Raw genomic sequence first — 1,138,915 nt, forward strand, 5'->3', positions numbered from 1 at the left:
CATTAATGTTCTGTTATGCAATATTTTGAGGTACAATTATTAATAATAGTGATCATTAATATTTGTCTGTGCTCTGACCTACTATTACGGTGATTATCATTCTTAATGCGATTTTTTAAAAAGGATTTATTTTATTTTATTTTATTTAGAGTTACAGCACAATACAGACCTTTCCTGCCCTTTGAGCCGTGCTGACCTAGCCTAATCACGGCACAGTTTACGACGACCTACTTACCAGTACATCTTTGGATTGTGGGAGGAAATTGAAGCACCCAAAGGAAACAATAGTCATGGAGGATTTCAATATGCAGGCAGATTGGGAAAATCAGGTTTGGTGCGAAGAATTTTTAGAATGCCTACAAGTTAGCTTTTTAGAGGAGCTCATGGTTGAGCCCAGTGAGGATCAGCTATTCTGGGTTGGGTGTTGTGCAATGAACCAGAATTGATCAGAGAGCTTAAGGTAAAAAAAAACCCTTAGGGGAAAATGATCATAATGTGATCAAATTCACTCTGAAATTTGAGAAAGAAAAGCTAGTCAGATGTATCTGTACTACAGTGGAGTAAAGGAAATTAGAGGCATGAGAGAGGAGTTGGCCAAATTTGGTTGGAAAAGAACACTGACAGGAATGACAGCAGAGCAGCAATAGCTGGAATTTCTAGAAGCAATTCGGAAGGCAAAGGGTATATACACCCAAAAGAGGAAGAAGTATTCTAAAGGTAAGATGACACAACTATGTCTAATAAGGGAAATCAAAGCCAAAATAAAAGCCAGAGAGCATATAATAGAGCAAACATTAATGGGAAATTAGAGGATTAGGAAGCTTTTAAAATCCAACAGAAAGAAAGTAAGCTAGCCAATAATATTAAAGAGGATACCAAAAGTTTCTTCAGAAAAATAAAATGTAAAAGAGAGGTGAGAATGGTTATCAGAATGCCGGAAAACAATGCTGGAGAGGTAGTAATGGCAAACTGAATTTTTCATCCGTCTTCACTGTGGAAAACACTATCAGTATGGTGGAAGTTCCAGGTGTCAGGGGACATGAAGCGTGTGAAGTTAGCATTATAAGAAAGAAGGTTCTTGGGAAACTGAGAGATCTGAAGGTAGATAAATCGCATGGACCATAGGGTTCTGAAAAAGGTGGCTGAAGAGATGTGGATGCATTAGTAACGATCTTTCAAGAGTCATTAGATTCTGGAGAAGTTCCAGATGACTGGAAAATTGCAAATGTCACTCCACTCTTCTAAGAGTCAGAGAAAAGGAAATTATAGGCCAGTTAGTCTGACCTTAGTGTTTGGGAAGATGTTGGAGTCGATTATTAAGGATGTGGTTTCGGGGTACTTGGAGGCACATGATAAAATAAGCCGTAGTCAGCATGGTTTCCTCAAGGGAAAATCTTGCTTGACAAATCTGTTGGAATTCTTTGAAGAAATAACAAGCAGGAAAGATAAAGGAGATTTGGTTCATGTTGTGTATTTGGATTTTCAAGCTTTTGACAAGGTACCACACATAAGGCTGCTTAACAAGCTATGACCCATGGTACTACAGGAAAGATTCTAGCATGGTTAAAGTGGTGGTTGATTGGAAGGAGACAAAGAGTAGGAATAAAGGGACCTCTTCTGGTTGGCTGCCAGTGACTAGTGGTGTTCCACAGGGGTCTGTGTTGGAACCAATTCTTTTTTATGTTATTATGTCAAAGAAATGGATGATGGAATTGTTGGCTTGGTTGCAAAATTTGCAGGCAATCCAAAGCTAGGTAGATGGCAGGTAGCTTTCAGAAAATAGGGAGGCTACAAAAGGACTTAGATTAGGAGAATGGGCAAAGAAGTGACAGATGGAACACAGTGTCGGGAAGTGTATGGTCATGCACTTTGGTAGAAGAAATGAAAGGGTTGACTATTTTCTAAATGGAGAGAAAATGCAAAAAACTGAGGTGTAGAGGGATTTAGAAGTCCTCATACAGGATCCCATAAAGGTTAATTTATAAGTTGAGTCTGTGGTGAGGAAGGCAAATGCAATGGTTGCATTCTTTTCAAGAGGATTAGAATATAAAAGCAAGGATGTAATGTTGAAACTTTATTAAGCACTGATGAGGCATTACTTGGAGTATTGTAAGTAGTTTTGGGCTTCTCATCTTAGAAAGGATGAGCTGAAACTGGAGAGGGTTGTCATATGAAGAGCGTCGATGGCTCTGGGCTTGTATTCACTGGAATTTAGAAAAATGGGGTGACCTAATTGAAACTTATCGAATGGTGAAAGGCCTTGATAGAGTTGATGTGGAGATGTTTCCTATGGTTGGAAAGTCAAAGACCAGATGACACATCCTCAGAATAGAGGGATGTCCTTTTAAAACAGAAATGAGGAGGCATTTCTTTAGCCAGAGAATGGTGAATCTCTGGAATTTGTTGCCACAGGCAACTGTGGAAGCCAGGTCTCTATATATCAGAAGTTGGTAGATTCTTTATTGGTCAGGGCATGCAGGAAAATATGGGGGGGGGGGAGGCAGGAGATTAGCCAAGAGGAAAAGTGGGGATGAGGACAAATGAATCAGCCATAATGAAATGGCAGAGCAGACCTGATGGGTCAGCTGGCCTAATTCTGCTCCTATATTATGGAAACCCAGGACACATGGAAAGGAACATACAAACTTACTAAGAGGATTGCAGGATTGAAATCCAAACTCCAATGCCTGTATTGTAATAGTGTCAAAATAAATTCTATGCTGCCGTGGCCCCCACCACATTAAACCTGATACATTGCTTATATTTGATGCGATTTTTTTGAAAGGATCATGACATGTTCTGACTGTCAATATAAATTGACAGTCCATGTGTTGCCTCAGGTACTTGTGTGCCTTGTGGGGATAGCATATGGAGGGAGGGATGGGAAGAAGATAAGAATATTGAAAAGAGTGATGCAAAATGGGGGAGCACTAATTATAAAGGTGGGTGGTGGATGAGGCAGGATTGTTGTTCATTAGGGCAAGGCTGAAAGGGGGAGGAATGATAAAATCAGAGTAAAATATACAACGAAAGAGCAGAAATGGGGAAGACGAGCAGCAACATGCAGGTGAGGCAAGAAGGAGGTCAAATGATGGGATTGCAAGGAATATGGCAGGAAATGGCTGACGTAGGTGAGAGGTATCTGAGAGTCATTGAATTATGCAGCACTGAAACAGGCCTGTCAGCCCAGTTTGACCATGCCAACCCAGTTGACTATATTTAAGCTATTTTCATTTGCCTGCATTTGGCCCATGAGCCTCTACTTTTCCTATCCATGTACTTGTTAAGCAACTTTTAAATTTAGTATTGTATCTGTCTCTACCACTTCATCAGACAGCTTGTTCCATATACTGAACATTCCTGAAAAACCTACCCCTCAGATGTTTTCTCCCCTTAAATCTATGATCTCTAGTTTTAGATTACCCTATGCTGGGAAAATGACTATGACCACCCATCTTATCTATGCCCTTTTTTGATTTTATATATCCTTAAAAGGTCACCCGTCAGGCTTTACCAGTCCAGGGAAATCTGATCAGCTTCTCCTTAGGCCCTTCTGTCCCAGTAATATTCTCATGAATCTTTTCTATAAGCTTAAGCAACTAGAACTGCATGTAATACTCCAGGTGGAGTCTCACCGGTCTTGTACTGTTGTAATACAATATCCCAACTTTTGTATTCAGTGTGTACCTACAGATGAAGGCTAGTTCTTCATTGTCCTGTCTACCTGTGTCACCATTTTCAAGGAACAATGTACCTGTATCTTTATATCACTCTGTTCTACAACACTCTACATGTCCCTGCCATGCATCATTATCTATCCTGGCATGGTTTAACTTACCAAAGTGCAACACTTCTCATTTGTCCAAGGTAAATTCCATCTGCCCTTTATCAGTCGAATTTCCCAGTTGGTGTAGCTCATGTTGAAATCTTAGATAACTTTCTTCCCTGTCTTGCTGGTGAGGAAGGATAATGGAGATGGGAAACTAAAGATTTGGCATGGAAGTAGAACTGAAACTAACTATTGAGGTTTGTGAGGTGAGGAACAAGCTGGAGGATCTTGGTGATGAGTGAGGGTAGGGCAGGCGATCTGGAACTGGTAGGAGGCAAGATAGGACAGCAGGTTTAGGGATGGTAGGGGCAGGAATAGTTAAGTAGCAGAGCTTAATGGAGGAGGAAGCATCTGGGGAGACAGGGTATGGTCGGGCCGGAAGGATCTAATAAGGGATACCTAGTGTTTGGAAAATCTGGAAAGAGGAAGATAGCAGGAATACTGAGGGCAAGTGTGAGGGATTGGTGAGCTGTTGAGAAATACAGTGAGAGAGATTAAAGGAAGGGAGAGGGTCCGGTAGTGGGGGAATAGCGTGAGACGAGAGTCAGGTGGGCTCCAGGATGGAAGGACTGTGGCTTAAAAAGGCAAGAGGACAGGCAGGAAGGAGATAGCTGGGGTAGAGCTTCGGCAAAGGGCGGGAGGCATTAAACGGGCGCGGCACGGCGCAGTGCAGCAGCCTCCGGTCTGGGCACGCGCAGCACAGGCGGGGCAGACGGTTTGGCGGGGCCGCTGGAGTGGGCGGGGCCCCGTCGTTCCCGGCGCGTGCTGACCCCCCTGGCTGAGCGAGCTCGAGCACCAAGTAGGGGGACGAGGCGGGCGTTTGTTCAACGATAAAATGGCGGAGGAAGTTCCGCGCTTCAGCGCTCGGCCGGCTAAGTCTAGTATTTCAAAATTTTGGCGGCACTTCTGTTGTAAATCCGCTGAGAACTAATTCATAGTTCTGACTTTTTTGTTAACTTCGGAGATTAAGTGCAAAAGTTTGTGCTTCCAGATCACTGTTTGTAGAGGTTCGAGTATGATTAATTTTTGTTGAACAGTGGGGGGAAGGGGAATGAAAATCGGCGTTCTTTGCTAATGGATGTGGAGCCAGTGGATGAAGACGGTGCAAATGTCGAAAGAGAACATCGACAGAAGAACCAGAAGGAGCAAGGCAAAAAGTGAGTGAAGGACCACTGAAAAGAGAATGACAGCGAATGTATTCAAACGTTAGTTCTCTACAGATATGATCAATGAGTTGAGATGATGGGTTGGATGATGGGACATTTTTAGAGGGGTGCCTATATGGTTGTCTTATTTCACTTTGTAAAAGACCAATAACGGCGAGGGTGAGGTAACTTAAAACAATAGAGGAGTTAGTTACTTAAAGACGTTAATCTTCATGACAAACCTAATCCTAAACTGGTTTCTGAGTGATTCATGCCATCAGGTTGGAGGCTTGCCTGCTCTCCATCTCCCTCTGGAGATGGTTGGGCCATGTGGGATGATTCTACAGTCACGTATTAGTCTGACTCGGGGAATGGGTACGTCCTTTCCCTGTAGGACATCAGTGTTTGAATGAATGGGTAGCTTCCAACCTGATGGTATGAACATTGATTTCTCTAACTTACATTAATGCCACTCCTCCCCTTCTTACCCCATCCCTTATTTATTATTCTCTTTCTCTCCCCCCCCCCTCTCTCTCTGGCCCTCTCACAATCACTCCTTGCCTGCTCTCCATCTCCCTCCGGTGCTCCCCTCCCCCTTTCTTTCTCCCTAGGCCTCCAGTCTGGTGATCCTCTCCCTTCTCCAGCTCTGTATCCCTTTTGCCAATCACCTTTCCAGCTCTTAGTTTTATCCCTCCCCCTCCTATCTGCTATCATTTTGAATTTCCCCCTCACCCTCCCACTTTCAAATCTCTTACTATCCCTTCTTTCAGTTAGTCCTGACGAAGGGTCTCGGCCCAAAATGTTGACTGTACTTGTTCCTATAGATGCTGCCTGGCCTGCTGCGTCCCACCAGCATTTTGTGTGTGTTGCTTGAATTTCCAGCATATGCAGATTTCTTCGTGTTTGACGTGGTATTGGGGGTCAGAATTTGAACTTGACAAAGTAACTTCCGGCCATTAGACCTAGCAAAATCTTCACTAAAATTTTGGGGTCTGGTCACACAGTCTAATGTTGTCATATTTGGAGAATTGGACCTTGTGGACAACATGAAACTAGAACCTGTGAATGTACATCGCATAATATAGAGTATAAGTAAGGAAGCCCATTTATGCTCTTCCTCAGTAAATGTGGAACTAAAACGAGATTCAGATCATGGTCTTAAAGAATAAGTAGAGTCAAGGCCCTTCAGCTTAATTATTCAAGACAACCAGGATTTCCATCTGAACTAATCCCATTTCCCTTCATTCAACCCTTGTCCCTATAAACCTTTTCTACCATGTACCTGCCCCTTTTTAAATAATTGTTAACGTACCTTCCTCAATCACTTCATCTGGCAGCTAATTCCATATGCTGTCCAACCTCTGGGTGAAAAAAGTTGCCCCTCAGGTTCCTATTAAACCTTTCAGCTCTCACTTTAAACCAGGGGTTCCCAACCTGGTGTCTGCAGAACTCTGCTTAGTGGTACTGTATTGTTCCATGGCATAAAAAAGGTTGAGAACCCTGTTTTAAACCTATACTGGCTGGATCTCGATTCCCCAACCCTGGGAAAATGACTGAGTGCACTCACCTTATGTCTCTTATGATATTACGCATCTCTATATAGAATGCATTCATTTAGCTACACTGTAGTGGAAAAGGTCTCAAGCTGCTCAATCTCTGTCCGTAATTCAGTTCTTGGAGTCCTAACAATTTCCTCTTTACTCTTTCCAGCTTAATGGTGTCTTTCCTGTAGCAGAATTGGTGCTTTAACACTGTTTGGATGAAACACTAAATGTAGATGGGCACTGGATAAACTCTGGATGGGGGATTTCAGTGTCCAAAAATGGTTTGATATCCTTTCAACTGATCAAGCTGACATGTCTGTCAATCTGGGTCCATGATGGGTAATAAGGAATTAACATGAGAGTTAAGCTACTTGAGTTTGTCCATCTGTTGCAGATGTATGTCCTTGAGCACATTTGTAGGGGTGACCACCAGAAAATTCTCAAGGAGATAAAGTTCTTTATTCACATCAAGGTATCTACCATTATATTGCTGAATGGAATGGTACAGTTGTAACATGGGGCTAAATGCATAATAAACAGCATATTAAACAAACTGGAAGAAAACTGTGGTTTTATTTCTAGCTCTGAATGATTGTAGTTAATTAAGCAGATCATGAGGGCAGAAGGATTCAAGAGTATCTCAATAATGGCAGGGTTGCAGCATGTGTGTGCTAAAGGTCAAGCTGAAGCACACAACCATGTTCATATAGAACAGGGGTTCCCAACTGTTTTTATGCCATGGACCAATACCATTAAGCAAGAGGTCCATGGACCCCAAGTTGGGAACCCCTGATCTAGAAGTTCCTCCTGAAATATGTCAACATCAAGAAACTATCGTAACCAACTGGGTTTGCTTCACAAGATTCTGAAAAATGACTGATTGCCTTGGGTATAGCAGTGGTTATGGGAGCAGCTTACATCTGTGTTTTATTGAAGACTTCCTTCTTGCTGTGGGCAAACTGTTCCTGTACATGAACCTTGCTGACATCTATCCAAACATGTGAAAAATTGCTTTTAGAAAGCAGGGCAATTCAAAGGCTAATTGCTATTCATCTGCCCACAGGAAAGTAATATAATATGCACACAAGCTATCATAATCCATGTTTTAACCAATAATCTCCTTCCTGATGTTTAATTTGGGTTTCAGTGCCACCCTCTGGCTCTTGACTTCATGGTAGACTTATGTTAAAACCAAGGAGTTGAACTTAAGAGATAAAATGACACAATTTTGGAAGCGAGTACTCTTGACATCAGATAACGTTTGTTATATTTGAAATTAGGGAGACCTAGCAAAATGAGTGTATCTAAGACCATAAGATCACAAGATATAGGAACAGAATTGGCCCATCAAGTTGGTAATTTCTAAAGTAAGTACGTTCAGCACGGCATCATGGGCCAAAAGGCCTGTATTGTGTTGTAGGTTTTCTATGTTTCTAAGATCCCCATTCTGACTCTGTCCACTCACATGATGACTGCTATTATGATGGCTGTTGTGCTTGCCCCTGCCTTCCTTTAATTTGCTCTTGTTAATCAAGCCCAAATCTAAATTGGTTGATGGTCAAAGCTCTATTACCCTTGGAATTACGTGATGGAATAACAGATATCGGCATACTCAGCATACAGAAAACATTATAAACACAAGAGATTCTGAAGATGTTGGAAATCCAGAGTTAACATGCACAATCCTAGAGGAACTCAGCAGCTCAGGCAGCATCTATGGAAAGGAATAAGGAGTCAATAATTTTGGAAATACTCATTAACTTAGACTTCATCTACTGAGGAAGAACCAGAGTTAGCATCAGATTACCCTTTCATCATCTAATTTTTAAAAAAAAAACTTACGTGAAATCAAAAGTGAGGTTGAGTGCACAGTATTGATGTGAGGGAGAATTTTTGAGGTTTTTTGTTACTTGATGCCATTTTGATTTTAGTTACAAAACCTGCTTAAGTAATTTATTGAAATAAATCAAAATTGTATGCAATTTTAAAACAGCAATGGTTTATTTTCTTGCTCCCAACATATTCCATGCTTTGCTCAGCCTTTCTTAGAAACTTTTTTTCTAGCCCCTCTTCTAAAGTTCAAAGGATATTCTATTATCTAAGTACAATGGCATGCAAATTTCTGTTTCTGTGAGTAGTTAAGTGAGTAGAAGATGAACTGATCTCCAAAAGTCATAAAGTTAAAGATGAAACATTCTTTTCAACATTTTAAGCAAGATTAGTGTATTATTTTTGTTTTGTACAATTCTAAAGTGGAAAAAAAGGAAAGGAGCACCATGCAAAAGTTTGGGCACCCCAACAGATTTGAGCTCTCAGATAACTTTTACCAAGGTCTTAGACCTTAATTAGTTTGTTAGGGCTATGGCTTGTTCACAGTCATTGTTAGGAAAGGCCAGGTGATGCAAACTTCAAAGCTTTATAAATACCCTGACTCCTCAAACCTTGTCCCACAATCAGCAGCCATAGGCTCCTCTAAGTGGCTGCCTAGTGCTCTGAAAATTAAAATAACTGATGCCCACAAAGCAGGAGAAGGCTATAAGATAGCAGAGTGTTTTCAGATAGCCATTTCCTCAGCTCATAATGTAATGAAGAAATGGCAGTTAACAGGAATGGTGGAGGTCAAGTTGAGGTCTGGAAGACCAAGAAAACTTTCCGAGAGAACTGCTTGTAGGATTGCTAGAAAGGCAAATCAAACTCCCCATTTGACTGCAAAAGACCATCAGGAAGATTTAGCAGACTCTGGAGTGGTGGTGCATTGTTCTACTGTGCAGCGACACCTGCACAAATATGACCTTCATGGAAAACTCATCCTCACCACAAAATTCAGCGTCAGAAGTTTGCAAAGGAATATCTAAACAAGCCTGATGCATTTTGGAAAGAAGTCCTGTGGATTGATGAAGTTAAAATAGAACTTTTTGGCTGCAATGACCAAAGGTATGTTTGGAGGAAAAAAAGGTGCAGGATTTCATGAAAAGAACACCTCTCCAACTGTTAAGCACGGAGGTGGATCGAATATGCACTGGGCTTGTGTTGCAGCCAGTGGCATGGGATACATTTCACTGGTAGAGGGAAGAATGAATTCAATTAAATATCAGCAAATTCTGGAAGCAAATATCACACCGTCTGTTTAAAAAAAAGCGCTGAAGATAAAAAGAGGATGGTTTCTACAACAGGATAATGATCCTAAACACACCTCAAAATCCGCAATGGACTACCTCAAGAGGCGCAAGCTGAAGGTTTTGCTATGGCCCTCAGTCCCCCGACCTAAATATCATTGAAAATCTGTGGATAGACCTCAAAAGAGCAGTGTATGTAAGATGGCCCAAGAAACTTCCAGAACTAGAAGCCTGTTGCAAGGAAGAATGGGTGAAAATCCTCCAAACAAGAATTGAAAGACTCTTAACTGGCTACAGAAAGCATTTACAAGCTGTGATACTTTCCAAAGGGGGTGTTACTAAGTCCTGACCATGCAGGGTGTCCAAACTTTTGCTTCGGGCCCTTTTCCTTTCTTTTGTTTTGAAACTGCAAAAGATGGAAATAAAAATAACCTTTCTTAAAATATTAAAGAAATGTATCATTAACTTTACGCCTTTTGGAAATCAGGTTCTCTTTTACTTACTTAGCTATTCACAGTAACAGAAATTTTGACCAGTGGTGCACAAACTTTTGCATGCCACTGTACATTTATGTTACCATATACAACCTTGAGATCCATTTTCTTTTGGGCATACTCAGCAAATCTGTAGAATAGCAACTATAACAAAATTAGTGAAAGACTGCCCAACTAGGGTGTTCAACCAGTTCATTATGCTTCCAGTTCATTAACTTCCAGTATTGTTGAAATTTTAAAGTTCCATGTTAATACACTAGCCAGGGAATGAGAGTCAACACCTTTGTTCCTGTTTTCACATGTAAGTTAAATATATTAAGGCTTTTTTCTCTGTGGGTGAGTCTTAGCATCTGTTGGCCACATTTAATAAAGAGCGAATCAAGATGACCTTATAAAATGTGGATATGGAAGTACTGTTATTTTATCAAGGAAATACTGTTAATTTATATTATTCCTTATGTGTCCTCAATAATTGCAAAGCATTTCAAAGCCAATTAATCACTTTTCAATTTTAGTCACTGTTCTGTCCTCTGTAACAGCTAGTTTATGTACAGCAAAACTCAGTTTTGGCCATGAAACCAATCAACAGTTTAACAGTTAAGTAGTTTGGTAGAAGGGAGGTATTGGTAATGACACCAGGGAAATTTACTGTGAATAGCCTCAGGAATTTTGTAAACAATCAGACTTGGTTAAATTGGTTTTCTTTTTTAGAAATTGGGAGAATATGGAGTGCAAACTAGGTAAAAGCCTGGATCTGTTTACACTGTTTATTTGTCTTGTCTATTGTGTAACACCTAACTTGTGCATTATCATCTGGTATCATACAACAATTATATCCACCAACTAGGGATTTAACCTTGAAATTATCTTAGATGTTGTATATACAGTAGTAGCCATGCATTAGCCTGCATCATACTGAACGTGAAACTGTTTTTCTGAGTTATTGTTTGATGGTTTTATAACACATCAGTTTCAATTCAAAATTGTCTTTAGTGAAAAATCTGCTTTAATTCAAGTTTTTTCATAGTGTAAATCACTCCTTTAAAGAAAAATAATCTGTTTCACATTTGAATCTTATTATGGCTTACGCCCAGTTCTGTGCTGTACTTGTGCTATTGGACAATTTGTCTTTTTTTTCAATGAATTCAAACAGAACCTCCAATTCAGAAAAGTGGTGTGTTAGAAATTCCTTTGTAGAACAATGCAACCATTACAAAGATGCAGATTTTTAATGTATTCTATTGTGCTTGGTGGTGAGTGGATGTCTTGGCAGTACTCAATAATGTAGAATTGTTTCTATTAGTTTAAGGTCCAGTTCATTCTAGAAAGTTCAACAGCTAGTGAAGGGGTTCGAAAGAAAGACCTACAACTCAGCTGTATTATTTCTTCATTTTTAATGTGTGGTGGTAAGTTGTACTTTTTTTTATCTGTTAGCATCTAGATAGGTGTAAAATTGTCAATAATGTGAATTTGTAGTGCGGCAGTTGAAAGGAATGCTGTGTTTGAAAATACATTTTAATGGTGATTTAAATAAACTTGAAATACTGTAAATTGCACACTAATTGATCTTTCTGTCTAAATGTAGTGATATTAAATCCTATCTCCTCGCTCACTCTATCCATTTGACACATCTGCTTCCTCAGCACTAGTTCCACAACACAGCTAATTTACTTGGTTCCTTTCTCGACTTAACCATTAGCTGATGCTGTTAAAGGTTCTCGCTGCTTTTTGCACTGTCCATCTCTATCCAATCTGTCACTAGCATTTTCCCTTTCTTCAAAGAAAAATCTTTTGACCTAATTCCATCATTGGAAATTGTTATCCAATCTCAAACGTTTCTGTTCATCTTATCTCCTAAATCATTTAATCTCTGTGTTTTATAGTTGCTATTGTATCAAGTTTTTGCAAAGTTACAAATGATATACTTCATGATCGACAGTCAGTCTCAAACTGTCTGCTGCCATTAACACAATCAACCGTATTATTTTCCAATGCCCCACATGGTTGTCTGTCTTGAGAATGTAAAACATATAACAGTATAGTACAGCATAAGCCTTTCGGACCATGATCTTGTGCTGACCTATATAAACCTACTCCATGATCAATTTAACCTTTCCCTCCTGCTCGGCCCATAATCCTCCATTTTCTTTCACATTTGTGTGCCTATCTAAGAGTCTCTTAAATGTCCCTGTTGTCCCTCGCAGTGTGTTCCAGACAGTCACTACTCTGTAAAAAGCCCAAGTCAAAGAGTCACTAGCAATGACTTCCTGCTCCAGCACTGCCACCCCTGATTCCTCTCAGATAACTATCCCTATTGTTTCTCATCTACACATTTCTCATCAGTAATAGCATCTGAAAATGGTGTTAATTTCGACATGTAAGCAGATGTCACCCAGCTTCCTTCACCTTTCTGTTATCTATAAATTGTCATTCTTCTTGCTTGAGATCCTGTGATGGATGAACAGAAATTGCTAAAATTGCAATTGTTCTCTGTACCTGCCAAAGCTGAGTTACCCATCCAATGACTATCCATTTTACTAGCAATTCTCTGAAGTAATCAGGTCACCTCTTGTCTGTCACTTAGATCTGAGATGAGTTTTGGACTTCATATTTATACTATCTCTTAGGTAATCATTTAGTTACTCTATAACTATCTTAGTAACATGTCAGTTCCTTTTTTTTAAATCTTGTGATTTCCTTATTCCAGTGCACTCTTAGCTGGACAACACAGTGGCATGAGAAATAGAGTTCTTGTTATCTTGGAGGTGTACTGATTAGTAGGTTACTTGTCATTGTAAATTATCCAAAGTGTAGGTTGGTGGTAGAAGAATAAGGATAAAGTTAATGAGCATGTAAGACAGGATAGGTTACAATGAAATAAAGGTGGAAATGGGATTGATGAGTTTGCTCTGTGCGTCAGGATATCCTAATTCCATAGCATTAAAAAATACATATATATTCCTGGCCTTCCCTTTTTGGCCTATAAATTAGTTATTCAAAGTTTTTTGCTTTTGTCCTACGTGCTGCTATCTCCCCACTGTTCCTCAAACTACTTCAACTCCAGTTAAGGGATGCCTTGAATTAAAATAAATTATCCTTACAAATCCTTAAATTATCTTACAAGTCCCTTTATGATCTTAACATTTCTTACATCAATGTTGTCCTCCAGACCTGCAACAAACCAAAGTATCTGCATATGGCCTATCAAGTTTGCATCACCATTCCATCATCATGGCTGATTTTTTTTATCCCTCTCAACCCCATTCTCTTGTCTTCTCCCATAACCTTTGACACCATCAACCTCCACTTTAAATTTACTCAATGATTTGGCCTCCACAGCTGTCCGTGGCAATGAATTTCACAGATTCATTACCCTCTGGCTGAAGAAATTCCTCCTCATCTCTGTTCTTAGGGGATGCCCCTCTATCCAAGGGTGTGCTCTGTTGTCCTAGATTTCCCCACTATAGGAAACATCGTCTCCACATCAACTCTATCTAGGCCTTTCAGTGTTCCTAGGATTTCAATGAGATCCCTCTCTTCTTTTCCCTACCCCTTAATTTTCTTCTAAACTCCGGTGAGTACTAGCCATCCCACTCTAAAAGTTCAAAGTACATTTATTATCAGAGTATGTATACATAATGCAACCTTGATTGTGTCCTTGCAGGCAGCCACAAAACAAAGAAACCCAAAATAACCCATTAAAAAAAAAGATAGTCAAATACCCAGTGTGCAGAAAAAGAAAACAAATAATGAAAACAATAAAAGCAAGCAAATGGCATTCAAAATTGAAGTTCATGAAAGAGTCTGTCTACAAGCCTGGAGCTACAGCCACAGATCAGCACAGACCTGAGTAAATGCTGTGGAGCAGCAAGCTGAGCTGGCCTGTCCCTCACCTCTGGTCCCGACATCTTGATCTTTTCAATTTGACCTGGCACTCAAATCATCCAAATATTGGGTCTGTTACTTCAATGCGTTCTGGAACCTGGACCCTGTCGCTTCAATTCAACCTGTATCCAATCTTTCTAATTTGGGCCAGTGCTCAAATTGCCATCCAAACATCAAGTTCTGTCACTTCAATACACTGTGAGCCCTGGACCCAGAACTGATCTTTCCAATTTGGCCCATTGCTTAAATCAAATGAACCTCAGGACTTCCTTTGCTCCCAGTGACGGGCCTGCCACTTTGCCTCGCCACAATACTGCCACATTTCCTTTTTTTTGTAATTTATTTTTTTATTGAAGTTCATCATCAAACAAACATTTCCATAAGATGTATTTCAGACATTGTACATACATATCATATAATCATATATGTCACAAATCTCCACATAGTATTTATCTGAGTATACACTTATAGAAAAGAGTGGAAAGAAAAAACAAGCAAAAGGAAAAAATTATGTACAAGTAGGGAGTGATTTTTTTTTACAACATATTGATTTGTGAGAATAAAATCAGGGCTATGAGGCATTATGTAGTTAAACCATTTTCCTCAGTATGAATCAAATTGTTCCAGCTTATGATTAACAGATGCTGTTATCTTCTCCATTTTGTAAATGTCCATTGTAATTTCCATCCAATGCAATTAAGGTTGGGCTCTCCTGTGATAACCATTTCCTAGTAAGAGTCTTTTTACCAGCCACCAACAGGATATTCATTAAATATTTATCTCTTTTCAACCATTCTTGGGGTATATACCCAAAATATATGGTCTTATTCTCTAAGGGTATTTCACATTTGAAGATGTCTTGTAGGGCATTGTCCCCCTTCAATAGTCTTTGATAACAGGGCAGTCCCAAAAAATATGATAATGATTTGCATTTTGATTTCCACAATTTCTTCAGCAAACAAGGAGGTTACTATCATAATGGGATTTCTGAGGGGGTGTAATAAAATATCTTATCAAGTTTTTCCATCTGAACTCCCTCCATTTCTGTGAAATGGTACACTTCCATTGATACCTCCATATTATTTTCCTTTCTTCCTCAGATATAATTATCCCTCCTTCCTTCTCCCATTTTGTTTTAATGTATGAAGTTGAATGTGTTTTAAGATTTGACAAACCCTTATACATGCTTGAAATGATTCTACTACCGTTATTTGAATTGTATGCTTTTCTAAATAGCTCTATCAAGCATGTAGTTGCCTTGGTTACATTTTTAAGCGTCCTATTAACATATTGTTGCTTCTGTAAATAACGATTTAAAAATCTTGTTTTTCTGATATGTGTTTCTCTTTATGCATTTCAAAACTGAACAGTGTTCCTTCTTTCATTATGTTGCAAAGAACTGTTATTCCTTTAGCTGTCCAGTCCTTAAATCTAGCATCCAATTTATTTGGCGTAAAATCTGAGTCATATGCACACTATTTAAGAATTGCAATATCTCCCTCTAGATTATATTCTTTTATAGTAGTTTTCCATATTTTAAGAGTCAATTTCACCCATGGGTTATCAGTGGTATTTATGTACCTTTGCAGGTTGTTATCAGCCAAAATTGCTTGTATGGGGATGGGAAGTACCTGCTCCTCAATGTTTTTCCATTGAGTGTCATATGACGGGTTGCACCAACATATCACAGCTCTCAACTGTGCTGCAAAATAATATTCTCTAAGAGAAGGTAGGCCCCATCCCCCCTTTTCCTTTGCTAATTGCAAAGTTTTGAGATGAACTCTAGGCCTTTTACCTTGCCAAATATACCTTGATAACATTTTGTTCCATTCATTGAATTGACTTTGATTAATTTCTATTGGTAGGATCTGAAAGAGATATAGTAGTCTGGGCAGTATATTCATTTTAATAGACTCGGTCCTTGAACTGAGACTAAAAAATGGAATCAGGTTCCATCTTGCCATATCTTCCTTTTTTTTATATAAAGGCTGATAATTGCATTCTGATAATTTTGCCACATCTTTTGGCATTATGATGCCCAAATATTTGAAAGACTCTGTTTGCCATGCCCAGGGATATCTACTTTCAATTTCTCTTGGTGGGCTATAGTTATATGAAAGTAATTGGGTTTTATCTATGTTGATCTTGTATCCTGATAAGTGACCATATTGTTCAAAGGATTGCATAAATTTTAGGTTAAGAGTATGTTGGTTGCCCTAGATAGATCAAAATGTCATCTGCGTAATAAGCCAATTTATGCTCTGTCCCTTTAATAGTAATTCCCCTGATACCCATCATTTTGTCTGATGTATTGAGCTAATAGTTCCAGATATAATGCGAAGAGTAGCGGTGACCATGCACAACCCAGTCTCTTGTCCCTTTCTAGGGTAAGACTATTTGATAAATAACCATTGATTTTAATCCTAGCAGTAGGGTTGGCATATAGTGTCTGAAAAGTTTTAATAATTGTGTCTTGGAAACCAAATCTATGTAAAACTCTGTTTTTAAAAAAAAAAATTCCAGTTAACCAAATCAAATGCCTTTTCAGCATCCACGCTTATCGTATTACTTCAATTTTATTTTTTTGTATATGATCCAAAATGTGAAGTGTTCTTCGTATATTGTCTTGTGTTTGGCGTTGTCGTATAAAACCTGTCTGATCGTTATGTATCAGTATGGGTAGAAACTCTTCTAATCATTAGGTAAATAATCTATAATCTACTGCCGCATTTTCAAGTCCAAAGGAAGGTTACAGGCTATTGATTGCAGTGATTGTTTACCAGGAAGAAGTGTGATTAACAAAGTATTTAGTTGTTTTCTTTGTTTCATTGGCCACCAGTAAGCGGTCACTGAGTTTCACTAGAGCTATCTGAAACACTCCTCGCACATCAATTCTTTGTTAGAAACTAGAAATCTACAGCATATTAGAGGCCTTTCAGAGCATAATGTTGTACTGACCATGTAACCTACTCTAGAAATTGCCGAGAAATTTCTTATTGCATAGATAATTTCTAAGCTCCTTATACCTATCTGGGAGTCTCTTAAAAGACCTATTATATCTGCCTCTACCACCTTCACTGGCAATGCATTCCATACACCCACCACTCTGTGTGGGAAAAACTTAGCTCTGACATCCCCCTTGTACCTACTTCCAAGCACTTAAAATGATGTCCCCTCGTGTTAGCCATTTCAGCCCTGGGAAAAAGCCTCTGGCTATCACACGATCAATGCCTCTCATCATCTCGTACACTTTTCCCAGAATCATCATCTCCTCTGGACACTCTAATGTCGTACATCTTTTCTCAGATAAGGGGCCCAAAACTGCTCACGATACTCCATGTGCAGTCTGACCAGTGCCTTGTAAAGCCTCAGCATTTGGGCCCTAGCTGAGATATTTGTGACATTGTTTTCTATGGGTATGGTACTGGAAGATGAGAAGTGGCTAATGTGCGTTTAATTTAAGAAGGGCAGCAAGCACAATTGGGGAAACTATAGTGGATGAGCAAATATCAGTGGTGGGAAAGTTGCATCATCTGCCTGCATTTGGAAAGTCAAGAACAGATTTGGGATAGTCAACATGATGTGTATTGGAAATTATCTCTCATGAATTTGATTGAGATTTATGAGGAAGTGACTGAGATACTGACATGAGAAAACAGATGTCCACATGAACTTTAGCAAAGCTTTTGACAAGGTACTTCAAGTTAGGCTAGTATGGAAGTTTCTATCACATGGGGTCTAGGGTGAATTAGCCAATTAGGTACAAATTTGGCTTGATGGTAAGAATTTGGGGGTGGTAGTGGAGGATTGTTTTACAGATTGGAGGATTATGACCCCAGGAATTGATACTGGGTCCACTGCTTGTCCATAGTTATTTTAATATTTTACAATAACTATTTCAATATATAATGATATTGAAGGTGGTTATCTTCATTATCACATAGAAGTAATTGTTTGCAATCAGTCAGTCAGCACTAAGTAGGTATTTTGTTCCTCTGCCTATCTCTATACACAAGACAAATTTAACAGTTACCAGATTTATGTTAAGAATTTGCACCATAGAGAAAATTACAGAATTGCAATATGAAGTGGAGCTATAAAATATGGATGAAAGTTGCTTTTGGGGCTAGGATACTTTGATAAAATGTTCTTTTTTATTCACTACTGGACAAGGAAAGCATTAGGAGTTATGGAATTTGAATTTGGTGAGATGTAACTGGCAGACCCTGAAATATAGTAGTTGGTAGGTTTTTATATCATTCTGGCAGCATTCTTAATAATTTTCTGATTCAATGTATGTTGGAATATCTTCTATAAACTGCTGTTGTGTGATTCCAGTGATATTTCTAGGTTACTAGTCCTTCCCATACAACTCAATTCACCTTTCTCTCGACATACAAGCTTCCCTTACCTTGTCATCCTTGTCCTTCCTGCTTACTGAACATCTGTGTGTTTGGTCTTTAAACACTCTCATTTAAAATTTTAACCACTTTTTAAAGGATAGAGTATTTGGGAACTGTTTCTGGCTGTTTTGGAACCTTTTAGAAATCACTTACCTGGATTTGGAAACTGCAGATCTGGATCAAATATTTTAAGATTCAAGACTGTTTATTGTCATTCTTCAATACATGAAAGTAAAGCAGAACAAAATGATTGTTATTCCAGATCTAATGCAGCATTAAAAAAAAACTCCAATAAGCGTAAAGAACATAACAATAAAAACAATTAGAAGCACAATAAATAACATGATTGAAGTCACCTGCAACTATGAAGAGACTGTCCAGATGCTTATTTTGTAAAGAACTGATGATGCAGTAAATTCTCCCATGCCTTCATGGCACTAACAGTGGGCGGGGTGTAGACAGCAGTCATGAATGCAACAGTAAACTTCCTGAGCAGGCACTGCCGTCCAACTGCATGATGTTCAGTTGCCATAGAACATTGACTGCCCAGCAATCAAAGATAGAAATTCTGATGTTTAGAACTTGGAACATAAAACAGTACAGCAAAGGAACAGGTACTTTGGCCTGATGATGTCTATGCTAACCATGATGCTAAATTGTTAACTTGCTGTATCTGCCTCCACATGATCCATATCCCTCATTCCCTGAATGTTCCTGTTCCTGTTTAAATGCCTCTTAAATGTGACTATCGTGTCCATTTCCACTACTCCCCCCCCCCCCCCCCACCACTCATCACAGCACATTTCAGGCACTTAACATTCTCTGTAATAAAAAAAACCCATACATCTATGCTCTATTATTGGACATTTCTACCACGGTATAAACAACTCTTGACTATCTATCTACCTATCTATGCCTCTCGTAACCTTATAAGCCTCTGTCAGGTCTATCTCAGCCTGTGATACTCCAGGGAAAATAATTCCAAGTTAGTCCAACATTTTCTAGTAGATAATACACTCTAATCCAGGCAGCATGCTGGTAAACTGCCTTCTAATGTGGTGGCCAGAACTTCATATAGTGGTTCAAATGTGAACTAACCAATGTTTTGTACAGCTGCACCATAACTTGCTGATTCTTGTACCCAATACCCCAGCTGATGAAAGCAGACATCCCACCTCTATCACCCTATTTACATATGTTGCTACTTTTGAACAGCCATGGATTTGTACCTACCTCACGATCCTTCTGAACTTAAGTTGATGCTGCATTCCTATCCTTTTCCTTTTAAAGCTGAAAACAACACAAGGTAAATTTCCACAGGCGTTAAATACTCTTAACTGAAGTGCCTATTGTTTTTGTTTTAAGTACATACAGTGACATTCCAGTTGTGTCCATGGAAATGTCATAGCTATGTCTAGTTTAATCATCACCTGAAATCTGCAAATGGTGGGAAATTATGTCTTAAAACCAGTAAGATAAAGAAAGATTTGTTTGATAAATGTAACCTCATCTTTTCAAGCACTCAAAAGTAAACTGCGTGGATGAATTACTGTGATGATCTATGCATTATTGTTTCATAAACAACATCACTTAGAGTAGTGGTCACCAACCTTTTTAAGCCCAAGATCCCCTTCCTTGGCCTTAGTGAAAGGCAAGATCGACCTACTAAATTGATTAGTCACACGCATGCGCACCGGGGCAGAAAAGACTGGAAGTAAGACCCTGCAACCCAGAAGTAGAAATAATGTATGTACACCAGGGTCACCGCCCTTTTTTTTGCACCACGGACCGGTTTAATATTGACAATATTCTTGTGGACCAGCCGACCGGGGTGGGGGGGGCGGGGGTGTTAAACAGGACTGGAATACAGCGATACTCAAAGGGGGTTCCTTATGTCCAGTCTATTCCGCAATTTAGTTTTTGTGGCTATCAGCATTTACTTGTCCCGCTTGCTCACGTTTTTTCCACTCAAAAAAACTCAAATAGGTTTGTCTTTAGTTCTGGGTGCTTGGACTCAGGGCATCGAAGCAGTTTTGAGGGCTTCATTGCCTCATTAGACAGTCTCCGGGCCCGAACTCCAGCCTCCCACCCACCCCGAGATGCCTTGGCCAGGTGTGGCTGGTTGTGGGTGTGGTGAGAGGACAAGGTAAGGGCCGGAGGTCCCTGAACCGGGGCTGTGGCGGTCGCAGTTCTGAGAGAGTGACTGACCGAGCAAGTAGTGCGACAGGACGTGCGCCCGCCCCCCTTGTAGGATCTATTGGCCGACAAAAGTTTGACTCAAGGGATGACTTTCAGTAGATCGCAGCAAGGTAGCTGCACTGCTACTTATGAAACCCTGAGCCTGAATTAGGTTTTCTGCAAATATTTTAGCACTGGGTTCCCCCATGTCATTCGGTGTGCTAAGCAGGTTTAGAGGCGGCACCCATCTCTCTGCACTCCAGTCCAATAGCAACAGCACTTCTCACCAGCCGTGCGAGGTCAACTATTGATCCCTGGTGTGAGGGTATCACTGCGTTTAGGCGACTGATGACCTCGTGTGTACTCAACAGTGGGCATGACGGAATGAGGAAAGGTGCAGCTGACCCATATCATTTCATATCACCAAATCACATAGTTTCCTCGCGGCCCAGTGGCTGGGGACCACTGAAATACACTGTGTAGTGCATGGCGGGGGAGCTACGCACATGCGCACTGGGCAGAAAGAATGGAACTAAAACCCAGCAACCCGGAAACAATCTCTCAACAGTATTTGTGTTCTTATTTTTCATTTTTTTGGGATCTACTGGGTAAGTCTCAAAGATCGACCAGTCAATTGCGATCGACGAGTTGGCGACCACTAACTTAGAGGAACAAGTAAAATAGGCCACAAATATGTCCACTGTAAATAGCAGTATAACCATTTATGGTCGGCATACTGCTGGCACAGCTAAGAGCAGCTGGTTAAGTACTGCAATCTTCAATAACCTTTTGAATTCTTTTCTTTACAACAAACATGTTTATCCACTTGTAGTAATCATCATGTAAAAGAGACTATTTATAATGAGCAACTAAAATTTTGATGAAAGAGTTAAATATCTATCTTTATGTCATTGATTCAGTAAGCATATTATCTTTTTTTTAAAATTCAGAATTCTCATTTCTGTTAGCTAACAGGCTGAGAATCCATCAAAATAGCTGAGGGATTTTGCTTCCTATAACTAGTGATTGTAAATGATTATGTAGAATTATTCCAACCATCAGTGAATGAGTTAAATACATCAGTTTTGGAACTTGGAACGCACTTAGAAGCTGTGCATGGCTTTTCCTTAAATAGACATCTTATCTCTCATTAACTTAGTATTTGGTAACTGGTACAAGCTCAATGGTGACATTGCAAAAGAAAATTATTTTCTTTTGGATATTATTCACTTAGCTCAATTGCCTTAATCTGTCTTATGAGCATTTAAACAGAGAGACAAATGATTAAAAAGGTTCCTGTTCTAAAATAATGGTATTCCAAATGCAGTGCACCAATAGTATGAACACTTTTAGCTCTTGTAGGTAATGCATATCATCTCATTTTCTTGGGTAAATTATTTGTAGAACAAATGCCTATTATAGAATAATAACTCGGGTTAGTTCAACTGCAAACATTCTCAGGTATGCTTTACATAAAGTTGGAATACCTACAGCAGTGAAATTTCATTTCCACTGTGTCTCTGTTTCCTTAAATGTATAAAACATGTTTGCACTAAACTTTACGTACATCTCATTTGTTTGACTTTATTAGCAAAAACCACCGATCTTAAAAAGATTATAAAACTTTGAATTGTTCTCTGTATGCTTTGTGTTGTATTAAGGGGCCATATGGATTCTATGATTATGCAGGACAGATGTGAAAGCTGATTTATTTCTGTCCTGTGCTAGCAAGTAGGACACTAAATTTTGTTCCATGCTTTCATCCATCAGATTTGGGGAAAGATCCAATTAGGTTTTAAAAAAAAATCATTTATTGGATGACAAGGCTGTTTGTTGTTCTATTGAAAATGCAAGCCAAGCAATTTTCTAATTTGATTTAATGGTGATTTTAGTGAAATCATTTAAAGGAGGGACTGAGGCACCATGGATGGCGTCTCCCACTCATCACATGTCATGTTGTTTTCCTAGAAAATACAGATGTGAAATTTAGTGATGGGGTGATACAGCATAACAGGCCCTTCAGCCCAACTCATTCATGCCTATCATGTGCCCAAAAAGTTGGTCCTATTTGCCTGTGTTTGGCTCAGATTCCTCAACCTGTCCTGTCCAAATACATATCCAAATGTCTTTTCAAGATTTATTTCCAGCTGGCTGGAATTACAGAGCAATGCTCACAGAATGCTGGAGGAACTCAGCTGGTCAGATGGCATCTATGGAAGGAAATAAACAGTCAAAATTTCAGGCCGAGATATTTTTTCAGGACTGGAAAGGAAGGGGGCAGAAGCTAGAATAAGACGGTTGGGGGAGTGAAAGGCCAGGAAAGCTGATTGTTTATTTCTTCCCATAGATGCTGCTTGACCTGAGTTCCTCCAGCATTTTATTACAGTTACAGAGAAAATACAATGAGGGCAGACAATAAGATGCAAGGTTATAACAAGGTAGATAGTGAGATCAAGGTTCATCTTATTCTACTGGGAAATGTTCTATAGTCTTATGACAGCAAGTTGGAAGCCAGCCTTGGGCCTGTTGACATGTGCTTTCAGGAGTTTTGTATCTTCAGCCCAAAGGGAAGTAGGGAAAGAAGGAATGTCTGGGTTTGGTGGGGACCTATAATTATGTTGGCTGCTCTACTGGGATAGTGAGAAGTGTAGACAAGATGCATTGCAGCAGAAGCTGGTTTCCATGATATACTGAGCTGTGTCCAAAACTCTAATTTCCTGCACTCTTTGGCAGAACAATTGCCTTACAAAGCAGTGGCGCACCAAGATAGAATAGTGCATCTATTTAAAAAATGGTCAAAGGGCACATGCCAAATTTCTTAAGCCTTTGACTTCTCTACTGTTGATGTAAACAAGAGTGTGTGCTCTGCTCCCCTTCCTGAAGTCAGTGACCAGTTTTTTTAATTTTGCGGACATTGAGGGAAATGTGGTTGTCATAACACTATGCCACTAAGCTTTCTAACTCCTTGTGTACTCTGACTCATTGTTATGTGAGATTCAGTCCATATACATCTTTGTCAGACTCTTATGAATTGACTATAGCTGTGCATTCAACATAATTTCAACAGGCTCAACTCCAAAATTCCTCAACCTTGAACATAGCACCTCACTCTCAACTGAATTCTTGACTTCCTGATTAACTGAATGGAATAAGTGAGGAGAGGCAGCAATAATTCTGCCATCATTTTTATCAACATTGGTGTCCCACAATGCTGCTTATTCAGGCCCTTAATCTACTCTTTATTCTTCTAGATTGGCTTGCCATACCTTGTGAGAGGCCTAATTAATGACGTCAATCTGCATATAGACCATTGAAACTAAATTAGCAATATTGATGCAGAAAAAGAACTCCAGGAGTGTGTCAAGGATGGGTCCAGTGATGGAACAGAGTGATAAACTCTGATAGGCTGTCTCTGGATTGTTGCGTTCAGTTCTGGTAGCCCTGTAATGGGAAGGGCGTGGAGCTTTCAAGATACTGCCTCAACTAGAGGGCATGTCTTAGCATAGGTTGAATGAGCTAGGGCGTTTCTCTTTGGAGAGAAGGAGGATGTGAGGTAATGTGATAGATGGAAGGCCCGGTGGGGAAGGACCACAGTCTCGGGTTCTTCTGCTGCGGGAGTTGAGGGTGGGGGGGTGGGGTGTATACCCCTGAACAAGGGGATGTTAATACGGAATAACAGAGTGCCACGTGGGTGGCGAAAAGTGTGAAAATGTAAACACCGTAATGGAAACATTTGTAAAGGATTGAGAGTCATTGAACAGTTTATTGTATATAATTTTATTTTGGAATACTGTGCAAATACAAAAAAAAAGTATTGAACATGAGATGAAGGGCCCTTGAAAGTGAGTCCATAGGTTGTGGGAACAGTTTAGTGATGGGGCAATTGAAGTTGAATGAAGTTATCCCCTCCAATCCATTACTTTTTCTCATATTTTCTGTTCAAGAGCATTGGTGTTTCCATACCAGGCTGTGATGCAGCCAGTCAATATACTCTCCACTACACAACTGGAAGTTTTGTCAATGTTTTAGATGACATTCTGAATCTTTATAACCTTTAAGAAAGTAGAGGCACCACTGTGGTTTCTTCATAATGACACTTAAGTGCAGTTATTTAAAACAGAGTTGAGGAAAAACTTCTTCTCCCAGAGAGTTGTAGAGGTGTGGAATGGACTGCCTTGGAAGACGGTGGAGGCCAATTCTCTGGATGCTTTCAAGAAGGAGCTAGATAGGTATCTGATGGATAGGGGAATCAAGGGATATGGAGACAAGGCAGGGACTGGGTATTGATAGTGAATGATCAGCCATGATCTCAGAATGGCGGTGCAAACTCGAGGGGCCGAATGGTCCACTTCTGCACCTATTGTCTATTGACCCAGGATAGGTGGTCTGAAATGATAACACCGAGGAATTTAAAGCTGCTAACCCTATCCATGTCTGATCCCCCGATGAGGACTGGCTCATTGAACTCTAGTTTCCTTCTTCTGCTGTCAATAGTCATCTCCTTGGTCTTGCTGACATTGAGTGAAAGGTTGTTGCTGTAGCACCACTCAACCAGATTTTCATTCTCCCTCCTATATACTATAGACCATAAGATGTAGGAGCAGAAGTAGACCATTTGACCCATCGAATTTGTTCTGCCATTCAATCATGGGCTGATCCAATTCTTCCAGTCATCCCCACTCCCCTGCTTTCACCCTTTGATGTCCTGGCTAATTAAGAAACTATTTATCTATCTCTGCCTTAAATACACCCAATAACTTTGCCTCTACAGCCGCTTGTGGCAACAAATTCTACAGACTTAACACCCTCTGACTAAAGTAATTTCTCTGTTTCTCAGTTCTAAAAGGACATCCTTCAATCCTGAATTTGTGCCCTCTTATCCAAGAATCCCCTACCATGGGAAATAACTTTGTCATATCTAATTTGCTCAGGCCTTTTAACATTTGGACTGTTACTATGAAATCCCCCCTCATTCTCCTGAACTCCAAGGAATACAGCCCAAAAGCAGCCAGACATTTCTCATACGGTAGCTCTTTCATTCCTGGAATTATTCTTGTGAATGTTCTCTGAACCCTCTCCAATGTCAGTTTATCGTTTCCAAAATAAGGAGCCCAAAACTACAAACAATACTCCGTCTGGTCTCACAAGTACCCTAGTGAGCCTCAACATCACATCCCTGCTCTTGTATTCTATACCTCTAGAAATGAATGCCAACATTGAATTCACCTTCTTCACAACCGACTCAACCTGAAGATTAATCTTGAAAGTATCTTGCATGGGGACTCCCAAGTCCCTTTGCATCTCTGCAATTTGAATTCTCTCCCCATCTAAATAATAGTCTGCCCGTTTTTTTTATTTTTAAATTTTTTTTATTGAATTTTCAAATAGGTTACAGAAAGAAAAAAAATTATCAACACTTCCCCACTTCCCTTAACCCCGACCCCCTAACATATCCCGATAGGGAAAAAAAAGAAGAAAAAAGAAAGAGAGAAAGAATGTCTGGATATCAGAAGATCCCCACATGCTCCATGGAGTTCATAATAGCTTTAGTGTATATATTTCTTTCTTTCCCCAGATAACCAATAATTTTATCTTCTGATTTATTTAATATATTTAATCATATCTTTTGTAAATAAGGGCGCCAAATTTTCAGAAATATTTCATATTTATCTCTTAAATTATATGTAATTTTTTCAAGTGGAATGCAGCTAAAATTTTCATTCTTCCAACGATCTATACTTAAGTATGAATCCAATTTCCAAGTAACTGCAATAGCCCTTTTGGCTACTGCCAATGCAATTTTTATGAATTCTTTCTGATATTTATTCAATTTGGATTTTGATTTTATCCCTTCAATATCGCCTAGTAAAAATAATGTTGGATTATGTGGAAGTTGTATTCCAATAATTTGTTCCAGTAAAACTCTTAAATTTGTCCAAAAAGGTTGAATTTTAAAACAAGACCAAGAAGAGTGTAAAAAAAAGTACCAATTTCTTGATTACATCAAAAACAATGATCAGATAAATTTGAGTTTAATCTATTTATTTTTTGTGGTGTAATATATATTTGATGTAAAAAGTTATATTGTACTAATCTTAGTCAAACATTTATTGTATTTGTCATATTGTCAAGACATAATCTTGACCAATTTGTTTAATCAATTTTAATATTCAAATCAGTTTCCCATTTTTGTCTTGACTTATGAATTCCTTGTTTAATTGCCTGTTTTTGAATCAAATTATACGTAACAGAAATATTTTTTTAAATTTTTCCTTTATGAATTAAAGTTTCTATTTCATTAGGTTTTGGCAATAACATTGTTTGACCCAGTTTATCTCTTAAATAAGCCCTTAATTGGAAATAACAGAAAAGAATGTTATTTGATATTTTATATTTATTCTTTAATTGGTCAAATGACATTAATATACCTCCTTCAAAACAGTCTCCTATATATCTAATTCCTTTGTGAAACCAGTTATATAAAAGTTGATTATCCATTGTAAAAGGGATAAGTTTATTTTGAATTAAAGGTCTCTTTGCTAGTAAAGATTTCTTTATCTCATCATCAACATTTATCTTATTCCATAAATCAATGTTTTAGTATAGGAGATTCTTTCTTTTCCCGTATCCATTTAGATTCCCATTTATATATAAAAAGCTTCTGGTATATTTTCTCCTATTTTATCTAATTCTATTCTAATTCATGTCGGTTTATCATCAAAAAAAGATGCCATAAATTTAAGTTGATCTGCTTTGTAATAATTCTTAAAATTTGGTAATTGTAACCCTCCTAGGTTAAATTTCCATGTCAATTTTTCCAACGATATTCTTGACATCTTACCTTTCCAAAGGAATTTTCTCACATCTATTTAACTCTTGAAAGAACTTCTGCGGTAATTGTATTGGTAGTGTTTGGAATAAATATTGTAATCTAGGGAATATATTCATTTTTACAGCATTGACTCTACCTATTAATGTTATTGGTAACATCATCCATTTATCAAGATCCTCTTGAATTTTTTTCAATAATGGCAAATAATTTAGTTTATATAAATTCTTTATATCATTATCAACTCTTATACCTAAATACTTTGTACCATTTATCGGCCATCTAAATTGAGTTATTAATCGACATTGACTATAATCTCCTTTAGTAAGGGGTAGAATTTCACTTTTATCCCAATTTATTTTGTACCCTGATATTTTCCCATATTCTTCCAATCTAGAAGATAATTTACGCAACGAATGCAATAAATCAGAACATCATCAGCAAATAAGTTAATCTTATATTCCTCCTGATTAACTCTGAAACCCATAATATCTGAGTCGATTCTAATTAATTCAGCTAATGGTTCTATCACCAACACAAATAAAGCAGGTGATAATGGACAACCTTGTCTAGTTGACCTTGTTAACTGAAATGATGTTGAAATTTAGCCATTTGTCACCACTTTAGCTTTGGGGTTAGTATTTAAGGTTTTAATCCATTTTATAAAAGATACTCCTAATCCATATTTTTCCAATACCTTAAATAAAAAATCCCATTCCAATCTATCAAATGCTTTTTCTGCATCCTAAGCAACTGCCACACTCATTTCTCCCCTCTTTTGTGCCAAATGAATTATGCTAAGTAACCGAGTTATATTATCTGCCGATTGTCTATTTTTAATAAATCCTGTTTGGTCCATGTGTATTAATTTTGGTAAGTATTTAGATAATCTATTAGATAAAATCTTTGCTATTATTTTATAGTCTGTGCTCAACAAAGAAATAGGTCTATATGATGTTGGCTTTAAAAGGTCTCTGTCTTTTTTTGGCAATACTATTAAAATAGCTGTCGAAAAAGTTTCTGGAAGTTTATGCGTTCTTTCCGCTTGGTGTATTAGCTCCATAAAAAGAGGAATTAATAAATCTTTAAACTTTTTGTAAAATTCAGGTGGAAAACCATCTTCTCCTGGAGATTTATTGCTCTGAAGTGATCCTAGGGCTTCTTCGACCTCTTTTAATGTAAAAGGCACATCTAATCCCTTCTGTTCTTCCGAATTCAATTTTGGGAGAGTTATTTGTGATAAAAACCTTTATCTCAACAATATCATTTTGTGATTCTGATTGGTACTGTTCAGAGTAAAAATTTTTACAAGTTTCATTGATTTCTAAAGGTTTATAAGTAATTTTATTTACACTTGTTCTAATTGCATTTATCATTTTGGAAGCCTGGTCTGTTTTTAACTGCCAAGCAAGAATCTAGTGTTATCTTTCACCTAGTTCATAATATCTCTGTTTAGTTCTCATAATTGCTTTTTCTGTTTGGTATGTCTGAAGTGTATTATATTGTAGCTTCTTATTAACAAGTTGGCTTTGTTTTTCTTCTGTCATATATCTTTGAGATTCTTTTTCTAATTTTGTAATCTCTTTCTCGAATTGATCTATTTCTACCATATATTCCTTCTTAACTTTAGAAGTATAACTTATTATCTGGCCTCTCAAATATGCCTTAATTGCTTTCCATAATATAAATTTATCATCAACTGAATGTGAGTTTGTATCTAAAAAAAGGAATCTGTTTTTTCATAAAATCACAAAAATCTTGATGTTTTAATAATATTGAATTAAATCTCCATCTGTAAATCGATTCCTCCTTATCCATCATTGTCATTATCAAGGGGGAATGATCTGACAATATTCTTGCTTTATATTCCATATTTTTCACTCTGTCTTGAATATTTGCTGATAGTAGGAAAAAATATATCCTTGAATAAGTTTTATGTCTATTTGAATAAAATAAATAATCTCTTTCTCTTGGATTAATTCTTCTCTATATTTCAATCAAATTTAAATCTTTCATCAATGATCAAGTTAATTTTGCTACTTTTGGTTTTGTAACAACCTTTGTTGATCTATCTAAGACTGGGTCTAGACAAAAGTTAAAGTCTCCACCTATTAATATTTTATTGTGTGCGTCAGCCAAATTCAAAAAAGCCTCTTGTATAAATTTTACATCGTTTTCACTTGGTGCATAAATATTAATAAGAGTCCATAGTTCTGAAAAGATTTGACAATGTATAATTACATATCTTCCTGCAGAATCAATTAATACTTTTTGTATTTTAATTGGTAAAGTTTTGTTGACCAAAATTGCAACTCCACTCGCTTTTGAATTAAATGAAGCTGCTATAACATTTCCAACCCAATCTCTCTTTAATTTCTGATGTTCTATCTCTGTTAAATGTGTTTCTTGTATAAAAGCTATATCTATTTTCATTTTCTTAATGTATGTTAAAATTCTTTTTCTTTTCACCGGTCCATGAAGCCCATTAACATTAAAACTTTAAAAATTCAGTAAATTAGTCATTATTTTTAACAGGGTTAATCCAGTCTATAATAATACATAATATTTCAACTCTCATAGTACCTTGGGGAATTATTTTAAAATTCTCCATGTTGCAATGTGTCTCCCCTCCAATCATCCAGGCAAAGAAAGAAAGATAAAAGAAAAATAGATTATAAAGAAAAAATAACAAAAAAAACCCCCTGCTAATGTTGTGAATGGAAAAAAAAACACATTACCCCCCTCCGTTGTGCGGGTCATGGCAAATGCCATGATTACACACATGATTCCCGTAGCGATTGATCTGAAGTTCCCGCAGCTCCCCGTAACATTAGAAAAAGTATATATAAGAGAAGAAAAAATAATATCACTACTCTCGATTAATATTTCTCAAATTTTTACCTTTCTCCCCTGTATCATATAATTAAAAGTATATTTAAATATTCTTCTGTCCTTAATGTCCATCAACTCACTTCACTGTACCCGTCTTCATCTTTAATCTGTTTCACTTTTAAATCTTTACTGTGTCTAGCGAATATTTGGGAGTTCTTGTGCAAACTCCTCTGCATCCCGATGATAAGTAAAAAATCTTTTTCCGTCATCCAAAAAAATTATCAGTGTTGCCGGGTGGCGCAATATAAATTTATAACCCTTTTCCCATAAAACTTTTTTTTGCTGGATTAAATTCCTTCTTTCTCTTCAAAAGGTTATAACTTGTATCAGGATAGAAAAGAACTGCTTTCCCTTCTATCATCAATGGCTCATTTCTCTTTCTGGCACATTGGGCAGCAGCCTTCAGGATCTTTTCTTTATCTTGATATCTTAAGCATTTTATCAAGACTGGTCGTGGGTTTTGATCAGGTTGAGGTTTTGGTCTTAAGGCTCTATGGACCCTTTCGATTTCAATCAACTGGGTTCCTTCTTCCATTTCCAAATTTTCCGGGATCCATTTTTTGAAAAAACTTTTAATAAATTTCGTCTACTAAAATTCTACTAAATTTTAATGTCTACTAAAACTTCTCTCCCTCTATCCCTTCTTTAAGACCACCAATTTTAATATTATTTCGTCTACTAAAATTTTCAAGCACGTCTGTTTTTTCTAACAGTCGTTTTCTTTCTGATGTCCAGGCAAGAATATTATCTTCCATTTTATTCACTCTATCAATAGTGTCTCCCGTTATTTCTTCCAGCTTTTTAACTTTCTTGTCCATTTTCTCCTGTTTTTTCACCATTTTATCAAACGTGGTCTTCATATTTTTAATACCTTTTATTATTTTTAATGTTTTTAATTCATTTAATTCATGCATTATTTGCGCCAAAGCTTCTCTTATGTCTCCAGAATATCTTCCACCTCCAACCTCTTCCTGTTGTTCTTCTTTTACCTCCTCATCTTCATCTGTATGTTCCAGAGAATCCGAATCCACCTTGGGTTCATTTTCACTTCCACTTCCAATCGTAGCTGGGTTTTGTAGCTCAAATTGCTCATGTTTGCGCATGCCCTTTCCTTTGCGCATGTGCAGTTCCTGTTGTTCCTTCTTGGAGATTGTTGATGTTGCCGCCGATTCCTGTTCTGTGTCGCCGGAGGTAAGATGCACTTGAGTCCGATGCTTCTTCATGGTGGCCGGCCCAGCTTGTACTGTCTTCAAAGTAGTAGTTTTCTTCTGTGTTTGTTTAGGAGGCATATCTAAAGAAAATCCTGAGTAGTTTTTAGAAAATATTTACTAACTTTTCTTCACTTAAACATTAATTTATTATTTTTTTATGGGAGAGCTGGATTTCTACGTCTCGATCCTACGTCATCACGTGACATCCCCTGCCCATTTATTTGTTCTACCAAAGTGCATGACCATACATTTTCTAACTGATTCATTACCACCTTGGTTTCGGCCAATGACAGTGATGTTGTCGGCAAATTTGAATATGGCATTGGAGCTGCGTTCAGCCTCACAGTCATAAGTGTAAAGTGAGTAGAGCAGGGGACTAAGCACAAAGCCTTGCAGTGCACCTGTGCTGATGCAGATTGTGGAAGAGATGTTGCCAATCTGAACTGATGGGTCTACAAGTAAGGAAATTGAGAATCTAATTGCACAAGGAGATATTGAGGACTAGGACTTGAAGCTTATTGATTAGTTTTGAGAAGATGATAGTATTGAATGCAGTGCATCTTGATGTCAGACAGACAGACACCTACTTTATTGATCCTGAGGGAAATTGGGTTTTGTTACAGTTGCACCAACCAAGAAGAGTAGAAATATGGCAAAATAAACCAGAAATAATTAAATAATAATTAGTAAATTATGCCAAATGGAAATGTCCAGGACCAGCCTATTGGCTCAGAGTGTCTGACACTCTGAGGGAGGAGTTGTAAAGTTTGATGGCCATAGGCAGGAATGACTTGCTATGGCGCTCAGTGTTGCATCTCGGTGGAATGAGTCTCTGGCTGAATGTACTCCTGTGCCTAACCAGTACATTATAGAGTGGATGGGAGACATTGTCCAAGATGGCATGCAACTTGGACAGCATCCTCTTTTCAAACACCACCGTCAGAAAGTCCAGTTCCACCCCCGCAATATCACTGGCCTTGCAAATGAGTATGTTGATTCTGTTGGTGTCTGCTACCTTCAGCATCGTCCGGCAGATGTTAAAGGACCTCGGTGTCCTCAAGAAATAGAAATGGCTGTGCCCCTTCTTGTAGACAGCCTTAGAGTCCTTTGACCAGTCCAGTTTGTTGTCAATTCATATCCCCAGCTATTTGTAATCCTCCACCATGTCCACACTGACCCTTTGGATGGAAACAGGGGTTATCAGTGCCTTGGCCCTCCTCAGGTCCACCACCAGCTCCTTAGTCTTTTTCACATTAAGCTGCAGATGATTCTGCTCACACCATGTGACAAAGTTTCCCACCGTAGCCCTGTATTCAGCCTCATCTCCTTTGCTGATGCATCCAACTATGGCAGAGTCATCAGAAAACTTCTAAAGATGGCAAAACTCTGCAGTAGTTGAAGTCCAAGGTGTAGATGGTGAAGAGAAAGGGAGACAGGACAGTTCCCTGTGGAGTCCCAGTGCTGCTGACCACTCTGTTTGACACACAGTGTTGCAAGCACACATACTGTGGTCTGCCAGTCAGGTAATCAATAATCCATGACACCAGGGAAGCATCCACCTGCATCACTGTCAGCTTCTCACCCAGCAGAGCAGGGCAATGTATGCATCTTCGCTGTCCGGCTGATCCAGGGTTGAGTGAAGAGCCAATGAAATGGCATCTGCTGTTGCCTGCTGGGGCAACAGGTCAAATTGGAATGGATTAAAGTCACTTCTGAGGTGACAGTTGATATGTTCCATCAACAACCTTTCAAAGCACTTCACAGTAGATTTAGTGCATCTGGACGATGGTCACTGAGGCAAGTTTTTAAGTTCTTCTTAGACACTGGTATAATTGAAGCCTGCTTGAAGCAGGTGGGTACTTCAGACTGCCAAGTGAGAGGTTAAAGGTATTGGTGGACTCTCTAACCATTTGATTAGCACAGATCTTTAGTATTCTGCAGGTACCCCATCTAGGCTAAATGCTGTCCATGGGTTCACCCTCCTAAAGGATGCTGTCACATTTGCCTCAGAGACTGAAATCACAGGGTTATTGATGGTGTGGGAGTTGTGAGATGCTGCCATGTTTTGATGGTCAAAATTACCATAAAAAGCATTGAGCTCACCTAGAAGTGAAGCCTTATTGTCAGCTATGTCACTTGGTTTCACTTTGTCAGAGCTGATACCATTCAAGCTCTGATCCAGCTGTTGAGCATCCTTCAGTGATTCAAGTGTGATCTAGAATTGGCACTTCACACATGAGATGCCTTTGCAAAGATCATATATGGACCTCTTGTATTTAACGTGGTCGCTAGACCTGCATGCCACTACTCTGACCCTTAACAGATTGTGGATCTCATCCAGGGGTTCTGGTTAGGGAAGACTTTAATCAATTTTGTGGGGACATACTTGTCTATGACTGTATATACAAAGTCTGTGACAACCATAGCTTATTTGTTCAGACCCTCTGAGTTTATTGAACACGGCCCAGTCTACCAGCTTGAATCAGTCTCATACCCGCTCCTCAGCCTCCTATGACAGGCTGGAACATTAGAGACATTTAAGTGTCTCTGAGAGGCACATGGATGATAGAAAATGGAGGATTATGTAGAAGGGAAAGGTTAGATTGATTTTGGAGTAGGTTAAAAGGTCGGCACAACATCACCTGTTCTGTGCTCGATGTTCTATCTCTATCTCTAAATAGAACACAGACAACGTCCACTACCCTACCTTCATCTATTCCCTCAAATAGCTCTTCAAAACACTCCAAAAGATTCATCATATACGCATAAAGCCATGCTGACTATTACTGATCAGGCCTTGACTACCTAAGTGACAGTTGATTTTGCCCTTTGGAGTTCTATCCAGTAACTTCCCTGCAACTGAGGTCAAGCTCACCAGCCTGTAGTTCCCTGGCCTGTCCTTTGCTACCGTTGAACAATGGAACAACATGAGCCACCCTCTAGTCTTCTGGAACTTCACCACAATAAATCTTGGTCCTGATGCAGCAGCTTCTATATTGGTGAGTTCCAATGTAAGACATAGGAGCAGAATTAGGCCATTTGGCCTATCGAGTCTGCTCTACCATTCGATCATGGCTGATGCTTTTGTTTTCTCCTCCTCAACCCCAGTTCCCAGCCTTCTCCCTGTAACCTTTGATGGCATGTCCAATCAAGAACCTAACAATCTCTGCTCTAAATGCACCCAACAACCTGGCCTCCACAGCTGCATGTGGCAACAAATTCCAGAAATTTCTCCGCAACTCTGTTTTGAAAGGGTGCCCCTCTATCCTGAGCCTGTACCCCCTTGTTCTAGACTCTCCCACCATGGGAAGCATTCTTTTCCACATTTACTCTGTCTAGGCTTTTCTACATTTGAAAGGTTTCAATGAGATCCCTCCTCATCCTTCGGAATTCCAGCGAGTACAGTCCTAGAGCCATCAAACGTTTCTCGTGTGATAACTCTTTCATTCCTGGAATTATCCTTGTAAATCTCCTTTGGACCCTCTCCAATGCCAGCACATCTCTTCTAAGATGAGGGGCCCAAAACTGTTCACAATATTCAAGGTGAGGCTTCACCAGTGCCTCATAAATCCTCAGCATCACATCTTTGCTCTTGTATTCTAAACCTTGAAATTAATGCTAACATGGCATTTGCCTTCCTTACCACTGACTCAACCTGCAAGTTAACCTTCAGGGTGTTCTGCATAAGGACTCCCAAGTCTCCCTACATTTTGGATTCCTGGAAATAGTCCACACATTTATTTCTGCTACCAAAGTGCATGACCATGTATTTTCCAACATTGTATTTCATTCGCCAATCTCCTGCCCATTCTCCAAATCTTAAGTCTTTCTGCATCCTACCCGTTTCCTCAGTGCTACTTGCTCCTCCACCAATCTTCGTATCATTTGCAAACTTGGCAACAAAGCCATCTATTCCATCATCTAAATCATTTATATACAGCATAAAAAGAAGTTGTCTGATACCGACCTCTGTGGAACACCACTAGTCACTTGCAGCCAACCAGAAGAGGATCCTTTTATTCCCACTTGCTGCCTCCTACCAATCAGCCAATGCTCTAACCATGTTAGTAACTCTCCTGTAATATCATGGACTCTTAGTTTGGTAAGTAGCCTCGTGTGCACCTTGTCAAAGGCCTTCTGAAAGTCCAAATATACAACATCCACTGCATCCCCTTTATTTATCCTACTTGTAATCTTCTCAAAGAATTCCAACAGGTTCGTCAGGCTGGGTTTTCCCTGAAGGAAACTATGCTGACTTTGTTATAGACAATAGGTGCAGAAGTAGATCATTCGGCCCTTTGAGCCTGCACCGCCATTCTGAGATCATGGCTGATCATCTACTATCAATACCCAGTTCCTGCCTTGTCCCCATATCCCTTGATTCCCCTATCCATAAGATACCTATCTAGCTCCTCCTTGAAAGCATCCAGAGAATTGGCCTCCACTGCCTTCTGAGGCAGTGCATTCCACACCCCCACAACTCTCTGGGAGAAGTTTTTCCTTAATTCTGTCCTAAATGACCTACCCCTTATTCTTAAACCATGCCCTCTGGTGCTGGACTCTCCCAACATCTGGAACATATTTCCTGCCTCTATCTTGTCCAATCCCTTAATAATCTCATATGTTGCAATCAGATCCCCTCTCAATCTCCTTAATTCCAGCGTGTACAAGCCCAGTCTCTCTAACCTCTCTGTGTAAGACAGTCCGGGCATCCCAGGAATTAACCTTGTGAATCTAAGCTGCACTTCCTCTACAGCCAGGATGTCCTTCCTTAACCCTGGAGACCAAAACTGTACACAATACTCCAGGTGTGGTCTCACCAGGGCCCTGTACAAATGCAAAAGGATTTCCTTGCTGTTGTGCTCAATTCCCTTTGTAATAAAGGCCAACATTCCATCACCTTCAGTGACTGATGAACAAGGACTCCTAGATCTCTTTGTATTTCTCCCTTACCTAATTCTGCACCATTCAGATAATAATCTGCCTTCCTGTTCTTACTCCCAAAGTGGATAACCTCACACTTATTCACATTAAACGTCATCTGCCAAGTATCTGCCCACTCCACCAGCCTATCCAAGTCACCCTGAATTCTCCTAACATCCTCATCACATGTCACACTGCCACCCAGCTTATTATCATCAGCAAACTTGCTGCTGTTATTCTCAATGCCTTCATCTAAATCGTTGATATAAATCGTAAACAGCTGTGGTCCTAATACCGAGCTCTGTGGCACCCCACTAGTCACCACCTGCCATTCCAAGAAACACCCATTCACCGCTACCCTTTGCTTTCTATCTGCCAACCAGTTTTCTATCCATGTCAATGTCTTCCCCCCAATGCCATGAGCTTTGATTTTACCCACCAATCTCCTATGTGAGGCCTTATCAAATGCCTTCTGAAAATCGAGGTACACTACATCCACTGGATCTCCCTTGTCTAACTTCCTGGTTACATCCTCGAAAAACTCCAATAGATTAGTCAAGCGTGATTTGCCCTTGGTAAATCCATGCTGGCTCGGCCCAATCCTATCACTGCTATCTAGATATGCCATTATTTCATCCTTAATAATGGACTCTAGCATCTTCCCCACTACTGATGTTAGGCTGACAGGACGATAGTTCTCTGTTTTCTCTCTCCCTCCTTTCTTAAAAAGTGGGGTAACATTAGCCATTCTCCAATCCTCAGGAACTGATCCTGAATCTAAGGAACATTGGAAAATGATTACCAATGCATCTGCAATTTCCAGAGCCACCTCCTTTAGTACCCTAGGATGCCGACCATCTGGACTTGGGGATTTGTTAGCCTTCAGTCCCATCAGTCTTCTCATCACCGTTTCCTTCCTAATGTCAATCTGTTTCATTTCCTCTGTTACCCTATGTCCTTGGCCCATCCATACATCTGGGAGATTGCTTGTGTCTTCCCTAATGAAGACAGATCTAAAGTACTTATTAAATTCTTCTGCCATTTCTCTGTTTCCCATAACAATTTCACCCAATTCATTCTTCAAGGGCCCAACATTGTTCTTAACTATCTTCTTTCTCTTCACATACCTAAAAAGGCTTTTGCTATCCTCCTTTATATTCCTGGCTAGCTTGCGCTCGTACCTCATTTTTTCTCCCCGTATTGCCTTTTTAGTTAAGTTCTGTTTCTTAAAAATTTCCCAATCATCTGTCTTCCCACTCACCTTAGCTCTGTCATACTTTTTTTTTTAAATGCTATGCAATCTCTGACTTCCTTTGTCAACCACTGTGGCCCCTTTCTCCCCTTTGAATCCTTCCTTCTCTGGGGAATGAACTGATTTTGCACCTTGTGCATTATTCCCAATAATACCTGCCATTGCTGTTCCACTGTCTTTTCTGCTAGGATATCCTTCCATTTAACTTTGGCCAGATCCTCCCTCATGGCTCCACAGTCTCCTTTGTTCAACTGCAACACTGACACCTCTGATCTGCCCTTATCCTTCTCAAATTGCAGATAAAAACTTATCATATTATGGTCACTACCTCCTAATGGCTCCTTTACTTCAAGATCGCTTATCAAATCCTGTTCATTACACAACACTAAATCCAGAATATCCTTGTCCCTGGTCGGCTCTCGTACAAGCTGTTCCAAGAATGCATCCCGTAGGCACTCTACAAACTCCCTATCCTGTGGTCCAGCACCAACCTGATTCTCCCAGTTCACCTGCATGTTGAAATCCCCCATAACTACTGCAACATTACCTTTGCCACATGCCAATGTTAACTCACTATTCAACTTGCACCCAATATCCATGCTACTGTTTGGGGGCCTGTAGACAACACCCATTAGGGTCTTTTTGCCCTTACTGTTCCTCAGTTCTATCCACACAGACTCTACTTCTGCTGATCCTATGTCCCCCCTCCCCCCTTGCAAAGGACTCACCAACAGGGCCACCCCACCCCCTCTGCCCACATTTCTGTCCCTACGATAGCACGTATACCCTTGTACATTCATTTCCCAGGTCTGATCTCCCTGCAGTCATGTCTCCGTTATCCCAACAACATCATAGTTACCCATTCGCACCTGAGCTTCAAGCTCATCCGCCTTATTTCTGACACTTCGTGCATTCAGATATAGAATTTTTAGCCCATTTCTCCTCTCTCTGTTTAAATCTGTTCTATCTTGTCCTGTGTCACCAAGTACTCTATTGCCTTGTCCTTAACAATTGACTCTTAACATCTTCCTAACCACTGAGGTTAGACTAACTGGTATATAATTTCTTTTCTGTGGCCTTCCTCCTTAAAGAGTGGAGTGACATTTCCCATTTTTTCAGTCCTCTGGCACCATGCCAGAGTCCAATGTTTTTTGAAAGATCATTCCTATTGCCACCATAGTCTCTAACACTCCCCCTTTCAGAACCCTAGGGTGCAGTTCGTCTGGTCCAGGTGACTTATGTACCTTTAGGTCTTTCAGCTTTTTGAGCATATTCTCTCTTGTAACAGTAACTCCACCCACTTCTCTTCCTTCACACACTACAACACTACATCTTTTAAAAGCAGCATTTTGTGGTAGCCAGCCATTTTAATTCCAGTTCCCATTCATATTCTGATATGTTGGTCCATCCTCTACTGCCACGATGAGACCACCCAGGTTGGCGGAGCAACACTTCATCTTCTGTCTCAGTAGACTTCAACCCGATGGCATGGACATCAATTTCTCCAACTTCTGGTTACCCCCTTCCCTCTTCTTCAGATTCCCATTCTGTTCCCCACTTACTACTTCTCTTCTCCTTCACCTGCCTATCACCTCCCTCTAGTGTCCCTCCTCCTTCCCTTTGTTCCCTGGTCCACTCCACTCCCCTCACTAATTAGATTCCTTCTTCTCCAGCCCTTTACCTTTTCTACCTATCACCACCCAGCTTCTCACTTCATCCTCTTCCCCTACCTAGCTGGCGTCACCTTCTATCTTTTTCTCCTTCCTTTGTCTCCAATTTCTTATTCTAACTTCTTCCTCCATCCTTTCCTGTCCCGATGAAAGGTCTTGGCCTGAAACATTGATTGTTTATTCATTTCCATAGATGTTGCCTGACCGCTGTGTTCCTCCAGCATTTTATGTATGTTGCTCTGGGTTTCCTGCATCTGCAGAATTTCTTTCTTTTTCTTTTTCAATATTTTTGTTAATTACTTGCATAGATGAATGTAAAAACATTATGATATTTTGGAAACAGAAACAAGGTTGAAATGCCCCATATCTATGTATAGTAAGTTAACAATAATATTGAAAAGGCACATTTTTTTCTAATCTAAAGCAAAATCAAAACCCCATTTAAAAAAAAGAAAAAGAAGAAAAAAACAGCTGTTTGGTTAAAAGAAAAAATCTTGAACATATAGTCGTAAATTCAAACATATAGTAGCCATCATCATTGCTGAACAAGTCAAAGATTATGAAAGTAGTTCCAAAAAGGTCCCCATAATGTGAAAAAATCTTGTCTAGGTATAGAAATAGAACACTTAATCTTCTCTAGATTTAAACATGACATAGCATCAATCAACCAATGGACATGAGTAGGCAGAGCGGCATCTTTCCATTTAAGCAACAAAACTCTTCTGGCTAAAAGAGAAATAAAAGCCAAAATATGCAAATCATTCGGCTTAAGAGTAAAATCATTTCCTCCAACAATGCCAAACAAGGTAGTTAGAGGATTGGGTTTAAAGTTTACTTTAAAAAGCTCCAAGAAAGTTTAAAATACTTCTTTCCAAAATTTATCAAGCCGCGGGCAGGATCAAAACATATGAATTAGAAAGGCCTCTTCAACATTACACCTATTGCAGTATGGAAAAAGATATGTTTAACAATGAGAGAGCTTATCTTTAGTCATATAGGCTCTATGAACCACGTTAAATTGTAAAAGAGAGTGACGCGCACATAACAAAGAAGTGTGAACAAGTTTAAAAATTTCATTCCAAGTATCCTCATCAATTGAAATCTGTAGGTCTTGTTCCCAGAGATTTTTAATTTTGTCTAATGGAATGTTTTTCATTGCCAACAACATACTATAAATATTAGAAATATAGACCCCATTTCCAGAAAAGTTGGGATATTTTCCAAAATGCAATAAAAACAAAAATCTGTGATGTGTTAATTCACATGAACCTTTATTTAACTGACAAAAGTACAAAGAAAAGATTTTCAGTTGTTTTACTGACCAACTTAATTGTATTTTGTAAATATACACAAATTTAGAATTTGATGGCTGCAACAGACTCAACAAAAGTTGGGACAGAGTTAAAATAAGATTGAAAAGTGCACAGAATATTCAAGTAACACCAGTTGGAAGACTCCACATTAAGCAGGCTAATTGGTAGCAGGTGAGGTATCATGACTGGGTATAAAAGTAGTGTCCATCAAAGGCTCAGTCTTTGCAAGCAGGCATGGGTCGTGGCTCACCCCTTTGTGCCAAAATTCGGAGAGAATTTTAGTCAGTTCAAAGGGAACATTTCTCAATGCAAGATTGCAGAGAATTTAGGTCTTTCAACATCTATAGTACATAATATTGTGAAAGATTCAGAGAATTCAGAGACATCTCAGTGCGTAAAAGGCAAGGTCGGAAACCACTGTTGAATGCACGTGATCTTTGAGCCCTCAGGCGGCGGCACCTAAGAAACCGTCATGCTACTATGACAATTATAGCCACCTGGGCTCAGGAGTACATCAGAAAACCATTGTTACTTAACACAGTCTGTCACTGCATCCAGAAATGCAACTTGAAACTGTATTATGCAAGGAGGAAGCCATACATCAACTCTATGCAGAAACGCCGGCGAGTTCTCTGGGCCCGAGCTCATCTCAGATGGACCAAAAGACTGTGGAACCATGTGCTGTGGTCAGATGAGTCCTCATTTCAGCTAGTTTTCGGAAAAAATGGGCGTCGAGTTCTCCGTGCCAAAGATGAAAACGACCATCCTGATTGTTATCAGCGAAAGGTGCAAAAGCCAGCATCTGTGATGGTATGGGGGTGCATCAGTGCCATCGGTATGGGGGTGCATCAGTGCCATCGGCATGGGTGAGTTGCATGTATGTGAAGGTACCATTGACTCTGAGGCATATATTAGGATTTTAGAGAGACATATGTTGCCATCAAGGCGACGTCTCTTCCTGGGATATCCATGCTTATTTCAGCTGGACAATGCCAGACCACATTCTGCACTGGCTACAACAGCGTGGCTTTGTAGACACAGAGTGCATGTGCTTGACTGGCCTGCTGCCAGTCCAGATCTATCTCCTATTGAAAACGTGTGACGCATCATGAAGAGGAGAATCAGACAACAGAGACCACGGACTGTTGAGCAGCTGAATTCTTATATCAAGCAATAATGGACAAAATTTCCAATTGCAAATCTACTACAATTAGTATCCTCAGTTCCAAAACGAATTAAAAAGTGTTATTAAAAGGAAAGGTGATGTAACACAATGGTAAACATGCCTCTGTCCCAACTTTTGTTGAGTGTGTTGTAGTCATCAAATTCTAAATTTGTGTATATTTACAACATACAATTAAGTTGGTCAGTAAAACTATTGAAAATCTTTGTACTTTTGTCAGTTAAATAAAGGTTCGTGTGAATTAACATATCACAGATTTTTGTTTTTATTGCATTTTGGAAAATATCCCAACTTTTCTGGAAATGGGGTTTGTAGATCCATTATGAAAAGGTTTCATAGTAAAAATTGTATCAATTAAATTCTTATCTGGACATTTAGGAAATGTATGAAGTTGAGAACACAAGAAGTCTCTAATTTGTAAATATCTAAAAAGTGAGCTTTACGAAGATTATATTTAATAGATAGTTGATTAAATGAGGAAGAATTTCTTGTGTTAGTGTAGGACCTTTGTAAGGAATTGAGAGGTGAAATGAAATTATATAACCTGTGATGTGCTCACAGAAAAGTAGTACAAAAACTTTCAATCTTTGCTTACTTGCAATCAAAATATTCTCTCTAAGTATTGCTTTTAAGGAACATTTGAATTTAATGAACATTTTCCTGAAATTGTTATTTTCACATGGCCCCTGTGGACCACCATTCTGTCTCCATGCAATTTCCATCAGAATTTGTTCCAGGAAACAGTCTGACATCTTTTCCTTTCCTACAAGTTGAGTGGTAATCGAATGAAGATTTTTCACAATTATTCCCCTCAGAATTCAAGTATTTTATAAAATGGCTCACAGGTAGCATTGGCTCACGCACAAATGATAATATTTGTTAGTTCTTTGAAGTTGCTGGCAAGAGGTACCTGGAAGTCTGACAATGATTTCCAGTTTCCTGCAGCCCACCTCAGGAAGCTGCAGAGAAGACAGACGATGGAATGATAAGCCAAGGTTATCCTGAGCATATAGTAAATCACGTCAGTGAGATTTCCTGTCAATTTAAAATAAAAACAGAAAATATTAGAAATACTCAACAGATCATTCCACATCTGTGGAAATAAAACAGTGTTAACATCTCAGGTCATAGACCCTTTGCAAAAATTTTTACTTTTATGTTGTTCCCTTCTGGAAGCTGTGCTAAAACTAATTATTAGGCATGAAATAGTTGCTCACAGTGACCAGTCAGAAAATACAATCTGATGTTAACTCTCCCTCCTTTGCTGTACTTGTTAGCATAATACATGCAGATTCCCTTGAAACTCTTTAATAATAAAATGTGTCACTCAGAGAAAATGATGATATCACTTCATGAATCCCCATTGTTAATCAGAGGAATAGATTCAGAGTCACAAAATATAGTCCAGTGTTGCTAAGTTTTCCTGTGACTATGACAGGACTTCGCAATTCTGTTCCGGGCAGTTTTAGTAACTGAATTTCATTTGATGGTGAAATGGTTAATGATTAGGCTAGTAATTCAGAGATTTAGAATAAAAATTCAAAGACCCACATTCAAATCACATCATTATATTTGTGGAATTTAAATTTATTCAATAATCTGGACTTTAAAAATAAAATAGCTGTTAATGATAATGACTACAAAATTACTAGCTTGTGTAAGCTTGTACTTTAGGCAAGTGAATTTCACATCGCTACCTTGCCTGGTCTTGCACTCAAATGCAGTCACGCAGGTTTGTTAATGTTATGTGCAATTACTATTTTAACCTTCAGTTAAAGTAACAGCAAAAATTAAGAAGTAAGTTTTTTTTTAAGTTTTCAAGAGTTGTCATACTCCTGGCATCATCAATGCAGAAATTTACAAAATCTGTATTTACAGAGTTCTTCCATGGTTGGGTAGTTTGGTAAGACATGGGATTCAAGGGTAGTAGGACATACATAGTAAATGGTAGGTCATTGAGGAATGCAGTAGAACAAAGTGATCTCGGAATAATGGTGCATAGCTCCCTGAAAGTAGAATCTCATGTGGATAGGGTGGTGAAGAAAGCTTATGGTATGCTGGCCTTTATAAATCAGAGCATTGAGTATAGGAGTTGGGATATAATGTTAATGTACAAGGCATTGGTGAGGCCAAATTTGGAGTATTGTGTACAGTCCTGGTCACCGAATTATAAGAAAGAGGTCAACAAAATAGAGAGAGTACAGAGGAGATTTACTAGAATGTTACCTGGGTTTCAGCACCTAAGTTACAGAGAAAGGTTGAACAAGTTAGATCTTTATTCTTTGGAGCATAGAAGGTTGAGGGGGAACTTGATAGAGGTATTTAAAATTATGAGGGGGAATAGATAGAGTGACATGGATAGGCTTTTTCCATTGGGAGTAGGGGAGATTCAAACAAGAGGACATGAGTTGAAAGTTAAGGGGCAAAAGTTTAGGGGTAACACGAGGGGGAACTTCTTTACTCAGAGAGTCATAGCTGTGTGGAACAAGCTTCCAGCAGAAGTGGTAGAGGCAGGTTCGATATTGTAATTTAAAAAAAAAATTGGATAAGTATATGGACAGGAAAGGAATGGAGGGTTATGGGCTGAGTGCAGGTTGGTGGGACTAGGTGAGAGTAAGCGTTTGGCATGGATGAGAAGGGCCAAGATGGCCTGTTTCCATGCTGTAGTTGTTATATGGTTATAGTAAGGAATGGCCCTTAAAAATGTAAATGTAAAGGAAGCAGGAAAGATCTTAACCAAAAAATTAGAAGGGTTGAAAAGGGTAATGCAATGCCTGTGACAATTAGGATTTGGGAGAATTCCAAGGCACTTTAATACCTATATTGGTAGCAAAATGATAGCTAGGAAAAGGGTATGTCCGCTGAAAAAGGAGGGAATTTTTTATGTCTGGAGCCAGAAAAAGAGGGTGAAGTCCTTAATGGTACTTCATGTTACAGAAGAGAATGAATGATGCAGTTAGGGACAGATATGTTGCTCCTCTGGGGCCAGTATTAAAGTTGATATGTAATATCTAGGTTGATATTAAGGAAATCTTCCTCTATAACCATTTTATAGTTCATAGAATTATTAGATTACTGGCCGCAAAGAGTTTTCCACTGACAGTTCAGTCACGTTGATCCATAAGAGATAGGGCATTAGAGAGGCTTTTGAAAGTTTGGTATGCAGAGTTCAGGGGCAGCTTATTTCTGTTAGGGTGAAGGACAAAGCTGCCAACTTAAGGGAACCCTGCTTGATTAACCTTTGTTGGTAAGTAGATCCAAAAATGTAAACACAAGAAAATCTGCAGATGCTGGAAATCCAAGGCAATGCACACAAAATGCTGGGGGAACTCGGAAAGTCAGGCAACGTCTTTGGAAAGGAATATATTTTTCAGTATGTCGATGTTTCAGGCGAGACCCTTCAAAGGACTGGGAAAAATAAGGAGAAATCAGAGTAAAAATGTGGAGGAAGGGGAGGACGAAATACAAGGTATTAGGTGAAACTGGGGAGGGGTTGAAGTAAAGAGCTGCGAAGGTGATTGGTGGAGAAGGGAGAATCTGATGGAAGAAGGTAGAAGAGACCATGGAAGAATGGGAAGGAAGAGGAGCTGCAGAAGGGGGTGATGGGCAGGTAAGGGGGAAAAAGTGAGAGAGGGGAACTGGAATGGGGAATGTGGAAGGATGGGGGGTGGGGGGAAGCATTACTGGATGTTTGAGAAATTGATGTCCATGCCATCAGGTTGGAGGATACCCAGACAGAATATAAGGTGTTGTTCCTCCATCATGAGTGTGGCTACATCACAGTAATAGAGGAGGCCACGGATTGACATGTCGGAATAGGAATGGGAAGTAGAATTGAAATGGGTGGCTACCGGCAGATCCCACTTTTTCTGGCAGACAGAGTGTAGATGCTCAGCAAAGCAGTCTACCAATCTATGTCAGGTCTCTCTGTTATAGAGGAGGCCACACCAGGAGCACCAGATACAGTAAATGACCCAAGATTAGCTTGGTCATAGAAGGCAGAGGATAATGGTAGAGAGATGTTTTGTGACTGGAGATCTGTGACCAATGATGTTCAACAAGGATCAGTGCAGGGCCTTTTGTACTTTAATATATAGAATATATAAATAATTTAGATGAAAACATAGATGTACTGATTAGTAAGTTTACAGTTGACATAAAAATTGGAGCTGTGTATAGTAAGGAATGTTGTGTATCATTATAGTAAGTATAAGTTTGGAAACTTGGGTGGAGAATTGGCGGGGCAATAGTAAAGCTTTGCAATTTAAACAAAGTATACAGTAAGTGACAGAATTCTTAGGAGCACTGATATATAGAGAGATCTTGGGGTCAAAGCTGTGGTACCTGCAAGTGACAACACAAGTACACAGTATGGTAAAGAAGGTGTATGGCTTGCCTTCATTGGTCGGGCTCTGAATATAAAAGTTGGGAAATCATCTTGCTTTTTGATGCAGGATCTCAAACCAAAATTTCAGCTATTCTTTTTCCTCCAGAGCTGGTTGACCAGTAGAGTTCATCAAGCAGAATTTTTATTCCAGATTCCAACATCTGCATTCCCTTGTGACTCCATTGCAGCTGTATGCAAGTTTGGCTTGGCCGCATTATTGAATGCTGTTCTGTTTGCTACACTGTAGACCATAAGGTATATGGATGCTATGGGGAGGATGCAGACGAGGTTCAGCAGGATGTTGTCTGGAATGGACTGATGAATTTTTTTAAGACGACGTTAAACAAGCTTTGATTGTTTTTTTCTGGAGCTTTGGAGACTAGGTGCAACCTGATAAAATTATGAGAGACCCAGATAGTATGTATAGTGTAGAGTGGAAATTCAAATGCTTTTGGGCATACTATAGATTTAAGATAGACAATATGTGCAGAAGTAGACCATTCGGCCCTTTGAGCCTGCACTGCCATTCTGAGATCATGGCTGATCATCTACTATCAATACCCGGTTCCTGCCTTGTCTCCATATCCCTTGATTCCCCTATCCATAAGATACCTATCCAGCTCCTTCTTGAAAGCATCCAGAGAATTGGCCTCCACTGCCTTCCGAGGCAGTGCATTCCAGACCTCCACAACTCTCTGGGAGAAGTTGTTTTTCCTTAGCTCTGTCCTAAATGACCTACCCCTTATTCTTAAACCAGGCCCTCTGATACTGGACTCTCCGAGCATCTGGAACATATTTCCTGCCTCTATCTTGTCCAATCCCTTAATAATCTTATACGTTGCAATTAGATCCCCTCTCAATCTCCTAAATTCCAGCGTGTACAAGCCCAGTCTCTCTAACCTCTCTGTGTAAGACAGTCCGGACATCCCAGGAATTAACCTTGTGAATCTACACTGCACTTCCTCTACAGCCAGGATGTCCTTCCTTAACCCTGGAGACCAAAACTGTACACAATACTCCAGGTGTGGTCTCACCAGGGCCCTGTACAAATGCAAAAGGATTTCCTTGCTGTTGTGCTCAATTCCCTTTGTAATAAAGGCCAACATTCTATTAGCCTTCTTCACTGCCTGCTGCACTTGCTCATTCACCTTCAGTGACTGATGAACAAGGACTCCTAGATCTCTTTGTATTTCTCCCTTACCTAACTCTACACCATTCAGATAATAATCTGCCTTCCTGTTCTTACTCCCAAAGTGGATAACCTCATACTTATTCACATTGAAAGGAGAATGTAATGAAAATTTACAAGGCAAGATCTCTTTTACATGGAGTAGTCGGTACCTGGAATACATTGCCAAGACAGGTGATGAAAGCGTTTATAGTGATGCTAGAAAATTCGTGAACTCTGTAGAATTTTTCTCTATTTTTGCATAAATATGACCTAAAATGTGATCAGATCTTCATGCAAGAACTAAAGCTAGATAAAGAGGGTACAATCAAATAAATAACACAAAAACATAATACCTGTTAATTTATTTATGGAGAAAAATGATCCAATATTACATGTATTTATTGGAAAAAATATTTGAACCTTTGCTTTTAGTAACTGTTGTGACCCCCTTGTACAGCAATAACTTCAAATAAGTAGTTCCTCCTTACAAAACTGCTTCAGCTCTGGGATGTTGGGCTTCCTTGCATGAACTGGTTGCTTCAGGTCCTTCCACAACATTTTTATAGGATGCAGGTCAGGACTTTGACTCGACCGTTCCAAAACATGAAATTTCTTCTGCTTTAACCATTCTTTGGTAGACCGACTTGAGTATTTAGGATCGTCGTCTTGCTGCATGACCCACTTTCTCTGAGCTTCAGTTCATGGACGGATACCCTGACATTTTCCTGTAGAATTTGCTGATACAATTCAGAATTCATAGTTCCATCTATGATGCAAGCCATCATGGTCCCGAGGCAGCAAAGCAGGCCCAAACCATGACACTGCCACCACCGTGTTTCAAAGATGGATGAGGTTCTTGTGCTGGAATGCAGTGTTTGCTTTTCACCAAACATAATGCTTCTCATTTAAGCCAGGAAGTTCTATTTTTGGACTCATCCGTCCACAGAACATTCTTCCAATAGCTTTTTGATTTATCCACATGGTCTTTAGCAAACTTTAGACGGGCAGCAATGTTTCTGGAGAATAGTGGCTTTCTCCTTGGAAATCTGCTATGCAGACCATTGTTCGCATACTTTTTACAATAAGTGTATGCAATATTGGATCAATTTTTTCAATAAAGTATAATCTTTTATTATTTAATTGGGTTCTCTATCTAGTTTGAGGACTTGTGTGAAGATCTGATCACATTTTAGGCCATATTTTTGCAGAAATATAGAACTCTAAAGGGTTCACAAACTTTCTAGCACCACTGTACAATAAACGCAAGCAGATGCTAGACACATGAACATGCAGCAATTAGAGGGATATGGACCAAATGCAGACACATAGGATTAGCTTAAACTGACATCATGGTAGGCCAAAAGGCTTGTTCTTGTGCCCTCAGTGGTCTTTGTTCTAATAAAATTTTGCTTTGCCAGCAATTTGCAGATCATAGTAAATTAATTTGAAAAATTGTAAAAAATAGTATAATTAATTATTGAACATCTTAGCCACTCTCATTATGATTCAATGTAATAAATGAAAATGCAGGGAAATTGAAAAATGTAGATGTTGTGGGTCAGCAGTGTTGGTTTTTAAAAGTAAGAATACTGAAGAAAAAGGAAAAAGCTTCTGAAAAATGAGGATAGCTAAGTCACTGGGGCTGGACAGGTTATTACAGGAAGCAAAGGAAGAGTTTACTAGGGTGTTGATGATAAGGCCATAAGGTATAGAAGCAGAAGTAGGCCATTCGGCCCTTTGAGTCTGCTCAGCCATTCAATCATGAGTTGATCCAATTCCAGTCATCCCCACTCCCCTGCTTTCACCCCATATCCTTTGATGCCCTGGCTAATCAAGAACCTATTTAACTCTGCCTTAAGTGCACCCAATGACTTGGCCTCTACAGCTGTTTGTGGCAACAAATTCTACAGATTTACCACCCTCTGACTAAAGTAATTTCTCTGCATCTCTGTTCTAAATTGATGTCCTTCAATCCTGAAGTCGTGCTCTCTTTTCCTAGACTGCCCTACCATGGGAAATAACTTTGCCATATCTGGAATATTTCAATGAGATCCTCCCCCCTCCCCCCCCCCACCAATTCTCCTGAACTCCAGGGAATATAGCCCAAGAGCTGCCAGACGTTTCTCATATGGTAATCCTTTCATTCCTGGAATCATTCTCATTAATCTCTGAACCCTGTCCAATATCAGATTATCCTTTTTAAAACAAGGAGCTCGAAACTACACACAATACACCAAGTGTGGTCTCACGATTACCTTATAGAGCCTCAACTTCACATCCCTACTCTTATATTCTATGCATCTAGAAATGAAAGCCAGCACTGCATTTGCATGCTCCATCACTGACTCAACCTGGAGGATGACCTTTAGGGTATCCTGCACAAGAACTCCCCATTTAGATAACTCTGCACTACTGTTCCTTTTACCAAAATGCATTGTCCTGCGTTTCCCAACACTGTATTCCATCTGGACTTTTTTGCCTTTGCTTCCAATTTGTTTTGAGTCTGTCAGCAATTGTATTGCTTCCTCAGCATTGCCTTCCCCTCCACGTATCTTTGCATCATCTGCAAACTGTGCCATAAAGCAATCAATTCCATTATCTAAATCACTGACAATGTGAAAAGTAGCGGTCTAAGTACTGATGCCTGGATGTCACTGGCAGCGAACCAGTAAAGGCTCCCTTTATTCCCACTCACTGCCTCCTGCTTCTCAGCCATTCCTCTATCCATGCCAGTATCTTTCCTGTAATGCCATGAGATTTTATCTTGTTCAGCAGCTTTATGATGGCACCTTATCAAATGTCTTCTGAAATCGAAATGACATCTACTGTCTTTCCTTTCTCCACTCTGCTTGTTACTTCCTCGAAGACCTCTAATAGCTTTGTCACCAAGATGTCACTTTACAGAAGTCATGCTGACTTTGACTTATTTTACCATTTGTCTCCTTGAAACCTCATCCTTAATAATGCAGTCCAACACTTTCCCAAGTGTTGGGGTCCATTATTAACTGTACCAGCAGTTATGGTCGAAATGACAATAAAAAGTGACGATTTGAAGCACTGAGGTTAGGCTAAGTAGCCTATAATTTCCTTTCTGCTACCTCCCTCCTTTCTTAAAAAGTGGAAGGACATTTGCAGTTTCTTGTCCTCTGGAACCATGTCAGAATCAAGTGATTCTTGAAAGATCATGACCAGTGCATCTGCTATCTCTTCAGCAAAATCTTTCAGATCTAAGGGATGTAGTCCATCTGGGCTAGGTGGCATATCTACCTAAAGCCCTTTGAATTTGCCTCGCACTTTTTCCTTTGTAATAGCAATGGTACTCACTCCTGCTCCCTGACTTCCACAGTGATGACAGAAGACATTAAATTCATATGCCATTTCTTTGTCCCCCATTGCTATCTCACCAGCATAATTTTCCAGAGTCCAATATCAGTTCTTTATTCTTTATATACAGTGGCATGCAAAAGTTTGGGTACCCCTGGTCAAAATTTCTGTTACTGTGAATAGCTAAGCGAGTAAAAGAGGACCTGATTTCCAAAAGGGATAAAGTTAAAGATGACACATTTCTTTAATATTTTAAGCAAGATTACTTTTTTATTTCCATCTTTTACAGTTTCAAAATAACAAAAAAGGAACGGGGCCCGAAGCAAAAATTTGGACAACCTGCATGGTCCGTACTTAGTAACACCCCCTTTGGCAAGTATCACAGCTTGTAAACGTTTTCTGTAGCCAGCTAAGAGTCTTTTAATTCTTGTTTGAGGGATTTGCACCCATTCTTCCTTGCAAAAGGCTTCTAGTTCTGTGAGATTCTTGGGCCGTCTTGCATGCACTGCTCTTTTGAGGTCTAACCACAGATTTTCGATGATGTTTAGGTTGGGGGACTGTGACGGCCATAGCAAAACCTTCAGCTTGCGCCTCTTGAGGTAGTCCATTGTGGATTTTGAGGTGCATTTAGGATCATTATCCTGTTGTAGAAACCATCCTCTTTTCAACGTCAGCTTTTTTTTTTTACAGACGGTGTGATATTTGCTTCCAGAAACGGTGTGATATTTGCTTCCAGAATTTACTGATATTTAATTGAATTCATTCTTCCCTCTACCAGTGAAATGTATCCCGTGCCACTTGGCTGCAACACAAGCCTAGTGCACAATCGATCAATCTCTGTGCTTAACAGTTGGAGAGGTGTTCTTTTTGTGAAATCCTGCACCTTTTTCTCTCCAAACATACCTTTGGTCATTGCGGCCAAAAAGTTCTATTTTAGCTTCATCAATCCACGGGACTTCTTTCGAAAATGCATCAGATTTGTTTAGATGTTCTTTGCAAACTTTTGATGCTGAATTTTGTGGTGAGGATGCAGGAAAGGTTTTCTTCTGATGAGTTTTCAATGAAGCTCATTTTTGTGCAGGTGTCACTGCACAGTAGAACAATGCACCCACCACTCCAGAGTCTGCTAAATCTTCCTGAAAGTCTTTTGCAGTCAAATGGGGGTTTTGATTTGCCTTTCTAGCAATCCTACAAGCAGTTCTCTCGGAAAGTTTTCTTGGTCTTCCAGATCTCAACTTGACCTCCACTGTCCCTGTTAACTGCCATTTCTTAATTACATTATGAACTGAGGAAACAGCTACCTGAAAACACTTTGCTATCTTCTTATAGCCTTCTCCTGCTTTGTGGGCATCATTTATTTTAATTTTCAGAGTTCTAGGCAGCTGCTTAGAGGAGCCCATGGCTGCTGATTGTTAGGACAAGGTTTGAGGAGTCAGGGTATTTATAAAGCTTTGAAATTTGCTTTACCTGGCCGTTCCTAATGATGACTGTGAACAAGCCATAGCCCTAACAAACTAATTAAGGTTTGAGATCTTGGTAAAAGTTATCTGAGAGCTCAAATCTGTTGGGGTGCCCAAACTTTTGCATGGTGTTCCTTTCCTTTTTTTCCACTCTAAAATTGTACAAAACAAAAATAATACACTAATCTTGCTTAAAATGTTGATAATGTTTCATCTTTAACTTTATGACTTTTGGAGGTCAGTTCATCTTCTACTCACTTAGCTATTCACAGAAACAGAAATTTTGACCGGGGTGCCCAAACCTTTGCATGCAACTGTAACTGAACAGAAACTTTTAGTATCCTGCTTTATATTATTAGCTAGTTTGCCATCATACTTAATCTTTGCACTTGTATTTTTCTAGTTGCTTTTTGTTGGATTTAAAAAATTCCCCAATTACCCAACTTCCCACTCACTTTTGCTACCTTATATGCCCTTTCCTTGGCTTTTATGCAGTCCCTAACTTCCCTTGTCAGCCACAGTTGCCAAGCTCTGCCATTTGAGAACAACTACTTCTATGGGACATATCCATCCTGCACTTTGTGAACTATTCCCAGAAACTTCAGCCATCTCTGTTTTGCTGTATTCCCCACCAGTATCCCCCTGGACAAGCTCCTCTTTCATGCCTCTGTATTTGCCTTTATTCCATTGCAATACTGATACATGTGACTTGTGCCTATCTCTCTCAAATTGCAATATGAACTCAATCATATTATAATCACTGTCTCCTAAGGGTTCCTTTGCATTAAGCACTCTAATAAAATCTGGATTATTACACAACACCCAATCTAAGATGGCCTTTCCCTGAGTAGGCTCAAGCATAAGCTGCTCTAAAAACCCATCCTGTAGGGATTCAACAGATTTCCTCTCTTGTGATCTGATATCAACCTGTTTTTTCCCTCAATCCCTTTGCATATTGGTCCTCTATTTCAGTTGTGACATTACCCTTATTACATGCTCTTTCCAGCTCCCTTTGTAATCTCAACTCCACATCTTGGCTGCTATTTGGAGACCTATATATGACTCCATAATTGTTTTTTTACCCTTGCAGTTTCTTAACTCACCCATATAAATTCCGACAATCTCCAACCCTATGTCACCTCTTTCTGAAGATTTAATTCCATCTCTTACCAACAGAGCCACCAATGTCTATGCCTTCCTGCCTGTCTATTTGATACAAAGTATATCCTTTGATATTAAGCTCCCAACTATGAACTTTTTTCAGCTGTGACTCAGTGATGCCCACGACATCGTATTGACTGATCTCTGATTGTGCCATGAGTTCATCCATCTCATCCCAAATACTACAGGCATTTAAACAGCACCTTCATTCTTGCATTCTTCTCCTTTTTGAATTTTACCTCTGTGGTCCAATCTAGCTCTTTGCACTGTCTGTATTTGTACCCAATGATTGTGTTGTTCTTACTTACATTCATATTACACCCATTATCTACTTGTAAACCTGCTGTCTCGTCTTCAGCTCTATCATACTGGTTTCTATCCCCCGCCATATTAATTTAAACCGTTCTCAACGGCTTTGGCAAACCTGCCCAAAATGATATTGGTCTCCCTTGGATTGGAGGAGGGCATGGAGATGAAAGAGATGGTGGATCGTGAATGAATATTTTACATCAGCTTTTACTTGAGCGACAGACACAGGGTCTATAGAACTGTAGCAGAAGTGCAGTGAAGTCATGGACTATATCTGTATTACAGAAGAGGAGGTGCTTGCTGCTCTGAGGAAAATTGAAGTGGATAAATTCCTAAAGCCTGATGAAGTGTCCCTTTGGACATTTGAGAAGGATGGGGCTAGTGCCGAAATTTCAGGTGCTCTGGCAGGCTTAGCCATGGGTGAGGTGTTGGAGAACTGGAGGATAGCAAATGCTGTTCTGTTATACAGGTATACATAAAGTGCCATATTAACTATATTTATATCTTCCTTTAATTGGTAAGAAACTATACAATGTTTCTGCAATGATCAAACAGCTATCTAAATTCTTTTCCCTAAATTTTGCCTTGCTCTGAGCAAAAAACATAGGAAACATGAAATATCTTTTAACGTTGGAACTTCTGGAATTCCTGAGTTTCGAACTTTGGGAGTTGGACAACTTTGACTTCCTTAAGGATCTGGAGTAGTGATGTTTTTATTGTCTGGCTAGAAGCAGTAGACGGATGATTAAAAGTTTGGCATTTACGATGGAATGCAGATTTTGGAAAAACACTTCACTGGGAACTTTCATTATCAGAACAAACTAAAGAGAAATGGCCTTTGTACAAACAAATACCAGTAAATTTTGGCTGTTGGGAAAAAAAAGCACAAAAATCAACCAGCCTTCCTGTGTCTGATTGCTGCTAGTAGTTCCCAGCTGGAAATGCGTTCTTATATACATTATAAATTATATAGTTTATATGTTATTTGATAATAAATATACTTGAAACTAGATGTGTTGGCTTGATTCTGAAGTTGACCGATTTTGGGAACATTCATAGTCTATGCTCATGTAACTTCCAGTACCATTGGAGACCCACCCAGAAAGAATGGTCTTAGGGTAGGAAGAAGAGACTGGAAAACAATGTTGTCGTTTAAATTTTAGGGAGGAAGGAACTGTTTTAAGCAGTAAAACCAAATTAGATAAAACATTAATTAGTCTGCAAGCCTTTCAGCAATTTAATCTTTGTGCAATTTGTGTATGTTTGTAGCATCACATTTCCAAACAAGTATTCTCTCCTGTATAAATGGATATGATTTTCTGCTTAAGGACATTATAAGGACAATAAAGGCATAATGCAGTGGACTCTGGTTAATTGGGACACATTGGGAACAGTACATTTTGGCCCAATTAGGTGGCTGAAATAGCGTAAAAAAAGCAAACTACATTTAACTGAGTAATAAAAGAGATATTTAAATGAAATACAGAACAAATCGGAACATCATTTATAACTATTAGTTTTTAAAATAGATGAATTCATCCAGTGTATGTTTCTGTATTCTTTTGATTTACTGTAAATTAACAAAATTGCCACTGCCACCTAGTGCAGATAATGAGCTGCCTTTATTGCCTTCATAGAGGTATAGAACACTGCAACATAAAAACAGTCACCTTAGCCCATCTCGTCCAAGCTAAACCATTAATCTGCCTAGTCCAAATGGCCTGCACTTGGACTGTAGTCCTTTGTACCTATGGAAAGGATGTTTCCTGTAGTTGGAGAGTCCAAGACCAGAGAACACAGCTTCAGGATATAGGGATGTCCTTTTAGAATGGAGATGAGGAACTTCTTTAACCGGACAGTGGTGAATCTGGAAATTATTTGCTTAGGCAGTTGTAGAGGCCAAGTGTTTGTGTATATCTAAGTCAGAGGTTGATAGATTCTTGATTGGTCAGGGCAGGAAGGGTCACAGGGAGAAGGCAGGAGATTGGCACTGAGAAAAATTGGATCAGCCATGATGAAATGGTGAAGCAGACCTGATGGACCATGTGGCCTAATTCTGTTCCTATATTTTATTGTCTTATGATCTCATACTCATCCCATCCATGTACCTATTCAAATTTCTCTTGTATGTTGAAATCGACTCTGCAACCACCACTTGCACTTGAAGCTCATTCCACACTCTCACCACCTGCTGAGTGCAGAAATTCCCCCAAAACGTATCACCTTTCACCCTTAACCCATGACCTCTAGTTCTAGTCTCATTAAAAAGTCATCTTGCATTTACCCTATCTCTACCCCTCATAATTTTGTATGCCTCTATCAAATTTCCCCTCGGTCTTCTACGTTCTAGAGAATAAAGTTCTAACCTATTCAACCTTTCTCTATAACTCAGGTCTTCAAGTCCCAGTAACTTTTGCACTTTTTCAATCTTAATTACATCTTTCCTTTAGGTAGCTGACCAAAACTGGACACAATACTCCAAATTGGGCCTCACCAACATCTTACACAATTTCAACATAACTTCCCACCTCCTGTACTTAATATATTGATTTATGAAAGCGAACGTTTCAAAAGCCTTCTTTACAACCCTTCCTGCATGAAATAGTGTCAAAAATTGCTGCTTTTTAATTCATCTGGGCATCGGTCAGCCCAGATGAATAACTTAATACAAGCATATGAAACTAACACCATTTAAAAGTTGTTCACTCTAAGCACAGTGTAGTGTCTAATAGCTACACAACTGTAACTGACACTTGTTAGAAACTGTTGCATCTTCCAAATTTTCATTTCCATTGTAACATTCATTACGAGTATTGATATCTTCAAATTCTTTATAGTTTCTAATTTGCTGAAGTAATGAAATAATTTTATTACCACTCCTGGCTGTTTCTTGCATCTCCAGGACAGAATGCTTGAAGCCACAATGATGAAATCAGCTCTGAATTGTTTTGCTACTTATTTCTCGCCAAATATTGGTGACATAAATCACTGCTTGTTGAGCACAAATGCAACTGAAGCTATTTTAAAACTATTCACTCTAAGTACAGTGTAATGTCTAATGGCCACACAAGTTCCTGCAACTGGCATTAGTTTGAAACTGTTTGGTGACTGTTTCTTGTTCCAATTACACGGCATAGTATCCCAATAAGGAAGGAAATCCTGGCCATTTTCATGATTAGTTCTTTAAAGTTGTCCCAAATAAGTGGCTGCACCGATTAACCGATGGCCCAATTAACGAGAATTCTCTGTATTTTGAACAAATCAATTTAAATATCTGCTGATGTGTCATTTTGTAATTTTTTTTAAAGTTAAGCTGCATGTACTGTTTTAGTTTTGTTTCACAGTTGGAAATACTTTCCAGTGGCTGCATGAGAGTCAGGAGTGTCCTGACATTGCGGATATGAGCAGATGTTAACTATGCCCATCTGTGAGTCAGCTTCCTACCGGTTGAGCTCATTATAGAGCATGTCCTGAGGTTGTGACTGTTTTTTTTAAATCAGTTCAAACTTGGAGCAATTCAGTGCTTGAGCAGGAAGTTTAGAGGATAATGCTGTTGTTTTCAAAATAAGTTGGTTTGAAAAGTGCTCCTTTTTGGAATTAATATTTGTTTGCTTGAGAGTGCAGCCGACGTTAATACAAAGAAGGAAAAAGAGGAAGTTCTGATGGAATCTGTGAGCTGTTTCTTATTTGTGGATGGAAAGATTTCAGCCAGTATAGAATTGGAAGAATGTGGAAAGTATGACTCCATTAAAAACTTAAGTATAGTTAAGATAAAATTATTGTAGCAACTATTTTCAATGGTTGAGTGCACATACTTAAGCTTGAATGTACATATTACTTCAATTTTCTTTTTCAGTTTTAGCAGATGTACCATATTTTTTAAGGCTTTAATTATGGTTTGGGCTATGCATTTAGAATGACCTTGATAAATTTTACGTGCAATTCTTTTAGCCAGCCCAGAAAATGTTGAAGTATATACTGTAATACTGCTTTCATACTTACACCTTTGATTGCATTGCTGACAACATTTGGGCTCTGTGGAAATTTGAAGCAGCACTTGAACTAACTGCTCACATCAATGATGCAGCTGACTGGTTCTGTGCACTCAGTGACAACCACAGACCATTGCTTGGTAGCACTTTTGGTAAGAGAGGGTGGGTGGGGAGACAGTGTTGTATTGGGAGATCAATCCATTCTAAAGCAGGAAAGATATGATAAAATTTTAACTGCAGCAGTTTTTAATATGAGGTGAAATTAATTGAAACAATTTATTGAAGGTGATAGAGACGTCCCTGTGTCAGTGTACACAAGCAAATTTATACATGCTGTTTGCCAGTGATGCGATAATGAACATCATGTCAAAAGTGCAAAATAAGATAGTGAAGTAGTTGAAGGGTGAAACATGAAGTAATTAAGAATCTTAATGTCATTGTTATGTAGATATTAATTGAATTGACTATTACTTACATCCTTACTCATGAGTAAAAATCTTTACGTGATGTCTCCATTTAAATATACAATGTGTAATTTATAGTAATTTATAATAAATATTATGTACAGCAGAGTAGTCTATATAACATAGAAATACAGTTGCATCAGCTTGAATTAAGCAGTCTGATGGCCTAGTGGAAGAAGCTGTCCCGGAGCCTTTGGTTCTGGCTTTTATGCTGCTGTACCATTTCCTGGATGGTAGCAGCTGAAGCAGTTTGTGGTTGGATGACTTGAGTCCCCAATGATCCTTGGGGCCCTTTTTACACACCTGTCTATAAATGTCCTGAATAGTGGGAAGTTAACATCTACAGATGCGCTGGGCTGTCCACACTACTCTCTGCAGAGACCTGCGATTGAGGGAAGTACAATTCCCATACCAAGTAGTGATGTAGCCAGTCAGGATACTCTCATTTGTAGGATTTGGGGGCCCATACCAAACTTGTTCAGCCATCTGAGGTGAATGAGGTGCTGTTATGCCTTTTTCACCACACAGAGTGTATGTACAGACCATGAGATCCTCGATGATGTTTATGCCAAGGAACTTAAAGCTGTTTACCCTCTCAACCCCAGATCTATTTATGTCAATAGGGGCTAGCCTGTCTCCATTCCTCCTGTAGTCCATAAGCAGCTCCTTTGATTTACGACATTGAGGGAGAGATTGTTTTCTTGTCACCATTGTGTCAGGGTGATGACATTCTCTGTAGCTGCCTCATTATTACTTGAGTTTAGGCCAATTAGTGTAGTGTGGTCAGCAAATTTAGTTGGCACATTGGAGCTGTGGGTGGCAACACAGTCATGGGTATGCAGAAAGCAAAGGAGAGAGAGTACACAGCCCTGAGGGGCACCTGTGTTGAGAGTCGGGACAGAGGTGAGGGAGCCCACTCTTACCACCTGCCTGTGGTCTGACAGGAAGTCCAGGATAAAGTTACACAAGGCAGGGTGAAGGCCAGGGTCTCTGAGCTTCTTGTTGCGCCTGGAGGGAATTACAGTGTTGAACGCTGAACTGTAGTCCAAGGACAGCATTCTCACATAAGCACCCTCTTCTCCAGATGTGTAAGGACTGTATATAGAGCTGTGGCTATTGCGTCATCTGTCAATCGGTTGTGTCGGTAGGTGAATTGTAGGGGGTTCAGTGTGGGTGGTAGCATGCTGCAGGTGTAATCCTTGACCACCCTCTCAAAACATTTGCTTGTTATTGAGGTGTGGTGATGCTTGGGGCACAAGATTAAGGAAAAGTGAAATTATATAAAATTTACGTAGACTTTTGCACAACAGTTAATTGGGCCATTGGTTAATTGTGGGCAGTGGCTTATTTGGGGTAGCTTTTTGGGATAACAAAAGCATTGAGAAAATAGCCAGTATTTCTTTAGTTTATTTGGGACACCATGCCACTTAACTAGGATAGGAGATTGTTTTTGCATTGGTTTTAACATTGTGTCTTGAAAATGTGAGAAACAGCTAGGAATAGAAATGAAATGATTTTACTACTTCAGCAAGTTAGGAACGGAAATGAATTTAAAGATATTGACAATCACCTTGAGTATTACAATGAAAGTGAAGATTTGGAAGATGCAATAGTTTCTAAGAAGTGCCAGTTGCATGCACATGTGTGACCATTAGGCACTACGTTATTGCTTATAGTGAGCAGTTTTTAAATAGCATCAATTACTTAATGTTTGTGTTATGTTATTCATTTGGGCAGACTGATGCCAAATTTAAAAGCAGTGATTTTTGATATTACTTCATGCAGGAAGGCATTGAAGGCAGTCCATCATCTGCACTAGTTGTCTGTGCTGATTTTGTTCATTTACAGTCAGTCAAAAGAACATGACAGTGTACACTGAATGAATTCCTCTGTCTATGCTAATACACAGTTTTGCTACAATTTTTGTAGTAATACTCTAATCTTATTTGTCCTATATTTCATTTAAATGCATAGTTTGTTTCTCAGTTAAATAGTAGTTGTCTTTTTAAACTAATTTTAGAAGAGTGAGAAGGGATGCTTCATCAAGCTATTGAGTCACACAGTATGTCAGGATGCTGTTCATTGACTATAGCTCAGCATTTAATACCATCGTTCCCACAATCCTGATTGAGAAGTTGCAGAACCTGGGCCTCTGGACCTCCCTCTGAAATTGGATCCTCGATTTCCTAACTGGAAGACCACAATCTATGTGGATTGGTGATAACATCTCCTCCTGGCTGATGATCAACAGTGGCGCACCTCAGGGGTGTGTGCTTAGCCCACTGCTCTACTCTCTATATTCCCATGACTGTGTGGCTAGGTGTAGCTCAAGTACCATCTATAAATTTGCTGATGATACAACCATTGTTGGTAGAATCTCAAGTGGTGATGAGAGGGTGTACAGGAGCAAGATATGCCAATTAGTGGAGTGGTGTCGCAGCAACAACCTGCATTCATGTCATTAAGATTAAAGAGCTGACTGTGGATATCCAGAAGGGTAGAACGAAGGAACACATACCAATCCTCATAGAGGGATCAGAAATGGAGAGAGTGAGCAGTTTCAAGTTCCTGGATGTAAAGAAGGCAAGACAGTGGCTATATTTCATTTGGAGTTTGAAAAGATTTGATATGCAAACAAATACACTCAAAAACTTCTATAGATATATCATGGTGAGCATTCTGACAGGCTGCATCACTGTCTGGTATGGGGGGAGGGGGGTTGCTACTGCACAGGACCGAAAGAAGCTGCAGAGGGTTATAAATTTAGTCAGCTCTGTCTTGGGTACTAGCCTACAAAGTACCCAGGACATCTTCAGTGAGTGGTGTCTCAGAAAGGCAGTGTCCATTATTAAGGATCTCCAGCACCCAGGGCATGCCCTTTTATCGCTGTTACCATCAGGTAGGAGGTACAGAAGCCTAAAGGCACACACTCAGCGATTCAGGAACAGCTTCTTCCCCTTTGCCATCCAATTCCTAAATGGACGTTGAACACTACCTCACTTTTTAAAATATATATTATTTCTTTTTTTTGCACAATTTTTAATCTATTTGATATATGTATACTATAATTGATTTACTTATTATTTTTATCTTCTATATTCGGTATTGCAATGAACTGCTTTGCCAAGTTAACAAATTTCACGTCACATGCCAGTGATAATAAACCTGATTCTGACATGATTCATCAAACCATTGAGTCCCACAGTATGGAAACATGCCTTTCGGCACAACTCATCCATGCTGACCAAGCTGCCTGTATTTGATCTGTATCCCTCTAAATCTTTCCTATCCATGTAGCTGTCATCATTATACGTACCTCAACCACTTCCTCTGGTAATTTGTCTGAAGAAGTTGATTTCCATGAAACTTTAGCAAATTGGGCAACCACTTAATTTGGCCAAAATGTCCTGATTCCTGGTCCCATTGTGTCCCAATTAACTGGAATCCACTGCACCTGTAATAAAAGAACTATGTAAGGATTAGTCTTTAAAAAGTCGGACAACTCAGATCAGGATTCCTGATAATGGATTTTAATAGTAAATGTGTTATCCTGCTGTTATTTTTTTGTTCAGCTTTTCAGTTTTTCTTTTGTATTTTTTAAAATTAACATAACACTAAAATTAGATTTTGGTTAAAATAAATTCAAAAAACTATGTGCTGAGATATGAATTATTAAAATATTATAATTGCTATAATAACTTGCACACCCTGTTTGGTGTTGCATTTGATCTTAAGACAAAATTCTGTGTTAGTTTCTGTGCCCATCACTAAATTCCTCAATTAAATTGCCTTTTTGCCCTAGCTCCTATTCCCCCCCCAACAAGTCCCTTGGGATTGAAGATGACTTGTTTCCACTTTAGCTTTGTGGGTTGTAAAGTAGTTCATGAGGCCAATATGCAACTGAACACTTCTCCACAAATGGACCAGAAGGTAACTAAGGAGGTGGGTGGTGCTATGGTTTGTTAAGTAATACATTCCTTTTGTGCATTTCCATGATTTCAATGTGCTTGGAATGTATGTTCAGTACTTACAGTTCTTAATACTATCCTTGATGCTTCTCCACCTTAAGTTGTTAATGGTCATACATTTCTAGTAGTCATTAGGGATGTTAAATTCTTTTAAGGAGGCTTTTAGCACAGACTTGAATATTTTCCTTTGTTTCTTTCTGTGAAAGAGCTTGGAATAGAATTGCAAGTCTGGTGTTGGATGTTTAAATGATATGACCCGCCCAAGTGTAACTAACAGAACGTAAGTTGGGCAATACTGGAAATGATTACCTGGATGCTATGGTTTATTTTCTTATTCTCCTGATGAATTTGCAGGATCTTGCAGAGTTAGTGTTAGTGATATTTTTCCAGTGCCTTGAGGTGCCTGCTTTAGCAAAGCTTGTTGGAGAAAGGAATTGCTGCTGATCAGTAGACCATTGAATTTTGTACCAAGTTTGATATCTTGATTTTCAAATACATTGTTCCCAAATTAACTGATTAACTGAATGCAAACTGGTACATTGAAGGCCCAATGATTTTCCTTCATCCATATCATTTTACCTCTAGTTTAAACTATTTCCTCACTCTTTCTAACCTTTGTGCCTTTTTATCATTTTCTGAGTGAATATTTTGCTCCTCAAGTTCTATTGAATGTATCCTCACTCACCTTAAATCTATGCCCTCTAGTTCTTGGTTCCCCAACCCTGAGAAAAATAGTGTGCACATTTACCCTATTTATGTCCCACATAATTTTAAGCACCTCTATAAGATCACCAACATTCTCCCAGGCTCAAAAGATGAAAGTCCCAACCTAACCATATAACAATTACAGCACGGAGAGAGGCCATCTCAGCCCTTCTAGTCCGTGCCGAACGCTTACTCTCACCTAGTCCCTGCTCAGTTTCTGCTCAATTTCTCTCCATGACTCAGCCCCTCAAGCCCTGGCAAATCCTTATAAATCTTTCTTTGCACTCTTTCCAGATTAATAACATCTTTCTCTTGCAGGGTATCCAAAACTGAGCACAGTATTCTAAATGTGGCCTCACCAGTGTCTTGTACAACTGCAACATAACATCCCAATTTTTATACTCAATGCCATAACTGATAAAGTTAGCATGCCAAAAGGCTAACACAAAATACACTGCAGATGCTGTGGTCATATCAACACGTACAAACAAGCTGGATGAACACAGCAGATCGGGCAGCATCCGTTGAAACGAGCAGTCAATGTTTCGGGCCGAGACCCTTTGTCAGGACTGAAGAAGGAGGGGGCGGGGCCCTATAAAGAAGGTGAGGAGAGGGTGGAAGGTCCAGGTGGAAAACTAATCAGAGGAAAGATCACGGGGTGGGGGAGGGGAAGCAGAGAGAGAATATGCGGGAGAGAAGAAGGAATGTAAGGGGAAAGCACTATGGGTAGTAGAAGAAGATTCTTTAAGAATTGTGGTTTCCTTTCTGCTGTCATCAATGATGTCCTCACCCACATCTCCTCCATTTCCCACACTTCGGCCCTCACCCCATCCTCCCGTCACCACAACAGGGACCGCATTCCCCTTGTCCTCACCTGCCACTCCACCAGCATCCGAATCCAGCATATTATCCTCCGCACCTTCCGCCACCTTCAACAGGACCCCACCACTAAGCACATCTTTCCCTCTGTACCCCTCTCTGCTTTTCGCAGGGATCGTTGCCTCTGCGACTGCCTGGTCCATACGTCCCTCCCCACAGATCTCCCACCTGGTACTTACCCCTGCAAGTGTAAGTGCTACACCTGTCCCTACACCTTCTCTCTTACCACCATTCAGGGCCCCAAACTGCCCTTCCAGGTGAGGCAACACTTCACCTGTGAGTCTATTGGGGTCACCTATTGCATCTGGTGCTCTCGGTGCGGCCTCCTCTACATCGGCGAGGCCCAATGCAGATTGGGGGACTGCTTCGTCAAGCACCTCCGCTCCGTCCACCACAACAGACAGGATCTCCTGGTTGCCACCCACTTCAACTCTGCTTCACATTCCCATTCGGATATGTCCTTCTCTACTGCCATGATGAGGCCAAAGTCAGATTGGAGGAGCAATACCTCATATACCGTCTGGGTAGTCTCTAGCCCCTTGGTATGAACATTGAATTCTCCAACTTCCGGTAATTCCCTCCCTCTCCTTTCCCCCATCCCACTTTCACTCTGTCTCCTCTTCTAGCTGTCTATCTCATGATTCTGCCCTCTTCTACTACCCATAGTGCTTTCCCCTTAGATTCCTTCTTCACCTCTCCTGCCTATCCCCTCTCTGCTTCCCCTCCCCCACCCCTTGATCTTTCCTTTGATTGGTTTTCCACCCTGCCCCCTCCTTCTTCAATCCTGACAAAGGGTCTTGGCCTGAAACGTTGACTGCTCATTTCAACGGATGTTGCCCGAACTGCTGAGTTCATCCAGCTTGTTTGTACATGTTGATGCTTGTATACCAACTGCCCCAACCCTATTGCTCAGTTTCCCATCCTGCTGCCAAATTTGTGAGATATTATCTCTGTGCATAAATCTGTGCTATCACTAACCAACCTGTCTTTCCAAATGCTTGTTTATCTTATTCCTCTGAATCCCCTCTTATAAAATACTAGTCAGAATCAACTCCAAATCACTTTTACTATCACCGGCACATGTCATGAAAATTGTTGACTTTGTGGCAGAAGAACAATGCAATACCGAATTAAACTGTGAATTATAGTAAGTATATATATTAAATAAGTAGCGTAAAAATAGAACTAAAAATAAAGTAGTGAGGTAGTGTTCATGGATTTAATGTCCATTCAGAAAACGGCAGAGGGGAAGAAATTGTTCCTGAATCACTCCTTGATGATGTCCTGAATACTACAGTGGCTAGTGCCCATGACTAAGGTTACAACTCTGTGGAGCTTACTTCGACTCTTTCAGTAGCCCCCCCCCCCCCCCCCAATACCAGACTGTAATACAGTCAGTTAAAACGCTGTCCACAGTACATCTTAGAAATTTGCTATCATTTTGGTGATGTACCAAATCTCCTCAAACTCCTAATGAAATGTAGCAACTGTTGTGCCTTCTTTGAGCTGCATCAATAGGTTAGATCCTGAGAGTTGTTGATACCCTGAATTTGCTCACTTTCCACTTCTGATCCCTTTATGAGGACTGGTGTGTGTTCCCTTGTTTTAACTTTTCTGAAGTCCACAATCAGTTTTTTGGTCTTTCTTACTTTCAGTGCAAGGTTGTTGCTGCGACACCATTCAACTAACTAATATGTCTTGCTCGTGCATGCTCTCTCGACACTATCCGAAATACTGTCAACAATGATTGTATTGTCAGCCAATGTATAGATGACATTTGGGCTGTGCCTGGCCACACAGTCATGGATGTAGAGAGAGTAGTGCAGTGAGCTAAAGCATACATTTCTGAGGTGCAGCAGTGTTTTCTGTCAGCGAGGTGGAGATGGTATTTCCAATCCACATAGATTGTGGTCTTCCTGTTAGGTTACAGAGGGAGGCACAGACACCCAGGTTCTGGAGCTTTTCAATCAGAACTGTAGGAATGATTGTGTTAAACGCTGAGATGTAGTCAATCAACAGCATCCTGACATAGGCATTTATGTTTTCCAGGCGATTCAAGGCAACCTGAAGAGCCAGTGAGATTCTGTCCACCGTAGACCTATTGTGGTGATAGGTAAATTGCAGTGAGTCCAGGTCCTTTGCTGAGATGGGAGTTAATTCTAGCCATAACTGATCTCTCAAGGCATTTCATCACTGTAGATGTGAATCCTACTGGGCGATAGTCGTTAAGACAGCTCACTCTGTTCTTCTTGGGCACTGGTATAAGTGCAGCCCTTTTGAAACAGGTGGGAACTTCTAATGAACAATGAGAGATTGAAAATATCTTTGAACACCTCTGCCAGTTGGTTGGCACAGGTTTTCAGAGCCCTACCAGGTACTCCATTATGGTCTGTCACCTTGCAAGGTCTTCATATCCTTTTCTACAGTAAAAACAGAAGAAAAATATTCATTGAGGACATTGCTTATCTCCTAAGGTTCCACACAAAGAGAGACACTTTAGTTTGAGGGGCCCTAATTTACTCTAGTTACTATTTTTCACTAAATATACTTACAAAATCCCTTGGATTCTCCTTAATTTTATCTCCCAAACCTATCTCATGCCTCACTTTTGCCCTTCTGATCTCCTTGTTGAATATACTCCTGCAATTCCTATACTCCTCCAGGGTTTCACTTGATCCCAGCTGCCTGTACCTGCCCATTCCTCTCTAGAGCATTAATATCCCCTGTCATCCAGGGTTCTCTGCACCTCCCAAATTTCCCAGGGCTGAATTCTTGATATCACACTTTTTTAAAAACCTCACATTTGCCAGAAGTTCCTTTCCCTACAAACAACCTACCCTAATAAACTTTTGCAATTTTCTATCTAATATCATCAAAATTTTCCTTGCCTCAACTTAGAACTTTAACTTGTGGACTAGATTTGCTCTTTTCCGTAACTAATTTAAATTAACCATGAGGTAATGTTAAAGCTCTACAAGACCTCAGTTAGTCCCCACTTGGAGTACCGTTTTCAATTCTGATCACCTCATTACAGAAAGGATGTGAATACTACAGAGAGAGTGCAGAGGAGATTTACAAGGATGTTGCCTGGATTGGAGAGCATGCCTTATGAAAATAGGTTGAGTGAATTTGGCCTTTTCTCCTTGGAGTGACAGAGGATGCGAGGTGACCTGATAGAAGTGTATAAGATGATGAGAGGCATTGATCGTGTGGATAGCCAAAAGCTTTTTCCCAGGGTTGAAATGGCTAACATGAGGGGGCATAGTTTTAAAGTGCCTGGGAGTAGGTACAAGGGGGACATCAGAGTTAAGTTTTTCACACAGAGTGGTGGGTGCGTGGAATGCACTGCCAGTGACGATGGTAGAGGCAGATGCAATAGGGTCTTCTAAGAGACTCTTAGATAGGTACATGGAGCTTAGGAAAAAAGAGGGCTATGTGGTAGGGAAATTCTAGGCAGTTTCTGAAGTAGGTTACATAGTTGGCACAACATTGTGGGCCAAAGGGCCTGTAATGTGCTGTAGATTTCTATGTTCTAGTTTAAAACTAACAGAAGTATGATCATTAGTCCAGCAGTTCTTCCCCCACTGACACCTCAGCCACTCATTCTGCCCTATTTCCCAAAAGTAAGTTAAGCTTTGCTCTCTCCCATGTAAGGCCTGAGGAGAGTTCTCTGGACATAGTTAACGAATTGTACCCCTTCTAGGCCCTTAGAAAGGCAATCATACCCTCATTTTTCAGCTCCACTCATAAAGCCTCACTGAGTGATTCCGTAGTAGTTTCATCTTGGGCTATTGTGTTGACATTCTCCTTTATCAGAAATACAACCCCACCTCCTCTCTCTCTTCTACTTCAATACCGCATATAGCACCTGTTCCCTAGAACATTTAGCTATCCCTCAGCCATGTTTCTGTAATGGCTATGATATCTCAATCCACATTGAAAAAATCACTCTTTTCATTTTCATCTACCCCCGGACATGTTCTCCTCTCTCCCCTTTTAGCATTTTACAATGACTTCTCAGTATGAATCCCTGGTCCACTCTTCCATTCCCATCAACCACTTCCCTTATTAAACACAAGAGACTGCAGGTACTGGAAATCAAGAGCAACATGTACCCCTTGTCAATAAGTACTCCTGCTTGAGTACTGTTGAGGGGGGACGGCCTACCTGCCGGAAGCAAAATTGGCCGCACCTCTGGCACAGAGACTGGCCCTCTGGCTCAGAAGGGTAGGGAAAGGAAGAGGATAGCAGCAGTGATGGGAGACTCTATAGTTAGGGGGTCAGACAGGCGATTCTGTGGACGCAGGAAAAAAATGTGTGATAGCTTGCCTCCCAGATGCCAGGGTCAGGGATGTTTCTGATCGTGTCCATCACATCCTGAAGTGGGAAGGAGAATAGCCAGAGGTTGTGGTACATATTGGTACCAACGACATAGGCAGGAAAAGGGAGGTGGTCCTGAAAGCAAACTACAGGAAGTTAGGAAGGAAGTTGAGAAGCAGGACCACAAAGGTAGTCATTTGGGGATTAGTGCCTGTGCCATATGACAGTATAGGAATAGAGTGAAATGGAGGATAAGTGCATGGGCTGAGGGATTGGAGCAGGGGGCAGGTATTCAGATTTCTGGATTATTGGGACCACTTTTGGGGCAGGAGTGACCTGTACAAAAAGGATGGATTGCATTTGAATCCCAGGACCAATATCCTGGTGTGGAGGTTTGCTAAGGCTGCTGGGGAGAGTTTAAACTAGGATTACTGGGGGGTCGGGACCAAATTGAAGAGACGGAGGAAGAGCAGATTGGCTCACAAATAGCGAAAGCTTGGAGACAGTGTGAGAGGGAGGATGAGCAGGTGATAGAGAAGGGACGCGCTCAGACCGATGGTTTGAGATGTGTCTATTTTAATGTAAGGAGTGTTATGAACAAAGCAGATGAGCTTAGAGCGTGAATCAGTACTTGGAGCTATGATGATGTGGCTATTACAGAGACTTGGATGGCTCGGGGGGAAGAATGGTTACTTCAAATGCCAGGCTTTAGATGTTTCAGAAAGGACAGGGAGGGAGGCAAAAGGTGGGGGCTTGGCACTGTTGATCAGAGATCGTGTCAAGGTTGCAGAAAAGGAGGAAGACATGGAAGGATTGTCTACGGAGTCTCTGTGGGTGGTAGTTAGGAACAGGATGGGGTCAATAACTCTACTGGGTGTTTTTTATAGACCGGCTAATAGTTACAGAGACATTGAGGAGCAGATAGGACGACAGATTCTGGAAAGGTGTAACAATAACAGGGTTATCACGGTGGGAGATTTTAATTTCCCAAATATCGATTGGCATGCCCCTAGAGCGAGGAGGTTTAGATGGGTTGGAGTTTATTAGGTATGTTCAAGAAGGTTTCTTGACACAATATGTAGATAAGCCTACAAGAGGAGAGGCTGTACTTGATCTGGTATTGGGAAATGAACCTGGTCAGGTGTCAGATCTCTCAGAGTGAGAGCATTTTGGAGATAGAATTGTGATCACTATCTTCTTTACCATAGCGTTCGAGAGGGCTAGGAACAGACAAGTTAGGAAAGTGTTTAATTGGAGTAAGGGGAAATATGAGGCTATCAGGCAGGAACTTGGAAGCATAAATTGGGAACAGATGTTCTCAGGGAAATGTACGGTAGAAATGTGGCAAATGTTCAGGGGATACTTATGTGGAGCTTTGCATAGTTATGTTCCATTGAGACAGGGAAAGGGTGGTAGAGCACAGAAACCATGGTGGACAAAGGCTGTTGTAAGTCTAGTCAAGAAGAGAAGTGCTTATGAAAGGTTCAAAAAAACGAGACAATGATAGAGATCTAGAAGATTATAAGACTAGTAGGAAGAAACTTAAGAAAGAAAATAGGAGAGCCAGAAGGGGCCATGAGAATGCCTTGGTGGACAGGATTAAGGAAAACCTCCCAAGGCATTCTACAAGTATGTGAAAAGCAAGAAGATAAGACATGAGAGAATAGGACCAATCAAGTGTGACAGTGGAAAAGTGTGTATGAAACTGGAGGAGATAGCAGAGGTACTTAATGAATACTTTGCTTCAGTATTCACTACGGAAAAGGATCTTGGCAATTGTAGGGATAATTTACAGTGCCTAAAAGCTTGAGCATGTAGATATTAAGAATATGGATATGCTGGAGCTTTAGGAAAGCATCAAGTTGGATAAGTCACTGGGACCGGACGTGATGCACCCCAGGCTGCTGTTGGAGGTGAAGGAGGAGATCACTGATGATCTTTGCATCATCAATGGGGATGGGAGAGGTTCTGGAGGATTGGAGGGTTGCGGATGTTGTTTCATTATTCAAGAAAGGGAGTAGAGATAGCCCTGGAAATTACAGACCAGTGAGTCTTATTTCACTGGTCGGTAAGTTGATGGAGAAGCTCCTGAGAGGCAGGATTTATGAACATTTGGAGAGGTATAATATGATTAGAAATAGTCAGCATGGCTTTGTGAAAGGCATGAGCCTGATTGAATTTTTTGAGGATGTGACTAACATTGATGAAGGTAGATCAGTAGATGTAGTGTATGTGGACTTCAGCAAGGCATTTGACAAGGTACCCCATGCAAGGCTTATTGAGAAAATATGGAGGCATGGGATCCAAGGGGGCATTGCTTTGTGGATCCAGAACTGGCTTGCCCACAGAAGGCAAAGAGTGGTTGTAGTCAGGTCATATTCTGTATGGAGGTCATTCACCAGTGGTGTGCCTCAGAGATCTTTTCTGGGACCCCTGCTCTTTGTGATTTTTATAAATAACCTGGATGAGGAAGTGGAGGGATGGGTTAGTAAATTTGCTGATGACAGAAAGGTTGGGCGTGTTGTGGATAGAGTGGACGGCTGTCAAAACTTACAGCAGGACATTGATTGGATGTAAAACTGAGCTGAGAAATGGCAGATGGAGTTCAACTCAGATACGTGTGAGGTGGTTCATTTTGGTATGTTGAATACGATGGCAGAATATAGTATTAATGGCAAGACTCTTGGCATGTGGAGGATCAGAGGGATCTCGGGCTCCGAGTTGACTCTGTCATTGAGAAAGCATACAGTGCATTGTTCTTCTTCAATCGTGGAATTGAGTCCCATCAGGACTGATGAAGGGTCTCAGCCCGAAACATCGACACTGCTTCTCCATATAGATGCTGCCTGGCCTGCTGTGTTCCACCAGCATTTTGTGTGTGTTGCTTGGAGTACTGTGCTGAGTTCTGGTCGCCTCACTATAGGAAGGATGTGGAAAACTATAGAAAGCGTGTGGAGGAGATTTACAAGAATGTTGCCTGGATTGGGGAGCATCCCTTATGAGAATAGGATGAGTGAACTCAGCCTTTTTTCCTTTGAGCGATGGAGGATGAGAGGTGACCTGATAGAGGTGTATAAGATGATGGGAGGCATTGATTGTGTGGATAGTCAGAGGCTTTTTCCCAGGGCTGAAATGGCTAGCACAAGAGGGTACAGTTTTAAGGTGCATGGAAGTAGGTACAGAGGAGATGTCAGGGGTAGGTGTTTTATGCAAAGAGTGGTGAGTGCGTGGAATGGGCTGCTGGTGACGGTGGTGGAAGTGGATATGATAGGGTCTTTTAAGAGACTCCTGGACAGGTGCATGGAGCTCAGAAAAATAGAGGGCTATGGGTAACCTTAGGTAATTTCTAAGTACATACATGTTCAGCTCAGCATTGTGGGCCAAAGGGCCTGTATTTGGCTGTAGTTTTTCTGTGTTTCCATGTTACCATGAGGCACACAGTGATGGTATCATAAGAGGTACTGTACTAGCTGGAAGAATTCTGTTTCTTTATTTAATGGTTGATACTATTAACCATCTTGAGGTCTACTTCTGCTACAAATGTATATGCTTTATTTCCTCTGATAAATAAGCTTCTAAAACTCTTGATACTGACCCTGATGCTTCTCAATTCCTAAGCGTCTACTAGCCATGAACATAAGACATAGGAACAGAATTTGGCCATTCAGCCCATCAAGTCTGTTCTGCCATTTCATCACCTTATTTCCAACTACTATCCCACATTTTATTTAAATGGATTATTTTTGTTTTGAGGCTCCTATGTAGTCCCATTACAAAGACATAAACTATTTCACTAGAGATATATAAGATGATGAGAGGCATTGTTCGTGTGCATAGTCAGAGGCTTTTTCCCAGGGCTGAAATGGCTAGCACAAGAGGACACGGTTTTAAAGGTGCTGGGAAGTAGGTACAGAGGAGAAGTCAGGGGTAAATTTTTTTTACGCAGAGAGTAGTGAGTGCATGGAATTGGCTGCTGGTGACGGTGGTGGAAGCGGATATGATAGGTATTTTAAGAGACTCCTGGATAGGTACATGGAGCTCAGAAAAATAGAGGGCTGTGGGTAACCGTAGGTAATTTCTCAGGTAAGGAGATGTTCGGCACAGCTTTGTGGGCCAAAGGGCCTGTATTGTGCTGTAGGTTTTCTATGTTTCTAAGCATAAAGATAGCAAAATTATGGGTCAGGTAGCATTGGTGGCAGGAAGCAGTCAACATTTTTGATACAGGCCCTGATTAGAGATCCTCTGAGATGATGTGAATACCTAGAAATGTGATGCTGCTCACCCTTTCCATCATTAACCCCTCAATGAGGATAGATATGTGTTCTCATGACCTCCTCTTTCTGAAGTCCACGGTCAGTTACTTGGTCTTGCTGTAGTTGAGTGTGAAGTTGTTGTGACAACACTCAACCAGCCAATCTATCTCACACTTGTAAGTCCCTTCATCACCATCTGTGATTCCATGCATATCAGAGAGTTTTAGCTGTGTTTAGCTACGTGATCATGAATATAGAGAGAGCAGTGGCCTTGGCACACATCCTTGAAGTTCAGCTGTGTTGATAGTGAGAAGATGTTATTACCAATCTGCACTGACTATAATTTTCCAGTATGAAAGCTGAGGATTGAGTTGTAGAGAGGTACAGAGGCCCAGGTCTTGATGCTTCGTCTTTAGTCCTGAGGGAAAAGAATATTGAATGGCAAGCTGTAATCGATGAGCAGTAGCCTGACGTATGTCTTGCAATTGTCTAGATATTGCAAAGCAGAGTGGAGGATCAGTGAGATTGCATCTGATCAGTGAGAGTTAATGCAGACTGTATTAAGGGGGATTGCTTTTGTAATATCACAAGCCATTTTAATTGCATCTCCCATTCCTATACTGTCATTTTTCCATGGCCCCCTCTACAGTTCAGTCAAAGTGACACAGATTAGTGGAACATCTCGTATTCCTTCTTGGTAGCCTCCTACCTGACATCAGCATTGATTTCTCTAACTCCTGGTAACCACCTCCCTCTGTTCTAACACCCCTTTTGTTTCCCTTGTTCCACTGGCTTGTCCTTTCCCTCACCTATTAGATCCCATCTTTGCCTCTTCCACCTGTCAGCTCCCAGTTTCTCACATCATTCCCCTTCCCCCTCCTTTAACTACCTACCTTCGTCCTCTCACCTGGGTTCACCCATCACCCACATCTAGAGCTACTTCTCTCCCATCCTTTTATTCTAGTTTTCACCTTCTTTCATTCCGGTCATGCCAAAGGGTCTCAGCTTGAAATTTCACCTGTTCATTTCCTTCCATGGATGCTGTCTGACCTTCTGAGTTCTGTCAACATTTTGTATATTACTTTGAAAGTTTTAAAAAGTGTTATTTAAAAGCTCCCACGTTTTCTAATGGAACCACTCTGTTGGATAACCAATACTCTACATGGGAAATCTTAGGTGTGAGATTATGTATTGGATTTGGTCTCACATCACTTGCTGTCAATAAGTCTTCAAGCAATTTATTGGCCTATTTCCCAAGTCACCCTTTCAGTTTTTTTTAATTGACGTACAGTGAAATCACTAGTCAACCAGGGAAACAAATTCAAATTGGGGTTTACTTTTGAAATTGAATCCATTGCTGATGTTGTACAAGACCAGCAATTCATCATATGTTTTAAGATTGGATCTGTTATTTGCATCTTGTGAGCTCCAGTCTTTGAAAGTATATTTAAAATTGCATATTCCATTGGCAGTTTGCTGTTGGGAGCTCACAGACTGTTATGGCTACAGCTGTAAATATTCTAAAACGTAAGCAATAAAAATTAAGAATTACAATCTACTGTGTTAAAACATGATGTAAAATTGTGTTGCATAAAATCTGAGCAAACAATCCTGTTAGAACTTTTCAGAACTTAATCCACCTCGACATAATCTGGTCATAAAGTCATATAGTAACACACACAAAATACTGGAGGAACTCAGCAGGCCAGGTAGCATCTATTGGAAAAGAGTACAGTCGATGTTTCGGGCCGAGACCCTTCAGCAGGACCCGTTGAAGGGTCTTAGCCCAAAAACGTCATCAGTGTTCTTTTCTGTAATGGTGCCTGGGTGTAATTGCATGGTGCAGATTCGTTGGACCGGAAATGCCCGTTACTGTGCTGTATGTCTAAATAAATAAATAACATGTTACAAGAGTGTGTGTAACTCCTCTTGCTTATCAGTAACTTTGTCGATATATAAGACAAGGTTTCCATTGATTTAATATTACAGAAGTGACTATGCTTCAAAAGTACTTTGAGATGGTATGAGGTGATTTAAGATGTCCTAAACTTGTGAAATGTACTATAAATGTGTGAAAGGCACAGTAAAACTATTTTTAATAAATGTAGCACCTTGGTCACAAAGTCTTTGTTATTTGAAGAACTTCTCTTTACCCCTTATTTCCAAATTCTATCCCACAATTCACATGTCCACATTTTATTTAAATGGATTATTTTTGTTTTGAGTCTCCTATGTAGTCCAATTACAAAGACGTAATAAACTATTTCACTAGAGGTATATAAGATGATGAGAGGCATTGATATTCAGAGGCTTTTTCACAGGGCTGAAATGGCTAGCACGAGAGGGCACAGTTTTAAAGGTGCTTGGAAGTAGGCACAGAGGAGATGTCAGGTGTAAGTTTTTTACACAGAGAGTGGTGAGTGCGTGGAATGGGCTGCCAGTAATGGTGGTGGAGGCGGATACAATAGGTATTTTAAGAGACTCCTAGACAGGTACATGGAGCTCAGAAAAATAGAGGGCTATGGGTAACCCTAGGTAATTTCTCAGGTAAGGAGATGTTCGACACAGCTTTGTGTGTTGATAGGCCTGTATTGTGCTGTAGAACATTTCTATGTTTCTATCTTTCATTATTTACCCTTTTATCATTATAAAGAATTAAGAAATGGACTGCTGAAGAAAGTGGTTCAGGTGGGTTCAATTAAGACAATTAAAAGACATTTGTAAAGATATGTAATTGGGTTGTTATTAACCCATGTAGCAAGATACTGTGAAAAGATTTTGTGTGTATGTCATTCCGATGGAACTTTCCATGCATAAGTACAGTGAGGTTGTACAAAAAAGAAAAAAATACAATGCAGAAATATAGTGTTATAGTTGCAGAGAAGACTGAGGAAGGAGAAAAAGTTTAAAAGGATACGGGCCACATACAGACAATTTGGACTAGCTGACTGAGAATGTAGTTAATACGGACAAGTTGGACTACAGGACCCATTTACTTGCTTATATAGTTCTATAACTCTGGTTTCTTAGGTTTCACTGTAAAACATAAATATTATAGTGGTTGACTTCTAAACAGTAATATTGCCTGTGCAGAAAATGTGCACGTTCATGCCAGGCTGTAATAAGATGAATAGAGGGAAACTGCTTTGATAGAATCTCAAATTAGCGTTGATACCTCACAGGGACAGGGATCATGGGTGCTGTCCGAGTGGAGTTTGCACAATTTTCTCTGTAACCTATGAGCGCCCTCTATTGTACAGATATGCATATTGCAATGGCATGTATGCAACTGGTGTTTTATAGAGAATTGTTATGGTAAACGTCATGTTCCTGACTCAGGAGGTTGCGCATTGTATTGCAGAAGTTGGAAATGTGGTGAAGGTCAAATGCCGGTGAATTAACCTTTTTTGTTAATGGATTCAGAACTGAATCTAGAGCAGAGCTCAGTGAGGTTGAGCTAAGAGCCAGACATATGTCATGTTTGGCCTCTCAGCTTGTAGTATGAACCAAACTATTTAAACAGGTTTTGAATTCATTTGGAAAGGTAAGTGGTTTCATTATTTAATTGAAATTAATGTTGTTATTTAATTTTTTATCAATTAAATATTGTTTTAAATTTTAGTATCTTTTACCTCTAATATTTTTTTAAATGTCACTGATCATTAGAAGGACATAGAAAAATCTTTTGCAGCAGTGAGCAATTTAAAATAAAAGGACTGTGTCCTTAGAATCCATTATCTAATGTCTGCACGAGCTGTTCCACTGTACAGAATGGCCACAACAATGCGTGGAGCTCAATTTGTCCCTGGGGTGGGGCAGGAGATCATGGAGTAAATTGGAGGCAGTTCCTTGTGGATTTTATGCACCCGTATTAAAAAGCAAACAGGGCTTGTGGGGACTTGTATACTGAGTAGAAAATTGCTTGGATTAAAAGTAACTATGGTTAATTAGCAAAGGCCAATAAAATGAAGCAGGATTTGAGCAGTGCGGCCATTGAGTGAATGGACAGTATTAGAGTAGTCAGGCTTGGGAGAGAGCAGGCGCAGGCTAGGACTTAAGTTTGAGAAGTTAGAGGAATAACAAGTGTAGGCAAGATGGTAGTTCAGGCAGTGGAATGTTCCTCCTGTGACAAGTGGGTTGTGAGGCTCAGCAGGGAAGGGTAAAGTCAGACAGAGCGGTAGTGATAGACCCGATAGTTAAGGGGATGGGAAATTCTGAGGCCATGAAAGAGAAGCCAGGGTACTGTTTCATTTCAAGAGGACTAGAATATATAAGCAAGGATGCAATGCTGAGAATTTATAAGACACTAATGAGTCCTCACTTGGAGTTTTGTGAGCACTTTTGGGCCTGTTATCTAAAAAAAGAGGATGTGCTGAAATTGGAGAGGGTCCAGAAGAGATTCCAAAGAGTAATTCTGGGAATGCAAGGGTTATTTTATGAGGAACATTTGATGGCTCATGCCCTGTACATGCTGGAATTTAGAAGAATGAGAGGAAGATCTCATTGAAACCTATCAAACGTTGAAACGCCTGGTTAGAATGGACATAGAGAGGGTGTATCCTATAGTCTAAGAACAGATGGTACAGCCTCAGAATAAAAGGGCATCCATTTAGAACGAAGATAAGGAGGAATTCCATTATCCAGAGGTTGATTAATTTGGGGAATTTGTTGCCACAGAAGTCTGTGTACGTCAGGTCATTGGGTGTATTTAAGACAGAGTTTAATAGGTTCTTGATTAGCCAGGGTGTGAAAGGTTAAAGGAGAAAGCAGGAGAATGGGAAAATGGATCAGCTCTGACGAAATGGCATAGAAGACTTGATGGGCGGAATGCCCTAAGTTTGCTCCTGTGTCTTACGGTGTGTTGTTTCCCAGGAGCTAGGGTCCAAGATGTCTCAGAGCTGCTGCAGAAGATTCTCAAGAAGGAGAGTGAGTAGCCAGAGATTGTGGTGCACATTGGTACCAGTGGCTTAGGTGGAAAGGGGGAAAAGGTCCTACACAGTGAATATAGGGAGTTAGGGAAAAAGATCTCCAAGGTAGTAATTCACAGTGCCATGTGCTAGGGCAGGAATAGGATTGATGGTACTAATGAACGAGTGGCTGAGGAAGTGATGCAGAGGGCAGGGTTTTAGAGATTTCTGGATCATTGGGATCTCTTCTCGGGAAGGTATGACCTGTACAAAAAGGACGGGTTACACCTGAACCCAAGGGAAACCAATATCCTTGCAGGCAGGTTTGCTTGAGCTGTTCGGGAGGGTATAAACTAAGTTGGCAAGGGGATGGGAACCGGAATAATAAGGCTCAGGATGGGGCAGTTAGTGTATAAATTGATTCAGTGTGTAGTGAGACTTTGAGGAAGGGTAGGCAGATGATAGGGCAAAGTTGCAGTCAGTGAGAAGAGGTAAAGTGTAACATGGGGGCATGGGGTGTAATGCATGCACTATACAGAATAAGGTAGATGATCTTTTAGCACAGTTACAGATTGGCAGGTATGACATTTGCATCACTTAGATATAGCAAAAAGAAGATTGTAGTTGGGAGCTTAACATCCAAGGGTACACCTTGTATCAAAAGGACAGGCAGGTAGGCAGATGGGGATGGGTGGTTCTGATGGTAAAATATGAAATCCTTAACAAGAGGTGACTTTGGATTGGAAGATGTAGAATCCTTGAGTTAAGAAACTGCAAGGGTAAAAAGACCCCGATGGGAGTTATATACAGGCCCTGAACAGTAGCCAAGATGTGGAATATAAATTTCAATGGGAGTTAGTAAAGGCAATGTTATTCAGGTAGATTGGGAAAATCAGGTTGGTGCTGGATTCTAAGAGGGAAATTGTTAAGTGCCTACCAAATGGTGTTTTAGAGTATCTTATGGTTGAGTCCACTGAGGGAATTCTGGATTAGGTGTTGTGTAATGAAACTGATTTGATTAGGAAGCATAAGGTAAAGAACCCTTGGGAGGCAGTGATTATATTATGATAGAATTCACTTTGTAGTTTAAGAGGGAGAAGATAAAGTCGGATGTATGACAGTGTATTACAATTCCCTTTACAATGGAGTAGAGGGAATTACAGACGCATGAGGGAGGAGCTGGCCAAAATTAATAGCAAGGGGACACTAGCAGGGATGACAACAAAACAGTAATGGCTAGAGTTTCTGGGGGAAATTCAAAGGCGCAGGATAGATACATTTCTAAGGGAGGATGAGACAACCTTGGGAAGTCAAATACAGCATAAAAGCAAAAGAGAGGGCATATAATAGAGCAAAAATTAGTGGGAAGTTAGAAAATTAGGAAGCTTTTAAAAACTAATAGAAAGCAACTTTAAAAAAATGCAAGGAGAGAAAAGAGGAAATATGAAGGAAAGCTAGCCAAAAATATCAGAGGACTGCAATGGTTTTTTCAGATATACAGTATAAAGAGTAAAAAAGAGTTGAAAGTAGCTATTGGACCACTGGAAAATGATGCTGGAGAGGTAGTTAAGAGGGACAAAGAAATGGCAGATGAACTTAATAGGTAGTTTGCATCAGTCTTCACTTGGAAGATACTAGCAGTGTGCCAGAAATTTGAGAAGTGAGTGTAGTTGCTATTACAAAGGAGAAGGTGCTTGGGAAGCTGAAAGGTCTGAAGATAGATAAGTCACCTGGACCAGATGGACTGTATCCCAGGGTTCTGAAAGAGTTAGATGAAGAGATTGTGGAGGTATTAGTAATGATTGTTCAAGAATCACTAGAATGTGAATGGTTCTGGAAGACTGGAAAATTGCAAAATTCATTCTACCCTTTAAGAAGGGAGGGAAGCAGGAGAAAGGAAATTATAGACCATTTCCTGACTTCAGTGGTTGGGAAGGTGTTGTTGTCTATTATTAAGGATCAGGTTTCGGGGTATTTGGAGATGCATGAAAAGGTAGACCGAAGACAGCATGGTTTCCTTGAGGGGAAAACTTGCCTGACAAATCTGTTGGAATTTTTTGAGGAAGTAAAAGCCATGATAGACAAAGGAGAGTCAGTGGTACTTGGATTTTCAGATGACCATAAGAGAAAGGACTACAGTTAAGCCATCTGGCTCATCCAGTCTGCTCTGCTATTCACTTATGGCTGATCCTTTTATCCCTTCTTCCACCCCACTTCATGGCCTTCTCCCCGTATCTTTGATGCCATGTCCAATCAAGAGCCTATCAAGCACTGCCTTAAGTACACCCAAGGACCTGGTTTTCACACCTGCCTGCAGCAACAAATTCCATAAATTCAGCACCATCTGGCTAAAGAAATTTCTCTGCACCTTGTTTTAAATGGATGCCCCTCTATCCTGAGGCTGTGCCTTGTCCTGGACTCCCCCATCATGGGAAACATTCTTTCTATATCTACTCTTGCCTAGGTCTTTCAACTTTCAAAAGGTTCCAATGAGATTTCCCCTCAAACTTCTAAATTCTATTGAGTACAGACCTAGAGCATTCCTCATATGATAACCCTTTCATTCCCAGAATCATCCTTGTGGACCTCCTCTGAACCTTCTCCAATGTCAGCACATCTTTTCTTAGATGAGGAGCCCAAAAATCTTCACAGTACTCAAAGTGAGACCTCACTAGTGCCTTATAAAGCCTCAGCATCAAATTCCTGCTCTTACATTCTAGACCTCTTGAAATGATTGCTAACATTGCATTTGCTTTTCGCACTGCCAAATCTACCTGCAAGTTAACCTTTAGGTTGTTCTACATAAAGACTCCTAAGACCCTTTGCCTCTCAGATTTTAGGATTTTCTCCCCTTTTGGAAAATAGTCTGCACATTAATTTCTACTATCAAAGTGCATGACTATGCATTTTCCAGCATGGTATTTTGTTTGCCACTTTCTTGCCCATTCTCTTAATACGTGATGCTGAGGCAGACATAGAAGAAGGTGACTTGCCTGCCCTGATGGAAACAGACGACGATGAGATGACACCCCAGTCTCCCACCACCCCAACCTCAACTCAGCCTAACACACTATCATCAGTGTGCTCGCTGTCTTCCCGATTTAGGTAAGTGAAACTACACTGGACGTACATTCTTTCTACTTTATATAGGCTGTGTATTTTTATGTGTTAGTTGATATGATTTGGCAGCTTCATAGCTTAAAGGTACTGGAAAGAGTGCTTGCGCCATGTGTTTTTGCCGCGAGTACTGCTGAGAGCTCGTGAGATTTTCGCTATGGTGGACAATGCTGCAATAATTGCAGAAAAGTATTCCTACTTTATATAGGCTGTGTATTTATCAGATCATTCCTACTTTTACTATATGTTACTGTTATTTTAGGTTTTATGTGTTATTTGGCATGATTTGGTAGATTTTTTTTAGGTCTGCAAACGCTCACAAATTTTTCCCATATAAATAAAATGGTAATTGCTTCTTCACTTTACAACGTTCTGGCTTAAGAACCATTTCATAGGAACGCTCTACCTTGGAATAGACAATAGACAGTAGGTGCAGGAATAGCGGGGGAATCCTGTACTCCATAATCTTAATCTTAACAATTGACTCCAACATCTTCCCAGCCACTGAGGTCAGGCTAACTGGTCTATAATTTCCTTTCTGCTGCTTTCCTCCTTTCTTGGAGAGTGGAGTGACATTTTCCAGTGCCCTGGCACCATGCCAGAGTCCAATGATTTTTGAAAGATCATTACTCATGCCTTCGCAATTTACTGCTACCTCTTTCAGAACTCTAGGGTGCAGTTAATCTGGTCGAGGTGACTTAATGTACCCTTAGGTCTTTCAACTTTTTGAGCTTCTTTTCTATTGTAACAGTAACTGCACTCACTTCTCTTCCCATACACTCTTCAATATCTGACACTGACACTGCTAGTGTCTTCCACCGTGAAGACTGATGCAAAATACTGATATAGGTCATCTGGCATCTCCTTGTCCCCTGTATTTATTTCTCTGGCCTCATTTTCTAGCAGTTCTATATCCACTCTCATCTCTTTTTTTTACATACTTGAATAAGTTTTTACAATCCACTTTGATATTGTTTGCCAGCTTGCTTTCTTATTTCATCTTTTCCCTCCTAATGATGCTTCTAGTTGCTCTCTATAGGGTTTTAAAAGCTTCTTGATCCTCTGTCTTCCCATTAATTTTTGCTTTGTTATGTGCCCTGTCTTTTGCTTTCATATTAGCTTTGACTTTTCTTGTCAGCCAAGGCGCTACTATTTAGCCATTTATCTATTACTTTGTTTTTGGAATACGTCTATCCTGCGCCTTCCTCATTTTCCCCAGAAACTCAGACCATTGCTGCTCTGCTGTCACCTCTGCCAGCATTACCTTTCAATTTACTTTGGCCAACTCCTCTGTCATACCATTGTAATTTCCTTTACTCCATTAAGATACTGCTACATTAGACTTTATTTTCTCCCTATCAAATTAAAAGTTGAACCTAAGGGTTATTTTACCTTAAGCTCCCTAATCACTTCTGGTTCATTACATAACACCCAGTCCAGTATAGCTGGTCGCCTATTAGGCTCAACGACAAACTGCTCTAAAAAGCCATCCCCCTTGTAGGCATTCAACAAACTCACTTGCTTGAGATCCATTACCAACATGATTTTCCCAATCAACCTGCATGTTGAAATCTCCCACGACTCATAACATTATCCTTTTGACACACCATTTCTACTTGTCATCTAAGATCCACATCCTAGCTACTGTTGGGAGGCTTGTATTTCACTGCCCATCAGGAACCTTTTACCCTTGCTGTTTCTTAACTAAACCCACAAGGATTCAACATCTTCTGATCTTATATCCTGATTTGATGCCATTCTTTACCAGTAGAGCCACACCACCCCCTCTGCCTACCTTCCTGTCCTTCTGATACAATGTGTAACCTTGGACATTCAGCTCCCAGTTACTACCATCCTTCAGCCACGAGTCAGTGAAGCCACAACATCGTGATCTAATATGGAAGTGGGGAGATAGGGTGAGGCAAGGGGTCACAGGCAAGGATCCTATTAAGCATATCTGCAAAAGAACATCAACTCGGGCATCTGTTATATATTGGTGTGAACAGTAGCTGTTGCATTTAGATTGATGAGGGTAGCTGTTACCTTAAGGCACTGTGTCACATCATTCACTTTTGGCTCCCATCAGGGTTATGGTAAGGATATATTCTTGCCAGTGTTCATGTTCAATACATGGAAAAGTTTTATATAAAAACTGATTCACAATTTCATGTTTTGACTGGAGCTTTCATAAATAAGTTGAATGCTCTAGTCATTAAATGCGTAGTGTGTCAGCATGGCAAGGCACATCCACCTTGGACTTCTACGCATATGTGGAGATTGGCTTAGCCATTTCAAAGGATGTACACTTACATTTTTCTACAAGATAATTTTTTTTCTAACTTTAAAACCCTGTTTAGACCATACTTAATTTACTTAAGGAATAATCTCTCTGGATGGAATGTAAATAAAAACTTGTCACTGCACCTCAGTACGAGGGGAAATCACTTACTAATTTAAATCATACCTAGTACAAAGGGAAAAGGTTGTGGTAGTCAGACAAATATCTCAACTACAGGACATCTGCGTAGGGTGATGTCCAAAGCCCAACCATCATCAGCTGCTTCATCAGTGACCTTCTTCAGTCACAGGGATGTTGACTAATGATTGCATAAGGATGTAATGCAGTTTTGTGAGCATTTTTGGGCCCCTTATTAAAGAATGGATGTTCTGGTATTGGAGAGGGTCCAGAGGGTTTATGAGAATTATCCCAGGAATGAAAGGGTTAATGTATGAGGAGTGCTTAATGGTGCTGGGCCCGTACTCACTGCAGATTAAAAGAATGGAGGGGGGAAATTTCATTAAAAACTATTGAATACAGAAAGGCCTAAATGGAGCAGACGTGGAGTGGATATTTCTTATATTGGGGGAGTTTAGGACAGAGGGCACAGCCTCAGAATAGAAGAACATCCCTTTAAAACAGAGGTGGAGGAGGAATTTCTTCAGCCAGAGGTGGTGAATCTGTAAAATTCATTGCCACAAATGACTGTGGAGACCAATTTATTGGAATTATTTAAAGTAGACATTGATGAGTTCTTGATTAGTAAAGGTGACAAAGGTTACAGGGAGAGGGCAGGAAAATGGATGAAGAATAAAAATCAGCCATCGTCAAATATCAGAGCAGTCTCAATGAGATGAATGGCCTAATTCTGATCTTATGTCTTGTGGTCTCATTTGCAGCACCACTCATGATTAAGCAGTCCACAATCAAGTGCAGCAAGTCCTGGACAATATCATGGTCCAGGCTGAGAGGTAACAAGTAATGACTGTGCAAGGTGATGTTGCCAGCCAACAAGAGAAAATCACCAAGAGCCAAAGGCATTATTATCATTGAATCTCCCCTCAGTTTCCTGGGAGTTATTATTGACCAGGACCTGACTGGAGTAGATATAATTGAATAGTGGAGCAGATGGGCTGAATTACCTAATTCTGCTCCTGTGTCTTAAGGTCTTGTACACAATGTGGCTAAAAGAGCAAGTCAGAAGCTATCACTCCTGTGGTGAGTAACACACCTCCTAACTCCTCAAACCTGTCACAATCTAATAGGCTTAAGCCAGGACTGTAATGGACTAACTTTCACTTGTCTTCATTACTGCAGCTTCAACAACACCCAAGAACAAGACATATCTGCCTGCTTAATATTCACACTATCCACAACCATTCACTCACCCACCACCTATAGATTGTAGCAGCAGTTTGTGTTATCTACAGGATTGCTCTGCAGCAACTCACAAGATTCACCTTAGACAGTGAGATTGACAAAGGCAGCAAAAGCATGGAATGCCAGTACCTGGAAATTGCCTCCAAGCCACATTATCCTGACTTGGAAATATATTGATTGTGGGTTTGGAAAATTCTGTATTTACCATCAGCAACACTAGCTCAGAATCATGGAATTCTCCTTAAGGATTGTAATGTATCAAGAAAGCAGCTCACCCCTCTTCTCAAAGCAACTGGATTTAAGCAATTAAGTGCAAGTTCAGCCCACAAAGCCTACATCATTTGAATGACTTTATAAATATAGTCATATGTACTAACGTACATTTGAGGGACTTGCCCAAGTTTCAGTTAAATTGTCTTTTACAATTTCCTTGCATCTTAATGATCCCTAAGAAATCTAAGATTACCTATTATCTATGATCTTCATCTTACAAACAATTTGCAAGCTTTCTCAAATATTCATTGTTGAAAACCAAATGACTCCAAAAAAAGAGGAATTACATATCCTATCAATAACATCCAAAATAAGAAGAAAATTCAAATTTTATTCAAATTTAGGTGCATAAAATGGTAAGAGGCAAAGATAGAGTGGACAACCAGTGACTTTTTCCTAGGGCAGAGATGGCTAACACAATGGGGAACTTTAAGGTGTTTGAAGGAAAGCATGGGGGGAATGTTGGAGGTAGATTTTTTTTTTACACAGAGCGTGGTGGGTGTGTGGAATGCACTGTCAGGGATGGTGGTAGAGAAAGATAGATTAAGGACATTTAAGAGACTCTTACATGACACATGGTTGAAAGAAAATAATAGAGGACTATATGGCAGGGAAGGGTTAGACTCATTTTAAATAAAATTAAAAGGTCAGTAAAATATTGTGGACTGAAAGGCCCACACTATTCTATATTCAAAAGCTTGAAAAAACACAAACATCCACAAAACTAAGTTGGCAAGGCTTAACTTTAATGGAAATAAAATTGACTGTTTTGATCTCTGTAGTTCTGCCTGTGTAATTTGAGTCATTAGTTATAAAGCTCTACAACATTGAAAAAGGCCCCTTAACCTCACTAATCCATGAAAAACCCGTTTCTATGGCTAACTCCATCTATCTGCACCTGGAGCATAGACTTCTATACACCTCCTGTCCATGTACCTATTCAAACATGTCCTAAATGTTGCAATTGAACCCATATCCACCACAGGCAGCTTGTTTCACTCTTGTACCACCCTTTGAATGAAGAAGTTACCCCTCACCCTAAACCTGTGGCCTCTAGTTTTAGTCTGAGTGGGAAAAACCCTGCATGTATTTAACCTATCCATAGCCCTCATAATTTTGTACATCTCTGTAAGGTCTCCCCTCATTCTCCTACTCTCCAATCTTTCAACCTTTCCCGATAATTCAGATACCAAATCCTGACAATGTCTTTGTAAATTTCTCTGCATTCTTTGAAGCTTATTGATATATTTCCCATGGGTAGGTCATCATAACTGCACATGATACTCCAAATTTGGCTACATCAACATACAACTTCAACATAACATCCCACTCCTATACTTAATAACCTTCATTAATGAAGGCCAATGTGCCAAATGCTCCCTTAACGATCCTATCTAGCTGTGACATAATTTTTGTGGAATTATTTGTCTGTATTTGCAGATGTCTTTTCTCTACTGCACACCTTGGTTCCCTATCATTTACTACAAGTCCTGCCCTGGTTTGTCCTGCCAAAGTGCAATGTCTCACACTTACCTGCATTACATTCCATCTCCCATTTCTCCAATTTTTTTTAACTGGTACAGATTTCAGTGCAGGCTTTGGTAGCTTTCCTTCATTGTTGACTACATACCCAATCTTGGTGTCATCTACAAACTTGCTGATCCAGTTTACCACATTATCATCTCAGTTATTCATATACTATAGATGATAAACAACCCAACACCGATCTCTGTAGCATACAACTAGTCACTGGCCACCAGTCAGTGAGGTTACCTCTGTGTTCTCTCGCTAAGCCAATTTTGAATCCAGTTTACCGTTGTGATTGCCAAGTGATTTTGACCAGCCACCTATGCAGGACTTTATCAAAGGCCTTACTGAAGTCCATGTAAACAACATCCACTGCCTTCCCTTCAGCGACCTTCTTTCTATTCAAAGAATTCAAAGGCTTGATGAATTATAAACACAAGAGATTCTGCAGATGCTGGAAATCTTGAGGAACACACACAAAATGTTGGGGGAACTCAGTAAGACTTGTTAAGTTGCCTGGTTTGATGCAATTTGACAACCTGATGCAATATCTCCAAGAGAAACAACCAGTTTTATATTTAAAAAAAAAACTGCAAATTACCAGTAAGACTAATCTGCTACTTGTAACTTCATCAGGTAAAGTTTACATAAACCCATAATCATATCTGGGTGCCAATTTTCTTACCTTTAAACTAAATAAATTATCAAATGCAGTATTGTTAGTATTTATAAAGCTGGTTAAATCATGCTGATGAAGCAGAAAATAATACACATCAACAAATATTTTGCTGCAACAGCTTGGAGCTGTTCTGAGAAGGTTTTTCATTCTGTGAGAACTCGACCCTACCCCAAGATGCATGATTTATCTTGTTCTTTAAACTACATGTTAGAGTTCTAAAACAAAATTGCACCTTTAGCTCTATGTAATTAGTAACTACTTATTAGTTGCACTGAACATGCTTTTTAGAGAAAACATGGTATTAGATTTTGAAAAATGTAATAACAACTCTGGACGAAAATCAAGAATAGGATTATAATTTCTTCCAAGTACTATAATTTAGCATTACTGAATTAAAAATTTAGATAGCTTAAAGGTAAGAAAATTGGCACCTAGTTATGATTACTGTGCAGCAAGGTCAAATAATGTCAGGAGCTTGGAGAAGTGGCTAACAACTTTTTTCTGAACTCCTTCAACAAATATAGAAATGCTACAGGTGTATTCTTGTCAAATAAAATGGTGGAGACAGTCATACAACAATGAAACAGCCCTTTTATCCCACTAGCTATTTGCCAACTAAAATGTATATCTAAACAGATCTGTTTTACAGCACTTGATCCATATGACATTAGAGCTCGGTTAAATACTTTTCAAATGTTGTGAGAGTTCCTGCCTCCACTGTTAGCTGATGCTGTGCATTCCAGATTTCAACCACCCTCTGAGTAAATTTATTTTTCTCTTGCTCTTTAAAGCTTTTGCCCTGTGCCTTAAACATGTGCCCTCTGGCTATAGATACTTCTGTTACTCATAATTTAGTATACCTTATCAGCTTCTTATTCAGGCTTTTCTGCTCCAAGGAAAGTACATCATTCTGTCTCCCCTCCCCCCATCAGTCCCTTTTCATAGCTGGAACATCCTAATGAAACTCTTAGGTACCATTTCTAGTGCAATCACATCCTTCCAATAGAAAGTCAATCAGAACAGAATTCAGTACTCCAGTCATGCAAAATAGAAAGAGGTAGTTTCAGATTGAACACCCTTCATCAGAACTGGGAGATAAAAGATGCTTATTAAGTTGCAAGGAGAGTGGGGAGGTGATATGGTGTGCTATGATCCTATCCTTATATTCTTTGTCCTGGCTATTGAAAACAACCTCCCCATAGGCCAGAAGGGCCTGTTCTGCACTGTATCTCTAAAATAAAATTTATCCCTTTTTATCTATCTGTGCTGCTGCCTTCAGTGATCCTTGAACATGTACATGAACACCTCTTTGCTTTCTATCACTACACCATTTTTGGATCCAATTAGATCTTACTCCCTAGGCACTTACAATTCATTGTACATAATCTAGCCTTATGAGTTCTCCCAATATCAGTTCCTGGGTGTCATTGTCTCTGAGAATCTATCCTGTGCCCAACATATTGATGCAATCATGAGAAGAAACATCAACAGCTATATTTCATTAGGAGTTTGAGGTGATTTGATATGTGGCCAAAAACTCTTTAACACATTGCTACAGATATACCATGGAGAGCACTCTAACTGTTTACATCATGGCCTAGTGTAAAGTTTCCAATGCACATGATCGAAAGAGGCTGCAGACCATTGTAGACTCAGCCAGCTCCATTACAGGCATCAACTTCTCCACCATTGAGCACATCTTCAAAATAAGGTGCTTCAAGAAAGCAGCATTTATCATTAAGGATCCTCGCCATCCGGAACATACTCTCTTCTTGTTGCTATCATTGGGATGAAGGTACAGAAGTCTGAAGAGACACACTCAATGTTTTGGGAACAGCTTCTTCCACTCTGCTATCAGATTTGTGAACAGTCTTTGAACCCATGACCACCACCTCACTATTCTTTATTTGCACTATTTCTTTTATTATTGTAACTTATAGTTTTTTTTTTAATGTGTTGCTGCCACGAAACAACAATTTTCATGACCTATGTTAGTGAGAATAAACCTCATCCTGATTCTGACAAGGTGCTAATGAAGATCTACAGCACACCTACTTTCATTGTTTAAGGCATTGAACATAAAAGTTGGGAAGTACGATAACAACTGTATGAAATTTTGGTTAGGACATATTTGGAGTAGTGTGTACAGTTTCTGGTAATTGGTTTATTATTATTGCAGTACAGAGATACAGCGAAAAGCTTTGATTTTTATGCCCTCCTCACAGGTAGTTCCATACACAAGTACATCAAGGTAGTAGAAAGGGAAAACATTGCCAGTGCAGATAACAGAACGTAGAATATTGTTCTAGTGTTATATAATATATGACATAGTTCTGGTTTCCATACTGTAAGAAGGATGTGAAGGCTTGGGAAAGGGTGCAGAAGAGCAGTGCAGAAACAGGCCCTGTGGTCCACCATATCTATGCTAACCACCATAACCTAGCCAAACTAATATCATTTACTAGCATTTGGTCTGTACACCTGTGCATTGACAGTTCATGTGCTTAACTAGATACTTCCTAAAGGTTGTGAAGCTATGAGCTTCAACCACCCAATTACGCAATATCTTCCATATGCTTATCACCCTCTAGGTAAAAAAGAAAATACTCAAATTCCCTCTAAATCTCATCCTCCTTATCCTAAACCTATGCCCTCGGGCTTTAAACACTGATGCTATGGAGAAAAGTTTCCTACTCTAATGATTCCATGACCTCAATTATATTTAGCAAAATAAGGATAAAACAAAATTTTTGCTTCAGTAAAACAGACTGTAGACTTCAGGTCGACAAGTAACTTCTCATCAGTTCACAGGATTTGTAGATGTCTGGAAAAATATGAAGACTTCCAATTAAAATGGCTGTTGCAGGATTTGTGGAATTATCTGCCTCTATGTTTATGGTTGTGAGATTGTAGCTTGGCAGATAATCGTGTGCATTGTACTGAGAGAATTTGCTGAATAGCTTGAATTTCAGTTCTTTTTTTAATATGGTTCTATGCTGGTGGATTATAATTAAATCAGACCATTTATAAGATTAAATATTTTCCATAAGAATACATTCACTGGAGCGGAATGAGAATGCACATTTTTATTACTAAAGTCTCAGTTCTTTTTCCGTTGTTACCTTTCCCTCTGTTCAAAGTTCAAAGTAAATTTATTATTAAAGTACATATATGTTGCCATATACAGCCCTGAGATTCTTTTTCTTGTGGGCATTCACATTAAATACAAGAAGTACAATAAAAGCAGTGAAAGATTGCACCCAACAGGACAAACAACCAATGTGCAAAAGACAACAAACTGCAATTGCAAAAAGAGAAAAAGGAGAAGATTAGTAAATAAGTAAGCCATAAATATTGAGAGCATAAGATGAAGAGTCCTTGAAAGTGAGTCCCTAGGTTGTGGGAACAGTTCAGTGATAGGTCAAGTGAAGTTATCTCTTTTGATTCAAGAGCCTGATGCTTGAGGGGTAATAACTGTTCCTGAACCTGGTGGTATGGATTCTGAGGCTTCTGTTCTTTCTTCCTCATGGCAGCAGTGAGAGGAAAGCACGGTCTGGATGTTGGTTGTCCTTAATGATCTTTTCAGTGATGCAGAGCATTTTACCTGTGATGGACTGGGCCATATCCACTAATTTTTGTGAGCTTTCCCATATAAGAGCATTGGTGTTTCTATACCAGGCCATCTATCCATTGGGGTTCTTTTTTTTTCCTGCTTTCATCTAACTTTGAAGGAAGTAGTGAGATATGTTAGACCTTAAGATCATATGATATAGGAGCAGAATTAGGCCATTTTACCCATGGAGTCTGAACGGCCATTCCATCATGGCTGATTTATTATCCCCCCTCAACCCTATTCTCCTGCCTTCTCCCCATAGCCTTTGATGTCTTGACTAAACAAGAAGCTATCAAACTCCACTTTAAATATAGCCAATGATTTGGCCTCCACAGCCATCTGTGACAATGGTTCACTACCCTCTAGCTAAAGAAATTCCTCTATTCTGAGGCAGTGCCCTCTGATCCTAGATTCACTCACTATTGGAAACATCCTTTCCTATTAGGCCTTTCAATGTTAATAAAAGTGGAAACTAATTTTTAAAATTTCTGCTTTTATTTCTGAAGTTTTATTTCCATAAAAGCAAATAATTAATAAGGAATCCAAAAATCGTAAAACTTAAGTGCTCAGTACTGGGCTGGATAAGATATACCACAGATTACTATGATTGCTTTGTCTTTAGCAATGACCTTTGCATTCTCAGTGGCCTCAGGAGTAGTATCAGATGATTGGAGAGTAGCAAATGTTATTCCTTATTTCCAGAAAGGGGGTAGGGATAACCCTGGGAATTACAGACCAGAGAGTCTTACTTTAGTGCGTGGGCAAATTATTGAAGAGGATTCTTAGATACAGGATTTACAAGTAGTTAGAGAAGCATAGTATTTTTAGGGATAGTCAGAATGGCTTTGTGAGGTGTAGTTCATGCCTTATGAGTGATTAAATTCTTTGTGAATGTGACAAAGCACACTGATGCAGGTAGAGAGGTGAATGTGGTGAATATGGATTTTGGTAAGGCGTTTGATAGGTGTTCCCCTTGGTAGGCTCATGCAGAAAGTTAGGAGGCATGGGATCCAGAGGAATTTGACTGAGTGGATTTAGAATTGTCTTGTCCATAGAAGGGACAATATGGTTGTTGATGAAGTGTATTTTGCCTAAAGGTCAGTGACTGGTGGTGTTTTGCAGAGATCTGTTCCTGGACCTCTGCTGTTTGTGATTTTTGAAAAAAAACTTGGATGTGGAAGTGAAAGGTTGGTTAGTAAGTTTGCAGATGACACAAGGGTTGGTGGAGTTGTGGATATTGTATAGGGTTATAATAGGTTATAATTGGACATTGACAGGATGCAGAATTGGGCAGAGAAGTTGCAGATGAAGTTCAACCACAAAGAAGTGTGAAATTTCAGCACTTCAGCACTTAAGTTACAGAGAAAGGTTGAACAAGTTAGGTCTCTATTCATTGGAGCGTAGAAGGTTGAGGGGGGATTTGATCAAGGTATTTAAAATTTTGAGAGGGATAGATAGAGTTGACGTGAATAGGCTGTTTCCATTGAGAGTAGGGGAGATTCAAATGAGAGGACATGATTTGAGAGTTAGGGGGCAGAGGTTTAAGGGAAACACGAGGGGGTATTTCTTTACTCAGAGAGTGATAGCTGTGTGGAATGAGCTTCCTGTAGAAGTAGTAGAGGCCAGTTCAGTTGTGTCATTTAAGGTAAAATTGGATAGGTATATGGACAGGAAAGGAGTGGAGGGTTATGGGCTGAGTGCGGATAGGTGGGACTAGGTGAGATTAAGAGTTCGGCACTGACTAGGAGGGCCGAGATGGCCTGTTTCCGTGCTGTGATTGTTATATGTTATAAATGGTTCACTTTGGAGATTCAAATTTGAAGGCAGATACAGGTTTAATGACATGATTCCTTCACAGTATGAAGGAGCAGAGAGATCTAGTGATCCAGGTTAATAGATACTTCAAAATTGCTGTGCAAGTTGATAGGATGGTTAAGAAGGCGTATGGTGTGTTGGCCATCATTAGTCAGGGGGATTGAGTTCACCAGTGATGAGGTAAACGTTGCAGCTCTCGAAAATTGTGTATTGTGTTCAGTTCTGGTTGTCTCTTTATAGGAAGGATATGGAAGTTTTCAACAGGGTGCAAAGGAAATTTACTAGGCTTGACCTAGGTTAGAAAACATGTGCTGTGAGGATAGGTTGAATGAACTAGGGCTTTTATCTTTGGAGTGAATGAGGGTAAGAGGCAATTTGATAGTGGTGTACAAGATGATAAAAGGCATAGATTGAGTGGATAGCTAGAGACTTTTTCCAGGGTAGAAATGGCTAATACAAGGGGCATAAGATGACTAGAAGACATTTTCTTTACACAGAGAGTGATGAATCCATGGAACGTCCTACCAGGCATGGTGGTAGAGGAAGATACATTAGGGGCATTTAAGAAACTCTTAGGCACATGGGTGGTAGAAGAATGGAGGGTTACGTAGGAGGGAATGGTTAGGTTTATTTCATAGTAAATTAAAAGGTTGATACAACATTGTGGACCAAAGGGCCTGTACTGTGCTGAAATGTTCTTTAAATATCAGTACATTTCTGCCACTATGTTTTCTTTATTCAAAAGAAATTTCTGTGGATTCTAAAAAATTGCATTTGTGAAACAGATATGGTACCTTTTGGAATGATGAACTTCCATTAGAAATGTATATATTAGAGGACTCTTATCCTGCTGACAAGTTTGTTGATTTAATAAGGGCCGTTGGAGAAACAATTAACCTGCAAGATGCCATTTTTGAGCTAAGCAAATGAATAATCATACAGCAACAGAAACATGCCTTTCAGTTCACCATGTCCATCCCAAAACATTAAGTACTATCTCTAGTGATGCAGTTTTCTAACGGTTCATATGTTTTTCCGGATTCTTCTTGGGTGTTGTGGGAGTATCCACTTTCATTTGCTCCAATATAGCAACCATTTGTTGGGTTAAAAAAAATTCCTCTGATTCCCTCAGCCCTTGATTCTTCACCTTAAATCCCCTTGACACCTCTGCCATGGAGAAAAGCTCCTTACTATCTACTCTGTGTATGCATTTACAACAGTGTACTGTAATTTATTGGAAATTATCTGCCAAAAAGGGGAAAATCTTCATTCTGCAATAATTATTGTGTCATTTTATTCTGAACTAAAAATGCAAAGCTGTTCGAAAGCGTATATATTCATCGAGCCATATGTCATTTCTCACCGAAATCTAATAAAGTCATATAATTCAGCAGGCCAGGCAGCATCTATGGAAAAGAGCACAGTGGACGTTTTGGGCCTAGATGAAGAGTCTTGGCCCAAAATGTTGATTGTACTCTTTTCCTTAGATGCTGCCTGGACTTCTGAGTTCCTCCAGCATTTTGTGTGTGTTGCTTGGATTTCCAGTATCTGCAGATTTTCTTTTGTTAATGTCATATTAATATGAAAATAATCGTACTAACCTTATGCACTCAGGATTGAGAATTTGAAACCATTCCTAACTTGAGCGTTTTCTTTAAGAAATTTAAAATGATTCTCCTAGCTTCAAAGTCTCCTACAGCTTTTAACTAGATTAAATTTGACATCCAATCACCACTTTTTTTCATTATCTTATTTTTAGCCTTGGGTCATGGCCCCTCATCAAGGTAACTTGATCAGTGTCATTCAACAAAACCACATGAAAGCATTCAATTGTGCACTGCCAGACTGCTCTAAAGTATGATTGATTTCATTCAAAGTTATAATTTCTATTAAGACATTGTTTGTAAGTGGGCAGTGTTTTATTGAAATCCATTTGTATAGAAATTACTAGAGATAACTCTTGAGGAAAGGATTTAGTCACATACAGAAAAGCATGGACATTAGGGAAAGTCAGCAGGCTTTTGGAGAGGGGGACCGTCTTCCAAATTTGATTGAGTTATTTTAAGGAAGAATAGGTGAATAGAGGGACTTAGACAGAAGGTTCAAAAGCAGGACATTTAGTTTGAAATCTCTTTATTATACCTAGTGCCATGTGCCAGAAGTCACATTGGATGCATGTTAAGTTGGTAAGTTGCATCCAAAACTAACAGATGGTAGAGGTGGAGGGTTGTTTTTCGGAATGGATATCTGTGACCTGTAATATTCCACATATTGCACAGAAAGCATGAAGAGTAAATAGTAGAACCCTTTGGAGCAAACTTGGAGAGCATGTCCATAGTTTTGTGGAAGTGCAATTCATATGATATATGGTGGTATAAAGGCATGTAGCTTGCTTACTTTCATTGATTGGGGCATTGAGTGTAAAAGTTAGTAAGTCCTGTTGCAACTGTGCATAATTTTAGTTTGTATTTGAAGTATTGTGTGCAGTTCTGATTGCAAGCTAATGTCCTTAGATTAATAACCAAGGTGATGTGCTTCAAGCAAATCTTTTAGATTCATGCTTATATAGGGTCATAGAGCAGTACAGTGCAGAAATAGGGCCTTTGGCCCATCTAGTCTGTGCCAAACCATTCTGCCTAGTCCCATGGACCTGCTCCTGGACTTTAGTTATCTGTACCTTTCCATTCATGTACTTATCTAAATTTCTCTTAGATATTAAAATCAAGCCTGCATCCATTATTTTTGCTGGTAGCCCATTCCACATTCTCACCACCCTTTGAGTGAAGAAGTTTCCCCTCATGTACCCCTTAAGTATTTCACATTTCACCCTTAACCTATGACTTCTCGTTCTAGTTCTCTAACTGAAAGGACGAGATTAACCACACAGCATTACAAAAGAAAATAAAAACAGGTGCATCTACAAATGTAGTAGATAACCCATACAGGTCTTCTCAGGTTTCAGCAGTGTGACATTCCTGAGAATTGTTTATACCCATTTGGAAATGAACTAAACCATTACGCTGAACAGGAGTATGTGCAATTGTAGAATAAAACAGCCATCAGTGGCCCTCGCTGACTCAGTGCATGAGTCTGATCAGCACTCCTATCTCTGCTCAGCTCATTTGCGGCTTTGGAGTCGGGTATGGGTTAAGAAGGCTTGTGGAAATTTCCAGTTTCTACCCGGCAGATGTTGCTTGCAGTCCTGCAGAAGCTGGCAAATCCACCATACCATCTCCCATGTGCTTGTTCATAGGCACAGGCAATTCATAGGTTGGATATTTGTAACTGGGGAAAAACCTGTACACTAAAAATTTTAAACAAACCTATCACTGGAATTCAGTTAAAGAGTTTGTGTTGTAGCTTTAAGTAGTCAAATGCATAAGAGGTCTCCTTAATATGAAGGTTTAATTAAAGCAATTGTGCAAGTGAATTTTGTTAAAATTGCATAAATTCGAGCTGGAAAAAATTAATATGCATAGAGATGACAGAATAGAGGGAAGGAAGGTGATATTCATGGGGGAAATTAGATACCAGAAATAAGTTGAAACTTCATTTATCAGAGTCCCATGAATGTTTTGTACTGCTGTAAACAACTTTTCTTTGTATCTCCAGCTGTTGCTCTCTGATGCTTCCAGAAAAGCAAAATCCAGCTAATTCTGGCATTCAAAAATGAAAACTGAAGATGCTGGATTTACTCAGTAGTTCAGGCAGCATCTTTGTAGGCAGAAGCAGAGTTAATGTTTTGTATTGATGTCCTTTCAGAAAAGTTAGAAATTAAAATAAGCTGCTTGACAAAGTGATAGAGGCACGTACAATTATCACAGATAAAGCAGTTGCCATACCAAGCCATGGAGAATAAGTTGCTGTCGATGATCCTTCTGTTAAAAAATGGGTGAGGGTCAATGAGTAAGGGTGTCAAATTATTTTTGGCTTCCTGAAGAAGGAGAGATGCTGGTGGCCCTTTATCTCTTCCACCTATCCTTTCTTAGCTTCTTGCTTCATTCGCCTTCCCCTCATCTTTCCCCTCACATGATCTCACCTGTCACCTGCCAGCTTGTACTCTTTCCCTCCCCCTCCACCTTTTTTTGGCTTCTGCACCCTTCCTTTCCTTTCCTGTCCTGATGAAGGGTCTCTGCCGTGACTGCTGATTCTTCTTCATAGATGCTGCCTGACTTGCTGAATTTCTCTAGCGTTTTGTTGCTTTGATGTCAAGAGCATTGACTATCACCTTGCCTCTGTAATTTAGCACCTTGATTTAATTTTGAAGAAGTGCTATTTTATAGCATGCTTGACAACACTTGGCATCACTTTCTGGAGTTAGGCAATAAAGTGACTGAAAGGGTAATCAGCTAGGTTGAAGTTCTCCTGCTTTTATGAACATGACAAAATGCATCAATATTTTAGATAAATATAATGATGTCACCCAGTACACCTTGCTAGTGGCACAGCTCGTTTTAGAACACAGGTTTTCAGTCCTACAGCTGGAATGTTGTCTGGTTCCATAGTCTTGGTGTTATCCACTTCTCATTATTAAACAACATGGCCCCATCTGCTGTCCTGATTGTGGTTGGTGAATGCAATACAATTCTGTGTGGTTTAAAGCAGTAACAAGTAGGTATTAGCTGCTAAGAAAACTGCACTAGCCTTATACAACTTTTATGTTCAAAGTGAAATGTATAAAAGTGATTAAAATATTTTTGAAAATTCACACATACATATAATTTACAAATGTTCAATAATTTGGCTTAACAGATGAATTCCATTCATTCCCGTTGTTGCTCTTTTAAAGCAGTGCTTTAACCCAGTAGATGAACAACCAGACTAATAATAGTGATAGCTGGAATTTAATATGTTAAACCAGTGTGCTTAAAATAGTGCAGTGTGTTTATAATAAATGCATTTGAAACGATTTATATTCATCCCTGTTAAAATAACACAAATGTGCCTTCACCGGAATGGTGGTGCCTCTTTAGTAAAACTGCATTTTTTTTGAAACAGCATTTGCCTGGGTATTCTTTTGTTGAACCACTGACATTGAGATAATACAACAAGAATTTTTATCCAAAGAGGAAGGACAGTCATAAATTTTATAGTTATTCAAGAGGTTGTTGAGACAGAAGAATGTTAGCTGGAGATTTGTCTCTTAGTCAGGCTGAATATTCCACAAGTAGAACTCCTAGTGCATCGATCAGTGTCTGTTTTTGTTTAAGTATCAGTGGTGGTGGGGAATATTGCCCAAGTTCAGTATTATTGGCTAATGAATTGAAAGTTGTACTTGCTTGAACTTGGTCACTCTGACCAATTTTGGATTAAAAAAAGAGAAACAATGCAGTTTCTCGTTTTGAAGAGTAATTGCAGTAGCTACATTTTAAACTAAAGTTAGTTGAAGGAAAATGTTAATGATCATACCATTGCACACACCAATAAGTTAAAATGATCCCTGTCTAGACATGATGAAGCATAAAGGTGGAGCCTATTTGAAGTTGCTTAAAGCCTGTCATTGTGAAGAAGCAGGTTATTTTTTTAGAGCTGTGCACAGTTAAAATTCCTTCAGAATCAACGTTATCAAATAACCTTTGTAGTTCTCGTTAGTTAAAAAGGGAAGAAACATGTTTACGTAAGTACTCAAAAGTATTTATTCTGTATTGCTGGATGTGGCTATTTGTGTAATTTTTCTAAATGAATCCCGTTGAATGGATAATTTTCATTTTATAAGTAGAAGTAGGTTTACATCTGATTGCAGGTTCAAAGTTTTGAATACTATATAAAATTTTGGATTTCATCTCTGCAATGGGTTCAAACAAATAACCTATTAAGTTGCACTACCTAGTGAAGGAGTGATGTCTTTTGGATGATTTGAGATCTATATTCCTGATAAAGTGAATGAGAAAGATCCTGTTGAACAGAACCAGATGCTTTTTATCAGTATCATGCCCAACATTCCCAAGTCAGCTAAAGTCACCAGAAATATTTGGCTGTTCATTGATGTTCATAACATCAGTCTCCAAGGGCTATGTCCTGTCTTCCTACATGATGAAAAACTACATGATTTTTGGTTCTTTTTTTCTTACCTAATTGTTTAGATCAGAGACATTTTGTATCTATAGATGATGGCTTCTCATAAATCGGTCGGTAAGATAAGACACCTAGATTAAATTCAACAGAATAGTTAAAAACCATTTGGCATGGATCTAAAGCAATTTGTGGAAGGGTTCACCCACATTGTGGTAGGGCTCTGGAATTCAGGTGGTTGAGACAGAAACTCTATTTAATTTTAGAAATATTAAATGTACCGTGAAGTACCATGACCTGCAGGGTTATAGACTGTACTGAAAGGTGGGATTGGGCTGGGTAATACGTTTTTAAAATTAATATACAGAAGATGGACATAATGGCTTTTGTGTCATAAATGTTCAATGAATCTCTAAGCTTGTACAAACTCCAAAAATTCATATATGAAACAAATTGTACATCACTATGACAATTGTTTGTGGATTTGGGATTTTTCTCACAAGTTCAAAAAGGTCCAGATTCCGATAGCTGTGATCAGGAAGAGGCTGACACTGAAACTCTCAGAGGACAGGATCATCAGAGACTCATTCACTATGGACAACGAGGATAACCAGGCTACGATCAAGAGTCTGGCGAATCTTGAGGTGCTGAAGGAAGTCATGGGGGAGTAGGAGTTGGACATCTCAGCATACCTAGTGGACAAGCTGCGAGCCTCATTCAGGGTGTACGACAACATGGGGGAGATGATGGAGGAGGAGGAGAGAGGGCTACCTAAGTTCGAGCTAGACTGGAGGATGTCTGAGTTTGACAAGTGGGCCCAGCTAACTCAACAAGGGTCAGGAATCGAGAACTTTGGAACCAGTGAGCCGTCTAACTGGTGGCTGCAGAATCACAGAGGATGGAAGGGATACCAGCTCATGAACGCTTTGCTGCTGAGCTGTGGCCAGTATCCTACATGTTGTACTAGGAACAAGGGAGTTAATGAGAGAGTAAAAACCTGCAGGAGATGTGGAATAGCCAGTGAGACCTTGGCCCACATCTCTGGGAGATGTCTGTCCGTTAAGAGAAGCTGGATCAAGCGACACAACAAGATCGTAGCAAGGCTGGGAATTGTACGTCGAGCCTCATGTTAGAGCCAAGGACAGATCGTTATGGAAGCTGGACCTCATCTTTGTGATGCGAGGAAAAGCTGCTGTAGTAGATGTTACAATCAGATACGAGGACAACCACCAGTCCTTGGAGAAAGCTTGGAAGGAGAAGGAGGAGAAGTACAAGCACCTCACCCACCAAATAAAGGAGCTTACAGGAGCAGAGTAAGTGGACTGTTTTGGATTCGTTGTAAAATGCTTGAAAACAATATCTAGTAACAAGATAATTCCATCATCAGGGTCTGTCCTAGTGGTCAACAGTATAAAGTTAAAAGGACACAAGCTCACATAAACACACTTGTTTAGTTTTAATGAATTCTATACATATATACTGTTGAAGTACCGCAAACATGAGAAAATCTGTAGATGCTGTAAATCCAGAGCAACACGTGCAAAATGCTGGAGGAATTTAGCAGTCCAGGCAGCATCCGTGGAAAAGGGTAAACAGTCAATGTTCTGGGCCGAGACCCTTCAGCATGATGATATGAACACAGGACTCGGTATCTAATGTGATTGTGGAGTGAGAATACAGAAATTACTCAGATTGAATTAATTTTGTGAAGAACTGTTCATGGTGACTATTTGGGCCAGTAATATTTATGCCCAAGGCTAAATCAGACCTGCATTCCCTTAGGAGAAGCAAACTACTGAAGGAACTCAGCTTGACCATTGAATTCCTCCAACAATTAGTTTTTGTTGTTCTAAATTCCTACTTTTGCAGTCTCTTGTGCTTCTTTATTTTCTCAGTGATGTACTTCAAACATTAAATTCAGTCTTAAATATCATGCTGCCCTCAGTGTCCTGAAAACAAGAGGCCAAGTTCAATTGTAGAAATGTCAAGAGGATGATGTTTCCAATGTTATATTTGGTAATTGGCAAATTATAATAGTTGAGTGTATAATATATGATTAAGTCGTATTTAGCATAAATAAGATATTGCAGAAATATGCAGATTATCATAAATTGATGTTTGAGAAGGTGATATATTTTCAATAATTTTTTTACATCTTACTAGTAAGTAAAGCATATAGGCATCCACTTCTATGAGAATGTAAACTTAAACAGAAAATACTAAAATATTTTATGCTGTTGGTTCTGAATTGAACAGTACAGTTGACTACCGCATCAGTATCATACTGATGTCACTGATGTCATTTCCTCAATACCTCTTGAATTTTAAATGCTTAGATGTCAAGTGAGGATATGATTATTTTGGCTTTATTGGCCCCAGCATTCATAGTTTTGCAGTCGTCACGCAAGAACCAATATAACCAAGGTACATCCCAGCAATAAGTGTTATTGCTTATTACTGGGTTGTACCATCTCACAGGTGGTAAGAGTGGGCTCCCTCACCTCCACCCCTCTGACTCTCAATACAGGAGCCCCTCAGGGCTGTGTGCTAAGTCTCCTCCTTTACTCCCTGTATACCCATGACTTTGTTGCCACACACAGCTCTAATCTGCTAATTAAATTTGCCAATGACACTACATTGATTGGCCTTGTCTCAAACAATAACTAGGTGGCCTGCAGGGAAGAAGTCATGTCTCTGAAACAGTGGTGTCAAGAAAACAACCTCTCCCTCAATGTCACAAAAACAAAGGAGCTGGTTTTGGATTACAAGAGGAACAGAGACAGGCTAACCCCTATTGACATCAATGGATCTGGGGTGAGAGGGTAAACAGCTTTTAAGTTCCTTGGTATCCACATCACAGAGGACCTCATGTGATCTGTGCACACCAGCTGTGTGATGGAAAAAGTCACAACAGAGCCTCTTTCACCTCAGTTGAGAAAGTTTGGTATGGGCCCTGTTACATACCCCGTAACTGGGTTTACAGACCAGCAGAGAGAGAAGAATCCGTTGGAGTCTGGTGGTACCAAAAACTAAAGATGTTTATTAGTAACCTACACAATTCAGTATCAAAAATGCAAATATACATATAAAACAGGTTAGCAATAATAAACATAAAAGTGTAGGAATAATAATAAGCAATAATAAACAAGCTCTATCAAAGTCTAGGGGTAAATGAATTGTCATAGAAAAGTATAAAGTTCAGTTCATACGTGCTGAGGTAGTTATAGTTGTTGTGTTGTAATCGTTGGAGAGAGAGAGATGTAACAGCTGCAGCAGGCAACCTTCTGTTGCTTTCTTATTCCGTCGTATTGTTGTGGTCATTCAGCTATAACCCCTCTGTTCTTCAACTAGACTGTTCTTCTGTGGTGGACTCGTCAGTCCGGCATGAGTGGACACACACACAAGTCCCCAATGGCCCTGCTGTCACACTGTGAGCTTTATTTTCCAATCTCCTGATTCGGTCCTTGAAGCCCCCACCTTCCTGTGGGTTCACAACACTCAGTCAGTGTCCACTGGTGTGTCTGAAGGGTGTCTCCCCAGACGTGTCTTTTATCCCTACTAACGGGGTCTCAGCTATCCATCAACTCTGAATGACTGTGTCCATCAAATCAGGCCACTCCTGCCCTCTCCTGAGGAATGTTAACGAGCAAAGTAAAGTCCTTGTAGTGAAAGGTTAATAATCCAGGAAGAGTCAAAATAAAATAAAATAGATCAACAGTCTCTCTCTCCCTCTGATCTGTAGCAGGTGTTCCTGCCTCTGTGCTTCATCTCTCTCTCTCTCTCATTAGCAGCATAGCAACAGCAATAGTTTATAGTTCTCGGGGGGGGGGGGAATGGTTCACTCTGCACCCCATTTCCATCAGGTCTGTTCATCACTCATAACAGCCCTAAATCTTAAAAACCTTTCTACAGGGGCACAATTGAGAGCATTCTGACTGGCTGCATCACTGCCTGCTATGGGAACTGTACCTCCCTTAATTGCAGAACTCTGTCTGCAAATGGTGCAGACAGCCCAGCACATCTGTAGTTGTGAACTCCTCATGATTCAGGACATTTACAAGGACAGGTGTGTAAAAAGGGCCAGTAGGATCATTGGGACCTGCATTTCCCCAAATACAATCTATTTCAGTGGTACCGCAGCGTAAAAGCCAGGACCAACAGGCTCCGGGACAGCGTCTTCCACCAGGTCATCAGACTGATTAACTCGCGTTGATTTGAGTGTACTCTATGTTACATTGACTATTCTATTTATTATAAATTAATTACTATAATTGCACATTGCACATTTAGACGGAGACGTAAAGATTTTTACTTTTCATGTATGTGAAGGATGTAAGAAATAAAGTCAATTCAATTCATACCTGTTGGAGCTGTTGCTCAGCAAAATTTACTGCCTTGTATAAGAGAGAAATGGAAGGAGAAAATCAATTTTTTTTCCTGAAGCTTGAAAACGATGTAGGCAAATATTCATCAATGCAATCATAATTTTATTTGATTACTGCCTTTGTGTTTTGAAAGCCACAGAGAATTTTGTATAAAATTTAACTGATCACACTTATATTGAGTTGTATATTTGTTTATTTATTGAGATATAGTGCTGAATAGGCCCTCCTGGCCAGCCTGATCACAGGACAACTTACAATAGCCAGATCACCTACCAATCAGTATGTCTTTGGACTGTGGAGGAAACCCACGCGGTTACAGGGAGAATGTATAATCTCCTTACAAGCAGCAGCAGGAATTGAACTCAGAGCACCTGTACTGTAAAGTGTTGTGCTAACCACAATGCCACTGTGCCACATTTTATTTAAGCTTGAAAACTGAATGTAGGCAAATATTCATATAAATGGAATCATAATTTTCTTTTGAGTGTTGGCTTTGTGTTTTGAAAGCTACTGGGAATTTTTAAAAGAATTTAACTTATCACATATATATTGTGTTGTATATTACGAAAGTCTTCCATGCTGTGAATAACCATTACTTAGAAACCATTATGTAGATTACAATTCAACTGACAACAAAGATTTTGTTTCCTGAATACTTTTGGGTGTACCTTATGGAGTTGGGCTGCTGATCATGAAAATCACTATGATATTTCCCTGTCATGCACTATTTTAAAAATTTGTCCATATTTGTTATTTCAATTCATAATTCAAGTCAGAATAACAGATTGATTAAGGAAAGCATTTTTGTTGGCCCACAAATCAAATTGGTCATCAAAGACAGGAAGTTCAAAGAACTTCTAGTGGAACTGGAGAAAATTGCACGGAAGGATTTCAAGGATGTTGTTGAGAATTTTCTTGGCAAATACAGAGCACCAAACTATGTGTAACTGATTGACAACATGCTCCAAGCATACAAAACCATGAAATGCAACATGTCACTAAAAATTCATTTGCTGCATTCCCATTTAGACTTCTTCCCTGCCAATCATGTTGCTGTCAGTGATGAACATCATGAAAGGTTTCACCAGGACATTGTGGTTCATGGAGAAATGGTATCAGGGTAACTGGAATTCATCGTGGCTGGCTGATAGTTGTTGGACACTTAGCGAGAAACCTCAGACTCGAAGTATAAATGAATATCATCAACAAACATTTTTAGCTTAGTTGAACTGTTGCAAAGTGTCAGCACCATTATGCAATAAAACACATTATATTCAATAAAAGTTATTTTTTTTATTTCTCCAATTCCTGCGTGATACAAGTAATCTGAAATTATATTTGTGTTCAGTTTCAAGCAGTCTATCATAAACAAAAAGAAATTTCTTGGGAAGCAACACTTCTGAAAAAATTTGTTGTCCAAGTGTTATCAATAAAGTTTCTTTCAAATTGAAAAGCTAAAGCATTTTTTAAAAACCCATGTTTGTAAAACTTTATATTACTGAAATTTTAGCTTAACAAGTGATCTGATTCCCACAAGTAAGACCATGAGACATGGGAGCAGAATTAGGCCATTTGATCTTCTCAGCCCCATATTTCCTATCTTCTTCCCATGTCCCTCCATACTGTGACCAATCAGGAATCTTATATACACACAGACTTGGCTTCCACTGTTGCCTGTGGCAAAGAATCCCACAGATTCAGGTCTATGGCAAAAGCAATCTCAATGGCTCTTCAGATGGCCTTCAATCACCTGGACAATACAAATACCTATATCAGGATGTTGTTCATTGACTACAACTGTGTGTTTTAACATAATCATTCCCACAGTCCAGATCAATAAACTACAGAACCTGGTCCCCTGTAGCTCCCTCTGCAGTTGGATCCCTGACTTCCTAACTGGAAAACCATAAATCTCTGTGAATTGATAGTAATATCTGCTCCTCACTGACAATCAACACTGGCGCACCTCAGAGATGTGTGCCTATCCCATTGCTCTACTCCCTCTATACTGATGATTGTGTGGCTATATATAGCTCAAATGCTATTTATAAATTTTCTGATGGTATTGTGGTAGAATCTCAGACGGAGATGAGAGGGTACACAAAAACAAGATATACCAGCTGCTCTAGTGGTGTCACAGCACAACCTTGCACACAATGTCAGATGAAAGAACTGATTCAGGACTAAAGGAAGGGTAAGATGAAGGAAAACAAACCAAACCTCATTGAGGGATTAGAAGTGGAGCAAGTGAGCAATTTCAAGTTCCTGGGCATCAAGATCACTGTGGATCTAACCTGGTCCCAACATATCGATGCAGCAAAAAGAAAGCAAGACAGTGGCCATACTTCATTAGGAGTTTGAAGAGATTTGGTTTGTTACCTAAAATGCTTGAAAACCTCTATATATGTACCATGGAGAGCATTTGAACAGGCTGTAATACTGTCTGGTATTGGGGGGCTACTGCACAGCATTGAAAGAAGCTACAGAAAGTTATAAAATTAGTCACCTCCTTCTTGGGTACTAGCCTCCGTAGTATCCAAGACATTATTCAATTAGCAGTGTCTCAGGAAGGCAACGTCCATTATTAAGGACCCCCATCACCCAGGACATGCCCTCTTCTCATTGTTACTATCAACAAGGAGGTACAGAAGCCTGAAGGCACACACTCTGATTTAGGAACAGCTTCTTCCCCTCTGCCATCTGACTCATAAATGGACATTAAATCATGAAGACTATCTCACTTTTAAAAAAATTATATTTTCTGTTTGTGTGTTATTTTAAATCTATTGAATATAGATATATATACTTTTAAAAACACAAAATGATGGTAGAATTCAGCAGGCCAGACAGCATCTATGGGATGAGGTAGTGACGATGTTTTGGGACGAAACCCTTCATCAGGATGTAGATATTATCCCATAGATGCTGTCTGACCTGCTGTGTTTTGCCAGCATTTTGTATTTTTATTTATTTCCAGCATCTGCAGATTCACTCGTGTTGCCTATATATACTACTTTTTTATTTTAATTTTTTCTTTCTATATTATCATGTATTGCATTGTACTGCTCTGCTAGATTAACAAATTTCACAACACACGCCATGAACCTGATTCTAATTCTGATTCTCTCTGGTTAAAGAAATTTCTGTTCTAAAAGAATGCCCCTCTATTCTGAGGCTGCATGCTCTCGTCTTAGACTCTCCCACCATAGGAAACATCCTCTCCACATCCACTCTATCAAGGACTTTCTCCATTTGTTAGGCATCAATGATTTCACCCCTCATTCTTCTGAATTCCAGTGAATACAGGCCCAGAGCCATCAAATGCTATTCATATGACATGCCATTCAAACATGGAATAATTTTCATGCACCACCTTTGAACCACCTCCAGTTTCAGCACATCCTTTCTAAGAAGCCCAAAACTGCTCGTAATACTCCCCAAATGAGGCATCACCAGTGCTTTATAAAGTCACAACATTACATTTTTTGTTTTTATATTCTAATCCTCTTGAAATGAATGCTAACATTGCATATGTCTTCCTCATCACAGACTCAACTTGAAAATTAACCTTTACAGAAACTTGCACAAGTACTCCCAAGTCCTTTTGCACCTCAATTTTTTTGTATTTTCTCTCCACTTAGAAAATAGTGAACCCTTTCATTTCTTCTACCAAAGTGCATGACCATACACTTCTCAACACTGCATTCCATCTGCCTTGTCTTTGCCCTCTTTCCTAATTTGTCTAAATACTTCTCTAGCCTCTCTATTTCTTCAAAATTACCTGCGCCCTCTTCTTTGTATCATCTGCAAGCTTTGTGACAAAGCCATCAATTCCTTCATCAAAGTCCTTGACATATAACATAAAAAGAATTTGTTTCAACACAGAACCCTGTCACCAGCAGCCAAACAGAAAAGGTTCCCTTTATTCTCACTCTTTGCCTCCTGCTAATCAGCCACTGCTTTATCCAGGCTAGAATATTTCCTTGGCTAGTAGCTTGTTAAGCAGCCTTGTGTGGTACCTTGTCAAAGATCTTCTGAAAATCCAAATACACAACATCAGCCAATTCTCCTTTGTCTGTCGTGCTTGCTATTTCTTCAAAGAATTCCAATAGATTTTTCAACATGATTTTCCCTTGGGGAAACCATGCTAACTACAGCATATTTTATCATGTGCCTCCAAGTACACCAAAACTACACCCTTAACAATCGATTCCAACATCTTCCCAACCACTGAGGTCAAACTAACTGATCTATAAGTGGAGTGACATTTGCAATTTTCCAGTCTTCCAGAACCATTCAGAATCTAGTGATTCTTAAAAGATCTTTACTAATGCCTCCACAAACTCTTCAGCCACCTCTTTCAGAACTCTTGGGTGTACACCATCTGGTCCAGGTGACATATCTGCCTTCAGACCTTTCAGTTTCTCAAGGACTTTCTCAAGGAGTAATGGCAACTTCACACACTTCATGACCCCTAACACCTAGAGTTTCCACCATACTGTTAGTGTCTTCCACAGTGAAGATTGATGCAAAATGCTTATTCAGCTCATCCGCTGTTTTGTTGTCCCCCATTACTATCTTTCCAGCATCATTTTCTGACGGTGATGTCTGAAAAGGGGATGCTGTCCAAGTTGCGTGCCATCTTGGACAATGACTCCCATCCACTCCATAATGTACTGGTTAGGCACAGGGGTACGTTCAGCCAGAGACTCATTCCACCGAGATGCAACACTGAGCATCATAGGAAGTCATTCCTACCTGTGGCCATCAAACTTTACAGCTCCTCCCTTGGAGTGTCAGACACCCAATAGGCTGTTCCTGGACTTATTTCCACTTGGCATAATTAACTTAATATTATTTAATTATTTCTGGTTTTATATTGCTATATTTCTTCACTATTCTTGGTGCAGCTGTAATGAAACCCAATTTCCCTCGGGATCAGTAAAGTATGTCTGTCTGTCTGTCTGTTCCAATGGTCCAATATCCATTCTCACCTCTGTTTTCACTGTATGTATCTGAAGAAACTTAAGGTATCCTCTTTAATACTTTAGTATTCCATCTTTTCCTTCTTAATTACATTTTTACCTGCCCTCTTGGTTTTTAAAAGCTTCCCAATCCTCTAATGTCCCACTAATTTTTGCTCTATGAAATGCCCTCTCTTTGGCTTTTATGTTGGCTTTGACTTTTCTTGTTAGCCACAGTTGTGTCATCTTTCCTTTACTTCTTCTTCTTTGGAATATATAGATCCTGTGCCTTCTAAGTTACTTCCAGAAATTCTAGACATTACTGCTCTGCCATCATCCCTGCCAGTATCCTTTTCCAATCAGTTCTGGCCATCTCCTCTGTAATTCCCTTTACTTCATTGGAATACTGAAACATCCGATTCTAGCTGCTTCTTCTCAAATTTCCATGCACATTCAAATGTACACCTTCAGTCCTGTATTCACCCTTTTTGATTTTGTCCTCCTTTTACATTGCAACTCATCCTGTTGACTGCAGTTTTGTCCTCTGATCAGCCTCTGCTTGCTTGGAATCTCATTCACATTGCGTCTGTTTGTAAACCAACTATCTGCGCCCCCCCCCCCCGCCCCGCCAAATTAGTTCAAACCCACCTGAACAACTGTAGACAATATCCCACAAGGATATTGGACCACCTTGGGCTCAGATGCAATCTGTCCCTTTTGTACAGGTCATATGTTCCCCAGAAGAGACCCCCAACAATCCATAAATCTGAATCTTTGACTCCTGCAACATACACAAAATGCTGGAGGAACTCAGCAGAACAGGCAACATCTATGGAAAAAAGTACAGTCGATGTTTTGGGGCAAAACCCTTTGGCAGGACTTAAAGTTCACGTTTCAGGCCGACTCCATCTGTCTTCAAAATGACTAAATTCTTTAATACAATTCCATATTCCATTTCCTTTCTGTGATCTAACAACTTATGTACTTTTTAACTCTCCCAAATGTTTTTTTTTTCTTTCTTCAGAATATTTGTTGCTTGATGTTTCTGGTAATTATGCTTTTCTCCTTGTGTGATCCAAGGCAATGGGTGATAACAGTTTTTTAGTGATATGGCATAGTAAAGGGTAGCCAGCCACAATCTTACTTAGAAATCCATATACTTAGTGTACATCTTACAGATAGTGTTAAGATTCCTATCCGATTATACCCTTATCATTGTCCATGTACCAGTGCAAAGGTATTACTGCAAAAATAAGTGCATTATGTCACATCAACACCAATGAAACAAGAAACACTTTAAAAAAAAATCAGGACACGTGATTTATTTTTAATGCTTCTGAACAACACTCTACAAGCAAAAGCACACAAGAATGAAATAGAACAGAGAATATAGGACAGTAATGCACAGTTGCCCTTGAGCCAACAATGTCTGGAACTACCATGATGACAATTTGAATTAATATTGACTATATCTCTTCCCTCCTTATTTCCTGTAATAATACTATTCCCTTTTCTCAGTTTCTTTGCCTTCGCTGTGTCTGTTCCCAGGATACAGCCTTCTTCTCCAGGACATCAGAGAGTCTTCCTTCTTAAAAAACAGGGTTTCTCTTCCTCTGTTATTGATGCTGCCCTCATCTGTATCTTCTCCATTTCCCAAACATCCGAGCTCACCCCATCTTTCTGCTGCCCGAACAGTGATAGAGTTCCTCTTGTTCTTACCGATCACCCCATCAGCCTCTGCATCCAACACATCATCTTCCAAAACTTCCACCAGCTCCAAAGGGATCCTACCACTGAAACTATCTTTACTTTGGTAATACCCTTACCCCATGCTTTCCATAAAGGTTGTTCTTTCCGCAATTCCCTTGTTCATTCGTCCCTCTCCCACTACTCTCCCTCCAGGCAGTTACCCCTGCAAGCAACCAAAGTGATATACCTTCCCACTCACCTCCACTCAGAGCCCCAAACAGTTCTTCCAGGTGAGGGAACACTTCACCTGTGAATCTGCTGTGGTGGTCTATTGTGTCCGGTGCTTCCGATGTGGTCTCCTCTACATTGGTGAGACCTGTCATAAATAGGGGAACTTTGTTGCATCCACCAAAAGTGGAACTTCCCAGTGGCCAAACATTTTAATTCCAATTCTCATTCCCGTTCTGACATGTCAGTTCATGACCACCTCATATGCTACGATGAGGCCACCCTCAGGGTGGAGGAGCGGCACCTTGTATTCCATACAGATAGCCTTTAACCTGATGACATGAATATTGATTTTTCCTTCCAGTATTTTTCTTCCTTCCCCCTTCCGTTCCCCACTCTAGCCTTTTACGTTTTCTACCTGCCTATCACTTCTCCCGGGGTCCTTGAAAAAGAGTCTTGGCTCGAAATATTGATTGTTTTTTTCATTTCCATAGATTCTGTCTGAACTGCTGAGTTCCTCCAGCATTTGAATTAGTCCCATGCATGGTTTATATCAATTCCCAGCCAATTCATGTACCTGCCTAAATGCCTCTTAAATATTGCTTTTGTATTTGCTTCCTCCAATTTCCCTGGCAGTGTGTTCAAAATACTTCCCACTTTCTAGAAAAAAAAATTGCATCTTAAATCTATGCCCTTTAGCTTTTGCACACTGGGGAAGAGACTGTCACCATCTACCTTATCAATATCTCTCATAACTTTATATACTTATTGTACTGTGCAAAAGTGTAATGCACATATATTTGCAACACACAAAATGCTGGAGGAACTCAGTAGGCCAGGCTGCATCTGTGGAAAAGAGTACAGTCGATGTCTTGGTCCGAGACCCTTCATCAGGACTGGAAAAAAGGATGAGGTCACAGTAAGAATGTAGGGGGAGGGGAGGAAGACCCACAAGGTGATGGGTGAAACCTGGAGAGGGGGAGGGGTGAAGTAAAGAACTGAGAAGTCAATTGGTGAATGCGATACAGAGCTGGAGTAGGGTGAATCTGATATAACACAGAAGGCCACGGAAGAAAGGGGGAGGTGATAGGCAGGTAAGGAGAAAAGGTAAGTGGGGGAAATGGAAATTGGGAATGGCGAAGGAGAGGGAGCATTACCGGAAGATCAAGAAATCAATGTTCATGCCAACAGATTGGAGCCACACACTCAAAGTACTGAAGTAATTTTATATATTGTACTATACTGCTACACAAAAAAAAAATTCATGACACATGTGAGTGATGATAAACCTAATTCTGATATGGACTGAGTGTGGGAAGGGAGCAAGGAGAGGAGAATTGGTTATGAAAAGGGGAATGGAGAACAGAGGGAGCAGGAGCATCAGTGAGACATTCTGTAATTATCAATAAACCAATTGTTTGGCATCAAATAACTTTGCATGGTGTCTCACAGTTGGCTGCGTCTGCATATTGTGTATGGTTCTACTCTCCCTGAAGGAGAGATTAAGGGAGTACAACAATTCCTGGAATGACAGGAGGAGATTTAGCAGAACATACTTCCAAGAGGTTCAAAAAAAATGAAAGGTGATCTTACTGAACTGTACACATTTTTAAGGAGCTTGACAGGTTAGATGTGGAACTGATTGAATGTTTCCTCTAGTTGGAGTATCCAGAACCAGTGTCCACTGTTTCAAAATAAAGGAGAACGGTGGGAAGAAAACTCTAGGAGCTAGTAAATCCTTACCAAAGTGGCTGTGGAGACTCAATCACTGAGCATATTCAAGACAGAGATGATTAAATTTTGGATGTCAAGTAAATCAAGGCTGATTCAGGACAGTTAATCTGAAGTAGATCAACTGTGATTTCATTGAATGGTAAAGTACCGAATAGCCCAACCCAGTTTAATTTCCTCTGTTCTTATGATAACACTTAAAGTGAATTGGTGTTAAGTCCCAGCTAATAAATTTTCATCTTCCATCGTCATCCTGAACAACCTAGGTGATTGATAATTTCATTTCTTGTATAATGGGAAATATTACTGGCCATATGTAAAAAGTACAAAGGGGATGGGTTACACCTGAACCTCAAAGGGACCAAGATTCTTGCGGGTGGGTTTGCTACAACTGTTGGGGAGGGTTTAAACTAATTTGGCAGCAGGATGGGAAACTGAGCAATAGGTTGGGGCAGTTGGTATACAAGCATCAACACGTACAAACAAGCTGGATGAACTCAGCAGTTCAGGCAACATCCATTGAAATGAGCAGTCAACGTTTTGGGCCAAAACCCTTTGTCAGGACTGAAGAAGGAGGGGGCAGGGTGGAAAACCAATCAGAGGAAAGATCAAGGGGTGGGGAAAGGGAAGCAGAGAAGGGGATAGGCAGGAGAGGTGAAGAAGGAATCTAAGGGGAAAGCACTATGGGTAATAGAAGAGGGCAGAATCATGAGAGAGGTGGTAGGCAGCTAGAAGAGGAGACAGAGTGAAAATGGGATGGGGGAAGGGAGAGGGAAGGAATTACCGGAAGTTGGAGAAATCAATGTTCATACCAAGGGGCTGGAGACTACCCAGATGGTATATGAGGTGTTGCTCCTCCAACCTGACTTTGGCCTCATCATGGTAGTAGAGGAGGCCATATATGGACATATCAGAATGGGAATGTGAAGCAGTGTTGAAGTGGGTGGCAACCAGGAGATCCTGTCTGTTGTGGCAGATGGAGTGTAGGTGCTCGACGAAGTGGTCCCCCAATCTGCGTTGGGTATCACCGATGTAGAGGAGACCGCACCGGGAGCACTGGGTGCAATAGATTACCCCAACAGACTCACAAGTCAAGTGTTGCCTCACCTGGAAGGACTGTTTGGGCCCTGAATGGTGGTAAGAGAGGAGGTGTAGGGACAGGTGTAGCACTTGCACTTGCAGGGATAAGTACCAGGTGGGAGCTCTGTGGGGAGGGACGTGTGGATCAGGCAGTCGCGGAGGGAGCGATCCCTGCGAAAAGCAGAGAGGTGTAGAGAGGGAAAGATGTGCTTAGTGGTGGGGTCCTGTTGAAGGTGGCGGAAGTTGCGGAGGATAATATACTGGATCTGGAGGCTGGTGGGGTGGTAGGTGAGGACAAAGGGAACACGGTCCCCATTGTGGTGACGGGAGGATGAGGTGAGGGCCGGTGTGGGAAGTGGAGGAGATGCGGGTAAGGGCATCATTGATGATGATGGCAGAAGGGAAACAACGATTCTTAAAGAAAGAGGACATTTGGAGTGTTCTGGAACGGAAACAGATGCAGCAGAGACGGAGGAACTGGGAATAGGGAATAGCATTTTTGCATTTGGCAGGGTGTGAAGAGGTATAATCAAGGTAGTTATGGTAGTCATTGGGTTTATATAAGATGTTAGTGGATAGTCTATCTCCAGAGATGGAGACCGAGAGATTGAGAAAGGGGAGAGAAGTGTCTGAGATGGATCAAGTGAATTTGAGGGCTGGGTGAAAGTTAGAGGCAAAGTCAATGAAATTGACGAGCTCAGCACATGTGCAGGAAACAGCACCAATGTAGTTGTCAATGTAGCGAAGGAAAAGTTGGGGAGCATTTGCAGTATAGATTTGGAGCATAGACTGTTCCACATAACCCATGAAGAGGCAGGCATAGCTGGGGCCCATGTGAGTGCCCATAGCTACATCCTTAGTCTGAAGAAAGTGGGAAGAGCCAAAAGAGAAGTTATTAAGTGTGAGTACCAGTTCCGCCAACCTGAGGAGTGTGGTGGTGTTGGGGAACTGGTGAGGTCTGTTGTCAAGAAAGTAGCGGAGGGCTGTGAGGGCTTCTTGATGGGGAATTGAAGTGTATAAGGATTGGAGTTCCATGATGAAAATGAAGTGGTCGGGACCGGGGAACTGGAAGTTATTGAAGAGGTGGAGGGCATGGGATGTATCCCAGATGTAGGTCGGGAGCGACTGAACTATGGGTGACAAAATGGAGTCCAGGTAGGCAGATACAAGTTCAGTGGGGCAGGAGCAGGCCGAAACTATGGGCCTACCCGGACAGTCAGGCTTATGAATCTTCGGGAGGAGATCCATCAAAAGCATGTAGTGAGACTCAGGAAGATGATAGGGAAAAAATTGCAGTCAGTAGGAGACAAGAAAATGGCAGATGAACTGAATAAGTATTTTGCATCAGTCCTCACTTTGGAAAACACTAACTGTATGCCAGAAGTTCAAGTGCGTCAGAGGGCAGAGATCAGTGTAGTTTCTATTACTAAGGCTAAGGCACTTGGAAGCTGAAAGGTCTGAAGGTAGGTAAGTCACCTGGGTGGACTACACTCCAGGGTTTTGAAAGAGGTAGCTGAAAAGATTATGGAGGTATTAGTAATGATCTTTCAAGAATCATTATATTATGAAAATACTCAATAAAAGATCCCCAGACCTTATGAAACTTTATATCCAAATTAAGAATTGAATAATGGATTTTTTTCAAGGTCTAAACAGGACATGATATCGTTAAGCCATTGAACATGCATGGGCGGGGCAACATCTCTCCATCTAAGGAGGATTAGATGTCTAGCCAGGAGAGAAGCAAAAGATAACATTCGACATTTAGTCGAACTCAAGTGTATATCTGTCTCACCCAAGAAACCAAACAGAGCAATTAAAGGGTTAGGTTCTAAGTGGTGATTCAGAATACAGGATAAAGTTATAAAATCATCTTTCCAAAATTTCTCTAAGCTAGGACAGGTCCAGTACATATGGATAAGAGAAGCCTTGCCACTTTTGCATTTATCACAAAAAGGACTAATATTAGTGTAAAATCGAGATAATTTAGATTTGCACATATGGGCTCTATGAACAATCTTAAACTGTAAAAGGCTGTGATGAGCACAAAGAGAGGTTGAATTAACCGATTTGAGAATCGAGTCCCAAATCTCATCAGATAAAGGAATATTTAAGTCGGGCATGCCGTAAGGGTACTAATTTATCACGGATAAATTATATTAAGCCTTTACCCAGTGGATTAATAAAAAGAAATAAATCCATAGCATTTTTCACGGGCATTTCAGGGAAGTTGGGAATTAAAGTATTTTCATAATTTTCCTCTTAATTAAGTTTTTTTTTCAATCCCTTGCTTTCAGCTCTTTTTTTTTGGTAGTAGGCATTATTATCTTTTGTTTTCAAGTGTATTTACAGTTTTGGGGGTTTGAATGTTCTGATTTATATTTTCTACATTTTGTTTTGGTTGGTCTGGAGTTTTTTTTTGTTGTGGGGCCTGGGGAGGATACTAACTTTACATGACTTCAGTTTGGGTGCTTTCTCAAATATCTTATTTTGTATTATATTACTATTGTATGTTTATCTTGCACTGTACTAATTTTCTACTTTGTTTTGGTTTTTTTTTTATTTGTAGTGTTGTAGAAAATGCATTAAAAATCAATTTAAAGAAAAGAATCATTAGATTCTGGCATTGAGGACTGGAAAATTGCAAATGTCACTCCAGTCTTCAAAAAGAGGAGGCAGAAGAAAGGAAATTATAGACCAGTTAGCCTGACCTCAGTGATCAAATAAAGCCATAAGACATAGGAGTAGAATTGGGTCATTTGGCTTACTGAGTCTGCTCCACCATACAATCATGTCTGATCCTTTTTCTCCTCCTCAGCCCCACTCTGCGCAACCTTTGATGCCATGTCCAATCATGAATCTATCAAGCTCTGCCTTAAATACACCCATTGACCTGGCCTCCACAGCTACCTGTGATAATGAATTTCACAAATTCACCATCCTCTGGCTCAAGAAATTTCTCCATATCTCTGTTTTAAATGGACACCCCTCTAGCTAGACCACACTGTATTCTGTCCAGTTCTGGTCGCCTCACTATAGGAAGGATGTGGAAGCATTGGAAAGGGTACAGAGGAGATTTACCAGCATGCTGCCTGGTTTAGAGAGTATGCATTATGATCAGAGATAAGGAAGCGAGGGCTTCACTCTTTGGAGAGAAGTAGGATGAGAGGAGACATGATAGAGGTACACAAGATATTAAGAGGAATAGATAGAGTGGACAGCCAGCACCTCTTTCCCAGAGCAGCGCTGCTCAATACAAGAGGACATGGCTTTAAAGTAAGGAGTGGGAAGTTCAAGGGGGATATTAGAGGAAGTTTTTTACTCAGAGAGTGGTTGGTGCGTGGAATGCACTGCCTGAGTCAGTGGTGGAGGCAGATACACTAGTGAAATTTAAGACACTACTAGACAGGTATATGGAAGAATTTAAGCTGGGGGTTATATGGGAGGCAAGGTTTAAGGGACGGCACAACTTTGTGAGCTGAAGGGTCTGTACTGTGCCATACTATTCTATGTTCTAGCCTGAGGCTGTACTGCCTTGTCCTAGACTCCCCCACCATGAGAAACGTCCTTTCTACATATACACTGTCTAAGCCTTTCAGTATTTGAAAGGTTTCAATAAGATCTCCCCTCATCCTTCTAAATTCCTGCTAGACAAGACCGAGCTATCAAACATTCCTCATTTGATAAACCTTTCACTCCTGAAATCATCCTTTTTTATCACTAATTTTTATTGCAACACCAACAAATTACATTCAATACAACCAGTTGCCGATTACATTTTGACTGTTTAACCCAGCCACCCCCCAATCCTCATCCCCACCCCCCTCCACCCCTCTCTCTCCCCCCACACCCCTCTTCCCTCCACCAACCAACTGAATAATAGTGCATACACAGAGCATTCCTATTTTATCAGAAGATCTTTTAAGTTAGATATCAAATTTGTCCATATTAAGATTGTGTTTGGTCGTGCATCATTTACTCTTGCTGATGATAATTCCAGGTAAGAAAAGTCCAAAAAGCTCCGAAGCTAGCCAGATTTTGCATGTTTTTTTCCGTAAGGGAAAGGTGGGAGTCATCATTTAGAAGATGTACAGTGGGGTCCATTGGTAATTGTACCCCCGTTAGTTCTGTAGGAGTACTGATAACCTTCCCCCACAAACCAAAAACCCCTGGACATTTCCATACAACATGTATAAAAGAGCCAACAGTTCCGTGGGGGCAAAATGAGCAATATGGGTCAGAAACCAGTCCCATTTGATGTCTGATTCTCGGTGTTAGATATGCTGTATGACAAAATTTCAAGCGTATATACCAGGCATGGGCAAACTACGGCCCGCGGGCCATATGCGGCCCGTTAAGCTTTTTAATCCGGCTCGCAGAACTTGATGAAATTATATTAATAAACCTTGTTAACGTTTTTTCCCCACAATTCTGGCGTTTTCCCAATAGATGACGCACTCTATATACATTTGTGGCGACCCATTTCCTGGCACATCCAAACCGGCTCACAATTAGCCAGCGTTCCGGCGAAGGGAGATAGCCTGCGGGGATTTGTGAGCACAGAGCTTTGGAGCCTCTGCGCAGGGGGGCAGGTTGAGGGAGGCTTAAAAGTGAGGCTGGGGATTTCGAATAAAGTTTTTTTTCTTCGACTGCAGTTACTGACTCCGTGTCGTAATTTTAGCGCTGCATGTAGCACACCGCTACACATTGACCTTTGTTGAGGTGCAGCGTATTACTCCACATTTGCGCTTTACTCTTTGTTCGGCTCGAACTATTTGTGTGAACAGGCGTTCAGCGTCATGAACATCAACAAAGCCAGCCACAGATCCAAGTTAACTGACCAACACCTCAGATCCATCCTGAGAATCGCCACAACAAAACTAAATCCAGACTTTGATGCGCTGGCTAAAAAGGGAGACCAACAACACTGTTCCCACTGAAATTAAAAATAAGTTCCTTCATTATGTTATGTAAAAAATGCATTTGAAAATATTTTTTTCAATAAGCCTTACATGTTACATGTCATTTCTGTTACGTGATGGACATGAGTAGTGCGCAGGTGCACGTACGTTCTCAGAATAAAAAATGCGCTCCAGATCAAATAACGCGCTCCGCATACTGGCGCGCTGTCACTGTTCTGTCATTGTGCGGGTCGTTATTGAGTTTTGGCACGGGACAATTGAATAAGATCGAGCAGGACAAGTAGACCTGCATCTCCTACAGTTTTTGAAATAAAGACAGTCAGGAGGAGAGTGATGATGATAATATCTTGAAGGATAACAGAATTTTCAGTGCTTTAAAATAATAACTGTTACTATTTAAAAAAGCTGTATTTTATTCATTTAATTTTCAGTGTTTTAAAAGTCATTTCAATAAATAGCTAAATACCATGGGACTTCAAAGACAGATATTTTGTTGTAATGCATTTGTTCATTTTCAATTGAAATTAAAGCACATGTTTTCTACATATCCCATGTGTGAGGTGTATTACCAAAACACTCCGTCCATCTGCTCCTGGTCCGGCCCCCCTGTCAAATTTTAGAACCCTTTGTGGCCCTCAAGTCAAAAAGTTTGCCCACCCCTGGTATATACCAATGATTTGGGTTTTTCGAAGCACCAGCAGCATTATCCCAAATCGCATCCCAGTTTAAGTCTTGTCCCAATTCAGATAAGTCCCTATCCCAAGCTTTCATTCCTGATATGGACATATAGTTCTGGGAGTTTTATTTATCATAGATGTATGACACTATCTGTCTTGGAGCACTCTGTATCCAACTTAAAATGGGATGGTCCTTTATATCTGATCCTCAGGGAACCCCGTAGGCTTTACAAGCTGATCTTACTCTAAAGTAGAAGAAAAGAGAGTGTTTATCAATATTATATCGAGATACCAGTTCTTGAAAGCTAAGGATAGTACTTGCCCCATTAATATCTTGAAGAGTAGTAATACCTTTATCCTCCCAAGTTCTGTTAGTGAATGGTTTCCCCCCCAGATAGAAAATTATTGTTCCATAATGGAGATGATTTGCACCATACGCTTTTAAATTTTAGGAATTTTTCTGCTGCTCACTTGTAACATACGGGTTAAAATTGGACCATACTACAAATCACATATTTTGGTAGACGTACATAGAAGGAGAAAGTCCTTCAACCTTATTGGTGCTCTTGTTCTATATTTTTCCATGACAAAACTTTATCCTCCTCCATCCAGTAGCTAAGACTTTTTAATACAAATGCCCGGTGATACAGTTTGGAATTTGGATATGCCAATCCTCCATCTGACTTTTTGAATTGTAGAGCTGACCACTTTATGTTGGGTCGTTTACTGTTCCAAACATAGCATCATAGTAAGGAGTCCAGTTTTTGCCAATATCCTGCTGGAGGCGCAAATGGGATAATTGAGCTGATAAAATTAATGCGGGATAAGATGTTCATTTCAATGACTGATATATGGGCTGGGACTGATGCTGGCAGATGTCTCCATCTATTAATATCTTTTAATTTTTTTCAAAATTAAAGAGTAATTTGTTTAGCTACAGACGATAGGGAAGTATTAACTATTAAGTATTAAGTATTAGAGGACCTCATTTGTAACCTTAATCTGGGGAGGGAGAGACCCCTTATTTTTATTTGTATTAATCAGCATCAGTGCTGTTTTAGACAAATTAACTTTGTATCCTGAAAGAAATCCAAATTGCTCCAGTGTTCTTAAAACATAGGGGAGAGTTTGTTAAACATTTATCCTTGTTGAACAAGGATAGCGAGGGATAAAATTGGTCCCTTAGATAATCAGAGTGGACAGCTATATGTGGAGCTGAAAGAGATGGGGGAGATTTTGAACAATTTCTTTTCTTTGGTATTCACTAAGGAGAAGGATATTGAATTGTGTAAGGTAAGGGAAACAAGTAGGGAAGTTATGGAAACTATGACGATTAAAGAGGAGGAAGTACTGGCACCTTTAAGGAATATAAAAGTGGATAAATCTCCAGATCCTGACAGGATATCCCCTAGGACCTTGAGGGAAGTTAGTGTAGAAATAGCAGGGGCTCTGACAGAAATATTTCAAATGTCATTAGAAATGGGGATGGTGCCGGAGGATTGGCATGTGGCTCCATTGTTTAAAAAGGGTTCTAAGAGTAAACCTAGCAATTATAGGCCTGTCAGTTTGACGTCAGTGGTGGGTAAATTAATGGAAAGTATTCTTAGAGATGGTATATATAATTATCTGGATAGACAGGGTCTGATTAGGAACAGTCAACATTATATTTGTGTGTGGAAGGTCATGTTTGACAAATCACTGAATTTTTTGAAGAGGTTACGAGGAAAGTTGATGAGGGTAAAGCAGTGGATGTTGTCTATATGGACTTCAGTAAGGCCTTTGACAATGTTCCGCACAGAAGGTTAGTTAGGAAGATTCAATCGTTGGGTATTAATATTGAAGTAGTAAAATGGATTCAACAGTGGCTGGATGGGAGATGCCAGAGAGTAGTGGTGGATAACCGTTTGTCAGGTTGGAGGCCAGTGACTAGTGGTGTGCCTCAGGGATCTGTATTGGGTCCAATGTTGTTTGTCATTTACATTAATGATCTGGATGATGGGGTGGTAAATTGGATTAGTAAGTATGTAGATGATACTAAGGGAGGTGGTGTTGTGCATAATGAAGTAGGTTTTCAAAGCTTGCAGAGAGATTTAGGTAGGCCAGTTAGAAGAGTGGGCTGAACGATGGCAGATGGAATTTAATGCTGATAAGTGTGAGGTGCTACATTTTGGTAGGAACAATCCAAATAGAACATACATAATAAATGGTAGGGCATTGAAGAATGCAGTAGAACAGAGTGATCTAGGAATAATGGTGCACAGTTCCCTGAAGGTGGAATCTCATGTGGATAGGGTGGTGAAGAAAGCTTTTGGTATGCTGGCCTTTATAAATCAGAGCATTGACTATAGGAGTTGGGATGAAATGTTAAAATTGTACAAGGCATTGGTGAGGCTGAAGGTGGAGTATTGTGTACAGTTCTGGTCACTGAACTATAGAAAATATATCAACAAAATAGAGAGAATGCAGAGAAGATTTACTAGAATGTTACCTGGATTTCAGCCCCTAAATTGCAGGGAATGTTTGAACAAGTTAGGTCATAGAAGGTTGAGGGGGGGACTTGATAGAGGTATTTAAAATTATGAGGGGGATAGATAGAGTTGACATGGATAGGCTTTTTCCATTGAGAGTAGAAGTTCAAACAAGAGGACATGAGTTGAGAGTTAGGGGGCCATTCCGGAGCTGATTATCTGTTATTTGTGAAATGGGGTGCCATGCGCAATCATAATCGATTGAAAACGGCCGTGGGAGCATGGAGGAACATTGGGAAATCTCCAGGAAAACCTTCTTCATTGCTGCTGCTGCTGTGAGGTCCGGGACTCTGCTGGGAAGAACAGGCCCCCAGTCCTCGGGGTCGCATTGCCAGTGGCCGTTGGTGGGGCCATCTTAATACGCTTGGCAGAGGATGGTGCTCGGAGAAGCTGTGCCGGAGGGGATGGTCGTCAGCCCGGAGGTTCGACGGACTCGGAGTCTGCTGCGGTCAGGTTGCTTTTGGTGTGTGCTGCGTCTGCGAGGCTGAGTCGGGCGGCGCCGTGGAAGTCCATAGCGGGGGTATTCCCTTCTGCCGCCGGCGTGGGATGGTGATTCTGTCGGGACCCTGGGGACTTGTGGAAACTGTGTGGTGATTTCTTTTGAACTTATAGTCCTTTAACATTTTTGGACTGTTTTTACTGTGCCCATGGTCTGTTTTTTTTTATCAATTATGCTATTGTTTGCACTGTTGTAACTATGTGGTTTTGTGTAAGTCTTGTAGCTTTAGTTTTTGGTCTTGTTTGTCTGGTGGATTTGGAGATCCTTTCCAGGGAACACACTAAGATGGTAGCGCGATGTTAATATGTAGCAGCCTCTCCGGCCTCTGGATTGGGGATTGCCAAAGGTTATGTGAATTTTCTGGTGTAGTCTGTTTTGTCATATGCTTTTGTGATATCATTCTGGAGGAACATTGTCTCATTTTTTAACTGCATTGCATTTGTGATTTCTAAATGACAATAAACTGAATCTGAATCTGAAAAGTTTAAGGGTAACACGAGGGAGAATTTCTTTACTCAGTGCTAGCTGTGTGGAACGAGTTTCCAGTAGAAGTGGTAGAGGCAGGTTCAGTATTGTCATTTGAAGTAAAATTGGATAGGTATATGGATAGGAAAGGAATGGAAAGTTATGGGCTGAGTGTGGGCCAGTGGGACTAGGTGAGAATAAGCATTTGGCATGGACTGGAAGGGCCGCGATGGTCTGTTTCCATGCTGTAATTGTTATATGGTTATAACATTTGCCATATAAACTAGTGTGTCGTTCGCGTAAAGTGATACTGAATGTGATGTTGTACCTATTGTAATAGGGGAGATCTGAGGAGAGTTTCTAATTAAATGTGCAACTAGTTCAATGGATTAAGTAAAAATGAAAGGAGACAAAGGGTCCCTTTGTCATGTGCCCCTTCCTATGTCAAATAACTATGAGAAACCTTCTCCACACAAACTCGGGCTGATAGTGTTTGAATCATATTGATAAATTTATCACCAAACTTAAAATCTTTTGGAACTCTCCAAAGATATGGCCATTCAATGCGATCGAATGCTTTTTTAGCATCTACAAATAGCAGGCCACAGGGATTTTATGTGTTGCACTCAGTATGTGTAAGAGCCGGTGAATATTATCAGATGCGAGATGTCTCCTGATAAAGCCTGTTTGATCTGGGCCTTGTGAACCTCCTCTGGACTCTCTCCAATGCCAGCACATCTTTTCTTAGATGAGGAGCCCAAAACTTCACAATACTCATGATGTACCATCAATAAATCTCTGAGATGTGAGGCGAGATATCGGCTTTTATTGACTGGAAGAAAGAACAAGCAGCAATTGACCACCATGCTACATCCTGGAGACTGAGGGCAGGGCTCAGGCCTCAATCGCTTTTATACTGGGGTCTGTGGGAGGAGCCACAGGAGCAGTCAGCAGGGGGGGTGTGTCCAGACAGGTATATGTAGTTCACCACAACTCAAGGTGAGGCCTCACCAGTGCCTTATAAAGCCTCAGTATTCATTCCCTGCTGTTGTATTCAAGACCTCTTGAAATGAATGCTGACATTGCATTTGCCTTCCTCACCACCAACTCTACCTGCAAGTTAACCTTTAGGCTGTTCTGCACAAAGACTTCCAAGTTCCTTTGCATCTCAGATTTTAGGATTTTCTCCCCGTTTAGAAAATAGTATGCACATTTATTTCTATTACCAAAGTGTATGACCATGCATTTTCCAACATTGTATTTCATTTGCTACCCTCTTGCCCATTCCCCTAATCTAAGTCCTTCTGCAGCCTACCTGTTTCCTCAACATGACCTGCCCCTCCCCCAATCTTCGTATCATCTGCAAACTTGGCAACAAAGCTATTTATTCCAACATTTAAATCATTGATATGCAGCATAAAAAAGAACAGTCCCAACACCGACCCCTGTAGAACACCACTAACTCTCTGGCAGCAAAACAGAAAAAGATCCTTTCATTCCCACTCGCTGCTTCTTACCAATCAGCCAATGTTCTAACCATGACAGTAGCTTTCCTGTAATAGCATGGACTCTTAACTTGGTAGGCAGTCTGATGTGTGGCACCTTGTCAAAGGCTTTCTGAAAGTCCAAATATACAACATCCACTGCATCCTCTTTATCTTTTCTACGTGTACTCTCCTCAAAGAATTCCTACAAGTTTGTCGGGCAAGGTTTTCCCTCAAGGACGCCATGCTGACTGTCCTATCTTGTCCTGTGTCACCAATTACTCCATAACTTCATCCTTAACAATTGACTCCAGCATCTTCCCAACCATTGAGGTCAGGCTAACTGGTCTATGATTTCTGAAAAGAGGATGCTGTCCAAGTTGCGTGCCATCTTGGACAATGACTCCCATCCACTCCATAATGTACTGGTTAGGCACAGGAGTACATTCAGCCAGAGACTCATTCCACCGAGATGTAACACTGAGCGTCATAGGAAGTCTGTGGCCATCAAGCTTTACAACTCCTCCAACACACACAAAATGCTGGTGGAACACAGCAGGCCAGGCAGCATCTATAGGAGAAGGACTGTCGACGTTTTGGGCCAAGACCCTTTGTCAGGACTAACGGAAAAGAAAGATACTAAGAGATTTGAAAGTAGGAGGGGGAGGGGGAAATGCAAAATGATAGGAGAAGACCAGAGGGGGTGGGGTGAAGCTGAGAGCTGGAAAGGTGATTGGCTAAAGGGATACAGAGCTGGAGAAGGGAAAGGATCATGGGACGGGAGGCCTAGGGAGAAAGAAGGGGGGGAGGGTAGCACCTGAGGGAGATGGAAAATAGGCAGAGTGATGGGCAGAGAGAGAAAAAAAACTATATGTGTCAGGGATGGGGTAAGAAGGGGAGGAGGGGTATTAATGGACATTAGAGAAGTTAATGTTCATGCCATCAGGTTGGAGGCTACCCAGCAGGTATATGAGGTGTTGTTCCTCCAACCTGAGTGTGGCTTTACCTTGACAGTAGAGGAGGCCATGGATAGACATATCAGAATGGGAATGGGACGTGGAATTAAAATGTGTGGCCACTGGGAGATCCTGCTTTCTTTGGCGGACAGAGGGTAGGTGTTCAGCGAAATGGTCTCCCAGTCTGCGTTGGGTCTCACCAATATATAAAAGGCTGCACCAAATGCAGTACACCACACCGGCTGACTCACAGGTGAAGTGTCGCCTCACCTGGAAGGACTGTCTGGGGCCCTGGATGGTGGTGAGGGAGGAAGTGTAAGGGCAGGTGTAGCACTTGTTCCGCTTACAAGGATAAGTGCCAGGAGGGAGATCGGAGGGAAGGGATGGGGGTGACACGAATGGACAAGGGAGGGGGAAATGTGAAATGATAGGAGAAGACCAGAGGGGGTGGAATGAAGCTATGAGCTGGAAAGGTGATTGGCGAAAGTGATACAGAGCTGGAGAAGGGAAAGGATCATGGGATGGGAGGCCTAGGGAGAAAGAAAGGGGGAGGGAAGCATCAGAGGGAGATGGAGAACAGGAGGGGAGGGGCATTAATGGAAGTTAGAGAAGTCAATGTTCATGCCATCAGGTTGGAGGCTACCCAGCCGGTATTTAAGGTGTTGTTCCTCCAACCTGAGAGTGGATTCATCTTGACAGTAGAAAACAAGATCATCCACCTTATTTCTTATACTCCGTGTATTGCGATATTGTGCAGGATTCCCTAAAGATTAGCTTGCAGGTTGAGTCAGTGGTGAGGAAGGCAAATAGCATTTGTTTCGAGAGGACTAGAATATAAAAATAAGGATGTAATGCCCAGGCTTTATAAGGCACCGTTGAAGCCTCACTTGGAGTATTGTGTTCAGTTTTCAACCTCTTCTTTAAGAAAAAATGTGCTGATATCAGAGAGGGTTCAAAGGAGGTTCATGAAAATGATTCTAGGATTGAAAGGCTTCCTATATAAGGTGCATTTGATGGCTTGGGCCTCTGCTCACTGGAGTTCAGAAGAATGAGGGGTAACCTCATTGAAACCTATCGAAAGTTAAAAGGCCTTGATAAGTGGATGTAGAGAGGATGTATCTCGGACCAGAGGGCACAACCTCAGAAAAGAGGTTGGAGGCTAGAGTGGAAATGAGGAGAAATGTCTCTCCAATGTTAGCATGCCTTTTCTAAGATGGGTCCCAAAGCCTCAATGGTGAGGTTTCACCAGTGCTTTATAAAGCCTCAACATTATATCCTTGGTTTTATATTTCTGTCCTCTTAAACTGAATGCTAACCTCACAATTGCCTTCCTCACAACCAACTCAATCTGCAAATTAACCTTATGGAAATCCTGCACAAAGGCAACCAAGTCCCTTTGCACCTCAGATTATTGGATGTTCTCTCCATTCCGCATTTTTATTTTTCCTAACAATGTGCATGACCATACACTTCCTGATACAGTATCCCATCTGTCACTTCTTTGCTCGTTATCCAGATCTGTCTAAGTCCTTCTGTAGCCTCTCTACTTCCTCAAAACTACTTGCCACTCCACTCTCCTTTGTATTGTCTGCCAACTTGACCACAAAGCCATTGATTCCATCATCTAAGTCATTGACATATAACTTAAAAAGAAACTGTCTCAACACAGGTTACTGTGGAACACCATTAGTCACTGGCAGTCAACCAGAAAAGGCTTCCTTTATTCCTCCTATTTGCCTCCTGCCCTCTTGTGGAGAGATGCAGGAGAATGGGTTGAGAAGGAAATGCATCAGCCATGATCAAATGGCAGAGCAGGCCCATTGGATGGAATGGCCTAAATTTGCTCCTATGTCTAATGATATTGTGTTATATTCCTATTTAACAAAGTTATCTTTGCCTCAAAAGCAACCCATTGGCTTAATAACTTGTGACATTCTAAAGATATGAAAGATATTTATGCTCAATGAATGAAAATGTACTGCTTCTTTGCATTTTGGGGTTTAAGTTTACAAATATCTCTCACTTGCAACTATGCTGTTTGATCAATCCATTTTATGTTTGTTCTCTTACAGCTATTAGATGAGGAGCCCTTATGACAAATATGAGCTGGGCCTTTTTAACACGTCTTCTTGAAGAAATACACAACCATTCTACCTTTGTTGGCAAAGTATGGCTGACAGTGCTGATAATATTCCGCATTGTGCTGACTGCAGTTGGAGGGGAGTCCATTTATTCTGATGAACAGAGTAAATTTGTTTGTAACACCAAACAGCCTGGTTGCGAGAATGTCTGCTATGATGCATTTGCACCTCTTTCCCATGTGAGATTCTGGGTTTTCCAGATCATCATGATATCGACTCCGTCTGTGATGTACCTGGGTTATGCTATCCATAGAATCGCCAGATCCACTGAAGAAGAAAAAAGGAACAAATTCTTCAAAAAGAAGAAAATACCAACCATACGGTGGCAAGTCCACCGAAATTCAGAACATACGGAGGATGAAGATGAGGAAGAGCCCATGATCTACGAAGAAACAGAAAGTGAGAAAAAAGAGGCTCGAAATGATCAAAAACATGATGGGAGACGACGTATCTTGCAAGAAGGTTTGATGAAAATGTATGTTTTCCAGTTAATTTTCAGGGCAATGTTTGAGGTAGGTTTCTTAATGGGACAATACTTATTGTATGGATTTGAAGTTAATCCATCGTATGTCTGCACTAGAAATCCTTGCCCTCATACAGTGGACTGTTTTGTCTCCAGACCTACAGAGAAGACAGTCTTCCTCATTGTAATGTATGTTGTCAGTTGTCTTTGTTTGATTCTTAATATCTGTGAAATGTTTCATCTGGGCTTTGGAACCATTAGAGATGTCATTCGTAGCAAGCGGCGGAGCCAGAACAACAATCGACCTTTTCCTTACCACTATCCTCGGAACATTCCATCATCGCCACCAGGGTACAATCTGGTAGTCAAATCGGACAAGTCCACCAAGGTTCCCAATGGTCTTGTGGCTCAGGAACGTTTAACTAATGTAGTTCGAGATCATCAGTCCACTAGTCCAGATGATAATATCCCACCTGACTTGGCCAGGCTCCACAAACACCTGAAAGTTGCCCAGGAACAGTTGGACATTGCCTTTCAGGGTTATAACATGCAAGAAAATGCACAGAAGTCCAGGACCAGCAGCCCAGCATCAGGAGGTACTGTAGCAGAGCAGAATCGTGTCAATGCTGCCCATGAGAAACAAGGAGCTAAGCCTAAACCTAGTTCAGAAAAAGACAGCTCCAGCAGCAAATCTGGAGATGGAAAAACATCTGTTTGGATTTAACTTGTTTTATATTCAATTACGTTTACAGAAAGTCCATTTATAACAAAATGGTGATAGCTACTTACTGCATATTTTACAACAATCTGCTGTCTATTACATAACCATTATAACTGTATGGTTCTTTGGTTTACAGGGCTATACATTTCAATGTTTTCGGCATAAGATTTTTCACAGCAGGACTAATCACTCATTAATTACTCATGTGCCTGATTTCCTAATTATTAAAATCAACAAAGGACCCAGATATTCGGCACATTTATCTGCATACCAGTTCTCTGAACTGTAAAATAAAATGTGCTATTAGATTCAAAGTGTTTTTCCTTCCAAAATGTTTTGAATCTGCTTCAGCTCAATGTCAAACTATAGTAGCAATTGTGGGTTATTGTACTAATATGTTTCTGTACTGACAGATAACAGTTGTCTTTACTTGCCTTGTGCCTACTTTGCAAAGAAAAATGATTATTCAAGTTAGTTTTATTTTATAGTAAATATTCCACATTATGGTCATGGGAAGTAGACTTGAAAACACAATTTCTCTAAATTACAAGTTTAAAAATGGAAATATGCATATTGATATCTTTTAAAAGCGTGGTTCTTTTTAACCATATTTTATTGTTCCTTCCATGCGACAAAAACTGTCTCCTCAATCTTTTATGCCCTCTTCAAGATCTAAAAGTTGAAATTTTCTTGACATATTTTCTTGACTTAAATTCCTTCTATTTATATATTTATTTGTTGTCTGAATTATTTCAATTTGAATCCAGTTTTGGTGATTTTGTTTAAAAAAAACTAAGGTTACAAAAATTGTAAATTTTTTATGAGAGATGTTGACCAGTGGAAAGGAAAGAAATTTGTCATTTTTTGAGGTATATCACTTTTACAATTAAGAAGCTGGGAGGTGAGTAGTTAATGCCTTTTCAAAGTAAAAGATAGGCAGATTCTGGTTAAAATCTCCAGGGATGTTGCCATTATCTTAAAACGCTATTGTACAATTTTCATAAAATTATTTTGGTTAGTAGAATGTATTGGCCTTCATACCATTGCATCTATTGAAGACTGATTGGTATGACTGCATTCAAAAGTATATTGTGACTTCAGCTAAGAGTCACAATATAATATAAACTGCAATGACAGCTTGTCAATGATTATTCTACCAACTTCCAGCAAAGAGAAATAATCCTGAAACATTTGGTATTTATTCTGGAAGTTCTGATAGCCTGTTTGGCAAAATTTGTTAGATAAAAGAGATAAAACGTTTGAAATATCACACAGTTTAATCATAGAAAATGTTCGCACAGAAGAGTGCACTTGTACAATAAAAGAGCTATTTACTTAAATCCACATCCAATACTGCTCTGTTTACTCATTCTCAGAAATAGGTGATAGGGCCAACACTTAATGCCCATTACCTGATAGTCTTCAAAAGCCCTCTTGAACAGCTACAGATTTTCTAGAGAATGTACTATAGCCAGGGATCACCAGAATTTTGACCCAACAAGAGTTGTGATATACTTTCAAGTCAGTAAGCTGTTTGACTTAGAGGGAATCTTTAGGTGGTGGCATTGCCATTTGCTTGCTGCCATTTTCTATTTTGATTATGGTAATTGTTAGTTTGGTAGGTGAATTGAAGAAGTCTTAGCAGGATAATGCATTTTGTATTTGTTCTATACTGCAGCCACAGTCTACTATCAATAAAGGAAATATTTGGGGACCACAAAGTGATTTACTTTTCATAGGATACTCAACCTCTAATCAGCTCTTGTTCCCACAATATTTACGTGGCTGTTAAAGTTTCTGATACATGTATACTAAGATGTTTATGAGGTATTTGATAATAGTATTGGCATTGAATTTGAAAGGTGGAGCAGGTGATTAGATTATCTTATTATTTGTCAAAATTTATAACATTTGCTTTCTTTTCTTTGATTATATCTTATCATTTGTAACCCAATATTACTATTTATACCCTCATCCTCTGTAGACTGGGGAAATAAGCTGAATTGTAAAAGGAAGTTATACGTACAACAAATAAATGGAAGCAAAAAAGCTGTACATTTAATTTCTGGCAATAGTAATTTGAACCAATTGTAAGATTCATAGCTTTTATTTAATGCTGCTTTATTGGTGATATGGATTGTCAGCTTCTGAAAGTTACTTATGCATTTGTTTCATTTAAATTATACCTGTTTTAATAACAATGTCATCTATGTTTCATAGAATTTTTTTGTTGAAAATTCATTCCAAATGACATTAACTACAAATGTGGGTTATTTATGTTGCCAGTTTTGTGTTAGCTATTTCAGTATAATATCCAAGTTTATGGTAGTCAACAAAAGAAACAATTGTTCAGTGTCATAAAGAACATGTGCAATCATGTAATACACAGATAATGATGTTTTGTTAGCAGTAAGCCACAATGGATGCCACTCTGTGCCTGTAAATAAAATATTAGGTTAATTTTTTTCTTCTCTGGTCTCCTTTAACTTTTCACGAGCCGTAGCAGTGAAGATGTGTAGGTAGGCTTCAATTGATTTGCTGCTAACTCTCCTTGGTCCTTCATAGAGCCAATAAGTAAACAGCTTGGGGATTGCACTGTTTCTTGGAAATCTAGTTCTTTCCATTCTTATTTACTTCCTATTGTGGAAGTAGCTGACCTTTGTTTGTGATATTCCACAAAAACTTAACACTGAGATCAGGAGCTCCGAGACACTGCAGTATTGAGCCAGCAATTGCTAATTTTCAATGGGCAGATGAAGAACAACTTAGTCCATAAAAAAGTTACTCAATCAGTGATATTTTCTGAGTTTTCAATTTATAATTGTTTTAATGGATTATTTCAGTGGTTAAAAAGACCATTTGCTGCTCCAGTCTTGTTTTGTTTACCATACAATGTACACAATTGGTTTTTAATTCCATTTGAAAATAATTTAATATTCTGTTTGTTAATGGTTAATGATTAAATGCATTTTCCCACTTCTTTCTGTGGCTGATTACAAAGTAGCATCATGTTATTGAAGTATTCCCAATCATACAGGCACACACATAACTGGAGTATAGTTAAATTGCCTTTAAATGTGAATTAACTTGCTGTGCTTTTTTATTTTTAAATTTCAAATTTTAAGCATTTTTTTAAAAATCTGCATCAACAGTTTTCAAAGTGCAGTCAGCTCAGGATAATGAAAATGATTGGTTTATGCATGAAATACTTGCTCAGGAAGACTGGTTTATGATTAACACATTATAAATGAACATTGGCAATAAATCAGCCCTTTGATATGATCTGCTACTGTGAACTTTATTTTCCTATACATTGAAAATCAGGATCAATATGTTTGCATTGAGTTTTTCAGCTAGTGTGACTTTTAAAGAAGGATTTGTTTCTTCTAAGTGCCTTAACTGATGAAAATTATTCTACATTCCTTAGATATAAACTTACATGGTGAGAATTAAGTGAAGGTAATATTAACTGCATTATTAGATCCAATGTAATTGCAATGATACCATGAAAAGAAAGTTAGTGAAGAAAATTTTAAAAGGAATCAGTGCCTAGGTATTCACTATCTTTCATTCATTTTGTGAGTTATTACTTTCTAAAATGCTGGATAAACACAAGAAGTTGATCTTAAAAAGATCAGGGTTGATCTTGTAAAGAAAGTTTAATATCTCATTAAGACCTTCAGAGCATTTCTATCATTTCATGCTTTGGGTTTTCAGCACTTGTGCTCTCTCTTTAAATGTAACTATTATCTATGAGATATGTATCTGTTATTTTGAAATATATAATACAGCAGAGTAGATATGAAAAATCCATGCTGGTTTAAACCAAGCTGGACGACTCTTGTGTAAGATGAGAAAAATCCTGGTACTATTTCACATATAGGTTTTTCAACTCCCTAGCCACCATTTGTTGCTACTTCTCTTTATAGAGCAGATAGGCAATTTCATGCCAACAGTACACTGACATCAGAAGAATAATTTTTAAGCTACAAAAGATAGATAATTATAATTAGGCCCCTAACTCATGGACAAAATTAGATAAATTAAGAACAGCATGATCTATAAATTGTAAAGGATAGCTGCTTTTTCTGCACATGCATTTTCATAGTAACTAAAACTTGCAGCAATCATGAGACAGTTTAATAATCGAACAAAAATATTGTAAACTGATTATTAATGAATGATTCTATGAAATACTTGTTGAAAACCAACAGGATTGAGTTGAACATTCACAACCTAGGTTTATACTGTATATCAGTAATGGGCTGTATGAAACAGTGGAGGTCATCCAGCATTCATGATACATGAAGATCCATCAATTTTCATTCTCATATTTCTCTCAGATGTAGACTTCTAATTGTAGTCCTGTAATGTTGCTGCAGCTGTCAGATGGGGAAGCATTGAAGTTGGATTTTGGTGCAGCTCATGGAGTAAATTGGTTTATTATTGTTGCATACCAAGATACAGAGAAAAAATACCCTGTATACAGATCAAATCATCACAACAATGCATTAAGGTACTACAAGGTAAAACAATAAACATAATGCAGGATAAAGTCTTAGTTACAGAGGAAGTACAGTGCAGGTAGACAATAGGGTGCAAGGTCATAACGATGTAGATTGTGAGGTCAAGAATCCATCGTATATTAAAAGAACAGTTCAATAGTTTTAAATTAATGGATTAGAAGCTAACCTTCAGCCTGTTGGTACATTTTTTTCAGGCTTTGGTATCTTCTACTGATAGGAGAGAGGAGAAGAGAGAATGAGTGGGATCTTTGATTCTGCCAGTTGCTTTACTGAGGCAATGTGAATGGTAGACCAAGTCCATGGAAGAGAAGCTGGTTTCCAAAATGTATTGAGCTGTGTCCACAACTCTTGTGTCATGGGCAGAGCAGTTGCTATACGAAGCAGTGATGCCTCTGTAGGATGCATTGATAAAATTTGGTGAGGATCAAAGGGAATACACCAAAGTTTTTTAGCCTCTTGAGGAAGTCGAGGCACTAATGAGCTTTCTTGTCCATGTTGTCTATGTGGTTGGGCAGGACACACCCTCTTCTCATTGCTAGCATCAAAAAAGGGAACAGAAGACAAACATTCAATGAGTCTGGAACAGCTTCTTTCCCTATCATTAGATTTCTTAACAGTCCACAGATGTTGTTAATTTCTGTTGCACTATTTATAATAATTCTATGTCTTTATCCTGTATCGACTGTAAAACAACAAATTTTCTGTCATGTAAGATAGTTGTAATAAACCTGTTTCTGAAGCTATTGTGATGTTCAAGGAACTTAAAGCTCTCCACCCTATCAACCTCAGCACTGTTGATATAAGCTGGAACATGTCCGCCTACCCCTTACAGCAGTTAATGACCAGCTCATGTTTTGCTGACGTGAAAGAAATGTTGTTATGACACCATGTCAATATTCTCTCTTTCTCCTTCCTGTACTCTGACTCATCATTATTTGAGATATGGTCCACTACAGTGTTAACACTTGCAAACTTGCAGATGGAGTTATGAGCAGAATCTGACACAATGTGTTTAGGGAGTACAGTAGAGGGTGAGGATGCAACCTTATGGGGCAAGAGTATTGAGAATAATCATGGTGGAGGTGTGGCAGCCTATCCTTACTGATTGTGTCGATCTGTTGGTCATGATGTTAAGGATCCAGTTGCAAAGGGAGGTGTAGAGTCTCAGATCTAGGTGGTTGGAGATGAGTTTGCTTAGAATTATAGTTATGAAGGTGGAGCTGTAGTCTGTAAACAATAGTCTTAGTCTACAGTAGGTGTCTTTACTATCCAGATGCTACATGGATGACTGTGGAGCCAGGGAGATAGTGCCTACCTTAGACCTGTTTCAAGGAGGCAAATTGTAGAGTCATGAATAATACACCATGAAAACAGGCACTTTTGCCCCTCTCGTCCGTACTGACCATAGCATCCTGACTGCGAATGCTAGTTGCCCACATGTGCCCTATAAAGCCCCAAGCTCCATGTACCTAGCCAAATTCTTCTTAAATATTTTAATTGCACCCACCTTGACTATTTCCTCTGGCAAATCATTCTAGGTACTTATTACTTGCTTTTGTAAAGAAATTTACCTCTTAGGTCTCGTTTTAGGTCTCCCCTTTTGCATCTGTGCCCTCTAACCTCAGGGAAAAGGCTATGACCATTCACCCTATCATGCCCTGCAGGATTTTATAAACTTCTATGAGATCTTTGTTCATTCTCTTATGTTCCAGGGAATAAAGATCCAGCATGGTCAACCTATTCCAATAACTTAGGCTTCTAGTCCAGGCAGCATACTTTGTAAATTTCTTTAGCACCATCTCTTTTATTAGCTTAGCATAAAGGAATGCTTAGGAGGCAGTGATCATAATATGATTGAATTCATATTGCAATTTAAGAGGAAGAAGCACAAGTCACAATGTATCAGTATTGCAATAGAATAAAAGGAATTACAAAGCACGAAAGACCAGCTTACCCAGGTGGATTGGAGGGGATACTGGCGGGTACGATGGCTGAAGTTTTTGGGAATAATTCACAAGGCACAATATAGAGATGTCCCAGAGAAGTTCTCAAATGGCAGGGCTGGACAACTATGGCTGACGGGGGAAGTTAAGGACTGCATAAAAGCCAAGGAAAGGGCATATAAGGTAGCAAAAGCAAGTGGAAAGTTGCATGATTGGGAAGCTTTTAAAAGCCACAAAAGGAAACTAAAAATAACTAACAAATGAAAAGATGAAATATGAGAACAAACTAGCCAATGATATAAAGCAGGATACTAAAAGTTTTTAAAGTTATATAAAGGATGAGAGAGGCTGCTGAAAAGATAATGGATGCATTGGTCATGATCCTTCAAGAATCACTTGATTCTGGCATGGTCCCAAAGGACAGGAAAATTGCAAATGTCACTCCACTCTCTTAAAGAAGGGAGGAAGAGAAAAGAGAGGAAATTATAGGCTAGTTAATCTAACCCCACTGTTGGAGTTTATTATTAAGGACAAGGTTTCAGGGTACTTGGAGATGAATGATAAAATAAGTCAAAGTCAGCATGGTTTCTGTAAAAGAGAAATCTTGCCTGATAAATCCGCTGGAATTCTTTGAGGAAGTAACAACCAGGGTGGACAGACGAGAGGCAGTGGATGTCATTTACTTGGATTTTCAGAAGGTGTTTGATAAGGTGATGTTTGAGGCTGTTTAACAAGATAAAATCCCAGGGCATTACAGGAAATATTCTCGCATGAAAAGAGGAATAGCTGACGGACTGGAGGCAGTGAGTGGGAATAAAGGGGGCCTTTTCTGGTTGGCTGCCAGTGACCAGTGGTGTTCCTCAGGGGTTAGTATTGGGACCCCTATTTTTCACATTGTTTGTCAGAAATTTGGCTAATGGAATTGATGGCTTTGTGGCAAAGTTTTCAGATAATATAAAGATCAGTGGAGGTGTAGGTAGTGCTGAGGAAGCAATGCGATTGAAGCAGGACATAGACACATTGAAAGAGTGGGTAAGATTGTGGCAGATAGAATACAGTGTTGGAAAATGTATGATAATGCATTTTGGTAAAAGGAATAATAATGCAAACTTACCTAAATGGGGAGAAAATTCAAACATCATAGGTGCAAAAGGACACACACAAAATGGTGGTGGAACACAGCAGGCCAGGCAGCATCTATAAGGAGAAGCACTGTCAACGTTTCGGGCCGAGACCCTTCACCAGGACTAACCGAAAGGAAAGATAGTAAGAGATTTGAAAGTAGTGTGGGAGGGGGAAATGCGAAATGATAGGAGAAGACTGGTGGGGATGGGATGAAGCTAAGAGCTGGAGAAGGGAAAGGATCATGGGACGGGAGGCCTCGGGAGAAAGAAAGGGAGGGGGAAGCACCAGAGGGAGATGGAGAACCGGCAAACAACTGAATATGTCAGGGATGGGGTAAGAAGGGGAGGAGGGGCATTAATGGAAGTTAGAGAAGTCAATGTTCATGCCATCAGGTTGGAGGCTACCCAGCTGGTATATAAGGTGGTGTTCCTCCAATCTGAGTTTGGATTCATTTTGACAGTAGAGGAGGCCATGGATAGACATATCAGAATGGGAATGGGACATGGAATTAAAATGTGTGGCCACTGGGAGATCCTGCTTTTTCTGGCAGATGGAGCATAGGTGTTCAGCAAAACGGTCTCCCAGTCTGCGTTGGGTCTCACCAATATATTAAAGACCACACCGGGAGCACCGGACGCAGTATACCACACCAGCGGACTAACAGGTGAAGTGTCTCCTCACCTGGAAGGACTGTCTGGGGCCCTGAATGGTGGTGAGGGAGGAGGTGTAAGGGCAGGTGTAGCACTTGTTCAGCTTACAAGGATAAGTGTCAGGAGGGAGATTGGTGGGAAGGGATGGGGGGGAACGAGTGGACAAGGGAGTCGCATAGGGAGCGATCCCTGCGGAAAGCAGAAAGGGAGGGAGGGAAAGATGTGCTTGGTAGTGAGATCCCGTTGGAGGTGGCGGAAGTTACGGAGGATTATATGTTGGACCTGGAGGCTGGCGGGGTGGTAGGTGAGGACAAGGGGAACCGTATTCCGAGCGGAGTGGCGGGCGGATGGGGTGAGGGCAGATGTGCGGGAAATGGGAGAGATGCCCTGACATATTTAGTTGTTTGCCTATTCTCCATCTCCCTCTGGTGCTTCCCCCCAACTCCTTTCTTTCTCCCGAGGCCTCCTGTCCCATGATCCTTTCCCTTCTCCAGCTTGGTATCACTTTCACCAATCACCTTTCCACCCCCTCCGGTCTTCTATCATTTCGCATTTCCCCCTCTCCCCCCCCCACTACTTTCAAATCTCTTACTATCTTTCCTTTCGGTTAGTCCTGACGAAGGGTCTCAGCCCGAAACGTCAACAGTGCTTCTCCTTATAGATGCTGTCTAGCCTGCTGTGTTCCACCAGCATTTTGTGTGAATTTCCAGCATCTGCAGATTTCCTCGAGGTGCAAGGGGACTTAGGAGTCCTTGTGCAAGACTCCCGGAAGCTTAATGCACAGGTTGTGTCTGTGGTAAAGAAGGCAAATGCAGTGTTGCCATTTATTTCAAGGGGACTATAGAAACAAGATAATGCTGAAACTTTATAAGACACTAGTCAGGCTGTAGGGACCTCATTGACAATGTTGAAAAGAATCAGTAAGGTGGATGTGGAGAGGATATTTCCTCTGGTGGGGGTATCCAGAACTAGAGGCCACAGCCACAAAATTAAGGGACAACCTTTTAGAACAGAAGTAAGGAGGAATTTTGTTTTAGCCAAAGAATGGTGAATCTCTGCCACACTGTGGTGGAGGCCAAGTTTTTGGGTATAATCAAAGCAGAAATTGATCGATTCCTGATTGCTCGGTCATCAAAGGATATAGTAAGAAGGAAGGTGTATGGGGTCGGATGGGATCTGGCGGAGTGGACTCTATGGGCTGAATGGCCTAATTTTGTTCCTTTGTTGTCCATTTACAGGTAGTATTATTGAGACAAAAAAATCATCGTAACTTTGGGCTTTTCATGGTTAATTAGCAGGGTATTTACATCAGTGATCATGTTAATCAAACTACCAATAATTAAGTGGCTGACAAGAGTTTACAATTTGTCTTTTATGTTTTACAGTTATATAAAGCAGTTGAAATCTAAAAGTTCAGAACTTGAGCTAATATAACAAATAATATTAACAGGCTATTTATATTATTGCTTTTTTGACAAACTCTGAGGATAAACTCTTTTTTGACAAACTCTGTCAGGCCATATTGAAACCAGATAGCCAGGCATTAATCTTAGATCGTACAATTTTATATGTGCAATGACACAGGGGTCACCATTGCTTGGTAATTTGTGCCAATATACTTGGCAAGCTCTGTGGTGAGAAACAAAATGCCATTCAAAGTCTAGACTATGAAGTCTGTAACTAAGCTTGGAGCTGTCTCGTGAAGAGTTGACTGATGTCAGCCATAAACAGGTAGTGAAATGCATTAAATTCCCATTACTCTTAATTCCACAATGCTGGCAGCATTTCCATTTTAATTATCTTTGACAAGCCTTGACAGAGAAAACACATTGAAAATGCGGATTCAATTAAAGAAAGAAAAATAATATGTGTTAGTATTTTGATCAGATCAACATTGGCATTATACAGCTGACAGAGGAATTTGATTCAGTTACAGCAAGTGCATTTACAGTTACTTGGAGAGTACTTTGTCTTCACTGTTTGGGAGATAAAATTGTGAGTGAAATTGGTCTTGGTGATGAACAGCACAGATGAAAGTGAAAAGGCAACCTGCTTAACACCCTACCCAACCCAGCTTTGCTACCCACTGCTCTGGCATCCAAACCCAGAATACTGCAATGCTGAAAATCTGAACTAAAACAGAAAATGCTGAAAATACTCATCAGGTCAGGCATATCAGTGAGCAGAGGAACAGAGTTGATATTTTGAGTTGAATGACTTAATCAGAACTGATGGGAAATGAAACAAATGTAAAAAAAGAGAAATAGACAAAAGGGAAGGTCATTGATAAAGTGGGAACCATGTGATATTGGAGGGCAACACACACAAAATTCTGGTGGAACGCAGTAGGTCAGGCAGCATTTATAGGAAGAAGTACAGTCGACGTTTCGGGCCGAGACCCTTTGTCAGGACTAACTGAAAGAAAAGATAGTAAAATCTCTTACTATCTTTCAGTTAGTCCTGACAAAGGGTCTCGGCCTGAAACGTCAACTGTACTTCTTCCTATTGATGCTGCCCGGCTTGTTGCATTCCACAAGCATTTTGTGTGTGTTGCTTGAATTTCCAGCATCTGCAGATTTCCTCATGTTTGCAATATTGGAGGACACCTGGTATTATACTCCTTGGCATTTTCTTTCTGAATCACTTAAAACAAACACTGGGCAAGATTTAAAATGGACAAATGTTATCAAAATTGAAGTGCAGCGCTCATCCATTATCGAAATCAATTAATGTTATTTATTGAAATCAATGGGATTATCAGCAGGTAATCTTCCTCAAAAGTCTTAATGTTGGTCAAAACTACCTCCATGACTCTTTTTGCGCTATCGAGAATTGCCCCTTAAATAATCTGATTTCATTACAGTATCTTACTTTTTTTTGTGTGCTAAAGTTTTGCTAACATGTCTCATAATGTATTTGAATTGAAATATATGTAGATTTGAAATGGAGTTCTTCTGCTTTGCACACCTTCGGCAAAAGCTGGTTAGAAAACCTGAGTTGTTGTAGTTGTTCGAGAATGTATACCATTTCTCCAAGTATGCCCATCTTTGAGTTATTACAGTAGATTTGCTTTGGAATTTCCAGCTATAATTATTGTGTATTGTTCAATAACTGAGAGGAAAACAACCATGAAATTCCTCATCTACTGACATCATGCCCAACTGTATCATCTCCATAGAGGGTGAAAGATCAGAAGATCTATTATCTAAATACCTCTGTTTAATACTTGCTAATTCTACTGTCTATGCCCCATAGCCATTTTATCCAGAAAGTTGAATGCTTGCTTCTGAAGGAGAGTTGTGTGTTTAACAGGTTATTCTGCAATTAAATTTTAACTTCTTCCAAGCCTCTTTGCAAGGAGAACATGAATAACAAGTAAAAATGACAAAATATAACCTTTTAGACATTTAACCTTGAATTCTCAGGCGCCACCCAGACTGATCTCTAATTCCACCAGTCTTGAGACCAACTGTATTCTTTTGCCTCATCATATTCGCTTTCTAGTTGTTACCAACTACTGCTGCAAGATTATCTCCATGTTGAACAGCCCTTCCCAGCACCTTCAAATTACTACACTCATTTGGAAAATTGAGATGGTCCACTCCAAAGCAAGAGATTCAGCATATTCCTATGCAACTGAATTCAAAATTGGTCAGTTTAAAGTCAACCTCTTATAGCAATAATGGTCACCTTTTATCTAATAGTAGGTGCAGATATATAAAAATTTACTTAATGAAAGCTCAAATACCAAGCACTGCCAAATAATAAATAAAAAACATTGTTTATGTTTATCGTGATCTTAGTACTAGATTCAGTTATAGCAATGTTGCTAACAACAGGTATCCTCAAAATAAACTGTTATGTAGGTGAAAAAAGGTCAAGATGAGAGTACTCAATCTTTTCTGAAACGTCTGATGCAACTTATCTTTATATATTTCATTTATCCATGGGTAGCATCTGTAGTCTGTTCTCATGAATATACATAAGGGTAGAATTATCATAATTGATTGATGACCCTCTTGGCTTCAGAAGCTAGAAAAACTCCATATCTAATACTTCCCAGAAGCTACATACTTTCACACCATAGTCTATCACGACACAACCGTTATGTTATGGTTCATTTCATTTGATTTGGGTTTTGGTTAATTAGTTCCTAGACTATAACAAACTTGTAGTGATGGGTTACAATAGTGAAAAATGGGTTTGATGCCCATTGGCTAGGTTTACAGAGATGTAGATATGAGTTAGCAAATGGAAACTCTGTATAATTTCCTTAATTCCATATAGGATAAGTAATCAAATATTAATTCCACGTTCCACAATAACTAACATATTTTGAATAAAATTAGTGCCTTTCTATGCCAACTGAGTTTGGTTTTTGAAACTGCCTACATTCCTCCAAACCTGGAAGATACTTGAATTCACAAAAACAAAATAACTTGCATCTTTTAGTCTCTGATAATCTTTGGAAAGCTATTAATAATGTAAACCTATGTATGAGCATGTTTTAATATATAAAAAGCAATAATAAGCAAAATATTTGGGTGTAAATTTTGAATTTGTTTTTTTGTTGAACTTTCACATGGTCACTGAAAGCAATGAATCCTAAAGATTTATTGAAACGTTTCTTAAAAGTAGTGTCAATCATCATCAAACCAAAAAGTTTATTACAACAATTTACTTTCTGACTAATTAAGAATGACTTTTATAAACTCATAATTAAATGGCATTTGTATTATTGACTTTCTTTTTGTGCTAGTTGGAAGGAGACTATTTTTATGTCTTACTTTTATGACATAACTCTCAAAGCCCCTGCTAACTTGAGTGTGCAAAATAAATAATATATATACCAATATCTTAATAAATAACATTTAATAGATAGGGTGGCATAGTGGTGCAGTAGTTAATGTAATGCTATTACAGCATCAGTGACTCAAGTTTAATGTTCCACCAGTGCGGTGATGGTTTCTGGCATCTTTAGCCTAATGTGGACACTCTAAAATGTTTATTGGTCAAGACTATGCAAAGGAAGAATAATAAAAAGTTTACTGTTTCCATTGAGAGGAATTTTATTAAGACCATAAGACATAGGAGCATAATTAGGCCATTTGGCCTATCGAGTGCTGTGCCAGTCAATCATGACAGATTTTTTCCCCCTTCTCAGCTCCACTCCACAGTCTTCCCCCATAACCTTTGATGCCATGTCCAGTCAAAAACCTATCAAGCTCTGCCTTAAATGCATCCAATGACCTGGGCTTCACAGCTGCCTGTGGCAATAAATTCCACAAGTTCAACACCCTTTGGCTAAAGAAATTCCTCCCCATTTCTCTTTTAAATGGACACCCCTCTATATTGAAGCTCTGCCCACTTGTCCTAGACAACCCCACCATGGGAAATATTCTTTCCACATCTACTTTGTCTAGGCCTTTCAACATTCAGAAGGTTTCAATGAGACACCCCCTTCATCCTTCTAAATTTCAGTGAATACAGACCCAGAGTTATCAAATGTTCCTCATATGATAACTCTTTAATTCCCGGAATCATCCTTGTGAATTTCCTCTGAACCCAAATTTACAACATCCACTGCATCCCCTTTATCTATCCTACCTGTAATCTCAAAGAATTCCAACAGGTTGATCAGGCAAGATTTTTACTCATGAAAACCATGCCGATTTTGTCCTGTGTCGGCAAGTATTCCATAACCTCATGCTTAACAATGGACAGCAACATCTTCCAAACCACTGAAGTCAGTCTCACTGGTCTGTAATTTCTTTTCTGCTGCTTTCCTCCTTTCTTAAAAAGTGGAGTGACATTTGCAATTTTCTAGTCCTCTGGCACCATGCCAAAATTCAATGATTTTTGAAAGATAATTATTAATGCCTCCACAATCTCTCCACAGGACCCTGGACTTCCTGTCCGATTGCTGGCAGGTGCTAAGACTGGGCTTCCTCACCTCTGCCTCTCTGACCCTCAACACAGCTGCCCCTTAGGTCTGTGTCCTAAGCCCCTCCTTTACTCTCTGTATACCCATGACTGTATCACCACCCACAGCTCCAATCTGGTAACTAAATTTGCTGACAATACTACATTGATTGGCCTTATCTCAAGTAATAGTGACACAGTCTACAGAGAAGAAGTCATCACCCTGACACAGTGATGTCAAGAAAACAACATGGAGATGTTTCTCAATGTTGCAAAAACAAAGGAGCTGGTGGACTACAGGAGGAATGGAGACAAGCTAACCCCTGTTGACATCAATGGATCTGGGGTTGAGAGGGTAAACAGCTTTGTGTTTCTTGGCATACACATCACTGAAGATCTCACGTGGTCTGTACATACCAGCCATGTGGTGAAAAAGGGACAACAGTTCCTCTTTCACCTCAGATGGTTGAAGAGGTTCAGCATGAGTCCCCAAATCCTAAGGACTTTCTACAGGGGTACAATTGAGAGCATCCTGAATGGCTGCATCTCTGCCTGGTGTGGGAACTGTGCTTCCCTCGATTGCAGGACTCTGCAGAGAGTGGTGTGGATGGCCCATGTAGATGTGATCTTCCCACTATTCAGGACATTTACAGAGACAGATGTGTTAAGAACGATCATTGGTGAACAGAGTCATCCCAACTACAAACTATTCCAGCTGCCACCATCCGAGAAACAGTACTGCAGCATTAAAGCCAGGACCAACAGGCGGGACAGCTTCTTCTACCAGGCCATCAGACTGATTAATTCATGATAACAATTGTATTTCTATGCAATGTTGACTGTCATGTTATCTGTACTATTTATTACAAATTACTACAAATTGCACATTCAGACAGAGACATAATGTAAAGATTTTTACTCCTCATGTATGTGAAGGATGTAAGAAATAAATTCAATTCACTACCTCTTTCAGAACCCAAGGGTACATTTCATCTGGCATGGGTGACTTATGTACCCTTAGGTCTTCCAGCTTTTTGAGCATCTTCTCCCTTGTAACTGCATTCACTTTTCTTCCCTCACACCCTTCAACATCTGGCACACTGCTAGTGTCTTCCACAGTGAAGACTGAAGCAAAATATTCATTTAGTCATCTGCCATTTCCTTGTCCCCAATTATTATTTCTCCAGACTCATCTTCTAGTGGTCTTATATCCACTCTCATCTCTCTTTTATTTTTTACATACGAGAAAAAACTTTTACAATCCACTTTGGTATTTGCTAGCTTGCTTCCATATTTCATCATTTTCCCTCCGAATGATTCTTTCAGTTGCTCTCTGCAGGGTTTAAAAAAAAATTCCAAATCCTCTACCCATTAATTTTTGCTTTGTTAAATGCCCTCTCTTTTGCTTTTACATCAGCTTTGACTTCCCTTGTTATCTACGGTTGTACTATTTTGCCATTTGAGTATTCCTTTGTTTTGGAATACATCTATCCTGCACCTTCCAATTTATGTTGGCCAACTCCTCTCTCATATCACTGTAATTTCATTTACTCCACTGAAATACTGCTACGTCAAACTTTACTTTCTCCCTATCAAATTTCAAGTTGAACTCAATCATATTGAGTTCAACTGGCTCCAAAGGGTTCTTTTACCTTAAGTTCCCTAATCACCTCTGGTTCACTAAATAACACCCAATCCAATATAGCTGATCCGCTAGTAGGCTGAATGACAAATTGATCAAAAAGGCCATCTCGCAGGCATTCAACAAACTCACTTTCTTGTGATCCATTTCCAACCTGATTTTCCAATTGATCTGCATGTTAAAATCATCCATGGCTATAATAACATTTTCCGTTTGACACGCTTTTTCTATTTCCTGTTGTAATCTATGTTACACATCCCAACTGCTGTCAGGGTCCTTTTACCCTTGCAGTTTCCTAACTCAAGCCACAAGGATTCAACATCTTCTGATCCTGTGCCACACCTTTTTACTGATTTGATGCCATTCTCTACCAACAGTGCCACACCATCCCCTCTGCCTACCTTCCTATACAATGTGTAACCTTGGACATTCAGCTCCCAACTACAATCATCCTTCAACCATGATTCAGTGATGGCCACAATATCAGACTTGACTATCTGTAATAGCATAACAAGATCATGCACCTTATTTCTTATACTCCATGCATTAAGATATAACACTTTGAATGTTGCGTTTGCTACCCTTTTTAATTCTGCATTCCTAATGCTCACCCTGCTGGCTTCATTTGTGTCCGATCATCTGCTTGCTCTTCCTGACTGTCCGACTGCATGCTATCTTCACTTTTTTACCCTCCGTCCTATTCTGAGTCCCTTCACTCTGGTTCCCACCCCCCCCCCCTTTGCCAAATTTAAACCCTCCCTAACAGCTCTAATGAACCCGCCCATGAGAATATTGGTTCCCATTGGGTTTAGGTGCAACCTGTCACTTTTGAACAGGTCATATCTCCCCCAGAAGAGATCCTGATAATCCAAGAGTCTGAAACTCTGCCCCCTGCACCAGCTTCTCAGCCATGCACTTATCTGTCAAATCATACTGTTTCTACCTTCACTGGCATAGTAATCCAGAAATTACTACCCTGGAGGTCCTGCTTCTCAGCTTTCTGCCTAGCTCTCTAAATTCTATCTTTAGGATCTCTTTGCTTTTCCTTCCTATGTCATTGGTACCAATATGCACCAAGACATCTGTCTGCTCACCCTCCCTCCAAACTGTTGTGGATGCATTCACGTCCACAGAATCTCCTGTCTGTTTGCCTGACTATTGAGTCCCCTATCACTACTGCTTCCCTCTTCTCCCTCTTTATCTTCTGCACCATGGACCCATGCTCAGTACCAGTAACCCAGTCTCCATGGTGTTCCCCTGGGAGATTATCCCCCACAACAGTATCCAAAATGGTATACTTATTATTGAGGGGAATGGCCACAAAGGTGCTCTGCGCTAACTGCCTATTCACAATTCCAATTCTGCTGACAGTCAGCCAGCTACTTGCCTGCTACAACTTAGGGGTGACTACTTCCTGTAACTCTGATCGATTATCTCCTCACTCTCCCATACAAGCCAAAGGTCATCCAGTTGTTGCTCCAGATCCTTAACACGGTCTTCAAGGACTTGCAGCCAGATATACTTTACACAGATGTAGTTCCCTGGGAGATTCTGGGTCCCCTAGGACTCCAACATCTGACATGAACACACAACAGCCATTTACTACAATAGGTACAGTAAGAGAGGGGAAAAAAAAAGAACCATTTCAGAAGCTTATCCAGAGCCAACACCTCCTTTCAGCCAAAACCTGACACATCTACTCTCACCACTGACCTACTCACGACAATGGCTGTTCCGCTTGTCCCTTCCGTACTTTTAAACAAGCGTTGCTGACCTGTAAGAAACCTCATCACTGTGGCCTGCACCTGCTGCTGATCATGTTGCTGCATTAAATTGTGTAAAGTTCAAATTTACTATCAATGTATGTATATCATATACAAAAAGAGGTTCATCATCTTGTAGGCACCCACAAAACACATACACAATAGAGATCACGAAAAAGACACAACAAAGACCAATTTACTTCCAATGCACAAAAGAGGAGAAATTGTGTAAATAGTAACAAAAAGGGCACATAAGGTAGCAAAAGTAAGTAGAAAGTTGGATGATTGGCAAGCTTTTAAATCAACAAAAGACAACTAAAAAAGCTATAAGAAGGGAAAAGCTGAAATACGAGGGCAAACTGACCAATAGTATAAAGCTGGATACCAAAAGTTTTTCAGTTATATAAAGAATAAAAGGGAGGTTAGAGTCAATATTGGACTACTGGAAAATGATGCTGGTGAGGTAGTAATGAGGGACAAAGTAACAGCAGATGCACTTAATGGATACTTTGCATTTGTCTTCACTGTGAAAGACACTACCAATGTGTCAGAGGTCAGTGAGTATCAGGGAGCAGAGGCAAATGCCATTGCTATTACAATGGAGAAAGTGCTAGGTAAACTCAAAGGTCTTAAGTCACCTGGACTAGATCTACTACATGACAGAGTCCTGAGAGAGGCTGCTGAAGAGGTAACGGTTGGATTAGTCATGATCTTTCAAGAATCATTTGATTCTGGTATGGTCCCTGAGGACTGGAAGATTGCAAATGTCACTGCATACTTTAAGAAGGAAGGAAGACAAAAGAGAGGAAATTATAGGTCAATTAACCTAACCTCAGTGGTTGGGAAAGTATTGGCGTCCATTATTGAGGTCGAGGTTTTGAGGTACTTGGAAACTAATGATAAAATAAGTCGATGTCAGCTGGTTTCTGTAAAGAGAAATCTTGCCTGACAAATCTGTTAGAATTCTTTGAGGAAGTAACAAGCAGGGTGGGCAAAGGAGAGGCAGTTGATGTCATTTACTTAGATTTTCAGAAGGCATTTGATAAGGTGCCTCACATGAGGCTGCTTAACAAGATAAATCCTATGGTGTTGCAGGAAAGATACTGGCATGGATAGAGGAATGGTTGACAGGCAGGAGAGAGTGAGTGAGAATAAAGGGGGCTTTCTCTAGCTGGGTGCCAGTGACTACTGTTGTTTCTCAGGGTTCTCAGGGGGTCAGTATTGGTAGCACTGCTTTTCCATAGTTTGTTAACGATTTAGACAGTGGAATTGATGGATAGGTGGTGGTGTAGGTAGTGCTGAGGAATCAATGTGATTGTAGCAGGACTTAGACAAATTGAAAGAATGAGCAAAAAAGTGGTAGATGGAATACAGTGTTGGGTTAATGTATGATCAGATGGTAGTTTGCCTCCCTAGTGCCAGGGTCCAGGATGTTTCTGATCATGGTCAAGATATCATGAAGTGGGAGGTTGAGGAGCCAGAGGTCGTTGTAAATATAGGTACCAATGACATAGGTAGGAAAAGGGAAGAGGTCCTGAAAGGAGAATATAGGGAGTTAGGACGGGAGTTGAGAAGAAGGACCACAAAGGTAGTAATCTCGGGATTACTGCCTGTGCCACATGACAGTGAGAGTAGGAATGGAATGAGGTGTAGGATAAATGCGTGGCTGGGGGATTGGAGCAGGGGGCAGGGAATCAAGTTTCTGGATCATTGGGACCTCTTTTGGGGCAGGTGTAACCTGTACAAAAAGGACGGGTTGCACTTGAATCCTAGGGGGACCAATATCCTGGCGGGGAGATTTGCTAAGGCTACTGGGGAGACTTTAAACTAGATTGGTTGAGGGGTGGGAATCAAATTGAAGAGACTAGGAGAGAGGAGGTTAGTTCACAAATAGAGAAAGCTAGTAGACAGTGTGTGAGGGAGGATAGGCAGGTGATAGAGAAGGGGAGCGCTCAGACCGAAGATGTAGGGGAGAAGGAAGAAAAAGATAATAAAATTGTTTGCACTGTTAGGGATAAACAGAGAGTAAGAGGAGGAGAATTTCTTAAATGCATTTATTTTAATGCTAGGAGCACTGTAAGGTGGATGAACTTAGAGCATGGATTGATACCTAGAAATTATGATGTTGTAACTGTTAGTGAAACATGGTTGTAGGAGGGGTGTGATTGGCAACTAAATATTCCTGGATTTCGTTGCTTCAGGTGTGATAGAATCGGAGGGGCAAGGGGGGAGGTGTTGCATTGCTTGTCAGAGAAAATATTATAACCATATAACCATATAACAATCACAGCACGGAAGCAGGCCATCTCGGCCCTCCTAGTCCGTGCCGAACTCTTAATCTCACCTAGTTCCACGTACCCGCACTCAGCCCATAACCCTCCACTCCTTTCCTGTCCATATACCTATCCAATTTTACCTTAAATGACACAACTGAACTGGCCTCTACTACTTCTACAGGAAGCTCATTCCACACAGCTATCACTCTCTGAGTAGTAGTACTCTCTGAGTAATAGTGTTTTCCTTAAACTTCTGCCCCCTAACTCTCAAATCATGTTCTCTCGTTTGAATCTCCCCTACCCTCAATGGAAACAGCCTATTCACGTCAACTCTATCTATCCCTCTCAAAATTTTAAATACCTCGATCAAATCCCCCCTCAATCTTCTATGCTCCAATGAATAGAGACCTAACTTGTTCAACCTTTCCCTGTAACTTAAGTGCTGAAACCCAGGTAACATCCTAGTAAATCGTCTCTGCACTCTCTCTAATTTATTGATATCTTACCTATAATTCGGTGACCAGAACTGCACACAATATTCTAAATTTGGCCTTAACAATGCCTTGTACAATTTTAACATTACATTCCAACTTCTGTACTCAATGCTCTGATTTATAAAGGCCAGCGTTCCAAAAGCCTTCTTCACCACCCTATCTACATGAGACTTCGCCTTCAGGGAACTATGCACTGTTATTCCTAGATTACTGCGGTGCTTTGGCTGGATAGGTTAGAGGGCTCATCTAGGGAGACTATTTGGGTGGAACTGAGGAATGGGAGAGGTGTAGTAACACTTATAGGGGTGTATTATAGACCACCTATGGGGAGTGAGAATTGCAGGAGCAAATGTGTAAAGAGATAGCAGATATTTGTAGTAAGCACAAGGTTGTGATTGCAGGAGATCTTAATTTTCCACACATAGACTGGGAAGCCCATTCTGTAAAAGGGCTGGATGGTTTGGAGTTTGTAAAATGTGTGCAGGATAGTTTTTTGCAGCAATACATAGAGGTACCAACTAGAGAAGGGGCAGCATTGGATCTCCTGTTAGGGAATGAGATAGGTCAGGTGACGGAGGTATATGTTGGGGAGCACTTCAGGTCCAGTGATCACAATGCCATTAGTTTCAATATAATTATGGAGAAGGATAGCCTGGACCCAGGGATGAGATTTTTGATTGAAGGCTAACTTTGAGGAGATGCAAAAGGATTTAGAAGGAGTGGATTGGGACAATTATTTTATGGGAAGGATGTAATAGAGAAATGCAGGTCATTTAAAGGTGAAGTTTTGAGGGTACAGAATCTTTATGTTCCTGTTAGGTTGAAAGGAAAGATTAAAAGTTCGAAGAGAGCCATGGTTTTCAAGGGATATTGGAAACGGTTCAGAAAAAGAGAGTGATCTACAATAAATATAGGCAGCATGGAGTAAATGAGGTGCTTGAGGAATATAAAGAATGTAAAAAGAATTTTAAGAAAGAAGTTAGAAAAGCTAAAAGAAGAAACGAGGTTCCTCTGGCAAGTAAGGTGAAAATAAGTCCAAGGGGTTTCTACAGTTATATTAATAGCAAAAGGATAGTGAAGGATAAAATTGGTCCCTTAGAGAATCAGAGTGGACAGCTATGTGTGGAGCCGAAAGAGATGGGGGAGATTTTGAACAAATTTTTTCCTTCGGTATTCACTCAGGAGAGGGATATTGAATTGTGTAAGGTAAGGGAAACAAGTAGGGTAGTTATGGAAATTATGATGATTAAAGATGAGGAAGTACTGGCGCTTTTAAAGAATATAAAAGTGGATAAATCTCCGGGTCCTGACAGAATATTCCCTAGGACCTTGAGGGAAGTTGGTGTAGAAACAGCAGGGGCTCTGACAGAAATATTTCAAATGTCATTAGAAACAGGGATGGTGCCGGAGGATTGACATATTGCTCATGTGGTTCCATTGTTTAAAAAGGATTCTAAGAGTAAACCTACTAATTATCAGCCTATAAGTTTGACGTCAGGGTCCAATGTTGTTTGTCATTTACATTAATGATCTGGATGATGGGGTGGTAAATTGGATTAGTAAGTATGCAGATGATACTAAGGTAGGTGGCGCTGTGGATAATGAAGTAGGTTTTCAAAGCTTGCGGAGAGATTTAGGCTAGTTAGAAGAGTGGGCTGAACAATGGCAGATGAAATTTAATGCTGATAAGTGTGAGATGCTACATTTTGGTAGGAATAATCCAAATAGAACATACACAATAAAAAGAATGCAGTAGAACTGAGTGATCTAGGAATAATGGTGCATATTTCCCTGAAGGTGGAATCTCATGTGGATAGGGTGGTGAAGAAAGCTTTTGGTATGCTGGCCTTTATAAATCAGAGCATTGAGTATAGGAGTTGGGATGTAATGTTAAAATTGTACAAGGCATTGGTGAGACCAAATTTGGAGTATTGTGTACAGTACTGGTCACTGAATTATAGGAAAGATGTCAACCAAAAAGAGAGAGTACATAGGAGATTTACTAGAACGTTACCTGGGTTTCAGCACCTAAGTTACAGAGAAAGGTTGAACAAGTTAGGTCTTTATTCTTTGGAGCATAGAAGGTTGAGGGGGAACTTGATAGAGGTATTTAAAATTATGAGGGGGATAGATAGAGTTGATGTGGATAGGCTTTTTCCATTGGGAGTAGGGGAGATTCAAACAAGAGGACATAAGTTGAGAGTTAAGGGGCAAAAGTTTAAGGGTAACATGAGGGGTAACTTCGTTACTCAGAGAGTGGTAGTTGTGTGACTGAGCTTCCAGTAGAAGTGGTACAGGCAGGTTCGATATTGTCATTTAAAAAAAATTGGATAGGTATATGGATAGGAAAGGAATGGAGGGTTATGGGCTGAGTGCAGGTCGGTGGGACTAGGTGAGAGTAAACGTTCAGCACAGACAAGAAGGGCCGAGATGGCCTGCTTCTGTGCTGTAATTGTTATTTGGTTATATGATCATGCAATTTGATAACAGGAACAATAGTACAGGCTATTATCTAAATGGAAAGAAATTTCAAACATTAGAGCTGCAGTGGACTAAGGAGTCCTTGTGCAAGAGTCCCAGAAGGTTAATTCATAGACTGAGTGTGTGGTAAAGAAGAAAAATGCAATGTTGGCATTTATTTCAAGAGGAATAGAATATAAAAATAAGGAAATAATGCTGAAACTTTATAAGATACTAGTCACACCGCACTTAGATTATTGCAAATAGTTTTGGTCCCCTTATTTCAGAAAGAATGCATTGTCATTGGAAAGTCTGGGGGAGGAGTACACAGAAACATAGAGAACCTACAGCACAGTACAGGCCCTTTGGCCCACAAAGCTGTGCCGAACATATCCTTACATGTTCACAGTGATGATTCCAGGAATGAAGGGGTTAACATATGAGGAGCCTTTGGCAGTTTTGGGCCTGTACTCACTGGAATTTAGGAGAATGTGGGGGGATCTCATTGAAACCTACCAAATGTTGAAAGGTCTTGATAAGGTGGATCTGGAGAGTATGTTTCCTCTGGTTGAGTATCCAGAACTAGAGGGCACAGCCTCAAAATTGAGGGGTGACCTTTTAGAACAGAAGTAAGGAAGAATATTTTTAGCCAAAGAGTGGTGAATCTGTGGAAAGCTCTGCACAAACTGCAGTGTAGGCCGTCTGTGGGTATATTTAAAGTAGAAGTTGATAGATTCCTGATTGGTCAGGGCATCAAAGGATATGATGAGAGGGCAAAAGTATGGTGTTGAATAGGATCTGGGGTCAGCCTTCATGAAATGGCAGAGTGGACTCAGTGGGTTGAATAGCCTAATTCTACTCCTATTTCTTACGGTCTAACTCTCCAGTTCAGCACAACCTTTCTAAGATAAGGGGCTCAAAAATGCTCACAATACTCCAGGTGAGACCTCACCAGTGCTTTATAAAGCCTCAACATTACATGAAGTTGTTGTTTCATTAATGGATGAAAAATTATTTCCTTAAGACATTTTATGTTCATGTAATTCATTTCTCTAACCTCTGGTGATTTCTCCACCCTCCTCCTCTTCTATTCTCCATTCTGGCTCCCCTCTTTACCCTTCTCTTCACCATCAACTCCAACATCTCTTTCTGGTGCCCCTCCTCCTTCCCCTTCTCCCTTTGTCCACTGTCCTCTTTTATCAGATTTCTTCTTTTTCAGACTTCTATACCTTCCACCTATCACTTCTCATTTTCACAGTGAAGCTTCTCATTTCATTCTCCCTCTCCCACCTGCCCACCTTTCCCTTTACCAGGTCTCACCTATCATATCACAACTTGCACTCATTCCCCTTCCATCTCCTTATTCTGGCTGCTTTACCTTTCCTTTCCAGTTCTAATGAAGGGCCTCAGCCCAAAATATTAACTGTGTATTCCTCTCCATAGATTCTGCCTGCCCTGTTGAGTTCCTTCAGTGTTTTGTGTTTATTGCTCTCGATTTCCAGCATCTGCAGAATCTCTTGTGTTTAGAATAGACTGTAGGAATCTTCTCTTCATATCAGAGATGATTAAAATTAAAGGACAAAGTTTAAGGGTAAGAAATTTAGAGGGGATCTGAGGAAGACCCTTTTCACCCAGAGTGCGGTGAGTACCTGGAATGTACTGTTGGAGAACGTGGTGGAAGTAGAGTGCTGATAGCATTTAAGTGTCTAGTTGAGCACTTGAAATGTCTATGCATAGATAATAGTAGTATTGCAGGGGAAATGTTATGCAGATATGAATGAAGTTGGTTTATTTCATATCACTAGCTCTCTTACTGTGTCCAGAGCTGGCTGAACTTTGTACAACGTGACTCCTCCAACTGGCTCTGCGTCAGAGATCCGCTCCACTACAGAGGAAATAAATGGCTGTTGGGGAAGTGGTAGAGCAGCTGTTAGTTGCGATTCAGTAGGAAATACTTATGGAGGTGAGTTAGAGAGTTGTGGGTTTCATTCATATATCTGAGGTCACACAGAAATCAAGACTACTTATCTCTGTGGAACATTGATAGAGTACTGCAATTTTGGAGGTATTTATCTTTCAGATGAGCCTTTGAACCTACCTCAAGGCAGCATCAGAATCTGAATTTGAATCGTAAACCTCAGAGATTCAGCAGATGGGGAAAACCGGAGTAACACACACAAAATGCTGGAGGAACTCAGCAGGTCAGGTAGCATCTATGCCGAGGAAGGATCTCGCCCCAAACTGTTGATTGTTTATTCTTCTCCATAGGTACTACCTGAACTGCTGAGTTCCTCCAGCATTTTGTGTGTGTTACTCAAAATGAGAATCATATTTATTATCACTATCTTATATGATGTGAAGTTTGTTGTTTTATGGCAGCAGTACAAAGACATAGAAATTACTATAAATTACAAAAATAAATGAATAATGCAAGTAAAGAATAACAATACACTGTTCATGAATTTGTGGACCATTAAGGAATCTGATGGTAGAAGTGATTCTGTTTGCCCTATTTTTGAGAGAAGATTCAGTTCATATTCCTTACAAAATAGGAGGTCATTCTTAGAGTTATAGAGAGATGCTGGGCAGAACCAACCTCTTATTCCTACGTTGACACGAGAGATTCTGCAGGTGCTGGAATTCTTAAGCAACACACACACAATGCTGGAGGGACTCAGCAAGTCCGGCAGCATCTATGGAGAGGAATAACTTGTTAACATTTTGGGCTGAGACCCTTCAGCAGGACTGGAGTACAGCTGAATCTTACACTAATCCTTTTTTTATTCTTCACACATACTCACTGGAATTTAGAAGACTGAGGGGGGATCTTATTGAAACGTATAAAATTCTAAAGGGATTGGACAGGCTAGATGCAGGAAGATTGTTTCTGATGTTGGGGAAGTCCGGAACGAGGGGTCACAGTTTAAGGATAAAGGGGAAGCCTTTTAGGACCGAGATGAGGAAAAACTTCTTCAAACAGAGTGGTGAATCTGTGGAATTCTCTGCCACAGGAAACAGTTGAGGCCGGTTCATTGGCTATATTTAAGAGGAAGTTAGATATGGCCCTTGTGGCTAAAGGGATCGGGGGTATGGAGAGAAAACAGGTACAGGGTTCTGAGTTGGATGATCAGCCATGATCATACTGAATGGTGGTGCAGGCTTGAAGGGCCGAATGGCCTACTCCTGAACCTATTTTCTATGTTTCTATTATCCACCATCTGCACTGACACTCCCCACCCCCCAAGATTCTACCACTCACCCACACGCTAGTGTCAATTTATAGTGGAGAATCAACTTGTCAACTTGGGTGAGAGAAATCTGGAGGACTTGGAGGAAACCCAGATGATAACAGGAAGAATAAGCAAGCTCCACACGGACCAGCTGGCCCATGGTTTGAATTGAGATTCAGGCTGTGAGGCAGAGATTCTGTTACATTCAATCATCAATGGCTTCCAGGGAAATACAATCACTTATTTCCCTCGAACCTACAGTGTCTCTCACATGCCCACCAGAATCACTTCTCTGATTCTCGCACCACCCACCTCCACCTTTTTTTTTGTTCAAAATAAATGGATGGATCCTGCACTTTCACATATATACTTCAATGAAATGCAGTCTGCGATTTATTGGATAGATCCTGCATTCTGTGTCATACACCCAGTGGTCACTTTACTGGATGCCTCCTGTACCTAATAAAGTGGCCACTGAGTGTATGTTCGTGGTCTTCTGCTGCTGTAACCCATCCACTTCAAGGTTCGACGTGTTGTGCATTCAGAGATGCTCTTCTGCACACCACCGTTGTGAGGCAAAGTTATTTGAGTTACTTTCGCCTTCCCTCAGCTTGAACCAGTCGAAACAAGAACTGAACCTCTTGACCATATTTTTTATGCACCAAGTTGTTGAGTGGCCAATTATATATTTGCATTAACAAGTGGGTGTGCAGGTGTCTTGGAGTTTCCACAGACTGTTTCCAGGCTGTCTCTGTTGCACTTTTGCTCCTTCAGACCTTTCCGATCTGCTTTCTTTATCTGCCCTCTTGTGGCAGCTCAAAACATAACATGAGACTTATTTATGTACATAAAACAGTGCAGCACAGGAACAGACCCTTTGGCTCACAATGTTATGCCAAGCCAATTAAGTTAGTATTCCAAAGGCCAACTAAACTAATCCCCTCAGCGATATCCTTCCATTTCCCTCACATCCATGTGCCCATCTATATGTCTGTTAAAAGTTGCCTCAAATGTATTTGCCTCTTTCACGACCCCAGACAGCGCATTCCAGGCACCCACCATTCTCTGTGTAAAAAAATGTGCCCCTCACATCTCCTTTGAAATTGCCCCCTCTCATCTTAAATGCCGAAGGGTCTCGGCCTGAAACGTCAACTGTACTTCTTCCTATAGATGCTGCCTAGCCTGCTGCGTTCCACCAGCATTTTGTGTGTGTTGCTTGAATTTCCAGCATCTGCAGATTTCCTCCTGTCAACTGTATCTATGCCTCTCATAATCTTATAAACCTCTATTAGAATTCCCCCCTCAGCCTCTGCCATTCAAGAGAAAATAATCCAAGTTTTTCCAACCTTTTTTTCTAGTACATTCCCTTTAATCCAGGCAGCATCCTGGTAAACCTCTTTTAAACCCTCTCCAAAGCCACAACATCCTTCCTACAATGTCAAAAATAAAAACCAGGTTTAGTATCACTAGCATATGTCATGAAATTTCCTGTTTTGTGGCTGTAGTACATTGCAGTTCATAATACTAAAAAGTGTAAATTACAATAAGTAAATTTAAAAAAATTATATTAAATAAATAGTGCAAAAAAAAGGAGAAAATACTGAGGTAGTGTCCACAGGTTCATTGTCCATTAGAAATCTGTTGGCAGAGGGGAGGGAAAGAAGATGTTCCTGAAACATTGAATTTGTGTCTTCTGGCTCCTGCACCTCCTGCTTGATGGTAGCAATGACAAGAGGGCATAACCTGGGTGATGGGGTTCTTGATGTATGTATAGAATACTCCATATGCTGCCTAACTAGAGTTTTATAAAGCTGCAGCATAACTTCCTGACCTTTGTACTCAATGTCTCAACTAATAAAGGCAAGCATGCCAAATGCCTTCTTAACCACCCTAGTGTAGATCTAGTATAAATTTTGCAGTTAGAAGCCATTTATAAGGTATATTATTTAAAATGTACTGTTCTCAGGTACATTTTAAATACAATCTAATTTGGCTATGGAATAAATTAAAATCATGTGGTCTACATTTTATGATATCTAATATGTGCCCAATCCATCACAGGAAAAGCCCCACACAGAAAATGCTGGTGGAACTCAGCAGGTCAGGCGGCGTCTTGGAAAAGAGTAAACAATCAACATTTCGGGCTGAGACCCTTCTTCAAACTACAAAGAGCACTGTCACAAGAAAGCAGCATCCATCATCAAGGACACCCACCATTCAAGCCATGCTCTCTTCTCGCTGCTGCTATTGGGTAGGAAGTACAGGAGCTTTAGGCCCCACACCACGAAATTCAGGAACAGTTATTACCTTCAACTATCATGCTCCTGAACCAGTAAGGATAACTTCACTCCATAAGACCATAAGACTTAGGAGCAGAATTAAGCTGTTCAGCCCATCGAGTCTGCTCTGCCATTCCATCATGGCTGATCCTGGATCCCACTTAACTCCATACACCTGCCTTCTCACCATATCCTTTAATGCCCCGACCGATCAGGAAATGATCAATTCCACCTTAAATGCACCCAGGGGCTTGGCCTCCACTGCAATCTGTTGCAGAGCATTCCAGATTCAGTATTTGCTGGATAAAAAAATTCCTCCTTACCTCCATTCTAAAAGGTCACACGTCAATTTTGAGGCTGTGTCCTCTAGTTCTGGATACTCCGCCACAGAAAACATCTTCTCAGCATCCATCCTCTCTAGTCCTTTGAACATTTGGTAGGTTTCAATGAGATCCCCCTGCATTCTTCTAAATTCTAATGAGTACAGGCCCAAAGCTGCCAAACACTCCTCATATGTTAACCCCTTCATTCACCTTGAGATAAATGCCAGCATCGCATTTGCCTTCTTTTCCACAGACTCAACCTATAAATTAACCTTTTGGGAGTCTTGCACAAAGACTCCCAAGTCCCTCTGCATCTCTGATGTTTGAACCTTCTCCCCATTTAGATAATAAATAGTCCATACTATTGTTCTTTTTACCAAAATGCATTGTCATACATTTCCCAACACTGTGTTCCAGCTGCCATGTTTTTGCCCATTCTTCCAATTTGTCTGAGTCCTGCTGCAATTGCGTTGCTTCCTCAGCACTACCTACCCCTCCACCTATCTTTGTATCATCCACAAATTTTGCCACAAATCCATCAATTTCATTATCCAAATCATTGGCAAACAATGTGAAAAGTAGCGCTCCGAATACCGACCCCTGAAGAATACCGCTAGTCACCAGCAACCAGCCAAAAAAGGCCCCTTTTATTCCCAGGCGCTGCCTCCTGCCTGTCAGCCATTCCTCTGCCATAGGATTTTATCTTGTAAAGCAGCCTCATGTGTGGCACTTTATCATATGCCTTCTGAAAATCCAAGTAAGTGACATCCATTATCTCTCCTTGGTCCACCCTGCTTGTTCCTTAAAGAACTATAACTGACTTGTAAGGCAAGATTTCCCTTTACAGAAATGATGCTGAATTTGATTTAATTTATCATTAGTCTCTAAGTACCCCGAAACCTCATCCTTAATAATGGACTCCAACACTCTCCCAAGCACTGAGGTTATAATTTCCTTTCTTTTGCCTTTCTCCCTTCTTAAAGAATGGAGTGACATTTGCAATCTTCTAGTCCTCCAGGACCATGCCAGAACCAAGTAATTCTTGAAAGATCATGACCATTGCACCCGCTATCTCTTCAACAACCCCTCTCAGGATTCTGGGATGCAGTTCTTCTGGTCCAGGTAACTTATCCACTTTAAGACCTTTGAGTTTGCTTAGCACTTTTTCCTTTGTAATAGCAATGGTACTCATTCCCACTCCCTGACACTCACGGACCTCTGGCATGTTACTAGTGTCTTCCACGGTGAAGACTGATGCATTAAGTTCATCAACCATTTCTTTGCCTCCCATTACTACCTCACCATCATTATTTTCCAGTGGTCCAATATCAACTTTCATCTCCCTTTTACTCTTTATATAACTTTTGGTATCCTGCTTTATAATATTAGCTGGTTTCCCCTCATATTTCATCTTTTCCCTTCTTATAGCTCTATTAGCTGCCTTTTGTTGGATTTTAAAAGCTTCCCGATTATCCAACTTCCCACTCATTTTTGCTACCATATATGCCCTTTCCTTGGCTTTTATGCAGTCCTCAACTTCCTTTTTCAGCCACGATTGCCTAATCCTGCCATTTGAGAACTTCTTCCTCTGCTGACATATTTATCCTGTGCCTTGTGAACTATCCACAGAAACTTCAGTCAGCTCTGCTCTGCCGTCAACCCTGCCAGTATCCTTATCCAATCCACCTGACCAAGCTCCTCTCTCATACCTCTGTAATTCCCCTTATTCCATTGTGATATATGTGACTTATGCTTCTCCGTCTCCAATTGCAGTATTAATTCAATCATGTTATGATCACTGTCTCCTAAAGATTCCTTTATATTAAACTCCCTATTACACAACACCCAATCTAAGATAGCATTTCCCTGAGTAGGCTCAAGCACAAGCTGCTCTAAAAAGCCATCTCATAGGCATTCAATAAATTCCCTCTCTTGTGATCCGTCACCAACTTGATTTTCCCAGTCCCGTTGCATACTGAAGCCTCCATCACAATTGTGTCATTACCTTTGATACATGCTTTTTCTGGTTCCCTTTGCAATGCCAACCCCACATCTTGGCTACAATTTGGAGAATTATATATGATTCCCATTATGGTTTTCTCGACCCTTGCATTTTGTCAACTTCACGCACAAAGATTCAACATTCTCTGATCCTATGTCACCTCTTTCTAAAGATGTGATTCTATCTCTTACCAATAGAACTACACCACTTCCTATGCCTTCCTGTCTGTCTTTTCGATACGAAGTATATCCTTTGATGTTAAGCTCCCAACTATGGCCTTCTTTCAGCCATGACTCAGTGATGCCCACAACTTCATACCAACCAACCTCTAATTGCACCATGAGTTCATCCACCTTATTCTGAATGCTACACACATTTAAATATAGCACCTTCGGTTCTCTATACTTTGTGCTTTTGTATTTTGCCTCTGTGATACAATTTAATTCCTTGCTTTGGCTGTATTTGTACCCAATCATTGACTTATCCTTTCTTACATTCATGTTACATCCATCATCTACTTGTAAACCTGCTGGCTGATCCTCAGCTCTATCTTCCTGGTTTCCATCCCCCTGCCATATTAGTTTAAACCACTCCCAACAGCTCTTATAATCTTGCCCACAAGAATATCGGTCCCCCTCGGATTCAAGTGAACTCGAACTGATTCCACAACCTATGGACTCACTTTCAAGGTCTCTACAATTCATGTTATCAGTATTTATTGCTTTTTTTTTGTATTTGCACAGTCTATCCTCTATTGCACCTTAGTTGATTGTCAGACTTTGATTGTGTGCTGATTTTCATTTATTCTATTGCATTTTTTGTTCTATTGAAATATTCCCTGATACAAAAAGATTTACTCTTGATCTGATAGGCTGCATGGCTGTGACCTTGCACCTTACTGTCTACTTGCGCTGCATTTTCTTTGTACCTTAACACTTCATTCTGCACTCTGTTATTGTTTTACCTTGTACTACCTCAACATACTGTTGTAATGAATTTATCTGTATGAACGCTATGCAAGACAAGTGTTTCTCTGTATCTTGGTACATGTGACAATAATAAACAAATTTGTTGTAACTGTGACTAAGTCACTGGAAAAATTGGAGAAATTGTTGATATGAAATCCTTTATTCATCTCGACAAACAGACACTCTTTTGGAGATGCTCTTGGCAGAGTCTCCCAAGCTCAAAGGTACATCACATTTTCATCCCCTTGAGCAATGTAGGTGATTCAATACAATTTCAATAGTTACAATGCCATTGTTTACTTTGATACTGTAATTGATAAGACACATCTGAAGGTTCAAACATCTTTGAGAAACTGATTAACATTAAGAAATATTGAGAAACTCATTAACACAGATATTCTAAAATCTTCTGACGAGAGCGAGCCAGGTGCCCAACTATTGATAGAGCTATTGATTGGCAGATGGAATTTATTGCAGACAAGTGTGATGGGTTGCATCTCAGTCGGACCAAGAGTATAGGTCTTATACTGTGAATGGCACAGCGCTGAGTGCGGTAGTACAAAGGGATCTGGGAATACAGGTTCATTATTCGTTGAAAGTGGTGTCGCAGGTAATAGACAATAGGTGCAGAAGTAGACCATTCGGCCCCTCGAGTCTGCACCGCCATTCTGAGATCATGGCTGATCATTCTCTATCAATACCCAGTCCCTGCCTTGTCCCCATATCCCTTGATTCCCCTATCCATCAGATATCTATCCAGCTCCTTCTTGAAAGCATCCAGAGAATTGGCCTCCACCGTCTTCCGAGGCAGTGCATTCCACACCTCCACAACTCTCTGGGAGAAGGAGCTCTTCCTCAACTCTGTTTTAAATAACTGACCTCTTATTCTCAATCCATGCCCTCTGGTACTGGACTCTCCCAACATCTGGAACATATTTTCTGCCTCAATCCTATCAAATCCTTTAATTATCTTAAACGTTTCAATCAGATCCCCTCTCAATCTCCTCAATTCCAGCATGTACAAGCCCAATCTCTCCAATCTCTCTGCGTAAGACAGCCCTGCCATCCCAGGAATCAACCTAGTGAATCTACGCTGCACTTCCTCAATTGCCAGAATGTCCTTCCTTAAACCTGGAGACCAAAACTGTACACAATATTCCAGGTGTGGTCTCACCAGGGCCCTGTACAAATGCAAAAGAACATCCTTGCTCTTGTATTCAATTCCCCTTGTAACAAAGGCCAACATTCCATTTGCCCTCTTCACTGCCTGTTGCACTTGCTCATTCACCTTCATTGACTGGTGAACTAGGACTCCTAGGTCTCTTTGCATTTCTCCCTTACCTAACTCAACACTGTTCAGACAATACTCTGCCCTCTTGTTCCAGCTTCCAAAGTGGATAACTTCACATTTATTCACATTGAATGACATCTGCCAAGTATCTGCCCACTCACTCAGCCTATCCAAGTCTCCCTGTATTCTCCTAAAGTCCTCTTCGCATGTCACACTGCCACCCAGTTTAGTATCATCAGCAAACTTGCTGATATAGTTTTCAATGCCCTCATCTAAATCATTGACATAAATCGTAAAGAGCTGTGGTCCCAATACAGAGCCCTGTGGTACCCCACTAGTCACCTCCAGCCAGTCTGAGAAACACCCATTCACTGCTACCCTTTGCTTTCTATCTGCCAACCAGTTTTCTATCCATGTTGAAACCCTGCCCCCAATGCCATGAGCTCTGATTTTACTCACCAATCTCCTATGTGGCACCTTATCGAATGCCTTCTGAAAATCTAGGTACACAACATTTACTGGCTTACCCTCGTCTAACATCCTTGTTACACCCTCAAAAAACTCCAACAGATTAGTCAAGCATGATTTGCCCTTGGTAAATCCATGCTGGCTCGGCCTAATCCTATTTCTGCCATCTAGATGTGCCACTATTTCGTCCTTAATAATGGACTCAAGCATCTTCCCCACGACTGACGTTAGGCTAACAGGGCGATAGTTCTCCGTTTTCTCCTTCCCTCCCTTCTTGAAAAGTGGGACAACATTAGCCACTCTCCAATCTTCAGGAACTGATCCTGAATCTAAGGAACATTGGAAAATGATTACCAATGCATCCGCAATTTCCTGAGCCACCTCTTTTAGAACCCTCGGATGCAGACCATCTGGACCCGGGGATTTATTAGCCTTCAGTCCTACCAGTCTACTCATCACAGTTTCTTTCCTAATGTCAATCTGTCTCAATTCCTCTGATATCTTAAGACCCTGGCCCATCCATACATCTGGGAGATTGCTTGTGTCCTCCCTGGTGAAGACAGATCTAAGGTATGCATTAAATTCTGTTGCCATTTCCCTGTTTCCCATAACAATTTCTCCCAATTCATTCTTCAAGGGGCCAACATTGTTCTTAACTATCTTCTTTCTCTTCACATAACTAAAAAAGCTTTTGCTATCCCCTTTTATATTCCTGGCTAGACTGAGCTCATACCTGATTTTTTCTCTCAATATTGCTTTTTTAGTTAAGATCTGCTGTTCCTTAAAACTTTCCCAATCATCTGTATTCCCACTCATCTTAGCCCTGTCGTACTTCTTTTTCTTTAATGCTATACAATCTCTGACTTCCTTTGTCAACCACTGTGGCCCCTTCCCCCTCTTTGAATCCTTCCTTCTCATTGGAATGAACTGCATTTGCATCTTTTGTATTATGCCCAAGAATATCTGCCACTGCTGATGCACTGTCTTTCCTGCCAGGGCATCCGCCCATTTAACTTTGGCCAGCTCTTCCCTCATGGCTCCGTAGTCTCCTTTATTTAATTGCAACACTGACACCTCTGATCTGCCCCTATCCCTCTCAAATTGTAGATAAAAACTTACCATGTTATGATCACTATTTCCTAATGGCTCCTTTACTTCAAGATCACTTATCAATTCCTGTTCATTACACATCACCAAGTCCAAAATAGCCTCGTTCCTGGTTGGCTCAAGCACAAGCTGTTCCAAAAATACATCCCTTAGACACTCCACAAACTCCCTATCCTGGGGTCCAGCACCTACCTGATTCTCCCAGTCCACCTGCATGTTGAAATCTCCCATAATGACTGCATTACCTTTAGCACATGCCAATGTTAACTCCCTAATCAACTTGTACCCAATATCCACGCTACTGTTTGGGGGCCTGTACACAACACCCATTAGGGTCTTTTTACCCTTACTGTTCCTCAGCTCAATCCACACAGACTCTACTTCCCCTGTTCCCAAGTCACCTCTTGCTAAGGACTGAAGCTCATTCCTCACCAACAGGGCCACCCCACTTCCCATATTTCTGTCTCTACGATAGCACGTATACCCTGGTACACTCAATTCCCAGGCTTGATCCCCTTGCAGCCATGTCTCCGTTATCCCAACAATATCGTAGTTCCCCATTTTCATCTGAGCTTCAAGCTCATCTGTCTTATTTCTGACACTACGCGCATTCAAGTATAGAATTCTTAGCCCATTCCTCCTCTCTTTGCTTAAAACACTGTCTACTGTACCTAACCCAGCTCCTTGAACTTCCATCGGGCAAATTGCACCCTGAATTTTGATGACCTTCTCAAGATCACCCAAACCTTGTACACATTTAACCCCATGCACCTTCTGACCAACCCTCTGGATCTGGATCCCTGCCCCCTGCACATCTAGTTTAAACCCCCCCGAGCAGCACTGGCAAATACTCCTGCAAGAATGTTAGTACCCCTCCGGTTCAGATGTAGACCATCCCTTCGAAACAGATCCCAATGTCCCTGGAACAAAGACCAATTATCCAAAAACCTGAACCCTTCCTTCCTGCACCATGCTCTCAGCCTCGTATTAATGTGCAGAATCATTCTATTCTTTGCCTCACTTGCACGTGGCACAGGTAGCAATCCTGAGATTGTCACCCTGGAGGTCCTGCCTTTCAGCTTCACTCCTAACTCCCTGAACTCTCTAAGCAGGACCCCGTCACTCACCTTACCTACATCATTGGTCCCTACATGAACCACTACATCTGGGTTCATGCCCTCATTCTCAAGAATAGCCTGCACCCGATCAGAGATGTCCCGGACCCTGGCACCAGGGAGGCAACATACCATCCGAGACTCCCGATCTGCCCCACAAAATCTCCTATCTGCCCCCCTAACTATAGAGTCCCCTAAAACTATCGCTCTCTTCTCTTCCCTCCTCCCCTTTCTAGTTGAGGGTTCAACCTCTGTGCCAGAGGCAGGACCACTACAACTCATTCCTGGTAGGTCATCCCCATCAACAGTATCCAGTACGGTATACTTATTGTTAATGGGAATGGCTGCAGGGGTGCTCTGCTCTCTCTGCCTGCTCCCCCTGCCTCTCTGGACCGTCACCCATCTGCCTACTTCTTGGTTTTTTGGTGTGACTACCTCCTGATAACTCCTATCTATCTCTGCCTCCACCTCCCGAATGATCCGTAGTTCATCCAGCTCCTGCTCCAACTCCCTAACTCGGTCTGATAGGAGCTGCAGCTGGATGCACCTTTTGCAGGTGTGGTCATCAGGGACAACTGTGTTGACCCTGACCTCCCACATACTGCATACGGAGCACACCACTGCTCCGACTGTCTCCCCCATACCTGAATTGGATTAATAGAATAAGTCTAAAAAGCACCTAGCGACCTTACCTTCTTCCCCTCAGCGAGCAATCACACAGGCTTGCCGAAGCCCACTTAGCCAAAGCCCAGGACTCTGCTTCCACGGACTCCACTGCCCGCTCTGAAAAGAAGTCCTGCCTTTTAAAGTGCGCGCTCGATGCAGACGTAACTCGCGCCTGCGCAGTTCGCCCTCCTCCACAGGTATTGACCAGGTAGGCTTAAATCCTACCTACACGGTCGAATTCTCTGAGCTCCCAGCTGAATCACAAGCTGTAACTTGCTCCCGATTCAAATGTAGAAAGGATTATAAAGAAAGCTTTAGGCACATTGGCCTTCATAAATCAAGGTATTGAGTATAGGAGATGGGGTGCTATGTTGAAGTTGTATAAAACACTTTGGAGTATTGTGTGCAGTTTTGGTCACCTACCTCCAGGAAAGATGTGAATAAGGTTGAAAGAGTACAGAGAAAAATTACAAGGATGTTGCTGGGTGTGGATGATCAAAGTTATAAGGACAAATTAAATAGGTTACGACTTTATACCTTGGAACATAGAACATTAGGAGGAGATTTGCTATAAGTGTACAAAATGATGAAGTGTATAGATAGGGTAAATGCAAGCAGGCTTTTTCAACTGGAATTGGGTGGGACGAAAACTAGAGGTCATGGGTTAAGGTTGGAAGGTAAAAAGTTTTAGGGGAACATGAGAGGATATCTCTTCGCTCAGGGTCATGAGTGTGGAATGAGCTGCCAGAACAAGTGGTGCATTTGAGGTTGATTTCAACATTTAAGAGAAGTTTGGGTAAGTACATGCATGGCAGGGGTATGGAGGGCTATGGTGTAGGTCGATGGGAGTAAGTAGTTTAAATGGTTTGGAACAGACTAGACGGGCCAATTGGCCTGTTTCTGTGCAGCACTTGCAGATTTTCCCTTGTGTTCCTGTGCAGTACTCTAAGTGATGGTATATGCCTGGTTTGCGAGCTTCTTTGAACTTGTTCACAATGGTACAGATTACTTAAACCCTTATTTGCCTGTCTGCGTTGATGTATCGCAACTTCACTGCCTTAACGTTGGGCTGATGCATATGCAAAGGTCTCATGGTCACTACCTTGCAAACCACGACTGTGTTTTACCAGTAGTATTGTTTATTTGCAAAGGCATGCTTCAATTTACTGCTTGCAATTTACAATAAGAACTGAAAACTTGTTCTTGCTTGAATTAATACTTGCTATATTCGCATAACTCCAGAATACTCCCTACCATCTTTATGACACTAATATATATAGCTATTGGAAGGTCCCTGTCCCTAACCACGTAAATTGTACCTTTTATGACATAGAAACTGCGTGTTGTGACACAGATAATGCCACTATTGGACAGGTCCTACGTTTTGTCACACACTTCAGATTCCGAGCACACTATTTCCAAGAACCTCTTGCCTCTATCTAACCTTTATTGCATCACACCCTATTTTTATCATACGGTCGCTGGGTGCCATCATATCACTGCCCCTATTTTTATCAGACTCGGGTTACTTTCAGATCTTGTCTCTGTGAGATCAAGCCTCGCCGCTCTCCAGAGCTGTTCACGTCCTCCTCGATTCTGCGCTTGTTGGCCTGCAGGCGGTGATGTCGCGGGAGCTGCCGCGCCTGTTCAAATGGGGATGAGCGGAGCCCGAGGAGCCGGTCGTAGCTGACCGGAGGGGGGATCTGCGGCATGTTGCTGCCCTGCTTTCGTGCCGGCTGTAGTCGGACGTCGGGCGTTTTACTGCGACTGCAAGCGGCTGCTCGACAGCTCCCTAGCTCCCGGGCAGGCAGCGAGGCAGGCGGCTGCCACCGCTGTTACCGCCTGACCCACCGGCAGCTGCTGCGGTTGCGGGGCCCGGACACCGGCGCCTTCCTCCAGGGCCTGGTCACCAACGATGTGGAAGATGTGGTGAGCAGGTCCCGGGAGTCCCTTTACTGTCACCTGCTTAATCTGCAGGGGAGGACCATGTTCGACGTGATTCTCTACAGGTGGGTGCCTAGGGAGGGAGGAGGGTGAAGGGTTTCAGGGAAAGATGGCAGGTTTATCGTCCCGGGGAGGTACAACAACAAAGGGAAACATGCTTTGTAGCAACATCACAGGCATGGAGGGTGAGACAACGTAAACAAAACATAAATTGTGCATGATATTGAAGTAAAAAGCTGTGCATTATGGTCTTATTACAGAATAGAACAAAATTTTCATGGGGTGGGGTTGTACAGTATGGAAAAGGCCCAACTCGTGGTTTGCCACGATCTAATGTAAAGGGAAAATTAATACTGCATGATAGTGTAAATGTGCAGTGGGATTTTGGTCTCAGAAAATGGCCACACAAGTTGATAGGGTGGTAAGGAAGAGGTATGGTAATATTTCCTTTATTATAAGAGGCATTGAGTTTGAGTCGAATTGTTTTCTGGACTCCCCATTATATGAAAGAAGTGGGAGCTTTAGAGAGGCTGTAGAAAAGGGTTATCATGCTGCTGCCCAAATTGGAAGGCATGTGCTAAAAAGAGTTTTTTTCTAGAATGGTGGAGGATTAGGAGAGGCCTGGTAGAAATTTATAAAAATTGTGAGAGGTATAGATAGAGTAGACGGTCAGTATCTTTTCCCCAGTGTTGAAATCCCTAATACTAGAAGGGATGCATTTAAGGTGAGAAAGGGAAAGTTTGATGGAGGTGTAACAGGCTGTTTTATTTTTACTGTTGCGTACCCTGTAGCAGGTCAAAAGGAAATGGAACATACCTGGAGTCTGGTTTTGCTACAAACAAAACACTATTTATTAGTATCTACTGCTAATAGTAAATTTAAAACCAGATAAACCAAGGATTGACAGTGTTTGGCAAACATAAGCATATATAGGTATGAGTATATGTTTCCCAAACTCATTCAAGCTTAGGTGGTAAATGATACAGTCTTATGATGGTATGTGAGAAAGTTCAGTTCAATGCATGAGGTTACTGTTGGTAAGAGAGAGAATAAAAACAAAGGCGTATGTTGTGAGAAGGCAATTACATCAATATTCCACAGATTCCACAACGACGATACAAAATAACAAAAGCAGCAGGTTTTACCTCTGAAGTTGTTCCACTCCACACACGAAGTATCACCGACAGTGATCTTCAACGAATATCCTTTCAACACAAGTGGTACCACATCGGAATTCAGCTACGGGACGTCACAAAGTGGTGGCCACAGGATACTCAAACAGAATCCACATATGGATTATCACCAACAGTAGTTTATCCCAAAGGGGACCCTCTTCAAGGGAACCACCATGCAGGCAAGGGTTGACACACCGGTAGATTCCACAAGGTTACCCCAAATGCACAATGTGATAGCCACTTATCCAGTTCCATGACATACAAAATAACTCCCAACAGTGATTTGCCACAGGAGTGCCTTTCTTCAGTGAACTACCACACCCAGACAAAGGGTAAACACACACGTGGCATTCACAAAGGTTCCCCTCACCAGAGAATCCACTCTTGTGGATTAACTAAGTGACAATCACACTTTCGTAGCCGAATGGAAACAAACTCACCCTTACGGGCTACTTAGAGAGTCCAAACAGTGATCTCTTTGTCACTAGGTTTTTTCTGTTCCAAACCTTCCTCTCCTTTCTTCTCTTCCTGCCAACTTGTTCTAGTTGCAGAAACTTGTGAGAGTCATTTATCAATTCTCTGGATTGATCTTAACTCACCCCTTTTGGGCTACTGAAAGTTTAAACCAGCGACCGACTTACTGGTGTCTTCCATTGACCAAATCCATCTTGACTCTAACTGTGTCTTTCTGTGTGTCCTTGTATATTCAAAACAAGCAACAGAAAAAATGTAAACAAGCTGCAGAGAAACCAGAACATTGATTGTCCATCAAATAAATCCACCTCTCTTCGCCATAGCAACTCAGAAGCAGGCAGTGTCCTTGCATAAGTCCAAACACATTGTAGTCAGTAGAAATCCAATAGAGCCAAAGTCAGTCTCATTCTCCTGGAGTACACTGACAAGGGTAGTCAGGGGTTGTTTACAGTTATTTAAAAGACTCTTAGCTAAGTCGTAAGACACAGGAGCAGAATTAGGCCATTCAGCCCATTGATTCTGTTCCGTAATTCCATCATGCCTGATCCCAGATCCCACTCAACCCCATGCACCTGCCTTCTTGCCATATCTTCGATGTCCTGACTAATCAGGAAACTTATCAACTTCTGCTTTAAGTTTACCCAGAGACTTGGCTTCCACTGCAGTCTGTGGCAGAACATTACACAGTTTCACCACTCTGGCTACAAAAAATTCTTTCTTGCCTCTTCTAAAAGGTCAGCCCTCAATTTTGAGGCTGTACTCTCTAGTTCTGGACTTCCAGCATAGGAAACGTCCTCTCCACATCCACCCTCTCTAGTCCTTTCAACATTTGGTAGGTTTCAATGAGATCCCCCTGCATTCTTCTAAATTTCAGTGAGTGCAAGCTCAAAGCTGCCAGACGTTCTTCATATGTTAATCCCTTCATTATCAGAATCATCCTCATCAACCTCCTCTGAACTCTCTCTAATGACAATGTATCCTTTCTGAGATATGGGGCCTGAAACTGCTGGCGGTACTCCGTGCAGCCTGACTAGTGTCTTATAAAGGCTCAGCATTATCTCTTTGCTTTTGTATTCGATTCCCCTTGAAATAAATGCCAACATTGCATTTGCCGCCTTTATCACAGACTTAACCTGTAAATTAATCTTCTGGGAATCTTGCATGAGAACTCTTAAGTCCTTTTGCACCTCTGATGTTTGAACCATCTCCCCATTTAGATAATAGTCCACATTATTATTCCTTCTACCAAAATGCATCATCGTACATTTCCCAGCAATTTTCCATCTGACACAGTTTTGCCCATTCTTCCAATTTGTCTAAGTCCAGCTGCAATTGCATTGCTTCCTCAGCACTACCTACCTCTCCACCTATCTTTATATCATCTGCAGACTTTTCCAATTCCATTATCCAAATCACTGACAAACAATGTGAAAAGTAGTGGTCCCAATGTAAGCCTCCGTTACTCTCGATAGACCATGGATTTGCGCCTTGGAAAATTTCCAGGACGCAAGCCTGGGCAAGGTTTTTTTTATGTAAGACCGGCAGTTGTCCATGCTGCAAGTCTCCCCTGTTGTCCAAGGGAAGGGCATTAGGACCCATACAGTTTGGCACCGGTGTCGTCACAGAGCAATGTGTGGTTAAGTGCCTTGCTCAAGGATACAGACGCAGTCTCAGCCAAGGCTTGAACTAGTGACCTTCAGATCACTAGACGAATGCTTTAACCACTTGGCCATGCGCCAACACTAGTGGTCCCAATAAACCCCTAAGGAACACCACTAGTCACTGATAGTCAACCAGAAAAGGCCCCCTTTATTCCCACTTGCTGCCTCCTGTCTGTCAGCCATTCCTTTATCCATGTCGTATCTCTTCTGGTAATCCCATGGGATTTTATCTTATCAAATGTCCTCTGGAAATCCAAGTAAGTGACATCCACTGCCTCCCCTTTGTTTATCCTGCTTGTCACTTCCTCGAAGAACTCTAACAGATTAGTCAGGCAAGATTTCCCTTTACAGAAACCATACTGACTTTGATTTATTTTATCATTAGTCACCAAGTACCTGGAAACCTTATCCTTAAAAATAGACTCCAGTACTTTCCCAAGCACTGTTAGGTTAACTAGCCTATAATTTCTTTTCTTTTGCCTTCCTCCCTTCTAAAAGAGTGGAGTGACAATTGCAATCTTCCAGTCCTCTGAAACCGTGGCAGAATCGAGCAATTCTGGAAGGATCATGACCAATGCATCTGCTATCTCTTCAGCAACCTTTCACAGGACTCTGGGATGTAGTCCATCTAGTCCAGGTGACTTAACCATCTTAAGACATTTGTGTTTGCCTAGCACTTTTTCCTTCTGCTCCCTGACACTCGTGGACCTCTGACACACTGCTAGTGGTCTTCCACAGTGAAGACAGATGCCAAAGTACTTAAGTTCATTTGCCATTTATTTGTCCCCCATTACTACCTCACCTGCATAATTTTCCAGTGGTCGAATATCAACTCTCACCTCCCTTTTACTCTTTATATATGGTTCGATGGTTGAGCTCCAACTATGTGCACTAAACTGACTGAACTTTGATAAGTTGGCACCTTTTACTTTATTTTCTTTTCCTTCATATATATTGTATTGCATAGTACTCTTTTAGTTTTAGTAAAATCTTTAAAGTGTATTCCATAACGGTATCTGGTGTGAGTTTGATATGGTGTGTGTGCACGCAGCATAAACTTGATTCTCACAGCATCTGCGTGTAAGGGAGGTGGGGTTGGTGTGTGGCTGGATCTCCTTTTCCCCTAGACATATACCAGCCTGTTGGGTAAGTGTTACATATAACTGAAAAAAACTTTTGGTATCCTGCTTTATATTATTGGCTAGTTTATCCTCATATTTCATATTTTCCCTTCTTAAAGCTTTTTTAGTTGCCTTTTGTTGGATTTTAAAAGCTTTCCTATCATCCAACTTCCCACTCACTTTTGCTACCTTAAATTTCATTTCCTTGGCTTTTATGCAGTCCTTAACTTCCTTTGTCAGTCACAGTTGCCTACCTCTGCCATTTGATAACTTCTGTGGGACGTATCTATCTTGTACCTTGTGAACTATTCTCAGAAAACAGCAGCCATTTCTGCTCTGCTGTCATCCTTGCCAGTATCCTCCTCCAATCCATTTGGCAAGCTCCCCTCTCGTGCCTCTATAATTCCCTTTAATCCATTGAGATACTGATACACATGACTTATGTTTCTCCTTCTTAAATTTCGGGGTGAATTCAATCATATTATGATCACTGCCTCCTAAAGGTTCCTTTATATTAGCTCCCTAATAAGATCTGGGTTATTACACAACACCCAATCTAAGATAGCCTTTCCCAGAGTAGGCTCAAGCATAAGCTGCTCTAAAAATTCATCTCGTCGGCATTTAACAGATTCCCTCTCTTGCGATCCAACATCAGCCTAATTTTCCCAATCTCCTTGCATATTGAAGTCCCCCGTTACAATTGTGTCATTATCCTTATTACATGCCTTTTCCAGCTTCTTTTACAATCTTAACCCCACGTCTTGGTTACTATTTGGAAGCTTATATATGATTCCCATAATGTTTTTTTTTTACTTTTGCAGTTTCTTAATTCCACCCACAATGATTCAACATTCTCTGACACTTCTGACACTCTATGTCACTTCTTTCTAAAGACGTAATTCCATCTCTTACCAACAGAGCCACACCACCGCCTATGCCTTCTTGCCTGTCTTTTTGATACAAAGTACATCATTTGATGTTAAGCTCCAAACTATGGCCTTGTTTCCAGCCATGACTCATTGATGCCTACAACGTCATACTGACCAATCTATTTCGGCCACAAGTTCGTCCACCTTATTCCAAATGCTACGCGCATTTAAATACAGCACCTTCGGTCCTGCTTTCTTTGCCCTTTTGAATTTTACCTCTGTGGTACAATTTAATTCCTTGCTTTGGTGGCATTTGTACCCAGTCATTGACTTATCCTTTCTTACCTTCATGTTACACCCATCATCTACTTGTAAACCTGCTGGCTCATCCTCAGCTCTATCTTCCTGGTTCCCATCCCCCACCATATTAGCTTAAAGCACTAATTGGAACATGGACCTACAGAGAATAGAAAGATATGAACCATGTGCAGGCAGAAGGTATCAGGTGGAACACACACAAATTGCTGGAGGAACTCTGAAATTTAGGAAGGATTAATGGAAATGATTAGGCAGTCAACATTTTGGGCTGAGACCCTTCTTCAGGACTGGAAAGGAAGGGGAAAGATGCCAGAACAGGGTGGGGAAGAGAAGGAGGACAAGCTATAAGGTAATAGATGAAGCTGTGGGTGGGAGAGGGGAAAGAAGAAAGAAGCTGAGAGGTGATGGGTAAAAAAAGTAAAGGGCTGGAGAAGAAGGAACCTTATAGGAGAGGAGATTGGATCATGGAAGAAAAGGAAGGAGGAGGGGCACCAGGGGAGGTGATTGGTTGGTCAGGATAAGAAGTAAAAGGCCAGAGTGGAGAAATGAAGGAGAGGAAAGGGGTGGGGGATATTACTAGAAGTTGATGGTCATATCATTAGGATGGAGGCTACCTAGACAGGACATGAGGTGATACTCCTCCAACTTGAGAGTTGCCTCATGGCAGAAGAGGATATGTCTGAACGGGAAGCGGGATAGGAACTGAATTAGTTGGCCACCAGGAAATTCCACCTATTGAGTTCGTCAAAGTGATCCCCAATCTACCTCAGCAATGTAGAGGCCGCCACATCGGGAGCACTGGAAATGGACCAAGTGAATTTAAGGGTAGCTTGGAAGTTGATAAAGTGAGTGAGCTCAGTGTAGGTTATTGAAACAGCACCAATGCAGCCATCAATATAGCATAGAAGGAGGTTGGGGAGCATTCCAGGGAAGGCTTGAAACATAGCCAACAAACAGGCAGGCATAACTGGGGCCTATTCACATGCCCATGGATGCACCTTTAGTTTGGAGAAAGTGGGAGGTGCCGAAAGGAGTAAATGAGGTGCTCGAGGAATATAAAGAATGTAAGAAGAATCTTAAGAAAGAAATTAGAAAAGCTAGAAGAAGATACGAGTTTGCTTTGGCAAGTAAGGTGAAAATAAATCCAAAGGGCTTCTACAGTTATATTAATAGCAAAAGGATAGTGAGGGATAAAATTGGTCCCTTAGAGAATCAGAGTGGACAGCTATGTGTGGAGCCGAAAGAGATGGCGGAGATTTTGAACAATTTATTTTCTTCGGTATTCACTAAGGAGAAGGATGTTGAATTGTGTAAGGTAAGGGAAGCAAGTAGGGAAGTTATGGAAACTATGACGATTAAAGAGGAGGAAGTACGGGCGCTTTTAAGGAATATAAAAGTGGATAAATCTCCAGATCCTGACAGGATATTCCCTTGGACCTTGAGGGAGGTTAGTGTAGAAATAGCAGGGGCTCTGATAGAAATATTTCAAATGTCATTAGAAACAGGGATAGTGCTAGAGGGTTGGCGTATTGCTCATGTGGCTCCATTGTTTAAAAAGGGTTCTAAAAGTAAACCTAGCAATTATAGGCCTGTCAGTTTGACGTCAGTGGTGGGTAAATTAATGGAAAGTATTCTTAGAGATGGTATATATAATTATCTGGATAGACAGGGTCTGATTAGGAACAGTCAACATTATATTTGTGTGTGGAAGGTCATGTTTGACAAATCTTACTGAATTTTTTTGAAGAGGTTACGAGGAAAGTTGATGAGGGTAAAGCAGTAGATGTTGTCTATATGGACTTCAGTAAGGCCTTTGACAAGGTTCCGCACGGAAGGTTAGTTAGGAAGGTTCAATCGTTAGGTATTAATATTGAAGAAGTAAAATGGATTCAACAGTGGCTGGATGGGAGATGCCAGAGAGCAGTGGTGGATAACTGTTTGTCAGGTTGGAGGCCGGTGACTAGTGGTGTGCCTCAGGGATCTGTACTGGGTCCAATGCTGTTTGTATTATACAGTAATGATCTGGATGATGGGGTGGTAAATTGGATTAGTAAGTATGCAGATGATACTAAGGTAGGTGGCATTGTGGATAAGGAAGTAGGTTTTCAAAGCTTGCAGAGAGATTTAGGCCAGTTAGAAGAGTGGGCTGAGCGATGGCAGATGGAGTTTAATGCTAATAAGTGTGAGGTGCTACATTTTGGTAGGAATAATCCTAATAGGACATACATGGTAAATGGTAGGTCATTGAAGAATGCAGTAGAAAAGAGTGATCTAGGAATAATGGTGCATAGTTAGAGGACGGTTCCAACAGTGGCGGGATCTCCCTGTGGCCACACACTTCAATTCCACAGACCGCTCCTACTCCAACATGTCTGTCCATGGCCTCCTCTACCGTCAAGATGAGGCCACACGCAGGTCGATGGAGCAATACCTTATCTCCCGCCTAGGTAGCCTCCTTCCTGCCAGCATGAACATCCAACTCACAGACCTCCGTTGATACCCCTGCCCCCGCCCTTACCCCCATCCCTATCTATTATTTTAGTCTGGTTCTCTTTCTCTCTCTTTTTTCCCCCCTCACTATAATCTCCCCCCAGCCCTATCTTTCTTTCTTTTTTATTTCCCATAATTCTTCACCTTCCCCTTAGCCCATTTCCCTCCAGCCTATCACTTCCCAGCTCTCTACTTCATCCCTCCCCCCACTTCTTATCCCCCCTCGACCAACCCATGTTACTTCACTCCTGATGAAGGGTTTCGGCCTGAAACAATGTCACTACCTCCTCCCATAGATGCGGAGTTCTGCCAGCATTTTGTGTTTTTATTGACACAGGGTTGATGTTTTCCCAAGCTCTGCTAGCTAGGATGGGGAGCTTCAAAGTTAGATCAGCAAAAGAATGTTCCTTTTTTTTGAGTTAACAGCATCTGCAGGTTTGTATTTTAATTTTTCACTGACGTGAGAAGATTTGCTTTGCCCTTTATCCAAGGGGGGCTATAACATTTCAGTTGCTCAGTAAATTCAAGACAGTAATTGATAGCTTTTTGGATATTGGGAAACTGAGGGCGATTTAGTACATGGAAATGATGCTGGAATAAATGATCAGCCATGATACTGAATGTGAAAGATCAAATGGTTTACTACTGTTGATTTGACACATTCTGGAGTCCTATTCCTACCTGGTTTGCCTCTTTTTAATCAAACTGATGTATTTTACACTCATTAGAATTTAAATCAATTTAAATTAATTTGAAAATGTTCTTCATCCCTTGTGGAATAAAGAATACAAAATCTGTTGCAAATGAGTAGTGTTCATTGTGACAAAATGAATTATTCTTTGCTTTTTGTATTCTAGGTTGCATGCAAGCCAAGAAGAGCCAACACTCCTTGCAGAATGTGATGCAATGTTGCTTGATAATGTTCAGAAACACTTGAAAATATACAAGATTAGAAGGAAAGTGGACATTTCCCTTTGTCCAGATCTTTCTGTGTGGGCAGTGCTCCCATCTAGACACTCAGTAGATACTAGCAGTAACTTAGAAGTAAATGGAAAGAAGGTACTGGTGTGTACACAGGATCCCAGAACTGATGCCATGGGATGGCGGTTGGTATTAAGCAATACTGACAATCCATTGGACATTGTCCCTGAAAGTCATCTAGGTGATATCCAGGACTATCATAGACATCGGTACAAAATAGGTAAGGAGTAATCTTGTGTCCCAAACTGAAATTGGTCTCAATTCTGCAAAGAAATTTTGTATATTTTTATATTTGGCATTGGTGCCTTACACATATACAGGTATAACAATCATATTCTCTCAGAATGAGCGGATTATTTATTAAGGAGGTTGCAGTAATATGGATGGGAGGATTCCCTATTGTAGGTGAGTAAACTACAAGCTATTTGGAGGGGGAAGGGGGAAGACTTCTTATTCATGGCTAAGATGAGTGTTGAGTTGAAGATCAAAATTCATTTAATTGGATTTCATAAATAACTAAGAAAGCATTGAACTGTTCCAACAAGAGTGAAATGAAGGAAGATGCTGTATCGAAGCATACATAGAATGATGGACCATTTCTGCTGAATGGCTTGTACAAAGTGTAATATTCTGATGTTCTGTTTAATTAGCAGAAGTTTTTGAAGTCTCGAATGTACTGATTTTCTTATGAAAATTCCAATAAAATCATGAAATAAAAACACAGCAGATCAGGCAGCATATGTGGAAAGAGAGAAAGTACAAAAAAGGCCTGAAAATACTCAGCATTTTTTGTTTTTATTTTAGGTTTTCAGCAGTTGGAATTTGACTTTCTGTAGAAAAGAAATGAGAGTTGATGCTCAGAAACTGAGATGTTAACATTATTTCTCTTTCCACAGATGCTACCTTTCCTGCTGAATAGCATTTCCTTTATTTTCTCCCATTTTAAACTTTAGTTTTGTCTATGGTGTAGTTATTTCAATAGTAGGTGAACAATCCATCAATTAGTTTGCCTTTGAATTGGGCTCAGTAAACTAAGTGAACACTATTTGTTTGGGAATGTAAACATACAGTTGTGAAAGGAGGCAAAAGGCTTGAAAGGAATTGCACTCCTGAGGATGCTGTCATTCTTGCTGAATGACTTGGAAGAGTGTGTTGAAGAAACATTTCTATTAATCATCAGGCTTGACTCAACATGGTACTAAAAATGCCATTGGGTATTTGCAAAATGTGATGGTCACAAGATCACAAGACAAAGCAGAAGTAGGCCATTCGGCCTACCGAGTCTGCTCCGCCACTCCACCATGAGCTAAACTATTCTCCCATCTAGTTCCAATTTCTGGCTTTTTCCCATATCCCTTGATACCCTGACTAATTAGATACCTATCAGTCTCCTTAAACACCCTCAATAATTGGGCCTCCACAGCTGTATGTGGCAACGAATTCCATAAATCCACGACCCTCTGGCTAAAAAAATTCTCCTGATCTCTGTTTTAAATGGGTACCCTCTAATTCTAAGACTGTGACCTCTTGTCCTGAACTCACCCACCAAGGGAAACAGCCTTTCCACATCTACTCTGTCCAACCCTTTCAACATTCAAAATGTTTTTATGAGATCCCTTCTCATTCTTCTATACTGTAATGAATACAATCCAAGAGCTGACAAATATGTTAGTCCCTGCATTCCTGGAATCATCCTAGTGAATCTTCTCTGAACTCTCTCCAACATCAGCACACCCTTTCTAAGATAGGGGGCCCAAAACTGCACATAGTATTCCAAATGATGCAGATCCTTCTGCTTTACTTAGCATAACGTTAAGATGGATGACAGGGATGTGCTGTACTTTGTTTATTTTGATGCTCATTATGCCATGTGCAAGGACATTCTGACGAGCAAAATGAATTCTGTGCACTTTAAGGAAATGATCAATTTAAAAAGTTGCACCATTTGTTTACCTCTAGCTGAAGGGATCCATAAATCAGTGTTCCTCAGGTGAGAACATTTGGCAGATAATGCTAATCTATTGAAGATGTATAGGAATAAGTTGATACAATTTGAATACAACCTTGAACTGTACATATTAGGATAGGCAGTAATATATGCTTTCTTTTCTTTATTTAAGGAATTGCTGAAGGTGTGAAAGACCTTCCATCTGGAGAAGCAATACCTCTGGAATCCAACCTAGTGTACATGAATGGGATTAGCTTCACCAAGGGCTGTTATATCGGGCAAGAGTTGACAGCTCGGACTCACCATACAGGAGTAATAAGGAAAAGATTGATGCCAATCCAAATGGACAACCCTTTGCCTCCTGGCAATATTCCTGAAAAGGCGCAGATTGTTACTGAATCTGGAAAATTGGCTGGAAAGTTCAGGAATTATGAGGGTGATGTTGGTTTAGCCTTGATCAGACTCACTTATGCAAATGAACCTCTTCATGTGTTCACAGCAGGTGATGTTCGTGTACAGTTGACAGCGTCAATGCCAAATTGGTGGCCAAACAACGAAAAGAATAAATGAAATATATATTTGTATTGAACATCTACATTTTTGTGCAAGACTTTTCTTAAACAGAGTTATGACCAAGTGTTTTGGGTAATTTTTCATTTCCTTTATTTTTCATAATCAAGTTTAATATCATTGGCATACTATGTCATGAAATTGTTTTGCAGCAGCAGTACATTGCAATACATAATAAAAGCTCTAAATTACAAAAATATATATTAAAAAAGAATTAAAGTAAGTAGTGCAAAAAGAAAGGAAAAGCAATATTGAGGTAGTGTTCATGGGTTCATTGTCCATTCAGAAATCTGATGGTGAGGGGAAGAAGCTGTTCCTGAGTTCCTCAGGCTCCTGTACCTCCTCTTTGATGGTAGCAATGAGAAGATGGTATATTCTGGGTGATTTTGGTCTGTAATGATGGATCCTGCCACCTTTGAAGCATTGCCTTTTGAAGGTGTTTTGGATGCTGGGGAGACTAATGTCCATGATGGAGCAGGCTGAGTTTACAACTTTCGGGGGCTTTTTCTGATCCTGCACAGTGGACCCTGCATATAAAATGGTGACGCAACTAGTTAGAATGCTTTCCACAGTACATAGGTACAAATTTGCAAGTGTCTTGAGTAACATACCAACTTTCCTCAGACTCCTAATGAAATATAGCTGCTGCCGTGCCTTTTTTGTAATTGGAAGTGTTGGGTCCAGGATAGATCCTTGGAGATGTTGACAGCCAGGAACTTGAAACTACTCACCCTTTCCACTTCTGATCCCTAGATGTGTACTGGTGTGTTCCCTCAACTTCCCTTTCTGAAGTCCAAGATCAATTCCTTAGTCTTACTGACATTGAATGTCTCTTTTAAAAAAAATCCCTGTTAATAGCTTTCATATACTCTGTAGTGGATGTACATGTACAGGAATCTTACTCATTTTCACCAGAACCTGATTTAAGCCTAGATGAAGCATTTGCTTCCAGTTCTTGTTGAAGTGTATTTCTTTTAATATTAAGTATGTACATTCTTTTTCTTCCAGACAGACTTGCCTTTATTTAGTATTTTCAATAATGGCCCACTATAGACTTTGCACAATGCTCTTGTGTAGGGAATTCTGGAATTTGGGCCAAATGATAATCAATTTCCAAGTCAATACTCTTTGCAACTTGGGGAACCTGCAGCCCTTGTTAAGTTGTATAAGACCGTATTCTTGCATAGTTATGCATTATCCACTCTTTTAAGTCTTTCCTGATAATGCAGTGTCTAGTGCTAGACAACATTTTGGGGTAGATTTAATTTGGAGCATCCCTAACTGCATGCTCCTTAATTTGAATACTAATCACCCATATAATATTTGTCAAATACATTCATAAGGTATAGGATGAGATCTTTTCCAGTGAGAATAAACCCAGTCTATCCAACCTCATATTACATCTGCAGCCCTCCATGCTTGATCATTTCTGTGCACTGTCTGTTGCTACCACATTCTATAGTATGGTGACCAGAACTGTACACATACTCAGTGTGGTGTAAACCAATGTTTTGTACAGCTGCAACATGACATCAGCCTATGAACACAAAAATACTAAATGCCTTTTTCACCACTCTGTTCATCTGTGTTGCCGCTTTCAGGGAGCTGTGGACTTGCATCCCAAGATCCCTCTGTATGCCAACACTTCTATAATCCTTGCGTTTTACTCTACATGACCTGCCAGAATTTGACCTCCCAAAATGCATTATCTCACTCTTGTGTGGGTGAAATTCCATTAGCCACTGCTCTACCTATTTGTTCCACCTTTGTATCTATTACTTTAACTTGCATGCAATTTGCATACCTACCACTTTTACCACCAACATTTGCACCCAAGTCTCATGTATATTAGAAACATCAAAACTCAGACAATAGTACAACACAGCATAGGCCCCTAAGCCCATGACATTGTGCAGACCTTTTAATGTGCTCAAACTAACCCATGAGATCAATCTAAACCTTCACTCTCGCATAACCCTCCATTTTTCTTCCATCCATGGCCTATGCAAGATTCTCTTAAATGTTCCTAATGTATCTGCATCTACCACCACCTCTGGCAGATCATTCCATGCACCCACCAATCTCTATTTAAAAATCTTGCTTCTGACATTTCTCCAACCCCCCCCCCCACCAAATTGCTCCAATCATCTTAAAATTATGCATCTCATATTAGTCATTTCTAACCTGAGGAAAAGTTTCTGGCTGTTTGCTCTATCTATGGCTCTTGTACACCTCTTGCCCTCTTATACACTTCTAGCAATCACCTTTCATCTTTCTCCATTTCAAACAGCAAATCCCTAGTTTACTCAACCTACCCTCATAAGACATGCTCTCTCATCTAGGCAACATCCTGGTAATGAGGTAACCAGAACTAAACACAAAACTCCAAGTGTGTGTTTAACCTGAGTTTTATAGAGCTGCAACATTACGTCATGGCTGGTGAACTCAGTCCCCTGAGTAATGAAGGCCAACACTCCATATGCCTTCTTAAGCACCCTATCAACTTGTGAGGCAACTGAGGGATCTATTTACACCCTTCCACTACTACGTGCCTTCTATCACCAAGGTTTGCAGTGAGGCTTTGTCAGAATCAGGTTTTGTATCACCGATGTATCTTGTGTAATTTGTTGTTTTGTGGCAGCAGTACATTACAATGCATAATAAATTTCAATAAGTATATACAAAAGTACTGTGCAGAAGTCTCAGGTACTTATGTAACGAGTGCCTAAGACGTTTGCACAGCATTGTTAGTAATTTTATGCATTGCACTGTACTGCCACAAAAAATAACAAATTTCAGGATATATGTGGGAGATGATGAACCTGATTCTGACGTGTCTAAGAGTGGGAAAGGGCAGGGTGAGGGGAATCATGTTTGGGAAAAGGGGAGCGGGAAGCACCAGAGAGGCATTCTGTAATGATCAATAAACAAATTGCTTGGCATCAAATGACCTTACCTGGTGTCAGGGTTGGGTGTGTCTGTACCCATGCCATCCATTTGCTCTGGCACTCCTTTGCCATCTGTCCCACTTCTCTTCTGCAGTACTTCACCGTCGCAATTCCCAACAGCCTTTGCTCCTGCCAGACTTATAAACTTTCTTCACTCCACAATGACAAATACAGAGCTGTGCAAAAGTCCTAGGTACCCTAACTATATATATGCACCTAAGACTTTTGCACAGTACTGTATATAGGTGAAAAATAAATTAAGTAATGCAAATAAGAGGGAAAAAATACTGAGGAAGAGTTCATAGGTTCATTATCCATTCAGACATCTTAAGCTGGAGGAGGAGAAGCCATTCCTAAAACATTGAGTGTGTCTTCAGGCCCCTGTGCCACCACCACTGAGAAGAGGGCATGTCCTGAGTGATGGTGGACCTTTTATTGTTGGTTGCTGCCTTTTTGAGGCAACACCTTTCAAAGGTGTCCTGAATTTTGGGGAGGCTAGTGCCCATGATGGAGCCAGCAGAGTTTACATCTTTATGCAGCTTTTTTCCATTACCACCTCCTTATCAGAATGTGATGCCTAATGGTTGATGTGAAGAATGCAAAAGGAAATTCAAAAGTGATGCATAAACATTACCATGAATTAAATTTTATCCAATTGCTTGTTTTTCTGTAGAAAATAATTCATGACTAACTGTGACCACTTCAGTTTTTAGTCAAGGTCACTGATTTTATTCTTAACCTACAGTAAATAAAACTTGAATACAAAATCAAGCAGATTCTAACATGTGAAGATTCCTGACTTAAATGTAATTTCCAAGATTAAAAGTCTGATGCAAAATACTGTTCGTCTCTTGAAACCAACTAATAATACGGCTTTATACATTGAGTTTTCTCATGGCCATTTGATAGTATTGAGTGTTTTATCAGTCTTTGTGAAAGTATCTTCTACATTACAAAAGTGAAATTTTCTGGTGCTTGGTACTCAATAAAATAATGCTGGAAATGCTTACAAGCTCGGAAGTCTAACTGCTCTAATCAAGAGGGGTTCAACAAAATGGTTAAAAATTTGCATGCACACCATTGTTTACAGAGTTGCCTGGTTTAATAGATTAATGACACAGCTTTAAAGGGAAGGACTTTTTCCTTGATCTTGTGCACAATTCATCCTTTAACCAATGTCTAAAAATAAATATTTTGGTCACCATTGTACACAGCAAGCTTCATTGGCCAATGTTTACTTACCCTGACTCCATGCACAGCTTGATGCAACATGCCAAGAGGAAAGCTACTTTGAGTGTATTTATCCATCCATCTCTGGAGACCTGTACCTCATGCCACGACAAACACAATCCATTTTGGACCACTAGATGAAATGAAAAACAAAAATTCCTTGTATCATATCCTGCTCCAGCCCTTCAGCAATCACCCAATTCTATCTAACATCGCTCTGCTCAATTTACCAGCTGATCAACACTGTTCTTGTCATTAGACACTGGGTCTTGTGTAATAGCCTCTCAAATGCTTCTTTGAAGATGAAATATGTGATTTTCACACATGAAGATATTGAATTGCTTCCTTCAGTAGATGAATATAATGTCCGGATTGTTACTGTATAGTTTATGAGTAAATTCTAGGTGTGTATTTTCCTCTTCTGGTAATATTGCTGTTGTTAGTTTTACACATCTGGGTCTTGCTCAGTTACTCTGTTGGGGGGGGGGGGTCTTTATGGGATCATATGAACAGTAGCTGTTCTAGTACCCATATTTTTTAAATAAATTAAAAACGGATTTGGGTGATTGCCAAGGTGGAAGAGCAGGGGGAGAAAAACGTGGCATTAAGTAGGCAGTGCTGCCCTTGCCTTTCCAGTCAGCGGTGTAAAAGGTTACGGGTTTCATTATTGTTAATAGAGGTGTGGTTAGTTCTGACTTGATTAGTTATCTCACGAAGAATGGATCCCAAACTTGGACAAACTAACCGAGGTTCCATCATTTAATCTCACCCTCACACCTGCCATTTGGTCCGGGGTGGGGGAGGAGCGCGAGGACGGAGAGGCGGCGGGTGGCGGAGCAGCGCGGGCCGAGGGCGGGAAGGCGCGCGCGGCTGTCGTCCGTTGGCAGTTGGGTGCACGAGGAGAGTCACTGACGACCGACCGACCGGCCGGGGCAGGATGGTGGCGAGTACAGCGTTGTAACCGGAATTACAATTCGATGTCGGTGAGTGTTTGGTGGGATGGTTTGGAATATTTTTCTGTAAAACATGCATTCAGTGTTCCGGGGGCACTGGTTTACCTCAAATTTTTCTCTCTCTGTCTCCCGCTAATCTCATTTTGAAGTGATTTTGAAAGGGAAAGCTCAACAGACCGGGCACATTCTCCTCTAATACTTATCCACGCCATCTCCGCGTCGGTGGTGGTTCGGAAGAAGGGGTGAAAACAATGTTAAAAATTGGTCTGTTTTAAAGTTGTCGTCGTGATCCACATCTGAGAAGAGGGCTGAGACTGATCAACTGGGTACGAGGTTCTTGCAACCTGTGTGGGCTAGAGCTAAAACGGCAGGGTGGGTGAGCTAGCAAGTTCTTTGGTACAACGGACGATTCAAGTTGGGATGATGTTTTTGTAGGGAAATGTACTATGGACATGTGGTCGATGTTTAGGGATCTCTTGCGGGATGTTAGGGATAAATTTGTCCCGGTGAGGAAGATAAAGAATGGTGGGGTGAAGGAACCATGGGTGACAAGTGAGGTGGAGAATCTAGTCAGGTGGAAGAAGGCAGCTTACGTGAAGTTTAGGAAGCAAGGATCAGATGGGTCTATTGAGGAATATAGGGTAGCAAGAAAGGAGCTTAAGAAGGGGCTGAGAAGAGCAAGAAGGGGGCATGAGAAGGCCTTGGCGAGTAGGGTAAAGGAAAACCCCAAGGCTATCTTAAATTATGTGAAGAACAAGAGGATGACAGGAGAGAAGGCAGGACTGATTAGAGATAAAGGTGGGAAGATGTGCCTGGAGGCTGTGGAAGTGAGCGAGGTCCTCAATGAATACTTCTCTTCGGTATTCACCACTGAGAGGGAACTTGACGACAGTGAGGATGAGTGAGGTTGATGTTCTGGAGCATGTTGATATTAAGGGAGAGGAGGTGTTGGAGTTGTTAAAATACATTAGGATGGATAAGCCCCCAGGACCTGATGGAATATTTCTCAGGCTGCTCCACGAGGTGAGGGAAGAGATTGCTGAGCCTCGGGCTGGGATCTTTATGTCCTCGTTGTCCACGGGAATGGTACCAGAGGATTGGAGGGAGACGAACGTTGTTCCCTTGTTCAAAAAAGTTAGTAGGGATAGTCTGGGTAATTATAGACCACTGAGCCTTACATTTGTGGTGGAAAAGATTCTTAGAGATAGGATCTGTGGGCATTTAGAGAATCATGGTCTGATCAGAGACAGTCAGCATGGCTTTGTGAAGGGCAGATCGTGCCTAACAAGCCTGATAGAGTTCTTTGAGGAGGTGACCAGGCATAAAGATAAGGGTAGTGCAGTGGATGTGATCTACATGGAGTTCAGTAAGGCATTTGACAAGGTTCCACACAGTAGGCTTATTCAGAAAGTCAGAAGGCACGGGATCCAGGGAAGTCTGGCCAGGTGGATTCAGAATTGGCTTGCCTGCAGAAAGCAGAGGGTCGTGATGGAGGGAGTACATTCATACTGGAGGGTTGTGACTAGTGGTGTCCAACAAGGATCTGTTCTTGGACCTCTACTTCTTGTGATTTTTATTAAAACCCTGGATGTGGGGGTAGAAGGGTGGGTTGGCAAGTTTGCAGACGACACAAAGGTTGGTGGTGGTGTAGATAGTGTAGAGGATTGTCGAAGGTTGCAGAGAGACATTGATAGGATGCAGAAGTGGGCTGAGAAGTGGCAGATGGAGTTCAACCCAGAGAAGTGTGAGGTGGTTCACTTTGGAAGGACAAACTCCAAGGCAGAGTACAAAGTAAATGGCAGGATACTTGGTAGTGTGGAGGAGCAGAGGGATCTGGAGGTACATGTCCACAGATCCCTGAAAGTTGCCTCACAGGTAGATAGGGTAGTTAAGAAAGCTTATGTCAAACCTGCCAGCATCTCCTTCCAATTAACTTTGGCCAACTCCTCTCTCATACCACTGTAATTTCCTTTACTCCATTGAAATACTACTATGTCAGACTTTACTTTTTCCCGATCAAATTTCAAGTTGAACTAAATCATATTGTGATCGCTTTCTCCGAAGGGTTCCTTTTCCTTAATCTCCCTAATTGCCTCCTGTTCATTACATAAAACCCAATCCAGTATAACTGATTCCCTTTCAGCCCAAAACGTCAACTGTACTTTCTTCCATACATGCTGCCTGACCTGCTGAGTTCCTCCAGCATTTTGTGTGTGTTGCTCGGATTTCCAGTATCTGCAGATTTTCTCTTGTTTGTAAATGATCCCCTGGTAGGGTCAACAGGTAGATAGGGTAGTTAAGAAAGCTTATGGGGTGTTAGCTTTCATAAGTCCAGGGATAGAGTTTAAGAGTCACAAGGTAATGATGCAGCTCAATACATCTCTGGTTAGGCCCCACTTGGAGTACTGTGTCCAGTTCTGGTCGCCTCACTATAGGAAGGATGTGGAAGCATTGGAAAGGGTACAGAGGAGATTTACCAGGATGCTGCCTGGTTTAGAGTGTATGGATCATAATCAGAGATTAAGGGAGCTAGGGCTTTACTCTCTGGAGAGAAGGAGGATGAGAGAAGACATGATAGAGGTGTACAAGATATTAAGAGGAATAGACAAAATGAACAGCCAGCGCCTCTTTCTCAGGGCACCACTGCTCAGTACAAGAGGACATGGCTTTAAGGTAAAGGGAGGGAAGTTCACGGGGGATATTAGAGGGAGGTTTTTCACTCAGTGGTTGTTGCATGAAATGCACTGCCTGAGTCAGTGGTGGAGGCAAATACACTAGTGAAGTTTAAGGGACTACTAGACAGGTATATGGAGGAATTTAAGGGGGGGGGGGGTTATATGAGAGGCAGGGTTTGAGGGTCGGCACAACATTGTGGGTCAAAGGGGCCTGTAATGTGCTGTATTGTTCTATGTTCTTAAGTTGAGGCAGTGAAAAGGAACATAGCGAGAGGAAAACAAGTACTGTTATCTGCCGCTGAAGTTTTCAAACCCGAAGGCTTGTTCAGTGCCTGAGTTAAAAAATATCTCCTTTCGGTAGGAGAGGAGCTAGGCATGGGATAGGGACAACGCAGTTGTTGTGGTCTGTGATGGGAGCAGGTAATATAAGACAAGGCGGTTCTGCTGAAGGGATGTAAGCAAATTAATGAGCAGAATCACAAGTGAAAGTGAAACTTATTAACACAGTAGGTACATGTTATCATCTATTATCCTGAGATAAATCTTTTTGCATGCATTTACATAAAAATAAATAAATACAATGGAATTTATGAAAAACTAAGTGGAAACAAAAAATGACAAACCAATGTTCAAAAGAAGACACATTGAGTAAATAAAAAATACTGAGGGTATGATTTGTGGAGTCCTTGAAAGTGAGTCTGTAGGTTGTGGAATTTTTGGTGATAAGGCAATAATCTCTGGGTCATGTGTTAATTGGCATTAGAACAAGGAGAAATGGGTTTCATGTCATGAGGAACTGGAGGAGAGCTACTTTGATGACATTACTTGAATTGACTGGAACCAGTATGTTTGCAAATTGAGTGACTTGGCTTGCATTAAATTCATTAAACAGTTGAGGGGTGAATTTTAGTTTACAGTGCGAAAATAGGTAATGATAACCAACCACAGACTTTCACCAAGGGACAATGTACAGTCGTACCTCACGTATGCTCACTACAAGAGCATTAATGGAATCAGCCCTATTGTAAAAAGGCATCTCCTTATATAGACATGTCACTTGAATGCTGTGCTCTCTCTCATACTCTACTGTTGAATGTGATGGAATTTGTTGTCCTCCCCTTGTGTGTGTTTGGCTGACAATCTATGGTAATAGGCTGAGTGGCCAACAAACACTTGAAATAATGGACCATGCATCACATCAAAATTCAAAGTAAATGTATTATCAAAGTACATATATGTCACCGTCCAACCTGGAGATTCATTTTCTTGCAGGCATTCACAGAAATCATTGTCTCCTAAAGGCGATTTGACGGTATGGTAATAAAGTAATTTTTTTTCATTACTTAGAAATTACAAGAAACACGGTATGTATAATCACTGAAAGACTGCACCCAACAGGACAGACAAACAACCAATCCTAGGGAAATAAATCTATTTAGTGGGACTATGAAATTAGATTAGAAAAAGGTAAATGAGTAGAAAAATAAACTCATGGAGTATAAAAGAGATGGGCGAGGAATAATGAAAGAACAGGCTATTTAAAGTAATATTATGTAATGAAAAAAAATTACTTGATTACCATACCGTCAAGTTGCCTTTAGGATACAATGATCACAATATGATACGAGTTTTATATAAAAGTTAGAGGTCATTTTCGTTGAATCTGAAACTAGATTATTAAATCTGAATATAACAAGCCATGAAGGCGTGAGGTGCAAGTTGATGACAGTAGATTAGGAAATTATGGTATGTTAAAACTTCCAACAGTTAAGTGTCTACAGTTCTCACTGCCTGAAAAATGTCGGCACAATCAAAGACTTCTCCAAACCTGTACATTCTCTCTTCTCCCCTATTCCATTGTGCAAAAGATACAAAAGCTTGAAAAAATGTATCACCAGACTCAAGGACAAGTTCTATTTCACTGATGTAAAGTTCTTGTATGTTAAGATATACAAGATCTATCTCTTGCACTTTACTGTTTCTCTGTAACTGCAAAACTATATTATACATTCTATTATTACTTTTCCTTTGTTTTGTCTCAATGCACTTGTCTTTTGAAATTATCTCACACAATGTCTTAAATTTGTTATGTAATTTTATGCAATGAGTTGAAAGTTGGAATATAAAAATGTATGTAGTATATAAAAAATGTGCTGAAGAAAGGTTTTGGCTCAAAATGTCAACTGTTTACTCTTCCATGGATGCTGCCTGACCTGGTGAGTTCTTCCACCATTCTGTGTGTGTTGTTTTATATATGATATTAATTAAAGTAGTTTGATCTAAGTATTATATTCATTTAAAATTTTGACAACACCAGAAGCAGTTTGTGGGCAGCAGAGTGCCATAGCAGTTAGCACAATCACTTTACAACGGCAGCAATTGGAAGATTGGAGTTCGGTTCCTGCTGCTGTTTGTAAGGAGTTTGTATGTTCTTCCCATGACCATGTTGGCATGAAGCATGGTGACACTTGTGGGCTACCCCAGTATAATCCTTGGACTGTGTTGGTTGTTGGCGCAAAAAGACGCATTTCACAGTATGTTTAGATGTTTCATTGTACATGTGACAAATAAACCTAATCACTTTATTTTGCAGCTCTGAAAGTGTAAAAGGTATTATGTGTAATGGAACTAGATTTAAACCAATTGAGACAGGAGGTAGGTGCCATTTCCTCAAAGTCAGAAAAGCATTTGACCTGATACAGATCATAGAGTAAAACAGACCTTTCAGCTCAACTCATCTATGACGATCAAGATGCTCATCTAAGCATCCCATTTGCTCACAAATGGCTCATATCTCCCTATTCCTATCCATATACCTGTCCAAATTTCTTCTAAATGTTGTTATGGCACATGCCTCAACCACTTCCTCTGGCAGCTTGTTACTTGTGCATATGACACTATGAACAATTTGTCCTTTAGGTCCTTTTTAAACCTTACCCCTTTGCCCTTAACCTATGCCCTCTAGATTTTGATTCCTGCCTGATGATTTTATACACCTCCAGGCAAATTCCTATGCTGCAAGAAATAAAGTGCTAGTCCTAACCTTTTCCTGTATATCTCAGGCTTTTGAATCCTGGCAATGTTCTTATAGACAATAGGTGCAGCAGTAGGCCATTTGGCCCTTTGAGCCAGCACCGCCATTCAATGTGGTCATGGCTGATCATTCACAATCAGTACCCCATTCCTGCCTTCTCCCCATATCCCTTGACTTTGCTATCTTTAAGTGCTCTATCTAACTCTTTCTTGAAAGCATCCAGAGAATTGGCCTCCACTGCCTTCTGAGGCAGAGCATTCCATAGATTCACAACTCTCTGGGTGAAAAAGTTTTTCCTCAACTCCGTTCTAAATAGCCTACCCCTTATTCTTAAACTGTGGCCTCTGGTTCTGGACTCCCCCAACATCGGGAACATGTTCCCTGCCTCTAGCATGTCCAATCCCTTAATAATATTGTATGTTTCAATCAGATCCCCTCTCATCCTTCTAAATTCCAGTGTATACAAGCCCAGTCGCTCTAATCTTTCAACATATGACAGTCTTGCCATCCAGGGAATTAACCTCGTGAACCTAAGCTGCACTTCTTCAATAGCAAGAATGTCCTTCCTCAAATTTGGAGATCAAAACAACTGCAGAAGGACCTCTTTGCTCCTATACTCAGCTCCCCTTGTTATGAAGGCCAACATGCCATTAGCTTTCTTTTGAATCTCTTTTGCACTGTTTCCAGCTGAATGATGTATTCCTTTAACAGGACAACCAAAACTCTGCGTAATACTCCAGGTGTGACCTCAGCAATGGCTTTAGAGCTGCAATGTAACATCCCAGCTCCTATGTTCAGTACCTTAATGATGAAGATCAACATACCTCGTATCTTCTTCACCATCCTGTCTATCTGTAATACTATTTTCATGGAACTATGTGCTTATACTCCTAGGCCCCTACAACATTCTTCAGGGTCCTGCTGTTCACTGTGAAAGTTGTACCCTGGTATGACTTCCCAAAAATGCACCATCTCGATCTGACCTGAGCTTTTCTGGCATTTTCTGTTTATATTTCAGAATTCCAGCAAAAGCAATTTTCTCAAATTTTCATTAAAAGTTAGATAATTTTTACTTGGCTATTTCGTCTAAGTTATATTTGTAACACCCAATAAGTAACAGTCAGGCAACCTTGAATAACTTATTTACTCCAACACTCATGATCTTTTTAACAAATTACAACAGAAAAAGAAAAATATTTTAATAATTTAAAAATTGTTATATTATTATATGATGTGGTAATGACAAACTAGAAATGTCAAGTCAGTCTTTTGGAGTTAAAAGAGTTGTTGAGTAATTTGGGCTTATTATTGCTATTCTCAATTTCACTTCAAAGATTTGTACAATTAAGTTCGCAAGAACTTACGATTATTCACAATTCAGGAGTGACAACAGAGTAACTTGGATTCCTACATTAATCAGAATCAGGTTTAATATCACTGGCATATGTTGTGAAATTTGTCGTTTTTGCAGCACAGAACAATGCAATATATAACAATAGAAAAAAAATCGATTACTCTGTGTGTGTGTGTGCATTTATGTTTATATATGTATGTATATGTACATAAGTAGTGCAGAATAGAAATAAAAAAGTGAGGTAGTGTTCATGGGTACTATATCCATGCAGATATCAGACAGCAGAGGGGAAGTAGCTGTTCCTGAATCATTGAGTGTGTGCCTTCAGGCTTTTTTACCTCCTTCTGATGGGAGCAATGAGAATAAAGCATGACCTGGGTTTTGTATGTCCTTAATGATGAAGGCTGCCTTTTTGAGGCATTGCCCCTTGAAGGTGTCCTGGATACAATGGAGGCTGGAGCCCTTGATGGAGCTGATTAAGTTTACAATTCTCTGCAGCTTATTTTGATCCTGTGCAGTAGCCCCCTCCCATAGCAGTGCAGCTAGTTATAATGCTCTCCATGGTACATCTGTAGAAATCTGCATGTGTCTGGTGACATACCAAATCACCTCAAACTCCTAATGAAATATAACCGCAGTCATGTATTCTCTGTAGCTGCATCAATATGTTGGGTCCAAGATAGATCCTCTGAGATACTGACACCTACAAACTTGAAAATACTCACTCTTTTCGTCTGACCCCTCTATGATGACTGTGTGTACTTTCTCCCAATGTGATTCTGAGATCTGCCCTGTCAGCCAGCCTTGTTTTTGTTGCCTGGTACCAGATACCTGAAGTTGACACTATTCCAACCTCTCAAAGGAAGAGAATGGATGGATAGAAAAAAAATCAAGGCTATGCTAAAAACTTCTTGGAAAAATTGCAAAATACTGTTGTCTCTCTGAATCTTTGGCCAATGACTACTTGAAGTGTTGAAAGAATACTTGAGATGGTATTGAAGACCTCGAGACCATTCATTGGGAGCACAGAGATGCCATATGTAAATAGCAGGAGCAGCTCACCTCACAAATAATCTTGTCTGCTTGTCGCCACTTCCTCATGAGTGGAAGAACTGGCAATCCCAACGGTGGATGTGGGTTAAATTTCAACATTTAAGAGAAATTTGGATAAATATGTGGATAAAAGAGGTATGGGGGAGGGCTATGGTCTTGGTGCAGGTTAATGGGTTTAGGCAGCATAATGGTTTGTCATGGACTAGATGGGCCAAAAGGCTTGTTTCTTTGTTAGAGTGTTCTGTGGCACTATTAATGTAATTACTTGACTTGGAACCCACAAAGTCAGAGTATCCTTAATCTTGATGACTGCCTAAGAAATGTACTCCATTTGCTCCGTTGTACCAATGAGTACAGGTAGCTTCATTTGTTTCTCATCTCTATTTCACAACATTTTTCCATACAAAACTCAACTGCAGTAGCCATGTATGGAAGGTACCTACGAGGCAGAGGCAGGTTGAGTAACTTGCCTATTCCTCAAAGCCAATCTGCCATCTGCAAGGCTCAAGTCAGGAGTATGGAGGAACATTCTCCCTTTACCTGGATGCGTACAGGTTTGAAAACACTCAGCAGCATCACACCATACATGACATAGCAGCCTGCTTGATAAGGCACACTATCCACAACCATTCACTTACTCCACAAGTAATGCACGATAGCAGCAGTTTGAACTATGTGTGGGCTGCAGTCAAACAACTCAGCAGTCTTCTTAGACCACACCTTCCAAACGCATGACCTCTAATGGCTAGAGTGACAAGAGCAATAAAAATTTAGGAACACTCCCACATGGAAGTAGCCCTCCAAGCCACATACCATAATAGTAGTGTTCCTTTCAGCACTTCAGGGTGCATTGGGCAGCAACCTTGTCATTTCTTTAGAATCTTCTGTATGTTTTATGAGGCCAAGTTGCTAGTTCAACCCAGCACAATGGAAAGTGTGCAAGGAGCTGGCCAGATTTGAACCCAGGACCACTCGCCTTGAACACAGGTGTGGATGCCTCTACACCGCTGGACGGCAAGTCACACCATCCTGATTTGAAAATACATCGTCCCATTAGGGGACTAATGACCCTGTGATTTTAATCTCGGAGGCTGATGTGACAGCATCCTTCAGGAGGGTGAATCTACAGAAGGTATCCAGCATAGATGGGGTACATGGCCTAATACTAAAGACCTGTGCTAATCAACTGGCTGGAGTGTTCTCCAATATCTTCAACCTCTTAGTTCAGCAGTCTGAAGCACCCACCTGTTGGCTCACAGACCTCCATTGATACCCCTGCCCCCCCTTACCCCATCCCTATCTATAATTTTAGTCTGGTTCTCTTTCTCTCTCTGTTTCCCCCCTCACTATAATCTCCCCTCAGTGCTACCTTTCTTTCTCTTATTTCCCATAATTCTCCACCTTCCTCCAGCCTGTCACTACCCAGCTCTCTACTTCATCCCTCCTCCCACCATCCCATGTTACTTCACTCCTGATGAAGGGTTTCGGCCGAAACGTCGTCCCTACCTCCTCCCATAGATGCTGTCTGGCCTGCTGAGTTCTGCCAGCATTTTGTGTTTTTATTTGAATTTCACTTAACTTATTTTTTTTAATCATTTTCGTTCTTAGGTCCCTAATTCTATGAATTGTATTTTCTGCTATCTTGTTTTTTCATTTTCTTTTGTTGTTTATCCATTGCTTTAGTGCATAAACAACTTTACAAAAGGGAGTAACATACTCAAAATGTTTGTGGAATTCAGCAAATCATTAATGGTGACGATTCAGGCAGGATTTGTTATAGGGAGATCAAGATTTCTAAATAGCTTTCAAAGATTTTAAGTCAGTTACAGCAGTTTGGTTATGTTGCATGAATTTTCATGCTAATAATAGGGACTGCAGCACACACCGGAATTAACCTCTGGCTCTTAAAAATTAAAATTCGTGCACATTAAGTAGACACACCAAATAAAGTTCACTTCATTCGATTAACAATCAATACTAAAAGATTGAGTACAGAGGCGGTTCGAGTTCTGCAATATTTACTACTGCATTTTTTCCCCAAAGGAGACGTAAAGTAATATAGCGGCTCATTTGCATTCTACTTCTCAAAGCGTTATATGCCTTAATATCGAACGATGAAAATAGTAAATCTATGAATTAGTAAGGCCGGCCAAACTAAAACATTTCTGAAATTATATCATGCCTTGAAATACTCAACACGTTAGTTTGATTCCGTGGTGTCGTCGGCCCGAAATGGCAATCCTTTATCTTTCCACATGTACTGCCCAATAATTAAGCCGTTTGGTTCTATGATTTCAAATGTTCGCATCCAGGGTATTTCAGTTGTAGTAGTTTTGGATATTAATCCACACTTAAACTATATTTGTGTTTATTTTAACGCAATACCATGACTGATCCTCATTCCCAGCTATGCTTCTGGGAAATCCCGATTGCCCTGGCTTGTCAACTAAGACGTCGGTGCACAGGAAGGAAAATGTTAAGATTTGATAATCCATTTCCTGCTTGTAAGGTTGAAAGTGCGTTTCCTGTTAGCAACTCAGAAGGTGCAGAACTAATGGCGACTCTTTTCCTTGGCACTATTCGTAAATGGACGTCGTGACTGTGACAGAAATGAGACGACTTAAATATTATTAAACGCAACTCAAGTGAGTACAACATAATTTAGAAGACGATATTTCGGTTTGCTCTTGATCCTCAGCCAGAAAATGATTAATCTGCATATTGATTACGTAAACGTCGATCAAGAAACCATCATCACAACCGCAAATGTCAATTTTTTTCCTAGTGCGCTTGAGCTCCGGTAATCTTTTGAATATCGGACTTATTTTGAACAGTATCTGCACAGCATTTGTGCAATCGGTTTGCAGGGTATTTGCCAATTGAGCAAATAACATAGAAAAATAATCATTTATATTTAAGTCCCTCTATCTGATTAAATGCGCTTAGGAACTTGTTTTTCCTTTAAGAAAAACTGCCTTTTAAACTCCAGATTCTGAGGTAACGAATATGTTAATTAAAATTTATTGTCATCCACAAATGAATATAATTTCATTGAATAAATGTTGCAATTAGTTGGGGGAGGGGTGGCTGTGCACCTGCTAATGTTCAACTTTGAGAGAAGGAAGGAGTTTGGTGGAATACAGTTTACACACAAGCCTTTTCAGGATAGATGGAGCGTTGGGGTGATCAGAACAAATGGAAGTACATCCTTAAATAAGCAACGAATGCCTGCTTTTAATTGAAAGCGTGCAGGTGATAAAATAATTACATAATTTAGGTAGATAATGTCTCATTTTTGTGGAATGCCTCAAGTAAACGAGGTTTAAATGTAATTGTGCTCCACAATCATTGAGATACATGTATGGAGGGATTTCATTTTAGCAGGTCAAAATTAAGTGTATGTGATTGCATTCTAAGTTGTTATTTAGTCTAATTGTATTTGAGTTTTAGTATCTTTATAAACTACATTTTCCATAAACCAATATCAGGAAAACTTTTAGACCTTTCATACAGATCTGAATTCTCTTTACTTTTAACCAAAATCTCAGACTTTATTGGGTAGAAAAATAGACTTCAGTTAAAGACCACAGAACTTAAATACACCTCATCTCTTACTATTAAGAAGGCAATTTGTCTTTCACAGAACTGCAATGAGTGGCTAACCCAAGGGCACTCCATATTGAAACTTGATACATAGGTATGCTGGTTGCCTTTTAGTAAATTCTATCAACATATCCTACTGTTTGACTCAACTTTACAATTTGCAAATACTCACAATATTTTGTAATTCCCTATGACACTGAAGGTGGCTACCCAGCCCATCAAGTATGTTACCTCAGAACAATCCTGTTCTTCCACTTATCTTTCCCCATAACAACTTTTCCCAGATTCCCATTAATGTCCCACTGATTCTAGCACTTAGCTATATTCTGAGGCTAATTTAGAGTAGCCTACTTCCTTGCCAATTTGTATGTCTTTGGGATGTGTAAGGAAACTGTGTACAGTGGGAACCTAAACGAGAAAATTTGCAGATGCTGGAAATCTAAGCAACACACTCTTGAAGGGTCTGCTGAATTCTTCCAGCGTTTTTGTTTGTGTTACAGAGGAAACCTATGTAGTCTACTAGAAGCACCACTGTGCTTTCATCCAAGTCATTAAATTGTTAAATTGTTTACATGGGTAGGAAAAGAAAAGGACTTCAAAGCATACATGTGAAAAAAAGACCTTTTTATTGCCGGCCCTCATCAGTGCTAGAGATTTCTCTCTATTTATATTTAAGGTGATGAGTTATGTCCAGATATTTTTAACTATTTCACCAATGATCTATCCTTTTGCAATAAGACCTGGATGACTCTTAGCTATATCCTGAGATGAGGTAATGAGATATATTTTAACTTTTATGTGAACCCTCAGGCCATTGGACCAGGAAGCAGATTTAAAAGAAATGGTTAAATGCTTTTTGGTTAAATTTCCTTAATTTTATTTTAGTTGGAATTGTATGGCCTTTCCATTTTGTCTAATTGCATTCATTTTCAAACTTAGACTGATTTCTGTCTATGGCTGTCATTGCGAGAAAAATTATCTGGCATTCAGGATTTCCAATTCTTAATGGTTTGCTTTATGACAACAATAGCTTGAGCTTCAGTTACCTAATTAGCTGCAAATGAACCTAATTGTTTGTTGCTCTTAATTACTTGTAAAGTGCAAAGTCCTTTGAATGTCCTGAAATCATACATTCACTTTCTTCTGCCAGCCTGGTACCCTCTGACCACCCCTTCCCTGGCACATTTGCTCGTTTGTTATGTATATAAACAACTTAGAAATTTGATGTTTTGTGATTTTTCATCTCCTGGGTCGTATCATCCCTGGAGTCTTTTGATTTGATAAAGTTTGGTTTATTAGAATTTATTTATTTAGAATGAGAAACCTACATATACATCATGTGGATTAACTCTAACTGAAAAAGATCAGTTGCTTTATACAATTGCAGTTACCTGCTATTCTTGGGATATTTCTGGGATACCTTGCATGAACAACCCATTTCAGGTCATGTCACAGCATCTCAATTGGGTTAAAGTCACGATTCTGACTTGCATTCCAAAATACAACTTTTCTTTTTAAACCATTCTGTTGTTGATTTACTCTTGTGTTTCAGATCATTATCTTTTGCATTATCTATCTTCTATTAACATTCTCCTGTAGAATGTATTGACACAATTCAGAATACATTGTTCCCTCAATGATCGCAAGCTGACCAGCAAAGCAAAGCAGTTCCAAACCATGATGCTCCTTCCACCATGCTTCATAGTTGGGATGAGGTTTTGGTGTTGGTGTGTAGTGCCCTTTTTTGTCCAAGCATGGCAGTGTACATTTCTGCCAGAAAGTTCAACTTTTGTCTTATCTGTCCATAGAACATTGACCCAGAAGTGTTGTGGAACATCTAGGTGGTCTTTTGCAAACTTGAGACGTACAAGCAGAGCAGTGGTTTCCTCCATGCTGTCCTTCCATGAACACCATTCTTGTTCAATGTTTTCCTTATAGTGGGCACATGAACAGAGTCTTTAACAAGTTCTAGAGGTTACTTCAGGTCTTTTGGTATTATCCTTGGGTTCTTTTTCACTTCCTTCAGCATTGGTGTGATCTTTGCAGGATGCCCACTCCTCGGAAGAGTAGCGACAGTACTGAATTTCCTTCATTTGTAGGCAGTTTCTATTAATGTGGACTGATGAACACTCAGGTCTTTAGAAATGCATTTGTAGCCTTTTCCAGCTCTATGCGTCTCTATAATTCTTTTTGTAAGGTCCTCAAAAAAGTTGTCTTGATTGAAACATCAAAAATTGATGTTTCTTGAGAAGAGCAGGCTCTGTCAGTAACCTGACTTAGCGTGTCTTTTTTTTATATAGGGCAGGGCACCTGGACAACCCACACCTCCAATTTCATGTAATTGAATGGAACACCTGACTTCAAATAGCTTTTGTAGAAGGCATTATCCCAAGAGGTTCACATACTTTTGAACCTAGATGGTGATTTTAAATGGTGTACTCAGTATCAATGAGAAGAAGTTCAATTGTCTATGTGTTGTTAGTTCAGGCAGATTGTGTTTATCTATTATTGTAACTTAGATGAGGATCAGACCACATTTTATGAGTAATTAATGCAGAAAACTAGGGAGTTCACAAACTTTTTCTTGCAACTGTTTATGGAGTAAACTATTAATATTTTCTCATATATGTAGCTTTAAAAAGATCACCTGACTGATAACAACTGCTTTAAAGTTCATATTTCAGTTGTTTTAATTTCTTGAAGTAAAGGTTTTTCGAAATGTTTGTTGTAAAGTAGGTTTAAAAATCTACCTTTCTCTGATATCACTTTCTATCTGAAGTGAAAAATAATAACATGAACGTTTGTGTGAAATTTTCTTATAAGAAAAAAATCCTTTATTCTGGTTTATTTTCAAATTACTTTGGGAAATAACTTGTACTCCTATTGTCACATCTGAAACATGTTTAGACAGATGTAATTTCTCACCTTTATGCAATTATTGAATAATACAGCAAAAAGACATTTAGAGACATGAGACTGCAGATGTTGGAATCTGGATCAACAAACAAACTGCTGAAGAAAATTAGTGGGGCATGCAGCATTCATGGGGGGAGTAACAGATTCCAGCTCCTGCAGTCTCTTGTTTCTCCATCTACAAAGGGAAATTGGTCATTCAGAATTGATCTGGACCAGATGTAGCATCTTGAATCAAAATGTCAAATATTAATTTCCCTCCTTAGATGCTGCCTGAGTCGCTGAATTCCTCCTGGATCCAGTGTGTCACCGTAAAAACCATTTAACTTGTATTTTTCTCCATGCTTGTTCTATTTTTGTCATATTTTTCTTTCCATGCAGAGTACGAAGGGTTTTTTTTAAAAAAAAACACTTCATTTATTTCAAGAATATTTTTAAGAATAAGGGCTAGGCCATTTAGAACGGAGTTGAGGAAAAACTTTTTCACCCAGAGAGTTGTGGAAGTTGTGGAGAGTTGAGAGCTCTGCCTCAGAAGGCAGTGGAGGCCAATTCTCTGGATGCTTTCAAGAAAGAGTTAGATAGAGCTCTTAAAGATAGCAGAGTCAAGGGATATGGGGAGAAGGCAGGAACGGGGTACTGATCGTGGATGATTAGCCATGATCCCATTGAATGGTGGTGCTGGCTCAAAGGGCCAAATGGCCTACTCCTGCACCTATTGTCTATTTTCTGAAAAGTTATTTTCTAACTTAAATGGGATGACAACAAAAAATTAAGGTCTTCTAATTGGCGACTGATGAAGTTAATATAGTACAGTCGGCCCTCCTTATCGCAAAATCGCAAAAACCCGGAAGTGCTCTTCCAGCACTTGTTGTTTGAGCATGTACAGACTTTTTTTCTTGTCATTATTCCCTAACCAATGCAGTATAACAACTATTTTACATAGCATTTACATTGTATTAGGTATTAAAAGTAATCTAGAGATGGTTTAAAGTATACTGGAGGATGTGTGTGGGTTATTTTGGATCGGGATCGAAAAAATCGGAAGTTCTCTTACTAAGTAAGTCGGAATAGGTACATCTGATATTATTTAGTGTCAGTCAAACGTTTCCATTTGTATATAGTATATATTTTACCTTTCTATGCATATAAAAGACTTAAGAGCACATGTTTCAGCGCAGGGCTTGGGAAGTTCCCGAGTTCGATCTAGTGACAGATTGCTATGGAGTGCGCTCTGCACCGTGCCGGGTTGATGTGGAGGATCAAAAACCCAAAACCCCAAAACCCAAGAATTAAACCACTGTGTTGCTTAGTAATAATTGTAGCTTTCATTGGGGCACAGCCTTTATCCTTTAAAATTATTCCGATTGTTGACCGAAGTAGCCTGACGCTTTTCCAATGACCGATGGCGTTTCACCTCTTTTCAATCGCTTTATTATTTCCATTTTATTTTCAATTGTTATTGTGATTATTTTCGTGAACAGAAACACTGTGCATTCAGATCTCTACCCCTGGGTCCTAATATCCACTGCCCTGAGACAGGTTAAATAAGGTCTTGGGTTCCGCTGGGTCCTAAGATCCACTGCATTGTTACAGGTTGAATAAGGGATTTGAGCATCTGCGAATTTTGGTATCCGCGAGAGGTCCCAGACCCAATCCCTCGCGGATAAGGAGGGCCGACTGTACTGATTGTTGTATAATCTTAATCTCTCTCTCTCTCATTTTATTATAGCTCAACTTTAATGAATAATTCTCTACCTTACTAATTTGCCTTAAAGATAGTTAAAGACTTAGCTTACATGAACCTTCGGGGTAAGTTCCAGATACTTAAGCCTCTGAGAGAAAAAGATATATTTCAAATCTAACTTGTATTGTTCCTGCTTATTTTTAATATATTACCATACTAAAGGAAACATCTTCCACCCTGTCAAGATCCCTCAGATTTTGTATGTTTATTATATTTATAACAATAGAGGAGATCAGTTGGCTCATCAGTTATGTGCCAGTCCCAATACAGCACTACCCTTAATCCTGTTGCCTCTTGTCTGTCTTTATTTTTCGATACACTTGTAATATGCTGTCTCTTTCACATGTCCATCAATTTTTCTTTGGTTTATTTACTGTTATTAATTATGACCATGTAGGTTACTGTTGCTGGTCATGCATCAGCATTTCTCTACACCATTCCAATGTCAGAACCATCCTTTCCTATACCTTTTTATTCTGTACTGAATAATTTTTTATTCATACGACATTTGCTATGAATATAATTAACAAAAATATATATGAACCATACCTATTGCAATTCATCAACTACCTTGAATAATGTTGATCCTTAACTATCAGCTTCAGGGGCATCATGTGAAGCCTCAGTCCTATTTTCAGAGTATTGTTGTATGTAGCAGGAAGTCTGGACCTTGAGATGAATCATACTAGCACTGGCTTAATAAACTTACTGCATTGCCTAGTAATTTTCTTTTAGATAACTTGTGCTCTTCATTAGTTATTTGCTGAGTAAATTCCAGGGTTGTTTAGATTTCGTTTCATCTTTTCAAATGGGTGGAGTAGATAATAGATAATAGTTGGTTCGCACAAGCATTGCAACATTCTGTGTTGACAGTGGGTAACTAAGGCCATTGGGTTGCAATCTGTAGTGAAATAAGTCACAAGCTTTTCATTTTCTGTTCAAACTGAAAAACGGTGTTGGAGCAAGTAAGATTTGAACACAGCTTTTGCTTCAGAGATTTAGTTTGTGTAATTCTACATGCGTAACACTTTGATATATATTAACACTTAGATTTATTTTGACTTCTGTGTTTTTTTTATCTTACTTGAGACTTGAACAACATGTTAAAATTTAAAAGCTCTTTAAGTTAGGTAAAATTAAAGTTGTAATTATTCACTTTATAAACATGTGAAAAAATAAACATTATTATGCCCAAATTACAGCTTTTAAGGGAATGTTATACTATAAAACATGGTGTTCTTTTGGATTTTATATTAAATGTATGTATTCTAAGTAAACATAATACAACCCATAGTATAATATGAAAAAGAGTGAAGAATTCCCACTGCTCTGACTAATATTTACCCCATAATAAATTCCATTAAAACAATTAAAAGGGATATTAAAACCAAAAGAAATAGAGGGAATACTAATCGATCAAAAGTAAAACAGTTAATAAACCAGTTTTTACAGAACCCTAACAGAGTGCAAAATTAACAGAGATGACGACAGACATTCAGTTAGTGTGCAAATTTGGTGCAAGAGGAAAAAAAAGAGGGATTGTTTTGTGCCTCAAACTCTAGGTTATGCATACTGTGTTTAAATTTTGAGCAAAGTATATGAACCCCTTCTCTTCCTGGGTGTCTCAGGAAGTGGCTTTTTAACCCTCACTAGCAGTCTCCTGTTGGGAAGCGGCCTGGTCAAGGGACGTGCCTGGTGTGAAAAGTGCCAGTCTTTGGCTCGAGAGTCTTCAGTGAGGAGGCTGAGTGAAGAGACTACGCCAGTCACAATTGGAGAGGGTGAAGACATGACCGCTAAGCTGATTCAGTGTGCTATGTGCATGATGTGGGAGGTCAGGGACAGTGATGGTACCCCCGGCTGCTACAGCTGTGGAAAGTGTGTCCAGATTCAGCTTCTGAAGGAGCATGTTGCAGCACTGAGGAAAGAACTGGATGACCTCAGGTTTATCCATGAAAATGAGAGTTTTCTGGACAGGACCTACAGTGAGGTCATTACACCGAGGATACCGGAAGAGAGAAAGGGGGCGATGATGAGGAAGGAAAGGATGCTTGAAGTACAGGAGACCCCAGGGGTTGTACCTCTCGTAAACAGGTTCACCCTCTTGGAAGCTGTCAGAACAGAAGATACTGCCAGTCTGTGAGGCGGACAGGTCTGCGAGCCGAAAATTGGTGCAGAAGTAGAGCCGAGGAGTCAGACATCAGGAAGAGTAGGTAGTAGGGGACTCCATAGTAAGAGGTACAGAAAGGGGTTTCTGCGGCAACAGGCGAGATTTAAGGATGGTGTGTTGCCTCCCTGGTGCTAGGATCCAGGACATCAAGGACCGATTGCAGGGAATCCTCAATGGGGAAGGTGAACAGCTGGAAGTGGTAGTGCATGTTGGCACAAATGACTTCGGGAAGAAGAGGAAGGACATTCTGCAGCGGGACTTCAGAGAAGTCAGAAGAAGGCTGAAAAGCAGGACTTTCAGGGTGGTTATCTCTGGTTTGCTTCCAGTTCTGGTGAGGGCAGGAACAGGGAGATAATGGATCTGAATGTGTGGCTGAGGAACTGGTGCAGGAAGCAAGGATTTACATTCTTGGACCACTGGAATCTGTTTTGGGATAGGGACAAAAGGGACAGGTTGCACCTTAATAGGCGGGGGACCAGCATTCTGGCAGACAGGTTTGCCATTGCAACACGGATGTGTTTAAACTAAGTGGTGGGGGGGAGGGGATGAACTGGAAATATAAGGATGGAGTTAAAGGGAAAGTGAAAATAAGAAAAGTTAAAAAGGACAACAGAATCAAAGGAGTAGAAAGCTCAAGAAGAGATCATACAGTATGGCCAAGTGGAATAGGAATTGATATGAAAGGAGAGGGGAGTAACGAATTAAAAGTATTATATATAAATGCACAAAGTATAAGGAATAAAGTAGATGAGCTTGAGGCTCAGTTGGAAATTGGCAAGTACGATGTTGTGGGAATAACAAAGACATGGCTTCAAGCGGACAGGGCCTGGGAAATGAATATTCAAGGATATACATCTTATCGAAAGGACAGACTGACTGGCAGAGGGGGTGGGGTGGATCTGTTGGTGAGGAATGATATTCAGTCCCTTGCGGGGGGGGGGGGAACACATAGAATCTGGGGATGTAGAGTCAGTATGGATAGAACTGAGAAATTTTAAGGGTAGAAAGACCCTAATGGGAGTTATCTACAGGCCCCCAAACAGCAGTCTGGATGTAGGGTGTAAGTTGAATGAAGAGTTAAAATTGGCATGTCGCAAAGGTAATGATACAGTTGTCATGGGGGATTTCAACATGCAGGTAGACTGGGAGCATCAGAATGGTACTGGACCCCAAGTTTGTGGAGTGCCTCCGAGATGGATTCTAGAACAGCTTGTAATGGAGCCTACCAGGGAGAAGGCAATTCTAGATTTAGTGTTGTGTAATGAACCAGATTTGATCAGGGACCTCGAGGTAAAGGAACCATTAGGAGGTTGTGACCATAATATGATATGTTTTAACCTACAATTTGAGAAGGAGAAAGGAAAATCAGATGTGTCAGTATTACAGTTGAACAAAGGGAACTATGGAGCTATGAGGGAGGAGCTGGCCAAAGTTCAATGGAACAATACCCTAGCAGGGAAGACAGTGGAACAACAATGGCAAGTATTTCTGGGAATAATGCTGAAGATGCAGGATCGGTTCATTCCAAAGAGAAAGAAAGATCCTAAGGGGAGTAAGGGGCGGCCGTAGCTGACGAGGGAAGTAAAGGGCAGTATAAAAATAAAAGAGAAGAAGTATAACATAGCAAAGATGATTGGGAAACCGGAGGACTGGGAAGCTTTTAAAGAGCAACAGAAGGTAACAAAAAAGGCAAAACGCCAAGAAAAAATGAGGTACGAAGGTAAACTAGCCAAGAATATAAAGGAGGATAGTAAAAGCTTCTTTAGGTATGTGAATAGCAAAAAATAGTTGAGACAAAATTGGGCCATTGAAGACAGAAACAGGTGAATTTATTATGGGGAACAAGGAAATGGCAGACGAGTTGAACAGGTACTTTGGATCTGTCTTCACTAGGGAAGACACAAACAATCTCCCAGATGTAATAGTGGCCAAAGGAACTAGGATAAAGGATGAACTGAAGGAAATTTATATTAGGCAAGAAACGGTGTTGGATAGAGTGTTGAGTCTGAAGGCTGATAAGTCCCCGGGACCTGATGGTCTGCATTCCAGGGTACATAAAGAGGTGGCTCTAGAAATGGTGGACGCATTGGTAATAATTTTCCAATGTTCTATAGATTCAGGAACAGTTCCTGCTGATTGGAGGGTGGCTAATGTTGTCCCACTTTTCAGGAAGGGAGCGAGAGAGAAAACTTGGAATTGTAGACCGGTTAGCCTGATGTCAGTGGTGGGAAAGATGCTGGAGTCAATTATAAAAGAGGAAATTACGACACATTTGGATAGCAGTAGAAGGATCGGTCTGAGTCAGCATGGATTTATGAAGGGAAAATCATGCTTGACTAATCTTCTGGAGTTTTTTGAGGATGTAACTATGAAAATGGACAGGGAAGAGCCAGTAGATGTAGTGTACCTGGACTTCCAGAAAGCTTTTGATAAAGTCCCACATAGGAGATTAGTGGGCAAAATTAGGGCACATGGTATTGGGGGCAGAGTACTGACATGGATTGAAAATTGGCTGGCTGACAGGAAACAAAGAGTAGCGATTAACGGGTCCTTTTCAGAATGGCAGGCTGTGACCAGTGGGGTACTGCGAGATTCGATGCTGGGACTGCAGCTGTTTACAATATACATTAATGATTTAGATGAAGGGATTAAAAGTAACATTGGCAAATTTGCTGATGACACAAAGCTGGGTGGCAGTGTGAAATGTCAGGAGAATGTTATGAGAATGCAGGGTGACTTGGACAGGTTGGGTGAGTGGGCAAATGTATGGCAGATGCAGTTTAATGTGGATAAATGTGAGGTTATCCACTTTGGTGGCAAGAACAGGAAGGCAGATTACTATTTCTTGGCTACTTCCTTAAGCACTCTGAGATGCAGACCATCTGGCCCTGGGGATTTATCTGCCTTTAATCCCTTCAATTTACCTAACGCCACTTCCTTACTAACATGCATTTCCTTCAGTTCCTCCATCTCACTAGACCCTTGGTCCCTTACTATTTCCAGTAGATTATTTATGTCCTCCTTAGTGAAGACAGAACCAAAGTAGTTATTCATTTGGTCTGCCATGTCTTTGTTCCCTATGATCAATTCACCTGTTTCTGACTGTAAAGGACCTACATTTGTCTTGACCAATTTTTTTCTTTTCACATATCTATAAAAACTTTTACAATCAGTTTTTATGTTCCCTGCCAGCTTTTTCTCATAATCTTTTTTCCCTTTCCTAATTAAGCCCTTTGTACTCCTCTGCTGGTCTCTGAATTTCTCCCAGTCCTCAGGTGTGCCGCTTTTTTTTGCTAATTTATATATTTCTTCTTTGGACTTGATATTATCCCTAATTTCCCTTGTCAGCCACGGGTGTACTACCTTCCCTGGTTTATTCTTTTGCCAAACTGGAATGAACAATTGTTGTAGTTCATCCATGGCATCTTTAAATGCTCGCCATTGCATATCTACTGTCAACTCTTTAAGTATCATTTGCCAGTCTGTCTTAGCTAATTCACGTTTCATACCTTCAAAGTTACCCTTCTTTAAGTTCAGAACCTTTGTTTCTGAATTAACTATGTCACTCTCCATCTTATGGTCACTCTTATCCAAGGGGCTAACTAACCCTTCCTCATTGCTCAATACCCAATCTAGAATGGCCTGCTCTCTAGTTGGTTCCTTGACATGTTGGTGCAGAAAACCATCCCGCATACATTGTACTTTTACAGATTGTCAGGTATGATGTTGTGGCCATTACTGAATTGTGGTTGTAGTTGGGAGTTGAATGTCCAAGGTTGCACGTTGTATTGAAGGGATAGGAAGATAGGCAGAAGGGGGTGGTATGTTGATAAAGAATGGCATCAAATCAGAAGAATTATGTGACATAGAATTGGAAGATGCTAAATCCTTGTGGGTTGAGTTAAGAAACTGCAAGGGTAAGAGGACTCTGGCAGTCATATACAGGCCTGTAAACAGTAGCTGGTATGTGGACTACAGATTATAGCGAGAGATAGAAAAGGTGTGTCAAAAAGGCAGTGTTATAGTCGTGGGAGAGTCTAACATGCAGGTAGATTGGGAAAATCATTTTTGCAATGGATCTCAAGAGAGTGAGTTTGTTGAATGCCTACAAGATGGCTTTTTAGAGCAATTTGTTGTTGAACGTAGAACATAGAATAAAGTACAGCACATTACAGGCCCTTTGGCCCACAATGTTGTGCCGACCCTCAAACCCTCCCTCCCATATAACCCCCCCACCTTAAATTCCTCCATATACCTGTCTAGTAGTCCCTTAAATTTCACTAGTGTATCTGCCTCCACCACTGACTCAGGCAGTGCATTCCACGCACCAACCACTCTCTGAGTAAAAAACCTTCCTCTAATATCCCCCTTGAACTTCCCTCCTCTTACCTTCAAGCCATGTCCTCTTGTACTGAGCAGTGGTGCCTTGGGGAAGAGGCGCTGGCTGTCCACTCTGTCTATTCCTCTTAATATCTTGTACACCTCTATCATGTCTTCTCTCATCCTCCTTCTCTCCAAAGAGTAAAACCCTAGCTCCCTTAATCTCTGATCATAATCCATACTCTCTAAACCAGGCAGCATCCTGGTAAATCTCCTCTGTACCCTTTCCAATGCTTCCACATCCTTCCTATAGTGAGGCGACCAGAACTGGACACAGTACTCCAAGTGTGGCCTAACCAGAGTTGTATAGAGCTACATTATTACATCATGACTCTTAAACTCTATCCCTTGACTTATGAAAGCTAACACCCCATAAGCTTTCTTAACTACCCTATCTACCTGTTGACCCTACCAGGGGATCATTTACAAACAAGAGAAAATCTGCAGATACTGGAAATCCGAGCAACACACACAAAATGCTGGAGGAACTCAGCAGGTCAGGCAGCATGTATGGAAGAAAGTACAGTTGACGTTTTGGGCTGAAAGGGAATCAGTTATACTGGATTGGGTTTTATGTAATGAACAGGAGGCAATTAGGGAGATTAAGGAAAAGGAACCCTTCGGAGAAAGCGATCACAATATGATTTAGTTCAACTTGAAATTTGATAGGGAAAAAGTAAAGTCTGACATAGTAGTATTTCAATGGAGTAAAGGAAATTACAGTGGTATGAGAGAGGAGATGGCCAAAGTTAATTGGAAGGAGATGCTGGCAGGTTTGACAGCAGAACTGCAATGGCTTGAGTTTCTGGGAAAACTAAGGAAGGTGAGGGATATATGTATTCCAAAAACAAAGAAATACTCAAATGGCAAAATAGGGAAGTTTAAGCGAATGTAAAAGCAAAAGAGAGACCATACAACAAAGCAAAAATTAGTGGGAAGATAGAGGATTGGGAAGCTTCTTTAAAAGAAAACAACAAAAAGAATCATTAGGAGGGAAAAGATGAAATATGAAAGCAGGCTGGCTAACAATATCAAGGTGGATAGAAAAGCTTTAGCATGTAAAAAAAAGATGAAAATGGATATAGGACCGCTAGAAAAATGAGGCTGGAGAAATAATAATGGGGGACAAGGAGATGGCAGATGAACTGAATGAGTATTTTGCTTCAGTCTTCACTGGAAGACGCTAGCAGTGTGCTAGGTGTTGAAGGGTGTGAGGGAAGAGAATTAAGTGCAGTTTTTAACCAGGCCAGTCTGAAAAAAATCACTAAGCAAATACCATCAACAGATCACTTGCAATACTAGAGGAAACAATACACTGGATCATTGCTGCACCACTATCAAGAATGCTTACTGCGCTATTCTATGCCCTCACTTCGGGAAGTTGATCACCTGGCTGTATTTCTACTTCCTAAGTATAGGCAGAGACTGAAGACTGCAGCACCACTAGTGAGCTTCAACGGTTCTTCTAAATCACAGCAAGCAGGCAGAGGAGTAAGTCGCTGGTTTTTCCGGAAAAACTTCAGATTTTTTTTCAAATTACTTGGGATAAAAGAGGCACGACTGCGCAGGTGCGTGACCTCAGAGCACAGAAGATTTTAAAAGGGAAGCAAGCTTCAACGATTCTTCTGAATCACAACAAGTAGGCAGAGGAGTAAGTTGCCGGTTTTTCGGGACAAAGTTCAGATCTTTTTTCAAACCACTTGGGATAAAAGAGGCACGGCTGTGCAGGCGCGTGACCTCAGAGCGCGGAAGATTTAAAAAGAACACCATATCCAGCGGGCAGCGTCAGAGCGGACAGCAGGGTGAGAGGGTGCAGAGTGTTAGGGCGGTGTTCAACGGGCTTAGGCGGAAACGGGAAGAGGCTTCCTGTGACAGTTGAGTCTTACACTTAAGTGGTAGGTTACAGGTGTATTTATTTAGAGCTAACAGTAGCATTAGAGGTATGCATTTAGGATTAGTGTTGTGCCTGGAATGCCAGATGTGAGGACCTTGGGAGACTCCCAGCCTCCCCCAGGAATACATCTGCTCCAGATGCACTGAGATGAAGCTCCTTAGGGATTGTGTGAGGGATCTGAAGCAACAACTTGATGACCTTCAGCTGATTAGAGAAAGTGAGAATGTGATCGATAGTACCTATAGAGAAATAGTTGACAGCACCTCCGTGAATTGATATATAGTTTTAGATACTGTTGGAGAGGTTGACCAGACAGAGGAAGACCACAAGGAACAGGACTCTGGCACTCTGCCCAGTGCCGTGATCAAGAGAGCAAGGAGAAATGCTGTTGTTATAGGGGATTCCATCATGAGGGGAACAGACAAGAAATTCTGCAACCCGGACAAGGATACCCAAATGGTGTGTTGCCTCCCTGGTGCGAGGGTATGAGATATCTCAGATCGAGTCCAGAGTATTCTCAGGAGAGAGGGCGAGCAATCAGAAGTCTTGGTACATGTTGGTACCAATGACAAAGACCGAAAAAGAGAGGAGGTCCTGGGATTACTGGGAGCTAGGAAGAAAATTATAAAGCCGGACTTCCAGAGTAATAATCTCAGGATTACTGCCTGAGCCATGCGCTAATGATTGTAAGAATAGCAGAATTAAGCAGATGAATGTGTGGCTAAGTAACTGGTGCAGGAGGCAGGACTTCAAATTCTTAGATCTCTGGGATCTGTTTTGGGGAGGCATGACTTATACAGAAACTATGGGTTACACCTGAATTCAAAGGGTACTATAATCCTGGCGGGATTGTTTAATATAGCTTTTAGGGAGGGTTTGAGCTGAGTTGGCAAGGGGAAGGAAACCAGGGTGTTATGGTCAAGGAAGAGGAAAATAGAAATAAGTCAAGGAAGTCCTGCTGTTCAGGAGGATTTAAACTAATGTGGCAGGGAGATGTGAACAAGTGCAAAGAGACAGAGGGGTGTAAAATGAGGGTAGAAGCAAAAAGTAGTAAGGTGAAAAGTAAAAGTGGCAGGCAGGCAAATCCAGGGCAAAAAGCAAAAAGAGCCACTTTTCAATATAATTGTATAAGGGCTAAGGGTGTTGTAAAAGGCCTGAAGGCTTTGTGTGTCAATGTGAGGAGCATTCATAACAAGGTGGATGAATTGAATGTGAAGATAGTTATTAATGAATATGATATAGTTGGGATCCAGGGTGACCAAGGATGGGAGCTCAACATCCAGGGATATTCAATATTCAGGAGGATAGACAGGAAAGAAAAGGAGGTGGGGTAGCATTGCTGGTTAGAGAGGAGATTAATGCAATAGAAAGGAAGGACATTAGCCTGGAGGATGTGGAATCGATATGGGTAGAGCTGCATAACACTAAGGGACAGAAAACACTGGTGGGAGTTGTGTTCAGGCCACCTAACAGTAGTAGTGAGGTTGGGAATGGCATTAAACAGGAAATTAGAAATGCATGCAATAAAGGAACAGCAGTTATAATGGGTGACTTCAAGCTACATATAGATTGGGTGAACCAAATTGGTAAGGGTGCTGAGGAAGAAGATTTCTTGGAATGTTTGCGGGATGGTTTTCTGAACCAATATGTTGAGGAACCAACTAGAGAGCAGGCCATTCTAGACTGGGTATTGAGCAATGAGGAAGGGTTAGTTAGCAATCTTGTTATGTGAGGCCCCTTGGGTAAGAGTGACCATAATATGGTGAAATTCTTCATTAAGATGGAGAGTGACATAGTTAATTCAGAAACAAAGGTTCTGAACTTAAAGAAGGGTAACTTTGAAGGTATGAGACGTGAATTAGCTAAGATAGACTGGCAAGTGATACTTAAAGGGTTGACAGTGGATATGCAATGGCGAGCATTTAAAGATGCCATGGATGAACTACAACAATTGTTCATCCCAGTTTGGAGCAGGGAGGTTCTACTGCAATTGTACAAGGCCTTGGTGAGACCACACCTGGAGTATTGTGTGCAGTTTTGGTCCCCTAATCTGAGGAAAGACATTTTTGCCATAGAGGAAGTACAAAGAAGGTTCACCAGATTGATTCTTGGGATGGCAGGACTTTCATATGAAAAAAGACTGGATCGACTGGGCTTATACTCGCTGGAATTTAGAAGATTGAGGAGGGAATCTTATTGAAACGTTTAAAATTCTGAAGGGATTGGAAAGGCTAGATGCAGGAAGCATCCGATGTTGGGGAAGTCCAGAACAAGGGGTCACAGTTTAAGGATAAAGGGGAAGCCTTTTAGGACCGAGATGAGGAGAAACTTCTTCACACAGAGAGTGGTGAATCTGTGGAATTCTCTGCCACAGGAAGCAGTTGAGGCCAGTTCATTGGCTATACTTAAGGAGTTAGATGTGGCCCTTGTGGCTAAAGGGATCAGGGGGTATGGAGAGAAAGCAGGTACAGGGTTCTGAGTTGGATGATCAGCCATGATCATACTGAATGGTAGTGCAGGCTCAAAGGGCCGAATGGCCTACTCCTGCACCTATTTTCTATGTTTCTGTGAAAGGGTTATTGTATGAGCCATATTGTATATGGCTCTGGATCTGTACTTGGGGGATCTCATTGAAACCTTTTGAATGTTGAAAGGCCTAGACAAAATAGATGTAGAAAGGATGTTTCCCATGGTGGGGGTGCCCAGAACAAGAGGACACAGCCTCAGGATAGAGGGGTGTCCATTTAAAACAGAGATGCAGACAAATTTCTTTAGCTGAGTGTGGTGAATTTGTGGAATTTGTTACCACAGACAGCTGTGGAGACCAGGTTGCTGAGTGTATTTAATGCAGAAATTGATAGGTTTTTGATTGACCACAGCATCAAAGGTTATGGGAGAAGACCAGGCAATGGGGCTGAAGAGGGGAAAGAAAAAAGGACCAGGCATAATTGAATGGTGGAACAGACTTGATGTGCCAACTGACCTAATTCTGCTCCCATGCCTTATGATGTTAACATTCGGAATAATGTCAACTGGAAGTTACTGAAATAGATGATCTGGTCATTGTTGCATTGCTGTTTAGGTTGCCTGTGTGCACTTAGCTGCTATGTTTCTTTAGTTACAAAATTAACTGCATTTACAAACCACATTTCCAGAAAAGTTGGGATATTTTCCAAAATGCAATAAAAACAACAATCTGTGATATGTTAATTTACGTGAACCTTTATTTAACTGACAAAAGTACAAAGAAAAGATTTTCAATAGTTTTACTGACCAACTTAATTGTATTTTGTGAATATACACACATTTAGAATTTGATGGCTGCAACACACTCAACAAAAGTTGGGACAGAGGCATGTTTACCATTGTGTTACATCACCTTTCCTTTTAATAACACTTTTTAATTCGTTTTGGAACTGAGGATACTAATTGTAGTAGATTTGCAATTGAAAATTTTGTCCATTCTTGCTTGATATAAGACTTCAGCTGCTCAACAGTCCGTGGTCTCCGTTGTCTGATTCTCCTCTTCATGATGCACCATACATTTTCAATAGGAGATAGATCTGGACTGGTAGCAGGCCAGTCAAGCACACGCACTCTTGTGTCTACAAAGCCACGTTGCTGTAGCCTGTAGAAAATGTGGTCTGGCATTGTCCTGCTGAAATAAACATGGATGTCCCGGGAAGAGTTGTCGCCTTGATGGCAACATATGTCTCTCTAAAATCCTAATATATGCCTCAGAGTCAATGCTACCTTCACATACATGCAACTCACCCATGCCGTGGGCAATGATGCACCCCCATACCATCACAGATACTGGCTTTTGCACCTTTCACTGATAACGATGGTCGTTTTCATCTTTGGCACGGAGAACTCAACGCCCGTTTTTTCCGAACAGTAGCTGAAATGTGGACTCATCTGACCACAGCACATGGTTCCACAGTCTTTTGGTCCATCTGAGATGAGCTCGGGCCCAGAGAACTTGCTGGCGTTTCCGCATAGAGTTGATGTATGGCTTCTTCCTTGCGTAATACAGTTTCAAGTTGCATTTCTGGATGCAGCGACAGACTGTGTTAAGTAACAATGGTTTTCTGAAGTACTCCCGAGCCCAGGTGGCTATAATTGTCTCAGTAGCATGATGGTTTCTTAGGCAGTGCCGCCTGAGGGCTCGAAGATCACGCGCATTCAATAGTGGTTTCTGACCTTGCCCTTTACGCACTGAGATGTCTCTCAATTCTCTGAACCTTTTCACAATATTATGTACTGTAGATGTTGAAAGACCTAAATTCCCTGCAATCTTGCATTTGGAAATGTTCCTTTTGAACTGACTAACAATTCTCTCACAAATTTTGGCAGAAAGGGGTGAGCTACAACCCATCCTTGCGTACAAAGACTGAGCCTTTGATGGACGCTACTTTTATACCCAGTCATGATACCTCACCTGCTACCAATTAGCCTGCTTAATGTGGAGTCTTCCAACTGGTGTTACTTGAATATTCTGTGCACTTTTCAATCTTATTTTAACTCTGTCCCAACGTTTGTTGAGTGTGTTGCAGCCATCAAATTCTAAATTTGTGTATATTTACAAAATACAATTAAGTTGGTCAGTAAAACTATTGAAAATCTTTTCTTTGTGCTTTTGTCAGTTAAATAAAGGTTCACGTGAATTAACATATCACAGATTTTTGTTTTTATAGCATTTTGGAAAATATCCCGACTTTTCTGGAAATGGGGTTTGTATAAGGTATTCTATTAACTTAAGTGTGTTAGGATATTTAACAGGTTGGGCCTAGGATCATGGGTTGCATGTTGTCAAATGCTGCCTTAATGCCAAGTACAACCACTCTCAGGTTACCAAGAGAGTTAGACCATGGCTTTGATGAGTTTTGGAGTTGAATAGGTGATTGATAAGTGAATTTTAATTGACAGCACTTTATTTCATATTGCTGATGATTGTGATTCAGCTGATTGGCTGGTAAATATTTTTGAGTCTGAGCAAGAAGGCTGCGAGTGAATGGCTGATTACTGGAGCAAAGGGATTTTTTTTACCTACTCTGGGTAAAAGAGAGGCAAGTAAAGCGCGAAAGGTTATCAAAAGAAGACTGCCATATCCAGCACCCAGCATTCGGAGCGGGCAGTGGATGTGAGAAGCAGCAGAGTGATAGGGCTTTGGCTCAACAGGCTTAGGCATTAACGGGATGAGGTGAGGTAGGTTTAACTGTAGTATTTGTGGAACGGAAGAAGTATGTGTGTGAGGCCAGTTTTCTGTGCTTGGTGTCAGATGTGGGAGGTCCTGGAGTCTCCCAGCCTCCCAGACGGCCATATCTGCACCAGGTGTATCGAGCTGCAGCTCCTAAGGGACCGAGTTAGGGATCTGGCGATGCAGCTCGATGACCTTCGCCTGGTCAGCGAAAATGAGGAGGCGATAGTAAGGAGATATAGGCAGGTGATCACACTGGAGCCATGGGAGACAGACAAGTGGGTCACGGACAGGAGGGGGAAGGAGAAGAGTCAGGTACTAGAGAGTATCTCTGTGGCTGTACCCCTTGACAATAAATACTCCTGTTTGAGTACTGTTGGGAGGGGGAGGACAGCCTACCTGGGGAAAGTGACAGTGGCCATGCCTCTGGCACAGAGTCTGGTCCCATGGCTCAGAAGGGTAGGGAAGGGAAGAGGAAGGCAGTAGTGATAGGGGACTCTATAGTTAGGGGGTCAGACAGGCGATTCTGTGGACTCAGGAATGAAACTCAGATGGTAGTTTGCCTCCCAAGTGCCAGGGTCTGGGATGTTTCAAATCGTGTCCAAGATATCCTGCAGTGGGAGGAAGAACAGCCAGAGGTCATGGTACATATTGGTACCAATGACATAGGTAGGAAAAGGGAAGAGGTCCTGAAAACAGAGTGCAGGGAGTTGGGAAGGAAGTTGAGAAGCAGGACTGCAAAGGTAGTAATCTCGGGATTACTGCCTGTGCCATGCGACAGTGAGAATAGGAATAAAATGAGGTGGAGGGTAAAGCGTGGCTGAGGGATTGGAGCAGGGGGCAGGGATTCAGATTTCTGGAACACTGGGACCTCTTTTGGGGCAGTTGTGACCTGTGCAAAAAGAATGAGTTGCACTTGAAACCCAGGGGGAACAATTTCCTGGCAGGGAGGTTTGCTAGGGCTACTGGGGAGAGTTTATACTCAAAATTTTGGAGGGTGGGAACCGAACTGAAGAGACTGGGGAAGAGAAGGTTGACTCACAAATAGAGAAAGCTTGTAGACAGTGCAAGAGGGAAGATGGGCAGGTGATAGAGAAGCGACACGCTCAGACCGAAGGTTTGAGATGCGTGTATTTTAATGTAAAGAGTGTTGTGAACAAAGGGAGAGCATGGATCAGTACTTGGAGATATGATGTGGTGGTGATTACAGAGACTTGGATGGCTCAGGGACAGGAACGGTTACTTCAAGTGCCGGGTTTTAGATGTTTCAGAAAGGACAGGGAGGGAGGCAAAAGAGGTGGGGGCATGGCACTGTTGATCAGAGATAGTGTCACGGCTGCAGAAAAGGTGGACACCATGGAGGGCTTATCTACAGACTCTCGGTGGATGGAGGTTAGGAACGGGAAGGGATCAATAACTTTACTGGGTGTTTTTTATAGGCCGCCCAATAGTAACAGGGATATCAAGGATCAGATAAGGAAACAGATTCTCCAGAATTATGGGAAATAAAAGAGAAAGAAAGGTAGGGCTGGGGGGAGATTATAGAGAGGGGGGAAAAGAGAGAGAAAGAGAACCAGACTAAAATAATAGTCTGGTTATTTTAGACTATTATTGGATTGGAGCGTAGAAGGTTGAGGGGGGATTTGATCGAGGTATTTAAAATTTTGAGAGGGATAGATAGAGTTGACGTGAATAGGCTGTTTCCATTGAGAGTAGGGGAGATTCAAATGAGAGGACATGATTTGAGAGTTAGGGGGCAGAAGTTTAAGGGAAACATGAGGGGGTATTTCTTTACTCAGTGAGTGATAGCTGTGTGGAATGAGCTTCCTGTAGAAGTAGTAGAGGCCAGTTCAGTTGTGTCATTTAAGGTAAAATTGGATAGGTATATGGACAGGAAAGGAGTGGAGGGTTATGGGCTGAGTGCGGGTAGGTGGGACTAGGTGAGATTAAGAGTTCGGCACGGACTAGGAGGGCCGAGATGGCCTGTTTCCGTGCTGTGATTGTTATATGGTTATACATAACTGTGGACAGCAAGTCACTAGGTATACTTAGAGAGGGGGTTGATAGGTTCTTGATTAGTAAGGGCTTGAAAGTTATGGGGATAAGGCAGGAAAATGGGGTTGAGGAAGGACATAAATCAAACATGGTCAAATGTTAGAGCAGATTCGATGACCAAATAGCCTAATTCTTCTCCTATGTCTTATGGTCTTCTTCCAATTGTTGGTCAAAATGGAAGAGCAATTATTTGTCATCTGAGGGAGTATGATATGGAGCCATTGGGAGAAGGATTTCTTGTTCATGTTTGACTTAATGTCATGACACTTCATGGGATTTGGCATTAGTGTTGAGGACGTGCATTGCTGCTTGCTCCCACTTGTGCAGCTTTCTCTTGCCATTGAGACTAGATGTGCACAGGAATTTTGAGACGGATCTGGAATGTTGTCTGCAAGTCATGATTCAGTGAGGATAATTATGAAAAGCTAATGCTTGTCTGGTGTTGGAGTGAAATGTCTTCACTTTGATAGCAGTCCCTAGATGCTCAAGAAAATATCATAATAACAAAAGAAATAGAAGAAGGAATTCACTTGATCCATCAAGCCTGTTCTTCTATTTGTTAAGTTCAAGGTTGGTGTTACCTTGGTGTAATTTTTCAGCACTCTTCTTATTTCACTTGAGTTACTCCATGTGAAGAAATGTAATGAACTCTGTTATACCTCACTAAGCCCCCATAACTCTGTGGTATCCAAATTCTCAAAGGTTTATCTCCCTCTCTGAAAAAAAGGCATCCGGGGAAGCATCCTTTTTGAATTAAGCCTGCTATGCGACTTATTCATATTTTGATAAAAATTCTTCTAAGAAATTGTCCCTCTCTCTGCAATCTTTCCTAATGTGGCCAACCGACATTCCCGGGACCAGTCTCAACTGCACAGCCTCAAAAGCATTTATATCATTTATAATTAAGAAGTCTACTGCTCCAGAATGCAGTCTCACCAATGTCTTTTACAGTTCCGGTAAGATTTTCTTCTTTATTCAGATCCTTCTGTAATAAAGATTAATGCACCACTTTGCATCCTAAATGCGTGTTGCACCTGCATGTTTCCTGAAATGACTTGTGCACAAAAACACATTGGACATCAATTGTATCTAATCTTTCACAACTGGAGAAAATTTGTTGCTTTTTTGTTTTATGAATAACTTCACATTTTATTCCACATTGTATTTGTTATGCATAATATCTACTGTGCATTTACTCTGTTTATTCATCTCTTCTTTAATTCTCCTACTTGCTCACGATCCCATCTAGTTTTATTATATCACTAAACTAGGAAATAGTCCACTCTGTTAAATTGTCAGTAAAGTTGGCAAAAAACTGGGGCCCCAATCATCTGACACAATCTGCCAGTGGGAAAGTTACCTGTTGATTTGCATTCTTTCCTTTGTGTCCGTAATCAATTCTCATTCTATGTCAATATATACCCTCAATTTGTTGACTAGCTTCCTATGTGGGTTCTTATTGAATTGCAGATGATGTGTCCGGAGATGCAAATGGGGAGAGAGAGGAATGAAAAGAGAAAAAAGAATTTTTGGAATTGTGAGGTACTAAACACTGTAGTTGCTGTAAGTCTAAAATAGCAGAATTTGTGAAAGGAGACAAATGGAGGGCTCTAATAGGTTAAAAACACAAAATGCTGGCAGAACTCAGCAGGCCAGACAGCATCTATGGGAGGAGGTAGTGATGACGTTTCAGGCCGAAACCCTTCATCAGGAGTGAAGTAACATGGGATGGTGGAGAGGGGATAAGAAGTGGGGGGAGGGATGAAGTAGAGAGCTGGGAAGTGATAGGCTGGGGGAAGGTGGAGAATTATGGGAAATAAAAGAGAAAGAAAGGTAGGGCTGGGGGGGGGAGATTATTGAGAGGGGGGAGAAAAGAGAGAAAGAGAACCAGACTAAAATAATAGATAGGGATGGGGGCAGGGGTATCAATGGAGGTCTGTGAGTTGGATGTTCATGCCAGCAGGTGGGAGGCTACCTAGGCGGGAGATAAGGTATTGCTCCTTTGACCTGTGTGTGGCCTCATCTTGCTACACCTGCCCCAACACTTCTTCCCTCACCACCATCCCCAGACAGTCCTTTCAGGTGAGGCACCACTTCACCTGCAAGTCAACTGGGGTGATATACTGTATCCGGTACTCCCGATGTGGCCACTTATACATAGGAGAGACCCGCCTCAGACTGGGAGACCGTTTCGCCGAACACCGGCGCTCAGCCTTCCAGCAGTGGCAGGATCTCCCTGTGGCCACACACTTCAATTCCACAGACCACTCCCACTCCAACATGTCTGTCCATGGCCTCCTCTACCGTCAAGATGAGGCCACACACAGGTGGATGGCGCAATACTTTATCTCCCACTTAGGTAGCCTCCCACCTGCTGGCATGAACATCCAACTCACAGACCTCCGTTGATACCCCTGCCCCCCCCCTTACCCCTATCCCTATCTATTATTTTAGTCTGGTTCTCTTTCTCTCTCTTTTCCCCCCCTCTATAATCTCCCCCCAGCCCTACCTTTCTTTCTCTTTTATTTCCCATAATTCTCCACCTTCCCCCAGCCTTTCCCGCCAGTCTATCACTTCCCAGCTCTCTACTTCATCCCTCCCCCCACTTCTTATCCCCTCTCCATCATCCCATGTTACTTCACTCCTGATGAAGGGTTTCAGCCCGAAAAGTCGTCACTACTTCCTCCCATAGATGCTGTCTGGCCTGCTGAGTTCTGCCAGCATTTTGTGTTTTTATTTATTTCCAGCATCTGCAGATTCACTCGTGTGGCTCTAATAGATTGATGTCTTTCCTTAAAACAGGTCAATTTTAGTACAAATTATAAAGGCTTATTTTCTTATATTGAGAAATAATTGTTGAGTGCTATAGCATGCCAAGTCAGAAAATGAAATAGTGCTTCTTAAATTTACATTGAGTTTTATTGGATTACCGCAAGCAGCCAAAGATGGAGGTTAGAGTAGAAGTTGAGAAATGATGTGGCAGGCAGCAGGAAACTCAGCTCTTGGAATCTGAATTTAGTTAATTATATGGAATATGAAAAAGACTAGGGGATGACATTGAAACATATTTTGATGAAACTCAGTTTGGTGTTAAGGGAAATGTAATATTCTTGTAGCTTACACAGACACGGGTTAAATTAAATTTCTAGTCAAGCTCTTAAATTATTAACATTTTAGAGTATGTCACAGTTAATAAATTACAAGTTTCAATTTATTTTATTTTTATTTTTTTTTTACCTCCAGCCTAAGTCCAACTAACTATCTATAACTTCTTGGGTCTATTGCAATGGTACTGATGCGGAAAAGGATTCTGCATTTCTCAGTAAGAACTTGGTCAACTCAACCTTCCCCTTCAGTTATTATCAACTGCAGGTCAGTAAATCATTATTTTGTATCATCATTTTTAAAACTGGTTTTAAATTGAAGAGAATCATGAGCCAGCAAAAGTTTTCCTTTGTCTCTGATATCTGCAATCTCTTGTCTCCAGACAGGTTTTCTTGTAGTTTTGTTATGTAATTGTCAAATGTGAAATTATTTTTACCAATCAAATATTGCTAAGAGATAACACACACAAAATGCAGGGGGACCTCAGTGGGTCAAGCAGTATCTATGGAAATAAGTAAACAGTCAAGACCCTTCTTCAGGACTGGAAGGCAGAATAAATAGGGGAGAGGGGAAAGAGGATAACAAAAAGGAGATAGTTGAAACCAGATGAGTAGGAAAGGCAAAGAGCTGGAGAAGAAGGAATCTGATAGGAGAGGTTGAGTGGACTATGGGAGAAAGGGAAGAAAGAAGGCACCTGGGGGAGGTGATAGGTAGATGAGAAGAGGTAACAAGCCATAATGGGGAATAGAAGAAGAGGGGAGGGGAAGGGATTTTTTTTCTGGAGAAGAAATTGATACTCATGTCATCAGGTTGGAGGCTATCCAGACAGAATATAAGGTGTTGCTCCTGTACTGTGAGGATGGCCTCATCGTGGTAAGACTATATGGTATAGGAGCAGATGTAGGCCATTCAGCCCATTGAGTCTGCTCTGCCATTCAGTCATGGGCTGATACAATTCTTCCAGTCATCCCTACTCCCCTGCTTTCACCTCATACCCTTTAATGCCCTGGCTAATCAAGAACCTATCTATCTCTGCCTTAAGTACACCCAATGACTAGGTCTCCACAGCTGTTTGTGGCAACAAATTCCACAGATTTACCACCCTCTGACTAAAGTAACTTCTCCACATCTCAGTTCTAAATGGACGTTCTTCAATCCTGAAGTCGTGCCCTCTTATCCTAGACTCACCTACCATGGGAAATAACTTTGCCATATCTAATCTGTTAAGGCTTTTTAACATTCGGAATGTTTCTATGAGAACCCCCCTCATTCTTCTGAACTCCAGGGAATACAGCCCAAGAGCTGCCAGACGTTTCTCATACGGTAATCCTTTCATTCCTGGAATCATTCTTGTGAATCTTCTCTGAACCCTCTCCAATGTCAGTATATCCTTTCTAAAATAAGGAGCCCAAAACTGCACACAGTACTCCAAGTGTGGTCTCACAAGTGCCTTATAGAGCCTCAACATCACATCCCTGCTCATATATTCTGTACCTCTAGAAATGAATGCCAACATTGCATTTGCCTTTTTCACAATTGACTCAACCTGGAGGTTAACTTTTAGGGTATCTTGCACAAGGACTCCCAAGTCACTTTCCATCTCTGCATTTTGAATTCTCTCCCCATCTAAATAATAGTCTGCCCATTTATTTCTTCCACCAAAGTGCATGACCATACGTTTTCCCACATTGATTTGTATTTGTCACTTCTTTGCTCATTCCTCTAAACTATCTTAAGTCTCTCTGCAGGTTCTCTTGTTTCCTCTCCTCCACCTATCTTTGTATCATCAGCAAATTTAGCCACAAATCCATTAGTACTATAGTCCAAGTCATTGACATACATCGTAAAAAGCAGCAGTCCCAACACCAACCCCTTTGGAGCTTCACTGGTAACCGACAGCTGGCAGAATAGGATCCCTTTATTCCCACTCTCTGTTTTCTGCTGACCAGCCAATGCTCCACCCACGCTAGTAACTTTCCCATAATTCTATGTCTCATCTTGCAAAGCAGCCTCGTGCGGCACCTTGTCAAAGGCCTTCTGAAAATCCAAGTACACCGCTTACTTGACACTCTTGAACGTCCGGTATACTGCAGACGTCTTCCATTGTGAAAACTGATGCAAAATATGCATTCAGTTCCTCTGCCATCTCTGCATCTCTCATTACAATATCTCTAGCATCATTTTTTATTGGTCCTATATCTACCCTCGACTCTCTTTTACCATTTATATACACGAGGAGGCCATGGGCCAATGTGTCAGAATGGGCATGAAAACGTTTGCCCCTTCTCCTGTAATCTTCTGTGGATGTTTTTTAATGCATGTAAAAACTACAATTTTGTATTGCCAATCCCTCCCCTGGACACCAAGTGCAGTGGAAGGGCTTAGGGTTGCGTCTCCCTCTTTCTGACAGAAGTTTACTGTAAATTCAACTTTAATTTCTTAAGTTGGAAAATGAAAAAATCAAAAGGGCATCTTGCCGACTCTGGAAAAAAAAAAGAAAATGTTTGCCATCAGGAAGTTCTGCTTTTGGTGGATGGAACAAAGGTACTTGATGAAGCGGTCAGCCAATTTACAACATGCCTCACCAGTTTAGAGGAAGCCACGTTGGGGGCATCGGACAGAGTAGATCACTTCAGCAGATCCGCAGGTGAAGTGTTACCTCACTTGGAAGGACTGTTTGTGGCCTTGAATGGAGTTGAGGGAGGTGGTGAATGGGCAGGTGTATCACTTTGGCCGCTAGCAGCGATATGTGCTGGGAAGGAGATTAGTGGGAATGGTTGTATACTGATGGTACAACCATTGTTGGTAGAATCTCATATGGAGATGAGAGGGTGTACAGGAGTGAGATATGCCAACTAGTGAAGTAGTGTCGCAGCAACTACCTGGCATTCAACATCATTAAGACGAAAAAGCTGATTGTGGACTTCAGGAAGAGTGAGACGAAGGAACACATGCCAATTCTCATAGAGGAATCAGAAGTGGAGAGAGTGAGCAGTTTCAAATTCCTGGGTGTCAAGATCTCTGAGGAACTAACCTGGTCCCAAAATATTGATGCAGCTATAAAGAAGGCAAAACAGCGACTATATTTCATTAGGAGTTTGAAGAGATTTGGTATGTCAACAAAAACACACAAAAACTTCTGTAGATGTACTGTGGAGAGCATTCTGACAGGCTGCATTACTGTCTGGTATGGGGGGTTCTACTGCACAGGACTGAACGAAACTGCAGAGGGTCGTAAATTTAGTTAGTTCCATCTTGGGCGCTAGCTTACAAAGTCCCCAGGACATCTTCAAGGAGCTGTCTCAGAAAGGCAGCAAACATTATTAAGGGCACCCAACTCCTAGGTCATGCCCTTTTCTCACTGTTACCATCAAGTAGCAGGTACAGAAGCCAGAAGGCATACACTCAGTGTTTCAGGAACAGCTTCTTCCCCTCTGCCATCTGATTCTCAAAATGGACATTAAACCCGTGAACGCTACCTCAGTTTTTATATACATATATTATTTCTGTTTTTGAACAAACTTTATTCAATGTACATATACTGTAATTTATTTATTGTATTTTTTCTTCTATATTATGTATTGCATTGAACTGCTGCTGCTAACAAATTTCATGACACATGCAGGTGATAATAAACCTGATTCTGATTCTGAATGGACAAGAGAATCATGGCGGGCGTAATCCCTGTGTACAGTAGAGAGAAGGGAGGTAAAAATATGTTTAGTAGTAGGAGCCTACATGGGGATGAACATGGTGGAAGTTGTGGATGGTCATAAGGTGGGTAGGTAAGGACAAGAGGAACTCTGTCACTTTTAAGGCAGTGGGAAGATGGAGGTGATTATGTTTGTTTGGGAAATGGAGGAGACAGTCCAGAAGTTAAAGAGGTTATCTATGCTTTTTGTCATTTAAAAATGTACATATGGGCATACAAATTACACAAGATATATTTAATGATAGTTGTTTACCTTGAACAAATGTGCATTGGCTTGTTGCTATATTGCCACAATTGGAGATTAAATAAACAGGTACTGTAATATGATTGTTCAACAGGTAAATTGTAGGAGATTAACATGGAACATCAGGTGTTCTCAACATCTCTGAGTGGCATCAGCAATTCTACATCTTCTATTGATCCACCTATCTTGTACACCCATTGGTCTGTGTTTGCTGATGATGGAATACCTCCAGCTGTTTTTCATGATGGTCCGAAACAGAGGTAAGACATGGGCATTAAACAAAGCCATGTATGTGAAGTCTTCAGGAACCCAGGAACCGCTTTGTATTGAAAGCAAATGATATCACTCAAAAGCAAAAAAGATATTGCAATACTGCAGTTACATACTCTTGTACTAACAAGTGAATTTTAGCAGGAATTGGAGTAGTTTAGTGTCCAATATTCTAATTTCTCATCTCTTTTTACGTGCAATGTACCATTGTACATTTCAACATTATAAGGACTATTGTTGATTAGTAAGTGTGTCAAAGGTTACAGGAAGAACAGGAGAATATGGTTGAAAGGGATGATAAATCAGCTATGATGGAATGGTAGAGCAGACTTGATGGACCAAATGGCCTAATTGTACTCCAAAGTCTTATGGTCTATGGACTAGTGTTTTATTGTGTTACACTACTGTGCAAGGAATGAGTTGGAATCTGAGGCATACTTTTATTTGAGAAGTAGGAAATCTGCCATAGGACAAGTGTTATAAATTGGACTTTGGAATGCCAATTATTGAGGATATTCTTAATACCTATCAGTGCAAATATTTAACAGCAAAAAGTAGGTTAACATATAATCCACCTTAAAATATATAAAATTTGGAGTAGCGCCAGGGCATCCAGGCTGTTAAGCCAGTTGTCAATTTCAAGAAAGATTGTGGCTTATCTGATCTTTTGCCTCAGCACTAATTTCCTTCTTGATCCCCATAACCTTTCCATTTCCCTGTAGTCCAAAAATGTATCTGCTTGGGCCTGAAGTATACTTAATGGCTTAGCAACCAGCTCTTTGTGGTGGGGAATTTATAATACAGAAAATAAATTCCTTCTTGTATATCTTGTATGCCTGATGTTACCTCAATAAGCCACATCAGAAACATTAATGTTTCAATTAAGTCACTTCAAACTCTTCTAGGTCTGCTTTCTTACGTAATTACGTAATGGTCTCAAAAAAGCCTTTTAGGTGTGCTGTTTCATTCTGTTGGCTCTGCAAGAATGGACAAAGCTTTACTTGCCACTTGAATATTTGATCCTTCTAAATGCTAGCTTTGTTTGATCCTCATATGAGGATATTTGCATTTTTCTGAAAGTCAACATACAGTCGTGTCACACCCTTTCTATCAGGTTATGCTTTTCTAAATGCTTTCTTGATGGCTGCTTTCTGACAAATAGTTGTAGAAAATTACAGCATGGTCTGTGCCGATCCATATAAACTGCTTACTCCTGTCAACTTGTACTGGGACCATAGCCCTCCGTACCCGTACTATCCATATACCTGTCCTTTAACCTTTCACACTTAACCAACGACATCTAGTTGTAGTCCCTCACAGCCTCAGTAAAAGACTGTTGAGGAATAAAGTCCTAACCTATTCAATCTTTCCTTTTTTTTTTGTAATTTGTTTTTTATTGAAGTGCATCATCAAACATTTCCATAAGATGTATTTCAGATTTTGTACAAATATATAGTCATATATGCCTCAAATCTCCACATAATATTTATCTGAGGTATACACTTATAGAAATGAGAGGAAAGAAAGAACAAGCGAAAGGAGAAAACTATATACAAGTAGAGAGTGATTTTTTTTAACAACATATTCATTGATTTGTGAGGATAAAATCAGATCTATGAAGTGTTATGTAGTTAAACCATTTTTCCCAGTATGAATCAAATTGTTCAACTTATGATTAACAGATGCTGTTATCTTCTCCAGTTTATAAATGTCCGTTGTAATTTCCATCCATGCATTTAAGGTTGGGCTCTCCTGTGATAACCATTTCCTAGTAAGAGTCTTTTTACTAGCCACCAACAGTATATTCATTAAATATTTATCTCTTATCAACCATTCTTGAGGTATATACCCAAAATATATGGTCTTATTTTCTAAGGGTATTTCACATTTAAAGATGTCTTGTAGGGCATTGTGTATCCCACTCCAGTAGTCTTTGATAACAGGGCATTCTCAGAAAATATGATAATGGTTTGCATTTTCATATCCACAATTTCTCCAGCAAACAGGAAGGTTACTATCATAATGGGATTTCTGAGAGGGTGTAATAAAATATCTTATCAAATTTTTCTATCCAAACTCCCTCCATTTCTGTGAACTGGTACACTTCCATTGATACCTCCATATTATTGTCCATTCTTCCTCAGATATAATTATCCCTCCTTTCTTCTCCCATTTTATTTTAATGTATGAAGTTGAATGTGTTTTAAGATTTGACAAACCCTTATATGTGCCTGAAATGATTCTAATACTGTTATCTGAATTATGTGCTTTTCTAAATAGCTCTGTCAAACATGTTCTTGTCTTGGTTACATTTTTAACCGTCCTGTTAACATATTGTCGCATCTGTAAATAACAATAAAAGTTTTGTTTTTCTAATAAGTGTCAATCTTGTCTTATAACTCAGGTCCCACAGACCTGCCAACATCCTTGAAAATTGTTTCTGTACTCTTTCGACGAAGTTTACATCTTTCCTGTGGGTAGGTGACCGAATGTGTACACAATACTCCAAATTAGGCCTCACCAATGTCTTATACAACTTCAACGTAACATCTTATTTCCTCTACTCAGTACTTTGATTTATGAAGGCCAATGTGCCAAAAACTTTCTCTACGGCGCTTTCAACCCGTGATGTCACTTTCAATGAATTATGGATGTGTATTCCCAGATCCCTTTGTTCTACTGCACTTCTCAATGCCCTATCATTCACTGTGTAAGACTTACCCTGGTTGGTCCTACTGAAGTGCAACATGTCACACCTGTCTGCGTTAAATTCTATCTGCCATTTTTCACTCTATTTTATCAGCTGGTCCAGATCACGCTGCAAGTCGTGATAGACTTCCTCACTGTCCACTACACCCCCAGTCTTGGTGTCATCCATAAATTTGTTGATCCAGTTAACCATATTATTATCCAGATCACTGGCGTAGATGACAAACAACAACAGACCCAGCACCGACCCGTGCAGCACTCCACTAGTCACAGGCCTCTAGTCAGAAAGGCAAACATCCACTCCCTGGCTTCTCCCACAAAGCCAATATCTAATCCAATTTAATACCTCATCTTAAATGAAGAGCAACTGGACCTTGTCAAATGCCTTGCCAAAATTCATGTAGGCAACATCCACTGCCTTGCATTCAACTTTCATGGTAACTTCCACACAAAACTCTATAAAATTGGTTAGACACGACCTATTGTGCATGAAGACATAATGACTATCCTTAATCAGTCCATGTCTTTCCACACACTCATGTATCTGGTCCCTAGAATACTTTTGAGTAACTTTCCCACTATTGATGTCAGACTCACTGGCTTATAGTTTCCTGGTTTATTCTTAGAGCCTTTCTTAAAGAGTAGAACAATATTGGCTCTTCTCCAATCCTCTGATATCTCACCTGTAGTTAAGGATTTAATTATCTACTAGGATCCCAGCAGTTTGTGCACTTGCCTTCCGCTGGGTTCAAGGAACACCTTGTTAGACCCTGGGGATTTATTCACCCTGATTTGCCTCAAGACAGCAAAGACTTCCTCCTCTGTTGGACTGCAACCTATCACTAAGTGGGAGTACAAGAAGGGACCTACGTTTTGAATCAGGTTCGCACAAGATTATAAAGGCAAAACTTTGCAGCAGTTTTTCGGAGTTGGATTGCAACCAATCACAGTGCGTGTACAAGAAGAGAGCGACCTTTTCATTTGTGTTGGCACTCAAGATTAAAAAGGCAAAACTTAGCTGCAGTTTTTTGGAGTTGGACTGTGGCCAGTCACTGAACAGGAATCATTAAGAAGGGCAAATAAAAATAATGCAGTCACAAGCAAAGTGGGCATTCTTGGAGCGGCCATTGTTGTAAGTGGGCCCATGTTTGGAGTAGCTTGGGTGTGGTAAGTATCTGGTAGGTTTCTGTTTTTCTTCTTAATTCTTCATTCCTTGTCTGTTAGGGCATAATAGTACAGTGAGAATGGCTCCAGGGTAGTGATCTGTTCTGTGTGTGAAATGTGGGAATTCCTGGAGACCTCCACTTTCCTGGGCAAATACATCAGGTGCACTGTGTTGCAGCTCTTGAGAACATTTTAGCTTCAATTTGATGACCTTTGGCTCATATGGGAGAATGAGGAGCTGATAGATAGAAGCTACAGAGAGGTAGTCACCCCAAGGTTGTAGGTGACTGGTAACTGGATGATTGTCCAGAGGAGGAAGTGAAATGGACAGCCTGTGCAGAGTATCCCTGTGGCTATTCCCCACTATAATAAGTATTCCACTTTAGATATTGTTAGGGAGGATGACCTAATGGGCAAGTTGCAATGACCAGGTCTCTGGTACTGAGGATGGTGCTGTGGCTCAGGAGAGAAGAAAGTTGAAGAGGACGGCAGTGGTGATAGGAGATTCTATAGTCAAAGGAACCCAGATGAGATTTTATGGGCATGATAGAGGCACCCAGATGGTATATTCACTCCCAAGTGCCAAGGTCAGGGATGTCTTGGATCAGGTCCATGACATTCTAAAGGGGGAGGGAGAGCAGCTAGAATTCTTTGTACATATTGGCATCAATGATGTAGGTAGGAAAGCTGAGGAGATCCTTAAGAGAGATTTTAGGGAGCTAGGTAGAAAGCTGAAAAACAGGACCTCCAGGGTAGTAATCTCTGGATAGCTGCTTGTGCTACGTGCCAGTGAGGTTAAGAATAGGATGATTTGGCAGATGAATGTGTGGCTGAGGAACTGGAGCATGGGGCAGGGGTTCAGATTTATGGATCATTGGGATTTCCTCTGGGAAAGGTATGACCTGTACAAAAGGGGCGGATTACACCTAAACCCAAGGAGGACCAATTTTCCTGCAGGCAGGTTTGCTAGAGCTGTTCAAGAGGGTTTAAGCTAACTTGGCAGGGGGATGGGAATCAGAGTGATAATGCTGAGAATGAGGTAGTGTATAGTGAGAGTGTTAACAAGGAGAGACTGATGATATGGGAAGACTGCAGTCAACAGGATGAGTTGCAGTGTAAATGGCGGACAAAATTGAAAGAGATGGGTACAAGACTGGAGGTGGTATATTTGAATGCACTCAGTATACGGAGTAAGGTAGAAGAACTTGTAGCACAGTTGCAGATTGGCGTGTGTGACGTTTTGCAACACTGAATCGTGGCTGAAAGAAGGTTATAGCTGGAAGTTATAATCTATGTTCCTCGTAGCCGATGCATAATGTAAATCATTATTTAAATGGAGAAAATAAGGATGTGTTCCAGAGGGCTTCATAAGTATGTTTTATCTATAATTTATTCACATTTTCATACCAATATGACACAAAAGCAATACTACAAGGCAACGTTTGTATTATATTTCATCTATTTAAGGTAATATTCAACATAATAAATCAGAAAGTTAACATAAAAGGGTGTACAGTACTCACCAACAGTGGCAGGTGTGTTTGCTCCGGGAGATAAGTGGTTATTGTGGTGTCAGGAAACTTTATGTGAATGAGGTAGAGGGTTGTGGGTCGTCAGGATCATCAAGGACAGCAGGGGGTGAAGAACGCTCAGTACTGCCAGCAGCAGATGACATCAGTTTGAAGAAAGTGGTGAGGGTTGTTTACTTGGCAGCATTTTGCTTTTCAGCATAAATTTGCTTGTAGGGAAGAAGGATCGACTGCAGGGAACGACTGAAATGCTGACTCCATTCTAAACTTGGGTGGATGTCCATCACCATTTGTGCCAAGTGTTCCGCCATCTTAAAAAATTCTGCCAGTTGCTTTACCGTAAAATCCTTCACTTACAGCTCGACACTTTCCTCTTCATCGTTACCTCCTGTAGTCTGAGTTAAATGCAGAAGGCCATTAACACTTAATTCTTCAGCATGAGAATCCAGGAGTTCTACCGCATCAGTCTTGAGATCTGAGAATCCTTCCCCACCAATTTTATGGCTCAGGGCCACACAATCCTGGACAGCTGCAGTGAAGGCAGGAAACCACTTGAGGGTGTGCACACACTCTGCTCAAATTGATTTCCGCGCTCCATTGAGAGTGGAAGACCTGACTTCTTTCCAGGATTCATCAATGTTGTTGATGGCATGTCTAATGTTGAAGGACTTCCACCATTCCCTCACCATGGTAAACTCCCGGGATTTTCAAGATCGTCTGTTGCTTGCAGCATCTGGGAGATAGTTTGCCGTAAAAATAAGCCTTAAATGTGGATATCACACCTTGGTCGAGTGGTTGAATCAGCAATGTTGTGTTAGGTGGCAGGAAACACACTGTTATGTTAGGATGAATGCTGTCCAAGTGTTTAGGATAGGCCAGCACATTGTCAAGCAACAATAGAACTTTAAAGGCAAGATTCTGCTCCCGGCAGTAGCATTCAGCCTCAACAGCAAAATGATTAGCAAACCAATCTTCAAAGATTTGACCATTGACCCACACTTTCTTGTTAGCTGCCCACTGGACAGGAAGCATATTCTTACTCAGACCCTTAAGAGCACGGGAGGGGTGGTTTAGTGAATGGTAAACTAAGAGAGACTTCATCTTACTGTCTCCTTTGGCATTGGAACACATAAGCAAAGTTCTCTGCTGCTTGGCTGATGGCCCAGGACTTGACATTGGACACTTAGGAGGCATAGTTAAATATTTCAAGAACAAAATCACTGCACCATAGGTAAAACCAACAGAAGTTTAAGAGCGCAAGATCGCACATCCACACCTTGCCAAAACCAATGCGAGACTGGCAGAAGTGAGACTGTGAGGCATGTGCATGTGACTTGTATTGGTGGGAAAGCAGTGCTCCTTGCATAACTGTGAGTTTTGGATGCATATAAGGAGACATTGGTAGAAATAGGTTACTCGCATAACTGTGAATCCGCATAGTCTGAAGATGCACATAACGAGGATAGGGTGTATATTGTATTGAAAGGATAAGCATGTAGGCAGAGGTGGCAGGATAGTACTGTTGTTAAATTAAATCATATCATTAGAAAGAGGTGACGTAGGGTCAGAAGATGTATTGTGGGTAGAGCTAAGGAACTGTAAGGGTAAAAAGCAGGATGGGAGTTATATACAGACCTTCAAGTAGTAGCAAAGGCATGTTCTGCAAATTACAATGTGAGATAGGAAATCTATGCCAAAAGGGCGATGTTAACATAGTTATGGAGATTTTAATATATAGTGCCTATAAAAAGTATTCATCCCCTGTTTGGAAGTCTTCATGTTTTATTGTTTTACAACATTGAATCACAGTGGAGTTAATTTGGCTTTTTTGACACTGATCAGTAGAAAAGGACTCCTTCGTATCAAAGTGAAAACATAACTCTACAAAGTGATCTAAATTAATTGCAAATATAAAATGCAAAATAATTGATTGCATAAGTATTCACCCCCACTTTAATATGACACACACCAACTCATCACTGGTGCAGCCATTTGGTTTTAGAAGTCACATAATTAGTAAAATAGAGATCTGTTTTTGGAGACCTATGTGCAGTCGAGGTGTTTAAATTGATTGCAAAAATACACCTGTATCTGGAAGATTTAACTGTTGGTGAGTCTGTATCTTGGCAAAAACTACACCATAAAGACAAAAGAAGACTCCAAGCAACTCCACCAAAAGGTTATTGAAAAACTCACCTCAGGAGATGGATACAAGAAAGTTTCCAGTTACTGACTATCCCTTGGAGTATAGTTAAGTCAAATTATCAAGAAATGTAAAAAATGTATCACAGCTGTAAATCTGCCTAGAGCAGGCCATCCTCAAAAACTGAGTGACTGTGAAAGAAAGGGACTAGAGAGGGAGACCTTTGACAACTCTGGAGGAGATACAAGCTTTAGTGGCTGAGATGGGACTGTGCCCAGCAGCCGTTGCCCAGGTGCTTCACCAGTTGCAGCTTTATGGGAGAGTGGCAAAGAAAAAGCCACTGCTGGGGGAAAAAAAAAACACTTGAAATCTCTGCTAGAATTTGCCAGAAGTTAGCTGGAAGAAGGTTCTGTGGTCTGATGAAACCAAAATTGAGCTTTTAGCCATTAGACTAAAAGCTATGTTTGGCATAAGCCAAACACTGTACATCATCAAAAATACACCACCCCTACCACAAAGCATGGTGGTGATTGCACTGTGGGATGCTTCACTGCAACAGGCCCTGGATGGCTTGTGAAGGCAGTGGGTAAAGTGAATGCACAGAAATACAGGGAAATCCTGGAGGAAAACTTGATTACAGTCTGCAAGAGAACTGCAACTTGGGAGAAGATTTGTTTTCCGGCAAGACAATGACCTCAAACATAAAGACAAAACTACACAGGAATGGCTTAAAAACAACGAAGTTAATGTCCTGGAGTGGCCAAGTCAGAGTCCAGACTTCAATCTAATTGTGAATTTGTGGTTGGACTTGAATATCCACTCACATTCCCCATGCAATCTGACAGAGCTTGAGCAGTTTTGTAAAGAAAAATAGGGAAAATTTGCAGTGACCAGATATGCAAAGTTGACAGAGACCTGTCCACACAGATTCAAGGTTGTAATTGTTGCCAAAGGTGCATCTACTAAATACTGACTTTAAAGGGGTGAATACTTGAGCAGTTAATTATTTTGTGTCTTATATTTGTTACTAATTTAGATCACTTTGTGGACATCTGTTTTCACTTTGATATGAAAGAGTCGTCTTCGGCTGATCAGTGTCCAAAATGCCAAATTAGATCCACTGTGATTAAATATTGTAAAACAATAAAACATGAAAACTTCCAAGGGGGTTGAATAGGCACTGCATGCAGGTAGATTGGAAAAATCAGGTTGTTGCTGGATCTTAAGAGGGGTAATTTGTAGAATGCCTACAAGCTGGCTTTTTAGAGCAACTCGTCGTTGAGCCCACTAGGGGATCAGCTATTCTGGATTGCGTGTTGTGCATGAACCACAATTGGTTAGAGAGCTTAAGGTAAAGGAATCCTTAGGGACAAGTGATCATAATATGACACAATTCACCCCACAATTTGAGAAGGAGAAGCTAAAGTCATAAGTTGTGTAAAAAGAATTACAGAGGCATGAGAGAAGAGCTGGCCAGAATTGATTGGAAGAGAACACTGGCAGGTATGTTGGCAGAGAAATGGTTGGAATTTCTGGAAGCAATTTGGAAGGCACAGGATATATACATCCCAAAGAGGGGGAAGTATTTTAAAGGCAGGATGATACAAGAACAAAGCACAACAATGCCTCTTTCACCTCAGATGGTTGAAAAAGTTTGGCATGAGTCCCCAAATCCTAAGGACTTTCTACAGGGGCATAATTGAGAGCATCCTGACTGGCTGCATCACTGCCTGGTATGGGAATTGTACTTCACTCAATTGTAGGACTTTGCAGAGAGTTGTGCGGACAGTCCAGCACATCTGTGGATGTGACCTTCCCGGTATTCAGGATATTTACAGAGACAGTTGTGTAAAAAGGGTCATTAGGGACTTGAGTAACCCCAACCACAAACTGTTCCAGCTGCTACCATCTGGGAAACGGTACTGCAGCATTAAAGCCGGGACCAACAGGCTCCAGGACAACTTCTTCCACCAGGCTATCAGACTGATTAATTCATGCTGATACAATTGTATTTCTATGCTGTATTATTGTACATATTATTTATTACAAGTTACTGTAAATTGCACATTCAGATGGAGACATAAAGATTTTTTACTCCTTGCGTATGTGAAGGACGTAAGAAATAAAGTCTATTCAATTCAATTCAAAGCCAATATAAAAGCCAGAGAGCATATAATAGGGCAAAAATTAGTGGGAAGTTAGAAGAATGGTAAGCTTTTAAAAATCAACAGAAGGCTACTACAAAAGTCTTGAAGATGGCATACAAAGGTAAGCTAGCCAATAATATTGAAGAGGCTGCCAAAAGTTTCAGCAGATACATAAAGTGTAAAAGAGAGGTGAGAGTAGATTTTGGTCTGCTGGAAAATGATGCTGGAGAAGTAGTAATGGCGGAACAAGGAAAAGAGGAATGAACTGAATAAATATTTTGCATCATTCTTCACTGTGGAAGGCAGTAGCAGTATGCTGGATGTTCAAGAGTATTAGGGGCAGAAATGTGTTGCCATTACTAGGGAGAAGGTTCTTGGGAAACTGAAAGGTCTGAAGGTATATAAGTCACGTGGACCACATGATATACACCACAGGGTTCTAAAAGCAGTGGTTGAAGAGATTGCAGAGGCATTAGTACTAATCCTTCCAGAATCAATTCATTCTGGCATGGTTCTGGAGGAATGGAAAATTGCAAATGTCACTCCACTCTTCAAAAAGGGTCAGAGGCAGAAGAAAGGAAATTATAGACTAGTTAGCTTGACCTCAGTGGTTGGGAAGGTGTTGGAGTTGTTTTTGGGAGCACATGATGAAATCCGCTGCAGTCAGTATGGTTTCCTTGTGAAAATCTTTCCTGACAAGTCTGTTGGGATTCATTGAATAAATAACAAGCAAAAGAGAATTGGTTTATGTTGCGTAATTGGATTTTCAGAAGGCCTTTGACAATGTGCCACACATGAGGGTGCTTAACAAGTTAAGAGCCCATGGTATTACAGGAAAGATACTAGCATAAATAAAGCATTGACTGATTGGCAGGCTGCAAAGAGTGGGAATAAAGGGAGGCTTTTCTGTTTGGCTGCCATTGACAACTGTTGTTCCACAGGGGTCAGTGTGAGACTGTCTCGTTTCATGTTATATGTCAATGACTTGGATGATAGAATTGATAGCTTTGTGAACATTTCATTGAAACCTATTGAGTGTTGAAAGGCCCCAATAGAGTGGATGTGATGTTTCCAATAGTGGGGGGTCTCCAAGACCAGAGGACATGGGTTTAGAATAGAGGGATATCCATTTAGAAAGGAGATGAGGAAGAATTTCTTTAGTCGAGGAGTGGTGAATCTGTGGAATTTGTTGCCACAGGCGGCTGTGTAGGCCAAGTCATTGGTAGAGGTTGATTAGTTAAGGCATGGAAGAAGGCGGCAAACAATTTGGGCTTAGAAAATGGGGCGGTCATGATGTAATGATGAAATAGTGATGCAGACTCGATGGGCCAAAATGACTAATCCTGCTCCTGTGTATTATGGTCTCTGTCATCTGTATAGAATCCATGAAGTTGATGCTGTTTTGCCTTACTTCTGTAGATTCTGTGTCCGTCTCCTGAATAAGTATAGTTACAGAAAGTACACTTAAGATTTCCCCCCATCTCTTTTGGCTTCACATATGGATTACCATTCTGATCTTTTAGAGGACCAGTTCTATCCCTTGTAATCCTTTCGCTCTTAACACATCTGTAGAATCCCTTAGGATTCTCCTTCACCTTGTCTGCTAGGGCTTAGCCTTCATGATTTCTTTCTTAAGTGTTCACTTGCATTTTTGCTAATCCATAAGCACTTCATTTGTGCCTATCTGCCTATACCTGCCAAGCACCTCCTTTCTTTTCCTAACCAGAGTCTCAACATCTTTTGAAAACCAAGGTTCTGTACACCTGTTATCTTTACCTTTTATTCTGACAGGCACGTACAAGCTTCGTACTTTCAAATTTTTGAAGGCCTCCCACTTAACAAGTACTCCTTTGCCAGTGAACATCCTGTCACAATTCACACATGCCATATCCTTCCCTGATGTAATCAAAATTCGCCTTTCTGCAATTTAGAATCTCAGTCCGCAGACTAGACCTATCTGTGATCACTGGATGCAAAATGTTTTCCTACACATCCTTCTGTCTCTTGTTTTGGGACATATTAAAAGTCCCAGTCAATATGTGGAGAGTTAAAATCACCAATTAGAACAACCTTGTTTCTTACAACAGTCTGCAATCTCTCTTTAAATTTGTTCCTGTAAATCTCTCAGACTGTTGGTTGTTCTGTAATATAGCTCCATTAATGAGATCATACCTTTCTTATTACTCAGTTCCACCCATAACGCCTCACTAGACAGGTTCTCCAATCTGTCCTGGCTGAGCACTGCTGTGATATTTTACTTGACTAGTAACACCACCCTTCCCATTTTAATCCTTCCTGCTCTGTTGTGTATAAAACAATGTAACCCTGGAATTCTGAGCTGCAGTCCTGCCCCTCGGACAATCAAGTCTCATTAGTGGCTACAATATCATAATCCCAGGTGTTGATCTATCTCCTGAGCTCATCTGCCTTTCCTACAATACTCTTTGCACTGAAATATACACAGCTCAGGACATTAGCTTGAACTAACATCTGTGGACTAGGTGTCCATATTGCTGAGTACCTGCACGCTATCTATTGTGCCATCTTGAGCTCCTGGTTCCTGCTTTCAACTCCCATTCCTACACCCACCACATCTGTCCACTGCCAAGGTGAGGCCAAGCCAGACTAGAAGAGCAATATCTCATATTCTTCCTGGGGAGTCTGCACCACAATGGTGTGAGGATAAGATTTTTTAAAATTTTAGTTGACCTGCACTTGTGATCCTTTTCACCCTCTCTTGACTCATCAGGTTCTCTTACCTAAAACCCCCTTCCCAAACTTCTTTACAAACCCCTTCCAGTTAGCCAGTTTCTTTCTGCTTCCTTATCTGGTTCCACTTTCTTACTCAGGTTCCATAATCTGTAGCCCTTTGTTATCTCTATTTATTACCACCTTGCTTCTGTTTTTACCTTTCTCTCCATCTGTCCATCATCCAGCTTCTATCATTACTCCTTTTCTTCTCCTTATACTGGCTGTTTCTTCTATACACTCTCAGTCCTGATTCAGGGCCTCAACCTAAGGTTACCATCTAAGAAGACCTTTGTCATTCTTGCGTCAAAGAAAATAAAGTAATATGCCTTAATGATTATCACCTGGTATTTCTGACATCCATCATCATGAAGTACTTTGAGGCTTGTCTTGGCACACAAATGCTCTTGAGCCTGGTGTAATGTTTTCTCAAGCTTTTGTACACTCCTATTTATGTGATTCACCAAGACTGTGGTCCTATCATAATTCAGGTGGACGTCATCCCATCGAAACAGCTCCCTCCTTCCCAATACTGCTGCCAATGTCCTGTAAGTTAAGGTGGAACTCAGCAGGCCAAACAACACCTATGGAAAAGGGTGAACATCGACATTTTGGATTGAGACCCTTCATCCTGTTTACTCTTTCTATAGATGCTGTCTAGCCTGTCTAGTCTGTGTGTTGCTTGGATTTTCATCATCTGCAGATTTTGTTATCCTATAAATTAAACACATAACGGCTGGTAGCACAGTGACATCAGCGCCGGACTCCGGAGCGAAGAGTCTCAAGTTTGAATCCAGTCGGACCACTCCCGGACATGCTTCCCATCCGTGCTGGGTTGAGTGTCGAGCTCGTAACTCAGCCTCGTAAAAAAAAAAGTCACTGCACTGTGAGAAGGACGTGGGGGACCACTCACAGAATCTTTCCTCCAAGACAACCACTTCAAAAAATAAGTGGTCGCTGAGGCTCTAGCAGACAGACAGACAGACGTACTTTATTGATCCCGAGGGAAATTGGGTTTCATTACAGCTGTGCCAACCAAGAATAGTGAAGAAATATAGCAATATAAAAGCATAAATAATTAAATAATAATAATAAGATAATCATGCCGTGGAAATAAGTCCAGGACCAGCCTATTGGCTCAGGGTGTCTGACACTCCGAGGGAGGAGTTGTAAAGTTTGATGGCCACAGGCAGGAATGACTTCCTATGACACTCAGTGTTACATCTCGATGGAATGAGTCTCTGGCTGCATGTACTCCTGTGCCTGACCAGTACATTATGGAGTGGATGGGAGTCATTGTCCAAGATGGCATGCAACTTGGACAGCATCCTCTTTTCAGACACCACCGTCAGAGAATCCAGTTCCACCCCCACAACATCAATGGCCTTACAAATGAGTTTGTTGATTCTGTTGGTGTCTGCTACCCTCAGCCTGCTGCCCCAGCACACAACAGCAAACATGATAGCACTGGTCACCACAGCCTTGTAGAACATCCTCAGCATCGTCCGGCAGATGTTAAAGGACCTCATTCTCTTCAGGAAATAGAGACGGCTCAGATCCTTTTTGTAGACAGCCTCAGTGTTCTTTGACCAGTCCAGTTTATTGTCAATTCGTATCCCCAGGTATTTGTAATCCTCCACCACGTCCACACTGACCCCTTGGATGGAAACAGGGGCCACCTGTGCCTTAGCCCTCCTCAGGTCCACCACCAGCTCCTTAGACTTTTTCACATTAAGCTGCAGATGATTCTGCTTGCAACGTGACAAAGTTTCCCACCGTAGCCCTGTACTCAGCCTCATCTCCCTTGCTGATGCATCCAACTATCTGAAGATGGCAAGATTCTGTGCAGTAGTTGAAGTCTGAGGTGTAGATGGTGAAAAGAAAGGGAGACAAGACAACCTCCCGTGAAGCCCCAGTGCTGCTGACCACTGTTGCAAGCGCACGTACTGTGGTCTGCCAGTCAGGTAATCAATAATCCATGACATCAGGGAAGCATCCACCTGCATCACTGTCAGTTTCTCACCCAGCAGAACAGGGTGGATGATGTTGAACACACTGGAGAAGTCAATAAACATGACCCTCACAGAATATGGCACACAAAAAAAAATTAAGCACACTTCCCCACACCAACCTTTAAGCCAAACATTTACCTCAAATCTTTTTGACTCTCTGCCAATTAATAAGTGGGTCAGGGAGTAATCCAAAGATTATTACCTGTTTGGTTCTGCTTTATAATTTTGTCCTTAGCTGTTCATATTCCTTCAGTAGAACCTCTTACCCTGTTCTACCCATGTTATTACTACCCACATGCTTCAGAAGAACAGAATCATTCCCCTCCCATTCCAAATTCCTCTGCAGACCAGATGAGATATCCTGAGACATTAGCAGGTAACACAGCCATTGGGATTCTTGATCCTGTTGACAGAGAACAGTGTCTATTCCCCTGACTGTACTGTCTCCAATTACAACTACATTTCTCTTTTGGAGTTATGTTTTCAAAACAGCTGACATGGACCACCAACATCTCGCTGCTTGTAAAAACGGCACAACAAAGACTCTTCACCCTCGGGAAGCTGAAACAGGCCAAACTCCCACTAAACCTGTTGCTTAACTTCTACAGAAGCACAATTGAAACCATCCTGACCAACTGTGCCACAGTGTGGTATGCCAGCTGCACAGCTGCTGAGCGACAAGATCTGCATCGCGTGGTGAAGGCGGCCCAGCGAGTTGTCAGGATGGAGCTCCCAGGACTGGACACCATCTATTCCAGCAGACTCAGAACAATGACTGAAACTGTGAGCACACACATGCACACACAAGGACTCAAATACTTGCACTAACGGCACTTTGTGCATTACTGTGACATTCTGGTGCTGCTGCAGCTTATTTTCTGCTACTTATCTATTTAATGCTGTTTTTCTATTACTTGTCTTGTTTTTATCTACCGCTTTATTTAATTGCCTGAGAGGAAGTCAAACAGAGTTTCATTGTACCTATGTATAATGATAATAAAGATCATTCAATTCAATTTTCTCTCCAGCAGCCCATACCCTCCTCCCACTTCAATGGCACCCCTAACCCACAGTGCTATGGTGAGGTTGCTCTTTCTTCCTGTAGCCACCATCTTGCCCACACATGGACCAAAAACTTCAATCCTTTTAGACAACCTCAAGGACTGAGACTCCATCACTACCTCCTGGCTGTCTTGACCTGCTTCACTCAGTCATACCCTTCTGTCCTGAGGACTAGTCAAATTTGATGAAGTTAATCTAAGGTGTTACTGCCTACTAAAACACAGCACCCAGGTAATTTCCATTTCTCCTTCTCCCCCCCCCCCCACCCCCACCCCCACTTCCTGATAGTTCACTGTGTTTTCAGCCTAGCTTCTAGTTCATCAACCTGGTGAGTTAGAGTCTCTCAAGCAATCAACACCTGTTACCAGTGTGGTCACCAGTATCTGCAATGGGGGCCCCACCTGTTTTCACATCAATTAGCCACAACACCTGACCCTGCATCTCTACTTTTCTGATTAGTTATAATGTATTTAATATGTATCAGAACACCTTTTTATTATCTAATTAGTGTTGTTTAAATTAGAATTATAGAACTACTAAGCAATTTAGGAAGGGAAGTTAAAAGATCTTGTCACTCTTACCTGGGCCACAATCTCAGCTTCTTTATTCAGAAGACTCCCCAGTCACATATTTGTTGACACCAACAATGGTTGTTCTGCTGTAACCTGCCTTTCCTATTGGCTTCTTGTTTTCTCAGTTAGCCAGTCCAGCTGCTGCAATGCTCTGCTGCACCTCCTTCCTTGGAAATCTCACAAGTCAGTTCAATATTCACAATTCCCAGTCCTGGTTACCCTTGGCTTTCATCCTGACAGGAACTTGAACTTTTGCAATTTCTCACTTGAATGTACTCTGCAGATGTAGACCTTCTTGTAAGTGGGTGCTCTTAGTGTACCTTTGCCAGACTGTATTATTTCCTTAACTACTTGATACCTGATACATCCCTATCTTTTCTCCATTGCCACTTTAAAATATACTCCAAACTTCCTCTATCTCCAAAATGCTCTCTCACTGACACTCTCTCCGCCTGAGGAGCTCTTTTCCCCAAGACAAATGCCAGTTTAAAAAAAAGGAAGGGGACTTCCAATGGTTGTCTTTTGGATCGGGAAAGAAGGGTGGCGTGAGAGCTAAATTCTGAAGAAAGACAGTTTTTTTTTGAAAACTTCTTTGAGTACAAGAAGGGCAAGACTGCACAGGCACATGAAGTAGACAGGACAGCGCGGAGAGTTTAAAAAGAAGACCACCCTATACAGCAGGCAGTGGTCAGAGTGGGCAGCGGAGTGAGTGGCAGCAGAGTGTAGGGCTTTGGCTCAACGGGCTTAAGCAGTAACAGGAAGAGGCGAGAGCGAGGCTCCAACTCTTTTTATCCCCCTTGGCGAATCAGCCCGGACAGACGGAGGAACAGCAGGGCTCACGCAGCTAATGGTATGAGCTAACAGTTTAAAAAGTTTGTGTGTTTTGCAAGGTAAGTGGGTGAGTTGACTTATTTTTCCTTGATTCATTCCTGAAGAATTAGGTAGCATGTCTGTAGGGTTAGTGCTTTGCTCGGGATGTCAGATGTGGGAATCCTTGGAGACCTCCAGCCCTGATGGCCACATCTGCACCAGGTGCACCAAGTTGTAGCTCCTCGGAGACCGTGTTGGGGATCTGGATCTGCAGCTTGATCTACTGCTTATTAGGGAAAGTAAAGAGGTGATGGACAGGAGCTACAGGGAGGTAGTCATCCCTAGGCTACAGGGGTCAAAAAACTGGGTGACTGTCAGGAGAGGGAAGGGAAATGCCTGGATAGTGGAGAGCACCCCTTTGGCTGCCCCCCTCAGCAACAGGTATATCGTTTTGGATGCTGTTGAGGGGGGTGACCTGACGGGATGGCCATGGTGACCGGGTCTCTGGCACTGAGCCTGGCGCTGTTGTGCCGGAGGGAAGGGGGGAGAAGAGGAATGCAGTAGTCATAGGGGATTCCAGGAGATTCTTTGAGCCTGATTGAGATACCTGATAGAGTGTGTTGCCTCTCAGGTGCCAGGGTACAGGATGTCTTGATTCGGGTCCAGAATATTGTGAAGGGAGAGGGTGACCAGCCAGCTGTCTTGGTACATGTTGGTGCCAATGACATAGATAGGAAAAGGGAGGAGGTCCTGAAGAGAGATTTCCGGGAGTTCGGAAGGAAGCTGAGAAGCAGGACCTCCAGGGTAGTAATCTCAGGATTGCTACCTGTGCCATGTGCTAGTGAGGGCAAGAATAGTAGGATCAGGCAGATGAATGCGTGGCTGAGAGACTGGTGCAGGGGGCAGGGCTTCAGATTCTTGGATCATTGGGATCTCTTCTGCAGGAAGTATGACCTGTTCAAAAAGGATGGGTTGCACCTGAACCCGAAGGGGACCAATATCCTGGCGGGAAGGTTTAATAGAGCTGTTAGGGAGGGTTTAAACTAATTTGATAGGGGGATGGGAACCAGAATGATAGAGCGGAGAAGGGAAGAACAGAAATAATTCTAAGATAGTGAGTAGTAAAGATATCAGGAAGGACAGGCAGGTGATGGGGCAAATTTGCAGTCATTGGGATGAGTTGCAGTGCAATCAAAGCAAAAAGTACCAAATACTGGAATAAGGTGTTATACTTAAATGCACGCAACATAAGGAATAAGGTGGATGATCTTGTACAACTACAGATTGGCAGGTATGATGATGTGGCCATCACTGAGACGTGGCTAAAGGATGCATGTCTCTGGGAGCTGAATGTCCAAGGGTTCATGGAGTATCAGAAGGATAGGCAGGTAGGCAGAGGGGGTGGCATGGCTTTAATGGTAAGAAATGATATTAAATCATTAGAAAGAGTTGACATAGGATCGGAAGGTACAGGATCTTTATGAGTTGAGCTAAGAAATCACAGGGGTAAAAGGACCCTGATGGCAGTTATCAACAGGCCTCCAAACAGCTACACAGATGTGGACTGCAAATTACAACAGGAAATAGAAAAGGCTTGCCTGAAGGGCGGTGTTATGATAATTGTGGGGGATTTTAACATGTGAGTGGATTGGGAAAATCAGGTCAGCACTGGATCTCAAGATGGAGAATTTGTAGAATGTCTACGAGATGGCTTTTTAGAACAGCTTGTTGTTGAGCCCACTAGGGGATTGGCTATACTGGATTGGGTATTTTGTAATGAACCAGAGATGATTAGAGAGGTTGAGGTGACGGAACCCTTAGGAGGCAGTGATCATAACATGATTGAGTTCACTGTGTGTGAAATTTGACAGAGAGAAGCCGAAATCTGATGTGTTGGTATTTCAGTGGAGTAAAGGAAATTACAGTGGCATGAGAGAGGAACTGGCCAAAGTTGACTGGAAAGGGACACTAGCGGGAAGGATGTCAGAGTAGTAGTGGCTGGAGTTTATGCAAGAAGTGAGGAAGGTGCAAGAAGATATACTGGCAGTCCCCGGGTTATGAACGAGTTCCATTCCTGAGTCCGTCTTTAAGTCAGATTTGTACGTAAGTCGGAACAAGTACATTCAGTATTATTTAGTGTCAGTTACTCAAATGTTAGTATATAGTATATATTTTACCTTTCTATTCATATAAGACACAAGAAACTTACATATTCCAATAATTAAACACTGCATTGCTTAGTAATAATTGTAGCTTTTGTCGGGGCAGGGCCTTTCAAATGCTCCATTATTCTCACTTTATCCCTTATCCTTTAAAATTGTTCCGATCATTGACCTACTGTAGCCTAACGCTTTTCCAATGACCGATGACATTTCACCTCTTTCCAAACGCTTTATTACTTCTACTTTATTTTCAGTCATGACAGTTTCCTGTCAATGGAACAGAAACACTGTGGGCAGCGGGTCCCGAGCTCCGGCAAGTCCTAAGGACCATCTCACTGAATTCCCTGGGTCCTAAAGTCCACCGCACTGAGACAGGTTAAATGGGACAAGTGGGGGCTGTGCTGGGTTTGGGTATTTGATCCTCCACAATATTCTGTGTGGGAATTTAAACTGGAGGTGGCAGTGTTTTTTTTTAACAAGGTCGAGTTGCGAGCTCGACATCAACCCGTCACGCTCAGGAGCGGTCTGTCACTGGATCGAACTTGGAAACCTCCGTTCTCAAGCCCGGCACTGATCTCACTGTGCCAGCAGCTGACTGGAAAAGGTGGGGTGGGGTCAGGGTGACTCTTGCTAAGAAAAATTTAAGCCAAATACAAAGTTACACACTCAACACAGTGTTAACAGCAACGACTTAAAATGGCAGAAGGCGTTGCGATCTGACTTAAAATGGCGGACGGCATTCTCCTTCCTTGGTTTGTAAGTATGAGTTGTTCATAAGTCGGACATTCGTAACTCAGGAATCACCTGTATTCCAAAAAAGAAGAAATTTTTGAATGGAAAAAGGATGCAACCGTGGCTGACAAGAGAAGTCAAAGCCAAAGTAAAAGCAAAGGAGAGGGCATACCAGGAAGCAAATATTAGTGGGAAGGCAGAGGATTTGGAAGTTGTTAAAAGATTACAAAAGGAAACTAAGAAGGTCATTAAGAGGGAAAAGATGAACTATGAAAAGAAGCAAGCAAAAAATATCGAAGAGGATACTAAAAGTTTTTTCAAGTATATAAAGAGTAAAAGGTGAGAGTAGATATAGGACTGATAGAAAATGATGCTGGAGAAATTGTAATGGGAGATGAGGAGATGGCAGAGGAACTGAATGAGTATTTTGAATCAGTCTTCACTGAGGAAGACATCAGCAGTATACCGGACCCTCAAGGGTGTCAGGGAAGAGAAGTGTGTGCAGTCACAATTATGACAAGAGAAAATACTGAGGAAGCTGAATAGTCTAAGGGTACATAAAACTCCCGGACCAGATGGAATGCACCCTCGTGTTCTGAAGGAAGTAGTTGTGGAGATTTTGGAGGCATTAGCAATGATCTTTCAAAAGTCAATAGATTTTGGCATGGTTCTGGAGGACTAGAAGATTGCAAAGGTCACTCTGCTATTTAAGAAGGGGACAAGGAAGCAAAAAGGAAATTATAGACCTATTAGCTTGACATCGGTGGTTGGGAAGTTGTTGGAGTCGATTGTCAAGGATGAGGTTATGGCGTACCTGGAGGCATTTGACAAGATAGGGTGAACTCAGCACGGTTTCCTTAAAGGAAAATCCTGCCTGACAAACCTATTAAAATTTTTTGAGGAAATTACAAGTAGGCTAGACAAAGGAGATGTAGTGGATGTTGTGCATTTGGATTTTCAGAAGGCCTTTGACAAGGTGCCGTACATGTGGCAGCTAAACAAGATAAGAGCCCATGGAATTACGGGAAAGTTACATATGTGGATAGAGCGTTGGCTGATTGGCAAGAAACAGAGTGGGAATAAAGGGACCCCATTCTGGTTGGCTGCCAGTTACCAGTGGTGTTCCACAGGGGTCCGTGTTGGGGCCGCTTCTTTTTATGTTGTATATCAACGGTTTGGATTATGGAATAGATGGCTTTGTGGCTAAGTTTGCTGATGATACAAAGATAGGTGGAGGGGCTGGTAGTGCTGAGGAAACAGAGTCTGCAGAGAGACTTGGATAGATTGGGAGAATGTGGCAAATGAAATACAATATTGGAAAGTGTATGGTCATGCACTTTGGTAGAAGAAATAAAGGGCAAACTTTGAATCTTCTGCATCTCAGAACTTTGAATTCTTTCCCCATTTAAATAATAGAGATGCAACAGGACTTGGGAGTCCTTGTGCAGGATACCCTTAAGGTTAACCTCCAGGTTGAGTTGGTGGTGAAGAAGGAACGATTCCAGGAATGAGAAGGTTAATATATGAGGACTGTTTGACTGCTCTTGGACTGTACCTCTTGGAGTTTAGAAGACTGAGGGTGGACCTCATAGAAACATTTCGAATGTTGAAAGGCACGGACAGAGTGGATGTGGCAAAGTTGTTTCCCACGGTGGGGGAGTCTAGTACGAGAGGACATGACTTGAGGATTGCAGGGCACCCATTCAGAACAGAGATGCGAAAAAATTTTTTTAGCCAGATGGTGGTGAATCTGTGGAATTTGTTGCCATGGGCGGCAGTGGAGGCCAAGTCATTGGGTGTATTTAAGGCAGAGATTGGTAGGTCTCTGACTAGCCAGGGCATCAAAGGTTATGGTGAGAAGGTGGGGGAGTGGGACTAAATGGGAGAAAGGATCAGCTCATGATAAAATGGCGGAGCAGACTCAATTGGCCGAATGGCTGACTTCTGCTCCTTTGTCTTATCGTCTAATGCTACTTCCTTGTTGGTCTATTTACATCCTGTACCAAGATGATCTCCTGGATGCACCTCAAGCTAGGGATCCTGTGTCCCTTTTATGCTGAGCAACCCCAGCTAGTATTTCGGAAATTGAAATTGCCTAGTACTATAGCCCTGTTTTAATCCCATTACTATGCTATTCTATTTATCTACCTGCCTATTCTGGTCTCATATTGACGGTCTTTTATATACCCCAGCAAAGTCACAAAACTTTTTTTGTTCTTAATGATCTATATGACCTCAGTTGGGGAGTTTTCTGGAATCTTCTCCTCAGTTCTAAATTCCCTGCATTCCTTGGGGAATATTGTGTTGTCACCTTTTTAATCTCTATATCAACTTTTACATATATTGTCACATTAGGCTATTACCTTGAAATCTCACCTAAGTGTCAAAATCTCTGTAAAAATGTAACCATCCCTCTTTACTATGCAGTTTAAAAGCTAATGTAATAGAGATTGAATTTCAAAGTAGCTGTTTCCTTGAGATTAGCCAATTGGATGCAAAGTTGGCTTGATGATTAGGGTGATCTGTGTTCTGTGGTGTGCCACAGAGACCTGCACTGGGTGTCTTGTTGTATGTTATCTATATTAATGATTTGGATGCAAATGCAGGTGGATAACACCAAAATTACTGTATAGTGGACAGTGAAGAAGGTTAGCTAAGAATCAAACCAAATCTAAATCAACTGGGGAAGGGATAGCAAATTAAATTTAACTTGGAAGTGTTATATCTTGGCAAGCTGAACCCAGGGCAGGACTTGTACAGTAGGGAAAAAAAAACAGGGTGCTCGAGAGTGTAGTAGAACAGAGAGACCTGGGATTACAAATGCATGGTTCCCTGAAATGACAGCACAGGTGAAGAAGGCTTATTGCATGCATATCTTCAGCAGTCTGGGCAATGAGCACAAGAGCTGTGTCATCATCTTACAACTGTACAAGTTACTGGTGAGATATTGTGTGCAGTGTAACTATAGGGAGTATGACATTAAGTTGGAAAAGGTGCAGCAAAGATTTATGAGGATGTTGCCTGGACGAGGTGGCTGGAGTTGTAAGAAGAGATTAGATAAGCTGGGGCTCTTTTCCCTGGAGTATGGAGCGCTGAGCAGTGACCTTATAGATGTATATAAAATCACAAAGACTAGGGATAAAGTGAATGGCATTGTCTTTTTCCAATGGTTGGATGTCTGAAACTAGTTGGCACAGGTTTGAGGTGAGAGGGGAAATGTTTAAAGGTGAACAGAGGAGCAAGTTTTTGCAAGAGTGTGTTGGGAATATAGAACAAACTGCCAGAGGAGTCAATAGAAGATGGTACAGTTACACTGTTTGAAAGCTATTTTTAACAGGTACTTACTTGGATGGGAAAAGTTTAGAGGGATGTGGGCCAAGTGTAGGCAAGTGGGTTTAGCTCTGGTAGGCACCTTGGTTGGTTGGGCCAAAGGGCCTGTTTCTGCATTGTTTGTATCTATGACTCATGATTACTTTGGTTAATTTTTGAAATGTGCCTTTAAAATTTTAAATGAAAGATTTAGTAGTTACTTTACAATAAAGAAAAAAACATAACTGTACTCTCATAATTAATGCACTTAAAATGAATACCAATAATGAAGATTCATAAAATTATTTATCTATTTTTTTCTTTGGTTTCCATTTGTAAATGTGTTATTCCTGATGTTTGTTGTTGCACATCTTGGATAATGTTTGCGTTTATCTTAGGTCATTAAAGCGTTTTAATTAAAAAAAAACACAATAAAGCATGGGAAATTGTACAATTAAAATTTACCATTACATTACTACAGTTGGGAATAATGGGATTGATGTTTGCATTAGAGGAGGCCAACTGGATTAATATTTCAATGGACTGGTACTGAATTACAAGCTGAGAAACATAATTTGGACATTTTCATTTAAATTTCCCATGACATAGTTAAACTTAATTGAAATTGTCAACAGGTAATGCTTACAAATGATCTTGACAAAAACAACTCAGTAAGATAAGAAATTGATCTTTTAGTTTATTTTGTGTGACATACAATGTTTTCTGACCCTCCAAAGTAAAACAAAATTGTCTGGATTTTTTTTGAAAAACTTAGTTCTAATTTTCTAGATTGTTTGCAGTCATTTAAACTTAATTAATATGCCAAGGTCTGGAAATGGATTTTTAAAAAAATGTTCAGATAATTGTATAGTGATGTATGTGTTTTTATTTCAGAGCCCACATTAATTTATCAGATTCTGGGAATACTCCTGATTTACTTGGACTGGTCTCCAGTATACTGGATGAGCCCGATAAGCCCGAATCATTTTCTGATTGGTAAGCTAGATCTTATTACATTAGATTAAGGCTACTCCTGTGTTTAAGTTTTGATGTTTTATGTTTATTGTTCTTCTAACTTCCCCTTCCTGAAGTCCACGACTATTTCCTTGGTCTTACTGACAATGAGTGGAAGGTTATTGTTGCAATACCACTCAATCAGCCAATCTATCTCACTCCTGTATGCCTTTCATTGCTGTTTGAGATTCCTCCAAAAACTGGCTAATTCATAGATGAAAGATGGCATTGTACTGTGCCTAGCAACACAGTCGTGAGTGTAGAGTGAGTAGAGCATTGGGCTTAACAGCTGTGCTGATTATTAGTGAAGAGGAGATGTTAGCACCAATTCACACTAACTATGGTCTCTCAATGAGGAACTCAAGCATCCAGTTCTTGTTGATTTGAACTAATGGCATGATGTACAGAGCTGTAATCGACAATAAAGAGCAGCCTGAAGAATGTATTGCTGTTTAGAAACATAGTAAAACCTATAGCACAATACAGACACTTCAGCCCACAATGCTGTGCCGAACATATATTTACTTTAGAAATTACCTAGGGTTACCCATAGCCGTCTATTTTTCTAAGTTCAGTGAAACCTATCCAGGGTTCTCTTAAAAACCATATTGTATCTGCCTCCACCATTGTTGCCAGCAGCCCATTCCACGCACTTACAACTCTGCATAAAAAAAAATTACCCCTGACATCTCCTCTGTACTACTTCCAAGCACCTTAAAACTGTGCCTTCTCGTGTTAGCCACTTCAGCCCTGGGAAGAGCCTCTGATTATCCACACGATCAATGCCTCTCATCATCTTATGCACCTCTAACAAGTCACATCTCATCCTCCGCCGCTTCAAGGAGAAAGGCTGAGTTCATTCAACCTATTCTCATATTGCATGCTCCCCAATCCAGGCAACATCCTTGTAACTCTTTTCTGCACCCTTTCTATGGTTTCCACATCCTTTCTGTAGTGTGTTATGTACCTGTGACACGTGACAGTGGTGTACTTGTCGCGTGACAGGTGTTGAAGCTATACTGGACTTGAGGTAATGGTCTTGTGATGGTGGAGTGACGTCATTTTCCTGCCAGTAGAGGTCATGTGACAGGTTTTTTTTTTACAGGGTATAAAAGGAGGACCCCTCCCTGTGAGGAGGGGCAGTTCATGGCTGGATTTGCCTTGTTGACTTCATGCCACTGCGTGATTTAATATTATGACGCAGTGTGGTTGAAAGATGGAGTTTTATTTAATGCTTAAAGTTTAAAAGGTCATTGCCAGTAGTTTATTTATAATACTGCTAGTTGAGAATTAGTGGAGAGTGAAGATCGGAGTTTGGGAGTTAAAAGATCGAGGAAAGTCGATTTTGACAGTGAAACAGGTTCGACCTTGTTTAATCCTCATTTGGAAGGAATTCGTTGACTGTGCTCGTGTTAATTCCTGTGAATAGCAGAAAGGATTGAGTACAGTGTTGTAAAGGAATGGTCAGTGCCTTTAAGCCGTTACATTTCATCTTCGTAAATTCTTTGTGGGAAAAGTGTGGTTTGACTGGGAATCACAAGATGACGTGAAAGAGAATTTAAATCGTCTTAAAAAGTCTCTCCCTTAAATGGACTGTAAGCATTTTGAACTTTTGCAATACTATTTTGAAGAACTGCTTTTGCAACATCGCTTTAAGAACTGTTTAAGCTGCCGCACAGCAGCTGATTTCCGGTTACGTGAGTGGTTTGTTTACTTTTGGGGATTTGTTTTTCAGTGTTTAATAAACATTTTGTTTGTTATAAAAGCCCCTGCCTCACTCATATATTTATTGTTGCTGAATCCGTAACGAGTGAGGTGACCAGAACTGAGTACAGTACTCCAAGTGGGGTCTGACCAGGGTCCAATATAGCTGTATCATTACCTCTTGGCTCTTGTACTCAATTTCACGGTTGATGAAGGCCGATTCACCTTATGCCTTCTTAACCACTGAGTCAACCTGCACAGCGGCTTTGATTGTCCAGTGGACTCGGACCCCGAGATCCCTCTGATCCTCCAGACTGCCAAGAGTTTTACCATTAATTCTATATTCTGCCATCATATTCAACCTACCCAAATGAACCACCTTATACTTATCTGGGTTGAAATCCATCTGTCACTTCTCAGCCCAGTTTTGCATCCTATCGATGTCCCACTGTAAACTCTGACAATCCTCCACACTATCCATAACACCCCAACTTTTGTGTCATCAGCAAATTTACTAACCCATCTCTCCACTTCCTCATTCAGGTCATTTATAAAAATCACGAAGAGAAGGGGTCCCAGAAAAGATCCCTGAGGCACAGCACTGGTCACCAACCTCCATACAGAATATGACCCGTCTACAACCCCTCTTTGCCTTCTGTGGACAAGCCAATTCTGGATTCACAAAGCAATGTCCCCTTGGATCCCATGCCTCCTCACTTTCTCAATAAGCCTTGCATGGGGTGCCTTGTCAATTGCTTGCTGAAATCCATGTACCTTACATCTACTGCTCTACCTTCAACACTGCGTTTAGTGACATCCTCAAAAAATGAAATCTGGCTCGTAAGGCACGACCTGCCTTTGTCAAAGCCATGCTGACTATTCCTAATCATATTATGCCTCTCCAAATGTTCATCAATCCTGCTTCTCAGGATCTTTTCCGTCAACTTACCAACCACTGAAGTAAGACTCACTGGTTTATAATTTCTTGGGCTATCTCTACTCCCTTTCTTGAATAAGGGAACAACATCTGCAATCCTCCAATCCGCTAGAACTTCTCCCCTCCCCATTAATGATGCAAAGGTCATTGCCAGAGGCTCAGCAATCTCCTCCCTTGCCTCCCACGGTAGCCTGGGGTACATCTTGTTTGGTCCTGGAGACTTATCCAACTTGATGCTTTCCAAAAGCTCCAGCACATCCTCGTTCTTAATGTCCATATGCTCAAGCTTTTCAATCCACTGTACGTCATCCCTACAATCGCTAAGATCCTTTTCCATAGTGAATACTGAAGCAAAGTATTCATTAAGTACCTCTGCTATCTCCTCCAGTTTCATACACATTTTTCCACTGTCACACTTGATTGGTCCTATTCTCTCATATCATATCCTCTTGCTCTTTACATACATATAGAATGCCTTGGGGTATTCTTTAATCCTGCTTGCCAAGGCCTTCTCATGGCCCCTTCTGGCTCTGTGAATTTCACTCTTAAGCTCCTCCCTGCTAGCCTTATAATCTTCTAGATTTCTGTCATTACCTAGTTTTTTTGAACTTTTTGTAAGCTTTTCTTTTCTTCTTGACTAGATTTTCAACACTACGGTTCCTGTACCCTGCCATCCTTCCCTGTCTCATTGTAATGTATGTATGCAGAACACCACACAAATGTACCCTGAACATTTGACACATTTCTTCTGTACATTTCCCTGAGAACATCTGTTCCCAATCTATGCTTCCAAGTTCCTGCCTGATAGCTTCATATTTCCCCTTACTCCATTTAAACACTCCTCCTAACTTGTCTGTTCCTATCCCTCTCCAATGCTACGGTGAAGGTGATAGAATTGTGATCACTATTTTCAAAATGCTCTCCCACTGAGAGACCTGACACCTGACCAGGTTCATTTCCCAATACCATATCAAGTACAGCCTCTCCTCTTGTAGGCTTAACTACAAACCCTCCTGAACACACTTAACAAACTCCACTCCATCTAAATCCCTTGCTCTAGGGAGATGCCAATTAACATTTGGGAAATTAAAATCTTCCACCGTGACAACTTTGTTATTATTACTCCTTTTCAGAATCTATCTGTCTATCTGCTCCTCAATGTCCCTGTTACAATTGGGTGGGTTATTAAAAACACTCAGTAGAGTTATTGACCCCTTCCTATTTCTAACTTACACCCGCAGAGACTCAGTAGACAATCCGTCCATGACTTCCTCCTTTTCTGCAGCTGTGACACTACCTCTGATCAGCAGTGCCATGCTCCCCCCTCTTTTGCCTCCCTCCCTATCCTTTCTGAAACATGTAAAGCCTGGCACTCTTAAGTAACCATTCCTGCCCCTGAGTCATCCAAGTTTCTGTAATGGCCACAACATCATTGCTCCAAGTACTGATCTAGGCTCTAAGTTCATCTGCTTTGTTCATGATGCTTCTTGCATTAAAATAAACACATCTCAAACCATCAGTCTGAGTGTATCCCTTCTCTATCACCTGCCAATCCTCCCTCTCACACTGTCTCCAAGCTTGCTCTATTTGTGAGCCAACCACCCCTTCCTCCGTCTCTTCAGTTCAGTTCCCATCCCCTAGCAATTCTAGTTTAAACTCTCCCCGGGCTAAGGCTACTCTCCCCAGTAGCCTTAGCAAACCTCTCTGCCAGGATATTGGTCCCCCTGGGATTCAAGTGCAACCTGTCCTTTTTGGACTGGTCATGCTTGTCCCAAATGACTCCCAGTGATCTTGAAATCTGAATCTCTGCCCTCTGCTCCAATCCCTCAGCCACGCATTTATCCTCTCCTCACTCTTCCTATATTCAATTTCGCTTGGCACAGGCAGTAATAACAAGATTTCGACCTTGGAGGTCCTGCTTCTCAGTCTGTTTTCAGGACCTGCTTCCTTTTCCTACCTATGTTGTTGATACCAATATGTATCATGACCTCTGGCTGTTCACCTTCCCACTTCAGGATATCGTGGATGTGATCAGAAACACCCCGGACCCTGGGAGGCATACTACCATTCATGTTTCTTTCCTGCGCCAACAGAATCACCATTCTGACCTCCTAACTGCTGCCTTCTTCCTTTCCCTACCCTTGTGAGTCACAGGGCCAGACTCTGTGACAGAGGCACAGCCACTGTTGCTTCCCCTAGGTAGGCTGTTCCTCCCCCCCCCCCCCCCCAACAGTACTCAAACAGGAGTACTTAATGTTAAGGGGGACAGCCACGGAGGTACTCTCTATTATTTGACTCTTACCCTTCCTTCTCCTGAATGTTACCCACTTATATGTCTCCCCAAGTCCCTGGTGTGACTTCTCACCTATAGCTCCTCTCCGTCAGTCCTCACTTTCCCAGACCAGCCGAAGGTCATCGAGTGCATCTTCAGTTCCCTAATGCGATCCCTAAAGAGCTGCAGCTCGACACACCTGGCACAGATATGGCTGTCCAGGAGGCTAGGTGTCTCCCGGACTTCTCACATCTGACACCCAGTACAGAACACCTGCCTCACAGACATACTTCCTGTTTCTATTCCTCACAGGTAACTTATCTCGCCTCAACCCTTTATCGCCAAAGCCCTACCACTGTGCCTCAGATCACACTGTTGATGACCGCTCCACTAGGCAGTGTCTCCCTTTTATGCCTGAACCTTCCCTGCTATCTATCTCACGATTGGTGCTCTGGTTATAGCCATGTACAATGACAAACATTCGTGAAGCTCCGTTTTTAAATAACCACCGCCAACCTGTGAGAAATCCCTCTTGGTAAAGCTCTGTTGACACTGCTGATAGGCCATGTAGAGCAAAACTAATTCAAAATCAAAAGAAAACAATTGCCACTTGCCTGTGACTACTGTATGTTATTCTTGTGTGACATGCCCACAGCTCCAATGATTGCTCCAAATGTCAAATCCTTTATTTGATCCTTTATTAGCAATTAGCAAAAATATAATTAAGCATTATTGAGTGTCATCTCAGCAAAAGGTAGGACCTCTGCTGGTACCAAGCTACAAACTGCCACAAAATAAGTAATAATTTATTCCCTTTGCTTTTGCCATGTCCCCACTCATGAGAGTAGTTACTGTTATGTTTTGTAACCTCAAAACTAATTCAAATGAAGATGGAGTTGGGAATCTGAAAATACGGTTGTAACATCTAGTTTACTTTTAGCGAGGTGTGCAAATATCACATTATAGCGTGGTGAAGTATGCAATTAATGTATTTTGCATATAACCCATAATGAATTATTTAATGAACAGGAAAGCTTAATCAAGCAATATATATATATACAGGATTACTAAATAATATTGAAATACTAAATACACAACAGTTAACATAATAAACATCGTAAATATGCAACACAGAATACAGAAAAATACAGAAAGCTATGTTCCTACTGGGAGGAAGGATGGGGATGGAAAGATAAGAGAACCTTAGATGTTCAGAGAAGTGAAGAATTTAGTTAAATTGAAAAGGGGAAAGGAATGTTAAGCTTTGAAAGTTAGGATCAAACGAAGCACATGAAGAGTTTAAAGAAGCCATAAAAAAAGTAAAAGAGGGAATTAGGAAAGACAGAAGGAGCCATGAAAAGTACTTGGCAAGGAGGGTTAAGGTGAATCCCAAGGCAACAAGAGCAAGAGGATAACTAGGGAGAGGGTGGGACCACTCAAGGATAAAGGGGGGTACATTTGCTTGGATGCGAAGAATGTGAGTGAGGTACCTAATGAGTACTTTGCTTCGGTATTGACCAAGGAAAAGGATATGGAGGACCAGAAGATCAGTGTTGAGTATATAAATATATTAGGATGTTTCGAAGTTGAGGAGTAAGTGTTAGGCCTCTTAATGAGTATTAAGGTGGATAAGTCCCCAGGCCCTGATGGAATTTACCCCAGGTAATTGAAAGAGGCAAGAGACGACATTGCTTGGACTTTGACTAGTATCCTCGTGTCCTCTAGAGCCACAGGTGAAGTCCCAGAGGACAGGAGAGTGGCTCATGTTATATGTCTACATAACCCTTAGGTTCCGTTGGCTGCATAAATCTAGGGAACTTGCATGGGTGGGTTAATAAGTTTGCAATGATACCAAGATTGGTGGAATTGTGGATTCCACCAAGACTGGCAAAGAATACAGCACAGTGTAGATCAGTTGCAGGGCATGAAATGGCAGATGGAGTTTGACCCAGATAAATGTGAGGTGTTGCATCTTGGTAGACCAAATGCAAAGAGACAGTACACTGTTAAAGGCAAGATTCTTAACAATGTTGCTGAGCAGAAAGATTTTAGGATTCAAGTTCATATCTCCTTGAAGCTGGCTACACTGATCAATAAGAAGGTTAAAGCTTATGGAATGCTTCCATTGTTGAGACATCAAGTTCAAAAGTCACAAGGTTATGTTGCAACTTTATAAAACTCTGGTTTGGCTACATCTGGAGTATTGCATACAGTTCTGGCTGTCCCACTATAGGAAGGAAGTTGAGGCTTGAGAGTGGGTGCGGAAGAGGATGCTGCCTGGTTTAGAGGGCATGTGCTATCATGAGAGGCTGGATAAATTACTTGGAGTGTTTCCTCCAGAGTGCCAGAGGCTGAGGGGAGATCTGATGGAGGTTAATAAGATTATGAGAGGCATAGATAGAGTGGACAGAGAGTATCTGTTTCCCAGGGTTGAAATGTCTAATACCAGAGGGTGTGCATTGAAGGTGAGAGGAATTAGGTTCAAAGTAGATGTGAGGGTTAAGTTTTTTAAGTGGATGCCTCAAATGTGCTGCCTGGTATGGTGGTAGAGGCAAATAAATACATTGAAGGTTTTCAAGAGATGTTTGGATAGGCACGTGGATGTAAGGAAGGTGGAGGAATGTGGACATGGTGAAGGTAGGAGGGATTAGTGTTTGAGTGTCTTTGATTTGCTTTTAGCTAGTTCGGCACAACATCGTGGTCCTGTGTTGTACTGTTCTGTTCTTGTACAAAGCAGATAGAGAACAGATGAATGGCTCCTACACTGTTGTTCAAGCAGCCCACAATAGAGTGCAATTGCATCCATCTGTTGTGATGGTAGGCAAATTGCAGAAGGTCCAGATCCTTACATAGGAATTAATTCTCAAGACATGATCAACCTCTTTATCACTTCCACTTTATCAAGCAGAGGTCCCCCACAATCATCAGGAGGGAATCTGGATATGCTGTCTCATAACTATTGATTATGGTGCTCAGCTTCTCCAGTGCCATCTTGATGTTTGTCAGTTGTGAAGTGTACAGTGGAGCTGGATGATGGCAGAGAACTCCCTCGGCAGACAGATTATAAACAGCACTTGACCACCAGATGATTCTGCTCAGGGGAGCAAGACTGAGACAGAACTAGAGGGCATGTATTTATTAGACCATATAAGAGCAGAATTAGGCCATTTGGCCCATGAAGTCTGCTCTACCATTTCATCATGAATGATCCAATTTTCCTCTTAGCCCCAGTTTCCTTCTCCCTATATCCCTTCATGCCCGGACCAATGAAGAATCTTATCAACCTTTGCCTTAAGCAAAGGTTTCAAAGGTACATTTAATGTCAGAGAAATGCATACAACATACATCCTGAAATTCTTTTCCTTTGCAACCATCCACGAAAACAGAGGAGTGCCCCAAAGAATGAATGACAGTTAAATGTTAGAACCCCAAAGCCTCCCCAGTTCCCCCACCCACACATCAGCATCAAAACAATGAACCCCCCACCCCTTCCAGCAAAACAAAGCATCAGTGCCCCCCCACTGAGCACTCAAGCATGCAACAAACCATCAGTAAAGACACAGACTTGCAGTACCCCAAAGACTACTCATTCACCCGGTAATTTGACAGACCACAGGCTCTTTCTCTCTGCCTAATAAGGGGAAAAGAGGTATCCCCATTTCACACCGAGAGGGGAGACATAACAAACAATTCAGTTATTTACTATGTTAAAAGTCTGCTGTGTTACTTTTTCTGAGCTCAGTGCCCAAAGAATTCAGGTCTCTGGGCACACAGCCGGCAGCCAACTTGTTGCTTTCAATCTTTGTGTACTCTCACAACACACCAGTTTCCTGCAGAGGCACCAACCTCGTCCGCCCACCCCCAGAGCCACAAAATCCTGGAATCCCGGAGGCACACTAGTCTTTTAGGCTGCATCCTTTAAATAGCGACCAGTCGTGAGACCCTAAGATTGGGTCCCATTCCCGCAAAGAACCGGAGTCGGCGTGTAGCTCATCAGGGTCTTCAAAAGAACCCTGAAAGGGAAGAATAAGGATATTAAAGATGGAAATAGAGCTGTTTCTGAAGATGCAAGCAAAGAAGTCGCCATTAGGCATCATCATCTTCCTAAGCTCCTAACATACATAAAGACTTGGCCTCTAGCTGCCTGTGGCAAAGAGTTCCACAGATCCACCACTTTCCGGCTAAAGAAATTCCTCCTCATTTCTGTTCTAAAAGGATGCTCCTCTATTTTGAGACTCTCCCATCACTGGAAACATCCTCTCAGAATTAGAATCAGAATCAGGTTTGTTATTGCGATCATGTGTCAGGAAATTTGTTACTTAGCGACAGTTCAATGCAATACATAATGTAGAAGAAAGAAGATAAAAATAAATAAGTAAATCAATTACAGTATATGTATATTGAATAGATTGAAAATCATGCAAAAAAGAAATAATATATATTTAAAAAAGTGAGATAGTGTTCATGGGTTCAATGTCCAAATGGGAATTGGATGGCAGAGGGGAAGAAGCTGTTCCTGAATTGCTGTAGGAGGCTTCTGTACCTCCTACCTGATGGTAACAATGAGAAAAGGGCATGCCCTGGGTGTTGGGGGTCCTTAATAATGGACGCTGCCTTTCTGAGACACCACTCCTTGAAGATGTCGTGGGTACTTGTAGGCTATTACCCAAGATGGAGCCAACTAAACACGACCTTCTGCAGCTTCTTTCAGTCCTGTGCAGTAGCCCACTCCCCTGTCCCCCTATACCAGACAGTGATGCAGCCTGTCAGAATGCTTTCCACAGTACATCTGTATAAGTTTTTGAGTGTTTTTGTTGACATACCAAATCTCTTCAAACTCCTAATGAAGTATAGTTGCAGTCTTACCTTCTTTATAACTACATCAATATGTTGGAACCAAGTTAGGTCCTCAGAGATCTTGACACCTGTGAACTTGAAACTGCTCACTCTCTCCACTTCTGATCCCTCTATGAGGATTGGTATGTGTTCCTTCGTCTTGCCCTTCCTGAAGTCCACAGTCAGCTCTTTTGTCCTACTGACGTTGAATGCCAGGTTGTTGCTGCAACACCATTCCACCAGTTGGTATATCTCACTCCTGTATGCCCTCTCATCTCCATCTGAGATTCTACCAACAATGGTTGTATCATCAACAAATTTATAGATAGTATTTGAGCTATGCCTAGCCACACAGTCATGAGTATAAAGAGAGTAGAGCAGTGGGCTAAGCACATGCTGGAGGTGCACTAGTGTTGATTGTCAGTGAGAAGGAGATAGTATCACCAATTCGCACAGATTGTGGTCTTCTGGTTAGGAAGTAGAGGTTCCAATTGCAGAGGGGAAGTACAAAGACCCAGGTTCTGTAACTTACCAATCAGCATTGTGGGAATGATGGTGTTGAATGCTGAGCAATTGCTGATGAATAGCATCCTGACATAGGTGTATGTATTGTCCAGGTGGACAATGTGTGATTCTGCTTACATTTGGCCCCTTGGGTACATCTATCTCTCCATATGTCCTATATCATCCCCTCAGCCTCCTGAATGATCCGGAGTTCATCTAGTTCCAGCATCAACTCCTTAACACAGATTGTTAGAAGCTTCAGCTGGATGCATTTCCTGCAGCTATAGTCTTCAGTGACACTGGAGGTCTCCCTGCCTTCCCACATCTCACAAGAAGAGCATTCAATTATCCTGACTGAAATCTCTACTATCCTAGTTGAGTGGATATAAAGATGGGAGGGAGAAAAAAAGCTTAACCTTGAGTTTTTCTTTTTTTTTGTTTTCTGACTAAAGTCTCTCCCCGCTGAGTCGTCAATGAGCTAAAGCCTCAAGATCACAACTCTGACTCTGTCCATTCAGATGACAGCTGCTGTGCCTGTCCATGCCTTCCTTTAATTTGCTCTTATTAATCAATCCCAAGTGCCGATTGGTCGCTGGTCAAAGCTCTTTCTTGCTCTAATGGCCTAGACTTTTGTACTTGGGCAGTGGACCTGATTGAACCTCTCAAAGCTTATAATGGTGAGAGTGGAGAGATCTAATACGAATCTGAGGGACAACTTTTACACCCAGAGGGTGGTCCATATCTGGAATGAACTGCTAGAGGAAGTAGTTGACACAGGCACATTAACAACATTTAAAAGATGCTTGGACATGTGCATGGGTAGGAAGGGTTTAGAGGGCTATAGGCCAAATGTAAGCAAATGGGCTTTAGAAGAGTGGCTTGATCAGTATGGGTAAGTTGGGCCTAAGGGTCTGAAGCTTTGCTGTATGACTCTGACTCTGTGCAGTTAATCACTGAATGGTGATACAAGTGAACTTTGGAGTCTTTGCTGATGTGCTTAAGGCTGTATCCTAGTCTGCGATTTGCATAGTGCCTATTGGTTCCATAATGTATATGTGTGCACTTGTGAGGCAAGTTATGCAGACAGCCTTATTGGGAAATGTATTAACTAGTCAGAAGTATGCAGAGCAGGTGGTAGTTGACATTAATTCTTTACTTTTATTATCTTTTGCTGCCATCAGAGAAGATGCAACCTACAGACTTGTCTTTGTAGGCAAGTTCTTTTCACATCATTTAAGCACTATACCTTAAAGCAGACTGGAAGACCCAGGCTTTGTGGAGCTTTTTCATAGTAGTCTGAGTCATTTAAAAAAAATTGCTCTTTAACACAGATGCTGTTGAAATACTTAAACATACATTAGTATCTACTGTATATATTTAGCAGCAGCTGTCGTAAGACATGAATTTTACTCTTTCATACCTTCACCTTATTTCTGACTTCCAGAAAAGTAACAACAGACATGTGTTATCAAAATGTTCTCCCACTAAATGTTACAAATAAATCAAGTCAAGTTTATTGTCATTTAGCTTTTTACATGTATAATAATATATATAACCATTTAGAAACTAGACATTTCTTTGAACCAGGGTGTTAAGCACAGTAGTATACATAACATGATAACTTATGAAGCTGAGGATGAAATCTGCAGATGAATCACTCATAAATAGCAAACTAAATGCATTAATATTAAATATTGTAAGGTATGGGACAGTGACCAGTGACACTTTGACTATGATGTGGCAAGGAGCTCAGAGGTCTAATGACCTGGGGGAAGAAACTGTTTCTCATTCTAACCTTATTGTTAATCCCATTTTGGTTGCTGTTGAGGGTGGGAGGGTTGTCTTGACAGAGGACCACCATGACAGTCGGGTCTCTGGCACTGAGCCAGGTTCGGTGGTGCAAAAGGGAAAGAGGAAGATGAGGAATGTGGTAGTCATAGGGGATTCCATAGTGTGGGGAACAGACAGGAGGTTCTGTCAGCCTGATATAGATACCCACATGGTGTGTTGCGTCCCAGGTGCCAGGGTGTGGGATGTCTTGGATCGGGTGCAGAGTATTCTGAAGGGAGAGCTTGAACAGCCAGAAATCTTGGTACACGTTGATATTAATGACATGGGTAGAAAAAGGGAGGAGGTCCTGAAGAGAGAATTTGGGAAGTTGGGTAGGAAGCTGAAAAGCAGGACCTCCAGGGTAGTAATCTCAGGATTGCTGCCTGTGCCAAGTGCTAACGAGTGCAAGAATAGCATGATCAGGCATATTAATACATGGCTGAGAGACTGGCATTACTTCCGGGCACCTAGGGGCGACTCTAGCAGCAGTACTGTCAATGGATATTCTCGTTTCGGACAAATACAGCTAAAAAGCACAACTGCTTCCAAAGTCAATACAGTCAACAAAGATGTCTTAATGCGTTTAAACAAACTATGACTGTTTAAAATTGATGAATACAACTCTGATTGTGGACGGAAGCGCCCACGGAGGAAGCATTGCTGCAGATCGAGGTTACAAGTGCATTTAAGGAAACAGGGTTGTAACCTCCCAATGCTGACTATCTTGCTGGCAAATGTGTAGTCTCTGGTGAATAAAATCAATGATCTCAGAAATAGGGTGCTAAATCAGATGGACATTAGGACCGCATGCGTCTTTTGTTTCATGGAATCCTGGTTAACACCTTCCGTACCAGATGCAGCGATTCAGATCAACGGGTTTACTATACACCGTCAGGATAGATCTATATAGTCTCTCAAAAGCAGAGGTGGAGGAGTATGCCTCATGATCAACTCTTTTTGGTGCACAAATATATCAGTGCTGTCCCAATTCTGCTCACCAGATCTGGAGTATCTGGCAGTTAAGTGCCATTCTTTTTAGCTACCATGGGAGTTCTCTGGGGTCATTTTGGTAGCAGTATACGTTTCACCTCAGGCTACTGTCAGTTAATGATCTGAGCAATGGGATCAACATGCACGAAACAGTGCATCCTAACGCCTTCACCATTGTTTTGGGAGATTTTAACCAGGCCAGTCTGAAAAAAAATCATGACTTGCAATACCAGAGGAAAGGGAGGTTGGCCCACAAATAGAGAGAGAGCTTGGAGACAGTGCGAAAAGAAGGATAGGCAGGTGATAGAGAAGGGATGCACTCAGACCAGTGGTTTGAGATGCGGCTGTTTTAATGTAAGGAATATTATGAACAAAGTGGATGAGCTTAGAGTGTGGATCAGCACTTGGAGCTATGATGTTGTGGCCATTACAGAGGCTTGGATGGTGCAGGGACAAGATTGGCTACTTTAAGTGCCAGGCTTTAGTTGTTTCAGAAAGGACAGGGAGGGAGGCAAAAGAGGTGAGTGTGTGGCACTGCTGATCAGGGATTATGTCACAGCTGCAGAAAAGGAGGAAGTCATGGAGGGGTCGTCGACGGTGTCTCTGTGAGTGGAAGTTAGGAATAGGAAAGGGTCAATAATTCTACTGGGTGTTTTTTATAGACCACCCAATAGTAACAGGGACATCAAAAAGCAGATAGGAAGACAAATTCTGGAAAGGTGTAATAATAACAGGGTTGTGGTGGGAGATTTTAATTTCCCAAATACTAATTGGCATCTCCCTAGAGCAAGGAGTTTAGATGGGGTGCAGATTTTTAGGTGTGTTCAGGAAGTTTTCTTGACCCAATATGTAGATAAGCCTACAAGAGGAGAGGCTGTACTTGATCTGGTATTGGGAATTGAACCTGGTCAGGTGTCAGGTCTCTCAGTGGGAGAGCATTTTGGAGAAAGTGATCACAATTCTATCTCCTTTACCATAGCAATGGAGAGGGATAGGAACAGACAAGTTAGGAAAGCGTTTAATTGGAGTAAGGGGAAATATGAAGCTATCAGGCAGGAACTTGGAAGCATAAATTGGGAACAGATGTTCTCAGGGAAATGTATGGAAGAAATGTGGCAAATGTTCAGGGGATACTTGTGTGGTATTCTGCATAGGTACGTTCCAATGAGACAGGAAAAGGATGGTAGGGTTCAGGAGCTGTGGTGTACAAATCTAGTCAAGAAGAAAAGAAGAGCTTATGAAAGTTTCCAAAAAATTAGGTAATGATAGAGTTCTAGAAGATTGTAAGGCTAGCAGGAAGGAGCTTAAGAATGAAATTCGGAGAGCGATAAGGGGCCATGAGAAGAAGACCTTGGTGGACAGGATTAAGGAAAACCCTAAGGCATTCTACAAGTATGTGAAGGGCGAGAGGATAAGATGTGAGAGAACAATCAAGTGTGATAGTGGTAAAGTGAAAAGGAGATAGCGGAGGTACTTAATGAATTAAAGGATCTTGGTGATTGTAGGGCTAACTTGCAGCAGACTGAAAAGCTTAAGGATGTAGATATTAAGGAAGAGGATGTGCTGGAGCTTTTGGAAAGCATCAAGTTGGATAAGTCACCAGAACCGGATGGGGTGTACCCCAGGCTACTGTAGGAGCGAGGGAAGAGATTGCTGTACCTCTGACAATGATCTTTGCATTATAAATGAGGACAGGAGAGGTTCCGGAGGATTGGAGGGTTGCGGATATTGTTCTCTTATTCAAGAAAGGGAGTAGAGATAACCCAGAAAATTATAGGCCAATGAGTCTTACTTCAGTGGTTGGCAAGTTGATGGATAAGATCCTGAGAGGCAGGATTTATGAACATCTGGAGAGGCATAACATGATTAGGAATAGTCAGCATGGCTTTGTCAAAGGCTGGTTGTGCCTTACGAGCCTGATTGAGTTTTTTGAGGATGTGACTAAACACTCTTGATGAAGGTAGAGCCATAGATGTAGTGTATATTGATTTCAGCAAGGCATTTGATAAGGTACCCCATACAAGGCTTATTGAGAAAGTAAGGAGGAATGTGATTGAAGGGGACTTTGCTTTGTGGATCCAGAACTGGTTTGCCCACAGAAGTCAAAGAGTGGTTGTAGATGGGTCATATTCTGCATGGAGGTCGGTGACCAGTGGTGTCAGTTTTGGGACCCCTATTCTTTGTGATTTTTATAAATGACCTGGATGAGGAAGTGAAGGGATGGGTAAGTAAATTTGCAAATCACACAGAAGTTAGGGGTGTTGTGGATAGTGTGGAGTGCTGTCAGAGGTTACAGTGGGACATCCATAGGATGCAAAACTGGGCTGAGAAGATGGCAGATGGAGTTCAACCCAGGTAAGTGTGAGGTGGTTCATTTTGGTAGGTCAAATATGATGGCAGAATATAGCATTAATGGTAAGACTCTTGGCTGTGTGGAGGAGAGGGTGCAGAAGAGATTTACAAGGATGTGGCCTGGGATTGGGGAGCATGCTTTATGAGAATAGGTTGAGTGAACTCGGCCCTTTCTCCTTGGGGCACTTACTCAATGTCAGCAAGACCAAGGAGTTGATTATTGACTGTAGGAGAAGGAAACCAGAGGTCTATGAGCCAGTTCTTGTCAGGATCAGAGGTGGAGAGAGTCAGCAACTTTAAATTCCTTGGTGTTATTATTTTGGATGACCTGTTCTGGGCCCAACATGTAAGTTCAATAACGAAGAAAGTACAGCACCATCTCTACTTCTTTAGGAGTTTGTAGAGATTCAGCAGAATATTAATGGCAAGACACTTGGCAATGTGGAGGATCAGTGAGATCTAAGGGTCCATGTCCATAGGCCACTCAAAGCTGCTGCGCAGGTTGACAGTGTTGTTAAGAAGGCCTTCATCAACCATGGGATTGCATTCAAGAGCCGTGAGGTAATGTTAAAGCTATATAAGACCTTAGTTAGACCCCACTTGGAGAACTGTGTTCAGTTCTGGTCACCTCACTACAGGAAGGATGTGGATACTATAGAGAGAGTGCAGAGGAGATTTATAAGGAATTTACCTGGATTGGGGAGCATGCTTTATGAGAATAGGTTGAGTGAACTTAGCCTTTTTTCCTTGGAGCGACAGAGTATGAGAGGTGACTTGATAGAGGTGTACAAGATAATGAGAGGTATTGATCATGTGGATAGTCAGAGGCTTCTGAAATGGCTATCACGACTAGGCATAGTTTTAAAGTGCTTGGAAGTAGGTACAGAGGAGATATCAGTTTTTTACGCAGAGAGTGGTGAGTGCATGGAATGGGCTGCTGGTGGCGGTGGTGGAGGCAGAAATGATAGGGTGTTTTAAAAGACTCCTGGATAGGTACATGGAGTTCAGAAAAATAGAGGGCCATGGGTAAGCCTAGGTAGTTTTAAGGTAAGGACATGTTTAGCACAGCTTTGTGGGCCGAAGGGCCTACATTGTGCTGTAGGTTTTCTGTGTTTCTATCAAACAACACACTGGACCACCATCAAGAATGCCTAACGTGCTATTCCCCACCCTCACTTCGGGAAATCTGATCACCTGGCTGTACTTCTACTCCCTGAGTAAAGGCAGAGACTGAAGACTGCAGCACCAGTAGCGAGGACCAAGAAGGTATGGACAAGGGAAGCACAGGAGCGCCTACAGGACTGCTTTGAATTGGTGGAGTGGACTGGATCTTCTAACCTGGATGAGTATGCTGCAGTTGTTACTGACTTCATTAAAACCTACCAGAAAACTAGGTCTGATTTGCCAAGGGTATTTCAAGAGCAAAGAGACAATTTTGAACAAGGTTGGAGGCAACTTTGGATGCACAACAACTGTGGCATTGTTTGCAAGACATTACTTCCTACAAAGCAAAACTTAATAGCATGAGAGGCTGATGTTAGGCTGTCTTTAAAGAGAGTGAACCCTCGTAAAGTGGAAAGTCCTGATGGAGTACCTGGAAGGCTCTGAAAACCTGTGCCAACCAACTGGTGGGAGTATTTAAGGACACTTTCAACCTTTCACTGCTATGGGCAGAAGTTCCGACTTGCTTCAAAATGGCACCAATTATACCAGTACCTAAGAAGAAGAAGAACGTGAGCTCCCATAATGACTAACGCCCGGTAGCACTCACATCGACAGGGATGAAATGCTTTGAGAGATTGGTCGTGACTAGACTGAATTCCTGCCTCAGCAGTGTCCTGGACCTGTTGCAATTTCCCTATCGCCACAATAGGTCAATGGCAGATACAATCTCAGTGGCTCTCCACACAGCTTAGACCACCTGGGCAACACAAACATCTATGGCAGGATGCCGTTCATTGATTATAGCTCAGCATTTAATACCATTATTCCCACAATCCTGATTGAGAAGTTGCAGAACCTGGGCCTCTGTACCTCTCTCTGAAATTGGAACCCCAACTTCCTAACCGGAAGAGCACAATCTCTGCAGATAGTTGATAACATCTCCTTGCTGACAATCAACACTCAGGGGTGTGTGCTTAGCCCACTGCATTACTCACAATATACCCATGACTGTGTGGCTAAGCATAGCTCAAATACCATCTATAAATTTGCAGATGATATAACCGTTGTTGGTAGAAGTTCAGCTGGTGACGAGATATGCCAACTAGTGGAGTGGTGCAACAACAACCTAGCACTCAATGCCAGTAAGATGAAAGAGCTGATTGTGGACTTCCAGAAGGATAAAACAAAGGAACACATACCAATCCTCATAGAGGGGCCAGAAGTGGAAAGAGCAAGCTGTTTCAAGTTACTGGATGTCAGGATTTCTGAGGATCTAACCTGGTCTCAACGTATCGATGTAGTCATAAAGAAAGCAAGACAGCTGCTAAAATTTATTATAAGTTTGAAGAGATTTGGTATGTCAACGAATAAGCTCAAAAACTTCTATAGCTGTACTGTGGAGAGCATTCTGACAGGCTGCATCACTGTTTGGTATGGGTGGGGTGGGGGGGTGGTGTCTGCTGCACAGGACCAAAAGAAGCTGCAGAGGGTTGTAAATTTAATTGGCTCCATCTTGGGTACTAGCCTACAAAATACCCAGGACATCTTCAAGGAGCAGTGTCTCAGAAAGGCAGTGTCCATTATTAAGGACCTTCAGCACCCAGGGCATGCCCTCTTCTCAATGTTACCATCAGGTAGGAGGGTACAGAAGCCTGAAGGCATACACTCAGCGATTCAGGAACAGCTTCCTCCCCTCTGCCATCGGATTCCTAAATGGACATTGAACCTTGGACACTACTTCACTTTTTATTAATACATAGTGTTTCTGTGTTTTTACACAATTTTTAATCTATTCAGTATACGTATACTGTATAAAGTATACTGAATGTTTTATATGATTATTGTTACTATTATTTTATCTTTTTTCTTCTTTTTTATGTATTGCATTGAACTGCTGCTGCTAAGTTAACAAATTTCACATCACATGCCAGTGATAATAAACCTGATGCTGGTGTAGGGGGCAGGGCTTCAGATTCATGGATCATTGGGGCTTCTTCTGGGGGCAATACGACCTGTACAAAAAGGACGGGTTACACCTGGATACAAGGGGTTCCAATATCCTAGCAGGCAGGTTTAATAGAGCTGTTAGGGAAGGTTTAAACTAATTTGGCAGGGGGATAGGAACTGGAGTGATAGTATTGTCTATAGGCTTCTAAATAGCAGCCGGGATGTGGATTACAAATTACAGTAGGAGATAAAAAAGGAGTGTCAGAAGGGCAATGTCGCTATAATTGTTGGAGATTTTAATATGAAAGTGGATTGGGAAAACCAGGCCAGTACTAGACCTTGAGAGAGAATTTGTAGAATATCTGAGGGGTGGCTTTTTTGAACAACTTGTTGAGCCCACTAGAGGATCGGCTGTGCTGGATTGGGTGTTGTGCAATGATCTGGAGGTGATAAGAGAGCTTCAGTTTTAAGGAACCCTAAGGGAACAGTGATCACAATATGATTGAGTTCTCTTTGAAATTTGAGAAGGAGAAGCTAAAATCCAATGTCTCAGTATTTCAGTGGAATAAAGGAAATTACAATGGATGAGAGGGGAACTGGCCAAAGTTGTCTGGAAAGGGAAGCAGGAAGGACAGCAGAGTAGCAATGCCTGGAGTTTCTAAGAAAAATGAGGGAAGTGCAAGACAGATATATTCCAAATAAAAATAAATTTTTGAATGTTATTAGGACACTACCTTAGCTGACAAGTGAAGTCAGAGCCAAAGTAAAAGAGAGGGCATACAACGAAGCCAAAGCTAGTGGGAAGGTAGAGGATTGGGAAGCTTTTAAAAACTTGCAGAAGGAAACTAAGAAGGTCATTAGGAAGGAAAAGATCAATTATGAAAGGAAGCTAGTGACTAATATCAAAGAAGATACTGAAAGCTTTTTAAAAATATATCAAGGGTAAAAGAGAGTTGAGAGGAGATATAGGACCAGTAGAAAATGATGCTGGAGTTATTGTAACGAGAGATGCAGAGGAACTGAATGCATATTTTGCATCAGACTTCACAGTGAAAGACATCTGCAGAACACTGGACATTCATGAGTGTCAGGGAAGTGAAGTATGTGTAGTGAAAATTACAACTGAGAAGGTGCTCAGGAAGCTTAATGGTCTAATGGCGGATAAATCTCCTGGACCTGATGGAATGCACCCTTGGGTTCTGAAGGAAGTAGCTGTAGGTACATGACAAGATAGGCCAAAGCCAGCGTGGTTTCCTGTAAGGAAAATCCTGTCTGAATAATCTGCAATTTTTTGAGGAAGTTACAAGCAGGGTAGACAAAGAAGATGTAGTAGATGTGGTATACTTGGATTTTCAGAAGGCCTTTGACAAGGTGCTGCACATGAGGCTGCTTAGCAAGATAAGACCCCATGAAATTACAGGGGAGTTACTAGCATGGGTATAGCTTTGGCTGATCGGCAGAAAACAGAGAGTGGAAATAAAGGGATCCCATTCTGGCTGGCTGCCGGTTACCACCATGGAGGTCGGTGTTGGGACCACTGCTTTTTACAATGTACGTTAATGTTTTGGACAAAGTGATTAATGGATTTGTGGCTAAATTTGCTGATGACATAAAGATAGGTGGAGGAGCAGGTAGTGTTGTGGAAACAGAGATCCTTTAGAGAGATTTAGATAGTTTAGAGGAATGGGCAAAAAAGTGGTGAATGAAATACAGTGTTGGAAAATGTATGGTTATGCACTTCGGTTGAAGAAATAAATGGGTAGACTATTATTTTGATGGAGAAGGAGCTCAAAATGCAGAGATGCAAAGGGACTTGGGAGTCCTTGTGCAGGATACCTTAAAGGTTAATCTCCAGGTTGAGTCAGTGGTGAAGAAGGTGAATGCAACGTTGGCATTTATTTCTAGAAGTATAGAATATAAGAGCAGGGATGTGATGTTGAGGCTCTATAAGACACTCCTGAGACCACCTTGGAGTATTGTGTGCAGTTTTGGGCTCCTTATTTTAGAAAGGATTTACTGACGTTGGAGAGGGTTCAGAGAAGATTCATGAGAATGATTCCAGGAATGAAATGATTACAGTATGAGGAACATCTGTCAACTCTTGGGTGGTATTCCCTGGAGTCAGGAGAATGAGTGGGGATCTCATAGAAACATTCTGAGTGTTAAAAGACTTGAACAGATGAGATATGGTAAAATTATTTCCTATGGTAGGGGATTCTAGGATAAGGGCACAACTTTAGGTTTGAAGGATGTCCATTTAGAACAGAGATGCAGAGAAATTACTTTAATCAGAGGGTGGTAAATCTGTGGAATTTGTTGTCACAGGTGGCAGTGGAGGCTAAGCCATTGGATGTATTTAAGGCAGAGATAGGTAGGTTCTTGATAGCCAGGGCATCAAAGGGTGTGGGGAGAAGGCAGGGGACTGGGATAACTGGAAAAATTGGAGCAGCCCATGATTGAATGGTGGAGCAGATTCAATGGGCTGAATAGCCAACTTCTGCTCCTGTATCTTATGGTATACATTGCTCCTGATGAATGTCCCCAGTGGATGGTAGGGAGACTCCTATGATCCTTTCTGCCATTCTCACAGTCCTCTGTAGGGACTTCTGGCCTGATGCTCGACTGCTCCCATACCAGGTGAAGAGGTAACTCGTCAGGATGCTTTCAATGATGCTCCTTTAAAACACAGTTAAGATGGTGGGGCGAGGAGCTTAGCTTGCCTCAATCTTAGGAAGTGGAGGTGCTGTTGTTTTATTAGAAGTTTGAGAAAAAGCAGGATCTCCCAGTGGATCCCAATTTTAATTCCACTTATTATTCCCATTCTGATATGTCAATCCATGGCCTCTTCCACTGTCATGATGAGGCCACACCTAGGTTGGAGGAACAGCACCTTGCATTTGGTTTGGGTGGCCTCCAAGCTGATGGCATGAATATTGATTTCTCAAACTTTCGTTAATACCCTCACCCCATTCCTTCACTATTTCCCTTCCCCTTTTCCCTCTGTCACCTTACCTCCTTGCCCACCCATTGCTTCCACCTGGTGCTCCTTCCCCCTTTTCTTTCTTCCATGGCCTCTGTCTCATTCTCCAATCAACCTCTCAGCTCTTTACTTCAGCCTTACTCCTCCAACTTTCACCTATCTTCTTGTGTTTTTCTCTCTCCTCTCTCCCCACCTTTTAAATCTACTCCTCAGCTTTTTCTCCAATCCTGCCAAAGGGTTTCAGCCCAAAACATCAACTGTACTCTTTTCCTAGATGCGGCTTGGCCTGCTGAATGCCTCTAGCAGTTTGTGTGTGTTGCTCGGATTTCCAGCGTCTGCAGATTTTCTCTTGTTGGGGAGTGAAACATCGTGGTCACTGAAGTGCAGTGTAGACTTGTAATCTGTAATTCTCTGAATTAGTGGGGGAAGGGGGAGATGCAGCACAATTGTGGTGAACTCCCTAGGTATATAAAACAGTCTTCAGTTCACTAAAATGAACTCAATCATCAGTGAACAATAGGATGCCACTGCTAAAGTATTCATACACCAGTTCTTATTAATGTAATAAATTGACATTGTATTGTAGTATCGCTGATGACCATCTGAAAATTAATTTCTTTCAGTTGTAAATTATTTTATGTCTTTCAGGGATTCATCCTCTAGAGTATTTCAATCAATTTGGTCCACTGCAAATGGAGATGGTACTGGATCAGCTTTGAAAAACCAAATTGAAAATTGTAGAACTTCAAATAGTATGGGGATTTCTGAATATTATGAAGAAAACTCTCAGACATTGGCAGAAAAAGGAAATGCCGATGAACTTTATCAAGGATTTCAAAGGTTTAATCTTTCAGAACCATGGATTTCCATGCTCAATAAAGATACTGACCTGTGCGATTCTCAAGCTAGTAATGTCACGTCTGTAGTGAGAAATGACACTGTGCCTCAAAAAGAAGAGTTTTCCTTGCAGTCCAAGGAATTTGATTGCTGCTTACAAAATTATGAGCATGTTGAGAGGGGAGTTTCCAATTTTAATATACGTAGCTTCCATAATAATATGAACACATGCAAAGAACACTACAAAATTGACCAATTTAGAGAGAATAAAGCTGGAGCATTTGGGATCAAAGATTGTACCCGGAATTCAGAAAATATATACAATTCACGTGTTGGTGATACGTGGGGCAAAGTGTTGCAGGAGAAACAATTAATTCAAAAAGGACATGAAGATTTCAGTGCCAGTTCTTTGAAGAAAAACTCTTATGTTTCACAAATGGATTTCCATAGCTTGCAGTTTCCCAAGAAGAATGGCTTTATTGCTGATATCAATAGAAAACCTGTTTTTGACTTTCCAAAGCATCGGAACCATGCTCGTATGTTTCGAGACAGTTTTGAGAATCATTGTGAAAAGTTGAATCAGAGTTATTTAGATGGTCTTGCTAGGTCATCTGAATATATTAATTTGACAAAGATTATGCCACATAGGAGTGAATATGGCCCCTATTCTTCCCAAAGCAACCTGCTATGGTCTGATAACAACCCCACTGGTGAACCTAGTCCTGTGTTTAAGAAAGATGGCAACATTATTACAACAACTTCAGAAACATCAATAATATCTGCTGTAAGTAGCAGGTCTCCAACACAGTTGCCAATATCTGGTGTTTTTCAACCTAATTATTATCATCCAGCAGCTCCAGTGGAAACCTTAAGGCAAGATGAATGTCCTAGGTTTTCTAGTGGTAATATCAGTGAATGGAACTCATCCAATGTTATTGGTAAAATACAAGAGCAAAGTAAAACTGGTACAATACTTAATATTGATTCTTCAGCTGCTAGAGATGATCAACATCAAAAACATTCTCTTGGATTTGGTACCAGTTGGACATCACATCACAATGTTGGTAATGATGAGCCAGTTAAATATTTTAGATATTCAAATAAACATGGATACAATAACAACAGGGATGACAAGGGAGGACGCAAAAAAATATACCCACATCCTTTGAACTCTGGACCTTTTGGACAAAACCACCAACAGTGTAATGGTTACCGCAGACAACATGAGCAAGATAATAGCAATATATCTGATTTCATTAATCATTCTTTCTTACCCACATTCCCATTCATGATGTCTGATTTTAAACAAAATCAGAACTTCTCCCAGTTTGGCCCCCATGGATTTCCTTCAGGTTTCTCTTTTCCTCATTCAACATTTCCATTCCCTGAGCTAATTGACTTTTTTCATTATGATGACTTTAATCATTTACATCCTTTTATAAATGATCTTTTTGGTGGAGATATGACCACACCCTACTTTGGATTTGGATTTCCACCACCATTTTCCAAATACAGACCTATGAAGAATCGTAGTGGCCCAGCAAATGAACTTCACATTCGATTGGAAGAGTGTTATGAACAGTGGCGGGCTTTGGAAAAAGAGAGAAAAAAGGTACATGAGGAGTTAATCGCCTGTATTATTTAACTTTATTTCTTTGTACCTAATAAAATGGCCATTAAATTATTTTCATAGCAATGTAGTCAAAGCGGCTCTATAGTGTTAATTACAAGTGATTCTACAAATAGAGCAAATCTAGAGCAGGATGCAGACAGTGTTAGAGGAACTCAACAGATCAGGCAGCAGCTGTGGATGGATATAAACAGTTGGCATTTCAGGCAGAGGCCCTTCATCAGAACTAGAAAGGAAGGGGGGCAGAAACCAGAATAAGAAAGTGGGTGGTCGGTGAAATGAAGGGAGGGAATGATGGATGGAGGTGGGGGGATGAAACGAGAAGCTAGGTGGTGATAAGTGGAAGAGATCAGGTTTGAAGTAAAAAGAATCCATAGGAGAGGACTGTGGATCATGTGTTATGGGGAAGGAGGAAGGGCACCAGAGGGAGGTAATGGTCAGGTGAGAAGGAATAAGAGAGGAAAAAATTTCTGGAAGCTAGAGAATTGATGTTCATACCATCAAGTTGAAGAGTACCCAGAAGAATACCTCCTCCAACCTGAGAATGGCTTCTTTGTGACTATGGAGGAGGACATGGACTAACATATGGAAAAGGGAAGAAGAATTTAAATGGGTGGCCACTGGGAAATCCCACCTTTTCTGGTGGACAGTGAGAAGATGCTTGTACGAAGTGGTCCCCCAATCAATGTCAGGTGTCACCAATGTAGAGGAGGCCGCACCTGGAGCATTGGATACAGTGGATGACCCCATCGAGTTTCAGGTGAAGTGTAGCCTCACCTGGAAGGACTGTTTTGGGGCCCAAATGATGGTGAGAGAGTAAGTGTAGGGACAGGTTTAACACTTTCCTTGCTTGTAGGGATAAGTGCCAGGAGGGTGATCATTGGGGAGGGACGAGAGGACAAAAAAGCCATGTAGACTGATCCTTGCGAAAAACGGAGAGTGGGGGAAGGGAAAATGGTATTTAGTGATAGGATCTCATTGAAGATGGTGGAAATTACAGAGAATGATGTGCTCGATGTCGAGGCTCGTGGTGGTAGGTAAGGAGAAGGGAACTCTGTCTTTGTTATGGTGGTGGGAAGATATATTGAAGGCAGATGTTCAGGAAATGGAGAAGACATGGGTGAGGGTAGCACTAATGGTAGGGTTAGGGAAACTCTGCCCTTTGAAGGATGAGAACATATCAGATAACTTTCCCACAGTGAATGTTAGGCTGACTGATCTGTATTTCCATGGCTTGTCCTTGTAGTTTTCCTTAAATAAAGGTTCATCATTGGTCTTCAGTCTTCTAATATTTCATTTTCTGCTAATGATGATACAAATTTTTCTGTCAGGGCCTCAGCCATTTAATCCCTACCATCCCACAATGTTCTAGGAATCATTCGATCAGACCCTATTTATTTATTCACCTTTGTGTGCTTTAAGACTTGCAGCACCTTTTTTGTAATGTGTTTCAAAGCATCACTGTTTTCTTCACTGAATTCCCTGGCTTCTATGAACTTCTTCTTGTAAATGCAGATGATATTCATTTAAGTCTGCCCATCTCCTGTGACCCCACACATTGAATGCCACATTGATCTATGAAAGGCCCTATTTTCTCCATAGTTTCCCCTTTGCTCTTGATATAGAATCTCTAAGGATTAGCTATTACAAAGCTATCTTGTGTTTTCCCCTTGTAAATGTACCTTTACAAGGAATTCTCTTGATTCTAACAGTTGTGGCTTCACTATAGTAGTTACTTGCAGTTCTTTATTTGTAATTCTCTAATTCATTATCATTGGCAAATTCTACTTTTGTACATTTTTTACTACAAAATTATAATAGGCATATAGGGAAAACAGTAATGATTTCATTTTTTCTCTTTTATTTTTTAACAGACTGAAGCTGAGCTTGCGAGAAATTTTCCTGGAAAGCGAGTGTCCAGTTCAAACAATACTCCTATACCTCGCCTGCCTTCCAATCCTTCAAGAGTAGATCGTTTAATTGTTGATCAGTTACGTGAACAAGCAAGGGTAAGTTTGCTTTTAGTGTTGTTTTTGATTTTTTTTTACCCAAAATGTATGTTATTTTTATTCATTTTCTTCATCTTTAATTGAATATACAGTAGAATTTTAACATTAAATTTACATTTTTTGTCTATATTTAAGCGTATAAAATTATTTAAAATCACTCAGTTAAAATAAGGGTAATAATCATTAAAAAATCCACATAATTTGATGCCTTTGAATTTGACCCAACTCCACGCTGTTATTCAAGAAAAAATGATAAAGCAATCTTTTTTTTGTACCAGAAATATTTATTCTTTCAGGTTAATCTTTCTCATGCAGCACAATTGCATATTGTAGGTTCAAATCTATTAACTGTCCCAGAAGTTTGTTAATAATAAATATTATTTTCAATAGTTTTGTAGTTTATTTTTGTTTTCAAATAACTTTCTTTGACTATGCTATTGATAAGTCATACAGGCTATTCTTAATTTTTTGATAAAATGATTGAGGGTATGAAAAGTTCTAAATCACTTCTTCCCTATTGTTTTGCCATGTTCATCTTTTCATTTTGAAAATAGCACCTCTATGATGCTGTGTTTTTTTATAAATTGTTCTCAAAGAATACTATGTTAATTTGGTCAATTTGTAGCAATGATACTTTCTCCTATCTATCCTGCTTGTTATTTTTATTGAAAGATTAAAATGGGTGAAGCATAGAAACAACAGATGTGTTTCATTGATGAAAAGATGCATTTCAAGATATTATTTTGACTACTTTATCTGCAGGAAGGATTAGAAAATATATAAACACTGTCATTTTTAATCAGTGGTTGAAATGCTAGTAAGATTATTTTGTTGGACCACTCCCCCCACTGAGATTTATACACTGAATCCTTAATTTGATTGCATCAGATATCCTTTATTTATAGTGCCAAATCAAACTAGAGTTTCTAGAAAGTATTGGGACCTAGAGGCAAAAGAAAATAAAATTTAAAAGTAATAGCAAGAATCTGGATAATAGACCGGATGGAACCCACTGCCTGAGTGCTGATTCTACCCTGAACATTGGGTGACCCTGCAGCATCACAGCAGCAGTCCGGGAACAGCGTTGGAATCTGCTGAAAGATACTGAACTTTAAATAAGTTGAGAGACTGTTTCATGGAAAAGAGCACTGCTTTTGGATTAGCACTAGCTTTGTTATGGGGATCATCGCACGCAGGTGTTTCTGGGAAATGGCATGAGGTTTAGGAAGAGCTCAGGAACCTTCTGGAGGAGTTGCCCGATTTGAAAACATAATGGCCTATTAGAGAGTGGAGACTGTGTAGGTTGAATCTGTCTACAAATTCCGGAGAGGCAGCCAGTTTTTTCACCTAATGACTGATGACTAATGGTTAATAGCTAATGACTAATGGTTGATGGAACTATCAAACTGCCGCACTTGCAAAAAATAAAAGGTGGAAAAAGGAAAAGTTGTTTGGTCATTGAGTGGAATCCAGTTACAAAACCTTCGAGTAGACGCATTCAATCTCTTTCAAGTGGGGAAGCTGTATGTGTTCAAAGAAGAAAAAGAAATCCAACTTGACAGTGAAAAAACTGGTTGACCAGGAAAAAGAAATCTGGGAACTTTGAGCTGGAACAGTAGGAGCAATAACCTGGAATCCTGAAAAAGGAAGAAAATCAAGGTAAGATAAAACAACATCAAAGCATCATTAAAATGTTGTACTTGCCTTCTCACCTGTGAACAGCCTGCAGAGGAAATCAAACATGGCTGATTAAACTATTGGGAAATCAGCTGAGCAACTTAAGTTGAGCGAATGACAGCAAAAAGATTATTTTCTCGTCTAGCCAACAGTATTACCAGGACCTGTGAAGACACGTCTGAAGAGGAGCTCAGAGTCAGTTTCAATAAACTCACAATAGAAGCCGAGAAAGTCATGGAAGCCAATGATGATGTGGAGGCCGGATTCATTGCAGAACTGGAGGCGGAGCTGAATACAGAGGAAGTAATAGTGTTAACTGAACAGCAAAAAACCAACCTGACAAAGACGGCAACTGAGTGTGAGTTGAAACTGAAGGAGGTCAGAAGCCTAATCCAGGAGACTCTTTGGACCAACTTTTGAAATGTTGTATTGTTCACAGCACTACAAGCAGCAGAGGATGAATGTAAAAACGTCACTGCTGTACAACCCAATGGCAACCAGGAGGCATATGATTTCATGCTTAACCACCTGCAAGGACTGGTAAAGATAGTGAAGGAGGTGCATGGTCAGTGAAAACGATGGATCCCGCCAGGGGATCAGAAGGAGCTTCAGAGTCACCTAAAAGGGTGACTCCACATCCCCAAGTTGGTTTCCAAGAAGGCCCTCTACATACAGGCAAGGAGAAGGGAGGATGCTGAAAGACTAACACCGACGGCATTGGGCTTTTCTTCCAATTTTCCCACACCAGCCATCAGATTGAAACCAACGGCCCTCCCCAAGTTTACTGGCAGCAAACATGATTGTCACAGGTGGAGAAAGGACTAGGAAGCACTCCAGAGGCAGGGAGAGCTGACTGTTTCAAGAGAAGTGAAAAAGGTCCAACTACTGAACAGTCTTGACGACAAAATCATAACAGACCTTCGCCTCACTACTTATAACACTGTAGCTGACATCTTACATGTTCCAGAAAACCACTGTGGAAATCAAACGTGCATTGCTATTGAAATAGTGAAAGAGTTACAGAAAATGCCAGCTGTCAGAAATCATCAGTTGAAGAAAATCGTGGAATTAATTCAAGCTGTGGAGAAGGCACTTCAAGACTTGAGTGACCTTGGAGACACGGGTGTTATCAAAAATCCGCTGGTAACAAAATCAATTGAAAGTAAACTTCCAGAAACTCTTCAAAAGGAATGGCTGGTCTATGTCACTGACAGGAGAAATGCTGTGGCACCAGATAATCGGTTTGACAGTCTCTTTGAATTCCTCAGAAGGCACGAGAGCATATATGAACAGCTTAAGCAACTGAGGGATGAAGCACCCAGTAGAAGAGAAACCAGGGCTGAACCGAGACATGCCAGAACCAAGTTTACCAAGTCAGGCGACGACCATGCAGGGTGTGTAGTCTATGGTGATGGAAGGCAGAAAAGGAAGCTCTACTTTTGCAAACAGTTTTGAGCATTAAAGCTACTAGAGAAAAAGGCTGCAGTAAGAAAATTGCGGGTATGCAAGAGGTGTCTCGAGGTTCATGAAGACAGTTCATACTGCAACCCCGCCTACCTGTGTAAAAACCAAGACTACAAGGATGAGCATACTCCTGAGCATCATTACTATCTGTGACCCAATGCTGAAATAAAGAAAAGTAGTGCAGGTCAGAAAAAGAGCAGATTTGGTCCAGAGGAAGATAAAGGCAGGAAGAAATATACAGAGGATCAAGAGGAGTTCTTCAGCAAACTTTCACTGGAATTGGCCAAACAATGTCGTGATGTGTTTTCAAACACTGCATCCAGAGCTTTTAGCACTGTGAAAGATGAACTGGGCCTTCTGGTGGAAAGTGGGTTGCAAGAGGTGCCAGTGATTATGATGCTTTTCAAGGTCACAGCTAATGCTGGGCAAAAAAATCAGGATGTTAATTGACTTGGCTTCAAACACCAATTATATAACCCACAAGGCTGCAAACAGACTGAACCTCAGAAGTGAGGAAATCGCTCTTGTCATCCATGGAGTTGGGGGGAGGGGATGAAAGTTCAGGTGGAGACAAAGCAGTACCTTCTACAGATCAGAGTAAACACTCCCAAGGGCACTCTCAAATCACACCAATTGGTTGTTATGGACTAGATAGCATTGCAAATGTCCACAGATATGTGACACCGAAGCAACTGAGAAATTCTTCCCAGACATACCGCTGATGAACTTGTGAGACCCAGAGAAATAAATTTACTCATAAACCATAGAGCAGGTCAGCTAGCGCCTCAGAGAATCAGAGCTGTTGGAGACCTCGTGCTGTGGGACAGACCACTGGGGAAGACGGTCGGAGGAGCACATCCTGATCTCTTTGAGGAGCTGTCTGTGTTGACCCGCATGTCCAAGACACATTTTGCAAGGTCAATAAGAGTGGCTGCTGTAAGATACAAGGAGCTCACCAGCAGAGTCCCAAAGCAACTTGCACCAAACAGACAGGATGGCATCAAGCTCCAGGAGTCAGGTACTTCAGTCATCAACTGGGACTTCCTAGAATAGTGGAAGTGGGATAGTATTGGTGCAGCATGTGAGTCAAAATGTGGGGGTTGCTGCTGCGGAAACTGTCAGCCAGGCGGCAAAGGAATGACTCTTGCTGAAGAGAGGGAACTTGAAGTTGTAAGAAGAGGCCTCACCTATGTCACAGGTGACCACCATAGCAAGGAACCACATTGGCACGCCAGATATGTTTGGTTAGAAGATCCAGCTTCCTTGCCAAACAATAAAAGAACAGTCGAGGCTACGTTTCTCAGGACAGAAAAGCAACTAGCCAAAGAACCCGAATGGAAAGCTGCCTACACTGCTCAAGTGCATGACATGGTCAGTCGAAGGGCTGCAATGAAATTGTCCAAAAACATGGTCATCAACTGGAATGGGCCAGTCTGGTACGTGAGTCACCTTATTGCTCTGAACCTGCACTCTGTCACAACCCCAGTGAGACTCATGTGGAACAGCAGCCAAAAGTTCAGAGGTGTGAGCTTGAACAACCTGCTAATGAAAGGTACAGATGTCCTCAACCAGATTCGCACTGTCCTACTTAGATTCAGGGGTGGAGTATACGCTGCTATGGGTGACATAAAAATGATGTACAATTCGGTTTGGTTGGAAGACCAAGAAGTGCACCTGCATAGATTCCTCTGGCGAGACTCCAAGGACAAGAAGCTGGGGGAATATGCAATCACAAGAGTGACCATCAGAGATTAATCAGCAGGATGCATTGCGCAGCTAGCAATGCGTGAAACTGCTAACCTCCCTCCTTTCACCCACCTCGAAGAGGAGCAACAGGTTCTCTAACATGACAACTACGTTGATGGCATTCTCACATCCCACAACAACCTTGACCGGCTGAAATCCATCACAGCAAATGTGGAGCAGATCCTGAAGGCTGGAGGTTTTGAGCTCAAGCCTTGGGTCTTTTCCGGGCAAAATGGGAGGAAAGAGTGCAGTGACAAGCTGGAGAAGTCCAAGGCAGAAACCATGGTCTTGCCAAACCAAATACGTGATAATGACAACAAGGCACTTGGCCTGGGCTACATTGTAGAAGAAGACAAGCTCTATGTCATGATTGCAATCAATTTCTTGAAGAGAAGGAAATAAAATGAGACTTGATGGAAGCGAGCACACCTATGGAGCAGTGATGTACCTAAGGTGGAACTCGGACCAGGGCTCAGTTGTCAGGCTGGAGGAGTCTAAAGCCAAATTAACTCCCTTGCATCACAAGGGTGATGCTGTCAAAGCAGAGATGTGTGGAACAGTGTTTGCCTCACAGCTGAGAAAGTACTTTGAGCCGCATAGCCGAATCCAAGTTGGGAGGGAACCATTTCGTTGATAGCCAAACAGTCCTTGGTGCAGTACAGCGAGAAAGCTGTGGCTATCAAACATTCTTTGCAAATAGGATCAGAGAGATTCAAAACAGCACAGGGATCCAGGACTGGCGGTGGATTCCTGGTCCGCAAGATATTGCTGATGTAATCACCAGAGGAGCCAGCCCTCAAGACCTGGATGGAGACTCAGGAGTGGCAAAATGGGCCAAAGTTTTTGAGTGAATGAGTGGCTGATGAAATCAGCCAAAGGACTAGCAGCCACTGCCAGGGAAAGCATCAACAAGTTGCAAAAGAAGGCATTTGTTGCTGCTTTGACAAGGGCCAAGGCAAAGAAACAAGAACCAGCACAGAAACAGTATCAGGTCAAAACAGAACAATGGAGACCACCTGCAGTGTCAGCCATCCAAAGCCTTGTGGACATCAAGCGGTTCAGTGTTCTAACTCAACTAGTCAAAACAGTTGCAAGGGTCTGGAGAGCAGCAAAAAAGTTCATTGGACAAAATCAGGCCGCGGACAGTCCAAAATGGGAGGCAGTTTCTTTGGCAGGAGTATCTCAGTAAGGGAACGAGAAGATGTTCTAAGACAATTTTCTAGCTGCACAAGAGGGCGCAACCTTCCCAAGCACCACGACAGACAGGCTGGTAGTCTACAAAAACCAAGACTCTGGGCTGTTGGTTTGCGGTGGCTGAGTGTAAATCTTCAAAGAAGATCAAGTTGGTGTCCTCATCTTACCCTATGATGCCTGGGTGTCCACACTATTAACTCAGAAGGCCCACAATGAGAGTCATGACGGAGTGGCCGGAACCTTGCTCAAGATGAGAAGAAAGGCATGGGTCATAAGGGGAAGGAAAATTGCCCAAAAAGTTGTCAACGGCTGCATGCTCTGCAGGACGGCAAAAGCAAGGAAGTGTCATCAAGTAATGGGTGACTTGCTGCCAGAAAGAACTGAACCTGCTGCACCATTCCATTTCACAACGGTGGACCTCTTCGGACCCTACCAATTAAAAGATGATGTCAAGAAAAGAGTAACACTGAAAGACTGGGGAGTGGTCTTTTGCTGCATGGTCAGCAGAGCCATCCTCACAGAGTTGGTGAACACCCTATCAACCGAAGGATTCCTGATGGCCTATCAAAGGTTCACAGCAATCAGGGGACATCCAAGAAAGATCTGGTCAGATCCAGGCACCAATTTCATTGGAGCAAAACCAGTCTTGGAGGAGCTGTACAGATTCTTGGACGACCTGAACGAAGCAGCCTCGCAGGATACTGTGGCAAAAAATAGAATGGAGTGGATGTGGAAAATCCATCTGCCTGATTCTCCACACAGGAATGGTGCTGCAGAAGCTGCTGTAAGCATTGTGAAGAGTCTTGGAAGGAGTCTGGGCTCAGTTACAGTGAGTTCCAGACAACTCTTCACAGAGCAGCCAACCTTGTCGATGAGCACCCAGTTGACACCAGGTTACAGAGCCGGGAAGACTGTATTCAGTATATTACCCCTAACACTCTTCTACTCGGTCGAGCATCTCAAAGCAGGGATTTAAAAACCTTTGACTTTTCCACCTCCCCTACAAAAAACTCTGAGCAATTCAGTCAGAGATGACCAAGTTCTGGAGGTGCTGGAACCAACTTGCTGGTCCTAATTTGTTTGTCAGGAGCAAGTAGCATACTGCACAGAGAAACATCACAGTTGGGGACATCGTCTGGTTATACGACCAAAATGCACTCAGAGGACATTTCAAGCTTGACAGAGTCGTCAAGACTAATCCAGACAGCAAAGGCAACGTGAGGGATGTCAATGTCAGGATCTTCCCAAGCTACAGTGTTCCTGTGACAAAAGCTCTGAAAGTAACAGCAGGGCATCCAATCTCTCATGGGGGGAAAAAGACAGGATCCAAGCCACCATCCTTCTCAGGCGGCAGGTTGTCTTACTACTTGCTGAGGAACAGATGGAAAGTCAAGTCAACCATATATCGTGAGGACACCGAACTGGGACCACCAAGTTTGCCTTTGAAGCTGGCGATCTCCCCAGCGTTTCCATGGGAAGATCGAGTGGGAGGTGTCAAGTCAAACTAGAGTTTCTAGAAAGTATTGGGACCTGGAGGCAAAAGAAAATAAAATTTAAAAGTAATAGCAAGAATCCGGATAATAGACTGGATGGAACCCACTTCCTGAGTGCTGCTTCTGCCTGGAACATTGGGGGGACCCTGCAGCATCACAGCGGCAGTCCGGGAGCAGTGTTGGAATCTGTGGTAAGATGCTGAACTTTAAATAACGTGAGAGACTGTTTCATGGAAAAGAGCACTGCTGTCACTGCGTTTGGGTTAGTGCTAGCTTTGCCACGGGGATTATCACACGCAGGCAATTCTGGGAAATGGTGCGAGGTTTAAGAAGAGCTCAGGAACCTTCGGGAGGGTTCGCCCGGTTTGAAAGCGATTAGATCTATTAGAATGGTCTCTTAGAGAGTGGAGACTGTGCAGGTCGAATCAATCTCTTTCAAGTGGGGAAGTTGCACATGTTCAAAGAAGAAAAAGATATCCAACTTGACATATAGTCTCATAATTTAAAAAAGTGGTCATTGTAAGCTGGCTGAGCAAAATGAATTGGCATTGGGAGCAGCTTGGAAGAAAGGATCCTCAGTATGAGTTTAAGTAAGATTTCAACCCATTGACTAATTTATGTATTTTCTCATTTATTGTTATCTTAGGGTTTTTGGTTCTCATTATTAATAGATATATGTACAGTAAGACAACTTGTAAATAAGTAAATTGGATTTTTATTAAGATTAATATTTGAATGGACACCATAAGACCAACTTGTAAAACACATAAGACCAAACAAAACTGGTCACACAAGAGTCTGCAAATGCTGGAATCCAGAGCAAAAAACAATGGAGGAACTCCACTAGTTAAGCAGCATCTGTGAATGCAAAGTCCATACATCATAGAACATAGAATAGTACAGCACATTACAAGCCCTTTGGCCCACAATGTTGTGCCAACCCTCAAACCTTGCCTCGCATATAAACCCCCACCTTAAATTCGTCCATATACCTGTCTAGTAGTCTCTTAAACTTCACTAGTGTATCTGCCACCACCACTGACTCAGGCAGTGCATTCCCAGCACCAACCACTCTCTTGAGTGAAAAACTTTCCTCTAATATCCCCCTTGAACTTCCCTCCTCTTACCTTAAAGCCATGTCCTCTTGTACTGAGCAGTGGTGCCCTGGGGAAGAGGCGCTGGCTGTCCACTCTGTCTATTCCTCTTAATATCTTGTACACCTCTATCATGTCTCCTCTCATCTTCTTTCTCTCCAAAGAGTAAAGCCCTAGCTCCCTTAATCTCTGATCATAATCTGTACTTTCTAAACCAGGCAGCATCCTGGTAAATCTACTCTGTACCCTTTCCAATGCTTCCATATCCTTCCTATAGTGAGATGACCAGAATTGGACACAGTACTCCAAGTGTGGCCTAACTAGAGTTTTACAGAGCTGCATCATTACATCGCATCTCTTAAACTCTACCCCTCGACTTATGAAAGCTAACACCCCTTAAACTTTCTTAACTACCCTATCTACCTGTGAGGCAACTTTCAGGGATCTGTGGACATGTACCTCCAGATCCCTCTGCTCCGCCACACTACCAAGTATCCTGCCATTTACTTTGTACTCTGTCTTGGAGTTTGTCCTTCCAAAGTGTACCACCTCACACTTCTCCGGTTTTAACTCCATCTGCCACTTCTCAGCCCACTTCTACATCCTATCAATGTCTCTCTGCAACCTTCAACAATCCTCTACACTATCTACAACACCACCAACTTTTGTGTCGTCTGCAAACTTGCCAACCCACCCTTCTACCCCCACATCCAGGTCGTTAATAAAAATCAGGAAAAGTAGAGGTCCCAGAACAGATCCTTGTGGGACACCATTAGTCACAACCCTCTAATCTGAATGTACTCCCTCCACCACGACCCTCTGCCTTCTGCAGGCAAGCCAATTCTGAATCCACCTGGCCAAACTTCCCTGGATCCCATGCTTTCTGACTTTCTGAATAAGCCTACTGTGTGGAACCTTGTCAAATGCCTTACTAAAATCCATGTAGGTCACATCCACTGCACTACCCTCATTTATATGCCTGGTCACGTCCTCAAAGAACTCTATCAGGCTTGTTAGGCACGATCTGCCTTTCACAAAGCCATGCTGATTGTCCCTGATCAGACCATGATTCTCTAAATGCCCATAAATCCTATCTCTAAGAATCTTTTCCAACAGCTTTCCCACCACAGACGTAAGGCTCATTGGTCTATAATTACCTGGACTATCCCTACTACCTTTTTTGAACAAGAGGACAACATTTGCCTCCTTCCAATCCTCCGGTACCATTCCCGTTGACAACGAGGACATAAAGCTCCTAGACAGAGGCTCAGCAATCTCTTCCCTTGCCTCTTGGAGCAGCCTGGAGAATATTCCGTCAGGGCCTGGGGACTTATCCATCCTAATGTATTTTATCAACTCCAACACCTGCTCTCTCTTAATATGAACATGCTCCAGAACATCAACCTCACTCATATTGTCCTCACTGTCGTCAAGTTCCCTCTCATTGGTGAATACCAAAGAGAAGTATTCATTGAGGACCTCGTTCACTTCCACAGCCTCCAGGCACATCTTCCCACCTTTATCTCTAATTGGCCCTACCCTCATTCCTGTCATTCTCTTGTTCTTCACATAATTGAAGAATGCCTTGAGGTTTTCTTTTACCCTACTCGCCATGGCCTTCTCATGCCCCCTTCTTGCTCTCCTCTTAAGCCCCTTCTTAAGCTCCTTTCTTGCTACCCTATATTCCTCAATAGACCCATTTGATCCTTGCTTCCTAAACCTCATGTAAGCTGCCTTCTTCCACCTGACTAGATTCTCCACCTCACGTGTCACCCATTGTTCCTTCACCCTACCATTCTTTATCTTCCTCACCTGGACAAATTTATCCCTAACATCCTGCAAGAGATCCTTAAACATCGAACACATGTCCATAGCACATTTCCCTGCAAAAACATCATCCCAATTTACACCCGCAAGTTCTAGCCTTATAGCCTCATAATTTGCCCTTCCCCAATTAAATATTTTCCTGGCCTCTCTGATTGTATCCTTTTCCATGATAATGCTAAAGGCCAGGGAGCGGTGATCATTGTCCCCCAGATGCTCACCCACTGCCAGATCTGTGACCTGACCAGGTTCATTACCTATTACTAGATCTAGTATGGCATTCCCCCTAGTCAGCCTGTCAACATACTGTGACAGCAATCTGTCCTGGACACACTTAACAAACTCTGCCCCATCTAAACCCTTGGAACTAATCAGGTGCCAATCAATATTAGGGAAGTTAAAGTCACCCATGATAACAACCCTGTTATTTTTGCACCTTTCCAAAATCTGCCTCCCAATCTGCTCAGTATCTCTGCTGCTACCAGGGGGCCTATAGAATACCCCCAGTAAAGTAACTGCACCCTTCCTGTCCCTGACTTCCACCCATACTGACACAAAAGAGGATCCTGCTACATTACCCACCCTTTCTGTAGCTGTAAAAGTATCCGTGACCAGTAATGCCTCCCCTCCTCCCCTTTCCCCCCTCTCTATCCCTTTTAAAGCACTGAAATCCAGGAATATGGAGAATCCATTCCTGCCCTGATGCCAGCCGAGCCTCTTTAATGGCCACTATATCATAATTCCATGTATGTATCCAAGCTCTCAGTTCATCACCTTTGTTCCTGATGCTTCTTGCATTGAAGTACACACACTTTAGCCTTTCTACCTTACTACCTTTACACCCTTTATTCTGCTTCTCTTTCCTGAAAGCCTCTCTATATGTTAGATCTGGCTTTATTCCATGCACTTCTTTCACTGCTATATCGCTCCGGGTCCCATCCCCCTTGCAAATTAGTTTAAACCCTCCCAAACCATGCTAGCAAACCTACCTGGAAGGATATTGCTCCCCCTCGAGTTCAGGTGCAACACATCCAATCTGTACAGATCTCACCTTCCCCAGAAGAGATCCCAATGATCCTAAAATCTAAAACCCTGCCCCCTGCACCAACTCCTCAGCCATGCACTCAACTGCCATCTCCTCCAATTCTTACCATCACTATCACATAGCACTGGCAGAAATCCTGAGGTCGCCACCCTTGAGGTCCTGTTCTTCAGCCTTCTGCTTAGTTCCCGAAAGTCACACTTCAGGACCTCATCCCTCTTCCTGCCTTATGTCATTGGTACCAACATGTATCATGACTTCTGGTTGCTTTCCCTCTCGTACCAGGATGTCATGCACCTGGTCAGAGACATCCCAGACCCTGGCACCCGGGATGCAACAAACCATGCGGGTGTCCTTCTCACATCCACAAAATCTCCTGTCTGCTCCCCTGACTATAGAGTCTCCAATGACGACAGCTCTCCTCTTCTCATCCCATCCTTCTGCACCACAGGATCCGACTCAGTGCCAGAGGCCCTGCCACCGTGGCTCACACCTGGTCGGTCGTCCTCACCAACAGCATCTAGGACAGTAAACTTATTATTCAGCAGAATGGCTACAGGGGTGCTCTGCACTACCTGTCTACTCACCTTAGCTTTCCCCCTCTGACTGCCACCCAACAACCTACTTCCGGCAGCCTAGGTGTGACTACCTCCCTGTAGCTCTCATCTATGACTGCCTCTTTCTCCGTTATGAGTCGATGGTCATCCAGCTCCTGCTCCAGATTCCTCACGCAGTCTTCCAGATCGCTCAGCCGCAGGCACTTCTGGCAGATGTGACTGCGGGAGAGGGGAGTTCCCCCAAGACTGCCACATCTCACAGGAGAGGCACATCACCATCTCAGGAGGCATTGTAAAGACTAACTGGGAACAAACTCGTCCTCCGCCTCTTCTCGTCAAAGCCTCAAATCTCCACTCCTTCACTGGCTGCTTTTCAGAATTGAGTATGGATGGATGGTAGTGATTATAAAGTGCTGGGCAGCTTAGGGGAAACCTGTGTAGATGGGTGTAAGGTGATGGATAGATAGAAAGAAATTGGAAAAGTGAAGAAATGTAGAATGGGGACCAGTAGAAGTGGGAGAGAAACACATGAAGTATTTGTTATCTAAAATTCAAAAATTAAATGGTAATACCATTTGGGTTATAGGCTACCCAAATGGAATATGAAGTACTTTTCTTCCAGTTTATGTTTGGCCACTGTTTACTATGGTAGAGGGGAATATATGTTTCCTAAAAAAGGAGAACGTCTTAGAGATTCTGGGATGGAGAAACTGAAAGGGATGACATCAGTAGATTTATTGCAGGTATCAGTGGATAGTTTGTCTCCTTAGCTGGAGACGGATGCAGAACGTGAGAGAAGTGCCAGAAATAGTCCAAGGAATTGGAAGGCAGAGTGGAAGTTTGTAGCATAGGTAAATAAATTGACAGGTTCTACATGAGTGTAGGAAACAGTGTTTACGTATTCATTGATGTAATGGAGAAAGAGTTTGGATGGGGTAACAGTGTAGGTTCAGAACAAGGACTGTTCTAAGTAGCAGACAAAAAAGATAGGGGTAGCTGTGGACCATGTAATACCCTAGGGCTACATTTGATTTGTAGAATGTAGGAGGAGTCAAAAGAGAGATTGTTGAGAGGGAGAACAAGTTCAGACAGATTGATGAGAGTATTAGCAGTAATGAAATTACTATAAATGTAGTGTTTACCACTATTTCAGGCCTGCATTCCTGATAAAAATAACGAGTTTAAAAAAAAATAAAATCTCCTAACTCTGGTTCAACTCTCCATTTTCAGTAGTTGTTCAATAACAAGTCTATGCATATTTACCTTTTCAAAACCATTCATAAATTTGTGTAACTCTAATACATTATTTCTTTCTCTGAAAACAACTCCACCTTCCACATCCTCTTGTGGAATGGTCTGATCATTTTTTTTCTGCAGCTTATGCAAGATGTTGAGGCAATTTCAGAAATGTGAATTGAACAGGAACTCTAAGCATGACTAGCATTTCATAAAAAATTTTATTGTCCTGCTTTTCCACTCTTTTTAATAACTTTTTATTTGTCATCATGGTTTGTCTCACAATTATCATAGATTTTTGTCAGTTTATCTTGTAGATCTTTTAACTATTCCTGCACAGAACTAAATGACACTAATAATGTGTTCCCATCATTATCTTTGAACCAGCCTGTTGAAAGATTCTGGCCTTTTTCTGTAATTTTCACTCAATTTTGTCTATAGCTTCTAGCAAATTAGATTATTGCCTCACTTTTCCTACTTCCCGCACATGGTAATCCTTGGATGTGGTTCTGTAAAAGTTTGGTAAAAATAGCTTTTGATATGATGAGGTTTTCTTCAAGGTTGCTGTTTGTTTAACTGAAGGCCATAGAAAATCTTTATGGATTACTACTTATTGTACTTCCAGCAATACATTCTCCATCAGGAATAATATATTCATTAAGAATTGTCTGTGACCTTATATTTGATGTTTGAATTGCATGGCAGGTCTTGACTTTGCTTGGCAAAATGGAACGTCTCCAAAGCTCTCCAGTCCATGCTAATATATCTACAGCTCTCGATTGTCATTTGGAAGCTATTCATTTCACACAAGCACGTCGTAAAGATGAAATAATTAATGCAGCAAATCGTCAGAGACAAGGAGCACCTCGTTACAATGATGACAAGGGTAACTAGTTCACAATGTATTAGTTCCAGGGGTACATAAGGATAACTACAATGTAAATAAAATAGAAGTGAGTGATTGCATAAGCTTTCTTTCTTGTTTAATTTCCAGTACCAAAAGAACATCACCATAATCCTACATGGCAAAATATCTAGGAAACCCAACAGCAATGATTGGTCAGATGTAACTCATGACATTTGGAAACATCATCTAAATAATTATGTCACTGACCTACTTTCCATGAGATTATGGGTTAAGGGTGAAAGCTGAGCTATTTAAGTGGAACTTCTTCATACAGGGTGGTGAGTGTGTAGAATAAGTGGCCAGTGGAAGTAGTGGTTTGATTTCAACATTTAAGGGAATTTTGATTAAGTATATGGATAGGAGGGGCATGGAAGTCTGTGATCCAGTTGCCAGTTGATGTGACAAGGCAGAAAAATAGTTCAGCATGGAATTCATAGGCTGAAGGGCCTGTTTTTATGCTGGAGTGGTCCTTGGGTCTATTACCCTAAGCTAATCCCTTGTGGTAAATTGGTTTATTATCAAATATACTGATGTACAGTGAAAAACTTTGTTTTGTATGCGATTCATACAGATCATTTCATTACAACAATGCATTGAGGTAGTACAAGGGAAAACAATCTGCCTACATGATGTCCATATTCCTCCATCCTTAGCATGTTCATGAGCCTGTTAAAGAGCCTCTTAAACACTTTTATATAGTTGTTTCCACTACACCCCCAAGTGGTGCATTCCAGGCACACACCACTGTAATAAAATAAATAACCTGCCCCATACATCTTCCCCCCCCCACCACCTTAAATGCATGTCCTCTAATATTAGAAATTTTTTCAACCTTGGGGTAAAAGATACTGGGTGTCTACTATATCTGTGCCTCTCATCTTCTATTAAGTCTCCCCTGTGCTCCATTACTCCAGAGAAATAACCCAAGTTTGCCAAACCTCCTCTTATAGTACATGCCTCTCTAATCTGAGCAGTAGTCTAATAAACCACTTTTGCATGCTTTCCAAAGTTTCCACATCTTTCCTATAATGGATACAGAATTGAATACTGTATCCTAGTTGTAGCCTAACCAGAGTTTTACAAACCTATAACATAACATCCTGACTATTGAACTCAGAGCCTCAACTAAGGTGAGCATTACCTCTCTATCATTCTACAAACCTGTGCAGCAGGTTAACGTGTGGATATAAAAGTGGTTCATAATGTACACAGTGGTTTGCTGAATAAACATGGATCCACACAATTAGCTTCTGTTTATTATCTATCTACTTTTGTACATACAAAGGGTGCCTCTGTGGAGTATTGAAAATTTTGGCAAAGTTTGGTGCAGATCACTGTATGCTACAGATGTGTTAATATTTGAATATATTGACTTCTCAAGCAATTTTGCTTCATTATTTCACCTTTATGCTGTCCATAGATGATTTCTAGTTCTCTCCCGATGTGTTAAGATATATTTATTGCTTATTTTGGTTTTCAGATGTTTTGGCCTTGGCAGCTGCCATTAAGGATCTCACCATTTCAACACGAAAGGCTCGTACTGCTCTCTGGTGTGCACTGCAAATGACTTTACCAGAAATTTCCCTGGGAGCTTTGGTCAAGCATACTGAAATTGAAAAAGCACTAAAGGAGTTGTGTCAAGGAGGTGCTACCAGAAATGAAGATGAAGTAGTCATTGAAGAGAAAAAAATGAAGTCTGAATCAGATCATTCTGTATGTGCAGCAATAAAGAGAGAAGTATGCTAAAAAGAAAAGAGACACCTTAAAATGCAGCAGCTGTTGTGAATTGTGTTATGGTATATTTCAAACAGTGGGTGGAGTCTTCAAAGTAGCATTGTTTGCATTGTGTTAATTCTGAGATTAACAATAAACCACCTATTAAATAATTTGATTGTCTGAGTGGTAAGGGAAAGCTGCAATCTGAGAAGAGATTGGAAAAGGAATATGGAAATGATAACTTGGGTTATTGGTGTCTAAGAAAATCTTAATTGTTGTTTTCAATCATTTCAGTAAAAAAATTGTCATGTTTTTTTGCAGCATTGAACTATTTCTGCTGCTTTTGGCATTTTGGTATAAATTCTTTTTGAAAGTTAGACTATTATACATTGTCAGATGATAATCATGCAGTTCAGAAGATTGCACGAAATTTTGTGTGCAAGTGAAGAGGAATTAAATAATGCTGTTTATTTTCTTATCGATGAAATAAGAATTTGAAATTTGGTGTATAAGAAATGAAATTCAGAGTCTGTGACAATGCAAAGAATATATAGTACTGTTAGTAATTTTATGTGTCACCTATATGAGTTTGGTTTTGTCACAGCTAAGTTCTGTAAAGAAACTTTGTCATTTCCCCATTATCTAAAATGCAGTATAATTTCCCCTATGTTTGGGTTTTTGAAACAATTAATGAATGTTTTACAGTTATGCAGTATATTCTTACTTACTGCTTTAGATTATAGAAAAGTTATATTGGAAACTGCAAAAAAAAACTGATCAGGTTTGATAAGTGCCAATGACCGAGACATATAAAGTAAAGAACTTGTGCTGGAAATGCTGTTGGTATATTCAGTGGGGTATTTCCCATTCTAACTGACATTTTGTATATTTTCACAGGAAAAAAAATCTTACTTTTCTTTGACATGAAGTTTATTCAAATCCTAAATTTGGGTTGGGCTCTGGAATTTTGGAGCACTACTATCATTTTCTATGGTATTGTGTCATTTGCTGAAAAGGATTGAGGAAGCTTAGGTGTTTTAAAAAAAACAATGTTTTAAATAACTGAATACTTCCAATCATTCCTGATTACCTTTAATTCCTCTTTCTATATTGTTGAATAGTTCATACTGTAATAACACATGCAACCTCCTCAAAACCAAAACCTGGATTACTTGTCAAAGGAGATCTTGCTTATTCAATTTGCTAACAGTATTTTCATTACTCATTAATTAAAATGTTGCAGCATTATATATTTAACAGATCTATTAAATTGTTTGTTCAAGGAAACTCAGTTATGTGCTTGTATGTCTAAGAACATTTTAATTACTTCTGCCAAGTACTTAAAAGTAGTCATTGGATGGACCGAGTTGCCTAACTCTGCTCCTATGTCTTATGGTCATCCAGTTTATAACACAGTATATTATTCAGTAATATAGCTCTTTTCTGAGATAACAAAACTGAAGAACCTCTACACGTGGCTTTAAACACCTACATTTAAAACTAAGTATTTTCTTATTAGCTTCAGGACTCAGTTCACAAATAGCTGCATTCTTTAACTTAGGTAGGGATGTTATTATGAACAGCAGTTTTCCAGAATGTATCTAATGATGGTTAGCAGCCTGTGAAACCTATGTAGCATTTACCGTTTACTCGTATGACGAAAAATCCTGCTAAAAGCCTCATCTTCTCAAAGATATTTTTTACTTTGTGAACTTCCTTTGTGTGAATAATATGATTAATAACACTTTAAAAAGTTCTTCATAAATTGTGGATCATGAGTATGAATGTTTCATTGTGCTATCCCTGCCATCTGTTGCTGGCAGGTCTTTTAATTTAACTGTGGGGCCATAACAGTCAAGCCTGATACGATTTCAACCATATTCATATCCAGCAGCAACCTCTAGATTGTAGCCAGCTGAGATCTATATTTTTATTCTTCTTTGTCTTATAAGTAGTACTGGGATTGATGTTCAGCTTTTCTCCAGGTGTTATGGTAACTTGTTAAAGAAACTGCTCTATTTTAACTTTTAATTAAATCAATGCTGGCTTTTCACCTGGATGAATAGGGATAACGACCCTAACTGAAATGGAGCCTAAACATTTTCTTCATTGCTTTTGCCTTACCCATTTGAAAACCAGCAAAACTTTTGAACTACAGTATGTTGTCTAAAATTAGGTTGGACTAGTAAAGTACACTAATGCAGATTCTATTGATGTACCAATAATAGTTTCCAACTTCTTTTCAGTATACCTTAAAGATTCTACTAAAGATTTCCTTAAAATTTACTATTGAAAACATGTCATTTTTGCTATTATAGTATATAAAATTAGTAATTACAAATGTAAAGCCCCATAAAAGTCAAATGATATGGAAAACATTCTTCTTACTGCTATTTTTGACAGTATATGTAGTGAGAGGGCATTTTTGTTTGCACTTTTAAAAAAAAGTGCATTTATGTACATGTACTGTTAAAAATAGCAGAAGAACTTTTCATCATTCACCAATCTTTATTTGCAAAGAAATTCTGCTGTTTTGATGCATAATAATCTGTACATTTAAAAATAATAATTTTGTGCTTGACTTGTTTGCAAGTTTTGCTTGATAGGGCAGAGAAAAAATATGTAATGTCAAAACAGTTCATTGCAATTTTTATTAAGCAAATTAGGCCTATATTTAAATAAATCTTTTCTATTGACTGTTGGTTAAGTGACCAATGGCATTATTTATTATTCTGCATTAATAATCTAAGACACAATGCACCCAATCTAAAATGATTTTTGTTACTCTGCTAGATGAATAATTTGTATTAGGTTTGGTTGTTGAGGAGTTTGAAAATAGAAAACTGGGTGACGGCTTTCATTCGCTTTGTTTTAAAATCTCTCTGAAGTGGGAATATGAGATCTCAGAGCAAAAGCTGTGCTGTTTTGAGTAACATCCACCAGAATCCTTTTTGTTCTTATTGGTGTGCATTGTTAGAATTTGGTCTTGATCAGATGAGTAATTTGTGATATTTATAATCTGTCCTGCTGTGGGGGAATTCATTCAATATGAAATTTACCCACAGTGCAATAGTTGTATTGTAGGCATCATCACTACTTTTCAGAATCCGAGGCCTGAATGATTTTGAGTACTACATAAATTGGGGTAACTTTATTTCACCTCTTTAATTTGTATAAAATAATAATGATTAAGAAAGAGAAAGAAATGTTACTCAGGATTAGTTCTTAGATTTACTCACCCTCTGTGGTGGAGCATATAGAAGTAGGACCTATATTTGATCTAACAAGCACTTAATTAAGATAAAATTGCTTTTTGTAATATCAGTTAAATATTATAATTTTTAAAGCATTCTGTATTTATTTTAATATTGATTCAATCTTAATTTAATTTCAGGTTTAGTATCTAATGTACTGTATTAATGGGAATATTCTTGCCAAACCTTCACAATAATCAGATTAACTGTTACTCAGGAAATATATATTTAATATTTAGTTTTGTTGGGTTGTATGTGCAAAGTATTTTCCACAAATCTAACTCTGTACAGTACTAGGTTACCAAAGCTATTTTTGTTTAACTGATTTATTTCTAGAATTCTGGAAAACATTTTGTGATGTAGAGCTAGTGATATGCTGGTCTTCATACATGGGCTTAGACAATCAAACGTCTTGCATCTTAAAGCTTTGTGAATTTAGAGAAGGATTAAGATATTTATACAACTATTAATATAGGTCAAAAATTTTAATTTTTTTTCATCCATATGACACTACACTGTTGTCAATTTAATGCTTTTAACAAAATTTACCATGCGATCCTGTTTTTTGTAAAATGGTATTATAAAACCAGGTAGTATTTCATAGTTGTTTGTATTTGGAAAGATTACCTCAGGGAGGAATCTCTTTGGGACTATGTTATCTGTCAGAAATTATATTAGAAGGCAAAGTAGTAGCACTAAGAAACATGAGTTTTGCATAAGCATAAAATTATATTAAAAAGGCAGCATTGATAATCTTTGGTTTTAATTCTAGCCATAAGCAACAAGTATTCAAGTAAATTGTTCAAGAAGCAAGTCTTGAATTTCATTTTATATGTAACTAGGTTGTGTAATTTAATGTAACAATTTTAGTTTTCTGTACAAAATACATTTTTATAACTTTATTTCCTAGGCAATACATATACATTATTGACCTTTGATTCTAAATATATTTAATTAAACCAGATGAAATCATTTCAAAGCATAAACAATTTTAAATGTACAAGCAAATCATGTTTTTTGCTAAGCTTCCTTACACAACAAAGAGCATAGAGTGATTTAGATCTGTTTGAGCAAATTAGGTCTAACAGGTCAGAAACACTCATGATTTGTTGAAGACTTTATATCAACACCAATTAATGTAAGTGAACTATAGTCAAATGTTATGGATAATAGACAATGTCTCCAAATGCTCATCCAGCTGTCTCTTAAATGTGTTGAGGATTTCTTCCTCCACCATATTTCAGGGAGTGCATACCACACCCTTAAAATTTACCAATTAAGAGGTTTTCCTCAGCTCCCCTGTAATCTTTCAAATCTAGGCGTTGCCTTTCTATATGATTTAAAAAGAATGCTCCATGCTTTTGCTTACTTAGGCTGTTTTAAATTTATATGTGTCAATTACATCTCACTTGGTCTCCTTTCTTCCAAAGGAAACATCTGATAGTCTCTAGGGTGATTAACCTCTGCCCTGGGAACTTCCACTGCACTTCCTCCAGAGTTGTTATGTACTTCTGGTAACTCTATGCAGTACTCTGCATATAACTTAAGGGTTTATATAGTTCTAGTATATCCCTCATTTTGCATTCAATGATAAATGGAATTACTAAGATGCTGCCTTAGGCACTTTGTTTACTTGATTTGCTGCTTCCAGTGATTTGTCTGCAAGTGCTGCTTCCTCTTACCCTGTGTCTTAGTACTAACCATTTGTTCTGTCTATCTTTGATGTTTCTGTATCCAAATACATCATTTCTTGCTTCTCTGGATTGAATACCACTTACTTTCTCATCAGTCCTGTTGCAAAGAACTTTATTGCTCTGTTCATCAACATGGTTTTAATCAATGCCTTGCAATGAAATTCAAGTCCTTAAGAAGTTTTAACTGAACTTCCTTTTTAATCTTAATCTCTTTATTGTTAACTTTATTAAATCTGATTGGTACATTGAACATTAAACATCTTACATTTGCCTCCATTCATTGATCAATTCATATAAAAGCTGTTTTGTACATTCAATGAACACTAAGTGGAGTATTTATATTGATTTATTTTTGACAAAGGAAAATGTAATGTAATCATTTCAGTTAATAATTTAGAAAATAGTGATTATTAAGTTTTCTTTCCAATTGGAAGGCAATTACACTGTGCACATTTCGATTTTTGTTAAACTTCCAAATTGTTTATACACTCAATTCTCATCGTAAGTGTGGCTGCTCATGCAGAGAATAATTACAACAATTCACATTTTTGATGTATAAGAAAGCCATAGGTTTTATGTATATCATCAGTCTCAGAGAAATTTTTTTGTTTAATTAGGTTCATTATCTCCAAGTAAGAACTTTCTCCCAAATCCTTAATGAAAGTTTTTGTAATTGCATTAGTACTGCAAATTAAAGACATTCATATTTACCAATTTAATTACAAACAGAAATTTATTTTCCTTAATGCACCAGTTATAATTGTGAATGTAACTATTTTATGATTATTTAGAGAAAAAACACATTTCTGAATTCAAAATCTAGAGCTCTCAAATTCAATTTTCATTGAACATTTCTAGGAATATATCACTTGCAAATAAGCAAATGCACTTATCATTCTGGTTAATCTGATTTGTATATGAAACTGGACAACTATTTTGAATATTGAAAAGAATTTGATTTAAGAAGAATTTCAAAATCCACAGAAATCATTGCTGCCTTCAATAATCTAGAATACAACATGCCTTTGTATAATAGGTTTACAGTTCTCATTTTTGGTATAAATTTTATGGGAATAGTTTGCTACAGATTTTAATGAAGCATTAAAGCCGCACATAAATATTTTAATGTGCGACAAAGTAACTTACGTAACGAAGGGAATAAAAGATGATTTGCTCAAACATTTTTGAAATCTTAGATTTTGTTTACACAAATTTATTTTTGTAGCCATATTGGATTGTGCTTTATTAATGAATGTATTGGGTATTGTAGATCATTTTTGGGTTATCTGTATTTGTTAATTTGTATTCATGGAGTGTGTAATCCTGAATAATTTTGTTGTGCATTTTAAATAAGGTAATGTGCCTTTTACTGATTATGTTTAATGTCACACTGTTAATTCCTTGGATTCAGTAGCTTTATGAATACTCATTACTGATTGATAAATTTGTTGGTTTCTGCCAGCTATATACAGAAAATCATAGTTATTGTAACGTACATATAATGCATAGCTAACAGTGTGGCATGTTCATTTTCTTGTGTATTTGTAGCAGTCTGGTTAAAAGGCATGAGACACTGTTGCTTAATGGTACTCTTGTAAAATCAATCAAATTCATTGATTGGTATGTAATAGCATGGAATGTAATTTATGCAATAACCTACATTATTGTATTCTCATCCAATGAAGTGTTTATTGTTCATGATATCATTAACTTGGATCATTGTGAATTTGCTAACAACTTTTAGCTAATAGCTTTTAGGTGCTGGCAGGTCAGGAGGGACTTACATATATATATATATATACCTTTACATTTCTTAGATAGAACTGTGAATTAAATTTTATGATGAGGAATTAGCTCTCAACACCTTTTGACCCAAAGTTGAAAACTTAAAGCATTTGTCGTACTTGTGTATTTTCCCAGATTTTTAAAAAAATTTACTATGTTAAATCATGTCCTTTGCCTTGATCAGCAACATCAGATTTGAAATTCCAGTAAACTTATCTAAGCTAAATGCTAGATGTTTGCCTCAAATAATACATGTTATACACATATAGGGGAACAAATACCATAATTTTAATGTTTTGCATAAGCAGAGGGGAACAATTTTCATAAACAAAATAATTTAAGCTTTGGATAGTCTTTTTCTCTGCACTTTCCCTGGGTGATTTTGTCTTTAGCCAATTGAACAATTCATTTTTTAAAGAATATTTTAAATTTAAATTGTATGTTTAGCCAAGGGGCAAATGGAAATAAGCATGTTTCTAAATCACTGGATTTCTGAAATACCTTTATGGATTTTATATAATATAAATTCCTTCAGTTTCTTAAGATAGGAGCTTACACTGAATTTTAAGTTCAATGCACAGTCATAGACTTCTCCAATGAGAGTAAAATGTTGGAAAAATAGTTCAAATTAACTACCTTGAGTGACAAATGTTCTCTAGAATATTGCCATTGTTTATGGTAAATAATGGGGTAAAGTATATTTGTTGATGCTTTATAATCATTATAGGAAAAGATATTATTTTTGACTTGGTTTAGAATCATGTGGTTGGGTTACTCTCTGGAGAGGATGTACAAAGTGTGTACTTATTTTACAAGAAAGGGCAAAATCTTGATCACAAACTTTCGGAGAAGTCAGCAGTACACTTTATGTAGACCAGTAAAAAAGTTTTGTTAATGAATGTTGTTTAATTATAACTGTCCTGTCTCTGTGAATTACATAAAAATGTTCTTTTGTTACAAATGTTTCCAAATTCAGTCTTGCTAACCAATCAAATATTGTTAATTGCAGTCAGCCGTGGCTTTTGAGTGTTGAATTATTTTAAAGTTAAAGTTTATATATTTAGAGTGTGTAGCAGCTTTGGACCTCTGTTTATAAACAAAAAGGTTGAAAATTAGCACATTACTGGAAAGAAATAAAAAATTGAAATAGTTTGATGTTAACCTTTTTGATTGTGTTTTTATTCTTTGGCATTTAAGCTTACTTGAAAATGCAACATATAAGCCAATGTTCTTTAAAAGAAATGGGACAGTGACACAAGGAGCTGCGGTCTCACAATGCCAGAGAATGGGTTCAATCCTGACATTGGATAGTGCTATTGTGAAATTTATGTGTTCTCCCAGTGACTGAATTTCTGCTGGTATTTTTTTGGTTTTCACCCATATCTCAGACACTTGGTTGGTAAGTTAATTGGCTACCATAAATTGACCCAAGTTCAAATAGTGAGTGGTAGATAGAACCTGTGGCTGGGGGAGGGGGGTGTTGGGTGGTAGCTGAAAACGGGGAGAATTTTAAAATATAAACAGTGTAAATAATGGGTGGTTGATGGTTGGTGCAGACTTGTAAGCTCAAATGCCTGTTGCTCTGTTATCACTCAATAACTTTAAAATGTTACAATTTTGAAACCATGTATTTTAATCCAAGGATCATTAGGAGTCCACTTCATTCTCATTTTGACAAATTTAAGTAAAGGCTTTTTACCCTGTATTTTGAGCTTTGCTTGGAATTCTGGCTCCTATTTACATCTTGAAGGCAGGTTCAAATGATTTAAGCCAGTTTCTACTAACCAGTTTTTTCTAACAAATGTTAGGTCACAATATTTAACTGCATATAGATTTATCCCCCATTATGCTAATCGCATTACTACAAGCAGGAGCACACACGACTACTGGCTTGCACATTTTCTGAATTAGCAATAGCATAAATTAAGAAACCATGAGCTTCTCTTTAAAAAAAATCCATCCAGAAAGTAGGAAATTAACTTCCTATCCAGTTTGACATATATATATATATATAGATGAATGACTCCAGATTCTTAAATGCTCAGTGGGTATAGGCAATAAATTGCCAGTGCTTATTTATAAATGCTCAATTATTTTTTAAGATACAGCATGATGTCTGCCAATGAAGGCAGATTTTATCACTTTTTCCATCTATTCAATTGTTAACATTGGTTATGTCTTGCATCAGCTTAGGTCTTTGTAACAATGCATAGACAACAAAGGGCATTTTAGTCTGATGACAGAAGAGTCCTGAGCCAAGTTAAAATTTTGAACTTTAATGCAATAGTTTCTGTTCTTCAGAGTCTTGTTCCAGGTTGTGCAAGATCCAGAAGTAAGCTGCTATATGGTTTTCTTAAAAAAGTGATGTCATGGTGGTTGATGAGGAGCCAAATGTGTGCTTCACGTCTATAAAATTTAGTATGCTTTGTCAAAGATACTTAGATTAAGAACTTGGATTAAGTTGCTGGTTAGTGAACAACTTTACATGATATTGCATATTTTTACAACATTAAGGTAACAGGCTTAGTTCATTTATTCTTTTGTAAGCCCTTTTGAATTATCAATTGTCATTGAGCGAGGACTCAAAAATGCTGAAAGGTATAATTTAGAAAACAAACATGAATATATAGTCACCTATTCACAGTTGATGCAATCAAGATTAAATATCAGAGATTACATCATCAGATGCTGAGAATTAGCACTTCCAACTGGTAAAACTGACAAATTAAAGCATTAAGTGTTCACATGAAGGTCTCAAATCAATACTTGTCATTTGTTTACCTTTGACTGTACACCTTAAGGATAAAGTACCTTCAAAATGTTAGTGTAATAATTGTCAACAAAATGTACAAAATGAGAGTGGGCCCTTCATCCCATGATATCTGTGTCAAACATGAAAATCTCTTAAATGTTGCTACTGTATCTGCTTCCATCACTTCCCTTGGTAGTGCAATCCAGGCACCTACTATGTGTAAAACAAAAATAATGTACATCTCCTTTAACCTTTCTCCTTCTCATTTTATAGCAATGCCCTCTAGTGTTTGACATTTCCACCCTAGGAAAAACACTACACATCCATGGTTCTCAGGTTTCCCTCAGCCTCTGATGCTCCAGAAAAAATGATAGTTTATCAAATCTCTCCTTATAGCTGACATTATCTAATCCAAGCAACACCTGGTGAAGTTTTTTTGTGCATCCTCTCCAATGCCTCCACATCCTTTATGTAATACAATTAACTGCACTCAACACTCTGAATATAGCTGAACTGAACACTTATCAAACTGCAACATAACTTCTCTGTTTTCATATTTCAACACAAATGAAGGCAAACATGGGCCATTACAGCAGAAGAACAGGCCTTTCAGCTCACAATGCTATTCCAAACTAAACTAGTAATTAAATGTCTAATTAAACCCCTTTGGTCATATCCCTCCATCTTCTGAACATTCACATGCCTATCTAAGGGCTTTTAAAGGCCTCTATTATATTGGCCTCATGACCATTCCTGGTAATGCATTCTAGACACCTGCCTCTGTGACTAGCCCTACACATTTCTTTTGAACTTATTTCCTCCCATCTTAAATGCATGCCTCTGGTGTTAAATATTTTGACCCTGGGGGTAAATGATACTTACTGGTTGTGCTCTATGCTTTCTTCACCATCCTAAGATCCCTCTTACATCTGCTCCTCCCATTTATTGGCTATTTTTACATTTGACCTCCCAAGGTTAAACATCTCAGACGTGCCTGCATTAACTTCCTTCTGCCATTTCTCTGCCCACATTTCCAACTAATCTCAATCCTGCTGAATACTTTGACAATTTTCCTCACTACCTGCAATTCTCAATTTTTGTGTCATCTGCAAGTCATGCAAATCAGCCCACCTACATTTTTGCCCAAATCATTCAAACATACCACAAACACTGATCCTTGCAGAACACAATTAGTCACAGATCTGTCAGAATGATACCCCTCCAACACTACTCTTGATTTCTATTTGCCAATCCAATTTCAAACCCAGTCTACTGAGTCTCCTTGAATTCACATACATTAATCTGGATTTACCTCGTTGAAAGCTTTATTTAAAGTTCAAAGTAAATTTTATTATCAAAGTACATGTATGTTACCATACACAACCCTGAGATTTATTTTCTTGTGGGATTACTCAACAAATCTGCGGAATAATAACTACATCAGAATCAATGAAAGACTGCCCAACTAGGGTGTTCAACCAGAGTGCAGAAGACAACAAACTGCAAATGCAAAAAAAAGGAACAATAATATAATTAATAGGAACATGATATTAAAGATCCTTGAAAGTGGGTTCAAAGGTAGTGGCAACATTTCAATGATGGGGCAAATGAAGTTATCCCATTTGGTTCAAGTCATGATTGTTGAGGGGTAGTAACTGTTCTTGAACCTGGTGGTGCAAGTCCCACAGCACTTGTACCTTCTTCCTGATGGCATCAGCAAGAAGAGAGTATGTCCTGGGTGGTGTGGATCCCTGATGATAGATGCTACTTCCCTGCAACAGCATTTCATGTAGATGTGCTCAATGTAGGCAACATCTATTAACTACCATCATCAATCATCTTGTCAAAACAACTCAATGTTTATATTTGTAAAATGTGATTTTCCTGACACAAAGCCATGCTGAATATCCATAATACTATTCTTTTTCCAGATGTGATTCAGGTTAAGTACCATTTGTTTGGAACCAAATGGGTATACTTAGTATTTGGAAAGCTGAACCTGGTTGATCAGTGTTCCTCTATTTGGAATGGGAAAATACAAGTTGAACCACTTAACAAATTGTTAAGGATATTGATGTTTATTTACATGTTCATTTCAAGTTGGTTCCTGAGATATGAAAGCTGATTCATGTCTTCCAGTGGCATGTGTGGGGTGGTAGAGGACTTTGTCAAAAGGCCATCCTCACTTGGACTTAAGTGAAGTAATCAATGACCTAGAGATCTGCTTCCAAATATCATCCATGTAGATCAATGGTGTAAATTGGGGTAATCCTGATTTTGGAGTGGAGGTAATGAAGGCTAACAGTTTTATGCCATACTATATATAAATCTGTTGGAATTCTTTGAAAAAGTAACAAGGGATTATCTCATGTTGTGTACTTGGATTTTCAGAAGGCCTTTGACAATGTTCCACACATGAGGTTGCTCAACAAGCTATGAGCCCATGGTATTACAGAACAGATTCTGCCATGGATAAAACAATGGCTGATTGGCAGGAGGCAAAAAGTAGGAATGAAGGGAGTCTTTTCTGGGTGGTTGCTAGTGATTAGTGATGTTCCATGGGTGTTTGAGTTGGGACCAATTCTTTATACTTTATATATCAATGATTTCGATGATAGAATTGATGGCTTTATTACAAAGTTTGCAGACGATATGAAGATAGGTGGAGAGGCAGACAGTTTTGAGAAAGTTGAGAGGCTACAGAAGGACCTAGACAGATTAGGATAATGGGCAAAGAAATGGCAGATGGAATACAGTGTTGGGAAGTACATGGTCATGCACTTTAGTAGAAGAAATGAAAGGATTGACTATTTTCCAATTGGAGAGAAAATACAGAAAATTGAGGTGCAAGGGACTTGGGATCCGTGTACAGGGTTCTCCGAAAGTTAATTTGCAGGTTGAGTCTGTGGTGAGGAAGACAAATGCATTGTTAGCATTCATTTCAAGAAGACCAGAATATAAAAGCAAAGATGTAATGTTGAAACTTTATAAAACATTGTTGAGTCCTCACTTGGGAGTATCGTAAGGAGGTTTGGGCCCCTTATCTCAGAAAGGAAACTGGAGAAGGTTCAAAGAGGTTCAGTAAAATGATTCAAGGATTGAATGGCTGTCATATGGAAAGCATTTGATTGCTCGGTGCCTGTATTCACTAGAGTTCAGAAGAATGAGGGGTGATCTCATTGAAGCCTATCCAATGGTGAAAAGCCTTGATAGAGTGGATGTGGAGAGGATGTTTCCTATTGTGGGAGAGTCGAAGACCGGAGGACACAGCCTCAGAATAGAGGGGTATTCTTTCAGAATGGAGATGAGGACGGATTTCTTTAGCCAGAGAGTGTGAATCTGAGGAACTTGTTACCACAGGCAGCTGTGGAGGCCAAGTCTTTATGTATAATTAAGGAGAGGTTGATAGGTTTTTGATTGGTCAGGACATGAAGGGATAAGGGGAAAGACAGGAGATTGAGGCTGAGAAGAAAACTAGATCAGCCATGATGAAATGGTGGAGCAGACTTGATGGGGCAAATAGCCTAATTCTGCTCCTGTATCTTATGATCTTATAGACACTATTCAATGTAAAACCTGCTAAGAGTTACTGGGCGATACTGTATTGTAGAAGATTAAGAATAAGTTCAGTGTAATTGGATTCCTATCCTTGACTTTAGTCTGCTCTCAGATTGTATCTTCATCCAATGATTCAGAATAAAGGCTTAAATGCCAATGTGGAGAGAGAATTTTGAAAGCATGGACAAATTTGAGGATTCTCCATATTCACTCAATTAATAAAGCACAGGGCTTTGTGATTTTGACAAAGAGATGATTATACAGTGATGTACTCTACATTTCTCTTGAACTTATCATGTGAAGATAATTTCTATTATACTTCTTGATGGACAGAACCTTTTTTCCTCTGGTACAGGTTCTTTGGAATTGCATGGTCAATGCTAAGGGAAAAGTACTAGTGGTTGGTGCAATATCTCATACAAATTAGTATGGTTTTGTTTGGGCAGGTGAGTGTACCTCCAAAAACTCTCAAGAAACTCAACACTACCTAGGACCCCATCAACCACCAATGAAATTCGTTTCCTACTCTGCTAGTCACACCAACTACAATATATACAAACTGCTCACATTGCACCTTCCAAAGGTGCCAAGGAAGCAATGCAATTGCAGCAGAACTTAGACAAACTCGAAGAATGGGCAAAAAAGTGGCAGATGGAATAGTGTTGGGAAATGTATGATACTGCATTTCAATATAAGGAACAATAGTATGGACTATAATCTAAATGGGGAGAAGGTTCAAATATCAGTGGTGCAGAGGGGCTTAGAAGTCCTCATGCAAGACTCCTAGAAGGTTAATTTACAGGTTGAGTCTGTGGTAAAGAAGGCAAATGCAATGTTGGCATTTATTTCAAATAGAATAGAATGTAAAAACAAGGAGATAATGCTGAGCCTTTATAAGGCACTAGTCAAGCTGCACTTGGAGTATTGTCAACAGTTTTGGGCCCAATATCTCAGAAAAGATGTGTTATTATTGGAGAGTGTCCAGAGGAGGTTCATGAGGATGATTCCAGGAATGAAGGGGTTAACACAGGAGTGTTCAGCAGTTTTGGGCCTGTACTCTTTGGAATTTAGAATGCAGGGGGATTTCATTGAAATCTACCGAATGTTGAAAGGACTACATAAGGTGGATGTGGAGAGGATGCTTCCTATGGTGGGGGTATTCAGAACTAGAGGGCACAGGGTCAAAACTGAGGGGCAACCCTTTAGAACAGTAGTATGGAGGAATTTCTTTAGCCAGGGTAGTAAATCTGTGGAATGCTATGCCACAGGTTGTGGTAGAGGCCAAGTCCATGTGCATATTTAAGGCAGAAGTTGATAGTTTCCTGATTGGCCAGGGCATCAAAGGATATGGCGAGAAGCTAGGTGTATGGGGTTGAGTGGGATATGGGATCAGCCATGATGGAATGGCGAAGCAGACTCAATGGGCTGAATGGCCTAATTCTACTCCTATGTCTTATGGTCAAACCCACAAACCTTTTCATAAAGAAGGACAAAGTTGGCAGGCATGTCACTGCCTAAAGGTTCTCTTTCAAATTAGATACCATCAGACATGGAAGTATATAACCTTTAATTGTTGATGGTTCTAAACCCTGAATGTTGGCCCAATAGCACTATGGTGTACCCATATCAGCACTGCAGTGGTTTAAGATGTTGACTTACCACTTTAAAGAGTTATATAGTACAGAAAGGACTCCTTGGCCCAATTGGTTCTAGCCAACTTAACCATATAATATAACCATATAATTATCACAGCACGGAAACAGACCATCTTGGCCCTTCTAGTCTGTGCCAAACGCTTACTCTCACCTAGTCCCACCAACCTGCACTCAGCCCATAACCCTCCATTCCTTTCCTGTCCATATCCCTATCCAATTTTTTTAAAATGACAATATCGAACCTGCCTCTACCACTTCTACTGGAAGCTTGTTCCACACAGCTACCAGTCTCTGGGTAAAGAATTTCCCCCTCGTGCTACCTCTAACCTTTTGCCCCTTAACTTTCAACTCATGTCGTCTTGTTTGAATCTCCCCTACTCTCAATGGAAAAAGCCTATCCACGTCAACTCTATAATAATCTGCAGCATAATTTCCCAACTCTAATTCATTCTCAACTAATAAAGGCAAGCATGGCAGATGTCTATCTAATGCATTCATACCCTTCCTGTAGTATGGTAACCAACTGAGGGATAGAAAATAATCTTTCTAAAGAACATTTGGGGTGATCAATGTCGGCCTTGTTGCAAAACACAGAGCAAAGAAGATAAAATAAGTTTTTACTTCAAGACAATCTCAGCTGAGATATTTTGAAATTGACCTTCCAACAGGTCCCAACAGATTCTTCATTCTCAGCCAACTCTTCTCCAATCTCAGCAATCAGTGTGGTGAGTTCTTAGGTTTTTGAGCTATAGGTGCCTTGGCAGTGCTAAAGCCACAGGTGTTTTACTGAACCTCGGTTTTCAGACATTTAAATGTAAAGATTACAGAGGGAGTGAAGAGTCAGAGGGCAGATCACAGAGGGATTTGATTTCCTACTGATTTCCATGATTATTTTGATTATACCTCTTCTGTAAGAATGCTATTGCCTCCACTGCATCTGTTCCCAGGACGAGGCTTTTCATTCCAGGACATCAGCGATGTCCTCCTTCTTCAAAGAACAGGGATTTCCTCCCTCCACTATTGATGCAGCCTTCACCCACATCTCCTCCATTTCCCAAACATCTGCGCTCAACCCATCTACCCGTCGCATTAACAGTAATAGAATTTCTCTTGTCTTACCTACCACACCATTAGCCTCGGCATCCAACACATCATCATCCGCAACTTCTGCTATCTCCAAGGGGTTCCCACCACTAAACATATCTTTACTTCCCCAACCCCTCTGCCTTCTGCAGGGATCAATACCTCTGTGATTCCCCTTTCCATTTGCCCCTCCCCACTAATCTCTCTCCCAGCACTTAACCCTGCAAGTGGCCTAATGCTACATCTGCCCATTCATCTCCTCCCTCACCACCATTCAGGGCCCCAAACAGTCCTTCCAGATGAGGTAACACTTTACCTGTGAATCTGCTGGGCCGCTCCATCCACCACAAGCGGAACTTTCCAGTGACCAAACATTTTAATTCCCATTCCAATTCTCCCATGCCAGTCCTTGCATTTATGATTCATAAGAATCCCTAACAATACTTAGTGTGAAGTTGCATTGTATTTTCTTTTTTTGTTTGCTTTCCTGTTTGTTTTACATTTGTTTATCAAGTCATCTTGATTTAGTTTCTAGTTATATAGCCAACTTAGTTTAAATTCATTATCAAAAATCCAACTGGTCACACCTGAATTTTCCATTAGCCCACTATGGCTGCTGATTTACATATAAGCAACACATACAAAATATTGGAGGGACCCAACGGTCAGGCGGCATCTATAGAAGGAATAAACAGCCTATGTTTTGGGCTGAGACCCTTCATCAGGGTTCGGCCTGAAATGTAGTCTGTGTATTCCCCTCAATAAATGCTGCCAGCCTGTTAAGTTCCTTCAGCTTTTGTATGTGTTACTCAAGATTTCCAGCATTTTGTTTTTCTATTTGTTCCCACTCTTCAATAATTGGAGTTATTAGTACAGTATTGAAGAGAATCAACATCCTTGTTTCCACCTCCAATCCTTAACAATCTAAACAAAAATAAGTTAAGCACTTCTTTAAATGTATATCATCTTTCCTTTAAGTTAAATCTCCAGTAAATAGATGCAATTTTGATGTATGCTAGTCTGTTTGACAGAGAGGTACATTCACTTTTCAGCAAACATCTTTGACTGATTATCATCCGTAAGCTTTGTCAAACAGTTCTCAGGAATAGTCTTATGGTTTTCTTCAAAATTTCCTAAAAGAAAAAAAAACAAATTGATGTGCATAACATTAGCTTGGAAATGTGCATGTGTCACATTAATGTTGCAGGTTTCAAATAAGATGCATTCCTCATACCAATGCAATTGAGGAATTCATCTAGTTATATTAATGAAGGTAGGATATTGCTGTCAGGATAGGTTTTAGTGTTTCTGCTTACAAAGTAGTATCCCAGTGTCAGCTTGACCCTTTAAAAAAAATTGGATTATTGCACATTTACTCATAAAACTTCTAGAAACACAATTATCATACTTACAAGATGACAAATTGGGGACTTCTCGATGAGCTCAAAATGGCTGAGGTTTTGAAAGTTTTGTATCAATTATAAAAAATGGGGGGTTTTGGTGATGTCATCATCCAGAATGGCAGCTTCAGTCAATATCTCCTCTGGAAAAACGCATATTTTGTCCCATTAATCCATTAAATATAAGATCTTTCGAAAATATCTGAATTAATAAAGGGGGCAAGAATGAGAAAAAAGAATGGAGATAAAAAAAATGCATCACTGAGGAGCCTATGGATGAGAGGGGTGCAGCGAGCAGCTCTTCTACCCGAACACGTGGTAGCGAAGATGACGATGGGCCTCATTCAGGCGAAGTGGCGAATATGATAAAAATTCTGGGAGAGATACAGGGATTCCAAAAAGATGTAAAACAGAAACTAAATGATATGAAGTCAGAGCTCGCCAATGATCAAAAAATAGTGGTGGCAGAGACATGAATTGAGAAGGTGCAAGATCATGTGCAAAACATGGAACAGATACTAAGTGAGACGATAAAAATGTTAAATCAACAAGAAAGTAAACTGCTTGACCAGGAGGAAAGATCAAGGTGGAAAAAGATCAGGATAAACAATGTTCCCAAAGGAGCAGAGGGTTTGTCTATGATGGAGTTTGTACGCAAGTTTCTGCGGGACGCGCTAGAGATTCCTTCAACTATGGAGCTTGAAATTGAGAGGGCGCATTGTGCACTTGCCCTAAGGCCTACTGGAGACAGAGAAGATGAGCCATGCTCAATAGTAATTAGATTCCTTCGATACAGTACCGAGGTGGCGATTCTACGAAGGGCCTGGGGAAAGAAGAGGGTGTTTTTGGACGGGAAATTAATATATTTTGATCAAGAATACCCCCCCCCCGGCAGTCCTGCAGAAATGTAAAGAATACTCTGAAGTAAAGCGAATATTAAAGCAAGGAAAGATTAGATTCCAAACTCTGTACCCTGCTAAACTGTGAGTGTTTTATGAAGATGGGATCCAACTGTATCAGACAGTGGAAGAGGCGACTACAGACATGAAGGCCAGAGGGTTGCCCGTCAGCGGGATCAAACCAAGGGAAAGCCTGGCTGAGCAGTTATCCTGCTCTGTTTGGGAAATAGTGAGAGAATTGAGAAAGCAGGGGACAGGAGGAGGGCAAGAGAAGTATATCAGGAAGAGAACGTGAGTTTTCTGAAGACAGCTCTCACCCAGAAAAGCCACAATGTTTGGCTAACTTTAAAAATGTTGATAAGCTAAACGAAAGCAAAAATAGATAGTGCTATACCTATCTGAAGAAATACTTACTATAATGTGGATTTTATATTACTCAATTAATCTTTTTTATTCATTCATTCACATTTCCCCCACCTAAATGAGAATATATATATATATAGGTGGCCCCCATTTTTCGAATGTTCGCTTTGTGACAGTTCGCTGTTACAAAGGACCTACATTAGTACCTGTTTTCACTAACCAAAGAGGGTTTTCGCTTTTATGAAGAAAAGACACCCACTTTGTACATGTGTTACCCCAAGAAAGACTACCATGACCGTGAAGCCTTGTGTGGGCAGTTGTGCGTGCATGCGCATATATGCCAATTTTTTTTTCCACATCGATTTTGGCTCGCTGTCTTCCCAATTTTGATAAGTGAATCTACACTGTACATACAATATTTCTATTTTACATAGGCTGTATATTTATCATATCATTCCTGCATTTACTATATGTTCATGTTATTTTAGGTTTTATGTGTTATTTGCTTTAATTTGGTAGGTTATTTTTTGGGTCTGGGAACACTCAAGAAATGTTCCCATATAAATTAATGGTAATTGCTTCTTCACTTTACAACATTTTGGTTTACAAATGGTTTCGCAGGAACGCTCTACCTTTGGATAGCAGGGGAAACCTGTATATATGGGAGGAACACACAGGGAAATCTTTTCTGTGTAATGGACACAGATTTGTTCACTTACTTTTATGGGTACTGCAATGGGGGCCCTCAACTCACAGGTAGGAAGGGCTATCCCCCGCAGCTAGATGTTTCCTCTAGCTCAACCCAGGGTCATCTACTAGAGACCTCAGCCTTGGAATCACAACCATTGCCTTTTTTTTAATTATTCATGTTTCTTGTTTCTTATTTGTTCAGGGAGTAGATTGATTAAGTTTTATTCTGCTAATTTCAATGTTATATTGACAGATAAATATACATGGCTAAGAACAAAGTAAAATTCATTTCTTTTAATGTCAATCCAATCAAATGTAGTAAAATTCTATCCAAAATGAAAAAAGAACAAGCCCATGTAGTATATTTACGGGAAACTCACTTGAATGATAATGAGCATGAAAAACTAAAGAGAATGGGCTTCACTAATTTGTTTTTTTCCTCATATAAATCAGGACATAGGAGAGGAGTTGCTATTCTTATATCAAGCAAGCTAAATTTTGAAGAAGTATTCAAAATGGGAGATAAGGAGGGAAGACATATTTTGGTAAGGGGGAATATAGATGGAAATTCAGTTACTCTATTGAATATATATGCACTCCCAGGAAGTGATACTAGTTTCTTTCAGAAAATTACTAATATTATGGTAACAGAAACAGAAGGTCTCCTGGTATGTGGGGGAGACTTAAATAAACAAAGCTTTGACCCCAGCATCTGCAGTGTACTTTGTGTTTACAACCAAAGTTAGACTCTTCCAATAGAAAAACCTATGAAACAAAATCCTTACATAACAAGGTTAATACACTTATTGAGGATGTTGCTCTAATTGATATATGGAGGGACCTTTTCCCCAACAGAAGGGATTACACTCATTATTCTCCCCCCCCCCATTCTATATATACAAGAATAGACTATTTCATAACATTTGGAAAAGACAAAGACAAAATAAACAGCTGTGGAATTGGGACAATACAATAGATGTAAGTGACCATGCACCTATATATTTATCTGTTGATTTTGATTTACAACCAAAGAATACTATTTGGAAACTAAATTCAAGTCTACTCAATGATCCCTACTTTAAGGAACAAAGTAAAAAAGAAATTGGTCTTTACCTAGAATTCAATAATGGAGAGGATTCACCTCCCATTCTATGGTATACTCTGAAGGCTGTTTTAAGAGGGAAAATTATAGCGATATCTTCATATAAGAAAAAAAAGGAATAAAACAGAGGAATTACAAGTAGGCTGAAGGAACTAGAAAAAATACACAAATTGAATTTGGCACAGGATACGTTAGAGGAAATTAAAAAAATTAGGAATGAAATTAATAGTTTGGCTATGCAAGAAATCAGGAAAAATTTAATGTTTTTGAAACAGAGACATTATGAAAGTGTACTTAAATCTATGAAAATACTGGTGTGGAAACTGAAAAAAAAAGATAGCAGAAAATACAATTCACAGAATTAGGGATCCAAGAACAAAAATGATAAAAAAAAATAAACTAGTGATATTCAATAAGCTTTTTGAATAGTTTTACAAAACTCTATATTCCAAAGTTCCGGGGGAAGCATAACCCAAAATGACACCTTCCTGAATTCTCTGGAGTTACCCACTTTAAGCGAAGAACAAAATAGAACGATGACTGTTGACATAACGGAAGTTGAACTAAAAGCTGCAATTAGTAGGCTTAAATTAAGCAAGTCACCAGGATCAGATGGGTATACGGTAGAGTGGTAGAAACAATTTAAAAATGAGTTCATTCCTGTTTTACTCCCCACACTGAACTGAACTCTAAAAAAGGCACAAATGCCACCCAGCTGGAAGGAAGCAATAATCTCGGCTATACCGAAAGAAGGCAAGGATAAAATGGAATGGGAGTCATTTACACCAATATCCATTCTTAATGTATATTATAGATTATTTACCTTCATCATGGCCAAACGATTAGAAGAGTTTCTACTCATACTGATACATAACTGATTGAAACGTTTAAGATAATTAAAGGATTTGATAGGATTGAAGCAGGAAATATATTCCAGATGTTGGGAGAGTCCAGTACCAGAGGGCATGGATTGAGAATAAGAGGTCAGTTATTTAAAACAGAGTTGAGGAAAAACTTCTTCACCCAGAGAGTTGTGGAGGTGTGGAATGCACTGCCTCGGAAGACGGTGGAGGCCAATTCTCTGGATGCTTTCAAGAAGGAGCTGGATAGATATCTGATGGATAGATATCTGATGGATAGGGGAATCAAGGGATATGGGGACAAGGCAGGGACTGGGTATTGATAGTGAATGATCAGCCATGATCTCAGAATGGTGGTGCAGACTCGAGGGGCCGAATGGTCTACTTCTGCACCTATTGTCTATTGTCTATAACGATCAGACAGGTTTTATACAACAATGCCAAGAACAAGACAATATACAAAGGACATTTCATGTTATAGATCATATACAAAAAAAAATAAAATCCAAGCAATAGCGATAAGTGTAGACGCTGAAAAGGCATTTGATTCAGTTCATTGGAGTTTGGATGGAAAAACTGGATATGATATTTTATTACACCCTCTCTCAGAAATCCCATAATGATAGTAACCTCCTAGCTTGCTGGAGAAATTGTGGAAATCAAAATGCAAACCATTATCATATTTTCTGGGAATGCCCTGTAATCAAAGACTATTGGAGTGGGATACACAATGCCCTATAAGGCGTCTTTAAATGTGAAGTACTCTTAGAAAGTAAAACCATATATTTTGGGTATATACCTCAAGAATGGCTGAAAAGAGATAAGTATATAATGAATATACTGTTGGTGGCTGGTAAAAAGACTCTTTCTAGGAAATGGTTATCACAGGAGAGCCTAACCTTAAATACATGGATGGAAATTACAATGGACGTTTACAAAATGGAGAAGAAAGCAGCATCTGTTAATCATAAGTTGGAACAATTTGATTCATACTGGGAAAAATGGTTTAACTACATAACACCCCATAGGCCTGATTTTATCCTCACAAATCAATGAATATGTTGTAAAAAAAAAGATCACTCCCTACTTGTATATAGTTTTCTCCTTTCACTTGTTCTTTCTTTCCTCTCTTTTCTATAAATGTATACCCCAGATAAATATTATGTGGAGATTTGTGGCATATATGACTCTATGATATATATGTACAATATCTGAAATATAGTTTATGGAAATGTTTGTTTGATGTTGAACTTCAATAAAAAGTAAATTAAAAAAGAAAAATATAGTTCTGAATGATACACTGCAGAATTCCTATTTGACTTTTTGCATTTAATATAATTTTGCTATAATATTAACTGCCTTCCACATATATCACAAGAAGATAAAGTTGTAAAGAGAGATTTTGGCACATTGGCCTTTATAAATCAAAGTATTGAGTACAGGACATAAGTTGACATTAATTAAGGAGTTGGTGAGGCCTAATTTCAATATTGTGTGCTATTCACCTACCTACAAGAAAGATATAATTAAGATTCAAAGAGGGCAGAGAAAATTTACAAAGATGTTGCCAGGACTTGACCTGAGAGAAAGATTAAATAGGTTAAAACTTTATTCCATGGAATACAGGAGAATGACAGGAGATTTGATAGAGGAAGACCAAATTATGAGTGATATTGACAGATTAAATGTAAGCAGGCTTTTTCCACTGAGGTTGGGTGAGACTAAAACTAGAAGTCATAGGTTAAGAGTGAAAGGTGAAACGTTTAAGGGGTAAATGAGCATGAACTTAATTCAGAGGATGGTGAGAGTGTGGAATAGGCTACCAGCAAGAAGTGATAAATATGGGTTCAATTGCAACACTTAAGGTACGGAGAAGTATGTGGTCTGGATGCAGGTTGATGGGACAAGGCAGGTCCATTGTTTGGCAGGGACTTGATGGGCCAAAGGCCTGTTTCTGTGCTGTACTATTCAATGACTCAATATACAAGATCCCTAAATTCAACCCACTCAATAATGGAGTTGTGGAATTCAATTTTAATAGACCATTGTAAACTGGAATAGATCTTTGGATTGCAGGGGTGTCAAAGGTCCCAAAATACAGGCAGAAAAATGAAACACACTTGACATCTTACCAAATAGCAAAAGATATTTGAGAAGACATGTAGCGTTATTTCTATTTCTTATGTTAAATTGGAAAAGCAATTATACTGGTGTGGGTAAGAGTAACAAGAACCAGAAATGTGCAGTAAATCTGTATGACATGAACTGCATTATGGTGTTAGAAAAAACTCTTAACAATGCAGAAGTGGGAGGGGTGGCATTGCTAAAGTGCTTAGTCAGGAAAGAGTCTGGAACTTGTCTAGTGAAGCCTTATGGGTAGAATGGAGGAATAAGAATGTGCCACTTATGGGATTCAGAGGAACAAATCTGTAGACTGCACTGTTGCAAGAAGCATAAACTTGGGCAATTTTAACTTTCCACATACTGACTGGGATTCCCATACTGTAAAAGGGCTGGATGGGAAGTGTTTGTCAAATGTGTTCATGAGTTTCCTTAATAAGTACATATTAGTCCCAACGAGAGAGAACGATACTAGATCTCATTAGGGAATAAGACAGAGCAGGTGACAGAAGTTTGTGGAGGGGAACACTTGGCATCTTGTGATCCTAGTGCCACATCCTAATGAGCACAAGAATAGTAAGATCAGGCATATTAATGTGTGGCTGAGAGACTGGCATAGGGAGCAGGGCTTTGGTTTCCTGGATCACTGGGGCCTCTTCTGGGGGAGATATGGCCTGTACAAAAGGGAAGGGTTACACCTGAACACAAAGGGGGTTCCAATATCCTAGGGGGCAGGTTTAATAGAGCTGTTAGGGAGGGCTTAAACTAATTTGGCAGGGGGTGGGAATTGGGCTGCTAAGGCTGAAGAAGGGGAAAATAGAAATAAATCAAAGATAACCTGCAACAGAGATGATAGAAAGTACAGTCAGGAGATGAGGCATAATCAGAGCCAGTGGGATGAGTTATGGGGCATTAGAGGCATGGAGCAGTTAAAACAGAAAGCAACTAATACTGGACTGAAAGTGTTATATTTGATGCATACAGCATAAGAAATAAAATGTACGATCTTGAAATTCAGCTACAGGTGGCAAATATGACGTTGTGGCTATTTCTGAAACTTGGCTAAAGGATGGCTGCCATTGGGAGCTGAATGTCCAAGGATATATGGTGTATCAGAAAGATAGGTTAGTAGAACCATAGAACACTACAGCACAGTACAGGCCCTTCAGCCCTCCATATTGTGCTGACACATATAATCCTTCAAAAAATTACTAAACCCACACTATCCCATAACCCTCCATTTTTCTTTCATCCATGTGCCTGTCCAAGAGGCTCTTAAATACCCGTAATGTTTTAGCCTCCACCACCATCCCTGGCAAGTCATTCCAGGCACTCACAACCCTCTGTGTAAAAAACTTGCCCCTGATGTCTCCCCTAAACTTCCCTCCCTTAATTTTGTACATATGCCCTCTGGTGTTTGCTATTGGTGCCCTGGGAAACAGGTACTGACTATCCACCCTATCTATGCCTCTCATAATCTTGTAGACCTCTATCAAGTCCCTTCTCATTCTTCTATGCTCCAAAGAGAAAAGTCCCAGCTCTGCTAACCTTGCTTCATATGACTTGTTCTCTGATCCAGGCAACATCCTGGTAAATCTCCTCTGCACCCTCTCCATAGCTTCCACATCCTTCCTATATTGAGGTGACCAGAATTGAACACAATACCCTAAGTGCGGTCTCACCAGAGATTTGTAGAGTTGCAACATGACCTCTCTACTCTTGAACTCAATCTCCCTGTTAATGAAGCCTAGTATCCCATAGGCCTTCTTAACTACCCTATCAACCTGTGCAGCGACCTTGAGGGATGTATGGATTTGAACCCCAAGGTCCCTTTGTTCATCCACAATCTTAAGTAACTGACCATTAATCCTGTACTCAGTCTTCTGGTTTATCCTTCCAAAGTGCATCACCTCACACTTGTCCGGATTGAACCCCATCTGCCATTTTTCTGCTCAACTTTGCAGCCTGTCTCTTGTAACCTTCGACAACCTACAGCTCCATCCACAACTCCTCCAATCTTCATGTCATCCGCAAACTTACTCACCCATCCTTCTGCCTCTACATCCAGGTCATTTATAAAAATCACAAATAGCAGGGGTCCCAGGACAGATCCCTGCGGCACTCCACTAGTCACTGACCTCCAGGCAGAATACTTTCCTTCCACAACTACCCTCTGCTTTTTTCCTTTAAGCCAATTTTTTTATCCAAACTTATCGCATGCCTCATGACCTCTTGGATGAGTCTCTCATGAGGGACTTCGTCAAATGCTTTGCTGAAGTCCATGTAGACCACTCTCACTGCCCTACCCTCATCAATTTCTTTTGTTACCTCTTCAAAAAACTCAATCAGGCTCGTGAGGCACGATCTTCCCTTCACAAAGCCATGTTGACTATCCATGAGTAGACTGTACTTCTCCAAATGTTCGTAGATCCTATCCTTAAGAATCCTTTCCAGTAGTTTGCATACTACCGACGTAAGACTCACCGGTCTATAGTTCCCAGGTTTCTCCCTATTACCTATTTTTAAACAAGGGAACTACATTTGCCATTCTCCAGTCCTCTGGCACTTCCCCTGCAGCCAAAGAGGATTCAAAAATCATAGCTAATGCTCCTGTGATCTCTTTTCTCAATTCCCACAACAACCTGGGGTGTATCATATCCAGCCCTGGGGAATTTAGCATTCTTAATGTTTTTAAGAAGATCCAACACTTCTTCTTCCTTAATCTCCACATTGTCCAGCACACAGGCCCACTCTACTTTGATCTCATCCTGATCAAGATCCTTTTCACTTGTGAATACTGAAGCAATACTGAAGTAGGCAGGAAGGGTTGGTGTGGTGTGGCCCTGTGTTAAAGAAATAACATAGGGATGACGTAGGATCGTAAGAAGTAGAGTCTCTATGCATTGAGTTAAGAAATGGCAAGAGTGAAAGGACGCTAATGGCAGTTGTATACAGGCCTCCAAACAGCAGCCGGGATGTGGATTACAAATTATAGCAGGAGATAGAAAAGGTGTGTCAGAAGGGCAATGTCATGATAATTGTTGGAGATTTTCACATAAAAGTGGACTGGGAAAACCAGGCCAGTACTAAACCTCGAGAGAGAATTTGTAGAATGTCTAAGGGATTGCTTTTTTGAACAGCTTGTTGTTTAGCCCACTAGAAGATTGGCTGTGCTGGATTGGGTGTTGTGCAATGATCCGGAGGTGAAAAAGGAGCTTACAGTTAAGGAACCCTTAGGGAACAGTGATCACAATGTGATCGAGTTCACTGAAATTTGAGGAGGAGAAACTAAATTCCAATATATCAGTACTTCAGAGGAACAAAGGTGTGTTGCCCTTAAGGCATTTGTTTAGTTTATTATATTTTCACTTTAGTAATTTGTTTGTAATCATTTTCTAGTTAAAGTTAAAGTTGTTGAAAGTAAATTCGTTGTCTGTGATATATCGCAGCATGCGATGACGTTTCACCCAGTTTCGCTGCGTCCTGTGGGAAAATACCGGTTTGGAGAAATGGGAAGGAGGGGGCTTGTGTCTGTAGGATCAGCGCAAGAGAAGTTTTCTTTCTAAGCACTAGAAACACCATAGAAGCAATGCCATAAGTTCATAAGATAATCAATATGTTGAAGTAAAAATGTTAATGCTGATTCTGTTAAAAGTGATGACAGTTGATAAAGTTTATGTTCCTTGTTATTTAAAGAGATGCGGATAGTATTTAAAGCAATTGATGGCGTAGGTAGATTCTGACTGTATGTTGTACTTTAATGTAATATAGTTTGTTGTAGTTTTATTCTTGCAAGTATTTATGATGTAAATGTGATGCCAAGAAGGAAACAAATACTGTATATATTTTATATTGTTTTATCAACAGTTTTCACCATACGTTAATGTGGAAGAGTGAACAGTAAACGGTTAATCTTACTGGGATTGCGCCTCATTGACCAGTTTATACTTGGTGTTTAGTTCAGAGTTTTTACACCTGTGTGAGAACACTACAGTGAAAAGGCGGCATTACCAAGTGTTTCAAGTGCTACGATGGTATCGCAATCCAGCATCAAGTCGTTGCCATCCAGCGCCAGGAGCAGTAGGGCATCAACAAATAAGACTGCCCACGCAAGAGCTAAAGCAGAAACCGCTAAGCTGCGGGCGTCATACGCTGAACAGGTAGCAAAACTGAAAATGGAAGCGGCTGCCAGAGAAGCCGAAAACCAAAAGGAAGTGGCTGCCAGGGAAGCTGAAAACCAGTTGGAAAGGGTAAGGATAGAAGCAGAGTTAAAAGTGCTGACGCTACACTGAGAAGCCGAAGCTGCCAGGGTGGAAGCAGAGATATTAGAAAATGCTGAAGAAATGCATGTTCTGGAAGAAGTAAAATCTACTTCAGAAAGGACCAGATTGGAACGCACAAGCAACTACGTCCGATCTCAAATGGACTTTAAGAGTTGTTCTTCCTCTCCATACTTATATGCTAATATCCCATTTCATGAGGAGTCAAAGAGAAGTCTAATTGCATCACATCCATCTGGGGAAGACAATTTACCCTTGCAACTTCGCGACAAATTCAAGAATGAAAGGTCTGATAACAAATACTTCTCGACACCAAACTTACCAGATTTGGTGAGAGAAGAGGCAAAGGCTGAATTCAGAACAGCAAATCCCATAACAAATGTACACCCTCAGTCATATACCCGCTAACATATTCCCCCAGCCAGCATGCCACTTGCAGTTGAACCCAGGGCACAGTATGTAGCACGATGAGATCTTGTCACTTCAGGACTATACCAGTTTGACGATAAGCCTGAAAATTACCATGCATGGTACTCCTCATTCGCCAATGCTATCCACAGAGTCCAGCTCGGAACAACCCAAGAGTTGGATCTTATGACGAAATGGCTGGGAAAAGAATCATGCGAACAGGTGAGACGTATACGTTCAGTGTACATCAACAACCCCAAGCTAGCCTTACGCAAAGCATGGGAGAGACTTCGGGAGTGCTATGCGGCCCCTGAAATTATTGAAACGGCACTATTTCGACGCCTGGAAAATTTTCCTAAGGTGTCAGCCAAAGACCACACTAAGCTAAGAGAGCTTGGAGATCTACTCCTGGAGATTGAAGGCGCTAAAGAAGATGGCTATTTAACTGGCCCGTCATATTTAGATACTTCATATGGAATTAGACCAATTGTGGACAAACTTCCATTTAGGCTGCAGGAAAGGTGGGTGTCTGTTGGCTCAGAGTACAAGGGAAAAGAACGATGGTCGATTTCCTCCCTTTGAGTATTTCACTAGGTTTGTGTGCAAGGAGGCGAAGAATCGAAATGACCCTAGTTTCATGAATCAAGGTAGCAGTACAATTCACACCAAGCCAGTCAAATCCACTTCAAATAATTTTAACATCAATAAACCTGTCTCAGTACGTAAAACTGAAGTCTCTACAACAAACAATGACACTAGCAAGAATTGTCCTTTGCACAACAAACCCCACCCCCTCAAAAAGTGCAGAACGTTTAGGAAAAAACCCTTTGGCGAGAGGATGGCCCTTCTCAAGGAGAAAAAAAGTTTTAAATGCTGTTCCTCTACCTCTCACCTCGCTAGAGAGTGTACGATCCCTGTGAGGTGCTCGGAATGTAATAGCACTAATCACGATGGGGCCATGCACTCTGGCCCATAACCGCAAACTGACAAAGCTCCTTCACCCTCACAAGAGGACAGCGGGGAGGGAGAGGATCACTCCAAGACAACTGTCGTCAGCTCGAGCTGCACAGAAGTTTGCGGTCAAGGTCAGTCAAGCCGTTCTTGTTCAAAGATCTGCCTCACTAAGGTGTACCCTAAAGGAGCCAAAGACAAGGCCGTCAAAGCCTATGTAATTCTGGACAACCAGAGCAATTGCTCACTAGTCAGACCAGAGTTCTTTGATTTGTTCAACGTAGGGAGTAATCAGTTCCCATACTACCTTAGAACTTGCTCAGGCAGCGTAGAAACATATGGGAGAAAGGCAGAAGGCTTCCAGCTTGAGTTGCTGGATGGTAAAGTTGTCATCTGTCTCCCTCTGCTCTAAGAGTGCAATGAAATTTTGAATAACCACACCAAGATCCCGACGCCAAGCGCTGTGCGACACCAGCCGCATCTCCACCACATCACCAAGCACATCCCAGAACTGGACCCAAAAGCAGAAATACTCCTGCTACTAGGAAGAGATGTTCTCCAGGTGCACAAGGTCAGGCAGCAAGTCAATGGACCACACAACGCCCCCTTTGCCCAATGCCTGGATCTGGGCTGGGTGGTGATAGGAGAGGTGTGCCTTGGCAATGTACACAAACCGACAGTTAACACACTCAAGACCAATGTGCTAGAGAGTGGCCTCAATTTTACAACCCTGCACAAGCTTCACGTGTATCAAGGAAGCACGACAGGGCTTTAACAAGTGTACTAAAGTAACTGACAAGACACTGGGACATTCAGTCTTCGCTCAAACTGAGCATGATAATAAACTTGCTCCATCAGCACAAGACGCCAAGGTCAAATAATGGACACCAAGGTCTTCAGAGACAAAGCAAATAACTGGGTTGCCCCACTACCTTTCAGAGAACCATGCCAGCGCTTGCCAAACAACAAAGAGCAGGCAGTCAAGTGGTTCACGTCTTTGCAAAAAACCCTGAAAAGGAAACCTGAGGTGCAGCAACAATCATAGCATTCATGGAGAAGATCTTCGCTAATGGACATACAGAAGTAGCACTGCCGCTGAGAGAAGGTGAGGAGTGCTGGTACCTCCCAATGTTTGGGGTTTACCACCCACAAAAGCCCAATCAGATTAGGGTGGTCTTCGACTTCAGTGCTCAGTGCGCTGGTATCTCCCTAAATGACGTGCTCCTCACAGGCCCCAACCTCAACAATACTCTTCTCGAGGTCCTGCTGCGCTTCCGGAAGGAGAAGATCGCAATCTTAGCAGACATCCAGCAGATGTTCCGTTGCTTCTTAGTACAGGAAGACCATCGCAATTTCCTCCATTTCTTATGGCACAAGGACAATGACATTAACAAGGAAGTCATTGAGTACCGGATGAAAGTCCATGTTTTCGGCAGCAGTCCATCACCTGCCTTGGCCATCTATGGGCTGCGAAGGGCCATCAGAGAGGGCGCACAGGAGCATGGTGATGACACCATTAAGTTTGTAGAAAGGCACTTCTATGTCGATGACTGCTTGATATCGCTACAGAGAGAAGACGAAGCAATCGATCTGCTCCAACGTACACAAGCCTCACTCGCTGAGTCAAACCTCTGCTTGCACAAGTTTGCATCAAACTGTCAGGCAGTAGTGGAGGCCTTTCCACACGATGACTGTGCTCCGGCAATCAAAGACCTAGATCTAGGTGGAGAAACCATACCCACACAAAGGAGTTTGGGCCTCCTTTGGGAGATTACAACTGACACATCCACATTTTCCGTGCCGACCGTGATCAAGCCATTCACCCGCCGTGGAGTTCTCTCTACTGTCAACAGTGTTTTTGATCCCTTGGGTCTACTGGCGCCAGTTATGATCCAAGGAAGAGCCCTTCTCAGGGAACTTACCTCTGAGCTCTCCGACTGGGATACTCCCCTACCAGAAAACAAGCTAAACAGATGGGAGGCTTGGAGAGATTCACTTCAAGATCTAAAACAGCTTCACATCCCACATAGGTACACTGCAGACGAATTGGCCCAGGCTAAGGATGTCATCCTTAAAGCAACTCAAAGAGCAGCTTTTGCAAGGGAGTTTTCGGCCCTCCAAATTAATAAACCAATACCAAAGGACAGCCCTTTGAGGAAACTCAACCCGATCCTGAAGAACAATCTCATTTGCATTGGAGGCCGGTTAATACACTCTCGCCTTTCAGCTGCAGAAAAGAGCCCAGTAATCCTGCCCAAAGACAGCCATGCGTCCTTACTGCTTACTCACCCTCACCATGAACAGGTAAGGCATCAGGGCTATCACCTGATGGAGGGGGCAATCAGGGCAGCGGGACTGTGGATCTTGGGAGGGAAAACACTGATCAATTCAGTACTCCACAGATGTGTAACCTGCAGGAAACTGAGAGGGAAGATGGAAACTCAACGTATGGCGGAGCTCCCACCAGAACGCCTTGAAGCCTGCCCTCCTTTTACGTATGTGGGACTCGATGTATTTGGTCTGTGGACTATCACCACTAGACGCACAAGAGGACAAGTCGAGAGAGCAAACTGTAGGCCATCATGTTCAGCTGCATGAGTTTGAGAGCGGTACACATTGAAGTCATCGAATCTTTGGATACACCCAGCTGCATTAATGCTCAGGCGCTTCTTTGCACTAAGAGGCTCTGCAAAACAGTTAAGGTCTGATTGCAGCATAAACTTTGTTGGAGCATCCAAGGAGCTTGGGATGGTGCAAAGGTACCTCAGTCAGGAGGGATGCAACTGGGAGTTCAACACACCACACGCCTCTCATATGAGAGGCTCATGGGAGCGGATGATTGGTATCACCAGAAGGATCCTTGATTCAATGTTTCTGCAGCAACGCACCCGACTGACCCACGAAGTACTGTGCACACTAATGGCAGAGGTCACAGCCATTATAAATGCATGACCACTCCTACCTGTCTCTTCTGACCTGGAAAGCCCCTTCATACTCTCTCCATTAATGGTCCTTACGCAGAAGACAGGAGCTCCCCCTCCACCTGGGGACTTCTCAGATAAGGATTTGTACACAAAGCAATGGAGACAGGTTCAGGCTTCCACAAATCAGTTCTGGTCTCATTGGAGACATGAATATCTACCTTTGTTGCAACATAGACAAAAGTGGACAGAACCTCGCAGGAATCTTCAAGTTGGAGATTTAGTCCTGCTCAGGGACAAGCAGATCGCCCGCAGCTGCTGGCCAATGGCCAGAATCACTGCCACATTCCCTGGTAGGGATGGACATGGCAGGAAGGTTAAGTTGAAAACTTCTGACCAAGGTGATGTGAACACTCACCAAAGGCCAGTTGCAGAAGGCATTCTACTTTTATCTAAGGACTGATTTAGAGACTGAAGTTTGTATTATGTTCATAGTGACCTTACAAAGGTCAGGCAGGGAGTGTGTTATCCTTAAGGCATTCATTTAGTTTATTATATTTTCACTTTAGTAATTTGTTTGTAATCATTTTCTAGTTAAAGTTAAGGTTGTTGAAAGTAAATTCGTTGACTGTGATATAGCGCGGCATGCGATGACGTCACACCCGGTTTTGCTGCGTCCTGTGGGAAAATACCGGTTTGGAGAAACAGGAAGGAGGGGGCTTGTGTGTGCAGGATCAGTGTGAGAAAAGTTTTCTTTCTATGCATTAGAAACATCATAGAAGCAATGCCATAAGTTCTTAAGATAATCGATATGTTGAAGTAAAAATGTTAATGCTGATTCTGTTAAAAGTAATGACGGTTGATAAAGTTTATGTTCCTTCTTATTTAAAGAGTTGCAGATAGTTTGTGTTGAAGTGTATTTAAAGCAGTTGATGGCGTAGGTAGATTCTGACTGTATGTTGTACTTTAATGTAATATAGTTTGTTGTAGCTTTATTTTTGCAAATATGTATGATGTAAATGTGATGACAAGAAGGAAACAAATACTGTATATATTTTGTGTTGTTTTATCAACAGTTTTCACCATACATTAATGTGGAAGAGTGAACAGTAAACGGTTAACCTTACTGGGATCGCGCCTCATTGACCGGTTTATACTTGGTGTTTAGTTCAGAGTTTTTACATCTGTGTGAGAACACTACAAAAGGCATGAGAGGGGAACTGGCCAAAGTTGACTGAAAAGAGACACTAGCGGGAAGGACAGCAGAGCAACAATGGCTGGAGTTTTTGCGAAAAATGAGGGAAGTACAAGACAGATATATTCCAAATAAGAAGGACCCTACCATGGCTGACAAGTGAAGTCAGAGCCAAAATAAACAAAAGAGAGTGCATACAAGGAAGCCAAAGCTATTGGGAAGATAGAGGATTGGGAAGCTTTTAAAAACTTGCAGAAGAAAACTAAGAAGGTCATTAGGAAGGATAAGATGAATTATGAAAGGAAGCTGGTGACTAATATCAAAGAAGATACAGAAAGCTTTTTTTAAGTATATAAAGGGTAAAAAAGAATTGAGGGTAGATATAGGACCAATAGAAAATGATGCTGGAGATATTGTAATGAGAGATGCAGAGATGGCAGCGGAACTGAATTCGTAATTTGCATCAGTCTTCACAGTGAAAGATAACTGCAGTACACCGGACATTCAAGAGAGTCAGAAAGTGAAGTATGTGCAGTGAAAATTACGACTGAGAAGCTCAGGAAGCTTAATGGTCTGAGGGTGTATAAATCTCCTGGAATGATGGAATGCACCCTTGGGTTCTGAAGGAAGTAGCTGCAGAGATTGCGGAGGCATTAACAATAACCTTTAAAATCGACGGATTCTGGCATTGTACCGGATGACTGAAAAATTGTTAATGTTATTCTGCTATTTATGAAGGGTGGGAGGTAGCAGAAAGGAAACTATAGACCTGTCAGCCTGACATCAGTGGTTGAGAAGTTGTCGGAATCGATCGTTAGGGATGAGATTACGGAGTACCTGGAGGTACATGACAGACCAAAGCCAGCATGGTTTCCTAAAAGAAAAATCCTGCCTAACTTACCTATTGCAATTTTTTGAGGAAATTATAAGCAGGGTAGACAAAGGAGATGCAATAGATGTGGTGTACTTAGATTTTCAGAAGGCCTTTGACAAGGTGTCACACTTCAGGCTGCTGAGCAAGACAAGAGCCCATGGAATGACAGGGGAGTTACTAGATTGTGTGGAGCATTGGCTGATCAGTAGAAAACAGACAGTGGGAATAAAGGGATCCTATGCTGGCTGGGTTCTGGTTACCAGTGTGGAGTTCCACAGAGGTCAGTGTTGGGGCCGCTGCTTTTTATGATATATGACAATGATTTGGACTACGGTATTAATGGATTTGTGGCTAAATTTGGTGATGATACAAAGATAGGTGGAGGAATGGGTAGTGCTGAGGAAACAGAGAGCCTGCAGAGAGACTTAAGATAGTTTAGGGGAATGGGCAAAGAAGTGGCAAATGAAATACAATGTTGGAAAGTGTATGGTCATGCACTTTGGTTGAAGAAATAAATGGGCAGACCATTATTTAGATGGGGAAAGAACTCAAAGTGCAGAGATGCAAAGGGACTTGGGAGTCCTTGTGCAGGATACCCTAAAGGTTAACTTCCAAGTTGAGTTAGTAGTGAAGAAGGCAAATGCGATGTTGGCATTCATTTCTAGAGGTACAGAATATAAGACCAGGGATGTGATGTTGAGGCTCAAATAAGGCACTCCTGAGACCACACTTGGTGAATTGTGTGCAATTTTGGGCCCCTTATTTTTGAAAGGATATACTGACATTGGTGAGGGTTCAGAGAAGATCCACAAGAATGATTCCAGGAATTATAGGGTTACTGTATGAGGAACATCTGGCAACTCTTGGGCTATATTCCCTGGAGTTCAGGAGAATGAGGGGCGATCTCACAGAAACATTCTGAATGTTAAAAGGCCTGAACAGATTAGATATGGCAAAGTTATTTCCCATGGTAGTGAAATATAGGACAAGAGGGCACGACTTCAGGATGGAAGTACATCCATTTAGAACAAAGATGAGGGGAAATTAGTCATTGGGTGGTAAATCTGTGAAATTTGTTGCCATGAGTGGCTGTGGAGGCCAAGTCATTGGGTGCATTTAAGGCAGAGATAGATATTTTCTTGATTAGCCAGGGCATCAAAGGGTATGGGGAGAAGACAGGGGAGTGGGTATGACTGAAAGAATTGGATCATGATTGAATGGCAGTGCAGACTTGATGGCCAAATGGCCTATTTCTGTCCCTATATCTTATATCAAAGCAATTATGGAGAAGGATAGGTCTGGTCCTTGGGTTCAGATTCTAAATTGGACAAAGGCCAATTTTGATGGTATCAGAAAAGATCAGGTAAGTGTGGATTGAGACAGGTTGTTTTCTGGCAAAGCTGTACTTGGTAAGTGCGAGGCTTTCAAAAGTGAAAATCTGAGAGCACAGAACTTGTATGTTCCTCAGAATAAAAAGCAATGATAACAATGTTAACAGCTTTAGGGAATCTTGTTTTTCAATAGATATTGAGGCCCTGAGTTAGAAAAAGGAGGTACATAGAAGGTATAGATAGGTAGGAACAAATGAGGTACTTAAGGATTATAATAAATGCAAAAGAACACTTAAGAATGAAATCAGGAGGGTGGAAAAAAGACATGAACTTGCTCTAGCAATAAGTACATTTATTTATACATCCTGAAATTCTTCTTCTTTTCAAACATCCATGAAAACAGGGGAATGCCTCAAAGAATGAATGAATTAAATGTTAGAACCTCAAAGATACCTGCAACTCCCCCCACCTATGCACAAGCAGCAGTAAGGCTATGACCCCCTCCCTCCTCCACCAGCAAAAGCATCAGCGCCCCACACCAAGCGTGTAGCAAAGCATCAACAAAGACATAGACTTGCAGTACCCTAAAGACTACTCATTCACCTGGTATTCAACATACCACAGGCTCTCTCTCTTTCCCTAATCAGGGGAAAAAGGGATGTCCCCATTTCACAGGGTGAAGGAGAATCCTAAGGATTTCTAGATATATTAAGAGCAAAATGGTAGCAAAACTTTGTCCTCTGGAAGATCAGATCTATGTGTGCAGCTTAAAGCGGTGGGAAAGACTATCAATGGATTTATTGCATCTGTATTTACTCAGAAGATGGGACACAGAGTCTATTGATGTGAAGCAATGCAACAGTGAGGTCATGGATGTTATCTATACAGGTCATCTATACAGATGTTTGCTGGATTGAGGCAAATTAGGGTGGATAAATCCCCAGGGCTTGACAAGGTGTTCCCTCTGATCCTGTGGGAGGCTAGAGCAGAAACTGCAGGATCCCTAGCAGGGAAATTTAAAACATCCTTAGCCATGGAAGAGGTGACGTAGGATAAGAGGATAGCTAAAGTTGTTCCATTGTTTAAGAAATGGCCTAAGAATAAGCCAAGAAATTATGCACCGGTGAGCCTGATTATCAGTAGTGAGAAAGTTATTCGAAAGTTTTCTAAGGGATGGGATATATAAATATTTGGCTAGGGAGAGTCTGATTACATACAGTCAACTTGACTTTGTGTGTGGTAAGTCGTGTCCAACCAATCTTACAGATCTTTTCAAAGAAAGTACCAGGAAAATTGATGAAGGCAAGACCATGGATGTTGTCTACATAGACTTTATCAAAGCCTTTGTCAAGGTCACACATGGGAGGTTACTCAAAAGGTTTAGTCACTTGGCATTCAAGATGAGGTAATAAATTGGATATGACATTGGCTTTGCGGGAGAAGGCAGAGAATGGTAGTAGATCAGGCATGGGCAAACTGCGGCCCACGGGCCATATGCTTTTTAATCCGGCCCGCAGAACTTGATGAAATTATATTAATAAACCTTGTTAATGTTTTTTCCCCGTAATTCTGGCATTTTCCTAATAGATGACACACTCTATATACATTGACCTTTGTTGAGGTGCAGCGTATTACTCCACATTTGCGCTTTACTTTGTGACCTTGTGGCGACCCATTTCCTGGGTCACAATCCGAAACGGTTCACAATTAGCCAGCGTTCCGGCTAAGGGAGATAGCCTGCGGGGATTTGCGAGCACAGAGCTCCGCATACTGGCGCGCCCTGACTGTTCTGTCATTGTGCGGGTCATTGTTGAGTTTTGGCACAGGGGACAATTGAATAAGAAGGAGGAGGACAAGTAGACCTGCATCTCCTACCGTTTTTGAAATAAAGACAGTCAGGAGGAGAGTGATGATGATAATATCTTGAAGGATAACAGAATTTTCAGTGCTTTAAAATAATAACTGTTACTATTAAAAAAGCTGTATTTTACTCATTTAATTTTCAGTGTTTTAAAAGTCATTTCAATAAATAGCTAAATACCATGGGACTTCAAAGACAGATATTTTGTTGTAATGCATTTGTTCATTTTCAATTGAAATTAAAGCACATGTTTTCTACATATCCCATGATATTTTATTTTCTCTTATGAGGTGTATTACCAAAACACTCCATCCATCTGCTTCTGGTCCGGCCCCCCTGTCAAATTTTAGAACCCTTTGTGGCCCTCAAGTCAAAAGGTTTGCCCACCCTGTAGTAGATGGTTGCCTCACTGATTGGAGGACTGTGACCAGTGGTGTGCCGCAGGGATTGATGCTGGGTCCATTGCTGTTTGTCATCTATATTAATAATCTGGATGATAATGTGGTAAACTAGATCAGCAAATTTGTAGATTACATCAAGATTGGAGGTGTAATGGACAGCAAAGAAGACCTTCAAAGATTACATCACGATCTGGCCCAGCTAGAAAATGAGTTGAAAAGTGGCAATGGCATTTAATGCAGAAAATGTGAACTTCAGGAGGACCATCTAGGGTAGGTCTTACATAGTGAGCGGTAGGGCACTGAGCATTGTAGTAGAATAAAGAGATCTAGGAATACAGATCCATAATTCCTTGTAAGTCCTGTCACCGTTAGATAGGATTGTAAAGAATACTTTTGGGACATTGGCCTTCATAAATCAATGTACTGAGAACAGGAGTCAGGGTCCTGATGAAGGATTTCGGCGCAAAACATTGACTGCTTACTCTTTTCCACAGATGTTGCATGGCCTGCTGAGTTTCTCCAGCATTTTGTGTGTGTTGCTGGGATTTCCAGCATCTGCAGATTTTCTTCCGTTTTTATAGGAGTTGGGATGTTATGTTGAAGTTGTATAAGATGTTGGTGAGGCCTAATTTGGAGTATTGTATGCAATTTTGGTCACCTACCTAAGGAAAGATGTAAATAGGATTGAAAGAGTGCATAGAAAATTTACAAGGATGTTGCCTGGTCTGGAGGAATTGAGTTACTGTATAGAGAAAGGTTGAACAGGTTAGAACTTTATTCCTTAGAACGTAAAAGATTGAAGGCAGATTTGAGAGAGGTATACAAAATTATGAGGGGATAGATAGGGTAAATGTAAGTAGGCTTTTTCCATTGAAATTGGGTGAGATTACAACTAAAGTCTTGGGTTAAGGCTGAAAGGAGAGTGGGAAAATTTCTTCACTCACAGGGTAAAGAGTGCGGAACAAGCTGTCAAGGCAATTGGTGGATTTCAAAATTTAAGAGAAATTTGGATAGGTACATGGATGGGAACGGTAGGGAGGGCTCTGGTCCCGGTGCAGGTCAGTGGAGCTAGGCAAATTAACCCTCTGAAGGGCCTGTTTCTGTGCTGTAGCATTCTAAGACTCTATTTATAGAAGTAAAAATAATGGACAGAGTTTTTTGGGGATTTAATACAGCCACAACTAAATGTTAATTCTATTATGGCATATTATACAATATTTTAAATTGGAATTTCCAATTTGAAAGAGAAATACAGAATCATTACCAGCCTCAGCAGTATATATGGGATACAGCAACTGGTACAAAATTGCTAATATTTAGTGTTGGAAACAGAAGCACTTTTGCTGGAACAAAAAGAATAGGAAGAGGAACTCAGTGGGCCAGGCAGCATCTCAGGAGGCAGAGGGTTTGAGTCTACACTCTGCATCAAAGATGCAATGGAAATATTTTTCTCACATTACTGGTGGAAATCTAGTATCTCCTATGCTCTTATCACTTAATCACAGATGATCAATTATACTGGTCTACCACCCATTCAACTTGTTTCTTTTACATCTTTTATAAAAAAGATGCCTTAGATTACGGAATATTTTGAGCAGTGGCCAATCAACAATCAAATGTGTGAGATACACAGCTCACTCAGTTTACCCGATTGAGTACATAGGCATTGATTTGCGACAATTTGAAGTTTTGAGCAGCAACCAATCAGTGATCAGGGTTGATTGGCAAGAAGAAATTAAAGTAAGGTAGGGGATAGCAGAGCAGCTTTTGTTGTAGTGTATAGTGTTATAGTGGTTATTTGAAGCTTTAGGTTTTGAAGGCTTCAGCGTGAAGAGGCTTGTTTGAAAGAAGGTAAAAAAAAAAGCTGCTCATAGATTTTTTTCCCTCAGTTTATTTATTTTTCTTCTTCTTTATACTTGCACAGTTAGAACAGTGTCAGGCAGGATAGCTGAATGCTCCTCTTGCAGGTAGACCTCCACTATCCCTGAGACTATACCTGTGAAAAGTACATTCAGCTGCAGCTTCTAACACTCTGTGTTAAGGAGTTGAAGCTGGAACTGGATAAACTCCAGATCATTTAGGAAGCTGAAAGGATAATAGAAAGGACATACAGAGAAGCAGTTACACCCAAGGTGCAGGACACAGGAGTCTGGGCAACAGGCAAGAAGGGAAAAGGGATTAAACTGTCAGTGCAGAGTACTCCTGTGGCCATCCCCCTCAACAACAGGATACTCTTGAGAGTGGATGACCAAGCAGAGGGAAGTGACGGTGGTCAGATCTTTGGCATTGACTGCAGCTCTGTGACTCAGAAAGGAAGGAGAAGATGCCAGCTGTGGTGATAGGAGATTCGTTAGGGGAACAGAAAGGAGTTTCTGTGGATGAGAACAAGATGATAGGAAGCTAAACTCAGATGCATCAGGGAATTATCGAGGTATGAGAGAGGAGTTGGCCAGAATTGATCGGAAAAGAACACTAGCACGGATGATGGCACAACTGCAATGGTTGGAATTTCTGGAAGCAATTCAGAAGGCATAGGATATGTACATCCCAAAGAGGGATGTGTCCTATCATCATCCCAAAGGAAAGATGACACAAATGTGGCTAACAAATCAAAGCCAACATAAAAGCCAAAGGGCATAGAAAACAGGAAAAATTAGTGAGAAATTATAGACGACTGGGTTGCTTTAAAAAACAACGGAAGACAACTAAACAAAGAGATTAAGAATGTAAAGATGGAATATGAAAGTACAAACGTTTGTATGTTGGCCAATAGTAGAGGATACCAAAAGTTTCTTCAGATAAAGTATAAGAGAGGTGAGAGAGGATATTGGACCGCTAGAAAACAATGCTGGAGAGGTAGCGATGAGGGACAATGAAATGGTGGACAAACTGTGTAAGTATTTACGGAGGTGGAGGTGGAGTTAAGATGGCGCTAATCGGCAACTCCTTTGCTTGCATCTTCGGAAACAGCTCTACTTCCATCTTTAATATCTTTATTTTTCCCTTTCAGGGTTCTTTTGAAGGCCCTGACCTAGAGTTACACGCTGACTTTGGTTCTTTGCAGGAATGGAACGGTTCTCAGGGTTTCAGGACTGACCGTTGTTCAGCACACCAAGGGTTTGGCCTGAGAGCCCGCCTTGAATTCGGATTTGTAAGTCTAAGATCTCAGGGCTCTGTAAACTGGTGGATTGAGGGTCGGTGTCACGACAGGAGACCTGTGTGTTGTCGGGGGAAGTCAGGATATTTGCTATGGGCCTGAAGACCCATGATCTTTGCAAACTTCAGGCACAGAGCTTGAAAAAAGCAACGCAAGACTTTTTAACATCGTAAACCAGCAAGTTGTTTATGTCGCCCCACTCACTGGGAAAATGGAGACAACTTTCTCTCCCTTATTAGGGAGAGAGAGAAACTGTGGTATGTCAAATGCCAGGTGTAACGCGAAGTCTTTGTGATAACTGCAAGTCTGTATATGTGCTTGTGCTTTGCTCATGCTTGAGTGCTTGGTGATGGTGCCGATGCTTGCTTTTTTTTGCCAGTGGGGGGGGGGGGGGGAGAGGGGATTGTTGCTCACTGCCGCTTCTGTGCGGGGTGGGGGAGCTGGGTGAGACTTTGGGGTTCTTACATTTATCTGTCGTTCATTCTTTGGGGTACTTCTCTGTTTTTGTGGATGTTTGTGAAGAAAAAGCATTTCAGGATGCATATTGTAAACATTTCTCTGACATTAAATTGGACTTTTGAAGTATTTTGCATCAGTCTTAACTGTGGAAGGCACTAGCTATGGTGCAAGTTCCAGGTGTCAGGGATCATGAAGTGTGTGGAGTTACCAGAACTAGATGGAAGGTTCTTGGAAAAATGAAAGGTCTGAAGGTAGATAAGTCACCTGGACCAGATAATGTACACCCCAGAGTTCTGAAAGAGGTGGCTGAAGAGATTGTGGAGGCATTAGTAATGATCTTTCAAGAATCACTAGATTCTGAAATGGTTCTAGAATACTGTACAATTGCAAATTTAATTCCACTCTTCAAGAAGGGACTAATATATTTCAATTCAAGAAGGATTAAAGGCAGATGAGCTCAGGGCATAGATGAACACATGGAATTATGATATTGTAGCCATCTGTGAGACTTAGTGGCAGGACTGGCAGCTCAATATTCTGGGGTTCCGTTGTTTTAGATGCAACAGAGCGGGAGGGATTAAAGGGATTACTAGTAAGGGAAAATGTCATGTCAGTGCTCAGTCAGGGCAGACTGGAGAACTCGGCTAGTAAGCTTTTATTGGTGGAACTGAGGAATAAGAAAGGTGTGACCACGTTTATGGGGTGATATTATAGACGACCTAACAGTTTGCAGGATTTAGAGGAGCAAATTTGTAGAGAGATCGCAGACTGTTGGAAGAAACATAAGGTTGTTATAGCAGTTGATTTTAACTTTCCACATATTGATTGGGACTCCCAGACTGTAAAAGGGCTAGATGGGATAGTCTGTCAAATGTGTTCAGGAAAGTTTCCTTAATTGGTACACGAGAGTGCACGATACTTGAACTGCTACTGGGGAATGAGATATGGCAGATGACAGAAGTTTGCGTAGGGCAACACCTTACATCTCAAGATAATGCCATTAGTTACAAAGTAAATGTGGAAAAAGATAGCTCTGGCCTATGGGCTGAGATTCTGAGTTGGAGAAAGGCCAATTTTGATGGTATCAGAAAGGATCTGGCAGGTGTCTATTGCAACAGGCTTTTTTCTAGCAAAGGTGTACTTGGTAAGTGGGAGGCCTTCAAATACAAAATTTTAAGAGTACAAAGCTTTTATGCAAGTGTCAGAATAAAAGATAAAGATAACAAATGCACAGAACCTTGGTTTTCAAGAGATATTGGGACCATGGTTTAGAAAAGTACAGGTGCATAGCAGGTATTTATGAAATATAAGAGAATGCTTGAAAAAGAAATCAGGAGGGTTAAATGCCATGAGGTTGCACTAGAAAACAAGGTGAAGGAGAATCCTTAGGGATTCTACGTATAGATTAGAATGGCAATCTTTGCACGTAGCCAAAAGAGATGGGGGGAGATCTTTATTTTGCATCTTTACTTTATTGTCACCAAACAATTGATTCTAGAGCGTACAATCATCACAGCGATATTTGATTCTGCGCTTCGTGCTCCCTGAAGTACAAATTGAAAGTAAATATAATAAAAATTTAAATTATAAATCACAATTAGAAAATAGAAAAGGGAAAGTAAGGTAGTGCAAGTTAGGTCTGGATATTTGGAAGGTACGGCCCAGATCCAGGTCAGGATCTGTATTTATTCGGAAGACAGACATGAAATCTGTAGAAATGATGCAAAGCGGCAGTGACGTCAGAGACCCTATACATATTACAGAGGAGGAGATGTTTGCTATCTTGAAGCAAATTAGGTCCCCAGGGCCTGATAAGGTGTTCCCTCAGTCCCTACAGGCGGCAAGTGCATAAATTGCAGGGGGCCTAGCAGAGATATTTAAATCACCCTTAGCGACAGGATAGCTGAAGTTATTCTGCTGTTTAAGAAGGGCTCTAAAGATAAGCAAAGAAATTATAGGCAGCTTAGGCTGACATCAGTAGTGGGAACATTTCTGGAGGGTATTCCAAGGGACTGGATATATGAATATTTAGATAGACAAGGACTGATTAGGGATAGTCAGCATGGCTTTGTTGCATGGTAAGTCATGTCTAAACAATTTTACAGAGTTTTTCAAGGAAGTTACCAAGAAAGTTGATGTAGGAAAGGCAGTGGTTGTTGTTACTTTTGCAAGGCATTTGACAAGGCGTTGCATGGGAGGAAAGTCAAGATGGTTCAGTCGCTCAGCATCCAAGATGAGGTAGTAAACTGGATTAGACATTGGCTTGGTGGTAGAAGCCAGAGAGTGGTAGTTGCTGGTTGCCTCTCTGACTGCAGGCCTTTGACTAGTGGAGTGCCACAGGAATTCGTGTAGTTTGTCTTCTATATCAAAGATGTGGTTTATCATAGAGTTAAAGAGCCAGCAAATCTGTGGATGACAGCAAGATCTCAGAGAACCTGTTCTGGACACACCATATAAATATAATTGCAAGGAAAGCACAACAGTGCCTTTACTTCCTTAAAGATCTGCAGAGATTTGGCATGTCATCAAAAACATTGACAAACTTCTATAGATGTGTGGTGAAAAGTGTATTGACTGGCTGCATAACAGCCTTGTATGGAAACACCAATTCTTACAAAAGGTAGTGAATTCAGCAATGTATATCACGGGTAAAGTATCTACAAACATTCTATTTCTGGTGTTTCCACAACTGATAGTCTCACATTAAGCATTCTTTATCTTGTTATTTCATGCTATCATTATTTATTGCTATTTATTTATATTTGCATTTACACAGTTTGTTGTCTATTAATCCTGTTTTCAGTTACTGCGCCATAGATTTGCTAAGTATGCCCATTGGAAAAATCTCAGGGTTGTATGTGGTGACGTATACAGGCAGTTCCCGAGTTACGAACGTCTGACTTACGGACAACTTGTACTTACGAACTGAGGAAGGAGAACGCCATCTGCCATTTTAAGTCAGAACGTGACGCTGTCCGCCATTTTAAGTCGTTGCCGTTGACACTGTGTTGAGTGTTTAACTTTGTATTTGGCTTAAATTTTTCTTATGGTAAGATTCACCCTGACCCAGCACCCCCCGCCCCCATTCCGGTCAGCTGCAGGCGCAGTGAGATCAGCACCAGGCTTGAATTTGATCCAGTGACAGTCTGCTCCCATGCCAGGTTGATGTCAAGCTTGAAACTCGACCTCATAAAAAAAAACACTGCCACCTCCAGTTTAAATTCCCACGTGGAATATTGTGGAAGATCAAATACCCAAACCCAGCACAGCCTCCACTTGTCCCATTTAGCCTGACTCAGTGCGGTGGTCCTTAGGACACAGCAGACCTCAGGACCTGCCGTCCGCAGTGTTTCTGTTCCATTGACGGCAAGCAATCGCGATTGAAAATAAAGTGGAAATAATAAAGCGTTTGAAAGAGGTGAAACACCATCGGTCATTGGAAAAGCGCTAGGCTACAGTCAGTCAACAATCGGAACAATTTTGAAGGATAACAGATAAAGTAAGAATAATGGAGCATGTGAAAGGCCCTGCCCTGATGAAAGCTAGAATTATTACTAAGCAACGCAGTGGTTTAATTATTGGAATACATACGTTTCTTAAGTTTTATATGCATAGAAAGCTAAAATATATACTATATACTAAGACAAACATTTGACTGACGCTAAATAATACTGGATGTACTTGTTCTGACTTACGTACAAATCCAACTTAAAGACGGACTCAGGAACGGAAGATCCTGAGATGTCCAGTTGTTCGCTCGGTCTTACCAGTGTAGTCCAAACGAAATCTTATGAAGTATTATGTATGGCAGCAGTTTGGCTGCAGGAGCTGTTGGAAGGATGTTTAATGATGTCCAGCCGCCTTAGGGATCCACTCCGGATTCACTGTCATGGTTGACTCCCATAGACTTCATCTCTCCCAAGGCTGCCCAAAAGGCAGCAGGGCCATTTATCCATAGCTGGGGATCTGCATGTTATACATGAAGGGGCCAGACTTCTTCCCCATCCTCTGTAATTCAGCCTGAGTCTGAAAGGAGTTCAATTTCCGAACTGAAGAGGAGACACAACATGAAGCTTGCTGGTGCAGTGGCTATGTACTGGCAGGGACAGACTTACACATTCAACTCTCCTTTTCATAAGACTGCTTGCCAGTGATGGAAGCTGAGAGTGAGAATGATAAGCACTACTGACTACACTACCACACTAGACGCATCACAATAGCCATTTTGACACACATGTATGTAATCTGATAACAAATTTTAGTTTGAACTTTGAAGATTGGGCGTGTAGTGAGGAAGACTATCGGAGCTCACAGTGGGAACTCGACCAGCTAGAAAAATGGACTACAAAATGGCAGATGGAACTTAACGCAGAAAAGTGTGAGGTGTAGGACCAACCTGGGTCAGTCTTTCTCAGTGAATGATAGGACACTGAGGAGAGTGGTAGAACAAAGGGATCTGTCTATAATTCATTAAAAGTGGTGGCACAGGTAGATAGGGTCATACAAAAATCTTTTGGCATATTAGTCTTCATAAATCAACATATTGAGTGTAAGAGATGGGATGTTATTTTCAAGTTGTATAAGAGGTTGGTGAGAGCGAATTTGGAGTATTGTGTGCAGATTTGGTCACTGACCTACAGGAAAGATGTAAATAAAAGTTGAAAGAGTATAGAGAAAATTTACAAGGATCTATCTAGAAGATTCAAGGGAGATTTGATAGAGGTATATAAAATTATGAGGGATATAGATAAATGCAAGCAGGGTTTTTCCACGTTAAGTTGGGTAAGACTACAACTAGGGGTCATGGATTAAGGGTGAAAGGTGAAAAGTTTAAGGGGAACATGAAGCAAGAAGGCTGCGAGTGAACTGCTGGTTTTTCGGAGAGAAGGGAGTTTTTTACTGCTTGGGTTAAAGAGAGGCAAGACAGCAGAGTGCGAAAGATTTAAAAAGAAGGCAGCCATATCCAGTGGGCAGCGTCGGAGCAGATAGCAGAGTGAGAGGCAGCAGAGTGGTACGGCTTTGGCTCAATGGGCTTAGGCGGTAACGGGATGAGGAGAGGTAGGAGGTATGTGTGTGAGACCAATTTTCTGTGCTCAGTGTCAGATACGGGGTGTCCTGGAGTCTCCCAGCCACCTGGATGGCCATATCTACACCAGGTGTGTCGAGCTGCAGCTCCCGAGGGACCGGGCTAGGGAACTGGGAATACAGATCAATGACCTTCACCAAGTCAGGGAGAGCGAGGAAGTGATAGAGAGGAGTTACAGGCAGGTGGTCACACCAGGGCCACAGGAGACAGACAAGTGGGTCACAGTCAGGATGGGGAAGGGGAAGAGTCAGGTACTAGAGAGTACCCCCTGTGGCTGTACCCCTTGACAATAAGTACTCCTGTTTGAGTACTGTTGTGGTGGGGGGGGGGGGACAGCCTACTTGGGGGAAACAACAGTGGCCGTGCCTCTGGCACAGAGTCTGCACCTGTGGCTCAGAACGGTAGGGAAGGGAAGAGGAAGGCAGTAGTGATAGGGGACTCTGTAGTTTGGGGGGGGGGGGGGTCAGACAGGTGATTCTGTGGACGCAGGAAAGAAACTCGGATGGTAGTTTGCCTCCCAGGTGCCAGGGTCCGGGATGTTTTGGATTGAGTCCAAGATTTCCTGCGGTGGGAGAGAGAACAGCCAGAGGTTGTGGTACATATTGGTACCAATGACATAGGTAGGAACAGGGAAGAGGTCCTGAAAAAAGACTTCAGGGAGTAAGGAATGAAGTTGAGAAGCAGGACCGCAAAGGTAGTAATCTCGGGATTACTGCCTGTGCCACGCGACAGTGAGAATAGGAATAGGATGAGATGGAGGATAAATGAGTGGCTGAGGGATTGGAGCAGGGGGCAAGGATTCAGATTTCTGGATCATTGGGACCTCTTTTGGGGCAGGTGTGACCTGTACAAAAAGGATGGGTTGCACTTGAAACCCAGGGGGACCAATATTCTGGCGGGGAGGCTTGCTAAGGCTACTGGGGAGAGTTTAAACTAAAATTGTTGGGTGGGAAACCAAACTGAAGAGACTGGGGAAGAGGAGGTTAGTTCACAAATAGAGAAACCTTGTAGACAGGGTGAGAGGGAGGATAGGCAGGCGATAGAGAAGGGATGTGCTCAGACTGAACACCTGAGATGTGTCTACTTTATCGCAAGGTGTGTTGTGAACAAAGCAGATGGGCTTAGACCGTGGATCAGTACTTGGAGATATGATGTGGTGCCCATTAGACTTGGATGGCTCAGGGACAGGAACAGTTACTTCAAGTGCCAGGTTTTAGAGGTTTCAGAAATGACAGGGAGGGAGGCAAAAGAGGTGGGGGCGTGGCACTGTTGATCAGAGATAGTGTCATGGCTGCAGGAAAGGTGGACACCATGGAGGGATTGTCTACGGAGTCTCTATGGGTGGAGGTTAGGAACAGGAAGGGGTCAATAACTTTACTGAGTGTTTTTTATAGGCCGTAACAGGGATATCGAGGAGCAGATAGGGAAACAGGTCCTAGAAAGGTTTAATAATAAGAATTATCGTGATGGGAGATTTTAATTTCCTAAATATCGATTGGCATCTCCCTAGAGTGAGGGATTTAGATGGGGTGGAGTTTGTTACGTGTGCTCAGGAAGGTTTCTTGACGCAGTATGTAGATAAGAGGAGAGGCTGTACTTGATTTGGTACTGGGAAATGAACCTGGTCAGGTGTCAGATCTCTCAGTGGGAGAGCATTTTGGAGAGCGTGATCATAATTCTATCTCCTTTACAATAGCATTGGAGAGAGATAGGAACAGACAAGTTAGAAAAACTTTTAATTGGAGTAAGGGGAATTATGAGGCTATCAGGCAGGAAATTGGAGGCTTAAATTGGAAACAGATGTTCTCAGGGAAAAGTACGGAAGAAATGTGGCAAACAGTCAGGGGATATTTGTGTAGAGTTCTGTATAGGTACGTTCCAATGAGACAGGGAAGTTATGGTAAGGTACAGGAACTGTGGTGTACAAAGGCTGTAGTCAAGAAGAAAAGCTTACAAAAGGTTCAGAGAATTAGGTAATGTTAGAGATCTAGAAGATAAGAAGGCTACTAGGAAGGAGCTTAACAAGCAATTCAGGAGAACCAGAAGAGGCCATGAGAAGGCCTTGGCGGGCAGAATTAAGGAAAACCCCAAGGCATTCTACATGTGAAGAGCAAGAGGATAAGCCGTGAAATAATAGGACCTATCAAGTGTGACAATGGGAAAGTGTGTATGGAACCGGAGGAAATAGCAGAGGTACTTAATGAAAACTATGGAAAAGGACCTTTGTGATTGTAGCAATGACTTGCAGCAGACTGATAAGCTTGAGCATATAGACATTAAGAAAAAGGATGTGCTGGAGCTTTTGGAAAGCATCAAGTTGGATAAGTTGCCAGGACTGGACAAAATGTACCCCAGGCTACTGTGGGAGGGGAGGGAGGAGATTGCTGAGCCTCTGCCGATGATCTTTGCATCATCAATGGGGACTGGTGAGGTTCTGGAGGATTGGAGGTTTGCAGATGTTGGTCCTTTATTCAAGAAGGGGATTAAAGATAGTGCAAGAAATTATAGACCAGTGAGTCTTACCTCAGTCGATGTCAAGTTGATGGTGAAGATCCTGAGAGGCAGGATTTATGAACATCTGGAGGGGTATAATATGATCAGTAGTAGTCAGCATGGCTTTGTAAAGGACAGGTTGATTGAGCCTGATTGAATTTCTTGAGGATGTAACTAAACACATTGACGAAGGAAGAGCAGTAGATGCAGTGTATATGGATTTCAGCAAGGCATTTGATGAGGTACCCCATGAGTCCTGACAAAGGGTCTCAGCCCAAAATGTCGACAGTGCTTCTCACTATAGATGCTGCCTGGCCTGCTGTGTTCCACCAGCATTTTGTGTGTGTTGTTTGAATTTCCAGCATCTGCAGATTTCCTCGTGTTTGCTCCAAGAGGCAGATGGAGTTCAACCCAGATAAGTGCGAAGTGGTTCATTTTGGTAGGTTAAATATAATGGCAGAATATAGTAATAATGGTAAGACTCTTGGCAGTGTGATTAGAGGGATCTTGGGGTCCGAGTCCATAGGACGCTCAAAGCAGCTGCGCAAGTTGACTCTGTGGTTAAGAAGGGGTATGGTGTATTGGCCTTCATCAATAGTGGAACTGAATTTAGGAGCTGAGAGGTAATGTTGCAGCTATATAGGACCCTGGTCAGAGCCCACTTGGAGTACTGTGCTCAGTTCTGGTCGCCTCACTGCAGGAACGATGTGGAAGCCATAGAAAGGGTGCCGAGGAGATTTACAAGGATGTTGCCTGGACCGGGGAGCATGCCTTATGAGAACAGGTTGAGTGAACTCAGCCTTTTCTCCTTGGATTGAAGGAGGATGACAGATGACCTGATAGAGGTGTACAAGATGATGAGAGGCATTGATCGTGTGGATAGTCAGAGGCTTTTTCCCAGGGCTGAAATGGTTGCCACAAGAGGACACAGGTTTAAGGGGCTGGGGAGAAGGTACAGAGGAGATGTCAGGGGTAAGTTTTTTTTACTCAGAGAGTGGTGAGTGCGTGGAATGGGCTGCTGGCAATGGTGTTGGAGGCAGATACAACAGGATCTTTTAAGAGGGTTTTAGATAGATACTTGGAGCTTAGCTAAGCCTAGTAATTTCTAAGGTAGGGACATGTTCGGCACATCTTTGTGGGCCAAAGGGCCTGTATTGTGCTGTAGGTTTTCTATGTTTCTATGAGGGCATGGCTTTAATGTAAGGTGTGGGAAGTTCAAGGGGGATATTAGAGGAAGATATTTTTACTCAAGAGAGTGGTTGGTGCGTGGAATTCACTGCCTGAGTCAGTGGTGGAGGCAGATACATTAGTGAAATTTGAGACTACTAGACAGGTATATGGAGGAATTTAAGGTGGGGGGGGGGTTATATGGGAGGCAGGTTTTAAAGGTCGGCGCAACATTGTGGGCCTGTACTGTGCTGTACTATTCTATGTTCTATGAAACCTCTTCACTCAGCGGATGGTGAGAGTGTGGAATGAGCTACCAGCACAAGTGGTGCAAGCAAGCTCAATTTCAACCTTTAAGAGGTTTGGATAGGTAAGTGGATGACAGGGGTATGGAGGGCTATGGTCTTGGTGATCAGAGTAGTCAGTTGAAATGGTTCAACATGGACTAGATGGGCCAAAGCTTCTGTTTCTGTGCTGTATTTGTCTAAGACTCAATTGCAATATCCTTCAGCATTAAAGATGGAAAGCCAAAATGGTATAACATTTCAGACGGTTGAAGAAGCAAACGTTTGCCGCTGTCAATCTCATTGCGAGCTCAGACGAGATTACACAGTAGAACAAACCATTCTGAAATGGAGGGAGCAAAAAACAGATATAGTTGGGTTGACCCACAAAAGAATTATTAGAATATCAATATAGATGAAATTTTAATGAAACGTTTATTCGGTGTAGCTGACGTCGGTCACTGTACAGGAAAGTAGGGAAAATGACGCCCAAAACTTTTCTCACAAAGATCTATTTTTCCGACATGCAGCCCCTTTCATCGAGATCTGTCACCCTAATGCGCAAATGTCACCCATCTATTTTGGATTTTCGGCTGAGTAAAGCAAAGTACGTCAACGGTTCAGCATTCGGGACAGACCGGGGTATAAGGCTAAATCGAAAACTACAGCAGGGGACTGGGGGATAAGTCCCAGCCACTAACTTCCACCAACTTGCATCCGATCTTTCGAGTTTTATTTTTGGACAAAGTGCTTGGACTCACAATCTTATGCACCCCGCTGCGCGGCTTCTGTTTTTGCTATTTATGATCGCGATTTCCAGAGTTTTGAAACAAGGTAATTGCTTATTTTCATACAGCTACTGATCGTTTAACAACTTAGTAACAAAGCATTGGAACTGGAAGGTTTTAATTCAGCAACAGAAAAAGAATGAACGTGAAGTTCTTAAATATAAACTTTAAAGCTAGCAGCCACACACAGTAGTCTATGTTGCTGTTAATAGTACGACGCACTTAATGTCAGCGATCGGTTCTACAAATGGACATATATGAGAGATAAGCGGGAACAGCTGCATCTATTCTGGGAGGTTGCTGGGAGGCTGGTGATTGGCGACTTTCCTTCGACCTCAAATGAAATAGCATTCTGAATTATCCTAGTAGGACAAGTTCCTGTGACCTTCGAAGCCTAAGTGTGTTCCCCCCACCCCCATTCTCCGCTAAAGATCGAAGATGGATTTTGGTGGGGCCCCCCGGTTTTTAAGCCGGCCAAAGACCTTTGCAGTGACGGCCGGCAAGGATGCGACGCTCTCTTGTCGGATCATTGGCAACCCAGTGCCGTTGGTGGTCTGGGAGAAGGACAACATGCCGATCAGGTCGGAGGGAAGATTCAAAATGGTGGAGGACGGCGACCTGTACAAGCTGACCATCTACGAGCTGTGCAGCGCGGACAACGGCCAGTACATCTGCAGGGCCAACAACCCTGTGGGAGAAGCTTACGCGGCGGTGACCCTTCAGGTCGGCGCCCACCCTCAGGTCGCCAGCGCCCAGTGCGCACCTTACTTCGTGCTGAAACCCAGCTCGCTGCGGGTCTGCCTGGGGGACGACGCCAGCTTCTGCTGCCAGGTCCAGGGGAACCCGTTACCGACGGTCCATTGGGAGAGAGACGGCAAGGCCCTAGGCGGCGGTCCGGTCGACGACGCCAACAATCGGTACGTGGTGGAGGCCGCGGGCGGCACCCTGAGGATCCGCTGTGTCAGGCTTTCTGATGGCGGCTCCTTCACCTGCAGAGGCCTCAACGAGCTGGGCGAGTGCCAGGCAATAGCCGCCCTGGTTGTCCTCTCGTCAGGCGACAGCCCCACCCAGGGTACAGCGCCGACATTGCTGTCGCACCTGCAGCAAAAGCGAGAACAGGCCCGGGCCTCGGACTCCGCCTTTATTACCGACGCCTCCTTCTTGTCTCAAACCGGACTCTCCTACGGGCGGCTGCTCGCGCGCGAGTACGACACGGCGGGAAGCCAGAGCCTCGCGCGCGGCGGGCCTTGGACGCCGCTCGCGACCAGTCGGACCCGCACGTGCACCGTCACCGAAGGCAAACACGCCAAGTTGAGCTGCCACGTGACGGGCAAGCCCAGGCCCGAAATTATCTGGAAAAAGGACGAAGAGGTCATCAACCCCGGCCGCAGGCACGTTATCTTCGACGACGACGAGGACAACTTCGTGCTGAGGATCCTCTTCTGCAAACAGAGCGACAACGGGCGCTACACCTGTACGGCCTCCAACTTGGCCGGGCAGACCTACAGCTCGGTACTAGTCATCGTCAAAGGTAACCCCACTTATCTTTACTGCTTTTACTTTTGTGTTTGGGTCTTGCCAACTGGCGACACTCTGGTGTAAGTGTGAATGGAAATTGAACTTGCACATGCGGAGGACCCCCCCCCCCCCCCCAAACATTAATGTGAAGATGACCAGAGATGATTTAAAATCATACCTGTTGGATATTCTCGGTAGTTCAAGTAGCATTTGTAGAGGAAGAAAAGTAGTGAAGATTTTGGTTTAAATCTTTCCATCAGAAATGCCAAATAACTAAAATGTTACTGTGATGAAGGACAAGGAATGATTAGAAGATTATTTTGCTACTTTTGAGTAATATTGTTCAGAATATTACCTAATGTGCAGATGTGGAGAGGATATTACCAATAGCTAACTCCACCAACAAGAGTCAACAGTGTGGTCTCACTACTTTCTGCCAGTATAATAATTAATGAATTGAACAAACAATCTGTAGTCCTGTTTTGATCAAGAAACATAAACTGTAACCCAAGCAATATACACAAAATGCTGGAGGAAATCAGCAGGTTAGGCAGCATGTATAGAAATAAACAGTTGACATTTCGGACTGAGACCCTTCTTCAGGACTGAAAAGGAAGGGGGAATTTGTCAGAATAAAAAGGTAGTGGGGAGAGGAATCTGATAGGAGATGAGAGTGGACCATAAGAAAAAGGGAAGGAGGAGGGGACCCAGGGAGAAGTAATAGGCAGGTGAGAAGAAATGAAAGTTCAGAGTGGGGAATGGTGGGGTGTGAAATTTGTTCACTGGAAGGAGATATCAATATTCATGCCATCAAGTTGGATGGTACCCAGACAGAATATGAAGTGTTGCTTCTCCACACTGAGAGTGGCCTCATCTTAGCACAGAAAGAGGCCATGGATCGACATGTTGGAATGAGAAAGGAAATTAAAATAATTGGCCACCAGAAAGTCCCACTTCTGGTGGGTGGTGCAGAGGTGCTCGATGAAGTGGTCCACCAATTTTCGATGGTCTCACCAATGCAGAGGAGGCTGCATTGGGAGTTCTGCACACAGTGGACGAGCCCAGTAGAATAGCAGGTGTGGTGTTGCCTCACCTGGAAGGACTGTTTGGAGATGAGGGAGGATGTATGTGGGAAAGTGTGGTACTTGAGCTGTGCTGGGAGGGAGATTAGTTGGGAGGGAAGAGTGGACAAGGGAGTCACGGAGGGAGCGATCCCTGTAGAAGGCGGAGAGGGATGCGGGAGTAAAGATACGTTTAGTGGTGGGATCCTTTTGGGGATGGCGGAAGTTGCTGATGATGTGTTGGATGATGCAGAGGTTGATGGAGTAGTAGGTAAGACAAGGAATTCTTATCATTGCTAAGGTGATGGGAAGATGGTGTGAGTGCAGATGTTTGGGAAATGGAAGTGATGTGGGTGAGGGCAGCATCAATGGTGCAGAAGGGAAACCCCATTCTTTGAAGAAAGAGGACATCTCAGATGTTCTGGAATGGAAAGCAGCAACCTGGGAACAGATGCGGCAGATGCAAAGAAACTCGGAGAAGGAAGTAGCATTTTTACAGGAATAGGCAGGTTTCTAAAACATGTTGGTTGATAGTTTGTCTCCAGACAGGAAGATCAAGAAGGGGAAGGGAGGTGTCAGAATTGGGCTGAATGAATTTAAGGGCAGGGTGGAAGTTAGAGACAAAATTGATAAAATTGACAATCTCAGCATGGGTGCATGGGGCAGCACAAATGCAGTCGTCAATGTAGCTGTGGAACAACTTAGGAGTATAATGAGAAAGGCTTCAGACATAGACAGTTCTACATAGTCAACAAAGAGGCAGGCACATCTAGGGCTCATGTGAGTGCCCATGGCTACTCCTTGGGTTTGGCGAAAGTGGAGAAGCCAGTGAAAAAATTGTTCAGGCTGAGGACCAGTTCTACCAGATGGAGGACAGTGGTGGTGGAGAGGGATTGTTTGGTTCTTTTGTCAAGAAAGAAGCAGAGGGGTTTGAGGCCTTCTTGATGGAGGGTGGAACTGTATAGGGACTGAATATGGTGAAGATGAAGCACACAGGGCCAGGGAGTTCAAAGTTACTGAGAAAAACAAGGGCATGAAAAGTGTTGCATATGTAGGTGGGGAGCAGGGACTGAACCAATGGGGATAGAGTGAAATTGAGTTAAGTTCGGTGAACTTACATACTTCTGGAATTAAAAGGGTGGCATCAGTCAGGGTATAGGTGAGATAACATCTGGATTGTTGTGTATAATAATTGGTTTCTTTAGGTATAGCAATGGTTGGAAACAACTTGAAGAGAAAGTTTGCCAGACGTATACCTGGGGTGAAGAAATTGTCCTGGAAGAGGTTGGACAGTCTAGGATTTTCAAAGACTGAAAGGGGTTTTGATGGAAACATATCTGATTTTGATGGTTCTTGACTGGATGGAGGAGGAGAGCATATTTCCACTGGTAGGAGAATGAGGTCAAAGTTTAAAAATGTGGGGTTTTCGTTTAAGATGGATGAAGTGAGATTTTTTTTCTCAAAGGAGATTATGATTGATTGGAAGACTCAGAAGTAGATGAATTCTTGATCAGTTATCTGAGTAAGCGGAAATGTAGAGTTGAAATGAATTATTAAATAAGTGATGAGTCTCTAAATGGCAGGGCATTCTTGAGGGGACAAGTGGGCTGCTTTTTCTCCTAACATTTGTGTATGTACCTAGTGACCCAGAAAACCCAGATTGTTATAAAAATCTAAGTGGTTCACATGCTTTCTTATCTACACCTTTACTTAGTCTAGCCCACACCAATGTGGTTGACTTTTAACTGTCCTCAAGGGTAATTCGGAATGGGCATAAAATGATGATGTTGATGAGATGTCCAGATCCTGTAATTGAACTAATAAAATGGACAAACGAAAAGGACGAGAAAGGCTCATTTTGGCCCATCAGTTGTTTCCTGTTGGTGCCTCATGCATCCACTCCCTTAAATAATCTAGAAGAAAAGGGAGAAAAAATATTGTGGCAATCTAGAAGAAAAAGTGTGAAAATTACCTTCTTTAACCTCACCATTGACCCTTAAAATAATGAAATAAATCATTTGCTAGTTGCAATAACTTGTGTATGAAAACACCTGGAGATTGTAATAACCTCAGTAATATTATTGTATTATTGACTTACATCCTTCTCATACATGAGGAGTAAAAATCTTCATGTTACGTCTCCGTCTGAATGTGCAATCATAGTAATTTATAAATAAATAGAAATGTCAATGTAATATAGAAATACAGTCAAATCAGCATGAGTTAATCAGTCTGATGGCCTGGTGGAAGAAGCGGTCCTGGCTTTTACGCTGTGATACCGTTTCCCAGATGGTAGCGGCTGGAATAGATTGTGATTAGGGTGACCTTGGTCCCCAATGATCCTTTGGGCCCTATTTACACACCTGTCTTTGTAAATGTCCTGAATCACGGGAAGTTCACAACTACAGATGTGCTGGGCTGCAGAATCCTGTGATTAAGGAAGATACAGTTCCCATACCAGCCAGTGATGCAGCCAGTCAGGATGCTCTTAATTGTGCCTCTGTAGGAAGTTCTTAGGATTTGTGGGCCCGTATCTAATTTCCTTAACCATCTGAGGTGAAAAAGGTGCCGTTGTGCCTTTGTTATCACACAGTTGGTGTGTACAGATCACATAGGATCCTCAGTTTGATGTGGATGCCGAGGAACTTAAAGCTTTTATTCTCTCAACTCCAGATCCATTGATGTCAATAGGGGTTAGCCTGTCTCCATTCCTCTTGCAATTCACAACCAGCTACTTTGTTTTTGCAAATTTAGGGAGATGATGTCTTTCTTCCCTATAGGCCACCTCATTATTGTTTGAGATTAGGCCAATCGATGTAATATTGTTGGCAAATTTAATTAGCAGATTAGAGCTGTGTGTGGTGACATAGTCATGAGTATACAGGGAGTAAAGGAAGGCAGGGTGGAAGTTGGAGCAAAGTTAATGAAGTTGATGAGCAGAGCATAGATGCAAGAAACAGCACCAATGGAGTCATTGACACAGCGTAGAAACAGTTGGGGAGCAATGCCAATGTAGGCTTTGGCTGACTATTGTTTTATGTTCTTTTGGAGAATCTACTCAAAACTTGTGCAAATTGTTCCATTTAGAGGCTGACCAAACCTATTAAAATCAGAAAGCAATAGCACTTATGGAAGTCAGTCAGTCAGTCAAAAATGACTATAGAATGATAAACTAGTCAATATCTTGGGCCAGCCACCATTCCTTAGAATTGGGGATAAAATGGAAGGTTAACAATTTTCAAAGCAGAGTTTAGGGGAGGGCTGAGGTACAAGACAAAAGCCTATACTCAGGTAAGTTAAGGCAGATCAGGTGCTCAGGAGCATGAGTACTGATTGCTAGCAAGGCATTTTATTAGTTTTTTTAATACATTTTCTACATAACTACAGATAAAAAAAAAAACCCAGATCAAAATGAAGGACATTGATACAGTGCAAAAATAAGCATACAATAACAATATGATACAAAGAAAGATAATTGAAAAAGCACCCAAATTGAAGACAAGTAAAATTAGTATCCTCCCCAAACCCCACAACACAAAAAAAACTCCAGACCAACCACAACACAATATAGAGAATATAAATCAGGACAATCAAACCCCCAAACTGAATACACTTAGCAACAGAAGATAATAATGCCTACTACCAAAAGAAAAAGGAGCTGAAAGCAAGGGACCGAAAAAAAACCCTTAGTTAAGAGGAAAGTTATGAAAGTACTCAATAAAAGGTCCCCAGACCTTATGGAACTTTAAATCCGAATTAAGAACTGAATAATGAATTTTTTTCAAGGTCCAAGCAGGCCATAATATCGTTAAGCCATTGAGCATGTGTGGGCAGGGCAACATCTCTCCATCTAAGGAGGATTAAACGTCTAGCCAGGAGAGAGGCAAAAGATAATATTCGACACTTAGTCAAACTCAGACGTAAATCTGTCTCACCCCAGAAACCGAACAAAGCAATTAAAGGGTTTGGTTCTAGGTGGTGATTCAGAATATACGATAACGTTATGAAGACACCTTTCCAAAATTTCTCCAAGCTAGGACAAAACCAGTACATATGAATGAGAGAGGCCTCGCCCCTTTTGCATTTATCACAAAGTGGACTAACGTTAGGGTAAAATTGAGATAATTTAGATTTAGACATATGGGCTCTATGAACAATCTTAAGCTGTAAAAGGCAATGGCGAGCACAAAGAGAGGTTGAATTAACCGATTTGAGAATCGAGTCCCAAGTCTCATCAGATAAGGAGGTATTTAAATCCTGCTCCCATGCCATTTTAATTTTATTCACAGGGGCACATCGTAAGGCTGCTAATTTATCTCGAATAATTGATATTAAACCTTTACCTACTGGATTAATGGAAAGAAATAAGTCCATAACATTTTTCTCGGGCATTACAGGGAAGTTAGGAATTAAAGGAACAATAAAGTGTCTAATTTGGAGATATCTAAAAAAATGAGCGTTGGACAGATTGAACTTAGCAGAGAGCTGTTGAAAAGAAACGAAGCAATTATCAATAAAAAGATCTTCAAAATGTCTAATGCCCTTCCTATACCAATCATGGAATGCTGAGTCATATGTAGTAGGTAAAAAAAAAGGTGATTATGTACGACAGGGCTGGAGACGGAAAAACCATGGAAACCATAAAATTTCCTAAACTGAGCCCAAATACGCAAAGTGTGTCTAACAAGAGGATTAACTATTAATCTGGACAAACTACTAGGGAGTACAGAGCCAAGAAGTGCAGAGATAGATAATTCTTTAGTGGAGCTCAACTCCATTGCCACCCACTTAGGGCACTTGGGTTGGCCATGGAAAAAAGACCAAAAGGTAGCACAACGTATATTGGCTGCCCAATAATATAAATGAAAGTTAGGTAAAGCCATGCCACCCTCTTTTTTAGGTTTTTGGAGATGGATTTTATTAATTCTAGAGCGCTTATTCTTCTACAGATATGACAAAATAATAGGGTCTAAGGAATCAAAAAAAGATTTAGGAATAAAAATTGGGATTGATTGAAATAAGTATAAAAGTTTAGGGAGAACATACATTTTAACAACATTAATATGACCTACCAAAGACATAGATAGAGGTGACCATTGTACTAGACTCTGTTTTATAGTATATGAAAGATTGGCAAAATTTTCACGAAAGAGATCTTTAAACTTCCTTATGACTGTAATCCCAGGATAGGTAAATTGATTATGGACTACTTTAAAAGGGAGATCACAAAATGTTAATTCTTGTGCTTCTTTATTAATTGGGAAAAGTTCGCTCTTGTGTAAATTAAGTTTATAGTTAGAGAACTGGCTAAACTGGTCAAGAAGTGAAAACATTGGAGGTAAGGATGTAGACGGATTTGAGAGAAAGAGTAATAAGTCATCAGCATAAAGAGAAACTTTATGCTCAACACCCCGTCTCCAAATCCCGGTCAATTCCCGGTCAATGCTATCGCCAAAGGTTCCATAGCCAAATCAAAGAGAAAGGGACTTAAAGGGCATCCCTGACAGGTGCCACGTTTGAGGCTAAATAACTGGGATTTCTGAAAATTAGTTAATACAGAGGCTGTAGGACACAAATACAGCAATTTGATCCAAGAGATAAAACTTTGACCAAAGTCAAATTTTTCTAAAACTGCAAAAAGGTAGTTCCACTCTATACGATCAAATGCTTTCTCCGCATCGAGGGAAATAACACATTCAGGAATCCCAGTTGGAGGTGAATATAAAATATTAAATAAATGCCGAATGTTAAAAAAAGGGAGACGGTTTTTAATAAAACCAGTTTGGTCATCAGAGATAATAGAGGGAATAACAGTTTCTAATCTATAAGCCAAAACTTTAGCCATGATTTTAACATCAACATTGAGCAAAGAAATCGGCCTATACGAGGAACACTCTGTTGGGTCTTTACCCTTTTTTAATAAAAGGATAATAGATGCCTCATTAAAAGAGGGTGGCAATTTGCTGTAATTAAACGAGTCAAATAATACTGAGAGTAACTGAGGAGAAAGAAGTGAAGAGAATGATTTACAAAATTCTACGGGGAACCCATCAGGTCCAGGAGATTTCCCTGAGGACAATGCAGAAATTGCAAAAGATATTTCTTCTGATGATATAGGCGCATTAAGTTTGGCTTTAAAATCAGATGAAAGCGAAGGAATATTCAGATTATTTAAAAAATGATCAACAGAGATATTGTCATTCAAAAATTCAGAGGAATAAGGTGGAGAATAGAAATTTTTAAATGCGTCATTATTTTTTAAGTGATCCGATGTAAAGTCTCCGTTCTCCTTCCGGATCTTTGTAATATGTTGTTTGGCTTTGGAACGCCTCAGCTGATTGGCTAGAAATTTGCAAGGCATTTTAAAGAAATTGAATGAGAAAGAGACATAAGCGATCATTCCAAGAAGTTATAATGTACCTCAATGGAAAAAATGATCTGATTATTCTTGTTTACATTGGACCTCATTATGGCAGTAGAGGAAGATGGGTCGGAATGGAAGTGGGATTGAAAATTAAACTGTCATGTGACAAGAAACAGAATAATACCTGTGGTCTGAGTTCAGATGGCTTGCAAACCAATTCTTCAAAGCCAGTATTTACTTTCTTCAGTATAGAGGTAGCCACATTGTGAACACTAACAATTAATATCTTGCTTCTGTAACATTCTGTAACACTGCAAATACTACTGTCACATTGATATTAAATCATGATATCTCCGCATTGAATTGTATCAGCTTGCTGATCTATATGCCAAAGACACTGGAGAATAATGGTTAGGATATTTCTCAATGCCTTCTAGGAAAATACCTTGCTTCATTATTTTGCTTGGAGCAAAATGTATTTGTGAGATTTGTACATAAGATTAAAGTTTGAAGCCACTAAAGTTGATCATGGTATTTTCACATGATTTCAAAATGTCTTCTTTGTTTAACTTTAGTATCACAAAGTGCATGTATGGGCCTCCTGTGCAATTTCAACTAAGATGTGCTATTTTCCATCTGAGTAAATCGGTTATAGAAACTTGAATTGATTCTGTTCAAGCTGGCCCAGGCCCTTACTTCTTGTGCCCATATCCTGCTCTTTTTCCATTGTCACAGTTTCCATTTGATGTCCAGTAATCCAGTTGACCTCAATGTTCAGTTATTACCGTTGTCCAGTGAGTCAGAGCGATGCTTGTGAGATCTCAGCCAGCAGCATATCCTAAAGCTATGATCCTGATTGGCCTGATAGCTTTTGGAAGCTCACTAATGTTAAAGGTTTTTAAAATTACTTTTAAATATTTCTGATAAACTGGAACATTCAAAAGCAAGTCAACAGATCTGAATAATTTGGCAATTTAAAATAAAAAGCAGCTACTTAATAGAGCTTGATTTTCTCAAAATAGATTAACAATGTAAAAATAAAATGAAAAATGAATAAATAACTTTCAATTAAATTTTTATCAAGGCGACAACCCAATTCAAATGAATGGGTCATGCTTTTAGCACCTGCCTTTGGGTCAGAACATTTGCACTACACCACTGGATTCACTTGGTGAGTCCATCTGTGGGATGTCAGAACTTCTGGTATCTGATGTCCAGCTTGTGTCTGATGTGCAGGTGTAGAAGTCAGAAACAAGTAGATTCATGAGCAATCATTGCTGTTTCTACAGAAACAGGGTTCAGAGATCATTACGTTTTGCAGCACGGTGGAAAAATTATTAAATTTTAAAATTCTTACATTTCACTTTCTAAAGAAACAGGTAAATTGTATGTTTGCTTTGTGTATCTAGGATTGTGTGTATAGGGGTAATTTAAAGTAAGATCCATCATAAAAGTTTGAATGGTTTAATGCTGCAAAAATAAAAGAAAAATATTTCATGACCTTGAACTACCCATTTTTCAATTATTAAAGTTACTTAATACTGTTCACTATTATTGTTAAAGATTATTTCCCACATGTCTTATGTTTTTCCATTCTATTTATATTTTAGTCTGTGATGACACTTTACTTCCATGAATGCCTGAGATATTTGGCAAGCTAATGGATTCTATCAGTAATATTTCATATCCATTGTCATAATGGATTTTTAAAATAGTTTCCAATAGAAATATGTTGTCAGTTAAATTCTATATCCATTAATAAATTTGTGCTAAGAAGATTATTAACACTCTGTGGCGACCCACTTTCTACGCAGGCAAACCAGCTCACAAAATGGCGAGCGTGTTGGCAGAGAGGCCAGCCCCAAAATGGCGCTGGGCCTTCTTTTTCACCAGAGAAAGCCCGCATGCAGGAAGAGACTTTTGTAATGCACCTCTGACATCATTTCTGCCCGGAGAGGGCGGGAATGGAACTGCGTAAAAGCCAGCAGCGTGAAGTTTTGAATAAACTAGTCTGGAGTGCAGCTTACAGACTGCGTGTCGTTATTTCTAGCCCTATGTGTAGCACATCGCTATGTTGGTGACCCCAACAGTCCAAACGGGATTTGGACCAAAGATGATCGACACTTCATCTGTTCACGCAGTTTCAGTAAAACTGCCAACTTTTTGGATGCTGCGACCACGCGTGTGGTTTGACTAAGCAGAAGCCCAGTTCCAGATTTGGCAGATATCCTCTGATTCCACGCATTACTATTAGGTAGTGAGCTCCCTTGACCAGGAGACAGCTGCCCAGGTTGAGGATTTCATACAGTCACCCCCCGGAAGAAGGCAAATATGCAGCATTCAAAGCGCTGCTCATAGGGACCTTTGGCCTCTCACGGCGTGAGCGAGGTGCCCGCTTGCTGCACCTGGACGGTTTGGGAGACAGGCTGCTGTCAGCATTAATGAACAAGATGCTGGCCCTGGTTGAAGGACACAAGCCCTGCCTCATGTTTGAGCAACTAGAGTTCCTAGAGCAACTGCCCAAGGACATACATATGCTACAGGCCGACACAGATTTCAGTGACCCCCCCCAGAAGGTGGCAGCCCGGGAAGACATGCTGTGGAAAGCCAAGAGGGAGAGCGGGATGTCCATCGGACAGATTACCAAGCCACGCGCCCAACAGCAGGCCAAACCAGGCCCGGCAATGGAGCGCACACAACCCAGAGGCAGGAGTGAGGAGGTCAATGAACAGTGGTGTTTTTACCACAAGCAGTGGGGGCACAGAAGCCCACTGTTGTCACCCCGCCCTGCAAGTTCCCGGAAAATGGCAGGGCCAGCTGCCGTTAATGGCTTTGGTGGCTGACCACCAGGACAGCATCTTGTACGTCTGGGATAAACAGTCGGGACGCCGCTTCTTGCTTGACACCAGAGTGGAAATCAGCGTCTTATCCCCGATAGGGTATGATGCCTACAATAGGGAGCCGGGACCCACCCTGAGGGCCGCAAATGGCAGCACGATATGGACCTACGGCACCCACACAGTACAGCTGCGGTTCGGCGCCAGTTGGTTCACGTGGGACTTCACATTGGCTGCTGTGGCCCAACCACTCCTGGGGATGGACTTCTTGTGAGCTCACAGCCTGCTGGTTGACTTGCAAGGGAAAATACTGGTCCAAGCCAAGACTTTCCAGACGTTCTCCCTGGGTGAAGCCAAGTTGCCGGCCCCACACCTGGAATCCGTCATGCTGTCTGACAACAAATTCACCAGAATCCTGGCAGACTTTCCATCGGTTCTGGCACCGCAGTTCACAGCAGCGAGACTCCCAGACACGGAGTACAGCACCACATTCCGACCCAGGGACCACCCCTCCACACCTGCACACGAAGGCTCCCCCCGGTCAAGCTCCACCTCGTGAAGGAGGAGTTCAAGAGGATGGAGGAATTGGGGATCTTACAGTGGTCCGACAGCCCATGGGCCTCCCCCCTGCACATGGTGCCCAAAGCAGCCGGGGGCTGGAGACCATGCGGTGACTACCGCAGACTGAACGAAGCTACAACTCCAGACTGCTACTCCATGCCGCACATATAGGACTCTGCAGTAAACCTGCACGGGGCAAGCATCTTTTCCCAAAGTAGACCTCGTCCAGGGAAACCATCAAATCTCGGCACACCCTGAAGACATCCCCAAAACAGCACTCATCACCCTGTTCGAATTCCTCCGAATGCCATTCAGCCTGAAGAATGCCGCACAGACTTTCCAGCAGCTAATGGATGCGGTGGAACACGACCTGGACTTTGCGTTCATCTATTTGGATGACATCCTCATAGCCAGCAGTAGTCGTCAGGAGCATCTGTCCCTTCCAGAATCTTTATCGACAGCTATTTTAATAGTATTGCCAAAAAAAGATAGAGATCTTTTAAAGCCAACATCATACAGACCTATTTCTTTGTTGAACACGGACTATAAAATAATAGCAAAGATCTTATCTAATAGATTATCTAAATACTTAACAAAATTAATACATATGGACCAAACAGGATTTATCAAAAATAGACAATCGGCAGATAATGTAACTTGGTTATTTAGCATAATTCATCTGGCACAAAAGAGGGAGGAAATGAGTGTGGCAGTTGCTTTGGATGCAGAAAAAGCATTTGATAGATTGGAATGGGATTTTTTATTTAAGGTATTGGAAAATATGGATTAGGAGTATCTTTTATAAAATGGATTAAAACCTTAAATACTAATCCCAAAGCTAAAGTAGTGACAAATGGCCAAATCTCAACATCATTTCGGTTAATAAGGTCAACTAGACAAGGTTGTCCATTATCACCTGCTTTATTTGTGTTGGTGATAGAACCATTAGCTGAATTAATTAGAACTGACTCAGATATTATGGGTTTCAGAGTTAATCAGGAGGAATATAAGATTAATTTATTTGCTGACGATGTTCTGCTTTATCTAACTAATCCATTGTATTTGTTGCGTAAATTATCTTCTAGATTGGAAGAATATGGGAAAATATCAGGGTACAAAATAAATTGGGATAAAAGTGAAATTCTACCCCTTACTAAAGGAGACTATAGTCAATGTTGATCAATAACTCAATTTAGATGGCCGAAAAATGGTATAAAGTATTTGGGTATAAGAATTGATAATGATATAACAAATTTATATAAATTAAATTATTTGCCATTATTGGAAATAAAATTCAAGAGGATCTTGATAAATGGATGATGTTACCAATAACATTAGTAGGTAGAGTCAATGCTGTAAAAATGAATATATTCCTTAGCTTACAATATTTATTCCAAATACTACCAATACAATTACCGCAGAAGTTTTTTCAAGAGTTAAATAAATGTGTGAGGAAGTTCCTTTGGAAAGGTAAGATGTCAAGAATATCGTTGGAAAAATTGACATGGAAATTTGACCTAGGAGGGTTACAATTACCAAATTTTAAGAAATATTACAAAGCAAATCAACATAAATTTATTGCATTTTTTTTTATGAAGATATACCGGCATGGATTAGAATAGAATTAGATAAAATAGGAGAAAATATACCAGAAGATTTTATATTAAAACATTTGATTGATTTATGGAATAGATAAATGTTGATGATGAGATAAAGAAATCTTTATTAGCAAAGAGACCATTGATTCAAAATAAACTTATTCCTTTCACAATGGATAATCAACTTTTTTATAACTGGTTTCAAAAATTGATTAGATATATAGGAGACTGTTTTGAAGGAGGTGTATTAATGTCATTTGACCAATTAAAGAATAAATATAAAATATCAAATAACATTCTTTTCTGTTATTTCCAATTAAGGGCTTATAGAAGAGATAAACTGGGTCAAACAATGTTACTGCTGAAACCTAATGAAATAGAAACTTTAATTCATAAAGGAAAAATTAAAAAAGTTATTTCTTGTATGTATAGTTTGATTCAAAAACAGGCAATTAAAGAATTCTTAAGTCAAGACAAAAATGGGAAATTGATTTGAATATTAAAATTGATGAAACAAGTTGGTCAAGACTATGCCTTGACAGTATGACAAATACAACAAATGTCTGACAATATAATTTTTTTACATCAATTATATATTACACAAAAAATAAACAGATTAAACACAGATTTATCTGATCAATGAATTGGTACTTTCTTACACTCTACTTGGTCCTGTTTTAAAATTCAACCTTTTTGGACAAATTTAGTTTTATTGGAACACAACTTCCACACAACCCAATATAATTCTTACTAGGTGATATTGAAGGGATAAAACTGAAACCCAAATTGAACAAATATCAGAAAGAATTCATAAAAATTGCATTGGCAGTAGCCAAAAAGGCTATTGCAGTTACTTGGAAATCGGATTTATACTTAAGTATAGGTCGTTGGAAGAATGAAATTTTCAGCTGCATTCCACTTGAAAAAATTACTTATAATTTAAGAAATATGACATATTTCTGAAAATTTGGCACCTTTATTTACAAAAGATAGGATTAAATATATAGGTGCTCCGAAGATAAAATTATTGGTCATCTGGGGAAAGAAATAAATATATATATTAAAGTTATTTTGAACTCCATGGAGCATGTAGGGATCTTCCGATATCCAGGCACTCTTTCTTTCTTTCTTTTTTCTTTTTTTCCCCTCTTTTTCATATATATAGGGATATGTTAGTGGGGAGGGGGGAGGGCTGATATATTATTTCTTTCTATTCTGTAACCTATTTGAAAATTCAATACAAAAAAATTTAAAAAGGAGCATCTGACCCACCTCCGCCAGCTCTACTCCAGCCTGAATGATTTTGGCCTCACGATCAACCCGGCCAAATGCCAGTTAAGACTCGACACCATTGACTTCCTGGGCCACAGGATTACTAGGGATGGGACAACACCTCTGCCCGCCAAGGTAGACGTGATCCATCACTTTGCCTGGCCCAACACAGTCAAAAGCCTGCAGGAATTCGGTGATATGGTGAACTTCTACCATCGCTTCCTCCCCTCATGTGCCTTTTGTTCACCCTGATGTTGGGTAAAGGCAAGGACATTACTTGGGATGAGGAGGCCAGGGCTGCTTTCATTAAAGCCAAGGAAACCTTGGCAGATGCCGCGATGCTGGTGCACTCCAGAATGGACTTTCCAACTGCCCTCACAGTGGATGCATCCAACACAGCAGTCGGTGGGGTGCTGGAGCAACTCATTGAGGGGTGCTGGCAACCCCTGGTGCTCTTCAGCAGGCCCATGTGAACTTGGCTCAGCTGGTCGAGGTTCAGGCACCGCGGTGCAGAGGCAGACTGCCCAAACAGAGTCTGATCCAGACTGTGGATATTGGGGGGGGTGTATCGCCAGTTCTGGGGGGGGGGGTTATGTGGCGACCCACTTTCTACTCGGGCGAACCGGCTCACAAAATGGTGCACACGTCGGTAGAGAGGCCAGCCCCAAAATGGCACTGGACCACCTTCTTCACCAGCAAGGGGAGAAAGCCCGCACACGGGAAGAGACTTTTGTAATGCACCTCTGACGTCATTTCTGCCCAGAGAGGGCGGGAATGGAACTGTGTAAAAGCCAGTGCAGCAAAGTTTGAATAAACTAGTCTGGAGTGCAGCTTACAGACTGTATGTCGTTATTTCTAGCTCTGTGTGTAGCATGTCACTACAACTTCTTACTTATGTAGTTAATTTCTTTCTAATGACAAAGAACATGGACAGTACAGGCCCTTTGGCCCATGTTGTGCCAACCTCTATAAACTACTCCACGATCAAATAATTAACCTTCTCTCCTACACAGCCTATGATCTTTTTTTAAAAATAATTGAACTGATATAAAGTACCTGCAATTAATTGTGACATTTCAGATGCAATGCATTGGACCTTCTGTTCATGTGAATTTATTTTAAATGCATTACTTTTAATCTTTTAGTAAAGGTAGACTGAACGCTTGTTTTATGATTTCTTTTCAAAATTTTCTGGGGTAAAATCTGAGTATCAGAGGACTTGGAGAGATTAGGAGAATGAACAAAGAAGGGACAGATGGAACACAGTGTAGTGAAGTGCATAGTCATGCACTTTGGTAGAGGGAATAAAGGCATTGACTATTTTCTAAATTGGGATTAAATTCAGAAACTGGAGGTGCAAAGGAACTTGGGAGTCCTTGTGCAAGACTCCCTAAAGGTTAATTTACAGGTTGAATGGGTAGTAAGGAGGGCAAATGCAATGTTAGCATTCATTTTGAGAGCACTAGAATAAAAGACCATAATACACAGGAGCAGAATTAGGATGTTTGGCCCACTGAGTCTGCTCCACCATTTCATTATGGCATATCCAATTTTCCTCTCAGCCCCAATCTCCTGACTTCCCACCGTATCTCTTCGTGCCCTGACCAATCAAGAATCTATCAACCTCTGCCTTAAATATACATCAAGACTTGGCCTCGACAGCTGCCTGTGGCAACAAATTCCACAAATCCACCATCCTCTGGCAAAAGAAGTTCCTCCTCACCTCTGTGCTAAAAGGACGCCCCTCAATTTTGATGGTGTACTGCTGGTCGTAGACTCTCCCACCACAGAAAACATCTCTTCTGCATCCACTGTATAAGTCAATAGGTTTCAATTAGGTCACCCTTCATTCTTCTGAATTCTAGTGAATACAGACCCAGAGCCATCAAGCGCTCTTCATATCATAAGCTATTCAGTCTAGAATCATTTCATGAACCTCCTTTGAATCCTCTTCAGATTCAGCACAAACTTTCTAACATAAGGCACCCAAAACTATTCCCAGTTCTTTCAGTGAGGCCTCACCAGTGCTTCGTAAAGTCTCAACATTACATCCTTGCTTCTATATTCTAGACGCTTGAATTGAATGCCAACATCACATTGCCTTCCTTACCACAGACTCAACCTGCAAAGTAACCTATAGGGAATTCTGCACAAGGACTCCCAAGTCCCTTTGCACCTCAGATTTTTGAATTTTCTCTTCTCTTAGAAAATAGCCTACCCTTTTATTTCTTCTACCAAAGTGCATGACCATACATTCCATTTGCCACTTTGCCCATTCTCCTAATCTGTCTAAGTACTTCTGTAGCTTCTCTACTTAGTCAAAACTATCTGTCCCTCTACCATCTTCATATTGTCTGCAAAGAAACAGTCCCAGCACAGACCCCTGTGGAACACCACTAGTCACCGGCAGCCAGCTAGCCTTTATTCCCGCTCTTTGCTTCCTGCCAGTCAGCCACTGCTTTATCCATGCTAGAATCTTTCCTGTAATACCATGGGCCTGTAACTTGTTAAGCAGCCTTATCAAAGGATTTCTGGAAATCCAAGTATGCAACTTTTTGAAAAGTGGAGTACCGTTTGCAATTTTCCAGTCTTCCAGAACCATTCCAGAATCTAGTGATGCTTGAAAGGTCATTACGAATGCCTCTACAATTACTTCAGCCATCTCTTTCAGAACACTGAGGTGTACACCATCTGGTCCAGGTGACTTATCTGCCTTCAGACCTTTCAGTTTCCCAAGAACCTTCTCTCTAATAATGGTAACTTCACACACTTCATGATCTCTGACATCTGGAACTTCCATTATACTGCTAGTGTCTTACACGGTGAAGACTGATGCAAAATCTTTATTCAGTTCATCTGCCATTTCCTTGACCCCATTATATTAAAGCAAGGGATGTACTGCTGAGGCATTGGTCAGACCACTTTTGGAGTATTGTATGCAGTTTTGGGCTCCAATACTATAAAGGATATGTGGGCATTGGAGATGGGCCAGAGGAGGTTTACGAGAATTGTCCTGGAAATGAAAAGGTTAATGTGTGAGGAGCATTTGCTGGCTTTGGGCCTGTGTTTACTGTGGTTTGGAAAAATGAGGGGGGATCTCATTGAAACCTACTGATTACTGGAAAGCCCAGCTGGAGTGCACTCATAGAGAAGATGTTTTTAATAGTGAGAGAGTCTGGGACCAGAGTGCATAGCCACAGGATAGAAGGATGTCCCTTTAGAATGGAGGTAAGGAGGCATTTATTCAGCCAATGGGTGGTGAATGTGGAGAATTCATTGCTTTAAATGGCTGTGGAGGCCAAGTTATTAGGAGAGTTTAATAGTTCTTGTCTAGTAAGGATGTCAAAGGTTATGGGGAAAAGGCAGGAGAGTGCAGTTGGAAGGGATGATCAATTAGCCATGAAGGAATAGTGGAGTAGACTTGATGAGTGAAATGACCTAATTTTGGTCCTATGTCTTATGGTCTTAGGATGCATATTGGTGATATTCATTCTCGGAACTTGAAGCTGTAAACTTCATTGAGGGAAAGGTTGTTGTAATGTTACCCTATCACTAAGCTATCTATCTCTTTCCTGTACTCCGACTCATTGTTATTTGAAATTGGGCCCTCAATGACGGTGATCTCATCTACAAACTTGTCAATAGAGTTGGAGCAGAATCTGACCATGCAGTCATGAATGCTTAGTGAGTAGAGTAGGCAGCTGAGGATGTAAACCAGTGAGTCACCACTGTTGAGAGTAATCCTTGGTGAGTTTTAATAGCTAAATGGGAGTGGAGCCACGGAGAGTTTGATGGGTGGGGACAAGCCCCAGCTGAGTTTAAAGGTAGTGTGGAAGCAGAACCCAATGAGTCAGCTGCCAAACCATTGGGAATACCAGTTATTCAGATAACAGATTATTGAGGCCTTCCTGTACATCCATTCCAAGGTACTACATGAGACAGAGAGAAACTTATTTCCATTATGTTTCTGCCATGCAACATCTATACTGGAGTTCACTTCCTGACCCCTCTCAGAAGCTGCAAGTTGAGCAATGTTGATCAGCACACTGAGTTCTTATCACAGAGCCTTAGCGTTCCTGTCACTGCTAAACTGTAATGATTTTGGAACCTCCCACTCCCCCTCCCCCCCCCCTCCCCGCCACACCACAGCCCAACACTTCACATTTAAAGTGACCATAAAATCTCTTTATGGTCTCTTTCTTTTTATTTCTACAACTTGTTGTAGCCAAGCAAACCCATTCTCTGACAAACTGGTTATCTCTCAGTGATTTATTATACATGTCTCCATATTTCCTTGCAATAGAGGGAGGCTATTCAGCCTGCCAAGCTCACAGCACAATCCTTTTCCCCTGCTTGAATATGGAAGATAGAACAGTACACAGGAACAAGACCTTTGATCTACAACATCTGTGCCATGCACGATGTCAATATAAAATAATAACTTCTCTTTGAAGATGATGTGTAGACCTCTGGTCCATGCATATTTATGTGCCTGTCTAAAAGTCTCTTGAATACCCATAGACAGGGAGCTATGCAGGCAGACCTGAGGTGTGCCTATGCTGATGGTCACTAAGGAGGAGAGAATGTGGTCTCCCAGTGAGGAAGTTAAGGATCCAGTTGCAGAGGGAGGCCCAGGTCTTGGAGCTTGATGATAGATTTAAGGTATGATGATAAATGCTGAGCTGTAATGAATTAATAGTCTTTGCTCCCATGTGCTCCCATTGTCCAGAGCAAAGTGGAGAGCCAGTGAGATAAATCTATTGAGATAGTTATATTAAAGTGGGCTTAGGTCCTTACTGAGGCAGTAGTTGATTTAAGCCATTAACAACCTCTTGAAGTATTCCATTACAGTGGGTGTATGTTAGCGCTACTGGACAGAGTAACTGAAGCAGGTCACCCTGCTCTCCTTGTGCTCTGGTGCAATTGATGCCATCTTGAAGCGGATGGGAACCTTGGACCACAGAAGTGAGAGGTTGAAGATGTCCATGAACACTACAATCAATGCAGGTTGTTAGTTCTCAACCTGATATACCATCAGGGGCTCACAGTTTATGAGGGTTCACCTTCTAGAAGGATATCTTGATATCAAGCAGTCTAGATCTCTCAACGTTCTTTGCTTTTTAAAAAAAAAACTTGCTTGTCAAATCTTAATTAAATTTTTCCACTAGCATTTTAAATCTGTACCCTCAAGTGTTTGACATTTTGCACCCTCGGAAAAAGATTACCTGCTTACCTATCTTGCCTTTTATAATTTTTATATATTTCTATCAGGGCACCCCTCACTCTCTGGCACTCAATAGAAAACAACCCAACTGCCAACTGCTTCTTATAGCGAATACCTTATAATTCAGGGAACATCCTGGTGACTTGCTTCTGTACCTTCTCCAGAGCTTTCATATGCTTATATGTAATATGGTGTATGTAGTATGGTAACCAGAACTGCACACAATACTCTAAATGTGACTTAAGCAAAGTTTTATATAGCTACAGCATAGCTTGCCAAATTTTATACACAATTTCCTGACCAATAAAGGCCGTGCAGCTTCTTTACCACCTTATCTACCCACATCTAGATGTATAAGCAACAGGTTCTTTTGAGGTTGAGTGTGGACAAAGGGAAGATCAGAATATCCAGATGTTTGTGTTTCCTATAGAAATAAGAAAGACTGTCAATGTGCTTAGTGATTCAGAGAACAAGAACTAACTATTTAGAGAATCAAGAGAGGATTAGTGGGTGGGTTCTGTAGGTAATCGTGTGGAAGGAAGCAATTGGTTTGGAAAAGCGGGGGATGGAAAATGAGAGTAGCTAGTTTGAAGATCTGGAAGGGTGAAGGGATTTGGGGCCAAGTCTTAGACCAGTAAGAAGGTAAATTTCTCAGATCAGGAAGTTAGGTAATGGATGTAGATGGTGTTGTTTTAGTGTTGGATTAAAAGTTGTCCAAAGGTGGTTAAGACAGTTTAGTTGTTTTGCAGATTTGGTATTTTATTGAATAAGCTATTTTTGTCTTGAGATTGACCAATAATGGATTCATTCAGAACAATGTCATCTAAGTTCCCTCAGAGTGCTCCATAAGAGCACTGAATGTGAAATAATATAATCCAAAACCCCTCTGATGTGGAAGAAGCATCAAAGCCACAGCCTATCTGGGGGAAGCAACAGTGGTATAGAGTCTGGCCCTGTAGCTCAAAAGGGTAGGGAAAGGAAGAGGAAGGCAGTAGTAATAGGGGACTCGATAGTTAGGGGGTCAGTTAGGCAATTCTGTGGACGTGATCAGGAGACCCCGGATGGTAGTTTGCCTCCCTGGTGCCAGGATTTGGGATGTTTCTGTTTGCGTCCAAGATATCCTGAAGTGGGGGGGTGAGGAGACAGAGGTCGTGGTACATATAGGTACCAATGACATAGGTAGGAAAAGGGAAGAGAACCTGAAAGGAGAATATAAGGAGTTAGGAAGGCAGTTGAGAAGGATTGCAAAGGAAGTAATCTCAGGATTACTGCCTGTGCCACGCGACAGTGAGAGTAGGAATGGAATGAGGTGGAGGATAAATGTGTGGCTGAGGGATTGGAGCAGGGGGCAGGGATTCAAGTTTCTGGATCATTGGGACCTCTTTTGGGGCAAGTGTGACCTATACAAAAAGGATGGGTTACACTTGAATCCTAGGGGGACCAATATCCTGGTGGGAAGGGTTAATAGATCTGTTAGGGAGGGTTTAAATTAATTTGGCAGGGGGATGGGAACCGGAATGATGGAGTGGAAGAGAGGGAAAACAGAAATAGATCTAAGGTAGTGAGCAGTAAGGATGTCGGGAAGGACAGGCAGGTGAGGAAAAAATTTGCAGCCATTGGGATGAGTTGCAGTGCAATCAATGCAAAAAGTACCAAATACTGGACTTAAGGTGTTATACTTAAATGCACGCAGCATAAGGAATAAGGTGAATGATCTTGTTGTACAGTTACAGATTGGCAGGTATGATATTGTGGCCATCACTGAGATGTGGCTAAAGGATGCATGTCTCTGGGAGCTGAATGTCCAAGGATACACAGTGTATCGGAAGGATAGGCGGGTAGGTAGACGGGGTGGCATGGCTTTAATGGTAAGAAATGATATTAAATCATTAGAAAGAGTTGACATAGGATCGGAAGGTACAGAATCTTTATGGGTTGAGCTAAGAAATCGCAGGGGTAAATGGACCCTGATGGCAGTTATCGAAAGGGCTCCAAACAGCTGCAGTGATGTGGACTACAAATTACAACAGGAAATAGAAAAGGCTTGCCAGAAAGGCAGTGTTATGATAATTGTGGGGGATTTTAACATTTGAGTGGATTGGGGAAAATCAGGTCAGCACTGGATCTCAAGATGGAGAATTTGTAGAATGTCTATGAGATGGCTTTTTAGAACAGCTTGTTGTTGAGCCCACTAGTGGATCGGCTGTACTTTTCCAAGTATATAAAGAGTAAAAGACAGGTGAGAGTAGATATAGGACCGACAGAAAATGATGTTGGAGAAATTGTAATGGGAGATAAGGAGATGGCAGAGGAACTGAATGAGTATTTTGCATCAGTCTTCACTGAGGAAGACATCAGCAATATACCGGACATTCAAGGGAGTCAGGGAAGAGAACTATGCGCAGTCACAATTACGACAGAGACTCAGGAAGTTGAATAGTCTAAGGGTAGATAAATCTCCTGGACCAGATGGAATGCACCCTCATGTTCTGAAGGAAGTAGCAGTGGAGATTACGGAGGCATTAGCAAAGATCTTTCAAAAGTTGATAGATTCTGGCCTGATTCCAGAGTACTGGAAGATTGTAAATGTCACTCTGCTATTTAAGAAGGGGGCAGAAGCAAAAAAGAAATTATAGACCTGTTAGCTTGACATCAGTGGTTGGGAAGTTGTTGGAGTCGATTGTCAAGGATGAGGTTATGGAGTACCTGGAGGCATATGACAAGATAGGCAGAACTCAGCATTGTTTCCTTAAAGGAAAATCCTGCCTGACAAACCAAGTGCAATTTTTTGAGGAAATTACAAGTAGGCTAGACAACAGAGATGCAGTGGATGTTGTGTATTTGGATTTTCAGAAGGCCTTTGACAAAGTGCCGCACATGAGGCTGCTAAACTAGATAAGAGCCCATGGAATTAAGGGAAAGTTACATATGTGGATAGAGTGTTGGCTGATTGGCAGGAAGCAGAGAGTGGGAATAAAGGGATCCCATTCTGGTTGGCTGCCGGTTACCAGTGGTGTTCCACAGGGGTCCGTGTTGGGGCCGCTTCTTTTTACGTTGTATATCAACGGTTTGGATTATGGAATAGATGGCTTTGTGGCTAAGTTTACTGATGATACAAAGATAGGTGGAGGGGCTGGTAGTGCTGAGGAAACAAAGAGTCTGCAGAGAGACTTGGGTAGATTGGGAGAATGGGCAAAGAAGTGGCAAATGAATTACAATGTCAGAAATTATACAGTCATGCACTTTGGTAGAAGAAAGAAAGGGCAGACTATTATTTAAATGGGGAGAGAATTCAATGTTCTGAGATGCAACAGGACTTGGGAGTCCTTGTGCAGGATACCCTTAAGGTACCTTTAGGTTGAGTCGCTGATGAAGAAGGCAAATGCAATGTTGGCATTCATTTCTAGAGGAATAGAGTATAGGAGCAGGGATGTGATGTTAAGGCTCTATAAGGCACTGGTAAGACCTCACTTGGAATACTGTGTGCAGTTTTGGGCTCCTTATTTAAGAAAGGATGTGCTGATATCGGAGAGGGTTCAGAGAAGATTCACTAGAATGTTTCCGGGAATGAGAGGGTTAACATATGAGGAACGTTTGACCGCTCTTGGACTGTACTCCTTGGAGTTTAGAAGAATGAGGGGGGACCTAATAGAAACATTTCAAATGTTGAAAGGTATGGACAGAGTGGATGTGGCAAAGTTGTTTCCCATGGTGGGGGAGTCTAGTACGAGAGGACATGACTTGAGGATTGCAGGGCGCCCATTCAAAACAGAGATGCGAAAATTTTTTTTAGCCAGATGGTGGTGAATCTGTGGAATTTGTTGCCGCGGGCAGCAGTGGAGGCCAAGTCATTGGGTGTATTTAAGACAGAGATTGATAGGTATCTGACTAGCTAAGGCATCAAAGGTTATGGTGAGAAGGCGGGGTAGTGGGACTAAAGGGGAGATTGGATCAGCTCATGATGAAATGGCGGAGCAGACTTGATTGGCTGAATGGCAGACTTCTGCTCTTTTGTCTTAAGGTCTTATAATACATGCCACAAGATGCCTGGTTAGATTTTTTGAGTGATCTGGAGTCAGAGTCATAGAAAAGAACAGCACAGAAACAGGCCCTACACCCCATCTAGTTCAAGCTGAACCATTTAAAATGTCTGCTCCCATTGACTTGCATCGGGACCATACCCCTCCATACCCCTACCAGCATGCACCAGTTGTGCTAGCAGCTCATTCCATACTCTTACAACCTTCTGAAGTTTCCTCCCATGTTCCTCTGAACCATTTCACCTTTCACCCTTAACACGTGAGAGATACCATAATTCTTTGGGAAAAATTATTTTCATTTAGATCATGCTGATAAAGGCAATTATGTGTCCTTGATCAGAAACGTTGGTCCTGTATCTGTTTCTTCAAACTTATCTTGCTCAATTCTTCCATGAACATAATCTGTCCATTTGAAATTACACTTTTCATCAATAACTGTTACTTTTGTCTGATCCTATTCTGACAAAATTTCATTGAACTGAAATGATAGCAGTTACTAACCTTATAGATGCTGTGTAATCTTCAGGATATCTCTTGCATCTGCACAACTTTCTACTTCTATTTCAGTTCAGCGGCAGCAACTGGGTTTGATTTTTGACTGCTATTGTTGTATGCGTGAAATTTGCTGTTTCTCCCATGACCATGTGAGCTTCACTCGGGTACTCTTACACTGGTTGATAGGCTACTGTAAGTTGATCCCTAGTATTGATGGATGATTGGAGAATCAGGAAGAACCAATGGGTCTGTGAGAAAGATTAGGTTACAGTAATATAAGTGGGGAATGCTTTGAGAGTGGGCATAGACTGGATTGGTTTAACTAATTTCCTTTGTTTGTTGCAAGGTAAGATGCATTTTCCAGTCATTGTCGAACAATTTGTTGAACTTCCACTTTACTCTAAATTTCAATTCAATTAACACCTATTGTGTGAAAGACATAGTGTTCCATCATTATTTGTATGATTGACCTTTCTACTCATTTCTGGCACATTTAGATTCCATCTTCACAATATCTCCTGTCCCTTCCATGCACTAGCCAGACTCCACTTAACTCACAGCATGCCATTATTCAAAACCTATTTCCATAATCTGCAATAACAAGTCCTATCTATATTCCCCACTGGTTACCCACTGGCATCTTTCACATTTCCTAGATTACAAGAACCTTCTTAAAATGCATCCCATTGAACAAGCTTTTCACCATTAATACTTTAGTTCAGCATCCATTTCTTGAACTGTGTGTAAAGTGTTTTGGAAATCAATATTTTTAAATAGCATTTATAGACAATAGACAATAGGTGCAGAAGTAGACCATTCGGCCCTTTGAGCCTGCACCGCCATTCTGAGATCATGGCTGATCATCTGCTATCAATACCCAGTTCCTGCCTTGTCCCCATATCCCTTGATTCCCCTATCCATAAGATACCTATCTAGCTCCTTCTTGAAAGCATCCAGAGAATTGGCCTCCACTGCCTTCCGAGGCGCAGCATTTCAGATGTATTCCAGAATTTTGCATTCCAAAATTTTTATTTTAAAAGTTGCTGGCTTCATTCATTTTATACACATTAACCAATACAATAGCTACAATCATTCCTTCAGTATCGCTGAGTCAAAATCATGTAATTACCACTCTTAACAGCACCATGGGTGTACTGGCACCTCAGGGACTACAGAGGGCAGCTCATCACCACCTTCTCAAGGCAAATAGGGCTGGGCAATAAATGCTGGCTTAGCTGGCAATACCCACATCCCGTAAATGAATAAATTAAAAAAAGCACTATTAGGGAACAATTTGTATGAAAGGTGCTGATTTAGTTATCATTTTTTCTATTAAGGAAGTATCTAGTATTTTATGTATTTGATATGTTTTAATAGAGTTCTTCATTACAAAATCATTGCAAAGTGAAAATAACCATTTTGTAAAAATACTCACATTGATAATTATGTTTTATTTCAGAGCCAAGGATATCCTTTAAGACAAAATTGAAAGATGTTGAAGTTGCAGAGAAGGAAACAGCAACCCTCCAGTGTGAAGTTCCTATTCCTGCCATACAGGCCAGTTGGTTCTTGGAGGAAATAGAGATAGCTGAAAGTGCTAAATATGAAATAGAAGAGGAAGGCACCTTTAGAAAACTTACTATAAAAGATGTTACTACTGATGATGATGGTGTCTATATCTGTGAAATGAAAGAAGGCAGCAGAACAGTTGGCGAGTTGACAGTAAAAGGTGAGGCGCTGCTGATACTTGGATTTCAGTGATGTGTTTAAAATGGTAAATAGTTAACTTCTATTAAATTGTTACAGAGTTAGAGCACTACAGCACAGAAGCAGGCCCATCTGCCCATCCAGTCAATGGCATCCTGGTTTTCTGCCTAGTCCCATCTTTCTACACCCAGACTATTGTCCTCTATATACCTATCCATTATGATCTATAATATGGTCCCATTAATGTCGTCCCCTTTTTATTCCTCAGTTCCACATAAATTTTCTCTGTAGACAAGCCCTTCGTTGTGTCCTCTCTGAGCCCTGCAGTGACATTTTCTCTGTTGAATAATGCCATCCCTCCCTTTTTAATGCCTTCTTCTCCATCACATCTAAAACAATGGAATCCTGGAACATTGAGCCCTTCCTACAACCAAGTCGCACTGATGACTATATCATCATAATTCCATGAACAGATCGGTGGTGTTAGTTCTCAGGAGTAAGCGTCGGCATGGACTAGAAGGGATGAGATGGTCTGTTTCCATGCTGTAATTGTTATGTTTTTATAAGGTTCTGAGTTTCAGTGCACTGAAATCCATATAACTCAAAACATTAGTCCCACCATGCTCAACCTTTCAGGTTTCCAATTTTGCTTGTAGTCTTACCTACTCTCTCCACAGAAACTCTACTTGCTTTCCTGCCCCAGTGCAACTCTTGTTTCAATCCCCCCCCCCCGAGCAGTTCTAGTAATATCACCTTAGCCTCTGTTTCTCATGCTGAAGCCTCTTGAGCCAAAGCCTCAGCTCCCACTCTAGTACTTGCCACTCCCACAAAGGCCATTCTGCTTGACACTATCTTTTTTTTGGTAGCTGCTAGTTAGGAAATTACCCAACCAATTATTACCTAATAATTAGCAGCTGAACATCTTTTATAGTCTTGCAAAACTCATCTCTTTATGTCTCCCACTTCTTGTTCTGAGATCCCTGCTTCTCAATTCAAGTCCCAGCTCCTGTCTATTAACCAAATGCTTTGAAATCTTGAAGCAATAGATCCATCATTTATATTATGCTATTTGAAGAATTATGTTCTTAAGTCTTATATATGCGTACTCATACACACTATATGTATATATATTTACACACACACACACAAAATAGCATTTGTGAGAGTTTTCTGGGGAATCTGATAATGTCCACTCAAGAGCAATGATTCATTTACAGTTGCCTGATATTGTTACAATTTTGCCCTCTATTCTGTTAATTATATTATTTAGCTCAGTTACATAAATTCATACTCTTTGCACAGATCTGAATTTTCCGTCAATGTAAATTATCTGATCATACAAACTGTAGTGACTACTTCAAGTTGGATGTCAGTCCTGCTATATTTTAGTTTCATGGACAAAAAATGAATATTTTGCTTTACAGCTTTACATTCCAATGGTGATTATCAAATTATATTAATTAAGCATTTTGTATAATTTATTTTGTTCTGACATATGGAGAATTTAAATTGAGTGAGGAAGGTTTAGGGCAAATATCAGTGATAGTTTTTTTCACACAGATTCCAGTATGTGCCTGGAATGAATTAATAGGAGTAGTAGTAGAGGCTGATACACTAGGGCCATTAAGAAACTCTTAGATAGGCACGTGGATGAAAGTAAAATGGAAGCTTATGGGCTAAGTTTGAAGGAAGGATTAGATTAATTGTAGAATAGGTTGGAACACAGGTAGGAAGGTTGTTTCATTTAGTTGTATATATGTAGTAGTAGGCAGCCATCGATCCCAGGGGATGATGGGTTTGAGCCTCTGGGGGACTGTGTCCTCTCCAGGGCGCAGCCTAGGTGGGAAGATTTGAAGAACCAGCTGTTACCCATGTAACGGGATCCCCCTCTCAATGTCACTGATGTAGTCCAAGGGAAAGGCAAATGCTGATACCGATTGGCACCAGTGTCATCGCAGAGGTTGCTGGAGTGAAGTTGTAACCAACATCAAACTGCCTTAGGGACCCTGACTCCGCATTTCTTCCTCTGGGTTTACTGCTGAAGCCTTTCCCATGGGTGGGTATGGCTGCAAGGCAGTGGAGGTTTAAAATTAAGAGTTTTTCTTCTCCTAGGCGGGCTGCCATCCAAGGCTGACAAGTCTCATCTGCCCGAAGCAATTGGTTTTGAGGCACCAATGGTCTGCCTTTGCCCCTTCTCTTGTCAGTAGAAACAGTTCCGCCAGGCCTAGTAGCTAAACTGCATGTGAAGACCAAGAGTTGGACTGTGTTGTCAGAGGCTGCTAGAGTTGCATGCCATTTGGAGCACTTTATAGGTAGTGGGAACTTATCTCCCAGTTATGACAGCCTTCGGAACTGTGTATGTATATAATCAGATGATATTAAACTTGAACTTGAAATAGGGCTATAAAGAGAACTTTTGGTACATTGACCTTTATAAATCAGGCCATTGAAATGAGTAATTGGATGGTTTGGGTGCAGGTAGATGGGACAAAGCAGAAGACCAGGTATACATGGATTTGATGGGTCAAAGGGCCTGTTTCTGTGTTTTAGTACTGTATGGCTTTATTAGAAGACTTTAAAAAAAAGTTTTAAATTAAAAATGTTTCATTTACTGGTTTTTGGAAAAACAGTTCAGAATTATAATGAAAAGTTAGACTTTAATTTTCAAGAAATTACATGATCTTATAGACTACAACTGCTTCAGTTAGGTGCAGTGAAATATCACATATAATAGTATAGGGAGGCCATGTTTTTAATTTTCTTGTTCATCTTTTTCATACAGGTAATATTGTTAAGAAGCTTCCAAGGAAAACTACTGTACCAGAAAATGACACAGCCATTTTTTGTGTGGAATTGAGTAGTGGCTGTAATAATATCAGGTGGATAAAGAATGGGCAAGACCTACAACCAAATGATAGAATGACCATCGCTGTATCTGGCACTCGACACACTCTAACAATTAGAGATTGTAAATGGGAAGACGCTGGAGAAATAGCACTATTGGCAGATGACTCTCGAACATCAACTCAATTCACAATAACATGTGAGTTTTAAGACACCTGTTTTTACTATCTTGTCCTTTCAAAAGAAGAAGTTTTATTTGTGTGTTTGTAGTTACTTACAGCTGAGACAGGTTCATACAGGTCTTTACATAGTGACATCAGTGACAATATAATATTCTAAAAGCTAGATTATTCAGCAGAAGTTCACTCCTCATTTTCATATAATTAGATATCATAACTTCCCCAATGTACTACCAACATTTCCTCTCCTTTGAAGACATAGATGCAACAAACTAGGAGCTGGAGGAGGCCACCAGCTGCTTCATATCTGCACATCCATTCAGTGTTCATGGTTAATCTATACTGATTTCAACTCCACTTTTGTGTAAATTGTCCTCAAGACATCTTTATTAACTAAATTCTGAAATTTTTGTGTCTTTCTCCATGGTACAAACAGAAAAGAAATATTCTTCAAAGACTGCTCATCTCTGGCAGCTCTATGCATCGATGTTCACTGTGGGACTGTATTCTCTCTCTAGTTACTTGTTTTCTCTTAATATGGAGGAAATTTCTTTAGATTCTCCTTCTCTGCCAAAGCTATCTCTTTTTGCCCTCCTGATTTGCTTCTTAAGTATACTTATGCATTTCCTATACCTCTCCAGGAAGTCATTTGATCCCAGCTGATTGTACATGACCTATGCCTCCTTTTTCTTCAACAGTGTCAAATTATTCATATTCCAGGATTCCTTCCCCCTGACAGCTACACTCTTTATTCCAATAGAAACTTGCAGACCTTGAACTCTTCTTATCTTGCTTTGAAAGGCCTCCCACTTGCTAAATATTCCTTTGCTCATAAGTAATCAACTCCAAGTTTCTGGCTAATATTGTCAAAATCTGCCTTACCCCAACATACAATAGAATTTTGTTACCCTTTATTACCATTTTCTGGGGGCTATGGACTTGCACCCATTGAATTCTTTTCCTTAATCTCGGGCCTGATCCAGCACTGTATTTGTCCACCAAGCTAATTCTATCGCTTACCATTAGTGTTTCATCTGTCACTTTCTTCCAGTGTATCATCTTCATTTTGTTCCCCAGCGCTTGCTTTGTTCTCATTCTAACTGGTTTATTTCTCTGTCACTTTCTTACCTTGTGCTTTTATCTTTTAAGTTGTTCTTCAGTCCTTGAAATGGTTGAGCAACTATTCTTGTCAGTTTTGTCTCCGTCATCACCTAGCTAAGTAGGTGATGCATCATCAATAACTCACTCTGAGACGTAAGGCGAGATATCGGCTTTTATTGACTGAAAGAAGGAACCAGAAGTGAGTGACCATCATACTACGTCCTGGAGACTGAGGCTGAGCATAGGCCTCAGATCGCCTTTATACAGGGGCCTGTGGGAGGAGCCACAGGAGCAGTCAGCAGGGGGCGTGTCCAGACAGGCACATGTAGTTCACCACAGTAGGTTTACTAGTACCTGCTTCTATTTTCGTATATCCAGGCTTAGCCCAAGAATCACTAGCAGTTTTCCCATCCTGCATCTTTGTCTTTGCTGTCCCCGAAGACCTCTTCCTATTTCTCATTGATATGTTTCCCCTTGTTAACATAATCTGACAGTGTATTATCAGTTTCCACGATGCAGCTGATGAAACCAGATTTACTTCAATACCTCTTTATGGTTTTCGCAGGGATTGCTCCCTATGAGACTCCCTTGTCCATTCGTCACCCCCATACCTTCCCACTGATCTCCCTCCTGGCACTTAGCCTTGTAAGTGGAACAAGTGCTACACCTGCTCCTACACTTCCTCCCTCCGCCATTCAGGGCCCCAGAGTCCTTCCAGGTGAGGCGACACTTCACCTGTGAGTCGGCTGGTGTGGTATATTGTGTCTGGTGCTCCCGGTGTGGCCTTTTATATATTGGTGAGACCCGACACAGACTGGGAGGCCATTTCGCTGAACACATCCGCTCTGTCGGCCAATGAAAACAGGATCTCCCAGTGCCCATGCATTTTAATACCATGTCCCATTCCCGTTCTGATATGTCTATCCATGGTCTCCTCTACTGTCTAGATGAAGCCACACTCAGGTTGGAGGAACAACACTTTATATACCGGCTGGGTAGCCTTCAACCTGATGGCATGAACATTGACTTCTCTAACTTCCGTTAATGCCCCTCCTCCCCTTCTTACCCCATCCCTGATATATCTAGTTTCCCCCCCTCTTTTGTTCTCTCTCTCTGCCCATCACTCTGCCTGTTCTCCATCTCCCTCTGGTGCTCCCCCTCCCCCTTTCTTTCTCCTGAGGCCTCCCGTCCCATGATCCTTTCCCTTCTCCAGCTCTGTATCCCTTTTGCCAATCACCTTTCCGGCTCTCAGCTTCACCCCGCCCCCCCCCCCCCCCTCGGTCTTCTCCAATCATTTCACATTTTCCCCTCCCCCTCCTACTTTCAAATCTCTTACTATCTTTCCTTTTCTTTAGCCCTGACGAAGGGTCTCGGCCTGAAACGTCGACAGTACTTCTCCCTATAGATACTGCCTGGCCTGCTGTGTTCCACCAGCATTTCGTGTGTGTTGCTTGAATTTCCAGCATCTGTAGATCTCCTCGTGTTTACTTCAATACTATATATTTTGAGCCTGAGTGATTGTTGGGAAGAAATCTTCTTTAACCAAACACTGGAGAGGTTGATAATATTAGAAGCATAGAAACACAGAAAACATGCAGCACAATACAGGCCCTTTGGCTCACAAAGCTGTGCCAAACATGTCTTTACCTTAGAAATTATCTAACTTCTAATTATCTAATGGTTATCCATTGCCCTCTATTTTACTGAGCTCCATGTACCTGTCCAGGAGATTCTTAAAAGACCCTATCATATCCGCCTCCACCACTACCGCCGGCAGCCCATTCCACGCACTCACCTCTCTCTGCGTTTAAAAAAAAAAACTTACCCCTGACAATTTAATCTTTGGCTCTCCAACAAAATTTGTTCCATAGTTACCAAATTTAACCTTTCCCTACCAATAGTCATGTGCTAAAACATACCCTTCAAAGTACAAAATACAAAATTAATTTTATCATCATAAAACATATATGTCACCATATATAATCGTAAGGTTCATTTTCTTCATAACTTGGTATCCTGATCTGTAGTCTTACCATACGTCCAAACTACTTAAACTATTATTTCCACCACTTCAGTAGTGCCCTAGCTGTAGCTCATCTACTGTTGATGTCCTCATGTATATCACTAATATTCAAATATAGCTATAACTAATACTGGAGATCAGTTTGTACCTGTGGGGCTCAGGAAATTTACCATGAAAATCTGGTCTCTAAATTCTCTATTACATTGACATGGTGATCCAACTTGGTTTGTTCTGCTTCCTTTGCAGCCATGCCATTTGACTACCATGACTATACCTACTCAGGTTCCACTAAATCCATCCTGTAGAACATATATGTCAAACTCGAGGCCCGCGGGCCGGATTTGGCCTGCGGTGGAATTATCTTTGGCCCACGAGATAATATCTAATTACTATTAAAGCTGGCCCCAGTAATCGAAGCGCCTATGGCGTATGATATGGCTAATGCTGAGTTTATTCAGGTACCAGGTTTTCAGGGTTTTTAGTGTTTATTCGGTTTCCCTGGTTTATTTCCTGAATATCATTAATGAATACATTTTTTTTCTATTAGAGCTGGCCCGCCAGTATATTGCATGCACCGCTAATACTACAAATCCCACAATGCACTGCCAGTGCATTGCTCGTGCTTGCCTTACTCTCTCATCAGCATCCTTATGGCGCTAGTCACGTGTGGTCAACTTTCAGCTACCCCTCACCCCAAAAATGGCTGAATGAAAGGTGGACTTTGAAAACAGGGGTTTTCAAGGCAGGTGGGAGGCAGAGTATATGTTTGCAGACATAAAGGGCGAACCTGTTTGTCTTGTGTGCGGAGATGGTGTGGCTGTAATTAAAGAATATAACGTAAGACGACACTATGAAACGAAACACTACGACAAATACAAGCATCTGGGCAAGAAACAGAAGCCCGCGATGTGCGGTCAGAAGAGTGGATTGGTGGGCAGGATCCGGGAGAAGATGCAGGAGGAAAACGGTGCAGGTGAGCTGACAGCTTATCACTGCATCATACACCAGGAATCGTTGTGTGGCAAAGCCTTGAAAATGGAACATATAATGAGCACCATAACACGAGCAGTTAACTTCATAAGAACCAAAGGTTTAAATGACCGCGAGTTCAAGTCGTTTCTGGAGGAGTTGGGTTCAGAATATAATGATTTGCCCTATCACACAGAGGTGCGATGGTTAAGCCAAGGAAAAGTGCTGAAAAGATGTTTCGAGTTGCGTGAGGAGATCTGTCAGTTCATGGAAAGCAAAGGGAAAGACACGACAGAGCTCCGGGATAAAAAGTTGCTTTGTGAAATGGCATTTCTGTGTGACATCACGAGCCATCTCAATGCGCTCAACCTGCAGCTTCAGGGGCGGGGTCGTGTGATCACAGACATGTACGCTGCAGTGAGGGCTTTTAAAACCAAGCTGCGCCTGTGGGAGACGCAGATGCAGCAAGAAAACTTGAGCCATTTTCTGTGTTGCCAAACTATGAAAGAGCAGGTTTCTACCGCAGTGTTCCCACGTGCAAAGTTTGCTGAAAAACTTAGCATACTTGGTGCCGACTTCACACGGCGATTTGCCGACTTTGAAGCCCAAAAAAGCAGGTTTGAACTGCTCAGTAATCCATTTGCAGCTGACATGGAAAGCGCACCAAACAGCATACAAATGGAGCTGATTGAACTCCAATGTAGTGACACACTCAAGGCAAAGTATGACTCGGTGGGCGCTGCACAGTTTCTACGTTTCATTCCCGACACAATGCCCCAGCTGCGTACCCAAGCTGCTCAAACACTCTCTATGTTTGGCAGCACATATCTGTGTGAACAACTGTTCTCTTTGATGAAGATAAACAAAACATCACACAGGAGTCATCTTTCTGATGAACACCTTCACTCAATTCTGAGGATTTCCTCAGCTCAGAGCCTGACTCCAAACATTGATGAACTTGCATCCAAGATGAGATGCCAAGTATCTGGCTTAGACTAGTGTGAATCAGAGTGTTGGCCTGTGGAAAAATGTTTTCATTAGAAATTACTCCGGAAAAGCTGCAGATAAAGCCATAAGAAATAAATGCAACTGATTTTTTATTTATTTAATGTTCAATGTTGTTTTTGTAGGCAATAACCTAAGCTTTGTTAGTTCCAGGTTAATATGTGTAATAAATTCATTTCAATAAGTTTTGCAATAAACGCTGAACCAGTCCGGCCCTCGACTTGTACCGATTTTTTAATTTTGGCCCACTGTGTATTTGAGTTTGACACCCCTGCAATATACGAGGGGTGATTGATAAGTTTGTGGCCTAAGGTAGAAGGAGTCAATTTTAGAAAACCTAGCACATTTATTTTTCAACATAGTCCCCTCCTATATTTACACACTTAGTCCAGAGGTCATGGAGCATACAGATCTTGGACCTCCAGAAAGTGTCCACAGCAGGGGTGATTGATAAGTTTGTGGCCTCAGGTAGAAGGAGATGAATTATTAACTTCAAACTTTCTGCATAATCACTCAGTTGAACTGCATGTGCATGTAACGAGAGTTGTATAACTCATCTCCTACAAAATGCTGGTGGAACACTGCAGGCCAGGCAGCATCTATAAGGAGAAGCACTGTCGACGTTTCGGGCCGAGATCCTTCATCAGGACTAACTGAAAGGAAAGATACTAAGAGATTTGAAAGTAGTGGGGGGAGGGGAAATGCAAAATGATAGGAGAAGACCGGAGGGGGTGGGATGAAGCTAAGAGCTGGAAAGGTGATTGGTGAAAGTGATACAGAGCTGGAGAAGGGAAAAGATCATGGGACGGGAGGCCTCGGGAGAAAGAAAGGGGGAGGGGGAGCACCAGAGGGAGATGGAGAACAGGCAGAGTGATGGGCAGAGAGAGAGAAATAAAAACAAACAACTAAATATTGTCAGAGATGGGGTAAGAAGGGGAGGAGGGGCATTAACAGAAGTTAGAGAAGTCAATGTTCATGCCATCAGGTTGGAGGCTGCCCAGCCAGTATATAAGGTGTTGTTCCTCCAACCTGAGTGTGGCTTCATCTTGACAGTAGAGGAGGCCATGGATAGACATATCAGAATGGGAATGGGACGTGGAATTAAAATGTGTAGTCACTAGGAGATCCTGCTTTCTCTGGCGGACTGAGTGTAAGACCATGTCCTGTTATAGATGGCAGTTAAACTTTTTAATATGATGCAAATAAAAGTAACAGGTCTGTAGTGAGTATTAAGAGACAAAAGAGTGCAACATTTTGGTAAATATTGGAAGTTCTGACCCATAGTGTTTATTGTGGGTAACTGAGAGCAGAGGCAGCTGACTTTTAAGTATAATGGCTAGAAAATTTAATTGACAGGTAATAACATTATTTTCTGCAGTGATGGGTATGATGGATTTCTACCAGTTGGTGGTTGATGTAGGACAATTAATTTTCAATGTATTGTTAAAGAGTCTTAAAAGGACATTGAACAGATAAAGAAAAGGTGTGAAATATTAATGGGCTAATTTAGCATCGATGTTCCTGTCATTGTCCAGAGAAGGGGTACCCAATCTTTTTTATGCCGTGGAGCCTTACTGTTAACTGAGGGGTTCATGAGCCCCAGACTGGGAACTCCTGGTCCAGAGGATCTTCCTCCATATGCCCTACCTTTGATCCTCATATCCACTTGAGTCCTAATGTTCACCCTGCTATGTTGAAGTGCATGCAACTCAGTTTATGTTTTAACTGGGATTAGAGATGTGCTGTAACTCAGTGGTTCTCAACCTTTTTCTGCTTGTTAACCACTTGAGACTTTCATTTACCTCAGAAGACCCCACCCTCCATTGTCTCTGTTGTACAGTATTTTTTCATCAACTGTACTAATTATTCTGATATAAGGTCAATATTTATGTTTTAACAGGTTATAGGTGTTATAATATGCTAAATATAATGTTACAGGTTTATATGAAAAATATAACAGCAATACAATTGTGAGAGTAGGCGCTATAGAAAATTAATAAATGTTAAAGAATTCACATGAAAATCTCACGTGAAAAAGTATCAGTATTGAATATACATTTAAAAATCAAAGTAGCTTTTTAGGACTCATTTAAATAGAAGCCCTGAATATGGCCCAGTTTGATGATTCAAAGCAGTCCTGTAAGTGCTCCTCCATCTCTCTTGATCATGCATTTGCAGTTCTCATGTCTAGTGCTGAGGCTCTCAGTTTCTGTCTATATAGATGTATAGTCAAAATAAAGCCAAGAAAGCAAACTTGACGAAGTGCAGGTGTGGGCTGGCATAGTAAGCAGCCTTGTTGGTGGTGTAACAGTGATCCAGTCTATTGGCTCGTTTGATTCCACAGGTGACGTGTTGGTGGTAGTTTGTCAGAGATTTCTTCAAGCTGACTTGTTTGAATTACGCTGCAAATGTCTGGGAAGGCATCTGGGTGTGCTGTCTTATGACTATTGATCACGATGCTTAGCTCCTTCAGTGCCAGCTTGATGTTTGCCATTGATGGAATGTAATGATGGTAGAAATCATCCTGAACAGATAGATTAGAGAACTCTTGATGGACAGCTGTTACAGTTTGAGGGAGCAGGACTGAGATAAAACCGCTACGTCTGTGAATCATGATGAGTTAATCATGAAACAAATGCTACCATCTCTGCCTTTACCTTAGTTGATGTGGACTAGGTAGGCCAAAGGGCCTGTTTCTGTGCTGTACTTATCTATGACTCTATGATGCTGCTGTCCATGCAGTAGAAGGTAAAACCTTTGGGCTGGAGCGGATGTCTGGAGTGTTGGGGGTGAGCCATGTCTCTGTGAGGCAGAGAACCCAACAGTTCCTGATGTCTCTTTTGTACTGCAATCTTGCTATGAGGTTTTCAATTTTATTTTCCAGAGAGTGAGCATTAGTCAGGAGGATGATGGTAGGAGGGGGGTGTTGGGGTTGGGTGTGGCCTTAGGGCCCTGCGCATTTCCAGCAGCAGGTGTGAAGATGTAATGTCTATTGTTATAAGGCTTTTCCCTGTGGCCTTTCTTAAAAATGGGAAAATTGTTTTCTCGTGGGCCCCAGTTATGCCTGCCTTTTCATTGGCTATGTAGAACAGTCCATGTTTTAAGCCTTACCTGGTATTGCTCCCCAACTCTACCTCTGCTGTACTGATGACTGCATTGGGGCTGCTTCAGTAACTTTGCCTGTAACTTCCATCTTGCCGCTAAATTCACTTGGTCTTATCTGACACCTCCTTCCCCTTTCTCGATCTCACTGTCTGCATCTCTGGAGACAAACTGTCAACTGACATCTTTTATCATTCCTGCTGATTCCCATGGTTTTCTTGATTATACCTCTTCCTAACCTGTTTCTTCTATTATGGAATCCTATTCCATATTCTCAGTTCCTTTGTCTCTCCCTTATCTGTTCCCAAGATGCAGCTTTCCTTTCCAGGACAACAGAGATGTCTTACTCCTTCAAAGAACAGTGTTTCCCTTCCTTCTCCATTGATGTTCCCCTCACCTGCATCTACTCCATTTCTCGAACATCCATGCTCACCCTATCTTCCCACTGCCTCAATAGTGATTGAATTCTTTTGTTCTTACCTAATACCCCATGAGCCTCTGCATCCAACACATCCTTCTCCACATCTTCTGCCAACTCCAAAGGGATCCTACCACCAAACATAACTTTACCTTCCCACCCCAACTCACCGCTTTCCACAGGGATTTCACCCTCCGTGATCCCCTTGTCCATTCAACCCTCCCCACTAATCTCCCTCTTGGCACTTCTCCCTGCAAGCAGTGAAAGTGTTACACCTGCCCATTCTCCTGCTCCCTCACCTCCTTCAGGGCCCCGAATAGTGACCAGGAGAGGCGACATTTCACCTGCAAATTTGTTAGGGTATTCAGTGCTGCTAATGCAGCCTCCTCTATAGTGATGAGACTCATTGTAGATTGGTGGAGTGCTTCATCGAGCACCTCTGCTCCATCTACCAAAAGCAGAATTTCCTGGTGGCCAAACTTTGTAATTTTAATTCCTATTCCTGTTCCAACACGTTGGTCCATGGCCTCCTCTTGTGTCACAATGAAACCACCCCCAGGGTGGAGGATCAACACCTTATATTCTGTCAGGGTAGCCTCCAATTTGATGCCATGAATATCGATTTCTCCTTCCTTTAAAAGATTTTTCCCTCCCCCGACCCCACTTCTATTCCCCGACACTGGCCTCTTACTTCTTCTTGACTGCCTGTAACCTCTCTCCCTGGGTCCCCTCCTCCTTTCCTTTTTCCTATGGTCCACTCTACACTCTTATCAGATTCCTTCCTTTCTAGCCCTCTCTAATCAACTGTATATTCATTTCCATGGATGCTGCCTGACCATAAGATATAGGAGCAGAATTAGGCTATTTGGCCCATCGAGTCTGCTCCACCATCTCATCATGGCTGATCCATTTCCCTCTCAATCTTAATTTCCTGCCTTCTCCCATTTCCCTTCATGCCCTGGCTAATCAAGAATCTATTAACCTCTGCCTTAAATATACCAAATGACTTTGACTCCACAGCTGCCTGTGGCAACATATTCCACAGATTTACCACTCTCTGGCTAAAGAAATTTCTCCTCATCACTGTTCTAAATGGGTGTCCCTCTATTCTGAGGCTGTGTCCTCTAGCCTTAGACTTCCCCACCATAGGAAACCTCATTTTCACATCCACGCTATCGCCTTACAACATTCAGTAGGTTTTAATGAGATTCCCCCCTTCTCATTTTTCTGAATTCCAGTGATTAAGCCCAGAGCCATCAAACACTCCTCATATTATAAGCCTTTCCATCTTAGAATCATTTTCATGAACCTCCTTTGAACCCTCTCCAGTGTCAGTAAATCCTTTCTTAGATAAGGGACCCAAAACTGCTCATGATACTTCAAGTGAGGCTTCGCCAGTGCTTAATAAAGCCTCAACATTACATCCTTGCTTTTATATTTTTGTCCTCTTGAAATGAATGCTTTTGTTGCATTTACCTTCCTCACCACAGACTTAACCTGAAAATTAACCTTTAGACAATCCTGCGCAAGGACTCCCAAGTCCCTTTGTGCCTCAAATTTTTGTATTTTCTGTCCATTTAGAAAATAGCTAATCCTTTTATTTCTTCTACCAAAGTGCATGATCATACACTTCCAGACACTGTTTCTCATCTGTCACTTCTTTGCCCATTTTCCTAATCTGTCTTAAGTCTCTCTACTTCCTCAACACTACCTGCCCCTCTACCTATCTTTGTATTGTCTGCAAACTTGGCCACAAAGGCATTAATTCTGTCATCCAAATCATTGACATATAATGTAAAAAGAAACAGTACCGACACAGACTCCTGAGGAACACCATTAATCACAGGCAGTGAACCAAAAAAGGCTACCTTTTTTCCCCACTCTTTGCCTCCTGCCAATCTGCCACTGTTTTATCCATGCTAGTATTTTTCCTGTTACACCATATACTCTTGTTGAGCAGCCTCGTGTGGTGCCTTGTCAAAGATCTTCTGAAAATCCAAGTACAGGTATCCCCTGCTTTATGAATGTTTGCTTTACGCCACTTCGCTTTTACAGAAGACCTACATTAGTAACCTGTTTTTGCATTACAAAGAGGATTTTTGCTTTTACGAAAATTTTTCCCATATAAATTAATGGTTCTTTGCTTTACGTCATTTCAGTTTAAGAAAGGTTTCATAGGAGCGCTCTACCTTTGTAAAGGGGGGGGGGTGGAACACCTATACACAACATCCACCAATTCTCCTTCGTCTATCCTGCTTGTTATTTCTTCAAAGAATTCCAACAGATTTGTCAGGCAAGATTTTCTCTTGAGGAAACCATGCTGACTATGACCCATTATGAGCCTTCAAGTACCCTGATGGTGGCCAGTGTTCCCTCTAAAGTGTGCGTGCACACATCTTTTGCTACTAGTGCACAAAGGAATTTGAACTACGCACAAAAGGTCGTCACCCTGTACCTCATTGGCATGTTAAGTATATTTCTCAGTCATACACAATCACATTTCCTTTTCCAGTTCCTGATGCAGATGGTGTTGAAAACATGAAGTTTGCGATGGTTTGTCTGCTGATTTTAGAACTGGTTCATTTATACTGTTTCTATTGAAGAAATTACTCGGTGCACACGTCATTGGGCCAAAAATTGTACATTACAAGATTTTTGCACCCAGTGGTCATTACAAATTAGTGGGAACGTTGGCCACCACCCTTCCTTCCTCCACCAATTTAAGACCTTAATTACTGATCCATGCCTATCCTTTTCCATGATAACTTTAAAGTTGATTAAATTGGTTTATTATTATTTTTGTGTGGGACCACGTCAAACGCCTTTTGAAAATCCAAGTACACAACATCAACCGATTCTCCTTGTTTGTCTATCCTGCTTGTTATTTCTTCAAATAATTCCAACAAATTTGTTAGGCAGGATTTTCCCTTGAGGAACCCATGCTGACTATGGCCTATTTTATTATATGCCTCCAAGTACCCTGAGACTGCATCCTTAATAATTGACTCTAACGTCTTCCCAACTATTGCGCTCAGACTAACAGACCCATACTTTCTTTTCTTCTGCCTCTCTCCCTTCTTGAAGAGTGGAGTGACATGTGCAATTTCCAAGTCTTCCAGGACAATTCCAGAGTCTAGTGATTCTTGAAAGATCGTTACTAATGCTTCCACAATCTCTTTAGCCACCTCCTTCAGAACCCTAGGGTGTACACCATCTGGAACAGGTAATTTGTCTACCTTCAGACCTTTCAGTTTCCCAAGAACCTTCTCTGTAATTATGGTAACTTTACACACTTCATGACCCTTGACACCTATAACTTTCTGCATATCACAGCTGTGCCTCTGGCACTGAGTCAGCCCCGTGGCTCAGAAGGGTAGGGAACAGAAGAGGATGGCAGCAATAACAGAAGGCTGTCTCGTCAGGGTGACAGATAGGCAAATCTCGGGTTGCGAAAAGGAAGCATGGTTGGTAGTTTGCCTCAGGTGCCAGTGTCCCCAGTGTTTCTGTATGCATCCACAATGTCCTGAAAAGGGAGGTGAGCAATCAGAAGTCATGGTAGATACTGGTATAAGTGACATAGGTAGAAAAAGGGAGGAGGTCCTGAAAAAAGAATACAGTGATTTAGGAAGGAAGTTGAGAAGCAAGACCTCAAAGTTAGCAATCTTGGGATTGCTGCCTGTGCCACGCAACAGTGAGGATGCGGATAGGAGGTGGCAGATAAATGCGTGGCTGAAGAATTGGAGTAGGGAGTACCCATAGTGCTTTTCCCTTACATTCCTTCTTCACCTCCCCTGCCTATCCTCTCCCCCACCCCTTGATCTTTCCTCTGGTTTTTCACTTGGCACCTTCCACCCTCCCCCCAACTTCTTTATAGGGCCCCTGCCCCCTCCTTCTTCAGTCCTGACGAAGGGTCTCAGCCCAAAACGTGGACTGCTCATTTCAACAGGTGCTGCCCGACCCTCTAGAGTAAGTTACGTGGTCGGCACAATATTGTGGGTTGAAGGGCCTGTAATGTGCTGTAAATTTCTATGTTCTTTGATAGGTGGAGGGGTAAGTAATGCTGAGGAAGCAATGCAATTGTAGCAGAACTTTGACAAATTGGAAGAATGGGCAAAAAAGTGGCAGATGGAATACAGTGTTGGGAAATGTATGATGCATTTTGGTAAACGAAACAATAGTGTGGACTATTATCAAAATGGGGAGAAGTTCAAACATCAGAGGTACAAAGGGACTTTGGAATCCTCGTGCAAGACTCCCAGAAGGTTAATTTATAGGTTGAGTCTGTGATAAAGAAGTAAACTGCAATGTTGGCATTTATTCCAAGGGAAATAGAATATATAAGCAAGGAGATAATGCTGAGCCTTTTGTAAGACACTAGTCAGGCCGCATGGTGTATTGTCAACAATTTTGGAGCCCGTATATCAGAAAGGATGTGTGGTCATTGGAGAGAGTACAGAGGAGATTCACAAAGATGATTCTGGGAATTAAGGGGTTAACATATGAGGAGCATTTTGCAGCTTTGGGCCTGTACTCACCGGAATTTAGAAGAATGCAGGGGAAGATCTTATTGAAACCTACCAATTGTTGAGAGGACTAGACAATATGTGCAGGAGTAGGCTATTCAGCCCTTCGAGCCAGCACCGCCATTCACTGTGATCATGGCTGACCATCCACAGTCAGTACCCCGTTCCTGCTTTCTCCCCATATCCCTTGGCTCCGCTATCTTTAAGAGCTCTGTCTAACTCTTTCTTGAAAGCATCCGGAGAATTGGCCTCCACTGCCTTCTGAGATCCACAACTCCCTGGGTGAAAAAGTTTTTCCTCAACTGAACTACAATACCAGAGATACACCAACAGTGAGGTTTAAATCGCAGGGGAAATACAATCCTGCAGATACAGGAACAGTGAGGTTTAAATTTCACTGGAAATACAATCCTGCAGATACAGGAACAGTGAGGTGCAAGACAGAGATGAACCACAAAAGTAGAGACACATCAGCTGAAATAGCTCAGTTGGGGAGAGTGTTAGACTGAAGATCTAAAGGTCCCTGGTTCAATCCTGGGTTTCGGCAATGGTGTATGTTTATTGTCACCACAATAGCATAGCAGTTAACGGGGAGGATGTGGAGAGTATGTTTCCTATGGTGGGGGTATCCAGAACTAGAGGACACAGCCTCAAAATTGAGAGGCGATCTTTTAGAACAGAGGTATGGAGGAAATTTTTTTAGTGAGAAGTAGTGAATCTGTGGAATGCTATGCCACTGACTGCAGTGGAGGCCGAGTCTGTGGGTATATTTAAGGCAGAAGTTGGTCATTTACTGATCGGCCAGGGCATTAAAGTATATGGTGAGAAGACAGGTTTATGGAGTCGAGTGGGATCCAGGATCAGCCATGATGGAATGACAGAGCAGACTCAATGGGCTGAATGGCCTAATTCTGCTACTATCTCTTATGGTCTTATCATGTTTTCCACAATGAACAGTGACACTAAATACTTATTCAGTTCATCTACCATTTTGTTGTCCCCTATTACTACCTCTGCAGCATCATTTTCTAATGATCCAATATCTACGCTTGCCTCTCTTTTGCATTTTATGTATCTGATGAAACTTTTGGTACCGTCTTTACTATTATTGGCTAGCTTACTTTCGTATTCAATCTTTGCCTTAATGGCTTTTTCAGTTGCTTTCTGTTGGTTTTTAAAAGCTTCCTAATCCTTTCACTAATTTTTGCTCTATTATATGCCTTCTCTTTGGCTTTTATGTTGGTTTTGACTTCTCTTGTTAGCCATGGTTATGTTATCTTTCATTTTGAATATTTATTCCTCTTTGAGATATGTACAGTGCCTAAAAAAAGGTATTCATCCTGCTTGGAAGTTCTCATGTTTTATTGTTTTACAACATTGAACCGCAGTGGATTTAATTTGGCTTTTTTTTTGTCAGTGATCAACAGAAAAAAAAGACTCTTTTGTATCAAAGTGAAAACATAGTAATATCTCTGTATTTTTTCCCAGCTCCCCGGAAAGTTCCACCACATCCCCCAGTCAACCCTGTGGTCAAAGAAAAGACAGCAACATCGGTTACTTTGGCCTGGTCACTGCCTGTAGATGTGCCGCCTGCCCCCGTGACTGGATACATAGTCCAAAGAAAAAAAGTAGGAAGCAATACCTGGACACGATGCCACACTTCAGAAAGGGTAGAGGCACAAGAATTTACAGTGAGTGCCTTGCAAGAAAGAGCTACTTATCAGTTCAGAATTAGTTCTGTTAACAACTTTGCTCAGAGTGAATACTTAGAAGTCCCAGGAACATTTTATATTGGTGAGTGTCATCTTTCTTTTTCTTCAAGCATATTCTCCATTAATGTTGCTTTATATCCATTTTCTTTCATTCAGAAATAAGCTATAATTTTAACAGATGTATGGAAAAATTACAACAGAGAAGTTCCCATTTAGTTCACACTGTGCTGGATGGTCTCTCCAGAAAGGACTGCAATATTTTCCTTTCAATCACTTATTCACTTCACTTTTCGACATTGCAGTTAGACCACACTTCAAACATTGTGTACAGGAAGGATATGATAGCAACAGAGAATGCAGAAGAGATTCACTGGAATGGAGGGCCGTAGTTATAAGGAGAGTTTAGATAGTTATGTTTTATTCTCATTGGAATATAAGAGGCTGAGAGGTGGGTTACCTTATAATTCATGAGGTTGGATCACAGGATAGATAGAAAATTCTGCCTAAGGCAGAGTCTAGAAGCAGGGGGCACAACTTTAAGGTTAGAGGGAAGAAATTAGAGTACAATTTGAATTTAAGAGCAAGTTTTTCACACCAAGAGAGTTGAATATGTAGAGTGAGCTGCCAGAGCAAGTGGCAGAGGCTGATACAATCACAGCACTTAAAAGGAACTTTGACAAGTATTTGGATAGGAACAGTTTAGAACATTATGGTCTTGTGCAATGAAATGAGGTTAGTGTAGATAGGCATCAGGGTCAGCATGTAAGGTATGGATCAGACTGCCTGCTTCTGTGTGGTACATTTCTCTATGATGCTATCATCATGAATGAATCAGGACTCAGCAAATCAGGTAGCATCTATGAACGGGAGTAATAGTGTTTTGAGCGAAGACCCTTCATCAGCACTCTGTTATAATACATTGGGGCCATCAACTAATTAAATCCCTAATTACACTGATTCTTTGGTCTGACTGATGCATATCTTTTTTTTTCTCAATAATGCTTGGCCGTTTTAGCTATAAAGACTGGGCCACAGATGCCTATTATATTCAGTTCCCACCAGGTGACTGTATTAAAAAATCCTGAAGTGTTTGTATTTGACCTACTGCTACACAAACATTTAAAATCTACAAAATCAAGTATGGAGGATGTCAGTAAAGATAATTTCATTTTAACTTGATAATTCACCAATAAAATGTAGATTATAAAATCAGTAGTATCTTATTTAGTCTTTAGGTTCTCAGTAAAATGAATGTAAAGTAGCTTGGATGTCATGGCTAACAAATAATTGTATTTTTTCTGTCAGAACCCAGAGTTTCCATTGAAAAACCATTGCAAGATGTTGAAGTTCCAGCTGGTGAAGAGGCTACTTTCATTATTGAACTATCCTCTGTTGCTCCTGGAACGTGGTTCATGAATGAAAAAGTTGTCCAAGACAGTGAGAATTATATAATGCGGAGTACTAAAAATATACATACATTAATTATCAAACGAGTGGACAATGAAGCTGATGTGAAGTTTGTATCTAGCAATGCTGAAAGCACTGCTAAATTAAGAGTGAAAGGTATTGTACTAAATAGTTCAGATTCAGATCTGTTTATCGCATGTACATAGTGAAATGGATTGTTTGCGTTAACACCCAAGACAAGCCCCTTTTCCATTCTCACACCTACCTATTTTTAAATGGTTGCCACTGATTTGAGTTTCTTATTAAATTCCTCAATTACTTGACAAAAATGTTATTTTCTTAATACATTTCTATTTTAATATAAGAGTGGAGGATGTTTCAAGTGCTTTACTTGGCTGTTGATAACTTCATTGCACTAGGCTGTGATATGCTATTGTTATACTTAAATTTCTGTGAATACGCAAGGTATTCTGAATGGTAACAATAGGATATAGTACCATAATAATGCAGGTTAACCACTGATTTCTTGGCATCCTCGGTTCCTGAGCCTTGCTGGATTAAAGTTTTTGCTGGATTAAGACAATAATAATGGCACAATAATGATGACAAAATGGACAGTAGAAGCATTTCATCCAGGTGAAATTGTACCATGTGTCTTGATCTCACCCTGTGTAATATTTCTTGCATCCAATAAAAATTCATTAGATCTTGTTCCATCACAAAGGTACGTTTCTCTAACCCTTTAATTGAATCACCCAACAACTCAAATAACTTGTCAATAGTACATCTTTAAGTTTCATCTGTTTCATCATCATTGCTGCCATCTTCATCACTTGCAGTATTTTTATCAGCATTCAGAACACAGTCTATCAATTCCGAGTCCATAAGGTGATGCACAACAGGGGTTTCGTTGTCGACAATCATCCACTCACGTCCACTTTCTTCATTAAGATTACTTGCTATATCTTTGAAAGCAGGTTCTGTAATACTTCATGCATGTGCAAGCAAATAATGAACAGCTACTTTCTCCTTTGGTACACAAAATCCTATAAAATCGTCAAGTTTTTCTTCAGGCGCATTATCAAACATTAAGGCAGACCACAACTTATGCCAGCTATTCTTTAGTGTTGAAGGTTCTACTTTCTCATACTATTTATTACAAATTGCTATAAATTGCACTTTGCACATTTAGACAGAGATGTAACGTAAAGATTTTTTACTCCTCATGTATGTGAAGGATGTAAGTAATAAAGTCAATTCAATTCAGTTCCTCGAGCAATGAACCAAAGAATGTCCTTCGTGTTAAATTCTTTAATAAAGGTCTGTACAATTGCCAGCATTCACCTCCTCTAACAGATGTTTCATGAAAAGTGAGCGATATTTGGCCTTGTAATTTCATCCAAATTAAAAGAGGTGCCAAACTATCAGTTTCCAGAAAATCAGTGGTCAACCTGTCCTTTAAGAATGCACCCTTGGCAGACCAGAATCCATATCAAGTGTTGAACAACTTTCTATATTCAACAAGCATTTTACATAGAAATTTTTGTGACTTTCTCTTCTTGTTTTCCTAGTTATAATTATAAATTGATAATCTTTTGCAACCAGTTGTTTAATTGGAAAATATACTTATCCTACTCTCACGATTAAAACCTTCACAGTTTCAAAAGCTTCTTAAATTTACTCTAGGCTATCCCTACTGCAAAAGAAGCAGTTCCAATATCTTAAACCCTCCTCATCCCTAGTGAAGCTGCATTTAACAGTGTTTAATGCTTTTGTGTCCTTCCTTTGATAGAATGCTCAAATATATATTTGGTATTTAATTTGTGGTTAAATTACCCAGTATAGCTGAACTTACAACTTACCGGAGAGCATTGTCAGCTTATAAGAAAATATTGTTTTATATCAACAGGGGATGGACTGGAGCATGACAAGTTCTAAATTAGAATAAGTACTGCACTGCAAAAGTCACCTAGACAAAAGATAGCAAGCAGATTAAATTAGTCAGAAAGTTTCAATTTCAAAATTTAAATCAGCACCATATGTTGAAAGTCACCAGTATAACTCTTGCAAGTGCTAGGATTTACAAATGTGTTAAAAATGGCACTAAACTGCATCTCTTCTGTGCATGTAAACAATACAAGAAATTTGTTGGTAAATATGAATGTTGAACTTAAAAGTTGGTGTTTAAATGCCAGTTAAGGTAAGGCTTAGGTAGTTCAATGTTTCTGAGCCAGTTCTCCGGAAAGGAGGATAATTTGGTCCTATTCTGATTTTGTGGGCTTGGAGGGCCAAATCCAGCTAATGAGAACTGTGGACGCTTCCACAAATGGCTATGTTATGAGTGGTGGTCTTGTCGCAATATGCCCAAAATTAAGATGTAGTGTTCCTGAGTGTTCGGCCTCATAACAGTGCAGGAGACCATAGATGGAAAGATGAAATTGGAAGTGAGATGGTGAATTAAAGTTGCAGGCAACTGGAAGCTCAGGTTTATTTATGTGAACTGAATGCAGATACTCCATATGTAATCACCCAGTATGCATTTTGGTACAGTAGGCCCTCCTTATCCGCGGATTCTGCATGCGCGGATTCAACCAACTGCGGATTGGGAAAACCTGGAAGTTCTCTCTCCAGTACTCGTTGTTTGAGCATGTACAGGCTATTTTTTCTTGTCATTATTCCCTAAACAATACAGTATAACAACTATTTACATAGCATTTACATTGTATTAGGTATTATAAGTAATTTAGAAATTAGTTAAAAGTACAGGCAGTCCCCGGGTTATGAATGAGTTCTGTACCTGAGTCTGTTTTTAAGTCAGATTTGAAGTTGGAACAGATACATCTGGCATTATTTAGCGTCAGTCAAACGTTTTTCTTAGTGTATAGTGCATATTTTACCTTTCTATGCATATAAAACACTTAAGAAATACATGTACTTCAATAATTAAACCACTGCGTCGCTTAATAATAATTGTAGCTTTCATTGGTGCAGGGCCTTTCAAATGCTCCATTAAAATTGTTCCGATCGTTGACCAACTGTAGCCAAACCAAAGGCTTTTCCAATGACCGATGGCGTTTCACATCTTTCGGATCAGTTTATTACTTCCACCTTATTTTCAATCACGATCGTGATTATTTTCATGAACAGTAACACCGCGGATTCAGAGCTACGCCAGGTCCTAATGTCCACCGCATGGAGACATGTTAAATAAAGTCTGGGGTCCCGCTGAGTCCTAAAGACCACCGCACTGAGACAGGTTAAATAGGGACTTCAGCATCCGCTGGGGTTGGGGGGGGGTGGGTCTTGGAACCAATCCCACGTGGATAAGGAGGGCCGACTGTATCTCCAAACTATATTCTGAGCATTAAATTAGTACACGAGTTTGGAAGAGGTGTGAGTGAATTAGTGTTTCATCAGGAAGAAGTGTTTGGATCTCTGGAGTGCAGAAAGGGAAGAGGCGAAAGGGCAGGTGTCACTTCTCTCACTTAAGACAGAGATGAATTATGGTAGAGGTGGATAAATATTTGGTTAACAAGTGGGTAAAGATTTATGAGGGGTAGATACAGTATGTAGGGGTTAGATAGATGTCTTATTTAATGTCAGGTTCAAAGTCTTCTGTTTCTAGATATATTTATATCTTCATATGACTTAAAGCATGAATTATAATAGAAATATATTTGTTTTCAGATGCAGCTGTCAGATTCATAAACAAGCCAAAAACTCCATCTGAAGTTACAGTAGTAGCCTCAGAATGTTTGGAATTGTCTTGTGAGGTGTCACCAGCTAATGCTGTGGTCATATGGAGAAAGGATCAAAAAGAGGTTAAGCCGGACCAGAGGATAAACATCATCTCTCAGGGAACACAACGCAAACTTGTCATCAAAAAAGTGCAGCAGAGCGACCAAGGAAACTACACCTGCACATCTAATGATGACAGTCTAACATTCCAAGTTAAGATCAAAGGTAAGAATAAGTTTGCTCATTGCTTTAAATATAACAGGTTGTTGTATTAAGTTATAAAGCAGATAACAACTCGCTCTGCCAAGTTTAAGTCTCACAAATGAAGCTTCCACTTGGACCTGTGATCATCAGTTGTCAGTTGTGAAAAATTAAATTTAGCATTTTGTCTTCCTTCCTCTTTGCCCTAACGTTTTAGAAACATAGATAACCTACAGCATAATGCAGGCCCTTCGGTCCACAAAGTTGGCTGAACATGTCCCTACCTCAAATATGATGCACCATCAATAACTCTCGGAGATGGGAGGCGAACGATAGGCTTTTATTAGCAGCAAAAGTGACCACAACATCTTGGAGACTGAGGGAGGAGCACTGCCTCCAATCGCCTTTATACAGGGGTCTGTGAGAGGAGCCACAGGAGCAGTCAGCAGAGGGGCGTGTTCAGACAGGTATACACATAGTTTACCACATTCACCTCCCCCCCCCCCCACTTTTTTTTAAAAGAGAGTCCCCACGGGGCGAAGTTTCTTACAAGTATATTTACAGGTTAAGTCTGTCAGGCGGTCGAGTCTGTCGCTGCGATCTACGTAGCACCGGTGGTGATTGCACTGGTGATGGTGGTTGCACTGGCTCCAGCCTGACTGGAGGTGCCAGCCCGTTAGGCGTCAGTAACCCCTCATGCATGGCGTCTGGTATGGGAGTGTCGTGAGGAGTCTGCGTAGGGCTTGCTGTGCGCGGGGTCTCGTGGGTGTATATATACATTGGTGGGTACGGGGTGGGTGTCTGGTGCTCCTGTGGGCGCCAGGTTGCAGACGGAGACTGTGTCCTCCCGCCCATCAGGTAAGACCACGTAGGCATACTGGGGGTTTGCATGAAGTAGGTGAACCCTCTCGACCATCGGACCATCAGGGAGTATTTATTGCTCCTCGCATGTTTCCGGAGCAGCACTGGCCCTGGGGACGTCAGCCAAATTGGTAGGGTGGCCCCAGTGGCAGGCTTCCTGGGAAAAGAAAAGAGTCACTCATGAGGGGTGGCATTGGTGGACATGCATAACAGGGAGCGGATGGAGTGGAGTGCCTCAGGGAGGACCTCCTGCCAGCGAGAGACCAGCAATCCCTTTGACCTAAGGGCTAAGAGTGTGGCCTTCCACACAGTGGCATTCTCCCTCTTTACCTGTCCATTCCCCTGAGGATTATAGCTTGTGGTCCTACTAGTAGCAATACCCCTAGCCAGCAGGTACTGGCGCAGCTCGTCACTCATAAATGAGGACCCTCTATCACTGTGGATATAGCAGGGATATTCGAACAGAGTGAAGAGCTGGCGCAGGGCTTTAATGACGGATGTGGCAGTGGTATCGGGGCAGGGGATGGCGAAGGGGAATCGCGAGTACTCGTCGATTATGTTGAGTAAGTACACATTGCGGTAGGTGGAGAGAAGGGGGCCCTTAAAGTCGACACTCAGTCAGGTGGCCTTGATAAGTTGTGCCTGTTCAGGATGGTAGAAGTGTGGTTTGCACTCAGCGCAGACTTGACAGTCCCTGGTCATTGTCCTGATTTCCTCAAGGGAGTAAGGCAGGTTACGAGCTTTCACGAAATGGTAAAGTTGGGTGACCCCCAGGTGGCAAAGATCTGCATGGAGGGTGTATTGCTGGTCGAGCTGCGCACTGGCACACGCTCCCCGTGATAGGGCATCAGGGGGCTCATTGAGTCTTCCAGGCCAGTACAGGATGTCATAGTTGTAGGTGGAGAGTTCGATTCTCCACCTCAAAATTTTATCATTTTTGATTTTGCCCCGCTGTTGGTTGCTGAACATGAACGCAACTGAGCGCTGGTCGGTCAGCAAGGTGAACATTTTGCCAGCGAGATAGTGCCTCCAGTGCCTAATAGCTTCCACTATGGCCTGGGCTTCTTTCTCCACCGTGGAGTGCCGAATTTCAGGGCCCTGAAGGGTACGAGAGAAGAATGCTACAGGCCTTTCTGCCTGATTGAGGGTAGCAGCTAGCGCGAAGTTGGAGGCGTCACTCTACTCGGAAGGGAATGGTCTCATCCACCGCGTGCATCGTTGCTTTGGCAATGTCCCCTTTAATGCGGCTGAAGGCCGAGCGGGCCTCGGCTGAGAGGGGAAATGCGGTGGACTTGACCAGGGGGCGGGCTTTGTCTGCGTAGTGAGGGACCCATTGGGCGTAATAGGAAAAGAAGCCCAGGCACCGTTTGAGGGCTCTGAGGGTGGTGGGAAGAGGGAGTTCCAACAGGAGGTGCATACGGTCGGGGTCAGGGCCAATGACCCTGTTCTCCATGACATACCCAAGGATTGCAAGTCGGGTGGTTCCGAACACACACTTGTCCCTGTTATAGATGAGGTTAAGAGCTTTGGCCGCTTGGAAAAATCATTGGAGGTTGGTGTTATGATCCTGCCAGTTGTGACTGCAGATGGTGATGTTATCCAAATATGGGAACGTGGCCTTCAGTTGGCAGTGGTCCACCATCCGGTCCATTTCCGTCTGGAAGACAGAGCCACCATTCGTGACACCCAAGGGGATGCGCAGGATGTGATAGAGCCTGCCGCCAGCCTCAAAGGTGGTGTAGGGGCGGTTCTTTGGGCGGATGGGGAGCTGACGGTAAGCGGATTTCAAGTCTATGGTCGAGTACACCTTGTACTGAGCTATCTGATTGACCATATCTGCGATGCTGGGTAGGGGGTATGTGTCAAGCTGCGTGAACCTATTGATGGTCTGGCTATAGTCCATGACCATCCTATTTTTCTGCCCGGTCCGAACAACGACCACCTGGGCCCTCCAAGGACTTGTGCTTGGCTCAATGATCCCCTCCCTGAGCAGCCACTGCACCTCCGACTTAATGAAGGCCCTGTCCCCCGTGCTGTACCTCCTGCTTTTAGTTGCCACAGGTCTACAGTTGGGGGTCAGGTTGGCGAACAGCGGTGGGGGAGGGATCTTGAGGGTGGAGAGGCTGCAAGTGGTGCCAGTAGCGCAGCCGTTGGCATGGTGTTGGGTGGGATGGGCGGGTCGGTGTGTATGTGTGGTCAGTAGCGGGGTATATGATGAAGTCCCACAAAACTGAGGATTTCTGACAGTGATTGGTGGGAGGGGCCCATCATACTCCATTGTCACACTTTTCAGGCGGCTCTGGAAGTCGAGCCCCAATAGCACAGGCGCACACAGTTGAGGCAGGACCAGTAACGCAAAGTTCCGATATTCTGTGCCCTGCACCACCGATGTTGCTACACAACCCCCTCGGATGTCTGTGGAATGCGATCCAGAAGCCATGGTGACCTTCTGGCTTATCGGCTGTGTCACAAGTCCGCAGCGTTGCACTGTGTCTGGGTGAATAAAACTCGCAGTGCTGCCCGTGTCAAACAGGCAGCTATTCCTGTGCCCCTCCACCAGGATGTCCATCATTGACCTTGCGAGCTGGTGTGGAGCACTTTGGTCGAGGGTTACGGAGGCCAGAGTTGCATCGCCGCCTTGGTGCCCAGTAAGCACCCGCGGGTCGGGGGCGGGGCGAGGTGGAGCTGACAAAGATGGCTGCCCCCATGTCTTGCACGAGGCGGGCAGGCAAGATGGCCGCCCCCATGTCTCGCACGAGGAGCTGCTTGACCCCACTCGTGGTTTGGACTTACAGGCCTTGGCAAAGTGGCCCTTCTTTCCGCAGATGAAGCAGGTAGCTTCTTGGGCCGGGCAGTGTTTTCGGGGGTGCTTTTCGAGTACACAGAAGTAACACTTCGCAGACTTGCAGCAGCTATGGTCGGTATGCTGGCGGGTCGCGGGGACTTCATGGACTCGCAACCGGCAGCAGCCAAGGTCGATTCACCGGCGGGTTGCGGGGTCTGCAGCGTCCACGGGGCTGGCAGGAGATAGCGCGCCTGGAGAGCATCAGCATCATGCAGAGCGGCCTCCAGCGTGTCGGCCAGCTCGATTGCCAAATGTAAGGTAAGATCGGTGTGCTCCAGCAGCCGCTGGTACATGTACACTGACCTGATCCCTGTAACAAAGGTGTCTCTTACGAGCAGCTCCGCATGCTGCTCTGCCATCAGTCCCCTGCAGTCGCAGGCCCGCTCGAGTGTCTGTAGGGCCCAAACAAACTCAATGCTCGACTCTCCGGCCCACTGCCGCCATGTCGCTATGCGATGTCTTGCGTAGACGGTGTTCACCGGCTGCAGGTATTGTCTTTTGAGGGCGTCCAGTGCCCTTTGGTAGGTTGGCAGGTCCCTGATCAGGGAGTAGACCCGCGGACTGACCCTGGAGTGGAGAATTTTGTGCATCGTTGCCAGCTCGGTCACACAAATCTCCTCCAGGTACAATTGGAAGCATGCAAGCCAGAGTTCAAAAGCGATGCTAGCTTCCGGAGATTGAGGGTCAATATCCAATCTGTCCGGTCATAAAATGCTCTCCATGTTTTTAAAATTGCTGCTAATAAAATTGATGCACCATCAATAAACTATCGGAGACGGGAGGGGAACGAGAGGCTTTTATTAGCAGCAGAAGTGACCACAACATCTTGGAGACTGAGGGAGGAGCAGTAACTCCAATCACCTTTATACAGGGGTCTGTGGGAGGAGCCACAGGAGTAGTCAGCAGAGGGGCATGTCCAGACAGGTATACATATAGTTTACCACACTATAGCCCTCTGTTTTACTAAGCTCCATGTACCTATCTAAAAGCCTCTTAAAAGATCCTATCATATTCACCTCTACCACCGTTGCTGGCAGCCCATTCCATGCACTCACCACTCTCTGAGTGAAAAAACTTACCCCTGACATCTCTTCTGTATCTACTCCCCTGCACCTACCTGTGTCTTCTTGTGGCAACCATTTCAGCCCTGGGAAAAAGACTTTGACTATCCACATGATCGGTGCCTCTCATCGTCTTTTACACCTCTATCAGGTCACCTCTCATCCTCCTTCGCTCCAAGGAGAAAAGGCCAAGTTCACTCAACCTATTCTTATAAGGCATGCTCCCCAGTACAGGGAACATCCTTGTAAATCTCCTCTCTATGGCTTTCACATCCTTCCTGTAGTGAGGCAACCAGAACTGAGCACAGTACTCCAAGTGGGGTCTGACCAGGGTCCTATATAGCTGCAACATTACTTCTCGGCTCCTGATTTCAATTCCACGATTGATGAAGGCCAATACACCGTATGCCTTCTTAACCACAGAGTCAACCTGCACAGCTGCTTTGAGTGTCTTAGACACAGACCCTAAGATTCCTCTGATTCTCACACTGCCAAGAGTCTTACCATTAATACTATATTCTGCCATCATAATTGACCTACCAAAATGAACCACTTCACACTTATCTGGGTTGAACCCCATCTGCCACTTCTCAGCCCAGTTCTCCCTCCCACTGCAGGATATCTTGGACGCGATCTGAAACATCCTGGACCCTGGCACTTGGGAGGCAATCTACCATCCGAGTTTCTTTCCTGTGTCCACAGGATCGCCTGTCTGACCCCCTAACTATAGAGTCCCCTATCACTACCGCCTTACTCTTCCCTTCCCTACCCTTCTGAGCCACAGGGCCAGACTCTGTGCCAGAGGCACGGCCACTGTCGTTTCCCCCAGGTAGGCTGTCATCCCCATCCCCCCCACAACAGTACTCAAACAGGAGTACTTATTGTCAAGTGGTATAGCAGCAGGGATACTCTTCCCATTTTCTCTTCTGATTGTGACCCACTTGTCTGTCTCCTGTGGCCCCAGTGTGACTACCTTCCTGTAACTCCTCTCTGTCTCCTCCTCGCTCTCCCTGACTAGGTGAAGGTCATCGAGCTGCATCTCCAGTTCCTTAACTTCGTCCCTCAGGAGCTGCAGCTCAACACCTGGTGCAGAAATGGCCATCCGGGAGGCTGGGAGACTCCAGGACCCCCCACACCTGACAGTGAGCACAGAAAATCTGGCCTCACACACATACTAGCAACACACACAAAATGCTGGTAGAACACAGCAGGCCAGGCAGCATCTATAGGATGAAGTACAGTCGACCCAAGGGTCTCGGCTGAAATGATGACTGTACTTCTTCCTATAGATGCTGCCTGGCCTGCTGTGTTCCACCAACATTTTGTGTGTGTTGTAGATTTCCTCGTGTTTGCACTCACACACATACTTCCTGCCTTGTCTCATCCTGTTACCGCCTCAGCCTGTTGAGCCAAAGCCCTACTACTCTGCTGCCCGCTCTGACGCTGACTGGAAACGGCAGTCTTTTTAAACCTTTCCTGCTCTACTGGCTGACGTCATGCGCCTGTGCAGTTTCGCCTCTCTTTAACCCGAGTAGTAAAAAACACCCTTCATCCTGAAAAATCAACAGTTCACAAGCAGCCTTCTTGCTCTGAATTAAAAACGGTTGAAGATACCTTGCCTTTTTAAACCTTTCACGTTGTACTGGCTGACATCAGTAGAGATTATATTTTCTATATAATCATTAGGACGTGTAAAACAGTTATATTCAAATCATATATGTAGGAAGCATACAATGTAAAGTATTCCTGGATTATAACATGTTCCTCATTCAACTTTTAAACATTCAGTTAGTTAAATAGTTCTACCTCTACAGATACTGCCAGACCAACTGATTATATTAAAACCACCTTTTTTGTTCTTTCATGTCAGACTGAACCGCGATATGATCTAACACAAGGAAATCTGAAGATGCTGGAAATTCAAACAACAACACACACAAAATGCTGGTTCTTTCCTTTCGGTTAGTCCTGACGAAGGGTCTCGGCCCAAAACGTCGACAGCGCTTCTCCCTATAGATGCTGCCTAGCTTGCTGTGTTCTACCAGCACTTTGTGTGTGTTGTTGCTTGATATGATCTCTTCATTATCTTAAATGTTATTTGGTAAAAAAGGTGGTAAAAGCAATGGTTCGGCTATGCTGTTGCTTTTAAAATTTTACTGGATGACTGGCATTGTATTTAAAATAAAAATAGAAAATGCTGGAAATATTTGAGGTCAGGCTGCATCTGTGGGAAAGAAACTAAGTTATATAGTAATAGAGAAGTATAGCACAGAAACAGGCCCTTCAGCCCTTTTAGTCCATGCTGAAACCATTTAAACTGCCTACTCAATCGACCTGCATTGAGACCATAGCCCTCCATATCCCTACTATTCACATACTTATCCAAACTTCTCTTAAACATTGAAATCAAACTTGCATGCACCAGTTGTGCTGGTTGCTCATTTCACACTCTCACGACTCTCTGAATGAAGTTTTCCGATATGTTCCTCTTAAACTCCTCATCCCATGTCCTCTGGTTCTAGTCCCACCTAACCTCAGTGGAAAAAGCCTGCTTGCATTTACCCTATCTATACCTCTCATAATCTCTTCATTATCTTAAATGTTATTTGGTAAAACATTTCTTGATTAACACTGTCATGCATCCTTTTTTTTGCTATTTTAAAGTTCTTAGTTTCTGGGTAATGTACGTCAACAAAGCTGCTTATATTTAAGATAAAAATAGAAAGTGCTGGAAACACTAGAGGTCAGGCTGCACCTGTGGGAAGATCTTTTCAGATTGAAAACACGTCAGAACTGGGGAAAGACAAAAGAAACTTGTTAACCTGCAGGGAGGGGGGAGGATGGAGGGTGGTCACATTGTCATTAGGTAACAAGTGTTGGTAAGCGGTAGTGAAGGGGGTAACTTCATAGTTATGATTACGGATAGGCCTTTCTATGGCTGCAAATGAGACTCCAGGATGGCATATTTCCTCCCTGGTGCCATTGTCAAAGATCTCAGCAGAACAGCACGTTTCAAAGGGAGAGGTTGAGTAGCCAGAAGCCATGGTGCATCTTGGTATCCACGTATTAGTAAAGCTCTGCAAAGTGAATTTAGGGAGTTCAACAGAAGATTTAATATCACAAATTGATATAGGAATAATAGAGTTGATATTGTTGCTGGTATTAATTTCACTAATGTTTATTGGGATTGCCCTGGTACTAAGGGAGTAATTGGATCAGAATTTATAAGTGTCCAGGAAAGTTTTCTGAAGCAAAGGTCCTATTAGAAAAGGGGCTACACATCGCTTTGTGTTAGGAAAATGAGGCTGGACAGATGGTTGATTTGTCAGTGGGGGAGTACTTTGGGACCAGTAACTACAGCTATGGAAAAAGATAGGACTACGGTATAAAAGTTAGTCATAAGTTGGGAGATGGCTAATTTCAATGGCGTCAGATAGGAAATCACAAAAGTTGATTGAGAAAGGCTGTTAGTAGGTAAAGGGATATTCCAGTAAGCGGGAGATTCTGAACAGTGAAATAGGAGGAGTTTAGTGTCAATGTGGCTGAAGGGGTGCAGGTGGAAGTTTCAGGTACTTCCTGTTAAAGTGAAGGGTAAGGTTTTGTCAGTTTTGTAAATTAACTAATGTTAAAACTACTCAAGTTGCCATGAAGGGTGATGACAAAATATTTTGTCAAATTTTAAGTATTCCTTTTTAGGAAGTGGTAAATGAACAGAAGTGTTGTGGAATATGTGGACTGAAATGAAATGCTTTACAATGAAGTCCCTTCAGCCAACCAAGTCTGCACTGACCATGGTGACAATCTAACTAAGCTCACCTCTGCACATGGTCCTTTTATGTCTGTTCTCAGCTTGTTCATGTGCCGGTCTAAATGCCTCTTAACATTGCTCTCATATCTGCTTCCACCAACTCTCCTGGCAGTGCATTATAAGAACCTTTGTGTGCATATATAAAGAATTGCTTTGCCCATCTCCTTTAAACTTTTCCTCTTTTGCTTTATAGCTATGCCTTGTAGTATTTGACTTTTCCAGCCTGGGAAGAAGACTATCTGCCCTATCTACAGTAAATCAAAAGCTAATTAATTTAAATATACAGTGCAGAACAGACCCTTCTGGCCCATTAAGGTATTCCTTGCCCAGTAGCTCACTAATTAGCCCTAGCCTAATCACAGGACTATTTACAAGGACCAATTAACTTACTAGCCAGGAATCTTTGGACAGTGAGGGGAAACCCATGTGTATACAGGAAGAATATAGAAGCTTTCTTACAGAGCACACTGGAATTAAACTCCATACTCCAGCACCCCAAGCTGTAATAGCTTTGTACTAACTGCTGCTGTGGCGCCCCTATCTATCCCTAGCTGTAGGATCTTTTTAGATTGCCACCACTGATATCTGGTACAGGTCACAATTTGTTGCTCATTACGGCACTGTGGAGCTTATTCAATCTTCACACTCAAGAAATGATTCAGTTTAGTTTTCCCTGAAGAGTTGGCAGGATGGTGCAGGAATTTAACACTTGCACGTTGAGGGAGTGCTTATGAATACTTCTCCAAGGTGCAAGCATTCACAAAGAACCTTCACAAGCATTATTCCTCCTAGCCAGCAATGCCAGGCTGTAATTTAGAGTGTCTCTGATAAAAAATTATACTAGAGACAGGATTTGTTCTTCGCCTATCAATTTCTGTCTTTTTGACTCACTAGGAGCACTAAGTGTAGAGTATTGACACAAATGTCAATGATAAGAAGATCTTCAAATACCAAAACTAATATAACTTGGCAAGCTTGACAATTGATATTTATAATCATTATGGAAGTTCTACAGAAAATATTAGTGACACAATGTTTTAACGTCATTATAAAGTAGTGGAATAATTTTCAATCCTAATCTTCACTTAATATTAAGGAGAATTTTGATTAAGTAGAAATTAAAATAAAATATTTGGAAGGGCATTGCACCAGAGTCTGCAACCAAGTCTGCAGATGGTAATGAATGGGCATTATATATTTCTAGGAATACTAATATGCATCAAAACATTGGGACAGAGTTGGTTTGGAAAGATTAGTTAGATTGTTGAATGGTATTAAGAACATATCAAATATAAACATGCATACCAAAGGCCACAAGAAAATAGAAGAGTAGGCCATCATGCCCAACAAGTCTATTCCTCTAATCATTATGGCTGATATATGCTGCCTTAACTCTCCTGTGCGACTTCTCCATCCCTGTAATCCTTGGACTATCAAATATTTACCAACCTCCTCTTTAAATATTTCTAATAATCCGGATTCAACCATCCACAGGGACAAAGAATTCCAGGGGTTCACCACACTCTGGGAGAAGTCATTTATACGTACCTCAGTTTTAAATGATCAGACCCTTGTTGTTTGAGACTCTCCCACTGGTGGAAACATTCCAACATCTATCCTGTCAAGCTCCCTCAGGATTTTGAATAAAGTGATTCCTCATTCTTTTTATCATCAAGGTCACCCACTATTCAAACCATGCTCCCTTCTTGCTGCAGGAGCATTAGGCAGGAGGTGCAGGAGCCTTAGGTCCCATACTACTAGGTTCAGGAACAGTTATTACCCTACAACCCATACAAACACACTGGAGGAACTCAGTAATTAATTTCTTCATTATATTTCAAATATTTTCAAGTAGTCATTGTCTTAATCCTCTCAACATTTTTATTCTGTTTTATGTCTGCAGAACCAACTACAACTGTCTTGAAAAAGTCCACAACACAAACAGAGTACACGGCAATTGTGGGAGAGAAGGTAGTCCTGGTTTGTGAAGTAGCTCAAAGTACTGTAGAAGGAACGTGGTACAGAAAAGGACAGAAAGTAAAGCTGAATAAGGCCGTAAATGCTGAATCAGAAGGCACTATACGAAGACTGGTCATTCACAATGCAAGATCTGGAGATTCCGGGGCCTATGTATTTAAAACCAAAGAGGATGAGATCACCATCAATGTAGCTGTCAAAGGTAAGACATTTAAAAATACTGTGATGTTATAGATGGTAGTAATTTCCATCAGCATTAGCCCAAAGTATGAAATGTGTGCTCCAACTATTGGCTCATCAAAACATCTTCAGTTATTACTGTGAAACATTTGATCTAAAAGTCAATAAGAATGTCTGTTCCTCGCTGTTAATGGTTGCAGTGTTAAGAAAAGGTGTTCAGGTCCATTCAAGATAATCTTCAAATATTTCTTTGAGTTGCACAAAAATAATTCTGTAATTGAAAGCCTTATCATATGAAGAGTGTTTGATGGCTCTAGGTCTCTACTCATTGGAATTCAGGAGAATGAGGAATAACCTTATTGAAACCTATTAACTGTTGAAAGGCCTTGATAGAGTGGACGTGGAAAGGATGTTTCCAATGGTGGAGGAGTCTAAGACCAGAGGACACAGACTCAAAATAGAGGGATGTCCTTTTAGAACAGAGACGAGGAAGAATTTCTTTAGTCAGAGAGTGGTGAATCTGTGGAATTTGTTGCCTCTGATGGCTGTGGAGGCCAAATCATTGGGTATATTTAAGGACACAAGTTGATAGATTCTTGATTAGTCAGGGCATGAATGGATATTCAATGGTTCATAGGTTTGAAAGGATTCATAGGTTCATTTTATTGTCAAAGTATGCATGTACAATACAATTCTGATATTTGTCTTCTCCAGATAACCATGTACAGAAAAACCCTTGGGTGTCATTGAAACAAAAGACATCAAATCACCCATCCCCCACACATGTAAAGGAAAAAGAAACAAAACTCTCAAACTGCAAATCCGCTCCCCCTTCCTCCCACGAAAGTTAACCGATTTCCCACACGGAAATTTCTCTTGCAAGAAAACAGCATCAATAACATTAAACCCCCCCCCCCCCCCCCGTAAAAAGATCAGCAACAAAAGCATCAAACCCCAACCGCTCTGTCATACTTGTAAGTCCATAGTGGGTGTATTCCCTTCTGCCGCCTGCGTGGGGTGACGAGTCTATTGGGACCCTGAGGACTTGTGGAAACTGTGTGGTGGTTTCTTTCGAACTTATAGTCCTCTAACATCTTTGGACTATTTTTACCGTGCCCATGGTCTGTTCTTTTTTATCAATTATGGTATTGTCTGCACTGTTGTAACTGTATGTTAACTATAACTATATGTAACTATGTGGTTTTGTGTAGGTCTTGTAGCTTTAATTTTTGGTTTATTGGGTGGTAGAGTTGGTCTCCTGTCTGGGTTGTCTTGTTTTATTTGGTGGGTTTGGAGCTCCTTTCCGGGTAATGCGCTAGGATGGTAGCACAATATTAATACGCAGCAGCCTCTCCAGACTCTGGATTTGGGGATTACCAAATGTTATATGGATTTTCTGGTGTAGTCTGTTTTGTCGTGTGTTTTTGTGATATCATTTTGGAGGAAAGCTGTCTCATTTTTTAACTGCATTGCATTTGTGGTTTCTAAATGACAATAAACTGAACTGATACACAAAAGCTAACAGATCGTCCACATAGAAAAGCTTTGGCTCAGCGAGACTTAGACAATAATGGGTCGAGGCGAGGTCAATAACTTGTGAAGAATAGAACCAGGAGGTATGTGTGTGAGGCCGGTGCACTGGGTGCCAGGTCAGATGTGTGAAGTCCGGAGACTCCCAGCCTCCCGGACGGTCATATCTGCGCCAGGTTCGTCAAGCTGCAGCTCCTCAGGGGCCACGTTGAGGGAACTGGAGATGCAGCTCAGTGACCTTCATCTAATCGGAGAGTGAGGAGGTTTTAGAGAGGAGCTACAGGCAGGTAGTCATACTAGGGGCTGGGGAGACAGACAAGTAGGTAGCAGTCAGGAGAGGGATGGGCAAGAGTCAGATACTAGAGAGTACCTCTGTAGCTGTCCCTCTTAACTCCTGTTTGAGTACTTCTGGGGGGGTGGAATAGCCTACTAGGGGAAGCAACAGTGGCCGTGCCTCTGGCACAGTCTGGCCCTGTGGCTCAGAAGGGTAGGGAAAGGAAGAGGATGGCAGCAGTGATAGGGGATTGTATAATTAGGGGATGAGACAGGCGATTCTGTGGACGCGGGAAAGAAACTCGGGTGGTAGTTTGCCAGGGTCTGGGATGTTTCTGATCATGTCCACGATATCCTGAAGTGGGAAGCAGAACAGCCAGCGGTCATAGTACATATTGGTACCAACAACATAGGTAGGAGAAGGGAGGAGGTCCTGAAAACAGACTACGGGGAGTTAGGAAGGAAGTTGACAAGCAGGACCTCAAAGCTAGTTATCTCGTGACTGCTGCCTGTGCCAGATGACAGTGAGTATAGGAATAGAATAAGATGCAGGATAAATGTGTGGCTGGGAGATTAGAGCAGGGGGCAGAGATTCAGGTTTCTGGATCATTGGGACCTTTTTTGGGGCACGTGTGACCTGTACAAAAAGGACAGATTGCACTTGAATCCGAGGAGGACCAATATCCTGGCTGGGAGGTTTGCTAAGGCTGTTGGGGAGAGTTTAAACTGGAATTGCTGGGGGGGTGGGAACCAAACTGAAGAGATGGAGGAAGGGGCAGTTGGCTGACAAATAGAAAAAACTTGTAGACAGTGCTAGAGGGAGGATAGGCAGGTGATAGAGAAGGTTTGAGATGTATTTATTGTAATGCAAGGAGTACTATGAACAAAGTGGATGAGCTTACAGCCTGGATCAGTACTTGGAGCGATGATGTTGTGGCTGTTGCAGAGACTTGGATGACTCAGGGGCAGGAATGGTTACTTATAGAGCCAGCTTTAGGTGTTTTAGAAAGGACAGGGAGGGAGGCAAAAGAGATGGGGGCATGGCACTACTGATCAGAGATAGTGTCACAGCTGCAGAAAAGCAGGAAGTTGTGGAGGGAAGTTCGGAACAAGAAGAGGTCAATAACACTACGGGGCGTTTTTTTTTTATAGACCACCCAATAGTAACAGGGACATCGAGGAGCAGATAGGGAGACAGATTCTGGAAAGGTGTAATAATAACAGGGTTGTTGTGGTGGAAGATTTTAATTTCCCAAATGTTGATTGGCATCTCCCTAGAGCAAGGGGTTTAGATAGGGTGGAGTTTGTTAGGTGTGTTCATGAAGGTTTCCTGACACAATATGTAGATAAGCCTTTAAGAGAAGAGGCTGTACTTGAACTGGTATTGGGAAATGAACCTGGTCAGGTGTCAAATCTCTCAGTGGGAGAGCATTTTGGAGATAGTGATCACAATTCTAAGTCCTTTACCATAGCATTGGAGAAGGATAGGAACAGACAGGAAAGCGTTTAATTGGAGTAAGGGGAACTATAAGGCTATCAGGCAGGAACTTGGAAGCATAAATTGGGAACAGATGTTCTCAGCGAAATGTATGGCAAAAATGTGGCAAATGTTCAGGGGATACTTGCGTGGTGTTCACCCAATGAGACAGAAAGGATGGTGGGGTACAGGAACTGTGTTGTATAAAATGTAGTCAAGAAGAAAAGCTTATGAAAGGTTCAAAAAACTAGGTAATGATAGAGATCTAGAAGATTGGTTGTTGAAAAGAGATGGTTGTTGACTTCAGGAGGGCATGGAGCGACCACTCCCCACTGAACATTGACGGCTCCTCGGTAGAGATTGTAAAGAGCAACAAATTTCTTGGTGTTCATCTGGCGGAGAATCTCACCTGGTCCCTCAACATCAGCTCCAGAGCAAAGAAAGCCCAGCAGCGTCTCTACTTTCTGTGAAGGCTGAGGAAAGTCCATCTTCCACCCCCCCCCCTGCCCCCCCATCGTCATCACATCCTACAGGGGTTGTATTGAGAGCATCCTGAGCAGCTGCATCACTGCCTGGTTCGGAAATTACACCATCTCAGATCTCAAGACCCTGCAGCGGGTAATGAGGTCAGCTGAGAAGATCATCGGGGTCTCTCTTCCCATCATCATGGACATTTACACTACACGTTGCATCCACAAAGGAAACAGCATTATGAAGGACCCCAAGCACCCCTCATACAATCTCTTCTCCCTCCTGCTGTCTGGGAAAAGGTTCCGAAGCATTCGGGCTCTCACGACCAGACTATGTAACAGTTTCTTCCCCCAAGCTATCAGACTTCTCAATACCTGAAGCCTGGACTGACACCTTGCCCTATTGTCCTGTTTATTATTTATTGTAATGCCTGCACTGTTTTTGTGCACTTTATGCAGTCCTGTTTAGGTCTGTAGTCTAGTGTAGCTTTCTCTGTTTTTTTTTGCGTAGTTCAGTCTAGTTTTTGTACTGTGTCATGTAGCACCATGGTCCTGAAAAATGTTGTCTCATTTTTACTATGTACTGTACCAGCAGTTATGGTCAAAGTGACAATAAAAGTGACTATAGTGTCTCGGCCTGAAACATCGACAGTGCTTCTCCTCATAGATGCTGCCTGGCCTGCTGTGTTCCACCAGCATTTTGTGTGTGTTGTATGAAAGTGACTTGACTTGACTTGATTATAAGGCTAGCAGGAAGGAGATTAAGAATGAAATTAGGAGAGCCAGAAGGGGCCATGGGAAAGCCTTGGCTAGCAGGATTAAGGAAGACTCTCTACAAATATGTGAAGAGCAAGAGGATAAGACATGAGAAAATAGGACCAATTAAGTGTGACAGTGGAAAAGTGTGTATGGAACTGGAGGAGGTAGCAGAGATATTTAATGAATACTTTGCTTCAGTATTCACTATGAAAAAGGATCTTGGCGATTGTAGGGATGACTTACAGCAGACTGAAAAGCTTGAGCATGTAGGTTTTAAAAAAGAGGATATGCTGGAGCTTTTGGAAAGCATCAAGTTGGATAAATCACCTGGACCGGACGAAGTGTACCCCAGGCTACTGTGGGAGGCGAGAGAGGAGATTGCTGAGCCTCTGGTGATGATCTTTGCATCATCAATGGGGATGGGAGAGATTCCGGAGGATTGGAGGGTTACTGACGTTGTTTCTTTATTTCCTTTCTTTAGCCCAAGAAATTATAGGCCAGTAAGTCTTACTTCATTGGTTGGTAAGTTGATGGAAAAGATCCTGATAGGCAGGATTGATGAACATTTGGCGAGGCATAATATGATTAGGAATAGTCAGCATGGCTTTGTCAAAATCAGGTTGTGCCATGTGAACCTGATTGAATTTTCTGATGTGTCCAAACTCATTGATGAAGGTAGAGCAGAAGATGTAGTGTATATGGATTTTAGCAAAGCATTTGTTAAGGTGCTCCATACAAGGCTTATTGAGAAAGTAACAAGGCATGGAATCCAGGTGGATCCAAGGGAACATTGCTTTGTGGATCCAGAATTGGCTTGCCCACAGAAGGCAAAGAGTGGTTTTTGATGGGTGATATTCTGCATGGAGGTTGGTGATCAGTTGTGTGCCTCAAGGATCTGTTCTGGGAGCCTTTCTCTTCGTGATTTTTATAAATGACCTGGATGAGGAAGTGGAGAGATGGGTTAGTAAATTTGCTGATGACACAAAGGTTGGAGGTGTTGTGGATAGTGTGGAGGGCTGTCAGAGGTTACAGCAGGACATCGATAGGATGCAAAACTGGGCTGAGAAGTGGTAGATGGAGTTCAACCCAGATAAGTGTGAGGGGGTTCATTTTGGTAGGTCAAATATGATAGTAGAATGTAATATTAATGGTAAGACACTTGGCAGTGTGGAGGATCAGAGGGATCTTGGAGTCCAAGTCCATAGGACACTCAAAGCTGCTGCGCAGGTTGACTCTGTGGTTAAGAAGGCATACAGTGCATTGGCCTTCATCAACCGTGGGATTGAGTTTGGGAGCTGAGAGGTAATGTTGCAGCTATATAGGACTCTGGTCAGACCCCACTTGGAGAACTTTGCTCAGTTCTGGTCGCTTCACTACAGGAAGGATGTGGAAACCATAGAAAGGGTGCAGAATAGATTTACAAGCATGTTTCCAGGATTGGAGAGCATGCCTTATGAGAATAGGTTGAGTGAAATTGGCCTTTTCTCCTTGGAGTGATGGAGGATGAGAAGTGACCTGATAGAGGTGTATAAGATGATGAGCGGCATTGATCGTGTGGATAGTCAGAGGCTTTTTCTCAGGGCTGAAATGGCTAATAGGAGAGGGCACAGTTTGAAGGTGCTTGGAAGTAGGTACAGAGGAGATGGTGACGGTAAGTTTTTTATGCAGAGAGTGGTGAGTGCGTGGAATGGACTGCTGGCGAAGGTGGTGGAGGTAGAAACAATAGGGTCTTTTAAGAGGTTCCTGGACAGGTACATGGAGCTTAGAAAAATGGAGGGCTATGGGTAATCCTAGTTAATTTCTAATGTAAGTGCATGTGTGGCACAGCATCATGGGCTGAAGGTCCTGTATTGTGCAGTAGCCTTTCTATGTTTCTTTAACATAAAAATTGGTGGAATTTGTGGAACATCTTCCGAATACTGCTATGTTTTGAAGTTTTTACATTTCCAGTTAGCCTGTGTCCTCAAATATACCCTTTGAATTTTGCTTCATTTATTTGTTTTCTTTGGTTGCATTAAGAAGATTGTGAGTCTCTGTAACTATCATGATATTTGTCATGATGATGAGACCATTAGGTCGGGAATTCCAAGAATTGACCTTGCAACAAGTTTTCCTTCATAGGTCAGAGCATAGGATGTAAGAATTAGGACATTATGTTGTAACTGTACAAAAGAACACTTAGATGAATCCAATTGAAGACACAATGAGTTTTGTTCTGATGACCCATATTTTCTTTTGGTGATAAATGTTGCAAGGCAGGAAGACCTGCTGAAATTAACTTGAAGAACTGAAGTGTTTCTTATAGGTAACGTGTATTGGAAGAACGCAGGGTGCAAGTGCAATTAAATCTAATTTATAGGGCACCAAACAAAAAGCTCTAAATGGTATTCTAAATAGTGTCAAACTGTTGCAACTGGATTTATAGGAATATGTTGTTAATTCTACAGATTAAAAGGCTTTAAAAGATACAGCAGATGTGTCACTTGTGGGGAGTCTGAATATTAGTTATCACTGTGTTCAGTTAAGCTGCAAGTTATTGGTAACCTATGTTGGTACATGGTGAGAATCTGTCAGGTTTATTATCACTGAGATACTGTATGCCAAGAAACTTGAATGTTTTACAGGAGCAGCACAGTGTAAGACGATAGTATGTAGGCCGACTTCTTATTAAAGACAATTAGAATCTAGCATTAAAATGGCATACATGTTAATTGGCACTTGTCAGTGGATGTTTTCTAACTTTTGTAATGTGGCATGATTTGTTAATATACTTTTGATATGGAAGAATCAATGACCTTTTCTGTACCTCTCATAATGTTATGTACTTCTATTATGTCATTTGTTAGCTTCCTCTGCTCCAGGACAAACAAGCCCAGCCTATCCAGTCTTTCCCAATATCTAAAATTCTCTGGCTCAGGGCACATTCTGATAAATTTCTTCTGCACTTTCTCTAGCATCATACCCTTCCTATAGTGTGGTGACCAGAAATGCACAATTAATTTGCTCCCCACATCCTGGCTGCTGTTTGGAGGGTTGTGTATAATTCCCATCAGAGTCTTTTTACACTTACAGTTTCTTAACTCTATCCGCAAGCATTCCACATCTTCTGGTCCTATGTCTCTTCTTTCTAAGGATTTGATTTCATTTTTTTTTAAAAACAAAACCACCCCTATCTATTCAATATACATAATTGATTTAATTTTTTATTTATTATTATTAGTTTTATTTTTATTCTCTGCTGGATTATGTATTGCATTGAACGGTTGCTGCTAAGTTAACACATTTCACGTCACATGCTGGTGATAATAAACCTGATTCTGATCCTGATCAATTTTGTCTCTTTGTTACCAGAAGCTAAATTCTTATCCCTTTCCAAGCTTTTTGTCTTCTGTTTTATTTTTTGAGACTTCTATAACCTCTTTTGCACTCTCTCTCCCTTTTTTACTTTATCCTTAATTATTCAATCTGTTGAACTTGCCCTGTACTATTTAATTTAAAGCCCTATCCACAGCTCTGGTTATGCAATTCACCAGGAGCATGGCTCAGGTGGAGCCTGTCCCCATGGAATATCTCCCTCCTTTCCCACAAACTCAAACCCCCTTCTCCCACACAAATCTTTGAGCCACGCATATAGTTCTCTGATCTCAATAACCCTGTGCCAATTTGCATGTGTCTAAATAATAAAACAGAGATTATTTTTTTGATGTTCTAATTTAGTATCTAGCTGCTCAAATCCCCTCAGTAGAACTTCATTCCCAGGATCATTCTCTTCGACCTGCTCTGGACCTTCTCCAATGCCAGCACATCCTTTCTTAGATAAGGGGCCCAAAACTGCTCACAATACTCCAAATATGATCTGACCAATGCTTTATTATGTCTCAGCATTACATCCTTGCTCTTATATTCTAGTCCTCTCGAAATGAACGCTACCATTTCATTGCACTTGCCTTTCTTACCACCAACTCTACCTGCAAGTTAATCTTTAAGGGATCCTGTGCAAGGACTCCCAAGTCCCTGTGGACCTCAGATTATTGAATTTTCTCCCTGTTTAGAAAATAGTCTACATCTTTATTCCTTCTACAAAAGTCCATGACCATACATTTCCCTACGCTTTATTCCATTTAGTCTTTGCCCATTCTCCTAATCTGTCCAAGTCCATCAGCAGACTCCCTGTTTCCTCAATGCTGCCTGACCTTCCATCTATTTTTGTGTTTTCTGCAAAACTGGCAATAAAGGCATTAATTCCATCATCCAGTTCATTGACATATGTATAATGTAAGAAGAAGCAGTCCCAACACTGTCACTGCAGAACTCCACTAGTAACTGGTAGCCATCCAGAAAAAGCCTACTTTATTCTCGCTCTTTGCCTATTGAAAGACAGCCAATCTTCTGTTCAGTCTCGTATCTTTCCTGTAATACCTTATCTTGATTAGAAGCTTCACATGTGTCACTTGTCAAAGGCCTTCTGCAACATCCACTGACTTTTCCTTTGTCTATCCTGCCTGATATTTTTTCAGATAATTCCAATGGATTTGTCAGCCAAGGTTTCCCTTTAAGGAAATCATACTGACTTCGGCCTATTTTATCATGTGTCTCCAAGTATCCCAAAACTTCCTCCTTAATAATGGACTCTTACATTTTGACAATTACTGAAGTCAGTCTAACTGACCTATAATTTCCTGTCTTTTGCCTCCCTGCCTTCTTAAAGAGTGGAGTGACACGTGCAATCTTCAAGTCCTTTGAAACTATTCCAGAATCAAGTGGTTGTTGATCTTGGGCTTTATTGTAATGCAGGAGGCCTGATGGTGAAAAGTAGTAGGGGCAGGAGGGAGCACAGAGTACATGCCACAGTCTTATTAGATATTGGAATAGAACTGAGTGGTTTATTGCTATTTCTGTATTTCCATATGACTGCAGCAGCATGAATACTCATGAGCAGATTTATTGGGCTCAGTTGACTGTTGATGTGCCCAGATATGATAGATTGATACCTTTTCCACCTATCACCTCTCTGCTCCTCACTCCCCTCCCTCCCCCCCCCCCCACCTGGCTCCACCTATCCCCTTTTAGGTTTTACTCTTTCCCTTCTCCCCACCACATTTTACTGGCTTCTTTCCCCTTCTTTTCTAGTCTGTTGAAGGGTTTAGCCCGAAACATTGACTCTTTATTCCTCCTTGCAGATACTGCCTGACTGCTGAGTTCATTCAGCATTGTGCGTGTGTTGCTCAATCATTTTAATTCTGTTTTGATACTGTATTTCGATTCAGCCTAGTAGCTTATTTAGGCCCTATCAGATACGGTAAAGAAAATTACCCATATTGATGTGGATCTACAGTCACATAGGCTAGATCAGTTAAAAAAAACAGCAGATTGCCTCCTTTAAAGGACTTTAGTGAACCAGTTGTGATTTTTATAACATAGAAAATAGAACAGTACAGCACAGTATGGGCCCTTTAGGCCATGATGTTGTGCCAACCAATATAAACATACTCTATGATCAAGCTAACACAGCCCTTAACTCTCCACTTTTCTTGCATCCATGTGACTAAGTCTTTTAAATGTATCTTCTTCATTAGCCACTATCACCATCCTCAGCTTTGCATTCCATATTCCCACCACTCTGTATATAAATAAAAATTCTCCCCTAAACTTTTCTCCACATAAGCAGGTGTCCTCTGGCTTTGGCCACTGCCTCTGTCTCCTGGAGCAAAGTGATTGGTTGTCTACTCTATCTATGCCTCTCATAATCTATATACTGCCATTAAGTCATCTCTCTCCTTCCATCACTCCAGAAAATCCCAGTCACTCATCCTCTCCTCACAGTAGTCTAGTAGTTTTAATTATTATCAAAGGTAGAGTTTAAGCTCATTTTTTCAGATGATGAGTTCACCACTCTAATATAGCCCAACACTCTACTTTTCTTGATGTTGGGATTAAATATAAATTATGGAATTAATTATTTGGCTCAGGAGGTGTGGCCATGGACTTGGCTAATGAAGAAAATAGCACGAATTGATCCAGTGTATAACAGCACTGTGGACAGTTGCAAAAGAAGAAGGGTTGGGTATGAAGCTAGCAACCCCATTCTGTAAAACCCAGAGCTACAGAAACCCCAATGGAAGCTCCAGCTACCTCATCCCTGGGAGAGGAAGGATCTTTGACTGGAAGACATATGAAGTTATATGATGAAAGCTGCAAGTCCATGGAAGTCACAGGGCCTATCTTCCTGCTATCATCCAGGACCACCATTATTGGAATATTAAATGTAAAGATCATGTTTGAAAGTGAAGAAGATGGGGTGGATAGGACATGCTACACCAACATTCCCAGGCAAGTGCTAATGTAGTCCCTAGGGAAAGTGGAAAAGAAGCTGGCCAAAGAACACCTGATGATGTGCCTTGAAGCTTGAAAGACTGGCCCAGGACAGAATATTCTGGAAGCTACTGTCGACAGCCTATGCCTCGGTAGGGGTAGTGGTCTTAAATAACTAATGACTGATTCAGTATTTACATTCAAATATGGTTGGAAGAATGTGAGAGTTAATGTTTTTTGATGAGATAGCTTGATGGGATTACCTGCATCAATAAAGTTTGATTTTATTGCACAGTGTCCAAGCTGATATTGATCCTTCAGTCAATATACTTAAAATATATTACCTGGTTGTTTGTGGAAGCTTGCAGTGAGCTGCTGACTTTTCTATGTTACAGCTGTGACTATAGTTCAGAAGTACCTATTGTTTGTAAACTGTGAGGCCATGAAAGGCAAGAAATTTTGAGAAAAAGTATCAATATAAATTATTTTAATATATTTTCATTTGCAGAGCCAGAACCAGCATTTATCAGTAAAGAATCAGTTCAGAAGGAGGTGAAGGTTCAAGCCTCAGAGAATGCTGTTCTCAGCTGTGAAGTGACACAACTCAAAACTGAAGTCAAGTGGTCCAAAGATGGAAAAATTCTCGCTCCCAACCAAAAAGTTAAACTTGTTTCTGAAGGTAGAATTAGAAAACTTATTATTCAGAATGCAGAGCTGAAGGATGGAGGCAGTTATATCTGTGAAACAGCTGGAGAGAAATTGATTTTCCATCTTGAGGTTACAGGTTAGAAATTACTGATTTACTTATTGATTATCAATTTATATGTTTTGAAGATATTCCCAGAATTTAATAATTTCTCATGGAATACTTCCTAATACAAGCCAGGGATTATTTTTTGTGCAGATGGTTGATTTCGATTATTGTGTTATCTATCATTGGAGTTGTGGCAGAAACCATATCTGAGTTTGTAAACATCTGACATACCACCAGATTTGAAGTGCGAATAAAGTTTTTTATAATTAGTTCCCAAGAATTATTAATAATTGATGATAATCGATCTGTAAATTTGAAAAGTCAAGATTGATTGTTTTTTAGCCAAAGATATTTGGGTCTCATTGAATGACAGGACATCCCTTTAGAACAGAGATGAGAAGGATTTCTTTAGCCAGTGGGTGGTGAACCTGTGGAATTCATTGCCCCGGACTGCTGTGGTGGCCAAATCATTGGATATTTTTTAAGCGGAGGTTGATAATTAGTAGGGATATTTCAGATTATGGGGAGAAGTCAGGAGAACGGGGTTGAGAGGGATAATTAGTCAATCACGATGGAATGGCGGAGTAGATTTGATGGCTAAATGGCCTAATTTTGCTTCTATATCTTATGACCTTATGGACTTAGCTGGTTTGAAGGTCTCATTGGCCTTTCACTGTTCCTTAGAGGATTAAGAATTACTTGAGAGATTCTATTAATGTATTTGTGATGGTGAAAATATGGAGATGAAATTTCAATCTAAGAGCCAAAGGGCTGCACGTGGTGTAAGTAAAGTGCAAAGGTATAGGTTGAGTTCACTGTTGAGTAAGAGGATTCCCATGTTGCTTTTCTAAAGTTATAACGTATCAAAATACCCCTTAAATATGTTATTCCATGTTTCCTTTTTAGTGTCAGGTTGGATTCTTCCTCTTTACAAGGAGCTTTGGAATATCCAGTGTATGGTGATAGTTTGGATATGCTATTGACAGCTAAAATTAATTTGGAGCCTGTTCAGATATTAGAAATTTATAATGTTTACTTTTTTATGTCATAAATGTATTAAGTGGGTGTTCCTATCAGATCTTTGTCAGTATTTAGTTCATAGTTCACTAGTTTATTTCTGCCGCTTCTCTGTACCAACTGAACTTTTCTTGATTGCAGAACAAAAAGCAGGGTTTTGCAATACAGATTTAATTCAGAGGAGAGTGACAGTTCAGCAGTCAGAGAATGCTACACTCTGGTGTGAAGTGTCACAGCCCAGAACAGAGGTAAAATGGTTCAGAGGTGAAAAACTACTCAGTCAAAATAAAAAAATGAAACTTGAATCTGAGGGTTCATTTCGAAAGCTTATCATTCATAATGTGGAATCAAAAGATGGAGGTGAATACACATGTGAAGCCGGCGGAGAAAAACTGGTCTTCAATGTTCAGGTTGCAGGTTAGTAACTCTTTAAGAATATCCCAGCCTTGTTACCCCTTTAGCACCTTACTTCAGCTAGAATCAATTTGCTGGAGAGGCAAGAAGTGGGAAGATTGTACAGTTGAAAGTTTGGCTGGTGCAGAGGGGAGGGCTTCAAGTATTTGGATCATTTGGCAGCCTTAGATGAAACAGAATTTGTTGGGTGGATCCAGGAGGGTTCTTGACACACTATTTAGATACACCACTAAGGAAGCAGCAATGCTTGATCTTATATTGGAAAACGAGCCTGAGGTTTATGAACAGTGGTCATAACTAAGTTTTCAGGATAAGGATAAGGCTATCTTTGGGTAAAATGCTTAATTGGAAAAGGCTAATTACAACAACATCAGGGAAGAACAAGGAAAAACCAATTGGGAGTAGGTTATTGAGCAAGTCTACATCAGACATGTGGGAATCATTTAAAGGCCAGCAGATCAGAATTCAGGACCAATATATTCCCATGAGGATGAAAAACAAGAATGGCTAGCTTTAGGAATCATCTACACAGCTTCTCTGGAAATTCTTGGAAAATTCCCATTTATTCTCTCCATCCACTTATTTCTTTGTATATATTCTTACACCTGTCTGTGAACATCCTCTCCTTCCTACCCCCCTCCCCATCTCTATTCTCCTCTCCTGCACTTGGGAGGACAAGGGGCAGAAGCTTAAGCACATCGTTGTGATGCTTGAGGAATCCAGAGTACTGGTGAATACTTATATGGTCACAGGGAGAATATGCAAGCTACACAGGCAGAGCCATAAAGGAAAATCAGGAGGGCTCAAAGAAGGCATAAAGTTGCTCTAGCAGACAAGCTGAAAGAGAATCCTAAGGGCTTCTACAAGATCAAAAGAATAGAAAAGGGCAAATTTGGTTCTCTTGAAGATCAGCTTGGTCATCTGTGCATGGAGCTGGAAGAAATGGGGGAGATCATAATATGCTATTTTGCATCTGTATTTACTCGGAAGATGGAGAACTAAAGCGAAATTGGAATGAGGTCATGGATGTATATAGATTTCGGAGGAGTTGTTGTTGCTGTCTTGCTTGTGCAGAAATTGCATTGATTCTAACATATTTAAGACAATCTTAGCCACAGGTGAGGTACCAGAAGATGGGAGGATAGCTAATGTTATTCTGTTGTTTAAAAAACTCTTTTAAGAAAAAAAAACGGGCAAATTGTAGGCCAATGAGCCTGATGTTAGTAGTGGGTAAATTATTGGAAGGTATTTTAAGGACAGTATATATAAGCATTTGGAATGCACTGCCTGAGTCAGTGTGGAGGCAGATATACTAGTGAAATTTAAGAGACTACTAGACAGGTATATGGAGGAATTTAAGGTGGGGGTTTATATGGGAGGCAAGGTCGGCACAACATTGTGGGCTGAAGGGCCTGTACTGTGCTGTACTATTTTATGTTCTACAGACAGGGCCTGATTAGGGATAATCAACATGGCCTTTTGCGTGGGAGGTCGTGTCTGACCAATGTTATAGAGTTATTCAAGGAAGTTACCAGAAAAGTGTTAATATGATGATGATGATTATTATTATTATTATTATTATTTTATTTGCTTTTTGTAGTTGCACAGTTTGTTGTCTTTTGCCCATTACTTGTTTGTCTTGTGTGTAGCCTTTCATTGATTCTTTTGTGTTTCTTTGTATTTACTGTGAATATCTTCAAGAAAATGAATCTCAGGGTTGTATATGGAGACATTCATTATGTCCTTTGATAATAAATTATTTTGAACTTTGAACTTTTAAACTCTGAACTTTCACATAAAGAATTTCAGAAGATCCTGTATTAATGGTGTCATTGCGAGTAGTGAGAGGTTGGTTTAAGAGTTTTGCAGTGGTGGTTTAGGTAGTTGAAATGATAGTATTAAACAACTGGGGGGGAGTGGGAGATCAACCAGTGAGATGCATAATGACAAGTTACATTATTTTGTGATTGATTGGGGTTCAGAAAGATAGTTTTTCCAGTGATGTTAGTTGACTCAAAGCATACCAGTGTTCGTGAAGGATTGACTTCCAAAGAATGTTAGGTTATTAACATCCAATTAATGTTAGGTCGATTATTAGCACATTTCTTTTAGGAATAGATCACCAGAATTAATTCCTCTTTCCCATTATGCTGATTAGTTTTCCTAAAGAATCTTTATCAATCTTATTATTTATTTCAATAATCTCTCTAACATGCCAATTTATTTGCAGAAATAGTAACTGGATTTGCAAATAAAGATAAAGTTCAGAAGCAGATAAAGGTCCGTCAATCAGAGAATGCAACTCTCAGCTGTGAATTGTCACAATCCAAAACTGCAGTCAAATGGTTGAAAGATGGAAAATCGCTCAGTCAGAGTAAAAAAATGAAACTTGAAACCGATGGTAAAATTCGAAAGCTTATCATTCATAATGTTGAATCGAAGGATGGAGGTGAATATATATGTGAAGCAGCCGGAGAGAAACTGAGTTTTAACGTTCAGGTTACAGGTTTGTAATGTCTGAAAAGATCTTTACCTTTTGTCAGCACATTATCAATTCAATTACAGCAGAATCAAAATTTTGCTTTCTTTTATTTTCTATTTTTTTAATTTGGGTTTTGTTTGTTTATTTGCTGCAATTTATATTATACAAAATTATATAAAAGCAGGATACATTGAGTTAACATACAGATTGGCTAATGTGTGATTGTACGATTTACTATGGTTGAAGGCCTGAATTGCGCTCCTACTTCAGTATTTTATTTCTGAGCCTGGATAATGAGCATCAACAAGTTACTTACAAAAATGCTAAATAACTTAGTACTCCCCTTCTCGTTCATATTCATTGATGCAGAAGAATTGGCTTGATAAATGAGAGGAGGCTAAATTGCCAAATTGTCTGGAAATTAGGAGGGAAATGCAGTGGACAGATTCAATACTTTGGCAGATTTGGAATAATCCAAGATAATTGGGAGTGAGAAGGTCACATTTTGGGAGTGAAACAGTGCCGATGAAGGTGTAGATGGGTGTGGATTGATTTGGCATCATGTCTTGAAGTGAGGAATCCACTGCAATCTACTTATTTATGAAAAATTAAACAGTTGTTCAATCTCTTATTTACATAAGATTTCCATTTGTTTAGGTACTGGTAACAAAGACTTTTTTCCTACATACTGAATAATTCTTAGGCCAAGAGTTTATGGCATTGGTAATTTAGCACTTGGAAAATGTATTTTTCTGAACTCATATATAAATGCATTTTGTATTGTGGTGAAGCAACGATTAAAGTTCAGTATTTAATGTGAGTTCTTCAGTTGACCTTTTACAGTACATTGTGGCGACCCATTTCCTGGCACATCCGAACCAGCTCACAATTAGCCAGCTTTCCGGCTAAGGGAGATAGCCTACGGGGGTTTGCGAGCACAGAGCTTTGGAGCCTCTGCGCCACGGGGGGGCGGGGGGGCAGGTTGAGGGAGGCTTAAAAGTGAGGCTGAGGATTTCGAATAAAGCTTTTTCTTCAACTGCTGTTACTGACTCCGTGTCGTAATTTTAGCGCTGCATGTAGCACACCGCTACAATTGGTGACCCCGACGGTCCAAATGATTTTTGGACCAGAAATGACCGACGCCGCCTCTGTTCATGCGGTTTCGTTGAAACTGCCGGGTTTCTGGACACAGCAACCGAACCTATGGTTCCAGCAAGCCGAAGCCCAATTCCACGTTCGCCAGATCACCTCAGAAGACACCCGCTACTACTACGTGGTGAGCTCCCTCGACCAGGACACAGCGGCCCAGGTCGCGGAGCTCGTACAGTCGCCCCCGGCGGACGGCAAGTACACGGAATTCAAAGCCCTGCTCCTCAGGACTTTCGGACTCTCACGGCGCGAGCGGGCTGCCCGTTTACTGCACCTGGATGGCTTGGGCGACAGACCTCCATTGGCTTTAATGAATGAGATGTTGTCTTTGGCCGACGGACACACGCTCTGCCTCATGTTTGAGCAGGCATTCTTGGAGCAGCTGCCCGAGGACATACGCCTGCTGCTGTCCGACACGGATTTTAGTGACCCCCGGAGGGTAGCAGCCCGGGCGGACTTGCTGTGGAACGCCAAAAAGGTGAGCGGGGCGTCCATTGCACAGATCTCCCAGCAGCAAACCAGTCCAGGCCCAGCCGCAGAGCCCGCCAACCCCAGGGGCAGGGGTGGGGGGCCCATCGAACACTGGTGCTTCTACCACCAGCGGTGGGGCGCAGAAGCCCGCCGTTGTCGCCCGCCCTGCAAGTTCCTGGGAAACGCCAGGGCCAGCCGCCGCTGATGGCTACGGCGGCTGGCCATCGAGATAGCCTCCTGTATGTGTGGGACAGAAGGTCGGGACGCTGGTTTTTGGTCGACACTGGTGCCAAGATCAGCGTTTTACCTCCGATGAGTTACGACACCCGCAGCAGGGCACTGGGGCCCCCCCTGAGGGCCATGAACGGCAGCACAGTAAGGACCTATGGCACCCGTCAGGTGCAGCTACAGTTCGGCTCCAGCCAGTTCACGTGGGACTTTACACTGGCCGCCGTAGCCCAACCGCTTCTGGGTGCGGATTTTTCACGGGCTCACAGCCTACTGGTCGACCTGCCCAGGAAGAGACTGGTACACGCCGAGACCTTTCAGACGTTCTCCCTGGGTGCAGCCCAGTTGCCAGCCCCTCACCTCGGCTCCATCACGTTGTCCGACAACGACTTCACCAGGGTCCTGGCGGATTTCCCATCGGTTCTGGCACTGCAGTTCACAGCGGCCATGCCCCAACATGACGTACAGCACCACATCCCGACCCAGGGACCACCCCTCCACGCCCGCGCACGGCGGCTTCCCCCGGACAAGCTCCGACTGGCGAAGGAGGAGTTCCAGAGGATGGAGGAATTGGGGATCATCCGGCGGTCCGACAGCCCATGGGCCTCCCCCCTGCACATGGTGCCCAAAGCAACGGGAGGCTGGAGACCGTGCGGCGACTACCACAGGCTGAACGAGGCTACCACACCAGACCGCTACCCTGTGCCGCACATTCAGGACTTTGCAGCAAACCTGCACGGCGCACAGATCTTCTCCAAGGTAGACCTCGTCCGAGGGTACCATCAAATCCCGATGCATCCTGACGACGTCCCCAAAACGGCTCTCATCACCCCGTTTGGCCTTTTCGTGTTCCTCCGCATGCCGTTCGGCCTGAAGAATGCTGCACAGACGTTCCAGCGGTTAATGGACGCGGTGGGACGGGACCTGGACTTCGCGTTCATCTATTTGGATGATATTCTCATAGCCAGCAGCAGTCGTCAGGAGCGTCTGTCCCACCTCCGTCAACTCTGTGCCCGACTGAGTGAGTACGGTCTTACAATCAACCCCGCCAAATGCCAGTTCGGACTTGATACCATTGACTTCCTGGGCCACAGGATTACTAAAGATGGGGCAACCCCTCTGCCTGCTAAGGTAGATGCGGTCCGCCACTTCCCCCGACCCACCACGATCAAAGGCCTTTAGGAATTCGTAGGTATGGTCAATTTCTACCTCCGCTTCCTCCCTTCAGCTGCCTGGATCATGCGCCCCCTGTTCGCCCTGATGTCGGGTCCGGGCAAGGACATTACCTGGGACGAGGAGTCCGCTGCCGCTTTCCTTCAAACGAAGGAAGCTTTGGCGAACGCTGCGATGCTAGTACATCCCAGAATGGACGCCCCTACCGCCCTCACAGTGGACGCATCTAACACGGCAGTTGGTGGGGTGCTGGAGCAACTCATCGCAGGTCGCTGGCAACCCCTGGCGTTTTTCAGCAAACACTTGCGGCCACCCGAGCTTAAGTACAGTGCTTTCGACCGGGAACTATTGGCGCTCTACCTGGCAATCCGGCATTTCAGGCACTTCCTAGAAGGTCGGCCCTTCACCGCGTTCACGGACCACAAACCGCTTACCTTTGCGTTTATGAAAGCGTCCGACCCCTGGTCGTCCCGCCAGCAACGCCACCTGTCCTACATCTCTGAATACACGACGGATGTCCGGCACGTCTCGGGTAAGGACGATGTCGTGGCGGATGCGCTCTCTTGCCCTACCGTTCATGCCCTTTCCCAAGAGGTAGACTTTGAGGCACTGGCAGAGGCACAGCAGGCAGATGAGGAGATTCCGAGTTATAGAACCGCAGTCTCCGGTTTGCAGCTCCAGGACCTCCCCATAGGCCCAGGTGAGAGGACCCTATTCTGTGACGTCGCCACCGGCCAGCCCCGTCCCGTTGTCCCAACAGCCTGGCAGCGCCGTGTTTTTGACTCCATTCATAACTTGGCGCATTCCTCCATCCAGACAACTGTCTGGATGGTTTCCAGCAGGTTCGTTTGTCACGGACTCCGCAACAGGTCAGTGAATGGGCCAAAACGTGCATGCACTGCCAGACGGCCAAGGTGCAGCGGCACACCAAAGCCCCACCGCAGCAGTTCCATCCTGCCCACCGGCGTTTCGAACACATTCATGTGGATACCTCCTGACTATCGTGGACCGGTTCACAAGATGGCCAGAGGCGTTCCCGCTCACCGACACCACCTCCGAATCTTGCGCCCGAGCCCTGATCACCACCTAGATATCTCGCTTTGGTGTACCAGCCCACATTACCTCCGACAGAGGCGCCCAGTTCACCTCCAGCCTGTGGTCAGCTATGGCCAGACTTTTGGGGACTCAGCTGCACCACACAACTGCCTACCACCCACAGTCGAATGGGCTAGTGGAGTGTTTCCACCGTCACCTGAAGTCGGCCCTCATGGCCCGCCTGCGAGGAGACAACTGGGCGGACGAGCTTCTCTGGGTCCTGCTCAGCCTCCGCACAGCACCCAAAGCCGACCTGCACGCCTCGTCGGCCGAGTTGGTATACGGCGCGCCCCTGGTCGTCCCCGGGGAGTTCCTACCAGCCCCACGGGAGCAAGAGGAAGATCCCGCAGCAGTCCTGGGCAGACTATGCGAGAAGCTTGGTAACCTGGCCCCCATACCCACTTCACAGCACGGGCGGAACCCGACCTGCGTACCCAAAGACCTGCAGAACTGTAAGTTTGTGTTTGTACGAAGGGTCAGGCATCGGCCACCACTGCAGCGGCCATACGAGGGGCCGTTTATAGTGCTCCGGAACAACGGGTCCACGTTCGTGCTGGACGTTGGGGGGAAAGAGGAGGTTTTCACGGTGAACCGACTCAAACCGGCCCATGTGGACCTGGCGCAACCGGTCGAGTTTCCGGCACCTCGGCGCAGAGGCCGACCTCCCTAGCAGGTTCCGGCCCAGACTGTGGACATTGGGGCGTGTATCGCCGGTTCTGGGGGGGGGGGGTTATGTGGCGACCCATTTCCTGGCACATCCGAACCGGCTCACAATTAGCCAGCTTTCCGGCTAAGGGAGATAGCTGACGGGGGTTTGCGAGCACAGAGCTTTAGAGCCTCTGCGCCATGGGGGGGCAGGTTGAGGGGGGCTTAAAAGTGAGGCTGAGGATTTCGAATAAAGCTTTTTCTTCGACTGCAGTTACCGACTCCGTGTCGTAATTTTAGCACTACGTGTAGCACACCGCTACAACATAATAGATTTAAGGATTTTTATAAAATGCTAATCAAATCATAATCAAATTATTTAATCAAAATCTACTCACCATCAAGGATGTTAAGTGCCCAGAGAGAATGCTGAAGAGATTTACTGTAACTGTAGCTCTAAGGATAAGGATAATCCAGATGATTAAAAGTACATCTAGGTATATTAATGGGATCAGACTTATTGAAAACATAGTTTGAGGTGGTTAACAACACCAAGAAGTACTGATCTGTTTCCATTCATATACAGTATATACATTTTCAATTTTAATAATTAAATGATTTTCATTGCAGAGCCAGAGCCAGCATTTATCAATAAAGGAACAGTTCAAAAGGAGGTGAAGGTTCAAGCCTCAGAGAATGCTGTTCTCAGCTGTGAAGTGTCACACATCAAAGCTGAGGTCAAATGGTCCAAGAGTGGAAATGTTCTCACTGCTAGCTCGAAAGTTAAACTTGTTTCTGAAGGCAAAGTTCAAAAATTAATTATTCAGAATGCAGAGCCAAAGGACACGGGCAATTATATCTGTGAAATAGCTGGAGAGAAATTAATTTTCCATATTGAGGTTAAAGGTTAGTATTCATTGTTAGTAGTTTACTGTGTTTTAATTTTATAGTTTCTAAAGGGAAGTTAATTATCTCTTGGAATGATTTTCTAACAGAAATTTTCTCAATTTCAATTGTGGTGTCTTGGCTGGCAGGATAGAGAAACTACATTTCAGTGTGCACAGGAGCAGTCATTTAGGAGTATCTTAAGAGAAATTTCCAAACATAACTTTAATCTTAAGATGCTTGCAAGATTAATATGCTTTCCCTGCCATATAAACCATGAATTAAGCTGTAGGCTTTTTCTATAGGGAATGAGATTTAAAGATTAAATCATTTGCCCTGTTTTTTTTTCTCATTCATCCTTCCCCACTGATTTCCCACTTGGCACTTATCCTTGCAAGGGTAACAAGTGCTATACCTGCCCCTATACCTCCTCCCTCACTGCCATTCAGGGCCCTAAACCATTCTTCCAGGTGAGGCAACACTTCACTTGTCAGTCTCTTGGAGTCACCTGAACTATCCGGTGCTCCCGGTGTGGTCTCTTGTATATTGGTGAGACACCTTATATTCTGTTTGGGTAGCCTCCAACCAGCTGGCATGAACATTGATTTCTCGAACTTCTGGTAATGCCCCCCATCACCATCTCCTTCACCATTTCCCTCCCTCTCCTTATCTACTTGCCCACCCATCACCTCCCTTTGGTGCTCCTCCCTCCTTTTCTTTCTTCCATGGCCTTCTGTCTTTCACCATTCAACTTCTCAACTCTTTATTTCATTCCTCCTCCTTCAGGTTTCACCTATCACCTTGTCTTTCTCTTCCCCCTTGCCCCACCTTTTTAAGTCTACTCCTCAGCTTTTTCTCGCCAACCCAGCTGAAGGATTTTGGCCTGAAACATCGACTGTACTTTTTTCCATTGATGCTGCCTGACCTGCTGAGTTCCTCCAGCATTTTGTGTGTGTTGCTCAGATTTCCAGCATCTGCATATTTTTTTTTGTTTAAGCCAACACACTGATATATGGTGTTCGTCTGCTACATGGGTTTTTCTCCAAGTTCTCTGACTTGAGAATCAACAACAAACTCTCCCCCACCAATAAAAGAAAGAGAGAGAGGGTATGATACAAGTTCAGAGCCCCTGACAGCTGATCTGCTGTTCCCCTGATGTTTAATTTTCTCCCGTGATGTTTCAGTCGGTGGCATCGGCATAGAGTCAACTCATCCCCAGGGCCGCAAAGTCTCGGAATCCCGAAGGCACGTTTGTGAATGGGTCCCATCACTGTAAAGAACTAAAGTTTGAGTGTAGCTCTAAAGCAGGGTTTTCAGCAGAATCCCATCCACCTCAGGAAGGAGAAAGAGAGACATTGAAGGTAGTTAAGCTGTTTCCACAGATAAGCTTGAAGAAGTCGCTATTGAGCCCCATTGTAGCTCCTCCCCTTGTGCTTTTGATAATAAATTTTCAATAATAGCAAGGGTCAAAAGGCAGTTATCTGGCTTGTATCCGATGTTACAAATCTTGAGCAAAGTTCACAAAATGCTGGGGGATCTCAGCAAGTCAGGTAGCATTTATGGTAGGGAATAAATAGTCAATGTTTTGGGTTGTGACCCTTCATCAGGATTTGTAATGAAGGAAATTTCAGGAAAAGTTCCTGATGAAGGGTCACAGCTGAAGCATCGACTCTTTATCTCCTCCATAAATGCTACCTCCAGCATAGGTTGTTTGGTACAGGGTATCTAAAATGAGCTGTCTGAGGAAGTGTTAGAGTTGGGTACATTTACAGCTTTTAAAAGACAGTCAGATATGTACATGGATAGGAAATGCTTAGGTGTATTTAGGACAGATGCAGGCAATTTGGTCAGTATGGAGAACCTAGGCCAGTGCACCGATCTTCCTATTATGTCACTTGGTGACTGGGTATAATACTATAATGAAAGTGCTCCAAAACATGTTAGGATGTAAATTCAATGTTAGATAGTGGAAGAGACAGGAAACTGAAGAAGTTTGGAGATGAAATTCTGGAAATTCAGCCTAGGTGGTTGGAAAATACAGCTACTAATTGGGGGGCAAAAGAAGGAGGAATGTAGAAAATGGTGGAATTGGAGGATCAGGGTGTGAGGGTTGGAGGAGGGTAGAAAGGATGTGATTCTGGTGGGAATTAAACATGAGCAAAATACTTAATTCTGACACTGCTCTTCTGCTGATTTATAATGTTCGTGTTACATCACTGGAATTGCTGGCAAGTTCAGGGGCAGCACAGAAGTCAGGTAATGAAACTTCTTTATCATATATCTGACTTTCCATTTTAATGAAAGGTCACAGGAATAAGAAGGAGAGGGTCATAAAGCTGCTGGGTGTCCATGTAACCTGTATCCATGAATTCCAACTCCACAATTTTTTCACTTACTGAAATATTATTAAGCTCTTAAGTAATTTAATTTATGAAAAATTGCTTGAATTTATTAGAATAGTAATTAGCACTTACTAGAATTGTATTTTTCTTGCAGAATTACCTATATTGTTCACAAAGAAGCTACAAAACGTAAATGTGCTGTGTAATGCTACAGCTGTATTTACATGTGAATTAAATCAAGCAAAGGCTGATGTCTTGTGGCGACGAAATGGAATAGAAATCAACCCAAGCCTCAGAATAAAAATAAAGGCGGATGGTCAGAAACGAAGTTTGACCATTTCCAAAGTAACTGTTGAGGATGAGGGGGAATATCTCTGTGAATCAAAGGATGATATTACCACTGCTAAACTAACCACCAAGGGTAATGCTTTGTACCTTATTTCAGTTAATTTGTTATATCTCAGTTGAAGTTCAGTGGCTTTAGCTGCTGAATCGCACTTCTGAGATTCAGTAGCCAAAGCTAGGATTTCATAATTGTTTAACAAGATTCCTTGCTACTTTCCTTGCTCACAGTTATTTAATGACTAAATTCTGAATTTTGAAGAATAATCATTTAATAATTATGGGGGGATTTAAAAAGGAAATCTGCTCTACTATTTCATCATGACCGATTCAATTTTCCTCTCAGCCCCAGTCTCCTGCCTTTTCCTCCCGTATCCCTTCATGCTCTGACCAATCAAGAATCAGAATCAGGTTTCTTATCACTGGCATGTGATGTGAAATTTGTTAACTTAGCAACAGCAGTTCAATGCAATACATAATATAGAAGAGAAAAAAATATTATTAATAAATCAATAAGATTATTAATAAATAAGTAAATCAATTACAGTATACATATATAGAATAGATTTAAAAACATGCAAAAAACAGAAATATATAGTGTATATTAAAAAAAGTGAGGTAGTGTCCAAGGGTTCAGTGTCCTTTAGGAATCAGATGGCAGAGGAGAAGAACTATTCCTTAATCGCTGAGTGTGTGCCTTCAGGCTTCTATACCTCCTACCTGATGGTAACAGTGAGAAAAGGGCATGCCTTGGGTGCTGGAGGCCCTTAATAACGGATGCTGCTTTTCTGAGACACTGCTCCCTAGAGATGTTTCAGGTACTTTGTAGGCTAGTACCCAAGATGGAGCTGATTAGATTTACAACCATCTACAGCTTCTTTCGGTCCTGTGCAGTCATTTCCCACCCCCCCCCCCCACCCCCAAACCAGACTAGACAGTGATGCAACCTGTTAGAACACTTTCCATGGTACATCTATAGAAGTTTTGAGTGTAATCTATCAATCTCTGTATTAAATATATATGAAGCCTGTGGCAAAGAATTCTACAGACTCACCACTCACAGGCTAAAGAAATCCATCCTCATCTCCATTCTAAAAGGACGCTTCTCCATTCTGAGGCTGTGTCCTCTGGTATTAGACTTTCCCACCATAGGAAGCATCCTCTCCACATTCACTCTCTCTAGGGTTTTTTCCATTCGATAGGTTTCAATGAGGTCACCCTCATTCTTTCAAATTCTAGTCAACAAAGGTGCAGTGCCTTCATATGCTCTTCATATGTAAAGCCATTCAATCCTGGAATCATTATGGTGAACCCCTTTCCAGTTTCAGCACATCCTTTCTAACATAAGGGACACAAAATTGCTCACAAGTGAGGCCTCTTCCAGTTCTTTATAAAGTCTCAACATTGCATCCTTGCATTTATATCCTGGTCCTCTTGAAATGAATGCTAACATCACATTTGCTATCCTCACCATAGACTCAGCCTGCAAAGTAACCTTTAGGGAATCCTGCACAATGACTCCTAAGTCCCTTTGCACTTCAGTTTTTTGTATTTTTTTCTCTGTTTAGAAATAGCCAGCCCTTTCATTTCTTCTATCAAAGTGCATAACCGTACACTTCCCAACACAGTATTCCTTCTGCCATTTCTTTGCCCATTCTCCAAATCTGTCTAAGTCCTGCTGTCACCTCTCTACTTCCTCAAAACTACCTGCCCGTCCACCTTTCTTCATATTGTCTGCAAACTGTAACAAAACCATCAATTCTATCATCCAAATCATTGACCTATAACATAAAAAGAATTGATTCCAACACAGACCCCCGAGGAACGCCACAAGCCACTGGCAGCCAACCAGAAAAGGCTCCCTTTATTCCCACTCTTTGCCTCCTGCCAAACAGCCACTGCTTTATCCATGCCATGCTAGAATCCTTCCTCTAATACCATGGCCTCATAGCTTGTTAAGCAGCCTCATGTGTGGCACCTTCTGAAAATCTAAGTACACAACATCCACTGATTCTCCTTTGTTTATCCTGTTTGTTATTTCTTCAAAGAATTCCAACAAATTTGTCAGGCAATGTGTTCCCTTGTGGAAACCATGCAGAATATTGCCTATTTTATAATGTGCCTCCAAGTACCCTGAGACCTCATCTTTAATAATCGACTCCAACATCTCCCCAACCACTGAGGTCAGACTAACTGGCCTGTAGTTTCTTTTCTTCAGACTATCTCCCTTCTTGAAGAGTGGAATGGCATTTGTAACTTTCCAGTCTTCTGGAACCATTCCAGAATGGAATGTGAAGTGATTCTTGAAAGATCATTACTAGTCCCTCCATGATCTCTTCAGCCACCTCTTTTAGAACTCTGTGGTGTACACCATCTGGTTCAGGTGACTCATTTACCTTCAGACCTTTCAATTTCCCAAGGATCTTCTCTGTAGTTATGGCAACTTCACACACTTCATGCCCCCTGACACCTGGAATTTCCACCATCATGTTAATGTCTTCCACAGTGAAGACTTGTACAAAATACTTCCTCAGTTTATCTGTTATTTCATGATCCTCCATTACTATTGCCCCAGCATCACTTTCCAGTGGTCCAATATCCACTCTTGTCTCACTTTTACACTTTATGTATCTGAAGAAACTTCAGAAATTTTATGCATTTGAAAGCATTTAAACATTGGTAAAATTAAATCGATACCTAACTTTAAGGACTCTTTATCTTGTTATTTCATGTTCTCATTATTTATTGTTATTTATATATATTTATTTATATTTGCATTTGCACATTTTGTTGTCTTCTAGTTATCTTTCATTGGTCCTATTATAATTACTATTCTATAGATTTGTTGAGTATACCCGCAGGAAAATGAATCTCAGGGTTGTATATGGTAATGTATTTATTTTTAATAATAAAAACTTACTTAGTATCTTGAATGATACTTTAAAATAGAACATTCCTAGTGTATTTCAATAGGATGCAATGTAATTCTTTTTTGTGTTTATTTATAAAACCTGACTTAGTGAGAGAAATATGTTTTTTTTCAAATTAAGACATTTATCGATGAAAACTGCTAATAATACATATTATCAGTGTGTATCAGTAGCTAAAAGGCAACACCAGTTAATTCTCAATGTGCTTTTTGTTATATTTCCCATAGTTCCAAAGATTATTAAGTTTGTAAATGAGCTTCACAGTTTAGTAGCTGTAGAAGGAGAAGATGCTGAATTTAAATGTACTGTGTCTCATGAGGAAGCTATAGTGACCTGGTATAAAAATGGCATCAAAATTGAGTCAAGTGAAAAATACATAGTATCACATGAAAGAACCAACCACAATCTGACCATCAGAAGCCTAACAGTAGAGGATGCATGTGAAATTACTGCACAAGTTGAAAATGTAAAAACAACAGCTAAACTTCAAGTTCAAGGTGAGAAAACAAACTTAATATTTTAGCAAGTACCCTCAGTGATGTGCAATGAAAATAAAATGATAATTTATTTCCTAGAGGCCAACCTAACAAAGATATTGATTAATTGAAATATTTGGGAAGAATAGAGATGGTAAAATATCTATATATTCAGTCAATTAATAGCATCTGTAAACTTGCTGGAAATAAATTGGATTTGAAAGTAATACAAAGACAAGTGATCATTCCTAAATGACCACATTCTTAACCAGTGTTTAGAAGTGTTGAGCTCTTGCTTTATCAAACCTTCTTAGCAATAGCAGAATTATCACTTTAATCCAGTTATCAGTCCTTCATGAAGTGTTAAGGCTTCATTCATTCATTATGTTTGTTCTTGCCGAATTTTTCTACAGAAGTGGTGTGCCATTGCCGCCTTCTGGACAGTGTCTTTACAAGATGGGTGACCCCAGCCGTTATCAGTGCTCTTCAGAGATTGTCTGGAGTCAGTGGTCACATAACCAGGATTCGTGATATGCAGCAGCTGCTCATACCTGCTCCCAGGGGCTGATCAGGGGCAGGGGGCGGGGGAGCTAAGCAGGTGCTACACCTTGCCTAAGAGTAGAGAAGGGAAGGGAAGGAGCACCTTACACCTCCTTTGGTAGAGACGTATCTTCATCCCACCATCCAAAATCTTAAACACACTAAAAGAGGACATTTTAAAATGATATTTTAATATTTAGAAGCATGTGCTTGCAACAGCATGAAGGGTGATTGTGTTTTGTGCAGTGGATTAGACATTTGGAAAATGGTATGTTTATTGTTGAGAAAGTTCAAGTTGCCATCGCCAATACAACTCCCTGAAAAACTGTTTAATACTCTTGTGTATATATTTGTAGCTTCAACTTAAGAGTGCCCTGCCTCGGTGCCAGAGCTGTCATTTTTCTGGTCTTTTGGTGGTGAAGACTTTGGTAGATTAAAAATCGATCAAGGGTAATTTTGTAAAATATTAGGATTCAGTTTCTATAGCTGCTAATCCACCAATGTCTTCACCACCAACAGACCAGTAGTGTAGCTAATTTTAATGGAAAGGAACGTTGATTTGGTTGGATTTTGGTAGCTTAGTCGCAAGAGCCACTTTGGGTGACATTTGAGGTAAGACCATAAGATATAGGAGCAGAATTAGGCCATTCAGCCCATCAAGTCTGCTCTATCATTCCATCATGACTGATCCCAGATCCCACTCAACCTCATACACCTACCTTCTTGCTGTGTCCTTTGATGCCCTACCCAATCAGGAAATGATCAACTTCCGCCTTAAATATACCCACGGATGGCCTCCACCGCAGTCTGAGGCAGAGCATTCCACAGATTCACTACTCTCTGACTAAATAAATTCATCCTTGCGTCTGTTCTAAAAGGTCATACTTCAATTTTAAAGCCTTCTAGTTCTGGATACCCTCGTCATAGGAAACATCCTCTTCATATCCACCATATCTAATCCTTTCAATATTTGGTAGTTTTTAATGAGATCCCCATGCATTCTTCTAAATTCCAGTGAGTACAGGCCCAAAGCTGCAAAATGCTCTCATATGTTAACCCCTTCATTCCTGGAATCATCCTCATGAACCTCTTCTGGACATTCCGTTGTTCCATTGTTAGGATGGATGTAAAACAAAGTAGAGATTTCTAGTCCTCTGGCCATCACTATAGTTGGATAACATAAGCAAAAGTAAATTTAGTAGAATTGTGCATGAATTATGTATTGTGTTTTTGAGCAGCAGTGTCGACAGTCTTTCATTTTATATTCTCTCTTTTGTCCTTTGTCACATGGAATATCAATCGTAGCCCATTTGGTTTTTGAGTCAAGTTGAAATATTTCCATTCTTGCATTTCCACAGTTATGGTAGAACAGTGCCTATAAAAAGTATCTCCCCCACCCCCCGGAAGCTTTCATGTTTTATTGTTATACAACATTGAACCACAGTGGATCCAATTTGGATTTTTTAACACTGATCAACAGAAACAGACTCGTGTCAAAGTGGAAACAGATTTCTACAATGTGATCTAAATTAATTATAAATGTAAAATACAAAATAATTAATTGTATGAATATTCACACACTAAATTATCACTGGTACAACCAATTGGTTTTAGAAGTCACATAATTAGTTAAATGGAGATTACCTGTGTGCAGTCAAGGTGTTTCAATTGATTGTCTTAAAAAAAAAACACCTGTATCTGGAAGATCCAACTGTTGTTGAGTCAGTATCCTGGCAAAAAACTACACCATGAAGAGAAAAGAACACGCTAAGCAACTCTGTGGAAGAAAATTACTGAAAAGCATAAGTCAGGAGATGGATACAAGAAAATTTCTGAATCAGTGAATATCCCTTGGAATCAGTCAACAAGAAATAAAAGAATATGGCACAGCTGTAACTCTTCCTACAGCAGGGCTGTCTTCAAAAACTGAGTAACAGTGCAAGAAGGGGACTAGTAAGGGAGGCCACCGAGAGACCTGTGACAACTCTGGAGGAGTTACAAGCTGCAGTGGCTGATATGAGAGAGACTACACAACTGCAACTGTTGTCTGGATGCTTCACTAGTCACAGCAAAGAGATTAAAAAAAACTCTCCTGAAATCTCAGCTAGAGTTTGCCAGAAGGCATGTGGGAGACCCTGAACTCTGCAGGAAGAAAGTTCTATGGTCCGATGAAACCAAAATTGAGCTTTTTTGTCATCAGACTAAATGCTATGTTTGGCATAAGCCAAACACCACACATAATCAATAACACACCATTCCTACCGTGAATCATGGTGGTGGCTGCATCCTGCTGTGGGGATGCTTCACTGCTGCAGGCTCTGGAAGGTAAAATGAATGCAGTAAGATACAGGGAACTTCTGAAGGATATCTTGATGCAGTCTGCAAGAGAACTATGACTTGGGAGATTTGTTTTCCAGCAAGGCAATGACCCCAAGCATAAAGCAAAAGCTACACAGGAATGGCTTAAAACAATGAAGTTAATGTCCATTTGACAGTTTGAGACTGGCCTTGAAAAGGGCTGTTCACTCACGATCCCAATGCAATCTGACAGAGCTTGAGCAGCTTTGGAAAGGAAAATGGGGATAAATTAGAGTCCAGATGTGCAGAGCTGATAGCTGTTATCCACATAGACTCAAGGCCGTAATTGCTGCCAAAGGTGCATCTACTAAATACTGAGTTGAAGGGGTTGAATACTTACGCAGTCAATTATTTTGTGTTTTATATTTGTAATTAATTTAGATCACTTTGTAGACACCTGTTTTCACTATGACATGAAAGTCTTTTTCTGTTGGTTAATGTCAGAAAAAAACAAATTAAATCCACTGTGATTCGAAGTTGTAAAACAATAAAACATGAAAACTTCCAATGCAGGTGAATGCTTTTAAAGACACTGTATCTATGTTTTGGCTTTAATAGTAAAGTTGCTGTGAATCTTCAAAGGTTAACAAGGCTGATTAAAATGGAAATTTTAGGAGACAGTCTGTGGTTTAAAAAAAATCAAATAAATCAGACTGTTGAGACCCCAAAATGTAAAAAGCAAAAACATTTGTACATGTTTTGTCTGTATTGAATAAGTACAAATATAGAGCCCCTTAAAGTAAGCCTGAATCAGCTGTTAAGTCCTGTATGCATGTGTAAGGGGCTGAATACCTTTTGGAGCCTTTAACTCCAGGGTTTGTAAAGCAGCTGTTTTACAATTCAGCAATATAGTAAGAGAGTGAAAGTGGAATGGAAATTGCAACTTGAAAATAATAATAACAGAAACTCAAAATGCTGATGAGGTTAATCAGTGAGGGAGAGGGAGATCTGGAAATGGTTCATTGTCTTCACAGAAGAGGGGAAAGCTGTGAAAAATGGACAAGTAATGTGAAATACTGGATGAGATAAAGTTTGAGGAGAAAATAATAAAGTTTTTTCATCTTTAGAAGAAGCTGAATAGCCAGGCTTAACCAAATCATATTCCATTGTTAAGTGAAATGGAGGGAAGCATTAACTTTATTTTCTAATTTTCTCTGGCTATTTGCATAATGCTGGAAGCCTGAAAAATTGTCAGCATGAAGCATTTAATTTGAAATGGAAAAACAAATAGAAGGAGTAACTATATGCAATTTAATCCATCCTTTGTGATAGTCAAAAACACTTGTAGGTGCACTAACTCTGGTTAACAGAACAGATGAGAAGATAGATAAGAAGGTATTCATATTCTTTACTGTCTGAGGTAAAGATCATCCATGCAGGGTGATCTTGGTACAATTTATAAAGCATTAACTAGGCCACAGCTAAAGGACTTTTTACCCCAATTCTCAGAAGGAATTGATTGCACTTTAGAGGTTAAATAGTGAGATTTTTGAGAATCTTGTTTGAATTTCATTGGTCTACTCTCATTATTCTAAATTCTAGTTAGTGCAAGTCTATTTGAGTAGAGATGGCTGGCAGATTTAATTGAGATCAGTAATTGGTTTATTTTATCACATGAAACCAAGATACAGTTTTTAAAAAGTCTTTGTTTTGCATGCTATCCAGACAGATCATACCAAACATTAATACACCAAGATAGTACAAAAGGAAAAATGGTAATGGAATACAAAATAAAATTTTGGAATTTCAGATAAAGTGAATTGCAGGTAGACAAATAAGGTGCAAGGGCCATGACAAGGTGCATTGAGGTGCAAACCTCATGTATGAGGTTTGTTTAAGAGCTTAACTAGAGGATACAAGCTGTCCTTGAGACTGATTGGTACCTATTTTAAAGCTTTTGTATTTTCTACCCGATTCGGAGAGTTGGGTGGTGCAGAGAAGAGAGAAAGGGTCTTTTATCATGTTGGTGCTTTCCCAAGGTGGCAGTAAGTGTAGACAGAATGAATGGAGGGGAGTCTGATTTCCTTGATGGCTTCCTGGAGTCTTGGGCAGAGCAGTTGACGTGTACAGTAATGTAGCAGTTAACATAATGCTTTACAGTGGCAGCCATATGGGTTCAATTTCTGTTGCTGCCAGTAAGGAATTTGTACATTCTCTCCATGACTGAATGGGTTTCATCTAGGTGCTCTGGTTTCCTCCCAGATATATTCCAAAGACATATAGATAGTAAGTTGTGGACATGCTGTGTTGGTGCCAGAAGCATGGCGACTCTTGCACGCTGCCCCCAACAAAATCCTCAGACTGTGCTGGCTTTTGACACAAATAACACATTTTACTGTATGTTTTGATGTGCATAGAACAAATATGTTAATTTTAAAAAATCTTTAAGATCTTTGTTTACCCAGTTGTGATGCAACAATAGAGGATCAATAAGGGTCTGGATCAGTAAGCATTTCATTTAACAGAGAGGTCATATTCTGAGGGTTTGCAGATTTAGATCATTGATAGAATTATAAATTATTCCTTCCAGATGGTGACAAGGATTAGGAATTCATAACACTATAATGATATAATTTCCTTTGAAATTTTATTGCAGAAGCTCCAGCCTTGTTTAAGAAGAAATTGGAGAACATAACTATTGAAGAAAAACAAACAGTTATTTTGGAAGTAGAACTCACAAAACCTTGCAGTGATATCAAGTGGATGAAAAACAATGTCGTTATCCAGCCTGATGGTAGAATAGACATTACAGTGGATGGAAACAAGCAAATCCTTACTATTAAAGATGTGAGATTAGCTGACCGTGGTAATTACACTTGTGAAACACTTCATGAAAAGACAAAAGCAAGGTTAACTGTTGAAAGTAAGTTCAGCTGTCTGAGCAAAATCCCATTTTCTACATTTTGTTCAAAAATACTAGATATTGACAATCTAAGTTGCTATTTCTTTCCCATTATGTAAGTATAATGGCAGGAGGGAGATTGTGGTTGTCTGCAAAGATCCATGGCGTGGGCCTCCATTGGTCAGAGTTGACAATGGATGCTGAGTCTTAGTCCTAGCTGTCTAGATATGCAAACCCGGGCAGTACGATATGGAGAGCAAGCTGTTGCCCATGCAGCAAGCTCTCCCCCTCCATGCATCCGATGAACCCAAATGAACAGCAGAGACCAATACAGTTTGGTACCAGCAGTGTCGCAGGCATTGTTAGTCGGCATTGAACTCAATGTATGACTGCTTTATGGACTCCAGCTCTGAATTTTTCCCTCGGGAGTTGCTTCTGAAGCCTTTCCCATGAGTGGGTATAGCCACAAGGCAACAGAGGTTTGAGATCAGAGTTTTCCTTCTAGATGAGCTGCCAACCACAGCTGATGAGCCGTGTCTGCTCGAAGTAACTGGTTTTAAGATACCAGTTACCCACCTTTGCCACATCTCCCGTCAGTGGAAACTGTTCTGCCAGACTTAGTAGCTAAGCCACACATGAAGGCCAGGAGTTGGACTTGGTTGTCAGAGGCTATTTGAGACGCACACAACTGGGAGCATTTAATAGGTAGTGGAAGCTTATCCCCATTACCACCCCTGGCTATAACAACCTTATGGAACCCTTAGGAGACTCATTTCACTGGAAACAGTAGAAAACGGTGTCAGATTAGTTGAGATTTGGCTTCAGTGTTGAAGGTAAGAAAATGGCAAAATAAACAAATAAATATAGAAAATTTAAACATCATGTTCAAATGGTTAATGCAACTAACAAACAGTAGAGTTACAGGACCCATTTCTGTAGAACACCATTGGTCACTTGTTTCCAAAACAAAAGCAACTCTCCAACACCATCCTTACTCTCCTATAAGCAAGTTGAATTTAGGTCCAATTTATTAAACTGACTTGGAACTCGTAGGTGCTATCTTTTGGATTAGTTTTCCATGTGAGACCTTAACAAAGATCTTATTAAAGTTAATGTTGCTTAAATAAGCTGTAATGCCCTCATACATGTATAAGATAAGGGTTTCAACCCTTATCTTAAGGATGATGAAGGGTTTCGACCCGAAATGTTGACTGCTTCTTTCAGTGGATGCTGCCTGACCTGCTGAGTTCATCCAGCTTTTTTGTATGTCTTAATTTGACCACAGCATCTGCAGTGCACTTTGTGTTCTCATAAGGCATTCTCCCCAGTCCTGTAACATTAGGCTTCTGTACCTCCTTCCTGCTGGTAGCAATGAGAAGAGGGAATGTCCTTGGTGATTAGAGTCATTAATAATTGACTCTGCCTTTCTGAGGCACCGTTCCTTAAAGACGTCTTAGATACCACAGAGGCTAGTACCCATGGAGAAATGACTAATTTTATAATTTTCTTTAGCTTCTTACGGTCCTAAGCAGTAGCAGTGGTGTCTGTCACCGTGCTCTCCACGGTATATCTGTAGACAAACCAAGTCTCCTCAAACTCCTAATGAAATGTAGCCATTGTCTTGCCGTCTTTGATCCTCAGAGATATTGATACCAAAAACTTGAAATTGCTCACACTATCCACCTCTGATTCCTCTATGAGAATTAGTTGGTGTACCCTTTCTGAAGTCCACAAGCAGCTCCTTGGCCTTACTGTTGAGTGCAAGGTTGTTGGTGTGACAGCACTCAGCTAGCTGGTATAGCTCACTCCTGAAGAGTTATTGAAATTGTGTCTGCCTTATTTGTGATTTAGCATATTATGGTGGTGTCATCTGCAAACTTGTCAATGAAGTTAGAACAGAATGTGTATGTATAGGGAGTAAATTAGCCTGTGGGTGCAGTCTTATGGAGGACCAGTGTAAAGGATATGTGTAGTGGAAGTGTTGCAGCCTATGCTTATTGATTGTGTCTATTGGTTAGGAAATCAAGGATCCAGCTGGAAGTGTTGAATCCCAGTTCAGGGAGGTTGGAGATGACATTGGTCTCATGGGCTTGTGATTACCTGGTTTATCTTTGATATCTGGATTGAATAAGGATATTTCTTAATTGTTCCTGACTAACTTGGATAGACCAGGACTTCTCTGTGATTTTACTTTTTCTGCAAACTTCAATCAAAGTTTCAAGTTATGTTCATAGCTATAATGCAGACTGATGATTTGTGCTTTTCATGTGCCTAAAACAGACCATAATACAAAGCATGAATCCTATTTTTCTCAGTGCTACAAACTCTGCAAGCCAAATTCTTATCTACTTCAGAGTGATGTTTATCATGAATGTATGGGGTCTAAAATGGCTTATTTCGCTGTTCAATTATTAAGCTTTCTTTATGAAAAAGTTTTGCAATTTGACCAATTTGTGATTTGTTGCATTTAATATTTTGTGTTTTAATAATGCATTAATAATAATAATAATAAAAATTCTTGGCTTAATTAGTGAGAAAAATTAAACTGATCAAAGGATTGGAAGAGGTGAATGTGCATGAGAAAGAAACTTGCACTTTTGAAGTTGAGCTGTCTCATGAAGAAGTGGATGTAACCTGGCTGAAGGATAATATCAGACTGAAATCAGGTCCCAACTGCAAGATTACTACACAGGGCAAGAAACATGCTCTGACATTGTCTGCTTTGAGAATTGAGGATTCAGGACTAATTAGTTTCAAAGCTGAAGGTATACACTCATCTGGAAGACTCAATGTAACAGGTAAATCTTTAAAGTACAAGAGCAAGTCACATACTTTGCTTTGGGTTAAGACCATAAGACATAGGAGCAGGATTAGGCCATACAGTCCATCAGATCTGCTTTGCCACTCCAATCATGGCTGATTTATTACCCCTCTCAACTCCACTCCCCTACCTTCTGTTTGTAATCTTTAATGCCCTTACTACTTAAGAACCTATCAACCTCCACTTTAAGTATACCCAATGACTTGGCCTCCACAGCCGTGTGTGACAATGAATTGCACAGATTCACCAACTGTGGGTAAAGAAATTCCTCTTCATCTCTGTTGTAAAGGGATATCCTTGTATTCTGAGGCTGTACCCTCTGGTTTTAGACTCTTGCACTATGGGAAACATCCTCTCCACATCTACTCTATCCAGGCTGTTCAATATTCAATAGGTTTCAGTGAGATTCCACCTCCCCCCCACCTCATTCTTCTGAACTCCATTGAGAACAGATCCAGAGCCATTAAACACTCCACATTCATTCCTGGGATAATTCTTGTGAACACCCTCTGAGCCCTCTCCTAGCTTTTATATGCTAGTCCTTTTGAAATGAAAGCTAACATTACATTTGCCTTCCTTACTACCAACATAATATATAAGTTATGCAATATGCAAGTTAGCCTTTAGGAAATCCTGTACTAGGACTCTGAAATTGCTTTACACCTCAGATTTCTGAATTTGTTCCCTTTTAAAAAAGTAATCTACTCCTTTATTCCTTCTGCAAACACTTCCCTACATTGTATTCCATCTGTCACTACTTTCCTGGTTCTTGTAATCTGTCCTTCTGCAGACTCCCAGCTTCCTCAATACTCTGCCCCTCCACCTATCTTTGTATCATCCACAAATATAGCCAACGTTCCTTTAACCAAATCATTGGCATATAACATGAAAAGTGGTCTCAATGCCACCCTCTGTGGGACACTTGTAGTCATCAGCAGCCAAACAGGAAAAGCCCTCTGTATTCCCACTCTTTGCCTCCTGCCAGTCAACCAATCTTCTATACAAGCCTGTATCTTTCCGTTAATCTTGTTTAAGTAGCCCCATGTGTGGCATCTTGTTAAAGGATTTCTGAAAATCCAAGTAAACAACATCCTCTGACTGTCCGTTTTCTATAACCATATAACAATCACAGCACGGAAACAGGCCATCTCGGCCCTCCTAGTCCGTGCCGAACTCTTAATCTCACCTAGTCCCACCTACCCGCACTCAGCCCATAACCCTCCACTCCTTTCCTGTCCATATACCTATCCAATTTTACCTTAAATGACACAACTGAACTGGCCTCTTCCACTTCTACAGGAAGCTCATTCCACACAGCTATCACTCTCTGAGTAAAGAAATACCCCCTCGTGTTTCCCTTAAACTTTTGCCCCCTAACTCTCAAATCATGTCCTCTCGTTTGAATCTCCCCTACTCTCAATGGAAACAGCCTATTCACGTCAACTCTATCTATCCCTCTCAAAATTTTAAATACCTTGATCAAATCCCCCCCCTCAACCTTCTACACTCCAATGAATAGAGACCTAATTTGTTCAACCTTTCTCTGTAACTTAAGTGCTGAAATCCAGGTAACATCCTAGTAAATCGTCTCTGCACTCTCTCTAATTTATTGATATCTTTCCTATAATTCGGTGACCAGAACTGTACACAATATTCTAAATTTGGCCTTGTACAATTTCAACATTACATCCCAACTTCTGTACTCAGTGCTCTGATTTATAAAGGCCAGCGTTCCAAAAGCCTTCTTCACCACCCTATCTACATGAGACTCCACCTTCAGGGAACTATGCACTGTTATTCCGAGATCTCTCTGTTCCACTGCATTCCTCAATGCCCTATCATTTACCCTGTACGTTCTATTTGGATTATTCCTGCCAAAATGTAGAACCTCACGCTTCTCAGCATTAAACTCCATCTGCCAACATTCAGCCCATTCTTCTAACAGGCATAAATCTCCCTGCAAGCTTTGAAAACCCGCCTCATTATCCACAACACCTCCTACCTTAGTATCATCGGCATACTTACTAATCCAATTTACCACCCCATCATCCAGATCATTTATATATATTACAAACAACATTGGGCCCAAAACAGATCCCTGAGGCACCCCGCTAGTCACCGGCCTCCATCCCGATTAACAATTATCCACCACTACTCTCTAGCATCTCCCATCTAGCCACTGTTGAATCCACTTTATTACTCCAGCATTAATACCTAATGACTGAACCTTCTTAACTAACCTTCCATGTGGAACTTTGTCAAAGGCTTTGCTGAAGTCCATATAGACTACATCCACTGCCTTACCCTCGTCAACATTCCTCGTAACTTCTTCAAAAAATTCAATAAGGTTTGTCAAACATGACCTTCCACGCACAAATCCATGCTGGCTACTCCTAATCAGATCCTGTCTATCCAGATAATTATAAATACTATCTCTAAGAATACCTTCCATTAATTTATCCACCACTGATGTCAAACTGACAGGTCGATAATTGCTAGGCTTACTTCTAGAACCCTTTTTAAACAATGGAACCACATGAGCAATACACCAATCCTCTGGCACAATCCCCATTTCTAATGACATCTGAAAGATCTCCGTCAGGGCTCCTGCTATCTCTACACAAACTTCCCTCAAGGTCCTGGGGATTATCCTGTCAGGACCCGGAGATTTATCCACTTTTAAATTTCTTAAAATTGCCAGTACTTCCACCTTTTTAATTGTCATAGGTTCCATAACTTCCTTACTTGTTTCCCACACCTTACATAATTCAATATCCTTCTCCTTAGTGAATACCGAAGAGAAGAAATCGTTCAAAATCTCTCCCATCTCCCTCGGCTCCACACATAGCTGACCACCCTGATTCTCTAAGGGACCAGTTTTATCCCTCACTATCCTCTTGCTTTTAATATAACTGTAGAAATCTTTCGGATTTACTTTCACCTTATTTGTCAAACTAACCTTGTATCTTCTTTTAGCTTTTCTGATCTCTTTCTTAAGATTCCTTTTACATTCTTTATATTCCTCGAGCAATTCCTTTACACTATGCTGCCTATATCTATTGTAGACATCCCTCTTTTTCTGAACCAAGTTTCTAATATCCCTTGAAAACCATGGTGCTTTCAAACTTTTACTTTCAACCTAACAGGAACATGAAGATTCTGTACCCTCATAATTTCACCCTTAAATGACCTCCATTTCTCTATTACATCCTTCCCAAAAAACAACTTGACCCAATCCACTCTCTCTAAATCCCTTCGCATCTCCTCAAAGTTAGCCTTTCTCCAATCAAAAATCTCAACTCTAGGTCCATTCCTGTCCTTCTCCATAATTATATTGAAGCTAATGCTATTGTGATCACTGGACCTTAAGTGCTCCCCAACACATATATCTGTCAGCTGACCTGTCGCATTCCCTAACAGGAGATCCAACACTGCCCCATCTCTAGTCGGTACTTCTATGTATTGTTGCAAAAAACTATCCTGCACACATTTCACAAACTAAACCATCCAGCCCTTTTACAGAATAAGCTTTCCAATCTACGTATGGAAAACTAAAATCTCCCACAATCACCACCTTGTATTTACTACAAAGATCTGCTATCTCCTTACACATTTGCTCTTCCAACTCACGCTCCCCATTAGGTGGCCTATAATGCACTCCTATCAGTGTTACTACACCTTTCCCATTCCTCAATTCCACCCAAATGGTCTCCCTAGAGGAGCTCGCTAATCTATCCTTCCAAAGCACCGCCATAAGATTTTCTCGGACAAGCAATGCAACACCTCCTCCTCTGGCCCCTCCTACTCTATCACACCTGAAGCAACTAAATCCAGGAATATTTAGTTGCTATTAACACCCTTCCTGCAACCATGTTTCACTAATAGCTACAACATCATAATTCCAGGTATCAATCCACGCTTTAAGCTCATCCACCTTTCTTATAATGCTCCTAGCATTAAAATAGATACATTTAAGATACTCTCCATCTCCTCCTCTCTTTCCATCCCCAACAATGCATTCAAATTTATTATCCTTTTCTTTCTTCTCCCCTACATCTTCGGGCTGAGCGCATCCCTTCTCCATCACCTGCCTTTCCTCCCTCACACAGTGTCTACTTACTTGATCTACTGGTGAACTAACCTCCTCTCCCATAGTTTCCTCAAATTGATTCCCGCCCCCCCCCCCCCATCTTACTAGTTTAAAGTCTGCCCCGTAGCCCTAGCAAACCTCCCCGCTAGGATATTGGTCCTCCCCAGGATTTGAGTGTAACCCGTCCTTCTTGAACAGGTCACGCCTGCCCCAGAAGAGGTCCCAATGATCCAGAAACTTGAATCCCTGCTCCCTGCTCCAGTCCCCCAGCCACGCATTCATCCTCCACCTAATTCCATTCCTACTCTCACTGTCGCGTGGCACAGGCAGTAATCCCGAGATTACTACCTTTGCAATCCTTCTTCTTAACTGCCTTCCTAACTCCCTATACTCTCGTTTCAGGACCTCTTCCCCTTTCCTACCTATGTCATTGGTACCTACATGTACCACGACCTCTGGCTCCTCACCCTCCCACTTCAGGATATCTTGGACGTGATCAGAAACGTCCCGAACCCTGGCACCAGGGAGGCAAGCTACCATCCGGGACTCCCGATCACCTCCACAGAACCGCCTGTCTGAACCCCTGACTATCGAGTCCCCTATTACTATGGTTCTCTTTCTTCTATCCCTACCTTTCTGAGCTACAGGGCCATCCTCTGTGCCAGAGGCCCGGCCACTGTCACTTCCTCCAGGTAGGCTGTCCCCCCCCAACAGTACTCAAACTCTATCTTGCCTGTTACGTCCTCAAAAAATTCCGGTGGGTTAGTTAGGCAAGATTTAAGGAAACCATGCTGACTTTGGCATATTTTATCAAATACCTCCAAATACCCCAAAACTTCATCCTTAATAATGGACTCCAACAGCTTCCCAACCACTGAAATCGGGCTAACTGACCTATAATTTCCTTTTTCTGCCTCTCTCCCTTCTTAAAGAGTGGTGTGACATTTGTAGTTTTCCAGTCCTCAAGACCATTTCAAAATCTAGTGATTCCTTAATGATCACGACTTAGTGTCTCCACAGTTTCTTCAGCTACCTCTTAGAACCCTGGGGTTTAGGCCATCTGGTCCAAGTGACTTATCTACCTTTAGACCTTTCAGCTTCCCAAGCACCTTCTTTTTAGTAATTTAATTTCTGGCACACGACTGGTATCTTCTATGGTGAAAACTGATGCAAAATACTTGTTAGGTTCATTTGCCACTTCTTTGTCTCCCATTATTTACTACCTCTCAAGTGTCATTTTCCAGCAGCCTGGTATCCACACTTGCCTTTCTTTTATTCTTTGTATAATCTGAAAAAAAAAATTGGCATCCTCTTATATTGCTAACTTGATTACCTTCAGATTTCATCTCTATATTTGCATTTGCACAGCTTGCTGCCTTCTGCACTTGATCTTTCAATGATCCTGTTACAGTTATTATCCTCTAGATTTGCTGAGTATGCCCTCAAGGTTGTATGTGGTGACATGAACTCTGAAAATAAAATTTACTTTGAACTTTTTTCCCTCTCCATATTGCTTTTTAGATGCTTTCTGTTGGTTTTTAAAAGCTTCCCAATCCTCTAACTTCCTCTAGCTTAACAGCTAACCGCTGCCCATTGGCTCTCCCAGTCATAATATTGTTTCAAAATGTCATAAATTAGTAAGCATTGTGCATTAGCAGTTGTATAAAAGAAAAGCCTCTAGTTATAAATAAATAACACCCCAAAGTGAATTAAAATGGATTGGATACAAAGAAGTAATGTCTACTCTCCTGCCTCAGAATCTGCTGCTGTAGCCTTCAAGTTTTCCTTTGTGCTGTTATGACTTCCAATAAATGTATTTTTATCAGTTAATTCTCACTGACTTCAATTTTTATTGAAACTCCTCGATGTCAAACTCAGTCAAGTTCTGCCATGAAATCAGGGCCACCACTTACCATTCTTTCGAATTTCAGTTTTATGGATGTTGATTGTGCTCAGAGGTATCCAGCTGAGATGAGCTGATGCAAGTTGGTTGATACTGCCAAACACAGCTTACACGGAGGGGAGTAATTGTCCACTCGTTACATTTTAATAGAGAGGTTAAACTTGCAAGTTTTGTTTTGCACATTGTAGTTACTCTTATTTTTTTTAAACAGAGCCTGTGGTGACCTTTGTTAAACTTTTAGAGGATATAAAAGTTCCAGAGAAAGATAAAGTTGTTTTCGAATGTGAACTGTCAAGAGCCAACGCAGAAGTTAAATGGTTTAAGGTATGAAGATACAAAAATCGTTCAATTAATGAGAGAAAATTCAACAAAAGTAATGGAAGACTCCTGTTTTAACAGAAAATTAGAGAATATCTATGGCACTGCTGATTAGAGTGTCAGTCAGGTACTGTTAAGGCACTACCCTTCCCTGGTGGTTGCTACAAAGGTGGTTACATATTTGCACAGTGGTGTACTTTGGAGATGTTTATGTAGTTGCAGAAACTGCAAATCGTATGAGCATTATATTTTCATTAAAGTTGACTAGAATGGCCTATATAGACAAGGTAAATAGTTGTATGATTTTGCATTGGGGGCAAGGAAGTTGGATATAATAAATTCCAATTGATTTAACCTGGACATTCTGCGAGGCTCTATTATGCTTATGCAAAAGCAATTCTTGAAGCACAAGAATAGACTCATCAGTGCACACCCTCTGTACTGATCTTTATTCTGTCTGGTCATCTCTCAGCCTTTGATGGTGCACAGAAAATAACTTAAGCTTGTCCATCCTCTCCTTATAGCTAACATAGTCCAATTCAGGTAACATCCTCGTGAACTTTTTCTTGTCTCCTTTTCAAAGCCTCCACATCCTTCCTATGGAGTGGCAACCAGAAATGCATGCACTTTTGCCAAAATTCCTATGCAATGGTTATATCTAAGCCATGAAGCCCTTCTCACATTTGTTTCACAGTTCTTGTCTGACATAAGAAAAATCTTTGTTCAGAAGTTAGACGAGCTTTTAATTCTAGATTTAAATTCTACCATCTCCCTCCTTCCATTTCAGTCTTGAAGGAGGGTCTTGGCCCAAAACATCAACCTTTTATTTATTTTTTTAAATGCTGTCTGACCCGCTGAATTCCTCCAGCATTTTGTGTTTGTTTCTTTGGATTTCCAATATCTGCAGACTTTCTTGTGTTCCATTTAAAAAAAACCTTGCCCAGGCTTGCGCCCTGGAAACTTTTCAAGATGCAAATCCATAGTCAATCGAGACTAACGGAGGCCTACATTTTCACAATTATATACACCTATGTTTGATAAGTTCTTTAATCCTTCTGTTCTGTCTGGAATATTAGGAGTGATTTGCCACAGGGTAAATTACAAATTTATCTCAGTCATTAATGTTTCCTTGCACTGTTTTTGAATTATTGTCCGACTAGAGATTGGAACAATATTTCTAGTATCAGAAACAAGAAAGTGCTGTTAAATCAGTTTGGTGTCACATAATGACTAAATTTACAGCTATATATAACCATAATTCATATAATCATTATAATTTCCTGCAGGATAATGTGGAAATTAGACCAGGGAAAGGATATAGTATTATATCTAAAGGAAGGAAAAGGAGTCTTATCATTTACCAATGTGGACATGAACACCAAGCACAATACACATGTGATGCGGTGGATTGCAAGTCATCAGCTATGCTCACTGTCCATGGTATGTGGTTAGTGATGATTGGTCCTTATTTATACCACTGTTAAGTTTTAATAAAGTAATTCTGATATCTCTGCTTGCTTGACCAAAATGATTCTATCTGAACTGCAAGACAATAGACAATTATACAGTACATGTAAATATTTGTGTATAGGATCCCACCGATGTACTTAACACAAACTTCTCTTAAATGTTGCAATTGAACCTGCATCTACTATTTCTGCTGGCAACTCATTCCATACTTGCATCACCCTGTGAGTGTCATACAGTGAAGTTTCCCCTCAGGTTCCCATTAAATATTTCACCTTTCATCCTTAACCTATGACCTTTAGATATTTCTGAATCCTCCCCAAAGCCTACATTGCCGCCAAGTTTAGTGTCATGAACTGACTGTAAACTGTATCTCTTCATTCAAATCATTGATAAAGATTGTGAACAGCTGATATATTTTTGTGTGCCATTAGTCATTATTTCCCTGCCCAAAAATGACTTTTTTAATCCTACTCTGTTTTCTATCTGTTAACTAACTTTTAATCTATGCCACCATACTACCATTATGCCAGGCACTTCAATAATGTTTAATAATATCCATTTGTTTTCATATCAAAGACTTTCATAAAGTTTAAATACATTATGTCAACTGGTTTATTTTCATGTGTTACAATCTTTAAAAATTTCTAACAGTAAATAGTTAAATTATTAAATGAAATAGAAAGATTAAGCCTGGGCTCTGTGGAAATTATCTCCTGAAGCATAAAAGCTCCTAAGGGATTTTGACAGTGTGAATACACAAGTATGTTTTACCCATTAGAGTTGAGTGTAGAGTTGAGATTGGTTTGAATTCCTTCTCTGAGAAAGTTGTAAATGTTTGGAAATCTTCACTGAAATGTGCTGTGGGCATTGACTGATTTAAGCTTGAGGTAGACTTTTAGTCTGTGAAGTATTATGAGGATCACATGGGAAAGTGAAATTGCGTCTAGAGGTCAGCCATTACTTTTTCGTAGAGCAGGTGAGATTGAAGGTTCATTGGACCTGGCCTTGCTCTTACTATTTTACTACTTAAATTCTTGTGTAAAAGGAAGATATTTTATTACTTGGGATTAAGTGATTTAGAAATATTCTACTGTTGTTAAACATACCCATTATATGTAAATATTCATAGAATTTTAGTTTGAGAAATGAAATAATGTTTGGAAGAATGGGTGGCTAAATGGAGAAATGTACCAATGAAACTAGATTTACCATTTTAATTATTTCTGCTCTGTGACATTTGATTTAATAATAGTTGTATTATATAAGCTATGTTACTTTGCAATAAAATTGACGTAATGAGTTTACATTGTGATATTTGATGTTAACTGTAAGGATACGATAAGTGTGCTAGGCAAGAGGAGAACAGTGAAGGGAGGGGATGGGAACTGAGTGCGTGGAGTATATGGTTGATAGGCTGAGCAGCTGGGAGAAGGGTAAGAAACTGGGACACCGATGGCTGGGGGTATGAGAAGTGAGAAGAGTTAGGAGAGAAGAGAGTATACGGGAGGACCTGGGTGAATCAGGAGAAAAGAGAAATGAACAGAGGTTGAATTCACTGTTCATGCTTTTGGGCTTTAGACTATGCAAGTAGAATATGAAGTTGTGTCCGCTGTGTCTCCAGGCACAGTTGCATCTCCACCCCTTCCTTCCCCATCTGATAATAAGGGTGAAACCAAAGTAAGATCCAGGAAAGGTTTAACAAAGCATGGGCTTGAATGATGAAATACAGTTTAAGATGCATGATTATGGAAGTAGATACAATGGAGAAAATGTAGAATGTAAAACTGAGATAGAGAAGATTTCTGTAAACAAAATATTACAGTTTTATTTGAATACATGAAGCACAGAGGATAAAGGAAGGAAAGGGAATTCCAACAGGTTAGAGCACAAAATTAAATAAAAGGGTCAGAGACAACATATAAGAGTACTGGTCTTGCCCTAAGCTATGGAGGGGGAGAAGATGGGATGTTTGCTTGTGTACACCTCATGAAATTCTGAGCTAATCCTAACCACATTGGTCATGGTGTCAGATGCATAGTCCATGTCTTCAACTGTAACAAAACTAGGTTAATCTTTTTTGAAAACTGAAGGACTAGAAGCTATCCAATTTTCATCAACTTGTAAACTGAAGTACAAAATTGGTTGATCTACCAAATACCCTACATTGTAATGGATAGAGAACAGAACATTGTTTGGTGTGAATGAGTGTACAGCCCTGCTTCACTTTGCTCAAGTTAGCCTATTTAGAAAATTATTGCTGTTTTGTTGTTTGATTCTTAATTTTTATTATAGTAATAATGATAATTGACATAACAAGTCAGTGCAGTGCCAGTCAATCTGCCTACACAATTGTCAGTATATCCCTTTTGGGCTCCTTATTTTAGAAGGGATATACTGACACTGGAGAGGGTTCAGAGAAGATTCATGAGAATGAATCCAGGAATGAAAGGGTTACCATATGAAGAACGTCTTACAGCTCTTGGGCTGTATTCCCTGGAGTTCAGGAGGATGAGGGGGGATCTCATTGAAACATTTCGAATGTTAAAAGGCATGAACAGATTAGATATGGCAAAGTTATATCCCATGGTAGGGGAGTCTAGGACAAGAGGGCATGGCTTCAGGATTGAAGGCGGTCCATTTAGAACAGAGATGCAGTGAAATTACTTTAGTCATAGGGTGGTAAATCTGTGGAATTTGTTGCCTCAAGCAGCTGTGGAGGCCAAGTCATTGGGTGCATTTAAGGCAGAAATAGATAGGTTCTGGATTAGCCAGGGTATCAAAGGGGATGGGGAGAAGGCAGGGGAGTGGGAATGACTGGAAGAATTGGATCAGCACATAATTGAGTGGCGGAGCACACTCGATAGGTTGAATGGCCTACTTCTGCTCTTGTGTATTTGGTCTTATGGTCTTGCACTGAAGTTGCAATGAGAAAAATGAATGTGGGAAAGCCCTTGAATTTATATGACTTCAAGGTGTTTCAGATTCCCTAAAGGTTAATTTGCAGGTTGAGTCAGTGGTAAGGAAAGCAAATGCAAAGTTATCATTCAATTCGTGGGAATTAGAATATTAAAGCAAGGATGCAATGTTAAGGTATTGGTGAGTCCTCATTTGGAGTACTGTGAGCAGCTTTAGGCCCCTTATTTAAGAAAGGATGAGCTAACATGGATTCAAAAGAGGTTCATAAAAATGATTCCATAAGGCTTATAATAAAGAGTGTTAGATGGCACTGGGTCTCTACTCATTGGGATTTAGAAGAATGAGGGAAGATCTAATTGAACCCTATCAAATGTTGAACGACCTTGACAGGATAGATTTGGAAAGGATGTTTCCTATGATGGAGGAGTCTAAGACCAGAGGATGTAGCTCAAAACAGAGGGATGTCCATTTAGAACAGAGAGGAGGAGGTATTTCTTTAGCCAGAGAGTGGCGAATCTGTGGAATTCATTGCCACAGTGGTTGTGGAGGTGGAGGGTGACAGTTTCTTGATTAGTCAGGACATGAAGGGATATGGGAAAAGGCAGGAGATTGGGACTGAGAGGGAAATGGATCAGCCATGATAAAATGGCTGATCAGACTTGATGGGTCAAATGGCCTAATTCTGCTCCTATATCGTATGATCTTAGTTTAAGGTGAGGGTAGAAAGATTTAAAAGAGACCTGAAGGGTAACTTTTTTGCTCAGAGATTGGTCAGCATATGGAACAAGCTGCCGGGGAAAATGGTAGAGGCAGGTATACTAACACTATTTCAATGACATTTGGACAGATTTATGGATAGGAAAAGGTTTAGAGGGAGACGAGCCAAATGCAGCTAAATAGGATTAGCTCAGGAAGGCACCATGGTTGCAGAGGATAAATTGGGCAAAAGGGCCTGTTTCAATACTGCATGACTGTATCGTACAATTTATCTCTAATGAACTTGCTATATTGTCCAAGCAGTTAGAGGTTAGAACTTATTAAATAGATACAGTTAGACAGCAAGTGCAATTTCTACCATGCTCCTTTATGGAAGGATTGAAAATCAAATAAGGAATTCTGGTTTAAACAGCTAGACCAGTATTTTGGTTTGTGGATTTACAAGGTTGACATTTGTTGTGCACACTGATTGCTCACTGTACCAATTAGTTTGCAAGCCATTTCAAGGGCAGATAAGTAGTAAATACACTGGTGAACTTACAAGAATGGCATATTTCATGACCTTGAAGAACATTAACACACCAGAATAGCTTTATTTGTCAAATGCATTGCTTGCATCAAAAACCAACAAAGTCCAAGGATTTGGTAGAGGTGTATATATGACCATAAGATATAGGAGCTGTAATAGGGTCGTTTGGCCCAATGAGTCTGCTCCACCATTCAATCGTGGCTGATTTATTATCCCTCCCAACCCTATTCAACTGCATTCTGTAAATTATGGTTGAAAATTGTTACTGTAGGCAAGAAGTTCTATGGAGGCAAATTCAAGCATTAAATAGAAGATTTACTGCTTTGTTTTTCTTTAGCTCGTGATATCAAAGTAGTTCGGCCTTTGGAAGATTTGGAAGTGATTGAGCAGGAGAGTGCTTCCTTCTTATGTGAAATTTCACATGATGAAGTCGATTTTCAGTGGTTTAAGAACAACGTAAAAATCAAAGCTGGGGACAATGTGAAATTACGTCAAGAAGGTAGAATTTTTCTTGATTATTTTAAAGTGATTTTAGATTGGTATATGGTATATTCAAATATATGCTTCCAATAGGACTCAAGTACTGTAATGCCCAGTCAGTGGATGCTGTAAAGCCCCATTTTGCACACATCCATTTTATATTTTCAGTTGCAGATCTAGATATAACCAACTGTTTTGTATATAGGAAGGACGCATATTCTACTCTTTAAATCAGTGAAGCCTGAAGATGCTGCAGAGATCAAGTTTGTTGCTGAAAGTGCCACTTCCAGAGCTTTCCTTCGAATTAAAGGTAAGAATTCTTGGAGGAACAATGGAGAAACTTTGAGAGAAAAAGCTCTTGTACTCTATATTACATAAACACAAGATATTCTGCACAGGTCTGTACATTTCAATGGAGTCATAATGCAAAGATTTTTACTCCCTCAGATTGTGGGATGGAGGTGAGATTTAACTAAATTCTAATGCTGGAAATCCAGAGCAACACAGAGAAAATGCTGGAGGAACTCAGCAGGTTAGGAAGCATTTATGGAGAGAAATAAACGGTTGGCATTTTTGGCTGAGGTCCTTTATCAGGACTGGAAACAAAGGGGGAAGAAGCCAGAGTAAGAAGGAGATGGGATGGAAATGAGTAGAAGCTTGCAGGTGATAGGTGAGTCCAGGTGAATTAAAGCTGGGAGGTGATAGGTGGAAGTGGTAAAGGGCTGGAAAAGATGGAATCTGATAGGAGAGGAGGTTGGACCCTGGGGGAATGGGAAGCAAAAAAGGGTACCAGAGTGAGTTGATAGGCAGGTAATGATAAAAGAAAAGGTAAGAGGAGAGCCAGAATGGGGATGGAATAAGAGAGAAGGGTAGAGGGGAGAAATCACAAAGTTTGAGAAATCAGTGCTCATGCCATCGAGCTGAAGGCAATCCAGGCAGAATATGAGGTGTTGCTCCTTCAACCTGAGAGTGGCCTCATCGTGGCAATTGAGGAGGCCAAGGACCAACATGTCAGAATGGAAATGGGAAGTAGAATTAAAATGGTGGACAGAGTGAAGGTGCTCGATGAAGCAGTTTCTCAATCTACGTAGTGTCTTACCGATGTAGAGGAGGCTGCACCAGGAACACTAGGTATAGTAGATGACCCTCGGACATACTTTCACTCCAGTAGCCTATGTATGCATACAGCACATCATTCTTTGCCACTGCTGTTTGCAATAATGTGATCCCATACCAGCCAAATCTTTCCATTCCAACTCTTCTCTGCTTTCTGCTCTGTGACTGCTTCTCCTCTGTCCTCCTGATCTACTCAGTTCCTACACCCACCCCAGACCCACCATCATACTTCTTTCCCTCCTCCACCCACTCTATCTGCCCATCACCACACACTCCCATTCTTTTCACCCCTCTATTCCCATTTACCTCTCTTCCCTTATTTGATTCCATGCTCCATCTTTCTCTCATAGCATATTTCGATATCAACAGCCCTTTGTCACCTCCATCTATTACTCCCGGTCTCTATCACTACTTCCACTCTTCTATCCTGCCTATCATCCCTCTCACCTGGATCTATCAATTGATTGCTATATCTTGGTCCACCCCATCATTTTACCTGTTTAAAATTATTTTATGTTGGTTTTTCAGTCCAAGTAATGGATCTTGACCTGAAACGTTGACTGTCCATTTCCCTCCACTGATGCTGTCTGATCTGCTAAGCTCCTCCAGAATCTTGATTGTTGTTTAATATTCTGGTGAATCTCCTCTGCACTGTCTGTAACAGAATAACATCCCATTCAACCAGAACTGCATATAAAAATCCAAATGCAATCTAACCACTGTTTTATAAAGTTCCATTTTAACATCTCAACTTTTATATCCTTTTTCTTTACCTATGAAGGAAAACTAGCTGAATTGCCTCAATCAGAACCATATTTGCCTGCAATATGACTTTCAGTGAACTATGGTTTTAAGACTTTGTGATTATACCTCTTTAATTTTGGATTTGCAATCCAATTAACAATTAATATAATATTTACACATTTAACATAATTCACTTTTCATTTTAAAATCTTTTTATTAATTATTGAAGATTAACAATAAAAGATACATTAAGTCAATATGTCATTATGTACAATAAGGAATTAAACAAGCAAGTAATTGATTAACAAAGCTAGGCAATATATCAATAATAATCAGAAAAAATAAAGTGTTAAAAATATTTTTTGAAAGAAGATGAAGGGGAAAAAAAAGAACCCCTACTAACTGGGAAAAAACCCAAAAAAAACCCATTGGGAGCACAAACCTGGAGCTATACATCATACAAGCTTCCATTAAAAAAAACATCAATCCGCCAACTCAAATCCATTTAAAGAAAAATCGGAAGGAAACCATGTTAATTAACTCAAATCAGATGATAGTAGCGGGCGAGTGAACCCCAACTTTTCTCAAAATCAAATCGAGGAACAAAAGTTTGACTTCTTATTTTCTCCAAATTAAGACATTACATCATGTGAGAAAACCACTGTATCAAAGTAGGAGTGGAAGCACCTTTCCATTTTAACAAAATAGCCCTTCTGGCCAATAGTGACCAGTTCAGAAGCAGATAAAAACCTGGCCAGCAGGAGCCATCTCTTCTCTTCAAGACTGCTTTGAGCACACTGACTAGCACATGTTCAGGGAGGCTGCAACCGATAGCGACTCTACCAACTTAGAGGAGTACACAGCATCAGTGACCAGCAAGTGCATTGATGATGTTACTCTGTCCAAGACCATCACTATATGTGCTAACCAGAAGCCGTGGATGACCACAGAGGTGCGTGCGCTGCTGAGGTCCCGCGACTCCACCTTCAGAGCAGACAACAAGGCAGCTCTAACAACAGCAAGGGCCAAATTGTCCCGAGCCATCAGAGGGGCAAAGCGTGCACAGGCCGAGCTAATCCACAGCCACTTCCAGGACAGCGGCAATACATGCATGTGGAAGGGCATCGAGGACATCACCAATTACAGGACAACATCACCTGACTGTGCAGGTGATGCCACCCTCCCAGATGTGCTGAATAACTTCTACACCCGGTTTGAGGCAGAAAATGACGTGGCGGCGAGGAAGTCCTCCCCTCCTACAAATGACCAGGTGCTATGTCTCACCGTGGCCGATGTGAGAAGAACCCTGTGCAGGGTCAATCCACGGAAGGCTGCTGGACCAGACTTCCTGGTAGAGTGCTCAGAGGATGTGCAGCCCAGCTAGCAGATGTTCTCACTGACATCTGCTAGCTTCAACATCTCCCTGAGCAGCGCCACCGTTCCAACGTGCTTCAAGGCCACCACCATCGTCCCCGTGCCGAAGGAGTCTTCAGTGTCCTGCCTAAATGACTACCATCCCATTGCACTAACATCCATCATCATGAAGTGTTACAAGAGGCTCGTCATGAGGCATATCAAGACCCTGCTGCCCCCCTCACTGAATCCCCTGCAGTTTGTGTACCATCTCAACCGCTCAACAGATGACGCCATTGCCACCACCCTCCACCTGGCCCTAACCCACCTGGACAAAAAAGACACATATGTTCGGATGCTGTTCATAGGCTTCAGTTCAGCATTCAACACAATCATCCCTCAGAAACTGATTGGAAAGCTGAGCCTACTGGGCCTGAACACCACCTTCTGCAACTGGATCCTAGACTTTCTGACTAGAAGACCTCAGTCAGTCCAGATCGGAAGCAGCTTCTCCAACACCATCACACTGAGCACGGGGGCTCCCCAGGGCGCCGTGCTCAGCCCACTGCTGTTCACACTGCTGACCCATGACTGTGCTGCAATGCACAACTCGAACCATATCATCAAGTTTGCCGATGACATGACTGTGGTAGGTCTCATCAGCAAGAACAACAAGTCAGCTTATAGAGAGGAGGTGCAGCGGCTAACAGACTGGTGCAGAGCCAACAACCTGTCTCTTAATGTGAACAAAACAAAAGAGATGGTTGTTGACTTCAGGAGGGCACGGAGCGACCACTCCCCGCTGAACATCAATGGCTCCTCGATAGAGATCGTAAAGAGCACCAGATTTCTTGGTGTTCACCTGACGGAGAATCTCACCTGGTCCTTCAACACCAGCTCCATAGCAAAGAAAGCCCAGCAGCGTCTCTACTTTTTGTAAAGGCTGAGGAAAGTCCATCTTCCCCCCCCCCCCACCACCATCCTCATCACATCCTACAGGGGTTGTATTGAGAGCATCATGAGCAGCTGCATCACTGCCTGGTTCGGAAATTGCACCATCTCGGATTGCAAGACCCTGCAGCGGATAGTGAAGTCAGCAGAGAAGATCATCAGGGTCTCTCTTCCCGCCATCACGGACATTTACACTACACGCTGCATCCGCAAAGCAAACAGCATAACGAAAGACCCCACGCACCCCTCGTACAAACTCTTCTCCCTCCTGCCATCTGGGAAAAGGCACCGAAGCATTTGGGCTCTCACGACCAGACTATGTAACGGTTTCTTCCCCCAAGCTATCAGACTCCTTAATACCCAAAACCTGGACTGACACCTTGCCCTATTGTCCTGTTTATTATTTATTGTAATGCCTGCACTGTTTTGTGCACTTTATGCAATCCTGGGTAGGTCTATAGTCTCATGCAGTTGTTTTTTTTTTCCTGTGTTTTTTTCCGTAGTTCAGTCTAGTTTTTGAACTGTGTCATGTAACACCATGGTCCTGAAAAATGTTGTCTCATTTTTACTATGTACTGTACCAGCAGTTATGGTTGAAATGACAATAAAAGTGGCTTGACTTGACTAATGTAACAAATGCAATTACATGTTGGTCTGATGGAGAAATACCATGAATATACTGAGAGATAATACTAAATAAAACTGTCAATTTATTAGGTTGTAAATTAATTTTTAAAACTTTAGAAATTATAGAGGAAATAGACTTCCAAAAATGTTTCAGAACTGAACACGACCAAAACATATGTGTCAATGTGGCTGTCTCGGTTTTACATCTGTCACACTGACTATCAACATTAAGAAACATTTTAGACAGTCTCCCCTTTGTCAAATAGTAACGATATACAATTTAAACATTTTAGTTTAATTTATTGAAATTATTTATTTAAACCTTCATTAAGTGATACTACCTTTCTTCGTTGGAGGAATAAAGGAGTTTATTCCTTCATGGATCTGTTCCAAGATGGCCGATTGATGTCTTTTGAGAAATTAGTAACTAAATACTCTCTCTCGTATTCACATTTCCTGCGATATCTTCAGGTCAGGCATTTCTTACAAAAATATGTAAGTAATTTTCCATATATACAAGATTCTGACCTGTTAGATATTATTTTAAAAATGAATCCTTTAGTGAAAGGTTTTATTGGGAAAATTTATAATTTATTGTTACAACAGCACAATTACCCTTCACTTAAGATTAAGCAAGATTGGGAGAGAGAGCTTAACATGACCCTGATAACAGAAGATTGGTTGTGAATTTTGAAGTTGGTTAACTCTTCTTCGATTTGTGCCAATCACTCTTTAATTCAATTTAAAGTTGCACATTTAACATAATTGACATAACCTAATTTATGTTAACTGACAACTAACGTAATATTGCTTTCTATCACTATTCACAGTTTTAATACTGACATCAAACTATTGTTCACATATCTATTTCAGAATTACCTGTTAAGATTGTGAAACCCTTAAGGGAGAAAATAGGCATGGAGAAGCATCGTGTCTTTTTTGAATGCAAAGTTTCTAGAAAAAATGCTGTGGTCAAATGGTATTATAAAGGAAAGGAGATTCATCCCAGTAAGAAGTACGAGATTGTGAGTGAAGATTTGCACAGGAAGCTCATAATAAATAATATTGCTTTTGAAGATGAAGGCAACTACACATGTGATGCTGTAGATGACAAAAGTACTGCCATGTTGTATGTCGAAGGTATGAGTTTGGAAACATCAATTTTGGAATGTTTCATCTGTTTAAGGAAGAATGAAGTTAAAAATAAGGTTTTGTTTTTAAAATATATCCCAATGCTTGGCTAAATAGGGCAGTACATGATAGAGTCAAGGAATCATACAGCGCAGAAACAGGTCTTTTGACCCAACTCGTTCACACCAACCAGGATGTCCATGTAAGCTAGTCCCATTTGCTGACAGTTGGCCCAAATCTCTCTAAAACTTTTCCGTTTATGTATTAGTTGAAGTGTCTTTTAAATGTTGTTGTTAATGTACCTACTTCAACCATTTGCTCTGGCAGCTTGTTCTATAAACACACAACTCTCTGTTTAAGCAAGTTGTCTCTGAATTCCCTTTTAAGTCTTTCTCCTTTCATCTTAAACCATGCCCTCAAGTATTTGACTCCCTTTCCCTGGGGGGTGGGGGGTGGAGAGGAAGATTGTGTACCTTTCTATGTCTATCATGATTGCATACACCTCCATATTGTCACTGCTCAGACTCCTTTGGTAGAGCAATGAATAAAAACCGAGCGTAGCAAACGTAGATTGCTCAGCCTTTCCCTATAACTGAGCCCCTTGAGTCCTGTCAATATTCCTGTTAATTGCCTTTGCACTTTTTCTATTCAATTACATTTTTCTTTTAACAGGGTAACCAAAATTATACACTATTCTCCAGGTGTAGTCTCACCCATGTTGAATACAATTGCAACATAACATCCCAAATATTAAACTCAGTGCCCTGTTGATGAAGGCCAGCGAAAAAAGCCTCTTTCACCATGACCACCTGTGATGCTATTTTCAGGGAGCTATGTACTTGTACTTTTGGGTCACACTATACTGTACTGTGCCCATGACCCTAGTCTTCACTGTGAAAGTCCTAGCCTAGTTTGACTTCCCAAGATGCAACACCTTGCACTTATTGGTTTGGACAGTATTTGCTGTTCCTTGGCCCACTTATCTAGTTGATCAAGATACTTTTGTAATTTTTGATAAGCTTTCTCACAGTGTTTGAAACCATCTTTTTTAGTGTTCCCTGCAAACTTACTAGTAATGCATTATCCATTCTCACACAAATGATTCCTATGAATGATGACGTCAGGCAGAACCCCAAACCTCGTGGCACACCATTAGTACAGGCCTTTGGTCTGAAAAACAACCTTCCACTATTACCCTCTACTTCTTACCATTCCTAGTTATGTATCCATTTAGTTATCTCTCCCTAGATCTAATCCAATGTAACTTTCCAGACTAGACTTGTAAGTGAGATCTTATAAAGGCCTTTCTGAAGCCCATATTATTAGAACATCTATTGCTCTTGCCTCTTCTTACTTGCCTCTATAAAAGCATTACGATATTTGTAAGACATAGTTTGCCCATGCAAAAAGCCAGGCTGGCTGTTTCTAATCAATCCTTTCTTTTTCAAATGGTGGTAGATCCAGTCCTTTTGAATCCTCTGTAGTAACTTCACCACCACTGATGTTAGGCACACTGGCCTGTAATTTCTTAACTTGTCTTTGGTGGCCCTAAGTGACGGTGCAACATCAGCAATCTACCAGAACTTCATAATATAGCAACCATTCTACATTAAAGTTCAAAGTACCTTTATTATTAAAGTATGTATAATTAAGCAACTGTGTGATTCGTCTGCTTACAAGCAGCCACAAAGCAAGAAACCCAAAATAATCCAATTAAAAATAAGACCAACACCCAACGTGCAGAGAGAAAGAAACACAAATCGTGCTAACAATAAAAACAAGCAATAGCATTGAGTCCATAGACCCAGGGCAGCTGGAGTAGGCCCATGCAATCAATGCTATTAAAATTTAAAATCCATTGCTTCTTGATCCCTTCTTTAGGTTGCTTTATTTCTATACACTATGATGTCTAAATAGAGTGGGTGTGCAGCTACAATTTTATACTGCTCTAACTGGCAAATGGAAGATTAACTTGAGAGGTTGTCAGACCCTACAGTTTTCCTAAAATTTTGTGACTTAGTCACATAGTCTCTGATCCCAAGTGATCAAAAGATATAAAATGTACTGATGGAAATCCTCACTAAATGCTGAGTGTAAGCTTGGGAACTGTTTTATGGAGCTCCATTTGCAATGATATCATTGAGCTTCTGGTTACATTTCATTTCAATTCTCCTTTGTATTCCCACACTGATTTGCCTGTCCTCTGACTTTCTCATTATGGTGAAGTCAAATGCAAACAAGAACAGCACTTCATTCTACTTGAGTAGTCTGCAAACCAATGGTATGAACGCTGAATTTTCCTGTGTTACCACTTTAAGGGAACAATGGATTTCCAAGATTCAATTTTAAATTTCACATTTATTTATCACATGTACATCAAAACATAGAGTGAAATATGTTGTTTGTGTTGACAACCAACACACTTGAGGGCATTCTTGGGGCAGCCCACAAGTGTTCCCACACATTCTGGCACCAACACAGCAACACACAATACTTTGCAGAACAACACAGAACACAAAATAGAACATACCAAGGAACAAAACAATGCGCACATACACAGTCCTGCAACCCAAGGACAGGCTGTCTTCAGCTGCCAGCAGACTTGCACTCTTTCTTGCAAACTTAGACTCCTAGATCAATGAATTTGTTTAAATATGCTTTATTGACAGAGCAATCAATTACCATCAATAAGGCAATATCTGATGTGGAAGTGACTGAGCCAAACGATGCCAGATTTGAATGTGAGCTTTCAGTTGCTGATGTGAAACCTCCAAAATGGATACTAAATGGTGAAATACTTCATCCATCTAAAAATGTGGACATTGAGCATTGTGGCACTATTCACCGCCTTATCCTGAAAAATACATCTTGCCAGATGACCGGCATAGTTCAATTTATTGCTGGGAAATCAAAATCTGAAGCAAGATTAACCATTAAAGGTATTCAAACACTATATAGTCTTGGATGTTAGCATATGGTCCTACAGGCACCTGTACATTTAATCTCATGGTGAAACATAAACCATCCGTTGCCTCTACATATGCTGACTGGCCCGATGTGTTCTTCCAATAGATTATATTTTGCTTTAGTTTTTAGTACCTTGCTGCCATACCCATATTACTCATGGTTTCTGACATGAATATTGGCATGTGTTGGGCATGTAAAAATCAGGTGTGAGAAAAAGTTGTTTCTCAAGTCCATTTTAAATCTTTCCCCTCTCACTTTAAACCCGTGTCCTCTAGTTTTATACTCCTCTGTTGTGGGGGATAAGGACATTCACTTTATCTGTACTTCTCTTGATTTTGTTAATCTCTATTAAGTCACTCGTGGCTCATGGCAAAAAATGATGTAAATATCTCTGCCAGGATCCCTGCAGTTTCTTTGCCAGTTTTCCACAATGACCTAGGATACACAGGGTCAGACCATCTTAATAAGCTTTAAGTATGCCAGCTCCTTCTCTTTAAAATTCTGGAAGAATCATGGAGCACTACAACATAGAAGCAGGCTCTTCAGCCTGTCGAGTCTATGCCAAACTGCTATTCTGCCAGGTCCCATTGTCCCAGAGCTGCATCATGGTCCTCCATACCCACCTTATCCTTGCACCTATCCAATATTGTCCTAAGTGCTGCAATCGAATCTGCATCCACCACTTCCATTGGCAGGTCACTCCCCACTCTCAACACCTTCAACATGAAGAAGTTTCCCCTCAGGTTCCCTTTAAATATTTCAACTTCCTCCAACATTCCCTCTAATTTTTTTTATGCAGCTGCGTGGACCAACTATTGCTTTGAGCGGGAAAGTTTTTTTTTGTAATAGAATGAAAATTTAAAAATCACATACTTTTTTCTTATTGAAGGGCATAATGAAATACAGTACAACAAAAGTATCTCATGTTTGTAGACTTTTTCTCATTTGTCTTTCTTAAAATCCATTGTCGATAAACACTGTCCAGATTAATTCACATCCAGATGAAAGATACATCTTAATCCTCATTTGATCCACTTAAATATTTCACTTCTAGTCTGTTTCTGAATATATATCTAATTGAATTCATAAGACTGAATCCACGTTCAGTCAGCACTAGAAGCTTGAAATGTTCCAATGATGTCAACAAGAATTGACATTTCTTCAAATTCTTTATTTTAAGCATGTAGTTTAACACGTCAGTGAACGTAATTATTAAACCAATCTTGCCTTTCTCAGAAACAAAGAAATTGAAATCATAGTATTGCTGCAATATTTATGAGGCGACACTGTCGTCGCATATAAAAGAAAATTCCAGCTGTGTGTGATTATTTCAATTACTGTACAGCTATGCACCTTTGCAGCTTAGAGGTAACAGTGCCATTCATCCTTCATCTATGACTTTTAGTTCTAGTCTCACCCAACCTGCTTTCATTCACCCTATCTATATCCCTTATAATTTTATATACTTTATCCCTTCATTCTCTATGCTCCGGGGAATAAAGTCTGAACCTATTTAATCTCTTCATATAACTCAGGTCCTGAAGTCCCTGCAACATCCTTGTAATTGTTTGCTGTACACTTTTAATCTTATTGATACCTTGCCTGCGGGTAGGTGACCAAAACTGCACACAATACACCAAATTTGGCCTCAACAATGTTTTATACAACTGCAACATAATATCCAGTTTCTATAATCAATAATCTGATTAATGAAGGCCAATGTGCCAAGAGCTTTCTTTACAACCCTATGTACACCTGTGATGCCAATTTCAAGGAATTATGGATCTGTATTCCCAGATTCCTTTGCACTTTGTTGATATCCTCCTTGGCTTTGGGACTTGAGATCGCTATGCAGGCCTTGTGTTCCTTCAATCAATACCTGTTTTTCTGCTTCTCTTTTACAAAAGCTCTTAATCGTTCCATATCTACAACCTAGCTTTTGGCCACCTGTCCTGTTATCTTATTAAGAGACTTTGTCATTATCTTGTGAATCATTGCAACAAAGGTGCCACAGAGATGTAAGTTGTTGTTCAATAGCTTTAATTGTAAGTTTACATATTTTTCAGAGCCTCCATCAAAGGTTGTGAGAGAACTACAGAACATAACAGTAGAAGAGAAGAAGTCTGTTACTTTGAGCTGCGAGTTTACACCTACTCCCAAGGTGGTTAGGTGGTACAAAGACCAGAGCTTAATTGAATCTTCTGACAGATTCAAATTCAAGCAAGTTCAGAATGTGGTAGAACTTTCAATCTCAAATCTCAGCCCTGAAGATTCTGGTAAATATAGCTGCAAGTCAAGTAATGCACAGACCACCGCCACGCTCACAGTTGAAGGTAAGAATTTTTATCTGACAATAAATCTATCAACATTTTACTAATAAAAAAAATAGAAAAAATTCAGGTCAGGCAGCTTTTGTAAAAAGAGAAAAATAACTAACATATTAGATTGTAGATCATTTCAGAATATCCTCATTTTGATTTCAGATCTGCAGCATCTGTGCTTCTGTGATTTATTTTCAGTAAAAGCTGAGAATCAGAATCAAATTTATTATCCCTGACTTGTATGTCATGAAATTTGTTGTTTTGCAGCATCAGTAGGGTGAAGTCATAAAGTTACTACAAATGTCAAAATAAATAAATAGTTCAAGGAAAAAAGAATATTGAAGCAATGTTCATGGATCATTCAGAAATCCAATGCCAAAGGGGAAGAAGCTGTTCCTAAATTGTAGAGTCGTCTTCAGGCTCTTGTTCCACCTCAAATATTTTTGTTCATTATTATTCTTTGAGACACAACACCTCATGTGGTTGGAAGCAGAGCAAAAAAAACATATCTGCTGGAGGAACTCAGCGAATCAGGCAGCATCTCTGGAGGCAAAGTGAAAGTCAACATTTCTGACTATCCTCTTGCCTCCCCAGACCAGCTGAGCTCCTTCTGCAAGCCTTTTAGCCATTCAGTTTCCAGAAATATCCCCTTTTCTAACCACTTGAGAGCCAGTTTCGTGCATGGATGACTACAGGTAGTCCCCAAGTTACGAACGACCGACTTACGGACAATTCGTACTTAAGGACCAAGGAAGGAGAACACTGTCTACCATTTTAAGTCCGATCGCGATGCCGTCCACCATTTTAAGTCGCTGCCGTTGACACGGTGTGTTGAGTGTTTAACTTTGTATTTGGCTTAAATTTTTCTTAGTAAGATTCACCCTGACCCCCTCCCCCCCCCATGGTTCCGGTCGGCTGGTGGTGCAGTGAGATCAGTGCTGGGTTGGAGAACGGACTTTCTAGAGTTCGATCCAGTGAAAGACTGCTCACAGTGTTTCTGTTCCATTGACGGGAAGCCATCATGATTGAAAATAAAGTGGAAATAATGAAGCGTTTGGAAAGAGTTGAAACACCATCAGTCATTGGAAAATCGTTAGGCTACAGTCGGTCAACGATTGGAAAAATTTTAAAGGATAACGGAAAATTGAGAATAATGGAGCATGTGAAAGGTGCTCCCCCGATGAAAGCTACAATTATTACTAAGCAATGCAGTGGTTTAATTATTGAAATACATACATTTCTTAAGTGTTTTATATCCATAGAAACTTAAAATATATACTATATACTAAGACAAACATTTGTCTAACTGACGCTAAATAATACCAGATGTATTTGTTCCGATTTCCGTGCAAATCCGACTTAAAGACGGACTCAGGAACGGAACTCGTGCGTAACCCAGGGACTGCCTGTCTCTATTTCAGGTTTCATTCTGGTAAAGGATAACATCATGTCTTCAACACTACGGGAATGTTTTTCAGATAGTTAGGCAACTTTTAAAAAAGATGAATAAAATTATAATATTAAACCTGAAGGCAAGTAGAAAAATGCAGAAGTCTTTCAGCTGTGTATTAAAACTAACACTAATAGTACAGTTTTCTCACTGACACTGGTAGTTTGAGGTTATTGATTTGTAAGGACAACAAAAATTAAGGGAGAGAAGAAGGGAGGAGAATAGTGGAGCAGACTTGATGGGCTGAATAGTCTAATTCTGTTCCTAGTATCTTAAAGACTTGGAATTATGTGTTTCTTGACAGTGCTCACAATTCCTAATGAATAAGCTATGAAATAACCCAATACAATTACACAAATATACATGTGTTGGTTTTCATAGACAGTATCTTGTTTCAAAACAATGATGGATCAATTAGCCTGTTAAAATAATTCTGCCACACTAATTTGTTTTGTATTACTTTATTTCCTTTCAAGGGAGGCTTAAGGAAGTAGGTGACTTACCTTGTGACTTATTGATTTTGCTGTAGAACATAGAATAGTACAGCACAGTACAGGCCCTTTGGCTCACAATGTTGTGCCGACCCTTAAACCCTGCCTCCTATATAACCCCTCACCTTAAATTCCTACATACACCTGTCTAGTAGTCTCTTAAATTTCACTAGTGTATCTGCCTCCACCACTGACCCAGGCAGTGCATTCCACGCCCCAACCACTCTCTGAGTAAAAAACCTTTCCTCTAATATCCCCCTTGAACTTCCCACCCCTTACCTTAAAGCCATGTCCCCTTGTATTGAGCAGTGCTGCCCTGGGGAAGATGTGCTGGCTGTCCAGTCTATCTATTCCTCTTAATATCTTGTATACCTCTGTCATGTCTCCTCTCATCCTCCTCTCCAAAGAGTAAAGTCCTAGCTCCCTTAATCTCGGACCATAATCCATACTCTCTAAACCAGTCCTGGTAAATCTCCTCTGTACCCTTTCCAGTGTTTCCACATCCTTCCTATAGTGAGGCAACCAGAACTGGACGCAGTACTTGAGGTGTGGCCTAACCAGAGTTTTATAGAGCTGCATCATTACCTTGTGATTCTTAAACTCTATCCCTTGACTTATGAAAGCTAACACCCCATAAGTTTTCTTAAATACCCTATCTGCCTGTGAGGCAACTTTCAGGGATCTGTGGACATGTACCCCCAGATCCCTCTGCTCCTCCACACTACCAAGTATCCTGCCATTTACTTAGTACTCTGCCTTGGAGTTTGTCCTTCCAAAGTGTACCACCTCATACTTCTCAAGGTAGAACTCCATCTGCCACTTCTCAGCCCAATTCTGCATCCTGTCAATGTCTCTCTGCAATCTTCGACAATCCTTTACACTATCTACAACACCACCAACCTTTGTGCCATCTGCAAACTTGCCAACCCACCCTTCTACCCCCACATCCAGGTCGTTAATAAAAATCACAAAAAATAGAGATCCCAGAACAGATTCTGTGGGACACCACTAGTCACAACCCTCCAATCTGAATATACTCCCTCCACCACAACCCTCTGCCTTCTGCAGGCAAGCCAATTCTGAATCCACCTGGCCAACCTTCCCTGGATCCCATGCCTTCTGACTTTCTGAATAAGCCTACCATGTGGAACCTTGTCAAATGCCTTACTAAAATCCATGTAGATCACATCCACTGCACTACCCTCATCTATATGCCTGGTCACCACCTCAAAGGCTTGTTAGACACGATCTGCCCTTCACAAAGCCATGCTGACTGTCCCTGATCAGACCATGATTCTCTAAATGCCCATAAATCCTATCTCTAAGAACCTTTTCCAACAGCTTTCCCACCACAGACGTAAGGCTCACTGGTCTGTAATTACCCAGACTATCCCTACGACCTTTTTTGAACAAGGGGACAACATTATCCTCCCTCCAATCCTCCGGTACCATTCCCATGGACAGATAATGAGGACATAAAGATCCTAGCCAGAGGCTCAGCAATCTCTTCGTTCACCTCGTGGAGCAGCCTAGAGAACATTCTGTCAGGCCCCGGGGACTTGTCCATCCTAATGTATTTTAAGAAATCCAACACCTCTTCTCCCTTAATATCAACGTGCTCCAGAACATCAACCTCACTCATATTGTCCTTACCGTCATCAAGTTCCCTCATTGGTGAATACCGAAAAGAAGTATCCATTGAGGACGTTGATCACTTCTACAGCCTCCAGGCACACCTTCCCACCTTTATCTCTAATTGACCCTATCTTCACATAATTGAAGAATGCCTTGAGGTTGTCCTTTACCCTACTCACCAAGGCCTTCTCATGCCCCCTTCTTGCTCTCCTCAGCCCCTTCTTACGCTCTTTTCTTGCTACCCTATATTCCTCAATAGACACATCTGATCCTTGCTTCCTAAACCTCATGTATGCTGGCCTTCTTCCACCTGACTAAATTTTCTACCTCACTTGTCACCCATGGTTCCTTCACCCTACCATTCTTTATCTTCCTCACCGGGACAAATCTATCCCTAACATCCTGCAAGAGATCCCTAAACATCAAGTGCATGTCCATAGTACATTTCCCTGCAAAAACATCATCCCAATTCACACCTGCGAGTTCTAGCCTTATAGCCTTATAATTTGCCCTTCCCCAATTAAAAATTTTCCTGTCCTCTCTGCTTCTATCCTTTTCCATGATGCTAAAGGCCAGGGAATGGTGGTCACTGTCTCCCAGATGCTCACCCACTGAGAGATCTGTGACCTGACCCGGTTCCTTACCTGATACTAGATCTAGTATGGCATTCCCCCTAGTTGGCCTGTCAACATACTGTGACTGGAATCCGTCCTGGACACACTTAACAAACTCTGTTCCGTCTAACCCATTGGAATTAATCAGGTGCCAATCAATAATAGGGAAGTTAGTCACCCATGATAACAATCCTGTTATTTTTGCCCCTTTCCAAAATCTGCCTCCCAATCTGCTCCTCGGTCTCTCTGCTGCTACCAGGGGGCCTATAGAATATTCCTAATAGAGCAACTGCTCCCTTCCTGTTCCTGACTTCTACCCATACTGATTCAAAAGAGGATCCTGCTACATTATCCACCCTTTCTGCAGCTGTAGTAGTATCCCTGACTTGTAATGCCACCCTTCCTCCCCTTTTCCTCCCTCTCTATCCCTTTTAAAGCACTGAAATCCAGGAATATTGAGAATGCATTCCTGCCCTGGTGCCAGCCAAGTCTCTCTGTAATGGCCGCTACATCATAATTCAGTGTATGTATCCAAGCTCTCAGTTCATCACCTTTGTTCCTGATGCTTCTTGTATTGAAGTACACACACTTTAGCCCTTCTACCTTACTATCTTTACACCCTTTATTCTGCTTCTCTTTCCTCAAAGCCTCTCTATATGTTGGATCTGGCTTTACTCCATGCACTTCTTCCTCTGCTCTATCACTCCGGGTCCCATCCCCCTTGCAAATTAGTTTAAATCCTCCCGAACCATGCTGGCAAACCTAACTGCAAGGATATTGCTCCCCCTCGAGTTCAGGTGCAACCCATCCAATCTGTACAGGTCCCACCTTCTCCAATGATTCAAAAATCTAAAACCCTGCCCCCTGCACCAGCACCTCAGCCATGCATTCAACTGCCATCTCCTCCAATTCTTACCATCACTATCACCTAACACTGGCAGCAATCCTGAGAATGCCACCCTTGAGGTCTTGTTCTTTAGCCTTCTGTCTAATTCCCGAAACTCACACCTCAAGACCTCATCCCTCTTCCTGCCTATGTCATTGTATCACGACTTCTGGTTGCTTTCCCTCTTGTACCATGATGTCGTGCACCCAGTCAGAGACATCCCGGACCCTGGCACCTGGGAGGCAACAAACCATGCGGGTGTCCTTCTTACGTCCATAAAATCTCCTTTCTGCTCCCTTGACTATCGAGTCTCCAATGATGACAGCTCTCCTCTTCTCCATCCCACCTTTCTGCGCCACAAGTTCAGACTCAGTGCCGGAGGCCTTGCCACCGTGGCTCACCCCTGGTCGGTCGTCCCCGCCAACAGTATCCAGGACGGTATACTTATTATTCAGGGGAATGGCTACAGGGTGCTCTGTACTACCTGTCTACTCACCTTCGCTTTCCCCCCTCTGACTGTCACCCAACTACCTGCTTCGGGCAGCCTAGGTGTGACTACTTCCCTGTAGCTCTCATCTATGACTGCCTCATTCTCCCTTATGAGTCGAAGGTCATCCAGCTGCTGCTTCTGATTCCTCTCACGGTCTTCCAGATTGCCCAGCTGCATGCACTTCTGGCAGATGTGACTCTGCAGGAGAGGGGAGTTCCCTCAAGACTGCCACATCTCACATGAGAGGCACATCACCGTCTCAGGAGGCATTGTGAAGCCTAACTGGGAGCAAGCTCGTCCTCTGCCTCTTCTCGTCGAGGCCTCTTGAGTCAAAGCCTCAAAGGTCCACTCCTTCATTGGCCCATTCACTCACTGGCTGCTCCGCTTGAGCTACCCCTCTGTTTATTTGTTTACGCTTTTCAAACTGCTTGGTCACCTGACCTTGATTGCCCAATCTGCTGCTATATTTTAGAGGGAGTTGAATATGACAAGTGTTCAAACATTGTTTCAAGTTCAAACAAGTGTTCAGACTGTCATTCAGTGCATATTATTTACACATTCCTAATGTTCAGGTGCTTTGATAATTATTTGGGAGTGTTGCCATTCTCTAGTTCTGGCATAGTTTCTTATTGCAATGCCGAAAGGCTGGTGCAGTGCTGCAACAGATAGTGCCTCTAAATCGTAGCTACTGCAACCAAGGTTTGATTCTCATCATTAGTGCTGAAAGTGCAGAGTTTGCATGTTCTTCCTGCAACCATTTAGGTTACTTTGAGCGTCCATTTCCTCCTACAACCGGAAGATGTGCTGGTTGATAGGCTAAAGTGGTAAGAAAACTCCTTGGAGGGATGGGGTGCTAGGTAGTATTTGTGGTGGTGGCATTAATGTTCATGTGTCGGGGAATAGGTTGCATGGGAATAAGTATTGGTGTTGGTTTGTCATTGCAACATGTACCAAGATACAGTGAAAAGCTCCTCTTGCATACTGTTCATACAGATCAAACAATCGCAAAATGCGTTGAGCTAGAATAAGGTAAAACTGTAACAATACTGAATAAAAATATGCAGTTTAACAGCAAGTTGTTGTCTTGGATGCCACCTTTTCTGACGCAAATTAAGTATGGATATTTGGCTCATCGGGTCTCTACTGCCTCCTAGTGGGGCAATCTCATCACCCCTCATCTAATTTTCTATTTATCTTCAATTTATTTCCATCCCATGCATATCAGTTCACCTTTTATAAACTTTTAGATTTAAATTTACATTTGAGAAGTGGAGAGTAATCGGAAAAGTTGCACACTTTATATAGACAACACTCATAAAGACAGTATTGAAATTCAGTAAAAACACAAAATGCTGGCAGAACTCAGCAGGCCAGACAGCATCTATGGGAGGAGGTAGTGACGAAGTTTTGGGCCAAAACCCTTCATCAGGAGGGTTCATTGAAATTCATTGGAACTCAGTTCCTAGAATTGTTAATCTGTAGCACTGACTGCTGCCCTATTGTCCTGGCCATTTTGAGTCCCTTTCTTTAAGCTGCACCTAAGACTGTAAGTTCAACTGTAGACTTTAAACCTTTCCAGTTTTCTTCCGTTAGTGTGAACCTTTTTCCTTATTTATTGAACTTCGTTTAGTCATTTTCTTGTGGAACATCTTGGAACATTTCATCTCATAAAAGATACTGTCTCTGTTCAATCATGTCTCCTGGGAATCTGGCAGTGACTTAACAATTCATCCCATCACTGAGTGAGGCTCCTGTGCTCAGAATGAAAGTTTTTGCCATGGAATTTTAAGTATTTATATACTCAAACTAGAATATTAAAATAATAATGTTTGTATTTGTTTCTGCAGCTTTAAAAATAGAAATAACAAAACACTTGGAGGATGTAGATACTGAAGAGGAAAGCAATCTTGTATATTCATGTGAGTTGTCCCATGATATTGATGAAGTGCAGTGGTATCTAAATGATACTCCCTTACTCTCAAATGACTTTAATGAGATGAAGAAAAAGGGAAAGAGACACACATTGATTTTGAAAGGTGTAACACCAGAAGATACAGGAACAGTAATGCTGAAAGTTAGAAATCTGACAGAAACAGCGCAGCTGAATGTACGAGGTAAGGACTGCTCAAATGGACACACCTAAGTACTCAAATCCTTGTCTGTCTTTTCTATTGTAATTTCACTGTGACAAAAGTCTTGTAATTTGCAATAACCTGCATATTGAGTAAACATTTGAGGAAACCTTTCCTGTTCATATAGAAGATCTAGATTATTAAGGCAGTCCCATTATCACAGAAGTCTGTGTCAGTTACTGCTGAGACACCTACTTATTGCAATGGTTTTAAAAAAACACTCCCTGCTATTTTAATGTGCTGTAAACTTGTTAAGAATTCGAAAGCTGAGTCTCTTGTGAAGGGTCAAGTAATTTTCCATTTGTCAGCAGGTGAGAAAAGCAAGAAGCTAGCATGATATGTGCTTAGTTCCACTGAGAATTTTCTGCACAAAACACCTTTTTCAGTTGTTCTCTTGGGATTCAGCTTCTGACAACATCAACCTGGAATTGCATTGGCCTTTACAGAGATATTTAAAACATCCTTAGCCATGGGTGAGGTGCCAGATGATTTGAGAAAGCTAATTTGTTCCGTTGTTTAAGGTTCTAAGAGTAAGCCAGGAAATTATAGACCAGTGAACCTAACATCAGTAGTTGGAAAGTTATTGAAAAGTATTCTATGGGATCGGATATTTGAATAGGCAGGAACTGATATGGGATAGTCAACATGGCTTTGTCTGTGGTGAGTCATGTCTAATCCAAATTAGCAATTTATTAGAGAATTTTTCAAGGAAGTAACCAGGAAAGTTGTCTACGTGGGCTTTAGCAAGGCTTTTGACAGGATCCTGCATGGGAAGTTGGTCAAAAAGGTTTAGTCACTTGGCGTTCAAGTTGAGGTACTAAATTGGATTAGATCTTGGCTTTTCAGAAAAAGCCGGAGAGTGTTAGTAGATGGTTGCCTCTCTGACTGGAAGCCTGTGACTAGTGGTGTTCCGCAGGGATTGGTGCTGGGCTCATTGTTGTTGGTCATCTATATCAGCAATGTAAATGATAATGTGGTAAACTGGAACAGCAAATTTGTGGATGACTCCAAGATTGGGTTGCAGTGGACTAACAAAGCTTGCTGTGGGATCTGGACCAGCTCAAAAAATGGCATATGGAGTTTAATGCAGACAGTTGTGCAGTGTTGCACTTTGAGAGGACCAACCAGAGCAGCTCTTCTTCTGTGAGTGATAGGGCACCGAGGAGAGTAGTAGAACAGAGGGAACTGGGAATGTGGATCCATAATTCCTTGAAAGAGAGCTTCTGGCATAAATCAATGTATTGATTACAGGAGTTAGGTTGATTTGTGGACATTTTTGGAGATGTTGGTGAGGCCTAATTTGGTGAGTTGTGTGCAGTTTTGGTCACCTATCTGGAGGAAAAATATAAATAAGATTGAAAGAGTACAAAGGAAATTTGCGAGGATGTTGCAGGGACTTGAGGATCTGAGTTATAGGAAAAATTGAGTAGGTTAGGACTTTATTCCCTAGAATGTAGAAGATTGAGATGAGATGAGGTATACAAAATTATGAGGGTTATAGGTAGGGTAAATGCAAGTTGTCTTTTTCCACTGAGATTGGGTGGAAACATAACTAAGGGTCATGGTTGAAGGTGAAAGGTGAAATGTTTAAGGGGAACTTGAGAGGAAACTTCTTCACTCAGAGGGTGGTGAGAGTGTGATAAAAGCTACCAGTGCAACTTGTGGATGCAGAGTTGATTTCAACATTTAAGAGAAATTTGGATAAGTATGTGGATTGGAGGGGTATGATCTGTGTGCAGGTCGATGGGAGTACGCATATTAATAGTTCAGTATGGACTAGATGGGCCAAAAGGCCTGTTGTAGTGTTCTGATCCTGCTGAAAATATCCAGCTGGATGTTCCTGTCAGGTTACTGCTCAAATGGTTCTTGTGTGTTGTTGGAGAAGTATGAAGGAAATCTCCTTGCTGTTGGGATTCATGTGTCAAAATTTGCCTGGTCAGTCAGCACCCAACTCAAAGGACGGACTACTCTCATTCAGTCTCTTTGTAAATGAGAGTTGTTTCTATGCAGAGCATAATGACATTGGTAGATGTATTGACACAAGTGCTGAAAAAGTATACAGTAAAACTTCCATAATCTTTCATCTCCCTGTATTGTGCTAGAGGTTTTCCTATGTTTCTATACTAGGCAATTTCTAAGGTAAGGACATGTTTGGCACAGCTTTGTGGGCCCAAGGGCCTGTATTGTGCTGTTTGTTTTGTATGTTTCTATGACTTTATGACATTCATAGTATCCTCTCAAATTGTCCTTCCCAAGTTTGAGTGGAAGGAAAATAAGACTTGAAAGACTCTGAGGTTGGTTCACTTATCTATCCAATTCAGTTTGAGGATTTCAGAGAAAAAAATAAGAAACGTACAAGAGTTCAGTATTGAAAATACAGTATCCATTTAGCACTCGCATTGCACATGTTCAAAGGTTGTTTCTCATCAGTGTCAAAGGAGAGGTTCTTTACCAACTTACCAAGGCTATACCAGAGAGCTTTCTGATAATAAAAATTGATGCTAAGATCCTGTAATGCTTGTGTCACTTCCATATTTGAGAGACACCTTTCAGTGGAAGCAGACACGATTGATAATATTCACGATCATCTCCAGGACTACAGACACCATTTGGCCAAATGAGATAAAGAGTATTTGAAGATCAAGACCTCAAACAACACAAAAGCCAAGGTTTACTGGATAGCTGTAATTCTTCCCCTTTCATGATTCCATGATTCCAACAATAATCCAGAGTTTTCTGCTTATGCATTAAAAAAGAATGGGCTCAATAGGTTCATGCCTCATGCCAAGAAAATATCAGGCAGAATAGCAGTAATATCCTATCAAATGCCTGGTTTAATTTTGTATTTGGTGTAATTTCAGCTAGAAATAATCTGAGTTTATTTATTCTGCATGAAGTCACAATTGGATCATGTTGTGTCTAAAAAGCAGGCATTATACAGTCTGATTTCTAGGCTTCTGAATGCCAATACAAATGTCAGTTATACAAGGGGATTTTGAAAATTAAGTTTTTTTTTTCTGTCTCATTGCAGAAAAGCCTGTGGTTTTCATGAAATCTTTGGATGACGTTGTTGGGGAGGAAAGAGGAATGATTTCACTGGAGTGTGAAGTATCTAAACCCAAGGTCAAACCCGTCTGGAAAAAAGATGATGTGGTTCTTGGTTCAAGTGACAAATATGAAATACTGCAGGCTGGAAAAACACTTTGTCTTATGGTACATGACCTGAATAAAGGTGATGCAGGAGTGTATACTTGTGACATAGGCAGTGATAAAGCAAATGCAAAGGTCACTATACAAGGTAGGTATTACCATTAGATGTCAAGTTTAGATTGGTAACTAATTTTTAAAACAAGAGGAAGAAATTTCTGTGCAGCCTCCAGCCTTATGGAATGAATATTGATTTCTCTAACCTCGATAATTTCCCCCCTTTCTCCTTCTCTTTTCCTTATGTGCCCATCACATCCCTCTGGTGCCCCTCCTCCTTCCAATGTACACACACAAAAATGCTTTCTTTCTTTTTCAATCTTTTTATTGAATTTCATATATAAAAGAAACATAATATAATAATAAATAGGTTATAAATGCATAAGACTTGAAATTGAATTAATAGTAGTATAACAATATCCTATTAAAATATCAACATAGAAACATAGTACATTATCAATCAAGTCTATAATAATTATATGAAAAAAATAAAAATAATCATCAAAAGAAAAAGAAAAAAATATAAAAATACAGGCAAAAAATATTTTAAAAAAACTAAACTAAACTAACATGGGCAATAATAACAGTTTATTTGTATATGATAGTGCCAAAAACTCTGGAACTCCATACCCGAACAAGAATAAGTAAAGAGAAGGTCTGGAAGAGGCCAAATTAATTCATATGAAAATGTCAAATGAACGGTCCCCAAGTTTCTTCAAATTTAATTGATGAGTCAAAAATAGTGCTTCTAATTTTTTCCAAGCTCAGAAAAGAAATAGTTTGAGAGAACCACTGAAACGTGGTAGGAGGATTTACTTCTTTCCAATTTTGTAATATAGACCTTCTGGCCATTAATGTTACAAAAGCAATCATTCATCTAATTGAAGGGAAAAACTGATTATCATTCTCATTTGGTATACCAAAAATTGCAGTAATAAAATGAGGTTGTAAATCGATATTCCAAACTGAGGAAATGGTAGCAAATATGTCCTTCCAATAGTTATGTAAAGCGGGACATGACCAAAACATGTGGGTCAATGAAGCCACATCTGAATGACATCTGTCACATTGAGGGTTAATATGAGAATAGAATCGAGCAAGCTTATCTTTAGACATATGAGCTCTATGTACAATTTTAAATTGTATTAAAGCATGCTTAGCACATATAGAAGAAGAATTAACCACTTGTAAAATTTTTTCCCATTTTTCTATTGATATACTATATTGAAGTTCTTTTTCCCATTCTTGTTTAATTCTACCTGATATTTCTGGTTGTATCTTCATAATCATATTATAAATAAAAGCCACTAATCCCTTCTTTTAGGGATTTAAGGTAAAAATCATACCTAAAAAGTCCATTGAAGTTGAATTGGGGAAGGATGGTAGAATTTTATGTAAAAAATTTCTAATTTGTAAATATTTAAATAAGTTAGATTTAGGTAACTCAAATTTGTTGGAAAGTTGGTCGAAAGACATCAAACTACCTTCAAAGAAAAGATCACGAAAACATTTTATACCTTTACTTTTCCATATGCTAAAGGCTTGATCTGTCAAAGAAGGTTTGAAAAAAAAATTAAGTAAAATAGGGCTATCAAGAACAAAGTTTTTCAGAGTAAAAAATTTACGAAATTGAAACCAAATTCGTAATGTATGTTTGACAACAGGGTTGGATATCTGTTTATTGAATTTAACTAAATCGGCAGAAAGAGAAGAACCCAGAACGGAGAATAGAGAATATCCCTGTGCCTCATTGCATTCTAAATTTACCCACTGTGGGCACAATGGTGAATCCAAATCTGATTTCCAATAAATTAAGTTACGAATATTATTCGCCCAATAGTAAAATCTAAAGTTAGGTAGAGCTAAACCACCATTTTTTTTAGATTTTTGTGATTGCCTTTTACTTAACCTAGGATTTTTATTTTGCCACACAAATGAAGAAATTTTTGAATCAATGTTATCAAAAAAAGATTTAGGAATAAAAATTGGTAAAGCTTGAAATAAATATAAAAATTTTGATAGAATCATCATTTTAATAGCATTAATCTGACCAACTAATGATAAGGATAAGGGAGACCATCTTGTAGTAAGTTGTTGAATTTGATAAAGCATAGGTAGAAAATTCAATGTAAATAAATCTTTATATTTCTTAGTAATTTTTATACCTAAATAGATAAAGTTATCATCAACAACTTTAAATGGTGTCCTTTCATTCAATAAAGTTTGCGCGTTTAAAGGGAATAAATCACTCTTATCCAAGTTTAGTTTGTAACCAGAAAAACTACCAAATTGAGCCAACAAGGATAAAATAGCGGGAATAGACCTGTCAAGATCAGAAATATATAACAACAAGTCATCAGCATAGAGTGATAACTTGTATAATTTCTCATTACGGGTGATACCAAAAATATTAGGAGATTCACGAATAGCAATGGCTAAAGGTTCTAATGCAATATTAAACAATAAAGGACTTAAGGGACAACCTTGTCTCGTACCACGAGATAATTGAAAAAAGGAAGATCTGTAATTATTTGTAAGAACAGAAGCAACAGGTTTATGTTATATTAGTTTAATCCATGATATAAAATTAGGACTAAGATTAAAATATCTCAAAGTGTTAAATAAGTATACCCATTCAACTCTATCAAAGGCTTTTTCAGCATCTAGTGAAATAACACATTCTGGAATTGTGGGTGAACACAAAAATGCTGGAGGAACTCAGCAGGCTTGGTAGCATCTATGGAAAAGAGTAAAGAGTTGACTTTTTGGGCTGAGACCCTTCATCAGGATCTGATGAAGGGTGTCGGTCCAAAATGTTAACTCTTTATTCCCTTCAATAGATGCTACCAGGCCTGCTGAAGTCCTCTAGCATTTCGTGTGCGTTGCTTGGATTTCCAGTATATGTAGATTTTCTTGTGTTTTTGTCCTCTGTTCCTTCCCTTTTCCCATGATTCACTGTCCTCTGACATCAGATTCCTTGTTGGGACAGGAGCCAACTAAAGTTCCTTTTGATTGGTTTTGTTCACTGCTTTTTTTTCCCCTCCTTTTTTCTATTACAAAATTCATAATATCTTTTCATACTATTTTATGCAAATAAGCTATCTGAGGGAACTAAATTTTGGTAATTTTGTATTTTTATATTCCACTAAATAAGCTTGTGGAAACCTAGCTGTCAGATTATATTAAGAAATGTAATGTCTACTAACATCATTGAAACGGCCATCGTCTGAGTGGACAGAATCAGAGTAGTGATCTTGAGGCCTTAGCTCTTTGAGCTTTCAGTCAGAGAAATCAAAGAAAAGAAAAGCTCTAGGTTAAGTTTTCTTTTCCTTCCCTTCTTTATATCTGCTCAGTTAGAACCATAGAGGCTCTAGGTAGGATAGCTGAATGCTCCTCTTATGGGATGTGGGAAGGCAAGGAGTTTTCCAGTGTCCCTGACGACTATGACTGCAAGAAGTGCATCCAGCTACAGCTTCTAATAACTCGCGTTAAGGAGCTGGAGCTGGAACTAGATGAACTCCAGATTATTCAGGAAGCTGAAGGGGTGATTGATAGAACATACAGAGAGGTAGTTACACCAAGGGTGAAGGACAGAAGAAACTAGGTGACAGTCAGGAAGGGGGAAGGGGTTAAGGAACCAGTGCAGAATACCTCTGTGGCCATTCCCCTTAACAACAGGTTGATCACTTTATATACTGTTGCGGGGGTTGACCTAACAGAGAAAAGTTACAGTGGTTGGGTCTCTGGCTCAGAGTCTGCCGCTGAGACTCAGAAGGGGAAAGAGAGGCACACTGCAATGATAGTGGATTTGTTAGTTATGGGAATGGACAGCAGGTTTTGTGGGCGAGAACAAAATTCCTGAATCGTATGTGGCCTCCCAGGTGCCAGGGTCCAGGCCATCTCAGACTGGCTTCTTATATGTGAGAGTGAACAGCCAGAGGTCATGTAGATGCCAATGATCTGGGTAGGACAAGTGAAGAGGTTCTGCATAGTGAGTTCAGGGAGTTAGGTGCTAAGTTAAAGGGCAGGAATCCCAGGGTTGTGATCTCAGGATTGCTACCTGTCTCGTGCTCGTGAGGCCAGAACTAGGAAGGCTTTATAGTTTAACACGTGGCTAAGGAGCTGGTGTTGGAGAGAAGGCATAAGATTTTTGGATCACTGGGCTCTCTTCTAGGGAAGGTGGAAGGAATGGTTTGCACCTGAACTGGAGAGGCATTAATATCCTAGTGTGAAGGTTTGTTAATGCTGCACACTGGGGTTTAAACTAGAGTTGCAAGAGGATGGGAACCACAGTGCCAGAAGAATTAGTGGAGAGGTTGTGGAGGTCGATGTTGATAAGAACTCAGACAAATTCAGGAATCAAAAGGTTGAGTGTGGTGCAACTCGTGTCCTGAGCTGTGAATGCTTCAATGCAAGAAGTATGGTAGGAAAGGCAGATGAGCTCAGGGCATGGATCCACACCTGGAATTATGATGTTGTAGCCATTAGTGAGACTTGGTTACAGGGAAGCAGGACTGACTGCTCAAAATTCTGCAGTTCCATTGTTTTAGATGTGACAAAGCACGAGGGGTGGTGTTACTAGTTAGGGAAAATGTCACAGCAGTGCTCCAGCAGGACAGACTCCACTAGTGAGGTGTTATGTGTGGAACTGAGAGAGAAGAAAAGTATGAACACATTAATGGGGCTATATTAAAGACCACCCTACAGTCCAAGAGATTTAGAAGAACAAATTTGTAAAGAGACTGTTGCAAGAAGCATACGGTAGATATTGTAGGTGATATTAACTTTCTACAGATTGAATGGAACTCCCATACTGCAAAAGGACTAGCTGGGATAGAGTTTGTCAAATGTGTTCAGTAAAGTTTCCTTCATCAGTATATAGAAGTCCCAACAAGAGAGCAGTGATACTGAATCTGCTATTAGGGAATGAGACTAGGCGGGTGACAGAAATTTTCATCCAGTGACCACAATAGTATCAGTTTCAAAATAAACATGCAAAAACATAGATCTGTTCTGTGGGTTAAAATTCTAAATTGGAGAATGGCCAATTTTGATGGTTTCAGAAAGTGGCTGGCAAGTGTGGATTGGGACAACCTATTTTCTGGCAAAGGTGTACTTGGAAAGAGGGAGGCCTTAAAAATTAAATTTTGAGAGTACCAAGCTTATATGTGCTTGTCAGAATAAAAGATAAAGCCAACAAGTGTCGGGAACCTTGGTTTTCAAACGATGTTAAGGTTATTGGGAGTAGGGAGTTTAAATAGTTTTGGCATGGACTAGATGAGCTGAAGGGCCTGTTTCTGTGCTGTATTTCTCTGGCTCTATTATGTCCCTATGTCTTTACAAACCTACAACCATTACATTTCTCTGTAACTTTCACTTCCGCTAGTGGCTTAATATAGGGGGTGATAGCCCCCGGCCCGGCCAAACTTAAGAAATCTCGTTTGGGCGGATGCTGCATGATGTGTCCCCTGTTACAAATCAGTACCCCGAAATAGCAAATAGTACACAATATACGATTAAACTTTATAATTCTTACTTTGACTATATGGTTAGTAAAGAAATGAGAAAAAAAAGATAAGAAGTCCCAATCTTATTAAATAGTCTGTTGCGCAAAGTTGGAGCTCAGATAAGTCGATCATTCACCATTGACCTCCTCCGATCGTCACTGCCCTTTGGACCCTCGCTCCGAGTCCACCCCGCCCAGCAGTCTATCAAATCTCTCCATTCGCTGGCAAAAGCCCACAAAAGATCTCCTACCAGATTCACAAGACAGAGCAACAAAATCCTTATTGGCTAACATGTATACCAAAGTCCTGTTATCTCCAGCCATAACCCAAACATTACTGCTACAGAGAAACTGTTACCTCAGCAGTGAACATTACAGAGAGGCCATTTCAATAGCCTTAGCAGTGAAACATTACAGAGAAGCGATTACAGCGTGTTACATCTATTTGCAATGTACTTGGCCTGTTAAAGAATATTGCCCATATATACTTGTTTATTGGGAATACTCTTAACAAAGATTCATTTTATTATCAAAGTATATTTGCAGAATACAGCTCTGAAACTTGTCTTCTCCAGGTAACCATAGAATACTGGAAAGACATAAATATTTGAAAGAAAGACATCAAACCTCTGCACACCAAAAGAAAAAGAAACAAAACTCTCAAATCCAAACACTGCCAACCCCTCCCTTGCACAAAAACTGACAATTCACCCAAACCCCCAGCCCGCAAATCTGCAACAAGAAAGAGTGGGTGAGATCACAAACAAAAGCAAGCCAAGTACATAGTATTCCAAAGTGTTAATGCTATAATATTTCACAGAATTGATCAATAGGATTTTACTCGGTCTCCTTTAACAAATATTATTGATTTCATTTGTCCATTCAACCATTCAATAAAAATATGTCTGATTTTCATTTTAAATACTTTTGTTTATTGCAGATCTAAACATTGGAATCACAAAGCGGCTGAAGAGCACAGAGGTTAAAGAGGGAGAAAGTGGATCTTTTGAATGTGTACTTTCTCATGAAAGCATTGATGAATATTACTGGACTGTTAATGGGCAATTAGTGAAAGGCAATGAACGGTTTGAAGCATTTAATATTGGTCGAAAGTATATACTCAGCATTAAGGAAGCGGCTCTTTCAGATGCAGGTGAAGTTGTTTTCAATGTGCGGAATCTCAAATCTAAGGCTTCCTTGATGGTAAAAGGTATGATCTGAAAACATCACTGTTCATGTTGTTAGCATTCTACCCACTGTCTAAGTAGGCAGCATAGTTTGTGCATGTATTGCACTGTATGCTGCCACAAAGCAACAAATTTCACAACACATGTCAGTGATATTAATCTTGATCTTAAGAATAAATCATTGGGCTATAGGAGTGGATAAGGAACTGGACAAGGGGAGTGCCCTTCTTGGAACTGGTGTAGAACCAGTGCTATTTTTCTGGGTTGCAGTAACTTCTCTGAATAAACATATTGTTGTAAAAACATATGCAAATATCTTGTGTATTTATCCAAGAACATTACTGATCAAAGAACAGTAGCACGGAACTAATGTAATGTAGATTTGGATAGCAGAAGAGATATTGCATATGAGCTGTATAAGATGATGAGAGGCATTGATCATCTGAATAGTCAGAGGCTTTTTTTCTCCACGGCTGAAATGGCTAACATGAGGGCACAGTTTTAAGGTTCTTGGAAGTAGGTACAGAGGAGATGTCAGGGGTAAGTTTTTTACGCATGAGTGAAGAGTGCGTAGTATGGGCTGCCGGCAACGATGGTGGAGGCAGATATGATAGGGTACTTTAAAAGACTCCTGGATAGGTACATGGAGCTTAGGTAAATAGAGGGCTATGGGTAACCCTAGGTAATTTCTGTAGTAAAGACATGTTCAGCACAGCTTTGTGGGCTGAAGGGCCTGTATTGTGCTGTAGGTTTTCTATGTTTCTTTGTTTTCTTCTATATGAGATTAACTGTTTTCATAGCTGGTCATTCAGTATTAACTGAGAATAGACATGATTTAGTAAAATTATTGAGAGGTAGGAATGAATAATTGATTTTTAGAGTTAACTAAGCAAGCAAGTCCCATTCATACTGTTCATATGAGGAAGAAAATGTACCCCTTGTCGTGAAAGTTCATTACCTCATTCAGAAGCAAGGAACAATATTATACTATACACTATATTTCTGACCACTATATTGCTCAAATTAGTACACTCTTGGTTTCTAGTTTCCCTTGACTTTCCAAGATCAGCCTACAGAGGGGTTGGGTGACTTTTGCATGAGTGACTTGTCTCGCTTATTAAGGGGAGAGCCTGTTAAAGATATTTAAAACTTTGCATTTGATATCCATTTCTCTGTCGTACCTTTACAAAAGAATAAGTGAATTTCATGGAGTAGTTTGCAAATTAAGTACAACACTTTAAAAGACCTATGTAAAATTAGAAAATGTGTGAATATTGATTTTTTTATGTTTCAGAAAAACCAACTGAAATCATAAAGCACCTTGAGGACAAGGTGACAATAGCAGGTGAAGATATTGTGCTGTGCTGCGAAACCTCTAAGCCTGATTCTTCAATGAAGTGGTTTAAGGATGGCAAGATAATTAGAAAGAGCACTAAGTATGAAGTATCTCATCATGGAACTGTAAGCCAATTGATAATCCATCAAACTACTACAAAAGATGCTGGAGAGTATGAATGCAGAGCAGAGGTTTCTAAATCTAAAGCCACCGTCACTGTAAAAGGTAAATAAAAAATTAATTATATTTTCAACTTCTGGCATCTTTATTCTTTGTTAATTTAACTATAGTGTGTGAGTGTACTAGGATATTGCAGATATTTATTCAGTCAAGAATCACCATTCACTATTGATTTATAGGCTGTATTTAAGTCTAGAGTTAAGTAGCTGAGCAGTAATTAATTTACAAGAAAAACAACAAATTATTAATTGAAATGAAATGTTTGTGTTGCTGAATGTTATGACTGCACTTTTAATTTCCATGCCATATAGTGATATAACACCTGGACTAGATGGTAATTTTGCATTCGAATATTTAAATATTGTGCGATTTGAATGGTACATTAAAACAAGGTTTAAAGTGATACATATTTCCCTATAATCTTGGAGGGGAAACTGGAAATAAGGTTTTGCTTTGGGTTCCTGTTTTGCCCTTTCTTTTGCCCAAGTGATTATACATCTATATGGGTAGAAAGTTGGGGGTAATCTGCCCGCTGATTCATGGAGAACTTCAGAAAAGGTCTTGGATAATACATACATTATTGAATTGAGAAAGCTGTGGTGTAAATGTGAATTTTTAAAATCCTCTATTAAAATGGGAAATGTGCCTGTCTTTTTAATCATAGACTAAGCTTTCACATTTTTCGGAAGTGCGCTCCATATCATCCTAACTCCCTACTATTAGAGTGAGTTTAAACTAGGTTGTCAGGCAAGTGGGATCCCAAGCTTCAGGGAGGCAAAGAAGAGGTTGGAAAGTGATTTGAAAGTTGTGATAGCAAATTGAATAAACATGACAGGCAGGAGAATGGCCAGGAGTGAGGAAAGCCTGTTGGATCGAATCGCATCTATTTCAATACAAGAGGTTTGACAACTTGGGGCTTGGTATATATGTAGGACTGTGATATTATAGATGTTACAGAAACATGCTGAAGAAGGGATGATTTTGGCAGCTTAATGTTCAGGGGCACTGGTGCTTTGGGCAGGATAGAAGTGGGGGAAGAAGAGGAGGGATGTGTTGCATTTTTGATTAAGGGGAATATCACAGCAGATGACATTTCTGAAGGATCATCAGTGAGACTTTGTGGGTAGATCTGAGAAATATGAAAGGGATGACTACATTGTTGGGATTGCATTATAGTATTCAATGGGGATTAGAAGAACTATGGTGTGGGTTTAACGTGAGAAGGGAAAGATTTAAGAGAAACAAGAGGCAACTTAATTTTTACAAATATAGAGGTATCTGTGTGTATAATCTGCCAGAAGAATTGTTCAAGGAAGGTACAATAACAACTTTTGAAAGTCATTTTGGACAGATTCATGGATTAGAAAGGTTTAGAAAGTTATGGGCCAAATACTAGTAAATAGCACTAGCTTGGATGGAGCATTTGATGGGCATGGACCAATTGGGCTGATAGGCCTGTTTTCATGCTATATGACATAATGATTCTATGCTAAAAATTGCTGAATTACTCTGTATCAATTCAGTATTTAACTTGTAGTTATCCGTGTATGTTATATTCACTAATCTTATTTGTGAATATATTTGTACTTTTACATCTTTTCCAGAAGTTGTAAATCGATTTGTCAAGGAATTACATGACATTAAAACTGAAGAGAAAGGATTTGTAATTTTTGAGTGTGAAACTGAACAGCCAGCAGGCAGGGCTGTCTGGAGAAAAGGGATGGCAGAAATAAAGTCAAGCAAGAAGTATGAGATGAAACAGGAGGGCAGTTTACTAAGCCTTAAAATTAATCAGCTAGAGAAAATTGATAGTGACCACTACACGTGTGACATTGGTAATGCACAGTCAAGAGCTCTGCTGTCGGTTGCAGGTCTGAGTCATTTGTATCCCATCAATTGTTTTATTGTATGTACATCACTAATGGATATAAACTTTAATTTTTGGTTTCATGGACTAACACCCATTATTCATGATCCATTAATCATTTCACATAATGAGTAGATTAGCTTAAATCTTTATAAAATAATCTCTACCACAAGATCATCCTTTTGATGTGATAAAATATTAATATTTAAAGGAATGGATTGATCATTCCATGTTTACCAATGGTTATTAACTGATATTTCCTTTTAATCCGTATATATGAATGGTATATCTGTGACCTAGATTAATTTTATTATGGGGAACCAGTTGTGCGTTTAATTCACTGTATTTCCAGGATCAAATTCAAAATAGCTGATTTTAGAAAAACAATTTTTTTGCAATAAGATTGTAATTGTTTAGATCTTGTTTAGATCATAATAGTGTAGATTAGGTCATTGCATTGAATGTTTTGAACAGAAGGAAATCTTTTTTTGAAATATTTACTGGAACATAGTATCAGACTTGATGAATTCTGAGAATAATTGAGCAATTTCAGTGATAAGAAGTTTTATTTTAAATAACTTTAAAATTAAAAAAAAATCTTCCATGAACTGATTCATTCATATGACAAGGAACTTGTATTTGCCATTGTCTTAAGTAAATAACCATGTTCATTCAATATGACGAGAATAAAATAAAATAAGAGCAAGGATGTAATGCTGAGGCTTTATAAGGCATTGGTCAGACTGCACTTGTAGTATTGTGAGAAAATGTGCTGAGACATTGGAGAGGGTCCAAAAGAGATCCACGAGAATTATTCTGAGAACGAAAAGGTTAATATCTAAGTAGCATTTGATGGTTCTGGGCCTGCATTTGCTGGAGCTTAGAAGAATGAAGGGGGATCTCATTGAAACCTATTGAATATTGAAAGGCATAGATAGAGTGGATATGGAGAGGATGTTTCCTACAGTGGGGAAACCTAGGACCACTTCAGAATAGAGACCACTTCGAACAGAAATATCGAGGAATTACTTCAGCAAGAGGGTAATGAATCTGTGAAATTCATTGCCACACATGGCTGTGGATGCCAAGTCATTCAGTATATTGAAAGCAAAGTTTCTTGATTATTCACGATGTCAAAGGTTATGTGGAGATGGCAAGAGAATGGGATTATGAGGGATATGGCAGAGGAGACTCGATGTGCTCAATAGCCTTACTCTGCTCCTATCTCTTATGGTCTTATGACTTGTATGCAGAGAAGAGAAAAGTCTACAAATGAGGAATTTGAACCATCTAATATGGGGTAAAATAGTCAATGTTTTTCATTAGGTTATAAATGTACTTTTTTACTAAATGAAAAGTCACATAGGTTGATAAATCTATTTCCTGTGGTAGGGATTTCAGGAAAAAAAGGTGAGAGGAAGGTATTTTAAAGGGGGTTTGTGGATAAATTATTTTTACGTAGAGTGGTTGATAACTGCAATTCACTGTCAGGTGGTGGAGTCAAATACGTTTGCAATGTTTAAAGGATACTTGGGCATTTCAAGAGACAAATGATGAAATTTTTTTGACCTCCTTGATGCATCTGAGCACTGACACGTATATCCTATGCAGCCATCTAAAATATTTATGTCTTGTTCAGAATTCCTGTTGCTTGATACGTCTTTAATTGAATGTTCTTCTGCGTAATACTGAGAAGCGAAAAAGGGTTGACTTTATTTCTCAGTCATATTGGTCTAAAAAGAGTGAATTTGGAAAACAAAATAATTTTGGGATACTTACTACCTGATGCATATTAACCTTGCACTTTGCCTGATTTTTTTTGCTTCCTAAACCTTAGTTATGTTTCCTTATTTCTCATGACTAAACATTCTGTCTCCTTTGTCAACCACAGTTTCTTTACCCTACCATCCTTTCCCTTTGTCAACCCCATCCGGATCCCAGTGCAAAGGCTCCTTAAATAGCCCCCAAAATGTTGCTGTACATTTCTCTGAAAACATCTGTTCCAAATTTATGCTTCCAGGTTCTCGTATAATACCATCGTAATTAGTCTTTCCCATGTAAATGCTTCCTCATATCTTTGGCCTCTGTCCTTATCCATGGCTATGCTAAAAGTCAGGGAGTTGTGACTATCTTCAAAATATAACCCTATGGAGCTCTTATCATCTGATATTAGATCCAGTATGGTTTTTCCTCTAGATGGTCAGTCTACATACTGTGTTAAAAATCCTTTCTGGACCCTCTAACATACTCTGCACCACCCAAACCTTTTGTAATAAGGAGATGCCAATCTATATTAGGGAAGTTGAAGTCACCCTCTTATTTTTGCAGTTTTCTAACATTTGTCTTCGGATCTGCAGATCAATGCCCTGGTGGCCACTGGAGAATCAAAAGCTAAAAGGGAGCGATCACTCTTTTGGGAGTACTCCCATTTGAGTGATAGCTTCTTTCCTGTTTTTGACTTCTGAATTCCACTCATTTCCTCCCTTTCTACAGCTGTGATGTTATACTGTCCATGATTAGCAATGCCACTCAACTCCCTCTCCCACCCTGACCCTTTACTGCCCTCCTTATCCCTTTTGGAAAACCTCAACCTGTAATATCAAGCAGCCAATCCTGTTCCTGCTATAGCCATATACTCTAATGGCCGCAACATTGTATTCCATGCATGTATCCATGCTCTAAGCTCACCCCTCTATCCTTAATACTTCTTGTATTAAAGTAAACACATTTCTAACTCACTGTATTTATGTTGTATCCTCTGCCTATCCTTCCTCACTCTCAAATCTACATATTGCATCTACCTTTATACCAACTGCTCAATTGTCTCACCTAATTCTCTAGTTCCCATCCCTCTGCCAACTTCGTTTAAACCTTCCTCAGTGATTCCAGCAAATCTGCCCACGGGGGCATTGTTTCCTCAAGAGATCAGGTGTAACTCTTCACTTTTTGTATAAGTCATATCTTTGCTGGAAGACATCCCGATGATACATAAATCTGAAACCCTACACCCTGCACAGACTGTTCAGCATTTCTATTCTTTCCCTCACAGGTGCATGGCACAGGCAGCCATCCAGAGGTTACTACCCTTGAGGTGCTGCTTTTAAGCTTCATTCCTAGCTCCCTATATTCACTCTTCAGAACCACATCCATTTCCCCTTTTACCAATGTGTACCATGACCTCCAGCTGTTCATCTTTCTCCAGAAATGCCATGGAATCGATCTGACATGTCTCTGACCCTGACACCTGGGAGGTAACAGACCATCCAGGAGTCATATTCTCAACCACAGAATCCTGTGTTTGTTCTCCTAACCAATGAATATCCTATCACTATCGCTCTCCAGTTCTTTCCCATTCTGCTAGTTGTTTGTTTACTTGGCCATGTTTTCACACATACAGACTGTTGCTAAAAGACTGTACAACCTTAATGTTGCATGCAGATTAGGGACCTGTGTGATAGCAGCTTATGGATATGATTATAACATCAGATTTTGAAATTTTTTTGCCAAAGCATAGAGGATGAAGTATCAACAGCAAGATCATGGGTATCTGGTTGCTATTGTATTGTTTACATTACCACAGGTGTTTTCCCTTTGAAATGTGCTTTTTCTGCACCATTGCTTTATTGTCAACAGATGAGAAGAAGGGGACTGCTTGAATGTGGTCTTTTCTGGCCTGTAGTTGCAAATCCTAGAATGCATTACATCTAGGGTGTTGCCCGTGACAAGATCTACTGATCTGGTTCACTTTGTCTCTGAAAATCATAACAGCTCACAACTTATTTGCCTTGTGGTTTCAAGGTACCAGGAATATTTACAGGATCTCTAATTTAGTTATTCATGCCTGCTTTATGCAAGAGCCATGTTAATTTCATCTGGAACAAAAGTTACAAACTTATACTGTACGGTTCTGATGGAAGTAGCTGGAGAGATTGTGAAGCATTAACAATGATCTTACAAGAATCGATAGGTTCTGACATTGTACCGGATGACTGGAAAACTGTAAATGTTACTCCACTATTAAGAAGGGTAGGAGGTAGCAGAAAGGAAACTGTAGACCTGTTAGCCTGACATCAGTGGTTGGGAAGTTGTTGGAATCGATCATTAGAAATGAGATTACAGAATACCTGGAGGCACATGACAAGATAGGCCAAAGCCAGCATGGTTTTTTGAAAGGAAAGACCTGTCTGACTAACCTATGCCAAATTTTTTGAGGAAGTGACAAGCGGTAGACAAAGGAGATGCAGTAGATATGGTATACTTCGATTTTCAGAAGGCTTTTGACAAGGTGCTGCACAGAGGCTGCTTAACAAGGTAAGAGCCCATGGAATTACATAGGAGTTAGTAGCATGGATGGAGCATTGGCTGATCAACAGAAGACAGAGATTGGGAATAAAGGGATCCTATTCTGGTTGGCTAATGGTTACCAGTGGAGTTCCACAGGGGTGGATGTTGGGACTGCTGCTTTTTATAATGTAAATGATTTGGACTTTGGGTTTAATGGATTTATGGCTAAATTTGCTGATGTTACAAAGATAGATGGAGGAGCGAGTAGTGTTGAGGAAACAGAGAGCCTGCAGAGCAACTTAGATAGTTTAGGGGAATGGGCAAAGAAGTGGCAAATAAAACACAATATTGGAAAGTGTATGGTCATGCACTTCGGTTGAAGAAATAAAGGGGCAGACTATTCAGAGTACTCAAGATGCTGAGATGCAAAGGGACTTGGGAGTCCTTGTGCAGGATACCCTAAAGGTTAACCTCCAGGTTGAGTCAGTAGTGAAGAATGCAAATGCAATGTTTGTATTCATTTCTAGAGGTATAGAATATAAGAGCAGGGATGTGAAGTTGAGGCTCTATAAGGCACTTGTGAGACCGCACTTGGAGTATTGTGTGCAGTTTTAACATAGAACATAGAATAGTACAGCATATTACAGGTTCTTCAGCCCACAATATTGTGCTGACCCTCAAACCCTGCCTCCCATATAACCCCCCCACCTTAAATTCCTCCATATACCTGTCTAGTAGTCTCTTAAACTTCATTAGTGTATCTGCCTTCACCACTGACTCAGGCAGTGCATTCCACGCACTAACCACTCTCTGAGTGAAAAACCTTCCTTTAATATCCCCCTTGAACTTCCCTCCCCTTACCTTAAAGCCATGTCCTCTTGTACCGAGCAGTGATGCCCTGGGGAAGAGGTGCTGGCTGTCCACTCTGTCTATTCTTCTTAATATCTTGTACACCTCTATCATGTCTCCTCTCATCCTTCTTCTCTCCAAAGAGTAAAGCCTTAGTTCCCTTAATCTCTGATCATAATTCATACTCTCTAAACCAGGCAGCATCCTGGTAAATCTCCTCTGTACCCTTTCCAATGCTTCTACATCCTTCCTATAGTGAGGCAACCAGAACTGGACGCACTACTCCAAGTGTGGCCTAACGAGAGTTTTATAGAGCTGCATCATTACATCACGTCTCTTAAACTCTATCCCTCGACTTATGAAAGCTAACACCCCATAAGCTTTCTTAACTGCCCTATCTACCTGTGAGGCAACTTTAAGGGATCTGTGGACATGTACCCCCAGATCCCTCTGCTCCTCCACACTACCAAGTATCCTGCCATTTACTTTGTACTCTGCCTTGGAGTTTGTCCTTCCAAAGTGTGCCACCTCACACTTCTCCGGGTTGAACTCCATCTGCCACTTCTCAGCCTACTTCTGCATCCTATCAATGTCTCTCTGCAATCTTTGACAATCCTCTACACTATCTACAACACCACCAACCTTTGTGTCATCTGCAAACTTGCCAACCCACCCTTCTACCCCCACATCCAGGTCGTTAATAAAAATCAAAAAAAGTAGAGGTCCCAGAACAGATCCTTGTGGGACACCACTGGTCATAACCCTCCAATTTGAATGAACTCCCTCCACCACGACCCTCTGCTTTCTGCAGGCAAGCCAATTCTGAATCCACCTGGCCAAACTTCCCTGGATCCCATTCCTTCTGACTTTCTGAATAAGCTTCCATGTGGAACCTTGTCAAATGCCTTACTAAAATCCATGTAGATCACATCACTGCACTACCCTCATCTATATGCCTGGTCACCTCCTCAAAGAACTCTATCAGGCTTGTTAGACACGATCTGCCATTCACAAAGCCATGCTGACGGTCCCTGATCAGACCATGATTCTCTAAATGCCCATAAATCCTATCTCTAAGAATCCTTTCCAACAGCTTTCCCACCACAGACATAAGGCTCACTGGTCTATAATTACCTGGACTATCCCTACTACCTTTTTTGAACAAGAGGACAACATTCGCCTCCCTCCAATCCTCCGGTACCATTCCCGTGGACAATGAGGACATAAAGATCCTAGCCAGAGGCTCAGCAATCTCTTCCCTCACCTTTGGGTTCCTTATTTCAGAAACAATATACTGACATTGGAGAAGATTCAGAGAAGATTCACGAGAATTATTCCAGGAATGAATGGGTTACCAAATGAGGAACATCTGGCCGCTCTTGGGCTGTATTCCCTGGAATTCAGGAGACTGAGGGGTAATCTCATTGAAACATTCCGAATGTTAAAAGGCCTGAACGGATTAAATATGGCAAAGTTATTTCCCATGGTAGGGGAGTCTAGGACAAGAGCATACGACTTCAGGATTGAAGGACGTCCATTTAGAACTGTGATGTGGAGAAATTACTTAAATCAGAGTGTGGTAAATCTGTGGAATTTGTTGCCATGAGTGGCTGTGAAAGCCAAGTCAGTGAGTGCATTTAAGGCAGAGATAGATTGGTTCTTGATTAGTCAGGGCTTTAGAGGGTATGGGGAGAAGGCCGGGGAGTGCGGATGACTGGAAGAATTGGATCAGCCCATGACTCAGCAGACTCAATAGGCCGAATGGCCTGCTTCTGCTCCTCGTATGGTCTTACACCAGCAATCCGATTGTGATCTGTTATTAGTAGCTGAGTTTTACTGCTTGTAATGGGTATAAGCTGCATACATGTAACCATGAAAACACAACAAAATAAGCCAAGCACATCCATTACAGGATGGAAATTCATTCCATCAATTCTATTGGTGATTAGTTATGATTGCCATACATTCTTCATCCAGCACTGTCATCTCTCTACAATTCCACCAACTAAGGAGCACAAGTATCCTTTTGGTGGAAAATGACAACATTTTCTTGCATATTTCTGATGCGCTAGAATTTAGGAGTTACAGCAGGTGTCATACAAGACTTGGATGTTGGAAGCAACATTTTGGGGACAATACAGGTCTGAGGGTTTCATCTGGCATCATATTCTTCATGTAGAATATTGAAGAGAAGCAGCAGGAGGAACTCCCCAAGTTATCTGATGAATTAAAGGAAAGAACAGAAGAATAATAACCTGCAGTCAGAAATTCCAGGGATGAGTTAATTATTTCAATTGATTAAAACTTTCCACAATCCTGTACTGTACTAGCATTCCTTATTTCTTCATTTTCCACTCCCTGAGCTATCTAACAGAAAAGTACTGAAAACCTCTGAGTCATACAAGTCTTGTATCACATCTGATGCAAATCCTAAACCATACCCACTGGGAGTCAACCTTTCAGGTACAGTTTTCAAAATATAAAAGGGTAAAAACTGTGCAAAAGTTGTAGACACCTATAAGAGGCGAGCTTCGGCATTTGGCTCATCGAGTCTGCTCTGCCATTCGATCATGGCTGATCCTTTTTCCTTCTCCTCAGCCCCACTCCCTGGCTTTCTCCCTGTAACCTTTGATGCCGTGTCCAATCAAGAACCTAACATGCTCTGCCTTAAATACATCCAATGACCTGGCCTCCGCAACTACCTGTGGTAATAAATTCCACAAATTCACCACCGTTCGGAGAAAGAAATTTCTCCGCATCTATTTTAAATGGATGCTCTTCTATCCTGAGGCTGTGCCCTCTTGTCCTAAACTCCTCCATCATGGGAAACATCCTTTCATCCACTCTGTCTAGGCCTTTCAACATTTGAAAGGTATCAATGAGATCCCTCCTCCACCCCCATTCTTCTGAATTCCAGTGAGTACAGATCCAGAGATATCAAATGTTCCTCATATGATAACCCTTTCATTCCTTGAATCATCCTTGTGAATCTCCTCTAAACCCTCTCCAATGCCAGCACATCTTTTCTTAGATTAGGAACTCAAAACTATTCACAATACAGTAATCAAGGTGAGACCTCATCGGTGCCTTATAAATCCTCAGCATTACACCCCTGCTCTTGTATTCTAGACCTCTTAAAATGAATGCCAACATTGCATTTGCCTTCCTCACCATTAATTCTACCTGCAAGTTAACCTTTAGGGTGTTCTGCACAAGAACTCCCAAGTCCCTTTGCATTTCAGATTTTTGAATTTTCTCTGTTTAGAAAATAGTCTGCATAATGATTTCTATTGCCAAAGTGCATGACCATGCATTTTCCAACATTGTATTTCATTTGCTGCTTTATTGCCCATTCTCCTAATTTGTCTTAAGTATTTCTGCAGCCTTCATGTTTCCTCAACACTACCTGTCCTTCACCAATCTTCGTATCATCTGCAAACTTGGCAACAAAGCTAACTATTCCATCATCTAAATCAGTGATATACCGCATAAAAAGAAGTGGTCCCAACACCAACCCCTGTGGACCACCACTAGTCACTGGCAGTCAACCAGAAAAATTCCTTTTATTCCCACTCGCTGCCTCCTACCAATCAGCCAGAGCTCTAACCATGCCAATAACTTCACTGTAATATCCTGCACTCATGAACTTGATAAGCAGCCTCATGTGTGGCACTTTGCTAAAGGCCTTCTGAAAGTCCAAATTTACAACATTCACTGTATCCTGTTTATCTATCCCACATGTAATCTCCTCAAAGAATTTCAACAGTTTTGTTAGGGAAGATATTTCCTTAAGGAAATCACCCTGACTTTGTCTTATCTTGTCCTGTGTCACCAAGTACGCCATAACTTTATCCTTAACAATGGGCTCCAACATCTTCCCAGCCACTGAGGTCAGGCTAATTGGTCTGTAAATTCCTTTCTGCTGCATTCCTTCTTTCCTAGAAATTGCAATTTTCCAGTCCTCTGGCACCATGCTAGAGTCTAATGATTTTTCGAAAGATCATTACTAATGCCTCCACAATCTCTACTGCTACCTCTTTCAGGACTCTATGGTGCAGTTCATCTGGTCCAGGTGACGTATGGACCCTTCGGTCTTCCAGTTTTTTTGAGCATCTTCTCCCTTGTAACTACATTCACTCCTCTTCCCTCACATCTTTCAACGTCTGGCACACTACTAGTGTCTTCCACAGTGAAGACTGATGCAAAATACTCATTTAGTTCAACTGGCTTCTCCTTGGCCTTATTTTCTGAAACTCTTATATCCATTCTCATCTCTTGTTTTTTACATATTTGAAAATGCTTTTACTATCCACTTTGATATTGTTTACTAGCTTGCTTTTATATTTCATCTTTCAGTTGCTCTCTGTAGGGTTTTAAAAGCTTCCCAATCCTTTGTCTTCCCATTTTACCATTTGAGTATTGCTTTGTTTTTGAAATGCATCTATCCTGCACCTTCCTCATTTTTTTTTCCAGAAACTCAAGCCATTGCTGCTCTGATGTCATCCTTGGCTGCATCTCCTTCCAATTTACTTTGGCCAACTCCTCTCTCATACCACTTTCCTTTACTCCTTAATTTCCTTTACTCCTCTGATTACTGCTATGTTAGACTTTACTTTCTCCCTATCAGATTTCAAGTTGAAATTCATATTGTGATCACTGCCTCCTAAGAGTTATTTTACTTTAATCTCCCTAATCTGCTCGTTCATTACATAACACCCAATCCAGTATAGCTGATCACCAAGAGGCTCAATGACAAGCTGCTCTAAAAAAGAACCATCTTGTAGGCATTCAACAAACTCACTCCGTTCAGATCCATTCCCAAGCATGTTGAAATCTCCTATGACTATCATAACATTGCCCTTTTAACTCACCTTTTCTATTTCCTGTTATAGTCTGTGGTCCACATCCCAGCTGTTGTTGGGAGGCCTATATGTAACTGCCATCAGGGTCTTTTTATTCTTGCAGTTTCTTAATTCAACCCACAAGGATTCAACATCTTCCAATCCTATATCATATCTTTCTACTGATTTGATGCCATTCTTCATTAGCAGAGCCATGCCACCCCCTCTGCCTACCTTCCTATCCCTCCAATATAACGTGTAACCTTGGAAATTCAGCTCCCAACTACAGTCATCCTTCAGCTATGAGTTATGGCCACAACATCATACATGACAATCTGCAATGGAGCAACAAGATCATCCACCTTATTTTTCATACTCTGCATTGTGATATAACCTTTTGAATACTGTATTTACTACCCTTTTTGATTTTGCATCCCTAATGCACTGATACTCTGCTGGCTGCAATTTTATCCCATCTGCAGTGTGAAACTTCCTAAAATTCTGACTGCATGCTATCCTTTTTTACCATCCATCCTGTCCTGAGTCCCTTTGCTCCAGTTCCCACCCCCTTGCCAAATTAATTTAAACCCTCCCCGACAGCTCTGTACTGTATTTGACAACGTGGAGCAGAGGGAGAGTTTGTACATCTGGCAAAGGAAGTTGGGAATGGTGAGGGGTGGAGAGCAGCAGGAGAGCTATGGGACAGGTGGCAAAGGAGTGTTGGGCAGGGTTGGCATGGGTGCAGACACACCCAGCCCTGAGACACCAGGCAAAGTAACTTGATTCCAAGCAATTGGTTTATTGATCATTACATAATCTCTTTCTGGTGCTTCCTGCTCCCTGCCTTTTCCCTTTCTCTTTCTCCAACCATGATTCCATTCTCCTTCCCATCTTCCCACTCTTAATCCCCAATAGAGACCCATATCAGAGTCAGGTTTATCATCACTCACTTATGTTAGGATTTTTTTTGCAGCAGCAGTAGTACAGTGCAATGCTTAAAATTACTACAGTACTGTGCAAGTGTATTAGACACATACACACACACACACGCCCATGATTTGCGTAGTACTGTATTACTCTGTGTCTGTATATATATACACAGAGAACTGATTTGTAACTAGAGGTTGTTGCTGATGTGCTTAAAACTTGTTTGATGGGAGCAGTGGAAGTAGATATAATTGTGGTGTTTAAGAAGCTGTTTGTTATATAGACATGAATATATAGGATACTGTATAAAAATTTGAATCATTTACAGGTTTAAGCTGAAGGGTCTGAGACTGCCATGCTGTACTGTTAATTTGAGGAAAAGGTGTTAAAACATGTTGGTGTGGGAGGTGCTCAGATGTGGGATGAGAAATTGCTATTGAAGCATATGATAAATTCAAATGAACTTTCTGAACAGGTTAGTCTTTTTCTTGTTACATCTTGAGAGTATGATCATCTATGGTTATATAATGATTTTTAAGTTATTATGCTATGTTAATATATTAGGGGTTATTGATTGAATTTCAAATATTATTTGTTTAAGTGGATAGAGCAACAGTACAAACTTTGTTCTGCATGTTGGATTTTGTACCAATGGTTTCATTTAGCCATGCTCTTGATAAGCTAGCATCATCTTCTCTGATCATGTCTTTTTTCTGTTAAAGGCAGAGTATTCTTTCTATTTGAGATTGAAGTAGAGTGCTGCAAATATAGGAAATTCTTTTGTTGCAGCAGATGATGTTAGTCCAGATAGCTTGTTTAGAGGAATTTAAAGATCTTCATGTGATGCCAAATAGGGAGGTGTGATTTTTGATTTGGTTAAAGAGATTATGTGACAGGTGATTTTCTGAGGCAAGTCTAGTTTGAGCATTTTTGAGGGATAACATGGCCCAAAATTAGCAGACACTTAGTGTTCTTGTTGCAATAATTATCTAATGAGGAGTTAAGAAACTTTGTGCAGTTGCTACTTTTCCAGAGAGGAATATAGTGCTCATGTCATAGAATCATACAACTAGGAAGCTAGCCTATTGATCCAAACCTTCTAACACTTATTTACTGTAATCCTACAGTAATCCTATTTCATTCTCCTTTGAACTTTTTTCTCCTCACATATTGACAACTCATCCCCAACACACAATAGGGACAGTTTACTGTAGACAATTAGCCCACCTACCAGCGCATCTTTGGTATAACCATATAACTATATAACAATTACAGCACGGAAACAGGCCATCTCGGCCCTTCTAGTCCGTGCCGAACGCTTACTCTCACCTAGTCCCACCAACCTGCACTCAGGCCATAACCCTCCTAAGTGGAAACCAGGACACCTGGAATGTTCATTTTCTTACATAGGTTCTGCCTGACTTGCTGACTTCCTTCAGCATTTTGTGCTTCTTGATTCAGCATTGGATATCATGATTAAACATGGATTGCTATAGCTTTGAGGCACCAAGTCTACCAGGATGCTGCTGTAAAATAAATTACACTGCTGTCACCATATGCTAGATAAATTATTGAATCTTAATTGCACAGAATCCAAGCTTTTTGTACCCCTGTCACTTAGTTCAGAAAATTTTCAAAAAATTATGAAAAGTGAAATACTGTAGCTGTTGGAAAATTGGCAAATTGGGTTTAAGATTGGCCCAGTGAGTAAACCGTAGAGTAATATTTCTTAAATAGTTGGACATTTCCATTAGCAGCACTATTGATAACCATGGAATTGACTTTCAAATTAATTGGTAGTTTTGTTTTCGTAGACGGGGGTAGTGGACTTGAAGGCTGTTGAAGGTGAAAGATTTCAGGATATTAAAAATGTTATTTGGTGAGAAAAAACTTGAAGGCTATGGATTCAGAATTTTGAAGTAGGAGTAATTTAAGTAATTCTGTTTTTTGCCTGGTATAAACTTGATGGGTCAAATGTTGTCTTTCATTTGCAGTAAATTTCTAAGATTACCTGAAGTGCAAGGACCTATTTTAGAATTAAAATCAAGTTTATTATCATTATCTTACATGATATGAAATTTGTTCCAGTTTTGTGGCAGCAGTAAAAAGATGTGAATACCAACTCCATTTGGATTATGCATGCACATTTTAGTAGTCCTTCAAATTGCGAAATAAATAGTATTTGGAGGCAGTAACAAATCTTTGCTGATGTTATGTCGGAAAGGAAGTTGTCAGTTAAGGTCCATGCTGCAACATAAACAATTGAACCCTCAATATGAGAAATGGTAGGGGTCAACTATACTGTATCCTTGTTACCTCTTTGTAACAGCAGTTCTCCTGCAGATTTTTCTATTTATTGAAATAAGCTAGAAATAATATTCTGAGGATCCCACTCCCAAGAATTGTGCGCTGCATTTTCCATCATGACTGAAGAATTATTGTGAAGAATTATCCATGGCTAAACCTAGAATAGTTTCTCAACTATTATGGCAAAGCATTGAAAGAGAATTTTAAACAAAATGATGGTGTTAATACTTGAAAGTGACAACAGGAGGAAGGATAATCAGTATTGAATTGATTGAATGAAATGAAACCAAAATATGGAATTTGAGATCATTGATTACTTTAAGGTAAAATGTTGTAAGGTAGTACTAACAATGGCAATATATGCAAGTCTTCTTGTAAGCAGCTGGTTCACACTATCAATTTCTTTTTATTTTGCTCTGTTCACTGAACTAGGGTTTAAGTTTCAACTATTTGCTATATATTCATCTTTGCCCATTCTGTCCTGGAACTTTGTCAAGACAAATTTTTCACATCTGTTGGATATATCTTCCTCATCACCTTTCTCCATTGTGACTTCCAGAGCTCTATCTGGTAATTTAAAAATCAACTCAATAGACCTTTTTTCTGCCTTCAGTGTACCTCTCCTTCAAGTGTTGCAGGCTAGCAGGAATTGGTGCATTGGCCAAAATACCCATTTCCTTCATCAAACTGTGCAACATCAAGCACATCCATCAAAAGGTATTGTGCAATGCAAATGAGCTATTGGATGAACAATTTGATTGTCCTGTCCATTTTAAGATTGCATTTGGAGATGGTAGAAATGGCAGATGCTGGAATCTGGAAGAAAAATGTTAGTCTTCCCATTACATCTCGTATTCTGCCTGCCTAGGCTACAACCATATGAACAGTGAATTTTCAAATTTTAGGCAGTCTGTCCCTCCTGTGTTCCTGACTCTGCCACTCATCTCTCCCTTAATACTTCTCATTGTCACCTTCCTTCCAAATCCTAGAGCTTTTGTGACTTTGTTTATCATCCTCCAGCCTCTTCTACTGTGTTCCACCACCACCATTCACTCACTCCGAATGCACCTGCATCTTTTCTTAAATTTCTTTTTCCACATCAGCCAACTGCTTCTGTCTCCTGACTCTACCCTCTTCCCTCCCCAATGGGCTCCTTATGCCCATCGCCCTTTATCCCTCCTCAGTTCATCATAACCATTCGGCTCTTGCGTCATCCTCTCCTCTTGTACCAGCTGTTTTCCCTGTTCACACGAAGCCCTGGTGCATGATCACAATTCAAATGCTGACCGTTCCTTTTCCCTCACAGTTGCTGTTTGACCCACTGAGTTTCTCCGCCAGTTTATATATTCGCTTAAGAGTAAATTTGCTGTGCATTGAGGTCGATATACATGAATATACAGATTGAAAGGTTGAGAATAACAAATTGCATGTAGGAGTATAAAACTTCAGCTAACTACACGTGTGAAGAAAATGCTGTGCTGTGTACTCACATTGGTTGAAAACGATATTGAGACTTCTTTTACTAATACCATCAACAAGAGAAGATCTTCATTTCATCCGTCTGGACTAAATCTAGGTCTTAAGTGAAGAATTCTAATATTCTTCTCTACATGGACCCCTGCGAGGAAGCATGTATGCAATTCTTATGTACTGATTACAGGTCAGAAAGTTCGAATAATTGAAGACCTTGAAGATGTTGAAGTCCTTGAAGGAGAATCAGCAACATTTAAATGCAGGATATCACCATCAGATTATAACAATGTGCAGTGGTTCTTGGATAAAACACCTCTCCATACCAATGATGTGAACGAAATTAGTTCACTAAAGGATGGCTATCATACTTTAACAGTTAAAAAGCTTTCAGTCAAAGATTCTGGTAATATAACATTTGAAGCTGGAGATATGAAAACTTCTGCTATCCTGACAGTAAAAGGTAAAGTTTTGTTAAAAATATATTAAAATATGAAATTTACTTGTAAATATAATAAATACTGAATTAAGAGTATCCTTCATTCAGTATAGGATGATCCATTTTTTTTTTACAAAGAATGTCACAATTGTATTATTCCATATTATAGGTCTTATCTACATATATAGGAAGACAGTTTCTTTATCCCATTTAACGGATATTTATATTAAGACACTAGTCAGGCCGCACTTAAGAGTATTGGCAACAGCTTTGGGCCCCATATCTCAGAAAGGATGTGTTGTTATTGAAGTGTGTCCAAAGGAGGTTCATGTGGATGATTCTAGGAATGAAGGGGTTAACATTTGAGGAGCATCTGGCAGTTTTGGGCCTTGTTGGAATTTAGAAGAATGCAGGAGATCTCATTGAAACCTACCAAATGTTGAAAGGACTAGATAAGGTGGATGTGGAGAGGATGTTGCCTATGGTGGGGGTATTCAGAACTTGAGGGCACAGCCTCAAACTTGAAGGGTGATCCTTTAGAACAGAGGTAAGGAGGAATTTCTTTAGCCAAGGAGTAGTAAATCTGTGGAATGCTCTGCCACAGACTGCGGTAGAGACCAAATCTGTGCACACATTTCAGGCAAAAGTTAATCATTTCCTGGTTGGTCAGGACAACAAAGGATATGGTGAGAGGTAGGTGTATGGGGTTGAGTAGGATCCGGGATTAGCCATGATGGAATGGCAGAGCAGACTCAATGGGCTGAGTGGCCTAATTCTGCTCCTATGTCTTATGGTCTTTTGCGTTAAGCCATGCTGATAATCCTTAATAAACCTTTTCACCTCTAGGTAGGTTATCTCCTTCAGAATCCCCTGCAGTAACTTTCCTACCACTGGTGTTATGCACACTGGCCTGTAGTTCCCTTGCCTGGGATCTTCTTAAATAAAGGAGTCATGTAGGCCAGAACTTGTAAGGATAAAAGATTTTCTTTCCCCTAAAAGATTAGATGGCCCTTTATAACAATCCTGTAATTTCGTGGTTAGCATTACAGAGACTAGCTTTATTTTTAATTCTGTTAATATTTAATTACTTGAATTTAAATTCTCCAGCTGCCTTTGTGGGTTCTTGGTTCACTTAAAGCACAGAAGTATGCTTACATAGGCTCATAAAATACTACAGTATAAAAACAGTTCCTTCAGTCTATCAGGTCCATGCAGAATTGATTTTCTGCCTAGTTCCATCTACCGGCACCTGAACCACATTCCTCCAAACCTTTCCTACCCATATACCTATCAAAACTCCTCTTAAAAGTTACAGCTGAAACGGCATCTACTACTTCCATTGGCAGCTCATTACATACTTGCACCACGCTCCAAGTGAAAACATTTCCCCTCAGATTTCCTTTAGATATTCAGCTTTTATTCTAAACCTGTGACCTCTAGTTATAATTTCCGGCAACCTTGTAGGGAAAAAAACTTGCCGGCATTCATAATTTTGTGTACTTCTATAAGAACTCCTCATTTTCCTGCACTCTAGGGAATAAAATCCTATCTTAATACTCAGGCCGTCAAGTCCTGGCAACATACTTGTAAATTTTCTCTGCATTCCTTCAAGCTATTTGATATCTTTCCTGTAGATAAGTGACCAGAACTACTCAAGTACTATTCTTAAATGGGTCTCACCAACATCTTGTACAACTTCAACATAACATCCCAAATCAGAGTGCCCTGATTTACGAAGATCAGTGCACCAAATGCACTTTTTATGACCTTATCTACCTCTGATGATGTTTTCAAGGAATTATGGATCTGTATTCCTAGGTCTCTGTGTGCCATGACATAGCTTACTGTGATTCATTGAGTAAGTCTTATCCTGGTTTCTTCTCCCAAAGTGCAAAACCTTGCACTTGCCTACATTAAATTCTATCTGCCATTTTCAGCCCTTTTTCCCAACTGTTCAAGATCACACTGAAAGTTTTGATAGCCTTCCTCAGTGTCCATTATGTCCCCCAATCTCAAAGTCATGCACAAATTTACTGATCTAGTTTATCACATTGTCATCTAAATCATTAATATGATGATAAAGAACAAAGGACTTGGTGGCATACCACTAGTCATAGCCCTCCAGTCTGAGAGGTAGCCATCTACTACCACACTCTGTCTTCTCTAGCTAAGCCAATGTTGGAAGCAATTGGCTATTCCATCCTGAATGCCAAGTGACTGAACCTCTGAACCAGCCTCCCATACAGGACTTGGTTAAAGGTCTTGCTTGGGTCCATGTAGATGACATCTACCATCTCCTCTTCATTAATCTTCTTGGCAACTTCCTCAGGACATATCTACAAGATTGATCAGAAACACAAAGCCATGTTGACTATCCAAGTACTTGTACATTTAGTTAACAATGAAGTAGGAGTTGTATGTTAATACTATCTGCAGCTTGTAAAAATGAAGAGACTGCAAAATGAAAAGGAAATGAAATGCAAAGGAATGGAGTTGGAGTGAATGGAATATTATTACGTTTAAATAGGTACATTTAATGTCAGAGAAACGTATACAGTATACATCCTGAAATTCTTTTTCTTCACAAACATCCACGAGAAACAGAGGAGTGCCCCAAAGAATGAATGACAGTTAAATGTTAGAACTCCAAAGCCCCTCCCCAGCTCCTCCCATGCAGCAGCAAAGCAACTCCCACCAGCAAAAAAGCATCTGCACCACCCACCGAGCACTCAAGCGTGCAACAAAGCATCAATAAAGACACAGACTTGCAGTACCCCAAAGACTACTCGTTCACCCGATATTCGACATACCACAGGCTCTCTCTCTGCCTAATAAGGGACAAAGAGACGTCACTATTTCACAGCGAGATGGAAGGCATAACAATACAACTCACCGATTTATGGTGTTAAAAGTCTGTTGAGTCACTTTTTCTGAGCTCTGAGCCCACAGAACTTGGATCTCTGGGCATGCAGCCAGCTCGCTGTTTTCAATCTTCCATGTATCCCAAGACACATCAGGCGATGGCACCGACCTCGAATCCGCCCGCCTTCAGAACCACAAAAATCCAGCACCCTGAAAGCGCGCTAGTATTCCAGGCCATGTCCTTGGCATATCAAAAAGTAGCCAGTCATGAGGCCCTGAGAGCGGGTCCCATTTCCACAAAGAACCGAAATCAGCAAGTAACTCCAGGTCAGGGTTTTCAAAAGAACCCTGAAAAGGAAAAAAAAGAGATATGAAAGATAGAATAAAGTTGTTTCCAAAGACGCAAGCAAAGGAGTTGCTGTTAGGCACCATCATCCTCAGCTCTGCCCTCTGTCAACTTCATATACAATGAGCCAATGATATGCCTATTAGGATTAAATAGCAGGAAACTGTATGTGGGCCCAGTGGTGGTAATTAATGAAATGTGTATATATTATGTGGAGGTATTGATTGACGTTGTTATTGATGCTTGATGGGTTATATCCATTGAGCAGTATTTTGGTGCAACTGGTGGAAGATTGAATTTGGTGCAAACACTAACTTTGGTTATACATGAGGACTTGTAGGGCTACATCCAGGCTCTTAGAGAGTTAATTTCTCATGTTCATGATTAGTTCCTGAGTTCCGACTGGAAGACTCACATCTGCATGGTTGACAAAGACTTCCAGAAAACGTATGAAAATTTGATTGCTTTACTTGCCTCTGATCAGATGTGTCTTCAAACAGTAAAAATCACTCATCTATAAAGAAACATACCTGTAGCTTTAATTATTGTTAACTATCTTTAACTCATTGGTCACATATTGAGTTAGTTGGGGGAATGATGTTAATGATTTTGCAGTATAAATTTTGGGTATGGTCTGCACCAGTTCAGGTAGGTTAATTCATCTGTAAATCTTGAAGAATGTTGTTTCTCACTGTTTGCTATGTCTCCTAGCTCATTCCTTTGCTGATTATACATTTTACATCTCCATTATTAAATAAGAATTTCCCAAGAATGGGAGCTTGGGTAATTCTTTTTCATTATGATGCCATTTTACTGCAGAATGTTAAGGCTCCATGGGGGAATTAATTTTCTTTTTAGAGTTTATAGAGTCATAGAGAAGTAAAGCACAGAAACTGGCCCTTCAGCCCATCTAGTCCATGCCAAAACCATTTAAACTGCCTACTCACATCGATCTGCACCGTCCATACTGCTACGATCTATACACCTAACCAAACTTCTCTTAAATGTTGAAATTGTGATCGCATGCACCACCTCCACACTCTCACAACTCTCTGACTGAAGAAGTTTCCCCTCATGTAATCCTTAAACTTTTCACCTTTCGCCTTTAACCCATGAGCACTGGTTGTCATCCCACCCAATCTCAGTGGAAAAAACCTGCTTGCATACACCCTATATCCTCTCAATCTTCTACATTCTAAAGAATAGTCCTAACCTATTCAATCATTCCTTATAACTCCGGTTCTCCAGACCTGGCAACATCCTTGTAAATCTTTCTGTACTCTTTCAACTTTGCTTAAATGCTTCCTGTAGGTAGGTGACTGAAACGGCACACAACACTCCAAATTAGGCCTCACCAACATCTTATACAGCTTCAAAATAACATCCCCTGTACTCAGTACAATGATTTATGAAGGCAAAAGCTTTCTTTTTCAACCATATCTATCATGCCACTTTCAATGAAATACCTATATTCCCAGATCCCTTTGTTCTCCCACACTCCTCAATGCCCTACCATTCAGTGTGTAAGACCTACCTTGGCTGGTCCTACAAAGGGTAAAACCTCACACTTGTCTGCATTAAATTTCACCTGCCATTTATCAGCCCATTTTTCCAGCTGATGCAGAATCCTCTGTAAGCTGATATAGCCTTACTCACTGTCCACCACACCCTCAATCTTGATGTCAGCTGCAAATTTACTGATTTGGGGGTTAACCGCATTATCATCCAGATCAGTGATATAGGTGATAAACAAGGAAGAACCTGTGGCACATCACTAGTTACAGGCCTCCAGTCAGAGAGGCAACCCTCTACTACCATTCTCTGGCATCTCCCACAAAGCCAATTTCTCATCTAATTTACTACCTCATCCTGAATGCCAAGTGACTGAACCTTCTTGACCAGCCTCACATGTGGGACCTTGTCAAATGCCTTCCTAAAGTCTATATAGGCAACAGCCACTGCCTTGCCTTCATCCACTTTTCTGGGCACTTCCTCAGAATTTCTAAGATTAATTAGACCTTTCCTACCAGCCACAAAGCCATGCTGACTATCCTCTATCCAAATACTTGTATATCCAGTTCCTTAGAATACCTTCCAATGTGAGAAACATCAGTTTCCCACAACTGATGTCAGGCCCACCAGCCTTATAAATAATGCAGAAAGTGTTTTATATGTATTTTTGTGTTAAGTGTCAAGTATTTATTCTTTCAGGCACTTACAGCATAATTCAATGCATTTACAACATTCTTTTCATTTTATGAATAAGTCAGGAACAAGATATTTTAAATACATAGGCATTTCATCTTTTGTTGTTTAGAAATGTTCAGCCTAATCAAGTATGATGATTTTCTTTGTTTTTATTCTAATGGATTCTTCATATTGGTTAACTTACTGGATGATTTCATGTGTAAACGTAGCGCCTTATCCCAAATGGTTAAACAGAAGTTATTGAAGATATTATTAAGTTAACATATCTTCATGTTGTTTTAGAAAAGCCACCTTTCATAACAAAAGAGTTGGCAGCCTCAGTTTCTGTCACTGAAGGGGAAGATATCATCTTGCACTGTGAAACGTCTAAACCAGAGTGTACAGTTAAATGGTTTATGAATGAAAAGCTTTTGAAAAATTCAAAAAGGCATAAAATCACTCGTTTTGGGAATGAAGCCAGACTAATTGTTTATAAAAGTGTAGAGGAGGATGCTGGAACTTATGAATGTCAGACTGTGGCAGCATGCTCTAAAGCTGTTGTCAAAGTGAATGGTAAGAAAATGAGCTTTACTTGTAAGCGGTATTTACTTAATAGTGAATCCACATTTTACTGTATTTAGATAACAAGTTTTCCATTACAGAATTCACAAATCACCATCAGAAATTTTGAGATGCAGAAAAAAATTTCCATTACATATTTTTGTGGGGATAAAAAAACATAAAATGTACATTAAGAACTGAACTGGTTTACCAAAGACAGTGATCACAGGCTGCTGGTTCACAGAAAGAGGCCACTTAACTGATTTTCTTTGGAAAATGACAAGGCAATTTCTTCTTTCAATGCTTAAACAGTGATATTTTATCAAACAGTATAATATCCATTTCTAGTTAATTAATTTTTCCTTTCAATATTCTATGCAATCAAAATTTCCATGTCTGTAGACCACATACTGGCAGGGTCATTATAGTTGGGGGAAAATGCTTCCCATACAAATGCACCCCTATTTAAAACATGGGTTTCAATGGGGGGAAAAGAGGCTTGTTTTACAGGAAATTGGAATAGGGGAGTTTTTCTGGGAATGCATTCCTCCATAACAGAGGGATGCACTTAATTGTAAGAATGATTATAATAGCTACTTAACTTATTGATCAGTTGCTAACGTTGTTTGTCATTGATTTGCAATTATCCATAGTTCATCAAATTTAAGTGCTTTGGTACTTTTCTGATGTTTGCATTGGTTTTGACCTATTAATTCCTTGAGACTTTTGTAACTCCATGATTAGAATGAAGTAAGAGTTTTCAGTATTGATCTGTACCCTTGAATATATGAATGTTTGAAAGCCCCTCACTGGAATAATTTGTCAGTGGTCTTGTCAGAATATATAGTATCCTAAGTGTATGCAGAAATGTCAGCATTTGAAGAAATATCAATTCTCTGGCAAAATTATCTCTTTTACTTGGTGCTAAATATCTCTGTGCATTGTATATCAGACAGCTTCATAATCTTGAAGGTTGTCCAGAATCAGATGAGTCCTAGTTGTACCTTTAAAATGGTTTTGTTACTGGGTAGAAAGTGAATTTTGAAACAGGTATGTCAGCTGCCTCCTTGTATCAAAAGGAGAAGTGAGGGGTTCACTTTTGCTGCTCCAGCTGGCCTTGTGTCAGTTTACCCTCCATGTTGACTTTCTTTTTTTTTAACTTTTCAATTCTTGTGTTAGTGACCTAAGATTTGTGGTTGGCTGCAAAGATACAGTAATAATTGCTGAACTTGTCGAAAGGTTCCCCACGAAGAAAGCAAATTGAGTACTGTGATCCCTGTTCAAATCAGTGGTGTAACAATAGTAATGTCCTCAAGTTAACTGAGCACAATTATATATTTTTTAAAAATCCTCTCCATATATGACATGCCCTCTTCTCATTACCACCATCAAGGAAGAGGTAAAGGAGCCAGAAAACTCACACTCAATGATTCAGAAATACCTTCTACCCCCCCCCCCCAAATCAAATGTCTGAATGGTCCATGAACATTACTAACTATTCCTTTTTGTTTGCACTATTTATTTTGTAATTTATAACAGTAGTTTTTACACGGTACTGCTGCTGCAAATCAACAAACTTCATGTCATACAATTTAGTGATAAAAAACCTGATTCTGAAGTAGGAAGCACAAATTTTTATCAATATTTTGAACATTTTACAGATTGTGTAATGATTGGAGCACAGGCAAATAGGTATTTCAAAACACTTATTTTTTGAAGATAAAACCATGTCAAGGTCCTGGTAAGCAGTTTTCTTAGCTGTAATTATAGTAGCTGTACTTAAACTTATTATTACAGGATTTGTGTGAAAATAACTTTAATTCACACCAGGTAATTTCCTGTGATTATGATGGAAAATACTGCGAAAATTTTAGACTGTGTGGTGTGCTGAACCACTGACAAGTTTGAAGAAATTATAAAGTTACTTTCAGTCCCTGGATTAAAAGCAGTGAACATTAACACCTTTACCTCCACTACTAGTTCAAAATCCAGGTTATTGTATGCTAAAATACAGTGCATATAAAAAATATTCACCCCCCCCCCCCCCGGAAGTTTTCATGTTTTATTGTTTTACAACATTGAATCACAGTGGATTTAGTTTGGCTTTTTTTTTTGACACTGATCATCAGAAAAGGACTCTTTAGTTACAAAGTGATCTAAATTAATTACAGATATAAATCACAAAATAATTGATTGCATAAGTGTTCACCCCTTTAATGTGACATACTAAATCATCACTGGTGCAGTCAATTGGTTTTAGAAGTCACATAATTAGTTAAATGGGGATCACTTGTAAGCAGTCAAGGTGTTTCAATTGCTTGTAGTAAAAATATTCCTGTAAGTGGAAGGTCCAATTCCTGGAGAGAGTACCCTGACAAAAACTACACCATGAAGACAAAAGAACACTTAAAGCATCTCCATGAGAAGGTTATTGAAAAGCATAAGTCAGGAGATGGATACAAGAAAATTTACAAGTCACTGAAGTCAATCATCAAGAAATGGAAAAAAAATGGCACAACTGTAAATCTGCCTAGAGTAGGTCATCCTCAATAACTGAGTGACTGCAAGAAGGGGACCAGTGAGGGAGGCCGCCAAGAGACCTGTGAATACTCTGCAGGTGTTACAAGCTTCAGTGGCTGAGATGGGGGAGACTGCGCATACAATAGCTGTTGCTTCACTAGTTACAACTTTATGGGCGAGTGGCAAGGAGAAAGCTGATACTGAAAAAAACTCTCATGAAATCTCAGCTAGAGTTTGCCAGAAGGCATGTGGGAGACTGAAGTCAGCTGAAAGAAGGTTCTATGGTCTGATGAAACCAAAACTGAGTTTTTTGGCCATCAGGCTAAACATCACTCATCAAAAATACACCATTCCTACCGTGAAGCATGGTGGTGGCTGCATCATGCTGTGGGGATGCTTCACTGCAGCAGGCCCTGGAAGGCTTGTGAAGGTAGAAGGTAAACTGAATGCAGCAAAATACAGGGAAATCCTGAGGGAAAACCTGGTACAGTCTGCAAGAAAACTGTGACTTGGGAGAAAACATGTTTTCCAGCAAAACAATGATCCCAAGCATAAAGCCAAAGCTTTACAGGAATGGCTTAAAAAAACACAAATTTAACATCCTGGAGTGGCCAAGTCAGAATCTAGACCTCAATCCAATTGAGAATTTGTGGCTGGACTTGGAAAAAGGTTGTTCACTCACGATACCTGTGCAATCTGACAGAACTTGAGCAGTTTTGTAAAGAAGAATGGGGGAAATATTACAGTGTCCCTATCCACACAAACTCAAGGCTGTAATTAGACCATAGGATATAGGAGCAGAAGTAGGCTATTTGGCCCATCGAGTCTGCTGCACCATTCAATCATGGGCTGATCCAATTCTTCCATTCATCCCCACTCCCTTGCTTTCACCCCATATCCTTTGATGCACTGGCTAATCAAGAACCTCTGCCTTAAATACACCCAATGACTTGGCCTCCACAGCCACTCGTGGCAAATTCTGCCAAAGGTGCAGCTACTAAATACTGACTTAAAGTGGGTGAATAATTATGCAATCAGTTATTTTGTGTTTAATAAGTGCAATAAATTTAGACCAATTTGTAGAAATTTGTTTTCACTTTGACAGTAAAGATTCTCTTTTGTTGATTGGTGTCAAAAATGCCAAATTAAATCCACTGTGATTTGATGTTGTAAAACGATAAAACATGAAAACTTCCAAGGGGGTGAATACTTTATATAGCCACTGTATTAATGAAATAATTTGTTTCCCAAAGATATGCATCTTGTGTAAACCTCACGCAAGTATTAAATGATTTATGTTAATGCATCCCTCAGCCTTGCCTGTGCTTTTCAAACAAGAGCTTCAGAATGAAGAGGCTGAAGAGAATGGTACTGCCACATTGCGCTGTGTGGTTTCAAAACCTGGTGCTTCAGTAGAATGGAAAAAAGAATCAGTAGTACTTCACCCATCTGGAAAGTATGAAATGAAACAGCAAGGTGCCATCAATGAGCTATTAATTCATAATCTGAAAATAGAAGACGCTGGAACATATAGCTGTGATTCTGGAGATCAACAGACCTGTGCTTGCTTAAAAGTAAAGGGTACGGAGACTGCAGTTATTGTTCACCCCTATTCAGTGTTGTTTTAAGTCATGTAGGCTTTTACATTTTTGGTTGTAATGCCTACTGGTCTTTTCATCTTGTCTATTTCATCCTTGTGCTGTTCTAAAATCACCTTTTATAGCAGTTTCCTGTTTTGGTCTTTACCATTTTCATCCTCAGCACTAACATGAGAAGAATATATTACTGTACGTCATTTCCAAAGTTGCTAAATCATCTGCTCATTACTCCCAGCCCTATTTGATTCACATCTTTTTTGACCTCTGTATTACATTACTTTGCATATGCTCTCTTCCATGTATCATTCGTGACTCTGCTCCAAATGAATGAACATTTTGTCCTATGCTTACTGATGTAATTAACAAATAATTGTTCTTTTGTTTTTCTCACCATCAGAAGAACTGTTATAAATCTACCTGTAAAGTTATAATCCGTAAATATTCATCTTTCCAACCCCACATTACTTGCAAAGTTTCCAAAATGCTGTCAGGTTTACAATCACCTTCCCCTCCCATCCCTCTTGTTTCTTGAACTGATTCATATTCATAATGCTGCTAATATGTGTTCTTTTTTGTAATTTCAGTATGTCTATAAATTTCAAATATTCTGTAAAATGTGTATTGAAATATTGTATGTAAATACTGTATAATTTGCAGTTGCTTGTAGTGAAATACAGGGACTGAAATATCTTGTTAGACTTCAGGTTTGAGAATTGGTTAGACCCAGCATGAAAAGGGGAATAGGTTCATTACCTACTCCTCATGCTGTTGTATGGAATGCTTGTCCCAGTTAGTGATTGGTGTGCTCTCATGGGAGAATGCAGTTTATACTGAATGACTCTAAAAAGTGGAGAATCATGGACAGAAAGTGAACAATGCTGGCTGATAGAAGTCTTTTCCAGCAATACTCAGGTGGATTTTATTTCTGGGACAGATTGTACTTTTGTCCAAGAATGGGAAATCATGTTTTTTTACGGTAGTGAACAAAATTAGGCTACTCCGTTGATTGTTGGAGGGAATGGAATAAGGGTAACCAGGTCCTTCAGGTTTGAACTCTCATTTCCTCCAAATAACCTTTCAGGATGGTTGAATGCTGACAAATGGCAATAGCATTTCCTTTACTGACTCCAAGCTATTCAAATTATACAACTTTAACATGGGTACATTGTTTGTCAAAGAAGTGACTTTCCATCCTGATGAAGGGTCTTGGCCTGAAACATCAACTATCTATTCCTTTCCATAGATGCTGCTTGTCCTACTGATATTCTAGTATTTTGTGTGTATTACTCTGGATTTCCAGCATCTGCAGAATCTCTTCTGTCTGGGTACCTTTTTGTGTTTTGTACATTGGTAGTCTTTAGGTTGTCTCAGTCATCTGTTATTCTAACTTAATGAAAGATCTAACTTGAGCTTCTCTTGAGTTTCTGATCTCTGTTGTATGTCGTGAAGTTTGTGCACAGGAATCATTTGAGAGTGGGGGAAAAACTACAGTATAGTTTCATGCGAATTGACATGATGGTTGCTAAAAGGATTATGTATCATCCGACAGAAAGTTACAAAGCCACCAAAATGTGGGCAACCAAAAATCGGGTTAGCCGGCCTGTGGTGTAGTGGCATCTGCACCAGACTTCGAGGCGAAAGGTTCTGGTTTTGAATCAGGCCGGCTCCTTGCACAATTCCCATCCTGCTGGGCTGAGTATCGAGCTAGCAACTTGGCCTTGTTTTTTTTTAAGAAAAAACAGGCAAATGCTAAGAAATGACAAGGCTGCACCTGATATGCTACAAGGCTTGGAGAGGAACAATAAGAAATATCAGATTGCATAACTTTTTATTACTGCATTGCATGATCCAAAATTGATTTTACCATGAGTATAGTGCTTCTAGCCTAACCTTTTCCTAGTGCCTGACATATCCCTAATGATATTGCTTGTGCGGCATAAATTGAAGTTCCCATATCCAGAATGCAAAGGTTGAATAGTCCTTCAAAAAGTTGAATGTGACCTGCAGTACCATTAGGCTGGTACAACTGCACTGCTCTGGATTCTTAATTTTAGGTGCCAGTTAAAGTGAACACTCCTGATAACATGAGGAGTGTTCACAATACAACTTCAAAACTCTTTGGAGACTGCCCATATTCAAAGAAAAGTACTTGGATGATGCTCAAGTAAGTGCATTTTGGACCTTGAGGGAAGAGGTATGGAAATGTATTGTGATGACCTTAGCCTTCAGAGCCTCTGCCTTTCCTGTGGCAGACTGTATGCTACTTGTGTATGCTATTTGTGAAAATTATGTCTTTAAGGACCAACAAACTTAACTGAGATCTGAGCAACAAAGTGGTAGAAGTAGTATTACAATAATATTGCTTCCAGCTGAACCAGCTCAAGTTTCATTTCAGCAAATCCATTTAAGGTGGAATCATGCCTGTGTTTTTTTTAAATCCAATGTATCATTGCCGATTAACTGGACTCTGAAAACTCACACTCATTCCTCTGCCATTCTTTATTTTACTTGTACACATAGAGAACTGCATGTCCCCTCTCATCACACTGTTCTGAAGTCTGAACAGAGAAATGCTATTTTTATACAGAATTGACTAGCAGCTATGGATGTTGACCATTTGATAAACTATACGTTTGAATTCCTTATTTGCAGGATCAATCACCATTCACAATTTAGCCGTTAAAAGTCAATATAGACTACAGTCCAACAGCTGGATGACACTTCGAAGTTAGTAAAATAATTGTCCCTTAGTAGGTGTGTGTTCCTTGAATTACTTACATGGTTTCCCCATTAGCAAAATGGCTCAACCTGGCTCTTCCAACTGCTGGCTATGGAAAGAGAAACTATGCTCTTCAAAGACCTTTCCTGTCTTGGCTGACTGCATTCTATCTGCAACCTAGACATTATGATGCTGCCTGGCCTGCTGCGTTCCACCACCATTATGTTAACCCTTGTCTTGCTGCAACTTCCACAAATGTCACCATCTTTTTTCGGAAGACTTAGTTAAGCATTAGCATTGGAAATGTTTTAAAGTGGCACAATCTAATTTTTAAATAAGTTACTTTTATAGACTTCAACACCCTTGACAACGATTCCACTTTCAAGGGACCTTGAAAAAAGGCCCAACTCATGCCTGCTGAGGTGCCTTCCTGAGCTAGTCTATTTTGCCTGCACTTAGCCCTTTCACTCTAAACTTTTCCTGTTCACACAGGACTTTGTCAAAAGTTTTGCTAACGTCTGTGTAGGTCTTGTCTGTACTTTCCTCTTTTGTCCTCCTGGTCATCTCTTCAAAAATACTCAATTAAATTCGTGAGACAATTTTTCATGCAGAAAGTCATGCTAACTGTGTCAATTCTTTCCTCTCCAAATGCAGATAGATTCTGTTTCTCAGAATCCCCATGTAGTAAATTTCCATCATTGACGTTATGCTCAATGGCTTATGATTCCTCATTCTTTTAACACTGCCAATACCTAGCGATTTCTTCCTTTGCTTCCCACATCTGCAGGTACACTTGATCAGAACCCGGCAATTCATATGCCTCATATACCTTAAGACTGACAAAATCTCCTCTTCTACTTTAGGAATAATCATAGAATAATGGAGCAAATCATAATATTTTTGTAGATTCCAGTCCTAATCATAGAAAATTACGGTGCATAAACAAGCCTTTCAGCCAATCTAGTCCATGCTGAACCATTTAAACAGTCTACTCCCATTGACTTACTCCTGGACCATAGCCCTCTATATCCCTACCACCTATGTACCTATCCAAACTTCTTTTAAATATTGAAATTGTGCTCATTTGCACAATGCGCTGGCAGTTTGTTCTACACCCTCACATACCTTCAAGTGAAGAGGGTTCCCCTCATGACATTTTATAAACATTTTATATTTCATCCTTAACCGATGAACTCGTAATTGTATTCCCACTTAACCTCAGTGGAAAAAGCCTGCTTGCATTTACCCTATCTATGTCACTTGGAATTTTGTATACCTCTATCAGATCTCCCCTCAATCTTCTGCATTACAAGGAATAAAATCCTAACTTGTTCAATCTTTCCTTATAACTCAGTCCTCTAATCCTAGCAATATCCTTGTAAATTTTCTCTGTACTCTTTCAACCTTATTTACATCTTTCCTGTAGGTAGGTGACCAGAACGACACACAATACTCCAAGTTAGGCCTTACCAATGTCTTATACAACTTAAACATAACAACCCATCTTTTGTACTCAGTACTTTGATTTATTGAAGGCCAATGTGCCAAAAGCTTTCTTTATGAATGTATCTACCTGTGATGCCATTTTCCATTAATTATAGATCTGTACACCCAGATCCCTTTGTTCTACAGCACATCTCTGTGCCCTCCTGTTTATGGTGCAGACCTACCCTAGTTGGTCTTACCAAAGTGCAATGCCTTGCACCTGTCTGCATTAAATTCCATCTACCGTTTTTTTTTCAGCCCATTTTTCCAGTTGGTCAAGATCCTGCTGCAAGCTCTAATAGTCTTCCTCACTACCCACTACACCCTCAAACTTGCTGATCCTGTTAACCACATTATTATTCAGATTGTTGATATAGATAACTAACAACAGCAGACCCAGCAGTGATCCCTGCGACATTCCACTAGTCATAGACCTTCAGTCAGAGAGGCAACCATCTACTACCATTGTCTGGCTGCTCCACAAAGTTGATGTCCAACCAGTTTACTACCTCATCTTGGATGCTGAGCAACTGAACTTTCTTGACCAACTTTCTATGTGGGTTCTCGTCAAATGGCTTGCATGTAGACAATATCCATTGCCTTGCCTTCATCAACTTTCCTGGTAACTTTCTCAAAAAAACTCTTAAGATTGGTTGGTCTCGACTTGCCATGCATGAAGCCATGCTGACTATCTCTAAACACCTGCCATGATGATTCTCCACACTAGTGCTCCACATAGTTGCAACCTTAGCCGCCTTCTACTCGCTGTACACTCATGACTGCATGGACAGATTCTGCTCTAACTCCACCTACAAGATTGAAGATGATACTGTAGTTGGACATGTTTCAAATGATGATGTCTGAGTATATGAAGGAGATAGAGCTTAGTGACATGGTATCTTGGCAACAACATTTTCCTGTGTCAGCCAAACAAGAGGACTGGTCATTGATTTCAGGAAGGGGGAGGTGTACATACTCCTGTCTACATAAACAATTCTGAGGGTTGAGAGCTTTAGTTTTCTAGGAGTGTGCATCAGTAGCATGCTGTGGTCCAACCACATTGACACTATGGCCAAGAAAGTTTACTAATGTCTCCATTTCTTTAGGAGGCTAAAGAAATTTGGTTTGCTTCCCCCCCCCCCCCCCCCAGCAACCCCCATTGAACCTTGCCAATTTCTGTCTGGATGGTTCAGGACTTGGTATGGAAATTGCTCTGCTTGTAACCATAAGAAACGAGAGAGTGGTGAATAAAGCTCTGCACATCACAAAAGCTGATCTCCCCTCCAGGGACACTATCGATATTTCTTGATGCCTCAGTAAAAGAGCTAATATTATCAAAGACTCCATCTACCCCAGACATGTTCTGTTCTCCCTTCTTACATTGGGCAGAAAGTGCAAAACTTTGAAAACCAGGCCCAAGGACGGTTTCTTCCCCACGGTTCTAACACTCTGGACTGGATCCCTAGTATAATAAGGTGGACTTTTGACCTCAGAATCAACCACAATATGATCTTGCACCTTATCGTTTACTTGTATTTAACTTTCTCTGTAGTCATTGCATTCTGCGTTCTATTATTTTATCTTGTACTACCTCAATGCACTGTGTAATTAATTGATCTGTATGAACAGAATGAAAATGGATTTCCCCCCCACTGTTCCTTGGTACATGTAACAACTGGAAACCAATTCAAATTCCAGTTCTTTTTTTTATATAAAATTTTAATGGAATGAAATTCAAACCAACAAATCAGTACTGTCATTTTATATTTCTTTCTCATCTAACGTTGTAAGCATTACCACAAGACCATAAAATGTAGGAGCAGAATTAGGCCATTCAACCCACTGAGTCTGCACCACCGTTGTGGCATGGCTGATTTATTATCCATCGCAACCCATTCTCCTGCCTGCTCCCTGTAACTTTTGACGCCCTGATTAATCAAGAACCTATTAACGTTCCCCTTAAATATACCCAATGACTTGGTCTGTACAGCCATCTGTAACAAAGAATTCCACAGACTCACCATCCTCTGGCTAAAGAAATGTTTCCTCATCTCTGTTCTTAATATTTCTTTAAAAAAATATTTATTTATTAAATTTTAGAAAATTACAAAGAATAAATGTGATAATAAATAGTGAGAAAAATAATATTAACCCTTCTCCCTCCCCTTAACCCTTATCTAAAGAAAAAAAAAGAGAAAGATTGCCTGGATATCGGAGGATCCCCACATGTTCCATGGAGTTCAAAATAATTTTAATTTTTTATTTTTACTTTCCCCAATTACTTTATAATTTTATCTTCAAAGGACCTATGTATTTAATCCTATCTTTTGTAGGTATGGGAGCCAAATTTTCAAAAATATATCATTCCTTTCATTTTCTTAATATATGTTAAAACTCTTTTTTCTTTTCACAGGTCCATTAATTCCATTAACATTAAAACTTAAAAAACTAAGTAAATTAATCATTCATAATACCTTGGGAACTCTTTAAAATTCTCCATGTTGCTATGAGTTTCTCCCCAACCATCCAGGCAAAAAAGAAGAAAAATAGAAGAAAGATAACTAATATATAAGAAAAAAAACAAAGTACCCCCCACTAATGTTGCGAATAAAAAGAACACAACATTACCCCCCCCCCCCCCATTTTACGGGTCATGGCAACTGCCATGATTGTACACGTGAAACTCGCAGCCATCGATCAGGAGCTCTTCCAGCTCCCCCGCAAAAAAAAGGAAAATATATTAGTGAAGAAAAAAAATAATTAATGTCTCTACTCCCAATTAATACTCAACTATTTTTTTATGTACATGTCCATCAAGTCCAACCTTGTTTCAGTCTTCATCATTAGTCCATTTCATTTCTATAATTCTTTACTTCTTCGTGGACATCAGGTAATTCTTGTACAAATTCCTCCGCTTTCCGGTAGTCAACGAAAAATCTTCTTTCTTCGTTATCCAGGAAAATTATCAATTTTGCTGGATAGCTCATTAAAAATTTATAGCCCTTTTCCCATAAAGATTTCTTCACTGGATTAAATTCCTTCCGCTTCTTCAGAAGATCGTAACTTATGTCTGGATAAAAAAAAACCTCTTTTCCCTCCTATTATCAATGGCCCATTTCTCTTTTTAGCACCTTGAGTAGCTGCCTTCAAGATCATTTCTTTATCTTGGTACCTTAAACATTTTATCAAAATTGATCTTGTTGAGGTCTTGGTCTTAAAGCTCTGTGTGCTCTTTCGATTTCAATTACTTGGCTTCCTTTTTTCATTTCTAACATTTTTGGAATCCATTCTTGAAAGAATTTTATTGGATTTTCTCCCTCTGTACCTTCCATAAGACCAACAGTTTTGATATTATTTCGTCTACTAGAGTTTTCAAGCGCATCTATTTTTCCAACATCCGTTTTCTTTCTATTGTCCAGGCAAGATTATTATCTTCTATCTTATCTATTCTTTCAGTGTTTTCTTCCACTTTTACTTCCATCTCTTTAACTTTATTATCCATCTTCTTTCGTTTTTCCACCACATTATCGAGTTTATTCTGCATCCTTCTTACAGCTTTTAATTCATTCATAATATATATCAGAATATCTTTTATGTCTCCTTTAATCTCTTCCTTCTTTTCCTCTTCTTCTTCCTCTGAATTTCCCAAAGAGTCTGATTCCACTTTCGATTCACTTCCAACCGTGGTTGGGATTTGTAGTTTTGTTAATATCTGTTCATGCATACTTTCGTGTATGCAATGTTCTTGCCGTTTCTTCTTGGAGACCGCCGATATTGCTGCAACTTCCAGTCCCGCATCATCAGAAGTGCCATGCACTTCGCCGGGAGGAGATCCAACTTGAGTCCGAGGCTTCACCGAGACGGTTAGGCCTTTTTCTCTGCCGATTTGTGCAGTCTTCGAAGTAGTAGCTTTCTTCTGTCTCAGTTTAGGAGCCACATCAAAAGATAATCCTGAGTTACTTATAAATAGTTTTTAGTAGATATTTGTTAACTCTTCTTCATTTAAAACCCTATTTCATTACTTTTTACGAGGGAGCTGGATTCCCAACGTCTCGACCCTACGTCATTACGTGACTCCCCATCTCTGTTCTTAATTGACATACTTCTGTTCTGAGGCTGTGTCCTGTGGTTCAAGATACCCCCACTGTAGGAAATATCCTTTGCATATCCACCCTATCTAGGCCTTTCAACATTCAATAGGTTTCAATGGGATTACCCCCCCCCCCCCCCCCCCCCCCCCCCCCGGTCTCCTTTCTAAGCATCAGAGCCATAAATCACTGCACATATGTTAATTCTTTCATTCCTGAGATCATTTTCTTGAACCTCCTCTGGACTATCTCCAATGCCAGCAGATCCTTTCTGAGACAAAGGGCCCAAAACTGCTCACAGTACTCCCAAGTGTGGTCTGACCAATGCCTCATAAAGCTTCTGTATTACATCCTTGCTTTTGTATTCCAGTCCTCTTGAAATGAATTCTAACATTGCATTTGCCTTCCTTACCACCAACTCATTCAGCAAGTTAGCTCTTAGAGAACCCTGCATGAGGACTCTAAAGTCCCTCTATCTCTAATTTTATTTTAAATTTTGTCTCCATTTACAAAATAGTCCACACTTTTATTCCTTCTATCAAAGTGCATGACCATGCACTTCCCTATATTTTGCTCTATCTGCCACTTTGCGTATAGACTCCCTCAACGGTACCTCTCTCTCTCGACCTACATTTGTATCATTTGCAAACTTGGCCACACCCTCCCTTATCTTCCATTCAGAATACTTCCTTATCTTTGGGATGTATCTTTCCTGCATCTTCCAAATTTCCTCCAGAAACACCAGCCGTTACTGTTTGGCCGTCGCACATACCAGTGTCCCCTTCCAATCAACTTTGGCCACCTCCTTTCTCATGCCTCTGTAATTCCCTTTACTGTAATACTGATGCATTTGATTTTTAGCTTTGCAAACTCAAGGGTGAATTCTATCATATTATAATCATTCCCTCCCAAGAGTTCCTGTACCTTAATGTTCCTAATTAAATCTGTGTAATTACATAACACCCGATCCAGATTTACCGTTCCCCTAGTGGGCTCAACACAAGCTCTCTGAAAAGCCATCTTCTCGGCATTCTACAAATTCCCTCTACTGCGACTTCTTTTCAAATCTGAAATTTTGATTATGATTTTATGCACTTTTAAATGTCTTCATTAAGTTCTCCCTCAGCCTTTTTTTCAATAGGAAAAGAAGGGGAATTTAATTTTGGTTAAGCACAAGAACAGAATCTGGAATGGTGAAAAGTCTATGATAAAAGAATTATAATTTATTTTGGATGGAGCATGTTCTAATGTGCTGAATAATTTCTTGCCTTGCAATTCCCTTTATTAGACCATAAGACAGAGGAGCAGAGTTAGGCCATCTGGCTCATCGTCTGCTCCGCCATTCAATCATGGCTGATCTTTTTTTATGTCCTCCTCAACTCCAGTTCCTGGCCTTATCCCCCTAACTTTTGATGCCATGTCCAATTAAGAAACTATCAATCTCTGCCTTAAATATACCCAACGACCTGACCTCCACAGCTGCATGTGGCAACAAATTCCACAAATTCACCACCCTTTGGCTAAAGAAATTTAACTGCATCTCTGTTTTGAAAGGGCGCCCCTTTATCCTGAGGCTGTGCCCTCTTGTCGTAGACTCTCCCGCCATGGGAAACATCCTTTCCACATCTACTCTGTCAAGGCCTTTCAGCATTTGAAAGGTTTCAATGAGATCTCCCTTCATCCTTCTGAATTCCAGTGAGTACAGACCCAGAGCTATCAAACATTCCTTGTATGATAACCCTTTCATTCCTGGAATCATCCTTGTGAACCTCCTCTGGACCCTGTCCAATGCCAGCACATCTTTTCCAAGATGAGAGGCCCAAAACTGTTCACAATACTCAAGTTGAGACCTCACCAGTGCCTTATAAAGCTTCAGCATCACATCCTTGCTCTTATATTCTAGCCCTCTTGAAATGAATGCTAACATGGCATTTGCCTTCCGCTCTACTGACTCAACCTGCAAGTTAACCTTCAGGGTGTTCTGCACAAGGACTCCCAAGTCCCTCTGCATCTTAGATTCCTGGATTTTTTTTCCCCTTTAGAAAATAGTCTGCACGTTTATTCTGATGACAGCTATGAAATAAAACACATTTTGTCAGCCTTGTCATTTTGTCAGCATTTATTCATCTATTATCTGCTGGAAAAATTAGAGAACAATGTAGTGGTAACCACAACTTCACTTTTCCATTTGCAAGTAAACAGATTATTAGTTGCTTTAATATACAGTCTTTATTTAATATTTCCTGAACAGCTGTGCCTACAATCTTCAAGCAAAAACTTAAGGATGAAGAAGCTCAAGAAGATGCTACTGCCACATTGCGTTGTGAAATTAGCAAACCAGAAGCAGTGGTACAGTGGAAGAAAGGAACCTCTCTACTTCACCCAAGTGCCAAATATGAAATGAGGCAAAAGGGATGCATTCTTGAGTTGGTTATTCACAACCTTACACCACAAGATGGTGGAAGTTACAGCTGTGATATTGGTGATCAGCATACCAGTGCTTCCCTGAAAATTAACGGTAGGAACAAAATTTATATCCAACATTCAATTGTCTGGAAATCACAGTGGTTCAACATTTGACTCCTTGGGGTTAGCTCCTCATCAGAGCATAAGATATAGGAGAAGAATAGGCCATTTGACCTATCTGGTCTGCTCCGCCATTTCATCATGGCTGATCCGATTTTTTTTCATCCCTGCCCCAATCTCCTGCCTTCTCCCTGTATCCCTTCATGTCCTGACCAATGAAGAATCTATCACCCTCTGCCTTAAATATACATAGAGACTTGGCCTCCACAGCTGCCTGTGGTAAAGAATTCCACAGATTCACCACTCTCTGACTGAAGAGATTCCTCCTCATCTCTATTCTAAAAAAAAAATGCCCCTCTATTTTGAGTCTGTGTTCTCTGGTTTTAGACTCTCCCACTATAGGAACCATCCTCTCCACATCCACTCTATCAAGGCCTTTCATCATTTGATAGGTTTAAATGAGATCAGCCCTCATTCTTCTGAATTCTAGTAAATTCAGGCCCAGATCCATCATGCTCTCTTCATATGACAAGCCATTCAATCCTGGAATAATTTTCATGAACCTCCTTTGAACCCACTCCACTGTCAATACAAGGGGCCCAAAACTGCCCCCAGTAATTCAAGTGAGGCCTCACCAGTGCTTTATAAAGTCTCAATATTACATCCTTCCTTTTATATTCTAGTCCTCTTGAAATGAATACTAATATTGCATTTACCTTCCTCAGCACAGACTCAACCTGCAAATTAACCTTTAGGCAATCCTGCACAAGGACTCCCAAGTCCCTTTTTGTCTCAGCTTTTTGTATTTTCTCTCCATTTAGAAAATAGTCAATCCTTTCCTTTCGTTGACCAAAGTGCATGACCAAACACTGCCTGACACTGTATTCCATGTTCCGTTTCTTTGCCAATTTTCTCAATCTGTATGAAGTCCTTCTTAATACAGCCTCTCTACTTAATCAAAACTACCTGCTCCTCCACCTCTCTTCATATCATTTGCAAACTTTGCAACAAAACCATCAATTCCATCATTCAAAACATTGATATAAGTCGTAAAAAAAGCAGTCCCAACACAGACTCCTATGGAACACTACTAGTCATTGGCAGCTACCCTGAAAAGGCTCCCTTTATTCCACCTTTTTCCTCCTGCCAATCAACCATTGCTTTATCCACGCCAGAATCTTTCCTGTAATATGGACTCATAGCTTGTTAAGCAGACTCATGTGGCACCTTGTCAAAGGCCTTCTGAAAGTCCAAATACACAACATCATCTCCTTTGTTTATGCTGCTTGTTACTTATTCAAAGAATTCCAACAGATTTGTCAAGCAAGATTTTCCATTGAGGAAACCATGCTGATTATAGCCCATTTTATCATGTGCCTCCAAGTACCCTGAGACCTCGTCCTTACTAATCAATTCTAGTTCAATGCACAACACCCAATCCAGAAAAGTCAATCCTCTAGTTGGCTAAACCACGAGGTGCTTCAAAAAGCCATCTCTCAGGCACTCTAGAAATTCCCCCTTGTAATCCATCACCAACTTAATTTTCCCAATCTGCCTTCATATTGAAGTCCCCTATGACTATTGTAACATTGCCCTTTTGGCATGCATTTTCTATCTTCCATTTTAATTTGTAGGCCACATCCTTACTACTGTTTGGGGTTCTGTATATAACTCTCATCAGGGTCTTTTTACTGTTCCAGTTCCTTAGCTCCATCTACAATGATTCAACACTCTCCGAACCTATGTCACTTCTTTCTAATGATTTGATTTCACTTTTTTCCAACAGAGCAAAACTGCCCCTTTTGAAACAATATGTATCCTTGGACATTAAACTCTCAGCTGTAATCTTCTTTCAGCCATGATTCAATGATGCCTAAGACTTCATACCTGCCAATCTGCAACTGCTGCATGCTTATCTACTGCGTGCATTCAAATAAAATGCCTTCAATCCTGTAATCACCCTTTTTGATTTTCTCTGTTTTTTGCTGCTATATCTTATGGTCTGGTCTTGTACATTGCAATTCCTGCTGTTCATAGGACAAAATTGCAGACAACAGGCTCTCTTCACTGCACATTGCCTCTGTTTGTAAACCGGTTACTTCAACTTCACTATTAGCCGCTTTTCCTACGAGACTTAGTGCATTGAAGTGTAGGCAGCTCAGGAGACTAGTCTTTTGATTCATAACTTTGTCTGAGGTCTTAACATCTGCCTCCACAATTTCTCCATTAGCTGTTCTTGTACTCTGGTTCCAATCCCCTTACAACTCTAGTTTAAACCCCAATGTGCAGAAGTAACAAGCCTTCACACTAGGATATTAGTCCCCTCCAGTTCAGGTGCAAGCCATCCCTTTTGAAGAAGTCCCACTTTCACTGGAAGCGAGCCCAGTGATCCAAAACACTTATGCCCACCTCCAATACCAACTCCTTAGTCACATATTAAACTGTATAATATTCCTAGTTCAGGTCTCACTCGCACATGGCATCGGTAGTAATCCTGAGGTCACAATCCTGGAGGTCCTGCCATTTAACTTGGCATCCAACTCCCTGAGCTCCCTGTGCAGAACCTCATCACTCATCCTTCCCATGTCCACATGGATCACGACTTCTGGCTGTTCACCTTTCCACTTAATGCTGAGGGTTCATTTCGAGATATTTTGGACCTTGACACCTGGGAGGCAACATACCACCTGGGAATTTTGTACTCGCCCACAGAACCTCCTGTCCATTCCCCTAACTAATGAATCCTCTTTCACCACAGCATGCCTCTTCTCCCCCTACCCCTTCCCTTTTGAGTTATGGAGGCAGACTCAGTGCCAGAGACTTGCCCACTGTGACTTTCCTCCATTAGGTTATCTCCCCCACCCCCCACCCCCTCGCTCCTGACAGTATCCAAAATGATATGCCTGTTATTAAGTGGGATGGCCACAAGGGTATTCTGCACTGGTTCCTTAACCCCTTTCCCCTTCCTGACTGTCACCCAGATTCGATTCCTGTCCCCTGCACCTTGGGTGTAATTACCTCTCTATATGTCCTATCTATCACACTTTCAGCCTCCTGAATGATCTGAACTTCATCCAGTTCCAGCTCCATCTCCTTAATGCAGTTTGTCAGAAGCTGCAGGCCAATGTACTTATTGCACTTGTAGTTGTCAGGGACACTGAAGGTCGCCCTGCCTTCCCACCTCTCCCATGAGGAGCATTTCGCTATCCCACCTGTCATCTCTCCTATCCTGGTTGAGCAGAAGAGAATGGAAAAAATGTGCTTTTCCTTCCTTTGCTTTCGCTGAATAAAGTCTTACTTTATAGAGTTAAAGCCTTGTGATCACCACTCTGTGTCCACTCTGATAAAAGCCGCTGCACTTGCCTCTTCCCTTCCTTTAATTTGCTCTCACTAATCGCTGGCCAAAGCTCTATTATGCCACTGCAAATTGCTCCTGCGTTTTGTCCTCAGACAATGGACCTGATTGAAGTCCCCTCCTCTCCAAGCTTCTGACGTCTGGATTGGCTGCTGGACAAAGCTCTATTGTTGCCCTTAAATGCATCAAGGCACTCCTTTTAAGCTCAGTGGGGCATTACTTCCCAGGTGTTCTTTAAATGGGAAATGGCCATGCTCCTTTGAAACTCATTAGGGGCCCTATTTTCCCACAATCTCTTTCAAGATACCAGGCCTTATTTTCTTTGCTCACTATAAACAGGCTGGAGGTCAAGTCACTGGGTGCATTTAAAGTGGAAATTGATAGTTTCTTGATTAGTGAGGATGTTAAAGTTACTGGGAGAATGCAGTTGAATGGGGTTGGGAGAGACAATAAATCAGCCACGACTGAATGGTGGATCAGACTCATGGGGCCAAATGGCCTAATTCTGCTCCTATATCTTATGGTCATATATACAGGAGGGCAAATCCTTGGACTTTTTTGGTTATTGATGCAAGCAACGCATTTGACAAATAAAGCTATTCTGGGTGTGTTAATGTTCTTCAAGAGCATGAAATTTGCCATTCTTCTACATCTTGGCTGTAAATCCACCAGTGTGTTTACTTCTTATCTGCCCTTGAAATGGCTTGCAAACTACTTGGTTCAGTGAGCAATCAGTGTGCACAACTAATGCTAACCTTGTAAATCTGCATCCTATAAATGAACAAACTAAAAAATCAGAATTCCTGATTTGATTTTCAATCCTTCCATAAAGGAGCATGGTAGAAATTGCACTTGGTGTCTAACTGTATCTATTTAATAAGTTCTAACCTCTAACTGCTTGGACAATATAGCAAGTTCATTAGAGATATATTGTACGGTACAGTCATGCAGTATTGAAACAGGCCCTTTCGCCCAATTTATCCTCTGCAACCAAGGTGCCTTCCTGAGCTAATCCTATTTAGCTGCATTTGGCTCGTCTCCCTCTAAACCTTTTCCTATCCATAAACCTGTCCAAATGTCATTGAAATGGCATTATTATATCTGCCTCTAGCACTTTCCATGGCAGCTTGTTCCATATGCTGACCAATCTCTGAGCAAAATAGTTACCTTTCAGGTCTCTTTTAAATCTTTCTACCCTCACCTTAAACTAAGATCATACGATATAGGAGCAGAATTAGGCCATTTGGCCCATCGAGTCTGATCAGCCATTTTATCAAGGCTGATCCATTTCCCTCTCAGTGCCAATCTCCTGCTTTCTCCACATATCCCTTCATGTCCTGACTAATCAAGAATCCATCACCCTCTACCTTAAATATACCAAATAACTTGGCCTCCACAGCCACCTATGGCATTGAATTCCACAGATTCACCACTTTCTGGCTAAAGAAATTCCTCCTCCTCCTCTTCTAAATGGATGTCCCTCTGTTTTGAGGCTGTGTCCTCTGGTCTTAGACTCCTCCATCATAGGAAACATCTTCTCCAAATCTATCCTGTCGAGGCCATTCAACATTTGATAGGGTTCAATTAGATCTTTCCTTATTCTTCTAAATTCCAGTGAGTAGAGGCCCAGCGCCATCAAACACTCCTTACGATAAGCCTTTCAATCATGGAATAATTTTTATGAACCTCTTTTGAACCCTCTGCAATGTTAGGCAGATAATGGGCCTAAAACTGCTCACAGTACTCCAAATGAGGCCTCACCAGTACCTTAACATTGCATCCTTGTTTTAATATTTTCATCCCCTCGAATTGAATGCTAACTTTGCATTTGCGTTCCTTACCACAGACTCAACCTGCAAATTAACCTTTAGGGAATCCTACATGAGGACTCCCAGGTCCCTTTGCACCTAGATGTTTGAACTTTCTCCATTTAGAAAATAGTTTTTATTTCTTCCACCAAAGTGCATAACTGTTCATTTCCCAAAACTATTCCATCTGCCACTTCTTTGCCCATTCTCTTTAATCTTTTAAAGACCTTTCATTGCCTCTCTGCTTCCTCAACTCCACCTGCCCCTCCACATATCTTCATATTGTCTGCAAACTTGGCCACAAAACAATCAATTCCTTCATTCAAATAATTACCATATAATGTAAAAGAAGCAGTCCCAATACCATAAGATTTACAAGGCAGTGATCATAATTATGATAGACCTTGCCTTGTAATTTGAGAGGGAGAATCTAAAGTCAGATGCATCAGTATTACAGTGAAGTAAAGGGAATTTTGGAGACATGAGAGAGGAGCTTGCTAAAGTTGATTAGCAGGGATGTTGACAGAAGAGCTGGAGTTTCTGGGAGAAATTCAGAAGGCACAGGATAATTACATCCCAAAGTAGAAGTAGTATTATAAAGGAAGGTTCATGCAACTGTGGCTGACAAGGGAAGTCAAAGACAACATAAAAGCAAAACAGAGGGCATATAATGGAGCAAAAATTAGTGGGAAGTTAGAAGATTGGGAAGCTTTTTAACAACCAACAGAAGGCAACTAAAAATGCAGTGTTAATATTCATGTTGAGAGGATAGAATATAAAAGCAGGAATATAATGCACTGGTGAGGCCTTACTTGGAGTATTGTAAGCAGTTTTATGCTTTTTATCTAAGAAAGGATGTGATAATGTTAGAAGGGGTTCAGAGGAGTTTCATAAGAATGATTCCAGGAATGGAAGGGTTATTGTATGAGAAGTGTTTGATGGCTCTGGGCCTTCACTCATTGGAATTTAGAAGAATGGGTGGAATGTCTTTGAACCCCATCGAATGTTGAAAGGCCGGGATAGAGTGGATATGGGGTCAACAATTCCTGTGGTGGAGGAGTCTAGGACCAAAAGGCACAGTCTCAGGATAGAGGGAACTGAGATGAAGAGGAATTTCTTCAGTCAGAGACTGTTGAATCTGTGGAATATGTTGCTACTGTTAGGAGATGTGTTCATTGACAGAGGTCATTGTTTCTTGACTAGACAGGAAGTGAAATGTTACAGGGAGAAGGCAGGAGAATAAGACTATAAGATCTAGGACCAGAAGTAGGCCATTCGGCCCATCAAGTCTGCTCCACCATTCAATCATGGGCTGATCCAATTCTTCTAGTCATCCCCACTCCCCTGCCTTCGCCCTATACCCTTTGATGCCCTGGCTAATCAAGAACCTATCTATCTCTGCCTTAAATACACCCAATGACTTGGGCTCCACAGCTGCTCATGGCAACAAAATCCGCAGATTTACCACCCTCTGATTAATTTCTCTGCGTCTCTCTTCTAAATAGACGTCCTTAAGTCCTGAAGTTGTGCCCTCTTGTCCTAGAATCCCCTACTATGGGAAATAATTATGCCATATGTAATCTGTTCAGGCCTTTTTAACATTTGGAATGTTTCTAAGAGATCCCCCATTCATTCCCCTGAACTCCAGGGAATACAGCCCAAGAGCTGACACTCTTGAATGTCCGGTGTACTGCAGATGTCTTTCACTGTGAAGACTGATGCAAAATACGCATTCAGTTCCTCTGGCATCTCTGCATCTCTCATTACAATATCTCTGCCTGGTTTTCTCAATCCGCTTTCATGTTAAATTCCCCAGTGACTATCATGACACGCCTACTGACACGCCTTTTCTATCTCCTGCTGTAATTTGTAATCCACATCCCGGCTGCTGTTTGGAGGCCTGTATACAACTGCCATTAGGGCCCTTTTACTCTTGCCATTTCTTAACTCAACTCATAGAGACTCTACCCTTACTTGATGCTAGTGTCATCCTTTTCTAATGATTTAATATGATTTCTTATACACAGAGCCCCACTATTCCTTCAGCCTACTAACCTATCTTTCCAATATACTGTATATCCTTGGACATTCAACTCCCAATGGCAGCCATTCTTTAGCCAAGTTTCAGAGATGGCCGCAATGTCAGACTTGCCAATCTATACCTGAATTTCAAGGTCACCCATTTTATTTTTTATGCTACGTGCATTCACATACAACACTTCCAGTCTAGTATTTGTTGCTTTCTGTTTTAACTGCATCACACCTCTATAGCCCTGTAACTCATCTCACTGGCAGTGATTATGCCTCATCTCTTGCCTGTCCTTTGTATCATCTCTGTTGCACGCTATCTTTGATTTATTTCTGTTTTCCCCTTCCTCAGCCATAGCAGCCCGCTTCCCATCCCCCAGCCAAATTAGTTCAAACCCTCCCTAACAGCTCTATTAAATCTGCCTGCTAGGATATTGGACCCCTTTTTGTTCAGGTGTAACCTGTCCTTTATTTACAGGTCAATCCTCCCCCAAGAAGATGCCCCAATAATACAGGAACCCAAAGCCTTGCCCCTACACCTGCCCCTTCTCAGTGGTGCATTAATATGCTTGATCATGTTATTCTTGCACTCGTTAGCACTTGGCACGGGCAGCAATCCTGAGATTATTACCCTGGAGGTCCTGCTTTTCAGCTTCCTACCCAACTCCCTGAATTCTCTCTTCAGGACCTCCTCCCTTTTTCTATTTATGTCATTGGTACCAACGTGTGCCAAGACTTCTGGCTGTTCTTCACTTCCCTTCAGAATACTCTACACCCGATCCGAGACACCCCATACCCTGGCACCTGGGAGGCAACACATCATGCTGGTATTTCTATTAGGCTGACAGAACCTCCTGTTTGTTCCCGTCACTATGGAATCCGTTTTGACTACCGCGTTCCTCATCTTCTTCTTTCCCTTCTTCACCACAGAACCAGGCTTAGTGCCAAAGACCTGAACGCCATGGTCATCCCCGTCAAGTCACCTCCCTCAACAGCATCTAAAACGAGATAACGATTACCGAGGGGGATGACCACAGGGGTGCTCTCTACTATCTGAGCTCTTCCTATCCCTTCCCTGACAGTCACCCACTTATCTCACTCCTGCAGCCTTTGGGTGACTAACTCCTTGTAGCTCCTATCTATCTCCTGCTCATTTTCCTTAATAGGTCATCAAGCCGCAGCTCCAGATCCCTAACAAAGTTGGAAGGGAAGATGGTTCAGCCATGATGAAATGGCAGAGCAAACTCAATGTGCCAAATTGCCTAATTCTCCTCCTGGCTCTTATGGTTTATGTATAGCGCACATTCGATTGAACATTTGAGAGACTGGCCATATGGATTTGATGTGGGAACTCGGTTTGTTGCTAAATTGCTGACTTGTCAACTGTTTGAGTTACAAATAGTTTACAGGAACTTAACCCTGCAGTAATTTGGGGAGAACCTCTATATGTTAACAAGTATACATTCATATGTATATACTCTAGAAAGGGAATATTGATGCTAGATAGATTTAGTTAAAATTATTGTTGTTTTGTTTTGAATATTCAGGTTTTTTTAACCAACAATGGAGTTTCAATGAATTGTATAAAGAAGTAATTTTTTTATTATTTTCGATTAGTAATAAAATAATGGTATAATGCAGGTGTTCCAACCTGGGGTCCATGGACCCCTCGGTTAATGGTAGGGTCCATGGCACACACACACACACACACACACACACACATCTCTACAAAGTGATCTAAATTAATTACCAACATAAAACACAAAATAATTGATTCCATATGTATTCACTCCCTTCAAGTCAGTATTTAGTAAATGCACCTTTGGCAGCAGTTACAGCCTTGGGTCTGGAGTATGTAGTTTTCCCCATTCTTCTTTACAAAGTTCCTCATGCTCTGTCAAGTCCAGTCTCAAATTCTCAATTGGATTGAGGTCTGGACTCTGACTTGGCCACTCCAGGACATTAAATTTATTGTTTTTAAGCTATTCCTGTGTAGTTTTGACTTTATGCTTGGGGTCATTGTCTTGCTGGAAAACAAATCTTCTCCCAAGTCACAGTTGTCTTGTAGACTGCATCAGGTTTTCCTCCAAGATTTCCCTGTATTTAGCTGCATTCATTTTATCCTCTTCTTTCACAAGCCTTCTAAGGCCTGCTGCTGTGAAGCATCCCCACAGCATGATGCAATTGCCTTCATGCCTGACAGTAGGGATGATGAGTTTTCAATGATGTGCAGTGTTTGGCTTACGCTAAACATAGCATTTGTTCTGATGGCCTAAAAGCTCAGTTTTGGTTTCATCAGGCTATAGAACCTTCTTCCAGCTGACTTCAGAGTTTCCCACACACCTTCTGGCAAACTTTAGCCAAGATCTCATGTGAGTTTTTTTCAACAGCGGCTTTCTCTTTGTCACTCTTCCATAAAGCTGCGACTGTGAAGCACCCAGATTAATTATATGCACAGTCTCATATCTGAACCACTGAAGCTTGTAACTCCTTTAGAGTTGTCATAGGAATCGTGGTGGCCTCCCTCACTAGTCTCCTTCTTGTACGCTCACTCAGTTTTTGAGTACAGCCTGCTCTGGGCAAATTTACATCTGTGCCATATTATTTCCATTTCTCGATGATTGACTTAACTGTAACAAGGGATATTAAGTGACTGGGAAATTTTCTTGTGTCCTTATCCTGACTTACGCTTTTCAATAACCTTTTTGTGAAGTTTCTTGGAATGTTCATGGTGTAGTTTTTGACTCACCAGCAGCTGGACCTTCCAGATGCAGGTTTATTTTTACTATAATCAACTGAAACACCTGACTGCACACAGGTGATCGCCATTTAACTAATTATGTGACCTCTAAAACCAATTGGTTGCACCAGTGATGAATTGGTGTGTCATATTAAATATTTGTAATTCATAATATTTTATGTATTGGATTGTACTGCTGCTGCAATAAATTTCATGACATGTCAGTGATATTAAACTGGATTCTGGTTAACTTTAATTGAAATACCCTGTATTCTTATTTTGCCAGCAATTCCAGTGCTTTTCAAACGGGAGCTTCAGAACAAGGAAGTAGAAGAAGGCACCACCATCACTTTGCATTGTGAGTTAACAAAGTCAAATGCTTCTGTGGAGTGGAGAAAAGGAACTGTGGTGCTTCATTCCAGTAACAAGTATAAAATAAAGAAAAGTGGTCCTATAAATGAACTGTTAATCTGTGATCTGAAACCAGAAGATTCAGGAGACTATACCTGTAATTCCGGAGATCAGCAGAGCACAGCCTCCCTTAAAGTGAAAGGTATAGGCGCACTATTCATCAAACTTATGCATATCATTCATTTCTTTTCATCTACATTTTATTGATTTTTAAACCACAATTTGATGTATCTGTACCTTTTTTAATAATTGGCTGAAAATCTCTGTAGGACATGCCATAAAATAAGCTTTGCATGATCAGACATTGATATCAAAAGCATTTTTACTGATTTGCTGTTTTTTATCTTTTGAATTCTTTATGTTTTTATTATCTCATCTTTGTTAATGCTAAATTCATGCTTTTGTTATTTTTATTAGATTTAAGTTTTGTATGATTTTGTATTTAGATCTTCATTTGAAAGAGTACTAAAATATTGTGTATTATAACTGCTTAGAAATTTTCATGTTGATTTGAATTTAATTGAAAATCTGAGCCTTTGCATTCAACGTAAATGAAGTAGGCTGGATGTAAGCTGTGTACCTGAAATTAGCATTGCACAATTGCTTATGCATAGAACAACTTAAACTTTCAGTATGAAAAGAGGGCATGTCCAATGGTGAGGGTACTTTATAATGGATGCTGTTTTCTTGAGTCATTATCTTGTGAAGATTTCCTCAGTGGCAGATAGGCTTGTACCCATGATTGAGCTGACTGAGTCTACAACCTTCTGAAGCCACTTACATCCTGTTCATTGGCACCTCTATACCAGCCAGTGATGCAACCAGTCGGAATGGTCTTCATGGTACATTTGTAGAAATTTGCTAGAGTCTTTGATGACATGCCAAATCTCCTCAAACTCCTAATGAAGTATAGCCACTGGTCTGACTTCATCATGGTTCCATTAATCTGGTTGTCCCAGGATAGATCTTCTGAGATATTGTTACCCAGTAACATGAAACTGCTCACCCTTTCCACTACTGACCCCTCGATGAGAATTGGTGTGTGTTCTCTGATTGCCCCTTCCTGGTCTACAGTCAGTCCCTTGATCTTCATAATTTTGAGTATAAAGTTGTTGTGACAAGACCAGATGGAATAAAGTATATTTTCTGTGCAGTGGCACTTAATGTGGTGATGTTTAGTGCTCAGTTGTTTCCTTGTTCTCCTCTCTTGCTCTAGAAGATTGCTAGCTGAAATTTTGAGGTCTTTTAGAAGTATGGTAGTAAATGCTCAGATGAATGAATCTGCAGATAGAAGTAACTGCACCAATGTTTTAATTTTTGATGGCTTTCCTTTTTAATCTGTAATAAATGAATACAAATGTGTCCAAATTTAGATATCATAGCAGTACATGATTGATCTTGGCTATAACTGCACTAGAAGAATGTGAGGGGATCTTATAGAAACATAGAAAATTTTGAAAGGGATAGATAAGATAGAAGTAAGAAAGTTGTTTCCATTGGTAGGTGAGACAAGAACTAGGGGACATTGCCTCAAGATTCAGGGGAGAAGATTTAGGACGGAGATGAGGAGAAACTGTTTTTCCCAGAGAGTGGTGAATCTGTGGAGTTCTCTGCCCAGGGAAGCAGTTGAGGCTTTTTCACTAAATATATTTAAGATACAGTTAGATAGGTTTTTACATAGTAAGGGAATTAAGGGTTGCGGAGAAAAGGCAGGTAGATGGAGCTGAGTTTACAAGCAGATCAGCCATGATCTTATTGAATGGCGGGGCAGGCTCAGTGGGCCAGATGGCCTACTCCTGCTCCTATTTCTTATGTTCTTATGTTCATATGCTGTTGTCTCCTATATGATACCTGGGTGACTACATCAACTGAGCCATTGGAAAGCCTCCTTGATGATGGCACTTATTTGGTTGGACCAGATGGGCTTTTAATGATGTTCACTCCTAGAAAATTGCAGCTCTCAACTCTCTCAACTTCAATGCATTGATGCAGACAGGGCTATGTGCACTAGCCCCCCCCCCCCACCTTCCTGAAGTGAAGGATCATGTTTTGCTCAGATGCTATTATGTAGAGTAGGGGTCAACGGATGCAATCTTGTGCATCACCAGTGTTTAGAATAAGCATGTTGGTGCTGTTGTTGCCTGTCCTTACTAAATACAGTCTGTTGGTCATGAAGTCAAGAATCCAGTTGTTATAAGATTTAACTGGTTCTCTGGTACAAGAAGATGGACTCTTGACCTCATAATCTAGCTTGTTCTGATCTTGCACTTTATTTTTACATGCACTACACTTTCTCTGTAGCTGTTCTACCTCAATGCACTGTGTAATGAATTGATCTGTGGAAATGGTATGGAAGACAAGTTTTTAAATTGTATTTCAGTACATTGACAATAATAAACCAATTGCATTTTCCATACCCTTGTCAACACACTCTAGTCAAACCTTTCTGAAAAGTTCATTCAAAATGGTCAGACATCGTCTTCCCTCAACAAAGCCATTGAATAATCCCTAGCTCTCCAAATGTGGATTTAGAATGTAGTTCCCTCAGAATTTTTTCCAATAGCTTCTCTACCACCAACATGTAATTACTTGACGTATCCCTGCTTGTGGAATTAATGTATCCATTGATGTCCTCTAGTCATTTGCCCAGCAGTCTCCTTCCTTATCTCTCAAAGCTACCTGGAAAGCTATCAGGCCATTGGACTTGAAACAAAGCCTAGGATACAGGTTTTCAGATTTCTTCCCCAAAATCTATCCATCTCTACCTCTTCTTTCCACAGATAAATTGCTACTTAAAATCTACCACTTCATTCAATTGTGCAAATATTTCTTAGAATCAGTTTTATTTAATAACACATGTGCTGTCTCTTCTGTAATATCTTATGATGCAATTGTAACTCAGATTGTTGTGAAGAATTGATGTTTATGAATAGTGAGCTATGATTGGTTTTGGTGATGAGATACCTATTACATCATAAATAATTGACACTAATACATGTCATCTTTGTTGTTTAACAACACTTTGATTGTTGCCATTACCAGGTTCTTTAATCAGCCTGAATGATGAAGGCAAGCTTGCTAAGTTCCTCTTTCACCACTCTGTCTATCTATAATGCTGAATGCTGCTTTCAACAAACTCTGCACTTTTACTCCTAGATCCCACTGTTCTGTTAGACTCCCGATTTGTTCTACAGTTTGTAGTGTGATATCATTTAACAAGCTGCACCATCTCACACTTATCTGTTTTGAAATCACTTTGCTGCTCTTCAGCCTACTTCCCTAACTGACCAAAATCACACTGTAATGCGCAATAATTTTCTTCATTGCCAACCACACAAATCATTGATATGCATAATGAATAACAAAGGTCACAAAACTAGCCCCTGCAACACACCACTGGTTACCCGTCTCCATTCCAAGAAACAAAGCTTCAACCAACACCCTTTGCTTTTTACCTCTGAACCAATTTTGAGTCTACCTAACCTAGATTCCTTGGAACTTAACCTAGCAGAGCATGCTGCCATGTGGAGCCTGGCCAAAGGCCTTGCTAAAGTCCAAATAGGCAACATCCACTGCCTTACCTTTATTTATCCTTTTAGTACCTCTTCAAAAAACCCTTTTTAGGAAAAAAATAAATTACTTCCCATGCCCAAGGTCATGTTGACTCCTCCTAATCAGCCTCTACCTATTGAAATGTTTGTGATCCTGTCCCGTAGAATTCCCTCCAGTAACTTCCCTACCACTGATGTCAGGTTGACCAGTTTGTAGTTCCCTGGCTTGTTCTTCCTACCCTAAACAATGGAATTTTATCTGTCATCTTCCAGTCTTTGGGAAAATCATTAGACAAGGACCTCTGTAATTTTCTCTATAGCCTCCCATAAAATCTGAAGTTGCACATGACCAGACCCTGGGGATTTATCAAACTTAATGTAAGGCTACAAATGCTTCCTCCCTGGTAATATAAATGTTTTCCAACTTGGTCCCCTCATATTTTGAGCAACCATGATTTTCTCCTCAGTATACATGTTAAAAATCCCACCCAGTGTCTATGTCTCAAGACGTAGGCAATCTTGCCGGTCTCAAAGGGGATCTACTCTCTCCCTCACCTCTCCTTTACTCTTAATATAGCTGTATATTCCAATGATATTTACTTTAACTTCCCTGCAAAATCGATCTCATACTCTTTATTCTCCTGAGTTTCCTCTGAGGTGAATTCTTAATCTTTTTATAGTGATCTTTTTATATCTCCTCTCTAACCTCCTAAATCCAGTGCATGCTTCCTTCTTACCAGCCAGAGGAACAGGCTCCTCCTAGACTCTTGATAACACACTCTCAAAAGCCTCCCATTTGCTCCTTTCCTTTCAAACAGGCTTTCCTGATCAACCTCTGCTCGATCCTACCTAATTCCCCCAAAAGCACCAATTTAGGATTGGAACCTGTAGATCAATACAAAGACAGGATTAATCCAATGTAAAGGATTGAATTGTTTTTTAAAAAAGAGTTCTTTACTCTTTGTTTGCAAAGGGAAGTGAACATATTTTAGAATGACTTTAATATATCAGGCCAAATACATTTAAGCAAATCTTATAGAATTAATGTCCTGCCAGTTATGAATGCAATTATGCATGAAATATGTTGTTATTCATGTGTATAGCTCTTGAAAGTTTTATGGTGTGTTTTGATAATAGTAAAATAGAATTGGGAAGTTCTTTGAAGACATAAAAAGAACATAAATCAATTTACTGTTTTAGCACTTCCGGTGTTTTTCAAGACGAAGCTTCAGAACAAGGAGCAGAAAGAGGGGAATATTGCTACATTTCAGTGTGAGTTGACAAAACCAGATGCTCCTGTAAAGTGGAAGAAAGGATCTGTCCTTCTTGATTCCAGTGGAAAGTACGAAATGAAACAAAAAGGTTCCAGGGTTGAGCTAATCATTCATGACTTGAAACTTGAAGATGCAGGAGAATATAGTTGTGACTCAGGGGATGAACAGACAACAGCCTCCTTAAAAGTAAAAGGTGAGCCACCATCATTTATTGTAGTCATGGTGAGATACAGCACTGAATCACTGAGTTTGCACCATCAACCATTCACTTACATGAATCCTGCATTAGTCCCATCATTATTCTCCCCACATTTCTACACACCATAATTTTTGAATTTTCATCAGTCTTGTTATACCAATTGTCCAACTATCGTCTTTGCTGAACTATATTTCACTTTTAGAAAATTTTCCCTCAAGTTGCCACTCAAACAGCCTTGCATTTCTTTGAGGGTAAAATCTTCTATGAACATGAGGCAAGGTTTAAAAATGAAATTTTTGGAAGTATTTGCTTGAAAATATTTTTGTTATATTTAACAGTAGTAATTTGGTGCAGATGGCTTATTACATAAATTGAACGTTTTTAGTGATTGTTTCCACAAACAACCTACTTTAGTATCAGTAATCCTGATTTGTTGGTGTAATTTCACAGTGAATTTGTGTAGTAGTAGGCTTCAAGCATTGCAACAAGTTTGCTGTGATGTAGCCCAAATACCCTCCAACAAATCTTGTCAAGCAGCTTTACAAGATGTGTTGAAGGATATTTGGGCTACATATTTTCAGCAGTCAGAGGGGACGATCTACATAAACACTTTCTGCATTCTGTCGAAAGTTGTTCTTTTAAATGCCCTTTTAAAATTATATACAGTATCCAGTTGTCCATTTGATGTTCATGTTTTAATAAAGCTCAGAATAAAAGCAAAACTGTATGGCATATCACATTATTTTTAGGTAATTATCTAAAATCTGTGACCTCAATTTACTGTTGATCATATTTTTCTCCAGGTATCCATGTTAAGGTGAAACATCACCAGATGTCCATGTTTAGTTCAAATCATTACTCACCAATAATCAGTGACAAAAATCACTGCTTTTTGAACACGGATACATAAGTTACGCTATTTAAAAACTGTTTGCTCTAAGAACACTGTAATGCCTAATGGCCACATAACTGACGCTAGTTAGAAAATGTTTGGCAACAGTCACCTATCTGAATTAAGCAGCATATTGTCCTAAATAAACAAAGAAAATCCCAGCTATTTTCTTAACTATTGTTCTTTAAGAGTTGTCCCAAATAAGCAGCTACCCCAATTAACCAGCAGCCCAATTATATACTGTGTATAAATACTATGTTTATAAAATATATAATGTCAGATTGTTCTAATTTAAAAACTATGAAATTCATGACTCTTTCATTAATATTAATTTAATCTTGAGTTAATTTTTATCGACATTTTTGGTACTCTTAGCCCTGCCTGTGCATTTTAAAAAGTATCTTAAGAATATAGAAGCTAAAGAGGAAAGTACTGCCAAACTTTGTTGTGAGCTTACCAAGCCAGATCATCCAGTGAAATGGAGGAAAGAATCTACTTTGCTTCATCCAAGTGACAAATATGAAATGATGCAAATGGGCTCCACTGTTGAATTGCATATTCATAATCTAAAAGTTGAAGACTCTGGAGAATATACCTGTGATTCTGGTGACCAAAGGACAAAGAGTTGCTTAAAAGTAATTGGTAGGTGAATTGACATTACTCATTAGGTTGTATTATATTCAAGAAGACAGTTATACGTTATGTTTAGCTTGATTATAGAGCATTTTCCTACAGCAAAGGAGGCTGAGAGGTAACATAATTTAGATTAAGACCATAAGATATAAGAGCAGAATTAGGTCATTTGGCCCATCAGGTCTGTTCTGCCATTTCATCATGGCTGATTCAGTTTTCTTCTCAGCCCCAGTCTCCTGCCTTCTCCCTGTATCCTTCATGCCCTGATCAATCATACCTTAAACATATGTAAAGACTTGGCCTCCACAGATGACAAACAAATGAAACCAGTATAGCTCCTTATGGTAACTTGCTGGCCACATGCCTCCGATCTGAAAAACAAGACACCACTACCACCCTCTGACTCCTTCCACCAGCGAATTTTGTATCTGCTTGGCTCAGTCTCCATGGGCCAAACAACCAAATGGGACCTTGTCAAAGGTCTTGCTTTATCTCATGAATTAGCTACTGGCCACTTGTGCCTGTGATGCATATATAGTCAGTATATTCAGAAGGATGGTACTGAATATGTATGGTGAAATCACTAAAACTGATGGTGCTTTCAGATCGAGAAAGGAACCTTCTTTCCCATTGTATCTGCAAGTCTTATCTGAACTGCTGAGCATTTTATTTTTGTTTTTGAATTATGGTTATTATTGTTTTGAGATTAAACTAAAAACCAACCCAAACTACCTTCTCTCATAGCCTTGCCTGTACTTTTCAAGAAAGAGCTTTGCAGTCAGGAAGTTGAGGAAAACTGCACTGCTACTCTGTACTGTGAAGTCACCAAACCAGATGCCCCCATCAAATGGAAAAAAGGATCCAGGCTGCTTCGTGCAAGTGACAAATTTGAAATGAATCAGAAAGGTCCTTGCATTGAGTTGCTTATTCACAAGGTTGAACTTGAAGATGCTGGAGAATATACCTGTGATTCCGGAGATCAACAGACCACTGCCTCCTTAAAAGTCAAGGGTAAGGTGACACCATTAGATTTTGTAAGTCAAGTGGAAATATATATATAGGTAACTTGCTCTTCTGTTCGTATCAAGACTGGTCATTTGTAAATGCTGTCCCTCCCTCCCCACACCGACACCTTTATTTTTAATGTATCTCTTCTGGTCTGGTCGGAACATCCCAATAGGCCAGAATAGAGAACATCACCCTTATTTCTAAATGTAGCAACACAATGCACAGGCAAAGGAACTATACTGTCTATTCAGTGGCTGTACATGATTTCACCCTATTACTGACAGTCTCTTTGCTCCTCTCATTCCCCTCACTCTGAACTTCTGTCATTTAGACTAGTGTAATTTTTCTCCCTCTCATTTCTGATGAACAATCTTTGAGACTGAGGCATTAGCTTGTTTTCCTTTCCATTGATATTGTATGATTTATTATTTCTACTCTTGTTTCAGCTTCCAGTATCTGATGTTTTACTTAGTCCATCCAGACAGCTTATAGAAATATATAGCACAGAAACAGGCCCTCTTGGTCTACTTCATCCATGCCAACTGATGCCATATAGATTTCATCAACACTGTTCCCATTTATCTGTATTAAGCCCTTATCCCTTATCTATGGCTTCCTTATCAAAATACCTGGCCAAGTACCTTTTGAAATCAACAAACTTCTCCCTGCTGTTCAATCAAGTGTTTTAAAACACAAAAGCTAAAAATGTTCTACTTAACCCTAATCAATTTTAAAATGTACCTGGAATAACAATTGAAGAGACATAATTTACAAGGCTCTTTTAAGTGGAAACTGCAGAGTGCAGTAACCTAAATAGCTCTGTCTGGCTGATGTGTCTGAGATGTAAGTAAACGAGATAAATTTGTGAGGTCTTTCTTCAGGCTAAACAGCAATGCTACCAAACACTGAAAATAGATAATCAGACATTGATTTTCTTAGTGAACTTGTTTGAAACTCAAAAATTTGAAGCTTCAGTTTAAAACATAAAATGGGATATATCATCATGTGTAACTCACTGCCTTTTTAGCTCTACCTGTACTTTTCAAAGAAGAGCTTCAAAATAAGGAAGCTGAAGAGGACAGTACTGCCATTCTGAACTGTGAGATCACAAAACCAGGTGCCCCTGTGGAATGGAGGAAAGGATCTAGGGCACTTCAGCCCAGTAACAAATATGAAATGAGGCAAAAGGGTTTCTGTGTCGAGTTAATTATTAATAGCCTAAAAGTTGAAGATGCTGGAGAATATACCTGTGATACAGGGGATCAGCAGACAGTGAGCTTGCTAAAAGTGAAGGGTAAGATGGTAACTTTATCATTAATGACTAACTCATTGTTCATCTTTTCATATGACTTACTTATTTCCTTATTTGTGAATCTGTACCCCTTGAACCCTCTTCCGCAACACTCCCCAGAATACTGTCATTTACGGTGTAAGTCTTCCATTCCCAAAAACGCATCACTTTGCAATTGTCTGTATGAAATTCCATTTGTCATTCCTTTGTCTACATTCTCAGTTGATTTAGATCCTGTTGCAATCTTAGAGAAACTTCTTTACTGCCGAATCACACCATCCACAAATTTAGTAATCATGCCATCTACATTCTCATCTAAATCACGGGGTCATATAACATGGAAACAGGCCCATCATCACAATTGGTTCTTACCATCAGAGATCCTCATTTAAAACTAGACTCCTTTGCCTGCTTTTGGTCCATATTATTCTAAACATTTCCTCTTCATTACCTGTCCAAGTAACTTTAATATACATTCAGTGGCCACTATTTCAGTGGTCCCCAACCACCGGGTCGCAAAGCATGTGCCACCGGGCCATGAGGAAACAATATGATTTAACGATATGAGTCAGCTGCACCTTTCCTCATTCCCTGTCACGCCCATTGTTGAACTTGAACGCACGTGTGGTCATCACTCGCCTAAACGCAGTGATACCCTAGCACCAGGGATCACTGGTTGGCCTTGGGTAACTGGCTGCCTCATGCGGCTGGCGAGAAGTGCTGTTACTATTGGCCTGGAGCACGGACAGATGAGCGCTGCCTCTGAAACTGTTTAGCACACCGAGTGTTCATGGGGAACCCAGTTCTAAAATATTGGCAGACGACCTAATTCGAGCTCAGGGTTTCTTAAGTAGCAGAGCAGCTACCTCGCTGTGATCTACTGAAAGTCATCCCTCCAGCCAAACTTCTGTCGGCCGATAGATCTTACCTAACTACAAGGGGGGCAGATCACATCCTGTTGCACTCCTTGCTCGCTCGGTCGATCGCTCTTGTGGACTGCGGCCCCGGCATGGGGACCTCTGGCCCTTACCTTGTCCTCTCACCCCACCCACGACCAGCCTCACTTGGCAAAGGCATCTGACAGTGGGCTGTCCCAGAGGCTGTCTAATGAGGCAATGAAGCCCTCAAAACTGCTTCAGCACCTTAAGTCCAAGCAACCTGCACTTAAAGACAAACCCGTTGAGTTTTTTGGCGGAAAAAACGTGAGCAAGCAGGACAGAAGCAAGTGCTGAAAACCTCGAAAACTAAATTGCGGAATAGACGGGACATAAGGAACCCCCTTCGGGTATCGCTGTCTCCCATCACTCCTCGAAGGGACAGTCTTGTTGCCGGGAAACAAGCCCAGGGCTCCCACTGATTCAGCGATATTGGTGTCTTACAATAATTTTATACCAATACACCAACAAGGAAAATATGTGCTGTGTGTTTAACATCCAAATGTTACTTAAAATGTTATGATGCTATTGACTTATAAGTGACCTACAATTGACATCACTATAATCATGCGAGGAAAATATGTGCTGTATGTTTAATATTAAATTTGTCAGATAAACCCTTTTAGAAACAAAATTGAGTGTATTAGCCACTTATAAGTGACTCTTAGTTGACTTATCACCTATATTCTACTCGTGATTAACAATCCGCCCCCACCCCCTTCGGCTGGTCCGCAAGAATATTGTCAATATTAAACCAGTCTGCGGCGCAAAAAAGGTTGGTGTCCCCTGCTTTGTTTGATACCTAATATGTGATCTTTTGATGCTGTAGCCCTTCTAATGTGTTGTGTGTTTAGAGATGCTCTTCTGCACACTGCTGTTGTAATACGTAGTTTCAGGTATTTGAATTACTGTTGCCTTCCTGTCAGTTTGAACCAGTTTAGCCTTTCTCCTCTGCCATTAACAAGGCATTTTCCCTCACAAAACTCTGCTACTGTTTTTTTTATGTTTTGTTTTTCACACCATTCTCTGTAAACTCTGGACTCCACTGTGCTTGAAAATCCCAGGAGATCAGCAGCTTCTGAGATATTCAAAGGGCCTTGTCTGCAGTGAAAGTCATTTAGATGTTTCCACATTCTCATGTTTGGGCTGAACAACAACTGAACCTCTTGACCATGTCAGCACGCTTTCATGATTTGAATTCCTGCCGAATGATTGGCTGATTAGATATTTGCATTAACGAACACGTGTACAAGTGTACCTAATAAAGTGGCCACTCAGGTTATCTAACAAACAATATCTTGAATCATAATTGAAGTACATCAACATGAACTTATTGTCTCTCTTAGCCCTTCCTGTGCGTTTCAAAAAAGAGCTTCAGAATAAGGAAGCTGAAGAGGACAGTACTGTCAATCTGCGATGTGAAATCTCAAAACCGGATGCCCCAGTGGAATGGAGAAAGGGATCAGTGGTGCTTCATCCAAGTGAGAAGTATGAAATGAAACAAAAGGGTTCCTGCGTGGAGTTGATCATTCATAGCCTAAAAGTTGAAGATGCTGGAGAGTATACCTGCGATTCAAGGGATCACAAAACATCAGGCTTTCTGAAAGTGAAGGGTATGGCAGTAAAGATCTTTAATGACTAATTTATTCAGTTGTCTCAAAAGTTTTCATTCAGTACCTTACTGATAATTGTTAGTAGTCCCCTTTTCCTTCATTGTGACCTTAGTATTAGCAATATGGAATATTACTTTTGCTCTATCAAATTTGCAGTACAGCAATTTTTGAAAATCTGAATTGCAAGATAATTTCAAGTCAAACTTTTCTTCTGTTTTACATATGAGGATAAAATATATTCGGTTATAATTTGGTAATTAGATATTCTGCACCAGATTAAAACTTTACACTATTAAAATACTAGAGTAAAATTTAATCCAACACAGTAAAGATTTTTTCTGTTACTGACCTGGCAAGTTCTCCACACTGTTAAATATTTCACCAAGTAATATTCAAGTCATTTTAATAATGTCTTAGAGTCATCGCATACAGCACTTTGACCAATTTGTCAATGTCAACCAAGGTACTCTCCTGAGCTCGTTCTATTTACTATCACCCTCTTGACCTTATGAACATACAAATGTCCTGTAATCTCTGTAATTTTAACCCATTTCTATTATTTCCTGAAGCAGCTATTCCATATCTCAATGGCCCGCTGCGTGGGAAAACATGTTTCTCAACTTGCCTTTAAATCTTAAATCTCTTGTCTTAAATTTGATCCCTCTATTTTTCAACTTTCCTTTCCTGTGAAAAAGACCGTGACCATTCTCCTACCTATGCCCTTCATGATTTTATAAATCTATCCATGAGCTTCTGTTGTTCCAGTGATCATAGTTCCATCTGATCTGGTCTTTCCTCATAAGTCTGGCACACCAATCTTAATAGCATCCTTGTGAACCTTTTCTGCATGGTACCCACCTTAGTCATGTTCTTCCATTGTGACTGGATCAGTGGACAATATGCCAGATAGAGACTCAGCAACATCTTGTACTCAGTGCACCATTCATGTTGGCAAGCATGCCCAATACTGCCTTCACTGGCTATCTGTGTAGCTACTTTTAGTAAATAATACTTTGGCCCTTGGACCTTTCTGTTCTACAGCACTTCATAGAACCATGTCATTTACTGTGTAAGTCCTGCCCTGGTGTAACTTGTCAAAATGTGTCATTTCACTACTGCCTGTGTTGAATAAGACTGAAAGAGTGCTCAAAAAAAATTACAATGATTTTCGAACTTGGGGATCTGAGCTAGAAGGAATTGTATAGGTTAGGATTATTCCCTGGAGCATAGGAGGATGAGGGGAGATTTGATAGAAGTATGCAAAATTATGAGGGGTGTAGAGAGGGAAAATGCAAGCACGCATTTTCCACTGAGGTTGGGTGCGAGTAGAACTAGAGGTCATGGGTTAAGGATGAAAGGTGAAATGTTTAAAGGGAGTATGATGAGGAACTTCTTCATTCAGAGGATAATGAGTGTGTAGAACGGGCTGTCAGAGGAAGTAGTGTTTATTGATCTGATTTCAATATTTAAGTATAGTTTGGATAAATACTTGGGCAGGTGGGGTATGCAGGTCTGTTGTCCAGAGGCAAGTTGATGGGACTAGGCAGAGTAACAGTCTGGCATTGACTAGATGGGCAAAAAGGTCTGTTTCTGCGCTGTAGTGCTCCATGACTATGAATTCTACCTGTCATTCCTTTGCCTAGGTTCCGATTTGTTGTAGATCCTGTTGCGTCCTCAGACAATCTTTACTGTCAACAACACCAATTTTGTGAACATCTACTGACTTACTATTCAAACTACCTACATTCATTCCTAAATTATTAAAATATATGAGAGATGACGGGATATAATATTCTGTATTTGATCAGCAATATCGGTCTTGAATCATAACTGAAGTACATCACCATGAACTTACTCATTGTCTCTCTTAGCCCTTCCTGTGCGTTTCAAAAAAGAGCTTCAGAATAAGGAAGCTGAAGAGGACAGTACTGTCAATCTGCGATGTGAAATCTCAAAACCAGATGCCCCAGTGGAATGGAGAAAGGGATCTGTGGTGCTTCATCCAAGTGTGAAGTATGAAATGAAACAAAAGGGTTCCTGCGTGGAGTTGATCATTCATAGCCTAAAAGTTGAAGATGCTGGAGAGTATACCTGCGATTCAAGGGATCACAAAACATCAGGCTTTCTGAAAGTGAAAGGTATTAAAGCAAGCATCTTTAATGACAAATTTATTTTCAGTCATTTTCAAAGATATCATTCAGCACCTTATTGATAATTATTAGCCATCTCTATTTCCTTCAATATAGCTGTTTTATTAGCAATGTTATAACATTCCTTTTGCCATATCAAATTTGCATGGAAGGAAATTTTGGGAGATCAAACAATGCACAACACTTTGCTTTTATTTTGCAGATTAGATTGAAATATATTTGAAGATAATTTGATAATTATTGTGCATGTAGTATGCAGGTGTAGAACTTGTGAACTAAACACCAAGTTAAACCGTAGTCAATGAAGGCAGGATCGCAGTAAGATTAACTGTACTGTTCACTCTTCCACATTAATGTATGGTGAAAACTGTTGATAAAACAGTACAAAATATATACAGTATCTGTTTCCTTCTTGGCATCATATTTACATCATAAATACTTGTAAAAGTAAAACTACAACAAACTATATTACGTTAAAGTCTCATTAAAGTACAACATACAGTCAGAATCTACCTACGCCATCAACAGCTTTAAATACACTTCAACACAAACTTCCAGCAACGCTTTCAATAGCACGAGAAAATAAACTTTATCAGCCATTTATTAGATTATTTACTGTTTACAGCTCTTCATAGTAATTTTTGTGATATTTAGAAACTTCATTTCAATATTTTTGAAAGCATCTTCACTTTAAGGAATTCTTTTACATATGCCTAAGTCCTTTGCACACTATTGTATATCCAGTATTTTATATTGAATTGTTAATGCAGTAGTTATCTGGAAATGTAATACCTGCTGCGACGTACTTAATGCAATCAAAAGAAACAATAGTAACGATCAGCAATATTATTCTTGAATCATAACTGAAGTACATCACCATGAACTTACTGATTGTCTCTCTTAGCCCTTCCTGTGCGTTTCAAAAAAGAGCTTCAGAATAAGGAAGCTGAAGAGGACGGTACTGTCACTCTGCGATGTGAAATCTCAAAACCAGATGCCCCAGTGGAATGGAGAAAGGGATCTGTGGTGCTTCATCCAAGTGAGAAGTATGAAATGAAACAAAAGGGTTCCTGCGTGGAGTTGATCATTCATAGCCTAAAAGTTGAAGATGCTGGAGAGTATACCTGCGATTCAAGGGATCACAAAACATCAGGCTTTCTGAAAGTGAAGGGTATGGCAGTAAAGATCTTTAATGACTAATTTATTCAGTTGTCTCAAAAGTTTTCATTCAGTACCTTACTGATAATTGTTAGTAGTCCCCTTTTCCTTCAATGTGACCTTAGTATTGGCAATATGAAATAATACTTTTGCTTTATCAAATTTGCAATGCAGCATATTTTGAAATAAGAATTGCAAGATAATATCTAGTCAAACTTTTCTTCTTTTTACATATAAGATTAAAATATATTTTGTTATAATTTAGTAATTAGATATTCTGCACTATATTAAAACACATTTAAAATACAAGAGCAAAACTTAATCTAGCGATTGAAAGATTTTTTGTGTTACTAACCTGGCAAGTTACCCACACTATTAACTATTACGCCAAGAAATAGTCAACATGCTTTATTAATGTCGTATAATTACAGCATACAGCACAGAAAATTAGGTCCTTCGACCAACTTGTCAATGTCAACTAAGGTAGCTTACTGAGCTACTTGCATTTGCTATCGCCCTCTTGACCTTATAAACGTCCAAAAGTCTTGTAAACATTGCAATTCTACACCACTTCAATTTCCTGAAGCAGCTTATTCCATATGAAGTGATCTTTTACTCGGCATCCCTTGAAATGCATCTCGTTAGCCCCATGCTGACAGCCACTGGATTCCGTGGTGAGAATCACAACTTTCTCTAGCTTCATATGTCTACGGTGTGTTTGACTTTGGTCCTGCCCAATCTGTGAGGTTGGGATGTCTCACCCACCCAAACCCTGGTTTGTGTGAATGCTGTGTGATTTACTGCCCCCAGACAATTGCCCATTGGAAGAAATGACAGATCGAACACTGCATACAATGAATGAGAAGTATATTTGAGAATTCAAAGGCAACACGAGTGAATCTGCAGATGCTGGAAATAAATAAATAACACAAAATGCTGGCAGAACTCAGCAGGCCAGACAGCATCTATGGGAGGAGGTAATAACGACGTTTCGGGCCGAAACCCTTCATCAGGAGTGAAGTAACATGGGATGGTCAAGGGGGGATAAGAAGTGGGGGGAGGGATAAAGTAGAGAGCTGGGAAGTGATAGGCATGAGGGAAATGGACGAGGGGGAAGGTGGAGAATTATGGGAAATAAAAGAGAGAGAAAGGTAGGGCTGGGGGGAGAGATTATAGTGAGGGGGAAAGAGAAAGAAAGAGAACTAGACTAAAATAATAGATAGGGATGGGGGTAAGGGTGGGGGGGCAGGGGTATCAACGGAGGTCAGTGAGTTGGATGTTCTTGCTGGCAGGAAGGAGGCTACCTAGGCGGGAGATAAGGTATTGCTCCATCGACCTGCGTGTGGCCTCATCTTCTTCCCCTCACCATCTGTGCTACACCTGCCCCCACACTTCTTCCCTCAGCACCACCCCAGGCTCCAGACAGTCCTTTCAGGTGAGGCACCACTTCACCTGCGAATCAACTGGAGTGATATACTGTATCCAGTGCTCCCGATGTGGCCATTTATACATTGGGGAGACCCACCACAGACTGGGAGACCGTTTTGCCGAACACCGGCGCTCGGTCCTCCAGCAGTGGCGGGATCTCCCTGTGACCACACACTTCAATTCCACAGACCACTCCCACTCCGACATGCCTGTCCATGGCCTCCTCTACCGTCAAGATGAGGCCACACGCAGGTCGATGGAGCAATACCTTATCTCCCGTCTAGGTGGCCTCCTTCCTGCCGGCATGAACATCCAACTCACTGACCTCCGTTGATACCCCTGCCCCCACCCCTTACCGCCATCCCTATCTATTATTTTAGTCTGGTTCTCTTTCTCTCTCTTTTCCCCCCTCACTATAATCTCTCCACCCCCCCACAGCCCTACCTTTCTCTCTCTTTTATTTCCCATAATTTTCCACCTTCCCCCTAGCCCATTTCCCTCCAGCCTATCACTTCCCAGCTCTCTACTTTATCCCTCCCCCCACTTCTTATCCCCCCTCGACCACCCCATGTTACTTCACTCCTGATGAAGGGTTTCGGCCTGAAACGTCGTTATTACCTCCTCCCGTAGTTGCTGTCTGGCCTGCTGAGTTCTGACAGCATTTTGTGTATATTTGAGAATGTTGTCTTGAGCAGACTGTTAATAAAGGAAAGAAACTAAAAAACATAAAGGCCCATTATACTGAAACAGTCACATGTTCATGCTGGAGCTCAAATCTTGAACTTGTATGTAACTCAAGCACTGGACCCTTGGTCTGCATGAAAGCACAGATCACCTACTTAAAGGTTACTCGAAATCTTGAAAGGGAGTATTGGTCCTTCCTCCTTGAAACCATTCAACTCCACAAAGCACCATGGGCAACAGGGACAGCATGCACCATCAATCTCCTTCCTGTCCTGTCCCAGCTCCCACCACCAAAGGCTTGTCCACCTCGCATTCCCTGGAACTCAATCCCAACTCTACCATCCTGAGTGGCTGACACCACATTCCTGAGTTGAGAAGCAAAGCTTCTTATTTCGGCTCAAACCCAAACAAGCTGAAAGCAGAACAGACTGTTCTTACAGAAATGCTAAAATGAAATACCTACAGCATAGCAGTAAAAATCTTACCATGGTGTTACACATATATCCACTATCTTCTGTGTGGAAAAATTTGCTCTAAAAATCTCAAAAAACCTTTAAATCTCAAAACTCTTGCTTTAAACATATGCCCTTTAGTTTTCGACTTTCTTCTCCGTGAAAAAGACTGTGACCACTCTCCTTCTGCCCCTCATGATTTTATAAATCTCTGTCCATGAGTTTCTGTTGTTCTAGAGGTCATAGTTGCATCTGATCTAGTCTCTCCTCATAACTCTGGCACACCAGTCTTAACATCCTTGTGAACCTTTTCTGCATGGTCTCCAACTGAATCACATTCTATCTTGCTGACTAGATCAGTGGACAATATGCCAGATAGAGATGCACCAACATCTTGTAATCAGTGCACCATTCATGTCGACAAGCATGCCCAATACTGCCTTTATTGACTTGGCTATCTGTGTCGCTACTTTTAGTAAATAATACTTTGGCCCTTGGACCTTTCTGTTCTACCGCACTTCATAGAACCGTGTCATATACTGTGTAAGTCCTGCCCTGGTGTAACTCATCAAAATGTGTCATTTCACAACTGCCTATGTTCAATAAGAATGAAAGAGTGCTGAAAAAAATTACAAAGATGTTCAGACTTGAGGATCTGAGCTATAAGGAACGGTTGTATAGGTTAGGACTTTATTCCCTGGAACATAGGAGAATGAGGGGAGATTTGATAGAAGTGTGCAAAATTATGAGGGGTGTAGAGAGGGAAACTGCAAGCACGCATTTTCCACTGAGGTTGAGTGCGACTAGAACTAGAGGTCATGGGTTAAGGATGAAAGGTGAACAGTTTAAAGGGAATCTGAGGAGGAACAACTTAGCTCTGAGGGTAGTGAGAATGTAGAATGGGATGTCAGTGGAAGTAGTGTGTGTTGATCTGATTTCAACACTTAAGGAAAGTTTGGATAAATACGTGGGTGGGGGGGGGGGCGGGGTATGGAGGCCTTTGGTCCAGCGACGGGTTGATGGGACTAAGCAGAATAATTGTCTGGTATGAACTATTTGATCAGCAATATCGGTCTTGAATCATAACTGAAGTACATCACCATGAACTTACTCATTGTCTCTCTTAGCCCTTCCTGTGCGTTTCAAAAAAGAGCTTCAGAATAAGGAAGCTGAAGAGGACAGTACTGTCAATCTGCGATGTGAAATCTCAAAACCAGATGCCCCAGTGGAATGGAGAAAGGGATCAGTGGTGCTTCATCCAAGTGTGAAGTATGAAATGAAACAAAAGGGTTCCTGCGTGGAGTTGATCATTCATAGCCTAAAAGTTGAAGATGCTGGAGAGTATACCTGCGATTCAAGGGATCACAAAACATCAGGCTTTCTAAAAGTGAAGGGTATGGCAGTAACTATCTTTAATGACTAATTTATTCAGTTGTCTCAAAAGTTTTCATTCAGTACCTTATTGATCATTGTTAGTGAATGTGACCTTAGTTTAGCAATATGAATGATTATTTTTGACTTATCAAATTTGCAATGCAGCAAATTTTGAAAATCTGAATTGTAATATAATTTCCAGTCAATCTTCTTTTATTTTACATATGAGGATAAAATATATTCGGTTATAGACAATAGACAATAGGTGCAGAAGTAGACCATTCGGCCCCTCGAGTCTGCACCGCCATTCTGAGATCATGGCTGATCATTCTCTATCAATACCCAGTCCCTGCCTTGTCCCCATATCCCTTGATTCCCCTATCCATCAGATATCTATCCAGCTCCTTCTTGAAAGCATCCAGAGAATTGGCCTCCACCGTCTTCCGAGGCAGTGCATTCCACACCTCCACAACTCTCTGGGAGAAGAAGCTCTTCCTCAACTCTGTTTTAAATAACTGATCTCTTATTCTCAATCCATGCCCTCTGGTACTGGACTCTCCCAACATCTGGAACATATTTCCTGCCTCAATCCTATCAAATCCTTTAATTATCTTAAACGTTTCAATCAGATCCCCTCTCAATCTCCTCAATTCCAGCGTGTACAAGCCCAATCTCTCCAATCTCTCTGCGTAAGACAGCCCTGCCATCCCAGGAATCAACCTAGTGAATCTACGCTGCACTTCCTCAATTGCCAGAATGTCCTTCCTTAAACCTGGAGACCAAAACTGTACACAATATTCCAGGTGTGGTCTCACCAGGGCCCTGTACAAATGCAAAAGAACATCCTTGCTCTTGTATTCAATTCCCCTTGTAACAAAGGCCAACATTCCATTTGCCCTCTTCACTGCCTGTTGCACTTGCTCATTCACCTTCATTGACTGGTGAACTAGGACTCCTAGGTCTCTTTGCATTTCTCCCTTACCTAACTCGATACCGTTCAGACAATACTCTGCCCTCTTGTCCCAGCTTCCAAAGTGGATAACTTCACATTTATTCACATTGAATGACATCTGCCAAGTATCTACCTACTCACTCAGCCTATCCAAGTCTCCCTGTATTCTCCTAAAGTCCTCTTCGCATGTCACACTGCCACCCAGTTTAGTATCGTCAGCAAACTTGCTGATATAGTTTTCAATGCCCTCATCTAAATCATTGACATAAATCGTAAAGAGCTGTGGTCCCAATACAGAGCCCTGTGGTACCCCACTAGTCACCTCCAGCCAGTCTGAGAAACACCCATTCACTGCTACCCTTTGCTTTCTATCTGCCAACCAGTTTTCTATCCATGTTGAAACCCTGCCCCCAATGCCATGAGCTCTGATTTTACTCACCAATCTCCTATGTGGCACCTTATCGAATGCCTTCTGAAAATCTAGGTACACAACATCCACTGGCTTACCCTCGTCTAACATCCTTGTTACACCCTCAAAAAACTCCAACAGATTAGTTATAATTTAGTAATTATAAATTCTGCACTATAGTAAAACTTTACACTATTAAAATAGTAGAGCAAAACTCAATCTGGCAATCTAAAGATTTTTTTGTTACTGACCTGGCAAGTTCTCCACACGATTAAATATTATGCCAAGTAATAGTCAACATGCTTTAATAAGGTCGTAGAGTGATCGCATACAGCACAGAAAATTAGTTCCTTCGACCAACTTGTCAACTCCAACTAAGGTCCCTTCCTGAGCTAAGTTCCATTTGCTATCACCCTCTTGACCTTATGACTGTCCAAATGTCTTGTAAACTTTGTAATTGTAACCTCCTTCTACTATTTCCTGAAGCAGCTTATTCCACATGAAGCCCTCTTTTACTGGGCATCCCTTGAAATGCGTCTTGTTAGCCCCTCGCTAAAAGCCACTGGATTCCGTGGTGAGAATCACACCTTTCTCTAGCTTCGTATGTCTACGGTGTGTATGACTTTGGTCCTGCCCAATCTATGAGGTTGGGATGTCTCGCTCACCCAAACCCCAGTTTGAGTGAATGCTGTGTGATTTACTGCCCCCAGGCAATTACCCATTGGAAGAAATGACAGATCGAACACTGCATACAATGAATGAGAAGTATATTTGAGAATGTTGACTTAAGCAGACTGTTAATAAAGGAAAGAAACCAAAAAACAGAAAGGCCCATTACACTTAAACAGTCACATGTTCATGGTGGAGCTCAAATCTTGAACTTGTATGTAACTCAAGCACTGTACCCTTGGTCTGCATGAAAGCACAGATCACCTTCCGAAGGTTACTCGAAATCTTGAAAGGGAGTATTGGTCCTTCCTCCTTGAAGCCATTCAGTTCCACAAAGCACCTTTTGCCACAGGGACAGCATCCACCATCAGCTTCCCTCCTGTCCTCTCCCAGCTCCCACCACCAAAGGCTTGTCCACCTCGCATTCCCTGAAACTCACTCCCAACTCTACCATCCTGAGTGGCTGACACCATATTCCTGAGTTGAGAAGCAAAGCCTCTTATCTCCGCTCAAACCCAAACAAGGTGAAAGCAGAACAGACTGTTCTTACAGAAATGTTGAAATGAAGTACCTACAGCGTAGCAGTAAAAATCTTATCAAGGTGTTACACATGCATCCACCATTTTCTGTATGGAAAAACGTGCTTCTCAACTTGTCTTTAACTCTTAAATTTCTTGCCTTAAATGTATGCCCTCAAGTTTTCAGCTTTCCTCCCCTGTGTAAAAGACTGTGACCATTCTCTGAACTTCCCCTCCTGATTTTATAAATCTCAGTTCATGAGCTTCTTTTGTCCCAGGGGTCATAGTTCCATCTGATCTGGTCTCTCCTCATAACTCTGGCACACCAGTCTTACCATCCTTGTAAACCTGCTGTGCATGGTCTCCAAATGAATCACATTCTACCGTGCTAACTAGATCAGTGGACAATATGCCAGATCTGTGTCGCTACTTTTAGTAAATTATACTTTGGTCCTTACACCTTTCTGTTCTACAGAACTTCATAGAACCATGTCATTTACTGTGTAAGTCCTGCCCTGGTGTAACTTGTCAAAATATGTCACTTCACAACTGTCTGAGTTCTTTGAGATTGAAAGAATGCTGAAAACAATTGGAAGGGTGTTGCTAGGACTTGAGGACCTGAATTAAAAGGAACGGTTGTATAAGTTAGGACTTTATTAAATCTCCCCTCATTCTCCTTTGCTCCAGGGAATAGAGGTGTACAAAATTGAGAGCTGTAGATATGGTGAATGCAAGCAGACATTTTGCACTGAGGTTGGCTGAGACTAGAACTCGAGGTCATGGGTTAAGAATGAAAGGTGAAATGTTTAAAGGGAGTATGATGAGGAACTTCTTCATTCAGAGGATAATGAGTGTGTAGAACGGGCTGTCAGAGGAAGTAGTGTTTATTGATCTGATTTCAATATTTAAGTATAGTTTGGATAAATACTTGGGCAGGTGGGGTATGCAGGTCTGTTGTCCAGAGGCAAGTTGATGGGACTAGGCAGAGTAACAGTCTGGCATTGACTAGATGGGCAAAAAGGTCTGTTTCTGCGCTGTAGTGCTCCATGACTATGAATTCTACCTGTCATTCCTTTGCCTAGGTTCCGATTTGTTGTAGATCCTGTTGCGTCCTCGGACAATCTTTACTGTCAACAACACCAATTTTGTGAACATCTACTGACTTACTATTCAAACTACCTACATTCATTCCTAAATTATTAAAATATATGAGAGATGACGGGATATAATATTCTGTATTTGATCAGCAATATCGGTCTTGAATCATAACTGAAGTACATCACCATGAACTTACTCATTGTCTCTCTTAGCCCTTCCTGTGCGTTTCAAAAAAGAGCTTCAGAATAAGGAAGCTGAAGAGGACAGTACTGTCAATCTGCGATGTGAAATCTCAAAACCAGATGCCCCAGTGGAATGGAGAAAGGGATCTGTGGTGCTTCATCCAAGTGAGAAGTATGAAATGAAACAAAAGGGTTCCTGCGTGGAGTTGATCATTCATAGCCTAAAAGTTGAAGATGCTGGAGAGTATACCTGCGATTCAAGGGATCACAAAACATCAGGCTTTCTGAAAGTGAAGGGTATGGCAGTAAAGATCTTTAATGACTAATTTATTCAGTTGTCTCAAAAGTTTTCATTCAGTACCTTACTGATAATTGTTAGTAGTCCCCGTTTCCTTCAATGTGACCTTAATATTAGCAATATGGAATATTACTTTTGCTCTATCAAATTTGTAGTACAGCAATTTTTGAAAATCTGAATTGCAAGATAATTTCAAGTCAAACTTTTCTTCTGTTTTACAAACGGTACATATGAGGATAAAATATATTCAGTTATAATTTGGTAATTAGATATTCTGCACCAGATTAAAACTTTACAGTATTAAAATACTAGAGTAAAATTTAATCTGACACAGTAAAGATTTTTTCTGTTACTGACCTGGCAAGTTCTCCACACTGTTAAATATTTCACCAAGTAATATTCAAGTCATTTTAATAATGTCTTAGAGTCATCGCATACAGCACTTTGACCAATTTGTCAATGTCAACCAAGGTACTCTCCTGAGCTCGTTCTATTTACTATCACCCTCTTGACCTTATGAACATACAAATGTCCTGTAATCTCTGTAATTTTAACCCATTTCTATTATTTCCTGAAGCAGCTATTTCCATATCTCAATGGCCCGCTGCGTGGGAAAACATGTTTCTCAACTTGCCTTTAAATCTTAAATCTCTTGTCTTAAATTTGATCCCTCTATTTTTCAACTTTCCTTTCCTGTGAAAAAGACCGTGACCATTCTCCTATCTATGCCCTTCATGATTTTATAAATCTCTATCCATGAGCTTCTGTTGTTCCAGTGATCATAGTTCCATCTGATCTGGTCTTTCCTCATAAGTCTGGCACACCAATCTTAATAGCATCCTTGTGAACCTTTTCTGCATGGTACCCACCTTAGTCATGTTCTGCCATTGTGACTGGATCAGTGGACAATATGCCAGATAGAGACTCAGCAACATCTTGTACTCAGTGCACCATTCATGTTGGCAAGCATGCCCAATACTGCCTTCACTGGCTATCTGTGTAGCTACTTTTAGTAAATAATACTTTGGCCCTTGGACCTTTCTGTTCTACAGCACTTCATAGAACCATGTCATTTACTGTGTAAGTCCTGCCCTGGTGTAACTTGTCAAAATGTGTCATTTCACTACTGCCTGTGTTGAATAAGACTGAAAGAGTGCTCAAAAAAAAAATTACAATGATTTTCAAACTTGGGGATCTGAGCTAGAAGGAATTGTATAGGTTAGGATTATTCCCTGGAGCATAGGAGGATGAGGGGAGATTTGATAGAAGTATGCAAAATTATGAGGGGTGTAGAGAGGGAAAATGCAAGCACGTATTTTCCACTGAGGTTGGGTGCGAGTAGAACTAGAGGTCATGGGTTAAGGATGAAAGGTGAACTGTTTAAAGGGAATCTGAGGAGGAACAACTTCACTCTGAGGGTAGTGAGAATGTAGAATGGGATGTCAGTGTTGATCAGCAATATCGGTCTTAAATCATAACTGAAGTACATCACCATGAACTTACTCATTCTCTCTCTTAGCCCTTCCTGTGCGTTTCAAAAAAGAGCTTCAGAATAAGGAAGCTGAAGAGGACAGTACTGTCACTCTGCAATGTGAAATCTCAAAACCAGATGCCCCAGTGGAATGGAGAAAGGGATCTGTGGTGCTTCATCCAAGTGTGAAGTATGAAATGAAACAAAAGGGTTCCTGCGTGGAGTTGATCATTCATAGCCTAAAAGTTGAAGATGCTGGAGAGTATACCTGCGATTCAAGGGATCACAAAACATCAGGCTTTCTGAAAGTGAAGGGTATGGCAGTAACTATCTTTAATGACTAATTTATTCAGTTGTCTCAAAAGTTTTCATTCAGTACCTTACTGATAATTGTTAGTAGTCCCCGTTTCCTTCAATGTGACCTTAATATTAGCAATATGGAATATTACTTTTGCTCTATCAAATTTGTAGTACAGCAATTTTTGAAAATCTGAATTGCAAGATAATTTCAAGTCAAACTTTTCTTCTGTTTTACAAACGGTACATATGAGGATAAAATATATTCAGTTATAATTTGGTAATTAGATATTCTGCACCAGATTAAAACTTTACAGTATTAAAATACTAGAGTAAAATTTAATCTGACACAGTAAAGATTTTTTCTGTTACTGACCTGGCAAGTTCTCCACACGATTAAATATTATGCCAAGTAATAGTCAACATGCTTTAATAAGGTCGTAGAGTGATCGCATACAGCACAGAAAATTAGTTCCTTCGACCAACTTGTCAACTCCAACTAAGGTCCCTTCCTGAGCTAAGTTCCATTTGCTATCACCCTCTTGACCTTATGACTGTCCAAATGTCTTGTAAACTTTGTAATTGTAACCTCCTTCTACTATTTTCTGAAGCAGCTTATTCCACATGAAGCCCTCTTTTACTGGGCATCCCTTGAAATGCGTCTTGTTAGCCCCTCGCTAAAAGCCACTGGATTCCGTGGTGAGAATCACACCTTTCTCTAGCTTCGTATGTCTACGGTGTGTATGACTTTGGTCCTGCCCAATCTATGAGGTTGGGATGTCTCGCTCACCCAAACCCCAGTTTGAGTGAATGCTGTGTGATTTACTGCCCCCAGGCAATTACCCATTGGAAGAAATGACAGATCGAACACTGCATACAATGAATGAGAAGTATATTTGAGAATGTTGACTTAAGCAGACTGTTAATAAAGGAAAGAAACCAAAAAACAGAAAGGCCCATTACACTTAAACAGTCACATGTTCATGGTGGAGCTCAAATCTTGAACTTGTATGTAACTCAAGCACTGGACCCTTGGTCTGCATGAAAGCACAGATCACCTTCCGAAGGTTACTCGAAATCTTGAAAGGGAGTATTGGTCCTTCCTCCTTGAAACCATTCAACTCCACAAAGCACCATGGGCAACAGGGACAGCATGCACCATCAATCTCCTTCCAGTCCTGTCCCAGCTCCCACCACCAAAGGCTTGTCCACCTCGCATTCCCTGGAACTCAATCCCAACTCTACCATCCTGAGTGGCAGACACCACATTCCTGAGTTGAGAAGCAAAGCTTCTTGTTTTGGCTCAAACCCAAACAAGCTGAAAGCAGAACAGACTGTTCATACAGAAATGCTAAAATGAAGTACCTACAGAGTAGCAGTAAAAATCTTATCAAGGTGTTATACAAGCATCCACCATTTTCTGTATGGAAAAACTTGCTCCTCAACTTGTCTTTAAATCTTAAATTTCTTACCTTAAATGTATGCCCTCTAGTTTTTGGCTTTCCTCCCCCGTGTAAAAGACTGTGACCATTCTCTGAACTTCCCCTCCTGATTTTATAAATCTCAGTTCATGAGCTTCTTTTGTCCCAGGGGTCATAGTTCCATCTGATCTGGTCTCTCCTCATAACTCTGGCACACCAGTCTTACCATCCTTGTTAACCTGTTCTGCATGGTCTCCAACTGAATCACATTCTACCGTGCTGACTAGATCAGTGGACAATATGCCAGATAGAGACTCACCAACATCTTGACTAGATGGGCAAAAAGGTCTGTTTCTGTGCTGTAGTGCTCCATGTCTATGAATTCTACCTGTTGTTCCTTTGCCTAGGTTCCGATTTGTTGCAGATCCTGTTGGATCCTTGGACAATCTTCTTTACTGTCCCCCACAACAATTTTGTTATCATCCACTGACTTACTATTCAAACTACCTACATTCACTCCTAAATTATTAAAATATATGAGAGATGACAGGATACAATATTCTGTATTTGATCAGCAATATCATTCTTGAATCATAACTGAAGTACATCACCATGAACTTACTCATTGTCTCTCTTAGCCCTTCCTGTGCGTTTCAAAAAAGAGCTACAGAATAAGGAAGCTGAAGAGGACGGTACTGTCACTCTGCGATGTGAAATCTCAAAACCAGATGCCCCAGTGGAATGGAGAAAGGGATCTGTGGTGCTTCATCCAAGTGTGAAGTATGAAATGAAACAAAAGGGTTCCTGCGTGGAGTTGATCATTCATAGCCTAAAAGTTGAAGATGCTGGAGAGTATACCTGCGATTCAAGGGATCACAAAACATCAGGCTTTCTGAAAGTGAAGGGTATGGCAGTAACTATCTTTAATGACTAATTTATTCAGTTGTCTCAAAAGTTTTCATTCAGTACCTTACTGATAATTGTTAGTAGTCCCCGTTTCCTTCAATGTGACCTTAATATTAGCAATATGGAATATTACTTTTGCTCTATCAAATTTGTAGTACAGCAATTTTTGAAAATCTGAATTGCAAGATAATTTCAAGTCAAACTTTTCTTCTGTTTTACAAACGGTACATATGAGGATAAAATATATTCAGTTATAATTTGGTAATTAGATATTCTGCACCAGATTAAAACTTTACAGTATTAAAATACTAGAGTAAAATTTAATCTGACACAGTAAAGATTTTTTCTGTTACTGACCTGGCAAGTTCTCCACACGATTAAATATTATGCCAAGTAATAGTCAACATGCTTTAATAAGGTCGTAGAGTGATCGCATACAGCACAGAAAATTAGTTCCTTCGACCAACTTGTCAACTCCAACTAAGGTCCCTTCCTGAGCTAAGTTCCATTTGCTATCACCCTCTTGACCTTATGACTGTCCAAATGTCTTGTAAACTTTGTAATTGTAACCTCCTTCTACTATTTTCTGAAGCAGCTTATTCCACATGAAGCCCTCTTTTACTGGGCATCCCTTGAAATGCGTCTTGTTAGCCCCTCGCTAAAAGCCACTGGATTCCGTGGTGAGAATCACACCTTTCTCTAGCTTCGTATGTCTACGGTGTGTATGACTTTGGTCCTGCCCAATCTATGAGGTTGGGATGTCTCGCTCACCCAAACCCCAGTTTGAGTGAATGCTGTGTGATTTACTGCCCCCAGGCAATTACCCATTGGAAGAAATGACAGATCGAACACTGCATACAATGAATGAGAAGTATATTTGAGAATGTTGACTTAAGCAGACTGTTAATAAAGGAAAGAAACCAAAAAACAGAAAGGCCCATTACACTTAAACAGTCACATGTTCATGGTGGAGCTCAAATCTTGAACTTGTATGTAACTCAAGCACTGGACCCTTGGTCTGCATGAAAGCACAGATCACCTTCCGAAGGTTACTCGAAATCTTGAAAGGGAGTATTGGTCCTTCCTCCTTGAAACCATTCAACTCCACAAAGCACCATGGGCAACAGGGACAGCATGCACCATCAATCTCCTTCCAGTCCTGTCCCAGCTCCCACCACCAAAGGCTTGTCCACCTCGCATTCCCTGGAACTCAATCCCAACTCTACCATCCTGAGTGGCAGACACCACATTCCTGAGTTGAGAAGCAAAGCTTCTTGTTTTGGCTCAAACCCAAACAAGCTGAAAGCAGAACAGACTGTTCATACAGAAATGCTAAAATGAAGTACCTACAGAGTAGCAGTAAAAATCTTATCAAGGTGTTATACAAGCATCCACCATTTTCTGTATGGAAAAACTTGCTCCTCAACTTGTCTTTAAATCTTAAATTTCTTACCTTAAATGTATGCCCTCTAGTTTTTGGCTTTCCTCCCCCGTGTAAAAGACTGTGACCATTCTCTGAACTTCCCCTCCTGATTTTATAAATCTCAGTTCATGAGCTTCTTTTGTCCCAGGGGTCATAGTTCCATCTGATCTGGTCTCTCCTCATAACTCTGGCACACCAGTCTTACCATCCTTGTTAACCTGTTCTGCATGGTCTCCAACTGAATCACATTCTACCGTGCTGACTAGATCAGTGGACAATATGCCAGATAGAGACTCACCAACATCTTGACTAGATGGGCAAAAAGGTCTGTTTCTGTGCTGTAGTGCTCCATGTCTATGAATTCTACCTGTTGTTCCTTTGCCTAGGTTCCGATTTGTTGCAGATCCTGTTGGATCCTTGGACAATCTTCTTTACTGTCCCCCACAACAATTTTGTTATCATCCACTGACTTACTATTCAAACTACCTACATTCACTCCTAAATTATTAAAATATATGAGAGATGACAGGATACAATATTCTGTATTTGATCAGCAATATCATTCTTGAATCATAACTGAAGTACATCACCATGAACTTACTCATTGTCTCTCTTAGCGCTTCCTGTGCGTTTCAAAAAAGAGCTACAGAATAAGGAAGCTGAAGAGGACGGTACTGTCACTCTGCGATGTGAAATCTCAAAACCAGATGCCCCAGTGGAATGGAGAAAGGGATCTGTGGTGCTTCATCCAAGTGTGAAGTATGAAATGAAACAAAAGGGTTCCTGCGTGGAGTTGATCATTCATAGCCTAAAAGTTGAAGATGCTGGAGAGTATACCTGCGATTCAAGGGATCACAAAACATCAGGCTTTCTGAAAGTGAAGGGTATGGCAGTAACTATCTTTAATGACTAATTTATTCAGTGGTCTCAAAAGTTTTCATTCAGTACCTTACTGATAATTGTTAGTAGTCCCCGTTTCCTTGAATGTGACCTTAGTTTAGCAATATGAATGATTATTTTTGACTTATCAAATTTGCATTGCAGCAAATTTTGAAAATCTGAATTGTAAGATAATTTCTAGTCAAACTTCTTTTATTTTACATATGAGGATAAAATATATTCGGTTATAATTTAGTAATTATAAATTCTGCACTATAGTAAAACTACACTATTAAAATAGTAGAGCAAAACTCAATCTGGCAATCTAAAGATTTTTTTGTTACTGACCTGGCAAGTTCTCCACACGATTAAATATTATGCCAAGTAATAGTCAACATGCTTTAATAAGGTCGTAGAGTGATCGCATACAGCACAGAAAATTAGTTCCTTCGACCAACTTGTCAACTCCAACTAAGGTCCCTTCCTGAGCTAAGTTCCATTTGCTATCACCCTCTTGACCTTATGACTGTCCAAATGTCTTGTAAACTTTGTAATTGTAACCTCCTTCTACTATTTCCTGAAGCAGCTTATTCCACATGAAGCCCTCTTTTACTGGGCATCCCTTGAAATGCGTCTTGTTAGCCCCTCGCTAAAAGCCACTGGATTCCGTGGTGAGAATCACACCTTTCTCTAGCTTCGTATGTCTATGGTGTGTATGACTTTGGTCCTGCCCAATCTATGAGGTTGGGATGTCTCGCTCACCCAAACCCCGGTTTGAGTGAATGCTGTGTGATTTACTGCCCCCAGGCAATTACCCATTGGAAGAAATGACAGATCGAACACTGCATACAATGAATGAGAAGTATATTTGAGAATGTTGACTTAAGCAGACTGTTAATAAAGGAAAGAAACCAAAAAACAGAAAGGCCCATTACACTTAAACAGTCACATGTTCATGGTGGAGCTCAAATCTTGAACTTGTATGTAACTCAAGCACTGGACCCTTGGTCTGCATGAAAGCACAGATCACCTTCCGAAGGTTACTCGAAATCTTGAAAGGGAGTATTGGTCCTTCCTCCTTGAAACCATTCAACTCCACAAAGCACCATGGGCAACAGGGACAGCATGCACCATCAATCTCCTTCCAGTCCTGTCCCAGCTCCCACCACCAAAGGCTTGTCCACCTCGCATTCCCTGGAACTCAATCCCAACTCTACCATCCTGAGTGGCTGACACCACATTCCTGAGTTGAGAAGCAAAGCTTCTTGTTTTGGCTCAAACCCAAACAAGCTGAAAGCAGAACAGACTGTTCATACAGAAATGCTAAAATGAAGTACCTACAGAGTAGCAGTAAAAATCTTATCAAGGTGTTATACAAGCATCCACCATTTTCTGTACGGAAAAACTTGCTCCTCAACTTGTCTTTAAATCTTAAATTTCTTACCTTAAATGTATGCCCTCTAGTTTTTGGCTTTCCTCCCCCGTGTAAAAGACTGTGACCATTCTCTGAACTTCCCCTCCTGATTTTATAAATCTCAGTTCATGAGCTTCTTTTGTCCCAGGGGTCATAGTTCCATCTGATCTGGTCTCTCCTCATAACTCTGGCACACCAGTCTTACCATCCTTGTTAACCTGTTCTGCATGGTCTCCAACTGAATCACATTCTACCGTGCTGACTAGATCAGTGGACAATATGCCAGATCTGTGTCGCTACTTTTAGTAAATTATACTTTGGCCCTTAGACCTTTCTGTTCTACAGAACTTCATAGCACCATGTTATTTACTGTGTAAGTCCTGCCCTGGTGTAACTTGTCAAAATGTGTCACTTGATAACTGTCTGAGTTCTTTGAGATTGAAAGAATGCTGAAAACAATTGCAAGGATGTTGCAAGGACTTGAGGACCTGAGTTATAAGGAATGGTTGTATAGGTTAGGACTTTATCAAATCTCCCCTCATTCTCCTTTGCTCCAGGGAATAGAGGTGTACAAAATTGAGAGCTGTAGATATGGTGAATGCAAGCAGACATTTTGCACTGAGGTTGGCTGAGACTAGAACTCGAGGTCATGGTTTAAGAATGAAAGATGAAATGTTTAAAGGGAGTATGATGAGGAACTTCTTCATTCAGAGGATAATGAGTGTGTAGAACGGGCTGTCAGAGGAAGTAGTGTTTATTGATCTGATTTCAATATTTAAGTATAGTTTGGATAAATACTTGGGCAGGTGGGGTATGCAGGTCTGTTGTCCAGAGGCAAGTTGATGGGACTAGGCAGAGTAACAGTCTGGCATTGACTAGATGGGCAAAAGAGGTCTGTTTCTGTGCTGCAGTGCTCCATGACTATGAATTCTAGCTGTCATTCATTCGCCTAGGTTCCGATTTGTTGTAGATCCTGTTGCGTCCTCGGACAATCTTTACTGTCACCAACACCAATTTTGTGAACATCTACTGACTTACCATTCAAACTACCTACATTCACTCCTAAATTATTAAAATATGTGAGAGATGACGGGATATAATATTCTGTATTTGATCAGCAATATCGGTCTTGAATCATAACTGAAGTACATCACCATGAACTTACTCATTGTCTCTCTTAGCCCTTCCTGTGCGTTTCAAAAAAGAGCTTCAGAATAAGGAAGCTGAAGAGGACAGTACTGTCAATCTGCGATGTGAAATCTCAAAACCAGATGCCCCAGTGGAATGGAGAAAGGGATCTGTGGTGCTTCATCCAAGTGTGAAGTATGAAATGAAACAAAAGGGTTCCTGCGTGGAGTTGATCATTCATAGCCTAAAAGTTGAAGATGCTGGAGAGTATACCTGCGATTCAAGGGATCACAAAACATCAGGCTTTCTGAAAGTGAAGGGTATGGCAGTAAAGATCTTTAATGACTAATTTATTCAGTTGTCTCAAAAGTTTTCATTCAGTACCTTACTGATAATTGTTAGTAGTCCCCTTTTCCTTCATTGTGACCTTAGTATTAGCAATATGGAATATTACTTTTGCTCTATCAAATTTGCAGTACAGCAATTTTTGAAAATCTGAATTGCAAGATAATTTCAAGTCAAACTTTTCTTCTGTTTTACATATGAGGATAAAATATATTCGGTTATAATTTGGTAATTAGATATTCTGCACCAGATTAAAACTTTACACTATTAAAATACTAGAGTAAAATTTAATCCGACACAGTAAAGATTTTTACTGTTACTGACCTGGCAAGTTCTCCACACTGTTAAATATTTCACCAAGTAATATTCAAATCATTTTAATAATGTCATAGAGTCATCGCATACAGCACTTTGACCAACTTGTCAATGTCAACCAAGGTACTCTCCTGAGCTCGTTCTATTTACTATCACCCTCTTGACCTTATGAACATACAAATGTCCTGTAATCTCTGTAATTTTAACCCATTTCTATTATTTCCTGAAGCAGCTATTCCATATATCCATGGCCTGCTGCGTGGGAAAACATGTTTCTCAACTTGCCTTTAAATCTTAAATCTCTTGTCTTAAATTTGTGCCCTCTATTTTTCAACTTTTCTTTCCTGTAAAAAAGACCGTGACCATTCTCCTATCTATGCCCTTCATGATTTTATAAATCTCTATCCATGAGCTTCTGTTGTTCCAGTGATCATAGTTCCATCTGATCTGGTCTTTCCTCATAAGTCTGGCACACCAATCTTAATAGCATCCTTGTGAACCTTTTCTGCATGGTACCCACCTTAGTCATGTTCTTCCATTGTGACTGGATCAGTGGACAATATGCCAGATAGAGACTCACCAACATCTTGACTAGATGGGCAAAAAGGTCTGTTTCTGTGCTGTAGTGCTCCATGACTATGAATTCTACCTGTCGTTCCTTTGCCTAGGTTCCGATTTGTTGCAGATCCTGTTGGATCCTCGGACAATCTTCTTTACTGTCCCCCACAACAATTTTGTTATCATCCACTGACTTACTATTCAAACTACCTACATTCACTCCTAAATTATTAAAATATATGAGAGATGACGGGATATAATATTCTGTATTTGATCAGCAATATCATTCTTGAATCATAACTGAAGTACATCACCATGAACTTACTCATTGTCTCTCTTAGCCCTTCCTGTGCGTTTCAAAAAAGAGCTACAGAATAAGGAAGCTGAAGAGGACGGTACTGTCACTCTGCGATGTGAAATCTCAAAACCAGATGCCCCAGTGGAATGGAGAAAGGGATCTGTGGTGCTTCATCCAAGTGTGAAGTATGAAATGAAACAAAAGGGTTCCTGCGTGGAGTTGATCATTCATAGCCTAAAAGTTGAAGATGCTGGAGAGTATACCTGCGATTCAAGGGATCACAAAACATCAGGCTTTCTGAAAGTGAAGGGTATGGCAGTAACTATCTTTAATGACTAATTTATTCTGTCGTCTCAAACATTTTCATTCAGTACCTTATTGATAATTGTTAGTAGTGCTCTTTTCCTTCAATGTAACCTTATGGAATATGGAATATTACTTCCGCACTATCAAATTTGCAATGCAGCAAATTTTGAAAATCTGAATTGTAAGATAATTTCTAGTCAAACTTTTCTTCTGTTTTACAAACGGTACATATGAGGATAAAATATATTCAGTTATAATTTGGGAATTAGATATTCTACTCCAGAATAAAACTTTACACTATTAAAATACTAGAGCAAAATTTAATCTGGCACTGTAAAGATTTTTTCTGTTACTGACCTGGCAAGTTCTCCACACTGTTAAATATTTCACCAAGTAATATTCAAGTCATTTTAATAATGTCATAGAGTCATCGCATACAGCACAGAATGCTAAGACCTTTGACCAACTTGTCAATGTCAACCAAGGTACTCTCCTGAGCTAGTTGTATTTGCTATCACTCTCTTGACCTTAACGTACAAATGTCTTGTAATCTCTGTAATTGTAACCCACCTCTATTATTTCCTGAAGCAGCTATTCCATATATCCATGGTCTGCTGTGTGGGAAAACATGTTGCTCAATTTGCCTTTCTATTTTTCAACTTTTCTTTCGTGTGGAAAAAGACCATGACCATTCTCCTATCTATGCCCTTCATAATTTTATAAATCTCTGTCCATGAGCTTCTGTTGTTCCAGTGATCATAATTCCAACTGATCCGGTCTCTCTTAATAACTACCACACCAGTCATAATAGCAACCTTGTGAACCTTTTCTGCATGGTACCCACCTTAGTCATGTTCTTCCATTGTGACTAGATCAGTGGACAATATGCCGGATAGAGTCTCACCAACTTCTTGTCCTCTGTGCACCATTCATGTTGACAAGCATGTCCAATACCGTCTTCACTGACTTGGCTATCTGTGTCGCTACTTTTAGTAAATAATACATTGGCCCTTGGACCTTTCTGTTCTCCAGCACTTCATAGAACCATGTCATTTACTGTGTAAGTCCTGGCCTGGTGTAACTTGTCAAAATGTGTAATTTCACAACTGCCTATGTTGAATAAGAATGAAAGAGTGCGGAAAAAAAATTACAAGGATGTTCAGACTTGAGGACCTGAGCTATAAGGAACGGTTGTATAGGTTAGGACTTTATTCCCTGGAGCATAGGAGAATGAGGGGAGATTTGATAGAAGTGTGCAAAATTATGAGGGGTGTAGAGAGGGAAAATGCAAGCACACATTTTCCACTAGAGGTCATGGGTTAAGGATGAAAGGTGAACTGTTTAAAGGGAACCTGAGGAGGAACAACTTCACTCTGAGGGTTGTGAGAATATAGAATGGGATGTCAGCCAAAGTAGTTTGTGTTGATCTGATTTCAACATGTAAGGGAAGTTTGGGCAGGAGGGGTATGGAGGCTTATCGTCCAGAGACATGTTGATGGGACTAAGCAGTATAACAATCTGGCATGGAATATTTGATCAGCAATATCATTCTTGAATCATAATTGAAGTACATCACCATGAACTTACTCATTGTCTCTCTTAGCCCTTCCTGTGCGTTTCAAAAAAGAGCTTCAGAATAAGGAAGCTGAAGAGGACTGTACTGTCACTCTGCAATGTGAAATCTCAAAACCGGATGCCCCAGTGGAATGGAGAAAGGGATCTGTGGTGCTTCATCCAAGTGAGAAGTATGAAATGAAACAAAAGGGTTCCTGTGTGGAGTTGATCATTCATAGCCTAAAAGTTGAAGATGCTGGAGAGTATACCTGCGATTCAAGGGATCAGAAAACATCAGGTTTTCTAAAAGTGAAAGGTATTAACGCAAGCATCTTTAATGACAAATTTATTTTCAGTCATTTCCAAAGATATCATTCAGCACCTGATCAAAAATATTTCCTTCAATATAACTGTGGTATTAGCAATGTTATAATATTCCTTTTGTCATTATCAAAATTGCATGGAAGGAAATTTTGGGAGATCAAACAATGCACAATACTTCTTAATCAATGTTTAGCTTTTATTTTGCAGATTAGATTGAAATATACTTGAAGATAATTTGATAATTATTGTGCACCTCAATAGAATTGCATTAATCTGGCAGCCTCAGGATTTTGATGGCACTGAACTGACAGGTTCTCTAGTCTGTTAGATATTACACTGAGTAATACACCATCATGTTATTAATTCACTTATTTTTATATGTTCGACAGCTGCGCAATTAATTTTCCAAACACTTTATATTTAAGGAGATCATTAAAAAACAGAACCTCAGTAATTTTAAAAGGACGGGGAATTGGATCTCATGAAATTTAAAATGTGCAGGGGAACATAGTCCCAGTAAATTTAAACAAGCACGGAAGACAGTGTCCTGCTAAGTTTAAAATGACGACAGGAAATAATGTCAGCAGAGAATTTAAATACAATACAATAAACAGAACAGATGAACCAAGTACTGAAATAATTGGATTTCTAAAAAATGGGATAATGCACAGTACTGTGCAAAAGGCTTAAGCACCCTAGATTTTTTATATGGTTTCAAATGGTATGGCCTCTACAGAGCCCTGAACTCAATGTTATTGAAGCTGTCCATGATTATCCAGAGAGGCAGAAGCAAGTGAGACAGCCAAAGTCTGCAGAAGTTCTCCAAGATACTTGAAACAACCTACCAGTCGATTTTCTTATAAAATTGCACAACAGTGTACCTAAGAGAATTAATGAAGTTTTAAAGGGAAAGGGTAGTTACACCAAATATTGATTTGATTTAGTTTATTTACTGCTTACAGCTCTTTATAGTAATTTTTGTGATATTTAGAAACTTAACCAAAATTTTTGAAAGCATCTTCACTTTAAGGAATTCTTTTACATATGCCTAAGACCTTTGCACAGTATTGTATACACAGTATATATATTGAATTATTAATGCGGTAGTTATCCAGAAACAAAATATCTGCTGCGACGTACTTAATGAAATCAAAAGAAACAATAGTAATTGACAAGTTACCTTGTTATACTTGATTGGCTCAAATGATTTTCAGAAGTAGGTAAATTGTTCCTGAAATCTTGACATCCTTTTGTTTGCCTGACAAAAAACTATCAACATGCAGGAAAGAGGAAATTTGTCAGTCTGCCTGTAGATATTAAGAAATTTATCATTTTAGAATTGAGGAAAATCTTTTGTAGCTAGCAAGACCTCACAGTAGAGTAGAGCTACTAGGACTTGATGTTTCAATCCCAATGATAAAGTCGGCACTCTCGATGTTGGCAGTAGGCTTGGGGTGGTGACGAGGAGGGTAGCTACTTCATCGGGGTCATCAGGTGGGCACCCTAGCTTCTTTGACATTTCGTTGATAAGCCCACAACATCTCCAGAGGGCTCAACGGTGCTACCTGGCATCCCAGATACATCCCTGCCCCTCAGTTCCATACCCTCCTGTCTTCATCTTGCAGCCCAGTTATTGTCTTTCCTTTTAATCCAAATCCAATTGCTGCTTTGCTCTGCTGAGTTTGACAAGGATTTGATTGCTTGTTGGAGGGAGACATCCCTCACCCCCACCTTCTTCAATAGACTGGTTGTAGATGTAGCAACGAATCCCCTACATCCCACTTCTACAGGGAAAATCTTGGTCTTCCAGCCATTCTGAGCAGCTTCAGTTGCCAGTTCAGAGTACTTGGTCTTTTTCCTCTCATAAGCTTCTTCAACACCATCTTCCCATGGTACTGTCAATTCCACAACATATGCCAGCTTGGCTGTTGTGGACCACAGGACTATGTCTGGCCAGAGTGTTGTAACCGCAATGTCTGGGGGAAACACAAGCTTTTTCTCCAAGTCCACGTCCATTTTCCAATCCCTAGCAACATGCAGAATGCTTATATCCTTTGATGTTACCTGGTGCTCTGGAGGTTGGTCTGCTGGTACAAATTGTGTAATGTGGATATTTCCTGCAGATGTTTGTGGGAGAGCGTTTACGGTGGTTTGCCTCTGTTCCAAGATTGATGCCAGATCCCTACATCTCCCAGATGTCACGCCAGCTGAGTTTTCTCTTTTCCAGGCTCTCCCAATTAGTCCATTGGCCCTGCTTGGCCATTGAAATGGCTCTGGCGTATCATTTCGCCTCCTCTTGTCTCCTCACCTCCTCCACCACAAGCTGTCTCTTCTGCACTGATGTTGCTTTGTGCCATTGAGGAGCCTTTGGGACGAGCTCGAGACCGGCTCTCCCATGTTGGAATTGGCCAACCACATCCCTGAAGTGAAGAGCAGACCTAGCACTCTGAACGGCTTCAGATGGGGTCCACTTCCTCCCCGTTGCCACACGGGGGGGGGGGGGGGACGCTGTTCGAATAACAGAATCTTCAGATTCAGTGAGGGTAATGACCAACCTTGCTTCGGTGCATTTGTATCCTTCCACAAGACTTGTAATTGGTAATTCCAATTTTCCATTCCCGTACAGTCCAACAGGACTTAAGCATCATAAGATATTAAGAAATTTATCATTTTAGAATTGAGGAAAATCTTTTGTAGCCAGCAAGACCTCACGCATTTATTAGGGACTTTAAATGCTTTTGAGTGTTCACAAAACCCAGGTGCATTTAAATCATCGTTAAAAAGCAATCAAACTCTTAATGATTGTAAAAAAGGTTTTCACAGAATCATATAGAACCATACAGTATAGAAAGAGGGCCTTTAGCTCATCATCTACACTAAGTACTATCAAGAACCCATCAACCTGAATACCGTTTTCTCGCACTTAGCCCATAGCCCACTCGGTAATTCAGATGGGTAAGAAAAACATCTTCTCAAATCCCTCTGCATTACTTTAAACCTATGCTCATTGGTTTGTACCAAGAGTAAGAAACTTAGCCTATCCAGTCTCTTTTCCAAAGTGAAGCACTTTCCCTGGGTGACATCCTAATGAGTTGCTTCTACATTTCACCAGTATAGTCCTGTCCTTCCAATAGCATACAGTTTGTATTCCAGCTGTAGTAACCTTTTTATAATGGTTTGTGTTTGCAAATGACCCCAAAAATTGATGTAATGAACAATATTATCAAAGATTTCAACAGGATCTAGATCACCTGGAAAAGTGGGCTAAGGAATAGCAAATGGTACCTAATCTGGACAAATGCAAAGGGTTGCATTTTGGGAAGTTAAACCAGGGCGATGAAGAAAGTGTTTGGCACACTTCCACTCATTGGTTGGTGCATTGACTATAAGGATGTCATGTTGCAGCTGTACATGATGTTGGTTAGACCAGATCACAAGTCTTGTATGCCGTACTGTTTGCTAGTTATAGGAAGGATGTCATTAAGCTGAAAAGGGTGCAGAAAAGAGTCACAGGGATCTGGCCAGGTCTGGCATTTGAGTGATGAGGAAAAACTGGATAGGCTAGACTGCTTTCCCAGGGTTGTAGCAGGCTGTTGTGTGTATGGAAAGAGCTGCCAAAGGAAGTGGTGGGCCGAATTTAAAAAAGTATTTAGACAGGTTCATGGATAAGAAAGCTTTACAGGGAAATGGGCCAAATACAGGTGTGAGACTAGCTGAAATTGATAACTTAGTCAGCATGGACAGGTTGGCCAAAGGGTTAATTTCCATGCTACATGACCCTGTGAAGCTACACTGTAACACTTATTCTTGTATTCTTCATGCCAGCTGATACAGGCATCATTCCCATATGCCTCCTTCACTACCTTCAGGGATAGTTGGATTTGTACATCAAAGACCACCTACTTTTCCATACTCCTTAGTGCTTTACCATTCAATGTGTGTGTTCTACCCCGACTAATCCCCCAAAAATATATCACATCATATTTACAGGATTAAATTCCATCTACTATTACTCAAACACAAGGAAATCTTCAGATGCTGGAAATTCAGGCAACACACACAAAATGCTGGTGGAACGCAGTAGGCCAGGCAGCATTCATAGGAAGAAGTGCAGTCGACATTTTGCGCCGAGACCCTTCGTTAGGACTTATTGAAAGAAGAGATAGTAAGAGATTTGAAAGTGGAAGGGGAAGGGGGAGATCCAAAATGATAGGAGAAGACAGGAGGGGGGGATTGATGCAGTGCATAGTCATTAGGAACTTACTAATCATGCCACACACATTCAGATCAAAACGTAATGAATATTACAATCAGTAGAGATCCCAGTAGTACACTACTGGTACAGAGGAGTTGTCAGAGGTATGTTTTTAATGGAGAAAGTGGTGAGTGCGTAGAATGGGCTGCCAGTGATGGTGGTGGAGGCAGATACGATAGGGTCTTTTAAGAGGCTCCTGGTTAGGTACGTGGAGCTTAGAAAAATAGAGAGCTGTGGGTAACCGTAGGTAATTTCTAAAGTACATACATGTTCGGCACAGCATTGTGGGCTGAAGGGCCTGTATTGTGCTGTAAGTTTTCTGTTTCCTCGTCGCTTTTATTGGTGAACAATGGAAGCTTTAATCGGTGAAATGGAGTTGAACATTGGCTTGTGCACTGTCCTGCTGCCTGCCCTCCATGAGGTTCACTCACATTGCCTCTGCCTCCTGGAATCTTCTTGGAGACTGCAAGGAGCTGGAACACCCAAACACCCAAACATCCAAACAGCAAATCACAGGCTCCAACAGTTCCAGAATCACATTCAAGATGAAAAACAAAAGTTTTGAGACCTAAAAGAAGTGAAATATGTGGTTTCATGATCTATCCAGAAGGTGTCAACCAAAAGAGTGTTGTATGCAGGTGCCATTTTGACTGGAAGTTTATGCAATGTTGTTGCAGTTCCTAAGCTAAGTCAAACTAAGAAGAGGTTCAGTGGATAGATTTTCCTATCATAAATCTTAAGAAACTCTGCATATTTGTTCTTTATTACAACATTCCAAGATATGTTCAGACATGAAGCATACCATGTGTTCATAGATCCCTCTTTAAGTCTGAATTGTTGGAGGCATTGAGTGGGGATTAGAGGGTTAAGTGCCATCAGCTGGATGTGACGGTCCTAGCAAGTTCTGACTCATTGGAAAGTCATCTTTTAATTTTAATTTGTGCAGAGTGTGGAATTATATAAATGTGCGTGTACAGTATAAAGAAGTATTACAAAACATGCATTTAATGAAGTTTCCAGAAAAAAACTGAAGTTTCATAAATTCTGCCTGCTATTAGCCATCTGGTATTAATACTAAGTGATCAGTCGAGAATTGGATGACAGAAATGATCAACTTTAAAGAAAGAAGCAGCTTATTTGTTACAATAGAAATTTATGTTATCAAATTGTTCCAGTCAACAACTGGAGAAGTAATATTTATAAATGTTAGCAGAATCTTGAAATTAAATTGCTTTTTATTTTCTTGCTAAGTTTATTTGAAATTTCAGAGTATTCAATTTTCCCTTTTGAAAACAAAGTTCATCATTCATGAATTAAATCCCTCTTTCTTAGCCCTTCCTGTGCTTTTCAAACTAAGGCTTCAAAACAAAGAAGCTGAAGAGGGTTCTACTGGTGTTCTGCACTGTGAGATAACTAAACCAGATGTCCAAGTGGAGTGGAGGAAAGGGGCTATGGTACTTCATCCAAGTGAGAAACATGAAATAAAGCAAAGGGGTTCCCATGTTGAATTACTTATTCATAATTTAAAACCTGAAGATGCTGGAAAATATACCTGTCTGACAAGGGACCAAGAAACAAGTGCATCTTTAAAAGTGAAAGGTAAGATACTGATCATTACTTACTAAAGTTTCATTCTTAAGTTTAATAGAATCAGGTTTAATATCACTGATGTATGTCATGAAATATGTTTTGTAGCAGCATTACAGTGCAATGCATAAATACTATAAATTACAATAAGAAATATATTTAAATTAAGTAAGTAGGACAAAATGAGCAAAAATTGTGAGATAGCTTTCATGGGTTGGTTCATTGTCCATCTAAAAATCTGATGGAGGCAGGGTAGAAGCTTTCACTAAAATATGATATGTGAATTTGAGATGGATACAGTTTCAACCGTATTTATTATCTGTAAATAAAAAGCTGCAAGGGATGCTGAATATTGTCTCATATTTTTGAAATTATTTAGGAATATAGACAGAGCTATTAATTTTCCTCCTGTAGCTTGAAAGAAGTCTACAATGTCTGCACTGCAAGGCCAAAGATTCTCTTGGAAGACCTGAAGTATTCGTGGTTTGAATGTAAATCATTAGATGCAGCTACCAAACAGATGCCCTGCTTAGCATCTTGTGGGTTGAGCAAAGATGGAAAATCACCTGCCTCTTGTGCTAAGCTGCATTTAGCTCTTTTAAAAATACATTGGGACTTCACTCAGTTTTCAGATTGAGTTCTCAGGAATGATAGCATTAGTGGAATTATTGCTGAAGAGAGTCGTTATTGCAGTGAAGGAAGAAACTTTATTCAGAATGACAGGGCAGTGCAGGGGTTAGTGCTGTCTTCACACTATTCCAGTGATCTGGGTTTAATCCTGACTTCAAGCACTGTCTTCGTGGAGTTTCCACCTTCTCCCTGTGTTGCCTTGGGGTGTTCTGATTTCTATCACATCCTTCTGATGGGTTAATTGGAAATAATGTGAACGGTTTGCAGCAGAATTTGCTTGAAGCAAGGGGAATGCACTAACTAGTATATATTTGAATTGATCAAATGATCTCTTGTTTTGTAAGAGCATATTATAAAATATGGGAATTGAAGACATATAAAGATTAGCTTTGAAACATACAGTGGAATGTTTTGTTTGCATCAAATTAAATTAGCAAGGATTGTGCTGAGTCACCATGCTTCTGGGACCAACATAGCAAGCCCAGAACTCACTAACCCTAACCTTAATGTCTTTGCATGTGAGAGGAAACCAGAATCTGTTGGAAACATGCCCAATCATGGGGAGAACATACAAAGTCACAAGAAATTCTGAAGATGCTGGAAATCCAAAGCAATACACACAGAATGCTGGAGGAACTCTGGGTTCCATAGAAATGAACAAATAGTCGATGTTTGGGCCAGGACCCATCTTCAGGACTGGAAAGGAAGGGTGAAGACACCAGAATAAAAAGGTGGTTGGGAGGGGAAGGAGGATAGCTGAAAGGTAATAGGTGAAGCCAGGCAGGTAAGATGGGTAAAGGGCTGGAGAGAAAGGGATCTGATAGGAGAAGTGAGTGGACCATAGGAGAAAAGGAAGGAGGACGGGTAGTAAGGGGAGGAGATAGGCAGGTGAGGAAAGGTAAGATGCCAGTGGGGATCTTGCACTTTTCCCTCACTGTTAATTCTTCCCAACATGTGTTCATATGATGAAATCTTAACGATTTCCTCAGTCCCTTCCCTCACAGTGGGACATCTGGATGTTTTCCAGTCTTGCAATATAATTCTTGCAGCTGTGATGAGAACCACCTTTAAAATAGTAAATTTGTAGATTTGTCATTGTTTACATTAGGTATCATTGTCCTATCACCCAGGAGACAAAGCCGTGGGCACAAGGGCAGTGTGGAACCCGACCAATTCCCCAACAAATCAAGAACTTTCCACCAAAATGGACGAACCATGGAACACTCCCAAATCATGTGAAAATATGTGCCCACCTCATCTTTACATTTCCAGCATAAATGATTATCAACAATCCCCATTTTGTAGAATCTAGTTGGTGTCAAATAATAGCTGTGTACTATCTTATACTGAATAAATTTCCCTCTGGCTTCCCTAATATGTCTACCCACATTTGATAAAATATTTGACCACTCATTATCTTCAATATCGCTTCCAAGATCCTTCTGCCGTACTGCTTTTGAGATTGTTACACGGTTCACCCACAGAGTGCTTGAACATTTTATAAAACACTGATGCTTTCTGAACTTCTTGTGGTAGTGTAAGGTATTCAGTTAAAGGGTTACTTTGTGGGCCACCTGTGGTGAACTACATATACCTGTCTGGACACGCCCCCCCCCCCCCCCCCCCGCTGACTGCTTCTGTGACTCCTCCCACGGACCGCGGTATAAAGGCGATTGGAGACACCGCCCTGGCCTCAGTCTCCAGGATGCAGTGTGGTGGTCAATTGCTGCTTGTTCTTTCTTCCAGCCAATAAAAGCCTATATCTCGCCTCACGTCTCCAAAAGTTATTGATGGTGCATCACCACCATTCTTGAATATGCTACTAATGCAATGTCTTATTTGTAAATGCTTCCAGAAATTCTCTTTATCTACAAAGTAATATTTCCTCTGCAAATCCACATACAACATAAAAATCTCATTCTCATAGAGATCACCTACTTTATTTACACTTTTAATCTTCCATCTTTCCAGTACACCATTCTTTTCCCAATGCATATCACAGGGTTATTCCAGAGCGAGGAATATAACTGATTTAAATGTGACATTTTACAAGCTTTATGAATTGTATTCCACACACTCCTTGAGTGAAATAGTATAAGATTTAGATTAGTCTTGTTTCTCACATGTTGTGAGAGAATGTTAAGGGGAGAATGTGGTGCAGGCCAAGCTCCGCTCTGTAACTCCCCAATCTAAATCAACATCAGCCCTGTCCCAATGTTTAGCTAACTTGGTCATTTCAATGGATAATTTATATGCCCTGATGTCTGGTAGACTGAGCCCATCCATGTCCCTGGACATACACATCTTACTCATTTTAATTCTGGGCGGCTTCTTATCCCATGGAAAGTCACTAATAATTTTGTTGTATTTGCTTGTAGATCAAATCTGAAATATTTAAAGGAAGCATCATAGAAAGATAGTTAAACTGAGGTGCTATGATCATTTTAACTACATTAACTTTGATCTTCAACTTTGCAACCATATCCAACCCGGCTGAAGTTAATTAATTCTGCTCTTCTCAGGGACTGAATTGGATGCTTTAGTGGTATAATCTTAGAAAGCCAAAATAATTCAAGAAAGTTATTGCATTGTTGAATGGATACTATAGCAGAATTTCATTCAATAATGAGTAGAATGCTTGCTTGATTGGATGTCGAACGAACTGTATCATTGTGAATTTTGAACATTCTTCTCTTTCAGTCCTGCCTGTGCTTATCAAAGAAGAGCTTAAGAATGTGGAAGCTGAAGAAGATAGTACTGCTACTTTTCACTGTCTGATTAGTAAACCAGATGTTCCAGTAAAATGGAGGAAAGAATCAATGCTACTTCATCCATGTAAAAAGTATGAAATGAAGCAGAAAGAGCTTTCTGTTGAGCTACTAATTCACAACCTAAAACTAGAAGATGCTGGTGAATATTCCTGTGATTCAGGGAATCAGAAAACTACAGCCTTCTTAAAAGTGAAAGGTATGTTTTTAAAAACATAGCTTATAATTAATTGGTGAACATAAGGAAATCTGCAGATGCTGGAAATTCAAACAACAACACACACAAAATGCTGGTAGAACACAGCAGGCTAGGCAGCATCTATAGGGAGAAGCGATGTCGACGTTTCGGGCCGAGACCCTTCGTCAGGACTAACCGAAAGGAAAGATAGTATGCTTTCTTGTCCAAGATGCCAAACTCTTCTTGTTCACTTACCTTAGACCCATCAGTATTGTTTCCATGTACCAGACAGGTGTTTGCTAATAAGGCAGCAATTGAACTGAATATGTTTCAGCATATCTGGCTATTGTGTTTTGAGCAATGAGCATAATGAAATATTCATAACATTGATAAATGGAAATGATGCTGGAGTCATCTACATGATAATGGATGGATGGAGATGGAGGCCTCCACTGGTCAGGGTTGACCATGGATACTGAGTCCTAGCTATCTAAGTATGCAAGCCTGGGCAGTACGATATGAAGAGCAAGCTGCTGCCATGTAGCAAGCTTCCCTTCTCCACACATCTGATGAATCCAAAGGAATGGCATTTTGGCACCAACAGCATCACCAGAGTTGCCAGTTAGCATTGAACTCAACATAAGACTGCTTCAGGGACTCCAGATCCAGCTTTTACCCTTGGGGTTCACTCCCGAAGCTTTCCCAGTAAGAGGGTATAGTCAATAAAGTCTTAAAATCAGAGTTTTCCTTCTAGTTGAGCTGTCAGCCATGGCGGATGAGCCCCATTTGCCTGAAGTGACTGGTTTTAATGCATCATAACTTGCCTTTGCATGTTTTCCTGTCAGAAATGGTTCTGTCGGGATTAGTAGCTAAACCATGCATATTCTGCATGGAGGTCGGTCACCAGTGGAGTGCCTCAGGGATCTGTTCTGGGACCCTTACTCTTTGTGATTTTTCTAAATGACCTGGATGAGGAAGTGGAGGGATGGGTTAGTAAGTTTGCTGATGAAACAAAGGTTGGAGGTGTTGTGGATAGTGTGGAGGGCTGTCAGAAGTTACAACGAGACATTGATAGGATACAAAACTGGACTGAGAAGTGGCAGATGGGTTCAACCCAGGTAAGTGTGAAGTGGTTCATTTTGGTAGGTCAAATATGATGGTAGAATATAGTGTTAATGGTAAGACTCTTGACAGTGTGGAGGATCAGAGGGATCTTGGGGTCCGAGTCCATAGGATGCTCAAAGCAGCTGTGCAGGTTGACTCTGTGGTTAAGAAGGTGTACTGTGTATTGGCCTTCATCAATCATGGAATTGAATTTAGGAGCTGAGAGGTAATGTTGCAGCTATATAGGAACCTGGTCAGATCCCACTTGGAGTACTGTGCTCAATTCTGGTTGCCTCACTACAGGAAGGATGTGGAAGCCATAGAAAGGGTGCAGAGGAGATTTACAAGGATGGTGCCTGAATTGGGGAGCATGCCTTATGAGAACAGTTTCAGTGAACTCGGCCTTTTCTCCTTGGAGCGACAGAGGATGAGGGGTGACCTGATAGATATAAGATGATGAGAGGCATTGATTGTGTGGATAGTCAGAGGCTTTTTCCCAGGGCTGAAATGGTTGCCACAAGAGGACTCGGGTTTAAGGTGCTGGGGAGTAGGTACAGAGGAGATGTCAGGGGTAAGTTTTTTACTCAGAGGGTGGTGAGTGCATGGAATGGGCTGCTGGCAACGGTGGTGGATGCGGATACGATAGGGTCTTTTAAGAGACTTTTGGACAGGTACATGGAGCTTAGAAATTAGAGGGCTATAGGTAAGCTTAGTGATTTCTAAGGTTTGGCATAACTTTGTGGGCCGAAGGACCTGTATTATGCTGTAGGTTTTCTATGCTTCTACATGAAGGCCAGGGAGCTGGTCTTAGTTGTCAGTGGGTATTTGAGGTGCACACCATTGGGAGCATTTAATAGGTAGTGGGAGTTTGTCCCCATTACCACCCCTGGTTGCAGCAACATTAAGGAACCATCTACATATTTCCCCTTGCAAATTGATAACAGAGCATAGAAATTATATGAAACTGCAAACATATTTATAGTCAATGCATCCAAATATTTTTAAGTTATCTTGAGACTTGATGGGTTTATTTGTTGGTTCAGTGTATGAAGTAAGTCATGCTTAATTTATATATTTTATAAGTTTGAATGTTTGTAGTACAGTACTGTCATTTTATGTTGTGAGATTACTAAACCTGATGCCTCAGTGGAATGGAGGAAAGGATCTGTGGTAATTTATCCAAGTGACAAATATGAAATGGTTCAGCAAGGTTCTTGCCTTGAGTTGCGCATACATAACCTAAAACTGGAAGACACTGGTGAATACATCTGTGATTCTGGGGATCAACAGACTGTGGCTTCCATAAAAGTGAATGGTAGGAGAACTCTTAAAATGAATAAATGATATCTCATATTCTGTAGAAAATCATCCTCAAAAACTGATTATTTTCTTCAAATTGCTCCTGACTGGATGACCTTGTGGCTTTTCATTAGTAGGTTTGTGAAATCAGGATTCTTGTCAGTATTGTAGTTTAACTACAATTGTATAATAGGCAACAATTCATAGGTAATTATTTATATTACAATCTAATTAGGAATTCAGATTTCTTGTGCAACAGTTCACAGAAAATTAATAAAAAATATTAGTAGGAACATTGAAAGATATTGCAATGTTTCTTGAAACATTGAAGGAAAAACATAACAATCTTGAGATGCAAACACGAGGAATTATGACTGTAATAGCTGGTCTGTTTTTGAGATTATCTTTTTCACATTTCAGATGCGCTGCAACTTGATATAATATAAAATGCTAAGTAATTGGTAGTTGCTTTAATATCATCAAAAGTGCTGACATAAAGTGAAAAATGTGTTTGCGTGCCACCAGGCTTGATAACACTGGATCAAGTATCCATCTAGTGTTTTCATACACCCTAGACGTTTCTAGGGCAAGTGTCTCATAAGTAGGGCAGGTTTTCTTTTTTTTAAAAAAAAACCCTGTTCTATTCTTTTGTGCTACGTCAGTAAATACCTTGGTAAAGCAAATTAATCAAATATGTTAATATTAGTTTAAAAAAAAGTAGGTGAAATTATTGGGACTATAGGATTAGAACTTGTTGACCTGCATCCTAGAATATTGGAAGTAGATAGATGTAAATAATTTGGATGAGAATGTATCAGACATAGTTAGCAGTATCTTGGTAAATATTAACAAGATTTTTAAGTTTTGCTATGGTATGAAGGAAATGGATGTACAAATCCCATGCTACAAAATTCCATGGGAGTTAGAGCTGCCCTGAGCTCTAACAACATCCCTGAGCTGACATTTACTGTGTATGTTCTTACCTGATTTAATTTTCCAAATGCATCGCATTGCACACAGGCTGGACTGAGAAGTGACAGATGGGGTTCAATCCAGAAAAGTAATACTCTTTGGAAGGTTGAACTTGAAGGCGGAATACATAGTTAATAGCAGAATTCTTAACAGTGTGGAGGTCCGGAGGGACCTTTTGGTCTAAGTCTATAAATCTCTCAAAGTTGGGGGATTAGGTTCAAGAGCTGTGAGGTAATGTTATAGCTCTATAAAACCCTGGTTAGATCACACTTGGAGTATTGTGTTAAGTTCTGTTTGCCTCTTTATGTGAAGGATGTGGAAACATTAGAGAGGGTACAGATTTACCAAGATACTGCTAACCATGTCTGATACATTCTTATCCAAATTATTTACATCTATCTACTTCCCTTCACATTTCATCCCTCCCCTAGCTGGTTCCATTTGTCAAATCTCCCTGCCTCAATTGTTCCCATTATCACCTTCCTTATTTTTCAGACTTAAGCCCTTGTAGCGTCTATCTCTGCTGATCACCCTCTCTTCTCCCTACTTTTCTCCCCTTGTTTTTTCTCTATCATTTGTATTTATAATCTACCTACATACCTCTCTCTTATCTCCAACCCTACCCCTCAAGCACCTGACTTCTTCTACGTAACATACCTCAAGCCACCTCAGTCCACTTGCCAGACCAGGTATCATCCAACTCCTTTTTATATCAGCTATCTTCCCTCTCCACTATCAGTGCCAGTCTAAGGTCTCAACCCAAAACAATGACATTTCCTTTCACTCTGTAGATGTTGCTTGACCCACTGAATTCCTCCAGTAGATTTTTTTTGCTACGGCATAAATTTTTACCCATTTGTGTATTTACCTTTCCCGTCTCCATAAGGTAATGATTATCCTGACAGTGGACCATTCCTCTGAACTAACTAACCATTATCTTGATATTCTGCAACCTTCGTCTTAATGCCATCCTTCATTCCTACTTCAACTTCTGTTCATTTCCCTACCTTTCTCAACTTGTGACGTTGGAGTTGATCAATAGGTTAGTAACTTGAAAATTCTGCTGAAACTAGAATTTACCTCCTTTCAGTTCATTTGTAGACTCTGTGCTTTTGATTTTAATCTTATGATGTCCCAAGCCCACTAAAACTTGATATGCAACATTACATATTCATGTCACATCTACAGAAGATATTCTCCACCCTTTGGCTTTGGAATTTTCCTCAATTCCACCTTGTATTTCCTTACTGCATGTGACTATTTTCATTCATAGTTTCCCTCCTCTGTGTATCTTTACCTTTATTCAATTATTTTCATGACCTTATTTATAATGACAGGAGTTCCCAGGGGTTATAGATGACCTGACATACGAAATTCTGACTTTCCATATATTCTTCCATAAATATTTTAAGTATTTTTCAAGCTAATAATAATAAACTGTTTCATTGCATTCATTATCACAGGATTCAGTATATGTTCCCTTAGGTTAATTATAGGTAATGTTAGTTTGAAAACAGTGAAGCTACTCAGTGAACTGCAAGAATTATAGTATGCACATGCAGAGTTATACAATGTGGTTAGCTTTGGCAAACAAATGTTTCTGACTTAGAAAAAATCAACTTAGGAATGAAACTGTAACCTGGGACTGTCTGCACATTTTGTTTTGAAGGTCTCTGGTTTGCCTATCCCTTGATACTCTTACACAGGCTCAGAAGCTTCCCATGGTGCTTCAATTGTAATTGCTCCTTTCTTGTAGGTTTGTTTTGAAGGGTGGGGGCCAAGAATAATTGGGAAGAAAAATCCATTTCAGGATTGTTGGTGCTCTCACTAAGAATGTTATTTGGTGCAAGTGAGATTAAAATTACATGCTGAAATCCAGAAGTAAGACCTGTATGTTGACTAATAAAAATTATAAAATTTACCATTCTATAGCACTGCCACTACTTTTCAAACAAGAACTTAAGGATGAGGAAGCTGAAGAGGGTGGCACTGCCACTCTACATTGTGAGATTAATAATCCTGATGCACCCGTAAAATGGAGAAAGGGATCTTTGGTACTTCACCCAAGTGACAAGTATGAGATGAAGCAAGAAGGATCAAGTGTTGATTTGCTTATTCATAGCCTAAAGCCTGAAGATGGTGGTGATTATACCTGTTATTCTGGTGATCAACAAACCACTGCCTCTTTAACAGTGAAGGGTAGGACAAAAATGTGTTGCTCATTTATCATTGTAATTGCATCATCTCACATTCTCATCACTAAATATATTCATAATTGCCAGCAGCCCTTAATAGCACCCTGCTGCTTAGTTGGCATTGCAAGAACTGATGCTTATTTGCTGAATTAATTGCTCATTCTCATCGCAATTTACAAGCAAGTTGAATAATACACTTTTACATCAGTCTGCATTTTATATATTAGTGATTTCATGTTGTAATTTCCAATTCTGAATAATATTTCTCATCTTTGTCATTTTAAGAATTTTTCTACCTTTATTCAATTCTTTGTCACTCCAAGATTCTTCATTTTAAGTTAGTGGGTATTTTTTAAATAGGGAACTGACCGCCTGTGGTTGGCTAATGCCTCAAACTAGTGGTCATTTAATCTAGGTCTTGATTGGCAGAGGCCCCAGATGGAAACATGTCACAAATATCATCTACGCCTTTAAGATGAAAGAGGGAGAATTTAAAGGAGATGTACAGTGAAATACTTTTATACATGGAGTGTTAAATGCCTGGAATGTGCTATCAGTGACAAAATTGAAGAAAATATGGTTGGACAAACACAAGGGAATCTGCAGATGCTGGAAATTCAAACAACACGCTCAAAATGCTGGTGGAACACAGCAGGCCAGGCAGCATCTATAAGGAGAAGCACTGTTCACGTTTCGGGCCAAGACCCTTTGTCAGGACCAAATATGGTAGTGATGTTTAAAATTTAGATAAAGGCATGAACATGCAGGGAATTGTGCATATGAATTAAGTACTGGCAGATTAAATGAGTTTAACTTGGCATCATGGTCAGCACAGGCATTATTGTGGGCTGAAAGGCCTGTTCCTGTGCTGTTTTGTTTACATGGTACAAGTGGTATCTCAAGTAAAAGTTAGGTAGCCTGTGAGATGGAGTGGTTCCTGCAGGGATGAGAGTTCTCAATACCATTCCATATGCTTTTATTCCTACTCTTAGCAGTCATGGGCCAAGGATTCTAGGAGTCATTGGAGTAGTTGCTGTTTTTTAAGGTTTTGAGCACATCCTTGAATCAGTTCCTTGGTTTGTCTGGTAATTTCTTCCACTAATGGAACTTGCAATAGAATGTTTGCTTCAGCAATTTGGTGTCAGGTCCGTGAATGATGTGGCTTGCCATTCAGATGTGATTGTGGCCTCAATGTAGGTCTGGAACACCTCACTGATATTGGTTTGCTTATTCTTCTTGTAGATTTGGTGGATTTTGAAGAGGCAGGTTTGTGCTAACTTTCAAGATGCCTCCTATGTATAGTCCAGATCTCAGAAATATCGGAAGTGGGGTGGTGAAAGTAATTGCTACCCATGAATTTATTGCAGATTTAGGTATTGATTTTCAAACATCTTTTTTCCAAAGCCTTACAAAGATGTAGTCGAGATGTTTCCTGTTGAGGGAGGCTCTGTTTTTGTATGTCCACAGTTTGCCAGCTGGCATCTTGAATTGCGTGTGGCAATGAGACAGTCTCCTAGACTCCTAGAATGAAATCAACTAGGTATTGTCCATTTCTGTTGGTAAGTCGTGGTATGAATATGGAACATCTTCCAGTCTGACCTGCACATTAAAATCGCTGAGCACAGCCAGGAACTTCTGCGCCGGTATTGAAGTGACAGCTTCGTGAAGTTTACTGTAAGAAGGTCTCAATTTCCTTCTCCTTGCTGCAGTTGTGTGGGGAGCAACAGATGATGACAGAGGTCACTGGGTTTCTGTCGAATTCCACAGTAAGGATTCTGTCACTGACAATGCCCCTCAGTGCCGCCTTCACCTTGCAGTTCATCATCAGTCCTACTCCGCCTTGTGCTGACATCATCATCATCGACTTTCTCCATGCAGACGAGGTGATGAGGTGCATCCCCTTTACCTCTGTGATTCTTATCTCTTTGTCTGGGTGTACATGACGGTGTTCTTGGATCTCCGGGATGGAGATCTCATTTCTGCCTGCCTGTGATCGTTTTCACCTTGCAGCACAAAAGCTGGTAAACTGTGGACATGTGAAAACAGAGACTCCCCCAACAGGAGACATCATGACTACATCCTCGTAAGAACAAAATGACGTAATTGTGTGATCAACACAGAAGCCTACAGCACCTTCAGCTTGGTCAATTCTGACCAGAGAGTAGTGTCAATGCAAGTGAGACTGAGCCTGCAGCAACCCAAAGCCACAAGTCCCAAGGAGAAGGTAGACTGGAAGGCATTCTCCTCACAACCTATTCTTCAAGCCCAGTACACTGTGAAAATGAGAAACCACTTCGGCCCACTGGAGAGGGAGGACGAAGAGACTGCCACCGACCACTATCAACTACTCATAGACACACACAGATGCAACAAAGAGTCTGCCTACTGTGAAGCAAATCAAAAAGAGCCGGATCGCAAAACACCCTGACGTCGTCTCAGCAAGAAGTGTGGTCGATGCTTGTTGAAACAGAAGAGCTAAGAGACGAGTTCAAGACAGCAAAGAAGAATCTCTTTGCCACCTACAACCGACTGAAGGAAGAGGAGCTAACAGAGGATTAGAGGGGTAGAGGCTGCTAATAAAGACAAGCAGCATGGAGAAGCATGGCACCTAGTTAACGAGATCAGTAGACGGAAGAAGTGCCCATCAAGTCAAATAAGTTGTAAAACAGTAGAGGACCGTGTCTTCAAGAACCTGCTGGGAAGCCCTTCAACGATCACAAAAGAAGAAAAGGACACACCCACGATACTAACCCAAGTCAACATTGATGATGGCCCATTCATCGTTGAGGAACTGAAGAAGGCCAAATATACACTCAAACAGGGCAGGAGCGCTGGATCAGATGGGATGCCACCAGATGTCCTGAAGAACTGCGACCTGGACGACATCTTGCTGGACATATGTAATACAGCACTGATGAAAGGTGACAAACTAGAACAGCAGTCACTCTTGAACATTATCCCTGCTCCCAAGTCTGGATCCCTCACGAAGACTGATAACTACTGCTCAGCTTGACCTGCATCTTAGCAAAGCTATACAATCAGATGATCTTGAACAGGATTCGCACCGCCATTGACTCTAAGCTAAGATGCAATCGGAATGGCTTTCAGCAGAAGTGCACAATAGTAATGCAAGTACTTGCTCTCCATAGAATCATCAAGGAAATCAAGAACAACCTGCCAGCCATGCTTACTTTCATTGATTTTCGCAAAGCTTTTGATTCCATTCACCAAAGTAAAATGCTGAAGATCCTGAAAGTTTATGGAGTGCCAGACCATCTACTGAGAGCAAGAGTCCAGCTATACCAAGACCATGGTGAAAGTTGTATCACCAGACGGAGAAACAGCAGTGTTTGAGCTCCTAGCTGGTGTGCTGCAAGGAGATACTCTGGCACCCTACATCTTTATAATCGTCCTTGATTACCCTCTATGTCTACCAAAGATCATGACAAGCTTGATTTTACCGTAAAACCAGGACAAACCAAAAGGGTCAGACCAGTTACACTCACAGATCTCGATTTTGCAGGTGACATAGTCCTGCTCTCTGACTAAATGGAGGATAGCACAGCAACTACTGACAAAAGTGGAAATTAAGTGCAATGAAGTTGGACTTCATCTAAATGCTAAAAAGACAGAGTACATGGCATTCAACTGTGAAGAAGGTACTCTCAAGACTGTAAAGAATGATACCATTAAGAAAGTCTTAGACTTCCAAGTACCTCATGTCAGGAATGATGAGTTTAGAGAAGGATTTAAAGATATGGCAGGTGCTGGCACGGAGGGCTATGAACGACATGAAGGCAATCTGGAGGTCTAACCTGACCAGAGGGCTCAAAAAGAGGATCTTCATAGCAGTCATAGAGTCCATTCTCACGTATGGATGTGAGACATGGACACTCACCAAAGCCATGCGAAAGTCACCAGATATGCGAATACTCCGGATGGCTCTTGACGTGAGTTGGCAACAGCACATGACAAACATCGAGCTCTATGACGACCTACTAATGATCACTACTAAGATCGAGGCAAGAAGACTGCAACTAGCGGGGCACTGTCTACGCCCTCCTGAGCTATCTGCCAATAAGGGAGCCCAAGCATGAGAGAATGAACCCTGGGCACCCTCCCAGGACTATGGTCAACATGCTCCTAGAAGATAGCAGCACGGCTAATGTAGATGAACTGAACACACTGATAAGGAAGAGGGAGGAGAAGACAGTCCGGCATCGACACCGGCCCCCTAGGCCTGAGTCGACATAGAAGTAGTAGACCAAAGCCTGTGCTGGCACATTAAAGGACAAGGGAATTGTCATGTTTTGCTTCCAAGCTATGAGATGTGGTCCAATTCCAGGTTCTTGCAGTGAGCTTTTATTGATGGAGAATGGTGTTAATCAGCAGCAAGTTGGTAGAAGATGGCTTTTTCGGATGTTGTTTCTGCAAGCTTCTATGAACAATCTGACAGTTACTTAGAGCTTGACATCCAAACCTGCAGAACTACAAATATCAGACCTTGACTGCTGAATCTGGAGTGACCTTAGTTCTGCTGTACTCACCAAAAATTGAATTATTTTCCATTAGTTTTGATGCACTCGTACAAGAAATTTGTTGAAGGTTACATGCAGTATTATGGTAAAAAAAATTGAGAAAATTATCAGAGCAACGATAGAGCTTTGTGTGGTACCATTCTTGGGTGAATTTGATTCTGTTGTAGACCCTGTTTAGGATTATGGCTCACATCCAAATGTAAAATTGAGATGCATTTTTGAGCATTCTATGCAATCCCTCCCAGCTGGTGCAATCCCTCCCTGCATTTTGTAAACCGTGTCCTCTGTGCTTCCAGTTAGACAGAGTTTACATTGTGATTTGGGAGCTGCATTTTTGGCTGCTGAGGAAGACTGTGGCAATGACAATTTCCTTGTGGCAGATAGCAGTGAGACCACAGTGAAATTATGATTGTCAGAGTTGTCTCCTTTCATGAGATGGTTATGATTTCCCTCATCTTTGAGGTTCCCTGGAATACCCTTCACTTTTCAATCTTACCTGGCTATTCTATTCTAACCATACCTGTTCTTTTTAGATAAGTCAAAGTGTATCCACATGTACTGATTACAGTGGATTCTAGTATACTATTAAATAAAATACAACAGGTATCCTTTGACTTCCAATGCAAAATGTTTTCTTTACAGAGTCCACAGAGTTTTCTTTATTACTTCTCTTCATCTAACTATCAATACATCCATTTCTTATACATTTCAACATAAATGCACCTGTGCTATTTTGCTCATCTGTTCTTAGTGCAAATAAATTCCATCTGGATTTGGGTGTAGAAGTTTCTTCTGAATATTATATTGGATTTTCTGGTGACTATTTATGAACCAGACTGGTCTTGCCTGCAAAAGATAGGACTGTTGATAGGGTTCCTAAATGTGATTGAACCTATTGAAAAATTCTGTACATTTAAATTAACACCTTTAACACTTTCGGTCCCTGTGTCTCATCTGACATATATGTTTAAAGGAATATTATTCCTTATTCCTTATTCCTTTTAGTACAATGTATGGCCTGGCATATAACTCTGTTGATGTTAATTTGCTAACTAAATGCTCAGTTTTTAGATTTATTAATTTCCCCTTAAATTTTGTTACTCTTTATTAACAATATTATCTGACCCCCAACTTGGGGTATTACTTAGTAAATAAAACATGTGAGTGCTAAAAATGCCATTGATTTGTTAGTATCTAGTAATTGACTGTAGCATAAATGAAGACGTCTTATTACTATATACATAGTTTGCAATGCAAATGTTAGTAAAGCTAAATATGACCATTATCAATATTATGTATTTTGAGGAGCTTGTGTGTTAAAGGAAACATGTCATTAACAACAAAGATTATTTTTTTTTACAGAAAATAAGTTTTTAATTTGATAATTCAGAGTTGTTATAATTTTCCCCATACCATATCATCAGGATTTAATTTGATTTTTTTAGCAACACCTGTGGTTTTTAAACAAGAACTTCATAATGAAGAAGCTGAAGAGAGCAGTACTGCTGTTCTGCACTGTGAAGTTAATAAACCTAATGCTTTAGTAGAATGGAGAAAAGGATCAGTATTACTTCATGCCAGTAACAAGTATACATTAAAGCAAGAAGGAACAAGCATTAAGTTGTTCATTCACAGCCTGAAGCTGGAAGATGCTGGTGAATATACCTGTGATTCTGGAGATCAACAGACTACATCTTCTTTAAAAGTAAAGGGTATGGAGATAAACATCAGATCCACTTTTGCTTTATGTCTGAGTCATTTCATGAGCAGATCATCCTCTAAAATACCTCAGTCAAGATGTCTGTGTATATGTGGAAAAACTAAGATGAAAAATGTTCGTTTAGTCAAAAATATGTTGTCTGTGAGAAATTGTCTTGTGTGGAATAGTTGTTCAGTTCCTTCAGTTCATCAGTTGTAGTGTCATATATATTTCCAACTTGGAAACAGCACTTTGGCCCATTGCATCTGCACAGACTATCAGCCACCCAATTCTTTTCATTTTCAATTTTCAACAAATCCTTTTTTTAAATTCTCCTCACCATCAACTACTGACTTGTACCACTCACCAGAACACAAATTTGCAATTTACAGTAGCCAATTAGCCTACCAATCTGCAAGTATTTGGGATCTAGGAAGAAACTGAGGAGCACCCAGAAGAAACCAATGCAGACTCGGGTGAATTGCAAATTCCACACAGACAAGACCCAAGGTTAGGACTGAATCTGTTTTTCTGGTGCTGTGAGACAATGGCTCTATTAGCAATATTATTGTGCCACACTGCGTCTTTGTCTAAGTTTGCAAAACACTCCCGTATTTGTGGTCAAGGGAATTCTAGATTCCATAGTTCTGCCTCTACCACTATGGCTTTATCCATCTGTTGAGTTTTCTCTCACTGTCTGCTTCTCCCTCGCAACCCTAAGCAATTTGTCTCTTTCAATCTCTCATTCTCTCTTTCCACTCACACAGATCTTTCCCTCTGGTTTATCCACCCCATCTTTTTGCCAGTCCATGTCACCACCATTTTCTTCCCTCCACCCCTGTTTTCTCTCTCCACCTCCATTATCTCCCTTTCTGTATCTCCCTACATTTCTCTTTATTTCATTCCATCGCATGTGCCTCCTTCTCAATGTCTCCCTGCATTCTTCTTTCTCCAGGTCTCTTCCCATTCCCCAAATCTATTTACCTCCTGCTATCTCCCTTAATTCCATCATCTGCTGTGCTTCAGCGGCTACCTCTTAGTCTCCCATCCCTTTGTCTCTGTTTCTCTCATACTGTGTCTCACTCTCAATTAGTCATTTAAGTTTAAGTAAGCCACTTGATTACGACTTGGGGGATACAATGCAGTAGCGTTGTTTCTGCAAGTAAGTTGCAATGTGGATTTTCATTTCTGTATCACTATCAGATCAAAGCCTGTTACTGCGGAGCATGTTATTTTTACCTGAAATGGCTTTAAGTTTGAAATTAAGTCTAAGCCTAACTCCAGGATCTTGAGCAAACAACTTATGATCACCAGAACACCCAATAGATGTAGTACCTTTTGCCTTTACCTCATCTTTATCTTGGTCATGTAATGTGACACTGGTAAAAGAATGATAATGTTAATGATGGCATTGCAAAACCTGAGATAGAGCAGGCCCTTCAAGCCTGCTCTTCCATTCAACATGGTCATGGCTGATTTATGATGGCCTCAACTCCTAATCAGTACCAGCTCCCCATAATCTTGAATTAATTGATCTTTCAAAGGTTTATCTGTCTCTAACTATCCTGCATCTAATTATTTAGCCCCCATCAACCTCAAGGACAGAGAAGTCCAGTGATTAACTGTCTTCTGGTAGAAGAAACTGATGTGCATCTTAGTTTTGAATGGCCAATTTCTTATGTTGTAACTATGACCACTTTTTCATAACCTTTCATTGGTGAAAACATCTGTACAGCTATCCTATGAACTCCCTTAGGAACATTTAATATTGTCACCCTTTCTTCTTTTAAACTCTAAGAAGTACTGAGCTCTAGCTCAGCCACTCTTTATTAGAATAACATTCTCATTTTAGGTGCGACAGATAGCTGTGGAGACCAAGTCATTTGATATATCTAAAGTGGAGGTTGATAGGTTCTTGATTATTAACAGTGTCAAAAGTTACAAGGAGAAGGCAGGAGAATGGGTTTGAGAGGGATAATACATCAGCCATGATGGATTGGCAGAGCAGACTCAATGGGCCAAATGGCTTAATTCTCCCTTTTCTTAATTAGATAAAAACTCTGCACAATTTTCCTAGTGTGACCTTGCCAGCATCCTGTATAAAACCTTTCTATTTTTAGAATAAAGGCTAAAATGTAATTTGCCTTCTTAACTACTTGTTGGATGTGCCTATGTACTTGGACATTTAGATCACATTAAACGTGATTTGTTTCTGTTCACTCCTCCAGGGCATTAATGTAAACAGTAAGCATTAGCTGAGAACCAATCCCTCAAATATGCCACTAATTATATCCCTCCAGCCTGAAAAGGAACCATTGATTCCAACTCTTGTGGCAGATTTCAGTCCATACTAATGCACTTCTGCTGATACTTTGATGTCAATTTATGTATCAGGCTCTTATGGAGCATCTTGTAAAATGGCCCAATGGGAATCTAAACACACTATCTACAGGTGAATAAACTCTTTTCGGGCTTCCACCCAGGTACAGGTATCGATTTTAACCGATGTTTCAATGACAAACTTTGCCATCTTCATCAGGGATAGCTGAGTTGTCATCAAAGCATTAGTTAAAATTGATACCTGTACCTGGCTGGAAGCCTGAGAAGAGTTTATTTGTCATATATGCCGGGAAAGCACTAGAGTCTTTTTTTACATTATCTACAGGTTCCCTTTTATCAACCCTCCCTGTTTTATCCTTCATGAATTCGAGCAAATTGATCAAATTTGATTTACTTTTTCATAAAACCATGTTAATTAGGTTTGATTGCATTCTGCTTTTCTAAATGTTTAGTTATTTCCTCTTTGACTGTTGACTGTAGCAGCTTGCTAACAGCAGATGTTAAACTAACCTATAGTTCTCTGCCTTCTGGTTTCCCCCCTTTCTGAACAAATGCCTCAATTCCCTAATCTTTCTCCCTCATTAGATGCATTCAGTGACCAAGCGTCCATGAACCTCTGGGGTAAAGAATTCCAAATATTTGCCATCCTCTAAAAGAAAGAATTGCTATACTCCAGTTTTAAATGATTTTCCTCTTACAGATATGCCCCTATATACAAGACTTTACACTAGTGGGAACTCCTTAATACCTTTTTTAAAAAAAGAAATCTTCTGCTTTCCAGCATCTTCCCGGGGCTTCCAGTTGGGTACAGGTATCGATTTTTAACTCTGTTTTGGTTCCTAGTACCTACCCTGTCTTGCCTTCTTATAATCTTATAATTCAATAAAATCTGAATATATATTTAACCTATCATTCTTCTAAAGTTCAAAGAATGCAGCTGGTAATTCTTTAACTGTTCACAATAAGATAAACTCTTCATCTCAGTAAATGTCCTACTGGACATCTTCCGGACTGCTAATTTTAGTATATGCTTTTTTCCAAATAAGAGGACCACAACTATACAGATCAGATGATACAGAAATAAATGTTGTCATTGACAGTAAAGATGATCATCAGGATTTAGAGTGATCTTGATCGGCTGAGGTTGTGAGAAACTTTTTCATTTGAGTGTGAGTGATCTTATAAAGATTTATAAAATTACAAGGGGCATAGTCCATTTTCCAGGATTTGGGAATCAATAAATAGAGAGTATAGGCTTAAGTTGAGAGTGATGAGATTTAATAGAAATCTGAAGGACAACTTTTTCTGAGTAGTTATTGTATAATAAGAGAAAGTGGTTGAGGGAGATACATTCAAAAGGTACTTGGACAGGTACATGGATAGAAAGGTTTAAAGGGATATGGGGCAAACACAGGTAAATGGGACTAGCTTAGATGGGACCAGATGGGCCATTGGGCCTGTTACCATGCAATGTTTACTTAGACTTTATCATTCCAGTATGGTGTGTACAACTTCTGTATTTCTAAATTTAGCTCCTTTACAATAAAGACCAATATGTCATTCATCTCCATACCTACTTGATTCATCTACATAGTAACCTTTGTGATTTATGTACAGGAACACTTAGATCCCTATGCATTTCACTCATTTGCAAGCTGGATTTTATGTTGGCTTGATTGGACTTTTATTTTTATCCAGAATGCACAGTCCTACTGGATGTTTACAAATTAAATTGCTGTTTTTCCTAGCTCTACCTGTGCTTTTCAAGAAAGGGCTTCAGAACATGGAAGCTGAAGAAAGTAGTTCAGTTATTCTGCGCTGTGAACTCACTAAACCTGATGTTCCAGTGGAATGGAGAAAATATTCAGTGGTACTTACTCCAAATGACAAGTATGATATGGTGCAAAAAGGTTTCTGCACTGAATTGATTATTCGCAACATAAAACCAGAAGATGAAGGGGAATATACTTGTGATTCAGGAGATCAGCAGACTTCTGCATCTTTGAAAGTGAAGGGTAGGATAGCCAGTATATTTTTGGCATAATTCTGCATAAGAAACTACTAATTTTTCCAGATAGAATTTTATATTTCAGTCATCATACATAAATTGATATTATTAAGAGCATAACAATAGAAACAGAATTTGGCCATTTGGCCTTGTTTTCCTTTTGTTGTCAGTGTCATTTTTGTGCACTAATCACATGCCCCTTGTGTGCCTTGATGACTAGCATTCTGTTTTTCCTCAGTCTGGATTTGTCTAAATATTGGCAATCTACAAAATATTAACTTAAATGGATAATTGGAAAGGTGTGAAACTGCATTTAACTTCCTAGCAGTTTGTCAAGCTCAGATCTAGACCGAACAACATTATCAACTGATTTACTTCTCATCCTCTTTAGTCTTGCCTGTGCTTTTTAAACAAGAACTTGAGAACATAGAAGCGGATGAGAATGGTATGGCTATTTTGTGCTGTGAGCTGTCTAAACCTGGTGGCTCAGTGGAATGGAGGAAAGGCATTGTGGCACTTCATTCAAGTGATAAGTATGAAATGAAGCATGAAGATTCCTGTGTTCAGCTGTTTATACACAATCTAAAACTGGAAGATCAGGGAGAATACACCTGCGACTCGGGGGACCAGCAGACCAGTGCATTTCTAAAAGTAAAGGGTAGGAATCATTTTTGTATTTCCATTATTTAAATTTAAGAGGAAACCTGTCACAGCCTTTGTATTGAATAATTTTGTAATATGCTATTTATAGTCACGGAATCTTGTCACGTCAATGCAGCCATTTTCTTTTAAAAATGTTAATTGTAATGTATAAGCAAACTAATGCACATGCAAATCAGTTTTCTGAAATGCAAAAAGAAAGCATTGAAAATATTCAACAAGTCAACCAAATAGTGCAAAGAGATAAGGTTTAAGCAGTTATAATAATTAAAGTAAACGACCCTTCATATGAATTAGAAAAGTAAGAAGGCAAGAATATTTTTGTTTCCAGAGTGGAGTTTTATGACTTATAAAGAATAAAAAAATAAACTGATGCATGGAACTACCTGTGACATATAATTCAATGCAGTGATATTGTAAACAGAAAGTTTTGACTTTGGAAAATTAAGTTGTTCTAATTATAATAATTAACTGGAAAAAATTCAATTATAAAATTAAAATAAACCTGTAGGGAAATCTGATGTAAAACAGAAAAAAACTGAAAACATTAGGCTGAAAGAGAAGTAAAGTTAGTGCATTAGGCTGCAGACCCTTTGTCAGAACTGAGGAAGAGGGAAAAGAAGATAATTTTAAGAAGTAGAGAAGGTGATATAGAGTCTCTCAAAAGCAGAGGTGGAGGATTATGCCTTGTGATTAACTCGTTTTGGTGCACAAATGTACCAGTGCTGTCCCAATTCTGCTCACCAGACCTGGAATATCTCGCAGTTAAGTGCCGTCCATTTTACCTACTAGGGAGATTTCCGTGATCACTTTGATAGTGGTACACATTCCACCTCAGACCAATGTCAGTCAGACTTTAGATGATCTGCGCAATGGGATCAACATGCATGAAACAGCATACCCTAATACCTTCACCATCATTTTGGGTGATTTTAACCAGGCCAGTCTGAAAAAGATCACTAAACAATTACCATCAACAGATCACTTGCAATACCAGGAGAAACAACATACTGGACCATTGTTACACCACCATCAAGAATGCCTTCTGTGCTATTCCTTGTTCTCACTTCAGGAAGTCTGATCAGCTGGGCTGTACTTCTACTCCCTGAGTATAGGCAGAGACTGAAGTACTGCAGCACCAGTAGTGAGGACCAGGAAGGGACGCACAGGTGCACCTACAGGACTGCTTTGAATTGGTGGTCTGGACCCTATCCAGGGATTCATCTTCGATTTTGGATGAGTATGCTGCAGTTGTTACCAACTTCATTAAAACCTGTGTGGATGAGTGTGTGCCTACAAAGACTTGCTGTACATTCCCAAACCAAAAGCCATGGATGAACCAGGAGTACATCATCTGCTGAAGGCTAGATCTGTGCAATTCAAGGCTGGCAACCCAGGTCTGTACCAGAAAACCAGGTATGACTTGCGGAGGGCTATTTCAAGGGCGAAGAGACAAGTTTGAATGAGGTTGAAGGCGACATTGGATGTACAAAAGCTCTGACATGATTTGCAAGACATTACTTCCTACAAAGCGAAACTACAGCTGTGAAGATCCCTGTCGCACCTGGTGATCCTGTGATCTCTGTCTCAGAGGCCGTTGTTAGGTTGTCTTTAAAGAGGCTGAACCCTTGCAAGGCAGAAGGCCCCAACGGAGTACCCAGTAAAGCTTTAAAGCTTGAAAACTTGTGCCATCCAACTGGTAGGAATATTCAAGGTTATTTTCAACCTCTCACTGCTACAGGCAGAAGTTCCCACTTGCTTCAAAAAGGCAACAATTATACCAGTGTCTAAGAAGAATAATGTGAGCTGCCTTAATGACTATCGCCCAGTAGCACTCACATCTACAGTGATGAAATGCTTTGAGAGGTTGTTCATGACTAGACTGAACTCCTGCCTCAGCGAGGACCTGGACCCATTGCATTTTGCCTATTGCCACAATAAGTCAACGGTAGATGCAGTCTCAATGGCTCTTCACACAGCCTTGAACCACTTGAACAATAGAAACACCAATGTTAGGATGCTGTTCATTGACTATAGCTCAGCATTTAACACTATCATTCCCACAATCCTGACAGAGAAATTACAGAATCTGGGCCCCTGTACCTCCTTCTGCAATTGGATCCTCTAGACCTAACTGGAAGACCGGAATCTGTGTGGATTGGTGATAATATCTCATTCTCACTGACCATCATCAATGGTGCACCTCAGGGGTGCGTGCTTAGACCATTGCTCTACTCTCTATATACCCATGACTGTGTGGCTAGGTTTAGCTCAAATATCATCTATAAATTTGCTGATGATACAGTCATTGTTGGTAGAATCTCAAATGGAGATGAGAGGGCATTCAGGTGCCTGATATTCCAACTAGTGGAATGATGTCGCAGCAACAGCTTTGCACTCAACGTCAGTAAGACGAAAGAACTGATTGTGAAATTCAGAAGGGTAAGACGAAGGAACACATACCAATCTGCATAGAGGGATCAGAAGTGGAGAGAGTGAGCAGCTTCAAGTTCCTGGGTGTCAAGATCTCTGAGGATCTAATCTGGTCCCAACATAATGATGTAGCTATAAGGAAGGCAAGACAGCAACTATACTTCATTAGGAGTTTGAAGAGATCTGTCAACAAAAACACTCAAAATCTTCTAACGATATACCATGGAGAGCATTCTGATAGGCTGCATCACTGTCTGGTATGGGGGGGATGGAGGGAGTGGGTGCTACTGCACAGGACCAAAAGAAGCTGCAGAGGGTTGTAAATTTAGTCTGCTCCATCTTGGATACTAGCCTACGAAGTATCCAGGACATCTTTAGGGAGTGGTGCCTCAGAAATAGAGAGTCCATTAGTAAGGACGCCCAGCACTCAGGGCATGCTCTTTTCTCATTGTTACTATCAGGTAGGAGGTACAGAAGCCTGAAGGCACACACTCAGCGATTCAGGAACAGCTTCTTCCCCTCTGTCATCTGATTCCTAAATGGACATTGGACCTGTGAACACTACCTCACTTTTTAAATATATTTTATTTGTGTCTTTGCACAAATTTTAATCTATTCCATGTACATATACTGCAATTGATTTACTTATTTATTATTTTTTCTCTTCTTCTATAATATGTATTGTATTGAAATGCTGCTGCTCAGTTAACAAACTTCACGGTACATGCCGGTGATAACAAACCTGATTCTGATGAACAAAGCAAAGGGTACTTCAATAAGAGGGTGAGTCAAGGATTGTCATGAGATGAGTTATAGGAATATTCAGGCCAAATAAGTTAATAGGACAGTTAGTGATAGTATGGACAAAGAAATATGATATGTTACTGATAATATCAGGACTGTGGGACATCGGAATCAGGTTCATTGTTACTAACATTGTTCATGGAAGTTTAATATGTGGTGAAGGAATTGGTTTAGGAGGGAGGCCATAAGCATTTTGGATCATTGATGTCTCTTCCAGGGAAGGTGGGACCTGTACAGAAGGGATGGTTTGCATCTAAACTGGAGAGGGACTAATATCCTTGCGGGAAGGTTTCTTAATGCTGCATAGTGGGGTTTAAACTAGAATTGCAAGGAGATGGGAACCAGAGTGCCAGAACAGTTGGTGGAGAGGTTGTAGAGATGGATATTGGTAAGACCTCAGTCAAAGTTAGGAATCAAAAGGTTGAGCATGGTGCAACAAAATTGAAAAGGATAAATGCAGGATTGAAGGTGTTGAATCTGAATGCGTACAGTATTAGGGATAAAGTACAAACCCCATTTCTAGAAAAGTTGGGATATTTTCCAAAATGCAATAAAAACAAAAATCTGTGAAATGTTAATTCACGTGAACCTTTATTTAACTGACAAAAGTACAAAGAAAAGATTTTCAATAGTTTTACTGACCAACTTAATTGTATTTTGTAAATATACACAAATTTAGAATTTGATGGCTGCAACACACTCAACAAAAGTTGGGACAGAGTTAAAATAAGATTGAAAAGTGCACAGAATATTCAAATAACACCGGTTTGCAAGACTCCACATTAAGCAGGCTAATTGGTAGCAGGTGAGGTATCATGACTGGGTATAAACGTAGTGTCCATCAAAGGCTCAGTCTTTGCAAGCAAGGATGGGTCGTGGTTCACCCCTTTGTGCCAAAATTCGTGAGAGAATTGTTAGTTCAAGAGGAACATTTCTCAGTGCAAGATTGCAGAAAATTTAGGTCTTTCAACATCTACAGTACATAATATTGTGAAAATATTCAGAGAATTCAGAGACATCTCAGTGCGTAAAGGGCAAGGTCAGAAACCACTGTTGAATGTGCGTGATCTTTGAGCCCCCAGGCGGCACCACCTAAGAAACCGTCATGCTACTGTGACAGTTATAGCCACCTGGGCTCGGGAGTACTTTGGAAAACCATTATTACTTAACACAGTCCATCGCTGCATCCAGAAATGCAACTTGAAACTGTATTACGCAAGGAGGAAGCCATACATCAACTCTATGCAGAAACGTTGGCGAGTTCTCTGGGCCCGAGCTCATCTCAGATGGACCAAAAGACTGTGGAACCGTGTGCTGTGGTCAGATGAGTTCACATTTCAGCTAGTTCAGAAAAAACTGGCGTTGAGTTCTCTGCGCCAAGATGAAAACGACCATCATGATTGTTATCAGCGACAGGTGCAAAAGCCAGCATTTGTGATGGTATGGGGGTGCATCATTGCCCACGGCATGGTTGAGTTGCATGTATGTGAAGGTACCATTGACTCTGAGGCGTATATTAGGATTTTAGAGAGACGTATGTTGCCATCAAGGCGACATCTTTTCCGGGACGTCCATGCTTATTTCAGCAGGACAATGCCAGACCACATTCTGCACGGGCTACAACAGTGTGGCTTTGTAGACACAGAGTGTGTGTGCTTGACTGGCCTGCTGCCAGTCTTGTTCTATCTCCTATTGAAAATGTATGGCACATCATGAAGAGGAGAATCAGACAACGGAGACCACGGACTATTGAGCAGCTGAAGTTTTATATCAAGCAAGAATGGACAAAATTTCCAATTGCAAATCTACTACAATTGGTATCCTCAGTTCCAAAATTATTAAAAAGTGTTATTAAAAGGAAAGGTGATGTAACACAATGGTAAACATGACTCTGTCCCAACTTTTGTTGAGTGTGTTGCAGCCATCAAATTCTAAATTTGTGTATATTTACAAAATACAATAAAGTTGGTCAGTAAAACTATTGAAAATCTTTTCTTTGTATTTTAGTCTGTTAAATAAAGGTTCTCGTGAATTAACATATCACAGATATTTGTTTTTATTGCATTTTGGAAAATATCCCAACTTTTCTGGAAATGGGGTTTGTAGATGAACTTGCAGCCTAGTTGCTGGTTGGCAGATATGATGTTGTAGGCATTATAAAATCATGGCTGAAAGGTTATAGCTGGGAGCTTAATGTCCAAGTATACACATTATATAGAAAGGATAGGCAGAGGGGGTTGTGTTCCTCAGTTGATTAAGAAAAATTAAATCAAATCATTAGAAAAAGTTGACATAGGGTTGGAAGGTGTTGAATCTTTGTGGATAAATCTAAGGAACTCCAAGGGTAAAAAGACCATGATGGGAGATGTATACAGACCCCCAAGCCTACAAGTTACAATGGGAGATAGAAAATGCATGCCAAAAGGGCAATGTTACAATGGTCATGGGAGATTTCAATATGCAGGTAGATTCAAAAAATCAGTTTGGTACTGGATTACAGAAGGGGGAATTTCTAGACTGCTTACAAGCTCAATGGATTGGGTGTTATGAACCGGAGGCGATTAGGGAGCTTAAGGAAAAGGAAGTCTTAGGAGCCAGTTATCACAATATGATTGAGTTCAATTTTACATTTGGTAAGGAGAAGTTAAAGTCTGATGTAGCATTACTTCAGTGGAGATAAAGTGGTATGAGAGAGGTGTTTGCCAAAGTAAATTGAAAGGAGATGCTGGCAGGGATGACGGCGGAGAAGCAATAGCATGAGCTTCTGGGGGAAATGAGGAAGGTACAGGATAGATGTATTCCAGAAATAAAAAATACTCAAATAGCAAAATAGTACAACCGTGGCCGACAAGAAAAGTCAAAGCTAATGTAAAAGCTAAAAGGAAGGCATACAACAAAGCAAGAATTAGTGGGAAGATAGAGGATTGGGAAGCTTTGAAAAACCTACAGAAAGCAACTAAAAGGATCATTAGGAGGAAACGCAAACACGAAGAAATTTGCTGGAAATTCAAGCAAAACACAGCAAATTCTGGTGGAATGCAGCAGGCCAGGCAGCATCTATAGGAAGAAGTACAGTCAACATTTTGGGCTGAGACCCTTTGACAGGACAGAAGAGCAAGCTAGCAAACAATATCAAGGTGGATAGAAAAAGCTTTATTTTGTGTGCGTGTGTGTGTAGGACTGCCAAAAAAAATAAGGCCAGAGAAGAAATAACGGAGGACAAGGAAATTGCAGATGAACTAAAGGTGTATTTTGCATCAGTCTTCACTATGGAAGACACTAGCAACGTGCCAGGTGCTGAGGCAAGAGAAGTCAATACAGTTACTATTACAAGGGAGGTGCTCAAAAATCTGAAAGACCTGAAAGTATATGAGTCACCTGGACCAAATGAACTGCACACTAGGGTTCTAAAAGAGGTAGTGGTAGAGATTGTGGAGGCATTAGTAACGATCTTTCAAGAATCATTGGACTGTAGCATGGTTCTGGAGGACTGGAAAATTACAGATGTCACTCCACTCTTTTAGAAAGGAGGGAGGCAACAGGAATGAAATTATAGACCAGATAGTTTGACCTCAGTGGTTGGGAAGATGTTAGAGTCAATTGTAAAGGATGAGGTTGTGGACTATTTGGTGACACAGGACGTGATAGGACAAAGTCAGCATGGTTTCCTTTGGGGAAAATATTGCCTGGCAAACCTGTTGGAATTCTTTGAGGAGATTACATGTAGGATAGATAAAGGGGATGCAGTGCATGTTGTATGTTTGGATTTTCAGAATGCCTTTAACAAGGTGTCACACATGAGGCTGTTTACCAAGTTTCCCTGCTTTTGGTATGCTGGCCTTTATAAATCAGAGCATTGAGTATAGGAATTGGGATGTAATGTTAAAATTGTACAAGACATTGGTAAGGCCGAATTTGGAGTATTGTGTACAGCTCTGGTCACCGAATTATAGGAAAGATGTCAACAAAATAGAGAGAGTACAGAGAATGTTACCTGGGTTTCAGCACCTAAGTTGCAGGGAAAGATTGAACAAGTTAGGTCTTTATTCTTTGGAGCATAGAAGGTTAAGGGTGTCTTGATAGAGGTATTTAAAATTATGAGGGGGATAGATCGAGTTGACGTGGATAGGCTTTTTCCATTGAGAGTAGGGGAGATTCAAACAAGAGGACATGATTTGAGAGCTAGGGGCAAAAGTTTAAGGGTAACACAAGGGGGAATTTCTTTACTCAGAGAGTGGTAGCTGTGTGGAACGAGCTTCCAGTAGAAGTGGTAGAGGCAGGTTCGGTATTGTCATTTAAAGTAAAATTGGATAGGTATGTGGACAGGAAAGGAATGGAGGGTTATGGGCTGAATGCGGGCCAGTGGGACTAGGTGAATGTAAGCGTTGGCATGGACTAGAAGGGTCGAGATGGCCTGTTTCTGTGCTGTAATTGTTATATGGTTATAAGTTAAGAGTGCGTGGTATTACAGGAAAGTTACTAACATGGTTAGAGCATTGATTGATTGGAGGCAGAAAATTGGAATAAAATGATCGTTTCCTGGTTAGCTGGCTGTGAAGGATGCTATTCTGCAGGGGTCGGTGTGGGACCTCTTCTTTTAATGTTGGATATCAATGATTCAGATGATGGAATAGACGACTTTGTTGCCAAGTTTGCGGATGTTACAAAGATTGATGGGGGTGGCAGGTAGTGTTGATAAAACAGGAAGTCTGCTGCAAAAGGACTAAGATTAGAAAAATAGGCAAGAGAGTGGGAAATGAAATACAATGTTGGAAAATGCGTAGCCGTGCAGTTTGGTAGAAGAAATAAATGTGTAGCCTATTTTCTGAATGAGGAGAAAATCCAAAAATCTGAGATGCAAAGGGATTTGAGAGTCCTTGTGCAGAACACCCTAAAGGTTAATTTGTGTGCTGAGGAAGACAAATGCAATGTTAGCATTCATTTCAAGAGGTCTAGAGTATAAGAGCAGGGGTGTGATGCTGAGGCCCCACTTGAGAATTGTGAACAGTTTTGGGCTTCTTCTCTAAGAAAAAATGTGCTGGCATTGGAGAGTATTCAGAGGAGGTTCACAAGGATGATTCCGGGAATGAAAGGATTATCATATGAGGAACATTTGATGGCTCTGGGCCTGTACTTGCTGGAATTTAGAAGGATGAGAGCGGGATTCTCTTTGAATATTCAAATGTTGAAAGGCCTAGACAGAGTGAATGTGGAAAGGATGTTTCCCATTTTGGTGGAGTTCAGGACAAGATGGTACAGCCTCAGGATAGAGGGGCATCCATTTGAAACAATCAAGTGGAGAGATTGTTTTAGCCAGAGGGTGGTGAACTTGTTACCACAGGCAGCTGTGGAGGCCAGGTCTTTGAGTGTATTTAAGGCAGAGATTGATAGGTTGTTGATTGACCATGGCATCAAAGGTTACGGGGAGAAGGCTGGCAAGTGGGGCTGAGAAAAGTATCAGCCATGATTGAATGGCAGAGCGGACTCAATGGGTCAAATGGCCTAATTCTGCTCCTAGGTCTTCTGGAGATGGACTTTTCAAGCAGTTCTTCATTGAGCCTACTAGTGGATCTGCTTTTCTGTTTTGGGTGTTGTGCAATGAATCAGAATTGATTAGAGAGCTTAAGGTAAAAGAACCTTTGGGACAAAAGATCATCATGTGTTCGAATTTACCCTGAAATTTGAGAAGAAGCTGAAGTCCGATGTATTAGTATTACAGTGGAATAAAGGGAATTACAGAGGCATGAGAGAGAAGTTGGCCAGTATTGACTGGAAAAGAACACTGGCAGGGATGACAGCAGAGCAGCAATGGCTGGAATTTCTGGAAGCAATTCGGAAGGTGCGGGATATATACATCACAAAGAAGAAGTATTCTGAAGGAAAGATGACATAACTGTGGCTAACAAGAGAAGTCAAAGAGAGGGCATATCATAGAGCAAAAATTTGTGGATTGGGAAGCTTTCAAAAACCAACAGAAAACACTTTAAAAATGTCATTAAGAAGATAAGGATGGAATACGAAAGTAAACTAGCCAATAATATGAAAGAGAGTACCTAATATTTCTTCAGATACATAAAGTGTAAAAGAAAGGCAAGATTAGATATCATACTACAGGAAAACAATACTGGAGAGGTAGTAATGGGGGACAATGAAATGGCAGCTGAACTGAATAAGTATTTTGCATCAGTCCTCACTATGGAAGACACTAGCAATATGGTAGAAGTTCCAGGTATCAGGTGCCGTGAAGTGTGTGATGTTATTATAACTAGACAGAATGTTCTTGAGAACTGAAAAGTCTGAAGGTAGATAAGTTACCTGGGCCAGATAGTGTACACCCAGAGTTCTGGAATTGGCAGCTGGAGAAATTGTGGAGGTATTAGTAATAATCTTTCATGAATCACTAGATTCTGGAATGGTTCCTCAGTAGTTGGGTAGATTAAGGATTCAGATCTCAGGGTATTTGGAGACACATGATAAATTAGGCCATCGTCAGCATGGTTTCCTCAAGTGAAAACCTTGTCTGACAAATCTGTTGAAATTGTTTGAAGAAATAACAAGCGGGATAGACAAAGGAGAATTGCTTGATGTTGTGTACTTGGATTTTCAGAAGGCCTTTGACAAGGTGCCACACATGAGGCTGCTTAACAAGCTACAAGCCCATGGTGTTACACAAAGAATTCTAGCATAGATAAAGCTGTGGCTGATTGGTAGGAGGCAAAGAGTGGGAATAAAGGAAGACTTTTCTGGTTGGTTGGTTGGTTGATGGTGACTAGTGGTGTTCCACAGGGGTCTGTTGGGACCAATTCTTTTTATGTTATGTGTTAGTGATTGGGATGATGGAATTGATGGCTTTGTTGCAAAGTTTGCAGACGATATGAAGATAGCTGGAGAGCAGGTAGTTTTGAGGAAGGTAGAGAAGCTGCTGAAGGAATTGGACAGATTGTGAATGAGCAAAAAAATGGCAGATGAAATACAGTGTTGGGAAGTGTTTGGTCATGAACTTTGGTCGAAGAAATGGGTTGACTATTTTCTAATTGGACAGAAAATTCAAAGAACTGAGGTGCAAAGAGAGTCCTTGTGCCGGATTCCCTAAAGATTAATAGCATCTGTGGTGAGGAAGTCAAATGCAATATTAGCATTCATTTCAAGAAGACTAGAGTATAAAAGCAAGAATGTGATGCTGAAAGTTTATAAAGCACTGGTAAGGCCTCACTTTGGGTATAATGAGCAGGTTTTGGCCCCTATCTTAGAAAGGATGTGCGAAAACTGAAGAGTGTTCAAAGGTTAACAAAAACTGGCTTGTCATTTGAAGAGCGTGTGATAGCTCTGGGCCTGTATTCACTAGAATTCAGAAGATTGAGATGTGACCTCATTGAAACCTAGCGAATGGTGAAAGGCCTTGATAAAGTGGATGTGGAGAGGATGTTTCCTATGGTGGGGGCGTCTAAGACCAGAGGAGACAGCCTCAGAATAGAGGGTTCTCCTTTTAGAATGTAAATGAGGAGGAATTTATTTAGCTAGAGAGTGGTGAATCAGTGGAATTCTTTGCTACAGACAGCTTTGGAGGCCAAGTCTTTATATATACTTAGGTAGAGGTTGATAGATTAATTGGTCAGGGCATCAAGGGATATGGGCAGAAGATAAAATTGGTGCTGAGAGGAAAATTGGATCAGCCATGATGAAATAGTGAAGCAGACATGATGGGCCAAATGGCCTAATTCTGCTCCTATATCTTATGGTCCTATGGAGATGGCTGAGTGTACAACCCTCTGCAGCCTCTTTCAAACCTGTGCATTTGAGTCTTCCTATGACATGGTGATGCAACCTTCATATTGTGGGAAATGCCACAAGATGAGGTTTGGTTGATGATGGAAAGTTGGATCGTGGAATGACAAAGGAAATGGACTTTCCATGGCGCTGAAATAGAACGGAGAGAACATATAGCTGGTGGTGGAATCTTACTAGAACTGGCAGAAATTTCAAAGGGTGATCTGTTGAATGTATTAATCCCTTTTTCCACAGATGCTGTCTAATCTGAGTGCTTCCATTATTTTCTGATATAATAAAAGTTTTGAAAGTTCAGTTAGATTTAACTCATTTCAATTTCAAGAGTCTGTCACATGTATGTGGTAAATGACTCCAGCTCCTGTTGACATGCCTATCTAAAAGCAACTTAGCTTTTAGTGAATGGATGAAAGTTCCTAATGCCATACTGAATAATTCTCCTTTATGGTCAGTCGTGGACCAGTTAGTAGGAATGTTTCAATTTTTCAGAGACTTTGAAAATATCCTGTTAATCTGCTTCACTGTCAAAGCTTGCTATAGGATGCCCACTTCAAGAGTCTGCTGTTGAACAGTTCTTGGTAGTCAGGGGAATATAATTAGAATCTTTATGCAGGGATATTGTTCAGGGAGAGGATGCTGACATTGCTCCCCTTACCCTGCCAGAGAACTTAGAGAATTTTGCAAAAGGAATTTAATTTCTGGAATTTTTCCTGTAGTTTGCAGCATAGTACATTTCAGAGCACTACTATCTGCTTAACTGATGTCAGTAGCAAGGAAACTCTATAATGAAAAGTATCATAATACAGAAAATAATAATAGGATTGACCAGAGCCAGAACAGATTTATAAAAGGACAATCACATTTGTTTAATCTACTGGAGGTCTTTTGGATGTGACGAGTAGAATGTTGCGTTGGTAGACCCAGAGTCGTCGGCACATGTTGGGATTGGATTTCTGTGTGGGCAGAAGGCACAAGCGATGGTGACGCCCCTTGTATGTGAATTGGTGAGATCGGATTTTGAGGCCTGGAGTTTAGGTTCTCATCCAGGGTCCTAATTCATCATCATCAGGTTGATGGAATTGCTCTGATAGTCACTATGTTCTCAACATGCCCAATGGAATTCTGTGTCATTAAAAGATGATAGGTATGACATAAAATATTCAAAATCATAATTGATTATTTAACACAGTGTATTTCTTTAAATTTTAGTTTGAGTAGCTATGTATTTTACTAGAATGCTAACAACTTAATTGAAGACATTTAATTCTTCCTTGATTTTTGCTTTGATTTTATCCTTTTCATTCTCAATAAGGATACTGATGTTAATTTACCTCCATTGATGTAATTAGAAATTAGCATTTGATCAGAGTTGTCGTCAGAGTTATAAAGAACCACAGCACAGAGTCAACCATTCAGCCCATATAGTTCATGCCAAACTCTTATTCTGCCAAGTCCCATCGACTGACACCTAGATCATAGCCCTCCATCACACTCCCTTCCATGTACTTGCCCAAATTCCTCTTAAATTTTGAAATTGAACCCACATTCGCCACTTCACTGGCAGTTTGTTCTGTAAGCACACCATCCTCTGAATGAAGATGATCCCCCTCAGGTCCCCCTTAAATAATTATAATTTTGTTATTAATCTATGACCTCTAGTTCTAGTCTTACCCAACCTCTGTGGAAAAAAGCTTGCTTGCATTTATTCTGTTTATAACCTTCATAATTTCATACACCACTCTCATATCACCCCTACACTCCAGGGAACAAAGTACTAACTTATTAAATCTTTCCCTATAACTCAGGTCTTCAAATCCTGGCAACAGCCTTGTAAATTTTCTCTGACTCTTTTAGTCTTATTAATATCTTTCCTGAAGGTTCTGACCAGAACTACTCTTAAGTTCTGCAACATCTTCTATAATTTCAAAATAACACTCCAACTCCTGTACTCAATACATTGATTTATGAAGGCCAACGTGCCAGAACATATTTTGTCCAGAATACAATCAGCATGTTTTAAATTAAAACACATAGTTAATTTATCTTTTATTGCTCCAGTAATTTTGTATATCCCTGGGAATTAATAGTGAACAAATAGCCATTATCTCATTATTATTTCATTTGTAAACTGAACTGGAACCAGGTAATTACCTGCAACGATTTCTCATACATATCCCATCACCTCTAAATTCTCCAAGACTCTCTTCATGGCCCTTTCCAATTTCCCATTCATGTTACAGTACTGTGCAAAATTTTTATAGCTAGGGCATAGATAACCTTTGCAGATTTATAGACAACCTCACTCTCTTTGACCCATCTGCTCCTAAATTATCAGACTAATTGCCTGGCCTCCAGAAGAATAGAAATTTCATCTAAAAAACAAACAGAAAAATAATTTACATCTTTGGTCTCACTCACGAGCTCCTTTGCTTACTACTCAGCTTCATTCCTGAGCATAGAATCTGTCAGAAAGAGAAGTAAATTTCCACAAGACCATGAGATATAGGAGTTGAATTAGGCCATTTGGCCCATTGAGTCTGCACCACTATTTTATCATGGCTGATCCAATTTTCCTCTTGGCCCCAATCTCCTGCTTCTGCCCGTATCCCTAGATGCCCTGACCAATTAAGAATCTATCAACCGCTGCCTAAAGTATATATAAGACTTGGCCTCCACAGCTGTCTGTAGCAAAGAATTTGACAGATTCACCACTCTCTAGCTGAACAAATTCCTCCTCATTTACATTCTAAAAGGAGACCCCTCTATTCTGAGGCTGTGTTCTTTGGTCTTAGACTCTCCCACCATAGGAAACATCCTCTCCACATCCACTCTATCAAGGCCTTTCACCATACGATAGGTTTCACTGAGGTCACACCTCATTCTTCTGAATTCCAGTGAGTACAGACCCAGAGCCATCAGATATTTTTCATATGACAAGCCATTCAATCCTGGAATCATTTACGTGAACCTCCTTTGAACCCTCTGCAGTTTCTGCACATCCTTTCTAAGATAAGGGGCCTAAACCTGCGCACAATACTCCAAGTGAGGCCTCAATGGTGCTTTATAAAGTTTCAGCATTACATCCTTGCTTTTATATTCTTTTATATTTCTTGCAACACTGATGCCACTTTTCACTATGAGATGAGCTTTGGACATTTCTATACCATCAATATGTGCATCTATTTTCGTGTTAGTAATGTGACCTTTTTCTTGTCTCATTTGCTGCTATATTATTGCCTCTACCTTTGATACCTATTCATTATTCCATTGTACGTCGGCCTTCCCAATCGACATCAATGGGACATCCAGAACGCTGCTGGCTAATTCCTTTCTAACACCATTTTCGTGCCTCTGTAAACCTGAACCTAAATAAATTAATATATGGATCTTGACAATTAGTTGAACCTCCAGAGGTAATTTATATTTCTTAAATTTAACTCATCACTCCTATCCCGTCTGTGTTATTAAAAGATGCTCCCATGGGAATGGTGCTCTATCTTGTGTAACTTGGGCATAGATTGCACACTGAGTATGTCATGACATTTGATTTACATGATCTCTGCAAACATGAATTAAAATGTATAGAGGGCTATGATGCAGGTACAGTGACTAGGCAGAATAATGGTTTGGTATGGATTAGGTGGATCAAAGGGCCTGATTCTGTGCTGTCGTGCTCTAAGACGATATCAAATAATTTTGCACAAACAAAACTGAATGCTGTATTAGGTTTTCTTTTGTTTTCGCAAATGGCTTATGAAAGGAAATTGATTAAAACTTAATTTTAAAGGCTTGATTAAGCCCACTTTTTCATTTTCATGTATGAGCATTTTTTTTCTTTATGAACAGCTACCTCTTAGCAGCAGGGTCAAAATACAATATATGCTGCTATAATAATTAGAAAAATAGCTTAGAAAAATAGAGGGCTGTAGGTAAGTCTAGTAATTTCTAAGGTAGGGACATGTTTGGCACAACTTTGTGGGCCGAAGGGCCTGTATTGTGCTGTAGGTTTTATACGTTTCTAATATCTAAAATAGAGGAAGCTTTTTTAGCATGCGTAATTTTGTAATCCTTTTTCTCTCAATAAGGAGTCTTATTGGGCAAACAATAATGCCCTGATGAAGGTTCTCGGCCCGAAATGTCAGCTCTTTATTCCTTTCCATAGATGCTGCGTGACCTGCTGAGTTACTCCATCATATTGTGTGTGTTGCTAATAATGTAATTCTTTTTCTTCACTCTGTATTCTGTGCATATATTCCCCATTGGAAACATGAGATTCATTTTAGTGTGTACCTCCACATATAAGAATAGGGGTTTAATCCAGAGTAAAAATCATCCAGTCAAGACAATGAAACAAAAGCTTGTAAAGATGAGTACCATAAGTGATTGAATTATTAATCCATTAAATTTATGTTTCTCAGCTTTACCAGTACTTTTCAAACAAGAACTTGAGAATGTGGAAGCCGAAGAGGGTGGTATAGCCAGACTATTCTGTGTGCTTACCAAACCTGATATAGCAGTGGAATGGCGAAAGGAATCAGTGGCACTGGTGCCGTGTGGGAAATATGAAATGAAACAGCAAGGTCCCAACATTGAACTGTTAATCCATGATGTGGAACCAGAAGATGCTGGTGACTATATTTGTGATTCTGGGGATAAACAATCAACAGCACATTTAAAAGTGAAAGGTAAAATATAACATTTCATAATAGAATTCAACTTTTTCCATGTTTTCCTTTTGCTGCAGGAGGTAAACACTATCATCATCGTGTCCTTGTATTTAATTGTGTTTCATTTCTGCACTGAATGTTGTCCATTCTTTTTCCACGAGTCAAATTTGTTTTCTTTCTAATTGATAGTTTCAAATTTTCACTATTATGTTGTTTGAATTGATCTTTTTTTATAATGTATGGGAAAATGAGAGCAGTCATGGATATTGGGATCTAGTTAACTGCACTGCCTAGGTATTAGACAGGTTAAGCAGAAATCTATTTGACATGGTGAATGTCTCTGACATGTCAGCCCATGGCCACCTTTTGTGCCACGATGAGACCACTCTCAGGATGGAGGAGCAACGCTTTATATTCCATTTGGGTAGCCTCCAACCTGATTAGAGGAATAGTGATTTCTCCCTCTGGTTTAAAACAAAACCCCTCCCCCTCCCCACTTCTCCATTCCCTACCCTGGTCTCTTACCTCCTTTCACCCGCCTATCACCTTCCCCTGATTCTCCTCCTCCTCCCATTTCTCCCATGGTTCACTGTCCTCTCCTATTGGGTTCCTTCCTTGCCCATCCACCTGGCTTCCCTGATCATCTTCCAGCTGTTCTCCTTCCCCTCCCCCGACTTTTCTTTATTCTGGTGCCTTCTTCCTTCCTTTCCAGTCCTGAGGAACGGTCTTGGCATGAAATGTTGACTGTTCATTCATTTCTGTTGGTGCTGCCAGACCTGCTGAGATTCTCTAGCATTTTGTATATGTTATTATCTATTTGAAGGGATGCTTTCTGGGGGCTTGTAATGTACAAAGTTCACAGTAAATTTTATTATCTGAGTACATACATATTACCACATAAAACCCTGAGATTCTTTTTCTGTGGGCATGCTCACCAAATCTATAGAACATTACCTGTAAACAATGGACAGTAAACACTGCAAATGCAGCTATAAATCAATGACTAAATAACAAGCATGAAATAACAAGATAAGAGTCCTTAAATGAGTGTAGTTACCTCTTTTTGTTCAAGGGCCTAACAGTTGAGATGTTTGTTAACATAGAAAGCCTACAGCATGATTAAGGGTCTGCGGCCCACAATGCTGTGCTGAACACGTACTTTAGAAATTACCTAGGGTTACCAATAACTCTGTAATTTTCTAAGCTCCATGTACCAATCCAGGAGTCTCTTAAAAGACCCTTTCGTATCCACCTCCACTACCGTCACCAGCAGCCCATTCCATGCACTCACCACTCTCTGCATAAAAAGCTTACCCCGACATCTCCTCTGTACCTACTCCCAAGCACTTTAAAACTGTGCCTTCTTGGCTTAGCCATTTCAGCCCTTGGAAAAAACCTCTGACTATCCACCTCTCATCACCTTATACATTTCTATCAGGTCACCTCTCATCCTCTATCGCTCCAAGGAGAAAAGGCCAAGTTCACTCAACCTATTCTCATAAGGCATGCTCCCCAATCCAAGCAACATCCTTGTAAATCTCCCCTGTACCCTTTCTATAGTTTCCACATCCTTCCTGTGGTGAGGTGACTAGAACTGAGCACAGTACTCTCTGAGTGGGGTCTGATCAGGGTCCTACATAGCTGTAACATTACCTCTTGGCTCTTAAACTCAATCCCACGGTTGATGAAAGCCAATGCACTGTATGCCTTCTTAACCACAGAGTCAACCTGTGCAGCAGCTTTGAGTGTCCTATGGACTTAGACACCAAGATCCCTCTGATCCTCTGCACTGCCAAGTGTCTTACCATTAATACTATATTCTGCCATCATATTTGAACTACTGAAATGAACCACCCCACACTTATCTGGGTTGAATTCCATCTGCCACTTCTCAGGCCAGTTTTGTATCCTGTCAATGTCCTACTGCAACCTCTGACAGCTCTCCACACTATCCACAACACCCCCAACCTTTGTGTCATCAGTAAATTTACTAATCCATCCCTCCACTTCTTCATCCAGGTCATTTATAAAAATCGCAAAGAGAAGGGGTCCCAGAACAGATCCCTGAGGCACACCACTGGTCATCGACCTCCATGCATAATATAACCTGTCTACAACCACTCTTAGCAAATTCTGGATCCCTAAAGCAAGGCCCCTTAGATCCCATGCTTTGCTTTCTCAGTAAGCCTTGCATGCCTTGTCAAATGCCTTGCTGAAATCCATATACACAACATCCATGGCTCTACCTTCATGAATGTGTTTAGTCACATCCTCAAAAAATTCAATCAGGCTTGTAAGGTACAACCTGCCTTTGACACAGCCATGCTGACTATTCCTAATCATATTATGCCTCTCCAAATGTTCATAAATCCTGCCTCTCAGGATCTTCTCCATCAACTTACCAACCACTGAAGTAAGACTCACTGGTCTATAATTTCCTGGGATGTCTCTACTCCCTTTCTTGAATAAGGGAGCAACATCCACAACCCTCCAATGCTCCAGAACCTCTCCCGTCCCCATTGATTATGCAAAGATCATTGCCAGAGGTTCAGTAATCTCCTCCCTCGCCTCCCACAATAGCCTGGGGTGCATCTCGTCCGGTGCCTGTGACTTATCCAGTCAGGTGCTCCATTTGCAGTATGTGGGAAGTCAGGGCGAGCTCAATTGTCCCAGATGACTACACCTGCAACAGGTGCATCCAGTTGCAGCTCCTGACAAACCGAGTTAGGGAACTGGAGCTGGAGCTGGATGAACTTCGGATCATTCATTAGGCAGAGGCAGAAATAAACAGGAGTTTCAGAGAGATAGTCACCCCTAAAAGTCAGGAGGCAGGTTGGTTGGGTGACTGTCAGGAGAGGGAAGGGGAATCGATAGAAAGAGCAGAGCACCCCTGTGGCAGTTCCCATCAATAATAAGTATACTGTTTTGGATATTGTTGGTGGAGACGACTACCAGGGACAAGTTGCAGTGGTTGCGTCTCTGGCACCGAAACTGGACTCTCAGCTCAGAAGGGAAGGGAAGGAGGGAAAAGAGGAGAGCAGTAGTGACAAGGGATTCGATAGTTAGGGGGACAGATAAGAGGTTCTGTTGGAGAGATCAAGAATCCCGGATGGTCTGTTGCCTCCCTGGTGCCAAGGGTCTGTGATATCTCAGATTGAGATCTCCATATTCTCAAGAGGGAGGGTGAGAACCAGATGTCGTGGTCCATGTAGGGGCCAATGACATGGATAGGAAGAAGGGGGAGGTCCTGCAAAGAGAGTTTAGGGAGTTAGGTGCAAAGTTGAAGTACAGGACTTCCAGGGTTGCAATCTCATGATTGCTAACTGTCCCACGAGCTAGTAAGGCTAGAAATAGGAAGATAATGCAGCTAAATACGTGGCTAAGGAGTTGGTGCAGGAGGGAGGACTTCATGTTTCTGGACAATTGGGCCTTGTTCCAGGGAAGGTGGTGAACTGCAAGCTTGGATACATACATGGAATTATGATGTAGTGGCCATTACAGAGACTTGGCTGGCATCAGGGCAGGAATGGATTCTCAATATTCCTGGATTCCAGTGTTTAAAAGGGATGGGGGGAAGGGGAGGAGGTGTTGCATTACTGATCAGGGATACGATTACAGCTACAGAAAGAGTGGGTAATGTAGCAGGATCCTCTTTTGTGTCAGTATAAGTGGAAGTCAGGAACAGGAAGGGAGCAGTTACTCTATTGGGAGTATTCTATAGGCCCCCTGGTAGCAGCAGAGATACCGAGAAGCAGATTGGGAGACAGATTTTGGAAAGGTGCAAAAATAACAGGATTGTTATCATGGGTGACTTTAACTTCCCTAATATTGATTGGCACCTGATTAGTTCCAATGGTTTAGATGGGGCAGAGTTTGTTATGTATGTCCAGGACAGATTCCTGTCACAGTATGTTGACAGGCCAAGTAGGGGGAATGCCATACTAGATCGAGCATGAGGTAACGAACCGGGTCAAGTCACAGATCTCTAAGTGGGTGAGCATCTGAGGGACAGTGATCACCGCTCCCTGGCCTTTAGCATTGACATGCAAAAGGATAGAATCAGAGAGGATGGGAACATTTTTAATTGGGGAAGGGCAAATTATGAGGCTATAAGGCTAGAACTTGCGGGTGTGAATTGGGATGATGTTTTTGCAGGGAAATGTACAATGCTCATGTTTAGGGATCTCTTGCAGGATATTAGGGATAAATTTGTCCCAGTGAGGAAGATAAAGAATGGTAGGGTGAAGGGACCATGGGTGACAAGTGAGGTGGAAAATCTAGTCAGGTGGAAGAAGGCAGCATACACGAGGTTTAGGAAGCAAGGATCAGATGGGTCTATTGTGGAATATAGGGTAGCAAGAAAGGAGCTTAAGAAGGGGCTGAGGAGAGCAAAAAGGGGGCATGAGAAGGCCTTGGCGAGTAGGGTAAAGGAAAACCCCAAGGCATTCTTCAATTATGTGAAGAAGAAAAGGATGACAGGAGTGAAGGTAGGACCGATTAGAGATAAAGGTGGGAAGATGTGCCTGGAGGCTGTGGAAATGAGCGAGGTTCTCAATGAATACTTCTCTTTGGTATTCACCAATGAGAGGGAACTTGATGATGATGATGAGGACAATATGAGTGAAGTTGAAGTTCTAGAGCATGTTGATATTAAGGGAGAGGAGGTGTTGGAGTTGTTAAAATGCATTAGGATAGATAAGACCCTGGGGCCTGTCAGAATATTCCCCAGGCTGCTCCACAAGGCGAAGAAAGAGATTGCTGAGCCTCTGGCTAGGATCTTTATGTCCTCGTTGTCCGCGGGAATGGTAGTTCAAAAAAGGTAGTAAGGATAATCCTGGTAATTATAGACCAGTGAGTGGTGGGAAAGCTGTTGGAAAAGATTCTTAGAGATAGGATCTGTGGGCATTTAGAGAACCATGGTCTGATCAGGGACAGTCAACATGGCTTTGTGAAGGGCAGATCATGTCTAACAAGCCTGATAGAGTTCTTTGAGGAGGTGACCAGGCATATAGATGAGGGTAGTGCAGTGGATGTGATCTACATGAACTTTAGTAAGGCATTTGATAAGGTTCCACACGATAGGCTTATTCAGAAAGTCAGAAGGCATGGGATCCAGGGAAGTTTGGCCAGGTGGATTCAGAATTGGCTTGCCTGCAGAAAGCAGAGGGTTGTGGTGGAGGGAGTACATTCAGATTGGAGGGTTGTGACTAGTGGTGCCCCACAAGGATTGGTTCTGGGACCTCTACTTTACATGATTTTTATTAACGACCTAGATGTGGGGTTAGAAAGGTGGGTTAGCAAGTTTGCAGATGACACAAAGGTTGGTGGTGTTGTAGATAGTGTAGAGGATTGTCGAAAATTGCAGAGAGACATTGATGGGATGCAGAAATGGGCTGAGAAGTGGCAGATGGAGTTCAACCTGGAGAAGTGTGAGGTGGTACACTTTGGAAGGACAAACTCCAAGGCAGAGTACATTACCAGGATACTTGGTAATGTGGAGGAGCAGAGGGATCTCGGAGTACATGTCCACAGATCCCTGAAAGTTGCCTCACAGGTAGATAGGGTAGTTAAGAAAGCTTATGGGGTGTTAGCTTTCATAAGTCGAGGGATAGAGTTTAAGAGTCGTGAGGTAATGATGCAGCTCTATAAAATTGGTTAGGCCACACTTGGAGTACTGTGTCCAGTTTTGGTTGTCTCACTATAGGAAGGATGTGGAAGCATTGGGAAGGGTACAGAGGAGATTTACCAGGATGCTGCCTGGTTTAGAGAGTATGGATTATGATCAGAGATTAAGGGAGCTAGGGCTTTACTCTTTGGAGAGAAAGAGGATGAGAGGAGACATGATAGAGGTATACAAGATATTAAGAGAAATAGATAGAGTGGACAGCCAGTGCCTCTTTCTCAGGGCACCACTGCTCAGTAAAAGAGGACATGGATTTAAGGTAAGGGGTGGGAAGTTCAAGGGGGAAGTTAGAGGAAGGCTGAAAATGACTGAGAACAAACAGAAACTTGGAGAAAGTTGTATGTGGAAGAAGATTCTGTGGATTAGGTACCAACAAATATAATTAGAAATGATTTTGTAGAAGTGTGATTGCTTGGAAGATAAAGCTGGAATTTGCAATCCAGGTAAAGAAGCATTAAGCCTCTGATGAGAATTTTCCATGTTTGAAGTCTGTTTCATGAGGGAAGTATGGTATAATCTAATCATAGAGTTGACCTAACTTATTGAAGGCGACTGCATGTGGTTTCAGATGAAATACATTCACACTGCACATAAGTTATTGTACCATAAAAGAAGATGGCTAGTCTGATTAAGTGGAAGACATTATATTGGAAGCCTTTCCCAACCCATCAAGTATGAAATTATTAATATGGGAGAGATAAATTTTAATAGTAAACCTGAAAAGGAATTGACAGGTTTAAATGTCCTCGAATACTTGAAAGTCAACAAGGCTGAAACGATGCTTCAAAACTATTAATCGCTCAGAGTCTGTCTAAAGTGGATGAACACTTAGAAGGTAGGGTTACCAACAGGAATCTGTTATATTCCCAGAACAGTTACAAGAAGATGACCTGATTTAATTAAGAGATTTTCAAAGACAACTGATGACACAGAGGTTATTCACTTGCCATCTCTTGCCAACCTTCTCCCTTCACATTTTTATACTATCAATCTCCTCCCTACTCCTTCAGTCCAGATTAAAGGCCTCTACTTGAAATGATTATTCGCCATAGATGGTTCCTGATCCTCCTAATCCACTGGGTTCTTGCAGCAGTTCTTTTTTTTTCAGTCTTGTGTGTCTCTCTGCTTGTATTTATGCTTCAGTGAAGTATTCTGTTGTTTTTACTTAAGTCTGTCAGCCAAGCTGTGTATTCCTTTTTCTATTGTCTAGCTTCCTCTTGTATCCATGTTATTTATTTCAGCTTGGTCTCTACAGTAGCAAGTTTAACATTTTTTGATGTTTTTGGATTGAAGAGGTTTCTTCCATATTCCCTGTTTGATTTCTTGGTTACTATCTTAAATGAATGATCTCTAGCTGTGCCCTTCATCATAAGTGCAGGGCACAACATTCTTTCTGTTGTATATTGAAATCTTTCATAATTTTCTGGCTGTCTTCAGCCTTATTTCCCCAAGGGGAAATGACCCTTTGTACAGCATTGCCTTCTGTTGTTCAAAAATCCCTTTCTGTAAAATGGATTTATTGCAATTAATTAATTCAGAACTAATTTTCAAATACTATCCTTAAATGTCTTTCCAAATTTTGTAGCGTTGCCTGTGCTCTTCAAAAAAGAGCTACAGAATGAGGAAACTGAAGAGGGTAATCTAGTCACATTTCATTGTGAGCTTACAAAGCCTGGTGCACCAGTCAAATGGAAAAAAGGATCAAAAATACTTCACCCCAGCAGCAAGTATGAAATGAAACAAGTTGGTACAGTTGTTGAATTATCAATCCACAATGTCAGTACAGAAGATACGGGTAAATACACCTGTGATTCCGGGGACCAGCAAATTGATGGCTACTTGAAAGTTAATGGTAAGTGAAAATTCATAATTTAAAGAGATGTATAGTAAATTGTGCTCCATTCAGTGTGTATTGACAGTCGCTCTTCAATATTCGGCAGTCCAGTTCTTTGTGTCACATTTTTATACTTAAAAATGTTACTTCAACTTGATTTGATAACTTTATATGATTGTATTGATGTATAGTCATTAGAAAATAAACCTATTACTTGTGAGTTAACCAGCATAGTTATACTGCTGTAACTAATATATTGAATTATTTCAGTATAAGAAGACAAAACATCGAAGCACATCACAGGCCCTTCAGCCCACAATGCTGCACCAACTCCACAACCCACGAAGATAAATCCAACCTTTGCCTCCACTTTTCTGTCATCCATGTGCCTATCTAAGAGTTTCTTAAATCCCCTAATGTATCTGCCCCTACCTTCACCTCAAGCAGGGTGCACTGCCTATTCCCTATAAAAACTCTACTCTGAAATTCCTCCCTATACTTTCCTCTGATCACCTTAAAATTATGACTCCTGGCATTGGCCATTTCCACCCTGGCAAAAAGTGTCCAGCTCTCCACTCGGTCTATGCCTCTTAGTATCTTGTACACTTTTATCAAATCACCCCTTATCCTCCTTCACTCCAAAGAGAAAAGCCCTTACTTGCTCAGTGTGTCCTGATAAAACATGTTCTCTAATCCCGACAGCATCCTGATAAACCTCCTCTGCACCCTCTCTAAAGCTTCAACATCTTTCCTATCATGAAACAAACTGAATTTTCACCTTCATGTCCTCTAGTGCTTGACGTTCTATCTTCACAATTTTATAAACTTATATCAGGTCTCCCCCTCTGCCCCTACTGCTCTAGAGATAACAACTCAGTTTGTCCAACTTCTCATAGATTATACCCTCTAATCAAGGCATTGTCCTGCTAAAGCTCCTTCATGTTCATGTCCATGTCCTTCCTATAATGGAGTGACCAGTATTGTGCACAATACTGCAAATGTGGCTTAACCAGCATTTTATATAGCTGGTGGCATGATTCCTTACTTTTATACTCAGTGCCCAACCAATTAAGGCAAGCACTTATTTGTCGTCTTTACTTGCTACTTATTTGCATGGCTACAGTTCATACTTGCAACTCCTTGCAAAGGCAAAATGGCAAGTAAGATTCTCACCAAATAAATGCCAAGGAATGACCATCTCCAACAAGGGAGAGCCATGCCTCCTAGGAATTCATTGCATACCAATTAATTTCAACATCTGAAATTCCAACCCTTTTCTTCCTTTGCAAGACACAGAAATGGTGTGTGATACAATACTGTCCACTTGTTTGGGCAACTGCAACTTTATCAATACTCAAGCTCAACACAATTCAGAACAAAGTAACCTGCTTGACTGGTATCCCCACATCTACCCTAAACATTAATTCTTCCCATTGTTATATCGTGGCTGCAGTATTTGTAATCTACAAAATGCACAGCATTACTTGTCAAAGCTACTTTGATGACACCTCTCAAACTCATGACCTTTTCCACTAAGAAACACGTCCTGTAAGTAGCAGGCATATAAGAACACTATTTGGTTGCAGGTTCACCTCCAAGTCACACACACCTTCTTGGTTTTGAAATGTATCACCTCTGTGTCTAAATCTGGAGTTCCCAACCTAACATGTATTTCTGCAACATCTCAAGGATGGGCAACAAGGTCAGTGATTCCTACATCCTTAAGCTTCTTTACAAGTGAAGTTCTACGTGCAGTGCGAACTAGTAAGCACATCTGCAAGGAGCACTGCCATAAGAAAGCAGCATCCATCATTAAGGACGTGATCTCTTCTTGCTGTTGCCATCTGGAAGGAGACACAGGAGCCATAGGTTCCACGTTACCAGGTTCAAGAACAGTTATTACCTTTCAACCATCAAGTTTCTGAATCAGCTTGGATAACTTCACTCACCTCAACACTGAACTCCACGACCTATAGACCCACTTTCAAGAACTCGTCAACTCATGTTCTCAGTATTATTTATTTACTATTATTCTTATCTGGTTTTTGTATTTGTACAGTTTGTCTTTTGCACATTGGTTGTTCGTGAAACTTTGTGTGTAGTTTTTCATTAATTCTATTGTAGTTGCAGCACAGGAACTGGCCCTTTGGCCCACAGTGCTGTGCTGATCCAATTAAATTATTGATCAAATGGGCAACCTAGCTAATCCCTCTGCCTACGTAATGTCCATATCCTTACATTTTCCTCATATTCATGTGCCTGTCTAAACATCTCTTAAAAGTGCCGAATGTATCTTCCTGTATCACCACTCCAGGCAAAGCATTCCAGATATTCGCCACTCTCTGTGTAAATCCATTAGGCATCCACCACTCTCTTCACTGTCAGGTCACCTCTCAGCCTCTTCCACTCCAGAGAAAACAGCCCAGGTTTGTTCGGCCTGTCATCATAGCTAATGCCTGCTAATCCAGGCAACATCCTGGTAAACTACTTCTGCCCTCTCTCTAAAGCCTCTACCTTCTTCCTATAATGGGACGATGAGAACTATATGCAACACTCCAGAAGCATTCAAACTAGAGTTTTATAAAGCCATGATACTACTTTCTTGAGATTTAAATTCAATACCTCATCTAATAAAGGCAAGCATGCAATTGGATCTTAACCACGCTATCAATTCTTTGTTCTACTGTGAATGTCCACAAGCAAATGAATCTCAGGATAGTATGTGTGCTTTGATAATAAATTCAGTTTGAACTTTGATAATGTTATATTCAGTATATCCACTTTATCAAATTTTAGTCATGAAAAATAATTTCCTATTATTCAACTGTGCAAAGAGAATATGGATCTTATATTTGATTTGAAGGATTGATTTTGGGGTGAAGCTTCAAAAGCCTAATGTGTGGTGATAGTAATTACTCAATTTGTTTGTAAGTCTATTATATGCCATATGTCAATGTCACATGCCCCAAACCAACAGCCTAAGTCTTCAACTGAATGCATAACCCTAAAAACGGTCCCAGGCAAGGTTGGTGGTGTTCACGTAGGGATACAAATTAAATTTGGGATTCAGGTGAAGAATTACACTTTCCAGATAAATATAGTAAATGAATTCTTTTGGATGTATTTCAGTTGCACCAATAATTCTGATGAAAGAACTTCAGAGTCAAGAGGTTGAAGAGCATGAGATGGCAATCCTACATTGTGAACTGTCTAAACCTGAAGTGCCTGTGAAGTGGAGGAAAGGATCTCTTCTGATCTCTTCAAATGAAAAGTACACAATAAAGCAGGAAGGCTGTGCACAAATATTGCAGATTCATGACTTGGAATCAGCAGATGCTGGAGAGTATTTCTGCTGCTTTGGGGATCAGCAAACTACAGCTTGTATAACTGTGAAAGGTAGGTTAATAGACCAGTGGAGAAAAAAAAAACAATATCTGAAAGAATGAAGATTAGCTTTCTGTGTTACGTATGCAGTACACTGAAATATACAGTGAAATCTGTTGATTGGGTCAACGACTTTCACAGTCTGAGGATGTGCTTGGTGGCAGCCTGCAGGTGTCGCCACACAGTCCATAGAGCATACCCTCAACATATTTAACCCTAACCTATACATCTTTGAAATGTGGGAGGAAACTGGAGCACCCAAAGGAAACCTATGGCCATGGGGAGAATATACAAACTCCTTAAAGACAGCGGTGGAATTGAACTGAGATCATAGGTGCTGCAGTAAAATTCCACTAACAACTACACTACTGTGCCGTGTAAATGTTTTAGTTTGAAAATCTAAAAAAATTCAGATCCTAGATATATGAAATTATTTAGTAAAGACTGTGAATATTTAATCAGGCAGCAATAAAGTTAACATTCAAATTGATGGCCTTCATCAGAAATGAGAAAAGTGAAAAATCAAACATGCTTTGAAATTGCTGAGGAGGGAGAAGAGTTGAGTAATAGGGTGGCACCAAGAAGACTGAGTAATGCAAATATTTTCAGCTAACAGTAGATCAAGGGTTGTTGATAGAAATTGACCAATGTGGATGAAATACACAAGGAGGTAAATGAAGATGAGAGAAAAAAGAGGTAGCAACTGTAAAATATAGAACATTGTGGTTGCTGGAATTGTAAACCAGAAGTGACTGCTAAAAATACCTAGCTGATCAGACAGGATCTCCAGAAAGGAAAAAAAATAGAATTAACAGTAAAATTCTGTGTTTATAGATTTATTTGTTACCATAAGACACAGGAGCAGAATTGGAGCTTTTGACACATCGAGTGTGCTCTGCCATTCCATAACAGCCAGTTTATTATCCCTCTCCACCCCATTCACCTGCCTTCTCCCTGTAACTCTTGATACCTTGACTAATCAAGAACCTATGAACCCCGTCTTTAAATATATCCATTAAATTTGTCTCCACAGCCATCTGTGACAATGAATTCCACAGATCCACCACTTTCTGGCTAAAGAAATTCCTTTTCATCGCCGGTCTAAAGGGACGTCTTTCTATCCTGAGTTTGTGCTCACTGGTCCTAGACACCTCAGTATTGGAATCATCCTCTCCACATAGAAAGCCTACAGCACAGTACAGGCCCTTCGGCCCACAAGGTTGTGCTGAACATGCCCCTACCTTAGAAATTACGAGGGTTACCTATAGCCCTCTATTTTTCTAAGCTCATGTACCTATCCAAAAGTCTCTTAAAAGACCCTATCATATCCCCCTTCAATACCGTTGCCGGCAACCCATTCCACAAACTCACCACTCTCTGTGTGTAAAAAACAAACAAACAAACAAACTTACCCCTGACATCTCCTCTGTACCTACTCCCCAGGACCTTAAACCTGTGTCCTCTTGTGGCAGCCATTTCGTCCTTGGGAAAAAGCCTCTGACTATCCACACGATCAGTGCCTCTCATCATTTTATACACCTCTGTCAGGTCACCTCTCATCCTCAGTTGCTCCAAGGAGAAGAGGCTGAGTTCACTCAACCTATTCTCATAAGGCATGTTCCCCAATCCAGGCAACATCCTTGTAAACCTCCTCTGCACTCTTTCTATGGCTTCCACATCCTTCCTGTAGTGAGGCGGCTAGAACTGAGCACAGTACTCCAAGAGGGGTCTAACCAGGGTCCTATATAGCTGCAACATTACCTCTCAGCTCCTAAATTCAATTCCACGACTGATGAAGGCCAATTCACTGTACACCTTCTTAACCACATAGTCAACCTGTGCAGCAGCTTTGAGTGCCCTAAGGACTCGGACCCCAAGATTCCTCTCATCCTCCACACTGCCAAGAGTCTTACCACTAATACTATATTCTGCCATCATATTTGACCTACCAAAATGCACCACTTCATACTTAGAAACATAGAAAATAGGTGCAGGAGTAGGCCATTCAGCTCTTCGAGCCTCTCACCACCATTCAGTATGATCATGGCTGATCATCCAACTCAGAACCCTGTATCTGCCTTCTCTCTATACCCCCTGATCCCTTTAGCCACAAGGGCCATATCGAACTTCCTCTTAAATATAGCCAATGAACCGGCCTCAACTGTTTCCTGTGGCAGAGAATTCCACAGATTCACCACTCTCTGTGTGAAGAAGTTTTTCCTCATCTCAGTCCTAAAAGGCTTCCCCTTTATCCTTAAACTGTGACCTCTCGTTCTGGACTACCCCAATATCGGGAATAATCTTCCTGCATCTAGCCTGTCCAATCCCTTTGGAATTTTATACGTTTCAATAAGATACCCCCTCAATCTTCTAAATTCCAATGAGTATAAGCCCAGTCGATCCAGTCTTTCTTCATATGAAAGTCCTGCAGGAATCAATCTGGTGAACCTTCCCTCTATGGCAAGAATGTCTTTCCTCAGATTAGGGGACCAAAACTGCACACAATACTCCAGTGTACTCCTTGTACAACTGCAGTAGAACCTCCCTGCTCCTGTACTCAAATCCTTTTGCTATGAATGCCAACATACCATTTGCCTTTTTCATTGCCTGCTGTACCTGCATGCCCACCATCAATGGCTGGTGTACAATGACACCCAGGTCTCGTTGCACCTCCCCTTTTCCTAAACGGCCACCATTCAGATAATAATCTATTTTCCTGTTCTTGCAACCAAAGTGGATAACCTCACACTTATCCACATTAAATTGCCTCTGCCATGAATTTGACCACTCACCTAATCTACCCAAGTCACCCTGCATCCTCTTAGCATCCTCCTCACAGCTAATACCACCACCCAGCTTCGTGTCATCCGCAAACTTGGAGATGCTGCATTTAATTCCCTCATCTAAATCATTAATATATATTGTAAACAACTGGGGTCCCAGCATTGAGCCTTGCAGTACCCCACTAGTCACTGCCTGCCATTCTGAAAAGGTCCCGTTTACTCCCACTCTTCGCTTCCTGTCTGCCAACCAATTCTCTATCCACATTAATACCATACCCCCAATACCATGTGCTTTAAGTTTGCACACTAATCTCCTTTGTGGGATCTTGTCAAAAGCCTTTTGAAAATCTAAATATACCACATCCACTGGCTCTCCCCATCCACTCTACTAGTTACATCTTCAAAAAATTCTATAAGATTCATCAGACATGATTTTCCTTTCACAGATCCATGCTGACTTTGTCCGATGATTTCACCTCTTTCCAAATGTGCTGTTATCACATCTTTGATAACTGACTCTAGCATTTTCCCCACCATCGATGCCAGACTAATCGGTCTATAATTCCCCGGTCTCTCTCTCCCTTTTTTAAAAAGTGGGGTTACATTAGCCACCCTCCAATCCTCAGGAACTAATCCAGAATCTAAAGAGTTTTGAAAAATTATCACTAATGCATCCACTATTTCTTGGGCTACTTCCTTAAGCACTCTGGGCTGCAGACCATCTGGCCCTGGGGATATATCTGCCTTTAATCCCTTCAATTTACCTAACACCACTACCCTACTAACATGTATTTCCCGCAGTTCCTCCATCTCACTAGACCCTCAGTCCCTTACTATTTCCGGAAGATTATTTATGTCCTCCTTAGTGAAGACAGAACCAAAGTAGTTATTCAATTGGTCTGCCATGTCTTTGTTTCCTATGATCAATTCACCTATTTCTGACTGTCTTGACCAATCTTTTTCTTTTTATGTATCTATAAAAGCTTTTACAGTCAGTTTTTATGTTCCCTGCCAACTTTCTGTCATAATCTTTTTTCCCTTTCCTAATTAAACCCCTTTTCCTCCTCTGCTGGTCTCTGAATTTCTCCCAGTCCTCAGGTGTGCCGCTTTTTTTTGCTAATTTATATGTTTCTTCTTTGGGCTTGATACTATCCCTAATTTCCCTTGTCAGCCACGGGTGCACTACCTTCCCTGGTTTATTCTTTTGCCAAACTGGGATGAACAATTGTTGATCCATGCCATCTTTAAATGCTTGCCATTGCATATCCACCGTCAACCCTTTAAGTATCATTTGCCAGTCTATCTTAGCTAATTCACGTTTCATACCTTCAAAGTTACCCTTCTTTAAGTTCAGAATCTTTGTTTCTGAATTAACTGTGTCACTCTCTATCTTAATGAAGAATTTCACCATATTATGGTCACTCTTACCCAAGGGGCCTCACACAACAAGATTGCTAACTAACCCTTCCTCATTGCTCAGTACCCAATCTAGAATGGCCTGCTCTCTAGTTTGTTCCTCGACATGTAGGTTCAGAAAACCATACCGCATACATTCCAAGAAATCTTCTTCCTCAGCACCCTTACCAATTTGGTTCACCCAATCTATATGTAGATTGAAGTCACCCATTATAACTGCTGTTCCTTTTTTGTATGCATTTCTAATTTCCTGTTTACTGCCATCCCCAACCTCACTACTACTGTTAGGTGGCCTGTACACAACTCCCACCAGTGTTTTCTGTCCCTTAGTGTTATGCAGCTCTACCCATATCGATTCCACATCCTCCAGGCTAATGTCCTCCCTTTCTATTGTGTTAATCTCCTCTCTAACCAGCAATGCTACCCCACCTCCTTTTCTTTCCTGTCTATCCCTCCTGAATATTGAATATCCCTGGATGTTGAGCTCCCATCCTTGGTCACCCTGGAGCCATGTCTCTGTGATCCCAACTATATCATATTCATTAATAACTATCTGCACATTCAATTCATCCACCTTGTTACGAATACTTCTCGCATTGACACACAAAGCCTTCAGGCTTGTTTTTACAACACTTTTAGCCCTTATACAATTATGTTGAAAAGTGGCCTTTTTTGATTTTTGCCCTGGATTTGCCTGCCTGCCACTTTTACTTTTCACCTTACTACTTTTTGCTTCTACCCTCATTTTACACCCCTCTGTGTCTCTGCACTTGTTCCCATCCCCCTGCCACATTAGTTTAAAGCCTCCTGAACAGCAGTAGCAAATGCTCCCCCTAGGACATTGGTTCCATTCCAGCCCAGGTGTAGACTGTCCTGTTTTTACCAGTCCCACCTCCCCCAGAGCTGGTTCCAATGCCCCAGAAATTTGAATCCCTCCCCCTTGCACCATTTTTCAAGCCACGTATTCATCTGAAATATCCTCCTATTTCTACTCTGACTAGCACGTGGCACTGGTAGTAATCCAGAGATTATTACCTTTGTGGTCCTACTTTTTATTTTATTTCCTAACTCCCTAAATTCACCTTTTAGGACCTCATCCAGTTTTTTACCTATATCGTTGGTACCTATGTGCACCACAACCACTGGCTGTTCACCCTCCCATTCCAGAATGTCCTGCAGCCGCTCAGAGACATCCTTGGGCTGAACTCCATCTGCCACTTCTCAGCCCAGTGTTGCATCCTATTAATGTCCCTCTGTAACCTCTGACAGTCCTCCACACTATCCACAACATTCCCAACCTTTGTGTCATCAGCAAACTTTCTAACCCATCCCTCCACTTCCTCATCCAGGTCATTTATAAAAATGACGAAGAGTAAGGGTCCCAGAACAGATCCCTGAAGCTCACCACGTGTCACCGACCTCTATGCAGAATATGACCCGACTGCAACCACTCTTTGCCTTCTGTGGGCAAGCCAGTTCTGGATCCAGAAAGCAATGTCCCCTTGGATCCCATGCCTCCTTACTTTCTCAATAAACCTTTCATGGGGTACCTTACCAAATGCTTTGCTGAAATCTATATACACTACATCTACTGCTCTTCCTTCATCAATGTGTTTAGTCATATCCTCAAAAAATTCAATCAGGCTGATAAGGCACGACCTGCCCTTGACAAAGCCATGCTGACTATTCCTAATCATACTATACCTCTCCAAATGTTCATAAATCCTGCCTCTCGGGATCTTCTCTATCAACTTACCAACCACTGAAGTAAGACTCACTGGTGTATAATTTCTTGGGCTATCTCTACTCCCTTTCTTGAATAAGGGAACAACATCTGTAACCCTTCAATCCTCTGAAACCTCTCCTGTCCCTATTGATGATGCAAGGAGCATTGCCAGAGGCTCCGCAATCTCCTCCCTTGCTTCCCACAGTAGCCTGGGGTATATCTGATCTGGTCCCAGTGACTTATTCAACTTGATGCTTTCCGAAAGCTCCAGCACATCCTCTTTCTTAATATCTACATGCTCAAGCTTTTCAGTCCACTGCATCACTACAATCACCAAGATCCTTTTCCATAGTGAATACTGAAGTAAAGTATTCATTAAGTAACCCTGCTATTTACTACGGTTCCATACACACTTTCCCACTGTCACACATGATTGGTCCTATTCTCTCACATGTTATCCTTTTGTTCTTCACATACTTATAGAATGCCTTGGGGTTTTCCTTAATCCTGATTGTCAAGGCCCCTTCTGGCTCTCCTAATTTCATTCTTAAGCTCCCTCCTTCTGGCCTTAAAATCTTTGAGATCACTATCATTATCTAGTTTTTTGAACCTGTTTTGTAAGCTTTTCTTTTCTTCTTGACTAGATTTATTACAGCCTTTGTACACCACAGTTCCTGTACCTTACCACAACTTCCCTGTCTCATTGGAACGTACCTGTGCAGAACTCCACACAAATATCCCCTGAACGTTTGCCACATTTCTTCTGTACCTTCCCCTGAGAACATCAGTTTCCAATTTAAGCTTCCAATTTCCTGCCTAATAACCTCATAATTCCCCTTACTCCAATTAAACGCTTTTCTAATTTGTCTGTTCTATCTCACTCCAATGCTATTGTAAAGGAGATAGAATTATGATCACTATCTCCAAAATGCTCTCCCATTGAGAGATCTGACACCTGACAGTTTCATCTGACCAGTTTCATTTCCCAATACCAAATCAAGTACAGCCTCCCCTCTTGTTGGCTTATCTACATATTGTGTCAAGACACCTTCCTGAACACACCTAACAAACTCCTACCCATCTAAACCCCTTGCTCGAGGGAGATGCCAATCAATATTTGGGAAATTAAAATCTCCCATCACAACAACTCTGTATTTATTACACCTTTCCAGGATCTGTTTCCCTATCTGCTCCTTGATATCCCTGTTACTATTGGGTGGCTTATAAAAAAACACCCAGTTGAGTTATTGGCTCCTTCCTGTTCCTAACCTCCACCCACAGAGATTCCGTAGATAATCCCACCATGGCGTCCACCTTTTCTGCAGCCATGACACTATCTCTGATCAACAGTGCCATGCTCCCACCTCTTTTGCCTTCCTCCCTGTCCTTTCTGAAACATCTAAAATCTGGCATTTGAAGTAACCAATCCTGTCCCTGAGCCATCCAAGTCTCTGTAATGGCCACCACATCATAGTTCCAAGTACTGATCCATGCTCTAAGCTTATCCACTTTGTTCACAATACTCCTTGCATTAAAAATAGACACATCTCAAACTGTCGGTCTGAGCGCGTCCTTTCTTTAACAGCTGTCTATCCTCCCTCACACACTGTCTACAAGTTTTCTCTATTTGTGAGCCATCCTCCTCTTCCCCAGTCTCCCCAGTTCGGTTCCCACCCCCCGACAATTCTAGTTTTAACTCTTCCCAGTAGCCTTAGCAAGTTTCCTTGCCGGGATATTAGTCCCCCTGGGATTCAAGTGCAACCCATCCTTTTTGTACATGTCACACCTGCCCCAAAAGAGGTCCCAATGATCCAGAAATCTGAATCCCTGCCCCCTGCTCCAATCCCTCAGCCACGCATTTATCCTCCACCTCATTCTACTCCTATACTCACTGTCACGTGGCACAGGCAGTAACCCAGAGATTACTACCTTTGCAGTCCTGCTTCTCAACTTCCTTCCTAACTCCCTGTAGTCTGTTTTCAGGACCTCTTCCCTTTTCCTACCAATGTCATTGATACCAATATGTAGCACGACATCTACCCTATCTAGGCCTTTCAATATTCTATAGGTTTAATTAAGATTCCCCCCCCCCCCCACCACCCCGCACCATTCTTCTAAACTCCAGCAAGTACAGACCCAGAACCATCAGGCACTCCTCATACATTAACTTTTTCATTTCTGGGATCAATATGCAAAGTACAATAGTAGTGAAGACAATCTTTTGTGAAATAAGTGCCAAAAGGTAAACAGTGTTGTCCAGGAGAATGTGATAGTGGTCATGGGAGATTTCCATAGGCAGGTAGATTGGGAAAATCAGGTTGGTGCTGGATCCCAAGAGAAGCAATTAGTAGAATGTCTATGAAATGGCTTTTTAGAGCAATCTAGGGTTGTCAGAAGGGATTAGTTTAGTTGGCCATTGGATTACTAATTTAGTTTGTTCGACAGAATGTTCTGGGTCAAAGAGTATGTTCCTGTGCTGTACTGTTCTATATTCTGTAGGTACCCCTAGTAAGATCATAAGTAAGATCTTATGCATCTTACTGCATAAGATGTTTAAAAAATACAAATTTTTTTTGAGATGTATGCCTTGATCACAGCCTTGAGTCGCTAACAGCTCAGATTTATCTTGCTTTTATATCAATGTTCAATCACCCTCCACCAAATTATTCTTACAAGAAGACTGTTAAAGCACTTTTCTTTGTTTGCTTTTACCTATAAACATTACTTTCTGTTGTACTATAATAATAATAATAATAATAATAATCATCATCATCATCATCTTTTCAGGCTTGCCAGTACTTTTCAAGCGATGGCTTAAAAATGAAGAAGCAGAAGAAGGCCACTCTGTCCTACTGCACTGTGAGCTTACTAAACCTGATGCCTCTGTAGAATGGAGAAAAGGACTTGAGGTACTTAAACCAAGTGACAAGTATGAAATGAAGCAGTACGGGCCTATTATTGAATTAGTAATTCACAACCTGAAGCTAGAAGATGCTGGGGAATATACTTGTGATTCTGGGGATCAACAGACTACTGCTTCCTTGACAGTCAGAGGTAAAGACTATTGCTTTCTTAATTCAAAAGCATATTATTTGCTTAATTATCCTGCAGAAATGAAAAATCTTTGTTTCTTTAGCCATTTTAGGTAAGATTGCAGTAAACATTCATCCAACGAGGCACTGATGAAACATAGCAATGCAATGCAAGTAGTTTACAAAACTTTTGAATATTATTCTTCTCAACTACTCTCATTGCAATCTGCAGCTGTAATTTCCCTTTCAATAACATACTGTCTTTTTTGTACTGTCATGTAATACCATGGTCCTGAAAAAATGTTGTCTCATTTTTACTATGTACTGTACCAGTAGTTATGGTCAAAATGACAATAAAGAGTGGCTTGACTTGAACCGAGCGGTTTTATGATTTTCTGAAGGGCTCAACAAATTTAACTCTCAAGCATGTAGGCAGAACTCCTTTAAGCAGATGAAGGTACCTAACTGTGGCTGATAGAGATGAAGGAGGAGAGGACTCCAAGCCAGGCTGTAATGCCAGGGCTTGAAACATTCTCTATCTAGTGTTTTAGCAAATGTACAGTCACTGAAGACAAGATTGAGGGCCTTAGGGCATGATTGCTATATTAGAGGGAAATAAGACATTGGTGCATTTGGCATTTCATGGCAGCATAGCTCACTCTGGTCATGCTGGATATGTTGGTAAGACCCAAGAGCTTCTCAATATACAGAATGGATCGGACTGCTGATTCAGAGAAGGCAAAAGGTAGGGGTCTGAGTTTCATCATAAACTCTTGTGGCGCTCAGATGTAACGGTCCTACTACACTCTTGTTCCCCTGACCCTGAGCATCTAATGATTAAGTGCTGACTATTCTATGTACCAAGGGAGCTCTGCTCCATGATCCTGACCGCAATTTACATATTGCCAAAGGTCAATGTTAAGCAGGCACTTGAGACATGCTGACATCAGCAAACAGGAAACAGTCTGCCCTGCTGACTTTAAATCAGGCTTGTTTGAAGAAATCTCTGCCTAATAATCATCAACATAGCACATGCAGCACAAGGGGTCCCAACACACTTGACCATAGGAATGCCTATCGTTCCTTCCCAGACCACATTTTGGGAAATCTGATCATCTGGCTGCCCCCCTCCTACCTGTATTCAGGCAGAGGCTAAAGAGCAAGACCCCAGAGGTAAGCATGACAATGAGGTGATTCTGGGAGGCAGAGGAGCAGCTGCAGGCTTACTTTGAGTCAGTAAACTGAGCTGTGTTCAAAGACTCATCAGGGGATCTGAACGAATTCAACATGGTTGTCATGGACTTTATGAAAACAGTCATAGATAAGTGTGTTCCCACAAAATCATTCAAAGTCTTCCCCAGCCAGAAGCCCTAGGTGAACCATAAGATACACAATCTGCTGAGGGTCAAATTGGTGGCATTCAAGTCTGGTGGCCAATCAAAATACAAGAGGTCCAGGTACAATTCTCCAGAAAGCAAACTCAAGTGCAAAGTGGCAACCCTGAAGCAAACTTGAATCACTGAAGGATGCTCGACAGCTTGAATGGTGTCAACATGGTTTTATTGGATCTTCGGTTTCCTCACTTGCAGACCCCAGTCAGTTTGGATTGGCAATAACATCTCCTCCACGATGTCCATCAGCACAGGTGCACCATAAGGTTTTGTGCTAAGCCCTCTGCTCTGCTGGCTTTATACCTCTAACAGCTCCAATGTCATATTTGAGTTTGCTGACACCACCGTTGTTGGCTGAATCTGCATATAGGAGGGAGACTGAATATCTGGCTGAGTAGTGCCACAACTCAATATCAGCATGATCAAGGAGCTAGTTATTGACTTCAGGAGGAGGAAACTGGAGGTCCATGAGCCACACCTCACCAGGGGATCAGAGATGGAGAGGGTCATCAACTTTAAATTCCTCAGTGGTATCATTTCAGAGGATTTGCTCTGGATCCAGCACATAAGTGCCATTATGAAGAAAACATGGCAGTACTTCTACTTTCTTTAAAGTTCGCGAAGATTCAGCATGTCACCTAATATGTTGACAGCTTCTATAGATATGCAAAGGAGAATATATTGACTGGTTGCACCAATGCCTTTGAACAGAAAAGCCTTCAAAAAGATACAGCCCAGTCCATCACATCTAAAGCCCTCCCCACCATTGAGCACATCTACATGGAGTGATGTGCAGGAAAGTAGCATCTATCACCAGGGAGCTCCACCAGCCGTGCTGCAAGCAGGAGGAAGGTACAAGAGCCTTAGCACTGGCACCAGAAGGTTCAGGAACAGTTATTACCCCATAGCCGTCAGGCTCTTGAACTGGAGGTTCAACTCGCCTCATCACTGAACTGTTCCCACAATCTATGGACTCACTTTCAAGGAATGTACAGCATATTTTCTCCATATTTATTGCTTATTTATTTGTTACAATTTGGATTTTGTCTTGTACAATGTTGTCTGGTGTGCATTGGTTGTGTCTGTCCTATTGGGGGCCGTCTCTTTTATTGTGTTTCTTGTATTTACTGTGAATGCCCATAAGAAAATTATTCTCAGCATTGTATATGATGACATATATATACTTCAGTAATAAATTTACCTTGAATATTATTAAGTCCTTTAAATGATGGGTGGTGGAGTCTCTACAAAGAAGGTGTAAGGCTCTCCTTTTCTCTGCTAGCCTGCAGGTCACCTTGGACAATGTGAAGCAGCTTCTGAGTCCCCCTGATTATGGTCACATGAAGCCATGTGGTGGGTGGTCATATGATACACATCACAAGTCCTGGTTATGCAACCACTGATGATAGGCAGACAGTTTCTGAAGATTATTGTTGACGGGTGGAGTCACCCGTCTTGTAAAGACTCTGCCCCGAAAAAGGCAATGGCGAAATTTCTGTATAAAAATTTGCTAAGAGCAATCATGGTCATGAGACCATGACCGCCTATGTCATAACACATCTAATGATATGCAAGGTTAATGTTTTGTTTTAATTCAGTCTTTATCTAGAGATAAATGACAGGATGTGAGAAATAGAATCAATTAGTGGCTTCAAATGGGATTTAGATAGGTACTTGGGAAATAATTTTCAGGGCTGTGAGTTGAATTGACTTTATTTCTTACATCTTTCACATACATGGAGTAAAAATCTTAATGTTATGTCTCCATCTAAATGTGCCATGTGCAGTCATAGTAATTGATGATAATTTATTAAAAATAGAACAGTCAGTGTAATATAGAAATACACTCAGATCAGCATGAGTTAATCAGTCTGATGGCCTAGTGGAAGAAACTGTCCTGGAGGCTGTTGGTCCTGGCTTTTATGCTGCGGAACCATTTCCTGGATGGTAGCAGCTGGAATAGATTGTGATTGGGGTCACTCAGGTCCCAAATGATCCTTTGAGCCCTTTTTACACACCTGTCTTTGTAAATGTCCTGAATTATGGAAAGTTAACAACAGCAGATGCGCTGGGCTGTCTGCACCACTCTGCAAAATCCTGTGATTAAGTGAGGTACAGTTCCCATACCAGGCAGTGATGCAGCCAACACACAAAAAATGCTGATGGAACGCAGCAGGCCAGGCAGCATCTATAGGAAGAAGCATTATCGACATTTCGGGCTGAGACCCTTCGTCAGAATTAACTGAAAGAACTTTTCCACTGAAACATTTGGAATGTTTTTGAGATTCCCCCCTTATTATCCTGAACTCCAGAGAATACAGCCCAAGAACTGCCAGACGTTCCTCATACAGTAACCCTTTCATTCCTGATCATTCTCGTGAATCTTCTCTGAACCCTCTCCAATGTCAGTATATCCTTTCTGAAATAAGGAGCACAAAACTGCACGCAGTACTCCAAATGTGTCTCATGAGTGCCTTATAGAGCTTCAACATCACATCCCTGCTCTTCTATACTTCTAGAAATGAATTACAAAACTGCTGCCTTCACCATCAATTCAACCTGGAGGTTAACCTTTAGGGTATCCTGCACAAGGACTCCCAAGTCACTTTCCATCTCTGCATTTTGAATTCTTTCCCCATCTAAATAATAGTCTGCCTATTTATTTCTTCCACTAAAGTGCATGACCATACACTTTCCCACATTTGTATTTCATTTGCCACTTCTTTGCCCATTCCCCTAAACTTTCTAAGTCTCTCTGCAAGCTTTCTGTTTCCTCAACGCTACCTGCTCCTCCACCTATCTTTGTATCATCAGTAAATTTAGCCACAAATCCATTAATTCCATCGTCCATATCATTGATATACATTGTAAAAGAAGTGGTCCCAACACCGACCCCTGTGGAATTCCACTGGTAACCAGCAGCCGGCCAGAATAGGAACCCTTTATTTCCAGTCTCTGTTTTCTGCCAAACAGCCAATGCTCCACGAATGCTGGTAACTCCCCTGTAATTCCATGGAAACTTATCTTGCGAAGCAGCCTCGTGCAGCACCTTCTCAGAAGCCTTCTGAAAATCCAAGTACACCACATCTACTGCATCTCCTTTGTCTACCCTGCTTGTAATTTCCTCAAAAAACTGGCGTAAGTTAGGTAGGATTTTCCTTTCAGGAAACCATGCTGGCTTTGGCCTATCTTGTCATGTGCCTCCAGGTACTCTGTAATCTCATCCCCAACAATTGATTCCAACAACTTCCCACCACTGATGTCAGGCTAGCATGTCTATAGTTTCCTTTCTGGCTGCCTCCCACCCTTCTTAAATTGCGGAGTAACATTTTCAATTTCCAGTCATCTGGTACAATGATGAAATCTTTTCAGTCTGGCATGACTAATCATCGGCGGTCTCACGTTTCCACTGGGGAGGTTGTAGGTTCGTTTAAGTGTGAGATCTGCGAGGCGGCCTTCCACTCCAAGGCAGGTTTGGGGCAGCACTCGTGTCACCGTCACCCAGTGGAACATAACACTAAGAAGCTTGAGGAGTTAACATCTAAAAAAGGAAGGTGGTCAGAACAGGAAGATCTGGTTCTGCGGCGCGGTGCAAATGATCTATGGGTTCCCGGTTTGTTACTAAGAGAACTGTATGGAAAATTAGAACCACTTGTACCTGGAAGAACAGGAGAAGCAATTAAGAAAAGATTGAAATCAAATCTATCAATTTCTGAAAGATCATTGTTAATGCTTCAGCAATCTCCACAGCTACTTCCTTCAGAACCCGAGGGTGCATTCCATCAGGTCCAGGAGATTTATCCACCCTCAGACCATAAGCTTCCTGAGCACCTTCTCAGTTGTAATTTTCACTGCACATATTTCACTTCCCTGACACTCTTGAATGTCTGGTATACTGCAGATGTCTTCCACTGTGAAGACCGATGCAAAATATGCATCCAGTTCCTCTGCCATCTCTGCGTCTCTCATTAAAATATCTCCAGCTTTATTTTCTATTGGTTCTATATCTACCCTCAACTCTCTTTTACCCTTTATATACTTAAAAATGCTTTTAGTATCTTCTTTGATATTAGTCACCAGCTTCCCTTCATAATTCATCTTTTCCTTCCTAATGACCTTCATAGTTTCCTTTTGCAAGTTTTTAAAAGCTTCCCAATCCTCTATCTTCCCACTAGCTTTGGCTTCCTTATATGTCCTCTCTTTTGATTTTACTTTGGCTCTGACTTCACTTGTCAGCCATGGTAGTGTCCTTCTTCCATTCAAAAATTTCTTCTTATTTGGAATATATCTGTCTTGCACTTCCCTCATTTTTCGCAGAAGCTCCAGGCATTGCTACTCTGCTGTCCTTCCTGCTAGTGTCCCTTTCCAGACAACTTTGGCCAGTTCCCCACTCATCCATTGTAATTTCCTTTATTCCACTGAAATACCAACACATTGGAATTTAGTTTCTCCTTCTCAAATTTCAAAGTGAACTCTTCTATGTTGTGATCACTGTTCCCTAAGAGTTTGTTACCTTAAGCTCTCATATCACCTCTGGATCATTGCACAACACCCAATCCAGCACAGCTGATCCCCTAGAGAGCTCAACAACAAGCTGTTCTAAAAAGCCATCCCTTAGACATTCTACAAATTCTCTTTCGAGGTCCAGTACTGGCCTGGTTTTCTCAATGCACTTTCATATTAAATTCCCCAACAATTATCATGACAGTGCCCTTCTGACGTGCCTTTTCTATCTCCTGCTGTAATTTGTAATCCACATCCTGGCTGCTGTTTGAAGGCCTGATACAACTACCATTAGGGTCCTTTTACCCTTGCCATTTCTTAACTGAACCCATAGAGACTCTACACCTTCTAATCCCATGTCATCCTTTTCTAATAATTTAATATTATTTATTATACACAGAGCCACGCCACTTCCTCTGCCTTCTAACCTATCTTCCAATGCACGGTATACAGTTGGACATTCAGCTCTCAATGGCAGCCATCCTTTAACCAAGTTTCAGTGATGGCCACAATGTCATACTTGCCAATCTGTAGCTGAATTTCAAGATCATCCATTTTATTTCTTATGTTGCATGCATTCAAGTACAACACTTCCAGTTCAGTATTAGCTGCTTTCTGTTTTAACTGCACCACACCTCTATGCCCTGTACCTCATCCCACTGGCTGTGATTATGCCTGTCCTTTCTATCATCTCTGTTGCATGCCTTCTTTGATTTATTTCTGTTTTCCCCTTCCTCAATCCTATCACTCTGGTTCCCATTCCCCTGCCAAATTAATTTAAACCCTCCCTAACAGCTCTATTAAATGTGCCTGCTAGGATATTGAACCCCTTTGTGTTCAGGTGTAACTGTCCTTTTTGTACAGGTCATACCCCCCCCCCCCCACCTCCAGAAGGTGCCCCAATGATCCAGAAACCAGAGCTCTGCCCTCTACACCAGTCTCTCAGCCGCATATTAATATGCCCAGTCATGCTATTCTGGTGCTCATTAGCATGTGGGACAGACAGCAATCCCGAGATTATTACCCTGGCGTCTTGCTTTTCAGCTCCCTACCCAACTCCCTGAATTCTCTCTTCAGGACCCTGTCCCTTTTTTTAATTGTTCCAAGTTTCTTTGTCAAGGGCACATACCTATTACAATTTGTTGCACATTTTTAAGCTGCTTGCTTTTCTGCAAGTGGTTGTTGCTGCATAGAAAACAAATATGATACTGCTCTGTTTGAAAGAGGGTTACTTTTAAAGTTAGAAAAATATAAATTTTCTTTGGGATATATGCCATGATCTCGGTCTGTGCCATTTAACAGCTCAGATTGATCTTGCTTTCATATCAACTGTCAGCCTCTCTCCACCAAAATATGCTTGAAATAAGGCTATTCATTTGTTGTTTGTTTTTCCCCTCCTGTTTCTTACAGAGCCAGATGTAAAGATTATTGATGGTTTGAAAAATGTGGACGTGTTTGAAGGTGAAGATGCCTTGTTTGAATGTAAGCTGTCCCACGAAAATGCTCGAGGTGTTCAATGGATTTTGGGAGGAATTGAACTGCAGAGTAACGAAATGAATGAAATTTCAGTAAAGAATGGCAATATTCACACCATTCTTTTGAGGAAAATTTCACAAGATGATGCTGGTGCTATGACCTTTAAGGTTGGAAAGTACATATCTGCAGCTCAGCTTAATGTCAAAGGTAATAGTGAAAATGAAAATAAATTTTTTAGATCTTAGTATATTTCTGTTTTGTTTTTGGAAATGTACTTCAGAGTTAGTAGTTGTGAAGCGTCATGGTTTTATTTTATATTGGTTCCTTAAGGTTGTTATATCCGGGCTGGTAGTAGGGATAAACTCCCACTACCTACTAAGTGCTCCCATTGGCATCATCTCAAAAAGCCTCTTACAGCTAAGTCCAGCTCCTGGCCTTCATGGGTGGCTTAGCTATTAAGCTTGATGGGACCATATCTACTGAAAGGAGAAGGGGAAAGGCGGGTTACTGGTGTCTTAAAACCAGTTGCCTTGGGCAGATGAGGCTTGTCAGCTGTGGTTGGCAGTTCACCTAGGAGAAAGAAAACTTTGATCTCAAACCTCCACTATACCCACTCATGGGAAGGGCTTCAGGAGTAAACCTCGGGGGGAAAATCCAGAACAGGAGTCACTAAAGCAGCCCTACATTGAATTCAACACACAGTGGCAACTCCTGCCAGACTGTATCATAGTCTCTGATGCTCTTTTGGATTCATCAGCTATTTGTGTGGTGAATAGGAACCTGCTACATGGGCAACAGCTTGCTCTAGATATTTTACTGCCTTGACTTGCATATCATGTAGACAGCTGGGATGCAACATCCATGGTTGACCTTCACCAGCAGATGGCCACAAGTATTTTATATTTCAAATAAATTGCAGTCCACATTAACATATTTGACATATACAGAGGAGTTCTCTGGTTGCAAGCCATTTATTTTTGCCTGTACTGACCCAAGTTGAGGCATCTAGATCCTCTCTGTGATTAGAGAGCCAGAAGCCCACTTTGTAAATTTAATGATTTTCTTATGAGAAAGAGACAGTCAGCCACCTTTGGAAAATGTGATAATTCTTAATGTCAGTTTAATGTACCAGCATTCAGTTAAGGGTCCTGATGAAGGGCCTCGGCCCAAAATATTGACTGTTTACTCTTTTCAGTAGATGCTGTCTGGCCTGCTGAGTTCCCTCAGCATTTTGTGTCTGTTTACTTCAGTTAAGTGTGATTAACTAATGTGTGAAGTCACAGAGATAAATAATACTGAAACACACCCTTTGGCCTGACTAATCCATGTTGACTTAAGTGCCCAGTTGACTAAAGATGATCCCAGTTATCTGCATTTTGCACAGATGTCTCTAAAACTTTCCTATCCATGATTCTGCAAATGCCTTTGTAAACCACCCTCCCAATCATCTTTACATCTTTTTACTCTTACTTTAACCTATGCCCTAAGCTAGGAAAATGATTGAAACAATCTACCCTATATATGTCTCATGATTTCATTTCTCTTGTCATCCTCCGCCTCCTTTGCTCCAAAGAAAACAGTCCCAGTTCATCCAATCTCTCCTTGTAACTCAAACCCTCTGGTCCCTACAATATACTTGTGAAACTTTTCTTCACCCTCTCTAGTTTTCTCATATCCTGCTGCACAAGTCCATCTGTAATGAATATAATCCATCAGTAAATGTATCTCGGGCCCAGTTAATCTAAGTGTCTAGATTACAATACTTCTGTATTTACAAAGAGCAGTAAACACTGGAACAGACCCATTGGCGAAAATTCCTGCCACTCACTGGATTTTTTTTTTGTTTTCTGCTCCATTCTGTCAACTCTAGTAACTGTTGTACGTGAAAATCCCAGGAGATTAGTAGTTTTCAAAATATGCAAATGCGTTGCCTGACACCAACAATCACTTAAAAGTCAAAGTCACTTGGATCAGAATTCTTCCTCATTTTGATGTTTGGTCTGAACAACAACTGAACCTCTTGACCATGTCTGGATGCTTTTATGCATTGAGTTGCTATCCCATGATTCACTGATTAGGCAGGTGTACATAATAAGGTGACCACTGTGTGTCTTCTCTACCTTGGGAAAATGATTCTGACTGTCTGCCCTGATACTTCGTGATCTTCAGTTGGGTCTCTGATGCTCCAGAGAAAACCCAAGTTTATCTAACCTTTTCTTATAGCTCATTCCCTCTAATCCTCTAATTTGGAAACATTTTCTGCAATTTCCACCTCCATATCCTTCCTCTAATGGAGTAACTAGAATACATCCAAATACATCCAAAATGGCCGAATCAGTGTTTTATATATCTTCAATATGACTTCCTTATGTCTATAGACCATGCCATGACCAATGAAGGCAAGCATTCATATAGAGGCATGGAAGAGTACAGCACAGAAGCAGCCCAACTAGTTCGTACAGATCCAGTTGCCTTCTTTAACACTTTAATTAGTTGTTGGCCATTTTCAGTGAGCTATGGAATCCGTTAAGTAGCCTACCATTAATGTTATACTTTTTGCCTGAATTTGACCTCCCAAAGTGCAGCACTTTACACTTGCCTCAATTAAACTTCATCTGCTGTTTGCCTGCCATTATTTGTAACCGATCTGTTTTCAAATGTATTCTTTGACACCCTTCCTTTGCACAACTTTTCCAATCTTTGTGTTATCTTCAACTTCCTAATGAGTGCCATTTTTCTTAAAGAACTTGGATATATTTTTCGATGAGGATTCCTTTACTCTCCAGATATAAGCAGAGATATAATATCCATGGCAAACACGAGGAAATCTGCAGATTCTGGAAATTCAAGCAACACACACAAAATGCTGGTGGAATGCTGCAGGCCAGGCAGCATCTATAGGGAGAAGCGCCATCTGGCCTGATGCATTCCACCAGCATTTTGTGTGTGTTATATCCATGATAATTTGTAATCTTGTCTATTACAGTTCTCCTGTATCCCAGTGTATAGGACTCCCCTCTTCTTGTGTATGTGTGATTATTGAGTGTTTACTGAACACTTAGAGTAAATAGAAGAGCTACTCTTTCTCCCTTGCAGCATTTGTTTTGAATACGTCAGCCAAAATATCTGATGCTGTTGAAGTTTCCAGGCATTATAAAGCATGACTTTGATGGTTGTGTACTTCTCTGACTACCGTAAAGCAAAATATCAAGAGTTTTGGCCACCATGTCTGTCTTGACAATCTAATCCCATTTTCCAGCACCTGGTCTATAGTCTCCTAAGCCTTGAAAATTTAAGTATTTGGCTAGACACTTGAATGTTGCAAATGTCTCCTCTTCCACCACACTGTCATTTTCCCTCAACCTATTCTGCTTCAAAGAAACAAAGCCATTCTATCCAGTCTCCCCTCATAACTGAGGCATTCCAGACCTCTGCAAACTCTCAAATGTAAAGACGCTTTCTATAAATTTGTAATTAGAACCGCACACAGAATTCCAGCTGTTGTCTAATGTTTTATGAAGCTGTTGCATAACTTCCCTGTCCTTGTATTCTTTGATCTAGCTAGTGAAAATCAGTAGCTCATATAGTTTCTTCATGACCTTAGCTACCTGTGCTGTCATTTTAGTAATCCTTGGACATGTACATCAAGATTCCTTTGTTTCTCAGTACTCCCAAAGCTCTACCATTCATTGTGTAATTAAAGATACCCTGATTTTTCAAACTTTAAACAATTTTAGGGCTTTTTTTAGGATCCCGTTGGTTATTAGATATGTTTTAATGCTCCAAAAATAAGCGCAATACTCTTTCTAGATTTACTGCCTACCCTTGATGTGTACTAAATTTTAATATAGGCTTTACAGTAGAAATTATAGGCAAAATTATTTTGAATTATTGTTATTTAATTTTTCAGCAACTCCAGCAACTTTCACTAAACAGCTCCAAAGTATGGAAGTGGATGAAACAGAAACAGCAACTTTGCTCTGTGAACTTTCACAGACCAATGTTCCAGTTACTTGGAAAAAAGGATTAACAACAATTTTTCCAGGTGATAAGTATGAAATTAAACAGGAAGGTTGCATACATAAGTTATGCGTACACAACCTAATATCAGGGGACTCAGGTGAATATACCTGTATATGTGGTGATCATCAGACCACAGCTTCCTTAACTGTGAAAGGTGAGTTAAAAGTAGTAATTTAGTATTGTAATTCTACTGACGATTCATGTATCATTTGAGGATTGTAAAAACTAATAGTTTCCTTGTGTTCTGTTCCTTGTTTCACATTTGAATATGTCAACTAGGATCAACTTTATTCGCTGTTGCAATTTACATGTATTAGGAATTTGCTGTAGTGTGTTGGTCAGGGTATAACATGCAACAAAAGCAATAACATTTTACAGTTATAAAAATTTATATAAAAATGAAGTTGGAGGTTAAGGTATGGATATGGGATAAAAATATGCATGAATAAATGAATACCAGCATGTACAGTTTTTACAATGTAAACATTATGAAGAGTGGCTTCAGTGCAGTACAATGATGGGATAATAGATCAAGGTGATGTGGGAGCTAACAGAGTGGTTGATCAACTTTTGGGGTAGAAACGTTTAAGATGGTGTGAAGTTTTTTGTTTTAATAGCCCTATATTTGAGAAGGGAGCTTTTGGAAAAGGCATTTTGCAAGATGGGTAGTGTCCTTGGTGATATTTCCTTCCCACTTCATTGTCCTGGACAACTATAAGTCCTGCAGTGATGGAAGACTCCAGCCAATAACCTTTTCTGTTCACCTGACAGTTCGCTGTAGTTCTTGTATATTGTGAGTGGATGTTGCACCAAACCAGACAGTAATGGTTGATGTGAGGATGCAGTGTAGAATTGAACCAGTATGTTCTGTGGAAAATGGGTTTTTACTAACTGCTGCAAGAAGTACAGTTTCTGGTGAGCCTCTTTCTGAATGAAGGAGATAATGGTTCTTCCACATGAGGTCCTATGAAATAATGATGCCCAGGAATCTGAAATTTGAAATGGTGCTAACTGTAGAGTTCATGATGGGGGGGGGGGGGGGGAGGGAGAGAGGAGGAATACATTTTTCATGAAGTTGATACACATCTCTGTAGTTTTAAAGCATTCAGCTCCAAGTTGTTATTTCCATGGTTTTGAGGACATTCAGCTTTGTAATTTCAAAGATAGTAAATTTACTTGTGTTAATCTGTTTATTAAAATTAGTTGTGTTAGCAGATGTGCTAATATAGAAACATAGAAAACCTACAGCACAATACAGGTCCTTCAGCCCACAAAGCTGTGCTGAATATGTCCCTACCTTAGAACTACCTGGACTTACCCATAACCCTCTATTTTTCGAAGCTCCATGTATCCATTCAGGAATCTCTTAAAAGACCCAATCATTTCCACCTCCACCACCACCGCTGGCAGCTCATTCCACGCACTCACCACTCTCTGAGTAAAAAAACTTAATCTGACATCTCCTCTGTACGTATTTCCAAGCACCTTAAAAATATGCCCTATCATGTTAGCCATTTCAGCCCTCGGAAGAAGCCTCTGACCATCCACACAATCAATGCCACCTCACACTTATCTGGGTTGAACTCCATCTGCCACTTCTCAGCCCAATTTTGCATCCTATCAATATCCTGTTGTAACCTCTGACAGCCCTCCACACTATCCACAACACCTTCAACCTTTGTGTCATAGCAAATTTACTAATCCATCCCTCCACTTCCTCATCCAGGTCATTTATAGATATCACAGAGAATAGGGGTCCCAAAACAGATCCCTGAGGCACACCACTGGTCACCGACCTCCATGCAGAATATGACCTGTCTACAACCACTCTTTGCCTTCTGTGAGCAAGCCAGTTCTGGATCCACTTACTTTCTCAATAAGCCTTGCATCAGATGCCTTGTTACATGGGGTACCTTCAGTCCTATAAAGCTCCTGTGGGGTTAGACCATAAGACGTAGGAGGAGAATTAGGCCATTTGGCCCATTAAATCTACTGGCCATTCCATCACTGTATCCACTGTCTGCCACTTGTGAAAGGATTGAAATTTCAGGGTGGGGGGGGAGGATAGCAATCAAGCAGGATATTATTGAACTTCTTGAGTGTAGTTGACAATGCACTAATCCAGAGCAGTGGAGCGTATTCTATTGTTCCTGAATTTTCAATTGGAGATTTAGGGGTCAGGGGTGAATTATATTCCATAGGATACAAACTTAGCTTTTGAGCTCTTCTTGTAGCGACAATATTTATTTGGCTGATCCAGTTGAATCTCTAGTTTGTAGTGAGCCCCAGGATATAATGTCAAGGAACTTGGCAATGGCAATGCCCTTGATTGTTAAAGGTAGATGGTTAAAATTTATTCTGTTGGAGATGGTCATTGCCTGGTTTTGTAACATTAATGTTTGCCACTTAGCAGTCCGTGCCTGAACAGCAGTCAGGGTATTGCTACATGCAGACATAGACTGCTTCATTAGCTAAGGAGTTGTAAATAAAATTAAACATTCAGCAAATATATATATATACTTCTGACCTTATGATGGAATGTAGGTCTTTCATGAAGCAGCTTGGTCTAGGACATTGCCCCAGGGAAGTCCTACAATTATGATGTCCTGGAGCTTGCATGATTGACCTCCAACAATCCCTGCCTTTTTTACTTTGATCTGAAATGTGCCTCCAGCCATGAGCATTTTCCTTTTGCTCCACATTGATTTCAGTTGTATTGCTGGTCCAGGGAAGCTTGGAGCCAAGTGGTCCTGGCATGAGTGAGTAGATGATGGGTAAGTGCCACTGTCAATGACCGTTTACTTCAGTTTGTTCATGAGTGAAAGGGAGCTGTAGGCAGTAATTAGGTGTATTAAGTTCTTTTGCTTATTACGTAGCGGCAGTTTTCCACATTGTCAGATGGAACGTTTGGAAAAGAGTGTAACTGCTTGTTGGTATCCTCATGCATCAACAATCCAAGGCTATTTTCTTTCCTTCAAATAATAAAATTACTGTAAATAAGGTGTTATATGTAGATTAATGACAATTTCTAACATTACTGTTGCAGGTAGTTGTAGACCAATGAGAAACCATAATCTTATGTCCTTTTTGTTCAGAAGCAGAAGTAAAAATTGTTGAAGGCCTGAAGAATGTAACAGCTTTTGCCAATGAAAATGCTGTGTTTGAATGCAAAGTTCATCCTGAAAATTTCTCTGATGTGCAATGGTGGTTAAGTGACACTCCTTTGCAGCACAATGAAATGAACGAAATATCTGTTAAAGATGGAAACACCCACATTTTGAAGCTGAATAATGTTACCCAGGAAGACTGTGGTACAGTTACAATTAAAGTTGGAAAAATCAGTTCCTCTGCAAAACTTATAGTAAAAGGTAGGAAACGGAACAGTATAAATCACTCTAGAGATTGCTCCAACAGAAGTCTTGATTTATTAATTTATTGAGATACATTGCGGATTAGGCCCTTTCAGCCCTTTCGGCCATGCTGCCCTACAATTCCCCAATTTAACCCTAGCCTAATCACGGGACAATTTACAGTATAAGTTAACCTTTGGATTGTGGGAGGAAACCAGAGCACCTGCAAGATATCCGCGCAGTCACTGGGAGAACGCATAAACTCCCTACAGGCAGCGGGGGAAGTGAACCTGAGTTGCTGGTACTTTAAAGAATTGTGCTAACCACTATGCTGCTGTGTCGCCGATGTAGAACTGTTACATGTTATCAGTTGTTTGGATGCTGCAGACGCTTATTGGTTTCCGATTAGTCTTCTGATAACGTGCTCACATTGGCAATGTGATTTCCATTGCCTGCTGTATTGAGAAGGGGACAAAAGTAAGTGTGAAAGTCTTGCATGTTGTGAAAACTTTGCAATATCCATTAATATGCTATAAATTTTAATCACAGTGCTGACAAATTGTAACTCAAATTTAACTAGAGAGGCAAGGGAGGAGATTGCTGAGATCTTTTCAAGGATCTTTGTATCTTCTTTAGCCACAGGTGAGAAATACCTATATTATTCCTTTATTTATGATTGGATTATACAGAAAATTATAGGCCAAATTACATCAATGGTTGGGAAATCACACAAGAAAATTCTTAGGGGCCGTATTTACTCCTATTTGGAAAAACTTGGATTAGTGATGGCCAGCATGGCTTTGTTCGGAAAAAGTCCCATCTCAGAACTTTGATTTAAGTTTTTTGAAGATGTCTACACGGACTTTAGCAAAGAATTTGACAAAGCAGGCTGGTCCAGAACATTAAGTCACATGGGATATTTAATGATTTGATAAGAAGGATACAAAATTGGCTTGGTCGTAGAAGACAGAGGGTAGAGGTGGTGGAATATTTTTCTAACTGGAAGTTGGTAACTAATAATGTTCTGCAAGAATCAGTGCTGGGACTTTTGTAGTTGCAAAAATGTATGTAGGCTGATTAGTAAGTTTACAAATGACACAAAATTAGTGGATCTGCACTAATCTGCAGATTTTCTCTTGTTCAAAATTAGTGGAGCAAGTGAGGAGGGTTGTCAGAGATTAAAGCAGGATATTGACCAGCTGGAAATGTAGTCCACTTTGCAAGGTCAAATGTAAGAGGCAAAAGTAAATAGCAGAGCCCATTGGAACATGGATAATCTACACTCCTTGTAACTCATATTCTTCTCCACAACTCACTCCAGAAAATGCAGAATCCATTTTGGAGCTTTATGCCTCATAAACTCATATTTTCAAAAATTGGGAATAACTTTGCATTAGCTAGTAATTTTGCTAATGTAGGTCATATTAATAAGTCTAATATTTGAAGTATTGGATTTAAGTTCATAATAATATTGTTGTTTTGCATGCTTTATACAAATATTTCCCATTGCCTACAGTAGAACTATAGTTTGTTTAGATGTTCTAAATTTCTGGGGTTTTTTTTTTGCTGTAGCTGCACCTGTTCAGTTTGTAAAGAAACTCCAAAACCAGGAGGGTGATGAAGGAGGTCTGATATCACTACATTGTGAACTGAATAAAGCTGGTGCACCAGTCATGTGGAAAAGAGGGTCTCAAAAACTAAGTCAAAGTGACAAATATGAACTATTACAAGATGGTTTTGTTGTTGAATTATTAATCCATAATCTGAAGCTTGAAGATGCTGGCGAATACACTTGTGATTCCGGTGATGACCAGACAAAAGCTAATTTGTCTGTGAAAGGTACATATTCATTGTTTAATATAATTGTGGCTGGCACCAACTCTTTTTAATTTTAGATTTTAAACCATTATTGTTTTAGCATTATTATTACCATTAAAAATAATAATAGTGCTGGCAAAGTGCCGCCCCCGTACTAAACATAAAATGAGAATAATTGTACTTTAAGCCACACACACATAAAATGCTGGAGGAATTTAGCAGGCCAGGCTGCATCTATGGAAAAAAGTACAGTTGATAATTTGGGCTGAGACCCTTTGCCAGGACTGCTTTCTTCCATAGATGCTGCCTGGCCTGCTGAGTTCCTCCAGCATTTTGTATGTATTGCTTGAATTTCCAGTATCTACAAATTTTTCTCTTGTTTATAATTGTACTTTATCAGAGTTGAAATCTGTATCTGTTAACTGCAACAATATGCTGTAAAATGCTGCACATGTTTCATAGAGCAGTCCAGCATAGGAGCAGGCCCTTCGGCCCACAGTGAAGTGCTGAACTTATTAAATAAGTAATCAAATCCCCAACCAAATTGATCCCTTCTGTCTACACAATGTCAATACCTTCCATGTCCTGCACATTTGTGTATCTAACTAAGAGCCTCTTAATGCCTTTATGTACTTTCCTCTACCACCACTCCAGGTAGTGCATTCCATTACTCTTTATATAATAAAAAAAGCACACACTTGCCCCACATATCTCCTTTGAAATTGCCACCCTCCAACCTCTGGAATCAGACATTCCAACCCTGGCTGTCTATGCCCCTTCACAACTTTTCAACTTCTATCAGATCTCCCCTCAGTCTCCTTCACTTCAGAGAAAACAACTCAAGTTTGTCCAACGTCCCCTTTATAGCACATGCCCTCTAATCCAGGCAGCATCCTGGTAAAAGCCTTCGTCCTCTCAAAAGTCTCCACGTCCTTCCTGTATAGGAACAACCAGAATTGAATGCAATGTTCCAGAAGTGGCTTAACTGGAGTTTTTTAAGATTGCAGCATAACTTCCAGACTCTCAATCCCAATAAAGTAGCTTGTCAGATGTCATCTTTATCACCATATCAACCTGTGAAATCACTTTCAGGGAGCTTTAGACTTGGTCCCTAAGATTCCTCTGCACATCAACACCATTAAAGGTCATACCATTAATAGTGTGCTGTTTTTTACATATATATAATGTGATATCTCAAAGATATATCACTTCATATTTGGCTAGGCTAAACCCAATCTGTCATTTCTCCACCCATATCTGCAATTGATCAGTGTCCGCTGTATCCTTTGCCAGTGTTTTAGGCTGTCCATAATACCACCAATCTTTCTTGTTCTAATCTAGAAACATCAAGTTAATACTCACCATACTCTTAAGTAAGTAAGTAATTTTATTAGCAAAGTATGAGTATGTCACCAAATACTACCCTGAGATTCGTTTTCTTTTGGCCATACTGATGCACCATCAATAACTCTCGGAGACTGGAAGTGAACGATAGGCTTTTATTAACAGCAAAAAGGGAGCATGACATCTCGAAGACTGAGGGAGGAGCAGTGCCCCAATCGCCTTTATACAGGGGTCTGTGGGAGGAGCCACAGGAGCAGTAAGCAGAGGGGTGTGTCCAGACAGGTATTCATGGTTTACCACACATATTTAATAAATCCAAAAAGCATAATAGAATCAATGAAAGACCACAACCAATAGGATGGATAGACAACCAATGTGCAAATGACGACAAACTGAGCAAATACAAAAGAAATAATGATAATAAATAAAGAAGTAATATTGAGAACATGAGATGAAGAGTCCTTGAAAGTGAGTCCGTGGATTGTGGGAACAGTTCATTGATGGGGCGAATAAAATTGAGTGAAGTTATCCCCACTGGTTCAAGAGCCTGATGGTTGAGGGGTAATAACAGTTCTTGAAACTGGTAGTGTGGGTTCTGAAGTTTTTGTACCTTCTTCCTGATGGCAACAGCAAAAAAAAACATGACCTGAGTGGTGGGAGACCCTGATGATGAATGCTGTTTTCACAGATGTACTCAGTGGTGGGTGGGGGGTGCTTTTCCCATAGTGGACTGTGCCATATCCAGTCCTTTTTGTAGGATTTTCTGTTCAAGGGCGTTCTATAACAGCTCCAGATACTCTTCACAACACATCTATAGAAGTTTGTCAAGGTTTTAGATTTAATGCCGAATCTTCACAAGCTTCTAAGGAAGTGGAAGTGCTGCCATGCTTTCTTCATAATTGAACTTGTGTGCTGGGCTCCAGACAGGTCCTCTGAAATGATAACATCAAGAAATTTAGAGTTGCTGATCTCTCCACCTCTGATCCTCTGATGAGGACTGGCTCATGGACCTCTGGTTGTCCACCTCCTGAAGTCAATAATTAACTCATTGGTCTTGTTAACGTTGAGTGAGAGGTGGTTGTTGTGGCACCACCACTCAGCTGGATTTTCAATCTCCCTCTTATATGCTGATTTGTCACCACTTTAGAGTCAGCCAAACTTAAAAATGGCATTGGAGCTGTGCTTAGCCTCACATACATAAGTATTAAGCATGTAGAGCAGGGGGCTGAGCACATAGGCTTGTGGTGCATCTGTGCTGATGGAGATTGTGGAGGAGGTGATGCCAATCCGATCTGACTAGGATCTGCAGGTGAGGAAGTTGAGGGTCGAATTGCACAAGGATGTTTTGATGTACTGATTAATTTTGAGGGGATGAATGAACACTAAGTATTCTATAACCTTAGCAAAGTGGTCCATATCAATAAAAATCAGCATTCCACTTGCCATCTAAATTACTGATGCACCATCAATAACTCACACTGAGACGTAAGGCGAGATATCGGCTTTTATTGACTGGAAGAAGGAACCAGGAGTGAGTGTCTATCATACAATGGCTTGGAGACTGAGGCCGAGCGTCAGGAGGAGCCACAGGAGCAGTCAGCAGGGGCGTGTCCCGACAGGCACGTAGTTCACCACAATTGCAGGCTAACAGTCTTTGTTTTATGTTTAAGAACACCCAGATTACCGTACACAACATCATTTTGCAAAGGATTGTTAAGCATTGTACATTATTTTTCTTCTCACCAAAGTGGATAGCTGAATTTTTTCTTATATTTAACTCAATTTTTTTATGTTTTACCACATACTCAACCTCTCTACACTCATTTACAATACATTCTGTCCACCGCACATATTTTCTAAGACTCGCTTGATAGTCTAATTTATAAATATGCAACAAAATATAAATAGTTGAGCCTGCAGCACTGATCCCTCTAATTATAGTTTTCAAAGCTGAAAGTGGACAGCTAAAGTTTTCTGCCAATCACCTTCTGGGTTAATATATATCCAGCAATACATAACCAATAATACTGCATGTTCTTACCTAGTGCTGTAACCTTTCTGTGACACCTTATCAATTGCTTATGCAGAACCACATATATCAACTGTCTCTTACTTACCCACCATTGTTATTAATATCCTTAAAGTAGTCTAATAAATTTACCAAAAAAAGTATCCCATTCACAGTTACTAGGCTTGCAGTAAAAAAAAAGGAAATTCTTGAAATAGTCGGCAGGTCAGGTTGTATCTGTAGAGAACAACAGAGTTAACGTTTCAGGTTAGTTAACTTTCATCAGAAAGGCCTGATCTAATACAATCTGGAAAAGTTGGCTATTTGAATTGGTAAGTTTAGTTTTAATGTAGGAGAGATGATTAGTAAGTTTGTGACTGGCACAATAACTGGTGGTATCGTGAATAGCAAGGAAGGTTGTTGAAGGTTCCAGCAGTATAGAGATCAGTTGGAGAGTTGGATATAATACTTCAGTTGGAGTCTAATCCCAACCATAGGAAAACAATACATTATGGAAAATCAAATATGGGTAGAACATATAGAAAAATGTTATAGGTCACTAAGGAAAGTTGATGAACAAAGAGACCTTGGGATTCAAATCCTAGCTTCCTGGAAATGGCAACATGGAGTGTAAAGGTGATGATGAAGACATCTGGTTGCTGTTTTCATCGACTGGGGCGTAGAATATAAGAATTGTCTGCTATATTTCAACATTTCAAAACACTGGTTTGGCAGCACATGGAGTAATGTGTGCAGTTCTGATTGCCACACCATATGAAATATGTGATTGTTGTTGAGAGAGTGCAAAGGAAATTCACTAGAATGTTGCCTGGATTGGATGTTTTTAAATTACAGGGGCATTGGATAGGTTGTGCTATTTCTTTGAAGTGAAAGATGCTGTGGGCTGACTTAAGAGAGGTATATAAGATTATGAGAAGTATTGATAGGATAGATAGCCAAAATCTTTTTTTCCTAAGGTAGGAAACACTGGTTTAAAGTGAGATTTTAATCCTAAGGTAAGGATTTTACACAGTTGTTGATAACTAGAGCATGCAGCCATGGGATGTGGTAGAATCAGGTATAAGTACAGTCGGCTCTCCATATCCGCTGGTTCTGCAGCTGCAGATCAGGATCAAGAAAGAAAAACCAGAGGTTCTCTCTCCAGCACTCATTGTTTGAGCATTACTTGCCTCACGTCTCATTCGGTCGCTACTTGTGTTGTGTGCACCCTTTGTTTCTGTGAAAAAATGGCTCCTAAAAAGCAGTTATGTTGTCAAAGCAATTCCTCAAAGGGAGCATAAAGTACTGTAATCTAGGAAAAGGAGAAGTACGTCGCATCCAGAGTTTCTCCGGTTAGCAGACAGTTTACCTCCACACCTCTCTGATGTAGTGGGGAACCGCGTACAAGGCAAGTTACAGCATTGGTTTGCCATTGCCTTCTGCCGGGTGAGTTTCCAAAGAGATCACCAGCTCCTAACCAAGCACAGATGGAAAGCATGCAGGGGAGCCGGCTGGAGCTGGATTCAAACTTGGGACCTTTCGTCCTGAAGTCTGACGCTGATGCCACTACGCCACCAGCTGGGTCACTGTAATCTACAGATGATTACTCGTTGTTTGAGCATTGTTTGACTCGCATCTCCTTCGTTCACTACTTGTATTGTGAGCGAGAGGAAGGAGTTTAAGGCTAGTAAGGGATGGCTGGCGAGCTATATAAAGCACTACAGCCTCAAGAACTTAAAGATCATGGGAGAATCGGCATCGGTTGATGCCGAGGCAGCATCAGCGTTCCCAGAAAAGCTATGATAGTTGCATCTGTACTGAACATGTACAGACTTATTTTTTCTTGTCATTATTCCCTAAACATTACAGTATAACAACTATTTACATAGCATTTACATTGTATTAGGTATTATAAGTAATCTTGAGATGATTTAAAGAATACGGGAAGATTTGTGTAGGTTTCGTGCAAATACTACGCCATTTTATACACGGGACTTGTGGATCCGCGGAATTTGGTACCGTACTGTATTATGCTTGAAGTGTTTAAATGGTTAAATGGTAAGGCAGATGTTTATTGTAGATGAATAGAGTTAGTGTTGATAGGATAAAAAACCAGCATAGATATAAAGGGCCAGAGGGCTTGTTTCTGTGCTGTACTATTCTGTGACTAAGTCCTGAAGGCTTTTTGTGCAAATCACAAAGTGAGATGGTGTTCTTTAGGCTCACTTTGGACTTGCATAGAAAGTGCTAAAGGCAGAGATGTCACAGTTGGAGTGGAAAAAAGAACTAAAGTGACAGGCCTGGATCACTACTGTAGACAGTGGATGTATTCTGGGAAGCATTCCTTCAATCTGTGTTTGAATCTTCCAGATAGAGGAAAGCACATTATGAGTTTCGAATGCATACTGGTAAATCAGTGCTTCAGTTGAAAAAAATATTTGGATGCCTGGAAGGGGAAAGGAAAAAGGGCAAGCAGGTATTGTGAGAAGAGTATGAGTGGAGATGAAAGAATGAATCTTTTGAATGCAAAATGAGGGAAAAAGGAAGTGTATCAGGTGATAGAAATCACAGAGGAATTTCTCCATTGTCCCAGGTTGATCAGATGACTTGTCTACGGTGTAACCCAGGCTTCATTCTTTCAGCGATCCTCCCTTTGTCCTAATCATCACTCCTCCACACTCTCTGCAATTTAAAACTAACTTGTTTTCGCTCTTTACCACTTTTGGTAAAGGTTCTGCATGTCATCTGCTTCTCTTTTCATGGATGCTGCCTGACTTACTAAGTGTTCATAGGGTTTGTTTTTCTAATTGTAAGTTACGCAGAAGCTTGTCTAACTATCCAGAGAATTAAGTTAAAGTCCCACCATGGCAGTGTGAAATTTTAATTCAGATAATATTCCAGAATTTTAAATAATTACTCTAAAGATGCCATAAACTATTGGAATATCATAAATACTCTGAAGTTCCACTGATAACTTTCAAGGTTCTCAATAAAGGTAGTAGATGTGAAATCCTGTCATGTTATTATCACTCTTCAGAAGCTGTTTTGCTAACATTAAACCTATTCTTAATTAACTTTGCCTCACTACGCATGGTCAGATCTAAAATAACATGTCCCTAATTGGTGCCACTATTTAAGAACTAACCAGAACTTGCTTCAGGACTATTTGAATGGTCCGCAGTTATTCCATTGTGTTTATTACAAGCCCCCACTATTTATTTATTCCTCTGTGTACCATGTACCTTTGTTATGTGGCCTGATGACTCTACCAGCCAGTTATTCTTTCCCTTGCTGTTTCTTACTGCCATGCAGACTGATTCTACCTGTTGATCTACTAACCCAAAATCATTTCTCACTTTTGTATTAAGAGACCTACTCCATCTCCTTTTTCTTTATACTTAGCCTTCTAATACTAGCCCACCTAAAAATTGTAAACAAGTTTAGAGAATGTGTTAACAGTTTTCATGTTTCGTTACTTGCAGAAATTAAAGAAATCTCCAAGTTTTATGTCTGTTTACCTCAACTCAAAACCATTCTCTGAACATTTTCTACAGAACGCATAAAAATTATTCGTGGGCTTGAAGATACAACTGTGGTTGAGCAAAACAGTGTGAGATTCATATGTGAGATTTCTCAAGAAGATATTAAAAATGCTCAGTGGTGGTTAGGTGGAAAACTACTTCAAAGTAATGAATGCTGTGATATCAAAGTTACTGATAAGATGCACACTTTGATATTGAAAAATGTCACACCTGATAATTCCGGAACTATTATGTTCAAGGTCGGCTCTGAAAGTTCAACAGCTAAGTTGGTAGTGCAAGAAAAACCTAAAGGTATGTTCCTCACATTTTGTACTCTTCATGGTGGTTGTTCAAGATAATGTCCCTAACATGCATTTCAGCATGTAGTGCTATTTGGTTTTCCAACAATTTTACCTAAAGTTATTGATTAAACATGATTAAACATGCAACTTGTATGTGACAATATTAATGATCAAAGAAATCGATAATCCTGAATTTCTTAAAAACTTTTAAGTATTGAAAATGTGAACATGCTACACTATTCTTTAAATGTTATGCAAATTTAGAGGATTACATTGTACTCCCAGTTACCTGTGCAAACCTAGATTCTTAACTGGAACTTTTGCCTGTGTTTGAACCATATCACTCTACATCTTTCCTATCCATGCAATTGTCCAAATGCTTTTTTAAATGTTTTAATTGCACCCACCTCTATCACTTTATCTGATAACTCATTCTATATGCTCGTCACCCTCTGGAAAAGTTGCATCTCATGTCCCTTAAACCTGGGCCCTTGAGTTTTGGAATCTCCTAACCTGAAGTAAAAACTTTGAGTATTCACCTTATCTATGCTCCTCTTTAAGGTCACCCATCAGCTTCATGCTTCAGGAGAAAAAAGTCATTGCTTGTCCACTTTCTCATTATAACCCATGCCTTCCTTTCTCTGTAACATCCTTGTAAATATTTTTTGCACACTTTCCAGTTTAATGACATTCTTCCAAGAGCAGGACAATTATAGGCTGTTCAAGAATCTTCCAAAGTCCAGAGGGTGTCTTTGATCTGGCAGTGAGACACTTCTTCAACATTTATCTGCTGCAGTATTCAGTGGGTGCACCAGTGGTATCACTGCAGTCAGCAATCTATTGTGGAAGACTTTGGACTATCACAGCAAGAATGATGCAAACCTGAGAGCAGAAGTCTTTCTTACTACCAAGTACCTTGCTAAAAATCCATGCACACCACATCTGTTGCATGACCTTCATCAATTTGTTTTTGCCACCTCCCCGAAAAACTCAATTATACACTTGTACTTCACAAAGCAATGCTGACATTGTCTAATGATTGTGCTTATAAATCCTTTCTCTAAGAATCCTCTCCATTAGTTTCCCCACCACTGACAAAAAACTCACTGGTCTATAATTACCAGGATTAGATCCTTATTGCCTTTCTTGAACAATGGAATAACATTTACCAAAGATTATTGTCAATGCTCCAACAATTTCTTCCCTGGTTTCCTGTAGAAACCTGGTATGTATCCCATTCAATCCAGGGAACACTAGCCTGTTCTACACTGACCTCACATTAGTCAAAATCCCCCAAAGTACTCATTAAGGGCCTCCCCTTCCTCCGATTCTTCATGTATCTGTAGCACACCTCAATACTACTTGCCAAAGCCTCCTTAAGTTCTCTTTTATCTCTTCCAAGTCCCTTTTTAAGCTCCTTCCCAGCTGTTGTATATTTCTCAAGAGTCCTCTCTGATTTTGTTTCCTAAACCTTAAGTATGCTTCCTCCTTAATCTTGACTAAATGTTCCACCTCTCTTGTCAACCTTAGTACTTTTATCCTACCATCTTTTCCCTAAGTGGGATTAACCTTTCCAGAACCCCATGCAAATGGTTGTTAACCTCCACATTTCTGCTGTGCATTTCCTTGAAAATATCTATACCCAGTTTATTCTCCAATGTTGCTGCCTAATACTAATGTAATTAATCCCTACCCCAAAAAATATTTTCCCATATCATCTGCTCCTTGACCATGACAATGCTAAAGATCAAGGAGTTGTAGACAATACCTTGGAAATACTCACTCACCAAGAGGTTCTGCCACCTGTACATTGTCCAGTACTAGATCTTTGGCTTGTACGGGAGAGTGAGGAGATCATTGATCGGCAAAACAGGAAAGTAGTAGTCACCCCTAAGTTGCAGGAGGCGGGTAGCTGGGTGATTGTCAGGTGTAGGAATGGGAAGGTGAATAGGCAGTTAATGCAGAGCACACTGTGGCCATTCCCCTCAATAAGTATACCTTTTTGGAAACTTGTGGGGTGTGACCTTCAGGGTAATGCCGTAGAGACCGAGTGCAGAAGGGAAAGAGGGAGAAAAGGGGAACTATAGTGATAGGGGACTCGATAGTCAGAGGAACAGACAGAAGTTTCTGTAGATGTGAACGGGACACCCAGATGGTATGTTGTTGTTGCTCCCAGATGCCAGGACAGGAATGTCTCAGACTGTGTCCACACATGTTGGAGGAGGAGGGAGAACAGCCAGATGTCTTGGTACATGTTGGTTTCAATGACGTAGGAAGGAAAAGCAAAGAGGTCCTGAAGAGAGAATTTAGAGAGCTAGGCAGAAAGCTGAGAAGCAGGACCTCCAGGGTAAAAACTTCTGGATTGCTACCTATGCTGCATGCTAGTGAAGGTGGAAACAGGATGATTTGGCAGATAAGTATGTGGCTGGGAAGCTGGTGCAGGGGGCAGGGCTTTAGGTTATTGAATCATTGAGATCTCTTCTGGGGGAGGTATGAACTGTACAAAAGGGAAGGGTTGCACCTGAAGCCAAGGGGCACCAATATTCTCGTGGGCAGCTTTGTTAGAATTGTTGGGGAGAGTTTAAATGAATTTAGCAGGGGAATTGGAACTGGAGTGAAGGGATTCAGGATAGGATGGATGGTAAAATAGCAAAGATAGCGTGCAGTTAGATTGTCAGGAAGGGCAGGCAGATGATGGATATAATTGCAGCCAGCAGGGTACGTATCAGTGCATTAGGGATGCAGAATCACAAAGGGTCGCAAATACAGTACTCAAAGTTTTATATCTCAATGCACAGAGTTTAAGAATTATGGTGGATGATCTTGTTGCACTATTACAGATTGTCATGTATGATGTTGTGGCCATCACTAAATCGTGGCTGCAGGATGATTGTAGTTGGGAGCTGAATATCCAAGGTTGCACGTTGTATCAAAGGGATAGGAAGATAGGCAGGGGGTGTGGCATTACTCTTCAGGTAAGGAATGGCATCAGATCATTAGAAAGATGTGACATAGGATGGGAAGATGTTGAATCCTTGTGGATTAAGTTAAAAAACTGTAACAGTAAAGGGACCCTTATGGCAGTTATATACAGACCTCCAAGCAGTAGCAGGGATATGGACTACAGAGTACAACATGGGGGATTTTAGCAAGTAGGTAGATTGGGAAAATCAGGTTGGCGATGGATCTCTAAAGTGAATTTTTTGAATGTCTACAAGTTGGCTTGTTAGAGCAGCTAGTCATTGATCCAATGAGGGATCTGCTGTACTGGATTGGGTGCTATGTAATGAACTAGAGACAATTTGGGAGCTTAAGGTAAAGGAACCCTCAGGAGACAGTGATCACAATATGATTGGCTTCAACTTGAAATCTGAAATTTCAACTTGAAATTTACACTACAAGCTGCATCCGCAAAGCAAACAGCATTATGAAGGACCCCACGCATCCCTCATACAAACTCTTCTCCCTCCTGCCGTCTGGGAAAAGGCACCGAAGCATTCGGGCTCTCACGACCAGACTATGTAACAGTTTCTTCCCCCAAACTGTCAGACTCCTCAATACCCAGAGCCTGGACTAACACCTTACTGCCCTATTGTCCTGTTTATTATTTATTGTAATGCCTGCACTGTTTTGTGCACTTTATGCAGTCCTGGGTAGGTCTGTAGTCTAGTTGTTGTGTGTCTGTTTTTTTCCTCTGTTGTTTTTTACGTAGTTCAGTTTAGTTTTTGTACTGTCATGTAACACCATGGTCCTGAAAAAAAGTCTCATTTTTACTATGCACTGTACCAGCAGTTATGGTCGAAAAGACAATAAAAGTAACTTGACTTGAAAGGGAGAAAGTAAGGTTTCACATAGCAGTATTTCAGTGGAGTAAAAGTGGTATGAAAGAGAAGCTGGCCAAAGTAAATTGGAAGGAGATGCTGGCAAGGATGACAGCAGAGCAGCAATGGTGTGAGTTTCTGGAAAGTGTAGGAGAGATGTATTCCAAAAACAAAGAAGTTATCAAATGGCGAAATAGTATAGCTGTATAGCTTAATATAAAAGCAATTGTGTGGATAACCAGAGGCTTTTTCCCAGGGCTGAAATAGCAAAAGTGAGGCGGCATAGATTTAAGGTGCTTCAAAGTAGGTACAGAGGGAACGTTAGGGGTAAGTTTTTCACACAGAGAGTGGTGAGTGCGTGGAATGTACTGCCGGCGACAGTGGTGGAGGTGAATGCATTAGGGTCTTTTTGGAGCCTCTTAGATAGATACATGGAGCTTAGAAAAGTAGAGGGCTATGTGGTAGGGAAATTCTAGGCAGTTTCTAGAGTAGGTTACATGGTCGGCACAATATTGTGGGCCGAAGGGCCTGTAATTTTGCTGTAGCTGTCTATGTTCTGTGCTCAAAAGAGAGAGCATACAACAATGCAAAAATTAGCAGGAAAAGAGCGGATTGGGAAGCTTTTAAAACCTGCAGAAAACAACTAAAAGAATCATTAGAAGGGAAAAGATGACATATGAAAGCAAGCTAGCAAACAATATCACAAACGAGAAAATCCAAGCAACACACACAAAATGCTGAAGAAGCTCAGCAGGCCAGGCAGCATCTATGGAAAAGAGTACTTTGGAGACAAAACCCTTCATCGGGACTGGAAAAAAGGATGAGGAGTCATAGTAGGAAAGTGAGGGGGGGGGGAAGAACCCCCAAGATGATAGGTGAAATCAGGAGGGAGAGCGAAGTAAAGAGTTGGGAAGTTGATTGGTGAAAGAGATACAGGGCTGGAGAAGGGGGAATCTGATAGGAAAGGACAGAAGACCATGGAAGAAAAAAAAAGGGGGAGGAGCAGTAGAGGGAGATGATAGGCATGTAAGGGGATAAGGTGAATCAGAATCAGGTTTATTATCACCATCATGTGACATGATACTTGTAATGGAGTGGTGAAGGGTGAGGTGGGACAGGCATTACCAGAAGTTTGAGAAATCAATGTTCATAACTTCAGGTTGGAGGCAACCCAGACGGAATATAAGGTGTTGCTCCTCCAACCTTTTTCCGTCCTGTCTTCTCCCCTCTGAAATGTTCACTCCAGCCAGCTCAGCTCCAACTCCAAGTACCTTGATTTTGCTGTGCACCAGCAAGGCACATCGCACAAATTTGCTTTGCTTTTGCTCGCTTCTTCATTGTTTGCAGTGATAGTTTACCACAATTTACTTTTTTTTTAAAAGAAAGGTGTTATTAATAATGATTTAAATCAAATTCCTTTGATCTTGATCTACCAATAAGCTGTCACACATCTTCAGTAGTGCCATTTTAAACCCGAAGTATCAGTACTCAGTAGACTCAGGAGATGAAATAGCAAATTAGTAGATCTCCTTATTTTCTAGTTTCTTGTGCAAGTGGTGCACGTGAGCTTGATTTCAACATTTAAGAGAAGTTTGGATAGGTACATGGATAGTAAGGATATGGATAACTATTGTCCAGGTACAAGTCAATGGGAGTAGGCAGTTTAAATGGTTCAATGCAAACTAGATGGGCTGAAGGACCTGTTTCTGTGCTGTACTTTCCTATGACTCTGTGACACTCAAATAACAGTGGTAGAGCTCATCTCCATTGTCTCTCACCTTTACACACCCCTCCTTCCACCTTGCTTCATCTGTTGATTCTACATTTTGTCTGCTTCTGCGTGTTATTCCCCGCCACAGTCTTCCATCTCCACCTCTGCTCACTCACCTACCTGGAACTCACCTCAGCCCACCAATCAACTCGGAATCCTGTCTTCCCACTCCCCTCATTCTCTTCTATGTTGGCCATCTTGCCTCTCCACTTGCAGTCCTGATGCAGGGTGTTGACCTGAAATGTTGTCAATTTCTTTCCTTCCTCTAATGCTACTAGACCCACTGAGTTCTTCCAGTATATTCTGTGCTGCTTATTATCTCAGCATCTGCAATCTCTAGTTTCTCCATTGTTAACCTTTTATGTTTGCAAGGTTCTTTCCGTGGTAAAGGTTGTGTTGACTCTAAACTTCCTTGCTACAGAGTCATTTTGAAGCAGTGATGAGATTTCTGTCATCTAATTTGCTGATCATTCATGCTTCAGAGAAGTTATCCAGGTTCTGTATTCTGAAAAAGTGAATTCATTGACTTTGACTTCATTGAGATCAGATGGTATCTTGGGCATCAACTGTTTACTCTTTTTCATTGATGCTGCCTGGCCTGCTGAATTCCTCAAGCATTTTTTGTGTATTTTCTCAAAGCACGCTTGATTCCTTCATAATGGGGGAGATGCTAGCTGGACACTTCCATCAGCCCTGCTGGCTTTCCATAAGTACAGTATCACTCATTGCCCATATGGGCACCTTTAATAATCTAGAACTTTTCATGAATAGAAAATGTTTTCACTCCCTCGGTGTGTGTGGTTCTCTATTGATCACTTGGAGAATTTCCTCCATCTTTCCTGGAAGAATAAATGAGAAAAACTAGATGCTGGAAATTAAAGTAATACACACAAAATGCTGGAGGAACTCACTTGTGCAGGCAGGAATCCAGTAAACAGCCGAGATCCTTCATCGCCCTGTGAAGGGTCTTAGCCCAAAACATCAACTGTATACTCTTTTTCATAGATGCTGCCTGGCCTGCTGAGTTCCTCCAGCATTTTGTGTGTATTTTCTTGAAGCATGCTTGATTCCTTCATAATGGGGGAGATGCTAGCTGGACACTTCCATCAGCTAGCAATGCTCTGATAGATTCTAGGAAATGAGGGCTACCTTCTGCTTGTGTAGCTGCCCACATCAGGGTACTTTGCAATTATAAGAGTCCAGCACAGATATGTCAAGAGCTACACAGAACAGGATAGTAGAGGAAAGTGCTCAACTTCTCCTAGTACTTTTCCTGCATCAGTCCAAAGGTACCTACAGAATAATAGTAGGTAAATAATGCTTGGTGCTAACAGTCCAAAAAGAGCAAAATTACTGATAACATTTTACTAGAAGAATTGCATCAGCCCATGATTGAATGGCAGAGCAGACTCGATAGGCCGAATGGCTTGCTTCTACTCCTATATCTTATGGTCTAAAAATCTACCAAAAGCACACATTTCATTTCTTTTATTGGGCTATTTCCATCCAAATAGTATATTAGTCAAATGTTCATTTCATAAATCTGAGTTCATTTTGCTCAATCCTTCTATCATTCTCCCATATGCTCTGTAATTATATCTTTCATTATAGATTCTTATATTTTCACTACGAGAAATACTGAGTCACATTTTTGCTAGCCTGTACTCTCTTTCTTCACTTTCAGAATATTATTTGCGTTTGGTTGAAGCAAAGAGAATATGTGTTGTGGATATGATGCATTATATCTATGTAAGACTGTATTGGAGAGTACTTTGAATTTTGGATAAATCAATTGTTAGTTTCCATGCATATCAGTCTTTATATTTCAAAATATGTATTGTTCATTGTGGCCTTATTGTTTAATTTTTAGTCATTTTCAAACAAAATCTTCAGAACATACAAGCAAATGAGGAAAGTACAGTTTTCCTTCGTTGTGAACTTTTTGAATGCAATGTGCCTGTAACATGGAAGAAAGGCTCAATAACAATTAAACCTAGCAGTAAATATGAAATGAGGCAGCAAGATTCAATGGCTGAGTTGGTGATTTCTGACTTAACATTAGAGGATGCTGGAGAATATTCTTGTGAATCTGGAGATCAGAAGACTAGTGCTTCCCTCAAAGTGGAAGGTAGGACAGATAAGAATATTCATGTCATTTAAGAATTATAAAACTATTCTAGCAATGTTACCCATCTACTTTTTATTAACTTCTTTATATTTCCTATTTGTTTCCATCATTGTGCAGATGTTAGTTCACTTGTTTAGGAGTTTTATTTATACTTGCCATTGAAGGAATGCAAAGTTCAGTTTGATTCCTGCGATGCAACTGTAGTTGAGAAAAGTTTGTTTGGTGATTCTGGATCTTCAGGAAATTGGAAGAAATAGAAGTTCTCTATCTGAAATATACAAAATTCTGACAAGGGTTGACAGGCTTTAAGACATTTAGGACTTCTCTCCATTTTCCTTGTCAATGATTTGGCTGAGAAGACCATTAGGACGAGGATGTAGAGGTATTTCTTAAGAGTGTGGTGAACCTGTAGAATTTACTGCTACATGGCAGCCAAGTTGTTGAATAAAGCTTTTTATCAGATAGAATAAAGCTTTCTGGGTTTTACCTATATTTTATTATTTTTTTTAATTTCCAGAAAATATTTAAGTAGGTAAGTTCTGGACGCAGAAGGGGTATGGTGAGAGCATGGGTATGTAGTATTGAAATTGAGACTTTGTTTTCATGATCTGTTATTTATTTTAGAGTTGAATTATTTATTATTTCTCATAACTGAAACTTATATACAACTTTGAAGAAATTAGTTGGAGCTTCTTTGACCTAGTTGTACAGTCATCATTGCAAATGCCATAATGATAATTAAATTGTTTCTTGTATTAATGTAAATAGCTTTACCTGCCTATTTCAAACAAGAGCTACAGAATGTGGAAGCAGTTGAAGGGCACACAGCTAATCTACGCTGTGAGCTTTCTAAACCCAGTGCTACTGTTGAATGGAGAAAGAGACTTGTTGTGCTTCATCCAAGTGACAAGTATGAAATGAGCCAAAAAGGTGTCACCGTTGAGCTGTTAATTCATAATGCAAAACCAGGAGATGCCGGCAAATATACTTGTTATTGTGGGAAACATCAAACAACAGCTACCTTGACTGTTAGAGGTAATAATTCAACTACTTAAAAATATTGCAGATGAGAAAGCGATTTACTTAAAAACTACCTCAACTTATGTTAAGTAATTTATTTCTTAAAAAAACTTCCAATTGTAAGATTATGATTTTCTTCACATATTACATGGTTAAATTGACGTTCTGTTTATTGATTAAAAAGAACTTGCCCATTTTGGTTATGGTCAAGAATGTAAACATTTTTTAAGCTATATTTGATAAAGAAAGGAAAAGTACTGATAAGTTTTTGTTTCATTTTCCAGAACGTGAAGTAAAGATAGTTTCTGGTTTAAAAAACACTGATGTCTTTGCTGGTGAGTCAGCCACATTTGAATGTGAGCTCTCACAGAAGGATGTGGAAAATACGCAGTGGTGGCTGGACGGTTCACCCCTTCAGAATAATGATCTGAATAAGATATCTGTTCGAAATGGAAATATTCACACGTTAACGCTACAAGGGTTGGGAACTGATGACTCAGGAACAGTAACGTTTAAGGCTGGGGCTCTTACTTCTTCAGCAAAGTTATTAGTTAAAGGTATTATTATCTAATAGCTTTCAACCTTTATATCAATGTTATTTTCGTTAACCATCTTTAAATCTATAGAATATCAAGATTGAATGGATTTCATTTTGGAATTAAGAAGCGCTCGCTGGTGTCTGTAGAGGGAAAGGCTGCTGGGGTGGAGTGAGAAAGCTTCATGACTTGTACTGTATGTTGTTGAAGTCCTTGTGCAAGGCCGGGAACTATACTGTGTGCATTGCAATGGGGGTGGGGTATGTGGGGAAAGAGTGCACAAGATATGTCAGTGCTTCCATATGCAGACGTATAACTGTGCAGAATGAAAGCCTGCAAGCTACCAATTAAAAATTCCTCTTGCCTGGAACTTAGCAAGCTTGGAATTTTACAACTGATCATGAGAGAGAGAACTTTGTAGGGTTAGAAATGGACAGGTATCAGAGGTTATGGAAGATCTACACTCAGTAGTCACTTTATTAGCTGCACCTATGCTCCTGTTCATTAATGCAAATATTTAATTAGTCAATCATGTGGCAGCAACTCAATGTGTAAAAGCATGCAGACATGGTCAAGAGGTTCAGTTGTTGTTCAGGCCAAACATCAGAATGGGGAAGAATTGGGATTAAGAGACTTTTACTGTGAAGTGATTGATGGTGCCAGATAATGTGGTTTGCAGTTACCTGCTGGCCTCCTGGGATTTTCAGTGACAAGCAGTTCTGTGGGCAAAAATGCCGTGTTAATTAGAGAGGTTAGGGGAGAATGACCAAGTTGCTTCAAGCTGACAAGAAGGCAATGGTAACTCAAGTAACCACACATTACTACAGTGGTGTGCAAAAGAGCATCTCTGAATGCACATCTTGAACCATGAAGTAGATGGGCAACAACAGCAGAATACCACAAACATGTACTATAATATATTACAATAATGGTATAGAAAGAACAGTACAGAAAGTACTTGAGAGGCTGCAAGAAATATGCATCTAATACTAGTGGTAAAATGTTTGTGGGCAGAAAAGCCATGATTGGTAGGAGGAGACCAAAGGTACTAGGGACCACCCTGAACTCAAGTTCCAAAAGGAGTGTGTACAAGTATTGGGTGTTGATAATGTGAAATGTCTGGACAGTTGCCCATGAAATTTGATTGCTTGCATTTTGCCACCCCAATGCTAAATTAAGATTGTTGAACAATTGCACTCAAGCTCAATTTCAGTGACATTAGGCATGGAGGAGCTTGATGAAATGATGAATCTTTTAAATAAATGCCAAGTATATTTCAGAAAGATAAATTATAATTTGTATTGGTGAGCCTAAATAACCCTGAAGCTAACACTTGGCAGCAGTGACCAAAAAATAGGTTTGTTATTTATTAAGAAGCTAATGAAAAGAAAAAAAATAGATTTCATTGAACTGGATATTATTAAGGGGATATTAGTATCAACAATAAAGTGCTATTAAAATATTTTACCATGATACAGAATGTTTGTTGTAAAAGATTGACTAAATAAGCATACCGTATTAGCCATTATTCAGTCTAGTGTATTGACTCATATCACTTTCCTTCCTTGCTTTACTTGCTTATATTCTCAGTAGTGTAATTTGGTTTCTTGCTAGAATATTGAAATGTTTATAAGTATATTGATTGATAGTGCAAGGAGGGGAAACGTGTTTTTTCTTTAGTTTGCAGTCTCATTCGACATTGATACCAAGTAATCAATCTAGAGAAAATAAGTATTTAAAGGATTGCATTTTCTTAATGGTCATATCTCATTTGGTATACTGCCTTCAGTTCTGCATATAAAACCTCAAAGGATATAGTATAGTTTCCTAAAAAATGTATCAGAGCTTTACAGTTTTAAATTATGAAAATAATTTGGCTTCTAATCCATTGAGTTTAATGGGCAATGAGAGTAATTTAATTAAGCAGTTTAAATTATTTACTGGAATAGAATTAACACAGAAAAATTTTCACTTGGGTACGGGGTCCAGTGCATAGGGTGTTATTTTAAAATTAGAAACTAGGCTCTTTTCAATTTCAAGTCACTTTTCCCATCCAGACCAGAGGGAAATTGTGAAGCATATTCTTTCAAAAGACTGCCAATCCTGAATCAGTTTAAAATTTCAAAATTTAGATTGGTGAATTTTTGATGAATATAAAAAGAACATGATCAAAGTCAAGCAGAGGTACAGAGCAGTCATGATCTGAAGGAACGGCAGAATCGGGTCAAGTGACTAGAAAGTGTCCCCTTCCAAATGTGTCATTCACCTACACTAAATTCTTTCATTATTATAAAAATAATCTCTGAGCATTAACTCAAAATCTTTTTTTGAAATGGGGAAAAAATGCGTGCATGTTTTAAATGATTAGTATTCAACATTTCAGCATGCTCTCATTTTCATCTGAGACTAGGATGGACACCTGTTCCATTGGAACCAGGCTCCAAAATTTTTCAAGTTGCATTCCAGTGACAGATTTGTGTAGTCTCTGCTATTATAATTGGAAGCTGGCTATGACCACATTGTCTTCTTTAGGCAATATCATGACCACAGGAAGCTATGGTAAGTTTTTTTGCTTAGTTTTTGGCACCTTAACATTCCAAAATAAAGTTTGATTTCTAGCCGAACCCTAGAGCTAAAATTACATTCTGTTGCAAAGTTGCTGATAGTAAACCTAGGTGTTAAGCAAACCCTCAACATCCTACAAAAAACATACTGCTGGAGGACTCTAGGTAAGGTAGTGTCTGTAGAAAGAAATGGACCATCAACATTTTGGGTCAAAGCTCTTGATCTGGAAGTCTACAAGGAGTTCAAGAACTTCTTTGTAATTCCAAATTCAATCTTTTTTTTTTCTAAACTCCAATGGGTATAGGTTCATCCTGTTTGATTTTCTTCATTAATTGATTCCTTTATACAGAAATCAACCCCAGTTAACATTACACTGATTCCAACTCAATCAAATCATACCTTATATACTGTATAAACCACTGCTTGTCAGTGGGTCATGAATTATGTACCAAATTCAGAGTCTTTAACTTCAAATACTCTTTAAATAGGTTGAGGTATGCTGCTGAGCAAAGACAATCATAAATTTCATCATCGATGCCCATCCTAGTTTAATTACTCCTAAGATATGGAAAATATTGGGGACATATATTGCCTGAGTGCAGTGTTGCATAGAGACTCAGGCTGGCAAAGTACCTTTATTTTGCCTTTGTTAAGTTTGTGACAAATCCTCTCAAATGCTTCCATGAATTAACCAATAACGACATTGAACTCTGCCTCCAGACAACTGTAAAAGTAAATCATAAACACCAGAGATTTTGCAGTTGCTGGAAATTGGGAGTAGCACAAATGCTGGAGATAAGCGAGAGAGGGTCTCACTGAACATCCATTGAAGAGTTTTAACAGCTGTGTTGTGTTGCATTTCAATGAGTTGTGGTGACCTTGACTCCGTAGTGGAGGTAATACAAGTTGAGCAGATTTTTTTTAATCTATCCAATAGATTTGTTGCAGTCCAACAGCAAGCTTGCTGGATGTGAGCTGCAGCATTACAGCAAAATAGATTATATAAAGTAGTTCAATGTTTGACACTGTTAAGATTGGATCTGTTGTGAACCAGTGATTCATATATGTAATTCTGATAGATTAATCTGTGACTTAATAGAAGAATTTGAATATATTCAAATTTTGATAATGAAGTTTGTTCTCAATCAAAATTCCAGATAGGCATCTACTAATAAGTTAAATATTTAACATACAGTACAATAAATCATCATCCTGTTTGGGATTGCCGCTATCTCATTGTTTACTTGGACATTATTTATGAACTTAAAATGTTTAAATTTTATGGATGGTAGCTCACAATCTGTCACAATGATGTAGTTATCATCCAATCAGTTCAAAAGTCAAAAATAATATTTCAAGATTAAAGATTGTTAGTTATGTCAGTTAGGGAAAACGAAATGATTGTTACTCTGGATCTGAATTGACTTTATTTCTTACATCCGTTACATACGTGAGAAGTAAAAATCTTTATGTTACGTCAAATGCAACTTTAAAAAATGCAATAAGCATAAAAAACACACTAAAGAAAAAATATACAATAAATATGAAAACAATCCTTCAAAGTTATGTACTCACTTGATCCCAGTTTGCAATTTGTTAAAATAAAGATAATAATCTTAAAATATTTGAATTTCTATTGGTGCTGCTACTAAATCTCCTATGGATGTTGATTAACAGATCCAACGGTTGAGGTAGTAAGCGAAATGGAAGATATTACTAGAGAGGAGCATGACACAGCAGAGTTTATCTGTCAGTACTCCAGACCAGTCAAAGCTGTGTGGAAAAGAAATGACAAAGAGATTCAGCCTGATGGTCATCACATAATTATTGACCAAGACTGGAATGTAGCAAAGCTGAAAATCTGTGAAGTCACCCCAGCGGACAGTGGGAAGTATACTTGTGAAGCAGCTGGAACAAAGGTTGCAGCAGTGCTCAGTGTTCTAGGTGAGCCCAGGAGAAATACAATGCTTCCCACAATATAGTGCATTATTGCTAAATTTTTAACATTATTTAAAATTACAAGAAAATTAACAAACTAAAGAAGGATATTTATGAATGGGCAATTTACAAAGATGGACTTCTAAAAGTTAGCTTTGTAATCATTTAACCACCAGCTTTTAATTAATCTCATCCACTCACTAATTCTTCAACTATTTGTAGAGGTTTGGCTCTAACCCACCACCAGCCTTCATCTAGATTTCTTAATCTATGTAAGTTACTGATGATCATGATTATCTTACCAGGTGGGAAATGCACCAAATGCTTATTCACTCCACTTTTTTTCTACATCTTTTCAAGCCCATTTTATCACTGAGCTGTGCAAGTGTACCTTTTGATAATCAAACCTTATATTTTCTGTTTCCAGCATAAAAGAACATTTAAAGAAAAAAAGAAAATGTATTTTCAAAGTAGACTAAAATTTAAGTAAAAGTAAAGAATGCATAGGTTGCCAGCTTAGTCATGTAATGGTTTACAAGAGAGATGACGTGAATTTTTGAAGTTGATATATTTGAAGAAGATTTTGATGGAGAGGCTGATTTTCATTGATAATGCATATCTACCATAGGAGCTTAGAGCAGTTTGCTACCAAGCTTTATACATTATTGTACAAATTGCGAAAGCTTGTGGAACATTATAAATGTGAATTATCCTGTTGTGCCTGCTGACCATGAAGGGAAAGGTACTTTACTCTGTATCCCCAAGAATGTCCCCAACTTTGTTTTTCTCCCTCTCCCCCCTTCCCCCATCGTGATTGGCTGAGCCATATCTACTTAACTTTTGTAGGACTTTCTGTTCAAGGACATTGGTGACCATCAACTATAGTTCTTTTATCTTTTCCATCCCATCTCCTTAATACCTTAAAGCTAACTTGTTTCTTCTAGCATTTCACAGAGACTCTTTTCCATTCTTCCATTCTCAGCAGTTACCCACTTTCTGTTTCAACCACAGGTAATGGAACACTTGTTCTTAAATCTTTCTCCTTCCCACCATCCTATCATCTAAGCATCTTTCCAGGTGAAAGCAATGATTCACTGGCATTTGTTCCGATCGATGTTCGCAATGTAGACTACTATATGTTGGAGAAGCCAAACACAGGCTAATTGAGCACTTTTTGGAGCATTTATGTTCAGTCTGCTAGTTTTCTTTTGCCTACCACTTTAGGTTTCTATCCCATTCCCATTCTGGCTTATTGCTTTGTGGCCTCTAGCACTGTTAAAGTGAGTCTGAATGTAAGCTAGAATAACACCATTTTCTGACTGCGACATTGCAGTTTTCTTGAATTAATATTGACTTCCACAACTTCAGGTAACTTTCTGTATCAGTGACCCATCCGTGATATGGGCACAGTTTGTTTGTTTATTCTCTCTCCCCCTCTAGTAGTTGCGGTCACAGTCATGCCCAGCCTTACCTGCTGGCAATGTCTTTCTGCTCTATATTTTGCATCTCCTGCTGTGACAAGAGGCCTAAGTGAGGATGGTGAGGACCCAAATGCTGAAGTATCCAAAACTAGAATCAAGAGATAATTTTGAGTCTGAGATAAGAACAGGGTTCTTGACGAGATGCTAGACGAAAACCTGACATGATTAGACAAGAATCCAAGCTAAACAGAAACCCTAAATGCAATTTCAGACTTAACCGTCTGACGACAGTCAAGGTGAGCTAATGATTGAGCACTAAACCTGAGTTCAGGTGCTCTTTAGATATGCAAATCTTGGCGTGTATGCCTACAAAAACTTCCTGTGCATTCCCAAACCAAAAGCCATGGATGAACCAGGAGGTTCGGCTCTGCTGAGGGCTAGACCTATACCATTTAAGTCTGGAGATGCAGGTCTGTACAAGAAAACCAGGCATGACTTCCAGAGGGCTATTTCAAGAGTGGAGAAACAATTCCAAGTGAGATTGGAGGTGACATTGGGTGCACGTCAACTCTGTCAGGGTTTGCAGTAATTACTTCCTTCAAAGCGAAACCCAACATCAAGAATGGCAGCAATGCTTCCAAGTGAGTTCAATGCTTTTTATGCCTGCTTTGAAAGGGAGAAAATAACTACAGCTGTGAGGATTCCTGTTGCACCCAGTGACCTGTGATCTCTGTCTCGGAGGCTGATGTCAAGCTGTCTTTCAGGAAGATGAACCCTCACAAAGTGGCAGGCCCTGATAGAGTACCTGATAAGGCTCTGAAAGCTTGTGCCAACCAACTGGTGGGTGTATTCAAAGACATTTTCAACCTCACTGCTACGGTTGGAAGTTCCCACCTTCTTCAAAAAGGCAGCAATTATACCAGTGACCAAGAATAGTAGTGTGAGCTGCCTTAATGACTATTGTTCAGTAGGGTGATGAAATGCTTTGAGAGGTTGGTCATGGCTAGAATCAACTCCTGCCTTGGTAAGGACCTGGACCCATTGCAAATTGCCTATTGCCACAAAAGGTGTACCACAGATGCATTCTCAATGGCTCTTCACACAGTCTTAGATCACCTGGACAATACAAACACCTATGTCAGGATGCTGTTTGTTGACTGTAGCTCAATGTTTAACACCATCATCCTTACAGTCTTCATCAAAAAGCTACAGACCCTGGACCTCTGTACCATCCTCTGTAATTGGATCCTGGACTTCCTAACCAGAAGATCACAATCTGTGCAGACTGGTAATAATATTTCCTCCTCACTGACAATCAACAAGAGGTGTGTGCTTAGCCCCCTGCTCTGCTCTCTCTATACCCATGACTGTGTGGCTAGATGTAGCTCAAATGCCATCTACTGTATAAATTTGCTGATGATACAACCATTGTTGGCAGAATCGCAGATGGAGACAAGAGAGGGTGCAGGAGTGAGATTTACCAGCTAGTTGAGTGGTATCTCAGCAACAACCTTGCACTCAGCATCAGTAAGACGAAAGAGCTGATTGTGGACTTCAGAAATGGTAAGATGAAGGAACATGAACCAATCTTTGTAGTGGGATCAAAAGTGGAGAGAGTAAGTAATTTCAAGTTCCTGGGTGTCAATATATCTGAGGATCTAACCTGATCCCAAATTATCGATGCAACTATAAAGAAGGCAAGACAGTGGCTATATTTCTTTAGGAGTTTGAGGACATTTAGTTTGTCACCTGAAACACTCAAACTTCTACAGATGTACTGTGGAGAGCATTCTGACAGGCTGCATCACTATCTGGTATGGGTGGCCACTGCACAGGATCATAAGAAGCTATAGTAAGTTGTGAAATTAATCAGCTCCATCATACATACTAGCTTCCATTGTATCCAAGATATCTTTAAGGAGTGGTGCCTCAGAAAGGCAGCATCCATTATTAAGGACCCTTATCACCCAGGACATGCCCTCTTCCCAATGTTACTGTCAGGAAACTGGTACAGAAGCCTGAAGGCACACACTTAGCAATTCAAGAACAGCTTCTTCCCCTCTGCCATCCAGTTTCTAAATGGATATTGAACCCATGAGCACTACATCACTTTTTTCTGTTTTTGCTCTATTTTAACTTATAAACATATAAACAGTTACTGTAATTGATTTATTAACAAGTTTCAGAACATATGCCAGTGATATTAAACCTGATTCTGATTTTTGACCTTGGCCCCAGAGGAACCCTGTTTCATTTGGCTGTGTTCATAGGCATTCATGTATTGCTGAATGACAATTAGACTTGAACTTGCTTTCAGTGGTCAGGGTAATCAGTGTAAAAGTTGGGAAGTCATGTTACAACTGTATAAAACTTCGGTCAGGCCGCATTTGTGTGCAGTTTGTCACATTACAGGAAAAAATATGGTGGCTTTGAGAGGATGCAGAAAAGTTTTATCAGGATGTCACCTGGATTGGAGTGCACTAGCTATGAAAAGAGGTTGGACAAACTTGGCCTGCTTACTCTGAATTGATGAGGGCTAAAGGCATAGAACATAAAACAGTCAGCATAGGAATGATGATGTCTGAGCTGAGCATGCAGCCAATTTCAGCTAATCCCATCTGGCTGCATGTGGTCTAATTCCCTCCATTCTCTACTTGTTCACATGCCTGTTTAAAAATCTCATAAATCTTCTTTAAATTTCTCCCTCTTGCCTTAAACCTATACCCTCTAGTATATGACATTTTCAGTCTGGAAAAGAGACTGACCATCTCCCCTATTTACGACAGTCATAATTTTACATACTTGCATCAGATTGTCCCTCAGCCTCCAATACTTTAAAAGAAGAACAATCTTAAGGCTATTCAACCTTGTAGCTAATTCTCTCTAATGCAGCCAACATCTTGGTGAACCTCTTACAAAGCCTCCACATCATCCTGTAATGCCGCAACCAGAATAGCACACAACATTTCAAATGTGTCCTAACCAACAGTTTTATAAATTGTTACCTCTTCCTTTATTTATTTATTTTTAATTTATTGAGATAGAGTATGGAATAGGTCCTTCCAGCCCTTCAAGCTGCGCTGCCCAGCAATCCCCCGATTTAATCTTAGCCTAATCAAAGGACAGTTTATAATAACCAATTAAGCTACCAACCAGTACATCACTTGACTGAGGGAGGAAACCATGTGGTCATGGAGAGAACATATAAATTCCTTACAGGTAGCGATGGAAATTGAACCCAGGTCCCTATATTGTAAAGTGTTTCGCTAATCACTACACTACCACACCACTCAATACTCATTGCCACAACCATTGAAGGCAAGTATGCAGTATGGTTTCTTTACATTCTATTAATTTGTGTTGCCCTTTCAGGGAACTATGGTTTGGCACCTCAACATTAATGTTACTAGGTGTCCTGCGGTTAGCTGTATTAATTCCTCCTACATTTGACCTCCCAAAGTGCAACACCTCACTCTTCTCCAGATTGAACTCTCTCTTTCTTTTCTACGTCCATATTTCCAAAGGCATTGTCCTCCTTTGTCCCCGTAGTCATCCTTGTTTCACCTGATCAGAGACCTCTCAGCTCCCTTACCCTTCTTGCAGCTTAACAAATTTCTTTATCTTCTGTCGAGCTATTATGAAGGGTCTTCTACCTGAAACATTAACTCTGTTGCTCTTCCCACATATTCAGCCTGACCTGATGGCTACTTCCAGAATTTTCTATTTCCCAGCATTCGCATTTTTAAAAAAAAGTTTTGCTAACTTGTTGATTTTTTTGATTTTTAAATTGCATAAACCTTTTGTTGGTTTGTTTTTAAATATTTATGCTTGTGAATCATGTTGTTGTAGCTATAAAAAAGAGGTGAACTGAAGTGATAGGGATTCATTGGTTAGGGGAACAGACAAGATGTTCTGTGGTTGCGAACGAGATTCCCAGATGATACATGGCATCTTGGATTAAGTCTTCAGCATTCTTAAGTGGGAGGGTGAGCAGTCTCAATGACATGAGTAGGAAGGTTGATGAGGTAAGTAAGTTCAGGGAGTTAGGTGTTGAGTTAAAGGATAGGACAAGACCTCAGGATTACTACCCATGCCATGTGCTAGTTAGCCCAGAAATAGGAAGATCATACAGTTTAACATGTGGCTAAGGAGATGGTGCAGAAGTGAGGGCTTCGGTTTTTCGGATCATTGCGCCCTCTCAGGTAATGTGAGACCTATACAGATAGGATGGTTTGCACTGGAGGGCAATGAATATCTTTGCAGGAAGGTTTGCTAGTGCTGCAGAGGAGCATATAAACAAGAGTTGCAGGGGCATGGAAGCTAGAGCAGATAGTGGAGTGATTGTGAGGAACAATGTTGTTAAACTTGCATACAAAGTCAGGAATCAAAGGGTTGAGCATGATGGGACTAATGTTTTGAGTTGTGTATATTTCAGTATAAGGAGTATTGTAGAAAAATCGGATGAGCATTGGGCATGGATCTGCACATGGAATTATGACATTGAGAATCAGTGAGATTTGGTTGCAGGAGGGGCAGGACTGGCAACTCAACATTCCAAGGTTACGTTGCTTTCGAAGCAGTAGCACGAGAAGGATGGTATTATTAGTCAGGGAAGTGTCACAACAGTGCTCAGACAGGACAGGCTGCAGGGCTCATTAGTGAGACATGGGTGAAACTGAGGATAAAAAAAAAGGGATGACCATGTTAATAGGATTAGTATTATAAACCACCTAATAGCCAGTGGAATTTAGAGGAGCAAATTTGTTGAGAGATTGTAGACTGTAGCAAGAAACATAAGATTGTGATAGTAGGAAATCTTAACTTGCCACTGGGACTCCCTTACTGTAAAAAGTATCTGCAAGTAGGAACAAACAAGGTACTCGAAGTATAAGAAATGCAAGAGGATAATTTATTAAGGAAATCAGGAGGCATGAGGCTGCTCTAACAGACAAGATGAAGAAAATTCCCAAGGACTTCTGCAGGTCTATTAAGAGCAAAAGGATTGCAAGGGACAAAGTTGGTCCTCTGGAATATCAGAGTGGCCAAAAGAGTTGGAGGAGATCTTAAATAGATAGACCTGCTCCCTAGATTTGGCCCAGTATTTAAATCAATCATCAGTTTGTTTCTCAATCTCAGACCCAAGCCCTGCTGTCTCGACTCTGTCACCTCTAAGACCCCTTCAGCAGCCAAGCATTGGCTCATTCCCTGCTCTTGGGCCCAGGCCTTGTCGCTTTGATTCGGCCCTTACACGCCATGGCACAAATGTCCTGAAGCTTTGTGACTTCAGTTCACCCCACAAAAATGCCAGGTCCTGCAGGCAGTTCAAAAGAGAAATCACAGGCTATTGATCATTTTCATGAAAAAGTGTGATAAATAAAGTAATTAATCGTTGTATTTGCTACTAGCAAGTCGTCACTGTGCTTCACCAATGCCATCTTAAAGTAGTTTGACCTCTTTACTCAGCTCTTTATCTCTACACAAGTGTAATGCCTAGATGAGCTCTATGATGTTGTGAGCATCAAATTAGAGATATGGGAGAGACTTGCAGTAACACTATGGAAAGATGCAGAGATGAGAAATTTGAGAGTCAAAGTGACCTTGACCTAAGTGAAGTGTGCAATCTAGGTCTAAGAGTGCGGCTGAAGGTCTTCCAGCTGCATCTCATATATCTCAAGGTGACAGCCTTGCCGAATCTGAGAATGCATGTAGTTTGGTTTTCACAGAAGCCCAAGATGTAGTCTTGAAGTCTTCTAATATCAGCAATGTCTACCTTTACATAATGGAACAAGCAAAAAAAAGTTGCACTATACAGTATACTGTGGCCATTTTAATAGGTACACCTGTACACCTGCTTGTTGATGCAAATATCTGGTCAGTCAGTCATTAGGCAGCAACTCAATGCATAAAAGCATGCAGACATGGTTAAGAGATTCAGTTCTTACTCAGACCACAAATCACAATGGGGAAGAAGTGTAATTTAAATGACTTTGACTGTAGAATGATTGTTGATGCCAGGCGAGAGATTTGAATATCTCAGAAACTGCTGATCTCCTAGGATTTTCAAGTACAATCGTCTCTAAAGTTTACAGAGAATGGTGTGAGAAACAAAAAAAAATATCCAGTAAGCAGCTGTTCTGTGGGCGACAGTACCATGTTAATGAGAGAGGGGTCAGAGGAGAATGGCCAAACTGGTTCAAGATGACGCTAACACATCAAACCACCTGTTACAACAGTGGTGTACAGAAGAGTATCTCTATACTCTTAACACACAATAAACCTTGAAGTGAATAGGCTACAGCTGCAGAAGACCATGAACATACAGAAATATACTCAGTGGCCACTTCATTAGGTACACTCTGTGGCTACTTTACTCCCCTATACCAAATAAAGTGCCCACTGAGTGTACTTAGTTGTAATGCAACTGTTCTGCAATAGTTATAGATTGCACTCAGTGGCTTCAATTCATGCTGTACGGATGGAAATGGCAGGTGGGGAGTGGGTGTAGGTTACATTAATAGGGACATTATTGGTGTATGATGACACCAGAAGAATAGCAGATCCACTAAAATCATTAGCATACAGACATGACATTCACTATTCACTTGGAACTGATTTCTAGGGCAAGCACAAAATTGAGTGCTATGCAATCTAATTTTAAGGATGCAGAGTTGGATTTGGTTTATAGCATAAAAATTGAAAAATAACAGAGAGGTAGAAAAAATACAAGCAGTATTTTACTGAGTCTTCATTGGGCAGGGTGAAGGAAGTTTTATTCTAATCTAATTTAGTGGATAACATCTGTCACCTTTATTCAGCACACCCCACCATTTTGACTGTTAAAGAACCCCCTGAAATAACCCAGCAAACCACTCAATTCAGGTATCAGGATTAGAGAAAAGAGATGCTGGCCTTGCCAGTAAAGCAGCAATCCCCAAGTTTTGCATATGCTTATATCCCTCATGTTAAGGAACACAAGATTGATTAAATGGTATAGTATGCAGGCCAGTACCATTCTAATGTGTTACTCCAAAAATAATAGTTTGAATTACTGTTTTTTTTCCTTTAATTAGCAAAGCAACCTGATATTCTTGAAGGACTAGAGAATGTAGATACAGTAGAAGGTGGTGAAGCTCTGTTTGAATGCACCTTATCCAATCCAGAAGTAAGTGATTATATGTGGCTGATGGATGATGTTCCTGTAACACAGTCTGAAAAACTAGAAACTGCAGTGCTCGAAGCTGGAAGGCGACACCTCTTACTGTTAAAGAACTTAGTTCCATCTGATAGTTGTCGAGTGAGCTTCATGTCTGGAAATGCCATGTCCTCAGCGTATTTAAATGTTAAAGGTAAAAAAAAATGATCCATGTTGTAAATATTTTCATTGGGGGAAACTAATTGTTTAAATCTTGTATTAAATAATGACATTGGTAGAAACAAAAAAATAATCTTCTAGGTTCCTTCTAAGTTCCATTGGTAAAGCATTACATTGATGAACAACCATTTTAGATTCTATTTCCTGTAATTCATAATTAGTTTATTAATTGTTCGTTAACTTACCTACTAATTGTACATATTTCTCAATGAAAGTACATTTAATTTGATGTGAGCATCAATGTGTTTTCCTGTGTAGGATGGCAGATTAACATTTTGAACACTTTGAGAGATACTGAAGTGGTCCAAGGCGATCATACAGAATTTGAATGTGTATTGAGTGAAGTGGTCCCTGTTACTGAAGTGAGCTGGTATCTGAATGAAGCCGATATCAAAACTGATGAGCACTGGGAAACAAAGGCAGAAAGAAATACTTACAAACTCATACTGAAAAATGCCCAACTTATTCATTCTGGAGAAATAACTTTTGCTTCAAGAGATGTTATTGCGTCAGCAAAAATAACTGTTATTGGTAAGATACCAGACATTGACAGCATTTAAATTATGCAAAATGTAATCTTTAAACTCCTTTTGCTGCAGAGGTTTTTGGCTTAAGTGTTTGGACTGTTTGGCTTTTTCATCTGTGAGCCTCAGATAAGTTTTTGTTCCTCTCTTGGACTTGCAGCTTGTGACCCTACCCCTTTGCCTCGCAAACTGACAGTGGATTTGATTTTCTTCTTCTCCACCTCTCGCATTCTCTTAAATTTTTTCTCTTCTGATCAGGCATTTAAAGGAAAAGGACTTGAACTGATTTTTCTTTATCAAAGAAAATGATGCCTGAAAAGAAAAAAAACTAAAAAAAAGTGATGACATTTAAAATTTTTTTTACTCTACTCTGACCTTGCTGTGGTGATAAATGATCATGGTAAAATATTAACAGTAAAATTGGAGGGGAGATATATTATATAGTTCTGTACTTTCTTTTACAAATGCAGTTAGCAGTATCATAGACCAATAGCTGATCAAAAAACAAAATAAATGAAGTTCCACTGCAGAGTGCAAATAATACACGCGAACCAGTTCTAAGTGTTAACCAGTTTACAGTTGTTTGGTTAAAATTCCAAACACGTAATCTTTATAGACAACATTGTAACACAGCAGTTTCAACCCTGAAATTTTGAGAGGGTTCAGAGATTTGAGCACTAAATTGAGACAGCAGAAGTGAAATGATGAATTATTTATGAAATCTGAAATAAAGAGAGAATATGATGAAAATGCTAGGCAGGCCAGCAGCCCCCCCCCCCCCCAGTATATTGGATGAAATGTGAGGTCACATCTTCACTATCAAGTGAAGTTCTCAAGGTTGGTGCAGTGGGGAGTTATCTGCTATGTCTGGGCCAATATTCATTACACAGTTAAGCAGAGACAGAGACTGCCTATTATTAAGTTGCTCTTTATAAGTATTTGCTCTCATCTTTTTTTTCTCTAGTCCTGATGAAGGATCTCGGCTCAAAATATTGACTGTATTCTTTTCCATTGATGCTGCCTGGTCTCCTGAGTTCCTCCAGTGTTTTGGGTGTTTTTATTGTACAGGAGTTGAGATGTAATGTTGAAGTTGAAAAAAATATTGGTGAGGCCTAATTTGGAGAATCATGTGCAGCTTTGGTCGTCACCTGCAGGAAAGATATCATTAATATTGAAAGAGTGCAGAGAAAATTTACAAGGATTTTGCCAGGACTTGAGCATCTGTGTTAAAAGAAAAGCTTGAGTATGTTAGGACTTTATTCCCTGGAGTGTATGGGAATGAAGGGAGGTTAGATGGACATAAATAAAATCATGAAGGATATAAATAGAGTAAATGCAAGCAAGCTTTTTTCCCCTGAGGTTGGGTGAGATTACAGCTAGAGGTCATGGATTAAGGGTAAAAGGTGAACTGTTTAAAGGGAATATAAGGGTGAACAACTTCACTCAGAGGGTGGTGCGAATGTGGAATGAGTTTTCAGAAGTCATGGTTACTCAGGTTCAACATTGAAGAGAAATTTGGATAGGTACAGTATAAAGACAGGAGGGCTATAGAAGGCTATGTTCCAGGTGAAGGTCAAAAGAACTAGGCATATTAATAGTTTGCATTGCACTAAATGGGCCAAAGGATCTGTTTATTTGCTATAGTGTTCTATAACTCTTAAGACTGTATAAAGCAGTGCCAATGGAGTCATTGGCTGTAAAACCATCTGTGATAACCTGAATTCGTAAAAGCCATTTATAAATACAAGTTTAATTAGAAACATAAGATTTAGACACCATGGACCAAGAACCCCTTTCTATGCTGTACCACATTGTGACTCAATTAGTGTGTTTTATTGTGTCATTTGAAATCAAATAATATGGTAAAACATAGATGATATTTTTAATTGCAAGATATTTTTGAGTTGAAGGTTTAATAATTATGGTTTATTTACAGTTTATATATTTTATTTATGTGTAATAACTATTTTGCACAAATTAATATTCTTTTTCAATTTTGCTTGTATAATTATCATTTCTGGAACTGTAGCAAATAATAGTTCTTACTCACCTCTACAGGTCCTCCTGGTCCACCTGAGAGTCCAGAAGTTGTCAGAAAGAACCACCAGTCTGTCACCTTGTCTTGGTTAAAACCACTAAGAGATGGTGGCAGTGTTATACAAGGCTATCATGTTGAGATGAAACCTTCTGACAGTGACTTCTGGTTGCCATGTAACACAAAAGTAGTTGAAGAGACAGAATTCACTGTTGATAATCTGATACCAGGCACTAGTTACAGCTTCCGCGTTTCAGCTCTGAACCATGCTGGAGCTGGCGAGCCTGTACATTTGCCACAGACAGTTCTGCTGGGTGAGAATTATAAATGCAGACCAGTTGCTGGTTCTTCATATCTTTAGAATTAACCACTAATATAACAAGATGGTGATACTTCTGCAATTCAAAATTGTGCATGCACTTATTTATATAAGAACAATCATTTTGATATACGAGATTCGATGACCTGTTCTCCCATTTCTTGCACCAATGTGTTGGCTTCTTGACACTAAAATACAAGCCTAGTATGGTTATAGTTGGGAGTTAAATGTCCAAGGTTGTACATTGTGTCGGAGATTAGAAAGGCAGGCAGAGGAGGTGGCATGGCTCTGCTGGTAAAGAATGGCATCAAATCAGTAGAAAGATGTGCCATAGGATCGGAAGATGTTGAATTCTTGTGGGTTGAGTTAAGAAACTGCAAGAGTAAAAGGACCCTGGTGGCAGTTATATTCAGGCCTCCCAACAGTAGTAGGAATATGAACCACAGATTACTACAGGAATTAGAAAAGGCAGGTCAAAGGGGCAATGTTATGATAGTCATGGGAAGTTTCAACATAGAGGTTGATTGGGAAAATCAGGTTGGAAATGGATCTCAAGAGAGCGAGTTTGTTGACTTACTATGAGATGGCTTTTTAGAGCAGTTTGTTATTGAGCCTACTGGAGGATTGGGCATTATGTACTGAAGCAGCCATGATTAGGGAGCTCAAGGTAAAAGAACTCTCTGTGATAAGTTTTTCACACAGACGATGGTGGGTGTGCGAAATGTACTGCAGGTGGCAGTGATGGAGGCAGATCTTTTAAGAGACTCTTATCTAGGTACATGGAGGTTAGAAAAATAAGGGGGGCTATGCGGTAGGGTAACTGTAGGCAGTTTCTAGAGTAGGTTACATGGTCGGCACAACGTTGTGAGCCGAAGGACTTGTAATGTGCTGTAGATTTCTATGTCCTATGGTGTAACCGAGGCAGTGATCACAATATGATTGAGTTCAGCTTGAAATTTGATCGGGAAAAAGTAAAGTTTGACATAACAATATATCAGTGATTAGGGAGCTTAGGGTAATGGAACCCTTAGGAGTCGGTGATTGACTTCAGCTTGATATTTGATAGGGAGATATGTCTGGCATGGCAGTATTTCACTGGAGTAAAGAGAATTACAGTGGAATGAGAGAGGATTTGGCCAAAGTTAATTGGAAGGAGTTGCTGGCAGGGATGACAGCAGAGCAGCAATGCCATGAGTTTCTGGGGGAAATGAGGAAGGTGCAGCATAGATGTATGGCAAAAACAAAGAAATACTCAAATGGCAAAATAATACAACTGTGACTGACAAGTTAAGTCAAAACTAATGTAAAAGCAGAAGAGAGAGCATACAACAACACAAAAATTAGTGGTAAGACAGAGGATTGGGAAGCTTTTAAAACCCTACAGAGAGCAACTGAAAGTATCATCAGCAGGGAAGAGATGAAATATGAAAGCAAGCTAGCAAACAATATCAAAGTGGATAGTTTTTTCAATTATGTAAAAAAAAGTAAGAGAAAAGTAATGCATATGGATCCGTTAGAGATGAGGCAGGAGAACTAATAAAGGAGGCCAGGGAAATGGCTGTTGAAATAAATGAGTATTTTGCATCAGTCTTCACTGTGGAAGACACTAGCAGTGTGCCTGATGTTGAAGGGTGTGAAGGAAGAGAAGTGAGTGCAGTTACTATTACAAGGGAGAAGGTGCTCAAAAATGTGAAAGACCCAAGAGTAATAAGTCACCTGGACCAGATGAACTGTACCCTAAGGTTCTGTGGGAGGCAGCGGTAGAGATTGTGGAGGCATTAGTAATGATCTTTCAAAAAGTCATTGGACTCTGGGATGGTGCCAGAGGACTGGAAAATTGCAAGTGTCACTCCACTCTTTAAGAAAGGAGGAAAGCAACAGAAACAAAATTATAGACCAGTTAGCCTGACCTCAGTGGTTGGAAAGGTGTTGGAGTCAGTTGTTAAGGATGAGGTAATGGAATACACAAGTCAAGTTAGGACAAAGTCAGCATGGATTTTTTAAGGGAAAATCTTGCCTGACCAACCTGTTAGAATTCTTTGAGGAAATTACACGTAGGATAAATAAAGGGGATGCAGTGGATGTTGTATATTTGGACTTTCAGAAGGGTTTTGACAAGGTGCCACACATAAGGCTGCTTACCAAGTTATGAGACAGAGCAGATATGGAAAGGATGTTTCCCATGGTGGGGGGAGTCTAGGACAAGAAGGCACAACCTCAGGATAGAGGGGCGTCAATTTAAAACAGAGATACGGAGAAATTTCTTTAGTCTGAGAGTGTTGAATTGGTAGAATTTATTACCACAGGTAGCTGTAGAGGCCAGGTCTTTGGTGTATTTAAGGTAGAGCATGATATGTTCTTGATTGGACTTGACATCAAAGGTTTTGTGCAGAAGGCTGGGGAGTGGGGCTGATCAGGGGGAAAAAGATTAGCCATGAATGGTGGAACAGACTCAATGGGCCTATGTCTTATGGTCTTTGTGTCTTAAATGTCAGCAAATGACCCTAAGACAAGTTTAAAAAATCAAAAGAAGTAAATGTAAATCAAAAGAAATAAAAGAACTATATGTCCTTTACTTCTTTTTAACAATATCAACAAAGTCATTGATGTGTTCTAAAGAAATTAAAAAAGAAAATGCTGGAAACAGCATCTGTTGAAAGGGAAACAGTGAATATCTCAGGTCAATAACACTACATCAGAACTGGGAAAGATATTAGTGGTAAGTTGTAACATCGGTGGGGGAGTGACTATAGGAGAAGGGAATAGCTGAAAGAGTGAGGCTAGAATTTTTTCAATTGATATTTTAATATAAAACAGATTGCTGAATGAATGAGCACAAGTGCATATCCTGGAACAGCTTGTTGATTGATTTTGATTTTTCAGAAATATTGCCCAGGTTTTATTTTTGATTTCTGGATGATCCATGAACCCATGAATATAATCTCAATCCTCTCAACCTCAATGCCGTTGATATAGAAAGTAATGTGCTATTCCCCCCCCCACCCCCACCTTCCTGAAATCAATGAGCAGCTCTTGTTTTGTTGACATTAGGGGAACAGTTGTTGTCATGACACTATGGTAATAAGCGTTCATCTCTTTTCTGTACTCCCAACTCATCGTTATTTGAGATATGGCCCACTATGGTGCTATCATCTGAAAACCTGTAGATAGAGTTCAAACAGGATCTGGCCATGCAATCATGAGTGTACAGAGAGTAGAGTAGGGGGTGTTAGGCCTCAACCTTGTGGAACACCAGCCTTTAGAATAATCATGGCAGAGGTGTTGCCACCTATCCTTTCTGATAGTCAGGAAGTCAAGGATCCAGATGCAGAGGGAGGCATTGACCCTCGTGGTCTGGAGTTCGGTGATTGTTCCTTGACATCAGTTGCCAATATGATTTTTTCTATCACATGAAAGTTTAAAAAGACCTTTTCCTTTATGAAATGCTTCTCTAACTTCTGAATTTGTACATTCTTTCACTTCAATTCTCTTTCTTAACCCTGCCCTTAAAAAACAATTAACTACAGCAGATACACCCTAAGTGAAGCAATTTAGACCATAAGATTTAAGAGCAGGAGTAGGCCATTCGGCCCATTGAGTCTGCTTTGCCATTCAGTCATAGGCTGATCCACTTCATCTAGTCATTCCCACTCCCCTGCTTTCACCCCACACCCTTTGATGCCCTGGCTATTCAAGAACTTATCTATCTCTGCCTTAAATACTTGAATTTAAATTAGATTACTGCATCAAAGATCCTATATGAATATATTTTATTTAAATTAATAACAAACACAGAAGCATAATGGTTGTTTGCCATAAACTCGTATAGATTTTGCTGTACGTGGAAATCAAGAAAATGCTGTTCTATATTCTGATGTAAGCCGGCACCTGATTATTAGCATTGTGCATATTTATCATGCTATTTTCAAATATGTAATTATTTACCTGGTGTCCACTGTGTCCATTCGTGAACCTTTATCTGTTTTGCAGAGGTTCCTGTGACTGTCACCATTCCTCTCACTAACATTACTGCAATAAATGGGGAGTCTGTCAAGCTCGAGTGTGAATTTTCCAGAGAATGCATTAATGCATCATGGCTAAAGAATGATCAGCCCATTAAAACAAGCAGCAAGAATGAAATAATTTCTGGAGGAACAAAACACTGTCTTATTATTAACAATTGCAGTGCTGAGGATGAAGGGAAATACACCTGTATGGCAACCTCAGATATTAAAACATCTGCTGAAGTCACCTTGGATGGTAAAAAAAATAATGTATTGCTGTTTCTTGCCTATACTAACATTTTTCCAATCATTTTCACCCTAAGGTATTTCCAAATCTTACCTTTGGAAGTCATGAAAATATACGATCCAAAATGAAGTCAGAGTCGTACAATATAGAAACAGAACCTTCAGTCCATTGTGCATATGCTTGCCATCCAGAACCTATCTTTACTCATTCATTTTAACACTTCCCTTGAAATGACACACCTTCTCTGTTGTGTTATTTCAAGGGCTCATCTAATTCTGCCTTAAAATGTTGTGGAAGTATGTCCCTCAACCAACCAAATACCATAAAAGTCACCAATGTACTTGCGTTGTGGCCTCCCTTGTACTGGTGATACCCGACACAGATTGAGTGATCACTTCATCAAGCCTCTTCTCTCCATCCACTGCAGCAGGCAGTATCTCCTACTGACAAATAATTTTATTTCAACTTCCCATTCCCATACTGACATATCTGTCCACAGCCTCCTCCACTGGTGGACTCAGATTGGAGAAACAACGTGCCATGTTCTGTCTTAGTGGTTACCAACCCAATAGCATGACATTGATTTCTCTAACTTCCATTAAAAGGTCCTTCATCTTCTTCCCTTGGGTTTCCTTTATTCCATGATCTACTGTAGTCTCCTCTCAGATTTCTTCATCTTCAGTCCTTTGCCTTCCTCACCTATCATCTCCCATCTTCTTACAATGCAAAGTGAAGAACCTGAGCTAAAACATCCTACTTAATGAAACAAAAAATATGAAATCTGGATGGAAATCATAATTTTATGCAGCTATTTATAATCTTCAAAAATGGGATAGTTTGGTGCATCACTTGAATTATACATGTTAAAATTACAAAGATGGTATACTTGTTTTTAATGTTTGTCCTATAAATGTGTTGTACTGTACTCTATGTTGTATTTACACTGGTTGTACAATTAATAAAATAATTGATGTCTTATTTTCTGCAGATACCAAAAAGCCTGTTCCAGATCAGGACTGGGAAATTCTACAGGAACCTGACGAAGTTACAGTTGAAATAGTAGATGGGGAGGAAGTTACTCTCAAACCAAGCTTGCCACCTGAGGCAGCACAGGAAGGTGATCTACATCTTCTTTGGGAAGCCTTGGCAAAAAAACGAAGAATGAGCCGAGAACCAACTCTTGATTCTATCAGCGAAGTACCAGAAGAAGATGACAAAGCTCTAAAACAACGGCTACAGAAACGTTTGGAGACTGAAGAATTATCTACAGATGACATGTCTAGAGCATGTGATTCTTATACAAGCTCTGATGAAGAGTCAAGATCAGGTACTCCATCCCTTGTTCATTACCTGAAAACAGCAGGACAGTCAACCATAACAATAGCAGGAAAAGTACAAACTATTTCTACAAGTGAATTTTTTAAACACTGGGAATCTACAAACGCTGAGCCTGAGAAGTTGAAAGATGAACCTGTCTCGGAAGAAGATCCATCTCTCACTGAAGCTGCAACCAAAATCCAAGCTGCATTTAAGGGTTATAAAATCAGGAAGGAACTGAAACAGCAAGGCATACCTGTGTTCGGAGAAGTTTTTAAACCTCAGACAATTGAGCTGGGCCAAACTATCCATCTTGAGTGTGTGGCCCTGAGTAAACCTGAAGTCAAAGTTCGATGGCTGAAAGGTGGAGAAGAGCTTGTTGATGGAAGACATTATCATATTGATAATTACAGTGATGGAACCTGTTCTTTAATTATTACAGGTGTGGAAGAAAAAGACTCTGGAACATATACTTGTGAGGCTTCTAACAAATTTGGCACAACTTCCCACAGTGGAAAAGTTAAAGTTGTAAGTGATGCGATGGAAACAGTTAAGAAGCTTACACAAGGCATCGGTATAAAGTACAGCACTGATAGTGAACCTGAAAGTTCTTCAGGAAGTGACGTTGATGATGCTTTCCGCAGGGCGGGCAAACGACTTCACAGACTACTGCGTTCAAAACTATCTTTTGAAATTTCTGATGTGGATGAAGATTTTTTTGTTAGTGCTGATGAAGGAGATGAAGAAATTTTGGACAGACAGACTTACCATGAGGATGAAAATTATATTTATATTAAGTTCGATACCTTAACTGAGGCAGAATTGGCTGCAGCCAGGTTTAAAGAGATATTTATTGGCCAGGGAATTCATGTTCAAATTGATATTTGCCAAGACAATAATAGGGTTGAGATACGGATTAAGAAGGTTTCGCGGTCTGCTGGTGCATTTGGAGAAGACCGTACATTCATACAAAAGGGACCACAAATTGAATCTGGTATGTTCTACTACTATTCCTTAAGTTTATTTCACAACTTTATGGGTTCCTTCACATTCAAAAAGTACAATATTTAATCTGGCATTACTTACTTAAGCTATAAAAGTGACCCCTGAGTTAAAGGGTGCCGGGGTGTCGGTGGTTGGTGTTGCATTCCTAGAAAATGGTTCACCTCATGGTTTTCTGTACCATGATTCACATCAGCTGTGCATGTGTCAAGAAAAATGAGTTTAAATAAATGTTGATTTATATACTTTAATTTCTCATAAATTCTGTGAGAGTAAATTTCATTACCTATCTCAAGTTTTTGTGATTTCTGAATTCTGTAAGGAGTTTTTGTGATGAGAACAGCTGGATCACAGGGGTCAAAGTACTAAAATTTAGGATATCCTAGGAAAAATAGCCACAACAAATATTGTGCATTTTATTATCTACCTGTAGTATTTATGTATGAAATGGAGTTTGCATATTCTTTGCTTTCAACATACTCTAAACAATGTGTAAATAATATAAAAAATGTATTAATTTATTTGAGAGTACAAATGCTACTGCTGTTACGTACCCCATAACGGGTTAAAAGAACCAGCAGAAATGGAACACACCTGGAGTCTGGTTTTGCTATAAATGAAACACTATTTATAGTATCTACGTGATACAGTAATATAAAACCAGATAAATCAAACAGGTTAGCAGAGTTTATGTGTATAAGTGTGTAAATATAAAACCCCAAACTTCTTCAAGCTTAGATGGTAAATGAATACAGTCTTACGATGGTATAGGAATGAAGTCAGTTCAGTTTCTGATATTAAGTTGAGTAGATGTGGGGGGGGTGGTGGTGGGAGGGGGTGTGGGAGGGGGAGAGAGAGAGAGAGAGAGATATGATTTGTTTTCCAAGTAAGCCGATGCCATTGATCTTTCCATTGTTCTCCGAAGTCCTGTTAAAGTCACCAACTGCGACCACACAAAAGGGTACCGTCTTCACGCAGTAAAGCTATCAATTCAGGCAAGGGTTCCATTTTCAGGAGCAGATCCATTATTTGTCCATTTGATTCCTGTGCATTCTAGAATGTCATTTCAACACACAGAATATCAAAGGAAATCTTACCCTGCAGGCAACTCTGGCAAACCCACCAGTTGAAGCTTGATGTTGTCATTCTCCAGCATATTTGGAACAGTATCTCTTCAGCAAAACTAGATGTTTGAAACTCTTCTTCAAAAACAGGAAGGTTGTCAGAGGGTACAACAGGTGATAGGACAGTTGGAAATGTTGGTGGAGAAATGGCAGATTGAATTTGAGTGTGTGGTGATGCATTTTGGGGGTTGAAATACCACTGGAGAGTATATAGAAATGACAGGAGCCTTAGGATCATCTCAGTTGTACAGGAAGCTACTGACACGATGAAAGAAGCTGCGAACACCACCAGAGATGGAGGACCTTCTTGCTGTCCACAGCAGTGACATAACAAGGAAAAGAGAGAGGATGCTGGTGAGACTGCACTTGTAATACAGTTTTGGTTGCCCAGCTAAAGTAAAAATTTTAGGAAACTGGTAAAAGTACAGAAATAATTTCCAAGAATGTTGTGAGGTCTTGATGGACTATGTTATTAGGAGATGTTGGACACACTAAGACTTTAGCTTTGGAGAGTAGGAGATGGATGAAATGATCTTCTAGAGATGCAAGGCATAGATAGGGTGAATGCATGCTGTTTTTTTCCTCGGTGTTGGTGATTCAAAAATTCAACGGCATGGGTTTAAGGTGAGAAGGGCAAGATTTGATGGATACTCGAGGTACAGTATTTTTACACAAAGGGGAATGAACTGTCAAAGGAAGTCATTGAATCAGATACAAAAACAACTTTTAAAAGACAGTTGGACAGGTACATGAATTCCAAAGTTTTGGAAGGTTATGAGCCCAAACGCTGGCAAATAGGATGAGTTTGGATGGACCAGCTGGACCAAAAGATCTATTCCCAAGCTGTATAACTCTGTTGCTGATTAGAGGGATCTTGAAGTGCAAGTCCTTAGTTCCATAGAAGTAGCAACAGGAGTGGATAGGTTGGTTTAAAAAAAAGGCAATATGACATACTTCAGTGGTCAGAGAACTAAGTATAAAATTTGGTAAATCATGTTTTTGGGTATATTAGACTTTGGTTAAGCCAGATTTGGAGTATAGTGTTGTAATTCTGCTTATAACAGTAGTATATAGAGGCTCTGAAGACGATGTAGAAGAGTTTCATCAGCATATTGTCTAGATGGAGTGTATTAACTATGAGGAGAGGTTGGACAGATTAGTTTCTCTAAATTATCAAAGGCTGAAAGACCAACCTAATCGAAGTATCTAAAATTATGAAAGGCGTAAATAGGGTCAGAGTCATTGTTCCAGGCTGGAAATGCGAAGTAATGGAAGGATTAGGTATAACATGAGAATGAGAAAGTTTAAAGATTTGTAATGCAAGTCTTTTACAGAGGCTGGTAGGTACTTTTAAAACATTGCCAGGGAAGTAGTGGTGGAAGCAGATGTGATGGCAAGTTTAAGAAGGAAACAGACAAACGAACAAGCGGGGAACAGAAGGATGCTGACTAGATGCAGGCAAGTGCAATTAGTTTAACTTGGCATCATGGTCAACACAGGCGTAATGATCTGAAGGGCCTGTTCCCAAGTTGTGTTGTTCTATATTCTCTGTTCTAAAAGGATATAAGAAGTTGACCATGTGTTCTCACATTCAATATGATCATGGCTGATCTGGATTTCAAGTCCACCTTCCTGACCTTTCTCTATAGTCTCCAATTCATTAGTTCTAAAAATTAGTCATGCACATCTTGTTGAGTCAGAGATCTTTAAAGACATACAACTCCCAGTTTTAAATTGTCCTTCTAGTGGAAGCAGACTCCCAGGATCTAATTTGTCTGTCCTTTTTAGAATCATGTATGTCTACATAAGATTACCCTTGTATTCTTCCAAACACCAGTGACTATAGATTGATTTGACTCAATCTATCACTGTATACCAGGGGTTTCCAGCCTAAGATCCACAAACCTCTTGGTTAATAGTAGGGGTCCATGGCATAAAAAGAGGTTGGAAACCCTTGCTTTAAGTGAAAAGTTTGGAAATAAATGCAAAAAGGAAACCCAGAGAAATATCAAAGGATTAATTTTAAATGAATGAGGTTTAAAATTCTATAATCATCAATTTTTTCAATAAGCTGTCAGCTCTAGTGCCTTTCCAGAAAAGTGTATTAGTAATGTTAATGCATTATTTATTTTACTGCTTCCCTCTGCCACCTGAAGCACCCCATGTTGTATCTGAGCTCCAGAACCAGGATGTTCAGGAAGGCTACCCTGTTAGTTTTGATTGCATGATAACTGGATATCCACCTCCTGTCGTACAATGGTTTAAGGATGGTAAGCTGATTGAGGAGAATGACCACTACATGATTAATGAAGATCAAGATGGGTGTCACCAACTCATCTTAACGTCTGTAATTCTGAGCGATATGGGAGTGTATCGATGTGTGGCAGAAAACTGCATTGGTGTTGCATCAACAAAGGCTGAACTAAGAGTCGATGGTAAGTGTGAAGATGGCAGAGTAATAAATTGAATGTAAATGATATAAGCTAAATAAAAGTATAACATTCCATTTGAAAACTTCAAGTGTATATTTCTAAAACTTTGACAACATTTTAATCTTATGAAACTTAGTTGGTTTAATTATTTACATTTGGTCCATTATCCACATAGTTTAACTGAGGCGTGTTAATATGAATACTCATGTTTATGCCATTGCTTCAACTAATTTCAAATTGGCCATTCAAAACTTTAATGATTATTGTGATTTCACCAATACAGAGTAACTATTTTAAACATAACAAGACAATGCTAAAATGTAGTCTATGAAAGCTTATATGTTATCAAGAAAATTAAGGTAATTAGTTAGCAAGCAAAACGCAGAAAGTAGGAGTAAAATAATAATGACTTGTGGTTCCTGTTGATAAATCCAATTGCTGTCCCTTCTCAACCACCAGTTATCAATATTTAGTAAGGACAGGAATAGTACTAGGCACAAATAGTCCATATTAGGCAGACCTCCCTCTGCTCTTTGCTGTGGGAGTTACACCCTATATGCAACCTTAATCCAACTGGGGAAACTGTTCCCTCAGGCATACTCATTTTTACCAACTGGTGGGTTGCGCTATCTCTCAAAAACTATGCAAGTAGTTCACCATGCCCACTGCTTTTCCTACTTCCTTATGGGCACTAACAAGACCTGTGTGTATTGGTCCTTCTACACGTTCCTTCCTTATACTGCCATCAGTATCACTAAAGTTTCCACTTTTTCTGACTGGACTCGTTGAGGGAGAGAGCAGAGTGCACTTGGCAATAATGGCTTGGGCTATATAAAACATAGGAAAGGCCAAAGATTGTGGAATTCACTATTTCTACAAAAATCACACTTGAGATGGTGTGATTTTGTATTTATAGACAATAGACAGTAGGTGCAGGAGTAGGCCATTCGGCCCTTCTAGCCAGCACCACCATTCACTGTGGTCATGGCTGATCATACGCAATCAGTACCCCGTTCCTGCCCTCTCCCTATATCCCTTGACCCCGCTATCTATAAGAGCTCTATCTAACTCTCTCTTGAATGCATCCAGAGACTTGGCCTCCGCTGCCTTCTGGGGCAGAGCATTCCTCATATCCACCACTCTCTGGGTGAAAAAGTTTTTCTGCATCTCAGTTCTAAATGGCCTACCCCTTATTCTTAAACTGTGACCTCTAGTTCTGGACTCACCCATCAGCGGGAACATGCTTCCTGCCTCCAGCATGTCCAATTCCTTAATAATTTTATATGTTTCAATCAGATCCCCTCTCATCCTTCTAAATTCCAGTGTATACAAGCCCAGTCGCTCCGATCTTTCAACATATGACAGTCCTGCCATTCCGGGAATTAACCATGTGAACCTACGCTGCACTCCCTCAATAGCAAGAATGTCCTTGCTCAAATTTGGAGACCAAAACTGCACATAATACTCCAGGTGGGGTCTCACCAGGGCCCTGTACAGCTGCAGAAGGACCTCTTTACTCCTATACTCAGTTCCTCTTGTTATAAAGGCCAGCATGCCATTAGCTTTTTTCACTGCCTGCTGTACCTGCATACTTGCTTTCATTGACTGATATTACAAGAACACCTAGATCTCGTTGTACTTCCCCTTTTCCTAACTTGACTCCATTTAGATAGTAATCTGCCTTCCTGTCCTTGCCACCAAGTGGATAACTTCACAGTTCTCCATATTAAACTGCATCTGCCATACATTTGCCCACTCACCCAACCTGTCCAAGTCACCCTGCATTCTCATAACATCCTCCTGACATTTCACACTGCCACCCAGCTTTGTGTCATCAGCAAATTTGCTAATGTTACTTTTAATCCCTTCATCTAAATCATTAATGTATATTGTAAACAGCTGCGGTCCCAGCACCGAACCTTGCGGTACCCCACTGGTCACAGCCTGCCATTCCGAAAGGGACCCGTTAATCGTTACTCTTTGTTTCCTGTCAGCCAGCCAATTTTCAATCCATGTCAGTACTCTGCCCCCAATACCATGTGCCCTAATTTTGCCCACTAATCTCCTATGTGGGACTTTATCAAAAGCTTTCTGGAAGTCCAGGTACACTACATCCACTGGCTGTCCCTTGTCCATAGTTACATCCTCAAAAAACTCCAGAAGATTAATGAAGCATGATTTTCGGGTTTATTTAGTTATTTCTTAGCTCTTCAAACCCTGAATATTGCTACCTTTTTATTGTGCTTATTTTAAGAAGATTCTTTTATTTTTTCCCTCCTGTTTGAAAATAATTTAGCAGTATAGTCAAAATCTAGAATCAGAATCAGATATGAATACCTTTGTCTTGTAATATGTGAAATTTGTTATTCTGTGGCAGTAGTACAGTGCAAATAATTAGAAATAGTATAAAATAAATATATTGCGGAAACAAAACCAACAACAAGGCAGTGTTCCTGGGTTCATGGATCTTTCAGAAATCTGATGACAGAGGGGAAGAAGCTCTGCCTGAATCATGGAGTGTAAATCTTTAGGCTCCTGTCCCTCCTCTGTCATGGTAGTCCTGAGAAGAGAGCATGTCCTAGATAGTGTAGGTTTTTAGTGATGGATGCCACCTTGTGATATTGACTCTTGAAAATGTCATCAGTGGTGAAGAGGATTGTGCCCTTGATGAAGCTTTCTGAGTCTACATCTCTTTGCAGCCTCTTGCAATCCTCTGTGTTGCAGCCTGTATACCAGATTGTAATGCAACCAGTCAGAATGCTCTCCACCATACATCTGTAAAGGTTTGCAAGAGCCTTTGGTAACATATCAAATCTCCTTAAACTCCTAAATGAAGTAGAGCTGCTGGCATGCCTTCTTCAAGATACAAGTTCTAGCATAAGTTTGAGTTGTAAAGGATTTTTTTTTACTCTCAGGCTTTTGTGAATCTTTATGGCAAATGACGGCTTAGTATATTCCTTATATTCAATACAATAGACATTAGGTGCAGGAGTAGGCCATTTGGCCCTTTGAGCCAGCACCGACATTCAATGTTATCATGGCTGATCATCCACAATCAGTACCCCGTTCCTGCCTTCTCCCCATATCCCTTGACACCGCTATCATTACCAGCTCTATCTAACTCTTCCTTGAAAGCATCCAGAGAATTGGCCCCCACTGCCTTATGAGGCAGAGCATTCCATAGATCCACAACTTTCTGGGTGAAATTCAAGATTACAGAAATCAGGCAGGAATGTGAAGATGAGGCCTAGAATTAGATATCCTCTCAGTAACATCTTTTGGGGATTTTACACTATTGCAAATTAATTATAGAATTAATTTTGCTATTCCTAATACTAAATTAAGTTTTGCCATTGATGAAGCATTAAGTAGCATAAACATTTAATGTAGAAATGCAGTGCCTGCTTATTTCCTTAAGTACAGTGAAACCCTTAAAATCTTAATGATAAAATCTAGAAAGTACCCAGACATCTTCAAGGAACAATAAGGACCTCCAGCATCCAGGGCATGCCCTTTTCTCACTGTTACCATCAGGTAGGAGGTACAGAAGCCTTAAGGCACACACTCAGCAATTCAGGAACAACTTCTTCCCCTGTGCCATCCAATTCCTAAAAGGACATCGAACCCATGAACACTACCTCACTTTTTAAATATACGTTATTTCTGTTAGTGCACAATTTTTTATCTATTTTATATACGTACGCTGTAATTGATTTACTTTTTTCTTCTATGTTATGTATTGCATTAAACTGCTGCTGCTAAGTTAACAAATTTCATGACACATGCCAGTGATAATAAATCTGATTCTGATGTTGCCTTTTTAATAGGTTTTTAATTTAAATGGTTTTAATTTCAGTTACTAGCTCAGACTACGACACAGCAGAAGCCACTGAGACATCTTCTTATGTCAGTGCCCAAGCTTCTCTCACGCGGTGAGCATGCTATAACTTCTGCATCTAATGAACTCAAAGATCATAATCAGATATTAGTTCGGTACAGCATTGTGGGGTGAATGGGCTGCTCCTGGGCTATATTATGTTATGCTCTGTATTCCAGAAATTTTAAATGTAAGTTTGTAAAATCCTTTTGTTGGTGTATTTTGAAAGCCTTTTCAAAGATGTATCTTTTTCCACAAGTGGGAATATATTTCTCTCCCTTTCCATGACATAGCCTAATATAATAGTTTCAGTTCCTTGAAAAGAAATTGTATTAATTTACTCATTACTTTATATCAGTGAGCAGAATTTAGAAGGTATGGAATCACAGGCTGAAGAAGAACAGCTGCCTCAGATTGTAGAAGAGCTGCACGATACCTTTGTTACTGTTGGAGCTCCAATAATAAAATTGCAAATTAAAGTTAAAGGTATTAAAAATTACCACCAATTATTTTTTGAGATCTTACGTGTATGTTGGAATCAGAATATAGATGTGTGTAGGTTTTCTCTCAGCTTGTGAATAAACTCTTTAAAAATGATGTTGAACGTTCTCCATGGAGATGAGAAATGCATTGACATGAATTTTATTCTCTGACAGCAGTAATAGGAAAAATGTTAGAATTAACTTGTAATTATGTGGTAATAAAGAGACTTAAAGAATAATAATGGCATTGGGCAAAAACAAAGTGGATTTATCAAAGGGAAATCATATTTGAACAAACCAATTAGAATTTTTTTCTGGGTTGTAGCTAGCAGAATAGGTAAGGATGAACGCATTGGCATATTTAAATTTTCAGAATAAAATTATTGAGAGTAATATACTGGCTTGGATGAGAATTGGGCAGAACGCACAGAAGGAATAAATAGATAATTTTTTCAGGTTGAGATTCAGTGCCAAGTGGAATACTGGTACTGCAGACCCAGATGTTCATCATCTGTATAGAAATATACTTATGATAAAGGGACAGCTGCACATTTATTAGAGGACAGGAGATTAAGCAGACTGAACCTAACTCACTTGAGTGAGAAAAGTTAGAAGTGATTTCACTGCATCATAGAAAATTTTAAAAGGGATTGACAATTCTTCCCTTGACTGCAGTGTCTTGAACCAAGTTATACATAGCCCTCCTTTGGTCTGGTCAACCATGGTTGTTGCATTCTAGATGTCAAAATCCATATTCAAGCCAGGGTAGTATGATATGAAGAGCAAGCTGTTGCCCATACAACAGGCAGTCCCTCTCCATGAAGTTGATGAATCCAAACGAATGGCAGAAACTGACACAATTTGGCACCAGCAGCAGTTAGTATTGACTGGCATCATAACCTTAGGGACTCCAGCTCTGGATTTTTTCCTTTTGGGTTTATTCCCGAAGCCTTTCCCATGAGTGGGTATAGTTGCAAGACAGCAGAGGTTTGAAATCAAAACCTTCCTTCTCCTGGATGAGCTGGCAACCATGGTAAATGAGTGCCATTTGTTCGGCGTGGCTGGTTTTTAGATGCCAGTAACCTGCCTTTGCTTCTTCTCCAGTCAGTAGAAATGGTTCTGCTGGACTTGGTGACTAAGCCACTTGTGAAGGCCAGGAGCTGGACTTGGTTGTCAGAAGCTATTTGAGAAACATGGCATTGAGAGCATTTAATAGGTAGTGTGAGCTTATCCCCACTACCCCCTCCCCATAGCTATGGCAAGCTTGAAGAACTAAGATACAAAATGGAGGGGGTGGGTGTTAAACATTCAGGACAAAGATCATACGGTCATAGAAAAGTACAGTGTAGTGTTATGTACCCCGTAACTGGGTGTCTTACCAGCAAACAGGCCCTTTGGCCCATCTAGACCTTGCTGAGTCATTTAAACTGCCTACAGCCATCGATCTACTCTGGGTGGAATCTTTTCACAGTCTTTAGAATTCCCTATCCAAGAGCACTGTGTCATCAGGTAAATTCAAGAAATCAATAAATGTGCAGGGAAAAAGAAAATTTGCAAGAAAGTGACACCAAAGTAAAAGATCAACCATGATCTTATTGAATTACAGAACAGTATGAGCTTCTAAATGACCTGTATCTTCATCTTTTCTGTTAATAGTATCCTAGAAATTGTGAAATTATTTGTCAGGCTTAGGATTAGTATCTGACATAGTTAGGCATTTGGAGAATTGCGAGCCGTTTTGAGCCACCTATCTAAGAAAGGATGATCCTGGGAATGAAAAGGTTAATATACGAGGAGTGTTTGGCTCTGGGACTGTACTTGCTGGAGTTTATAATAATTAGGGGGTTTCTTATTGAAACCTACTTAATATTGAAAGGCCTAGATAGAGTGGACGTGCAGAGGATGTTTCTAATTGTGGGAGAGTCTAGAATCAAGGAGCACAGCCTCTGATTAAAGAAATACCTCCTTATCTGTTATAAAGGGATGCCCTTCTATTCTGAGGGCAGTGAATCTGTGGAATAGATTACCACAGACAAGTTGTGGAGGTCAAGTTATTGGGTATTTTTTAAAGCAGAGTTTGATAGGTTATTGATTAGTAATGGCATCAAAGGTTAAGGAGAGTGGGCAGGAGAATGGGTTTGAGAGGGAAAGTAAATCAGGTCTTATCGACTAGTTGAGCAGACTCAATGGGCTGAATGGCTTACTTCTGTTCCTATGTCTTATGGTCCGTTGAGTGTCTTATTTAAATCAAGACATCTAAAGCAATGTAGCTCACAATATTATATCCACAACTTAAATTTCATATGAGAAGTTTGGCCTAAGGAGGATCAATCAAAAACTATATTATTCATAAAAAAGATTAATCAAAGAAAGATGTGTACTTATACTTGTATGTCTATGTAAGGTATTAGATAGAATGGTTTCTGTCCAAAAGTAAACCAAAAGAAGTGGTACATCTTGAATGGGTTAATTATTCTTATATTTGGCCCTTTTTTAAAATGATTTTCTTCAATACAATATCACTCTTCATTAGGTTATCCAGTCCCTCGTGTATATTGGTTTAAAGATGGAATACCTCTGCGTGCCACAGATGAGATTCTGATGACTGATGACAAAGGAGATCATTCCCTAGAAATTCTCAATGTTACAAAAGAAGCTGGTGGTGAATATGCAGCATACATCAGCAACCTATCAGGCTCAGCCTATACATCTGCTGTGGTGCATGTTCAAAGTAAGTGGAATACTTGTATTTCTGGTCTTTTGTCATTTGTGAGATATGGAGGGGTACTGTTTACAATCTGCTTTCACTGGCAGCTCAAAGATTGGGCACAGAGGAGACATAAGGCTGCAGATACTGGAGCAGCACACAATATGCTGGAAGAGCTCAGCAGTCGAGCAGCATCTGTGGGTGGAAAGGAAATGTGGACATTTTGGTGATGTAGGGTTGAATCCAAAAGGTCAGCAATTCCTTTCCTCCAGCAGATTCTTGCTCCAAGTCAAAGATTCCACCCACTCTGAACATTCTCTCTTTTACCCTCTCCCATCAATACAAAAGCCTAAAAGTATGCACCACCAGGCTCAATAACAGCTTCTGTTCCACTATCATCAGAATCTTTAATGGACCTCTCATACAATAAGATGGACTCTTGGCCTCACAATCTACCTCATTAACGTCTTGCATGTTATTGTTTACCTGCATTGCACTTTTTCTGCAGCTGTTACACTTTACTTGGCATTGTTATTGTTTTACCTTATTCTAGCTTAATGCACGATGTAATGATTTGATCTGCATAAAGAATATGCAAGATAAACTTTTCATTATATCTTGATACGCATAACAATAATAAACCAGTACCAAAAAAAGCACCAAGTATTGGGCACATTTGCTCCTACCAACATTTAAAGTAGAGTTTTCTTTGAAATGCAAGTTAAGTATCATAAATATTAGTAACTCCTGTTTAATCTCCTACCATCTTGTAAGAAATACGGAAACATCATAGCCAAGACAGTAAGACTAAAAAACAGCTGCTTCTTGAGGAATATCGTGTAGCTGAAAAATTCTACTCCCCAGGCTTGCCAATGGCCTTTGAGTGTTGTGAACTATTAAAGTCACTTGTTACAAGTAAATATGGGATTTTTTTTTAAATTAAGCGGTACCGCTTGTATTGTAAATATCTGCTTGCACAGACTGGAGTAGCAGCGCAATCTCCTTGTTTTGAGCAATGACAATAAAGTTCTACTCTATTCTAAATACCTGCAATGGACTGCTTCAATCTTACCAAAAAAGAAACAAGTGTCTCTGGCAGCAGGGAAAATTACTTCTGGAATATACACAGTTAAAACTCAATAACAAATCCAGCTACTTCATTCTTACTGTGAATCCTGTTAATATTAAGCCTTCCAGAAATTCATTGAAACTGAGCATACAGATTGAAGTTTGTTTGCTTGATTTATAGTGATTTTCATGAGCATTATTGTTTCATGCAAGACAGATATCCACAGAAAAGTGGCTGAACTATATGTACATCAATTATGTTTCAGGCCCAGAAGAAGAGATCGGTAAATGTGAGCCAGAAGAAAAGTCAGCAGGTAAAATGGAAATTGACTGAACCTTACCCTAACCCAAGGAAAGAGATTTAATGGAGATTTTAGAGCAAAGTTTTGTACACAGACATTACCGTTTGAAATTTGAAAGCACTGCAAAGGAGATGGTAGAATCAGATACTACATTTACAAGCTGTTCAGACAGACATTTATGTAGTTTATGCTAGAGGATACCGTCCTAAAACAAACAAATGAGATTTAATGTTGATGGGTGGAACGGACTAGGAGGGTCCATTTTGGTGCCATACAATTGTTACTCAGTAACAACTTACAATTCTATTGACTCTTTAACAAAGCAGATACAATATTTATAATAAGGCAGACAAAATAGCTATAAGTTAATTCAGGGTTATGTAATATGTATGAAAAGTTTAAAGCAATGCCATATAGTTTATAACTCAATAGAGGTTTTTAAAAAGTAAAGAAACTTGTGAACATTCTCATACAAGTTATCTCTCCTTCCTAATCTGTTTTCCATGTTTTGAATTTCAAATTTATTTACATTTTAATATAGGATGATTTTATATTATACTGATGTTTGGAAAATACAATCCACAACACCCCACAATCCAAATTAATTAAAACTATGCTAAGGTACACCTCTGAAAAAGGCATTTATAAATATAAAATTAAAACAAAACATCCCTATGAAAGTTGAGCATGAACAAGATATTGTTTATGTTCATAGGTAACCGAAAGTGAAGGTTGTGCAGTTGAATGTGTGATGGAGGGTCAGGGGATGGTTTCAAGTTCATGAATCATTAGGTTCTCTTCCAGTATGGGTTGGACCTGTACAAGAAGGATGGGTGCCAATATCATTGCAGGGTGATTTCCTAGTTCCACTCAGGAGTGTTTAAACTTGAGTGGCTTGATTAGACTGATGGACTAAAGTTTGTTTATTTCATCGTCAGGTTTTGAGTAAAGCAGATGAACTTGTGCCTGGATTTGTACATGGCATTATGATATTGCGGCTAATACGGAAACTTAATTGAGAGAAGGGGCAGGACTGGAAACTTTCAATGTTTGAAGTTGTGGATCGTAAAGAAAATTATCAAAGCATGCAAGAGAATATAGACCCATTAAGAAAGTGGACTGACAAGTGGCAAACAAGTGTGATGTGTTGTACTTTGGGAGGTCAAATTTAAGGGCAAAGTACACAGTAAATAGGAGAACCTTAGAAGTACTGAAATGCAGTGGGATCTGAGCATGCAAGTGCCATGGCTGTCTGAAAGTGGTAACATTGGTAGATAGGGTGGGAAAGAAGACAATAGCATGCTTCCCTTCATTGGTTAGGGGATTGAATATAAAAGATGAGAAGTCATGGCACAACTATATAAACCCTGTTAGGCCATGTTTAGTCACCCCATCATAGGAAGGATGTGGATACTTTAGAGAGGCTATAAAAGAGATCAGCAGAATATTGTCTGGATTAAAGACTATTAGCTATGAGAATAATGAGGAGAGGTTGACAAATGTATATTGCATTCTCTGGAGTGTTAGATAAGTAGATAAGATTGGTTTAATTTAGCATCATGGTCAACACAGACATCATGGGCTGAAAAGGTTCTGTGGGGCAGGATTAACCTAAGATGAGAAAAATGAGGGCTGCTGTGGGTTAGACAATAGAGCTTTGTTGATGGGAGGTCTTGTCTGATTTTTTTTTAAGTATAAAATATATTGATGAGGGCACTGTGCTTGGTATAATCTACATGGGACCTTTCATGTCTCCCATGTAAAGCTAATCCCAGTGGTTTGAAGCTATGGTGTCCAAGATATTGGCAAATTGTTTCCAAAGTTGTCTTTGTAATAGGAAACTGAGAATGATGATAGAAGATTGCTTTGGTGATTGGAAACCTATGACCTGTGCTTACCACAGGGATTGGGGCTATGTTCCTTTCTGTTTGTTATTTATTAATAAGTAATCATAATGTTATTTGTTACTCATTTGTTAATACATAAAGTATGATGAGTAAGTTTGCAGATGACACAAAAATTGATGTTGTTGATAGTGAAGAGGATGGTCTTTGGTTACAGAATAATCTTGATCAGTAATTTAGCATAGATCAATAAGATCAGTGATGCAGGGTTTTGACATAAAATGTTTGATTCACTGGGTTCCTCTAGCAGATAGTTTGTTGGGTAAATTTCTATTGTAGTTTTATATTTTGGAGATGCAATAAATAGTCTTAATTGGCCAAAATATTTATATGTTCTTTTTGTTTTCTTAAGGAAAACAATAATGAATATATTTGTAGCACACATAAAATGCCGGAGGAACTCAGCAGGCCAGGCAGCATCTATGGACAAGAGTGCAGTCGATGTTTCTGGCCGAGACCCTTCAACAGGACTGAGTCTTGGCCCGAAATGTTGATTGTAGTCTTTTCCATTGATGCTGCCTGGCCTGCTGAGTTCCTCCAGCATTGTTGTGTGTTTTGCTTAGATTTCCAGCATCTGAAGATTTTCTCTTGTTAATGAATATCAGTTTTTGGTTCATGACAACAAGGAAATGATTGCATTTAGAAACTAGCACCAGATTCCTTTTTGATTGCTCTTCCTTTGTTGTGATAGAGGTGAGATTACATCTGAAATGTTTGCACAATTTTGGTCTATCTACATGAAGAAGCATAGAAAGAGAGCATAGAATCAACAGATTCATCCTTGGACTGGAGGCATTGTCCTATGAGGAGCAAATAAGCAGACTGGGCTCACTCTTTAGGGTTTTTTAAGAATGAGGGGTGATCCCAAAAACCATTTGCACCACTTCTTGGCTATGGTAGCATTGGCCACAGTCTCAAAAAAAAGGCCTGCCTTTGCAGGAGAGCAGAAATTTCTTCAGCCATTTGCTTGTTAATCCACAGAAGTCTATAGAAAAATAGTAACTGAGTATATTCAAGATGGAGATGAAGAAATGTTTGTTTATTAAGGAAATTAAGGGATATTTGGTCTTTCCAGGAAGGTCATAGTCATAGCCATATAACAATTAGAGCACAGAAACAGGCCATCTTGGCCCTTCTAGTCCGTGCTGAATGCTTACACTCACCTAGTCCCACTGACCCGCATTCAGCCCATAACCCTCCATTCCTTTCCTGTCCATATACCTATGCAATTTTACTTTAAATGACAATACTGAACCTGCCTCTACCACACCTACTGGAAGCTCATTCCACACAGCTACCACTCTCTGAGTAAAGAAATTCCCCCTCGTGTTACCCTTAAACTTTTGCCCCCTAAGTCTCAACTCATGTCCTCTTGTTTGAATCTCCCCTAGTCTCAATGGAAAAAGCCTATCCATGTCAACTCTATCTATCCCCCTCATAATTTTAAATACCTCTATCAAGTCCCCCCTCAACCTTCTATGCTCCAAAGAATAAAGACCTAACTTGTTCAATCTTTCCCTGTAACTTAGGTGCTGAAACCCAGGTAACATTCTCTGTACTCTCTCTATTTTGTTGACATCTTTCCTATAATTCAGTGACCAGAACTGCACACAATACTCCAAATTCGACCTTACCAATGTCTTGTACAATTTTAACATTACATCCCAACTCCTATACTCAATGCTCTGATTTATAAATGCCAACATACCAAAAGCTTTCTTCACCACCCTATCCACATGAGATTCCACCTTCAGGGAACTATGCACCATTATTCCTAGATCACTCTGTTCTACTGCATTCTTCAGTGCCCTACCATTTACCACGTATGTCCTATTTGGATTATTCCTACCAAAATGTAGCACCTCACACTTATCAGCATTAAACTCCATCTACCATAGCTCAGCCCACTCTTCTAACTGGCCTAAATCTCTCTGCAAACTTTGAAAATCGACTTCATTATCCACAACACCACCTACCTTAGTATCATCTGCATACTTACTAATCCAATTTATCACCCCATCTTCCAGATAATTAATGTAGTCACTGGCCTCCAACCTGACAAACAGTTATCCACCACTACTCTCTGGCATCTCCCACCCAGCCACTGTTGAATCCATTTTACTACTTCAATATTAATACCTAATGATTAAACCTTCCTAACTAACCTTCCGTGCGGAACCTTGTCAAAGGCCTTACTGAAGTCCATATAGACAACATCCACTGCTCTACCCTCATTAATTTTGCTCGTAACCTCTTCAAAAAATTCAATAAGATTTGTTAAACATGACCTTCCATGCACAAATCCATGTTGACTGTTCCTAATCAGACCCAGTCTATCCAGATGATTAGATATACCATCTCAAAGAATACTTTCCATTAATTTACCCACCATGACATCAAACTGACAGACCTATAATTGCTAGGTTTACTCTTAGAACACTTTTTAAACAATGAAACCACATGAACAATACGCCAATCCTCCGGCACCATCCCCATTTCTAACGACATTTGAAATATTTCTGTCAGAGCCCCTGCTATTTCTACACTAACCTCCCTCAAGATCCTAGGGAATATGCTGTCAGGACCCAGAGATTTATCCACTTTTATATTCCTTAAAAGCCTCAGTACTTGCTCCTCTTTAATCGTCATAGTTTCCATAACTTCCCTACTTGTTTCCCTTACCTTACACAATTCAATATCCTTCTCCTTAGTGAATACCAAAGAAAAGAAATTGTTCAAAATCTCCCCCATCTCTTTCGCTCCACACATAGTTGTCCACTCTGATTCTCTAAGGGGCTAATTTTATCCCTCACTATCCTTTTGCTATTAATATAACTGTAGAAACCCTTTGGATTTATTTTCACCTTACTTGCCAAAGCAACCTCGTATCTTCTTTTAGCTTTTCTAATTTCTTTCTCAAGATTCTTCTTACATTCTTTATATTCCTTGAGCACCTCATTTATTCCATGCTGCCTATATTTATTGTAGATATCTCTCTTATTCCTAATCAAGTTTCCAATATCCCTTGAAAACCATAGCTCTCTCAAACTTTTAACCTTTCCTTTCAACCTAACAGGAACATAAGGATTCTGTACCCTCAAAATTTCACTTTTAAGTGACCTCCATTTCTCTATTACGTCCTTCCCGTAAAACAAATTGTCCCAATCCACTCCTAAATCCTTTTGCATCTCCTCAAAGTTAGCCTTTCTCCAATCAAAAATCTCAACCCTAGATCCAGTCCTATCCTTCTCCATAATTATATCGAAACTAATTGAGTTTATTTGTATATAACAATATGACAGTGGGGTAACATTCTGTATGTCAATATCTTATTGAATAAGCAGCTGAAAGGGGCCATATGGCTTATTCCTGTTCCTATTTCTTACTTCCTTATGTTCTTATGTACCCAGAAAAAACAGAGAAGTTGATTCCACCAAGGTTTCTGGAGCGCTTCACAAGTAGGAGTGTAAAAAAAGGAGCAAGTATTACATTAACTGTCAAGGTGGAAGGTATGTTGTGTATATAATGTGTTTTTTGAAAAACTGCATAAAGTCAGTAATTCATATTACTAATTATTCATGCCAAAAACACTGTATTCTCAAATATACTACCGCAGTAAGGTCTCTGGACTCACAAGATGAAGAGGATTAACATTTACTCCTAATCATTCTTGTACATCTCCTATGCACTGATACATCCTGTGGTTTTCATAATTGTTTTGCAAGGCTCTCTTCTGAAATTTGTTGGAAGTATGTACTTAGATCACTAATGGCATATTTTTTGCAGGATCTCCAATACCTGATGTAACATGGCTTAAAGAAGAGTCAGTGGAAGATGTCATCTGGATTAAACAGAATACACCAGGTTATACATTGGCTAGCTCAAATATGCAGCACAGTTTGATCCTGCTGGATGTTGGGAAGGAGTACTCTGGATCCTATACCTGTATTGCTACAAACAAAGCTGGCCAATCAATCTGTTCTGCTCAGTTGAATGTTGTGGATGGTAAGTCATATTTACTGAAAAGTTTGTCATAACACCATAAGAAATAGGAATAGAATTAGCAAACATAAGGAAATCTGCAGATGCTGGAAATTCAAGCAACACACAAAATGCTGGTGGAACAGAATTAGGTCATTTTGGCCCATCAAATCTGCTCCACTATTCTATCATGACTGATCTATTATTGCTGTCAACCCCATTTTTCTGCCTTCTCCTCAGAACCTTTGACGCCCAGACTAATAAAGAACCTATCAACTTCTGCTTTAAATGTGTTCAGTGACTTGGCCTCTTCAGCTGTTTATGGCAATGAATTCCACAGATTCACTACCCTCTGGCTGAACAAATCCTTCCTAATTTCTGTTCTAAGTGGACTTCCCTCTATTCTGAGGTTGTGTCCTTTGGCCCTAGATTCACCCAAATAGGAAACACCCTCCCCACATTCACTCTGTCTCGGCCTTTCAGTATTTGATAGGCTTCAATGAGGTCCCCTCTCATTCTTCTAAACTTCATTGAGTACAGGCTCAGAGCCATCAAACACTCCTCATATGTTAACCCTTTCATTCTCGGAATCATTCTCATGAACTTCCTTTGGTCCATCTCAAATGGCAGCATATCTTCTCTAAGATAAGGGGCCCAAAACTGCTTGCGATACTCCAAGCATGGTCTTATAAAGTCCTCTCGAAATGAAAGCTAACATTACATTTGCCTTCCTTACCACTGACTCAACCTGCAAGTTAACCTTCAAGTTCAATTTTAATTATCATTCAACCCTAATGAATACAGTCAATCAAAATAGCATTTCTCTGTGGTCAGGATGCAAAACATACACAGCACAAGACACATATTGTATATATAAGATAGCAAGTAAACATACAGTCACTCAAAAAATATATAAAACCATAAGACATAGGAGCAGAATTAAGCCATTCAGCCCATCAAATCTGCTCTGCCATTCCATCATGGTTGATCCCAGATCCCACTCAACACACATTCACCCGCCTATACGCACAGACTTGGCCTCCGCCGCAGTCTGTAGCAAAGCTTTCCACAGATTTACTATTCTCTGGTTAAAAAATATTCTTCCTTATCTCTGTTCTAAAGCTTCATCCCTCAATTTTGAGCCTGTACCCTCCAGTTCTGGATACCCCCACCATAAGAAACATCCTCTCCACATTCACCCTATCTAGTCCTTTCAACATTCGGTAGGTTTCAATGAGATCCTCCTGCATTCCTCTAAATTCTAGTGAGTACAGGCCTAAAGCTGCCAAGTTCTCTTCATGTGTTAACCCTTTCATTCCTGGAATTATCCTCATGAGCCACCTCTGGAGTCTCTCCAAAGACATCACATCTTTTTTGAGATGTGGGGCCCAGAACTGTTGACAATACTCCAAGTGCAGCCTGATTCGTGTCTTATGAAGGCTCAGCATGATCTTCTTGCTTTTATATTTTATGCCCCTTGAAAAAAATGCTAACATTGCATTTGCCTTCTATACCACAGACTCAACCTGTAAATTAACTTTATGGGAGTCTTGCACAAGGACTTCTAGGTCCCTCTGCACCTCTGATGTTTCAACCTTTAGATAATCATCTATAGTATTCTATTATCATACATTTACCAGCACTGTATTCCATCTGCCACTTTTTTGCTCAGTTTTCCAATTTGTTTAAGTCCTGCTGCAATCGCATTGCTTCCTCAGCACTACCTACCCCTCCACCTATCTTCATATCATCTGCAAACTTTGCCACAAATCTGTCAATTCCATTATCAAAATCACTGACAATGTGAAAAGGAGTGGTCAACCAGAAAAGATCCTCTTTTATTCCCACTCATCACTGCCTCCTGTCTGCCATTCAGCTATCCATGTCAGTATGTTCCCTCTGTGCGTGTGTGTGTGTGTATCTAAAGTCCCTTAGGGATATGTCCTGTAAATTGGCGTTACTATCGGCAAGAAAAAGCTGTTCTCGGCAGTCCACAGACAAACGCGCACACAGTCCAGCTTGTCATTCCACTGATTGAACACTGGAGGACAGCACTGACAGCAGAGGCCATCCTCCCACAACCGAGCATGGATACCATGCTATGCCACCTCTGGCGTCTCCTCTCCTGAACTGCAGTAACAGGCAAGTCTGCAGCTTGAATCCTGTACAAGGTATCCCAATTCCCTTTGCACCTCTGAATTTTGAATCTTTTCCCCTTTCAAAAATAGTCTGCTCCATTATTCCTTCAATCAAAGTGCATCACCATACACTTCCCTACACTATATTCCATCTACCACTATTCTCCCATTCTCCCAATCTGTCTGTCTTCCTGCAGATTCTCGACTTCCTCAGCACCATCTGCCCCTCCACCTATCTTCGTATTGTCTGCAAACTTGGCCACAAAGCCGTCAGTTCCGTCATCCAAATTGTTGACATATAACACGAAAAGAAGCTGTTCCAACACCAATACTTGTAGAACACCACCAGTCACCAGCAGCCAATCAGAAAAGACCCCCTTTATCCCTACTTTCTGCCTCCTGCCAGTCAGTCAATCTTCTATACATGCCTGTACTCCCTCTGTAATACCATGGGCTCTTATTAAGTAGCCTCATGTGCACCACCAAAGGCCTACTTAAAATCCAACACTCTGTAACTCACCTTTGTCTATCTTGCATGTTATTTCTTCAAAGAGTATAAGACCATAATACATAAGAGCAGAATTAGGTCAATTGGTCCTTCAAGTCTGCTTCACCATTCAATCATGGCTGATACTTTTTCACTCCCCAGCCTTCTCCCCGTAACCTTTGATGCGGTGTCCAATGAAGAACCTATCAAGCTCTGCCTTAAATATACCCAGACCTGGCCCACAGCTGCCTGTGGTAATAAATTCCACAAATTCATCACCCTCTGGTTAAAGAAATTTCTCCACATCTCTGTTTTAAGTGGATGCCCCTCTATCCTGAGACTGAGCCCTCTTGTCCTAGACTCCCCCATCATGGGAAACATCCCTTCCATATCTACACTGTCTAGGCTTTCAATATTCAAAAGATTTCAATGAAATCCCCCTTCATCCTTCTAAAATCCAGCGGGTACAGACCCAGAGCCATCAAATGTTCCACATATGGTTACCCTTTCATTCCTGAAATCATCCTTGTGAACCTCCTCTGAACCCTTTCCAATGCCAGCACATGTTTTCTTGGAAAAGGAGCATCGAACTGTTCACAATACTCAAGATGAGGCCTCACCAGTGCCTTATAAAACCTCAGTATCACATCCCTTCTCTTATATTTCTAGACTTCTTGAAATGAATGCTAAAATTGTGTTTGCCTTCCTCACCACCGACTCTACCTGCAAGTTAACCTTCGGGGCATTCTGCACAAGGACTGCCAAGTCACTTTGAACCTCCGATTTTTGGATTTTCTCCCCATTTAGAAAGTAGTCTGCACATTCATTTCTTCTACCAAAGTGCATTACCATGCATTTTCCAACATTGTATTTAATTTGCCACTTTCTTGCTCATTCTCCTAATTTGTCTAAGTCCTTCTGCAGCCTGTTTCCTCAACACTACCTGCCCCTCCACCAATCTTTGTATCATCTGAAAACTTGGCAACAAAGCTTTCTATTCCATCATCTAAATCATTGATACACATCATAAAAAGTGCAGTCCCAACACCAACCTCTGCGCAACACCATTTATCACTGGCAGCCAACCGGAAAAGGATCCTGCCTCCTACCAGTCAACCATTCCTTTAATACTATTGGCACTTAACTTGGTAAGCAACCTTATGTGTGTCACCTTGTCCAGGGTCTTCTATAAGTCCAAATATATAGCATCCACTGCATCCCCTTTTTCTTTCCTACTTGAAATCTCCTCAAAGAATATCTACAGGTTCATCAGGCAAGATTTATCCTTAAGGAAACAATGCTGACTTTGTACTACTTTGTCCTGTGTCACCAAGTGCTCCATAACCTCATCCTTAACAATTGACTCCAACACCTTCTCAATCACTGAGGTCAGGCTAACTGTTCTATAATTTCCTTTCTGTTGCCTCTAAGAAAGGAGGAAGAGTGGAGCGACATTTGCAATTTCCAGTCTTCTGGAACTGTGCCAGAGTCCAATGATTTTTTTGAACGGTCATTATTAATGCCCGCACAATCTCTACCACTACCTTTTTCAGAACCCTTGGATGCAGTTCATCTGGTCCAGGTGACTTATGTACCCTTAGGTCTTTCAGCTTTTTGAACACTTTCTCTATTGTAATAGTAACTGGATTCACTTCTTTACCCTCACACCCAAATAAAGCCAATTCAATTCAATTCAATTAAAATGAGTTCACCTTTCAACATCTGGCACACTGCTAGTGATCTTCACAATGAAGACTGATGCAAGGTACTCATTTAGTTCAACTGCCAGCTCCTTGTCCCCCATTATTATTTCTCTGTTCTGTATCCATTGTCCTCTCTCTTATTTTTTTACATACTTCAGAAAGGTTTTACTATCCACTTTGATATTGTTTGCTAGCTTGCTTTTTCCTCCTAATAATTCTTTTAGTTGCTGTCTGTAGGTTTTTAAAAGCTTCCCAATCCTCTGTCTTACCACTAATTTTTGTGTTGTTGTATGCTCTCTCTTCTGCTTTTACATTAGTTTTGACTTACCTTGTCAGTCACAGTTGTATTATTTTGCCATTTGAGTATTTCTTTGTTTTTGCAATACATCTATCCTGCAACTTCCTTGTTTTTCCCCAGAAACTCACGCCATTGATGCTCTGCTGTCATACCTTCCAGCAATTCCTTCCATTTTACTTTGGCCAACTCCTCTCTCATACCACTGTAATATCCTTTACTCCACTGAAATAATGCTATGTCAGACTTTCCTTTCTTCCTGTCAAATTTCAAGTTGAACTCAATTATATTGTGATCACTGCCTCCTTAGGATTCTTTTACCTTAAGTTCCCTAATTGCCCCCACCCAATCCAGTATAGCTGATCCTCTAGTCAGCTCAACGACCATCTGCACTAAAAAGCCATCTTGCAGGCATTCAACAAACTCAGATCCATTTCCAACCTGATTTTCCCAATTGACCTGCATTTTGATATCTCCCATGACTATCATAACATTGCCCTTTTGACACACCTTTTCCATATCCCATTGTAATATACTATTGGAAGGCCTGTGTAACCCTCAGGTTCTGTGGGCTGTGTCAGTCTAGGGAACAATTTCTGGCCCCACCAAGCATATGAGGTTGAGGTGCAAAACCTCCTGTTTGTGTGGATGCTGTGTGATGTGTTAACCTGTTACAGATCACTACCATGAAATAACAGTACACCATATGTAATTAAACGATTTAGCTTTATAATTCTTAATTTGACTAAAGGGTGAGTAAAGTAAAGCAAAAAGAAGAGCCTATTTTAAGGAAACAGTTTAATGTGGGTGGTTTTCCTTCCGCTGGTCCTCCATCGATTTCCCCGGGCTTTTTCGACTTCCGGCTTCACTCCAAGTCCACTCCTTTCTAGTGTCTATGACCTCTCCTTCCAGGCATCTTCTCTCCCCATCTTCTGCCGAGGGAAAAAAAAAACCCAGATCACCTTGGTCTCAGGCACACAAGAAAAATACACAACTGGGCAGCACACATTCCAAAGCCCCTGTAATCTCTAGCCATAACCCAAACACTGGTGCTACAGAAAAACCATTACATTAGCAGTGAAACCTTTCCCAGGGTGTTATACCTGTACATAACTGCCATCAGGGTCCTTCTTAGGTTTAGGTGCAACCGGTCACTTTTGAACAGGTCATACCTTCCCCAGAAGAGATCCCAACAATCCAAGCACCTGAAACCTTGCCCCCTGCACCAGCTTCTCAGCCAGGCATTAATCTGCCAGATCATCCTGTTTGTACCCTCACTGGTGCAAGGCACAGGCAGCCATCCAGAAATTACTATCCTGGAGATCCTGCTTCTCAGCTTTCTATCTCGTCGTTTAAAAAAACGTTTTAAAAAATTCTTTTAAAAAAATCCTATTAAGGAAATTGTGCTGACTTTGGCTTATTTTATCATGTGCCTCCAAGTACTGTACCCCAAAACCTCATCTTTAATGGACTCCAACATCTTCCAAACCACCAAAATCAGGTTAACTAGCCTGTAACAACACACACAACCCTGGAAGAACTCAGCAGGTCAGGCAGCATCTATGGAAATGAACAAGTGAAATTTCAGATCGAGACCTTCTTCAGGACTGTAAAGGAAGGGACAAGATGCCAGAATAAAGAGCTGGGGGGTGGGGAGGGGGATATCTAGAAGGTGATAGGTGAAGCCAGGTAGATAGGAAAATTAGAGGGCTGGAGAGGAAGAAATCTGATAGGAGCAGAGATTTGGCAGCAGGGGAGATTTCACCAATGTAGAGGAGGCTGCACTGGACACAGTAGATGACCCCAGCAGGTTCAAAGGTGAAGAGTTGCCTCACTTGTTTGGGCTGTTTGGAGCCTATTATTTCTTTTCTACTTTCCTCCCTTCTTAAAGAGTAGAGTGCCATTTACAATTTTCCAGCACTCTAGAATCATTCCAGAATCTAGTGATTCTTTGAAGATCTTGAAAGATTATTATTAATGCCTCCATAAGCCCTTCAGCTACCTCTTTCAGAATCCTGTGGTATAGTCCATCTGTTCCAGGTAAACTATCTACCTTTCGACCTTTCAGCCCCTTCTGCCTGTTGACACACTTGAATATCTGGCATACTGCTGTGTGTTCCACAATGAAGACTTGACACAAAATACTTATTAAGTATCTCCATCATTTCTTTGTTTGCCCTTTGCCACGTACATCTCCAGTGTCCTTTTCCAGTGGTCTGATATCCATTTTCACGTCTCTTTTACTCTTTATATATTTGAAAAAACTTCTGGTATCCTCTTTTATTGGCTAGCTTACCTTCATGTTTCATCCTTTCTCTCCTTAGGATTTTAGTTAGCTTCTGATGGTTTTTAAAAACTTACCAATCCTCTAACTTCCCTTAATTTTTGCTGTATTATATGCCCTCTCTTTTGCTTTTATGCTGTCTTTGACTTCCCTTGTTAGCCATGGTTGCTTCATCCTCCCTTTAGAATATTTTTCATCTTTGGGGTTTATCTATCCTGCGCCTTGCAAATTGCCCCCAGAAACCCCAGCTATTGCTGTTTTGCTGTCATCCCTGATAGTGTCCCCTTCCAATCAACTTTGACCAGCTCCTCTCTCATGCCTCTGCAGTTCCCTTTACTCCACTGCAATACGCTTACAGCTGAGTTTATCTTCTCCTTCTCAAACTGCAATGTGAATTCTATCATATTGTGATCACTGGCTGTGAAGGGTTCCTTTACCTTAAGTTTCCTAATCAAATTTGGTATTTTTATTTATTGCATTTCTTACACAAAAGGGAGTGAAACTCTTTGTTTAATGTCTGTCACAATGTACAAGCAATGAAGAGGGGAAATGTAGGAGGATATTGTCCAAACACTAACACTGTATACATTACACAACATGCAATCCAAAATTGTCTTCCCCCTAGCTGTTCTAAAAAGCCACCTTGTAGGTATTCTACAAGTTCCCTCTCTTGGGATCTAGCAACAATCTGATTTTCCCAATCTACCAGATTATTAACATTCCCCATGATTATTGCAATATTGCCCTTTTTACATGGCTTTTCTATCTCCCATTGTAATTTGTATATTGTTCAGAGGCCTGTATACAACTCCCATCAGGGACATTTTTACCCTTGCAATTTCATAACTCTATTCACAGGGATTCTGCATCTTCTGATCCTATGTTGCCCCTTTCTAAGGATTTGATTTAATTTTTTGCCAACAAAGCCCCCACTCTCTTTGCCTACCTGGCTATCTTTTCAATACATTGTATATCCTTGGATGTTAAGCAACCAACTATGATCTCCTTTCAGCCATGGTGTCCACAACATTATACCTGCTAATCACTTAAGTCCGTAAGATGTTGGAGCAGAATTAGGCCATTTGGGTCTGCTTCAACATGTCTTCATGGCTGATTTATTATCCTTCTCAACCCCATTCTCCTGCCCTCTCCCTGTGACTAACTGTACTACAAGATAAGCTACCTCATTTCATGTACTGTGTGCGTTCAAATGTAGTACATTCAGACCTGTTTTCATCACCTTTTTTGATTTTTGCCCCCACATTGCACATCAACTCATCCCACTAACTGCAATTTTTCCCAATTATTTGCCTGTCCTTCCACACAGGTCTGAGATTCTTGCTCCTGTGTTGATGAGAGTGGGGACTGCAGGAAGGATAAGCAACCTAACTGTGGCAGGGAGCCATTCAAGAGAGGGGAGAGAAAGAAATGTAGTGGTAATTGGGGATAGTATAGTTGGGAATAGACAGAGTTCTCTGTCATGAGGGTAGAGCGTCCCGAAGGCTGTGTTGCCTGCCTGGTACCTGGGTTCGGGACACCTTATCTGACCTTCTGAGGGTTTTGCAGTGGGAGGGGAAAGATCCAGTTGTCGTGGTCCATGTGGATACCAAAACATAGGTAGAACGAGGAAAGAAGTAATGCTGAGGGAATTTGAGAAGCTAAGGACTAAATTAAAAAGCAGAACAAAAAAGGTGGTAATCTCCAGATTACTACCTGAGCTGCATTCAAATTGGCATTTGGTCAAGAAGGTTAGAGAGTTAAATGTGTGGCTCAAGAATTGTGGATTTGAATACATGGGAAATTGGGGAAGGAGGGAGCTGTTCCAATGGGTTGGGCTTCACCTGAACCATGATGGGACCTGGATCCTAGCAAATCACATAACTAGGGTTATGGATAGGGCTTTAAACTAAATAGTAAGGTTCAACAGATTGAAGAAGTATGGATAAAGTAAAAAAAGAAGTATGGATGAAGATAAAAGTAAAAGATAAAGAGAAAAGTAAGAGTGGAGTAAAGAAAAATCAAGTGTAAAAGAGAAAAAGATTACAAGATTTTAAAAACACCATGAGCGTAAGGGCACTTTACTTGAATGCCTGTAGTATTCGAAACAAGATCAGTGAACTTGTGGCACAAATCAGTACAAAGGGGTATGATTTAGTGGCCATTTCAGAAATGTGATTGCAGGATGGAGAGGATTGGGAATTAAATATTCAAGGATATCAGGTAACACAGAAGGATAGGCAGGAAGATAAGAGAGATGGGGTAGCGCTGTTAATTAAAGATGAGATCAGGGTGATGGAGACGATATAAGATCTAAGGAGCAGAATGCTGAATCCATCTGGGTAAAGATTAGGGATAGTAAAGGGGGAAAAAATCACTGGTGGGAGTTGTCTATCGGCAATAAACAGAGAAATATCTGAGGCATGTAAGAATGGAATAGCAGTTATCGTGAGTGACTTTAACTTGCACATAGGTTGGGTGAATCAGTTTGGTTGAGACAGTCTTGAGGAGGACTTCATCAAATGCATCCATGATGGTTTTTGGGAGCATCATGTCACTGAACCTACAGGGGAACACGCTATCTTAGATGTGGTTCTGTGCAATGAGACAGGTAAAGTTAGTGATCTTGTAGTTAGGGATCCTCTTGGAAAGAGTGATCACAGTATGACTGAGTTTCTCATACAAATGGTGCAATAGTTCAATCTAAGACCAGTGTGTTATGCCTAAACAATAGAGACTACAATGGTACGAGGGAGAATTTGGCCAGTGTAGATTGGGAACACAAGGGTATATGGTGGGAAGTTTGAGGAACAGTAAAAGACTTTCAAAGAGATTTTTTAAGGTGCTTAACAGAAGTATTTTCTAGTTAAAAGCAAGGGCGGTAAGGGGGGGGGGGAGAGAACAGCCTTGGATGACTAAGGAAATAAAAGAAGCCATCAGACTAAAAGCTCATGTGTATAAAGTTGCCAAGAGTAATGGAAGATTGGGAAAACTTTAAAAAGCAACCAAGAAACACTGAGTGAGTGATAAAGAAAGCAAAAATAGATCATGAAAATAAAGATTCACAATACATAAAAATGGATACATTATATAATTATATGAAGTGGAAAAGGGAGGCTAATGTGAATGTAGGTCCCTTGGAGGATGAGAAGGGGAAGTTGATATTGGATAATGAGGAAATGGCAGAGACGTTGAGTGACTAGTTTGTATCAGTCTTCACGGTAGAGGACACGTCTAAAATGCCTAAGAGAGATGTTATAGATGTAATACAACAGCTATCGCTAAAGAGGTAGTGCTGAGAAAACTTGTGGGCCTAAAGACAGATAAGTCCCCTGGTCTTAGTGGAATGCATCCCAGGGAATGGAAAAAAATGGCAGAAGTTATAGTGGAGCCTTTAGTGATAATTCACCAAAATTCATTGGACTCTGGGGAGATCCTAGCGGATTGGAAGATGGCGAATATTATGCCACTGTTCAAAGAAGGATGTAGGCAAAAGACAGATAAATATAAGCCAGTTAGTTTAACATCTGTAGTTAGGAAAATGCTTGAAGCTATTATTAAAGAAGAAATAGCGAGGCATCTCGAAAGAAACCGATCGATGAGGCAGACGCAGCATGGATTCAGCAAAAGCAGGTCCTGTTTGACAAACTTACTGGAGTTCTTTGAGGATATAATGAGCACAATGGATAGCGTGGAACAGAAGGCATTTGATAAGGTGCCACCTAAAAGACTTATCTATAAGCTAGGGATGCAGAGAGTTGGGATACATGTGTGTTACTCTGGTTGACAATCAGTGGTGAGTGGTGTGCCACAGGGGTCGGTGCTGGGCCTGTAACTGTTCACGATAGACATTAATGATCTGGAAGAGGGGACCCAAGTATAGTGTCTCTAAGTTTGCTGATAATACTAAATTGAATAGAAAAGCAAATTGTGCAGAAGATACAGAGAGTCTGCAGAGAGATATAGATAGGTTGAGTGAGTGGTAAGGGGTCTGTCAGATGGGGTACAATGTTGGTAAATGTGAGGTCATCCACTTTGGAAGAAAACATGAAAGAGCAGATTATTATTTAAATGGTAAAAAACATTGCAGCATGCTGCTGTGCAGAGGGACTTGGGAGTGCTTGTGCATGAATCACAAAAGGTTGGTTTGCAGGTGCAGCAGGCTATCAAGAAGGCAAATGGAGTGCTGGCCTTCATCACTAGAGGGATTGAATTTAAGAGCAGGGTGGTTATGCTGCAACTGTACAGGGTACTGGTGAGGCTGCATCTGGAGCACTACATTCATTTCTGGTTTCCTTACTTGAGGAAGGATATACTGGCTTTGGAGGCGGTGCAGAGGAGGTTTACCAGGTTGGTTCCAGAGGTGAGGGGGTTAGAATATGAGGAAAGATTGAGTCGCCTGGGACTGTACTTGCTGGAATTCAGAAGAATGAGAGGAGATCTAATAGAAACATGTAAAATGATGAAAGGGATAGATGAGATAGAGGCAGGAATGTTATTTTCACCAGTAGGTGAGACTAGAACTAGGGGGCCTAGCCTCAAGATTCAGGGAAGTAGATTTAGGATGGAGATGAGGAGGAACTGCTTTTCCCAGAGGGTGGTGAATCTGTGGAATTCTCTGCACAATGAAGCACTGGAGGTTATCTCAGTAAATATATTTAAGACAAGGTTGGATTGATTTTTGCATAGTTGGGGAATTAAGGATTATGGGGAAAAGGCAGATAAGTGGAGATGAGTCCATGGCCAGATCAGCTATGATCTTATTGAACGGCGGGGCAGGCTCGATGGGCCAGATGGCCGACTCCTGCTCCTACTTCTTATGTTCTTATGTTGTCACAGTCTCACTACACACTGCATCGACTTGTATACCAACTTTCCCACCACTCCGGTTCCCACCCCCCTGCCAAATTAGTTCAGACCCTCCCAATAATTCTAACAAATCTGCCCGCAAGGATATTAGACTCCTCGGGTTCAGGAGTAACCCATCATTTTTGTACAGGTCATTACTTACCCAGAAGAGGTCCCAATGATCCCAATGATTGTGAGAGTAAGCGTTCGGCACAAACTAGAAGGGCTGAGATGGCCTGTTTCCATGCTGTAATTGTTATATGGTTATATGATTCAGAAATCTGAAATACTAATTCCTCAGCCAAGCATTCAAATGCTAAATCATCCTACTCTTACCCGAAGGGGTGCGTGGCAATGGGTGCATTCCAGAGATTACTACCCTGGAGGTCCTACTTTTTAGCTTTCTACTTAACTCACTATATTCTCTCTCAGGACCTTGTCCCTTTTCCTACCTATGTCACTGGTACTAATGTGTAGCATGACTTCTGGCTACTCGTACTCTCCCTTTAGAATGCTATGAACCTGATCTGAGACATCCCTGACCCTGGCACCTGGGACGCAAAATAGCATCTGTGTTTTTTCGCATCCACGGAATCTCCTGTCTGCTCCTCTGACGATGGGATCCTCTATTCATACTGCATGACCAACTAATAACCGAAATTTTAAAACTTAAAATAGAACTTTCTTTTTTCCGATTTGTATTTTAATTGTTTTCATATCTGAAATAAACAAGAATGCAATCATAAATTCAAGACTTGTAAATGATCTTAGATGCATGTATGGCCTGTAAAATCACACTCCTAGTTAATTTACTGCAGTATACAGTACATGGCATTATTTCATCTGGGACAAATATGTAACAATTTATATGAAATTTCTTTTAAAAGCATCTTTAGATTTAAGGGCATAAGATTTAATTGGTTCAATGTGTAAACTGCAGAGACAAATTAGTTGTTACTTCAACGAAGTTATGTACTTAACTAATTTACAATGTTTCTGTTTTTTTTATGTAAGACATTGAAGTTGTAATAGAAGAAGCCCCAGATGTGAAAGAAGCTTTAATGGAAACATTCCTAAATGGGTAAACTCACGTAATAGGATATTGTTCTTAAATTTTCTCATCACCTTAATTGCTTAATTTAAAGTCGTAGTTTCCTTAATAATTTTGTGTGTTACTGATCTCATCAAGTACATCCCAGCTTGCAGCCTAACTTTTGTTGTATTATCAAGATGGCAGGAAAATGTAACATGAGGGTGAGACATAATAATTGCCTGCAGCTTCAGGGAAGGACAGAAGGAGCTTGTGCATCGTAGACATTGTAGCCCACGTTTTCAAATCAAAGTAGGCACAAATCTCTGGAAATGCTTGATTCTGGAGCAAAAAGTAAAATACTTCTGGAACAGAGTTGAGCAGCATCCATGGAGGGAAGTGAACAGGCATTTCCCTCCAGAATTGCTATCTGACCCACTGAATTCCTCCAGCATTTTGTTTTTTTTACTCAAACACTGAATTTAAATTGTTTTTCCTTCCTGACTGCTATGCATTGTCTGCTCAAGTTTCTGGTGAAATGATGAGGGCAAAGTCAGAAAATACGGATTTTTAATTAGTAGTTTATATACATTAGCTTTTTCTAAAGTTGAGTCTCGTAGGAAGACTGACAGAAAAAAAGGAAGCTATTAAGTAACAGTGTTCTGTATCAGAATTTTGGAGTTGCATAAGTTTAGTATGCATCCAGGTAAAGGAAAGTTCAGGGTTTATAGGGCTTCTTTTTGGGGCACAAATCATTTAAATGTTTTGCCAACTCTTGTTGAATGTCAATTTAATGGTCACATTGCTAATTAATACTATTTCATATTTATATTTGTCTTTTAGTAGTTATAAGGCTCCAAATAAGTATGAGATAGCACAATTGCCAATGCTTTGCTTACAAGAGGATTTAAATATTAAATTGGCACAACATAATTTTGGGTAAATCAATATCATCCTGATTGCTGGGGTTACAGATTTTGGTTACTACACTTACCCCTGTCCTCTCACTGACTTCATTTTCTGAAACTACCCCTTTGTCAATCTAGTTTAAACCCTTCCTGGTGACAAAAGTAAGTTTCTCCATGAGGATATTTGTGGCCCCTCTGGTTCAAGTACAACCCATCTCTCTTGTACAGTTCACCTCTACCTTAGAAATGATCCCAGTTTTGGAGGAACCTAAATCTCTGTATCTTTCACCAGCAGATAAATGCTGGCCTGCCTTTCAATTCCTGGACTTGCTAGCACATGCTCCAGGAATAATATAGAGATCACTACCCTCAAGGTTTTATATTTTAATTCCTTACATAACGTACTATTTTCATTCCACTGGCCATCACCCTCCTCTGAAGAATTTTATCCAGTTGCTCAGAGACACTCTTGACCTGGGAAGCACTACATCATCCTGGAGTCTCTTCTGTAGTCACAGAATCTCAGTTCTGTCCCTCTCATTAACAACTGCCCTGTCTGACTATACCTTCTCACTGAGCCTCAGAGCCAGTTACAATGCCAGAGGTCTGACTAATGCAGCTAGCCTCTTTAAAAAAAAAAATCCCCTTCAACAGTATCTTAAGAGGCATACTTCTTTTATATTTGAGGAATGACCACAGGGAAACTCTGCACTGACTGCCTCCAGACTTACTCCTCTGATGGTTACGATCTATCTGAACCCTGTACCTTGGGTATGACCATCTCAATAAAAGTCATATATATTATCCTCTTAGTCACCCAGAAGATGCTGAGTCCATCAATCTGCAACTCCAGTTCCTTGACTTGGTCTGTCAGAAGCTCATCCCACAGATATATTCATAGAAAACATAGAAAAAACATAGAAAACCTACAGCACAATGCAGGTCAAAAGCCTGTGTAATACATTTAAATTAACTTGAAAATATTAATTGTTTAGAAATGTTGGAAATATTCTTCAAGTCAGGCAGCAACCATGGAAAGACAAGCAGAGTTAATGTTTCAAGCTAATAATCTTCATCAAAGCTTGATTTCCAGCACATTTTATTTCAGAATTCCAGCAGGGGCAGGTTTATTTTGGTTTTCATTTACACTGTGTTTGACTCCATCACCACAATAATCTTGCCTCTAAAGTGCCCTTGAAACTTAGTTTTATTAAACTGCTAAAACTTATTTTTGGATTTGCAATGTAGCAATGTAAAAGACTAAAATTGATGGGTAAATAAATGCTTGTTTGCTTTATGGCTGCATCCTGAATCAAGATAAAAGTAATGCTTAGATTTAAAGATTAAAACAAATTTAGGAAATAGTCATGAATATTGTTTTTAATCCCTCACTATGTTTTCTTTTGTTTCTTTTCGACTATGGGGCAATTACATTTATGGCTCTATTTGACGTAGACAAGAACCTGATCACAAAGCATTGGAGAAAAGTGAGTACTTTTGTACATTTTTGAAATGTATAAAAACTTGTTAAAACATTAAAGCTTGCTCTTTTGGAATTTTGTAGTGTAAACAGTCAAGCAAAATCAGTTCTGATCCTGTGAACCAGTGGTTATTTTTTGCCCATTTACAAATATTTTGAAATCAACCTAAATTGAGAATTTGTGAAGCGTGAATCATACCCTTCACAAGATATTAATAACACCTTAAATTTCAAAATGTAGATTTCTTTTTTATATATTTTTAAATGATTTTCTACGTGTTAGGGAAATTAATTTGATAAGGAAATTCAATTAAAGTTGGTCACAAATAAATTGGACACAGACTTCGAAATAACTAGAGGATACCTTTATTCATGAATAAGGGAAGAATGACTCACTAATAGTGTGATTGCCAAGTGTTCCAAAGAACAATGGTCATGGCCTTTTTATACCTGCACGCAGAGGACCAACTGCATCGGTCAAAAAAAAGATCAATCCTGTGTGCCTTATTGCATCACACAATAATGCCAGACAGCCTGTCTTGTTTGCCACTTGTCTATTCTATGATTAAAAATATACACACAGAGAAAGGTTGTTACACATCCTTGAAACTAAGGTAGATTATTGTAAGCATGCTGAGAACCCAAGGCCAAAGGGTCAGTCTTTATTTATGATATTATAGGAAGTTCACTATATCCTTAGATCTAGTAAGTCTTTAAGTACAAAGGTACAACTTGTTTTACGTGTTAGTACTTGACAGGTGAAGGAAAACCAGGATACCTCGAATTGTTAGAGATTCGACAGCCCATAGAGTACTCCCTACAATTTATTACCTTCACTGTCTTCATCTTGTTTAGGCAGCTGTGTTAGACACCAAGGCTAGCATTAGGCATATTACTAATTAAAGGAAGTTGCAGAGTGTTACAACTCAGATATTTTAACCTTTTATTCAGAATTTTCTTCCACACTACCTTTCTGAATTTCTTTTATTGTATTACAGAGCGGAGAGAAATTCTGACAGAAGAAATCAGTAAACAAGTTGCTGCAACAACAGCCATGCCACATTTATCACTAGCAGATGTTGGAACAGAAGAATTCCTACAAAAATTAACATCTCAGATCACACAAATGGTCTCTGCAAAGATCACCCAAGGTGAGTGTAGAACAGTAATACAAGCAAAAATCAGATAATTGTTGACACTGGAAGCCTGATATCTGTATTAAAATTTAGGTTGATCCAATTTAATTACTTTAAAAAAGCTAATGTAGAAAGAAACTTCCATAACAATTGTGAATAGCATCTACTAAGACATGCACTCAAATTTAAAACTGTTTTATGTTCCACAGAATTTGGCTGAAGGACTAAAATGTGCTAAATATTACTGTAAACGTAGTTTAAGCTGCAACTCCATAAACAAAGTTATATTCTTACACATTGTTGAAGAAAAATTATTCTGGAGACCAGACTTTAACTGGTGATACCTTTATTCAGCATGATATCATGGAGAGCCTGCAGAAATATGCAAGGCACTGAGTTACAGAACTATTTCAGCATATTTTTATACTGATGAACAAGCAAATGTACGTGACCAGGTGCAAGATATTTTTAATCATAGAACAGACAATGGTTAAATCATACTTTACGGCCATCTGCACTTATTGCTGCATGCTGTTTATGAAAGACTGAATGCAGGTCTAAGCTGAAGCCATTGGGTTACAAAGTTCAAATGGGAAAATGCAAGTTCGCTACTTAATTTATCAGCCCTCTGACCTGCATAGAGGCAGAGGCTAAAGAACAAGGCTCCAGAAAGAACAACAATGGGAGGCAGAGGAGCAGCTGTGGGATTGCTTCGAGTCGGTAGACTCATCAGAGGATCTGAACAAGTACGCCACGATTGTCACAGACTTTATAAAAATAGTCAGACGAGTGTGTTGCCACAAAATCATTCAGTCTTCCACAACCAGAAGCCTTGGATGAACAATGTGATCCACATTCTGCTGAGGGTCGAATCAGCAGTTTTCAGGTCTGGCGACAAAGTAAAATAAAAACAGTCCAGGTACGACATCTAGAAAACCATCTCACATGCAAAGTGACAATTCTGGATTAAACTTGAATCACTGAAGGATGCTCGACAGCTGGGGCAGGGCTTGAATGCTATCACCTCCTGCAAAACAAAATCAAGTGACACATGTGACAATGCCTTTCATGCTCACTTGGACTGTCAAAACATAGAGGTACCTTCATGAACGCCCACAGATCCTGATGACCCTGTAATTTCAGTTTCTGGGGCTGACGTGAAAGCATCCTTCAGGAAAGTGAACCTACATAAAGTATCCGGCCCACTCAGAGTATCTGGCCGAATATTGAAGACCTGTGCTATTCGTCTGACTGGTGTGTCCACTGATATCTTTAAATTCTTGCTTCAACAATCTGAGGTACCCACCTGCTTCAAGCAGGCTTCAAAAGAAGAATGTGGTAACCTGCCTCAATGACTGTCATCCAGTTGCACTTAGATGTATTGTGATGAAGTGCTTTTAAGAAGTTGGTGATGAACCACATCAACTGCTGCCTGGAGGAATGACTTGCATCTTATCCAATTTGCCTACAACAATCAACAGAAGATGCCTGTTTCATTGGCTCTCCATTCATCTCTGGAACATCTGGACAGTGAAGATGCGTATATCAGGATGCTCTTCATTAACTACAGCAACGTATTCAATGATATCACCCACTCAAAACTAATCAATAAGCTCCAAGACCTAGGTCTCAGTACCTTGTGCAAATGGATCCTCAATTTCCTCACTTGAAGACCTCAGTCAGTTCGGATTGGCAACAACATCTCCTCCACAGTCTAAATCAGCACAGTTGTACCACAAGACTGTGTTTAGCCCCCAGCTCTACTCACTTTATACTTATGACTGTGAGACTAAGTACAACTCCACTGCCATATTTAAGTTCTCTGATGTGAGCCAAATCAAAGATGATAACAAATCAGCATATAGGAGAGAGATTGAGAATCTGGCTGAATAGTGCTACCACAATGATCTGTTAATCAATGTCAGCAAAAACCAAAGAGTTGATTATTGAATACAGGAGGAAGAAACCCAAGGTCCATGAGCCAGTACCCCTCAAGGGATCAGAGTTGAAGAGAGTCAGCAACTTTAAATTCCTTCTTGTTATTATTTCAGTGGATCTGTACTCGGTCTAGCATGTAGTTAGTAGGCAGCCGTCGATCCCAGGGATCATGAATTTGTGCCTTTGGTGGACTGTGTCCTCTCCAAGATGTGAGCCTGGGCAGGAAGATTTGAAGAACCGGCTGTTGCCCATGCAGCAGGTTCCCCCTCTCCACATCACTGCTGAAGTCCAAGAGAAGGGCAAGTGCCGACACAGCTTGGCACCAGTATCTGCCAATACAAGGAAGGCACAGAAACACCTCTACTATCTGAGAGGTTTGGGCAGATTTGGCATGTGATCAAAATCTTTGACAAATTTATATACAATACTTATAAAATGTCTTCACCCCCCCCCCCACCGGAAGTTTTCATGTTTTATTGTTTTACAACATTAAATCACTGTCAGTTTAATTTGGTTTTTTTTTTTGACACTGATCAACAGAAAAAGAACCTTTTGTATCAAAGTGAAAACAGGTCTTTACAACATGATCTAAATTAATTACAGATATAAAACAAAATAATTGATTGCTTAAGAATTAACCCCCTTCAAGTCAGTATTTAGTAGATGTACCTTTGACAGTTACAGTCTTGAGACTGTGGATTGGTCTCTATCAGCTTTGCACATCCGGACACTGCAATTTTTCTCCATTCTTTTTTACAAAACTGCTCAAACTCTGTCAAATTGCATGGAGATTCTGAGTAAACAGCCTTTTCAAGTCCAGCCACAAATTCTTAATTGAATTGAGGTCTGGACTCTGACTTGGCCACTTCAAGACATTAATTTTGTTGCTTTTAAGCCGTTCCTATGTAGCTTTGGCTTTATGTTTGGGGTCATTGTCTTGCCGGAAAACAAATCTTTTCCAAGTCACAGTTCTCCTGCAGACTATATCAGGGTCCCTCCTGGAACTCCCTGTATTTCACTGCAGTTATTTTACCCTCTACCTTCACAAACCGTCCAGGGCCTGCTGCAGTGAAGCATCCCCACAGCATGATGCAGCCACCACCATGCTTCATGGTAGGGATAGTGTGTTTTTTGTCGGTGTGCTGTGTTTGGCATATGCCAAATGTAACATTTAGTCTGATGGCCAAGAACCTCAATTTTAACTTCATCAGACCATAGAATCTTCTTCCAACTGACTTCAGAGTCTCTCATATGCCTTCTAGCAAACTCTAGACAAGATTTCATGTGAGTTTTTTTCAACAGTGGCTTTCTTTTTGTCATTCTGCTGTGAAACTGTGACTGGTAAAACATCTGGACAACACAGTCTCCCATCTCAGCCACTGAGTTTGTACTTCCTCCAGAATTGTCATGGGTCTCTTGACGAGCTTCCCCACTAGTCTCCTCCTTGCACAGTCACTCAGTTTTTGAGGACAGCCTGCTCTAGGCTGATTTACAGCTGTTATATTCTTTTCATTTTTTGATGATTGACTTAACTGTATTCCGAGGGATATTCAGTGACTTCCAAATTCACTGACGTTTGCAGTTCAATAGCCTTTTCATGGAGTTGCTTGGTGTGTTCTTTTGTCTTCATAGTGTAGTTTTTGCCAGGATGCTGACTCTTCAGCAGTTGGACCTTCCAAATACAGGTGTATTTTTACTATAATCAATTGAAATGCCTTGACTGCACACAGGTCTCCAAAACCAAATCTCCATTTAACTAATTATGTGACTTCTAACACCAGTTGGCTGCACCAGTGATGATTTGGTGTAGTTCTACTTTCTCCCCCCACTTTCATACTGTGACTCCTCATCATTTTGTTTCCAACCCTAGTGAAGGGTCTTGGCCTGAAATGTCGATTGTACTCTTTTCCATAGATGCTACCTGGCCTACTGAGTTCCTTCAGCTTTTTGTGTGCATTGCTTGGATTTCCAGCATCTGCATATTTCCTCTTGTTTTCAATCAATAATTTTGAGTTTTATATTTCTAATTAATTTAGAACACATTGTAGAGATCTGTTTTTGACATAATAGTCTTTTTCTGTTGATTAGTGTCAAAAACCCAAATTAAATTCACTATGATTCAATGTTGTAAAACAATAAAAGATGATAACTTCCAAGGGGAGGGAAGTGAATATTTTTTATAGGCACTGTAGGTGCACACTGAAAAGAATACTGACTGGTTGCATAATGGCCTGGTATGGAAAGACCAATGCCCTTGAATGGAAAAAAAACACACTACAAAAAATAGTAAAAACATTGGTGTCCATCCCAGGTAAAGCCTCCCCCAACAGTGAGCACACTTACAAAGAGCGCTGTTGCAGGGATGCAGCATCCATCAAGGGCCCCCACCATCCTACCCACACACTCTTCTCACTGCTGTCATCAGGCAAAGGAAACTGCTTAGCGTTGAGCCAGAAAGTTCCACTTTGTTCTCATCCAACCACATGACCTTCTTCCACATTTTTACAATATCTTCAAAGTGACCTTTGCTAACTCTTTATGTGTTAGGATTTGCTTTTTTTTTTAGTGGTAAATTTGGTGTAAATTTAATAGTGCGCATCAGCCAGTTAACACCTTCCCTAATGTAAAGTATGATGGAGGTAGAATTGTGCTATGGGGGTACAGCGACAGGGACTGGAAATATGGGCAGGATTGATGGGAAGATGAATGCTGCTAAATACAGAGAGATCCTGGATAAAAATCTGTTGGCCTCTGCCAGAAGGGGTAAACTGGGGAGGAAGTTCATCTTTCACAGGACAATGATCCAAAGTTCACTACCAGAGCAACCATGGAATGGCTTCAAGTGAAGAAAATTGATGTCCTTGAATGGCTCAGAGTCCTGACCTTAACCCGATCAAACATTTCTGGCAAGACCTCAGCACTGCTGTCCACCACTGCTCCCCAACTAACGTGGCACAGCTTGAGCAATTTTGCAAGGAGGGATGGGCAAATCTTGCTCCATTACATTGTACAAAGTTAATAGAGGCTCATCCAAAAAGACTACTGCCTGTAATAGTTGAGAGAAGTGATCGACTAAGTACTGTGTAAAGGAGGATGAATACTTTTGAACTGCTGACATTTCAGTTGTTGAATTTTTATTTTTTTCATGTTTCACAATTTTTTTTTGTTTTTGGGGATCTGTGGAAAAAGGAACATGTGATTCACAAATTGATCAATTAAATTGATCAAAATCGCTGGTTGTAATACTCATTTATGTGAACAAGGGATTGGGAACTGAATATTTTTTCAAGGCACTGTATGTACTTTGATAATAAATTTACTTTGAAACTGAATGAAAACAAATATTAAGCTTTTTCCTGAAAATTCAGGTGAAGTACAATGGGTGAAGGATGCCATCTGTGTTGAAAAGAGCAGTTTAAAAAACAATGAATGGAAAAGTAGCAGTAAGGTAATTCAGAACTTTACTTTTCAGCTTCACTGCGTGTTCCTGGAGCAGAAAGTGATGAGGAAGGCAAGACTCCATCTCCATCTCCACGTCATGGTAGATCCAGGCCATCTTCTATTGTCAATGAATCTTCCACTGAGTCCGAAGATTCAGAAACCAGAGGCGAGGTAGAGTTTGTAGTTTAAATTTCTCTCATAAAGGAGCTGTCTAAGGATATTTGTCATGCTAAAGCAGATTAATAATGGCTTTAAAATGTTTCTTTCGATAGACCTCAAGTTAACTGTCTCATAGTTTTCTGCTTTATGCTCCCCTGTGTTTTGAATAATTTGACTTTTTTTTACTATTTGACTAGAGTTAAATTGACTATTTTTCAACTAATGGGGTCTTGTCTAAATCTATGAAAATTAGGGACTCACTAGCCATTTCTTTTAGGATGCTAGGATGAATGTTACCTGTAGCTCCATAAGTTTGCTTTATAACTGGTGATAAACACGAGATTCTGCAGATGCTGGAAATCCAGAATGACACACACAAAATGCTGGAGGAACTAGGCAGGTCAGGCAGTATCTAAGGAGAGGAATAAAGAGTCACTGTTTCAGACCAAGACCCTTTGGTCGGAAATGTTGACTATTTATCCTCTCCAAAGATGCCTGACCTGATGAGTTCCCGTAGCATTTTGTATATGTTAATATCTGGCGACTAATTTTCTTCACTTTCTTTCTTCTAATTCCTGGTATAAAGCTATTTTCATTCTATCAGATTCAATATTCAGTATTATTTAACGGCATTTTCAGTACACAAGTGTGAAGAACAAAATAATTGTTACTATGGATCTGATGCAGCTCAAAAACATAACACAATAAGATAAGAACACAATGATAATGAATAAACACACTAAATATGAATACATAAAGTAGCATATATGAATAGATGTCCATAAAGTGATGCTGAGCACAGGAGTGTCTGCATATAAGGACGTTCACAGGAAATGATAAAGTTGGGGGTTTGGATGGGTAAGTTAGCTGGTGGAAGCATTGATCAGCCTTGCTGCTTGGAGAAAGTAACTGTTTTTGAGTCTGGTGATCCTGGCATGGATGGGATGCCACCTAGCCCCCACCCTGATGGAAGTGGGACGAGCAGTCCATAACCAGGATGGGTGGATTCCTTCGTGATGTTACTGGCTCTTTTCCAGCACCTTTCTATATATATATATATATATGTGTGTCCTTGATGGCAGGTAGGTTGGTGCCAGTGATCCATTGGGTAGTTTTGACCACCAAATGTAGAACCTTTCTGTCTGCCGCAGTGCAGTTTCTATACCAAGCAGTGATGTAGCTTGTTAGGATGCTCTCTACTGGGTATCTGTAGAATGACTTGAGTATAGACATGTATCATCCAGCTCTCATCAGCCTCCTTAGGAAGTCCAGGCATTGGTGAGCTCTTCTGATTGTGTAGAATGTGTTCTAGGGCCATGAGAAGTTGTGCAGGATGTGCACTGCCAGGAGTTTGAAACTGCTTGCAGTTTCCACTGCTGTGCTGCTGATGTAAAGAGGGGTACAATTTGATTTTAATCAAAACTAGGCTAGTTGCTGTCATAAGAGTGGAATGTGTTTGACATTTGAGGACAGGCTGGGGTTTAGCTATGTTGACTAACATGTCTTCCATTTAGACTTTTAGCTTTGTACATGAAAGTGTAATTCTTGTGAGAAGGACAGCATGACAATGAAAGTAAAACAGGTTATCTTAGTGCAACACACATAAAATGCTGGAGGAACTCAGTGAATCAGGCAGCATCAATAATCACCTCCTATCATCGTACATCATTCCCTTTCATCCCCCTCCACCACACACCTATCTTTCCCCTCTCACCTGGACTTGCCTATTACCTGACACCTTAATCTCCTCCCCTCCTCCCACCTTCTTATTCTCGCTTCTGCCCTCTTCCTTTCCAGTCCTGATGAAAGGTCTCGGCTCAAAAAAATCATCTGTTAAATTCCTTCCATAGCTGCTGCCTGCCCTGCTGAGTTGCTCCAACATTTTGCGTGTTGCTCAAGACTTATAGTCTCTGCAGAAACTCATGTCTCAGATTATCTCATTGCCTAACAATTTTTAAATAAACTTAATTCCATCCTTTCCTTGTGGCAGATTTTTGACATTTACATGGCTACAGCAGACTACAATCCATTGCCAACAGAGAAAGAGTCCATTCACCTAAAAGAAGGACAATTTGTGGAAGTTCTTGACTCTGCACATCCGCTCAAGTGGTTGGTTAGGACAAAGCCTACAAAAAGCACACCAGCCAGACAGGGCTGGGTTTCTCCTGCCTATCTAGACAAAAGACTGAAGGTGAATTTTACAAATCTGGTTAAGTATTGTTTTATGTATAAATATCTGTAGAAATATTAAGTTGTTTCCTTTTGAAGAGAATTATGAACTCTATAGATTTCTATATTCATACAGTACGATGCATTTAATACTGACTGTATTGTCAGGGTACAACAAAAAATTTGCTTGCCACCTATTTACCAATCCTGGATTTAGAAAAGTTACTTTGAGTGCAATTAGACTTGAAGCTTCGATTTTAAAGGCATGCACTTTGCAGAAAGTAACCAGATAAAAATAGCCATGCATTTTACCTAATATAGTCTTCAGAAAAGTGAAGATAGATAGTCACTGCAAAAAAATGATGTTGCTGTTTTGAAAACCAGTTCTCAATGTATCACATAATCAGAAATTTGAAGACTTGCTAGCACACTAAACTTGTCAATTGTCGGGTATTAGCAGCACAGAAAGATTCATTGTTTAAGTATAGCTATTTTCTGATAGGTACAACTGAGCCATTCTTTAGATCTTAAGTGCTTCCAGTTTTGCCAAACCACCTTGTCCCAACTGCCTTTTCCTCCATCTGACCAGCAGATTAAAGTTCAAAGTAAATTTATTATCAAAGCACATATATGTCACCCTGAGATTCATTTTCTTGTCGGCATATTCTTAAGTTCAGTAACCATAATAGAATCAATGACAGACCGCACCAACTGGGTATACAACCAGTATGCAAAAGACAACAATTTTGCATATGGAAGGAATTGTATTTATTTATGTAAATACAAAAAGAAGAAAAAGAAATAGCAATAATAATAAAAAATGAGCAGTAACTATCAAGAATGTGAGACAGAGTCCTTGAAAGTGAGTCCATAGTTTGTGGTAACATTTCAGTGATGGATCAAGTGAAGTTGGATGAAGTTATCCCCTTTGGTTCAAGAGCCTGATATTTGAGGGGTAGTAACTGTTCCTGTACCTTGTGCGAGTTCTGAGATTCTTGAACCTTCTTCCTGATGACAGCAGTGAGAAGAGAACATGGCCTGGTTGGTGGGGTCCCGGATGATGCTTTCCTGCAAAAACACTCTGTGTAGGTGTGCTCAATGGTGGGAAGGGCTTAACCCACGTTGGACTGGACCATATGCACTACCTTGTCATAGGATTGTTTGATCAAGAGGATTGATCTTTCCACACTAGGCTGTGATGAAATCACTTGACGTTAGCTGCTTCTGCTGTAAAGGTAACAGGTCTGGCCAGAATTACACCAAATTTTGACACCTGTTTCAAAGTTCTTATGAACTCTGTCCATCTCATGTTTGAAAACCAAGCTGGAATATGTTCTATTCATCAAATATATTTAATAGTCAGAAAATAAAGACAGATACATGAGTAAAAACCTTTACGTTACATCTCTGTCTAACTATGCAATTTATAGTAATTTGTAATAAATAGTTTGTACAACAGGACAGTCAATATAGCATAGAAATACAGTTGTATCAGTGTGAATTAACCAATCTGATGGTCTGGTGGAAGAAGCTGTCCCGGAGCCTGTTGGTTCTGGCTTTTATGCTGCAGTACCATTTCCCAGATGGTAGCAGCTGAAGTAGTTTGTGGTTGAGATGACTCAGGTCCCCAGTGATTTCACAGGCCCTCTTCACGCAGCTGTTGTTTTAAATGTCCTGAATAGTAGAAAGTTCACATCTATGGGCTGGGCTGTCCGCACCATTCTCTGGGGAAAGAGAAACAGAATTAAAGAACTGGGAAAGTAAGAAAACAAGTTAGTTTTAAGTGGTGGGGAGAAATTGATTGGGGGAATATTTCTGACTGAGTGGGCTTGATGATGCACTGTTGATAAAGTTATATGATTGATAAGTTAATGAAGGAGGACAGAGAGAAAGGATACATGAAATAAAATTAAACAAGTGAAACGTACAGCTGTAAGAAAAGCCCAAAATTGCAGACTATCAACAGAACCAACGAAGTGTGATACAGAAAAAGAAAGATACCTGAAGTTGTTAACTTTAATATTGAGTACAGACAGAACAAGCCCAGAGACAAGATGAGGTGCTGTTCCTCAAGCGGACATTGGGCCATAGTCAAAGAGAGTTTAGAGGCAGAGTGATGCAGCTGGTAGATCTGATGCCCCATGCCTCATTGGTGTAATAACCCCGGCTCAGTCCTGACTTTTGATGCTGACTGTGTGGAGTTTCTATCTTCTCCCTGTGATTATGTGGTTTCCTCCCACATCCAAAGATATGTGTGCTTTTAGATTAGGTGGCCACTGTAAATTGCCCTCTTTGTAGTGATTTTTGGAAAGGAGTCATAGAGTTACTGTATACACTACAGCTCAGAAACAGGCTCAGTTCATCTGTGCCAATAAAGGTGTCTGCTTGTGAAATTTTCCTATATTTGACCCATATCCTTCTAAACCTGTCCTAGCCATGTAGCCTAAATGATTAAATAAAAATATAAGCTACTCTAATTTATCATTTTCTGATTTTATAAATCACAACACTGAATTGATTGGAAGTTGCATTGTAATTTCTAGATCTACAATTATTTGCACAATATATTTAATGTACAAAAATACAATTTTGCAAAGCTACCCTCATAGAGGAAATAAAATTATATCATTGCTAACAAATATTTAAATGTATACATAATAAATTATACAAATTACTTATAGGACCTTGTTTTACACAGGATATTGCAACTGAACACTTTGTGGTTCTGAACTGAAGCTACATTGAGTATTTATTGAAATCTCAGTATTTCTGCCACTGGGCAGTGTTTTTTTTCCACTGATAATGTAACCTAAACTAAATGAATGTTCAGTATATGTGTTTTCTGCTGATTAGATTTAATTCTTTAGTTCTCAGCTGAACTTCCTCTGGAAAGCACTGAATTCTCTGGAGAGATGGAAACAGAAGATGAGTACAGGAGAAAATTATAGTGAGTAAACTTGAATCCATTTCGACTCTACTGTTCTATTTTAATTATGTCCTAAAAATAAGAAACCTGGACACCAATACTTGATACTATTACCTTTCAAATTAATTTTCAGGTTGGCTATTTGTTTCATGCCCCCAACAGTACAAAATGTGGTGTATTTGTTTGAAAGGGAATTGGCTGCAGGAGTCTCATGCTTGCTATGCTTGGTGGTCACACATCACTGAATTAAATGGAGATTTTATTCCACTTTCAGTGCAATTTACTACAACCTGAAGTCCAACCTTTACATAGTTAAAATAGTAAAGGTAGAAATAACCACTTGTTGTCACTCACCAATTACTGAATTTGGCAAAGCCTCAATATTCATCAACACCCTCTCCAAGACCATCAGTTTTACAGTGAAGAATATCCCAAATACGTGACTTGGGGATGTAGACCAAAGAGTATAGTGGCCAACGGTGTCTGCAATTAGGATAGGAAGGCTTTAGGAATCAACCAAAACCTTTAGAGTGCCTTAGCAAAGCACAAACCTCTGTGTCGGTGTTTTCTTATCATGTTTGTTACGAAATCCCGAAACTGGATCACTTAACCAGCAAAGATAGAGAGGTCCGTTGAAGTCTGATGGTACTATTTTTTAAAAGTCTTTATTTATGAAGGGGCACAAAAGTATGATTAATACAAACATTCAGATAATATACATCGTCACTACTCAATCTAAAAGCGCAGGTCTAATAATAACCATCAATAAGAAACAGCTCGATCGTTTGCCTAGGGGATAATATATTGTCTGATGGAAGTATAAAAGTCACTCAATTCCTGCAGGCTTCAGCCTTTGTGGGGGGACACTGCTGGGTTTTCACTTGTTGGAGAGAGAGAGAGAGAGATTGGTGAGAAAAGAAACTTGCCTGGGTCTTTTATGAAGCAAATCCGTTGAATCAGGGGAACGGGCTTCCCCGTTGTTAGCTAAAAGCGGTTTTCCGTGATTCCAGGCACGGAATCCAACGCACGTAGCTTCCTTCAAATGGCTTCCCGCTACTACAGGATTGTTAGCGTTTCTTCTGGTGTGTCTGAAGGGGTTGTTCCCCCAGACCCTCTTTTATACTTCCTCATGGGGTCTCAGATGTCAATCAGGTTGGGATGATGCAATCTCTCTCTCAACCAGCCCACTTTGCCCGAGGGCTTGCACGTAGCATAGTCCCCAATCCACAAACGTGGTCTCCAGGAGACAATGGTCAATGTCGCATTATTTTGCATCGCGGTGGAACGAGGTATTCTGCACGTCTCTCTCTCCCATTTCCTGGGCCTCCTGAACGGACTCAATAGTGATCTTGCGATTCTCACAAAGGAGGGGGCTACCCCGCACCCTTTGGCCCCTCAGAGCTGTGGTACATTCATAACATGTTTAACATCCTGACAATAATGGTTACCTGAATTACAACAGAACCTGACTGAAGGAGTTACCAATGATGACAGTAGTACTAATGCAATGTATATTTGCAGCCATTACCTAAGCTACCCATACCACAAAAATAATCTATTACTGGACAGTAGTATAACTTATAGCATCTGCAGCTCAACATCAGGAAGACAAAAGAGATGGTGATGGTCTTTAGGAAGACTAAGCCTGCATTGCACCCTGTTGCTATTGATAGTGAGGACATGGAAGTGGTGAGGACCTACAAGTACCTGGGGGTGCACCTGGATGACAGACTTGAGTGGAGCACCAACACGGAAGCTGTACAAGAAGGCCAGAGTCATCTCTACTTCCTGAGGAGACCGAGGTCTTTTGGAATATGCAGGCATCTCCTTCACATGTTCTGCCCATCTGTTGTCGCCAGTACAATCTTCTATGCGGTGGTGTGCTGGGGCAATGTCATCAACACAGTTGATGCCAACAGGCTCAATAAACTGATTAGAAAAGTTAGCTCTGTTATAGGAGTCAAACTGGACACACTGGAGTCTGTGGTAGGACAAGGGATCCTATAGAAAATTCTGGCAGTTCTGGACAATGTTTCTCACCCTTTGCATGCTAACTTGGCTGAAAAGAGCAGCACTTTTAGTAATAGACTAAGAGAACTGTGCTCCTCTAAAGAGTGCTATATGAAGTCATTCTTACCCTGGGCCATTAGGCTCTATAATGAGTCGACCTATAGCTGGGGAAATGATGACTGTTTGAGGTAGCTTGCTAAAAAAAATTTCTTACTTCTCTCCTAATTTGTATATCACTTGTAATGCTACTTTGACACTAATTTGGGATCAATAAAGTATCAATCTTTCTATAATTTAGTAACAAAATGAGTGGCATCAGTAATTAATGCAACACTTTGTTGCATTATTTGTTAATTTGGAAAAAGTCTTCAAAATATTAATCAAAGAATAAAAGGAAATGTGCAGTATTATTCAGATCTTCCTCTTACTGAATGTTGTGATTGATGTGATTACAGCCTCCTTGTACAAGATCTGATCCAAACTGAAAAAGAGTTCACAAGAGATTTGCAGTTCTTTGCTGAGCATTACATCAAACATACAGAAACAGCACCCGACGTACCACCTTCAGTAGTGAACGGCAAACAAACAATTTTCCGAAACATTAATGAAATTACTGATTTCCACACCAGGTTTGTAATATGAGATTGTAGAATAACCGAATGCAGATTCCTGTATGCTTACATTATAAAATTACTTTGAATATGATGTGCTTTGTGAAATGTTTATTTCACAGAGACAGGTGCCAGAAAATTGTAACTTTTGCCCCCACTAACCATTAAAATATGATGAAAGACACCTATCAGTTTCTAAATGAGCTAAGAAGGTAAATGTGACTTGGCAGTCTAGTGTGCTTTACATGCCACTTTCCACATGGTCTGATCAGAAGAAATTAGATGCCTGGCTTGTTTTGCCATCCTGAGGAAATACTTCTTGTAACCATCATTGGGTTCTGGACTGTACATCAGAATCATTACCGGCATGTGACGTGAAATTTGTTAACTTAGCAGCAGCAGTTCAATCCACTGACCATTGGTCTAACTGGTCTAAGGATGGTTGTCAAGTTCTGAATCTGTTGTGCATTTTAGTATCACAGTAACCTGTCACAGTCATCCATAGCTTTCCTCTCAGGATTCACATCAGTTGTGACTTTTCTTCATCCTTACTTTCAGTAAGATAAACAGTAAGCTCCAAATCTACCTCTGCAAGGTGAAAATATAGTACTTCATTTACTTAGCATACACATGTGCATTCCATATTCTTCCTTACACCATTTCCTAGAAACGAAGGATCTTGGCCCGAAATGTCGACTGTACTTCTTCCTATAGATGCTGCCTGGCCTGCTGTGTTCCACCAGCATTTTGTGTGTGTTTCTTGAATTTCCAGCATCTGCTGATTTCCTTGTGTTTGTGAAGCAAGGACTTAAATGATTCCCAGATGGTCGAAATTTATCAGTGTGACAATGCTGGAATTCATTATTAAAGTGGCAATTAATATTGTCTATAAAGGTGAACCAGTAGATGTAGTGTATTTGGATTTTCAGAAGGCGCTCTATAAGGTACCATGTAGCAAGAGCCCTCTCATTTGGTTGTAATACACTGACATAGATAAGGGAGTGACTAACTAACACAAATCAGTGTTAGGTTAAATGGACTAGTTAGTAATCGGTAACAAGTGGAGCGCCATGGGGATTAGCGCTGCAGCTTCATCTACTTGGCAGAGTGGCCTAGGTAATAGAGGGCAACACATCCCTACAAAATACTGGAGGAACTCAGCAGGTCAGGCAACATCTAGGAAATGTATAGATAGTCAACATTTCAGGCCAAGACCCTTCTTCGGGACCAAGTAATAGAGACACTGGTTCACAGATCCAGTGACTTGGTTCAGTCTAGACATGCAGATTTTTTCCTATGACAGTATAGATTTTTCATAGGTGCTCCAGCATCCTCCTATGTCCTGAAGACATAGTGGCTGGTAAGTTAGCAAGCTATTGTAAATTGTCCTGTGTGTATGTGAGGGGATAAGAGTAATGTGTGGAGAATAAAATGGGACCATGGAGGATAAGTATGAATGGGTGCCAGATTAAAAAAACAAATATAGTATTACTTGGTGTGTGGCCCGGTGGTTAAGGCATTGGTCTAGTGATCTGAAGGTCGCTAGTTTGAGCCTCAGCTAAGGCAGTGTGCAAATCCATGGTCTCTCGAGACTGACAGATACCTATTAGTATTACAAGCACCTAAGGTTTTAGTTATTATGCTAAATAGAGCCCTAACAGCTCCAAAGGGAGCTGTTCACTCCTTAAATTGTGGTGAAGCTGAAGTCCCAAGTTCAAGAGTGAGACCTGCCGAGGATTTTAAATAAAGCTTGACAAGTCTACTATGTTTTCCTATTTTCTTAGCACGTTCCTGAAAAACCTCATGAAATGCCAGACAGAAGACGATATTGCGTTATGTTTCATCAATAACAGCGATGGATTTGATAAATACTTACAATATCTGGTTGGAAGTGTACAGGCTGAATCTCTTATCACTAATCCAGCCATCCAGGACTTTTACAATGTAAGTAGTACATTAAAGAACATTAAGCCAAACTCGTGAGATATCAACTTTGTTAAAGCATTTAGGCCTATAGTTCCATTAAATAATTCATTTTGTATCATAGAGAAACAGAAATTTTAATTTTTAACTTTTAATTCATGTTTATCCATCCATAAAAATCTCCTCAGTTAAATAATGGCATTGTTTCTGCTTCCTAAATAGATTTCTAGATAACAACACGAGAAATATAAGCATGAGCAGGTCACTTATCCTCGAGTCTGCAGCAGCTTTCAATGTGTCTGAGCAGTAGTTGGAGAATAGCTTCTGAATTTTTAAAAAGCCACAGTTTTGGAATCAGTAATGCTGTTTTGTTCCAATGTTTTTATGGGAAATCAAAAAAGTCTTTACTGAAGTTTTCAGCCATATGTTATGAGAGACAGACATAGGGTCAGCAGAGTCCTAACCATGATCTGGAGAATGAGAAAATGGGCCACAGGGTTCCTTTTGAGGAAGAGGGAGCCAAAGAAAGTGGAATAAGAAATCCAATCCACAGAGGACAATTAGGGATGAATGCTTTGTGTATCTAACTGAGGAGCAATGCCCCAGGAGATATGTTTGCAGAAAAAGAGGGTCATACACATTCATAGCATGTTGTGAGTTCATCTGGCACAGGGAAGAGTGAAAATTGCTGCCATAGTGTCTTTGAAAGCCCTTGTCCAAAGTTCTTCCATACCATAGATGTAGAGAGAAATCAACAAATTGGGAGATGACAGGGAATTTAGTTGTTCTTCTACCTTCAAATGTCATTTAATCAATCTTGGCAATTAGATGCATTGAAGGATGAATACATTAGTCACAGTAACAGTTCAGAAAATAGAAATTTTTTGCAGTCATAAATTTACGACATAAGCCTTCAGAATAATTCCACCACTTGCAAAGAACAAGTCAGGAGTGTGATACAATATTTTCCACATGCCTGATGAGCATAGATTTAACTCACTCAAGAAGCTTAAGTCCAATCAGAAAAATGAACCTACTTGAGTGGTATATGTAGCATTCACTACCCCGACCATCATTAAACTGCAGATGCATGTTTCCATTTCAAAATGACTAAGAAAAAGCAAATAGCTCTCTCAAACCTATAACACTTCCCATTGAGGAGACCAAGGGAAGCAGGTCCCTTGGAACATTACCTGTGGATGTGCATCTAAGTCTCAAGTCATCCTGACTTGTATTTCCATTTTCTCATCATCGTGGATCTATATTTTGGAATCCCCTATACAGTAGTACCAGGAGAATACGTTCACCAAAAAGGCTGGAACAGAGTAACTCTCCTTCAGCACATTCTCACGGGGAATTAAAAATCGAGAAAAATTACTGGTATTAGCAGTAATCCCTTAAGTAATTGAATTTGCCATTTTCCTTGAGTGCAGTATGTATTCTGTTCTATAGCGCTTGTATACCTGATCACTGGTAGTCAAATATGATTATATTGTTACGTATTTTGTGGAAAACAGGAAATTTGCTTGCAAATTGAATGCTAATATTATTGTTTGCAGAAATATACAGAAGAAGTAGCTTCTACACAGGACCAATCAGAAACCCCAATTCTGCCGATACATACTTACTTGGATAAACCTCCTAATAGACTTTTGAAGTATCAAACTGTTCTGAAGGTGAGCCATGTTCTTAAGTAGTTTGGAATTCTAATGGATACCAAAAAGTGTCAATAGCCTGCCACTCATAAAACAGAAGCATTAACTGTAAGTGAATGGCTTATAATAAGCATTGAGACTTTTGGATTCACTGTATTTTGTTTGTGTGGGAGATCTTACAGATTGTCAGGTATGAGGTTGTAGACATAACTGAATCATGGCTGAAGCATGGTTATAGCTGAGAGCTGAATGACCAAGGTTACACATTGTATCAGAGGTAGAGGAAAGTAGGCAGAGAGGATGGCAAACCTCTGCTGATAAAGAATCACATCAAATCAGGTTGATTGGGAAAATCAGGTTGATAATGGATCTCAAGAGAGTGAATGCCTACAGGATAGATTTTTAAGCAGCTTATCATTGAGCCTACTACAAGATCAGCTATGGATTGGGTGTTCTGTAATGAATAAGAGGCGATTAGGGAGCTTAGGATAAAGAAACCCTTAGGAGACAGTGGTTGACTTCAGCTTGATATTTGATAGGGAGAAATATCTGACATGGCAGTATTTCACTGGAATAAAGGGAATTACAGTGGAATGAGAGAGGATTTGGCCAAAGTTAACTGGAAGGAGTTGCTGGCAGGGATGACTACAAAGCAGTAATGGCTTGAGTTTCTGGGGAAAGTGAGGAAGGTGCAGAATATGTGTATTACAAAAACAAATACTCAAATAGCAAAATAGTACAACTGTGGCTGACAAGGGAAGTCAAAACTAACGTAAAAGCAAAAGAGAGGGCATACAACAAAACAAAAATTAGTGGTAAGACAGACGTTTAGGAAACAGATTATTCATTTCATTCAAATAGACATAAAACATATTCAATGATAGATTTTTTCCTATTATCAACAAATATTCAAGATAGAGTGAAAAATATGGAATATAAAGCAAGAATATTGTCAGATCATTCTCCTATGATAATGATAGATAAAGAGGAATCAATTTATAGATGGAGATTTAATTCAATATTACTAAAACGTCAAGATTTTTGTGATTTTATGAAAAAGTGGATTCAGTTCTTTTTAGATACAAATTCACATTCAGTTGATAAATTTATATTGTGGGAAGCAATGAAGGCATATTTGAGAGGTCAGATAATAAGTTATACTTCTAAAATTAAGAAGGAATATATGATAGAAATAGATCAATTGGAAAAAGAAATTACAAAATTAGAAAAAGAATCTCAAAGAAATATGACAGAAGAAAAACGAAGACAGCTTATTAATAAGAAGTTACAATATAATACACTTCAGACATATTGAACAGAAAAAGCAATTATGAGAACTAAACAGAGATATTATGAACTAGGTGAAAGATCACATAAGGTCCTTGCATGGCAGTTAAAAACAGACCAGACTTCTAAAACAATAAATGCAATTTGAACAAGAGAAAATAAAATTACTTATAAACCTTTAGAAATTAATGAAATTTTCAAGAATTTTTATTCTGAGTTGTACAAATCAGAGTCACAAAATGATAATGTCAAGATAGAAAGGTTTTTATCACAAATAACTCTTCCAAAATTAAATGCGGAAGAACAGAAGGGATTAGATATGCCTTTTACATTGAAAGAAGTCGAAGAAGCTCTAGGATCATTTCAAAGTAATAAGTCTCCAGGAGAAGATGGTTTTCCACCTGAATTTTATAAAAAGTTTAAAGATCTATTAATTCCTCCTTTTATGAGTTAATACATCAAGCAGAAAGAACGCATAAACTTCCAGGATCTTTTTCGACAGCTATTTTAATAGTATTGCCAAAAAAAGATAGAGATCTTTTAAAGCCAGCATCATATAGACCTATTTCTTTATTAAATACTGATTATAAAATAATAGCAAAAATCTTATCTAACAGATTATCTAAATACTTACCAAAATTAATACATATGGATCAAACAGGATTTATTAAAAATAGACAATCGGCAGATAATGTAACTCGGTTATTTAGTATAATTCATTTGGTGCAAAAGAGGGAGGAAATGAGTGTGGCAGTTGCTTTAGATGCAGAAAAAGCATTTGATAGATTGGAATGGGATTTTTTTATTTAAGGTATTAGAAAAATATGGATTAGGAGTATCTTTTATAAAAATTGATTAAAACCTTAAATACTAATCCCAAAGCTAAAGTAGTGACAAATGGTCAAATTTCAACACCATTTCAGTTAACAAGGTCAAAGAGGCAAGGTTGTCCATTATCACCTGTTTTATTTGTGTTGGCGATAGAACCATTAGCTGAATTAATTAGAATGCACCCAGATATTAAGGGTTTCAGAGTTAATCGGGAAGAATACAAGATTAACTTATTTGCTGATGATGTTCTGCTTTATTTAACAAACCCATTGCACTCGTTGCGTAAATTATCCTATAGATTAGAAGAATATGGGAAAATATCAGGTTATAAAATAAATTGGGATAAAAGTGAAAATTTACCTCTTACTGAAGGAGATTATAGTCAGTGTGGATTAATAACTCAATTTAGATGGCCGGCAAATGGTATAAAATATTTAGGTATAAGAGTTGATAATGATATAAAGAACTTACATAAATTAAATTATTTACCATTATTGAAAAAAATTCAAGAAGATCTTGATAAATGGATGATATTACCAATAACATTAGTAGGTAGAGTAAATACCATAAAAAATGAATATATTCCCTAGACTACAATACTTATTTCAATCACTCCCAATACAACTTCCCCAGAAGTTTTTTCAAGAGTTAAATAAATATGTGAGGAAGTTTCTTTGGAAAGGTAAGATGTCAAGAATATCATTGGAAAAATTGACATGGAAATTTGATCTAGGAGGGTTACAACTTCCAAATTTCAAGAATTATTATAAAGCAAATCAACTTAGATTTATTGCATCTTTTTTTGAGAAAGAAAGACCGACATGGATTAGAATAGAACTAGATAAAATAGGAGAAAATACACCAGAAGATTTTATATATAAATGGGAATCTAAATGGATACGGGAAAAGAAAGAATCTCCTATATTAAAACATTTGATTGACTTATGGAATAAGATAAATGTTGATGATGAGACAAAGAAATCTTTATTAGCAAAGAGATCTTTAATTCAAAATAGACTTATTCCTTTTACAATGAATAATCAACTTTTATATAATTGGTTTCAAAAAGGGATTAGATATATAGGAGATTGTTTTGAAGGAGGTATATTAATGTCATTTGATCAATTAAAGAATAAATATAAAGTATCAAACAACACTCTTTTTTGTTACTTCCAATTAAGGGCTTACTTAAGAGAAAAATTAGGTCAAGTAATGTTATTGCCAAAATCTAATGAAATAGAAACTTTAATTCAAAAAGGAAAAACTAAAAAATTTATTTCTTGTATGTATAGCTTGATTCAAAAACAGACAATTAAACAAGTATTCCATAAGTCAAGACAAAAATGGGAAAGTGACTTGAATATTAAAATTGAAGAAACAAATTGGTCCAGACTATGTCTTGATAGGATGACAAATACAATAAATGTCCAGTTAAGATTAGTGCAATATAATTTTTTACATCAATTATATGTTACACCACAAAAAATAAATTAATTAAATCCAGATTTATCCTATCAGTGTTTCCGATGTAACCAAGAAATCGGTACTTTTTTACATTTTACTTGGTCTTGTTCTAAAATTCAACCTTTTTGGACAAATTTAAGAGTTTTATTGGAACAAATTATTGGAACACAACTTCCACATAATCCAATATTATTTTTATTAGGTGATATTGAAGGGATAAAATCAAAACCCAAATTGAATAAATATCAGAAAGAATTTATAAAGATTGCACTGGCAGTAGCCAAAAAGGCTATTGCAGTTACTTGGAAATCGGGTGCATACTTAAGTATAGATCGTTGGAACAATCAAATTTCCAGCTGTATTCCACTTGAAAAAATTACTTATAATTTAAGAGATAAATATGAAACATTTTTGAAAATTTGGCGCCCTTATTTACATTAAATATATAGGTGCTCCGAAGATAAAATAATTAGTTAGTTGGGGAAATAAATAAATATATATACTAAAGTTATTACGAACTCCATGGAGCATGTGGGGATCTTCTGATATCCAGGCACTCTTTCTTTCTTTCTTTTTCTTTCTATAGGGATGTTAGGGGGGATGTAAGGGTATATTTTTTTTCTATTTTTTTCTTTCTGTAATGATTTGAAAACTCAATAAAAAAAGTTTTTTAAAAAAAGACGTTTAGCAAGCTTTTAAAAACCTACAAAGAGCAACTAAAAGAATTATTAGGAGGGAAAAGATGCAGTATGAAAGCAAAAAATATCAAAGTGGATAGTAAATGTTTTTTCAAGTATATAAAAGTAAAAGAGAGATTAGAGTAGATATAGTACCGCGAGAAAATGAAGCCAGAGAAATAATAATGAGAGACAAGGAAATGGTAGATGAACTAAATGAGTATTTTGTATTCGTCTTCACTGTGGAAGCAGTGTGCTAGATGTTGAAGGGTGTGAGGGAAAAGAAGTGAGTCAGGCTACAATTACAAAGGAGAAGATGCTCAAAAAACTGATAGACCAAAAGGTGCATAGGTCACCTGGACCAGATGAACTGCACCCTGAGGTTCTGAAAGAGGTAGCGATAGGGATTATGGAGGCATTAGTAATGATCTTTCAAGAATCACTGAACTTTGGCATGGCTTCAGAGGACTGGAAAATGGCAAATGTCACTCCACTCTTTAAGAAAGGAGGGAGGTAGCAGAAAGGAAATTATAGACCAGTTAGCCTGACCTCAGTGGTTGGGAGAGTGTTGGAATCAATTGTTAAGGATGAGGTTATGGAGTACTTGGTGACACAGGACAAGACTGGACAAAGTCAGCATGATTTCCTTTAGGGAAAATTTTGCCTGACAAACCTGTTAGAATTTTTTGAGGAGATTACACATAGGATAGATAAAGGGGATACAGCGGGATTTGAATGTCTGTTTGGATTTTCAGAAGGCCTTTGACAAAGTGTGACACATGAGGCTGCTTACCAACTTAAGAGCCAAGGTATTACAGGAAAGTTGTTAGCATGGTTAGAGCATTGGCTGATTGGTGGAAGGCAGCGAGTGGGAATAAAAGGTTCCTTTTCTGGTTGGCTGCCACTGACTAGTGGTCTTCCGCTGGGGTCAGTGTTTGGACTGCTTCTGTTTATGCTGTATATCAATGATTTAGATGATGGAATTGATAGCTTTGTTGCTAAGTTTGCAGATGATACGAAGATTGATGGAAGAGCAAGTAGTGTTGAGGAAATAGGAAATCTTCAGAAGGACTTAAATTAGAATAGGCAAGAAAGTGGCAAATGAAATACAATGTTGGAAAATGCGTGGTTGTGCACTTTGGTTGTGATGCTGAAGCTTTATAAGGCACTGGTGAGGCTTTACTTTGAGTACTGTAAACAGTTTTGGGTTCCATGTTTAAGAAAGGATGTGCTGGCATTGGAGAGGGTTCAGTGGAGGTTCACAAGGATTATTCTGGGAATGAAAAAGTTATACAAGGAACATTTGATGGCTCTGACTTTGTACTTGCTGGAATTTAGAAGGATGAAGGGGGATCTCATGAAACCTTTCAAATGTTGAAAGGTTTAGACAGAATAGGTATGGATAGGATGTTTCCCATGGTGAGGGAGTCTAGGATAAGAGGCCACATCCTCGGGATAGAGGGGCATCCATTTTAAAACAGAAATGTGGAGACATTTCTTTAGCCAGATGGTGGTGAATTTGTGGAATTTGTTACCACAGGCAACTGTGGAGGCCAGGTCATTGAGTGTATTTAAGGTGGAGATTAATAGATTCTCGATTGGCCATGGCATGAAAGGTTACGGGGAGAAGGCTTGAGAGTGGGCCAAAGAGGGGGGAAATAGTGTCTACTCAGCCATGATTGAGTGGCAAAGCAGACTTGATGGGCCAAATGGCCTAATTCTGTTCCTATGTCTTGTGGTCTTGTCTTGAAATCTACTGGGCAAGGACTTGCTGAACTTTGAGGTAAGTATGTTTTTCTTTTAACAATCCAGTGCTATCAGGTCCTGACCTGATTGTAGATGGTGTTACGTGCATGGCAACTAGTACAACTAACTTTAAGGTGTGGGAGTGAGAAGGTAGAGGCAAAACCAATTTCACACATGAAGCAACTGTGGATAACTAACAGCCAGCTAGATTATGTCTGTTGTCTAACTAACTGGCAAAATCAATAAGAGTTTTGAATATTTTTAAACATTCCTCACATTAAAAGCTATTAAAATATTTCTTGCAATAAATTGCTTTTCCTATGCTAAGTCTGGCAGCAGCAGGCAAGTTTCTCATGCTGTGTAATAAAGATTTATTGTAAGAAAATCAGGGTGTATCAGAGTCGGGGTTCAGTTATGAAACAGCAAGCAAAGAGTGGCCTACAAGTCCGCAACTTCATGACTGGCACTAAAATTCCAAATTTCACAGCACTTATGCTAAGTACACTTGAAGCTGATATTTGTTCTTGATACTTGGCTGCAGGGATGTATCCAGTTAGCATAAATCAATGCTTTTATTTTTCTCTTCAGATTACAAACATTACACCCAGGAAAAGAAATACAGATTGGATGATCGTTTTAAAGAATACGCCATTCAGAGTTCAGCCATGACTGGAAGTTCTTGCTACCTGGCTTTTAAATTCCTTGTCCCATACTCACCCTGTTCACTGTAAATTTAAAGAACAACATCTTTAATTTTTAAAGGCATAATGTAGCCTTCCAGACAATAGATTCAGTAATTTTAGATAATGAATCTCTGACTCCATTTATCCTCCTCCAGAACTAGATGTACCATTATTATCTAAATGTCCTATTATTTCTAGAAATCCCATATTGTCTCTTCTTTACATTGCATCTTTCCATCCTATCACAGGCATTCACTTCTCACCTATCTCTCCTTCCCACTTCCCCTGTATCTAAAAATTATTTTTCCAATATATTTTCAATTCTGACAAAAGTACATTAACTTTCTGTTCAGATGTTGTCTGAATAGATGGATGTTGTATCTGTTTTATTTCTGTTTCCAGCATCTTTGGTATTTTACTATTCTATCTAGAATCCACTCTCTACGGAATTTGAATGTATTGTTAAACAGTATTTGACTGATAGCTTTTTAATGATGACCCCCCCCCCCTTCACCATAACATTTGTAGTAACCTGGTTGGAGTCCAAATGCTAATTGTCTTGCCCTCTGAAGCATCAGAGAACAATTTGTGAATTATGAATTATGTGTTTCTGATTTGTTTAATAGATTTTTAAACTTGTGCAGTGATTTTCCATTTACATCTCATTCTCAGGAGCTAATTTGCAACAAAGCAAGAAGCAATAAAAACTGTGCTTTGTTAGAAGAAGCATATGCCATAGTGTCTGCACTTCCAAAGCAAGCTGATAATAACTTGCATGTTTCCATGATTGAAAACTATCCAGGGACTTTGGAATCTCTTGGTGACCCAATCAGACAGGTATTTTAAAATATCTTTTTTCGTTAACAATAAAATCATATTTTAATGGAATAAAACACTGTAGGAAGTTCAGCATTTACCGCTGAACCTGACTGCCGTTGGGAAAGCTGATGCAGTCAACCTTCCTAAGCTCATGCAGCTGGTGTAGTGCATTCTACAATTCTGTATAAATGACAGTGAAGGACAGGTTTGCTACTGATACCATGCAAAAATTCATCAATCTGGGATGATAGGACAGTTGTATGAAGAATATCAAGTTAACAAGGTTTGTATTCACCAGAATTTAGGAAACTGAGACAAGATCCAATTGAAATGGATCAATCAGGGCTTTAAAAAGATGCTTCCCTTGGCTTTGGAGAACAAGGATCACAGTCTCAGATTTTTAGAAAAAGAGGTTGAGAACTAAAAATAAGATTTAATAAATTTAACCATTTAATGAATTTATCTGTTCGCATATTGAACAGATTCATAGGAAGAGAGGAAGGTGATATGTTGCATGGCTGTGCTTCACATGGCAGTTCTTTACAACAGCAAGGAACGTTTATTTTTTAGTTTCTCGCTGTGCAAGAATGTTTTCTGTCTGTCTACTTTGATTTTTAAATTTACCCAATTTATCATTAAACAAACTGAAGAATTTAGCCTATCTAGCAAAATATCCCTGAAATCTTTTCCTACCTTCTGGATTTAACTGAGAAGGTGGTAGTGTGCATAAATATTCCATATGGTTCTTATAATTATTTTTGGCTTGGTCTCTACAGCCAAAATGAAGGATTTCCTTATTTGTAATTGGCATGTCCCCTTTGACACTCATCAATCTGGTAAAGATGAAGAAACAGGTGATGTATCATCATATAGAAATGTGAAGCCTTGCAAGAGAACTTTGGGATAATAGAGTCCCTTACACATCGGCTGATTTCTTTCTTGTTGTTGGTACTTTGTGACAATTATTTGATGTGGGAATTGGCACCTAATTCAGTCTGATCTGATGTAGATTTGAATATCTATATGCAGCATTTTAGAATATTTTTACATTATTCCCACAAAAATAAAGTTGTTCTTAATTGTGTTTTCCTTAGGGGCACTTCATCGTATGGGAGGGAGCTCCTGGTGCAAAACTATCATGGAAAGGTCACAAACGTATTGTTTTTCTCTTTAAAAATCACTTATTGATCTGTAAAACAAGAAGAGACAGCAGGACAGATACACAATGTTATGTCTTTAAAAACCTGATGAAGGTTGGTATTACATATTTTCTTTCTAACTCAGAATTGTATCGTTTTCTTTCAAATGCTAAACACATGTTCCCAGGGATGTCCATAGCTTTGTTGGATGTTGTGTGACCAAAACCTGCTAGTGCATGCAAATAAATATGAGCAGGTTCACTAACTGTATGTTGATGGTAAAATTACATCCTAAACAGACTTCCTAATTTCCATGGAAAAATAATTCCTAGTTTAGCCTGCTGTACAATGCTCAGGTACCATGCTTGAATCAGAAATCTGGGCAGCCCTGAACTAAACTTCAGTGTGAGACTGAATCTTTCACCTGTAACAGTATGATTGTTTTTAATGTTAGCCTTTCCATCAGTGTTATAAGCCTCTGCCAGAAACCTCAGCAAACTAATCAGGCTAGTATAGCAAAAAAGATCTGTCATTGAGTCTGAATCTTTAGTGCTTTGTTTTCATTGTTCTTATAAAAGGATCAATTAAGAATTATCTTTTATATGTAATTGATTTTAATAGATTTTAATGTGACAAGACAGTTTAACAGATAAAGATTTAACAATGTACTTTTATTCTTTCAACTAAGTTTGGAGGGTTAGAGCATAGAGCAGACCCTTCAATGTTGTGCTGAACCAGTAAAATTAGTCATCAAATGGCCAACTAAACTAAACCTCTTCTTCCTACAGGTTGTCCATATCATTCTATTTTCCTGACAGTCATGTGCTAAATGTCTCTTTAAAAGATCCCTAATGTATCTGCCTCTACCACCACCCCAGGCAACACATTCCAGGCATCTGCCATTCTCAGTATAAAAAAATCTTGCCTTGCATATCTCCTTTAAAATTTACCCCTTCTAAACTTAACTGCATACCCTCTGGTATTAGGCATTTCAACCCTATGAAAAAGATACTGTTTGTCAGCTCTACCTAGCCTGTCATAATCTTCTAAACCTCTATCAGATCTCACCTCAGCCTCTGCCACTCCAGACAAAACAACCCAAGTTTGTACAACCTCTCGTTATAGCATATGCCCTCTAATATAGGCAACATCCTGTTAAACTTCTTCTGCACCCTCTCCAGAACCTTGCCATCCTTCCTATAATGGGGCAACCAGAACTGTATGCAATACCCCAGATGTGGCCTAACTAGAGTTCTGAACTCATAACTTCTGAACTCATTTCCTCACCTAATAAAGACAAGCATACAATATGCCTTCTTAACCACTGTCAATCTGTGTAGCCACTTTCAGGGAGATATGAACTTGGAATCCAAGATCTCTGTGATCATCATCACAGTTAAAGGGCCTTGCTCCACACAAAGCCATATTGATTCTCCCTAATTGCAAATGCTCATAAATCCTATCCCTAAGAATTCTTTCCTGTAACCTCCTTACCACTGACATGAGACTCACCAGTCTGTAGTTTCCAGGATTATCCCTGGTTCCCTTCTTAAATAATGAAACAGCATTAGCTACTCACCTGTCCTTGAGGACCTCGCCTGTGGTTAGAGAGGACATGGAGATATTGGTTAAGGGTTGAAAATGTACAAGTAGGGTAACCTCTTTGGAAGAACAGACATAACAAAATTTTGTAGGCTTACAGTTTTGTGTACATATGCTGGCTCACTTCAGGGGTAGAATTGGGGCCCAAATGTCAAATTGTGCATAACTTACAGACACAATTCTATTTCTTTCCCACAAATGCGGTCTGAACTACTGAGTATTTCTAGCTTTTTTCTGTTTTCATTTTATGTTTATTAATGTAGATATGCCAAAAGTATTTAATTTTTAGAGCCTGCTCAGAAGTTTATAAACTCTCTTAATTAGTATAAATTCACAGGACAATTAATTTGATTTTGAAGCCAATGATTATTTTTAAACTGGCCGAAATTTGAATTGTGCTGAACATGTGATCTTTTGTGCGGTCATTGCCAACTTGTAATATGGTGCAAAAAGCACAGTGCAACAGAGCAAAAACTAGGCCAAAGCATTTCTGCTTCTGTTTCAGAACATTCAGATGGTCAATTTATTATTTTTTCAATAAATAAAATTATTTATACACTCAGGAGATCAAGCATCTTTTGTGAAGTGATAAAGAGTTAACATTTCAAGGCCTCTCATCAGAATTTTTTTGTATCGTATTACTGTTGGAGCTATGTAGTTTATTAAAACAAGTGGTCTGGGTTTTCCTTTGAATAAAATATTTACTGTTCATCTTTGTAAAACCTTTGTGATCTTTTGATGATGTTCCATATTTCACCATTCTTGAAGGTGAACATACAACATAAGAATCACCTTTTAAAAAAAAATATTATCCAGAATTTACACTCCTTTACTTCCCCTAGCTCACTAATATTGATGTAAATGACTTTGTGGAGGGTGATGAAAGATCCTTTGAAATTTGGCATGAGCGAGAAGATTCTGTACGTAAATACACTCTCCAGGCACGGACTGTGAATATTAAGATATCATGGTTGAAAGACATTTGTGGCATCCAGCAGCGCTTCAGTATACCTGCATGGAGTAAGTACATAACAAAATCCAAGCTATAAAAATTGTGCTTCTAATTTACAAATGTGTCTCAGTGATTTGGAAATAAGGATTATACACCAAATAATTAAACATTTTAACCATAATGAAGTAGTGAAGTTATTGAACATATTTGTATAGTTGTTAATATTTTCAAGCTGCATAAAGTATAAATATTATCCTTTCTATAATTTGTCCTACAATTTTTTGTGTAACTCACTGCCAGCTCTAAAGAATGGATTTGATTAGAGTAAGTAATCCAAAGTTTCTTCTTCATGCAGGTGTTTGTTTAACTTTAATTATCATTCTACCATACATGATATCCAAACAAAACAGTGTTCTTCCGGGGCCACAGTTCCAAACACAATACTGATGGTCATACACAGCCTAAGGCATATACAGCACATATAAGATTGCAAGTAAACGTATAATCACACAAAAATATATGTAGCCCAAGTCCCTGAATGACGTCCAATAAATTGGTGGTGCATGAGTGTTATTGCCATGTACAAGCAGCTCTCAGCAGTCCACAGACAAACGTTCAATTGGATGCATGCAATCTTGCTTATCTCCCACTGAACAAACACTGGATGACAACAGTGATGGGAAAGGGCCAACACGCATCCCGGCATGGACGCCATGCTACACCATCTTTGGCATCACCTCCCTTGGACTGCTGCAATAGGCAAGCAAACGAAACATTTTATACATTGTAATCTGCCACAATCTCAATTTCAGATAAATCCCACATTTGTGACAAATATTATTTTTATTTCTGAGTGAGACATCCTTTTGACTTGATCTTAATTTAAGGTTTTTTTTTTGCTCCTGTAACCATAAGAAACTTTTATGACTTTCTGACAGTCAGAAGTAGAAATATATGTCCTTTCAACCTACTACATTAGATTCTTTCATGGGCCATATACAATGTCATGTTTAACCCACTAACACAAACAGTCACAACCTATAATGAATATGATTTGAATCCTTTACTGTACATTCTATAAAATATTTTATTGCTGTTTTCAAGAGCCAGCGAGTTACACAGCATGGAATCAGGCTGATCAAGGTGCCCCATCCAAGCTACTTGACAGCATTTGGCCCATAATTTGCTAAACCTTTCAATCATGTATTTGTCCAGCTGTCTTATAAAAATTGTTATTGTAGCTACCTCAACCCCTTCCTCTGGGTGCTCATTCTACAAACATACGTTCTCTTTCCATCTTAAAATATTGTCCCCTAGTTTTGATTCTCTAACCCTGGTATAAAAGACTGAGTTTGTGTACTCAATTAATGCCAAATATTTTATACAAATCCATAAGTCTTCTGTACTCTAGGGAATAAAATCTTTGCCTATCTAACCTCTGCCTATAATTCAGTCCTTCAATTCATAGCAGCATCCTTCTAAATCTTTTCTGCAAACTTTCCACTTGAATAACATTTTTTTTGTAGCAATGCAACCAAACTGGACTCAATACTCCAAGTGTAGCCTCACCAGTACCCCGTATAGTCATACCAATATCCTCAGTGTCTTGAATTATGAAGACCAGCATGCTAAAAACCTTTTTCCATAACACTATAAGACAAAGGAACAGAGTTAGGCCATTTAGTCCATTGGGTCTGCTTCAACATTTGATCATAGCTGATAAATATTTTTCCTCCATTCTCCTGATTTCTGCCCGTACCCTTTGATGCCCTTACTAATCAAGAACCTATCAACCTCTGTTTTAAATATATCCAATGTGTCGGCCTCCATAGGTGTCTGTGATAATGAATTCCACAGACTTACCATTCCCTGACTAAAGAAATAGCTTCTCATCCCTGTTCTAATGGAATGTCTTTTTATTCTGAGGCTGTGCCTTCTGGTCCTAGGCTCTCCCACTACTTGAAACAACATTATCCACTGTATCCTGTAATTTGTCTGCCTCCCTTCTTAAAGAGTGGAGTGACGTTTGCAATTTTCCAGTCCTCGTACATTCTCTTCAACTACCTCTTGCAGAACCCTGGGGTGTAGTTCATCTTGTCTAGGTAACTTATCCATCTTCAGACCTTCCAGTTTCCAAGTACCTTCTCTTTAGTATTAGTGACTACATTCACGTCTGCCCCTGACTCTCTCAAAATTCTGGCATGTTGCTGATGTCTTCCACAGTGAAGACTGACGCAACGTACTTATTCAGTTCATCCACCATTTCTTTGTTTCCTATTACTACTTCTCCAGCAGCTTTTTCCAGTTGTTCAGTGTCCACTTAGCCTCAATTTTACTCTTTGTATATCTGAAAAAACTTATGGCATCCTCATATTGTCAGGTAGCTTACCTTCATATTTCATCTTTTCTCCCCATTTGGCTTTACTTGTTGTGTTCTGATGGATTTTAAAAACTTCCCACCACTATAGTTTCCTGCTAGTTTTTGAAATATTGTATGTTTTAATGCTTCTCTTTAACTTCCCTTGTGAGCCATGATTGAATTAAGTGGGTGTTTGTGTTTTTTAGATCCCCCAGAATTTGTGGAGAAACTGGCAGATTGCACTGCTGAAATGGGACAAACAGTGAAATTAGCATGTCTGGTTATTGGAAATCCCAGACCAGTTATCACATGGTACAAAGGTAATATCACAGTTTACTGATAGACTATGTGACTATAATATGCATCCTGGCAAAAATACAGATATTATTATCCTTTGCCATCTTTTCAGAGAAGATTGTAAGAGTTCATCGTTTATGTGATGATAAAAGCTATGTGGACAGGAAAACCACACATTTGACTTCTGATCTCTACTAAGCTGGCTATCAGAGTTGCTGTAATCAGCCTCAGAGTCCTGAAAGGGAAAAATAAACATTGAAAGTAGAATGATACAGCATTGGAACAGGCCACATCTGTGCCAATGATAATGCCAATTTAAACTTTACATCTCCTTGTCTATATACAGTGCTGTGCAAAGATCTTCACTATATATATGGCTAGAGTGCCTAAGACATTTGCACAGTACTGCAGTAATTTTATGCATTGCACTGAACTTTGCTGCAATTTAAAAAAAACTAATTTCATGGCAAATGTGAGTGATGATAAACCTGAATCTGATACAGGAGTCTATTGTAGACTGAGAGTGGGAAGGGGGTAGGGAGAATGGAATCATAGTTGGGAAAAGGGGGAGAGGGGAGAGTGTGGGAAGAACTAGGAAGGTATTGTGTAATGATCAATAAACCAGTTGTTTGGAATCAAATTACCTTGCCTGGTGTCTCAGGGCTGGGTGTGTCTGCACCCTCGCCACCCACCCCGTAGTACTCTACACCCTTCCCACAGTTCTCCACCCTCATCATTCCCAGCATTCTTTGCTCCTACCAGATTTACAAAGTCACTCTCCGCTCCATGTTGACAAATACAGTACTGTGAAAAGTCTTAGGCACCCTAGTTATATATAATGTGCCTACAACTTTTGCATATTACCGTACTTCCATTCTTTATCTGTTCATGTGTCTGTCTAAATGCCTTTAAACACTGCTATCATGCATACTTCTACCATCTTCTAGGCAGAACATTCCAGGTACCTATCACTTTCTGTATAAACAAACCTGCCTTAGAAATCTCTTTAAATCTCATCCCTCACACCTTAAAGCCATGCCCTTTAGATACATAATGAAATTTAAGTTGTGCATGTTTCATCCTTTGCAAATATAAATGGAACTTTTTAGTGCAATTTGCAATCTTTGTGAAACACTCGTAGCATAAGTGGGAGTGAATTTTTCTTAAACATTTTATGCTGTTTTCCAAGGTTCAACAAGCATTGCATTTCATCATGAGTACAGGAATCTCTTATTACAATTGTACAGGACCTTGAAACAACAACTGTTGTGTTCAGTTTTGGTCTCCATAACTGAGGTAGGAAATTCTTGCTTTGGAGAGATGGCAAAGGTTCACCAGACTGACTCCTGGACTGTATAAAGATTGAGTTTATTTTAACTACAGTTTAGTAGTATTGTATTTGGCCCTTATCCCTATTTTTTTTTCCTTAGCATGTACCTTTCTAAATAACTTTTAAAAGTTGTAATTGTTTCCAGTGCTACCACTTGCTCTGGTAGCTCAATCCATGTATTTATCACACTAAGTGTGGACAAACTTGTCCCTCAGGTCCCCTTTAACTCTTTCCCCTCACTATAAAGCCATGCCCTCTAGTTTTAGACTCCCCTACCCTTGGAAAAAGATTGTAATCATCCACTTTACCCATCTCCACCATGATTTTATAAACCTCTATAACGTTACCCCTCAGCCTCCTATGCCCCAGAGAAAGCAGCTCCAGCCTATCATCTCTCCTTATAACTCAAGCTCTCCAATCCCAGCAACATCTTGATGAGTCTTTACTGCACCCCTTCCAACTTAATGACATCATTCTTGTAGCTAAGCGATCAGAACTTATCACAATATTCCAAGTGCTTTTTCACTAACATCTTGTACAACAGTGACATGACACCCCAGCTGTTGTACTCCGTACACTGAGCAGTGAAAACAAGTGTGACAAATATTTTCTCCCTGTCCACATGTGTTGCCAGTTTCACAGAACTATGTACCTGTACCCCCTCATTCTTGTTTCTACAACATTCACCATGGGCCTGCAATTTACTGTTTAAGTCACATTCCCTGTTCTTCTGTTTCACCTCCACTAGCTGTTTTCATGTCTTCCAATCTAGTGTAATGCATTTACGTTCACAGTATGATCTCCTCTGTATTAAGGGAACCTAATGTGGATTGGATGATTGCATTCCCTACAAAATGATTTCTCCATCCCACTCCCTCTCCAAACCTATATATCAATGTGTTAATTTGGAGTGCTTTTGCATTGCCCTTTGTGGGGATGAGGTACAACATTCCATTTAGGGCCTGATGCAGCTTTCAGATCTCACTTCCATGATGTGTATCCGAAGTGGGCATTTTTGCGGTAGATTGACTTGTGAATGGTAATACTAACTTAGCTTTTCTCTATCCTCTGACTGCTTGATCCACTGGGCTTTTCCAGCATTGTCCCTCTCTATCTATTTATCTATCTATCTGCCTTTATCTATTTATCTATAATCCAGATAGTACTGAAAACAGCATAGAATTAGGGAAAACCTGGCCTCATTCTAAAACAGATTGTCATCTCCATCCATCCACTTGTTGTCTGCTTCTTGCCACTATCTTTCAGCAAAGCATTTGATAAGGTACCCCATGCGAGACTTATTAAGAAAGTAAGGAATTATGGGATCCAAGAGACATTGCTTTGTGGATCCAGAATTGGCTTGCCCACAGAAGGCAATGAGTGGTTGTAGACGGGTCATATTCTGCATGGAGGCCGGTGACCAGTAGTGTGCCTCAGGGATCTGTTCTGGGACCCCTTCTCTTTGTGATTTTTATAAATGACCTGGATGGGGAAGTGGAGCGATGGGTTAGGTTTGCTGATGACACAGAGGGTTGGGGTGTTGTGGATAGTGTGGAGTGCTGTCAGAGTTTACAGCAATCTGGAAGTCTACAAGAAGTTCAAGAACTTCTTTATAATTTCAAATAAATTTTTTCTAAACTCCAACAGATATAGGTTCATTCTGTTTGATTTTCTTCATTAATTGATTCCTTTATACAATAGGATACAAGTAGAATGCAAAACTAGGCTGAGAAGTGGCAGATGGAGTTCAACCTAGATAAGTGTGAGGCGGTTCATATTGGTAGGTCAAATATGATGGCAGAACATAGCTTTAATAGTAAGACTCTTGGCAGTGTGGAGGATCAGAGGGATCTTGGCGTCCGAGTCCATAGGACACTCAAAGCTGCTGCGCAGGTTAACTGTGTGCTTAAGAAGACATACGGTGTATTGGCCTTCTTCAACCGTGAGGTTGAGTTCAAGAGTTGAGGGATAATGTTACAGCTATATAGGACTCCACTTGGAGTACTATGCTCAATTCTGGCCACCTCACTACAGGATGAATGTAGAAACTATAGAAAGGGGGCAGAGGAGATTTACAAGGATGTTGCCTGGATTGAGGAGCATGCCTTATGAGAATAGATTGAGTGAACTTGGCCTTTTCTCCTTGCCGCGACGAAGGGTGAGAGATGACCTGGTAGAAGTGTATAAGATGATGAGAGGCTTTGGTCATGTGGATAGTCAGTGGCTCTTTCCCAGGGCTGAAATGGCTAACATGAGGGGGCATAGTTTTAAGGTGCTTGGAAGTAGGTACAGAGGAGATGTCAGGGGTAAGTTTTTTTTAATGCAGAGAGTGGTGAGTGTGTGGAATGGGCTGCTGGTGATGATAGTGGAGGCAGTTACAGTAGGGTCTTTTAAGAAACTCTTGGATAGGTACATGGAGCTTAGAAAAATAGAAGGCTATGGGTAATCCTAGGAAATTTCTATATTAAGTATATGTTCGACACAACATTGTGGGCCGAAGGGCCTGCATTGTGCTGTAGGGTTTCTCTGTTTCTTATAATTCCTCATTTCCAGTTTTGATGAAGTCTTGCAACTGAATTGTTAACTCTGCTTCTCTTTCTACAGATGCTGCTTGAGTTGCTGAGTGTATTCAGCATTAATTTTTGTTTTTCTTTATTATGACTTCTAGCTCCTAGAAGTAATGGTAGGCCTTCAGATTCGAAGAAGACATGCTGTTGTGCAGTTCATCTGTGAACACGGAGGTGGCTCTGCAGTCCCAATCTGGAAGCACAGAGTCTAGCACTGGAAGTCCGCTGTTGTAATAATTGTGGCTGCTGTTCTGTGACGCCGCTGAAGGTTTTCCATCAGTTTTTGGCAGCGCCTGTCTTCAAAACTGGTGTAGGCTTCATAGCACAGGGCTCGCCTGCAGGTTCTGTCAGCAGCCGCAGCTTCTAGTTCCTTTGGCTGAATGTCACAGTAGCGTAGGGTTTCCTTCACAGCGTCTTTGTGGCGCTTGCGTGGGTGACCTTGAGGTCTCTTTCCAGTCTCCAGTTCACCGTAGAGCAGCTGACGAGGCATACAGTGGTCGTCCATTCTGATGACGTGTCCCACCCACTGTATCTAGGCTCTGATGATCAGGGACTTAATGCTAGTGGACTCCGCACGATCTAAGACCTCCAAGTTGGAGACATGGACTTGCCAAGGATGGAGCGGAGGATGCGCATGTGAAATTTCTCCAGTTGTTTGATGTGTTGTCGGTATAGAGTCTAGGTTTCATATCCATATAGGGGAGAAGGGATGACCACAGCTCTGTAGGCTTCCAGCTTTGTGGAGATGCAAACGTTGTGTTGATTGAGCACTCTGGTACACAGCCTCCCCGGACCCTGGCTGGCCTTGCTGATACTCAAGTCAATTTCTTTGCCCAAAGACCCAAACCTTGAGATGATGCTTCCCAAGTATTTGAAGCTGTTTACATTTGTCAGCTGGGTGTCATCAACAGTGATTTTTGGTTCTATGGGGTTGGTGTTTGGTATGGGCTGGTGAAGTACTTCAGTCTTGTTCAGGCTGATAGTCAGGCCAAAGGGCATAGCAGCATCTGAGAATTTATTCAACGTCAACTGTAGATCACTGTCTTTGTGCACCAGGAGCACACGGTCATCAGCAAAGAGGGTTTCTTAAATGACTGTATGGAGGCACTTCCGTGCGTTCAAGTGGCAAAGGTCAAAGAGAGAGCTGTCCATCCAAAAGATGTTCCCTCCCTCCTTTAGACCTTGGGCAGCATGTGACAACACGCAAGTGAAGAACAGATTAAACAGAAATGAGGCAAGGACGCAGCCCTGCTTCACCCCATTGGAAATGGCAAATGCAGCTGACGTATCACCACTACAAGGGACCTGTCCTATCATTCTGTCGTGGAGCAGCTGAATCATCTTCATGAATTTCCTTGGGCATCCGTAACGGCTCAGGATGATCCAGAGAGCCTCCCTGTTTACAGTGTCAAATGCCTTTGTCAGGTCAGTGAAGTCAGAGTAAAGAGGCTTGTTCTACTCGATGCACTTCTCCTGGACTTGCCTCACAGCAAATACCATGTCTACTGTACTCCATTCTGGCCGAAAGCCACACTGCGCCTCCGGGAGGTTCCTTTCCGAGACAGTGACAAGTCTGCTCAGGAGAATGTGGACAAAAGTCTTGCCTGCAATGGACAGCAGTGAGATAACCGTGTAGTTTCTGCAGTCTGATTTGCTTCCCTTGTTTTTGTAGAGAGCCACAATGAGGGCATTGTGGAAGTCGTCAGGCATCTCTGTGATCCAAATGTCTTCCAGGATGTCTTGGAATGCCTGTAAGGCAGTTGGGCCTAATGCTTTGTAGATCTCAGCAGGAATGCCATCCTGCCCCGTTGCTTTATTTGAGTTCATCTGCGAAATTGCTTTCTTGATCTCATCAGTAGAGGGTGGCAGGTCTAGGTCATCCAGGACTGGGTGCTGAGGGATCTGCTGTAAGACAACAGGATCAACTGTGGACAGCCTATTGAGGAGGTTGGAAGTGTTCAGCCCAGCGGTTTTTCAGTCCTTCCTGGTCTTTGATCAGGCTTGACCCATCAGATGACAGCAAGGGGGAGCATCTTGATTTAGAAGGACCATAAACTGACTTTATGGTCACAGGCAGCAAGTACTGTACTGCACAAAAGTCTTAGGCACATGTAAAAAGATCCTGTAAAGTGAAGATGCTTGCTACAATAATGAAATGAGGTGTCTAAATATTGAAGCATTTATCATAAGGTTCAGTAAGCAGTAAAAAACTAAATCAAATCAATATTTGGTGTGACCACCCTTTGCCTTTAAAACTGCACTAATTATCTCACTGTGGTACAGTTTCATAAGAAAATTGGCTGGTAGATTGTTCCAAGCATCTTGAAGAATTTGCTACAGTTCTTCTGCAGACTTTGGCTATCTCGCTTGCTTCTGTCTCTCCTGGTAATCTCAGACAGCCTTGGTGATACTCAGATCAGTGGTCTGCAGAGACTATACCATCTGAAACCATACAAAAAAAGCTAGGGTGCCTAAAGCTTTTGCACAGTACTAAATACGGAAGTGATGCCATTAGCAACTTCCCTCCAGATTACAGACCAGCCTAATTTGGAATTACAGTGCCAGTTTTTCATAATTACTGAATAAATCCTGGAACATCCCTATTTAAGAACATCTTGGTAGTTCCTAACAGGGTTTGAAAAGGCTACCCTTTTCAAGAGTATTAATGAGCTGTGATTACATATTGGTTTTGGAAGTAATGTTCCAGTCTCATGTAGCATGTATAGAAAAAGATCATTTTAGTTTTTGATCAAACCAGATGTTTAAATTAATGTGATTTACCTTTTCTTGTTTGATGATGGATATCTGTTGATATGATAATCTCACAAACATTCATTAATTCCTCTGGACATATTCATGTTGTTCCACTAGATGGCAAACCTGTGGAGGTTGACCCGCATCATATTATTATTGAGGATGAGGACGGTTCCTGCACTTTGATCTTAGATACTCTAAATGCTGCTGATTCTGGGCAGTATATGTGTTATGCAGCCAGTGCTGCTGGGAATGCCAGTACACTCGGAAAGATTCTTGTACAAGGTATTTGATTACAATTTTTGGGTATCTATTTTGTATTAATGATAGATTTCTTTTATTAAATGTAAATATGTTAAGTTCCTTTTTTCTGGTATAAATTATAGCATTCTGTTTTATTTTAAAAGTATGTATCTTTTGTCAGTGCAGAGCTTAAGCTGAGTTCTAAGTTATAGTTTTCACATAACTGAACTTCCCTGAACTAGGCATAACTATACCAATTCTGTGAATTCAGATGATGCATCAGATATGAAGAGGGTGCCTGACCATTAAAAATGGCATATGTGGGATATCAACCTTTTGAAAGAACATTTAACATCTGACACCATTTTCATGTACTCTTTTTAACAAATGGATTTATTCCAAGCATAGTTAATAGTACTGTAATGATATTTTTTTAAACCTGTAGAAATTGGAAACTGAAATGCAAACGAAAATACTAGAAAAACTTATCAGGCCAGGCAACATTTGTGGAAGCAGTTATTTTTAGGCCAAAGATCATTTGTTAGACATTAAGACAAAAAGAGCCTTTTGACCTGAAACTTTAACTCCGTCTCTCTTGCCAGTGCTGCTTGATGTATTGAGTTTTTCAGCATTTTCGGTTTTTGTTAGAGTTGACAGTAAGACAGACGTGTTTTGAGGAACTTTATCTATATACTGTACAGGCCAAAAAACAATCATTAAGGGAGTCATTGGAGAATCCCTCCAATAAAGTACTAATTTCAGCTGAATGTGAAGTTGGAAAGAGGAGCAGATCCACATCAGGATCTAGAGGAATTTACAATTATTCATCTATCACCTGCCCTGAGCATGCCCATTTGGTAGTAGAAATGTTTTCTATACACGTTAGTTTATAATCCCTAAATTTTCAATAGCTAAGATGTAGTTTAGTTACTTCGAGTCATAGAGCATTACCACATAGAAACAGGCACTTTGGCCCATTTAGTCCATGCTGACCTGTTTTGCTGTCTAGTCCTATCTAGCCATAACCGGACAATAGCCCACAATACCTATCTAAACTTCTTGTAAATGTTGCAATTGAACCGGCATCTACCACGCTCATTCCACGCTCACCCTCTAGAATCCGGGGTTCCTAACCTGGGGTCTATAGACCTCTTCCTTAATGGTATTAGTCCATGACATAAAAAAAGTTGGGAAACCCTGCACTAAGAGAAAAAGTTCCCTCTCAGGTTCCCCTTTCATCCTAAATCTCTAGTTCTAGTCCCACCCAACCTCAGTGGAAAAACAGGAGAAAACCTGTGATGATGAAATCCAAGTAACACACACAAAATGCTGGAGGAATTCAGCAGGCCAGGCAGCTTCTATGGAAAAGAGTACAATCACCTTTACAGTCCTGCTGATGGGTCTCGGCCTGAAGCATCCACTGTACTTGTTTTCCATAGATGCCTGGCCTGTTCCATGGAAAAAGCTTAACTTGCATTTATTCTACCTATTCCCTTCATATATACTCCATCAAACCTTTCTTCATTTTCCTATGCTTCAGGAAATAAAGTCCAAACCTATTCAACCTGTCTCTGTAACTCAGGCCCTGAAGCCCCGACAACATCCTTGTAAAAATAATATTCTGAATGATATTTTAATAAATCCATTTTAGGAACCTTTACCATATCAGTTAAAAATGCTGTTTTAAATTTCAGTGCCCCCAAGGATTGTAAGCCATCTTAAAAACATTCCATTTGTTGAGAATGCAGATACACAGTTTGTATGCACTATTGAAGCGGCACCAGCCCCTCAAATAAGGTAAGGTTCTTACTTAAAAGGCTTCAGTTTTTCCTTCCCTTGATTTAAAATTCTTCATTCCTCTACTGAGGTTTTGTGTTATGACAATAGCTTCATAGACAATGGTTAGAAACAAAGACCATCCCTTGAAGTTATCCTTCTTTCCCTGATCCTCCATAAAATTCACTTATTTTGGTCAAATATTTATGATCTCTAAGGTTTTTTTAAATGTTTCTGTGATATGCCCTTATCAAAATAAAAAATTTGCTAAATAATATCTTTACTGCAATCACAAACAGTGTTAATGGCCTCTTGTCTGAAATGTTTATATACTTGCATGCCTCTTATCTGCATGCCTCACCCTCCCCAACGCCTTCCACAGATTCCCTTCTCCAAGTTACCACTGCTAATTTCTGGTCCTTGTGCTAAACCAGTTAGTCATTTCTCTCTTTAATTTGTCTTTCTTTTCTTTCCCCACCCTTCCCCAGATTTCCATGATTCCATGAATCTGGGGTTTCCTGCTCTCAATGTGTAAACTTATTTGATTTTTTTATACTTTCTGAATGGAACAGAATCCAGGCTAATTAAATATTGGCAAGTTGATCTTAAAGTTGTCAAGGTTGATTTATTTTTTCACTCAACATGATTTTGAAATATTAAAACTAATGTTTTCAGAGTTATTTTACATTCTGTCACCATTTGTGATTAATTATTCTGTTCTTTTTGAAGATGGACTACTGGTGGCTTACCACTGACAAATAAGACAAAGTACCAGACTTTCTTTGACCCACAATTTGGAGTTGCAATGCTGATCGTCAAAAACACAGAGAAGAATGACCTTGGATTCTATGAATGTGAAGTGAGTATGGCATAAAGTTATAATTCAACAAAATTAGTACTTAATAGCAAAACTAAGTTCTTCAGTCTAGCAAAATTTAATAAGGAGTTGTATGTTGATCTATTTTCATATTCCATACATGTAAAGCGCGCTTCCCAGTCTCATTCACTGTTTCAGAATATGAATGAGATTTATTATCACTCTCAATCGAGAGAAAATCTGCAGAAGCTGGAAATTCAAGCAACACACACGAAATGCTGGAGGAACTCAGCAGCTCAGACAGCATCTGTAGAAAAAAAAATACAGTCGACTTTTCAGGCCAAGACCTTTTTTTCCATAAATGCTCGCTGGCCTGCTGAATTCCTCCAGCATTTTGTATGTGATGCTTTATTATCACTCTCTTAGGTTACATGAAATTTGTTGTTTTACAGCAGAAGTACAGTACAAGGACACAAAGTTACTATAAATTACAAAAATAAAGAGTGCAAAAATAAGGAATGATAAAAGAGAAACAAACAAAATAATAGATAAACAAACAAACAATAAATATCGGGAACATGAATTATAGAGTCCTTGAAAGTGCATCCGTATGTTGTGGAATCATTTCAGTAGCGTTGGGACAAATGAAGTTATCCCTCCTGGTTCAGGAGCCTGATGGTTGATAGAAAATAACTGTTCCTGAACCTGGTGGTGTGAGACCTGAGGCTCCTGTACCTCCTGCCCGATGGCAATAGCGAGAAAGTGCATGGCCCATGTGGTGGAGGCCCTTGATGATGCAATGCTGCTTTCCTGCAACAGCATTCCTTGTAGTAGCAAGAAGAGGGCATGCCCCAGATGGTGAGAATCTGGGTGTTGGGTGCCACTTTCTTGAGGCACCACCTCTTGAAGATGGTGGGAAAAGTTGTACATCTGATTCAGCAACAGTGACTGAATAAACTTAAACAACATTTTTATGCACACAGAGACAGAACTCTCTATTACCACATCTGAAGGTGCTACCAATTAGCTGTTTTAATCATAAAGCCTATTAATATTGGAGTTCTAACCAAGACAAGGTTCTTCAATTGAAACATGTACAAAATGCTGGAGGAACTCAGCAGGTCAAGCGGTATCTATAGAAATGAATAAACAATCAATGTATCAGACCAAGACACTTCAGTACTGGATAAGAAGAAGGATGGCAGATTAAAATGGTGGTGGGAGGGAGGGAAGGAAAGGAGAACTAGCTAGAAGGTGATAGGAAGGAGAACTAGCTAGAAGCCAGGTGGGTGGGAAAGGTAAAGGGCTGGAGAAGAAGGAATCTGATATCAGAGGAAAGTGGACCATGGGAGAAAGGGAAGAAGGAGGGGCACCAGCGGGAGGTGATAGGCAGGTGAGGAGAAGAGGTAAAAGATCAGGGTGGGGAATAGAAGAGGGAAGAGGAGGGAAAAATTACCAAGAAGAGAAATTGATGTTCAAGCCATCAGATTGGAGGCTACCCTAGACAGAATATGAGGTGTTCCTCCTTCCCCCTAAGAGTGGCCTCATCATGGCAAAAGAGGATGCTGTGGACTGATGTGTCAGAACTGAAATGGCGATAGGAATTGAAATGGTTGGCCACCGAGAAATACTGCTTTTGGTGGATGGAGTAGAGGTACTCAACAAAGTGGTCCCCCAATTTACGGCAGGTCTCACCAATGTAGAGGAAGTCACATCAGGAGCACTGGATACAATAGACGCCTTAAGAGATTTACAGGTGAAGTGGTGCCTCACGTGGAAAGACTGTTTGTGGCCTTGAATGAAAGTAAAGGAGGAGGTGAATGGGCAGGTGTAGCATTTCTGTCGCTTTCAGGGAGATTAGTAGGGAGGGATGAATGAACCAGGGAATCATAACCATATAACAATTATAGCACGGAAACAGGCCATCTCGGCCTTTCCAGTCCTTGCTGAACGCTTACGTTCACCTGGTCCCACTGACCCACACTCAGCCCATAACCCTCCATTCCTTTCCTGTCCATATACCTATCCAATTTTACTTTAAATAACAATACCGAACCTGCCTCTACCACTTCTACTGGAAGCTCGTTCCACACAGCTACCACTCTCTGAGTAAAGAAATTCCCCCTCGTGTTACCCTTAAACTTTTGCCCCCTAACTGTCAACTCATGTCCTCTTGTTTGAATCTCCCCTACTCCCAATGGAAAAAGCCTATCCATGTCAACTCTATCTATCCCCCTCATAATTTTAAATACCTCTATCAAGTCCCCCCTCAACCTTCTATGCTCCAAAGAATAAAGACCTAACTTGTTCAATCTTTCCCTGTAACTTAGGTGCTGAAACCCAGGTAACATTCTCTGTACTCTCTCTATTTTGTTGACATCTTTCCTATAATTCAGTGACCAGAACTGCACACAATACTCCAAATTCGACCTTACCAATGTCTTGTACAATTTTAACATTACATCCCAACTCCTATACTCAATGCTCTGATTTATAAATGCCAACATACCAAAAGCTTTCTTCACCACCCTATCCACATGAGATTCCACTTTCAGGGAACTATGCATCATTATTCCTAGATCACTGTGTTCTACTGCATTCTTCAATGCCCTACCATTTATCATGCCCTATCACGGAGGGAGTGATCTCCGCAAAAAGTGGAGTATCATCGGGAGGTAAAGGTGTGTTTGGTAGTAGGATCCCATTGAAGATGGCAGAAGTTGAGAATGGTGTATAGGATATGTTGGCTCATGAGGTGGTAGGTGCGGATGAACTCAGCATCAATGGTGGAGGAAGGGAACTCCCTTTTTCTTTGAAAAAGGAGTACGCCTCTGTTTGGAATAGAAAGCCTCATTCTGGGAACAGATGCAATAGAGATGAAGGAACTGATAAAAAAGATACAGCATTTTTACAGGAGCCAGGGTGGGAGGAGGTATAGTCAATATAGCCATGGAAATAGGTAGGTTTATAAAATATGTCGGCAGACAGTTTGTCTCTAGAGATGGATACAAATCAAGAAAGAGGAGAGAGGTGTCAGAAATGTACCAAGTGATTTTAAGAGCAGGGTGAAAGTTGGAGGGGAAAGTTGATGAAATTGACAAGATCAGCATGGGTGTCTGAAGCAGCACCAAAGCAGTTCTCAGTGTAGTGTACGAAGACTTGGGGAGCATTAACTGGGAAGGCTTGGAACATGAACTCTTGTAAGTAGCCATTGAAAAGGCAGATATAGCTGGGGCCCATGCAGATTCCCATGATAACCTCTCGAGCTTGGAGAAAGTGGAAGGAACCAAAGGAGAAATTGTGAGTGTGAGGACCAGTTCTGTCAGACAGAAAAGGATGATGGTGAAGAGGAACTAGTTGGGCCTTTTGTTAAGAAAGAAGTGGAGAGAGGTGGAGAGAGGCCTTCTTGGTTGGGGGACAGAAGTGTAGGAACTGAACATCCATGATGAAAATGAGGCAGTCAGGGCAGGGAATTAGGGGTTCTTCAGTTATCTTTATGGCTTGCAATTACAAACTGATATTGAACACTAGTGCTTCAGTAATCTTCTTAAGTGTCTTGTATTCGGTATCAGAAACAGGTTTAATATCACTGACATACACCGTGAAATTTGTTGTTTTGCATCAATAGTGCAATGTACATCAAAAATGCTGTAAGTTATAATAAATATGTATTTTGAAGAAAATTTAAAAGAAAGCAAGATAGATAGTGTTCATGGCTTGGTTCATTGTTCATTCAGAAGTCTGATAGCAGAGGGGAAGAAGCAGTTTCTAAAACATTGTGTGTGTCTTCAGGATCCTGTACCTCTTCTCTGATGGTAATAGTAAGGAGAGAGCATGTCCTGAGTGATGTGGATCCTTAATGGTGGATGCTGCTTTTATGAGGCATCACCTTTTGAAGGTGTCTTGAATGTTGGGGTGGCTAACGCCCATGATGGAGCCGGCTGAGTTTGCAACCCTCAGCAGCTTTATCCAGCATAGTGCAATGGCTCCTCCATACCAGATGATGATGCAACCAGTTGGAATGCTCTTCATGATACATCTGTAGAAACGTATTAGAGTCTTTGGTGACATACCAAATCTCCTCAAACACCTAAGGAAATATAGCTGCTGATATACCTTCTTTATAATTGCATCAATACGTTGGAGCCAAGGATAGATCTTCACAGTCAATGACACTCAAGAACTTGAAACTGCTCACCTTTTCTGCTGCTAACCTGTCACTGAGAGGGTCATATAGGACCTTAAAAGTTTCCAGCAGTTTCTAATCTTGAAATATTAACAAGTCATGTTAGTTACCTTTGCTGGTTTTCAAGTACAGAAGCATGAACTTTATTTCTGGACAAAAAGAAGATTGAAGAGATTCCACTAATTCATTGATAACTTTCCTGACTAATTCCAATCGATGTCTCAGAGTAACTAAAATGGATTCATCAAGTTGTACTGCATAGAAATAGATGCTTTGCTTCAACTCAAACATACCACTTGTGATGTTTATTGAAGCTAATTCTATTTGCCCCCATTAGGCCCATTGTGCTGTACTCCTTTAACATCCAAGTATCTGTCTGCATATTTTAAACACTGTAACTGTACCTGCCTCTACTAGTTCTTCTGGTAACTTGTTTCATATTACAATCCTCTGTAAAAAGTTTCCCCACAGGACTCCTTCAAATTTCTTATCTTAAACCTATGCCTTCTGTTTTAGACTCCAAACGCTGGAAAAATATCTCTGAATAACTACTCTTTCAATCCCTCCATAATTTTATAAACCTCTAAGGTCATCCCTCATATGTTTCAGTGAGAATAAACCCAGCCTATTTCTTCTCTCCTTATGTAAGGCTTTCCAGTGCATGCAATATCCTGATGAATCACCTCTGCATCCTCTCTGGTGTATCACATCCTTCCTATAATGTGGTGAGCTGAATTATTGCAAACCTTAAAATATTTTCCTTATTTCCAGCACATTAATGTATTCATGCTTTTTTGTGTGTGAGTAGTAATGGGTCTGTTTCTACAAATACCAGAAGTGGAAATTATTCTTAGAAAAGCAGAAATCTGAAAGATCAGGATCGAATTCCCTGAAAGCAGTCTGCTGCCACCAGGTGCCACTCAGTCTGTTGTACTCTGGGTCATTTACACAACTTCTGGCTCCACCTAGGGTGCCATGGTAGCATAGCGGTTAGTGCAACGTTGTTACAGCTTGAACTGTTTTGGAGCTTGGAGTTCAATTTCAGCACCATTCTGTAAGGAGTCGCCATATGTTCTCCCCGTGGAATGCGTGGGTTCTGAGTGCTTGGTTTCCTCCACACAGTCCAGACATACTGGGTAGATTGATTGGTCATGTAAATTGTCTTGTAATTAGGTTAGGTTTGTCGGGGGTTGCTTGGGTGGTATGGCTGGAAGGACCTTATCCATGGTGTATCATTAAAGTAAAAAATAATTCAGCATAATAAAGATAAAACAATTTCATGTATGTTTAGAATTCTTGCACTAATTCACTTGGATATATTTCTTAAAGGAAAATTGGAAGAAAAGGGTAGTACAATGTAATTTCTCGTGCCTAAGAGGAAGTCTTATTCTACATTTAAACTTGTAAATCTGAATTGTTGACTTTTAATTTCCCAGATTACAAACAAACTGGGTACAGCCAGAGACGTTGCAGAGTTGTACCTTCAGGCCCCTGTCCTAATCCCAGAAAAGAGAAAAGATCAAGTTGTCATGATTGAAGGTAAGTTATGTAATTGCTTTGGCTACTGCGGATATAATTCTGGGAGTGAATCTTAAAACAAATGTTCAGAAGCTGTTGCATTTGTCAGGAAGTGAGGTCAATCAGTTGTGGTTGGATTGTTGAGTTTTTAGACCTTCTAAGGTTGAATAATATATGAAATTGAACATTTCTAAAGACACTACCTTGTTATATAACTCTTATTTAAAGGAGATGTAAATTGACAAGGTATAGAGAAAGACAACACATTTGCTGATAGGGCTGGATTATGGACAAACTGGATAAACTGGACCAGGGAGGTAAAATAAGCAGCAGGCTGAGCCTCTTCATTGTGGTTGGAGGCAGTATACAGAAAATAGAGTGGTACTCCAAGAAAATAGCTACTGCCACTGTTTCAAGATCACCCCTTATAATGATGATCAGGGAAGCAAAGAGGGAATCTGTGAGAACCAATAAGTACGTTACTGTCTCAACAGAAGAACTCATGAACTTAGACAACCGAATACCTGTGTGCACACCTACTATGTTTTCCTGGCTGTCCATGAAGAGTCAAAGAATAGAAAATATAAAACACAATTAAAAAGAGTTTCTGCTGCTGACCACATATTCCTCGTAGCCCCATTTTAAATCTCTACATATCTGTGGCATGCCTCACATCCACGATAGTTGGTCTGCAGAGCTGCCACCACCAGCACACATGAAGTGTCTGTGTTTATATTCATTCCTTACCAATTCCAATGTTACATTCCAGTGTCATTGGCTGTAGGTCATATGTCTGACATTTAGCATCTTCTTATTGGTTCTGCTCCAGGCCAGCGTCTATTTATTTCACTCTTCCCAGCAACTGACAATCAGTAATTTATGGCCCTTTGTTCTCAGTCAGCAAGCAGGTTGAATCATGCAGAATAGATTCAGACCCTAACAGTCAAAAACCTTCATATTATATGAAACCAAAGAACACCTCACAAATAATTTTGGAAATGGTCCTTTGTCTAGCAGATTACCTGAGGTATTATTGTGTCGACTTTAAAACACAGATCAAGCCAACTGTCTAACTCACAAAATGGAGAATACAATCTTTTCATAAAATGGCAGCCTTGATTTCCTCCCTCATGGCAAGAACAAAGACAATTTTTTTTATTCCTCTGTCCTTGATTCATTCAAATACACTGATTTGCAGACTAATTCTTTTTGGCCAGCTACCATTTTAAACCATAAAGTTTCTACTTGTACTCTCTGAGGCAAGCACTTCACTCATATCTGTTCATTTTGAACCTTCACCTCTCTTCCTCCCCTCTACACGAATCACCCATTTCCTTCCTTAATTTTTCCACAACCTATCATTTCATAATTCCATCAAGCAGTCTTGTTCTCCACTCTCCTCTACTACTTCTCATCTTCAAATGTTCCTTCCATATTCCCTCTCTTCTGCAACTTGTCTCTTAAGTTTCACTTACTGGTTAACCCTCTTCCTACTCTAAGAGAGCAGAGGTAGTAACAATGCAAATATAGGTATGGAGGTAGAGAATATTCACTGTTCAATCAAATGTTGTTGTGAATACTACTCATTAAGACAAATGGGGTGCTCTCCAAAATGTAGCTGCCATGTGTCTTATGAGTGTTTCAAATATTTTGGCAAGTCAAGAGGTAAGCCAAGTAGCATGAATATTTTCTGGTAGTCATAGCATTCACTTGAATGATTTTGTTGAATTAGAAGTCAATGTTGATATCCAAAATGAGATTGTGAGTCTATGTGAATTCAAGAGTTTTGAAGTTTTTTGAGAGATTGTTAAGAAATGTTTTTGAATTGCATAGTAAGTGGATTCGGTTCAGGTCTTGCTACTTGTGATCAATGACTGGTTTATTATCTGAGGAATTATGAATACTGTGTATATAGCACTTATGTATATATACATAAAAGTACCTCATCATGTTTCACAGATGCATGATCAGTAACTGATACTGTTACATTATAATTAGAAGCTGTGATGAAATACTCTCTGGGGTCGATTTTAAGGAGCATCTTAAAGGAGAATTGAAGTGCTGAGGTTTGGAGAGGAACCGTGTATCTAGGTTGTTTAACATGTTTGCCAAGGTGAAGGCAATAGATACACCACCCACACTCTTTTAAATCAGAGATAGCCATAGAGTAATGCATCATGGAAACAAGCCCTTTGGCTCAACTCATCCATGCCAACCAAGATGCCTATTTAAGCTAATCCCATTTAACCAAATTTGGTCCATGTCACTCTAAACCTTTTCTATCCTATTATCTATTGAAGTGTCTTTTGAATATTGCTTTTGTACCCAACTTGACCACTTCTTCTGACAGCTCATTCCATGTACTCAATACCCTCTGCATGAAGTAGCCCCTCAGCTCCCTTTTAAACCTCTCCCTCATATCTTAAACCTATGCCCTCTAGTTTTTGATTCCTGTTCCCTGGGGGGGTGGAAGTGTATGCATTCATCCTAAGTATGCTCTTCATGATTTTATACGCCTCCATATGATACTCACTTATTCTCTTGGGCCCTAAGGAATGAAGTACTAGGCTGTGTAGTCTCTCCCTATAACTCACTAAGATGGACTCTTAGCCTCACAATCTACCTTGCACCTTACTGCCCGCCTGCACTGCACGTTCTCTGTAACTGCAGCACTTTATTCTGCATTGTTATTATTTCCCCTTGTACTGCTTCTATGCACTGTAATGAAGTGAATTGTATGAATGAAAGTTCTTTTTTCACTGTATCTTAGTACGTGTGACAAAAGTAAACGGAAGGTTCTCGGCCCGAAATGTCAACAGTGCTTCTCCTTATAGATGCTGCCTGGCCTGCTGAGTTCCACCAACATTTTGTGTGTGTTGTTTGTATTTCCAGCATCTGCAGATTTCCTCATGTTTGGGATTTATTTCAGTCATATTATTATCCTTGAAAGTTATAATCACTAAAACATACTAAGGATTTAAAGCAAAAAAAGTACTTGAGGAAAGATAAGAAAATAGAGGAAAGATAGTGGGGGTTTTTTGGTATGTAATATCCTTTTAGCGCAGATGTTTGAGCTGGTTACAACATGTAAATCTTCTTGCATTGTGACTGGTCATTATTTAATGTGTTTTCTAAAATTAAGAAACATTGCCAGCAACACCTTTGCATCATTAGAACTTCTTCATGTGGGTGGATTATTGTGTGTCTTTGTTAATGCAGTGTTTTAGGCCATGAAGTTGAAGTCTGTGCTTTATCTTTTGCCTTGATTTTCAAAGTATTCATCAATGTTGAAGTTTTGGCTATTTACAAATGAATTATTCAATTTGCTACTAATTTTCATCAGTTGATTATTTTTATATTATTTGATATTTAAGCTTAGTAAAGATTGGAAAAATAAAATTGTTTGTAAAATTGTCATATTGTTGCTTGAAACTCGGGTAGCCTTGTGTGATTTCGATAAAGTTACTTACCCAAATAATATGCAAAGTCTGGAAGCAAATACTGAGAATTTATTTTGAATTGTTTCTTTTGAATCTCCTATTCTGAAATGAACACTGCTGTCCCTCAAAACAATATAGAAAATACTTTGTACAGGAAAGGTAGGTGAAAAAATTCAAATGAAAATCAAACCAGAGAAAAAAAAATCATAGCAGGTTTGTCAGCAATTATGAAGAAACTGCTTACCTTGAAATTCAATTATTTGACACTTAATAGGATTAGGTAGTTTAAAAACTGATATTTTCTTAAATGAAACACAGTAACAACTCTTTCCCTATTAGATTCTTCTCTAGCCCTTTATCTTTTCCACATATCACCTCCCAGTTTCTCACTTAATCCCACCCCTCCCCCAACCCACCTGGCTTCACCTATCATCTTCAAGCTTGTACTCGTTCCCCTTCTTATTTTGGCTTTCTCCCCCTTCCTTTCAAGTCCTGATGAACGATCTTGGCTCAAAAGTTTGCGGATGCTATAAAGATAAGTGGAGGGGTAGGTAGTGCTGAGGAAGCAATGCAATTGCAGCAAGACTTAGGCAATTGGAAGAATGGGCAAAAAGTAGCAGATGGACTACGATGTTGGGAAATGTATGATAATACACTTTAGAAAAAAGGAACAATAGTGCAGCCTATTATCTAAATGGGGAGAAGTTTCAAATATCAGTGGTGCAGAGGGACTTAGAAGTCCTCATGCAAGACTCCTAGAAGGTTAATTTACAGGTTGAGTCTGTGGTAAAGAAGGCAAATGCAATGTTGGCATTAATTTCAAGGGGAATATAATAGAAAGCAAGGAGATCGTGCTGAGCCTTTATAAGACACTAGTCAGGCAGCATTTGGAGTATTGTCAACAGTTTTGGACCCCCATATCACAGAAAAAATGAGTTGTCATTGGAGAGAGTGCAGAGGAGGTTCATGAGGATGATTCCAGGAATGAAGGGTTAACATTAGGAGCATTTGACAGCTTTGGGGTGTCGTAGGATTTTAGAACAATGCAGGGGGATCTCATTGAAATCCTCAGAATGTTGAAAGAATTAGATAGGGTGGATGTGGAGAGGATGTTTCCTATATTGGGATTATCCAGGACTAGAGGGCACAGTTTCAAAATTGGGTGGTGACCTTTTAGAACAGAGGTAAGGAGGATTTTTTTTTAGCCAGAGAGTAGTGAATCAGTGGAATGCTTTGCTACAGGCTACAGTGGAGGCCAAGTCCATGGGTATATTTAAGGCAGAAGTTGATAGTTTCCTGATCGATTAGGACATCAAAGGATATGCCGAGAAGACAGGTGTATGGGGTTGAGTGGGATCCGGGATCAGCCATGATGGAATGGTGGAGCAGACTCAATGGACTGAATGGCCTAATTCTTCTCCTATGTTCAATGTTGTGGCACACTGAATGACATCGTTCACCATCAGACACAAGGGATTTGGCAGATGCTGGAAATCTTATGCAATACACACAAATGCTGAAGGAATTCAGCAAGTCACATAATATCTATTGACGGGAATAAACAATGATGTTTTGAGCTGAGACCCCGCATCTGGCCTGAAGCATTTTCATGGAAATTTGGAGCAAGTAGACCCTGTAAACTATCATAGATCAATTCTGGAATGATATGATCTCCCAGACTTCCCAGCAAAATGTCAGGCTGAGATGCCTGCCAAATCAAGGAATTACTGATATCCATCCTACAAGAAGCCCCCTACCTTCTGTATTACTCAAACAATATAGCGAGGAGGCAGATGTATGGAATTGAGTGGGATCCAGGATCAGCCGTGATTGAATGGCCTAATTCTGCTCCTATGTCTCATGGTCTAATAATAACTGCTCTCTCACAACCTCAAAATTACCTCTATTCATTACCCCTTATTAGATTTCTCACTTCACAGCCTCCTTCCATTTAAACCTCTTTCTTTTTATCTTTAATTGCCCTATGCCAACTGCCCTGCAAACATTAGGGCTCTCCATTTCTTCACCACTATTACCACCACAATCATGTACTCCCAATCCACCATCCCAAACACGATCCACAGTGCAGGCTAGATTTCAGGCAGTTGGAATTTCTGACCACAGTTCAAATGATGTATCAGGTAGGGCTGGTCATTGAAATGATTCTTGGTTTACCATTGCAATGTCCATTTGTTGCATTTGTGAGGAGGTACTAGAATTTCTAGGAAATGTTTTTCGAAAAGGAACTCCTTCAAAATGTTAAGCTAATTAATTCTGTATAAAAATCATTTTAGCTTTTAATGCAGATTTTCAACACTGGTTAATATCCTTTTTATTTGTATTCTGACATCCACAGTGATTTATTTGTGTAATTATATAAATTTAATGCTGTAATCCTAATAGCTCCAGAAATATCTTTACACATACTTAAACTTTTGTAACTTCATTAAAAGTATGCTGATTCTGGTATCACAATGATCACAGTGTCTTCAGGCATTAAACATTTATAGGGAAATAAAGGGAAGTGGAGCAGAGATGCATGACAAGAGGTGATTTTCAACTTTTTGGTAGGGTGGTGGGTTGTACCAATGAAAACAGACCCCTGAATGTGACCTGGGATCCCTTGATAAATTTTCTCTCTAATTATCAGTCATTTTGTTAAGAAGCAATCAGTGAACAAAAATAAACGCCTCGCAACGTAGCCGTTTAAGATATACTTTACAAAGAAACAATAGCAACAGGCTTACCTTAGATTGGACCTCTGTTTAGTTAGAATCATAGAGTCATAAAAAAGTACAGCACAGAAACTGAACCTATGGTCCATCTAGTCCATGCCAAAAACATTTAAACAGCCTACTCCTATCGACCTGCACCAGGACCATAGCCCTCCATACCCCTACCATCCATGTAGCTATCCAAACTTTGCTTAAATGTTGAAATCAAGCTCACATGTTCCACTTGTGCTGGCTGCTCGTTCCAAACCTTTGAAAACAACATTCAATTGTGTTCATATCATATTTTTCATGAAAATTGTTTAGTCAGTAAGTCATTTCTGGTTTCCTCTTTTGTCTTTAAATTATTTGGAATTGGTTAAATTTAGATTGCTGATAGTTTTATCCTTTATACTTCTATTTATTTATACTAACAAATTAGAAATGCATTAACAGAGCTTAGTTTAAACTGAAGTACAGGGTACCATTGTCCAGATTATGTGAGCTGTGAATTAACATGTATTTGTTTGTGATTAAAACCATGTCATTCCTTAGAACAAACAAAAATTGGCATCTTTTTAATAAGTCAATTCAAATGTGCTATTTTGGAATTAGGTATGAAACCAAATGTGTCAGTCCTAAATGGTTTAAAATATTCAATGATACATCATATATCATTCCATTTTATTTTCTGACATGGTTTTGTGTGGTTTGATTCATTTCTTTTTTTCTATTCAATGTTGTCACTTTAACAGTTTCAGTTGCATTTAAGCCCAATGCCATTGCAGAAATAATCTCTTAATTCTTGCTTTATGAATGGCACCATCCTTTATACATTATTTTTATTCATTGTGATCAAATGCTACAGTGGTATTTGTAAAAATAAACGCTTATGTTCAGTTGAGAAAGGGAACATGATAAAAGAACAAATTTCAGGAATGGCCAAAACTTTGCTTCTGAGCGTTTTGATGTCTGATCTTCTGAGGTCAGAACTAACAGCTTGTAATGTCACAGGTTGCACAGCATTTGACTAACAAACCAAATGTTAATTTAGTGTAAACTTTACAGATTGTAGAATACAAAAGCAAACCATACAAAACTACTTGTACACAAAACAATGACACGAACAGCAATGAGATAAACAATTGGTGAATCTCTTTCTAGTTGTGGTGCTAAATGTTATAAAATTAAGCCTCTGCTCTTTAGTGAATAATGGCAAATGATAGTTTACACCCACCAGATGGAGCTACAGTGCAATTTTTTTTTCAGAAATCCTGGTCTGCTTTCAGTTTGTACTGAAGCATCAGCCCATTCTGGGAAGGGGGGAGAACCATGTCAGGAAAATGTATCAAGTTCTGAAGCAATATGTAACATTGCAATTCTTTTAACTTTCTGAATTCCATTTAGATAATGGAAATGTGAAATAAAAACAAAGTGCTGGAATTATTCAATGAGTTGGGAATCTAAGAAAAGAGAAACAGTTAATGTTCCAGAATAATTTCAATTCATCTGAATGAACACTCCCTCAAGATGGACCTAGAGTTTGAAAAATAACAAGCAGTGTATCATTGTCTGAAAGTATTGATTTTTAATTGTTTAACACTGTCAATACATAAACTAGTGGGGTGAAGGTGAGAACAGCAGAGACTCTCCTGGCTTTTGCTGGGTGGCAAACAGATGAGAAGAGTGTGGAGAATGGAATAGATATGGTTGAAGATCTTGTTATCTTTTGTAGAGGGCAATTCTCAGCTGAGGTATAAGCCAGTATATCAGAAGTAGCTGTGTGGCAGACTCCATCATATGGACAGATAAGAACAGATGGGCAGAAATAGATATTCAGAATTATTAAAGGGGGTGAAATTGGTCAAGTCTGTGGCTGTTCAAAAGTTTCCAGTTTGTGAGAATAGTAATAGCAAACATCATTAATCTCAATATACTTGATAAGGAAGGGGCATGAAATGTGCCACAAAATGTTGGCAAAAATAGGATCTGTATAGGTTTCTGCGGAATAGTATTTTTTAATTGGAAGTAACTAGTTATATTCATTGTAGAGTTTATTTAATTGATAAAATTCGTGAGAAAGACCAGAAACATTGAACAATCATTTGAAAATGTAATGCAAGTAAGCGTATGTAAGAGAATGTAGTACAAATTGAGTATGCCTTAACCACAATTCCAAAATCCTCTGAAATACAAATTTTTTTGAGTGCTGACATAATGGAAAATTCCTCAAGGTGCTGGGAAGGTTCCCAGGCAATGCACAGGTCTCTGCACATCTCAGACTGCTCTGAGAAGTGACCTCACATATGTAATTAGTGCAAGTTAGTAAAATATAGAAAAACTCCATATAAAGTGATAAATGAAAATCTTGATCATGTATTGAAAAGATGGATTTGTCAGTGATGGAGTGAACATATGCCTCTTAATGATGTGCTAATCTTGAAACAAGCAAAGATCTATCACAACGAACTGAAAATTGAAGGAACTTGTAATATTCAGCAAGCTGGTTGCAGAAATTTAAGAAGCTGCACAGCATTAAATTTTTAAAGATTTGTGGTGATAAAATGTATACTGGTCACAAAGCAGCAGAAAAATTCATCGATGAGTTTGTAAAAATCGTCGGTGATGAAAATATAACGGGCTGAGTGGCTGCATCAGAACGTGATAAATATAAGACAAAGATTACTTACCAGTAGCACATAAATTCAGAGTCGAGAATGATGGCGATTCCAAGCTATCTCATTATATATTGTAAAATCAAAAAAAAATCCAAAACACTTCCATTTCAGATGAGGGGTACTCAACTTGTATTGAAATTAGTTAAATTGGACACATACACCAGAAAGGCTTACTTGCTGATGGGGAGAAAAACGAAAACAATCATAGAATTGAAATAAACACCAGTACTCCTGGCTTGGCCACTTTAGAAAAATTGCTGAACAATATGATACACGCAAGACATTTTAAAATGATATATATCATTAGGTCGTTGGATGTATTTAAGGCAGAGGTTGATAGGTTCTTGATTGGAAATAGCATCAAAGGTTACGAGGAAAAGGCCAGGAAATGGGGTTGAGAGGGGGAGAAAAGGATCAGCCATGATTGAATGGTGGTGCAGGCTTGATGGCCAAATGGCTTAATTCTGCTCCTATGTCTTATGGTCTTGTATAATATTGAAGATGGTGTTACATAATATTGAAGCATTATACAGCCAAACCCTTCAAAGTTAAGAATCATGCATCTAGTTCAGCTGTGATACCAATGCAGTTGAGACTGGGTATGATAAGCATTTGTACCGGCCTTTGTGTCCATAAAGAAAAACTGTGCTATTAAATGCTCTGTTTGCAAATGTCTAATAGAGATTAACTGTAAATATAGAACCATTGGCATCAAAATATGAATTGGTAGTTCTCAACATTCTGAATGCTACACATGTCAATTTTCTAAATGATGTGCATGTCAAATGCACTCATGTGATGCCATATTGATAAAGACACTGGTAAAGTTGTGAATATCTAACAGAATTGTACCACCATTTCCACCCTTGAAAGGATTGCTCCCAAGCGTTCCACAAAGCCTCTGCTGAGCTAATTCTGGGGCCCTCCATATCCTCTCACAGTGAATACAGATTCCAAGTGTACAGAGAATTTCATTCTGTATGTCTGTCAGTCGTCTACTTCAGCTTCCCCCAGTAAAGTCCTCGTTGGAATCATTGTGGTGAACTACATATACCTGTCTGGACACGCCCCCTGCTGACTGCTCCTGTGGCTCCTCCCACAGACCCCTGCATAAAGGCGATCAAGGCCTGAGCCCGGGCTCTCAGTCTCCAGAATGTAGTATGGTGGTCACTCACTGCTTGTTCCTTCTTCCAGTCAATAAAAGCTGATATCTCGCCTTTACGTCTCAGAGTGAGTTATTGATGGTGCATCAATCATCGAGTAACCTTGACCTCCAGTGATGTGCTGCATTTGATTGAGCCTAACAACTTGCATCACTCTATACTATCCTCCAAATGATAAATAGTTTTATGATTTGACCATGTCTGTGGTAGTATCTGAGCACATGGCATATGTATGAAATTGAATGACAGGGAAAGGAATGTGGAGTTGTATGGCACAGAAATGATACATTCAGCCTACCACTTGGAGTTTGGTGCTGAGACGTATTAACTCCTACCTAAGAAATGACTTGGATCTGCTCCACAGCAATGGGCCCACAGCAGGTGCCATCTCATTGGCTCTTCACTCAACCTGGAACTTCTGGACAGCAAAGATTCATACATCAGGATGCTCTGTGTCAATTACAGCTCGGCATTCAATACCAACATCCCCTTAAAAACTAATCAATAAGCTTCAAGACCTTGGCCTCAGTACCTCCGGTGCAATTGGATCATTGATTTCCTCACTTATGTATACCTAACAGAATTGTACAACAAATCAGATTATGGAGCTACTTATAAAGGTGGTATGACATCAGCAGTGCCATATTTGAGCTCAAGGATTAAGTTAATGTCCTCTCTTAATTCTTAATGCTGAACTTTCTGTCTAATAGATGTAATCTTTCAATCTCCCTGTGTCTTATGCCTCCTAGTTCTTTAAGCTGTCAAAAATCCACAGTGAGTTGTACGCTAATAGCTGAAGAACTGCTGATTTCAAGGTCTCTGCATGAACCAGCAGCACCCAGAGAAGGATGTGGTAGTAAACATTAAAGGTTATCGTACAACATATTTGGTTTGACACATGGCAAGATAAGTTCCTGGAAGAGGAGAGAGGGAAATAGGAGTCATCAGAAAGCCATATCCACTCAGGAGTGTACATGAATCTGTTCTATCTGAACCTCAGCAAGGAATAATGTGCAAGATATCTGCATTCCAAGAGGATATTTTCAGTGAAATCTGGTATCTGCTTGAGCTACAGCAATATCTTCAGAGTAGTGCAAGGATTGTTTTGCCAGTGAATGAAGCAATAAAAAATCTGTACGCCTATCTCCTAACTGGAGATCACGGTATGCTGTGCAAGGTGGAGATCACTAAAGTCGTTTAAGAGAAGTGGTTACATTTCGATCTCTTCTTGACAAAGATCTCAAAATGGAAGGGATAACTTAGATAGCTGAACATTCTAAAGAAATTTGAATGTGATGCTGGTACTACAACTCCTATTCCCATTTCACTAATTATTCTACATTGTGTCTGACTTTTGCAGTACCTTCTTAGCCTTGTGCAGAAATTCAAATGACACCACAAGTAAATATTTCAAATTAAATTTACAGATGAATCATGATATTCCATTGAGAGGTATGAAAGCTTCAAGTTCCTAGGTGTGCCATGTTGATGTCCTGTCCAAGAAACCTTACTTAGATCTCAAGACCTAAAGAAATTTGGCATGTCTGCATCAAGTCTTAACAATTTTTATTGATGCACCATAGAAAGCCTTCTCTTTGGATGCATAACAGCTTGGTTTGACTACTGCTCTGCATGTGACCACAATAACTGCTGAGAATTGTGGACACAGGCCAGCACATCACAGGAACAGCCTCCCCTCTAAGGACTCTGTCTGTACTTATTGCTGCCTCTATAAAGCAGCCTGCATAATCAAGGATCCCATCCACCCTGAACATTCTCATTTCTCCCTTCTCAAATCAGGCAGAAAATCCAAAAGGCTGAAAACATGTACAATCAGGCTCAAGGACAGCTTCTATACCACTGTTATCAAAACTCTTGAATGGACATCTTGTAAGATAAGATAGACTCTTGGCTTGAAAATAATATCTCATTATGATCTTGTACTTCTTTGGTACTGTTTATTCTGCATTGTTTGTACTTTTTTCTATCTCAGTGCACTGTAATAATTTGATCTGTATAAACAGAATGCGTAACAAGTGTTTTACTGTACATATGATAACAATGAACCAATACCAATACAAGATAGTCAACGTTCAACTAATCATCCTTGCAAATTGCTCATTACATGGCTATTGTGCATCTAGTGTCCCTACACATGATATTCCAATGGCCATGCGAAGGCTACTGATCTTCTGTAAAGGATAACCTCAGATAACTGTGGACTTGTTATCCCCATCTGTTGACCACATCATCTCAATACTGGTAAATCCATTCAGGACTAATTGACAGGGAGACAACAGAGCATTATTATTAGAAGGGCAAGAACTGTCTTCCTTGGAGTGGACAGCCAGTTGGTGCTCAATGGAATCTTTTCCTTTCCTAGAGTCATAGAACACTACAGCAAGAAATAAAGCCTTTGCCTTATCTACTCTATGCCAAAACCATTAATCTGCCCAGTCCCATCGACCTGCTCCTGGACCATAGCCCTCCAAACCCCTCTCATCCATGTACCTATCCAGATTTCTCTTAAATGTTGAAATCAACCCCGTATCCATTTAATATCTAGGGCAGTGCCTCAGCAATCCTGCTAGAGAACAGCTTGCAGGGTATCAACTTAGTTTCCTGCTGCTTGTGTTTCAATGGAAATCATGACATCAATTATCATGCTTTCACAAGATTGTGTGAACTTCTGTCCACCCTTTTCACCCTTAAAAGGATTGCTCCCAAGCTTTACACTCATTTGGAGAGGTATAATATGATTAGGAATTGTCAGTATGGCTTTGTCAAGGGCAGGTCATGCCTTATGAGCCTGATTAAATTTTTTGAGGATGTGACTAAACACATTGATGAGGGAAGAACAGTAGATGTAGTGTATATGGATTTCAGCAAAGTATTTGATAAGATGCCCCATGCAAGGCTTATGAGAAAGTAAGGAGGCATGGGATCCAAGGGGACATTGCTTTGTGGATCCAGAACTGGCTTGCCCACAGAAGGCAAAGGGTGGTTGTAGATGGGTCATATTCTGCATGGAGGTTGGTCTCTAGTGGGGTGCCTCAGGGGGATCTGTTCTGGGACCCTTACACTTCATGATTTTTATAAATGACCTGGATGAGGAAGTGGAGGGATTGTTTAGTAAGTTTGTGATGACACAAAGGTTGGAGGTTTTGTGGATAGTGTGGAGGGCTGTCAGAGGTTACAATGGGACATTAATAGGATGCAAAACTGGGCTGAGAAGTGGCAGATGGAGTTCAACCCAGATAAGTGCGAAATGGTTCAAATATGATGGCAGAACATAGTATTAATGGTAAGACTCTTGGCAGTGTGGAGGATCAGTGGGATCTTGGAGTCCGAGTCCATTAGACATTCAAAACAGCTGCGCAGGTTGACTCTGTAGTTAAGAAGACATATGATGTATTGGCCTTCATCAATCGTGGAATTGAATTTAGGAGCTGAGAGGTAATGTTGCAACTATATAGGACCCTGGTCAGACCCCACTTGGAGTGGAAACCATAGAAAGGGTGCAGAGGAGATTTACAAGGATGTTGCCTGGATTGGGGAGCATGCCTTATGAGAATAGGTTGAGTGAACTCGGCCTTTTCTCCTTGAAGCAACTGAGGATGAGAGATAACTTGATAGAGGTGTATAAGATGATGAGAGGCATTGATCATGTGGATAATCAGAGGCTTTTTCCCAGGGCTGAAATGGCTGCCACAAGAGAGCACTGTGCTTGAGAGTAGGTACAAAGAAGATGTCAGGGGTAAGTTCTTACGCAGAGAGTTGTGTGTGCGTGGAATGGGCTGTTGGCAACGGTGGTGGAGGTGGATATGATAGGGTCTTTTAAGAGACTTTTGGATAAGTACATGGAGCTTAGAAAAATAGAGGGCCATAGGTAATCCTAGTTATTTCTAAGGTAGGGACATGTTCGGCGCAACTTTTTTGGGCTGAAGTGCCTGTATTGTGCTGTAGGTTTTCTATGTTTCTAAAGCCTCTGCTGAGCTAAATCCATATCTTCTCACAGTGAATACAGATTCTAAGTGTACAGAGAATTTCATTCTGTATGTCCATCAGTTGTCTACTTCAGCTTCCCCCAGTAAAGTCCTTGTTGGAATCATCAAGTAACCTTGACCTCCAGTGATCCTGCTGCAGTTGATTGTGCCTAACAACTTGCATCACTCTATACTATTCTCCAAATGATAAATAGTTTTATGATTTGACCATGTCTGTGGTAGTATCTGAGTACATGGCATATGTATGGAATTGAATGACAGGGAAAGGAATGTGGAGTTGTATGGCACAGAAATGATACATTCAGTCTACCACTTCCATGTCAATATTTTTGCCACTAAATCTATTTTTACACATTAGGACTGTGTCCTGCTTGTATCTTGCCTGTTAAAGTTTCTGTCTATATGCTTCTTGAATATAGTATTTGTATATGATTCCACTTCTAAGTGCCTAAGAAGAATGTGATAATCTGCCTCGATGACTATTGTCTAGTTGCACTTACATTCACGGTGATGAAATATTTTTAGAGGTTGGTGATGAAACATATTAACTCCTACCTGAGAAATATTTGGATCTGCTCCACAACGGTCCCACAGCAGATGCCATCTCATTGGCTCTTCACTCAACCTGGAACTTCTGGACAGCAAAGATTCATACATCAGGATGCTCTGTATCAATTACAGCTCGACATTCAATACCAACATCCCCTTAAAAACTAATCATTAAACTTCAAGACTTTGGCTTCAGTACCTCCTGTGCAATCGGATCATCAATTTCCTCACTTGCAGACCCCAGTCAATTCGGACTGGCAACAACATCCTCACAATCTCCCGATCCGCATAGGTGTACATGAGCCATGTGCTTATCCCCCTACTCTGCTCACTTTACACTTATGCCTGTGTGCCTAAGCACAGCTCCAATACCATATTCGAGTTGGCTGATGACACCACTGTCATAGGCCGATTCAAAGGTGGTGACAAATCTGCTATAGGAGGGAGATTGAAAATCTGGCTGAGTGCTGCCCTAAGAACAACTTCTCACTCAATGTCAGCAAGCTCAAGGAGCTGATTATTTAGGAGGAGGCAACCAGAGGTTCATGAGCCAATCCTCGTCAGAGGTGGAGAGGGTCAGCAACTTTAAGTTCCTCAGTCATATCATTTTGGAGGAACTGTCCTGGGCCCAGTATATAAGTGCAATTGCGAAGAAAGCGCACCAGCACCTATACTTCCTTAGAAGTTTGCGAAGAGTTGGCATGACATCTAAAACTTCTTTTGATGTATAGTGGAGAGTATATTGACTGGCTACATCACAACCTGCTATGGAAACACTAAATCTCCACCACCAATATCCAGCATCTGCAGATTTTCTCGTGTTTGTGGAAACACCAATGCCCTTGAACAGCAAATCCTACAAAAAGTAGTGGATATAGCTCTGTCCATCATGGGTAAAGCCGTCACCACCATTGAGAATATCTACATGAAGTGTTGTCGGAAGAAAGCAGACATCCAGGTCATGTTCTCTTCTCGCTGTTGCTATCAGGAAGAAGGAACGGGAGTCTCAAGACTTATACCACCAGGTTCAAGAACAGTTATTATCCCTAACTATCAGGCTATTGAACCCAAGGATTTATACTCAAGGATACTTCGTCTCATGTTCTCAATATTTATTGCTTATTTATTTATTTTTATTATTTCTTTCTTTTTGTATTTGCAGAATTTGTTGTCTTTTGCACACTAGTTGAACACCCAAGTTGGTGCTGTCATTCATTGATTCTATTATGGTTATTATTCTATTATGGATTTATTGAGTATGCCTGCAAGAAAATAAATCAGGGTTGTATATGGTGACATATATGTACTTTGATATTTGAACTCCCTACTCTAGCAGTCCATTCCAGATATAATGACTGTCTGTGTAAAAAGCCTCCTTCTCAGATCCCCTTTAAACTCTTATCTCTCACTTTATACCTATGCCCTCATCTATGATTCTCCTATGATGGAAAAATGGATTTTCTATCCAATATATGCCTTTTAACCTTGTATACTTGTCAGGTACTTCATTATTTGTAGTTAGTACACCAGAAGAGCATATGCATTAAGAGGGAAGTAGTAATTAAGGAGGAGGATTTGGTTTGAAGATATCATCGTCTCTCATGGTTGCAGCCAAGTATTGAACAGCATTTATTCAGTAATGTCCAGTAATTTCTCCCCCATGAGTTTTAACAAATGTAAATATACGGGTCCTGCTACCTCTTAGTTCACTCCTACCGCATTTAGTTTATGCCACCTTCTGTGAGGGAGAAGGATTTATAATGGGCAATGTGTTTAGGTGATTATGGCTATCCCAAAGTTCAAAGTAAATTAATTATCAAAGTACATACAATATATGTCACTGTGTGCTACTCTGATTCATTTTCTTGCAGAATTCACAGTAGAACAAAGAAGTACATAGAATTTATGAAAAACCACACACAAAAATTGACCATCAGTGTTCAAAAGACAAACTGCAAATACAAATAATCATATTAAATAAATTATACTGAGAGCATGAGTTGTAAAGTCCTTGAAGGTGTGTCTCCAGGTTGTGGATTCAGTTCAGTGAAGTTATCCATGCTGATTTAGGAGCCAGGTGTAAGGTAATAATTGTTCCTGAACCTGGTGGTGTGGGACTTAAGGCTCCTGTTGTTTCATGCAAGCCTGAAGATGCAGTGCTGAGGTGTCCATCAGAGCTCAGTATGTCATGCTGCAGTGCTGCATATTTTTAATCATCCTTGATCGGTAAAGAATGTCCGGAGACAGGTAATAGAAGTAATAGTGTATCTTCTAGGAAGTCCATTTTTGAAAGTGTTCACTGACCTTGACCATTTGTGAAGTCATTGAACCTCAAAAGGAACAGCAAGTGCCAAGTACAGATTCCTAGCATTGATGTCCTGACATTCTTCAATCCTTCCTTAATATACACGATTCCAGTATCTGCTCCAACTTTAATACATTTCTATTAAATAGGGTAGGCTATCCTTAACTGTAGCTTGGCATTAGTATCGGGCTCCTGTTGATGCATGCAGCCTTTAATACTTGACTATAAATTCATCCTTAGGAGGATGAACAACAAAATATTATACCAGCTGCAAGTAATTCCACAATTTGTTTCCAAAAGCTCAACTGACAATTCAAAAGAATCAATATTTCATGCTAAAGCTGACTTAACAAATTAGAAAATTTTTGAAAAATACAACTGCAATTTAAGTAAAACCAAGCAAATAAGAAAAGCCCAATGTACAAAATTAATTAATTACCTTGGCTATAAAGTGACATTTAAAATTACTTGCTCGTTGAAGAAACTGCCCCATCACATCACTTGATTAAAAGGTAATCCACCATATGTAAGAAGACAACACGAGTGAATCTGCAGATACTGGAAATAAATAAAAACACAAAATACTGGCAGAACTCAGCAGGCCAGACAGCATCTGTGGAAGGAGGTAGTGGCGTTACCTCCTCCCATAGATGCTGTCTGGCCTGCTGAGTTCTGCCAGTATTTTGTGTTCTTATATGTAAGAAGACGTTCTTTGAACTGATTTTGAATGTTGATTGCTCAGTCAGCACAAGAACACCACCAGCCTGCTTCCCCCTCCCCCCACCCATACTCACCCAGCAAACTCTACTCTGAATTCAAAGATTTGTTTAATTTAGAACAACTTTAACATATTGGTTAACAGATTAAACTATAAATAAAGATCTTAGAAACACTCAAACAGACCACTCAGATGGGTCAATCCTGTGTCTACTGTAAGAGAAACATTTCTAGCAGATAACCCTTCATGAGGACTAGTAAAGAAAGAACACAAGACAGTTCTCTAAGACACGGAGAAGATTGGGAAAGGAAATATTTCTGATAGAGTGAGGTCAGAATGATGAGCTATTAGTGAAAGCATTCAGACAAAAAAAATAATGAATGTTGCTAAAAAGAGGAAGAAAAAGGGATGTGAAAACTGTCAAATATGGATCAAAGCTTGTAGGGAAAGCCCAATAGAAATAATTAAAGAGCCATAAGGGGGAAAAAGACTCAGAGCAGAATTGTTTCCTTCTGTGGTTGTAAATTACAGTAGGAAATCACTTTCATAAACTTATCCCTATACTTTTATCAAACTGCGGATTTAACTGAAATTCCAATTTTTTTTTTGCATGCAGTCTGCACAAGTGATAACTTCCAAAGAAAAATTTAAAGAGATAAACTATTTATAAAAGTTCAACTTATAAAATTCTATAAATTGATTTTTTTGGTCATCTCTTTTTTCTAGTTGACTCTGTTTAGTATGTAGGATTGGAGCTAGATGATGATCGCTGAAATAAATACCAGAGAAAAGTGAATTTGTGGAATCCCAGCCCTTGAAACATGTAGTAATAATTATAGGAGTTATATAGTTTTGTTCCACAGAGAGTGCAGGATTGGGTTTCATTATTTCAACCTGTCCATTTCTGACTCCACACTTTTCATCCTGTTTCTTGTAGTCACTGAACAAGAGACTAAAGTTCCCAAGAAAACCATCATCATGTAAGTGCTTAGTTTATTCTTAACTGCTTTGTATAAGCTTGTCCATCTCACCCAGTGCTTAATTACATTGTGTCATACCGACACATAGTCAGTGTTTTCCTGTGCATGTTAGCATTTGACAATAATTATAGACTGGTTTATGAACAGTTTCCATAAATCTCATAAAGGCGATGTTTGTCACAGGAGTTCTTTTTTAACCATTAAGTTGGTGTTTTAGATGAATTTGTCTTGTACGGTTAGCTGTATTTGGCAGGTGATTTCAAAATGCATCTTCTTTTGCTTTCAAAATCACATTTGGAACAAATTCTCAGTGCAGAATGCAACTATAACCTGTTTGATTTTGTTTTAATAAGTATTTTAATACTTTGACCTCTAAATTTTAGTACAAATATCTCATTGGTTGTGTATTTCATTTGTCTGCCCCATTAAAAAGGAAACACATACACATTTTAAAATTATCTGCCATAAATATTGTTTTACATAATTTAAATATATTAGAACTGGTATATTAACTTACTGATTAATTAATATGGCCATATTTTTTCAAGAATCAGTTGTCATTTAGAAAATGTATAATACTTAAGGAACAACCTGAAATTCTTCAATATAGTTAATGGCATGGTTCAATCAAATGCATCATATGTAAAAGTAGAATCCCATGTGTCAACAACTGACCTGTAACTGAATTAAACATCTGTATTTATTGAAAAGAAAAGTTCACATACTTATGTTATTATGACATGAATATAGATTAATTCACAAGACTATCTGAAATTCCTTCAATGTAACTCTATCCTAACCAAAACACTTTTGCAGTGAGAAATACATGTACAGTTGTCACACGTTGAACAAATTAGTAGTCTTGAGGTTGTTTGGGATCTATACTTTTTAAACGTTCTTCCTGTTTCTTATGTTAATTGCATTTATTGAAGTATATTGAATATGTGACTTACAGTCAAGCTTGAATATAGTGTATGTTCCAATCATACGTAATAGTTAATTCAGAATATGTAGATTAAAAATAAACAGTTTTTGTAAGTACCTTACATCTACTGGCCACTGTCTAGAGCTACTGTACATTAAGAAAAAACAGATTTCATTTGAAAACCATACACTTTTTTGTATGGTAGCTGAGGCTATTGCATTATGATAAGTAGGCAATAGTGGCACTGATCAGAGCCCTTCACTGTCAAGACAGGAGTAAAATAGGTTTACATCATTGCACCCACCCTATTTGCCCTCTTTATTGTTGCCATCTTTCACCTCATTAGCCAAGACCTGCCACAGGGAATCTCAGTTGTGTACAGAATGTTAAGTAGTGTATACTCTTAAAAATGGAAATATCTGCTTAAAACTTAAGCAGTTTATGAACAACCAGAAATAAAATTTACCAGAATAAATAGCAGTATTTACTGATCTAATGTCTGTCTAATTTCAGCTGAAACCTGCATGGGTGACATTGATAATAAAAGTGTCGATCTGAAAACAAAACAATTCTTAAATAGTTTCCTCATTAACATTGCATGAGTGCAAAAGAGTAAGTTTAACTACATTGCATCCAATTGATAATTATATTGCCTTGCTCACCAACTAATCAGAAATTTACCTGCTTCAGAGTTGCTGATGCTTTGGTAGTGTGGACAATGGTATCCTTCTGATGTTTAAATAATTACGTACTCTTTTCATGATTAGCGAGGAGACCATAACAACAGTAGTCAAGAGCCCAAAAGTTAAACGTCGCAGTACAAGTGTATCTCCTGCAAGACCACCAAGACTACAAGAAACAGAATCAGAAATATTATTCTCAACTAAACCCAAGCCACCTCCTCCCAAGCTTCAGACAGAACCCAGGGAAGCCCCGATGAAAATGCCACCTGTTCCATCAGTTATGATAACCGAGCCAGAAGAACAAGGTGCAGCTTCAAGACATATTTTAGTAGAAACTAAGGTAGAAGAACAAAAGCCTCGATGGATTGAAGTGGAAGAAGTAGTTGAATTCAAAGTTAAGAAAAGTGCAAAATCACAAAGGAAAAGATCAGTCTCGCCTTCTACTCGCACCTTATCTGAGCAAAGACAACCGAGTCATAGATCTTCAAGTCCAAGACCTAAACGACCTCTTCGGACTGACCCTAACATAAACAACTCAAATAATAACCTGGTGGAGCAAGTGCAATCCTCCCTTTCAGAAGAAAACCTGACAAATGTGGATGTTCTTACATCTGTATGTGGACCTGAGGTTGTCACGGAACTTGAACAAGCCGCATCAGAAGATACCAATCCCGACTATACCTTTGACCACTTTGATGCTGCTCATGAAACATCAGCTCATGCAATCACTGAATATGATACTCAGCTGAATAAAGCTGAAGAAAAGTACAAATCAACTTTATTGGAAGTGGAAACTCCACTCCTTGCGCATGTGGGTGAAACAGTAATGCTAAGCTTTGAGTCACCTGGACCCATGGATTGTGAGCAACTATCCCTTAAAAAAGATTCTGATAGTAAAACAGCATCTCCTTTGACAATTGTAGATCTTCCGATGGATATTACTGATGATAAATTGGCGGAATTCAGAACCGATAGTGAAGAGGAAATAGATGCAGAAAATGAATATGTCATTATTGATGAGCCACCTGAATCAAGCAATGATGACCTAATAAATAGAGACACCAAAATTTTGACTCATCATGGCAAACTTTTAACTTTAGAAGACCTTGAAGACTACATTCCTGCTCAAGGGGAAACGTACAAATGTGAGGATATAGTTGACCAAAATTACCCATCAGCTGGTAGTTCCAGTGAACCATGTGAAATTTCTGTACTGCAGGCAGAAATAACCGAACCAACAATTGGCAAACCGGTTTTACTTAATGTTGGGAGGCCAGTTGTTCCTAAGATAAAGCCCAGTTATTTGCATCAGTTTGGAGATCAGCGGTCTGGTGGGACGTTCATGTCAACATCCCGGGTAACAGAAATGCATTCAATAGGGCCGTCAAATTTGTCAATACACGTCAGTGGATCGACAGTAACGGAGAAGAAACCACCATTTGAATTAAAAACATCTTTTTGTACTGAGCTGCAATGTTCTGTGGACAGTGGACAACCGAGCTTTAAAACTGAAGTTTCTACAAGAACTCTTAACTATGGAGAAACTGTCACATTACACGTCAATAAGAAAGACCCACTAGATGAATCCAACAAACGTAAACCTGATAAGCCTAACAATTAATTCTATGATGGTGGAACCTAGTTTATGATTAAATATTTCAACAAAAAATTATTTAGTCTTAAGGGAGAACATTTAGAAAAAAAACTCATCCAGTAGAATCAATGCACCCTAATCCTTAACCCTAACCATTCCACGTAAGAAGTTCCACAAAACTATCAGGATTATGTTATACTTAAATGTTATTCATTATTCACTTCATATCATCATAGATATTAGGTTTTATGGAGTATCATGAAAAATCATTCAAATGTTCTCTCTTTAGTAGGGTTTTGTGATCATAAAGAAAGTCAGTTTCACTCACTTTCAATAAACATATTGTTATCCTTGTGGTTTCCTGGTACTCTGCCAACTAATGTGATTTGGACTCCACAGAAAAAGATCTTAACAGTTAAAGGATTATGAACAATAGTGTGGATTTTCAAAGGAAAACCCTAAATGTTCTAGATGTCAAATCTATCATGGGGTTGTTTTATTGTGAAAGTCTAGATTTAATTTTTGTGGACTTAACAGATAATGACATTTTGATATCTTTTGTGGATTAATTGGTGAATTTGCTGAGGAAAAGGCTGCTGGTCTGAAGTTTGTACTTCTGCAGCAATTTCATCACTGTTCTATTGTAAAGACACAGAATTATGTGACTTACTGAAGAATTTTAAGGTGTTGTATGATGTAATCAAATTTATTCTAAAATTGTTGAAGCTGAGAGCCAGACATGCACACATTTCCTGATATTATTTGCTATTGAACTTACTGATAATAGAAAACATTTTACCTCCTTACTTTTCAGAAAAGTGAAATTAAAAGGGGGAAGTGTTCATCAGAGTATAGACCTAAAAGTCTGTGATAATTAAAGAGGAATGCATGGTTTAGTTTAACATTAAATAACCTGATACTTGTCCTTGGGCAACTGACTTTGAGTCTTTAGGGTGATCAGAACTTTAGGCTGTTTTACAAAATTAAAGGTTTAACAGATTGCAGAAATCATATTTCCAAGAGTAAATTGTCTTCTAAGCATTGCAGTTTTTTGCTCCAATTACTTTGGAGATTAGGTGTGCATAGCAATCTTGCAATTATGCATTGATTCATTTAGATATCAATATGTTACATCCACAATACATTTGAAATAAATAGTATGTTTTTTTCCAGAAACATGCATATATTTAGCAGAAGGAAATTGGATTCTGTTGATGTTCCACTGTATTTTTCTTGATTCAGTGTATATTATTTTGTGATAAAACTTCAATGTTAATGAAAAATTGAACATGATTATAAACAACAATATGTTTATAAATTTGGAGGAGAGCTTCAAACCTGCTGAAACCATCTTTTCAGTGTATTTGCTTGAACTGATCAATTAACTTGTTGTGTTAAGAAAATTACTTATTATAGTCTCCTAAATTTAAATTGATTCTAATCATTGGAAAATTGATTAGTTTCAGTATATCAAATAAAAACCTAAGCGAGTTTTTGTTACATTAACTTCTATTTTAAGATGCCATACTTAAGGTTATTTACATACATCATTTTTTTATTTGAAGTCAAAAATAATAATCAAATCCAATAAAACTCTTAAAACTTCTGCAGCCATGTAGATTTCTTAAAGTTGAAGTTTGAACTGATTTTATAGTTTCTTCCATCAACTCAATTTAAGGGCAAGATATGTAGGACTTTTCAATGTGTGTGTGTTTTATCCATGCTGTGAACTATTTAAATGTTGTGTGACGTATATTAACACAATTCTGTATCTTTGGATCACCTAAAGATCTGTGTAACTTTAATGAACAATAATATCAACTTTAAAAATATGAACTTAAATGGAAAGCTGCAGCATTCAGAATGTCAAATGAATTTTTGCATGCTTGAATTGAAGTTACATAAAAAAGTATTTCAAATAAACAGTTCTACAGCCATGAAAGTGGTGCGTTTTTGAAAAGGAAAGTTGTGCAATATATATATTAACTTTGACATGTGTACCTTCAAATACATTTTGAGTAAAGTATCTTGTATAGTCTATGTTTTAACAAGAGCATAAAATGTTTGATGCATCCTTGTATGTTTTGTCAGGGGGTAATTTTTTAGGTATGTATAGGATATTAAAAAAATCAAGGTGTGTTACATTTGAATCCCTAATAAAGTCTAATTTCTGCAGTAAGTTTGTCATCTTTTAGCTTTCAATGTTTATCATTGGTAGAAAATGACAAATGTGCTGCACATGTTGGTTAAATGTTTAAAATGGAGTTAAATTGAATTAGGTTTTCAGATTATCTGAGTCTCCCCTGAACATTAGTGAGTTTTTCAGATCCTTATTAATTATGTAGGAACCCTGCATTGCAAGAAATAATCAAGACTCTCTCTTCATTTGAGAACTATGCTCAACATGAGGATAGAATAGCACATGGAAGATAGTAATTCAAACTTCAGAGTAAATTTATTATCAAAGTATATATGTGTACAAGAACTGCACACCATATTCCAGGAGCATGTCCCAGATCTAGTATTCAATGCCTCTCTGATGAAGTATGCTGTATACCTTCACCATAGTGTCCATCTGTGCCATCACACTCGGGGACTCTGAACTTGTACCCCGAGGTTTCAATGTTCTACAATCCACTTCAAGGTACTGTTTTTACTGTATTTACTGTTTAGGTCCTACACTAGATACACTTCTAAATGCATCATATCATAAGATCACAAGACATAGGAGCAGAATTAGGCCATGCAGCCCATAGGATCTGCTCTGCCATTCCATCATGGCTGATCTTGGATCCCACTCAACCCCATGCACCTGCCTTCTCACCATATCCTTTGATGCTCTAACTGGTTAGGAAACTCTCAACTTTCGCTTTAAATATATCAAGGACTTGGCCTCTTTTGCAGTCTGTGGCAGAGCATTCCACAGATTCACTACTCTCTGGCTTAAAAAATTCCTCCTTCCCTCAGTGTTGAGGCTGTGCCTTCTGGTTCTGGATACATTCACCAGAGGAAGCCTCCTCTCAACATCAACCTTATCTAGTCTTTTCAACATTTGGTAGGTTTCAACGAGATCCATCCCCCACACCCTGCATTCTAATAAATTCCAGTGAGTACAGGATCAAAGTTGCCAAACGCTCCTCATATGTTAACCCCTTCATTTGCAGAATCATCCTCATGAATCTCCTCTGGACTCTCTCCAATTACAACACATCCTTTCTTTCTTTAAACATTTTTATTTATTAAATTTTTAAGAGAATTGCATAAAATGAATAGAATATTAGAATAGTGAAAAATAAATATTAACCCTCCCCCTCCCCTTAACCCTTCCCCCCCTTAGATCCCTATCTGAAAAAAGAAAAGAAGAAAAAAAGAAAGAAAGATTGCCTGGATATTGGAGGATCCCCACATGCTCCATGGAGTTCAAAATAACTTTAGTTTTTATTTTCCCCAAACAAGATAGTTTTATCTTCAAAGGACCTATATATTTAATCCTATCTTTTGTAGATAGGGGTGCCAAATCTTCAAAAATATGTCATATTCATTTCTTAAATTATAAGTAATTTTTTCAAGTGGAATGCAGCTATATATTTCATTATTCCAATGGTCCATAGTTAAATATGAATCTGATTTCCAAGTAACTGCAATAGCTTTTCTGGCTACTGCCAATGCAATTTTTATAATTTTTTTCTGATTTTTATTCAATTTAGGTTTTGGAATTATCCCTTCAATATCACCTAATAAAAATAATATTGGGCTGTGTGGGAGTTGTATTCCAATAATTTGTTCCAGTAAAAGTCTTAAATTTATCCAAAAAGGTTGAATTTTAAAACAAGACTAAGTAGAATGTAAAAAGGTATCAATTTCTTGATTACATAGAAAACATTGGCCAGATAAATTTGAATTTAATCTATTTATTATCTGTTGTGTTATATATAGTTGATGTAAAAAATTGTATTGTATTCTAAGTCGGACATTTATTGTATTTATCATACTATCAAGACATAGTCTTGACCAATTTTTTTCATCAATTTTAATATTCAAATCAGTTTCCCATTTTTGTCTTGACTTATGAATTCCTGGTTTAATTGTCTGTTTTTGAATCAAATTAGCATAATTCATCTGGCACAAAAGAGAGAGGAAATGAGTGTGGCAGTTGCTTTGGATGCAGAAAAAGCATTTGATAGATTGGAATGGGATTTTTTATTTAAGATATTGGAAAAATATGAGTTAGGAAAATCTTTTATAAAATGGATTAAAACCTTAAATACTAGTCCCCAAGCTAAAGTAGTGACAAATGGTCAAATTTCAACATCATTCCACTTAACAAGGTCAACTAGACAAGGCTGCCCATTATCACCTGCCCTATTTGTATTGGCGATAGAACCATTAGCTGAAATAACTAGAACGGATTCAGATATTGTGGATTTTAGAGTTAACCAAGAAGAATATAAGGTTAATTTATTTGCTGATTATGTTCAGATTTATTTAACAAACCCATTACAATTGTTGCATAAATTATCTTTTAGATTGGAAGAATATGGGAAAATATCAGGGTATAAAGTAAACTGGGATAAAAGTGAAATTTTACCCCTTACCAAAGGAGATTATAGTCAATGTCGACTAATAACTCAATTTAGATGGCCAACAAATGGTATAAACTATTTAGGTATAAGAATCGATAGTGATACAACACATCCTTACTGAAATATGGAACCAAAACCAAGTCCCTCTGCACCTCTGATGTTTGAATTTTCTCCCCATTTGGATAATAGTCTGCAGTATTATTCCTTCTATCAAAATGCATTATCATACATTTCCCTACATTGTATTCCATCCGCCACTTTTTGCCCATTCTTCTAATTTCTCTAAGTCCTGATGCAGTCACGTTACTTCCTCAGCACTACCTACCCCTTGACCTATCTTCGTATCATCCACAGACTTTACCACACAGCCCTCAGTTCCATTATTCAAATCATTGTCAAACAATGTGAAAAGTAGTGGTCCCAAAACTGACACCTGAAGAATGCCACTAGTCACTGGCAGCCAACCAGCAAAGGCCCCTTTATTCCCATTCACCGCCTTCTGCCTGTCAGCCATTCCTCTATCCATGCCAGTATCTTTCCTGTTAAGCACTTTATCAAACACCTTCTGAAAATCCCAAGTAAATGACATCCACTGCCTCTCCTTTGTCCACTCTGCTGGTTACTTCCTCGAAAACTTAACAGATTTGTCAGGCCTTTACAGAAACCATGCTGACTTTGACTCATTTTATCATTAGCCTCCAAGTACCCCAAGACCTTATCCATAATAATGGACTCCAACACTTTCCCAACCACTGGGTAGGCTAACTGGCCCATAATTTCCTTTCTTTTGCCTTCCTCCCTTCTTGAACAGTGGAGTGACATTTTCAATTGTCCAGTCCTCCAGGACCAATCCAGAATCAAGTGATTCTTGAAAGATCATGACCAATGTATCTATTATCTCTTCAGCAACCTCTCTCAGGACTCTGGGGAGTAGTTGATCTGGTCCAGGTTACTTAATCACCTTAAGACCTTTGAGTTTGCCAGCACGTTTTTCTTCATAATAGCAATGGCATTCACTCCTGCTCCCTGACACTCACAGACATCTGGCACACTGTTAGTGCCTTCCACAGTGAAGACTGATGCCAAGTACTCATTACGTTCATCTGCCATTTCTTTATCCCTCATTACTACCTCACCAGCATCATTTTCCAGTGGTCCAATATCAACTGTCATCTCTCTTTTATTCTTTATATGACTGAAAGAAACTTTTAGTATCCTGCTTTATATTATTGGCTAGTTTGTCCTCCTACTTTACCTTTTCCCTTCTTCTAGCTTTCTTAGTTGCATTTTGTTGGATTTTAAAAGCCTCCTAATCATACAACTTCCCACTCAATTTTGTTACCTTGTATGCTCTTTCCTTGGCTTTTATGCAGTCCTTAACTTTTCTTGTCAACTACAGTTGCCTATCCCTGCCATTTGTGAATAACTTCTTCTGTGGGACATATCTATCCTACGTCTTGTGAATTTTTCCCAGAGATTTCAACCATCTCTGCTCTGCCATCATCCCTGTGTCAGTATCCTCCTCCAATCCATTTAAGAAGCTCCTCTCTCATGCCTCTCTAAATTCCCTTTATTCCATTTTACATGTGACTTATGCTTCTCCCTCTCAAATTGCTACATGAATTCAATCATAATATGATCACTACCTCCTTGGGGTTCCTTTACATTAAGTTCCTTAGTAAGATCAGGGTATTTTCACAAGACCCAATCTAAGATAGCCTTTCCCCAAGTAGGCTCAAGCACAAGCTGCTCTAAAAAGCCAACTCAAAGGCATTCAACAAATTGCAACTCTTGCAATCCAACAACAACTTGATTTTCCCAATCCCCTTGCATATTGAAGTTCCGCATTACAATTATGTTATTATCCTTATTACATGCCTTTTCCAGCTCCCTTTGCAATCTCAACCCCACATCTTGGCTACTATTTGGAGCCCTATATGTAATTTCCATAATGTTCTTTTTTATCCTTGCAGTTTCTTAATTCCACACACTAAGATTGAACATTCTCTGACCCTATGTTGCCTCTTTCTAAAGATGTAATTTCATCTCTTACCAACAGAACCACACCAGTGCCTGTGCCTTCCTGCCTGTCCTCTCAATACAAAGTATATCCTTTGATGTTAAGTCCTCAACTATGGCCTTTTTTCAGCAACTACTCAATGTCATACCGACCAATCTCTAATCCACCTAATTCATACTTGTCTGAGTTATCATGCCACCAACATTTCATCCAATTCATTAATATAATTAACAATCAACAAGGGGCCCAGCACCAATTGTTGCAGCACATCACTAGTCACAGGTCTCTGATGTGAAAAACCACCCTTCGCTAGTAACTTGTCTATCTCACCCTGGATCCTATGTGATCTCATCTTCTGGACAGTCTCTCATGTGTGATCTTGTTGACAGCCTTGGTAATGTCTTACCACCCTGCCCTTGTCAATTGCCTTTCACACCTCTACAAGGCTCAATTAAATCTATGTGATGCTATTTCTCATGCACAAAATCATAATCAGTGCTTAATCAATCTCAAGCTTTCCCAGTGCAGCTAGTTGCTGCTCAGAATCCTGTACTTTCACCAGTCTGTACTTGCTCAGCTTTGCAGCTCTTTTTAAATAATGACACAACCTTAGGCATTACCCAGTCTTTCAGTACCTCACCCATGATTAAGGAAGATCCAAAAATCTCTACTAGGCCCCCAACAACTTCTTCCTGTGTTTCTCACAATATTCAGAGATTCACTTTGTTAAGCCATGGGATTCATGTGCTCCTGAAGATAACCAAGATCTCCGCTTTCACAATATATATATGTTTCTGTACGTCACTTTATCTATCTCTTGCCGCTCCACATGTTTCAGCCACTGACCCTTAAAAGGAACAAATCTATCCTGATTTATTCTTTTGCTTTTAGTATACTTATGGAATCTCCTAGGATTTATCTTTACATTTTGTGCCAAGGGCATCTCATGTCTCCTTTTTACCCTCCTGAGTTCCTCCTTAAGTGTCCTACTACATTTCTTATTTTCCTCAAGGGATTCATTTGCTCCCAGTTGCCTGTACCTGACATATCAATCAGAATCAGATTTATTACCTCATGTGATGTGAAATTTGTTTGCTTGCAGCAGCAGTACATTGCAAAGACTTAAAATTGATAAAGATTACAAAATATAAACATTGCATAAGAGGAGTAACATAGTATTCCTTTGTTTTAAGGTTAACAATGGTCATTCAGAAATCTACTGGCACCATTTTTTTCAAACATTAGTTAATTATTTTGCTAAATGTCTCTGGATCTGTCAGTTCCTAAACTTTGTAGTTCTTCTCTTTCTTTTGATGACAAAGTTAAAATTTATATTTTGAAATTATAAATTGATTTTTGCTTTTGACTTTTTAGGGGAAGAAGTAGCCATTCTATTTAATAATTATCAGAGTAAACATACCATATGGAACATCTGCATCTTTTGAATATCTTACTTTTCAGTTGAAATCCTCCTGTTGTACTTCATTCTTAACTATATACAGGCCACCAAAATATTGTGCAACCTTTTTTGATGACTTCACTGAACTGTTGATAGGCTCATCTGTATCAGTAGCACCTGAACTTCTATCTACAAAGTCATGTAATGACCTTGTGTTATTTTTTACTGACAAAATTCAGAAGATTAGACATACTGTCAGTGACTCTGCATTGGGTCAGAAGTCAGTGTCATCCTTTCACTCACTTTGAACTAATTTAGTTAAGATGACCCAATTCAAACCTATTGATTATAAAACTTCAGAAGAAATTGTGCTACACCTGAAATCCCCTTCCTGTTCCCTTGACATTTTTTAAAAATGTTTTTAATTGCATAGCACCAGACGTACTGTAAATAGTCGACACTTCTCTTCTATCAGGCTTGCGTCCCAAAAGCCCTGAAAACCGCAGTCATTAAGCCACTTTTAAAAAAAGAACAACTTAGATGCCTCAGTAGTTAATAACTACAGGCCTGTATCAAACTTACCATGTTTAATTAAAATCATTGAAAATGTTGTTTATCAGCAACTTAGTAGCTTTTTGGCACTAAGCAAATGTATGGATGTTTTCCAGTCTGGATTTTGACAATACCATAGCACTGAGGCTGCTCTGGTCAAGATTTTAAATGACATCCGCTTAAACCATGATGATAAAATTTCAGTTTTGGTTTTATTGGATCTTAGTGCTGCATATTACTGGTCAGACTGGAAAGCTGAGTGGGACTTTCTGGTACAGTCCTAAAGCGATTTAAATCATATTTACAGGACATGGACTATTTTGTATTGATTGGTAGCTACATATCTGACCGAACAAAAATGACATGCAAAGTGCCTCAAAGGTCCATACTAAGGCCTCTTCTGTAAACCATGTACATGCTCCCTCTAGCTCAAATCATGGTAAGCAACAAAATATCTTGCCTTAATTATGCAGATGATTTATATAACAGTGTCATCACCTAACTATGGTCCCATACAATCATTAAAAAACTGTATTGAACAAACCACTGATTGTATAAGCCAGAATTTCCTCCAGTTAAACAAAGAGAAAACTGTAATACAATTATTATTTTGGTGCCAAAAAAGAATGATTAAAAGTCAGTGCTTACTTACAATCCCTGTTGTTACAGGCCACAAACCAAGCCAGAAACATTGGTATTGCAATGGACTCTGACTTAAATTTTACCTGCCACATTAAGACAATTACAGAGTCAGCTTACCATCTTAAAAATTTAGCAAGAGTTAAAGGGCTTATGTCTCAGTTTATTTTTAGTAGGCTTGACTACTGTAATGGCGTTTCACAGAGACCTGTGAAAACTCCCTAAGACAGCTGCAGCTCATTTCACTCCAGTTCTCAGGTCGCTACACTGGCTTCCTGTCCATCAGAGGATTGACTTGAAAATATTACTCCTTATATTAACTTTAATATATAAAATATTAATTTTTATATCTTTTTCTATGTAAAGCACTTCAAACTGCCTTCTGTTTGAAAAGTGCTAAACAACTAAACTTGTTTGCTAGTAAAAATTTGCATTTATGGTCTTATATAAAAGGAAGTTTTTCATTCAATTTGTAACATAACTATGAGGGAAGAATTATATGCAATATTGAACAAATACAATACAAAATCATTTGCCATGTTATAATGTCTCTGCATCATAAAATGGGGGAATTGAGAAATAAAATTTGACAGGGACTGATCTAATTCTTAATTCTATGTGAAGTTACTGCATTGATGTGTCTACATAGTACCATGGCTAAGAGAAATGCAGAGATTTAATTTCACAAATCCTCTGTACCACATGACATGTTCTTTTCAAAGAATCAATCCACAGTGGTCCCTCTACATTTTGAATAGAAATGAGAATGATTTGATCCCTCTTTGTTTTGTATGGAAACAAGATCCCTCTTCAGAAAACGGATGAGAAAAGTCCTAAAGAAGGGTCTTGGCCTGAAAACAGACTGTTTATTCATTTCCATAGATGTTGCCTGACCTGCTGACCTGCTGACCTGCTGTAAACTTTCTCACATTTTTTGGTGATAAAGTCAGTTCTTTTTCAAACAAAATGGACAGTTACCAATTAGCAAATTCAATTTCAACAATTCAGTATTTTTAATGTAAAAGTTCTTGCTTTTGAATGGAATTATTGTTATCATTTTCAGGAAATGTTGCTGACGTTGCATCTGAAGGTGTTGAAGCTAGAGCAGGAGGAGTACCTGAAGTACAAGTATCAAGTTCAGACTATATAATCCAAAGAAGCAGAGCTAAAAAAGTGTGAGTACTAACCGTGCTAATTGCCCCATATCCATTATAAGGTTTCCATCAGTAAAGGACATCATGACGCATACAAAAAATCTTTAAAATTATTAGTGAATTAGAAATCAATTTCATACTGCATGTGGACACAGATTTCCGTTTCTTTGATTTTTTTCCATTCTTTCGTCAAATGAGAATTAGTTCGTCACACATGGTGAGTAATTACCATCAGCAGTGCTTAGCTAAATCATACCATGATATTGAAGTAGCAACAAATAAACGGCACCGTATCTCATAATAGCAGGCGTCAAATTGTATAGTCATCCAGAATTAAGAACAGGAAGATGCAGGGTCTCCTGAGCTATGAACAATCTGACACACAGAAATCTGACTTTATGCAAATTCTTCCATACATTTTTAAAGCATTTTTCAAGTTAGTTTAATAGAAGCAAAATGTAGTGGAATACAGTATGTATTCTGTTAATTTAACTATGGTTACTGTTAGAGTGATTATTGAATTAAGTGAAAGAATTATTGCAAGTAAAACAAGGAACAGTACAGCACAGGAACAGGCCCTTCAGCTTACAATGTTATGTTAAACCAATTAAATCAGTAATCAAATGGCTAACTAAACTAATCCCTTCTGCCTATACAATCTCCATATCCTTCCATTTTCCTTGCATTTATGTGCCTATTTAAACATATTTTAAAAGTCTCTAATGTATCTGTCTCTACCAGCACCCCAGGCAGCACATTCTAGGCATCCACCACTCTCTGAGTGAAAAAAAATTATCCCTCACATCTCCTTGGAAATTACCCCTCTCACCTTAAATACATGCCCTCTGGTATTAGATATTTCTACACTTGGAAAAGGATTTTGTCTGTCTAATCTCTCTATACCTCTCAAAATCTTATAAACTGATCAGATCTGCCCTCAGCCTCTGATGCTCTGGAGAAAACAATCCAAATTTGTCCTGGCTCTCATTATAATAACTCATATTCTCTAATCCAGGCAACATCCTGGTAAATGTCTTCTGCAACCTCTCCGAAGTATATGTATAGTGATATAACATGGGTTACTACAAAAAATGGACATTTTTGACTTAGGGAGAAATTGCTTTCCGGGCAGTTCCCAGGAACTGAAACCTTATTAAAGCACCATGGAACCCATTTACAAGGAGCACTGCCACAACAAAGCAGCATCCATCATCAAGAACTCCAGCACCCAGATCATGCTCTCTTCTTGCCGTTACCATCAGACAGGAGGTACAGGTGCCACAGATCCCCCACAACTAGGTCCAGGAACAATTCCCTACAACCATTAAGCTCCTGAACTAGTATGCATAAGTTCACTCACCTCACCACACCGCTGAACTGACTTCTCAACCTACAGACTCATTTTAAAGGATTCTACAGCTCACGTTCTCAATATTGTTTATTTGATTTTTTTATTTGCACAATGTCTTTTTTTTACAAATTGGTTGTCATTTGTTGTTTATAATTTTCCAAAAATTAATTTTATTTTTATATTTTCCTGTAAATATCTGCAAAAAATGAATCTCAGGGTAGTATATGTCAAGTTAAGTTTATTGGCATTTAACTATATGCATGTATATAACATATATGACCATATATTGAATATAGAAATGATACAGTGTTTCTCCAAACCAGGGTGTAATATACTTACTTTTATAATAATTTTACTTTGACATTGAATTCTTTCAGATGGAGCCTGATCCATATTTACCTTTTCAAATTCCTTTTTTACCCCCCTTGTATAGCCAGTGTGTTTCCAGTGTCATATCTCAATTTCTATTCACTACCAATTTCATAACCAACAAATAGGAAAGTTATCATACACCAAAAAGGGACTTGCATGTAATAACCTGTAAAACTCTTGTTAGGCCTACTGCTTCTTAGACAATAGTGTTCTTTTCTGGTTCCTTCATCATAAGGAAGGATTTGGTAGCATTAGAAATGGTGAAGAGGAGATAAGCCAGGATGCTGCCTGGATTAAAGAACATGTCTTATGAGGAAAGGTAGAGTGAGCTAGGGATTTTTTCCTTGGAATGACAGAGGATGAGAGGCATTGCCAGCCAGTAGCTTTTTCCCAGGGTGCCAGTGGCCAATACCAGAGGACATCCATTTAAGATGAGTGAAAGAAAGTTTAGGTATGTCAGTGATTGTTATTTTTTCCACAGAAATGGTGGGTGCCTGGAACACACCACTGGGGTTTGTGGTGGAGATTGATAAAATAGAGGCACTTAAGACTTTAAATAGGTACATGGATGTAAAAAAAAATAGGAGGGTTGCGGACTATGTAGGAAGGAAGGCTTAGATTGACCATTGAGTATTTTTAAATACAGTAGGTCATGCAACATTGTGGGCTGAAGAACATGTGATGTGTTGTACTATTCTATGCTCTGTGCTCTAGCAATATATGCAGACAGTTAAACGAAGGGGACTCACTTGAGGAGGTTTTCATGAGGTATGCCTTAGACCAGGGGTCGGCAACCCGCGGCTCCGGAGCCGCATGCGACTTTTTCATCTCTGTGCTGCGGCTCCATATGGCTTTGGAAAATAAATGATGAGTATTTAAGTAAAATGTATTTTATGTTAGTTTGTTAGTTTTTGAAATGTAATTCTAAGTTTGAAGATTATGGTGATCTTGTACAATCTAAATAAAACGTGTTTTTTGTCGCTATTAATATACGTCACCACGGCCAATGCCTGACACCCGCCAGTGCGCAATTTCTTTAATTTTTCGATCCAAGGTAGGCTAACTATGGAGAATTCTAAAAAAAGAGAAGTGACTGAAGAAAACAGAACGTTTAATGATACGTGGGCAGATTCATTTGCTTTCACTGCTGACGAGACTGGTTTACCGGTATGCTTAATATGCAATGAGAAACTAGCAAACAACAGAAAGTCAAAAGTCGCAAGCCATTTCCAGAATAAACACGCAGCCTTTGCTCAAAAATATCCGGATGGAGATGAGAGAAAAAAAGCCGTTTCGGAACTGATGCGGAAGGTTGGTCTGAGCAAAAATCATTTCAAGAAGTGGATGATGACTGGAAAATCAACGACATATGCTAGTTTTGTTGCCGCTCAGGAAATAGTCAGGCACGGGAAGCAGTTTACAGATGGTGAATATATAAAAGAATCTTTCATTAAGATTTCAGAACATCTATTCACGGACTTTAAAAACAAGAGTGAAATTGTGCAGAAAATCAGGGATATGCCCCTCTCTGCAAAGACTGTCAAAGACAGAACCATAAAAATGGCAAAAGACATCAGAAGACAGTAAATTAAAGACATCAATTCAGCTGTGGCCTACTCGATTGCCTGTAACGAGTCTAAAGACAAAGGTGATATTGAACAAATGTACCTATGTAAACTCTGCCGGGCCACAGGAAGAAATGATTGAGTTGATACCTCTAAAAGGCCAAACACGGGGGGGGGGAGGGCATCTGTGAGGCTGTCTTGAATTGTTTAAGAGCCAAAGTAATAAAGACCACCCACCTGGTGTCAGTAGCTACTGATGGGGCACCAAGTATGACAGGAGCGCACAAGGGATTTGTGGATTTACTGCAGAAGTCGCTGGACAGAAAGCTGCTGACTTTTCACTGCATCTTGCACCAAGAGGCACTGTGCGCTCAAACATTTCCTCCAGAATGCACAGAAGTAATGGATGTTGTCATTCAGATTGTCAATAAAATAATGGCAAAAAGTTTAAATCACCGTCAATTCCGTTTGTTACTGGTCGAGCTGGAAAGCGCATATTCTGATCTCCTGCTGCACAACAAAGTTCGGTGGCTGTCCAGAGGGGAGGTGCTGAAACGCTTTGTCGCGTGTCTGGAAGAAGTGAAAACTTTCCTGGGGAGCAAAGGTCTCACCTTTCCTGAGCTGGAACAGCCAGAGTGCCTGTAAAAGCTACACTTCATGGTAGACATGACAGCGCACCTGAACACGCTGAACACAGCTCTTCAGGGGAAAGGACGCACAGCCCTGCACATGTTGGAGGATGTTTTGGCATTCCAGCGCAAGTTGACAGTGCTTGCCAGAGATTTACAGAAAGGCACATTGTCTCTCTTCCCCAATTTAAGAGAGTTCAAGCAAGCTCACGACATGATAAATTCGGAGTATTTACATTCTGCAATCATCGCAATGCAAACATCGTTTGGGAAACGCTTCTGTGAGTTCAGAGAGGTAAAAAACACATTATCCTTCCCGGTCACTCCCCGAAGCATCGATCCATCCCTACTGAATACAACTGCATTGGCAGGTGTGAGTCAACCTGATCTTGAGATGGAACTGGCCGACATAGCCGACAAAGACATATGGGTGTCCAAGTTTAGACGCTTGACAGCAGACCTTGAAGATGTTGCCCGTCAGAAGGCCGTTCTTGCTCAGAATCACAAATGGAGTGATATTGAAAACCTCCTCTAACCGGACAAACTTGTGTTCGAAACATGGAATGCTATCCCCGACATTTATGTAAACATTAAAAAGTATGCGCTTGGAGTCCTGTCGATCTTTGGATCCACATATGTATGTGAACAGGTGTTCTCCAACATGAACTTTATTAACAACAAACACTGCGCACGCCTCACAGATGACAGCTTGCGATCCTGTGTAAAGATAAAGGTAACGTCATACAGCCCTGATGTGCAGATGCTGTGCGCTGAGGTCCAGGAGCAGAAATCCCATTAAGCAAGTATGATAAATATTTTAATTGCCTATTATTTTACGTATATGCATATTTTTTCATTGTTCAGTGAAATAGTACTTTTATTTTTCAGGTTGACAACTGGCTGACGTTATTTTTGGTTTGCTGCTGGCGGACAATTTACGTTTGGCGTTTTTCATAAATACAAGAAGGACTCAAATAGACATTGAGTATTTTACTTAAAAGTAACCTTCAACCCAACGTCTTTTTTTCGGAGTTCAAAATGTTTTTGTTGCATGCAGAAATGTGATTTCGTTTTCTCTGCAGCAGTTCATCGATTTCATAAATGCAACACATTATAGTTTGTTTATACATAGCATAAAGGCAAAAAAAACGTTGTATGCAGTGTTATTTCATTTTAAATGTCAAACGGGTTTTGTGGCTCCCAGTGTTTTCTTTTCTGTGGGAGACGGGTCCAAATGGCTCTTTCAGTGGTAAAGGTTGCCGACCCCTGCCTTAGACTGTTTAAATCTATTGGTTATTATGTTAAGATTCATATTACCTCTGATTGTTCCTTCAGAAGTCCAGAAGAATATTGGCCAGAATTCACATGTACAAAGTCAAAGAAAAAATCTGTAATGTTCGCAAATGTCATCTCAAAGGATAAAGGGAGAACTTCTCCATCAGCAGAAAAACGTGATTTATACATGGACACCAGAAAAGGTGAAGAGAAGGCAATTAAAGAAGAAACAATAATGATCCCAACAGTGAAAGAAACTGTTCAATATTCTACTGGACATGAAAGCAGAGAAGTGGAGACAACTTCAAATATGGTTGCAGATTCTCTGCTGACTTATATGGCTGTGCCTCAAGAAAGTAGGGCAGTGGCAGAGAGATTTAGTATTTCAGAACTCTTTGCAGAACAGATGAAGACAGATGTAGTTGATAATCCTTCAAAACCAGATACACAAGACTTTCAAACCACTGGTGACCAAGCTAACAGTGCTAATATTCAAACCAAGCCTTTGAAAGGTTAGTCCTTTCACAGTGTAGTACTATTGGATACCAAGCCTTTAAGGAAAAGTTTCTTTTGATGTGCTGACCATCATGCTAAATTAAACTAATCCCATTTTCATGCATGTAATTCATACTCTCAATTCCCCACATGTTCATATGCCTATCTAAATATTTCTTAAATGTCACTATTGAATCGGTTTCCACCCTCCACCACCCCAGCAACTCATTCTAGGCAGTTACTGCTTTCTGTGTGGGGAAAAAGATCCTCGTGCTTGCCTTTAATGATTCCTTCCCTCACTTTAAAGCAATGTCCTTTCGTATCTCCTGGAGAAAAAAAACATATCTGTCTACCGTATCTGCACCTCTCATAATTTTATAAACTTCCACCAAGCCTTCAGTCTTTGATGCTCCAGAGAAAACAATCCAAGATTGTCCAACCTTTCATTATAGCTAATATTTTAAAATCCAGCAAGAATTCTGGTGAACCTCTTCTTCACCCTCTCCAAAGCCTGCACATCCTTTGTGTAATGTGGTGACCAGAATTGTACCCAATACTCCAAACTTTCAGACATTTGCATCAGAATTTTATACTCAGTGCCCAAGCAAAGGCAAATATGTCTTCATTATCACCCTGCTTAATTGTGTTGTCACTTTCAGGGAAACATTCTAATATCTCTCTGTACATTATTGCTTTGAAAGGCCCTGCCATTTACTGTGTACTTTCCCCGTATATTTGACCTCCCAAAGTGCAATACCTCACACTTGTCCGGATTAAGAGCTTCTTCTCAGGGATGAACATGCAGAAGCAGATGACCATAATAGGGGAATTAAGGAAAGAAATATTGTCAAAGTATGCTTGATTTTACAAGCAATAACTGTGACTTTTTTTCACTTTTGTCTATTCTGCGTCTTTTTAAGAATGTAACAAAAAGTTCCCTAACTCGTTAATGCAATTGCTACTGTGCAATTTTGAATTGATTGTTGAAGGAGTTACATGAAAATATTAAATTCCTGCTTAGCTTCTCAAATCTCTTAAGTTACTTCAGCATTTATAAAATTGTTTTTAAGAGTATATAGTTGATATAATTGTTGGGAACATTTGGTTGTTTTAGTACTAATTCCTACATTTCAGGCCAAGATCCTTCATCAGGATTGGAAAGGATAGGGGAAGAAGCCAGAATGAGAAAGCTGAGATAGGGAGAAGAAGAAATACAAGTTAGCAGGGGATAGGTGAGACCAGGTGAGGAGGGTGCTAGGTGCGTGGCAATGGAGGTAGTGAGGGTGAAGCTTAGAGGTGAGAAATGAAAAAGGTAAAGGACTGAAAGAGAGAGGGAATCTGATAGGTGAGGAGAGTGGACCATGGGAGAAAGGGAAGGAGGACTGGCATCAGGGGGAGGTGAAAATAATTGGAGCACATAGAGATAATCTGAGGGGAGAGAATCATCGTTTCAGGTTCATCAAAAGGTTTCACTCTTCATCAAAAATGGAAAAGAGACAACAGCTGGATCTAGGGTGTAAACCAAAGATGACAGGGTAACTTTTCACAGACAAACTCTGTGTTTTCTCCTTTTCCCCTTTCTGTGTCTGTTGTGATGAAGGTTCCTTTCGTGCTCTCCTATTGATTGACTTGATGAGTGCTTCCAACATTCCTTATTTTTGATTTGAGTTTTCCTGTATCCACAGGATTTTTTTTTTACTTAAGGTATGTAGTAGTAGTTTTGGATGAATATCCTTTACTTTCCTTCATTCCCTGTCGGGCTCAGTGATAACTATTCCCATCATCATTAAGCGAGTGCATAGACTTCAAGGTAATACCAGATGTATGAATGAGGGGGTGGGGAAGAAGAATGATGGTGGGGGGGCAGAGTTGTGGTTCTCATTGAAACCTACTGAAAGCTCTAGATAGAGTGGACATGGAGAGGATGTTTACTGTAGTGGGAAAGGCTAGGACCAGAGGGCAGAATCGAATGACATTCCCTTAGAACAGATATGGGCAGGAATTTCTTTTGTCAGATGGTGTTGAATCTGTGAAATTCATTGCCACAGATGACTGTGGAAGCCAAGTTATTGGGTATATTTAAAGTGGAGGTTGATAAGCTCTTGATTAATAAGGGTGTCTAAGGAATTGGGGAGAAGGCAGGGGATTGGGGTTGAGAGGGATAATAAATCAGCCATGATAGAATGGCTTAATTCTGCTCCTGATCTGCACATTTTTATTTTTGATCCTCACAAATGCTATTTTTCTCTAACACAGATATGCAGAATATTCGAAATGTTACCGTGAAGAGACTGCGTGAAATACAGTTTAGCCCAACTAAATTCAAGCGAAGAACTCTTTCAGCAAGTAATGTAAATATAGCAGAGCAAATAATTTTCTCAAGGTAAACCACTTCTGGAGCTGCATTTTGAAACAAAATAGATTGCAGATACTATCTTCTAAGCAAATGTATTCATTTACTCTTATCACTGCAAAGCTGAGTCCACCATATATGAATATTTTTTAAAGTAATTATAAGAATAATGCAGTAACATTGTCAAAGAAATCATGATTAGTCAGTTTGAAAGCTGGTTACTAAGATTATTGATTTTTTTCCTTTGTTTGCAAGGTGTCATAATTTGGTATCTCAGTAAAGTATTATCAGTTGATGTTGACCTGGCCTAAAGCCAGAAAATGCAAAGCAAGAAAGTTTTTAAACTAATGCACAATTAAAGGCCCCACTTATGATCTTTGGTGATGCCACTCTGTGATCAAATTAACCTTCTCCCAGTACTAGGTTGGATGCCACAGTAGCAAAGATGCTTTGCAGAAGCATGATATTGACATTGAAAAATGTGCAGTATCCTTATGACTTCTAGGAGAATATTTACAATCATAAGAATAGCTTTAAAATTAATAGTATGAAGAAGAAACAGAAATAAACTCTAACATGAGGAACTCTGCAGATGCTGGAAATTCAAGCACCACACAAAATGCTGATGGAATGCAGCAGGCCAGGCAGCATCTATAGGAAGAAGCACAGTCGATGTTTCGGACCCGCCTGAAACGTCGACAGTGCTTCTTCCTATAGAAATAAACTCTATAATTGTTAAGCCTGCTCTGCCATTGTTATGAGATTGTGGGTGTTCTACTTCCCCACATAATCTGATTTCTCTGGTAGACGGAGAAAGCAGGATCTCCCAGTGGCCACAAATTTTAGTTCCACGTCCCATTCCCATTCTGATATGTCTATCCATGGCCTCCTCTACTGTCAAGATGAATCCACACTCAGGTTGGAGGAACAACACCTTATATACCGGCTGGGTAGCCTCCAACCTGATGGCATGAACATTGACTTTTCTAAGTTCCGTTAATGCCCGTCCTCCCCTTCTTACCCCATCCCTGATATATTTAGTGTTTTCCCCCCTCTTTTTTTCTCTCTCTTTCTGCCCATCACTCTGCCTGTTCTCCATCTCCCTCTGGTGCATTCCTCCCCCTTTCTTTCTCCCTAGGCCTCCCATCCCATGATCCTTTCCCTTCTACAGCTCTGTATCCCTTTTGACTATCACCTTTCCAGCTCTCAGCTTCACCCCACCCCCTCTGGTCTTCTCTTATCATTTCACATTTCCCCTCCCCCTCCTACTTTCAAATCTCTTACTACTGTACCTTTCAGTTAGTCCTGATGAAGAGTCTCAGCCCGAAACGTCGACAGTGCTTCTCCTTATAGATGCTGCCTGGCCTGTTGTGTTCCACCAGCATTTTGTGTGTGTTGCTTGAATTTCCAGCATCTGCAGATTTCCTCGTGTTTCCATTTACTACCATTTGGTTTTCTATTCTTTAACCATCATAAACGCTGTAGTGTGCAAAAGTCTGAGACACCTTAGATTTTTTTTATACAGTATGGTATGGCCTCCACAGAGCCCTGATCTCAATATCATTGAGGCTATCTGGGATCACCTGGAGAGACAGAAGCAAGTGAGACAACCAAAGACTGCAGAAGAACTGTCACAAGTTCTCGAAGATGCTTGGAACAACCTACTAGCCGATTTTCTTATAAAACTGCGTGACCGTGTACCTAAGAGAACTGATGCAGTTTTTAAAGGCGAAGGGTGGTCACACCAAATAGTGATTTGATTTAGTTTTTTACTGTTTACTGTTCTTTATGGTAAATGTTTGACATATTTAGAAACTTCATTTCATTATCTTTGAAAGCATCTTCATTTTACAGAATTCTTTTACATGTGCCTGTTAATTCCAACCCTGTGAATCCTTATGTGTACTTTAATGCCAGGTGCCTTATCAAAAGCCTTATAAAGTTCCAGATATAGTTTATATCCAGATATAAGTTTCAGCAAGTTCCAGACTTGCTGATCATCCACCATACTGAAAACATACTCAAAAATGTATTTGAATTGTCAACAAACATTTTCTTTCAGCAGGATCAATTTTATTGACTTACATGAATTAGGAATTTGCTGTTCTTTGTTGGTCAAGGAGCAATATGCACCAAAAACAAACAGTATTCAACAATTATAAAGAAATATGTAAAAATAAAGTTGGTTAAAATACAGATATGGAATAAATTGTGCATTAATACAAACATACTGGTGTGTATTTACAATGTAAGCAGCATTATAAAATGTGGTTTAAAGTGTTTATAGTGCAGTCAGTGACAGGACAGGGGTAATAGATAGAGGGGTGAGGGGATGATTGATCCAATTAATTGCTTGGGGGAAGAAACATCTAAGGTTCTGTGAAGTTTTTGTTTTAATAGCCCTGTTGCGCTTTCCAGAAGGGAGCTTTTGAAAAAGGCAGTTTGCTAGGTGGGTAGTGTCTGCAATAATTTTTTCCTACCTGCTTCTTTGTCCTGGACACATACAAGTCACATTGACTCTGCCTAATCATATTGGGATTTTTTACATGTTCACTGATCAATTCAAGCATTTTTCCAATGATAATGTCAAGTTATCTGGGTTATAGTTCCATTTTTTTTCTTCCTCTCTTAACAAGCAATGTTGCATTTTCTTCCTTCAAATCTGCTGGGACTTCTCCAGAATATAAAAGAACTTTGGAAGATCACTAATGCAGCAGCTATCTCTTCAGCCATTTGTCTTAAAACTTTGAGATGTAGACTTTCAGGTCTAGAAGAAATAGGGTCACTTATATTTCTCCAGTATAACTTAATTCAAATTAATTGGATTTACCAAATTTTAAATCCACATTACTAATCCAAAATGTGCATGCCCTATATTGAATATATTTTCCCTATTAACGAATAGAAATATCATGGCTATAATTTTAACTGGCATTTTCTTTTACGATCCTTGGAAAGAACTGTAAGTAAGGGAGCTGAAGAAATTCTCACGTTGCCTGATAAACCAAAGCTCACAGAGTATATGGAGCTACCTGAGAGTTACCACATTGGTTTGACTGTACAAGAGGATGCAGGTGATGTGAATAAAGTCTGGCATTGCAGTGCTAACTACCTACAGCACTAACCAATGCACTGATGCTCTAAAGTACAGACTGCTACTAATTTCTGGGCAAAATGCTTAACCGAAACTTAAGTTTTGCATCATACACAAAATGCTGGAGGAACTCCGCTAGCCAGGCAGCAACTATGGAAAAAAGTACGGTCGGCGTTTTGAGCCGAACTCTTGTTTGTGATTTAATTATTACTCTGTGAAGTCTCTTCCAGGGATGCCTACTCTAAAGAAATTTAAATCTTCCCTTTGACAGGAGTTCAGTGAAGCTGTATTTCACTGCTCTCCCGCTGTGATCCCTCCTGTTCTTCAACTCTTTGATCACGTTCTTACCCAGACCCACTACTACAGCCTATCTGTGTCCTGCTGAAGGGTTTCGACCTGAAACATCAACTGTACTTTTTTCCATAGATGTTGCATAGCCTACTGAGTCCTTCCAGCATTTTGTGTGTGTGGCTTGGATCTCCAGCATCTGCAGATTTTCTCTTGTTTGTGTTTTAAGGTTTGCATGCCCACTTTGGAATGAAAAGTCATTAAGCTTCACAAACTTTCCTCTATAAATGATGGAGCAAAAATTAAGCAGCTGGAGGAACTCAGTGGGAGCAGCATCAATGGAGGGAAAGGGGTAGTCAACTTTCAGGATGATGATGAGCCATGGGAATGAAGGGATAGGAAGTGAGGGGTGAAGTTGGAGACACTGGCGGTGAGTGATAGGTACACATTGATAAGGAGAGAGAGAGAGAGAAAAAAATGTCAGGTTTAGTATTTCTACAAATGTGTTCTGACACCCTAAGTGTATTCTAAAATTTTCAGTTTTTTGTTTGAACAGGGCAACATAGCTATAAGAGAATCGTCAATAAAAAGAAGTAGCAAGCAGGTTTTTTTCCACTGAGGTTGGGTGGGACTACAACTAAATGTTTTGGGTTAAGGATAAAAGATGGAAAGTTTAAAGGAAACATAAGGGAAAACTTCTTCACTCAGAGGATCATGAAAGTGTGGAGTCAGCTGCCAGTGTAAGTGGTGCATGTATGCAAGCTCAATTTCAACATTTAAGAGTAGTTTAGATAGGTACGTGGATGGCAGGGCTATGGTCCAGGTTCAGGTCAGTGGGAGTAGGGAGTTTAAATGGTTCAGCACATACTAGTTGGGCCACAGGGCCCGTTTCTGTGCTGTACTTTTTTTTATGACCGGCTCTAAATTTCAGAAAAATGTAGCAAAGGTTGGTAACAATGCAGAATTTTGGAGACAGAGGAAGCTAAATAAGCATGTGAGAGATATTCTGCCTATCTCTCAGACAGAAGTCTAACATTACTTTCTTACCTGATTCTGTAGGTATTTCTGTGGAGCAAGCTGCATCACCTGTTGACGGTCAGAAAGCCACCAGCTTACCACAGTCTACACTACCAGCTGAAAGCATATGCACAGGTACAACTGATTCTGCACTTCTCTCAAGCGATGGCATGCTTGAGTAGGAACCTTGGTTGTGTAGGGAAAGTATGTCATTTGCCAAAGTGCCTTTTCTGACATTGTTTGTCCTTGAATCCACACCAACTAATTTAAATAGTGTCCAGCATACCCTTTCAAGCCGCCTTGTGTATTCTTTCTGTAGTTCTAAAATTACAAGCAGAAATGTATCTGATGTTTTCTAAACCTAGAATACTATGTTCCACTTAATCAGCAGGTGATCCACATGTCATTTTTGTTACACTTTTATTAAATGCACTTGCCTGAAGGAATTATACTTTCAGAACTTATTTTCTATATTGAGAAGATAAGATCTTCTCAATCTTTTAAGAAGATCTTAAAAATGGCCCTAAAAAAAAAGGAGAGACTACCTAAACTAGAAGTGCCTGGAAATCAGAGTATGGTTAAGGCAAAAAAGAGAAGCAGAATATTGTTGAAGGCCAAAATCAGAGGTTCCCAACATTTTTTATGCCATGGAGCTTTACCATTAACCAAAGGGTTCGTGGATCCCAGGTTGGGAAACCTTGGCTTAAGTGATCCCAGATGAAAGTTAAAAAAAAATTGTCAGCAAAGAGGCATGATGAAATAATGAAAAGTAAAATCAAAATAAGCCCAAGGTCTAGCTTGGGCAAGATATTGAAAACAGTTCTGAGGGGCCATATAATAATTTTTACTAAATGGAGCAAGAGAAAGAGTAGGACATAGTGCAAAGCAGCAGAAAGGAAACTATAGACCTGTTAGCCTGACATCAGTGGTGGGAAATTGTTGGAATGGATTATTAGGGATGAGATTACGGAGTACCTGGAGGCATATGACAAGATAGGCCAAAGCCAGCATGATTTCCTGAAAGGAAAATCCTACCTGACTAACCTACTGCAATTTTTTAAGGAAATTACAAGCAGGGTAGACAAAGGAAATGCAGAAGATGTGGTGTGTTTGGATTTCCAGAAGGCCTTTGACAAAGTGCTGCATATGAGGCTGCTTAGCAAGATAAAAACCCATGGAATTACAAGGGAGGTACTAGCATGGTGGAGCATTGGCTGATCAGCAGGAAACAGAGAATGGGAATAAAGAGATCCTATTCTGGCTGGCTGCTGGTTGCCAGTGAAGTTCCACAGGGGTCAGTGTTGGGATCACTGCTTTTTATGATGATTATGTCAATGATTTGGACTATGGGATTGACAGATTTGTAGCTAAAATTGCCGAGGATACAAAGATAGGTGGAGGAGTGGGTAGTGTTGATGAAACAGAGAGCCTGCAGAGAGAATTAAATAGTTTATGGGAATGGGGAAAGAAGCAGTAAATGAAGTACAATGTTGGAAACTGTATGGTCATGCACTTTGGTGGAAGAAATAAATGGGTAGACTATTATTTAGATGAGGAGATAATTCAAAATGCAGAGATGCTAAGGAACTTAGGGGTCCTTGTGCAGGATACCCTAAAGGTTAACTTCCAGGTTGAGTCACTGATGAAGAAGGCAAATCCAATGTTGGCATTCATTTCTAGAGGTATAGAATATAAGAGTAGGGATGTGATGTTGAAGCCTATAAGGCAATCATGACACCACACTTGGAGTATTGTGTGCAGTTTTGGGCTCCTTATATTAGAAAGGATATACTGACATTAGAGAAGATTCATGAGAATGATTTCAGGAATGAAAGGATTACCATATGAGGAACATTTGGCAGCTCTTGGGCTAAATTCCCTGGAGTTCAGGAGAATGAGGGGGGATCTCATAGGAACATTCCAAATGTTAAAAGGCCTGAACAGATTAGATATGGCAAAATTGTTTCCCATGGTAGAGGAGCCTAGGACAAGAGGGCACAACTTCAAGATTGAAGGACGTCCATTTAGAGCTGAGATGTAGAGAAATTACTTTTGTCAGAGGGTGGTAAATCTGTGGAATTTGTTGCCACCAGTGGCTGTAGAGGCCAAGTCACTGGGTGCATTTAAGGCAGAGATAGATAGGTTCTTGATTAGCCAGGGCATCAAAGGGTTTGGGGAGAAGGCAGGGGAGTGGAGATAACTGGAAGAATTGGATCAGCCACGATTGAATGGAGGAGCAGACTCGATGGGCTGAATAGCCTACTTCTGCTCCTATATCTTATGGTCTTGTATTAGAGCCCAAATAGGTAACCCTTGTACTGAAGCCGAAAACATGGATTCTGTTTTAATTGAGATGCATGGGATCCACAGTAACTTGGCTGTTTAGCTTCAGAATTAGTTTGCCCAGAGAAAACAGAGAGTCATGATCAGTGGGACTTATTCTGGCTGGTGGTCTCTGACTAGTAGTGTCCTGCAAATAACTGTACTGGGACCACTGCTGTTTGTGATTCATATGAATGACTTGGATAACTAAATGAATGGATGGTTTAGTATGTTCACAGATGGTGGTGTTGTGGAAAATGTATAAGATTGCCAAAAAATACAGTGGAATATAGATCAATTGGAGAAATGGCAACTGAAATTCAATCTGGCCCATTGTGAGATTTGGGGGATCAAATGGAAAGAAACAGTACACTGCTAGAGGCAAGACCCTTTACAGTGCTGATGTATAGAGAGATCTTATGATCCAACTCCTTACCTCCCTGAAAACAGCTGCACAGGTTGATTGGGTGATAAAGAAAGCATAAGGCAAGCTTGCCTTTATTAGTCAAGGCACCATTGCAACTTTATAAGACTCTAATTAGGCCACATCTGGAGTATTTTATTTAGTTCTGGTCACCCCATTATAGGAGGATTTGAAGAGGGTCAAAAGAGAATTACCAGGATGTTGCCTGGTGAGACGTGATAGAAGTCAAAAAGATTACGAGAGACATAGAGTAGACATCCAGGGTCTTTCTACCAGGGTCAAAATGACTAATACATGTACTTAAAGTGTGAGGGAGTAAGTTCAAAGGAGATGTGTGGGGCAAGTTTTTTGCATAGTGGAGATTGGTATCTGGAATACCAATCTCCACTACCAGGGATAGGAGTGGAGGCAAATATAGTAGAGGCATTCTTTTAGTTAACATTAATATAATGGGCTGAATAGCTGGTTCTATGATACGCTGCATCTCAGGTTCAGTCTTCCTTTTCCTTCAAGTATAATTGGCATAACTGCTACTCACGTTGTCTATATGCTGGTGTCTTTTTACAGAAAGCAGAAGTATACTCCTTTTGTCTTGCTTTTTAATGTGTTATATATTTCTGCCAAGAACTGCAGTTGTTCATAACTAAAAAAAACTAATATTCCACAATTAATTTATTTTTATTTTTGGGAAATGCTGCAATTCAGAAACAAATGCCAAGGAAGAATGCTCTAGAGAGAAGGTACCAGGGACAAGAAAACTGCATTACTATTATGATGTTAAAGAGGAAATTGGAAGGTAAATATTTTATTAATCCAGGTTTATAGTAAATTAATTGTCCTGTACTACTCAGGTGCTGAGAAGATAAATAGCCATCCTAGTAAAATCGTCATTGGATTATTGCTGGGATGTTGTGTAAATGCAATAATTGTTACTAAACAAGTCCCTCATTACTGAGATTTACTTGTGTGCTTTGGCTAATTGAGAAGCTAATCCTCCTCCTCCTCAAAAATAGCTCAAAAGCTAAATTTTAAAAACTCAGTTGTCTTGCAAGGACCATCTCAATCTCAGTCACGAATTAATTAAATCAATAAGCAAGCAATCTGTCAGTGAAAATGAGAGTTAAGTGCCTAATGATGCAGCAACATTCAAATGGAGATGTGATCGTGATTGCCCTTTCTCCCCGGTTGAATGCAGAGAACAGTTAATTCAACCAAATTTTAATCATGCGATTATTGTAATGTTGATGATTTTTCACAAAAGAGACTAAACGAGATAAAATATTGTTTGAGCCTATAATACAAAAACACTACTATAGTTACAGTATGACTACTTTTTTTTTGCAATGTTGATTACAGGTTACTGTGTGGAACTATCGATAAAAAGAAAAACGTTATATCATCATGCAGATTTTTCTGTGAAAACGTCAAAGCAACACTCAGTCAAATATAATTTTTAAAAAAGCAGAGCGAAACATTAAAAACAACACAATCATTGAATTCAAACCAGATACAAATGAACGTAGTGATGCCTTGATGAAATCTTCTTTAGAGAGATAGTCTTATTGCAACCATATTAAGATTATTGCAACATGGTCATAAGTCAGTAAGCTGTCATCATCTTTATCTGGTCTCTACCAATCACCCACCTACCTTTCCCCACACCTGTTCTCACCTGTCACCTGCCAGCTAAATTGTGGGGCCATTTTCTTTCCATATCTCTATTCCTTGCCATAGATGCTGACCTGCTAGTACCTCCAGCATTTTGTGTGTATTCTGTTGGATTGTTATTACCCGCCTGATAAATCAGACAGAACAACTGTTTAATATCTATACTAAAGAAGGTATAAAAACAGAAAGGGTATTTGATTATGGTAAACTCTCTAATTAAATATTATGCCTGTCCCATTATCTTGAACTTTGCTTGTGAATTACCTAATTAAAAAAATTAATAACTCATGTTTTCTTTTGTTTGAAGAGGATCATATAGCTTTGTGAAGCGAGTTGTGAATAAAGAGAATGGAATGCAGTGTGCAGCTAAGTTTGTTACACTCAGAAGAAGTATCCAGGCTTATGAAGAGCGTGGAATTTTATCGAAACTTAATCATACAAGGATTGCCTGCCTACTTGAAGTTTTTGAAACCAAAAGAACACTTGTGTTAGTGCTGGAAATGTATCCTTTCTGTGTGTTTTGTTTGATTACTTGTTTCCCTGTTTAGATTCAAGAACGTTGAACACAGGACTGGACACTTTGGCCCACCATTGTTTTATTTTAATCCCACTTCATTTTGTCTGTATATATTTATTTATTGAGATACAATGCCAAGTAGGCCCTTCCGACCCATCAGCCCACGCCGCCTAGCAACCCCCAATTTAACCCTAACCTAATCATGGGACAATTTACCTGCTAACTGATTCGTCTTTGAACTGTGGGAGGAAACCCACGTGGTCACAGGGAAAACATACAAACTCCTTACAGACAGCGGCAGGAATTGAACCCAGGTCACTGGTACTGTAAAGTGTAGTGCTAACCAGTAAGCTACTATGCCACCCAATAATATATATTCCTGATAAAACACTAGTTGCAATATAGCTCTGTAATATTGTGGGTTTTCTTAACTCATCTTTAGAACTAAGATTCACTATTGTTCATTTACTCACTTAACCACAGAGCATCAAGGGAGCACAGTAGTTTATCGTGTCATAAATTTAGAAAGTGCTGGAGGTATTCAAAATGCCAGGCAGCAACTGCGGAGAAAGAAACATCAATGGGGAGACAAGCAGCACACACAAAATGCTGGTGGAACACCGCAGGCCAGGCAGCATCTAAAGGGAAAAGCACTGTTGACGTTTTGGGCCGAGACCTTTCGTCAGGACTAACTGAAAGGAAAGATAGTAAGAGATTTGAAAGTTAGTCCTGACGAAGGGTCTTGGCCCAAAACGTCAATAGTGCTTCTATAGATGCTGCCTGGCTTGCTGTGTTCCACCAGCATTTTGTGTGTTTTGCTTGAATTTCCAGCATCTGCAGATTTCCTTGTGTTTGCTTTTGAAATTCACTACTGCGTGACTTTCAAATCTCTTAATAGCTTTCCTTTCAGTTAGTCCTGACGGAGGGTCTCGGCCCGAAACGTCGACAGTGCTTCTATAGATGCTGCCTGGCCTGCTGTGTTCCACCAGCATTTTGTGTGTGTTGCTTGAATTTCCAGCATCTGCAGATTTCCTCGTGTTTGCTTGATCAATGGAGAGACAACTGTTTTTCTATACAGAGCCAGGGTTGATTTTCAATGAAAGAAAAATATTCACATTCTTGATGCTTCGTAAGGAAAATACTGTTAGAACACAAATCCTGTCACACAAAGGGCAAAATCCAGAATAGAAATGAGCCAATTATTAAAAAGATGATGATGCTGTACCTATTTGTCCTTTCAGTTATATCATGGCTGATTGATACTTCTACTGCACTAACTTCCTTGGTTCTGCCATCACTCCAATTAACATACATCAAGTAGTGACAAACAGCTAGTAGCTTCTGCAGCTGACATATTTTGTTTCAAAAGCAAGTGAAAGTAAATTTCCATGACAATACCTCTCAATAGCAGGTTAAAAGTTTTCAGGAGTAGTTTCATCCCCTTGATAACTTTTTTCAAGGTAAAATAACATGCCCATTGGAAAACAAATGCATTTTGTTTGGTTGTGTCCTCTTTATCCTGAACAATGCAACAGGTGCTCAAATGAAGGATTGCTGGATCGCCTGTTCAAAAAGAACATTGTTGCAGAAGCTGAGGTAAGATTTACTTTTACATGAACATTTTTTACTAATTATCATCGTATTACTTTTTATTAAATCATTAACATGACAGTAGAAGGATAGAAAGAACAGGGCAACAGAAGGGCAGGCAATTTGGCATACAATGCTGTGCCAAACTAATTAAGCTAATGACACTTAACCATTTCAGCAAGCAGGTGTGTTTGTTCGTGTGCTTTCTCTCTCTCTCTCTCTCTCTCTCTCTCTCTCCTCCCCTCTCTCTCCCCCTCTCTCTCCTTCTCTCTCCCTCTCTCCCTCTCTCTCTCTCTCTCCCTCCCTCTCCCTCTCTCCCTCTCTCCCCCCTCCCTCTCTCTCTCTCTTTCTTTCTTCCCCCCTCTCTCCCTCTCTCTCTCTCTCCCCCACCCCTTCAGCTCTGTACCAAACTATTATTTTGCCTGGTCCCATCGACCTGCACCTGGACCATAGCCCTCCATACCCCTCCCATCCATGTACCTATCCAAACTTCTCTTAAATGCTGAAGCTGGACCTGCATCTACCACTTCCACTGGCAGCTTGTTCTACACTCTGACCACCCACGAAGTAAAGATGGTCCTCCTCATGTTCCCTTTAATTTGAACTCATCTTTCAGAGCGTGGAAGATTTTACTTACTTCTCCAAATTCGTTCTTACCAGAGATGGGAATTTGTGAACTGCCAATTTAATAGATTTAATGTAAAAGACATATTCCAGAATCGCATTCAGTGATTGATCATATTTTAGTAGCTATATTTTTAATTTGGTTCAACTGGAGTCAATGCCATTGGCCATAAATAACCACAAAAAAGGTTACATAAAGAAATAAGTCATCTTTAATCCATTAGTTACTTAAAGCTAAGAGATACTAACATCTGTTCTTGAGGGCAGTGCAGTTGACGTAGAATTCATTGAAGCCTTTGACAAGCTTCACATACAAGACTGGGCACACAGATTTTGAGTTTTGGTAAATTGGATCCAAAACTGATTGGTAATGAGAGTCAGAGGATGATGTTGGAGGGTTGGTTTGTGATTGGAAGGCTATAAACCGTGGTGTACATTAGGCGTCAGTATTGGGATCCTTACTATTTGTTATATACACTAGATTAATTATTTGGATGTGAATGTGAAAGTATGAACAATAAATTTGCAGATGATATGAAAGTTAATAATGTGGATAGTGAAGGAGGTAATCTTGGGTTGCAGAATGATACTGATAAAATGGGCAGTGTGCTGCCATATCCATTTGAATCCTAATAAGCATAAAAATGAAATATTCTTTTTAGCCCAAAGAAGATAAAGACATGCACAATGAATGCTAGCACCACAAAACATGGGAGCAGAATTAAGCTCATTATCCCTCTCAACCCCATTCTCCTGTCTTCTCCCCGTAACCTTACTAATCAAGAACATCTGCTTTGGCCTCCATGGCACATGGCAATAAATTACACATATTTACCACCCAATGGACTCAGCGATTAGAAAATCACCTTCCTCGAACTCTGTACTTCTAGGGTTGGTGTGACTGGCTCTCACCAAAACCAGGAAGTTGGGATATCTCAACCACCTGAACTCCAATCTGTGCAAATACTGTGTAAGTACTGCCCCAATGCAATTACCTGTTGGCAAGAAACAACAGATCACAACCTGCATACAATCATAAAATAAGTTTATTTACAAACTTCAGCTTTACTGAACAGTTAGTAGAAAAAAAATAAAAGGGCCCATTACAGTTAACCCAGTCCAAATGTGCACATAAATTGGAGCTCATCTGAAGTTGTCTTTAACTCCCATGCTGGACCCATGGACTGTATAAAATCACACACCACTTTCCAAATGTCATTCAAAATTTATCTCAAACAAATGGGCTACCACATGGGAGTATTGGTCCTTCCTTCTTGAAGCCATTCATCTTCTCACCACTGGCTCAACCTGCAAGTTAACCTTTAGGGTGTTCTGCACAAGGACTCCCAAGTCCCTTTGCATCTCAGATTTTTGGACTTTCTCCCTGTTTAGAAAATAGTCTACACATATATTTCTACTACTAAAGTGCATAAAAGTGCATTTTCCAACATTATATTTCATTTGCCACTTTCTTGCCTATTCTCCTAATTTGTCTAATTCCTTCTGCATCCTAACTTTCCTGTAATTACCATGGGTCTTAACTTGGTAAGCAGCTTTGTGTATGGTACCTTATCAAAGGCCTCTGAAAGTCCAAATATACAACATCCACTGCATCCCCTTTATCTATCCTACTTTTAATCTCCTCAATGAATTCCAACAGATTTGTCAGGCAGAATTTTCCCTGAAAGAAACAATGCTGACTTTGTACTATCTTGTCCTGTGTGACCAAGTACTCCATCATCTCATCCTTAACAATTGACTCTTAACATCTTCCTGAACACTGAGCTCAGGCCAACTAGTCTATAACTTCCTTTCTGCTGCCTTCTGCTTTTCTTAAAGAGTGGAATGACATTTGCAATTTTCCAATCCTTTGGCACCATGTCAGAGTCCAATGATTTCTGAAAGATCATTTCTAATGCTGCCACAATCTCTAATGCTACCTCTTTCAGAACCCTAGGGTGCAGCTTATTTGGTCCGGGTAACTTATGTACTTTTAGGTCTTTCAGCTTTTTGAGCTTTTTAATAGTAACTGCACCCATTTCTCTTCCTTCACACACTACGACATCTGGCACACTGCTAGTGTCTTTCACGGTGAAGACTGTTGCAAAATACTCATTTAGTTCATCTGCCATCTCCTTGTCCTCTATTATTATTTCTCCTGCCTCATTTTCTAGCGGTCCTATATCCACTCTCATCTCTCTTTTATTTTTACATACTTGAAAAAGCTTTTACTATCCACTTTGATATTATTTGCTAACTTGATCTTTTTCCCTTCTAGTTATTCTTTTAGTTGCTCTCTGTAGGTTTTTAAAAACTTCCCAATCCTCTATCTTCCCACTAATTTTTGCTTTGTTGTATGCTGTCTCTTTTGTTTTTACTTTAGCTTTGACTTCCCTTGTCAGCCACGGTTGTCATTTGAGTATTTCTTCACCTTTGGAATACACATGTCCTACACCTTCCACATTTTTCCCAGAAACACATGCCATTGCTGCTCTGCTAACATCCCTGCCAGCAGCTCCTTCTAATTTACTCTGGCCAACTCCTCTCTCATACCACTGTAATTTCCCTTACTCCACTGAAATACTGCTACACTGGACTTTATTTTTTCCCTATTGAATTTCAAATTGAACTTATTCATTTTATAATAATTGGTTCCTAAGGGTTCTTTTACCTTAAGCTCCCCAGCCACCTCTGGTTCATTACATAACACCCAATCCAGTATAGCTGATCCCCTACTAGGCTCAAAGACAAACTGCTCTAAAAAGCCATCTCTTAGGCATTCAACAAACTCACACTCTTGAGATCCATTACCAACCTGATTTCCCCAATCGACCCACATGTTAAAATCTCCCATGACTATCATAACAATGCCCTTTTGATACACCTTATCTATTTCCTGTTGAAATCTGTGGTCTACCTCCCAGCCACTGTTGGAATCCTGTATATAACTGCCATCGAGGTCCTTTTACCCTTGCAGTTTCTTAACTCAACCCATAAGGACTCAACATCTTCTGATCCTATGTCACATCTTTCTACTGATTTGATGCCATTCTTTACCAGTAGAGCCACATCTCCCCCTCTGCCTACCTTCCAATAACGATATAACCATATAACAATTACAGCATGGAAACAGGCCATCTCGGCCCTTTTAGTCTGTTCCGAACACTTACTCTCACCTAGTCCCACCGACCTGCACTTAGCCCATAACCCTCCATTCCTTTCCTGTCCATATATCTATCCAATTTTACTTTAAATGACAATACTGAACCTGCCTCTACCACTTCAACTGGAAGCTCCTTCCACACAGCTACCACTCTCTGAGTAAAGAAGTTCCCCCTCGTGTTACCCCTAAACTTTTGCCCCTTAACTCTCAACTCATGTCCTCTTGTTTGAATCTCCCCTACTCTCAATTGAAAAAACCTATCCATGTCAACTCTATCTATCCCCCTCATAATTTTAAATACCTCTATCAAGTCCCGCCTCAACCTTCTATGCTCCAAAGAATAAAGACCTAACTTGTTCAACCTTTCCCTGTAACTTAGGTGCTGAAACCCAGGTAACATTCTAGTAAATCTCCTCTGTACTCTCTCTATTTTGTTGACATCTTTCCTATAATTCGGTAACCAGAACTGTACACAATACTCCAAATTTGGCCTCACCAATGCCTTGTACAATTTTAACATTGCATCTCAACTCCTATACTCAATGCTCTGATTTATAAAGGCCAGCATACCAAAAGCTTTCTTCACCACCCTATCCACATGAGATTCCACCTTCAGGGAACTATACACCATTATTCCTAGATCACTCTGTTCTACTGCATTCGTCAATGCCCTACCATTTACCATGTATGTCCTATTTGGATTATTCCTACCAAAATGTAGCACCTCACACTTATCAGCATTAAACTCCATCTGCCATCGTTCAGCCCACTCTTCTAACTGGCCTAAATCTCTCTGCAAGCTTTGAAAATCGACTTCATTATCCACAACACCACCTATCTTAGTATCATCTGCATACTTACTAATCCAATTTACCACCCCATCATCCAGATCATTAATGTATATGACAAACAACATTGGACCCAGTACAGATCCCTGAGGCACACCACTAGTCACCGGCCTCCAACCGGACAAACAGATATCCACCACTACTCTCTGGCATTTCCCATCCAGCCACTGTTGAATCCATTTTACTACTTCAATATTATCCCTCTGATACAACGTATAACATTCAGCTCCCAACCACAACCATCCTTCAGCCATAATTCAGTGACGGCTACAACATCAGTCCTCTTTGCCCAGCTTTCTCTGGAACCTTCACCCAATTCCACCATCCTGATTGGCTGACAACATAGCCCCTTACCTTTAACTCAAATCCAAACATGCTAAAAGCGGAACATACTGCTATTACAGAAAAGGAAATGCCTACAGCATAGCAGTAAAAATCTTAACCAGGGTATTACACTGAGAACTTAGTACAGAAGTGGATAGAAAAGGTGCAAAGAAGGCACGTGTAATATTTGGCTTCATTAGCTAGATCAGAGAATATAAGAGCAAAGATATGAGAATGATTCCAGGAATGAAAGGATTACCATATGAGGAATGTCTGGCAGCTCTTGGGCTGTATTCTCTAGAGTTCAGGAGAATGAAGGGAGAACTCGTAGAAACATTCCAAATGTTAAAAGGCCCAAACAAATTAGATATGGCAGTTATTTCCCACGGTAGTGGGTTCTAGGATAAAAGGGCACAACGTGAGGATTGAAGGATGTCCTTTTAGAAATGAGGTGTGGAGAAATTACTTTAGTCAGAGGGTGGTCAATCTGTGGAATTTGTTGCTACGAGCAGCTGTGGAGGCCAAGTCATTGGGTGTATTTAAGGCAGAGATAGACAGGTTCTTGATTAGCCAGGGCATCAAAGGGTATGGGGTGAAGGTAGGGGAGTGGGGATGACTGGAAGAATTGGATCAGCCCATGATTGAATGGCAGAGCACACCCAATGGGCTGAATGGCCTACTTCTGTTACTATATCTTATGGTCTTATATTATGGTATATTTTTTTTGGCCACAACTGGAATACTGTGCTGTTCACAGTAAAATAATGTAATTTTACTGGAGAGGGTGTAGAGGAAATTCACCAGGATGTTCTCTGGAATGGAACATTTCATGTATGAGGAGAATCCAGATGGACTAAGTATGTTTTTTGAAAATAGGAAGCTGAATGAGAGAGCCTAGTTGAGGTAAACAAAATTATGAGGGCATATTAGGAGAGATGTAAGAATTGTATTCAGATGTGTATAAACCCAGAGGGCATACATTTAAAGTATGCAGTAAATGATTTTTTGTTGACTTGACGACTCTTTCTCCCAGAAGTTCATTGGAATCTGGAGTACACTGCCTCAGATCCACAATATTTAAGAAGCAACACATAAATCACCAATGCATAGACCAAATGCTTGAAAATGGAATTACAAAGTAGTATAGATAGATTAATAGCCAGATTAGTCATGAGTGGGCTGAAGGACCTGTTTCTGTGCTGAATGAGTCTATAACTCTCTAACAGAGATCAAGTTTTAATTTATAATTACCTTCATATTATATTGTTTTGTCTAGGTTAGAAACTATATCCAGCAGATTTTGGAAGGGCTCCATTATCTCCATGACAACAACATTCTTCATCTTGACATAAAGGTAAGATTCTTCCTTTCAAACTTACCAAAGCTACTTATACTACAGCTCAAGATTTTTGTAGAGTGTCCATTTTCTTTATTTGTGCAATAGCTGCCTGAGCTGTATCAATTATTCCATGGCTTAGCTACACGTAGTTGTCTGGCAGTGCAAATGGTGGGGAAAGCGGGTATAGCAGAGAGGAATTTTAAGCATTTGCCTAAAACAAACACAAAGTTAGTGCTACATACCTCTTACCAACCTGAAGCCATCCATAGATGGCCTGGAGTGAAGTTAACAGGCAATTCAACAAACAAGGGCTAAATATCTAAAGCCTCCAAAAACAAGCCAGATTCCAGTTTCAGAACATAATAAAAATCTGAATGAAGGGTTTTGGCTGGAAATGTTGACTGTTTATTCATTTCCATAGATGCTGCCTGACCTGCTGAGTTCCTCCAGCATTTTGTGTGTGTGTTGCTCTGGTTTTCCAGCATCTGCAGAATCTCTTGTGTTTATAATAAAACTCTTTGCCTGTTTCATTCACTTGAAGTTACTAAAGCCAATTCACTGGCATACAGTACAAGCATTCTCACTGTTTTTGCTGTACACTCTTGTGTCACAAGAAACAGAGTTTACAAGCCACAAATTGTCTCCTTAAAGTACCGACATTGCCACTTAAAGATGTAATCAGGCTTGTATTTTTTTAAGTGTGGATTGAGTGGTTTTTTAATTCAGTGTTAACTCTGATATTTTAGAAAGTACATTTTTATATGCTTGAAATGAAACAAAGTGTTGGAAACACTCACTAGGTCAGCCAGCACCTGTGGAAAAGAACGTTTCAGGACTGATAAAAGTTCTTCAATTAGAGATATTAACACTATTTCTCCTTCCACAGATGCTGCCTTATTTCTGAATAATTCTGGCATTTCTGGTTTTATTTCAGTTTTCAACTACTGCATTGAAAACTGAAGGTGTGAAGGAAATACTGAGCAGGTTTGGCTGTACTAGTGGGAAAAGAACCAAAGATAAAATTTGAGCAGAGCTGAACCAGGTCTTTGACCTGAAACATTAACTCTGTGGCCTGACCTGCTGATGGTATCTGGAATAAGCTGTTTTATTATTCATGTTATTTTACCTGTCAGGGTGTCACCAGTTTTTTATACCCATTTTTTAAATTTTGTTTTTACTTGGAGATACAGTATGGTAACAGGCCCTTACCATGCTGCCCAATTACCCCCATGTGACTAATTGATCTACAGCCCCAAACGTCTTTGGAATATTGAAGGAAACTGGAGGAAATGTACATGGGTTACTGGCGCTGGTATACTAACTGCTGTGCTACCATGCTGACCCTAAATTATCAGTTACTCCCAAGCATTGTTCATAACTTCAGCTGCCGAAGTGGGATTTGAACTTCTCTCTCTGGATGCTGCCTTCTGCCTGCTAGCCAGGTAACTTAACCACTATACTAACCAACTATGTTTAATTTCATAAGTCCTGATGAAGGGTCTCAGACCAAAATATCGACTATTCACTCTTTTCCATAGATGCTGCCTGGCCTCCTGAGTTCCTCCAGCATTTTATGTAGTTCGCATCTGCAGAATTTCTCTTGTTTATGTTTCATTTTATTTGGTTTGTTTATTCCCAGGGTAAATCTGAAACCAATTCCTTTTCCTTTTATAGCAGTCGGTCTTTTATAAGTTAGGTGTTTCTATAGGATTGTTTCTTGATTTATCTTAGCATTTCATTCCTTCCCCTCTACAGCTGCTGTTCAGCTTGCAGATTGTTTATTGATCTCTGTTTTAGTGTATTGGTCTAAAACTTTAACTGCCTTTGGCCTCATGTGACACCATGGAAAGTTTTAAATGCTGAATTCACTATGAATGTGCTTGGTATTTATGTCATGCCACCATTCCATAAAATTGGAACAGGCCTAAGTCGTGCACCTTGGTAAAGTTGCCACTCATTTGAAACTGATTACAAGAGTCAGGTGCCCTTCGGATAACATGATGAAATATGTATATAGCCAATTACAATACAGCTAAAGCCAATTGTATAGGGGAAGGAAAGTGACAAACACTGGGTTCTCCATTCTGATTGTTATTATCCTTCAATCATCAGACTCCTGAACCAGCATGGACACCTTCACTTACTAACCTCACTTTTAAGAAATCTACAACTCATGTTCTTGATATTATTTATTATATTATATTATCAATATTATTGCTTGTTTCCTTTTGTATTTGAACAATTTATCAGTGTTTATGTGTCGTTTTCAGTATTTCTGTTATAATTCCCTGTTCTACTGTGAATATGTACAAGAAAAGATATCTTGAGATGAAAGCTATCTCAAGATAGCATTAGTTCCACAAGATATGTACCTTGATAATTAATAAATTTACCTTACTCTTAAAAAATCGATTGTAGAGAAATGCCTTGCATGCAGTGAATAATTGATTGAAGATTGATTTACAATGTATTTTTTCCTTTCTTTAATTAGCCTGCTAACATTCTAATGGTACACCCAGAAAAAGACGATATTAAGATTTGTGATTTTGGATTTGCACAAGAACTCACACGGGACAAGCTGCAGTTTAGCAAATATGGCTGCCCAGAGTTTGTTGCCCCAGAAATTGTTTCGCAGGATCCAATTTCAACAGCCACTGACATATGGTAAGGTAGTGTTGTAATAGCAAGAGATGAATATAGAGTGTATTAGACATCTTTAACTAGAAATTAGATTTCATTGAGCTACTCAACATTTTAAGAGCAGCTTCTTCCCCTCCACCATCAGTTTTCCGAACAGACAAGGAACCAATGAACACTGCCTCACTTTTTCCTTTCTTTTTGCACTACGCATTTGCAATACGTAATTTTTATTCAGTGCTGTCACAAAACCATAAACTTTATGACCCATGTCAGTGATGATAAACCAGGTTCTGATTCTGAGTCTGATTCTGATTCTGCTCTCTACAGGACTCTGTCCAGAACTGATTTAACCTGCGATAAAACACAGTGGCTACCATTACCATATGAAACCCACAAAATTAGATTGGGCATTTCTGGCTGTGGTCCATGTTAGTGCTTCAGGCTCTTGCATCATCGTATATGTTCCTAATTCCATCAGTTGTCATGCATTGCATGTTTCAACCTCTCTTAATGTAAATTACAGCCCAGAGTTCCAGCTGTTCCTGCTGTTTAGCAATAGCATGTTCTAGTTCAAGGGACACAGTAAATGCTAATAGAGATTTTAAGGAAGGATGATCGTGTTTAATGCAATGTGCATCAGTCAGATGCGATAACTCTATTACCATATGGAATAGGTATTAGAGAAGGAAAACTGATTTTAAACGTCCGCTGCCTTGTGGCCATACCCACCCATGACAGTAAACCCAGAGAAAGAAATCCGGAGCCGGGGTCCCTAAGACAATCTGATGTTGTTCACAATTTCACTCTGGCAGCCTCTGTGACAACACTGGTGCCAAGCTGTATCGGCTTGTGCCCTTCCCTTTTCTCTACATCAGTAACATGGAGGGGGGAACCCACTGCATGGGCAACAGCCGGTTCTTTAAATCTTCCTGCCCAGGCTTGTGCCCTGGAGAGAATACAGTCCATCAGAAGCGCAAACCCATGATCCCCTGGGATCGACGGCTACCTACTACTATTACCATACAATCCTGATTAAGGGATCACTTTTTAATATTGTTACCTTAGCTGCTCATGTAGCTTTTAACTCTACACAGAAGTAAAGGCTTCTTGAGAGTGTGCAGCATTGAGTTGGTGTTTCATTCTACCATGTATCTTAAAGTAAAAGCTTCTTGAGAGTGTGCAGCATTGAGTTGGTGTTTCATTCTACCATGTATCTTAAAGTAAAAGCTTCTTGAGAGTGTGCAGCATTGAGTTGGTGTTTCATTCTACCATGTATCTTGAAGTAAAGGCTTCTTGAGAGTGTGCAGCATTGAGTTGGTGTTTCATTCTACCATGTATCTTGAAGTAAAAGCTTCTTGAGAGAGTGCAGCATTGAGTTGATGTTTCATTCTACCATGTATCTTGAAGTAAAGGCTTCTTGAGAGTGTGCAGCATTGAGTTGGTGTTTCATTCTACCATGTATCTTGAAGTAAAAGCTTCTTGAGAGAGTGCAGCATTGAGTTGATGTTTCATTCTACCATGTATCTTGAAGTAAAGGCTTCTTGAGAGTGTGCAGCATTGAGTTGATGTTTCATTCTACCATGTATCTTGAAGTAAAGGCTTCTTGAGAGTGTGCAGCATTGAGTTGGTGTTTCATTCTACCATGTATCTTGAAGTAAAAGCTTCTTGAGAGAGTGCAGCATTGAGTTGATGTTTCATTCTACCATGTATCTTGAAGTAAAGGCTTCTTGAGAGTGTGCAGCATTGAGTTGGTGTTTCATTCTACCATGTATCTTGAAGTAAAAGCTTCTTGAGAGAGTGCAGCATTGAGTTGATGTTTCATTCTACCATGTATCTTGAAGTAAAGGCTTCTTGAGAGTGTGCAGCATTGAGTTGATGTTTCATTCTACCATGTATCTTGCTCATATTTTGCAACCTCATACAGAAGGCTCTTCCTTTAGAGAGTGCCATTAAATATATTTACAAGATGTACCAATTAAGTAAAAAAAAATTCAATATAGTAATCAGAGATCATACTCATTAATTGCCCAAATTAGATGGCAGGAGTGATACCATATTGCATATTTAGTTCTTAGATCTTTGTTCACAGAGAGTTTAGAAGAATAAATGGAGATTTAACTCAGAGAAGTGCAAGGTGAAACAGTTTGGGAAATTCATCCAATGCAGGACTTTCACAGAAAAATATGGGGACATAAAAAAACATATTGTTGATCAGAGAGACCTAGAGGTACAGATACATAGTTTCTCCAGAAGTGGCAACGCGGGTAGACAAGGTAGTGAAGAACGCATATGGCATGCTTGCCTTCATGGGATGGACATGGTGCACAATAGTTAAGATGTCATATTACATTTATACAAGATGTTGGTGACAACAGACCTGAGACATTATGATTAGTTCTAGTTGCAATACCGTTGGAAGGATGTAATTGAACTAGACAGGTGCAGAAAAGGTTCAGAAGGATGAAGGCTTGAGTTATTAAGAGAGACTAGATAGGCTGAACTGTTTTCCCTGTAGCAAGGGATGCTAAGGGGTGATTTTATAAAATCATGAGGTACGTGGATAATTTAAATAATTATTGTATTTTTCCAGGGTAGGCAAGTCTAAACCAAGAGGACATAGGTTTACAGTGAAAGGGAAAAGATTTAAATGGGATCTGAGTGACAGGAACAAGCTGCGAGAGGGAGTGGTAGAGGTGGGTAGAGGTGTTTAAAAGACATTTTGATGGGTTTCTGAATAGAAAAGATTCAGAGGGATTTAAGTCACCTAGTTCAGGAAAGCAACTTGGTCAGAGGATCTGTTTCTGTGCTGTGACTCTATTTCTATATAGTGCTCTGACTCTAGCTCAACAGGCTGGGTGCAGGGATGGTAATCAGACAGTTCGGTAGAATATGAGTCTTTCAGAGAGGCTCATGAATATGAAGAAATGGAGCGAGAAATTGGCATCAAGAGCTTTGTGGGCTGAAGGACCTAAGCAGTGGTATACTGTTCTATTGATAACGAATTATAACAGGAATACTGGCTCTAATTTTGCAACTGAGACAATTTGACCTGGAAATGATCATCAACAAGATTTATTCCAGGTAACATCAATTTTGATTGCATTCTGAATCTATTACTGGAATGAATAAAGTTAGGTTGGGAAATACTTGGAGACACACTTATCTATTATATGCACTAGTCCCGCCATGCTCTACGATTGCTAGATTTCCCATTCAGCCTTACTCTTTAATTAAGCAGTTCACTTTCTCAGAGAAGTATATTGCACACTTCCTGTAGATAGGAGATGCATGGGAACAAGGCATGCCTGCTTTAGATTTCAGATCTTTGCTTTTAATAAAAACTTTTTACTGGCAGAGTTATGTTAAGGATATTTTTACAATAAGAACATTGTTACTAACTCTGTTCTCAAATTTTTGTTCTCTTTCCAAAACAGGTCGATTGGAGTGATCACATTTTTGTGGTAAGTGAGATGAGGTCTCTGCAGTTCTAAATTTGCATTGTTAATTTTGGAACTTTTTAATTTCATTTCAATTGAGAGTTTCTATTTGGGAACTGGTATCATATCACAACAAATGGCATTGATTTTCTATGCATTCATTTTAATTGTGGGTTGGAGAAAATTCCGGGAGGCAGAAGCCTCATTATTTGCAGATGTCCTTGTACAAGAATCACTAAACATTAATATGCAGACTCATCAAGTAGAGGGGGAGACAATGAGGATAAATTCACACAGCACGCTAATGTAGTGGATAGTTCAACACTATTATCTTGCCAACAGTCACTGATCAAGGTTCGATTTCTTCCACCATCTGTAAGGACTTTGTATGTTCTCCCCAAGACCAACTAGTGGGTTTCCTTCAGATACTTCAATTTCCAATTATGTACGGTTAGTGTTCATGAGTTGTGGGTTTGTTTTGTTGACGCTGGAAGTGTGGCAACATTTGCTGCCCAACATAATCCTTACAGAGTTGATTTGACGCAAAATGACACATTTCACTCTGTTTCAATGTATATGTGACAAACAAAACTAATCTTTAAGTTCTCTGTTTGCTTTTATTGCAAGCCAAGCCCTTGCAAGGCTTATTGAGAAAGTAAGGAGACATGGGATCCAAGGGGACATTGCTTTGTGGATCGAGAACTGGCTTGCCCACAGAAGGCAAAGAGTGGTTGTAGACGGGTCATATTCTTCATGGAGGTCGGTGACCAATGGTGTGCCTCAAGGATCTATTCTGGGATGCCTACTCTTCATGATTTTATAAATGACTTGGATGAAGAAGTGGAGGGATGGGTTAGTAAGTTTGCTGATGACACAAAGGTTGGAAGTGTTGTGGATGGTGTGGAGGGCTGTCAGAGGTTAGAGCGAGACATTGATAGGATGCAAAACTGGGCTGAGAAGTGGCAGATGGAGTTCAACCCAGATAAGCGTGAAGTGGTTCATTTTGGTAGGTCTAATATAATGGCAGAATATAGTATTAATGGTAAGACTCTTGGCAGTGTAGAGGATCGGGGGATCTTGAGATCTGAGTCCATAGGACGCTCAAAGCAGCTGTGCAGGTTGACTCTGTGGTTAAGAAGGCGTACGGTGTATTGGCCTTCATCAATCATAGAATTGAATTTAAGAACTGAGAGGTAAGGTTGCAGCTATATAGGACCCTGGTCAGACCTCATTTAGAGTACTGTGCTCAGTTCTAGTCGCCCCACTACAGGAAGGTTGTGGAAGCCATAGAAAGGATGCAGAGGAGTTTTACAAAGATGTTGCCTGAATTGGGGAGCATGCCTTATGAAAACAGGTTGATTGAACCTCCAAGGCCTTTTCTCCTTGGAGCGACAGAGGATGAGAGGTGACCTGACAGAGGTGTACAAGATGATGAGAGGCATTGATCATGTGGATAATCAGAGGCTTTTTCCCAGGGCTGAAATGGCTGCCACAAGAGGGCACAGGTTTAAGGTGCTAGGGAGTAGGTACAGAGGAGATGTCAGGGGTAAGTTTTTTACTCAGAAAGTAGTGAGTGCGTGGAATGGGCTGCCGGCAACGGGGGTGGAAGCAGATACGATAGGGTCTTTTAAGAGACTTTTGGATAGGTACGTGGAGCTTAGAAAAATAGAGGGCTATGGGGAAGTCTAGTAATTTCTAAGGTAGGTTCATATTCAGCACAACTTTGTGAGCCGAAGGGCCTGTATTGTGCTGTAGGTTTTCTATGTTTCTGTAAGCCAAGAAAACACTGCATGAGTTTGTTCACAATGTTAACTACTTGAATTAAATTCATTATTATAGTGTCTGATATAAATATTTGTGATTTATTGAAGTTTGACAGGTAGCTGTCCATTTTCTGGTGAAAATGACAGAATTACACTGTTAAATGTGAAAGATGGATCCTTTTCGTGGAATTCACATGATTTGGAATGTACAACAGAAGATGCTCAAAGCTTCGTAAGGAGAATGATTAAATTAATTCCAGAGTAAGTTGATATTAGCTTTTGTCTCACTGAAATTACGGCATCCTGTTGCTTATTTATTCACATTTTCCCATTTAAATGTGACGAAAATAGGTTATCATTAATAGTGAAGAATTTTTGTTGAGGTTTTTAACTTGCAATCAAAGAGCACTACAGCATATAAACAGTACCTTCAGCCCATCTAGTTCATGCCAAGCTGTTATTCTGTCTAATCCTATCTATCTGCACCAGGACCATGGACTTCCCATCTAAACTTTCCTTAAAACTAATCAAACCTACATCCACCACTTTCACTGGCAGCTCGTTCCTCACTGGCATCACCCTCTGAGTGAAGAAGTGTCTGCTCAGATTCCCCTCAAATATTAAACTTATGATATTTTAAATAGAAAAGTTTTTAACTAATGTCATTGTGATGTTTTTCATGAGTTATATCATAAAACAATTTAATTTGCATTAGTTTAATTTGGCTCCATAGTCCACCCAGGAGCAAAGGGCCGATTCCTGTGATGTAATCTTCTGTGTACTTTGTTCTATTCTCAACATGTTATGGTCACCTCAGTTAAAAAATATGAGTAAACATTTTTAAGACTTTGCGTTACTGGTATATTCTCAGACAAAGTTCACAAGACAAAATTTGCCTGATTCCCAGGACACAGACAATTTTATAAATTGGCTTTTTGCTGCCAGTTAATAAGTCAGGTTGCAGGCACATGTGCCCTCATAGTAAAATTTAAATCCGATGAAATATCCTAATCCATCTTTTTGTTAGGCAAGGTTATTAAGAGATGTGGATTCAAGGTAAGTAGATGAAGTTAAGATGCAGATGTGCCCTGGTCTAATTAAATGACATAGTAGCCTGAAGGGACTCAGTAACATCACATCCTAAATGGATGGAACTGATTGGGAGTTTGCTTCTCAGGGAAGGAGGAATTTCAGGGTCTGCCAAAATGTAGAATTACAGCGGCTGTAGCACCCATGCACATAGAAAGGGCCAGGATTACTTTTTGTCCTGGCCATTATGTAGCTGTCTTTGGCTCATTTGCAGCTCCTTAGTCTAGCAGGCTCCCCTTGTTCCTGCAAAACAAATGTAAAAGGATAATGGCATCAAATTTAGCATGCCAGTTTTCTGAATTAAGCAGGGATGGCCACATGCTGAGGTACAACTCTGTATTTTGTCAGTGAGATATTTAATTTCTGTATAATTATCATAAATAACTGATAGTATAAATAACATGGGTGTGTTACTCTAGAATCCACAGTTCTAGTTTTCTTTGATGAAATTATTCAGCCAGTGGGAGATAAAACAAACAATTTGGTTTTATTTTGCTATTAAGTCCCTTTCTGTCTACTTTGCCATTTAATTTTGTGATCAAACTTGGAATCCATAATAACATGCTTTTCAATAATGAATTAAGCTAAAAATATGCAAGAGTCAGGGGAGACTGAGCATGGACAAGTTGATACAAACACTGGATCAGTTGGGAAAGTAACCTCTAATTAAAGAGTGTGAAATGTAAAATCTGTAGTAACAAGAGCCCTACAGAGGGCTTATTTCTTTTTAATTTGATTACATTTTAAATTGGTCTCTGATGACTGTTGTTCTTCTGAGTGACCTGCAAGAATCCTATTTCATTTGGGCCTTTTGTTGTGTTTTTTCTCCCTTGATTTTAAACTCAATTATTCTCCCCCTTCCCCCTTCCCTTATCTCTCCCTCTCTCTCCCTCTCCCCTCTCCCTCTCCCTCTCTCCCCACTCTCTCTCTCCCCCTCCCTCTCCCCCTCCCTCCCCACAGATTGGGAGTTTATAGATCATCACGATTCTACATAAGACTTTTTAACCATGTCTCATCTGTACCCTTGGTCCATCACATTAATATCCACGAGCTGTCTACAGTTAGGGGCAGCTTCTCTCTACTAAGCTCAATAAACAGTCAGTAACAGCCACAGCTCTATCAAGTCTCTTCTTAATCTTCTACCCTGCAAGGAGAACAAACAAAACTTCTCCTATTGCTGAAATTCTTCATTGTGGTACCCCTCTGGATAGTTTATTCAAGAATCCCATCTAGAATGTTCTCAGGAACACACACAAAATGATTGAGGAACTCCCATCCCATCTCTGTTGCTTCATTAGCAACACTGCAGAAATCAAGACAGTAAACTAAAAGATTTTTTAAAAAGTTCAAGAATTAAAATATGCAACTGTTCCATTGACTGAATAGGCTCATTATTATATCAAACGTATTAATCATATGTAAATCTCTGAGGTCACTTAGCTATTAGTGCAAGTTTGTTAAAGGGAGTAATTTGTTCAAGAGTAATTCAATTTCTGTCTTTTAGGGATAGGCCGACAGCATCTGAATGCTTGAAAGATCGTTGGTTTCAGGTATGTTATTTGTTTTTGCAAGTGACCCAATACAATACAAATACAAACTGCGCATATCTACATTGCTGGCATTACTGTCATATCTGTTCCACTATCTCCCCTGCATTGTCTGCGTTAGTGATAAACCAGATATCCTCTTAAATAGAACAAGGAAATATAATGACCATCAAAATCATTTTGAAAACTATTTTTGATTCATATATGCACTTAAGTTTTTTTTATTTTAATTGTTACGTATATGTAATGCCCTGGTTAAGATTTCTACTGCCATGTTGTGAGGTAGTTTATTTTAGCAGTTTTCGGTAAAAGCAGTGTGTCATGCTGGATAGAGTGTTTTGGCTTTGGCTGAAGTTAAGGAGCCACGTTATCCAACTTAGGAATGTGTGTCAGCCAATCAGGATTGTGGGATGCAAGAGAAGGATCTAGAGAGCTGTGGGGAAGAGTTTTCTGAAGGACAGTAGTCTAGTTTGGGATCCCTTGGCGGGAGTTCTGGAGTAGGGCACAAGGGAAGATGTCACAGAATGCCTTTGGAAAGAGAGTCCCTCTTGCAAGAAGTGCTTTGTGCCAATGAATGGCTCTGAGGAAGAAGGGCCAATGTGCCTGTGAGAGAGCCAGTTCGTTCAAGATAGTTTTTGAGGAAATTTTGGAATGTGCTGGGTGCTTTCACGCTGACCGTGGTTCCAGCGCGGGTGAGAAGAGATACACCCCCAACTACTTCAGAATGAGCTCCACCATTTATGTACGTATTGGACTGGTTAAACTGCAATGGGCCCTTTCCTTTTTCTGTTCTTTGTTTGTTAAAGTTGAAAATTTGGTAAATTTAATTTTTTAAATTATTTTATGCAGGTGCTTAATCTGTTTTTTCTGGGCCACCTATAACTGTGTATGGGCAGTATTTACACAGCATTCGCTCAAATCCTTTAATTGGAATATCCCAGCCTTCCTGTTTAGTTGAACTCCAAACCATACCAACCCTAGATGGATATTGTTTATGAAAGGTGGCCTTGTCACCGCTGAGTTACATGGCTGTTAGCTAACAAGCCAAGTTAATGTATGAGCCCTGGTAGGAGTGTCACATAAATATACTTATATATAGTTGGTGCTGAAACTTGATTGAACAATTATAGAGCTGATCTTGGGACTGCTAGATGTAAACTATTAGATCCTTGACAAAAATCAATTTGCAAATTGTTCATACATCTATATTGTAGTTGTTTTTAAGGATATAAAGCTAATTCAGACTTTCATTCCAGGAGAAACAGAAACTTCAGGAATCAAGTACAATTAATACAAAGAGACTGAAATTCTTTTTATCCAGGGACAAGTGGCAGGTAGGAAGACTTTTGCTATAATGATTCCTCCCCTGACAGTCATGTTTGAAAGTACAGACTGTTTCAAAGGAGCACCTAACTTAAGCCAACCTGCTTTTCCTTTCATTCATTTGGGGTTACCCTTTTTTGTGAGTTAGGACACTGAATGCAGAGTTCTATTTTGCTGTTCATAATAGAAATTACAGCATGAAAAAATTCTAAATAATTTACTATCAAAGAATGTATAAGTTATCTTGAGATTCATTTTCTTGCAGGCATTTACAGAAAAAAAAGGAAATACAGCAGAATTTTATGAAAAATTTTACATAAACAAGGACAGATGGTGCCATCAATTTGCAGCATGTAATTTTCTTCTATACTCCACTTTCTTTTTCATTGATCCTGTTCATAATTACTATTCTGTAGATTTGCTGAGTATGCCCACAGGAAAAAGAATCTCTGGGTTGTATGTGGTGATATGTATGTACTCTGATAATAAATTTTACTCCAAACTTTGAACGTGCTTCCTGATTAATCACTGCTGTTCTTGCAGTACTGGACCATAGAAACTTCCATAATGTCTCATGCTGACTATGATGCCCATTTAAACTAATCCCATCTGCCTACTCATAGGAAAATACAACACAGGAACCCTGCCCTTCAGCACGCCATAACTGTGTCAGCTGTGACGTCAGTCAAATTACAGTAAACCCATTTGCCTGTATTTATGCCTGTCCAAATGTGTCTCACCTATGACTATTATAACTGCTTCCACCACCTGTCCTGGCCCCTACAACTCACTATGTAAAATTAAACTTGCCATGTAAATCTCCTTTAAACTTTCTCACTGTCACCTTATAAAGCTTTGCCCTCAAGTATTTGACATTTACACCTCGGATAAAATTAACAATAGACCATTTACCCTGTCTGTGCCTCACACAATTTTTACCTACTGAGAGGTTGTCTTCCAGTCTCCAATATTACAGAGAATACATAAAACAGGCAGCTTTTTCTTCAGAACTGTTCTTAAGAAAAGTTAGGTTGTTAAACTGTTTTCAACAATCTTTAACTTTATTACCTATGTATTACTTCCAGCGTTCCCTTATGTGTTACAAATCCATACTTGTAATGAGGTCCATTCCTCAACTTTTAGAAGAGTCATCTGAAAGCCATTCTCTTGATATGCCTCGACACTTGTTCAAGCAAAGCAATTCATCAGCATCCAGTGCCTCCTCTTCTGATATGGAAGATTATACCCAGCAGACAGGTATTTCAGATATCAGTCAGATATTGTCCAGTCAATATTTTACAGATGATGGTGACCATTGTGAAACCCAGGGGGCGGTTTCTTTCGTATCAGACATTTTGGATCCAGCTGTCAGTGAGAACGTGAAACATAATTCAGTGCTAACTGGAAGCATTGCTGTGGAGAAACAAGCCATATATGATGAGGATGATGTGAAAGTCCAGTTTAACCCTCCTGAAAAATGTGAAGACCTGAGTTTATGTGGTAACAGAACAAAACTTTCTCTTGCTGAAGCATCCACTTTTGAGACATCAGACTGTTCAAGAATAGAAGTGAAAGCAACTCATAAATTAACACAAGCCATTTCAACTGACAGTGTCCTCACACCTCAAGCATTAAAAATAGACAGCTCACCACATTTAAACTCCAAACCACCATTCAGACTTTTGCCAAAGCATTGTCTTATCAAAAGCTCTTTCAATGGTGGTACCCTGGAGAACAGAAGCCTTCCCAGTGAGGATGCTCCATATACAACAAGTCTTGAGAGAACAAGGAAGCACATTATACAGGCAGGTTACACAAAGGGCGGGGTAAGTGAACTATGCCAACCACTTTTGGATTGCCTTCAGATGACTCCACAGGAAAAAGCAGTTAATGACAAAAGATTTCAAGAAACCTCAAGCCACGTTTCACAAAGACTGTATAAGTCAGCTTCTTGTGATATTGAGGATAAAGTGGCTTATGGTCCCAAGAAAAATTTAAGGAAAACCAAGTCATTGGATGAATTTGAAACCAAGACTGTGGTTCAGACTGTAAAAGGGTCTGCAAGTGAATTAATGCATCCATGCTTCCAGCATTCAGATCCGTATTCCAATACAAAAGCTATTGGTAAGCCTGTGATAACCTTGTCTACTTCTGTAAATGAACAAGTATCAGACTGGCAAAAGACAACACTAAGTGACTCAGTGTGCTCATCTGAAGGAATCACTTGCTTTACAGATGTTTTACAATGTCCCACAAAAAATGCTCACACTGAGACAGGCCAGTCTTTGCATACTGATGTACCTTTGGAGAATCTGGAAACAGAACAGAACATGGACTTGGAAAAGGAAATCCGTGTTACTGACAACAAAGAATACAATTCAGAGGTGAACTCTAGTGTAGTAACTTCCCTCCAGCATTCAATAGATTTGCAAAACAAGGATCATGAATCTTCACAATCATTTGAAGATGCAGAGAGCTCATCTCACTGTAGACTTTCAGAAATGGAGTCAAACTCAAAGAAGAATCAGAATGATCAAAAGCCTATAAATTCACATTCAAGCATATCAGAAATCAGATCCTTTGACATTAAAGGCTGTACAGATTCAGAGTTACAGAATGACGTCTCCTCTTTTACTGCCTCAGTTGTCACATGTGAACCACAGACCCAGAGTTCAAGTGGGAATGTCTGCACTGATGCAATGAAACCAGATGCAGATTACTTTGACCTGTCAGAACTGTATAGCTATGAGCTCCATGATGATCCAGGACCTTCAGTTTTGACTCAAGAGTTTAAAGACAAAAGTACATCGCAAACTAAATCCTTGCCTGGGCAGCGCACATCCGAAGAGCAGATTGCTTTAAGGAAAACAGATGCCAACAAGGGCAATGCTCCACGGCGGAAGTCAGATCGGAGATCAACAACCTCATATGAATTATTATGCAATGAGATTGAACCTGTAAGTGAGTACTTGTGGGATGTGACTGGAACCGAATGGGATTCAGAACTATTGGAGCTACTTAATGGTAGTGATGAGGATGAGATCAAGTCCAATATTGAAGAAGGAACATCAAAAGGCACAAGAAAACCTAAGAGAACTTCACTGGAAAGTAAATTATATCAAAGTTTTGAAAGTCTAAGAAAAGCTTTCAAAAGTGAAAAAGAAGGAAGAGCTCCAATTTCTTCAAGTGAAATGAGTCTGATTGTTGGTGAAGGCTACGATGAATCAGGTTTGAAGTCTACATCAAAGACATCTGGCAGGTCTGGTCTTTTCAGATTATTCAGTAGGTCTGCTTCAGTATATTGGGATAAAGATTTTCATGATGGAGATGAAGAAAGAAGTCGAACTTCTTTATCTGCATTTCTAGAGAGAGGAAAGAGTCAGACATTGCCTGCTCGTTTCTCCTGGCAATCTTTGAAAAGCAAGGATTCAGCAGAGAAGCTTGAACTGAGAAGGAAAAAACAACAGTTAAGCAAGATCCCGAGAAGTGCAAGCCCATCTAGAATGGAGTCAGCTGGCAGACAGTACATGGAAGTTATGAAAGCACCATTAATACCATCCTTAACAACACATAACAAAGGTGAGTACAAAAATCTGAAAGTTACTTGGTTTGGAAGTTTTTAAGTACTTTGTGATTCTGTTCATTGCAAGAGGTTAATATCTTTCATTTAGTGAACCGCAAGTTATGAAATTAAAGTCTTGTGCATAATGATTTATCCTATCATTATCATGGGTTAATAAGTTGACAGATGATACAAAGGTTGGTGGCAATATGGGCAGTGTAGAAGTGCGGCAGGATATAGAACAGTTGCAGATATCGGTGTAGAAAAGGCAGATGAGTTTTAATCTGGCCATGTGTGAGATGCACTTTGGGAGATCGGTCTCCAATTTTTAGGATAAAAGCAGAAAGTATTAGAAATACTCAGGTCAGGCATCATCTGTGAAAAGAGAAACACTAAATGTTTCTGGTCCTTAAGTGGCATCTTGACCCAAAAAGTTGACCATCCCTTTGCCTCCCAGGTGCTCCTCGACCCTCCGAGTTCTTCCAGCAGTTTATTTTTCACTCCTGGTTCCACATCTGCAGTGTCTCCAACATTTCAGTTCAGTGGCCTGCTGTCAGGATGCATAATTAGAAACATCAACTCTGTTTCTGCCGTCACAAATGTTGTGTGACCTTTTGAGAATTTCCAGTATTTTATATTCTGATTTCAGATTTATGAAATCTGCAGTCTTTTCTCTTTCAGAACTATTGGCTAGTTTCCTGTATAAACAGCAGAGAAAAAAGTTCAGAGATTGCACAGTACAATTCCAATCAAAGAAGAATATCCAGATATTTAACATTCAACTTACCTCATTTAAAATGGTAGGAAAATTCGGTAAAAATAACATAGTTAAGTCAGATCAAATATTTACACTTGGTAGCAATTAGAGTAATGTCAAATATTCCATCATGCTTTGGGATGAAGAACTGTTGACTAGGAAGAAGCGTTGGCAACCACAAAACAAAGGGGCACAATGAAGGAATCAACCTGGTCAGTTTCTAGTTAGAACAGATTCGAGAGAGCTTTACAACCCTGTGGATAGTTCCATTGTAAGTGTAACACGCTGTAAGGTTTCACTGCTAATGTAATGGCTGTTTCCCTTAGATGAACACAAGTTGGGTGAGCCTGAGGGTTACATAAACATCCCACTATGAGCTATCTGGAAGACAGGTCAAGCAGCCAGATGTAGTAGGGATCTAACATCCTGAGGAAAAGGAAATTGGGCAGATTTCAGGTCTTGAATAAACACTCTGATAATTTAGGAACCAAATGGTTAAAATGATTGTAGGGTGGCACCAGAAGTTAAGGAAACTCATGCTCATATGGATAAGGATCAGAACTAAGGATCCGTAAAGCAATAAAGGACAAAGCAATGTTTGGAGGTATGTAAAAAGAAGTCTCAAAAGTCACCTTACAAGATGACCAGCAGCAGTGATGCCAGAGCACAACTACTGAAAAAGACTCCAAGTCAGGGACTCAGAGAAAACTCACCAAGATCGAACCTCAGCCAGGTTCATCAAGAATGGGTAATATTAGAATGAAAATAGCAAATCTTGGAAGTTATGATGGTAAACTAAAGAGTTGAACAAGTACCTAAAACTGTTGTGAAACTAAAGAGTTAAAGAACCTATGTGGTAAAGCTTTGAGTTGTTTGAATCAATTGTGATTAGTAACGAAGTGAGGTAGTTGTCCATCGTATATGACGACAGAAAACCCATGCAAGAGAATTTTTAAGATCTGTTGCACTGAGGTAGTTCCACTCTCTTGACCTCAGAAGCCTGGGTCCAGTGGTACAAACAAGTGTCACTACCTGGGGTTTTTCTTGGTTGTAGTGGATTACCATGATGTCTTCTTTGCCTTGTCATGCCATTCGCTGGAGCTGACTTCATGTGCTAGGACAGACATGTCCTTATCTCACTGGGATATGAGGCCTCCAGCTACCCTCACCTGGTATAGCCCTCCTGTGAAGCAGAGTACCAGGGTGTGGCCACTGTCACAATCATACAGCTACTTAAACCCACAGATGAGAGCTGAGTGTCCGGTGGGGACCAAAGGTGTGTGAGCTACCCCAAAATGGGCACAACAAGCCCTTTCACCGGAGGTCCTACCCTCCCCAGGACACCCCAGTAAGGAAGTGTAGGTGTTAGGCAAAGGTATTGTCTGGTGTTTTTTATTGGGTGCTGCATTTAATGTGAAGCAACTTGCAAAAGTATAGGATATAACATTAGAAAAGCAACACTAAGCAATGAAAACATTAAATTACAGCAGTAACTATGATACAAGATGCAAAGATGATCAAAATTATTACCTGAATAGAATGCTGAAGATTAGTTGACCTAATGAAATAAAATTTAATTTATATTAATCATATTGTAATTTTGCACAGAAAAACAGCAAGTTGACATGTCCACAGACATTAGTGACAATGCCACTGGTTCCCTGAGGATAAAATCCAGACTGTTTTCATTCAAGCTTCCAGGTTCAAAATCAAAGGAGAAAGGTATTGTTGAGCAATGTAAAACTCTGATAGTCATGTTTATTTTTACACAGAGTAACACAAACCTAGTGATGGACTAACTGAGCAATAATTTAGCTGCTAATTAGAAGCTTGCTTTAAATTTTTTTTAATGTAAGTTTTTTTTAGAAACTGAGCTTTAAAACTCTTTTTGTTGAAGGCAGTTCATATGCAAGGATTATAAGATTAACAATATATTTAATAATTTTCTAAATTCTTTACATTTAGCTTATAATGTTAACGCATTACATAAAAATACAGAACATCTTGAGTGCATAAAGAGGTTATTTGTCATAAGCACATTCCTTTTAAATTATGTTACTATCCAGTTGTGTTGGCGCGTGGCCAAGTGGTTAAGGTATTCATCTAGTTCAAGCTTTGGCTGAGGCTACGTGTGTGTCCTTGAGCTTAACCACACATTGCTCTGCGACGACACTGGTGCCAAGCTGTATGGGTCGCCCTTCTCTTGGACAACATCGGTGGCGTAGAGAGGGGAGACTTGCAACTTGGGCAACTGCCGGTCTTCCACAAAAAAAACTTTGCCCAGGCTTGCGCCTCGGACACTTTACAAGGTGCAAATTAATGGTCTATCGAAACTAACAGAGGCCTACACACACACTATCTAATCCCATCCAAAATTCTACTGAAACATACCTAAATATAGAGTATTAAAGTCATAGAAAAGTACACCACAAAAGCAGGCTCTTTAGCCCATCTAGACCATGCCGAACCATTTAAACTACTTAATCCCAACTGTTTACCGTTTACATTGATGATTTGGAAGAGGGGACTGAGTGTAGCATACCAAAATTTGCTGATAACACTAAACTGAGTGGAAAAGCAAATTGTATAGATGATGTGGAGAGTCTGCAAAGGGATATAGATAGGTTAAGTGAGTGGGCCAAGGTCTAGATGGAATACAGCTTGGTAAATGTGAGATCATCTACTTTGGAAGGAATAGTAGAAGAGCAGATTATTATTTAAATGGTGAAAGGTTGCAGAATGCTGTTGTGCAGAGGGACTTGGGAATGCTTGTTCATGAATCGCAAAAAGTTGGCTTGCAGGTACAACAGGTTATTAAGAAGGCAAACAAAATGTTGGCCTTCACTGCTAGAGGGATTGAATTCCAGAGCAGGGAGGTCATGCTGCAACTATACAGGGTACTGGTGAGGCCACACCTGGAGTACTGTGTACAGTTCCGGTCTCCATACTTGAGGAAGGATATACTGACTTCGGATGCAGTGCAGAGGAATGTTCACCAGGTTGATTCCAGGGATGAAGGGGTTAACCTATGAGGAGAGATTGAGTCACCTGGGACTATACTCTCTGGAATTCAGAAGAATGAGAGGGGATCTTATAGAAACATACAAAATTTTGAAAGGGATAGATAAGATAGAAGTATGAAAGTTGTTTCCATTGGTAGATGAGACAAGAGCTAGGGGACATTGCCTCAAGATTCAGGGGAGAAGATTTAGGACGGAGATGAGGAAAAACTGTTTTTCCCAGAGTGGTGAAACTGTGGAATTCATTGCCCAGGGAAGCAGTTGAGGCTTCCTCACTAAATATACTTAAGGTACAGTCAGATAGATTTTTACATAGTAGGGGTATTAAGGGTTATGGGGAAAAGGCAGGTAGATGGAGCTGAGTTTATGGACAGATCAGCCATGATCTTATTGAATGGCGGGGCAGGCTCGATGAGCCAGATGGCCTAATCCTGCTCCTATTTTTTATGTTCTTATCCCATTGACTTGCATTGGGTCCATAGCCCTCCATATTCATACCATCCATGTATTTATCCAAACTTCTCATGAATGTGGAAATTGAGCTCGCATACACTACTTGTGCTGGCAGCTCATTCCACACTCTCAAAACTCTCTAAGTGAAGAAGTTTCCCCTCATGTTCCCCTTAAACTTCTCACCTTTCCCTCTTAACCAGTAACCTCTTGTTGTAGTCTCTCCCAATTTTAATGATTGCATTTACCTTATCTATACCCCTCATGATTTTGTATACCTCTATCAAATCTCCTCTCAATCTTCTGTGCTCCAAGGAATAAATTCCTAACCTATTCAATCCTTCCTTATAACTTGGGTCCTCCAGACCCGGCAATATCCTTGTAAATTTTCTCCGTACTCTAGCTATTTTGAAACCATATATTCTGACCATCCGTAATTGTTTTTCCTTGATGTTTCTTTTTCTGAGTGAATGAATTATGGCAGAATTTCTCCAATTACGTACACCTGTATCCCACTGCCGGAGGGGCATTAGTCTCTAACCTAAGATCAACTGTGCTACACTAGACAATATTAAAATTCCAACTTTGCTGAATCTTATAACCCTTACCAATCTTTGGTTTTTGATAACTTACTTTTGAATGGTCAAAGCAGAAAAGAGATCTTCTAATCTTACATCACCAGTCTAGGACACCCCCACCCTTTGCAGCTGCCTCTAATTGACATGTTGTATTATTACTTAGTGCCCTAGTATTTGAATTCTTTAGTGTGAAAGTTTATGGATATCATTTTTTCCTAATCGTAAAACATCATTAGGCAGTTTTCTGTTTTGCAGCACCATTATTTCTTGAAGAGCTCCAAAACCAGTCAGTAGTCTTGAGTCAATGTGTGACCCTGACCTGCAGAGCATCAGGTTACCCAAACCCTAAAATCTGCTGGTTCAAAGGTAAGAACTGTTTTGCACTGCACTTTTCATTATCCAGAAATCAATACACAATGGTTTAGTTTATCAATACAGCAAATTTCAAGAGCCTTTTTACAGTCATGCACAGAAATAGGCCCTTTGGCCAATCTTGTCCATTCTAACCTGATCTTCCTATTCCCATCTACCTGCACCCAGAGCATGTCCCTCCAAACCCCCTGCCCTCTCTTTCGACTAAGAGGTCTCAGTTTTTCAGTACACGCTTTGCTGGCATTCGATATTCTGATTAAGGTGACCTTAGTTGACCTCAGTACTTGAAGGTAATCAGGGCAGAGTGGTCCTTCTAGATGCTCTCCAGCCATGTGTATGAAGACTGCAAAAGCCAAACTAGGCTACAAAAAGAACACAAAAAAAAGAGGAGCAGGAGAAGGCTACACAGGTCTTCAGATCTTACCCACCTGTCAATATGAACATTATGCTGCCCTCAACTCACATTTGTGGCAGTTCCCCATAACCCATAGTTGCTTGATCTTTCAAATATTTATCTATCTCCACCTTAAATGTATTTAATGATTTGGCCTCCATCACACAGAGATTCAAAGTTCAATTAAGTTTATTATCAAAGTACATAAATGTCACTATATCCAACCCTGAGATTCATTTTCTTGTGGGCATACTCATAACGATAACGGAATCAATGAAAGACTGCCAAGTAGGCCTTCAACTAGAGTGCGGAAGACAACAAACTATGCAAACACAAAAAGAAGAAATAAAATAATAATAATAATAAATACTGTATCGTGAAAAGGGAATGAAGAATCCTTGAAAGTGAGTCCATTAGATTTGGGAAGATTTCAATGATGGAGCAAGTGAAGTTAACCCCTTTGGTTCAGGAGCCTGATGACTGAGAGTAATAACTGTTTCTGCACCTGGTGGCATGAATACCTTCTTCCTGGTGGCAGCAACGAGAAGAGAGCATGACCTGGGTTCTGGGGGTTCTTGAAGATGAATGCTAATTTCCTGCAACAGCGTTTCATATAGATGTGCCCTCTGGCTGGGAGGGCTTTCCCCATGATGGACTGGGCCATATGCACAACTTATTGTAGGATTTTCCATGCTGGGCTGTGATACAGTCAGTCAACATACTCTCTACCACACAACAATAGAAAAGTATGCACTGCTATCTGAGTAAAGAAATTTCTATGCGAGCAACTCTGATGGGCAGAAGGGTGCAAAGTCGCCCCCCCCCCCTTTTTGAGAATCGCAAAATCGCCACTATTTCGGGTCTGATACCAAGGAAATGAGAGACAACGCAGAGATACACAAAAGTGGAATGTCTCCTCCTAACAAAAGCGGAATGGAACCACTGATTACTGCTATTGTCTCTTGGAGAAGGACTGTGTATTGAGTACTGTTTTATTCAATGAAACCCCTCAGGGGGTAACCAGAGTGGTCTGGTTGAGGGATTGCATCATCCCAACCTGATTGATATCTGAGACCCTGTGAGTGAGGATAAAAGTCGGGTCTGGGGAAACACCCCTCAGACGCACCAGGAGAGATGCTACGAGACCGGTGGGGGCTTGTGTGTGTGTCCACCCTTGCCTGGGTGACGAGTCCACCACAGAAGAACGGTCTAGCTAAAGGATGGAGGGGTCATACTTGAATGGCCACAACAACAACGCATCGACGAATCATTGTAGTAAAAGGAAAGTCGGCAAGTCAATAGCTGTTACTGCTTTCTCTCTCTCTCTCTCTCTCCAACAATTGCAACACAGCGACCAACAGCTACTGCAGCCTGCATGAACTGAACTGAACTTTATATTTCCATCGGACAATTCATTATCCCCTAGACAACAATAGAGCTTACTTCTTATTGATTATTATTATACCCGCACTTTTAGGTTTAGTATTGATGACGTATATTATCTGTATATTTGCATTGATATTATTTTTGTGTATTTTTACTAATAAATACTGTTAAAAATAGTATCACCAGACTCCAATGGATACTGGTAAGATACCCAGTTACAGGGTTCGTAACACTATGCACTTCAGATTTGAATGACCGGCCCCTCATTTTGTAGCCATGTCCCTTTGTACATTACTCATCCACTAATGGAAATGTCTCAACATCTGCCCTGTCAATCCCCCTTAGAATATTATATGTTTGAACGGTCATATCCCAATTTTCTATACTCCAAAGAATACAAACCGAAACTGTCTAGACACTTTTAATAAGACAACCACCTTATCTTCATCATCTTATAGATAATGATCTACACTTTCGGAATAGTCTCCTTATTTGATCATGAGCAATGCACACAAAATGCTGGAGAAACCAGACTGGGGAATGGAAAATGAAAGAAGGGAAAGGGAGAAGAAATTACTGTAAGTTAGAGAAATCAATGTACATGCTGTCAGGTTGGAGGCCACCCAGATGGAATACGAGGTGTTGCTCCTCCAACCTGATTGTAGTCTCATTGTAGCAGTAGAGGAGACCATGGACGGACGCATCGGAATGGGAAGTGAAACATTGTGCTGGTTTGCCAAAAAGTCGGTCTTTCAGAAGAATCCTGCTGAAGGATCTTGGCCTGAAATGTTGACTCATTATTCCTTCCCATAGATGCTGCCTGACCTGCTGAGTTCTTCCAGCATTTTGTATGTGTTGCTCTGGATTTCCAGCATTTACAGAATCTTATGTGTTAATGTTTAAGAAGAACCTGGTGAAAAAGAAGAAAAATTATCTTAACCTATTTTAAAAATCATTGTTATTAATCCAGCCTTGCACTCCTTCTTTTGAATTCCTCCATCGTTTTTGAGCTGTTTCAAGCTATTGTATTGACTTATTCTGAGGATATTTTCCTTTCATCTGTAGATCATTTATTCCCAGTCAGCATAATCCAAGTTTCTCCTCTTTGTTAAGAAAAAATGTTATCTGAAATTGAAGTGTGTACTCTTGGTCTTTTTTCAATTTATTTTTCATATAGGTCCTCTGCTTAACAGAACAGCCCTACCATTTGAAAAATTTACCATTTGCTAAATTGAAGGATACCACTGAAGGTGTATTTCAATTTAAAAATACAGACAAAATAAATTTTCGCATCTGTCACCTTACCGACCTAGTACTCATTTTGTTCATGATTTATGGTTTACTTTTCTTATAGATAACCAAGTGATGCATCGCAGTGACCAAATATTGTTATCAACCACAAGCACTAAATGCCAGCTTTTAACTATTCTAAATGTAGCTGAGGAGCATCTTGGTTATTATAAATGTGTGGCTGAAAATCACCTGGGCAAAGCTTCAACTTGCTGCTTACTGAACCTTGCAGGTAATTTAATTTTCTTTAGGTTGGGCTATGACTGACTTTGGTAAGCTTTGGACAAGATGCTCAGTGTTTTGTGAACAGTTTACCCAATAACCAAATCAGAATCATATTTATTATTACTGACAAAGGTCATGAAATTTGTTTTGTGGCAGCAGTGCAGTGCAATGTACAAAATCTAGTGTAAATTACAACATGACATATATTTTAAAAACATAAATAAGTAGTGCAAAATAGTGAGGTAGTGTTGATAGATTCATTGTCCATTCAGAGATCTGATGGCTGAGGGAAAGAAGCTGTTCCTAAAACATTCAGGCGTGTCTTCAGGTTCCAGTGCCTCATCCCTGATGATAGCAATGAGAAGAGAGCATGTCCTGAGTGGTGGGGATCCTTAAAGATGGATGCCACCTTTTGAAGATGTCCTCAATGGTTGGGAGGCTATTGCCCATGATGAAACTGCCTGAGTTTGCAACTTTCTGCAGCTTTTTCTGATCCTGTGCAGATGCCACTTCATATCAAACTGTGATACAGACACAATACAGTTATACAATTATTTTGAATGCCATCCACAGTAATCTGTAGAAATATGCTAGTGTCTTTGGTGACATTCCAAAAACCCTCAAACTCCTAAGAAATATAGCTGCTGGCATGCTTTCTTCATAATTACATCAATTTGTTGGGTCCAGTATAGATCTTCTGAGAACTTGAAAATGCTCACCCTTTCCACTGCTCTCCTTCTGGTAAGGAGTGGTGCATGTTCCCTCAGTTTCCCTTTCCTACAGTCCACAATTCCTTGGTCTTACTAACGTTGAGTGCAAGGTTGTCATTATGACACCATTCGACCAGCTGATCTATCTCACTCCTGTAGGCCTCCTCGTTACCATCTGAAATGCTGCCGACCACAGTTGTGTCATCGACAAATTTATAGATGGCATTTGTACTGTGCCTAGCCACACAGTCATGGGTGTAGAGAGAGTAGAACAATTGGCGAAGATAACATCCTAGCCTGGGCTAAGATGAGATGTGCCAGTATTGACAATGAGCTGTAACCTTTGACCTGTGCATGGAGCTAGGGATGCAGGATGTATCGGGAATGAGCCAGCATTGCTACTCCTTATGGGACTTTGGGAGAAGAGGCAATAACCTGAAGAAAGAAATGGCTTATCAAATGGCTTTAGCCTTTTGATGATGCTTAGATTGTGTCCAATGTTATTTCATAGAAGAAGCGGTTTTTAAAAAAAAAAGGTAAGTTCTCAGAAGTCTTCATTCCCTCTGGATAAACTGATACTATTTTCTTCATTATAGTTTTACCTTGTTGCCCTGATTCACCTGAGGTACCACAAGTCTTTGAAGATGGTGCTTTAGTGATATGGAAACCACTTGTGAGCTGCATGCCAATAACATACATTGTTCAGTGTCAGAAAAAAGGTAAGTAGAGATTTATTCTGTTAGAGAAAATATCCTCATAATAGCATGTAATTAATAAAAAGTGATAATCCCTATAATGCAATTTTCTGCAGTTAAAACTGTTTAGTCACTAAACTTTAGTGAGAATTAACTGCAATATTAACTGCAAATTTAAGCGTGAATCCATTGCTGAATATTGATATACTTTTTAAGGCTGTTTTCGTTCTTTTGTGTTTAGAAGTTTAAATTTTCTCTTGTAGCACACATGACAGATTCATATAAAATTCCATTCCGCACTGTTTCAACATGCTAGCATAATTTCATTGCATTGTATTAGCTGGAAAGCCAAAGACAAATATCCAAAGGAACTGAAGGGTAGCACGATAATGCAGCGAGTAGAGCCGCTCTTTCACATTGGTTAGAGACCCAGCTTCAGTTTTGACCTCAGATGCTATTTTGTGGAGTTGTACTTTTCCTTGTGATGGCATGGATTTATTCTGGGTAATCCACTTCAGAATCAGGTTTAGTATCATTGGCATATGTCATAAAATTTGTTGTTTGGTAGTACCAGTATATTGCAATACATAGTAACAAGAACTATAAATTACCATAAGTTACATATAAAAAACTAAATGTAATAAATAATTCAAAGAGTGAGGGGGAAATACTGGAGAGGTATTCATGGATTCACTGTTCATTCAGAAATCTGATGATGAAGAAGCTGTTCCTGAAATGTTGAGTATGTGTTTTCAGGTTCCTGTATCTCCTCCTTGATTGTAGCAATGAGAAAGGGGTTTTTAATGGATGCCCCCTTTTCTGAGTCGTTGCCTTTTGAAAGTGTCCTGGATGCTGGAGAGGCTAGTGCCCATGATGAAACTGGCTAAGTATACAACTTTCTGCAGCTTTTTCCGATCCTGTGTGGTGGCCCCTCCACACCAGACAATAATGCACCCATTTAGAATGCTCTCCACACTGCAACTGAAGAAATTTGCTTTTGTGACATACTAATTCTCCGAAACTCCAAATGAAATACTGTTGTCGACAATCGGTTCCTTGAGTTTACTAATTTGAGTGCAAGGTTGTTGCTGCGATACCACTTAACTGGCTGATCTATCTCACTCCTGTACACTCCTAGTCACCATCTGATGTTATTTCTGTTCTGTGATATCTCACATCCCAGTACGGGTGGGTTTGTAGTTTAATAGGCCACTGTAAATTGTCCCTAGAATGTAGCTGAGTGGTAGAATTTTGTGGATTTTTGATGAGAATTTGGGAAAATTAGTACATAGAATTAGTGTAATTGTGCAGTTGATGATTGTTGTGAGTTCAGTAGGCAAAGACGCTGATTGTACATTTTTCCAGTGACCATGTGGATCTCCTCTAGGTTCTCTGGTTTCCTCCCACATTCCAAAGATGTACGATGCCTATAAAAAGTATTCACCCCCCTTGGAAGATTTTATGTTTTATTGTTTTACAACATTGAACCACAGCGGACTGAATTTGGCTTTTCTTTTTACACTAATCAACAGAAAAAGACTCTTTCATGTCACAGTGAAAACAGATCTCTATAAAGTGATCTAACTTGCAAATATAAAACACAGTATCATTGATTGCATAAGTATTCACTCTTTCAGGTCAATATTTAATAGGTGCACCTGTGGCAGGAATTACAGCCTTGAATCTGTGTGGACAGGTCTCTATCAGCTTTGCACATCTGGACATTGCAATTTTTCCCCATGTTTCTTTACAAGAGTGCTCAACCTCTGTCATATTGCATGGGGATCATGAGTGAATGGCTCTTTTCAAGTCCAGCCACAAGTTCTTAATCGGATTGTGGTATGACTATGAGTTGGCCACTCTAGGTCATTAACTTTGATGTTTTTAAGCCATTTCTGTATAGCTTTGACTTGGGGTCATTGATGTTGTGGGCATTACTGAGTTATGGCTGAAAAAAGGCCATAGTTGGGAGCTTAACATCAAAGGATATCCAGTACTTTGTATCAAAGGACAGGCATGGGCGTGGTGTGGCTGTGTTGGAAAGAGATGGAATTACATCTTTAGAAGGACGTGACATAGGGTCAGAGAATGGTGAATCTTTGTGGGTGGAGTTAAGAAATTGCAAGGGTTAAAAAATTATTATGGGAATCGTATATAGGCCTCCAATTCGTAGCTAGGATGTGGGGTTGAGACTGCAAAGGGAGCTGGAAAAGCCATGTAATGACACAGTTGTAACGGGGGACTTCAGTATGAAAGGGAAAATCAGTTTGTTGTCAGATTGCAAGAATACCTACCATGGCTTTTTTAGAGTAGCTTGTACTTGAGCCTACTAGGGGAAAAGCTATCTTAGATTAGGTGTTGTGTAATAACCCAGATTTTACAAGGGAGTTTAACATGAAGGAACCACTAGGAGCCAATGATCATAATATGACTGAATTCATAATGAAATATGAGGGCAGGATACCAAAATTTTTTTCAGTTATATAAAGAGTAAAAGAGAGGTGAGAGTTGATATTGTACCACTGGAAACTGATGCTGGTGAGATAGTAATGGGGGACAAAGAAACGGCAGATAACTTAATGAGTACTTTGCATCTATCTTCACTATGGAAGACACTAGCAGTTTGCTGGAGGTCCGTGAGCAGGAGTGAGTGCCAATGCTATAAAAAAAGGAAGTGCTAGGCAAGCTCAAAGGTCTTAAGGTGGCTAAGTCACCTGCAGCAGATGCATGACATCCCAGAGCCTTGAGAGAGGTTGCTAAAGAGACCATGGATGCTTTTGTCATGATCTTACAAGAACCACTTGATTCTGGGATTGTCCTGAAGGACTGAAAGATTGCAAACGTCACTCCACTCTTTAAGAAGGGAGGAAAGCAAAAGAAATTATACGCCAGTTAGCCTAACCTCAGTGGTTGGGCAAGTGTTGGAGTCTATTATTAAGGATGAGGTTTCGAGAGACTTGGAGACTAATGATAAAATAAGTCAAAGTCAGCATGGTTTCTGTAAAGGGAAATCTTTCCTGACTAATCCGTTAAGAGTTATTTGAGGAAGTGACAAGCAGGGTTGACAAAGGAGAGACAGTGGATATCATTTACTTGGATATTCAGAAGGCACTTAATAAGGTGCCACATGTGAGTGCTCAACAAGATAAAATCCGATAGCATTACAGGAAAGATACTGGCATGGATAGCAGAATGGCCAGCAGGCAGGAGGCAGTGAATGGGATTAAAAGGGGCCTTTTCTAGATGACTGCTGGTGTTCCTCAGGGGTCAGTATTGGAACTTCTGCTTTTCACAATGTTTATAAGTGATCAAATGGCAAAGTTTGCAATGATATGAAATACGAAGATAAGGTGGAGGGGTAGATAGTGCTGAGGAAGACAAATTGGAAGAATGGGCAAAAAAGTGGCAGATGGAATTCAGTGTCGGGAAATGTATGACAATGCATTTCAGTAAAAGGAACAATAGTGCAGACTATTATCTAAATGGGAGAACCATCAAACATCATAAGTACAGAGGGACTTAAGAGTCCTCATGCAAGACTCCCAGAAGTTTAATTTACAGGTTGAGTCTGTTGTAATGCAATGTTGGTATTTATTTCAAGGGGCATAGTATATCAAAGCAAGGAGATAAAACACTAGTCAGGCTGCACTATTGTCAACAGTTTTGGGCCCCATATCTCAGAAAGAGTGCTTTGTCATTGGTGAAGTCCACAGGAGGTTCACAAGGATGATTCAGGAATGAAGGGGTTAACATACAAGGAGCATTTGGCAGCTTTGGGCATATACGCACTGGACTTAGAAGAATGTGGGGTGGAGGGAATCTCTTTGAAACCTCATTGAAAAATGATGAAAGGACTAGATAGGATGGATATGGAGAGGATGTTTCCTATGGTGGGGTATCCAGAACTAGAAGGCACAGCCTCAAAATTGAGGGGAGATCCTTTAGAACAGAAGTAAGGAAGAATTATTTTAGTCAGGGGGTAGTGAATCTGTGGAATGCTCTGCCACAGACTATAGTGGAGGCCAAGTCCGTGCATATACCTAAGGCAGAAGTTGGTCGTTTCCTGATCAGTCAGGGCATCAATGGATTCGATGAGAAGGCAGGTGTAAGGGGTTAAGTGGGATCCGGTATCAGCCATGATGGAATGGCAGAGCAGACTTGATGGTCTGAATGGCCTAATTTTGCTCCAATGTCTTTTGGTCTTATGATCATTGTCTTGGTGGAAAACGGATCTTCCCCCATGTTGCAGTTCTCTTGCAGACTGCATCAGGTTTTGTTCCAGGATTTCCCTGTATTTTGCTACATTCATTTTACTCCCTGCCTTCACAAGCTTGCAGGACCTGCTGCAGTGAGACATCTGCATGGCATGATGCAGCCACTACCATGCTTCATAACAGGGATTATGTGTTCTTGAAGATGTGTGGGTATGCCAAAGATAGCATTTAGTCTGATGGCTAAAAAGCTCAATTTTGTTTTCATCAGACCATAGAACCTTCTTCCAGTTTACTTCAGTCTCCTGCCTGCCTTCTGGCAAATTTTAGCTGAGATTTCATGTGAGTTTTTTTTCAACAGTGGCTTTCTCTTTGTCACTTTCCCATAAAGCTGCGACTGGTGAAGCACCCGGGCAACAGTTGTTGTATGTGCAGCCACTTCCATCTCAGCCACTGAAGCATGTAACTCCTCCAGAGTTGTCATAAGTCTCTCGGTGGCCTCCCTCACTAGTCCCCTTCTTGCACAGTCACTCAGTTTTTGAGGACGGCTGCTCTAGGCAGATTTACAGTTGTGTCATATTCTTTCCATCTCTTGATGATTGACTTAACTGTACTACAAGTGATATTCAGTGACTTGGAAATTTTCTTGTATCCATCTTCTGACTTGTGCTTTTCAATAACCTTTTCATGCTGTTGTTTAGTGTTCTTTTGTATTCATGGTCTAGTCTTTACCAGGATACTGACTCTCCAGCAGCTGAACCTTCCAGATACAGGAGTATTTTTACTACAATCAATTAAAACACCTTGACTGCACACACATTTCCAAAAACAGATCTCCATTTAACTAATTATGTGACTTCTAAAACCAGTTGGCTGCACCAGTGATGATTTGGTGTGTGCTATTAAAGGAGGTGAACACAATCAATTATTTTGTGTTTTATATTTGTAACTTATTTTGATCACTTTGTAGAGATCGGTTTTATCTCTTGACACGAAAGAGTCTTTTTCTGTTGATCAGTGTCAAAAAAGCCAAATTAAATCCACTGTGATTTAAGTTGTAAAACAATAAAACATGAAAACTTCCAAAGGGAGTGAATACATTTTAAAGGCACTGTACAGGTTAGGGTTAGTAAGTTGTGGTCATGCTATGTTGGTGCCAAAGGCATGGCGACTCTTGCAATCTGCACCCAGCATATCCCAAATGAGATGGTTGTTGATACAAAATGACGCCTTTAATTCTATGTTTTGGTAGACATGTGACAAATAAATCTAATCATTATCTTAACCTACTAATCCCTAAGAGGTTCTCGGTGGAAGATAATGCTATTAGACCCAATAAGCATTTACATTATATTTTACTATATGCCAAAACTATTTTCTCTAATAACATCCAATTAAATTTCTTGCATTGTCAATTATTTCTTTGTCCAACATTTATGATTTTTTCAGATGAAGATTGGAAAACTATTGCATCAGATCTTTCTGAATCTTGTTTTTATGCCAGTAACGTGCATAAGGGAGAAGCTTATTTGTATAGAGTTGCGTATGTCAACAAAGCAGGAAAAGGACCATTTAGTCACCCATCTGTAAAAGTTATCATTGGAGAGACAGGTAAACCTCATAACTCTTTCTAGTTTGCATAGCCTTATTATGGAGAAAATAAAACTGTATCGAACCCTGCCAAGAAACATAATTTAATGACATATGTTTTAAATTAAAAGACCAGCACAACATTATGGCCGAAGGATCTGTACTGTTCTCTGTTGAAGTTCCTTTGGAATTCTTTGCCAGATTATCTTAGTAACTTATGGTAAAAGTCATTGATCTTGAATTCAGTTCCAATTCAGTTTAAGTTTTTATTTGAAATTGAATTCTATTACATCTAGAAGAGTAGCAGCACTCAACACTTCTCTCAGTGTACATCTACAAGTTCTTCCCAACTTAGGTTCCACAGTGACAAAAATAATGGTGAATATATTGGCACTGATTTTGTGCAGAGAAATTGCAGTTTGTGGTGAGTAGCTGCAGTGTATTAAGCAGTCACATATTCTGAAATGCATAAAAATGGCTTGTTTACAAACACCAGTCCATACAGCCAGAAGGCCTACAGATTTTGTTGATGACTAATCTCAGATGGACAGGAACTGGGGGAGTTATCAGATTATATTTGGTACCTTCACACAATGATGTAGTGAGAATTAATGGCCCAAACTCCCTAGCGCTAACACAGCTGATATTTTTGTCTCTTTCTATTACTTTGTGTGTTCTAGTATATAATCTATTTCTCTACTTAGCAGGATGAGGATCCATGGTTTCACACTTTCTATCTAATTTAAATTTCTAGACCTCTATCTCTGCATTAGCTCAGAGTCAATCCAAGTAAAGGACTTAAGGCACAGTGGGATAATTTTCTTTAGCACAAGAGTAGAATTAATTTCTTCTTAAAGCAATTAACAATTAAATAAATTGATAAGTAAATAAGTCTATGGTGGATGCCCTCTCCCTGGCCCTATACTCATCTCTGAACAGTAAAAACACATACAGAAAACTATTGTTTGTTGACCACAGTTAGACCATAAGACAAAGGAGCAGAATTAGGCCATCTGGCCCATCAAGTCTGCTCTGCCATTCAATCATGGCTGACCCTTTTTTCTATCTCCTCCTCAACCCCAGTTCCCAGCCTTCTCCCCGTAACCTTTAATACCATGTCCAGTGAAGAACTTATCAATCTCTGTCTTAAATACACCCAACGACCTGGCCTCCACAGCTGCATGTGGCAACAAATTCACCACCCTTTAGCTAAACAAATTTCTCCGCATCTGTTTTGAATGGCTGCCCCTCTATCCTGAGGTTGTGCCCTCTTGTCCTAGACTCTCCCACCATGGGAAACATCCTTTCCACATCTACTCTGTCTAGGCCTTTCAACATTTGAAAGGTTTCAATGAGATCCCCCCCCCCCACCCCATCCTTCTGAATTCCAGCAACTACAGGCCCAGAGCCATCAAATGTTCCTTGTATGATCACCCTTTCATTCCTGGAATCATCCTTGTGAACCTCCTTTGCACGCTGTCCAATGCCAGCACATCTTACCTAAGATGAGGGGTCCAAAACTGTTCACAATACTCAAGGCCTCACCAGTGCCTTATAAAGCCTCAGCATCACATCCTTGCTCTTGTATTCTAGACCTCTTGAAATGAATGCTAACATACTTCTTCACCACCGACTTAGCCTGCAAGTTAACCTTCAAGGTGTTCTGCTCAAGGAATCCCGAGTCCCTCTGCATTTCAGATACCTGGATTTTCTCCCCATTTAGAAAATAGTCCGCACATTTACTTCTACTACCAAAGTGCATGACCATGCATTTTCTAACACTATATTTCATTTGTCACTTTCTTGCCCATTCTGTTAATCTGTCTAAGTCCTTCTGCACCCTACCTGGTTCCTCAACACTATCTTCCCCTCCACCAATCTTCATATCATCTGAAAACTTGGCAACAAAGCCATCTATTCCATCATCTAAATTACTTATATACAGCATTAAAAAAATGGTTGCAACACTGATCCCTGCAGAACACCACTAGTTCCTGGCAGCCAACCAGAAAAGGATCCTTTTATTCCCACTCGCTGCCTCCTACCAATCAGACAATTTTCTAACCATGTTAGTAACATTCCTGTAATACCATGGGCTTCTATACAGTTCTGCCTTCTATCCTCTGAAACTGGATCCCTGACTTTCTGACCATCAAACCACAAGCAGTGGCAATAACGCCCCCGCTGCAATTATTCTCAACACAAGGTTACGACCTAAGTCTTCTTCTACACACATGAATTTATGGTCAATTTCTGCTTGAATTCCATCTAAAATAATTTGATCTGTATGAACAGTATGTAAGACAAGCTTTTCCTTGTATCTTGGTACATATGACAATAATAAATCAATTCCAATAATAATCAGAGGAATTTGGGCAAATGTTTTGTTTTAAGCTGGAATAGGTCAAAAACTTAAATATAGCACCAATGTTCTTTAGAAAAGGACATTCTACATTCTTCCCTAGTCTGGTCTATCTGTGATACCTGACCCATTAACACTATTAACCCTCAGCCATCTCCTCAGTTCTAGGACAGTAGGGAAGGGAATAAACATTAATCTTGCCAGCAACAATCTGAGAAAAAATTCTAAAAGTTCTTTATATTCATATTTATCTCCCATTAATGTATCTCCATCCAGGGTCAAAATGTCAGAGAGAAATAGAGAAGGTTAAGTAAACATATCTGAACTGATTAAGATTTGTGCCATTAAACTACGAGCAATGGCAAATCTATTTGGCTGCTCACTGTTAACGGGATAGATAAAAGAGCAGGGAGCAACTGCACTATTTCTAGAAGGATCTAGGAATACAAATCCATAATTCCTTGGAAATGGTGTCACAGGTAGATGGGGTCATAAAGAGAGCTTTTGGTATGTTAGTCTTCTAAATCAAAGTATTGAGTACAGGAGTTGGGAATGTTATGTTGAAGTTGTATAAAACATTGGCAAGGCCTAATTTGGAGTATTGTGTCCAGTTCTGGTCACCTACTTACACGAAGGATATCAATAATATTGAAAGGGTACAGAGAAAATTTACAAGGATGTTGCCAGGACATGAGAACCTGAGTTATAGGGAAAAAATTGAATAGGTTAGAAGTGTAGGAGAATGAGAGGGTGATTTGATAGAGTTATACAAAATTGTGAAGAATATAGATAGGGTTTATGTAAGCAGGGTGGATGAGACTAGAACCAGAGTTCATGGGTTAAGGAGGAAAGGTGAAATATTTAAGGAAAACCTAAGGGAGAACTTCTTTATTCAGAGAGTGATGAGAGTGTGGGAAGAACTGCCAGTAGAAGTGGTGGATGCAGGGTCGATTTCAACATTTCAGGAAAATTTGATATAGTATATGGATGGCAGGGGTATGGAGGGTTATGGTCTAGGCACAAGTCGAAAGGACTAGACAGCGATGATCTTTGCATCATCAATGAGGACAGGAGAGGTTCCAGAGGATTGGAGGGTTGCGGATGTTGTTCCTTTATTCAAGAAAGGGAGTAGGGATAGCCCAGGAAATTATAGGCCAGTGAGTCTTACTTCAGTGGTTGGTAAGTTGATGGAGAAGATCCTGAGAAGCAGGATTTATGAACATTTGGAGAGGCATAATAAGATTAAGAATAGTCAGCATGGCTTTGTCAAAGGCAGGTCATGCCTTACGAGCCTGATTGAATTTTTTGAGGATGTGACTAAGCACATTGATGACGGAAGAGCCATAGATGTAGTGTATATGGATTTTAGCAAGGCATTTGATAAGGTACCCCATGCAAGGCTTATTGAGAAAGGGGACATTGCTTTGTGGATCCAGAACTGGCTTGCCCACAGAAGGCAAGAGTGGTTGTAGACAGGTCATATTCTGCATGGAGACCGGTAACCAGTGGTGTGCCTCAGGGATCTGTTCTGGGACCCCTACTCTTCGTGATTTTTTATGTGACCTAGATGGGGAAGTGGAGGGATGTGTTAGTGAATTTGCTGATGTCACAAAGGTTGGGGGTGTTGTGAATAGTGTGGAGGGCTGTCAGAGGGCTGAGAAATGGCAGATGGAGTTCAACCCAGATAAGTGTGAAGTGGTTCATTATGGTAGGTCAAATATGATGGCAGGGTATAGCATTAATGGTAAGATTCTTGGTAAGTGTGGAGGATCAGAGGGGTCTTGGGGTCCGAGTCCGTAGGGCACTCAAAGCTGCTACGCAAGTTGACTTTGTGGTTAAGAAGGCATATGGTGCATTGGCCTTCATCAATCGTGGGATTGAGTTTAACAGCCAAGAGGTAATGTTGCAGCTATATAGGAACCTGGTCAGACCCCACTTGGAGTACTGTGCTCAGTTCTAGTCGCCTCACTACAGGAAGAATGTGAAAATCATGGAAAGGGTGCAGAGAGTTACAAGGATGTTGCCTGGATTGGGGAGCATGCCTTAAGAGAATAGGTTGAGTGAACTCGGCCTTTTCTCCTTGGAGCGACAGAGGATTAGAGGTGACCTGATAGAGGTGTATAAGATAATGAGAGGCATTGATCGTGTGGATAGTCAGAAGCTTTTCCCCAGGGCTGAAATGGCTGGCACGAGAGAGTATAGTTTTAAGCTGCTTGAAAGTAGGTACAGAGGAGATGTCAGGGGTAAGTTTTTTACGCAAACAGTGGTGAGTGCGTGGAATGGGCTGCCGGCGGCGTTAGTGGAGGCGGAAACGATAGGGTCTTTTAAGAGACTCCTGGATGGCAACATGGAGGTTAGAAAAATACAGGGTTATGGATAAAGCCTAGGTAGTTCTAAGGTAGGGACATGTTCGGCACAGCTTTGTGGGCCGAAGGGCTTGTAGCATGCTGTATGTTTTCTGGCACAATAGTTTGGCATGGACTAGATGGGCTAAATGGCCTGTTTCTGTGTGTGGTGTTGTATTACACTATGGCTCTATAAAAGATAGGGATTATTTATCAAAGAGGGAATGAATTGGATCATGAACACAAGGGATTCTGCAGATGCTGGAAATGTTGAACAATACATACAAACTGCTGGAGGAACTCAACAAATCAGGCAGTATCTATGGAGTGGAATAAACAGTTGACGTTTCAGGCTGGGGCCCTTCATGCGGAATTGAAATGGAAGGGGCAGGAACCGGAATAAGAAAGTGGGGGCAATATGTATTGTTGAAATGAATCATATTTAGAAATGGCAGGGGGAAGAATCAACTGTAGGTTTTCTGTTACATGTTTTAATTTGGAATTAACATTCAGAGTGTTTTACCAAAATGTTTTTTCATTCCATATTTTAGTTTTCTAATTCTGGTTTTTGCTTTCTTTTCTCTGATTAGAAGTACAGTCACACAGTGTGCATGGTGAGAAGCCAGCATCGATGAAACAGACATACACATTTTTAGCAGAGAGAAACAGGTACATGTATTGGCCCTAATATATTGATAAGTTGGATTGTACTTTTAACAAAAGGGTACAGAGGCTAAGAGAAGGATTGTCACCTTGTGGTGGAAAGGCTTGTGAGTTTCTGAGATCCCAAGAGCAATGCCATCTATGTGCCACAGTAGTTAGCAGTTAGCATGACACTATTACAGCTTAGGGCATTGGACTTCAATTCTGGCCTCCTCTATAAACAATCTTGTACGTTCTTTTCCTACGTGCACGTGGGTTTCTTCTGGGTGCTCCGATTTCCTCCCACTGTCCAATGACACACCAGTTGGTGGGTTGACTGATCATTGTGAATTGTGCGGGGGAGGAGTTTCAAGATGGCGACGTAAACACCTGCCTTTTAGGTGCTCTTTACTTTTTTAACTATAATCACCCTTTAATCAAATCTTTTCAAATTTAATCAAATGAGTTGATATTTTCGATTGACTTTTTTTTCCCTATAACTATATTTGATCTAACTCTGTCGAACTTAAAATGGCTACAAGTAAGAAATCGTCTAAGGAGCCTTTATCTATTGATGCAATTTCTAATCTTCTGGACACTAAACTTGCAAGTTTGGAAAGCAAGATGGAAAGTAAAATGGCAAGTTTGGAAAACAGGCTGGAAAGTAAAATGGCAAGTTTGGAAAACAAGCTGGAAAGTAAAATGGCAAGTTTGGAAAACAAGCTTACCACGAAAATGTCTGAACTTGAAGGAGTTGTTAGATCGCTTGATACTAAGTCGCAGGCATCGGATATTCAGCGGCATGAAGATAAGTTGGCGACTCTTGAAAAATTAATTGTTGAAAAAGTACGTACAATTGAAGTGTTGGATAAGAAGGTACAATCGACTCTTAAAACTGTAGATCAGTATAAGTTTAAAATTACTGATCTCGAAAATCGATCTCGCAGACAGAATTTGCGAATTATCGGGTTTCCCGAAAGAGTTGAGTCCAGTGATTTAACTGAATTTTTCTCTAAATTACTGTGGGAAATTTTCGGTGATGAAGGTTTGCAAACTAAACCTGTTATCGACCGTGCTCACAGAGTTGCGAGGTTTTCGTCTACGACTGATAAACCACTAGCAGTGATTGTTCGCCTTCATTATCCTCGTGAGAAAGAGCTTTTAATTCGATTAGCTCGTAAAAAAGGTATGATTTCTTACAATACCAACAAATTTCGAATTGTTGAGGATTACTCCTACGAGGTAATGAGAGCCAGAATCGCTTTTAAACCAGTGATGGCAGAGATTTACTCGATTGGACTTAAACAAGCTTTAATGTATCCAGCGAAGCTTAGAATTAAGCTGAACGACAACAGTCAGCAAATTTTTAACACTCCGGAAGAAGTGAAGAAATTTGCTGAAGAATTTCGATCTTCTAGTGCAACTTGAACTATGTGTTATGTGGAAGATTTTTCGGAGAGAGGATATCTTTTTACTTTAAGTTTTAACCTATGAAGCTGGGTTATAACTTCTTATTTTGATCTACGGGTCTGGTTTTTTTTTACTATCATCATTGTTTATAGATGTTCCTTTTAATTTTTATAATATCTTTTTTTTTTCTTCTTTCTGTTTTGGTCATATACGTTTATATTTTGCATTGTGAATTGTCCCGTGATTGGGCTAATGTTAAAATCAGTGGGTAGCTCAGTGGGACATAAGGGCCTATTCCATGCTGTGTCTCTGAATAAAATAAATTAGCTCCTGGTAAGGTCACCCATTGTGATAATAATACGGGGGAGGTTCCAGACAAAGAGTAATCCAACCAAGACTTCAGCAGCGGAGCTGATAGATGATGATGACACATCACAACAGCAGTGAAGGCGGAAGAAGGCTGCAACAGTGTAGGGACCCCACTCATTTTGTATTCCATGTCATGAGACCCTGACCCTGGTCTGTCAAGTACCATATGATGGTTGTTGTGCATCAGCCTCCCCATATTGAACAAAATCACGCACGGGCGTTCATTATTAAGGGAATAACCCCTTAGGAAGGTATACTCGTCTCAAGTGATCACACTAATAATAATTCTGCTAAAGGATTAAAAACAGTAGATTAGGCAGCTTATTTGGAGAAGTAAACAGTTAACATACAGGTATATAACTTACAAGAGCGCTGCTAAAGGGGATGTGCTACTTTGACATGGGACCCCTGGAGATCCACATAACAGTAGCTTCAGCAAAATTCTACAAATGTATCCAAAATATGCCCAACAACATTCTAGTTTGTAAATTCATCAAAAATGCTCCTCAACTTCCAACTCAAATCTCAAACTTTTCTACAACTTGAAAAGCCTTGATCCCTATGATGAACACAATAAATAGCACCAATACTAGCACGCCAACACGCCTCCTGGCAGAGATCTGGTGGACGACCCCATCTCGCTCCTCCCGGGCTTTACTACAGCTACTAGAAAAAACTGGAAAGTCACAAATAGACTCAGAAACCATGATGCCAAAACAGTGCGAACACTATAGCGATGGGGTGCCTTACAACCCCAGTTTGCCCCATTGTGCACCAACCCAGGACATCCTCCTCCTGGTCCAAACATGCTCCCTCACCAAGATGCGAGACGGCTTTGCCGCAGTCTGTCGATGCGGCCATGAGCTGGAGGAGCAGATTGTCAAAAATCAGTTAAAAGTGTGAGGAGATAACTCCTATCATACGAAGCAACAACAACAAAGTTTGTACATATAGGATAGTATACAGGCTCAGGTGCCTTTTCATTATTGGATACATTAACAATGCACTTTTAGTTTGTTTCATTTATTCAACAACATGTAATTGGAAAAAAAAGTTAAACTAAAGCTTGCTGCAAGGACAATCTCCAAGCTTGCAAATAGGTGAAAAGTTAATCTTGAACTAAAATGATACTCGATAAGTGAGCTATAACAGTTAACCATTACTTAGGAGTGGACCATAGAGGCCCCTGATTTTGCTTTACAATTCAATATGACAGTTGATATTCTATGTCAGTTTCCCTTCCCGTGCCTGAATTTCTTTTGATTGAGGTTCCAACTATGATCACTAATGTCAAATGAAGATAATATACCATGGATTAACAGTCCTTCGGTAATTAAGTAATAAAAGAATCAGATTATCGCAGGATACAATAAATGGAGACTTGGTGAAACATTTTCTTAAAAAACAAAAACCAGGAAAATTATCTAAATTATCTGTCCTTTATCAACCTAACATTTGGGCGGCTTACCTTGCATAGAAAATACTCTGAATGCCTGACAAGAGAATGCTGCACACAAAATCAGAATCAGGTTTATTATCACTGACAAATTTCATATGTCATGAAATTTGTTGTTTTGCTGCAGAAGTACAGTGCAATACATAAATTATACTATAAATTACAATAAGAAATATATATTGAAAAAATAAATAAATAGTGCAAAAATAGTGAGGTAGTGTTCTTGGGTTCATGGATCATTCAGAAATATGCAGATAGAGGGGAAGAAGCTGTTCCTAAAACACTGAGTGTGTGTTTTCAGGCTCCTGCACCTCCTCCCTGCTGGTCGATATAAAAAGTTAAATAAAAGCTGATGGTAGTTTGGTGGAGCAAAGATAATGTACGGGTATTCTATTGGAGCTCTACTGCCTTACCTTTACTGGAGTGAAACCAAATGCATCCACGAAAGGATTTTTGTTAGACAACTGGTGACAGAGAAGAAATTGTTCTGAGGTAATTCAAGGGCTTAAGAGACATATTGAAGAAACGTGGAATTATACTAGAGGGTGGTAACATAGTGCATTCTCAGATTAACATCCAACAATAACAGGAATTAAATTTACAAAGCTGCTGTACTTTTCATCCTTTTGTTTGATTTTTTATTAAGAGGGCGCTTCAGCATCATAAAGAAATGTATTGAAAACTCCACTGGAAAATCATTTGCAGCTAAAATCACTCCATACAAGAAAGGAAGGAAGCCATTTGTCCTGAAGGAATATGAGACCCTGAAGAAGCTTCACCACAGCAACATTGTAGAGACTCATTGTGCCTACATTACACCCAGATACCTGATAATGATCCAAGAACTCTGTGAAGGCAAAGAGCTGCTTCACTATTTGGCTGAGAGGTAAAACTGAAATGAACTTTGTCACCATTACCATTTTATTCTGAATCACTTCCTCTGTGTTACTAGTGTAAAGCCGTGGTTATCTGAAAAGGCTGGGATTGAAATTGGAAATGGGACCTGGTTAGAATGAGGCATGTCGAAACATGCATTCCTGTGGATTTAGAATTAAGCATGACTGTTGAACGCATACCTTCGTTATCTAATAAAGTGGCTAACGAGAAAATCTGCAGATGCTGGAAATCCGAGCCACACACAGAATGCTGCAGGACCTCAGAAGGCCAGGTAGGATCTATGGGAAAAAGTAGAGTTGACGTTTTGGGCCTGCTGAAGGGTTTCAGTCCGAAACATCATCTGTACTTTTTTCCATAGGTGCTACATGGTCTGCTGAGATCCTCCAGCATTTTGTGTGTGTTGCTGTAATAAAGTGGCCACTGAGTGTATGCCATCCACTCGTGTAGCCCATCCACTTTAAGGTTTGACATGTGTGTTCAGAGATGCCCTTCTGCACTTCACTATTGTAATGCGTATTTATTTTAGTTACTGTCACCTTTCTCTCAGCTTGAACCAGTGTGGCCATTCTCCTCAGACCTCTCTCGTTAACAAGGTGTTTTTGCCCACACTGCTATTTTGTCTTGGGCACCATTCTCTGGAAACTCTAGAGACTGTTGTGCATGGAAATCCTGGGAGATCAGCAGTTTCCAAGATGCTCTAACCCACCCTGTCAGGCACCAACAATCATTCCATGGTCAAAGTCACTTAGATCACATTTCTTCCCCATTTTGATGTTTGGTCTAAACAACTTCTGAACCTCTTGACCACACCTGCATGCTTTTATGCACTGAGTTGCTGCCACCGGATTGGCTGATTAGATATTCACATTGACAAGCAGGTGTACCTAAATACAATGGCCACTATATATTATGATGCCAAATAAATGAAGTAACTAGTTATTCCTTACACTGTAGCTAATGTGAGTAGTTAATGTAAATTTCAATAGTTAATTGAAACACTAGATCTTCTTGTGAATATTCAACACAAGGATAATGTTCAGTCTTAGTATATAAAGCAGCTTATATAAGAGCACATAAGAAGTATTTTGGAAGCTGGCTTTTTGGTACATCCACAGATAATGCAAAAAACACCACAGTGACTCTACGAATTAACATTACCTTCATCCCTCTTGAAGTGGCAACATCCAACAATTTTTCAAATATGCAAGTACATTTAAGATGAAAAAAGGCTGATAAATTTACTGTAGATATTCCCAAACCCGATAGTAATACTGTGCTCATTGTTGGAAAGTGATTAATTTCCTCACACAGTCATCTCCCACCTTGATAAAACGCAGCTTATTACTAAGGATAAGCCAATTTTAGTCACCAGTTTTTTTCTGCTTCTCCTCTCTTTATGAAAGATGGTAACTCGATTGAAATTATCTTTTTCAGCATCTTGTTACTTATTTTCTATATGCAGGAATTCTCTGTTAACAGTAGACAGGAAAATTTCACTAGGGCACCTCCTAATCTTCAGCCTTCGGGAGGCAGAGCAAAATTAGCTGTGTTTGGCTGTTTATGAATTATTGCATGTGAGGAGGTTGTGATAGGTGAGAAAGGTGGGGTGCAGAATTACAGAAGAGTAGCACAAGACATTGTGTTCAAGCTACTGATTCTACATTAGTAATTTAATCCCACGTTTGTTGTTTTGACATTTCCCTGAAAATACTTGTTCTTGCAAATTCTTTTGAAGAACAGGAAGCACAGGTACAGGCCCTTCGGCCCACAGTTTTGTGCCTAGCTAATTAAACTACATATTAAATGGCTAAATAAATGAATCCCTTCTGTCTAAATAATGTCTATGTCTCTCCATTCTCTGCACATTCATGAGTCTACCTAAGAACCTCTTAAACACCTTTATTGCATTTGCCTGCAAAACCATCCCTGCACCCACCTCTCTAAAAAAAAACTTGCCTTGCACAGCTCCTTTAAATTTATACCTTCTCACTTTCAATGTATGCCCTTAGACATTTTGACCCTAAGAAAACAATGCCAGCTACCTATGCCATCGATGTCTCTCATCATCTTATAATATTTATCAGGTCTCCACTCAGCCTCTGCCACTCCAGAGAATACAACCCAAATCTGGGTTCCCCTGTCCAAAACAAGTGGAGGATAGCATTTTCTTCCTTGATTATTTGTCTTTATTTGTTCGTGGGTGCTGTTGATGACAGTGGTTAGCGATACAAAATTGAGGGAGTTTTACTGTATCTGTTGTTAAATGTTTAGTGAGATGGGAGGCAGTCTTTAATCCTGGCTTTAGCTACACCATAAGGGATTGATGGAAAGCTGCAGGGGTAGCTTTACTGTATCGTATCAGTGTTCTAGATACCTCGGGGAGCTTTTGATGGGACAGAGCAGAAAGATTATTGTACAATACATTGTCACAACATAAAATTGAATACTAATTGTTGGAAACTGAAATCTTATGAAAGCAGACAGATTCGGGTTGACAACACAGGAATCTCATCCAGGAAAATTAATTGGGAGCTAGTTCACCTTTAAACAACAGTGTAAGTGAAGCAATTACACTGGTAGATTGTTTTCGAAACATGGTTTTATGTTTATTTTTGAGGTAATTACCTCAAAAGATGCCCGCTGTCTGAAAGAACTTTAAGTCAATAATTAGATGAGGGCCTTTCTGCATAGAATAAGTAAAACATTCAATTGTCTTCCAGACAGGTGGACTTGACATGGAATGTGCAGTGTGGCCAGAGTTATCAGCTGCCAACCAGGACAAGGGCAACATTGCATAGATTTTTTAAGAGATTTAATTGTCCCCATAGACAGGTGAACTTGACATGGAATATCCAATGTGTCCAGAGTTAACAGCTGCCAGCCAGGACAACAGCAACAAGTGGCTCAATGCCTAAGGCTATGATTCAGATTCAAATTTATTTATCACATATACATTGAAGCATACAGTGAATTGCAGCATTTGTGTTAACATCTGAGGATGTGCTGGAGGCACACCACCGTACATTCCAGTGCCAACATGTCCACAATACACAACAGAACACAACAAGCAAATGAACAACAACAACAAAACTGCTGAATTCTAGAACCTGTTGAATTGGGATGTCAAGCACGTATTTTTTGCCCTGGTTCACCAAAGAATGGCCCCTATTTTAATGGAGATGCACTCATGCCAGATGAGTAATCTCCCATTTCAGCTTGTATTTCAGTAGCCTGACAGCCAGCTTTTGGACTTTCATAAAATATGCAACCAACTGAGGCGCATAATGGACAGTTGGCATTTTGAAGCAAGAGACCTGTAGGTCTTATTATTAAACTGTTAAGAAATCTCAACAGCTTTACCAGCACTGCATGTACTTCAGTCATTTATAGTTCCATGTCCAAAATTCCAGCCCATTTCAGGATTCCAATGGAGGTTAACATAGAAACATAGAAAACCTACAGCACAATACAGGCCCTTCGGCCCACAAAGTTGTGCCGAACATGTCCCTATCTTAGAAATTACTAGGTTTACTTATAGCCCTCTATTGTTCTAAGCTCCATGTACCTATCTAAAAGTCTCTTAAAAGACCCTATTGTATCCGCCTCCACCACTGTCACCAGCAGCCCATTCCACGCACTCACCACTCCCTGAGTAAAAAACTTACCTCTGACTTCTCCTCTGTACCTACTGCCCAATACCTTAAACCTGTGTCCTCTTGTGGCAACCATTTCAGCCTTGGGGAAAAAGCCCCTGACTATCCACACGATCAATGCTTATCATCTTATACACCTCTGTCAGGTCACCTGTCATCCTCCATTGCTCAAGGAGAAAAGGCCGAGTTCACTCAATCTGTTTTCATAAGGCATGCTCCCCAATCCAGGCAACATCCTTGTAAATCTCCTCTGCACCCTTTCTATGGCTTCTACATCTTTCCCGTAGTGAGGCAACCAAAACTGAGCACAGTACTCCAAGTGGGATCTGACCAGGGTCCTATATAGCTGTAACATTACCTCTCAGCTCCTAAATTCCACAATTGATTAAGGCCAATACACCATATGCCTTCTTAACCACAGAGTCAACCTACGCAGCTGCTTTGAGCGTCCTATGGACTCGGACCCCAAGATCCCTCTGATCCTCCACACTACCAAGAGTCTTACCATTAATACTATATTCTGCCATCACATTTACCTACCAAAATGAACCACTTCACACTTATCTGGGTTGAACTCCATCTGCCACTTCTCAGCCTAGTTTTGCATCCTATCAGTGTCCCACTGTAACCTCTGACAGCTCTCCACTATCCACAACACCTCCAACCTTTGTGTCATCAGCAAACATACTAACCCACCCCTCCACTTCCTCATCCAGGTCATTTATAAAAATCACAAAGAGTCAGAGTCCCAGAACAGATCCCTGAGGCACACCACTGATCTCTGGCCTCCATGCAGAATGTGTCTACAACCACTCTTTGCCTTCTGTGGGCAAGCCAGTTCTGGATCCACAAAGCAATATCCCCTTGGTTCCCATGCCTCTTTACTTTCTCAATAAGCCTTGTATACAGGTACCTTATCAAATGCCTTGTTGAAATCCATGTACACTACATCTACTGCTCTTCCTTCATCAATGTGTTAAGTCACATCCTCAAAAAATTCATAATCCTGCCTCTCAGAATCTTCTCCATCAACTTACCAGCCACTGAAGTAAGACTCACTGGTCTATAATTTTCTGGGCTATCTCTACTCCCTTTCTTGAACAAAGGAACAACATTCGCAACCCTCCAATCTTCCGGAACCTCTCCCGTCCCCATTGATGATGCAAAGATCATCACCAGAGGCTCAGCAATCTCCTCCCTCGCCCCTCACAGTAGCCTGGGGTACATCTCATCCGGTCCCGGCTACTTATCCAACTTGATGCTTTGCAAAAGCTCCATGTTAATATCTACATGCTCAAGCTTTTCAGTCTGCTGAAAGTCATCACTACAATCACCAAGATCCTTTTCCATAGTGATTACTGAAGTAAAGTTTTCATCAAGTACCTCTGCTATTTCCTCCCATTCCATACATACTTTCCCACTGTCATACTTGTTTGTTGTCACTCAGTTTCCATTAGCTGTTTCTTCCTTGACTATACTTGGAGTATAATTAGTTCAGTGGTTTGTGTGGCCAAGGTTCAAATTAATAGATACCCTGAGATACATTTTCTTATGGGAAATCACAGTTGAAACAAAGAAGAACAATGCAATCAATGAAAAACTACACACAAAGGCAACTTATTTGAAAAGAAGACAAGCTGCCAAAAATAATAATGGATAAATAATAACTAATATTAAGAACATTACTTGTAGAATTCTTGGAGTCTGTGGATTGTGGAATCAAATCACGGTTGAGGTGAGTGAAGTTGTCCACGCTCAATGTTCAGGACCCTGGTGATTAACTGTGGTGGTCTGAGACCTATGGCTCCTGTATCTCCTTTTCAGTGGCAGCAACCAGAAGAGAATATGACCTGGTTGGTGGGGTCCCAGATGATGGATGCTGCTGTCTTGTGACAGTGCTCCTTGTAGATGTGCTCAGTGATGGGGAGGTTTTTCCTGTAATGGACTGGGATGTACCCAAAGCTGGACTGGAATATCCAAAAGTAAATAATATAAAAAACGTCTAGTATGCAAACCAGCCCCTCTTATCCCCCTGTGTTAATGAAGCAGCGTTTTTTTTCCCCATTTGCAGATCGAGTTACAGCGAGCACCACGTGGTAGAACTGCTGACACAGATGCTCAGTGCAGTCGAATATCTTCATTTTAATCATATTCTTCACTTGGATCTGAAATCAGAGAATATGATTATTGTGGAGCACAATATTTTGAAGCTGCTGGACTTCGGCAATGCAGAGATTCATGTACCTGGTCGACCAGTGCTGGTGAAAAGGTGCAGAGACTTTGTGGAGAATATGGGTGAGTTTGGGGTTTTTCCAGTTAGAAATGGAAAATGACCTTTAGATGTGCACTGTGTTGCCAAACCCTGCCATATCCCAAGATAGCTAATAAAGTTCTTTCAAGTTATATTTCTACATTAATGTGGAAAATACAGCAGCCAGTTACATAGAAGATTGTTTTTATTTATTACATTTCCTATTTGAGGGAATCACTAACAATACCTCCTCATCTCTGTTCTAAAGTGATGTCCTTCTATTCAGAGGCTATTCCCTCTGGTCCTAGGCTGCCCCTGTAGACCGATACTGCTTCCTTTGCTGAGTAGTTGTGATTCTGCTTTAACATTAAATCAACCATATGACGATTTCTGACCCTATGATAGGAAGTAGGTTTTGATGAAACAGCTGAATAAATTTGCACCCAGGACACAGCTTTGTGGATTTACTGTAGTGACATCATACAGTTGGAATGATTAACCACCGATAAACCATAACTTTTGTGTGATGTATATAATTTACTTAGAAATATAATAGTAATCATTTCTTTTTCAACTTATTTATGAAATTCAGATGCCACTGGCAGTGCTAGGATTTGAGTTTTACAATTCCATAGGGTCACAGTTAAGCTTACTGAGACAAGTTTGTTTTTTAAATTCCATTTTTATTTACTCATATAAATTCTGTAGCTGCTATGTTGTGATTTGAGCTCATGCTGCATCAGTAGTCCAGAGCTTTGGTTGCAATACACTACCAAATGATTTATTTATTTATGTTTGTTTGTTTATTGAGATTTAGCATGAAACATGCCCTTCCAGCCCTTTGAGATACGCCATCCAGAAACCCAAATTTAATCCTTGTCTAATCAGGGGACAATTTACAATGGCCAATTAATCTACTAACCAGTATGTCTTTGGATTGCGGGAGGAAACCCAGTTGGTCAAGGGGAGAACATTCAAACTCCTTACAGATGGTGGCGGGAATCGAACCCAGGTTGCTGGACTGTAAAGCATTAGCTACCATGCTGCCCTAATACATATCTATATGTTTAAATGTGTAGCATTACTTGCAGTAATATGTCCAGTCATGATGAAGGGTCTCAGCTGGAGATGCTGACTCTTTATTAATCCTCTCCATAGATGCTGCCTAACCTGAGTTTCTCCAGCATTTTATGTGTGTTACTTGCAGTTAAGTTTCAGGATATATAATTTATTAAGGATAATAAATACCATTTTATGTATTTTTCCATTGTGTAGTGTGACCTGAAAACAGAAAATGCTAGAAATATTCAGCAGGTTAAACAGCACCGGTTCCTTAAGGTTGTCATAGCTGAGGAGAGTGGTGGGGAAGCTCCCACTACTGTACCTGTTAAATGCACCCATTGGATTGCGTTTCAAATAGCCTCTGATAGTCAAGCCCAGCTTCTGACATTCACGTATAGCTTCACTTCTAAGCCCAGTAGAATTTTTTCTACTGACAGGAGAAGGGGTAAAGGTAGGTTATTGGCACCTTTAAACTATTCATTTTGGGCAGATTAAACTTGACAGCTGTGGTTGGCAGCTCATCTAGAAGGAAAACTCTAATCTCAAACCTCTGCTGCCTTGCGGCTATACCCACTCATGGAGAAGGCTTCAGGAGTAAACCTTAAGGAAAAATCTGGGGCTGGAGTCCTTAAGACAGACCTATGTTGAGTTCAATGCTGACTGGTAACTCCTGTGGCGCCAGTGGTGCCAAACTATTTGTCCCTGCCGTTCCTTTAGATTCATCAGCTGTGCGACGAGGGTGAGCTAACTTCATGGGCAACAGCTTGCTCTCCACATCGTACTGCTCTGGCTTATGTAGAAAGTTAAGACTCAACATCCATGGTTGGCTCTGATCAATAGGAGGGGGGCCTTTTAACAGTACCAGCGGAAGAGTCCTGATAAAGTGGCTGAAACATTTTGTGTTTCTCTGTACTGATGTTCCCTGTTTGCTGTTTCCAGTATTTTGTTTTAGTTTCAGTTTTGCTTTTATAATGTGGGCTTTCTCTTTAATACAACAGTTAACTATTCACATTCTGATTCCAATAGAGGTGGTTATTTCTCTGTCACCAAGGTCAAAGCCGCAACAGGATAAATCTAATTATGCATTTAAGATTATTTTCTGTCTTCAATGAAGTGTCACGCCTTGAAGCAGAACATCCAGTTCCTTGCGCTTGTATCACCCACTTCACAATTGCATTTAACGTTATCAAGACCCAATCTGTTTCTGCTTTTTTAGAATACTGGGAGGTTCTTGGTCTACATCAATCATTCATTTCTCTAGAACAACAAACAGTTAAAGCACCAGTACAAGAATATTTGATTAAAATCATTAGAGGATCTTTCTAAAAGAATGTTGCCTGGACTCGTTTATTTTCCCTGGAGCGAAGAAAGCCAAGTGTAACCCGACAGTACTATCTAAGACTGTTCAAGGCATAGGTTGCAAAGGTGGTCAGATCTTTTCCCCATGGCACAGTGTCAAACTCTAGAAATCATGTTTAATGTGAGCAGAAAGAGTTTTAAGAGAGACCGGAAGGGTATTTTTCTTTACACAGAGAATGGTTATATCTTGAACTTGCTGCCAGGGCAGGTGGTACAGTCAGGTACGATCACATTTAAAAGGCTTTTACACACTTCAGTCAGCATGGCAGAGGATACAATCCTAATGCTGCCAAATCAGATTATTATATAATGGGCAAAATGTTTGGCATGGGCTGAAAGGTCCATTTCTATGCTGTATTCAAAGCTTAATTTAATCAAACCGCTGCAATTCTTGAAGTGTGGTATATCCAGAATGCTGCGAAGGAGGGAGTTCCAGGATCTTGATACAACAGTGAAAGAACTTTTAGGGAGAAGTCATAAAAATAGATTCATACTACTTTTCCTTATTCACCACCCCTGGAATCTCTTAAGGGACCCTCTTCATATACATGATTTTTTTTAGGAATATCCGTAAACAAAAAAATGGTACTGGAGAGGTGAGACTTTTGTGTGCAGTCCCAAGAGAATCATTATGTTCTCCTATTTACAAATACAACAACTGAAATTTGCAGCCATGGAGACTGTGGTAATATTGTTTCAAACCATGAAGTGAACCTGATCTCCAGACCCACCCAGGGAGCGAGTGCAGCAGCTGGAAGCTCAGCAAATGTGGCTGCTGGGAAAAACTCCAGGTAAAACTGAGGCATGGACACTAAGCCCCTGCCCCTTCCCCACCATCTTCCCTCTTGATCTCTGGAAAATAAAACTGAAGATCTCAGAGCAAGACTACAGCAGCAGAGGGACATCAGGAACTGTTGTGCACTCTGTTTCACAGAGACATGGCTTACCTCCAGCACACTGGATACAGTGCTCCAACCTGAAGACTTCACCATCCACCACATGGACCCAACAGTAATGTCAGGTAAAGGCAGATGCGGAGGTGCTTCATGATTAGCTTTTGTGATGCATGGACTAAGTAGTTCTGTCTCATTTCTGTTCACCCCAGCCAGGACTATCTGGCAGTTAAATCGTTGGTTCTGCCTACTGAGGGAGTTCTCAGTAGCCTGGTAGTGGTGTACATTCCACCCAGCAGACGTCAGGCTGTCACTGGGGGAGCTGACGACCAAGATCAACAGTCTACAGGACTCTGTCTGAGCACTCTTTTCCTCTCTATATTTACACATCTGCTGATTCTTTTGTAATATTTTGTTTTAAGCAGCTTTGTTTTTGCTTTTTCTTCCTCATTATCTCTTCTGTCATCCACAGAATTCTGAATATGTTCTTCCTTTTCTCCTTGTGGGAGTGTGCCTCAACTGTACCCAAATATCTATACATTATCTACAGTTCTACCTGTCAACCTTTGCTTTCAGTTAACACACACAAACTGCTGGTGGAACACAGCAGGCCAGGCAGCATCTATAAGGAGAAGCACTGTTGACGTCTCGGCCCAAAACGTTGACAGTGCTTCTCCTTATAGATGCTGCCTGGCCTCCTGTGTTCCACCAGCAGTTTGTGTGTGTTGTTGTTTGAATTTCCAGCATCTGCAGATTTCCTCGTGTTTGCTTTCAGTTTCCTGGTCCAGATCCCTCTCATCCGATTGAACCCAGTTTCCCTCCAACCATTATTTTTACTTAGTATTTCTCCTCCTCCATTTTTATAGCTATGTTTGTTCTCACCATTTTTCCTGACTCTCACTCTGGCTCTATTTGTTTGGTACATCTTTATATTTGTACATTCTGTCTCTTCCAAATACTCTACCATTGCCAGTACTATAGTCTTATCCTCCTTGAATTCTTCCTCACCTTCTAGGTCAAGCATTGCTTGTCTCCATCTCCCTCCCAAATACATCTGCAACCATCATTATGGACCATTATTTTGGCTACTTGCTGTTCCACTTCAAGATGTTTTATGTCTGTTCAGTGACATCCTTGACCCCTCACACCAAGTCAATGAAGAGTTGTACCTACAATCAGAGACAACTGTGTGGCCCTCTATCAATTAATCCTCTATTGGTGGTGCTCTTTCATGTTTGTTCCACACATTTTGTGGAGCTGAGCCAAAAGCTCAGATGTTCAGGTCACAATCCCTGTCACAATGCAGGGTTTCAGCACAAAATATTACCGGTTTCTTTTCCCGAGTTATTCCAGCAAATTGTTTGTGACTGACTCTTGAGGGACTTCTCTGAGGAACCATCATGTCTAACTGAAAGGAAAATCAGTTACAGGAAATGAAGTGGAAGCTTTGAAGAGGCTAGACTAACTTGGATTGTTTTCTCTGGAGTGTTGGAGGCTGAGGGGTAACCTGATAGAAGTTTATAAAATTGAGAGGCATATATAAGGTTGATAGTGGAATATCTCCCAAGTATTATCCATATTTAAGGTGAGAGAAGGAAATTTACAGCAGGGATTTGGTGGAAGCAAGTATGATAGCTATCAGTTAGAAAAGACTCACCACCTGACTTGCATCAATATTAGACAATCAGTCTAGAGTAAAAAGTTGTGATTTCCCCACAGACTCTAGTCCGGGGGTCGGCAACCCGCGGCTCCCGAGCCATTTGTGGCTCTTTCACCTCTGTGCTGCGGCTCCCTGTGGCTTTGGGAAATAATTGGTCAGTATTTAATTAAAATGTATTTTATGTTACTTTGTTAGCTTTTGAAATGTAATTCTAAATTTGAAGATTATGGTGATCTTGTACAATCTAAGTGCGGCGACACATTTCCTGGCACATCCGAAACGGCTCACAATTAGCCAGCATTCCGGCTAAGGGAGATAGCCTACGGGGGTTTGTGAGTACGCGTCTTTTGCAGCATCTGCGTCCATGGGGGCTGGGTTGAGGGAGGCTTAAAAGCAAGGCTGTTTAGTTCGAATAAAGTTATTCGACTGCAGTTTACTGACTGCGTGAGCACACCGCTACAACGTGTTTTTATCGCTGGCTGTCCAGAGGGGAGGTGCTGAAATGCTTTGTCGCGTGTCTGGAAGAAGTGAAAACTTTCCTGGGCAGCAAAGGGCTCACCTTTCCTGAGCTGGAACAGCCAGAGTGGCTGGAAAAGCTACACTTCATGGTAGACATGACAGCGCACCTGAACACACTGAAAACAGCTCTTCAGGGGTAAGGACTTACAGCCCTACACATGTTGGAGGATGTTTTGGCATTCGAGCGCAAGTTGACAGTGCTTGCCAGAGATTTACAGAAAGGCACATTGTCTCACTTCCCCAATTTGAGAGAGTTCAAACAAGGTCACGACATAAATTCGGAGTATTTACATTCTGCAATCATCGCAATGCAAACATCGTTTGGGAAACGCTTCTGTGAGTTCAGAGAGGAAAAAAACACATTATCCTTCCCGGTCACTCCCCTAAGCATCGATCCATCCCTACCGAATACGACTGCATTGTCAGGTGTGAGTCAACCTGACCAAGTATGATAAATATTTTAATTGCCTATTATTTTACGTATATTCATATGTTTTCATTGTTCAGTGAAATAGTCCTTTTATTTTTCAGGTTGACAGCTGGCTGACGTTATTTTTGGTTTGCTGCTGGCGGCAAATTTAAGTTTAGCGTTTTTCATAAACACAAGAAGGACTCAAATAGACGTTGAGTATTTTACTTAAAAGTAACCTTCAACCCAACATCTTATTTTCGGAGTTCAAAATGTTTTTGTTGCATGCAGAAATGTAATTTCGTTTTCTCTGCAGGAGCTCATCAATTTCATAAATGCAACACATTATAGTTTGTTTATACATAGCATAAAGGCAAAACAAAACGTTGTATGCAGTGTTATTTCATTTTAAATGTCAAACGGGTTTTGCGGCTCCCAGTGTTTTCTTTTCTGTGGGAAACGGGTCCAAGTGGCTCTTTCAGTGGTAAAGGTTGCTGACCCCTGCTCTAGCCACTGAAATTCCCTTACTGAACAAATCTATCACTCCAAGAAAGAATACATTTGGTAACTCAGGAAGGAATATCCAGTTGTTCACTTTTTTAAATACAATGTGTGGGGCATAATGATTTATTTGTTGTATGAACTTATGAATTTGAAAGATTATAAACATACTTTTTCCCCCAACTGTATTTCAGTTTCTTCTCCCAGAGAGTTGTGGGGGTCTGGAATGCACTGCCTCAGAAGGCAGTGGAGGCCAATTCTCTGGATGCTTTCAAGAAGGAGCTAGATAGGTATCTTATGGATAGGGGAATCAAGGGATATGGGGACAAGGCAGGAACCGGGTATTGATAGTAGATGATCAGCCATGATTTCAGAATGGTGGTGCAGGCTCGAAGGGCCGAATGGTCTACTTCTGTGTCTATTGTCTATAACTCATAAGTTTTCTTTTTTCAGCTCCAGAAATCCTTGAAGGGAAACCCGTTGTTCCAGAGACAGACATTTGGGCTGTTGGTGTGGTGGCCTTTACAATGTGAGTTCTGGAAACAGATTCTGTCCACAAAGCGGCCCAGCTAGTAGAAAGCTGTATCACAAACCACTGAGTTAGTTTAAGCTGAGGAGCGGATTTGCTTAGTGGGTCCTCAACTTTACATCCTGAAATATGTACCTATTTAAATGGGTATGTAGCATACTTCCATTCTTATGGACGGGACTGTCCACCTGCTTGAAAAAGGCAAGTGGTTAAAATTGTTTAAAACCACTAATATTGATGTTTTATATGAGATAAACCCACATAAATTTATTAACAATGATTGTTAAACAGTATGTTTCAGTCTTATCATTTATTTGGATGGGTTTTAGGTGTCTTTGGTCATCAGAAATATTTAGGAACAGTTGGAAAGGCTAGCAGCTGGGCCATAAGCTTGTTATCTCAAACAACACTCAAAAGCTGTCCAGCAGTAGCAACTTGACAAAAAACAAATATAAATTGAAATACAAGAAGATTCCCAACCAGAAATGTTTTCTCATTCTCTTGCAGGATGAGTGGAGATTGCCCTTTTAAGTCTGACAGAGACTGTGACAAAGAAAAGAACATTCGGAAAGGGAAAATCAAGTTAGGGCGATGCTATCCTGGTCTTTCACAAGGGGCAGTTTCATTTCTGAAGAGCACATTATGTTTTAATCCAGGGTAAGTTTTGTGTTTATCTTGCTCTTGATTCCAATCTGTAATTATCCAGGAAGGACAACTTTTGTTTCTACAGTCTACATCTTTAACTGAATAAAATGCCCAGTGCACTATAGATAGGAGCTATCAAATTGGGGAAAATGCAGGTTTTAAAGAGCACCGTAGAGAAGAGGTATTGAGGCAGAGAGATTTAATGAACATCTTAATTCCAGAGTTTATTTCCACCAAAACTGAAGGCAGTGGTGAAGCAGTTAGGATATTAATGCTGAAGAACCTGAAGAGCAGAGAAATCTTACAGACTACACAGGGTGAGGGTGAGAGCATGATATAAAGAAATTGGCTAGTCACACAGAATCTGTGGAGAGAGAAACCAGTCAATGTTTCAGTTGGAGAACTCTTCATCAGAACTGAGGAAGACAGAATGCTCAGAGTTTCCAGCATTTCTGTTAAAATATTGGTGTTTTTAACCAGGCGCTGCTGTAGCTCAGACACATGGGTGAACAGGACTGCTCCTGACTTGGGACTGCCATTATTGTATACGCCTTATTTACAAAATATGAAAAGGGAGGCCAGCCAGTTGGATGCAGGAATAGTAGTCCAGTGATTACAGAATTGCAGATGAAATTTTCAGTAGTACACAAATAGAGGCAGAGGTAGCTGAACCCTTATTGCTACTGTAAATAACTCAAATTTTATTTACTGCACAATTTCTTAAATGTCTTTCTTCATGCACTGATATGTATGAGTAAACTATTTCTTTTAAACTGTAAGCAGTGAATCTGTCTCAAAACATGCAGTGCTGCAGTATCATCATTAATTGAAAATATAGCAAGCATTTATTTTTGTGTATGTTATAGAGGAAGGTTGTGTGCCTCAGAATGTCGTTCATTTCCATTGTTCCAAGAGGACACAAGGATGAAGCTGAGAAATTCAGGAATTTCCTTTCAAACAGAAAAGCTCAGGAATTACCTAAAACAACAGGAAAAGCAGAGGACGCTTCTGTGTACAAAGCATGAAGTGCTGCTACTTCACTGACGAAGAGAGAAAAAAAAGTAAAGAAATATGATGTATTTCATCATTATGCTTTTAACTTTGGGATAAAGCTAATGGAGATATATTGTCAAAGAAGGTAGGTTCATGATGGAATGACACCACTGTCCTACTGCTTTGTTTTGGTGCAATTTATTTGATTAGTAGATTGAATGTGTGCCAATTTATTCCTGTTAACTACAGCATTGTATAAGAACTTATACAAACTATTAGTTTTACATTATGTGATAGATGTTCCCCTTGTAGAATATATACTGAGCACTAAACCCTTTGTAGAGACAAGGAGTGAAATCTACAAGTGGATTTTCTAGTGGGATGGTTCTGTTGAAATTATTATTAGAAATATACTTACTACAGTAAATATTTGAAAATATAGACTTGAAAATGCATAGAAGTAGAAGTCAAAGAATTAAGAATTGTTGCAGCTTCAATTTTTTTTTAAACATCACAGCAAATATCCATACCATTCCTGCAACCACAATTGACAGTTCACTTGTGTGAAGTTGCCCTTGAAGCTATCTTTATAATATATTTCTAGCAATTATAACCCTCAATGTACTTTTAAAGGTATTTCTAGATAATGGAAAACTCTAATTAAGCCATTTGTAGGCCTGCAGAAAGATTTCTGAATACCTCTCATAACATCATGATTTTAGCATGATTATAGGCTGTGGAGATTGTTATAAAACCAAAGAAATTCAATCAGCTTTTTCCAAGAACAATTTAATTTTTCAAAAATCTCCTAAACAGAGATCTTTCTCTTCTACAACCCAGACATTTTTATATAGAACAAAGTCTGTTTAAGAATGCTTCCAACTTAGAATAATACAACTCTTTAATCTGCATGCAGTTACAAAGATTGTATGTGTGGAAGTGTTTTTATTATTTTAATAAACTTTTGCTGTTTGTAAATTTCACAGTTTATTAAAATTTGAGATGTTATTAAGAACAAAAGCAAGAATAGTTCAGGAGGCATTTCAGATCTACTGCACCATTCAATAAAACCATGACTGATCTGACTTTGGTTTCAAGATCACTTTCTTGCTTGTTACATGTAGTTAGTCACCACTCTAGTCCATAAATATGTCTTCATCAGCTTCGAATCTGCCGTGAATCTACCTCCACCACTCTTGAGAAGATGAATCCAAAAAACAGGTAATCCTTTGAGGGAAGAAACTTATCCTCTTCTAACACCATTTTAAAGAGCGCTCCTGTATTCTGAAGCTTTGTTCTCTGTCTGATTCTCTCAGAATATTTCAACAAAATCACATCTCTTTCTTCTAAATGCCTATCCTTTCCTTCGGAGACTAATTCTTCATCTCTGAAAGCAACCTGGTAAACTATAATGTTAGCATAACTAACACATAAACATGCAGTTCTTGAGCATTTTTATTTCAGATTTCTAGGATTAGTTATATACACTTTCTGCCAGTAATTCATTCATTCATGCATGAGAACAGACTCTTCCACACTACAGTTCCCAGTCTCTTTCCTCGAACAATTTTTTTGCTCTTCTGTTCTTCCAGAAAAGTTAATAACCTCATATGAGAGGACAATACAGATGTCAGTTCCACGGGCTGAGCCACCATTTAATTACTCATTCCCAGTTGCCCTTGAGAAGGTAGCAGTGAACTACCTTCTTCAACCGCTACAGTGGTTATTAGTGATAACCAAGAGCTCTGTGTGATAGTGAACAAACTGTCATACATTTCTAAATCTGAATGACCTAGACTACGGGTTCCCAAAACTTCATATACCATGGGCTAATACCATTAAGCAAGTGGTCCACAGAACCCCTGACTTAGAGGGCAACTTGTGGATGGTGTTATCTTTCTTGCCCATTGGTTCAGTGCATCTTATAAATGGTACAAACTGCAAATATTGTGGAGTGGTGCATGGTTGTAGATGTGCAATGTCCTGTACAGTTTTAAGCTTCTTGTGTTTTTGAAGCTGCTCTCATCCAGACAAATGAAGACTTCATCTGTCTCACACAATGAATAATGTTCCCCCTCCCTGAATTTCTTTATATCCCTGAAAAGGTCATGTGTACATAGATAACTAGACCAACTTTACATTGAATTCTACCTCAAGTAATACATGAAATTCAAACAATCACATAATAGAATAGTTCTTCTATTTCAGCACTTCATATAGACAAGAGTAAATTATGTGGGTTCAAATGTTCTGACCCAAGTCCAATATCTTCTGCATTTGGTCCAATCATGATCACTTTCTCATTATAAAGTGTCCCAAGATACAATGCAGTGTATGTCATTAATAACAAATTCCAACAGATGATTAAACACCCAAAAAGTTGTATGAGTAATTTCTGCATAAATAGATAGGGCTAATTATTATATTAAGTGTCTTTTCTATCAAGAGGTATTCCCTAATAAAAATATACAAACTGGAAATTCATTATTTTTGCTTAACAAAAATACACCAACACAAACTAACTTTATAAAAGCTTGTAAAAGAGGCATTTTCATCCTTCCTACTTTAATTTGCTGGAATAGAACTTTCAAAATGAATGGAATGGCGCTTGGAACCACTTCAGTTCTGCAAGGCTGTTGCCTTTTTGATTTCCTGCAATAACAGAAATAATAAATACAAAGAAACAGTTGTTCTTCCAAAATCAGATGAACAAGCTAATAATTTTATTATTTCTTTTAAATGTTCTCATAAATCCATTTCATCTTTGCTCCTTCAGTCTAAACAGTAGGGACCCTCGAGTTTTTAAACACAGTTCCTGCAGTTTTAATTTTTTTCTTTAAGTAAGGGAGTTTCACAAGGAAAGTTTTCTGTATCCACAGAGTTGCAGGTGCCCAGAGCACAGGGGAAGTGACGGAAACAAGCAGGTAGAGAATGGAGGGATACAGACCCTATGCAGGCAGGTGGGATTAGTTTACACTGGCATAGTCAGCACAGACATCATGTTCTATGCACACCAGTGTGTTTGAATTCTCCATTATCCTTCTTGAATTTGTCTGAGGTTCAAACAGATTACTTAACTTTAAGTCAAAATCAGCTATACTCATTTTCTTTCTACTTGCTGCTTGATTAACTGTGTTTGACATGTGCTTGCCTGATACATCAGCTTCAGTTTCATTACTGTTTCTTTCCCAGGGAAAGAAACTGGCCATTCGCAAGGAATAGCTTTCATCATGATTTCCTGTTTTAAAATTTCCTTGGGGGAAATCTTGCTTGACAAATCTGTAGGAATTCCTTAAGTAAATAACAAGCAAGACAGACAAAAGAGAATTGGTGGATGTTGCATATTTGGATTTTCATAAGGCCTTTGACAAGGTGCCACACATGAGGCTGCTTAACAAATACCCATGGTATTACAGAAAAAATACTAGTGTGGATAGAGAATTGGCTAATTGGCAGGAGACAAAGAGTGGGAATAAAGGGAGCCTTATTCTGGTTGGCTGCCTGTGACTAAAGGTGTTCCACAGGGGTCTGTTATGACTGCTTTTTACATTATATGTCAATGGAATTGATGGCATTGTGGCCAAGTTTGCAGATGATACGAAGATAGGTGGAAGAGCAGGTAGTTTTGAGCAAGTAGAGAGGCTACAAAAGGTGGCAGATGGATCCTATTCTGGTTGGTTGCTGGTTACTAGTGGTGTTCCGCAGGAGTCAGTGTTGGGGCCTCTTCTTTTTACAATGTATCTCGATGATTTAGATTATAGAGTAAATGGTTTTGTGGCTAAGTTTGCGGATGACACCAAGATAGGTGGAGGAGCAGGAAGTGTTGAAGAAACAGAAAGGCTGCAGAGAGACTTGGTCAGTTTAGGAGAGTGGGCAAAGAAATGGTAGATGAGATACAATGATGAGAAATGTACAGTTGTACATTTTGGAAGAAACAACAATCAGGCAGATTATTATTTAGATGGGGAGAAAATTCAAAAATTGGAAGTTCAAAGGGACTTGGGGGTCCTAGTGCAGGATACCCTAAAGGTTAACCACCAGGTTGGATCGGCAGTAAGGAAAGCGAATGCTATGTTGGCATTCATTTCAAAAGGAAAAGTGTAAAAGAGTAAGGAGGTGTTGATGAGGCTCTGTGGGGCACTAGAGAGATCCCATTTGGAATACTGTGTACAGTTTTGGGCCCCTTATCTTAGAAAGGATGTGCTGATGTTGGAGAGAGTTCAGAGAAGATTCACGAGGTTGATTCCTGGAATGCAGGGACTAACATATAAGGAGCATTTGTCAGCTCTTGGATTGTATTCATTAGAGTATAGAAGAATGAGAGGGGATCTCATAGACACATTTTGAATGTTGAAAGGGTTGGACAAAATAGATGTGGAAAGGCTGTTTCCCTTGGTGGGTGAGTCCAGGACAAGAGGTCATAGTCTTAGAATTAGAGGGTACCCATTTCAAACAGAAGTGAGGAGAAATATTTTTAGCCAGAGGGTCGTGGATTTATGGAATTTGTTGCCATATACAGCTGTGGAGGCCCAATCATTGAGGGTTTTTAAGGAGATTGATAGGTATCTAATTAGTCAGGGTATCAAGGGATATGGGAAAAAAGCCGGAAATAGGAACTAGACAGGGGAATAGTTTAGCTCATGGTGGAGTGGCGGAGCTGATGAGATGGGCCGAATGGCCTACTTCTGCTCCTTTGTCTTGTGAATACAGTGTCAGGAAGTATACAGTCATGCTCTTTGGTAGAAGAAATGAAAGGGTGGATTATTTTCAAGTGGAGAGAAAATACAAAAATCTGATGTGCAAAGTGATTTGGGAGTCCTTGTGCAGGATTCGCTAAAGGTTAATTTGCAAGTTGAGTTAGTGGTGAGGAAGGCAAATGTGATGTTAGCATTCATTTTCAGAGGAGTAGAATATAAAAGCAAAGATATAATGTTGAGACTTTATAAAGCATGTGAAGCCTCACTTGGAGTATTGTGGGCAGTTTTGGACCCTTTTTAAAGAAAGAATGTGCTGATATTGAATAGTGTTCAAAGGAGGTTCATGAAAATGATTCCTGGATTGAAATGCTCATCATATGAAGAGCACTTGATGGCTCTGGGCCTCTATTCAATGTCCTTCTGGAATTGAATAACAGTAATGAGATGAATTGATTAACTCATCTATTCAACTTTTTTTGGTAGCATTTTGCCACATTGGGAGAATTTGACGGGGCTCTGGGATCTCCATTATCCAATCTGAAAAGCTGGCATTTAACATTGCAAGAGATGCTCTAACAACACTGGATTTGAACCCAGATCCTCCTGATCAAGAAAAGGCCAGAATGAACAAGATTGATTAAATGAAAGTATTCCATATTTAGCTATCACCTTACACACTAAACACATATTACATTTCTTTCAGGCTGTAATCTTCAAATTTATTATTCTAATTTACAGGAAAATCACTTCTCACTATTGGTAACACCCTAAAGGTTCAGTGAACAATCTAGTCGGTTATCTCAACAAAGGTAAAATATGTAGTTAATTTGTAATTAGCTCACCTCAAGAAGAACTGATCTCAACTGGGAATAGGCATCCTCTAAATGATCATTTATTATTACAACATCAAACATACCAGGCTGTTTACCTGCAAAATAAAAAAACATACACAATGCATTTATGATTCTGGTCTTTATAATTTCAGACTTGGTCTGACATAAAAATTATCCAGTTAACTATTTCCACCTCTTCCACCCCACCACTCCCCCTGCCCTGAGTTTTCCCAGCAGATTGTGTTACTGAAAATTCAGTCTGTTCAGAGGACACGCTGGTTCCATATTCAATACCAATTAAGACAGGGGCTTCGAAAATTACATCCATTAATATCAAGAACATGCACATGTCAGAAAATATTTTCTAAAGTGCTTACTGAATTCCATGTCTAATTTTGCTGCTAATAGTCTCTTTTGTAGACTTTCTGCAGATTCTGTTTTCCTTTGCCTCAGCCGTTCTTCCTAGAAAATTTTTTAAAAGATTTTCAACAGTTATGACAATGTTACATTTATTTTGCATGGATTTGCTTGGAACAAAATCTCAAGTTTACCCAAGATTTACACTGTGGATTCTGGTTAATCAGTCTATTGCATAATATTTTAAAAGCTTGAGAAATATCCTGTACAATTAACCAACATCGAGGTTTTAAATGTTGTTGGAGAGTTTTGAGCATCTTGACTAATTGTAAAATTCAATAACCATTAATTGTACATTATCAGCTAAACAAGATTCATTTTGCATTCTTTTTCCCCACTGAGACAAATCTTTCCAATGTACCAGTCAATCTGTAAATCATTGTCTTCAGTAGACAACAGGAAGTTCTAATTGCAAAGTTCTATTTATTTATTAACCACAATAGGGAAGTGAGTACTCAGTACACAGGCAGATGGTTCACTGTAACTCACCCAGTCAGTAATGCTTCAGAACCAGATTTATTATCGACATTGTTGTATTGTGACAGCAGTACAATTAAGGTTATAAATAGTGTTAAAGTGTTTGTGGATCATTCAAAAATCTGATAGCAGAGGGAAAGTTGTTGTTCCTAAGATGTTCTGAGTGGGTCTTCAGGCCCCTGTACCTACTCCTCGATGGTAGTCATGAGAAGAGTGGGAGTCTCAGGTCCTCAATGATAAATGCCATCTTCTTGAGACACTGCCTTTTAATGCAATCCCCAAGGGGAGGGTTGTGCACGTGATAGAGCTGCAGCCTCTTTTGATCCTATACATCAGAGCCTCCATTCAAGGTGGCGATACAAACAGGCAACCCAAACTACTTTGATCCAAACTGTCATAACATTGCGAGGAGGTTTCAAGAAACCCTTTATAAAAAGGATCCTTGATGAAAAATATCACAAATAAGTATTTCTTGGCCACTCTTCCAAGCTGCTTTAAACTGTCCAGTTTGGCAAAGAAAGTACAGTACTGACACCATGGAAAGAAACATTTGTCCCAGCATCTGCAATGATATTTTAGCAGATACTCAAATCGGCATGAAAGCTCTTTTATTAAATTTCAAGTATTTATGTTACTTCCTTTTGAAAACTTTTCCAAACTCTTCTGAACTTACTGGAATCTGAAGCAACAATGTGTAAGAAGAACTCAGCAAGTCAAACAGCATTTATGGGCAAAAAAAGGAATTGTCGGTTTTCCACGCTGAAACACCAACACAATAATTACTCCCTCCCCATACACTTGCTGCTCACCCACTGAGTTCCTCCAGTATATTGTTTGTTATTTCAAATTTATTGCTGCATTAACTAATGAAAAGACAATAAAGAGTTTCAATGTCAGAACTATATTTGCTGTTCTCCCATGAAACAACATTGAAGTATTGCAGGCCTGAGCTTCCACAGACTAGCAGACTGAAAATAAAATCAATACAAATACTTATCTAGACAACAATCATTGATGTGCTCTTTTATGTTTCTAATTGAGTGCTGCTTTAACTTAAAGACATTCCATTCCATATAAACAACTCAGATGTGAAAATAGGAATGATTAGTATGAATGATTAGTATGATGCTTAATAATACAATAAATAGAGCTCCGACCAGCAGCCAGTTGAGACATCAGAAGTTTGAAGAAAAGGGGACTTCAATCAGGTCCACTGCCCAAGGATGAAAGGCAAGAGCAAATTGTGGCAGCGAAACAGAGCTTTGGCCAGTGGCCAATAGGTGTTTGGGATTAATTAGTGAGCAAATTAAAGGAAGGCAGGGGCAAGCACAATGGCCATCGTCTGTGTGGACAAAGTCAGAGTGGTGATCTTAAGGCTTTAGCTCTTCGAGGCTTCACTCAGAGAAAGCAAAGGAAAGAAAAGATCAAGTTTTTTTTCCCCCTTCTCTTCTTTATATCTGCTCAGTTAGGTAGAGATGCTAGGCAGGATAGTGCAATGCTCCTCCCTTGTAGGATGTGGAAAGGCAGGGAGACCTCCAGTATCCCAGACCATTACAACTGTGAGGTGCATCCACCCGCAGCTTCTAACAAACCGTGTTAAGGAACTGGAACTGGATGAACTCCAGATCATTCAGGAGGCTGAAGAGGTGATAGATAGGACATATAGAGAGGTAGTTACCCCCAAGATGCAGGACACAGGAAACAGGATGACAGGAAGGAGCAAGGGATTAAGGAGCCAGTACAGAGTACCCCTGTGGCCATCCCCCTCAACAACAGGTATAACAAGTATCTCACTTTGATTACTGTCAGGGCGGGGGGGGGGGGGGGGGGGGGAGAGAGAGATTGACCTAACCGAGGAAAGTCACAGTGCTCAGGTCTCTGGCACTGAGTCTAGCTGTCTGACTCAGACAAGAAGGGGGAAGAAGAGGCATGTAGTGGTGACAGGGGATTTATTAGTTAAGGGAATGGATAGGAGGTTCTGTGGGTAAGAACGAGATTCCCAGATGGTATGTTGCCACCCAAGTGCCAGGGTCCAAGATATCTCAGATCGAGTGCTCAGCATTCTTAAGTGGGAGGGTGAACAGCCATAAGTTCTGATCCACATAGGTACCAATGACATAGGAAGGATGAGTGACGAGGTTCTGCATAAGGAGTTGGGTGCCAAGTTAATGTGCAGGACCTCCAGGGTTGTGATCTTGGGGTTGCCACCCATGCCACGTGCTAGGGAGGCTAGAACTAGGAAGATTATACAGTTTAATACATGGTGTAGGAGGAAGGAATGGATTTTTGGATCATTGGGCTCTCTTCCAGGGAAGGTGGAACCTGTACAAAAGGGGAGGGGACTAATATCCCAGCAGGAAGGTTTGTTAATGCTGCACGGTGGGGTTTAAACGAGTTGTGGGAGGATGGGAACCAGAGTGTCAGAACAGTTAGTGGAGAGATTATGGAGGCAGATGTTGGTGAGACCTCAGACAAAGTTAGGAATCAAAAGGTTGAGCATGGTGTGACAAAATCGAAAACAGTGAATACATACATACAGGATACGGAATAAGGTAGGTGAACTTGTAGCACAGTTGCAGATTGGTAGGTATGATGTTGTTGGCATCACAGAAGCATGGCTGAAAGATTATAATGGAGCTTAATGTCCAAGGATACACACTGAATCAAAAGGATAGGCAGGAAGGCAGATGGGGTGGTATTGCTCTGTTGGTAAAAATGAAATCAAATCATTAGAAAGAGGTGACATAAGGTTGGAAGATGTTGAATCATTGTGGATAGAGCTAAAGAACTGCAAGAGTAAAAAGACCCTGATGGGAGTGGTATACAGACCCCACCAAATGGTAGAAAGGTCTGGCCTACAAAATACAATGGGAGATAGAAAATGAATGCCAAAAGGGCAATGTTACAATGGTCATGGGGGATTTCAAGATGCAGGTAAATTGGGAAAATCAGGTTGGTGCTGGATTACAGGAGGGGTAATTTCTAGAGTACCTACGAGATGTTTGTTTAGAGCAGCCTGTGGTTGAGCCCTCTAGAGGATCAGCTATTCTGGACTGGGCATTTTACAATGGACCAGAATTGATCATAGAGTTTAAGGTAAAAGAACCCTTGGGGGAAAGTGATCATAATATTATTGAATCCACCCTGAAATTTGAGAAGAATCTAAAGCAGATATATCAGCATTACAGCGGAGTAAAGGGAATTACAGAGGAATGAGAGGAGTTGGCCAGAATTGATTGGAAAAGAACACTGGCAAGGATGATCGCAGAGCAGCAATTTCTGGAAGCAATTCAGAAAGCACAAGATATATACACCCCAAAGAGGACTAAGTATTCTAAATGAAAGATGACACAACTGTGGCTAACAAGAGAAGTCAAAGCCAATGGGAGGGCAAATAATAGAAGATTGGAAAGCTTTTAAAAACCAACAGAAGGCAACTAAGAATCATGAAGGTAAAGATGGAATATGAAAGTAAACTAGCCAATAATATTAAAGAGGATACCAGAAGTTTCTTCAGATACATAAAGTGTAAAAGAGAAGCGAAAGTGGATATCGGTCTGCTGGAAAACGATGCTAGAGAGGTAGTAATAGCAGAAAACAAAATAGCGGATGAACTGAATACGTATTTTGCAACAGTCTTCACTGTGGAAGACACCAGCAGTATGGTGGAAGTTCCAGGTGTCGGGGGCATGAAGAGTGTTAAGTTAACATAACTAGAGAGAAGGTTCTTGAGAAACTGTAAGGACTTAAGGTAGATAAGTCACCTGGACCAGATGCTGTACACCCCATAGTTCTGAAAGATGTGGCTGAAGAGATCATGGAAACTTCAGTAATGATCTTTCAAGAATCACTAGATTCTGGACTGGTTCCAGAAGACAGGAAAATTGCAAATGTCATTCCAAACTTCAAGAATGTAGGGGCAGAAGAAAGGAAACTATAAGTCAGTTAGTCTGAAGTCAGTGATTGGGAAGATGCTGGAATTGATTATTAAGGATGAGGTATCAGGGTACTTGGAGGCACATGATAAAATGGGCTATAGTCAGCAGAATAGGCAACAGAGAAATGGTTGATGTTGTGTACTTGGATTTTCAGAAGGCCTTTGACAAGGTGCCACAAATGAGGCTGCTTAACAAGCTACAAACCCATGGTATTACAGTAAAGATTCTTGCATAGACTGATCGATTGGCAAAGGCAAAGAATGGGACTAAAGGGAATTCAAAGGAGGTTTACAAAAATTATTCCAGGATTTGATGGCTTGTCATATGAAGTGTCTGGTGACTCTGGGCCTGTATTCACTAGAACTCAGAAGAATGAGGGGTGACCCCATTGAAATCTATCAAATGGTTAAAGGCCCTGATAGAGATGACATGGAGAGGATGTTTCCTATAGTGGGGGAGTCTAAGACCAAATAACACAGCCTCAGAATAGAGGGGTGTCCTTTTAGAATGGAGATGAGGAGGAATTTCTTTGACCAGAGATTGGTGAATCTGTGGAATCCGTTGCCACAGGCAGAAGTGGATGCCAACTCCCAAGTCTTTATGTATCTTTAAGGCAGAAGTTGATAGATTTTTGATTGGTTAAGGCATGAAGGGATACAGGGAGAAGGCAGGAGACTGGGGCTGAGAGTAAAATTGGACAGGCCAAATGGCCCAATTCTGCTTCTATATCTAATGGTCTAATGATTACTAAGCTTGTGGAAGCAAGAAAAATTGATGGGCGTGTGGATAGTGAGGAAGATTGCCCAAGGGTACAGCACGACGCAGATCAGATGGAAAGTTGCATAGAATTTAATCCTGACTACTGTGAGACAATATCAAATAGGAGTAGGAAATATATACACACTATTTCTGGTAGAACAATAACTAATTTCAAGAACTACGAGACTGGGGGGTGGGAGGGTGGGTTTAAGTATATACGACAACAAAAGGCTTAGATTTTGTTTGTAGTCAAAATCTTTTTGCTATGGTTGGAGTATCAAAAACAAGAGAGCATAGTTTTAAGAGGAGAGGTAAAAGAATTAATTGGGATCTGAGGGCAACTTTTTTTTTTGAACAGTGGTTGATATCTGCAATGCACTCCAGAGGAGATGCTGGAGAAGATACAATCACTACATTTGAGAGGTAATTAGACACTTAGTAGGCAATACATTGAAGAATATAGTCCTAATGTAGGTAAATTCTATTAGTGTCTTCCAAAGAGTCAACTATGACATAGTGGACCAAAGGCTGTATTTCTGTGTTGAAAGACTGTGATTCTATGATCTAGTAATAGCTTTCATGAAAAGCACAAGCCCATTCCAATGACAATGCTCTTTAATCGATCCTGTACTTACCAAAACTTCAAATGAAGGTGGCTGAATGGAAAGGTAGATTGGGGATAAGTCTGTCTTCTTGATGCTCTTCACACCCTGCATATCTACATCAAGAATGCAGATTTGGTTCTTGGCTTGAACGGCCTGCACCGCTGCTTTACTGAAAGGAAATGCACATTAGGACACCTAATATTGTACCTAGATATTCTATTAAATTTACCAGAATAATTCTAAAAATGCAATTTTGACAGGTAGTATAGATTTGGTCCATATTCATTTATACACAGAAAATTAAAAGGTTACCAAATTGAGAAGCTACATTCACCCAAAGTAATGATAAATTCATGTACAGAACTCTCCTGTTGGCAATATTGCACTTGGGGTACCGTGTACAGCGTTGGTCACCCTGCTATAGGAAAAATGTTATTCAAGTAGAGTACAAAGTAGACTTAAGAGAATGCTGCCAGGACTCAAGGGCCTGAGATACTAGGACTTTATTCCTCTGAATGTAGGAGACAGGGGTATACATAGGATGAATGCAGTCTTTTTCCTAGGAATGGGAACCAAAACTAGAGATTAAATTTAACGTGAGAAGGGAAACATTTAAAAGGAACACGAAAGGCATCTTCTTCATGTAGAAGGTGATGTGTATATGGAATGAACTCCAAAGAAAGTAAATGAAGCAGATACAATAAGAATATTTAGCAGACTATTAGATAAGAAGGTGGTTAAGAACAGCTTAGATGGATATGGACCCAACATAGACAAATGGTACTAGGGTAGATAGGCTCCTTGGTCAGCATAGACAAATTGGGCCAAAGGGCCTGTTTCCATGCTGTATTATTCTCCAGCATTTGTTGGTCACTGTCTTCAAGTATACTGCAAAATATCACTTAAACATAATTAAGGATTTTAATCTCTCAGCCATTCAAGTTCCAGATCCCCACAGTCCAATCCTTCTACCAATTACTTTAAATCTTCATTCACTGGTTTTAACCCCTCTGCCAAGGAAAATATGTCTGTTTTATTTACTTCACCTAAGCAAGTCAATTTTATATACCTCTGTCAAGTCAGCCCTATATATTCCAAAAGAATAGAAGTTTTCAGTATTTAATTTGAAATACCCAACATGGATATAACTGATCATGAACTAAACAAAAGATCTTTAAATAATTAACCACTTACCGTGACTGCCCTAAAAAGGACAAGAGAATACAGATTATGAAAATCTGAAGCACCACACAAGGTGCTGCAGAAATCAGCAGGTCAGGTGGCACCCAAAGACGGAAAAGGACAGTCAGTTGATGTCTCAGGTTGAGAAATTTCTCCGAGTCCAGACGGAGAGCTTAAATTTAAAACACAGACTGTCCATTTCTTTCCCAAGATGTTACCTGACCTGCTTGAGTTCCTCCAGCACCTTGTGTGTTGTCCTTTAAGAGAGGCTTGTCCTGGTTCAGAATATATAGCATCAAACTATTAAATCCAAGTTTCCGAGTTAGTACAGTACAAACCTTGTTCCATACAGGTTACCCGAGAACTCTGCACTCTCTATAAATTCTCCAGCTTCAATACCACGAACCATTTCTTCCCTCGACACAAAATGGTAATCTGGTTTCCGAACAAAGACAAAATCAAAATCACAAAACACACACAGGAATTAACCCTTCCTCTACAGGGGACAGAGACCAGCCTAAGCCCATTAAACCTGAACCCAATTTGAGACATTATTGTATCTCACTGCACAATTTGATTAGGATGTAAAACTAGGCCATTCTGTGCCACATCAACTGAACAAATAAAAATCAGCATTAATTTGGTGCTTTTCCTCCTCAGAAACTACAAGCATTTGAAGAATTCTGGCCAAATTAAATTTTCTATACCAGAGTAAATTTCACTGCTGAGGCTTTATAAGGCACTGGTGAGACCTCACCTTGAGTATTGTGAACAGTTTTGGGCCCCTCATCTTAGAAAAGATGTGCTGGCATTGGAGAGGGTCCACAGGAGGTTCACAAGGATGATTCCAGAAATGAAAGGGTTATCAGACAAGGAACATTTGATGGTCTGTACTCGTTGGAATTCAGAATGATGAAGGGGAATCTCATTGAAACCTTTTGAATGTTGAAAGGCCTCGACAGTGTAGATGTGGAAAGGATGTTTCCCAGGGTGGGAGAGTCTAGGACAAGAAGGTATGGCCTCAGTATAGAGGGGTACCCTTTCAAAACAATGATGCGGAGAAATTTGTTTAGCCAAAGGGTGGTGAATTTGTGGAAAACAGATTATTATTTGAATGGTGGCCAATTAGGAAAAGGGGAGGTGCAACGAGACCTGGGTGTCATTGTACACCAGTCATTGAAAGTGGGCATGCAGGTACAGCAGGCGGTGAAAAAGTCGAATGGTATGTTGGCATTCATAGCAAGAGGATTCGAGTACAGGAGCAGGGAGGTTCTACTACAGTTGTACAAGGAGTACACTGGAGTATTGTGTGCAGTTTTGGTCCCCTAATCTGAGGAAAGGCATTCTTGCCATCGAGGGAATACAAAGAAGGTTCACCAGATTGATTCCTGCAGGACTTTCATATGAAGAAAGACTGGATCGACTGGCCTTATACTCGCTGGAATTTAGAAGATTGAGGGGGGATCTTATTGAAACGTATAAAATTCTAAAGGGATTGGACAGGCTAGATGCAGGAAGATTATTCCCGATATTGGGGTAGTCCAGAACGAGGGGTCACAGTTTAAGGATAAAGGGGAAGCCTTTTAGGACCGAGATGAGGAAAGAGAGTGGTGAATCTGTGGAATTCTCTGCCACAGGAAACAGTTGAGGCCGGTTCATTGGCTATATTTAAGAGTAAGTTCGATATGGCCATTGTGGCTAAAGGGATCAGGGGGTATTGAGAGAAGGCAGATACAGGGTTCTGAGTTGGATGATCAGCCATGATCATACTGAATGGCGGTGCAGGCTTGAAAGGCCGAATGGCCTACTCCTGCACCTATTTTCTATGTTTCTATGAATTTGTTGCTACATGCAGCTGTGGAAGCCAGATTGTTGAGTGTAGTTAAGAGAGAGACCGATAGGTTCTTGATTGGACATGGCATCAAAGGTTATGGGGAAAAGGCCGGGAACTGGGGTTGAGGAGGTGATAGAAAATAAAAGGATCAGCCATGATTGAATGGCGGAGCAGACTTGATGGGCCAAATGGCCTAATTCTGCTCCTATGTCTTATGGTCTATGGTCTTATTACTATGACACAATGCCAGAGCCAATAGAGAATTTCAAGACAATGTAACCATTTAAGTGGGATTTTAAAATACATTTATTCATCATCCACAGTACCCACTCAGACCACAGCAACCTTCAATACTGAAGCAAGAACTTTGATGAAAAATGGACACATCTGCCTTGTAACTCAAGGAACAAGATGGAAATGGAAACTATTAACAAGGACATTAACACAGATACTTTACATGCACTGAAGTTAAACAAAATGGATACTAACCTATGCCATTTTCTTCACCCGACCTTGGATTTCTTGTTGTATCTGGAAAATAATTCTATTAATTAATTGCTATCCAAAATGAAAACACTGCACCATACCAATTCCTCAGTCAAGCCACTCTTCAAATTAAGCAGTATAAATAGCATTAGTTCTTCTGTTTAAATTAGGAATTGGCACATATATTAAAATTTGGTGACTATTTTTCATTTTCTAGAACCTTAATAAAGTTATATATTAGTAAGACATACAATCAACTAAGGCATTTAAAGAATTTGGGAAATGTGGAAAAAGGGAACCTGCATCAGTATGGAAAGATAGAACTAGGGCAGGCTACAGTTTACTTAAATGGCTTGAGACAGGCACTTGCTTTCAGAGTCTAGACTGAGAAGAGATTAAAAACCTACTAACGTGAGACACTGAATCCAAAAACTCGTTCATACTCCTTGAGAAGTAGCTTCAGGAGGGTGCTCTTGCCTGCACCAGAGGGTCCACTGATTACCACTGGTCTTGGTCCTGCCATCGCTAGAAGAAACATGTACAGGTTACTCAGAATTCCTTAAAGGATTGGAAACCTCCATAACTTCTATTGTAGATATTTAAACAAACGAGATCTACAATAGTTCAAAGGATTTACTCCCCATGTGTATCCCAGACCTCAGCAACCCTGCAATAATATATCTGTGCTGTGAGATGTTGTTCTAAGTGATTCAAACAGATGCTTCAGAGATTTGAAGACCATTTTTTATTTCAAAGATGAGGATTCTGTTCATATGCTAATTTTGTAGAAGTATGGACATGTCAAAAATTAGCTATTATACTTTAAAATTTAATTGAATATTTTGGAGGCAGTGTGTGTTGTACTGACTTGTATTTTGTACTGACTGGAAATTAGGTACTGAGTTATCCAGAGTGTGGAATCCTAACTCCCAAAGAGGATCGCCTCCACAAAAATATCTTTTGCTACAATTCCCCAAAGCAATTCTGGAAGGCAAGTGCAGCTTCAACATCTGGAATAGATATGATAATTCAGTCCATCAGCAGAACAAAACACTGCAAAACCTGTTTTATAGAATATGCCTCACTCTACTCATTCAAATCATAGACTTGCATCAGAGGAGGAAGACAATCAGTTCATCCTCGCCATATAGATTTAAAAAGTGCCAAGTACCCTATCCATTCTTGCAGCACTTACGTCAATAATTTTGTAAGTCACAGATTTTCAAATATACACTCTAGTGCTTACTTGCTACCTCCTTTACCAATCCAGACAGTGAGTTCAAGGTACTTACCACCCTCACTGTGAAAAGAAAATTTTCCTCATCTCCCTCTGATCTCGCTTTCAGTTACTTCCAACCTACACTCCCCAATTTTTTATCCTTTTTTGTACAGGGAATAGATCTGTACGATTAACTCTATCCAAGAGCCTCAATTTTACACAACTTCCCTATGCCCTGTTTTCCAAAAAAAAATCTTCTTTATTGTCACAAACAAGAGAAAATCTGTAGATGCTGGAAATCCAAGCAACACACACTGATGTCCTGCAGAAGGGTCTCGGCCCAAAACGTCAACTGTACTTTTCCCCCCATAGATGCTGCCTAGCCTGCTGAGTTCCTCCAGCATTTCGTGTGTGTTCCTTTTATAGTCAATTTTTAAAAAACAGTTCTAGCCTCAAAAAGGCAGCATCAACACTAAGGACCTTCACCATCGAAGGCATAGCCTCTTCATGATTCTAACTTCACAGAAGAGGCACAGAGGCCTGAAGACCCACAATCAATAATTTGGGAATAGTTTCTTTCCATCCATCATGAAATTATTGAATGGTCACTGATTCAAGAACACAATATTTTTTATTCATCTTTTGCAGTACTTATTTAGTAACTTGTAATTTTATTTTGTCCTCCAGTGTATTGCTGCCACAAAATAACAAATTTTGCATCATGTGTCAGTGATAATAAACCTGATTCTAATTCTGTATCCTTGCATTTCTTGTGCCTTTCAAAATGCTTAACATCAGACGTCCCTGGGTTAACGTTCATTTGTCTTTCTGCACAATTAACAGTTAAATATCTTCCCAAAGTCTGTAACTTTCCTCCCAACAATCACATGGCTGATTTTTATATTAACAAACTTCTTTACCATGCTCCCTACGTTTTAGAGGAAATCAATATGCCCAAGATTTCTATGCTTTCCATGATGTTGGGTTGATGAGGCTCATCGGCTGTGATTGGTAGCTCACCTAGAAGAAAGAAAACTTGGATCTCAAACCTCCAGTGCTTTGTGGCTGTGCCCGCTCATGGGGAAGGCTTCGCGAATAAATCCCAAGGAAAAATTCGGAGCTTGTGTCCCTAAGGAGGTCCTAGGTTAGTTCAATGCTAACTTGCAACTCCTGTGACATTGCTGGTGCCAAACTACATCAGCCTCTGTCGTTCCTTTGAGTTCATCAGGGGCCCATACATTGAGGGAGGGAGCTTGCTACATGGGCTACAGTTTGCTCTACATGTTGTACTACTCAGGCTTGCAAATCTAGATAGCTGGGATGCAGCGTTCATGGTCAACTTTGACTGATGGAGGCCTCACTCAACAATGTCGATGCAAACTAATCTCATCTGCCCAGCAAATGTCTTATCTTAATGCCTCTTAAGCACTGTTATTTCCAATTAGTCTATATTCCGCTGTGTCCTTTGAAATTCCTCACTGTCCACAACACCATCAATTTTTGTATCATGCATGCTTACTAATCAGCCTACCTGTATTTTTACACCCTGCATTTATCCTTGGGGAACATTACTAGTTACAGACCTTCAGTCAGAATAATATTTCTCAACCACTACCCTGTGTTTTTTAAGGCCAAGACAATTTTAAATCCTACCTACCAAGTCTCCATGGACCTGATGATGCCAAAAGCAAACTGAGTACTGAGCCAGGTGAAAACCCATTTTAGTCAAAGCACATCAACTATTACTTTTGATTCCAGCTGGACACTTCCAGATCCAGTTTGGACCCTCTTAGATCCCATGATTTTTTGCTTCATTGTCCAGTTTGCCATGTGGAATATTGTCAAAAGTGCCCCCACCACATCTTAAATCCACATGGATTATATCAAATGCACTGCCCTTACAGATGTTTCTACCTTTCTTAGCAATTAATTTAAACAGCTCTTAACAAATCCATGCTGACTGGATTTGAATAATCCTTGCTCTCCTAATTAAAAGTTTATTCCATCTCTCAAAATAGATTCTATTTATTTTCCCACTACCAAAAAGCTAAGCTAACTGGACTATAATTATAGTTTAATCTTGCTTTTTAAGGAAAGATAACAGCCCTTCAATATTTCAACATCACTTCCATACACCAGGAGGATAGACAAATGAAGGTCATTGCCTGCAAAAATTTCTCCCTTGTTTGTTTGGGTAGTTGGAGATATTTCATCCATGCTTGGATTTTTATTTCACATTTACTCCAAGTAAATAAACAGTAAATAATCACTCCTTTTCAGCTCCTCAAACTGCTCCAGCAGATATGCAATACCTCAACCTGAAACATAACTGAAGCATTCACTAAAACCCATCAATTAGTTATTATAATCTAGGATCATTTACAGCCTTAGTCACACTACCTCAGCAGCTCATGAATTCCTTAGCCCTTCACCCACATGTCCAACTGCCATATTTTCAGGCACATCCCCATGCCTCCCTCAAGTTAAATAAAATCCTATTGAAACATTTTGACTTCTTAATCCTTCAGGTTACAATTTCTAAGATTTTATTTGTGCAAGTTTACAAGAGATTCTAGCTGAATTTGAAGACAGTGGCAATTTCATGTGAGTCGATATAATCCCTATTCCCAGCTCACTGCTTCTAAACTTGATTAGGGATCTTAGACAATAATAAGAAAAGTGGATTACAACTTCACATGACAAATTCTTGTGACCCATAGCCACAAGACAGATATTTTTAGTTATGAAGTGGAACACCACATCCACTAGCCTTAGCTTCTGCTGTTCTTTCTTTTCCATTGTACCCACCTCTCCCCAATAGTTGATATTCTAAGGCATGTTGATATGACGAAGGAAAGGTGGTTTGGCACCTTGTAAGACATTAAGGTGGTAAAGTCCCAAGTACCTGATAGAATCTATCCCCAAATACTGAAGGAAGCAAGAGATTGCTGGGGCTTTGAAAGAGATCTTTACATCTTCTTTAGGCACAAATTCCAAAAGAATAGTGAAAAAAGCCAATGTTGTACCTTTGCTCACAAAAGGCAACAGAGATAACCCAGGAAATATTAAGCCGGTTTGCATTATTGTCAAAAGAAATTTTGGACAGGATTTTTATGGATAGGGATTATTCATTTTTGGAAAAGCATGGATTTATCAAAGATCCATGGAGAGGCATTGATTGGGTGGATAGCCAGGCTTTTTCCCAGGGCTGAAATGGCTAACATGAGAGCCTCCAACCTGATGGCAAGAACATTGACTTCTCTAACTTCCGTTAATGCCCCTCCTCCCCTTCTTACCCCATCACTGATTTATTTATCTTTTCCCCTCCCCTTTTTGTTCTCTTTCTCTGCCCTTCACTCTGCCTGTTCTCCATCTCCCTCTGGTGCTCCCCTCCCCCTTTCTTTCTCCCTAGGCCTCCCGTCCCATGATCCTTTCCCTTCTCCAGCTCTGTATCCCTTTTGCCAATCACCTTTCCAGCTCTTAGCTTCACCCCCACCCCTTCCGGTCTCCTATCATTTCGCATTTCCTCCTCCCCCTCCTACTTTCAAATTTCTTCAGTTAGTCCTGACAAAGGGTCTCAGCCCGAAACGTTGACAGTGCTTCTTCCTATAGAAGCTGCCTGGCCTGCTGTGTTCCACCAGCATTTTGTGTGTGTAACGTGAGGGGGCATAGTTTTAAGGTGCTTGGAAGTAGATACAAGGGGAAGTCAGAGGTTAAGTTTTTGTTAAACACAAAGAATGGTGGGTGTGTGGAATGCATTGCCAGTGAAGGTGGCAGAGGCAGATAAAATAGGATCTTTTAAAAGACTCTTAGATAGGTACATGTAGTTTAGAAGAGAGGGTTAATTCTAGGCAGATTCTAGAGTATGGTTGGGCCAACATTGTGGGCTGAAGGGCGTGTAATGTGCTACAGATTTCTATGATTCTAGATCAGCTATCGTCAGCATAGCTTTGTAAGGTGGAGATCCTGCCTCACAATCTATTTGATTTTTTGAGGTGACAAGGTTAATTGACAGAGAGGGCAGTGAATGTTGTCCACTGAGCTTAGAGAACATTCACTGAATTTTGTAAAGCATGGTAGGCAAGTTGAAAAGTTGGATACAAAATTGGCATGGCCATAGAAGACCATAGAAGGTAGTGGTGGAGGGTGTTTTTTCTAAATGGAGGTCGTGTTCCACAATGATCAGGGCTGGAGCCACCAATTGGGATGAAAACATAGGTGATAAGTTTGCAGACAAAAAGAGGTGGAGTTGTAGACAGTGATAGTGAAACCTGTTATTTTCTGGTCAAGATGGCACCTGTGTATAATGCTCCTTTGGTCAACATCTTCTGAATAGATCATGAAACCATATATTTCACTTCTTTTATGTTTTTTATGTTTTTCGCCTTGCATGTGATTCTGGAACTGTTGGGAGAGTGAGACAGTTTGAAAATCATTTGGGTGTTTCAGCACTCTGCAGTCTGAAGGGATTCCAGGAGGCAGAGGCAGAGTGTGGAAACCTCTTGGCGAGAAAGTTGCAAGCCAATGTTCGACACCATTTCACTGATTAAAACAAGAGATTGAAATGCCAGCTGCTTGCCTTTTTAAAATCGCTGGGGGAAATCACTCTGTTGCCAGAGAAGGGAGACTGCCTTTTTAAATCGCTGGTGAGATCACTCTGATATGGAGAGGGAGAATATTACCCCAGTTTTCTGCACTTTGGATGTGAACGTGGACTGTGGACTTTTTTTAAATAGTTTTGTGTGTTTTTTTGTATTATGCTTTCTTTCTGCATGTGCGGGAGATGGGAATATGGGGGGGGGGGGGGGGGTGATGTGCCTGTTCCGTCTTTGTTCATTTTTCCTGTGTGGGGAGGAGGGATTTGGGGACTGATGATCCTGTTGTCTTTCTTTTCTTTTTTGGTTTTCATGGCTATCTGGAGAAGAATTTCAGAGAGCATACTTTGATAATAAATGAACGTTTGAAAGTTGTCAAAGGGTGCAGCAGGATATAGATCAATTGGAAAATAGGGCAGAGAAATGGCAGATGAATTTTAATCCAGACAAGTCAGATGTGATACGCTTTGGGAGGTCAAATGCAGGACAAAAGTATACAACGTCACGCATGTGGAGCCACTCTAATGGGTCGAAGGGTGCAAAGTCGCCCCCCTCCTTTTTGAGAATCGCAAGATTGCTATTATTTCGGGTCTGATACCCAGGAAATGAGAGAGATACACATCATGTCAGTACTGAGAGAGAGACACAGGATAACAGAAAAGGCAATTGTTATAGACAATGCAGAATACACAAGGTGGGATGTCTCCTATTGTCAAAGAGAGAGATTACTGCTATTGTCTCTTGGAAAAGGAATTGTGTATTGAGTACTGTACTATTCAATGAAACCCCTCAGGGGGCAGCCAGAGTGGTCTGGTTGAGGGATTGCATCATCCCAACCTGATTGATATCTGAGACCCCGTGAGTGAGGATAAAAGGAGGGTCTGGGGAACACCCCTCAGACGCACCAGGAGAAACGCTGGAGATCTAGTGACAGCATTTTATAGCGAAAGCCGGTGAGAGCTCGCGTGTGTCCTCCTTTGGCTGGCTGGCGGGCTCATCACGGAAGAGTGGTTTAGCTAAAGGACAGATACGGATCAAGATCGAAACAAGGAAAGTCGGCAAGCTTTTCTCTTTCTATCTCTCTCTCTCTCTCTCCAACAACTGCAACACAGCAACAAACCACCACCGCAGCCTGTGTGAACTGAAACAAACTTTATATTTCCATTGGACAATTCATTATCCCCTAGACAACGATAGAGCTTATTTCTTATTGATTATTATTATACCCGCACTTTTAGGTTTAGTATTGATGACATATATTATCTGTATACTTGCATTGATATTATTTTTGTGTATTTTTACTAATAAATACTGTTAAAAATAGTATCATCAGACTTCAACGGCCGCTCCTATCTTTGCTGGTAAGACACCCAGTTACGGGGTTCGTAACAACAACAAATGGCAGGAGTATTGTTATACAGAAGAATCTTGAGCTGCAAGTCCATATTTCTCGGAAAATGATGACAGAAGTGGATAGACTGGTTAAGGAAATGTCTGACATGGTTGCCTTCATCTGTCAGGGTGCTGAATACAAAACCTGGGAGTCATGCTGGGGGTCACATTTTGTTAGGTCACAGTTGAAGTAATGCATGCAATTCACACCTTGGGAAAGATATGAGGAATTGGAAAGGGTGCAGAAGTTCATCAAGATGTTGTCTTAATTAGAGGGTATTAGTTATAAGTGGAGTTTGACCAAAGAACAACAATCAACTTGATAGAAGTCGACAAGAGGCATATGATAGTTAAGGTAAATTGTCTCGTCCTTAGGATGAGGATGCCAAATACTGCAGGGGCAATATTTAAAGGAGTTTTACAAGACAAGTTTGATTTTTAAACACACAGAGTGAGAAGTGTCTAGAACACACTTCCATGGAAGGTGGTAAAAGCCGGTATTAATGTTTAAGACACATGAACAAAGAGTAGAGGGTTACAGACCATGTTCGAGCACATTAGTTAGATTGGCATCATGGTCACCACAGATGTGGTGGAACAGTAGACCCTTACCTTTAATTACTGCACCTCCAAAGTCTGGATTGCCTTTCTAATAAGTGTAAAATCTGGTTTTAGTCACTATTCTAATATCTCTATGTCACTCAGTGTTAAATTTTGTCCATAAGTGCACCAGTTAAGTATGCCCCACCACGTTAACTAAATCATAGCCCCTTCACTAAACAATAAAAATTTATAATTTGGAATTGGAATATTATTGTCACATGGATCAATATACAGTGGAAAGCTCGTCTTGCATACTGTTAATCAAATCATTGCAGTTCATTGAGGTAGAACAAAGAATGTGCAATGACGTGTAACAGCTACAGAGACAGACTAAGTGCGCTGCAGGTAAATACTAAGGTGCAAGACCATAAGAAGAGATAGTGAAGTGAAGAGGTTATTGTACTAGGGAACCATTCAATAACCTAACAGCTCAGTAGTGCATACTTTAGGTAAAATTAAAGATGCCTTTAACCTGAAATGTTAACTCTATCCATTATTGTCTTTCTAGCATTTTGTGTTTTTATTTTCAATTTCCAGTATCTGTAATTTCTAAATATTATTAAACACTTAGGTTCATTCCAATCTATTTCATGGTCAAGATAAAATCATGAATGTAAAGACAACAAATAGAAAATGCCAATTGCTGCCAAATGGAGTAAAGAATTTTGTATGTTCAGTTTAATTTTATGTTGAGTTTGCAGAGCTCATCAAGACCACAAGCAGTTAACATAGTAAACATTTAAAAGATAATGCTGAAGATCTCAATTCCATGGCTCTCACAGAAGGGAATTAACATATTTCAATTAATAATAGATAAAATGGACAGAAAAAATACTACATTATAAAAAGAAATTCTTGTCAAAGTTGCTGAAATATTAGCCTCTTGACATTTAAGAGTGAACATTGAACATTACAGAATATCTAGCTGAGAACCCACTCCCAACATTTGCCTGCTCTCTCTAGTCAATGATGCAGGTTACTTACCGTTTATCTTGTTTAGTTCCTGCTGAATCACAGCCTCTGATTTCAGTTCAAGCTCTCTAAGCACCAGCAGCACTGGGTTCAGGTGGTGGCACAGCACTTGACCAGACTAAAATAATTACGCTCAAGTTACTCACGTGAACAAATCTAAAGCTTCCTACAGGGTAATTGACTAATCTACTATTCTACATTAGTCCATGTTAAATTTAGAGCAACTTCAATTTGCATTCAAAAGCTTTATAGTTCCATCTTATTCTTCTCCAACCCCATCCCAACTAGCAATTACTAACCATATAATTATGAAAAAATATTTTTAGTAATTTTTTGTTGAAGTATGCAATCCACTCCTGAACCCTACATTTGAGTCTGGAATACTGTTGGTATACTGGGATTTCAAAGTAATCCTTGCAAATAATGTTCCCAAAAAAATCCCAAACTCTGCTTTGCATTAAGAGATTGCTCAATGAATGACTAGTGCATAACTTTTAAATTTAGAAAGCAGTCGTTTGTTCTATTTAAAAATCTCAAACAGTTAACTATTTAGTTACATATAAAGGAATAAATTTCTAAAAATGTGTTAGATAGACACTGCAGTGCCAATATCCAAAAGTCAAATGCAACCAGATCAAATTCCTAATGAGAACCAAGCATGCAAATAATGGTAGATGCCATTAGGACACAACAAGCCAGCAAATCCAAGAGACAGAGATATACACTGCAAGTTGAACATAACCAGAACATGCTGCTCAAATTGTACTATTAACCACAGCTTCACACACATTATATCTTTGTCCATGCTTTTTATGATCATGTTGGATTTATATGTTATTTTCACGACACAGAAAGTTAGGGTTGCTGATTAAATTGACACATGCTTTTAAACAAGGTGATGAATGCCAATGCATTCCCAACCAACTTAGCCCAGAATGGGAACAATTTAAACTGTAGAAAGGCAACTGAACATACTGTGATTGATTGTTCAGGAATTTTATTTATTACATATCAAATACACTTCTTTCCTACCTTATGGTCAATTTATTTATTTTTATTTTCCCTTTCTGCACTAAATCAATTCTAGGTCATTCTCTATTCTTCCACTTCCTTGCTTTGTAACCTTAATCTCCATTGTATTATCAATACATTTCATTGCCTCTGGTTACACAAGAATATGACAAGAGTATCCCATTCAGCCCCTCATACCTGCCCCACTACTCAAACTAAAGGCTGATTTTTTTTTACTCAATGCTCCTCCACTAATCTCATTTCCCTTAATCACCTCCATGTAGTTCAGACTGGTTATTTTGCCTTTATCTACCATGTGTGCCAACTCTGCAAACCTTAAAGCAGCTTCCTGGCACAACAATCTGTTTCAGAATCCACAATAAGCAACTAATTCTGACCTTCTTTGCACTGTTCTAATTCAAATTAAAAAATAATTTTTTGATAAAATATATCAGGAATCAAAATTAGTCAGTTGAATTAGATAATTAAATAGTTGATTAATTCATCATAGCCAAACATGGTAATCATTGCTAACACTGACAGTGGATATCTGTCTTTAAAATTGGGTTATAATGGGATAATGGAGATAAATTGCACTGGTCTGCAGAACAGGATCTAACAGAGGAAGATGGGTCTTGGCCTGAAATGTTAACTATTAACTCTTTTCCACAGATGCTATCTGACTTGTTGAGCTCCTCTAGGATTCAGTGTGTGTTGCCCCAGATTTTTGTTTGTTAGAATTCCTCCAGCTCCTTGTCCCATTTTATTTTAGTGTTTTGAAACACTTTAGCATTTTCATTAAGTTGATAAGCGTATGTTTTCTTGAAGATACCATTATCTAAGGATAAACATTAATTCTTATCCTTCCCCCCCCCCCCAACTGTCACACACACAAAAAGAAACCATGAAACTATTTTAAATCAATGTCAGTTTTAAGGTTAGGAGGCAACCAAGCTGTTTGCATGGGAAATGAAGCTTTATAATTTCTTCTATAGTGAATAATTTTTGAAGAAGTGTAAGTGGACAGTCTGATAGCAAACAAATAGCACAAATTTGAACACTTTAGAAAGCAGAAAACTGTTGTTCTGTGAAAGATTTTACTTGATCATTATGGACACCTTCTTCAAGATGAAATAGGCCTTCATTAATAATTGGCAGCAGCACGAGAACCATCTAAATATCAGTTCCTAATGGGTATAGTACGAATAGTACGATATTGCTCTCCCCAGTATCAAAGATCAACTCTTATGGAACTTTAAGAACCTGAAGATCAATTGATCCTATTTACAGGCAAGATTCCTGATTCCTCAATGGCAACTAGCCAAAAAGTGTGCTTTCTGAACAGATAACACACATTAGTATTAATCCAGAGGTCAGAAAGAATTTATTCTGAACTAATACATTGGCTTGAAAGATTTACAAACAGAAATTCAGATGTTTTTCTGTCAATTCCTGATGTATGAAATTGCAAATAAAGAACTCAAGCAGTGAAATCCCATAAGGTACACAGTGGTGCATCTCACAGAACAGTTCCAGCAACCCAAGTTCAAGTTTATTGTCATCTGACTGTACATATATACAACCAGACAAAACAACATTCCTTCAAACCATGGTTGCACCCACAATATACATCATACATGGCACATAAAACAAAATACCACAGATTCCAACGCACACAAAATGCTGGTAGAACACAGCAGGCCAGGCAACATCTATAGGCAGCCCCTATAGATGCTGCCTGGCCTGCTGTGTTCTACCAGCATTTTGTGTGTGTTGTTGTTTGAATTTCCAGCATCTGCAGATTTCCTCATGGTTACCACAGATTCCAGTTAATTGGGCCATTGGTTAATTGGGGCAGCTCTTAAAGAACAAAAATTAAGAAAATAACTGGGATTCCCTTTGGTTATTCAGGACACTATGCTGCTTAATTGGGGCAAGAGACCATTGCCAAACAGTTTCTAACTAGTGTCAGTCACATGCACTTGTGTGGCCGTTAAGACTTAGAGAAATCAGTGATTTTAGTCACAGATAGTTGGTGAGAAATAAGCAGCAGGACAATTTGGAACTGTTTTGTTCACTACAGCTTCAAGCATTCAGGCTTGGAGTTACCAGAAACAGCCAGGAGTAAAAACAAAACAATTTTACTACTTCAACAAGTTAGGAATTATGAGGGTATAGACAACCTTTAATGTTACAATTAAAATAAATAAAGATTGGAAAGATGCAATAGTCTAAAATGGCAGTCCATTATCTGCACTAGTAGTCTGTATTGATTTTGTTCATTTCCAGTCAACCAAAAGAACATGCCAGATGAATTCATCCAGCGATAACTATTAGGAACAAATACACAGTTTTATAATACTGTAGAGGTATTGGTAGTGTTCTAATATATTCTGTATTTCTTTTAAATGTATAAATTGTTACTCAATTAAATGGTACTTTGTCTTTCTTAATACTTAACTATTTCCATGAAACTTTAGCTGAATCGAGCCAAACTATAGTTGTCCCGATGTAACTCAATTACCTGGAATCCACTGTATTACCACAAATAAGTTAATAACATATAATTCAAAATACATTTTAAGTGCACAGCATAAGTAAGCAGTGAACAGTTCACTGTCCTAGTGGTGAGACCATAGTGGTGGCAGTGTATTCATTAGTCTCACAGCCTGACTCTGGCACTGTCTGTATGGAATTTGTGCATTCCATCTAAGACCAGATGGGTGTCTTCCCAACTTCCAAAGACAAGCAGGTTGGTAAATTAATTGGCCACTGTATATTGCTCTTGGAGTACAGATGAGTGATCATATCTGGGGGTGGAAGTTGAGATGAATATAGGAAAATAAAATGGGATTAGTGTAAAAGGATATTCGATGGCCAATGCAAACTCTGTGGGTCAAAGAGCCGGCTTCTGTTCTGTAGAAGTCTATGAGACTATGGCTTTGGAATAATCAAATCTTTAAGAAATGTTGAACTGGTTCAATAACTTTCTAAATTGCAAGACAGGGATGGGGTGGCTATCAATCATGATAAAACTCAGACATTCCCAAATTGTGGCTCAGCTTTGGAGAGTAAACGGGAGAAATTCTAAGTGCGGGTATTTACAAGTTATGATCCAGTACAGCTTCTTCAGCCCATGCTCTTTCTTTATTAAAATTATGATCTGGTTGTAACCACAACACATTCCCACCGTAGCCTTTCACCCCTTGCTTATCAAAAAAAAAAATCATCTGCTTCTGCCTAATAATATCCAAAGGTTCTGTTTCCATCTCTCCTTGGAGGACAGGACCTCAGATTCATGATCCCCAACTGTGAGTTTCTTTCCCAGTATTAAATGGGTGACATCTTTTTTAAAAAAGTGAGCCCTAGTTCTAGATCGGGGTTCCCAACTGTTTTTTATGCCATAGACCAACACCATTAAGCAAGGGGTCTGTGGGCCCCAGATTAGGAATCCCTGTTCTAGATCCTCCCACAAGAGGAAACCTAAGCTGGTAGGGTAATTTTGGTTGGTACAAAAGTTAAAATTTAGGAATCTCAGATCTAATGAAGATGGGACTGGACCAAAAACTAAAATCCATTATATATCCCTGCCATCCAAGAAGCAATAAATTAAGAACACAAAGCACGTGCAACCCCATGTTCACAAATTAATGCAAGTTAATCTGCTTCATAATTCAATCATAAGTTAGACTGCCTAGAAATATGCATCAATAGGATGAAAAGACAATTATAGAAATGCCAGTTTTCCATGGTCACCATCAGCTAAAGGTAAACACTGACTGACCCTGATAAATTTTAAATTGGACAGAATTTTCTCCTGCCAATTCTCATTTATTCACCAATTTAACAAATAGAACATAAAACAATACAGGCCATTAACCTTGTACTCTGCCTTCAAGTTCAAGCTTCCAAAGTGCATGACGTTACACTTCTCCAGATTGAACTTCGTCTGCTACTGCTCAGTCCAGCAATAATCCACTGTAACCTATGACAGCTTTCTATATTACCCAAATACCAGCAACTTTCCTGTCTGCAAACTTACCAACCTATGCTCCCACTTCCTCGACTAAGTAATTTATAAAGCTTCTGTGAGCAAGCCAATTGCAAATCCATGTAACCAACTTTCCCAGGATCTCATACCTCCAGACTTACTTAATGAGCCTGTCATGAGGATCCTTGTCAAACACCGTACTAAAATCCATGTACCCCAATATCCACTGCTCTACCTTCTTTAATTCGTATTGTCAGTTCCTTGAAAAAGTCAGCTGGGCTTGTGAGGCACAACCTGCCCCTCACAAAGCCATGCTGACTATCCCTAATCAGACTGTACTTCACAAAATGCTCATAAATCCTGCCTCTGAGAATCCTCTCTAATGGTTTGTCCACCACTGATGTAAAGCACACTGGTCTATAATTGCCATGCTTATCCCCACTCCCTTTCCTGAACATGGGAAGAATATTTATCACCCTCTAATCATCTGGTACTACTCCTGTGACCAGTGGGGATGCAATGATTATCAACAAAGACACAGCAATCACTTCCTGTAGTAACCTGAGATATATCCCATCTGGCCCTATCTATTTTAATATTTTTCAAAAATCCCAAAATTTCTTAACCTCGACGTGCCAGCACATTAGTCATTCTACGCCGACCTCATGTTCATCAAGGTCCCTCTCACTTCTGAATACTAAAGTATTCAGTAAGGACTTCCCCTACCTCCTCTGCCTCCAGGCATGTCACCTCTTTTATCCCCGACTAGCCCTACCCTCACTCTAGTCATCCTCCCTGTTCTTCAGCTGCATGAAGAATACTCAAGTCCATTATTGAGCTCTTTCATAGCTAGTTTATAACTTTCAAGAGCTCTGTCTGATCTTTGCTTCTTGTCAACCTTGGTTCCTTTACCCAGTAATATTTCCCCTGCCTCAATAGGACAAACCTATCCAGAATCCCCAATATTCACAAATCTGAAACCTTGTCCCCTGCACCAATTCTTTAGTCACATGTTCATATACCATATCCAATCCAATTCTCACCCTAAATGGCGTGTGGCATAGGCAGGAATCCAGAAATTACAATCCTTGAAATCCTCCATTTTAGCTTCCTTTCTAGCTCCCTCTATTTTTTTTTCTCAGCACCTCATCCCTTCTCTGTGGTATACGAAAAAATTGAAAATAATAGGCTCCCATTGTAAAAGGTCATCCAACCTTTGGTAATTGGAGACTAAATCTACCTGTTAAATAATATGGAGAGATGAAAATCTCCATAAGCAAAGGCCCTTAGTCTTGTAAGTAACTAATTAATGAGTTGCTGTGCCTTGAGGGCCAATTATCATCAAGTGATGATACTGAGATTCACATAAACAAGGAAAAGGTAACAAGGGGGATTTCAAATGAGCATCTGAATCAAGGGTTCAGTCTCAAAAGCACAGCCATTGAAAGATACAGGGTAGAAAATTTATTAACATTAAAAACTGAATTGCAGAGAGATAAAAATTGAGCTTATAAGGCAAAGGATGGAATTGAAAGTAAAGCTATGAATTTTACATGAAGATTTTGTTGCTCAAGGACCACTGCAAGTCAATAAAAAGTGGGGCATTGGTGCAAGTTATGGGAGCAAAGGTCCTCTTGTATTTAATATTACGGGTAAATTTCACAATATCCAATCTACTTGTAGATTACTGACCTTTATACAACTATCAAAGATGCATTATGGAACAAACAGAAATGGTCTTTCTGGTCATCGCCCTGAATGGCATCACAATGCAGTCCAAACAGAATACTTCGGACCATCAGATGTTACAAAGCTCTGATATGTTAAAATTATGACCGCACATATAACAAGTCAATGTGAAGGCAAAATAATGGTGCTAATTTGTTAGTCAAACTGGGAGTGTATGTGCACCAATAAATGATCATCAGACAGCTGTACATGACAAAGTGGCCTTCTGAACACTTCACTGACAACAACCAAGTGTATTTAAAGCAACAAGCTGCCAAAATCAGACTGCTTTAATCTAGTGCAATTTCAAAGGCCTAAGTCAACAAATCACCAGGATCTGATGCTATATTTTAAATTCAGCACAAATCTGTGAACAAGAAAAGTTAACTAAACTATAACTAAAAAACTGCAAAAACAAAAACTGAACATTATTATATATGAAGCAGTGTTTAGCTCAGGAATTTACAAAGATGGGCTGCATGAGGTTACAGAGATTGAAAGGAATGCAGTTGAATTAAAAGCAAGCAGATGTCCACAGTATGGAAAACCTCTCAATCTATCAAGGATGGAGCTGTTTGTGGGAGAGCAACTAACATTGAACTAGGTGCCCTGCCTGTGGAGTCTGAGAGCTGGTCAGATACCAAAAATCTCAGCAATTTTGCAGAGAAGCAGCTATTGGCAGAGGCATAACAAGGAAGTTACCTAGGATTAATACAGGTTTGATGGAATGTTGGGTAGGTTATTGGCAGATGGAATTTAATGCTGACAATTGAAATACAATGTGTTTTGGGACATCAAATAGAAGATGTATACAGTCGGCCCTCTTTACCCGCAGGGGATTGGTTCCAGGACCCCCCACGGATACCAAAATTCGCAGATGCTCAAGTCCCTTATTTAACATGTATCAGTACGGTGGTCTTTAGGACTCAGCGGAGCCCCGACTTTATTTAACATATATCTCCATGCAGTGAACATTAGGACCTGGCAGCACAGTTCTGAATCCGCAGTGTTTCTGTTCACGAAAATAATCACGATCGCGATTGAAAATAAGGTTGAAGTAATAAAGCAATCGGGTGAAACGCCGTCGGTCGTTGTGAGAATGTGAAGAGGGTAAAGGGGTACGTGTAGAAGGGGTGGGCGAGGGGTAAGTGTAGCAAAATGTGTAGACAGGACCAGGGAGAGGATACGTCACTGGGGAAGTGTAGGAGGACAGGGAACAAGTAACTAAAATAGAATGCCAGGCAGGGAACCTTGCGACCACAAGACAATATGTTCGGCAAAGTATTTTGAGCTATATACCTATTTCGAGTGTTTTGCTTGCGTCCATACCCATTCCAAGTATTACGCTTGAGTTTATGCTTATTCCGAGTATTTTGCGTGCTTAGCTATGCAATAGCCAATCAATTCATGAATTTGAATCGGTAACCATATTTGCGAATGTAGTACCCTGCTTTTGGGTATAAGCATGACCTTTGTAAACCGATAAATTGGGACTTGGCTACCTTACGCCCGAAGTGCGTGGGGCTGCGAACTCCTCTCTGAATAAAAACCGCTTCAGAGGTAATTTCGTGTCTCTGGTGTTTTTTCCTCAACTGAGCAGGTTAATAATTTCAGGCTGACAGTTGGAAAAGTGTTAGGCTACAGTCAGTCAATGATCGGCACAATTTTAATGGAGCATGTGAAAGGCCCTGCCCCGATGAAAGCTACAATTATTACTAAGCAACGCAGGGGTTTAATTATTGAAAAACGCATGTTTCTCAAGTGTTTTATATGCATAGAAAGGTAAAATATGTACTATATACTAAGAAAAACATTAGAACTTTAGGACCCAGCAGAGCTCCAGACCTTATTTAACCTGGCTCAGTGCGGTGGACTTTAAGATCCAGCAGAGCTTGGGACCCGCTGCCCGCAGTGTTTCTGTTCCAGAAACCGATCACAATTGAAAATAAAGTGGAAATAATAAAGCGATCGGAAAGAGGTGAAACGCCATCGGTCATTAGAAAAGCATTAGACTACAGTCGGTCAACGATCAGAACAATTTAAAAAATTAAATTGCGAATAATAGAGCATGTGAAGGCCCTGTCCTGATGAAAGGTACAATTATTACTAAGCAACGCAGTGGTTTAATTATTGAAATACATACGTTTCTTAAGTGTTTTATATGCATAGAAAAGTAAAATATGTACTATATACTAAGACAAACATTTGACTAACTGACACTAAATAATACCCGATGTACTTGTTCCGACTTAGAGAACTTACGGTTTTTTTTATTCCTGATCCGCGGTAACCTATGCACATCCACCCATGTACTTTAAATCATCTCTAGATTACTTATAATACCCAATACAATGTAACTGCTATGTAAATGGTTGTTATACTGTATTGTTTAGGGAATAATAACAAGCAAAAAAAGTCTGTACATGCTCAAACAACAAGTGCTGGAGAGAGAACTTTCGGGTTTTTCCGATCCGTGGTTGGTTGAATCCGCACATGCGGAACCCGCGGATAAGGAGGGCCAACTGTACATATTTCCCTTAAAGTTGAAACATGGGCTAATAGGATAGAGAAGAAAACATATGGTTTTCATAGATCAGGGCTCAGAGTACAAGAGTTATATTGCAGTTTTACAAAACCTGGTTAGACCACACTCAAGAGAACTGTGTACACTTCTGGTCACCATACTACAATAAGGATGAAGGTGCAGCGGAAAGGATTAAAAGAGATTCAGTAGGGTGTTGCCCGAATTGGAGGAAATTAGTTATGGGGACAGATTGAACAGGCTGGGTTTGTTTTCCCTACAGCAGAGGAAGATGAGAGCTGATGATCAGTTTATATTTTCCTTGCATTGCCCAGGACATATATGAAACGCTTAAGCAAGTTGTAGTTCAGCATCTTGCATGATGAGTGAATTCAGCAAAGTGAACCTGCATTCCCCTCAACCTACCCACATTATTCTTTCAATGATTACAAGTGACCTGTGTTATAACATTCAGGTAACAGAAATTTCCCCTTACAAAAATCACAACTTACTACCCAAATATATGAGATAAATTTCACTCTCACTAAATTACTGTAAAAAAGTAAATAAATCTTTTCAACTTGTGTTTCTTGATGCATGTACAGATGAGACAGGCTTCACATTATGGAATATTGTATTATGGACCGCTTATATGAATGCAAACCCCAGAAATTGAAGTTTCAAAACAAGGACAAAAAAAAGCATACAGCGAATGAAATGTCTTCTAAGTACTCTAGGTGTGAAAGATGAAAAAAAATGCCCTCAGTTTCAGATTGCTAAGTGACATTAAGCAATGTGGGAACTAAGCACATAAATATCCATCACCAGGAAGTATAGGTACAGAATGAAATGGTATGTTCCTTGTCTGCCCTACTTTTGTTTTAGAGAACTCCTGCTCAACGCTCTCACAGCCAGGTGTACTTGGACTGTTCATTGTCTCTACACCAATCTATGAGATACTAGTCAGCTGGAAGGTGACTGCCTTCCTAAATGTTAGAGGGAAAGCAAAAGACTCTGACTAGTTGTCTCTCACTTCCAGCACAAAAACAGCAACATACCAGAATGCATCCGTTCCCATAGATCAATAAACAGGCAATGACCATGTCATTTTTTTTCAGAATTTTCAAAAAAATATGATTAGCAAACTTGATTATATAAACTTTGGCACTGACCACATTCAGACTTGACTATCTGGCCTCCAATCTTACCTTCTTTGTGCTGTTTCTGTTTCAGAGTTGCATTGTCTTTCTGCGTCTTAAGAGAATATAACAAAAAGGACACTTACGTATGCTCAGTGCTGGTTGAAAAGCTTTCAGTTTCATAATGCAGCTCCCTGCTGTCAATAGTTTGGCAACACGGATGAAATACATATTTCAGTGTTTGGAACCGTGTAAAAAAAAATAACTGGAGGAACACACTTGTATGGTTCTGCTAGAAAACTAACCCTGAAACCTCTAAAGAGTAAATGACAAGTCAGTCAGCAGCTTCCTCGTGTCTTGCAACTATTACAGATAATTTGATAATTTAATCATATAACTACCAGGGGGCTTTTCTGAATTGGAAGTAGCCCTTCCTTAATAAATATATTTAATCGCAACCATATTTAGTTTAATTTGGATCTCTCATGTAATTAATCTATAGTACCGATTGTTAGTAATGGACTAATGACAACTTGGACCCAAAATAGATTCCAGTTTAAGTATTTCTGAAATTGAATGTAAGCGTTCTGGAGCACATTCCACAGCACTCACAAGAAGATTAAACAATTGATCCTCCCAGGAACAAATGCAATGCAGATAACAGAAAAGTGAAGCACAGATATTGAGTGCCTTGCTGAAGCTGAAGATGCACATTCAACGCTTTAGGAACAGTTTCCTCCCCTCCGTCATCAGGTTTCTGAATGATCTATGAACTCATGAACTTTACCTCTCTATTCCTCTTCTGCACACTTTTATTGTTTATTGTAAAATGTTGCAACCTTTTTTGGCTTGTACTATACTGCTACCACAAAACAATAAATTTTACAACATATTTCATTGATAAATACTGAATCTCACCAAAACAGAGGCAACAAACAGAGCTATTAAGCTCCAATCTACATAGTTACTTTTATGAAGAGGTTATAAAATAGACAAAGACTAAACACTGTTCCCAATATGGAGATGATCATAGTCTAAAGTGCATCTTCCTTACCAGTCATAAGGCTGGACGTGAAATCAATACAGAAGCACAGTTAGAATACAATTACTCTTCAAAGGTTTTGCTGCTCTTGAGTGGATGTATCAGAACTTCCTCCAATGAAATACATTTGTCCTGGCAAACATTCATTCCTCAAACATCACCAAATCATGAAGCGGTATAGGCAGACAGACACAGAGGCCTCCTGCAGTGAACTGGTAACTATGTTATTAAAGACAATGGTGTCTGATTACTGTAGGAAGATTACACAAACAGTTCGTTAATTGAAAAGACAAAAACTACCACCCCATTCCACATCTTGCAAATATGTTCATTTCTGTAACCAACTTTTCAATCTTCAGAATGAAGTTCGCCACAACGATGCCTGGACTGGCACATTTCAGTTACAAAGGGAGATTGCACAGGCTAGGTTTGGCTTCCCTGGCGTGGGAAAGGCCAAGGGGTGACCTAACAGAGGTGTAGAGGATTAGGAGGAGGATAAGAACATAAGAAATAGGAGGAGCAGGCCATCCGGCTCATCAAGCCTGTCCTGCCATTCAATAAGATCGTGGCTGATCCGTCTGTAAACTCAGCTCCATCTACCTGCCTCTTCCCATAACCCTTAATTCCCCTACTATGTAAAAATCTACCTAACTGTATCTTAAATATATTTAGTGAAGAAGCCTTAACTGCTTCCCTAGGCAAAGAATTCCACAGATTCATCACTCTCTGGAAATAACAGTTTCTCCTCATCCCCATCCTAAATCTTCTCCCCTGAATCTTGAGGCAATGTCCCCTAGTTCTAGTCTCACCTACCAATGGAAACTTTCCTACTTCTATCTCATCTATCCTTCTCAAAATTTTGTATGTTTCTACAAGATCTCCTCTCATTCTTCTGAATTCCAGAGAGTATAGTCCCAAGTGACTCAATCTCTCCTCATAGGTTAACCTCTTCATCCCTGGAATCAACCTGGTGAGCCTCCTCTGCACTGCCTCCAAAGTCAGTATATCCTCCTTCAAGTATGGAGACCGGAACTGCACACAGTACTCCAGGTGCAGCCTCACCAGTACCCTGTATAGTTGCAGCATGACCTCCCTGCTCTTGAATTCAATCCCTCTAGCAGTGAAGGCCAACATTTTGTTTGCCTTCTTAATAACCTGTTGTACCTGCAAGCCAACTTTTTGCAATTCATGAACAAGCATTCCCAAGTCCCTCTGCACAACAGCAGAGGGACTGCAACCTTTCACCATTTAAATAATAATCTGCTCTTCTATTATTCCTTCCAAAGTGGATGATCTCACATTTACCAATGTTGTATTCCATCTAGACTTTGGCCCACTCACTTAACCTATCTATATCCCTCTGCAGACTCTCCACATCATCTGTACAGTTTGCTTTTCCATTCAGTTTAGTGTCATCAGCAAATTTTACTACGCTACACTCAGTCCCCCGTTCCAAATCATCAATGTAAATGGTAAACAGCTGCGGCCCCAGCTCCGACCCCTGCCGCATCCCACTCACCACTGACTGCCAACTGGAGAAACACCCATTTATACCAACTCTCTGCCTTCTATTGGTTAACCAAGTCACTATCCATGCTAATGCACTTCCTCCGACTCCATGCATCCGTATCCTATTTGTAAGTCTCTTGTGCGACATCTTATCGAATGCCTCTGGAAATCCAAGTATACAACATCCACCTGTTCCCCTCGATCCACTGCACTCATATCCTCAAAGAACTCCAGTAAGTTTGTCAAACAGGACCTGCCCTTTCTGAATCTATGCTGCATCTGCCTAATTGAACCACTCCTTTCTAAATGCTTCGCTATTTCTTCTTTAATGACAGCTTCAAGCATTTTCCTGACTGCAGATGTTAAGCTGACTATCTTTTACCTACAGCCTTTTTTAAAAAGTGTTGACATTTGCTGTCTTCCAATCCGCCGGGACCTGCCCAGAGTCTAGAGAATTTTGGTAAATGATTACCAAGGTGTCTTCTATAACCTCCACCAATTCCCTCAGCACCCTGGGATGTATCCCATCAGGACCAGGGGACTTATCTACCTTCAGGCCCTCTAGTTTTCTCATCACTACCTCTTTAATGGCAGTCATTTTATCGAGGTCCTCACCTCCCATTTCGTCCATAACGTCATTCTTTGGCATATTAGACATGTCCTCCATCGTGAAGATTGACACAGAATAGTCATTCAACGCCTCAACTATTTCCTTATCACCCAATATCAATTTCCCTTTATCGTCTTCTAAGCGACCTACATTGACTTTAGCCACCCTCTTCTACTTTATTTATAAAAACTTATGCTGTTTTTATATTTTGTGCTAATTTACTTTCACCCTTTCCTTATTTCTTGTTTAGTTGTTCTTTGTTGCTTTTTAAAGTTTCCCCAATCCTCCAGTCTCCCACTTCTCTTTGCGTCTTTGTACTCGAGCTTTTAAATTTGATACTACCTTTTATTTCCTTAGTTATCCCCAAGGATAGATAAGGCTGATAGTAAAAATCTTTTTCTCAAAATCCTTTTGGATTTTTAAGAGTCTCACTCCATCACTGAACAGTTCCCACAACCCACAGACTCAATTTCTAGGAATCTTCATTTCATATTCTGAATATTCATTGCTTATTTATTTAACTATTTGTTTACTTTTATTTTGTATTTGCATTTGTTCTTTGTACATCCTGTTGGGAGTGGTCTTTCAAAGATTCTATTTTATTTTTGGATTTCTTGTATATACCTGCAAGAATATGAATATGAATCTCAGGGTTGTATATGGTGACATACATGAACTTCGATAACAAATTTACTTTAAACTTTAAAGGCAAGAGGACACAGATTTAACTTAAGTGGTAGGGGGTATAGTGGGGATCTGACGGTAGGTGGAGTCTGGAATGATCTGCCTGAAGAGATATTCAGACAATATCTAGCCAAGAAGCATCTAGACAAGTGTTTAAAATCGTAAAGGCAGAGACTACAGAGCTAACATGATAATAGGTTGAATGTAGACAAACAAATAGATTTATGTACATGGTGGGCCAAAAGACTGTATAACTATCTTGTGCTTGAGAATTTCAATGGGTTAAACATCCATGTTTTTCTTCGGTGGGAGGCAATTAAGGAAGATTCAGATTTTCTTCCAAATCCCCTACTGGTTTTATAGTGACCCTCACATTTATACTCCCTAGTTTTGTTCTGCACACACTACCAGAATAGAAAACTTCACAGCCACCAAGCGAGCAGAGATGACAACATCTCATCAAAAAGGTTATACTTATGATGGCAAACAAGAGAAAATCTGCAGGTGCTAGAAATCCAAGCAACACACAAAATACTAGAGGAACTCAGCAGGCCAGGCAGCATCTATGGAAGAAAGTAAAGTTGATGTTTTGAGCTGATAACCTTCGGCAGGACTGGAGAAAAAAAAGCTGATGAGTAGATTTAAAAGGTAGAGGATGAGGAGAGAGAAACACAAGGTGATAAGTAAAAGCTAGAGGGAGAGGGGATGGGCAGCATTACTAGAAATTTGAGAAGTCAATGTTCATGCCATCAGGTTGGAGGATACGCAAACAGAATATAAGGTATTGTTCCTCCAACCTAAGTGTGGCTTCATCACGACAGTGGGGAGGCCATGGATGGACATATCGGAATAGGAATGGGAAGTGGAATTAAAATGGGTGGCCACTGGGAGAACCAGCTTGTTCTGGCGGATAGTGTCGATGCTCGGTGAAGCGGTCTCCCAATCTATGTTGGGTCTCACCGATGTACAGGAGGCCACATTGGGAGCACCAGACACAGTAAATGACCCCAAAAGACTCACAGGTGAAGCATCCCCTCACCTGGAAGGACTGTTTAGGGCCCTGGATGGTAGTGAGGGAGGAGGTGTAGTTGCAGGTGTAGCAAGGATCAGTGTGGGAAGGGACGAATAGACAAGGGAGTCGCATAGGGAGCAATCCCTGCAGAAAGCAGAAAGGGGAGGGGGAGGGAAAGATGTGCTTGATGGTGGGATCCTATTGGTGGTAGCAGAAGCGTTGGAGAATTATGTGCCGGACACGGAGGCTGGTGGAACTGATGATAGTCAGTTTATATTATTGATAATCAGTTGATATAATTTATATCAACAAATTTTATGTCATCTACTGTAAGTCAGTAATAACAAATCTGATTCAGAATCACAAGTCTTCTTTTATTTGGCTGCTAAATTAGCACCAGGCTGCTAAATTAGACCAAGAACTGGTTTAGGTCATCAAGCTAAAATTCCAGTCACCACACACTGGTTTTCAATGTCATACTAAGAAATATGTAACATTTAAAATGCTGCAACCATTATCGGATATATTAAATGTCCCCAGCCCACTTAAAGCACAAACTTCACAATAATCTGCCATTGCCATTTAATGAAAAATATTAAATCCAAAACACACATCATTTTGCTCACAAATCTGGTCTGCTGTTAACTCTTCTTGCCTCAGCACAATTCATGAAATACTTGACAAGTGTCTTCAGGGTGCTAGAAAGCCAGACTGAAGGCAACATAGAAATTATATTCCATAGCAAGTCCTTGCTCCTCACATTAGGGAACTGCTTAGATTCAAATTTCTGTGCAACGCATCAGAAAGATGGATCCATTATATGTTCCAGCATCATCATAAATATACCCCACGCTATCTAGTCCTACATTTAATATGCTCTAAAAAGGTCCAGAAGACAATAATAAATGTCTTATACAAGACCATAACAGCAGCATTAGGCCATTCAGCCCATCGAGTCTGTTCTGCCATTCCATCCTGGCTGATCCCAGACCCCACTCAACCCCATACACCTGTCTTCTCGCCATGTCCTTTGATGCCTGATTGATCAGGAAACTACCAACTTCCGCTTTAAATATACTCACGGACTTGGTCTCCACCGCAGTCTGTGGTAGAGCATTCCACAGATTCACTATTCTCTGGCTAAAAAAATCCCCCCTTACTTCTGTTCTAAAAGGTCGCCCTCAAATTTGAGGTTGTGCCCTTTGATTCCCGATACCCCCAATATAGGTAACATCCTCTGCAAATCCACCTTATCTAGTCCTTTCAATGTTCTGTAGGTTTCAATGAGAACCAACACCCCCCACCCCCAGCCAAAAGCTGCCAAATGCACCTCATATGTTAACCACTTCATTCCCAGAATCATCTTCGAGAACCTCCTCTGGATTCTTTCCAACGTTAACACATCCTTTCTGAGATATAGGGCCCAAACTGGTAATAATACTCCACGTGCTGCCTCAGTAATGACTTATAAAACCTCAGCATCATCTTGAACAAGAGAAAATCTACAGATCCAGGAAATTCAAGCAACGCACGCACACAATGTTCGAGTAACTCAGCAGGACAGGCAGCATCTATGGAAAAGAGTATAGAAACATAGAAAACATACAGCACAATACAGGCCCTTAGGCCCACAAATCTGTGCCAAACGTGTCTCCTAACTTAGAACTATCCATAGCCCTCTATTTTTCTAAGCTCCATGTAGCCATCCAGGAGTCTCTTAAAAAAACCCTATCGTTTCTGCCTCCACCACCAGCCCATTCCATGCACTCACTACTCTGTGTTACTTACCCGTCATCTCCTCTGTGCCTACTTCCAAGCACCTTAAAACTATGCCCTCTCGCGCTAGCCATTTCAACCCTGGGGAAAAGCCTCTGACTATCCACACGATCAATACCTCTCATTATCTTGTACACCTCTGTAAGGTCACCTCTCATCCTCCTTCGCTCCAAGGAGAAAAGGCCAAGTTCACCCAACCTGTTTTCATAAGGCATGCTCCCCAATCCAGGCAACATCCTTGTCAATCTCCTCTGTACCCCTTCAATGATTTCCACATCCTTTCTGTAGTGAGGCGACCAGAATTGAGCAAAGTACTCCAAGTGGGGTCTGACCAGCGTCTTATATAGCTGCAACATTACCTCTCAGCTCCTAAATTCAATTCCACAATTGATGAAGGCCAATACACCATACGCCTTCTTAACCACAGAGTCAACCTGCACAGCTGCTTTGAGAGTCCTATGGACTCTGACCCCAAGATCCCTCTGATCCTCCACACTGCCGAGAGTCTTACTATTAATTCTATATTCTACCATCATATTCGATCTACCAAAATGAACCACCTCACTCATCTGGGTTGAACTCCATCTGCCACTTCTTAGCCCAGTTTTGCATCCTATCAATGTCCCGCCGTAACCTCTGACAGTCCTCGACACTATCCACAACACCCCCAACCTTTGTGTCATCAGCTAATTTACTAACCCATCCCACCACTTCCTCATACAGGTCATTTATAAGAATCACAAAGAGCCGGGGTCTCAGAACAGATCCCTGAGGCACAACACTGGTCACCGGCCTCCATGCAGAATATGACCTGTCTACAACCACTCTTTGCCTTCTGTGGGCAAGCCAGTTCGCAATCCACAAAGCAATGTCCCCTTGGATCCCATGCCTCCATACTTTCTCAAGAAGCCTTGCATGGGGTACCTTATCAAATACCGTGCTAAAATCCATATATACATCTACAGCTCTACTTCATCAATGTGTTTAGTCACATCCTTAAAAAATTCAATCAGGCTTGTAAGGCACGACCTGCCTTTGACAAAGCCATGCTGACTATTCCTAATCATATTATGCCTCTCCAAACGTTCATAAATCCTGCCTCTCAGGATATTCTGAATCAACTTACAATTGATATTGGGTAATGAGGAAATGGCAGAGGCTTTGAATGACTATTTTGTGTTGGTCTTCACAGTGGAGAACACATCTAACATGCCAAAGATAGATGTTATAGATGCAAAAGAATACCTATAAACGAAGAGTTTTTGCTGAGCAAACTTGTGGGCCTGAATATAGATAAGTCCTCTGGTGCTGATGGAATGCATCCCAGGATACCCACCCCACATCCTCATCACATTCTACAGGGGTTGTATGAGAGCATCCTGAGCAGCTGCATCACTGCCTGGTTCAGAAATTGCACCATCTCGGATCGCAAGACCCTGCAGCAGATAGTGAGGTCAGCTGAGAAGATCATCGCGGTCTCTCTTCCCGCCATCACGGACATTTACACTACACGCTGCATCTGCAAAGCAAAGAGCATTATGAAGGTCCCCACGCAACCCTCATACAAACTCTTCTCCCTCCTGCCATCTGGGAAAAGGCACCGAAGCATTCGGGCTCTCACAACCAGACTATGTAACAGTTTCTTCCCCCAAGCTATCAGACTCTTCAATACCCAGAGCCTGGACTGACACCTTACTGCCCTGTTGTCTTGTTTATTACTTATTGTAATGCCTGCACTGTTTTGTGCACTTTATGCAGTCCTGGGTAGGTCTGTAGTCTAGTGTAGTTTATTTTTTCTCTCTGTGCTGTTTTTTTTTAACATAGTTCAGTCTAGTTTTTGTACTGTGTCATGTAACACCATGGTCCTGAAAAATGTTGTCTCATTTTTACTATGTACAGTACATAGCAGTTATGGTCAAAATGACAATAAAGGTGACTTGACTTGACTCGAAATAGCAGAAGTTATAGTACAGGCTTTGGTGATAATTTACCAAAACTCTCTGGACTCTGGGAAGGTCCCAGCGGACTGGAAGATAGTAAATGTTATACCACTGTTCAAAAAAGGATGTAGGCAAAAGGCAGGTAAATATTGGCCAGTTAGTTTAACATCTATAGCTGGGAAAATGCTTGAAAGTATCATTAAAGAAGAAATAGCGAGACATCTGGAAAGAAATGGATATAGGATGGAGATGCAGCATGAATTCAGCAAAGGTAGGTCCTGTTTGACATACTTACTGGAGATCTTTAAGGATATAACAAGTGCAGTGGGTAGAGGAGAACGGATAGACATTATTTACTTGGATTTCCAAAAGGCACTTGATAAGGTATTGCATACAAGACATCCATAAGATTAGCATGGATAGAGGATTGGTTAACTAATAGAAAGCAGAGTTGGGATCCATGGGTGTTATCCTGGTTGGCAATCAAAGGTGAGTAGTGTGCCGCAGGGGTCGATGCTGGGCCCACAACTGTTCATGATCAAGTGTAGTATATTCAAGTTTGCCGAAGATGCTAAACTGAATGGAAAAGCAAATTGTGCAGAAGATACGGAAAGTCTGCAGAGAGATGTAGATAAGTTAAGTGAATGGGCAAGGGTCTAGCAGATGGAATATAATGTGGGTAAATGAGAGGTCATCCAGTTTGGAAGGAAAAATGAAAGAGCATATTATCATTTAAATCATAAAAGATTGCAGCATGTTGCTGTGCAGAGGGACTTGGGGAAGCTTGTACATGAATCACAAAATGCTGGTTTGCAGGGGCAGCAGGCTATCAAGAAGGCAAATGAAATGTTGACACTCAATGCTAGAGGGATTAAATTTAAGAGCAGGGAGGTTATGCTGCAACTGTACAGGGTACTGGTGAGGCCCGCACCCAGAGTACTGCATGCAGTGCAGGTCTCCTTATTTGAGGAAGGATATATTGGCTTTGGAGGTGGTGCAGAGTTGAGGGGATAAGTCTATGAGAAGAGATTGAGTTGCCTGGGATTGTACTCACTGGAATTCAGAATAAGAGATCTTATAAAAACATATAAAATGATGAAAGGGATACATGAGATAGAGGCAGGACAATTGTTTCCACTAGTAGGTGAGAATAGAATTGGGGGACATAGCCTCAAGATTTGGGACGGAGATGAGGAGGAACTGCTTTTCCCAGAGGGAGGTGAATCTGCAGAATTCTCTGCCCAAAGAAACAGTGGAGGCTACCTCAGTAAATATATTTAAGGTAAGATTGGGTATATTTTTGCATAGTAGGGGAGTTAAGAGTTATTGGGAAAGGCAGTTAGGTGGAGATGAGTCCACAACCACAGCAACCAAGATCATACTGAATGGCCAAACAGGCTCAACGGGCCAGATGGCCTACCCCTGCCCCTATTTCTTATGCCTCTTATTGAAGTAGAAGAAATCCTTGGGAAATGAGGACATATGAGCAAAAGAATCTAGGGCAAGACTGATATAATGACAGACTGCAAAGCTCTAAAATGCAGAGGAATCTGAATTAACAGGTTTTATGTCTAGTTATGTTACCATTTATTGCTAGGGGAATTAAATCTTAACTAAAAATGCTATGCTTTAGTTTCATCGTCTTAAGCTAAACCAGTTCCTTTTTCGGAGGGTTCTGAGGTCGAAGATAAAGCAAAAGGTGGCTAAGGGGGCAGGTGAGATGCTGCACTCCTGGCTGCTTATTTAATGGTTCTGCACACTCCCAATACATGGCACCAACGTTATCCAAATTATCCCATGTGACCCTCCTCAACTCTGAGCAACACACACAAAATGCTAGTGGAAGTCAGCTGGCCAGGCATCTATGGAAAAAAGTACAGTCGACGTTTTGGGCCAAAACCCAAAAAAGTCCAAGGAGTAGACTTAAAAGTGGGAGGAGGGGGAGAGAACCACCAGGTGATAGGTGAAACCCAGAGGAGGAAGAATGAAATAAAGAGCTGGGAAGTTCATCGGTGAAAGAAACATAAAGCCATAGAAGAAAGAAATAGGGGAAGGAGCACCAGATGGAGGCAATGGATGGGCAAAGAGATGAGGTCAGAAAGGGATAAGGGGATGGGAAATTTGGGGGGGGGGGGGAGTTGTTGGGGGGCATTACTGAAAATTTGAGAAATCCATGTTCATGCCATCTGGTTGGAGGCAACCCAGACAGAATATAAGATGTTGTTCCTCCAACCCAAGTGTGGCCTCATCACAACAGTGAAGGAGGCCATGGAAGGACATATTGGAATGGGAATGGGAAGTGGAATTAAAATGGGTGGCCAATGGGAGATATCGCTTGTTCTGGCGGAACAAGCATAGATGCTTGGTGAAGTGGTCTCCCAATCTACATCGGATCTCACCGATACACAGGAGGCCACAATGGGAGCACCAAACACAGTAAGTGACCCCAACAGGCTCACAGGTGAAGTGTCATCTCACCTGGAAGCCCTGGATAGTTGTAAGAGAGGAGTTATAGGGGCAGGTGTAGCACTTGTTCCATTTGCAAGGATAAGTGCCAGGAGGGAGATCAGTGGGGAGGGGCAAATGGACAAGGGAGTCGCATAGGAAGCAATTCCTGCGGAAAGCAGAAAGTGGGGTGGGAAGGCAAGATGTGCTTGGTGGTGGGATCGGTTGGAGGCAGCGGAAGTTTCGGAGAATTATGTGCTGGACTTGGATGTGTGGCAGGTGAGGACAAGAGGAACCCTATCACTGGTAGGGTGGTGGGAGGATGGGGTAAGACCAGATATGCGTGAAATGGAAAAGGTGTGGTTGAGGGCAGCGTTGGTCGTAGAGGAATGTAAGCCCCTTTCTTAGAAAAAGGAGGACATCTCCTTCGGTCTACAATGAAAAGCCTAAGCCTGAGAGCAAATGCAGCGGAGACAGAGGAACTGAGAAAAGGGATGGTGTTTTTACAAGTAGTAGAGTGGGATGAGGTATAGTCTAGGTAGCTGTCAAAGTCAGTGGGTTGGTAATAGACATTAGTGAGCAGTTTTTGGGACTGAGGTCCCCAGGAGTCAGTGGAAAGTTGCATAAATTCTTTGGGTACAAACAAGTTGCATATTTTTCTACATGGCTGATAATCTCCCACAACAAGGCATAAAATGGAGTATGTGTGTCAGAAATTTGGTGTTATATATAGCACAATATAGATCCTCACCTCACCAGGTTACGAGAGGGTTCCATTCTCAAGAAATATTAGTAACCTGAACAGAAATTCAGCCATGCGGCAATATAAAAATATTAAATAAAAATACAGGCAAACTATAGTTAAACCAAGGTGTTTATGTCAACCATTCAGATTTTTCTGCAAGATGGTTTGATATTGCTGTGAACCAAACAGCTGTACAACAGTAGATGCCTGCAGCCCTACAGCAACAGGTAACTAAACCCATCCCGTCAGCCTCTCCAACTCCTGTTCGTATGTTCAGATTACTCATAAATCAGGCTTTTGCAGCCTGGAGAACACCTGTGTATCATTTTAATCACCCTACATTGTAAAGATTTTTTAATTCAGAGACAGTTTTCTAGACTAATCAACATGCACAACACGCCGGAGGAACTCAGCACATCGGACAGCAACTGTGGAAACGAACAGTCAACGTTTCGGGCCAAGACCCTTCATCAGGACAGGCCTGAAACATTGACTGTTCATTTCCTGCTGAGTTCCTCCAGCGTGTTGTGCATGTTGCTTGACCCCAGCACCTGCAGAGTATTTTGTGTTTACTAGACTAATACCTTGAAGAGTGGGCTATTTTATGGAAGGTCTAACAGGCTAGATTTGTATCCACTGCAGATTAGAAGAATAAAAGGGGTCAACCAGAACTAATATTTTAGCTTGATAACTTTACATCAGAGCTGACCAATTCCAATAAAAACTGGAAAGGGTGGTTGACTACAATTATTGAATTCAGCATTATATTCTGTGGTCTGCAATGTGCCAAGTCAGGTACAAGATTCTGAACATCAAGCTGAATTTGAACTTCACAGAAATTAATCCTCCAACTTTAGGTAAATTACATTTATTGCACTGCGCCTCAGAGCCAGCCATCTCTCCTACAAGTCATTCTCCTATGAAACTGGCTCAGATTTTCTCTTGATATTAGTAGATCCTGACATACAGGATCATATCACAATACTGTTATGAGTGATGGACAGACCTGATGGACAATGGGGTGCAGTTAACCATTTCCCCACCTCCTGAGAACTACGAACTATTGCTGTTGCTATGCTGCTCATGAGAGAGAGAGATGAAACACAGGCAAGAACATTTGCTACAGATAAGAGGGAGAGAGAGAGACTGCTGATTTACTGTATTTTGACTCTTCCTGGATTATTTACCTTCCACTACAAGGACTTTACTTTGCTCATTAACATTCCTCAGGAGATAGCAGGAGTGGCCTGATTTGATGGACACCGTCATTCAGAGTTGATGGATAGCTGAAACCCCATGATTGGGGATAAAAGACAGGTCTGGAGAGACACCCTTCAGACACACCAGTGGACACTGACTGAGTGTTGGGAACCCACAGAAAGGTGGGGGCTTCGGAGACCGAACCAGGAGAACGGTCAGTAAAGCTCACAGTGTTACAGCAGGGCCGGTGGGGACTTGTGTGTGTGTGTGTGTCCACTCATGCCAGAGTGATGAGTCCACCACAGAAGAACAGTCTAGCTGAAGACCAGAGGGGTCATAACTGAATGGCCTCAACGATACGACGGATTAAGAAAGTCACAAAAGGTTTGCCTGCCGCAGCTGTAGCTGTTACCTCTCTCGCTCACTCGCTCTCTCTCTCTCCCGAACGATTTCAATACAACAACCATAACCACGTCAGCATTTATGAACTGAACTCTATACTTTCCTATGACAATTCATTTACCCCCTGACATTGATAGGGCTTGTTTATTATTGATTATTATTATTCCTACACTTTTGTTTATTACTGCTAACTTGTTTTATATGTATATTTGCATTTTTGATATTGTATTGTGTAGTTTACTAATAAATACCTTTAGCTTGGTGCCACCAGACTCCAACAGATTCTTCTTTCTCTGTTGGTCAGACACCCAGTTACGGGGTACGTAACAATACAAAGAAATGTACACACCATCATTAACCCATATGAACTGGTTTCACCTATATCAGATTTCCCTTTCCCTTTGTTTCAAAAAAAGATTTGCTCACTTTGCGCAAAGTGTCTCCACCTTGCTGAGTCTTTCCATTATACTCCACTTTCATTGTCAAATTTGAGCATTTGGAGTTTGTGTGCAGCTTGAAGTTATTTTCAATTTTACTAATACTTCCATTAACTGCATTCCAACTTCACAGTGAAACTTAATGAACCCTGTCTAGTTTAATCACATTCTTCCTACAGTGTTCCAACCAGAACCATACACAATGCTTCAAGTTCAGAATAAATAACCTTTTACACAACTATAAAAAGAGGTCTCAACTTCTGTATTCAGTGCCATGGCATGCTATGTGCCTTCTTCAGCACCCTATCTCCCAGTTTCAAGTACAAGGAAGTAATTGTACCCCAGGTCTCTCTGTTTCCCCAGGGTCCTGTCATTCTGTGTACAGCACTGTGCAAAAGTCTTAGGCACATGTAAAAAAAATCTGTAAAACAAAGATGCTTTCAAAATAATGAAATGAAAAATATCTAAATACCAAAAACAATACCATAAAGAGCTCTAAAGAGTGAAAAAAGAAAACAAATCAATATTTGATACAATCATCCTTTGCCTTTAAAATTGCATTAATTTTCTTAGGCACACTGTCATGCAGTTTTACAGAAGAAAATCAGCTGGTAGGTTGCTCCAAGCATTTTGGAGAACTTGCCACAGTTCTTCTTCAGACTTTGGCTGTCTTGCTTGCTTTTCTCTCTAGGTAATTCCAGATAGCCTCAATGATATTGAGATCAGGGCTCTGTGGAGGCCATACTATCAGTTGCAGAATTCCTTGTTCTTCTTTTTGCTGAAGGTAGTGCGTTATGACCTTGGTCATGTGATTAGGGTTTTTGTCCTTCTGCAGAATGAAGTTTGGACTGATCAGATGCCTCCCTGATGGCATTGTGTGATAGATGAGAATCTGCTTGTACTTCCCAACACTGAGAATTCCATTATTTCTGACCAGATCACCAAATTCATTTGCAGAAATGCAGCTCCAAACCTGGAGGGAATCTCAGCCATGCTTCAATGTTCGCTGCAGACACTCACCCGTGTAGCGCTCTCAAGCTTTTATTGACAAACTGCCTCCTGTTTGAGCCAAAAATGTTAAATTTTGACTCATCAATCCAGAGCACTTTGCTGCCACTGCTCAGCACCCCAGTCCTTGTGCTTTTGTGCATTGGTGAGTCTTTTGACTTTGTTTCCACTTTGGAGAAATGGCTGTGAGTTCAGAGCTGACGGCAGTGTCTCAGATAAATTTCAGCAGCAATTTCTTTGCCCACTTTCCCAATTGATATATATTCTATATATTCTCTGGTAATCTCATAACATTTCTTCAATGTCCAATATACCAATGTTGATATCATCAGCAAACATACTAATCATGCCACTTGTATTCACATCCCTGTCATCACTGCATGTGACAAACAGGGGTCCTAACACCAATACTTGTGGGCAGGTATGCCACTGATCTCAAGCTTCCAATCTATACAAAACCCTTAAAGATCATCCTTTGCCTTTTACCACTGCCAATTTGGCATACCATTTGATTAGTTTACACTAGATCTCATAAGTTCCAATGCAGGACCTTAACAAAAGTTTAACTCACATCTATATATTCAACATCCATGATTTCCCACACACAAAGCTATGCTGCTCCTCACTAATAAATCCATGCTATTTCAAATGCAAATAAATTCTGCTGCTCAGAATACTTTCTAATAACTTTCCCACTACCAGTGCAAGCCATCCTACGGTTCCCTGGCTTGTTGTTAGAGAAGCCTTTAAGTATGCACCAGCCATCCTCCAGTCACATACTGGTTGAGCACACAAATAAAATTAACGCACACAAAATGCTGGTGGAACACAGCAGGCCAGGCAGCATCTATAGGAAGAAGCACTGTTGATGTTTCGGGCCGAGACCCTCTGAGACCCAAAGGGTTTCAGCCCGAAATGTCGACAGTGCTTCCCCCTATAGATGCTGCCTGACCTGCTGTGTTCCACCAGCATTTTGTGTGTGTTGTTTGAATTTCCAGCATCTGCAGATTTCCTTGTGTTTGCTACACAAATAAAAAGTCTCTTTTTATATACAAGCCCTAAACCAATAGAGATGCAGTATATGCATGCAAGAAATTTTCTTAAACACAAGAGATTCTGCAAATGCTGAAATCCAGAGCAACACACACAAAATGCTGGAGGAACTTATCAAGTCAGGCAGCATCTATGGAAGTGAATAAACAGTTGACATTTTGGGCTGAAACCCTTCTTCAGGGCCATTTTTTTTTCCTAGATGATGGCATCACTGGCAAGGGACTATAACGTAAGCATGCCTTCCCTCATCCCTCCTTCCCTCTGCAGTTAAACACAGGCTACCACTGTTTACATCCCCTCTTTGCCCTGCTCCTATCATCCACATCTCCACATACCAAATGCTATTGTCCCGATCTTCACCTGCCCCAGACCCCACCTTCCACCAACTCCCCAGTCATCATGGACTCACTTTCGCTAATGAGCAGGTGAGAAGGGCTCTGGGGAAACTCTGACGCGGCACAGCTTTGGGAATGTATGGTGTGAAGCCAGGTCTTGAAGGAGTACGTGGAATTCTCCAGCGCATTTCAATCTGAACGTCAGCCTGGAAAGGGTCCTGACTGTGTGAAAAACATAATGTGTGGCCCCACTATCCAAGAAGAGCCAACTGAAAGTCTTGAATGACTTCCATCCAGTAGCCCTGATCTCACACATCATGTGAGAGGCCAGTCCTGGCTCACCTCTGACTCATTGCTGGGGGGAAGCTCCATTCAGTGCAGGACGACACATCCATTGTATCCTGGATAATGGACGATCTATTTGGCAGACCACAGTTTGTGTGTCAGACATGGCTATAAGCAGCACTGAGGCCCCACAGGGACTGTATTAACTCCCTTCCTGTTTACCCTGTATACCTCGGAATTTAGATACAACACTGAGTCATGTCATCTGCAGAAATTCTCTGATGACTCAGCAATAGTTGGATGTATAAAGGGAGGATGGGAGGATGAATACAGGGCCCCACTGATGGGGGGGCTTTGTCAAATGGTGCAAGATAAGTTATCTGCAGCTCAACATCAGTAAGACAAAGGAGATGGTGATGGACTTTCGGAAAACTAAGCCTGCACTGCTCCCTATTACTATCGATGGTGAAAACTGTCAAGAACCTGTGGATGTATCTGGATGACAGACTAGAGTAGAGCACCAACAGAGACTGTGTACAAGAAGGGCCAGAGTCACCTCTACTTCCTGAAGAGACTCGTCCTTTGTAGTATACAGACCTCTCCTTCACATGTTCTACCAGTCTGTTGTCACCAGTACAATCGTCTATATAGGTTGGTGTGCTAAGGCAATGGCATCAACACGGATGATGTCAACATGCTCAATAAATTGACTAGAAAGGCTGGCTCTGTTATAGGAGCTAAATGGTCATATTGGAGGCTGAGGTAGAACAAAGGAAAATCCTGGCAATTCCGGACAATGTTTCTCACCCTTTGCATGCCACCTTGGCTAAACAGAAGAGCCCTTTAAGTAATAGACTAAAACAACTGTGCTGCTCCAAATAGCGCTATATTGTTACCCTTGGCCATCAGGTCAACCTAAGGAAGCAATGATGATGTCCTCCTGTTAGAATTAGAATTTATTTAAATTTATACCTTACATCCATCCCACAACGTGAGAGAGTAAAATCTTTGTGTTATGACTCCCTCGCAATGTACAGGCATATGAATTTAAAAGTCTAATGGCTTGTAGAAAGAAGCTGTCCCGTAGCCTGTTGGTCCTGGCTTTAACGCTGTGGTAGCATTTGCGAGATGGAAGCAGCTGTAACAGTTTATGGTTGGGGTGACTGGTGTCCCTGATGATCTTCCAGGACTTCTTCCTGCAGCTGCTGCTATAAATGTCCTCAATGGGGGTGGGGGGGGGGGGGGGGGGGGAGTTCACATCCACAGATGCGCTGGAATGTCCGTACCACTCTCTGCAGTGCCTAGCGATCAAGGATGGTGCAGTTCCTGTACCAGGTGGTGATACAGCCAGTTAGGATGCTCTCAATGGTGTCCCTGTAGAAGGTCTTGGACACTGAGGGAGAGGTTGTTATCCTGGCACCACTGTGTCAGGGGCCAGCATGTCCTCTGTAGGCTGTCTCGTCACTGCTAGAAATAAGGCCGGTCAAAGTCGTATCATCTGCCAATTTGATCAGCAGATTGGAGCTGAGTGTGGCAGTACAATCATGGGTGTAAAGGGAATAGAGAAGGGGACTCAGAACACAACCTGGGGAGGGGGGCACCTGTTTTTGGGGGTCAGAGAGCAGAGATGAGGGAGCCCATCCTTACCACCTGATGGCGATCCGACAGGAAGTCTAGGATCCAGTGTACAAGGTGGGGTGCAGACAGAGGTCTCTGACCTTCCTGTCAAGTCTGGAGGGAATTATGGTGTTGAATGCTGAACCATAGTCCAGGATACATCCCTCTTCTCCAGGTGAGTGAAGACAATGTGTGGTTCTGTGGCTATGGCATCATCAGTAGACCGGTTCTGTTAGTAGGAAAATTGTAGAGGGTCCAGTGTGGGCGGTAGCATGCTGCAGAAGTAGTCTTTAACTAGCCTCTCAAAGCATTTGCTTATAATTCAGGTGAGTGCAACAGGACGCCAATTGTTCAAGCACGCTACCTTGGTTTACTTTAGGTACAGGAACAATGATGGATGATTTGGAATAGAAGGGTCCTACACACTGGGAGATTTAAAAAGTCCATAAGCACACCAGCCAGCTGTTCAGCACACACTTTGAAGACGCGCCCTGGGATGCAGTCCACCTTGCGGCTGTTGACGTGCTGGAATGTTCTACGTTGCTCAGCCTCAGAGATGACCAAAGTGCAGTTCTTGTCAGTAGCTCTCCTCAGGGGTTCAGTCCTATCAAACTCGAATCGAGCATAAAAATCATTGAGCTCGTCTGGGAGTGAGGCAGCAATGGTGGTTGTATTGCTGCATTTCCTTTTGAAGACTGTTTGAGGTAACTTATGTTTTATTCTTTCATACATCTCTTCTAATATTTTTATACCTGTGCTCTTGTAATGTGACACTGTAACTTCCTTTGGGACCAGTAAAATATCTATTACAATATAATGTTGTACTTTCTGAGGAAGCTGAAAAGAGCTGGACTATGCAAATCTATACTCGCATCATTCTTCAAATATGCAGTAGAGAACATCCTAACAAGCTGCATCATTGTGTGCTCTGGAAACTGCTCTGTGACCAACAGGAAGGGTCTACAATGGGTTGTCCCATTACACCACTGGTAGCAACCAACCCTTCCTCCACCCCATCAAGGACATATACGTATACAGAAAGGTGCCAGAAAAGGGTCAGTAACATCATGAAGGATCCCACCCACTTTGCTCATGGACTCTTTGTCCCACTCCCATCACGGAGAGGGCTTCCTCCAGCATTCAGAGCCACAGACTCAAAAAGTCACTTTTCCCAAGCAGTAAGGCGCTCACTAACCTACCTCTTCACACCTTCCTCCAACACTACATTAGCATTTCTTGTCTGTCATCTAATGTAGAGCCTCCTGTGCTTAAGGTCAATTTGTGGACGTACAAACAATCTACCTACAGTATTGCACAAAAGTCCAGGCATTGCCAAGGTGGCCAAAACTTTTGCACAGTACTGTATATAAGCTATGTATTTATATTTATTGTGTCTCATTATTATTGTGCCGTATCGGACCCGGAGTAACAATTATTTCCTTCTCCTTTTACACTTGTGTACTGGGAACGGCATTAAAAAACCTAGAAGTTAAGGTGAAGAGCAAAAAGATGAAAGGGTGCAAAAAGTGTACATGTAAGTGTACTATTGTCACACATTACTTTGCATGCTACTCGTGCATACTGATGATCTCATGCTGTATAACCTTGGGCACGCATGCGTGAAAATTAACAGAGCCCCGCCAGTTACGAATGATTGGCACATTATCCGACCAATAGCAAGTGCCAACCGCGCCTAACGGCAGGAGCTTTGAACACGCGCGTAACTCATTGCAATCTATTTCCCTAAAACAGAACAAATTGAGCGGTAAGCATCACAGACAGACCAATAGCCGGCTATTCTACTAACCTAGTCGCTTGACAAAACTTGATATCTGACGTGCAAACATAGGAAGACGAGCTCCAGCATTTCACGCCGCATCCGCAGCGGCAGTTTAACGCCCCGGGCTCGCGCCGCCACTACGTGGAATGGCCGACCTGACGTCACCGCTGAGTCACGCGTCATTTCCCTTTCTCGTTGCCATGCGAAGAGCTGGGGTGCATCTGGTAAATTTCTAATTCAGAAAGCGGGGTGGGGGGAGGGTTCAGAAATAGAAGAAATGTCAGAAATGCTCCTGTCAGCGGAGAAAGATATATACTTTTCATCGGAATGACTACTTCTGATAACGTTGTGAAAGACTTCTCATCTAATTCGGTTGAATTCGATGCTGAATAACCAGTTCTGATGAAAGAACAACCGGCAATATTCTCTCTCTTCTTTCCTGCTCAGTATTTCCAGCTTTCTTCATTTACTTCAGATTCACGCCGTCTGTCGTTTTGAAATCATGTGCTTAGAATCTGCAGTTATCTTTCATCTCACACGAATTATTATTGTTTCTCATCCTAGTACCCATTCACCATCACACACTCTCTCAAAAGGCATGAACGCCGCTTGCGCTGTTTCAGCCTTCCTCTGGGTCTCTGCCCTATTTTATCACCAAATCACAAGTAATTTCAGTGCAGTAAGCAACTGTAGCTTATATATTTATATATTTTATAGTTGTGTTCTTTATCTTACGACTTTATGTGCTGATTTCGATTTGGACTAACAATTATTTCATTTTCCTTTACAAGTGTACTGGAAATGGTATTAAACAATCTTGAACCTTTGAGCATTTCCAAGTGTTGAAAGAGTCTATACAAATAGATAACACTGGACAACAAAGATTTTGCTTCCTGAATACCTTTAGGTGTATCTTATGAATTTTGGGCTACTGATCATGAAAATCACCATTAGATTTCCCTATCACACACCATTTTTTGAAATCACATGTTTATTATTTCAATTCATAATTCAAGTCAATGAAAATGTTGCCTACAATGTTAGCTGGAAAGTTTCCTATCTTGTCCAGGCATGCTTAGGTGGCAGGACATGCTGCATGGCAGGACAGGTTTTAGTAATAATTATTGGGTTCAGGACTGTAAGGATGCAATTTGCTATCACCAGGCACAAAAATTTCTATGAAAGATTTTGATATTTGAGACAGATGCTTCCTTTGAATAACTGGTGCCAAGATTGAGGAAAGCATTTTTGTTGGTCCACAAATCAAACAGGTCATCAATGACAGGCAATTTGAAGAATTTCTAGTGGGACTGGAGAAAATCACATGGAAGGCATTCAAGGAAGTTGTTGGAATTTTTCTTGGCATCTACAGAGCACCAAACTACGTGCAGCTGGTTGAAAGCATGCTTCAAGCATATAAAACCATGAAATGCAGCATGTCACTAAAGATTCATTTTCTGCATTCCCATTTAGACTTCTTCCCTGCAAATCTTGGTGCTGTTAGTGACGGGCATGGTGAAAGGTTTCACCAGGACATTGTGGTCATGGAGAAAAGATACCAGAGCAACTGGAATCCGTCAATGCTGGTGAATTATTGTTGGACACTTAGGCGAGAAGCCTCAGACACTGAGCACAAATGAAAATCATTAACAAAATATTTTTGACTTAGTTGAACTATTACAAAGCATCAGCAGTATTATGCAATTAAACACATTACATTCAATAAAAGTTAATTTGTTGTTTCTTCAAATTCCTACATGATACAAGTAATCTGAAATTAAATTTGTGTTCTTCAAGCAGTCTATCATAAACAAAAAAAAAATTCTGAGGAAGCAACACTTTTGAAAAAATTTGCTGTCCAGTGTAATTGGAAAGCAAACTTTGGCTTTCTACCTACAAACTCGAGATTATGAATTGTTTTCAGATATCAGCCAGGACTATATGTACTTCGGGTCGGAAATTTTCAAGTCCATTTTCCATAGTAGTTCACCTTCCCTGAACTATGTAACCAGATGTACAAACCTCAACCCAAATTGCAATGGTAACAAGATGGATAAATGATACTCTGTTCTCTAACAAAATGTAGAGGACATTTCTGAATACAACATAACCCACTTTTAGCAATATTTTTGATGAAGAACAACTCCTTATTCATGTGAAGAGTGCAAGTTTATTTTGAAAATTGTGCTATATATATACCTGTACAATCCCCAAGACTGGCAATCATTCATAAAACCACAAATAGATGGCAGCAACTCATGTTTACAGAGGACCTCAGGAGGAAAATATTACAGTTCATTCACAATCAGAACCTTCATCTGGGACTTGAATTACTGTAGCATCCAGATCGCTCTCTGTCTACTAAATGAGCCAAGTTATGACGTTCCTGCTAAGAAACAATGGGTTTTCCCCTGCTGTAATTTATTTGACTGTTAAACTAATGTCTGAATGAAATCATTTATAAAAGGCTGAGTTATTGTGATTTGCACCATCTCGGATCGCAAAACCCTGCAGCGGATAGTGAGGTCAGCTGAGAAGATCATCAGGGTCTCTCTTCCTGCCATCACAGACATTTACACTACACGCTGCATCCGCAAAGGAAACAGCATTATGAAGGACCCCACACACCCCTCATACAAACTCTTCTCCCTCCTGCTGTCTGGGAAAAGGCACCGAAGCATTCGGGCTTTCACGAGCAGGGACTGACACCTTACTGCCCCATTGTCTTGTTTATTATTTATTGTAATGCCTGGACTGTTTTGTGCACTTTATGCAGTCCTGGGTAGGTCTGTAGTCTAGTGCAGTTTTTCTCTGTGCTGTTTTCACGTAGTTCAGTGTAGTTTTTGTACTGTTTCATGTAGCACCATGGTCCTGAAAACATGTCTCGTTTTTACTATGTACTGTACCAGCAGTTATGGTCAAAATGACAATAAAAGTGACTTGATTTGATTATCTGGAACTGTGAGCAAAGAAACAGTTCAGTGGGGAAAAATCATTATCTTTAAATTCCCCACCTAAATACACAATCTAGACTTGAATGAAAGAGGTGGGACGGAGTTGTATATTTTTTATTCATATTTTATTTAGAGAGTGTGGAACAGACCCTTCCGGCCCAACGAGTCGCACTGCCCAGCAACCCACCCAGTAACCCTAGACTAATCACAGGAGAATTTACAATGACCAATTAACCTACCAACTGCTAAGTCTCTGGACTGTGGAGGAAACCTATGCAGTTCACAGGGAGAACAAACTCCTTGCCAGAATTCAACTCCCTACTCCCAAACACTCTGAGCTAATCTTGAACATAGAACATAGAATAGTACGGCACATTACAGGCCCTTCGGCCCACAAAGTTGTGCCAACCCTCAAGCCCTGCCTCCCATATAACCCCCCACCTTAAATTCCTCCATATACCCGTCTAATAGTCTCTTAAATTTCACCAGTGTATCTGCCTCCACCACTGACTCAGGCAGTGCATTACACGCACCAACCACTCTCTGAGTGGAAAACCTTCCTCTAATATCCCCCTTGAACTTCCCTCCCCTTACCTTAAAGCCATGTCCTCTTGTACTGAGCAGTGATGCCCTGGGGAAGAGGCACTGGCTGTCCACTCTGTCTATTCCTCTTAATATCTTGTACACCTCTATCATGTCTCCTCTCATCTTCTTTCTCTCCAAAGAGTAAAGCCCTAGCTCCCTTAATCTCTGATCATAATCCATACTCTCTAAACCAGGTAGCATCCTGGTAAATGTCCTCTGTACCCTTTCCAATGCTTCCACATCCTTCCTATAGTGAGGCAACCAGAACTAGACAAGTGTGGCCTAACTAGAGATTTATACAGCTGCATCATTACATCGCGACTCTTAAACTCTATCCCTTGACTTATGAAAGCCAACACCCCATAAGCTTTCTTAACTACCCTATCTACCTGTGAGACAACTTTCAGGGATCTGTGGACATGTACCCCCAGATCCCTCTGCACCTCCACACTACCAAGTATCCTACCATTTACTTTGTACTCTGCCTTGGAGTTTGTCCTTCCAAAGTGTACCACCTCACACTTCTCCATGTTGAACTCCATCTGCCACTTCTCAGCCCACTTCTGCATCCTATCAATGTCTCTCTGCAATCTTCGACAATCCTCTACACTATCTACAACACCACCAACCTTTGTGTCATCTGCAAACTTGCCAACCCACCCTTCTACCCCCACATCCAGGTCATTAATAAAAATCACAAGAAGTAGAGGTCCCAGAACAGATCCTTGTTGGACACCACTAGTCACAACCCTCCAATCTGAATGTACTCCCTCCACCACGACCCACTGCCTTCTGCAGGTAAGCCAATTCTGAATCCACCTGGCCAAATTTCCCTGGATCCCATGCCTTCTGACTTTCTGAATAAGCCTACCATGTGGAACCTTGTCAAATGCCTTACTAAAATCCATGTAGATCACATCCACTGCACTACCCTCATCTATATGCCTGGTCACCTCTTCAAAGAACTCTATCAGGCTTGTTAGACACGATCTGCCCTTCACAAAGCCATGCTGACTGTCCTTGATCAGACCATGATTCTCTAAATGCCCACAGATCCTATCTCTAAGAATCTTTTCCACCACAAATGTAAGGCTCACTGGTTTATAATTACCTGGGCTATCCCTACTACCTTTTTTGAACAAGGGGACAACATTCGCCTCCCTCCAATCCTCCGGTACCATTCCCGTGGACAACAAGGTCATAAAGATCCTAGCCAGAGGTTCAGCGATCTCTTTCTTTGCCTCGTGGAGCAGCCTGGGGAATATTCTGTAAGGCCCCAGGGCCTTATCTGTCCTAATGTATTTTAACAACTCCAACACCTCCTCTCCCTTAATATTAACATGCTCCAGAGCATCAACCTCACTCATATTGTCCTCACTGTCGTCAAGTTCCCTCTCAGTGGTGAATACCAAAGAGAAGTATTGATTGAGGACCTCGCTCACTTCCACAGCCTCCAGGCACATCTTCCCACTTTTATCTTTAATTGGTCCTACCTTCACCCCTGTCATCCTTTTGTTCTTCACATAATTGAAGAATGCCTTGGGGTTTTCCTTTACCCTACTCACCAAGGCCTTCTCATGCCCCCTTCTTGCTCTTCTCAGCCCCTTCTTCAGCTCCTTTCTTGCTACCCTATATTCCTCAATAGACCCATCTGATCCTTGATTCCTAAACCTTACGTAAGCTGCCTTCTTCCACCTGACTAGATTTTCCACTTCACTTGTCACCCATGGTTCCTTCACCCTACCATTCTTTATCTTCCTCACCGGGACAAATTTATCCCTAACATCCTGCAAGAGATCCCTAAACATCAACCACATGTCCATAGTACATTTCCCTGCAAAAACATCATCCCAATTCACACCTGCAAGTTCTAGCCTTATAGCCTCATAATTTGCCCTTCCCCAATTAAAAATTTTCCTGTCCTCTTTGATTCTATCCTTTTCCATGATAATGCTAAAGGTCAAGGAGCGGTGATCACTGTCCCCCAGATGCTCACCCACTGACAGATCTGTGACCTGACCCGGTTCGTTACCTAATACTAGATCTAGTATGGCATTCCCCCTAGTCAGCCTGTCAACATATTGTGACTGGAATCCATCCTGGACAAACTCTGCCCCATCTAAACCTTTGGAATTGATCAAGTGCCAATCAATATTAGGGAAATTAAAGTCACCCATGATAACAACCCTGTTATTTTTGCACCTTTCCAAAATCTGCCTCCCAATCTGCTCCACGGTGTCTCTGCTGCTACCAGGGGACCTATAGAATACCCCCAGTAGAGTAACTGCTCCCTTCCTGTTCCTGACTTTCACCCATACTGACTCAAAAGAGGATCCTGCTACATTACCCACCCTTTCTGCAGCTGTAATAGTATCCCTGACCAGTAATGCCTCCCTCCCCTTTCTCCCCCCTCTCTATCCCTTTTAAAGCACTGAAATCCAGGAATATGGAGAATCCATTCCTGCCCTGGTGCCAGCCAAGTCTCCGTAATGGCCACTACATCATAATTCCAAGTATGTATCCAAGCTCTCAGTTCATCACCTTTGTTCCTGATGCTTCTTGCATTGAAGTACATGCACTTTAGCCCTTCTACCTTACTACCTTTACACCCTTTATTCTGTTTCTCTTTCCTCAAAACCTCTCTATATGTTAGATCTGACTTTACTCCATGCACTTCTTTCACTGCTCTTTCGCTCCGGGTCCCATCCCCCTTGCAAATTAGTTTAAACCCTCCTGGACCATGCTAGCAAACCTACCAGCAAGGATATAGCTCCCCCTCATGTTCAGGTACAACCCATCCAATCTGTACCGGTCCCACCTTCCCAGAAGAGATCCCAATGATCCAAAAATCTAAAACCTTGCCCCCTGCACCAACTCCTCAGCCACGCATTCAACTGCCATCTCCTCCAATTCTTACCATCACTATCACATAGTGCTGGCAGCAATCCTGAGAACGCCACCCTTGAGGTCCTGTTCTTCAGCCTTCTGCCTAGTTCCCGAAACTGACACTTCAGGACCTCATCCCTCTTCCTGCCTATGTCGTTGGTCCCAACATGTATCACAACTTCTGGTTGCTTTCCCTCTCGTACCAGGATGTCATGCACCCAGTCAGAGACATCCCGGACCCTGGCACCCGGGAGGCAACAAACCATACGGGTTTCCTTCTCACGTCCATAAAATCTCTTGTCTGCTCCTCTGACTATAGAGTCTCCAAAGATGACAGCTCTCCTCTTCTCCATCCCATCCTTCTGCGCCACAGGGTCAGACTCAGTGCTAGAGGCCCTGCCACCGTGGCTCATACTGTCTTATAATATCAGAATGGGAGTTTGAACGCTACATTTCCCTCAGTAATTCTATTAACATCAGTAGACAGCAGTATGCTACTAGTAGTACAATGATCACTCAAGCTGTGTATGATGTTATCCTAAGGGGTTATTCCTTTAATGGAGAACGCCTGTGTGTGACTTTGTTTAACATGGGGAGGCTGATGCCTAGATACCCACCACATAGTCCTTGAGAGATCAGGGTCGGAGTCCAGTGGAATGCAAGACAATTGGGGACCCTTCACCACTGCAGCCTTCCTCCGCCTTCACTGCTGAGTTGATGTGCGCCAGCTCTACCACTGAGGTCTTGGTTGGATCACTGTTTGTCTGGAACCTCTCTCCTTGACCTTACCACCATGGGTGACCCCACCAGGAGCTAAGTGCCGGACGGCATTGCTCTCGGGATCTCAGGAACTCAGGAGCCTCTTCCCCATGAGAAGGGGACAGTCCTCAGAGAAGAGCAGTACGCTCGGACTGTGGAACACCAATTGTTGAACACATGATCAGGCGCCAAAGAAGACATTGGCATAAGATGTTGGAGGTGGAAACACAGTTAACAACGAAAAGTGGAAGGTGACCAACATATTTGATTCACTCTCAAATAAACGTGTAAGATTTGTTCAAGTTAGCTTACATCAAACTAGGCCACAGCTCTGATAATCAGACCTTCTTTGATAGCTAGGCTAACCCCATCATTCCTGCTGCCAGAGAATCCGGTGTTTTTGTAAAATATGGATTTGTAAAATGGGAGCCCAAAAGACATTGCTGTTTAAGGTATTAGCTGGTATGAGGTGGTGGTTTGGAGGTCACACACCAAGGATAGTTGTCAACAACAGACCATGATGGAAGACCAATGTTTTGGACATCACAGTAACCTTGGCTCCCTTTAACTAAATTCAAGCAGACTTTGACTCTATGCCTTTTAAAAAAACAATTTTGGGGATCCAAGCATCCTGATAAATGGGTTGCTAGGACCATTTCACTGGGATATTTAAGAGTCAATCACATGGGGTAAATTTCCCTGTGACATGTATAGTGATATACACAAACCAGGCAAGTAGAACATAGACATACAGGCCCTTCAGCCCAAGATGTTATGCTGGCATTTTAACCTACTCTAAGATCAATCTAACTCTTCCCTCCTACATAGCCCTCCATTTTTCTATCATCCATTTGCCTATCTCTTCAATGTTCATAATGTATCTGCCTCCACCACCTCCCCTGGCAGCTACGCACCACACACCACACACCAATCTCTCTGTAAAGAACTTAGCTCTGACAATCCCCCAATACTTTCCACCAATCACCTTAAAATTATGCCTCCTTGTATAGTCAATTTCCACCCTAGGAAAACGTATCTGGCTGCCCACTCGATCTATGCTTCCTATCATCTTATACATCTCTACCAAGTCTCCTCTCATCCCTCTTTGCTGCAAAGAGATAAGCCCTAGTTCGCTCAACCTATCCTCATAAGATCGGCTCTGAAATCCAGGCGGCATCCTGGTAAATCTCCTCTGCATCCTCTCTAAGGCTTCCAAAAGGTGTTCTCCCAGAAGAATACTGGAGAATGCAAATGAGCTTTTAGTGCACACTGATAGCTTTCTGGTCATTGGTGTTTGGAACAAAGAGTCTGAAATCACAGATCACCAGCTGAACTTGTTCCAGTGTTAAGGGTGAAAATTTGAACTGAATTGTTAGTACAGGCTTCCTGATTAACAATGTAACTACTATTAGGCTACCCCTTCACTCCAACATTAACAATGTAACTACTGTTAGGCTGGCCCCTTCACTCCAACATTAACAATGTAACTACTGTTAGGCTGGCCCCTTCACTCCAACATTAACAATGTAACTACTGTTAGGCTGGCCCCTTCATTCCTATATGAACAATGTAACTACTGTTAGGCTGGCCCCTTCACTCCAACATTAACAATGTAACTTAGGCTTGCCCCTTCATTCCTACATTAACAATGTAACTACTGTTAGGCTGGCCCCTTCACTCCAACATTAACAATGTAACTTAGGCTGGCCCCTTCATTCCTACATTAACAATGTAACTACTGTTAGGCTACCCCTTCACTCCTACATTAACAATGTAACTACTGTTAGGCTGGCCCCTTCACTCCTACATTAACAATGTAACTTAGGCTGGCCCCTTCATTCCTACATTAACAATGTAACTACTGTTAGGCTGGCCCCTTCATTCCTACATTAACAATGTAACTACTGTTAGGCTACCCCTTCACTCCTACATGAACAATGTAACTACTGTTAGGCTGGCCCCTTCATTCCTACATTAACAATGTAACTACTGTTAGGCTACCCCTTCACTCCTACATGAACAATGTAACTACTGTTAGGCTGGCCCCTTCACTCCAACATTAACAATGTAACTTAGGCTGGCCCCTTCATTCCTACATTAACAATGTAACTACTGTTAGGCTACCCCTTCACTCCAACATTAACAATGTAACTACTGTTAGGCTGGCCCCTTCACTCCTACATTAACAATGTAACTTAGGCTGGCCCCTTCATTCCTACATTAACAATGTAACTACTGTTAGGCTGGCCCCTTCACTCCTACATTAACATTGTAACTACTGTTAGGCTGGCCCCTGCACTCCTACATTAACAATGTAACTACTGTTAGGCTACCCCTTCATTCCTACATTAACAATGTAACTACTGTTAGGCTACCCCTTCACTCCTACATGAACAATGTAACTACTGTTAGGCTGATCCCTTCACTCCTACATTAACAATGTAACTACTGTTAGGCTGGCCCCTTCACTCCTACATTAACAATGTAACTTAGGCTGGCCCCTTCATTCCTACATGAACAATGTAACTTAGGCTGGCCCCTTCATTCCTACATGAACAATGTAACTACTGTTAGGCTGGTCCCTTCACTCCTACATTAACAATGTAACTACTGTTAGGCTGGCCCCTTCACTCCTACATTAACAATGTAACTTAGGCTGGCCCCTTCATTCCTACATTAACAATGTAACTACTGTTAGGCTACCCCTTCACTCCTACATTAACAATGTAACTACTGTTAGGCTGGCCCCTTCGCTCCTACATTAACAATGTAACTTAGGCTGGCCCCTTCATTCCTACATTAACAATGTAACTACTGTTAGGCTACCCCTTCACTCCTACATTAACAATGTAACTACTGTTAGGCTGGCCCCTTCATTCCTACATGAACAATGTAACTACTGTTAGGCTGGCCCCTTCACTCCTACATTAACAATGTAACTACTGTTAGGCTGGCCCCTTCACTCCTACATTAACAATGTAACTACAGTTAGGCTGGCCCCTTCACTCCTACATTAACAATGTAACTTAGGCTGGCACCTTCACTCCTACATTAACAATGTAACTACTGTTAGGCTGGCCCCTTCACTCCTACATTAACAATCTAACTTAGGCTGGCCCCTTCATTCCTACATTAACAATGTAACTACTGTTAGGCTGGCCCCTTCATTCCTACATGAACAATGTAACTACTGTTAGGCTGGTCCCTTCACTCCTACATTAACAATGTAACTACTGTTAGGCTGGCCCCTTCACTCCTACATGAACAATGTAACTTAGGCTGGCCCCTTCATTCCTACATGAACAATGTAACTACTGTTAGGCTGGTCCCTTCACTCCTACATTAACAATGTAACTACTGTTAGGCTGGCCCCTTCACTCCTACATTAACAATGTAACTACTGTTAGGCTGGCCCCTTCACTCCTACATTAACAATGTAACTACTGTTAGGCTGGCCCCTTCATTCCTACATGAACAATGTAACTACTGTTAGGCTGGTCCCTTCACTCCTACATTAACAATGTAACTACTGTTAGGCTGGCCCCTTCACTCCTACATTAACAATGTAACTACTGTTAGGCTGGCCCCTTCACTCCTACATTAACAATGTAACTACTGTTAGGCTGGCCCCTTCACTCCAACATTAACAATGTAACTACTGTTAGGCTGGCCCCTTCACTCCTACATTAACAATGTAACTTAGGCTGGCCCCTTCATTCCTACATTAACAATGTAACTACTGTTAGGCTGGCCCCTTCATTCCTACATGAACAATGTAACTACTGTTAGGCTGGTCCCTTCACTCCTACATTAACAATGTAACTACTGTTAGGCTGGCCCCTTCACTCCTACATGAACAATGTAACTTAGGCTGGCCCCTTCATTCCTACATGAACAATGTAACTACTGTTAGGCTGGTCCCTTCACTCCTACATTAACAATGTAACTACTGTTAGGCTGGCCCCTTCACTCCTACATTAACAATGTAACTACTGTTAGGCTGGCCCCTTCACTCCTACATGAACAATGTAACTACTGTTAGGCTACCCCTTCACTCCTACATGAACAATGTAACTACAGTTAGGCTGGCCCCTTCATTCCTACATGAACAATGTAACTACTGTTAGGCTACCCCTTCACTCCTACATTAACAATGTAACTACTGTTAGGCTGGCCCCTTCACTCCTACATTAACATTGTAACTACTGTTAGGCTGGCCCCTTCACTCCTACATGAACAATGTAACTACTGTTAGGCTGGCCCCTTCACTCCTACATTAACAATGTAACTTAGGCTGGCCCCTTCATTCCTACATGAACAATGTAACTACTGTTAGGCTGGCCCCTTCACTCCTACATTAACAATGTAACTACTGTTAGGCTGGCCCCTTCACTCCTACATTAACAATGTAACTACTGTTAGGCTGGCCCCTTCACTCCTACATTAACAATGTAACTACTGTTAGGCTGGCCCCTTCATTCCTACATGAACAATGTAACTACTGTTAGGCTGGCCCCTTCACTCCTACATTAACAATGTAACTACTGTTAGGCTGGCCCCTTCACTCCTACATTAACAATGTAACTACTGTTAGGCTGGCCCCTTCACTCCTACATTAACAATGTAACTTAGGCTGGCCCCTTCATTCCTACATTAACAATGTAACTACTGTTAGGCTACCCCTTCACTCCTACATTAACAATGTAACTACTGTTAGGCTGGCCCCTTCATTCCTACATGAACAATGTAACTACTGTTAGGCTGGCCCCTTCACTCCTACATTAACAATGTAACTACTGTTAGGCTGGCCCCTTCACTCCTACATTAACAATGTAACTACTGTTAGGCTGGCCCCTTCACTCCTACATGAACAATGTAACTACTGTTAGGCTGGCCCCTTCATTCCTACATGAACAATGTAACTACTGTTAGGCTACCCCTTCACTCCTACATTAACAATGTAACTGCTGTTAGGCTGGCCCCTTCACTCCTACATTAACAATGTAACTACTGTTAGGCTGGCCCCTTCATTCCTACATGAACAATGTAACAACTGTTAGGCTGGCCCCTTCATTCCTACATGAACAATGTAACTACTATTATGCTGGCCCCTTCACTCCTACATTAACAATGTAACTACTGTTAGGCTGGCCCCTTCACTCCTACATTAACAATGTAACTACTGTTAGGCTGGCCCCTTCACTCCTACATTAACAATGTAACTACTGTTAGGCTGGCCCCTTCATTCCTACATGAACAATGTAACTACTGTTAGGCTGGCCCCTTCACTCCTACATTAACAATGTAACTACTGTTAGGCTGGCCCCTTCACTCCTACATTAACAATGTAACTTAGGCTGGCCCCTTCATTCCTATATGAACAATGTAACTACTGTTAGGCTGGCCCCTTCACTCCTACATTAACAATGTAACTACTGTTAGGCTGGCCCCTTCACTCCTACATTAACAATGTAACTACTGTTAGGCTGGCCCCTTCACTCCTACATTAACAATGTAACTTAGGCTGGCCCCTTCATTCCTACATTAACAATGTAACTACTGTTAGGCTGGCCCCTTCACTCCTACATTAACATTGTAACTACTGTTAGGCTGGCCCCTTCACTCCTACATTAACAATGTAACTACTGTTAGGCTGGCCCCTTCATTCCTACATGAACAATGTAACTACTGTTAGGCTGGCCCCTTCACTCCTACATTAACAATGTAACTACTGTTAGGCTGGCCACTTCACTCCTACATTAACAATGTAACTACTGTTAGGCTGGCCCCTTCACTCCTACATTAACAATGTAACTTAGGCTGGCCCCTTCATTCCTACATGAACAATGTAACTACTGTTAGGCTGGCCCCTTCACTCCTACATTAACAATGTAACTACTGTTAGGCTGGCCCCTTCACTCCTACATGAACAATGTAACTACTGTTAGGCTGGCCCCTTCACTCCTACATTAACAATGTAACTTAGGCTGGCCCCTTCATTCCTATGTGAACAATGTAACTACTGTTAGGCTGGCCCCTTCACTCCTACATTAACATTGTAACTACTGTTAGGCTGGCCCCTTCACTCCTACATTAACAATGTAACTACTGTTAGGCTGGCCCCTTCACTCCTACATTAACAATGTAACTACTGTTAGGCTGGCCCCTTCACTCCTACATTAACAATGTAACTACTGTTAGGCTGGCCCCTTCACTCCTACATTAACAATGTAACTACTGTTAGGCTGGCCCCTTCACTCCTACATTAACAATGTAACTACTGTTAGGCTGGCCCCTTCACTCCTACATTAACAATGTAACTACTGTTAGGCTGGCCCCTTCATTCCTACATTAACAATGTAACTACTGTTAGGCTGGCCCCTTCACTCCTACATTAACATTGTAACTACTGTTAGGCTGGCCCCTTCACTCCTACATTAACAATGTAACTACTGTTAGGCTGGCCCCTTCATTCCTACATGAACAATGTAACTACTGTTAGGCTGGCCCCTTCACTCCTACATTAACAATGTAACTACTGTTAGGCTGGCCCCTTCACTCCTACATGAACAATGTAACTACTGTTAGGCTGGCCCCTTCACTCCTACATTAACAATGTAACTTAGGCTGGCCCCTTCATTCCTATATGAACAATGTAACTACTGTTAGGCTGGCCCCTTCACTCCTACATTAACAATGTAACTACTGTTAGGCTGGCCCCTTCATTCCTACATGAACAATGTAACTACTGTTAGGCTGGCCCCTTCACTCCTACATGAACAATGTAACTACTGTTAGGCTACCCCTTCACTCCAACATTAACAATGTAACTACTGTTAGGCTACCCCTTCACTCCTACATTAACAATGTAACTACTGTTAGGCTGGCCCCTTCACTCCTACATGAACAATGTAACTACTGTTAGGCTGGCCCCTTCATTCCTACATGAACAATGTAACTACTGTTAGGCTACCCCTTCACTCCTACATTAACAATGTAACTGCTGTTAGGCTGGCCCCTTCACTCCTACATTAACAATGTAACTACTGTTAGGCTGGCCCCTTCATTCCTACATGAACAATGTAACAACTGTTAGGCTGGCCCCTTCATTCCTACATGAACAATGTAACTACTATTATGCTGGCCCCTTCACTCCTACATTAACAATGTAACTACTGTTAGGCTGGCCCCTTCACTCCTACATTAACAATGTAACTACTGTTAGGCTGGCCCCTTCACTCCTACATTAACAATGTAACTTAGGCTTGCCCCTTCATTCCTATATGAACAATGTAACTACTGTTAGGCTGGCCCCTTCACTCCTACATTAACAATGTAACTACTGTTAGGCTGGCCCCTTCACTCCTACATGAACAATGTAACTACAGTTAGGCTACCCCTTCACTCCTACATGAACAATGTAACTACTGTTAGGCTGGCCCCTTCATTCCTACATTAACAATGTAACTACTGTTAGGCTGGCCCCTTCACTCCTACATGAACAATGTAACTACTGTTAGGCTACCCCTTCACTCCTACATGAACAATGTAACTACTGTTAGGCTGGCCCCTTCATTCCTACATGAACAATGTAACTACTGTTAGGCTACCCCTGCACTCCTACATTAACAATGTAACTACTGTTAGGCTGGCCCCTTCACTCCTACATTAACATTGTAACTACTGTTAGGCTGGCCCCTTCACTCCTACATGAACAATGTAACTACTGTTAGGCTGGCCCCTTCACTCCTACATTAACAATGTAACTTAGGCTGGCCCCTTCATTCCTACATGAACAATGTAACTACTGTTATGCTGGCCCCTTCACTCCTACATTAACAATGTAACTACTGTTAGGCTGGCCCCTTCACTCCTACATTAACAATGTAACTACTGTTAGGCTGGCCCCTTCACTCCTGCATTAACAATGTAACTACTGTTAGGCTGGCCCCTTCATTCCTACATGAACAATGTAACTACTGTTAGGCTGGCCCCTTCACTCCTACATTAACAATGTAACTACTGTTAGGCTGGCCCCTTCACTCCTACATTAACAATGTAACTTAGGCTGGCCCCTTCATTCCTACATTAACAATGTAACTACTGTTAGGCTACCCCTTCACTCCTACATTAACAATGTAACTACTGTTAGGCTGGCCCCTTCACTCCTACATTAACAATGTAACTTAGGCTGGCCCCTTCATTCCTACATTAACAATGTAACTACTGTTAGGCTGGCCCCTTCACTCCTACATTAACATTGTAACTACTGTTAGGCTGGCCCCTGCACTCCTACATTAACAATGTAACTACTGTTAGGCTGGCCCCTTCATTCCTATATGAACAATGTAACTTAGGCTGGCTCCTTCATTCCTACATGAACAATGTAACTACTGTTAGGCTGGCCCCTTCATTCCTACATTAACAATGTAACTACTGTTAGGCTACCCCTTCACTCCTACATTAACAATGTAACTACTGTTAGGCTGGCCCCTTCACTCCTACATTAACAATGTAACTACTGTTAGGCTGGCCCCTTCACTCCTACATGAACAATGTAACTACTGTTAGGCTGGCCCCTTCATTCCTACATTAACAATGTAACTACTGTTAGGCTACCCCTTCACTCCTACATTAACAATGTAACTACTGTTAGGCTGGCCCCTTCACTCCTACATTAACAATGTAACTACTGTTAGGCTGGCCCCTTCACTCCTACATTAACAATGTAACTACTGTTAGGCTGGCCCCTTCATTCCTACATGAACAATGTAACTACTGTTAGGCTGGCCCCTTCACTCCTACATTAACAATGTAACTACTGTTAGGCTGGCCCCTTCACTCCTACATTAACAATGTAACTACTGTTAGGCTGGCCCCTTCACTCCTACATTAACAATGTAACTTAGGCTGGCCCCTTCATTCCTACATTAACAATGTAACTACTGTTAGGCTACCCCTTCACTCCTACATTAACAATGTAACTACTGTTAGGCTGGCCCCTTCACTCCTACATTAACAATGTAACTACTGTTAGGCTGGCCCCTTCACTCCTACATTAACAATGTAACTTAGGCTGGCCCCTTCATTCCTACATTAACAATGTAACTACTGTTAGGCTACCCCTTCACTCCTACATTAACAATGTAACTACTGTTAGGCTGGCCCCTTCATTCCTACATGAACAATGTAACTACTGTTAGGCTGGCCCCTTCACTCCTACATTAACAATGTAACTACTGTTAGGCTGGCCCCTTCACTCCTACATTAACAATGTAACTACTGTTAGGCTGGCCCCTTCACTCCTACATGAACAATGTAACTACTGTTAGGCTGGCCCCTTCACTCCTACATTAACAATCTAACTTAGGCTGGCCCCTTCATTCCTATATGAACAATGTAACTACTGTTAGGCTGGCCCCTTCACTCCTACATGAACAATGTAACTACTGTTAGGCTACCCCTTCACTCCTACATTAACAATGTAACTACTGTTAGGCTACCCCTTCACTCCTACATTAACAATGTAACTACTGTTAGGCTACCCCTTCACTCCTACATTAACAATGTAACTACTGTTAGGCTGGCCCCTTCACTCCTACATTAACAATGTAACTTAGGCTGGCCCCTTCATTCCTACATTAACAATGTAACTACTGTTAGGCTACCCCTTCACTCCTACATTAACAATGTAACTACTGTTAGGCTGGCCCCTTCACTCCTACATTAACATTGTAACTACTGTTAGGCTGGCCCCTGCACTCCTACATTAACAATGTAACTACTGTTAGGCTGGCCCCTTCATTCCTATATGAACAATGTAACTTAGGCTGGCTCCTTCATTCCTACATGAACAATGTAACTACTGTTAGGCTGGCCCCTTCATTCCTACATTAACAATGTAACTACTGTTAGGCTACCCCTTCACTCCTACATTAACAATGTAACTACTGTTGGGCTGGCCCCTTCACTCCTACATTAACAATGTAACTACTGTTAGGCTGGCCCCTTCACTCCTACATGAACAATGTAACTACTGTTAGGCTGGCCCCTTCATTCCTACATTAACAATGTAACTACTGTTAGGCTACCCCTTCACTCCTACATTAACAATGTAACTACTGTTAGGCTGGCCCCTTCACTCCTACATTAACAATGTAACTACTGTTAGGCTGGCCCCTTCACTCCTACATTAACAATGTAACTACTGTTAGGCTGGCCCCTTCATTCCTACATGAACAATGTAACTACTGTTAGGCTGGCCCCTTCACTCCTACATTAACAATGTAACTACTGTTAGGCTGGCCCCTTCACTCCTACATTAACAATGTAACTACTGTTAGGCTGGCCCCTTCACTCCTACATTAACAATGTAACTTAGGCTGGCCCCTTCATTCCTACATTAACAATGTAACTACTGTTAGGCTACCCCTTCACTCCTACATTAACAATGTAACTACTGTTAGGCTGGCCCCTTCACTCCTACATTAACAATGTAACTACTGTTAGGCTGGCCCCTTCACTCCTACATTAACAATGTAACTTAGGCTGGCCCCTTCATTCCTACATTAACAATGTAACTACTGTTAGGCTACCCCTTCACTCCTACATTAACAATGTAACTACTGTTAGGCTGGCCCCTTCATTCCTACATGAACAATGTAACTACTGTTAGGCTGGCCCCTTCACTCCTACATTAACAATGTAACTACTGTTAGGCTGGCCCCTTCACTCCTACATTAACAATGTAACTACTGTTAGGCTGGCCCCTTCACTCCTACATTAACAATGTAACTTAGGCTGGCCCCTTCATTCCTACATTAACAATGTAACTACTGTTATGCTGGCCCCTTCACTCCTACATTAACATTGTAACTACTGTTAGGCTGGCCCCTTCACTCCTACATTAACAATGTAACTTAGGCTGGCCCCTTCATTCCTACATGAACAATGTAACTACTGTTAGGCTGGCCCCTTCACTCCTACATTAACAATGTAACTACTGTTAGGCTGGCCCCTTCACTCCTACATGAACAATGTAACTACTGTTAGGCTGGCCCCTTCACTCCTACATTAACAATCTAACTTAGGCTGGCCCCTTCATTCCTATATGAACAATGTAACTACTGTTAGGCTGGCCCCTTCACTCCTACATGAACAATGTAACTACTGTTAGGCTACCCCTTCACTCCTACATTAACAATGTAACTACTGTTAGGCTACCCCTTCACTCCTACATTAACAATGTAACTACTGTTAGGCTGGCCCCTTCACTCCTACATTAACAATGTAACTACTGTTAGGCTGGCCCCTTCACTCCTACATGAACAATGTAACTACTGTTAGGCTGGCCCCTTCACTCCTACATTAACAATCTAACTTAGGCTGGCCCCTTCATTCCTATATGAACAATGTAACTACTGTTAGGCTGGCCCCTTCACTCCTACATGAACAATGTAACTACTGTTAGGCTACCCCTTCACTCCTACATTAACAATGTAACTACTGTTAGACTGGCCCCTTCACTCCTACATTAACAATGTAACTACTGTTAGGCTGGCCCCTTCACTCCTACATTAACAATGTAACTACTGTTAGGCTACCCCTTCACTCCTACATTAACAATGTAACTACTGTTAGGCTGGCCCCTTCATTCCTACATTAACAATGTAGCTGTTAGGCTGGCCCCTTCACTCCTACATGAACAATGTAACTACTGTTAGGCTGGCCCCTTCACTCCTGCATTCAGATTGTCACCTCGTCATGGAGACTTCTGAGTTCCTGGAGTTTAGCCATCTGGCGCTAAGCTCCTCGTAGGGTCACCCATGGCAGTAAAGTCAAGGGGGAGATTCCAGACAAAAAGCAATCCAACCAAACCCTCAGCGGTGGAGCTGGTGGAAGATGATGGCACATTACAATGGCTGTGAAGGTGGAGGAAGGCTGTATCAGTGAAGGGTCCTCAATGGGCTTGCATTCCACACCACTGGACTTCGACCCATGCATCAGCCTCCCCATGTTAAACAAAGTCACACACAAACTTTTTTCCATTAAGGGAATCCACACTAACATCCCAGAATATGTGGACCCTGGGTTGGCCTCTACCTGAAGACCCACCAATAGATAACCTCTTAGGAGAACATTACACTCAACTCGAGTGATTGCACTACTGCTACAGCCAGACTGGCCTCCTACAATAGACTGTTATTTCACTGTTGCTGCAGTTAAAGGCATGGGTGTCAGACTTTACAAGCTTAAGCATGGATGTCAGGCTGGCAAGCACTGTGGACAAGGACCAGTGCTGAATACGAGGGTGAGTGGGTCTAGGAATCGGATGTTCGTGCAAGCAGGAGGCATGAGAGCTGGTGACCCTTTAACTGCGCGAGTTGGCGAGTCCAGAGTTCAAGGTCTGGAGCTCAGAGTCCCATTACTGATTAACCCTGGAGTCAATACCGAAGATCGAAGATCAAAGCCCAATGGTTGATCAGAAGTCTGGGAGTCGAAGCCCTACAGCCAAAGCCCAGGGTCAATGAGTCTGAAGTCCACCAAGGAAGTTGAAGGCCGAAAGGCCTGTCCTGGGTTTGGAAGACTGTCTGTGTGGGTGGGAGGGTGGAGAAAGGCTTGTTCTGCCGTTGTTGTTTTGATGCTTGTTATATTCTGCGTAGTTCTGCCAAGCATTGTGTGGCAAGACTTGCAGGCTGCCCCGAGAACATCCTTAGGTTGTGTTGGTTGTTAACACAAGCAACACGATTCACTGTCTGTTCCAATGGTCATGTGATAAATAAATGAACCTGAATTTGAAGCCTGTCAAATGCGGTGGACTGCGTGCAAAGGAATTCAGGGACAGAAAACAGCTTGTGAATGGCTGTGGGTTTTCCAATAAAGGCGACTTCCTGACTCAAGGAAGAAGTGATCCCTGCACCAGAGTTACAGTAAGATCGTTCCAGTAAATGTAATGACCAGTGTTTGGGTTGGTGTAATGGTTTTAAGCTCCACGTTCAAAGTAAAGATAATGACCCCAATCGATATGAATTTTATTCTTGTTGGGCATTTATCCTCGCAACTGACAATGAGTGGAAAGCATTTGAAATTTCTAGGGTTTAAGAGATGCCCTCACCTTCTTTGAAAACCCCTTTTTGAATCTTTGGATAAGTTGGATATTTCTTCAGCACCTGGGAAGTGGGAAGATACCGTAGTCAAGATCAAGACTTCTTGGGAACAAAATCAACTACAAAAGCTCGACTCTCAGTGGTGACTTTATTTGGAACAGGAGTGGAACCCGGTGTGGTCTTCTGCTGCAGCAGCCCATCCACTTCAAGGTTCAATGTGTTGTGCGTTCAGAGATGCTCTTCTGCACACCACTGTTGGAACATGTGATTACTGTCAGCTTGGGTCAGTCTGGCCACTCTCCTCTGACCTCTAACAAGGCGCTTTTGCCCACAGAACTGGTGCTCTCTGGATGTTTTTGTTTCTTGCACCATTCTCTGGAAACTCTGTAAAGACTGTTGTGTGTCAAAATCCCAGGCAATTGGAAGTTTCTGAGATATTCAGACCACCCCATCTGGCACCAACAATCATTCCATGCTCAAGGTCACCTGAATCACATTTCTTCCCCATCCTGATGTTTGGTTTGAACAAAAACTGAACCTCTTGACTTTGTCTGCATGCTTTTGTGCAGTGAGTTGCTTCCACATGATTGGCAGGTTAGATAATTGCATTAATGAGCAGGTGTGCAGGTGTAACTAAAAACATGGATACTGAGTGTGTAATAGACCAAGGTACGGTTCCCAGTCCCCTGGATATATACAGAAGACTATTGGGGTCAAACAGGCACCATGATTCATTGTATCAACACTGACGATCAAGCATCATTTACACCAGGGGTTCCCAACCTTTTTTATGCCAAGGACCCCCATCATTAACTGAGGGGTTCATGAACCCCAGGTTGGGAACCCCTGATTTGCACCTAATGATATGCTAATAGCACTTTAACAGTTTAGTTTATAGATACATTACAGCACACTAACAGGCCCTTCCAGCATAACAAGCCCCCACCACCCAATTAAGCCCATGTGACTATTTAACCTACAGCCCTATGAGTCTTTGGACTGTGGGGGGGAACCTGAGCATCCAGAGGAAATCTACACAGCCACGGGAGAACGTACAAATTCCTTACAGGGGGCAGCAGGAACTGAACCTGGGTTGCTGGCACTGTAATAGCATTACACTAACCACTAGGCTACCATGCTGCCCCCCACTCAACCAACATTTATTCTAACTACATTCCCATTACCTCCCTCCAGATTCTAGTACTCACCTACTGTACATATTAGAGCAATTAACCTACCAATTGGCATAACTTCTTGGGAAACTAGAGCACCTGGTGAGGAGAGCACCAGAAAAAATGGGGGAATTGTCAGAATAACCAGTGGAAAGAGATGAATGGGGGGGGGGGGGAATGAGCTGGAGGTGCCAAATTCGTGGTGGATATACTGTAGGTGGGGAGGGGTTAGTGGGCAGTGGGAGCCAGATGGAGGGAGGGGGTGAGATTGGAGGGATGAAGATAATAACAAGGACCAGAAGGTGACCGATGGGGTATCTAGCTGTCTGGAGACCTCTAACAAAGCTGCCTCCATCTCCCACCTGCAGCCCACATGCAGTACTGCTATATCACATTGGTTCCACTCACATTACAATTTCTAGGCTATGGTGCTTTATTGTGTTTGAGAGTGGCGTTGGCAGTGAGTGTTAACTCACTTTAAATAAAATTCTCCTAAACTGCATAAAAATGTAGGATCATTTACACCCCCTCCCAATCTTATTCCTCCATTTTAGTGAGATAATAGCTGGTTTGGAGCCTAACATAAAACATCTCCCTTACAGTTAACAAAAATCTACCAGCCCTAGATTTATTGTATCAATTGCCTCTTGTGGAAGAGCGCCTGAGATATCTACCATTCTCTGTCTACAAGTGTTTTCTAAATTCTGACAGGGCCAGCAGTATGTAGGACACAGAACAGTACAGCATTGTACAGGTCCTTCAGCCTGTGATGTTGTGCTGACCCTTTAATCTACTCCATCTAATCCTTCCCTCCCACACAGACCTCCATTTTGTTTTCATCCATTTGCCAAACTAAGAATCTCTTAATTGCCCTTAAAGATCTGCCTCTACCATCGCCCTTGACAATACGTTACTCATACCTGCCACTCTGTGTAAAAAAAAATCTACCTCTGACATTCCCCCTAAACTTTCCAGCAATCACCTTAAAGTTATGTCCCCTTGTATGAGCCACTTCCACCCTGGGAAACAGTCTTTTGTTGTCCACTTGATTGATACCTCTCATAATTTTGTAAACCTCTCAATCAAATCTCCTCTCATCCTCCATCTTTCCAAAGAAAATAAAAACTAGCTTACTCAATCTGTCGTCGTAAGTCATGCTTTCTAACCTAGGCAAGCAGCATCCTGGTAAATCTTCTCTGTGCCTTCTCTGAAGAAATTTGCCCTTTGATGATAATCTGGACAAAAAGCAGTTCAGTTATTCTGTATATTTTTTGTAATGTGAATGCTATTGAAAATATCGGACTGTCTGTCGCACTCCTATGGGGGGGCAGGGGAGGCTTCATGGCACCCACACCAGGATCAGCAGACTCTGGAAGTTACTTTCTCCAAGCAGTAAGGCTGATCAACACCTCCAGCCACTAACCCACCCCTCCACACCCCCAACCACCACAAATGTATCATTTCCTGTCATTCACATTGTGTACAGACACTCCTGTGCCTAGCGTCACCTCATGGCCATGTACAATCAAGCTATTGTATGCATTTATAGTTATTATGTTTTTTAAAATCTTTATCTGATTGTGTTTTTTTTTGTGTGCTGCTTCGGATCCAGAGTAACAATTATTTCTTTCTCCTTCACAGGAAATTACTTTAAATAATCTTGAATATAGGCAGTTTCTGTTTATCCTAATTTTCCCTGAATTGAGAACACAGTTACAAGTTAACCATGTTTTCTGGGACCAGAGTCACTTATAGTCCAAACTGAGTGAAGGGGGTGTGGGCGAGTTATCCTCAGTGAAGGACACGAGTGAACCAGAGGGGATTTTATAACAATCTGATCATATGGTTGTCATTATTAGTGGGATTGAAAATCTTATCCCTGGATCAATGGTGCAGATCCTATCAAATAAACATGTAAAGTCCAGGAAAACTCTAACATTTGTCATCTCTATTCATTTTAACCCCAGAATCTGATTATCATTTCAGTAGGGTAACATATTGATGCACCATCAATAACTCACTCTGAGACGTGAAGTCGAGATATCAGCTTTTATTGACTGGAAGAAGGAACAAGCAGTGGTTGACCACCATACTACATCCTGGAGACTGAGAGGCCGGGCTCAGGCCTCAATCGCCTTTATACAGGGGTCTGTAGGAGGAGCCACAGGAGCAGTCAGCAGGGGGCGTGTCCAGACAGGTATATGTAGTTCACCACACATAGGCTTTAAAAATATTAAAATGTTTTAGATCATCAAATGCTTCTTCACATCATACAAACCTTATAGCAAATGTCAATTGCATGCATATACATCTTGGTTTTCAGGTAATTGAAAGCAAGTTCGTAACTGAGAAAAGAGAAACAGATAAAGTATTAACACGTGAGATTCTACAGATGCTGGAAATCTTGAGCAACACATACAAAATGGTGGGGAAGCTCAACAGGTCAGACAGCATCTATGGAGAGGAATAAACAGTCAACGTTTCAGGCTGAGACCCTTCATCAGCAAGGGTTGAGGGGAAAGAAATACAAGCTGGTAGGTGGCAGGTGGAACTGGGTGAAAGAGATTTAAAGGAAAATATTTTTTCACTTCTAACACACACATATTTTCACTTCCTCAATATATCTGAAAGCAGACTAATTTTAAATTGTAGACTCTCTTGGCCTTTCTTGTGATTGTCATATTTAAAACAAAAGTTATTGTGAGCAATAATTGAGAAAGACAACCCTTGTCCCACTTTGTCAATTGTAACTGAGGTGAGGTTTCATTCTGGGACAATAGATTGCACCTCTGTTAATATTAACATTTGGGATATGAGTTTTCTGCAGTCCCGACTTAAATGTAAACATCAGGACATAAGAGTCAGCTCTTCTCAAATTCCTTGGCATCCTGCAGATTCCAGGGAACTTCTGTAACTCTTTTCAACTGGTTCCTGGCCTGAGGAATTAGCTACAAAACCATGCAGGCTTGAGCTACTGTCAGAAGTGACGGCATGTGGTCCTTCTAAAAGGTAAATAATTTGATAAGGCATTCATAAGGGGCTGTCTTAGAACATAGAACCGTGCAGCGCAGTACAGCCCCTTTAACATACAGTTCTCCAAGAGTAGGTTAAAGGGTTGGCACAACATTGTGGGTGAAGGGCCTGTACTGTACTATACTGTTCTATGTTCTGTATTTAAGGGATATTTAGACAGGCATGAATAGATCATGTACTGAAAGGTACAGTTCTAATGTGAGAAAGAGGATTAGATTTTGTGCTGTACTGTGCCAGTCATTAGCAATTTTAAATTCCTGGGTGCTACTATTTCAGAGGACCTGTCATGGGTCCAGCTTGTAAATGCAGTTGCAAAGAAAGCACATCAGTGCCTCTACTGCTTTCGGAGTCTATGGAGATTCAGTACGACATCAAAAATTTTGACAGACCTCTATAGACATGTAGTGGAGAGTGTATTGACTGGCGGTATCACAGCCTGGTGTGGAATGGAAACACCAATGCCTTTGAATGGAAAATCCTACAAAAGGTAGTGGATTTGCCCAGTACATCATGGGTAAAACCTTCCCAACCATTTAATACATCTGCATGAAATACTGTCGCAGGAAAGCAGCATCCATCATCAGAGATCCTCATCACCCAAACGTTGCTCTTTTCTTGTTCCTGCCATCAGGTAGAAGGTACAAGAGCCTCAGGACTCACACCACCAGGTTCAAGAACAGTAACCACCCCACGACCATCAAGCTCTTGAACGAAAGGGGATAGCTACACTCACTTGTCCATCCGTTGAGATGTTCCCACAACAAATGATCTCACTTTAAGGACTCGTTATTTTGTTATTTGATGTTCTTGTTATTTATTGCTATTTATATATATTTGTATTTGCACAGTTTGTTGTCTTCTGCACTCTCGTTGATCTTTCATTGCTCCTGTTATAGTTACTATTCTATTGATTTGCTGAGTATGCCCGCAGGAAAATGAATCTCAGGGTTTATGAGGTGCCACTCTGAAAATAAATTTTACTTTCAACTTTGACTAAGTCATGCTGTTAAGTATTAGTCCATAATTAACTAAAGTAAGAAATCTTTGAACTGCATTTTGATTGCTGAGATACGCTATCAAACAAAATGCTGTAAAGCACACACTCTCTATTCCCTGCTAATTCACACACACAGATCAGTGGGAAAAATTACACAACTACAGTGTTCCACAGAGTTCACTTGTGTTCCCTTGGATATAGAAAGTTAAAGGAAGATCTGATTTACCAGATGAGACGTACCATTAACTCAAGTCTATATACAATTAATTTGAAAGTTTATGGCAATATCTAACAATAGTCATTCCTTTTGACAGCTGCTGCCTGATGTTTCCTGCATTTTCAATTTTCTATTTATTCTGTGAATGCCTTAAAAGCCTTCTCTAAACGAGATCAATCATTGTTGGCCTTGTTGTGAAGCTGTTCTTTAGCAATATATATTGTTCCCGTGCTTGTTGTGTCTGAGGATAGTTCTACTTAAAAAGTTTCGCTGCTTTCCTGACTGCAAGATGATCTATCTCCTTCTCAGCAGGCTCTCTGCTGAACGTTATTTTTAATAGAAGGGAAATAAAGAACTGTGAGCTACTTTTGAGAGGTTTCAGGTTAAACATTGCTGTAGCTGAAATCAACATTTTTATGACATTTAGCTCTTAGCCAAAAAATTAACACTTAAATATGTCTAGGCTGATTCAGAGAGTTCAAAGTTCAAAGTAAAATTTAATATCCTAGTACATACATGTCACCACATACAACCCTGAGGTTCTTTTTTCTGTGTACTTACTTAGCAAACCTATAGGACAGTAACCATTAACTGGAAACATCAGGAACTGTAAACAAACCGTGCAAATGCAGATAATATGTAAATAGCAATAAATAATGAAATAAGATAAGCGAGTCCTAAATGAGTGTACTTATCCCCTTTCGTTCAAGAGCCTGATGGTTGAGATCTTGAACCTGGTAGTGAGAGTGCTCAGGCACCTGTACCTTCTACCTGATGGCATAGCGAGTAAAACACATGACCTGGGTGGTGAGGATCTCCGATGATGATACTGCTTTTCTATGGCAACGTTTCATGTAGATGTTCTCAATGGTTGGTGGGGTTTTACCCGTGATGTACTGGGCTGAATTCACTATCTTTTGTAGAATTTTCTGCTCAAAGGTATTGCTGTTCCCATAACAGGCCGTAATGCAGCCAGTCCATCATCGCCACATCTACAGAAGTTTGACAAGGTTTCTGATGACATGCTGAATCTCCACAGACTCCTGAGGAAGTCGAGGCTCTGTTGTGCTTATTATATAATGGTTGCAGGACAGGTCCTCTGAGATAATGACACCCAGGAATTTAAAGTTACGGACCCTCTCCACCTCTGATCCTCCAATGATTACTGGCTCATGGACCTCTGGTTTCTCTCCCCTGAAGTCTACAATCAGTACCTTGGTCTTACTGACATTGAATGAGAAGTTATTGTTATTACACCACTTAGCCAAATTTTCAATAAGGGAATACTTATATTATGAGGCCAAAGTGATGTAAAACATACACTAGCACATCCATCAAGAGGACCACAACCTTGCCAACAAGGTGTGTCTCAATGACTCGGAGAGCTACGTTGGCTGGAGTCAGTGCTTTATGCTTTGTCCCTTGGTAGGGTCAACCATGCCAAACAGGTCAAAGAGTAGAGGTCAGACTAAGAATGGTCCACCAGTCCGCCAGGCTCAGGGCTAACAACCCTAATTGGTAAAACAAAACTGTTACAGAAACAGCAATGAAGTAAACCTTGTACATCTGAGTGCGATGGTATTCCTGAGTCTCCTCCTGAGACTTGCACGACGGACAGTAGTGAAAACCAAGAGGAGGCTACTGACACGATGAAGGAAGCCCTGAACACCACCAGAGATGGAGGAGCTTCATGGCTGCTCTAAATGCCAGTGGCACAAAAGGGAGTAACTAAGTACATCAGCGTATGTTTAGATTACACAATGCAAAATAGGGACAAGGAAGCATTAATGCCTCATGGTGAGATGAAGAGATTAGATTTATTTGTCACACATCCAATGACCAACATAGTCTGAGAATGCTGGGGGCGGCCTGCTATTGCAGCTTGGGCCGTTCCAGAGGTCGGAGTTCAATTCTGATGCCCATGTCTTCAGGTCCTCTGGTTTCCGCCCACAGTCTAAAGGTTAATTGATCATTGTAAGTTGTCCTGTGATTAGGTTTGTCAGGGGGTTGCTAGGGCAGTATGACTTGAAGGGACAGAAGGGCCTTACCTACGCTGTATTGCTAAGTAAGATAAATATCATCATACTTCCAGCAGCAACCTAGCATGACCACAACTTACTAATCCTAACCTGTATGTTTTCGGGGTATGGGAGGACACCAGAGCATTCAGAGTAAACCCATGAGGTTACTGGGAGAACATACAAACTTCTTCCACCCCACAGTGAAGCCTGGTGCTACAGCTGTTACTGTAAAGCATTACACTAACTGCCACACTACCGTGCCGCAGACATATGAAATAGCAAGGGTTTCAAACATGAGAGTATAACAAGAACAGACCAGCTCCTGATTTAATTGTAACTTCCTCCAATAAATTTCTGCAATATCTTTGTACATAGTGGCTGCTTGAATAAAGTCATTTTGTAATTAATGCAGTAGAATTTCACCGTGTCACGTTGGTGTTACAAGGGCAAAAACTAAGTTCCTGCTCAGTTCATATGGTTCTCAATTTTGATTAAAGCCAACAGAAATAAAACAACCAAGACAGCTGTTAAAATGCAGTCCAGACCACCAAGCAACCCAGCTTCTCACTCACTGACTCCATCTACATTTCCCTCTGCCTCGGGAAAGCAGCAACCTAATCGAGTACCCTTTCCACTCTGGACATTCTGTCTTCTCCCTCTCCCGTCGAGCAGAAAATACAAAAACCCAAGAGCACGAATCATGAAACTCGAGAACAGCTTCTGTCCCACTGTTATCAGACGCTTGAATGGACCTCTCATATACTACACAATGAATTGCTGAATTTCCCAATCCACCTCGTCATGGCCACTGCACCTATAACCTTAACATTATATTCCTCTTGTGCAAAAATGAGGCCACCCTCAGGGTGGAGGAGCAACACTTTATATCCGGTCTGGGTAGCCTCCAGCTTGATGGCATGAATAATGAATATCAATTTCTCCTTCCCGTAGACCAATTTTCTAGCCTCCTCCCCTCGCTTTCCTCTGTTCTCCACTCTGACCTTTTCATTTCTTCTCACCTGCCTATTACTTCCCCCAGCGTCCCCTCCTCCTTCCCTTTCTCCTATGGTCCACTCTCTTCTCCTATCAGATTACTTCTTCTCCAACCCCTGACCTTTCCCGTCCACCTGGCTTCACCTATCACCTTCTAGCTAGCCTCTTTCCACTCCCTCCTCTGGCATCTTCCCCGTGCCTTCTTAGTCCTGAAGAAGGGTCTTGGCCCAAAACATCAACTGTTTATTCATTTCCATAGATGCCACCTGACCTGCTGAGTTCCTCCAGCATTTTGTGTACGTTGTTTTGTAATTCCAGCATCTGCAGACTTGTGTTTATTTTTCATTTTCTTTTTACTATGTATAGCCAGAGACTTCCACAGGGCAGAAAGGGCCAAAATGAGGGGACATAATTTTAAGGCAACTGGAGGAAATACAGGGGGATACCAGAAGTAGTCTTTTTTTGTTTTTAAACACAGTGAGTGGTGGGTGTGTGGAACACACTGCCAGGGTTGGTGATAGGGGCAGATAGATTAAGGACAGTTAAGAGACTTGTAAATAGACACATGGATGGCTATGTGAAAGGACTAGTATAGTGGGCCAAAGGGCCTATAATAGTCTCTGTTGTAAATTTCTATAATGAGGGGAGGGGTAGGACAAATTAGTTCACACACACATTTTACATAAATGGTCACTTTATACACACAATGATCCCATGACAATTGATGTAGGATCATCTTGCACTACTCCACCACTACTCTGAATGTGCCTAGGTTGATCAGTATGAATGACTTCTTTTGTTTTGATGAGTGTATTTGCTGACACAGCCAGCCACCTCATTGGAGGTAACAAATTTAGCTTAGATATTTAAACAGATAATGAACTAGGGTAAGAAGACAACCATTCAACCTGAAGTCTTCATCCAGGGTTACAATTGCATAGCCTCCAATAATCACATTGTTAGGGTTAAGACATATCTGGATCATGCTGTAAGTGGCACTTTGACCCCAGTTTTTGCAGGCTTTGTTAAAATGCTGCAGTTCTGCATTTGGCTGCCCTGTGTACCTGAGAGAAAGATAAAGATATCCTGAAGTTGCTATCCCCACTACAATGCATATTCTTGTAAATACAGCTGTAGTTCAAGCTGGAAAGATGTGAAGTGATTCTCTTGGGAATGTCAAATTTGAAGACAGAATACAGGGTAAATGATATTAGCAGTGTGGCAGAACAGAGGGATCATATTCAAAGATCCCTCAAAAGTTGCTTTTATTAGTCAGGGGATTGAGTTCAAGAGCCACGAGGCAGTGTTGCAGCTCTATAAAATGCTTTTTAGACCATATTTGGTGTATTGTGTTTGGTTCTGGTCACCTCATTATAGGAAGGATCTGGAAGCTTTAGAGAGGAGATTTCAAGGATGCTGCCTGGATTAGAGAGCATGTCTTATGCAGATAGGTTGAGCGGGGTAGGGCTTTTCTCTTTGGAATGAAGGAGGATGAAAAGCAATCTGACAGAGGTGTACAAGATGATAAAGAGACATAGATCAAGTGAATAGCCAGAAATTTTCCCCAGGACGGAAATGGCTAATACAAGGGGGTGTGGCGGCTCATTTCCTAGCGTATCCGAACCGACTCACAATTAGATAGCCTACGGGGGTTTGCGAGCACAGAGCTTTGGAGCCTCTTCGCCATGGGGGGCCGGTTGACAGAGGCTTAAAAGTGAGGCTGAAGTTTTCGAATAAAGTTTTTTCCTTCGACTGCAGTTACCGACTCCGTGTCGTAATTTTAGCGCTGCGTGTAGCACACCGCTACAATTGGTGACCCCGACGGTCCAAACGATTTTTGGACCAGAAATGACCGACGCCGCCTCTGTTCATGCGGTTTCGTTGAAACTGCCGGGTTTCTGGACACAGCGCCCGGACCTATGGTTCCAGCAAGCCGAAGCCCAATTCCACGTTCGCCGGATCACCTCAGAAGACACCCGCTACAACTACGTGGTGGGCTCCCTCGACCAGGACACAGCTGCCCAGGTCGCGGAGTTCGTACAGTCGCCCCCGGCAGACGGCAAGTACACGGAATTCAAAGCCCTGCTCCTCAGGACTTTCGGACTCTCACGGCGCGAGCGGGCTGCCCGTTTACTGCACCTGGATGGCTTGGGCGACAGACCTCCATCGGCTTTAATGAATGAGATGTTGTCTCTGGCCGAGGGACACACAGGCCTCATGTTTGAGCAGGCATTCCTGGAGCAGCTGCCCGAGGACATACGCCTGCTGCTGTCCGACGCGGATTTCAGTGACCCCCGGAAGGTGGCAGCCCGGGCGGACTTGCTGTGGAACGCCAAAAAGGTGAGCGGGGCGTCCATCGCACAGATCTCCCAGCCACGCTCCCGGCAGCAAACCAGTCCAGGCCCGGCCGCAGAGCCCACTAACCCCCGGCCCAATGAACACTGGTGCTTCTACCACCAGCGGTGGGGCGCAGAAGCCCGCCGTTGCCGCCCGACCTGCGTACCCAAAGACCTACGGAACTGTAAGTTTGTGTTTGTACGAAGGGGCGGGCATCGGCCACCGCTGCAGCGGCCATACGAGGGGCCGTTTACGGTGCTCCGGAACAATGGGTCCACGTTCGTGCTGGACGTTGGGGGGAAGGAGGAGGTTTTCACGGTGGACCGCCTCAAGCCGGCCCATGTGGACCTGGCGCAACCGGCCGAGTTTCCGGCGCCTCGGCGCAGAGGCCGACCTCCCAAGCAGGTTCTGGCCCAGGCTGTGGACATTGGGGGGTGTATCGCCGGTTCTGGGGGGGGGTTATGTGGCGGCTCATTTCCTAGCGTATCCGAACCGACTCACAATTAGATAGCCTACGGGGGTTTGCGAGCACAGAGCTTTGGAGCCTCTTCGCCATGGGGGGCCGGTTGACAGAGGCTTAAAAGTGAGGCTGAAGTTTTCAAATAAAGTTTTTTCCTTCGACTGCAGTTACCGACTCCGTGTCGTAATTTTAGCGCTGCGTGTAGCACACCGCTACAATTGGCTAATACAAGGGGGCATAATTATAAAGTGATTGTGGTAAAGTATAGATACATAGAACATCACAGCACAGAAACAGGCTCTTTGGCCCATCTAGTTCATGCTGAACCATGAATCTGCCTAGTCCCATTGACCTGCACCTGGACCATAGCCCTCCATACCCCTCCCATCCATGTACCTATCCAAATTTCTACTAAATATCCAAATCAAACTTGCATCCACCACTTCCACTGGCAGCTTATTTCACATTCTCAGCACCCTCTGAGTGAAGAAGTACCTCCTAATGTTCCCCTTGAACAGTTCACCTTTCACCCTTAATCCATGACCTCTAGTTGTAGTCTCACCCAACTTCTGGGGAAAAAAACCTGCTTGCATTTACCCTATCTATACCCCTCATAATTTTGTATACCTCCATCAAATCTCCCCTAATTTTTTTTACACTCTATGGGAATAAAGGGCCAACCTCTTCAACCTTTCCCTATAACTTGGGTCCTCAATTCCTGGCAAAATCTGTGTAAACTTTTTCTGCACTCTTATACTGATATCTTTACTGTAGGGAGGTGACCAGAACTGCACACAACACTCCAAATTAGGCCTTACCAACATCTTATACAACTTCAACATAACATCCCAACTCTTGTACACAGTAATGTGATTTATGAAGGCCAATGTGCCAAAAGCTTTCTTCATGACCCTATCTGCCTATGATGTCACTTTCAAGTCATTATTGACCTGTACTCCCAGATCCCTCTGTTCCACCACATTCCTCAGTGCCCTACCACTCACCATGCAGGCCCTACCCTGATTGGTCCTACTGAAGTGCAATACCTCACACTTACCTGCATTAAATTCCAACTGACATTTTTCGGCCCACTTTTTCCAACCGGTCCAGATCGCACTGCAAACTCCTTGCTGTCCACTACATCCACAGTCTTAGGGTGATCCACAAAGGCTTGCTGAGCCAGTTTAGATTATCATCTGGATCACTGATATGGATGAGAAACAACAATGAACCCAGTACCAGTCTCTAGTCAGACAGGCAACCCTCTACTACATTTCTCCAACAAAGCCAATGTCCAATCCAATTTACTACCTCATGCTGAAAGCCAAGCCTCCTCTTGTATTCCATATGACTGAACCTTCTTGACCAGCCTCCCACGCAGGACCTTGTCAAAGTCCACATAGACTACATCCACTTCTCTTGTTGGGGTCATTTACTGTGTCTGGTGCTCCTGGTGTGCCTCCTGTATATCTGTGAGACCCGACGTAGATTGGGAGACTGCCTCGCTGAGCACCTCCGTCTGCCAGAAAAAGCAGGATCTCCCAATAGCTACCCATTTTAATTCTACTTCCCATTCCCAATCCGATAAGTCCATCCATGGCCTCCTCTACTGTCGTGATGAGGCCACACTCAAGTTGGAGGAACAACACCCTATATTCCATCTGGGTAGCCTCCAACCTGATCGCATGAGCTTCAATTTCTCAAACATCCGGCAATGGCCTTCTCCCCTCTTCACCATTCCCCATCCCTTTCTTCCTCTCTCACCTTATCTCCTTGCTCGCCCATCACCTCCCTCTGGTGCTCCTGCCCCCCTTTCTTTCTTCTATGGCGTTCTGTCCTCTCCTATTAGATTTCTCCTTCTCCAGCCCTGTATCTCTTTCACCAATCAACTTCCCAGCTTTTTATTTCATCCCTCCACCAGCTGGTTTCACCTATCAGTTTGTGTTTCTCCTTCCCCTCCACTCACCTTTTACCTCTACTGCTCATCTTTTTTTCTCCAGACATGATGGGGGTCTCGGCCAGAAACGTCAACTATACTCTTTTCCTTTGATGCTGCCTGGCTTGCTGAGTTCCTCCAGCATTTTGCGTGTATCACAAACAGAGACAATGTGTAGTAAGTTGAGGCTGTTGATAGGGAAAAATTGCAGCCAACAGGATGATTTGTAACATAAAAAGCAGACAAAATCAAAAAGGGTGAATACAGAACTGAAGGTGTTATATCGGAATGCCCGCAGTATATGGAATAAGGTGGATGAACTTGCAACACAGTTGCAGATTAGCATGTATCCTATTGTAGGCATCACTAAATCATGGCTGAAAGAAGATTATAGCTGGAAGCTTAATGCCCAAGGATACACATTATATCAGAAGGAACGGCCAAAAGGCAGAGGGGGTCGTGTTGCTCCGTTGATAAAAAATGAAATCAAATCATTAGAAAGCGATGACATAGAGTCGGGAAGTGTTGAATCAATGTGGATGGAGGTAAGCAACTACAAGGGTAAAAAGACCCTGATGAGAGTTGTATATAGACCCCCAAACAATAGTAAGGATATGGTCTACAACTTACAACGGAGGATAGAAAATGCATACCAAAAGTAACAATAGTCATGGGGGATTTCAATACGCTTGTGGATTGGGGGAATCATATTGGTGCTAGATTCGAGGAGGGAAATTTCTAGAGTACCTATGAAATAGGTTTTTAGAGCAGCTCACTAGGAGCCCACTCGGGGATCAGCTATTCTGGATTGGGTGTTGTGCAATGAACCAGAATTGATTAGAGAGCTTAAGGTAAAAGAACCCTTAGGGTAGAAGATCAAATTCACCCTGAAATTTGAGAAGGAGAAGATGAAGTCAGAGGTATCAGTATTATGGTGGGGTAAAAGGAATTACAGAGGCATGAGAAAGGAGTTGGCCAGAATTGATTGGAAAAGAACTCTGGTAGGGATGATGGCAGAGTAGCAAAGGCTGGAATTTCTGGAAGCAATTTAGAAGGCACAGGATATATACATCACAAAGATGAAGTATTCTAAAAGAAAGATGACACGAACATGGCTAACAAGAGATGTCAAAGCCAACAGGAAAGCCAAAGAAAGGGCATCTAATGGAGCAAGGTTACTAGGAAGCTAGAGGATTGGGAATCTTTTAAAAACCAACAGAAGGCAACTAAGCAAGTCATTAAGAAGGTAAAGATGGAATATGAAAGTAAGCTAGCCAATAATATTAAAAAGGATACCAAAAGTTTCTTCAGATACATAAGTGTAAAAGAGAGGTGAGAGTGGGTATTGGACATCTGGAAAACAGTGCTGGAGAGGTAGTAATGGGGACAACAAAACATCAGATAGGCTGAATAAGTATTTTGTGTCAGTCTTCACTGTGGAAGACACTAGTAGTATAGTGGAAGTTCCAGGTGTCAGGGGTCATGAAGTGTGTGCTGTTAAGTAGAGAGAAGGAAACTGAAAGGTCTGAAGCTAGATAAGTCACCTGGACAAGATGGTGTACACTCAAGGGTTCTGAAAGAGGTGGCCGAAGAGATTGTGGAGACATTAGTAATGATTTTTCAACGGAAAAAAATATTCAAAGTATTTCACAGAATGAATGCTAATATTATCTTTGTACAAGAGACTCGTGAGGAAGGAGGATAGTCAACTTTTTTTAGGTTTTGGAAAGGCCAACAGTATCACTCGAATTCCCAAGCCAAAGTAAAAGGCGTTTCCATTTTTATAGATTCCTCAACCTCTTTTATACACTATGAAACAATTTCGGACCCACAAGGTAGATTTTTGCTTCTCACTGGTTCACTTTTTAAATCAAAAAGTTGTTTTAGTTAATGTTTATGCTCCAAACACAACTGTCCTGAATATTTAAGTGTTTATTTACATCCTTTCCTAATTTAAATGAGTACATATTGATAATGGGTGGGGATTTTAACTGTTGCTTAAATCCCTTGATGGATAGATCTAAGTCCACCCAGGTTCTTCTGAATAAATCGGCCTCTCTTATTAATTCCTTTATGGTTGATACTGGAATTTCTAAAATTTGGCGATTCTTACACTCCAACGATAAAGAATTTTCATACTTTTCTCATGTTTATCATAATTATTCAAGAATTGATTACTTTATTGATTATCGCTTACTTACAGATGTTATTGATCGTAAATATGATTCTATTACCATTTCTGACCATGCACCTTTGAAGCTATCTATTAAGACAATGGATTCATCTTCGAATCATAAATCCTGGAGGTTCAACTCCACTTTACTTCAGGACTCAGACTTTCTTAACTTCATTAAACAACAAATTGGTTTGTTTTTTCAACAAATTCAACAGAAGAGATCTCTAGTGGAATATTATGGGACACTTTTAAAGCATTTATTCACGGTCAGATTATTTTATACTCTGCTGGAGTTAGATAATGAACTAATACTGAAATACTAACATTGGTCAATAAAATTAAAGAAATTGATAAGATTTACTCAGTGACCCCCAGTAAAAAGAGAGTTGAACTTCAAATGGAGCACAGTTTGTTATTCTCCTCCTCGATTGAAAATCAGTTAATTAAATCTAGAACCCAGTTTTATATATATGGAGATAAATCTGGCAAATTATTGGCTAATCAATTGGTTAAATGACAAATCATTAAGATTCGTAAACGAATATACTGCGGAATTTTTAAAATCCTTTTCTTCTATACTCTCTCCTTGGCTTTGTAAAATTTTTTAAAATGCGTTAACTGTAGGTAAATTACCACAATCTTTTTATAATGCCTCCATTCCTCTAATTCTTAAAAAAGATAAAGACCCACTGAATGTGCATCCTATTGGCCTATATCCTTGCTGAATACGGATTCTAAGATTTTTACCAAAATTTTGGCCACTAGATTAGAAAATATATTACCTCAAATTATCTCTGAAGACCAGACTGGATTTATTAAAAACCGTTATTCATCTTTTAACATCAGAAAATTAATTAATATAATTTATACTTCTTCATCTAAAATGCAAGAATGTGTTATTTCCTTAGATGCTGAAAAAGTGTTCGAAGAGTTGAATGGCCATATTTATTTAATACGTTGCAGAATTTTAACTTTAGCTTGAAATTTATATCATGGATTAAATTAATATATTATAAACCTTTGGCTTCGATTACCAATAATCAGAGATCTCCTTTTTTTCAGTTATCCCATGGTACGAGGCAAGGCTGTCCTTTAAATCTTCTATTATTTGACATTGCTTTGGAACCTTTAGCCAATGCCATTCGTGAATCACCTAATATTTTTGGTATTACCCATAGGGAAGGGACGTATAAGTTATCATTATATGCTGATGATTGGTTACCATACATATCTGACTCTGAGAGATCTATTCCTGCTATTTCATCCTTGCTTGCTCAGTTTAGTAGCTTTTCTGGCTACAAACTGAATTTTAATAAGATTGAACTATTTCCATTAAATATGCAAGTTTCAATCTTTAAACACTTATCATTTAAAGTTGTCACAAATCATTTTACTTATTTGGGTATTAAAATTACCAAGAAACATAAGGATTTATTTAAAGCTAATTTTTTACCTTTAATTGACCGAATCAAGCAACTTATTATCAGGTGGTCCCCACTATCTTTGTCATTGGTTGGTCGAATTAATGCTATTAAGATGATAATATTACCCAAATTTTTATATTTATTCCAAGCATTACCAATTTTTATTCCTAAATCTTTTTTTGATATTATTGACTCCAAAATATCCTCGTATGTGTGGCAGAATAAAAATCCTAGATTAAGTAAAAAATATGTACAGAAGTCTAAGAAGGAAGGTCATTTGGCTTTGCCAAACCTAAGATTTTACTACTGGGCAGTTAATATTCGATATTTAATATTTTGGACACAAAAATCAATTATAGCACCTTGCCCACAATGGGTAAATTTGGAATGTGAATCTGTACAAGACTTCTCATTGTTTTCTATTTTAGGATCTTCGCTTCCTTTTGCTTTATCTAAATTGAATAAACAAATAACTAATCCCATTGTGAAACATACATTACGAATATGGTTTCAATTTCATAAATTCTTTGGCTTGAATAAGTTTATCTTATCAAGCCCTATTATATCTAACTTTTTTTTCAGCCTTCTTTTAAGGATCAAGCCTTTGTATTATGGAAAACAAAAGGTATAACATGTTTTCGTGATCTATTTTTAGGTAACAGTTTTATGTCCTTTGAACAGCTATCCAATAAATATAATTTGCCTAAAACTCATTTTTTTTAGATACTTGCAAGTTAGAAATTTCTTGAATAATATGTTACAGTCTTTTCCAAAATTATGTTCAATGGACATTATGGAAAAATTTTTAGCTCGGAATCCTTGCCAGAAGGGTTTAGTAGCCACCATTTATAATATGCTCATGAAAATATAGCCAGGAGTATCAGAAAAAATTAAGAAGGAATGGGAAAAAGAACTTCTTTGTCTTATACCCACTGAGCAGTGGGAGAAAATTTTACAATTAGTCAATTCTTCTTCTATTCGTGCTAAACATGCCCTAATACAATTTAAGGTTGAACATATAGAATGTCTAAGGATAAACTTGCTCAATTTTATTCTTATGTTAATCCAACCTGTGACAGATGTCATTCTGAAGTCGCTTCACTGACCCACATGTTTTGGTCTTGCCCTTGCTTGCAAAATTATTGGAAAGATATTTTTGGTATTATTTCAACAGTTCTGAATATCAAATTGCAACCTCATCCTATTACTGCAATTTTCAGTTTCAGGGATATTTGTTTATCCCCCTCAGCTCGATGGATGATTGCATTTGTTACATTAAAGGCCAGAAGATCTATCCTATTGAACTGGAAAGAAATTAATCCTCCAACTATATTTCAGTGGTTTTCTCAAACTACTTCTTGTTTGAGTTTAGAAAAAAAATAGAAGTGTTGTCTTTGACCCTTCAGTTAAATTTGAAGAAACTTGGAGACCATTTATTCAACATTTTCATATGAGCTAAACAGACTTTTCCTAAACCTAACTTTTATTATCCTTAATTATTTAGATGGAGGTACAGAGTTATTGACGCTGCTGTGTACATTTGACATAATGCAATGGCCCATGTTGGTTAGGTTTTTTTTCTTTTTTTGGGGGGGGGTTTCTTATTTACTCCATTTTTCGTAATTACTGTGAGTTTGGGAGGTTATTATATATGGATTATCATCTATTTGTATTTATACCTTAACCTATTAATTATGTACTCTCAAGCTCTCTGTATTCATGTTTCATTTATGTTTGTTTAAAATTAATAAAAAGATTTAAAAAAAAGAAAAGAAAGAATTTTCAAGGATCACTGGATTCTGGGATGATTCTTGAACACTGAAAAATTGTAAATGTGAATCCACATTTCAAGAAGGGAGAGAGGCAGAAGAAGGGAAACTATAGGCCAGTTAGTCTGATCTCAGTAGTTGGGAAGATGTTGGAGTCGATTATTAAGGATGAGCTCTCAAGGTACTTAGAGGCACATGATAAAAAAAGGCTGTGGTCAGCATGGTTTCCTCAAAGGAAAATCTTGTCTGACAAATCTGTTGGAATCCTTTGAAGAAATAACAAGCAGGATAGACAAAGGAAAATTGGTTGATGTTGTGTAGCTGTAATTTCAGAAGGCCTTTGACAAGGTGCCACACATGAGGCTGCTTAATAAGCTATGAGCCCATGGTATTACAGGAAAGATTCTGCCATGGATAAGTTGATTGAGAAGAGGGGAAGAGTGAGAATAAAGGGAGCCTTTTCTGGTTGGGTGCTGGTGACTGGTGATGTTCCACAGAGGTCTGTGTTGGGACCGATTCTTTTTACAATGATTTGCATGATGGAATTGATAGCTTTGTTGCAAAGTTTGCAAATGATATAAAGATAGGTGGAGGGGTAAGTAGTTTTGAGGAAGTAGAGAAGCTACAAAAGGACTTAGATTAGGGGAATGGGAAATGAATTGGCAGATGGAATACAGTGTCAAGTATATGATCATGCACTTTGGTAGAAGAAATGAAAGGGTTGATTATTTTCTAAATCTTGAGAAAATACAAAAATCTGAGGTGCAAAGGGATTTGGGCATCCCAGTGCAAGATTCCCTAAAGGTTAATTTGCAGGTTGAGTTTGTGTTGAGGAAGGCAATTTTTTTTATTAGTTTTTTTTATACATTTTCTACATAACTACAGATAAAAAAAACCCCAGATCAAAATGAAGGACATTGATACAGTGCAAAAATAAACATACAATAACAATCTGATACAAAGAAAGGAGGAAGGCAATGTTAACATTCATTTCAACAGGGCGCTAGAAATTACTTGTAGCAGACCTGCTCTGTCACACTTACTTTCATGTCACACACCACTGTAACTTGGAAATATATCACTTCCCTTCACTGATTGAAATCCTGAAACTCTCTATCCAACAGCATGGTGGCAGAACCTTCAAAAAGGCAGCTCACCACCACCTTCTCAGGTTCACCATAAGACAAAGGAGCAGAATTAGCCCATTTGTTTCATCAAGTCTACTCTGCCATTTGATCATGGCTGATTTATTACCCTCTTGACCTCCATTCTCCTGCCTACTCCCCGTAACCTTCGATGACTTTTCAGAAGGCCTTTGACGAGGTGCCACACAAGGCTGCTTACCAAGTTAAGAGCCCATGGTATTACAGTAAAATTACGAACAAGGTTACAGTATTGGGAGGCAGTGAGTGGGAATAAAAGGATCCTTTTCTGGTCGGCTACCAGTGACTAGTGGTGCTCCGTAGGGGTCGGTGAGGGACCACTTCTTTTTATGCTGTATATAAATGACTTGGATGATAGAATAGATGGCTTTGTTGCCAAGTTTTCAGATGATATGAAGATTGGCAGAGGGCAAGCAGTGTTAAGGAAACAGGTAGGATGCAGAAGAACTTAGATTGGGAGAACGGGCAAGAGAGTGGCAAATGAAATACAATGTTGGAAAATGCACGGTCATGCACTTTGGTAGCAGAAATAAATGTGCGGACTATTTTCTAAACGGGGAGAAAATCCAGGAATCTGAGATGCAGAGGGACTTGGAGTTCTTGTGAAGAACACCCTGAAGGTTAACTTGCAAGTTGAGTCAGTGGTGAGGAAGGCAAATACCATTTTAGCATCTATTTCAAGAGGTCTAGAATAGAAGAGCAAGGATGTGATGCTGAGGCTTTATAAGGCCCTGGTGAAGCCTCACCTTGAGCATTGTGAACAGTTTTGGGCCCCTCATCTTAGAAAAGATGTGCTGGCATTGGAGAGGGTCCAGAGGAGGTTCACAAGGATGATTCCAGGAATGAAAGGGTTATCCTATGAGGAACATTTAATGGCTCTGGGTTTGTAGTCACTGGAATTCAGAAGAATGAGGGGGGGATCTCATTGAAACCTTTCAAATGTTGAAAGGCCTAGACAAGGTAGATATGGAAAGGATATTTCCCATGGTGGGAGAGTCTAGAACAAGATGGCACAGCCTCAGGATAGGGGGATGCCCTTTCAAAACAGAAATGTGGAGAAAGTTCTTCAGCAAAAGGGTGGTGAATTTGTGGAATTTGTTGCCACATGCAACTGTGGAGGCCAGGTTGTTGGGTGTACTTAAGGCAGTGATTGATAGGTTCTTGATTGGATATGGCATCAAGGGTTACAGGGAGAAGGCCGAGAACTGAGGTTGAGGAGGAGGCAGAAAAAAGGATCAGCCATGATTGAATGTCTGAGCAGACTCGATGAATCAGATGGCCTAATTCTGCTACTATGTCTTATGGTCTAATCAAGAACCTATCAAACTCCACTTTAAATATATCCAATAACTTGGCCTCCACTGCCACCTAGAGCGAAGAATTCCACAAATTTGCAACCGCCTGGCTTAGGAAATTCCCCCTCATCTCTGTTCATCCCCATGTATTCTGAGGCTGTGCCCTCTGGTTCCTAGACGCCTCCACTGCAGGAAACATCCTCTCTCCATCCACTTGAAATAGGCCTTCAATTATCTCGTGGTACGAGACAAGGTTGTCCTTTAAGTCCTTTATTATTTAATATTGCATTAGAACCTTTAGCTATTGCTATTCGTGAGTCTCCTAATATTTTTGGTATTATCCGTAATGAGAAGTTATACAAATTATCACTTTATGCTGATGATTTGCTGTTATATATTTCTAATCCTAGTAGGTCTATTCCTGCTATTTTATCCTTGTTGGCTCAATTTGGTAGCTTTTCTGGTTATAAGCTAAACTTAGATAAGAGTGAGTTATTCCCTTTAAACGCGCAAACCTTATTGAATGACAGGATGCCATTTAAAGTTGTTACTGATAACTTTATCTATTTAGGTATAAACATCACCAAGAAATATAAAGATTTATTTGGACTGAATTTTTTACCTCTGCTCCATCAAATTCAACAACTTACTACAAGATGGTCTCCCTTATTTTTATCATTAGTTGGTCGGATTAATGCTATTAAAATGATGATTTTACCGAAATTTTTATATTTATTTCAAGCTTTACCAATTTTTATTCCTAAATCTTTTTTTGATAATATTGATTCAAAAATTTCCTCATTTGTGTGGCAAAATAAAAACCCTAGGTTAAGCAAAAGGCAATTACAAAAGTCTAAAAAAGATGGTGGTCTAGCTTTACCTAACTTTAGATTTTATTATTGGGCGAATAATATTCGTAACCTAATGTACTGGAAACTAGATTTGGATTCACCTGTGTGCCCACAGTGGGTAAATTTGGAATGTAGTGAGGTAAAGGGATATTCTATATTTTCCGTTCTTGGTTCTTTTCTTCCTATTGATTTAGCTAAATTCAATAAACAGATATCTAACCCTGTTGTCAAACATACACTACGAATTTGGTTTCAATTTCGCAAATTCTTTAATCTGAAAAACTTTGTTCTGGACAGCCCTATTTTATGTAATTTTTTTTTCAAACCTTCACTGACAGATCAAGCTTTTAGCATATGGAAAAGGAAAGGTATAAAATGTTTTCGTGATCTTTTTTTTGAAGGTACTTTGATGTCTTTTGATCAACTTTCTAACAAATTTAAATTACTTAAATCTAATTTTTTTAGATACTTACAAATTAGAAATTTCTTACATAAAATTCTTCCATCTTTTCCTAATTCAACTCCATCGGATTTTTCAGATTTGATTTTTACTTTTAATCCTTGCCAGAAGGGATTAGTAGCTTTTATTTATAACATGATTATGAAGATACAGCCAGAAATATCGGATAGAATTAAACAAGAATGGGAAAAAGAACTTCGATGTAATATATCAACAGATAAATGGGAAAAAATTTTACAAATGGTTAATTCCTCTTCTGTTTGTGCTAAACATGCTTTAATACAATTTAAAATTGTACATAGAGCTTATATGTCTAAAGATATGCGATTTTACTCGCATATCAACCCTCAATGTGACAGATGTCACTTAGAAGTGGCTTCATTGACCCACATGTTTTGGGCATGTCCCACTTTACATAACTATTGGAAGGACATCTTTGATGTCATTTCCTCAGTATGGAATATCGATTTACAACCCCATTTTATTACTGCAATTTTCGGTATACCAAATGAAGATGGCAATCAGCTTTCCCCTTCAATCAGACGGATGATTGCCTTTGTAACATTAATTGCCAGAAGGTCTATATTACAAAACTGGAAAGAAGTAAATCCTCCTACCACATCTCAGTGGTTCTCCCAAACTATTTCCTATCTGAGTTTGGAAAAAATTAGAAGCACTATTTTTGATTCTTCAATTAAATTTGAAGAAACCTGGGGACCATTTATTCGACATTTTCATATGAATTAATTTGGCCTCTTTCAGATCCTTTTCTCTACTTATCCTTGTTCAGGTATGGAGTTCCGGAGTTTTTTCTTGACACTATCACATACTTATAAACTGTTATTATTGCCCATGTTAGTTTAGTTTAGTATTTTTTTTTAATATATATTTTCTTCTATATATTTTCAAATTTTTTTTCTTTTTTGATGATTATTTTTGTTTTTTTTTCATATATATTTATATAGACTTGATTGATTTATGTACCTTTTGTTGATTGATGTTTAATAGGATATTATTATCCTATTACTAATGTAATTTCAAGTTTATTGAATTTGTAATCTATTCATTATCATGTGTTGTTTTTTTTTATATGAAATTTAATAAAAAGATTGAAAAAGAAAGAAAAGAAAGATGAAATAGGCCTTTAAATATTTGAAAGATTTCAATGAGATCCCCCACCCCATTCTTCCAAACTCTTGGGGCAAGTTAGCCTACCAACTCAGTGCTATAAAAAGTGCTGAAAATACTCAATATCTCATTGTTCATACAGATCAATTCATGACACAGTGCACTGAGGTAGAACAAGGTAAAAAAAAACAGAATCCAGAATAAACAAGAGAAAATCTGCAGATGCTGGAAATCCAAGCAACACACAGAAAATACTGGAAGAACTCAGCAGGCCAGGCAGCATCGAGGAATAAAGTACAGTTGACTTTTCAGGTCGAAACCCTTACGCAGAATGAAGTGTTACAGCTACAGAGGAAGTGCAGATCTGCGCAAAAATCTTGGGCACATAGACAGTACAAATAGCTAGGGCACCTGAGACCTTTGCCCTGATTGCAATGATCAGATATAGTTGAAACTTATTATAAATACTTATCAATTTGTTCATTGTACCTGATGTATTTAGCATAACATACTTACTGGTTTATTTACACTGAGCCATGGTTACAATTTTTCCATTCCAATCCATCCAGTGGGAATCAGCAATAATCTAATTGAGACCACAGTGGAGTGAAAGCAGAGTATAATAACACCTTCTGGGTTTCACAGTAGACGTGCTGTAACGTGACCTTGGTGTTCTGGTGCACTAGATGACAATACAGTTTATAGAATACATGTACAGTAGTGATTAGTGCAACACTACACTGCTGGGGAGGAGGGCAGGTCAGAGTTCAGAGTTCACCGGCACTGCCAGTGAGGAGTTTGTACGTCCTCCCATTGAACGTGTGGGTTTCCTTCAGGTGCTCCAGTTTCCTCCCACAGTCCAAAGGCGTACCAGTTAATAGCTCATTGTAAATTGTCCTGTGATTAGGCTAAGGTTAAATAGGTGGGTTGCTGGGCAGTGTGACTTGAAGGGCCAGATATTTATGAGACAGAATTACGACATGCAGATTTATGACACAAAAGGTAACTGTTCAGCTCACCGTATCCAGACCGGCCAAGAGGGTCCCATTTCTCAGCTTATGGACCATACTTCTGGCTCTCCAATAGACTGTGCAGGTTGTTGTTTTAATTTTGATGAGCAGTTCTGCCTCCATCAGCTTTTGAATCAGAATCAGGTTTAACATCACCAACATGTTTGTGACCATATTTCTTGTTTCACAGCAGCACCAATAGAGAGGAATAAGGAGTTGGCGTTTTGGGCTGAGACCCTCCCTCAGGATCCCCCTTCACCTTTACCTTTTTGCTGTTTCCAAGGTTTGGTGCCAGTTGCTCCGAACTAAAACAATTTCATCTCCATAATGAATGCCGGCAAGAATGTGGGGTTGGTGGCAATAATCTGGGTGACTGTCTCCAGGACTTCCAAGAAATTCTGAAGGTAACAGGCCTGTGGTTCAGAGGGGTGGGGGTGGGAAGGGAGGGGACAATAGTGATGCAAAATTTAATGATTAGTGCAACAGGATACTCTAAGCAAATTTTATAATTAACACACAGGAATAGGTGAAATTCAGGTTCATTTAACAACGATAATGATTAGCACAGGGAAAGCAACTGGGTGTCAAAATAGTTGTTGTGATGCTTCTAGTTTGGTAGTGTAGTGGGTCGTGCTTGTTGCTCTCACTTTCAGCTTCCACTGCTGGCTAGCAGCTTTGCGAAAAGGACAGCTGAATGTGTAAGTCTCTCCCTGCCCGTACACAGCCTCTCCAACCGCAAACCTCAGGTACTGCCTCCTCGCTGGCTGACACACAGAAACGGAACCCCTTTTGGACTCAGGCTGATCTACAGACAATGGGGAGGAGGCCCGGACCCTGCACACATAGCATGCAGGTCCACCGGTGTGTGGACAGGCCCTGGTGCTCGTGAACCAGATCCCCAGCTGTGGGTAAATAGCCCCACCGCCTTGTGGGCAGCCTCAGGAGAGGTGAAGGCTGAGAGTACACCCGGCGTGGACCCTTAAGGTAGCTGAGCATCACTAAACATCCTTCCAGCAGCTCCTGCAGCCAAGCTGCCGCCAAACATAATTCTTCATAAGCTTTCCTTCGGACTACTCTGGTGAGGCCGAGAGGGGGAGTCTTGACAACTGAGCGTCTCAGCATCTCCATACATTCCGCCCAGGCCTGTGATGATAATTATCATCATCATCTGTCCTCCAAGAGATTCGGATACCGACCAACCAGATTGACATCAGAACCAGAATTAAATTTATGATCCCTCATTTATATGACATGAAATCTGTTGTTCTGTGGCAGCAGTAGGGTGCAAAATTACTATAAGCTACTAAATAAATAAAAAATGCAAAAAAAAAAATGTCACGTACATGGGCTCATAGAGTTCAGAAATCTGATGGCAGGAGAAGAAGCTGTTCTCAAAACAATGAGCGTGAATCTTCAGGCTCCTCTACCTGCTCCTTTAATAGTACTGTAGTAATGAGGAGAGGGCATGTACCTCTTGAGGCACTGCCCGTGAAAATGTCCTTGAGGGTGGAGATAGTTGTGCCTGTGATGGAGCTGGTTGTGTCTACCACTCCCTACAGCCACTTGCAATCTCCAAACAGGGCTGTGATGCAACATGTCAAAATGCTCTCTACTGTACACTGATGGAAATTTGTATCTCCTCAAACTCTTTAACAAATTAGAGCCACTCGCACATCTGCTTCATGATGGACTGCATCAATGTGTTGACCCAGGATAGATACTCTGATGTGCTGACATCCAAGAACTTGAAGCTGCTCATCCTTTCCACCGCTCTCCCAATGATAAGGACTGGTGCCTATTCTCCCAACTTTCCCTTCCTTACATCCACAATCAATGCCTTGGTCTTGCTGACATTGATTGTGAGGTTGTTATTGTGACACCACTCAACCAGCCGATCAACCTCACTCCTGTATGCCTCCTCATTACCATCTGACACTTGCAAGCTTCCCCAGCACAATCCTTGGGCTGTGTTGGTCATTAATGCAAAACAATCCATTTCACTGTATGTTTTGCATACGAGTGACAAAAAAAGTTAGACATAGGAGCAGAAATAGGCCAGTCAGCCCATCAAGTCTTCTCCACCAGTCCACCATGGCTGAATTATTATCCCAATCAATTCGATCGAGATGGCCCCTGCGTACAACACTCCCACGATCAGCATCTTCTGGATAGACTACAAAATTATTGATTTCACTTCTCTCACGTCTGCTTTTCATCTTGAATGAGATTCTGGAACTGTTGGAGCCTGAGATTTGCAGTTTGAAGATCACTCTGCAGCCGCTGCGGGGATTCCGGGAAGCAAAGGCAGCGAGTGTGAGCCTTATGGCAAGGTGTCTGCAGGTGCATGCGAGTCGATGCTTGACTCCATTTTGTCAATTAAAGCTCCACTGATCGCCGATTAAAGTGACCAGGAAGATTGAAACATCGAGGCGAATATGGAGAATAAGCGGCCCCTGCCTGCCTTTTGATCACTGGTGGGATCGCTCTACTACCAGAGAACATAGAACATAGAACAATACAGCACAGTACAGGCCCTTTGGCCCACAATGTTGTGCCGACCCCTAAACCCTGCCTCCCATATATCCCCCCCCCCCACCTTAAATTCCTCCATATAACTGTCTAGTGGTTTCTTAAATTTCACTAGTGTATCTGCCTCCACCACTGACTCAGGCAGTGCATTCCACGCACCAACCACTCTCTGAGTGGAAAACCTTCCTCTAATATCCCCCTTGAACTTCCCACCCCTTACCTTAAAGCCATGTCCTCTTGTACCGAGCAGTGATGCCCTGGGGAAGAGGTGCTGGCTGTCCACTCTATCTATGCCTCTTAATGTCTTGTATATCTCTATCATGTCTCCTTTCATCCTCCTTCTCTCCAAAGAGTAAAGCCCCAGCTCCCTTAATCTCTGATCATAATGTATACTCTCTAAACCAGGCAGCATCCTGGTAAATCTCCTCTGTACTCCACAGAACTCCACAGTACTCCAAGTGTGGCCTAACCAGAGTTTTATAGAGCTGCATCATTACAATGTGACTCTTAAACTCTATCCCTGGACTTATGAAAGCTAACACCCCATAAACTTTCTTAACTACCCTATCTACCTGTGAGGCAACTTCCAGGGATCTGTGGACATGTACCCCCAGATCCCTCTGCACCTCCACACTACCAAGTATCCTGCCATTTACTTTGTACTCTGCCTTGGAGTTTGTCCTTCCAAAGTGAACCACCTCACACTTCTCCAGGTTGAACTCCATCTGCCACTTCTCAATCCTATCAATGTCTCTCTGCAATCTTCGACAATCCTCTACACTATCCACACCACCACCAACCTCTGTGTTGTCTGCAAACTTGCCAACCCACCCTTCTATCCCCACGTCCAGGTCGTTAATAAAAATCATGAAACATAGAGGTCCCAGAACCAATCCTTGTGGGACACCACTAGTCACAACCCTCCAATCAGAATGTACTCCCTCCACCACGACCCTCTGCTTTCTGCAGGCAAGCCAATTCTGAATCCACCTGGCTAAACTTCCCTGGATCCCATGCCTTCTGACTTTCTGAATAAGCCTACCATGTGGAACCTTATCAAATGCCTTACTAAAATCCATGTAGATCACATCCAATGCACTACCCTCATCTTCATGCCTGGTCACCTCCTCAAAGAATTCTATCAGTCTTGTTAGACACGATCTGCCCTTCACAACGCCATGCTGACTGTCCCTGATCAGACCATGATTCTCTAAATGCCCATAGATCCAATCTCTAAGAATCTTTTCCAACAGCTTTCCCACCACAGACGTAAGGCTTACTGGTCTATAATTATCTGGACTATCCCTACTACCTTTTTTGAACAAGGGGACAACATTCGCCTCCCTCCAATCCTCCAGTACCATTCCCATGGACAACGAGGACATAAAGATCCCAGCCCGAGGCTCAGCAATCTCTTCCCTCACCTCGTGGAGCAGCCTGGGAAATATTCTGTCAGGCCCCTGTGACTTATTGGTCCTAATGTATTTTAACAACTCCAACACCTCCTCTCCTCTCCCTTAATATCAACATGCTCCAGAACATCAACCTCACTCATATTGTCGTCAAGTTCCCTCTCATTGGTGAATACCAAAGAGAAGTATTCATTGAGGACCTCGCTCACTTCCACAGCCTCCAGGCACATCTTCCCACCTTTATCTCTAATCGGTCCTACCTTCACTCCTGTCATCCTCTTGTTCTTCACGTAATTGAAGAATGCCTTGGGATTTTCCTTTACCCTACTCGCCAAGGCCTTTTCATGCCCCCTTCTTGCTCTTCTCAGCCCCTTCTTAAGCTCCTTTCTTGCTACCCTATGTTCCTCAATAGACCCCTCTGATCCTTGCTTCCTAAACCTCACGTATGCTGCCTTCTTCCACCTGACTAGATTCTCCACCTCACTTGTCACCCATGGTTCCTTCACCCTACCATTCTTTATCTTCCTTACCGGGACAAATTTATCCCTAACATCCTGCAAGAGATCCCTAAACATTGGCCATATGTCCATAGTACATTTCCCAGCAAAAATATCATCCCAGTTCACACCCGCATGTTCTAGCCTTATAGCCTCATAATTTGCCCTTCCCCAATTAAAAATTTTCCTGTCCTCTCTGATCCTATCCTTTTCCATGATAATGCTAAAGGCCAGGGAGCGGTGATCACTGTCCCCCAGATGCTCACCCACTGACAGATCTGTGACCTGACCCGGTTCGTCACCTAATACTAGATCTAGTATGGCATTCCTCCTAGTTGGCCTGTCAACATATTGTGACAGGAATCCGTCCTGGACACACTTGACAAACTCTGTCCCATCTAAACCATTGGAACTAATCAGGTACCAATCACTATTAGGGAAGTTAAAGTCACCCATGATAACAACCCTGTTATTTTTGCACCTTTCCAAAATCTGCCTCCCAATCTGCTCCTCGGTATCTCTGCTGCTACCAGGGGGCCTATAAAATACACCCAATAGAGTAACTGCTCCCTTCCTGTTCCTGACTTCCACCCATAAAGACTCAAGAGGATCCTGCTACATTACCCACCCTTTCTGCAGCTGTAATAGTATCCCTGACCAGTAATGCCACCCTTCCTCCCCTCCCCCCCCCCCCCTCTCAATCCCTTTTAAAGCACTGAAATCCAGGAATATTGAGAATCCATTCCTGCCCTGGTGCCAGCCAAATCTCCGTAATGGCCACTACATCATAATTCCATGTATGTATCCAAGCTCTCAGTTCATCACCTTTGTTCCTGATGCTTCTTGCATTGAAGTACATGCACTTTAGCCCTTCTACCTTACTACCTTTACACCCTTTATTCTGCTTCTCTTTCCTCAAAGTCTCTCTGTATGCTAGATCTGGCTTTACTCCATGCACTTCTTCCACTACTCCATCGCTTAGGGTCCCATTCCCCTTGCAAATTAGTTTAAACCCTCCTGGACCATGCTAGCAAACCTACCAGCAAGGATATAGCTCCCCCTCATGTTCAGGTACAACCCATCCAATCTGTACCGGTCCCACCTTCCCAGAAGAGATCCCAATGATCCAAAAATCTAAAACCCTGCCTCTTGCACCAACTCCTCAGCCATGCATTCAACTGCTATCTCCTCTAATTCTTACCATCACTATCACGTAGTACTGGCAGCAATCCTGAGAACGCCACCCTTGAGGTCCTGTTCTTCATCCTTCTGCCTAGTTCCCGAAACTCACACTTCAGGACCTCATCCCTCTTCCTGCCTGTGTCATTGGTCCCAACATGTATCATGATTTCTGGTTGCTTTCCCTCTCGTACCAGGATGTCATGCACCTGGTCAGAGACATCCCGGACCCTGGCACCCGGGAGGCAACAAACTATGCGGGTGTCCTTCTCACATCCACAAAATCTCCTGCCTGGTCCTCTGACTATAGAGTCTCCAATGACGACAGCTCTGCTTTTCTCCGTTCCACAAGGTTAGACTCAGTGCCGGAGGCCCTGCCACTGCAGTTCACCCCGGTCGGTCGTACCTGCCAATAGTATCCAGGACGGTATACTTATTATTCAGAGGGAGGGGAGACTGTGTGGCCTGCCTCTGTGTCTGGAGGTTATTACCAAGGTTTTCTGCGTTTTGCATATGGATATGCATTTGGTTTGCATTTTGGTCTTTTATTCCAGTCATTTAGTATTTTATATTTTGTTTTTTCACCTGATCTTTCTCATTTTTTGTGCTGGGGAGGGGAACTTGGGTGTCCATGTTCCTGTTCCACTATGTTCATTCTTTTGTTTGGGGAAGGGGGATTTGATGGTTCATGATTGTGCTGCCATTCTTTTCTCTTTGGTTCCACAGCCATCTGGAGAATAATTTCAGAGTTGTATACTTTGATAATAAATGAACCTTTGAAACTTTGAATCCCATTTTCCTGCCTTCTCCCTGCAACCTTTGACACCCTGACTAATCAGGAATCTAACTTCCATTTTAAATGTACTCAATGACTTGGCCTCTACAGCTGTCTGTGGCAATGAATTCCACAGACTCACCACCCTTTGGCTAAAGAAATTCCTCCTCACTTCTATTCTAAGTGGACATTCCTCTATTCTGAGGCTGGACTCTGGTCCTGGACTCACCCATTATAGGAAACTTCCTTTCAAGATCCGCTTTATCTAGGCCCTTTGAAATTCGATTGGTTTCAATGAGGTCACTCCTCATTCTTCAAAACTCCAGCGAATACAGGCTCAGAGTCATCAAGTGCACCTCATATTTTAACCTTTTCATTCCCAGAATCATTCCCATGAACCTTTTCTGAATCCTCTCCAATGCCAGCAATTGTTTTCTTAGATAGGGGGCCCAAAACTGCTCACAATGCTCAAAATATGATCTGACTGATGCTTTATAAGGCCTCAGCATGACACCCTTGTTCTTGTATTCTAGTCCTAGGCAGTCTCTAAAGTAGGTTACCTGGTCAGCATAACATTGTAAATTTCTATGTTCGTGCCTCTGGAAATGAACGCTAACATTGCATTTGCTTTTCTTACCACCGACTCAACCTGCAAGTTAACCGCTAAGGCATCCTGCACAAGGACTCCCAAGTTCCTCTGATTATTTTACTTTCTCCCCATTTAGAAAATAGTCTACTCCTTTATTTTTTCGACCAAAGTGCATGATCATGCACCTCTCTAGACTGTCGTCCATCTGCCACTTCTTGCCCATTCTCCCAACCTGTCTTAGTCCTTCTGCAGACTCCCTGCTTCCTCAGCACTACCTGCTCCTCCACCTGTCTTCATATCATCTGCAAACCTGGCCGCAATACCATCAATTCTGTCAACCAAATCATTTACCTATAACATGAAAATAAGTGGTCCCCGCAGCCAACCAGAAAAGGTCCCATTTATTCCTGTTCTTTGCCTCCTGCCAGTCAGCTAATCTCCTATCCATGCTGGTATCTTTCCTGTAATACCATGGGTTCTTGTTAAGCAGTTTCATGTGTGGCACTTTGTCAAAGGCCTTCCAAAAATCCAAGTAAACAACATCTGCTGACTTTCCTTTGTCCATCCTGCCTGTTATTTCCTCAAAGAAATCCAACAGGTTTGTCAGGCAAGATTTCCCCTTACGGAAACCATTCTGACTTTGTCCCATTTTATCATGTGCCTCCAAGTACCCTGAAACCTCATCCTTAATAATGGACTCCAACACTTCCCAACCTCTGAAGTCAGGCTGACCAGCCCATAATTTATTTTCTTCTGCTTCCCTCCCCTCTTAAAGAGTGATGTGACATTTGCAAATTTTCTAGTCCTCTGGAACCAATCCAGAATCTATTGGTTCTTGAAAGGTCATTATTAATGCTTCCACTCTCTCTTTAGGTTCCTCTTTCAGAACCTGGAGGTGTAGTCCATCAGGCCCAGTTGAATTATCTACCTTCAGACCTTTTAGCTTCCCAAGTATCTTTTCCTTAGTAATAGCTAATATACTTGCTTCTGCCCTCTGACAGTTTTAAATTTCTTGCATTTTCCTCCGTGAAGACTGACCCAAAATACTTATTAAGTTCATCTGCCTTTTCTTTGTCCACCATTATTCCTCTCCAGCATAATTTTAAGAAACATAGAAAACATACAGCACAATACAGGCCCTTCGGCCCACAAAGTTGAGCCAAACATGTCCCTACCTTAGAAATTACTAGGGTTACCCATAGCCCTCTATTTTTCTAAGCTCCATGTACCTATGCAAAAGTCTCCTAAAAGACCCTATCATATCCGCTTCCATCACCGTTGCTGGCAGCCCATTCCACACACTCACCACTCTCTGCGTAAAAAACTTACCCCTGACATCTCCTCTGTATCTGCTCCCAAGCACCTTTAAAACTGTGCCCTCTTGTTGTAGCCATTTCAGCCCTGGGAAAAAGCCTCTGACTATCCACACAATTGATATTTTACTGCTGTTCAATATCCACTCTCACCTCTCTTTTACCCTTTATATATCTTTAAAAACTTTTGTATTCTCTTTTATTTATTGGGTAGCTTACCTTCAAATTTCATCTTTTCTCTCCTTATGGCTTTTTAGTTGCTTTCTATTGGTTTAAAAGCTTCCCAATCCTCCAATTCCCCACTAATTGATGCTTTATTATTATAAGCCCTCTTTTCCTTTAATACAATCTTTTGACTTCCCTTGTCAGCCAACAATTGTATCATCCTTCCTTTAGAATACTTCCTCATCTTTGGGATAAAGCACCAACTGAATTGCCCCCAGAAACTCCAACCATTGTTATTCTACTGTCATCCCCGCTGGTGTCCCTTACAGTCGACTTTGGCCAACTCCCCTCTCATGCCTCTGTAATACCCTTTATGCTACTGTAATACTAATACATCTGACTTTTGCCTTTCCTTCTTAAACAACAAAGTGAATTCTATCATATTATGATCATTGTCTTCCCTTACCTTAAGCTCTCTCTCTAATCAAATCTGGTTTATTATGCAACACCCAATCCTGAATTGCCTTTCCCCTCATGGGCTCAACCACAAGCTGCTCTAGAAAGTTACCTTATCTATCTTTCTTTCATTCGGATGAATACAAACTAATCCAGGACTGAAGAATGGGCAGTTCCCTGGTATCCTTACTCACACCCAACCCTTACATAACTAACATGCCCAGATGTCGTCAACTAATCATTCACCCTACTATTTGAGCCTTGCCTTTTGCAAGCAGATGCTACATTTTCCCTTGTAGTGACAGGGCTTACTTCTTGCAAGATGATCATGGTGGGAAACACTTTGGGATATCTCAGATAAACTCAGAAGGTGCTGTTGAGACACAAACTTGTTGCTAATGCATCCACTGCCTCAAGGGAGAGGGAATTTACATAGTTATATGTCACCATGAGTTAAGTGCATCAATTGCCTGGGAGTTCACACCTTACCTGTCCCCTTAATATCACCTCCCTGAACAAGAAGGCACAGCAACGCCTCCACTTCTTAGAAGATTGCGGCAAGGAAGGCACCCCCCCCCCCCCCATCTTAACTGTGTTTTACAGGAACCTGACAAGTTGCATCTCCATCTGGTATGGGAGCAGTTGAGCATCGGACCTGATGTCCCTACAAATACTGTGCCAGCGGCTGAGTGGATCATAGAGGTCTCCTTACCATCCATCGGAGACATTTATCAAGAGTGTTGTGTACGCAGGGCCTTTAGTGCTGTGAAGGATCCCACCCATACATCCACCATCCTCTGACTTTCTACCATCAGGCAGGAGTCTCCGATGCATAAAGACAAAAATGGTCAGGATGGGAAACAGCTTCTTCCCTCAGGCCGTTAGGCTTCTGCAATCTCAGCCGCATTGTATTTAGTGTCACTGGTTAATCTGTTCTGTACCTTACGATATTTAATATTGACACACTTCAGTTTGTTACTTACGTGTGATTCATGGGTAGATTTTATCTGTACCTTCATAAGTTTTTGTGTGTTATGTGCTTTACACCCTGGCTCGAAGAAACGTTGTCTCATTTGTATATACATTATATGGTTATATACTTGTATGTAGTCAAATGACAATAAACTCCACTTGACTTTATGTTGGAGATTGACAGCTCACCTTTCCCATTAGACCAAAGACATCTTTTGAATTCTGCAGTCCGCCTTCAAGGTATGCGATGGCCCTCGTTAAATTTCCACTCTTGTTTTTCTTGCTGGTCAGTTCAATCCATCCTTTAAGTATTAAACTAGTAGCATTGTGGAACAAAAACCTCATAATTATTGCTTTGGAATCACCATTCAATTCATGGCAGGTACGCATATGTATTTAAAATCATTTTTATATGACTCGTCTAATATGTTGAAATAGTGAGAGTAACACAAAAAATGTTGCAGGAACTCAGCAGGTCAGGCAGCATCTGTGGAACATGATAAATAGTTAACGTTTCGGGCCAAGATCCTTCATCAAGACAGATCGACTGTTTCTCCCTTTCCATAGACGGTGTCAGACCTGCTGAGTTCCTCCAGCATTTTACGTGGGTTACTTGGAATTTCCAGCATCCACGGACTCTCTTCTGTCTACATTGACATATCATAAGCTCCAGAAGTAAACCTGTGCAATATTGGTGGGAGTGCTGAACTGTCATAACTGCTGCCTTTGATGAAGGGGGGACATTAAACTCATCTGATATTTCAAACAGTGAATCATCCCTGGTACCATGACAAACCACGGTGATGTATAGCCCTAACTCCATAGACATACATTAAGAAAAATACACATGTTCGCATCCTCCAGGGGGACCACAACCTTGTCATCATTTGGAGACTTGCGTGCCTCAATGACCCGGAGGGCTATTCTGGCTGAAGTCAGGGCTTTATGCTTTGGCTCTTGGTAGGTTCACTTATGCAGGACAGGCCAGGGGGTAGAGGTCAGACTATGAATGGTCTGCTGGTCCTCCAGCTTCTGGAATTCAGCTCAGGGCTAACAACTCCGATTGGTCAAACAAAACTGTTACGAAAACAACAATGAAGAATCCTTCTACATCTGAGTGCGCCAGTATTCCTGAGTCTCCACCCTGGACTTGCATGGCTGACAGTGGTGAAAAGTGAAAGGAAGCCCTGGACACCCCCAGAGACAGAGGACCTTCATTGTTTCCCTAAATGCCAGTGGTGTAATGAGCAGTAAATGTATGTTCATATATTAGAGCTTCATAGCAACTAACATTGTAATAATTACACTATTGCAGGAAATGTAGCAGGTAACGTGGAGGCATAATAATAAATTCAGAATTTTGCCATTGGTAAATTAATAGAGATCAGATGAAAGGATATTTCCTCTAGTGGGAGAGTCTAGGACCAGAGGGTAAAGCCTCAGAATAGAAGGACATCCCTTTAGGACAGAGATGAGGTAAAATTTCTTTAAACAAGAGGGTGGTGAATCTGTGGAATTCATTGCCACAGATGGCAGTGGAGGCCAAGTCATTGGTTATTTTTAAAGCAGAGGTTGATCAGTTCCTGATTAGTAAGGGTGTCAAAGGTTTTGGGGAGAAGGCAGATGAATGGGGTTGAGAGGGATAATAAATGAACCATGATCAAATGGCAGTCCAAACTCAATGGGCCAAATGGTCTAATTCTGCTCCTATGCCTGATGGTCCTATGGCTTATGTTGGTTGGGGGTGAATTTTTGGCCGAGGTCATGACACCTCTTTTGAATTGTATCGTGGGATTAATTTTATTTAATAATTAACTCAACACAGATCAGGAGCCCTTAAGGGCATTGTGTATCTGTATTACTCAAGATGGCAATGGGCTGTCCCTTGCTGAAACTTGGAATGGGCCATTTCGGCTTAGTAAGCATTGAAGCCCAGAGGAAGGAGGTTACGAGCATGAGACCCACTTTGGGATCACCAGCACTAACTCCATCAATTTCCATTTGTGCAGTCATTTAGACAGACATTTTATTAGGCTAGGCTGAGAAGGATATACACCTAATGTGGGAGACTGGGATTAGTGCAGACTGGTAAAGATTGTGAAGGATATGGTGGGCCAAAGGACCCATTTCTAGGCTATACAACATTATTCCTCCAAGAGGACCACAACCTTGTCATAGAGTTTGGTGGCTTGCACGCCTCCATGACCTGGAGAGCTATGTTGGCTGGAGTCAGGGCTTTATACTTTGGCTCTTGGTAGGGTCACTCATGCCAAACAGGTCAAAGGGTAGAGGCCAGACTAAGAGTGCTACTGACATGATGAAGGAAGCCCTGAACACCATCAGAGATGAAGGACCTTCATTACTGCCCGAACCACCAGCAGCGTAATGGGCAGTAACAGACATTATAACTACCATGGTGAAAGCCCAACCAAGGTGGAGGTAACTCTCTACCAAAGGAAAAGCTGATGGATGGTCGTATAAGTAGCCAGTCCTGGTTATGTGACACCAGGTAGACAATCTCTGAAGATTATTGATAATGGCTGGGGTCACCCATCTTGTAAGACACTGCCCAGAAAAAGGCAATGGCAAACCAGTTCTGTAGAAAAATTTGCCAAGAACAATCAAGACCACGATTACCCACATCATAGAACATGGCACTTAATGATGATGATAACATTTAAAGTGGAGGGTGATAGGTTTTGATTAGTGATGGGTTCAAAGGTTACGGCTGTGGGAAGGCAGGAGAATGGAGTTGAGCGGAATAATAGATCAGCCACGCTGAAATGGTGGAGTAGATTCAATGGACCCAGTGGCCTAATTCTACTCCTATGTCTCATGGTCCTCTCTACAGCTATCAAACCAAAGCAAAATTGTTGTTAGGTCATTGGGCACATACCCTGGTCCAACAGGTGAACTTTATGGAGCGAGGAAAAGAGGGGATGAGAAAAAGGATTTTTGAGAGAATTCCAGAGCTCAAAACATGGCCACAACTTCAGGAGTCAGCAAGGGACCAGAATCGTAGCAGCAGAGATATCTCAAAGGGTCACCTGTGTCTGTTCCTGGGTTGCAAAGGATTCCTGATCTAAAATTAAGTTTCAGTAAATGCTGAGAGAAGTGCTGTGTTCTCAAGGTACTTTCCCTCAAAAGAGCAGTGTTAAACTTAAGAAATTCCAGAGTTTCATGTATGTGGACAAAAATATTGTAATATACTCTACAGAGAAATGGCACAATAGCATAATGGTTAGCATAACACTATTACAATGCAGGTGATGCAAGTTCAATTCCCACCGCTACCTACGAGAATTTAGACTTTTCTGGTTTCCAAATAGGTAATTGGTCACTTGGGTGTAATTGGGCAGAGTAGGCTCATTTGGCTGAATGAACTTGTTACCATTTTATCGTGTTGTCTCTATTTTAAAAAGTGTGGAGAAGTAAGTCCCGATTAAAGGGCATGAACAGAGATGCGGCTGCAGTTGATAGGGGAAACGTGTTTTGCAAAGTCCGTGGGACCCAGGAATGTACTTGTTGTATCTAAATGCTATTTTAAATACCTACCTCTTTTGATCCATTGGAAATTTTCATCAGTTTGTCAGAATATTCTCTAGCTTCCTCATACCAATCCATTAACCTGCATTTGTAAGGCATGTCAAGTTCCTTAATGACATCCAGGTCTTAGAAAGGTAAGATGCCTATTAATAATTTTAGAGCAGGAAAAAACATTTTATCGTACAAATTTCTCCTTTGTTGTACTTGCAAACTACTCTCCCTCTGGCACTCACAAACACACAGACACGTGCGCATGCGTACACACAGTGTTAGACCATACAGCCATAAGATATTGGAGCAGAATTTGGCCATTTGGCCCATCGAGTCTCCTCCACCATTTCATTATGACTGATCCAATTTTCCTCTCTGGCCCAATCTCCTGCTGTCTCCCCATATCCCTTCACACCCTGACTAATCAAGAATCTATCAACCTCTTCCTTAAATATACATGAAGACTTCACCTCCACAACAGCTTGTGGAAACGAATTCCACAGATTCACCACCCTCTGGCTAAAAAAATTCTTCCTCATCTCCATTTGAAAAGGACATCCTTCTATTCTGAAGCTATGTCCTCTGTTCTTAGATTCTCCCATTCTCCCACCATAGGAAACATGCTCTCCACATCCACTCTATCAAGGCCTTTCACCATTTGATAGGTTTCAATAAGGTCACCCCTCATTCTTCTGAATTCTAGCGAATACAGGTCTGAAGCCATCAAATGTTCTTCATACGACAAGCCGTTCAATCCTGGAATCATTTTCATGAACCCCCTTTGAACCCTCTCCAGTTTCAGTACATCCTTTCTAGGATAAAGGGTCCAAAACTGCTCCCAATATTCTAGGTGAGACCACACCTGTGCCTTATAAAGCCTCAATATCACATCCTTAATTCTATATTCCACCACAAACTCAACCTGCAAATTAAGAGATATAGAGGCAGAAGCAGGCCATTTGACCCATCAAGTCATCATGGCTGATCCAATTTTCCTCACAGCCCCAATCTCCTGCCTTCTCCCAATATAAGACCATAAGACATAGGAGCAGAATGAGGCCATCTGGCTCATTGAGTTTGTTCCGCCATTCAATCATGGCTGATTCTTTTCTTTTATCTCCTCCTCAACCTGAGTCCCCGGCTTTCTCCCCCCCCCCCCAACCTATGATGCCATGTCTAATCAAGAACCTATCAATCTCTCCTTTAACTACACCCAACGACCTGGCCTCCACAGCTGCATATGGCAACAAATTCCACAAATTCACCACCCTTTGGCTAAATAAATTTCTCCACATCTCTATTTTGAAAGGGCGCTCCTCTATTCTGAGGTTGTGTCTTCTTGTTCTAGACTCTCCCACCATGGGAAACATCCTCTCCACATCTACTCTGTCTAGGCCTTACAACATTCGAAAGGTTTCAATGAGATTCCCCTTCATCCTTCTGAATTCCAGTGAGTACAGACCCAGGACCATCAAGCGTTCCTCATATGATAACCCTTTCATTCCTAGAATCATCCTTGTGAACCTCCTCTGGACTCTCTTCAATGCCTGCATATCTCTTCTGAGATGAGGAGCCCAAAACTGCACACACAACAACTGTTGCCCAGGTGCTTCACCAGTCACAGCTTTATGTTAGAGTGGCAGAGAAAACCACTGTTGAAAAAAAAACTCTCATGAAATCTTGGCTAGAGTTTGTCAGATGTACATGGGGGAGACTCTGAAGTCAGCTGGAGGAAGGTTCTATGGTCTGATCAAACCAAAATTGAGCTTTTTGGCCATCAGAACAAACACTAAACACTGCACGTCATCAAGAACACACCATCCTTACCGTGAACCATGGTGATGGCTGCATCAGGCTGTGGGGAAACTTCACTGCAGCAGGCCCTGGAAGGCTTGTGAAGGTAGAGGGTAAAATGAATGCGGCAAAATACAGCGAAATCCTGGAGGAATATCTGATACAGTCTGCAAGAGAACTGTGACTTGGGAGAAAGCTAGTTGTCCAGCAAGACAGTGACCTCGAAGCTACACAGGAATGGTTTAAAAACAACTAAGTTAATGTCCTGGAGTGGCCAAGTCAGAGTCCAGACCTCAGTCTAACCAAGAATTTGTGGTTGGACTTGAAGAGGGCTGTTCACTCACAATCCCAATGCAATCTGACAGAGCTTAAGCGGTTTTGTAAAGAAGAATGGCGAAAAATTGCAGTGTTCGGATGTGCAAAGCTGATAGAGACCGATCCACACAGACTCAAGGCTGTAATTGCTGCCAAAGGTGCATCTAATAAATACTGACTTGAAGGGGTGAATAATTATGCAATCAGTTACTTTGTGTTTAATAATTGCAATAAATTTAAACCAATTTGTAGAAATTTGTTTTCACTTTGACAAGAAAGAGTCTTTTCTGTTGATCAGTGTCAAAAAAGCCAAATTAAATCCACTGATTCAATATTGTAAAACAATAAAAAGTGAAAACTTCCAAGAACGGGGTGAATACTTTTTATAGGCACTGTATATATCCTGCTTAATATGTTACATATACTCCATATTATATGTATATAGTATATATAATCTCTATACATTATACTACGTTCAGTATGTTTTTACCATATATAGTATTAATTATATGCTGGAGACATTAAATATTTGACACTAAACCCCTAAAATGCGATGCAGTGTACACCCAAGTGATGGAGAAGTTCAAAAACTGTACACATTGTGATTTTCTGTAATTTTAACCCTTTTCCCACAATTGAGACCCATGTTCTTGGGAGAGACGTGCCCTGACAGGAGGCTTTTCTCTTCACAGTAGTGGGTGTGCAGTCCAAAGGCGTGAGAATTTTGATTGCACTGTAGGTAGAAGAGAGAGGGGGTTGTTTTAATTAACTGGATATGGATGTTACATGGTTTGAGATATCACTGTACAGTGTCAATTGAAGAGACTGCCTTGTCAGTTTCCAAAGCAAACTCATCACCGCACTCCAGAGCCTGGAAGTCAACGTCTGCTGCTGCAACTGGATTCTCAACTTCCTGACCGATAGAACACAGTAAGTTAGTTTAGGCAGCTACGCTCCACTAGAGATATTCTATAATCTGGCTCTCCACAAGGTTGTGACCTCGGTCCCCTACAGCTGTGACTGTGTAGACAAACACTGCTCTAACTCCATCTACTGTAGTGGATGAGTACTTGATTCACTAAGATATAAAAACCTAATCAGCATGATTTAAATACCTCCTTATCTGATGAGAGCTGGGACTCGATTCTCAAATCGGTTAACTCAACCTCTCTTTGTGCTCGCCATTGCCTTTTACAATTTAAGATTGTTCATAGAGCCCATATGTCTAAATCTAAACTATCTCGATTCTACCCTGACATTAGTCCGCTCTATGATAAATGCAAGAGGGGCGAGGCCTCTCTCATTCATATGTACTGGTTCTGTCCTAGCTTGGAGAAATTCTGGAAAGATGTCTTCACTACGTTATCGTGTATTCTGAATCAGCACCTAGAACCAAACCCCTTAATTGCTTTGTTCAGTTTCTGGGGCGAGACAGACTTACGTCTGAGTCCGACCAAATGCCGAATATTATCCTTTGCCTCTCTCCTGGCTAGACGCTTGATCCTCCTTAGATGGAGAGATGTTGCCCCGCCCACTCATGCTCAATGGCTTAACGACATTATGGTCTGCTTGGACCTCGAAAAAATTCATTATTCAGTTCTTAATTCGGACCTAAAGTTCCATAAGGTCTGGGGACCTTTTATCGAGTACTTTCATAATCTTCCTCTTGACTAGGGTTTTTTTTCGGTCCCTTGCTTTCAGCTCCTTTTTTTTCTGGTAGTAGGCATTACTATCCTCTGTTGCTAAGTGTATTCACAGTCTGGGAGTTTGATTGTCCTGATTTATATTCTCTATATTGTGTTGTGGTTGGTCTGGAGTTTTTTTTTGTGTTGTGGGGCTTGGGGAGGACACTAAGTTTACCTGTCTTCAATTTAGGTGCTTTTTTTAAAATTCTCTTTCTCTGTATCATATTGTCATTGTATGCTTAATTTTGCACTGTATTAATGTTCCTCATTCTGTAAAATGTATAAAAAAACTAATAAAAAAAACCTAATCAAGAGATTAGTGTAAGACCATAAAATATAGGAGCAGAATTATGCCGTTTCATCATGGCTGATACATTACCTCTTTTAACCCCATTCCCCTACCTTCTCCTTGTAACCTTGGACATCCTAACTAATCAAGAACCTATCAACCTCCGCTTTAAATATACTCAATGACTTGGCCTCTACAGCTGCCTGTAGCAATGAATTCCACAGATTCACCACACTCTGGATAAATAAATTCTTCTTCATCTCTGTTCTAAAGGGGCACCCCTCTGTTCTGAGGCCGTGTCCTCTGGTCCTAGACCCCCACTATAGGAAACTCCCTCTCCAGGTCCATTCTATCTCGGCCTTTCAATAGTCAAACCCCTCCTCATTCTTCTAACCTCCAGGCCCAGAGCCATCAAACGGTCCTAATACGTTAACCCTTTCATTCCTGGAATCATTCTTGTGAACCTCCTCTGAACCCTCTCCAATGCCAGCACATCTTCTCTTAGATAAGGTGCTCAAATCTGCTCAATACTTCCAGTGCAGTCTGGCCAATGCCTTTTAATCGTCAGCATCACATCCTTGCTTTTGTATTCGAGTCAAGATGAATGCAAATATTGTATTGTGTTTATAGACAGGTAGCTGATGGCCGGTGAGAATGTGATGGGCTGAAAGGCCTGATTTAGTGCTGTATTACTCTGAGCCCCTCCCCCCCACAGATCCTACCACTCGCGTACACACTAGGGACAATTTATAGTGGCCAATTAACTGACTAACCTTTGGGATGTGGAAGGAAACTGGAGTATCCACAGGATGTAGCCACAGGGAGAATGTGCAAACCGGACGCATAAAGGACCCATGTCTGGACCAAACCTGGGAGGATGCAGAGTAGCAACTCCACTACTGTGCTGCCCAGTACCTATCCAGTTGAACATAAGTGTCCCCTAAATGTGAACACCTCATTGTCTGCAAGATTACTTAGAAAGAGCACCAAATAACCCCTTCCAGCCCAGCGAGCCACACTGCCCATCAATCCACCAGTTTAACCTGAGCCTAATCACAGGACAATCTACAGTGACCAATTACACGACTAACTGGTGCAACTTTTGACTGTGGGAGGAAACTTGAGTGTAGGGGAATATAAGGGGTAGACACACGTGAGTAATTCACAACCACCGACATTGAATTGGGGTTCCCTTTAAGAGGCAGGTCTGACATGATGACATGACAACGCTAAGTTCTTACCGGGCTTTATGTTCTGCATTTGGTTGACAATAAGTAGGTCGTTACGGTTTCCCTTAAACATTAAAATGCTGTTTTACTTACAAGAACCCACTGCATATAGGAAAGATGTACAACTTTCTTACAGGCGGCAGAATTGAACTCTGAACTCTATCGCCCCCAAGTGGCACGCTGACCACTATGCTACTGTGGCGCTCGTATTTAACGTCACTATCCTTAATGCACCTGGCCATTAGGATTTGAACGATGTGTAGCTATCCATCAGCAATTTAAAGAGCAAATTCAATGAGAATTTCAACTTGTCCTTGCCTGCCCGTATTTATTTTGGATTTTATTATCAGCTCAGTGTAGGTGTGATTAGCAGCAAGTCTTCAGGCACCTACCAATTACCAAGCACACTCTGTGTGCATGAATGAGAGCAGTAATTGTGCATAATCTCACATCTTGCTTGTTCCTGAGTGTCTCGAGATCTCCGAGGCTTCTTGGACAAGGCTGGCAAAAGGCGGTTGAACGCTGTAAAGAACAGAGCAATTATATATTCAACTTGGTTCACTAGTCCCCTCACCCACTCACTGTGACATCAACACCTCGACTGCTGGCACTTGTCGAATTGGCCGTTCCCACTTGGGACTTTGGTATATTAATTAGATTGGTGTTTTTGTGCAGCAAAGTGTTGTCAGAGCTGCTGTATGAATGCTGTTCGCAGGTTACATGTCAACCTATGTATCTATCACCATTTGTTAAAGATTAGGCAAAGAATGATTCAGTATTCAGAGGTCTCAACCAGTGAATCTCACCGACAGGTCTGTAGCTGAGAGTCAGCATGGAAACAGGTCCTTCAGCCCAATAGATCCAAACTAGGTTTGTAGTCTACGTGCAGTTCTGTGGTGTCTGCTGGGTCCTAGACTGAGCTGATGCAGTCGGGTTGGCTTTATGGCGCCTTTCCCACCACACACAGTGGAATATTCCATTTCTTTAGTAACTGTGTATATGTTGTTTGTATACTGTATTTAATGTAGATAGTTCTGTTTATTTTGCAATATGACTGTAACTACATCGTGGGGTGTGTCATATTCTGATTCATGTGTAGTCTTAAGTTAACTGTGTTGGTAATTAAATCCTGGTGCCTTTACAAGGAGCTAATCGCTCTCAGTAAGGGGGAGAGAGGAGTTCACACAGGACAAGAATAGTACGGAGCTATTGTAGATACCCTTTTGTAAATATTGCATTTTTCACTATTTTTTTTGTTTGATTTTTGAAGCACATAATAAACACCCTAACCCTACAGTGCCAAGTGACTCACGCCATTTTTTTCTTCTGTAAGATTAAACATCATAACCTGTGATTTTAACATGCAACTTCACTCACCTCAACTCTGAACTGATTCCACAACCTACGGGTTTGCTTTCAAGGACTGTACAACTCATGTTCTCTGCAGTATGCATGTATTAATGTAAGCATTTATTTATTATTGCTTGCTTGTTTTGTATTTGCAGTTTGTCTTCCTTTGCACATTGGTCGTTTGTCAGTCTTTGTCAGTATGTAGCTCCTCATTGATTCTATTGAATTTCTTTGTTCTATTGTGAATCTCAGGCTAGCATATGGTGACATATATATGTCTTTTGATAATAAATTTACTTCAATTCCCCTTTAAGCTAATCACACTTGCCTGCATTTGGCCTGTATCTCTCTAAGCTCTTCCTATCCATGTAGCAGTCCAAGTACCTTTTCAACTTACCAGCCTTAACACCTTTCTCAGGCTGCTCATTCCATACACTGACCACCCACCAGGTGAAGAAGTTGTTCCTCATGTTCCAATAAAATTTTCTCCCCTTCACCTTAAACCTATCCCATCTAGTTCTTGGTTCCCTGGGAAAATGACTGTGTGCATTCACCCTGTCAGTGCCCCTTGTGATTTTATACATCTAAGTTCCAAGTAAATTTATTATCAAATTTCATACAGTCACCATATACAACCCTGAGATACACAGTAAATCCAAGAAACACAATAGAATCCATGAAAGACCGCACCCAATAAAAGACAACAAACTGCGCAAATATAAAAAGAAAAAATAGAAATAATAATAATAATCAATCTCTAGAAAGCCACAGTACAAAACACCACTAGAAAAGTCCGAAAGTTCCTAGCAATTGAGAAATTAGTGTGCTTGGCTATGAAGGTTTTACCAGCTTGAGCTAAGAAAATATAATAAACAACAATAAATATCGAGAACATGAGATGAAGAGTCCTTGAAAGTGAGTCCATAGGCTGTGGGAACAGTTCAGTGTTGAGGTTAGTGAAGTTGAATGAAGTTACCCCCCCCCCCCCCTCTGGTTCAAGAGCCAGATGGTTGAGGAGTAATAACCGTTCCTGTACCTGAGTGCTGAGGCTCCTTCTGATGGCAGCAGTGAGAAGAGAACATGGTCTAGATGGTGGGGGTCCTTGATGATGGATGCTGCTTTACTGTGACAACACTCAGTGTAGATGTGCTCAATGATGGGGAGGGCTTTGACCATGATGGACTTGATGATCCACTACTTCATGTGGGCTTTTCTGTTCAAGGGCATTGGTGCTTCCATACCAGGCCGTGATGCAACCAGTCAATATACACTCCACCACACATCTATAGAAGTTTGTCAAAGTTTTAGATGAAATGCCGAATCTTCGCAAACTCCTAGTAGAGGCACTGCCATGTTTTCTTCATAATGGCACTTACATGCTGGGCCCAGGACAGGTCCTTTGAAATGATAACACTGAGGCATTTAAAGTTGCTGGCCCTCTCCACCTTTGATCCCCTGATGAGGACTGGCTCATGGTCCCTCGGTTTCCTCTTCCTGAGGTCAATAATCACCTCCTTGGTCTTGCTAACATTGAGTGAGAGGTGGTTGTTGTGGCACCACTCAGCCAGATTTTCAATCTCCCACCTACATTTTGATTCATTGCTGCCTTTGATTTGGCCAATGACAGCGGTGTCATCAACATATTTAAATACGACATTGGAGCTGTGCTTAGCCTCACAGTCATAAATGTAAAGTGAATCGAGCAGGGGGCAAAGCACACAATCTTGTGGTTCACCTGTGCTGATGGTGATTCTGGAGGAGATGTTGTTGCTGATCCAAACTGACTGGGGTCTACAAGAGAAGAAATCAAGGATCCAGTTGCACAAGGAGGTATTGACATCTAGGTCTTGAAGCTTATTTACTAGTTTTGAGGGGATGATAGTATTGAATGCTGAGCTGTCGCTGATAAAGAGCATCCTGGTGTATGCATCTTTGCTGTCCAGATGTTCCAGGGTTGAGTGAAAAGCCAATGAAATGGCACCTGCTGTTCACCTGTTGCGACTGCAGACAAGTTGGTGAGGATCCAAATCATTCTCAGGCAGGAGCTGATAAGTTTCATCACCAATCACGTAAAGCACGTCATCATAGTGGATGCTACTGGACGATAGTAATTGGGCAGGTTGGGGCAGGCACCAGTATAATTGAAGCCTGCTTGAAACAGGTGGATACTTCAAACTTCCGAAACGAAAGGTTAAAGATCTCAGCGAACACACTAGCCAGCTGACCAACACAGGTCTTCGGTACTCGGCCAGGTACCCTGTCTAGGCTGGATGCTTTTTTTAGTCTCACCCTCCTGAAGGATTTTCTCATGCTGACCTCAGAGACTGAAATCACAGGGTCATTGGGGCCTGTGGGAGTTCGTGGGCCTCCATGTTTTGGCAGCCAAAGTGAGCATAAAAGGCACTGAGTGAAGCCTTGTCTGGTCTTGCTCTGGAGGAGGTGAGAGAATTCAAGCTCTGCCATCCTTCAGTGATTCAGGTTTGCTCTGGAATTGCCACTTTGCATGTGAGATGGCTTTCCAGAGATCACACCTGGACCTCTTGTATTTTAATTGATTGCCAGATCTGAACACCAGTGATCTGGCTCTCAGCAGATTGCAGCTATCATGGTTCATCCAGGGCTTCTGGTTGGTGAAGACTCTGAATGATTTTGTGTATATCTATAAGATATAACACCTCATTGTCCCACACTCCAATGATGAAGTTCCAAGATTCTGAACCTCTCTCCATACCTCAGTACCTCGTTCCTGGTAAATTTCCTCTGCACCCTTTCCAGCTTAATGGCATTATTCCTGAAGCAGGGTGACCAAAACTGAACACAATTTTGTAAACGCAGCCTCACCAACGTCTTGTACAACTGCAGCATAGCATCCCAACTTCTGTACTCAGTGCCCTGACTGATGAAGGCCAGCATGGCCAAAGCTTACGGGATACCATGTACTTGTACTCCCAAGACCCTCTGTCCTGTTGGATCTGCATTTGTTGTTTAGAAGGTTTCTCAGAGGTCAAGAATAAGGCTTAAATCTTGTGATTACAGGCAGGTGTTCAGAACAAAGAAATAACTGTAGCCAACTCACTCTACTGTAAGGACTGAAGAAAGGAGACAAAGAAGAGAGAAGGAACAAAGAACCCAAAGCTGCTGTGTAAGTAGATAGGGTGGCTACAAATGCATGCAGTGTGTTAGCCTTCATCAGTCAAGGGATTGGGTTCAAGAGCCACAAGGTAATATTGCAGCTCTATAAAACCAGGCCATGCTCTCTTCTCGCTGTAGACATCTGGAAATAGGTGCAGGAGCCTCAGGACTCACACCATCAGGTTCAAGAACAGTTACTACCCCTAAACTATCAGGCTCTTGAACCAGAGGGGATAACTTCACTCACCCCATCAATGAAATGTTCCCACAACCTACGGACTCACTTTCAAGGACTCTTCGTCTCATGTTTTCGATTTTTTTTGTTTTGTTACATACCCCGTAACTGGGTGTCTGACCAGCAGAGAAAGAAGAATCCGTTGGAGTCTGGTGGTACCAAACTAAAGGTGTTTATTAGTAAACTACACAATATCAAAAATGTAAATATACATATAAAACAAGTTAGCAGTAATAAACCTAAAAGTGTAGGAATAATTATAATCAATAATAAACAAGCTCTATTGATGTCTAGGGGTAAATGAATTATCATAGGAAAGTATAGAGTTCAGTTCATAAATGCTGAGGTGGTTATGGTTGTTGTATTGAAATCATTGGAGAGAGAGAGAGAGAGCGAATGAGATGTAGCAGCAACAGCTGCAGCAGGCAAACCTTTTGTGGCTTTCTTAATCCGTCGTGTCGTTGTGGCCATTCAGTTATGACCCTTCTGGTCTTCAGCTAGACCGTTCTTCTGTGGTGGACTCGTCACTCTGGCATGTGTGGACACACATACACAAGTCCCCACCGGCCCTGCTGTAACACTGTGAGCTTTACTGACCGTTCTCCTGGTTCAGTCTCCGAAGCCCCCACTTTTCTATGGGTTCCCAACACTCAGTCAGAGTCCACTGGTGTGTCTGAAGGGTGTCTCTCCAGACCTGTCTTTTATCCCCACTCACAGGGTCTCAGCTCTGAATGACTGTGTCCATCAAGTCAGGCCACTCCTGCTATCTCCTGAGGAATGTTAACGAGCAAAGTAAGATCCTTGTACTGGAAGGTAAATAATCCAGGAAGAGTCAAAATACAGTAAATCAACAGTCTCTCTCCCCTCTTATCTGTAGCAGATGTTCTTGCCGGTGTTTAATCTCTCTCTCTCATGAGCAGCATAGCAACAGCAATAGTTCGTAGTTCTCAGGAGGGGAATGGTTAACTCTGCACCCCATTGTCCATCAGGTCTGTTCATCACTCATAACAGTTTATTTACTATTATTATTTCTTTCTTTTTTGCATTTGCACAGTTGTCTTTTGCACACTGGTCGAATGCCCAAGTTGGTGGTCTTTCATTGATTCTATTATGGTTATTAGTTTATCATGGATTTATTAGTATGCTCACAAGAAAATGAATCTCAGGGTTGTATATGGTGACATATATGTACTTCAATAATAAATCTACATTGAACACTTAAGTTTTTGAACTTAAAAAAAAAACTGATTTTGGAGTAAAACTGATTTTTGGAGTAAAAAACTCTTTTGGAGTAACGTGTTCAGTTCTGTGGAGGAAGTTGCCAGGACTTGACAAACTGAGTTACAGAGAAAGGTTGAATAGGTTAGGACTTTATTCCCTGGAGCATAGAAGAATGAGGGGAGACTTGATAGAGGTATATAAAATTATGATGGGTATAGATAGAGTGAATGCAAGCAGGCTTTTTCTACTGAGGCTAGGGGAGAAAAAAACCAGAGGTCATGGGTTAAGGGTGAAGGGGGAAAAGTTTAAAGGGAACATGGGCGGGGGGGGGGGCTTCTTCACGCAGAGAGTGGTGGGAGTGTGGAATGTGCTGCCAGATGAAGTGGTAAATGTGGCTCACTTTTAACATTTAAGAAAAACTTGGACAGGCACATGGATGAGAGGTGTACGGAGGGATATGGGCCAGGTGCAGGTCAGTGGGACTAGACAGAAAAATGGTTCGGCACAGCAAAGAAGGGCCAAAAGGCCTGTTTCTGTGCTGTAATGTTCTATGGTTCTATGGTTCTGATCGTCTCATTATAGGAAGGATGTGGAAGCTTTAGAGAAGGTGCAGAGGAGATTTACCAGGATGCTGCCTGGGTGAAAGGGCATGTCTTATGAAGAACAGTTGAGTAAGCTGGGGCTTTTCTCTTTGGAGCAAAGGAGGATGAGAGATGACTTGATAGGGGTGTACAAGATGATAAGGGACATAGATTGTGTGGATAGCCAAAGATTTTTTCCCAATGTGGAAGTGGCTAATTTTAAGGTGATTGGAGGAAAGTACAAGGGGGATAGCAGGAGGTGCTGTAGGTGTTTTCACACAGAGACTGGTGAGTTCATGGAACATGCTGCCAGGAGTGGTGATTGAGGCAGTTACATTGGGGGCATTTAAGAAACTCTTAGCTAGGCACATGGATAAAAGAGAAATGGAGAGTACGTAAAAGGGAAGAGTTAGATCGATTTTAGAGTAGGTTAAAAATTTGGCACAACATTGTGAGCCAAGGGGCCTGTACTGAGCTACACTCCTCAATGTTCTACAGGACCCTGCAAAAGTCTTAGGTTTATATATAACTTGGGTGCCTGAGTCTATGGCGCAGTCCTGTATTTGTTAATGTGGAGTGGAGAACGAGTTTGTAAATCTGGCAGGAGAAATGGATGTTGGGACTAGTGAGGGTGGAGTGTCACAGAAGGGTGTGGGACAGGTGGCAGTGAAAGAGTGGCATTGGCAGGGGATGATACAGGTGCAGACACACCCAGCCCTGAAACACCAGGCAAGGTCATTTGATTCCAGGCAATTAGTTTATTGATCATTAGAGAATGTCTCTCTGGTGCTTTCCGCTCCCTCCCCTCTCCCTTCCCCTTTTCCCAAACCATGATTCCCCTCTCCCTGCCCCATTCCCACTCTCAGTCCACAATAGAGACCCATATCAGAAACTAGTTTATCACCACTGTCGAATTAGTTTTTCCTTGCGACAGCAGTACAGTGCAATACACAGAATTAATATAGTACTGCGCAAAAGTCTAAGGCAACCTTGCTATATATTTGTGCCTAATATCTGTATGTTCTGATCTTCAAGATCAGTTCTAGGACCAAGGGTCACCTTTCTTTAAGACTGAGGTGAGGAACAATTTCTTCACTCATAAGACTATAAGATCTAGGAGCAGAAGTTGGCCATTCGGCCCATCGAGTCTGCTCCACCATTTAATCAAGGGCTGATCCAATTCTTCCAGTCATCCCCACTCTCCTGCTTTCACCCCCTACCCTTTGATGCCCTGGCTAATCAAGAACCTGTCTATCTTTGCCTTAAATACATCCAATGACAGCCTCCACAGCTGCTCGTAGCAACAAATTCCACAGATTTACCACCCTCTGACTCCAGTAATTTTTCCGTATCTCAGTTCTAAAAGGTCGTCCTTCGATCTTGAAGTCATGCCCTCTTGTCCCAAAATCCCCTACCGTGGGAAATAACTTTGCCATATCTAATCTGTTCAGGCCTTTTAAGGTGGTGAGTATTGGGAATTCTCTGCCAAAGAACTGTGGAGGCTCAGTTGGAGATTGTGACCAAAAGACAGGCATTGTGGGAATGAACAGTGTGGGACAATGAAACTGCAGTGGACTGCCAGCTGTGGTCTTAAACGGCATACAGACAGCCATCCCAAGGCTTAAAGGACCAGATTCTCTCCTCATGATTCTAATGCTTATGGCTTTGTACAGAATTAAATCAATGAGTATTACCAGAAGAAAAGCAGTACAGGGTCATTACAGCACACCTTCAGCCCTCCTACAGCAACATTTAGCACACGGTTGAAATACTTGTCTTGACAACAGTATGCCACAAAGGTCTGCAATAAAAGCACAGAAAAATATATCAAAAAAGTTATGAACATTCCAAGTGCAGTTGAGCTCCAGATGGTATGCAAGGCATAGAACATAGAGCAGTACAAGCCGTTTGATGTTGTGCTGCCCTTTTAATCTACTTAGATTAAGATTTTTCTAACCTTTCCCTCCAACAAAACCATGTGCCTATCTAAAAATGTCCCTAATGCATCTGCCTCTACCATTCCGTGGACCAACCACCCTCTGTGTAAGATACTTAACTCTGACATCACCTCTATACTTTCCCCCAATCACCTTAAAACTGTACCCCCTTTGCTTTCCTAATTTTCTTTTAAAGTACCTCCCCACACTTTTTTTGCTCTTGACTGGCCTTCATCGTTAGTTCCCTGGACCTGTCACATGCTTCCTTTCTCTCCTTTACCACCATTCTCTGTGTAAATTTTTTAAAAATTACTGCTGACATTTCCCCCCCCCCCCCCCCGATACTTTCCTCCAGTCACTGAAACGATGACCATTTATTCCCCTCCTACGTAGATGCTGCCTGGCATGCTGAGTTCCTTCAGCACTTTGTGCGTGTTGATCAAGATTTCCAGCAGGTGCAGAATCTCTTGAGAAGATAATTCTGCTTTCCTCAATCCACCTCAGTGTACCTAAGTATGTATTGAATGGCCTGCACGGATAGCAGGCAGATAAAAGCTGTTCTCCATATCTCAGTGCGTGTGACAATAATAAACCAATTACCTGTGTCAGCGGGAAGTCATTTGTGGGATAGGGAGAAGTGATGAGGGTACAAGAGAAGAACATAAGAACCAGGAGCAGGAGTCGGCCATCTGACCCAGCGAACCTGCTCCTCCATTCAACAAGATCATGGCTGATCTGGCCGTGTACTCATCTCCACCCACCTGCCTTTTCCCCATAACCCTAAGTTCCCCAGTTATGCAAAAATCTATCTAACTTTGTCTCCAATATATTTACTGAGGTAGCCTCCACTGCTTCACTGGGCAGAGAATTCCACAGAATTCTGCTTCACCCTCTGGGAAAAGCAGTTCCTCCTCATCTCCGTCCTAAATCTACTCCCCTAAATCCCCTAGTTCTAGTCTCACCTACCATAGAAACATAGAAAATCTACAGCACAATACAGGCCCTTTGGCCCACAAAGCTGTGATGAACATGTCCTTACCTTAGAAATTACCGAGGCTTACCCTAGCCCTCTATTTTTCTAAGCTCCATGTACCTATCCAGGAGTCTCTTAAAAGACCCTATTGTATCCACCACCACCACCATTGCTGGCAGCCCATTCCAGGCACTCACCACTCTCTGCACAAAAAACTTACCCCTGACATCTCCTCTTTACCTGCTTCAAAGCACCTTAAAACTATGCCCTCTCATGCTAGCCAATTCAGCCCTGGGAAGAAGCCTCTGACTATCCACACAATCAATGCCTCACATTATCTTATACACCTCTATCAGGTCACTTCTCATCCTCCATCGCGCTAAGGAGAAAAGGCCGAGTTCACTCAACCTATTCTCAGAAGGCATGCTCCCCAATCCCAGGCAACATCCTTGTAAATCTCCTCGGCACCCTTTCTATCATTTCCACATCCTTCCTGTAGTGAGGCGACCAGAATTGAGCACAGTACTCCAAGTGGGGTCTGACCAGGGTCCTATAGAGCTGCAACATTACCTCTCAGCTCTTAAACTCAATCCCACGATTGATGAAGGCCAATGCACCGTATGCGTTCTTAACCACAGAGTGAACCTGCGCAGCAACTTTCAGGCTCCTATGGACTCGGACCCCAAGATCCCTCTGATTGTCCACACTGCCAAGTCTAATTAATACTATATTCTGCCATATTTGCCCTACCAAATTGAACGACCTCACACTTATCTGGGTTGAACTTCATCCCTTTCATAATTTTATACGTTTCTATAAGATCTCTCATTCTTCTGAATTCCAGCGAGTACAGTCCCTCTAACCTCCTCAACTCTGGAATCAAACCGGTGAACCTCCTCTGCACTGCCTCCGAACAGAGTGAGAAGACAGGTGGGATACAATGTGCAAAGATGGGTGGGCAACCATTCCGACAGGATCAAACAGAGATGAGAAGCAGCTTCTTAAAATTGTTCTTAAAATTGTCAGATGCTTGCACTCAAAGAGACTTTATTTAAGAAATGGAAGTGATTTTTTTTATGTCTTGCGCTGTACATTTCCAGACGTGTCAGTGGTAAGTGATGTTAGTAAACCTGATGATATGGTGGCTGGCACGTTTGTTATAAAGAGCCACGAGGAACCAGGAGCAACAAATACAAGAAAGAAATCACAGAGTTATGCAGCTCGGAAACAACTCACCCTTGCGACCCGAGCTAATCCCCATTTGCCTGTGTTTGGCCCTGGTCTCTCTAAACTGTCCTGGTCATGGAGCTCAATAATAAAGAACCTTTTACCACTGTTGCAGCTTATTTATTAAGATACAGTGTGGAATAGGCCCTTCCAGCCCTTTGAGCTGAGCCGCCCAACAACCTCTTGATTTAATCCCAGCCTAATCACTGGATAATTTACAATGACCAGTTGCCCTCCCTTTGGAATATGGGAGGAAACCGGAGCACCCGGAGGAAACCCACATGTTCACAGGGGGAGCATACAAACTCCTTACAGGCAGCAGCAGGAACTGAACCTGGGTCGCTGGTACTGTAAAGTGTTGTGCTAACCACTACGCTATCTTGCCACCCCAGTTGTACTCAGCTCTACCACTTCTGGTAACTCCTTCCATTTACTGAACATCCTCCAGGTGAAAATCTTTCCCCTCCCGGCCTTAAAGTTATATCCTCTAATTTTACCAGACATACTTTATTGATCCTGAGGGAAATTGGGTTTTGTTACAGCCACACCAACCAAGAATAGTGAAGAAATATAGCAATATAAAACCATAAATCATTAAATAATAATAAGTTAATTATGCCAAGTGGAAATAAGTCCAGGAAATAAGTCTATTGGCTCAGGGTGTCTGACACTCCGAGGGAGGAGTTGTAAAGTTTGATGGCCACAGGCAGGAATAACTTCCTATGACATTCAGTGTTACATTTCAGTGGAATGAGTCTCTGGCTGAATGTACTCCTGTGCCTAACCAGTACATTATGGAGTGGATGGGAGTCATTGTCCAAGATGGCTTGCAACTTGGACAGCATCCTCTTTTCAGGCACCACCATCAGAGTCCAGTTCCACCCCCGCAACATCACTGGCCTTACGAATGTGTTTGTTGATTTGGATTCCCCTACCCTGGTCCCCTAAGGTTGTTATAGCTGGGGGTGGTAAAGGGGATAAGCTCCCTTTACCTATTAAATGCTCCCACTGGCGTGCACCTCAAATAGCCTCTGTCAACCAAGCTCCTAGCCTTCATGTGTGGCTTAGCTACTAGGTCCATTGGAACCATTTCTACTGACAGGAGAAGGGGCAAAAGCAACACTGGCACCTTAAAACCAGTCACTTCGGGCAGATGGGGCTCGTCAGCCATGGATGGCAGCTCATCGAGGAGAGGGAAAAATCTGATCTTAAACCTCTGCTGCCTTATGGCTACACCCCCACATGGGGTAGGCTTCGGGAGTAAACCCTGAAGGGAGGGGAATCTACAGCTGGAGTCCCTGAAGCAGTCCTACATTAAGTTCAACACTGACTGGCAACTCCTGCTATGCTGGTGGTGCCAAACTGTCTGCCGTTCCTCTGGGTTCATCAGAGGAGCTTGCTACGTGGGCAACAGCTTGCTCTCCATATCATACCACCCAGGCGTGTGTATCTAGACAGCTTGGGCGCAACATTCATGGTCGACCCTGGCCGATGTGGAGGCCTCAGACCCAGAAAAAAAGACTGTGACCGTCTTCTTATCTACACTTAGTGGCCACTTTATTAGATGCATCTATACATCTACAAATATCTAATCAGCCAATCATGTGGCAGCAACTCAATGCATAAAAGCATGCAGTCATGGTCAAGAGGTTCAGTTGTTGTTCAGACCAGACGGGAAGAAAGGTGATCTACGATAAGTCACTTTGACCGTGGAATGATTGTTGGTGCCAGACAGGGTGGTTTGAGTATCTCAGAAACTGCTGCTCTCCTGGGATTTTCACGCACAAGCCTCTACAGCAAGAGTTCTCCACCTGCGGTCCACAGACCCTTTGCTTAATGGTGTTGGTCCATAGCATTAAAAAGCTTGGAAACCCCCGATCTAGAGTTTACAGAGAATGGTGTGAAAAACAAAAGAAAACGTCCAGTGAGTGTCAGTTCTGGGGGTGAAAATGTCTTGTTAATGGCAGAAGTCAAAGGAGAATGGCCAGACTGGTTGCAGCTGACAGGAAGGTGACAGTGACTCAAATAACTACCTGTTGCAATAGTGGAGTGCAGAACTTCTCCGACTGCACAACGTGTCCAACCATGAAGTGGGTGGCCTACAGCAGCAGAAGACCATGAACACACACTCAGTGGCCACTTTATTGGAGATGCCCACTGAGTGTATAGATCTCATGATTTTATATAAAGTCGCCCCTCAGGCTCCTTCGCCTCAGGGAAAACAGTCCCAGCCTATCCCAGTCCGATAACTCCTACCCACCCAGTCACGTTAACATTCCTGTAAAGATAAACAACACATCATTAGCAAACAAAAAAAAAACACTGAAGGACGATCCAGTTGCAGCTTAAATCAAAATTAAATACTTTTTCAAACTACTTCTTGAACATACCTGAGTAATAGACTCTCTCCGAGCCATGATTGAGACAGTAAACGCCTCCCCTTTAATTCCTGCCGCTAGAAAAAGAAAAGAAAAAAGAAGTAATAATAAGTAATGATTACGAGTATAACTAACACCAGGATGATGAAGCTGCAGGTACCACGCCAGTTATTGGGCATGTTAACGAGTCAGCAACAACCGGCGTGCCCTCCAGCTGCCGTGATTCAGCCGCGCGTCGCTCCATTGTCTCGCAGCAGAGGGTCAGGCCGCCGGGAAACTTGAAAATCTCCAATCCAACTCGATGTATATTTTGGAATCATAAGTCGTTGTGTCAGAGAAAGTTGTTTCCTATCGTTATTCTTCCCGCCTGTGATGCCCTTACTAATTTTAAAATCCTCTATTTCACGCCTGAACTCCAAACAGAACGTGGAAAAAAAGCTATTTCTAGCATTTTCTGTGCTTTTTTAAAATTTCAGTTTCCCAGTACCCACTGCATTTTGCTTTTGCACGAACGGTTTTTGGTCTTTTTACCTTAGAGCGCAGCCACGGTTTAGTCGAAGCATAAAACTGCACTGACTCAGGTAACGGCGATTTTCAATTAGAACTTCTCTATGTGTTGGTTTGACAATGTAAAAATCGAACACATTAGCTGTGTCAACGAGTTCCTCCTTATTGTTAATCAACGGAATGTAAACATTCGAGTTTCGGTGCCTTTAGAGGCAAACATATTCAAACAATCCGTAAACACGAAATGGTGCACTTATATTCCAAAAAACAAAAAATAAAAAACCACTACTCCCATTTAGAAGACACACTCTCAGAGACGGGAGCAGCGGGAGGACTGAGGCAGGGGAGAGGGTTGGGGGTTACCGCGGGAGGGAACGCTGCTGTGGAAGGGTCGAGGCAGGAGGGGGCGCTACCGCGGGAGGACCTAGGCGGCAGGCGGGGAGTGAACTACCGTGGGAGGACCGAGGCGGGAGGGGAGGGTGGCGCCACCGTGGGAGGACCGAGGCGGGAGGGGAGGGTGGCGCTACCGTGGGAGGACCGAGGCGGGAGGGGAGGGTGGCGCTACCGTGGGAGGACCGAGGCGGGAGGGGAGGGTGGCGCTACCGTGGGAGGACCGAGGCGGGAGGGTGGCGCTACCGTGGGAGGACCGCTCCATGTCTCGGTGAAGCTGGGGCTCGGAGCGGGGAACTGAAGCGACGATGGGCGGTTCTCAGAGCACTGACATCCCCAGTGGGGGCAACGAGGGTTTCCACGTCCACGGGGTGGGTAAGAGGGAGCTTGGACCGGCGCTGCGGGAGGGGATGGCGGAGGAATCTTCCGCGGACAGGGGTGGGAGGAGTGCCGGCGTGGCAGCTGACAGAGGCCGGGTCATGGTAGACCAGCGGCTGGGGGGACCCCAGACCGCTGTCGGTCCCTGCACCCAGCGACCCCTCGTTAATCTTGCTCAAACAAATTAAAAGTTTGTTTGAGTTTTGCTGCTTTCCGTATAAGCTTTCTACAAAACATTTCTTTCCTTCCAACTCGGCAAAGATTCAACAAGCGCGAGCTTTGTGCTAGCTAAGCTACTTACATTATGAAATATAACCTGTAGCTGACAGGTTGCAGTTTTCATTTATAGACTGTTTCCAAGTACCTAAGATCACTTTTGTTTTGTGGTCTCTATTAATAGTTTCTGGTTGATGTGGGAACGTTCGTATTGCTGAATTTATTTAAAAATGATTAATATTGTGAGAAAGAAGCCTGAGTGGTGGAGGCACTCTGTTGATGTGGCATCTATTATGGAAAGCAGAGCAAGTTGAATCGGCTTAGTAGATGAGCCCAATTAGCCAACTATTACATGAAATTGTCATCCTGTCCTGCAAGCTGTCATTTGCAGTTTTTAAACTTTTACCTGCGTATCCAAGGCCAAGCAGTGATCTCAGTACAAACCTTAGGCATCTCCTCGCTGATCTGAAAAACTTCTGCCCTATGCTTCCTGTCCCTTCACAAACTTTATACCCATGTTGCTAGAGCTGCTTATATTCCATTACTTTCTTTGTATTAATCCTATTGTAGTGTCATATCAATGGATATCCAATTCAGAATCAGATTTGATTATCACTGGTATATGTTGTGAAGTTTGTTAATTTTATGGCACCAGTACATCGTAATACTTGATAACTAAATATAAAGAAAAAACTCAGTTACATAAAGGATATCTCTTGGGGTCTGAGTCCATAGGATGCTCAAAGCAGCTGCGCAGGTTGACTCTGTGGTTAAGAAGGGGTATGGTGCATTGGCCTTCATCAATCGTGGGATTGAATTTAGGAGCCGAGAGCTAATATTGCAGCTATATAGGACCCTGGTCAGACCCCAGTTGAAATACTGTGCTCAGTTCTGGTCACCTCACTATAGGAAGGATGTGGAAGCCATAGAAAGGGTGCAGAGGAGATTTACAAGGATGTTGCCTGGATTGGGGAGCATGCCTTCTGAGGAGAGGTTGAGTGAACTTGGCCTTTTCTCCTTGGAGCAAAGGAGGACGAGAGGTGACCTGATAGAGGTGTGTAAGATGATGAGAGGCATTGATTGTGTGGATAGTCAGAGGCTTTTTGCCGGGGCTGAAATGGTTGCACAAGAGGACACAGGTTTAAGGTGTTGGGGAGTAAGTACAGAGGAGATGTCAGGGGTAAGTTTTTTACTCAGAGAATGATGAGTACGTGGAATGGGCTGCTAGCAACAGTGGTGGAGGTGGATACGATAGGGTCTTTTAAGAGACTTTTAGATAGGTACATGGAGCTTAGAGAAATAGAGGGCTATAGGTAAGCCTAGTAATTTCTAAGGTAGGGATGTGTTCAGCACAACTTTGTGGGCTGAAGGGTCTGTATTGTGCTGTAGGTTTTCTATGTTTCTATATGTGTATCAAATAATTACATTAAATAGGCAGTGCAAGTATAAAAATTAAAAAAGTAGTGAGGTAGTGTTCATGGGTTCAATACCCATTCAGAAATTATATGGCAGAGGGGAAGAAACTATCCCTGAATGATTGAGTGTGTGCCTTCAGGCTTCTCTCCTTCCTTCCTGACAGTAACATTGTGAAGAGGGCATGCCCTCGGTGGTGGAAATCCTAAGGCACTGCTCCTTGAAAATGTTTTGGATACTACAGAGACTAATACCCACCATGGAGCTAACGAATTTTACAAATTTCTACAGCTTATTTCAATCTTGCGCAGTAGTCACCCCACCCCCGCCGCATACCTCATGGTGACGCAGCCTGTCAGAATGCTCTCCACAGTATATTTGTCAAAGTTTTCAAGTGTTTTAGTTGACAAACCAAATCTCCTCAAACTCCCAATGAAATATAGCCACCGTCTTGCCTTCTTTATAGCTGCATCGATATGCTGCTTCCAGGTCAGGTCCTCAGAGATATTGATGCCAAGGAACTTGAAGTTGCTCAGTCTCTCCACTTCTGATCCCTCTACATAAGAAATCAACTACATTTCCCTCTTAGTTTGTACGTTCTCCCTATCAGCACATGGGTTTTCTCCGGGTGATCCGGTTTACTCCCATGTACTAATTATTAGGTTAATTGGTCATTGTAAATTGTCCCGTGATTAGGCTAGAGTTAAATCGGGGAACACTGGGCAATGTGGCGTGAAGGGCTTATTCCGCGCTTTATCTCAGTAAATAAACAAATACCGTGTCAAGGATTGGCCAGGAGCTGAGGTTTCAATAGATAAAGGCAGTTTGAAGTGCTAGACTTCATAAGACTCTTTGCTCAGTACTGTATTTGTCAATGTGGAGTGGAGAGAGTTTGTAAATCTGGTGGAAGCAGAGGATTTTGGCAATGGCGAGGGTTGGAGCACCGTGGGAGGGTGTGGGACAGGTGGCGGAGTGCTGGGATGTGTGTGGCATGGGTGCAGACACACCTAGCTCTGAGACACCAGGCAAGGTTATTTGATTCCAAACAATTGGTTTATTGATCATTACAGAATGTCTCTCTGGTGCTTCCCTCTCCCTTCCGCATTTCCCAACCACGATTCCCCTCTCCCTGCCCCCTTTCTCACTCGCAGTCCACAATAGAGACCCATATCAGAATCAGGTGTATCATCATTCACATACATTATGAATTTTTCTTTGCAGCAGTATGATGTAGTACATAAAATTTCTACAGTCCTGTGCAAAAGTGTGATGCACCCCAGCTATATGTGTATATATATTATATATATATCTGCCTATATATATTTGCACAGTACTGCAGGTGGAGTGTGATGGAATGCAACATGTAACAGAGGAAAATGAAAGTAGGATTTTGTCTGTACGACCTGAAGTCAACTTCTGATCAAAGGGTACTTTTGAAAGATTAAAACAGGAAGGAATACAGTAATGGTCATTTTGCACAGAATAGAGCCCAGGGAACCACACTTCTCGCAGGATTTTGAACTGGGCAGTGGAGCATGAAGTGCTTGTGGAGAATCAACATTGGTGGTTTCTGATATAGATTATTCTGTCAGTTTCAGAAATCCAAGGTGGAAAAGAACTTGGGTGTCCCTTTTCAGGACTTCCTCAGGGTTAGTTTGCAGGTTGAGTCGAGAGAAGGTAAAGGCACTGTTACTACTTACTTTGAGAGAACTAGAATATAAAGGCAAAGAGATACTGCTGAGGATTTATGAGGTGTTGGTCAGACTGCATTTGGACAATTGTGAACCGTTTTGGGCTCCTTCTTCCTAAGGAAGAATGTGCTGCCCCGGCGAGGATCCAGAGGACGATCAGGAACATAGAAACACAGAAAACCTACAGCACAATACAGGCCCTTCAGCCCACTGTACTGTGCCAAACATGTACTTACTTTAGAAACTACCTAGGGTTACTCATAGCCCTCTATGTTTCTAAGCTCCATATACCTTTCCAGGAGCCTCTTAAAAGACCCTATCGTATCCGCCTCCACCACCGTTGCCACAGCCCATTCCATGCACTCACCACTCTGTGTAAGTAAGTAAGTAAGTAAGTAAATAAATAAATAAATAAATAGACCGCCCCTGCCATCTCCTCTGTACCTACTCTCCAGCACCTTAAAACTGTGCCCTCTCGTTTTAGCCATTTTAGCTCTTTCGGTTAAAATGCCTCTAACTATGCACACAATCAATGTCTCTCATCATCTTATACACCTCTATCAAGTCACTTCTCATCCCCCATCACTCCCAAGGAGAAAAGGCCAAGTTCGCTCAACCTATTCTCATAAGGCATGCTCCCTAATCCAGGCAACATCATTGTAAATCTCCTCTGCACCCTTTCTATAGTTTCCACAGTAGTGAGGTGACCAGAACTGAACACAGTACTCCAAGTGGGGTCTGACCAGGGTCCTATATAACTGTAACATTACCTCTTGGTTCTTGAATGCAATCCCATGGTTGATGAAGCCCAATGTACCATATGCTTTCTTAACCACAGAGTTAACCTGCGTAGCCGCTTTGAGTGTCCTATGGTCTTGGACCCCAAGATCCTTCTGATCCTCCACACTGCCAAGAATCTTACCATTAATACTATATTCTGCCATCATATTTGACCTCACACTGGGTTGAACTCCACCTACCACTTCTCAGCCCAGTTTTGCATCCTATCGATGTCCTGCTGCAACCTCTGACAGCCCTCCACACTATCCACAACACCCCCAACCTTTGTGTCATCAAGACAGAAGAATGAAAGGTTTCATGTATGAGGAACATTTGATATCTCTGGGCCTATCTAGATAGAGTTCAGAAGGATGAGGGAGATGTCATTGAAACCAGCTGGATGTAGGTGGTTTGGACAGACTTGATGCGGAGAGGACGTTTCCATTCGTAGGAGATTCTAGAATCCGAGTAAAGGGATGGCCCTTTAGAACTGAGCTGAGGAATTTCTTTACCCAATGTGATGAATCTGTGGAGGCAGAGATTGATAGTTTCCTTATTGGTAGGGGGGTTAAGGATTACAGGGAGAAGGCAGGACAAAGGGATTGGAAAAAAAATCAGTCGTGATTGAATGGTGGAACAGATTCACTGGGCTGAATGGCCCAGTTCTGCTTCTGTATCGTATGGCCCTAGCTCAGGTGCTGTATTCATGATTCATCTCCCACTGATGTGGCACAGATGATAAGGAATTTCTTGTGTCCTCTTGCTTGGTCAGTGATGTTTATGGATGTGTGCTGGTGCCTGGGTTGTGAGTGTTGCTGGGAGTGCTGGTACGAGGGTAGCAGACACCAACAGAATCAACAAACTCATTCGTAAGGCCAGTGATGTTGTGGGGGTGGAACTGGACTCTCTGATGGTGGTGTCTGAAAAGAGGATGCTGTCCAAGTTGCATGCCATCTTGGACAATGACTCCCATCCACTCCATAATGTACTGGTTAGGCACAGGAGTACATTCAGCCAGAGACTCATTCCACCAAGATCTAACACTGAGTGTCATAGGAAGTCATTCCTGCCTGTGGCCATCAAACTTTACAACTCCTCCCTCGGAGTGTCAGACACCCTGAGCCAATAGGCTGGTCCTGGACTTATTTCCACTTGGCATGATTAACTTATCATTATTTAATTATTTATGGTTTTATATTGCTATATTTCTTCACTATTCTTGGTTGGTGGGGCTGTACTGAAACCCAATTTCCCTCGGGATCAATAAAGTATGTCTGTCTGTCTGTCTGTCTTCTCATGGCAACTCCTGAGAATGCTTATCTCTGATAACTGCAAATGAGCAATATCCAACACCGAGAACCTCACATCCTTTTGTGGAATGCGCTGAGAAGTTTCAGCAAGAATAGCAGGAGTTCACTGCCTCCCAAGTGACCCACCCACCTCTCAGGCACTTCCCACAGTGATGGTGTCTTTGGGTCTCATAGTGGTTGCATCCACCATCTCAAGACACACAGAACTAGGGCAGAAGCATATCAACCTTGACCTTCGTGGACTACTGAAGGAGGAGTGGAAAACTACTGACAGAATACTGCAAGCTCACTTCTGGAAAGTGCTATCTAGCTATTAAAACAATCTTCACACCATCTTCAAAGATTTTCTCTTCATCTCAGTATGTGATAAACTAGTTAGTGATGCTAGAGATAGCTCATCACCACCTTGCCTATAAATCTTTGCCTTGCCAATGGTGCTCAGATCCTAAAAAGAGAAGCCAATGTAATTTGTATGGCCTCTAGCACCAGTTCCTCCATTCAATAACATTGTGGTTAATGTTTTACCTCAATGCCACTTGCCTGTATTAACTCTCGATTCTGTCACTATATCCGCAGACATTACCTGTTGATCTGTTTTCCCAGTCTGCATTTGCAAACTTTGTATTCGTCCCTTTGTAGTTATTTAAGGTCTGAAACTTGCGCTGTGAGCTAATTATAAACACGAGATTCGTCAGATGCTGGAAATCCAGAGTAACACACACAAAATGTTGGAGGAACGCAGCAGGTCAGGTAGCATCCATGGAAAGGAATAAGCAGTTGATGTTTTGGGCCAAGACCTATCTTGTTCAGACATAATGAAGCTGTATATTCAGATTATAATCTTCTTCAGAGGATCCTTTGCAGCAGGGGTGCCCAACCTTTTTATGCCATAGACCAATACCATTAAGCAAGGGGTCCATGCACCCCAGGTTGGGAACCCCTGCTCTACAGTGAGGTCTTCAATTACCCTATTCCTTCATTCTATGAAATAGTCTTGAAGATGCTCTTTGAATTCATTTTTAAAAAAATTTTATTGAAAAGAAAAAAAATTGTCTACCCTTCCCCCTCCCCTTAACCCCTCCCCCCCCCCCCCAACATCCCTATAGAAGAAAAGAAAAAGAAGAAAAAAGAAAGAAAGAATGCCTGGATATCGGAAGATCCCCACATGCTCCACGGAGTTCATAATAACTTTAGTATATATATTTATTTATTTCCCCAAATAACCAATTATTTTATCTTAAGAGCACCTATATATTTAATCCTGTCTTTTGTAAATAAGGGTGCCAAATTTTCAAAAATGTTTCATATTTATCTCTTAAATTATAAGTAATTTTTTAAAGTGGAATACAGCTGGAAATTTCATTCTTCCAACAATCTATACTTAAGTATGAATCCGATTTCCAAGTAACTGCAATAGCCTTTTTGGCTACTGCCAGTGCAATATTTATGAATTCTTTCTGATATTTATTCAATCTGGGTTTCAGTTTTATCCCTTCAATATCACCTAATAAAAATAATATTGGGTTATGCGGAAGTTGTGTTCCAATAATTTGTTACAGTAAAACTCTTAAATTTGTCCAAAAAGGTTGAATTTTAGAACAAGACCAAGTAGAATGTAAAAAAGTACCAATTTCTTGGTTACATTGGAAACACTGGTCAGATAAATTTGGGTTTAATTTATTTATTTTTTGTGGTGTAATATATAATTGATGTAAAAAATTATATTGCACTAATCTTAACCGGACATTTATTGTATTTGTCATACTGTCAAGACATAGTCTTGACCAATTTGTTTCTTCAATTTTAATATTCAAGTTAGTTTCCCATTTTTGTCTTGACTTATGGATTCCTTGTTTAATTGCCTGTTTTTGAATCAAACTATACATACAAGAAATAAATTTTTTAGTTTTTCCTTTTTGAATTAAAGTTTCTATTTTATTAGATTTCGGCAATAACATTGTTTGACCCAGTTTTTCTCTTAAATAAGCCCTTAATTGGAAGTAACAAAAAAGAGTGTTGTTTGATATTTTATATTTATTCTTTAATTGATCAAATGACATTAATATACCTCCTTCAAAACAATCTCCTATATATCTAATCCCCTTTTGAAACCAATTATATAAAAGTTGATTATTCATTGTAAAAGGAGTAAGTCTATTTTGAATTAAAGATTTCTTTGTTAATGAAGAATTCCTTATTTCATCATCAACATTTATTTTATTCCATAAATCAATCAAATGTTTTAATATAGGAGATTCTTTCTTTTCCCGTATCCATTTAGATTCCCATTTATATATAAAATCTTCTTGTGTATTTTCTCCTATTTTATCTAATTCTATTCTAATCCATGCGGGTTTATCTTTATCAAAAAAAGATGCAATAAATCTAAGTTGATTTGCTTTATAATAATTCTTAAAACTTGGAAGTTGTAACCCTCCTAGATCAAATTTCCATGTCAATTTTTCCAACGATATTCTTGACATCTTACCTTTCCAAAGGAACTTCCTCATATTTATTTAACTCTTTAAAAGACTTCTGGGGTAGTTGTATTGGTAGCGATTGAAATAAGTGTTGTAATCTAGGGAATATATTCATTTTTACGGTATTTACTCTACCTACTAATGTTATTGGTAATATCGTCCATTTATCAATATCTTCTTGAATTTTTTTCAATAATGGTAAATAATTTAATTTATATGTTCTTTATATCATTATCAACTCTTATACCTAAATATTTTATACCATTTATCAGCCAATTAAAATGAGTTATTAATCGACATTGACTATAATCTCCTTTAGTAAGAGGTAAAATTTCACTTTTATCCCAATTTATTTTGTAGCCTGATATTTTCCCATACTCTTCTAATCTAGAGGATAATTTACGCAACGAGTACAATGGGTTTGTTAAATAAAGCAGAACATCATCAGCAAATAATTTAATCTTGTATTCCTCCTGGTTAACTCTGAAACCCTTAATATCTGGGTCCATTCTAATTAATTCAGCTAATGGTTCTATCACCAACACAAATAAAGCAGGTGATAATGGACAGCCTTGCCTAGTTGACCTTGTTAACTGAAATGGTGTTGAAATTTGACCATTTGTCACTACTTTAGCTTTGGGATTAGTATTTAAGTTTTTAATCCATTTTATAAAGGATACTCCTAATCCATATTTTTCCAATACCTTAAATAAAAAAATCCCATTCCAATCTATCAAATGCTTTTTCTGCATCTAAAGCATCTGCCACACTCATTTCCTCCCTCTTTTGTGCCAGATGAATTATGCTAAGTAACCAGGTTACATTATCTGCCGATTGTCTATTTTTAATAAATCCTGTTTGATCCATATGTATTAATTTTGGTAAGTATTTAGATAATCTGTTAGATAAAATTTTTGCTATTATTTTATAGTCAGTTTTTAACAAAGAAATAGGTCTATATGATGTTGGCTTTAAAAGATCTCTTTTTTTTATGGCAATGTAGCGGTGTGCTACAAGCAGCGCTAAAATTACGACAAGCTGTGTCCTGGTCGAGGGAGCTCACCACGTAGTAGTAGCGGGTGTCTTCTGAGGTGATCTGGCGAACGTGGAATTGGGCTTCGGCTTGCTGGAACCATAGGTCCGGGCGCTGTGTCCAGAAACCCGGCAGTTTCAACGAAACAGCATGAACAGAGGCGGCGTCGGTCATTTCTGGTCCAAAAATCGTTTGGACCGTCGGGGTCACCAATTGTAGCGGTGTGCTACAAGCAGCGCTAAAATTACGACACGGAGTCGGTACTGCAGTCGAAGGAAAAAACTTTATTCGAAAACTTCAGCCTCACTTTTAAGCCTCTGTCAACCGGCCCCCCATGGCGAAGAGGCTCCAAAGCTCTGTGCTCGCAAACCCCCGTAGGCTATCTAATTGTGAGTCGGTTCGGATACGCTAGGAAATGAGGCGCTACAGCAATACTATTAAAATAGCTGTCGAAAGATTCTGGAAGTTTATGCGTTCTTTCCGCTTGGAGTATTAACTCCATAAAAGGAGGAATTAATAAATCTTTAAACTTTTTATAAAATTCGGGCAGAAAACCATCTTCTCCCGGGGATTTATTACTTTGAAATAATCCTAGAGCTTCTTCGACCTCCTTTAATGTAAAAGGCATATCTAATCCCTTCTGTTCTTCCGAATTCAATCTTGGAAAAGTTATTTGTGATAAAAACCTTTCTATCTTGACATGATCATTTTGTGATTCTGATTTATACAGTTTGGAATAAAAATTCTTAAAAGTTTCATTAATTTCTAAAGGTTTATAAGTAATTTTATTTACTCTTGTTCTAATTGCATTTATCGTTTTAGAAGTCTGGTCTGTTTTTAACTGCCAAGCAAGAACCTATGTGATCTTTCACCTAGTTCATAATATCTCTGTTTAGTTCTCATAATTGCTTTTTCTGTTCGATATGTCTGAAGTGTATTATATTGTAACTTCTTGTTAACAAGTTGTCTTCGTTCTTCTTTGTCATATATCTTTGAGATTCTTTTTCTAATTTTGTAATCTCTTTTTCCAATTGATCTATTTCTATCATATATTCCTTCTTAATTTTAGAAGTATAACTTATTATCTGACCTCTGAAATATGCCTTCATTGCTTCCCACAATATAAATTTATCATCAACTGAATGTGAATTTGTATCTAAAAAAAACTGAATCTGCTTTTTCATAAAATCACAAAAACCTTGATGTTTTAATAATATTGAATTAAATCTCCATCTATAAATTGATTCCTCTTTATCTATCATTATCATTGTCACTATCAAAGGAGAATGATCTGACAATATTCTTGCTTTACATTCCATATTTTTCACACTGTCTTGAATATTGATTGTTAATAGGAAAAAATCTATCCTTGAATAAGTTTTGTGTCTATTTGAATAAAATGAACAATCTCTTTCTTTTGGGTTAATTCTTCTCCATATATCAATCAAATTTAAATCTTTCATCAATGATAAAGTTAATTTTGCTACTTTTCATTTTGTGACAACCTTTGTTGATCTATCTAAAACTGGACCTAGACAAAAGTTAAAATCTCCACCTATTAATATTTTGTCATGTGCATTAGCCAGATTCAAAAAGACCTCTTGTGTACATTTTACATCGTTTTCTTTTGGTGCATAAATATTCATAAGTCCATTGTTCTGAAAAAATTTGACAATGTATAATTACATATCTCTCTGCTGAATCAATTAATACATTTTGTATTTTAATTGGTAAATTTTTATTAACCAAAATTGCAACTCCTCTTGCCTTTGAGTTAAATGAAGCCGCAATAACATTTCCAACCCAATCTCTTTTTAATTTCTGATGTTCTATCTCTGTTAAGTGTGTTTCTTGTAAAAAAAAAGCTATATCTATTTTCATTTTCTTAATGTATGTTCAGATTCTTTTTCTTTTCACCAGTCCATTAAGACTATTAACATTAAAACTTTAAAAATTCAGTAAATTAATCATTATTTTTAATTGGGTAACTCCAATTTATAATAATACCTAATCTTTCAACTTTCATGGTACCTTGGCGAGTCTTATTAAAATTCTCCATGTTGCTATGTGTGTCCCCACCGATCATCCAGGCAAAGAAAGAAAGATAGATGAAAAATAGATTATAAAGAAGAAAACAAAATACCCCCTACTAATGTTGTGGATAAAAAAGATCACAACATTACCCCCCTCTGTTGTACGGGTCATGGTAATCGCCATGATTACACACATGAATCCTGTAGCAATCGATCCAAAGCTCCCCCAGCTCCCCCATAACATAAAAAAGTATATATACGAGAAGAATAAATAAATAAATAAATAACTACTCTCAATTAGTATTTCTCAAATTTTGCCTTTCTCCCCCGTATCATCCTTAAATGTCCCATCAATTTCATTCACTGTCTTCATCTTTAATCCATTATGCTTTGAAATCTCTATGTGTAGTTAGCGAATATTTGGGAGTTTTTGTGCGAACTCTTCCGCTTCTCGATAATCAGTTAAAAAATCTTCTTCCATCCTCCAAAAAAGTTATCATTGTTGCTGGGTGATGCATTATGAATTTATAACCCTTTTCCCATAAAGCTTTTTCTCTGGGTTAAATTCCTTCTTTCTCTTCAAAAGGTTATAACTTATATCAGGATAGAAAAGAACTGCTTTCCCTTCTATCATCAATGGCCCATTTCTCTTTCTGGCACGTTGGGCAGCTGCCTTCAGGATCTTTTCTTTATCTTGATATCATAAGCATTTTATCAAAATAGATCGTGGATTTTGATCAACTTGAAGTCTTGATCTTAAGGCTCTGTGAGCCCTTTCAATTTCAATTAACTGAGTTCCTTCTTCCATTTCCAAGTTTTCAGGGATCCATTTTTGAAAAAAAATTTATTGGATCTTCTCCTTCTATATCTTCTTTAAGTCCAACAATCTTAATATTGTTTTGACTGCTAAAATTTTCAAGCTTATCCACTTTTTCCAACAATTGTTTTCTTTCTGATGTCCAGGCAGAGATATTATCTTCCAATTTGTTCATTCTTTCAACAATGTCTTCCGTTGTGACTTCCAAGTCTGTAATTCTCTTATCCATTTTGTCCTGTCTTTTTATCATTTTATCAAACATAATCTGCATATTTTTCATATCTTTTTTGATTCCTTATAATGCATTTAATTTTTCTAATTTACACATTATTTGCATCAAAGTTTTTCTATATTTCCAGAAAAACTTTTACCTCCATCTTCGTCTGATTTATCCAGAGAATCTGAATCTACCTCAGATTCACTTTCACTTCCGGTTTCAATCGTAACTGGGATTTGTAGTTCAGGTTGCTCGTGTTTGCGCATGCTCCTTCCCTCACATTTGCGCAGTTCTTGTTGGTCTTTTTCTTTAGAAATGGTTGATGTTGCCGCAGTTTCCTGTTCTGTATCGCCGGAGGTAAAATGTACTTGAGCTCGCGGTTCTCTCGTAGCAGCGGGCCTTGATTCTGTTCCAACTTGCATTGTCTTCAAGGTAATAGTTTTCTTCGTCTTCTGTTTATGAGACATAGTTTGAAACAATCCGGAGTAGTTTATAAGTAACTTTTAGAAAGTATTTACTAACTTTTCTTCACTTAAACATTAATTTACTGATTTTTTATGGGAGAGCTGGATTCCCACGTCTCGATCCTACATCATCACGTGACGTCCCCCTGAATTCATCTTGAGGCTTCCGTTACTAACTTGATGTGACTGATCTGTTTGACCGTATGGGTTTCCTCCAAGTGCTGCGGTTTCCTCACACTTTTCAAGGACATACAGTCAGCATTAGGTCTAGGGAGTTGTGGACATGCCATGATGCTACCGGAAGCATGGCAACACTTGCAGGCTGCCCCCAGGACAATTCTCGGACTGCATTGGTCATTAACCTAAATAATGCATTGCACAGTATATTTTGATGTACTTGTGACAAATAAGGGTAATTGGTAAAAAGTACATTATAGTGCAAAGTGGTCATAGTGCTGCTTTGCTGTTGCTTTGATTAGTGCTTTGCCAGTTAGTTGAAGGGAAGTAGCTGTTCTTGAACCTGATGGTGTGTGACTTCAGGCTTCTGTACCTCCTGCCCAATGGTAGTCATGAAGAGATGGAGTGGGCCAGATGGTGGAGATCTCTGATGATAGATGTTGCCGATAGTGGAGAAAGATGTGATGTATTGGGCAGAGTCCACTGTTCTCTCTGCAGCCTCTTTCTTCACATTTGAGTGGCCCTTCTGGACCACGATGCAACCAGTCAGGATACTTCTTCAATTTTGTCTTTCTGTGAAAATTAAAGTCACCCACAATTATTCCTTACAAGCTCCTATTTTTAACTTATCCTTCATTTGATAGATTACCAGCTACTTGAGAACCCACCAATAGACAACCCCCTAGAAGAATATTGTACTTGACTCGAGCGATTGCACTACCACTACTTTAGATTAGCTCTAGAGAGTTCTTTCCCTTGCTGTCTATCTTCTCCACCCAATCTGATTCATCATCTTGATATTCTGATCCAAGGTAATTTACTTCTACTTCTTTGATTTAGAACACTACAGCACAGGAACAAGCCCTTCAGCTCGTCTAGTCTATGCCAATTTATTAATCTGCCTTCTGCCATCGACCTACACACGCACGCACCATAGCCCTCCATATCTGTCCCATCCATGTACCTATCCAATTTCTCTTTAACTCGAACCGGAATCCACCACTTCCACTGGCTGCTCATTCCACGCTCTCATCCTTTCTCTAACAGTTATACCCACCTCCTTTTGTATTTTTCCTATGAGTCATGAGCAATAGAAAAGGAGAATAAGCCTTTACACCCACTGAGTCTGCATCAGCCACTCATCTGCACTGCTCCAACGTTAATCCTTTGATTTTTTTTTATGCTTCTGAAATGTCAAGTACTCAAGAACATCTAGTTCTCAGCCATTGTCACTTTGTACCACATCTCTTAATGACCTTTGGATCATTCCCATTATGTCTACTTGTGCGCTAAATTTGTTTAAAATTGTTGTTACTGTGACATGCATTCAGATGAAGAGCCTTTAACATTGTATTTTTCCCTTTTCCCCCTTCTTGATATTTCTAGGTGCATCCTTGTGTTTGTACACTATGTTCCTTCCTGTTGAACCCTGGTTGTTATTGCCTTGTCTTTTCTCTGATCTCTTTGCCTTTGCCCACCTTTCTTTCCCAGTCTCCATATTTCATGACTCCCCGTGTTTTAAATGCCAATTAATCTCAGTCATGAACCTATCCAATTCGTGGAGTATGTACGTCTCTGTATAAAGGGGGAAGGCGACTATGGCATAAATGGTTTTGCCCTGATCCTTTGGCATTGTAGATTCAAGTCTGCAACTGGAAATGTATATTCATTTAAAGGACGAGTTAGGATTAATAATAATAACCATCGAGCTACCAGATTGATCTTCTAGTGAGGTTAATGGTCTTGGATGAATAAAATAAGTTCACAAAATGAATTATTAAAAAGTAGCCAGTAATTTGTAATTATACACTCAGTGACTACTTTATCAAGTATGTCTGTACACCTGCTTGTTAATGCAAATAACTATTCAGCTAATTATCAGGCAGCAACTCAGCGCATAAAAGCATGCAGACACGGCCAAGAGGTTCAGTTGTTATTCAGACCAAACATCAGGATGGGGAAGAAATATGATGTACGTAACTTTAACGTGGAATGATTGTTGATGCCAGATGGGTGGTTTGAGTATCTCAGAAACTGCTGATCTCCTGGGATTTTCACACACAACAGTCTCTAGAGTTTACAGGGAATGGAGCAAAAAACAAAACAAAAAAAATCATCCAGCAGTTCTGTGGGCAAGAATGCCTTGTTAATGAGGGAGGTTAGAGGTGAGTGGCCAGACTGGTTCAAGCTGTCCAGAATGCAACAGTAACTCAGAAAACCATGTGTTAGAACAGTGGTAGAAAACAGTGACATAGAAGAGCAGTATCCGTCATCAAAGACCCAGCCCATGCTCTTTTTTTCATTGCTGCCATCAGGTAGAAGATACAAATGCCACAGGACTTGAACCACCTGGTTCAAGAAGACCAGAAGACCTAAAAGCAGAATAGGGCCATTTGACCCATCAAGTCTGCTCCACCATGCAATTATGGCTGATCCTTTTCTCCCCTCCTCAGCCGCACACCCCGGCCTTCTCCCCGTAACCTTTGATGCCATGTCCAAACAAAAATCTATCAACCTCTCACTACCCCCGGGCTAACAAAATTTCTCCACAACTCTTTTTTTAAATGGATGCCCCTCTATTCTGAGGCTGTGCCCTCTTGTCCTAGACTTCCCCGCAATGAGAAACATCGTTTCCACATCTACACTGTCTAGGCCTTTCAACATTCAAAAGGTTTCAATAAAATCCCCCTCATTCTTCTGAATTCCAGCGAGTACAGACCCAGAGCCATCAAACATTCCTCGTATGATAATCTTTTCATTCCCAGAATCATCTTTGTGAGCCTTCTCCATTTTCCAACATTGTATTTCATTTGCCACTCTCCTGCCTATTCTCCTAACCTGTCCTTCTTCAGCCTTCCTGTTTCCTCAACATGACCTGCCCTTCCACCAATCTTCATATCATCTGCAAATGTGACAATAAAGGTATCTATTCTATCATCTAAATCATTGATATACAGCATAAGAAGATGCAGTCCCAACATCAACCCCTGTGGAATACCACTAGTCACTGGCATCCAACCAGAAAAGCATCCTTTTATTCCCACTCACGGCCTCCCACCAATCAGCCAATGCTCTAACCATGCTTTTCTGTAATACCATGGGCTCTTAATTTGGTAAGCAGACTTGTGTGAGGCATCTTGTCAAAGGCCTTCTGAAAGTCCAAATATACAACATCCACTGCATCCCCTTTATCTATACTACTTGTAATCTCCTCAAAGAATTCCAACAGATTCATCAGGCAAGAATTTCTCTTAAGGAAGCTGTGCTGACTTTGACCTATCTTGTCCTGTGTTACCAAATACTCCATAATCTCATAGTTAACAATTGACTTCAGCATCTCCTCAACCACTGAGGTCAGGCTAACTGGTCTATAATTAAAGAGTGGAGTGACACTTGCAATTTTCCAGTCGTTTGGAACTATGCCAGAGTCCAGTGATTTCTGAAAGATCATTACTAATGCCTCCACAATCTCTACCACTACCTCCTTCATAACCCTAGGGTGCAGACCATCTGGTCCGGGTAACTTAAGCACCCTTCAGTCTTTCAGCTTTTTGAGCACTTTCTCCCTTGTAATGGTAACTGGACTGTCTTCTCTTCCCTCACACCCTTGAACACCTGGCACACAGCTAGTGTCTTCCACAGTGAATACTGATGCAAAGTACTCATTTAGTTCATCTACCATCTCCTTGTCCCCAGTTATAATTTCTCTGGCTTCATTTTCCACTCTCATCTTTTATTTATTACCTACTTCAAAAAGTTTTGACTATCCTCTTTGATATAGTTTGCTAGCTTGCTTTCATATTTCATCTTTTCCCTCCTAATGACTCTTTTAGTTGCTCTCTGTAGGTTTTTAAAACATCCCAATCCTCTATCTTCCCGCTAATTTTTGCTTTGTTGTATGCCCTCTCTTTTGCTTTTACATTACCTTTACTTCCCTTGTCAGCCACGGTTGTACTATTTTCCCATTTGAGTATTTCTTTGTTTTCAGAATACATCTATCCTGCACCTTCCTCATTTCTCTCAGAAACTCATGCCATTGCTGTCCTGCCAGTAACTCCTTCCGATTTACTTTGGCCAACTCCTCTCTTAAACCACTGTAATTTCCTTTACTCCACTGAAATACAGCCACATCAGACTTTGCTTTCACCCTATCAAATTTCAAGTTGAACACAATCATATTGCGATCACTGTCTCATCGGAGTTCTTTTACCTTAAGCTCCCTAATCACCTCTGGTTCATTTCATAACACCCACTCTAGTATAGCAATCCCCTACTAGGCTCAACGACAAACTGCTCTAAAAAGCCATCTCGTAGGCATTCAACAAACTCACTCTCTTGAGATCCATTATCAACCTGATTTTCCCAATTGAATGTTAAAACCTCCCATGAGTACAACAGCATTGCCGTTTTGACTCGCCTTTTCTATTTCCTGTTGTAATCTATGGTTCACATCCCAGCTACTGTTGGGAGGCATATATACAACTGCCCTCAGGGTCCTTTTACCCTTGCAGTTTCTTTCTCAACCCACAAGGATCTTGCTTTTCTACTGATTTGATGCTATTCTTTGACAGCAGAGCCACGTCATCCGTTTTGCCTATGCTCCTATCCCTCCGATACAACATGTAATCTTCAGCCATCCTTCAGCCACACCATCATACTTGACAATCTGTAATAGTGCAACAAGATCATCCACCATATTTCTTACACTCTGTGAATTGAGATATAACACTAAGTACTGTATTTGCTACCCTTTTTGACTCTGCATCCCTAATGCACTGGTACTCACCCTGCTGGCTGCAATTTTGACCTATCATCTGCCTGTTCTTCCTAATAGTCTGATTGCATGCTGCCTTTGCTTTTTTTACCATCCATCCTATCCTGAGTCCCTTCACTCCAGTTGCAATCCCCCTCCCCAACATTTTTAAAAACATGCCTGCAAGAATATTGGTCCTCCTTGGGTTCAGGTGCACTCCATTTCTTTTGTGCAGGTCGTACCTCCCCCAGGAGAGATCTCAATGATCCAAGAACCTGCAGCCCTGCCTCCTGAACCAGCTTCTTAGCCATGCATTAATCTGCCAAATCATCGTGCTTCCACCCTCACTGGTGTGTGGTACAGGCAGCAATCCAGAAATTGCTACCCGGGAGGTCCTGCTTGTCAGCTTTCTGACTAGCTCTCTAAATTCTGTTTTCAGGGCCTTTTTGTTTTTCTTTGCTATGTCATTGGTACCAATATGTACCAAGACATCTGGCTGCTCTCCCTCTCCCTCTAAAATGCTGTGGATGCTATCCAAGACATCCCTGACCCTGGCACCTGGGAGGCAGCATACCATTTGGGTGTCCTGTTCATGTCCACAGAATCTCCTGTCTGTTCCCCTGATTATTGAGTCCCCTATCACTGCTGCTCCCCTCTTCTCCCTCTTCCATTCTGTATCATGGGCCCATGCTCAGTGCCAGTAACCTGGTCTCCGTGGCATTCCCCTCAACCATCAGGCTCTTGAACATCTTCCGATCCTTAAGCACTCACATTGAGATCCATTGAGATGTTCCCACTGCCAATTTTCTCACTTTAAGGACTCTATCTTGTTATTTCATGCTCTCATTATTTATCTCTCTTTATTTATATTGTATTTGCACAGTTTGGTGTTCATTGATCCTGTTTACATTACTGTTCTATACATTTGCTCAGTGTGCTCACAGAAAAGGACTCTCAGGGATGTATGTGGTGACATTTTTGTACTCTGATAACAAATTTTTTTTTAAACTTAGAACTTTTTGAACTTTGGTGTGCAGAAGAGTATCTCTGAATACACACAATGACACTGCTTGTCTATTCAATTAAGTAAAAAGTTAGGGTCAATAGTAATGGCCATAGAACTACCAGATTGTCATGTTAGTGAGGTCAGCAGTCTTAGATGAATAAATTAAGTTCACAACATTAAAATACTAGAAATTTGTAACTATATATACCGTAAATCATATTACAAATAATATTAATGTAGGACCTGTATAAATAGGTGAACGATGTTTGGTATCGGCTTGGTGGGCCTGTTTCCATACTGTATCTCCTTTATTGTGTGTTAATTTTTTTCCCTCTTTTGTAGGTCCAAGATAACTCTCCAGCACAAAAAGCTGGCTTAGAGCCATTCTTTGACTTCATCCTTACCATTGGAAATACTAGACTGGTAAGTCATTTGTGTTGTGTATTTAATATTTAAGTAATATTTGTGTAATCTTACATATATGTTGGTTGATTAAGCACTCTTGTTCATTTAAGTCATTCATTACGGGTTACATGAAACCACAGGACTACTTGCATGCAAAATACCATAAGCAGCAAGTAGAAGTGGTCCTACAACCAACGGATCAGATCTAAGTTCTGTAGTCCTGCCACATCCAGCCATGAATGGTAGTGGACAATCAAACAACTCGCTGGAGGAGGAGGCTCCACAAATATCCCCCATTCTCAATGATAGAGGAGCCCAGCACACCTGTACAAAAGAGGAGGCTGAGGCATTTATAACAATCTTCAGTCAGAGGTGCCGAGTGGATGATTCACCTCGGCCTCCTCCAGAAGTCCCCAGCATCCCAAATGTCAGAATGCAGCCAATCCGATTCACTCCACGTGATACCAAGAAACGGCTGAAAGCACTGGATACTGCAAAGGCTACGGACCCAGACAAAATCCCGGCAATGGTCCTGAAGACTTGTGCTCCAGAACTTGCTGCATCACTAGTCAAGCTGTTCCAGTTGGACTATGGGGTTAATGGATTTGTATCTAAATTTGCCGATAATACGAAGATAGGTGGAGGAGTGGGTAGTGTTATGGAAACAGAAAGCCTGCAGAGAGACTTAGATAGTTTAGGAGAATAGGCAAAGAAGTGGCAAATGAAATACAACGTTGTAAAAAGTATGGCAATGTACTTTGGTGGAAGAAATAAACGGGCAGACTATTACTTAGATGGGGAGAGAATTCAAAATGCAGAGATGCAAAGGAACTTGAGTCCTTGTGCAGGATCCCCTAAGGGTCAACCTCCAGATTGAGTGGTTGTGAAAAAGGCAAATGCAATGTTGGCATTCATTTCTAGAGGTATAGAATATAAGAGCAGGGATGTGATGTTGAGGCTGTATAAGGCACTTGTGAGACCACACTCGGAGTATTGTGTGTAGTTTTGGGCTCCTTATTTAAGAAAGGATATACTGACATTGGAGAGGGGTCAGAGAAGATCCACAAGAATGATTCTAGGAATGAAAGGGTTACTGTATGAGGAATGTCTGGGAGCTCTTGGGCTGTATTCCCTGGAGTTCAGCAGAATGAGGGGGGATCTCATAGAAACATTCCGAATGTTAAAAGGCCTGAACAGATTAGATATGGCAAAGTTATTTTGCATGGTAGGGGAGTCTAGGACAAGAGGGCACAACTTCAGGATTGAAGGACATCCATTTAGAACAGAGGTGCAGAGAAATTACTTTAGTCAGAGGGTGGTAAAGCTGTGGAATTTATTGCCATGAGCGTCTGTGGAGACATTGGGTGCATTTCAGGCAGAGATCGATATGTTCTTGATTAGCCAGGGCATCAAAGGGTATGGGGTGAAGGCAGGGGAGTGGGGATGACTAGAAGAATTGGATCAGCGCATGATTGAATGGCAGAGCAGACTTGATGGGCTGAATGACCTACTTCTACTCCTATATCTTAGTCTTATGGTCTTACAACACCGGCATCTCCCCAGCAATGTGGAAAATTGGCCAGGTATGTCCTGTACACAAGAAACAGGACGAATCCAACCCAGCCAATTGCCGCCTTATCAGTCTACTCTCAATCATCAGCAAAGTAATGGAAGGGGTCATCAGCAGTGCCATTGTGCAGCACCTACTTGGCAGTAACTTGCTTACAGATGCCCAGATGGGTTCCATCAAAGCCACTCGGCTCCTAACCTCATCACCTCCTTGGTCCAAGCATGGATGAAAGAGCTAAATACCAGAGATGAGGTGAGAGTGATAGCCCTCGACATCAAGGCAGCATTTGATTGAGTAGGGCATCAAGGTGTCCTAGCTAAAATGGAGTCAGTGGGAATTAGGGGGAAACCCTCCACTGGTTGGAATCATACCTGGCACAAAGAAAGATGGTTGTGGTGGTTGGAGGTCAATCATCTCATCCTCAGGAATAACTGCAGGAGTTCCTCAGGGAAGTGTCCTAAGACCATTCATCTTCAGCTGCTTTATCAATGACCTTCCTTCCATCATAAGGTCAAAAGTAGGGATGTTCGCTGATGGCTGCACAATGTTCTGCACCATTCGTGACTTCTCAGATAGTGAAGCAGTTCCTGCTCAAATGCAGCAGGACTTGGACAATATTCAGGCTTGGGCTGAGAAGTGGCAAGTAACATCCGAGCCACGCAAGTGCCAGGCAATAACGATCTCCAACAAAAGAGGCTCTAACCATCATCCCTTGACATTCAGTGGCATCACCATCACTGAATCTCCTACTATCAACATCCTGGGGATTACTAATGACAGGAAACTGAACTGGTCTAGCCATATAAACATCGTGGCTACCAGAGCAGGTCAAAGGCTGGGAATTCTGTGGCGTGTAACTCACCTCCTGACTCCCCAAAGCCTGTCCACCATCTACAAGGCTCAGGTCAGGAGTGTGATGGAATACTCGCCACTCACCTGGATGAGTGCAGCTGCACCAACACTCAAGAAGCTTGACACCAGCCAATACAAGGCAGCCCACTTGATTGGTGCCCCTTCCATAATTATTTAATCCCTCCACTATTGATGAACAGTTGCAGCAGTATGTGCTATCTACAAGATGCACTGCAACAACACATCAAAGTTCCTACAGCAGCACCTTCCAGACCCACGACCACTACCATCTAGGACGACGAGAACAGCAGATACCTGGGAACACCACTACTTGGAAATCCCCCTCCAAATCACTCACCGTCCTGACTTGGAAACATATCACCGTTCCTTCATCGTCGCTGGGTCAAAATCATGGAATTCCCTCCCTAACAGCACTGTGGGAGTACCTACACCTCAGGGACTGCAGTGGTTCAAGAAGGGCAACTAAGGATGAGCAATAACTGCTGGTTTTGCTGGCAACACCCACATCCCATAAATGAATTTTTAAAAATGTATAAATAAGTGAGTTGCTTACATCATCACTTAACCATGTGATATGTACACACCTCGTTTAAACACAAAGTTAGACCTGTATTCCTGGACTCCCTTGTCTTTCTTTGAACTAATTCAATGTTTTGATGTTATGAAACATATGAGGTATTTTTTAAATGAATCTGAGACGCTATCAACATGTTGAAGCACAGCAAGATGCTCAAACTTAAAAAAGGGTGGGAACAAAGTTGAGTGGGGAAAAAGAGCAGAAATAGCTGGCTACATTGGAAAGATTGACAAGTTTGATTACACAATGGGTAACTGACTCATGTATGCTGAGCTAATTCAATAATATTTTGAAGCAAATTACATAGCCAGTAAGGAATGAGCACCAATTTTGCTGAGTTCATTGGGTTTAAAAGCATACAGTTTGCTTTGAAGTTTAACTGCTCCAACCAAATGAGCAGATATGTGCTTTGCTGATATTGTGAAAGCAATGCAGGAACATTTAGAACCAAAGCCATTATTGATTTCAGTATGCTTTAGGTTTCATAGGCAGAATCCACAACACGGGGAGTCCATTTCAACGTATGTGGCTGTGTTGAAGAGATTGTCTGAGCATTATCAGTTTGCTAATGGGCTTAACGATGCATGGAGAGATCACTTAGTTTGTGCAATCTTAAAAGAAACCATTCAAAAAACATCTAACTGAAGCACAACTTACATTTAAAAGTGTAGTTGAAATAGCTATTTCAATGGAAACTGCAGACAGAAATGCAACTGGGTTGCAGTCAGGAATGAAAGTGAGCATGAACAAATTGCAACGTCGAAACAAAAACTGGCCTGACCAAATAAATTGTGTTACCTTTGTGGCTGGGTCTCACATACAGCAGACCATTACAGATTTAAAGGTGATACTTGTAGAAAATACAACAAAGTTGGACACATACAAAGAACATTTCAGGCAGACAAAAATCAATGGACTGCACAGGGAAAAGAAAAAGTTAAAGAGTCAAGTTGCAGTTTCAAAACGAGCATAAATATTCATGCTGTTGATGAGAATGCCACAGGACTATGTAGCCTTGAGATTTGCAATGTGAAAACTGGCAATGACCAAGCTATAAGGCTTACATCAGAAGTGAATAGCAAATTATTTAAAATGGAATCAGACATTGTTTCAGTCATTCCACAAGATGAGTTTGAGATGAATTTCAAAGATACTAAACTGAAGCCTGCTGATATCCAACTAAGAACTTTTTCTGGAGAAAATGTAACTCCGTTGGGGATGACATTTACAACTGTGAAATATAACAACCCACAAGCTACATTGAGCTTATATGTGGTAAAAACAGGCAGTTCAGTGTTATTGTGGTGTTATTGTGGTGTTATTGGCTACTGGAGTAAGAGCAAACAAAACAGCTGGTAAGTAGATCCAGTTTAGGCAGATGAGGGAAGGAGGAGAGTGGGAATGATGTCAAAAGTTGGACAGTGATAGTAGAAGTGACAGTGGGCTTTAAGAAAGGTTTAAGAAGAGTTCGGGAACCTTTGGGAGGGGCTGACCGGTTTGAAAACGTAATGGTCCATTAGAGAAATGGAGATTCTGCGGATCAGAATTCGTCTACAAAGTCCGAGAGGCAGCCAGTTTTTTCACCTTATGACTAATGACTAGTGGCTAATGATAATGGATTTGGATAGGACAGGAAGATGGGGCATGGATTATACAGAAGGGAGGTGGGGAGAGTACCAGAGGGTCGAGGTTGTTGGTGATTGGCACATGGAGGTGGTGGGGGAGGGAAGAGAGAGTAATGGGGACCGGGTGGATCAGGAGGAAAGGGAATAGGGACAGAAGGGGAGCAGTTACCAGAAATCTGAAATTTGATGTTCATTATGCCAGATTGGAGACTTTCCAGGTGGAACGTGAGATGTTGTTCCTCTACAAGCTGATAAGGGGCAGAGATCAAATCAACAGTCAGAGGCTTCTTTTCAGCGTGGAAATGGCTAATTCATTTGTTATGTGCTGTGTGATATGATGTGGGCAATCATAGTCTTTCTGTGACCATGATTGTTGCCATTGTCTTCTTCTGGGCAGTATCTTTTCAAGACGGGTGACCCCAGCCATTGTCAACACTCTTGAGAGATTGTCTGTCTGTTGTCAGTGGGCGCATAACCAGGACTTGTGATCTGTATCAGCTGCTCATATGACCATCCACCACCTGCTCCCATGGCTTCATGTGGCCCTGACTTGGGGGGCGAAGCAGGTGCTACACCTTGCCCAAGGGTACTAGCGTAGAACATAGACAGATCCCCACAAGTTTGGTGACGGGAGCAATGGTGCTCAGTGAATTTGTTGCCTAATCTGTGTCCAGTATCGCCAATATTGACCAGACCTCATTGGGAGCACCAGTTGAGTAATTAACATCACGGAATTCATGTGTGAAAGACTGTGTCACCTGGAAGGCAATGAGTTAGGAGGTGTAGGGGCTGGTATTATACCTTTGTGGTTACAGGTGCAGGTGCCTGGAGAGAGAGAGAGAGAGAGAGAGCGAGCGAGAGAGAGAGAGAGATGGGTGAGGAAGGATTAGCAGTGAAGGGAGTCACAGAAGGAGTATATCCCTGTGTAAAGTGGAGAGGGGAGGGGAAGAGGTAGCTGCTGGTAAGATCCTATCATAGATAGCAGAAATTGTGATGACTGTTATGTTAGATATGTAGGCTGGTATGTTTGTAAGTTAGGACCAGGAGCACTCTCCCCTTTTTTTTACCTGGGAGGAGAGAGACAGGGTGAGGGCAGAATTGTGGAAAATAAACAAAATGCGGTTGAAGGCTCCATCAGTGGCATGGGGGGAAGCCATTGATGGAGCCTGAAAAAGGATGTCCTGGTGTAGAAGGCCTTGTGACAAGAACAGATACAATAGAGATAGAGGAACTGAGGATAGGAAATGGCGACCTTGCAAGTAACAGTGTGGGTGGAGGTGGTGGGAGTCACCAAGTTTATAGTAGGTGTTGGTGGGTAATCTGTCTCCTGAAAGGGGAGAAACACCAAGTGAATTTGAGAGCAGGACAGAAGTTGTGAGTGAAGGTGATAAAGTAGAGCTCCATAAAACTAAGGCCCTCTACTGACTTGGCCCCATTACATCGTCTGGTCTTTCAGCAGTAAGGATTTAAGGGTGAGACCCTAGAAAGGGTGAGCCACATTCCTCTTAGTGAGAACCACTTCTCATAGCTGTTAACGAAGAAATTTTACTTTGTTTAACTGACGTACTAACTGTACACCTCATCTTTTAGCTTCTAGGCATTCCGCTAGACATCCTGATTCATACTGCACTGGGTGGCATGGTAGAATAGCTGTTAGTGTTATCGCTTTACAGTGCCAGCGATAACCGATGGCGGTTCGATACCCACCGCTCTTTATAAGGAGTTTGTACATTCTCCCCTTGACTCCATGGGTTTCCTCTGGGTGCTCCAGTTTCCTCCCACATTCCAAAGACATATCGGTCAGTGTTACTTGTGGGCATGCTATGTTGGCATCTGAGGTGTGGTGACACTTGCAGGCTGCCCCCAGCACATTCCTCACTGATTTGATTTGATGCAAATGATGAATTTCACTGTATGTTTCGATGTACGTTTGACAAATAATCTAATCTATCACTGAGGAAAGTCAGTGTGCAATTGCTTAATGAAAACATGGCTAAGCTTCTTTTATTTTCAATTTCCAGAACAAGGATAATGATACTTTTAGGGACCTGCTGAAAGCCAACGCAGAGAAGCCAGTGAAGCTGGAGGTGTACAGCACAAAGGCGGCAAAGGTTCGCGAGGTGGAGGTTGTCCCCAGTAACATGTGGGGTGGGCAGGGTCTGCTGGGAGCCAGCGTGCGCTTCTGCAGTTTTCAAGGCGCACATGAACACATCTGGCATGTACTGGTGAGTACACAGAAAAGTGAACATTACCCTGGTTATCAAATCTACTACAAAGGAAAGAAAACTTTGTGTTATTTTGAGCAATGATTATGTGAGTATTGACTAAGCCAGTACTCTCTCCCATCGAAATTCAGGTTGTCACCGGTCACTCTAACAAACATCTACAGATTGTCGTAGAAAAGTACAGCACAGAAGCAGGCCCTTCGGCCTGTCTAATCCATGCCGAACTATTTAAACTGCCTGTTGTACTGTTGAAAGTAACCTGACTGGTTTCATCATGGTGTGGTGTGGCAGTTTGAATCCACGGCACATATGATGCTGCAGAGAAGAGAAGACTCAGCCCAATACATCATGGGCACATCCCTCCACATCTTTATTAGTATTTAAAGGACATGTCATAAGTACAGAGGAGATGTCAGGGATAAGTTTTTTATGCAGAGAGTGGTGAGTGTGTGGAATGGGCTGCCGGTGGCGGTGCTGTAGGTGGAAACGATAGGGTCTTTTAAGAGACTCTTGGATGGATACATGGGGCTTAGAAAAATAGAGGGCTATGGGTAAGCCTAGGTAGTTCTAAGGTAAGGACATGTTCATCACAGCTTTGTGGGCCAAAGGGCCTGTATTGTGCTGTAGGTTTTCTATGTTTCTGTGCAGCCTCAAATTGGTAACATTTATCATTAGGAATCTCCATTATTTGGGCTGTAGAGTTATACAATACCAGGCTAGTCATATTTGGCTCATAACCTTCTAAACTTTGGAGGAACTCAGTAGGCCAGCCAGCATCTATGGAAGAGAGTAAACAGTCAATATTTCGAGCTGAAGCCCTTTATCAGGACTTCAACCCAAAACATTAACTGTATACTCTTTTCCATTGATGCTGCCTCGCCTGCTCAGTTCCTCCAACATTTTGTGTGTATTGCTTTGCTTCTAGCATCTGCACATTTTCTCTTGTTCTTGACCTTCTAAACATTTCCTATCCATGCACCTGTCAAACTGATTTTTAAAAGTTGTAATTGTATCTTCCTCAACCAGTTCCTTTGGCAGCTGATTCTGCCTAGGTACTAACTTTATGTTTTTTTTTAAAAAGCCCTTTAAGTTTCCTCTCTATACAATATAAGCACCTCTGTACAGTCAGATGACCGTACCTTCTTTTAGTAGCTGCCCTCAAGCACTGCATACAGAAGTCTGAAATCCTGCACCTCCGGGTTCATAAGCAGCTACTTCCCCTCAACCATCTAGTTCTTGAACCAACCAGAAACCCCTAATTTCTGCAGTTTAGCAACACAATGACCATCTTGCACTAAAATCGAGTTCTTTATTTTAATTGTTTTCTTGAATCAGAGCGTAACGTCGGAAATAGGAACAGAAGTAGGCCGTCTGGCCTGTTGAGCCTGTTCCTCCAATCAATAAGATCATGGCTAATCTGGCCGTGTACTCGTCTCCACCTGTCATTTCCCCATAACCCTTAGTTTCCCTACTATACAAAAATCTGTCCAAACTTGTCTTATATATATCTACTGAGGTAGCCCCCCACTGCTACCTTGGGCAGAGAATTCCATAGATTCACCACTCTCTGGGAAAAGCAGTTCCTCCTCATCTCCATCCCAAATCTCCTCTCCTCGAATCTTGAATCTAGTCTCACCTACCAGTAGAAATAACTGTCCTGCCTCTATTTTATCTATTCCTTTCATAATTTTATATGTTTCTATAAGATCTCATCTCACTCTTCTGATTCCAGGGAGCACAGTCCCAGGTGACTCAATGTCTCCTCATAGTCTAACCCCTCATTTCTGGATCATTCCAGTGAACCTCCTCTGCATTGCCTCCAAAGCCTGCATATCCTTCCTCAAGTAAGGAGACCAGAACTGCCCAGTACTCCAGGTGTGGCCTCACCAGTACCCTGTAAGTGCAGCCTAGCCTCCCAGCTCTTAATTCAATTCCTCTAGCAATGAAGGCCAACATCCCATTTGCCTTCTTGATAGCCTACTGCACCTACAAACCAAACTTTTGTGATTCGTGCACAAGCACTCCCAAGTCCTTCTGCATAGCAGCATGCTGCAATTTTTTACCAGTTAAATAATAATCTGCTCTTCCAGTTTTCCTTCCAAAGTGGATGACCTGACGTTTACCAACATTGTACTCCATCTGTCAGGCCCTTGCCCACTCACTCAACTATCTGTATCTCTCTGTAGACTCTCTATATCTTTTGCACAATTTGTTTTTCCACTCAATTTAGTATCATCGGCAAACTTAGATACACTACGCTCGATCCCCTTCTATCAGATCGTTAACATGGGTCATGAACAGTTGTGGGCCCAGCACCGACCCCTGCTGCACACTGTTCACCACTGATTACCAACAGGAGTAACACCCAAGTATCCCAACTCTCTGCTTTCTATCAGTTAACCAATCCTCTATCCATATATTACCCCAACTCTATGCACCCTTATGGATAAATCTTTTATACGGCACCTTATCAAACGCCTTCTGGAAATCCAAGTAAATAACATCCTCCTGTTCCCCTCTATCCACTGCGCTCATTATAGCCTCAAAAAACCCCAGTAAGTTTGTTAAACAGGACCCGCCTTTGCTGAATCTGTGCTGCGTCTGTATGGTACATCCATTTCTTTTCAGATGCATCTTTAATGATAGCTTCAAGCTTTTTTCCAATTACAGATGTTGAACTAACTGGCCTAAAGTTACCTGCCATTTTATATAAATAGTATAATTAGTATTTTTATTTGTGATTGCTACCTGTGTGGTTCTCTGTGCCTGTGATGCCGCTGAAATTAAGTTTTTCCTTGTACTTGTGCATATGAAAATAGCATTGACTTTGACTATCCTGGCGAGGCTTTTTATCTTCCTCTTGAGCTCTACCAAAATTCTGTTGTCGTAATTTTCGCCTCTCATTTGCTTATCAACCCTAGGCTGGTCTGTACTTCAAAATTCAAATTCCCGTAGGTGTGTTCAAATTTCCTTGCCATCATCTACTTCCTCCTGCATCTCCACCCATCTTCCTGAGTATTCTGTGTTCTCCCAATTTGATTTCTTGTGGATCTCTGTCTTGTCCATAAACATTTAAATTTATTAGGAATTTGCTGTGGGATGTTGGTGACGATAGTCAACAATGATAAAGAATTATATAAAATGTAAAGTTAGAGGTTCAAGTACAGAAATAGAATAAAATGTTCATAGGTAACATATATATATATATACACACACACACACACACACACACAATGTAAACAGTGTTATAAGAAGTAATTTAAAATGTTCACAGTACAGTGAAGGATGGAATGGACAGAGGGAGATGGGGTGGGTTGATCAGATTTACTGCTTGGAGGAAGAAACTTTTAAGACAACATTAAGTTTATGTTTTGATAGCTCTACAGCACTATACAGAAGGGAGCTTTTGGAAAAGGCAGTTTGCAGGGTGGGTTGTGTCCGCAGTGATTCTTCCTGCCCACTTGTTTATCCTGGAGTGATGGTAGATTGTAGACAATGATCTTTTCTACTGACCTGACAGTTTGCTGTCGTTTTCATATATTGTGGAAGGATGCTGCACCAAACCAGGTACTAATGGATGATGTGAGAATGCCCTCAATGATGGCAATGTAGAAATGCACCAGTATGTTCTGGGGAATTCCCTGTAGCCTTTCTGCTGCCATGCTCTGATTGTCAAAGAGTGAAACAGAACAAAAACCAACACTGCAACAGTGTTGATGGTCCATGTTAAACTGGTACTGACGCTGGATTGGTCCCAATGCTGCTTCATCTTGTGACCATATTAGGAATGAACTTCAGCTGCATTATCGGTAATATGCGGAGATGGGAATTTCCAAAGAAAATGTGCTCTAATTAATACATGCTTGTGTTTTCTTAGGCATCTGGTTCAGTTCAGTTTGTCTTTGTTTTACTGATTTGTGTTTCTATCTTTTGCTCGGGAAAAATCTGATTAATTGTTCCCCAATAATTTGTATTGCAGTTTCAGGTAATGATATAGCATCTGTCAACAAACACAACGGTCACAAAAGCTGTGCATCATCACTGTTATTTTGCCCTTTCTTGTAGGATATTGAACCGAATTCGCCAGCGGCCCTCGCAGGTCTACTGCCTCACACTGATTACATCGTTGGCGCTGATCAAGTGCTGCAAGAGGTGATGAATCTTAGATATATGTTAATACTGTGTTATACTGAGTTATACTCAGTATTTATACTGAGTTAAATACTGTATGTAATTAGTTTTGCTACAATAAGTGTATGGGACACTGGAAAAATGTTGAATTTCCCCTTGGGGATGAATAAAGTATCTATCTATCTATTAGCACTTGTAGTTGTGGTCCAAGTTTGAGCCAGGCTTATGTTATGATCTCACTTATGTTAAGATCTCACTCAGGTTGGAGAAACAACACCTCATTTTCGATCTGGGTAGTCTCTAACCTGATGGCATGAATCTCGATTTCTATAACCTAGAGTAATTTCTTCTGCCCCCCCTCCCCTTCTCTTTTTCATTCCCCAATCTAGTTCCCCTCTCACCCCTCCTGTTCCCCTCCCTTGCCCCTCACCTCCCTCTGGTGCCCCTCCACCTTCCCTTCTCCCCATGGTCCAATCTCCCCTCCTATCAGATTCCTTCTGTAGCCCTTCCATCTATCCCCTCCCAGGTTCTTACTTCATCCCCCCACCCCACTTTCCCTCTCACCTGGTTTCACCTATCACCTGCCAGCTTGTACTCCCTTCCCCCACATGCTTATTGTAATAGGTATCGTCTTTTCCAGGTGACATCTGACCACCACTATTAATTGCCCTTTTAATTTCAGACCATCTAAATTCAATATCCAGACATGAGTGGGAACATTCTTTTTTCTCGGCAACCTGAGGATTGCTTGCCAAAACTGTTTCTCTATAAGACCTCTCTTGTTTACTTAGATTGGCGAACCATGTACACTGACATATGTTTTTGCTAATAATTCAGATTTTTCAGTCAGTAGCTGCAATCTACTCCCCACCATACAAAACCAATACACATCATGTTTTCTAACACCGCCTGCCGCCCCCCCCCTCCAATGTTTCTTGAGTCATACCTCAAACCTCCCCTACCTGGATATCTTTCCTAATGGTGTATTCTCACTAAGCTGGAGCTCTTCTATACCGTATGAAAAATGAACAGCGTGATTGAGTCAGAGTTGAGGGAGCTTTACTATACACTCAGTGGTCACTTTATTAGGTACATATGTACACCTTATTAATGTAAATATCTAATCAGCTAATCATGTTGCAGCAACTCAATACATAAAAGCATGCAAACATGTTCAAGAGTTACTCAGATCAGATATCAGAATATAAAAAATGTGACCTAAGTGACTATCACCATGGAATAATTGTTGGTTCCAGACAAGTTGGTTGGAGTATCTCAGAAACTGCTGATCTCCTGGGATTTTCACGCACAGCTGTCTCTGTAGTTGGAGAATGGTGTAAAAAGTGGAAAAAAAACATCCAGTGAATGGCAGTTCTGTGGGCAAAAATGTTCTACTATGGGAGAGGGGTCAGGGGAGAATGACCAGACTGGTTCAAGCTGACAGGAATGTGACAGTAACTCAAATAACTGTTGGAAATAACTCAGAAATAATAACTGTGCATTACAAGAGTGTGCGGACGAGCATCTCTGAATGCACAATACATCAAATCGTGAAATGGATGGACTACAGCAGCACGAGACCACAAACATGTGTAATCTATAAATCCATAACATCTAAGGGAAGTCAAATAGTTGGAAGACTTGTAAAGGTATTTAATAACAAGCAGCAAGATTTTACATTTCATCTGTTTGTAGATTTAACTGTTTAACATCTGGTTAGGTGATATTTAGTTTTTGTTTGGAGCCAGAAGGAGGATGGAAGGAAGGAGCACCATCTCCAGTGGCAGTAACTCCAGCAACAACTTTAGTGGCTGGGCATCTGCAGAACAGCATGTGTCCTTTAGCTGATTCAGATGACACAAAGATTGGTGGAATTGTGGGTAGTGTAGTAGGTAGTCATAGGTTACAACAGGATATTGACAAGATGTAGATTGGAAAAGTGTCGATTTATTCACTTTTGAAGGCAGAATACAGAATGAATTGCATGATTGTTAGCAGTGAGGGATAGAGATCTTGGGGTTCATATCCATAGATCTCTCAATGTTGCTGTGCAAGTTGATAGCATGGTTAAGAAGATGTATGGTTTATTGGCCTTCGTTAGTCAGGGGATTGAGCTCAAGAGCCCCAAAGTAATGCTGCAGGTCTCTAAAACTCTGGTTAGACTACACATGGTATATTGTGTTCAGATCTGGTCACCTCATTATAGATTTAGAGATGGTGCAGAGGAGATTTACCAGAATGCTTCCTGGATTAGAAAGCATATCTTAAGAGGACAGGTTGAGAGAGCTCGGGCTTTTCTCTGTGCAGCAAAGGAGGGTGACAGGTGACTTGATAGAGGTATACAAGATAAGAGGCATAGATTGAATGGATAGCCAGAGTTTTTCTCAGGGTGATTGGAGTGAAGTATGGGAAGTCAGAGGTAATTCTTTTACACTATATGGTGGGATATCAGAAGAAAGTTTCTTACACAGGATGGTCAGTGTGTGGAAAACATTGCTGGGGATGATGGTGCAAGCAGATACTATAAAACATAGGAGCAGAATTAGGCCATTCAGCCCATCGAGAATGCTATGCCATTCCATCATGTCTGATCCCAGATGCTATTCAACCCTACACACCTGCCTTTGCACCTTGTCCTTTGATGCCCAGACCAATCTGGAAACTATCAACTTCTACCTTAAATATACCCATGGACTTGTCTGTAGCAGAGCATTCTACAGATTCACTACTCTGTGGCTAAAAAAAAAAAATTCTTCCTTACTTCTGTTCTAAAAGATCACCCCTCAATTTTGAGGCTGTGCCCTCTAGTTCTGGGTACCCCATCATAAGAAACATCCTCTCCAGATCCACCTTATCTAGTCCTTTCAACATTCAGTAGGTTTCAATGAGTCTTCCCCCCCCCCCCCCCACCATTCTTCTAAATTCCAGCGATTGCAGAGTCAAAGCTGTCAAATGCTCCTCATATGGTAACCCCTTTATTCCCAGGATCATCCTTGTGAACCTCCTCTGGACTCTCTCCAATGACAGCACAACCTTTCTGAGGTATGCGGCCCAAGACTGTTGAGAATCCTTCAATTACGGCCTGACTAGTGTCTTATAAAGCCTCAGCATTATCTCTTTGCTTTAATATTCTATTCCCCTTGAAATAAATGCCAACATTACATTTGCCTTCTTTACCGCAGACTCAACTTATAAATTAACTTTCTGAGAGTCTTGTATGAGGACTCCCAAGTCCCTCTGCACTTCTGATGTTTGAACCTTCTCCCCATTTAGATAATAGTCCACACTATTGTTCCTTTTATCAAGGTGCATTATCATACATTTCCCAACACTGAATTCCATCTGCCACTTTTTTGCCCATTCTTCCAATTTGTCTAAGTCCTGCTGTAATCACGTTGCTTCCTCAGCACTACCTTCCCCTCCACCTTTCTTCATGTCATCTGCAATCTTTGCAACAAAACTCTCAATTCCATTATCCAAATCATTGACAATGTGAAAAGTAGCGGTCCAAATGCTGACCCTGAGGAACACCTCTACTCTCTGGCAGCCAACCAGAAAAGGCCCCTTTTATTCCCACTCACTACTTCCTGCCTGTCAGCCATTCCTCTGTCCATGTCAGTATCTTTCTTGTAATGCCATAGGATTTTATCTTGTTAAGCAGCCTCATGTGTGGCACCTTATCAAATGTGTTCTGAAAATCCAAGTAAATGACATCTACTGTCTCTCCTTTGTCCACCCTGCCTGTTACTTCCTCGAAGAATTCTTAACAGATTTTTCAGGCAAGATTTTCCTCTACAGAAACTATGCTGGCTTTGACTTATTTTATCATTAGTCTCCAAGTACCCCAAAACCTCATCTTTGATAATAGACTCCAACACTTTCCCAACCACTGAGGTTAGGCTAACTGGCCTATCATTTATTTTGCCTTCCTCCCTTCTAAAAGAATGGAGTGGCATTTGCAATCTTCCAGTCCTCTGGGACCATGCCAGAATCAAACAACTCTTGAAAAGATCATGACCAATGCATCTGCTATCTCTTCAGCAACCTCTCTCAGGATTCTGGGATGTAGTATACCTGGTCCAGGTGACTTATCCACCTTAAGATCTTTGAACTTGCCTAGCACTTTTTTCTTTGTAATAGCAATAGCACTCACATCTGCTCCCTGACACTCTCAGACCTCTGGCACACTACTAGTGTCTTTCACAGTGAATACTTTAGGGATGTTTAAGAAAATCATAGATTGGCAGATGGATGATGGAAAAATGGAGGGCTGTGTAGGAGGGAAGGGGTAGATTGATCATAGAGTAGGCTTTAAAGGTGGCACAACATTGTGGGCTGAAGGGCCTGTACTGTACTATACATTTCTATATTCTATGTAATGTCAGAAATTATTAAACCATTCGAAGTTTTGGACCTTTCTGCAAAGCAGAATTGAAAACCTACATACACTTACATGGACCAACATAGTTTGAAGGAACTCAGTACTTCTCCACTGCCTTCTCTGGCATTTAATATGGACAATAAATTTAGTTAATATCTGTAATGACAGATTCCTGTAAAATTAAAAAAAATTTATTTATCAGCTTCACCCTGGTCATTGCGTCCATCTGATTGAAATTCCACAGGTATTTACCTTTTTATAAATTAGTCATTGTGTGGATAATGTCAGGGTGAGAGGGAATTGATTCAGTCGTGTCTAAATCAACCAATCTTTTTTACCCAGTCTGAAGATTTTTTCAACTTGGTTGAGGCATTTGAAGGAAAACCCCTGAAACTGCTGGTTTATAACAGTGAGACAGATACCACCAGAGACGTTATAGTTACGCCCAATGGTGCTTGGGGAGGAGAAGGAAGGTATGTGATATTTGTTATTGTTTGTAATCTGCTTTATGTGGAGACCACACGATCATGGAATCTTATTAACTATTGAACATTTTCCAAGCGTGTTTGCTCCCTCCTTTACTATCAGGCAGGAAGAAAGGCTTGAGTGATCTTTTTTAAAATGACTGGAATGGTGTTTTTTTTAATTCTCACCTCACTCCAGTAAATGCAGTTTTGTGCCTTAAGCCATTACAATTTTAACCATAGCAGTTAGTGTAATGCTGTTACAGTGCCAGTGACCTGGCTTCAATTCCACCCCTCTCTGTAAGGAGTTTGTACGTTCTCCCTGTGACCACATGGGTTTCCTCTGGGTGCTCTGTTTACCTCCTACATTCCAAAGATGTTAATTGGTCATGTGGGTGTAATTGGACAGCGTTGGACTGGAAATAAAATTAAATAAAATAAGTAGTTTACAGAAATTTTTGTGCAGCTAATAAAAGTGATTGATTAAATCCTATCAGCAACAAGAGGTAGACCTTCCAGAGTCCTGTTGAAGGGTCTTGGCCTGAAACATCAACTTTTTATTTCTTTCCGTAGAGTCTGCCTAACTTGCTGAGTCCCTCCAGCATTTTCTGTCTGTTAACTCCCCAGCAGCTATGCATCAGAGGCAGTTAGACTCTCAGCAGTCATGTTAAATTTGCTGCTTCTGTATAAATTTTCTCAGTCATATTAATGGCTGTGTAGACAGTGATTTCCCCACTGAGAGGGATATAGATCTCACACAAAATGCTGGAGGGACTCAGCAGGCCAGGCAGCATCTATGGAAGAAAACTACAGTCGACGCTTTGGGCTAAGACCCTTTGGCAGGACTGGAGAGAAAAAGCTGAGTATGTTTGAGGGAGGGGAGAGAGAAACATAAGGGGATTGGTGAAACTGGGAGGGGGAGGGATAAAGTAAAGAGCTGGAATTTGATTGGTGAAAGAGATACAGGGCTGGAGAAGGGGGAGTCTGATAGGAGAGGACAGAAGACCAGGGAAGAAAGAAAAGGGGGAGGAGCACCAAAGGGAGGTGATGGGCAGGCAAGGAGATGAGGTGAGAGAGGGAAAAGGGGATGGGGAATGGTGGAGGGCAGGAAGCATTTTCGGAAGTTGGAGGAATCAATGTTCATGCCATCAGGTTGGAGGCTACCCAGCCGGAATGAGGCAACCTGAGTGTAGCCTCATCATGACAGTAGAGGAGGCCATGGATTGACATATCACAATGGGAATGGGAAATGGAATTAAAATGGGTGGCCAGTGGGAGATCCCACTTCTTCTGGCCGACAGAGCATAAGTGCTCAGCGAAGCGGTCTCCCAATCTACATCGGGTCTCACCAATATATAGGAGGCCACACCGGGTGCACTGGATACTTAAAATGGCCTCAACAGACTCACACGTGAATTGTAGCTGGTGCACTGGTAGGTGAGGACAAGAGGAACCCTATCCCTGGTAGGGTGTGGCCTCCTGTATATCGTTGAAACCCTCCCGGTTTCACCTATCACCTTGTGTTTCTCTCTCCCCTTCTCCCATCTTTTAAATCTACTCCTCAGCTCTTTTTCTCCAGTCCTGTGAAGAAACTGGGTGTGCAACCGACCTGAAACATCGGCTGTACTTTTTTTCCATAGATGCTGTCTGGTCTGCGAGTTCCTCCAGCATTTTCTGTGTGTTGTTTGGATTTCCAGTATCTGCAGATTTTCTCTTGTTTGGGATAAGCATTTGTTTGCTTTTCCTCAGTACTAAAGTTGCTTGATCTACTGAACCTTCTCAAATATAATTTTCAAAATAATTTCAACCACCGATTCTAGTAACTTTTTTAAGCATGCACAGTAAAATGTTTGTTCATTAGTAAAAACAGAAATGTTGGACAGATCTGGCAGCCCAGCAGTGGTGGAAATGGAGTTAGTGTTGCAGATCTTTAAAGATCGAAAGGTTCAAAAGATCTTTACTTCCAAAAAATTTTAAGTTTCACCTTGCGCTTTATTCTATTTCAGTTTGGGTTGTGGCATTGGATACGGTTATTTGCACAGAATCCCCTCCCGACCCGTTGTGCCAGAGAAGAAGATAGAGATTCCAGCACCTCCTGTGGCAAGTGCTGTACCTGAGAGCCCAGAGAATGGATATACAGAGGTGGGTAACTCCTGGTCTGTGCACGACACTGACCTCAGTCTTACAGAAACTCTCTACGCAATTGTCATACTTGCCTGTAAACCCATAGAGACGTGCTCCTCAGTCCATCGTATCTGTGCTAGCCTGGTAACTAGCTAGACTAATTCCATTTTCTGACATTTGACCCATGGCCTTATGTCATAGTGTTTAGATGTCCATCTAAATACTTTTTAAATATTGTGAAAGTACCCGTGCCCACCACCCCTCTGACACGGTGGATTTCAGCCATTCTTTTCCACAAGTCTCCTCCTTAATCTCTTACGTACTTACCCAAACTCTATGCTCTTTGCTTATTGAAATCTCTGCCAGGTGGAAATGTTTTTCACTATCATAAAACGTAGAACAGTATAGCACTGGGTGAACCATTTGGCCCAGAGTGTTGAGCCAGTCTTGATGCTGATTGACATGAAATGTCCTCCTGTGTATCATCCATATCTCTTCATTCCATTCATAGTCATGTGTCTGTCTAAAATTCTCCTAACCTCCATCAAACTATCTGCTTCAACAATTGTCCCCAGTGCTCTATTCTGAGACCTACTGTGAGCACCTTTCTGGTAATTAAAAAAAAATGCCCCTTGCATACCTTTAAGCTACCCACCTCTATCTTTACAAGCATGTCCTCTTCTGAGTTTTTGATATCACTAGCCTGGGGAAAAGATTCTAACCGATGCTATTAGTGCTTTTCATAATTTAAATAAACCTCCGTCAGGTCTTCCCACAGCTTCTGACACTCAAGGGAGAACAGCCCAAGTACGTCCAATCTTTCTTACTCAGTTCTCATACTCTTGAATCCAGGCAGCATCCTCTCCACACCTCTCCCATAATGAAGTGACCAGACTCATGCAATACTCCAAGTCCTTTCTGTCTATCACAGAATTGTCCCAATAAAGCCCTCTTTCAACTTTTTCTCCTCTAAGCATAACAACCCAGCCTTCCAGTCTCTCCCCATAGCTGAAGCATTACATCCAAGACAACACACAAGGTGCTGGAGGAACTCAGCAAGTTAGGCGTATGTATGGAGGGGAAGAAAAGTCAATGTTTCAGGCCAAAATCCTTCATCTTGCTGAGTTTCTCCAGCATTTTATGCGTATTGCTCAAGATTTCCAGCATCTGCAGCAATGTTCCCTCTAGTTTGTCATGACCAGTGTACGCAAAAATCTTATGCTGTGCAATTTTTTTGCCCAGTGACTACAACGTTTTATCAAAACAGTACAACTGTTTTATCTTCAATAAAAACAGTATAAATAAGCCAGTTCTAAAATCTGCAGACAAATCATCACAAATTCCATGTTGTCGACACTGTCTGCATCAGAAACCGGGAAAGGAAATGTGATTGTATATTATCATGAAATATACTTAACATGCCAACGAGGTAGATGGTGACAACCTTTTGTGCGCAGTTTAAATTCCTTTGTGCATGAGTAGCAAAAAGTGTGTGTGCATTCACACCTTGGAGGGAACATTGATCTGCAGAATCTCTTGTGTTTCTGATTTGTCATCCCAGCCCGCAAGTCTTGTCGCCACATGTTCTGGCACCAACATAGCATGCCCACAATGCTCCACGGGACAGCACAAGCAGTAATAACAAAACAACAGCAGCAATAGAACCTTCTTAATATAATGGGATTAAATTTCAATTAAGAACTTCCACTCTTTCCGAAAGAAAATTGTCTAGTTTATCTGTTTTCTGCAATCCGCATCCCTTGGATCTCTGCACTTCCAATTTTGAAGTCCAATATGAATCTCAGTTTAATTGTTCTGACATTACCTACAGAGCCTTCACCTACCAAAGTTGTAGGTTCTGAAAATTCCACCTTGAACATTTCTACAGGTTTCCTTATCCTAAAACCCCCTCATCTTTGAAGCAATCCAGTATCCTAACTTACAAAATATGAAGTAAATTTAACTCTTAAGTACATATATGTTACCATGTACAACTGAGATTTGTTTTCTCACGGGCATATTCAGTAAATCCAAGAAACAATGGAATCAATGAAAGGCTGCGCCCAACAGGACAAAGAAACAAGCAGTGTGCGAAAGACAACAGATTGTGTAAATACAAAATAAAATAAATATATAATCAATAAATATCGAGAAAATTAGATGATGAGTCCAAAGGTTGTGTGAACGGTTCAGTGATGGGGCGAGTGAAGTTGAGTGGTTATCTTCACTGGGTCAGGAACCTGTTGATTGAGGGGTAATAACTGTTCCTGAACTTGGTGGATCCTGAGGCTCTTGTGCCTTCCACCTGATGCCAACAGCGAGAAGTGAGCATGACCTGGGTGGCGGGGGTCCTTGACAGCTTTCCTGTGACAGTGCTCTCTGTAGATGTGCTCAATGGTGGGGGGAGGGCTTTAACTATGACGGACTGGGCTGTCCCACTACTTTTAGTAGGATTTTCCGTTCAAGAGCATTGGTGTTTCCATACCAGGCTGTGATGCAACCAGTCAACATACTCTCCGTACATTTGTAGAAGTTTGTCACAGTTTTAGATGTCATGCCAAATCCCCACAAACTTCTAAGGAAGAAGAGCTACTGCTTTGTAATAGCACTAGTGTGCTGGACCCAGGATAAATCCTCTGAAATGATAACACCAGACTGAAATTGAATGAAGTGCAAGATGAAGATGGTTGGAATGTACATGCTGCACCCAGATCCTTTGAAATGAATTTAAACCTCACAAACAAGACAAAATATGCAGAAGCTGGAAGATTTAAACTTCCTCTGAATTTAAACCTCTCCATCTCTGATTCCCCGATGAGGACTGACACATGGGCGTCCAGTTTCCTCCAGTGAAGGTCGATAATCAGCTCATTGGCTCCTTCTCTTTGTCATTACTAACACTTCCATAGTGCTAACACTCCTGTGGATGTTTCACGATCTGTAAATGCAGGCTGTGGATATCAATCTCTAAACCTCTTGCAGTAACAGCTTGAAAACAGTTGAGGGAGCTGTAAGTTTAAGAGTGACTCCAAATCATTACAATGAAAATAGTAGCTGATCTTAACAAGATCGATCGATATTTTATCAATCCCAAAGGAAATTACAGTGTCACAGTAGCATTACAAGTGCACAGATATACAAATACTAGAAGAGAAGTAAGAAAGAATAAAAAATAAATTACCTCAAACAGTCCAGCAAGAGAGGGGAGGGGCTGGTCATCACTTCTCCAGCTATAAGTTGACCCCTAATGGCAGAGGGTAGAAATTACCACATATAGAGCTCTTTGGAGCAGCGCAGTTGCCTTAGTCTATTATTAAAAGTGTTCCTCTGTTCAGCCAAGGTGGCATGCAGAGGGTGAGAAACATTGTCCGGAATTGCCAGGATTTTCCATAGGGTCCTATGGTCTGCCACAGCTTCCAGTACAGACAAAATGCTGGAGGAACTCCGCAGGCCAGGCAGCATCTATGGAAAAAAGTACAGTTGACATTTCAGACCGAGACACTTCAGTATGACTGGAGAAAAAGATGAGTAGATTTGAAATGTACTTCTCATCTTTTTTTCCAATCCTGCCGAGGGGTCTCGGTCCAAAACAACAACTGTTCTTTTTTCCTTAGATTCTGCCTGGCCTGTGGAGTTACTCCAGCATTTTGTGTGTATTGCTTGGATTTCCAGCATCTGCAGATTCTCTCTTGTTTGTGATTTGATAGCCTCCAGTATGACCAGTTTGACTCCTATAACAGAACCTGCCTTTCTAATCGGTTTATTGAGCCTGTTGTTCAGGCTTAATTTTCCTAAAGTCCATCACCATCTCCTTTGTCTTATTGATGTTGAGCTGCAGATATTTATCTTGCACCATTTGACAAAGTCCCCCACCAGGGCCCCGTATTCATCCTCCCATCCTCCCTTTATACACCCAACTACTACTGAGTCATCAGAGAATTTCTGCAGATGGCATGACTCATTGTTGTATGTAAAATCTGAGATATACAGGGTAAACAGGAAGGGAGTCAATACCGTTCCCTGTGCTTATTTTAAAACCTTACACATCGGGCCACATTATATAACTGTACCAAGTGATTATAGCTCACCAGGGGCATAGCAGTGCAGTGCTATTACAGCTCGGGGTGTCAGAGTCCGGAGTTCAAATCTGGTTGGCACATCCTTTCCATCACCATGTGTGTTTTCTCCAGGTGCCCCAGTTTCTCGCACTGTCCAGAGATGTGCCAGTAAGTAGGTTAATTGTCCTGTGATTAGGCTAGTGTTAAATAGATGGGTTGTTGGGGGTGTTGCGGGCTCATTAAGCAGAAGAGGGTGTTCAGTGCAGCATCACTAAATAAATAAACATAATTTCAACTTATTAATAGATGCACATTCTTAAATAAGAGATGAAAGTTGGGTAGGTAGTCAACACTTCATGCCTGTTACACTGGTCAACATCATAGCTGATTCCCTTGAAATTTAAAATGTATAGCTTTGTCTTAAATACATTCAGTGTTTGAGCCTGCACAGGCCTGTTAGGTAAAGAAATGCAAAGAATTAATTGCCCAGAAGGTGAAGAAATTTCTTTCTCAATTCCTGCTAAAACATTGTTTACATTTACATCATTTATTATTATATTGTAATTTGCCCTTTACTGTGCCTATTGTCTTGTTTATTAATTATTGTATTGTCTTACACTGTTTTGTGCACTTTATGTAGTCCTGTGTAGGTCCAAAGTCTAATGTCGTTTGGTGTTGTTTCATGTAGCACCATGGTCCTGGAGGAACGTTGTTTTGTGTTTACTATGTACTGTACCAGCAGTTATGGTTGAAATGACAATAAAAGCGACTTGACTTGACTTCTCTATCCTGAAAAACTGACAGTTATATTGAGATTCTGACTTTTGGGGTTCTAACGTTTAACTGTCATTCATTCTTTGAGGCACTCCTCTGTGTTTTGGATGTTTGCAAAGAAAAAGAATTTCAGGATGTATATTGTATACATTTCTTTGACATTAAATGTACCTATTGAAATCTGTTGGTTTGAAACCCCGCTAGGGGAAATTAATCCCAATAAGCTGCAAGTATTTTGAAATTGTTGGGCAAGCATAAGATTCAAGGCCCTTTGTAACATGACTTTCTTGATCCTCAAACCTGCCTCACTCTCTTACCTGACAAAATCATTAATGTAAAGGGTGTGCCTTCTTTGTAGTATCCAGATAACTTGCCTGTTCCTTGACACAATGCAGTGTCTGGATTTCTGTCTCTGACCTGAAATTCGTTGATTGGAGCTGCTTTTGCCATGGGCCTTAGTGGTTTCTGTCACCTCCCAAGTATTCCATCTGTAACACACCACTTGCTCTGCCATGCATGAATTAAGATAATCTCTTTATTTAATTTATTCAGTTATTCAACTCTTCATTTTCATCTCAATCTCATTGAAGTCCCTTGTTCACCAAATTCTATGCCCACAGATTCCATACTTGAAAGTGACTGTGCTAAAGACATGTTGTGCATTTTAGCTGTCAGTGACTTGCTTTCCCAGGTACCAAGATTGACCTAATTTCCACTAACAAGTTCTAGCTCATTACCCAACTACCTGGAGGGTACTGTCTACCACTATATATCACTGTAATTTAAACCGCAAGATTAAGAGAATTGAAAACGAAACCGATTTTTATTAAGTTTAAGTTGAATCATTTCTGTTTCTAAACCAGACCCAGTTTATACTCCGATTGTAAATTTTAGCAAAACCCCTCATGTTCGTTTAACCATCTGCTCCTCTGTTGACAGTGTTGACTTTTGCCAGGCCGTGTTCTCGTCAGATCTTGTTCTTCAGTAGTCTCCCAGGTCACCATTGTTCATGCAAGTTTGGACAGACTGCAGGAACAATATTTGACCATGTGAAGAGCTGGGATCATTGTGCCATCATGACCCATGCTGTCACGGGCATAACAGTTAGGAGGGGTTCACTGAAGCCCACCATGTTGCTACAATAACCAATCCGGTTTATTCTATCCCCAACACTCTGATACTGGGGGCCACATCCATAACACTACTCAGCAGACGTCAGGCATGTGGCCTTCTGGTCTTAGTATATTAGTTATTTGTAATTTCAGCAGCTGCGTGATTTGAAATTTAAAAGAATAACTGCTAGAAATGCTGCCCTCGGGGTGGAGGAGCAGCACCTTCTATTCTGTCTGGGTAGCCTCCAACCTGATGGCATGACTGTCAATTTCTCCTTCCAGTTATCTCCCCTTCCCCTCTTCTATTCCTCACTCTGGCCCCTTCTCACCTGCCTATCATCTCCTCATTCCCTTTCTCCTATGGCCCACTCCCCTCTCCTATCAGATTCCTTCATTTCCAGCCTATTACCTTTCCCTCTCACCTGGCTTCACCTATCACCTTCTACCTATCCCTCGTCCCCTCCCCACCTTTTTATTCTGGCATCTTTCCAGTCCTGACGAAGGGTCTCGGCCCGAAATGTCAACTGTTTATTAATTTCCATTGATGCCTGATCTGCCGAGTTCCTCCAACATTTTGTGTGTGTTGCTAGAAATGCTGAATGGGTTAAGCATCTAAGGAGAGAAGGGCAGACGTAATGTAATTGCAAAACTTGTATTTTGTGGTCAGTGTTAGCTATATTACCAGATAACTCAAGAGCCTGTTCATGGTGAGATACATTATTAAACTTATTATCAAAGTAGTACATATATGTTACTATATACTACCTTGGTATTCATTTCCTTTCAGGCATTTACAAGAAAAAAAGAAATGGAATAAAATTTTTACAAGAAACTGTACAGTAACAGACAAAGACTGACAAGCAACCCATATTCAAAAGACAGACTGAAAATAAAGATAATACTGATAACATAAGTTGTAAAGAGTCTTTGAAAGTGAGTTTGTACGCTGTAGGGTCAGTCCCGGGTAGTGGTGAGGTGAATGAAGTTATCCATGCCAGTGCAGGAGACGGATAGTTAAAGGGTAATAACTGTTACTGAACCTGTTGGTGTGCGACCTCGAGGCCCACAACAGGAGTACTTTTCAAATTGAGATTTACAGTAGCAGCATTTTTGAAGTGACCCAATTTGAATTGTCTTTTGCAGTATGGTTTTCATCAAGCATGCTGAAAGTAAAATACTTGTTTGTTTATTTATTAGGCACCATTGGTAGCCCCCAGCACACTGACTGACATACCTGCTGAGAGTTCAGGCCTGGAGCAGGGACTGGCAGAACTGACAATAGAAAGCTCTCTCCTTCCTCCTCCAATACAGCGTGTAATGGATCCAGGTAGATTTATAGTTTTAATTCCACTTTGTTTGGCGTGGACATTTGAAATCAAAGATACCGGTGTCGGAAGATCCACAGAAGCTCTCTTCATTAAAGAAATTAGGTCCCACTCAGCAAACCTGAATTGAAAGATTCCACAAGAATCACTTCGGGCACCGATTTGAGATGAGGGGGAGAAATATACACTCAGTGGCCACTTTATTAGGAGCATCTACTTGTTAATGCAAATATCTAATCATTCAATCATGTGGCAGCAACTCAATACATAAAAGCATGTTGCAGAGGTTCAGTTGCTGTTCAGGCCAAATATAATGAGATAGAAGTGTGATTTAAGTGGAATAATTGTTGGTGCCAGACAGGGTGCCAAAAAGACCCTAATGGGTGTTGTCTACAGACCCCAAACAGTAGCGTGGATATTGGGTGCAAGTTGAATAGGGAGTTAACATTGGCATGTGGCAAAGGTAATGTCGCAGTAGTTATGGGGGATTTCAACATGCAAGTGAACTGGGAGAATCAGGTTGGTGCTGGACCCCAGGATAGGGAGTTTGTAGAGTGCCTACGGGATGCATTCTTGGAACAGCTTGTACGAGAGCCGACCAAGGACAAGGCTATTCTGGATTTAGTGTTGTGTAATGAACAGGATTTGATAAGCGATCTTGAAGTAAAGGAGCCATTAGGAGGTAGTGACCATTAAATGATAAGTTTTTATCTGCAATTTGAGAAGGATAAGGGCAGATCGGAAGTGTCAGTGTTGCAGTTGAACAAAGGAGACTATGAAGCCATGAGGGAGGAGCTGGCCAAAGTTAACTGAACGGATAGCCTAGCAGAAAAGACAGCGGAACAGCAATGGCAGGTATTCTTGGGAATAATGCACAAGATGCAAAATCAGTTCATCCCCCTGAGAAGGAAGGATTCAAAGGGGGGAAAGGGGCCACAGTAGTTGACAAAGGAAGTCAGAGGTTGCATAGCATTAAAAAAAAAAGTATGACAGAGCTAAAGTGAGTGGGAAGACAGATGATTGGGAAATTTTTAAGGAACAACAGAACTCAACTAAAAAGGCAAGACGGGGATAAAAAATGAGGTACGAACGCAAGCTAGCCAGGAATATAAAGGAGGATAGCAAAAGCTTTTTTAGGTATGTGAAGAGAAAGAAGATAGTTAAGAACAATGTTGGGCCCTTGAAGAATGAATTGGGTGAAATTGTTATGGGAAACAGAGAAATGGCAGAAGAATTTAATAAGTACTTTAGATCTGTCTTCATTAGGGAAGACACAAGCAATCTCCCAGATGTATGGATGAGCCAAGGACATAGGGTAACAGAGGAAATGAAACAGATTGACATTAGGAAGGAAATGGTGATGAGTAGACTGATAGGACTGAAGGCTAACAAATCCCTAAGTCCAGATGGTCTGCATCCTAGGATACTAAAGGAGGTGGCTCTGGAAATTGCGGATGCATTGGTAATCATTTTCCAATGTTCCTTAGATTCAGGATCAGTTCCTGAGGATTGGAAAATGGCTAATGTTATCCCACTTTTTAAGAAAGGAGGGAGGGAGAAAACAGAACTATCATCCAGACAGCCTAACATCAGTAGTGGGGAAGATGCTAGAGTCCGTTATTAAAGAGGAAATAGTGGCATATCTAGATAGCAGTGATAGGATTGGGCCGAGCCAGCATGGATTTACCAAGGGTAAATCATGCTTAACTAATCTATTGGAGTTTGTTGAGGATGTAACCGGGAAGTTAGACAAGGGAGATCCAGTGGATGTAGTGTACCTTGATTTTCAGAAGGCATTTGATAAGGTCCCACATAGGAGATTGGTGGGTAAAATCAGAGCTCATGGCATTGGGGGGAAGACATTGACATGGATAGAAAACGGTTGGCAGATAGAAAGCAGAGGGTAGTGGTGAATGGGTGTTTCTCGGAATGGCAGGTGGTGACTAGTGGGGTACCACAGGGCTCGGTATTGGGACCACAGCTGTTTACGATTTCCATCAACAATTTAGATGAAGGTATTGAGAATAACATCAGCAAGTTTGCTGATGATACTAAGCTGGGTGGCAGTGTGACATGTGATGAGGATGTTAGGAGAATTCAGGGTGACTTGGATAGGCTGGGTGAGTGGGCAGATACTTGGCAGATGATGTTTAATGTGAATAAGTGTGAGGTTATCCACTTTGGGAGTAAGAACAGGAAGGCAGATTATTATCTGAACAGATAAGGGAGAAATACAAAGAGATCTAGGAGTCCTTGTTCATCAGTCACTGAAGGTGAATGACCAAGTGCAGCAGGCAGTGAAGGCGGCTAATGGAATGTTGGCCTTTATTACAAAGGGAATTGAGTACAAGAGCAAGGAAATCCTTTTGCATTTGTACAGGGCCCTGGTGAGACCACACCTGGAGTATTGTGTACAGTTTTGGTCTCCAGGGTTAAGGAAGGACATCCTGGCTGTAGAGGAAGTGCAGCGTAGATTCACGAGGTTAATTCCTGGGATGTCTGGACTGTCTTACGCAGAGAGGTTAGAGAGACTGGGCTTGTACACGCTGGAATTAAGGAGATTGAGAGGGGATCTGATTGCAACATATAAGATTATTAAGGGATTGGACAAGATAGAGGAAGGAAATATGTTCCAGATACTGGGAGAGTCCAGTACCAGAGGGCATGGTTTAAGAATAAGGGGTAGGTCTTTTAGGACAGGGTTAAGAAAAAACTTCTTCTCCCAGAGAGTTGTGAATCTATGGAATGCTCTGCCTCAGAAGGCAGTGGAGGCCAATTCTCTGGATGCTTTCAAGAAGGAGCTAGATAGGTATCTTATGGATAGGGGAATCAAGGGATATGGGGACAAGGCAGGAACCGGGTATTGATAGTAGATGATCAGCCATGATCTCAGAATGGCGGTGCAGGCTCAAAGGGCCGAATGGTCTACTTCTGTGTCTATTGTCTTTTGGGTGGTTTGAGTATCTCAGAAACAGCTGATCTCCTAGGATTTTCAAGCACAACAATCTTTAGAGTTTACAGAGAATGGTGTGAAAAGCAATACACATCCAGTGAATGGTAGTTCTATGGGCAAAATTGCCTTGTTAATGAGAAAGGTCAGAAGAGAATGGCCAGACTTGTTCAAGCTGACAGGAAGGTGATAGTAACTCAAATCACCACACGTTACAACAGTGGTGTGCAGAAGAGGATCTCTGAACACACACCTCTAACCTTGAAGTGGATGGGCTACAGCAGCAGAAGACCACAACAAGGTTCCACTCCTGTACTTAATGAAGTGGCCACTGTGTATATACAGGAGATTCTGGAGGTAGGCAATTCACAGGTGGTGGTGGTTATCAAGACCATGCTGCCGGGGGAGTGATGGAGACAGATACAAGTACCTTCTGCAGCTTCTTTTGGTCCTGTGTAGTAGCCCCCCCCCCCCATACCAGACAGTGATACTCCCTGTCAGAATGCTCTCCACTATACGTTTATAGAAGTTTTTAAGTATATTTATTGACATACCAAATCTCTGCAAACTCTTAATGAAGTATAGTGACTTATTTATAATTGCATCAATATGTTGGGACCAGGTTAGGTCCTCAGAGATCTTGACACTCAGGAACTTGAAGCTGCTCACTCTCTCCACTTTTGATCCCTCTATGAGGAGTTTTATAGTCATGTGCTTTTGTTTAGAAATTTGCAGCTGCCTGACCTTGATGACATAATGAATGTTTTCTTTAATGCCATTCTCTTTGCTGATTGTTGTACTGTTTCGTTGATAGACTATTAAAGAAATTAGATGGCTGTGGTCATGTTGCAATTTGTAGAGGTGCCAAGAAATGAAGATAATGGGTCATGGTTTAATCTGGCACTTGTACTCTTGAACAGGTTTTCCGCCTGCTTCCGTCGATGTCCCCGTGACTCATGACCTAACCAAAATATTGAACGCGTCACTGTCCTCATCCAGCTCACCAGTAGCGTCATTGTCCTCATCCACCTTTAATGCAACAACAGAAAGCAATACAGGAACGGATGGCTTCCTCACCAGTGAAGAACTTGACCTCCAGTCTGGTAAGTGCAACCAATAGCCAGCTTTAGTTGTCTTAGGTCCCACACAACCAGGTTTAGGAACGGTTACTACCCTTCAATTGTCATGCTGCTGAACCAGTGTGGGTAACTTCACTCACCTCAACACTGAACTGATTCCACAACCTACAGACTCACTTTCAAGGGCTTTACAACTCATGTTCTCAGTATTATTTATTTGCTATTTATTTTTTTTTGTATTTGCGGTTTGTCTTTTGCCACATTCTTTGTCATTCTCTGTGTGTAGTTTGTCAGTGATTCTGTTTGGTTTCTTTGTTCTTCTGTGAATGCCTGCAAGAAAGTGGACCTCAGGGTAGTAAAGGTTTCCCCTGCTATTCGAAAGTAGAGTGTTTCTATGAAATGGTTCATAAGCCGGAATGTCGTAAAGTGAAGAAGCAATTAACATTTATTTATATTGGAAAAATTTGTGAGCGTTCGCAGATCCAAAAAATAACCTACCAAATCATGCCAAATAACACATAAAATCTAAAATAACAGTAACGAATAGTAAAAGCAGAAATGATCTGATAAATACACAGCCTATATGAAGTAGGAATACTTTTCTGCAATTATTGCAGCATTGTCCACAGCAACGAAAATCTCATGGCAGACATATCAGAATGGGAATGGGAAGTGGAACTAAAATTTGTGGCCACCAGGAGATCCTGCTGGGAGATCTGAACACCTACGCTCTGTCCGCCAGAGAAAGCAGGATCTCCCAGTGGCCACACATTTTAATTCCACGTCCCATTCCCATTCTGATATGTCTGTCCATGGCCTCCTCTACTGTCAAGATGAAGACACACTCAGGTTGGAGGAACAAGCAATACCTTATATTCCCTCTGGATAGCCTCCAACCTGATGGCATGAACATTGACTTCTCTAACTTCTGTTAATGCCTCTCCTCCCCTTCTTACCCCATCCCTGATTTATTTCCCCCCTCCCCCTTTTTGTCCTCTCTCTGCCCTTCACTCTGCCTGTTCTCCATCTCCCTCTGGTGCTCCCCTCCCCCTTTCTTTCTCCCTAGGCCTCCCGTCCCATGATCCTTTCCCTTTTCCAGCTCTGTATCTCTTTTGCCAATCACTTTTCCAGCTCTTAGCTTTACCCCACCCCTTCCAGTCTTCTTCTATCATTTCGCATTTCCCCCTCCCCCACTACTTTCAACTCTCTTACTATCTTTCCTTTCAGTTAGTCCTGATGAAGGGTCTTGGCCCGAAACGTCAACAGTGCTTCTTCCTATAGATGCTGCCTGGCCTGTTGCGTTCCACCAGCATTTTGTGTGTGTTGCTTAATCCACACTTTAGTTGCTTTGCCTATGAACTTAATTCCCTACATCCTCAGATTGTCCAATTGCATTATGCTTCCGGTGGTTATGACTCAATAGACATCAACTGCTCTCGTTGCTTTTGAACTAATCCATTGTGGGGAAGATGTGTTGCAATAATTGACAGTGAATTTAACAGATTGACTGACAGCGAATTTGTGTGTTGCTTTGTTCCTAATGTAGACCAGGGTGGTGCAGTGACTCCCGAGGGTCAGACCTCTAGTAGTTCAGCGCCACCTGCTGCTGCTTCCTCACTGGAACGAGAACCAGATCAGGATCTCTTGGACGTGACTGCCGCTTCCTCTCCTTCCTCTGCTGAGATGTCACCAGATACCGCCCAGACAGAGTCTTCACCAGAGGATCAGAAGGAACAGCCGCCGCAAGAGGAAGATTCTACCACCCATCATCCCCAGTTGACCAAAGATGAAGCAGATGGATTGTTGAGTTGAGAAGACTACACAAACAATACACAGCAGCACATTAGACTTTTATGGTGACTAATTGCTTTACCTGGGTTTACTTTTAAATGTATAAACTGGTAACTATTGTACATGAAGCAAGCAGATGTACTTAGGCCTGTATCTTTGCTCCTTGTCTGAAGGAAACAACACTGACAATTTCATGACTTCTGTCATAGTGAGGGATGCCTGAAGTCATTTGTTCCAAGGTGCAAGAAGCAATGAGGAATCTTTCACTGAAAGTTACTGCAACTGTTTGCTAAATCTCTGTTTCTGATATCAGGGCTCCCTTTTCCTAAAAAAAAGGTTATCTCAATTTTATTTTTTAATTGTTCAGAATAATTTTAAGCTACAATTAGGGGAATGGAAATGGAATGTAAAATTACTCTAATGAAAATGTATTTTAAGCTTTTTTTTGCCTTCTAGGTATATTTTTCTTCAGTGCAACACTACCGTGGCAACATAGGAGTAGTGTAGTTAGATTTTTGGATAGAATTTGAGGCAGTGGCTATGAGCAGAAAGACTGGGAGAGTTCCTGAACCAGAAATATATTGGGGACTTCAGATCCCTTTGATTATTAAGTCACTCGATTTTATTCACTGTCCTTCAAGCTAAATGTAGGCAGTTTGCTCAGAGCAGAACATTGTTACTGTTTGAAGAAAATGTTGGTTGTTGAAAGTTGAGTGGAATACCAGTGAGATGATTAAGTTGGAAGTGCATATAAAGTAAATGTAAGAGTGTAGAATTTAACACAGTATCAGCTACCTGTCTTTACCACATTTCCAGGGTTTCTATGATTTTTCTTTCATAATAAGATAAAATCCTGGTGTTTTTTTTTCTTTTTCCCAAAGATAAACTGTTGTCAATAGAAGATATTGATTGTCTCTGGGTTAAATAAATTGCAAAAACATAATTCTTCCAAGTTACTACTGAACCAGTGAAACCCAGTTAACTCCCTGGGTACACAACCATTCATTCTCGTTCTCAGGCATAGAATTACATTGAGAAATAGACATTAATAACCTCTTCTGTGTTTACATACTAGTTCTGTATAACTCAGCTTAAAGGACAGTCTAGCTATTGTGTTAACTTGTTGCCTTACTTAAGGTTTTAAAAAAGGCAAACAATTGATTTTGCACTCTTTCCCCTACTATGAAAATTCGTATCTATGCAAACCTTATGATTTTTGGATAACAATTTTACATTCTTTTACTTTCTGCTTTACTGAGGCAATTAGGAGTTTGGCCAGTCTTCTCACAGTGGTCAGCAGGCTCTCTGATTTTGGCTGGTGCTATAGTTATGTCCAGTTCTTACGGCTTTCCCACAAGTAAATTCCAGCAGTAATCACTGCAAGTAGTGATTTCTTTAGCTACTTCCAAGGCACTTCCTTTGCTATGTCTTGCCACGTTTAAGCCAAAGACTACACAGCTTACTACTTTGATTGAAATCACAATAATTGACAATTAATTGTTGAAAGTATAATGTATATAATATAGTTTCAGTAGTGTTAATTCTATATTACCTAAACAAGTCACGTTTAGAATGTGTTGCAGTTTCTTTCCACAAAATACTATTTTGCAGAAGCATAACCTTGCACAAAGCATCAGCTTACATTTTAAATAGGTGATTTCAGATGCTGCTTAATATTTGTGCCAATTAATGAAGGGTTTGAGGATTTTTGAAATGCTTTTACTAGTAACGCACAAGGTACTGATTGATTAAAGTTGTGATGGAGGCATGGTTAATTCTACATGTGGGTAGAATTTTTCTAGTTTCTAGGAACATACATTTGAAGCCAATGTTCTAACCGGTTACAATGCCAGTAATTTTCCTGTCAACGTATTTTGTAAGTAGTGCTTTCTTTTAAGTGGGAATGTTTATTTTTCCTTAATCACTGAACCTTATTTTGTCTGACTGATACTTATGGTCACTGTTTAAATGGGGCGTTTTAAATACACTAAGACATAAAACAATCATGTTTACACATTGCTGGGGAATAATTTGGACTAGATGTGGACGATCTGTGCTGCTGTGAGATGTACACTCATTTTGGGTCAAAGTCATCTCTCTGCAGAGCTCAAATGTTGCTCTGTTTTACAAAGATGATGAGAGACCTTTGAAGTTTTTGACAAAGATTCTCCTGCAAAACTGCTGTTTGCTAATTCTAGATTTTCCAAACCCACTGGTGCCCCATTCGTTGTATCTCTTATCAAGAACACCAGTGAACTGTAGAGCTGCTGAAAGACCTCAAACAAGGTCAGAATGATGCAACTTAAATGAGCAACTTGCCAAAGGGGTGATGCATAGTATCTTCACCATGGTTTCTTTTCAAGAGGTCATTTCTGTTTTCCTAAAGGTTTCATGGCATTGGTAGATCTGACTTTTATACCAATTAATGGGTGTTTATTTAAATAGTCATGTATTAAATGAACAGCCCTAAAATGCTTGATCATCTTTAATTATTTGAATAGTTCTTATAGAGCAAAATTTGGTAGACACTTTGAATTACCAGATGAAATGTGCTGGGTTACTAGTCCACACCATGACTCTAAATGCTCGCATGACATCAGCATTTCGCCTGCTTTGTAATTACATTGCCATGAAAATGTTTTCACTGCTTCCATCATGGCAGGAAGGATCAGATGACCAAGAGGCCAGTCCTGTTCCAATAAAAGTGTTGCCAATAGTTTGAACACTCACACTCACTCCCACAAGCCAACCTAAACCTCCTTTTGTCAAACCTCCAGCAGTCTGTTTGTGGCCTAATTTAACTTCAACATCTTTAAGTGTGTTTATGTCAATGGGTGTTGCTTTTCATATAATCTGTACATAAATGACATTGTATTGGCAATAAGAAACTCTTGAGAAGCTGAATGTTGACAAAAGATAATTGTATTCTTTTGACAAAAAATAATATATGGTTTTATGTTGAATGATGGGTTAATGAATGATGTCTTTTTGAAAGCATTAAAATTTTTAATGAGCACTTCATTTTTAATCTTGTCTGAATTTCTAACGCAAGATCCCATCTATTGAAAAGGCAACACACACACAAAATGCTGATGGAACGCAGCCGGCCGGGCAGCATCTGTAGGAAGAAGCACTGTTGATGTTTTGGGCCGAGACCCTTCGTGAGGACTAACTGAAAGGAAAGATATTAAGAGAATTGGAAGTAGGAGGGGGAGGGGTGAAGCTAAGAGCTGGAAAGGTGATTGGCAAAAGGGATACAGAGCTGGAGAAGGGAAAGGATCATGGGATGGGAGGCCTAGGGCGAAAGAAAAGGGGGGAGCACCAGAGGGAGATGGAGAACAGGCAGAGTAATGGGGGGGGGATAAATAAATAAGGTATGGGGTAAGAAGGGGAGGAGAGGCATTAACGGAAGTCAGAGAAGTCAATGTTCATGCCATCAGGCTGGAGGCTATCCAGCCGGTATATAAGGTGCTGTTCTTCCAACCTGAGTGTGGCTTCATCTTGACAGTAGAGGAGGCCATGGATAGACATATCAGAATGGGAATGGGATGTGGAATTAAATGTATGGCCACTGGGAGAGTGTCCGCCAGAGAAAGCAGGATCTCCCAGTGGCCACACATTTTAATTCCACATCCCATTCCCATTCTGATATGTCTATCCATGGCCTCCTCTACTGTCAAGATGAAGCCACACTCAGGTTGGAGGAACAACACCTTATATACCGGCTGGGTAGCCTCCAGCTCTGTATCCCTTTTGCCAATCACCTTTCCAGCTCTTAGCTTCCCCCCTCCCCCTCCTGTCATTTCGGATTTCCCCCACCCCTCCTACTTTCAAATCTCTTACTATCTTTTCTTTCAGTTAGTCCTGCCGAAGGGTCTCGCCCCGAAACGTAAACTATACTTCTCCCTATAGATGCTGCCTGGCCTGCTGTGTTCCACCAGCATTTTGTGTGTGTTGCTTGAATTTCCAGCATCTGCAGATTTCCTCGTGTTTGCATATTGCCAAGTGGCTGGATTATCTGTTTTAATGTCTATTGAGTGGGACTTTGTGCTGGCATTGGTGAAGGTCCAGAAGAGGTTTACAAGAGTTATGCTGGGAACGAAAAGGTTAACTTATGAGGAGAGTTTGATGGCTCTGGGCTTGTTTGTATGTGCTGGAGTTCAGAAGAATGGGGATGGGGCGGGGGTGGGGGAGGTGGTTTCCTATTGAAACTTACTGAATATCAAAAGGCCTACACATTTCACCAAGGGCACAGCCTCACAATGCAAGGACATCCCTTTAGAATAGAAATGAGGAATTTCTTTAACATAAGAGCAAAGATGTAATGCTGAGGATTTTTTACAGCATTGGTCAGACTGCACTTGGAATACTGTGAGCAGTTGGGCCCCTTATCTAAGAAAAATACACTGGCGTTCAAAAGCATCCAGAGGAGCTTCATGAAGATGATTCTTGGAATGAAAGGGTTAACATATGAGGAGCATTTCATGGTTCTGGCTCTGTACTTGATGGAGTTCAGAATAATGAAGGAGAACTCATTGAAACCCATCGAATACTGAAAGGCCTAGAGAGAGTGGATATGGGAAGGATATTTCCTATAGTGGGTGAGTCTAGAACCAGAAAGCACAGCCTCAGAATAGAGGGATGTGCATTTAGAATGGAGATGAGGGTGTGGAATTCATTGCCACAGGCAGCTGTGGAGGCAAGATTAATGGTATAGACTATTCTCAGGCTTCCAGCCAGGTACAGGTATCGATTTTAACCAAAGTTACGATGACAAACACTGCCATCTTCATCAGGGATGATGCCAGGGCATGTCTAGTGGTCTAATGGCGTCCTTTACCTGGCAGTCCTAAAAAACCATTGGTGTGGCACAGTAGTTTTGAGCTGTTGAAGTCAATCCTAGGACTATCACGAATGCAATATTCGGCTACCACCAATTTCTCCAGGTAACCCAAACGGATAAACCTATGCTTCTTAATGCAGGTTTCCACCGTGCGTTCCGTTTGGCCAATATACACTGCTCCGCATTCACAGGGAATCCTGTAAACACCAGCTGTCCTGAGTCCCAGGTCATCTTTAACCTGCATGAGCTGTGATTTGAGTTCTTTAGGGGCTTGTGGATGGTATTAATCTGGTAGTTCTACAGAATCCTGACGATCCTTCCAGAAATCATGGAAATGTAGGGAAGACAGGCAGTAGTGATGGGTTCCACTCGTTGTTAGGTTTCCTGGTTTTCCATTGGTCCTTCTAAGGGCCTGATTGATTTCCTTCACTTTGTAGCCATTCTGTAGGAATGTCATGCATAATCATCTTATTTCCTCATGGAGACTGTCTGGCTCTGAAATAGTCTTTTCATGGTTAATCAAAGGAGAAAGAACTGCTCTACGTTGGGTGGTGTGATGGTGTCTTATCATTGAGGTACAAATCCGTGTGAGTGGGTTTCTGATAGATGCCATGTCTGAGGCTACCATTCATTCTTCTCCGTCTCCATCGTAAATTGAAAGTTTGGATGTAAGCTGTTCAAATTATCATGGAAATGTTGGAGTGCCTGGAGTCCATGAGGCCACGCTACGAAGGTGCCATCGACATATCTGAAGAAGCGTTTAGGGTGTAAGGGTGATGAACTCAGAGCCTTCTCCTCAAAATCCTCCATGTGGAAATTAGCAACAGCTGGCAGGGTGGAGTGGCTGTGGATTGCCCTTGTCGCTGGCTATTGCTAATTTCTACAAGGAGGACTTTGAGGAGAGGGCTCTGAGTTCATCACCCTTACACCCTAAACGCTTCTTCAGATATGTCGATGGCACCTTCGTAGTGTGACCTCATGGACTCCAGGCTCTCCAACAGTTCCATGACCATCTGAACAGTGTACATCCAAACATTCAATTTACTGTTACCATTCCAAGACATCTTCAAGGAGCTATGCCTCAGAAAGGCAACATCCATTATTAAGAACTCCCACCACCCAGGGCATGCCCTCTTCTCATTGTTTCTGTCAGGAAGGAGCCTGAAGGCACACACTCAGCGATTCAGGAACAGTGTTTTCCCCTCTGCCATACGATTCCTAAATGGACATTGAACAAATGAACACATTCACTTTATTTATATATCTGTTTTTGCTCTGTTTTAATCTATTCAATATACATATATACTTACTGTCATCGATTTACTTTTTTTCTCATCATGTATTGCATTGTACTGCTCTTGTTAGGTTAACAAATTTCACAGCATATGCCGGTAATAATAAACATGATTCTGATTCTACATAATTCATTAAAAGTAGTGTCACAGATAGTTAGGGTCATAAAGAAAGCTTTTGACACACTGGCCTTTATAAATCAAAGAACTGAGTTCAGGAGATGGGATGTTATGTTGAAGTTGTAGAAGGTGTTGGTGAGGCCACATTTGGAGTATTGTGTGCAGTTTTGGTCACCTACGTACAAGAAAGATGTACTTCACATAAGCCCTAAAGCAAAATAGAGGACCCAATTAAATTAATAACACAAAAAAATTACACTTGTTCATTTATTTATTCAGAAAAATGATCCAATATTACATGTAATTGTTGGAAAAAGTATGTGAACCTCTGGGGTAATACCATCTACAAAAGCTATTTGGAGTCAGGTGCTCCAATCAATGAGATGAGATTGGAGGTGTGGGTTATAGAGGTGCCCTGCCCTTTAAAACAAGACACAGTCAGGTTACAGAGCCTACTCTTCTCAAGAAAGATTTCTTTATGTGCACCATGTCTCAATTAAAACAACTTTCAGGGGAAGAATTGTAGAGATGCATGAAGCTGGAAAAGGTTACAAATGCATTTCTAAAGACCTGAATGTTCATCAGTTCACAGTAATAGAAATTGTCTACAAATGGAAGAAACTGATAACTAACTGTTGCTACTCCCACTAGGAGTCAGTATCCTGTAAAGATCACACCAAGAGCACACGGTGCAATGCTGCAGGAGGTGAAAAATAACCCAAGGTAACAGCAAAAGACCTGCAGAAATCCCTGGAACTTGCTAAAGTCTTTGTTCATGTGTCCACTATAAGAAAAACACTGAACAAGAATGGTGCTCATGGAAGGACACCACAGAGGAAACCATTGCTCCCAAAAACAACATTGCTGCATGCCTCAAGTTTGCAAAAGACCACCTGGATGTTCTGCAATGCTTCTGGTACAATGTTCTGTGGACAGATGAGACTGAAGTTGAACTTTTTTGGCAGAAATGCTCACCAGCATGTTTGGAGGGAAAAAGGCACTGCACACCAACACCAAAACCTTATCCCGACTGTGAAGCATGGTGGAAGGAGCATCATGGTTTGGAACTGCTTTGCTGCCTCAGGGCCTGGACAACTTGCAATTGTTGAGGGAACAATGAATACAAAATTGTATCAAGATATTTTACAGGAGACTATCAGGGTAACAGTCCATCACCTGAAGCTTAATAGAAGTTGGAAAATGCATAAGACAATGACCTGAAAGAAAAAATCAACAACAAAATGGTTTTTAAAAATCATCTTTGGCCAAGTCAAAGTCCTGATTTTAATCCTATGGAAATTTTGTGGGAGGACCAAAAGCAAGCAGTTCATGCAAGGAAGCCCACCAGCATCCCAGAGTTGAAGCTGGTTTGTAAGAACGAGTAGCCTAAAATTCCTCCAAGCCGATGTGCAGGACTGAACTGAATATGTTTGGTTGAAGTTATTGCTGTACAAGGGGCCACACCAGTTACTGAAAGCAAAGATTTGCGTACTTTTTCCAACAAAAACATTTAACATTGGATCATTTTTTCTCAATAAATAAATGAACAAATATAATGTTTTTATGCTATTTATTTAGTTGGGTTCTCTTTATCTAGTTTTAGGACATGTGAAGATCACATTTTAGGTCATATTTATGCAGAAATAGACAAAATTCTACAGGGTTCACAAACCTACTAGCACCACTGTAAGTAAGGCTGAAAGGGTACAGAGAAAATTTACAAGGGTGTTGCTAGGTCTGGAGGACCTGAGTTATAAGGAAAGCTTTAATAGGTTACAACTTTATTCCTTGGAACATAGAAGATTGAGAGGAGATTGATATAGAGGTATAAAAATTATGAGAGGCATGGATAGGGTAAATGCACGCAGGCTTTTTCCACTGAGGTTGGGTAGAACTACAACCAGAGGTCATGGGTTAAGGGTGAAAGGAGAAAAGTTTAAGGGGAACATGAGGGGAAATTTCTTCACTCAGAGGGTTATGAGAGTTTGGAACAATCTGCCAGCGTAAATGGTGCATGGAGCTCAATTTCAATGTTTAATAGAAGTTTAGATAGGTTTATGGATGGTAGGGGTATGGACTGGATGGGTATGACTCTGTAACTGTAACTTTGGGTGTAGAGTACAGCAGCTGTTGAAAATCAGAAATGAGATAATGCTTGAAATACTCAGCAGGATAGCGAGCATCTGTGGAAAGAGAGAAACTGGATGACCTTGCATGGAAGGTAGCCAGTAGTGAGATAAACAGGTAAGGCTATTTAACTGAAATTCTTAAAGTCAATATTGAAACCAAAGGACTGCAAAGTACCCAGAAGTTCAAAGTAAACGTTTTATCAAAGTACATATCTGTCACCATATATGTACTACCCTGGGATTCATTTTCGAGTGTGCATTCACAAAGAAACACAATAGAATCAATAGAAAACTACACGCCAAGACAGACAAACTACACAGAAAGACAAACAATTATTGTGCAAAAGAAGACAAACTGCAAATAAAAAGAAAAACAAATAGTAACAATAATAAATAAATAGAAAATAAATAATACCAAGAACATGAGTTGTAGAGTCCTTGAAAGTGAGTCCACAGGTTGTGGTATCAGTTCAGTACTGAGATGAGTGAAGTTATCCACACTAGTTCAGCAGTCTAATGTTGAAGAATAATAACTGGTGGTGTGAGACCTAAGACTTCCTTCTCGATGACAGCAGCAGGAAGAGAGCATGACCTGGATGGTGGGGGTCCTTGATGATGGATACTGCTTTCTCGTGGTAGTGCGAACTCAATGGTGGGGAGGGCTTTTCCTGTGATGGACTGGGCTGTGTCCATGCGTTTTTGTCAGCTTTTCTGTTCTTGGGCATTGGTGTTTCCATCTAAGGCTGTGATACAACCAATCAGAATACTCTCAATTGTGCATCCATAGAAGTTTGTCAAAGTTTTAGAAAAAACTGAATCTGCGTATAGAGATGGTGCTGTGTCTTCTTTGTAATTGCATTGCATGCTGGTCCCAAGACAGAACTTCTGAAATGATAATGTCAAGAAATTTGAAGTTATTGACCCTCTCCACTTTTGATCCTCTAAAGAGTGGATGTGGGCTGAAGAATTAATGTCTCTGTTCCACAAAATTTGCCTACAAAGTGCAGAACTGAGCTTGCCTGCTGAACTAATTGCGTGTAAAAGTGTTTTGAGACATAATGAAGCCATATTCTAAATCTATTCTTTATTTTTCTACGCATGTCTTTATTTCTGCAGTGTTCTGGACTCTCATCACCAATCTAGGTGTTAAAAATGGACTTCTATACCACATACTGTGCAAGCTTCCTTAAGATACGTTAAAGGTTATGAGATGAAATCGTCATATAAATTATTTATGATTGCTACATTGTACATAACCTTTGAAATTTGTTAGATTAAATTAATTGGCCTTTTATATCAGTGAAGTTTTCAGCCCAGTCTTAGATTTACTTCTACTTCACAGTGCAGGAGATTTATAGAAAGGCTCATTTCAGTGTAGAAGAGGTTAAATAAATTCCAGAATATTTTTTGTTATTATTTGTGGAAATGAGAAGTGAACTAATTGTGATTGCACCCTGGAAATGTAATAATCAGAAGGACATATGGATGGTGACTCATTTGGCCACTTTTGCTGAATCAACATCTGTTATCAGTTGTCATCTGGGATCATTTCTCTCAGAACTGCACTGTATCAGGGAATTTTACAAATAGCCTTACCTGGTTGTCTCAGACTGTCCTGAGTAATCTCAGGGACCTGCATTGTGTCCACTTTGTTAAACTGAGACATTTCACATTTAGCTTTTTAAATTTTCCATTTTTTTTTACAATAAATTCATCAGAAGTTTAGCAAGTTTTACAAGGACTATGATTTGGTGAGAGAGAAATCCTTGAAAAATAGTGAAAAATCTTTTAATATCTTTAAGTTCCATAAACCACGGTAGTTCTATAAGCTACAGCTGTGCCAAGAGAGAAGAATGATACACACATCTGACGCTGTGATCATGTCAGATGTACTCAACCAATGGAAGTGCTTCTGGGGAGATATGAAACTCTTTAAAGCTATTGGTAATTTGTTTATTATTCTCATGTGTACAGCGGAAAAACTTTGTTTTGCATGCCATCCATACAACACATTTTAAGAGGGCAGGGCATGCCCCCTTCTCATTAGAAGCACTTAATTTTCTTATATTTACTTATGTCTTGCACTGTACTGCTGCTGCAAAACAACACATTTCACAATATAAGTCAATGATAATAAAACTGATTCTGATTCTGACCTAAGTACAGTACATCAAGAAAGCACCAAGCGAAAAGCAGTAACAGAATAAAGCAACACACGCAAAATGCTGGAGGTACTCAGGCAGCATCTATGGAAATGAATAAACAGTCAACGCTTTGGACCAAGACCCTACTTCAGAGCTGGAAAGGAAAGGGGAAGACGCCAGAATAAAAAAAGCTGGGAGGAGGGGAAGAAAGCCAGCTGGAAGGTAACAGGTGAAACCAGGTGGGTAGGAAAGGTTCAAGGGCTGGATAAGTAAGAATCCGATAGGAGAGGAGACTGGACCATGGGAGAAAGGGAAGGAGGAGGGACATGATTGGCAGGTGAGAAGAGGTAAGAGGGCAGGGTGGGAAAGAGAAGGAGTGGGGAGGACAAGGAGGGAAAATATTTTTACTGGAAGGAGAAATTGATGTTCATGGCATCAGGTTGGAGGCTACCAACACGGAATATGTAGTGTTGTTCCTCCATCCTGAGGGTGGCTTCATCATGGCACAGGAGGAAGCCATGTGCTGACATGTCAAAACAGGAATGGGAATAGGAATTTAAATGTTTGGCTGCATCATGTCCAGTCTATACCTTGAGAAGATCCATTGTTCAATTCTCAATTCGGACATAAAGTTCCAAAAGGTGTGGGGACCCTTTCTTGAATATTTTCAGAATTCCCAGCCAAACTAAAGTTTCATCCCTTCTCCCTTTCCTTTGCACATAATTCCCTGACTTTCAGCATTCTCTGGTAAAATTCTACGAACTCAGACATAGACAATAGACCATACGGCCCTTCGAGCCTGCGCCGCCATTTTGAGATCATGGCTGATCATCTACTATCAATACCCGGTTCCTGCCTTGTCCCCATATCCCTTGATTCCCCTATCCATAAGATACCTATCTAGCTCCTTCTTGAAAGCATCCAGAGAATTGGCCTCCACTACCTTCCGAGGCAGTGCATTCCAGACCCCCACCACTCTCTGGGAGAAGAAGTTTTTCCTTCACTCTGTCCTAAATGACCTACCCCTTATTCTCAAACCGTGCCCTCTGGTACTGGACTCTTCCAGCATCTGGAACGTATTTCCTGCCTCTATCTTGTCCAATCCCTTAATAATCTTATATGTTGCAATCAGATCCCCTCTCAATCTCCTTAATTCCAGCGTGTACAAGCCCATTCTCTCTAACCTCTCTGCGTAAGACAGTCCAGACATCCCAGGAATTAACCTCGTGAATCTACGCTGCACTTCCTCTACAGCCGGGATGTCCTTCCTTAACCCTGGAAACCAAAACTGTACACAATACTCCAGGTGTGGTCTCACCAGGGCCCTGTACAAATGCAAGAGGATTTCCTTGCTCTTGTACTCGATTCCCTTTGTAATAAAGGCCAACATTCCATTAGCCTTCTTCACTGCCTGCTGCACTTGGTCATTCACCTTCAGTGACTGATGAACAAGGACTCCTAGATCTCTTTGTATTTCTCCCTTACCTAATTCTACACCATTCAGATAATAATCTGCCTTCCTGTTCTTACTCCCAAAGTGGATAACCTCACACTTATTCACATTAAGTGTCATCTGTCAAGTATCTGCCCACTCACCCAGCCTATCCAAGTCACCCTGAATTCTCCTAACATCCTCATCACATGTCACACTACCACCCAGCTTAGTATCATCGGCAAATTTGCTGATGTTATTCTCAATGCCTTCATCTAAATTGTTGATGTAAGTTGTAAACAGCTGTGGTCCCAATACCAAGCCCTGTGGCACCCCACTAGTCACCACCTGCCATTCCGAGAAACACCCATTCACCACTACCCTTTGCTTTTTATCTGCCAACCAGTTTTCTATCCATGTCAATGTCTTCCCCCCAATGCCGTGAGCTTTGATTTTACCCACCAATCTCCTATGTGGGACCTTATCAAATGCCTTCTGAAAATCGAGGTACACTACATCCACTGGATCTCCCCCGTTTAACTTCCTGGTTACATCCTCAACAAACTCCAACAGATTAGTCAAGCATGATTTACCCTTGGTAAATCCATGCTGGCTCGGCCCAATCCTATCACTGCTATCTAGATGTGCCACTATTTCATCCTTAATAATGGACTCTAGCATCTTCCCCACCACTGATGTCAGGCTGATGGGTCGATAGTTCTCTGTTTTCTTTCTCCCTCCTTTCTTAAAAAGTGGGATAACATTAGCCATTCTCCAATCCTCAGGAATGTATCCTGAATCTAAGGAACATTGGAAAATGATTACCAATGCATCCGCAATTTCCAGGGCCACCTCCTTTAGTACCCTAGGATGCGGACCATCTGGACCTGGGGATTTGTCAGCCTTCAGTCCCATCAGTTTACTCATCACAGTTTCCTTCCTAATGTCAATCTGTTTCATTTCCTCTGTTATCCTATGTCCTTGACCCATCCATACACCTGGGAGATTGCTTGTGTCTTCCTTAGTGAAGACAGATCTAAAGTATTCATTAAATTCTTCTGCCATTTCTCTGTTTCCCATAACAATTTCACCCAATTCATTCTTCAAGGGCCCAACATTGTTCTAAACTATCTTCTTTCTCTTTACATACCTAAAAAAGCTTTTGCTATCTTCCTTTATATTCCTGGCTAGCTTGCGTTCGTACCTCATTTTTTCTCCCCGTATTGCTTTTTAGTTAAGTTCTGTTGTTCCTTAAAAACCTCCCAATCATCTGTCCTCCCACTCACCTTAGCTCTGTCATACTTCCTTTTTTTTTAATGCTATGCAATCTCTGACTTCCTTTGCCAACCACTGTGGCCCCTTCCCCCCTTTGAATCCTTCCTTCTCCGGGGGATGAACTGATTTTGCACCTTGTGCATTATTCCCAAGAATACCTGCCATTGCTGTTCCACTGTCTTTTCTGCTAGGATATCCATCCAGATAACTTTGGCCAGCTCCTCCCTCATGGCTCCATAGTTTTCCCTGTTCATCTGCAACACTGACACCTCCGAGCTGCCCTTATCCTTCTCAAATTGCAGATAAAAACTTATCATATTATGATCACTACCTCCTAATGGCTCCTTTACTTCAAGATTGCTTATCAAATCCTGTTCATTACATAACACTAAATCCAGAATAGTCTTGTCCCTGGTCGGCTCTTGTACAAGCTGTTCCAAGAATGCATCCCATAGGCACTCTACAAACTCCCTATCCTGGGGTCCAGCACCAACCTGATTCTCCCAGTTCACCTGCACGTTGAAATCCCCCATAACAACTGCGACATTACCTTTGCCACATGCCAAGGTTAACTCCCTATTCAACTTGCACCCAATATCCATGCTACTGTTTGGTGGCCTGTAGACAACACCCATTCGGGTCCTTTTGCCCTTACTGTTCCTCAGTCCTATCCACACAGACTCTACTTCTCCTGATCTTATGTCCCCCCTTGCAAAGGACTGAATCTCATTCCTCACCAACAGGGCCACCCCACCCCCTCTGCCCACATTTCTGTCCCTACGATAGCACGTATACCCTTGTACATTCATTTCCCAGGTCTGATCTCCCTGCAGCCATGTCTCCATTATCCCAACAACATCATAGTTACCCATTCGCACCTGAGCTTCAAGTTCATCCGCCTTATTTCTGACACTTCGTGCATTCAGATATAGAATTTTTAGCCCATTTCTCCTCTCTCTGTTTGAATCACTGCCTATTGTGCTTAACCCAGCTCCCCGAACTCCCATCGGGCTATACGCCCCTAGAATTTTGTTGTCCTTCCTAAATGTACTTATTCTTTCAACACATTTAACTCCATGTTCCGTCAGACCATCCCTCTGTACATGTGTCCTCCTTATCACTTGTTCCGCCTCACCTTTCTCTACTACACACTTAATATTCCAGAACCGTGTGGTCCCCACCGGTCCTTTATTCTTCCTCTCGCCATGTAAGCATACAACTGTTTATGTGTTAGGAAAATACACCTTCTCTATACCAATGCAGCTCCATGAGGATAAAGGTTCTGTTTAACCCTTTTTGCTAATGCAATGATGGCTTGGAGATGGGAATTGGGAGGGGTAGGGTGGGGCAGGGAGGCAACCAAAGCATGATTGTACTGTGGGCGCATCTCTTTCATAGATGTGAATTGTACATTTGTTATGTACTTTGTACTCCTTGTACTATGCTTTCTTGACTTAAACAACCAATAAAAATATTGTTGAGAAAAAAAATGTTTGGCCGCCTGGAATTTCTGGCTCGAAGGGCTGGAATGGCCTTATCTGTGCTGTATCTCAATAAAATAAATAAACAAAAATATAGTGCTGATGTCCCAGTTACAGAGAAGTGCAGTGTAGGTAGGCAATAAGGTGCGAGGGCCACAAAGTAGATTTTGAGATCAAGAGTCCATCTTTATCATACAAGAGGTCCTTTCCAGATTTTTATAACAGCCAGATAGGAACTGTGCTTGAGCCTGGCGGTGCCTGATTGCAAGCTTTTGTATCTTCAGCCGGATGGAAGTGTGGAGAAGAGAGAATGATGGGTTTGGGGCAGGTCTTTGATCATGCTGGAGGCTTTCACAAGGCAGCGGGAAGAGCAGATGAAATCAATGGATGGGAGGCTAGCTTCAGTGATGGAGTGTACAGTGTCCACAACTCTCTTGTGCAGGACCGAGATAAATGGTGCTCAGTGATTGGATTCTCAGCCATGCTGAGCAGCAAGGGATGACATTCCTCAAACTTCTTCATCAGTGACCTCTGACCATTATCATCTCAGTGGTCAGCTATCCCCACTATTGTGCTAATTTATTGTTATGTGGATCCAGCAGCACATGGGAGCTGTTGGATCCAATTCCTCTCCCCCACCCCACCACCCCTCACCGCCTGCTTTTCACTCATCACCTTCAGATTCGATGGCTCCTGACTGGCTTTTCCCAAGTTTACTTGTTTTGAAACTGTAGTCACCTCTGCTGGCCTTAAAACCCACCAAATCCCATTTACAAAGCACTTAAACACTTCCGATTCTGACTTGTGAAATTTGTTGTATTGCGGAAGCAGTACAATGCAATACATTAAAACATATATGTTACAATAAGTGATGTAAAAAATAGGTACTGCAAAAAGGGAGCAGAATAGTGAGGTAGTAAATCTTGATTCATTCACTGTTATCAAAGTCTTGTGCTTCATTCCATTCCTTTTATCATCAGTTTCAGAGCAGGTTTCCATGCCTGAAAGGCAAGTTGTCTTAGATGAAACTTTCCAAGTTCAAGTCCAGTTTATTGTCATTCAACTATACATATGTTTTTATTTGCATTTAATCTTCTTTTGCACACATTGGTTGTTTGAGTCTTTGTTTTAGTTCAGTTTATTGCCATCCAACTGGACACATGTATACCATCACATGAAACAACATCTCTCCAGACCAAGGTGCACAACACAGAACATAAAACTCATACATATAACACATAGTGTTAGCATTAATAAATTAACAAATACAGGTAATAAGGTGCATATATGATACAAGTTAAAATGTAAACAGTATAAGACCATAAGACCATGAGATATAGGAGCAGAGTTAGTCCATTTGGCGCATCGAGTCCGTCTGCCATTTCATCACGACTGATCCAATTGTCCTCCCGGTCCCAATCTCCTGCTGTCCTTCATGCCCAAAAACCATGCTGATTATGGCCTATTTTATCATGTGCCACAAGTACCCTGACACCTCATCCTTAATAATCAACATCTTCCCAACCTGTGAGGTCTTCTTTCTTCACCTTTCTTTTACTCTTTGTGTATCTGCAGAAACTTTTGGTATTCTCTTCAATATTATTGGCTGGCTTACTTTCGTATTCCATCTTCACCTTCTTAATGACTATTTTAGTTGCCTTCTCTTGGTACTTAAAAGCTTCCCAATCCTCTAACTTCCCACTAATTTTTGCTCTATTATATGCCCTCTCTTTGGCTTTGTTTGCTGGCTTTGACTTCCCTTGTTAGCCACAGTTGTGTCATCTTGCCTTTAGAATACTACTTCCTTTCTGGGATTATATATCCTGCGCCTTCCAAATTGCTTCCAGAATTTCCAGCCATTGCTGCTGTGCCATCAACCCTGCCTGTGTTCTTTTCCAATCAAATCTGGTCAACTCCCTCTCATTCCTCTGTAACTTCCTTTAATTTACTCTAATACTGATACATCTAATTTTAGCTCCTCCTTCTCAAATTTCAGGGTGAATTTGATCATATTACGGTCACTTTCCCCTAAGGGTTCTTTTACCTTAAGCTCTCTAATCAATTCTGATTCATTGTGGAACACCCAATCCAGAACAGCTGATCCCCGAGTGGGCTCAACCATGAGCTGCTCTGGCTGTGCTCTGACAGTCACCCAGTTTGCTGTCTTCTGCAAGCTAGGGGTGACTACCTTCCTGTAGCTCCTGTCTATCACCTCCTCAGGCTCCCATATGAGCCGAAGGTCATCAAGCTGCAGCTTCATTTCCTAAATACATTCTCTCAGAATCCGCAGCTCGGTGCACCTGGTACAGATGTGTTTCTGTGGGAGACTGGAGGTCCCACATCCTACACTCTGCCCCTGGAGCCATTCTCACTAACAGATAAGGACTGAACAAATAAGAACAGAGGAACAGTAGCTTACAAGACAATCTACTTCACCCAAGCCTGATGAGTCAAAGCCAATCTAAAGACTGGCACACTCAAAGGAATGGCCGCTCAAAGGATAACACTAGTGGCACTTCATATGTGGTGAGACTGGGTGGTGGCAGGGAGTTCAGTAGTCTTATGGCCTGAAAGGATAAAGCTGTTTTCCATCCTAACAGTCTTGTCCTAACGATAAGGTGCTTCCTGCCTGATGGTGGGGGATCAAAGAGATGGTTGGACAGATGGGAGGGATCATTGACAATGCTAAGGATGTTACAAGGGGGCATTGGGAGCGGACCCAAGTACAGGACACAGACGCAGAGGTAGTATAAACAGAACAGGGTTTATTGATTGTTACTAGAAAGGCCAAGGAGCGAGGACAAAAAGTCAACATGGATGTAAATGTTGGATAACAAACAGGTAAACCTGGTCTAGGATTTGGACAAGGAACCCGGGCTTGAACTTGCCTTGGACTCGACTTGGACTAGGAACCTGGACTCAGACCCTGGACCTCAGCTTGGACTCGGAACTTGGACCTCGGCTTGGACTTGGAACTTGACTTGGATCTCGACTTGGACCCGGAACTCAGACCATGAGCTTGGACTTGGACCACAAAAAGACAGAATACCCAACTCGGAGTAGCAGCAAACAGCCGGACCTACTCAGCTGAAAGGACTTGGACAACGAAGAGACAATACCCAACTCGGAGTAGTGGCGAATGGCCAGGCCCACTCAGCAGGAAAGGACTTGGACAACGAAGAGACAAAACCACACAACGACAGTCTATACATGTCTTTGCTCAGAGTGGCAGCAAATGGCCAGATGTCTCAGCCGGTCATGAAAACGACAGGACTTGTACCTTACTCACAGCAGTGGCAAAACAGACAGCAACTCAGCTGGACACGAAAACGACTGAATTCACTAAGCAGCCACAGGCACCGAAGAGACTAGAGTCCACGAGTCTCAGCGGTCAGGGGATGAGCATAGCCGCAGTGGCTATGGTGAGGTGACTGGTTTCCGATGACTGGCTTCTGGTGACTGGTTTCCAGTGATGAACTTCTGGTGACAGTCCAGCAAATCTCCATTGTAACCTGGAGCCTCTTATGTTCCCAGTATGAAATGAAGATCAGGCGCCTTAATCAAGGAGCCCAATGGAACACAGGGAAAAGGAAATAACTAGGATGAGGAATCTACAGACTGGACTGCGAAAAAGGGTTCTACGTACACAGCGCTCCTGATAAATATCTCTGATGGGTGGAAGCAAGACCTCAATGATCCACTCAGCAGTCCTCACAATCATTTGTAGGGATTTGCAGTCAGATGTCTTGCAATTCCTGTACTAGACAGTGATGAAGCTGGTCAGGACACTTTCAACAGTGCTCCTATAAAAATTGGTTAAAATTGGGAGGGGTGAGGAGCCTCGCTCACCCCAATCTCCTCAGAAAGTAGAGAAGCTGCTGTGTTTTCTCAGCCAAAGAGGTGGTGTTCAGGGGCCAGGTAAGATTGTCCATTATATTCACTTCCTGAAACTTGGTGCTCCTAACTCTCTCCATGGAGGACCTGTGGTCAGCCTGCACCTTAAAGTCCAGACTCACTTTTCCACTTTTCACTTTTTCATGTTGAGACTCAAGTTGTTGGACTCGCAACATTCTACCAGGCGATCTTCCTCCTCTCTGTACACCACTTCATCATCTTTATTGATGAGGCCAAACCTCGTAGCACCTGCTTAGCCCCCGATCAGGGTCACGTGAAGCCATGGGAGCAGGTGGTGGATATCAAAAGTCCTGGTTATACAACACTGATGCCAGGCAGACAATCTCTGAAGAGTATTGATGATGGCTGGGATCACCATCTTGAAAAGACACCGTCCAGAAGAAGGCAATAACACACCACTTCAGTAGAAAAATTTGCCAAGAACAATCATGGTTATGGAAAGACCATAGTCTCCCACATCATACTGTAGGTTTTTACAAATAAAATGGCAGAGGTGTTTTATGTTTAAGAAAAATTGTAGCCAACTCACTTATTGAACACTGAAAACTGAACACACGAGGTGCGGTAAAAGTCCTTTATGTAATTACCTCACCACGGCAGAGCAGCCTCTCAAAGTGAACCCCAACCCAATGTCAATGGTTGTGAATTCTGTATGTTTCCACCAATTACAATGCCACATGGCACATATGAACAATTAAAAGTCATTTTATCAAATCTAAACATTATAGGAAGGATGTGGAAGCTTTAGAGAGGGTGCAGATTTACCAGGATGTTGCCTGGTTTAAAGAGCATACTTATGAGGAACGGTTGAACAAACTAGGGATTTTCTCTTTGGAGTGAGGGAGGATGAGAAGTGACTTGCTAGAGATGCACAAGATCGGTAAGAGGCATAGATAGAGAGGACAGCTAATGCCTTTTACCCTGGTCGGAAATGGTTAATACAAGAGGGCATAATTTTAAGATGATTGGAGGAAAATATGTGGGAATGTCAGAGGCAGGATTTTTCTTTACACAGCGATTGGTAAGTGTTTGGAGCATGTAGCTGGGGGTGATGGTAGAAGCAAATATACTAGGGCATGGAGTTTCCAACTTGGGGTCCACAAACCCCTTGGTTAATGGTAAGGGTCCATGGCATAAAAAAGTGTGGGAACTCCTGTATGCGGGAATTTAAGAGTCTTCTTTTGCTTGCTAGTCTCTGATTGTGTGTAGATTTTAACTGACACTATTGTATGCCTTTGTTATACTGTAAATGTCTGCAAGATAATGAATCTCGGGGTTCTATTTGGTGACATATATGTACTTTGGTAATACATTTACTTTGAACTCTTTCCAATAACTTGACAACCATTGACATTAAACATCTACATTACCAGTTAGAGTGCTGCCTTTCTTGGACAAAGATACCACATTTGCTGCCCTCAAGTCATGGGGTACCTTACCCGTGTCTAACGTAGATTCAAAAACCTCAGTCTGTTCTTCTGGGCTGAAATATCCAGGACCGCTCTCTCCTGAGTTATGAGCAGGCCAATCCTGAGAACAGTTGGCAGAGATGGCATGTCAGTATTTGGGCTGGCAATGTCTTGGACAGGGCAACTTTTGAGTTGGATTCAGCTGGTATCTCCTGGACTGGCCTGAGTTAGGCTGGGACTGGGACGTCCTGAACAGGTCAGTGGGGAGTTGGGCTGGGATATGCTGGACTGGGAAGAACAGGGCTAGTCTGAGTTAGGCTGGGACTGGGACGTCCTGAACAGGTCAGTGGGCAGTTGGGCTGGGGTATGCTGCACTGGGAAGAACAGGGCTAGTCTGAGTTAGGCTGGGACTGGGACGTCCTGAACAGGTCAGTGGGCAGTTGGGCTGGGAAGAACAGGGCTAGTCTGAGTTAGGCTGGGACTGGGACGTCCTGAACAGGTCAGTGGGCAGCTGGGCTGGGAAGAACAGAGCTAGTCTGAGTTAGGCTGGGACTGGGACGTCCTGAACAGGTCAGTGGGCAGTTGGGCTGGGAAGAACAGGACTAGTCTGAATTAGGATGGGACTGGGACGTCCTGAACAGGTCAGTGGGCAGTTGGGCTGGGAAGAACAGGGCTAGTCTGAGTTAGGCTGGGACTGGGACGTCCTGAACAGGTCAGTGGGCAGTTGGGCTGGGAAGAACAGGGCTAGTCTGAGTTAGGCTGGGACTGGGACGTCCTGAACAGGTCAGTGGGGAGTTGGGCTGGGATATGCTGGACTGGGAAGAACAGGGCTAGTCTGAGTTAGGCTGGGACTGGGACATCCTGAACAGGTCAGTGGGGAGTTGGGCTGGGAAGAACAGGGCTAGTCTGAATTAGGATGGGACTGGGACGTCCTGAACAGGTCAGTGGGGAGTTGGGCTGGGAAGAACAGGGCTAGTCTGAATTAGGATGGGACTGGGACGTCCTGAACAGGTCAGTGGGGAGTTGGGCTGGGAAGAACAGGGCTAGTCTGAGTTAGGCTGGGACTGGGACGTCCTGAACAGGTCAGTGGGGAGTTGGGCTGGGAAGAACAGGGCTAGTCTGAGTTAGGCTGGGACTGGGACGTCCTGAACAGGTCAGTGGGCAGCTGGGCTGGGAAGAACAGGGCTAGTCTGAGTTAGGCTGGGACTGGGACGTCCTGAACAGGTCAGTGGGCAGCTGGGCTGGGAAGAACAGGGCTAGTCTGAGTTAGGCTGGGACTGGGACGTCCTGAACAGGTCAGTGGGCAGCTGGGCTGGGAAGAACAGGGCTAGTCTGAGTTAGGCTGGGACTGGGACGTCCTGAACAGGTCAGTGGGGAGTTGGGCTGGGAAGAACAGGGCTAGTCTGAGTTAGGCTGGGACTGGGACGTCCTGAACAGGTCAGTGGGGAGTTGGGCTGGGATATGCTGGACTGGGAAGAACAGGGCTAGTCTGAGTTAGGCTGGGACTGGGACGTCCTGAACAGGTCAGTGGGGAGTTGGGCTGGGAAGAACAGGGCTAGTCTGAGTTAGGCTGGGACTGGGACGTCCTGAACAGGTCAGTGGGCAGTTGGGCTGGGAAGAACAGGGCTAGTCTGAGTTAGGCTGGGACTGGGACGTCCTGAACAGGTCAGTGGGGAGTTGGACTGGGAAGAACAGGGCTAGTCTGAGTTAGGCTGGGACTGGGACGTCCTGAACAGGTCAGTGGGCAGCTGGGCTGGGAAGAACAGGGCTAGTCTGAGTTAGGCTGGGACTGGGACGTCCTGAACAGGTCAGTGGGGAGTTGGGCTGGGGTATGCTGCACTGGGAAGAACAGGGCTAGTCTGAGTTAGGCTGGGACTGGGACGTCCTGAACAGGTCAGTGGGCAGTTGGGCTGGGAAGAACAGGGCTAGTCTGAGTTAGGCTGGGACTGGGACGTCCTGAACAGGTCAGTGGGGAGTTGGGCTGGGAAGAACAGGGCTAGTCTGAGTTAGGCTGGGACTGGGACGTCCTGAACAGGTCAGTGGGGAGTTGGGCTGGGAAGAACAGGGCTAGTCTGAGTTAGGCTGGGATTGGGATATTCCAGTCAGATATCCCGGGGAGCCGGGCTGGGATATCTGTGGTGCTCGGATGACCCGGACAGGTCTGTGCTGAGCTGGGATGTCACGGGTCCGCCTGGGGCCCCCGGGCCCACGTGTCGGTCGGTACTCAGGTGCGCTGGGCGCCGGCGGGGTGCGGCGATCACCCGGCGCGTCACTGGCGGCCCTCCCCGTCCCCTCCTTCTCGCCTGCCCGCCCCCGCATCGACCACATCTAGATCAACAAACATGGCTGACGCCTATCTCTGGGAGGCTCTCCTCACCCATCTCGCCCCGGGGGCAGCGGCGGTGGTTTGACCCCCTGCGCGGGCGCCGGACATGGACAGCAGCGGCGGCGACAACAGCCCGTCCCTGAGCGAAAGCGCGGGCTCCAGCTCCTGGAGGAAGTCCTGGGACGACAGCAGCACCCAGTCCGCGCTCAATATCGGTGAGGGAACGCTCGCTCCTCGCTCTCCCGCCCGCGCATTGCCCCCCTCGCTCCCTCCTCCCGGGCTCTGCCGGGGTATCTGCACGCAGGTGCCTCGGTGACCCATCACTTCCAGATGTCCACTATCATCCAGCGGTCACCCAGCAGCAACGCCAACCCTTTCCCTTCACTGAGTGTCATCGCCCGGTGATAGTGGACCCTCCACACTCTCTATCTACTAACCGTGAAAGACTTTTTTTTAAAGGTAGGTTGCTTTTTATGTTCCGCTTGGGTTTTGCGTTTGGCTCTAAGTTGGAAAGCGCGTCCGCTGACCCTAATACATAGGACCGGCGGGTGACGAGGTGTAACTTCATATCTGGCACGAAATCTCATGTTTGCCACCACATGCGTTCTTTTAACTCGTCAGAACTCGGGGTTATCGCCGCAGCCGTCGTTATTGCGGTGAGCTTTTGATGAAAAGCAGCGGGGTTATAGTCATCGATTTGCTTCCAGTATGTTACGATGGATGATGGATGCAGTGTTTAATTTTTAGTCAACCAAAGTCCACTCATGTTTCCTCGTTTCCCCTCCGAGGGACGCTAAGTTTCCATTCACGCCGGCTCCTTTACTCCTTACCGTGAGCCGAAAACGCAACAGAGTTAATCGAATTCAGCCCACGGTTTTCACCGCGTCTGATCTCCACAAATGAAGGTTATCACAAGGGAATGTAGCTTTAGAAGACTTGGAAGTTCTGGTTAAAAACACAAGAGATTCTGCAGATGCTGGAAACCCAGAGCAACAGGCACAGACTGCTGAGGGGACTCAGCAGGTCAGGCGGCAGCAATGGAAATTAGTGAATGAATGCTGGGTGTTTTGGCTGAGACCCTTCACCAGGGTAAGGGTCATCAGACCCTTCTTCAGCCAGTCCTGATGAAGGGGAAATGGTGGACTGTCTATCCATTTCCGTTGATGCTGTCTGACCTGCTGAATTCCTCCAGCATTTTGTGTGTCAGCTTCAATTAAGACGTTTTAAAAATGGCCTAAAATGTCACAAGAGACCTCCTTAAGATTTTAAATGCATGTACTTAGAAAAGGAGAATATGGGTTGAAAAGGTCGACATTGGTCCTGATTGTCCATGAATGTCATGCTGGGTCATTTCAGAAGTTAGGGTGGGTTGGGTGAGGAAGCCCACTCCAAGAACCACGAGTGGCTGACCACAGTCCTGTTGGTTTTAAGGAACGTAATATAACACTTGAGTGTGAACCTAAGGCTTACTCTTCTAAGTAATTTTAAAATCAGGTAAAAATTTTATTTTGCTATGTGTAATTTTCAGGAGTTGGTTAAGAGTCAGCTCTGTTTTGTGTTGGGTTTGGAGTAAGGTGAGTGTACTGATAAGATAAAGTTTTTAAAAAATCACCAGCTTCAAGTGTCACAATGAATCAGAGAGCTAGCAGCACTGAAGCAGCCACGTCAGCCCTCCACTTGCATGCCGAACAAAATGTCTATCCAAGCTAGTTCCATTTATCTGAGCTTGGACCATATCCACATAAACCCACCATCCAGGCCATGCTCTCTTTTCGTTACAACCACTGGGCAGGAGGTACAAAAGCCATAGGTCCCATACCACCAGCTTCAGGAACAGTTATTATCTGCAAACACCAGCTTCAGGAACAATAATTACCTGCATACACCAGTTTCAGGAACAGTTATTACCTGCAAACACCAGCTTCAGGAACAATAATTACACCAGGTTCTTGAACCGGCATGGATAACTTCACTCACCACAACTCAACAAAATTCAACCTACACTCACTTCCAAGGACTTCTAACAACTCATGTTCTCAGAATTATTTATCTTCTTGTTTGCACTTTTTCGTCTTTTGCTCATTGGTTGTTTTTAAGTCTTAGTTTAGTTTTATCTAGATTCTATTGTATTACATTATATTCCCATAAATGCCTGTAAGAAAATGAATCTCAGCGTTGTATATGTTAACATATACTTACTTTGATAATAAATTTACTTCGATTTACACTTAGAAACCCTTCCCATCCACGTATCTGTCCAAATTCCTTTTAATCATTCTAATTATACTCACTTCTACAGTTTCCTCTGGCAGTTCGTTCCATTTAATCGCCTGTCTCTGTATGGAAAAAGTTGCTTTTTGGGTACTTTGAAAATATTTCCTCTCCCCTACTCCCGCGAGTTTTAGGCAACCCTGGGAAGGAGACAGTGACAATCCATCTTTGCTACATCCCTCCTGATTTTATATACCTCTATAAGGTCACCCCTCAGCCTTCTGAGCTTCAAGGAAGCAAATCCCAGTCTGACCAGCCCCTCCTTGTAGCTCATGGGTTTCCAATCCGAGGAGAATCCTTGTGAATCTTGTCTCCACCCTCTCCAGCTTAATCCTTCCGACAGCTGGGTGACCAGAACCGTGGCAGCATGGTAACAAAGTGGTTCTCATCAACCTGTTACTTTTAATTTTTATTTAGCGATACAGTGTGGTGTAGACCTTGAGGCCCTTTGAACCAAATTGCCCATTAATCCCAATTTAACCCTAACCTAAACACTGGACAATGTAAAATGACCAATTAACCTGCCTGGTACGTCTTTGGACTGTGGGAGGAAACCAGAACACCTGGATAAAACCTGTACATTCCACGGGGAGGACGTACAGAGACTCCTTGCCGAGGTTGCTGGGATTGAACTCTTGACTCCTCAAGCGACATTAGCGATGTGCTAACTGCTATGCTACCGTGGCTCCCTCTTTGCTAGTAACCTAGGTTTAATTCTGCTGCTGTCTGTACAGTCTCCCCATGACTACATAGGGTTCCCTATGCTCTGGTTCCTCCCGTGTTCCAGATACATACAGGTTAGTAGGCAACTGGTTACATGGGTGTACTTGGGTGCCAAGGGCTTGTTGAGTTGGAGTGGCCAGGTTTCACGCTTAAATAAATAAAATCCTTCAAATGTGGTCTCATCAACAATTTGTACAGTTGCAACGTGATCACCAATGGCTTCACACCAACTTTTTGATTGCAGATTTATTTAATTAACACAATTTTTAAATTCCCCATCTGTCTCAGTAGTATACACATTTCTTTTTCAAGATTGGTCCAGCCAAAGTTCTGCCACTTCATTAACAATGTCACATAAAATGGAAAATGTCAGAAACACTCAGAAAGTGAAGCCGGATTCATGGTGAGGGAACATTTCTTATTAACTCTTGAATTGCTGTCCGTCATCACTGTTTGACCTGTGCGCATGTCCAGCGATTTGTTTTTATTTCTGATTTCCAGCATCTGCCAAATATTCAGCCCATTTGAATCTCCTTGGGCTGTGTTCCAGTTCCAGTTTCACTCACCCGCCGAGATTTCGGGAAATTCTGTCCTATAATGGTCACGAAAAAGAGCTAATCTTTAATTAACAAGTGTATCCAGTGTACCTATAATGACAAAAATAAATCATGTTGTTCTTGAAAGGTATTTACACCAGACAATGAATAATAAGTAACTATATGTGAACCCAGGCATTTTATATATTGTAAACAAGAGATTCTGCAGTTGCTGAAAATCCAGAGCAACACACACAAAATGCTGGAGGAGCTCAGCAGGTCAGGCAGCGTCTATGGAAATCAATAAACAGTTGACATTTCAGGCTGAGACCCTTACATATTGACGGTTTTTTCACACGTAAACCTGATCAGAACCAGGTTTATTATCACTGACATATGTTATGAGATTTGTTGTTTTGCGGCAGCAGAACAGTGCAATACATTTAAAAGAACTATTAAGTTGCAATAAGGAATGTAAAAAACAATACGTAGTGCAAAAATAGAACAAAATGTGAGGTAGTGCATATGGGTGCAGAAATCTGATGACGAAGGGAAAGAAACTGTTCTAAAGCATTGAGTGGACGCGTAATTAATTAGAACATACAGCAGCCATCTGCAGATATTTATTGAAAACTATACATGTATTATGAAATTGATGGAAGTGCCATATTTAGAGGGTATTTGATATATCTTTAGTTCATGCAGTAAATTGGTAGTTGAGAGTGCTTTAGTATTAAGAATTCAGGACTAATCTTCAGCTGTTTGGTACTGGGGGTAGTTAATGCATTTTATTGCCTTTGATAAAGGTCAGAATCAGTTTTAATATCACTGGTATATGTCATAAAATTTTCCGTTTTGCAGCAGCAGTACAGAGCAATACATAATAAAAAAAACTATAAATTTAAAAAATAAAATTAAATAAAAAGTACAAAAAGAGGGCAAAGAATAAAGAAAATAGTAAGGTAGTGTTCATTGTCTACTGAGAAGTTTGATGACAGAGGGGCAGAAACTTTTCTTAATAAAATTGTCAGATGTTCACACATTAAGAAACATAAAGTGAAATGAAGTTAACAAATGAATTTAAAATTTGTATAGCTTTCAGTAATTTCAGTGTGAGAGAAGTAAGACAATGTTTCAGTTTGATGCACTGTTTTGAGTAGTTCCTGCTAACTCAGATTCCATCATCTCTGATTTATAATGGACTTGAAACACTGGTTTAAGCAACAACATCAGGTTAACATTCACTAGGAGAATATATTAAGCCTGGTAGGTTATATTACAAACAAAGCTTTTCCAGAGCTCCGGTCGATAGTTATGTATAGCTGTTCACAAAAGTTAATGTAAACACTTTTTTTTCTGCTCCTACAGGGTTCCTAGGTCCTTGCTATTTAGAATTTATTTTGATTATGTATTTGATCTCTGGTGAGACCGCACTTAGAGTATTGTGTTCAATTCTGGTCACCTCATTCTGGAAGGATGTGGAAGCTGTGGAGAGGGTGCAGAGGAGATTTACCAGGATGTTGCCTGGTTTGGAGAACAAGTTATATGAAGCAAGGTTAGCAGAGCTGGGACTTTTCTCTTTGGAGCGTTGAAGAATGAGAGGGAACTTGATAGAGGTCTACAAGATTATGAGAGGCATAAATAGGGTGGATAGTCAGTACCTGTTTCCCAGGGCACCAATAGCAAACACCAGAGGGCATATGTACAAAATTAAGGGAGGGAAGTTTAGGGGAGACATCAGGGGTAAGTTTTTTACACAGAGGGTTGTGAGTGCCTGGAATGACTTGCCAGGGATGGTGGTGGAGGCTAAAACATTACGGGTATTTAAGAGCCTCTTGGACAGGCACATGGATGAAAGAAAAATGGAGGGTTATGTGTGGGTTTAGTACTTTTTTTTAAGGATTATATGGATCGGCACAACATGGAGGGCTGAAGGGCCTGTACTGTGCTGTAGTGTTCTATGGTTCAATGATTCCAATTTAGAAATTATAACAAATTATAGCGTATCACTCACTCCCTCTTGCTCCCTCTGCCACTCACCTTTTCTCTCCTCTTTCACCCCTCTTCCATTCTCTTCCCCCTCCCCCTCTCCCCCCTCTCTCCACACTCCCCTCTCCTCTTCCCCCCCCCCATTACCCCCATTACCACCTTGCTGGTGACTGCACTGTCTTTTAGCTAAATGACATCCAGTGCTACACGATTGCTTTGAAGGTCCGTGTGGTTGACTGTGGGTCAGCCTTCTCCACCTCTACCTTCTCCTGAGCCTCAGAAGCTGGGGAACAGCTTAAACCAAGTCTGGGCATTATTTTGTGCAGGTGGGGCGGTGTTCCTTTAAACATCAGCCACCGCTTGTTCCTCACTACAAGTTGCAAGCTTCAGTAAAGCTGATACTCTGTAGATGTGAAGATCTTAGGGATCACAATGGATGCCTGACACAGACCAACAAGTTATTTCCCAATAATATATGAAGCAAGGCATAAGATAAATTCAACAGGGAAATCATGTGGAACTTCTTTAGCCAAGTACTGATTGGAATGAGCAACTCTCCAACTATGGGCTGTCCCTGGGTAAAGGTCCTAGAACATCAAACATAGCATTCAGTTCTGGTCGCCTCATTAGAGGAAGGGTGTGAAAGCTTTGGAGAGGGTGCCGAGGAGGTTTACAAAGGTGCTGCCTGGGTTAGAGAGCGTGTCTAATGAGGATAGTTTCTTTTTGGAAGAAGGTACAAGATGAGACTTTTTCCAGGGCAGATATTGCTAATAGGACAGGAGATAATTATAAATGGAGGGAAGTATAGGGGAGGGATGTCAGAGGTAGGTTTATTACACAGAGGGTGGGTACATGGGATGGTGGTAGAGGCAGATACATTAGGGACATTTCTGAGTCTCTTAGACACATGGATAAAAGAAAAATGGGGGGCTGTGTAGGAGGGAAGGGTTAGATTGATCTTAGAGTAGGTTAAACGAGTCGGCACAACATCGAGGGCTGAAGAGCCTTTACTGTGCTGTACTCTTCTATGCTACTCCACAATCAACCTAACCCTTCCCTCCCTCATAGCTCTCCATTTTTCTACTTGCGGTAGTTGTAGTAGTGTCGTCTGTTGTTCAAGTTAAATTGTCGTACATGAAGACAGCTAAACGAATCAGCGTTCCTCTGGGGCCAAGGTATGAAACACAGTACCAACAGTCACACACCGCACATAGCACATATGATATCAGTAAAATACGGACACACACAAAAAAAATATTGTCCAAGACCCTGAGTCCATGAATGTTGCAGCTGTCTGCAGTTAAACACAATATGGCCTGTCTTCTGCCAAGTGACCACCGGGGGCAGGCAGCAGCGACTCCAGCTTGGACGCCGTGCCGTGCCACGCCACCCCCAGCATTCCGGTGGAGTGCACCGACTCCAGCGCCTCAGGCAACACTGCGACTGGCCAAGTCCTCGTCATGACCGGGACTGGAACGCTCCACCAGCATCTGCCAGTGAATCGGACTTGCACCGGTCCACATTAACAATGCCCAACAGGGTCTTGTGATCACAAGAAAAGCGACTGAGATGATCACTCGCTGTCAGACCGCGCATTGCCTTCGTACACAGGCTTCTCCGACGCCTCTCTGACACAGGCAGCAGTACGATCCATACCAAACGCAGCTCCCTCAATTTCTTCGCCAATCAAGCAACCCACTGATGGGGTAGACCTGAAGTTCTTAATGTCTAGTGGGGTCTTGCAATCATAAAAAAAAATGTTTATAAAAGCCGCTACATTCGAGTGCACTGCCTTCTTACTGGGAGTCCTCAGGCTGATCTAGGATCCATATATTCTGTTGCGGTGTGGACACGAGTCAGTGGTGACTGTGGTTAGTGGCTGAGTCTTTTGGTTTCTCAGTGTCTCCTCTCATAGCTGCTGTTTGTTCTCTGTGAGATCCCTCAAAACCGATTTCCTCCCGGTGCATCCACGTAGTGCAATGTCTTCCCATTTTTCAGATGTAATGTTGAATCTTTTCAGGCTGATTTTGGTGTTTATTTGTTGAGATACACCACGGAATAGGCCCTTCTGGCCAGCAATCCCTTAATTTCACCCTAGCCAAATCACAGGACAACTTAAAACGACCAATTAACCTATCAAACAGTACGCCTTTGGACTGTGGGAGGAAAGCAGAGCACCCGGAGGAAACCCACGCAGTCACAGGGAAGTACGTAGAAACTCCTTACAGGCAGTGGCGTGAATTGAACCCTGGTTGCTGGTACTGTAAAGCATTTTGCTAACCACTACGCTAACCGGACAGACATATTTTATTGATCCCGAGGGAAATTGGGTTTCATTACAGTCGCACCAACCAAGAATAGAGTAGAAATATAGCAATATGAAACCATAAATAATTAAATAATAATAAGTAAATTATGCCAAGTGGAAATAAGTCCAGGACCAGCCTATTGGCTCAGGGTGTCTGACACTCCGAGGGAGGAGTTGTAAAGTTTGATGGCCACAGGCAGGAATGACTTCCTATGACACTCGGTGTTGCATCTCGGTGGAATGAGTCTCTGGCTGAATGTACTCTTGTGCCTAACCAGTACATTATGGAGTGGATGGGAGTCATTGTCCAAGATGGCATGCAACTTGGACAGCATCCTCTTTTCAGACACCACCGTCAGAGAGTCCAGTTCCACCCCCACAACATCACTGGCCTTACAAATGAGTTTCTTGATTCTGTTGGTGTCGGCTACCCTCAGCCTGATGCCCCAGTACACAACAGCAAACATGATAGCACTGGCCACCACAGACTCGTAGAACATCCTCAGCATCATCCGGCAGATGTTAAAGGACCTTAGTCTCCTCAGGAAGTAGAGACAGCTCTGACCCTTCTTGTAGACAGCCTCAGTGTTTCTTGACCAGTCCAGTTTATTGTCAATTTGTATCCCCAGGTATTTGTAATCTTCCACCATGTCCACACTGACCCCTTGGATGGAAACAGGGGTCACCGGTGCCTTAGCCCTCCTCAGGTCCACCATCAGCTCCTTAGTCTTTTTCACATTAATCTGCAGATGATTCTGCTCACACCATGTGACAAAGTTTCCCACCGTAGCCCTGTACTCAGCCTCATCTCCCTTGCTGATGCATCCAACTATGGCAGAGTCATCAGAAAACTTCTGAAGATGGCAAGACTCTGTGCTGTAGTTGAAGTCCGAGGTGTAGATGGTGAAAAGAAAGTCTCCTTTACAGTTCCCACATTGTCAGAGGTTACCAGTAAAGCTTCAATTTGGTTGCAGACTGGTGTCAACAGGAAGACCTAATTAAGTACCAGACTAGGTTGTGATTGCAGAATAAAAAGATTATCCACAGGTCTAACAGTAAATCCAATTTTCTATTACAATAATGGGGCATGATATAATACAGTTAGCTAAGTTCTGGAAACTTGGATGTTGTTGCTACTGCATTCCATGTCTCTACTTTGGTTTGCGGTTCCCTGTTACCACAATTCATATTACTGCGTACTAGTTATTAGTATTCACTGTTCTTTCCACTACAATATATTAAAAGAATGTGACGCCGGATTTAATTCCCGCCACTACTAGGAGTTTGTATGTTCTCCTCGTGACCATGTGGGTTTCCTCCGGGTGCTCCTGTTTCCTGCCACAGTCCAAAGACATACCGGTTCGTAGGTTAATTGATCACATGAGTGTAATTGGGCGCAGTGGCTCGAGGGGCCGCAATTCATTTAAATTAAATAAGCAGATGAAGGATAAAGGAATGGATGAACACACAAAACGCTGGAGGAACTCAGCAGCTCAGGCAGCACCTATGGAAGTGATTAAGCAGTCAACGTTTTGGGCTGGGGCCCTTCTTCAGGATTGGAAACAAAGGGGGAAGACATCGGAAGAAGAAGGTGGGGTGAAGGGAAGGAGGACGTAGAGGTGATAGGTGAAGCCGGGTGGGTGGGGGAGGGGGGTGAAGTAAAAAGCTGGGAGGTGATAGGTGGAAGAGGTAAAGGGCTGGAGAAGAATGAATCTTATAGGACAGGAGAATGGACCATGGGTGAAAGAGAAGGAGGAGGGGCACCAGGGGAAGGTGATGGGCAGGTGAGGAGAGGAGGTAAGAGGGAGGCCAGAGTGGGGAATTGAAGAAGAGAGGAGGAAGGGAGGAAATGTACCTGAAATGAGAGAAATCGATGTTCGTGCTGATGTGTTTACAAAAGGTATAGAGGTGTTGAAAGGGTGGATAAAGCGGGGGTGGGAGGGGTTCAGATGTCATGTTCTGGGCTGCTTAACACTGAAACAGAAAGGCATGCAGCTTCTGGCTTCTCAGTCTCTGTATAACCAGCCTGTACTTTTCTACACTGCAACAGTGACAACACTTCAAAGGTATTTCTTGCGCTATAAAGCGCTCTAGGGCGAGCCAGGGTCATAACAAAAACAAGATACGAGTGAGAGTTTGTTCTTTACATCTGCAGCAATTGTCTTCCTACAGCTTCAGCTCAGATGCTTAATTGCTTCATTATTGGAGCTCGCGACTAAGTGAAGAATTTAGTGCAACTCCCTCTCATTTCCTGACTGGAGTATGGGCGAGACTTTCCTTTTGCTTTTGTCCACAGCCGGATCTCTAAGAGGATTGAGTTCTCCAAGAAACTCTTAGTCACACACAGTTCCTGGATGAATGCCCCACCAATACCTGCCTCTAGGCTGACATGAGGGAAAAAGGACTTAGAAAAAGGTTTCTTCGATTAGACAGCACTTCTACCTTTATCCCATTCATGACTCTTGAGCACAAAATCAAGGTCGACATTGCCAGAGTTAGATGTTAAAACCTTATAGGGGTGTTGGTGACACGGTAGTGTGGCAGTTAACACAATGCTATTGCAGAATCAGAATCTGATTTATTATCACCAGCATGTGCGGTGAAATTTGTTAACCTAGCAGCAGCAGTTCAATGCAATACAGAAAGGAAAATATAAATAAAATAAAACATAAATAAAACAAGTAAATCAATTACATATATTGAATAGATTACTAAAAAATGTGCAAAAACAGAAATACTGTATATTAAAAAAAGTGAGGTAGTGTCCAAAGCTTCAAAGTCCATTTGGGAATCAGACGACAGAGGGGAAGAAGTTGATCCTGAATCGCTGAGTGTGTGCCTTCAGGCTTCTGTATCTCCTACCTGATGGTAACAGTGAGAAAAGGGCATGCCCTTGGGTCCTTTCTGAGACACTGCTTCTTAAAGATGCCCTGGGTACTTTGTAGGCTAGTACTCAAGATGGAGCTGACTAGATTTATAACTTTCTGCAGCTTCTTTCGGTCCTGTGCAGTAGCCCCTCCCTCCATACCAGACAGTGATGCAGCCTGTCAGAATGCTCTCCACAGTACAGCTATAGAAGTTATTGAGTGTATTTGTTGACATGCCAAATCTCTTCAAGCTCCTGATAAAGAATAGCCGCTGTCTTGCCTTCTTTATAACTACATTGATATGTTGGGACCAGGTTAGATCCTCAGAGATCTTGACGCCCAGGAACTTGAAGCTGCTCACTCTCTCCACTTCTGATCCCTCTGTGAGGATTGGTATGTGTTCCTTCATCTTACCCTTCCTGAAGTCCACAATCAGCTCTTTCGTCTTACGGACATTGAGAGTCAGGTTGTTGCTGTGGCACCATTCCACTATTTGGCATATCTCACTCCTGGACACCCTCTTGTCACCACCTGAGATTCTACTAACAATGGTTGTATTGTCAGCAAATTTGATGATACTAGAGCCGGTGAGCTGGGTTCAGTTCTCGCTGTCCTCCCCGTGACTGTGTTTTTCCTCTGGGTGCTCTGGTTTCCTCCCACTTTCTGAAGATGTACTGGTTAACAGGTTAATTGGTCACATGGGTGTAATTGGGTGACACGGGCTCATTGAGCAGGAAGGGCCTGTTACCGTGGTGTATCTCCGAATAAAATAACTAAAAGTTAAAAATAATTCTGTAGCCCCTGTCAAAACTGCAGGGTTTTGACTACTGTTGAAGTGCTGTCACTGTTGTGGCTGGAGACCAGTGTGGCGCACAAGAGAGGCACGAACCCAGCTATCCTGCTTTGCTGATCATGGTTTAGAAATGATTTCAAGCGGGACTCTGTTAAAGCTTTAGGCTGCTGTTTGTTGTCAGACCTACCATTGTAATACCTCATTGAAGTGCAGAGAAAAGAGGGATAAGGAAATTGTGTGGGAAGAAGGATTAGACCTCGGAGAAGAATTCCATCAAGGCCCTCTTCTCCCTGTAACCTTGACACCTTGACTAATCAATAACCTATTAACCTCCGCTTTAAATGAGCCAGTGACTTGGCCTCCTCATCTGTCTGTGGCAAAAAAATCCCACAGATTCACTTTCCTCTGGCTGAAGTTCATCCTCATCTCTGTTCCAAAAGGATGATTCCCCAGATTTAATTCCTTGGAGTGTGGGAGAATGAGAGAAGATCTGACAGAGGCATACCAAATCATGGTGGTGTCATGGTCAGCGCCACATCATTAGTGACCCGGGTTCAATTCTTCCGCTGTCCACACACTCACCGTTAGGCGCTTGATTACCAGTTTGGCGCATCACGGACAGAAGGGCCTGTTCCTGGCTGTACGGTTCTGTGTTTTATAGAAAGAAAACCATAAATCGAGTGAAGCATCATCTGAAGGCCTAAAGTGTAAAGGGATGAAGTTCGTGCTGCAGTAATGTGAAGCTCCATTTGGACCACTCTGAGTTTTGTTCTGAACAGGAGAGTGCTCTCGCTGGCCACTCTGTTAAAGCACACCACTGTTGTAATGTGTGGTTGTTTGAGTTGCTGTTGCTTCCCGTCAGCTTGAACCAGTCAGGTCATCCTCCTCTGACCTCTCTCGTTTTGCCCTCACTGGATGTTTTTTTTGTTTTCCACACCACTCTCTGTAAACTCCAGAGACTGTTGTGCGTGAAAATCTCAGGAGACACTCAAACCACCTCGTCCGGCACCAACAATCACTGGCATCACATTTCTTCCCCATTCTGATGTTTTAGCTGAACCTCTTGACCATGTCGGTGTGCTTTTTTGCATTGAGATGCTGCCACATGATTGGCTGATTAGATACTTGCATTAGCCAGCTGGTGTACCTAATTAAGTGGCCCCAGTGTGTAATTTCAGAATGATCAAGAGGATGAGATTGAGAAACAATTGGTAGATATGGGTGGGTTTGCCACAAAGGAGAATTTTAAGACTGAGGCATAGATAAGTTGAGTACTATGGTCTGTGTCCATGGGCTAGGGCAAGTTCTTAATGGTGTAAGAAATAAAGGAGGTCTCATGGCCCTCATCGGTACTGGCATTGGTTATAGACACAGCTCAGCACATCACAGGGATCAGGAATCCGTCTGTACTTCTCGCTGCCTTAACAAACCATCCAGTGTAGTCGAAGGCCCCACCCACACCGGACATTCTCTCTTCTGCCCTCTCTCATCAGGCAGAAGATATAGAGTCTGAAAACACATTCCATCAGGCTCAAGGGCAGCTTAGACTTTTGACCGTATCTCTTGTATGATGTGATTGGCTCTTGGCCTCACAATTACCTTGTTATGATCTTGTACTTTATCATTTACCTGTGCTGCACTTTTACACCTTATTCTGCATTGTTATCGTTTGACATTATTCTAACTCAGTGCTGTGTAATGATTTGATTTGTAAACGGCACACAAAAGAGGCTTTTCAGTTCATCTTGGTATGCATGACAGTAACCAACAAATGCTGTTACCAGTTATTGTCACATATACTGAGGTGTAGTGACAAGGATTTGTTTGCATGCTGTCCAGACAGATCATAAGTCCATTGAAGTAGTCAGTGAGGTGCTCGCTTCGGCAGCATGTATACTAAAATTAGAAGTAGTTAGTGAGATGTAGGCTAGAGTGTAACAGTTACAGAGAAAATACAGTGCAGATAGGCAAATAGTGCAGGGGGCAGAACGCGGTAGATTGGGAGGTCAGAAGTTCATCTTCAGCATGCAAGAGGTCCTTCATGAGGTACCATAGGTGCTTTCAAGCTTTTGTTTCTTCTGGAGAATCACTCACAAAATGCTGGAGGAACTCAGCAGGTCAGGCAGCATCTGTGGAAAAGAGTAAACAGTCGACATTTCAGGCCGAGGTCCTTCTTTTGTATCTTCTGCCTGAAGGGCGAGGGGAGAAGAGGGAATGCCTGCTCAGTCATTCATATGATTGAGCGGGACGGTAGCGTACAGTTAATATAACATTATTTCAGCGCCAGCATCTGGGTTCAACTTCCACCGCTGTGTGTAAGGAACTTGTACGATCTTCCTATGACCTCGTGAGTTTCCTCCCACATCCCAAAGACATAGGTGTTGGTTGGTTAGTTGGTCACTGAGTGTAATTGGGCAGTGTGGGCTCGTTGCCTGTTTCTGTGCTGTATCTCTAAGTAAAGACCGTAGCTCAAAATCCCGTATTTGGTGACATTTGTGGGCTGCCCTCAGCACACCCTCAGGTATGTTGGTTGTTAACGCGAACGGGGCATTTCACTGTATGTGCACGCGACAAATAAATTTGAATCTTGAATCCCTTGGTTCCTTTTGTATGAACGTCCATCAGTCTTGGACTTGGATATATTCTGCACCTCGACCTTCCAGCTTCCTTAGTGCCTCGGTACCTTGTGCTCAGGCACGCGACGGGGACCTCCTGAGAAGTGTTCGAGCTCTCCACTGAGCCACAAGCGGCAGTGAAGCATGTCCGGTGTAACACACACAACATTGTGGAGGAACTCAGCAGCTCAAGCAGCATCTATGGAAGGGAGTAAACAGCTGGCGTTTCAGGCTGAGACCCTTCATCAGCATTCATTCACCTCTGTTGGAATCCTTTGAAGAAATAACAAGCAGAATAGGCAAAGGAGAATAGCTGGATGCTGTTTACTTGGACTTTCAGAAGGCCTTTGACAAAGTGCCACACGTGAGGCTGCTTAATAAGTTAAGGGCTCATGGTATTACAGGACAGATAATAGCTTAGATAAAGCAGTGGCTGATTGGCAGGAGGCAAAGAGTGGGAATAAAGGGAGCCTTTTCTGGTTGGCTTCCAGTGACTAGTGATGTCCACAGGGATCAGTGTTGGGACCAGTTTTTTTTTACATTACATGTCAATGGAATTGATGGTTTGTTGCAAAGTTTGCAGATGTAATGAAGATAGGTGGAGGGCAGATAGTTTTGAGAAAGTAGAGAGGCTTCAGAAGGACTTGGACAGATTAGGAGAATGGGCAAAGAAGTGGCAGATGGAATACAGTGTTAGGAAGTGTATGGTTCTGTATGTGAGTAGAAGAAATGAAAGCATAGACTGTTTTTGAAATGAAGAGAATAGTCACAAAATTTTGAGATGCAAAGGGACTTGGGAGTCCTTGTGCAGGGATCCGCAAAGATTAATTTGCAGGTTGAGTCTGTGGTGAGGATGGCAAGTGCAATGTTAGCATTCATTTTGAGAGGACCAAAATACAAAAGCAAGGATGTAATGTTGAGACTTCATAAAAAGCACTAGTGAGGCATCACTCAGAGTATTGTGAGCACTTTTGGGCCCCTTATCTGTGAAAGGATGCAGTGAAATTGGAGAGCGTTCAAAGGAGGTTCATGAAAAAGATTCTGGGATTGAAAGGCTTATCATATGTGTTTGATGGGTCTGTGCCTCAACTCACTGGAATTCAGAAGAATGAATGTGGATCTCATTGAAACCTATCGAATGTTGAAAGGTTTCATTAAAGTGGATGTGGAGGGGATGTTTCCTAGGATCCTAGGATGTTTCCTAAGACCAGGAGATACAGCCTCAGAATAGAGAGATGTACAACTGGAATGGAAGTGAGGAGAAATTTCTTTAGCCAAAGAGTGGTGAAATTGTGGAATTCTTCTTTGCCTTGGGCAGCTGTGAAGGCAAAATCTTTGGGTACATGTAAGACAGAAGTTGATCGATTCCTGATTAGTCAGGGTATAAAGAGGTATGCAGAGAAGACAGGAAATTGGGGCTGAGAGGGAAATGTAATGGTGGAGCAGACTGGATGGCCTAATTTTTCTATATCTTTTGTATGGCATGATCTGACAGGATGACTAATAAATAAAGGCTTTTCGCTGTATCTCAGGACATGTGGTAATAATTGGAACTGGTTTATTATTGTCACACATACCGAGATGCAGTGAAAGGCTTGTCTTGCATACTGTTCTGGCCAATCAAATCATTACACAGTGCATTGAGCTGGAATACGGTAAAACAGTAACAACACAGAATAAAGTAAAAAGGTGCAGAGTGTAAATCACAGAGTACAAGAACATAACGAGGTAGATTGTGAGGCCAGGAATCCATCTTCTTATCCAAGAAGTCCATTGAAGAGTCTGACCACGGTGAGGTAGAAGTGGACCTTGAGGCTGGTGATCTGAGCTTTCATGCTTCTGCACCCGCGATCGCTGTTCTATGTTCGTTGCCCGGTGCAGTGAACGACTTACTCACGTTGTGAAGTTGGTTGGAAGCAGAAGACAGCAGGCACAGAGAAAACACTCCTAATCAGAGTGAGGAGAATAGGAACACTTGATTGGCCAACTGCCAACGTTTGGGCTCTTTGTTAATGCCAGAAACCTTAAGGTGGAGCCCCTGGAACTCGAATAGACTTTCAAAACGAGTTTTTATAAAGTTGGTTTTCACACAGTTTGTGCTTTCACAGTTTGAGCAGCTCAGCTGGTGTGAGATTACCACTGGCCCCAACACCTGAAGCTGGCGTGCCTGTCAATTCAGTTCCAGTGACTGCGCACATTTAGCATTACAGCAAGGCACAGTGTGCTGTGATCTGCCCTATTAAATGTGGATTGGTGCCCAGGACCAAGACCACAGCATTTGTTTGGCAACCTTGCAAGCCCTTCAGTTAACTTAAATTTAGATCTTTGGCAGCTTGGTGAGAAGATCAAGTTAAATGTCAATTCTAAGCTCTTTTTCTTTCTTTCTTGCTTTCCTCAAGACCATGAGACATAAGAGCAGAATTAAGCCATTTGGCTTATCGAATCTGATCTGCCATTCCATCATGGCTGATTCATTGTCCCTCTCAACCCATTTTCCTGCCTTCTCTCCGTAACCTTTGACGCTCTTACTATTGAAGAAAATATCACCCTGAGCTTTAAGTATTCCCAATGCCTTGGCCTCTGTGGCAACAGATTCCCTGCCCTCTGGCTGAAGAAATTCCTCCTCATCTCTGTTTTAAATGGACATTCCCCTGTTCTGAGGCTGTGCCCTCTGGCCCTAGATTCCCTTGATATAGGAAACATCCTACACGTCCACACTAGCTAGGCCTTTCAATATTTGATAGCTTTCAATGAACTCCCCCCTCGTACTTATAATCTCCAGTAAGTACAGGCCCAGAGCCATCAAACACTCCTCATACATTAACAATTTCATTCCTGGGATCATTCTCGTGAACCTTGTCCAACGACAGCAGATCATTTCCTAGGTAAGGGGCCCAAACCTCCTCACAATACTCCAAATACAGTCTGACTAAAGCCTGATCAAGCTTCCGCATTACATCTTTGCTTTTATATTCTAGTCCTCTGGAAATGAATGCTAACATTGCATTTTCCTTCCTCCCTTTCTTTCCAAAACCAGCAGACAGTAAAGACCAAGTGATAGATAAACCATGGGTACAGCACCATTATGCTGAATGTGAGTTGTAGCTGCTGTGGAGATGTACAGGGGTTTGAAATAAAGTGGTGTCGAGAGGATGTTTCCTATAGTGGGGGAGACTAGGACCTGAGAGCACATCCTCAGAATATAAGGACGTCCCTTTGAAGCAAAGATGATGAGGAACTTCTTTAGCCAGAGCGTGGTGAATCTGTGAAATTCATTGTCATAGATGGCTGTGGAGGCCAAGTCATTAGGGATATTTAAAGTGAGATTGTTAAGTTCTTGATCAGCAAGGATGTCAAAAGTTATGGGGAGAATAGAGAAGGCACGAGAATGGGGTTGAGAGGGGTAATAAATAAGCCATGATTGAATGGTGGAGCAGTCTCAATGGGCCAAATGATCTGATTCTGCTTCTATGGCTCAAGGTCTTTTAAAAGGGCAAGTGCCATGAGGAAAACTAGGATCTTTGGAAAATGCCTTTCTAACCTTCTCAGTTGATCAGCTTCTTCCTAGAGATAGAGATTAGCTTTATTGGACTGGTTGCCCCTACAAAGGACTCTGTGAATGGCTGAGAGGATCATAGGGGTCTCCCTACTATCCACTGGAGACATTTATCAGGAGCACTGTGTATGCAGGGACCTTAGTGCTGTGAAGGATCCCACCCGTCCATCCAGCATCCTCTTTGACTTCCATCAGGCAGGAGCCTCCAATACATAAAGACAAGAACAGTCAGGATGGGAAACAGTTTCTTCCCCCAGGCCATTAGGCTTCTGAACTTCCTGTCGCATCGTATTTGAAGTGTCATCAGTTAATCTGTTCTGTACCTTACAATATTTAATAATAATGAACTTTAGTTCATTATTTATGCATGATTCATGCATGATTTATGCATGATTTCATCTTTACTTCTATGAATTATTATGTGATGTGTGTGTTATGTGTACTACAGTGCTTTACATTCCCATTCAGAGAAATGTCTCGTTTGATGGTATACATGTGTGTAGTTAAATAACATGGTGTTGACGCGTGATCTAGATTATAAGGCATTGGTCTAGTGATCTGAAGGTCGCTGGTTTAAGCCTAGGCTGAGACAGCGTTTTGTGTCCTTGAGCAAGGCACTTAACAACACATTGCTCTGCGATGACACTGGTGCCAAGCTGCTTGGGTCCTAGTGCCCTTCCCTTGGACAACATCGGTGGCATGGAGAGGGGAAGGCTTGCTGGTCTCGCATACAACCCTGCGCAGGCCTGCGCCTTGGAAACCTTCCAAGGCACAAATCCATGGTCTCACAAGACCAACAGATGCCTAAAAAAGTTAAACAACAATAGACTTGTCTCAGTCAAGGTGTCTGTGATGTGTTGTGAGCTGATTCCTTCTTCTAGTATCTTGTCCAGGAGGCCAGAGTGACTCCTTTCAACACCAATTGAATCCCAGTTATCAATAATTGAGGCTAGAGTCAAAGCTTAATATAGCAACTTTGGCCTAACTCGTCAATGCCAAGTAAGGTGTCTTATCTAAACCTGTCCCATTTGGCTCATAGCCCTCTGAAACGTTGCTATCCATATATCTATCTTTTAAAAGTCATTGTTGTGTCTGCTTCGACCACTTCCTTTGCCATGTCAAGGGCGGCACGGTAGTGTAACAGTTTGTAGCGTCAATGATTGGGGCTCAATTCCTGCTGTTGGCTCTCAGGAGTCTGTACGTTCCCCCTGGGTTTCCTCCGGATGCTCCAGTTTCCCCCTGCATCTCCAAAAAAAGGGTCTGGGTTAAGGTTAGTAACATGTTAGCATGTTGTGTTGGCACCAGTGGGAGGGAGAAAAGAGCTTGTTTTGTTGTAGCTGTTGTTGCTTGTGTGGTTCTGCTTAATGCTGAGGACATGATGGAATGTGTGGCAGCACTTGTGGGCTGCCCCTGGCACATCCTTGGTCGTCGATGCAAACTGTGCAGTTCACTGTATGTTTTGATGCGCATGTGGCAAATATAGCCCGGCTTTCTTTTTTTTGGTTCCATATTCAAGCCATTCTCTGCTACCCTTTATTTTTTTAATAAAGATTACCTAGTTATCTTCCACAGCTGCTTTGGTGGGCTCAAACATGCCTCCGAAACGTCTGGACACTAGTTTTGTGACTCAAGCGTGGTGCTGCAATACATGAAGGACGTCAGGTTTTGGTTCTCACGGCCCTATCTGGATCCTCGTTATAACAGAATTGTCAGAGTCAGAATCAGGTTTACTATCACTGGCGTACGTCATGAAATTTGTTGTTATGCGGCAGAGTATATCACGATGCATAATAATAAAAACTGAAAAGTACAACAAGAAGTAAAAGTTAAATAAGTGGTGCAAAAATAGAGAAAGGAAGTAATGAGGTAGCGTTCACAGGTTCAACATCCATTCGGAAATCTGATGGCAGAAGGGAAGAGGTTATTCCTGAATCGTTGGGTGTGGGCCTTCAGATGAGATCTGCACTGCTGTGCTTGGGTCTGGTCCTGATAGTCAAGTTTATTGTCATTTTGACCATAAACTGCTGGTACAGTACACAGTAAAAACGAAACAACGTTCCTCTAGGACCCTGGTGTTACATGAAACAACACAAAACTACACTAGACTATGTGAAACAGCACAAGGCTACACTAGACTACACAAAACAACATAAAAACTGCACTAGACTACAGACCTGCACAGGACTACATAAAGTGCACAAAACAGTGCAGTGCAGTACAATAGTTAATAAACAAGACAACAGGCACAGTAGAGGCCAAATTACAATATAATAATAAATGATGTAGATGTCAGTCTAGGCTCAGGGTATTGAGGAGTCTGATGGCTTGGGGGAAGAAACTGTTACACAGTCTGGTTGTGAGAGCCTGAATGCTTCGGTACCTTTTGCCAGATGGCAGGAGGGAGAAGAGTTTTGTGAGGGGTGCGTGGGGTCCTTCACAATGCTGTTAGCTTTGCAGGTGTAGCGTGTGGTGTAAATGTTTGTAATTGCGGGAAGAGAGACCCCGATGATCTTCTCAACTCACATCACTATCCGTTGCTGGGTCTTGTGATCCAAGATGGTGCAATTCCCAAACTAGGCAGGGTCTTAGCCTAAAACGTTGACTGATTATTCCTCTCTATAGATACTGCCTAACTTGCTGAGTCCTTCTGGCATTTTCTGGGTGTGTTACTCTGGATTTCCAGCATCTGCTGAACCTCTTGTGGTTACGCTGTGCTGGGAATCAATGTGAGAAGGTGACAGAAAGTCAGTGCTACAAATAGCTAACACACTACATTAATGGAGACACAAGGTTACAGATGCTGGAAATCTGGAGTAACACACAAAACTGAAGCAGTTCAAAGCTGCCTCATCTTCCAGCTCCTTTGTGGGTTACATTAACACTTCCAAAGCATGACAACAGTGTGTGAAGTGTGTAACAATAGGTCACAGTGAGGGGAGGTGTTCACTCTTTCCTGTGAATGGTGCCTAAGGAAGTGAAGTAGACTGGCAGCCAAGAACTGTTCTTGGGGAATGGAACAGTTGTTCATCTGTAAATGGTACAAGTGATGTAGTGTCTATATCTGTAATGATTGCTGAAAGAAAAGCTGCATTGGAATTGAAATTCATTGACCCAGGAGATTCTGCAGGTCAGGCAGCATCCATGGAGGGGAATAAGCAGACACTGTCTCAAGCTAAGTCCCTTGCTAATGGACCTAGTTTAAGACCATAAGACAAAGGAGCTGAATGAGGCCATTCAGCCCCTCAAGCCTGCTCCACCATTCCATCATGACTGATTTATTGAACCTGTCATCCCCATTCTCCTGCCTTTGCCCCATAAATTTTGACACCCTGATTAATCAAGAGCCTGTCAACCTCCGCCTTAAATATACCCAATGACTTGGCCCGCACAGCTGTTGGTGACAGTACTTTCCGCAGATTCACTACACTGCGGCTAAAGAAATTTTTCCACATCTCATCTATAAATGTATTCTGAGGCTATGCCCTCCTGTCCTCTATAGGAAACATCCTCTCATTTGTGTTAACAGCTGAGGGTGAGATAGAGGGCATTCTGGTGACAACGCAGCATGCAGATGATATTCAGAGAACAGAACCAAACATCACACCGCGTGACATGGCAACAACAGCCAAACGAGCACCATTCTTCCATTCATAGGCACATACACAGTCCTCTAACCCAAGACAGACGGATTTCTTCATCCTCCAGTGGTCTTGGAGTTGAACTCAGATACACAGACGTTGGGCCTTCGACTGCAGGCTTGGGGGAGGGCTCCGGCCAAATGGCCTCGACTTCTAGACTTCCAATTCGGTCCTCGGGCCTCAATCTTGGCATGGACCCAGCACCAGCCAATCATCGAGCACCAGGCCTCACCAGCTCTGGAATTGTTGATGGCAGGACCTCGTTCCTCCTGCTGGCACGAAACTCTGACTCCAGCACCTGCCGTCAATTCAGTGATCCTGTGAGAGCCAACAGCCCTCGCCCGTGGTGGTCTGCAGTGGATTTTATCTACACAGACTTCAGTAAAGTGTTTGGCAAGGTCCTTCATCGTAGGTTGGGCCAGAAGGTTGAGTTGGGTAGGATCCACAGTGAGTTATTAAGATGTATCTAATACTGACCTGTCAAGGAGGAAAGAGAGTGAGTGATTGTGGAGGGATGATTCTCTGACTGGAGGTCTGAGACCAATGCCATTCCACAGTGTTGTGACCTGTGTTTGTGATATATGTATATGTAATTAAGTCAGCCCTCCTTATCCATGGGGGATTGGTTCTGGGACCCCCCGCGGATACCAAAATTCGCGGATGCTCAAGTCCCTTATTTAACATGTCTCCGTGCGGTGGACATTAGGACCTGGTGTCGCAGCTCTGAATCCATAGTGTTTCTGTTCACGAAAGTAATCACGATCGTAATTGAAAATAAGGTGGAAGTAATAAAGCGGTCGGAAAGAGGTGAAATGCCATCGGTCATTGGAAAAGCGTTAGGCTACAGTCGGTCAACGATCGGAACAATTTTAATGGAGCGTGTGAAAGGTCCTGCCCCGATGAAAGCTACAACTATTACTAAGCAACGCAGTGGTTTAATTATTGAAATACGTATGTTTCTTAAGTGTTTTATATGCATAGAAACGTAAAATATGTACTATATACTAAGAAAAACGTTTGACTAACTGACGCTAAATAATACCAGATGTACCTATTCTGACTTCAAATCTGATTTAAAGACGGACTTAGGAATGGAACTCATTCATAACCCAGGGACTGCCTGTACTTTTAAGTCATTTCTAGAATACTTATAATACCTAATACAATGTAAATGCTATGTAAATAGTTGTTATACTGTATTGTTTCGGGAATAATGACAAGAAAAAATAGTCTGTACATACTCAAGCAATGAGTGCTGGAGAGAGAACTTCCAGATTTTCCTGATCCGCAGTTGGTTGAATTCGTGCATATGGAATCCGCGGATAAGGAGGGCTGACTGTAATTTGCATAAAAATATAGAGAGTTGGATTAGTAAATGCAGCCCAGATGAAAATTGGTGAATAGTGAGGAAGGCTGCCAAACTTTTGGTTAAGATGGCGCCACTGAACGTGTGTGACAGCTATCTAGTAGTCAAAAAGTGAAGAAATTCAACTAAAACGTGTGTAAAAATATCTTTTCTGAGGTACAGTGACTATAAAAAGTATTCACAGCTCCCCCCAGAAGTTTTCATATTTTATTGTTTTAGAACTTTGAACCACAGTGGATGTAATTTGGCTTCTTTTGACACTGATCAACAGAAAAAGACTCTTCTGTGTCAAAGTGGAAACAGATCTCTACAAAGTGAGCTAAATTAATTACAAATATTGAACAAAATAATTGATTATGTAAGTTCCCCCCCCCTCACTTTAATCTGACGCACTAAATCACCCTGGTGCAGCTAATTGGCTTTGGAAGCCACATAATTAGTTAAGTGGAGATCACCTGTGTGCAGTCAGGTGTTTCAGTTGATTGTGGTAACGATACACCTGTGTCTGGAAGGTCCAGCTGTTTGGTCAAAGTGTTGAAATGCTCAGATTCATCCTCAGTTCCAGCAAGTTTAAGGTCTTTTCACTCAAACAGCTGGCAAGATGTATTTTATGAAGTCCTTCTGTCAGTCACAGGAGTTACAAATCAGGGAGGTCAGGTTAAATTTCTATGGGTTCCAGCTCATTTGGGGGTGAAGGGGAATGAGAGGGTGGATGAGTTGGCAAAGAGGGCGTTAAAGAAAGAAAATATAGAAATGCACATTAGTATCAGTAGAGACTAAGTGTATAATCTGGGAAAGAATTATTCAAATGTGGCAAGAAAGATGGGACAGAGAGGGGAAAGAGAGGCATTTATATCCAATACAAAAGAGTGTTGCAGGTACTAGGGTAGGCAGTGGATACAGAAGAGAGGAAATTGTGTGGACTAGGTTAAGGCTGGGGCACTGTGCACTAAACCAAACATTGAAAGTGACAGGGAAACACCAGACAGGTTTGTGTGAGGAATGTAAGGAAGAGGAGTCAGTAGAACATGTAGTTCTGAGTTGCAGGAAGTATGGGATACAGAGAGAGATGATGAGAATTAATCTAAGGGAATTGGGGGTGCAGGAATTCACATTAAAAGGGTTACTGTGCATGGGTGAGAGAGCACCCATGAAAAAGAAAGAAGGATAAAGTGTAGATTAGGGTGTGTATGTGTGTGTGTAGGGATTTAGAATGTAAGTCTATCGTCTGATCCACTCTCCGGAGCAGAAGGTGGTGGTAATCCACCATTAGGCTGGGTGCCAACCGCCGTAAAACAAGAAGAAGGAGGTCCAACTGCTGGTGACTCAATATCCTGGCAAAAACTACACCGCGAAGAAAAAAGAACACTCTGTACAACTCCGCAAAAAGGTTATTGAAAAACACGTCAGGAGAAGGATACCAGAAAATTTTCAAGTCACTTGAGGTACAGTTCAGTCAATCATCAAGAAATGATAAGAATATGGCACAGCTGTGAATCCGACTAGAGCAGCCATCCTCAAAAACTGAGTGCACCTGTAAGAAGGGGACTAGTGAGGGAGGCCACCAAGAGACTTAGGACAACTCTGGAGGAGTTACAAACTTCAGTGGCTGAGGTGGGAGAGACTGTGCATACAACAACTGTTGGCCCGGGTGCTTCACTAGTCACAGCTTTATGGGAGAGTGGCAAAGAGAAAGCCCCTGTTGAAAAAAACACATGAAATCTCAGCTAGAGTTTGCTGGAAGGCATGTGGGAGACTCTGAAGTCAGCTGGAAGAAGGTTCTATGATCTGATGAAATTAAAACTGAGCTTTTTTGGCCATCAGACTAAAGGCTATGTTTGGTGTAAGCCAAGCACCACACATCTTCAGAAACACACCATCCCTACCGTGAAGCACGGTGGTGGCTGCATCACGCTGTGGGGATGCTTCACTGCAGCAGGCCCTGGAAGGATTGTAAAGGTAGAGGGTGAAACGAATGCAGCAAAATACAGGGAAATCCTGAAGGAAAACCCGATGCCGTTTGCAAGAGAACGGAGACTTGGGAGAAGATTTGTTTTTGCAACAAGGTAATGACCCCAAGCATAAAGTCAAAGCTACACAGGAACGGCTTAAAAACAACAAATTTAATGTCCTGGAGTGGCCAAGTCAGGGTCCAGACCTCAATCCAATTGAGAATTTGTGGCTGGACTTTAAAAGGACTGTTCAGTTACAATCCCCATGCAATCTGATAGAGTTTGAGCAGTTTTGTAAAGAATGGGGGAAAAAAATGGAAGTACTCAGATTGCAAAGCCGATAGAGACTTATCCACGCAGACTCAAGGCTGTAATTGCTGCCAGATACTGACTTGAAGGGGGTGAATAATTATGCAAACAATTATTTTGTGTTTAATAATTGCAATAAATTTAGACCAACTTATAGACTTTTTTCACTTAAACATGAAAGAATCTTTTCTGTTGATCAGTGTCAAAAAAGTCAAACTAAATTCACTGTGGTTCAATTAAAACAATAAAACATGAACTTCCAAGAGGGGTGAATAGGTTTTATAGGCACTGAAAATTGTGTTAAATTTTCACCGCTAACAGTGAAGGGGTGGGCGATGGCGAGGCAAGTTCAGGGGATAAGCTGAGATGGTGTGTTGCAGTGTTTTTTGCAGATGGAGTTCCGATGCTCCGGGAGGGAGGTCAGATCACTCTGGGTGCTGGAAGGAGAAGTCAGGGCCCAGACAGAATTCTCATTCAACTGGCCCGGGTGCAGGGTTGGATCTGGTCACCGAGCTGATATAAAGAGCGGCTTTGGGTTGGGCGATGAAATCTGGGCTCGAAACGAGTCACTGGGTGGCCTTGTCTAGGCCTGGAGCCTTTTGCAGTAGGCAAGGTACCTTATGCTTTTTAGATCTTTTAAACGCCAGCCCAAATTGAAGGTGAGAGCCAATTTTGCTTGCTCATCACAATCTTTACTCCTCTTTCCAGGGCTCCGGAGCCTTTCACTGTTCCATTGTTGTGTCACTTTAAACGCCAGCCCAGGTAGACTGAAAAGGCAGGGTGTTGGGATCTGTAGCAATAGCTGATTTGACTTGTTCTCCACGATGGTCATCTCCGTGGTGCTGAGAGTATGAAGACTGCCCCGGCTGCTGTGCTCCATGCCCACTGATATGACGAATTGATAAGCAAGGCTTTGGGCCTACTCCAGGCTGCTCTGGGGTTCAGATCTAAGGACTGGATTTTGGTTTGGAATGCTGTTGTTTGTGTCAACAACCAACACAGTCTGATGACATGATGAGGGCTGCTCACATATGTCACTGTTTCTGGCACCAACATAGCATGCTCACAACTTACTAACCTTAACGCCTTTGGACTGCGGGAGGAAACCGGAGCACCCAAAGGAAACCCACGTGGTCACCTGGAGAAAGTACAAACTCCTAGCAGACCTACAGTCAATACCAGGAATTGAATCCGAATCACTGGCGCTGCAAAGCAATACACTAACCGCTACACTACCAAGCCACCGGTGATCCTTGCATCATTCTATTGTTTCAGACTTTAATCGCCAAGTACCTGTACACATACAAGGAATTTACTTCCGGCAGATGTTGTCTCTCTGCTCATAACAGATGATAAATATAAATGAAAATTTTCTTTGCGGGTGAGGGAGGTGGGGCTTAATGTTTTTCTTCGAATGGGTTGGTTCCTTGGTTCTTTGTTTAGTTTTGTCTGTGGGGAAGAAGAATTTCAGGGCTGTGTGCTGCATACATACTGGTGAAAATAAATATTCCTTGAATCTTTGTTTTGTGCTTTGTATTTATTGTTATCTATAAGCACTTTACTCTGATCTTCACACAAAGAATTTAAGTACAATTTGATGTATATGACAATAACCTAATCTACTGGAGTTTAGCTCTCTGCCTGCCTTTATGCTGTGCTCCCTTGGACACTCTCCAACTCCAAGATACACTAAGAAAATCAAAACCCAGAAACTTGGGTCCCACCGGAGGCTGGACTGCCACTTTGTGAGTAATCCTGTACTATTGACAGGTGATAGTTCCTAGTTAAGGAAAGAGTTAATTGAGTGACCCACATATGCTCACCTTGTTTTTATAACTTTGGAAGGAGTTTATTGACGTCATCAAACTCAAAATTAGAAGGATTTCTGTGTTATTTGGGCCAGTAATTCTAGAATCTTGCTGTCAGCACCTGTGGAGAAATCAAACTGGTAGATAGCATTGCAACTTAAATATTTTTTGTTAAGTGTCACTGTACTTCTAAAAAAGAACTCTTTTATTGTCTGTGGGCTTGAACTTGTTTTTCTTTGTTGTTGTGTTTAACCATATGAGGGCTAAAATTATCTTTAATGAGCTACCAAGTGGGCTCATTCTGATGCCAGGGGAAGCCATGTACTATCAGAGGCACAGCTTTAGGAGAAGCTGTTAAAACTAACTTGTTAACATGGTATTTTAAAAAGTGCACAGGAAGAGAGCTTGGGTTCCTTTGTGTAATGATTGATGAGGCTTTTCGATTGTCAACTATAGAAGTTAAAAACTGCCAATGGGAACTGAGGAGCATTTATTGATGTGAGGAACTCTTGAGGTGCGGCCACATTACAATCACGGTCGATTAAAATTCAGGTCTTTAGCTATTAATGCACTGGGTTAAGGCACATTTAGTTGTTGGAATGAGGTAAGAATTATATTCACATCTGCTAATAGTGTGCCAGATGTTAATTTTCAAAGGCAGTTCACACGCTAGATGTAGAGTCATGGAGCTGCACAAAAAGGAACCAAACCCTCCAACAGGCCGACCAAGTTGCCAGTCTGAGCTAGTCCCACTTGCCTGCATCTGGCCTGCTTCCTTCTGATCCTTTCCTATCCACGTACCAGTCCAAATGTCTTCACAATGTTGTAATTGTTTCAAGATTCAAGAGCTTGTGTCTGCCTCCACTGCTTCCTCTGGCAGCTCGTCCCACCCACCCATCCTCTCTTATGTGGAAAAAGTTGTCCTTCAGATCCCCTGAAAATGTTTCCCCTCTCAGCTTAAATCTGTGTCTTCTAGTTCTAGACTTCCCTGCCTCAGGTAAAAGACTGTGACCATTCACCTTGTAGAATAAACAGCTCAAACAGGCTCTTCAGCCCACGATATTGTGCCAACCTTTTATCCCACTCTAAGATCAACCTACCCCTTTCCTCCTACGTACCCCACCATTTGTTCTATCAACCTTTTGCCTATCTAAGAGTTTCTTAAATGCCCCTATTGTACCTTATCTCTGCTCTGGGGAGGGAAAAAATCCTCAGCCCATCCTTTATAACTCAAATCCTCTCCAAACCTGGTTACATCCTTGTTAATCTTTTCTGTACTCTTTCCAGCTTAATGACATCTTTCCTGTAGCTAGGAGACTCGAACTGCACACAATGCTCCAAGTGTAATCTTGCCAATGTCTTGCACAGCTGTAAAATGATGTCGCAATTCCTCTGCTCAGAAGCCCTGACCAATGAAGGCAAACATGCCAAGGAGTAATAGCAGACTCTTCCTTTCCACTAGAGGGCAGGCATTTAAGGTGGTGGGGGGTGGGGGGGGGGGGGGTAAGTTCAAAGGAGATATACTGGACAAGTTCCTGAGACAGAGAGGGTGAGTGCTTGGAGTGCACTGCCAGGGGGGGTGGTGGAAGAAAATGCAGTGGAAGTGTTTAAGAGGCTCTTAGATAGGCGCACAAATACACAGAGAATGGTGGGATTCAGTACCACGGTTGCATAGTGGTTTGTGAGGCACTATTACATCTCGGGGCATTGGAGTTCAGAGTTCAGTTCTGATACCATCTATAAGGAGTTTGTACGTCCTCCCCGTGAGTTTGTGTGTTTCCTCCAGGTGCTGTGGTTTCCTCCCATATTCCAGAGGTGCTGGTTAGTTCATTGGTCATTGTAAATTGTCCTATGATTAGGCTAGGGTTAAATATGTGGCTCGTTGAAGGGTTAGTTCCCCACTGTATCTCTAAAGTAGGGGTTTGTGCAGAAAGGAGACACTTTAATTCCTACTTTAATTAGCCCAGCACAGCAGCATGGTCCAGGGGGCCTATTCCTGTACCAAACTCTTCTAGGCTCGTTGTATGTAAGTAAAGTTACTGAGTTAGGTTAGTGGCACCAGACCTGTATGTCACATTTACTGGAGCAGAAGGGCAATGAACCTCATGAGGTACTGATTAGATTTATTTATTAACAGTACATTGAAGCATCCTCAGATTGTGTTTGCATCGGCAACCAAAGCAATCTAAGGATATGCTGGTGGCAGCCCGCAAGTTCCGGACCCAACATAGCATGCTTACGATGTTCGGCAGGGAAACAACCAACATACAGCAAGCAGTAGCAGCAAAACAAGCCCCTTTCACCCCCACCCTCCCCCAGCACACAGACATGCCTCCAACTCTGAGACAGCCCGATTCTGGACTTTCAGTCAGTCCTGACGAAGGGTCTCGGCCTGAAATGTCGACAGTGCTTCTCCCTATAGATGCTGCCTGGCCTGCTGCGTTCCACCAGCATTTTGTGTGTGTTGCTTGAATTTCCAGCACCTGAAGATTTCCTCGTGTTTGCGATGATATAGTATCAGCTCTGTCTGTTTACAACATTGATTCCTGTCCCTGAAAAGATTTCCATCCAGATTCAGCCACATAGCAATAGCTATAATAGTTAAGGGTAACCAGGTATGCACGACTGCAGTGTCACATTGGGAAGGTAGTGGTGCTTAGGTGACCAGAGATCAGTGAAAGTTCAAAGTTATTTTATTATCAGAGTATATCTGCGTCACTATATACAACCCTGAGATTTGTTTTCTTGCTGACCTTCTCAGTAAATCCAAGGAAAACAACAGAATCAATGAAATACCACACCCAACAGGACAGACAAACAACCAATGTGCAAAAGACAACAAACTGCAAATACAAAGAAAAAAAATAATGATAACAAATAAATAAGCAATAAGTACCAAGAACATGAGATGAAGAGTCCTTGAAAGTGAGTCCATAGGTTGTGGGAACAGTTCAGTGATGGGGCAAGTGAAATTGAGTTAAGTTATCCCCCTCTGGTTCAAGAGGCTGATGTTTGAGGGGTAATAACTGTTCCTGAACATGGTGATGTGAGTCCTGAGGCTCCTGTACCTTCTTCCTGATGGCAGCGAGAAGAGAGCATGTCCTGGGCGGTGAGGGTCCTTGATGTATGCTTGCATTCTTGCGACAGAACTCCCGTGTAGACGTGCTCAATGGTGGGGAGGGCTTTACCCGTGATGAACTGGGCCGTATCCATTACTTATTGTAGGAATTTCCATTGGTGTTTTCATACCAGGCCATGATCAGCCAGTCAAAATACTCTCCACCACACTTCTATAGAAGTTTGTCGATGTTTTAGATGACATGCTGAATCTTTGAAAACTTCTAAAGAAGTAGAGGCACTGCCATGATTTCTTTGTAATTGCACTTGCGTACTGGGCCCAGGACAGGTCCTCTGAAATGATAATACCGAGGAATTTAAAGTTGCTGACCCTCTCCACCTCTGATTTCCTCATGAGGACTGGCCCATGGACCTCTGTCTTCCTCCTCCTGAAGCCAATAATCAGCTCCTTGGTCTTGCTAACGTTGGGTGCAAGGCTGTTGTGGCACCATTCAGCCAGATTTTCAGTCTCCTTCCTATATGCTGATATGTCGTGACCTTTGATTTGACTAGCGAAAGTGGTGTCATCACAGACTTATGAGAATCACCCCTTCCCCCCCCCCCCCACAATAAGTGGGGTGTGGGCTTGCTCCAAGATTTGGCTGAATGGATTCCTCTTGCATCTTAAGGGAATGTGGAGAGGGTTAGCCTGTTGACATGGACACAGTGGTTGATTATTCTGTGTCTCAGGAAAGGACAATAAATGCTGCTTTATTGGACTCTGGAGAACTCTTGCCATGACCTCCGGGTGACTTAGGTGATTTGCCTCCAGCAACTTTTTATGTGACTCCAGTAGAGGCTTCTGCCAATACAAAGGTATTGCCAGGACATGAGGACCTGAATTATTGAGAAAAGTTAAATAGGTTAGGACCTTATTCCCCACAGAATAGGAGAATGAGGGGAGACTTGTTAGAGGTATACAAAGTTATGAGGGGTATTGTTCATTTGTTATGTGCTGTGTTGTGTGACGTGGGCGATCGTGGTCTTTCCATGACCGTAATTGTTCATGGCAAATCTCTCTACAGAAGTGGTTTGCCAAAGCTTTCTTCTGGGCAGTGTCTTTAACAAGATTATCAATACTCTTCAGAGTATTATCAATGTTCTTCAGAGACTGTCTGTCTGGTGTCAGTGGTCACAGAACCAGGACTTGTGATGTGTGCCAGCTGCTCATACAACCATCCACCACCTGCTCCAGTGGCTTCACACGACCCATCAGGGAGCTACACCTTGCAGACCAGCGGAGGGAAGGACAACCTTATACCTCATTTGATAGAGATGTGTCGCCACCCTATAAGGGATATAAATGGTATAAATGCAAGCAGGCTTTTTCCATTGAGGTTGAATAAGATTAAAACTAGTAATACACACAAAATGCTGGAGAAATAGAAGTCGTAGTTAAGGGTGAAAGGGGAACAACTTTACTCAGAGTGTAGGTCGGAATTGGTGTATGCAGACTAGATTTCAATATTTAAGAGAGGATTGGATAACTGCGTGAATGGGAGGCTATGGTCCAGGTATAGATCAATGGGACTAGCCAGAATAACAATTGGGCATGAACTAGATGGGCCAAAGGGCCTGTTCAGGGAGGTTGTGCTCTGTGACTCAATTGCACAGTGGTCAACTCCATTTGGAGTTGCTCAGTAAGTAGACTGGTGTCAGGACCTAAACTACATTCAGGCAGAAAGCATAGACACCACAACAGCGCCAGACGATGCCCACGTACAAGACAGGATCCATCTTCCTACTATTGGCATTCAATGGCAACACCATCATTGGGCCCCAGTGCCACCATCCTGGAGTGAGTGGGAGTAAGCAGAATGAAGTTTGGTACAGACTCGATGGGACTAAGTGCCTGTATCTGTGCTGTCGTTCTGTATGACTTTGTGACTAACTTTACCAGGTCTCCTGGACACCACACTAGGCAAATGCTGTATGAGTGTCAAGGCAGCAGTCTCACTTGGATCATGTTTGGGTCTGGAGCCGAGTGCTCCTGGCAGAATCCAAACAGATTGTCAGTGAGAGGGATATTGAGAAGTAATGGTCGTGGTGGTGTGGTAACTCAAGTTACATGTGTTCTCCAGACGGCTTGTCTGTTGGGTCTTCGAGTGGCTGTAGAAATTGTCTTTGAAACATCCATTCGATCTGTAATGTGACGGTAGGTTCCATTAATGGAAAACCTCGGTGTGTGAGGTGGGGAGGCTGATGCATGGGCAAAGTCTTTGCCAGATCAGGGTTGGGGACCAATGGCATGGAGTGCAAGGTGACTGGGGACCCTTCACTGCAGCAGCCTTCCCTGCCGTTGTGATGTGTCATTATCTTCCACCAGCTCTACCGTTGAGGTCTTGACTGGATCACTAATTGTCTGGAACCTCCCCCTTGACTTTACTGCCATGGGTGACCCTACCAGGAGCTAAGCACCAGAGGGCTAAATTTTAAACAGCATTACTCTCAGGTTCTCAGGAACTAACAAGCTTCAAGCTGACAATCCTCAGAGAAGTATTGAGAAGTAAATGCCACATGATAACAAAATTGTGTACCACATCAAAGGTCCTGCTGATGATACTGAGGGTATAAATGAACCATAAGACCATAAGATAGAGGAGCATAATCAGGCCAGTTGGCCCAATGAGTCTGTTCAGACATTTCATCACGGCTGATCCAATTTTCCTCTGAGTCCAAATCTCTTGCCTTCTCCCATTATCCCTTCATGCCCTGACCAGTCAAGATTATATCAACCTCTGAAGTATATATAAAGAATTGGCCTCCACAGCTGCCTGTGGCAAAGAGTTCCAGAGATTCACCAAACTCTGGCTAAAGAAATTCCTCCTCACTTCCATTCTAAAAGGATGCCCCTCTATTCTGAGGCTATGTCCTCTGGTCTTAGACACTCCCACCATAGGAAGCATCCTCTCCGCATCCACTCTATCAAGGCCTTTCACCATTTAATAGGCTTCAATGAATTCTGAATTCAAGTGAATACAGGGCCAGACCCATCAAACGCTCTTCATATGATCAGCCATTCAATCCTGGAATCATTTTCGTGAACTTCCTTTGAACCCTCTCCAGTTTCAGCACATCCTTTCTAAGGGGCCCAAACCTGCTCACAATACTTCAAGTGAGGCCTCACCAGTGCCTTATAAAGTCTCAACATTACATCCTTGATTTTATATTCTAGTCCTTTGAAATGAATGTTAATGTTACATTTAACTCCTCACCACAGACTCAACCTGCAAATTAACCTTTAGGGAATCCTGCACAAGGACTCCCAAGTTCCTTTGCACCTTAGTTTTTTGTATTTTCTCTCTAATTGGAAAATAGTCAACCCTTTCATTTCTTCTACAAAGTGCATGACCATACACTTCTTGACATGGTATTCCACCTGCCATTTCTTTGCCCTTTCTTCTAATCTGTCTAAACCCTTCTGTAGCCTCTCTATTTCCTTAAAACTATCTGCCCCTCCACCTATCTTCATATCGTCAGCAAACTTTGTATCAAAGCCATCAATTCCATCATCCAAGTCATTGACATACTGTAAAAAGAATTGGTCCCAACACAGACTGCTGTGGCACATCACTAGACACTGTCAGAAAATGCTCCCTTTATTTCCACTCTTTGCCTCTTGTCAATCAGCCACTGCTTTATCCATGCTGGAATTTTTCCTGTAATACCATGGGCTCGTAGCTTGTAAAGCAGCCTCATGTGTGGCATCTTGTTAAAAGCATGCTGAAAATCCAAATACACATCAACCAATTCTCCTTTGTCTATCCTGCTTCTCACATTTTCAAAGGATTCCAACAGATTTGTCGGGCAAGGTATTCCCTTGAGTAAAGCATGCTGACTGCAGCCTATTTTATCATGGGCCTCCAAGTACCTTGAGACCTCAACCTTAATGATCAACTCCAACATCTTCCCAACCCGTGAGGTCAGACTAACAGGCCCATAGTTTCCTTTCTTTTGCCTCTCTCCTTATTAAAGAGTGGAGGGACGTTTGCAATTTTCCAGTCTTCTGAAACAGTTCCAGCATCTAGTGATTGTTGAAAGATCATTACTAGTGCCTCTGCAATCTCTTTCAGAACCTGAGGTGTTCACCATTTGGTCCAGGTGACTTATCTACCTTCTGACCTTTCAGTTTCCCGAGAAGCTTCTCTTTATTTATGGTAACTTCACACACTTCATGCCCCTGACACCTGGAACTTCTTCCATACTGCTAGTATCTTCCATAGTGAAGAATGAAGTAAAGTACTTATTCAGTTTGTCTGCTAGTTTATTGGCCCCCATTACTACCTCTCCAGTATTGTTGGATCTGTTCCATTTTCTATTGACTGGACTGACTGGTGAGTTTTCCAGTGTAACTTTTGCATGTTAGCTGTGTTACATGCAATCTTCAGTGCTACTGGCAGTGGTTAATACTTTTGGATTAGTAATCCATCAGTCTGGACAAGTAATCCAGGGATGAGAAAGTAAATCCTACTTTGGCAGCTGCAGGCTTTAAGTGTAGTTAGTATTTTATGGAAAAATTGAGGAATTTTGAAATTTGAGGAATGAGGGGGATAAGCGATTAGAATTGGCGCATCTGCAGTTTAAAAAAAAGATAACTTACAACAGCAGATAATTTCTGGAAAGACTTCTGCAAATCTTTGGTTTCATGTACAGCATTTATCTTCCCCCACTCCCTTCTCCCTCTCTTCCACATCTTCTTTGAAATAAAACAATTACAGTGGATTAAAGTTAATTGGGACAATTAGTCGAAGTTTTTAGGGAAATAGTTAAAAAGGTATAAAAAAGAGAAAAACTACCATTTAACTAAGTAGCAAATTATGCATTTAAATGAAATGCAGAATAAATTAAAACACTATTAATAGTACTACAGTACTGTAAAACTGTGGATGGCTGTATGGGTTACGTTAGTTTTGGCTGTCAAGGAGTTCACAGTCTGAACCCATGTCTCCTACTTAGGAGATAGTTGTGTTTTCCTTGGGACACACTAATCTTCCCCAAGCAAAAAGGTTATTTATTTGACTTGATCTTGTTGGTATCAACGGTAGCATCCTTTGATTCTCAGTCAGAAGGTTGTGAGCATCCCACTCCAGAGCCTAAATATAGGTTGGTGCTCCTACTGGAACACAATGGATAGTCCTGGTTTTAATACGGGACAGTAACAGGGCCTTCTGGCCCAACGAGCCAGTGCTGTCCAATTACACCCGTGTGACTAATTAGCGCGTCAACACTTTGGAATGGGGATTTTAGAATGCGATTGCCTTTGGAGTGTGGGAGGAAACCGGAACACCCAGAGGAAACCCGTGTGGCCACGGAGTGAACATAATAGCTCCTTACAGAATTAAACCCTAGGTTGCCGGTGCTGTTACAGTGTGACTAACCGCTGCCCTGAAAAGATAAAACTACAGTGGATTCCAGTTACCTGGGCCATCAGTTAATCAGGGCAGCCTCTTATTTGGGACAACTCTTAAAGGACAAAAACTAATCTTAAACGGTTCTCTTTGTTTACTTGGGACACTGTGTGCCACATGGGGTAGGAGACTGTTGCTGAACAGTTTCTAACCAGTGTGAGACGTGTGCAGTTGTATGGCCATTAGATGCCACACCATGCTCAGAGCAAGCAGTTTTTAAAACAGCATTTGTTGCGTGCTTGTGTACAGAAAGCAGTGATTGTTGAGCATTCAGGCTTGGAGATGCCAGAACTGGACGGGAGCAAAAATGAAATGATTTCACTACTTCAACAACTTAGGAGCTACGAAAAATTTGAAGGTATTGATAATCATCTTGAACGTTACAATGAAAATGAAGATTTGGAGGATGTAATCATCTAAAGCACAGTAAGGAGGCAGTCTACATTAGGTGTCTGCACTGACTGTTTATTTATAGTCATTCAAAACAACTCGGAAACGTACGGGAACACTGGATGAATTTCTTGGTTGATAACCATTGATAACTGATACACAGTTTTATAGTATTGGTAGTGTTCTAATTTCTACTCTTCTTCATCTAAGTACAAAATTTGTTACTCAGTTAAATGGTAATTTGTCTTTTTTATACCTCTAACTATTTCCATGAAACTTCAGCTAACAGGGGCAGCTGCTTAATTGGTCTAAAACGTACTGGTCCTGATGTGTCCCAGTTAGCCAGAATCAATTGCAATTGTTTTCTTTCAGTTAAACGCAAGTAATCCCTTTTCAACGAAAATTGTGAGGTTTGACCCCAGCAGCCCTGTTGAAGCCAATTCAGACATGTCTGCAGAGGTATATGCATTTTGTATAGAGGGATCTTGGGGTGTAAGTCCTTACCTCCCTTGAACTGGCCTAGTAAGTAGGTAGAGAGGTAAAGAAGGCATATGGGCAGTCAGTCGGGGGTTTTGCCCAAGCAGACTGTATGCCCTTCTTTCGGGGATACATCCATGCCAGGGCGCCCCTGGAGAAGGAGCATGTGGTAGGCCTCAGGACAATAGGGGATTTCAAGTTCGTTTAATCACCATTCAACCATATGTGAATACCAATGAATACAGCCAAACAAAACAGTGTTACTCCAAGGTGCCAAACACAGAACCAACAGTCATACATAGCACAAGGCACATATATCACATATTAGATAGCAAGTAAACATACAATCACACAAAAAATATATATATAGCCAAGTCCCTGAGTGACAGGTCCTGTAAACTGGTGCATGGGTGTTATCGGCAAAAACAAGCAGTTCTCAGCAGTCCACAGATGGAAGTACACATGCTTAGACACTGGATGGCAGCACCAATGGGAGGGCCAGCCCCCAAACAACATGGACAGTGTGCTACAATGCCTTCAATGTCTCCTCTCCTGGACTGATGCAACAGGCAAGCCCATGGTTTGAGGCCTAGTTCTCACCACCAACTGAGGCCGTGCAACTCCCCCACCATCTGGTTTCCAATAAATGAGGAAAATGGACTTGCAGCATTTTACATTAGCTATGTCCAGCAGGGTCTGATGATCACAAGAGAAATGTCCAAGACAGTCGCTCGTTGTTCGACTGCATGCCACACACTGACTTCAATGCCTTTCTGGAACAGGCAGTAACATGGTCCCCAAAAAGTTCAGCTCCTTAGCCAATGAGCATCTTGCTAATAGGGTACACCTGCCGTACTTGAAGTTCTTAATGTCTAGCTTTGCCCTGCAATCATAAAAAAGATGTTTATAAAAGACAAAAACACCGTTGGTTGGCCTCCAAGAGGCTGATGCGCCCAGACGCGCCACCATCTTAGCGGGAACAATAGACACTCTCGGGGGCTCGAGTGTGTTGTGGGTTGTAATAATGGTATTTTAATTTGAAACTAAATATTGTATTTTATGTAGTTCATGCCCCTACCATTAATGGAGGGGTCCATGGACTCCAGGTTGGAAACTCCTGGGGTAGATGGTCAGTATTTTTCCTCAGGACTGAAATGTTAAACACCAGAAGGCATGAGTTGAAAGTGAGAGGCAGAAAGCTTGAAGGAGGTGAGTGAGGTGAGCCTTACTTACTCAGAGAGAAGTAGGTGCTGGGAATATGTTGCCATGAGAAATGATTGTAGCAGATACAGTAGCAATATTTGAGAGGTTTTTACACACATATACTCACTGGTCTTTTGCTGCTGTGGCCTATCCACTTCAAGGATCGACGTGCTATGCATTCAGAGATGCTCTACACACCATTGCTGTAACGTGGTTATTTGAGTTACTGTTGCCTGCCTGTCAATTTGAACCAGTCTGGCCATTCTTCTCTGACCTCTCTCAGTAACATGGCATTTTCACCCACAGTATTGCCACTTACTGGCTGTGTTTTTTTTTTGGTTTTCACACCATTCTCTGTAAATTCTAGGGACTGTTGAGCATGAAAATCCCAGGAGAACACTGGTTTCTGAGATACTCAAACCATCCCATCTGACACCGACAATCATTCCGCAGTCAAAGTCACTTAGATCACATTTCTTCCCCATTCTGATGTTTGGTCTGAACAACAACTGAACTTCTTAACCATGTCAGTATGCTTTATGCATTAAGTTGCTGCCACGTGATTGGCTGACTAGATATTTGCATTAATGAAAGCTATACAGGTGTACCTAATAAAGTGGCCACTAAGTGCAGACAGGCAGGGAACAGAGAGATATGGACCATGTGCAGACAGGTGGGATTAATTTAGATTGGTATCATGGCTGGCACAGTCTTTGTGCTATTCTGCTTCACTGTTCTGTGGATGCCAGCTTAAAGAAAGGCCACAAATGCATTGGTGCTTGTGGGAACTTGCAGTGCATGTCCCTGTTGTTATATTTCTACACTTTGTTAGCTGTGAATCTCTATGGACCATCCTGAAGTTAGGAAAGGTCTAAGTCCTTCTTTGGAAAAATTGCTCATGGTAGAACAGCTTACTTCAGTTTCTGGTAACAAAAGCTTCCCCGCCACTGCCCATGTACTTTAGGAGATCATAGTTCACTGTTGTTCCTGATGAATGAATGAAATTTTATTTCGGTCAGTACAATCATAACAAAAAGCATCATCTTCAACAATGATTTCATAAGACAGAATTAAATAATGAAGATCTTTAAAGCAGACTGAAAAGAGTGTAGGCTGAAGCTACAGGTTATTACACCTACCCCTCTTACTTATACAAAAACACACTTGGCATCTGTCAATCATCACATCAAGACAAAAAATTTCATACTCTTTTAACACAAAATCCAATTCCAAGTATCATTTATTTACATTACTCCCATTCATTTTAAATTGTGTATTTTATATTTGTTCATTAAATTACTTTTAAATAATTTTTTAAACTTGTTAAGTGTGGTGCATGTTTTTAAATGCTCACTACAACTGTTCCATAGATTCACCCCTCTGACTGAAATACAATGATTTTTTTACATTTGTTCTTATCCTTTGTTTTTGAAACATGCATTTTCCTCTCAAATCTTGTTGATTTTCTCTCATTTTAAACAATTTTTGGATACTTTGTGGTAATTGTCCATTTTTTACTTTATACATAATTTGTATTATTTTAAAATCTACGAAATCTCTGAATTTTAAAGTATTTAGTTGAATAAATAGTGGATGGTTGGCTCATAATAACTTGTCTTATTTACAATTTGTATAACTTTCTTTTGGAGTAGAAAAATAGAGTTTGTATTTGTTTTGTATGCATTTCCCCGTACCCCTACACAGTAAGTCATGTATGGGACTATAAGTGAACAGTATAATGTATACAAAGATGACACTTCCCATGTATATGCACTACAGAAAAGTCTGTAATTCGCTATTCTGTACCTAGCCAGCCCCAAGCGACTGAGCTGTTACTGAAGTTCTCCTTGTTGCTTGAATCTGACCTTCCAGGGAGCGGTTCAGAAATAGATGGTGGTGATGAAGATAAGGAAATTGCATCGAAAGCAGTGGCATTCGTGATCAGAAGTTCTCGGAAGGGCGTGGTCACACTTTGTGCTGACGTTGCCAATCTCCTGAAGATCAAATGGAGGTAAGTAGTGGCGACAGAGCCTGATTCGAGGATAAAAATTCCAGACTTCTGATGAAAGGCACTGGAATATTATGTTCAGTTCTGGTCACCTCATTATAGGAAGCTCTAGAGAGCATGCAGAGGAGATTGACCAGGATGCTGCCTTGACTAGAGGGCATATCTTATAAAGGCAGGTGAGTGAGCTGGGGCTTTTCTCTTTGGAGTGAAGGAGAATGAGAGGTGACCAGATAGAGGTGTACAAGATGATATGAAGCATAAAAAGAGTGGACAGCCAGAGACTTTTTCCCCAAGGAGGAAGTGGTTAATATGAGGGGAGTGTAATTTTAAGGTGACTGGAGGAGAGTATGGGGGGGATGTCAGAGGTAGGTTTTTACACTGTGAGTTGTGGGTACATGGAATGCCATGGTGGTGGTAGAAGCAGATGCATTAGGGACATTTTAAAGACTCTTAGATAGGCACATGGATGATAGAAAATTTGATAACTGTGTAGGAGGGAAATGTTAGATTGATTTTTAGAGAGTTGGTTAAAAGGTCGGCACAACATTGTGGGCTGAAGGGCCTGTACTGTGCTGTTGTGTTCTATGTTCTCTGTTGAAAGTGTATTATAGTGAGGAGGACAGTTCCACATTGGGGTTGGATGGGGTGAGGGTGGTGAATCAACCATAAGACCTCATGACATGGGAGCAAGATTAGCCCATTCAGTCTGCTCCACCATTTGATCATGACTAATTCCTCTCAACCTCATTCTCCTGCTTTCTCCCCGTAACCATTGACACCCTGCCTAATCGAGAACCTATCAAACACCACTTTATACCCAGTGTCTTGGTTTCTGCAGATGTGGCAATGAATTCCACAGATTCACCACCTCCTCTTGCTAAAGAAATTCTTCCATGTCTACCCTAAAGAAATTAAGGAGGTTATTACGTTGAAGAAGAAAATCTATGGTGGTAAAATTTAGCAGTAGAGTTGAAAATCAGGATAAATTCTGAATCTGGTCAAGGACTAAAATAAAAATGAAGGGGAAATAAACAATGAGAGATGGCTGACAAGAAATTGGCAATAAGAGCTTGTATAAGTACTTTAAAAAAAAGTTAGAGAGAGGTCTATGTGAATATGTACAGCAGGTCAGGCAGCATCTATGGAGGGCAATAAACAGTTGACGTTTCAGGCCAAGACCCTTCATCAGGTTTTCCTGCATCTGCTGAATCTCCTGGGTCTATGATTTGAGAAGCATCAGTAGAGTAGACCAACTGGTACCTTTTTCCCACTGTCAAAATGGTTGAAATCAGTGGTCATGAATTTAAAGTTGGAGGGGGTATGTACAAAAGAGATGAGTGGGGCAAATTTTTTACACACAGAATGGTGGGTGCCTGGAATGTGCTGCCTGGGGTGGTAATGGTGGCAAATATAATAGAGGTTCAAGAGACTGTTAGAGAAACACTTGATTGTGTTGGATATATATGACCATATAACAATTACAGCACAGAAACAGGCCATCTTGGCCCTTCTAGTCTGTGCCAAATGCTTACTCTCACCTAATTCCACTGACCCGCACTCAGCCCATAACCCTCCATTCCTTTCCTATCCATATACCTATCCAATTTTATTTTAAATGACAATATCAAACCTGCCTCTCCCACTTCTACTGGAAGCTCATTCCACACAGCTACCACTCTCTGAGTAAAGAAATTCCCCCTCGTGTTACCCTTAAACTTTTGCCCCCTAACTCTCAAATCATGTCGTCTTGTTTGAATCTCCCCTACTCTCAATGGGAAAAAAGCCTATCCACGTCAACTGGATCTATCCCCCTCATAATTTTAAATACCTCTATCAAGTCCCCCCTCAACCTTCTACGCTCCAAAGAATAAAGACCTAACTTGTCCAACCTTTCCCTGTAATTTAGGTGCTGAAACCCAGGTAACATTCTAGTAAATCTTCTCTCTTATTTTGTTGATATCTTTCGTATAATTGATATGAAGATTGTGTAGGCAGAAGGGATAGTTTAGTTGGCCATTTGATTACTGATATAAAGAGTTCATTGTGGGCCAAAGGGCCTCTTCGAGTGCTGTACTGCTCTATGTTCTTTTGCCATCTTGAAGTGGACAGCACCCGACCCTGTAACCGTGCCCCTTGTTCGGGTAACTTCCATCAGCTTGTTTCACCAAACTGGCAACAGCTGTAAGTTTGCGAAGGCCCTGCATCCCCAGCTGAACTGGGAACTGCTGAGAAGGAACAGTATAATTAGGAATAGTGTTAACATTTGTTAATGTTTAACTCCGAGTAGCTGACTCTTAGCTTTTGTGTCAGTATAACGATTTACAAAGGGATGCTAGCTCGAATTTTAGATGATTTTGTCACTGAGAGTGAAGCAAGGTCACCCTGGTTCTGGATAGAAACAGGAGCTCTGGGCACCTCCAGGTATCCGGTGATTTGTCACGTGCTGGGCAAGGGACCCGTATAAAAATGACATTCATTCATCAGCAGAGAGAATATTTGCTGAAAGAAAACCGGCGATGTTGATCCAATGTGCCAGTGGCACGATCCATTAAAAGCTTCTTAATGAGCACTGCATGTTCCCGATGCATTGCTCTCACCTCCGGCGAGGTTGTGTTTTGCATGGTACAACTCATCTACAATACCACACTGAGACATCGGTTCAGGTGGCGGTAAGTTCCCACTCTGTGGAATCCCAGTCCTGTCACCTGCAATTGGCAGAATCTTTTTCTCCGGTTCGGAGATACAGCGTGACGACAGGCCCTTCCGACCAAGTGAATCCACGCTGCATAATTTCAGCCACGTCACCAATTAACCTACTAACCTGTACGTCTTTGGAATGCGGGAGGAAACTGGAGCACCCAGAGGAAACCCACCTGCCCAGTGGGAGAATGTACAGACTCCTTGCAGAGTGTGGTGGAATTGAACCCAAGTTGTTGCTGGCACTGTAATAGTGTTGTGCTAACCTCGACACCTTTTTAATTTTTTTTACTTGTAAAGGAAGAATCTCCTCCTCCATCCCTTTCTGCTGTTGTCCCCTCTCCTCTCCTATCATATTCCTTCCCCTCTAACTCTTTTATCTTTTCCACCCTCCTGGCTTCACCCATCACCTTCCAGCTAGCCTCTTTCCTTTTGCCTCACCTTTTTATTCTGATGTCTTCCCCCTTCCTTTCCAGTCCTGAGGAAGGGTCTCGGCCTGAAGTGTCAACAGTTTATTCATTTCCACAGATGCTGCCTGACCTGCTGAGTTCCTCCAACATTCTGTGTGTGTTCCTTTAGAATCTTACATTGTTTGGATAATCAATCTGTTGTCCTCACTTTGAACTATTTTGGATACCATTAATTACCCAGCTGCCTCTTGTGTTTCTGAGATTATTGTTTTGGTTTTCATTTAAAGAATGATATTAATTTGTAATGTTGTGTTAGCCTGGGCCTTAGTACCACTTCCAGACAGAAGTGATTGAGTTTCCCCTTTCCATTATTACCATATTATTCAGGTTTTATTTTGGATTTAAAAAATAGGCTGATGATCTTGGTCCAAGGTCTTGAAGACCACAGCCCTATTTAAATGTGGTTTCTGTCTCCCCCTGCTTCTGAGGTGGCCCCCTGTGGTTGGAGGATAATTTGCTTGTACTGCTGTTCTAAGGTGGTTGAGGTGGTCAGTGTGGGGCCTCCTGGTGTCTTCCATGTGTGGGGCAGAAGGTACATGACGCCTGGAATGGGCGGAGGATGGGGAACAAGTATGGGAACTGGGCAATCCTTTGCTTTATGCTGGGCTTCTGTGTGCTTCAAGGTTCCCAAAGCCATTATGAGAGTTCCTTCTCTGTGAATCAGGGGTGGCTCCAACATCTATCATCGAGTCCTGTCATGTACCCCTAGGGTTCATAGTTTCTGTGGACAATCACTTTAAAATGTCGTGAGAATGAGACTGGCTTTTGGACACTGTTTGAGCTGTTACAAAGAGAGAGAGGGAGGCGTCCAACGCAGTGAGAGAGAGAGACAGGCAGAAATTGCTCAAAAGATTGATGTTATGGTTTCTCTGAAAGTTGTCTACCTTTCCACAAGGACTCTTGCCGGCTTGTTAAAGTTCCTGCGGAGAGAGGAGGGCAGAGCAGGTTGATGGACAGCGGATGTCCAACATGTGGAGATAAAAACCAGGTCTGCTGTCACCCACACACACACACGGTTTTGGACACTGGATGAGCTTTGTTGCACCCAAAGGAAGGTGGGGTTTTTGGAGGATCGATCAGGGAATCAATCGATGGCTTTTGCAGTGGAGAAAAGGTGTGTCCAGTGGGAAGTTATTTGTGTGTCCAACCCTGGCCTGGGTTGATAACTACCACAGAACGGTCACCTTGGTTATGGTCACAGTCGGTGACTTTAAAGGAAGAGAAGAGGGGAGAGGAAGGTTTGAAACAGAAGAAACCTAGTGACAAAGAGGTCACTGTTTGGACTCTCTCCTCTGTAGCCCGTAAGGGTGAGTTTGAGTTCCATTCGAATACGAAGGTGTGACTGTCACGTAGTTAATCCACAGGAGTGGGTTCTCTGGTGAGGGGGAAACCTTTGCGATTACTACTTGTGTGTTATCCTTGGTTGGGTGTGGTAGTTCACTGAAGAAAGTCACCCCTGTGGCAAGTCACTGTAGGAGTTATTTTGTATGTCATGGAACCGGATTAAGTGGCTATCACAGTTGTGTGTTTGAGGTAGCCTTGTGTGGAAACTACCTGTGTGTGATAATCCGGGCTTGGGTTGGTAGTTTTACCATTTGAAGATGGTACATCAGTGATAAGCTACTGTGGGTGATAATCCATACGTGGATTCTGTTTGAGTATCCTGTGGCCGCCACTTTGGGATGACCCGTAGCTGAACTTGGGTGTTGTACCGCTTGTGTTGAAAGGATATTCGTTGAAGATCACTGTCGGTGATACTTCGTGTGTGGAGTGGAACAACTTCAGAAGATAAAACCTACTGCTATTGTTATTTTGGAATATCGACATAATTGCCTTCTCACAACATACGCCTTTGGATTACAAATCTCTCTCTCTCCATCACTACACGACTCAATACCATGAACAGAACTGGTGTGTGTGTGTGTGTGTGTGTGTGTGTGTGTGTGTGTATGTACATATAATTGCTAACCTGTATGATATATTTGCATTTATATTACTGTATTGCGTAGTTTACTAATAAACACTATTAGTTCATAGCAATACCAGACTCCGAAGTATTTTCCATTTCTGCTGGTTCTTTAACCCAGTCATGGGATACGTGACAGTCCATTCCAGGCCAATCATTGAGGATTTTTAAAAAAAAGTCTCAATGCTTCTTCAAACCTGAAAGTTATATAAAAAAAAAATGAAAAATTACTGGAAATATGCAGCAGGCCAGGCAGCATCTGGGGAGAGAGAAACAGAGTTGACCATTCAGATCTGTTAATCTGCTGCTGTGCTGCTGTGCCCGAGCTATAGAAAGTATCCTGCTGTCTCTCAGCCTGAAACTCTGATTGCTTTGAGCTGGTTAAGACTTGATGGCTCAAATGGCCTCTTTCTATGTCATAAGGAAAAATGAGTATGGGTAGTTGGCAACCCAGCACACTCCTCAACCTAAATTAATCTTGCTTCTCTCTTCACTTTTTAAATATTTTAGTTATTGAGATACAGTGAGGAGTAGGGCCTTCTGGTCTTCAAGTCCTACTGCCCAGCAACTCCCAATTTAACCCTTATATAATACGGGATAATTTACAAAGACCAATTATCCTGCTGTCTGGTACATCTTTGGACTGCAGGAGGAAACCCACGTGGTCACGGGGTGAACATACAATCCTCCTTACAGACAGTGGCAGGAAATAAACCCAGGTCGCTGGCGCTGTAAAGCGTTGTGCTAACCACTACGCTACAGTGCTGCCATTTCTGTTAAGTTAATCCTAGTGGATGTCACAGATAGACCAGTTGCTTGGGTGAGTACTCTAATGAACCAGTGTTTCTTGGAACTCCTGCTGCGCTGTCCTTTATTTTTTTTTAAGAATTCATTCAAGGAAAGTGTGGCTTCTTCGGCTGAGCCAGCATTTAATCACCCATTCCATTGTGGTCCTTGAGATGTGGGTACACCCAAAATGCTGTGAGGGAGAGAGTTCCTGACACATTGCTGAGTTCCCAATTCAGGATGGTGTGTGTTTTGGAGGGCAACTTCCAGGGAGTGTGTCGTATGCTTTTGTGGCCCTTGTCCATCTCACTGCTAGAGGTGGTGGGTTTGGAAGGTGCTGTCTAAGGAGTCTTACTGAGCTGGTGCGGTGCATCCCCTAAATGGTACAGTCTGTTGCTCCTGTGTGTTGGTGGCAGAGCGAGTGGATGCAGGACGAGGTGGTGTTCTCAAGGGCTACTGTGTCCAGGTACAGGAGCCTCAGGACTCACACCTCCAAGTTCAGGAATAGTTATTACCCCTCAACCACCAGACTTCTGAACCAAAGGGGATAACTTCACTCAACTTCACTTGCCTCATCACTAACATGTTCCCACAACCAATGGATTCACTTACAAGGATTCTTCATCTCATGTTTTTGACATTTATTGCTTAATTATTTATTATTACTATTATTATTTCTTTATTTTTGTATTTGCACAGTTTGTTGTCTTTTGCACACTGGCTGAACAGTCAAGTTGGTGCAGACTTCCATGATTCTATTATAGTTATTATTCTATTATAGACTTATTGAGCATGCATGCAAGAAAATTAATCTTGGCTGTGTCTGGTGACATAAATTTACTTAGATAATAAACTTACTTTGAACTGTATGTTGTTGAATTCTTGAGTGTTGGTGAAACTGCACTCCTTAGGCGAGTGGGGAGAACTCTGTCAGACTCAGAATCAGATTCTGATTTAACTATCACATGTACGTTGAACCATACAGTGAAATGCCTCACTTTAACGACAGGAGAAGTGCTGAGGGCAGCAGCACGTGTCACCACACATTCCAACGCCAGTAACTTGGGCCTTTTAGATGACAGACAGGCTGTGGAGGTTTGCAATGTTGCTTTGTGTAGTCAAAGAATTGTAAAGATGTCACAGGTACATTGAAACATCAAAACGTAGCGGGAGACGTGTCATTTGCGTCAAAGCAAATCTGCGAGGATTGCGCTGGGGGGCAGCCTGCTACTGTGGCTGTGCTTCCAGTGTCAACGTAACGTGCCCACAACTAACTAACTAACCCTAAGCCTAACCCACTCGACTTTGGAATGTGAGAGGAAGCCGGAACACCCAGAGGAAATTCACACAGTCAGGGGGGGAAAGGTACAAAATTCCTTAAAGGCAGCGGCGGGAATTGAACCTGATCGCTGGTGCTGTAAAGTGATTGTGCACTGTAGTGCCTAGGTGCTGGCGATATTGATGCGATCTCTTTCTTCAAACGTTCTGCAGCTTGACAATTATTATCGTTAGGGCTCTTTTGCATTAAAAATAGGCTGATAGTGACATGAGAGATGTCCTTGAGGAAGATCATTGACATGGACCATGTAGACATTGCTCAATAGGAAATGGTTTTACTCAAGATTACAGCAAGAATATGCCGATGTGGGAGAGATAGTTAAGGAGAAGTTTGATAAATACATGAAGGAGAAAGAAATGGAATTTTCTGGCAGTGGGACAAGGGCTGGGTGGGACAAGTTTCATATGATAATATAAACAGTGGCGTAAACCTAATGAGATGAAGTCTATGCTGTAAATACTTTATTTTGCGTGACATCCATCCATGTTTTATTTATTTAGAGATACAGTGCGGAATAGGCTTAATCCCAGGTCAATTTGCAATGACCGATTAACCTACCTGGTGCGTCTTTGGACCGTGGGAGGAAACACTGGAGTATTCCCCCCCCCCCCCCAGGGGGGAAACCCACTCATTCCATGGGGAGGATGTACAAAATACCTACAGATGACACCGGAATTGAACTCTCCAACGCCCCGAGTTGTTACAGCGTCACGGTAACCGCTATGCTACCATGCCATGTTACTTCTGGTCTTGTAAGCCGTTTTTTTTTTACCAACCAGGACGGTAATCACCTGCTTGTCACTGCCCTCGTCCCAGCCGGAATTTGGAAACTGCTACAATGTTGGAAGTTTCCTGATGTTCTTTCGGAAAAGACATCTCCCACGTTGGAACTGTGATTTGGAGGCATGTTTGCCTTTTGACGTTTGTTCTTATGCTGCTGGACTTGCTGTGCACAGAGGCTGTTTGCAGTCGGTGTGATTTAACAGTCAGTTTATTGGCAGAGCTGTGCATATTTATCTCGTGACATCTGTTGCAGATCGTAGCAGGCTTTCAGCACAGAAGAAAAAAAGACCATTTCTCCAAAAAAGTCAGACTGCTGGAGGAACTGAGTGGGTCAGGCAGCACCTGTGGGGGGAGGCTGAGCTGTTGGCATTTTGGGTCAAGATACTGTGTCACGACTAAGAGTTTGGGAGGAATAAGCTCGGTGGAACCATGAGGTGATGTTGCAGCTCTATAAAACTACAGGTAGACCACACTTGGAGTATTGTGCTCAGTTTTGGTCACCTCATTATAGGAAAGATGTGGAAGCTTTAGGAAAGATACAGAGGAGGTTTACCAGGATACTGCCCGGATTAGAGAGCATGTCTTAGGAGAACAGATTGAGTGAGCTAGGACTTTCCTTTTTGGAGCTAAGCAGGATGAGAGGAGACTTGATAAAGGTGTATGAGAGGCATAGATGGAGTGGACAGCCAGCATATTTTTCCCAGCGTGGCAGTGGCTAATATGAGAGGACAGACTTTTAAGATGATTGGAGGAAGGGTGGTGTCAGAGGTAGGTCTTTTTACACAGAGAGCACGGAACGTCTTCCAGGAGTGGTGGTAGAGGCAGATACATTAGGGGCATTTTAGAGACTCTTAGACAGGCACGTGGATGATAGAAAAATGGAGGAAAAGGTCAGATTGGTCTTGGGAGTAGGTTACAAGGTCAGCACAAGAATGTGGGCCGAAGAGCCTGTACTGTGCTGTCCTGTTCAATAAAGCAGAGAGGAGGCCAGTAAGTAATAAGTGGAGCAAAGAGAGGTGAAGGATGTTGGGTGAAGGGACCAACGGAGAGGGGGAATGGGGGAGGGGGTAGAGCTGGAAGAAAGAGGTGGGAGGCCATTTGTCCCTTTGGCCCTGTGCAGGCTCTTTGAATAACCTATCCAGTTAACCATAATTAGAGTGCATAGTGGTGGTGATGCAGAAGGTAAGTTATTGAGAAGACTATTGCAGAGATCAAATCCTTTCTTTTCTTTTTCAATCTTTTTATTAAGTTTCATATATATATAAAGAAAAACATAACATAATAATGAATAGGTTATGAATACAATAGACTTGAAATTACATTGATAATAAGATAATAATATCCTATTAAAACATCAACAGAAAAAAGTACATTAATCAATCAAGTCTGTATAACTACATATGAAAAAAACCCAAAAATAATCATCAAAAAAGAAAAAAGAATTAAAAATAAGTAAAAGAAAATGTATATTAATAAAAAAACTAAACTAAAACTAACATGGGCAATAGTAACAGTTTATAAGTATGTGATAGTGTCAAAAAAACTCCGAAACTCCATACCTGAACAAGAATAAGCAGAAAGAAGGTCTGGAAAAGGTCAAATTAATTCATATGAAAATGTCGAATAAACGGTCCCCAAGTTTCTTCAAATTTGACTGATGAGTCAAAAATAGTGCTTCTGATTTTTTCTAAACTTAGATATGAAATAGTTTGGGAGAGCCACTGAGACGTGGTAGGAGGATTTACTTCTTTCCAGTTTTGTAATATAGACCTTCTGGCCATTAATGTTGCAAAAGCATTCATTCGTCTGATTGAAGGAGAAAACTGAATACCATCCTCATTTGGTATACCAAAAATTGCAGTAACGAAATGAGGTTGTAAATCAATATTCCAAATAGAAGAAATGGTAACAAATATGTCCTTCCAATAGTTATGTAAAGTGGGGCATGACCAAAACATGTGGGTCAATGAAGCCACTTCTAGATGACACCTGTCACATTGAGGGTTAATATAAGAGTAAAATCGAGCAAGCTTATCTTTAGACATATAAGCTCTATGTACAATTTTAAATTGTATTAAAGCATGCTTAGCACATATAGAAGAAGAATTAACCATTTGTAAAAATTTTTCCCATTTATCAGTTGAAATATTTTTCCCATTCTTGTTTAATTCTATCTGATATTTCTGGTTGTATCTTCATAATCATATTATAAATAAAAGCTACTAATCCCTTCTGACAAGGGTTTAAGGTAAAAATCAAATCTGAGAAATCTACTGAAGTTGAATTGGGAAAAGATGGTAGAACTTTATGTAAGAAATTTCTGAAAAAATTAGATTTTTTGCGGGCGCAATGGTGAATCCAAATCTAATTTCCAATACATTAAGTTACGAATATTATTTGTCCAATAATAAAATCTAAAGTTAGGTAAAGCTAAACCACCATCTTTTTTAGATTTTTGTAATTGTTTTTTACTTAACCTGGGGTTTTTATTTTGCCACACAAATGAGGAAATTTTTGAATCAATGTTGTCGAAAAAAGATTTGGGAATAAAAATTGGTAAGGCTTGAAATAAATATAAGAATTTCGGTAAAATCATCATTTTAATAGCATTAATCCGACCAATTAATGATAAGAATAAGGGAGACCATCTTGTAGTAAGTTGTTGAATTTGATGGAGCATAGGTAAAAAATTCAGTCTAAATAAATCTTTATATTTCTTGGTAATTTTTATACCTAAATAGGTAAAGTTATCAGTAACAACTTTAAATGGTATCCTGTCATTCAATAAAGTTTGTGCGTTTAAGGGAAATAATTCACTCTTATCCAAGTTTAGTTTATAACCAGAAAAGCTACCAAATTGAGCCAACAAGAATAAAATAGCGGGAATAGACCTGTCAGGATCAGAAATATATAACAGCAAGTCATCAGCATAAAGTGATAATTTGTATAACTTCTCATTACGGGTAATACCAAAAATATTAGGGGATTCACGAATAGCAATGGCTAAAGGTTCTAATGCGAACTTAAGGGACAACCTTGTCTCGTACCACGAGACAATTGTAAAAAAGAGGATCTATAATTATTTGTAAGAACAGAAGCAACAGGTTTATAATATATTAATTTAATCCATGATATGAAGTTGGGACTAAAATTAAAATTTCTCAATGTGTTAAATAAGTATGTCCATTCAACTCTATCAAAAGCTTTTTCAGCATCTAATGAGATAACACATTCTGGGATTGTGGGTGATGAAGTATAAATTATATTAATCAATTTTCTAACATTAAAAAAGGAATACCGATTCCTAATGAAACCAGTTTGATCTACTGAAATAATCTGTGATAGTACCTTTTCTAATCTAATGGCTAAAATTTTTGTAAGAATCTTAGAATCTACATTTAATAATGATATAGGGCGATAAGATGCGCATAAAGTAGGATCTTTATCTTTTTTAAGAATTAGAGAGATAGTAGCTTCATAAAAAGATTGAGGTAATCTCTTCTTAGCAAACGCATCATTAAAGATTTCACATAACCAAAGGGAAAGTAAAGAAGAAAAAGTTTTAAAAAATTCTACAATATAACCATCAGGACCAGGAGCTTTCCCTGAATTCATTGATGAGATAGCCTCTCCTATTTCGGCCATGGAGATAGGAGCATCTAACAAGCTACGATCTTCATCTATCAGTTTAGGAATATTAAAATTGTTAAAAAAATTATCCATCATGGACAGGTCACCATCAAATTCTGATTGATATAAAGATTTATAAAAATCTTGAAAAGTATTATTGATTTCTTTATGATCAGTAGTTAAATTACCGTCTTGTTTACAAATTTTAATAATTTGTCGCTTAGTCGAAATAGCTTTTAATTGATTAGCTAACAGTTTACCAGTTCGATCACTGTGAATATAGAATTGGTCCTAATTAATTGATTTTCAATTGAAGAAGATAATAGTAAACTATGTTCCATTTGAAGCTCAACTCTCTTCTTATAAAGTTCTTTGGTAGGAGTCACGGAATAAATCTTATCAATTTCCTTAATTTTATCCACCAATAAAGCAATATCTAAATATCTTTGTTTTCTTTTACCAACGGAATATGAGATAATTTGTCCACGGATAAAAGCCTTAAAAGAATCCCAAAGTATTCCTCTGTCGATTTCTTCAGTATAGTTTGTTGAGAAAAACAAGTCAATTTGCTGTTTTATGTAGGTGATAAATTCTGGGTCTTGAAGCAAAGTAGCGTTAAGTCTCCGAGATCTAATATTATTGGAAAAGTCCAAAATCTTAATAGATAACTTCAAAGGTGCATGATCCGAAATAGTAATAGAATCATATTTACAATCAATAACATCCATTAATAACCGATGATCAATAAGAAAATAGTCAATTCTAGAATAACTATGATATACATGTAAAAAAAATGAAAATTCTTTATCTTTAGGGTTCAAAAACCGCCATATTTCAGTGATTCCCAAATCAACCATAAAAGAATTAATAAGTAAGGCTGATCTATTCGGGAGAGTACGGATAGGTTTAGATCTATCCATCGAAGGATTCAAACAACAATTAAAATCTCCACCCATTATCAACATATATTCATTTAGATTAGGAAGGGAAGTAAATAAACGTTTAAAAAATTCAGGGCAGTCAAAGTTTGGAGCATAAATATTAACTAGAACCACTTTTCGACTAAAAAGTGAACCAGTTATCAACAAAAATCTGCCCTGTGGATCAGAAATAATTTCATGATGTGTAAACGAAATTGAGGGGTCTATAAAAATAGACAGACCCCTAATTTTAGCGGTACAATTCGAGTGAAATTGTTGGCCCTTCCAGAACCTAAAAAAACACTGATTACCCTCCCTCCTAATATGGGTCTCCTGTGCAAAAATAATATTAGCGTTCAATCTGTGGAATACTTTAAATATTTTTTTACGTTTAATCGGATGATTTAAACCATTAGTATTCCAAGAAATAAAGTTAATAGATTTATTCATCATGTTGTGTATATCATAAAAGGTTACAAAGACACATAACCCATAATTCAGGAAGAAGGAAAATTGATTCAGGAGCAACCGGAGAACATGACACCTCAACAATATTAATAATTTAAAGTCGGCCCATAGACTAAAAGCAAAAAAATATAAGTCAAAAGCGTGAAAAAAGATCCCTCCCCCCTCCCCCCACCCTTTGAAAGAAAGCCAAGCGGCAGGCGCATAATCTAATACTAACATTACCTCCATTTCAAGATGGCAGCTCCATAAAAAGATTTTAAAAAACTATGTAACACCCAGATTTAAATATAAGGTTGCAAAAAAAATATATATATCAGTCAGAATGAAAAAACTAATATAATAAAACAATCATTAATAAAAAAGTATAAACATTAAAATTTAAAAGTGTAATATACCTTTAAAAAAAATCCCATATTTAAATACAAGAAAGATGACGTTTCATAAGCAAAGGCTTATGGGAAGAAGAAACGACATTTTGAAAAGCCATATTACAAAATACAAATGTAAGTTCAGCAACCTATTAAAAGAAATTTAATTAAAAAAGAAGTTATCAAAGACACTACAATATATAAAAAAAGACCAAAAAATCCAAAACATTCGTCCCATTTCTAAGTACAGGCAAACAAATAAATGTTTACAGAAAACAAAGTCTTACGGGACAAAGAAACGACATCTTGAAAAAAAAGTAAATCATTATTACAAAATATAAACGTTTATATCCAAAACAGAGAAAAGAATAAAAAAAAAAGATATTATAAAAATTAAAAAGAGCATCTATAAACAATAGTGATAGTAAAAAAAACCAGACCCGTAGATCAGGATAAGAAGTTATAACCCAGCTTCATAGGTTAAAACTTAAACTGAAATGGCATCCTCTCTCCGAAAAATCTTCAACGTAACACATAGTTCAGGTTGCACTAGAGGATCGATATTCTTCAACAAATTTCTTCGCTTCTTCCGGAGTGTTAAAAAATTGCTGTCTGTTGTCGTTCAGCGTAATTCTAAGCTTCGCTGGATACATTAAAGCTTGTTTAAGTCCAATCGAGTGAATCTCTGCCGTCACTGGTTTAAGAGCGATTCTCGCTCTCATTACTTCGAACAAATAATCCTCAACAATTTGAAATGTGTTATTGTTGTGAGAAATCATACCTTTTTTACGAGCTAATCGAATTAAAAGCTCTTTCTCACGAGGATAATGAAGGTGAACACTCGTAGCCGAAAACCTCGCAACTCTGTGAGCGCGGTTGATAACAGGTTTAGCTTGCAAACCTTCACCACCGAAAATTTCCCACAGTAAGTTAGAGAAAAATTCAGTTAAATCACCGGACTCAACTTTTTCGGGAAACCCGATGATTCGCAAGTTCTGTCTGCGAGATCGGTTTTCGAGATCAGTAATTTTAAACTTATACTGATCTACTGTTTTAACAGTCGATTGTATCTTCTTGTCCAGCGCTTCAATTGTACGTACTTTTTCACAAATTAATTTTTCAAGAGTCGTAAACTTATCTTCATGCCGCTGAATATCCGATGCCTGCGATTGAAGCTTATTATCAAGCAATCTAACAACATTTTTCAGACATTTTCGTGGTAAGCTTGTTTTCCAAACTTGCCAGTTTACTTTCCAAACTAGTTGCTTTACTTTCCATTTTACTTTCCAGCTTACTTTCCAAACTTCCAAGTTTAGCATCCAGTTTGACGTCCAGAAGGTTAGAAATTGCGTCGATAGATAAAGGCTCCTTAGACGATTTCTTGCTTGTAGCCATTTTAAGTTTGACAGAATTAGATCAAATATAGTTTTAGGAAAAAAAAAGTTAATCGAAAGTATCAACATATGATTAAATTCGAAAAGATTTGATTAAAGGGTGATTATAGTTGAAAAAATAAAGAGCGCCTAAAAGGCAGATGTCGCCATCTTGAAACTCCATCCCCAAATCCTATCATTGCTAACTATGGAATTTAAATTCCTTTAATAATTTAGAAATGGGGAAAAAAGATTACCACCAGGTTTCCAGCTGAAATTCTGGCCTGTGGCTGTTAACCCCTTCCATACTGCACACATTGGAGTATTTTGTGCAGTTCTAGTCACCTGTACACCTACAGGAAAGATATCAGTAAGACAAAGAGTACTGAGAAAATTTACAATACAAGGATGTTGCCGGGACTTGAGGACTCGAGTTATAGGGAAAGGTTGAGTAGGTTCAGACTTTATTCCCTAGAATGTAAGGGGAGATTTGATAAAGGTATACAAAATTATGAGGGTTATAGATAGGGTAAATGCAGACAGGCTGTTTTTCCACCGAGGCTGGGTGAGACCACAACTAGAGGTCATAGGGTTAAAGGTGAAAGGCAAAATGCTTAAGGGGAACTTATTCACTCGGAGGGTGGTGAGAGTGTGGACCGAGCTTGCACCACCCTCTTAATGAAGATGTGTGGTTTGATTGCAACACTTAAGAAAAGTTTAGATAAGAACATGGATGGGACGGGTATGGAGAGTTTATGGTCCAGCTGCAGGTCAATGGGAGTAGGCCCGGCTTTATGGGCCGAAGGGCCTGTTTCTGTGATTTATTACTCTTTGTTATTCACACTTACAGCACAGAAGCAGGTCCTTTGGCCCACTGAGCTCATGCTGACCCATTCATACCAATCCTACACAAACCCCATATTTTTATTCTCCTGACATTCCTATCAACTCCCCCGGATTCTACTGTTTGCCTGCACACCAGCACCAATGTACAACAACCAGTTAACCTACAAGCACGTACGCCTTTGGGCTGCGGGAGGAAACCGGAGTACACGGGAGGAAAACGACAGGGGCACAGGGAGAACGTGCAAACTCCACAGTGACAGCACCTGAGGTTAGGATTGAACCCGGCTCTTGGGAGTGGTGAGGTAACAGCTGAACCAATGCGCTGCCCATCTCCAGCCACAACACTGTGGTTAATTCTAAAATGCCCCCCGATGTTGTCTATCAAGCCACCTATGGAGAGTTAGGGGAGTTGGACAATAAATAACTGGCTTTGCCTGTGATACTGAGATCCTCAGTATCCTAAGTGAAGAGGTGATAGACAGAAGCTGCAGGGAGGTAGTCACCCCGAGGCTACAGGAGACAGGTGGCTGTCAGGAGAGGGAAGGGAGAATGTCAGATAGTGAAGAACACCCCTCTGGCTGTCCCACTCAACCATAAGTACTCCATTTTGAGTACTGTTTGGGGGGGGGGGGGAGCATTGAACGACCTGTGTCGGGGAAGCAACAGTGGCCGTGCCTCTGGCACTGAGTCTGGCCCTGTGGCTCAGAAGGGTAGGGAAATGAAGAGGATGGCAGCAGTAATAGAGGGCTCTATAGTTAGGGGGACAGATAGGTGATTCTGTGGAGGCAATAAAGAAACATGGATGGTAGTTTGCCTCCCAGGTGCCAAGGTCCATAATGTTTCTGAACGTGTCTACGATATCCTGAAAATGGAGGGTGAGCAGCTGGAAGTTGTGGTACATGTGGTACATAAGATACCAACAACATAGGTAGAAAAAGGGAGGAGGTCCTGAAAACAGAATAGAGGGAGTTAGGAAGGAAACTGGAAGCAGGACCTCAGGGGTAGTAATCTTGGGATTACTGCCTGTACCAAACGACAGTGAAGATAGGAATAGAATGAGGAGACAGATAAATGTGTGGCTGAAGAATTGGAACAGGTGGCAGGAATTCAGATTTCTGAATAATTGAGACCTCTTCTGGGGCAGGTGGGACCTGTACAAAAGAGATGGGTTACACTTGAATCTGAGGGGGACCAATATTCTTGCAGGCAGTTACTAGAGCTCTTGGGAGTGGTTCAAACTAATATGGCAGAGGGATGGGAATTAGTATGATAGAGCTGAGGATGAGCCAGCAGGTTTACAAGTAGATGATGGGTATAACATGAATGTAAGGAAAGACAAGCCAATGATTGGGTACAAATGCAGACAGAGCAAAGAGTTAAATTGTATCACCGAGGCAGAATTCAAAAGGGTGAATAATGCAGGACTGAAGATACTGTATTTAAATGTGCGTAACATTCAGAATAAGGTGGATGAACTCATTGCCCTGTTTAGAGATTGATTGGTATGCTGTTGTGGGCATCACTGAGTCGTGGCAGAAAGAAGGCCATAGTTGGGAGTTTAACATCAAAGGATATACCTTGTACTGAAAGGACAGGCAGGAAGGCATAGGCAGTGGTGTGGCTCTGTTGGTAAGAGATGAAATTACATCTTTAGAAAGAGGTGACATATGGTCAGAGAATGTCAGGATTTTTGTGGGTGGAGTTAAGAAACTGCAAGGGTAAAAAAAAATGATGGGAATCATATATAGGCCTCCAGATAGTAGCCAAGGTGTGGGATTGAGATTGCAAAGGGAGCTGGAAAAGGCATGTAATAAGGGTAATGACACAATTGTAATGGAGACTTTAATTTGCAAGGGGATTGGGAAAATCAAGTTCGTGTTGGATCGCAAGAGAGGGAATTTGTTGAACACCTACAAGTTGGCTTTTTAGAGCAGCTTGTGCTTGAGCCTATTCGGGGAAAGGCTATCTTAGATTGGATATTGTGTAATAACCCAGATCTTATCAGGGAGCTTAATGTAAAGGAACCCTTGGGAGGCAGTGATCCTAATATGATTGAATTCAACCGCAGTTTGAGAGGGAGAAGCATAAGGCACATGTATCAGTATCACAATGGAATAAAGGGAATTACAGAGGCATGAGAGAGGAGCTTGCCCAGGAGGATTGGAGGGGGATACTGGTAGGGATGACGGCAGAACAGAGATGGCTAAAATTTCTGGAAATAGTTCACAAGGTGCAGGGTAGATATGTCCCACAAAAGAATTTCTCAAACTCCAGGGGTAGGCAAAGTTAAGGACTGTATAAAAGCCAAGGAAATGGCATATAAGGTAGCAAAAGAGATTGGGAAGTTGGATGATTGGAAAGCTTTTAAAATCTAACAAAAGGCAACTAAAAAAGCTATGAGAAGGGAAAAGATGAAATACAAGAGCAAACTAGCCAATAATATAAAGCAGGATGCTAAAATTTTTTTCAGTTATATATAGAGTAAAAGGGATGTAAGAGTTGATATTGGACCACTGGAAAATGATGCTGGTGAGGGAGTAATGGGGGACAAAGAAATGGCAGATTATCTTAATAGGTACTTTGCATCAGTCTTTTCTGTGGAAGACACTAGCAATGTCCCAAAGGTCCATGGTGTCAGGGAGCAGGAGTGAGTGTCATTGCTATTACAAAGGAAAAACTGCTAGACAGACTGGACCAGATGGACTACATCACAGAGTCCTGAGAGAGGCTGCTGAAGAGATAACGGATGCATTGGTCATGACCTTTCAAGAATCACTTGATTCTGGCATGATCCCAGAGGAAGATTGCAGATGTCACTCCATTCTTTAAGAAGGAAGGAAGGCAAAAGAAAGGAAATTAATGTTGGCATTTATTTCAAGGGGAATAGAATATAAAAGCAAGGAGATAATGCTGAGGCTTTATAAGACACTAGTCAGACAGTACTTGGAATATTGTCAACAGTTTTGGGCCCCACATCTCAGAAAGGATGTGTTGTTGTCAGAGAGAGTCAAGAAGAGGATGGTTCAGGGAATGAAGGGTTTTTTTAATTAGCTTTTTTATACATTTTCTACATCACTACAGATAAAAAAAACCCAGATCAAAATGAAGAACATTAATACAGTGCAAAAATAAACATACAATAATAATATAATACAAAAAAAGATAATTGAGAAAGCACCCAAATTGAAGACATGTAAAATTAGTATCCTCCCCAAGCCCCACAACAAAAAAAAGAACTCCAGACCAACCACAACACAATATAGAAAATATAAATCAGGACATTCAAACCCCCAAAACTGTAAATACACTTAGCAACAGAAGATATTAATGCCTACTACCAAAAAAAAGGAGCTGAAAGCAAGGAACCGAAAAAAAACCTTAGTTAAGAGGAAGGTTATGAAAGTACTCAATAAAAGGTCCCCAGACCTTATGGAACTTTGTATCCGAATTAAGAACTGAATAATGAATTTTTTCAAGGTCTAAGCGGGCCATAATATCATTAAGCCATTGAGCATGTGTGGGCGGGGCAACATCTCTCCATCTAAGGAGGATTAAACGTCTAGCCAGAGAGGCAAAAGATAATATTCGACACTTAGTCGAACTCAGACGTAAATCTGTCTCACCCAAAAAACCGAACAAAGCAATTAAAGGGTTAGGTTCTAGGTGGTGATTCAGAATATACGATAACGTTATTAAGACATCTTTCCAAAATTTCTCCAAGCTAGGACAAAACCGATACATATGAATGAGAGAGGCCTCGCCCCTTTTGCATTTATCACAAAGAGGACTAATATTAGGGTAAAATCGAGATAGTTTAGATTTAGACATATGGGCTCTATGAACAATCTTAAACTGTAAAGGGCAATGGCGAGCACAAAGAGAGGTTGAATTAACCGATTTGAGAATCGAGTCCCAAGTCTCATCAGACAGGGAGATATTTAAATCATGCTCCCAAGCCATTCTAGTTTTATCCACAGGGGCACGTCGTAAGGATGCTAATTTATCACGAATAAATGATATTAAACCTTTACCTAGTGGATTAATAGAAAAAAAGAAATCCATAACATTTTTCTCAGGCATTTCAGGGAAGTTAGGAATTAAAGGATTGATAAAGTGTCTAATTTGGAGATATCTAAAAAAATGAGCATTGGACAGATTGAACTTAGCAGAGAGCTGTTGAAAAGATGCGAAGCGATTATCAATAAAAAGATCTTCAAAATGTCTAATGCCCTTCCTATACCAATCATGGAATGCTGAATCATATGTAGTAGGTAAAAAAAAAAGGTGATTATGTAAGATAGGGCTAGAAAAGGAAAAACCATGGAAACCATAAAATTTCCTAAACTGAGCCCATATACGCAAAGTGTGTCTAACAAGAGGATTAACAATTAATCTGGACAATCTACTAGGGAGTACAGAACCAAGAAGTACAGAAATAGAAAAGTCTTTAGTGGAACTCAACTCCATTGCCACCCAATTAGGGCACTCAGGTTGGCCATGGAAAAAAGACCAGAAGGTAGCACAACGTATATTGGCTGCCCAGTAATATAAATGAAAGTTAGGTAAAGCCATGCCACTGTAGCAGTGTGCTACACGCAGCGCTAAAATTACGACACGGAGTCGGTAACTGCAGTCGAAGGAAAAACTTTATTCGAAATCCTCAGCCTCACTTTTAAGCCTCCCTCAACCTGCCCCCCATGGCGCAGAGGCTCCAAAGCTCTGTGCTCGCAAACCCCCGTAGGCTATCTAATTGTGAGCCGGTTCGGATGTGCCAGGAAATGGGTCGCCACATAACCCCCCACCCCCACCCAGAACCGGCGATACACCCCCCAATGTCCACAGTCTGGGCCAGAACCAATGGGAAATCCGCCAGGACCCTGGTGAAGTCGTTGTCGGACAGCGTGATGGAGCCGAGGTGAGGGGCTGGCAACTGGGCTGCACCCAGGGAGAACGTCTGAAAGGTCTCGGCGTGTACCAGTCTCTTCATGGGCAAGTTGACCAGTAGGCTGTGAGCTCGCAAAAAATCCGCACCCAGAAGCGGTTGGGCTACGGCGGCCAGTGTGAAGTCCCACGTGAACTGGCTGGAGCCGAACTGTAGCTGCACCTGACGGGTGCCATAGGTCCTTACTGTGCTGCCATTCACGGCCCTCAGGGGGGGACCCGGTGCCCTGCTGCGGGTGTCGTAACTCGTCGGAGGGAAAACGCTGATCTCAGCCCTAGTATCGACCAAAAACCGGCGTCCCGACCTTCTATCCCACACATACAGGAGGCTATCCCGATGGCCAGCCGCCGTACCCATCAGCGGCGGCTGGCCCTGGCGTTTCCCGGGAACTTGCAGGGCGGGCGACAACGGCGGGCTTCTGCGCCCCACCACTGGTGGTAGAAGCACCAGTGTTCATTGGGCCGGGGGTTGGCGGGCTCTGCGGCCGGGCCTGGACTGGTTTGCTGCCGAGAGCGTGGCTGGGAGATCTGTGCGATGGATGCCCCACTCACCTTTTTGACGTTCCACAGCAAGTCCGCCTGGGCTGCCACCTTCCGGGGGTCACTGAAATCCGCGTCGGACAGCAGCAGGCGTGTGTCCTCGGGCAGCTGCTCCAGGAATGCCTGCTCAAACATGAGGCAGGGTGTGTGTCCGTCGGCGAGAGACAACATCTCATTCATTAAAGCCGATGGAGGTCTGTCGCCCAAGCCAACCAGGTGCAGTAAACGGGCAGCCCGCTCGCAGTCCGAAAGTCCTGAGGAGCAGGGCTTTGAATTCCGTGTACTTGCCGTCTGCCAGGGGCGACTGTACGAACTCCGCGACCTGGGCCGCTGTGTCTTGGTCGAGGGAGTTCACCACGTAGTTGTAGCGGGTGTCTTCTGAGGTGATCCGGCGAACGTGGAATTGGGCTTCGGCTTGCTGGAACCATAGGTTCGGTCGCTGTGTCCAGAAACCCGGCAGTTTCAACGAAACCGCATGAACAGAGGCGGCGTTGGTCATTTCTGGTCCAAAAATCGTTTGGACCGTCAGGGTCACCAATTGTAGCGGTGTGCTACACGCAGCGCTAAAATTACGACACGGAGTCGGTAACTGCAGTCGAAGGAAAAACTTTATTTGAAATCCTCAGCCTCACTTTTAAGCCTCCCTCAACCTGCCCCCCGTGGCGCAGAGGCTCCAAAGCTCTGTGCTCGCAAACCCCCATAGGCTATCTAATTGTGAGCCGGTTCGGATGTGCCAGGAAATGGGTGGCCACACCACCCTCTTTTTTAGGTTTTTGGAGATAGACTTTATTAATTCTAGAGCGCTTATTCTTCCACAGATATGACAAAATAATAGAGTCTAAGGAATCAAAAAAAGATTTAGGAATAAAAATTGGGATTGATTGAAATAAATATAAAAGTTTAGGGAGAACATACATTTTAACAACATTAATACGACCTACCAAAGACATAGAAAGAGGTGACCATTGTCACAGACTCTGTTTTATAGTATATGAAAGATTGGCAAAATTTTCATGAAAAAGATCTTTAAACTTCCTTGTGACTGTAATCCCAAGATAAGTAAATTGATAATGAACTACTGTAAAAGGGAGATCACGGAATGTTAATTCTTGTGCTTCTTTATTAATTGGGAAAAGTTCACTCTTATGTAAATTAAGTTTATAGCCAGAGAACTGGCTGAACTGATCAAGAAGTGAAAACATTGGAGGTAAGGATGTAGACGGATTTGAAAGAAAAAGTAATAAGTCATCAACATAAAGAGAAACTTTATGCTCAACACCCCATCTCCAAATCCCGGTCAATTCAGGACAGTTTCGAAATGCTATCGCCAAAGGTTCTATAGCCAAATCAAAGAGAAAGGGACTTAAAGGGCATCCCTGACGGGTGCCACGTTTGAGGTTAAATAACTGTGATTTCTGAAAATTAGTCAAAACAGAGGCAGTAGGACACAAATACAGCAATTTGATCCAAGAGATAAACCTTTGACCGAAGTCAAATTTTTCTAAAACTGCAAAAAGGTAGTTCCACTCTATACGATCAAATGCTTTCTCCACATCGAGGGAAATAACACATTCAGGAATCCCAGTTGGAGGTGAATATAAAATGTTAAATAAATGCCGAATGTTAAAAAAACGAAGACGGTCTTTAATCAAACCAGTTTGATCATCAGAAATAATAGAGGGAATATCAGTTTCTAATCTATGAGCCAAAACTTTGGGCCAAGATTTTAACATCAACATTAAGCAAAGAAATCGGCCTATACGAGGAACACTCTGTTGGGTCTTTACCCTTTTTTAATAAAAGAATAATAGGTGCCTCATTAAAAGAGGGTGGCAATTTACTGTAATTAAATGAGTCAGATAATACTGAGAATAACTGAGGAGAAAGAAGTGAAGAGAATGATTTATAAAATTCTACGGGGAACCCATCAGGTCCAGGAGATTTCCCTGAAGACAATGCAGAAATTGCAAAAGATATTTCTTCTAATGATATAGGCGCATTAAGTTTAGCTTTAAAATCAGATGAAAGCAAAGGAATATTCAGATTATTAAAAAATGATCAACAGAGATATTCTCATTCAGAAATTCAGAGGAATAAAGTCAAGAATAAAATTTTTAAATGCGTCATTATTTTTTAAGTGATCCGATGTAAAGTCTCCATTCTCCTTCCGGATCTTTGTAATATGTTGTTTGGCTTTGGAACGCCTCAGCTGATTGGCTAGAAATTTACCAGGCTTACCCCCATGAATGTAAAAGCGACTCTTACTTTCAAGAAGTTGGCGTTCAACAGGTTGAGTAGACAGAAGATTAAATTTAGTTTGAAGTTCTACACGCTTCTTGTATAATTCAGGATTCTTAGTTTGAGCATATAGTTGATCCAATTCTTTAATCTGATTAATGAGGTCTAATCAATCTGCACAGGACTTTCTATTAAGATTTGCTGTATAGGAGATTATTTGACCCCTCAAATATGCTTTCATGGCATCCCAGACAATCTGGGATGACACTTCAGATGATGTATTGGTGTTAAAATAAAAGGTTATCTGATCCTTAATAAATTTTAGAAAATCATCATCCGATAATAAAGTCGAGTCAAAACGCCAGTGTTTATTCCTCTGAGGGAGACCAGGAAAATTTAAAGACAAAGTAATTGGGGCATGGTCAGAAATCAGTATACTCTGATAATCACAAGAATAGACAAATGGAATAAGTTGATTATCGAGTAAAAAGTAGTCAATTCTAGTAAAGGTATGGTGAACATGTGAAAAAAAAGAATAATCTCTCTCAGTAGGATGAAGGAAACGCCATATATCAGAGATACCATAATTAGAGAGAAAAGAGTGAATAGCTAAGGCAGTTTTAGTAGGTAGTCTAGTAACAGAGGACAATCAATCCAAATTAGGATCTAACCAACAATTGAAATGGCCACCCAGTATATGAGTTTAAATCTGGTAGTGAGGAGAAAAGATGTTCAAAAAAATTAACATCATCAAAATTGGGAGCATACAGGTTTGCTAGTACAACTTTAGTATTATGTAATTTACCAGAAGCAATAATAAAACGGCCATTTGTATCAGATATCTTATTATGGAGTTCAAAAGGAATATTTGAATTAATAAGGATGGAGACCCCCCCTAGCTTTGGCGGCAAAGGATGAATGAAAATGCTGACCTGCCCACTTTGACAAAAGCCGAGAATTATCAAAACTACGAATATGAGTTTCTTGAAGGAAAGCAATGTCAGCTTTGAGTTGTTTAATATGCGAGAAGACCTTCCTTCTTTTAACAGGATGATTCAATCCCTTTACATTCCAGCTCACAAATTTAAGTGTATTAACCATTATCAATTGTTAGTGCATAGAAGGTAGCAGGCATATAAAAAATCAAGC

The 1,138,915-nt window shown here is 40.7% G+C and overlaps 7 protein-coding genes, 1 long non-coding RNA gene and 1 other non-coding gene across 31 annotated transcripts in view; 7 read left to right on the forward strand and 2 right to left on the reverse strand.

The window, feature by feature from the left end:
- The first annotated feature begins 4,637 nt into the window (after positions 1–4,637).
- Positions 4,638–129,258, forward strand: gjc2 (gap junction protein gamma 2). Of its 7 annotated transcripts, none has more exons than XR_009512569.1 (3): positions 4,638–4,986; positions 11,432–11,534; positions 51,039–51,121. XR_009512569.1 is itself a non-coding variant. In XM_059971761.1 (3 exons), the coding sequence occupies exon 3, from the start codon at positions 125,562–125,564 to the stop codon at positions 126,795–126,797; it is 1,236 nt and encodes a 411-aa protein (XP_059827744.1). In that variant the 5' UTR covers positions 4,638–4,986; positions 11,432–11,534; positions 125,542–125,561; the 3' UTR covers positions 126,798–129,258. The 7 variants fall into 7 exon arrangements, 6 of the variants coding, with proteins under 6 accessions (XP_059827744.1, XP_059827745.1, XP_059827749.1 ...); XM_059971761.1 differs by lacking the exon at positions 51,039–51,121 and adding an exon at positions 125,542–129,258; XM_059971762.1 differs by lacking the exons at positions 11,432–11,534; positions 51,039–51,121 and adding an exon at positions 125,542–129,258.
- A 35,420-nt stretch (positions 129,259–164,678) lies between these two features.
- Positions 164,679–176,620, forward strand: iba57 (iron-sulfur cluster assembly factor IBA57). The gene is made up of 3 exons (XM_059971776.1): positions 164,679–165,053; positions 173,954–174,297; positions 176,198–176,620. The coding sequence occupies exons 1-3, from the start codon at positions 164,755–164,757 to the stop codon at positions 176,593–176,595; spliced, it is 1,041 nt and encodes a 346-aa protein (XP_059827759.1). The 5' UTR covers positions 164,679–164,754; the 3' UTR covers positions 176,596–176,620.
- A 15,724-nt stretch (positions 176,621–192,344) lies between these two features.
- On the forward strand, positions 192,345–295,078 carry LOC132395329 (meiosis-specific coiled-coil domain-containing protein MEIOC-like). Of its 9 annotated transcripts, XM_059971774.1 has the most exons (11): positions 192,370–192,487; positions 198,088–198,167; positions 214,660–214,754; positions 215,269–215,340; positions 217,042–217,170; positions 220,954–221,119; positions 245,123–245,224; positions 267,407–269,207; positions 271,100–271,234; positions 285,267–285,447; positions 286,949–295,078. In XM_059971774.1, exons 6-11 carry the CDS (start codon positions 220,974–220,976, stop codon positions 287,212–287,214), a joined length of 2,631 nt encoding a protein of 876 aa, XP_059827757.1. In that variant the 5' UTR covers positions 192,370–192,487; positions 198,088–198,167; positions 214,660–214,754; positions 215,269–215,340; positions 217,042–217,170; positions 220,954–220,973; the 3' UTR covers positions 287,215–295,078. The 9 variants fall into 9 exon arrangements, with proteins under 9 accessions (XP_059827756.1, XP_059827752.1, XP_059827755.1 ...); XM_059971772.1 differs by lacking the exon at positions 198,088–198,167 and having other exon boundaries at positions 192,357–192,487; XM_059971771.1 differs by having other exon boundaries at positions 214,660–215,340.
- Positions 295,079–337,750: 42,672 nt separating this feature from the next.
- Positions 337,751–870,860, forward strand: obscnb (obscurin, cytoskeletal calmodulin and titin-interacting RhoGEF b). Its single transcript, XM_059971780.1, is given in 119 exon segments — positions 337,751–339,587; positions 364,486–364,755; positions 367,516–367,776; positions 382,386–382,691; positions 383,915–384,172; positions 387,704–387,979; positions 398,434–398,709; positions 410,017–410,292; positions 411,421–411,696; positions 413,924–414,199; positions 419,567–419,842; positions 422,318–422,584; positions 425,663–425,932; positions 431,406–431,672; positions 434,183–434,449; positions 440,677–440,789; positions 442,070–442,223; positions 446,753–446,914; positions 447,101–447,205; positions 452,560–452,826; positions 455,487–455,756; positions 457,851–458,117; positions 465,519–465,785; positions 468,835–469,101; positions 475,454–475,723; positions 476,995–477,261; positions 478,821–479,087; positions 493,952–494,224; positions 503,991–504,257; positions 514,818–515,084; positions 525,310–525,576; positions 530,186–530,452; positions 532,728–532,994; positions 534,019–534,285; positions 536,564–536,830; positions 538,702–538,968; positions 539,885–540,151; positions 543,830–544,096; positions 547,935–548,201; positions 549,722–549,988; positions 552,030–552,296; positions 554,338–554,604; positions 557,195–557,461; positions 558,701–558,967; positions 560,567–560,833; positions 566,429–566,695; positions 570,014–570,284; positions 572,416–572,678; positions 575,567–575,833; positions 581,813–582,079; positions 586,155–586,421; positions 586,806–587,072; positions 602,515–602,781; positions 610,032–610,298; positions 622,377–622,643; positions 629,926–630,198; positions 633,902–634,168; positions 637,110–637,382; positions 638,937–639,203; positions 646,089–646,367; positions 653,820–654,077; positions 654,846–655,112; positions 655,382–655,654; positions 659,876–660,142; positions 668,628–668,903; positions 669,188–669,460; positions 671,512–671,802; positions 675,798–676,067; positions 677,047–678,369; positions 681,658–681,936; positions 685,790–685,865; positions 686,169–686,296; positions 688,826–689,023; positions 690,334–690,381; positions 695,684–695,782; positions 696,060–696,278; positions 709,030–709,087; positions 711,400–711,431; positions 712,423–712,575; positions 717,971–718,110; positions 720,089–720,289; positions 723,135–723,214; positions 725,659–725,832; positions 727,599–727,758; positions 729,297–729,413; positions 736,753–736,917; positions 737,994–738,152; positions 740,483–740,660; positions 743,158–743,271; positions 750,017–750,184; positions 751,837–751,939; positions 752,648–752,777; positions 758,358–758,460; positions 790,449–790,560; positions 795,792–796,243; positions 798,483–798,609; positions 801,538–801,653; positions 806,430–806,520; positions 807,700–807,894; positions 809,445–809,505; positions 815,735–815,812; positions 818,289–818,461; positions 821,872–821,898; positions 823,746–823,898; positions 826,231–826,276; positions 827,530–827,607; positions 828,682–829,312; positions 829,433–831,175; positions 833,524–833,637; positions 836,219–836,329; positions 839,470–839,637; positions 840,937–841,059; positions 846,696–846,857; positions 852,134–852,212; positions 856,067–856,306; positions 862,042–862,265; positions 869,078–869,153; positions 869,661–869,810; positions 870,665–870,860. Coding segments are annotated over 119 exon segments (28,920 nt in total). The 5' UTR covers positions 337,751–338,494; the 3' UTR covers positions 870,843–870,860.
- Positions 381,371–381,444, forward strand: trnaf-gaa (transfer RNA phenylalanine (anticodon GAA)). Its single transcript has one exon. It is a non-coding gene; the product is annotated as a tRNA-Phe (tRNA).
- A 787-nt stretch (positions 870,861–871,647) lies between the features above and the next one.
- Positions 871,648–925,242, reverse strand: guk1a (guanylate kinase 1a). Of its 2 annotated transcripts, XM_059971779.1 has the most exons (9): positions 925,098–925,222; positions 894,813–894,918; positions 886,431–886,544; positions 886,023–886,064; positions 884,038–884,134; positions 882,548–882,686; positions 876,699–876,783; positions 876,331–876,416; positions 871,648–873,443 (listed from the first exon to the last, which is right to left on the reverse strand). In XM_059971779.1, the coding sequence occupies exons 3-9, from the start codon at positions 886,540–886,542 to the stop codon at positions 873,411–873,413; spliced, it is 594 nt and encodes a 197-aa protein (XP_059827762.1). In that variant the 5' UTR covers positions 886,543–886,544; positions 894,813–894,918; positions 925,098–925,222; the 3' UTR covers positions 871,648–873,410. The 2 variants fall into 2 exon arrangements, with proteins under 2 accessions (XP_059827762.1, XP_059827761.1); XM_059971778.1 differs by lacking the exon at positions 894,813–894,918 and having other exon boundaries at positions 925,098–925,242.
- A 77,474-nt stretch (positions 925,243–1,002,716) lies between these two features.
- On the forward strand, positions 1,002,717–1,055,722 carry LOC132395336 (Golgi reassembly-stacking protein 1-like). The gene is made up of 9 exons (XM_059971791.1): positions 1,002,717–1,002,840; positions 1,021,580–1,021,660; positions 1,028,309–1,028,512; positions 1,032,578–1,032,664; positions 1,037,367–1,037,497; positions 1,039,495–1,039,630; positions 1,046,754–1,046,883; positions 1,050,752–1,050,934; positions 1,052,457–1,055,722. Exons 1-9 carry the CDS (start codon positions 1,002,778–1,002,780, stop codon positions 1,052,720–1,052,722), a joined length of 1,281 nt encoding a protein of 426 aa, XP_059827774.1. The 5' UTR covers positions 1,002,717–1,002,777; the 3' UTR covers positions 1,052,723–1,055,722.
- A 2,800-nt stretch (positions 1,055,723–1,058,522) lies between these two features.
- Positions 1,058,523–1,077,441, reverse strand: LOC132395337 (uncharacterized). 2 transcript variants are annotated; one of them, XR_009512571.1, is made up of 3 exons: positions 1,077,359–1,077,441; positions 1,072,772–1,072,862; positions 1,058,523–1,058,762 (listed from the first exon to the last, which is right to left on the reverse strand). It is a non-coding gene; the product is annotated as an uncharacterized LOC132395337 (long non-coding RNA). The 2 variants fall into 2 exon arrangements; XR_009512570.1 differs by lacking the exon at positions 1,077,359–1,077,441 and adding an exon at positions 1,075,505–1,075,589.
- Positions 1,075,027–1,138,915, forward strand: part of LOC132395335 (uncharacterized) — a 120,960-nt gene continuing 57,071 nt past the window's right edge. For 6 of the 7 annotated variants that reach the window (XM_059971784.1, XM_059971782.1, XM_059971787.1 and 3 more), the window contains exons 1-2: positions 1,075,031–1,075,282; positions 1,114,266–1,114,404. In XM_059971784.1, coding sequence (XP_059827767.1) covers positions 1,075,174–1,075,282; positions 1,114,266–1,114,404 — 248 coding nt within the window. In that variant the 5' untranslated portion in view covers positions 1,075,031–1,075,173. Of the gene's footprint in view, positions 1,075,283–1,114,265; positions 1,114,405–1,138,915 lie in introns of all 7 variants that reach the window. The other variant, XM_059971790.1, reaches the window with a different exon arrangement.

The sequence above is a fragment of the Hypanus sabinus genome, chromosome 6 (genome assembly GCF_030144855.1).
Source record: "Hypanus sabinus isolate sHypSab1 chromosome 6, sHypSab1.hap1, whole genome shotgun sequence".
NCBI lineage: Eukaryota > Metazoa > Chordata > Chondrichthyes > Myliobatiformes > Dasyatidae > Hypanus > Hypanus sabinus.

Bases quoted from the DNA above. Each gene is read 5' to 3' on its own strand.
- LOC132395336 (XM_059971791.1), top strand. From the start codon at position 1,002,778: ATGGGCGGTTCTCAGAGCACTGACATCCCCAGTGGGGGCAACGAGGGT. The intron at 1,028,513-1,032,577 runs GTGAGTACACAG...CCTTTCTTGTAG, and splicing joins AACACATCTGGCATGTACTG to GATATTGAACCGAATTCGCC. The intron at 1,050,935-1,052,456 runs GTAAGTGCAACC...TTCCTAATGTAG, and splicing joins AGAACTTGACCTCCAGTCTG to ACCAGGGTGGTGCAGTGACT.
- iba57 (XM_059971776.1), top strand. From the start codon at position 164,755: ATGTTGCTGCCCTGCTTTCGTGCCGGCTGTAGTCGGACGTCGGGCGTT. The intron at 165,054-173,953 runs GTGGGTGCCTAG...TTTGTATTCTAG, and splicing joins TTCGACGTGATTCTCTACAG to GTTGCATGCAAGCCAAGAAG. The intron at 174,298-176,197 runs GTAAGGAGTAAT...TCTTTATTTAAG, and splicing joins TAGACATCGGTACAAAATAG to GAATTGCTGAAGGTGTGAAA.
- LOC132395329 (XM_059971773.1), top strand. From the start codon at position 220,974: ATGGAACATCAGGTGTTCTCAACATCTCTGAGTGGCATCAGCAATTCT. The intron at 271,235-285,266 runs GTAAGTTTGCTT...ATTGCATGGCAG, and splicing joins AGTTACGTGAACAAGCAAGG to GTCTTGACTTTGCTTGGCAA. The intron at 285,448-286,948 runs GTAACTAGTTCA...TTTGGTTTTCAG, and splicing joins TCGTTACAATGATGACAAGG to ATGTTTTGGCCTTGGCAGCT.
- guk1a (XM_059971778.1), bottom strand. From the start codon at position 925,137: ATGTTTGCACGTCAGATATCAAGTTTTGTCAAGCGACTAG. The intron at 882,687-884,037 runs GTTTGTACTGTA...ATTTCCTTTCAG, and splicing joins GGTAACCTGTATGGAACAAG to TAAAGCAGCGGTGCAGGCCG. The intron at 876,784-882,547 runs GTAAGTACAGGA...AAAATTTTCTAG, and splicing joins CACCTTCATTTGAAGTTTTG to GAAGAACGGCTGAGGCAAAG.
- gjc2 (XM_059971761.1), top strand. From the start codon at position 125,562: ATGACAAATATGAGCTGGGCCTTTTTAACACGTCTTCTTGAAGAAATA.